At 44.5% G+C, this 1025552-nt stretch overlaps 20 protein-coding genes and 4 long non-coding RNA genes across 57 annotated transcripts; 7 read left to right on the top strand and 17 right to left on the bottom strand.

Annotated features, from left to right (window-relative positions):
* Positions 1 to 7237: 7237 nt before the first annotated feature.
* Positions 7238 to 119238, top strand: PSD3 (pleckstrin and Sec7 domain containing 3). Of its 6 annotated transcripts, XM_087741312.1 has the most exons (17): positions 7238 to 7356; positions 13509 to 13720; positions 20420 to 20528; positions 33400 to 34474; positions 35912 to 36304; positions 50510 to 50716; positions 50818 to 50898; positions 54072 to 54184; positions 56793 to 56851; positions 60334 to 60423; positions 82635 to 82678; positions 91152 to 91345; positions 93861 to 93931; positions 99968 to 100125; positions 101008 to 101152; positions 104396 to 104539; positions 109582 to 119238. In XM_087741312.1, exons 2-17 carry the CDS (start codon positions 13679 to 13681, stop codon positions 109792 to 109794), a joined length of 3138 nt encoding a protein of 1045 aa, XP_087597438.1. In that variant the 5' UTR covers positions 7238 to 7356; positions 13509 to 13678; the 3' UTR covers positions 109795 to 119238. The 6 variants fall into 6 exon arrangements, with proteins under 6 accessions (XP_087597438.1, XP_087597439.1, XP_087597440.1 ...); XM_087741313.1 differs by lacking the exon at positions 13509 to 13720 and having other exon boundaries at positions 7321 to 7356; XM_087741314.1 differs by lacking the exons at positions 7238 to 7356; positions 13509 to 13720 and adding an exon at positions 15973 to 16441.
* Positions 20574 to 30228, bottom strand: LOC148050500 (uncharacterized). The gene is made up of 3 exons (XR_015700919.1): positions 30113 to 30228; positions 23006 to 27273; positions 20574 to 20959 (listed from the first exon to the last, which is right to left on the bottom strand). It is a non-coding gene; the product is annotated as an uncharacterized LOC148050500 (long non-coding RNA).
* Positions 119239 to 119551: 313 nt separating the features above from the next.
* LOC148050499 (uncharacterized) lies at positions 119552 to 139481 on the top strand. Of its 5 annotated transcripts, none has more exons than XR_015700916.1 (4): positions 119552 to 124483; positions 124570 to 124701; positions 124990 to 125178; positions 138928 to 139481. It is a non-coding gene; the product is annotated as an uncharacterized LOC148050499 (long non-coding RNA). The 5 variants fall into 5 exon arrangements; XR_015700915.1 differs by having other exon boundaries at positions 119552 to 124491; XR_015700914.1 differs by lacking the exon at positions 124570 to 124701.
* A 16554-nt stretch (positions 139482 to 156035) lies between these two features.
* On the top strand, positions 156036 to 172439 carry LPL (lipoprotein lipase). Of its 2 annotated transcripts, none has more exons than XM_087742146.1 (10): positions 156036 to 156262; positions 161963 to 162126; positions 162259 to 162438; positions 163072 to 163183; positions 165096 to 165329; positions 165572 to 165814; positions 166923 to 167043; positions 167836 to 168018; positions 169192 to 169296; positions 170271 to 172439. In XM_087742146.1, exons 1-10 carry the CDS (start codon positions 156178 to 156180, stop codon positions 170314 to 170316), a joined length of 1473 nt encoding a protein of 490 aa, XP_087598272.1. In that variant the 5' UTR covers positions 156036 to 156177; the 3' UTR covers positions 170317 to 172439. The 2 variants fall into 2 exon arrangements, with proteins under 2 accessions (XP_087598272.1, XP_087598271.1); XM_087742145.1 differs by having other exon boundaries at positions 161960 to 162126.
* A 95415-nt stretch (positions 172440 to 267854) lies between these two features.
* On the bottom strand, positions 267855 to 268946 carry LOC148050498 (uncharacterized). Its single transcript, XM_087742298.1, has one exon. The coding sequence runs from the start codon at positions 268863 to 268865 to the stop codon at positions 267855 to 267857; it is 1011 nt and encodes a 336-aa protein (XP_087598424.1). The 5' UTR covers positions 268866 to 268946.
* A 2317-nt stretch (positions 268947 to 271263) lies between these two features.
* Positions 271264 to 272274, bottom strand: LOC148050497 (uncharacterized). The gene has a single exon (XM_087742297.1). The coding sequence runs from the start codon at positions 272272 to 272274 to the stop codon at positions 271264 to 271266; it is 1011 nt and encodes a 336-aa protein (XP_087598423.1).
* Positions 272275 to 274672: 2398 nt separating this feature from the next.
* LOC148050496 (uncharacterized) lies at positions 274673 to 275764 on the bottom strand. Its single transcript, XM_087742296.1, has one exon. The coding sequence runs from the start codon at positions 275681 to 275683 to the stop codon at positions 274673 to 274675; it is 1011 nt and encodes a 336-aa protein (XP_087598422.1). The 5' UTR covers positions 275684 to 275764.
* A 2317-nt stretch (positions 275765 to 278081) lies between these two features.
* LOC148050495 (uncharacterized) lies at positions 278082 to 279173 on the bottom strand. Its single transcript, XM_087742295.1, has one exon. The coding sequence runs from the start codon at positions 279090 to 279092 to the stop codon at positions 278082 to 278084; it is 1011 nt and encodes a 336-aa protein (XP_087598421.1). The 5' UTR covers positions 279093 to 279173.
* A 2317-nt stretch (positions 279174 to 281490) lies between these two features.
* Positions 281491 to 282582, bottom strand: LOC148050494 (uncharacterized). Its single transcript, XM_087742280.1, has one exon. The coding sequence runs from the start codon at positions 282499 to 282501 to the stop codon at positions 281491 to 281493; it is 1011 nt and encodes a 336-aa protein (XP_087598406.1). The 5' UTR covers positions 282502 to 282582.
* A 2317-nt stretch (positions 282583 to 284899) lies between these two features.
* On the bottom strand, positions 284900 to 285991 carry LOC148050493 (uncharacterized). Its single transcript, XM_087742279.1, has one exon. The coding sequence runs from the start codon at positions 285908 to 285910 to the stop codon at positions 284900 to 284902; it is 1011 nt and encodes a 336-aa protein (XP_087598405.1). The 5' UTR covers positions 285911 to 285991.
* A 2317-nt stretch (positions 285992 to 288308) lies between these two features.
* On the bottom strand, positions 288309 to 289400 carry LOC148050492 (uncharacterized). The gene has a single exon (XM_087742278.1). The coding sequence runs from the start codon at positions 289317 to 289319 to the stop codon at positions 288309 to 288311; it is 1011 nt and encodes a 336-aa protein (XP_087598404.1). The 5' UTR covers positions 289320 to 289400.
* Positions 289401 to 291719: 2319 nt separating this feature from the next.
* Positions 291720 to 292811, bottom strand: LOC148050491 (uncharacterized). Its single transcript, XM_087742277.1, has one exon. It carries the CDS (start codon positions 292728 to 292730, stop codon positions 291720 to 291722), a length of 1011 nt encoding a protein of 336 aa, XP_087598403.1. The 5' UTR covers positions 292731 to 292811.
* Positions 292812 to 295130: 2319 nt separating this feature from the next.
* On the bottom strand, positions 295131 to 296222 carry LOC148050490 (uncharacterized). Its single transcript, XM_087742275.1, has one exon. The coding sequence runs from the start codon at positions 296139 to 296141 to the stop codon at positions 295131 to 295133; it is 1011 nt and encodes a 336-aa protein (XP_087598401.1). The 5' UTR covers positions 296142 to 296222.
* Positions 296223 to 298539: 2317 nt separating this feature from the next.
* Positions 298540 to 299631, bottom strand: LOC148050489 (uncharacterized). Its single transcript, XM_087742274.1, has one exon. The coding sequence runs from the start codon at positions 299548 to 299550 to the stop codon at positions 298540 to 298542; it is 1011 nt and encodes a 336-aa protein (XP_087598400.1). The 5' UTR covers positions 299551 to 299631.
* A 2317-nt stretch (positions 299632 to 301948) lies between these two features.
* LOC148050488 (uncharacterized) lies at positions 301949 to 303040 on the bottom strand. Its single transcript, XM_087742273.1, has one exon. The coding sequence runs from the start codon at positions 302957 to 302959 to the stop codon at positions 301949 to 301951; it is 1011 nt and encodes a 336-aa protein (XP_087598399.1). The 5' UTR covers positions 302960 to 303040.
* Positions 303041 to 305357: 2317 nt separating this feature from the next.
* LOC148050487 (uncharacterized) lies at positions 305358 to 306449 on the bottom strand. Its single transcript, XM_087742272.1, has one exon. The coding sequence runs from the start codon at positions 306366 to 306368 to the stop codon at positions 305358 to 305360; it is 1011 nt and encodes a 336-aa protein (XP_087598398.1). The 5' UTR covers positions 306369 to 306449.
* A 2317-nt stretch (positions 306450 to 308766) lies between these two features.
* Positions 308767 to 312099, bottom strand: LOC148050486 (uncharacterized). Its single transcript, XM_087742271.1, has 2 exons — positions 312083 to 312099; positions 308767 to 309862 (listed from the first exon to the last, which is right to left on the bottom strand). Exon 2 carries the CDS (start codon positions 309775 to 309777, stop codon positions 308767 to 308769), a length of 1011 nt encoding a protein of 336 aa, XP_087598397.1. The 5' UTR covers positions 309778 to 309862; positions 312083 to 312099.
* Positions 312100 to 362184: 50085 nt separating this feature from the next.
* Positions 362185 to 848425, top strand: NRG1 (neuregulin 1). 7 transcript variants are annotated; one of them, XM_087741975.1, is made up of 14 exons: positions 362185 to 362204; positions 538357 to 538431; positions 694625 to 694802; positions 700811 to 700935; positions 708748 to 708798; positions 711727 to 711777; positions 814175 to 814304; positions 821236 to 821294; positions 827602 to 827625; positions 832256 to 832358; positions 835728 to 835854; positions 837571 to 837701; positions 838882 to 839085; positions 843187 to 848425. In XM_087741975.1, the coding sequence occupies exons 3-14, from the start codon at positions 694648 to 694650 to the stop codon at positions 843836 to 843838; spliced, it is 1812 nt and encodes a 603-aa protein (XP_087598101.1). In that variant the 5' UTR covers positions 362185 to 362204; positions 538357 to 538431; positions 694625 to 694647; the 3' UTR covers positions 843839 to 848425. The 7 variants fall into 7 exon arrangements, with proteins under 7 accessions (XP_087598101.1, XP_087598100.1, XP_087598102.1 ...); XM_087741974.1 differs by lacking the exon at positions 362185 to 362204 and adding an exon at positions 362550 to 362569; XM_087741972.1 differs by lacking the exons at positions 362185 to 362204; positions 538357 to 538431 and adding an exon at positions 662761 to 662884.
* Positions 739441 to 739602, top strand: LOC148050485 (uncharacterized). Its single transcript, XM_087742657.1, has one exon. The coding sequence runs from the start codon at positions 739441 to 739443 to the stop codon at positions 739600 to 739602; it is 162 nt and encodes a 53-aa protein (XP_087598783.1).
* Positions 848426 to 848737: 312 nt separating the features above from the next.
* On the bottom strand, positions 848738 to 854088 carry LOC148050484 (uncharacterized). Its single transcript, XR_015701000.1, has 3 exons — positions 853698 to 854088; positions 852604 to 852676; positions 848738 to 850357 (listed from the first exon to the last, which is right to left on the bottom strand). It is a non-coding gene; the product is annotated as an uncharacterized LOC148050484 (long non-coding RNA).
* Positions 854089 to 932065: 77977 nt separating this feature from the next.
* On the bottom strand, positions 932066 to 944265 carry POFUT3 (protein O-fucosyltransferase 3). Of its 9 annotated transcripts, none has more exons than XM_087741876.1 (7): positions 944095 to 944265; positions 943671 to 943802; positions 942170 to 942296; positions 941822 to 942025; positions 939017 to 939302; positions 934030 to 934865; positions 932066 to 932290 (listed from the first exon to the last, which is right to left on the bottom strand). In XM_087741876.1, the coding sequence occupies exons 4-7, from the start codon at positions 941900 to 941902 to the stop codon at positions 932066 to 932068; spliced, it is 1428 nt and encodes a 475-aa protein (XP_087598002.1). In that variant the 5' UTR covers positions 941903 to 942025; positions 942170 to 942296; positions 943671 to 943802; positions 944095 to 944265. The 9 variants fall into 9 exon arrangements, with proteins under 9 accessions (XP_087598002.1, XP_087598005.1, XP_087598006.1 ...); XM_087741879.1 differs by having other exon boundaries at positions 942170 to 942345; positions 943671 to 943795; XM_087741880.1 differs by having other exon boundaries at positions 942170 to 942322; positions 943671 to 943795.
* Positions 944266 to 948368: 4103 nt separating this feature from the next.
* Positions 948369 to 959558, top strand: FNTA (farnesyltransferase, CAAX box, subunit alpha). Its single transcript, XM_087741233.1, has 9 exons — positions 948369 to 948538; positions 949250 to 949335; positions 949943 to 950057; positions 950887 to 950991; positions 951749 to 951875; positions 952306 to 952454; positions 954405 to 954467; positions 954972 to 955143; positions 956500 to 959558. The coding sequence occupies exons 1-9, from the start codon at positions 948369 to 948371 to the stop codon at positions 956626 to 956628; spliced, it is 1116 nt and encodes a 371-aa protein (XP_087597359.1). The 3' UTR covers positions 956629 to 959558.
* Positions 955150 to 970050, bottom strand: LOC148050483 (uncharacterized). Of its 8 annotated transcripts, none has more exons than XR_015700899.1 (5): positions 969791 to 970050; positions 969317 to 969548; positions 966633 to 968854; positions 955880 to 955990; positions 955150 to 955399 (listed from the first exon to the last, which is right to left on the bottom strand). It is a non-coding gene; the product is annotated as an uncharacterized LOC148050483 (long non-coding RNA). The 8 variants fall into 8 exon arrangements; XR_015700897.1 differs by lacking the exons at positions 955150 to 955399; positions 955880 to 955990 and adding an exon at positions 963730 to 966129 and having other exon boundaries at positions 966633 to 967397; positions 967547 to 968854; XR_015700895.1 differs by lacking the exons at positions 955150 to 955399; positions 955880 to 955990 and adding an exon at positions 963732 to 966129 and having other exon boundaries at positions 966633 to 966771; positions 967264 to 968854.
* LOC104017578 (E3 ubiquitin-protein ligase KCMF1) lies at positions 970029 to 1023729 on the top strand. Of its 3 annotated transcripts, none has more exons than XM_087741232.1 (8): positions 970225 to 970350; positions 978735 to 978836; positions 994617 to 994784; positions 1006891 to 1007030; positions 1014057 to 1014158; positions 1018209 to 1018383; positions 1021065 to 1021347; positions 1023095 to 1023729. In XM_087741232.1, the coding sequence occupies exons 3-8, from the start codon at positions 994754 to 994756 to the stop codon at positions 1023354 to 1023356; spliced, it is 993 nt and encodes a 330-aa protein (XP_087597358.1). In that variant the 5' UTR covers positions 970225 to 970350; positions 978735 to 978836; positions 994617 to 994753; the 3' UTR covers positions 1023357 to 1023729. The 3 variants fall into 3 exon arrangements, with proteins under 3 accessions (XP_087597357.1, XP_087597358.1, XP_087597356.1); XM_087741230.1 differs by lacking the exon at positions 978735 to 978836 and adding an exon at positions 971294 to 971360 and having other exon boundaries at positions 970237 to 970350; XM_087741231.1 differs by lacking the exon at positions 978735 to 978836 and having other exon boundaries at positions 970029 to 970350.
* The last annotated feature ends 1823 nt before the right edge of the window (positions 1023730 to 1025552 follow it).

The following is a 1025552-nucleotide window of genomic DNA, read 5'->3' as shown; positions in this document are numbered from 1 at the left end:
TCTGCCAAGAGACCTGCCTGCAGAGACCTTCCACTGCCGACCAAAGTCGGTATCGATCTGTTCACGTTGGCTGGGCTTGCTCTGTCCCAATGAAATACGCTTAATTGTCACCATTTAACCTTCTGCCCATCATTTGTGACTGATGCGGGCTCACCACCCGGGCAGAGCTAGGGAGGGATATGGATGTGCGTGGCCATTTCCAGCTGTTTGTTGTCCACACCCATTGCAGCTTTGTTTAAGCAGAGGAAGCAGATCTTGTTAGTACTTTTCTTCTCAGCGGTGTCAATTCCCTCTTTGACTGCAGCATTTCAGGCAGCATCTGCTGTACAAATGTCCCAGAGTTGCAGACCATAATGATCTCATTTGGGGAGGACAGTGGGGCGATGTGCCTTATGTTTGCCTGACTCTGAAGGCTGCTTGTATGTCAGTGCAGTCATAGTTGTAGCTGCAGCAGTCCTCCTCTGACTTGGGTTTTCCAGACACTGGTAGTGCTGTAAAAAGGTGCTGTTTATCCTACCGAAAAAAAAAAAGGCCATTGAATACATGTTCTCTTCCCCTCGCCTCTCACTGGCTTGGTATCTATCTGGTGTGCAGTCTCAGTCCAGTCTGAACCATCTGTAGCAGGAGAAAGAAGACACACATGAAAAGGGGAAAATTACACAGGGGGACTTTACAGGAGGATGCCTGTGTCTAAAGAAACCAAAAACACAAAGCCACAGTATCTTGGCTTGAAATGTATGCTTCCCTTGATCATAGCATACTAGACAGTTGCAGTATTTGGCATCTCCTTTTGGAGGTCAAGACCAGAATGATTTATGTGAGACTGGCTAAGGTTTCCCTAGAAAGGATACCATTCGGTAGAATCGCACATGTTATTCAGGAGGGGAAAAGACCACCTGGACCATTTTCATTCTGCTCAAATACAGTGTGCTCCCCTCACCTGTGTGTTTGACTGAGCGCACTTTTGAACACCTCTGCTGGTGTTCATGCAAAACACTCTTTATTCTTGTGGTTGTTAGTCTAGATGGGCTACTTTGCTAGTGAATCCATCTGGTTGCCACACCCAGGCACAAGGCAGGGCCACCAGAGGAATCACTGAGTCTAGGACAGATGGGGTTCTGAGAGAAAGACCCCTAAGAGTAACCATGCTTAGGCAGAGGTTTTGCAGACTTATTTTGAGATGGCATTTGACTGATTAATCTGATTCAACAAAGCACTGTTGACTTGATGAACATATGGCTGCCTGCTTCAGTCTGAGAGAGGAAAGTCTGTCTTTCCTTATATTCTTCCTTTGCTTTTCTGCTAGGCATTGTATCCTCTGGGACAGAGCTGAGTAGCAATGTGTGTCAGATTGACTTGTGGGGCTGATGATGCTGGTGTGATGCATGCTCTGTGCTAGAAGGCAGTGAAAAAGCCCCTTCCCTCATATCCTCCCAAAGGCCAGATCCCCCTTGCCATATGGATGACATTGCAAATAAACCAACCTGTGATTCTCTGCTTTACCCTTTATGTGGGAAGTTGGGGGAAGGGAAGGAGTCTTGGTGATTTGATCCCTAGAAGCCTCCCTCATTAGCACAGATCGAGCCACAGAAATAACACTGAGCTCCTGGGAACTGGCAGAAATTTTCTTTTCCCTGCCTCCACTGTTCGGGTGTGTGTTGCTGGAGCATCCTGGGCTCCTAGACCTGGCCTCTTGCTTCCCTGTCAGAAGCAGGATGGAGGGCTTTCCCCCACCCAGAGGGTGGCTGGGTTGCACCCTTAGTGCTAGGGAGCGGCAGGAGCAGAACTCAATAGGGTTTGGCAGCCCAGGGGTAACCGACTATTTCTCCATCACTTTTGGAGGTGCTTGGGAAAAGCATGGCCAACCTCAATCTGGCTGGGACCCTTCCTTGGGTTCTTCACTCTGGAGAGCTTTTATTAGGGCCCCTAGGTAACACCATGAATGCTGTGCAATGGCTGCCGCTTTTGGAGGGAGTCAGCTAGCAAAAGATGTAATGACGTGTCCCTGCTGTGAGCTCATCAGTCCCACACAAACTCCCAGGAGCTGTGGCTGTTTGCTGGGGATGGTGCTCTTGGCTGTCACTGGTGGCCGGCTCCGAAGGTACAGACCCACTGCAGACGGGCTGATTTCAGGACCCTGCAGCCCTTTGCTAAAGAGAAGGCCAAAAAGAGACATTTGCTAGAGATGGGGAAGGGTAAAAGTTGAGATTAAGAGAGGAGGTGACAGCAGAGACTCAGGAGGTAACTGTGAACCTGCCAAAGCAGGGACATTCAGCAGGGTTTTCTGTGTCCTTCAGTTTGGCTCGGGCTAATAAGGAGATTCCTAAAGACTAGCCCAGCCGGGGAAGTACCTGGGCTGTGAAGTCCCTGTTTTTTGGAGATAAATGTGAAATTGGAGATCCCCAAAGTCTGATGGGTGGAATAAAAAGCCTCTGAGATTTCCCATCAAATGCTCTCATTTTGGCCAGTTACAGGGCTCCCCAGGCAGGGAATGTCGGTCATTTCCTTTCCTCCCAAGGAACACAGCAGGTAGAGGAGGGAGTGAAGTGAAATCTCTGGAGACAAGAGATGGAGGGTCTGGAAAAATTATGTTTCCTGGAGTACTGGGCATGGCTAGACACTCGAGAATTGTCAACAGGGGAAGGAGCAAGACAAGAGTCAGTTAACCCTTAAAAGGGAAGTTTGTAGGAGCTTCAGGTGGGAGGCCAACCCAGCCTGACAACCTGAAAGGAAAAAGCCACAAGAAGGACGATACTGGCACGGCTTGCAGTGTACTCCTCCTCACAGCAATGTGAGCTAACTAGCCATGTGTGCATTAACCTATTCCCTGCCATTGCTGTCACCCTGGGCATTACTATAATTATTTATTAGTGTTATCTGACTCTTCCTAAGAAATAATAGAAAGGTTACCCTCTTTACACACTCCCAGTTGTTTCCTAGTCTGCACCTTACTGCCAAATCTGCTGTTCCCCTTGTGTTGTTGCAGCTACTTTTCCACCCTTAATTCAGAAAGTAAGGGTTGTGATGGTGACTCTGTTTTTCTGAGTAAAACAAGAAAAAAAAGTTTTCCCAGCTGTGTCCAGAAAAATCCAGACACACAGAGGAAAATCCAATAAATGATTAACTCAGTCTTTCCATCTGCAGGTAATGGTATTTCTGGTTGGTTTTTTTTATAATTATATAGATATAATTTTTTTTTTTTTTATTGCTAGCTTTCTTCTCCCGCATGGAAAGAGATAACCTCTATTTGATTTGAAATGCAATGTTCTGAGCTGTTTTCTGGCGAGTACCTGGATGATGGCTTACATGTGGTTTTCTGCCTTTTGAATGAGGAGGACTACAGTTTCCTGCACTCCTCTCATCTCCCCGTGAGACAAGAATAATAAGCAAGAGAGCACGTTTATAGGCAAAAGATTACAGAGTGTATGCATTGGTTATTCTTTACAGACCTCTGATTGTGATACACTCTTTTTTTTTTTTTCTGAGGGCATGGGGTGGTGAAAGAAGGTATTTTCAGCCATGAATTTTTGACCCAGATGATTAATGTTTGTCTTAGGAAGTGGTGGAAAGAGACTGGTGCCAGCTGCCTGGAACAGGCACTGACACAGCAATGCTGTGATTCTCAATCCATGCATCCACCCAGGTGCTGCCCTGCTGGCAAGGGAAAGCATCCTGTGGTCCCACGTTGTGACCAGAGGCAGGTTTGATCCATGTGGTATAGTCAAAAAAATGGGTTTGGTTTGCTGCCCTGCTCCCACTCTGGTGATCAAGTGTGGGGCTGCTTGACGGGCACACCTCGGCAGCCCCTTGGCACCGTATAACTGTGCCCATTTTCCTGTTTCTTTACCTCCTGGTTTCCACCCAAGACTCCTTGCAAACAAGCAATCCACTATAATTACTTTTTTGCCTTGGGTCGCAGTTTTGCTACGTGGCATAGCCAAACATCAGATTTTCAATACCCTTACCTAGGCAACCTCAGGTGACAGGATTACCGGAGCCTGCAAGGATTACTGGCCTTGCAAGGCTCTGCTCCCCAAAATATCCCCAGCAACTGCCTGTGCAGTTTGGCCACTTCTCACACAACTCCCCCTTAACCAAGCTGTAAGATCCAGCCCTCCCTCGTGGTGCTTTCACACTGTTGTCTGCTGCGACCAGCAACTTCTGATGTCGTCTCCGGTTTCCCGTGCTCTGTTCGCCTAGCTGCACCTCAGCCCAGCGCCCAGGCCGCAGCCAGGTCGCCTGCCTGGTGTTGGCTCCCTGCTCCCCATCACTGCCCTTGGCCGGAGAATCTGCAGCAGCTTACCCACTGAATCAGGCTGGACATTCCTGCAGCGTTCACTGCCATCTTCACAGAGGGTGACTGGTGGGTGCCTGCCTCTGTCTTTTTTTTTTTTTTTTATTCTAGGTTGGGCTGTGTCAAAATACATGCTGTATGCTGGAACTTAAATCTTTAGGCAATTCGGAGCGCTCTGTAGATGTGACAAGCCCTCATAACTAATTAGCAAGCCGACAGCTTTTGCCACAATCATTTTTTGATATAACTAACTGGAAACTTAAATCAAGCCTTTGGACAAAAAATACAGATTTCCTTCATAAATGCACTAAAACCACCCCATTTCTCTGCTGATTGCCTGTTCACAGTAATGTTTTGGGATTTAATACAGGCCTTGTGCAGAAAGCAATGATCGATAGTGTAAGAAATACCTCCTTCCCTTGTGCAAATCCCAGGATGGGTAGTGCGAAACCCCATCACCCCACTTTGCAGTGAAGCAAACCAACAGCTAGATGCCAGCATGGCAGAAGTTTGCCAGATCATCCTCCCCCAGGCTAGCAAATGCTTTCCTCTTCCAGTCCTATGGGACAGAGCATGTTCCCAGCAGCCTAAGTGTCCCGGTGACTCAGGCCAGATGCCTGGATCAGAGAGAAAAGGTCAAATTCTTCTCAACTGAACACAAATAGGGGAAAACAAAAACAACAAATTGGAGTGCAGCAGCTGCAGCTGCCACCTAGGTGCCCAGGGCCGGGTGATGGGCAGCTGCCTTGCACCAGCCCTCCCCTCAAACCCGGCTTTTGCTCCGAGCTGCCTCCTGGCCCGCAGCAGCATTACCTCAGACCCACCAGGGAGGAGGGAGGCAGAGCACATCACCTCCTCAGAGACCCAGGCGCTGGGTGGTTTCTTTTTCCGCTGCATTAACCAGCTCAGATGTGGCACAGATGGGGAATCTGCAGCCCATGCCCCCGCACCGGCTCCCGGGGCCTCAGAGGCGCCTGAAACAGATGGGACAAAACCCTGCCAGGGTCAAAACATGCTTGGCATCGCAGCCCTGGCTGGGGGAGAGGGGCAAAGCCCTCCAGCACATCACCCCGCCCGCCGGGGCACTGCAGTCCATGGCGTGCCTCAGCCACGGGCAGATGGGCACGGGGCTGCGTGACAGGGACGAGCTGCTCCTGTGGGTGCCGGGCTCAGTGCTGGCACATGGGGCAGAGGCGGACAAGGTGATGCCTGCGGGCCCGTGCAGGGACCTCTTTCGGGACCCATGCCAGCCATTTCAGGGGTTGGAAAGCCATGTTTTCGTCTGACTGTTCCCGGAGGACAGAAATGACTGAATTGGAGGGCTGCTGAGCAGGGCAGGAGGCAGATCCTGTGTTGCTCCTGGGATGCGTGGGATGGGGAGAGGGGAAGTTGTAGGGAAAGAGTGGGATGCCTTCTGAGAGACAGGGTACACCAGGCCTGAGGCACCCAGGCGGCAGAGGCAGCACAGTCTCCTGCAGGGTGGCACGGGTGGAAAGCAGGAGCAGCACTGCTCGGGTAAGTATGGAGCTGGAGGTTGTGAGAAAAAGGGGGTTTGGGTCAGGAGGAACAGTGTGAGCTCTGCATGCTGCAGCCCTCTTGGGAAGAGCACGGGAAGATGCTGCTGGATGCAGCCTCCAGACCAACTGGAAGAGCCCGGGGATGGTGCTGCCGCCCCTGTCTGACTGCCAAACAGGGAAAGCTCCAGGCCAGGGTGCATCACCCTGTATGCCTGGACTTACTTTTATCCTGCCAGAAATAGATTTTTTTTTTTTTTTGGTGTTGGAGAACGGAAGGGCTGAGGTCGCCCTGTGCTGGCAAGGGAGCGTGGCTCCAGCGGTGAGCCGGGAGGCCGATGGGGAAGAAGGCAGGGCTACGCTTTCTCCTCAGCCGCAGAGATGCTGCTGTGTCCGGGTGTGGTGCACTCGTGTCAGTGACTTCATGGTGATGCACTTCTACCACCAGGACTGTCCAAAGCCTTTCATAACAGCAAAGCATCTGGAACAACCTTGCCTTCCACCTCACACGCAGCTTTGTTTTCCAGTGCAAACAAAGCGTTTAGCGAGCCCCGGTCCTTACTCCAGATTGCTCCAGAAAGCCTACCCTCAATTTGGTGGGTTAAAAAAAAAATAAAGCTTTCAGCTGCTACTGCACAAAACACAAATACGCTGAAACTACAGAAACTAACATCCTTCTTTCTCCAGTCTGTCAGCTACTTGTGTAGCTAACCCCTGTAACTGGGCCCATGAGATTTGGGGGTATTTTCTAAAGCGCAGCTTCCAACGGGGAAACCCCGCTTTTATTGAAAAGGACAACTTGCCGAGTTCCTGGTTAGAGAAATCCTAACAATGTGACTGCGTGCTCAGAAACCTGACGATGCAAGCGAACTTCCAGTGAACTGTGGAAAAAAATAAAAACAGACGATCGGTTTCGAACGCTCAGATGGGGTTACTGCGAAGACAGCTGTGCTCTTTGGCTTTTTGAAGTCGGGCTGCAAAGGAAAGCCCCAGGGCTGGAAACGGCTTTTGGGATGGTTGGTTGTTTTTGTGTTTTTTTTTCCCCAGCAACTGCGAGCTGCGCTGAAGGGGTTCAGGAGCGGAGCGGAGCGGAGCCCGGCAGTCCCGGCCGCCGCGGGCACGCGGTCTGCGTTGGGTTTTTCACTCCGTTGCTTTGCTAATCCTGAAGCAATGCCCTTTTTTTCGTCTTTTTGAGGGGAACGCGGTGCGCTCCTGCCCCTGCCCTTCATCGCCCGCCCCCGCCCCCGGCCCGCGCCGCGGCCCCGCCCCCGCCCCGCCCCGCCCCGCCGGGCCCGGCCCGGCCCCGCCGCCCGGCCCGCGCCGCGCCCGCGCCCGCCGCGCCCACCGTGCTGGGGCCGCCGCCGCCCCCCGCCCGGCCCCGCCGCCGCCGCCGCCGCGGGCCGGCAGGGCGACACGGCCCCGCTCGGCGCGGCCCGGCCCGGCCCGGAACGGCGCGGAACGGCGCGGCTCGGCGCGGCGCGGCCTCGCGGGAGGGCGGCTGCGACCCGCCGCGGCCGGCGATGGGAGATGGAAGGAGCCGGCGGTGCGGTAAGGGGCGGTGTGTGCCCGGGCGGGTGCGGGGTGCGCCCAGCCGGGGGCGCTTTTTTCCTTTCATTTACTTTTACCTTTTCCCCCCTTCTTTTTCTTGTCCTTTTTCTCCTCCCTTTTCCTTTTTTCCCTTTATTTTTCTTTTTCCTTTCGTTTCCTTATTTCCATTTCCTTTTTGTTTTCCTTCTCCTTTCTCCTTTTCCTTCCTCTCTTTTCCCTTTTCCTTTTTTCTTTTTCCTTTTCCCTTTTTCTTTCTTCTTTTCCCCTTTTCCTTTTTTCCCTTTCCCTGTTTTTTTTCTTCCTTTTCCTTTTTTTCATCTTTTTATTTTTATTTTTATTTTTATTTTTATTTTTATTTTTATTTTCTTCTTTTTTTCTTTTCGCTTTGCTTTGCTTTGCTTTTCTTTTCTCCTTCCTTCTTTTCTCCTTCCTTCTTTTCTCCTTCTTTTCACACTTCCCTAAGGGAAGGAAGCTCAGAGCCTGTTTCTGCGCTCATTACTGCTAGATCCCCAGAGACACCAGCTGCACCGGGGGGGCTGCACTGGGGCTCCCACCCCAGGGCTGGGACCCCCAACCTGCATCCTGTACGGTTGCTTTTGCTTCTGTCCCCATGTAACTTGACTAATCATCACTGTTGCTGCACTGACAAGCTCTCTTAATCATACCAAATTCTTGAATTAAGTGAGATGTTGTGAAAAAGCCAGCGGCTTTGGCTGAGTGGTAGCAGTGTGCTTTCTGGGGAGGAGTGGGGTTGAGATGAATTCACCAAAGGTGTAAAGTTTTAGAACATTAAACGTACACAGGGACACTGCTTTGCAATTGTGGTGTTATCTTCATCCTTGCTACCGGGGACTGGAGGTACACTTCTCAATGGGAACATAAACAGAGACTTCTGATGAGCTTGAACTTCACACAAACTCACCAAAGATGCTAACTTCCCCTATAGATGCAGTATTTCCGTGCCATAAACAACAATTACCTGGCTCCCACAGGGTGCCAGTTAGTACGTTGTCAGGCAGAGCACATCCATGTGTTACTGAAGCGATTTGGGTGTGTAATAGGCAACTGCAATTACTACTGCTTTTGCAGCTTCAGTCACGCTTTAATTCCGTCTGTGCGTAGGGCCATTAAAACAGAGAGAGAAAGTCAAATGCAATATTTCTAATGAAACTGGCGGTTGCACACCCAGCGTTTGAAGCAGTTGTAATAGGCTGCTGAGAATCATCCAAGCCTTTCTGGTTTAGCTAGTAGAAAGAAATCTCTTTCTACTCCAAATGCTTTTTCATCAGTCATATCCTTAGTTGATGTGTTTCAGCAGATGTTACCAGTTTAATGCTAGCTGTAAATCTGACCTAGCTCTGCTGATGTAGAGAGTCTGAGAGTTTGGCTATAGAGACGTTGTTTTGGGGGTATGCCTTTGGTGAGAGAGAAGGTGAGGTTAAACCATGTAGGAGTCCCTGTGCAAATGCTTCCCTTCAACTACAGCCTTGGTTCATTGCGGAAAAGAGTATAAGAAAATCCTTTGCTGCAGTGGTGATGTTAAAAACAAGGCCAAGAAACTTACGTGCTGCTCTCTTCAAAACTCGATACAACAAAAAAATTAGGACTTCTTCATACTAAAGAAAATTCTTGCACAACTTCCCTGTGTGAAAGGGGTCCTCTTGTGCTAGTGGTGCTTGAGCAGATTACCTGATTTACTATTGCCATTTCTATGCCATCAAATTGAGAGCGAAAAGAGCAGAGAGGATCCTAATGAACACACTAGTGGGTTTTTTTTCAGCAAGAATTTCTTCGCTGTTGTCAAGCTGAATAGCTGAAAAACCTGGATGTCATTCAGAGTATTTGCCCTCCCCGCTTCCCCTCCAAAATGGTCCTTTCTATTCTTGCCCATCTTACCAGGAAAGTTTGGCATTTGGTTTTGCAGCTTTGATTTAAGAGATGGTTTGGGGTTTGAGTCCTGTGGGATGAAGAGGCATTCCGTCTGCAGGAGTGCTGTGGACCAGTGCCACAGAGCATCTCTGCAGACAAGCGGTTGTCTCTGTGGGCGTGCTCTGAGCCAAGTGCTGGGAGCTTCAGCGTTGGGGCTGGTGGTCAAGGCAGAGCAAGTCACACCCCACACACGGCCGTCGGTGCAGAGGAGCTTTGGCCGCGTCTGATAAACTGTCCTTGCGCATGCAGCAGAGGTGATTGCTTGAAACGATCCCTGCTCCACGGAGAGACAGGGTGGCAGACCTGGGAGCCAGGGTGATTTTTTTCTGAGGTGTTGCATGTGTTTCTTTTTGGAGTTTTTCTGTTCAGTTGCGAGGGTCTGGAGAGAGAGCTAGAGCCTGGGGTTCTGCTGGGTGCTGGTTTAAAGATAATATAGAGGCAGCACAATGTAGTGGCTTAGGGAAGGGAGGGATGGGGTAGCATCTGGAGAGTAAGATTAGGCGGGTCCCCAGGGTGTCGGAGAGCCATCTGCCAAGCTGCTGTGCTCCAGCTGAGGCTGGGCAAACCTGTGAACTGCTGCCAAAACTCAAAGATTGGTGCAGTCAGCCACCAGCCAGAGTATCCTGCTCCATGTCAGCTCTGCAGTGTGGGTGCTGGGGATCCCCGGGGTGCAGCAGCTGGTAGAGCTGGTTGGTGAGGGGTTTGCGGGCTCGTCCAGAGGAGGTGGGAGCGGCATCCCTGGGCTCAGGGACACACGCCACCCATTCTCCTTGAAGGGACGTTCCTCGCAGACGGTTCCTGATGGAAAGCTGGCTTCTGGTGGAGCAGGGATCTCACGGTCTGGCTCTCCCACCCAGACACGCTCTGTGGCCTGGGTGGTTTGTCACATCCTGGTGGGTTGTAAAACTATGTGGGGGTCCTTCTCTTTGCAAATCTGGCTGAGAGGGGGTATGTGTGATAGAGAGTTCCTCCGGATTGTCGCCATGCAGAGAAGTGGGGCTGCAGATGGACAAGTTTAAGTCTTGAGCAATTCGTGTCTTAAACATCTGAATCTCTTTCTGAAGGGATTCCTGTCCTCGGTCACGCATGGTAACAGAGGCTGTTTCCAGTCCTTTTTTCCTGTTGGCACTGAGATGAAGGTGGGGGGGTAGAAATTGTACACTTCCATGAGATGAAAAAGCTATTTGAGACCAGCTCTAAGTGCCCAGTACTTTCAGTCCGGCTGTAAGTGTCCTGTTCTTTTCAGGAATGGTACTGTTTGAAGTATGCTTCTACAGTATGTTTCCAGGTGCTTTTTCTGAGCACAGCCCCTCCTTGCTCTGAGGTGCCTCTTGCTGTTGTGCCAGCTCCTGTCAGAGAACACAGGCTCCTGGGATGCTAATGCATCTGAGCATTTATTCTCTGCATTACAGAGACGAGCAAGGCAGGTTGTGGATGGGGCTTAAAAGCAGGGTGAGGTGAGGGCTAGCCCTCTGGGTGCGGGCTAGGTTGCTACAGGGTTGAATCAGGAGTCAGAGGAGCTCAGGTATTTAACTAGCCCTTGAAGCTTGAATTGCTCCCGAATTGACTGTACTTCCTGGATGCTGTAAGCAAACAAACCTGCCTGGGCACCGGATCAAGCCGTCTGTCAGAGCGGGAGCTCTGCATTTCCAGCCCTACCGAGCGCCTCTGCCACCAGCTCCGGCCGCGGGAAGTGCGTGGTGTTTGCTGTCGCTTGCTTTGATAACTGCACGAAAAGATTTTCAGTGCCACGACCACTGGGCTAAGCCTAAGGAGACGAGGCTGGAGCTGGCTTTTGAGGATGGAGTGCCAAGGCAGAGGCCCACTGGTCACTGTCATGCTTGCCGAGCGCTTCACATCACAGCCACAGCAATTTTTTCGACACCTGGTGAAAGGACTGAACAAGAGTGCATCGTCTTGAGTCTGTGATACAGTAGTTTGAGAGCGGTAAGAAAACAACCCAAACAGCACAGATTACACAGTGCAAGCCTCCCCTTTTGCAGAAGCGATGAATGGGGCTTGCTTTCTCTTCTTAGCGTGAAATGGCACAGTGGAAGAGGTGGCTTGTCTCCAAAGTGTGCTCATTATTTTTTTAGAACAGTTTTCAAACAGGAAGTGTCATTGGGGTAATAACTGCATCTCCCAGGCTGAACAAATGCCAAGTGTGATGGCAAGATGCACTTAAGCCTGGGATATGGCTGCATTTCAGCATTAAAGGAAGAACCCTTACCAGGAAAGCCCTTTTCTCAAAAGAAAACAAATTCTAGTACCAGCGAGTTCTGGTTTTCATCAGCTTTCTCGTCTGTGGACTCTCTGTGGCCTAATAAGGAAAAAAGAAGAAGTATTAACCTCTTTACCAGTGGGACAGTAGTGCCAGCTGGCCTACGTTGTGCTGCTTGTGGGGGATGTATCACCTTTGGTGCCTTCTGCCTTCATGCCATAGCTGAAACTGCCTGGTGGCCGGGCCGCAGCTGCCCAAGGATGCTGGTGCTGACGCTCCTTAACTCACACTTTCGCAGCAAGCAAACAGCCTGCTGTTGCAACAACATCGTTTCAGAACCCCCCTGCCCCCCCGGCGCTTGCACAGCAGGAGGCTTACGTGAGATTTCTTGGTGTGACTTCGAACTTCTGCCTCAGTTGTGCCAGGGTGAAGATGGCTCACATCAAACGTCAGTCAAATTTCTGATCCAAATAACTTCTGTTAAATCTAGTTAAGACTCAGAAAGAACAATTTAGGTGAAAGCTGTAACATTAATTTAAATATGTGATATGAAATAACCATTCAGGGTCAATGAGCTATGTCGAAGTTAAAGGGAGATATATACACCTTTTTGCATGCTCTGTCGCTGTGTTACAGTTCTATGGTTTGCCCTTGCCATAGAGGAAATGCAGGTTTTTATACCTTTGCAAATGTAAATTCTTCCAGTTGCTCTTGTGTAGAGTGGTTTGGGGTTTGGGTGTGGGGTTTTGTTTGTTTTGGTTTTTTTTACTGTTCACTGAACTTGAGGTGCAAAGAATATTTTAATGATGTTGGGATACTATCTTAAACCGCGTTTGTAATAGTGATTTGAAAAAGGAAGATGAACTCTACCGATATCCCATCCTTCTTTACTTCCATCCATAAAACCAGCACTTATTTGGCCGGACGTAAAGAATGTACAGCACATGGGAAAGGATGTGCCCTGCAAGTTCTCAAGTCTTAGCAGATGTTGCCTTGGGTTTTGGAAAGAATTTACTTGCTTAAAGATACAGATGTAACTTCTGGTAGGCTCATAAGGCCCTTACACATATCTGAATTTTAGCTTCCGTGGAGTTGAAATCCATGTGGGGCAGACCTGTGGCATGTCTAAACATTTTTCTGCCATCTGAGATACCTAAAGGTGATGGAAGCACACTACCTGCTGAAAAGAAGCAGTCTGTCAGTTTGCTAAATATACTCGGAACAGATTGAACAAAAAAAGTAAATGCAAGATGTCTAGTACATGCACCACTGAATTCTCTGAGTGAAAGATGCTGTCTTTGTGCAATTTTTCTTAAATCAGGCCCCCATCCCAATGCTGTTTGACATAACTCAGGAAAAATACTTGCACTGTGGCTTTTAATGTTTTGGATCTTTTTTACTATCTTTATGGTTTATATCTAAGAACATGGTGGTTCATGTGGTGAGCTGAAGCCTACCTCTCAATTGGCTTGCTTTGATTCTTGCACATACCTTAGAAATAATGCATAGACATCCAGAGGTCCTTACGGCACACATCAAAAATCACTGACTTGGCAAACAGAAAATGCTGAGTGACCTTTAAAGGTAAAGTGTAATCATACAGACTTTGAATTAATATGCTGTTCACATTCATGCAGTTACAGCTCAGACAGTGTCAGCCTCTGCATAATAAAAAGCATTTAATTCAGTATAACAGCTGACTGCTTCCTAACAACTTCAACCAAACAACGAAGCAAACATTTCTCTAAGGGGAGGAAAACTCAAGTGCAGGTGTAAAACAAGACGACCAGACTGAAAACAAATTTTACCTGCAACTGCTTGATACTGCTGCTAAGGCATCCATTTTTTGTCACTGTTCCCATGCCTTTTCCTAAGCAGTGACTCTTTCGCTTCATTTCTGAATTGAGCCTCTCATGAGACACTGAACTTTTGTGAAGTCTGCCTTTGAGCGGGGAGAGCAGCGCCAATGGTATCTGCGCCCTTTCTGTTTTGCTCTCTCCAGCCTGACTGCTTCCCGGGATGCTGCTCCTGGTAAACACATCCCATGGCGCTGGGAGCGGCATGGGAAGCCTGCGGTGCCCTGGTGCCTTTTGGTGAACTCCTGGGGTGAAGATGTGGGGTGTGTTGCAGTGAGGACTGAGGAGTGGAGCTGGCTGGACGGTACCGAGCCTGATGTCCGCCTGGTCCAGGGCCATGCCAAAGCCAGGGGAGCAGGTAAGAGTGGCTGGCTGCACCGGTTTGGACCCAAGGTCAGTTTAGCCCAGGAGCATGTACGTGGTCACGGATGTCAGCAGATGCCTGGGAAGAGTTGAGGTTGGAGCTTCATGAGAAGGATGTGATTTCTACCCGTGTTGTGGACTTGTATCCCTTGAGCTTGTTCACCCTCCCTTTTCAGCTCCCGTAGGATTTTGGTTTCCATGACATTGCTTTGCAGGGAGGCCTGTGGTTTTGACTACAAACTGTGCGAGGAACCATCTCCTGTTTGGTGTGATGCTGACTCCTAATACCTTCTTTTGATGTCCTCTGGCTGTTGTATTAAAAGAGGTGGTGAATCACCGATTGCTCTTTGCCTTTTCCAGACCCCTTGTGACTGCATGCATCTCTGCCACGTGTCTCTCAGCTGCCTCTTTCCTTCAGCTGAAAAGTCCTAGCTGACTTGGTTATCCCTTTCTATAATCCAAACTTCTGTGCTGGATAATGGCTATAAGCAGTGCCCTGCACAAGCCATTTCCTTCCTCCCCCACCTTCTGGCTCTCTACACATCCCCCTGCAACTCTGGGTAGTTAGGAATTAGTTTAAAACCCAAGCCGAGATTTCTTCTCTTCCAAAATCTTTGCTAGCATTAACTTTTGGCAGCTCTAGGTGAGATTTAGCCATGCAAAACTCCTTCTTTTGAGTCTTAATCTATTTTACTAAAGCTTTAATTTAAGAATTGCAAACACATATATTACTATGGGGGGGGGTGTGAGGAAACACAAAAACACGGTGTATGAGGTCACATGGAAGTGAAAATTACGAACATTGCTAGCGGACTTTTTGTGAGCACCAGCACTCTCTCTGCGCTGTCAGTGCACTAGCTTTCGCCAGCTAGGAAGTTTATTTTAACTCCAGCTTTCTGCATTTCATCCTATTACTTAGGAAAGTGACTGAAGAAAAACTCAACAGAAATAGTCCTTTCAGAACAGTTAGTATGACCTGTCGAAAGCAGTGAGGCTTGCTAAGCTCATGCCCACACAGGAATGGTAACAGTGCGTGAAAACAAGGGCTGGCCACTGGTTGTGCCAGGCTGTTGGGGGGTTTGTCCGTCCGGTGACAGCAGAGGCAGAGCTCTCAATGCGTGACTCCTTAAGACTTGACCACTGCTTTGCAGCTTGACTCAACGGTCCTTTTGCTCTGCTGGGAGCTTGCTGGAGAAGGTTGTAAATCTGTGGAAACCTTTTATCCATCATTCCTGCCTTTCCTTTATTTATTTATTTGTTTGTTTGAAGCTAGCTCCATGTCCTGGTTTTGGCTGGGATAGAGTTAATTTTCTTTCTAGTAGCTGTGTTTTGGATTTAGTATGAGAATAATGTTGATAACACACTGATATTTCGGTTATTGCTAAGTAGTGCTTACACTGGTCAAGGACTGTTCAGCTTCCCATGCTCTGCCAGGTGCACAAGAAGCTGGGAGGGAGCACAGCCAGGACAGCTGACCCAGACTGGCCAAAGGGCTATTTCATACCACATGACGTCATGCCCAGTATATAAACTGGGGGAGCTGGCTAGGGGGCAGCGATTGCTGCTCAAAAACTGGCTGGGCATCAGTCGGCCAGTGGTGAGCAATTGCATTGTGCATCACTTGGTTTTGTATATTCTTTTATCATCATCATCATCATAATCACCATTTTATTTTTTATTATTATTATTATTATTATTATTATTATTATTATTATTATTATTATTATTATTATATTATTTTCCCTTCCTTTTCTGTCCTATTAAACTGTCTTTATTTCAACCCATGAATTTTTTTTTTTTTTTTTCTGATTCTCTCCCCCATCCCACTGGGCAGGGGGGAAGTGAGTGAACGGCAGTGTGGTGTTTAGCTGCCAGGTTAAACCACAACACTCCATTACCAGTTAATGTATTTCTGTCAGTCTCTGGGGAAGCTCCTGAGGTGCAGAAGACAAGGTAAAGGTAGATGCTTAAACTCCTCCTGAGAGCATAAACTCACTATATCAGGGTATATGATAGGCTGCTGAGAGGCATTTGGCTTTTTTTGCTGCCAAAGATGTTGGTGCTCCCCTGAGGCTGCCTCATGGTATGGCTTAGCTGTGGAGACCCCCACCCCAACTAGCCAGTTCCCTCCAGGTTTTTCAGTAAGCCTAGAAGAATTGCAGTAACATTTCTTTTGGGGGGGAGAGTGGCTGGGTTTTATTAAGAAAGCTTGCAGGGTCCCCCTGAAGACGCTTTGACTTCTTTGTCCTGGCTCACAGCCCTTCATGAAAGATCCTTTGACCCCTTCCTACTGATATTTTTCCTTTAGCATGACTGCTCTCCTGCTGTCCAGCAGTTCGGCTGACTCTTGCTCCCTGAAGGCTCAAGCTTGGGCACCCATCCCATTCTGCTTTTTCCCAAGCACCATTTTCCCAAGTCTCCTTTGAGAAGCCAGTCTGTCTAACAGCATCTGTCCTCTCAGGGGGTCTGAGAGACTCCAGACTGACATTTGCCAGTTAATTATCTGCTCCTTTGAACACTTCCTCCTTATTAGACATTTTCAAAGAAAACACATGACCTTAAGTGTGAATGCTTCAGGAGGCCTGGGTTCACGCTGGCTCTTTGTGCTCAGACTGACCCATTCCTTTTCCCAGCAGCCATGGACAATGTCACCTCCTTCCACTGAGATCCACAGAGATGGAGCCCAGCTCTCCTGTCGGCTCAGCTGCAGATGGTGGTGAGAGAACAGGACTTTGGTATTCCTCAGTTAATGCTCTCTGGGATGTCGGTATTTAAAAAAAAAAAAAAAAAGCCCCAAGAAGAAACCAGTCTGTCCCAAAAAAGGCCCCAACCAGAGCCTCAGTTAAATTCAAAAGAGGATGCTTTGGTGCTTTCCTTTCATGGAGAAAGGAGAAGCATTTTCTTCAGGCTTGGATGACTCACCATGCCTATCTAAAAACCACTGGGATTTTTGGGGGGCAGTTTGAGGGGAGCTCATGACTGGAGTCGAAATGAAATTCATCCAGAGAGACACACTGAGCTTCAGGAAAGGCAGCAGCCAGCTCTCCTCAGGGACCTGCCTAAAGCCACCTCTCAGGGTGAATTGTGGCAACGATTTCTCCTTGCGGCTACTGACCCTCTGCTCCAGTTCGCACGTTCGGGCAGCAGAGCGGAGCAGAGGCAGCGCGTGTGCTTCATGCCGGGCTGACTTACTGTCCTCGGCAGCTCCGGCTGGAGGAGCGGGATCCCCAAGGTCTTAGCATCCTGCTGCTGTTCAGTTCAGTGCTGAGAGACGAACTCAGCAGCTTTGCTTCCCATGCTAGCCGAAACCACCACGAGCGCTGTGGGCACGTCCTAGACAACCTCTGCTTCTTCAGCAAGGGACAGAAGCCCAGCGAGGTGGGACCTCTGTTGACCCAGGCCAGTGCCTTGTGCGAGGTCAACAGAAACTGGTCCAGTGTGTTGGCAGGATGTCTGAGGGGTGAGGACTGCCATGTCCAAGCTAATGCAGCCTCACAAAATTCACCCGAGAGGCAAATGCAGCCTCCCCAGCTCCTGACCAAGAACCATGACCCAGAGAAGTAGGCTTGATCAAACATGTTCAAGCAGGCAGAAAGTGCTACACAAGGGGCGAACGAACGGGCAGGAACTCGCTGCCGCTCTTCCCAGAGCATAATCGGACTGAAAAACAGTGTGTATGTGGCTCATGAGAAATGTCTGTACAGCTGGGCTGATTTAAGGGGATTGATACTCTGAGCGAGCATCACCCTCTCCGGCAGTGACAAACACCAGATGCATCAAAGGTGGTGGTTAAAGCCCTCTGAGGGAAGTAATTACGAAATGAGCTGACCCGGATGCAGATTTCTTTGCCCTTGATCTGAGGGAGAAGGCTTAAGCAGGAGTTTTATATCCCTTCCAGTCTTGCTTGTATCTAATCCTTGCTAATGTAGCTTGCAAAGTGCCGTTAATGTTTGTTCAGCCCTTCTCTGGGCTCCCGGTTTCAGGGCATGATGACTTCTGCAAGGTTTGGGTGAGTGGCAGATTGAAAGAAGAAAAGGAGAGCACATGTTCTCTCTCAATTTTCTGGGTTTTTTTTTGTGGGTTTTTTCGTGTTTTTTTTTCTTCTGTTTTTTCTCCTGTCTCTAAGGAAGGACAGCAGTAAAGCAGTAGTCTTAAAACCCGGCTCTGACCTCATAGCATCCTCATTCTCCTCCCCTCTTGCTTTCACTTTTTAATATCTCTTGTTTGGATGAAATATCATAAACTTATCCTTAAGCCTGGATCTGGAGGCTCTGAACTGCTTTACCTTTACACATCCTTATAGTGCTCTGACAACCTAAATAGGTGTTAGGTTCAGCAGTTCCCATGCACAAGGCAGTATCTGTAATTCTCATCAGTGGTGCTGAGCACTCCTGAAAATCAAGTTATCCATTTCAGACGCCAAGACAAAGGTCTTGCAGTCTCCGCTTAGGCACCTAACTCTGATAAATGCTGCCCTGCACACTGAAAAAACATTAATTTAACCATTAATTTCTGCCTGTTATTGGATGGTGCAGAGGGTGCTGTGAACCAGACTCTTCTTCGTTGCTTTACGGTAAGGTACAGGCAAATATAGACCCTTGGAAAATGTGTTGGCTGGCAGGGAAGCTCAGTGCAGCAGATGTCTGTGAAGCCTTGAAGAGCAAGGCTGAGGGATGGAGATGCTGTGTCCCAGAGGTGCGTAGATCAGAAATTCCTGACTGCTCAGGAGCTGGACTGCTCTGTCCATTTCATTTTCCATTTCATTCATCTGTGAGCGGGATTTGGCACCAGCTAGTTGTTTGGCCATCCCATCCCTTCACATCCATCTGGGTAGGCTGAATTTTTGTCTGGCTCTGTAAGCGACTCCTGTCCAGGCTATTGCAGACTGAGAGCCTCCTCCTGTGTGCTCTGGGACCAGCTGTTCCTTTTCCAGCCCTTCCTGCCCCCCTTCCTGTGAATGAATGCAGCCCTGTAAAAGCAGGGGAGACAGGGAGGCTTCTTCCAAGGTCGTTTCATCGTGCTCGTGATAGTCATCTTTGTGCTAGAAAGTCCTTCATCTGTTTCATCACAAAGTATTTGGTAGGCTAGTGTTAGCAGGTCCATCAAAGTACCCGTTGGAGCCCTAGTGATGAATAGTTGGACCAGTGACTGGTAAATAAATATCTCCAAGACCCCCACGTAAGATCTACTGCCCACTTATTACACAGGTGTGTTGGACTAAATCCTGCAGAACTGGTGCAATGCAGAAAGGTGAGAGAAGAAATGGGGTTAAAAGGCCAGGAAAACCTGGAGCAAAACACTTCTAGGGCATGGGGGCAAGTTAGTTATTTGTCAATATGCTCTTGTAAGAAAATGTAATTGTTGGAGAGCTGGCCTTGGAGGAATGTACAGATTTGTGATTCCATCCATCTCTGATTAAAGAGTCTTGACCGTGTGTTCTGTGAATTATGTGTCTCCTGCACTTTGAATTTCTGTTTGTAGCTGACGCTTACCCTAAGGTATTTGGTGGAACTGCACAGAAGTTATTATTGTCCTGGGGGGCAGAACGTTCCATCTGGCTTCTTTTTTTTTAAGAGTATTTTTGTAAGCTAAGGCCTTTGCCAGTGTGAACCATGCAATGACTTGCTATGCCATGACAATTGGCTGCCTCAAACATAGGGTATGAATATAAAGGTCACTGAAGAATTTATAGAGTTAATGATTTATTTCATCTGTCACTTCAGGCAGAAGAATTACTGTCTTGCCCAGCTGGGAAGAAACTTAATGCCGACTGCAGACAGTTTTTGCACTACAGTTTAGTGCTGGTGTGTGCTTTATCTTGGAGATTTGATTTGTCCCCACCTGTTCAGAGAACTAATTTTAATCTTAGTCCTGCAGCCTTTCTCTTCTCTGAGAAGCTGGACCTTTACTGTGTCAAACTGCTTCTGATGAGTAGGAAGCGGTGGGAAGGTGCTGGTGGAACCAGGCCTGGGTGGCACCGGGATGCTCGATCTGTCTGTCCATCCGTACTCCCAGGTGCTCCCCTGCTAGCTGGGGAGACCACCCTGTGCCCCCTCCCCACCTCCTGGCCATGGAAGCAGGTTTGACTTGTGTGGTATGGTCATAAAAACAGGTTGGGCTATTGTCCTGATCTAGACGGTGGTGGTCAGGCGTGGGCTGCCCAACAGGGACCCTCAGACAGCACTTGCCACACATTTGCATACCTTATCCTTTTTCCCATTTTTGATCATCCTTGTTGTAGCCCTTGCTCCTCCCTTTCTCCGCCCCAGTCTCCTCCCAAAGAAACAGCCTGCCCTATTTATGGTTTTCCCAGGGGTCCCAGTTTTGCGACATCCATACTCAAATTTGCTACTTCTGATACTATTCTCTAGGCGTTTTTAACCCTAACTGGTATAACTGAGATGGTTGCCCAGTGCTGCTGGCCTTGCAGCAGGTAAACTGGCTAAAGATGTGAGGGGTTGGGTGCTCTAGCATCACTGCTTAATACTGAAATGCTTGGGTTCAAAGACAGAGAGGCGAGCTCTTCAAAAGCATGCTGTGTTGGCCTGTGTCTGCTCTGGTTGATCTTGATGGTGGTAGAGTTAAATGAACGCTTTGAAAATCCTACCTGACAGCCCACCTGAAGGGATTTCATGTTCCTGCTGCTGTTTTTTCATTAAAAGGTAGATAAACTGTGTTTATTTTGACTCTACAGGCAGAAGCATTTGTGTGGGATAATGACGTATCGGCTCATGCCCAGACTGTTGCCAAGGCCAAATATGAATTTTTATTTGGCCTGGAGGAAGAGAAGCCTTCAGAAATGGGTAAGTACTATTTATTAATATTGTGTGCAAAAAAAGAAAAAAAAATAAAGTCTCTTAAGCCACTCAGAAAAGTTTTGCAGAAGCTCCCCCCTAACAACCCCATGAGGGCTCGCTCACTGGGCTACGCTGCCCTTCGCCGGACCGCAGTGCAAGTACCGGACCAAAGGAGCCTGCTGGTTTGGCCCCAGAAAAGGACAGCAGTTGCCTGTCTGACACCCCCACCTTTCTCTTTGGCTCACCCGGGCCACCTCGCTGTGACAGCGGGGACTCCTGTGCCGGAGACACGTTGGCAGAGGGAGTCCCAGCACTTCTCTGCAGTGGAGTCATTTCAGCCACGCGTTCTGCAATTGCACATGGTGAAACCCAGCCGCCTCTGCCTGGAGGTCCTTCCAGGAATGCCCTCTGTGGTCTGCATGCTGCTCTTCCTACAGCTAGAAGTAGATAAGATTTTAATTTAGATACTCGAGGTTGTACCTGAACTGCTCCGTCTTCTGTAGTTAGTAATTCAAGAAATCCAGGTGCAGTATCTAATGTTATGCCTAAGGATCAGTCTTGTTTCTGTTCTTTTCCTGTAAATACAGGGCGTTTTCTACTTTTTCGCAGTCCAAGCTTAGAGGAAAAAAAATGTAGTTACCATACCTATTTCTCTTGCCTCGTTGTAATTATCAACAATCCCTGCCCTCTTTGCAAAAGTATTTCCTCAGGCTGTTCTCTTTGCACCTTGATCCTTTCTAATTGCAAACTTTCTGGAATGTCACTTTTAATTAAAGTAGACTCCCTTCTTGCCAGAGAAGGGCAGCACCTTGTACAGAAACAAGCTGTGTAGGATCCTCCACTTCAGTAAGGAAAGGGGGAAAAAAAAAAAAAGCAAAAAAAAAAGCAGAACTGAAGTCTGGAAAGTGAGTAAACGTTTTCTCCATGTTTTTTCTGAAGTTTGGTCTTCCACTTGGGAAGTCCTAATTGCAGAGTGGAGGGGAAAAAAACCCAAAACAACCAAAATGTCCTCATTTAGGAATTTTAAAAACTTTTACAAATTGCCACAAAATGTGTATCAGATTGTTACATGAATCATGGTGACCTCATTTCTTGTTTGGAGAGAGACAGTGTGAGAGCACTGTCAGCAGGCATTAGTACATTTCCGGAGATTGGCATTAAATAAAGTATGCTGTGTCTAATAAATCCAAGTGAATCTATTGTTATTACTAACCAAAACAATTATCAAATGTGATGGGTATTCTGAGCTGACTGAGTACTGAGTCCTAAAATAAAGGGCGGCCAAGAATAAGCCAGATATATTGGCTTATGTGTGTGCTTTTCTGTATTTTTCCTGTGCTGCTTCTTGCCTTGTTTCTGAATCTCCTTCTGTTCCTTTATTAATCAGAAACTACCATTAGGGGCTAACGATTAGTGAAATGGGAGTGACTTCAAGGGAGAGTTTCCAAATATTTAGCAGTGGTTAACATACAACGTTTGTGAATTGTACCTGAAAACTGGGTGACATTGTGCCTACCCAGACGGGCTTCATGCTGTGACAGACGAATGCGTCCTCCTCCAGGAAGATGTTTGACCGCAATGGATAAATGAGAGTGGTGCTGCCCCTTCTACTTTTTTTCTTCAAGCAAGCAGGTTTTAACTGCTTATTAACTGGAGATGAATGAGGACTGTAGTACAAACCCAGGGCTCTGTGCACCAAATCCTGGCTTCCTTTGAAGTGACATATGTCGAATATGTCATGACATACGTTTTGGGAAGAAGCAGCTGTGCCTACAAGTCTCTCTCTCCTCTGTGTTAGATGGGGAGGGAAAAAACACCACCAAAAATCCAAACAAACCTGCTACTTTCTAAAGTTGCCTTTAAAAGAAAGACATGCTTTTCGTGGGTCAAAGTATGAAAGATTTCAAGCAAACGAGTGACAGGAGCAGGGCCAGGAGAAGAACTGGTGTTTAAACTTGATCAAGAGAGCAGCTTGTCACCATGGGCAGTAAAGCTGAGCTTTAATTTATCTAACCCAAAGCAGTTTCACCGTGCCTTGGCTGGCCTCAGAAACTGAGAATGTAACACATAAGCTGCTGAATGGCTTAATTACTTCTGCCTCCCTGTTTATCCTTTCCCTTTCAGCCACGACCATATTATGGAAGCCCTGCTGGATGCTGTTGAGGGTAAAATTTTTTAATTGGAAATACTTGTATTGGACAAGCCAGTTCACAAAGACAGGAGAACAATTGGAGGCGACTGTAGCAAACACTTCTGTTTGCCTAGCTGGGAGACGGCAGACTTTGTTAATAAGTTGCCGTGCTGGTTTTTACCTTCCAGGTTGAAGCTCGTGGTCATTTTCACAGGTGAGAGAAGGGGAAAAAAAAAGTTAGATGTCTGTAGAAGAGGTGTTTCATTGATAACATTCAAATGCTAATAAAGCTGCCACATTAAAAACAATTCCTCCTCCTTTCTCTCCTTTGCTGCCCTCAGTCCGGTTTTACCTGGCATATTTGTGATTCCCGATGTACTCGTGTGCTCTCGTCTTTACTGTGTGATGCTTCTTGTCTGGCTCCTCTCCTCTCTCGTCTGTTGCCTGTCCTTCTGCCCTGGATGCATCACTTGGAGCAGAAGCAGGTCCAGGCCCCTGGGACCCTCATCGCATCGCAGGAGGGCCCGAGGCTACACGTCTCCCTGCAGCCCCCTGCTCGTGGGGCTGCTCCTCGCCGCCGTGGGAGTGGGGAGGGTGCACCGCGCGCGGCCACGCGCCCCTGTGCCGCCTGTCTGTCTTCCTTGGCGAAACCCCAGCCTTCTGCCTTCCAGCAAAAGAAAATGTTTTTTAAAAACTGAATTTGGCTGGGTTGGACAAGACGTCTTCTCAGCCTCGTTGACATAAAGGGCGCTTGTTGTGTATGGAAACATACCCTCCTCTGGAACTGGCTGTGGAAACAGTGATCTCTATTGAGCAGCCTTCTCTTTAGGCTTGGGCATGCTACAGAGTACTGATTTTTAGGAATTTGCAGTTAATACATTTAAATACCAAAAAGAAAAAAAAGTCCCAATAATGTGACTTAGTCCTTAAAAGTGCTTCCTTGGGGAAGAAGGTGGGGGGGACGCTACGAAATAATTGCTTAAGTAAACATGAAAGCCAAGTACCCCATAATTCCTGTTATATCAGAAAATAAATCCAAGACAGTTGTTAGGAAGAAAATAGGTTCTTAAGACTCATAAATAGTCTTTTCTCTGATGCGTCTTAGGAGGAGAAAGCTTTCACCCCTCCTGTGTAACAGAGGGTTTAATCTCATCCTTCACAAAAAAGCCCTGTACAAATAGTCCCCGGGTTGCTATGCAAATCTGCTCTTTCCCAACAGCTGCTGGAAGAAGCTTGTTTTTGAATTCCGGGTGAAACAAATAGGTTTTTGGAAAGCCTGTCACTTGCTGTTTTGTGTACAGTGAGATGTCATGAGGCAACTGAGCTCATTTAATAGCTTGCTTCTGCCAAAAGAGATGGTCCCAGCCACACGCTGCTGCGGATTGTCTCATGCTAGTTCTTGCGCTCATCTGTTTGCTTAGCAAGCTCAAGCCAGCAAAAACTGAGTAACAAAAAACCCAAAAGAACGCCAAAAAAACAATTCTAAAAAAAAAGAAAGGATTACTTTCTCCTGGCAATGTGTGCTGAATCACCTCTGCAAGGGGTCAAACAGTGCCAGGGCTGACACATGAAAGAAAACGGAATGCATACTTTAACCCATGCAACACACCCATTCCTGAACCTGAATCATGGACATGATTGTGTTTGCTGTAGAACTTCTTTAACTCGTTTCAGGAGCAGAGGAAGCACACAATGGCTGCTTTTTTTGTACAAACAAAGCCTTTTCATGGTCCTATGATGCCGATTTAAACAGTCTTAAGAAAATTACCTCAGTAACTTTCTGTAAAATGAGTATCACTGACTTACTAGGTTGTCCTTTGCTCTTCGGCCTGGCTTGCTTTCTCTGTGTCACTTCAAGTCATGCATGTCCAGCTCTGCTGCATCCTCCTTGCATTGCATGGATGTGGCACCTTCCTGATCGTCACCCTAAAAACTGCCCTTAGACCACCGTCACTCACCCGTTGTGTTGTTCTCACGCTAGCCCAGATTGCTGACTGTAGTCCTGCCCAGTGCTTCAACCGCATCGCTGTCCGTTTTGACGCACCACCTTTTGTCATGTTTTCATCTCTTGCACTTTCCATCTCCAGGCAATCCTGAAAGTCTGGGCTCCCTGGTCTGATATCTTCCTCTGCAGCTCTGCTTTCCAGAAAAGGTGCAAAACTGCATTTTCTGAGGGTTGAAGGACTGCCTGATTTTCACATTCATGTTGCTTAATTACAGTGGACAGAGCCTGTGAGGATAGGTATGTCAGATATGCATTTTAGAGTATATGTCCTGCAACGTTTACCAGGGACACATGCAAAGCTGGAATCCGGAAAGCTCAGACCTGTGGTGTCCCCAGACACTTAGTTAAAATTCCATCATCCTGTTGTGCATACTTGACTCTATCAGCTTTTCTTTTGTTGTTTCTAGTGCCTCACTGCATTTTCTGAGACACTGAAGACCCACAGGAGTTTTTAAATAGTAGTGTGTCATCAATACGTTTTCTTGTAGATATCCCTGATGTTTGGTGTTGCTGGTTGGCAAAGAGAAGGTTAACTTTTTAAATTTAAGTCTCAAGAGGTACTGTATTAAAAGGTACTTTTCCGGTTGAGCTTGTGCACTCTTAAGAAGTGGTTACCTCTGTGGCACCAGCATCTTGACCAGCCGTGCTGGGCGCTTCTCTTTCACTCCAACATGGAGTGAACCAGGTGATTTTGAACTACTGTTTGGATGCTCTGAGGAGCAGCAAGCTCTTACAGTGCTGTCAGAAGAGCACATCTGACTGTCCATATGGAAGAATTAATGCAGTTGAAGGACAGGTTGCGCTGTGCTGCATCTCAGCTGCATGAGGTGGAGCTGTCTTGCTGTCTCTCCCTTCAAATTTCGGAGTCCCTCTCCCCGGGGCTGGGCAAAGCTGGGGCACGCTCCAGAGCCACCAGGTGTGGTGTGATGGATGTCTGGGTTTCCATTCCCAGGGAAAGGAAAACTAAAGGGGCGTGAGGCATTATGCTAAGTCCTTTGCTCCGCAGGAGGAAATTGGATGTCTTGTGACCTGCACTTGAAAGCTGGATAGTTCAAGTTGTCATAACCTACAGCGGCAGGGAGGAGATTACCACATCCTTGACTTGGTAAACATTGGAGTTGTTTGAAGGCCAAGGATTTAGTACAAATAATCGTTAAAACATGGGCTGTTTGTTTATTGTTTTTTAAAGGTGCAGAATTAATCATTCAGAAGTTAGGAAATGCCAGAGTTAAGGCAGTAATTACCTCCCTGTCTGTGGGCTGTCGGCTGAAGCCAAGAGCCACGCTGACGTGAGCGCACAAATATCTGGGGGCCTGGTGATGCTGGCAGCCCGTTGGCGGTGTCTGGACGCTTCAGATGCTCTGAGCACACGTGGCACAGGCTGAGCTTGGCTGAAGCTGGCCGGGCTCAGAAACACTTTCCCGGTGGGCGGTCGGGCCCTTCCCTTCCATCAGGCAGACGGAAAATGCGGCATCCAGGTCAGTGGGCACAACAGGAGAGGTTCACACAGCGGATTTGGCCCGTGTAGGTGGGTATGGTGGGGCACAGATGCATTTTTCCTTGTCACCGTGGGCTCCTCTCCTCGGCTTCAGCCCCATCACCTGGTGAGAGAGGCAGCACACCAATGTAAGCCCTCCATCCTGCTGTAGCCTTGACTCATCTCTGAAGCCTTCTGAAGGAAAAGATGCATGTTCTCCTGCTGCTGGAGATGGCTTGATAATGAACATGGAGAAGGTGTTGAACTAAAATTATGTGGGTAGATGCAGTTCTGGCCTGGTACCGCACTGAAAAAGCGTATCACAGGCTACAGCAAGTATTTTTCCTGTTCGCACGTCACCGCTTTAACAAGTGCCTTCTGCTGTAGACCCCCGTGTTGTTTATTTAACTCTGTCCCACTTCCTGAGGAAGGGAATATCATTCACCATGCTGAAAAGTTACCATGCAATGTCTAGCCGTGCCTTTAGCAGGAAAATACTTGGAGCCTGGGAGACACACATGTCCCTCGGTGCCCTATTTTTGTTGTAGCTGGGCACGTAACTCAATATCCAGCTCCTGGGGTGCTTTGAGGACTGCTTAGCCAGCTTTCTCTTAGCCTGGCCAATTGGTCCCGAATCCTGAAATGCAGTAAAGGACGTACATACTTTCCTGCAGATAGGCCTAGTTTCTTCAGCGACTGCTGCAAAGGTCCAGAGTTTCTGAGATCTGTGAGTAGTGTGGGGTTTTTTAAGCCATTGTTGCTTGCTCGAAGTCTGGCAATATATTTCTTATCTGAAGAGATCTTTCTATTTGAAGGGTTTTTTGAGGGTTTTAAAAAGAGTCTTGTAGACGCTGCGAGTCTCAAAGCAGCTGTGGGCTGTCACTGCTCCAGAAGTTTGCTCTTTCAGCTGAAGGCTCTTAGGGAGCTTTTAAAGTAATTCTTGCTATCACTGTGTATATCTACACTTAGAAAATCACCTGTTAGCCACTTTCTTTTTAAATCACAGCAGTGGAAAAACAGACAATTTCAGATTCTTTTTGGATCTGTCTTTTGAATTTTGGGTTTGAGACTTTTCCAAACACAAGTCTTAAACCAAAACTTGAGATTCTCACAGCCATGTCACTCCAGGGGGTGGGGCCTTAAAGAAGAAAAGTGCATTAAATATAGTAAGACTCACCCGGACTTTTACATCAGGATAAGGAGCCCAGATACTCCCTTTGTATTCCCTCCTGTTCCTGCTCATGCTAGCAGCTGTTTCACTCCACACTTTTGCTTTCCAGGGTAATGACTCTTGGGACCAAGCGATTTCACTGACCATCTGTGGCCCATACAGCAATTTGTAGTGGATAATCCCTCACACACTAAACCCTCCCAGCACGTGCTGCATATTAGTTTTGGACTTTGTCCTGTTCTGAGCTCACTGTAGGCCTGTGAGCTGCTGCGGCAAGGTGCCATCCTTCCCGCAGCTGGGGAAAAGGTGTGGGGCTCCCTGGAGGACTTTTGGTTCAGTGTGGTTTGGAAACAGTTAAAACCTGTGGCAGAAAAAAATACACAACCGAGTCGCAGCATTGCTTACCTAAGGCTTTCCATCAGGAACAGTGTTAGAAGGTTTGCAGTTGTAAAAAAACCCCCACACACACTCGAACAGATACACAGTGACCTGGGTATTTTACATGCTGCTTTGGTCATTGCTTTCTTAATGGACAGGATTTACATTCTTAACCTAGCAGCTTTTCTCACTCTCTGTTTTTCAAGCCATGACCACTTGGGCATCACATCACCACCTGACTCCGAGCACTGTGACTTGGCTAGTAGAGGGATTCGTGATGAGTTTACCTGGTGTGGGCATGGCTGTTCTGTGGCAGACTGAAGGTTCACCTAACACAGCCTCTGGTTGCCCAAAACCCCCAGAATTTAGGGAACTATGCAAGAGCAGCGGTGAGCAGTACTTCTCTGATAACCTCTCCCAGTGTGCAGCAAGCCGCGAGTGCGGGATTTCTGGAGTGGCACACTGCCCCTGGGTGCTTGCAGGGGGATTATTTTCTTCCCTGAACCAGTCAGTTTAATTTCTGAGTAACCCTGAGCCACTGGCTGCCACACCACTGCCTGGCTGTCCAGGCATGGTGAGCGCAAGCTACTGGGTCTGTGTCAAACCTCCCGCTCTCCCTCCGGTCATCTGTTTTGGGGTGAGGGATCTCAGCCAACACGGCCACTTTTTCTGCCATACTTCTGCGTATCTCTGTTCCCTTCCACCTTCCCTGCTAAGGCAGCAGAGGCATTTAACCAGGGCTTATTTTCTAGGCAACTCTCCCCTACCTCTTCACTCTGCTCCACCCCGGCCTTCACTCAGCTTCCCCGTTTCCACCAACTTCTTGTTTTTACATAATGCCGGTGTAACTCTTCAGGGATGAAGGCCAGGCTCCGCTTCCCCAGGCAAGCAAACTGCCCAAAAAGCCTGGAGTGGCTGCAAGGTGCAGAAAACCCTGGGCCCGATCCGGTGCGGACATTTGCAGTCCGGTTACAAAAGCATGGTGCTTGCATTATGCTAATCCCCTGGCTTTCGCTAACGAAGGACCTCCGCTGGCCAGGCAGGACTTATCACGGCATGGAGAATGACATCATTTGGAAAAAGGGCTGCTGCGCAAGGCTGCCAGTGATTGTGAAGCATCCCTCCCCTCTCACAGGGGGAGGTCGCTCCGTCTCGGCATGTGCAGGCACTGCTTTATAAATCAGAATAGTTTTAGTTACCACAGAACTTGTAACTCGAGGGAGTGCAGGACGAGCAGACGCATGTGACCCCCCTCTCTGGCAGGCTGCAATAATGACATAATGCCATAAATCCTGCGATTTGTTCATTAAGCTCTGTCACCCAGAGGTTCCTTTCCTCTTAAGGCATGCATTGTTTTTACTTGCCCTAATTTGCCTTTTACAGATAATGGCAAGAAATGCCGGTACCGAGAAAGCATAACTGGTGTGATGCTGCATGCAGGCTCACCCATGTGCTTGCTTGTGATCAGCACAAGGAGCTGTGGAGAAATAAAATGCAAGATGACTGGGCTGCTTTGTGAAACCTTCCAGCTCAGTAATGCTGAAACGCCGTCAGGCGCCCTGCACTCTGAAACCAGTACACGACTCTCAGCATCGCCATTCTGCCCATTTCTTCCCTTACGGACGCGGTTATAATAAACGGCAGCTAAGCACAGACGTCTCCCTGGCATACCGTCAGGCAGCCTTGCTGGAGGAAATTTTTTTCCCCCCTGCAAGCTGCCAAGGTGGACTCCTTAGCTCCTGCGATAGACTGAATGAGACTGCAGTTCCCCCATCAGTTTCATAATACTCAGAAAGCATCCATTTACATCATTGTGTGCAGTGCAGGGCAGCAGCTGCCAGGAAATTTGAAACTATTTTGATTCCCGTTGACTAGAACAGCAGCAATTGAATTAGCTGGTATCGCTATAGATAAACTGATGATCTGTGCATTTTATTTCTTTGACCAATGGGTAACTGCTGGAGCTACAGTAACCTCTGTGAGTAAGGAGACTGTTCAAGCAAATATATCTGATTTCTTGAGCTAGCTTATATATATATATATATATATATATACTGTATAGAGAAAGACACTCACACCATTCTTTTGTAAAATGTACCTGTAAACAAAATGTCTGTCTATGCTTGTAACTTGTGTTTTGCTTCCTAGAATTTCCTTTTATTATGCTGTAGACAAGCTTGCTTGACATGGAATGGTTATTTACCTATGAAATATATCTATGCCTGATTTAAATCATGAATTCTTTCAACGTCTAGTCATCAGAAAAGCTGCCAACTGCTGTTAGGTTATATTTGCCCGGTCTCAGTTTTCTAGCCAGTCACCCCCTTACTATTTTAGCTTTTTCTCTCTCCGTTTAATTCTTTTTTTTTTCCTTTCTTTTCTTTGTTGAAAGAAGCCACCTTCAATGCAAAGTAGAAATTGGTGTTACCTGAGAGTGTGTGTCCTTTCTTTGTTTGTTTGGTGATGGGTATTTTTTTTCCCTGCTCATCTTCAGTGCGGTCCTTAAATTTTGTTGTTGCCTTTCTAGCCTTGTTTGTAATGCAGTCATATTGGGGGATGGGGTTGGACAGGATATGCCAGTAGCTGCAGCAAGACATGATGCTGTGGTGGTGGATGGGAATAAGGGAGGAGTTTCCCTTAAAGAGCTCAAGCTCCTGTAAGCTCTGGTACCTGAAATAACTCTCCAAGCAAAGGGATAGGCTTTGCACCTTTTATGAGGGGGGAGGGGGCAACTGGTGGTGGTTTACTGCAAGGAGTGGAGACCTGGGCAGTCATGTGCATGGTGGTACCTAATGTAATGGGGACAGACTGCTGCTTTGGTGCCATATGTGAATTTTTTTTAATCAGGCAGTGAATTAGGCAATGTTCTGCAGGATGCCGTGAAGGCGAGAATCCCGCTGATTTGTGCTCACATACGGCGGCGGCAGCAGTCCTTCCAGAGCAGGGAAGCATCCAGGGAAGCATCACTGTAGAAAAGGCCTTAAATTTCTACCGTGAAAGTGCTTCTCTCTTGCCCAGGTGAAACATGTCTTGCAAGCGTGGCAGAGAGGAGTACCTGTGTGCACGCTCACTCTCCTGCATGTCTCTTTGTGCCTGTATATATGTGTATGTGCTCTGTACGTGAACCTCTTCTGGAGTCTGCTGGGCTTGCCAGAGGGTAAAGTTTACTTGGGATGAAGTTCAGGAGGATAAGTAAATCAGAAACTTGCTCGGAATTGCTTACTGCTGTCAGCAGCGGCTGTTGGTGGCAGATGGGGACATGCAGCAGTGCATTTAGCATTCACCGCCAGAAATAAGGCCGCCTCTGTTTCCCTCGTGTCAGTTCAGAAGCTAAGATAGCAATTAGCAGAGACAAGCCTGGCCCCTTGGCAGGGTCTGTGTGCGGTGCCTTGTCAGGCCTTGGCCTCCAGCGCACGTTGGCCGCATCCCAGCCCCATGGGGGGCCGAGGGAGCGATGCTCTGGGCTTCCTTCCAGCGAGGCGGGGTGCGTGGGTTGGAGGGAGGTGTGGGGGGGTCCCAGCTCCTGGGGCAGTATGCATTGCCTTCCTTCGGGATGCAGCCAGAGTGTGTGGCCCAGGCAGTGGCATGGCCAAGTGCTGCTGCCCCGGGGTGCTGGGGGCATGAGGTGGTCCCAACTGGAGCACCTCCTGCTTGCCGGTCTGCAAGCTGAGAGTTGCTGTAGGTGGAGCTGTGTCCACCGAGAAGGGTTTATGTTAGCATCTATAGTGATGGGCTCCCTATCGGCAGTTCTTCTCTCTTAAAAAATCCCATCTCTGGACACGTGCTGAGGGAGCAGCAAGCACTAATGCCAGTGCATTAGAGCAGCCCAGGGCTGTGTGGTGGGGAGTCAGGGCCTTTTGCCAGTGCAGGTGTAGGGGCATTGCATCGTTCTCATCCATGAGTCAGTCCTGGTGGAATTGTGTCCCAGTGGCAACCTGACACCTGTACGATGAAGTGGTTGGGCTTGGGATGCACCCAAGCACTGCATGGCTGAATTGTGTGCAAAGGGGGCTGTTTGTCTGGGACTTCGGGCACTTAGAAAAAGCACCATGCCTGGAAAGGCTCCCGTGAGGAGAGAGACTTCGCTGTCTTCTTCAGACTGCCCCACTGCACCCACACCTGTGTGCTGGAAACCCTGCCATGAAGGCAGGCTGGTGATGCAAAAGTGGAAAGGGCATCCACGCTCCTCACAGCTCCCTGGGACTATGCAGCAGAGAAAAGGTCCCTGCTTTGTCCAGTCGCTGTCCTCAACAGCAGCCAAGTCATCTAGGTGAAACCTGACCCACTGAAGTTTTATTATGGAGTGATTAAATCAACAGCATGGAGATATCTGGAGAACCTACTGGGGAAGAGACTGTGGTTTGGCATGGTCCAAGTCTGTCACTTTGATCGTGCACCACACACAATGTGTGGTATTTACCCTGTGGCTAGATATACTGGATAGTGAGCTGCTGCTCATCTTTACAAACCACTGGCAGATAGATAGCCACATTAGCGTGGTGCTGAGCTCGCGTTAAATTATCCTCCCTTTCACCTTGAACTCAGCCTATCATCAACCACAGCTACATGGCTTCCTCCTCAGAAGTGGCTTGTGGCCAGCCTGCTTGGAGTGGGGATGGGGATCGGTTTGCAACTCAGCACCTAGAGATGCACCTTGAGCCGGGCAAAAAGTCTGAATGCAAGTTGTTGTCTGGTCTCAGAGCTGTCACTCCTGACGTTTTTCAGAGTAGGTGTTTGGATCTGCCCCTCCCCCCCCCCCTGTTGTTTGTTTCAAAGCACTTTTTTATACTCCAGGCCATTTTTTTCCAGAAGGGTGCAGCGAATGCAGCTGTTGCTGTTTTGTTTTTTTTTTTTTTTTCAAAAGCTCAGTTCCTCCTTGGGCTGTAATATAAGGTGGCCAAGTATCTGTCATTGTGTAATCCATGAGGTCCCTCTGAGGACAGCTGGTTCTCTGTTACACCACAACAATGGGAGCCACTGGGTGCTCGGCGCTTGGAAAAAATGGGACCATCCGTTTTCGCTCCTGCTTTGTTTACATCAGTTGGAAAAGCAGCAGGAGAAGGGGAGGAGTAGCAAGCTTTTTGTGCAGCCGTGAGTTTGCTGCAACAGAAAATGTGAACTGCTTGGCATGCGTACATCAGTGCAACATGACCTTCAGTTACCTGAGTTGTTAAAGGAAGAGGGTAGTGCTGGCAGAAAGTTGAATTGCTCATTAATTGCTTTGTAATTTAGTCAATTGGTTTTGTCAAGTCTATGGAATATGCAGGGTGTAGCTGACTATCTTCCCAGTGTTTAATCTTTACAAGTGAAAATGACCTAAAAACATTTTTTTTAAATAAAACCAAGATGTATGGCACATGCTGTGGATGGATGTCAGACCTCTGAATATCTGCTTTCTTCAGCCTTTGCGCCTGGCCTGTGGCCTCAGACTGTTCATGGGCCACTGGGACCCTTTCTGAAGTGTAGTAGACATTTCTGGCATTCCTTCCTCGGCAGTGCACACTCCCAAAGTAGGGCTGCCCAAAAACTCCTGTGTAAAAGGACCAGCTCTGGATAACTGCAGTGTGAGAGCGTGCAGAAGTGAGTTAAACCGAACGGTATTTTCCCTGCAGGGGAGAGTGTAGTTACTCTGTTAGGAGAGGGCTGGGAAGGGAGGTCAGGCTTGTTGCTTATGCATGCGGTAGATAAACCCACATTCTCTTTTTTTCTTTGCAGGTAGTGGCCATGGAAGCAGCACTTTGCTCCCTCATACCATCATCAATGAATTTCCAGAGTACGGCACCGTAGAGCCAAGCGGAGACGGGCCGAGGGCTTCATCACTGCGCCAGGCAGAGCCTGTGACGCGCGGTCCAGACAGACGGGGCGGTCACCACTGGGCACCTGGCAGGCCCCTTCCTCAGCGTGCAGCTCCTGCAGACAGTTCGAGACCTGATGCACAGGCAGCACAGCTGCGCGCCCCAGAAGAAGATTTGCAACCTGCGGGTAACCTGCCAGAGATTATGAAAATCTCTCGACGGCTGGAAGCAGCAAAGGTGCAAGAGAGAGCAAATACTTCTCTTGATTTGGAGACGCAAATGGAAAAAAAGAGCGTTACTGGCAGCCAAAATGTGCAGGCAGCCAGAGAACCAGTTCCAGCAGGCCAAGAAAAACCCTCAGACATGCCTCTTCCATCTGAACGAACAGCTGAGGAAAAAATGCATTTGATCATAGAGAAAGATCTGGCTGCAATATGGACTGGAGAAAAGCAGTCCGAGTCCTTGCAAGCCATCAGTAATAAAGCTGAGGAGGTCCACACAGCGCAGGAGACAAGCTGTCATAGACCATCTGTGACGAACCTGGAAGCAGCCAGCAGAGTGGAGGGGTGGGCGCATTTTGAGGAGTTTTCAGCGTACAGTCAAGGCAAAATGCAAATGGGTCCTGAGAGGAGGCTCTCTAAAGAGGCAGCTGTGAGCAAACATGTAGAATTTCAAGGGGTGGAGATTTTATGGCTGCAAAAAGCCGAGGAGCAGAGAAGAAAGAAGCACTCGCTGCTGGAGTCTGTGTCCGTGGAAAGGAAGGCGTTCCCCAAAACGTCCAGCCACCCTGCGCCACTGATGGTCTTCCCAGGCTTGGTCTCCTCACCGGACAGCGCTTGGAGCGAGGTCTGTGAGGACCCGAGGCTGGGACCCACTGCCTCTGGAGCCACTCCTCTGGCGCTGCTCCATGAAAGCGGGGAGGATGAAGTTTTTGTGAAGGACAAGAAGAACCGCGGCGAGGAGGAGACAGCTGGGCTAGTGAGAGGCCAGGGCAGGTGAGATGGCGCTTGCAGGGGCTCAGGGGGCAGGCGGGGTTTCTCTTGTCCCAAGCACGTGGCTTGTTCCTACCCCTTTAGGAGCTAATGACAAACAACGAATGTTTGCCTGCTGCCTGCGGCATGGTGGCAATGGTAGCAGTTCATGCCTGGTGGTGGCTAGCGCATGAATTTGGGACTGAACCCTGCCCATGCCACCTTGCTGAAGTTTGAAGTCCGTCTCAGGTTTGGAAACGTAAAGATGTTTCTTGCTGTTTGCAGAGTAATGGCGGTGTGACGAAGCATCTGTAGCAAGTGTAGCTGGGATCCAGACATGGCATGTAATTAAAGATAGGCAGCATGCAGGCCTGGCTGTATGCGCCTGGCCAGATTTTCTGGTTCTGGGCAGAGTTCATGCAAGAATGGTGCGAGCACCTCTGAGAGGTCGTGTGATAAAGATGTTTTATGCAGGGCCTTGTACATTATAAGAGGGTAAATGCTATGATGTGCTTTCTAGATTATCTATCTGTCTAACTATCTATCTGTGTTTATATAATTTTAGCTATATATATTGCAAAAATTGTGCGCTGCTTTTTACAAGAGCATCCTGACTTGCTCACTTTTCTTTCCTGGTGCACATCTGTAACAAAGCAAAGGGTCCCACCGGTGGGCCCTGAGCAAACCGTGCCTGCTCTGATCTGGTGGGCGTTTGCTGCTGAAACAACAGGATCTCAAGCGAGGGAGGCACTCCTGCCTCTGCACCTCGGGATCTGTGGAGCTTTGCTTTGGCTAGCGTGTGGGATCGCGCGGGTGGGCAGCCCTGACGCCTGGCATGTGCTGTGAGAAGGCCCTCAGTACGTGAGGCAGCAGAGAAGAAGACTCTCCACAGCGGGATGCTGCACCTTCCCCTGTGCATCTGCAAGCAGGCCGAGTCTTCCCCCTTCAAATCTAGTTCTTGCGGCTCTGGGTTTTTAATTGCATTTGCTTCCCTTTGCGTTCTGGAGGGATTTCCTACAGCCTTTCAACAAAGACCCTAGCCCTAGGACTGCAGAGCCAGCAAACTGTCCTCGGGGGGGCAGAGGCTCCATCTGGGTGCACATCTCCGACCCGTGCAGCCTCTGGCATGGCAGTGGTGCTAGCAGAGACCTTATGCATTTGTGAGTTCTCTTTTCCTTTGCACATAAGCAGCTGATGTTATCTGTTAGGCAATATTAGGCTCTCCTCCTGCCCTCCTCTTTTACCCAGAAGATTTTTTCTTTTTATGTCCCCAGAGAGGGAGATGGTGCCAGTCATGAACAGAGGTGGTGCAAGGAGAAACTAGCATTTTACCCGCAGTGTCCTCTCCTGCACAAAGCCACATTGACCTTTCTGTTCACAGAGGTGGAAGGCGAGGAGGTTCACCCAGAGGTCTAAACCCTGCCCCCGAGCTGAAAGGAGCTGTTTCTGATTAATTTCCAGGATGATGGAGGAGGGGGAAGCAGCCACTGGAGGATATGAAGATGTCCTTGGGCAGAGGCACTCCGATGTCTCCACTGATCTGTACAGCTCACAGTTCGAAAACATCCTAGACAATGCATCTTTATACTACAGTGCGGAGTCGCTGGAGACGTTGTACTCGGAGCCCGATAGCTACTTCAGCTTTGAGATGCCACTCACTCCCATGATCCAGCAGCGCATGAAGGAGGGCGGCCAGTTTTTAGATCGGACGTCAGCCTCGGGGCAGCCAGATGTCCTGCAGCTTCCCCCTGATGGGGAGGTGAAGGGCTGCGGCGAAGGCATCACCAATGGCCTAAGGGATGTAAGCGAAACACTCTTCAGAGGAGACGTCACGGAAGTCCCTCGTTTGGAAAGGTAAAAGCAGTGGGTGAGCTGTCTGTGTGCCTGCTGATTTTTCCCCGATGTCTGTTTACTTCAGTGGACTGTCGCAGAGTGTAGTTTTGCCTCTTTCAACACTGCACGTTTTCTACACACCATAATTTCCCGTGTAACAGAGTGAGCTGCAGGAGAGAAGTGAGCTGTCCAAACCTGCCGTTCATTAGAAAAGTGCAAATGTACTTTACGAAGGTTTTGTTGGTGATACTTGGGTCGACAGAAGGCTGGCCGGTATTGTCGCATCTCTGGGACCTGTCCCTGGAGGGGTTAGTTACCTGTTACAGATGAACCTTGTTCAGCTCCAGTTACACCTGAATTTGTTAACAGCAATTTTAGGAACAATAACACCCTGTGCACACGGACGAGTTGTCCAAATGCAGTTTGTGATTTGGGTGTTAAAGGTGTGTCTCTGGGCATAGCTTTTCCTCTCCTGAGGTCAGCGGGAGTTTTGCTGGTTGCTTCAGCTAGGACGAGGTTTTGCTCCTCCACCATCATGGGACTAGAGACTGTTAGCTGCTTCTTTCGTTTGTGCACTAGTTACTGATTGAGAGAGGAGGGCATGTTGCAAAAGTGTTAGTAATTTCCGTTTAGGTAAAGGGAGAGGTAAGAAAACCTATTAGGAGATGAATCATGTGAGAAGCAAAAACTAGGCTAAGTGGTCAGAAAATACCGTATAATTGTAGAAACGCACTCTACGAGCAAACTTTCCTCGTTGTGTGTTGTCAAGGTCTGTGGGGAGAGTGAAAGGCAGTGACAGGCAAAGAGGCGCATCGAGCCAAAAGCAGTAATCTGCTGAGGGACCTTGTGAGTGACGAAGATGCCTCCGGTCTCCATCCTCCAGGGACAGGACATTATCTAAGAGTCCTTAGACTATTCCCTTAGACGGGACTAGTCTAGTCTGAGCTTTCCTGGGAGTCAGTGGTAGGAGGTCTCTGGTCTGTTTTATTCCTTTTGTGCTGTTGTGAAAGAAGTTCTTTGAGCAGAAGTAGTTTTGCTAACTTTATGGATTAAAGTACAGTTTGCCCTTAAAAGAACAGGCAGAAGGACTTAGCAGTTTAGAATGTTCTTTCCATCAATCCTACTGGAAAAAAAGTGTTTAAATCTTGTAGGACCCTGAGCTGCTTAGTGCCAATAGGCAATAAGTGACTGCTAATCTGTTACAACCAGTGCAGAGCCAGAAACTGAGGTCAGTCCTGACACTTGCAGCTCCTTACTTGTACTGAAACTAGGGATTGCTTGTGGAGGACACATACAGCCCCTGATTCTGTTACCCCATACTTGCAGCGTCTGTTATCTAGAAAGTACTGTCAAGTAAGGCCCACATCGGCTCATCAAGACGGAAGTTATCACGAAGACAAGGTGTGCTTAGATAATGCTTAGAGACACATTAGGTGCCTGCCTAGTGTGGATTTCATTAGGAATTAAGTTAATTTTAGTTTAAATTTGCAGCCATAGTGATAAACCAACAGAGGATTTTTAAATTCTTTTTTTTCCCTGTAATAAAACAAAGAAGAAAGAAGTGTCCCCAGCAGCAGGTTTGTTAGGGAGCTCTGCTGTTTGTAGTCTGCAGGGCTCTGTTAGGGACAAGCCCCGAGGGCTCACTGTGCTAAGGTGGGTGCACATAAGGGATGTAGCTGCAGCAGTACAGCCAGCCACGGATGTGTCCAACAGGGTAATCCTCCAGAAAATAACCTTATTAACCACCCCCCTACCATGATATTCTAATATCATGTTGTATTGCACCAGGGTACAGGTGACTGACAGATCGTGTGTGCTATACTGTTGGAGCCAGTGATGAATCATGGTGTTGCAGCATGTGGGTGAGGAGCACTGTGTGGTTGCTGGGGGCTGCATGGGATTTATTCGCAGAGGGGTCGAGACGGTGTGTCACCGTGATGCTCAGGTGAACCAGAAATAGCTGCCCGAGCCGTGGGTACTGTTTCTAAGAGTTTGCATGCGTGGTTGTGTTGCCTGAAGCAATCCCAGACTTGATTTTTCAACCGAAAGTCCGCATGTATGATACGCGCGCGGTAGCCGCTGCTGCACCTTCGTGCCTTCTGCTCAAAGCCCTTGTTTCCTACGGTGCCGGAGCCTGGGGTTGCGTTGGGGCTGTGTTTTCCCAGGCGTAGCGGCTGCCTGGCGCCGCAGAGCATCGGGGGCACCCGCTGCAGCGGTCCCGCTCCCCCGGGGAGGGCGGCGGGGAAGGCAAGCCCGCCGCCGCCCAGATCCAGGCAGCGCTCCCCGGCCCTGCGCCCCGCGGCGGCAGTTCGCAGGCAGCAGCTTTGCCTGCGATATATCGCAGACCCACCGGGGGTCTCTGCGTCCTCTGCGGAGCTGCCGGCTCTCCCTGAAGCCGGGGCCTCCGGCAGCTCCCTCTGCCCGCCCTGTGGCGTGCAGGCAGCGGAGGCTGGGTGCAGGCAGGAGAGCGGGTGCAGGCAGGAGAGCAGCTGGAGAACCCCATCCTGTCGGGATGTGGGCAGGTGCGGGGGCTCGGCGTGTGAATAGCGGCAAGTGCAAAGCGAAGTGGGGGGATCTGGGATGGGGGGGCTTGGGAGGAAAGCAATGCAACGCTGCAGTGTGGCACAAGAAGAAGCGCCGCCTCCCCTTTTCCAGAAACTCTGCTGCTGACCCAAGCGAACAAAAACCGAAACCAAAACCTCAGCAGCTCCGTGTGCCGTGGTATTTTGGTGACATAAAAAATGCGTGGGAGAGTGCACGGGGCGAGAGTACACTTCCAAGTACCAGCGCTAATTTATGGGGGAACAGAGTGTGAAACACTGGCAGTTCTTCATGGTCCGGTAGAGAAGGGGAGGGCAGATGTGAGAGCAAAGAGTTAATGGTTTACACCTAGAAATTGAAAGCCATGTGCCAGTTAGGAAAGGAGGAGCAGATGCTCCCCATGGCCATGCCCTCCTGGCAGCAGGTAGCTGAGCACAACAGCACCTTTTGCATCTCTCTGGAGGGATCCTGAGAGTAACTGACGTGCGGACCCTAGATGGCGTGAGGTTTTAATGCGTAACGGCAAGGAAACCTAGTCTTGTAATGCATAAGCGGGAGGGTAACATCCTTCTCCGTTCTTAGGAAATCACTGGCTCTGGGAGGGGTCAGCTCTGGTATGTGAAGGCCAGTCACATGCCTTCAGAATTGAAAAATAAAGGAGGAAAAAAAAATTATTACAGGCTTGTGGGCTGCAAGTTCCTATGGGCTCCTGGGTGTCCGGATGTTTCGTCCCTGCTGCCCTCCCTGTCAGCTGCTGGCCGTGGTTAAACGCAGTAAGTCCTGGCAAGAGCCGTGTGGTGTGCCTGCCCTGGCAGCCACCCGCCGCGCTTCCTTAGGGCAGGGGGACATCAGCTGGCCCCTGGGTTTTCCTGCAGGACAGGCTGGCTCGCTTTTGCAAGTAGTCCTTTCCTAGCGCAGCTTAGGTGCCCTTTGTGTCTGGCCAGTGGAGGAGGGATGCTTGGGGAGAAGGACGTGCAGCTTGCCGTCCTTTGGGAATGGTTCCAGCTCTTGGTGGTTTTGGGGGGGGTTTAGTCTCTTTGCTAGGTATGTAACTATCATCCCACTGGGGGAAGAACAAATTTCTGCAGCTGAAGTAACCTTAAGTTTCCCCGGGTGAGGGTGGGAGAACTGGAGGAGAAGGGGAAGTATGTGAGGTTTTAGAGCTGAGGGACAGCCTCGCTGTGTATCAGGGCACCATGGGGTCCCCATGAAACGTGCTGAGCCACAGGTTGCCAGTGTAATGAAGCTTTGCAGTGGCAATAAAGATACTGCACTTGGGCTGTGTTTGGTCCCCTTGCCTCCATGTTATCCCTGCAGAGGCATGCCGTCCCTGCTGTTGCACCCGCGCCCCAGGTACTGCACTCCTCCCTTCTCGTGCCAGTGGGTTGTGTTGAGATGGAGCAGGGCTCAGCCTTGGTATATGGGAGTCTAGTCTTACTCGCAGAGCCCACAAGGAAGACTGTTTGCAAGGTGCTACCCAGACGTTGAGCCTGAGTTTGCATTGCCTGAACTAGGTGTAATCATTTACACCAAATCAGAGTGGGAGGAAGGAGATGTATTTCCAAAGCAGTAAGATATACCCGAGGGAAAAGTGAGTTATCTTTGCTATGTATACAGTGAGCGACAGAGCATCAGTGTGTCTAAAAGTAAAGCATGAGGTTCTCTCCGTGATGATCCCCATCTTTCTTTTCTACTTTCAGACTTTAAAGACAGAATTTCTTTTAATCTTTCTTTTTTCTGCATTCTTTGTAGCAGACTTCCCATTCCCTCTTCTGTTGTATGCTACAGTCAGAACAAGACATTAAAAAAAACCAAAAAATGTCTGGCATTTCTTTTCCTGAGTTGGCTTGGAAGGTGTGGTCTCTGTTGGTAGGACATCGCCCAAGATTTTTCTAAATCCGCAGAGAAAAGAAAAAAATCTCTATTGCAGCTCCTAATCCTCAAAAATGCTGAATATTTGCCACCTGCCATCATCTTCAAAGAACTGCTGGTGCTCAGCAAATTCTGCAAGTCCTGTTATTTTTTTTTTTTTTTTTACTAGAGATGCAAACACAAATTTAGTCACATATGTATTCTTTTGTAATTCAAGGGGGGAAGAAAACAAACTCCCTAAAGCAATCTGGTGGTTCTCAGAGTAAAGGTACAAGAACACAGACTACAGTTCCCAATGGCTGCCAGGTTACTCTTAATGGTTTGGACCTCTCATAGTAGTTCCTGTAGTTGTTTTCTTTCTTCTGCATGTGGGTCATTTCCAGAAGTTTCTTAGTTGGCACTCTGCATATTCCTTCTTTGAGACAATAAACTTTGTTGATAGATAAAACCAGTTTTGATCCCTTTCTCCAGGTTGATTCTTTAAGTCTCCTCCCAGTTTATCAGTATTCTGCATGCCAGTTATACTTCTGGTTTTCAGTTCGCACTCTGGTACTTTTGTCCAAGGAAGCTTGTGTTTGATTTTCAATGCAGATATGAGACTCAGAAGTTACATATCTAACATATAACCTTTATTCATTGATTTTATTAGTCTGTCCAACAGCAATCTGGTAGAACTTTTTTCTCCTTTGAAGACTCATCTTGTGACCTGGTTGAATTTTTTCGTTTAGCATGAAATCTGCTGAGATCCCTGTGTTCCTAAATGGGCGTCTTTTGGCCTTTGGACAGGCCTCAGCTCGTGACAAACTCTGGACCCAGGAGATCTTGGGCTGTCAGAAGGTGGTACTTTATATTTGCTGCCATCCATATGCCCAGGTGTGGTGGGTTGACCCTGGCTGGATGCCAGGTGCCCACCAAAGGCACTCTATCACTCCCTCTCCTCAGCTAGACAGGGGAGAGAAAATATAATGAAATGCTTGTGGGTCGAGATAAGGACAGAGAGAGATCATTCATCAGTTACTGTCACAGGCAAAACAGACTCAACATGGGGAAATTAATTTAATTTATTACCAGGCAAATCAAGTAAGGTAATGAGAAAATAAAAACTAAATCTTAAAACACCTTCCACTCACCCTTCCCCTTTTCCCGGGCTTAACTTTACTCCTCATTTCTCTATCTCCATCCCCCCAACAGCACAGGGGGATGGGGAATGGGGGTTGCAGTCAGTTCATCACACGTTGTCTCTGCTGCCCCTTCTTCCTCAGGGGGAGGACTCCTCACGTTCTTCCCCTGCTGCAGAGTGGGGTCCCTCCCATGGCAGACAGTCCTCCATGAACTTCTCCAGCGTGAGTCCTTCCCACGGGCTGCAGTTCTTCACAAACTGCTCCAGCGTGGGCCCCCTCCATGGGGTGCAGTCCTTCAGGAACAGACTGCTCCAGCGTGGGTCCCCCACAGGGTCACAAGTCCTGCCAGCAAACCTGCTCCAGCATGGGGTCCTCTCCACGGTGCCACAGGTCCTGACAGGAGCCTGTTCCAGCGTGGGCTTCCCATGGGGTCGCAGCCTCCTTCAGGCATCCACCTGCTCTGGTGTGGGGTCCTCCATGGGCTGCAGGTGGAGATCTGCTCCACCATTAACCTCCATGGGCTGCAGGGGACAGCCTGCCTCACCATGGGCTTCACCATGGGCTTCAGGGGAATCTCTGCTCCGGTGCCTGGAGCATCTCCTGTCCCTCCTTCTTCACTGACCTTGGTGTCTGCAGGTCTGGCCTCTCACATGTTCTCATTCCTCTCTCCAGCTGCAGTTGCACAGGTTTTTTTTCCGCCTTCTTAGATATGTTATCTCAGCCTTGGCCAGCAGCGGGTCCATCTTGGAGCTGGCTGGCATTGGCTCTATCGGACATGGAGAAAGCTTCTAGCAGCTTCTCACAGAAGCCACCCCTGTAGCCCCCCCACTACCAAACCTTGCCATGCAAACCTGATACACCAGGATAAGGAAAGTTATTCAGAGGAATGTCACTGGTTGTTGTCCTAGAAGAGCGAATGTGTCAAATGGATCTGCAGCTGGCGAGCAAGCAAACATGGTGGTGCTGGAGCCCATTTGCCTGCACATGGGCTACTGCATCTGTCAGTTGTTGAGCCACTAGTAAGCACGGTATGCTGGCACAGGTATGTTAAATCCAGGTAAAGATGAAGCGGCACAACCTGCAGAGGTAAATTTCTGAAACCACTGGCATTTGGGCAGCTGAGGATTTGCCCCTTTATCGCACAGTTTAGTAACTCCAAAAATGTTCAGCTACACTGATCACCCCGGTATTCCCTGCAGGAAGGTGGCATCACTTTGTTAAGGTGCTGGAAACACAGCCTGCGAGTTTGCCTTTGTTATGGCTAACAAGGTGCTTGCAACACCAGTTTAGGGAAAGTTTGTAAAACTGCTTCTCGTTCCTAAATAAACTGTTGTTTTAGGGAAAAAAGGGCTGCTGACTTTTCGCCTCTTCAGTTCCCAGCCTCCTCTGAAAATAAAACAAACAAAACAAAAATCCAGGAGCTGACAGAGACAGAAAAGAAAATGAAAAAAAAAGAAAAAAAAAGTAGAGCAGATGATCAGTTTGCTGCACAAAGCGCCTCAGTATGAAGCTGTCAGCAGCTCAGCTTCTAAGCTGGCATCTGTTGGCATATCTCCATTAAAGTCAAAGCCATTTAGGTCAGGAAGCCTTCATTCACCGAAACCGAGGCATCTCTGCCAGCTCCGAGTCGGTCGCGAAGTGCAGCCTGCTGTCTCATCCGTTAGCCAGGACTGGCTGCCAGTCAAGCCCCCGTCCACGTTATTGCTGGTTAACTCTCTTCTTCCTCCGTCCGTCTGTCTGTTGGGATAGAAAGAGGCAGAGCCTGGCAGCTGGCAGGGCGGCGTAGAGGCATGTGTAGCTTCGGATGCGATGCAGGAGCACCGGTGGAGAAGAACAGGGCACGTAGCATGCAGACTCCTTGCTAGCACAGCTGGGTGAGCTGTGGGTTGGTTGGTGGTTGTTTTTCCTTTATTGCAGAAGTCTGTCTTTTATTATTTTTAACTACTCTTTTTGAGGACAGGCGGTTCATTTCGCTGGATGGTTGCAACTTAAAGCTCCTGTGCGATACTACTGCCAGCGATGAAACGCTCCATCCGCACATCTGCAGGGGAGCCTTAACCAAAAGGCGTAAACACCCGTAATTTTATGCATCTGTTTTGCTCCCTGCCAGGGAGGACCAGCCGGACCAGCTGCCCTGTTAATATGCACTCCCTGGGCCAGTCTCCAAACAGTTAAACTGAGCCTGAGCAAGCAGGGAAGTACTCCGCTGGCTTCCCAGTTTTGCTTCTGTCCCGGAGGAGCCTGCAGGAGCTGCGTGGGGAAATGTCACGCTGGTGCTGAGCGTGGGGACCGCTCTTGGCACCCACAGCAAGCTGGGGGCGGGTGGGCTCCGGGAGAGAGGGACTGAGTGTTTTCTGAGCAAGGTTACGTGTGTGCGATGCATTCTTTGGGTCTCGTTTTTGCTCATGTTTGGGGACAGGTGGGCCGGATCCTGAGCGTGGGACTATCCTGAGGTATCCAAGAGACTGGTCTACATATCAATGCATCTGTCAGAAATATCCATTGCCGGGGAGCCCTTGGACACCCTCTGTGGCGAGGGCCAGGTTTTCACTTTCTAGGCATGGGGGCGTTGATGTGGTGAGAGTCCCTTTGTGATCTCCAACCCCTGCCACAGTGATGTAAGGAGCCTGAGGTCGAAAGGGAATCAAACCTGAAGTATTTTTAGCAAAACATTTGTACTTCAGGTGGCAACGGGCCAGCGTGTCTATGTAATAAAAGACACGCTGTCTCTCGGAAGGGCTGCGATCCTGTCCCTCCGTGTGGCAGGACTTCTTGTCCTAATGCTGTGATCCCGTAACGATAGCATTTGCATTTGCTGTAATGCAAGCCTACCAGAAATGGCATTTTCTGAACGCTTTAGCTGTTAGCTCCCTACTTAGGATCGGCAGCAATTCTTTTAATCAGAGAAAACAGCAGGTGATTACAGGGAGCAAGAGGTTATTTTTAAGCAGCAGCATGCATTTCAGCCCCTGAAATTGACTTTGCATATGCATTTTATTGATAACCAATAGGGGATTACAGGGCTTGTTTGTTTATTTTTTACTTTGCTCCTCTCTGTGTGAAGTGACAAGGCTGAGGTATATTTTAATGGATCCTTGATCGGTACCCTGTGTTGTAGAAACCATCCTCCCTTCATGTGTCCTGGCTGATGCTGTGCTCGTGAGACACCCACTGAATTGAGTTGCAGCAAAGTGCAGCTGTGTCAGTCCTCAAAGAGGGATCTACTTCAAAGCGTGTCTTTGAAGAGAATCCATACGTAGGACTTCAAAGCTGATTAAACCATTCGAAGTAAAATAGCACAGTGAGTCATCTGCTAGGAAAGGGCATTATTTTTATTTTTATTATTTTTCTCCCCTTCCTACAGTTGTATCTTGGAAGAGCCCTGGAGCTGGAGGTAACTGGCAAGGTAAAGCATTGCTTGATGTGATTTTGTGCTCTCTCTCTTTCCTGGCCCCGAAGAAGTGGGTTCAGAGCTGCAGCGAAGCTGCAGCAGAGCCGTTCCCAGCCCGTCTGTGTGGTCGGTCATTTGTAGCAGGAACTGACTCATCACGTCCCACTGCTGCCGGGATTTCTTCACTTTCTCCGATGGGGCTACTCCTTTCAGAGCCAGGCTGTTCAAGCACGGCTTTTCAGCTCCCTTGAAACAAAATTCAGCCTGTGGCACAAATTCAGCCTGTGGCACAAATCGTTTCTGGTCAGCTATGAAACGTGGGAAGGTATCACTGGCTGAGCATCCATGTCTCTCTGAAGGGTTGTAGGACAGGGATTCGTTCCCTCAGGGCAGGACTTTTCATAGAGGGAATTTTGCTCCCCACCAGCCCCCCTGCAGTCCAGGCTCAGGTGTCAGGGGCACCCGAGTGCTTCGGCCTTTCTGATGTCCCTGCCATGCTGCGAGGTGAGAGCCGCTGGAAACAGAGCATGCTTTTCACAGCCAGAGTTGATGGTTATGGTTGAGGGGATGGTGTCCTCCGTTTTGGAGGAGGAGGAGAAGAAGGCTCGGAGTGAAGGCATTTAAAACAAGAAGGCCAGCGCAGTGCTGCAGAGGGTGATTATCAGCCCCAGCATGGCTCCCTGGCGGATGCTATACCCCTGCTGAAAACAACATTTGTTCTGGCCCTAGCTTCAGCACACCCAAATGCCTCTCCACCCTTCCTTATTTTTAATCATTGCTGCGTTTTGCTGTAATGGACTTTGCTGGCGAACACCTTACTTAGCCTGCCTTGAAGTAAAGCTGGTGTTAAAGGCGTGCAGATTTATTTGAGAGAAAAAGTTGGTTTTCCTCCTGTTTCCTCCTCCTCTCTTTCCAAAAAGACTTGGGAAGGTCCCAGCCCTGTCTCATCCAAGCTCCCCCTGAAATCAGTGCATCCAGTGCACGCCCTCTGGACGTGCACGCCAGATGGATTAGCATTCCTCGGGGAAGGGCCCCATGTGCATCCAGGAGAGACCATGTGCCACAGAGCGTATGCTATGCTTTGGTCTGGCCAGAGCTGCAGGCAGCAGCAAGCTGGGATCACTGACATGGCTGGGCTGAGGACAGCACTTAGGCTGAGTTGTCGCAACCTGCCACTCAGTGTCAACTCTGAACATCTTCTCTTTGTTAGTGCCTGGGGCAGTTGCTCCATGCTGGATCTGAGCTCTTCTCCCATAAAGCAAAACGCTGACATGCTTTTCTTCCTTGGGACAAAACAGAGAATCTTTTCCCCATGGATTTGCTAAAAAATGAAGAGCATCCCAAGGTTTAAGGCACCTGAAACTGCAGGTACTCATACCAGGGTTTCCAGTTGCAACCTAGCAGACTGGGAGAGTGGACCACTGAGATATGAGGTGCCCCTGTCCTTACCATTATTCTACTGGCCTTACTCTGGTTTTGCCTGGAAGTTGCAGCCATTCCCCAGCAATATGTTGCTATGGAAGGTCTGGTGAAACCCAGGATGGGGGTTGGGGGGGAATAAGTGAATCTAGAATGTTCTTAAACAGATCAAGTGTGCTAAGTGCTGAGCACGACATGATTGAGATACCCTGGCATTGGGAGCTAAATCGCTGTAGACCGGGTCGATAATGGAATAAATAAAGAAAACAGTCTAAAATGTTTCAGACTCTGCCTGGCTGTTACCATGTGTTACGGGAAACCAGCTTTACAGATGTGACAATCTGCTCGCGTTTCATCTGTGAGCGTGGAGGGGCGGCTGCTGCTGTTAGAAGGTATTGAATTTACCATAGCAGCTGTTGATCAAATTGCTGTAATTTCTGCTGGATATGGTGGTCACAGCCTCTGTGGATTCACTGTGAACCTGGGGATGCTTTGGCAGGAGGGAGAATGTATCAGGAGTGAATTGCTGGGGACAGAAATAAGAAGGTCTAAGGACCTGGTTTCTGGCCACAGCTCATGCACTGTGAGACCAAAGGGGTCTGGGGTTTTGTGGCTTCTGTTTTCTGTGTTTTCTGATAGCAGAGATTAATGTAAGAGTCCCTGGATGAAAATCAGCAGCCGTTGCTGTACAGGCAATTACCACTAGTGTCATTACACTCCCTTTTGGCCTTGAATCCAGGCTTAGGGGGAATATAATCTCTTACATTTTCAGCCTACTTTTGTCAGTGGAGGTTTCTCATTTTTATTTGATAACACGTAAAGCTGCATGAGAAAGCTGTGTCCAGTCTTGCTCTGCAACACAAAGCCCTTTCTTGGCTCTGTTTAGCTGGTAACGCTGCTGTGGACTCTTTATGTGTAGAAACTGTAGATTGCAGACGACAGACCTATTTGCAGCCTTGGTCACCTCTAGCCCTTGATTTGAATCCATTATAAGCACTTTACAGAAGGAGGCAAGTATTAGTATCTGTGTTCAGCAGCTGGGGAAGCTGAGGCATGGAAGGAAAATGGTGCACCCAGAGAGACTTGGAGGTAAGGAGAGATGTCAGCCTTACCCCTGAGTAACACCCCCTGGACCCTGCTAAAATGGCCTGTCCAGAAGGCAGCTTGCAGTAGTTGTGCACAGGGTGTCTGTATTTCCTAAGCTTTCAGTGACGTGAGCACTGAGTCTTCTCACCACCTGAAAAACTTGAGAACTGAAGTCTCACTTTAATGTTAACAATCTGGTATTTTCCCTGAACAAGAGGCTTATGTTACAGACAACCTATATTGTTGATTGGATTGCCTTCTTGTACTTATTAACTAATCAGCTAATTAACTGTCCGAATAACTGAAGGAAGCATCCCTTATTCTTTGCCCATGTACGGGGACCCCCTGTCAGGATGAAGTTTCAAATCAGGGAGGCTAGAAGATAAGGTTTCTTACGCAGCCCCGTTGGCTGGTTTTGGCAAGCAGGGGAAAGAGCATGCTCTCCTTCTTGCTGGGTGTTCCTCCTTCACATCCCAGCTGCTGCTCCAAGAGGCAAAACAGAAGCTGGGAGCTGCCGTACTGTTTATTTCACTAAGTGGCAGATGCTGGCACTTCCTTTCTTTCTAAACTTATGGTGGTTTGCGGTAACGTTGACTCTCGTAGTGCACTGGTTCCTAGCAGGGTGCAAATGTTTCTTGTCAGTTTTGGCCATCTTTCAGGGCTATAAACATTGCCGTTAATAAAGAGCAGTGGTGAAACAGGGCTGTGATTTATGAGCGAGGCTCTGCAAGTTGGCCTGTCTTTCGAAGCACCATTTGTACGTGGAAGGCTCCGTAGATGTGTTAGCTCACCTGGTTATCCTTTGCTCTTGTCAATTGTCAGAGCTGGCAGTTTGAAACCAGTTGTGCCTGATTTGAATGGATGAGGTGTTGCCTGAGGCGTGTGTCAGAGGACTCTGGAATCTGCCTTCTTCACAAGTTTGGAGTAGACCAAATTTAGAGAATTTTCGACATTGGGCAGTGCTTTTGGAAGGGGCTGAGGAGGCATTTCCCACAACAGCAGTATCAGGAGGGGCTTTTTTTTGTTTTCTAGGGTAGCCGGTGGTCAGTGATGTTAATGCTGTTGGAATTGTATTTACAGTATTAATTCCTTACAAGAGCACTGAGGCTGAGCCCCTTTCGTTATAGCACCTTATTATTTACACTGAAATAAATGCAAAATCAAATCCCCAGTTGCTGTAGGAACAGGTTAGATGTCTGTTTTCCCCAGATACTTGATAAAAAAAGTTGTACCCACAGTGTGGATGTGTGACGCTTTTGATGTTCTAGCAGCACTAGGAGGATGGAAACAGAGGTGAAATGGGCAAGTCTCCTTGCTGTGGGAGCGCTGCACACCTCCTTCTCTTAAACCATGCATGGGAAGAGAGGTAGGGCACAGGTGATGGTTTGTGTGGAAGGAGGCATGCAGAATAGCAACGATTTTTATTTTAAGCTCACATTATATGAAAGTCTCATCTTTAAAGGGTTAATAAGTGGCTAGCAGTCATTTCAGTAAATGGCTAGAAAATTGCTACTGGAGCGCAGCAATCGGTTGTTCTAACTGTGGCTTGTCAAGCCCAAAGATTACAGTGGTGTATGAAACCGTGGTATGTTGAAGTGTTGTGTTTAAAATCATTGTTAACTCATTCCACTCATATCTGCCCTGCGCATGACCCCTGCTGATCGTTCATTAGCCTGTGTAAACGAGGATTTAGTGGAAAGAATTTCTGTATAGTATTTTTTTTTAGATAGAAATGCTGTCACGCACACACACACACACACACACACAGATCTGAGATTTTGCAAGAATTTTCATGCCAGTATCAGAGAAAAGCTTTTCCAAAGTTAAAAGCCCGCCTGTGTGCAGGGGGGTGTGTGTGGGGGGGGTGCGCTTTCTGGTGTGGAGTGCTCTTGCCTCTTTGAGGGGAGAAGCAAGGCAGGCACACAGCTCAGCCAGAGCTTTCCTACTGTAGTAGAGGTGGGAGGAATCTATAAATGCATGATTTATGTAAAGTGCCCTGGGATTGCCATGCTGAACATCCTAACTTTGAGCAGCCAGTGAGGGAAATTATTGCTACTACAAAGGAGCAAGAGGAAAGCAAGCAGTTCTCCAGGCTGGCCTGGGTGGCCTGTGTCTCTCTCCCATTCCCCAAATTGGGTTCCTTGCTCCAAGTCCTGCTTTTTCTAGCGGTGCCTCCCCGTGGGATGCCCGCTGCTCATGGGCGGCATGGAAGCCGCTGAGACTTCTGCGGATGTTATTTTAGATTTGGGGAGTTGTATTGTTTCCAGGACAACTGGGGAAGAATGAGGAAGGGACTTGTGCCGAGTCAGCTTGGAGCTGCTGAGCACCCTGACTTGCTTGCTGCATTTTCCCCTGGAAAATGGCTAATGGCCATAAATTTTACAGGGACCCCTTCAAGCCCAGCACGCGATTGGGTTAAAAAACACTAGCGCAAGAAGCAAATGAGAAGCCAATGTTGTCAGGTGCAGTTGTAGGCTAATAACAGCAAACAGCTCTCTGTGAAGTGAGCGCAAGTTGTGGACACTCAGCACACTCAGAAGGTGAGTGCAGAGCAGAATGTGTTTCTGGGCTGGAAAGCCCGTATTTGGGTCTCCGTGTTTAACTCTCTCACCCTCTGATGACTGCTAAATAAATGTCCCTGTTCTACACAGCTCTTTCAACTAAGTGGAATTTGCTATATTGTGTACTCTTGCCTCTGTACCATTAATTGCCTTCTATTCTAAGATGAATTAAATCCTTCTTGAAACTGTAATGTCATGTTATTTTTCTTCTTTCCATATTCTTTCCGTCTCACAGCAATGCTGAATTGCAGAATATGGTATTAGACTCCAGTGCTGCCATGGGGAGCAATGAACTTCAGGAGAAGGAGGCCACTGGAGCTCTGGGCCATGATCTCAGCAATGGCAGCAGCAGCAATTTGGAAGCAGCCAGGCGCCTGGCTAAGCGCCTCTACCATCTGGACAGATTCAAACGCTCCGATGTGGCAAAGCATTTGGGTAAAAAGTATGTGCTGATACGAGGCCTTTGGCCATGTTGTTCTTGCTGGTTCTGGAAGGGTTCACTCTGGAATTATAACCTTTACTTATTTATTTGTTTGTTTAAAGCAACGAATTCAGCAGGCTTGTGGCTGAAGAATACCTTAAGTTTTTCGACTTCACAGGCATGACGCTGGACTACTCGCTCAGGTACGTGCCCGTTTGCAGACCTTATGTTCTTGTTTTAGTAACGGTGCTGTTTGCTGTGTTGTCCTGATTTAAGTGGTTGCCCTCTGGGGGCTTAAGAGGGTGAAGAGAGGGATGTGATGTGTTTCTGGGATGGAGCTTTTCTCTTCTGTTTGGCTTGGTGTCCTGCCCTACTCCAGAGTGCTATTGGAGCAGTGGCATTTCCTGGAGAGGGAAATCTTTGGGTGGACCTGCTTAGAGATGGTCCTTGATGCAGAGGAGATGGAGAAAAATGACCAGTCACTCGGTAAACTGGGGGACTGGTAGTCTGCCAGGTACTGCTGGGGAATGAAGGTGTTGCTCGCAGCTGAGCTGCACAGACTTCCTGGCTGATAATTTTGGAGCTTGCTCTGCCCGGCTGCAATGCACAAAGCCAGGGCCAGGGTTTGATGTGGCTTGACAGCCCCCGTTGCCGCATCCCTCTGAGGCACCCAAGAATGTGCAGAACAGCAAAAGCTTCCATGTGGAAAACGCCATTGAGAGTTTGGTAGCTGCCAGCATAGGTGTTTGAAAACCCAGCCCTTCAATTTTCCTTCCTTTTTACACTGGATTTGCCCTCAACAATGTTTGTTTTCAGTATTCTTTTTCTTAGGAGGCAAAACACCAAGTTTGTGTAGCAGTGGCCTGTTAGCATGGTTGCTGGTGTTCTGGTATTTAAAGGGATTTAAAGTGAGTTCAAATTATCTGGCTGAGGTTACTCAAGTGGGTTATTGTTTTTTTCTATTGATACAAAGCCAGGAGGTCTGTAGGCACTTGCCAGTCCCCTTGCAAATGCATTTCCAGGGAGCTGACTCCAGGAGACCGTGGCAGACCCCAAGGAAAGCCCAGAGTCCTGCCTGCCGAAGGCGGCAGAAGGGAAACGTGCCTGCAGAAGAGTGAACCGCCTGCTGCCGTGGCAGCGGGATCGGAGCCGAGCCGGGCCGGAGCACCCGCTCAGCACAGGGCGGGAGCAGCCAGGGTGGTGAGAGGTCTGCTGCTCATTCCAGATTTTAGCAGCCCTGAAGCACGATGCTAAATATACCCATCTTTTGAATTGTGAAATCGAATACCTAATTGCTTTGTGGCACATATTTAGGAGGTCTCTGCTCCCGGTAGATCTGTTAATATTTATAGTCATGACCTTCTCTAAAATATGCCCTGGCTCATGCGGGACTTAGACACGCCAGGGGTTTGCTGAGGTTTCAGGAGCAGCCGCAGCAACTGCCGGCTGCACAGCCTGAGCGCGCAGCAGAGGCCGGGGACAGAGCATTGTCCGGAAGCCTGGGGGAGCCGAGGCATGCTGCCTCCCACTCGCCGAGAGCCCTGTTACTGCTGGCTCCCTGACGAGCTGTGGTTTGTTAAGCGTTTTGGAGCCTGTGGCAGCAGCCACACCCATGCTACCCCCAGGCTGTGGGAGGCCGTTGTGCAGTGCGTATCACCATCGGTGGCAAGTCTGGGACATGGGGAGGGTTGTTCCTTCATCGTCCCGTTCTGCTTCCACACCCTGGACCCATGTCACCCATGCATCTCCCGAGTGGATCTCTTGCATCCTCCACAGGACCGCAGGAGGGGAAGAGGTGGGACCACTGCTCCAGCTCCTCTCAGAGTCCATCCCGGTCCTCCCGGTGGGCAGAAGCTCAGCCCCGTGGCCCTTGGCTGCAAAATCGTGCTCTGAGAGCGAGGAACCTGCCTTGTTTATTTACCAAATGTTGTTTCATCAGTTGCCTCTCCAAAGCAGCTTCCAAGGGGGTAAAGGTGCTGAAGAGGAGGACAGGGTGTAGGCTGGTGGTGGTTGGCATGGGCAGGGGGTGTCGCTGGAAAGAGCCCGAGCTGGAGGAGGACGAAAGATGGCTAATTGTCAAAATGTCTCATGAGAGCATGAGATAGGAAGGGAAGAGAAACCCTGCGAAGACTCAGTTGTATCTACTTGTGAATTAGGTTATTTGCAATACATTACATGTGAAACTAAGTTATTACCAGGCAGATCACACTCCGTATGGGTGTGAGATCATTGCAAGTACAGCCCGTCTCTGACCTTACATCAAAGAGAAAAAATTAACGTTTATTCGTCCAGGCTAGATAGACGTGAATGTTCCAGCAACATATTCCATGCCTCTCAGATCTGGTGTTAGTTTCAGTCTCATGGGGTATTTAAAAATTGTCTATTAGGCACTCATTTTGTATGCCGTCTTGCTTTGGACCCAGAAGGTTTGTGTTTTCAGGCTTTTCTTAGAAGCATCCTGACAAATGAGCGTAGGCTGATACCGCTAAGGTCATCTCTTGGCTCCAGGATGTGGGGATTTTGGGAAGTGCAGAAGTTCTTTGGCTGCGAGGAGAGTTTTTGTAGCAGGAAGAATAGCGGCGTGGTTAAGAGGCGGGGTGGTTAAGTGTCGAATGAAGAGTGGAAGATGTGTGTGTGTCCCACCTCTTTGCACAGGCTGTGTCTGGCGAGCGTGCCCAGGTGTGCAACAGCCCTGTGCCCTGGACTGCCATTAGCAGGAACCCAGGAGGGCCAGGTTGCTTCTCCCGCCGTTGAAGCTCAGTGGGAGATGTTGCGACTCTTCTGCCCTCTTCCCCAGATGTTTTCTGCAGGTCAGGTAGTCACGCTGCCCTCTGCAAGGTGACTGGTGCGGTCCTGGCCGGTCTGATAGGTGACCCTCCAGAAGGACGACCCCACATTTAGTGTGGGCTCTGAGTCTGCAGAGCCCCTGCTTGACTTCACCGCCTGGAGTAGCTCCTCTGATTTGGATGGGAATACAAATGAGTGTAAAAGTTAAAAGGTGCAGGGGTGACAGGCAATTAGGAAAGGACAGAGAACACCTTGGATGTCTGTCATGCATAAACAACACCTGCTCCAGTTCCTTCCCCAAAGAAAACAAAAATATTGAAAATAAGAACAGCTCTTTCAAATGGTGTAATTGCTTATTAGTTTGTATATGGCTGAGACCAGTGGCAATTTAACTCCTGCTTCGTTTACTATAATGTTGGGATTAACTGCACACGGGATAATAGCCCGTTTTCCTAGAAAGGCTTCTTGGAACCAAATGTCTGGCGTGCGCTTATGTACTTCTTGCTGTGAAGTGTGCTCTGCTCTGTGCGCTGTGTGAGGCAAAAAGAGATTTATTACTTTAATTTCACCTTTTCTGCTCTTCTTTTAGGAGTTTCTTTAAAGCCTTTTCACTTATTGGAGAAACTCAGGAACGAGAGAGGGTTTTAATCCACTTCTCCAGCAGATACTACCAGTGCAACCCAAACACCATTTCTTCTCAAGGTAACTTTGTTTCTGATACAAAGGTCTTCAGTTGTCTCCCTCTTCATTCTTGCCTTCAATAGCATGTATGGTGCGTGCCTGGGAACTGAAGGTGTGTAATTGCTGTGCCACACTTAGAGACTGTGGTGGGCATTGAAACCTTCCACGTTCTCCACACGTAATTGTGGTAAGGCAGTGAAAAAATCTGTATTCATCCTCAGTCAGGAAAGGTGTTTAGGGCCCCTCAGTGTAAATCCTCAGTTGTAGCATCTCCAGATTGGAATGTCCTCAGTTGTGAGTCTGGTCTCGATGGCCTCCAGCGTGTGCGGGTACCTGTACTCTAGCTACACATGTGTGGATGAGAATAGGTCCCATCTCGGGTGGAAGAGAAGCTGTTCTTCCTCTGTGCTCCATTCAGTCCTTGCGTCTCTGCATGCACTGGCAGCAGGCATGCCAGTTCTTGCCAGTTGTGGGGGTGAATTTTGGGTGCTGTATCCAGACCCTGGCATGGTTTCATCTCAACTAGCTAACATCAGTCAGAGTGCTGCCTCCTTGCCAATGTTTTCAGTCATTTTGGGAATGGATGGGGGAAACAAAGAAGCACACGGATCAAACCTGAGAAAGTTGGCATGGGAGAAGAGGGCGAACTGTCCGCTGGCATAGCTGCTGCATTCAGCCAGCCACGCCAACAGAGGCATGCGGCCCTGTGATTGCAGCGCAGGCTGATCACATGCTAAGAAAAGGAGGAGGGCGAGAAAGAAAATAAGCACGGGCTAAGCTGTGCCTTTGGTCTCAAGTGTAAGTGAGAAGGAGCTGCGACACTTGGAAGCCTTGCCACGCTTCCTTACCCCTTGCTTTGTGACCTGCCCCCATTGCAGTGAGCTGGTGTTTGTCCACTTTGTGCCCGTTCAGCTTTACTGGCTGGCATGCTGGGGAGGGGAATAGGTAGCAGTAAGACAGGATCTGCTCCCATGCTATCTCTGTCCTCTTCCTAAGGCCTTTCTTGTTTCAGGACACCACAGGCAGTCAGGTAGAATAGGTGTGTTGTGTCCAGGCTGAAATAATGACTTGCATGTTGATGTGACAGCCTTACTCTAGTCCAGGATGCAAGAGGGACACTGCCATTTCTGAGCCTGAGTAAGCATTTAGGGTAAAGTGAGTCCTGCAGACTTTTCCCAGGATTCTGCATAATTTTGATGCTGCATTTCTACTGTCAGTAGTTGAGTGCTCTACTGCAGAAATCTGGTGGTTGTTCCTGTCAATGGAAATCCAGGATTGCATTTGCCTTTCTCTTTTCCTCATTCCCTTTTGCATCCTCTGGATGCATTTGTGGTTTGGAAATGAGAGGGCAGGCTACTCCAGAGAAAGGCATAGACCTGAACTGGAGCGCTACAGCCCCAGATTCAAGCTGCTTCAGACTTACTACTGGTAGTGATAATAGTTCTTCTCTCATTTCATGCTCTGCTACAGTTTGGCCACATTGCTTGGGTACTAGGGCCTTTACAGACGTCGTAAGAAAACATGGTCCTTACCTTGGGGAACATATTTTTGTAATGGCTTCATCTTGCGCAGGTTTAAGCCTGTGGTAGTCACACTGAGTGTGAAATGATATCTGTCCTCACCCCCCATTCCTCTTCCTTCACAGCCCAGAGGGACCTGTGCATGGTCATTATCTGGACTCATCTATGAAGGCTTTTATGTACATCTCCCTGCCGTGTGTGCGTGTCCTATAAGTGATTCTGTGTCTTTATGACACCCCTGTGCAAGAAGGGAAGGTGGCACCATGTGTTTATGAACAAGAGAATAGAGAAAATATTTTTCCTGATGTATTCCTAATGTTGGAAACTGGCTAGAGGCATTTGGATTTTCAGAGATGACAAATGGCACCATGGGCACTGTCACCTTTGTCTGGATTTGTGCACAGTGAATACAAATTGGGTTTTGAAAGGGGTGCCTGGAAAATGAGGAATATGAAATTGGTGTCCATTTTTGCAAATGACAGTCTACTCTGACTTTCCCAAGTCTGCCACAGTGACTCCAGGGATGGAGGCAGGGATACAGTCTGTCTCTTCTGGCTCATTGTTGAGGGCCTTTGCTTCAGGACCATGTTAGAAATTGCCGGAGCACTCTCTACCCAATATGGCGCCAAGGCAGCGGTAAATAGCTGGCTGAAGTTCTCCAAAATTCAGTCTAATTGAGCCCTGAATGAGGAGGGGGCCAGAGGGGGAGGAAAACAGGATACCGTGCTGTATCCATTCTGCACATAAGAATGGGTGTATTTTACTCTTCCCTTTCTGCCCTGAAAGAAGTGAACAAGAGGGATCTGATTCAGGCTGTGGTATTGGTATTAGCAAGCGAAGGGTGGCAGCATGCTCTCCTGTCTAGTTTGCTTCATCCATGGGTGCTGCAAGATAGTTTTGACAGTAATTAAAAGACGAAAGAAAGGCTGTTCTGGCTTGGCAGCTGTGGGATGACCTCACTGTTCATTTATTTAATTATGTGTATTTCTTGATAAAACAGGTTCTCATTAAGGGAACAGACTCAATTAGGCTATAAGGCTCAGTTTCAGCTGTTCTTAAAGGTCCAGTTGTGGGTGTGCATGTGACTCTGGTTATGTCTCTTTCTGCAGATGGAGTTCACTGTCTCACGTGTGCCATGATGCTGCTGAACACAGACCTGCATGGCCACGTGAGTATGCACAGCTTTGTGTAGACTGCTCCCATTGACACTGTGCTTGGTGGCTTTCTGGCAGCAGAGTCCCCTGGCTCGTGGCCTGCTCCTAAAGCACCCCTGCAGACAGCAAACAGTGAGAAGGCTGCACTCCCAGGCTGTCGTCCTGCGCAGATCAGTCATATGTAAGCCTGGCACTGTGCCTGCTTTTGCCGTAATGTGTGAGGGTGCTCCTTGTCCTCGGGCCCCTGTCTTTCTGGTGTGCTTCCCATCTTTCCCTGGTTACAGCAGCTGGCCCTGGCCGGGAAACTGTGGTTGGGGATGGCTTCCCCTTTCCAGTATGTAAAAACACTTGGGAAGGCAAAAGAAAGAAGGAAGGTGAAGAGGTGCTGGGAAGGTCACAAGGGGAAGGTGATGTTTGCAGGCAAACAGTTGCAGGGGGGAGATCTGGTGGAGCCAGGGTTCTGGTCAGCCAGGATTATGATGGGTGTGCCCAGAGCCAAGGGAGTGGAGGGGAGATGTGAGCATCCTGAGTGGGAGCACTGTGTTCCCCCACTGCAGACCTTTCCCCACTGCCTGCCCCGGAGAAATAGTATTCCAGTTTGAGTCCTCTTAGTCACACTGGTATGGGGTGCCAGCAGCCCTAGGACATGTATTTCAGCAGCCATGGTGCAATACGCCTGCTATGCATGGTATTTGGATGCTGATGGGAGGCTTCCTCTGTCCTGGCGTCTTGAGGGAGAGGGAAGAACACAGGGAGCATGGCCTGATAGCATGCAGGAGCAGTGGCTTCAGCCAGGTGGCTTTGGGGCTTCTCTCTGGCTGAGACCCTCCACTGTACTGCCAAGGGCTCTTCCAGGAGGGCCTCAGTTGGGGGCTTTTATGCAGCAAGGGTGGTGGGTAGCGCGGCAGGAGATGGAGGTACCCTGGGTCTGTCTCCAAGGGCTGTTCCATCCCTGTGGGTGCAGCTCTGTGGTGGGTGCAGGTAATGATGCCGAGGCTTGTGTGTGCTTCCCTAGGGGTTTTGACGCCCACCTCCCATTAATTGAATGCCTTTGTCTGAAAATTGTAGAAGCAGGAGGGGGAAGGGAGTTGTGAAGCATTTTTTTTCTCTGAAGGCTGAGCCTTCCCCGATTGAGGAGCGCATCAGTCGCGTGGGAGAGTGAGTGGAGGTACAAGAACGTGCCCCGATGTGCCTCTTAGCATACACTGCTTCTCTTCAGCACACCTGAGACTGCTTGCACAGGTATCCTGCTCCCCAGAGCGATGAGCAGCCTGGGGCACCTGCTCTCCAGCCTGCCTGGCCTTGCAGTCCAGAGAAGGAGACTGAATGGTTGTGCGTCAGCCTGACAGCATTTCCTGTCGCTCCCTGCAGTGCTTTAGTGGGCCCTACTGTCTTCATTAGGTACTGGAGTAAATGATCTGGCTCTGACCCGTCATTGCTGCTGATGATCTGCAGCGGAAGCAGGGATGACTCTGGCTGTTGCAGTGTGTAACTTTGGAGGCTTAGCCTACTGGCAGTCGTTTAGTGTGTTGTTACATGTACACAGCTGTAATGTTTGCCACACTCCTGCATGTCTCTCCTCTCTCATTCTCTCTCTCTGCGCTTTCCTGTAATTTTGGTCTTCCTCTTATTGCTTTGCATTTTTCCACATAGGTGGTAAGTTGGGCATTTTTGACTTGGAATGCTGCCCCTTGCAGATATACACTAATTGCCTGTTTCCTAACAAAGATAATGCTCTCACCCATCCTTAGTGTGATTCTGCTAGAGCAGGAAGCAAATGAGTCACAGGGCTTGTCTACACCGAGCTCCATTTGTTGCTGACATACTGCGTGGACTCTTTTACATCACAAGCTCAACTGCTTGTAGGGCTGTAGTGCAGCTGCTCTGCCTTCAGTTCACACTTTCCCTCAACTCTTGTCGACTAACTCTTACTTATCCCTTTATTTATCCCCGTCTTGCCACATTTCATTGTCTTTGTAACTAAACCATTTTTGCTAGTTGTGTCTTGGAGATGCATGCTCGCTTCTCTGCAGGGAGGTCATCACCCAGGCTGTGACACTAGAGACTTTTAAGGTATCTCTAGAGTGCCAGGCACATCTTCTGGAATCTGTGTGGCCCTGTGTGGAGATGTTAGCTTTGGTCCTGGAGCAAAACAGCAATGCCAGTTATCTCAGTGGGTGAAATCAGCCATACTGCTGCTGGTTTTGGTCAGCAAGGGGAAGCTGCAAACTGCTGTATGGAGGAAATATACAGAAGCAGGCTGAAGTCTGTTGCAGGGAGGAAGGAAAGCATTTGCAAGTCTAGCAGAACAGCTCCAGCCTGCACCCAAAGACTGCAATTATGAGCTGTATTCTGCAAGCTTAGCAACCGGATAGCCAGGGTTACAGCCAGACTGTGTTGTCAGGAGCCTTCCTGATGTGGGAAACAGTGTATCGTGCACCCCTCCAGAAGTATCTCCTCTCTTGTGGAAGGCAGTGTTCCTGCCTGCCTTCTTTCTGCTGGTCCGTGCTGGCCACAGGCTGTGGGATCTTCCTTTGTGGCTAGATGAGGCTGATGGTCAAGGTTTGCTGGTTTTCCATCTCTCCCTGATCATACATTATGGAAGGCAAGTAGAGGATGTGCAGGCCAAGCTGTCATGTAACTGAAACATTGAATGACCTGTATTATCGACTGGTGCCCTTCTTTGGGCTCCACTCCTGTGTTAATTTGGGCTCTTGCTTCTAACCCAAGTCACTGTCTGCGCACAAAGCTCTTCCACTGTATTTCTGCACCCAGGGGACCGAGTACAGACACCTTCTCTAAGGGGTGATGAAGACTGGGATCCAAGAGCAGTTTAGGGCAGCCTCAAGCCTCCAAATGGAGCAGTTCAGGTCGTGCATGAACATAGCTGTTCCTTTCCTGTTTGTGGCTCAGTTGGGCAACTTTCAGTCTGAGAATTAGACAGAAAGAGAGAAGAGAGAGCAATCCCATGGAAATGTCAAGGCATCCTCAGCCTGTGAATCAGAAAAGGTAATGGCTGCTCCTGGGCATCTTACTCCAAATCAAGGCAGTTGCTACTGCCCTGGAAGGGAGCTTTGGAAATCATAAGAGAAGGGTCTGGAAAGGGCCTCAGTTGGCTGTTTCCTTATGCCGCACAGCAGGATCAAGTAGAGCTTTTCCATCAGAGGCTGGTAGAGCCTCTGGAGACATAAGGGTGTAAGGCACCATGCAGATACCAGGGAGCTTCATCATCACCCTCTTCATTACCCTCCAGTGTTTAGCTGTTTTTCTTTTCGGATGGGTGTGTGGGACTTGGGGTCCAAATGCACGTTCCCTTTTCTAGCTGTATTCACACAAAGATGCTTGTCTCTAAGTAATCTTGGGAATGCTTTCTTAGTGCTGCCTGCCTTGGGCTTAAATGAGAGCAGGGAGATGCAATTCATCTGATGTTGGTTGTTTACGTCATTTTGGAAAGCAGCATGAATATGATGCTGTGTTTCTCTGCCATCCCTTCCAGAACATTGGGAAAAAGATGACCTGCCAAGAGTTCATTGCTAACCTCCAGGGGATGAACGATGGCAAAGACTTCCCGAAAGGGCTGTTGAAGGTAAGGAATGAACTGCAGAACATGGGTTTTGTTTTTAGTGAGAGATGGTTCAAAACAGCACCCTGCTTGCATTTTGTGAATCTTAATTGTCAAACAGGACAAGCGATGGGCACATCTCTCCTCCCAGAACATATATAATAGATACAGTGTTTATTCTGTTGTTTTCCCTCTTGCCTCCACTTGATTGTGATCAAGACGCTCTGCGGCATGGAGAGGCGAAACTGAACTCCAGGGGGACCAGCTCCAGAACCGTGTGTCTTGTAAGCTCATGCGGTCATGCCGTCCCAGAATGCTGCCTCCACATTAAAGCGTACAGAAGTAGCCAGTTGGTTCTGGCTATTGAATACATAAGAGCTAATCCTGAGCTCTGCCTATCTGGAAGGTGTGTGTGTTTTTTCATCAAAGGTGCTTTGGGGTTTTCACATTAGAGCAGGAGATGTAATTTCAGATTAGAATGTGTTGTCTGGCACAGGCTGCTTTGCTTCAGGTTTTGTTCATTAAGTTTGTGCCAGGAGTTAAATCTGAAGAACAGGGAAAGAGGCTGAGCAGGATGAATCTTGTTTCATTATCAATAATAATGAGAATGTTTCATTTCTCTTTTGTCTGATTGTTGGCATGAAACAGCAGTCTGTTTGAATGAAGAAAGGAGCACATACACTAGAGTTCATAATTTTCTTTTTTTTGTAATGGAAATAAAAATGAGAGGTTGCTACATCTGAGAGCTGACCCAAAGCCTCCTGAAGTAAATGAAAAGAATTGCCGTCTCTTCTGCAAATTTTGTGTCAGGCCCATTGTGAAATGCAGATGTACCTGAATAGCTACAAGTAGCAGACTTTGTTTTCTAGTATTGGTAGTTTCTTCAGTTTCTCCAGCCAGTTTGGGGAGCTTTTTATTGAACTTTCCTGCCTCAGTTCTTATTAAGGACTTAGGAATATAAACTCAACACCCTTGTTTTTAAATTTAATGTCTTTATTTTTAAAATCTGGATACAGAGTACTCACCTGTCAGCAGCAACACTTTTACATTATTTTTTTCTCCCAAGGAATCTCATTTCTCACTCTGCCATAGAGAGATGTGTTGACATTAATTTGCAGGCTAATTACAGCCCTTATTGAATAAATAGGTCTCCAGACTGTGTTTAAATAACCTTCTGAGTGTACTGATGAGAGACTTCCACTGGTGCTCACCTGCTGTTTATTTTCCTGCTGACAGAATTATGTAGTCGGGGCTGTATCTTGGTGTTTAGTGCTGACCTGCTAATCCTAAGGCTGCCTGGCTCTTTGCCAGCCCACCCAAAGCAAGGACTAGGGCTTGGGATGTTTTGGATGTAGCCGGACAGAAGAAACCTCGTGTCGGTATCCTGCCTCATTTGAGGTTTTTGCCCTTTTCTGTGTGCTGCCCTGATGTCTTGGGGACAGAGGTGGCTCCCAGCCTCGATCTCCCATCTGGCTTGTCTGAAGATTTGCTGATGATCTGCCCCTCGTTGTAATTTATCAGTGGAGGGGAGTGGAGTGAGTGGCAGTAACTGTGCATTTCAGTAGCTACATCACTCTGTCTGCTGCAGCCACCCTGCCACTAGGTATGTGATTACAAAGACTTAGCAGAAATTAAATTTGCATTAGTCTCAATAAATTAAATACACAGAGCCCTCCTACAGCACAGTGCCAAAGTGCGTACGGCTTGCCGGTGCATTAGCAGTGTGAACTAATGAGGATCGGTGAGGCTGCTAGCCAGCTCCCCACGTCCTTCGCCAGCCGCCTGGGAGAGAAAGGACCGTTTCCACAGGGTGGCAGTGTGCCCCTGTGGGAGTCGGGTCCTCAGCACCCACGGATGAACACTGCAGACCCGTGGGGAAGCTGGTGGGCTTTTCTGCCTCTCTGGTCTTTCTGCCTTCCCCTCGTGGCTCTGCTGCACGCCTGTATGAAGCTCTGCAACTCTGCCAAGTGCCGGAGTAAAGCTGAGTGGTGCTGGAGGGGAAAGAAGAGATCTGAGCAAGTATTTACGTCTTTGCAGGTAGCTTTCACCTGGGGCTTGAGAAGATTTCTGCAGCATTTACCGTGGACCCAGTTCACAGAGTCAGGGCTGCAAATGCTGCTTGGGCTATCCAGGACAGTCAGCAGACAGGCAGAAATCAAAAGTTGCCTTCAGTCGATCCCATTACCCATAGTGCTACTGACTGCAGAGCGTTGCCCTGAACGTTTGTTTTGTCTGGATAGGAAAATAGCCCTTCAAGGGGCAGACATCAACATGTGAGGAGGGACACTTCTGCCTTCTGTGTGATCAGCCTCAGAAAACTTCTGATGTGAGATCTGACTGCTCCTGTCCACTCCCATGAGGGAGCCATCTCTTTGTTTTATTAATTTTTTTCCCAACAATAAGGACGCTTTGGTAAATACCATAAGGCCTTCAGGATGTGATTCTCGGTGTGTCACTGATAGTGCTTTGAGAATAGAGATGGCTAGAGATGGAAATGAGAAATGCTAATATGATCTTGCTCACCTTGTGTCTTTCTGCGTGTTCATTAACACTGAAAAGAGTTTTGCTTTTGTACACCCATCTGCACAAAGATTCATCTCTTTTTCTTCTTCCTTTTTCCTTTTGTCAGATCTGAGGTTGCTTTTAAAGTTGGGACCCGTAAAGGCAAATATGCCAAACTGTGATTAAAAGCGTGGTTCTCCCCATGGGATCTGCTTGCAGTATTCATATATTCAGTACTTTGCCAGGCAGGCAGATATATGTACCTTCCCTTTTATTCCATCTTAGCTCCGGTTCGACCGTCTGTCACACATCCCATTAATCTGCCATCAGCTGCTAGTAAAGACTAGACATGGAGACAGTAGCCTGATTTCCAGTTATGTATTGTCAGTGCATGCTGACCTGAGAGTGGTAGTTTATACTTACTGCAGGGTTCCTGTATGCCTTCAAACTGGGCAAATTCCTTGTAAATGAGAACCAGCATCCCAAGTTGTGATTCTCTTCTCTGGTGTAAATCAGGAGCATCTATCTCTGTGGGTCTGGCTGGTGTAGAAGGTGAGTCAGGTCTGTTAAATCCAGGCAGATTAAGGTTATTGAAAGTGAAAGGTTATTGAAAGTGGAATTTTTCAAAGGCAGGAAAACTTTTTGAAACTCCCATCCTTTGAGCTGTCACAGTCCAAGCACACAGATAATTTTATATTGTATCAAGCTGTGATCAGGCAAGGTGATCCTGAATTTCAGCTGTGATCTTATTCTTTCCTGTAGCAAAGGTCTCTTTGTCCTGGTGAGTTGAGCCCTGGAAGGAGTGTGAAATACCAAGAGTTGTGACTGCCCATGTTCTAGTTAGTGCAGCAGTACTCTGGGCTCAGTGCTGTCTCCTAAGGCTGATGGTGAATCGCACAGTTACCAGCATTTACAGGTGGGGACGAGTCATAGGTTTTCTGGGACAGAACGACGCAGCTGCAGCACTCGTCTCCTCAGCGTGGATGTACCTCACATCCCAGATTAGCTGCCGCAGGTGCTGCTGCAGATGGTGAGGGAAGCTGGAGGAGAGATGCGACACCAGCATGAGTATGAGAGAGCTGAACACATCCGAAACAGTTAAAACAACTAAGTCCAGTCTGTGGGTTGTTAGCCTAAGAGAATCACGATCAGACCATTGTTCATTTGTTCCTATAGAAAGGGAGGCCATGGCTAAGGTCTCCCTACTTGGAAGGGAAACAAAATCAGTCTGGGGCAATGTCAGGAACCTCATGGCTACAGCATGACTAAGGCTGGTTCCTTCCTCCTGTGCTCACACCAGCTTTAATCTGGTGCAGTGGTACCATCTTCACTGATGATACTCTGGGTTTGCATTATGTGACCATAGCCTTCTTCAAAGCTGGGCTTCACAAGATTGTCTTGGAAAGAGCCTAATTTTGGCCATGCACGCTTGCTTCATTCCCTGTAGGGAGTGCGGTCCCCACAAATGAAGTGCTGGTGCAGTGCCGGCCACTGTGTCTTCCTCTTGCCACCTTGTGGCAAGGTGTGTGAGACTCTGCTCGAGCAACGTGGCAGTGACGAGGCCTTTCTTATGCAAGGAGAGAAAGCGTCTGCCCCAGCCCACAGAGAGCCTGCAAGGAGTCACCTCTGAGGAAATGGATCCCTGCTTTTCTTAGGCAGCATCTTGGGAAGGCTACTCTGTTGTTAGGCAGTGTATTAAGTACCACCTGCCCATATTGTCCTGCATAAGTAAATGTCCTCTGCATCCACAGTGTCCAAGGTACCTCATTCATGGCGTCAAGGGCATCACCCAACCTCTGATGAGGGCTGACGCTGGTGGTTCTGTTGCACCACGACATGAACACTGGATGTGAGGTGGTCGTACCTGGCTGTGCGTCTTCTGGTAGGAGGTGGTAGCTCTTTGCTGACCCATCATGCTGGCAGGGAGCCTCTCCATCATGCTGAGGGACTTGGGAGGCTCTATGGGGACTTGGCTAGAGCCATCCCAGCAGGGGCTGCTGGTGGAGATAAGACTCCAGTCCTGTGTAAAAGATCTACTTTTTCTCAAAGGCTGTTTTTTGGCTAGGCCTTATCTCCTGGAGAAGCACCGTGATGAAGTGACCAAATTAAGTGGGAGTTGCTGGTGCTGAACTCTTCTGAAGAACCAGTCCCCCTTAATTTCCTAAATGATCTGAATTCTTGATCAGGATTGCTGGGATATGCAATTTCCTATAGAAGCTGCAAGGTAGGGTTTATCTCATTTTGCTGTCGGTTCCCTGCACTTTAATTAAGGATTTATTTTTTTTTTATTGCCACTGTCTTTCTGCCTCCTCCCTCTCTTTTTTTTCCTTTTTTTTTTTCCTTTAAAAGCCCTCCAAAGCAAACACTCAATTTAAAGAGAATTACTGACATCTTGCTTCATCCATTCCAATCATTTCAGGTATTTAGTGGAGAGAAGGGAGCAAGCATCAGGTGGCTAACTTCCCCCTGCCCCATTTACACAGAGGAAATCACACTAATTACACTGCTGTGTACACCCTAGTTGCTCTCATTTGCAGTCTCCACACTTCCTCCATTTCATGGCTGAGGCTTTTCAGCAAGGAATTCCCACCTTCCTGCTACTGCTGAATGGAGACGGGAGCCCGATGAATTCGGGGCGAGGGGAGCGTGTGGCAGTGTGCCAGAAGGGCCCCAGGAGGACAGTGTTGATGGCTGGAGCACCCCGCAGCTGTGGGCAGAGGGCGGGCAGAGGGGACCAAGTGTCTCTGCTCCGCTAAAGAAGCCAGAGCTCTGCTCAGCAGGAATAGAGCTTGCCTCCTTGTTTCTCCGCCCCAAATGAAGTTTTTTCTGTTGAAAATATTTCTGTTGGGATAAGGTTTCTGGGGCAGCCATTTCTTATCTGTCTGAAATGAAAGATCTGTTACCGAAGGCCCCTTTCAGCTGCTAAGAGACAACAGAGTCTAATCTGGCAGTATAAAAGTCAGGGAACGCAGGATAAAACCATTAATCCTTGTCTTAAACAGTTGTTTGTGAAAGCATACTTTCCTTTCGCTCTCTGAGGAGCCACAGAGCCATAGTGACTGAAGGGAACACCTGGCTTGTCTTTGCTCTCCTCCATCCTCAGTGAGGACCTTCCTGCCGCAATAATCTTTGTTTCCTTTGGCTTGTGATTTTTTGGGTGTTGTCGTTTGTCCTGTTTAAGAGTAATAACTGATTAAAGCACGTCTCTGCAGAACTGTGAATTAAACTAGGTTATGATGGTGCGTGCATTGACCATTATGATGGTCTGTACTCATTGCCATGAGTAATGGAGATGCTGACACCCCCCTGCCCCATTGAAATGCATATGTATTTTCTTTGTGTGTTCCAGGAACTTGCTTCAATGCATATAAAGAGAAAAATGTGAAATCTATGCACTTTTCTCAAGTCAAATAAGCCCAGGTATTGTGTCGAGGAAAGGAACATGAGATAATAACAAAAGCCTAATGCTCTCCACCAACTCTCAGTCTCTGAGCAGGGAAAGCAGAACTTTAGAAAAGTTTTTAAAACATAAAATTTTGTAATGGTGATGCAGGAATAAGGTTTCCTCTGCGCGGTCTAGGGGTGGTACTAGGGATTGCTTATCTCACTAGGAAGCAGCCAGTACAGGATGGGCCTGTTTCTGCTTTCAAGATCTGCATTTCTCTGAATTATTTTTGCTTCTCCAACATTTCATCTCTTTGCTTTCCAATTGTTATTCAAAAGACCTCACCTAGCTCACCAGGCTTTTGTGTCAGCAAGGAGTGAAACCCAAGCAGAGTCAGCTAAGAATTTCCATTACTACTAGCTGCAATTACGTGGCTCAATACCAGGCTCCTAATGAATGTTTGGGAGTTTAATTTTCATCTGTGGAGGCAAGGTCTCCATAGTGTCTTGTCCAGGTTAATCAGGCAAGTGAATCATTTGATGTTTAGCCTGTCAGATAGCCGAGGCTGTCAGTAATCCCCTACTAGCAGCTCCTGAGGACGAGTGTCACCATTCAGAGCTTCCCATTTCTCGTGCTGTTGGTGTGGAGGATACAGACTGGTAGTCTCCAGGAATGATGCGCTCTGCCACTTTAAAGGAGGAATTTTGGGCTCATTTCGAGCTGGGAAATCTCTAATACAATGTCACACATACATTTTGGTCCCTATGACATATTACTCCCACCTCCATGTAGGTAGAAAACAAATTCTGAAAAACATTCTTTGATCTTCCACCCACTGATCTGCTTGAAATTTAAGTTCTGTGCTGCAACTCGAGGGAAGGAGGAGTAGGAATATAATTTATACCATATTTAAAAAAAAAGAAGAGGAGAAAACATCACTTCCACCAGTTTTAGAATTATTGCTATATAAATCTTTGGTATTCCTTCCTTCTGTTTGTCACCACACTTTTCAAATGACATTGGACTATTCTCTCTCTGACCCAGTTACACTGTTTTCTTTCAAGAAATAGCGCTAGGTTACTCCTTAAATTTTGATTTATTTTTTCTTCCTCCTTCCCTGTGATGTTAAACGGAACATTTCGTTTCCTTCCGAGGTCATGCTGCCGTGGATGATGAAGTATTCGTAAGATCCTAGTATAAACATGGGGCAAATCCAAGCCACCTATTTTCTATTCTGCTGACAGATGGTTTCTAGCAGGAGTCGTGAGGGTTCGGAAGGATTTCTCCTGCTTTTGGGGCAAGACAGCTGGCCATCACTCCACAGGTACATGCATTTGTGGAGGAAAGGGATGTCAAAGGTTATGCCTATTTTCCACCCCCTGCAGCTGCTCCTTCCATGGTGCAGTGCTGGCAAGTGCAGGTGAGACCCATGTGAAACCTGTGTAGTTCTCAAAGTGACCTAGATTCTCTTTTTTCCTCCCTTTTTCCTTTTTTTTGTTGTTATTGTGTTTGCTGTCTGAATCAGAGGGAAGCATTGAAGGGTGGTTGTTTTTCTTTTTTTATGCACTTCTCTGGGGGAGTGCTGGGTGGTGAGGGGTTTATTGCGGTGTTGTTGACTCTGAGCACGCTCACTGCAGGGACAGAGGCAGGGATTGTTTGCAGCTGATCTGAGAGAGTCGGTAGGCTTTGCACCAGTGCTTGGTTCACCTCCCTGTGGGTTTCTGTCACAGCTGTGCAGAATTTTAGGTTTTTGGTGCTTTTATGGATTTGTTCGAGGTGCCGCTGTTTTCTGTGACTACATTTGGCAGTTTTAAGTTAAGGAACTTGGTGGTCTGTGTTAGTTGGTGCCTACTATGTGGCTCACTTAATTTCTGTCAGCCCTGTTGGCAGTAGGCGATAGTTTCTAAAAAGAGGAATGCAAGAGGAGAAACTTTTTCCCCTGGAGACTATAGTGCTTTGCCAATAAACACAACAGCTAGTCTGTGACACAGAGCTGTTTTCAGATATGCTGTGAGGAAAATGAACATGGGTAATGGCATCTCTTCGCTTGCAATGCTAATCAGGATAAAGGGGGCATGGTTTCTTTGCATCCCTGTTATTATCAAAGAGCTTGTTTTCATTAAACCTGTGGTCTCCCACCATTCTCAGCAGGGCACTTATCTTAGGAGTGGTTTCTTTTGGGTCAAGATGCATAATGGATCCCAGAGAGGTACAGTGATATCAGGATTGATTTGGTCTTCCACCAGCCAATATGGTTTTGTCACTCTGCTCACTTTTAGGGGCTTACTGATGTAAAAAGTCAGTAGTAAAGACTTGTTTCTGTGACCACAAGCCAGCTGATTGTGGACGTGCTTTTAGCCTGTTTCTCATGTAAAGTAAAACATACAGACTTTGGTTGCCCTCATGGGGTCATAGGTGCAATGTTTGTGTTTTCCTGGTGCTATGAGTTGGTGTGCTTTGCTTCATGGTTGAGGTGGTCTAAAAGCACGTGCTTTTGCAGCCACAATAGCCTAGTTGACATGGGATAGCTTTCTGAGCTGTAGTAATTTGAACTTTTTCCATTGTAAGAATTACTTTCCATATTGTAAGAGAAATCAGAGTTATCCCCAGGGATTCCTTCGGAGCCTATAGCACGGATGTATGTACTAAAATATAAACCATAAGAAAATGGAAGATTCTTTTGCGAATACGTCAACAGATGTTTTTTGCTGATAAATTCAGATTGGGATAAAACCGAGCATCTCCGCAAATGTCAGATATAATAAACTGTGGTTGGTGGAGAATAGGAGTCTCTCATAGGGAAAGCTAGGTGGATAATTTTGGTTAATAATTTTTAAGTTTTCTGTCCATATCTGTCATTCTCTCACCATACCTGCTGTTACCCTGTTAGGGTTCCTGTTGACCTGGTTGCTTGTGCATGTAGAAATGAAGTGGTTGCTCTAGTATTTCTGCTGTTTACAGGGATGGCAGTTGGAGACGTTTAGATTTAATATCTTGATTGTCAGCTCCCCCTGGTTAGGAGACCTGAGAAATCGTTATCTTAATATCACAGGAATGTCAGTTCAATAATGTTACTGTTGATCAGTTGTTGAGCTCTAGTTCTGTAGCTGTCGTATATGAGTAGCTTATCCAGCAGAATTAACCTTCCCCTTCCTGTCCATTTTGGGGAAAAGAAAAAACCAAGGATGAAGGAAGAAGGAAAGCAGTCTTATGAAAGATTTAATGTTGCTTATTTAACAAACAGTATTTAATAGCTGCATTAAATAGTGCTGCTTTTCTGTGCTACACAAATATGTTACTGGCTCTTGAGAGTATATTTCAGGTAGTTGATATGTGTGTGTTTATGTATTTTGTTGGCTTTTGTTGTTGGTACTTTTGTCACTGGGATCAGGCTTGAATGATGCTAATGGATTCTTGCAGCTTTGTGTGAGGACATTGGAGTTCTTCAGACACAATAACGTGGTCCTTGGGTTTGGTCCCTAAAAGCCAGTATTGATTTCACTTTGAATTCCACAGCTTTTCTTCTTGTGTTGTTGATTTGCTGAATGACGTTAGGAGGACCAAGCAAGGACTGAGTACGTTTGGCCTCCCAGGGAAACTTGACTGGTGGGAGGAAGAGATGGGAAGGAGCTTATTGCACAGTAAGTTGGAATGGCTGCGTGCTTCCTTTATGGGTGATGTAGTCTGCCATAGTGCCTGTGATAGGTGAAAAGCTTTTGGGTTGCTTTAAAAGGGTGAGATGGAAGGAATAACAGAGACTCTGCTTTTCCCCTCCTGCATCTGCTTTGGCCCGAAGTTTCAAACATTCTTGCTGGTTTATGGTTTGCTCCTTAGAGGTGCTGGTAGGGAAGGTCCATAAATAGGGTCACCATCCTTTCAGTCGCCCCAGTAGTGTTACTAGGCTGTTCAGACTAAATACTGACTGAATATCTGCATTCTGCCCCTTCCCCACCACCTCTTTGCTGGCCTCTGATCAAGGGGAAGATCTAGGCTTCTCAACACACCTGGAGGGTCCCCTGGGCATGGACAGCTTTGGTTTTTCTGGTATTACACAGCCATATCAGCCCCTCTTTAAAAAATTCCCTTCTGTCCCTCCATTTATGTTAACAACCCACTTCTCCCTCAGAAATCCCTGTTGCTCAGTTACAGACAGAAATCAATCCTGTGTGCATGCTAATTTCTAAAATGGTGGGACTTCTCTAATGTTGAAGCATAGTCTTTCCCCAGAAGAAGACAGTCACTGTGTACACAGGGCTACTGGCTCAGTCAGGAGTACAAGGTTGTATTATCACTTGCGGATAAAAATCGGGGGCACTGATGAAATCTGAGCTGAATCCCTGAGCTGAAGACATTTAAGGCTTCAAAAGCATGATCTCAGGAGGCTCTCTCTTTTGGAGAGCGTGAGCTGAGAGAGAAGTGTTTTCCCTTCTCCATTGGGGGGACAGAAAAAAATCGAAGAAGATGCAACCTGTCACCCTTGGCGTTTTGGACTGCTGCTTGGTTACAGCTGAAACAGACCTGTTCCGTTGTGAATTAAGGTTCCTGTCCTGCCTGAGGTTCTGCTAGCCTCAGCTCAGAGGGTGCTAGGTGGAGAACTGCTGCACTTAGGCAGCAGCGATGGTGCTGTGCTGTGGGCAACAGAAGAGACATGTTGCTGTGATTCAGTCTAGCTTGTGTTTGACAATGAAATTGCTCTGCATAATTCACATTGGCCTAGGTCTGTGTGTGATATTTAGGGAATATAATTATTTCGGATGTGGTGAGGGTGCTTGGGGAGGTGGCTTTATAAATCCAAGAGCAAGAATAATCTGCTAGGCAGGGGGCTGGTAGGATAGGGAGTGATTTGTGGCCATTTACGTAGCACCTGTCGGGACCTGCTGCTTAGCTCATCTGGAGCTGTTTGATTGCAGTGAAAATTTCCTCTAAGAAGAGATTTTCTTTGAAAAGCTTTTCCACTAGCAGTGGATAATTTCAGATGGGTTAAGTAACATAAAACCTTTTCTGGGAAGTGGCACAAGTAACTTAGAGCATGCAATTGCTTGTTGGCACAGAAAAAGGGTCCTCTGTTTCTTCAGGTATCCCCTAGCAAATACAGGTTTGCGTAAAAAGGCTGGAGCACGTCTGGGATTTGATCTTAATGTGTGAGGTTGAGGTGGGCTGGCTAGACCCAGCTGTTGTGGAAACGAGAATGCATTTTGCTTGTTTGCCAGGAGGGAAGAAGTCTGTACCTCAAGCAGGACAGAGGCAGGATCTGCGGGGAATCAGAAGTTTGTCACCCCCAGAACAGTTTTTACAGTGATATTTAGGTCCTTTGTTCCCTGTTCCACTGACTGTTGTCCTTCAGTGTGGTCCACACTGATTGCAATCTGTGGGCAGGATTTGCATCTGTTGCATCCTTGGGAGTAACACAAGCAAAGGGTGACTGCTGACCGAAGGGCTGCTGCATACTGGGGAGGCAGCAATGGCTTTTATGAGCAAAAATGCAGTAAGACGATAAAGTGGCTGTCTAGCCATTTGCCCCCTAAGGATGTATATCCCTGATTGCAAGAGGCTGGGAAGGTGTAACTAGGCAAAAAGCCCACTTAATTCATCTGCTTCTTATCTACTCCAGGGTGCTGTCACACATGTGATGTAGGGTGAGCAAACTCTTTCTCTGCCTTACCATGGCTTGGCTGACACTGAACTGGTGTGAATGGGGGCTGGAGCCCTTTCACCCAGCCTTTGGCTGCCCGACGTGTTTCAGCGTGGGACGTTCGTGTCGGTGTGCCAGGGCAGCCACCCCTTGTCCCTGGCTGCCCACGCAGATGTGCAGCTCCCTGTGCGTTGTGGTGAGCGTGGGACAAGAGTCTCTGGTGTCCTCCCAGACTGCGACCCCGCTGCTGCTGGCCTTGCCCTGCCTGGTGGGCTGGCGGCAGGGGGCAGGTTGCTGAACCCGGTGTTAGCCCGTGGTGAGATTCCCTGTGCCACGCAGTCTTCCCGCTCCTTGTGCTCCTTGTGCACAAGCTGTTTGCCTCTTCTGAGTTCGGGAGGATGTCCCCGTTGTCCACTTCTGCCTTGGCGCTTGCACGAGCTGCTCCACCTGCCCTGGCATGTGCCAGCAGCTGCCATGACCCCGTGCCGAGCAGAGCAGAGATCTCTCTCTCTCATCGGAGCAGGTTGCCATGGCAATGCACAGTCTGCTGTGCTCTGGGTCTCCAGGAGCCAGAAATGATGGTGCTTTTGCAACATTGAGGTAAACATCGCTCTTTTCCCTTATATAGTGCATCCACCCCTGGTAAGAGCGCCGGCTGCCATTGGTGCCAGCCTCCCCTCGCCCCCTGCGTGGGGGAGAGCGGCTCCAGGCACCGGGAGCACGCCTGACCCGCAGAGCCGGGCTCCCGTGGGTTGGAGCAGTGCCTCCGGCGTGCGTGGGCCGTGGCAGTGGCCTTCCTGTCACTGGGCGGTGTGGGGTTCCCACTGGGGAGGAGCAGGGTACTGCTCGGGAGCGTCATTGCTCGCGGGGTCAGCTGCCGGAGCGTGTGGTTTGTTTGCAGAGGGGTATGGCTACAGCTCTCCTGGATGCCGAGGGGGCAGATGGGTCCCCAGCTGCTTGCTCACAGCTCTGCCACTGGTTTGTACTGGTCACCTTGGGAAAGTCACCTCTTTCCCCCTAAGCCCCTCTTAGAGTGTGAAAATGGTCTTGCTCTCTCAAGACCTTGGCACACCAAGGACTCTGGCTGATGACTGCAAATGCTTAGAGTTGTGGGAATTTGCTGGGGCATATCGCTGGGGCTTGCCAGAACTTCGTTATGGTGCTGTGGGCTTTCACTCGTTTCTCCAGTGCTTTGGGAATCTATCGGTATTTCTCACATCCAGAAGCCTGTAGCTGGCAGGTGATTGAAGACTCTTTTTATGGTGTCCTTTGTTATTGCAGGCAGTAATGAGCATGGCAGGCTGTTGCAGGCAGGGAAGTGTGGCCGTGTGAACTGAAAATGAATCTCTTGCTTGATCTGCTGGCATTTGTTCCAGCATCTTTCTCTCCACCTCTCTCCCTCTCACTGTTGGTGTGTGTATGAAGGGGGAGTTGATGCTGGAGAGGGGAGTGGAGCAGGGGAGGAGTTTCTATCAGCCTCCTCTTTTTCCTTTTTTTTTTTTTTTTTTTTCCTTTCCCTGTCCAGTGACGTGAGCAATGCCTGGAACAATCAGGCTGGCTCCAAACAGTGTGCCTGAAGATGCTGGAGAAAACAGCCTAGTGCGCTTTAAGCAAACACTGATTGCTTGAGCCTGGGCTCTCCAGACGTAACCTTTTCCAGTTCCTCTGCAGGGGATTGGGAAGTGCCATTAGCTTTCTTCTCCCCCATCCTATACACTCACTTCTGGAAATGATCGGAGTTAACAGTGTTCAGAGCACCAGCAAAGTCCGGGTGAGAGCCACAGGTTCAGTGAAATACTCCCGAGAAGAATCTCTCTGGCGGCAGTCCCATCGGTCAAAATCTATGAAAATCTCCAACTCCTCTGAGTTTTCTACTAAAGAAAGCAAGGTAAATACCTAAATATTCATAGTGTTTCTCTATGCTAGGAGTGGAGGTGGTGGTGTTGAAAAGGTTACTCTCTGCAGGAATTAAGGGCTCTAGATGATCTGCAGTGATCACAGAATTGCTGTCAGGTCAGAAAAAAAATCTCTAGGCTTGAGGAGAGACTTGAAGGTGAAAAAGGTCTGGTGTGTGATAGTGATCGGGTCTTAGAGGAATGCCCTGTCACTGAGCTTGGTGCAATAGTAAACAGTGAAAACTTGCTAGTGAGGATGCTAATTGGAGCTCTGCTCTTGGGAAAGGTGCCGGAGTTGGCAAGTGATGTCCTTGGGATTATCTGTTTAATGGGAATGATTTTCCATAGAAAAATAGTTTTTGCTCCTTCTCTACAGCTTGCGGTTTAGTAGGTGTGGGTGCTAGGTAAAAATATCGTCTCGCATGCATGATTAAATATTGCCATCACGTATTTATTAGGAAGGCATCACTTGTGCATTTATAGGAGTACATTAGTGTATTGTAGCAGTCGGTAGCACAGGCTATGCCCAGCTGCTACAGTGGCTGTGTGCAGCATCTCCTCACCCAGCCCAGTTGTTCGGTTCCTAGGCAAACAACCCCCACTCCATGCAGTATTGCTTCTTTCCTCATTCCTCACTCCTGCTCAGTAACTGAGAGGCACCTGGGAACCCCCGGCAAGAGCTTTAATAGCTGTCTCCCTCCCAAAGGTGCTCCGTGTCTCCAAGGGTTAGATGAACTTTATGCAGGGACTGAATATGCCTCTGTTTTCGTTCCTGCTGCAAATTGATTCTGCCTTGGGATTAGAAGATATAACCATTTGCAAAGGTGTGTTGAATGAGGCTGAAATATTTCAGAGCATCAACCAAAGGCATTTAACCACGTCTTGTATCTGTGTGCATGCAAACAAGGAGGCACATGCATGGATCTTCCTGTACTGTCCCTTTCCTAAATCTCATATCTGACCTGAGAGAAACCTTCTCCACTATGGTGAAAAGATCCCAATGCTGCACAGTAGTTCCTCGCTGATCACTTTCTGCTGGCTTACAGGTTGTATGGTATTTCAGAGCCTCAGCTGCAAAGCTTTAATCACAGAGTAATGCAAATAGAAATAAATGAAGTATTTTATTCAGTCTAGTTTCAGGAACCTCTGTTTTGAGGGCCTTATTGACCATAACTAAGAAATAGTGTACTGCTAAGGTTGTGGCAGAGAAATAGCGTGGCCATCGTTCTTGGGCTGTTGTTGATGCAGTATCTGCTACTCCAGCAAATGCCAAAGTAAAGGTTGCATCTTGCAGGTGCTCTGGGACCCGCTCTTGTGATCACTTTCACCCTAGACATGGGAATAATTGCATGGTATTTGGGGGGAGGATTTATGTACAAAAAGTCTCTGCATATGGCGGAAACTCGGGTCTTTTGACATTCGGTCAATCAATCTGTTCCCTCTCCTGGGCTTTGTGTCCGCTGTGTACGCATGGTGTAATGTCCTCAGGGCTGGGACTTCCTCCCAGGGATGGTGTCTGACACAGTTAGTTAGCTACTGCAGTAATAAATGCTCTAGGTTCATCCCTTTGTGAGATTCACATTTCTGCCTCCTGAGTGCTGTAGGTTGTTGTCTGATACCCACTTCTCCTCCTGCCTAGCTCAGTAAGCTGGGAAGCATACTGCAGCTTTGTTTTTGTTTGTAGTGCTGTTTCCTTATTTCATACAAAGATATTTGTGTCTGTGGAGCATCTAAGACCTGTAAAAGCTGTGTTATGGAGGGCTGAGAAGATCCCTACCTACTCATCAGTGACGCCTGCCCAGTTGACAAGATGACAAGCAGCTCTGCCACTGATTGGTCTTGTGATTTTTGGGCAGTCTTGTTCTTTCCATATGTCTGTTCCCTCTTCTGTTCTTTGTCCATCTATTTTGTGAAGATGTCACTGATTTAGAGAACTGATTGGTATTTGAGCTTTAGCTCTTCTGTTGTGTTGGTGGAAGAGACCTGGAAGTTGTTGCCAATGTGTAGCATTGCAAAGGAGGTCTTTTTATCAGTGTAAGTCTGTGCGTACATGCTCGTACATCACCTCTCATGAAATGTCTTCAGTTCTAGGCTGGGCTTTCTGGACAGTGGTGTCGTCTAGATCCCTTTGGTCTCAAGCAGGGCTTGATTTGTAGACTTATCGTCTTCCATATTTCTGCGGGTGTGTTTCGCCCTTTGTGTCTGGACTGCCTTGTATTTTGTCTGCTCCCCATACAAAGTAATTACAATGCTCAAGACCTGTTTCTGTGACTGTTTCAGCTGACTTAGGGCAGGAGACATTGGACCCATTTGTGCCTCAGAAATACACTCCTCTGATACTTTGCACTTACGTGACTCAGCCTATTTTGCTGAGCTAGAGAGTATTATGTATCCTCACGCTCTAGCCAGTATGAACAAGGCACCAACATGGTGCCTGCATATGAGGTCTGCCTGCTGCCAGCGTTAAAGAAGCTAGGTAGCCTGAGGACCCATCATCTCCTTGAAAAACATCAGGTAGTGCTTCTGCGCACACGTATATACACACGTATGTATACAGGCTCCACTAGGTGATGCATCCCCGGTGTGTATTACAGGCAGGTATCACAGCCTCAGGCCAGCAGGAGAACCTGCAAAAAGGATACTGTGAATTGATGTACTGTTGTTTTTGGGAGAGTAGGCTCAAACCCAGGCTGCATGCAAGGTGAGTCAGAGGACCTTAGGATCATCTGTGTGACCCAGTGTGCTCAGCAGTCTCTCCTGACAGACTCTGTTTTCCTGCAGCCATGGACTGAATTGCAGAGTGCCTGTGCCTGTCCTGCCTGCAAATGCACAGGGCCAATAAAACAATTTCTGAAATAGGCTGTGTAGGTGCTCCAGTATCAAGAAACGCTTCTCTAGCCTTTTCTCTGTTCACCCATAATAATTCAGTATGCTGCCTTTACCAGTAACACTGATGAAACATTCCAGCAAGTACAGAACAAATCTTTTCTAGCAACCCTCATGTATCAATTTTACAGAGAAAGCATTTCTTGTGTGGCATTAATTTTCTTGGCTCTTGGGAGCCCCAGCTAACCATCCTTTTCTGTTTTATGATGATATATCTGGCACAATCTTTCCTTTTTTCTTTCTCCCCCTCCCCCCCCCCCCCCCCTTCTCCATACAAACCAGATTTTTTAACAGAGGAGTTTCTCTTAGAAATGTTCTCCTCCAGTTGGTGACGCACTTGAAATTCCCTGGGTGAAATGATCTCCTTTCCTTCCCCCTAAAACATTCCTATCAACCCTATCTCCACCCACACCAAAACAACATTCATCGGTTCCATATGCTGCTGAACAGCTCTGTGCTGTTTTATGAATAATGTATGCCGGCTTGTTAGAAGAACGTTTGTTGTACAAACCAGTGGAATTTAAAATTGAGAGTGATATCAGCAGACATGCCATGCTGTGCACTAACCCACGGGCTTCTTGGGGTACTACTCTGGCATCCTTGCTGCATCCTTGTCAGAAGGGGGAAAACGCGTGAGACATCAGGGGCATGTGGGCTTTGAGCCTGGCAAGGAGCTCCAGGCACCCAGTGATCCTCACCTCGCCAGGTGTTACAGATCCGTGCACAAGGAGAGGAGAAAATCCAAGATCTGGATTTTGGGGAAGGGTGGCAAATAGGAGGTGGTGAAGTAGTGTTGATCTGTATGCAAGCAACAGTTCTGGGGGAGGGTCAACCTTCAGGTAATCACCTAAACAGCAAACTGGGAGTGGTATATAGCAATGTCTCGCACCCCATCCAAACCTGGCAGAAGGCAATGACACAGAGACACAGCTGGGTCCAAAGGATGGCACATTAACACCTATCGGGACTGCATGCAGACACCTGTGATGTCTGGTATCTGTTGCCTCTGTAACCTGTTTTATTTTTGTAGGGTTCTGCTACTTCTGTTGGTTTTCTTCCCTCCAATAAACCACGTATGGTAGGAGGCGGGGCTGGTGCCTGGCTCACTGCTGTGGTCCCAGGGGCAGAACTGATGGACCAGTGCTGAGTGAGTGGGGGAGATGCTGAACTTCTGACTGAGCACTTCTGACTGCAAAGACTGAGCACGTCTTTGCCCAGAGGTGTGACTGGGACTTCTTTGGCTGCCTGGGATCAACTGTGTCGCTACCAGCTGGAGCTGAAGAAGAAACGTCCCCAGGCAGGGCTTCTTCTGACAGTGGCTGCAGGGGAGGGTGGCAGGGACCTGGGTCAGCAGACCACAAGTGCATCCCTGTCCTGGGGGCTGCCAAAGCCACCCAGCATATCTCCTGTATTGGTCAGATGGTCATTCCCCCAACGACGACTTCAGAAATCAGGGTGGAACTGGGTGTGAGCAGAGAGCCTGGGAAACAAAAAGTGGAGAAAACAGCCTGGGTCATCCCTGCTGAGACTCTGAACTCGGTTTTAGTTTTGCCTGTTTACCTGCTCACAGCAGGCTTTTCTGGCTCCCTCTCTTTTGTGCATGGAGCAGGTATAAGAAATACCTGCGGTGTATTCCTTTCCCTCTTGGCAGGCTTTTCTGGATGGGCTAGTGTGTACAGAAAGTCAGTAGTCTGCTTCAAGAGCCAGCCCCATGTTGCCTTTGGAGGGAAGGGCTCGCACAGTGCCCCAGGATGCTGCTGTCCAGGCTTTGGGGACCCTGTGCCTGCTTGTTATCTAGATGATTTACCAAGATGAGTATTTGGGTATTTCGTTATGTCTTTGTCCCTGTGTGCACACCTGGTTGTGCCTTTCTTTTGTTCACTGCTTCTGCCTGCAGAGGCTGAGTCACAGCATAGCCAGCTGTTGGCAGGTGCCGAGAGCAGCCTGCTTAAATGGGTCCAATGGTTCATGCATGTGAAAAGGTTTTGAGGGAGGTGAGGATGGTGAGTGACCTTTTTTTCTTGGCAGCTTTGTAAAATAAACAGGAGTTTTCAGAAGCATTCCCTGCATAGTTTTGCTTCTCTTTCCAGTTGGAATAAAAGTAGAACTGGTGAGGGCTTGTGAAAATCTGGATTTTTAGTTGACCTGCCTGCTTACCAAAGGGAAAATGGGGATAGAATTCAGCAGCTTCTTACAGAGTTGTAGGCCTCCACTTAAAAAAGATAGTGTAAATAAGTTTCTTGCCCGGTGTATTAACAAATACAAACAAATCCCACAAATACATAACAAATCCCATTGTTTTTTTATACTGCAGTCTGCTAAGGGTCAAATTGGATCTGTAGGAAACATGACTGGAGTTAAAATAAGGAAGGTGTCTAGGATGTTGCCTGCTATTCTGTTTTATGGAGCAGTTAATTTTTTTTTATTCTCCCTTCAAAACTGCATTTGTTTCTCCAGGGAGCTTAGACCAGTGCTGGGCCTCAGGTGTGGTGGACCCAGAGATCAGCACTTCTTAGAAAAGGGAAAGCTGTAAGGAGTAGTTTCTTGCGGTCTGGGTAATAGAGCTTAAGAGTTGAAGCAGTGAAGCTGGATACTGCTGAGTGGTCGGTAGCTGGGGGTTTGGATCCTGCCCACAGGATCCTTGGGTGCCAAAAGAGATAGAAAGTCTCCCCCCTTTCCAAGTGGTATTGGTGCAGCTTGGAAGATGAGACCTGTGCAGTATTTGTTCTGGCATTCACTGCTGTGGTCCAGCCTCCAGTTTCCTGGCTTAGCTAGCGAATTTGCCAAGCGCTTCCCAGGCTAGCAGGTAAGAAGCTGTGATTGTTGTCAAACTGCAAGAGTGCTTTAAGTCAGAGCTTTTTTTTTTTCTTTTTTTTTCCCAGAGAGAAAACACGAGTTAATAAAGTCTGTCCTTGCAGCTAGTTAAGTATGGCGAAAGTCATGTCCCTGCCATAATCTCTGATCAGCTTTGTTGCAATTTAGTGAAGCATTTAAGTGCTTGTCTCCAAGTTTGTTTGATTTAATTGTACTCTGGAGAAATGTCTGCTGAAAGGAGCTGCTGTCTGAATCAGGGCCTTGGGAAACAGCCATGAAATAAATGATAGAGCAGGTGCTGGGCTGTACACCACTGCTACTGGTCACAAAACACGGGAGGAGGAAATTTTCCTTCTCCAGACCATGTTAGAGCCCAGTAGACATCAGGAAAATGTTCAAGCGTAAATTGCTTTGGTGAAGGAATGTAAAGCAGCTCTAGAAGGCTGGTGAGTATGTCAGTGAATGCGCAGCCTGGCAGCAGTCTCTGCCAGAGAGGTGGGTTGGGGGGCAGGCGTGAGAACTCATGTATCTCCATCCCTTGAGAGCTCTACTCACTGAGGTCTCACTGAACATGCTTGGTAGACACACCAAACATGCTCTGTATACACCTGCCCAGGCTGTGGATACTCTCTAGGGTTTTCTCTTTTATTTTTGTAAATAGCAGAGACCTTCTGAGAGGCTATATTTGATGCTCTATGGGGGACACACTGTCCTTCGTCAGATGTATGCCATATGACTGGGTTGGTGTCTGTTACTCCCTAAAGAAGGAAGATGGAGTCTGGCTCATTAGTAAAGATCGGGACAAACACATGTCACTTTCCACAAGGCAAAAGCCTGGGGCATTTGTTGTTCCCGCATCAATCTGGAGTGCTGTTTTTGTATGTCCTGCTCTTTGGCTGCAGTGATCCCTAGAGACTTCCTTAGCAGCAAAATCCCATAAAAAGCTGCACAGGACAGGTGTTCATTTTCAGAGGTCGTGACCCAATCTTGTAGGCATTTGGGCCAGAGAGCAGCAAAAGGCATTTCTGATACCCCAGGCCAGGTTTTTGCTGTGTTTCAAAAGCTCATCCAACCAGCTGGGGAAAAAAATGCTGTTTCTGAAAAAATGGGGAGGCAACTGGGGAAAAAAAGCAGCCTCTTTGCCTTATATATGGAAGTAGTTTTCTGGCTCAAAATGTAAGAGAATATTTTAATCATAGCAGGAAGAAAAAGACAAGTCTTATTAGAGGGGGGCTTTGGCCAAATCATTAGAAACGTAGTGGCTTCTAGCAGAAAATATTGGGTGACCCCAGGGAATCAGTGTCAGCATCAGCTTGTGCAGAAAAATGGAGGTGCGTCTAATTCTGCTGGACTGCTGGCTGCGTGGTAGGAGAAATGTCAGCCCTTTCTTTTGCTTCCCTCCTGCAGGGTGGTCTTGAAATCTCTTGATAGTTCTCACCTGAAAATTAAGCAAAGTGCCTACGAACTGCCAGCAATACCCTTTCCTTCACCTTTATCTGGCTGTTTGCCTTTGGATCAGAGATCCTTATACAAGTTTGGAGAAGATAGGATAAATAGAAATAGACAGTGAAAACTCCAGAGTTGGAAATACTTCATCATATTGCTGTGAGTAGTGCAGCAAGCCCTGTTAGCGGTGGGGACCTCTGTCTGCTAGCTCACTGTAAGTAGGATGTGGAATAATTCCTCCTGGTGGTCATATCATCTGCTCTGTTGCTCTGAGAAACCTGCTTTTATGGTACACTGTGACTGAAAGTTGCTGCATGTGTAGCATTAGCGTGAGGCGAGCTGTACCAGTATGTTTGACCTGCTTGTGTATGGTTCAGTCAAGCCAGATTTTCACAGAGCTGAATACTAACGATCTTCAAATAGACCATGCAAGATTCGGAAAGGAGCCAGTGGATCACAGGATGAGCAGTGGGATATGCTCATGGGATTCTCGTTGCAAGTTCAGCTGTGGCATATGCACAAGACTAGTTTCAACTCTTCAGTTTTCCATATTATTTTTGTTTTGGGTCAGAGTTAAGGCTATTTAAATGCTAATGTTTCTGCTGAGCGTGTCATAGCTATTATAGTATGTGATTTTCAGGCTTGTTCATACTTGATGTGCTACTTTTTGGTAATCATGTGCATCAACAGTTCTTCTACACGTTAACATATTTTGAGGCTGTGTAGGAGTTATGTGCCAGAGGGAGTAAATCTAGCTATGTATATAAGGTAAATTACAAATGTGGATTATAAGTGCGAGAATCAGGGACATTCCATACCAAAATACTTCACTTGAGTCAAGTGGCCTATTTGAAGAACTCCATTAGCTTGTAGTAATAGCAGGCATTTATCCATTGTATGCATCAGCTACTGGAGGGCTGAAATCAGGCACACTTATCCAAGTGATGTACCTACTCCCTCTCAAAAGAAATCCATCCCAACTGTCTGATATCCACCCAGGCTTAAGTCAGCCTCCAGACCCTTTTCTTTGCAGGCTGGTATCAACAACAGAATTGTGACCTTTGGTGTCAAACCTACCGGAATCTTTACTATGAATTGAAAGAGTAATGGTGTTAGCAGGCAGCAGTCCAAGACATTGATCTTCAAGCATGAAAGCTACTTATCGTTCATTTTCTGTTTTGTACTTAGAAACGGAATGTGTTTATGTTTGGGTGTGTGATTGGGGAAGCATTCAGGTGTCTGTGAGGCTCAGGGGCTTTGGATAGCTATTCTGGCATAGTTTTACAGGTAAGCCCATATGGTGAAATCTTGGCCCCTTTAAAGTCAGTGACAAAAAAATCTCACTGACTATCAGGAATTAAATTGGACCTTGAATTTCAAGGCTGTAGTCTTGTGGCTTTTGCAAATTTAACAGGGTTATTTTAAAGAAATCCAAATCACAAACCCACAAAACCTGCTTGAGAAAATGACTGTAATCTCAAACCCTGCATTCTGGTATTTTTTCCTTAGATGAGATTTATGCTCAAGACTTTTGAGTTGCCATGAGCAGATATGGTACTTCCTTGATCAGAGACAGCTCACTTGCTGGTATTAGTTAGGTAATTTTCCTCAGCATATTAATGTATGTGTATCAGGGGTCAGACAATAATCCCATCTCATTTCTCTCCCTTTTCAGGCCCTCTACAATTCAATCAAGAATGAGAAGCTGGAATGGGCAGTGTAAGTATACTGCGTAGAAATTAGGAGTTTAAAAATAGTACCTGTGTAGTAATCTGTTTATACATCCTATGTCACCATCTGAGTGGGCTCCAAAGCCTGTAGAAGATAGCCAGTGCACATAATGAGTTTGCTTTGCTCTTAATGAGTGACCTGGCAATACTGCCTCATCTGTTTCTCCAGCAAGGGGAGTTGTTAATGATAGGAGCCAACTGCATTTGTAAGGAAAGAGGACATTTCATTTAGGAGGAAACTTCAGCCTGAAAAGAGAGAAATTAAATCCTCCATTGTTCTATGACTGCATAAATAAAACAGAAGTTGACTTCTCCCTTTATCTTTCGGTACATTGTGTCAGAACCACTGAATAGAAACATACGTCTTGGATTGAGTTTCCTGCTGTTGGTGTATTGTCTTGGTTTGTCTCCTGATTAACTATGGATAACTTGACAACAACCTAATATGAAAGATGATAAATTGGACAAAGTCTGATATCCCCTGTCCTTAGCTGCTTTCGACAGGCTAACACTTGTTAACTACGGAAATACTGCAGACAAGAGCGAGCTTCAATTTCTGATTGTGTTAAATTGACATTTCTCTGTGCTTAGGTTTTATGTGGTCTAGGTATGCCAGCAAAGAGTAGAAGGGTCTGCTTTAGATTTTGCCGCTTGCAGAACAGTGGATTTTGGTGTAAAATAAAAGAATCATGCCTTTTATCTATTTTGGCTGTATAAGATGTTTACCTGCGTGGATTTACATATCTGAAACCTCACCTTCTTGAGAGCAATATATGTCTGGGATGCATGCTCCTGCAATTTTTGTGCTAGAAGTCCTACCAACTGCCATAGGTCTTGCAGGCCCATTGGCTTCTGATCTTCCTTGTTTTAAGTTCATCATCTGCAAATTAATTTCTTGTCAGGGTGTGCATACCCACTTACAAGGGCTGCTGGTCCCAACTGAGATGGCAGCCCCTGTTCAGAAGTGTGTCAGATAATGTCAGAGTAGAGAGGAAGGTGTGCTGGTAAGGGGAATCACCAAGAATTGCCATCTCTGATGAGCCTCGTAAGAAGCATGGCAGGAGACATTTTCCCAGACCGTGTCTTGGACCTGGAGTATGCTGTGTGAATCTTACGTGTCACAACACCAGAGCTGTTTGCAAAACTCTCTCTCACAGGTACTTTAGACCCAGCAGAATCTATTATGTGACTTTCTCGATGTCAGAATTTTCCTCCAGCTCTTGGCAAGAGACCATACCATGTCTAATACATTTGGGCAGCCTCCAGGTGGGAACTGGCTCATGCCTGGCTGTGCTCCCATGAGCTTCAGTCAAGGTGATTTATGAAATAGCATGCTCCTGTATCTGCTCCTGTAACTGCTTCGGCATTTACGTAGTCCAGTCCATATCCCTTGCTAATGAATTGTTTGTGGAAAAATTGCAAGCAAGCTGGGAAAGGGAGAAATCAGAATCCTCCTTAAATAAGGCTTTGGGATGTGGGTGTAAAGCCACCTTCTCCCAGCAGAATTCTCAAAGTGGCCGATTGTCCATTCCAATCTGAAACTCAGACAGATAGCTGGGACTGATGTGACAATTACTTTCCATGCTATGAAACAAAGCTCATTCTGGGCATAGTTGTGCCTTTATCTTTAGGGCTGAGAGTGCTGGCTGGAAGAGGGAGCGTGAAGATGTCTCTCCTCACTTTTACAGAGATGTGTGGTTGGTGTAAATTAATCGCCCCAAGGAGCCCTAGGACTGCCTGAGCTAGAGGGAGGAGGCACATTACTCTCATGCTCTGATGTTGTGATCTGCAGAGAAAGTTGGGTAGGAAGGGGACATGGTCAGTTTTGCTGTGGTGGGACTGAGGAAGATCCTGTCTCCTTTCCAAAGAGTATCCCTTTGCTTCCCTGATGCAGTTGGCAGGGAAAGAAGTGGGAGGTAAGGCAACAGTGGAAACAGGGCTGCAAAACCCAGCATAAGCTCCCTTGCTGGCGTGGGATGCTGGCGTGTTGAAGGAAGGCCTTTCCTCCAACCAGTATCCCTCTGAGGATCTAAGACGCTCTCTTATGAGCCTAGCAACAATTTAAGAGCTTCTCTGGCAGTACATTATTTGGTGGATTAATGACTGCCAGTAAGTCCATAGGCAGGGGAAGGTAACAGCAATACTTAAGATGGGGGAAGACTGTTACATGATCCTTATCTTACTAGTTGATGAAAAAAAACTTAGCTCGCTAAGTTTTTCATCATCCTAAATAGGATGGAAATTAGTTTCCTAAATGGAAACTGTCCGTTTCCAGTAGTATTACAGTCTAATCCAAAGCCCACAGAAAGAAAAGGCTACCATTGATTCCAATTTTGTAGTCAAGAGAAGTGGCACCTTAATCAGCAGATGTGCTTCAGAGACTGTCATTTATCCTTTATGAACAGAGAAGCACAAGTGCAGCTCTGGAAGAGAGAATTGCATTGCAGTTCTTTTTCTGCAGTAGTTCCAGGTTAAAGTTCTCCCAAAGGTTAAAAGCAAATCACATACCATGATCTGTAAAATAAATAGATCTGACCTCGAATTTACCCTGAACTGGTGAATGTGGGTTCCTGAATGTACACTCCTACTCCTCACTGCACCCCCTAAATTTTTTGATTACTTTTCACAATAGAACTGCCAGAAAATGTTCTGCCATTTACTTGGTGTGCCATATACTTTGGTTGCCATTTCCTCTTGCCTCTTGTTGTTCAGTGTCCTGGGAGAACAGTAGTATGGGAAAACTAACCATCAGAAATACGATTATTCTGTCTTTTGTTCCATTCCGTATTTCCTCTCTACTGCTTACAGTTCTAGACCTCTCCTGTCTGTTGGGCTGTAGTTCATTTCTTTGAACAACAAGTGAAGCACTAAGTAGTGATTGGACCTCACTGAAGTAATTGGCAGAAATTCCTACCAACTGCAGTGAAACCACATACTGTTTCATCCAGTTTGTCCAATGCATCCTGTTTTCAGTGTGCTGAAGTCACTGGAACCCCAGGAGTGCATGTAGACCTAATAATTGTGTCACAATTTCTCGTGCTGCTTAAATTTCCCTTGCGGGACTTGATATTTCCATGAGATTTTTTCCTACTTTGAATGATAAACTCTTGTTCTTCTACCCTGACATCACCCGTAAGATGAAATGGATTCAAGATCCTGTGAACATGAGTGGTGAGATTAAAAGAGTTGGGTTTGTTTAGGTGGAAAAGGGAGCACTGAGGAGAGGGACCTGAGTGTGTTTTTTTCAGTGTGTAAATGCTGTCACAGAGGAGAAGGGTGTGAATTATTCTTCGCACTCATTGTGAATGGGCTTAAATTTGAAACAAGGGAAATTTAGGTTAAACATTAAAAAAAGCTTTCTAGCAATAAGCCTTTTAAACCAGGGCATAGGTTTGCCTGGAAGAGTTATGGAAGTGCTTTCACTGGAGGTTTTTGTGAACTGGTTATTCCATCCAAAATGGGTTAGGAGGAGTGGATCCAGCCTTAGAGGTCAAGAGATGGATTAGCTGACCTCTTAACATCCCTTCAGTCCCATTGTCTATAATATTATGGCCCACGTTTTATAGATATTTCTCATCCTTTGGCTTTTGCACTGATCATTGTCAGCTTTAGGCTGAAGAAGAAAAACTAATTTGATTTCAGAGGTGCCAGGGCTAGATATGTTTTGTGTGCATGATGTCTACATGGAAATGTGGTGGTGAACATTAATTGCTCTCCATTGTTTGTAATATTTTGTCTGCTTCCTGTTGAAGGTGATAGGAGTAATAAAATCATCATCTTAAAATAGGCTGAATGGTGATCTAGTATTAACATATGAAATCCCAAAGTGCTGCTTACAAAACTGCAAAAACTAAATGGCTGCATTTGAGCCAGTTGTGTCCTGAAAACTTTCTCTCAGCAGGACAGTGTCGTTTTCAGGAGAATCACTTGGCTTTTGACTAGTTGATGATACAGTTTTCTTTCCAGAGAAGTTTAGACATGGATACAGTCTTTTTTGTTTTTTCTGGACTGCACTGAAAAATCCTCTCCTTCCAGCCAAACCAAAATAGGTCTTTGAGACAGTGATGGTGAGAAAGGGCCACTGCCAAATCCTTTCTCTGTTTCCTGCAGCAAACTGTGACGCTGAGACTGGGGTGGTTATAAAGATGTCTGTGCTGAAGCTCACCTTTTTCTAGGTCAAATCCAGAAATTTCTCCCCATTATAATTAACTGTTCGTCTCCCAAGTTCTAGGATGTTTCGTGTTTGCAACTTCAAGGTTAGTTTTGGAGAGAGGTCAGGTAGTAATCACCTGGCTCTCCTTTCTTCTCTCCTCCCTTTGGGAAAGATGCCAAATTTTCTCTCCACTGGTTTCCCAAGTCAATTTCCTAATACAGATGCTATCAGTTCCACAGATTCATCTAATTATATGTTACAAACCTGAATATTTTTTTTTAAATGCCAGTTTTTAAATGGATAAACCCAGCCTTTTGCCATGTCATGTGAGTTTTCTACTTGAACAAATGTAGAGACGAAGCAGACTTTTAAAAATGAAGGGCTTGACCCTGTCTTTCCAGCTTAGTGACTGCAAATGTTTCCAAGGCAGAGCCTCAAATCAGACAGTAGAGCATACAGAAGTGTTTTTGTTACTGAGAGAACTGATGGTGGTTTTCTCCCGGAAGACAAAAATGGAACTTTCTTGTATAGGTTTTTTTGGGGGAGAGACAAAAATGTATTTCTTCACCAAAATGGCAACATCTGCATTTTTGCATGTGTTTCAAATCTGCGTGTTTAAGAATAAGAGGCAAACTCTTTCTGGTTGTCAGTGATCATGAATTTGGGAAGGAGAACATTGCTGTTTCAATGCTGTGTCTTCAAGTGATAGAGCAAGCAGATTCTGGCTTTGGTGTGCTGGTTCTCATGGGCAGCCGGTGCCCTGGTTACTGCCCTGTCTGTAGGTCCTTTTCCAAAGAGACAAGCTAAGGGAGGTGGAACTGAAGCTCCTTGTTTTGGGAAACCTTGCAAATATCATGTGGGACCTACAAGAGGGTTCACAGCCGTCAGCCCCTTTCAGTCGTCAGAGGGGGCTCACCAGAGGAATTGCTTCCAGACCCAGAGCCAGGAATGATCTCACTCTACTGATCAAAGGCACAAAATCTTTTAAGACTTCTGCAAACCTAAATGGACCCTCATGATGATGTTTTGCTACTGAAATGTGTGTTGGATCCAATGTGGATTTTTTTCCCCAAAGGCACAAGGATTGTGGTATTTCCTGTACCAAATGGAAAGGAGAGGCACCGAGCCTGTCCCTGGCAAGGACCTGAGCTCTGCCTGGGTGACACTAGATCCATGACCCTGAATGTACCTGCACAGAGACACCACCCACTGACTCTTAGCCCCTCATCACTGGATGTTACAGGACATGAATCATTTGTGAGAGCCATCTGAGGGTGAGGAAGTAGTTGCACCCCCCAGAGGCTAGGGTTTCAGACAAAGATCAGTTTTCGAGTGTATGTATCCACAGGCCAGCTGAGTTTTCTGCAGGTCTTCCTTCTTGCAACTGTACCATAAAGACTGGTGAGGAGTAAGCTCAAATTGTTACATCCTTGATAAAGCCTGTCCAGGACGTATCTATTCAGCGAGCTTTGGAGGGTACGTAAGCAAAGGCTAATACCTGAACTGTTTTGCTACTTTGAAACTCCTCCCACTCATCCTGCTTTCTTCTTATGCTTGACCACTGAAGCAACATGGAGTATTTGAAGAAGTGCGTCCCAGATCCCCTGGTTTTATTTCCACTGGTGTTTCATATTCAAGATCAGAGGGGGACAGAGGCTCCTTTTAGTTCTATTTTCTCAGCTGTTCATCCATATCTTGTTCTCTGTAATGAGTCCCCCTTGCCTCTCGTTCCCTTCATTGCCTCCTACAGACTGGCTCATGCATCTTGTCAGAGCACACAGCTCTCACAAGTGCCTGAAGCTTCTGAGTCTCAAGGATGTCCCATTTTCAATGACAGATTGAAAGACCAATTAAAGATTTGTTCAATGCTACCAGTAGTCATGACAGCAGATGCCACTTTGTCCTTGCCTGCCCTGTGTACATTTGTCTTTTGAAGAATTCCTGTTTAATAGCTGCCCCAGAGATGCTGAGTTTGACAGCGCTGCCCCCAGCACTAGTGGTGTCCAGGATCCCCAGGACTGCTCATCACAACACCTGTGGCTGCTTCGATAAGGGCACTGGTACATTCCCACAGGACAGTTCATCAGTATAAGATAATTCGCTCCCATAGCTCCAAAGGAGGTAGCTTATTCCAAAAAAATGCTAAGCCATTTGCTGCAGTAGGTCTCTGTTGACAAGGAGAAATCCACTGTGTCCTTGGCTGAGATCCCAGAATTCACAAGGTACTTCTGTCTGACAAATAAGCCTGAGTGCTTGTGCCCTATGAGAGATTTTAGTCTGGATTAGGTACCACAGACTTGTATTGAGAGAATTTGCTCCTGGAATGGACACGTATCTAAGAAACACATGTCACGCAATGGTCCAGACTTGCCAGCAGCTAGTAAGTGCAGTAGACACAGGAAGGGTGGGGACAAAGAAAATTGTCAGAAATTCCTACACTTTTTCAGTTGGGAGAGGGCTTCAACCAAAGCAGGCATGAAGAAATCCTTATTGCTTTGACCAACAAAAAGTTTTTTGCAGATCTCTCTGTTCTGCAGTGGGAAAACATGTATCAATAGGCTGAAAGATGCAAGGACTGCTCTCCTTGCAGGAATCAGGTCTGCAGGTAAAAGTTTTGTTCCTCTTAATCAGGAGACCTTGCAAGAGAACACCATGATGGTATGGTGCACCACCTTGGTTCTGTCTTTACAACTGAATCAAATGTCTGGCACCTTTGTATGACTCTCAGGCCGAATGTTGATGTGTGGCATCCATATCCATACTGTTGAAAAGTCATACCCTCCAAAAGAAGATGCTTGCCTCTAAACTGCGTGTTGGGGTGGTCCTTGACTGTGCTGATTCCTAGACGGTATCTAGAAATTGTTTGGGAGTGTGCTGGGCTGAGACCATGCCAAGCACAAAGTAATATGAAATGATCAAAGTCAAATGCCTGGGAACATTCCTTGGCACTGCTGAGTTCACTAATATAGCCTCCCTGTCTTTGGATTCGGTTTCCTTGTTGTGAAACCAGCTTATTATCCTTGTATCTCCTCAGAATAAGTTATTCAACAGAAGACCATTTCAGCAGAGATCAGGATAACACAGATTGTCGCTCTAGCCTACAGTTCTTGGAGGACATTTCTTTGGATGGTCGTTCCCATAAGCAGACATGGTTGCATTGTGCCCCAAAAGGAGCTTTTGGACTGACATATGCCTTGCTAATCCTCCTCTGATACACGCCTTTGAACGCATGCGTGTGATTGGAAGGTCTGCCTGAGCTTGCTCTCTCTGGTGATCATCTAGGTCCAGCAAGATGCAGCAGCTTGAAGTCTCCCCCCACTATTAGCCATCATTACACTCAAGTGATAATGATTTTTATTTAATCAGATGCTGATCTTAGGAGAACCATTGCTGCCATGACTTTCCAGTGACAGCCTTCATCCTCCCTGACACACCTTTCCCAGTCACCTGGAGGGGAATGTGTGGGGACTTCAAAGGACACAGGGCTGCTCTGTAATCTGACACTAACTGTGGTTCCTCCAGATACACCATCCACCCAGATTCAGTGGCCTGTTCTCTGAAAACCATCATCCTACTCTTGTGATGGACACCCTTTGTTTTCTAGGTTGCCTGGTCCTTTTTGCCTTTGGCTGTGACAAGCAAAAAGGCATTTATTAGTCAGGCAATGCTTGTGACTTGCTGAAGTGGGTTGCATTGTTGTCCCCAAGAGCTGTGTTGAATACATTGCCCTAATAAGCAACACTTTGAGCAGCATTTTGTTTCTAAAATACAGATAACATAATTCACCTAGTGTAGTTTTTATTTTTAAATTACTACTTTTATGCTAGTCTGCAGAGGAAAATAAAGAAAAGGAGGTAGAGTCTGTGTTTCATATGCTAAGTTAAGGGGTAAGCCACAGTGATCTGTAGTAATCTAATTCTTTTCATCTACATGTGAACTCATGAAGAAATTGGAGATTTTTCAGGAGAGACCAGCAGGCAACTATTTCCCATTTTAGCACTCAAATAAGTGGAATTAAAAATAGGTGAAGTTGGAGGACACAGAACACTATTGAAATCCTGCCTTTTGAGACTGTAAGAGGGAAACGGGCTTTTTTGAAAATCTGGCTCCTGTGTCCTGTGCTGGTGAAGTAGGCGAATTGAAGCTTTGCTATAATCCAGCTATATTTTGGTACATGTCTAGGTTTCCCTCTAAATAGGGCACCCTATAAAAAGAGAGGTATGTTTTGACAAGAAGCGTGCAAGAATTACTGAAATGAAACTTTGATGGTCAGTCCCTGATTCATGCTTGGTTTTCACTGCTTTTTAAGGGATGAAGAAGAGAAAAAAAAGTCTCACTCAGATGGTACAGATGAAAAGGATAATGGGAGCCAGACGAAGGCTGTCAGTCGAATTGGCAACTCAAATAACCCATTCCTGGACATCCCTCATGACCCCAATGCTGCTGTGTATAAAACTGGATTTCTGGCTCGGAAAAGCCACGCGGATATGGACGGAAAGAAAAGTGAGTATCTTTCACTCTTAACGTCTCATTTTCTTGTTATCTCTGCGCAATGCCACTTACGATGAGCCCATGTGCTTCTCAAGGCAAATAGTGCTGCTTTATTAAGGGAAATTGCAGCAATAACAAACAATGTAGCAATTGGATTATCACACTCTCACTATTAGGCCAGGATTTACAATGTTCAGTCCCATTTGCAGCAGCTCTAGCACATGAGCATAATGAGTAATGTGATGCAGCAAAGCAGTGTGAATCTTTTGTGCTAAAAGAAAATGAATCTCATGGTTTACAGAAGAGAAAACAATTTCAAGTGAATTACAGTAGCTGTTCTGTAGTAGTTTGATAATTCTCCTTTTCCTTATGTGACACCAAATTGTTTCAAATCTCCCCTCCCCTCTGGGTCTGTCTTTTAAAGAAAGGCTGTTCTTTAGCTCTACATGGAAGATGCTGTAACCCTTCCCTTCCCTACTTTCCCAGCATTGGGTCACATACCCAATGAAGTTCAGCAGCTTTTGGTAACAGCCAGATTTATGCCATGCAGTTCCTCCCTGACCTTTCTTTGTAAGAATCCTGCTGTGTCTCTTACTTACTTTAATTATCCCCTTTCTTTCGTGTCCTACTTCTGTTTGTGGTGCACTAATTATTGAAGGCTTCTGATTCGCCCGTGTGTGTTTTGTTTTTTGGACATCTTCATTTGTTTGTTTTCTATTGATGTTCTTGGAAACAGCGGAGGCTACTCAGAGCATCTGTATTTTCCCCAGTCATTGCTGATGATCACCTACTCATGGTTCGTGCTATTGGGCTGAATCCTGAAGGCAAAGTCTGACTTTGTGACGGGTTTCCAGTAACTGCAACTCTCTCCTAGCTGGGCTAAGCTCTTTGGTGTTTGCATGTTTTGCTAGTATATTTTAGAAGGTACAATTGGAGGTCGGTGTTTTCAAACTGGAGGCTGACAGCTGGACAACTAAATCAAAATGAAGATGTTGAAATTAAACTGACCTCATTCTTTGTGATGACTGGATGCTCTGAATAGGTTCCTCTTTATTAAACTTCTGTTTTTTTAACCTTAATAAATAATTGTATCTAGTTGCCTTTATTAAATTATTTCTTTAATTACAAGTAATCAGAATTGCTTATTATTCAGCACACGGGATGTTGGCATTTTGGGGAATCCTTTTATGAGTAATGTAATTAGGGCCATGTTTTCAGAAGTTTCTGCATATCTTAGAGGTCTGTCTCTCATTGTCATACAGCTCATGAAAAAGTTACATTCTGACTTTCCAGTTGCAAACAAAATGAAACTTTTTTTTAAAGTTAGTTAGACCTTTATATATTTCATTTCCTAATGGAGTTGTTGCAGGACAGAGATCAGCTTGTGTGGGATTGCTAATGAAGTGATGTGCACACTGTATGTGTTTTCTCAGGAAAAGAGTATTGAGGGCTAAAGCACTTAGGCAGTCTAGAGGAGAAGGACTTAACAGGGGCCAGTGGCTGAAAGCTGAACCGAACAAATGCCAATTAGAAATAAGGCCCATCGTGTGAGATGAGAATGATTAACCTCTGGAGCAAGAGACTAATAACCTCTTCACCATCACTTGCTGTCTTCAGATCACAACGGGATGCCTTTCTGAGGGTTATGCTTTAGTCGTGCACGGGCTATTAATTTCAGTATAGAGGCAAGTGGATGCTGGTCAGTGGTGCGTGCTTGGTGGCGAGTGAGCTTAGGTGCAGGGTTCTGGTCTCTGGCACTGCGACCATACAGCCTGTGCCTTCTGTCCCTCTATTGCAGCTGAATTTCAAACTGGAGCCTTTGTGCTGAATCTCCCACTTCTTTTTTTTTTTTTCCTTTTCTTTTCTTTTTTTCCCCCACTGCTTGTTTCTAGGAATTTGTGGGCTGGATATGTTGTCTCTGTTACGTTCTTCAACCTCTGAATGACTTTAGGGTTCTTGAGGGGTGATTTTTTTTTCCTTAGGATTTTGTTTGTCTCCCCTCTCCTTTCTCTTCTTTGACTTCTGCTGTGGCTGCAGGAAGAGGGGAAGGGACCAAGAAGCCATCTGACTACTCAGTGCCAACTCGGGTGTGCAGCAGCGGCAAGGATGCTCTTGAGAGGCACTGCTTTCTGAGCAGTGTCCCGTTGGTCCTGAGCAGTGCCTGCCAGCCTGCTGTGGCTTGAAGAAAGGGTGTTTCCTTCTGAAAACTCTGCCACAGCACAGAGCTTAGACCTAGCTGTGTAGGGGCAGTGTCCACCTACCTGCAAGAGCGCAGAGACTGGATCTCTCTGGCCTGCTTTCTCTATTGCTGCTTTTGCCTTCTGATCCAGTCCAGGGCTGTCGTCAGGGTTGTTTTATTACTCTCTCACACAGCAGGTATGTGCAGGCACTGTGCTGAGTTGCATTGTCCTTTGAAAAGGAGAGTACAAAGGAGGTTTAACACAGGACTAATGTAGCTCTCCTGTTGCCTAGACAAAGTGTAAAAATGGTTCCAAGTTAAATGGGTTTTCATTTGTTTTCTTTGCAGCTCCCCGGGGAAAGCGAGGCTGGAAAACCTTTTATGCTGTGCTGAAGGGAACAGTCCTGTACTTGCAGAAGGTAGGGGAAATCACTGTCTTTTGGAAACTAATTAAAGAGGGATAAAGCAGCAGGCATCCTCTCCACTCTCACTGCCCACCTCCAGGCTCCTTGACCTTCGACATGCAGCATAGCTGCTCTCTCTGCCCCCCACCCTGTTTCCACACACATTCAGGCATGAATGCTTTCATTGACACCCTCCCCCTTTTCACACTTTCAAGTTCAGTTCCATTGTCCCCATCCACATGTGCACCCTATCAATTCCAGTTTATACCATTGCTGTCACTACTGACTGAAAAAATAGCCAGCTTCACCACCAAAGACAGCATCATCTCTCTGTCTTTCACGCATTCCTCTAGGCTGCTTTTAACATTGCATTTCATACGTATGACTTCCCCTCCTGTAAGGATGTCCTCCTTTCCCCTCTTTTCATACTATATTTTTCTGCAATGCCTGCAAGACCAGCTGCAAAACAATTGAACGGTGGCTTGGCCTTGGTAGGAATATGCAGCTTCTGCTCCATAGCACAATTGAAGGATACGTTTTTTCCCCCTAAAGCAAGATGAGACACTGGTTTCTAACAAACTTTGCTCCCTCACAGCAAGAAGTCTAAAAAAAATGTCAGCTGAAACCCTTCAAGACTTTTGGTGCAAGCTTAAATATATTGTAGCACAGTTTTAACTATTCTCTTGCAACATGAAATGGAACGTATGAGTGAGAACTGTCAAAATCAAATGAATGGTAGCACCTAAGTAGATTGTTAAGACTTTTTGCCCCCCAGCATAGGTGAAATGTTCATGAAATAGGTGGTGTTTGTCCAGACTGCCGTCTACTGTAGAAGTATGCTCCTTTGAAAGCCTTTTTACATTTCCACTGTATTTTGCAACTATCAGGAGCACAAGTTCAAGTGCATACTGCTGTTTCCGCCTCCCCTGGCTTTCTGAAGTTGTTGGTTTCATTGGAGCCAACCTGGGTAGTCTCTGAGAAGAGAGAGAGAGGTTTGGATCAAATTTGTACAGCATGAGGTTTACAAGGTGGATGCTCTGGGTGCAGTACCTTTTTGAGAGGGCTGAAATCCTGAAACAGACAAAACAATCTGAAGTCAGGAGGGAAGATTTGGGCTGAAAGTTGGATGTGACATGCTCAAAGCCAGTGCAAGAGACTAGAACCAAGTCTGCAGAATCACAGCTGAGCCCTCCCTCTGGTCCTCTTGCTGGCAGCAGGTTCAGATTTTACTGAAGTGGCCTTCATGGCAGGTTTGTACTTGCCCTTTCCTGGGTGAAATGGAGTCACCTGCTTTGATTCCTGAAATAAGTCATCTTTAGTGTTCACCTGAAAAGACTGCATGGTTCCCTAAGAAGTAGGAAGGCTCCTTGTCCGTGACACATTAATTAATTTCTTATTTGATCTTTGAGGGGGGATTAATAAGCTTTCAAGGGGAAGAAATGGAGATGCTGTCTATTTTAGAGTCCTAATTAAATACTGTTATGAGTATCACTGGCATATTAGTTTAAAATGCTTTCTGTTTGATGAAATTTAGAGATGCTGATGTAGCATGCAAATTTACTACAGAATGTTGCTCTCCCCACTCTCACCCTCCATTTGGAGAGCAAGAGAGTAATTTCACATCTGACTGCATCTTTGCAGAATGAAATGCATTGCTGGAGTTCTTGTTCTTATTTGTTTGTTATTTGTGTGTCTTGCACTTGTCACAGCACTTCAATTCAGTGATTACAGGGTCTTTACTCTGCAAAGCTGCACTCTCCCACTTGGTCCTGAAGACACTTGCACTGAAGCCATCTTACTGTAAGCACAGTGACAAGCAAGACTTATTTTAGTGCCATCAAAGGTTGACAGAGAGTCCTGATGGGAAGTGACTCATTCCCAGAGTGATGGGGCAGCTGTGAGCCTCCCCAGGGTGCCTCTAGCCCCTGCTCAGCCACAGCGCCTCATGCTGCAGCTGTGAAACATCCTCTGATTTCTCTTCAGCTCCAGAAGGTCCAGCAGGGCTTTGCTTCAGCCCTGAAATAAACTTTGCTGTGTTATGGACGAGGTATCGCCGAAGTTGAGGGTGCCATGGTTTTACAATACACAGCTAGACCAAGCCGTATAGTAAAAGTTGCTTAGCTGTTGTTTCCTTTTGCAATACACGAGGAGACTGAAATTATCCTCATTTCAGAAAGTTCAGCAGCATTTTAGAACAGCTTGATTTCTTTGTAGAAATGCATAGCTCTGGCAGTAGTCATGGGCAAAGGATTTCCTTGCCTCTGTTTGCCTTCTCTCCTGATTATGGAGTGCTGTAGGGCAGGGTGCATTCACATGTGCACACACACGTTTTCTCTCTTTCTCTCATTATCTGTATATTATCTATATATCTGTGGAGGTAACATCTGTGATGATGGTTTTATTGCACTGAGTGCTATTCAAGCAGGGAAGAGAGAAATCTCACTGTTCTCGGTGCTGTATGCACACAAACACATGTACAGACCTCTGCACTATTGCTTTCTGTGTTTGTCTGTAACTGAGCTGCTCCCTCAAGACACTACTGTAATATAAATATTAATTGTTTGTAGCAGCTGTGATTCCCCCAGTGGGCAGTGTGGTCCCAATTCTACTGTCATTCTGTTTGAATACCAGTCCAGTTCTCCTTGTTTTGATGTCAAAGTCCATGTATGAGAGTGGTTTGTAAATGGTGGTCACCTGAGATTTACTGGGGAGTTTATCTGGGCAGTCTTGTCTCTGTGCCCACATTTTTTTTTTTTCCATTGGAACTGTTCCAGTGCTAATTCCTGTGCTGCATATTGTTTTATTTTTAAATGAGTGATTTAAGAGAGATGGTTTCTGAATTAGTGAGCACAGAGGCCACTGGAGGGGCTCAGTGGAAGCGTTCACAATTAGCCAACTAAACATGCCTGCACAGTATTACATAAAATGAGAGGTTTGACATGTTTGGGATGTTGGCCCTGTCTCTGGGCATCCTCAGGCCAAGGTTAATTTCCTGCCCTCTGTTCATAGCGAGAGGAAATTGCAAAGTAGGGGCTTGACAGAATGTCTGTTCACTAGACTGACATGGGGTGTGATGTGCATACAGAAGAGAGGTTTATAAAGAGAGGACATAAGGCTGACCTCGCTTCCTTGCTAGAAATTGCTTCTGGGCAAGCAGTGCAGGACATGGACCTTCGTGTTTTGTTCGGACTCTTCTGTGAGGTTTGCAACATCTTCGCTCTTTGATGTGGCACTTTATAATCTTGTGGGCTTTCAGGTATTTTTATATAACTTTTCTCAGATGTGTTTCCTCTATTAAAATATATAAAAAAAAGAGAGAAAGGCCAGAATGATGTAAAGTGTTCAGTGACAAGGCTTTCTGAAAGAGAATTTTGCAGCCGTCACAAGCAACTGAGCAGAGATACCCACCCACGGTACATTGACTGATAAAAAGACAAATGCCATTCTCTCATCTATCAAAAACGGATTTAGAAACATGCTGACTCCGGGTCAGCAGGATGTGGGAAAGTCATTCTCCAGGAGTCTGAAAAAGATGAATTCAGCATGTCGTCGTGTTGTGTGCAGCACTCACATTGGCCTTCAGTTGATAGAGAGGTCACAGTTCCTTTCTGGCTCCTTATATATTTCTTGCCACTGTCTTGATCTAACTTTAGTGAGCTGCCTTCCATTTCAGCTCAACCTCCACCCTGCCACCAGCACGTCAGAGTACGTGCTGTCCTTGATGGCATAGGAGATACAGATGTTCATGCTCCCCTAGCATTCCTTGCCAGTTGAAAAGTGTTGGAGGCCTTAGAGGAGGAATTTTGACAGCACATTCATGTCCTTTCAGCTTTCTCTGAGGCTGGCCAACTATGTGGAGACATTTCCGGTATGCTGATCAGTGCCTTTGGAGAAGCTGGCAGAGCCCCAGCTGTCAAGGTAGATTGCAGCCAGTTGATCTGGTGGGATTAGCAAGGATTATCGTGACCGCTCTCTGTCGGTAAAGAGAGGTTCTCAGCCAGGACTGCTTCTGGGACTGCCCAAATGTGGAGTTCTTCTGGAACAGGTTTAGACACCAGAGCGGGTTGTGGATGTTGGATGCATCTCACAGAGGAAGCTGGGAGGCAACAGGCAAGATGATAGCTGACACTGTCTCTAGGCGGTAACTTGAGGAAAGCCAGAATAGCATGTTTCTGAGGCCTGTCTAAGTTCATTTCCTGGCCCTGAAGTTTTGCCAGTTTCCCTGGACAGTGGAGCCAGTCATTTTCCCCAGAACTACCACCAAATAAATCAGCTTTTGAGCCTGTGAAAGAAGGGGCGTGACCTGGAGGCTTGCTTCCTCCATCTTCAAGATGGGGCTGGACCAGATGTTGGACAGCCTCCTCCAGTTCTTGTCCTTTGGCTAGGGACTTTCCCAAATCCTCCTTGAAGAAGGTTTAGAGAGTGTCCTAAGTGGGCATAGGCGAAGTCCATCATGATATGGAGATCCCTCCAAAGCTTGCTGGGACTCAAGCTATGAGAGAGGAAGGGCATTTGGCTTTGCTCACTACCAGACTTTGAAATCCCCTTATGTCACAGATATTTAGGTTGAAGGCTATCCTTTGGTCATCTGTGCAGCAGTGCTCTGCCTTTCTGCTAGGCCTGCCAGATCTTTGGTGGGTTGTGCCCTTGTCTGGCCCCAAGCAGAGGTGGTGCTGCGACAGTATTGCTGGTTAGCTGTATCTCCTCCAGTGAAGTGTCTGAGCAGCAGCAAGTTCTGGGCCTGCACTAGCTGGATCTCTGTGAGGAAGGATGAGATGTGGCAGAGGAGAAGGATGCTTTGTCCTCCCTTCTGGGAGGTGGTCACCACAGCTGGTGACTTCCCATCCATTGAAACTCATCCTGGAGAGCCCTGACCAAACCCAGCCTGGCCAAGAGCACAGATGCTTTCGGCAGTGGTGTAGTTGCCTCTGGCTGCAGCTCTGGTCTGTGTGCTGCCAGATAAGCCCTGTAAACCAATTCATACACGTTAACCAGCTCTTCTCCAGGGTGGGTGCCTCTCTGGGTGTTTAACCTAGCGCTGTCCCTGCACATGCTCTGCGTCTTGCACTCTGTTGCCTGCTAAATGCCATCTCGTAACTCTTGTATTCAAGTGGAGGGATCAATAGTTGTCACGCCTGCAGGGAATTATTTCTCTGTTTTGCAGCCGTCACACCTCCTCCCTTGGTGGGTGTTTCAGATGAGACTGATTTCTGTGATGTACTAAGGGGAAGAAATGGAGTCAATTGCAGACTGCTGTGGCCTCTCCTTCAGAAACTTTGCCTATGCAGCATTGCTGGCAAGTGACTTTCCTTGAAAAAGCTTCTGGCTTTCCCAAGCCATTTATAGTCAGGTGGGCTTTAAACTGAACTTGTGGCTACACCGTGATTGTGCCCTCATCCAGCATCTGTCACTCAGGAGACCAAACACTGCTCCCAGGCTGACACATGCAACACGGAGAAGTTTGACTCCCTGCTTTTGTCATTTAGTGTTAGGAGTGGTACTGTTGTGTCAAAAACCTGGACAGTGCTGTGCTTGCCATTTGCAGACCCTGAGCAGAGAGATTTAAAGGAGGTTGCTATATTTGCTTTGTGGAGACTGATAAGGAGGCTTCTCTAGTGTGTGAGGACCTGCCTAGGAGGACATACAAAAGTAGTTGTTTGAGAAAAATAAAAATTGAGCAGTGGAGGCTGAGAACCCAAGCAGGAACCAGCAGCTGAGCAGTGGAGGTAGGGAGCTGGCCATGAAGGATTCCTGAAATGAAGACAAATAGCCCACATCTGTTGTGATAGTCACATACTCCCTGTTTACTCAACCCTTCCTGTCAAGTGGAACTACTTCTCTCCCTTGCAGAGAGGTCAAAAAAGAGAAAGAAAGAGAAAGGAAAAGATGTTAAAGGTAGTGGAAACTGCAAGTGCTGAAGTCAGGTTGCATTTCAGTTCATATACTTTAATACTATTCATGACTATGGAACAAGGTTTTTCTCTAGGTTAAGGAAAAAGGAGTAGCATATGTAGAAATAAGATGCCATTTTTCCGCTGTTAACTCCTGCAGGATGAATATAAGCCAGAAAAGGCTTTGTCGGAGGAAGATCTGAAGAATGCAGTTAGTGTGCATCATGCGCTGGCATCCAAGGCAACAGACTATGAGAAGAAACCCAATGTCCTCAAGCTTAAAACAGCAGATTGGAGGGTCCTGCTTTTCCAAGCCCAGTAAGTGCTTTCTTCTGATTTGTGCCAATCGCTGAGGAAAGAAAGCGGTGCCGAAGGATGGGTAAATTCATGCCTGGACAGGTTAAAACAGGCTTAAGAGGTTCAATCTGTTTATTTGATCAGAAATAAGATTAAGTAGTGATTTGATTAGAGTGCACAAGTAGTTCATGAGAAAGAAACATCAGGTTTTAAGAGGCTTTTTAATCTAGCTGAGAAAGGCATAACAAGATGCAGCAGCTGGAAGCTGAAGCCGCAGGAAATTCAATTTGGAAACAAGGCACAAACTTTTAACAGTCAGAGTGATTAATCATTGAAACAAATGACCAAAGGCAGTCTTGGGTTGTCTGTCTCCTGATGTCATCAGGTCCTAGCTGGATGTCTTTCTGGAAGATATGCTTTGGTCAGAAACAAAGTTACTACTTAATAGAAGAATAATTTGATTAAGTTCTTCAGGCTGTGATATCCAGACAGAACGGATGACCTGCCTTTTGCTTATGACATTAAAAACCCGTGCATAAGTCTTGTGCATGAGCCCTTTTCTATTGAGATCTGTGTGAAACCTCCTAGAGATCTGTGGTGTCCAGCACAGCTGAGACCTTAGGACATAGGTCTAAATCAGGGCATTGGTTGCCTCTGTTGCTTGTGTCATTTGGATTGGACTAGGAAAAGATGTGTGCTAGGGTGAGTTATGGACCTAATCACGAGCCAGCCTGTGACTGAGATACCTGACGCTAACCGCTTGCAAAGATAGACCAGAAGACTGAGCAGACCCTAAGACTTGTCCAGTTCTGGTTATTCTTGCTTTTGGAATGCCATTGAAGGGGTGGGAAAGAGGTAGAAGAGGCTGAGTCAACAGGTGCTTAATACGTGTTTCTTCCCCAGGAGCCAAGAAGAAATGCAGACCTGGATCAACAAGATTAACTGTGTGGCTGCCGTCTTCTCTGCACCGCCATTTCCAGCTGCAATTGGCTCTCAGAAGAAGTTCAGTCGCCCACTCCTGCCAGCCACCACAACGAAGCTATCTCAGGTGAGCTGTTTTTATATAGAGGGTAGGTAATGATGATTTTTCTGGCTGGCTGGACTCTGGATGGTGGTCCTTGCCATTGTTTTGTGGCTGTCGCCACTAGCATTCCTAGGAGAAGGAGGCTTGCACAGTAAATCTCTGCTTGTTTCCTGATGCAAGATTTGAAGTAGGGGGAGAGAAGGAGCAGACTTGAATACAATTTTTTATATTTTTGAAGAAAAGAAACAATCACCAGTGTTCCTAGTACCAGATACAGAATTTTCATCCCATGGTTATGGCTCTGCAGAGGACATTTCAAATACTGTCTGACTGGTGGTTTTTTTCAATTTGAGTGTTTATTGCCACTCATGTCAGAAGAAATGGACATACTCCTGGTCTTTGGCTTGTTAGAGTGATAAAAGGGGAAAGCTGACACATCAGGCAAGCATCACTTCTATTTCTTCCACAATACTTTTCCAGACTCCAACCCTTATCAGCTCAGGGATTTACTGTTTAATGTATATTTATAAACTGTTTCTTACATGAGTGTCTTTGGTCTCCCCTTGTGATCACATAAGCTTTTAGCTTCCACAACATCCTGTGGCAGGGAGTTTCACAGCTCTACTACTTCGTGCATGAAAAAACACCTACTTCTGCTTGTTTCAAGCTGGCTGTGTCTGATGCTTGCGCCCATAGCTCTGTGTACTTTGGGAGCTGTGATGTGTGCCTTTAATTCCTCCTGCACTGGCAGAAACATGATATTGATTGCGTTGATCAGGTTGACAGAGTGGCAGAGGTGATAGATCCCAATCCTAGGTGTATACTTTATGAGTAACCTCCTGTAGCTTTTAAAGTCATCTGCCCATGCTGGATTGCTTCTTAAATGCATTTTTTTTCCATCTTCATAGCTTAGCAACACTCCTTAGAAACCACTATCTTATAATCTGCATTTCTCTAAGGGGGTGGGTTTTTTATGTCGCCCCTGCTTTTTCCCTCTCCATGGCCGTAGCCTTTCTTCTTTCAATGTGGTGACCGACTTTCTATCTTCTATTCTGGTTTAAAGTTTAAAACATCTCATACAGAATAATAATAACTTGTCTCATCCTTGTGGTTTTACCTTTTGCTTATGCATACCTTTTTTAAAATACTGTGTGGGGCTTCAATAACTTACCCTCAGCCACCAAAAAAAGCTTTTTTACTCATTGTTGTTCTGTGTGATTGTTCTATTTAGCACGTTGTTTCCTGGTATTATTGTTTCCATTTAATGTGGAAAGGAAAAAAATAGAACACAGCCCTGCGGTTTGTGTCTTGAAGAAGGGGAGACACGAAAAGTGGAATAAAATAAGCTGTTTTAGCTAAAGGCAGAAGAATGTTAAGTGTTCAAAGCAGATAAATTCAAAGGCAAGCAGAAACATGTCTGCTTTTATCTGTCAGTGTGGAAAAGCTGCCAGCAGGCTGCTTCTCATTTGGCAGACAAAAAAATATGAATTGTCAAATCCCTGTGGTTGCTGTTTAGGATTTTGTGGGCTGAATCATGATGGACAGTACTTCTTCAAAGGGCCTGTTCCTGGTCTGGCAGAAGTTGGGATGCAGTGCGAACCTAACATGGGCGAGGGAGAGAGGCTGGACATGACAGGTTGTTCAAGATCATTGTACCAAGTTTGCTTTCAAAAGCAGATCAGTGTCTGATCTTGGTTAGTCCAACCAAAGAGGGATGTGACAAAGCTATATATAAAGGAACAACCAGTCTAGAAAAGATCTACTAGGGGTTGGGTTTTTTTTTCTTTTTTCTGAGAATGTGCATGCACACACAAAAGCTCAAAAGGGCTGCTGCCCTGGAAATTACAAGTGCCAAATTGATAGCTGCTCAAAGACCTCTTGTCATCAGGCTGTAGAACTCACTGCAACAGGATGTCACTGGGACCAGCGATTCAGCACAAGGTAAAGAGTGATTGGGCACTAATAGAGAGAGCAAGCAGATCCAGGGTAGGTAGTTATTAACAGCAACAAGAATTTTTGGCAGCCAATAGCGAGTGGTTTGAGCCCTACCATGTATAGGCGGAGGCAAATTATCCCACATGTTTCTTTCTTCAGTTCTCTTGCAAAAGAGTTGAAGCACAAGATTAGCTGGGGCTCAACTGTCATCCTCTGTAGAATTTTTCCCCCTTTCTGCTCTTTTCCGCAGCTCCAGCTCAGTGAGCTGAGAGGCTCAGTCCCTGGTGAGACTCACAGTGCCGTGCCGGCATGTCCGAGCTAGGCGTGAAGCTTCAAGCTGCGCAGGCACGCCACTGGGGGACAAGTACGGGCAGCTGTCCCCTCCTCTGAGGCTAGGTACATACGCGGGAGCTGAGCTGGGTGCTACCTGCTGTTACGACTCGGGCTAAGTTACCGAGATCTGCGTGATCGTGTCTATATTTTGGACTTACCTAATTCAAACATCATTTCAGATCCAAGCCTAGAAATGGCCAGAAGGCCATGCTGCAGGAGCTGGAAACCTTCTGAGCTGTGGGAAGGTTAGCTGACAGATGGACTGGAGGAAGTGAGTGGGCCTGGGATTATGATAAAGGAAATTGCCTAGAAAGGGGGAGTAGCAGCTCCTCACTTTTTCCAACTGCACAGTGGGATAAAAGCTGGTAGCAGCTTAGCAAAAATGAGATACCTTTTGAGAACTGGCGAGCGCTTCCTCTTCTGGATGCACTGTATTGTTCTGAACAAATGGAAACTGCAGACGAGAGAACGTTTGGTAGTGCAGAAATGGAAGGAAGGACCCTGACTCCATGTCCTTTCTGTCCTGGAAGGAGGGAACTACTTTTGCATTGCAAAGACCTGAGGCAGGGTCTTTGCCTGTCTCATTCTGCCCTTGGTCTGACTGCATACACAACAGCCTTAATTAATTTTCCAAAAAATGTATTAGAGCAGAAGTGTCATGTTGTCAGTAATGCTCTTCAGCAAGCTGCTTCCGTTGCTCTCAGCAAGGCGAGGGATGACAGGCTTGCTATCCTTCCCAGTGGCATCTGCTCACTGCTGAGTTTTTCTGCAAACTTGGCCACTTTGCTTGGGTGCCTTTGAGAGTGCCGTTGGGGACAGAGCTCTGGGATAACAGACCTTATCAATCTAATTAAAATTAGTTAAAGAAACGAAGGAGAGAAAGAAAGAGAGAAAGAAAAAGAAACTACTTGGTATTATTGCACAGGAATCTCTCTATTTTCCTTTGCTTATTGAATATTTTAGATTTGTGTCATTTAAGTGCCTAATGTGTTTCTGAAGGATGAACAGCTGAAGTCCCATGAAGCTAAGCTGAAGCAGATCTCCACTGAGCTTGCCGAACATCGCTCCTATCCTCCTGACAAGAAGCTCAAAGGCAAGGAAGTAGATGATTACAAACTGAAGGACCACTATCTGGAGTTTGAGGTATGTATGGGAAACATTATTACTTTTACTTCTTGGGTGTGGATGGGGCAGCTGGTCTCATACTGGGGGTAGAGTCCTGAAGTTCTGCATTTTTCATCTTACTTCACCAAGGAGTATGTTCTTGTTAGACAGATACGTCACAGCAATCCCAGAAGCTGGGATGTGGCTCCTCTTTCTGATAAGGACTTCCTATGGCCTCAGCCATGAGTTTAGCTCCTCATCTGTGAAACGGAGGATTCAAATGTGACTCTCTGTCCTTGCCTGATGTATCTGTTTGAAGAGATGACAGGAACTGTCTTGTGTTCTAAGATTATGTGTTGCCTAGTGTGTTGGCACCTGAACCTTTACGGAATGACTGCATTCTGCAGTAATGCAGGTCATGATAATTGCCTTCCATTGGTATGTTCTGAGGAACTGCTCTTCTGAAATTATTGTTATAGGCATGCCTCATCAGAGCCATTTGTGTTGTGTACCAGTGAGCTGGATGTCAGGACGAGGAGGAAAAGGGTAGAATTAAATATCACAGGATGGAGTGATGCAGCTTAGGTGGCTGCATTGTTCTGAGTATCTGACAGCAGGTTTTATCCATCATGGTGTCTGCCACATTGTAGGGTTATGTGGGAGGGGGTCAGCAACCGAGCAGATGCCTGGTATTTTTCATGGCTGCATCTTTGAGCTTTTTCCCCCAGAACTGCGAGTCAATGTTGCCTTGGGTCTGAAAGGATCCTACTCTAGATAGGCACTGCCTTGCAAGGAAAATCCATACTTTGAAGAAGAGAAAGAGCAGATAAGACAAAAGTCAGAGGGACCACCAGAGGAGGTGCTGGAGACAACACAAGCCTCCAGAACTGAAGTAAGCCTCCTGCCATGTGTTCTGTGAGTTTCTTTTGGAGGAGCTCTTTTTACTCTTGGGCTTGACTGGTTGTGTACTCGGAATAGAGGTACTGTCCAGGCATGTAGGATTGCATTTAGGAAAGCCAAAGCCCATGCGGAGTTGAATCTGGCAAAAGATGTGAAGTGCAAGACGGAAGTTTTCTACAGGTATGTTAACAGCAGGACAGCTAGGGAAAATATGGGCCCTAGTTGGGGCCCATAATGGGGCAGGGGACCTGGTCACAAAGAACAGGGCAAGGCCAAAGTACTCAATGTCTTCTTTGTCTGGGTCTCTACTGGTAAGGCCAGCCTTCAGCAGTCACAAATACATGAGCCCAGTGTGAAAATCTGGAGCAAGGAAGACTTATGCTTGGTGAAGGATGATAAAGTTAGGGAATATTTAAACCAGACATACGCAAGTCCATGAGATCTGATGGGATGCAGCCATGAGTGCTGAGGGAGCTGGATGATGTCATTGCAAAGCCATTCTTGATTACCTTTGAAAGGTCGTGGTGATCAAGGGAGGTTCCTGAGGACTGGAGGAAAGCAAATGTCATTCCTGTCTTCAGGAAAGGCAAGGAGGAAGGTCCAGGGAACTACAGGCTGGTCAGCAGCTTCTCTGACTGTGGGAAGATGATGGAGCAAATTCTGCTGGAAATCACTTCCAAACACATTAAAGACAAGAAGGTGATTGTGAGTAATCATCATGGCTTTATGAAGGGGAAATCATGCCTGACCAACATGATAGACTTCTACAATGAGATGTCTAGTGTGATGGATGAGGGGAGAGCAGTGTTGTTTGTTCTTGATTTTAACAAGGATTTTGACATTGTCTCCTCAAACATCCTCATAGACAAGCTGATAGTGTGGACTAGGAAATCAACAGTAAGGTGGTTTGGAAACTGGCTGAACAATCAAGATCAAAGGGTTGTGATCAATGGCACAATGTCAGTTTTGAACACAGCACTCGGATGTACAGAGCAAGCCACATACTCACTCTGTCAGGGGTCTTGTGCAACTTGGGAGAGCAAAGAGTTTCTTGGCTTTGGATCCTTGACACAAAGTTTATTTTCTATCACTTCTAGAAGCATGATGAGTTAGGATGAAATGTAGCCTGGGGTGTTAGATGATCTTAGAAAGATAGATGGAGGAGGAGATTGTTGTGGGTTTTCTCTGTTTTCTGTCAATTTTTTCATGGCGGTCTTTAGAGATATATTCCTCTGGTATCTCAGTACAAAGCAGAACCAGTACAGCCCAGGAAGCAGAAGATGTCTTCTTCCCTAGTGAGAGCCTCAAACAGCAATTGAACTGTGCAGTTCAGATATGTGATCAGCACTGCAGGAATGCCTCTCTAGGCAGGCAAGTGGTGGCACCAACTTCAGTTGTGTGCGAGAGATGGTGATTCAGGGTGCTGCTGTGCAATGCTGTGTTACCTTCACACCTGGCACAGATTTTGCAGGCTGTGTTGAACTATCAATAGGCAGTTAAAAAAAAAAAAAAAAAAAAAAAAAGAAAAGGTGAGCTATATGAAAATCCTGAACAGAAACTTTCCCCCAGTTTTGGGGTTTCCACACCTTCCCTTCAGAATAAAGTCCTGTCAGGGTCAGGAAGGAGCTGGCGACAGACCTTGCTGCATGGGGTCAAAGCAAAAGGGCAAGAGGCAGGTGAGGCAGTTTTTTGTACTTGGCTCTTTCAGTCTGAGACTGCAGACCAGCCCTTGCATCTGTGTGCAAAGGGCTGTGCTGATACCTCTCCAGAAGCACACCAAAAGGGCCTGCGAGTCCCAAAGGAAGCAGCATAGTCCCATTAGGAAGGAAAAAGCCAGATTCTTTTTCTGTAGGCCCTTGTAATTCCTTTTGGTTCACCCACTGGCATTCCCTTCATTCTTGTTCCTGATCAAAGACAAGTGAGATGGTGTTTCCTCCTGAGGGGAGGTGAACCAGGAGGTGCCTGGTCCTTGTTCAGGGATGCAGCCAGGAGTGTTTCTTCTTGCTGATGTCTTTGCTTGTAGACACCAAGGAAAGAACATTTCCGCTTTGCTTGCTGTCTGAGAAAGTACTGCTCCAGATGATGGTTGCTCATTGCAGCAAATACATGGTTTGAGAGAGATCTTTTGAGTGCTGTGAGGTGAGAGGTAAAGCCAGAAATTTGATGGGTGGCTACCTCATCTCCTCTTTACTATGTGCATTCAGTCTTCAGAGATAATGTTGCAGAAGCTTCTGAACTGTTTTAACTTATGTGTTTTTACTTTCTTGACAGAATTTTCCAGATTAATTTCTTTTAAGGAAAAATCTCCACCAGCTTTAATACCTAGCTTCAAATGTCAGATCACTAAAAAAGCAAGTTTGTTGCAGTTGAAATCAAAATAGCAACTTCCAAATGCATTGCATAGTTGCAATTGAAATCACGGGCCAACAAAGTCCAGGGCATTATGGCCATTGGCTGACATGCGGTGCAGAAACTGGTCCCGGATTTCCATTCTGATTGCTGGGACTTGTGACCATGGTGGTGTTTAGTGGACCAAGAAAAAGCAGAAGTCCATATGGCAGTAAAGTCCCTCTCTCCCTTGATGAATATTACACTGATCCCAGGCTTAGAGCACTGGCTTGTCTTCTCTTTTGCAGACGTGTCCTGTTCGTTGTGTGATGAATCATTCATCAGCCCAGTGCATCATCATCAGGGTTCTGCTTGCTGTTTCTCCATTTCCTTTTTTATTGAATGACACATCTTACCTGCTTCGTGTGTTTGTCTCTTGCATTGTGGAGCTGGAGCTCCAGATATGGAATTGATAAGAATGTTTTTTATTTAATTTTTGGGTGAATTCTTTTATGATCCTCCTCTATGAGGTTTTGTTTATTCAAAGGACTCTTTGGAAACCCAGTCACGTTCTCTCCTCTTTTTTTTCCTTTATATTCCACACTTCAAAGCAGTTACCAAGCTTTTTGACTTCCTGCCCTCAAATAAGTGTTATTACCAGAACTTTATTATTTTATTACAAATTGGAAGAGTTTTTCTTAAACATTTTTTCCTCTGTCAGGAACATAATAATTTGGCAACTGTTTTGCCACTTTGAAATATAAATTAACAATCAGTACAGATATTTACGTCCTCCTTCCCTGGTCCCCAGCCCACTGAGATCACCTTAATTACAATGCCTGCACCATGTCTTTAGTGGATATGTCAGGGGCAAGTTATTAAACAAATCCCAGGAGGTGGGTTGCTCTGTTCCCAGGACCTCCTGCCCCAGCTTCTGTTTTTGAGGGCCTACAGGGATCTTCTGTTAATGTGCCCTCATTTTGTTGGTTGCTGAGGTGTTCTGTGCAGAAAGATGTTATTGTGGCACAGAGGCGAAATCTTCCCATTGGAGAGGGAAAGCTCTGCTCCAGACGAGGAACAGAACAAGTGGGCATGGGGCACAGTAAAGTGAACTTTTTCCAGTTGAAAAATACAAGTGTCTGGACAGAGAGCAACCTTCATCATTCACCATGAGTGGCCCTGTCAGGGGAACATGCCATGCTGCTGTCATAGCCTTCTCATCTGCTCCTTTTTGTTAAGGTCTGGCCTTGCAGAGCATCCTCTCACAGGCTCAGTGGGGGCCAAGCTGGTACAGTCTGAGCTTAGCAGGACCCTGCTTTGGTTTCTTCCCTGTGGGCTGAAGCAAGGAAAGCAGGACCTGCTGGTGGGAGTGGAGAGTCGCAGGGGAGAGCTGTAGCGAACCAGAGCAGGATTTTTGTTGTCCCTTAGTTTGCTGCACTTTATCTCCATGCCCGCGTGGGGCACATAACATCTCAATATGTGTGAGCACAGACTATGACTCAGCGTCACTAAGGTCAGCAGGCTCTTGCTTGGTGGTGTTACTCGGAAATCACCATGTACTCCAACTAGCTGGGAGCCACTATTCAGCAGAGCACTGGGATTTTTGTGCTGTAAAACTGAGTGCCTCTAATTGCACTGCACCCCTGGGCTCAGCCTGCCTGAAATCCTTTTCGTACAGTGTAATTTACATTAGCCACCATTGTTCATGTCCACATCAGGCACCATTGTTTGCGTCCATATTAGGCTCCTGGTTTTCAAGGCCAGCAGAAACCATTAAGTTACACAGATGGTCTCTCAAGTGCTTCTGCAGAATTTCTTCCAGACTGATTTGGGCCTTTCTTTTCATTTCCCAGAAAAATCGCTATGAGATTTACGTTGGCCTCCTGAAAGAAGGGGTGAAGGAGCTGCTGAGTGGAGGAGAGAACGATGCGCCAGGACTGAAGAAATCCCACTCGAGTCCCTCGTTGAATCAGGAATCTCCAGTTAGTGCCAAGGTGAAACGCAATGTCTCGGAGAGGAAGGACTACAGGCCAGAAACACCCAGCATTAAGCAGAAGGTCACTTAGGGTGGAAATGGCAACTAGGGGAACAGCCATGCAGCAAAGTACCGGTGGTCAAAATTTTTTCATTTAATAACCTGTCATTCACAAAAAATAAGTGCATCTGCCTGAATGGGGTGTTAGTGACATTTTCTATTGTATATTTTGCTGTTTCTGTGCAGATTGTGGGAGATGTCTTTGCTCCTGCTTTGCTTTGCTATGTTAATTTATCATTTAGCAATTGAAGCATCGGGACTTTTTTGTGTTGTTCTGTTTCTAAAGGAGCTGGGGGAGGGGTAGAGCGCTGTGACGTATATTCTGTCTCTTCCCCGTTTATCTCCTCCCATCGGCATGTGGCTTTCATCTCTCAAGTCACTTGTCACTTTATTTACGTGGTGGGTGGGAAAGTAACTGGACAAATGCTGCAGTGCTGTGAATGCGAGCTGTAGCTGTGAGAAAAGCTGTGCAAACGGGCAGCTGCAGAAGGCTGGCTAGAGCCTAGGTTGCTGGGAACACTGGTTTCCTGACAGTGCAGAGCATGTCGGTACTGGTACTTAGCAGCGGGTGCTACAGTAAATAGTCGCTGTTGCTTATCATTATTGCATTGACCCTGGACCCATGAGCACGAAGGAATGAAACCTGAAGCCTCTGGCAATGCTGGGATGACAGCATTGGAATAATTTGTTTGCTTCTTTCCAAGCAAGGAGTCTTCTCCTGAGTTAGCAGGCTGGGGGGTATCCAAACCCGTGCTGTCTCTGTGGTCAGGGAGATTAGGGATTACCCAGTCAGAATGAACCTGGGCTTTAAATTTATTTGCAGAGGAGGCTGCTGTAGATGTCAGCCATTAGTATTGTATTTTAAAGACAAAGGGCCTCTGTGTAGTTTTTAACTATACGCTCTCACTTAGCTGCTATATAGAGCCTTATGATATATTGTGCCCCGATGCTCCCCCTTCCAGGAGTTTCCTTGTTGGTGTGCACAGATATAAGTGTTTGCAATTTCTCTGCTAGTGACAAAGCACTTTGCCTTTTCTCTTCAGGAAGGGATTTTCCTCAGCTCTCCATTTTCCTGCTTTAGCTCGCATATAGGTGGAAGAGGCTGGTGCAGACCGGAGAAGGGGACATACCTGTCCCCGCTGTGGGCCAGGGTTTGATGCCATCCTGGCTACTCTGTGCCTGGAGGCCAGCACAAGGCAGCCCCACGTTTGGCAGATCCTACCCTCCACCCTCAGGGAACCGGCCCACCTTGCAGCTCCTGCATACTCTGCACCAGGCTTTCAGAGGGAAGTGTAGGACAGGGAGAGACCACCGTGGGTAGAGCTTTCCATACCTGAAAGCCCCCTGATGTAGAAATCATTTTCCTGCTTCCCAGCCCCTCTCACCTGGGCAGCATCATGGTTCTGCAGAGAGCGCTGGCTCACCTGTTACTTAACACCCTGGGTTTTAATGTCGAGTTTGATATCGGCCCGCTGGGTGAGCTTGGACAGGTCTCTCCCATTTTGCCTTGCCCTTCCCCTGTGCGGAGTAGTACAACCAAACTGGCCTTTCCCACAAAGCACCTTGGGAGGTAATGTTGAGGGCCAGTTGAAAATTGTTTGTTGCTGTTATTTTTGTTGTGCCTGGCACAGGGCAGCCTTCCTGATGGATGTAATTCTTAATGCATAAAGAAATGTCAAGATCAATGCAAGGACTGTTTAGAAATGTGCTGGTGTTTCCAGCCTAAGTCGTCAAAGGGCCACAGATCAAAAAAATTACCACCTGAGTGGATTTGTGCTCTGCCAAACTTCCTGAAGGGTCCAGGTCAATTAATCTAGCTTATTGAACTGCTGTTCAGTGGACAGGACAGGGAGTGATCAAAGAGAGAAGGACCTTAACAGGCTCCTCATGACTTGCCTCCCCCACTGAGGACTACTGTGCAACAGGTTTCCCGGTGTTATGCTCACTGTTGGCTGTTAAAGAAGACGTTGCACTCTCAGATGCCAGAAGGTGTTGGAGCAAATTGATCCTTGCAGTTGCAGCCTGGCAGCAAAACCAGATGGGACTGTTTCCACGTGCGATGTTGGGACGCGCACACATCTGGCATCTGCCACTGAGAGCGGCCACTCCATGCTAGAAGTCAGGAGGTCAGCCCCTAACCCTGGCAACGTTGCTAAAAACTGCGGAGTCCTGAATAGAAACAGTCAGCACTTCCCAGGTGCTGGGGCTTTAGAAGTTGTGCATGCTTACAGTGGAGCAAATGTTCAGTCCTCTTCCTAAAGAAGACAGATGCCCTCTGCTGCTGGAGCCAAAGTGATGTGGTGTTAGGAGACTCAGTGTAAACAGGTGCATGATAGTGCTCATTGGGAGGGATTGTTTCAATTAATCAAGTGTGGTAGATCAACAGCTCGTGGAGGGGAAACAAAGCCAGGAGATCCCTGCAGCTGTTAATCATGCTCTGGTGGTTTAAAATAAACAAGGAGAAGAGAGAGAAGAAGAAATTCATTTGTGGAATGCCAGATGCACATTTGAGAAGAAAACTTGCCCTGTCTTAGATACAGTGTTAGGAAGCGTGCAGCAGAAACAAAAAAAATGTGCAGATTGGTAAATGGGCCCTGCTTGGCTGTCAGGGCGGGGTTGTCTAGATGAGCTTTCTGAAGGCAGGCTGGAACATGCCCAGCAAACCTCTTGTGATTATGGAGTACAGTGCTTTAAAAGGCAAAGAGGTGACATTTAACTTTTTTTTCCTGGCTTTTAAAATATTCTGGTTGCTGTAAACTGCAGTTAAATTGCTGAGCTCAAAAAGAAATTATTCCTGTAAAATGCGTTTCCCAGCTTTGACACAGAAACGGGATAATTCCTCTTCAAAGTCATTGCAGAGGAGATGATTTGAAGCAATAGGAAAAGTCAAAAAGTGAACTGCAAAAATTATATTTTTTTTTCATTTTTCATTATTTATTCTCTATTTCCATGTATACTTGTAAACAGATTAGGGTATATTTTTTAAGTCTCATCTGGGCTTAGCAAGTGCAGTTTTTCACTGCATTTTTTAGCCATTAAACATTTGTTGAGCTCGGAGCACTCTTGGTGAGACTGCTGAGGCATGCAGATTAGTTTACTGAGAATTTGTCAGGTTCTGCTCAAGTTTAATTAATGCCATTTTGCTCTGTTGCTTTACAAATTCTAGGCATCCCAGACACCCATGTGAAAATGCACATTTCAGAGGCCAAGAGAAAAAGGTGATCCTGTTGTGAATGCCTAAGGCTCCTGGACTCCCTTAGGAACAGGATCATCTACTAAGCAGTACTGTAATTTGCTTTTTTTCCCCCCGATGCAATTGTAAAGGGTGGGGGCAGGTTCTCAGGAGGTCTCAGCAGTGCATCTTCTTGGGTGGCACCACTGAGAGTCTGGCCAGGTAGCTTTGCATGGTACCCGGTGCCCTGCCTTTCTTTGCTGAAATGTTTGCCTTTAGCAGAGATCAGTGCTTGACCTCAGCGACTCAGAAGCTCCCATTGCAGTACTTAAGGATACTCTGCTGATTTCCATCCCTCCTCTGGGACCCATCATGCACCTGTACTTGGTATCAGCAGAGCAGCCTGCAGCTTTCTGGGGGTGCCCAGTGCGAGCAGGAGTTACCAGCAGACCACCATGAGCACCTGTGCATGCAAGCCAGCCTTTGCATCAGTGCTACAGGGAGGTGTCATCCTTCCTTGTCATCCTCCCTGCTGCAGCGTGCAGCCATCGCTCAGGCAAAGCCTCTGCCTGCGTTTTGAGAGGGGGGATGCAAGGAGGAGAGCAGGATAGGGCCAGTGGCTCCTCACATCCCCCCTCTCAAGATGCAGACAGAGGTCCTGGAGGGACGCATCCTGCTCTGAAGCATTGCTGGTTGCTCCCCCTCCAGGGGCTGGACCATCTCCGCGCCCCGGCTGAGGGACGAGAGGCAGGAGAGGACCTTGCTGCGTCTGCACGTGACAGCAGAGAGGTGAGGGACACGGGCAAAATTGCCTTTCCCTCTCCCCACTCAGCAGCCAAAACAGGTGAGATACTCTCCCGAAGCCAAAACCATGCTCCCCTCTGTGAGCCTGCAGGATGCAGGGGTCTGGTTGAGATGGTTTTCATTCGGCAGCGGCTGCGAAAGAGACTCTCTGGGCCGGCTGTGTGTTTGTGTGCGTCTTGCAGATAAATCACACATGGACCAGTGAACATGACTACAGCTTTTTAATCCAGTATTTATGTTGTGTCTTTAATTGATGTAGAGAGATAAGTCAGCCAGCAGAATGATTAATGAGCGTTGCTGTGGGGGAATGCTGTTCAGCTGTGACGCCGACTCAAGACAGTTTTTCATCTATAGCCAGCCACTTGTAAATGGTTACCAGAAGCTTTCTAAAGGCTTGTAACAGCTCATTCCTTAAGTGCTGATCCCTCCTGCTCCCAGGGTGTGTCCGTGTCTGGGGGCTCTCCTGGAGAGCAGTGCTCAGCACAGCCCTGCTGTGAGCAGGAGTTTGGGCTAACAGACCTCCAGAGACGAGAATTGTTCAATGACTTTTCACAGCTCCAGTGCCTTTCAGTAACAAGGCTGGTTGTTCTTCTGGCTTGAAACAGCCAATATTTTTGCCTTTCTCTGGTGGGGGAGTGAGGTTCTCGCTTGATGAGAGCAGCCCCTTCAGTGAGGAAGTGGTTTTGGTAGTGGAGAACATCAAAGGTGGCAGGGTTATCACTGGGCTTCTGGAGGTCATTGCATGGTAATGTTCTTCTTGAAAGTGGGGAAGGCTTTTCTCTGCAGACAGTGTACCACTTACCGTGTCTGCATTCTCAATCCTTAAATCAATTTTGGCCTTATCGCAGTTAGTCTGACAGCTCCTCCTCCTTTTCTGTCAAGCTGCTCCTGTCTGTCATCTTAGCACCTCAGCTGCTTCTGTATAACAGGTCTCTTTCCTTCCATGCTTGCAGAAATCCGGAAAATTTGACTGTCCCATCTTGCCTTGAGAAAACCTGCTCTGAAGCAGTGCTGCATTGAATGGATAACCCTGTGAACAGCTTTTTCATTCTGCTCCTTGGTAGCCTATGTTTCCAGCCACAGTTATAGCTGGGAGGTGTGAGACGGAGTTTCAGACTGCTGTGATCTTCTACCATTATGCTGCAGGGATACAAGGTCCCCCCTCCCACACTCGGACCAGGCACTTGTGACATTCCTAGTCTCCTTTCCAAAAGTCTTGGAGGCAGAGGCAAGCCATGCTGTGGGGAAACTTTGAAATGCTGTTTTGCAAGGAGTTGGGTGCTTTCCAAATTAGGCCATACATTTTGCAGCCTTCTGGGGAGCTGTGTAAAAAAAAAAAAAAAAAAAAAAAAAGCCAGTGCCCCCCAAGCATAGGGAGATGGTATCCAGGTTGTCAGAAATACTGGCTGCTTTTACAGAGGCAAAGGCAGTATACACACCTTATCTCGAGTGATCTTCCAGCTTGCTGCTTGTTTAAACTTTCCCCAGTATTTCTCTCCCCATGCTCCGGGACGTCACATCTGCTCTGAGAGGGCGGTTATGAAGCCTGCATGTCTCCCCAGAGCATGATCAGAGCTTCCCGGCGTGCATTCCCAGCATCCAAGATCTAGGCTGCCTAGAGGGGTGAGCCAAAGAAGCTGTCTCAGAAATTTCTTTGAAAGAGCTGTTCTCCAGCTTGTGCTTTTTAGAAGATATTTTTAGTGCATATAAGAAGCAGTATGCCTGGCCTCTTCTCTCTCCCAGCGCTCTCCCAGAAGCATAGGTGTAGTATAGTGAGTATAGCTTCACCTAGAGCTTCACCCTGTGGGACCTGAACATTTGCTCCAGCAAGAGAGGCTTTGTCAGCCTCCGGAGAAATGATATCACCTAAGATGAGCACCAGTGCACAGGACAATGATACTGTAGGATGACAGTCAGAAAGCCAGTGCCACCCTCCCTGGCTGGTCACCTGCTGGGAACTGTGTACTTGAGCATTACTGGGGGTAATGAGAAACGCTGGCTTCCTTTTCCACCTACACTGTGCTGCTTGATGAACTGTCCCTGCCACCTGCTGCTTGTCTCCCTTGTGACAGCAGCACCCTCATCCAGGGGTGCCACAGTTCCGTTGTTAGGAGGCTGGTTTAAGTAAAAGCAAGGAGGACAGGTCCCGGGGAAATGTGTCCGGATGCTCTCTGGCAGTATCTGCTCTCCTGTTGGCAACATCCAGTTGAACAGTGAAAGGAGGCAGAGAGAAGGTACCTTGCTCGTCCGTTTTGTTAGCTGCATTGAGGCTGTATTTTAATTATTTATCGGAGCACTTCCCTTAGCAAATGCAAGCAACAGCTTTCCCAAAGGCTGCACCATTGACCTGACTTTGCTCCCGTGGTCAGAAGGAGCAAATTTAGGCCAGCCCAAAGTGTTCTCTGTCCTCCCCTTTGAACAATGAACTACTCTGTAAAAATTATAAATGTTTAAGCAATGAGGGACCTCCCATGGCATCTGCTGTTAAATCTGTGCCAGGAATCAGCTAGCGTACAGGCCAGAGGTTTATTTGGACCAAGAAAAAATACATCACCTAGCAATGCAAGGATTGAAAGTGCTACAGGCTACAAGGGCAGGATTTTTCTCTGACATAAACCGTTGTAATTAGTAGCCACCCTATAGCAATGGTCCTGTATGTAACTCACCTAAATGAGACCAGTGCAACAAGATACTTTATGTCTAAGCAGGCAAGGTTTCGGCTTTGCCTTGGGCCAAGCGAATATCCTGGTGTAACCACAGAGCAGCTAGCCAAGCTGCCAGGGAGACTTGTTTGATGGAAAATGCTCTTGACTCCCCTGAGCCTCTTGCTGGGAGAAGGGAGATCGATGATAGCCAGTCTGTGTCACTGCACAGGGCAAACTCTATCAGTGATATAAGTCTTAAATCACTTACACGCTTATGAAAACCTCATGCTCAGTGCTGTCAAATTCTGAAAGACTGTAGGATGAGAACAGGGGTGGGTTGTGTGGGTTTTTTTTTAATTTGTACATATTCATGACAACTATGTCCTCTTACTCGAGGCTGGGATTATAACTTGGCTAAAAGAAGAGAGTTTTTTGGCAGTTTGAAAACTTTAAAATCACTACTCTTTGCGTGAGGTACAATCTGAGGCTTACATTACTTGGTGAACGTGTTTAAGTGATGCCTATAGATGTGTTTATGTATTTCATAGGTATAGTATGGCTTCTGTGGCTCAGCACTCCAAAGCCTGCTGTGCTTTCCTGAGGCTTATTTTGGTCAAAGCACTTAAGCAGCTGCAAACTTTGTTAGGATGCTTGTTGTTCTAGTTGTTCTCGAATTAGGTTAAACAGTCATCAGAGCTTTCGCAGATTTCGGGTATCCCTTGAGCTGCCTTGATCTCCATGTGTTTGTCCACCAGTGGCTGCCTCTTGTTCTGCATGTCGAAAGCAAAGGCATATATTTGAGAGTCTAAGCAAGGATTACTGGGTGGGATTTTCTGCTAGCTCAACACTGGGCTAACTCTCTTGCTATAGATGTCAGCCGATGCCTGCACCGGGAGCATCCGTGCTGACTTCTTCTGAAAATCACACTCTGGGGATCTAACACACAGCTTTACTTCTGAAAATGTTGACCTCGCTCTGTGAAAATTCAGTAAGGGGACATCATGTCCAAAAGTGTCCAAGCAGGACAGGTGCCTGTGATGTCTCCTGCAGATACAGCCGTACAGCAGTAGTGAGGGTTTCTTTCTGCAACTGTACAGATTTCCAGAAGAACGTCTGGTTCATCAATAGGGAAAAGAAGAGCAGCAGGGCTCAAATATCTCGGACATCTCGTATGCCTCCTAGAGGATTCCCTTGGGAGGTTTAAACAACCTTTTAACAAGTTGCTGGTCTAAGTAAAAAGACATAAGGAAACCTAGTGAGTTTTCCTATTGCGCTCTAGTCAGGGCAATGCTAGCATTATCTGCATTATCCCTGGAAAGGGGGAGCAAAGCCTGAGGGTGGGATTCTTACCTGGAGTCATAAAACTCTTATCACGCAGTTACCTTGAAGCACTTGAGCAACCTCAGTGAAGCCATGCCTTTGTGCTTCGCTGGACCATGGCCAGGGTGATTGCGTCTTGCAGGACTGAGATGAGAGTGGACCACGGCTCAGGATGAAATGAAGAGGGATATCCCCATCACCTTACTTTGGGTGAGCTGTAATCCTGTAATCCTTTTTCAGGCACTGAGCTTCTCCCTTGGGTTACCTGCCTCCCATGGTGACGTAGTGGGAAGATGAGGGTGAGCACTATTGCACTCAGAGTCACAGTTAGAAGTGTCATTGGCCCTCCACCTGAGCTGTTGCAGAGTTGTTTTCCCTTAGGCTGAGAAAGGGGTCTGAATTTTCAGTTATCGTTGCGTGGTACCCATATGAGAAGAGTAACTCTTGGTAGTGGTAGTACAGAACATTTTGCATGTGCGTGTACACACACCCTGTGCATCTCTTGTGTGCAGACCTAACCTTACAGGTCCTGACAGCAGTCCTTGCAAGACCTTTCCTCTGGGTGGCCTCCTATCCCTTTTGCCAAGTGTAGGAACCTTCTTTCTGATAACCTTGAACTCAGTGTACTCTCATCACTGAATTGCTGGAGTGTTTTTCATGCAACACGCTAGAGACGCAGTCCCGGTCTCACTGCTTTGTGGTGACTTCTTGGTCTGCTGTGAAGCAGCGTTGAAGTAATCACTAAATCTTTTCCAGCAGCGTGAAACTTGCTGCTCTGACTCTTGGGCGGTCATTGTCTCAGGTTTGAGGCTGTCCTACCACCAGGGCACCCTGTTTTGTCCCTGGGAACATGCATGGCCAGAAAAGCATACAGTGGTCAGAGTCAGAGCTGTGCAGACTTAAGTCAAGCCCTGGTTCATGGGAGGTGTTTCCACGTGCTGCTGATGTCCATAAGGACTCGAACATATACTTGCTTACATAGAGATGCTTTCCTGAAGCAGAGTTGTCACTCTTTTCTACAGGTACCACAGGATGCCCTCCCTTATTCTGCTTCATGTAACTGGTACTAGAATGATCATTTCCTGATAAATGAAGGCACTTAATCAGTCCTCTTCCCCTTGGAAGAAGGACTTTTGGGGATATTGTTATATCATTTAAAATAATATTTTGGAATTTAAGTTTACATTGCTTTATTTTTCACTTGAGGTGACTGTATATAAATATTTTCCTCTATTTTATCATTGCTGATAAAGTAAGCCTACGGTATACAGACAAATAATTTGCCTTTGATGTATTGAAACTGTGAGATATAAAGTAGACTTCTCTCTTGTGTCCATGTTCCTGACTATAACTCTGTTCCTCTGTGTTTTTATAAGTTGGAATAAATGTTGCTTACGGGCAACACAGAGCCTGCAAGCTTCCCAATAATTTTTATGTAATTGAAATCAAGCAACCCTAGTGAAGGATCTCACATATGTATAATGATATATGTATATGTACAAACTTTAGAAAGAAATAAACCAAATGTATTTCATCTTCTGCAGTTGAATGTTTTTTACTGGAGCCCCTACCGTTGCTTCCTACAAGTAAGACCATGAAGGTGGCTTTACCAGCTCATACAGCAGCTTCTGGCTGTCCTGCTCAGGGAAGATAGAGACCAATTAGCTGGTGCAGCCCTTTCCCCGGTGCACCCTTCTGACTGCTGGCAGTCAGCAGTTTCAAGGTTTCCTGAGCTGGAGGGTGCACGTACTGTCTGCCTCACAGAAACGCAGTCTGGACCTGAATACCTCTGCCAGGGCAGAGGCCAGTGTGGCCCCACACAAATACATAGCAAACACTCCTTACCGAAGGAAGCACGGGGAGGCATGCGACTGGGGTAACCAATGGAGCTGGTGCTACTGCATGCACACTAGTCCTGTGTGAGGGCAGCTGGAGCGTCTCTCTTCCTTTTGCACTGCTGCAAGAAGGCTGTTACAGGGTGTGTAGCCTGCAGAGTTACCACCACTTATCTGTGAAGAGACGCCAAGAAGATAATTAACTGATTAAAAATGGGTTTGCCAGCACAGGGGTTGGAAGAGGGAGGCTGCAGCAAACAGCTGTTTAGAAATGATTGGGAGTTGACCTCAAAATGTTTATGAGTTAGGTAGTTTGAGGGCAGTGTCAAGGTTGGGAATTGCTGTTGGCCTGGTGGATGAGAAGCAAGGACCCATGAGAGGCAGAAATGTCAGACACTGAAGAGAAAAGGGGAATGGAGAAAGACAGAGGTGGGAGTGGGCAAGAAACAATGGCTATCCAAAGTGAGGGGAAACGGGCTGTACAACACACAGAAAGCAAACAGCCGTGTGCTTGCAGTTCTTGGGGTGGACATGGAAAGATAGGATACTGTGTGGAGAGTGAGTAACAGGGCAAATGAAGAAGGCATGACCCATACCAGATGGGGCATGGAGAAGCTTTACAACAGGGCTGGGAGCTTGTATATGGAGACAATAGTAGGGAAGACATGTTTTTTCTTACCAAGATCTCTGTGAATGTTTGACCATCTTGAGATGATTTTTTCTATCTATTTTGTCCTCCTAGAGACTCAGCATGTTGCCTTTAGATGAGTGACAAGACCTCCAGCACTTGAGATAGTTATGGTCTTTTTTTTCACACTATGCCATGGGATTTTTGCATTGCTGTTCCATCCTGGTTACTTCAAAGCACTCAGGGGTTTTGGTTCCAATGCATACTCCTGGATTAGTACATCTTTTATGAAAAGACTAAACAAAGTGGTGGTGAGGACGTGTAGGAATATTTTACAAAGATGTATTAAATGTCTCCTCTAAGCCCAAATGAATGTTTTAATTGTGTCTGAATGTTAATGTGAGTGCTGCTCACCACATCTTTTCCTATTTTGTCTTCCTAGCTGACAAAGTCAACACTGAGCATTTTCTGGTGATCCCTTTCCGCCTAGAATCATTAGTCACGTCACGTTGCTCACAATGCATTAAAGTAGAACAAAATGACAGAACAGGTGCAAAGTGAAAGACAGATGCATTTATATTCTCTTCATTGTCCATTTTCAGTTCAAGTTTCCAAGTACAGAATATAATTATCAAGGGAGCCTGAAAGGGCTCGCTTGTGTATGCAGGTGAAACCTCCACAGTCCACAGAAGCTACTCATCGCTTTGGCTATTTATAAATAATGTAGCATGAGAGAGTGACTTAGGCCAAAAGTAAAGTACAACTTGGTCTGAAATTGTCATGGGTATCTCTAGATTAGAAATGAGAAGAAAGTTCTTACCCAGCAGAGCAGTGGCCTCCAAAATGGCAAGGAAAGGACAAAAATACCCAGTAGGTCTTAAGGTGGAGCTTGAAGGGGAATGGTATGATGATGACCCAGGTTTTCTTCTGCCAGGCCATCTCATGATCCAGCTCTTTCTTTCCATGTTTGCTGCTAAATCAATGTTTCTCAAAAGAAATGATGCCAGCTGCTATACTAGCCCTTTCTCCCAGAAAAAGGGTCATCCTAGAAAACATGAACTACTGCACAACAGCTAGCCACCATGACAGGTTTGCTGTCATGGTCATGTTCACTTTAGGGCTTCTCTTCTTGTCAGGTACATAGATGATGTGGATCTTTGTTTTGCTGGTCTGTTCTTGACAATAAGATGCAAAGACAAGGAGCTTAACTGGGATGAGGTGGAGGAATCAAGGCTAAGTAGGCTGATTTGCCTCAGAGAATGTGTAAGGTAATGTGTTGCTATTATGAACTGGAAATTTGTGGGGAGGTTTTGGCCCCCTGTATCCAGGCAGGTTGTATCAGTAATACTGTATAAGGCTGAGATTGCCCCAGTAACAACTTCGGAAACACCAGACTTTGGTACAGATGTTGTTGTATTGGGCCAGCAAGTTAAAAATAATGAGGGATGTGTTGTGTCTTAGGGAGGAGCTTGGGCAGAGAAAGGGAGGTACAAGGGTGGCAAAAAGGTTATTCCAGAAATAGAAACAATGATGAATAAGGTAGAAAATCAGGTAGAGAACAAAGGATGGGGGAATCTACTGAAAGCAAGAGTGCAGGTGCCTAGAGACAACAGTGATGCTGACTTGCAAACCCGAGCCAGCGGGTTTGCTGTTGGGCTTTCCTGTTGGGCCCTCCCTGTTGGGCTTTCCATGAGGTCTGTGGCTGGAAAACTCGGTGTAAGTGGGTGGGCTGCAGAGGGACACATTTCCACACTGGTGATAGGTCATGTAGGGAGGGAAAGGTGGTGGATTTGTAAGTGAATAGTAGATGTGTGTGATTCGTAAGATCTAAGACTGTTAGATTAACAGTTTTATAATTGCGTGTAATAGGGTGGAAAATAGTATAATTACAGATTAGCAATAGCGGTGTGTTTATTTGATAATCAGTATATTGATTACTTAATAGATTGACCAGTTTCTTAGTAATGTGTTGCTTAATCACCAAACACTGTAGTTTCCTAAATCAGTTACGTCTTGATCTCACAATCTAAATGGAGGGAGCTGCTTCCTGAAATAACAGTTACATGGGGAGAAAGGCTTGAGGACAGTTCCTACCTAGTCTTGCTTCAGCCACAACAAGTTTAATGCCTTAGACAACTGCAAGGATGTTTGTAGGAATATTTGAAAATATTTGAATTATGCAGGAGCTCTGCCAGTGACCACAAGCTGAAAAGGATGAGTCTTGAGAATGCAAAAATAACAGTAAAAAGGACATATTGGGAAAACAAGGTCTGTGAATTAAAATCTCAGGGACAGAGTTTTATAGCGCACAAGCATCGTGTTTTCTCAAAGAACAAACACTACTTGTCTGCATGTGTAAAGGCACTGGTGGGCCTTTATCTGTGCAGTCTTGAAATGTAGGTGAAATGTGCTGTACAGATGGCTAGAAGACTGCAGAACAAAGCAGAATATAGCACCGGGGACTGAAAACTCTGTGGAAAAGAAGATGGCAAGGAGGGTTTGCTCAAGGGGAGAGCAACCAGGAACTGTTTGAAAGCCGGAGGCAAGAACAAATCTGAACAAGACTGTAAAGAAAAAGCATGGGAAGCAACTGAACAGTACACAGATTCAGTTATTACTTGGAAAAGGCAATCCATTAATAAGAAAGGAGCAGCCACCTGTGAAGGTTGTCTAACGCCCCCCTTTGTCCAAGTGCTCTTTTGGTGAAAAGTTCTCATTCTCCCATTGTTTGCAGAGGCACTTTGAACACTGTCAGGGCTGCCATGGGGTCAGGAGAGCATGCTGTGTGCTGGCCTTCAGGGAAACCTGCTCAGAGTTAACAGAGATAAATATTCCTTCCTGTGCTTTGTAGCTTGGAAGACAGCAGCATCCCTGGGTCTCTGCGCTGTCTGCTGGATGGGGAGTGGCTTTGCTGGAAAGGGCAGGAAAAAACCCTGCAAAACCAAGCTGAATCCTGTTTTCCCCTCACCACTATACAGAGATTGTTCAAAATATGTGGGTTTGGGTGGCTGGGTGGCTGGTTTTTCCCTCCCTCCCCCCCTCCCCCCCCAATGTGTCTTTGTTCAGCCAGAAATCATCTTTCTGATCTGCCTCACCTTTTGATGCTGAGCTCTCGAAGTGCACAGTAGAGATGCTCTGTCACCTCTTTGGGAATGTGAATATTTTTAGTCAGCTTGAGCAACCTTCCCCTCTCTGCCCAGGTGTCCAGTGTAAAAAAGCACACTTTCGCTTTTCAGGGTAATTCTAACTAGGACTTGTTAACCAAGATGTGTGTCTCTGGACACTTGTCGTGGGTACAGTCTTCAGCATTAACACATGCCCTGTCATTTGAGAAGTGGTTTTGATCGAGGTGATGATGGGGATGCTGCTGTTAGGGTGGGTGTGGAGAATGCTCCTGTCAAGCCAGAAGTGCATGTGTGATACCCAGCTCTTGGTGCACACTGCTTCCTTTCTTTTCCCATCCCATCCCATCCCATCCCATCCCATCCCATCCCATCCCATCCCATCCCATCCCATCCCATCCCATCCCATCCCATCCGGGGCTGAATTGTGCTGTGCACCCCATAAGAACAAGTACTGAGACTGGGGTGGGTAGAGCCAGGGCCATTACCAGCATAATTACCAGAGTAATAAAGACACCAGTTACTGCACCCTTGGCTTCTCCCAAAGAGATGCTCACCGTGGCAGGAAGTTGCAGTGGGCTGTACCTGGAGTGGGAATACTCTCCATGTCTGGGCTAAAACATCCTGCTGGGACAGTTTTGTGGGGGCCTTGCAGCCAGCCAATGATAGCAAGCACGGTGTAAAACCCGAGTCCCTATTACCACAGCCATACCCACGCTGCGTTTCTCAGGCAACTGCCTGCGGTGTGGGCGGCAGTTAGAGGTTGTAATTGTTTCGGGGGAAAAAAAAAAGCCCATACACACACACACACACACACACACACACAAAAACCAAACAAAAAAAGAAGTGCTCTTGCTGTTTAGCTGCAATTTCTGACTGCACTTTAGACAAATTGTCAGAATCCGCATTCCTGTTGGCAGGGAGCCAGGCTCCCCGGCATGCTGATTAAACTGTGTGTGGGCAAAATGTAGGCAGATGATGGGGACCCAGTACATTGAAACCTTGGAGAGGTTTGTTTGCCTTTGCTGCTGCTTTCTTTTTCTCTCCAAACTCCTTGCAGGCTAGTTTTCTGACCATCCCTCGTTGGGTCTGTTTTGGGGCCTGAACCTCCAGCCTTGGGAGCTGAGAAGAACCATGAAGCCACAGAGGCAGCTGCTCAAGGTGCAGAACCCCCAGCTGCTTGTTCACCTGCAGGTGAGCAGGTAACTCTCTGAATGCAGTGAAGGTACTGGAGAGACCAAAAATGTTGGGCTACAGCAATATAAAGGGAATTTTTACAGGTGGATGGGAAGCCATCTTCTGCGAAGGGCTCAGCCAGCCAACAAGGCTCATGCTCCTGGTCCACCTTCAGCCTCAGCCTCCCTGGGAGCTCCATCTGTGACAGCTCCTCTGAGGAGCGTGGCTTTGCTTCGGTGAGCTGCGCTGCCCTTCTCCAGACTGGGGCACTGGGCTCCCTCCGGCTGACACCACAGGCAGTTGCCCAGGAAGCACTGGAGCAGGAGAGTTTGAGACATCGGCTTTCTAGTCAATCTGCTGCTTAAATCTCGCAGCCACGGCATTTCCACTGCCTTGTGTGTGAAGGCTGGGGATCGTTGCTCCGTTCCCAGGATATGTGTCTTCCTGTCATGGTGGGCACCCTTGGTTTATACCGACTTGCTTGTTCACTAACTTTTCATTTGGTCTCTCATCATTTCTCTTAGGGCTTGTCAGCACACAGTCAGGAAGGTAAGATGAGTTGACCAACCTTTGGAGCCACGGCACGCATTGGGTGGAGACAATTTTCAGGGACGTAATGGCTGATCTCCACTGTGACTCAAGGAGGCTCCACTTCCATATGAGAGCTGATGCCACCACAAAGGGCTTGACTGGATAGCTACACCTCAACTGAGGTAACTCTGCTTTAAAATGGGTGAGCTGCACTGCACTGAACAGCTGTGTGGGCATCCTGCTTCAGAGGCAGGGTGGCCTCCATGCAGCCTAGCTTCCGGAGTGAGGCAAGCTGAATCCCTTTTTTAAATCTGAACATGCAAGCTGAGTCCCTTTTTAAAGTCCCACAGCAATTTGATTCACATCTTTAGCTAATTCCTCTTGAACTTTCGAAGAGATCTGGCACAAACAAGTCCCTAGAGGTATTTTGCAGCCCTCTGGACTCTTGCTGCGCTTGTGATTCATCAGATGTGTCTTGATGTTTAGCTCAGTGTGCAGTCTGACTGACGGGGCCTCCTTGCCAAGTGTTAGGAGCTGCAGAAGTCCTGCAGGGGCTCACATGTGCCAACTGTGCAGTCTGGGGCTCAGCCTCTCATGATTACAGAGAAAGGTATGGTTCTCCAGGTTGGAGCTACCTGGAGGCTGAGGTGCCGGCTGTGGCACCCCCCTGCCGTAATCTGCCTCTGTGCCCAGGAGCCAGGGAGGTTTCACCCTCGGCTTCCCCAGGAGCAGACTAAGGCCAGAGCTGCATGTGTGCACACCAGTTCTACCTATATTATTTAAACTGCAGAGTCTCCAAGGCAGGGGCTTTGGCCATGTACATTCAATAGTAATAAATATTAATCCTTATGGTTTGCAAACTGCTTGGCTTTCAGAAACTGGTATGACTTTAATGCAAAACACAAAAGGCCTGGCACGGTGTTTTATGAGCCCTGGGGGCAGTTTAACTTGTTCAAATGTGTACTTGGCTTTGAGTCACAGATGTGATCAAAGGAGCAGTCTTTTCCCTCTGACTCACCAAGGCTGATTCCTTGAATTTGAGGGGTTTAAATATCCACTTGATTCAAGCATTAATGAGTTTGACTTGAAAAATTCTGGATGCTGAAACCACGGTGGAGGCAACTGACCCCAGCTCCGACAAGGTCAAGGAAAGATCACTCAGGTGCTAAAGGCATTCATCAGCTGAGAACTGAGCTTTGTGGGCAACGAACTGTAGATTCACTGGGGTGCCAAACCTAGAAAACTTCTCCTGTAAATTTGCTCTGATCCATCTCTCATCTAAATGGCTTTAAAAAAATGAAGAAAACCAAATCCACTCCCATGTAATTGGATTTTCAGGTTTGTCATTCAACTCCTGGGAATCCTGATTTTGCCAAAGGACATTAAAATGAGAAGGGAGAAAAAAAAAACATGCCCCTCCTTGTCCATTCAGATACCTCCTGTTGAAGTACAATTTTTTATTCCACATTTCCTCAGCAGGTATGCCTTGAGGCCTGGTGAGTTTCTGCAGTCCTTGCATTGTCCCACCTTGAATGGTGGAATGCTACTACGGTTATTGCTGCTCCTCTTTTGGCTGTGATGGGTGTGAGAAAACACCAAATTTGTTTGGCTGCTGGTATTACTTGTAGCATTGTCTCACTGGAGTATGTCACCCCTTGTTTATCTGTGCCCCTCAGTGCTTTTATCGTTGTGCTAACTGACCACATCATATTGTATCCTCTCCCCGTGCTATTGTCCTCTAGGTGGAAAACGAAGCACTAAAAGCCTAAACAACTCAGTCACCCAGGAATTTCTGAGCGCATATGGAAGGTGAATTCCCCTCTCCCAGAAGAAGCAGTGTATTACTTTGTGTCACACTCCTTTTTTAGCTGCCTTGAATGCTTTGGTAGCTTCACCTCCTTTATGAAGATCATCCCTTCTTGGTCTTATCCTTCATTCTTACTCTCAGCTTGTTTAGTTCTGAATTGCCATTAGAGAAAACTTTGCAACTGGCTCAATATCTGCAGTTACGACTAACACCTCTAGCATATGTGCTGCTCTCTTAGCTCAGTGCAGAACCCCTGTTTCAGACCAAGCAGTAGAACTGGACAGATGTATTTGTGGTCATTTGTGCTACAGTCATCACCTGAGTTCAGGGTATGCTAAGCGATGTGTAAGCCTCCCACGCCTCCAAACAGTGGCTTTGATCCAAAGGTTTATACCCAAGCTGAAATTCAGAGGTACGAGGTTTATTTGACTTTTTGCATATTAAATGCTAATAGGGTCAGGATGCACTGGCTGGCTGCAGAGCATGAAGATTAGCAGACAAAATAGTAAGGAAAGACAGATAAACAAAGACGAAGAAACAGGCATGCTGTGGCCATTTGCCCATGGTGAGAATATAGTTACTGTTAACTGTTCTTGAAGCTGTTGTTATGCACAATAAACAAAAATAGGGGCTGCTTGGATTGAGGGTGGAGGTTAGCTCTGCCCTGGCAGTGGCTTCCATCCTGCCAGGTGAGAAAAGGAAAGCACAACTTCACACAAATCTAAGCACTAGCCACTGTTTTCCTGCTCAAGCACAGGATAAATTATACAGCATTGGCCAAGGCTCCTTATTAATTTCACTCTGTAAGCAATCATAAAACATTTAGTTTCAATATGAAATATTCAAGTTCTTCTCTGATTGTTTTTGAATTCTTTATGTATAATTTAAAGAATTCACTAACACAGAAATTATTAAACATGGTTATGTCAGATTAAAACAAAGCTAAAGGGAAGGGACAAGGATACTGAAAACTGAAGGATTTGCCAAAACTATAACAAAGTATTTTGAGTGCAAGATTTTTCCTTGGCTAATGAAAACAAGAAATAGTCCCGGATTTTAAGGCTAGAAATGACCTTGTTGATAATGTGCTACAGCCATCACTGCTCAGTCTGCAAAGCACTGGATAGGGTTATTATTACTGGCACTAAGCTGTCATCACACCAGATGAGTTGCCTGACTTTGCTGTGAGCTTTAGTGCGGTGAGTCCCAGCTTTTGCAAAGGGTGCTCCAGAAAACATTACCTTGTGGTTCCCACACATGTGAGCTAGGAAAGCCCTGATGGAAAGATTTCAAGGGATCCACCTTGTACCTAGGTAAACTGCTTTTCACTTGAAAAAACGTGCCATGCTTGCTGTGACGTTGTATCCCCGACATGTGCTGTGTATGCATAAGGTATTTGTACTGTTGTCAAAAACACAAGAACACCAACAGGATTAAAGTGCATTGTTCTGATCTCTCCCGGTGCTATACACTTACTGGCTGTCTACATGTGTCCCCAGGCTGCCTCCCTTGAAAGTGGAGGATGGCGAGATGGGGGTGCAGAGGGAGAGCTTTCAAGTGGAAAGCCCCTGTTGCTCCTTCATGGAGCTGAGCTATGTCTGAAACTCACCAACTTTTCCAAGTCAGATTTCCTCTCTGACTCCTTCCAAAAAGCCACTGCCCCCAGCTCTGTGCATGCATGCCCCCAAGAACATCCATGTCCTGCGTGCTTCTGCTGCCCCACAGCATGCCAGTTTGTAGTGCTCTGCTCCGAAACCCTGAGCTGCAAGCGGGTGCAGCACCTCTTTGCTGCCATGCTCCTCACTGTTTGCCTGCTGACTTTCCTGGCTACCTGGACTCTCTCTGCTGCTGCACGGCTGTCTCACCAAGATGTTGTCTGGTCTCATCTGAGCCCAGATTATTGGAGTACATCCTTCTTGATTCTCCAGCTGTCAGTCCCTAGATTGCTCCATGTTAGCTCTCCCGCTAGTGGCACCCTCCCAGCTGCCCTGAGCTGCGCAGGGCTGTTGGGAAATCTCCCCCATACTCAGCTGGCAGGCAGGGAGGGGGTGTGTGACCTGCACCATGCACAGAGCACAGCAAGTCCCCTGCCAGGTGCCTGCCTGTGATGCTTTGCCAGAGGAGTCAGAGGGGTCAGAGCAGCAGTGAGCAATGCTCCCCAGAGGCAGAGGACGAGCTCACATCCTGTCTGGGTGGCTGCATGGGCCTGTCTGGCATGGCAGGGATGAGGCATTGGTGGCTGCGGCCATGGATGCCCTTGGGGACGGAAGGAAAAAAGCGGGAGCGCCATAAACATGCCAGAGCAGAGCTCAAAATGTGCTGCCAGCATGCAAAAACCCCTGTCACAGCCCAAAGGACAGTAGTGGTCTGGGAGAAAGGCAAGGGAAATCTGCCACGGGAGGGCTTGAAAGGCAGAATGGGCTTAAGGGCTGAGAAGTGGGGAAGAGCTGAAACTCGGTGCTGTAAAGAGCTCTGGCTCAGAGGACCCTGGCAAATGGTGCCGGCTGTCAGAGGATGAGGGGGGTGGGCAGCAGGGGAGGCTCATGAAGAGCGTGGGGGCAAGGGCAACCAAGAGCTGCATGGGAGAAACACCGTCATCTCCATCCCTTGCCCCAAGCTGTGGCCTTGAGGTCTTTTGCTGGTGTCAGTGTCAGCAAATCATGAATCATTACTCAGAGCCCAGAAACAGATCCTGCATCCCTTCAAGCTTCCCGCCTGATTGTCTGAGTTGTGCTGCAGGGTGGTGATGGGGTTGGCAAGATAAGAGAGGGGGTAGAACTTGCTAGATGGAGCTTGACGTTCCTCTTTGGCCAAAAAAAGTTCTGCTATGATTATTCACCCTTTCCAAGGCTATTAGTGGGGTGTAGGCGTATAGGGTTTCAAGAAAAGTGTTATCCATTTAAAAGCCAGATAAAAAAATCAGCAACCAACTATGTTTCTGAATAGAAATACAGATTTCTGGAGAGCCAAACACCTATTTATTATTACTGAGAAGCCAAGTACTTCTGAAAAACCTGGCTCTTTGTTGCTACTTGTAGTTTCAAATCTGATGCAGTTGCAGGTGGGGACAGTTCAGTGGTGGGAGCTTTCACATGGATTAGTAGCACAATAGGTGCAGGAGCAGAGGGAACAGTTTGTGCATTGCATCACAGCAGCTAAGAAAGGCATATGTGAAATATCACCCTCCCATCAGCCACGCAGGCATACATCTCAATTCTTTCTTCCCGAACTGGCTCCCGCTTCAGGGGGCAATGAGGAATGGAGCACTGTGTTGGGAATGCAATCACTGATTGCAGAGGAAAGGGCAGTCCTTGGTGAAGTGGTTATCATTCAAGCCTTGTGCCTGCTCCAGAAGAGCCAGGGCTTAACACTCTTCCTGAGCAAAGGGAAAGGAAGGATGGAGTGGGGCAAACCACTGTGCATTTTAAACAGCTTTGATTCTGAGTTGGAGTTTTATGTTAAATACCATGATTCATCTCTATTTATTTTGTTAAGCAGTGAGCAAGCAGAAAGTCTAGCAGCTGAAATGATGTGCCTGAAAGACTCCTGGCAGGCAATCCATCAAACAAGTATTGATTAGTACTGCCACAGGAGCCATTTTGCACAGTAAGACCTTTATTCTTTACTCTGACAACTGCTCACTTAGATGTAAATTAGCTGAAGGTGTCCTTCTCTCACACTGTAGGGCTGAACTGGGAATGGAGATTTGCTCTCCTAAGAGCAGAAGTGTGGAAAGCATAGCAAGAGCCATGAGGAAAAAAATATGGCTAAGATTCCAGGGCTCCAGAAGGCGTTTTTTCCTTTTAAAAAAGGAGGAAAGAAGATAAACATGACAATTCCCCCAAGGGAGACAGCATGGTATAACTGAAAAGTCCTCTAGTGGGCTGAAATGGCCAAACAGAACCTTGCTGGTAACAGTGCTACTGAACAGCCTAGCCTTGCTCACCTCCCGTGCAGCGTAATGTGAAGGATATCAAAGCTGAGAAAGGTACACTGGAGGTGCTATTATATCATTTAGTCTTGCATTACAGGTGGAAACTTCCCTGCATTGCCCCAATAGTGTGCATGTCAGTGCAATGGATCAGCCAAGCTTTGCTCTCCCAGAAGGGATCTAAAAGATGCTGCCCTTGACACCTCCCACCAAATGGTTAATTCCTCCTTAATTTTACAAATATTTCTAAACTCAATGTAAATATCTGACTTCAATTTCCAGCCATGGTTCCCATTGTACCTTTCTCTGCTTGATTAAACAGCCTTTCAGGATCCAGAATTTTCTCTTCCGCAGAGGTGCTTTTGCACTGCAGTCATGGCCTATTTCGTTACTTCTTGAAGACCTAAACACATTGAGCTCTCCACTTCTCTCAGTACTGGGCATCTGCTCTGATCCTAGCCTCAAATGCCCATTCTAGTTTTCTCAATATGTCCCTACTCATGGGCGTTTCAAGTACCATTACAGGACAGTGTGCTCAGACACAGTATTACACCTTTGGTTTCCTTCACGTGGGGTGCAGAAACACAATCACACTACTTGTCCAGCCCCTTTCCTCTGCAGAGACTTCGCAGAGGCACTGCTCATAATACCTGGTGCTAATAGCCAGAACAGAGCGTTTAATTTTTTCTGGGCCCCACGGTGGTCTCTGGATGAATTTGCTCAGGATGGATGACCTGTTGGACTTCAAGCTCTCTGAGCTTCTTTTTGCCCTCGGCTATGAAAATAGGTGGTGATGTTATTTCTGCTGGCACCATGTTGAACTAATTGTTCACTGTTTTCCCCAAAGAACTGAGGTATGCAGAACTCCTTCTTGCATCATAACTGAAACCTTCTCTCAGACTCATGAAAAATACATGGTGGTGAAACAATCTGTATAAGCTCATGCTTGGCTGTTTGTAAAGGCTGGATGAGAGGCACCTTGCCAGTTGTACCTGGAGAGATCTCTACATGCATGGTTTTCAGTCTCTCTGTGGGCAACGTACCCTTGATAGCTTGCAGCTAATACCATCTCCCTCCTAGAATTAATTAGGTGTTGCCAGATCGACAGCGAGTTCCTGAACTGGGTAGGGCTGCAGACGATCACAGTAGGTGCTGTGCTCAGTCTGTGGGCAGCTCAACACACCCATAAACATCAACCCAACAAGGCGGTATATTGAAAAGCCTCACAGGTGAACAGGAGTTAGTAGGCTGTTGAGTACAACAGCTGGGCAGAGGTAATATCTGGAGAATGTCCTGGGTTTTCATTGCCATAATGCTCTAATGAAGCAGACAGTGCTTAAATGTCTGCAGCTTGTGGCTAAATGCTGACAAAAGTCACTGCCTGCCCTGGGGATGGGTGCATGGCACGTAAATTGCCCCAGGGCCTGGATGGGGACTCTGCATGGAAGGCTCTGCTGCAGCTCAGGTGAGCAACAGCCCTGCTCGGTTGCCACGTGGGCAGTGAAAAGCGGGAGTCTTTCTGCTCGTCTTCCCCCTGGATCCCGGGAGAGCTTTTGACTGTTTCTCAGATGTAATGCTGCCTCCATTGCTCATGGAGGTCTTGGTCCAAGGCTCCTCCTATATTGTACTACTTCAGTTCTCATCCTGGCAATGTGCAAACACCTTGCTAAACTGCAATCTCTGTACGATACGGATTTAGTTTAGGTTTAGGTGACTTAAGATGTAGTCAGATGTTCAGTCCATCTCTTGGAAAGATGTTACTGGACCTGAAATGAAGCAGTACATCCATATTTCATCTGAGCATGGTTCAGCTTGCACCACCAATGCACTTGAAGTTGCATTAACGCAACTAGGCTATGAGGTACACATCCTAACATGTCCCGGAGTGTTAGATCATGCAGGAAATAATGTGGCAGAGAAAGAAAATGAGCCAGTCTCTTCCAAACTATTGCCTAAAGCCACTTTCTGTCTTGGAGAAAATATTGTATGACAATGCTTTGGCTGCATTGATTCTGAACGACTTCAAGTCCTTTGGCTTCAATGCAGTTTTAGCCCTGGCCAAAGCTAAAACTGTATAGAGACTGTGCCTAAATGCATTTCAAACTGAAGCTGGTGTGAAATATAACAATCTTAGCAAAGGTGTGACTTGTACTCTTTCGGATTTTATGGTTTTTGTTTGTTTGTTAATTTTCTTTTTCCTTTGCAACTAATTATTTCAGGAACAGGTGGCAGGGGAGAGGGTGAATGCATCTATAGAGAGGTGTTCAATATTTCAGTCATTTAAACAGCAATTAGTTGTAATCTCTTCTAATTTATTAACTTGTGCAGGGTCTGGTATCACAAAATATTAATAAAAGCTGGACAGAGAATTCAACAGCAACAAACTATCCGTATGCATTTAATTGAGTGTTCAGCTTATTAAATTGTAGTGATAGTATAATTTGAAGACACTCCACTGTGTAAACTGATGTGACCTCACCTATTTTACTCTGTGTTTATAGTCATTGGGGCCTCTTAGTACTTCTGTTGTTCTTGGGGAACATATTTACCTCACTGCTTGGGTATTGGTTTCTCCTATTAGGGGCAGGCAGAAAAATCATGGAGGAGCACAGGGCAGGATCCAGCCTGGGCACTGGAAGAGGAAGACCTGTAACTATGAACCATCCGTGTCAAATTCCATCATTAATTTTACAGGAAAGGGGTCAGAAGGGACACCTGCAGTCAGACGTACACACCAGCTGCAGGGACTGACAGCAGCTGAAAGGGTCTCATGCACCACACGCTGCTCTGCTTTGCCTCCATGGTGCTGCCTCTTCACCACTGCTCTGTGCCTTTGCTATATGCATTTCTGGGCTCCCTCCTTGTAACACCTCAGGTTTTTTCCTGCTGTGTGGGGATGTCAGCAACCATTAGCAAGATGCTGTACAGCTGGTTCTTCTATAACAGCTGTCTAAAATGCAACAGGAAGGATTTTCCAAGGACCTAGCAGCACCTTTACTGATTTTTCTAGCTGTACAATTGGCCAGCCCACAAAAATGGGGCAAGGGGGTGGGGGGGTGGGGGAGCAACACAAAAGATGGAGCAGCCCTTAAAGATATATGATCATACATTTCACTAGCAGTGCCATTCAGGCTGTGAGCTCTCAGTGCTCACCGTATGGAGACATTTTAGGAAGCAAGACCCCACACCTGGTGGTGACAGTGCATCATCTGCTGCCTTAGTCCAGCTGATTTAGGCATCTCTGACAATGTTTCCCTGCTGGTGACAGCGACAGAAGGCAATGGGACCCAGAGAGGCTGGAAGGATGGTGGCCACCCGAAGGGCTTGTTGGGAGTAAGGAAGTCCAGTGTGCTGTGGCCAGTGCTGATGAGCCTCTGACGGAGAGGGACACATGCAGGCCCGTCCTCTTGGGAGCTGGCAGGCACTGCTCTGCTCTGTGTTCACCTCTGCAACAGCCTGGTCGCAGCCCCGGGATCACTGCAGTCCCTTTCCCTGTCTGTCTCCAGCTGTCTTGGGTGTTTGCAAGCTGCATGGTGCTGCTTGCCTCTGTTTGAGCCTGGGGCAGAGACAGAGGGTATGGCTGGGCAGCACAAATATCCATTGTTGTCATCCACCTGCTGAAAGCCCTGCTCTGTGATGATACTGAATGAAGGAGACAGAGAGCAGCATCTCCTGGGAGACGGGAAATAGACAAGGAAGAAGCCCCCTTTCTAGACCTGACACTCATTCTCTTGCATTAAAAACCGGCCAGATATCTGTGTGTTTTCACCCAGCCATGTAGGCAGAAGCAAGAGGTAGGAATGCAGGAGCTGGCCAAGACCGATGGTACACTGAACCTTATGTCTGACTCCAGCTGCGACAAGGAGCAAGTGCTGCAAAAGAAGGTGTAAGAATCCTCCACTGGTTTGTAGCTCGGTCAGAGATTCCTGGAGTCTGCAAGGCTCGCTCTGGGCTATGCCACACTTCCACTGCCACCGTGCTCCTTCTCTCCTGGAGCACTTGTCCAGAGAAGCCCAGGAGCACAGCAGAGGCAGTAAACTTTGTCTCTTTTAGCTTGTGCAGCAAGTGTGACTGCCAATGCCTTCAGCAGGACCCATCCTGGTACTATGCCCACATACTTTGTGTATGTCCCTGCTACAACTCGACTATCCCTGCCCTGGGGCACAAAGGAGGACAGGAAAGGAAACCTTGGCAAACGAAGAGGAAAGCCCTTCTTGGGTGCAGCCAGGGACACAGAGCTGGCTCTGGGATGAGTGCCTGGGGCAATACCTGTGCTTGCAAGAACACGGGCTGACAAAATGGCTACAGCCACCCTTTGCAGGGTCAGGGAAAGGCAGGCTGGCAGCTGCTGAAGGAAAAGCAGGGGGGTCTGTCCTCCCAGGGCTTTTGGTGAGATGCCAGCTCTGGCATCCTCCTTTGCCCTGCCAGGGGACGCAGCTGACCTTCTCTGGCCTGGGTCCTTGTAGTGGTCTCTCAGTGTTTTGCTTCCCCTGCTCCTTGGAGGCCAGCGTAATCTCTGAAGCAGGAGGAGGCTTTGCAGGTGCAGATACATCGCTCTCATGACTTAAGAGGGAGCAGGGCTGGGAAATAATCAACACCCTGGAAATGTTCTCCACTGGTGCATTAACTCTTGTGTAAGTGCTTACCTCATTGCACTCGACCTCTGGAGACGGGATGGGGGAACCCACACAAACAGTGGTAGTCACCTCAAGAATATCCTGTACTGTGGACTTCCTTAGTTTTGTTACAGGCTTTGTTGTTTCTCTTTGTGTGTTTTAAGCCCATTATTTGCAAATGTTTCCGCATCCATGTGTTATTATGAGAGTGGAATTACCCAGCTGCCCATCCACCAAGCCACTCAGTATTTGAGGCATAGCCTTAAATTTCCATTTATGACTTCTCCTTCTGAAATGAAGTCCTGATCCTTCAGTCCCTGAAGCTGCATGAGATTCTTGCCTTCCTCAGAGGCTTTTCCTACACCCAGTTTGCACTCACCCACAAATATTGCTAGACAAGGGTGTAATTTCACCTAATCACTGCATGTTCACCTTCTGGGGAAGTTCCGGGGCTGCCATGGCATGCAGGCTGCACATCAACACCAGGTCTAGTTGCTGCTTTCCCCACTATTCGTTCTCAAATGGTGAAAGCAAGTGAGTCAGCTGCTAAATGTTTCCTACAGAGCTTAACCGAGTAACACTTGTGCGGAGAAAAGCTCCTGTTTGCCTCCACCTCGCTTTCAGCTGCAAAAGACCATCTGAAGAACAGTGACAGCCTTCTCCTTTATGATCTTTCCATCGCACCTACCCACTAGAGTAGTTAAATCTTCCATTTTGGTGCCAGTAGGTGGCATTGCTTACTCTCTTAAATGCCTGAAAGCTAAGCAAAACATTCGGCCTTGCCTTTAGAAGTACCCTGTTGGAAAGTCTCACAACCTTTCCCAATACTGTAACCGCATCCAAATCCCGTGTCTAAATTTAGGCTGGAAATTAATCTGGTTTCTAACCATCAGAGAAATGAAGTTATGTGAGCACTTCCCTACTGGAATTACAGGGGCAGAAAAACTAGGTAGTTTTATGCTGTAACATGATAAATTTGTGAACAGGGTGGCACGGTGTCGTTACCTGTGATATTAAAGAACTGCAGTCCGTGACCTGGTCATTTCTACAGTGGTGTGCTAATGCAGTCTGCTCAATGGTGCTCGGCCACTGGCAATTACAGCACCATCTTGCGCTGAGTTGCAACCATGGTTGCAATCATGTTGTGTCACTCCATGGCACAGGCTGCCAAAGATGTGGCTGTGCCATCTCTCTTCCCAATGGATAGACATTTCCTGTCCTGGAAATAAAGCACACGGGACAGCATGTCTCTGTCATAAAAAGACTGGAGAGAGTTTTCCAAGTGGATGTTGAAAGTTCCTGGGTTTGGCACTGCGAACGCAACTTTGCTGAGAATGAGCACTCCAGGAAAGGGAACTTGGCAGGCAAGGGACAGCTATGGTGTCATCACAGGAGACAATTGTCTACAGCCTACTGGGAGAGGAGGGGCATATGAGGAGAAAGGCAAGCAGCACAAAGGCAATTAGAAGTCTAAAAGTGGTGAACCCCCTCCAACATTGTCCAGCATCCAGGACAAAATACACATATACATGACTCCAGGGAAAACCTCAGGGTCTCTTGACTCTTTGTGGGCAAGGAGTCTCCTGGAGGACTCTCCCAGCACTCAGCACCACTGGATTAGACTTATGAACAGAGATGTATCCTTGGTCCACTCACGAGGGGACTACTGAAATGGACAGGACACATTAAGTGACATGCCCAAGATCACCCTGGACACCTGTCTCTGAAGCAAGGGGCTAACCATCATTCTGCTCATCCTGACTGAGGGAAGTAGAGGTTCAAGCACAACTTTTTATCCAACCATCTCTGTGTCATCACATCCCAGATCAACGGCACAAAGTGTCCCGTTGCAACAGCTAATGTGATATGCTTTGAGCATGAGGATGATAGACTGCATGATTTACCTGTTTCCTCTGAGAGCATGCTCTGGGCAGAGGACAGCCTGTACAAAAGCATTGAGCAGCTCTCTGAAGGACAGCTAGGTCCAAGCCAGCCCTGGACCACTGCAGAGGACAATCACGGAGCATGGGGAAATTTTTATGAGCTGGTCAAAGCCCATTGTTTTGCTCTCCATCAGGTCAGTCTGCTTCTTGCTATCAGGATGATATACTGCACATGCCGGTGCTCTAGCTCCAGTACCCACGATGACTCTGTCTTTCTTTGCACAACAGATAGATCACTATTTTCTCAGCTGTGCATGGTGCCTGACACAAATATGGAATGCATGTGATGTATCATGCAAACTGCCAATGGCAAAGGCAAGCATGCTGCTCTTGGCTTTACAGTGATCTCCTACCATGTGCTGTCCCTATCTTCTGATTAGGAAAGGCTTGTTGGAGTGCACATCTGCTCTTTCAGGAGTTGAAATAGCCCTAATGGACCAGGCCCTACATGGTCTCTCCTGTGCAGCTGTGATCCTTGATCTACACCATTGAGATGCCACCCTAGGCCTTGATGGCATAGGAATGGGGCTCATCCAGCACGGGAACCTGAGCCATGTGGAAGACACCCCACCAGTAAGACCTCAGGACACAGACAGTAACTTTAGGCCCTTTCCCTCTTCACCCGTACCTGAAAAGTCCTATGTTCTATTTCACACCTCAAACCACTGACCAGAGCTGATGATTTTGGCCCCTGAACACCAGCTATGCAGCAAGAGCAAGGCCTGGAGAATACATTTCTTTATCAGATGATCATTATTAAATACCTTTCAGTTTGTATCATAATACTCCTTTGTCCCAGACTGAAGACTCCTGAATGAAGAATATAATTAGCATCAGATGATGTTCACTGTGAATTAAAAGACTTTCGATTCCATTGTATATTATTAATTCTATGGCGCCTACTTAGATTACACTTTCATGATTTATTTTTAAATTGCAGCAAAGCACTGGTCTATTCTTCTTGGAAAGTGACGTATGACAAGCTGTGGGATGTTCTCCTGGGTGGACTCAGATTGCCTTCTCACATAGAGACTTTACCATTTTTGGTTGCAGACTCTTACAGAAAATTTGAGGGTGATTCAGGTTCCTAAATACATGTACCCAGCACCATTTTAGACATTCCTGGGGTGTCCAAACCCTCCACCCAGAATAGGCAGATCTCGTCTGGTACCTGCGGGCCCACAGGGTTCACAGACTATTGACTGCAAGGTACAGCTTTGGTAGCTGGCCCCTTTGTTATGCAATATAGATTGTTTCCTGCGTATTCATGTGTCAATGGAAAAATAATGTTGTTCTCTACCACTGCAGGAGTTATGGGGCAATTAGCCTCTTGGGCTAATAGTCAGCTCATCACCTGCTTATTCCATGTCATGCCCAAAGCATCTCAGCCAGAATGGACTTGCATAAGAAGGGAAGAGAGAACAGGAAGGGCTTCTATGGTAGGAAATCATGGGTTAAAACAAACCAGTGAATGTACAGCTTGTCCACTTTGATAATAAGAAATTACATATGCCTCTCTTTCACTGGTGCAATCAAGGAGCTGCCAGCCAAGTAGAAGGTAATCCATGCTTCAGTAGAGCAATTTTTTATTTTTTTTTTTGTAAAAGATGCCTCTGCTTTCTTTTCTTCTGCAGGCAATCCTGCTCCTCCACCTGTGGTCATAATGGCTTTGGCTGCAAAATTTCATAGGTCACGATGACCTGGACTGGCGTGTTCCTTCAATTGAGAGAGTCCTCCAGAGGCAGCAGCAGCACAAAACACATAGTATCTCCTCCTCAGACTTGACTGGGGCCTTGCTTTGCTGTTGGCAGCCCTTCCTCAGTTCTGCTTTTCATCATACAGGGTATATCATCACTGCCATGATATCCACTCATTGGGACCAAATTAGCCCTGAAGCAGCCTGCTTGGGTACATATTGTGGCACTGCTGTGGTATCCAAGAGCTGAGAACGGTTCAGCTGCCTGAGCATAGGTGGCTGGTGGACATGGAGGTCCTGGTCCTTGCAGTGGGTCACTCACCCCTATGTGTGCTGCTTCTAGGAGTGTTTCAGGCTCTGTTACAAGAGCCACGTTGGTTGTGTTGACTATGGTATGGGAAGGAGGACAACAACAAAGGAAGAAAATACGACTCCTCACTTGCTCACACTGCACATACCTGTGCGTCTTGACTTCAAAGAAGAAGGATCCTTCCTGAATAATATAAAAATAACTTTTTTAAAGAAAATGACACCGTGTTGTCTTTCCTGCTACTCAGGACAAGCGAAGCCTAGGATTTAGTACCAAAATGATCACCTGTCCAGAAAATTTTGGGAGATTTTGGATGCTGTCACTGACATGGGTGCAGCATGCTACTCTCTGGAAAAGGAGGGCCATGGTGGAGGAAGTGGCAATGCAAAGCCTCTGAAGGATGACAGTGCTGGAGAGGCATGCTGGCACTTTGCTCTAGTGTGGACATCCAGAGGGAATGAGAAGGCATGTAAGCAAGTGTCAGGGTCTTTATTTGTTTCTAAGTGTCTGTAGGGCCTGCAAAGGCCCACCAGGAGAAGGAGGATGTGCCCAGGATATACAGCTCCTTAGGACTGCTCTTGGGGCCTGAAAGCTAAACAAACCACCCAGGAGCACAAGAGGGCGTAAAATGACAAATTGTTCTAACATTGCATGTGTCCCTGAAAGGCCACACAACTATTGGATTATCAGCCAACGGATATCTCTTCGTTAATGAGGAGACAGAGTAATAAGCTGGTCAGAACATACCACAGACAGAGTGGCCTCGTGTTTCCTTGCAGGTCTAGTCAATGAGTCCCAGAGCTCTTTTCTTCTATTTATAACCCGTTAGCAAGCACCGGCGTCGACCTGAGGTGTGCCGGATGTTGCTATTTGTGCTAGGCTGGAACTTGGAGGCACCGCCTAAGACCACGGTCCTGCTTTCTAGGACTTTCACATCCCAGGCACATAGTGAAAGAGTTTTTCAGCCTCCACGAGGGCCAGTGTTACCTGAGCACAAAACCAGCTACCAGACACCCATCTTCTTATCAAACTGCTCTGTGAGCAGATTTGAACTGGGTTTCAGGGGTTTTCTCCTCTACCTCAGGAGCAAGTCTTTCCAAGGCCATATCAGGAGTTGCCATGGCTGTGTTTGGCAAGGAGCTGTGTGCTTTCAGAGCAGTGCAAGAGCACACATTGAATAGGCCTGTGATTGCTCTTCTCCTAGAAATACCAATTGGCCAAGATCCTCATCTGTGTGGAGCTGTGGACCTCAACATGTCTCCTGCAGAGTTTGGCAGATGGAAGACCCAAGGGAGGAAACCGAGGCATAGCAAAGTGTTTAGGCTCTTTTGATGGTGTTTGTGGTCCCAGAATGAGAGAAAGCGTTACAAGATCTTTTGTCCATGACAAATGTTATCTGACCTCCATGTGCCAGAATTTTGAGTGATGGATGTCTTTGGGATGAAGTTTGAGATTGGGATTTGCCCTATGCCTTCCTTTCTCCTTTCAGGGATTGTGTGAGATAGTCTTTTAGCACCTCTTTAGGACTGCATAATTGTTTCAGATCTTGGGGGTCACAATTTCTTTAACAGCTCGCCACAAGAAGACTCACAGGCCACATCTATTCCTGCCCGCAGACCTGAAATGCCCATGCCTGAGGGCTGCAGGGGATGCATCTGAGAAAAGATATGAGACAAAGTTACTCCAGATAGTTTTACAATCTCAATATTGAATATGATATCTGAACTGAAGGTAGGAATGGGGATTACTTGCTTTAGGACACGGATTGCTTGCTTCAAATATCTGCAGTGTAATAAGCTGTCTATGGTCAATTTGCTGATGGTGGGAACCTGATGGCGGGAACCTGATGGCTGAAAGAGAGCTACAGGTTAAAGGTATTGATCATCCCCATTGGAATAAATTCTCCTGCAGCAAATGACCTTTCCTGAGGCAAAAGCATATTAAGAAATATTTCTGAGCTTCTTAGCTTGCATTTAATTTCAGCAAATAATGAAGAACATTTAAAATAGCTCAGGACTAGCAATATGTTTCATAATTTGCGTAATACTGTCTTTTTCCTAACTGTACACTAGGGATGAATGGTAGGAGTTTATGTCCTATTGCATAATTAACCAATTCATGCTGTTCTTTCCTGATTTTTCACAACAGTTTGGATACTTCTGTAGCACAACGATGGTCTTCTGTCTGGAGATGTTTATTCCTTCTTTTGCATTTCACTGCTTGTGATACAGATTTATGGGAATACCCCCACCCCCCTTATCTTTAACTTTCTCTGTCTTGTCAGTAGCCCCCAAGAGGCTTTCTCCTTTATCTTTTGTATCTAATGATGTGTGCATTGGAGCTGCAAATTCTTTTTCCGTTTTTCAGTATTTTCCCTGCCCTCACCTGATGTACCAGAAATGTCCTTGGGCTCCCTGTCGTGGGCATGGAAAACCAGTAATGGATCTTCCAGAACTGTGTGCATTTTTAACTCTCATGTCTGAAGACTCAACCTGGAACATACAGGAACTCCCATACTTTTCCTCAAGACAGTTCCCTCTGTAATGGCTTGTTGTCTGCTTTTGATACTGTCTACTAATGCCGAGTACTTCCAGAATAGTTAATGGATTTGGGTGCCCAGTTTAGAAATAAATGGGTGTCAAGTGTTCCTCTAAGAAACTTTGAAATTACTTGGCCACGGTATGAGATTTGTGTCTTGACATCCTTTTTCAGACAGTGTGAGGTGGGATCACTCTCTGAGTTGGATCAGGCCCTAAAACTGTTTTATTTTCTTGTTCATCAAATCCTGTATGTCATCCAAGAAAAACAACTGGAACTTTCCTCTGGCTGAATTAGCTGAACAGCTCTTAGAGCTTGTGTTTGACTTTCTGGGGGCTGAACTGTATTCTTCAGGGGTAAGGAGCAAGGGAAAAATGTAGGAAGAGACTGCCAAAAGTTGGTGGTAAGGACTTGAGTAGGTGGAGCGATAGCAACAGCATCATCTTTGCCCCAGAGAGTTGTTCCAGTTGACTCTCTCAGGGTTTAGAAGGCTGAACATATGAGTGGGAAGGGCTGCAATCCTGGCTGTTTGCCATGGCACTCTGGGGCTTGGAGGGGCTTAAAGTGGTGACTGCTGCCCTTTTACTGGGGGAGAGGGGGCAAAACATGCCAGACATGAGACTTAGACTCTCTTTTTCTGCTTATTTCTCAGCAGACCTCGCTGTGTGCTGGGTCTTCAGATAACCGAAGTCTTATGAAGGTGTTGTGTTTCCAGTTACGATGCACCTAAATGCTTGTCGTGGTTTAACCCCAGCCAGCAACTAAGCACCACGCAGCCGCTCGCTCACTTCCCACCAGTGGGATGGGGGAGAGAATCAGAAGAGTAAAAGGGAGAAAACTCGTGGGTTGAGATAAGAACAGTTTAATAACTGAAGTAAAATAAATTAGAATAGTTAAATAGGCAAAGCAAAAACCGTGCACTCAAACAAAGCAAAACAAGGAATTCATTCACTGTTTCTCATCGGCGGGCAGGTGTTCAGCCATCTCCAGGAAAGCAGGGCTCCATCACGTGTAACGGTTACTTGAGAAGACAAACGCCATCATACCCAATGTGCCCCCTTCCTTCTTCTTCCCCCAGTTTACATACTGAGCATGACGTCATACGGTATGGAATAGCCCCTTGGCCAGTCTGGGTCAGCCCCCCTGGCTGTGCCCCCTCCCAGCTTCTTGTGCACCCGGCAGAGCAGGGGAAGCTGAAAAGTCCTTGACCAGTGTGAGCGCCACTTAGCACCTATTTAGCAACAGCTTAGCACTACTTAGCAAGAACCAAAGCATCAGTGTATCATCGACATTGTTCTCATCCTAAACCCAAAACACAGCCCCATACCGGCTACCAAGAAGAAAATTAACTCTATCCCAGCTGAAACCAGGACAATGCTTCAGCGTGCTAACTCTGTGCTGGATCAGGGCATTTCTTTGTAAGGGCTTAATCCACCTTGGAGGCCCTGCTGGAAATCCATGACAAGGTTTCACAGGGAAGATACCAGATAATCAAGTTAGTTCCCAACACCCTCTTTCTTTTGTATTTTCATATGTGGAGACAAACACTTCATATAGCCAAAATGCACAAACCCAAGTAATGAATGAAACGTCTCAGAAGGTGGTGAGGACATGCCACAGCTGTATTCAAGGAGTAGTTTTACAATGGAGTGTTTTCAGTCCTCGGTGTGCACATCAACCTCACATCAAATACCTGTCCCCAAAGCTGTACCAACCCCCAGATTCACCACAGAGAGATGGTGTTTGCAGGTTGCAGATAAGCATCTGCTGTGGATGTTGAGTTGGATTTAGCAATCACTTGGCCGGGCTGGTTGCAAGGCAAGCTCAGTTCATGCAATTTCAGCTGTGTACTCCCTCCAGGGCATTGTGTCAGACAGGAAAGGCCTCTAAGTTTTAAAAAGGTCATGGCTGGACTCCCAAAGGACTTAGATTGCCCTTCTCTATCCTTGGGGAAGAGGTTAATTTTCCAATGGGTGTGAGTGTAGAGAGAAAGGATGGTGTAAGGTCTTGGAACAGAACATCAGGCTGGAGTTTAAGCAAGTTTGAGGCTAGAGGGGAATAGGCCTGATTCTCCTCTCAGGCTGTTAGGCATTGATTTATTGAGATGGCTTACCCAAGTGCAAGGACCCTTAAGCTCAAGTTTGATTTCAGTGGGTTGAAAGAGAAAGCCATGTTCTCAAGTAAGAACAAGGCAGAAAAGTGATCAACACAAGAAAAAGATATAGAAAAGGGGTGTATTCATGCAACGCAGACCTGTATAAGGACAGCTGAAAGAAGGGGCTTGTCACATGAGACCTTATCAGTAGAAGAGCACTAGCAGCATCTACTTCAGCTCTACAGTTTGCCAATTTGCTTGGTAGGTTGGATAGCGGTGTGAGAATGAATAGCCACCAAAAAAAGAGGACTGCTCATAAAAAGAAATTAATAACTGAGTTTACAATTTATGCACTTTTATTCTCAGCGGGATTTTTAATTTTAGCAAGAAATAGTTTTTTTCATGAAAACACTGTCTCCTGGTTTGACGACATATCCTGAATGTTTTAAAAGGTCAGAAGTCTTTCCAGATTGTGCAGTCGTAACACACAAAACTAGTGAACTGATTCTACTTGAATTCATGTCAGGTAGATGGGAGGCCTCCTTTGTGCTATCCGGAGGTTGCAAGAATTATTCAGCATAGAAAGTAGCAAACTTCTGCATGAATCGGCTGTATTTTTGCAGAGTTAGTGAGGCTCTGGATTTACTGGAACTTCAGAATCTCTTTTCATGACACTTCTCGCAAGGGCTGGTGTATACATCTTGGTGCTTTGAATTTTGGGTTGGACGTTACAGAAGTGCTACAAGCAACATGGACCAATGGATGGACCAGGCTACACCACTGTCTGGCCAGCCCAAAATTTTGCCTTGAAAACAAGTGCTTAAAGGGAAGGCTGGCAGATACACCAGTCCACATGACTGATGCTAGTTAGCCAGCTGACACAGGAATATGTGCCTCCAGGCACCGCATACTGGATTCATCAGCTGTTACACAGTTCACATATTCCTGGAGGCGATGCCTTCCTAGGGATTTGTCCATATGAATTTCACATGCAATTTTGGGATGCAAGAGTCCTCTTCCTCCAAACTGTTTCCTTTCTCCAGTGCCTGGGGTGACCCAGCCTATAGAAGTTTTGGAAACTTAGCCTTTGCAATGCACACTGTGATCATTGGATAACAGGTGGCAAGGTAATGTATCTTTGCTGTAAGTCTCTCGCTCTCTATGCCAGCATCCAACCATGGTAAAAAGTTGGGGGAAGGGGATTTCTCACTGAGCGTCAGAGAGCACAGCAGACAGGGTAACTAGGCAGATACACACACTGACATATTTCAGCAGGCCTCCAGTAGGAAACTAATACAGCCCCCTGCTCAAGTCAATCAATGCTCCCAGCCCTGTGCTTCAACAGGACCAAAATCTACCAAAAGGTTGGGCCGGGAGGAATGAGCCAGTTCCTTTGCAAACCCTATTGGGATAAGCAGTGATTCTCCTCTTTGAGGAGGTACCAGATTTTGTTTCCACACATGGGAACCCTTTGTTGCAGAAGGAGGGTCATCTGGCCAGGAAAAAGCCCATCTAGTAAAAGGTCTTGTTCACTATAAGGAAACCTTAGACTTCACTGCCAGCTATTGCAATGTTACTAGCAAGTGATTACAGCTGATTTACTGTATCCAGTGTGTTATTCCAGAAGAAGATACCTTTCCAGACAGAGCAAATCCGACAATTATGCAGATGCCAAATTACAAAACATCATTTATGCTTTTCATGTATTTGCATTTTCAGATTCAGTTTCTAGATTTTTGAATTTATGCTGCTATTCTAAAGCTCTGGAAATTACTTTTTGGGTATAGAATTGTTTCATTAAAAAAAATCATTTAAAAATGCTATTTTTTTTTCCTTCAGAAAAATGAAAATTGGAAAGGGAGAGGAAATTGGAAAGGGAAAGGAAATTGGAAGCTCAGAGGCAGAAATTTAAAATGCTCAGGTAAATTAAAGACTAAGTATATTATATACATACAGACCTGTTCTTGCCTCACTCTATAGGAAAGTGGACAACTGACCACTTTTTGTTCTAATGCACTGCAAGGCAAATTGGAAGGGCTGGTCCTGCAGCATTCATTCAGAGCATGAATCATGCACCTATATGCATAGATCTGTATGCAGAGACCTGCCAGTGTGAGCAAGTCCAAAAGCAAGAGCCCCGATGTGTCCTGTCTGCAGCGAGTTCCAGATACCTGGGAGCACGTCTGATTAATGACGTTTGTGATCCCGAGTTTCTCTGCACAAGCACAAGTGATCAAAAACACAGACTAAGAAGTATGACAGTGGGTTACCATTAAGAGTCATATTTTTCAGCCAGGATTAGGGAAGCTGGCGTGTTTGCAGTATACTTCTCTGGCTAGTACTGTTTCAGCAAAAGAAAAGAAGATATGTGTCTTACCCTGCCAGCTGGACTGAGTTTATAGCTGCTTAGCACCTCTGAGACTGGCACTTGCATAGGGCACAGAGCAGCTGAATTGGTCTTTGTGGATTTATGTGGGATATTTGAATGGAAAGTAGTTGGATGCAGGAGGAGATTCAGTGAAACAAAAAAACTTACAGCTGAAATACCTGTCTGAGGCCAAACTCAACTACTCGTTAAAATCATCAGTGATCAATAACTACTCATGAAATCAAAAAATGTTCGATATTCAAATTTGATTTCAAGAGCTGGGTGGTGATTTCCTTTTCTACTTTTTAAAAACAAATTTGAAAGGAGGTTCCAAACCAGAAAGTTTTAAAAAGCAGTGTTTTGTTTTAAAAAGTGTCAAAACAAAAAGTTTGGGTGGCATTATTTTTTAATCTTGAGAAATTTAGTTAATTAAGCACAAAACTGCAAAATACTGTGATTGAGTCATAACGTAAGTTTTCAAAGCCAAGAACTTCAAATAGTTGAAAATACTTTGCTGAGCTCTACTTCTGCCTCGAAAGAGAAGCCTGCAGCTGTTTCATCGTGAATTATCCATGGAGCACTGACTCCTTCCTTTACCATGCCTAATCAGCCCCAAATTTGCCTTAATCCATTAGCTTTGTTTGCTCTGTTGTCTGTCTCTGCTTTATCTTGGGAGAAGGAATAAAGGTGACAGCCCAGAACCAAACAGGGCAGTGACTGTCCTCTTCAATTGCCTGCAAAGCAACTCACAGGGTGGTTCTCCCCTCTAATTGGGGTCCCGTAAAGTCCCTAAAACACAAGGAAAGATTTTTTTTTTTTTAGATCTCCCTTGTAAAAGGAAAACTCCTATATAGGAACCATCTTTTCCATGTCCACAGGTGGAAGCTCCTTTGAGGCTATGTCTTTCTCTTACAAAGCTTTCTTCTCTCCAGGCTGTTAAGGAAAAGAAATACACAGGCCAAAACAATAAAAAAAAAAAGTCTCTGCTTGGCCACGATGAAAAAACACAATATCCAGATATGAACCATTGAAGGAGCTAGAGGGTGACTTTCCACTAGTTTGCTGGCAAATATAAATAAATGATAAAAGAACTATCCAGTATATCTGATTGGAGATTAACAAGCAAGAGAAAACCAGGGGCAGCTTGTGAACGTTCACTAATCCTAAAAGGGGCTGAGGCTCTCAGGAATGAGGGCACATCTCGTGGAAGCAGGTAGTTTATGTAAGGCTCCTCTTCCAGTCCTGCAATTACTTACGACTCACAGCTTGCATTACAGAAGAGTAAATGTTTAGCCTTCATGGCCACAGAGAAGAGTTTGATGACAAGAATGTTAAACCTCAAAGACCAGAAGGCAAATAAAAAATACCCTAGCATTTGTCTTTTGAAACAAAACAAAGAAAGCCTAGCAGTTTTTAAGCTAGACTGAGTAGTGTTCATTCTTTCTGCTGTATTTTCTACAGCTTCTTCTCAGGCCAGCCAGTTCAACCCTATACCTCAACCGCAACATCTGTAGAAAACCACAGGGTTAAAACATATGTGTGCAATGGGATGCACCCTTGCTTCTCCATGTAGTGGAACTGGTATGCATGGGCTTGGTTCATGCACAGCCTACCTCTCCTGTGGGGAAGGGCAGTGTCATCCCTTTCCAAGCATCTTTTCACATTTTCTGCAGTGGCACTTTTGGTGGGTTTATGTGGCATTTCTAAGACCTGAATTGAAGATAATGTCTAGGTCAAGACTGCTGCAGAAGAGAGTCCTGCATTTTGTCCCCCAGGGTGCCTAAGCATCATGCAGCCAAGCATCTCCAGAAGTAGTCTGTGACTGGTAAATGCAGATGTCCTCGGAAAAAGCCATCTCTGTTAGGAGCAGTCTGAGCACGTGGAAGAGACAGAAACTGCCTTTTGCTCCAGCTGCCAGATGGCAAAGTGCTGTTTGGTCCCGGGCTGGAGGCAAGCTGAAGCATCCAGTGGGCACTGAGTGGCCAGGCTGAGCGCCAAGCGGACTGAGGCCCTTTGGTGGTCTGTGGGAAATTTTGTGCAAAACAGAATTTTGTCAGCTTTACATAAAAATGGCCTCAAGAAAGCCTCAATGCTTGGAGGAAAATGTAAAACAGCAGTGGAGAGTTAAGCCTAGCTCCAGCAACTAAGGCCTTGGTGCAGCACCAACATGCTGTCAGAGGCAGCATCCAGACAGTGGTGTGCTCCCCTGCCCAGCTAAACCTCAGCCCATCCTGCAGTCTGGGGGGCTGGCAGGTGGCTGGCAGGCGGCTGGAGTGGGGGTCCGCTGCCACCAGCAAAGCAGATGTGTTCCTGGGACCTTCCCGCTTGTCAGAGGGAGTTTTCACTGCATCCACATCCCCACCTCAGCTGTGTGAGTCCACAACACTGTATGCACTAGGAACTTCTCCAGCTGATGGTATTTTCCCAAGATTTTTAGGTCAAAAAAAACTTTTTTATGTTTCTACATTTAAGGGCCTGGAAGCCTTAGTTCTCACTCCAGTATAAAATAATACCTAAGGATGTGAATGACTTTAAACTTCATGACCCTAGAAAATTTGAGGAAGAAGTTCGCTCAACAACAAAGGAACCAATATTCCTTAAAAAAGCTGCATTCCAAGAGTTCTCATGGCATCAGAGTGATGGGAAATCAAATTCACATGTCCCTAATTATTTAACAGCAATTCTTAAAATTCCCGCAGGGTAAGTAATTTGAAACAACCCACAGAGCTATTTCGGCTGTTTCCTGGGGCAAATTTATGTCATAGTTTGGTTAGTTACAATGTTATCAGTTGCCTCGGAAAAACAGGCTATGCTAATACGACCATTACCTAATTCATGCCTGGAGTCTGATCCTGGAGATTTCTAAGCCTTGTAGTGATCGCTTGAATGGCCTCTTTATGACTTTAAACACAGGGACTTTTACTGAGGTAGCTGCCATAGTAAGTAAACAGGAAGGTTTATAAGAATAGCCATTTTTGTTTGGCATCCTACCGTCTACACAACTGCAGACTTGCGTATAAACACACATGACTACTTTTTTACCACTAGACATGAAAACAAAAATTCCCCAGTGGACTTCAAGGACATGCTGGGAGATGTGAATGTGGAGGAGGTGAAGGCACTGGTGGAGCCTGATATCACTGGCATCCAGAGGAGATGGAGGCAGCAAATACTTTTTTCCTGCTTTTCATTATTTATTCTGGTTTTATACCCCTTAGGAAGGCCAGCGGGTGGGGAGCCTGTCCTGCTGAAGGTGGTCTGGGCTCTGGGTCCTTTTCTGCTCCTGACTTTGTAGACAGCCTTGGGGCAGGCCATTTCAATCTTCGGTGCCTCAGCTTCGTACTCTCTCTGTAAGGTGCTTATGCTGCCGGTGGTTTCCTCTGGAGCAGCAACAGGGTTTCGCTGATGTCTGCTACAGCCCCAGGGAAGCACTGGGGCACAGCAGGGGTGAGTCAGGAGGAAGATGGTGTCAGAGACCATCAAACCAGCCAAATTTCCATATGCTTCGTGTGTGCTCTGGCTGGTGGGGAGGACCTTGATGTGGACTGGCTGTATTTTCTGCTCCTGGGCCTGCCCTTGACACGCAGGGCTGGTGCTCCTGGACTCCATCAGGAGCTGGAACATTCCTCTTCTCTGGCGTGCCGCATGGCAATGCCTCCAGTGACAGGCACATGCCTTTCACATTAAAAGTGACAGATTGAGCACTTTGGGACTTTAAAAACAGAAAAGAGCTTCCCCAGATTTGTGGCTGCCATGAGCAGATGACAGTGATGGCATCATTTGATGCCCTGAAGGCCAAGTTGATGCGCTTCCCTCACAGGCTCTCTCTCTGAATGAAGAGCCCCCAGGGAAAATGTAATTTTTCAACTTGGAGAATCCTGTCTACATGATCTGAAACCCTCTCTGACCAAGGAATCAGGTCTGCTATTTTTCAAGCTCCTCCCATAGTTTGCATGGTGATTTAGGTCGACTGATGAATGGTGCAATCTTGTTGCTGCAGCCCCTACCCTCCCTCTCCCCTTCCCCTCTTATTTTTATTTCTTCTTTGTTGCCACGTCTTAATTTTGGCAGGAATATCGCCGGGACAGGGACCGCAGCTGTACATGTTCCTACAAAGTGTCAGCATACTTGTGAAGATAGTGAACTAACGCAAATAAAGAAGTGGGTGGAAAGAAATACTATTTATTGGTTATTTACATGTGGCAAATAGAAGAGACCAGACAAGGAAATTTTACTGTGCATATGCAAACTTGGCCTGTTTCCTGCTCATAGTTTGAAAACAGCTCACTAACAGAGTTCAAGCTTTGCTCGAAATCTTTTAAATCTCCATGAGACCTAAAAATTGATGCACATAGAAGTTAGGAGCACAAAATCACTGCCGGATCCATCGGTGGTCCCTGGAGGCACTGCATGAGTGTGCTTTGACTGCAGACAGGCTGAACGGTACTTTGGGAACACACCCCTCACTCCATGAGCACTTGGGCTGGATGTCCACAGCAGGAGTGTTGGGCTAGGAGGGAGTTTTTACTTACCAGTTGCAAAATCCCAGAGGAGAAATACTAACTCAGCCTAAACTTTAAATAAAAATTAAAACAAATCCCCTTTGGGATGAGATGGAAATGTCAGCTCAAGGAGGAATCTGTTCTCAGTAAGTTGCAAGCGACCGAAGGAGATACAAGTTGGAATCCAGCCTTGGCTGCACCACACACCATCTGTCAGCCTTGCAGAGCAAAATAAAGGAAAAGCAGAAAGCGTGCGATTATCCTCTCCCTGGCTGGAGAGCCCAGAGGCCAGAGAAGTGTCTTCTCTTCCCTGATACATTTCTCAAGATGGAAATGACACATACATTTTCCCACACTGGCCACACCGTGCATTGCTCTCTCGTCCTACTGCGCTCTCCCCTTGGCAAGCAGGGACGCAGACTGCCAGGCGGGGACCTGAGTGAGAAGGCTCTGTCCCCATGGTTAGAGGGACGGGTTTAGCAAATCGCAGGAAAAGAACAAGGGAAAGCAGGGGATGTTGAAGTCTCTCCACCAGGCACTGTGCTGGCAAGATGCAGAGGCTTGCTCCTGCCCCTGCGGGCACCTGAGCACCACTGGGACTGAGCACTACCAATCAGGCAAGAGTTCTTCTCTCTCCTTCTCCCCCCTGCCCTTGCACATTTTCATAACCTTGTAAAAGTTTCAGACAACGTCATCTTTAACCTACTGCAGGCAGGGCTTGGGAGCCACGTGAGGGACAGCGAGGAGGACCATACTTGATCAGCACACCAGTCCCACGGCCAATGAGTGGGGAGCTGGACTACACTCCCCTACCGGCCACCCCAAAAGGGGTGCAGAAATGCCTCTCCCCTGGCATTGCATTTTGAAAGATGTGTTTGGCGAGACAGCTAGCTGACTTTGGCAGGCACTACCGGCAGCATGGTAATTAATTAAAGCACAGTTGAGAAAATTGTAACGCAAGCTTACTCCACAGCCAGATCCGCAGCTCACTAGCAGAGCAGGGCATCCTGCTCTAGCCCATATCTCTTTATTTGAAGGAGTAGGCAGCTTGCATTTTGCACTGAAAATAAGAAAGCGGGATGATGAGGAATGAATCCTTGTGCTAATCAGTGAGAGAGGACCTTGTCTGCAAGATAAGGCAACCTGGGAACAGAACACCAAGTCATACCACAGCAATAGAAAGGATAAGCAAGGCAAGATGGCTAAAGGCTACTTTACACAAGGAGGATCCCCTCCTCCTGTTGCCTGTGTGGCACTGAAGACAGAAGGAGCCTCTCTGCAAAACAGAAAAGAGGGCTGCAGGAACAGGTGCCCTGTTTATTGCAGTCAGAGCTGCAGCTGCTGCACAGCTCCTTGTATTTCTGTGCCTTCAGCTGAGCTCTTCCAGGTACCAACCACAGTGAAGTTGCATGGATTGTGTTGCTGAACAGACACCCAGGCGATTCCTGCTGTCAGTTTTCCCATCACTGCACATTTAGGGAGATTTAGGGTAACTACGACATGCAGACTTCCCTGCAACCGCTGCCCTCACCTGCCTGCATGTCTGTCTCTCTCCAGGCTGCCCCTGCTCCTCCTGACAGGTACCTGCGCCCCACGCTCACTGCTAGTGTGGCAAGGCAGGCAATACCATGCCACAAAAAGGGCTTGTAGATCAGTGTTGGTGGGACAGGCTTGCCACAGGTCACCCTCAAGCCGCTGTACAGCTTGATGCCATGTAGCTCCTTCCTCAGAGCATATCAAAGAGGCTCAGCCCAGGATGAGAGGACCTCCACTGCATGTGAAGCTGTTGGCTGTAGCCCAATTAGTCATGATGGACACAGGCAGGGAAGAGTCATTTTTTATCCCCAAACTGGAGTTTCATTAAAAATGTCTGGTTTTCACAAATGGAGGTTTTAAAAAATATTTCATTGATATCTTTGAACAAACTTAAAGTAGGAGAAAAGGATTCCTTTTTTGTTTGTTTGTTTGTTTGAACTTATTAGTACAGAAATCACCTGGAAGCTCATTGCGACTTTTGGGATTTAATTTCACTTTTTCTCTTCGGGAAGGGGGGTGGGGTGGGAAGAGAAAATTTAAATATTCATAGGGAGAGAAAAAGACTTCTAACTTACTTGCATTTCCTAGTCAGAAAGAGAGAAGAACATGTTTTTTACTTGTTTCTAAGCAGATACTTTTGCTGGAAGACCTCTCCTCCTGTAAGACCTCTCCTGGAAGACCTCTTATCCTTAGCTATCAAATCTTTTATATGAATAGAATTAAAGCAGCACAGGAATTTTCAAAGTTAGTGTTAGTCTCTCTCTCTTTTCCCCCTCCCCTTTTGCCCTGTGTTTCAAGCTCTCTTTGGAGCATTGCTGTGGAAATGAAATTTTGGGGTTGATTCTCCTCTTGCTTGCTGTTGTGTGAGGCCAGGGAATTTGCTCGGGGTTTAGCACAGCTGCACCACACAAACCAACGCTGCCCACATTGTGTTGGAGACACTTATGGGCTTGTTTTGACTTTAACCTTCCACATGGTCTGTGGGTGCAAGTACCAGCCTAGTTATGCAACTCCTGTCTCCATTCCTCCAGACTTACCCCCCTCCTCCTTGTTAGAAATAATGTATTTTAGCTCTCACTCTATTACCTTCCACCCACTTTGGAATCCCTGAATACTATAAATCAGGCTCTGTTTTACAGACGGAGCTTTGCTTTCCCCTATAGGACTATGTATTTTACAGAGGAAGCAAAACTCAAATCCAGTTAATGATTGCACTGAAGCACACTGAGTTGATGCCATGAAGCTTCTTCTCCGTCCAATCTGATTATCTGCAAGGGAAAGGCAGTTTTTAAATGTTGGAAAATGTGCTGTGTCAGACTGGTGCAACTGCACATTGTTCAGTGTTCAGGGACACATTCTGCCTTCATGAAGTCCCATCATCTATTTCAGATTATTTTGCAGCTGGGTTTACGACAGACTTAGGCAACTTGTTCAAGATCCGAGAAACCAGAATTATCCCCCCCTGCCTGTCTTTCATCACTTGAAAGTTTTCTTTTAGTGTTTTGTTTTTAATTTTCCTTCTTTGTTTTAAGTGGAGACTTTGCATAACTCTTTCAGATTATGTCTTAAAATGAGGCATGGGCATGAGAAGGAACAAAAAATTATGCAAACAAGCATTTTCAGTGTAACAAATTAGATTTTTATTCCGAGTAGTTTGTAAATCTGCTGCCTGCCCTTGTTATTGATGGGTTTCATGATCTGTATTGGGAATGAACTGAAAGTCTGATTAGAGCTCATGGATTAACAGAGGTTAGTGGGGGCCAGCAGTCCACCCAGGGCTCACCTGCCAGGCACTGCCACTGCTCTTTTCTACCTGCTTATTCTGATCCTATCAGCACTTAAAACTACACTAGTTGTCTTCCCACAGTCATACTGTAACGTAAGTTCTGCTGCAGTAGCCATGGGTGTAGCTGTGCAAAACAGGAGTCTTCATGCTCTGTTTTGCTCTGTGTTGGTAGCATCGCCTGTGATTAAGGTGGCCTGACAGTCTCCATTACAGCAGCTTGCTTTAAATTGTTTGTTCTTTTAGTTTGGCAAATGTTGCCTGGAATTTTCTAGGAAGGATGTCTGAACCTAGATAGAGCCAGGCTGATTTCTGGGGGGGAAATTGCACTATAGAGTTTCAACTAAATTAGATCAAGAGAAAATGCATTGTTTGGTCCTCACTTGGGAAAAAAAAAAACAAAAGGCATGAGAAAATTCTTTGAGAAAATTCTTGCTATTGTTTTGATGAGAGGGTCTCAAACACTGGTCAGAGGATACGCTTGATACTTAGCAAGCTGCAGCGCAAACCATATTTTTCCCTGCTCATACCACCACCATCCTCTGGTGAGGAAGGCTGGTCTCTCTCCTTACCCCCAACCTCCTCACCTCCTGTCCCCTGCCGCTGACTCCCACCCTCTCCCACTGCCTCACCCATTCCTTTTGCCTCCTCTCCCCCCCCCCCCCCCCCCCCCCCCGACCCTGCCACCTCGGTTGTCTCCATTGGAAAGAAAGTCTCAGCATGATCAGTTTGCACCCTCATTAAATTCTTCCAATGCCTTTTGGATATAAATAGGGGCTGGCAATGGAGGAACTTGTGTCCTGAGGGAGATGTATTCTCACTTACAGATCTTACTCGTCTTTTAATGAAATCTAATGTTGCAAAGGTGACCCAGTTCTGCTACACTCAAGCAACCTTTTACTGAATAGCCTCGCTATTATGAACCAGGTATATTTTAGTCTCCTAAGGTGCCTGGTCTGAGAAGAGCCAGTTACCCTCAAAGTGAATCCCACTTGCTTCATGTTGCAAAACCTAGGGAGTCCTCATTCCCTGGGTCACAAGCTTCTCTGTGAAGCTGGGCCTTTGACAACACACTGCACAGTGAAATGAAAACTGATCTTGTTATTAATTTAATATTTCTCTGTTACATGTCCTTACATAACTGATCTTTCACCCAGTGGCCACCTACGCAAAGCTGCTTGCGAACCCTGTTGCTGAGAGGAGGGCAGAGAGAGTTGAAAAGCTCAGAGGCAACTTTGCATTTCTCCAGAGCACGGTTGCAATCTCCAGTGAATTAATTTACACTCCAAACTGGTACCCCCTTGAGTGCTAGCAAAACAAGGTTTCAGCGAAGCTTGTCCAAGGGAAGAGCAGCAGGCCCCTTGCAGGCTCTGAACTGAAAATGCAGTTAGCAGCTGGATCCCGGTGCAAAAGCGCGGATGAGAAGGAAGATCTTATTCGAAGCACAGCAGAGCTGGGTTGCCAAAGGCAGGGAGGACCGGGGGAGAGCGGCGGGGAGGCGGGCGGGCTGTGCGGGCAGGGCTGGCGAGCACAGCGCGGCGGGGAGAGGGCAGAGCTGGGGCAGACGCGGGAGGGCAGAGGAGCCAGGCCCGAGGGCTCCGAGCCGAGGGGTCTATGCACGCTGCTGCGGGCTGCCTCAGCCCCGGGTTGGGCGGCGCCGTGCCGGGGCCGTGCCGAGCTCCCCCCGGCTGCGGCCCGGGTCGCGGCTCCCCGCGGGAGCGGCTCGCCCCCCACACCACCCCCCGCGCCCGCGGGTAGCGCCGGCCCCGCCCCGCGGCGCGCGCCCAATGGGTGTGGGGCTCATTTGCATATTTGCATATTGGCGGGGACATAAGGGCCCGGGGAGGGAGTGGCGGTGGTAGAGGGGGGGTTTGGCTGCCGGTGTTTTACGGGCCGCTGCGAGAGTGGTTCATTGCCATTGCATTATTTTTGCGCTACAGTTGTATTTGAAAAAACAAAAAGAAAAAAACAACAAAAAACCCCCAGACAAACTAATTTTTTTTTTTTTATTTTTGCACTGAAACTTTTCTGCCGCGGCAGGGAGAGAGGAGGCGAGATGGGGAGGAAGGCGGTTGTGGTCGCACTCTGCCTCTGCCTGCGCTGGGTGGCCGCTCTCGGCGCGGCTCCGACGGCCGCCGGCGGTAAGTCCCGGCCCGGGGGGCGGTGCGGGGGCCGGGCGGGCGGGCGGCCCGGAGGGGGCCCGGGGCGTTTGGGGGTGTGTGGGTGTGCAGTGGAAGCGTCGCCGGCACGGCGGGAAAGGGGAGCTGGGAGCTTAGCTTTGCAAGGCTCTCCCGCGGCGCTGGGGATGCTGCGGGGCCCGGGTGGCGTGGGGTGGCCTTGGGAGTCTCTGGAGAGCCGTGGTGGGGGCGCCTGCGTCCTGTTAGGACGGACCCGGAGCCAGTTCCCTGTCCGGAGCGCAGGCACAACCTGCCGGGCTGATGGCACGGGCTGTGGAAGTTTGGGGTGTGTTTATTCCACCCCACCCCCCCACCCCCACCCCCCCCGCGGAGCAAGGTGGCTTCCACGAGTCCCTTGCTGGAGGTGGATTGGCACAGCGGTAGGGTCCCTCGGCTCGCTGCAGGGCCAGGGCCCTCCTTTGTGCATGGGACTTGCCCGTCCCATGGGAGCCCTGGATCCCAGCTTCCTACCGCTCTTGGTCCGAATTGTCGAAGGCAAACCTGAGTTTCATCAGCGTTATGATAATGTGTTTGCGTTGTAGTTAATGCCTTTAACGCAGCAAAATCCATTAGGGAAAAAGTGAGCAGAGGGGTATACTCTCGCAGTGTCTGTATATACATATACGACTGTCCTTAGGCTACACCTGTTGTACCTGCATTTGTGTATAGGCACCCTACAGGCTAGAGAAAGTGGAACATGTGCAAATATTGACTATTAGATGTTCACTAATACTCTCTCGGTTAATCACAGCACGATTGCAGCTTTAATGAGCAAAGAGACTAGTTTTAGGAGACCACTACTCCTCAAACTTAGTTTAGCAGTGCCCTGTCACACTCTTACTTTCTTACACTAATCTCCCGCACATAATGTCCATCTTTAAAAGTCCACAGCCTTAGAAGAAAATGTAGCTGTAGCTCTTAAAGCTACTGTGTGCTACTAAAACGGAATATGGAAACTGCAGCTTTTTTCACTGTGGATGCCTTTGTTATTTCCTTTGTGTCCAAGGAAGCTGAGGGGAAGTATTCAAAAGTAAGGAGATGGGTGCTAGGGCACAGCCAAAGAATGTGTTCTTGCTTTGAATCCAATCTTGTGCCACTAGAGGCAATCAAAAGCAGTTTTCATCACAGTATCCAAGTTTCATACAGTATTTCCATTTCTGTGTACATAACTCTAGGAAATTGTTGTTTATCAAAGGTTCCCTTTTTAAAGCAATAGTTCAGGTGCACTGATTCTGGCAAATGCATTGTTATCATGTTTGGCATCCTGTGTCTGATGCGGGCAGTTTAACTTTTCGTTAATATTCCAGATGCTGTTTCTTCTTCAAAATTCACATTCTCCACCCAGCTGACCAGTGATAAACAGTTTTCTTCATCAAAATCAGTTGCCAGGTTGACTTGGGCTTCCCGTGAAGGAAACTTGAAGCTGGATTTTCTTCATTAAAGCTTGTGTTTTTACTGTGTCAGAATGCTTAAAGTCAGTAGGATGCTTTCAAAATTGATTGGAGTCCCTAACTGAATGGAGTTTCACAAATTGCAAGTCCAAAGTGTCATGAGGTTTAAACAGGAAAATTAAAATACTGACTTCTCCCAGTTTCAAAGCTTTTTATTTGCACTTTCTTCTGAGTTCTACAATATTCTCTATACCTTGATGTACAGGACAGCTTTTTTAAAATACGAAAACTGAGATTATGTAAATGGAGGTGTGAGAAAAGCATCAGAAAGTTTGCGGAACATGATAGAATGATGGAGTTTGGCAACGCAGCCTGTAGGCTGTTAGAAAAGCCAGCTCAAGTCTGAAATTGGTGGCTTAATTCTTAATTCCACTCCCTTTTCCAGTTCCCTAAATAATCCCTTTGTAGGTCACCTTGTTAACTGTAAGCACATAGCAGTGGGCAGAAAACTATTTTGTAACAGAAGCAGTATTTGCAAATGTGCACCTGGAAGCTTTTGCAGTACAGAACACATGCCTTATATCTCTGCCGAGCTATGCCTGGGAAAGTGTGTTTTTTTTAACAAAAGCATGGATTTGTTTTGTGTACACATTTTTATGTCCAGGTCTGGTTCTCTTCAAGGCCTTGTTTAGAAATGGACTTGCATTCTTGTCACTAAAAACTACTTCAGTGTCTCAATGTGGATGCACATAAATTTCTTTATATCTAATTTCTGTATCTACATTATGTAAAACTGGTTGCAAGTTCAGGTAAATTTCTGTCCACCTTTCAGAAACATACTGAAGACTCCCTGTTTCTGGTTTTTCCCTGGTTTAATTAATTTGGGTTAAATTATTATGATGTGTGCGTTAAAACACATCATTAACTAACCAGTGATGAGTGTATACGTTGACTGTCTCTGCATTTCTTTGGCCTTGTGTAAGGCTGTAAGAATGAGACCGAGCTGTTTGACTAGCTCAGTTAGGACATGATTCAAGGAGACTTTTCACTTTAAATCTATGCGGAAAAGGCCTGTGACAAAAGTTTACGTATGACAAAGTTTAGTTCTGAAACCTTTTTTAATAGGCCAAGATACTTTGAGGTACAAAAGTAGAAGTGGGAAATGCTAGTTTTCTGAAGTGGTATGCTTTGTAGCTTCTCTGCTGCAGTTTTAAAGCATGGTACATAGAGATGTCAGTGTGTGTGGTGAGTGTGTGCATCGTGTTATGTACCTCTGTACTGTATTTCTAAAATTGAATCTGCAGAAGGTGGGAGGTGAGGTGGTACTGCAGCATGTGTGCAGCACAACATGAGGTGCAGGCAAGTTAGCTTATGCTCTGAGCCATAGAGAATTTGCAAAGCTAAACTCGGGCAACTTTTGAGGGTAGCTTCTTAATGAGCACATCATTAAGAAGTCTCTAACAAACCCCACCACAGACACTTCCCTCCTCCAGAGGGTATCTTGCTGCTGGGAACTGAGCATATGTGGACATTCGACAATGTGGCATTTTTTTGTGAGCATAAAAGATGCTAACAATTGTTTCTTCTGACTTTCTAATTCCTCATACAGCATAGCTAAATGAGCAGAGTGGCCTTCTGCCATTTCCCTAACTCCTGGGCTGTTGCTTTGCAGCTGCTGCTTTCCTGGTGGTACCTGCATCTCGGTGCTCCTATGTCCTTAAGTCTCACCCAAAGATTTTTAGGCTGAAACACAAATATTTGTGAAGCACTTCGCACATCTTCAGTGGTAGGTGCCACTGTACTGCAGTCTTTCTTAAGTTTGGTGCACTTTGGTGCACCCTTAAGTATGGTACACTTAGGATTGTAAATTTAGTCTATTACAAGCTTATTTCCAGAAGAGATGTGGTCTGAACTTACGTACAAATTCTAGCATGTGTTTGTAATTGAAAACACACTACAAGACAGGATGTAAATTTAATTTAGATTTTGGATGATTATCAGATAGGGTTAATTCAGAAGGGAAACGATATCTAAGTATGAAAGGAAGCACTATTAACTAGTGAGCAGGTGGACTATTCTTGTGAGCCTTCCTGTGCAGGGCAGGAATATAGATAATTGAAAGTCCTTGCATTGTATGCCTTACAGTTGAAGGCTGTTCTTGGTCCTTTCAAGGTTTACTGATTCACTGCTGAGTGAAAAGTTATAGTTGATACTTAACCAGTCAGCCTTTGTGTCTTTTCTTTTTCTGGCTAAAAAGTAAATAGTCTAAGTCTAAACATTTGTTTCAGAAAGGGGTCATGTAGTCTCAGTTTGTGAGAAAATGAAGTTTTGAACGTGCAAAAATATAAGAAAGGGGCAACTTCTGAGAAAGATCAGCATTTGGTTAGTTTGGCAAATTTTGCTTTCAGTAGGTGAAGTCTTACATTCACCATTATGTGAATGCTTCTACTGATTTGAAGAAAGGTGTTTTTCATGAACTTTATCCCTTCTTTAGGGGGAAGGAGGCAGGAAGGGGGCCCTCAGTGCAATTATCCTGGATTAGCTAGCCAGCCTAGCATAGTCAAGGTCAAAACCTAAAGCTGAGCACTGCCTCTGTTCAGTGAACAGTTCTTGTTACTTCCCTGAATGTGCTTTGCTTTTGGCAGGTGAGAAGTCCTGATGAACGCAGGCAATGTTAAGCTGTTGATTGCAGATGACGTCAGTCTCTCCGAGGCTCGTACACGAGCATTTGTTGCCAGCATGCGCGCTTCTTTTACACCTCACACAAGAGGTTAGACCCCGATTTCTGTGTCTTTCCAAGCACAGAAGGAACCTTCCTGACTTTGTACAGCTACCTGAGGGCTCAGTGAGGTCAGGCATAAGTCAGTACCCTGCTGAGTATGGTAGCTTGAATGAGAAGACCAGAAAAACTAAATTTAAAAAAAATGAATAGTTCATTATTTATTGCCTCTGAGTGATGCAGCACAACTTTATGGAGAAATACAAATCTACAGTTATCATAGGAAACCTCTAATGCAATGGGAAGAGAAGTGGAGTGGAAATCTGTTTCATGCATCTGGCATGAGGTCCTCACCATGTCCCTTTGCATTCTCTACGGTGGCTTGGAGCCATTCATTAATGTGTGTTTAGGAGTTTGTGAAAGCTTGGGGGTCATGATGCCAGGAAACACAACGCGGAGTAGGACACAGTTGGCCTGAGTTCAGCTGCACTTCGAAAACAGGCAATCAATATTTGCTAAATGCAAGTTGCCAAAGTAGGGCCTGGTTTTTGAAAAGCATTGGTGTTTAAGCCCACAGTTAATTGCAGGGTCTGCTGGATAAAGAAGTACTTAAGCGTTGAATCGGATGTAAAAAGAGGAGACATTTAAGTTTCTTCCCAGACAAAGGAAGTAGTGAGCATGAAGCCTAAAGTCGCTTCTCTGCCTTGGCAAGAACAAAAGGAAAACTTATGTTTTGGAGCTGCAAGCTGGGGGGAGTTCTGTAAGAAGCAATCTTTTCAGGCCATCGCATGCTTTGTTACCACCAGTACATGATCTTCATGTCCCGTGTCCCGTTGTCCGTCCCCCCCTCCCTTCAAAATAGCTTCAGGCAAAGGAAGATTTTTTTCTGCAGTGTTGCTTATCAGATGATCTGAAAAAATACTGAAAATACTGCCTACAAAACATGGGCTTCTGCTTTGCTAGTTCAGTTTCCTTAATGGGTGTCTGATCTTCTCACCTGCTGTTTTTCTCTGTTGGTAGAAAGTTAAAACTAGCATTTTGTAAAACAGTGGTGACTTTGCAGATCTTATTTCTAATGCACTGCAGCTACTGGGTGCTATAAAGAGCCTTGGTAGGCAGTGGTTATTGATGAAGTGATGTGGAAGGTGCACTACCAAAATATGTAATAATGTGGTAGGAACTTGCTGCTTTTTTGCATGTACTGTCTATGACTGTCCTGTGCAGTTTTCTCCACTGCTGTGGTAATTCACAAGTTTTCTGTTAGTAATGTAATGGGGGAAATACTGACTCCTAAAAGGAATTCATAGCTCTCTAACAGCTGGCCAGATTCTCACTGTTTTAGCAGGATCTTGGAGGGGGAGCGATTTTCACCCTTTGATTTCCTCTTTACATGGCCATTGGGGCGCAAAAGGAGCGCTGTAGGAAATGAAAAACACATGTCCCATTTCTTTACTGTTCCTGATATCTCTCCAACATTGTACCTATGACTTCTGAACTGTTTGTCCTAATGCTCCTAAAACACTCTTGTATGTTTCCTGTGCTCTTGCATAGCAGAAGCTGAGACGAATTTTGAAGGAATTGAGAGCAAGTTTTCCTTACGGACGCCTGCAGAGCCCGATGAGGATGTCTGCTACCTAGTTCCTGGGCAGGTGGATAGCCTGGCACAGTGCAACTTCAACCATACCAGTAAAACCTTTGTGGTGATCCATGGGTGGACGGTAAGCAGAAAGGGGAGGAATCTCCCTTTTAACCACTCTCCTGATAAACTGTGCTAGATACATCAGCTGAGGTGTCTACACAGCATGGATAATACTAAGATATCTCCTTTTTTAATTAAAAAAACTCAACAGGTGACAGGAATGTATGAAAGTTGGGTCCCGAAGCTGGTGGATGCTCTGTACAAGAGGGAACCTGATTCAAATGTCATTGTGGTAGACTGGCTAGTTCGAGCTCAGCAGCACTACCCTGTGTCTGCTGCCTACACTAAGCTGGTGGGAAAGGATGTTGCTATGTTTATTGACTGGATGGAGGTAAGACATATAGTCATATCTCACATTGTACATAATCTCCTAGGAGACACAACAACAATGATGCAGCTGTGTTAATCATCTCCGGTTGGGTAGATGGAGTTAAGCTGTTGCAGGACTGGTTACTTTTGCTGGACTGGTAAAATCCTAGCTTTAATTTAATGGTTATCTCTTACACAAGGAGCCCTTTTATAGTGCATTCCAGAAACTTCACCTTGTGGTCTGTGGAGCCCTGCAAGTCCACAGTATTTCTGAAGGCTCTGTGAGAGGTAGCTAGGAAAGACTGGTTTCTATATATTATACAGCAGCCATCCCTTGGGAAACAGAAGTCTGCTCTGCCTTTGGGAAATATTTAAGAGATCCAGAAACTGGTGGGGAGCGAGTGGCTGAAAACCTTTGATAGAATACACAGCCCTGTGTTCTGTCCTTCATTCTGCATTTCTTTCTGCTTAGGTTTTTGCCTTAAGTTAGTTAACTCAAGTGACCTAGTATGGCAAAAAATTGTTAATTGTATTTGGTGTTTCTTCTATTGTTCATGGCTCAAAGAGAAATCTCAGTGTTTGCAAAACATTTTCCCTTGTGTCTTCAAATGTTTTCCCATTTGACTTACTTTAAACAAATTGCTCTCTTCTGCAGGAACAATTCAATTATCCTCTCAACAATGTCCACTTGCTGGGGTACAGTCTAGGTGCTCATGCTGCTGGGATTGCTGGGAGCCTGACCAAGAAGAAGGTGAACAGAATTACTGGTAAGAAAACCTGTGGTTGTAGAGTGAAGAGTCCTTGCTCTTCCATGCTGAAATATTATGTTCCTCTGGAAAATTACCAGAATAATTGTTGCTTGTTGGCACTACTTAGGTTATGGGTTAATTCTTTATTGAACCAGCAGGGCTGATATTTCTGCAGTAGAACGAAAAAGGTTAAGGAAAGAACAACAAAGGTGGTGGGTGAGAAGCCTTGATCTGCTTCTGCACAATAAATGAGTGGGTAGGCAGGGAATCATTTGCTGTGAAAAGAGACTAGTTAAGGGGGATGTGATCAAGACTGGCCAAATCCATGGCTTGGAGAAGGTCACAGTATCTCTTGAAGCACAAGAACTTCAGCTGGTTGTCTTCACCCAGGCGATCATACCTTGCAGCAGGTGGGAGCTGTTCAAAAAGAACAGGCTCCTGCAGTGGGTGTAGTAGCTGCAGAGCTCTTTGCCATGGGATGCTGTGGATGCACGAAGTTTATATGGGCTCAAAGGGAGACTGGACAGATAATCAGAAGAGATCAACAATGGGTTACTAAAAATTAATCCTAACAGGCTCAAGTAATATTCTAGGCTGAAAATAATACTTGGAGTTTTGGGAAAGGGAGGGAAGTGTACATATGCTTGCCCTATGCATGCTTAAAAAATGCATGCTTGTCCTATGCATGCTTAAATGTCTGCTTAGGGTGATTTTTGGTGGCTGAGAAGTGTGCTAGACAAGGCAGGGTGCATGGCCACTGTGGGGCCAGTTTACAGCCCAGCACCTGGAGAGCTGAGCCCCTAGCACTGATCTCAGTGACAAAGGAAATGCCAACATCAGCAAATGAGGCTAAGAAAATCACTCATCTGTGATGTCTTTGCTGCTGAGAGAGCTTGGGAGCGCATTCAAGGGAGCCTAGCTCCCTTCCTCCTCGCACCCTTTGCCCTTTCACCTGAGCCTGGCTGTGATCCCAGATCCACAGACATGCTGGGGGTGGGCTAGGCAGCAGTTGCATCAGGAAAGGCTGACTCCTGAGAGGTGGCAGATTAAAATCAGGAGGCCAAAGCACTAGTCCCTCTACCCTTCCTTTCTCTCAGCTGCAGCTTTGTTGCTTTCACCGAGGCTGCCAAATCACTCATATACCTGTTATGCCCCCACAGTTGCCCTCGGTGCCCAGGATGAACCTTTCCCTGGGAAAGCGGCATCACCTTTGAGCACAGGGAGTGATGGGATGTGGTCCCTGAAGCCCTCACAGCACGGGAAGGCAGCTCAGACTGGGTGAGGCTAACCAGGGGTGGGCAACCCAGGTGCCTGTCCCCAGCTGAGGGCTGCAGAAAAGACATGTCCGTCAGCCATCTCTAAAGTAGCTGTCTGGATTCAAGAGATAGTACTTGTTCGCTGGCAGAATAGTTCTGGGTGTTTTTGATGTGAGTGTTGCTGCAGCTTGACAGTTTACCATAATAATCTCCTTCCCCTTAGGCAAGTAGAGAGTGAAGCTCTTGTTTGTTTCCCACTTGTTCCCCTAGCAGGGAGTTAGCATCAAGACATTTTCCACGCTTCAGACACTTTGAATAGAAATTTTACAATTCCTCTGTTTCTTGACAAGAGAGGAAGACATTGAGAAAATATTTACTAGCTTGTTTCTTACATACACTGAAAATGCTACAGCTGTGAGGAAGTTATCTGGGGTTCTTTACATATGTTTACATACACTTTATTTTTTAAACAGTGACAGCATTTCAAGGTAGTGTATTTGATTTTCCTGTATACATGAATGCTGCTTAAATGATCCCATTGTAATGTCTGCAGTGATACTGACACCGTATGCAATACTCCATCCCAATGTGGTAGCTGAGTTGGGCATTCATTATGACTGTCAATGTCTTCAGCAGACAATCTCATTTTTTTCTGTGTGGTTTGCCCCATAAAGGGCTGGATCCAGCTGGTCCTACCTTTGAGTATGCCGATGCCCTTACCCGCCTCTCCCCGGATGATGCTGACTTTGTGGATGTCCTACACACCTACACTCGAGGCTCTCCAGACCGCAGCATTGGGATCCAGAAGCCTGTTGGACACATCGATATTTATCCTAATGGTGGAGGTTTCCAGCCAGGTTGCAACCTGGGAGAAGCACTCCGTCTGATTGCTGAAAAAGGCTTTGCAGGTGAGGCTGCTCTGAAACAAACAGTATAACATCCGAAGGAAGATCTCCAGTAGCCTGCAGGTTTCCTGCAGGCAAAGGTCTCTTTGAGAGGCACAGGAACTTGTTCTTTTAAGTGCTTTTAGAAGTCACCCTATAAAGACCAGCTCTGGCATAGTGGATTGTGCCTGCTGACAGCATTACTTAGGGGTTTATATCATTATATGTATGTGTGTATACATATTACATGTTTTATTTCTTTCTAGATGTGGATCAGCTGGTGAAATGCTCTCATGAACGATCCATCCACCTCTTCATTGACTCCCTCCTCTATGAAGAAAAGCCCAGCATGGCCTACCGCTGCAACACAAAGGAGGCCTTTGAGAAGGGTCTCTGCCTGAGCTGCCGGAAGAACCGCTGCAACAATTTGGGTTACAAGGTCAACAGAGTGAGAACGAAGAGAAACACCAAAATGTACTTGAAGACCCGTGCTCAGATGCCCTATAAAGGTAGGTCCTGTGTGCTTAATCATTAGCAAGACTGGTACTTTTGCTCATCTGTGTGTCAGGGTGAGTGCATGCTGCAGATGACAATATTGCTGCTTTGGTGCCTGTGGTGAGCAGGGGTGAAAGCTTGCCTGCAGTTTGCCATTAAATGCAAGCTAAAGTGCAGTCCTGGAAAAACAGTGTCCTCAAGGTGTGGAGGTGGGGGATAGAATACAAAAAAGAAGGTATTTTGTAACAAGTTTCTAAGTAGCAAAATTAAGAGGATTTACTCTGTGGCCCAGTCACTTGGATCAACCGAGTCTTCCAAATTCTTTCAGTATTTTTCATGCAAATGAATTTGTCCTACTGCTGGGAAAATAATCAACAGAGCTCAGCCTGATGAGCAACTTCTTTAAAGATGTGCAGCCATCAGACTTGTGCCTTTCGTAGTGCCTTTGCCAGAGGAGCACCAGCCCTTGTTAAAATATCACAGCACTTCTTGATTCCCATTACCGCAGTGGTAGGTCTGAGAAGGATGTTGCCAGAAAGAAAGGGAAGGCTTTCAGCTAGGGAAATAGCTTCTGAGTTGGATTTTAATACTTTTTTTTTCCTCCCTAGCTTTGACTGTGCCACATGGTATGCTCGTTGTGTGATGGACCAGCAATCAGAGGGCACATTCCTGCAGTGTTAGAACAGCTGCAAAACTAGTGTTCTGTTGGCATTTGGTGCTTAATCTGCAGTGTCAGTGGGTTGAATTTTTTTCACCAAGGCTCCTGTATGAGGAGGGCACACCTCACTTGTTTCAAGTCAAGGATGGCAAGTCTTACACATTTATAACAGGTTTGAAGGGGATACTGCAGACTGGAGTTGTTATAGTGGCAGTCAACTTAAATGCAGAGCTTAGCTGCAAGAACTGCAAAGGTGTTTTTTAATCGTGGTTCCCTTGAATCCTAATCTTTCCCTCCTCACAAAAATAGTTCCCTGGATACCTGCAGGGAACTAAACTCCTCAGTTTCCTGGCATGTTCCAGCCTAGGATTTTGCATGAAGTTTTTTTGGGTGGTTTTGTCACCAGCAGTCTCTTTGGAGGCTGAGTTTTTTTCCTAATGGCCTTTTCTTTTGTGTTCTTCCAGTCTTTCATTACCAGGTCAAGATCCATTTCTTTGGAAAGACTAATACAACCAAGACAAACCAGCCATTCCTGATCTCTCTCTATGGCACTCTAGATGAAAGTGAGAACATTGCTTTCACACTGTGAGTAGCTACAGAAACAGCTGCAATGTACTGTTGAGTCTACCTAAATCTGTTAAAGCCTCGGCTAAAAACTTGTTCTGGCTTCAGCTATAGAAGTCTTAGAATCCCAGAATCTGCTCTCGTTCTTCATCAAGGGAACACATCCACTGCTGACGCTAATGATCTAAGCTCTGTAGGAGCTGCTCTTGATAAGAGATCTGGAATATGGAAGTGTCAAGTCTGACCCGTGGCTCAGCCTAATAAGAATTTTTCTGGTGTGGCAGGTTTCTTGTTTTCTTCTGTTTTCAGTATCTTTATGCCATGTTCCAGCTGTCTTAAAGCTCCTTAAAAGGAGACTGCAACCTAGAGTTAATTGTCTGATTGGTCTGTGCAGAAGCTGAGGGAGACATGGGATTTGCTTCCACAGCTCTGCAAATAAGCAGAAGTGTGTGCTTCCATCCCTGCACCTGGGCTGGCAGCAAATGGGGCTGGAAAGTACCAAAGTCTGTTTTCTGCTCTGGGGAACCTAAACTGTTCCTGGCTGGTGCTTGTCTGGCTTCTCTGAGAGCCACCAGCACTGGAGAAGACACCCCTTGCCTGGCAGTCTGTCCCAGGGTTTTACCAGCCTTGCTGCAGAAAGCTTTTGGTTGTGTGTCTACAAAAGCTTAAGGTGTTTTTTCCTTATTCCATCCATCAGAACTATGGAGAAGGTTGCTTCCTTCTCTGAAGTACATAAAGTCCTGGTTCTGTGCTTTCCCCTTAGTTTTCTTCCTGTCCAACAGTTGTTTCTTTTTCCTTATTTCCCTCCCACAGGCCTGAAGTCTCCTCAAACAAGACCTTCTCCTTCCTGATTTACACAGAAGTGGACATTGGTGACCTGCTTATGCTGAAGCTGCAGTGGGAGAAAGACACCTTCTTCAGCTGGTCAGACTGGTGGACTCCTTTTACATTTGACATCCAGAGAGTCAGAGTGAAGTCAGGAGAAACTCAGAAAAAGTAACTTGTTTTGATTGTTATAAGCTATATTAGTTTTAATTGACAGTGTTTCCTGATTCCTGGTATCTCGCAGGGTGGGACAAAACATAGAAAGCAGTTAGAAATGGGTGCAGCACTGATAATCAGGGCTCCAGTGGCACCAAACTGGTATTTCTGTCAGCCAGGTTCAATTGTTTGCTTCCGCTGGGATCTGCAATCTGTAGTTTTACTTCCACGATTCATTTGCGTACTACTGTCTCATGTGCCTCAGGTTAGCTACTATATGCAGGAGACTGTCTCCATGAACCAGCATCTCTCATTGTATTTGCAGTTCTCCTCTTCTCTCTTGCTGGACATTTGCACAAGTTTTCTTGTGAAGAGCATGCTTAGAAGGAGACTTGTAGAAACACTTCAAAAAGTGCGTTCGCACAAGAAATCATTGCTTCATTAAGCTGGATTTTCTTAGGAGTTGGGAATACCCGAATGGTGGGTGAAAACTGAAACACGTGACTGTTGCAGGACATCGCTAATGTATGAATGTTAAAACAGCAATGTTTGAACAGGACTGCTTTGACCTGAATCTTTTGAAATACTCATATTCATTAGACATGAGACCTGTTAGCAGAATATGGACCCAGAACAGAGTATGCATGTCATACGTACAGTATTGTGAATAACATGTTCCTCCTTTGAATAAACAAGGCAGTCACTTTATCAAAGAACAGTTATCAGAGCTGAACAAATAGAGGGGTGGGGAAAGTACTGATAAATAGAAAAGCAGCTGCTCAGGTTTGTTGGAATTGGCAACCTACTTCATTTGCAAACATTTAAGGGAGTAACGTGTTCTTCCAGGATCATTCACCTGACAAAAAAAGTCACACAAGGACTGGTGTAAATAAAGATCTGAGAGACTTTGAGATAGAGCTTCTGCTCTCTTAGCCACAAGAAGATTTTATGCAAAGGACCAGCTTATGGCTACAGTTCGAGGCCCATGCATAATGCATTTACCAGCTTTTCTTGCACAGTATTTTTTTCGTCACAGAATTCTCTTTCAAAAATAACTTTCTACCATGCTTATAAAGTAGTAGTGCCCCACACAACAAAGTAAAAGACTGCTTCAAAGCACCAGTCCTGTTCCTATGATTAAAAGGAGACATCTGGCTCAGTCGTGTTTGTCTGATATTTATTCCACAGGGTGGTGTTCTGTTCTCGAGATGGCACCTCGCGTCTCAGTAAGGGAGAAGAGGCAGCAATATTTGTGAAATGCTTGGAGCAGCCCGTCAACAGGAAGAGAGGAGGGTATGAGTGATCACTATTGTTTCTGGGTTGGGGGAGACTTGAGTGGTAGCAGGAGGATCTAACAAAACTTCCTAATTTCGTTCACTTGTGCACTAGTCTTCTCAAGGCTTTGGAGGCTGAGGTTTGCTTATGGCAGCTTTGGCAGTTTGGTTTTCTGCTAACCACCTCCTTGTGAGGTTGTTAGCATGTCTGAAAAGCAAGTACAAGTCACTGCTTCTCACATTCACATGGTGGCCCAGTATAAATGACTGTTAGAGAGGGTTTCCAGACAAGACACTACCACAAAGCACGCGTCTATCTAAAGATGCCCTACATTTACCCTTAATTGAAGAACATCCAAACATCCGTACACATGAATCTGTCCAGAGCCCTCCCTCCCTCACTGGCCAGCAGCAGATTTGGAGGCTGGTACAGAAACTGAGCAGGCATATGCAGGTGCTTTCCCTGGCATACTGCTTTCTGCTGGCAACTGCCAGGTGAGTGACTTCCCAAGATTTTCACCTCTCACTTGGATCAGAGGTTGAGTGTTTGTGTTTTAATAGCTCTTGGTGCACTTTAATCTCTTGATCAATAATTTTTCTGACACAGAGTAAACTTTCAAATGTGGAGCCAGATTTATTTGGACTGTATCCACTGAAGTTTGAGCTGCAGAAGTGGTTATATTTATTTTAATGCAATTGCTGTGTGTGAAAGGTCTCATGGGGACACTTCTAGACTGAGATCTAGTTCTGCATAAAAAGGCATGTGTGCTGACCTTCACTCTAGGGCAATGACCTGGGGAGGCCTTGAGAGCTCTGTGTGTGTATCGGATGTGTAAAATAAAGCAGCAGCCAGGAAAAGCCCAAGCACATAATTTATTTTCCTGTTAGGTAGTATTTTTTTATCTTAAGACTCAAAAATAAGAGAAAAAGGAACAAGTATCTTACGTCTTCCTCTTCATCTTATCTGTCTTTTTTTTTTTTTCCCTCCCACAGTGCCAAGAAAGCCTCTAAAGAAAATTCTGCTCATGAATCTGCTTAAGTGATACGAATGAAGATTTTTCTGCACTGGGGAGGAGGAGAGTCTGTTCATCCCCATGGACTGGATGTTCAGAACCAAATATATAGAAATATTTATCCGCTGCTGGCTTTCTGCCCGCTATTCCTAGCTATCTTAGGAGACTTCTTGTAAGGAAGTCTCAGCATACAAAGTTACTAACCATAAAAATACATTATCTTAATAGTTAAAAACAAAAAGAAACCCGCAAAACAACTTGCCAAAGGCTTGAGTGCTGGGAAGGAATAAGTAATTTTGCTTAATCATGGTGCCTTGTGACAAGGTTTCTTGACATTAAATCCTCTATAGCAATTTTCTAGTATTTATTGAAAAGAAGCAAAGCCCTGTACCTGGCTTTTCTTTCTTTTCAGGAGTCTTCTGAAACTGGACAGGGTTTTTTTTCTGGCTTGGCTAACTGAATTTTCAGACAGTTCAGTGGCTAGAGTTCATTGTCTTCAAGTGTGTGTTTAGCAAATGAGTAGATTTCTCGTGAAAAAACACCTTTGTGTGTATTCTAAAAGGTGTCAGGGACTGACTTAATATGGGGATGAATTTTCTAGTTTGTGGTTATGAATGTGTTTTACTGGGGGTAGATGCCAGTGCTGCTTAGCAATAGGTATGATCTGTTGAGCTATATACTTCTGTGCAGCTTACCCTGGAATAAATAGCAGTTGTAGAAGAAGACAGCAATACTAGCGTCCTATGCAGACATTCAACTTTTCATCTGTGCTTTCATTCCTTGAAAAGGAAGCCATCTAGCCTCTGACACTGTGTGAATAAGGAACTGCAAAGGAATTGAGCTACCAGAAACTGCAGGAAACAGATTCCCCCCTGCCACTTGCTTGCATTCCATATGCCAAAAATGTGACAGTTTTTCTGCTCTTTGACACCAAACGTCAGTCATGCAGCTGAGTGGCGGCTGTATGCAGTTGTCAGTGCAAGTGAATCCACTTGACAGGTGAGAAGCTCATGCTTCCCTGTACTGGAGTTGTGACTGCCAGTGGCCCACCTTGGTTTCTTGCTTGGCTGTGATACAGTGCTAGATCATAGAAGCTGTTTGGCTTTCTGACATTTTGGAATTGGTGGAATTCGGCAAAGAGCAGGAGCTGTTACAGTTAAAAGGAGCCTGATTGTGTGATGCACAGGAATGAACGCTCTGAAAAAAACACTTGAATTAGACATGCTGCAAGTTGCCAAAACCAGATATATTGAAGGCATTCTGCTTCCCCTTTAAGTAACATGTAATTTTTCTAGTGCTCTGAAAGGTTCAGTAGCCCTCTTTTAGCTTTCTAGAAGATAAATGAGATACTGGGGAGGCAGAAGGGCTTGAAGGTAGACACTTGGAGAAGTGTAATGTGAGCTATTGATGCTGGTTTTTGTAGTCTCTTCCTGCATGTGCAAGACAGTGCGGAGGTGGTGATTTCTCCAACATAATCCCATCCTGAAAGCAAAACCAACATGTATGTGTTTATGTGCACAGTTTGTTTTTTTCCAGCTGTGGCTGCTAGTATATTTGGGGATAAAAGTCTTAAACAGTGCAATATGTTGGAATATTAATAACTCTGAAATTTCTCACATTTGATTTCCTAACCCTTAAACTACAGCAGAGATGTGATGAGTCACTGAGGGTGGGGTTGAGTATTGAGCCACTGCATTTGAGACCTCTAAAAATAAATACAATGATTTGTTCCCTATAGACTTCCCATTTTGTTGCAATTTTCTCTTAAGAGTTAAGTTCTTTGGAAATGAAGTGTCTGAACAGGTGTGCTCTTAATACAGGATCAAATACAAACACATACAGAACTTGGATATAAAATAGTGAAGGTTCTTGTACATGAGGACACATGATTAGCTTTGGATGTTATTTATTAGCTGTAAATAAGATATTTATGTGTGTAAAGGTAGTTTGTATATATTGCTAAAGTTGGTGACAGTTGCTAATACAGTTGTGTGGTATTAATCCTGTATATAGCTTTCAGAGAGATTTTTATCAACAAACCACTTACACTGCATTATTTCCTATGTGGTTAATACACTTTTTAAAAAAGAAAGCTCCTCTGTTTTGTACAGAATGGAAACCTATGGTTTTAATAAAATTCTCAAACTGATGCCAAGGTTACTATTTTCCTTTTGATGAAACAATCTGCTGTGTATCTTTTATGTGAAGGCCACAGCCTTTTACTTGGATTCTGGGGTGAAAAGATGGGGTAAGACTTTTTTTTTTTTTCTAAAGCAATGTGTGATCTTTTCTGTTTCCTTTTGGGCAATGCAAAAATGATGTATCAAGACATCAGTGAATCACTATGTGCCAGCAAGTAGCTGGTCACCTGCAGTTTGTGATTTTTAAGTTACAGTCCTTGCTTTCAAAGGCTTATTTCCTCTTTTTTGGCATGTGTTGGAACAATGCCTCTGCTCCTCACTGTACCAAAATAGAGATGTAAGCACCAGTCCCATACCGCCACTACTGCTTAAGGGAGTAATGCTGAGAAAAACCACTTTGACCCACATGTTGTGAGCCCAGCTGAGCTCAAGAGTGGTTGTCACCCGAACAGTTTGCTCTGACTGATACACAGCAAGGCTCTACCAAGGCCCTTGGAAGGGGAGTTACCGGAATTAAGGATAGCTGTAGTGACACGCACATGGGGGACAATATTAGGAGTATTTAGAGTAGCTGAGTTGGCTTGGGAGACTCTGCTTCCAGTACTTTACTTGGTCAAAGACACTGCTCTTTGACAGGAGTCAAGCTTCACTCCTCATGAAAGCAGAGGGGAGGTATGCAATGGAAAATGGATGGGTGCAAAGGATGAAAGGGAAGGGGGGTAGGGAGTACCCTGGGGAGTATGAATTGGAGAGGGAAGGCAGGGAAGGAACCCAATCTGCAGCAAGGGAATGCATGGAAGTGCTAGCAGCATGTGTTCTAAGGACGCTTCCCTGGTTTCCCTGTGTCAGCTGAAGAGGAACTGAAGGACTCCTGCAGTTGTAGAAGACAAGACCTGTGACCACATATCCTAAAAGCACCATGATATTACTACTCTTTTAAAGCCACAGCAACCTCACTACCCTGAACATCATTAGGTAAAGCAGAGAAATAGTTTTTGGTGCAGGGACAAGAACCCAGGTCTCCCCTGTGAGCCTTCAGAGCCATCCCTGGCCCCATTACTCTTGCATCTTGCTCTGCAATGCCCAGCCACATCAGAAGAGGTGATGATCACCATGCCACCTGTCTCTGGAGAGGTCTACGGGGGGGTTAGAATGTCCCACGGCTAACCAATGGCTTGAACAGGCAGAAAGCTATTCTTGGCTGGAAAGAAAGGGTGAAGAAAAGGATTTCAGCCAATGTACCTACAAGGCAAGGAAGTCCTGACTCAAGTACCTAGTGCCTAGATTTTATTCCTACATATTTCATTCTGAGAAATTTTTGGAACCAGCAATGAATGTGCTGTCTGTAGGTGTTTCCATGCTCAGTTAGCAGTTTGGTAGTTAGCTGATTTGACTCCCCTGCTGAGGCACCATATTCTTCATAGGTGCCTGAAATGCAGCACACCTGGTCAGGGGTGCACATGCTTTAAACATTAGCTTGCAGGGGGCAAGAATAATAGCTTATCACCTGAAGTCCAAGATGAGTTCCTCTATAAAAGCTGAGAAAGCACTCAATTGATTCAGCAGTGAGAAAACTATTCCTCTTTCCACATCTGTAAAGTGGGTGGTTGATTTCCACAAGCCTTGAAATCATGAAGGCCTGTATAAATCCCACATCTTTATATACTGATGCTTTTTCTTCCTTCACAAACTGTGTTGACTAGCTATGGAAAATGCTTTTCTCCCTTCAGATATAGTTGTGTGTCTGTTTTTCTCTGTGTGTTGTGAACAAAACGTCAGAAGCTTGCTGCTTTGGATGAGCAAGACATTGCAAATGTGTTGTTTCTCAAGCTGGTCAAAAACAGATATTGAAAAAAAAATTTCAACAAAAGGGAAGAATTAAAGTAGCTGTAGTATTTTCCTTTTTGTTTACAGCTGTCAGTTCAGGGCTGTCTGTATTTTGACTCTGTCAATCCAAACATAGCAGTATTAAAATCCTCAGGTCCAAGGGGACCAATCCAACTGCCACGAAGTCATCATTCAGGAAGAAATTTCCAGTTTCTTTTGCTGCCTCTTTCCAGAAAAGTCTTCAGTCAAATGCTTTTTGGGGCGGTCTGGAATGTCAGCAGTTTACACGTAAACAAATAAAGGGATTAGCATTCTCCAGTGACTGAAGGAGAACAAGGAAATTACAAGAGGAAGGGAAGGGAACCGTTTGGCAGAACATCCCATGTAAAGCTTGTCTCAACAATGCCTTTATATCCGTGTGTGGTGCTATCTCTGCTCAGCAACGCTCAGGATGCTTCCCTAAATCATTTCAAGTTAGCTCAGCCAGAACAATGCATCCACATCAGAAAAGCAGATGCTAAACAGGGACCAGTTTGGGTGTAGCAGGTGTTAGTGTGTGGGTGCAGTGTATGTCCAATGATGTAATCTCCCAACCGTTCATGTCAGATAAACACCATGTTCTTCATTGTAGGCCCTTCCTGTGGGAAGTAACCTGATATCGTTAGTCTTGCTTCTCGCTAATGACTCTGGAGAGTCTCTGTTACTCTTCATCACCCCACCATGTCGAACCACTCGGTGAGCAGTGAGACAGCCTGGCTGGCCATGTGTCTGATCTCAAAAGCACCGGGAAGTGAGGACATGTCTCACATTGCTCCACCTACCAAAGGTTTTTTTACCCCAAATTAGCTGTAAACCTGGAATCTTCTAAGTAGTGAAACAAGGACACTCCCAGAGAGGACTGCCAGTGCCAGCTTCACTTCTTCGTATGCACAGGCACTCCACTGAAATTAGGAGCAGTAGGAACAGATTCCCATGCTAGAACAGGTTGAAAAGATGCTAAGAATAGCCACACTTTTTCAAAAGAAGCATTAAAAAAAAGACTTCAAATGGTTTCCTTGCCAGGTCCTCAGGCTTTAGTGAGGCCCTTGCTTCCTTCCAGTGGCATGCTGCATTCAGGAGCTTTTAGAGTTTCCTCCTGCAGCCTGGGAGGCAGCTGCTGCACAAGGCTGCCTTAACCCGTGGGATTAAAACCTCTCCCATGGCTGACTCTGGATGTGAGGACAGAGCTACCAGGCTTGTGCTCCTGGTGAAAAGGCCAACTCTGCCCTCACAGTGTAAGGCCTAATCCAAACCCCACTGAGGCTGGGAAAAATCTTTTTGTTGACAATGTGTGCTCTTGAGTGCTTTCCTAACACCTGGCATGATACCCCAGTTTTAAAATGAAAGCACAGCTCAAGTTTTCTTGCCTTTGCTCTGCTTATGCATCATTATGAAACTGAATGCATACAATGTCAGGTCACAATCTTCTCAGGCACTACGTTAAACACCAGCTCTGGATGTCTTCTCACAAATATTCCCAGCATCTCTTGGCCAGTACAGACTTGCTTATCTGTGAGATGTCAGAACAGCATAATTGCAGTGATGTAAATAGTGCCTGATTAAAATTAAAAAGAAAAAAAAAAAAAAAAAAGAGAGAGAAAGACATGGTACATAATACCTTATTTAACATCTAGGGGCTCCTGTAGGAGGGTATGAGACTAAGACAATCCCAAGCAAACCCCATGTTTGCCTTGGCCTTCTTGCTGGCAGGCCAGACGTTCCCATGGGCAATGGGAGCCATCTCAGGTATTCTCTCATGTAATTCCAGCTCACTGCCCTCTGTGGCATGCCACCCCCATGTCTCAGGTGGTGTGCCCCTTCCAGACCCTTGCTGGGTCTTGCTCTGAAGCCAGGCATGATCACACTGATTCTTAAATTCCTCACTGCTGCCAATCTGCAAAATGGGAAATAGCATAGCTAGAGCAGGTGATTTCTTGGTTTGTAGCAGGGCAGTTCAACAGTCAGGAGGCTTGGCAGAAGTCTAAATTTTGGAGCATTATGTTACATTATGTCAGTGTCAATTTTGAGAGAAATCAAAACAAAAACAAAATGAAAAAAAGAAGCAAAAAAAAAGAGCAGAAATGTCTAAGAAGAGGCAAGAGGGAAGAGGGGGTCTTTGGTCTTGCAGCAGGTTGTACTGTAATGTAGTGAAATCAGCCATACCAAGACTAGCACAGTAAAGCTGTTAAGCATTCTCTTGATTTTAAATACACATCCTCCTGACATCAAGAAAATGGAAGTGTGCACCTGAGGCTAGGTATACACTTAAGTGATTTACACTGTGTTGATTTCTATTAGAAATGTTTAGTCCATAACAAACCAATCCTAAAGAAAAATTTATAAAGACTTATTATAGAAAGATCACTCAAATTAGAGCATGAAAAGCAAGATATAAATAAAGGTTAAAAAGCAGAAGCACATATTCAGCAAGAAGAATAAATTAAGAGGAAGAGGAAAAGCAAGGAAGAAGAGCTCTGCCTTAGCAAATTATTCCTCCCAGAACACCCACCCACGTATTCCTGAATGTAATCGAGCTATTATTTATATATGACTAATTTTTCCCCCTTTTTAATGTATTTATAACCCAGACACAGAATTAAGCCAAATTTTCTTGTTTATCTTGGCAAAATTTTGCCCTTTGCTTGGAAGGTTTTTCAGTACAAGGGTAAAAAGTAGATCTTAATCTCTCTGATGTTATTTCCCAGGCCTTAGACAGGAGACACAGACCAGTCTCAGTGCAACAGAAAGACTATTGCCAATATATTTCTTCTCTTAATGTCCTGAGCACAGAGCAGTGATGGAGTAAGCAAATGCCTACACAATGGCCGATTCAAGAAATGGAAGATGCTTGCTTTTTTTTTTTCTTTTCTTTTTTATTTATAGAGCTGTATTCATGTGCCTTGTTGTAGTTCTTTGTTTTTCTTTTAACATCAGTGAATTTAAAGACTCTGGGGAGAAATCAGGGAAATGCTGGGGAACATTCTTTTGACAGTAACTTTACTCCCTCACTTAATGCATGTAGATTTAAATTTGGAGCATAAAAACAATGGCATTTTTGTGGCTGGATGTTTTTTAATGGAAGGTTTAAGCACCCAATCTCATTCAAAATTGGGTGTCATTTTTCCCCCTCTGCATTTGAAAGCATCATTTCGAATTTGCATGGGAGGCATCAGAAGAGGGCAAGAGGGAAACCCTTCTATACAAGGTTTATTTGGGGCTTTTTGTCAGTGCTCAAGCAGCCCTCTCTGAGACATTTCAGTTACTCAGTGGTACCTTTTCTGAGTGACTGGTTCCTGCCCATCACTTCATTTGTTTTTGGCCATTCTCTGGCAGGATGCCCATGATGGCAGCTTGTCAGCTGTGAAGGTAGTAGTCCCATTGCCTTCAAGACTTCTTTGGGCATCTTAGGGGTGGCAATAACTGCAGTTACATGGGAGCATTTTCTTCCAGACAAAGTGTAACCAAGTTGGCAAAGAGCTCTGAAAAGTAGCTTTTAAATTACCAGAGTGGAGAACTTGTTCTTCCTTACCAAGCTTGGACCAGATGCTTGGACATCTTTGTGTAGGTATGACTAAGCCTCTGTGACCTTCTCCCCAAACTTATACTAAGTTGCTGCTGAATCCTGTTTCCCATTTCTCCTTTCATTTCTCTTTTGACCAAGTTTGCAGAATTCAGCATCCTTCCACCTACCAACGCCCCTGTGCTCCCTGTCCCATGGCCTCATAGGAGACTGGTGAATTTGTGTGTTACTCTTTGCAAGACTATCCCCACTCCAGCCAGCTAGGAGATGAGCCTGCATCAGCTCCTTCTCTAAGGACTCTGCAACATTTTTTTGCCTTTCCTATTAGGTTCCTTTTAACCTCAGCTTTTGGTCTAAAAGCCACCACAGATAGGAAGAGAAAGGCACCATATTGAGATAACAAGATAGGCGTTTCCAAGTCCCCCATGAGTTGATCACCTAACATATCAGAATAAGAGGACCTACTTGTGAAACCATCTTCTGTCAGTTACACTGTATGTTCATTTAAAGAAAGAGCAGTCGTCTCCTATTTGGACTTTCCTCTGTGCAACTTGATGGCATCTTGAGGACTCTGGATCCATATCCTGTAAAGAATATCCTCTTCACTCTGTGTCCTGTTTTCTATAGCATTCATTGCTGATGTACATACAGTGTTGTTAAGCAGGAACACATTTCTCCCTACAAGGTCTTGTATGTGTTTTGCTGGGAGGATTAACTTTTACATGCTAGCCTAGTGTTAGTCAAAAAAAAACCCAAATGTATATTTTATATAGTTGAGTTTGAGTCCTATATTTAATGTTTCTAGAGATGAGACAAAGAATATTAAAGCCTTGAAGAGAAACATTTTCATCATTGAATTAAGTAGGACACTCTATATTGGACTGAAGGAAAGGCTGTCCATGAAGTAAACATTGCATTAAGTTCAGGTCTCTCCTACCACTGTGCCAGACTAGACTTTCTTACATTACATAAATTGATGGTGAGTGGAAATAAATTCAGCCATTTGTGGAAGAGATGCTTGAAGGTTTGTAACAGGGATTTGATGAATCCCCATAACTATATTAAAAACAGTTTGATTGGAGGACAAGAGGATTAATTGTCTGCTCCCTACAGGTCAAGCTTGGTCAGTGGTGCATTTGAGCCTAATAAAACTCCAGTAATCAGTTTCCTGAACTTTTTTCCTATGATACAAGTCCTTTCTACATTGATATATTTTAACTTTGAAAGAGTCAATATAATCAGGTAGCGAAGGAAGAATGGGGGACAGTAAGACCCCTTACTCCTATCTGTCGATGAATGTATGTTGTGAGCAAGTGAAACATCTTGACCTATGAGAACACCTAAATCACTGTTGTAGCACTCAAGATGGGGATTTCAAGTGCTGCTCTGGGGGAAGCATCACACAGGTCTCTGCCTTAAGAAAAGCCATCTGCAATGTGACAGTAGCTATGCCAGAAAACAGATAGTGGATGCAAAGCTTAGAGAAGAATAGTCTGGATCCAGGACCAAGAGTAAATGACATTTTGGTTAAGGATTGACACAGGACAACACATCACAAGGCAGCTTCTCTCAACAATATTTCTGTTGCCTTTACCAAAGCACTTTCATTGATTTGGTAACTTCGATTCTGCACCATCTTCTCCAGTAAGGGAAAACCTGTCAATATTGCTGTCACCATGCGCAGACATGTGAAGTGCTATAAAGAAGAGTAGCCTGGCACACAGGTCTTTAGTACAAGCAGACTGACAAGAAACATAGCTGTGTTCCTCCTGTCTCTGGTGAATTAATAACAGAGTACAAACCCTAGAGTAACTTTTCCAGAAAGAAAGATCCAGTGTAACACCCTGAGCAGCTGGAAGCAGCAAGGGTTGATACAGAGGAGGAGAATATTTGGTCAATATTCGGGCTTCAGCCATTGCTGTGTGAAATAGCAATGTAATGTAAGAAAGATCTTTGCTCTTTAACAATGCTGAGACAAATAAATTCACAAACGGTGGGGAGCATGAGTGAGTAAATACTGTATCATTCACTTGCAGTATTTATCAGCACGTTTCACATTTGTTGAAGTTAAAAACCAGTGAGGGAAAGAGAGGGGGCAAAAAAGCTTTCCTAGTAACTCAGTACTCTGAAGACTGAATGCTGAAGATAAGCTAGTCACTGCTGTGCAGTGCTGGGATACTATGCATGCTCACCCTCCCAGCCCCATGAAGTTGTGGCAGTTAGCTAGCTGGGTTGTTCTTACTCAGTCACAGCACAGCTAGGTCTGAGCTCCTCAACTTCTTACTGCATCCCTTACCAGACATGTTGTCTTAGATTGTTACTGACCCTAGATCCTCCTCTTCTCCCTCAGGCAGCATGAGAACAACTCATTTTCCTTAAAGGCATAGATGAAGTATCAGTAAACTCGTGCATCTCATCCTTTCCTCTCTTTTGCGTTCACAAATTACAACTGACAGGCAGTGTTTCTAGGCTCAGAGGTTTTTCTTCTTTGGCTGAAAAATACCTCAGAACAAAGCTGGATGTGGAAACTGCCTTTTACAGCACTACCAAGTATGCTCCCAGGAATATGCATACAAGGGAGGCAGGAGGGCCAGTGGTCTGGCATTGACCCTCTCTGTGGATGTTTGAGGTCCTGCTGATATGGGAAGAATGGATTGCCAGTCTCCTTTGCTAGACTTGTCCATCACATCTCTGCTTAATGTACTACAATGTACTATACAGTGTATACATACACACACACACATTTTTTTTAGTTTCCTGCCAGCCCTGGCCAAAGAAAACTTCCAGCAGCCATGCACAAGCTCTTCATGTTGTACAGAGCAGCTACTGGGTTGCTTAAGCTATTTTGGGAGATCTGCTGTGCTCTCTTGGTAAATGGCAGAATCAGGTGGACAGGTTTAGGAGCCTTTGCTTCTCCTGGAGAGACCAGCCCTTGACTACTGCTCCCTAAAAGACATCTCCTTTGTACACTTTTCACAGGAAGAAAAGAGGCCCTCAGCCTGCGGTATTTTCAGAGCTGTGGGTAGGCTTCATGTCTCCCTCTGACCACATGTTGAAAATGGCTCTTACACATTATCAGTTCCTGGGAGACTTGTTTGTCTCCCTCAGAGGCCCCATGGTGAAGAGATAAGTCGGCAAGAAAGGAGAGGGCTCAGTTAGAAGGGAGGGGGAATCTTGAAGGAAGGACCTAGAGCTGTCTGAGAGCCATAGGAGGATCTAAAGTGCCAGTTGCTCTTTTTAACAGTGGTAGTGATGAGCTAGACCCCAATACTGTCTATGAAAACCACAGCCTCTGCAAATGTGCCCTTCCCCTTCTGGTGTGGAAGGCATGGAGCAGGTAGCATCAGCAGGCAGAAAAGGGAACCACTTGCTTTGGAAGAGGAAGCAATCTGAAAACGATACAGACTAGGAAGAAATGGCATGCAAATGGCATGAGTGGGCAGTGAGAAGTTACTCATTGCACCCTTGTCACATTACCCACCTTCCCAAATATATTTTGTCCCCCGCCCCAGGGCTACAGATGGATGTTCAGGGGCACAGGTCTTTCCAGTGCCTTCCTGACCTCTCTCCCCTTTGTGGTCACAATCTGATTCTCTTACATCTTCAGGCTGTCTGTTCCTTTTCTGCAGAAGCTTTTCCAGAATGAGGCACATGGGGGAAACCAGAGAGGAGTAAAGAGGAAGATATAACAATATATGTCAAAGAGCCCATGCCAGTCACTTCCACCATGGAAATGAAACCTCCCTTTGCTTCCAGGGGAAAGCAAGGCTTGAACTCTCTGAGATCAGCAGCCTCCAGTAGCACCCCTCTCTAAAATCACTACATATACATACATATGTATATATTTATATATGGATTATATACACATTTGCATACTGGCTCCTCTGAGCTCCTTTCCCTGCTTAGCTTTTCACTTGGATAGCTGCTGCCTGACAGCCACCGTAAAGCAGCCCACCATGAGACTAACATGAGAAGGGAATTAAACAATGCCGCTGCTTCAGGGGAGAAAGGTTACTTTCGGACAAATTCCTGCTGAAGTGGCAGGATGGCTATTTGCATGTGACTGCTGCTTGTGCAGGGGTGAACACAAGGTTTGGTGCCGAGGGAAGATGCTAGGCTATTTTGATCACTTGGCTTTAGAAGTAACCTGCCCAAAAGGATTGCTTTGGCTGTGGACACAGGCAGTCTGAAGAACAGTCTTAGACAGAGCTTAAAGACTGTTTTGTTGTTTGGTTTGGTTTTTTTTTTTTTTCCCAAGACGCTGCTGGTGAGCATAGGTTTGAACTGGCATATTATTTCCTTTTTATTTTTTTTCCCCACTTTGTTATCAAGGCACTTGTTGGCCCACACCTTCCTACAGCTTGCCTATCCAACAATCATTAATGAGTTTTATTCTCATTAGAGTCTAGTTAAGAAATGCAGAACAGAGATAGTGGGGTAGATTAAATGACTCACCTACAGAGACCATGGATGGTTCAGCAATTGAAAGCAGGTCTCCCAGTGCTCATAAAAATTCTTTCATCAGCCTCTTTCCTGCCAGGCACTTTGAACGTAATTAAGAGTAGAAGAGAATTTTCCAGTCACCTCCGATCCAAGTGTGTTAAAAATCAGGATCACTGTAAAAAGGTACAATGGCAAAAAACAGTTCAAGATCACTTTCAAGAGCAAGTCGAGTCCTAGGAAAGAAAAGGGAACAAAGCAATGTCCTCATTTACCCAACCCTTTTTTCCCATTTCTGATCCCCGGTCACTCCATCATTTCAGGGACCCATCAGTATAGCATCCTTTGGGTCTGAAAGACTGAACCCTGCTGTGCTGAGGAGCGCAGCAGAGCATTTTTGTAGTGTCTTGAGGCAATTTCCACATGAAACTTAGGCTTAACCCTGGGGCAGGTGCTTTTGCTTTCTCACTGTTAGACAGTGGGTCTTCTTCCCCTTTCTTCCCACTCCTTGCCCCACTGTTGCAGGCCAATAACCCTGCAGTGTGACCTTGGATTCATGACTAGGTGGCCACAGGCATCCTTCAGGACAGGATGGACCCCATTTTCCCCAGACTGCTACAGCAGCCCTACGAGGGAGAGAAAGGGCTCTGCAAGTGCCTGATGTGTGCCTTTGCACAGACTGGCATTCAGAGACATGCTCTTCTTGTCTGAAAAACATTTCAGGGCATTCTCAAGAAAGGGAGATTTATTATTCTGATCCTACTTGAATGTCTAACAATACACAGAATCCATGCTATGTGGCCAACAAACCTAGCCCGTTCACCCAAGCAGCAGCCTGGGATGTACCCTGGTGTGCTGAGGAGGCTTGTGGGAACTTTCCCTCCCCACACCTCCAGTCCAGATGGTGACAGCGATATATCTACGATACACCCAAAATCTCAAGACAAAATAAAGGATGTGTTTCACAGAACATGTAGTTTAACGGTGGGGCACCTTGACACAAGAATTTTAGATGCCAAAAGATTATGTGGTTTGGAAGTGATCAGACATGTTCATAGAAGAAAAGTCCGTCTAGGGCTGTCATATACAGCAATACTGCATGTAGTACTGGAAATCCCTGGATGTCAGATAACTGGAGGCTGGGAAAGCATCTTGGACACACTTGGCTACATTTGCTCTGTTCTGCAGGTGTTTGCTGTTAGCCACTGTCAGAGAAAGATTCCCACCTGGAAAAACTGTAACCTGGTCCAGCTGTTCTCATATATGCTAGCTAATAGTCCTATTTCCTGGTTATTCACCTTCCAAGTTAGAGCAATTCTAGTGCACTTAAACAAGGTTTATTTAAATGTCTTGGTTCTTAGGGTTACCTTAAAGAGTTGGCTAAAAACAATTGTGAATGTGTAAGGTTCTCTCTGCTCATTGGACTTAGAGAAAGGCTGGAGGTAGACCCTTTTTTCTTTTCTTTGTGGAAAACCCTAAAATGTGAAACTTCCCAGATGGTAGACACACAAATAGTATCTTTGATTTTCTATTCTAACAAGTTTAACACCTGTTGCCTTAACATAAATCCAAAATATTCAGTCATGACAGTAAGGATTTCAGTTTATAAAGTGAAGGCCTCTGGATAAACTGAGAAGTCTAGCACAGAAGTAAAATTTTTGTGCCTTACTGTACACCAACTGTAGGCAGGTGCACCGTGTGTTAAATGATATCAACTATTGCTAAAGTACCAACTGAAGCCCAAGGTACACAGTCCTTGGATGTTCATTTGTTACCATGTTGAATGAGTTAGATTTTAAGCTAAGGCTTTGCAATGGGTCTTTGCTGGTGTTCTCTATTTTTGTCCTACACTGCAGCCCAGTGTACCTAGACCCCCTGTGAGACCCACTCTGTCTCGCAGTGTATACACAGCCCGAGTGTCTCACTGGGTAAATGAGCATTAAAAGGATCCCAGATCCCAGGACAGTGAGATGACAGAGAGAGGATAATTAACAGTTTAGGAATGTCTTCACACTCAGTGGGTGTTGGTTTAATGGTTTCTCAGCTCACGAGAAAACATTTCTCATTTGTTCCATGCTGAGGGAATATTGCTCCTGAGGCAAAGATAACTTATTTCTGGAAGCCTGAAATCATTATGTTCCAAAAGCTGTACATATAGACTTCTCCTTAGTGCCAAGTAACAGATGCTATCATGGGAAAGATGTCCTCTTCCCCTCTAGTCCCAGCAGGCAGAGGTGCTGGGCCCTGTGAAGCTGCAGGAAAAGTAAGGGATAATATTTGGTATGCAGTAGCAGGCCACATGATAACCTGCAATTCACAAGTCAGCATTTTCCTATTTCCTTTTGTTTCCACAGATTATTCTGTGTTTTGGGTTTCTTCCTCCCTGTGCTGGAGAAGGATGGTGCTCTGATGATGGATGTAGTGTGGTGTCAGAAGAGTAGATGTTCTGAGAAGACGAATTTCCCTCACTCTGCAAGTTATGCTGTGGGGTTGCCCACACAGCAGAGTGGTGGGACTTTCCACCCTTTATTTCTCTCTTGAGTAGGCAAGGAGCACAGCCAGCCACATTTATGATTAGCAGCCCTCATTAAAGGACTGTGAAGAGAGCTGGGCTGTGAACTTGAGGAGAGCACATCAGTGCAAGCACATGCAGGACTGGGAAGATTGCACCAAACCAGAAGTGGCACGTGTGACGGCTGTGTACACTGCTGTAAAACATGTACTTTACCATGCCACCTGCTTTTGCAAGGCTTTCCAGAGAAATTTCAATTGCAAAAAGCAGAGCCAGCTGTCCTCTGACAGTGCTACTGCCTGTTTAGCAATGTGTGTATTCAACTGCTCAACTGGCTCAGTCCCCATTTCACTCCTGGGCTCAAGCCCTCTCGTTGACCATGTTGCACACATGTGATATAGCTCCTGGGCTTCCCTCTGAAAAGGTAGCTGTTGTGAGCACAGTTTGCTCTAAGCTGGCTGACGGTCTGGACTGAATTGTACTGTACTGCACATACATGACAGTCCTTCAGCTTTGTCTCAACAGGACTTGCACACTCTAATCTCTCTTGCTGCCCTCAAGACACACATCATTCAATGTGCATACCTAGCAACATGGCATTGTCATGGTGATCTGCAAAAAGGACCTTCTTGCTAGAGAAAAGGAATGACTGCCCTAGAACAAATACAGTTAAAATAACAAAGCAATTACTTGTTAAGTCCTGGGGATACGAGTTACAATATACAGTGTGGATGAAACAATTCCACATGAAAAACTACCTAGTCTACACCAGTTAGGGATTGGTTTTGGGTTCATGTCGTATCCTTGTTTGTAAAGGCAGTACGAACAGATCCAGTTTAAGGCAGAAAAAGGGAAGTAGTCAAAGCAGCTTCTTCCCTGGACCAGCAAGTTTCTAATATGCCTCTGCTCTGTTAATCCATTCTTGCTCCTTGAGAAGAGTGTACTCCTCTGGCATGTATCTGTCTGTTGTGACTTCTCTCAGAGCAATGGAGCGGAGCGGAGCAGAGCAGAAAAGTGCTGAGTTCAGCATTAGAAGAGAACTAAGCGCCCTGTGGTACATACACAACTTCTTCAGGGGAGCCATATAGCAGAAACAAATGAGACGGAAGCTCAAAATCAGGAGGTGGAAGAATTGAGTTCTTAGGCATAGTGTGAATGCCACTTAGTATAGCCCATACCCACTCCTTGATCACTTTATCCAGTTGTGGGGTTCGTGGAATTGGATTAGTGCCTGTGATTACTTTTGTTGTTACCATTGAATCTATACCACACCTAGCCCTTTGGCAGCACTAACACGAGACAGTCCTCACATACAGCTGCCTACAAACAAGGAACATGGGTAATTTCTCTTTGATCTGTTATATTTTTCTTGTCTGGTGACATTTTGATGCCTTTCCCTCATGGAGCATAGCTGGTAAATCAGGAATCCCTGGCTACAGCAAATCTTTGCTCATCTAGAAAACCTGAAAAGGACAAAAAGCTGTGATTTTATTATTGTTCTTCTTTCTGGTTCCAGCAGACATAGACCTTCTGCACCACCTGACCTATCCAGCCAAGTGGGGGGACTTCAAACATGCTTTGTTTCTTGGAGGATTTTGGAAGCAGTTCACACCAGAGGGCCAAGTTGGTGGACTGAAGAATTCTGCAAAATGCAGACAAGGTATGCAATGCCAACAGACTTAGCTGTCCACTTTTCTCTGTTGTCTTTATTATAATTTCCAGCTTGTTCCTGATGAGGATGCTGACTCAGACCAAAGTTCTTCTATATTCATGGCTGTCCCTTTTCCCAGTTGTAAGCTATGCAAAAGTTGCACCACTGGGTTTGCATCTGCGCTCTGTCATGTCTTGTTCCCTATGAAGACATCTGTGGAGTGTAGGAAGGCTGGCACTGCACCAAAGCAGTATGAACAGAAGTGGTGATTTATTACTTTTCCATATAAGGGTAATCAAAGAAGCTGGCAGATTGACACTGGTCTTCAGGAAAGGCACAGAACTGGAGAGGGGAGTGGGAGGGAGCCTGCCCTGTTACCCAGTCCTTTCCTGTGACAGAGCTGCACTCCTCCATCGTGACCAGCTTGGCCCGAAACAGAGACCCCGTGATATCCACAAAGACTGCTCTCCACACTCCTTTGAATGCAGAAGTGGTCCCTCCCACAGAGAAGTCCTCTTCTCTCTATTTGCCACCCGTGGACCTTGAAACCTACTGGGGCCTGAAAGTGACACTACTGAGTTAAGTAAAAGTTCCTACTGCAGGTGGGCTTATGGGAACTAGTGGATGATCCTCAGGGAAAACAGGCCTCAGCCTTTGCAGCTAACAAGGTAGCTTCGCAGAGGTATGACATGGGTTAGAAGTGTTTGCAGCACAGTTGCTGTTCTCCTTGCTTCTCCCGAATCCTCTCCCCGCCCCTGCAGGCAATCTCTTGCATTAAACTCTCAGGACAAAGTTTTTTGTTATCTGATGCCAATAAACAAATAGGGGAATTCAAGCTTCATCTACCAGTTTGGGGACCTGATGTAGCACACACAGCAGCAGGACTGGAGAAGATCTAAATCCAGCTCTCTGAGGGATACTTACCACTGTGTCCTGCATGTTTCTTAGGGGTGGAAATGCCCGCCCAGGCTAAGAAAGGAGCTCTGGCAAAACTGGCAGTCATTGTCACCTGAGGACAGCTACTGCTAATTTCCAGCAAGTGGGATTCTGCCAGGTTTCATTCTGGCAAAAGAGGTTGTAGCTCTTCTCTTATCTTGGCCAGCCTGCAGCATTGACAGAGAAATGCATGGAGAGATTTAAAACACAGTAAGAGTTCCCTCTAGAGGAGTAAAGTAATAATGTACACATCTTTCCATGCTCTGCTAGAGCCAGGGCTCCATTTTCTTTACAGGTATTGGCTGTCAGTGGGATAAACCCACTGATGAATTCCACTGCCCATGCACAAGTAATAGAAACAAAATAGCATCCACTACATAGCAAAAAGCCAGCTGGGCCTTCCAAGGACTATCAATGGCAAAAGAGAAAAAAAAAAAGGAGATTCTAGCTTAATCTAAACAGAGTTTTACACAATTCTGCCACTAGAAAGGAAGAAATCACTATTATTGCAAAAACTGAGAATCCCTCACAGCGATCATGAACCCGTTGTGATAGATGTTGTGTATTCCTCCTCTGCAGGGCTCAGCAGCTTAATAGGAGAGAGAAAAGGAAAACAAGGCACAGCAAAGGGATTAGGCTGTGGTCAAGGTCACACAGAAGGGCGCTCACATGAACCGAATTTATTTTCATGGAGTCAGTGTGTCCCCAAGTCTTGTTACTCACTGGTTTTTCATTAATATTGCTTTAGAGGAGATCCGTTTTAGAAATTATTTTGTTCCATATTCTCTGAACATTGCAAGATCTTTTCTTTTTTAAGAAGTATGCAGCCTTATGGAAAGGCTGCACAACTGTATAAATAAGATTTAACTTTGTTTACTCCTTTTACTTGGGACTCTGATCACAGTAGGAACACTGTGAAGACTCATAGCCTAATGTACCAGCTGTGAAGAATTAATGTTTCTTGTTGTAGCAATAACTGTCCAGAAATCTCAGTGTCTAATTTCCAAACCAAACACACAGGAAGGCCGAAGGGACCAGCTCACTTGCACTGGGAAAGAAGACAGCAAATGCCTAGCTAGGAAGAGATATTCTCAGAAGGATTTTTTATTACAACAGACTGATTTACACAGAACTCTTTAGGCTGGGCTCTTCAAAAGAGACCAGAGGAGATACGCATACAGCTCCCACTTACAGTCGTCTGAAACTTCTAGCTGCAATAAAAGCATGTTACACTTTGGCCTTCTCCATAGATGGATTTAAGCATAACGCCACCTTGCATTCACCTGATGTTTTTCATCCCAAGGGAATGAGATTCCTTCAAAAACGTGTGAAGAATTGTTGATGTAATTTTACACATGAGGACAGAGAGACAAACAAAGCAAATGCCTACAACCAGTAAGGGCAAAGAGCTCTCTGTGTCCTGGCTAAATCCCATGGAAGAGTAGCACAGATACATCCACAGCTAGAGACTGTGGGCAAACTCTGGCTCGAATGCAACCTAAGTACATAAACCTACTCAGGGTAAAGGTACAAAGTCAAAAACTTAACTGCAGCAGGATACAGATCATACTCTGCTTATTTGTAACACATGCCCAGAAAGTGGTGAATAAGTGAAAAATAGGAGACTTTACAAGAAAAGTGATAAAATGTTTTAGGTACATTTTATAATACTGAATTATGGTATATGTGTCAGATACACACGTACACACACATACAGATCTATATATAAACTACCTTCCACCCGTATTTTTATATATGCAGCGATTCATGGAGGAAAATGGCCTGAGGAAGTTAAAGACAGCTAGTGAACAGAGGTTTGCGTGATCCAAATGACCTTTCCAAGTATTTGTGAAAGAACATTTAGACACTATTTCAAGGCAAGTAAAATAATAATAAATATGAAAGCCACAACAGTCTGTCTCCATGCTAGCTGCTTTGTTAAACACAAAGGCCTCAAAAGGTCAATGTAGACTTGATGTCTCTTATTTGTTGTGGCTTTGAGAGTTAAGTTGTGATAAATAATCTGCAAGTTAAGACAAGATACTAGAGCAGTGCCAAATTCTGCCCCATGTAGACTGGTTTTGTGACACAATTTCATGAAACAATTCACTGCAAGAAAGCGGAGTATGAGGCAAGTGATAAAACAAGGGTTCAGAATGCAGCCTAAGGACCAGCCCAGTGTTTCAGGATACTTAACATCAGTTTCCTAGACTGTCTCTGTGGCCCTGGACAAATCATTTGAATAGTCTGTGCCTTCACATCTTCAACTATGAGATAAGGTTTTTAATACTCCTCCCACCAGACTGCTTGTGTGACTCTCAGATGCAAAGTTGAGGCCATGTAAATTCAAAATACAGAAAAAGACACAGAAATTATAAATTTTATGAAAAGTGCATTATAAGTGATGACATTGAGCAGGCTCCTACAGTTGATGTAGTTCCATGCAGTGGCACAATTTTGTTTATATTACCCAAGAAACAGTATTGTCGTATTTTTTATCTGCTGCTCCACACAATACTGTTACTCCTCTATAAGATGTTTGGAACCTGATGTCATGGTTTGAGTCAGGACAGACTAAGCACACATGTTAATTACTACACCATAATTGGAGCCATGAGAAGGAGTTTGGGTGTTTATGTGAAACAGTAACCAATAATGCAAAGAACACTACGAAGTCAGATAAAAGCAGTTATCTCTACTTCACATTTCCATGTAGACAGGAGTGGAGCTCTTAGCAGCCAGGAGGAAGAGGGTGCTGAGTATGGTGGCTCTGGCCATGAGAGCTTGGTCCCAGGTGTCCCTGGAGGTCTTCCATGCCCAGGTATCCTCCAAGGCACAGTCGTGCCATCCTCCCTCTCAGGTGGAGGTGGGATGAAATTGAGGAGGAGAGCATCTTCCAGGCTGTTGGATCTTTCCTGACCCAGGGACCTCTCTAACCTATTGCTCAATGATGGGTGTAGTAAGCCATGGAGAAAATATTCTTCTATGAGTTTAGTTGTGTTATTTTTGCTCCTTTTTTTTTTTTTTTTTTCATAACACCTGCCTGATTGTGCTTTATCTAAGCAGCATTACTTCACTAAGAACTACATAGCATCATGCTGAAGATCAAACTATGGGTCTCTGATATTGGTCTAACCACTTGGGTGATGCCAGCTCTATAGGCTGGGACACTAAACAACCCCTTGCTCTACACCTCCATAACACTCACTTATCTAATGATACACAGTGGAAAGTTACTTGCATCATAAATAACATCCTCTGCAACAATCTCCAGGTCTTTGCATGCAGGACTATAACAGTAACAGTTATGATTGTAAGTGCCCCTAATAATACAACGATAGGGTAAGCAAGGACGTAGAACAAGGCATTAGCATTTGGGCTCCAATTAGAGAATATGTCTTGCCAATGTGTTTCAGGTGCAGTGGCTACATGGTGAGCAGTCTTAAGTATAATCTCATGCTTTTCTACCATTTTGATTTCCACTTCTCTGTGGGAATTTAGGCTTTCTAATAATTTTGCAATTTTTGTCTCTAATTCTGCTTCATTTTGATTGCTACTTTTTAGATATCTTCCTTTCTCATAGCTGGGTACTGTCCACTGTATACTATCTTTAGAAAGGTTTTTAACATCTGCCAGTGTGGTTACTGGGATATGATGCATGTGACTACCAATTACAGCTTCGGTAGCACTGGTTTTAAATTTTTGCTCAGATGGGAATGAACATATTCCATCTTCCCACTTTACTGGTGGGTCTCCAGACATTACACAAATACTCCTGTTTTAGTTAGTGATTACGAATTATTTTTCTCTAAAACGTGTAGGAATACAGGTATCTTGAGTTCTGCTACTTGTACTAGAGTTGATTGCAATTTTTCCATTTTTCTATCCACTGGTTATTAGTTAAGTGTGAGTACCTTGTTACACTTATTTACGTTATCTTTCAATGTTACTTTTATTTTGGTTTGATCATAATATCTTACTATTCACTGTCACTTTTCAAGCTGTCATGTACAGTTTTAAACCCACAATTTTTTCAACTTTTGACCGCTTAAGTACAGGTAGCACTTAGCTGGCTTTCCTTTGTTTCAAACTTTTTATCTTCTCTATACTTTCTTCTGGATTCTTTCTGTTATTTCCACATTAGTTTACAAGAACATTACTGAAACTAACTTTTATCATTATGTCTAATTGCCTCTTTTCAAGCTGTTCTTCAAAGGATCAGTCAGTCAAACAAAATAAAAAGAACTATCAAGGCTATTAAATTATTACAGCTGGGCTTAAATTGTGACTGTTGAAACTGTTTTTGTTACTATTACTCAAGGTTGCATCCATGTACTTCTTAAGTTGGAACTGCTTATTTACATTGTGTTTTTCTTTATGATCAGAGTTTTTGTTACATCTTAGGACATTTTGTAGTCCTTTCTGATTTCATATAAAATCGTTGATAATTAAAGATGTTGCCTTAGTTTCCTTGAGATCCAGGGATAAGAGAGAATTTGGTACATCCGCTTAAGTCCATGTTTTAGTTGTCCAAAACTTCATTGTTTTGTTTCTGAAATGAGAGCTACTGTTAGACTCAATTCTTTCACGAGTTCTGTGTCTGTACATTTTTTTTAGACTTACCGTTGTACTTCTAGTAGTTGCATAGGTTACCGGATAAGTTTCCAGTTAGCCTGTAGTCATTTTTAGTATGGTTAGGACATAATGATGTCCCCAAAGAGTACTGCACAAAAGTCCAATGCGTTCTACTTGCTATGTGTCTCCAAATCATGAGTTCAAATATCATCTTCTGTGCTTCAGTATCTTCCAGTGTTGAACTTTCTTTTTCATTAATGCACAGATTTCACTGTCCTTTATTCCTTGTGTAATGGCATCTCTACAAGTCCACCACAGCTTTGTAAAATGGTATTTGGTAAAAAAAACCCAAAAACTCTTTCTTACACATTTTGCTAATGCTGAATATATCATACTGTGACTGTACACATCAAAGAAATGATAATGAAAACATGCTCTATATTTACAACATCAGGATGTTGCTAAGAAACCCTCTACTACTGCAGCACTGTCCTGACAGTGTTAAGAAAAATGTGTTTAGTCACGAGAAATAAACAATATCAATGAGGCCAGAAAATAACTGTTGCTTGATTAGTAAGGCAAATGTGGAAAAATACAGCATATTTATCATTTATCTCTATTACAAGGAATAGTTTGGTTTCTTTCATGCAACTCCTCAGTTGTTTGTAAACAATTTCAAAAAATTATTCATCAATTTGTATCTTTGATCTTTTAAATACAGCCTTTGCATAGCCATCAGTATTTTCTGCAACTGAACCTCTGTCTCGTTTTTGTCCATCTTTTGTATTCTTGCTAATAAAATCTTGACTGTTCTCTATCTGCAGCAGGAACTGTGATTTCACTTGTACAACTCCGCTTTATTAATTGCATCCTCAGCTATCACCTTCTACATCAAAATTAACAAAGACAAAGCAGGAGGTGTCCCCTTGACTGCAGATTTGCTCACATGTTAAAAAAGCCAGTTTGACTCTCTGTGCTAACTCAAGCACTTCCATTCATTACTGGTAATTATTACAGTTCTTATACTCAAAGAACGCCTGTGCAAGCACTTGAGAAGTCTTAATAATCAGGAGTGAGAACTCAATCATGCTTCTGGAGAAAAGTCAGAACCTGCAATTAAAAAATATAACCACAATAGTTCAAAGGAGTTTTTCAGAAGACAACAGAGTCTGTTTTAGCCCGTACATAAGAAAGGCTCACTAGATTGCTTTCTATGGGCCATCCTTACCGTAGATGTAAGATAGTGTCTGACTCAGCAGAGCAGGCAGGGCACACCATGCTCTGAATGCATGCAGCAAACAAAACCAGTAACAGAAAAAAAGGCAAAAAACTGCAAGTCAACCCACAAACCAAAACGATTCTGGGCACATATTAACTAGCTCCAACTTTTCCCAGAACTTGAGAGAGCTTGATTCCTTTCCACAGACTGTCAAAAAACAATGCTAGGTTGTTGAGCGTTTTGTCCAAATTAGAAAAATCTAATCAGTGTGTCTCAGTTTCTTCCCGAGTGAGTGTTTAAATTGTCCCAATGTGTCACATGCATCTCATTTAGACTCTTCCTTGCCCTTTTGTCTTCAGAATTAGAAAGAACAGTTAAAAGGACACTTTAAAAAAATCCAGTTGGGTCTGGGTTGAAAGGCTGGGTGAAGTCTGCTCTCTGACTCCCAAGAACGGGGAGGCTTGGCCACCATGAGGGGCTCCGTTTCCCTCCACAGACCCCTCACCCATGTTACCAAACACTCCCAGCTCACAGATCTGACCTCCTTATTCCTGGCCACATGAACTTTCCACAAGATACCTGGTCCTGGAGATTTGTGCTACTTGCCTACAGCACTCCTTGACTTGCTGGCTGTGTTCCAGCCATTTCTGAAGCTATGGGCAGCCTTAAGGGATGGTTTCTCCCTTGGTGGCTATTACTTTTGTTCTCAGAGCTAGTGTACCCACAGCAAAATGGTTCTTTTGTATGACCATGAATCCCAGCCCAGAGTTGTGCTCATGCTCACCACAAACAGAACTTTAAAAACAATGGAAAACCATAGCCTGCAGAAGATCCTCCTCTCTGCCCTGTTTGCACAGCACAGGAATGGACCACAGGACTCTTCTTTACCTGCTGCCATGTCTCTCCTTGCAAACAGCTGGACATGTGCCCTGCTGTAGAGCGAGGGAGGAGAAAGCAGGGCGTGCTGCTTCTGTTGAGCCGTGCTTGCTGACCTCACCTTGGCTGCAAGCAGACATGCGCGCTGGCAGCGTCTGGGCATAGTGGTAGAGAGCACTAGCCAAGCTCACAGAAGAGGATGGGAGAGGGGAAGAGTTGGATTAGAAACATGCATCCAGAGCCTTGCAGGGATATCCATGCTGGATTATGGAAGGCAGAGACAGGAAACAGATCCACTGAACACTTAGGGTTGTTAGCTAGCTTCCTTTAGCATGTCATTGATACATAGATGTATGTGTGTAGGTGCTTTTTTGAGACCCCTTTATACACATTTCCAGATCCCATCTGATACAAAGGTTCTCAGGATTGAAGGGAATCAGACCTACCACCAACCAAGTTTGAAATTGAGTTGTTATTATAAAGTTGCCTGATGTTGTGTTTAAGAACCTTGTCCATGTTGCTGCTGCGTGGTTTTATGTGGGCAGTCCAAAATAAAGCATAAAGACTGTCTCCCTCTCGAGGGGACACCCAGTTTGAGTGTTAGGCACAAAAGGACAGACGGATAGGGCCAGAAGACCACATACAATGAGGAGACAGCATTGATTAGCACGGCAAACATTGTTGTGTTATCCCTGCTGCTTAGCTTGGGAGGCATCTCAGCAAAAGAGTGTGCTTGGGAGAGCTGAGAAAAACAATGTGGTCGTTATGCAGACAGGACAAATGTCCTCATCTGACTAGCCTCAGTCTTAATAATCCTTAGAAATCCTGCTGCAGTGAAGTTTGCAGGGGTCCTGAGAGGCTGCTATGGCTCCCAAGGTACTCCATGAGGTGAATGGCACGAGCAGGCTCTGAGAGGTCTTCAAAAGGGAAGCCAGGCAACTTATATTTAGCTATATAAAGAGATGGGAGCCCACAGAGGAAGGTGAAAAGAAGGGTAGACTATTCTCAGTGACAGTAACATGTGTGTTCTTTCAAGAAGGCGGGCAAAGGAGCACTCTTTTCCTCAAGCCTCTGTGGTGTCCATGATCAGGTTTCCCATAGCACTTGCCGAAAAGGGCATTGCAGCAGAATACCCTCAGTCTTTTCCAGTATCAGCAGCAAAGCAGGGTAATGTGAAGGTAGTCATTATAAAAGGCACCTCTTTTACCTGCTGGCCTGTCACCCTAGGAGGGACACTTTGAGGTGAGAAAAACAGGCACCAAAAGGTTAGAGAGGGAAACCCCTCTGATGTTGAACTGGGACAATCCATCTGTCCATGGCTACATTTAACTCATGTAGCGAGTCTATGTTCCAGTTTCCTCATGAACAATTTTTCTCCAAGTGGACGGTTTCATTAGGATTCAGAGGCGAGCTTGTATTTGACATTTTCCTTGGTTCCTTACTTTGCACACTGTATTTTCAGGGGCTGGACCTCCCAGATCTGCTGCCTTCTCTGATTCAAATCATGTTTATACTTTGGCTGTAAAATACACTTCCAGTAAGGAATTTGAAGAATGTCTTTTCATCTGGGAAAGGGACTTACTTTGCCAGTTCGCATCTATGCAATCTTAGATTTCAAGACTTCCAGAAATGGGAGAAAATATTCTTTGTTTCATTATACAGATAGCAATGCTATCTCAGGATAGCATTTCTTCAGTATTCAGGTTTGACAGTCTTGGCTTCCAAAGGAGCCTAAGGGAATTGAATGCTCCAACTCCCACCTTCTTACCATACCACAAATTCTCCCAGAATGAAAGAAATATTATATGGTTGCAGACCTAATTTAGATAGTGTTTGACCCACTGTAGGCACTGTTCAGATATGAGGAAACACAATCAAAAATCTAATTTCTTAATATCATTTTATCTCTTTTCTAGGACTGCACACCAATCATATTTATTTCTTAAAAACTGAGGAATTTCTCTTGTTCTTAGAGCCAGTAGCTTTCCTCAGTGCTAAACCAGAAGTATCACTTGTCTCTCTGTGTGCTTTATTTCAAGGCCTAATAAATTATTGCAATCTTAACCATACCTTCTCAAATTATCAGAGTTGCAAGATGTGCTGTGGGTTTAAGCCACTGTTTTGTGAGGTGCTTGAGACAAGTCACGACGTGGAGCAGCCTGAGGTACCATGATGCTGCCGGTCCTGCCACTGTTAGATTGCTTTAACTACCCTGCTTGGCCAATGACATTTCCTCTTTCTCCCAACAAACATCTGTTAACTGCATTGGTTGTTGGCTAGCTTAGAGTCCTGCTTGGAAATGATGTCTCTAGCTCTGTCTTTCATTTTAATGAAATTCACTTCAATGCTAGTCAGAAGTCTCTGCTTTTCTTTAGTACTTTTAAATTAAATGATAACTCTCTGGACTTTGAACCAACACATTTTCCTTGTGATTAATTACATTTCATCAGATTGGGTCTCCTTTCTTCTGTGAGGAAAAGCATTAAAATAAAAAAGTCAAGGAAATCAGACAAATGTAATTTTGATTCCCCATCTTTCATGTGATACAATTGGATGTTAAAGGTAGTCATTCTTTGGTAACTGTGATACTGGCTGCTTTTAAATCCCCTCATCTACTTTTGCATTACATTCTCAGTTCTTTCTGCGCAGACCTGCTTGGATTTCAGCTGCTTCACTACTGATAAAGGCACCACTTGGTTTAAAGACAGAGACTGTTTGGCCTAGTTCAGGAGACAGGAAAACCTCGGCTGTACTTATGAGTGTAGATTGTAAAGAAATAGTTCATTTGGTGAAAATGGGTATTCTTGCCTGGCATGAAAAAGGAGTTACACTATCAGATGAGTGTGGAAGATAGCTTCCTATATTATCTTAATTTATTATCAGTAGTCTGATGAGACTAGAGAGTGTGAAAATGTTCCCCATCATGTTGGGATGAAAATTCACACTATGATTTCCTGCAGGAGGTTCAAGGAATGAAGTCTGGTGCACACTGTCTCCTCTGTACCTGGCACTTCCAGGGAAAGCACCGTGATTCAGATCACTGACATCAGATGCCTAAGGAAGATGATAGACATACCCCACTTAATAAGAGATAATGTCTACTTTCAAAGTGCTCCAAAACCAGCAGGGCAGGAAGTGGTTAAGGAAGAAAACCCGGTATTGAAGTGACTTGGGCCAGGCCAAACAAGAGGTAGTGAGAGCGGAAGAGATACAAAGGTGGTACCCACTGGATAAATAAGAGTTTTATTCAAGCATCGCAGTAAACAATTGGTAAGTGATATCTGAGTCCTGACCACATGCATTTTACTCTAAATTACCTTTCAGTTGTTCTGGTCAGATTACACTGTTAACGCCCATTATGTTTTTTGCAGACAAATCCAGATGTATCCTGCTACCATCTGTGCTTACAGATTCTTCTCAGGAAAAACAATTGTATTTGAATAGGTTGTCCAGACCCAGTTTAATGAGGAGCTCCACCAAAGAAAAATTACACTAATTTGAGAGGCATGCACAGAGAGTTTAGAAAAGTTTTTTTCAAATTGAGGATGATGTCAGCTGAAAGTCCAGTATTGTATGACAGGCCAACATTTGTGTGACTTCTGTAGCCAAATTCTTGGTTATTATCTGGAGCTTATGTCATTTTCTGCAGAAGTGAGGGATGTTGACTCTGGAGGTCTCGCCATTTGCTTGGTACATCTGCCAAAAGCAGACATTCTCTGGTGTTTCCTATCTACGCTGAAGTCTTTGCTGCACCAAGTCAGAGTGTAGAGCTCAAGGCAAGAGGAAATGTACACTTATGTACCCTGAGTGCTAGTGTCAACAGGCCTTGTGAGTTCACTCAGCAGTTCCTGTATCACATTTGCATCTTCTAATGAAATGAAAAAATTACTATTAGAAACATAATATGCTGTCATGTCATGTGTCATCCCTGTTCCAGTTGCTAACTGCTTCCATTTAAGAACTTGTAACTTACACCTGACATGATTTTTTTCAGTTTACAGAGTTTGGAGCAGGTCAGGTGCGATGGATTAAGAAGACCTCACATAGCAGAAATCCTGGAGATGCTAACAAACTTTAATTGAAACACTTCTCACTTTTCCTTTCTTCATCTTAATAGTTTGAGCTATTTCCATTGGTTCTTTTGTACAAAGAAAATTTTGTCTGAGCGGGTAACAGATTTTCTTTTCTTCCAGTCAATAGGGCCTATTCTCAGTAGATAAAAATCTAACTGGAAAATTAAGGTCGTGATCCTTTTAAAGCTCAGAAACTCACAGTGCGCAGAAATCCATGTTGATTTCATGGTAAGCCTAGCCATGTTCAGAGCATGCCAGTTTCTCATGCTGAAATTGCACTCCTGATAGTGGTCAACAGAGGAAGCTATTTGCAGGCTCCACTTCAAATAGACAGGGGATAGTGTGCTCACACGGACAGAAGCCAGAAATTTTTAGCTGTGAATATCTTAGAGCCATCATCTAATACCAAGATTTAAAGTGACAGGTAGTAAGAATAATGATGACATTATCCTCTGCTTGTAGGGCCAATTATTGCCTCTAATTCATGATGTTCTAGTTCCAGGTGAGGCAGCTTTTCCATTACAAGCTTGTCTGTGTCTGTGTCACGCGAGGCTGACGTTTCTCATAGTAGCTGTCAGTCCAGTCATAATAGGATTTTATGATTGAGATTCACTTTTTGCTGTTTCTGAGGTGCTTCAAATCCCACAGGCATAGTTCACCAGAGGGGAAAGTGGGACAGTTAAGGCTTCTGATAGCAAGTTCTACTGATGCTCAGCGTACACAAATGATTTTTTGACACAATGACCAGAGTTTTTTATGCAGCAGCAAAACATTTGTCTCTCCTCTGATTTGCAGCCCTCTCCAAACATTTCTTGGAAGGTAAGACTGCTTGAAATGCAAAGAGAAACTCCTGTGATTTTTGCCTTGAACTGAAGGGAAGGTTAAAGAAGTGGATACTCTGATAGATTTTGTTCCCTCTAGTTATTTTTTTAATCATTTTTGGACAATGTTAGATTTGGTTTTGAAGTTTTCTTATCTGTTATTATTTGTGCTACAGTAGTTTTCAGGGTCTCCAACTGGTACCAGGGCCCTGTGGTGCTTTGTATGTACATAATGCAGGGATTTTGAAGGTGTGGAGCAAAGCAGGAATGCTTAAGCAGACAAGGATGCTCTAGGCCGGAAAAGAGTTGATTGATGGTAATAGGATAGAGGTCTTTCCTGAGAGGAATGGACAAGGTAAATAAGGAAATTACTGTTTCTCATAGTAAAAGAAACAGGGGACCCCAAATGAGACCAAAATGTAGCATGTTCAAAACAAAAGAAAGGACATGGTGAACTGTGTAGGTGAACTGTGGGCCTCCTTGCTCCAAAATGTTATGGGACTGATTTTGCATGGGTTCAAAAGGAAACAGGACAAATTCACGGAAGAGACTTTGTCTGTCCCACCTACAGGGAGGTTAACATGTAGAAAAATGCTTGTGGCTTATGAAGTTTCCAGAGCCACAAACTGTTAACCTCTGTGATAATATTCTGTGGTAGTATCATTGCAGGTCTGTCCTGACCTTACATGCATTCTTAGGTATCTGGTTTTGTGTGTTGCTGAGATTCAGGACTAAATGGCCCTTTAGTGTTATCCAGTGTGACTATTCTTATGTGCTTTATATTACAGACTTTGAATTGTTTTTTTCAAGAAAGAGACATGAGCACTGGGGAGGACACCTGTATGGAAGTGGCTGTTGCTCTCAACACAAGTCTGGCAGCATTCAGAGCATGTCAGCTTCTCCTAGCAGAATTACAGAATACCTAAACAAATTTTGACAATTAAAGGTGCTAGAAAACTCATTATTTCCTCACATGTGTGCACAAGGACAAACCAGAATAACTCAATTGCAGAAATATCTGGAAATGGGTAGGGCAATCTTTGGACATGTCTGTTTCATAATGGAAAAAAAGTCCCCTGGTGAATCTCAGCTTCCCCTGAATTGCTGAGCCAGTCTTCAGGCTGGTTCAAGAAAGCCCTATGAACTTAGTAAGTTATTGATATCCGTATTGTGATGGCTAAGAGTGTCATTGATCTGCAGATTTCTGTGTCATCAGCAATTTAGATGGACAAGCCTTAATTCAAAGATGTTACTGAGTCTGATGATCCCAAGCTGACAGGATTTGGAAATATTTTGAGGTGGATGAAAATCTGGTATTCTCCAGTAGCTCTGAAAAGTCCAGAGCCTGTGCATTAAACACAATGGTTACACTGTGAAGTCCAGGAAGTCCATATTCAAGGAGTTTTTTTTGCCATTTGTAGTGTTTTCTGTCTGTATCAAATACAGAAACTGAGTGTAACACTGTATTGGTAAGTGGATTGGGAGCTGTTGGCCTCTGAGGAGTCAGGGATCTGCAGAGGGCTGCTCTGGGATTCACCGATAGATAAAGCTTTCTGGAAAGGCTAAACTAGACTGGTACTCTATAGCAAAGGGTTAAGCTGAGGTTTAGGGGGAATTGATGAATGACAGACACAAGTATGTATGATCACTTTCTCCTGCACCCAAAAAATGAATGTTACCCAAAGGGAAAGCTAGGAGACAGAGAACATATTTCAAAGAAGGATTTTGCTACATGCAGAGACTCTCTTATCTGTACGCACCTTTGGAGTCTTAGTCCATTAACCTATCCCTATCCAAAAAAGGACTTCATGAGCTCTTCACTGAGAACATGCGCGAGCCCTCATTCCCAGAAACATCTGCTCACATGCTATGTTGAGTAAGGAAACTTGGGATCATGTATTCAAATTTTTGCTTAAGAGTTTGGGAGAATCAGCTTCAAAGTCATGTTAACATGTCACAGAAAAGAGCCAGAGCCTGCAGTTAGCCAAGGGAGAAAGAAAGATTTCCAGTGAAATTTCTTTCCCTTAGGCAGGCAAATCTCAGCTACCTTATCCTGGCAATCTTTGACAGATAACAGTGCAGAATGATTGTCCACTTATATAAACATATTTTCAGGAGGGGTAAGAGTAATTTTTCCGAATTATGCTAACTCCTGAAAATCTCTTCCGCTAAGCTTTCTCTCATAACAGCTCTCCCTTGCTGCATTTTTACCTCTTTGCTGTACTTCAGTGTTTATCTTTAAAGTCCCCAGAAATCTGGCATCCAGATGCTTAAGCCTCAAACAAGGATCACAGTCCTAGAGACTACAAAGCTCTAGTTCATATTATTCAGTTTTGTGTTGTAACATCACCTAACTGTCAAGGACTCAAGTTTTACTTTGCTTTGTTGTGTTGTTAAGCTTACTAGAGGGAAGAGAAAGGGAAAAAAAAGGGAAGTCATTTTATAAAGAACATGGAAGCGGTTTTCTGAAGAACTTAGCTTATATTTAGGAACCTCAGGGACATGGACTGATCTTCAAGGTTATATATTAACAAGCTGTTTTCTTTTCTAGGTCTTGCTTCCCATAAAAAACTTGTGGTTTTCTAGTCACTTTAAACTTTTATATGCCTACATTGGTGCTCAAAGGGAAGGTCCCACCCTCTCCCCACCCTAGCATTCCACTTCCCACTCCTCTGCTTGTACTGGCATAAAAGTTCATGCAACTGAACAGTCAGCCAGGTCTAAGAACAGATCAGCTGAAAACTATCCTTAAAAAAATACTTAAAAACTGTCAGACTTGAGCTGTTGTAAAATCCCATGTATTCTTTAGCTAGCACAAGGAAAGTATAACTGAACTGCAATGGGCTGCAGTGTGAGATGGGGCTACCTTGCTTAGTGGTGATAAGGATTTCCATGGGGTTGAAGTAACTGTGGTAACAACCTTTTGAGCAGGGGCTACTGTGGAGAAGCAACACAAATTTTATTTAACAGCCAAAATAAACTGCTTGAGATGCTCTTTTCCTGCTCCCTCCTTCAGCACATGCAAGATTTTTCAGGGCAGTAGGAACCCTTGCCAGACCTGATTTCAGCTATGAGTCTTCTTCCTTTTGCAGACACTGCAAGTACCAGTTGAGCTCATACACTTCATCCCTGCAGCAGCAGAGAGCACCTATGTCTTCACCCTGCATTTGCAGAGTGAATCTTCTGTCTGTGATAGTACCTTTTCCTAGTGCTTCCAAGCAAATAGTCAATCTGGTGAATTAAAAGTGCTCTGCCTCTCCTTATCTTGCCCCAAAGAGATCTGTAGTTGTGAGGAGAGTCTGCACCATTAATGGGGGGGAGTGGGGGGTGTCTAGCGGTTTGCTCTTGGGCTGTGATGTTGTAACCACAGCATTCAGACTTTCAGACTATTGCAGGGAATTGGCAAAAATGCCCAAGATATTTGCTGTCTTGCTCTTGTTATTCCTGGAGCAAAGCATTCATGCACAGACACACCGAAACTGGGACAAACCCTGTTCTTGTTCCCATAGTTATTCCCATGGGATTTGACTCTTTCCTTGGCAGTACACATGCTGCACAGACTAAGATGCTCACGTCAGGGCCTTATTTCATACTTTCAGAGCTGAGGTGGCACTAAAGGACCAGGTTGTGTTCTTGAATCCCATTCTCTGGCTCCAGACAGCTCCTGGCACACAGGGAGGAGAAGAAGAGGAGGGGAGTAAGAGGGAGCATCCTGCTGTTCATGCCAATGCATGCAGACTGAAGGAGCAGGAAAGAGACGACGGGCAAACCCTGTGAACTTAGAACTTGTAATGCTTTTTTTTCCTTGAAAATGAAATGGATCTACTTTGTATTCCCCATCAAGTTTTAAATCTCTTTTGGTAACCACCAGAAAGGTGTTTCCTTTAGCACTACTAACAGAGTGACGGGTTTTACTAGCAGATGAAGAGATGGGATTCTTTTCGTGGTTATTGTTCGCAGAAAGTCACATTCCTGCCCTGCAAAATTAGGTGCAGTGCCCAGCACTGACCACAGGGAGGGGAACAACTCCTATCTCCTAGCATGAACTGGGATTTTTGCAGAGAGAAGGCAGCTCATCCACACCAGACCAAAGCAAAAAAGGATCTGATTACTTTTTACCAAACAGACCGAATGTCCTGGACGAGACTGCAGGGTGAATTTACATTTTCTTTAGAGGCAATCGTAAAAATCAGTCTGAACCTGAAGAAAAAGGAAGACATCTCCTACAAAGAGTATTGAGAGTGAAAGCATTGTCACTTAACCTGTTCTGGTACTTCTTGTCATAAGAAGTGATCTATTGGCAGAGACATACTTCCTGAGCACACCCAAGTGTCTACACTGTACTTCTCCACCATATCGTTTCTTCACGATGGACAAACATAGTGTAGATGCACTAATTCACCACTGCCTGAGTTCTCCAAACAGCAGAGCCACGTGAATATGGGACCATGCTGAAACTGGCATGGCTAGACCTTTGCCTGGAGCACCTTTGTACTGTGCTCCGTTCATGGGCTAAAGATCCCCAGCATAGGCCTACCCCTGCTTTAAGGGATTAGTGCAAAAGCACAGAAAGAAAGTTGGCCCTGTAATTGTGTCACTTAGCAAGAAAGTCCAGTTTAAGAGCAGTGAACCTGCATGTTCATTCGCGACCATGGCATTCACTCTGTTTACAGCAGATTTTTATAAAGACTGGTGTGATCATACCTCCTGGCCACTTTCTTGATTGTCCAAAACCTGATAATCTTTTTAGGCGGTTTTAAGTACAGACATGGCTGTCTTTCAAAATGGCAACACTTCCACACTTGTCATTATAGCCTGTGGCACAAGGTAATAGTAATGTAGGTAGGAAGCAGGCTGATGAGAAATGACTCTCCTGTGTCTCATTCTGGTTGCCACAGGGGCAGGCAAGACACTGTACCGTTGCAGGGTGTTTGTATGCTCCTGCTGTCTTCATTGGTCCTGTGTACTTACAGGCCCTCAGCTACATCTTCATGCCAGTCTTCCTCTTCTCTTGCTCAGACATGCATCGACAGCGGTTGCTTTATTTAAAGGCATGTGCTTAGCATGTAAGAGACTACCTTCTGGTCCAGGCTGAAACTATGAATATAATAGGTCACAGCTCCACAGCTTGGTGACTTTGGCAGGTTTTGGATGAGGCTTTTGATTTACGGTGAGGACAGGTAAGCTAAGGTTGCTGCTTCCCGCAGTGAAGGCTCTGTCTTGTCTGTGAGGCCAGTTAGAGACAAATTGGAATACATGGGAATGATCAGTCTCACCTGTGCAGCACTTATACTTGCCTGAAACAAGGCAAAGGCATCACAAATCAGCATCACAAGTCAGCTCTAGCCTGGGAAGTGCAGGTTGATCTGCACCTGGGAATCCAGTGAAGCTGGTGGTTCTCTGCCTTTATAACTCAATGCTGTGTAAGTTGCATTTTTTTCTTGCACTTTGGCTCAGAAGACAAGATCATTTATCATGTGTAAGGCATGGCTTGTGCAGAAGAGAGTCTGATTTCTTTACTTGCTGGATGTGGCACTGTTGTGGGGACTATTATTATGGTCATATGTGAGCTCTGAAATCTCTTTTGTTTTGTGTGTCAGTATAAACTAATGAAGTGAAGTCTGTTTTGCTGATGCTGTGCATTTCTCTTCAAACCCCTGGATGTTGTTGTGCTGCAGACATCAAATTACAGCTTTGCAGCCAGTTGCCTCACTCTAGAATTAAATGGACTCTTTCATTCTTTGAAATTATTTCATCCTTTTTTACAGACTTAGTGTTGATTGCCATTAAAAGATAAAATATGGGGTTCCAAGGTTTTCTGACACTGCTTGATGCTGGCTGAGAAGATCAATGTTGTTTAGCACAAAGTTAAATAGTTTTATATTTTAGTTTTGAACTAAGATTGGAAAGGGGGACTGCTGACCAAGCTCCAGGCCACTAAAAGCTATGGCTCTAGTTATCTCTAGGTGGCAAATCACTCTGTTCTCAGAGAAGTGGGATGAATACCTCCCTTGCACTGACTTCCTGTCATCTCGTCTGAGATGATGAGTTCAGAGAAAGCCTTGACTCTTAGTTTAGTCTAGATGCCTAATTTTTAGATGTTTGAAGTTAGGTAACAGGAATCCCAGCCACAGTGCTCAGGACGTTGGCCAATCTGACTTCAGTCTAGTATAAAGAAACTTCTCCCAAGAATGTTACTGGACCAACAATGGCAGTGGAGGAATCCGATTTAGAGCATGTAAACTGATTATACTGACCTTTGAAGCTCTTATGTCATTCCCACTATAGCACTGCAAAATTCCATGAGAAGGGCTATTTCAAGAATGATAAAGGCCAGACTCCAGCTTAAAAAAAAGGGCCTGCACTGTTGCTAGTTCGAAGCATTAAAAACTTTAGTAGGATTCAAAACAAAAGTGGGAAAATCTTCTGATGTTGATGGCCACTGTAGCAATATAATGAAATTTTTCTGTGAAGACTCTTTTTACATCTTGAGTGGGAAAAGTGTCAGCCGAAAACATTACCTGCAAAATCAACCTGTTTTGTTGCAATGAAATGGATCTCTAGCATATGCTGTGAAACTGTGGTGGGAGTTTTCCTAAAACATATTTTGCTCAGCTTTCACATGAAAGTGTGACATACCTTTTCTTCATGGTTGTCCCCTAATACATGCAGAGTGATACTTGTTCAGATTTGTTTAGGTCATGCTTGTTTTCCTGGTTTCTTTTAGAGGAGTTTTGGTTTTGAGCAGGAGACACTTCTGAGACATAATGATGTGTGTGACTGGTAATGCAACTGATCAAGCATTGGGTGGTGGGCAAAACCCAAAAGCCTTCTTTCTGGTCTGTTGTGTGGAGTTTAAACTGGGGAGGACGCTTGTGACACTGCAAACACCTGGAGCTCTTTGTAAGTAAACATGTGTGATTCCGGCACAACCTGGCACTGCCTGAGTTTGGAGTGGAGAAGTCACTTGCTGCAGGGGTAGATAGGGTTGAAAGTAATAACAGGCTATGCTCTCCTGAAAGCACATAGGAGAGAAAGAATAATTGTTTTTTTCATGCAGGTAGCAATTCAGAGAATGAAGACTGTAATTCTACTTTTTTATAACCTGAGAACCTTTTCTCTCTCAGTAAGTACGTTCAGTCCCACTATTGTTTGACAGGGTTTATGTGCTAACTTAGCTGAACTATAAAAGAAAAACTTGAGATTAACTGTATTTTCCTTTCTGCTTTTTAAATGTCCCCAGGACTGAGCTGCAACAAATCCTAGAGTATTGTCCCAGAGGCAGTGGTTGGATCCCCAGTATTGTGCAGATTTAAAAATGTTACCTGGGTGATCTAGACCTAGACAGAGATCTTCTGCTTTGGGTAGAAAGTAATTTTGTGAGTTCATAACATGCTGGAGAGATAATAAGTGCTGATAAGAATGGTGTGCTGAAGTGAACATAGCTGAGGGCTGTGCTGTAGATACCTATTCTTCACTCTCATTAGTAAACGGCATGGCTAGGCAGCTGTGCTGTCCAGTGTTCCTTGCTGTCTTGTGAGTAAGACTCATTTACTACAATTTCATAGACTGGTAGTACAAGCCAAGACTTTAGGGATCCCCTAGGTGCTGTCTCAGCAAGACAACCCTGTGCAAGATGGTACTTTTGAGGGTGATCCCAAATACATGAACAGTAAGCCAAGTCCTGTTCTTGAATGGCAGCAAATATTTAGCTAATCTGCTTGTTGGAAGACATAATTACTCAGCCACAGGTTAGTAAAGTTAAATCAAACCATATTCTGTTACACAGAGATTTTTTTCTATCCATGGGTAAGGCACACTGGAGGAGTCCTTCCTGTGCGCAACAGCAAAACTTTAGCCAGGTGATATAAAAACCATTTTCTTTTCAAACAAAGCCTATAATTTAATTTATTAGACAAAGTTTTCTGTCATATTCCTTCTTTAAGCTGTGTTACAATGAGGTGCAATCAATCAGTATTAGTTTTATTTTCCAGGATCAAAATCTTGCATGATGTTATCTGTTCTCTTGAGAATATATGAAAAGTAACTTGTGAAGATTCCTGTTTGGGTAACTGCGTAGGGCAGCTCATTTAATAAAAAAAGGGATGGAAAAAAAAAGTGAAGAAATGTGATTTAGATAGCGTCCAAGAGGTTTCCCTGTCCTAGGTTTCAAAATAGTCTGGTGTTGCTACAGCTTCTGTGGGTAAATAAAAAAAAAAAAAAAGTGGACAAACACTTCAATGAATTGAAATTCCACTTTCCCTTCAAACACTGCAAACTCAAAGACCATTTCTGAGTGAGAATCAGAAAGTTTGCAATATTTTATTTGCTGCACCATGATGCTCAAGAACTCACCTGAAATACCTGCACGCCATGTTCCAGGCCTGCAAATGCTTATGCACAGTTTAGATTTACATTTGTGGTATATTTTATGGGCTTCAGTGCTAAAGAGAGCTATAAGTGCTTGCATGGCCTTTGACAGGACTATGAAGAAACAGGGCTGTTTGCAGTCTGGCTACCGTGTTTCTGTCTCCAGCAGGACTGTGAAATATTACAGCAGTCTCCATTTAAATACTTTGATTCATTGCTCTGCTGTGTGGAGACAATGCCCGTAACTCAGAAGCTGAAATTACACTTGGATAGGAGCTGTCTTTGAGTTTTAACAGAAATGTCGTAAAAAAGCTGCTGTAATGGTACACAGGAGTAGAATTCCAATTGAACCTTCAAAGAAAAACTTGATTGTCTAAAAACATTAAGCTGTTTAAAACGGTTTGTGGCCTTTTTTCTTTTCCATTTATGAGGAACATATAAAGCAATGGGGTTTGAAAATGCCTGCTTTCACATTCCAGATTATGCAGCTGCTGCAGATGTATAGTGTTTTGCGTAACATTGCCCAGCAGACACAGGTACCACGCACAGGCTTTTTTAGTCTGGGATGTAATTTGTGATTGTGGGAGCCCTTAGTCAACTGTAGTTTGGGAGCAGGAACCAACAACTCACCATGCACAAGAAAGGATAATCATCCTGAAGTCCACTGATTCCTTCTGCACTCCTGAGGTTTTGGTTACCCTCACGTAAGCCGGCTGTGTATTCCTCCCACAAGTGTAGCACAACCTTCTAACCCTGTAAAGCCCATTGCAATTTCTCACTTACCAGCCAAAAAGTTTCCACCTTGCAAATGGTGTGATAACTAGATTTTTTAATTCAAATTGTTGATGACTTTAAACCAGTGGAAGGCCTATTTAGTTTCTATGTTGATTTATTACAAGATAACAAAGCACAGAGGACACCAGATGTATTTTAGGAAGAAGGCGTACAACTTTTAAAAATCAAAAGCCTTCAGTTCCACTCCCCCCTCCCCCCAAATTATAGAATATAGTGAACAAATATGAGGCATAGATTTTTTCATCAATGCAATGTTTTTGTTGTCATAGCAGCAGGTAAGCTATGGATGTGGCTTGCCCTCTGCCTGGCTCCTTCCAGACCAGACAACATTGCTGGTGCAGCAGCAGCAGCAGCAGATGAATCAGGTGGGGACAGAGACAACATCCAAAGGAGTACATTATTTAGGATTTGATTGCAGTGTCTCCTGAAGGAGTGGTGTGGAAGCAGTGGGACAGGATGTTCCCTAGGGCTTCTCACCTTCATTTAATATGCACTCAAAAGCTGAAATTAGGAGAGAAGAACGTTAAGCTACTCATTTGTGATATGATTTAGTTGCCTACATGTAGGTGACAGGAAGCATTCCTTAAGCTGCCACTCCAGACATCCGCATCTCCTACAGGTTTGTATTCCCTCTTCAATCCTAGTTAAATATCTTGTATAGGCAATCCTATCAGATATCTTGGATAGGCTATCCTACCAGATTATCAGCTCTGTATCTGGACAACAGTTTTAGTGAGACAGACACAGTACTTAAACCTTTTAAGTCACAATTTTTCAATACAGTGCTCAAATTTAAGTGTTTGAAAAGCTCCAGGTAGCTTTACTTGCTTATTTATTACTTCCTTCTGTGCCCTGAATCTCTGAGGATAACTGACTTGCTTCATCCAGCGGAGTCCTGCTGATACATTGTGATAGTGGTGCTGTCCCTTGCCAGGAAGTGAGGCTTCTTACTTCCACCTGTGTCCTGGTCTGTCCCTCATATGTTTTGTCTAATACAGACTGCTCCCAAAGGAAGAATAACGTATATTAAGGGAGCTATCTTAGAGTCACCATGTCTTTACCAATCTCTCCATGTTACAGATCTTCTAGATTTCAACTTTTTCACATTCATGAAGTGTTACCATTGTAGCCAGACTAAACCTCATAAGTTCCTGTCTCCAGCTTTTTAATTTTTACTTTTTACTTTTTCCTTGCTGTTCTTTCACTTTTTTTATTACAAAGTGTTCACTTAATAAAGGAGAAATGGGTATGATTAGCATGAAGGGAATTAAGATTGTGTTGGGCAAAGAAGTGATGATAGCTAGCTTGTTATCTTTTAAGCAGTGGACCTCTGCAGCCTGGCCTGGGAAGGGGTGCTAGCATTGCTTTTTCATCCTCAGTGGTGGCACAAAGACAGTACAAAACTGTTGGCTTTCCCTTATGGATCTTTAGTACTGCATGAAAGGTAGCTCAGATGTTGCACATAGTCATTCACGCCTATGCAAATTTGCTTCTAAATATTAGAAACTTTCTTTTCTCCCTTCACACAGCTCAGTGCTACTGCAGGAGAAGGGCCAGAAACACTGATGCTGCCAGCAGCAGGGAGTGAGTTGAACACACAACAACTGCTGCTGCAACTGCAGGTGAGCTGGGAAGGGGAGACATTTCAGAGCTACCTAAAAAGCACTAGAGGATCTCAGGGCTGTTTCTGAGACCTCTCAGTTGGACTGGACCAGCAGCTCTACCTTGCCTGGTTGTGTTCAAACAATCCTGAGAAAGATCAGGCAGGGAAAACAAAAAGGCTGCCTTGAGCTGTTTGTCAAGTCTTCCTTTCCAGACAGAGAGAAATAGGACACAATTCCTCTGACCAATTTGGCTATTCTGCAACATGAGATCCAAGGCTAGCAGGAGACTGTATTTCCTAGGGTACTCCCACATATTTCTGTAATTCTCTTGCAACTGGGCTGAAATGAAAGAGATCCTCCCACATATCCATTCAGCTTTCCTGAATAAGAAGGAAATCTGGACAATTTGTCCAGGGACAGGAGTTTACATAGCAGATGCCTAAACTTAATTCCACCCAAACTTTCATTGGTCTGTCTGAATTCCATGTTGTAGAATTACTGACTGAATTTACCAACTGTCTCAATGCATTACCTTTTCTTTTTACCTCTGTTTTTTTTTTTTTTTTTTTTTTTTTTTTTTTTTTTTTTTGTTAACACACATGCTTCCCATTTTAGTTGCCCAAATGGCGCTATGGGTAAGAATGCTTATCCCTAACAGTTTGTACAGCAACCATGTGCATGAATGGTTGCTGATCCAGTGGAATTAGCACAAGCAGGATCCTGGTGGACAGGAAGCTGGACATAAGCCAGCTGTGTGCCCTTGAAGCAAGGAGAACCAAGTGTGCCCAAGGCTGCCTCAGCCAGAGAATAGCTAGCAGATTAAGGGATGTGACTTTTCCACAATCCTGTAATTCTAAGGAAGAAAACACTCATAGCTATCTTATCCTTGAGATGCTTCTCAAGGTATCATAGGATAACTTTATTCACCTGTTAGACACAGCTATGGATAAGCAAAAAGGAGCAGCTCTGAAACCTGAAACCCTGAAGTGAAGTTTTGGCTGAACCATGTGCTTTTTACTTTGTGGTTGAAATGACTCACGACTGCAGTATAAACTGACATGCTACTTCAAACTACAAGAGGCAAAGAACATGTATGTTGTTGGCTGACTCAATTCAGCTGAGATGATACAACTCTGCAGTTGTTAATAGCAGGAGATAACCCAAAAGGATTTACAGCTGAGTTTGTAATCATGTTGATTAAACTTGTTCATTTAGTGAACTAAGTTCAGCTGATTGAAGGCCATTGCAAGCACATTAGGAGCTGGTGCTGATTTAGCAAGATCAAATTTACTCACTTAAATCACTTCAACTTTTCATGTAGGCACTGAGCCTAAGATCTTTTTTTAACACTTCCTAAGTGTTTTGGCCTTTTAAGGAAACATCAGGGTCCCATCCTCTTCCTTTCCTCCACCAAACTTGAGATGACTGTAAATTAAAAAAAGCAACCCCAAAAATGAGCCTGCCCAAATGCTGACTTGAGCTAACTTTGCATGTTTGTTTTCTTAGGGAGGAATGCTTAGCTCTGAGGAAATTGTGAGTAATATTTTTACTTTTTAAAATTTTTGTCTTGAAAGGTAAACTCAGTGAAGTAGATGAGGATTACTTTCCACCCCTTGAACTGCTGGCATTAGTATTATCTCTAGCCTAAAGTCTCAACTCTGACTGTGACTAGATCTGTTGCTCCAGGTGAAGTTGCAAGGAACCTCACAGTAAACAATGACCAAATTTGAGAAGAAATTTCTGTCTTTTAGGATGTCAGTTTGTATGCCAAGGCAGAAGTGCTTTTATCCTTTCCATAAATAATCTCTGTCCTCTCTCATGTAACTATGTTTTTTTTTTTCATTAGATGTATAAATATTTAAGATTTTTTATAATCTTTAAACTGTCTTGCTGGTCAGCCTCAGGGATATGTTGCAACAGCCAATTCCACAGGTTAATGAAGTGCAGTATGGGGAGATGTTTCTTTCCCATCACTTTTAGATGAATTGCCTTTATTTTTTGTTGAAAGCATTCCAGTTGCTTTCTGTTGAAAGAGGGCAAACAAGAGAATATCATAACTTGCCTTCTTGCAGCCGGAAATGTACTGCTTACTGCTAGCCTGTCCCTTCTCCTGTCAGTTTTTGCTTGCAATTAGCCCTTTGACTCAGCTCTTTCTATACTGACAGCATATGAGTTAGTATGTACAGACTGGTTCAGTGCCAAGATATGACTGCGTTTCTAGGTAGTTTTGTTGTTGTTTTCAATTAAAGGACTACAGCCACTGCAATCTGCAATATTCATTTTGGTCTTGGCTCCAGTAGTTTTTATTCCTTTATCTGTGCAAGAGCTTCCCCTTGTGTGGTTTGGCTGGCTTGCTTTCGTTTTGCTGGTTGCCCTAAGTCCAGAGGGTCTCTTACACATGTATTTCATACTGTCAGGGGCACGGATTCCAGAAGCTTCCCTGCTTCTCTGAGGTTATCCGCTGCTATCCTGTACCAGGGGATGTACTGTCCACCCAGAAGAAGTGGCAGGAGACCTTCCCAAAAGCTCACAGGCAAATCCTTCTGAAGGCAGCTGTGTTCCTAAGAGCTTAGGTCTACAGTGGTGCAACTGTAGATAACAGTGCAACAAGCACTAGGCCATGGCTAGCAAAGGGGTGAGCATGTCCACTTAGCCTGCTATAAACATGCTGCCATTTGGCTTATTTTAACCCCCTTTTGTACACACCACAAATGCATGCAGTTCCTTTTTGGCAGCTCGGGTAGCATATAACTTGCTGAACTGAAGCAGTACACCTTTGCCTGAACCCCAGGCCCTCCACTTAGCAATTGTGTCTCTGTTTCTAGCAACTGGCTTCACAGATCCTTGCTGGAGCAGTTATACCTGGATTGCAAGGAATGTTGTCCTTGCACAGTCAGGTTAGGCCCCGCTTGGGCCATGAGGAGGACATACTACCAGCAGGCTGGCTATCACACCCTGATGGCACTATTGATGCACTTGGTCCAACCCTTCCTGCCAGCATCCAGAAAGGTTGGCAGAACGAGGATGGTGTCACAGAAGCTGTCAGTGGAGCAGTCCTGGCTCCTTCTGTTCACCTTTCCATAGACTGCGTTTTTTCTGAACCTCCCCTTTTCAGGCATCTGTGTTCAAATGATAATTGTGTACCATCAGCTTCTTTTCCAGTTGGGAAGGAATAGTGAACTCTTTCAGGTCCCCCCCGGAATGGTGCTCAAACTGACACTGTGCTCCCTTTGAGAGAGGTCAGTACTTTCTCACTATCAGAAATGGTTGTCCAGTCTCTTGGAGAGAATAAAGAAAGGCCCTATTACCACATTTGCCTCATGCAAAGGGTTGATGGTTACACAATTCTTAGGGTTTGTTGAGATGCTTAAGAGATGGGCTGATGGTGCCAAGCTGCTGCCAGAAAACTGCTGTAGTTAGATCTTCTCCCTATACACAATAGGGAAGCCAAACTGCCACTTTCAGGAACTGTGCAAATGATGTCCAGCCTGTCCTATGCTTCAAATAAATGCTCTTTGATTTACAGGAATTCAACGGAGTATGAAGTTCGTCAAAGGAATAAGAGTTCATGGTAATAATTGTGAAATTGATACAACAGGCCCTGTAAGCCTCTGGAGAACATGATTCACAGGAATGCAGCCATCTCTCTCTGACTGAATACTTGCAACAACAGAGCATGATTGAGACGGCTGTTCAAGGTCCGGATGCTCAAAGGTATTTAAATACATAGTTCCCATTCAGATTAATGAGACTTAGGCACATAAAGACCTCTGGGATCCTGGGCCAAGCAGTATAGTACTTATGTGCTTTATTATTGAACATTATCAGACCTTGACAACATAACCGTATGCTGTGGTTGTTGGATTCAGGTCTGATTCCACTAAGGCACCTTGCCTGAAAGAGCAGGTGTTTTCAAGAGAACTGGGAATTCATCTTTTCACTAACTGCTGCCAGCTATTGAGTTACATAAGCAGAAACTGTGCCACAAACTCTTTTATTCCAACATAAATATCCTTAGACCCTATTTATATTTTTGAATTCTTTCCACTGGAAAGGCAAATACACACATACATGCATACACAGCCCTATGCAGACAAACACAGAATAGCAGAAAGAAAAATTATACCAATCTCCACTTAAGGTTCTTTAAATGGCAGCTATAACATTTATGATTTCCTTTTTAATGATACTGGGGTGAAAATCTGGACACAATTTTGTATTAATTGGAGAAATGTTGCTGACAGTCCATTCTCTCCTTTGGATAAAGGCCCCTCTCCCTGTCAGCAAGTAGACCGTCATTTCCTTGAAGGTGTTCAAGTCAGTGTCAAAAGCTGAAAATAGAATTAGGTGCTGTCTCTAATTAAAAAAAAAAAAGGGTTTGTGGTTTTCATCCACATAATGAAGGGACTTGTGTAAAACCAGGCACTAAGGTTCAGAACTGGACCCCAAATTACTTTCTCGATCATGGAAAGTGAGTGGTCCAATGGCTTGGATTTGCTTGTTGGAAAGATGGAATATTTCAAAAGAGGAGGAGAGTCTTTTACATAAAGCATGTTTGGGGTTGTCTGGCTGGTTCTATTTCTATCCTTCTGTTGGCTCTGTCCTCACCACCTGAAATTGTACCTCCAGCATGGAAAGCTCAAGGAGCTGGTAGGACTTTCCACTGAGCTATGGCACCTTCAACACGGATTCACTCTGAGGCTGGAGCAGTACAGCAGCACTGACCTATACTAAGGCATGTTTGAATAAAACTCCTCAAGAGGGGCATAAGCACAGGGAAGTAACAGCATTTTTGTAAGTTGTGCCCAGTGCCTGTTTGGTCTCATACCAATGCTTTAACTCTTAGTACTGTAGCTGGGCACCAGAGATTGAGATTCAAGATCTCACTGTTTGAGCCTGCACAGTAATATGAGAAGCAACATTTCTTTATCACAAGCAGATTCAGGAAATTGCTGTTTCTCCCTTGTCTTTCTAAACCTGAATCCACATTTCCAAGCTTCAGAAGTCCTTAATTTAAGCTTTTACTTGCAGCTCTACCTCAGTCTAGCAGTTAGGGATAAGCCTTTGTTAACTGAAGCAACACGTATTTCTCACCTACAACAGCAAGAAACGACTGCTGAATACTGTCTGCATCCGGGTACCTTCAGGTCTTTCCACAGGGTTCTAATATTTGGCTTAAAAAGCCTTAAGCATCTGGCAACATCTGCTACAGTCACAGAATTATATTGCTGCAATCTGAAGCAGCTCTTTCAATTCTTAAGCTTGGAAAGTGAGTTTCTTCTCCTCCAGCTCAGTAGCTGCTGGAGACAGAGAGAATACAGTCAATGAAGATTAGAGTGCAATTCATCTCGCCAAATGTAGAAGACCACTTTGGATGAGAAGTGTTGTGTGATTAAAAGGAGTCACAGGAAATAAGCTTCCATATCTGTGCTTGCTCTGGAGACAGCTAGACTGTCATGTACGTCCCACTTAGGATTCAGTTCTAACACTCTACATACCAGAAGGTAATTGCCTGTATCACAGATGTTTTGGCTACACTGGGGTACCATCTGCAAGTACACAGACCATACTAATAAAAAAAACAGCATTGGCACAGACACTCATACAGAAATGGGCTAGGAAGTGGTGAGGCACATCAAGCAGTACAAGTCATCCAACTGCAATTCATACAATTGCAGTTCAACTCATCCTAGCAGCTTCTATGTGTTGTGCGAAACAGTTACCACAGAGCTTGATTTCCTCCTTCAGAAACCCATTTTTTGTGCAGGAGCAATGAGAGAAGCAACTGCATTTGGCCAACAAACATACCACATAAATACAGTTCATGAAAATTGTAGCAAGTCCTTTTGTGCACAACTACAGGCTCCTGACTTGCCAGTGAAATGAAGTGAGAGTGATTCATGGATGCAGCCAAAGAGACATTCTTCTTGGGAGGAACCAAAATGTTTCCATTTCATTTCTAGGTTTCCTCCAATGAGGAGCACTTGACTACTCAGACATAAGAAGGATGTGTTCAAACAGTGGAAGCTGGTGCAGGTGACCCAGCAAGAATGCAGAAATACTATCCAATTGTGCAGGGGTGGAGTTAGGAAAGCCAAAGGCAACCCGGAATTGAATCTGGCAAAGGAGGTGAAGGTCACTTAGAAAGAATTCCATCTGTACATCAGCAAGGAAAGGAAGACCAGGAAAAACATGGGCCCACTGCTAAATGGGGCAGGGGTCCTAGTGACAGAGGACATGAAAAAGGCCAGTGTACTCAATGCCTTCTTTACCTTGGTCCTCGCTGATGAGACTGGCCTTCAACAATTCCAGGCCCCTGAGACCAGAGGGAAAGTCTGGAGCAAGGAAGACTTACCCTTGGAGGAGCAGGAGCAGGTTAGAGAACTTTTAGACAGACCAGACATAACACAAGTCCATGGGAATGATGGGATGCACCAGTGAGTGCTGAGGAAGTGGGCTGTTGTCTTTTCAGAGCCACTCATGGTTATCTTTGAAAGGTCACACAGGGGGTTTCTGACAACTGGAAGAGAGCAAAAGTCAACCCCATCTTCAAGAAAGGCAAGAAGGAAGATCCAGGGAGCTGCAGGCCAGTCAGCCTCACCTTGATGGCTGAGAAGATGATGGAGCAAATAATCCTGGACACCATTTCCAAACGCATAAAGGACAACAAGGTGAACAGAAGTCGGCATGGATTTACAAAGGAGAAATCATGCTTAGCCAACCTAATATCTTTGTACAATGAGATCACTGGTTGGGTGAATGAGGAGAGAGCAGTGGATGTTTTCCACCTCAACTTAGTATGGCTTTTGACATTGTGTCCTGTAACATCTGTGTAGACAAGCTGACAAAGTACTTGTCAGATACGTTAACAGTGAGGTGGATTGAAAACTGGCTGGCTGAACAGTCGTGTCCAAAGCCTTGTGATCTGTAGCACAAAGTCTATCTGGAAGCCAGGTACTAGTGGTGTACCACAGGGGTAGGTACTGGGTCCAATATTGTCCAACTTCTTCATAAATGACCTGGATGATGGGGCAGAGAGCACCCTGAGCAAGTTTGGAGATGATATAAAATTGGGAAGAGAGACTAATGCAGCTGTTGGCTGTGCTGCCATTCAGAGGGACCTTGATGGGCTAGAGAAATGGGCAGAGAGGAGCTCCATGAAGTTCAACAAAGGGAAGTGCAAAGTTCTGCACCTTGGGAGGAATAACTCCATGCACCAGTACACGTGGGGGCTCAACCAGCTGGAAAGCAGCTTGGCAGAGAAGGACCTGGTGGTCCTGGTAGACACGAAGTTGATCATGAGCCAGCAACATGCCATTGTGGTAAAGAAGGCTAATTGTATCCCGAGTTGCATTAGGTGGAGTGTTGCCAGCATGTTGAGGGAAGTTATCTCTCCCTTCTAATGATTTTGGAGCTAAATGTGACAAAGAGAAGGCCCTAGTGAGTGGTTTGAGGCAATGGCATCATGGAGAAATGTGGAATCTGGCCCTTGTATAAGGGCATACATCAAATCATCAGGGCCAGGATCTAACTTTGCATGCTCACACAGTCAAATTTGGGCTTGCAATTCCATTCCAGGCAACGAGATCACTAACATTTCGAGACATACATTTTTCCTCTTCATTCCCCACGCAGCCCTTCTGTCACCCAGGATATGCACAGTGAAGAGAAAAACACCTCCAATGCTGCTAACTGCAGATAGCACAGACCATTCGTATTTTCTCTGCTTATAGCCTGGCTCTACCTGGGCAGCTGTATTTCAGACACAGACATTTCTTATTCTAAGCAGAAATCAGGCTCATTTGTGTTGGCAAGATGTTTGCCATCAATTACAAGGAGTTTCACACTGCTCTTTGTTTGTTTGCATCCCAGCTGCAGCTTTTTTTTTTTTTTTTTTTTTTATTTTTGCAAGGGAACAGAATGATATGGAATACCAAGTCCTATGTTTCTATGCTGAGCTGTTGCTGAAACTGAATCAAGGCATAGTATCTTTCTGGATGTTATTTTCTTGGGAGAACGAGCAAGTAGTGGTGCTATCCTTATGCTGCATTTGTAACATTTGCAAGCTAAAGCAGTTACAGTGTATTACTTGAGTTGGAACCCACATATAAGCTCTATTTTTCCTTTAATTAAATATTAATTTTAAAAAATCTACTTTTCCCCCTGTCTTTTTTTGGGGCATAGAGCAAGTGTTCTTTTTTCCAGACTAAAGAGATACCCCATGAAATCATCCTGGTATTCCAAGGTCCCTCTGGATTTTCTAACTCATCTTTCACATAACATAGATTTTTCTCTTGTAAGAGTGAGAAAAACAGTTACCGTTGGATGAAGAGAATCTGATGAGATATGAAGTAGCTCAGGGCTAGGTTTCTTCCTGAATGAAAGGTTGCCTTAGATTTGTAAGTAATTTTTTGCCTGGTATCTATTTATTAATTTCAAATTCATGAATCTTTCAATTCCTTCTTTAGCTGGGACAGAAACAGAAATGATGAAGAGCCCTTCATTCCTAGACATGTCGCTCTTATATTTCACTTCTATCTAAACCCAAGAAGAACTGAGAGACTGTTTTCAACCTGTTCAGCTTCCAAACAGCTGATAACAATAGGCATGGACTTATTTTTTATGTCATCCTCTGATGAGACCAGAGACATTAGAGAGTTCCTCCTGTGGAGAAACTCCTCCAAGAAAATCCTCTTTCCCTCTTTTAAAAACTACTGGCTTGGAGAATGCATAAAAAAATCTAGTGATTAGGATACCTAATCTGAAACAAAATTATTTTCTCAGGGTAACATTAGGACCAATTTTCATAGCCAGCTTTGTTATGCAGAACAGACTTAATTCCTTCAGAGGACTTTCAGACTGCAAAATTTCACAGCAATGCACAATCCTAGCAGACACTCTTGCTCTAACCTTTTATTACAATACCGACATCATCTGGTGAGCTAAGTATAAGTTAGACTCTCAGAATGAGTAATCTTAGTGCTGCCTGGTTATCATGGCCTTTCACTCACGTATGTCAATGGGCAATGTCTTGGATTCTGATACCACATACTAATATTATCACCACAACCTCTTTATGACTAAGAAAAGCTGCAGTCTGCAGATGGGAAATGCATCATGCCTGATACTGAATTTTCAGACAGCTGCCACAGGGAGAAAGTACTTAACACATGAAACTATAGGGCTAACCAAGGATATCCTGGGCACTGAGTAATAAGGCTTCCTCACCTGAAATGGATAGCCATTTGATAGGAAACAATGAGCTTCTCCACTGGAGAAAGCCCACAAAGCAGTGCTGGGATCAATCTGAAATAGTCACACAGGGACACTGACGTTGCTGTGAATGAGAGGAAGAGGCCCAGGCACAGGCTCGCATTTGCCACAGGCACCTGTATCTCAGCAGAGCAGTTAATGCCCCTTAGGATGGTCAGGGGCTTCTGAGCACAGCGAAAGCTTGGAGCAACAACCCTAGTCCTTGGCACGTTCTCCTGCATCTCTCATGAGCTTGTGCTGAGCTCCTTCAGCCAGGCTGCAGACATTCCTACCTTCATCTTGTGGAATGAGGACCTCTTGCAAGTCTGGTCAGCCATCCTTGACATTGGGCAGAAGCTGGAGGAACACTGCAGGATGGCTTTGTGATCAGCAGGGCTGATTATTATTGCAGAGTGGGGAATAAGCTTTTGCATTGCATCTCCCTGTAGGTCTTCGTACTAATCTAGGAACAATAGGGAACCACCTTTTGCCTCTCAGAGTGGCTGCAAACTCACTACCCAGCAAGATAGCAACTGTCTCTGTGTGCCCAAGCCCAGCTGTCTGAAATGCTCTCCTGTCCTACACCATTAGAAAATCATAATGCAGATCCATGTGCTTAGATATATTGCAAACATTACTCTTCATCTTGGTGCTGCTAAAAGGACAAGCAAATAGTAATTTCTTGTACTTACCAGCTCCTAGTGGTTTGAGAAACTTCAGCATTTGTGTCATGGTTTTGGCACAAAAGACACTTGCTAGTTCTTCATCCATTTCAATAACATGCAGAGACTATCAGGATGCAGAAAAAGAATTCATGTTCTCTTCTTGTCTGGAAGTGGAGTTCCAAACTCCCCACTGCTCCTTTCCTTGCAGAAGTGATAAAGCATTGCCCACATAAAGAAGAAGAGACCTCAGTTAGAACAGAATATTTTCAGTTCCTGCTGTGGTCATCTAGTCCAACTGCCTGACCAATTCAGGGCTGACCAAAAGTCAAAGTATGTTATTAAGGGCATTGTCCAAATGCATCTTAAACACTGACAGGCCTGGGGCATCGACCACCTCTCTAGAAAGCCTGTTCCAGTGTTTGACCACCCTCTCAGTGAAGAAATGCTTCCTAATGTCCAGTCTAAACCTCCCCTGGTGCAGCTTTGAACCATACGCATGCATCTTACCACTGAATACCAGGGAGAAGAGATCAGCACCTCCCTCTCCACTTCCCCTCCTCAGGAAGCTGTAGAGAGCAATGAGGTCACCCCTCAGCCTCCTTTTCTCCAAACTAGACAAACCCTGTGTCCTCAGCCACTCCTCATAGGTCATGCCTTTTAGCCCTTTCACCAGCTTTGTTGCCCTCCTATGGATGCATTCAAGGACCTTCACATCCTTCTTAAATTGTGGGTCCCAGAACCACACACAGTATGCAAGGTGAGGATGCACCAATGCTGAATATAGCGGATAATCATCTCTTTTGACCAGCTGGTTATACTGTGTTTGGTGCACCCCAGGATGCAGTTTGCCCTCTTGTCTGCCAGGGCACACTGCTGATTCATATTGAGTTTAGTGTCAACCAGCACCCCTAGATCTCTTTCTGCAGGGCTGCTCTCCAGCCAATTTATACTTGTGCCTCTCCCAATTTGTACGAGTGCCCGGCGTTCCTCCGTCCCAGGTACAGAATCTGGCATTTGGACTTGTTAAATTTCATCCCATTAATCATTGCCCAATGCTCCAACCTATCTAGATCCCTCTGCAAGGCCTCTTGTCCCTCAAGAGAGTCAACAGCACCTCCCAGTTTAGTATCATCAGCAAACTTGCTAATGATGCATTCAACTCCTGCAACGAGATCATTGATAAATATATTGAACAGAACTGGCCCTAGAATTGAACCCTGAGGAACACCGCTGGTGGCTTGTTGCCAGCCAGATGTAGCCCCATTCACTATAACCCTTTGAGCTCTACCCTTCAGCCAGTTCTTCACCCAGTGCATCGTGACCCCACTCATCCCACAGCTGGACAACTTGTCCAGAAGGATTCTGTGGGGGACAGTATCAAAAGCCTTACTAAAATCCAGACCTGGCTGGGATATCAGTAGTAGACACCCACTACAACATTTCCATTGTTTTCCACACCCCTAATCCTCACCCAGAGACTCTCAACTACGTCATCACTAACTGTAAGGGCTGTACAGTCAACGTTCTGCTTTACATATGGTGCAACACCTCCACCTCGTCTGCCCTGCCTATCCCTCCTGAACAGCCTGTAGCCCTCCATCCCAGCACTCCAATCGTGGGACTTATTCCACCAAGTTTCACTAATACTAATGATATCGTAGCTCTGGGAACTGATCAATGCTTCCAGTTCATCCTGTTTGTTTCTCATGCTGCATGCGTATTGGAAAATATACATTGTGAAAAGCTGGTACTCTGCTTCTTCATTATTAAAAATATGCAGGATTATCAAAACAGAACTGCTGTTAATACTAGTATCGTTATCACAGGTTTGCTAAAGCTGACACTAATCTCAAGCTTCTTACAACACAATTTTATTCCAGAAAGCTCTTGGAAATATGAGTGACTGTATGCTGATTTTACATCTCTCTGGCACAAGTGTTACTTTGCCCGTAAATTGAACACCTGTATATCATAGGCTAAGTTGCTTGCTTATTTAAGGTATGTGACGATCTACCCAGCTGCTTGGGTTTTGTGCACGTTTCTGCAGCTTGAACTGAACTGTCAGGATAATCTTTGCCAATATACCTATTTTCCCTTCCCAGCCTACTGATGCTGAAGAAGAAAAGTTGCCTTTGTATCTGCCAGGTTAGCCAATCTAAGCTCAGTTAATGGTCTGAGAAAGAAAAATTCCAAATTTCAGGATTATTTCCAGTGAAAAGTACCCACTTTTCATATATTAAAATGAAAAAGACAGCTGAAGAGTGCTAGTACAGAAATCAGCAGAAGCCTTCAGGACAGCCAACAGTTTTCTAGGATGTGAGCAAACATACTGCTGTCTTGACCAAGAGTGTTAACCAATCAATCATGCCTAGCAGGAGATACTGACTTTGCACCATAGAGGTAAGAGAACTGAATGTGTAACTGCAGTGGTAAGTATCAAAGTTCTGGTCAGCAAGACAAGACCAGTTAGTTATATTTTGGTTTCTATAAGGAGAGGGGTTTTACCCATAGCTGAAAAGCATGGTTTTGTACTTCAGCCAAGCTCAACTAATAATGAGGGGCTGCTGAAAGAGGTGGTAATAATCACTCCACCTCAGCTCCTTCATCTGCTCCCTTCTGTCAAACCAAGTGATCGTGCTCCTGCAGACCTAGTGAATGAAGTAGAAATCTTAATTTCTTTTGAAACACAGACTTGATTTCCCACAGATTGGCTACCAGAACTGACTCCCATATAGGTGTACAGCCCTAACTGTGGTGTCCATTCAAAGGTGATGCCACCAATAGAGATCGATAAACTCTAAGAAATCTGTACACCAGGGACGGTTTATGCCATGACAACAGAAGGACTCGTTTTGCAACGTCAGGGTCTTATCAGGGAAATGTAGAGGACAGGAGAATAAATTAATGTTCTTGATAGTTTATTGAAGTTGGTAGTATATCAGTTCATACGATAACCCTAGGTGGTACCACATACTGGGCTTCCCCAAGCTTGTTTTGTCCTTGTGTCTATGGGTATCATTCCCTGCTCAGGAGGGCTCTCAGATCTATTCTGTCTGGTTGCAGATGTACCCTCAACATGCCAGACCACAGGGAATGGCAAGTATAAGCCTTGAGGTATGTATCCTCCCATTCCAGCTATGCGTGATCACCTCTTGAATAATAAGGTGACAGCTGCAAATGAAAAAAAGATAAATATTGTAGGAGATGATAGATAATATTCCCCCTACCGTGACTCGCCACTTCTCTCCTATCAAGTGTCTAGATGATGTAGTCCTTAAAATGCAGAACCTCAGAAGTGGGGCTGGTCAGAATCTCGACAACTATTCAAACATTTCAAAACTTCTTTAACTGTCAGAAAAATGGGTTGAGACTACCAGGGTGCAGAGAACTGGTAGTGCAAAACAATGAGATGTCTCAAACAGCCTTGGTGCTAAAACCACAATGCAGAGCGATGATCGCTCGGACCCAGGACCAGACGGTACCTGGAGTGAGGGTGAGGGAGGGAGCCCTGTGGAGACAGGAGGGCCTTGCCTCGGCCCCATCCTCGTGGGCTGTGAAGCCTCTTATTCTCTCTCACACCTACTGCCTCGGGGAGGGTCCTGGTATCACTCTTCTTGGTCTGACTGGTCACCCCTCTTCATTTGACTGGTATCTCTACCGCTCCTGGAACTGGGACGAGAGAAGGTTCCGCAAGTCCAGAGACTGAAATCTATAAATAGGGAGTCTGGCTCTCTCTCGGGGGCTCTCTCCACTGAATACCCCTGTTGGCAGGCCCAACGCTGGATCCAGGACTGGTGATCCTCCTCTTCTTCCCTCTTTCTCTCTCTCCCTCTCTCTCTTTTTCACTTCTCCTAAGGTAATTAAGTCATCAAAGCTGAGAAATTGTAGTTAAGAGTACTGCATGGCCTACCTCGATTTTCCATAAAGCCACATAGCTTAGCTGCATAGCTGGGGTAAAGATAATCGTGAGATGGTTGGTGGGTATCAAATATTTGTACTCCATCTCTGTTTCTATAAAAGCTTTCTACTGAAGCTGGTGTTTGTGTATGGACCTTGCGTGTTGGCCCACCTTAATCCACACTGAGAGGATTTGCAAATCTTAGTCACTCCTCCCCGTTCCTCCCCAGGTGGGATGTGACACAGGGCAACACTTTCCTATCAGCAAACTGTGTAATAGTCTGAAAGGCAATTCATTTGGGAGAAAAGAATTTCTGGATTAAAGTGTAACTTTGAAATTTGAGGAAGGCTAAATTTGCATTTCCCCTGTGGAAAGTTTTGTTTCTGTCTTTTGCATTTTTTGAATTACATCTACTCACATTAGCCCCTAGTAGTCCCTCATGTCAAGACAGCCCATTTTGCTTTTGGCTGAATTACCTGGCAATCTTTTAGATAAAATCTAATGCCTGTAGCTCAAGAAAATAGGATTAGTCCTTGCCTGTCAGGCCTTGCTGTGGTCTGTATATTTCATCAAGGTAAAATTAGCAACACAACACAGTGACATAAACCTTAATCCAATACATTCAGCCAAGTCATGGCATGTGTTGTGGTTTAACCCCAGTCGGCAACTGAGCACTACACAGCTGCTCACTCACCCTCCCCCCCACAGTGGGATGGGGGAGAGAATCACAAAAAAAGGTAAACTCCATGGTTTGACGTAAAGACAGTTTAATAGGAGTGCAGAGGAAAAGAAAATAATAACAATGAACAACAACAACAATAATAATGATTGATAAAGAATATACAAAACAAGTGATGCACAATGGAATTGCTCGCCACCTGCTGACCGATGCCCAGCCTGTCCCTGAGCAGCAATCGCTGCCCCCCAGCCAACTCCCCCCAGTTTATATACTGAGCATGACGTCATATGGTATGGAATAGCCCTTTGGCCAGTCTGGGTCAGCTGTCCTGGCTGTGCTCCCTCCCAGCTTCTTGTGCACCTGGCAGAGCATGGGAAGCTGAAAAGTCCTTGAGTAGTGTAAGCGCTACTTAGCAACAACCAAAACATCAGTGTGTTATCAACATTATTCTCATCCTAAATCCAAAACACAGCACTATACCCGCTACTAGGAAGAAAATTAACTCTATCCCAGCCGAAACCAGAACAGCATGCAAGGGTATAAGAAGGAAGAAAAGGTCACCAGAACCAAACCTGGTATTCAAACTTTTGAATAAGGTAAACCAGAAAGAAATTGTTATTGACGGGTAGCTCAGTCTTGCCATCTTAACTTCCCCACTTGCTCAGTTAAAGTGCAAGTAGCTAATGATAGCCACAGTGATATGTAGAGAGGTTGCCAATAATGCTCTGTTTTGAAGGTGTCCCAGTCTTAACAGATGGTAGTTGTGTAAAGTGGGGTGCTAGATTTATCCCGAATTTCCTTGCAGCAGTTCTTTTGGCTGCAGTTTTTGTATCAAAGTCAGCTCCAGCTTCCATTAGTGGAAGCATATGTGCTGTAGAGCTGTCATGGTGTATTCCTAAATGAAAGCAAGTTTCTAGTAGCATTCCCACTCACTTCAATAGGAGCTCAGCAAGGTCAGCCAGGCTGCTCAAAACAGCAACCGTGCAAGAAGAGAACTCCTGACTGCCACAAAAAGCAAAATAGACAAAAAGTACGCACTCTGGGTGATTCTAATGTCACATACCTAAGAGAGCAGATCAAGCTGTTGCAAAAGTCTCAGGATATTTTAAACTGATTTATTCAGAAGGCAAACACCATGAATAACTGACAAGCATATTTCATAGACTCATAGAATCGTTTAGGTTGGAAAAGACCTTTAAGATCATCAAGTCCACTCGTTAACCTAAGCACTGCCAAGTCCACCACTGAACCATGTCCCTAAGTGCCACATCTACACGTCTTTTAAGTACCTCCAGGGATGGGGACTCAACCACTTCCCTGGGCAGCCTGTTCCAGTGCTTGACAACCCTTTCGGTGAAGAAATTTTTCCTGATATCCAATGTAAACCTCCCCTGGTGCAATTTGAGGCCATTTCCTCTTGTTCTATCGCTTGTTACTTGGGAGAAGAGACCGACAGCCACCTTGCTACAACCTCCTTTCAGGTAGCTGTAGAGAGTGATAAGGTCTCCCTCAGCCTCCTTTCCTCCAGGCTAAACAACCGCAGCTCCCTCAGCTGCTCCTCATAAGACTTGCTCTCTAGACCGTTCACCAGCCTTGTTGCCCTTCTTTGGACATGCTCCAGCAACCTCGATGTCCTTCTTGTAGTGAGGGGCCCAAAACTGAACACAGTACTTGAGGTGCAGCCTCATCAGTGCCAAGTACAGGGGGACGATCGCTTCCCTAGTCCTGCTGGCCACACTATTTCTGATACAACCCAGGATGCTATTGGCTTTCTTGGCCACCTGGGCACATTGCCGGCTCATATTCAGCTGGCTGTCGACCAACAGCTTCAGGTCCTTTTCTGCAAGGCAGGTCTCCAGCCACTCTTCCCCAAGCCTGTAGCATTGCATGGGGTTGTTGTGACCCAAGTGCAGGACCTGGCACTGAGCCTTGTTGAACCTCATACAGTTGGCCTCAGCCCCTTGATCCAGCCTGTCCAGATCCCTCTGTAGAGCCTCCCTACCCTCCAGCAGATCAACACTCCCACCCAACTTGGTGTCACCTGCAACCTTACTGAGGGAGCACTTGATCCCCTCGTCCAGATCCTTGATAAAGATATTAAACAGAACTGGCCGCAATACTGAGTGCTGGGGATCACCACCTGTGACCGGCTGCCAACTGGATTTAACTCCATTTACCACAACTCTTTGGGCCTGGCCATCCAGCCAGTTTTTTACCCAGCAAAGAGTATGTACATCCAAGCCATGAGCAGCCAGTTTCTCCAGGAGAATGCTGTGGGAAACAGTGTCAAAGGCTTTACTACACTCCAGGTAGGCAACATCCACAGCCTTTCCCTCATCCACTAAGTGGGTCACCTTGTCATAGAAGGAGATCAGGTTAGTCAAGCAGGACCTGCCTTTCATGAACCCATGATGACTGGGCCCGATCCCCTGGTTGTCCTGTACGTGCTGTGTGATGGCACTGAGGCTGATCTGCTCCACAACCTTCCCCGGCACTGAGGTCAGATTGACAGGCCTGTAGTTCCCCAGATCCTCCTTCTGGCCCTTCTTGTAGATGGGCATCACATTTGCTAACCTCCAGTCAACTGGGACCTCCCCGGTTATCCAGGACTCCTGACAGATGATTGAAAGTGGCTTGGTGAGCACGTCCGCCAGCTCCCTCAGTACCCTTGGGTGGATCCTATCCAGCCCCAGAGACTTGTGTGTTTCAACGTGGTGTAGCAGGTCGCTAACCATTTCCCCTTGGATTATGGGGGGTTCATTCTGTTCCTTCTTGGCCTTGTTTAGGCCATGATTCATAAATGGCCAAAATGAAAGCCGTGATAATATTGATCAAAGATGGTAGCAAAATAAGGACATGCCAAACTGTTTTGCTTTATTTTCCTCCTGAAGAATACTACATGTGTACAAATTTCAAGCTTCCTTAAGGAATCTTTCAGGCAAAGCTTTTCTTAAACAACCCCTCCATTTGTCTTCCTCCATCAAGATAAATATTTTCTCCTTGTTCTTAAGGGAAACCTTCGCCCTCACTGGGAGTCTTGCAATGTGACAAGCCTGCATAATCCACTGTATGAGAAGATCTCCAATATTATTTGCATGATATTGAGCAGTGTAAGATGACAATTCAGGCAGAGGTATTTGAAAAATCTCAGAGAGTAGATTTTCTTGTTTTTCAAGCACAGTAGGCTTGCAATGAGCCAAAAACAGATGACAGCATTAACATTTAGATGAATAGTGAAGGTGCTCCAGTAATGGAATGAGGGTAAGGTATGCAAGGAATGAACAATTTGTAATAATTTTTGTTTGTTTCTCAGAAGATGAGACAATATGGAAGACAGAATACAAACATGCTTCCACAGGCAAATTACTCCTCTATTTTCAAACAACGCATTATTTGCCATACATGCATATTTATAAAAAAAGAAGCCTAGAGATTCAAAGTACTATTTTGAGTTCTATTTTCTTATGTGTTCACAATAACATGTAGATTAAAAAAGAAAATCATTCTCTGTGGATGTCCTAGCTTTTCATTCTAATCATGCTTAGCAGAATAGGTAGCAACCCTTAGTTGCTGCTATAGCTGTTGATAGACATTATTGAAAACAGACCACCATGCAAAATAACATACTATGTTTTGATAGAGTCATGTACATAATGTCTTTAGGTATTCAGAAAAAAACCAAACCAAAACGCAAAGCAGTTCAGTGTTTTACACAGCAGACCTTAAGAAGGCAAACCCTTTAATAAAAATCTACCCATGTGTTTAAGGACTGGAACCACGATTCAGATGGTTGAAACTCCTAGCTGGCCTCAAGCTTCCTCTGCTGACTTGACCAGGACACTTAGTGTCACTTCAGTTGCCTTTGAAAAAGCAGATCATCTCTGTCTTCATATTTGGGTGTTATGAGGGATAATGTTCCAAACCTTTTCGATGGGGTGTTCTGATACTGTCATGGTGATAACATTGAAAGGTGCACAGTACTAGGTGGAAATGAATGTTCCCCCTTCACCTATACTCATAGCATGGCCACTATGACTATGGGGAGCCATTTAACTCCATCTGGCTGCACTGCATTCTTCATATCCATGGCTCAGGCAAAGGCCACAGGAGTGTGAGACCCAACAGGTAAGCTGCTTCTGTGCTTCCTCTCATTCAAACCATGCCTCATGAGTCACCCATGGCTCAGGAAAGAGCAGGTCATTCTGGGACAACCTCTTCTTCCTTTGGGAGTCAGCGTTTAGTCAGCAATGGAGGCAGGGTTGCTGAGACAAGAAGCAAACCCTGTGCTCTTATATGGAGAGTCCCATATGAATGGGACTTCCAGTGAATGCCACCAGGTTAGCTGAATAATGAAAGTGTTAAAAAAAGTCTAATGGCATCTGTTGACAAAATACACTGAAGTGGGCAGCAATCTTGTTTAAGCATTGCTGAAAACTGACATTAAGAAGACGGATGCCCCAGGTGTGGAGATCAGATCTTGAGGAAAGAGTGCTTGCCCTGACACAGAGATCTAGCATTGCCTCTGCAAATCATTTAGCCATCCTAAAATGAACTGACACCATTAGTAGGTAAGCATCCAGGCATGGAGCCCAGGCTCCCTCTACAGAAGAGCGGCTGTCAGAGCACCTGAGCTTGCCTCTTGCCCATCATCATGCTGGATAGATGGATATCTCTCTCACATGACATTGCTGAGGCTGTGGCCACCCTGCATTGCTTATCCAACATGTGGCAGCAGTATCCTAGGTACTCTGGAAAGCATGCTGCAGGACTACATGTGATTGCAAAGATTATGGAAGGAACAGACAAACATTTGGGTGATGTCTAGGCATTGTGAGAAATGCAAGTGGTGGTATTAGAATCATCTCAGGCAGGACAGGGCAGATGACTTTCCTTATCTATCATTTTTCACTCTGGGACAATATTGCTATCATCTTAGCAACAGAAAGATAATATCTTTTTTACACATTGTAATAACAGGCCTGTCTCTTTTCCTTGCAGTATGAATGCACAATGCCTGTCCTCCGCCACTGCCATCCCAGCAGACACCACTTCAACCCCAGCAATCCAGGTTACAAGCATAAAACCCATTGCTGCAGCCCACACTGCAGCCTGCCAAGCAAGCCCCAGCCCAGCACAATGCAGTGCAGCCACTAGTCCTACAGGGGCAGCAGCCATTTCACCAAGGAAAACTCCCAGGGGTCCAGCAACAGCTGCTGTCTGCCAGAAGACAACAGCAGGTAGTTTTCATATATATAGGCCCATTGAAATTGGTCCTTTCTTTTGCCTTGACAGGTCTCTGAACAGGCTCTGCACTACAGGTAGTTTGCCAGACTTGTTCCTGCACTTTGACTCACTGAAATAGCATTTATTTCCATTGGGAATAGTAGTGGCCAGATTCTTACCAGAGCTGGAAATGGCAGGCTGGTGTCAGTGTTTATCTCCGCACCTCTACGCTTTATGGTACCAGTTCAGTCTGGAGAAAGTGTAGTGAACATCAATGGAAATAAGGGAATAATTTTGCTGGTGATGATCATCGTGCAAGTCAGGACAGAACATATCCTCTGAGATCTTTAACTGGAGTAGCTTATGGTCATTTCACTCAGAAAACTGGCTCTGCAGTATCTATGGGTAGATTTTCAGGCTGCCTTATTTAACAGAAACCCACTGACAACTTTGAGGGCTGTGTAAGTTTGGTTCTTGCCCGGTGCAAGACCAGACCTATGTCCTACAGATAAAGGCTGACCTGCAATACCCCTTGCCCTGTGAAGTCTGAGATTTTTGTCTACAGAGGATGGTACTTCAGACACAATGTCATAGCATAATTTTATCTATCTTTGTGCTATCAGCCTCGAAATAAACCCTGTTACCACATGGGTTTATTTCAGGAAATAAAACAATGCAAGCGCTAAAGAAGACCTAGTGTGCTTGGAAGTTTGTGTATTTTTCCAGCTTTATCTGTTGCTCTAGTAACAGATATTACCTTTTTTTTTTTCTCCTACAAACCATGCCTTATTTTTTCTTTACTTTCATTGCTATTGAAAATGTACAAAGAACAGCAGGAGATAGTTTGAAAGAAGATCAGGCAGTGAAAGTGCGCTCTTCATGTAGATATGTTCTTTAGCCAGGCCAAATACATTCCACTGATGCAGTATGTCATTTAACATTTCTTGTCTTTTGCTGTCTGTTAGCTGATTCTCTCTCTATTCAGCAAGTCTTTTCAAGTATGTACGCTGACTGCTTTTTTCTAAACTAATGCAGTTACCAGCACCAAAATATTCAGGGAATTTGGGTCCCAAGGTGAGCATAGATTTTAATGTATAGCTTTCTTAGGTACTGTAACACAATTATGTTTATACCAAAGTTTTGTGGCAACTCTTGGTTGAACTAAATTGTCATATTCTCAGTCAGAACTAAGAATCAGCTGAGGAGATATCTTTTTTTTTTTTTTTCCCCCAGAAACTGTAAGGCAGAAAAGCATCCATCTGTGTAAAAAAATCTATTTGTAAAGGCAAGCCATAAATTCTCTTCAAGTGCCTCAATGCTGTTCTCAGCCGCACCTACATAAATGGTGTAGGCAGACACATCTTTGATATGTCTGCCCCTGCTGATGGGGAGACACAAAGCAGCTCTCTCCCAGGAGCTGAATAGTCACTTTCAGCATATGTGCAGCCCTGAGCTAATACATTTAAATGGCTCTGGCCTGCAGCCAGCAGGGCACACAAGTGAAGCAGACGTGACCATCTATATTCGTCTGTGCCCCTAAAAGTAGAGTCCTGATCATTCTTTCCAGCATCCACAGCGTTGAACACTTGCCAACACCAACAAATTATTCTTTTCTTTTTGCTCTTGATGTACCCAACTGCATATCAATTAGTCCAGCAAGGGGAAGCACAAGAGCCTCTACAACAACCAGTTACTTATTTCCCATGTCTTACTGTCCAATTCTTTCTGCTTTTACTCAGCTGCATCAGATTAATTCACTGATTATTCTTTTTTGTTTTATCTAGCTTTACACTCAGCTGTTTCTTCTGTCCTATGCAGCAAGCCAATGGGTAAGCTTATTTCAATTTTTCTTGTCCTCAAACAATTATCCTTTCAGTGGACATTGCTGCAGGTAAAATTCAGCCTGAATTGAAAGGCTGGTGTAGTCAAACCCATGGCACAGACCTTTATGTACTCCCCTTGTTCAATAATGGCCACTGGGCTTCTGTTTCTAGCAAAATTTGTTTTAAAATTTGTTTCAAAATTTCTGCCAGAATGCCTTTTTCATTCAGTTTTCCCCTAAAACCATAATTTTGTTCAGTGGTGTAACACTTGCCTTGCCTGACTCATGCTCTACTGTCTTTTTACGAGGGTGTCCCTGCAAGGCTTGACATAGGGAGCTCTGAAGAAATGCAGGTGAGTCGTATCTGGGTCTATTCCACTAGAAGGGACATCTGGCTCTACGAGATCATAAGGCAAGACAGCCTGGACTTTTTGAATGTAAATTTCAGTGAAACTGTTCTGTGTATTCACAATCTTCTTTCAATCACAACCAAGGGCTTCATGATCTTTGCAACACATATTTGTGTAGAGGTTACTGTAAGCTTAATGTACATTAAGTTAGATCAAAAATGTTCTTATTGTAAGACTTCCTTACACTATGGAAGCACGAGGCAGAGGACAAATGTAAATAAGAATTGAAGTCCTGCAATCTGGTCATGGAAGAAGCAGGTGTGATAACTGAAAAACTTCATATCTTTCCAAGTGGATACTTACTGTCTTGGAAAAGGACCAGAAAGAATTAATAATCATGACTTTAAAAGCCACACTCAATGGTAATTTTCTCTCTCAAGCCTAAAGTCCACAGTTGAGGGCCATTTTCCATTTCAAGAACCAGGTGTTCACTGGTAACAGGAAATGGCAGGCACTGGTGGTACATCTGGCATGGCCACAGTATAAAGACCCTCCAAATTAGGAAGGAGCACAAGCAACATGCATTTACATCTGGAGAGAATAGCTTCAAGTCCCAGAGACACACATTAGTTCTATGACTGATAGCTGGTGTCTCTGTCACATTACTGGAGGTAAATAGCAGAGGTGTTATGGATCCTAGAGACTTCTGTAGGACAGAGGAGAAGTATGCTCCTTTCTCAATAAACAGGTCTGTCTCAAGGCCTCTATCCTCATGGCTCTACAGACTGTCTCGTGTCATATGCGTCAAGGTATTTCAGCCCACTGTCATCTGGGACATGTAGGGGCAAATGACTCTTAGTTATGGGATAAGAGTGACATGCAATGCTCAAATGCAAATATGAAATTTTGTATATCTTGTGTTGCTTGTGTTGTACAATGGCTTACTGTGAATTTCTGCCCAGCAGAGGTAGGAGATGCACATGGGTGAGACTGGGAAAGGCTGAGGACTAAGACTTGCAGAGATACTTAGGAGAAGAAGGTGAAAGAGGAATGTAACCACACCAGCAAAGGCAAAGTCCAAGGTGAGGAATTTGCTGCTAAGTAAAGCAAAGGGGGATAAAGAGAGCAGGGGTGGGAGAGGGCACCAGGAAATAACACAGGCCCAGTTTTTGCACCCCAGTCAAACCTTTCTTACCTGCAGGCAAGGTTGGAGAAGTTCTCCTCAGCCTGGCTGAAAGTGGCAGAAGAAGGCTCAGCTGCGTCTGCCCCTGGATAGTGTGAGAAAAGGCAACAACAGGTATGTTGAATGTAAACCACAGTTGCAGTTCTGTGTCTGTTATTGAGAGCTACTGGGTTGTTTCATAGGTCTATATCGTAGCAAACAATGGTCTTAGCAAGCTCCTTGATTACACAAGGACTTTGCACTTCTGCAGCTTTTCATAATCTATTTGAACTTCATTCAAGCATTTCTAAACCAAGTACATTGGATAAATCAAAAAATATGTTACAATTGTGTAATACAAGTCTCTTGTGTATTTCTTCTCATCTAACACTTTTCAGAGCACTTGGGAAGTCTTACAGTAGTCTGTCTAGTTATCATTCCCATTCATCCCAGGGGATTATCCTCACGTTATGGGTGTAAAAATCCAAATTCAAAAGGACTTGCTCAAGTGCTTTCAGGTAAGTGATAAGAAACAAGGGAGGTGAAAAGAAACCAGGTGTGAACTCCAGGCTTTAGCCTACAGCTGGTGTCCTAATCACTTTTGGTCATGTTGTGGAAAGGAGGAGTATATTTGCAATATGTAATTATCTTCCTCTACCCCTTTCCAGAGAGAGGAAGAGCTGTTAGGGGAAATTGTAGAGGGAATATGGAGATTTATTTTGCTTTCATTTCCCAGTAGCTCAGTCCTGCAAAGTCATCAGCATATACTGCTTTTGGAAATTAAGATTTATTTAAAGCACTTACTTTGTTAGAGCTCTTCCATGATTAGGAATGTCCAACAAATTTGGGGAAGGAGATGAGGAGTCTGGGATTTCTTTTGCATCATTTATTGCACTGAAGGCTTTCCAGAGAGGAGTGAAGTGAAAGCAAGGCCCAGCAAAACAGTTCCTTATGAAGAGAGCAGAAAGGATCAAATTTGGCAGAAGAGAACAGCCAACAGTAAGAGGCTTTTCAGAAGGAACAGAGTAGCAGGGAAGATACACAGAGCTTAAAAAGCATTCAGGAGGGCGTGTAAAAATGAATGCATCATGCAGTTAGTGCTCCTGCCAAAGTGTGGTATAAAACAAGACAGCTTATTATGGCAGCTCTAAAGACACAGGCAGTACCACTTTGCACAAGTCAGTGCACTAATTTGCTCCTTACTGCCTTCTATCAGATATAGTCTCTGTGATCTACTTCATTGCTGCTTCTTGACTGTATTAAGCTTTTCCTTACATTTTTCTTGCCACTTGTTGGCTTGGATTTGCATGGCAGAAGAGCTTTCAAAGTACCTGCTGGAACATACCACAGTGCCTGGTAATGCTGCAACTTGCTGTAATCTCAGCTGCTGGATTTGCACAGGAATCTGCTAGATCTGTAAATTTGTCTTGTTATAGCACAACCTCCCTCCCCCAACCCCAGACTCTGTTTCACATTCACTGAACAGCTTTTCTCCCTTCTCCTCTCCCTGATATGGGACCTCACTCCCCATCAGCTGCACTGTACCTTTAGGGGAGTGTTATCTTTTAGTCTGGGCAGTAGGTCAAGCACAGCCTTTCCCAGAGCTTGTGAGCACTTGAGCTTTATGACACCATGCTTCAGGGAACCACAATAGCTGCGGGCAACTGGACATACTTTGCTTACAAAGATCTCCCAGCACAGTCACTCAACCATTCTTTTTGTTAGGCAGCACTAACACTCAGCTGTAGGCAAAGTTAAAACAGCACCACAGCCACGTATATTTCCCTGTCCTGGTTTTCTCAGTGCTCCTGATCTTTCTCTGTCCAGGACTTCTCTTTCAGCATGTCATCTCCCCAGATCATGAACAAAAAAAATAGAGGGACTCACTCATCCTTTATCCTCTTCTAGTCCAACTTACAGGCAACTGGCTGGAGAACCCCATCCTTTTGCAGATGCCACATACCTTTATCAGGTGATTCCCTGACTGGTTTCATTAAGTTCTGCCTGTGTAGCAGCTGTCTGGATACCAGAAGTGCTTCTCCTGAAAGAACCTATTCATTGCCTTGCTCATGCATGACAGCTGTGTAAGTCTGTGAATCAAGTTCAGCTTTATGGTACACATGCTTACAGACTACCTGTTTCTTAAAGCCAGGAAATTCCTTTGGGAAGAAGTTAAACCCTCGAGGTAGGGTGAGATGCAGTTTGAGATTAAACAGCTAAACTGATTAAACAGGTAAACTAACGGTTTCATGAAACCAGTTAGAAATTCTTTGCCTTAATCTAAAAGATTCTCTGTAGATAACAAAATAATGACCTGGGAGGTGTCTTTTGCCAGTGGTACATGGATTTTTTTTAAGGGTGACCCTTGTGGATACCTAAGGAGTTTGGATATTGACTATCCATTGATTTAATGGGCTTCAAGTATTGAAACACATTAGAAGCCAAAGGCCTCACAAGACTCTGGCACTCAGTTAGGCCATAACAGTTACATTGAAATAGTTTCCCAGATAAATCTTGGGTATCAGTAAGTTCCAGGGGAGCTACTTTGTTTTGGAAGTGAATGAAGATAAGTGGATGTAAGTTTTCGTGAGAATCTATGTGCAAATAATTAGTTCAGTGCAATTAATCTGTGTATACATTGCTTTTAGACCCTTCAGATTTATTTATCTGAGAAGACAAATCCGGAATTTTGTTCATCTGCAATGAATCATGAGGACAGACAGTGAGGACACTGATGGCAGGAGATGGACCACCAAACTGGCTGTTGTGCTTCTCTAGGTAAGAGAGCACTAGAAGAGAGCATCAGCATTTCAAAGGGACTGTCACAGTTGCAACACAAACAGCACATCAGAGATGTGCTCCTGGTTTTCAGGTGATTGTGATCAAAGGGTTGTCAAAAATAAGGTTAGAAAGCACTCGCAAGGTCATCTCATCTATCTATTTTCTGCTCTATCTTCTGCACTTCAGTTGTATCTATGCCGCTTCCCACAGATGCTGTCTAGCCTATTCTTAATGACTTCCTCCAACAGAGACACCATGAAGTCCTCCTCTTGATGTCTAATTTAACATTGCTGCAAGTTAAAATCATTGCTTGTTCCCTTTGTCTCAGGAAACCATCGTAATCTCTTTGTTCATGCAGGAAAGTTTATCCGGATGAAGTTTATTTCTGTGCATCGCCTTTAACAAAAACATCCATGCTCCTTTCATTCTTACTTTTTAGGCCATGTGTCCTTGACTTCTGAAGAGCCACATTGTCCTCAAAATGATGTCGCCCAAGGAAACATGCAGTGACCAAGACAAGGCACAGTGACTCATCTAGTCCCTGCTGGTGCTGGCCTGCTTTGTAGAAAGCACTTATGTTCCTATTATGTCTGTGTGGTGTAACACAGAGCAAAAATGCTCCTGCAGAAATACCCCAGCCAACTCAGTAATCCTGGTCCAAGCCACAGCCTAGGCTTTCAGGAGTCATCCCATCCTGCCCGTTGTGCAAAATCAGCACTGCACACCTAGCTCACTGGCCCTGGGACCATACTGTAACTTTGACTTATCAACTACAGCTATAGCTCCTTTTCAAAGTTTCTCTCAGTACTGCACTTCGCACCTGGAAGGGCAGTGGGCATCTCAAACCCAGAAACAATGTTATTTCTTTTATAAAAACAACACAAAACAAAAAAACAGAGCTGGCATCATGACTATTGATGTGAGTGCACAGGAATGAGTTCTGCTGCTGTCTCCCTTGCCTGAGTATGCAAGGTTAATCCAACTGCTTCCAGTGGGGCAGAAAAGAGATTTCCTCTAGAACAAAATGCCAGAGACTTCTGCTTTTTTTTAGTGCCTTCCATCTGCTAGGATCATCTGCTAGGACCATCTGGACATCACGAGTTCAATCAATTTCCTCTGCTAAAGGTAAACTTGGCTGTCGGAAGGGTGCCAGGTCCCTTTTATTTTCTATCTGTAGCTGACATTGCTTGCATTTTCCTGTTGACCACAATCTGTGATAGAAATTTGTTTGGTTTCACCTCTCCTCCCCCATTCTTCCCTCTTTCAGGGAGGTTTTAAACAGCATCATTTGTAAAAGTATTTTGGAAAGGTGAGTCCAAGAAAAGCCTTCACTCTCCACCACTCCTTTGTATTATGGAGCATCCTCATCCCCAAAGACACAGAATAAAGAAATTATAATGTAGCTTTTCTTTAAAATTGGAGCCCTCCTTTCAAGGGAACTTCTTATCTGTGGCACTCTATTGCTTGATTTTCATGGCATCTGAGGAGCTCCCAACTCTCTTTGCCCTACAATACTCCCAAGAGACTGGAAAGGGCATGGAGGAATGTCTGGATGCTGTTCTCCGTGAAAGGTTTGGATGCATCCTTTGGTATCTACGTTGCAGGGGGTTCCCAGGAACTTAGTGATGCTTGAAGCAGTCACTGGTGAAAAGCTTGGGCCATATTCAAAACACTCACAATCAGTGTCCCATTTACACATCCCATTTACCTTTCTCTTAATGAAGGAAGCTGGGATTTGGTAACCATCAGGAGCAGAAGATCTGGATCATTCTGTGTTAGTTTGGATTTAAGCAGTATGGATGGCACTGGCGACTATTTTAAGCTCCATCATCTAACTGGGCTCAGTGGGACACTGTAGATTCCTGCTACTCTCAAGGCATGGGATACATGACTGAGAGAGCTGAGCTAGCAGAAACATAACTGCAGCTGTTTCACAAAGTGTCAATTTTAGTTTAAGTAAGTATAAAAAAGCTGATGCAGTTGGCCTTATACTGATGCAATATATTGATGTTCATGCAGTGGTAAGCACTTCTAGAAGTGACACAGCCTAAATGATCTAACTTACGGTTTTCCACAGAGGAGTCTGTGGCAGATGAGGGAATTAAAGAGGCCAATACCCCCACTGTTTGTCTCCAAAGATTTAATAGGTGTCTGCTGTAGGAAGTGAATGCACCTGGAAGATGTTCAGCATCCTGGACTGAGTCCTTGCCTGCCTCCACAACTTTGAGACGCAGCCAACTACTGCTTGAAGCTAACTTCACTGGAACTGTGAATCGAGTCATGCACACCTAATACTTTGACTGTAGGAGTGGAAACTCCAGTATTTACTCCATCAGAAAGGCCTTTACAAAATATCAATGTACAGGTTTTAACACAGACCACAAAACTTTGGTGCAAGGTGTTTTTCCGTCTTTTAGAAATTGTTGAACCTGTCAAAGTTTGCCTCCCCAGACCACACATGATTCTTGTACCTTGAGGAGAGAGATTTGCAGACAAATTGCCCTGAGTCACCAGCTCAGACAGGTAAGCAGAAGGGGAAGCAGAGGGGGAGGGTAGGCAGATTTCCTTGCTTGTAAACAAAGACTGTGGAAGCAACAAAAAAAGACAATAAATGCCTAAGTCAGACTTGCAACACTGGAAACAAAGCCTCACCACTCAAAAGAAGAAGTGGTGACAAAACAAGATGGTTAAAACCTTTTCACCTTTCATTAGCCTTCAGCAGGATTCTGACCTAACTCCTGTTAGACAGTCACTTAACTTCCAGCTAAGAAACACTATGGAGGGAGCACACCACAGGAAAGCAGTTTTGCTTCTATGCTTTTTTCCAGACTTACTTTCAAGCCCTGGCTTTGGTGTTCTGTAATAATGTGTTGTCATAAGAGCTGCAGTCTGCCTTAGTCACTCTGGTATGCTCCTGATTGTTCCTTTAGCTAGATAACAGCATGCTGCATCTTACCTTGCTTTGGACGACTGGGGAGGTAAACTGCTCTGGGATGCTGTATATTTAAATAGTAGGCTATTGCATACAATGCAACGCTGCTATCTGAAATGCTAGCCTTTCTGTTATGTATGCTAGATAGATACAGGTTTACTACTGGGCTCTCTTCTTTCCCTTATAGCATCCGTATTCTGTCCATCTATGCTGGGAGCAAAAGTGCTGAGGAGACACCTCTGGCCCTAGCACAGTCCCATACCACTTTTTGGCCCTGTCACACACCCAACATGTGATTGTGTGGAAAATGCAGGATCTATTATGTACATCATATGAGGAAGCCATGCAACTGCATTGCTATCCTGTTCACACTGGGGCTGTGTCCATCCCCAGGTGTTTGATGTGCTGCAAAGGAGGTGTGCATTCGTGAGGGCCTTGGGTGAAGAAAACCCTGCTTCTTTAGTTCCAGGCAGGCAAGCTGAGGCATTCAGCCTTGTGAAGACTGAGGCAGCTATGGACAGGTGTGTAGATGTAGCGTGGCCTATTTTAGAGTTTAAAAATACAATAATTCAGCAGCCGTTAGAGTATAAACTTTTGTAAGAAGCTTTCCGAAGTATGAGTTGAAAAACCTCCAGTGCACCTCCTCATGTAGGTGTAAGCCCAAGTGTATCTCTTCCATGCTGGAGAGCAGCTGTATGGGCCAATGGTTTGGTCTGGAGCACATAAGGAGCTCTTTATAAGTGGAGTCTGTGGCACTGGGGATGAGGCCTCTCGGTCTACACAAATGCCTGAAGACTGGGGAGGCTGGGGAGAAGACCTACCTACAACCCACATCAGTCATCCCAGTCTGGGTCTAAACAGCTAGCTTGGACATTGCTGACTCTGTAGTTGCAGCAGCCTGGAGCTGGTACATGCAGGCTGCACCTAGCTTGGTTATTCCTAAAACTTGCCATTGCCTGCAGGATAGGGCACTTCTCCTGCTGTAGATGCTCAGGAACTTTGGTAGATGTCCTAGGTAGTTTCACTTAGCTGGGACCTGACAGCACACAGACCTACAGGCACCCAATGTCTGTGGTGGCCACCACAGCACACTGGCCTTGTGGGGGTTTTTACCCTAAATCAAGATGGTAAGGCAGAGTAACACTTTATTGCCCTGGAACAGCACAGGGGGAACTGAGGAGGGCCTTCAGGCTTAAGCCTTATCTGTGCCATGAAGTTGTCAGTGCCACCGGAGTTCTGTCCTTTCTGTGAGGACTTGACTGGGTTGGGAGTGGGCTTGCCCCCACCAGGTGCCTGTGAGCCTCTGGTTTCTTCCATGTTGCTGGTTCCAGCCCAGACAAGGTTCAAATGCAAATTGTCCAGAGCAGCCTAATGGAGAAACTTTGTGGACAATTTTGTAATGATCCTAGCCTTTTCCAAATGGGAAAAAAAACAAAGACTATTTTTAGGGCAGACCTGACAGTGCATAATGTGGTGGGTGGAAAAGTGTTTCCTGAAGAGTGGGCTTGGACCCACACTTTACTGACACAGCATAGACATACTAGGGCATCACCAGCATGTGGTACAGTGGGCATTTGCACATCTGGCACAAGGCAGAAATCCTGCTGTTTAAATGAGTCTCCTGGCCAGTTTAGGAAAGAGCTGAGCAGGCTGCAGAAGATAAATATTTATTTCATAAAAGAATTATTGCGGTCTTTTAATTTGGCTTCTGACATAATATGGGTCAGACAGTACTATGCAACAATTTCTGCATTGGCAGGAGCTTACTTCAGTGATTTGAGAGGGCTTCAAAGAAAACTCAGCTCTCTGGGCAAATGTCAGCCATTGCAGGCAGCTTTTGTTGGAAGGCTTGTTTTACATTTCCTGCAATTTCTCTAGATAAGTTTTGTGAAATGAGATCAGACCCAGTGTTTGTTCATCTAGAAACACAACATGGGACTGGTTGGATCAGAGAGACACTCCATTAGCAAGTTTTTATAAGCCAGGTCTTTGCAGAGAACTCAGAGCATGCTTGGGTAGCCAGCGGGTGATAGTGCATCAGTTTTGCTCCCTTCCTAGGTGTGCCAGTGAGGGCTGATGATGCACCGCCTCTCCCGTGCCTCCTTGGGATGTCCTGGGCAGTGCCAGTGAGTGTCAGCATCTCTACTTAGCATGCTCATGTCTTTCTTAAACATGGATACTGTTGGGAAGTTGTGATTGCTATTTGCTATTTACTATTGATTTGCTGTTTACTATTGTTTCACCAACAGTAACACAAAGTTAAAAAACTCCCAAATCTGTTATACAATCTTTATTTCCTAACCGGTTATAAAATGTTAATCACAATTGCCCTATTTCACCAAATACTTCCCTTTTCTAAGAAAACTCTCATCCCACAGAGTTCGTTACTAAAACCAAATGCTGGCCCTTTTTTCATTTTGTTATATTTAGTTTCCATATTCCTTAGGTTTTCCTTCATTCAGAAAGAAGTTGACAAAAAGCTGGTGAATATGATTTTATTCCATGGAAACAAAGCAACAAAACCCTTTCTTTCCGACAAGAAAGGTAGTACAAAATATATATTTCACAGTGGAACAAAACCAGACATTGATTTGGATTTTCTGATGATACAGCATTTGCAATTATTATTTTATCGAATATGAATTGTGCTTTTTATTACAGTTACTTTTTCTTAGCTATGCCAGCTCTGAAAAGCTGGATTTGGAAGAACAAGTGAGGAGGTTAGGCTTCTTCTTTGTTTTTTCATAATTTTTAGGCAGTTTTTAGGCTGTATTCATGATACTCTTTCCATAGACATCAGCAAGCTTTGAATCAGATGCAGAGACAAAAAGCATTCAGATGGAAACAAATACTGCATGTGTATTGTCATATCTTTTGATATAAATGCTGTCTTAGTGTGATATAGTGGACAATAACCAGTGCCAAAGGATATCCTATGTCTCACATGTCAAATTAGAAAGCAAAACAAAATAAGGAAAGTACTTTTTCATACTCTGCACACCTTTCTGAGTTTTAATTGGATTTTCCATGGTCAAATAGGATCATGTTTAATTCCCTCAGCATAGCTTCATTTGACTTCGGGTGGTAGGCAGTCATAAAAATGGACATTGGAGTTAGCACACCTTAGAATCATAGAGTCATAGAATCGTTAAGGTTGGAAAAGACCCTTAAGATCATCGAGTCCAACCATTAACCTATCACTGCCAAGTTCACCACTAAACCATGTCATCGAGCACCACATCTACCCTTCTTTTAAATACGTCCAGGGATGGAGACTCAACCACTTCCCTGGGCAGCCTGTTCCAATGCCTGACTACCCTTTTCGTGAAGAAGTTTTTTCTAATATTCAACCTAAACCTCCCCTGGCACAGCTTGAGGCCATTTCCTTTCATCCTCTCACTTGTTACATGGGAGAAGAGACCGACCCCCACCTCACTACAACCTCCTTTCAGGTAGTTGTAGAAAGCAATAAGGTCTCCCCTCAGCCTCCTCTTCTCCAGACTAAACAACCTCAGTTCCCTCAGCCTCTCCTCATGAGACTTGTGGTCCAGACCCTTGACCAGCTTCGTTGCCCTTCTTTGGACACGCTCCAGCACCTCGATACCCTTCTTGTAGTGAGGGGCCCAAAACTGAACACAGTACTCGAGGTGCAGCCCTTGAAGAGGAACAGGGTAGTTCTCACTGAAATCAGGTATGTTTTCAAGCTGCCTGCAGGCAGAGGCAGACATCTTGACACTACCAACAGTGTCATACATACATGCAAGCTGGAGAAAGAAATTGCATTCATAGCACAATGTTTAACCACACTGTCAAACACTACAGCTTAACGGCACGATCTGTGGATTATAAAGAGGAGTTGGCTGATATTTAGTATGCAGAAACCTCAGTTACCCATGGAACATTAGCGATCCACAGATGATGCAGTTTGGTCAACACTCTTTTCTGAGCTCACCATTATTAAGAAGTTTGTCTTTGCCTTGTTTCTGTTCTTTTTTCACAGTGACCAAACCTTGACAATTCTACTGCCTGTGGAGTCTACTTCCTGCCTAAACTCACTGTAAAGTCTAGGAACTTTTCTTCTTGCCCTAAGTCCCATAATTTCTGACTGAATATTTGCACTAGTAGCAGAGACACATTAGCTACTAAATCAATATGGGATGGGAGGCAATAGCCAATCCTGCACTTTCTAACTAGGAATGGTGCTTGTCAAGACAGATCACAACTATTTGCCCATGTACAAGGCCACCATGGGTCCCTTGGGTCTTTGACAGAGAAGGTCTGTGGGGTATTCCTCCTTGTGTGAGGACAAACTGCTCTCTCCTAGGCAGCCATAGGGTCCAGAGGCATGTCTTGCTGTGTGATCTAAGGTTACTAGATTGGAGTAACAGACTTGTTGAAACACAAGGCCTGACACAAACACTTGAAAAGGCTAACATAGCCTGCATGTTTTTTCTGACCTGCAGTGCAAATCCCAAGTAGGCTTTTAAGAAATTCTCTGTGATGTTTGTCTTTAGGGATATAATCTGGGTTTTTAGTTGTAAAATGATGCACCTCTTGTTACCTGACTTACTAACTTGGAGGTGGTATGATGCATGAGCAGGGCTGGTCAAGAATTTAAACTTTAGAAAGTAGTGTATTTTTACCAGAAATGCTTTCTGATGAGTTTGCTGTTGTTCACCGAAAAATTCTATTGGAAATATGTCTTAGCCCTGAGGTGGAATTCCTGGCCCAAGGGAAAAGTAAGTGTCTGAGATGTTGAAACATTTGGTTTTGGACAGTGGGTTTCAGATCTCTGTTTATTCTAGTGCAATCCAAGGCTGTGAAGCACAGCATGATGCCCCTGAGATGACTGGGCACCGGCCACCTGAAGGCAGAGGATATTGCTCTTTCCTTTTTCCCTGAAGAGCTGCATACATCATGATGCCATCCCAATGTGGGAGCTGTATGAAATTGCATCTTTTGAAATTTAACAGTAGTCAGGCAGAAAAGCCCCTTCATAATATGGTCTGGTTATATCACCAGGTGTGGATAAAGATGTCCAAGTTGGATATGTTGTGGAATGGTTTCAAAATATTAAACCAAGTGACATTTTCAAAATATTTCCCGGTTGGCTTCCTTATATATGGCTAGGGGTTGAGCTTCAGCCAGTCCTTCCAGCAGCCAGCTGTAAGGATGCAGGAGCAAAATGACCAGTGGCAAAACAAAAGCCGATAGAGCCAGCAGGAGTCCAGCCCCAATATAGCCAAACACCGGTGTTCCACCAGCCCAGCAGAGAGCAGCAAAAGCCACAACGGTTGTGGCCAACAGTAACCTCGAAGAAACAAGAGCCAGCAAAGCACCCACAAGCTGCACAGCCTGCAAGGCCTGCCCAGCCTCCCCACCAAGGCCCCTTGCAGCAGCCCTGAGAAGAAAACCAGCAGCAGTAAGCTCAGGTAAGCACTTCAGGAGTCACAATTTGTGGGGCCGTCCTGCCATGGGGGGCACATGATAAAGGGTAATTCAATCAGCCTGTCTCCAAGAGGAGAGAGCAGAGCATTTCACAGGCTTCTCACTGAGGAGTTTGCAAGCTGCTTACAGGAGACCCTTGGGCCAGCTGGGCAGGAAGGTGGGAGGCAGAGCCATGCCTGGAGCAGGGGCACATGACTCACCACACTTCAGCCTCACCACTGCTGCCTCCACACCAATGCTGCCTGCTCCTGCTGTAGCAAGGCAGCAGGTACTGCTGTGGCAGGAGGCACAGAGCTGGGGGTGCACTGCCTTCCCAGATCCCCCTTAACCCAGAACCCCTCATAGCCATCCCAACGGTTTGGAGTGGCAGCAAATGAGAGAAGTATGCATAGCTCTGCTGCTGCACAGGTCTTTTGTGGAGGGATGGGTCAGACTTGCTAAGGACAGTGACCTTTTTCTTCCCCTCCAGCAGCAACTGAGGTCCACAGGACTTGAGGGAAGGCTGGTGAGAAGGAAAATCCCTTCGCTACAGGGTGCAAAGGCAAGGCTGAAGATGGTCTCTTCAGAGGCTCAGTAATCCCTTATCATAGAATCATAGAATACCAGGTTGGAAGGGACCTCAAGGATCATCTGGTCCAACCTTTCTTGGCAAAAGCATGGTCTAGACAAGATGGCCCAGCACCCTGTCCAGCTGAATCTTAAAAGTGCCCAATGTTGGGGAATCCACCACTTCCCTGGGGAGATTATTCCAATGGCTGATTGTTCTCATTGTGAAAAATTTTCATCTTATGTCCAGTCAGCGTCTCCCCAGGATTAACTTGTACCCATTACCCCTTGTCTTTTCCATGTGATTCCTTGTAAAAAGGAAGTCTCCATCTTCTTTGTAGCCACCCTTTAAATACTGGAACATGGTTATAAGCTCTTCCCTAAGACTTCTTTTCTCAAGGCTGAGGAAACCCAGTTCTCTCAGCCTTTCCTCATACTCCAGGCTTCCCAGTCCTTTGATCATCTTGGTGGCCCTTCTCTGGACCCTCTCCAGCCTGTCCACATCATTTTGCAAAGCGGGGACCAAAGCTGAATACAGTATTCCAGGACTAGCCTGACAAGCGCTGAGTAGAGTGGGATAATGACATCTTTATCTCTGCTGATGGTGCCGGTGTTGATGCAACCCAGCATTCTGTTGGCTTTCTTTGCTGCAGCAGCACACTGTTCACTCATATTGAGCTTCCTGTCCACCGGGACCCCCAGGTCGCTTTCTACAGAGCTGCTCCCCAGCCGGGTAGATCCCAGCCTGTGCTGCACTCCTGGATTATGTTTTCCCAGGTGCAAGACCTTACATTTGTCTTTGTTGAACTTCATAAGGTTCTTGTTAGCTCACTCTTCCAGTCTATCCAGGTCTTCCCTCAAGGTGGCTTTCCCTTCAAAAGTGTCCACTTCCCCACTCAGTTTGGTATCTTTAGCAAACTTCATCAGGGTACACTTGATTCCATCATCCAGGTCACTTATGAAGATACTAAACATCATTGGGCCCAATATTGATCCCTGGGGGACCCCACTTGTGACAGGTTGCCAGTTTGAAAAGGAGCTATTTACCACCACTGTCTGGGTGCAGCCTGTCAGACAGTTCCCCACCTACTGCACAGACCACTTGTCTAGACCGTAATGTTTCCATCAGTTTCTCTAGGAGGAGACTGTGGGAAACCATGTCATAAAGCCTTGTTGAAATCCAGGTAGGCAGTGGCCACTGCTCGCCCCATATCAACCAGAACAGGTTACTTTGTTGTAGAAGGTGATCGTATTTGTTAAGCACGATTTGCCCTTGGTGAATCCGTGCTAGCTTTTCCCAATCACGTACTTCATTTGACTTGTGATAGCCCCCAGGATGATTCGTTCCATAATTTTCCCAGAGTCTGAAGGAAGACTGATGGGCCTATAATTTCCTGGATCCTCCTTTAAGCCCTTCTTGTAGCTGGGGTGACATTAGCCTTCTTACAGTCTTCTGGGACATCTCCCGAACTCCACAACTTCTCAAAGATTATGGAGAGCGGCCTCACAGCAATGTTAGCCAGCTCTCTTAACACCCTTGAGTGGATAATGTCAGGGTCCATCGATTTGTAGGGGTCAAGCCCCTGTAATAGTTCACATACCAGCTCTTTCTTCACTGACAGTGGGTCTGTGTTTGCATCAACCTGGATTTTTGTTCCTAAGGCCTGAGGCCCAACAGTGCTGGTAAAGACAGAGTGAATAAAGTGTTGAGAACCTCTGCCTTTTCAGCATCGTTGGTGACTAATTCACCTCTGATGTTGCTGGATGGATGGTGCAGCTCAGACTGTAACTGACTGTCCTGGTTTCAGCTGGGATAGAGTTAATTTTCTACTGAGTAGCTGGTATAGTGCTGTGTTTTTGATTTAGAATGAGAATAATGTTGATAACACACTGACATTTTAGTGGTTGCTAAGTAGTATTTACACTGGTCAAGGACTTTTCAGCTTCCCGTGCTCTGCCGGGTGCAGAAGCTGGGAGGGGGCACAGCCAGGGGGGCTGACCCAGACTGGCCCAAGGGCTATTCCATACCACATGACATCATGCTCAGTATATAAACTGGGGGATGAAGAAGGAAGGGGAGACGTTTGGTGTGATGGCATTTGTCTTCCCAAGTAACCGTTACACATGATGGAGCCCTGCTTTCCCGGGGATGGCTGAACACCTGCCTGTGGATGGGAAGTAGTGAATGAATTCCTTGCTTTGCTTTGCTTTACTTGCACTCGCGGCTTTGCTTTACCTGTTAAACTGTCTTTATCTCAACCCATGAGTCTTCTCACTTTTACTCTTCTTATTCTCTCCCCCATCCCACCGGGGCAGAGTGAGCGAGTGGCTGTGTGGTGCTTAGTTGCTGGCCGGGGTTAAACCATGACACTGACAACTTTACCCTTTTCCCCTGGCTGCATAGGCTCAGATCATCCCCTCCCTGCAAGGCAGCTCCAGGCCTGACGCAGTCCGGCTGACCCAAGACTGCATTAAGCTGTGCTTCCTTAGCTCGAGTCATTATTTCCCTCTAGCTGAAGATCAGGCAGCTGCATCTCTGCGTGTGCGGGGCCCAGCCAAGTGCTGCTTGTGGCTGCTTATGTCCTGGGGTTGGTGTGCTCTTTTGCTGTGTTCACATTGCTCTAGAGAGAAAAAAGAAGCACATTGGAGCTACTGGGAAAACTCCCTGAAGTTACACTCTTTTCCAACCTGATTGTGCATAACCTCAACAACAACTAATGGGCAAAAAGAACAAAGCCAAATTCAGCATCTCATTTAAGCAGTTGCCTGTCCAGGGCATGCACGCATGGGATACAGACCCTGTAAGGCTAGGACTTGTGTCGGTGTGCAGTGACAAGACAGGCCTCTCCCCAAAGGGTGTGCAAGCAAGGTAAGGTTATAAGAGTCCCTCCATGAGTCTGGCACACATCAGACTACAATCCCCTTTTTGTGCTAGGTCTTACTATGCTTTGATATGGCATGAAACCAGTGGCATCAAGTGGCCTCCTCTCCCTTGCAGGTGTGTATTCCTTATAGCAATGCACAACTATTTCAGCAGCAGCCATGGAACTCTCTGTAGGCGAGTGGTCCATCTTGGGAGCATAGCGGGTGTGGAGAAAAGAGGGTAGTGACCCTAACAGCTGATGCTTCCCAGTATTTCATGGCAGGAGCTAGCTTGATCTCTCTGTAAAATGAGGGTGGGGTACTGGGAGCAGGCCCTGCAATTTGCCTGTCAGCAATCCTTCATGCATATAACTTGTCCATTTATTTCTGTGCACACAGATTTACAACCAAGGAGGCTTCCTGCCACAGCTGAAAACGTTCCAAGGCTTAAGAGGTTTTCTCTTAAAAGCAATTCTCTTAGTATTGAAAACAGCCTGAGTTCAAAGTAAAACCATCTAGGGGCTAATTTAACCTCTACGACACCTGCTGAATCATTGTCTACTACTGTCAGCTGAGTGGGAGAGTAGCTTCTGGTGACATAGGTAATTGTCCACAAGGACATGCGAACAGAGCTGCCAGGTCCTCCTCCCACAGAGTCTGCCAAAGAGCTGTCAAGTGATAATGAATTCTCTCTCCAAAAACCTGACCTTGAGACAAGTGCCTCTCTAGCTGATTATCCTGAACCATTTCCCCAGACAAGGAGTTAACTCAGAGCTCCCTGCCCAGGATGGCTTGAATTCACAGGGTTATTCCTGGTGCATCTTCCTCTGGGTGCAATATGCTCCAGAGGGGCATAGTTCTTCCTTCTTGAAAGACGCTGTTGAATTTGCATTTCTGAGGGTAATGAAAGCGATGAAAGAACTAATTTCCTCCAGCATTAAGCAGAACTTGTGCTCCCGAAGCATGTAGAGGTCTCTGAGAAGTCTGCTTTTGGTCTGGAACAAGCTACCTCCCATCACCTTTGCTGCGAAGGAGGAAACACCACTCTGAGCCTCCGCATTCCTTAACTCTGGTATCTGGGTGAGAGCATACCATCTAAGCACCAGGATAAGCTCTTCCATCTGTTTATGAGTCAATTTTGAATTATAGCACCTCAGGCTTTTGCACAGGGCTGCAGCAATTGTGCAGAGGCCAAGTATCAGCTCTGCACTTTCTCCCTCAGGGCATTTTTCTTGCATTATGGCCTGACACCCCTTAATGCCAACAGACCCATCCCTCTCTGATATTGCACCCACAAACTTTTCAAGTCTTCCAAGCATGAAAGTCTCCTGTACAGTACTGGCTGCAGAGTTAGGATGGAGGTTTGCTGGTTGCTTCTCACTTGTGTCCTAGGTGGAAGAGGATGCATAAACAGGAGGTGTTACATTTCATTTGGTAGAAGCTGATGATCTGACATTTACTGCCTGTGTGTTGTACAGGGGCTTTGATAACCTCTTCAGTGCTAGTGTCCTCAGAGCATTGCTTGTCTCTTTCCCCAGCAAGTGCCTCCAGGGTTTGGGGAGCTGCCCATCAGCAATGAGGAAGGAGGGTGAGTACAGTAAGGCTGCAGAATCCATCTATGCAGAAGGTAGTAGAAAAGGGCACAGCAAGCCTGCAGCTGCTGTACTACCCCATGACATCTCCAGCTTGTAACAGCAGTGTTTCAGAGGAAGGTTTAGAAAGACTTTCTACTCTGTAAAAGAATGACTTTTCACCTGGCATACCATCACCCTTATGGGGTTGCAGGGATTCCTAATTTTTCTTGCTCCTGCTGTTTTTGTTTCTTCTTCGCTTTTTCCCCAATGCCTTTCTGTTCATTTCCCCATTATAGTGCTACCAGCTTTTCCACAGTGACAAGGAGTTTTGCACTGACTGGCATTTCCCTTCAAGTGCCAGCTTTTGGAGTCAAGTGATTATATCAGATTAAGGTGGCTAGGAAGAGCAGGAGGGAGATGGAGCTGGGAAGAGATCCACTGTCTTCTCTCCTGTAAGTATTTATGGTGGCTTTTTCTGTTTGGCAATAGCAGTGCTTTGGAAGACTCTAGCCCTTAAGAACTGAAAATGTCACATTTCAGAGCAAGCCCAGGAAGCTGAGCTCAAATCCACCACACCCAGGTGGAGTTCTGGATCTATAAAAATCTCCTGCTGACTTCTTTGGCTCTCCAACACAGGAATCACATTCGTTATTTGCTCTTTGTGTCAATCCACAGCCTCTGCAATGTTGCCAGTGATCAGTTTTACCACATAATTTCAGATGGAGGCTGTTCTGTAAAATCCCAGTTCTTACAGCCAGGCAATTACATGACCTCTCAGCTTCCATGAATGACCTCCATATTGTAGTGCTCCCAATTTTCCACAGGGAACCCTGCTCGTTTACTAAAAGCCTGGAGTTCAGGCTATTCATCAACCAAGGGTTGTCTAGGCTGGAGGGTAACATTTGTATTTTTATTGTGTGACTTCAAGCCTGTGAAGTCATCTCCTTGTATCCCTATTTAGTTGCACCAGAAGAGGATTGAGTCAATTCTGCCTTCCTTATGAGGTAACCACATGTAGCTAAGACGGCATAGTCTTGAAAACATGAGGAGACACGATAGAATGGTACATTTTATTTTCGGTTGTACACTATGACTTGGCCAGCTAGTTCAATGCCGACTGCGAGGCAGCAACACAGGAAGAGCGTGGGAGACAAATCCAGGTGTCAAAGATTTAATGATGTCATTTGCCTAGATATTTCAGCTTAAAAGGCAGGGTTCCCAAACCTTTTTGGGACCAGGCTGCTCCCATTGCTCTCAGCATGTGTGTGGGAGATTTCCCTTGTACTGAACAGAGCTGGGGTGTGGAAATTTCTTTATTGTTCCCAGATTGGGTGGAGTGAGTTTCTATTGTTCTCAGGTGTGAGGCGAGGGACTTCAGCTGCTGCCTGGTCAAAACACAGCTGGCTCCATTCAGCATGCTTTCAATGAGCTGGTGTGCCTATGGGGCACAACCTGGTAGCCTAGCAAGATTTCCTCTGGGACCTCAGAAGCAGTCTGGCTGCATTAGTAGAGGCTCTGGCTTTACAGGCTGTAGCTTTGACATCACTTCATGCTTCCAGCTCAGGAGCTGGCTTATTTGGCACACAATGCTCTGTAGACATGCATCCTGACTATTTTGCTTCCCAGCACTAAGCTTCCTGGCACCTGCATACCTGTGCCTCCCCGCAGTACTTGCCCACCTCTGCCTCTGTGCGCTCACAGCAGCTTTCTGATTTGTCCACTGCTATGATAACAGATGCCAGGTGCAGGGTCTCCCCCAGGCGCTTTCCCAAGGCTCGTGGCTATGCAGAACGTCTCCCCAGTAAAGTCACAGTCACCCATACCTAAAACACATCTGAAATGTGAATGCAAAAGGTGTAGTTGGAAAAAGTGTTACAACTCTGTGGTGACTGATTGCAAATGTCTTGATGTCCTTTTCTTTCCCCTACAAGAACCTTTATTTGGGATACGTCTTTCAAGGGTCCCCATATTATTCTGAGGAAATGTTTGAAAATTAATATGACTCACTCAAGGCTGAGAAAGAGGCTCCAGGAGCAGAAACCCCTGTGGCAGATCCTGCTACAAATGCCTCCAACCCTACCACTACCTTAAGCACAGCCAATGTCCCCATTCCTGGGAGGCATCTAGAGGGGACCACCGCCCAGCCTGAGGTTGATCCCCAGAGCATGAGCAAGCTGCCTGTTAAGAGCATGATGGCTCCATCTCCTACAGCAAATGTCTCCACCCAAGGGCAGCATGTCATGGCTGCAGCACCACCTGGCCATGCTGTTCTCTGGAGCAACAGTCCCAATCTCAAAGCTGCCCATAGCTTTCCTGTAGGCAGTGAGGCCTTCAGGCATTATATGCCTGGCCACAGAGAGTACTCCTGTGGCTACAGAAGCCAGCCCCATCAAGAAGGGGCAAGGGAGAGCACCTCTCAGTAACCTGTTAAGGCACCCACAAAGCTCAGCATATCATAAAGCCAGAGGGTATAGAAAAAATCCCCTCCTTCCATCCAGACCAGGAATAAGCCTCCAGAATGGAAGCAGCATCCCCCTGTCCCCAGGGAGCAGCTACAGCCTGCCTGGGTGGGAAAGGAGATTTCAGCAGTCAGAGGAGAAACCGCCAGGCCAGGAAGACAGCAACTCTTTTCCTGATGGCCACTGGGAAAGCACGCTGTCTACAGAGACAATAATGCCGGCCACAAGCAAAGCAGATTCCCTCCCAAAAACAGTTCACCAGGCCCCCATTTGAAACCCAGAGAGCAAGAGGAAATTATACACGTCCCAAGGGAAAATGTTGGTGGGTCTCCTAGTTCCAGGACGTAGGTAGCCTGCCTGCCAAGCTGCAACGCATTGTTGCTAAATACCAGAATCCGTCCATCTGAGGCAGAAACTTGTCTGTATGACTGGGAGAACCCGGACACTAGCTCTTTGTACTCTGAAAGGCAACACCTTCCTTCTCCAGGATGCGCAGCATGGGGCAACCAGCAGAACACCACATGTTTCACAGTGGGGCGGGCACCATGGCAGGAGACCCTACTGCATTCATTGAGCCCCTCACTAAGTCACCATCCAGAGAGAGATCCTTATGTTCAGAGCGAAAATGCACTTTATCTAAGAGGCAATGCGTAGAACAGTGTTCCTCTTCTGAGCCCAAGACGGCTGTGCAGAAACCCCTTCTATCCTTATTCGAGTCAGAGGCAGGGGAACCTCTTTTTGTGAAAATGACCCAGTCAGTTCAGTTGGACCTGACTTCTTCTCTGGGCAAACAGTGTGGATGTCCAGGCAGTTCTCATCAGATCCTGAGCTTAGCCCAGCCAGACAGGATGAAAATCTCCAATATGTCCCTAATAATCCACCTCAGCAGGAGGTCTATTTCCAATGCACAACAGTCAAGCCATCAAACTAAAGGGAGAACATTCTCTATGATGAGGTTATTCCATGGATCCCTGGAGGATCGTTTTCCATCTTATGGCATGCCCATTCCTAAGCCTTTGGGAAATAATCCATATTATTCTAATAGGCAGACCATCACCCCACTGGATGATCTTCGGATCAGGAAACAGATTCTTTCAAAACTTTAATCTCTTCTCAGCAAAGCATACTGCAGTATTCTGTGGGACCATCCCAGGAGCAGGGCAGCAGTTTTTCCACTGTGACAAAAAATATCCCCCAGCCCAGAGGATACCAAATGGTGTTCAGAGGAAATCCAGAGTGTCAGGAACATTGGAACTCCCTACGCAGAGTTGTCCTGTTTTCAAGTCTGAGTTCATCTGACCACTCTTCCCCCACGCTTGTGTGCTGTGCAGGGAATTAGAATGATAGGGGATTGCATGATTTCCCCCCAGGTTCAAACCCTCCACATGGGAGCAAAAGCCTCCTGAAGGCAGTCACTCTAAGCATGTCAAACGTTGTCTACCCAGCTGGTCTTCAGTCTAGCCGGAGGTGCTTGAACAAAACTCCAGGCCAGGAGAAGGCTTTGGTATCTTTGGTAAAGAAGCAGCTAATCATGACAGGAACATGCCATGCTCAAAAAAGAGCTCTGATGAGCAGAAGAGGCCTGACACATGGCCAGATCCAACTTAGAAATGCCCTTTGTGGGAGCAATATAAGATGTGACAGCCATACCACCCACCATTCTGGACAAATCCTATGAACTAACTAATTCAATGAGAAAACTGCTCCTGAGAAGCAGGCTGAGGGCTCACTCATCCTTGCCAAAGAAGGGCCTGAGCCAGAGGCAACCAGAAGTGCCAATCAGATTAATGAAATTGATCGAGTAGGAGAACAGGCAGCCCAAAGCTTAAAGAGAACGTGGTGTTTCAGCATTTCTCCAGCACTGGAGCACCATCTGGTGACAAGAAGCAGGAACAGGTTTCTGCAGACCTGGTATTGTCTGCTAAGAAAACATGTTTTCTCTGTGACTGAGATGCTGCTCAGGTGTCCAAGCACTGATACCTCCAACAGAGAACATCTATCATCCTTTGGCTCTCTAGCAGGAGATATGACAAACAATCCAGAGGAAAGCAGCCCAGAGTGCCTACTGCTGCAAAACTAATGCATGTCTTTAAATGGCAGGCAAAGAGAAGATAGCCCAAGGAAGTAAATTAGCATACAGGTAAGTTATTCTGTAATTCTTAATATCATTAGGAATGGATAAGGAAAGACATTGTGCACAAGAAAGAGCATCTGCCCAAATGGTACATAGGTACCACAGCTATACTAGTCTGATAGTTTTTGATGTAAGTAAATCCCCCTTTGTATAACATTTCCCTCCACTTCTAAGTGCATCGGGGCTGCTCATCTTGTAATGCATTGATACCAGCTTTGTGTAAAGGACACACTTACCTGGAATCACAAGGTCTGAGGCAGTGGTCTGCTTTTTCATGCTAGGATGTGCTCAGGCCTTTCTTTTTTTAGTTTCACCAAAAGAAAAAAAAAATATGTAAAAGGGAAGCATATCAGATAGAGGACAAACAGATTCGTTAACCTGTTCAAAGCGCTTATTCTCATTCCTTTGCCTTCCATTTAGCTCCAGAACCTCATGGCCTGGAAGAGGGCCTTTGAGCACAGCATTTCTGTATGCATGAGCTGGTCCTTGGGAAGTCAGTATCTGGCTGCCTGTGGGTGGTTTGCACAGGTGACAGTCAGAGAAGTCTGGTGGGAAGGAGACTGGTAACTAGAAGTTGTCTCTTTTCCCTTAACTGAGGTCTAGACCATTTGTCCCAGCCTCAGCAGTGAGGAAAAACTCGCCTCTGCCCACAGCTGAACCACTGCCCCCGGTCTCCCACAAAGAAAGCTCCCTGATGAACACCAGTCCCTTCTGTCGCTAACACCTCTTTCAGACAGGGTACCACATGGCTGCTGTCAGTGGCAAGAAGTTTGAGGCATGACTCCCTGACCTCATGCTATCAGAGAAAGAGGTCATCACTGCAAAGAGAGTGCACATAAGAGCTACTGGCTTGTTTCTGTGATCAAACATCCAAGTTGGATTCATACATGGCTGGGAAGTTGGCTGTCCAAGTGGTCTATTGGGGTGCAAATGTAGCTACTTAGCAAACAGCACAACATACGATAACCCATACCTCCAAACACTGAGCAACACAATAGCATGCAGCATTGGAGAAAAGCACCCGTAATTTTTTTATAGAGAGATTTTTTGTTAGATGTCAGGTTGACTCTATGAACTTGGCATTCCAAGGCAGCTGTTGCCTAACCTTTGACACCAGTTTAGATTTCTTGGGTGAAAGAGCAAAACAAAACCTCTGAACGCCTGCTGCATTAGGAATCGAAGACCCTTGTTGGAACTGAGTGCTTCTTGTGTTCAGTTTTACGGCTTGGCATACTAGCACTACTTGTGTATTCTGCACAGTAGCAAACAATGCTGTTCATTGTGCATGGATGTACTAGTGATTTGGCCGGTTTGTACTGTCACTACCAACACCAACAATCCAAAACACAGGCAGCTTAAATTTCTCTGGTATTTCCCCCTGCTGCCACTTCTGTTATTATTTCTCTAGTGCAAAACCTCTTTATTCAGGTGTGCTTCTTCAATCAGTGTTGCAGTTGGAAAGGATTTCTCCAAAACAGTGATATTATTCTCATTAACTAGTGTATACTTTTGCTTTCATTAAGTGATGCACTGATTCAGTTTCTTCTCCTGGACAGGAGAGCCAGAGCCACATTAGAGAGTCCCGCTGAAACACAGCCAAACAGAGCCCGATGGATCCTATCCTACATTTGAAGGAGTTTCCTCATTACAGCCAAAGGTGTCTTTTCTTGCCACATGTCCCTGTGGATTTGGAGATAGAGGGTGGCATGATGCAGGATGGAGAGTACACCCCACACAGAGCACCAGTGATGTGTAAGTCAGTGGGTGCTCGACTTCTGATTTCTGTCTCACTTTGCATGGTACAAGCTTCAGCGTAAGTGCAGCAGGAGAAGCATGCTCCAAGTCTGCCAGAACTGATAAGCAGAGTTCCCACTGTTGAATGCTACACCCCCACATGCCACAGGCAATTTAACACAACACTGGAGGCTTTAGGACTCTCATCAACAGTTTGTTCCAGAGACGGACAACTAAACTCTGCCTTGCCTTGCAAGTCCTGCTGGAAATCTCTCATGTTTATGCCACATTTGGATCCTGCTTAGTCCTTCTGCTGAACCTTGGTGAAGGACTTGGTGTGACCCTTAGTCCCCAAGTGGAGAGATGGGAACAGAAGCATTGACTGGTTAATTGAGCAGAAAGGAGGAAGAGCCTGAAAATTAGGAGTATTCTGTATCAGTAGGAGGAAGCAGTGCTTTATACTATGATGAGCCACAGCTCTGTAAGCTGTTTCTCTGCAGAAAGGAACAGATTGGACTGTGAGTCACTCTGAAAGTAGCATGATCCTTTTATATTCTCAGAGCAGCAGGTCTTCCACATAGGAGTTATGATGTTACTGAAGGTACGTGATACAGAAAGTGCTTCATTTCCTTTCTGCAATTCATCCACTCCCCTGGAAACGAGATAGCACAATAAACTAACAGAGCAGATAAACACAGCTTAGTTTCTATTTAGAGGCTAAATGGCACTCATGTTCTGAAACTGTCTGGCAAAGTACAGGAAAGGAAACAAACCCAAATTCCTTTCTTACATCCTTGTTGGCGATTGCCTGCTGTTACAGCTCCCTTTTCCCCAGCCATATTGCTTGGTGAGGTGGAATGATGGCTGAATATGCAGAGCAGGGATCCCGGCAACCTCTTTACTGGGCACTGAAACTGTGCTGATAAATATCATACCGTTCGTTTTACATCAAAAAGCATTAATGCTGGGGAGGTTTTCAGCATGCACCAGAAAAAACTCTGAAGTTCCTATGCCTGTTCCTTTCCTCACAGATTTGATATATGGTTATTTTTTGCTGCTGTGAGTTAACTGATCAAATTAGTGTGAGCAGTTACAAAGCGACTTATCCTACATGAAGGCAGATCAAAAGTCTGAGCTGGATTCAAGGGCCATTCCCCAAACAGCAAGGGTCAACTCTATTTGGAAGTGGATGAAACAGAGGTACAACCCTAACCTGAGAAATCTATAGGATGCATGGACTTGCCAGGATCTCTCTATGGGAGACTGAAATATCAGCTGAGAAGGCAAGAGTTACGAATAGCCCCCTTGTAGTTTTAAGACCTGTTTCCCTCTGAATTGTTTTTTGTTCTGGGTAAAATGACAGTTAGGTCTAAGGGAGCTGGTTAGTAATGGAAGGAGAAGCACAGACACTGCCAGTCCTCTGAAAGCACTCCAGCCCAGGGCCTGATCTGAGAGTTGGAGAATGGCTTCATTGCCAGAAGGAGGAGACACCTTGGGCTGGAGCAGAGCAAGAAGAGCACTTAGTTGGGTAATGAGACATATATTTTCCTTTGACCCTTTTCAATTTCCCAGCTCTCCCTTGTCCTCAGACCCAGGCTCAGCCAGGGATGCCACACAGGAAGATATAAAAAGCTCATCTATTTTGGTGAAAGCGCTGACTGTCTTTCCAGCTTTGGAAGTCCTTGTGTTTCAGAGCACAGCAGGGAAAACTATTCATGCACTTTGAAGGTACAATCTTTTGAGGGAAGCTGGAGAACCTAAATATATCTTAATTTAAAAAAAAAAAAAAAAAGAAAAGAAAAAAAAAAAAGAATGAAGGTAACTCTGCTTTTATATCCACTATTTCTCGCCTCAGAACTACAAAGAAGCTGATCAGAGACTCATCCTCTCCTTCCCTCTGAAATTGAAAGAAACAGGCATTGCAGTGTGTAGGGTTCAGAGATCTCTGTGTCTCCTTTACTTTGGGCAGGAGGCAATTCCAGTCAACAGATGGAAGTTCACACCTATCCTAAAGAATGCATGCACTGTTTTCTAACCTGGCTTGTTGGGAGAATGACATTCAATTTTGCAAATGGCAAATAGACATTTACAACTCATCTGAAGTTTTGAAAGCTGCAGACAACTCCCCCCGCCACCAATCCAAACACATGTTTTGTGTAATTTGTCTCCATTTTTGCCTTTTCAAAGATCAAGAGGAAGCAAGCTATGTGTTATGGTAAGATGTCTGGATCACAGAAATTCTGGCTAAACACTTTGTTGTAAATATCTGTACATGAAAAGAGAAAGGGAAGATTTCCAACATTCCTTTTTCCAAATTCAAAGCATGGCCAAGACATCTATGGGAAGGGAAATGCAAGATTTATAGCACCATGTTCTTCCAGAGACAGGAACAAGCCTTGTTGTTAATCACAACTGATCACCTGTTTATCTCCCATGTGGTTTTGACCAACTCAGCAGAACACATCAAATATTCCTTCATCACAAATACAGACTCAAACCAGGACTTTCTGCAAGGTGCATGGTGGACGCCACAGTATTTGTAGCAGCATGGTTCAGTGCAATCTGTGTCCTTATGACAGAAGAACAGTTTTCCTTCAGTCTCCCCTCCTGGCCTATCTGCTGTTTGAAGGTTAAGACGGACCTTTGTGATCAACCAGTCTGCCTTCCCAGGGAAGGCAGGCTATACGACTTCCCCACTCTTTCTTCCTGACCTGGTGTATTTTAGGCTGCCTGAATTCAAAGAATGGCAGTGGTTAAGCATTTGTCATAACTGTTAGTGAACACTTCAGTGATTAATTATTATCACAGATTAAAATGTGCACATGATTTAAAGTTTGAATTTGCCCAGCTTCGCTTCCAGTTACGGGGCTTCCTTTTCCTTCTATCTACTGGCTGCAAGAGCCACATGCTGTTTGATTTCTTTCTAGAGGAAGTTGTGTTCTTTCAGGTCATTGGGAACATACTTAACAGCATTGGGAGTGGTTCTTGTCCCACTGGAGGCTGAGTTCCTCTTTACAGCTACATTTTCAGAGTTGTCAACTAGGTCTTCAACCATTTAGTGGCTAACATGCCAGGTTAATTCTAGCTTTAATGGAGAACAATGTCCAGTGATGTGTCAAAAAGCACACCAGACATCTACAGCATAGATGTCCATTAACCTTCAGCTTCCCTGCTCCCTTTAAAAAATCTTTTATGTGCTAGACCAACATTAAAATCAACGAAAATAAAGTAAACTTCTTTAAGGTCTGGCCCAAAGTTACAGCCAGAATAGCTCGTGTTAAGATGTTATCTCTTCAGGCAGCAGTTTTCTGGTGGAGGGAATGGAAAGGAGAATGAAGGTGCAGCATTGCTCAACGCAGAGCATACTCTCTGACATGATGTGATGGCGAAGAGCTTGGCAAGGGGAAGGGGGATGCTATTTAGAGCAATACTAAATAATGTTGGCAGCAGAATCCTTGACTGGGATATGTTCACCCTCATACTGAGCATGGCACAGGCACTTGAGAAAAAGAGCTGCCAGAGCACAGCCAGAAAGAGCTGATAGCAGAGCAATCTAAAATCAGTCCTTGCTTTTACCTGTCTCTTCCAGTCTCTCTCCTTTGCTGACAGCTCTGCTGTCCTCTGAGAAAGCTGCTCAGCATTCAGCCTTAAGCTGTCCCTAGACCCAACAACTCTTTAGGAAAAGAGAGTGCAAAAGAGAGAACAACTGCTCATTGAAATGTGGTGATTTGTTATAAGGATAGCAAACACACTACAGCACATGCATGACTTCATGCAGAAATCCATTGCCCAAAGACATAAAAAGTTTGGAACAGATCCTTACCTCTTGGTAAGATATATACTCCAGGATTTGGTCTTTTGAGACTGGACAGAGGTAGAAATACTTGCGTAAAAAAAGGGCATCTGAGATACAAGCCTCACATTTGCCTGGGCCAAGTAGGGTTTAGTACACAAGGCCCTCAAAAGGTCACAAGGAGGTAGGCAGATAAAAAAAGTGAGCTGAGTACAGAGTAACTGGGGCTGAGCACTGCCCGGTCGGCTCAGGCAGAGTATCACAAGGACCTGAGTCACTGAGGTACTGGCAGGCAGGAGGGAACCTGCAAGAGCTTCCGTGTCTCAGCCTAAAGCTCATTTAACTTCTTCTCCACATGTTTGGGGCAGCTTCAGAGCATTAGCTCTCACCAAAGATAAAGCAGAAGACAGGAGGGAAGTGTGCAGCAGTCTTTAGTCTGGAAGAAGAATGCCACAGAGGAATGCCTTCATTTCACATGCAGACTGCTATTTGGATGATCTTGTGAGACTACAGAAGATTGGACTTTTGAATGATTTTAGTGCCAGAGAAGGATGGGTAAGGAGTGTCTTGGGAACAGAGTCATTAAATAACAAATGAGGGGGAAAAGCCTGCTAGTTTTCATTAGCAATGTTAATAGCAATACACATTTCTTCCTTGCTGAAAATGCCTGTGATGGTGTACACAACTGTTATCAAGTGACCAGTAACCGACTAGAGTACGGTAGTTTTTGTGCCTGCCACGTGTGCAGGGAGGAATTCCTGCTGTCTGCTACTTCACTCTTTACATTGCAACATTATCACTCTTCATCTGTTTCTGTGGCTCTTTCTCTGGAGCTAAAAACCAAAACTGATGTTGATGCTTCTAAAAAAAAACATTTTAGAGCCTTTTTGCCTCCTTCTTGGCTACTTCTGTGTATTTTTAGGTCTGGAAGATGTTTCAAATCTACTTACATCAGGAAAACATAGCTCTGGCTCCTCATTAAGTCTGATGTCAAATGGTGTTACTGGCGTATGTGATCAGCTCAGGTTGCAGAGGAGTCTGAAGCCATACAACAAAATGCTTTTCCTCAACGGCTGGACACCAGTGTAATCTAAACCAGCCTGCAGGTAAACAGGGCTATTCTTTCAAGTTGTGCTTGATCAGCTCATTTGACTGTCAGCTATATGATTGCTGAGGTTGGCAGTTTAAGTTACCAATTGCCGGAAGTGCCTGATTTACTCATTTGGTTAAGCAAGTGCTGTGCCACAAAGTTGGAGGCAAAGTTTTTGTCGTTTCTCTTTGATTGTGGCCTGATACATATACAATAGCTTTTCTGGTTGTAAATCAACCATCTCATAATCTCAGGAAATGCAAAATTTTGTCGCTACCTGCTAAAGAAACCATAGCAAAGCAAGATTAAATGCAATTTTGGCCACAGTTCACTCTCTTTTGACCCAACAGGTCATGTTAAATAACTTGAAATTCCATAACTGAAACCACATCTAAAGATAACTCTTTAAAGATAAGCATTATTAAAGCAGCCCTCTAGACCAGAAGAGTCAGTAAACCGTATACAGGTATGTGCTATCTGTGTATGCTGCAACACAGTGTATGTGCGGCACACTGAAGTGCATGTTGCAAGATGTTATCAGTTCTCTTCTGTTTCTGCCTTGGTTGTTTGAAGTTCTAAGGTGGATGTCCTGGTGTGGAATGCTGCATGAAGCTTGCCCGCAAGCTCCTGTCACAGTGTGGTTTTGCGTAACCTCTCTAAGCAGCCAGTCCTACAGTACAGGGGGCAGGGAAGTTGCTGGCATTGCTCCCTTGCATTGCAGGGCAGATGAGATGGCTTGCCATGCTGTGGCTCTCCTGTGAACAAGCTGTCTCAAGGTGAACACTTCGCTAATCTTGCAGTTGTAAGGCAAACACAATTCCTGAACAATTTCTTTTGTCTTTGATTACTTTGAGACACTGTATTTTACCAATTTCTTATTTTGCTACTGGATAAACTCTTTCTCCTACCCTCCTCACAGTTTTATTCTGGGAACAGCCATAATGGCTGGTAAAGCTCTGTCGTGGCTGCATTTCAGTGGCTCACCGGATGGAAGTAGCCCTGGGCACTAAAGGTGAGTATTTGGGTAAAACTGGCCAGAAATCTAAACTCATGCTTAATTAGCTAGATTTGAACAAACTACTCATGTTTGGGCAGCATCTTTTGTAGCCCAGAAAAGCTGCAATTGAAAATAGGCTCCTGCTGTTCTCACTCATTAAATCAGATCCCAAACACTGCTTTGCAGGCGCTAATGACTGCGGTGAAAATGATGAATATAGTATGCGGAGGGCTTAAGCAGTAGTCCCTGCTGATCCCATGAAGGTCTTTTGTTGGCTTTAGGCAATGGCAGCTCTGCTTAGCTCTGTCACAGGTAGACTGCCTTTTCAATGCTTGGAAAAGGAGCTGAGAAACTGGAATAAATGGATGGACTTCGTGCAGTTTTCCTCTTTTCTGACATCCAGCGGCCACTGGATGGCACTAAGGTTACTGTCCTGCTCACAAACGCATTCTAACAAGACACGCTTCGGTTTTAGGAGTACTGAAAAATTGTCTGGGGCCCTGAATTTGGGTTCTTTGTTTCGACAAGTGTGAGGTTGGTTGCCTCAGCTCTTGTAGTTCAAACAATATTTGTCCCCTCACATGAACTCCACCCCCCTCCCTGGCTTTGGGAGTGCTGACAGCTAAGAGTAAATGCTCGCTGGAAATCCCAAAAAAAGGTGTGCATGGATCCTCAAATTTTCTGAGAGTGCATGCCAACCCATCACTCCAGTGGGTAAAGAAGATGCTAAATAGCCTTGGTTCTTGTATTAATCCCTAAAGCATGCTACTACTAACTGGCTACAAAGTCATTTTAAAGGATCTGCAAAAGCACAGGTAGAATACAAATGCCTTCAGATGCCTGGGAGCTTATAGGGCGCTGTTCACTGATTATCCAGTCATCTTAATGCCCACGACTTCTGAAGCTTTCCCATGCCGAAAGCACACAAGAGACAAAACTACAGCACAGCGCTTTCAGAAACTGAAACACCCAACACCTCAAGGTACTTGCAGATGTCTGACCTTTAAGGCACCTTATCTGTCTCTGCAGATGAGCTCTGGTGAGGCATTCAGATTTGTTTCTGGTGCAATTGCTGCTAATCCCTTTTTATCTTGTTGGTTGAAGGCTTGAGCTCCAAATACAAAATTAGCAAGTTTTATGTGTGCTTGATCCACTTGATGCAGACCATGTAGAGTTACACTTGGAATAGGGGATGGCAGGGAATCTCAATTGCTGAAGCAGAAATAAATATTTATAGGTTCTGTCTCAAACTATGTAGGTTGAGCCACCAGGATTTTGGGTGCCTTTGTCCTCCCAGCCCCTCTTTAGCTGCTAGCTGCCTTGAACGAGTTAAAAACTCTTCACTTAAGCTCTTGATTGTGTTTGATTTTCTAATCTAAGCAGCTTTCTAGGGAGATCATTCTTCAAGCTGCTAATGCCAGGCAGCTTGATCTGCATTTGAGAGGCAAGTCAGAGCTGGCAAGTAGTCCAGCAGCTGCATATTCCTAGTGTGAGGAAAGCTCCAGTCACAAAAAGGGAGTGGGGCCTGAGATGTGGACCCAGAATGAAGCACAAGGGAGAGTGGTGAGTGAATCCCCTCTCTCACGCTTGCCATACCGACAGGGTGGTGGTCTGGGTGCATCCGCACAGCTCCTGGCTGTAATGCCAGCATGTGTCTGACAAGAGCTAGCCAACAGAGTGTGCTGCAGGTGATGGTGCCTTGTTGCTTAGCTCTGCAACCATGCTAAGTGAAAGACAAAGTCAGGGTATCCAGAGTCTGAAATAGCCAGGAATTGAAATATCACTGTGATTCAGTTAACTAGATGTCAAGTGCTTGATCCTTTTAAATTCTCTTCAGAATTCTGGACTAAAATTACTGCTCTTCTCTGCCCCGTTTCCTCAGACTTTCAGCATATTAAAGGCAGAAGGACAGAGTCACTTCGCAAAAGCCTTATTTGAAATACACTGGCTTTCAGAAAGGAGTTCCAGCCTATATATGGAACTAATATTAGAAAAGTCTGAACACTTAGGACATCATTTTCTGGTGCCTGTTTAGATGCTTCTTGCTACACAGCAGATACACATCTAGGCACTGAATCACCTTAAAGTTCTCAACTTCTCTTTCACTGCCAGTTAGTTACCTCCAAAATCAGACATTAAGGAACTCAATAAACTTTAAGCTGTGCACTCTTAGTTCAGTGACATCACAGATGCTATATGCTGTTTGATCGTAATAAAACTGTTCATTGCTTTAATACAGACAGGGAATTTGAGAGAAGAGGCTAATTTATTGATCTTTTTGAAAGAAGAGACTTGGTACTTGTGTGTAAAAACAAACAAAATATTGGGAGGTTTAATAGCCAGATGTGGCCAAAACCTCATCAAGCATTGATTTAGTTTTAGAACAATAGATGGTAGTGGAATACTGATCTGTTTAAAGTGACTGTTCTGAGAATACTATCATCTCATTTTAAACAGATGTAAACTCTGCAGCTGTTCTTGATTTTGCAAGGGCATCAGCATTCCGCAATCAATCTGAACTCAAGCTTGCTGGCTACCCAGTGCTTTTGGGAGCATTGTGCAGTGTGACTTTCAAACTACCTTAACAATGTCTACCCCAGTAGCTACTGAAGCTGTGCTTGATGTAGTATATAGCCGAGCATCACACTGCCACAGAGGTTTGGGTGCCCAGAGCAATCTTAACATCATGCTGCTTTGACCCAGTAAGTCTTCCCACCTGACTTGCTCTCAGTTTTTTGATCATGTCCATTCACTAACAACAGACACTTCCAAGCTAATCAGCTCTGTTTTGTCTAAAGTGCTCGTATTTATGTATTGTGGTTTCACTAAGGGTAAATCATGCCTGACAAATTTGGTGGCCTTCTACGATGGAGTTACAGCATTAGTGGGTAAGGGAAGAGCAACAGATGTCATCTACCTGGACTTGTGCAAAGCATTTGACACTGTCCTGCACAACATCATTGTCTCTAAATGGGAGAGACATGGATTCAATGGATGGACAACCCGGTGGATAAGGAATTGGCTGGATGGTCACACTCAAAGAGTTGTGGTCAATGGCTCGATGTCCAAGTGGAGATCAGTGATGAGTGGTGTTCCTCAGGGGCTGGTATTGGGACTGGCACTGTTTAACATCTTTGTTGGCAACATGGACAGTGGGACTGAGGGCACCCTCAGCAAGTTTGCTGACAACACCAAGCTGTGTGGTGTGGTTGACACACTGGAGAGTAGGGATACCATCCAGAGGGACCTTGACAGGCTGGAGAGGTGGGCCCGTGCAAACCTCATGAAGTGCAACAAGGCCAAGTGCAAGGTCCTGCACATGCGTTGGGGAAGTCTCAAGCACAAATACAGGCTGAGTGGAGAATGGATAGAGAGCAGCCCTGAGGAGAAGGACTTGGGGGTGTTGGCTGATGAGAAACTCAACATGACCTGGCAATGTGCGCTCGCAGCCCAGAAAGCCAACCATGTCCTGGGCTGCATCAAAAGAAGTGTGACCAGCAGGTTGAGGCAGGTGATTCTCCCCCTCTACTCTACTCTTGTGAGACCCCACCTGGAGTACTGCGTTCAACTGTGGGGCACCCAAGGTAAGAAGGACATGGACCTGTTGGAGCGAGCCCAGAGGAGGGCCACAAAGATGACCAGTGGGCTGGAGCATCTCTTCTATGAGGACAGGCTGAGAGAGCTGGGGTTGTTCAGCCTGGAGAAGAGAAGGCTGCAGGGAAACCTTATTGCAGCATTCCAGTACCTGAAGGGGGCCTACAAGAAAGCTGGAGATGGACTTTTTACAACGGTACATAGTGATAAGACAAGGGGTAACGGCTATAAACTGAAAGAGGGTAGATTTAGATTAGATGTAAGGAACAAATTCTTTACTATGAGGGTGGTGAGACACTGGAACAGGTTGCCCAGAGAAGTTGTGGATGCCCCATCCCTGGAAGTGTTCAAGACGGGGTTGGATGGGGCTCTGAGCAACCTGATCTCATGGAAGATGTCTCTGCCCATAGCAGGGGTGTTGGAGCCAGATGACGTTCCAACCCAAACCATTATATGGTTCTATGATTCTCTGATTTTTGACTCCTGAGGAGCTGCTGTGGCTCTTTGGCAAGTTAAAGAAAACAAAGATTGTACTCCCAAGGATCCTTTGGGCAGGAGGAAGAACAGTTCAATTTTACTGAGCTTTTGACTCAGACGTGGCTGGTTTTGGCTCTTTTGACAAAACCAGCTATATACAAACGGGGAGACATTTCGTTAAACAAATGTTACTTAGTTACGGTGTGCTTAATGCTTCATTTGAAAGATCTTATGTGCTGTCAGAAATCTGCTGTGTATGCAAAAGAATCCTTTCAGTTTCTATTCCTAAAAATTTGAAGAATGTTAAACTGACTGTTTCCAAGTTGTGTGAACATCTCTTAAAGCTCTCATGTCTGCAGAAGTTTGAAAGTGAGTCTAGAACAAAACTGCACATGGTCTAAATTGCTCTAAGGACTAAACCTGAGTGGGGGAGTAGGTGTGTGTGGGTGAGAGGGTGTGTCTGTGTCACATTGACTCTGTTGTGACCTGCAGTAGATACTGATTACGTTCTATCTGCACAGCACTGTGTGGACTGAAGCACCTGATGTCTGCATGGGAAAACTTGGTGCTTCATTCTGAGCAGCTCAGCTGACATGTTATCACATCTTCTTGGTTCTTCCTTGCTTGTTCAGCTATTTTGTATCTAGGGTATGCATACTGAGACTCCTTCTGCTCTGACCCTGCAAACTGATATTTTTAAAAATAGACTTCTGATGTGTAAGTGGAAGAATGCTTGAAGCACTCCTGAAAGCAACAGTCAGGATGCGACAAAACTTTCACAAATTCTCATGAAAAACGTGTGTTGGGGCAGCACCTGAACTAATAAACCAAGTCATCCAAACTGGCTGAACCGGGAAGAGACAGACAACATCCCCATGCTGCCCTCTAGGCAGCCGCCCTCTCTGCACAGCACCTGGGATGCCAGAGCAGAGAGGATGTGTTATTCCTGAACGTGCTGCCCCGCTGTCTTGCGTAAAAGTACCTGCCCGTAGCGTGTCTAGGACAGGGGCCTTTGTTGAAAGACCTCTGCGGACAGACTAAGCAATCGGTCTCTTTGGAGCAAGAGGAAAAGCCAGAGGTTTCAAGGAAAGCCGAAGCCTTGTTGTGGTAAAGAAGAAGCAATAGGTTTAAGCCGCAGTGCAGAAGAGCCGTGTTGCATTGCGGAAAGCTTGAGCAGGCTGGTGGGGTACTGTTCACAGCAGCAGCCTGTCAACTAATTTTCATGCCTTGGGCAGAGCAGATCCTGCCCAGCTTTGAGGCCAGCTGGTAAGCACTGGGAAGGGACAGATGACATCTCCGTGCTGCCCTCTAGGCAGCCACCCTCTCTGCACAGCGCCTGGGATGCCGGAGCAGAAAGGATGCGCTACAGATTTGCAAGGAAAGGGCCCGGAGCGTATGTCGGCACTGCAACACTGCTATACTCGGCTGAGAGGTATGACCTGGTCACCGTGCACTGTCCCCTTGCACAAGCAGAGGTGGTACTGTATGGCAAAGACACTGCGGGCTCCTGAGGCGTGCAGCATGCTGCAGAATGTGCAAAACCATCCCAGGACTTGAGGAGCGTGAATGCTACTCAGATCTAATCTCAATCCTGAAGAAAAAAAGAGGATGAAGAGAAAAGGGCAAGAACTGAATGCCTGTTAATCATAGCAAGGTGCCAGGGAGATGCTAATGCGAGCAAGCAGAAGCCACCGCCACTAACATGCCACGCTTTAACATTGTTAGCAAAGCTGAAGGATTTTTTCTGCCGCCTTCAATCCTTTCTTTTCTTGTACTGTCTATGAATTAGACCTAGACTACTACTGAGAGCCAACTGGTCTCCTTGCTGGCTGTGAACTGTACAGCTTTTCCGCTGCCACGTCAGAACAAGCCCCCCAGCACGGTCTTCATGGCTGCAGGCATTGGTTTTCAAAACCAAAGAGAAGAATAAACTGGGCGTTTCTTCCCAGGAAAGCCCACCCACACGCGTGGGAAGACTCTGCGGAGAGGAGAAGACAGAGCGGCCTGACGGCATTGCCATTTCCGTGCGTTGACAGGCATTAGGAAACCCTTGCTCTGTCCCTGAACCGCAGTGCTCGCTCTCCGTGCGCTGCAAAGGACACCCACACCGGGGCTCCGCACAGACCTCCCTGAAGCACTTGTAACACCCCCAGACCACACTGCGGCAGGCTTTTCCCGAAGAACAAGAGCTCCGCTTAAAGCCCAGCACCCCTGAGGAAATGGCTGGTGCAAGGCATCGCCACCTTTCGCCAGGGGAACCGAAGCAGACAGGCTTGTGCCTCTGCTCCTCCGTGGACCTGAGCCTCGCCCGGTCTCCTGCCCCCATTCCTCTGCCCCGTGGTCTCACAGGAGCCACAGTGGGTGCACCCCGTCCCTCGAGTCCCATAGCCCAGCAACATCGCACGGCCGTTGCTAGTGCCAGACCGCGGGCTCTGTACTGAGCTTGCAAGGCTGCTGGGCGGAGGAGGCAGTAGGGCTCAGTGGACACGTGAGGAAAGGGGCAGAAAGCAGCACGGGTGGGGATAGCAACGCCACGGTGATTGGTCGTAATACTGAGACTTTTTCTGCAGTTTTCACGCCCTTCTTTTCTTTTATTTCAAGAGAATTAGATTTAGGGGGCCGGGATCTCTTGCCCACCAGCCTGAGCCCCATCTGCCGGTCTGGATGCGGTTTGACCGGCCCTTGAGGCGGCCTCACCGATGGCAGGGTGGCTTCTTGGGGGGCTGGGAGGGGTCTTCAGGGCTGCCAGCCTTCCTCTTTGGGGCTCGCCGGGGCCCGCCAGGGGAGCGTTCGCTGCCCCGGCTGCGAGTGGAGGGCCCGGGCACAGCCTCCTCTGGGTCCTGCTGCGGCTCGTCTTGCTCCCCACGGGTGGGAACGGGGGCAGAGCGGGGGCTGCCGGGACCCCCACGTAGGGCAGCCGATGACGTGCTGGGGAGCTCTTCTGCCTCAGATCTCTCAGGGCTGCTGGAGGGGGCTGGACTGGGGGCAGAAGACCCCCTTGGGGAGGCAGTGGGGCCGGGGGCAGCTGCGGGGCTACCCTCCCGCTCCTCGGCACCACGGCCGTCCTCCAGGCCCATTCGACGTCGGGCCTCCCCGCTGCACTGGCGCACGATGTTATCAATCAGCTGGCGCACAAAGCTCCTGGTGTGCCCACCCAGGGCAGGCCACAGCATCCGGAACAGGATTTCCTCGTCCAGGCCAAAGAGCTGCAGGATGGAGAGGACGAGCCTCTGTGCTGAGGATGTTTCCCAGGGGCCACCCGCGAAGATCAGCCACAGCTCCTGTCGCAGCCAGAGCTTCACGGGCCGGAGTAGAGCTGGGTCCTCTCGCAAGAGCAACGCCCAGACGTGGGGTTGCAGGCTGCCCACGGGAGCCCCAGGCACCAGCCCCGCAGCTGATGGCTGGGATGCTGCAGGGCGATGGAGATCATGGGCGCCTGGGTGTCCAGGAGCTCCTCCCGTCAGGTCGCCCACCGCTGGTGGTGCTGCAGGTGGTGGGATGACATGCTCCTCAAAGTGGTCATTCCCCCGCACCGAGTGCATGATGGATTGCACTCTTCTCTTGCAGAGCGGGCACTCGGGCTTGCTCTCAGCCCACCGCAAGATGCATGGGTAGCAGAATTGGTGGAGGCATGGCAGGACGTAGCTGGCCTCCTCCCAGCTGTCCAGGCATATGGGACAGCGGTTCTCCAGCTCCGTGGCCATGCTCGCCACGTGCTGCGGTGGGCTGGGGAGAGCTGGCGATGTCGAGCCGCTGCCTCTCACCGGCGCTGCAGCAGCCGGTGTCGCGCTAGAAAGGGAGGAGAGGCCATGGTCATTGGCTGAACCAGGGAGGGCTGCAAGAAATGCCCAGCTCCCTCAAGAAGGAAACCCTCCCACCTCCCCACCCCGCGCTGGCCTTTCCCCGCACAGCTCACCTCTGCTGCTGCGAGCGCGCCTCCTGGCTGTCCCGGCTGCCCGAGCCTGGCAGGGCCGGGGAGAATCCTTTGACAGCTCTGGGGTCGGGCACCAAGAGCTGCAGTGAACCGCTGCCTGAGCACGACACCAGCACCAGCACCAGCCTCGCACGACACTCCAAACCTTGCGAACTCGCTCAGCTGGAGCGTGGGCACGAGCCGGCTCGGTGAGACTCCGCGCCCGAATATAAGCACTGAGGGACGCCTCGTCACAATCTGTTGCTCGGGGACGTCATAGTCCATCGCTAGCTGACATCACAGTCCATCACCGCTCGGTGACCTCAGAACCCATCGCTTGGGGACGTCACGACAGGCCCTCTTGGCCCACGGCGCTCGCCCCGGCAGCGCCGCGGCCCTGGCACAGGCGTCTGGGGTTACCCCAACGCCACTGCCCACTCCATCCCCCCACCTCTCGTCTCGTGCTCGCCATCGGTGTTTCACGCCAGTCAGCGAGGCCTCGGCCGTGTCTTCCCAGGGCCCCGTCAGCTTGCTCTGGCCGTGGCAGTCGTCTCCAGGCACACGTGGCAAGAGGCTTCATTCGGGAACACCTCGTGCCTCCCTGGGAGGCTGTGGGACAAAGTCCCACACGCTCTCCCCACACCCCAGCACTGCTGGCCAGCTCTGGGCTTCCCCGCTTCCTCCCACAGGGAGGACTTGGCTTGCTGTTGGGGATTTTCTCCTGCCTGTAGAGCCATCAAACCAATGCCTCCAGCCCCAAGCTCTGCGTGTCCATTTGCCGAAGGTGCTTGCACGCCTCCCCCGCCGTGGAGACGCCGCAGGAGGCGGTCGCTTCTCCAGACGGGTTTTTGCGCTCAGTTCCTGATGCCTCTTGCACCAGGGAGGGGCTGGAAGGGGCCCGGCCGCCCCCGCTCGGAGTCTGCAGGGCGATGGGGGGACACAGCGCCAGACAGCCCCAGCGCCTCTGCCTGCCGTGAGCCATCAGAGCAGGCTTTGGGAAGAAGGTGCAGCCTTTTCCCTGTCAGACTTCAGCCTGGTTCTGGGGCTCTAGGGCAGGAACTGCTGGCAGTTATGTTTTGGGACAGGAAAGGAGATGGCTGCATGCCCCGTTTCTCAGATGGCGCTCTCCAGCCCGCAGGCGTGAAGTCCCCAGGCCGGCTGGAGGGGGTGGCTCTGCTGGCACAGTCCCTCGTCCTCACCTGCGGCCTCTGGGCCTGGGGCCTGGCCACACCTTTCCCTGGGGCCTCTCGGCACCAGCATAATCCTCACCTTGCCTGCTGCCTTGCGTCACGGCTCCAAGCCAGACTCACTGCCCGGTACCTTAATTGTCTCCCAGATATTTTGTGTCTCTCGAGTTCCCTCTGAGCATGCTTGGCCGGGACCCAGCTGGGGCAGTGCCCTGACAGGGCTTGCCCTCTTCCCCCAGAGGCTGCAACCTGGTCTCTCCCAAGCACAGTGTGCACCAGCGGGATGTCATGGGGGATACGGCCGTGCCATCCCACTGAACACTTCTTTCGTGCACTCTGGGAGAGCACTTGATCAAAGGCAGGGGCTTGGTGTCCCCACAGACTGTCTGAGCCGTGCGCTGCAAAGGACACCCACACCGGGGCTCCGCACAGACCTCCCTGAAGCACTTGTAACACCCCCAGACCACACTGCGGCAGGCTTTTCCCGAAGAACAAGAGCTCCGCTTAAAGCCCAGCACCCCTGAGGAAATGGCTGGTGCAAGGCATCGCCACCTTTCGCCAGGGGAACCGAAGCAGAGAGGCTTGTGCCTCTGCTCCTCCGTGGACCTGAGCCTCGCCCGGTCTCCTGCCCCCATTCCTCTGCCCCGTGGTCTCACAGGAGCCACAGTGGGTGCACCCCGTCCCTCGAGTCCCATAGCCCAGCAACATCGCACGGCCGTTGCTGGTGCCAGACCGCGGGCTCTGTACTGAGCTTGCAAGGCTGCTGGGCGGAGGAGGCAGTAGGGCTCAGTGGACACGTGAGGAAAGGGGCAGAAAGCAGCACGGGTGGGGATAGCAACGCCACGGTGATTGGTCGTAATACTGAGACTTTTTCTGCAGTTTTCACGCCCTTCTTTTCTTTTATTTCAAGAGAATTAGATTTAGGGGGCCGGGATCTCTTGCCCACCAGCCTGAGCCCCATCTGCCGGTCTGGATGCGGTTTGACCGGCCCTTGAGGCGGCCTCACCGATGGCAGGGTGGCTTCTTGGGGGGCTGGGAGGGGTCTTCAGGGCTGCCAGCCTTCCTCTTTGGGGCTCGCCGGGGCCCGCCAGGGGAGCGTTCGCTGCCCCGGCTGCGAGTGGAGGGCCCGGGCACAGCCTCCTCTGGGTCCTGCTGCGGCTCGTCTTGCTCCCCACGGGTGGGAACGGGGACAGAGCGGGGGCTGCCGGGACCCCCACGTAGGGCAGCTGATGACGTGCTGGGGAGCTCTTCTGCCTCAGATCTCTCAGGGCTGCTGGAGGGGGCTGGACTGGGGGCAGAAGACCCCCTTGGGGAGGCAGTGGGGCCGGGGGCAGCTGCGGGGCTACCCTCCCGCTCCTCGGCACCACGGCCGTCCTCCAGGCCCATTCGACGTCGGGCCTCCCCGCTGCACTGGCGCACGATGTTATCAATCAGCTGGCGCACAAAGCTCCTGGTGTGCCCACCCAGGGCAGGCCACAGCATCCGGAACAGGATTTCCTCGTCCAGGCCAAAGAGCTGCAGGATGGAGAGGACGAGCCTCTGTGCTGAGGATGTTTCCCAGGGGCCACCCGCGAAGATCAGCCACAGCTCCTGTCGCAGCCAGAGCTTCACGGGCCGGAGTAGAGCTGGGTCCTCTCGCAAGAGCAACGCCCAGACGTGGGGTTGCAGGCTGCCCACGGGAGCCCCAGGCACCAGCCCCGCAGCTGATGGCTGGGATGCTGCAGGGCGATGGAGATCATGGGCGCCTGGGTGTCCAGGAGCTCCTCCCGTCAGGTCGCCCACCGCTGGTGGTGCTGCAGGTGGTGGGATGACATGCTCCTCAAAGTGGTCATTCCCCCGCACCGAGTGCATGATGGATTGCACTCTTCTCTTGCAGAGCGGGCACTCGGGCTTGCTCTCAGCCCACCGCAAGATGCATGGGTAGCAGAATTGGTGGAGGCATGGCAGGACGTAGCTGGCCTCCTCCCAGCTGTCCAGGCATATGGGACAGCGGTTCTCCAGCTCCGTGGCCATGCTCGCCACGTGCTGCGGTGGGCTGGGGAGAGCTGGCGATGTCGAGCCGCTGCCTCTCACCGGCGCTGCAGCAGCCGGTGTCGCGCTAGAAAGGGAGGAGAGGCCATGGTCATTGGCTGAACCAGGGAGGGCTGCAAGAAATGCCCAGCTCCCTCAAGAAGGAAACCCTCCCACCTCCCCACCCCGCGCTGGCCTTTCCCCGCACAGCTCACCTCTGCTGCTGCGAGCGCGCCTCCTGGCTGTCCCGGCTGCCCGAGCCTGGCAGGGCCGGGGAGAATCCTTTGACAGCTCTGGGGTCGGGCACCAAGAGCTGCAGTGAACCGCTGCCTGAGCACGACACCAGCACCAGCACCAGCCTCGCACGACACTCCAAACCTTGCGAACTCGCTCAGCTGGAGCGTGGGCACGAGCCGGCTCGGTGAGACTCCGCGCCCGAATATAAGCACTGAGGGACGCCTGGTCACAATCTGTTGCTCGGGGACGTCATAGTCCATCGCTAGCTGACATCACAGTCCGTCACCGCTCGGTGACCTCAGAACCCATCGCTTGGGGACGTCACGACAGGCCCTCTTGGCCCACGGCGCTCGCCCCGGCAGCGCCGCGGCCCTGGCACAGGCGTCTGGGGTTACCCCAACGCCACTGCCCACTCCATCCCCCCACCTCTCGTCTCGTGCTCGCCATCGGTGTTTCACGCCAGTCAGCGAGGCCTCGGCCGTGTCTTCCCAGGGCCCCGTCAGCTTGCTCTGGCCGTGGCAGTCGTCTCCAGGCACACGTGGCAAGAGGCTTCATTCGGGAACACCTCGTGCCTCCCTGGGAGGCTGTGGGACAAAGTCCCACACGCTCTCCCCACACCCCAGCACTGCTGGCCAGCTCTGGGCTTCCCCGCTTCCTCCCACAGGGAGGACTTGGCTTGCTGTTGGGGATTTTCTCCTGCCTGTAGAGCCATCAAACCAATGCCTCCAGCCCCAAGCTCTGCGTGTCCATTTGCCGAAGGTGCTTGCACGCCTCCCCCGCCGTGGAGACGCCGCAGGAGGCGGTCGCTTCTCCAGACGGGTTTTTGCGCTCAGTTCCTGATGCCTCTTGCACCAGGGAGGGGCTGGAAGGGGCCCGGCCGCCCCCGCTCGGAGTCTGCAGGGCGATGGGGGGACACAGCGCCAGACAGCCCCAGCGCCTCTGCCTGCCGTGAGCCATCAGAGCAGGCTTTGGGAAGAAGGTGCAGCCTTTTCCCTGTCAGACTTCAGCCTGGTTCTGGGGCTCTAGGGCAGGAACTGCTGGCAGTTATGTTTTGGGACAGGAAAGGAGATGGCTGCATGCCCCGTTTCTCAGATGGCGCTCTCCAGCCCGCAGGCGTGAAGTCCCCAGGCCGGCTGGAGGGGGTGGCTCTGCTGGCACAGTCCCTCGTCCTCACCTGCGGCCTCTGGGCCTGGGGCCTGGCCACACCTTTCCCTGGGGCCTCTCGGCACCAGCATAATCCTCACCTTGCCTGCTGCCTTGCGTCACGGCTCCAAGCCAGACTCACTGCCCGGTACCTTAATTGTCTCCCAGATATTTTGTGTCTCTCGAGTTCCCTCTGAGCATGCTTGGCCGGGACCCAGCTGGGGCAGTGCCCTGACAGGGCTTGCCCTCTTCCCCCAGAGGCTGCAACCTGGTCTCTCCCAAGCACAGTGTGCACCAGCGGGATGTCATGGGGGATACGGCCGTGCCATCCCACTGAACACTTCTTTCGTGCACTCTGGGAGAGCACTTGATCAAAGGCAGGGGCTTGGTGTCCCCACAGACTGTCTGAGCCGTGCGCTGCAAAGGACACCCACACCGGGGCTCCGCACAGACCTCCCTGAAGCACTTGTAACACCCCCAGACCACACTGCGGCAGGCTTTTCCCGAAGAACAAGAGCTCCGCTTAAAGCCCAGCACCCCTGAGGAAATGGCTGGTGCAAGGCATCGCCACCTTTCGCCAGGGGAACCGAAGCAGAGAGGCTTGTGCCTCTGCTCCTCCGTGGACCTGAGCCTCGCCCGGTCTCCTGCCCCCATTCCTCTGCCCCGTGGTCTCACAGGAGCCACAGTGGGTGCACCCCGTCCCTCGAGTCCCATAGCCCAGCAACATCGCACGGCCGTTGCTGGTGCCAGACCGCGGGCTCTGTACTGAGCTTGCAAGGCTGCTGGGCGGAGGAGGCAGTAGGGCTCAGTGGACACGTGAGGAAAGGGGCAGAAAGCAGCACGGGTGGGGATAGCAACGCCACGGTGATTGGTCGTAATACTGAGACTTTTTCTGCAGTTTTCACGCCCTTCTTTTCTTTTATTTCAAGAGAATTAGATTTAGGGGGCCGGGATCTCTTGCCCACCAGCCTGAGCCCCATCTGCCGGTCTGGATGCGGTTTGACCGGCCCTTGAGGCGGCCTCACCGATGGCAGGGTGGCTTCTTGGGGGGCTGGGAGGGGTCTTCAGGGCTGCCAGCCTTCCTCTTTGGGGCTCGCCGGGGCCCGCCAGGGGAGCGTTCGCTGCCCCGGCTGCGAGTGGAGGGCCCGGGCACAGCCTCCTCTGGGTCCTGCTGCGGCTCGTCTTGCTCCCCACGGGTGGGAACGGGGGCAGAGCGGGGGCTGCCGGGACCCCCACGTAGGGCAGCCGATGACGTGCTGGGGAGCTCTTCTGCCTCAGATCTCTCAGGGCTGCTGGAGGGGGCTGGACTGGGGGCAGAAGACCCCCTTGGGGAGGCAGTGGGGCCGGGGGCAGCTGCGGGGCTACCCTCCCGCTCCTCGGCACCACGGCCGTCCTCCAGGCCCATTCGACGTCGGGCCTCCCCGCTGCACTGGCGCACGATGTTATCAATCAGCTGGCGCACAAAGCTCCTGGTGTGCCCACCCAGGGCAGGCCACAGCATCCGGAACAGGATTTCCTCGTCCAGGCCAAAGAGCTGCAGGATGGAGAGGACGAGCCTCTGTGCTGAGGATGTTTCCCAGGGGCCACCCGCGAAGATCAGCCACAGCTCCTGTCGCAGCCAGAGCTTCACGGGCCGGAGTAGAGCTGGGTCCTCTCGCAAGAGCAACGCCCAGACGTGGGGTTGCAGGCTGCCCACGGGAGCCCCAGGCACCAGCCCCGCAGCTGATGGCTGGGATGCTGCAGGGCGATGGAGATCATGGGCGCCTGGGTGTCCAGGAGCTCCTCCCGTCAGGTCGCCCACCGCTGGTGGTGCTGCAGGTGGTGGGATGACATGCTCCTCAAAGTGGTCATTCCCCCGCACCGAGTGCATGATGGATTGCACTCTTCTCTTGCAGAGCGGGCACTCGGGCTTGCTCTCAGCCCACCGCAAGATGCATGGGTAGCAGAATTGGTGGAGGCATGGCAGGACGTAGCTGGCCTCCTCCCAGCTGTCCAGGCATATGGGACAGCGGTTCTCCAGCTCCGTGGCCATGCTCGCCACGTGCTGCGGTGGGCTGGGGAGAGCTGGCGATGTCGAGCCGCTGCCTCTCACCGGCGCTGCAGCAGCCGGTGTCGCGCTAGAAAGGGAGGAGAGGCCATGGTCATTGGCTGAACCAGGGAGGGCTGCAAGAAATGCCCAGCTCCCTCAAGAAGGAAACCCTCCCACCTCCCCACCCCGCGCTGGCCTTTCCCCGCACAGCTCACCTCTGCTGCTGCGAGCGCGCCTCCTGGCTGTCCCGGCTGCCCGAGCCTGGCAGGGCCGGGGAGAATCCTTTGACAGCTCTGGGGTCGGGCACCAAGAGCTGCAGTGAACCGCTGCCTGAGCACGACACCAGCACCAGCACCAGCCTCGCACGACACTCCAAACCTTGCGAACTCGCTCAGCTGGAGCGTGGGCACGAGCCGGCTCGGTGAGACTCCGCGCCCGAATATAAGCACTGAGGGACGCCTGGTCACAATCTGTTGCTCGGGGACGTCATAGTCCATCGCTAGCTGACATCACAGTCCGTCACCGCTCGGTGACCTCAGAACCCATCGCTTGGGGACGTCACGACAGGCCCTCTTGGCCCACGGCGCTCGCCCCGGCAGCGCCGCGGCCCTGGCACAGGCGTCTGGGGTTACCCCAACGCCACTGCCCACTCCATCCCCCCACCTCTCGTCTCGTGCTCGCCATCGGTGTTTCACGCCAGTCAGCGAGGCCTCGGCCGTGTCTTCCCAGGGCCCCGTCAGCTTGCTCTGGCCGTGGCAGTCGTCTCCAGGCACACGTGGCAAGAGGCTTCATTCGGGAACACCTCGTGCCTCCCTGGGAGGCTGTGGGACAAAGTCCCACACGCTCTCCCCACACCCCAGCACTGCTGGCCAGCTCTGGGCTTCCCCGCTTCCTCCCACAGGGAGGACTTGGCTCGCTGTTGGGGATTTTCTCCTGCCTGTAGAGCCATCAAACCAATGCCTCCAGCCCCAAGCTCTGCGTGTCCATTTGCCGAAGGTGCTTGCACGCCTCCCCCGCCGTGGAGACGCCGCAGGAGGCGGTCGCTTCTCCAGACGGGTTTTTGCGCTCAGTTCCTGATGCCTCTTGCACCAGGGAGGGGCTGGAAGGGGCCCGGCCGCCCCCGCTCGGAGTCTGCAGGGCGATGGGGGGACACAGCGCCAGACAGCCCCAGCGCCTCTGCCTGCCGTGAGCCATCAGAGCAGGCTTTGGGAAGAAGGTGCAGCCTTTTCCCTGTCAGACTTCAGCCTGGTTCTGGGGCTCTAGGGCAGGAACTGCTGGCAGTTATGTTTTGGGACAGGAAAGGAGATGGCTGCATGCCCCGTTTCTCAGATGGCGCTCTCCAGCCCGCAGGCGTGAAGTCCCCAGGCCGGCTGGAGGGGGTGGCTCTGCTGGCACAGTCCCTCGTCCTCACCTGCGGCCTCTGGGCCTGGGGCCTGGCCACACCTTTCCCTGGGGCCTCTCGGCACCAGCATAATCCTCACCTTGCCTGCTGCCTTGCGTCACGGCTCCAAGCCAGACTCACTGCCCGGTACCTTAATTGTCTCCCAGATATTTTGTGTCTCTCGAGTTCCCTCTGAGCATGCTTGGCCGGGACCCAGCTGGGGCAGTGCCCTGACAGGGCTTGCCCTCTTCCCCCAGAGGCTGCAACCTGGTCTCTCCCAAGCACAGTGTGCACCAGCGGGATGTCATGGGGGATACGGCCGTGCCATCCCACTGAACACTTCTTTCGTGCACTCTGGGAGAGCACTTGATCAAAGGCAGGGGCTTGGTGTCCCCACAGCCTGTCTGAGCCGTGCGCTGCAAAGGACACCCACACCGGGGCTCCGCACAGACCTCCCTGAAGCACTTGTAACACCCCCAGACCACACTGCGGCAGGCTTTTCCCGAAGAACAAGAGCTCCGCTTAAAGCCCAGCACCCCTGAGGAAATGGCTGGTGCAAGGCATCGCCACCTTTCGCCAGGGGAACCGAAGCAGAGAGGCTTGTGCCTCTGCTCCTCCGTGGACCTGAGCCTCGCCCGGTCTCCTGCCCCCATTCCTCTGCCCCGTGGTCTCACAGGAGCCACAGTGGGTGCACCCCGTCCCTCGAGTCCCATAGCCCAGCAACATCGCACGGCCGTTGCTGGTGCCAGACCGCGGGCTCTGTACTGAGCTTGCAAGGCTGCTGGGCGGAGGAGGCAGTAGGGCTCAGTGGACACGTGAGGAAAGGGGCAGAAAGCAGCACGGGTGGGGATAGCAACGCCACGGTGATTGGTCGTAATACTGAGACTTTTTCTGCAGTTTTCACGCCCTTCTTTTCTTTTATTTCAAGAGAATTAGATTTAGGGGGCCGGGATCTCTTGCCCACCAGCCTGAGCCCCATCTGCCGGTCTGGATGCGGTTTGACCGGCCCTTGAGGCGGCCTCACCGATGGCAGGGTGGCTTCTTGGGGGGCTGGGAGGGGTCTTCAGGGCTGCCAGCCTTCCTCTTTGGGGCTCGCCGGGGCCCGCCAGGGGAGCGTTCGCTGCCCCGGCTGCGAGTGGAGGGCCCGGGCACAGCCTCCTCTGGGTCCTGCTGCGGCTCGTCTTGCTCCCCACGGGTGGGAACGGGGGCAGAGCGGGGGCTGCCGGGACCCCCACGTAGGGCAGCCGATGACGTGCTGGGGAGCTCTTCTGCCTCAGATCTCTCAGGGCTGCTGGAGGGGGCTGGACTGGGGGCAGAAGACCCCCTTGGGGAGGCAGTGGGGCCGGGGGCAGCTGCGGGGCTACCCTCCCGCTCCTCGGCACCACGGCCGTCCTCCAGGCCCATTCGACGTCGGGCCTCCCCGCTGCACTGGCGCACGATGTTATCAATCAGCTGGCGCACAAAGCTCCTGGTGTGCCCACCCAGGGCAGGCCACAGCATCCGGAACAGGATTTCCTCGTCCAGGCCAAAGAGCTGCAGGATGGAGAGGACGAGCCTCTGTGCTGAGGATGTTTCCCAGGGGCCACCCGCGAAGATCAGCCACAGCTCCTGTCGCAGCCAGAGCTTCACGGGCCGGAGTAGAGCTGGGTCCTCTCGCAAGAGCAACGCCCAGACGTGGGGTTGCAGGCTGCCCACGGGAGCCCCAGGCACCAGCCCCGCAGCTGATGGCTGGGATGCTGCAGGGCGATGGAGATCATGGGCGCCTGGGTGTCCAGGAGCTCCTCCCGTCAGGTCGCCCACCGCTGGTGGTGCTGCAGGTGGTGGGATGACATGCTCCTCAAAGTGGTCATTCCCCCGCACCGAGTGCATGATGGATTGCACTCTTCTCTTGCAGAGCGGGCACTCGGGCTTGCTCTCAGCCCACCGCAAGATGCATGGGTAGCAGAATTGGTGGAGGCATGGCAGGACGTAGCTGGCCTCCTCCCAGCTGTCCAGGCATATGGGACAGCGGTTCTCCAGCTCCGTGGCCATGCTCGCCACGTGCTGCGGTGGGCTGGGGAGAGCTGGCGATGTCGAGCCGCTGCCTCTCACCGGCGCTGCAGCAGCCGGTGTCGCGCTAGAAAGGGAGGAGAGGCCATGGTCATTGGCTGAACCAGGGAGGGCTGCAAGAAATGCCCAGCTCCCTCAAGAAGGAAACCCTCCCACCTCCCCACCCCGCGCTGGCCTTTCCCCGCACAGCTCACCTCTGCTGCTGCGAGCGCGCCTCCTGGCTGTCCCGGCTGCCCGAGCCTGGCAGGGCCGGGGAGAATCCTTTGACAGCTCTGGGGTCGGGCACCAAGAGCTGCAGTGAACCGCTGCCTGAGCACGACACCAGCACCAGCACCAGCCTCGCACGACACTCCAAACCTTGCGAACTCGCTCAGCTGGAGCGTGGGCACGAGCCGGCTCGGTGAGACTCCGCGCCCGAATATAAGCACTGAGGGACGCCTGGTCACAATCTGTTGCTCGGGGACGTCATAGTCCATCGCTAGCTGACATCACAGTCCGTCACCGCTCGGTGACCTCAGAACCCATCGCTTGGGGACGTCACGACAGGCCCTCTTGGCCCACGGCGCTCGCCCCGGCAGCGCCGCGGCCCTGGCACAGGCGTCTGGGGTTACCCCAACGCCACTGCCCACTCCATCCCCCCACCTCTCGTCTCGTGCTCGCCATCGGTGTTTCACGCCAGTCAGCGAGGCCTCGGCCGTGTCTTCCCAGGGCCCCGTCAGCTTGCTCTGGCCGTGGCAGTCGTCTCCAGGCACACGTGGCAAGAGGCTTCATTCGGGAACACCTCGTGCCTCCCTGGGAGGCTGTGGGACAAAGTCCCACACGCTCTCCCCACACCCCAGCACTGCTGGCCAGCTCTGGGCTTCCCCGCTTCCTCCCACAGGGAGGACTTGGCTTGCTGTTGGGGATTTTCTCCTGCCTGTAGAGCCATCAAACCAATGCCTCCAGCCCCAAGCTCTGCGTGTCCATTTGCCGAAGGTGCTTGCACGCCTCCCCCGCCGTGGAGACGCCGCAGGAGGCGGTCGCTTCTCCAGACGGGTTTTTGCGCTCAGTTCCTGATGCCTCTTGCACCAGGGAGGGGCTGGAAGGGGCCCGGCCGCCCCCGCTCGGAGTCTGCAGGGCGATGGGGGGACACAGCGCCAGACAGCCCCAGCGCCTCTGCCTGCCGTGAGCCATCAGAGCAGGCTTTGGGAAGAAGGTGCAGCCTTTTCCCTGTCAGACTTCAGCCTGGTTCTGGGGCTCTAGGGCAGGAACTGCTGGCAGTTATGTTTTGGGACAGGAAAGGAGATGGCTGCATGCCCCGTTTCTCAGATGGCGCTCTCCAGCCCGCAGGCGTGAAGTCCCCAGGCCGGCTGGAGGGGGTGGCTCTGCTGGCACAGTCCCTCGTCCTCACCTGCGGCCTCTGGGCCTGGGGCCTGGCCACACCTTTCCCTGGGGCCTCTCGGCACCAGCATAATCCTCACCTTGCCTGCTGCCTTGCGTCACGGCTCCAAGCCAGACTCACTGCCCGGTACCTTAATTGTCTCCCAGATATTTTGTGTCTCTCGAGTTCCCTCTGAGCATGCTTGGCCGGGACCCAGCTGGGGCAGTGCCCTGACAGGGCTTGCCCTCTTCCCCCAGAGGCTGCAACCTGGTCTCTCCCAAGCACAGTGTGCACCAGCGGGATGTCATGGGGGATACGGCCGTGCCATCCCACTGAACACTTCTTTCGTGCACTCTGGGAGAGCACTTGATCAAAGGCAGGGGCTTGGTGTCCCCACAGCCTGTCTGAGCCGTGCGCTGCAAAGGACACCCACACCGGGGCTCCGCACAGACCTCCCTGAAGCACTTGTAACACCCCCAGACCACACTGCGGCAGGCTTTTCCCGAAGAACAAGAGCTCCGCTTAAAGCCCAGCACCCCTGAGGAAATGGCTGGTGCAAGGCATCGCCACCTTTCGCCAGGGGAACCGAAGCAGAGAGGCTTGTGCCTCTGCTCCTCCGTGGACCTGAGCCTCGCCCGGTCTCCTGCCCCCATTCCTCTGCCCCGTGGTCTCACAGGAGCCACAGTGGGTGCACCCCGTCCCTCGAGTCCCATAGCCCAGCAACATCGCACGGCCGTTGCTGGTGCCAGACCGCGGGCTCTGTACTGAGCTTGCAAGGCTGCTGGGCGGAGGAGGCAGTAGGGCTCAGTGGACACGTGAGGAAAGGGGCAGAAAGCAGCACGGGTGGGGATAGCAACGCCACGGTGATTGGTCGTAATACTGAGACTTTTTCTGCAGTTTTCACGCCCTTCTTTTCTTTTATTTCAAGAGAATTAGATTTAGGGGGCCGGGATCTCTTGCCCACCAGCCTGAGCCCCATCTGCCGGTCTGGATGCGGTTTGACCGGCCCTTGAGGCGGCCTCACCGATGGCAGGGTGGCTTCTTGGGGGGCTGGGAGGGGTCTTCAGGGCTGCCAGCCTTCCTCTTTGGGGCTCGCCGGGGCCCGCCAGGGGAGCGTTCGCTGCCCCGGCTGCGAGTGGAGGGCCCGGGCACAGCCTCCTCTGGGTCCTGCTGCGGCTCGTCTTGCTCCCCACGGGTGGGAACGGGGGCAGAGCGGGGGCTGCCGGGACCCCCACGTAGGGCAGCCGATGACGTGCTGGGGAGCTCTTCTGCCTCAGATCTCTCAGGGCTGCTGGAGGGGGCTGGACTGGGGGCAGAAGACCCCCTTGGGGAGGCAGTGGGGCCGGGGGCAGCTGCGGGGCTACCCTCCCGCTCCTCGGCACCACGGCCGTCCTCCAGGCCCATTCGACGTCGGGCCTCCCCGCTGCACTGGCGCACGATGTTATCAATCAGCTGGCGCACAAAGCTCCTGGTGTGCCCACCCAGGGCAGGCCACAGCATCCGGAACAGGATTTCCTCGTCCAGGCCAAAGAGCTGCAGGATGGAGAGGACGAGCCTCTGTGCTGAGGATGTTTCCCAGGGGCCACCCGCGAAGATCAGCCACAGCTCCTGTCGCAGCCAGAGCTTCACGGGCCGGAGTAGAGCTGGGTCCTCTCGCAAGAGCAACGCCCAGACGTGGGGTTGCAGGCTGCCCACGGGAGCCCCAGGCACCAGCCCCGCAGCTGATGGCTGGGATGCTGCAGGGCGATGGAGATCATGGGCGCCTGGGTGTCCAGGAGCTCCTCCCGTCAGGTCGCCCACCGCTGGTGGTGCTGCAGGTGGTGGGATGACATGCTCCTCAAAGTGGTCATTCCCCCGCACCGAGTGCATGATGGATTGCACTCTTCTCTTGCAGAGCGGGCACTCGGGCTTGCTCTCAGCCCACCGCAAGATGCATGGGTAGCAGAATTGGTGGAGGCATGGCAGGACGTAGCTGGCCTCCTCCCAGCTGTCCAGGCATATGGGACAGCGGTTCTCCAGCTCCGTGGCCATGCTCGCCACGTGCTGCGGTGGGCTGGGGAGAGCTGGCGATGTCGAGCCGCTGCCTCTCACCGGCGCTGCAGCAGCCGGTGTCGCGCTAGAAAGGGAGGAGAGGCCATGGTCATTGGCTGAACCAGGGAGGGCTGCAAGAAATGCCCAGCTCCCTCAAGAAGGAAACCCTCCCACCTCCCCACCCCGCGCTGGCCTTTCCCCGCACAGCTCACCTCTGCTGCTGCGAGCGCGCCTCCTGGCTGTCCCGGCTGCCCGAGCCTGGCAGGGCCGGGGAGAATCCTTTGACAGCTCTGGGGTCGGGCACCAAGAGCTGCAGTGAACCGCTGCCTGAGCACGACACCAGCACCAGCACCAGCCTCGCACGACACTCCAAACCTTGCGAACTCGCTCAGCTGGAGCGTGGGCACGAGCCGGCTCGGTGAGACTCCGCGCCCGAATATAAGCACTGAGGGACGCCTGGTCACAATCTGTTGCTCGGGGACGTCATAGTCCATCGCTAGCTGACATCACAGTCCGTCACCGCTCGGTGACCTCAGAACCCATCGCTTGGGGACGTCACGACAGGCCCTCTTGGCCCACGGCGCTCGCCCCGGCAGCGCCGCGGCCCTGGCACAGGCGTCTGGGGTTACCCCAACGCCACTGCCCACTCCATCCCCCCACCTCTCGTCTCGTGCTCGCCATCGGTGTTTCACGCCAGTCAGCGAGGCCTCGGCCGTGTCTTCCCAGGGCCCCGTCAGCTTGCTCTGGCCGTGGCAGTCGTCTCCAGGCACACGTGGCAAGAGGCTTCATTCGGGAACACCTCGTGCCTCCCTGGGAGGCTGTGGGACAAAGTCCCACACGCTCTCCCCACACCCCAGCACTGCTGGCCAGCTCTGGGCTTCCCCGCTTCCTCCCACAGGGAGGACTTGGCTTGCTGTTGGGGATTTTCTCCTGCCTGTAGAGCCATCAAACCAATGCCTCCAGCCCCAAGCTCTGCGTGTCCATTTGCCGAAGGTGCTTGCACGCCTCCCCCGCCGTGGAGACGCCGCAGGAGGCGGTCGCTTCTCCAGACGGGTTTTTGCGCTCAGTTCCTGATGCCTCTTGCACCAGGGAGGGGCTGGAAGGGGCCCGGCCGCCCCCGCTCGGAGTCTGCAGGGCGATGGGGGGACACAGCGCCAGACAGCCCCAGCGCCTCTGCCTGCCGTGAGCCATCAGAGCAGGCTTTGGGAAGAAGGTGCAGCCTTTTCCCTGTCAGACTTCAGCCTGGTTCTGGGGCTCTAGGGCAGGAACTGCTGGCAGTTATGTTTTGGGACAGGAAAGGAGATGGCTGCATGCCCCGTTTCTCAGATGGCGCTCTCCAGCCCGCAGGCGTGAAGTCCCCAGGCCGGCTGGAGGGGGTGGCTCTGCTGGCACAGTCCCTCGTCCTCACCTGCGGCCTCTGGGCCTGGGGCCTGGCCACACCTTTCCCTGGGGCCTCTCGGCACCAGCATAATCCTCACCTTGCCTGCTGCCTTGCGTCACGGCTCCAAGCCAGACTCACTGCCCGGTACCTTAATTGTCTCCCAGATATTTTGTGTCTCTCGAGTTCCCTCTGAGCATGCTTGGCCGGGACCCAGCTGGGGCAGTGCCCTGACAGGGCTTGCCCTCTTCCCCCAGAGGCTGCAACCTGGTCTCTCCCAAGCACAGTGTGCACCAGCGGGATGTCATGGGGGATACGGCCGTGCCATCCCACTGAACACTTCTTTCGTGCACTCTGGGAGAGCACTTGATCAAAGGCAGGGGCTTGGTGTCCCCACAGCCTGTCTGAGCCGTGCGCTGCAAAGGACACCCACACCGGGGCTCCGCACAGACCTCCCTGAAGCACTTGTAACACCCCCAGACCACACTGCGGCAGGCTTTTCCCGAAGAACAAGAGCTCCGCTTAAAGCCCAGCACCCCTGAGGAAATGGCTGGTGCAAGGCATCGCCACCTTTCGCCAGGGGAACCGAAGCAGAGAGGCTTGTGCCTCTGCTCCTCCGTGGACCTGAGCCTCGCCCGGTCTCCTGCCCCCATTCCTCTGCCCCGTGGTCTCACAGGAGCCACAGTGGGTGCACCCCGTCCCTCGAGTCCCATAGCCCAGCAACATCGCACGGCCGTTGCTGGTGCCAGACCGCGGGCTCTGTACTGAGCTTGCAAGGCTGCTGGGCGGAGGAGGCAGTAGGGCTCAGTGGACACGTGAGGAAAGGGGCAGAAAGCAGCACGGGTGGGGATAGCAACGCCACGGTGATTGGTCGTAATACTGAGACTTTTTCTGCAGTTTTCACGCCCTTCTTTTCTTTTATTTCAAGAGAATTAGATTTAGGGGGCCGGGATCTCTTGCCCACCAGCCTGAGCCCCATCTGCCGGTCTGGATGCGGTTTGACCGGCCCTTGAGGCGGCCTCACCGATGGCAGGGTGGCTTCTTGGGGGGCTGGGAGGGGTCTTCAGGGCTGCCAGCCTTCCTCTTTGGGGCTCGCCGGGGCCCGCCAGGGGAGCGTTCGCTGCCCCGGCTGCGAGTGGAGGGCCCGGGCACAGCCTCCTCTGGGTCCTGCTGCGGCTCGTCTTGCTCCCCACGGGTGGGAACGGGGGCAGAGCGGGGGCTGCCGGGACCCCCACGTAGGGCAGCCGATGACGTGCTGGGGAGCTCTTCTGCCTCAGATCTCTCAGGGCTGCTGGAGGGGGCTGGACTGGGGGCAGAAGACCCCCTTGGGGAGGCAGTGGGGCCGGGGGCAGCTGCGGGGCTACCCTCCCGCTCCTCGGCACCACGGCCGTCCTCCAGGCCCATTCGACGTCGGGCCTCCCCGCTGCACTGGCGCACGATGTTATCAATCAGCTGGCGCACAAAGCTCCTGGTGTGCCCACCCAGGGCAGGCCACAGCATCCGGAACAGGATTTCCTCGTCCAGGCCAAAGAGCTGCAGGATGGAGAGGACGAGCCTCTGTGCTGAGGATGTTTCCCAGGGGCCACCCGCGAAGATCAGCCACAGCTCCTGTCGCAGCCAGAGCTTCACGGGCCGGAGTAGAGCTGGGTCCTCTCGCAAGAGCAACGCCCAGACGTGGGGTTGCAGGCTGCCCACGGGAGCCCCAGGCACCAGCCCCGCAGCTGATGGCTGGGATGCTGCAGGGCGATGGAGATCATGGGCGCCTGGGTGTCCAGGAGCTCCTCCCGTCAGGTCGCCCACCGCTGGTGGTGCTGCAGGTGGTGGGATGACATGCTCCTCAAAGTGGTCATTCCCCCGCACCGAGTGCATGATGGATTGCACTCTTCTCTTGCAGAGCGGGCACTCGGGCTTGCTCTCAGCCCACCGCAAGATGCATGGGTAGCAGAATTGGTGGAGGCATGGCAGGACGTAGCTGGCCTCCTCCCAGCTGTCCAGGCATATGGGACAGCGGTTCTCCAGCTCCGTGGCCATGCTCGCCACGTGCTGCGGTGGGCTGGGGAGAGCTGGCGATGTCGAGCCGCTGCCTCTCACCGGCGCTGCAGCAGCCGGTGTCGCGCTAGAAAGGGAGGAGAGGCCATGGTCATTGGCTGAACCAGGGAGGGCTGCAAGAAATGCCCAGCTCCCTCAAGAAGGAAACCCTCCCACCTCCCCACCCCGCGCTGGCCTTTCCCCGCACAGCTCACCTCTGCTGCTGCGAGCGCGCCTCCTGGCTGTCCCGGCTGCCCGAGCCTGGCAGGGCCGGGGAGAATCCTTTGACAGCTCTGGGGTCGGGCACCAAGAGCTGCAGTGAACCGCTGCCTGAGCACGACACCAGCACCAGCACCAGCCTCGCACGACACTCCAAACCTTGCGAACTCGCTCAGCTGGAGCGTGGGCACGAGCCGGCTCGGTGAGACTCCGCGCCCGAATATAAGCACTGAGGGACGCCTGGTCACAATCTGTTGCTCGGGGACGTCATAGTCCATCGCTAGCTGACATCACAGTCCGTCACCGCTCGGTGACCTCAGAACCCATCGCTTGGGGACGTCACGACAGGCCCTCTTGGCCCACGGCGCTCGCCCCGGCAGCGCCGCGGCCCTGGCACAGGCGTCTGGGGTTACCCCAACGCCACTGCCCACTCCATCCCCCCACCTCTCGTCTCGTGCTCGCCATCGGTGTTTCACGCCAGTCAGCGAGGCCTCGGCCGTGTCTTCCCAGGGCCCCGTCAGCTTGCTCTGGCCGTGGCAGTCGTCTCCAGGCACACGTGGCAAGAGGCTTCATTCGGGAACACCTCGTGCCTCCCTGGGAGGCTGTGGGACAAAGTCCCACACGCTCTCCCCACACCCCAGCACTGCTGGCCAGCTCTGGGCTTCCCCGCTTCCTCCCACAGGGAGGACTTGGCTCGCTGTTGGGGATTTTCTCCTGCCTGTAGAGCCATCAAACCAATGCCTCCAGCCCCAAGCTCTGCGTGTCCATTTGCCGAAGGTGCTTGCACGCCTCCCCCGCCGTGGAGACGCCGCAGGAGGCGGTCGCTTCTCCAGACGGGTTTTTGCGCTCAGTTCCTGATGCCTCTTGCACCAGGGAGGGGCTGGAAGGGGCCCGGCCGCCCCCGCTCGGAGTCTGCAGGGCGATGGGGGGACACAGCGCCAGACAGCCCCAGCGCCTCTGCCTGCCGTGAGCCATCAGAGCAGGCTTTGGGAAGAAGGTGCAGCCTTTTCCCTGTCAGACTTCAGCCTGGTTCTGGGGCTCTAGGGCAGGAACTGCTGGCAGTTATGTTTTGGGACAGGAAAGGAGATGGCTGCATGCCCCGTTTCTCAGATGGCGCTCTCCAGCCCGCAGGCGTGAAGTCCCCAGGCCGGCTGGAGGGGGTGGCTCTGCTGGCACAGTCCCTCGTCCTCACCTGCGGCCTCTGGGCCTGGGGCCTGGCCACACCTTTCCCTGGGGCCTCTCGGCACCAGCATAATCCTCACCTTGCCTGCTGCCTTGCGTCACGGCTCCAAGCCAGACTCACTGCCCGGTACCTTAATTGTCTCCCAGATATTTTGTGTCTCTCGAGTTCCCTCTGAGCATGCTTGGCCGGGACCCAGCTGGGGCAGTGCCCTGACAGGGCTTGCCCTCTTCCCCCAGAGGCTGCAACCTGGTCTCTCCCAAGCACAGTGTGCACCAGCGGGATGTCATGGGGGATACGGCCGTGCCATCCCACTGAACACTTCTTTCGTGCACTCTGGGAGAGCACTTGATCAAAGGCAGGGGCTTGGTGTCCCCACAGACTGTCTGAGCCGTGCGCTGCAAAGGACACCCACACCGGGGCTCCGCACAGACCTCCCTGAAGCACTTGTAACACCCCCAGACCACACTGCGGCAGGCTTTTCCCGAAGAACAAGAGCTCCGCTTAAAGCCCAGCACCCCTGAGGAAATGGCTGGTGCAAGGCATCGCCACCTTTCGCCAGGGGAACCGAAGCAGAGAGGCTTGTGCCTCTGCTCCTCCGTGGACCTGAGCCTCGCCCGGTCTCCTGCCCCCATTCCTCTGCCCCGTGGTCTCACAGGAGCCACAGTGGGTGCACCCCGTCCCTCGAGTCCCATAGCCCAGCAACATCGCACGGCCGTTGCTGGTGCCAGACCGCGGGCTCTGTACTGAGCTTGCAAGGCTGCTGGGCGGAGGAGGCAGTAGGGCTCAGTGGACACGTGAGGAAAGGGGCAGAAAGCAGCACGGGTGGGGATAGCAACGCCACGGTGATTGGTCGTAATACTGAGACTTTTTCTGCAGTTTTCACGCCCTTCTTTTCTTTTATTTCAAGAGAATTAGATTTAGGGGGCCGGGATCTCTTGCCCACCAGCCTGAGCCCCATCTGCCGGTCTGGATGCGGTTTGACCGGCCCTTGAGGCGGCCTCACCGATGGCAGGGTGGCTTCTTGGGGGGCTGGGAGGGGTCTTCAGGGCTGCCAGCCTTCCTCTTTGGGGCTCGCCGGGGCCCGCCAGGGGAGCGTTCGCTGCCCCGGCTGCGAGTGGAGGGCCCGGGCACAGCCTCCTCTGGGTCCTGCTGCGGCTCGTCTTGCTCCCCACGGGTGGGAACGGGGGCAGAGCGGGGGCTGCCGGGACCCCCACGTAGGGCAGCCGATGACGTGCTGGGGAGCTCTTCTGCCTCAGATCTCTCAGGGCTGCTGGAGGGGGCTGGACTGGGGGCAGAAGACCCCCTTGGGGAGGCAGTGGGGCCGGGGGCAGCTGCGGGGCTACCCTCCCGCTCCTCGGCACCACGGCCGTCCTCCAGGCCCATTCGACGTCGGGCCTCCCCGCTGCACTGGCGCACGATGTTATCAATCAGCTGGCGCACAAAGCTCCTGGTGTGCCCACCCAGGGCAGGCCACAGCATCCGGAACAGGATTTCCTCGTCCAGGCCAAAGAGCTGCAGGATGGAGAGGACGAGCCTCTGTGCTGAGGATGTTTCCCAGGGGCCACCCGCGAAGATCAGCCACAGCTCCTGTCGCAGCCAGAGCTTCACGGGCCGGAGTAGAGCTGGGTCCTCTCGCAAGAGCAACGCCCAGACGTGGGGTTGCAGGCTGCCCACGGGAGCCCCAGGCACCAGCCCCGCAGCTGATGGCTGGGATGCTGCAGGGCGATGGAGATCATGGGCGCCTGGGTGTCCAGGAGCTCCTCCCGTCAGGTCGCCCACCGCTGGTGGTGCTGCAGGTGGTGGGATGACATGCTCCTCAAAGTGGTCATTCCCCCGCACCGAGTGCATGATGGATTGCACTCTTCTCTTGCAGAGCGGGCACTCGGGCTTGCTCTCAGCCCACCGCAAGATGCATGGGTAGCAGAATTGGTGGAGGCATGGCAGGACGTAGCTGGCCTCCTCCCAGCTGTCCAGGCATATGGGACAGCGGTTCTCCAGCTCCGTGGCCATGCTCGCCACGTGCTGCGGTGGGCTGGGGAGAGCTGGCGATGTCGAGCCGCTGCCTCTCACCGGCGCTGCAGCAGCCGGTGTCGCGCTAGAAAGGGAGGAGAGGCCATGGTCATTGGCTGAACCAGGGAGGGCTGCAAGAAATGCCCAGCTCCCTCAAGAAGGAAACCCTCCCACCTCCCCACCCCGCGCTGGCCTTTCCCCGCACAGCTCACCTCTGCTGCTGCGAGCGCGCCTCCTGGCTGTCCCGGCTGCCCGAGCCTGGCAGGGCCGGGGAGAATCCTTTGACAGCTCTGGGGTCGGGCACCAAGAGCTGCAGTGAACCGCTGCCTGAGCACGACACCAGCACCAGCACCAGCCTCGCACGACACTCCAAACCTTGCGAACTCGCTCAGCTGGAGCGTGGGCACGAGCCGGCTCGGTGAGACTCCGCGCCCGAATATAAGCACTGAGGGACGCCTGGTCACAATCTGTTGCTCGGGGACGTCATAGTCCATCGCTAGCTGACATCACAGTCCGTCACCGCTCGGTGACCTCAGAACCCATCGCTTGGGGACGTCACGACAGGCCCTCTTGGCCCACGGCGCTCGCCCCGGCAGCGCCGCGGCCCTGGCACAGGCGTCTGGGGTTACCCCAACGCCACTGCCCACTCCATCCCCCCACCTCTCGTCTCGTGCTCGCCATCGGTGTTTCACGCCAGTCAGCGAGGCCTCGGCCGTGTCTTCCCAGGGCCCCGTCAGCTTGCTCTGGCCGTGGCAGTCGTCTCCAGGCACACGTGGCAAGAGGCTTCATTCGGGAACACCTCGTGCCTCCCTGGGAGGCTGTGGGACAAAGTCCCACACGCTCTCCCCACACCCCAGCACTGCTGGCCAGCTCTGGGCTTCCCCGCTTCCTCCCACAGGGAGGACTTGGCTCGCTGTTGGGGATTTTCTCCTGCCTGTAGAGCCATCAAACCAATGCCTCCAGCCCCAAGCTCTGCGTGTCCATTTGCCGAAGGTGCTTGCACGCCTCCCCCGCCGTGGAGACGCCGCAGGAGGCGGTCGCTTCTCCAGACGGGTTTTTGCGCTCAGTTCCTGATGCCTCTTGCACCAGGGAGGGGCTGGAAGGGGCCCGGCCGCCCCCGCTCGGAGTCTGCAGGGCGATGGGGGGACACAGCGCCAGACAGCCCCAGCGCCTCTGCCTGCCGTGAGCCATCAGAGCAGGCTTTGGGAAGAAGGTGCAGCCTTTTCCCTGTCGGACTTCAGCCTGGTTCTGGGGCTCTAGGGCAGGAACTGCTGGCAGTTATGTTTTGGGACAGGAAAGGAGATGGCTGCATGCCCCGTTTCTCAGATGGCGCTCTCCAGCCCGCAGGCGTGAAGTCCCCAGGCCGGCTGGAGGGGGTGGCTCTGCTGGCACAGTCCCTCGTCCTCACCTGCGGCCTCTGGGCCTGGGGCCTGGCCACACCTTTCCCTGGGGCCTCTCGGCACCAGCATAATCCTCACCTTGCCTGCTGCCTTGCGTCACGGCTCCAAGCCAGACTCACTGCCCGGTACCTTAATTGTCTCCCAGATATTTTGTGTCTCTCGAGTTCCCTCTGAGCATGCTTGGCCGGGACCCAGCTGGGGCAGTGCCCTGACAGGGCTTGCCCTCTTCCCCCAGAGGCTGCAACCTGGTCTCTCCCAAGCACAGTGTGCACCAGCGGGATGTCATGGGGGATACGGCCGTGCCATCCCACTGAACACTTCTTTCGTGCACTCTGGGAGAGCACTTGATCAAAGGCAGGGGCTTGGTGTCCCCACAGCCTGTCTGAGCCGTGCGCTGCAAAGGACACCCACACCGGGGCTCCGCACAGACCTCCCTGAAGCACTTGTAACACCCCCAGACCACACTGCGGCAGGCTTTTCCCGAAGAACAAGAGCTCCGCTTAAAGCCCAGCACCCCTGAGGAAATGGCTGGTGCAAGGCATCGCCACCTTTCGCCAGGGGAACCGAAGCAGAGAGGCTTGTGCCTCTGCTCCTCCGTGGACCTGAGCCTCGCCCGGTCTCCTGCCCCCATTCCTCTGCCCCGTGGTCTCACAGGAGCCACAGTGGGTGCACCCCCCGTCCCTCGAGTCCCATAGCCCAGCAACATCGCACGGCCGTTGCTGGTGCCAGACCGCGGGCTCTGTACTGAGCTTGCAAGGCTGCTGGGCGGAGGAGGCAGTAGGGCTCAGTGGACACGTGAGGAAAGGGGCAGAAAGCAGCACGGGTGGGGATAGCAACGCCACGGTGATTGGTCGTAATACTGAGACTTTTTCTGCAGTTTTCACGCCCTTCTTTTCTTTTATTTCAAGAGAATTAGATTTAGGGGGCCGGGATCTCTTGCCCACCAGCCTGAGCCCCATCTGCCGGTCTGGATGCGGTTTGACCGGCCCTTGAGGCGGCCTCACCGATGGCAGGGTGGCTTCTTGGGGGGCTGGGAGGGGTCTTCAGGGCTGCCAGCCTTCCTCTTTGGGGCTCGCCGGGGCCCGCCAGGGGAGCGTTCGCTGCCCCGGCTGCGAGTGGAGGGCCCGGGCACAGCCTCCTCTGGGTCCTGCTGCGGCTCGTCTTGCTCCCCACGGGTGGGAACGGGGGCAGAGCGGGGGCTGCCGGGACCCCCACGTAGGGCAGCCGATGACGTGCTGGGGAGCTCTTCTGCCTCAGATCTCTCAGGGCTGCTGGAGGGGGCTGGACTGGGGGCAGAAGACCCCCTTGGGGAGGCAGTGGGGCCGGGGGCAGCTGCGGGGCTACCCTCCCGCTCCTCGGCACCACGGCCGTCCTCCAGGCCCATTCGACGTCGGGCCTCCCCGCTGCACTGGCGCACGATGTTATCAATCAGCTGGCGCACAAAGCTCCTGGTGTGCCCACCCAGGGCAGGCCACAGCATCCGGAACAGGATTTCCTCGTCCAGGCCAAAGAGCTGCAGGATGGAGAGGACGAGCCTCTGTGCTGAGGATGTTTCCCAGGGGCCACCCGCGAAGATCAGCCACAGCTCCTGTCGCAGCCAGAGCTTCACGGGCCGGAGTAGAGCTGGGTCCTCTCGCAAGAGCAACGCCCAGACGTGGGGTTGCAGGCTGCCCACGGGAGCCCCAGGCACCAGCCCCGCAGCTGATGGCTGGGATGCTGCAGGGCGATGGAGATCATGGGCGCCTGGGTGTCCAGGAGCTCCTCCCGTCAGGTCGCCCACCGCTGGTGGTGCTGCAGGTGGTGGGATGACATGCTCCTCAAAGTGGTCATTCCCCCGCACCGAGTGCATGATGGATTGCACTCTTCTCTTGCAGAGCGGGCACTCGGGCTTGCTCTCAGCCCACCGCAAGATGCATGGGTAGCAGAATTGGTGGAGGCATGGCAGGACGTAGCTGGCCTCCTCCCAGCTGTCCAGGCATATGGGACAGCGGTTCTCCAGCTCCGTGGCCATGCTCGCCACGTGCTGCGGTGGGCTGGGGAGAGCTGGCGATGTCGAGCCGCTGCCTCTCACCGGCGCTGCAGCAGCCGGTGTCGCGCTAGAAAGGGAGGAGAGGCCATGGTCATTGGCTGAACCAGGGAGGGCTGCAAGAAATGCCCAGCTCCCTCAAGAAGGAAACCCTCCCACCTCCCCACCCCGCGCTGGCCTTTCCCCGCACAGCTCACCTCTGCTGCTGCGAGCGCGCCTCCTGGCTGTCCCGGCTGCCCGAGCCTGGCAGGGCCGGGGAGAATCCTTTGACAGCTCTGGGGTCGGGCACCAAGAGCTGCAGTGAACCGCTGCCTGAGCACGACACCAGCACCAGCACCAGCCTCGCACGACACTCCAAACCTTGCGAACTCGCTCAGCTGGAGCGTGGGCACGAGCCGGCTCGGTGAGACTCCGCGCCCGAATATAAGCACTGAGGGACGCCTGGTCACAATCTGTTGCTCGGGGACGTCATAGTCCATCGCTAGCTGACATCACAGTCCGTCACCGCTCGGTGACCTCAGAACCCATCGCTTGGGGACGTCACGACAGGCCCTCTTGGCCCACGGCGCTCGCCCCGGCAGCGCCGCGGCCCTGGCACAGGCGTCTGGGGTTACCCCAACGCCACTGCCCACTCCATCCCCCCACCTCTCGTCTCGTGCTCGCCATCGGTGTTTCACGCCAGTCAGCGAGGCCTCGGCCGTGTCTTCCCAGGGCCCCGTCAGCTTGCTCTGGCCGTGGCAGTCGTCTCCAGGCACACGTGGCAAGAGGCTTCATTCGGGAACACCTCGTGCCTCCCTGGGAGGCTGTGGGACAAAGTCCCACACGCTCTCCCCACACCCCAGCACTGCTGGCCAGCTCTGGGCTTCCCCGCTTCCTCCCACAGGGAGGACTTGGCTTGCTGTTGGGGATTTTCTCCTGCCTGTAGAGCCATCAAACCAATGCCTCCAGCCCCAAGCTCTGCGTGTCCATTTGCCGAAGGTGCTTGCACGCCTCCCCCGCCGTGGAGACGCCGCAGGAGGCGGTCGCTTCTCCAGACGGGTTTTTGCGCTCAGTTCCTGATGCCTCTTGCACCAGGGAGGGGCTGGAAGGGGCCCGGCCGCCCCCGCTCGGAGTCTGCAGGGCGATGGGGGGACACAGCGCCAGACAGCCCCAGCGCCTCTGCCTGCCGTGAGCCATCAGAGCAGGCTTTGGGAAGAAGGTGCAGCCTTTTCCCTGTCGGACTTCAGCCTGGTTCTGGGGCTCTAGGGCAGGAACTGCTGGCAGTTATGTTTTGGGACAGGAAAGGAGATGGCTGCATGCCCCGTTTCTCAGATGGCGCTCTCCAGCCCGCAGGCGTGAAGTCCCCAGGCCGGCTGGAGGGGGTGGCTCTGCTGGCACAGTCCCTCGTCCTCACCTGCGGCCTCTGGGCCTGGGGCCTGGCCACACCTTTCCCTGGGGCCTCTCGGCACCAGCATAATCCTCACCTTGCCTGCTGCCTTGCGTCACGGCTCCAAGCCAGACTCACTGCCCGGTACCTTAATTGTCTCCCAGATATTTTGTGTCTCTCGAGTTCCCTCTGAGCATGCTTGGCCGGGACCCAGCTGGGGCAGTGCCCTGACAGGGCTTGCCCTCTTCCCCCAGAGGCTGCAACCTGGTCTCTCCCAAGCACAGTGTGCACCAGCGGGATGTCATGGGGGATACGGCCGTGCCATCCCACTGAACACTTCTTTCGTGCACTCTGGGAGAGCACTTGATCAAAGGCAGGGGCTTGGTGTCCCCACAGCCTGTCTGAGCCGTGCGCTGCAAAGGACACCCACACCGGGGCTCCGCACAGACCTCCCTGAAGCACTTGTAACACCCCCAGACCACACTGCGGCAGGCTTTTCCCGAAGAACAAGAGCTCCGCTTAAAGCCCAGCACCCCTGAGGAAATGGCTGGTGCAAGGCATCGCCACCTTTCGCCAGGGGAACCGAAGCAGAGAGGCTTGTGCCTCTGCTCCTCCGTGGACCTGAGCCTCGCCCGGTCTCCTGCCCCCATTCCTCTGCCCCGTGGTCTCACAGGAGCCACAGTGGGTGCACCCCCCGTCCCTCGAGTCCCATAGCCCAGCAACATCGCACGGCCGTTGCTGGTGCCAGACCGCGGGCTCTGTACTGAGCTTGCAAGGCTGCTGGGCGGAGGAGGCAGTAGGGCTCAGTGGACACGTGAGGAAAGGGGCAGAAAGCAGCACGGGTGGGGATAGCAACGCCACGGTGATTGGTCGTAATACTGAGACTTTTTCTGCAGTTTTCACGCCCTTCTTTTCTTTTATTTCAAGAGAATTAGATTTAGGGGGCCGGGATCTCTTGCCCACCAGCCTGAGCCCCATCTGCCGGTCTGGATGCGGTTTGACCGGCCCTTGAGGCGGCCTCACCGATGGCAGGGTGGCTTCTTGGGGGGCTGGGAGGGGTCTTCAGGGCTGCCAGCCTTCCTCTTTGGGGCTCGCCGGGGCCCGCCAGGGGAGCGTTCGCTGCCCCGGCTGCGAGTGGAGGGCCCGGGCACAGCCTCCTCTGGGTCCTGCTGCGGCTCGTCTTGCTCCCCACGGGTGGGAACGGGGGCAGAGCGGGGGCTGCCGGGACCCCCACGTAGGGCAGCCGATGACGTGCTGGGGAGCTCTTCTGCCTCAGATCTCTCAGGGCTGCTGGAGGGGGCTGGACTGGGGGCAGAAGACCCCCTTGGGGAGGCAGTGGGGCCGGGGGCAGCTGCGGGGCTACCCTCCCGCTCCTCGGCACCACGGCCGTCCTCCAGGCCCATTCGACGTCGGGCCTCCCCGCTGCACTGGCGCACGATGTTATCAATCAGCTGGCGCACAAAGCTCCTGGTGTGCCCACCCAGGGCAGGCCACAGCATCCGGAACAGGATTTCCTCGTCCAGGCCAAAGAGCTGCAGGATGGAGAGGACGAGCCTCTGTGCTGAGGATGTTTCCCAGGGGCCACCCGCGAAGATCAGCCACAGCTCCTGTCGCAGCCAGAGCTTCACGGGCCGGAGTAGAGCTGGGTCCTCTCGCAAGAGCAACGCCCAGACGTGGGGTTGCAGGCTGCCCACGGGAGCCCCAGGCACCAGCCCCGCAGCTGATGGCTGGGATGCTGCAGGGCGATGGAGATCATGGGCGCCTGGGTGTCCAGGAGCTCCTCCCGTCAGGTCGCCCACCGCTGGTGGTGCTGCAGGTGGTGGGATGACATGCTCCTCAAAGTGGTCATTCCCCCGCACCGAGTGCATGATGGATTGCACTCTTCTCTTGCAGAGCGGGCACTCGGGCTTGCTCTCAGCCCACCGCAAGATGCATGGGTAGCAGAATTGGTGGAGGCATGGCAGGACGTAGCTGGCCTCCTCCCAGCTGTCCAGGCATATGGGACAGCGGTTCTCCAGCTCCGTGGCCATGCTCGCCACGTGCTGCGGTGGGCTGGGGAGAGCTGGCGATGTCGAGCCGCTGCCTCTCACCGGCGCTGCAGCAGCCGGTGTCGCGCTAGAAAGGGAGGAGAGGCCATGGTCATTGGCTGAACCAGGGAGGGCTGCAAGAAATGCCCAGCTCCCTCAAGAAGGAAACCCTCCCACCTCCCCACCCCGCGCTGGCCTTTCCCCGCACAGCTCACCTCTGCTGCTGCGAGCGCGCCTCCTGGCTGTCCCGGCTGCCCGAGCCTGGCAGGGCCGGGGAGAATCCTTTGACAGCTCTGGGGTCGGGCACCAAGAGCTGCAGTGAACCGCTGCCTGAGCACGACACCAGCACCAGCACCAGCCTCGCACGACACTCCAAACCTTGCGAACTCGCTCAGCTGGAGCGTGGGCACGAGCCGGCTCGGTGAGACTCCGCGCCCGAATATAAGCACTGAGGGACGCCTGGTCACAATCTGTTGCTCGGGGACGTCATAGTCCATCGCTAGCTGACATCACAGTCCGTCACCGCTCGGTGACCTCAGAACCCATCGCTTGGGGACGTCACGACAGGCCCTCTTGGCCCACGGCGCTCGCCCCGGCAGCGCCGCGGCCCTGGCACAGGCGTCTGGGGTTACCCCAACGCCACTGCCCACTCCATCCCCCCACCTCTCGTCTCGTGCTCGCCATCGGTGTTTCACGCCAGTCAGCGAGGCCTCGGCCGTGTCTTCCCAGGGCCCCGTCAGCTTGCTCTGGCCGTGGCAGTCGTCTCCAGGCACACGTGGCAAGAGGCTTCATTCGGGAACACCTCGTGCCTCCCTGGGAGGCTGTGGGACAAAGTCCCACACGCTCTCCCCACACCCCAGCACTGCTGGCCAGCTCTGGGCTTCCCCGCTTCCTCCCACAGGGAGGACTTGGCTTGCTGTTGGGGATTTTCTCCTGCCTGTAGAGCCATCAAACCAATGCCTCCAGCCCCAAGCTCTGCGTGTCCATTTGCCGAAGGTGCTTGCACGCCTCCCCCGCCGTGGAGACGCCGCAGGAGGCGGTCGCTTCTCCAGACGGGTTTTTGCGCTCAGTTCCTGATGCCTCTTGCACCAGGGAGGGGCTGGAAGGGGCCCGGCCGCCCCCGCTCGGAGTCTGCAGGGCGATGGGGGGACACAGCGCCAGACAGCCCCAGCGCCTCTGCCTGCCGTGAGCCATCAGAGCAGGCTTTGGGAAGAAGGTGCAGCCTTTTCCCTGTCGGACTTCAGCCTGGTTCTGGGGCTCTAGGGCAGGAACTGCTGGCAGTTATGTTTTGGGACAGGAAAGGAGATGGCTGCATGCCCCGTTTCTCAGATGGCGCTCTCCAGCCCGCAGGCGTGAAGTCCCCAGGCCGGCTGGAGGGGGTGGCTCTGCTGGCACAGTCCCTCGTCCTCACCTGCGGCCTCTGGGCCTGGGGCCTGGCCACACCTTTCCCTGGGGCCTCTCGGCACCAGCATAATCCTCACCTTGCCTGCTGCCTTGCGTCACGGCTCCAAGCCAGACTCACTGCCCGGTACCTTAATTGTCTCCCAGATATTTTGTGTCTCTCGAGTTCCCTCTGAGCATGCTTGGCCGGGACCCAGCTGGGGCAGTGCCCTGACAGGGCTTGCCCTCTTCCCCCAGAGGCTGCAACCTGGTCTCTCCCAAGCACAGTGTGCACCAGCGGGATGTCATGGGGGATACGGCCGTGCCATCCCACTGAACACTTCTTTCGTGCACTCTGGGAGAGCACTTGATCAAAGGCAGGGGCTTGGTGTCCCCACAGCCTGTCTGAGCCGTGCGCTGCAAAGGACACCCACACCGGGGCTCCGCACAGACCTCCCTGAAGCACTTGTAACACCCCCAGACCACACTGCGGCAGGCTTTTCCCGAAGAACAAGAGCTCCGCTTAAAGCCCAGCACCCCTGAGGAAATGGCTGGTGCAAGGCATCGCCACCTTTCGCCAGGGGAACCGAAGCAGAGAGGCTTGTGCCTCTGCTCCTCCGTGGACCTGAGCCTCGCCCGGTCTCCTGCCCCCATTCCTCTGCCCCGTGGTCTCACAGGAGCCACAGTGGGTGCACCCCGTCCCTCGAGTCCCATAGCCCAGCAACATCGCACGGCCGTTGCTGGTGCCAGACCGCGGGCTCTGTACTGAGCTTGCAAGGCTGCTGGGCGGAGGAGGCAGTAGGGCTCAGTGGACACGTGAGGAAAGGGGCAGAAAGCAGCACGGGTGGGGATAGCAACGCCACGGTGATTGGTCGTAATACTGAGACTTTTTCTGCAGTTTTCACGCCCTTCTTTTCTTTTATTTCAAGAGAATTAGATTTAGGGGGCCGGGATCTCTTGCCCACCAGCCTGAGCCCCATCTGCCGGTCTGGATGCGGTTTGACCGGCCCTTGAGGCGGCCTCACCGATGGCAGGGTGGCTTCTTGGGGGGCTGGGAGGGGTCTTCAGGGCTGCCAGCCTTCCTCTTTGGGGCTCGCCGGGGCCCGCCAGGGGAGCGTTCGCTGCCCCGGCTGCGAGTGGAGGGCCCGGGCACAGCCTCCTCTGGGTCCTGCTGCGGCTCGTCTTGCTCCCCACGGGTGGGAACGGGGGCAGAGCGGGGGCTGCCGGGACCCCCACGTAGGGCAGCCGATGACGTGCTGGGGAGCTCTTCTGCCTCAGATCTCTCAGGGCTGCTGGAGGGGGCTGGACTGGGGGCAGAAGACCCCCTTGGGGAGGCAGTGGGGCCGGGGGCAGCTGCGGGGCTACCCTCCCGCTCCTCGGCACCACGGCCGTCCTCCAGGCCCATTCGACGTCGGGCCTCCCCGCTGCACTGGCGCACGATGTTATCAATCAGCTGGCGCACAAAGCTCCTGGTGTGCCCACCCAGGGCAGGCCACAGCATCCGGAACAGGATTTCCTCGTCCAGGCCAAAGAGCTGCAGGATGGAGAGGACGAGCCTCTGTGCTGAGGATGTTTCCCAGGGGCCACCCGCGAAGATCAGCCACAGCTCCTGTCGCAGCCAGAGCTTCACGGGCCGGAGTAGAGCTGGGTCCTCTCGCAAGAGCAACGCCCAGACGTGGGGTTGCAGGCTGCCCACGGGAGCCCCAGGCACCAGCCCCGCAGCTGATGGCTGGGATGCTGCAGGGCGATGGAGATCATGGGCGCCTGGGTGTCCAGGAGCTCCTCCCGTCAGGTCGCCCACCGCTGGTGGTGCTGCAGGTGGTGGGATGACATGCTCCTCAAAGTGGTCATTCCCCCGCACCGAGTGCATGATGGATTGCACTCTTCTCTTGCAGAGCGGGCACTCGGGCTTGCTCTCAGCCCACCGCAAGATGCATGGGTAGCAGAATTGGTGGAGGCATGGCAGGACGTAGCTGGCCTCCTCCCAGCTGTCCAGGCATATGGGACAGCGGTTCTCCAGCTCCGTGGCCATGCTCGCCACGTGCTGCGGTGGGCTGGGGAGAGCTGGCGATGTCGAGCCGCTGCCTCTCACCGGCGCTGCAGCAGCCGGTGTCGCGCTAGAAAGGGAGGAGAGGCCATGGTCATTGGCTGAACCAGGGAGGGCTGCAAGAAATGCCCAGCTCCCTCAAGAAGGAAACCCTCCCACCTCCCCACCCCGCGCTGGCCTTTCCCCGCACAGCTCACCTCTGCTGCTGCGAGCGCGCCTCCTGGCTGTCCCGGCTGCCCGAGCCTGGCAGGGCCGGGGAGAATCCTTTGACAGCTCTGGGGTCGGGCACCAAGAGCTGCAGTGAACCGCTGCCTGAGCACGACACCAGCACCAGCACCAGCCTCGCACGACACTCCAAACCTTGCGAACTCGCTCAGCTGGAGCGTGGGCACGAGCCGGCTCGGTGAGACTCCGCGCCCGAATATAAGCACTGAGGGACGCCTGGTCACAATCTGTTGCTCGGGGACGTCATAGTCCATCGCTAGCTGACATCACAGTCCGTCACCGCTCGGTGACCTCAGAACCCATCGCTTGGGGACGTCACGACAGGCCCTCTTGGCCCACGGCGCTCGCCCCGGCAGCGCCGCGGCCCTGGCACAGGCGTCTGGGGTTACCCCAACGCCACTGCCCACTCCATCCCCCCACCTCTCGTCTCGTGCTCGCCATCGGTGTTTCACGCCAGTCAGCGAGGCCTCGGCCGTGTCTTCCCAGGGCCCCGTCAGCTTGCTCTGGCCGTGGCAGTCGTCTCCAGGCACACGTGGCAAGAGGCTTCATTCGGGAACACCTCGTGCCTCCCTGGGAGGCTGTGGGACAAAGTCCCACACGCTCTCCCCACACCCCAGCACTGCTGGCCAGCTCTGGGCTTCCCCGCTTCCTCCCACAGGGAGGACTTGGCTCGCTGTTGGGGATTTTCTCCTGCCTGTAGAGCCATCAAACCAATGCCTCCAGCCCCAAGCTCTGCGTGTCCATTTGCCGAAGGTGCTTGCACGCCTCCCCCGCCGTGGAGACGCCGCAGGAGGCGGTCGCTTCTCCAGACGGGTTTTTGCGCTCAGTTCCTGATGCCTCTTGCACCAGGGAGGGGCTGGAAGGGGCCCGGCCGCCCCCGCTCGGAGTCTGCAGGGCGATGGGGGGACACAGCGCCAGACAGCCCCAGCGCCTCTGCCTGCCGTGAGCCATCAGAGCAGGCTTTGGGAAGAAGGTGCAGCCTTTTCCCTGTCGGACTTCAGCCTGGTTCTGGGGCTCTAGGGCAGGAACTGCTGGCAGTTATGTTTTGGGACAGGAAAGGAGATGGCTGCATGCCCCGTTTCTCAGATGGCGCTCTCCAGCCCGCAGGCGTGAAGTCCCCAGGCCGGCTGGAGGGGGTGGCTCTGCTGGCACAGTCCCTCGTCCTCACCTGCGGCCTCTGGGCCTGGGGCCTGGCCACACCTTTCCCTGGGGCCTCTCGGCACCAGCATAATCCTCACCTTGCCTGCTGCCTTGCGTCACGGCTCCAAGCCAGACTCACTGCCCGGTACCTTAATTGTCTCCCAGATATTTTGTGTCTCTCGAGTTCCCTCTGAGCATGCTTGGCCGGGACCCAGCTGGGGCAGTGCCCTGACAGGGCTTGCCCTCTTCCCCCAGAGGCTGCAACCTGGTCTCTCCCAAGCACAGTGTGCACCAGCGGGATGTCATGGGGGATACGGCCGTGCCATCCCACTGAACACTTCTTTCGTGCACTCTGGGAGAGCACTTGATCAAAGGCAGGGGCTTGGTGTCCCCACAGCCTGTCTGAGCCGTGCGCTGCAAAGGGCACCCACACCGGGGCTCCGCACAGACCTCCCTGAAGCACTTGTAACACCCCCAGACCACACTGCGGCAGGCTTTTCCCGAAGAACAAGAGCTCCGCTTAAAGCCCAGCACCCCTGAGGAAATGGCTGGTGCAAGGCATCGCCACCTTTCGCCAGGGGAACCGAAGCAGAGAGGCTTGTGCCTCTGCTCCTCCGTGGACCTGAGCCTCGCCCGGTCTCCTGCCCCCATTCCTCTGCCCCGTGGTCTCACAGGAGCCACAGTGGGTGCACCCCGTCCCTCGAGTCCCATAGCCCAGCAACATCGCACGGCCGTTGCTGGTGCCAGACCGCGGGCTCTGTACTGAGCTTGCAAGGCTGCTGGGCGGAGGAGGCAGTAGGGCTCAGTGGACACGTGAGGAAAGGGGCAGAAAGCAGCACGGGTGGGGATAGCAACGCCACGGTGATTGGTCGTAATACTGAGACTTTTTCTGCAGTTTTCACGCCCTTCTTTTCTTTTATTTCAAGAGAATTAGATTTAGGGGGCCGGGATCTCTTGCCCACCAGCCTGAGCCCCATCTGCCGGTCTGGATGCGGTTTGACCGGCCCTTGAGGCGGCCTCACCGATGGCAGGGTGGCTTCTTGGGGGGCTGGGAGGGGTCTTCAGGGCTGCCAGCCTTCCTCTTTGGGGCTCGCCGGGGCCCGCCAGGGGAGCGTTCGCTGCCCCGGCTGCGAGTGGAGGGCCCGGGCACAGCCTCCTCTGGGTCCTGCTGCGGCTCGTCTTGCTCCCCACGGGTGGGAACGGGGGCAGAGCGGGGGCTGCCGGGACCCCCACGTAGGGCAGCCGATGACGTGCTGGGGAGCTCTTCTGCCTCAGATCTCTCAGGGCTGCTGGAGGGGGCTGGACTGGGGGCAGAAGACCCCCTTGGGGAGGCAGTGGGGCCGGGGGCAGCTGCGGGGCTACCCTCCCGCTCCTCGGCACCACGGCCGTCCTCCAGGCCCATCCGACGTCGGGCCTCCCCGCTGCACTGGCGCACGATGTTATCAATCAGCTGGCGCACAAAGCTCCTGGTGTGCCCACCCAGGGCAGGCCACAGCATCCGGAACAGGATTTCCTCGTCCAGGCCAAAGAGCTGCAGGATGGAGAGGACGAGCCTCTGTGCTGAGGATGTTTCCCAGGGGCCACCCGCGAAGATCAGCCACAGCTCCTGTCGCAGCCAGAGCTTCACGGGCCGGAGTAGAGCTGGGTCCTCTCGCAAGAGCAACGCCCAGACGTGGGGTTGCAGGCTGCCCACGGGAGCCCCAGGCACCAGCCCCGCAGCTGATGGCTGGGATGCTGCAGGGCGATGGAGATCATGGGCGCCTGGGTGTCCAGGAGCTCCTCCCGTCAGGTCGCCCACCGCTGGTGGTGCTGCAGGTGGTGGGATGACATGCTCCTCAAAGTGGTCATTCCCCCGCACCGAGTGCATGATGGATTGCACTCTTCTCTTGCAGAGCGGGCACTCGGGCTTGCTCTCAGCCCACCGCAAGATGCATGGGTAGCAGAATTGGTGGAGGCATGGCAGGACGTAGCTGGCCTCCTCCCAGCTGTCCAGGCATATGGGACAGCGGTTCTCCAGCTCCGTGGCCATGCTCGCCACGTGCTGCGGTGGGCTGGGGAGAGCTGGCGATGTCGAGCCGCTGCCTCTCACCGGCGCTGCAGCAGCCGGTGTCGCGCTAGAAAGGGAGGAGAGGCCATGGTCATTGGCTGAACCAGGGAGGGCTGCAAGAAATGCCCAGCTCCCTCAAGAAGGAAACCCTCCCACCTCCCCACCCCGCGCTGGCCTTTCCCCGCACAGCTCACCTCTGCTGCTGCGAGCGCGCCTCCTGGCTGTCCCGGCTGCCCGAGCCTGGCAGGGCCGGGGAGAATCCTTTGACAGCTCTGGGGTCGGGCACCAAGAGCTGCAGTGAACCGCTGCCTGAGCACGACACCAGCACCAGCACCAGCCTCGCACGACACTCCAAACCTTGCGAACTCGCTCAGCTGGAGCGTGGGCACGAGCCGGCTCGGTGAGACTCCGCGCCCGAATATAAGCACTGAGGGACGCCTGGTCACAATCTGTTGCTCGGGGACGTCATAGTCCATCGCTAGCTGACATCACAGTCCGTCACCGCTCGGTGACCTCAGAACCCATCGCTTGGGGACGTCACGACAGGCCCTCTTGGCCCACGGCGCTCGCCCCGGCAGCGCCGCGGCCCTGGCACAGGCGTCTGGGGTTACCCCAACGCCACTGCCCACTCCATCCCCCCACCTCTCGTCTCGTGCTCGCCATCGGTGTTTCACGCCAGTCAGCGAGGCCTCGGCCGTGTCTTCCCAGGGCCCCGTCAGCTTGCTCTGGCCGTGGCAGTCGTCTCCAGGCACACGTGGCAAGAGGCTTCATTCGGGAACACCTCGTGCCTCCCTGGGAGGCTGTGGGACAAAGTCCCACACGCTCTCCCCACACCCCAGCACTGCTGGCCAGCTCTGGGCTTCCCCGCTTCCTCCCACAGGGAGGACTTGGCTTGCTGTTGGGGATTTTCTCCTGCCTGTAGAGCCATCAAACCAATGCCTCCAGCCCCAAGCTCTGCGTGTCCATTTGCCGAAGGTGCTTGCACGCCTCCCCCGCCGTGGAGACGCCGCAGGAGGCGGTCGCTTCTCCAGACGGGTTTTTGCGCTCAGTTCCTGATGCCTCTTGCACCAGGGAGGGGCTGGAAGGGGCCCGGCCGCCCCCGCTCGGAGTCTGCAGGGCGATGGGGGGACACAGCGCCAGACAGCCCCAGCGCCTCTGCCTGCCGTGAGCCATCAGAGCAGGCTTTGGGAAGAAGGTGCAGCCTTTTCCCTGTCAGACTTCAGCCTGGTTCTGGGGCTCTAGGGCAGGAACTGCTGGCAGTTATGTTTTGGGACAGGAAAGGAGATGGCTGCATGCCCCGTTTCTCAGATGGCGCTCTCCAGCCCGCAGGCGTGAAGTCCCCAGGCCGGCTGGAGGGGGTGGCTCTGCTGGCACAGTCCCTCGTCCTCACCTGCGGCCTCTGGGCCTGGGGCCTGGCCACACCTTTCCCTGGGGCCTCTCGGCACCAGCATAATCCTCACCTTGCCTGCTGCCTTGCGTCACGGCTCCAAGCCAGACTCACTGCCCGGTACCTTAATTGTCTCCCAGATATTTTGTGTCTCTCGAGTTCCCTCTGAGCATGCTTGGCCGGGACCCAGCTGGGGCAGTGCCCTGACAGGGCTTGCCCTCTTCCCCCAGAGGCTGCAACCTGGTCTCTCCCAAGCACAGTGTGCACCAGCGGGATGTCATGGGGGATACGGCCGTGCCATCCCACTGAACACTTCTTTCGTGCACTCTGGGAGAGCACTTGATCAAAGGCAGGGGCTTGGTGTCCCCACAGCCTGTCTGAGCCGTGCGCTGCAAAGGGCACCCACACCGGGGCTCCGCACAGACCTCCCTGAAGCACTTGTAACACCCCCAGACCACACTGCGGCAGGCTTTTCCCGAAGAACAAGAGCTCCGCTTAAAGCCCAGCACCCCTGAGGAAATGGCTGGTGCAAGGCATCGCCACCTTTCGCCAGGGGAACCGAAGCAGAGAGGCTTGTGCCTCTGCTCCTCCGTGGACCTGAGCCTCGCCCGGTCTCCTGCCCCCATTCCTCTGCCCCGTGGTCTCACAGGAGCCACAGTGGGTGCACCCCGTCCCTCGAGTCCCATAGCCCAGCAACATCGCACGGCCGTTGCTGGTGCCAGACCGCGGGCTCTGTACTGAGCTTGCAAGGCTGCTGGGCGGAGGAGGCAGTAGGGCTCAGTGGACACGTGAGGAAAGGGGCAGAAAGCAGCACGGGTGGGGATAGCAACGCCACGGTGATTGGTCGTAATACTGAGACTTTTTCTGCAGTTTTCACGCCCTTCTTTTCTTTTATTTCAAGAGAATTAGATTTAGGGGGCCGGGATCTCTTGCCCACCAGCCTGAGCCCCATCTGCCGGTCTGGATGCGGTTTGACCGGCCCTTGAGGCGGCCTCACCGATGGCAGGGTGGCTTCTTGGGGGGCTGGGAGGGGTCTTCAGGGCTGCCAGCCTTCCTCTTTGGGGCTCGCCGGGGCCCGCCAGGGGAGCGTTCGCTGCCCCGGCTGCGAGTGGAGGGCCCGGGCACAGCCTCCTCTGGGTCCTGCTGCGGCTCGTCTTGCTCCCCACGGGTGGGAACGGGGGCAGAGCGGGGGCTGCCGGGACCCCCACGTAGGGCAGCCGATGACGTGCTGGGGAGCTCTTCTGCCTCAGATCTCTCAGGGCTGCTGGAGGGGGCTGGACTGGGGGCAGAAGACCCCCTTGGGGAGGCAGTGGGGCCGGGGGCAGCTGCGGGGCTACCCTCCCGCTCCTCGGCACCACGGCCGTCCTCCAGGCCCATCCGACGTCGGGCCTCCCCGCTGCACTGGCGCACGATGTTATCAATCAGCTGGCGCACAAAGCTCCTGGTGTGCCCACCCAGGGCAGGCCACAGCATCCGGAACAGGATTTCCTCGTCCAGGCCAAAGAGCTGCAGGATGGAGAGGACGAGCCTCTGTGCTGAGGATGTTTCCCAGGGGCCACCCGCGAAGATCAGCCACAGCTCCTGTCGCAGCCAGAGCTTCACGGGCCGGAGTAGAGCTGGGTCCTCTCGCAAGAGCAACGCCCAGACGTGGGGTTGCAGGCTGCCCACGGGAGCCCCAGGCACCAGCCCCGCAGCTGATGGCTGGGATGCTGCAGGGCGATGGAGATCATGGGCGCCTGGGTGTCCAGGAGCTCCTCCCGTCAGGTCGCCCACCGCTGGTGGTGCTGCAGGTGGTGGGATGACATGCTCCTCAAAGTGGTCATTCCCCCGCACCGAGTGCATGATGGATTGCACTCTTCTCTTGCAGAGCGGGCACTCGGGCTTGCTCTCAGCCCACCGCAAGATGCATGGGTAGCAGAATTGGTGGAGGCATGGCAGGACGTAGCTGGCCTCCTCCCAGCTGTCCAGGCATATGGGACAGCGGTTCTCCAGCTCCGTGGCCATGCTCGCCACGTGCTGCGGTGGGCTGGGGAGAGCTGGCGATGTCGAGCCGCTGCCTCTCACCGGCGCTGCAGCAGCCGGTGTCGCGCTAGAAAGGGAGGAGAGGCCATGGTCATTGGCTGAACCAGGGAGGGCTGCAAGAAATGCCCAGCTCCCTCAAGAAGGAAACCCTCCCACCTCCCCACCCCGCGCTGGCCTTTCCCCGCACAGCTCACCTCTGCTGCTGCGAGCGCGCCTCCTGGCTGTCCCGGCTGCCCGAGCCTGGCAGGGCCGGGGAGAATCCTTTGACAGCTCTGGGGTCGGGCACCAAGAGCTGCAGTGAACCGCTGCCTGAGCACGACACCAGCACCAGCACCAGCCTCGCACGACACTCCAAACCTTGCGAACTCGCTCAGCTGGAGCGTGGGCACGAGCCGGCTCGGTGAGACTCCGCGCCCGAATATAAGCACTGAGGGACGCCTGGTCACAATCTGTTGCTCGGGGACGTCATAGTCCATCGCTAGCTGACATCACAGTCCGTCACCGCTCGGTGACCTCAGAACCCATCGCTTGGGGACGTCACGACAGGCCCTCTTGGCCCACGGCGCTCGCCCCGGCAGCGCCGCGGCCCTGGCACAGGCGTCTGGGGTTACCCCAACGCCACTGCCCACTCCATCCCCCCACCTCTCGTCTCGTGCTCGCCATCGGTGTTTCACGCCAGTCAGCGAGGCCTCGGCCGTGTCTTCCCAGGGCCCCGTCAGCTTGCTCTGGCCGTGGCAGTCGTCTCCAGGCACACGTGGCAAGAGGCTTCATTCGGGAACACCTCGTGCCTCCCTGGGAGGCTGTGGGACAAAGTCCCACACGCTCTCCCCACACCCCAGCACTGCTGGCCAGCTCTGGGCTTCCCCGCTTCCTCCCACAGGGAGGACTTGGCTCGCTGTTGGGGATTTTCTCCTGCCTGTAGAGCCATCAAACCAATGCCTCCAGCCCCAAGCTCTGCGTGTCCATTTGCCGAAGGTGCTTGCACGCCTCCCCCGCCGTGGAGACGCCGCAGGAGGCGGTCGCTTCTCCAGACGGGTTTTTGCGCTCAGTTCCTGATGCCTCTTGCACCAGGGAGGGGCTGGAAGGGGCCCGGCCGCCCCCGCTCGGAGTCTGCAGGGCGATGGGGGGACACAGCGCCAGACAGCCCCAGCGCCTCTGCCTGCCGTGAGCCATCAGAGCAGGCTTTGGGAAGAAGGTGCAGCCTTTTCCCTGTCAGACTTCAGCCTGGTTCTGGGGCTCTAGGGCAGGAACTGCTGGCAGTTATGTTTTGGGACAGGAAAGGAGATGGCTGCATGCCCCGTTTCTCAGATGGCGCTCTCCAGCCCGCAGGCGTGAAGTCCCCAGGCCGGCTGGAGGGGGTGGCTCTGCTGGCACAGTCCCTCGTCCTCACCTGCGGCCTCTGGGCCTGGGGCCTGGCCACACCTTTCCCTGGGGCCTCTCGGCACCAGCATAATCCTCACCTTGCCTGCTGCCTTGCGTCACGGCTCCAAGCCAGACTCACTGCCCGGTACCTTAATTGTCTCCCAGATATTTTGTGTCTCTCGAGTTCCCTCTGAGCATGCTTGGCCGGGACCCAGCTGGGGCAGTGCCCTGACAGGGCTTGCCCTCTTCCCCCAGAGGCTGCAACCTGGTCTCTCCCAAGCACAGTGTGCACCAGCGGGATGTCATGGGGGATACGGCCGTGCCATCCCACTGAACACTTCTTTCGTGCACTCTGGGAGAGCACTTGATCAAAGGCAGGGGCTTGGTGTCCCCACAGCCTGTCTGAGCCGTGCGCTGCAAAGGGCACCCACACCGGGGCTCCGCACAGACCTCCCTGAAGCACTTGTAACACCCCCAGACCACACTGCGGCAGGCTTTTCCCGAAGAACAAGAGCTCCGCTTAAAGCCCAGCACCCCTGAGGAAATGGCTGGTGCAAGGCATCGCCACCTTTCGCCAGGGGAACCGAAGCAGAGAGGCTTGTGCCTCTGCTCCTCCGTGGACCTGAGCCTCGCCCGGTCTCCTGCCCCCATTCCTCTGCCCCGTGGTCTCACAGGAGCCACAGTGGGTGCACCCCGTCCCTCGAGTCCCATAGCCCAGCAACATCGCACGGCCGTTGCTGGTGCCAGACCGCGGGCTCTGTACTGAGCTTGCAAGGCTGCTGGGCGGAGGAGGCAGTAGGGCTCAGTGGACACGTGAGGAAAGGGGCAGAAAGCAGCACGGGTGGGGATAGCAACGCCACGGTGATTGGTCGTAATACTGAGACTTTTTCTGCAGTTTTCACGCCCTTCTTTTCTTTTATTTCAAGAGAATTAGATTTAGGGGGCCGGGATCTCTTGCCCACCAGCCTGAGCCCCATCTGCCGGTCTGGATGCGGTTTGACCGGCCCTTGAGGCGGCCTCACCGATGGCAGGGTGGCTTCTTGGGGGGCTGGGAGGGGTCTTCAGGGCTGCCAGCCTTCCTCTTTGGGGCTCGCCGGGGCCCGCCAGGGGAGCGTTCGCTGCCCCGGCTGCGAGTGGAGGGCCCGGGCACAGCCTCCTCTGGGTCCTGCTGCGGCTCGTCTTGCTCCCCACGGGTGGGAACGGGGGCAGAGCGGGGGCTGCCGGGACCCCCACGTAGGGCAGCCGATGATGTGCTGGGGAGCTCTTCTGCCTCAGATCTCTCAGGGCTGCTGGAGGGGGCTGGACTGGGGGCAGAAGACCCCCTTGGGGAGGCAGTGGGGCCGGGGGCAGCTGCGGGGCTACCCTCCCGCTCCTCGGCACCACGGCCGTCCTCCAGGCCCATCCGACGTCGGGCCTCCCCGCTGCACTGGCGCACGATGTTATCAATCAGCTGGCGCACAAAGCTCCTGGTGTGCCCACCCAGGGCAGGCCACAGCATCCGGAACAGGATTTCCTTGTCCAGGCCAAAGAGCTGCAGGATGGAGAGGACGAGCCTCTGTGCTGAGGATGTTTCCCAGGGGCCACCCGCGAAGATCAGCCACAGCTCCTGTCGCAGCCAGAGCTTCACGGGCCGGAGTAGAGCTGGGTCCTCTCGCAAGAGCAACGCCCAGACGTGGGGTTGCAGGCTGCCCACGGGAGCCCCAGGCACCAGCCCCGCAGCTGATGGCTGGGATGCTGCAGGGCGATGGAGATCATGGGCGCCTGGGTGTCCAGGAGCTCCTCCCGTCAGGTCGCCCACCGCTGGTGGTGCTGCAGGTGGTGGGATGACATGCTCCTCAAAGTGGTCATTCCCCCGCACCGAGTGCATGATGGATTGCACTCTTCTCTTGCAGAGCGGGCACTCGGGCTTGCTCTCAGCCCACCGCAAGATGCATGGGTAGCAGAATTGGTGGAGGCATGGCAGGACGTAGCTGGCCTCCTCCCAGCTGTCCAGGCATATGGGACAGCGGTTCTCCAGCTCCGTGGCCATGCTCGCCACGTGCTGCGGTGGGCTGGGGAGAGCTGGCGATGTCGAGCCGCTGCCTCTCACCGGCGCTGCAGCAGCCGGTGTCGCGCTAGAAAGGGAGGAGAGGCCATGGTCATTGGCTGAACCAGGGAGGGCTGCAAGAAATGCCCAGCTCCCTCAAGAAGGAAACCCTCCCACCTCCCCACCCCGCGCTGGCCTTTCCCCGCACAGCTCACCTCTGCTGCTGCGAGCGCGCCTCCTGGCTGTCCCGGCTGCCCGAGCCTGGCAGGGCCGGGGAGAATCCTTTGACAGCTCTGGGGTCGGGCACCAAGAGCTGCAGTGAACCGCTGCCTGAGCACGACACCAGCACCAGCACCAGCCTCGCACGACACTCCAAACCTTGCGAACTCGCTCAGCTGGAGCGTGGGCACGAGCCGGCTCGGTGAGACTCCGCGCCCGAATATAAGCACTGAGGGACGCCTGGTCACAATCTGTTGCTCGGGGACGTCATAGTCCATCGCTAGCTGACATCACAGTCCGTCACCGCTCGGTGACCTCAGAACCCATCGCTTGGGGACGTCACGACAGGCCCTCTTGGCCCACGGCGCTCGCCCCGGCAGCGCCGCAGCCCTGGCACAGGCGTCTGGGGTTACCCCAACGCCACTGCCCACTCCATCCCCCCACCTCTCGTCTCGTGCTCGCCATCGGCGTTTCACGCCAGTCAGCGAGGCCTCGGCCGTGTCTTCCCAGGGCCCCGTCAGCTTGCTCTGGCCGTGGCAGTCGTCTCCAGGCACACGTGGCAAGAGGCTTCATTCGGGAACACCTCGTGCCTCCCTGGGAGGCTGTGGGACAAAGTCCCACACGCTCTCCCCACACCCCAGCACTGCTGGCCAGCTCTGGGCTTCCCCGCTTCCTCCCACAGGGAGGACTTGGCTCGCTGTTGGGGATTTTCTCCTGCCTGTAGAGCCATCAAACCAATGCCTCCAGCCCCAAGCTCTGCGTGTCCATTTGCCGAAGGTGCTTGCACGCCTCCCCCGCCGTGGAGACGCCGCAGGAGGCGGTCGCTTCTCCAGACGGGTTTTTGCGCTCAGTTCCTGATGCCTCTTGCACCAGGGAGGGGCTGGAAGGGGCCCGGCCGCCCCCGCTCGGAGTCTGCAGGGCGATGGGGGGACACAGCGCCAGACAGCCCCAGCGCCTCTGCCTGCCGTGAGCCATCAGAGCAGGCTTTGGGAAGAAGGTGCAGCCTTTTCCCTGTCGGACTTCAGCCTGGTTCTGGGGCTCTAGGGCAGGAACTGCTGGCAGTTATGTTTTGGGACAGGAAAGGAGATGGCTGCATGCCCCGTTTCTCAGATGGCGCTCTCCAGCCCGCAGGCGTGAAGTCCCCAGGCCGGCTGGAGGGGGTGGCTCTGCTGGCACAGTCCCTCGTCCTCACCTGCGGCCTCTGGGCCTGGGGCCTGGCCACACCTTTCCCTGGGGCCTCTCGGCACCAGCATAATCCTCACCTTGCCTGCTGCCTTGCGTCACGGCTCCAAGCCAGACTCACTGCCCGGTACCTTAATTGTCTCCCAGATATTTTGTGTCTCTCGAGTTCCCTCTGAGCATGCTTGGCCGGGACCCAGCTGGGGCAGTGCCCTGACAGGGCTTGCCCTCTTCCCCCAGAGGCTGCAACCTGGTCTCTCCCAAGCACAGTGTGCACCAGCGGGATGTCATGGGGGATACGGCCGTGCCATCCCACTGAACACTTCTTTCGTGCACTCTGGGAGAGCACTTGATCAAAGGCAGGGGCTTGGTGTCCCCACAGCCTGTGCCAGGTGACACTTGAGCCATGGGAGGCCATGGGCCCGCATTGATGGACAGCATCAGCAGGCCCTCGCCTCTCTTCTCTTTTCTTATCATGTCCAGATACAATCACCGCCTGTCACTGATTATTTTATCATTGACACTGCTGTGAAGAGTTGGACTGAATTTGCAGAACCATTTCTGCAAACCATGATTTTCAAAAGAGCTGTAGCTATACTGAGTACATACAAGGGCAAACACTAATAAAGTTCTTAAAATGAAAGGTATTTTTAAAGCCAAAGCCATGGTGTAAGCCAGCTTAATCTTATCCATGACCAAGTTCAATTACCTTCACTAAAAATATTTCTGACACTTCTTCCTTGTTAGATTAACTTCAAGTAATATTCATTGCCTCTCAAACTGAGTTTTGTTTGTATTTGACTGCATGTAGCTCTACATCCACAGGAGGGGGCACTTGAATAAAGTTTTAAGCAGTTTGCTGCATAGCTCTATTTTCATACCTTACTTTGTGCATAGTGCTTTCGTGTGCTGGAGATGGGGAAGAGCTAAGAGGTGATGAAGGTGCATGGAAATAGACATCAATTCATGAAGTATTTTGCAGAGCTCTTCTAATTGGTGGATGTTGCACTGTTTCACTCACGCTTTCCTTCAAATCAACTAATGCAAAGCAGATGCAAAAAGTAATCCATTAACTTAGTCATTTTGTTTCTTGGGCTGAAAACTTTGTTCTCTGCTTCAGAGGGCAACATAGCATTTTACAAGGAAGTCCTTGTTTCATGATTAACATTCACACTGACTTTCTGAAGGGTTGAACTAGACTAAAGTGCAAACAGCTAGCAGTTCAACAGCCTGTAAGGTCTAGAGTTCTTAGTCTAGTGCAGAGAAACTGTATCATGTTTCACATCAGCTTTGTTTAAAAAGAGATTTGTTTCCAATATCTGCCTGGAGTACAGCAATGCTTCCTGAAGGAATCAGTAAGTGAGGGAAAACATACTTCTGCATGCATTGCCAGTAGTCTGCACTTCAGCTATGCTGATGTGTCAGGCCTTCCTGAGGGAGCAGGGCTTAACTGAGCATTAGAAAAGTAAACGTCTAGTCCTGCTAGACCACGCTTCTTTTTCTTTGCTCCTCTCTAGGGCCTCTCTGTTTTTTTATGACTGACCAAGGCGTGACTCCTTGGCAGAACTGATTTCTAGCACCTGTGAACTTGAAGATTTTCAAAGCTGAAGCTATGAAAGAAGCTGGCACAACCTTAAATACCAGCAGGACTGAGACTTACATCCACCAGTAGACTCAATGGCAGGTTCTTGTACGCATTTCCCTTTAGAAGATTTATTACTCTTCCTTCCACTCTTGCTTTTGTTCTGTTTAAATCCTAAACTCTGGATATGGACACTGTGCTGCTCAGTGCTGGAGACAGCTTGCACAGGGCTCTGTCTTCACCTGAGCATCCAGGGACCTATTTCTGTTTCCTCAGGCTCATGCGAGAGACTGCAGTGACGATGTCTTAGTGGAGATCCACTACTGCCACAGCATAAGCAGATCCAAAGCTTCTCCTGAGCGAGGGCAGATTCCTCTAATCTGGGTAGGGACAGGGAAGAGGTGACTGCTGATCTCAATAATCAGATCATAACACTGAGGAGAGGGAAGAATTAGAGAGGAGGTCTGATTTAACTAACTAAACTTCTTGCTTTTCCCTTTCCTATTGGCAAGTGGTGGCAGATGTGACTCTCACTGTCTTCCAGGGGCCCTACAACAGTCACAAACTGTAGCTTGAAAACAGCTCTTCTAACACGAGTGCTTATGTATAGCAGGGACTTAGAACAGGAAAGAGAAGGTAGGAAGTGATGAGGTCCATTATTAAATCTATCATATTAATCCTATTCCTGCTGGTGATATATGCATAATCAATTAAGGTAATTATTTTGCTGCTGCCAATGTGGTGAACTCCATGTAGGGGAACAGACATGCAGCTGGATTGCTTGTTTGCTTTTTTTTTTTTCCTTTCATCTTTTTTTAATGACACCACAGGCTGCATTTCCAAACCCTCCCAGCACTGGCCTAACTGCCCTCTCTAACAGATGCAATCAAATTCCTATTTGTCTAACTCCTAACACTTCCACAAGTGAAATGCTGACTGACTGCAGGGGGGGCAGAATTGAGGGAATTCAGGCTCCCCTAAAAATGCCACTCGAAGAAATTACTGCAGGAAAATACCATGATTCTTGGTCTGGAAAGAGTGGTGACTTTTTAGGGCTAATATCAACAGATGAGGAACCTGCAGCAGGGAAGGAGACACCTTTTTTGGTTATATGGCAACTATGCGGGAGCAACCAGGACCTAATTTTCCTGAGCCCAGGCGAGTTGGTTGAACCTCAGCCTCATTGTTTAAAGTTATGCCAAATGCCTTTCTGTTGATGTCTTTGATTTCTCACAAGACATTTCATCCTGCTTCAAAGACCTTGACTATTTGAGAACTATTCAAGGTCAGCTACAAGAACACCATCCCACTTGGTATCACTGCTTCTCAGAGGAGGCATCTGCTTGTTATTTCTGTGACAAAGCTAGGACCATTTTCTTTGATTCTTTTTCTTTCTTGAGAGAGACAGCTGCTTGGCTTCACTGACAGCAATGCAATTTTAAATTCCTGAGACTCCAATTAAAAACTAGATCCGTTTCCAAAATAGTATTAAGGACACACCAGGGCATAAGGATTTGAATTTATTGCCATGAATATAAGTCTTGTCTCCTTACTTGTGGCAGAACAATGAGAAGAGAGTGTGCCACAGACAAGTCTTTCTGTTTAGCAGGGCAAAAAGAGTGTCCCCCCAACATAATGGAGACTGCAATTAGTGCTTTTCCCCTTGTGATATGTCTAGACTACAGGAGCTGGCACCGGTGAGACATGCATACAATTAGGAGTGGTGATCTAATAAAACAGCTGGCAAACTTTCTGTGCCAACTCTACCTTGTGTCCAGCACACTTGTTTTCTGGGAGACACTTAGGACTTGATGTTCCCGAGTGTGTGGCATCTCTCTCCATATCAGACAGCCAAATATGCAAAATTGTTTCTAGCTATTTTGTTTCAGTATTATCTGAGAAGTGGACATGGTAGTACTTTTCATCTTATGACTAGCCACTACTGGGGTCTACCCAGAAAAGGAGATGATGCAGTGAGCTCTAGCAATTCAGGAACAGGCTCTGCCTCAGCTCTGCCTAAGCCAGCTCTGCCAAATACTTCAGCATTTAGCTCAACGCCTTTTCTCTTGATGGTGACTACAGTGGACTCCTGGTGAGCTCAGAATAATTAAGCTAAATCTTCAGTTGTCTGGCAGCATCCATCCCATCCCTCCCTTTTCTGAGTTGTGTGTGGGTAGACATGAACCCAGTCTTCACCGAGGGACTGGAAAATGGCTGTTCTATGGGTACCAGCAAAATGTCACTGTATAACTGCAGCTGATGCACAACTGATTGCCAAAAGCAGATTTGTAGCAATTGTGGGGGGTCAAAACTACTGAGATGTTTGCAGATCTCAGTGCACAGCTGGGCTCAAAGAGGGCAAAACATCATTTCAACGTTGAATTCAAAGGAAGGCACTTACATAAAGAGAGCAATAGGCCTCTGTGTGTGCTCAGCATGGTCCATGGTGCTCAAGGCAATCAGGGCCAGGTTCTGGCCATAAGAAAATGTAGTTTGATCAAGTTATAATCACTGGCACAGGGTACTTTGAACCTGTTTAAAACCTAATCTCTAAGAACTGCTAGACATATTCAGGGATGGAAAGTCCAAGGACTTTCCTTGGTGGTAGGAAGACGCTCTCTGGTTGAGGAGGTCTGAGCCTATGACATCCAGAAGCTGAGACTCAATGGCAGAAAGGCTGCCAACTGCTTGCTACATCTGGTCTTTCCCTACAAGTTGTTATCAGACAGGACACTGGCTTACATCAGGCTTTGGTTTTGGTAGTACAGCTGCCAGTTTTTCATCCTCTCTCTGCAGGTGCTTCTGAGCAGTCCTTAGGCAACTAAGGCCAAGGTCTCAGGCACACTTACTCTCCTTAGTTCATGCAGACTTGTACCAAAAGACAGGACAATTGATTTACTTTTCATCTTCACCTTGGGAGCAAAGGCAATGGTATACAGAGAAGCTGAGTCTGAAACACATTTTCCTTTTGAGGAGATTGCAGCATCTCTGCAGTTCTGAGACTGCCACATTCCAAAATTTAAAGAACAGAGGGGTTTCAATCCCAGCAAAAAAACACTTCAGCAGCCTTCTCTATACTTGCCCCGCGCCTCCCCCCCATTTTATCAGATTCTTCCTTAAACCCAGAAGTGATAGCATCTAAACAAAACACTAAGGAAGACCCTGGAGAGAAATTGAGTGCCTTATAGTGGATGGAGGAAAGCAGAATCCAGCATTTCTGAAATGAAAATTGAGCAGACTAATGTGAGGAGACTCTTAAAGTCTTAATTTTGCTCCTTACCACAGATTGTGTGTTGATTCCCTAGAAGAGAACAGCAATCAATACTTAATGGTGTAGAAAATCCTTCCTTTCCACTTGGTTCCTCGAGAGCTGCAAGGCATTCAGACTCAGATCTCCCATTACCCTTTTTCTGGGAGAGAGCCCACTACAAGAACTAGCAAGGTTCAAAAAACAGGAGTGATTCTTTTTTTCCATTCCAACGATCAGAGCTGTTTGAAGAAAACAAAGAAGAAAATTTAAAAGGAAATTCAACGCCCCTAGTGCTCCTACCACTTCATTATATTGTCAAGGCCAGAAAAACTGTAACTCGGCTGCAATTGGTAAATGATTTGTTCAAACTTGACTTTAAAGGAGACTTTCTAAGTCATTGAAGCTTTACCTGTTATTTGCTTGGCAAGCAAACCAAAAATAAAGAGAAGACTCCAGAGGAAGACTGGATCAAACAGACTTGGAAGACATTTAGTCTCCTCTCAGGACCATACTTGCAAGTTTTACTGCTGATTTCTTCCCATCTGAAATGTTGGATCAGGAATGCTGATACCACCAATACCCAGAGCAGCCTTTCTAGTTGCTGTATGTAAAACGGTATGAAACCATAGGAAGCAGGAAACAGCTGCTGCAATCACATGATGGGCAGCTGCATTTTCGACTAGTTTAGCACTTGAGACCAAAGAAGGTAGAGACAAATCTGTTATGGCACCCTCAGTGACTCTAAATTTACACTGGTTATTGGGATGTTTCAGATGGGGATGTTCATGAATGCATTCATCAGCCCACTACAGTCCTACAGGCTCCCCAGGAAGTGCCAGCCTGGTATCAGTGCACATGCAACCTGATTCCCACCACTCTTGAGTGATGCATGTTTAATGCTAAGATGTAAAACTACTGACTTCATCCACTAGGCCAGATGAAAGATCACTCTTATCCATATCTGCTCTTACAGGCAAGGATGGGTTGGGAAGGAGTCCCTTAGCGACTTAGTGAATGAGCTCCACCAGATTTCCTTCATTTCCTTCAAGGAATTAATTCACAAAAAAGGTAGGGTCTAAAACAATAAATGGAAGGATTTATCTCATTATGTATTAGGTTGGGATTTGGATGCTGGGGTCTCTTTTCATCAGTATCTAGAATACAAAATTTCCATAGCATAAGAAATCACAACAGGTGGAAATTTTAAAATCACTTCTTTTTAAACCTCTCAGCAGCCAGGTCTTGTTGTAACTGCCAGCACTTACATAAAAAAAGAATGTTTTTCTGTTTGGGGAAGGAAGGCAGGGAGAAGGCAGTAAAGAGGTTGTGGATGGCTGCCATACCTATTTCCATGTGCAAGAGACTGAGAAGAATTAAAGATAAAATGGTTTTATTCCAAAGTGCCTGTACACCTCAAAAGTAAAATGTTAATTCCTTCATTACTGAAAACATTAACACCAATAGACAGGCCCAATACTGTCTATTTCCATGGAGACCACTGCAGTCTTTTAGAGCTCTGGTGTTGTGTGCAGAGGAATACGCTATTCAATTAACTAATACTTGAAAAGATGGACACAAATCCTCCCTACATATTTTGGGAACTCATATAACCTTAAGGCAGTGCAGCTACAAAAACATTATAATAACGACTTACGGCCTCCAGTAGCTACTTCCTTCTGGCGGAGCTGCTGGACGTCAGTGGCACAAACGTTCACAAACTGGTATGTCAACATCTGTGTAAGCGTTCTGATGGTCTTTATGAAGGCCATCCCCTCTGCAATAAGGACTAGTCCGTCTGACACTCCTGTGAAAGGAAACAACCTGACACTGTCAACTCTGTGCAGCTTTGTTCCTCTGGTACCTGTGCCAGCCAGAGCAGAGGGAAGCGCTGTGCTCACCTCACACAGACAATATTCAAAGTAAAGCAGAAATCAGGCTGAGGCAAGCCATTTTTCTGGTCTCCTCATCCATTTCTAGGCTGTGAAATCACTATAGTGAGGAAGAGGTGTGTGCAATGACACTGCACCCAGTTGCTCCTACTGATCACATGCTTCCAAATGTTTGCTTTGAACCAGTAATTGATCTACTCCTTACCAATTTTTCTCTCCTTCTGTCCTCGCGGTTTATATCCTGGAGCTTTAGTTCTGCCAGCTCTTAGCCTAACTTCTACCTGGAGCTCTCGCCTTAGGACAATGCCTACAGAGCCAGACATGATCTTGTGTAGAGGATGAAGATCCTGAAGGACTGAGGACAACTTTAAGCTGTGGAAATGCTTGGTTGACAGGCCTGCCTTTCTTACCAGGAGAGTGAAAAGCTCTGCTTGGGAGCCAAGGGTAAGAGAGTTCAGGAGGATAAGCCCTCCCTAAAGGAAGTCAGCATTTTGCATTACTGAATCCTATAAAGTTTCTTACTCTTGCAAGTCTCAGAGTGAGCTGTGATCCAGTTTGCTTGGCAAGGATAAGCTTAGTCCATCAGTATCTGCCCTTCATTCCTGTGTAAAAGAATTGCACAAAACCCCATTGGCCCAAATTTGCAACCTGAAAGAGCATGTGGGGAGGAGACTGATTACTGAGCCCTGGCATCTGATGTGAAGTTAGCTTTCAAATACTGAAAAATACTGTACTGAAGCACAGCCATGGAGTTTGTCACAGATGGATGCATAGTATAACTTCGGTATTTTCCTGGGCAGCTTTGTCTTGTGCTACTGTTGCCAGAATCTAAAAGCTTGACTGCTATTAACTCAGCTCTTTCATTGCTGAAGCTCCTGTAAATCTGTTGACAGTACCACTGCAGTATAAAGATTTCATATATACTTCTACCACTACTACCTTGCATAATCAAAATACAGGCAATTTTTGTACCTATCACAGTAGCACTGGGCAATTCTTAAGCCCAGGTCTGAGAAAAATGTTTTGGAAGATGTATCAAAAATGCCATCTCTTTTCTTGTAAACTGTATCTTAATTATCATCTCTAATCATAGCATTGCTTCATATAACCGGGAAAATCACACTGCCTTGAGTAAAATCATTGTTAACAAAAGGAAACTACTGTGATTCTCAGATTCTTTCCTTTGTAATGCTATCATGTAGGCTTAGAGCTACCTACTTTTCCTGCTCTTTGAGCAGGAAACTCATTAACTCTGATTGGGAATAGTGTAAGAGAAAAGTAATGTCTGTCTTGGTTTTCAGTCCTTTTTCCAAAGTAGCTGCTAAAAGCCAGGAAGCCAGTAACTGAGAGGCGGATTTCAGAGATCAGTAGATGTCCTGGCTTAAAAGGTAATAAAAGCAGAAAAATAATTAGTGAGGTTAGTACAGTTCCCTGCATCTGACTACCAAATCCTTGTTCACATGCTGAAGCTGGACCAACTGAACCATCAATGTATAAACTGACCTAGCTGAATCCGAGCTAGCTGAATCCTTGTGTAGATGAACTCTCTAAATCAGTCACAAAGTTAAGCTAACTCAGGAAGTCTCTCAGACTGGTTGCTTTCTCCTTCTGGGAAGCACCTGTTTTAGTAATTTGGTGTGAGAAATGGACTTAACAAGTCATGCAGTTTGTATGCAGAACCCCACCACTCCACTCTGCCAAGTCTTGCCTCAGGCTCAAGCTGGCGATGTATACTGTTTTAACAAAGATAGAGGCATAAGCAGTAAAAGCGGCATGCTTAGAGAAGCCAGCAGATCAAACTTTGATTCAGTTTTGATGAATGGATGGAGGGAAAGCAACAGCTTCCTTACCTCCTGCTTTCCCTATGTCTGTGTCTGCTTGCCATGCAGGTGTAGGCAAGACACTCCTCCATTACTCCATGGCTCCCCCATTACTGCTCATAGCCTCTTATCCTTCCCTAGTGCTACCAGAGCCGTGTAAATATTCTCGAAAGCTGTTGGAGCTGCCCTCTTCCTCCTGCAGGATGCATGCTCTTGTTCAAGAACACAAAGGTGGGCTCCATGACACAGAGCAAGGCTTCTCCTTTCCCACAGCCCTCTATACTTAATGTCCAGACGACAAGACTGCCATTTGTAGAGTGCCTGTGGTGAGGTGGAGGCTTCAGGGCTAGGACATGCACTGTCTCCGTTAAAAAGTAGGATGGTTCCCTATGATCCCCACCCCATCATGAGTGTGGCTGTGCTGGCAAGAGGTAAGACGTGAGTCCCTTCTGATGAGGCAGTTACCTAAAGCTTTTGACAGACTCTTTCAGACTAAGACACCAGGAACATTATGGCTATTAATGATAAATGAAGAAGACAAACACAGTCTTACTCCAGCAGTAATTTGAATATGAAAGTACTGAGGCATGTGTCTTATGATTGCCAATTCTTACCTGTTTTGCATAGTCACGGCAATGCTTGAACAGTGTTACAACCAGAGGTGTCAGCGCTTTTGAGCATTAATTTTCTGCTGACATGCAGCCTTCTGTAATAGATGCATAATGTGTTCATTTAGTGACAAACATTTATGTTTACCAGTGACATTAATTAATGACACAAAGCAGTTTGGAGCTGTATGCAGTTTATAGTTCTGACCAGAGGATGTCTGCCTTTTATTATACTGTGATTCACAAAGCAGACAGGAATATATTACAAACACACCATGCTCTGCAAAAAGGTCTGTCTGAAGCTATCAGGTTATCTGATAGGCACCCACTGCTAGAAATACAGTGCGTGTGTGAATCGGGACATCTTCTAAGTAAACAGAGGGAAGGTAGTTTACACCAGCAGAGTTGGTACTTAGCCCGAGCTGACCATTTCCAGTGAAACTCAACTGCCCACACCTCACTGGTTGACTGTCCAAGCTTACAATACTAATTATATTCCTTTGACATGGCTTCGTAATCCAGATCCCACAGGGGCCCTTCAAATAGCTTCTCAGTCCTGTATCAACAAAGCAAAGAGAAGCACATGAAATAGCAGTCTTCCTGGCTGCTCTGTCTCAGGAACTAATGACACTCTGTAGACTCAGGGTAAATTGTTGGGCTAAAAGTTAATAAGAAATACAAATAACGAATATTTTCTGTAGGCACTAGTAGAAAGTTAGGCTCTTACGTGGGAGGGAACTACAAAAAATAGCCACTCTCCACAGTGTGATGCTGCAAACTCTGGTGATGAGATGAGCCTGAATCTGACACCACATCAGTATTTGAGAAGCCTTTAAAACCCTAGACTGAGGAAGCTGAAATGGAAATTCAGTTTTCTTTATATGTCGGCATCTGTCTCTCTTGCTTTTGGTGTAACAAGAACCATTCCAGAGGCAGCACTTTGAGGGCAGTCTGATTGGTACTACTTTATATGCACAGCTTGTCTGGAAACCACTGCATCGGTGCCTGAAGGATATACCTGGCCTTGACAGGCATGTTTGGGGTGGAACTCCTGATTCCCTATGGAAGCTATTGCTTATTTCAAAACACCATTGTAACAACAGACCTAGTTCAATTCACTCAGCCAGTGCCTTAAAAATATTGGCGTCAGCTGTGGTTATGATCCTTGATATCTCTGCTGAAGTAGGACTGCTTTACTACTTGGCTGATACCCATGTGGAGGTGTTGGAGCACGACAGGCCCCCACATGAATGTTGACACTCAGTAGGCAGAGGTAAAGGACAGCTTATACTGCCCAGCTTTTATAATTCCAGCAGTGATTTCATTCTTGAGGACACCTGCAAATGGTAGGAAGGCAGCTGCAGAAGTCCCTTGATTGTGGGAAAAATCAGGCCATAATGATGGAGTGTTTTGGAGATCCTATGAAATACAACTCACAGAGCAGGGCAGGCAGGAGATGTCATATGCTGAAAGAAAGAGCAGGAAGTTGCAAGGATTAGTGGGAAAATCTCTGGGAAGACCTTCTGTGGGAAAATCCTGTATGTCACTCAAGTAATTTTGTCTTTGTTTAGGGCAGTTTTGAACAATTACGTTAAAAGATTGAACCAAAATTACTGCAGCTAATCAATGTTAAGCAGAAAAAAATGTGTTATGAACTTACTAATAGCATGCTAAAAGGCACATTCCTGTGCAAACCAGGTATCAAGCCAAGTGTAAAACTGGATTAACCCTGTTTCTCTGTAGTTCAAGGGACTGAGCACAGGAAGTGTGGAGGTGGTGTTTAGCTGGATGGCTGAGACTGGAAAGCTGAGACACGTTAATCATCTGGGATATTTCACTTGAAAACATACATGGATGTATCTGCTATGAAGAAATAGGCTCAGTCCTATCTGAATATCACGGCTGAGATTTGACTCATGCATCATCTGTTGACTCTGTGAATCCCCATTTCTCGGTCGGTTCTACTCATATGCATTTATGGTCAGTTTTCTCTGCCCTGCACCCAGTATAGGCACTATGTATGGATCTAGTCTGCTAGTCCTTGCACTTGCAAGGCAACCTGAAGAGCTGCAAGGCAGATCATGAGTAATTAGCTAAGGACAAGATATACAAAAGAACTCAAACAAAAGGATTTTTAATCCACTGAAGACTTGCACAACCATAAATTTGCTTTTCCTTGAGAAAAGCATGAGCATTACAAAAGTTGTTATTTTATATGCGTGCGTTAGCACTACTTGCCAGACACAGACCGAAGTCTTCCTGTATCTCAGGCTCAGCCTGGTATGTGGGCACAGCTGGCCTTACATTAAGCGGATGCATGGGAAGGTCGGAGTCTTCTCACACCTGCAGTTCCTGAATAAGGACAAAGACAGGTATGAGGGCTGTGCTCTCTGCTGTGAAAACTGGAAAGCTGAGTTGAATTTCTGAACAGGATTTGGATAACAAGTTTGCTTGGTTTGAGGCAATTACAGGCCCTGAGCCTCCCGTCTCCTCTCTCGAGGCTTTAGGATGCTAAACTTCCCACTACAAACTCACAAACAGGTCAACCCAGTGTCACTGTCTGGTATGCAGTGTACAAAGCCTAGCTGGTTAGCAGCTAACGATTCTCCCTGTTCTTCTGCTGCTGTCTCCTGTTCTGCCCCTTTTCTTCAGAGCTGTCCCTTTTCCTGCCAAGCTGGTTACATGCTGATTGGCTAAGTGGGAGCAAAGGAAAACAAGCTGTCACTCACATTTCACTTGTCCTCACTACCCTGTCTCCTTCAGTGCCAGAGAGGAGATAAATTGACTTTTAATCCCCCAAGGCTTGTTCACAATAGCTTACAGCATCTAATGGATTTTAACACCTGCAGGAAGGCAGCCTTTAGACCAAATGTCTATACAATAAATAACTTCATAGTGGTGGGGATAGTGGAAGATGTCTGAACTGGAAAGAAATGAAATGAGCTGTTTGAGAATTAGTTTGCATTTCTTGTTGCCAAGGAGCATTACAAATGACACATCCCATGGATTTATTTGCCATATACCTGAGTGAAGTGTTAGAAGGTCAGAATTATGAACTACATGGAGTATGCACTAGCAACTCTTCACTCTGTTTGCCCTCAGGATGCTTCTGGTTTTCTTAGGAGTATTTTTACTTCTCCTCTTCTGGGCACAAACTGACTAGCAGGGTCTGGGGAGAATGAGGCATTCTAGCTTTGAGAAGTCATTTGTTAGGAGTCGCAGTGACAGGAATATTGAAAGACCACAAACAGGGAATCCTTGCTGCCTGGGGAGTGAGTCCATCCTCTGTTCTAGCTCTTGGGCTCACAAAAATACCACTGGGCAACTTTTGTCTCTGGACTGGGTCTTGAGCATTCACAGTTTCTTAGGAACAGGCCACCTCAGGACTAGAGTAGAGTCGAAGAGAGGACTTTCTGATTTCAGATCTCCTGAGTAACATAACTAGGGGAGTTGAAAGGAGAGCTTGGGAAAATGGAAAATTGCCTGGATCAGGCTGATCATTCTATTGCAAAAACGGCTATTCAGCTGTTGTTAAAAGCCTCCTGTAGGAAGGAATGCTTATAAGCCATCAGGTTCTCAGTTGGAAAGACTTTCTAAAAACACAGCAGAAGCAACCCCGCTGCTTCTGGCAGTGCATGAACACTGGGTTTCCTTGGCTGTTGATTTTACAAATCTTAAGTCAGGGTCTTTTGGCTACCATATTTATAAGCTGAATCCATACCTTTTATCTTTGTGAAACATAGAGTTTCTGGACAAGCTCACCATTGTCCAAAAGTTTTCCCACTGCTTGATTTGGGGTGGACTGCGTTCCTTCTAATGGAGAAGAAAAAAACCCAACGTAGTCTACAACCTTCCTATTAACTGTATAATGATGGTCAGGTCTTTGCCTCCTGTTTAGCTGAGCAATTCTGTAGCGCTGATTACCACATTGAGAGACTGGAAACTTCATTGCCATGCTTGAGTTTGAACATCTAAACGATCATTCAACAATTGGAAACTGCCTAAAAATTTTGGAAATAAACTGATGGCATTAAGTATCAAAGTATAAATATCTCAAGTTCGTTAGCTGGAGGGGCCAATTTGGTTCTGGTTCTGGCTGGAATATAATTTGTTTTGACATTAAAACAAGTAATCTCTTCATCTAACTGAATCTTTACGCTGCTCTTACATCTTTAGTGTTCAAGAGAAGAAATGCTTGGATGATGACAGGCTAAGCAAAGCAACAACGGTTAGAACTGTCCTATGATGAGCATGCCACCGTTATTCAAACCAGATGACAAAAATGCTGTTGCAATGTTGTGGCATCTGTTTTTTCTTTCACTGCAGGCTGCCTCGTGGCGCCCATGTCATCACATTTGAGCAGATTTTGCACCAGTTGGCACACAAGGTGTTGCAGGGCAAAGGACAGGAAGAGCTGCAAGCAGCTTTTGCTCTGAAGTCTTTTCTCTCACACAGACTGGTGGTACCAACCTGAGCAATCAGGAGTCAATCTCTCTTTGAAGAAGCTACTACTGTGGTCCAGCTCATCCCTCTATCATTGATTTTCATCTCTGGAGTTCTGGGAAGGACTCAGCCTACCAGTATAGTCCTGAAAGAGTTGTTTTAAGGCAGGGCTGTCATCAAAAGCCATGACAAATTCTGTGTTGAGGGGATAGTACTGAACTACAGACTCATAACTGGGAAAGCTGATGTAACTTTCTTTTGAGGGTAAAGAGGCACTGAGAGCACTCAGAATTGGGAGCTTTTAAACAGCTTGTCCTCTTGCTTTTAGTGCAGGGTATGGCTGTTAGTGCATGGAAACGACTGTACCTACTGTGCAGTCTCTGCGCATTGTATCAGAAGTCCTACATGTTTATGCATGAACATGTGCAGACACAGTCAAGGGATGGGCCAGAGCTCCTATCTGATACATACTGGGAATCTATCTAGAGTCTCTTGGAGCTGACAGCTACTCTGGTACATATATTTGAAAATGTACCTCTGTTAAAACGGTACAAAATACAGTCACTGGGACATGGGACGTTTTTTTCATGCTTTCAGGAAAATGACTATCAGTTGACTGAAGATGGTAGTATCAGACTTGACTTCTTCAGATATACTAACAATTCCAGGACAGAGCAGCGTAGCAATGCTTCAGTCGCATGGTTTTCCCCTAGATGGAAGTAAAATCAATGGTCCTTTTAAATGAAATTTTATACCATCTACGAAATGTTCATTACAATTTCTGGTTGTGGGGAGGAAGTCACAGTTGAACTGACTCTTTTTCTGAACGATTGTTAAACCTCCTTGAGGTTAAAGAGCTTGTTGGATAAGAAGGAAAAAAAAATGAAACCTGAGTGCACAGAGAAGCAGACAGGATTAGGATTTCTTTTAGAATTCCTTCTTTTCCCCTTAAATGATGTCTCCTTAAAAGCACATCAGTGACTAAAAGTTTTCTGGAGTTGTGTAGCGGAAAATCTGCGATGTTATTGCCTGGGCTAACTGCAGAGACATGCAACTGCAAGAAGGTGATTGGGTTTTATGTGCTGGAAAGCAGCACATAATTCTAACCAAACGTTTTAACCAAATGCTCAGAAGCATCAAGGTTTACTAGTGCCTCTGTGCGTGCCTAGGCACTGCAGTGAGAGCCCTCCAGCCTACCTCTGTTGCAAGAGCAAGGACTCATTCCTATATATATTTGCTATCTTGATGCCAAGGAAGCTCCACGGTAGAATATTCTTACCACACCACATGGCTTAACTATTGCCATCTCAAATTTTAAGAGCTATGGAGATTAAATGATAACACCAGAGTTCTGCTTCCAAGACCCGGGGCCTGGGATAAATTGATTTGAACCGTGACAAGAGTAGCCAACACTAGTCACAAAGACTATTAGCCTGGAGTGACCATAGGAATACCTTTCTGACTGTCTGCCCACTACAGGATTTTCTAGTCTAACTGCCGTATCAAAATCCTGCACAAGTGCCCAGGCCTTGGAAGAAACCTTTCCCACTTCAAGAACCATTTAAGTTGACACGACCAGTGAAGGCAAACAGACGTGCAGGGAGAGGTGTGACTTGTCCAAAGCGTCATAGCAAGCCAGCTGCAGATCTAGGAGTAAAACATTCCTTCTTTACTTGCAGCCCATATATTATCTCCTGCGCTCAGAAGAATGACAGAACTTTGCATTTTTGTGTGAACTAACTTGAGTTGAAAATGTACTTTTTAGGGACTGGAGGCCACCTTAAGATATTCTTAGGTGGGAAATAAATGCTTTGATATTATGAATGAGCAAGATGATAAGGTCAATAGGTAGTAACAATGGAAGAGAGTCAGGAACTCGGTAAATACGAAGTTACTCACATCCAGTTGGTACTTCCAAAAATTCTTTTCTAAATGCTGCCTGGAGGCTGCTTTAAGGGGCAGAATGGCAGAAGTCAGGCTAAGTTAGGTTTTACTTTTTTTTTAATAGGTGCTCTTTGCCTATCAGCTTTATGAAACCCAAAGTTTCCTGTTTTCCCTGAAACAGGCCTGGCTGGATGTACTGATACTCTCTCAGGAGCTGTGGAGCAGCAGTGTGACAGGTACACTCCTCCCCACCCTGAAGATCGGGGCTGTTATCATGGCGATCACCGGCTTTTCGCGCCTCATTTTCGCGCGTTTTGTGCTCGGCCGTGCCCCCAGGCACGCGCACCCCTCCGCAGGGGGAGTAGGAGGGGCGGGGCCTCTCGGTCGACAGGCGGGGCCCGCAGCCAATGAGGCGCCTGGGCTCGGGGAAGCTTCTGGATCAGGGCCAGCGACCGCTACAGCGCCGATCCGACCCCGGGCGTAAATGGCCGGAGTGATACAAAAATTCGTCTTGGAGAGGAATTTTTGGAGAGGGTCTCTGCTCTTGGAGACCCTCTTGGAGCAGTCTTCTCAGAGCGGTGGGTCTGTGTGCGAAACCTCTCCCCTCAGGGTGGGACGCCGCCTGAGGAAACCTCCCGGGATGGAGGCCCTCGCCTCCTTCGCGTGAGTGATTCCTTCAGGATACCCTTGGGTGAGGCCTCGCCCCCCTGGTCGGGGTGCGCGATTGCACCCTATGGGTACCTGTAGGAGGGGGAGAGTTTCTCCCCTTGGGGGGGGGGGGGGGGGAGAGAGAAACAGAGAGACAGAGAGACAGAGAGAGACAGAGAGACAGAGACAGACAGACAGACAGAGAGACAGAGACAGAGAGACAGACAGACAGAGAGACAGAGACAGACAGAGAGACGGGCAGACAGAGAGAGAGACAGAGAGAGACAGAGACAGAGAGAGAGAGAGAGAGAGAGAGGTGTGCGCATGCGCGTGGGCATGCGTGCGTGTGCGTGCGCCTGGCACCTCGAACCTGTTCCGTGTTAAATGTTACCGGAGTGTCAATTTATTTCGGTTTACCCCTGTTTCTCATTGGTTTCCGTTATGCTGTTTTGGGTGCTTTGTGCAATAAAGTTGTTTGAGTTTGTCTTTAGTTTCAGTTAGTGTACCTCCGTGACAACCAGCAAGCAAAAAAATCAATGGAAACTGCGTACTTAGGGAATAAGGTTTTTAATTCAATGCTCTCAGTATATTTTAGGTGCTTAACTTCACTTTTCTAAAACTGAACTTGATCGTGTGAAGCCTGCAACTAGTCATACTGTATATTTTGCCCCATAGCTTAGGTGAATGTGTACTAGTGGAGGCTGATCTATTGTATATGGAGCACAGAACTGCTGTCATTAGCAGGAGTGGTTCTTTGAGTGTGGGGTCTGGCTCAGGAATGGAAGATATTCTCAATACTTTCTTCTTTGAACCTTGTAATTGCTCAGACTTTAAGATTATCAGTCTCATCATGACTCCACCTATCCCAGTTTCACTAGGAAGCTCTGAATTATTTAAGCAATAGGATTGTCTGCGTTGGAAATAAAAGATTTGAAGGCAGGCAGATCTGAATGAAAAGGCATCTGGTTGCTTGGCGTGGGGGCTTATTCTCATGGCCCCCAGGCTGAGTGTAGGCAAGCAAGAGAACAGCTGTTTCAGGGATGGAAGCAACTCATATTTCTGCTAAAATTGCTATGCAGAGTCTGCCTGGTTGCCACGGCTGAGGTTAAGTTAAAGTCCCCCTAGACACCCAGGTCTGTTGCAGCAGTATAACTGCAATGAACACACGATCCCTGTGTGTGACCACATGTATGTGTGCACGCATGTGTGTGTGTGTGCATGATCATCAAGAAGGGAAGGAGCCTTCCCTGGTGGGGCTGCATGCCTGCCTCCACATCAGGAAGCTGCGCCTCATAAAGTGCTGGCCAGGAGGAGCCTCTGACTGTGTGTTATCACAAAATCAGAACCAGCCCTTCCCCTGAACCTCTGCATCATTCAGCCCTGCAGCACAGCCCAGTCTCCAGGGTGTACTCAGGGAGTGCTGCAACTTGAGAGGAGGCAGAAGGGTCTGTCTCTCTCCTCCATCTAGCATCAGCTTTGCCATCCAAAGGGAAAGTGGCTTCTGGTTCCAGTCATGCCAAAGCTTAGGCAAGAACTTGTAAGGCTTAACTCCAAGCAGCATTTCCTTTACTGTGGATTGGAATTGAATAACTCACCTCCATGGTGGTCAAAGTGTTTTGTGCTATTGAGCAATGGTTCAGTTACGTGAATTTGAGTAATTCCCTTGGAAAGCATAATTTCAAGTAAGTAGTGCCATCTTCAGTGACTACAATAGGTGATATATTTGGGGAATATAAGCTTCAACATTTGTTGTAGCTGATAGCCACTGCTATAGTAAAAACTATTTTGAAATTTCATTGAAAAATAGGGGAATATTTCAGCACTGTGACCACCTGTAAACTGGTAAAACAAAAGCATCTATATTTCTATTTAAAACAATGTCTCTGTAAGTATATATAACAGCTTTGGGATACTTGGTGCAGAGACCTGTTGTGATAAAACTTTTATATATTGAATCACAGCAGAAATAAATGAATTAAATGAAGTAGATACCAAGTACATTATTGAAACATGACTATTGAGATGAGTCTAAGGCTTCAGCTACCAGAAGGAACTTGCTGGTGTCTTGCTGGCAACGTGGTGGCTGTTCTGTGTCTTTATCTGAGCTCTGTTTGCTTCTTACAGTCAGTGTGCAAAATGCCTGTTGTTCATTTTAGTGTGGGCAATTGGTATCCTAAGGCTTAGACTTTATATGGAAAGCAGTTGTAATTAATTTCTCAGATTCAGCTAACCAAGACTATACTACGCAAAGTATTTTTCTGTCTCGAAGCTGACTTCTGAATGGGTTGGTGGCACTTCAGTACTTAGTCTCCTATGGGTGCTGGAGAGGAAAGGCTGAAGGTATCACAGATGGAGAAATACACTGGTTGTTGTTGGAAAACCCTGGTAAGGAAGGGTCATGTGCCCATGTGAGCGGAGTACCCTGGCCTTTTCTGGGGAACTGCAGTATTGGCAGACCAGACATTACTATTCTTTTTGGGGTTGTTGCCCATTGTGTGGGGCTTCAATGTAAGACTTGCAGCAGGAGTAATGTGACATGATGCAGTCATCAGGAGATAATACAGCTGAATGTTATACAGACATATTCCTTTCTAAATGATCAGACACCTTGTTGGAGTATATTTCGCTTCATCAATGAAGAGTGAGGGGAATTTGCTTTTGAAAAGTGAGATGTGCCAAAGGAGACTTAAGAGCAGTTAAGACATGACTCAGGAAAGCAACTTACTCCCACAAGGTGTTAAAAGGAGCTGGGCATTACACGGATGTAGCTGTGGGCTCCTGGGAAAACTGCATGGAGTGCAAACTCTTTATTTTTCCAGGAATAGCTTCCTTGCTGGTCCCTCTCTTCCAAAGGATTTTGGAAAAGGTGATGTGGTAGTAGTCCTTATAAGCAAGTAGAGCTGAGGGTCCCCTATTTTTTATGACACCTTTGTAGGTCCTTCAAAGAACCAAGGAGGCATGTTGAAGATACAGCCTCATTTGTTAGGGCTCCAGTTGTGTGGGCACAGGGCGAAGCAGAGCTAGGACTAGTGTAGTGAATAGAATTGACTGCAGCAACACAGCCTGTACAGGAACATACGGAACATCTCCTGTAAATCTGCTCTTAGCATAACATATATAAAGCTGCAAGAACTGAGTGCTTGTGCAATTCCTAATGGATTTGGCTGTAACTTGATTGATCCTGTAAAGTGGTAGCTTTTCAAGAAACCTGGTTTTAGTGATGTGTGGCGCTGAATTTCAGAGTGCATCGTTTTTGTGTTAGGAATACAAATTACTCTGACCAGAGAATTTGTTCAGTGTAGTTCCTGATGTGTTTAAATTTAACCACTTCTGTGATGTGCTGACCATGGAGGATTTTGGACCAGAAAATTTCTTTAGTGTAGTTCTTGATGTGTTTAAATATAACCACTTCTGTGATGAGCTGACAATGGAGGATTTCTACCTCACTGGCAAAACAGCAGCAAGCCATTTGTCATACCACACAGCTAACATTAAATAAACACAGCTTGTCTAAAATAATGAGGGCAGTCCTATGGGAAAGCTGCAGGGCTGAGCAGGAGAGATCCTGCAAGGGTATAACACTGGTTTCCCAAAGGAGACGTAATGGTTTTTATGTTGATGAAAATATTTTGAGTCCTGTACTAAATTTGTTAGCTTCTGTTTTGTCCAAAACCAGGATGATGCGCTAAAAGATGAATAAGGAAAATGATCCCATTGGCTGCTTACACTCTGGCATCTGACAGTTGCTAGTTAAATAATCCCTTAATTCTTCAGTGAAGAAGATAGCACTCTCTTAAGTTCCCCATTGGACTGGAGGCATTATCCCTTCTCCTTTTCATCCATAAGCAACCTGGCTAGGGCTCCTGTCACACAGAAAAGTTTTTGCATCATCTTGGTTTATGCATATGTATCAATGAGCCAGCCCAGTTCCATCTGGCTCCTTGTAGTCAGAGACCAAGGACAGTATTTGAGGGTGGCAGAGGCGCACTACTTGCCCCCCCAGAACTCCTGGAAGTGCTGCTTCCTTCAGTTTTTCACTTCTAGTTAAGCTTCAGTAATCTTGTTTGCATGATGTTGCGCAAGTGCATTTTACCAGGTTTACTAGGCTGATTTTTAGAGCATAGGTGCTGAATGCATCCTGAAGAAAGGTCTCTTCAGTTTGGGTAAAATCATTCAAGTATTCCCCAAAATCTGAGCGTAACTTTCACATACATGAAGGCTGCTCAGCGCTCTTCACATCAGTTCAGTGGCGGTGTTTAGTATCATTTTGTGTGAACTAAAATTGAGACCATCTATGATTTTGATATTCATTACTGCCCAAATTGGTTCAAGAGGTGAAGCAGAAGAAAGGTAAAATTATGGAACCAACTGATCTTGATGTTTCTTACTCTCCTCACTCAATGCATGCTACTCAGGTGACTCTGAGCATGGTCAGTCATTAGGTCAGGAAGACTTCTTCCAAGACTGACTGAGAATTCCCAGAAATGCTCAGTTGCTACATGCAGCAAAGCGACACTTTAAGAACAAATTGGCCTGAAATTTCCTTGCCTAAAGGTCAGTGCATTGCAGTAAATAACACACTGGGTAAGTAATTGGTTGGCTACTCTCTGCTTAGCTCTTCAGGTAAGTTGTAGCAGTTGCATTGAGCCATGGAAATGGAAAAGATTAAGGCTGTAGCAAGCTCAGGCCGGTCACAGCCTAGAGCTTCACAGAGAAAGACGTCATTGTGTTTCACTACTTGCAGCACCGAGTAGTTGTGTAGTGCAGAGCCTGGATTCCTTTCCATGGACAGATCGGGGGGCTGCGCATGGTATCTGGCAAACTTTGTAGTCTTTTCCGAATAAAAGCAGTACCTTTATACATTAACTATGCTTCAACAGACAAAACAGAAGGCAAGATCGATGGATCAGGGAAGATTCTTCAAAACGCCTTTGTGAGACTGGTGACCTACTGATGCTCTATTAATAGGGAAACCTGCTTGCCAAGAACATGGAGGAGAGTGAATGGTGCCAGTTCTGCATTTCACCCCTGCAAAGTTAACATCCAAATCCAGCAAGGTATCCTATAGCCCATCAAGCTGTGTCTTCTGCCACCACTGGCCCATTTATCTTTATTTATTTTTCCTTTTGTCTGAAATCTGTGTAGTCTGCACCTGACTGTCCTATGACATATTAACTCTGTTTTCTAAGAGGAGATGGAAGGTCAGACTGATGCTATCAGAACATGAGCTTTGGAAACAAAAGCAAAAAGAGTCCAGTGGCTCACCTGCAGCTTGTCATGGTGTGGTATTTTTCTGAGCAGGAATGTATGGGACTGTCAGTAAAGCAGGACCATGGCCTAGGTCTGTATTCATTTCACCCATATTAGCATCCATAAATCAAATTGTGGCAGCAGCTGGAATGGATTTTTTGTATGTGAAGATAGATCTTTATGTTAACACTGATAATGCATAATATGGCAGTTGCTGAAAGTTAGTCTATGGCAAATTTTCACAGGATGTGATTTGACATCAGAGTGACCCAGCATGGCTTAATTTTAAGCTGTATGCATTCACATATGCAAAGAAAATGGTGCTTCAGATAGATCTCATATTTGACTTCAAGTATCACCTAATAGAAAAAAGATAACTATTTAGCTTCAGCCTCAGCCTGGGTGGAAAGCTCCCTCACCTTTTGAGTGCTCAGGCTTTTGAGAGGTTTCCTTTACTGGCCAGCCCTCAGCTGACAGAAACCTATCCCAGTATGCAAATTCCTTGTCTATGTCATCTTCATCATTATTTCTGTGCACCTTAGAGTTGTGAATACCTCTCAAATGAGGATTTGAACTGCTCATGATGAGGATCTGGGCCTTGCCTCCTTCACTCTTGCAACAAGTGGAGCTGCATCCCCAGAGACTGCCTTGGGACTGTTCCCTTTGTTACATGGGCAGGGTGTGCTTTGCAAAACATTAAGCATCGGAAAGTGTCCTTTTAACTCCTTGTTGCCAAGAAAGCATTTAATGTATGTGGCAGCCTGTACGCAACACCGCTTTCTACTCCAGCTTTTGTCTAGTAGGCTCATTAGGTATTAGGAAATTGTTTCTGTCAGAGGGCAAATATCTCTTCTTGATCTCCATGTTTCTACAGTCCCTTACTTTCCTATCTCATTCCCCAAAACTCTCATTTGTCTGTCATTTGACTTTAGCTGTATCTGCTGGAATGCAGATAACATGAACTAGACTTGAGAGCAGCATAAGCAGGGAGCTCTGTGGGTGGGCTATGTCTGCAGAGAGCTACGCCCTTGAGGCAATGCAGGGTCAGCAGAGCTCCTGGGCTGAACCTGTGACATTTTCTGTTGCATTTCCACACTAGCAAATTAGCCAGATCCTCCAGGAAGCCCATTTTAACCTAAAATGTTTGCTAAAGCTTGTCTTTCACCGTATTTCCTCCAGCTTCTGCTGTTTACAAGGTAATTATTTGGAAACATTCAGCCACTCCAGTTTCTGATTCTCTGGTCCTGCAAGTGGAGCAGACCTGTAACCTTCTGCAGTTCAAATGAACGCTGTCACTGGCAGCTCAACAGCCCTCACACTGCCAAAGTCTTTTGCTGCAGATCATCGGAAGAGCCACCATTGCACCCTACACAATGTCACTGACTCCCGCATACTCACCTTCCTGCATGTGTGTGAGCAAGACTTGTGGTACAGCTACTTGGCATGCTAAGGGCTATTTTACTCTATCCCACAATACCGTGGAAGTGCCTAATAGAAGGAATAAAAACGGTGGCATGCAATGGAGCAGGGTTTCTTGGGTGAAACATTGTCATCTGAGTTACCAGGAAGGTCACACAAGGAGATGATAGTTACTGTCTGAAGCTGGAAATGAAGCCGTGAGATTGACACTGTACAAAAAACAAAGGGTGGCTTTGCAATTTCAAGCTGCCTTTACTACCACAACATCTTCTTTCAAAATTTGGGAAGACAGGAGGGCTGCTGTCAAGCCTCATGTGGACCGATATCCAAAGAGAGATGTACCTAGCTCTTTCTCTAGTGGTCTCTCCAGAAAGACTGAGGGGCTTTGAAACTCAAAAGTGAAATTTTCCCTGAGTAAGAAGAAACCTAACCTATAAAATAGGAAGCTTAAAGCTACTGTGAGAGAGCAATGTGAAATAGACAGGCTGGGTAAAATTGTCCTGCTCCAGAGCTGTCCAGGCAAACCTTTGCTTCCATTCATCTGTGCGTAGTGCTCTCACTGGCAAAAGTATGTTGGTCACTAAAAATCTTTCTGTCACTTCTGAATCCTCATGGTTGCTTCCCAAAATTGCACAGTTCAAGTGAAGGCTCAGATTTTGTGGTGCTAAAATCATGCCTATAGACACCGTTGGATGTATGATTCTCAAATGTAACAGAGCAAAATGTTTCAGACGAGCATATCACAACGGAGAAGAGTCCCAGAGGCCAGAGCTTGATCACCATCTCTGGCACACCCACAGGGGAGCCAAGCCCATCAGGCATGTGAAAATTGAGTCATTTAGAGCTATAAATGCAATGCTGTTTACCTAGATCACTGTCAGAGCTCGCTTATCTGTCCGAGTCAAACTGAATTACGACATCCATCTGTTTTTCAGAGTCTATCACTTTCTGATTTTCTTCCTCTTCTGCACATCACTGTGGCCCATTCCAGATCAAAGACAGTTGGACAAGCACTAGGGACTCTAGGTCTGACTCTAAACACAGCAGAGAAAAAATGCACTGTAAAAGCCACTGTTCAAGGGCTCTGAGAAGGAGGTGTTGAGCAGCTCCAAAGTCTGGTGTTCCAGGCTATTTCTGGTGATGAGGCAACGCCAGCTGGCGTACAAGCTAGGTCATTTCACTCAGAGATGAGGAAAACTTAGCAGAACAATGATGACTCTGTGGGAGGCTGCAAAGAAACAGAGGCAGCAAAATTCTGCAGTATAATAGAGACTTACTCCACTGTTCCCTCATCAAGACGTCCCCACACAGTAAACTCCTACCTCCAGAAATTAACCACAGAAAGTTCCTGAGGCCAGCAGCATGGAAGACCCCAATGGGCAAGCTGCACTGAGGCAGAAAAGGGGCAGATTTCAGGTGAGCTCAGGGGCAAGCTACCTGCACCCCACAACAAAGCTCAGCCCAGCTGTCGTCACACTCAGGTCCCTTGAAGAAAGATTGTGTTTTAAAAATGTCCAGTGTTGAGTGGGTCTAAAACACTTGTCTCATGTGATGAGCTCTGTGAGTTTTACAAGATGAAAAAAAGCTGTTAACAGGTATCAACCCTTTCTTCCATGGAGTCCTTTGAGTTCAGTGGACAAGACTAATTTGTAGACATTATGAAGTTCATCTTCTCCTTGGAGTTCGAACTGTTCATTGCCTGGGGAAAAGTCTGGTTTGGGGTTCTGCACAGCCCCTATTTTCTGGAACAGAAGTGAGCTGGCAGAGAACAAAGCCTGTCTGTAATCGGAAAGACAGTAGTGGCCTGCAGACTGAGTTGGACCCATTCTTTCCATAAATGATATTTCAGGGAGGGAATCCTTCCTTTAAAGCTGGAAGTGTTGGATGACTGGAAGAATTCAGGAAGGCTGAACTGGAAACAACCTTTGATCTTCCAAATATTGTCTGATTCTCCGCATCACGTACCCTGCTGGAAATTAGTGGACACCCACTTAAATCAGGTGAGTGCTTGCTTGCATTAAAATCGCTGAAGGTCTGACTAAACATGCTTACAAATCAAATCATTCTGTCTTAGCTTTTTGCCTCTTAATGGGGAAACTCAAGACTTTAGGCACCACTTTCCAAGGAGCTGTCTGTTTCCCGTGTGAAAACAGAGCTACAGCATTGGGATCGAACCCACTGAACCCATTAATAATGTCTGAGAGCCATGTGCATTTGGTGTAACTAGGATTTTAAATTCCAAGTCATTCAGAGCAATGCATCCTTGTACTCAGGAGAGTAGCTCACACGCCATGGTGCTCTGAGTTGTCTGTAATTAACCTGGTAATTCTGGCTCCTGGGGCAAGCAGAGAATATAATTACTTGTTTCAGGTATATGGCCTCATCCAAATGTAATTAACTGGCTTTGCCAAGGCATCTGCTAGGGAGCTAATTTAAACCAATAGTAATTAATAATATTATTTCACTGTGACAGTATTAGTGATAATTCTAAGATGCAAAGAGGGAAAAGTGCTTTGGAATGACTAAAGTGCCTGCACAGCATGTCTTAAGGTGGTAACAAGTGGCTAGGGAAAATCTTGGAAGGTGATTGTTTGCCAAGCCTCACCCGATGAGTCACTCAGCATGAGGTGTCTGCCATGTCAGACAGCTCTGGTACGGCAGCATGGGTCATCTTCCTGCTGCTGTATCAGACAGGGCATCACAAATAGAAGCTTACAAGAACTTTATACAGGTGAAGGCACGCTATAAATAGATGAGTACAACTGAGATATACATGTGGGTAACATGAAGCAAAGATCTACAAGGCAAGTGAATTTTCACAGGAGTCCAGGGCTTGAATGAAACTTTTTAGGGCCAAACAAAGGAAAAACAGCAGCAGAACTTGTAGTTGTTGGCTGGGAATTTAATTTTGTAAGGGCATGTAGTGAGGAAGCTTGTCATGGGATGAAATGAGGTCTCTCTACCATTTCCAAGCATTTGGGATTCTGCATAACAAAGTTGGAGTCTGGGATTTGGGACACAGAGATTTTGGTTTGGGCTGAACTCTGAAACCACATGGACTTTCTTCAGGGATCCTTGCAGCAGTAACAATCCCTGGTTAGGAAACACTGCCAGCTTTCCTGTTGTGTAGGAACTGGTTTAGGGAAAATGGTCCTTTTCTCTCTGTTGCTGGAGTACAGAGATGTGCCATGCTGTGATACCCCAGTGAGCAGAACTGCAGTGCAGACTGAAAATACTATATTAATTTATAGCAGATCAGCAATGAGAGAAACTTGTCTCCAGCACACTTAGCTAGCACCGCTGTTTTTTCCCCAATTTTGTCTGTTGTTGTCCCTGCACTGTTCATTAAGGCTATATCTTATCATGTCTTTTCACTGTACACTCCCTGGTTTGATCAGAAAACTTCACTGTCCCTGAGGAGCCTCAGTGGTCACTTGTAAAGACAAAGGAGAAAAGAACTGCCATCTCTCTAAACTGTCTTCTGTAGTCATGGGCTTCTGCAAGGCTTGTGGCCACCTCCCAGTTTGTAGCAAGAGCTATGAAGACTACAGTTCATTCAGATCTACTGTGGACAGTGTTTGTTTTGGTTCCTGTTGCTGTTTTTACACTTTATGAATAGCCAGGGGAAAGCATTACCAAGCGTCTCCTATATGGCCTGCTAGAGTTGTTGCCTTCCAGAGCAGAGACCCTGTATAGACCTGCACAAATCATAGGACCTGCTAACTCTTCTGCAGCCAGCATGTTTTCTCCTTGGGACTGTTGCTTCACAGGAAATTAGACTGGTGTAACAGTTGATTTTCTTAGAAATAAAGAGACTGGAAGTAAGGTAGTTGGAGAGAACCCTGTGCCTCTTTTCTGCAGGTGGACCATCCAACCTGGGAATGTCTTGGCTTCCCTACTGACTTCGGTGGGCCTCATCTGTTGTTTTTGAAACAAACATCTGTGAACATCAGTGATGTGCTGTGGCATAGCTGGAGGCATTGATTACTGCTCTGAAACACATAGTTTCAGGGCCAGAAGTTCTGGGTTCATTTCCATGTGCATGTGGTACTCGCCTTACCTTCCATCAACGAGCAGAAAACATACTACCTCAAACCCTATTTACAATTACATGAAGATGCTGGTAGTTAATGTTTTCTCTCTGGTTTTCTTCCCTCCAGAGAATTACTCTGCCCAGTTTCTCTGAACATTGCCTCACCACATCTGTGGTACCTCTATCACTGATTCTTGGCATGGTGAATGGGGAGCAGTGACCATTGGGCAGGTTTGTCCAGCCAACCAACCTCTCTTTCTAGCCCAGGCCATATAATGCTTTCAAGGGCTGTTCATTCAGTTGTATCATTCAATATGGGGCAGAGTCAACAGGTGCCAAGCTCAGGGCAAAGCTGGAAAGCAGAAGTTAAGACCCGGCTTCCTGGCAATAATCTTTTCCATGAACTGTTAGTACACAGGACTCTAGTGCATAGCAAGTCTGGATGACCAAGACTAGAGCACAGCCTCATGGCCATGCAAAGCCTCATAATGATGGCTTTATGTTGCTGAGCATTGCAAGAGCCATAAGACAAGGGTGAGTGGTTCAAGAATAGGGGAATATGCCTGGATCCTGTAAATCTGCAAATGTGGGATTTACTTGGGTTAAATATTTGGGATGATCAATCAGTGCTGGCTGTACAGACCCTACCACTTTCTTCCAGAACTCCTGTGCCAACACAGCTCTGTATCTGGTCTGGTCTTCAGCTGTCAGAAGAGCTCCTCTTTGAGCTAAACCTGCATTGAACCATGTGGCTTGCAGGTATAATAATCTATTGTGCACAAGCAGAAATAAAATTGACGAAGCAGAACACCAACTAGCTGAACAAAAGTCACCCAGTAGAACTTAATATCATGCCTGAGTCTCAATATCATGACCTTATTAAAAAGGCAAGGTGCATGAAATTAGCCTGATGTCTCAGCCTTACTTACCACTGCCTGATTATAGTGTCCTAGCCTTACCTACTTTTGCTCTGAAAACCTGGTATCAAGCTGTAACAGCATCGGAGCTTCACATAGTACCAGGATGTGCTCAGGCAGGAGTCCTGCTCCATCTTAAGGTCCAAAATGTATACTCTGCTCCTCTCACTTTTACCTCATGCAACTGAGATCGCTAGAACTGGCTTTTTGCAGAATCCGGAGGGAGGTACTGGAAGGGGTCTTTGTAGTGAGGCAGAAAAAGCTTGTAGGAAATGCTGAGCTTTAAGTTCTGTGTTCAGTGCATGAAGAAAGCAGTTGTCAGAGATTATTCCCCATCTCCAGATGTTAATGCTTGGAGATCTGCATTGCTGTATGCTTGCTTTGTGTTCATCTTGTGGCCGTTAAAATGCATCCGTGTTTGCATTAATGATTGTGTGTGAGTATGAGAGAGAAATGGGAAGGACTAACTGGGCCACCTATAAACTGTTAACCAGTCTAAGCCAAAATGCAAGTCAGAAAAAATAATTACTGCAGACAGAATGGGAACATTCAGGCTTTGTTACAGTACTGTGGGACCTTTTTTCATCCTTTCAAACACAAAGCAAAGTCCTAGTGAAGTGTGTGTGTGCTTTTGGGGGGACTTTCTCTAGCAGCTTGAGGCTACAACCTTGTCTGTCATTGTTCAGAAAAGTATTCAGAACAATGTGCCTGCTACTCTTGCACCTCATCTCTGTGCATAAATAGAGATTTTAGTTTTATAGTTCTGTGATTACTTCTATAAGACAAGGTCACTCTGGAATCTTTGGCAAATTAGTGTGTAGAAATTTGTAACAGTGCATAGAGTTCCCTTCTGACCTTCAGCCCCATTGTGCTAAGCCATTCTGGTGCCAAGAGGCCTGGACACAGTGAAGTTGTAATCTCAAGGTCAAACTTCTAATGATGGCTGAGACAGAAACAAAATGTTGGGTCTCCAGCATGCTGGCTTGTGCCCAGTCTTTCTCAGTTTTACAGCCTCACACAGAAAAGTGGTTAATCTATACTGAGTAAAAAGACCCCTCTGGTATAAGGTTGTGCATGGGTTCAATCTTGGCCAAGCCCAACCATTGGAATTCGTGCTCTGTGAATAAAAGCAAAGCAAGCAAGGCTCAGGCTGTTGCAAGATTATGATATAAAATATTTTTTTTTAGTAGTCCAGATGCATGTAAATGCTTTTGAGCAAAATAGTTGAGATTTTTCTTAGCAGCAGCTGAGACACAGGCAAGGTGCTTCTTGCTTGTACACTGAACTTTTTTTAGGTCATATGTCAGTTTTGGTGAAAAGAGAAAGCCTTTGAAACTTAGCTTAAAAATTCAGCTAAAAGGTCACAAAGAATTGCTCTGTACCCAAGACAGCTTACAATCTATGTTCGTTCTTGGCAGCAAAGCAACACATGTATGTTAATGGTTGCCTATAAGTCAGTGCCACAGCTCCTCTCCTCTAAAGTCTATCCTGCTTCACCCACCGTATTTCTTGTGGTTTTTCTTAAGGAGGTTGGGACTGATAGGCTGCAGGCAAGCATCAGTCTTCGCTATTGCTGGTACCCTTTGTACACCCCACAGTCCCTCTCTGCTGGGAAGAGATTTGCTGTTGTGGGAGCTCATAGGATTCATGGTCCACTCAGCCTCACCCTCTTTGGAGGCAAAGAGTTGGAAAATCTCCTGCCCTGCTGGAGCCACTGGAGTTCTGCTCGTTTTCCAGACTTGTTTGAAATAAACATGAGAAACATGGCTCAAAAATGCCATACTCCAAGAAAAGTTCAGCACGAGCATGTGTAAAGTCGCGCCAGATCAAGAGGATCTTTGTACATTCAAAAGTGCATGCAAAAATTCCAGTTCACATAGTGTGATAGAAGTGGGCAGTGGCATATGTCATATTATATAACATTATATGACATATATATGTATGTCATATATATAACATATGTCATGTTATACTTTGATGTGAACGCTTCCCAGACCAGCTTTCTGTTACAAGATCAAAAGATTTTAGCAGTTCCAAAGCATGATACTTTTTCTTCATACTTGCTGTGTCACTATTAACAAACAGAAAAGAACAACAGAGTCTTAGTAATATTCTGGATGCCAGATTACTTGTTTGAATATAAAGGTGATTCTTCACTAGTTTGAATATAAAGGATTCACCAAGGGGAAGTCATGCTTGACCAACTTGGTAACCTTCCACAGTGAGATGACTGACTTGGTAGATAAGGGGAGAACAGTCGATATTTTCTGCCTTAACTTCAGTAAGGTTTTCAACGCTGTCTCCCATAACGTATTCATAGAGAAGCTGATGAATTATGGGCTGAATGAGCAATCCTCCTCCAGTCTGAGGTGCATTGAAAACTGGCTGAATGACCAGGCCCAGAGGGTAGTGATCAATGGCACAAAGTCTAGTTGGAGGCCAGTAACTAGTGGTGCACCCCAGGGGTCAACACTGGGCCCAATCGTGTCCATTTTCATATGATCTGGATGTTGGGGCAGAGTGTGCCCTCAGCAGGTTTGCTTGTGATACAAAACTGGGAGTAGTGGCTGATACACCAGAGGGTTGTGCTGCCATCCAGAGGGTCCTTGACAGGCTGAAGAAATGGGCTGACAGGAAGGAACCTCATGAAGTTCAACAAGGGGAAGTACAAAGTCCTGCACCTGGGAAGGAACAACACCATGCACCAGCATATACTGGGGGCCACCCAGCTGGAAAGCAGCTTCACAGAAAAGGACCTGGGCGGTTCTAGTGGACACCAAGTTGACCATGAGCTAGCAATGTGCCCTTGGAGCAAAGGTTAAAGGAGCGGTTGTAGAGTCTCCTTCCGTGGAGGTATTCAAAAGCCATCTGGACATGGTCCTGGACTACCTGCTCTAGGTTGTCCTGCCTGAGCAGGGGCGTTGGACCAGATGACCTCCAGAGGTCCCTTTCAACCTCAACCATTCTGTGATTCTATGGATATAGTTATATTTTATGTTAGCATGTCAAAAAGCTTATGGGAGCAGGTTATGGCTGCTCTGATAGGTTTTTGGGTAATGTATCTTGCCTGTATTTTACTGACAGCTCGTGCAAAATCCTTTTGAGTTAATTTATGCTGTAAAGGATATATACATGTATTTTTGTTTTACAGCAGAATCTTTAGACAAAATGTAAAACTGGGTGATGCCTCCTATTAGCTGTTGATTAGCAAACATACCACTGATAAAACTCCTTCTTAATATCTACTATAGACATCTAAACACAATTCCCTTTATGCCTTGGTGAAATGGCAGTGTGATGCTTTATTCTCATTAATCTTCAGTTTCAGACAATTGAATGCATAGTGACTCAAGCCACATGTCCTCTTTGCTATTTTAAGTCCAAGAATAGGTATATTCATGCAACAATGAAACAATGACTCATGCCTGAAGCAAGACATTTAGGATGTAATTCTTAGGTACTCTTTTACCACTCAAGGAGAGGGTAGTGTGGAGGTACAGAATCACAATGTGAAGGAAAACTGGATCTTTACCAGCCAAAGCTGGGGGACTAAAATGGAGACATTTTTTTCAGCAGTTCACGTAATATGTGAATAAAGAGATCATTTGCACAAGTTTAAATAAGGTTCAAAGGGGACAGGATACACCCTTCCGCCATGCCACAGGTAAGCCAAAGCTATGTTTTGGAGGACTGTTTGCAAACTGAGCCACTGTGCACAAGACGTAAGGTGCCTGTGGTTCTCACTCAACCTCAACCCACAGCAATTAACCTGGAGCAACTTCAAAAGAGACCCCAAGCAGGCATCCTCATTATTATGCAAACATTATGCACTTAGTGGAGGCTTGGCTCCAGGGAAATTCATTCAGAGCAGAGCAGCTTGGAGGAGAAGATAGGAGCATGTGGATCTATAACAAGTGCAAAACATTGCTTTCCGTCTGTGTTCAGCAAGCAGCTGCAGTTTCCTTGTGGCACAAAAAAATGCTCTATTTATACCCACCAACAACGCTAGCAAATTCCGGAGTTTGCTGGAGCATTCTAGCAATATGAAAACAAAGTTGTTTTTTCAGTGGCAGAAGGAAGATGTGAAAATGGGAGCTTTCACTGACTCATCACAATCAGAGGGATTATTACAAAACTAAATTGTTCTTTCAAACTACTATTTCCACACAAACAGCTCATTTGCAATTGTGAAGATGAGTATCTTAGCTGAAATAGACCCTTCTATTTTTAAAAAGTTGCCTTCTTTACTGTAGATTGCATTTTAACAAAATGGATATGAATAAATTCTTCTACCTCTTAATCTCATTTTCATAAAATCATAGAATAATTTGGATTGGAAGGGACCTTTAAAGGTCATCTAGTCCAACCCCCCTTCAATAAGCAAGGCTATCCTCAACTAGATCAGGCTGCTCAGAGCCCTGTCCAACCTGACCTTGAATGTTTTCCAGGAATGGGGCACCTACCACCTCTCTGGGTAACCTGTTCCAGTGTTTCACCACCCTTATTGTAAAAAATGTCTTCCTTCTATCTAGTCTAAATCTACCCTTTTTTAGTTTAAAACCACTACTCCTTGTCCTATCGCAACAGGCCCTGCTAAAAAGTTTGTCCCCATCTTTCGTATAAAAGAATTACTATTGTATTAGTTTTTCCTTATATGTGCTTTTCAAAGATGGCTTGTATGTTATATTAGTGCCAAACAGCTGTAATCAAGGACCTGTTCTGCTGTCTTCACATCTTTTGTTTTTACATTCAGTGAAACTTTTCTGTTTAGGGTGGGTAACATTTTGGATCATTCCTCATGTGATACCTTACACCAAATTTGCATACTCTTAACACTTCCAGGGAATGGCAATTTCCTGCTATACAGATGCATACAGAACAGATGCTGTGCATTGGGCCAGCAGTCAGGCTTTAGAGCTGCTCTCTGATCCCAGTGAGCTCTATTCCGTGTTGATCTATTTTTCTTAACTCTGCCCTTCACCTGTGTAACCCACTTTTGTCCTCCTTTGTGAACAGATGCAGCCCCTGACGTATGTCTTGAAATACATGGGAGGAATGACCACTTTGGCAATAATACTTTTTTTTGCCTTATAATGAGATATGCCAAGCATTTTGAGAGCGTCGTTACTGATGAAGTTACCAGAACATTTTGCATGTGTTTCTGCAATAAAGGAATCTTTCAGTTAGGAACATAACAGAAATGAGGGGGATTCTTCAGCAGTAGCCTATGAACAAGACTGCAGTGAGTTTAAGTATATAGGAAGAGTCTGAGTTATTCCATTACTGAGCTAAGTGGGGACAAAAACTTGGCACAAGGTGAAGAGACACATTTTTAAGATTAGGTTTCATAAATCAAATCCTGGGTTTATTTGTAAACTGGCTTGAAGCTCATTTTCTAGCTAAAGCAATAGCAATGTAATTTAGGGGAGAGTATTTTTTTCCCACACACATAGCGGTTCATTTGCACTTCAAAGCAATGATTCAGACTTAGTTCAGCCTTAACTATTATCTCCTAACTTCTTCATGATGCAAACCGTGTCTCGATACACCATATGCTTTGCCATGTTGAGGGCTGGCTGTTCATTCTCATGGCCTGATCTCTCTTCTCCTGACTAGTTTTATCTGTCACAGCACTTCCACTTTCCATTCCATGCCAATGTATTTTCCTCAGATATGTTCCATGGAAGGTCCTCACAAGCACTTTAGAATTCAGATAGATTATATCCATCCAGTCTATTTAACATGTTTCTATTATGTGTCACAAGTTTCCTAGATGGGAATGGTGCTGGCTTTTGTTTCAGGCTGTTTTGCACTGAATCTTACAGTTTCATCCTGAGTGGTTGTGTAACACATGAGCTTCAACAACCTGAAGGCAGATAGCTCACCCTTTTTCTTTAGAAAGGAAAAAAAGGACAGTTCTCTGGCATTTCCAGCAATGTTTTTTTTGTTAACTATATATTTAATCAATTTCATGCCTTCTGGAAGTTTGCAGGAGCAGTACAAATTAAGAGCTCTTTTGAAATAATTTTGTTCTGAGATTGTCTTAAAAAAATGGAATGCAAAAAAAATGGAATGCAAAAAAAAATATTGATTTACAGATCATCTTGAGTTCTGTTCCTGGCAACTGCTGTGTTTAAACCTATGGAAATGGGTGGAGAATCAAAGTTGAAAGAGAATTGTAAGTTTAGGCTGTCTATCTCACTAGCAAGGTTAAAATCGTTTATGACTTTTGTGCAAAAGCATTACCTAGAAACCCTTGCCCAGCCCTAGTTATTGGACATGAGGATGTTATGGCTATGAAAACAGATAACATCTCTCTTGGAGTCTCTCTTACTTTTCTGAAAGATAAATATGTAGAGACAAACTATGGAACTCCCTGTCATTAGTCATCATGTTGGCCAAATATGTGAAAGAGTTCAAAAATGAATGGAGCGGAGCTGTTAGACCTGCTAAGCAAAGAGGAATAGGTTTTAGGATTAGGGTTAGTCTTAGCTCATAAACCACTGATAGCTGGAATTTGAGAGTGAATACTGAAGGGAATATCAGTCTATGGTAGTTTTTCATTTTATCCAAAGCATCTGCTACTGGATGCTGGAAAGAAGATACTAGATGGATCATTGTCTGACCAGTAAATTATGTTATTCGGTACAACTGATAATGAATTATTTGCAAGGCACAAAGGGGGAAAGGAAAAATTTACTGCTTTTAAATGCTTGAAGAATTGGCCCAAGCCTACAAAAATTCTCTTTAATGAACAGTTTTTGTCATGTGCCACTGTGGTGTTTCCTACACTAAGTCCTTTCATTACTGAATTAAGTGTTCTGTTTTACATTTTATTTACAGGACGCTGCATTACAAGCAAAAGCTTGCTGAGCATAGATAATGTTGGGACAAATCTTTTAATACTGCCAAGGGCAGGTTTCACAGTAAAGTCGACAAATCTAATGAAAAAAAAAATTAAGATCCCAAATTTGAAAAGAAATCTTAGACTTTGAGATTCACAGAAGCTTCCCTACTCAAATTTAGACTTGTTTTTTAAGTACTCTGAAGGTTAAAGCACACCAGATTTTGAAGAGGAAACTCATAAATACTTTTTGTATCTAAGTCAGTTCTCTCAAGAAGTATATTGCAAGCCACAAAATGTATCCTAATTTAGGTGATCTTCAATTACAAAATAAATTCTATGCTCTATGAGGAACTTAAATCTCGACAAAAATCAGATGTTCCCACTGATTAATATGTGACATCCAGTTGCCAGCTCGTTGTTCATTTCAAATACTCCTAAAGAGGGTCTGTCTCAACTGAGACTGTGTATACGTGTGTGCACGCAAGGCAGGCTGTGTGGAAGACTGCTGCTTTGGGAGATGGACTGAAGAAATTCAGCTTTTGTCGCATAAGATACTGCTTCAAACTTGAGAACTTAATTGCACTGAAAAACTCATACTCATTTTCTGTTCAGCACCAGATGTCAGCAGAGCTTTAGGTAGCTGGCTCACAGTCAAGCTTTTTACAATATATATAGCTCGTCACACAACACACCCGAAGTACACTTGCATGATAACAACTTGGTGAAGTACTAAGGGGTGAAGAATTGCTGTTCTCTGTCTCTCCTCAGATGTCCTCCTGTGTCCCATGCCGGAGCAGCTCAGTGCTGTGTGGTGCATACTTCCATTCTCCTGCTCTGTTTCCATAGGGGACTGCTCAGGCATAACTGTTAATTGCTCCCTTCTGCTAGAGTGGCTCTGATGCTGGCTAAGTCACCAGAGAGCCAATACCACCTCCCCCCACCTGGGCTTGCTCTGTAGGTCTGGCAGCAGAATAGAGGATTTCACAGGATTTCTTTTTTCCCCTGTATATTCTAATTCTCAACATTTGCAAGGAAACGTTTCATCACTTCAGAGACTCAGCTCTACAATTTGCTTAAAAGCAAATAATGGAAGAAATTTTGAAGCCTTGGTCCCTAAGCATTCCCAGTTGTTGTGTTAGTATCAGTGAAAAATACACGGAGTTTGCACTTTGTTCATGTCCAGTAGAATCAATAGAATCATAGAATAATTTGGGTTGGAAGTCATCTAGTCCTAGCCCCCTGCAATAAGCAGGGCCATCTTTAACTCAATCAGGTTGCTCAGAGCCCCGTCCAACCTGACCTTGAATGGTTCCAGGAATGGGCCATCTACCACCTTTCTGGGCAACCTGTTCCAGTGTTTCACCACCCTCATTGTAAAAAATGTCTTCCTTCTAGTCTAAATCTACTGTCTTTTAGTTTAAAAGCATTACCCCTTGTCCTGTTGCAACAAGCCCTGCTAAAAAGTTTGTCCCCATCTTTCCTATAAGCCCCCTTTAAGTACTGAAAGGCTGCAGTAAGGTCTTCCCAGAGCGTTCTATTCTCCACGCTGAACAACCCCAACTCTCTCAGCCTTTCTTCATAGGACAGGTGTTCCACCGCTGTGATCGTTTTTGTGGCCCTGTGAGCTCCCCATGAAGCTCATTCTGTAAAGGTAGCTGTGTTTCTGTTCATTATATCTAATGTGTATGTGTTAAGTGTTGGGTCCTGCACTTGCGTCGTAACAACCCCATGCAACGCTACAGGCTTGGGGAAGAGTGGCTGGAAGGCTGCCTGGCAGAAAAGGACCTGGGGATGTTGGTTGACAGCTGGCTGAATATGAACCAGCAGTGTGCCCAGGTGGCCAAGAAGGCCAATAGCATCCTGGGTTGTATCAGAAATAGTGTGGCCAGCAGGACTAGGGAAGCGATCGTCCCTTTGTACTCAGCACTGGTGAGGCCGCACCTCAAATAGTTTTGGGCCCCTCACTATAAGAAAGACATTGAGGTGCTGGAGCGTGTCCAAAGAAGGGCAGTGAAGCTGGTGAAGAGTTTGGAGAACAAGTCTTACAAGGAGTGGCTGAGGGAACTGGAGTTTAATCTGGAGGAAAGGAGGCTGAAGGGAGACCTTATCACTCTCTACAACTACCTGGAAGGAGGCTGTAGCGAGGTGGGTGTTGTTCTCTTTTCCCAAGTAACAAGCAATAGGACAAGAGGAAATGACCTCAAGCTGCGCCAGGTGAGGTTTAGGTTGGATATTAGGAAAAATTTCTTCACAGAAAGGGTTATCAAGCATTGGAACAGGCTGCCCAGGGAAGTGATTGAGTCCCCATCCCTGGAGGTACTTAAAAGACGTGTAGATGTGGCACTTAGGGACATGGTTTACTGGTGGACTTGGCAGTGTTGGGTTTAGAATTGGACTTGGTGATCCTAAAGGTCTTCTCCTATCAAAATGATTCTATGATTCTATCTTCTGTTGTCAAAGGGCTAAGTCTACACAATAAATTTTCTCCATGAACATGGGCATTAATAGGATATCCTTGTTATAATCATACTATATTATCTTTGTTAAAAGGGTAGGAAAGGAACCTTTGAAAACCTTTCACCACAGCACAATTGGTCAACAAGCCCCAAAGTTGCTAATGAATGTCCTCAGGAAGCCAGGCTAAAGATGGGGCAAGCATCAGCTGTTGCAGTCCTAATTTCAGAAGAATTTGATATCCTATTGGATATGAATATGTGGTGGGAAGAAGTCCTCAGAGAAAGTAAAGGGAAGCCATGTGGTGGATGGGATGGTATTGAAGTTTTAACAGTCAATATTGAGTTACTGGTTCTGGTGGTTGTTGGTGGGATGGCCAGAGATTGTGGTACAGAGTTGCAGTCCACTGGCTTTGTTGTGGGGAGAGGGAGGAGGAAAGTAGGCAGAGAAATTATGTCCCTGCATAATCATTTCAGGCTTTGGGACATAAGCTTTTACAGTCACTGATGACAGCAGAGTAACTTCCTTTCTTTCTAACAGCAGTCTGTACAAATAATAATTTAAAGCTATTTGGCATACCTTCTATCAACTGACCATGGCATTTTCTGACATCAGTGTAATTCAGAATATACCAAAATTATAGGGACTTCCAACTCCTAGAGCTATTTAATGTAAAGGACTGACAGCTTGGGAAGTCAGATCTGCAATACTCTCTTTGTACTTTTCTTAAAAGAAAGAAATTCATGTAAGCCCAAACGGGGTCAGTTTCATCTCACTCAGGTAAGATTGTTCTTTCTCTCTCTCCCCCAAAAGTTGGAAAAAAATTAACTCTTTCATCTCTCAGAAAATGATATTTTTTGTGACGAATGTTCTGCTTTAATGTATGATCTGGCCATTTTTTCCATTAGTACTGTTTACTACATTGATCATCATCATTATGCACTCTAAAAAGGTTAATCAGCCCTTTTTCAAAGGGCATGCCTGATACGAGTATCCCACCTAAATCTCACTAGAGTTTTTAAGTTAGACTTAAAAACTTGGAGAGGACAAAGGTCTTCTCCTGTTCAGACGAACAGTCCTGGCCCTGCCAGTCTCCTGAAAGTCAAGCATTTTTGACCAAGTCTTGTTTGTCTGGCTGTTCTGTGGTTGTCCTAAAAGATGAATTGCTACCCTTTTTAGAAAGGGGCCAACTTGGTGTTTCTTGAAGTGGACTCGAGAACCAACGTTCTGCTTTTGCATCCAGGTAGTTTCCCTGAAAACTAAAAGCCTCACACTAGTGCCTCTCAAGCCCAGTTCACGAATTTCGCCACAGGGTAAAGACTAAGCCTCAGTTAATGAATGCTTCATTCTTTGCATGTGTTTCAACCAAGTCAATGAAACGTCAATTTAAAAACCACTATATGTCTAATACATAGGGCCTGCACTTGGATAATGAGAAAAATTCAGGCTTGAAGTAGTTATTTCAGTTTTTGGGGACGGAAGGAAACAGTCCTGTGTTTTGTGGGGTGCTTTGTAAAAGATTAATTTTCAAATGATACCACTTCCAAAAGCGTCTCAAGGCCTGAACTTAAAAGCATTTTGTGGGCTCTCTTGTCTGTTTGGACAAGAGCAGTGCCAGGAATGCAATGCACATCATGACTCCTTTGCTTTCTTCAGCCATTCTCCTACTATACCTCTGTGAGTCCATGAGATTAGTGGTAGAGAGGAGAAAAGTCACATAGCTTTCATTTTCCAGATATTCTTAAGCTGTCATGGACCATCTGTTGCCTGGGCAACTGGAGTGATAGCTCTTGTGGCTTCAGCCTTACCGAGGACTAAGCAAAGTGTCCTAGTGGAAGGAGGCAAGAGTCCGTCTGCTTTCTTTAGGAGTTTCTCTTCCATTTCAGGGAAGCCGAGGTGAGCAGCTTGGTCAAGGGCTTGCTCTCATTTGCTGCTGAATATTTTCTTTTAGATCATAGAATCATAGAATCATTTAGGTTGGAAAAGACCTTTAAGATCATTGAGTCCAACCATAAACCTAACACTGCCAAATCTACCACTAAACCATGTCCCTAAGTGTCAGATCTACGCATCCCTGCTTCTTGCTTTGCATGCACTGACATCGTGTTTAGATTCCTCAAGCTGTCCTGTGTTACTGTAGTATTAAAGTGTCCCTTCTGCTGTGTTTGCAGGACTTATGTGTCTCAGTGGTGGGGGTGTACACATTGCACCTCCTCCTGCCGTTGTGTACTGCTGTGATGACAAGTTCCATCTGTATCTCCTAAAGAAAGGCTTTTGGCGCAGCTTCCCAGCTAAAGTGTCATGGGACACAAGCACTGGCTTGAAAATGTTTTGCTTCTCTTCCCCCAGAGCAGCATGTTTGCATGCTATTTAGTAATAAGCAGTGTCTTGTAGAAATAGAACCAGTAACCTACCAGAGCCTGCTTGTTTCCCAAATCACCAGGAAGCAGATGGACCTCTGGAGTGCTTGATGGAGGCACATGAAACTTTTCTGCAGTCAGACATCTCCCCCATAACTCATCACCTCAGGGACATGCATAGATTTGCAGAAACTGGTGGCACTCTTCACTCCCTGTGATGCACAGGATCGGAGTAAGTACTCTCAGTCCTGACTCTTGCCTACACAGAAAGACAGTCATGTCAGTTCACTTCCACATAAATCCGCTGGCTGAACACCAGTCTTTTGTGTCAGGTGAGAAAAATCAAAGCAGCCAAAGTGGGATGGGAGAAGGCAGACACAACAAATCTTGGTCAGATGGAATGCTTTCAAAGGAATTGCTTTTCTTGTAAATTGTTTCTTGTTAGGGAAGTACTTTACTTGTTCATGGTATTAAAGGGCAAAACAAACAGGAGATGAGCTGAAGTATACTTGAACACAGCATGATGATGTATGATTAATGTTAGAGATTTTTGTCTGCATTTCATGATGTATAGCTTTCTTGCTACTGTTTCCATGGGAAAAGAAGAGATTTCCAGCCGAAGTAAATATAATTGTACTTAGTACCTTAACAGTTGGGTTTTCGAAATCAAGCAGGACATGGCTTCTGCAGACTGGTTCTGTGGCATCTGTAGTTAATTTATTTCTGAATTTCAACTTGGCTTAGTAAGGATACTGTGAAAGCCTGATTTTCCCTTTAAAACCTCTGTACATCTCAGTGGAGTGTTGGAACTGAAGAAAGAAGGTGGGTTGTTCCACTAAGCGTCCTTGCTTTTTATCTTCAAAGCTGTCTTGTGGCTGGATTTACTTGGCAAGGAGAAGTGTTTCTGAGCCTGGGTGACACTTGCAGGCTGGTCCTGTTGAACAGCTACAATGTGTCTGCTGTGATGAGAAGTGTGTCAGCACTGGGACAGCCTGTTGAAAGTTTCTTTAAAAGAAACAAGAAAATTGTAACCGGGAAGGGACCTGGTGGAAGTCTGGTTACAACGGGGAGATGAAGAAGCCTTTTATGATCTGACTGAAGATGAGTCCCATCAGCTGGAGGAGTAGGCATGGCTGTAACATATCCTTTCATGCAAGAAAAAATGAAAAAGAATCTGAATATAATGCTATTTCTCTCCAAGCATCCACCTGGACCAACAAAAGCCTGCTGAGATTCACTGAACCAATACTTATCCTTGGCCTGCTTTTGTGGTGTGATGGGTTGACCCAAGACAGCAGTTAGCTCCCTCCCAGCCACTCACTCCAGCCTCCTGGTGGGATAGGATCTGGAGGGAAAAAGGGGGGGGGGGGGAAGTAATTATGGGTCAAGGTAAAGACAGTTTAATAAGTAAAGGAAAAAAAAGGCAAAAAGCAAGAGATGCAAAGGCAATTTCTCACCACTTCCCGCCAGCAGAGAGATGCCCAGCCTGTCTCTAAGTAATGGCTACTTAGGACAAAACTCCCCTCCCCCAGTTTTATTGCTGAGTATGATGTTACGTGGTATGGAGTATCTCTTTCGTCAGTTCTGGTCAGCTGTCCCAGCGCTACCTTCCCAAACTCTTACCCATCCCTAGACTCTCCCTGAAGGAGGGCAGAGTGAGAAACAGAGATGATGGACAAGCACTATCCAGCAACAGCTAAAACATCGGTGTTTTTGTTATTAACTCTATTTTCATCACAAATCTGAAACACAGCACCATTTGGGCTGCTATAAAGGAAATGAACACCCCAACTGGACCCAGTACATGGAGGAAGCAAACTACCCCTTGCTGCTAGTTCAGAGAATGCAGCATGGGTACTCTTAAGCTGATGGAGATTGCTGGTCAGTGCAGCATAGCTGTGGGGTAGATCTGCAGTGTGGTAGAGCTCTAAGTGCAGTGTGTGGTACAAACTGACCCGCGTTCAGAAAAAAAACACACTGATTTGCAGTCATGTTGCCAAGGGAGTTTTATAGCCTTGCACAGTTTTCTTTCTGCTAGCTACTGTAAAAGAACAGTTCTTTAAGAGCATGGAAATATATTCTTCCCTACCTACTCATCTCACCTTTCTCTAAAAGTTGTCACTTCTTCACACATCTTTCTCATTTGGGAAAGAAAAAAGCCAAAAAAAGCAGGGATATTCACCTGCTTATCCCATGTCCTGTCTTCGCCTCTTTTCTTCGTCGGTAGCGTGAGCTATCTTGTTGCAGAAGTGTCTGGCTCTGAACTCTGGTTTCAATGCTGTTCCTCACTCTCCCCGAATGAAATTCCTGTGACCATCATGGGAACACAGGGGAGGATACAAGGAAGGCAGTGCTCCATCTCTGTTCCAGGCTGGGCTGGGTTAGCCCACACAGCAGGTCTCAAGGACCAAGGGAGAGTTCTGTGTGCAGGGAGGTTCTCCGTAGCAGCTGCCCACTTTGTCCCTTCCAGGCTCAGCAAAGCAGTTAATGTATTTAACTCTACCTTTTTGACTTCAGTAGGACTGTGTTTGTCCTTAAGTACACCATCAGATACCATGCTAGACTGGACCTGCTGGAGAAGCACAACATTTCAACTGATTTCTTGTTCATGTAGACTTCCGTTAAGTAGACATTTAAGTTTTGCTAGTGACTAGCCCTTTCGTTAGTTGATCTATTAAAAAAAAGGTATGTAAATTTATGTGTAATTTTGTGATACAGTACAAATGCAGTCAAGTTTTGATCATGTGCCAGTTTTGCACACTGGTAGGCTGATCAGCCTACATTGCTGGTTTTTGTCCTTAAACATGCATTCTTGTCCTGTTTGAGGACACTTAGTCTTCTTACTCAGAGAATAAGAGGAACACATACCAATCAGAATCCTTTGTACATTTTTATGGCTAGAAGTGCTTTTCAGATATTAAATAGCTGATTCATGTAGCAGGCTGATAAAGAAGCTATGGTTCTCTTGCTATTATTGTTGCACCCATCTTCCAAAAGAGGACAAGCACAAGGATCAGGAGCAGCACTTGGAAGTTCATACCCGTACCTCTAGGCGTATACTCAAAAAGAGGTCACTCAGTCTGGGGAAAAAAGCATTGTGCTGTTTCCCTCATGATTCTGCTTGTGTAAGTCAAGAAACAGAATTAGCTGAGATGAAACATTTTTTAGTTGAGCCTCTAAGGAGGCAGAAGAACAAAATGACAGAGTCACATGTTCTATGAACACAGGCAATTGATACAGAAACAGGAACTGACATGCATTACAATCACGGATGACACAGATCTTTCTTTGACTAGTGTATAATAAATTTTTTTCAAGAATATAATAGCTTTCTCAAGAATTGTATGAGATTCAGAGCTCTGCATGGAACCCTATGAGCGCATGACTCTAACTCAGTCCCACTGAAGTCCTTAGGGGCTTGATGCAAGTCTTTGCTGATGCATGCAAGAACCTTGCCCAGCTGTGAATTTGACTCCTGTTGTATAAAGCAGTCTCAGCCCAATTGTAAACAAATGTTGTTTCACATTCAAAGTATGTGCCTGATTCTCATTCATACAAGAATGTTTCTACATCTTGCCTTCATCGAGGATTTTAATCTAACTGAACATCAGTTCTTATTTGTTTCTCAGGTACTTGCACTTTCATTTAAATTTAGGCTCTTTATGCATGAAAAAAGAGAGTGATATTACAACAACATAAAGGCTAACTGCATGGGTGTGTTTCTGTGCTTGAAGGCAGTCAGAGGGAAACCACTTTGTAGTCAAACATGCATATTGGCAGGCAGTGAATCCAAATCCCCATGTATAGAAAGCCACATGGAGTTTAATTACCAGGAAGGTTTTAGGAAAAAAAAGAAACACACCACTAACAAGCTTTTAAAAATTACCTTGTATAAACTAGTCTAAACAAAAATAAATAGGACAGATTTCCTCCAAATGTGAACACTTAATTTCCATATTCAGGCAAAAAGATCCAGTTTTTGGTTCCTGTAACTGTTTTGTAGCCAACATAGGAACAAGCATGACAGGTTGCCCTTTCCAGTTGCTCCCTCACTTTCCTAATAACCCAGGTTAAGTGTGTTTCTTTCCTCCTTTCTCTGTTGCCTAGTCACAGGAAATTTGTCTGCTGTTGCTGAAGTGGTAGAAAATCCCTCTTTTTTCTTAGAAGAGTCTTCTTTCTGCCTCTCCTCTTGCTGAAGCTGCTGAGAAATTGAAGCAGTAAGCTTGGCAGCCTCCAAAGGTTTGGTTTTTTTCTTTAAGGAGTCATCCACCTTGTCCAAGTTCAATTCAGCACTAGCAACATATAATACATGAGCAGCTCCTGGGTATGGCTTAAAGGTGTGAAACTGCTCTTTTCCTCTTCCCATAGGGAAATAAACAAGGGACATCAGCCCCAGCTGAAGTGAGTTACACAGGAAGAAGAAAATATTTACCATTGTCACAATTTGAGAAAGAATGTCATTTTGCAGTCTCTTGTGTTCATTGTTCAGTGAGGTGTATGAATTTCTGTCTAGATCTAGCAGAATTAATGAGAAAAGCATGTTTTTATTTTAGCGTCGTTACAATATCTGCTGCATCCTGAAGCCCACCTTTGGAAGATTGTGCTCTACCCCTGGTATCACATTCAGACTCAGACTTGAAATGAACAGGAGTTTCCATGTTTGCCTGTTCCACATCAACCCCTTTGCAAAGTGACGAGCAGATGCAAAGTGCTGTGAGACCTCACAAACAGAACAGATACTTTGGAAACTGCGTTTCTACAACACAATATTCTTACAGAGATATCAGTGTACAGAAAAGGTGGAGATAAGTTTAGATCCTCACCACTGAGCATTTGTTTTGCAGCAGCTATCAACACAGAGCTTATGTCTGTTTCTCTGTTGCAAAAATAAAAATACTATCAGGTTATTCCTGTCAGTAGCATAAAATATTATACTTGAAAAGCACTTTTCTCTGTATGCTATGGGAAAGGAAACACAATTAATATGCTAAGGAAAAATGGTTCTTGGTATTGTATTTTCTTCTGTAATTTGTTAGACTAACAGCCCTTGCATCTTGGACAAAGCAAATAAGGCATCTTTGCCAAGGCAAGGAATAATCCCTTGCCTGAGGCTCCACAAATGGACAACTTTTGAGGCAGAGACTCCTGGGATTTTTGTCCCATGGATGGCTTCTAGAGGGGACATGGAAATGCACAGGTGAGAATGCTGATTGCTCTGGAAGGGACCTCACCCGAGACATGCAGCTCCAAGCAGTCAACACCCTCAAGTGCCAACACTTTACAGGATGTCCGAGACAAAGTTACACTTGGGGCTGAACCCTTGGTGTTAGTTAACATACAAAGTGGGGTTGGCTGAACAGGCTGGCTCTGCCAGCTCAGAGGCAGCAGTCGACTAATGGTTTGCTCTCTAGCCACCAGAGGGAGATAAAAGGCCACATGCGTTTCAAAAGGCCACATGCGTTTCAACTGGGTCGTCTCATATCTTCTGATGTTGCATTCGTAAACATCTACACTGCCATCATAAAGCTTATATTAAGTCAGACTAAATGTTGTGGCAAACAGCAGCAGCATTCTGCCACCATCACATGCCACCAATGAACATTATAATTTTAACTTTGCTTCTGGCAAAGCTAATGCATATAATCCCAGGGAAAAAAAAAAAAAAAAAAAAACAAACAAAAAAACCAAAACCTAAAACAAAATGCTTGTTGGTGTTTTTGGAACAGGTATATGCAGCCTGTTGAAGAATTTTACAACTGCGGTTCTGTGCTGTGCACACATAATTTATTTTATAGCTGTTACTGCTCTACTGTGTTTCACTGTGAGGTCCAAAGAAATGATAAGTTTCTGTAAATATCTTTGTTACATGGTTCTTTTGGAAATAGTTCTAATGAAGCTCAGCCTTCTGGGTGTTCTTCTTAGAAGGTATAGCAGGAAATTCATGTTTTGAAAAGACTCCAGTGGACATTTCAAATTAATTCTTCACTCAAAATAATATTGCAAAAGCAAGAATACAGACTACAATGAGAACACTTGATGAGCTGCTGCTAAGAAAATGATTCAGACAAAAACTTGGTTAGATTGTTAGTCTATAGGGGTATTCTTTATCTTCTTATTCTTTGTCTCTTCCTTTTTTATGTCATTCCTAGTCCCAAAGATGTAATGAAAATGAAGGGGTCTAGTTACTCCTTGTAGTAAAGTAACTGGAGCTGTTTGGAAAACTCAAGCTACAGCTGTGGGTAAAAATGTAGATTTCTGTTCTGGATCAGGATGAAAAAAAATAGCAAAATTGTGACAAAGTGTGTGTGTGTGTGTATAAATGTTGAATTATTTTGACAATTTTCATGGAAAGAGGACATTTAAATAATCCCAAACATAAGTCTTTTCAGGCTGGATCAGCAGGGAGCTGCACTCTGGAGGCTTTTCCCATGCTTGCCTCCCTTCTAGTCGTGCTGTCCAGCTGGGGAACACCTCCCATGATACCTCAATTTCTCCCTGGTTTTAAATTATCTTATCTGTGTTAAAGACTAAGAAAGAAGGAGGCACAAGGTCTTGGAAGGATGTAAGAGGTCTGGAGTTAGAACCTCTGAAGTGATTGCCTGGTCAAACACCTTCTCAGATGGGATACTAAGGAAAAGGGGGAAGCCATGAACAAGATATGCAGAGACAAACGTGACAGACAAATGTAACAGCTGCAAAGAGAGAAACAAACCTGGTCAATAACAGTAATTGATGGGCTATCAAGAAACTGCAGGCAGACTGGGGCTTTGCAACTGATAAGGATGCAAACCTGAGGGTGCAGGATGCTGGAGGCATTGGTGGGACTGTGCCAGCTGCCCAGGGAATGTGCATGGGACAGGATTTGGGGAGGAAGAAGGAGTGGGGGGCAGGCAGAAAGGGGTGTAAAAGGAGCCAGTTGTATGTATGTTGGTCTGACTAAGCCTGGCACCTGATCACTGCAATCTGTCCTACCTTCTTATTAAATCTTTCTTTAACTAGGTGCATAATATCACTCTCTATCCTGTGTGCATGGGTGCTGCAAGTACTAAGTGCCAGCTACTGGAGGGACCAGTGTGATGGATTTGGTGCCAGCAACTGCAGTCAGACCAGGGGTGCGGGTGTCCCAGGCCTGTGGTGTCAGCTACCAAAGTGAGTGGGGTCTCGGTGCCAGTGACTGGGGCAGGGAAGGGTCTTGGCCACTAGCCACTGGGGTTGGGATGGTGTGTGTCCCAAAAACCATCAGACTGATAGTGGATCAAGGAGGTGAAAGCTGGTAAAGCAGTTATCAGAAAGGAGGAATGGACCTTGTTAGAAGAGGAGCTTGAAATATCTTGTCTTTTTGCCCCATGATGATGAAGACTTAGAGACAATGCTGAATTGCTCATAAGCACTGAGGAGCAGGAAGAGGGGAGAACAGAGTTGTTTCAGATAAAGAATGGTATCGGCCACGTTATAATTGTTGGTCTTGTGCCAAGTATATATTTAGGCTGGAAGTTAAAAGAATCCCTTACTGGTAGAAAAGTAAGATTGTGGGATAGCTTTCCAAGGGAAATATTTTGGCCAAAACCCCCAAAGCTTCTGTTAAAATGGAGCTCAGAATTATTATTAAAAAAGAGTATCTTGACAGGGCTGCTCAAGCTCACAAGGGACCTCTCCTTACCATTTCTGTGTTTCTACAGAACACTTGGTTCAGAACCTCCTATTAGAAAATGTACTGAAAAATGAACAAAGGCAATTCAAAGTCTCTCCATGCAAGGCTGGTCTTCAGCCATCCCCAGATATTCCTTGCTGTAGTGTGGTCATCTCTGCTACTGTCATTCCGCTGCAGGAGAAGAGTTCAAAAAGCAGAATTCACATGCTTCTTGTTTCATCACTCTGTAGCACCAGGCCTTGGTGTGACATTGTGTGAATACTCATTTTTCTTTAGGGGAAACTGGATGCTTTTCCTCTTTTCACTTAGTCTTTTTTGCCCTCCCCCCCCCCCCCCCTTGCTTTTTGTTGCATCAATAAACTACTGTGTTTACTTTTGTGTTCTCACCTAAACAAATGAAAGCATGGCATAGGCGTGCTGTAGAGGGACCCTGGCCACTTTCTCCTATGACCTAAAGAAGTTCCTGCTTTTGTGCTGCTTTTAACCTTTGTTGTAATTAATAACTGATGTGGCCACTTCACTCTGATGAAAGCTGCTGAAAAAAACCCCAGAGTTTTGTGCCAGAGATATTTCGGCTCCCAACGCTGCCTGCCATTAATCACACATTGTTGAAACTAGGCCTCAGGTTTTTTTTTTTTAATATGTGTGAAGTATTCCTGCTTCTGAATGCCATCAAATTAAAACATCAGAGAGAGCCAAATAAGCTGATGAAGATGGCAGCGAGTGCACAGTAGTTACCAAAAGAGGCAAATAACTCAGATCTTAGGGACTTAGGCTCTTTTCTAGGTCTGCTGATGGGGGGGTGGAAAAGTTTCAGCCTGAAGGATGCTGAATGGGGTGGTGGTTCAGTTCTTCTAGACACTGAGCATCTGTAAGAATCAGCATATTTCCTCCTTACATTCAAAAGCAGCCATGCACAAGGGCTAGGCAGCTTCTCTGAGTCAGGATACAGCATGGTGAAAATTGCCACTGCTGCTGCTGCAGCCCATCCAGAGCTACCGCCACCAAATGCAGGTTCACAGGGAGAGACAGTCGGCACCTGCTTGACTTCTGCTCCTTCTGCATTGCTTCTCTGCCTGTTATCCATACATCCTACAAAAGGGCAGAAGGAATGAAAGTCCTGCAATCTGCCTGTGTTGACACAGCTTGCAAGGGGGACTGATCACCTTTTGTTGATGGCTGGCAGGAATTACAAAGAGCTACTCATAAAACACAGGCATTGCTCTCTGCAGCAGGCCTGATATTTAGAAACAGAAGCATGACAGTAGTTTGATGCATGTGTTTGTCTGGAGTTTGTCTGATCCATGTTGTCAGCACACACTTAACACCAGTTATACGGGGCTTTGAAGTTTCAGACTTGTTCTGAGCATATGAGCATAGATCTACTTAATGATGCAGGAGTCTTGACAACCGTTCATAAAACCCTTGAGATGCAAGAGGCTTTGTCAGGACCTGTTTCTTGTTATCTGCTTACCACTGCTAATCAAGCAAATGGTCTGCTGAGTTGTACCACTAGAGCTGACACAAAAGCTGTGGCTTCCTTGTCAACCAGAGAGTGAAAGGTACACATGCTGAAGCCTTGGAAGTTGTACTGAGCATTTGCTTTGATTTTGCCAGCTGCATGAAGCTATGCGGGGATTTTGTAAAAGCCACAGGAATATCCACTTATGTGATCCGTAATTCTTACTACACAGATGTGCTGGGGGCATTGAATTCACTCTAAGTAGCTTTGTAATCATGCTACCAATGGAACTATTTTTTGTCATTCTTTCTGGGTTCTTTTGTTAACTATGCCTGCAAGATCAAATGTAGGTTTGCTTTTTTTTTGCTCCAGACTAAAGCCCTGAGTCAGCAAGATGTCTAAGCACATGCTCAAGTGCAGGCTGTAGTGCTTGTTGAATAGCTGTAGGTTTAAGCACGTGTTTGACCATAAATGTGTACGGAAATGCTTTCCTAAATTGAGACTTTTCCCCAGAATAGTAATTACTTAGATGGTGACTGTAACACAAGCTTCGTGATGCTCTGAACTGAATTAGTGAACCCACATTGGCATTAAGGAGAGAAATCGTTTTTTATTTTATTTTTAAAATGCAGATACATGTGAAAAGAAAAAAAAATATATATAGGAGTATTTTCTTACACAAAAGGGTCACTTCCTGCTAGCTTGTCCAATATTTTAAAGAATAAACACTAGTTCTGTTATTAAAATGAGAGGGTGAGACGTGGGAACCTCAAGCAGTCTGGGCATTAAAATCAAGGAGTCAGATCACACAGCAAGGATGGATTTAGGTCATTGGCCTGCAATCAGTTAGGGTGGTCTGCTTGCTAGGGGAGAGACTAGATGACACAAAGGGAAGTTTTCAAGGCATCACTTTTCAGAAAGCCAAAAATTATCCGCAAGCTGTGCTGTCTAGAAATATCTGAGCTCCAATCACAGATTTCAGTGCAAATCAGGCCTCTTTGTTAGGCACTGCTCAAATTAGGGATGCATTGAAGTAATCAGTATTCTCAGCAAAAAAATTTGAAAATTATTCTTTGGTTTTTCCCTTCTTATTCATTGCTAAGGGCTCATTCAGGAGCCTGATGGTGAAGTGCACATTCTGGGGAAGAGGCAGGAGGTTACTTCTTGTACTCTTGAGTTCAGACACCCATGTGCCTGATTATATTGTGTCACTCGTCGAAGCTGTCCACATGCACTGTAGATACAGCAAAAACTGGCAAGTGGGTAGGGATATGGGAAAGATAGTCACTGGATAAGTGGACTAGAAGATATGTGGAAAACTGGCTGGAGCTTGGGTGTCAAAGTGTTTTAATGCAATAATAGACTAGCAATGCAAGTCTAGCTCGTGGCTGGTTACTAGGGGTATCCCTCTGAAATACTGGTACTGAGGCCAAGACTGTGCCATGCCTTTACTAATGACCCGGATGATGGAACAGAGTGTGTTGCCAGCAAGTTTGCAGATGCTCGCAGATGGTCCCAGGCTGAGGGGAATGGCGGATGCGCTGGAGAAGAGGGTTGCTCTTCCCTGGGACCTTGACAAGCCAGAGAAATGGACTGATGGGAACCTTCTGGAGTTCAGCATCATCAAATGCCAGGTTCAGTTTGGGGTGCCCAGGTCATCTTAAGACAGACACTGACCCTGTGGAGCAAGTCCAGTGGAAGCCACTGAGATGCAGAGGGGTCTGGAGCATGGCATGTGGCAGGAGGGGCAGCAAGAAGTGCTTTTGTTCAGCTTGGGAACAAGTCAGTGAAAGGAAGCTTTTCTGGCTGTCAGCAGCTCCTTCATAGCGGGGCACTGAGATAACAGACAGACCCTTAGAGGTGCACCAAAGGCAGAAGACACTCGTTGCAATATAGGGCACTCACAGGAGATGGGAGCGTACCTTTTTTGCCTGGGAGGGTGCTCAGTGCCTAGGCATGGGGGCCCAGCAAGGCTGCAGGTTCTCCACTCTTGGGCATCTTCCCCACTTGACTGGACAGCGCCCAGAGAGACCAGTTGAAGTGTCAGATTGGCCCATCTGTGAGGCAGGGAGGAATCTAGGAACCAGTAGATGGGGGGTTTCACTTAAAAGTGAGAAATCTGGGTTCTTCAGTGAGCTGTTCCAGTACTGCATCTCGCTGTCTGTGCTGTTACTGTTTTTTCCGTACTGTGTCCCCCTCCACTAAAAGCTATTCAGGGACTGGGGTTCTTGCCCTGTGTGTGCTTCATGTAGAAGTAATGGGAGGTAGGAGACCCTTGCTCAAGTCTATGCCCCAGTCAAGCACAGCGCTGACTCGGTGGGGGGTTTCCCAGTGAGGAGCTTGTTAGGAAGCATGTGGACTACCTCCCTTGACCGCGGACCACCCATGAGCAACACCATCCACTTTGATTTAGGAAGGAGCATGCGACGTGCGTGGCAGGCGACAGACGAGGGAGAGCACGGGGGAACGCAACAGAATCGCTGACGAGGGGACGAGATCCCCGTTCACCGCCTAGGTGGGCTGGGGGCCGGGGGGCTGCTCCAGCCGGACGGCGGAGAGCCCCGGCCGCCGGGGGTCCCCCGCCGGGCGGGCGGGCGCGGGGGGCGGCGCGGTGCGCAGGGGGCGGGCGGCGGGCGGGGCGGCGGGCAGCACCATGCGGCCGCGGCTCCCCGCCCTCCCGCTCCGGCTCTGCGCGGCGGCGGCAGCGGCGGCGGCGGCGGCTTCCGCGGGGCGGCCAGGGGGAGGCGAGCCGCCGCCGCTGCCCTCCGCATGGAGCCGCGGCCGCCCGGCGCCACCGCCGCCGCGCTGCGGGGGCGTCCGCGGCGCCGGGGGCGGCGGGCGGCGGCGGCGGCGGCGGCGGGGCGCCCTGCGGGGGATGTGGTGAGTGACGGCGGCGCCGCGGCGAGTGTGCGTGCGTGTGCGTGTGTGCGCGCGTGTGTCTGTGTGTGTGCGCGCGCGTGTGCGTGTGTCTGTGTGTGTGCGCGCGTGTGCGTGTGCGTGTGCGCGGCCCGGCGGGGCGGCCTGCCGCGGGCCGCCCCTCCCGCTGCCGGGGCGGCGGGTCCCGGCCCCGGGCGGCCCCGCCGTGCGCCCCGCGGAAGCCGCCGCCCGCCCGGTCTGCGCCGGGCGCTGTCCGCGGTGCTGAGCGCGGCGCCGGCGGCGGGTCTGAAGGCACGCCGGGCGGCACGGAGAGGCGCGCAGGGAAGGAGGGCTTTCCTCCCCGTCCCCTGCCTTGCAGTGTAGTACCGGTGCTGCCTCGGCGGGAGCAGGATGGTCGCTGGGCTCGCTGGGCTCGGGATGAAGATATCTGGCCGAGCCTTTCTGGGTCCGCCCGCAGGGTTTGTGATCCGGTCGTCGCAGAAAGCAGCCGGCCGATGAGACCATGAGTAACTGGCCTGAGCATAGGGTGACAAAATCACAACTCGGGGTAGCCGTCCAGAGCTGGTTGGGGTTTTCAGTTTGCATTTCTAGGCAATAGCTGCTCAGCATCTGCTTGCAACAGACAAGATAAAGTAGCTCCATGGCACCCTGCAGTTTTGCAAATGAAAACGTAGGCTCTGGTTTTGCTGTGCATTAGCTTAAATGAATTTGAGGTCAGCTGAAGCTTAGCTGCATTATTCTTACATTTTGTTTGTCTTGAGTCACGTTGTGAATAATGTTGATTGTTGTGGAACAATACGCCCTTATTCCTAGGAGTAAATCAATTTTTTGTAATGGAAACTTCTCTGAATGTAAAAGAAGTAGTAACTATACACTTCTTTTCAAGCCTTTCCTTCTTGCAGCCAATGTTCAGCTTCTCTTTCCTACAGCAGCTAAATATGCTCCTCCTTTGTTATTCTGCAGCATTTCTTATAACAAATGTTCTTCATCTGCATAAATAATGAGCCACACTGTTGCATTTTTGGTATTGTGTTCATCTTCAAATCTTCAAAAAAAATGCTTTCTCTGAGCTGCTCTGTGTGTGTGTAGGTGTGAGGAAGCCATGCTTTTGCATTCGGTTATCCACAGGTCTTAGCTCCTAGATATTCACTTGGATTTAGTGGGAACTGAACTCTGCAAGCATTGTGCTGTAAATGTATGGCACTTGGAAGAATGTTTTCTTTTCTGAAGTTGAAAGGAATCTGCCTGTTTAAAAGGTAATCAGTACTATTTACCACAGGCGTTACCAGACAAAGGCTGAGAGGAGTTAAACTGTGTGATCATGAGGCTGTTTATTGTATAATCAGACAGGTTGGCCATGGGCAAGGACGACTCCTCAGCTGCACAGAAGCTGGCAAAGTGTATTTCTGACGGTGAAGGTTCTGTCTACAGAGTGAAAGCTGACACACGCATTCAGGCCTGTCTAAATGAGACTGTGAAAGTCCTAGGTTCGGGGGAGCCACAGCTGGTAAAATCTAGACTCCCTTCAATGCCTACCCAAACTCCTTTGTGGTTCAGTGGAATTTGTATTTCACTTGCTGGTGCATCCCAGCTTGTAAGTCATACCTCATGCTTGTTGTCTTTGGCCTCTGCTTTTCTGTTTAATGATACTAGACCAATTTATAGATTTGCTTCTGAGATGAGAATAGGTCATTTGCTTGAGTTTATTTTGAAGAAAATGTTGCTCCTGTGCCCTGTTGCTGTCCTGTGCTCCTGTGAGGTGTTGGTTGCTTCTCTTGAGACTGTGGGAGAGAAAAAAGAGCAATTCAAGAGGGCCATGAACTGCCTCACATTCATAACTTTTCCTTCCCTGTTTTCTCTGCTCGTGTAAGTGCTTCTGCTGGCTTTCAAGAGACATCACTGTGGTCATAAATTTTCTCTACTCTTTTGAAGGCAGAACTGTCATTCATGAATGCTTAGGTCTGTAGGTGTTCTGCTGGCATGCTTAATCACCCAGCTAATCCTAGGGGCTTCCATGCTGGACTGCTCATGTGACTAATGAGAAGAAATATACAACATCTATGTAGAAACCCATAGAAGCAGATTGATTGGGAGACAAAGCCTCAGAAGAGATCATCTTCTGGCATTCAACTGGCTTTCCTCACCTCTGTGTAGAAGACAAAGTGGGGCACCCAGCCTAAGGCTACTTGTTGCTCATGCCAGACCCTTGTGTCCTCCCATAAATTCTACAGGGCTGTAAAATGTGTCCCATGCTGCAGCTGCAGAAGGGCCAGGAGAGCACTGGCTCACAGCGGGCAGGAGTGGGCTCTGGTGTAAGGAATAGCTGTATACCTGTTCAGTCATGCTTGCTGTGCAGCTCAGATGTTCTTGTTACAAGCACCCCATCCCCTCTTGCAATGTGTTTTACTGTCTTCAGGCAGCAGTTGTAAAAGGCAAAAGTTAAGTATCCAGTGTATTTGGACGGGCCAGCTTTGCAGTCATGGATGCTATTTTATAGATGACTGTTTCCTTACACAGTTGAAGATACAAACCGGTTGGCAAGGCAGTGTGTGTATGTGGTGTGTGTGTTGACCGCAGGCAGGCACTTTAACTGGTTTTTCATTTCCTGAGGTTGCCACAAAGCAATATCATGAGACTAGTAACAGCTTAATTGTATTTATGTACGCACAAATCTGTTTTGCAGAACTATGTTTGTACTAACGGAAATTTGTTTAAATGTACTCACCAGGGTGCCTAAAATCCATTTAATCTAATGAGAAATCAGATTTTATTTTTATGTAATGTGCATGTGATATGCAGAAAATGTGAAAAGTATTTTTCATGCCTATTCATCAAGTCAAACTGCCTGTAGCTGCTTAAGGGATTGCTCCTAAATGTAAGCAACTTAAAAATGCATTTGAAGACCCAAGTTAAAAATAGTTGACTTGCTATTTGCCTGCACCAGGGAGTCTATTTTTGTTTTTATTTGGTACCTTGCATACAGGCAATTCTAGGGGATGTTACAGGCCTCCTCTATAGCAATCCAGCCCCTGAATTTGTGTGCTAAATCATTTTGGTTTGGTTAGCGGCACTGTCTAAAGAGTCACGTTTCTCCCTGATGTACAGATGTTTCTAATCAAGCGGATAGGGAAGGAATATGAAAGTTTATTCTAAACTTTAAACATGTTGTCAGCTCACTCTTTGAATAGCAACATGACTTCACTGTCACTTTCACAACTGTGCTGAAATTCAGGGGAAGGAGCAAACTTGAAACCTCTTTTAAATACTTGACTCTACTTCATACTCATGGTTTGTAGCTTTTCCCAGCACTACTGAAAATAAACTCCATCAATAGTTAATTTTAAATGGTTTTATTTATAAACATCGGTTTAAGGCTAGCTAAGATTGATTAATGTCTCTTTAAAAGAAAAGAGTTTGTGTGCTTTGTTGAATTGAAGCTGTATAGGCTGAATGTATTTCTCTTCCATTCTCATATATACATATTTAAAGCTATATAAATCCTATGTTTAGACCATGATATAAGCAGGAACAGATTTTCTATATTTGTATGTGTTCAATATATATATTTATATGAAATCTGTCCATGTAAAGGAGGCATATGCAGTGTGGAGGCATGACTGATATCTCTTCAGAATACTCTGTTATTTTCCATGTTTACAAGAGGGTTCTGGTTTTGTAATCTGAAAGCAATCCACCCTGGCTGGGAATCCCTGAAATTACTTCTGTGTGTTTCTTGGATAGTACTTTTTGTTGGGATAAGCACACTGCTGAAGGTCTAGACATTATTCCTGATCAAGTAGCCTGCACGGGAGACCCTTTTGGGATTTCGTCTGTGTTGTTGCCTCAACAGCTGCTTGAATTGTGGGGGTTTTCTCTTTTTTTCCTTTTGCTTGCAGGGATTTAGCTGCCTGTCACTAGCTCTGTTTTCCAGAGGGTAGCGTTTCTACTTGGTTTCTGCAGGCTAGATTTTGCAGCCTTCCCAATCTGCTTGTCTGTCCTTCTTTTTTAAGACAGAGAGACTCATCCTAACAGCCAAATTTTTGAGGTGCTAAAGGGCTCCTTCAAAGTGCAGTGCTCACCTTTCCTGATTGCCTGGGGCCCAATTCTGTGTCCTTGAAGCAGATGGGAGTTTTGATACTGCCTCTGGTGCCTGCGGAGTCTATGCTGTGATGGGGACCTTACATCGACAGGAGGGTGCAGCTTCCCCCCACCTCACACACACCTTGATTTACTGTTGTTTCAATTTACATGCTAGAAATAACAAGGTTTCATGACCTTCCCTTCTCCATGCACACACACACTTCTATATTCAGTGCTTTGACTGGGGATGACTGGTGTGAGGAAGGTGAGCAGAACTTGCCTCTGTTTTTCTCATATGCCAGGCTCACTGCCCAGGTGCTTCCATGTGCATTGCCAGCAGCAGCAACAATTGCGGGTACGGATAGCTTACTTCCAAAATAGTATTGGTGATGAATCACATCAGAATATCTGCTTTACAAGATGCAATTTGTAATACATCTAAATATGAAATGGGATAATTTAAGTCTTTGCAGGGGAAAGAAAATCAAGAAACGTAGATTAAGTAATTATTTTCAAACAACCTGGAAACCGTTCCCCTCATTTATATATGTAGGCATGTGTGTATCTATAATTTGCATAAGGGTTGCACTCTAGTGCTTATTAGTAATGTGTTTTGATTGCATTCTGGTAGCAGTTATAATTATTTATTTGATTGTGAGCATTTGTTTTGTCCACAAATAGATATCTCTTCTATGATTGTGTAATGCTCTGGAATAGCATAGGTATACTGTTGCTCTCACGCCAAGATCGTCTTCAGCAATGAGATGCGTATCTAAATAGAATGCATCACGGTCATTACCTTAATAAAATGTGAGTCATGCACACCAGCACTTTCATTCTTAAAATAGTTCAGAAAACTGGTTTTCAGTTTATCGATGGATAGAGCACACTGTGGAAGTCAAATCTGTTGCTGTATAGACGAATAGTCTCCAGCATCTTCCCTGAAGCTCTGTGCTTAATTTAGCACTTTATGCATGAGCTCACTAACGAACATTCTAAGCATGCTTGCGCGATATATGTCTTCACCAAGTTTTAACTAAAACTATAAATGTTCAACTATTGTAAAGTCTATTCTGACTTAACAGAGTTTTAGATTCAAAATGAGACTGTCAGCTAAATATACCAGTCTGTTCTGGAGGGCAGACAGAAAACCTGACAGCTTTATAGGTAACCCTGTATGTGATAGTCCTGTAGCTATTCAAAAAAGGTAGTAACTGATACCACAAGTTGCTCCAAAACCAGCATCCAAGCTAAGGTCTCTGAGTAGCAATTTATGACTCAGAAAAACTTTCATGTGCTATCTAGAAAAATGTATGCATGCTCTGGGGAAATAAAATGGAAAGTTGAAACTGTACGTGCGTATCTGTGCAGGAGATCATCAGCAGGTGAGTCAGAAGGAATTTGGGAAGTATTGCATCTGTGGGATGCTGTGGTACCTCTGTGTTTCAAAGGGGTTTTCTCACTTGCAGGGAAGAAGCAGCCACTTCAGGGATGCATAAGGAACATCCAAAAATGTCAAACTCTGACAAAGACATGTATGCTTTTCTGCAGACACTAGGCCTCTCAGGCATTTAGCCAAGTTAAATTCCTGACAAAATAAACCCCTGAAATCTTCAATGTAAACTAGTCTGTATATTTTCTATAACATTCTGAAAATATTTCCCTAATTAATGTTTTAAACAAAGAGGTTTAAAAAGGAACATTCAAAAAGCCCTGATCTTTACATAGTACTGCATCTTTTTTTTTGTCATGCTATCGAGTCTTTTACAGCAACAGTCAAAATTCATTTATAATCCACCTGCTTTCTGACAAGAACAGTTGTCAGTTTTTTAGTGGCTATCTGAATGTACATGTTTGCACTTTCTTTGAGTGAAAGCGCATTTGGGAGCCGAGCAGAGGGAAGGAATCTGATTCATAACAGGTGAATAGGAACTCAATTAGGTTTTGGTACAGCTGTCCAAAATGTTCAGTCTTTCTTGTGAGGGCAGGCCACATACATGGTGACTGCATTCTTCTTTCTTCTCAGCTTTCATGTTTGCCAGTTCACTGTACAAGGCTGGTGGAGAATGGTTAATTCTACTGTACTCCTCCTATACTGGAAGATGCATAACCATGGGAAACATACCAGACAGGAAAAACATTTTGATTCCTTCCAGCGGTGAATGTCATCTGCCGTCAAACACATTTTCACAGAATTAGCTGGCAGTCAGAATTTTTCAGTATTGTTTTTTGAAAACAGCATGTATGTTTCCAGTGATTTTTTTCATTAATTATTTTGAAGTGCAGAGTTTTATGACCAGTTGCTCTCAAGCATTGGTGCTTAAGAATCCAATACTGCATATTCTGGGAACAAACGATTGGTATAAAATAAACTTTGTGGTTCCTGCAGGGTATCTTACTGGCACATGTTGCTTCCTTCATCCTAGAGGTGGGTGGCTTCTTCCACTTTGTGTCCAAAAGTGAAGTATCTGCAGTTTCCGCTGGCCCCTTTGAGCCTCTTTCTGCATTACTGCCACCTTTTGCCCGTGTTTTTGAATCAGGGGAGAGCAAGCTGTGTAAAGGAGGATTATGCTGTTGAACGGGCATTGTTTCACGATGTGCTGATGAGTTTTATTTCTGCTGTTGGTGGGAGAATAATAGGAGTATCACATTATTGCTAGTTTTCAACAAATGCTTTCCTGGAGACAGTGGAGATTAACGCTGCAGTGACTGTTGTTTGATCTGCAGTGCTGAAATCAAAAGCTTTGCCACAGCTGCTTCAGCCGGCAGCGAGGCAGGGCCCTTGGGGACCTTCGGCAGGATCCGGTCTCCGTGCATCACTGGCTGAGAGCAGAAGTTTATAAGTACTGGTCATTTGTTTATTTATGACAGCTGGTTGTTGCCAGTGGTCCCCTGCAGTTTACATGTGTTTGAACTTAATCAGAGAGAACTCCTGGCCTTTCTTTTGCATTTTACCTAAGTGTTTTGCTGAGCCCTACATGTAGTTAGGGAGGCTTTAACTGATGTTTTCTATTCTGTGTTGTGTCAGAAACCTAAAGCACCATGAGCAACTTGATCCTAAACGTTTTGGACAAAATCAGCTATCATCTGATAGGTTTTTGTAAGTATCCAAAATTCTGATTTACATTAGAGTGTGTTTCTGTCTGAAGTCCGTGGCAAAACTTGCATTGACTTTCACTGACACACGAACAGCGCCTGAAGCTATTGTTGTAGTCCGGCCTAAATTGCATTGGAAAGTGGTTTGGCACTTTGGGATATTTCAGTGAATATTCTGAAATAATATTTCTCCCTTGACATCTGTTAAGTTGCATAGCTGAAAGTTTCAGTATGTGTGTATACTCTAATAGGCAACACTTTTGCATTCACTTTTAAGCCAGATTTTTTGGCCCTCTTCATACACGTTTCAATATGCATCCCTCTAAAGAGCAGTAGTTCTTTAATACAGTAATAAAGATTAGATGGAATATTAATGAAAGGCAAATTTTCTTTAGTAGTGATGTGATACCTTTCTATTAACAGTGAGCTGAAGATTACAGTGGAAATGAGTACATGGTAAAATTACTGTAGTTGATGATCAAACCTTTTTGAGATTCCTTTTATTATACAGATTGAATTTTAAACAAACAAACAAGGAGTTTATTTAGGCAGTATTTTCCAGATGGAGAGAAGATTTTTGACAAGGTTGAAGTTGTAAACTCTCAAGTGATTAATATTTTTTTCAAAAACCACAATTAGGTAGGACAGAAAGAGGTGATTGGATCTTTTGCTGAAGATTAAGGCACTGGTATTGAGCTGGTAAATACATATTTCAAAAGATTCTGGGGCTGAATTTAGGCATAAATCTTAGTGAAAGTATCAACATTTGAGAACAAAGATACATCCTAAATGCACAACACAGAAGAAAATAGCAGCTTTCCTAGGTATCTTTTACAGACATTTTTGCTGGGAACTTCAAAACTGCTGAAAGGGTATGGATATCTGGACATTTGAATCTTTTTAGTTTGTCCAGTTTCCCATTAAGAAGTTGTAGGAGAAACAGGGTGAGTGATTCTTAGGTGTCTTTGAAAATCTACCTGGTTTTTGCTAAAGGAACTTAAAACCAGGAATGGTCTGTTGGTCTACTGGCTGTGAACCATATAGTTATTATGAGCATCTTGACTTTCAGGTAATTTATTGCTACAACGTGTTGTATGGTTCACATAGGTTTCTGGTGAGTAACTGGTACTGGACTTGTGACACGCTCTCTTCTTCAGCAAGACTTGCTGTGTCATGGAGAACCTTGCAGGAGACATAAACCACTTCCTCCCCAGCCCTCAGCGATTGTGGGTATACCTCCAATAACACCAGAAACCACATAAAACCTAAAACGGTATCTTAACACTTATTTCTTCCTGATATGTGGAAAAAAGCATGCAGTGGCTTGACAGATGCTGTGCAGTTGAGTATCTCTGTTCAGCTGGAGTGAGTTTTTGTCCAATTGTGGTAAATGAGGGTTTTGTCTCTGGCTTGGAGCCAGATTTTCAATCCTTTAATTTACTTGGGATTTTCTTTTGGCAGGACAGGATGTTCTGCTACGTCTGTGAAAATGTCTTACTTTCTTGACAAGTTATGAAGGTCAAGAGAAACATTCAGTTAAGTTTTTATTCAGAGATGTCTTCAGAAGATGAATAGCACGGGAGCCAAGGGGAATAGAAGTAGTCCATTTACAAATGCAAATTAAATTTAAACCTTCTTCAGATTTTTAACTGTAACTGGCCATGCTTTTCATTTTTAATTCTGACTTCTTTTCATGTATAATTCCTGTTCTAGGAGGCTAATTTTGTACTTCCTTCTGAAAATGTTGTCCAAACATGGAATGATGAATAATCTCTTTGCAGGTGCAGGCAGGATTGATACATTCATTCCTGCTGGTGATTTGCAGTAGTGATTTTGAACACTAATGCTTCTGATTATATCCACTGACTTTGAGATTTAAATACATATGGAAAGCTGTATTCATGGTCTAATACTGTCTTAACTGCACATGCTTTCCTAACTCTGGGTTCCAGGAGACCTCTCAGATAAAAGATCTGGTGTCATCTTTAAATCTCACTGTTACTGGGAGTTCAGAAGAAGTTTCTTCCATACCTCAGAGTTGCCGTTGTTTCTTAAACTGGCGTTATAAGATAGTTACTTATAGTAGACCTCTACATAAGAAAAAAGACACTGATTAAAAAAATATATTTTTAAACTTCCTCTATTGTTCAGAGGTATTTGCTATTTCTGCATCTCTCAATAAGTTCAGTATTTGCGTTAATAATACAGAATAACTATTGACTGCTGTATTGTGGTATTGATTTAATTAATCCCTTTGAAACTAATTTATCTAACTTTTAGACATTACTCTGGACACTAAGAAGGCTCTCCTGACCATGCTCCAATGTGTGACCAACTTTTGTCTCTCTTAATTAAAGCTTTCCATCTTTACAGTTTCTCTCAACAAATTAATCTGCCATAATAGTTTAATGGCAGATGAACTTTAAAATGATGATGTACCTCCACTACTTTTCACTTTTGTTTTTCTCAGCATGGCTCTAACAGGAAGGATCATGTTCCCATATTGAAAGCTGCATTTCTTTTCAGATTTTTTTCATGTTTTTTCAATTACAAAACATTGAAGCTTTAAACAATGTTTTATTTTGAATACTTATTGCAAAGTTTATGGCATTTTATTTTTCTGAATGCCATATAATGTTTAGTAACCTGCCTAGCAGATAATTACAACAATCCATGTAACATACAGAGAACTATGTAGAAGATTGTACAGGAAACGGTTTAGCTGCCCTGTGTTCCTTAACACAGGCAAAAGATAGGCAAACCGTACAAGTTTTATTAAATATGATGCATTTCCTGAAACACTGACATGCAGGTATAGAAGTAGAAGAAACAGATTTAGAGCTTTTATTTATGCAGAAGAATAATATTGATTGATAACTAGGATAGGTATTATGTAGGCAGATGTTTGCAGAGCTTAGTTTCTCTTTATATATAGGACAGTCTATCTGTAGCTCAAGGTCAATACTGCAATTTTTTGTTTCCTTGTTTGTTTCAGGTTGCCATTTTCAAATTGATTTTAGGTCCATTTTCCTGAAATGTATTCTAGTTTCCTTTCTTATATTATGTGCGAGGCTGTTGTTCTCTTACAGATCTATAGTTTTGGTCTTTTTCTTAAGAAGAATAAAATATCTTTGTTTTTTTTGCTTTGTGGATAGTGCCTGCTTTAATGTAGTATGTTGCATTTCTGTCCTCAAGTGTAGGTCAGAAAGACCTTTTGCTTTAGTAAGCTGAAGTCTTTTATTGTCCCTGAAAGTGGACAGGCTACGATCTGTTGGCCTGCATCCTCCCCAAAAAGGACTTTGTTTTTTCAAAGTTGCTTTGGTGATGGAGATGTGTATGTTTACTTGTCATTGTCACTTAATTCCTTGCTCACTCTTAAGGTCATATTCGTGGGTGAATTTGGTGTGGAGAGCATTTACACAATACTATCATTGTTATAACAAAATTTGAACCATGGCCCTTTGCAATATGCCACCATCGTCTGTGTCAGCTTAAGTCTCAGTTGCACGTACAAGTATGTTAGTCTGCTTACTTTTTAAAGTCTTTTGCAGTTCACTTTCAAATTGAGAGAAAAATGACCAAAGTGTATCCAGGCAATTTTCACACAGCGATCATACTGGAGATGTTGATGAGAATCTGGTTTGGTTTGAAGGTAAATGGTATTAGTTTTACTTTCGTACCTTTGTGGTCTCTACTACCTTCATGCTGTGAAGCAGAAGGTTTGAGATCAAAGTATTTTAGAAATCAACGTGAAGTAGGATACCAGGCTTTATAGAGTCAGGCAGTAGCTGTTCATTGGCTTGGTATTCTGAAATAGTCATCTGGAAGAAACCATAAAAACACTTCAGACTGTTAAGGACAGGAAGAGATTATTGATACAGCATGGCCTTGATCTCTTGGTAAGCTGGATGCAACTAAACAATATGCATTTTTAAACAGCCAGATTCAAGTCATAGCTTTTGAAATAAGGACAGGAGAGTAGGATTTGGAGTAGTCTGGAAAGAGCATCTGTGGAAAGAAATCACAGGTCATGAACACTGACAGAACACTAGAGCCTGCTCTGGTGCAGGAACTAAAAGGGCATTCTTTCGAAAATCTACTGGTATCTTGGGTGTCCTTATCTATAAACATCGTGGAGTTTCATCTTTCACATGTCTTTTTTAGGTGTGAACACTAGAAAATTAGACAATAGGAGAGATTTCAGAGAAGAGCTACAAACCTAGTTGAAGGGCTGGAAACAAGGGTTGCAAGTGGTTCAGTCTACTATCTACAAGCTAAAGATTATATAATCACTTTCTATTACAGGAAAGTATCACTTGAAGATTTAAAAGCAAGACTTTTTACACTCCCTGGTTCTTCCACAATTATTATACACCCTGAGATCTCTGGTACAAGGCCTAGAGGCTGTCTGTGCAAGTCTTCAGACTAGCTGCTGTTCGTCACTGTAGGCAGAAAATTTGTGTGGCCAAAGCTCGATTAGAGTTCAAGCTGGGCAGCACTGTGAAGGACAACAAAAAGGGCTTTTTTAAATATGTTAACAGCAAAAGGAGGATCACAGATAACAGGTCCATTGCTCGATGAGGTTAGTCAGCTCACAAATGGGGATGTAGACAATGCAGAGACATTTAATGCCTTCTTCGCCTCTGTCTTCAACACTGATGATGGGACCTGGGACTCCCAGAACCCTGTGTTGGAAGAGTGTGACTCGGGGGATGATAAACTCCCAGCTGACTCTGAACTTGTTGGAGACTTGCTGCTCCTGCTGGATGCACATAAATCTATGGGGCCTGATGGGATTCATCCCAGCATGCTGAAAGAGCTGGCTGATGTCATTGCAGGACCTCTCTCCATTATTTTTCAACAGTCTTGGGAGTCTGGAGAGGTCCCAGTCAACCGGAAGCTGACAAAGGTTGTCCTAGTTTTCAAGAAGGGAAAGAAGGAAGACCCTGGTAATCACAGGCCTGTCAGTCTCACTTCAGTGCTTGGTAACATTATGGAGAAGGTTATTCTGGGAGTTACTGAAAAACACTTGAGAGACAATGCAGTCATTGGTCATAGCCAGCATGAGTTCATGAGGGGAAAGTCCTGCTTAACTAACTTAATTTCCTTTTATGACAAGGTCACCCATCTAATTAACCAAGGGAAGCCAGTAGATTTGGGGTGTGGGGATTTTAACAAAGTTTTTGATACTGTCTCTCACAGTATCCTTCTGGACAAAATGTCCAGCATACAGCTAGACAAGTTCATAATACTTTGAGTGATCAGTTGGCTGACAAGTCGGGCTCAAAGAGTTACAGTAAATGGGGTTACATCAGGCTGGTGGCCAGCCACTAGTGGGGTTCCCCATGGGTCAATTTTAGGGCTAGCGCTCTTTAATGTTTTTATAAATGATCTGGAGACAGGAATTGAATGTACATTAAGGAAGTTTGCCGATGATACTAAACTAGGAGAAGCTGTGGACTCCCTTGATGGTAGAGTGGCCTTACAGGGACATGTGGATAGACTAGAGAGCTGGGCAATCACCAACCATATGAAATTTAACAAGAGCAAGTGCTGGATTCTCCACCTGGGATGGGGTAATCCTGGTTATATGTGCAAACTGGGGGATGAGAGGCTGCAGAACAGCCATGCGGAAAGAGACCTGGGAGTTTGGGTTGATGGCAAGTTGAATATGAGTCAGCAGTGTGCCCTGGCAGCCAAAAGGGCCAACAGTGTCCAGGGTGCATCAAGCACAGCATAGCTAGCCGGTTGAGGGAGGTGACTGTCCCACTCTACACTGCGCTGGTGCGGCCCCACCTTAAGTACTGCGTGCAGTTCTGGGTGCCTCAATATAAGACATCAAACTGTTAGAGTGTGTCCAGAGGAGTACGATCAACATGGTCAAAGGTTTCAAGGGCAAGACTTACGAGGTGGCTGAGGTCCTTGGTTTGTTCAGCTTGGAGAAGAGAAGGCTGAGGGATGACCTCATGGCAGTCTACAGCTTCCTCAAGGGGAGCAGCAGAGGGGGAGGTCCGTATCTCCTCTCTCTGGTGACCAGCAATAGGACACGAAGAACTGGAATGAAGCTGCATCAGGGGAAGTTCAGACTGGACATTAGGAAAAGGCTCTTCACTGAGAGGGTGGTCAGTCACTGGAACAGGTTCCCCAGGGAAGTGGTTATGGCACCAAGCCTGTTCAGAGTCCAAAGAGTGTCTGGATGACACTCTTAGTCATATGGTTTAGTTTTAGGTAGTCCTGTGAGGAGCACAGGACTCACAAGTTGGACTTGATGATCCCTATGGGCCCCTTCCAACTTGAGAGATTCTATGATTCTATGATTCATCCAGCTATGATCTCAAGAAAAGAGATAGGCAGACACTGTGAGGTGTTCAGAGCATTTATTTGCTGAGATGTGACACCTGATTTTCTTTTAGCATTTCCCGTTTCTCAAGGTGTGTATTTTTCATTCACATCTCTCCCCGTGACACTTGAGTGACATAAAGGCTCTCTATAGACCCTTTATAAATCAGTCTATAGAGACCAGATTGTTGTCTTCTTTTGCCTTGTCCACAGCTGAAAAGGCTAGTGATATTTGTTTCCTGCCATTGTTCTGTTGTTGCTGTCATCCTTTTTTCATTCATTCTGAAACCCAATGAAATATGGAGGGCTTGGGGGGATGATGTTGGTGTGGATACCAGAGTATAAATAAGCAAAGAGAAATTGTTATTATGCTTTGAAGTTACAGCTTCTGCAAGGGCATTTCCCCAGGTGCAAGCTGGCTGTTAAAATTCATTTGGCCTTTTCTTTTAAACTTTCATGGTCTTTGGTGGTTTATGGACCCCTTGAAGTTGTGCCTGATCAAGGAGAGTCACTTTCGCTTGAGTCATGCAGAGAGTCATAAGGAAAAACTAATAAAAGAGTGAGATTTTTTTTCAAAATGCATAGCAGTAAACTCAAATTCTTAAACACCCTGGAGAATCTAAGCAAATAAGTTATGATGAAAAATGCTCATCAAATACTTGAAACAGGATGTTAGTGTTCAAGACACAGGAGAACAGACATGAAGTGCCTGGGAAAATAAGAAAGCCCACTGAGCAGCATTGTGGCCCAGCTATTAGAGCCAGCTAGCTGGGGACTCAACATATGCCATTGCACTTCTCTGCACGGCAACTTGCCCGTTTTCCTGGACAGGTCAGTTATTACCATTTATAAGAGGGGAACTAATGGTATTGCTTTCATTTGTCTTTCTGAAGTGCTTGGCTATAATCGTAAGGAACATATACTGACATATACTGACATATACTGGTGAGGCCACACCTCAAATACTGTGTTTGGTTTTGGGCCCCTCACTACAAGAACGACATTGAGGTGCTGGAGCATGCCCAAAGAAGGGCAACAAAGCTGGTGAAGGGTCTAGAGCACGAGTCTTATGAGGAGCACCTGAGGGAGCTGGGGTTGTTTAGTCTGGACAAGAGGTTGCATATTAGGAAAAATTGCTTCACTGAAAGGGTTATTAAGCACTGGAACAGGCTGCCCAGGGAAGTGGTTGAGTCCCCGTCCCCGGAGGTATTTAAGAGACCTGTAGACGTGGTGCTTAGGGACATGGTTTAGTGGTGGACTTGGCAGTGTTGGGTTTACAATTGGACTCAATGATCTTAAAGGTCTCTTCCAACATAAATGGCTCTATGATTCTGTGAAACTGGGCTGCTGTTTTTGAGGAAGTTGTGAACAGATGCATGAGTCCTTGCTCTACAATTCACTGACAGTAGGTACAGAGACCTCTTGATTTCACAGGGCAATGGGAAAGAAAAAATCTAAAATACACAGCTGAGGCAAAACTGCAATTACAGGCAAAAGATTCATGAGCTTCAGTGGAGAGTACAATGGAGAGAAGAGTCATCCTCAGTCCCGGCTCTCAAGAGGAAGGAGATGCAGTTTTCCTGGGCAGAAAATGATTCCTCAGTTGGGCTGGCCTTCCTGCGGGACCGTAAACAGTCATAGCAAAAATCAGTTCATCTCTTACGAGACTGCAGGTCATTAGTGTTGACTTCTACTGTCTGTGACCTTCATCACACCGTGAACAAAACTCCACCAACATAGACTACCTAGAGAGTTCAGGAATTAACGTGCCCTTGTGGTACTGAAATGGTTTCTTGATCTGCAACGGTGTTGGCCAGTCATTCCCAGCATCTCTTCCCTCACCTCTGCAGAGCAGCTCTCTTCGTTTGCTACCCCTCAGCCAGCTTCTCTGTTTTTCTGTTGTGCTGGGGAGCACCTGGGGAATAGTTATCACTTGTGTTTGAGCAGAAGAAACTGAACTACTAGTAATGGCAGTTCTCTTTGCCGAGGCGCTTGACTTTTTTAATGAAACTTGCTGGGGCATCCAAAGATGAGCACCTTAGGCAGTATCATATGGGCACTAGCTCCATATGGATGACCCTTAGAGAAAAGTGATTACTTTTGGTAGGGCCTTATAAATCAAAATGGCCTGTGTTCCCACTGAAAATACAAGTGTGGGGGTCTGTGGTAAAAAGACAAAACAAGAAACACTCCTGATTTTTAGATGAGCAAACCTGGTATGTTGGAATCCCAGAACTAAAGGAACAAAAGCTGTCCAGTGTCATTTTTTGGGAAGAAGTCTCATGCTTTAATTGTCTTGATGGTTAGTCCTGCTCAGGAGAATGAGTCAAAAGCATCCTACTGAGTGGAAAAATAATGAAGAAAACAGAGATATGGAAAAGAGACTTCCTGCAAACCCCTTTCCTTTGGATCGGTTTATTAATGGTCAGCACCACTGTTGTTGCAGCCTTGAAATACAAGCCTTTAGCATCAATATAAAGTCTTTCGAGTTTTTCTTCTCCTAACAGGGTTTCTTTTCTCCTGCTAATTTTTCAGCTCTATAAATCCGAATTCTTTAACATTGCCTGTCCAAGAAATGTGTTGTGTCGTATCGGTCTTAATAGCACTGATAGCAAAAGGATGGTCTGTAAATAACAAAGAGGTGCTAAATCAGGCCTGCCTCAGCCCTGATGTATCTTTCGACCACCAATATCTCTAACATAGATACACCCACAGTGTCAGACTCTCACTTCCTTAGTTTTTAAACACTATCAGCATCTCCCATGGCAACTCAGTTTTTCTGCTGCAAATGCCTATGGATGACTAACACATTGTTAGTTTCTGTAATTCCCCCACTGTAACCGTCTTGGTATGTTTTTTTTTACTGTGACCTGTTGTTCCCTGTTGTTTAATTCTATTCATTTGCTCTATTTTGAAATTGGGTTACAATGCAGTGGAATACCGTGAACAGCAATAGATAAATCTTTTCCTCAGCAGTTGCTACATCCCTGCAGGCATTTTTCTTCATATATTTGTTTGGTTTGGAGCCACTTCTATTCAGGTTATAATTCATAGCTTGGTGTTGAAGGTACAGCTCAGAGACACTCAGTTAATTAAAGACACAATTCTGGCAAGCGAGTGTCCCTGTGTTTTCCAGAGAAGCCTTTGAAGAATCCAATAAATAGAAGCAAATTATTTTTTTTAACCAGTCGCATGTTGTAAGACTGTCCTAAAACCGAGAAATGTCTACATATAGAAGACAAGTTATTACAGTTATATTCAACAGCACTTCTGATAGCATGATACTGTTGCTTTTTATAGGACCAAAGACTATTTCTTGTGAACTCAGCAGTAATAAACTGCTCTTTCAGCAGTGCTCTTAGCATACATCTTAATTGTAAAGCAAACTGTGAATAACACTGATCTGCAGAATGTGGAGTAGTTTTCTGTCACATCAGATTTTGATTACTGTAAAATACTTGACTAGCCTTTGGACAAGCATGTTATATTGTTAACATGTTGCAAAGGGGAGGAATTTCACAGACATCTATATGAATAATTCTTCTTCACTAGTCTTAAACTGTAACATGCTGGGACCAGAACACACACAATTTTGGTAATCCTTGTAGAAATTCAGATTAATGCATAATGATGGTAATACTTTAAATCACTGCATCAAGATCTGAGCACCTGCCCAAGCTCTGAGAGCACATGAGAAGCATGGAGATACCAGGAGAGCCCAACTTAGCTCTCTTTTCAGGAAAAACTACATGAACAGACAGAGCTTTTGCCACCTTACTTGCAGACACATTTCCTGCTGTCCCTGCCATCTGTGATCATGGCCAGTAAGCCCACCACAATAGCACACCTTGTGTTGGGCTTCACGTTAAAGATACTACTTATAAGCTTCCCTGGGCAAATGCAGTTCTTCTATTATTTGACACGTCTCAACCCCACATGTTCAAAGATTATGAGTTAGTTCTCAGGAAGAGAAATTCAGTTTTCTGACTCAGTATAAAAATATTTATTTGTAACTGTCTTCTACTTTTGAACTTCCCTAGACTGTTTTCATGATTGTTTTAAAGACATTTTAATTAAAAGAAAAGCTGAGATTCTAGTGTAATCACATAAATACAAGAACTGATGCATTAAAGCAAACAGACTAAAATTTGTGGCACTGACAGTAAGACAGAGGTGCCAAAACTGATTCCTTGTTTAAGAGACTCCAAAAAGACAAGTGGAAGGGAAAAGTGAGATTTCTGATAAGATTAGGGCATGATTTCTGCTGAGAAAGGCTGCTGTTAAAATGAATAAACACCTGCAAAACACAACCCTATTTCATGCTAGGTAGCTGCCCCATCACTTCCGGACTAAGGGATTTAAAGAAAATATTAAATGTGGTGACTTAGGGTACTTTGGTAAGTTGACTAAAGCTTTCCTCATGTAAACAATGCTGTGGAAGCAGAGCCCAGCTGTGGAGTCTATCCTTCCATCCCTAAGCAGTGAACTTCCATATGTTTGCTTTCAAGAGTCTGGTTTTAGCTTTTTGATATTTTTTGTCTTTAAAGCAAGGCAAAAAACTGGGGTTCCTATTAAGCTGATCCAGCAACATAATGCCTCACCCCTCTTTATAGCCTGTGGTTATAAGAAATGCTTTATTATTTAGAATAATAATGACAATAATGACTACAGCAACAACAATGTCTACCTGTGAGGTTTTCTTAATTCTTTTTATACTAATTGGATGATACCAACTTCAATCTGGCAGTCTAGGATGTGAGAGTAATTTTTGAAAGGAGAAGACTGAAGAGCATGCTGGAATTTAGAATTTTTTTTAACCTTACAATGTATATCATCATTACTATGTGTTTCTGGCACATCATCTAAAGTGTCTGTTGGAATGATTTCTGTTTTCTGCTTTAAAAAAAACAACAAACAAAACCACAAAACCCATTAAGTTTACTTGTCCTAAGATACTTCAAAGCTTTGCTCTAGTTGTTTCTAAACTATCACAAACGTGTTGCTCTGCTAGTTAAAATACACGTTGTGTCAGAGCTTATCTTACGAGGCAGTGGGCTCTTCACTGTGATCCAGCTAAACACTTAAATACCTGCTCTGTGTTGGCCACTTGGATGCGCAACTGTAAGCCCACATTTAAATGCTCTATTGAATCATAGCACAGTTCACTGCAGGGTCAGGGTCTAATACAGGAGTACGTTTTGCAGAGAGCATTAGCGTCACACAGAGGGTGCATAGGCACAGGCAGCTGTGTGAAGCTGCCAGCTTTGGCTTTGAAAAGGCATGTATAAAAATTGACGTGTTTGCCTGCAATATCTGAATGCTGGTTGTTTATTAGACAGCTATGATCACTGTTGAGCTGGAGGGGAAACAATGGCTCTGAAGTCGATGGCAAAACTTGCTTAAGTCAGCATTTCACCTGAAGCGTCTCAAGCAGTCTGCTCAGGCTCTGCTTTATACCCTCTCACTACAACCTCTGTTTTCACCAAGGCATTAGTAAGCAGCTTTTGTGGAATGACTTTGAAATTTCTCCTTGTGCAGCAAAAACTGTGGCTATTTTTTTGAGCCAAATTAATAATTCACAGGGAATAATTCATTAACCCAGTTCATCCTCTTATTTTCTTTTGTATATATTCCTCACACTTGCAGTAATGACTAGCTGTGAATTGAATGAAAGTGAGCCCCTCTGAGTTTTAAGTATCATGTGCTCACTAGGTAACGCTTTGACATTATAGCTGGAGATGTTTTATGCAAAGCACTGCTTTCACTGCTTTGCCTTCACCTAGTTTCTAGTCTTTCACATAGTAGACAAATATTCTCTTTCATTAGACTGGTCCGTAGGCATGGCTTCTGTCCCACAATGGCTACATGTATTAATGTTTCCAGTGTGAAAATCTGGGTCAGCTATGTTCACGCTTATATTGCAGTGAAGCCCTCGCTTTCCAGCCCCTGATGAATACCAACTATTAAAGTCCTGCTGAAAATCACTTTCAATCAATCTGCAAAGTTAAATATATCCATGTAAATTTATTTGTGCTGTGCTTCCATTTCCATGAAATATTCACAAGACTGAAATTCACTGTCTGTCAGTATTAGCAGCAATAAAACTGATCATTCCAGTACGCAGGGAAAGAGACCCCAAAAGGGGAACAAGCAGGTTTTGAAGTAACTCCATTTCAGTTGGGTGAAAGGGCTCAAGACAAAAAGAGCTCTGTTTAATCTGGTCTGTCTCAGTCTGTGGGTCTAGCAGAGTGTTTCCTACAGATGGTCTGAGAGCTTTTGAGCAAACTAGAATATACCTAAACTCACAGGTTCCTCACCTGCTAGGGCTGCTTTTTCTACACCTCCTCTAGTCTCAGCATTTTTCTGCCACAGAATTCTTCAGCTGGCAAGAGAAATAAATCTGGCAATAAACAAAAAGTGAAGCTAATTGCTGCCTGCTGCTTCTGAAGTGCAAAGTGAAGGAGAAGTTAACATACAAGCAGCCCTGTGATAGCAAAGACTGTTGTTTCCCTTGTTTGGTAGGAGCATAAAGGGGAAGGAGCCTTGCCTTATACCAAATAATCACAGGAGAGGTAGGTGACTGTTGGCTTGAAATATATTTTCCCTCCCAGATCTCTTTTGATACTAATATGGATGCTACACATCTACCCAACGTTCCTGCCATAAAGTCAAAGTTGGATCAATAGCTTTCCTACAGTTGATGAAGTGTTGCTATCCAGCTGTTTTCCTGGAAGCACCAAAGCTCAGTCCTGACTGATTGCTATCCTGACCTGTTTCTCATCTTTAAATGTAGCCTGCTGCTTCTCAAGGCTCCAGATAACTGAGTGGAGATGACGCTGATGGACTGGACTTTGTATTGAGCAGGAAGGCTGCTGAAGTGAAGTCTCAAGCAAAGAAAACAAAAAGACCTTGTTGCTATTTGGTGGCTTCTGCTAAAAAGAGCAGGGGAATGGAGTGATGAACACAAAGGATATTTAAAAAAAATGCACAACTTGCCTCTGCAGCTTCAGCTATGGAGGGAGGTGATTGAATGAAGAGCTCAGTGGGGATGCTCAGGAAGAGTTTGACTTTCCCTGTTGCACTGCTCATAGAGGGCCAAGAAGTGCCTCAATTTGTTATCAGGGGTGCAAATCCAACTGTACCTGACATGGCATCTAGACAGTGAGGCACAGGTGACTGTGCTAGGACAGGACTTCAGTCTGACTCTTTCTAGCTCAGTTTAGCTCTCCTAACAGAGAGAACAGCAGGCCCTCTCTGTGCCTTGTGAGCTTTGAGGAAGAGGGGGAGATGAACAGGCTCATATCCATGATCCTACCGGGACACAGGAAATTGGGACTGATCCAGTTGTGCCTCTGAAGACTGGGGCGGGATCTTCTACTTCTTCGTGGTAGCTCCAACAGCTAGCTCTGAAGACATGCTTATATTTGGTCTGCTGCAGGGCGTGAAGCAGACAGACCCAGGTACCTGAGAAGAGTTACTCTCTCTTGCTCTTGATTACACATGATGAGCCTTCTCTAAGGAGGGGGTCTCACCCTATGCGGTTGTGGGAAGCAGCTTTTTTTAAAAAAAACCTTTGCTTATACCAGGGGCAAGTTCGTTAGAAAGGGGAAAAAAGCAATGATGTGTCATACCTTCCAATAAGATGAGCGATAGGAAACTACGACACGTATAGGAAGCTCCTCCTGTTGCACAGCCTAGGCATTGCTGCTTTCACATTCACTGGCAAGAACACTTACTCCCTCCAGTCATCCCTTGCTTGTTCTTTTCTTGATGGCAGATGGGAAGCAGGACACAGAAGACACCCTGAAAAAGAGCAATTACATCCTTATCTCTGCTTAATCTTGATTTTTATGCACCTTCTTTCTTACTAGTTGATTGGTTGTGCTGTGTCAATTAGATGCTTTAAAGAAATCTATTTATGGGGACGCTCTGTTTGCAGCTGGAAGTGGTTTTCAATGGCAAATAAAAGGACCGTCTTCACTGAAATGTGCAGACAGACCCAAGGTCACGCTAGTCAGACAGAAGACATTCTCAGTGAGCCAGATCACTGTGCTAGCACAGCCACATTCAGAGAATCACCGAATGGTTGAGGTTGGAAGGGGCCTCATCTGGTCCAACCCCCCCTGCTCAAGCAAGACCACCTAGAACCGGTTGCCCAGGACCAGGTCTAAATGAGTTTTGAGTGTCTCCAAGGATGGAGACTCCACCACCTCTCTGGGCAACCTGTGCCAGGCCTCAGTCACCCTCACGTTAAAAACGCATGTCCGGATGTTCAGGAGGAACCTCCTGTGTTTCAGTTTGTGTCTGAATTCCCACATTAAGGCTTTGTTTCTCAGACTAATCTTTCTGGACACAATTTACCTATAATTAAGCATAAGAACAAGTGTTATGATGTACCTGCATGAGCAGAAAAAATTGGTATCTTTTCTCTGTTTTGGTGAAAGAGAAGTTGAAAGAATAGTCTGTCATGATGGAGGGAGGCAGGGGGAGGGGGACCAGATAGGCTTGGCAGGGAAAGGGTTGCTTCTCTGTATGTCCATAACACCTCCAGGCTGACTGGGATTCACCTGATTCCTGTCAGCTACACACCACTGAGTGCTCCTGTTGGCATGAAACTCCCATCTTACAGAGGATTTTCTTCCTCACCTCCCAGGGATGCATGTTTAGTTTGCATGCAATTTTGATATGCTGTGTTTTTCTCCTGGTGGTCTCAGAATAATAGGAAGTATCTGTGCCAGACTCTAGAAGGTGAGAGCACAGGCTTTATAATTACAGTATGCAAACCTCCTTCCTGACTTAGGCAAAATCTAGGGAAACTTTGCATGAGAGCAACACATGCAATTTATCTGCAGAAATGCCAGCCAGACTCCATCTCAGCAGAACTGATATTGCCTGATGCAGGACTATAGCAAAAAGAAGTGAAATTACAAAGGTGAATTTACAAAACCATGAGGTACAACATGAACTTTGAACAACCAAAACTTGTGACAGTCTGCACTGTTTTCCAGGATTCAGGGATATCATGTTAGGGGGACATACAGCAGACATGGGTACATGTATGCATCCTTCATAGACTGACATAGACCTGCTGATCATAGAGGTCACCAAAGGCAATTTTGTCATGATTTCTAATTCAAGGATACAGTCCCTGAATTATTGGATAACGAGAATGAAATGACCCATTACTATGTGTGCATTCTGTCGCTGCTTCCCACCTGGCCACCTTTTAGCACAAAAATGGTAAAATTTCTCATGCGTGCCATGGCCACATGTGCTTGACCCAAACTGCCAGAGTATTTGAAACTGGGCTAATTTTTCCGCTAATATGAAACTTAAATTAATATCAGGCTTATATGAGGGCTCAAAACACTGCTGAACTTGAACATTTTGAGTAAACGTGGGCTGACTTTCATTTTTTTCAAATACTAATAGCAGAAGCACCAATTACTTTTTCAAAATAATGAGCCCAGGTATATAATTGGCCTCTAGATTTTAAGCATTTTAGAAACTGGAGAGGTTTAGATCTCCATTTTGGTTGAGAGGCTAGCTCTGACTGCAGTCGTTGCCTTCAGAAGGCACCAGATAGAAAATTAATATTGATAAACATGTTTCCTAGAGGAAAGAATAATACAAGATGATGTTGCTTTTTTTTCAGATCTTCCTGGAAAACCAGCATACCATATAACAGCATAACTTAATAACCTAAATACTTATTTTTTAATCAATTGGAGACTGTTTTGTGGAAGAAAAACCAAATTACTTCCCTTTGCTGAGGAACATCTTCTTATGCATACAACATATTAGAATAAGTTCAACATGCAGCTGGGCTAGGTTTTTGTTAGATAGTGGACTGTATGCCAAGCTACTTTTGACTGGATCACAGGAATGTAAAGATGCCTGCAAGAGCATCTTCTTGGTATTCCTACAAACACAAAAGCCGCTTCTTTTATCTGCGAACCAGGATGCTGGGAAGGGGTGCCTTCTCTGTGTCGGTAAAACCATCTGTTTTTCTCCATTCTTCTGCTGAAGAACATAGAGGAAATCAAGAGGGGAGCATGTTATAATGACAAAGTGGCCATGCAGGTCCTCTTTTTAGTGTTGGTGGCAGCAGCAGCCGTTACTGCCTTTCTGAAAGACAAGGTTTGTTATAGCGGCAGCCAATTAATTACACTGAAAACCTGTCCTAAATTGGTTTGCTTAGCTAGGCAAAGGCAGAAATCAGTTAAAAGGAAAGGGAGTGAGAGGGATATGGCTTCTCATTTATTTATGCCACCTATTTTGTGTAAAGACAGCTAATGAGGCTGACTGACATTTATGCCACTGGCAGCAAGAACGCAGATGAGTGGGGCAGTTAGCACCCTGCAAGGACAAGCCCTGCTCTTAGGCATCATACCTGGGCACCGACCAAAGCTCTCTGCCTACGAACTGCTTCCTCACAAATGGTGTGTTTTTTCCCAGTCCTACTGTTTGGCAGCCTTGCTGGGATTTCTTCTGTGTGCAATGAAGGCTAATAAGGGAAGAAGCAGCTCTTCCTCTTGGAGACTAGTAGGAAGTAAGCTTGTGTAGCCTCACAACTGTCCTCCCCATCACCTGTGGAGACAGTTCTGCCCCTGACACCATCTTGCAGCTCTGTCTGACACACTGACATTTCCATGCTGAAATGTAAAGAAGGTGCTGTGCTGTTGTGAAGAAGGCACAGGCGTTGCAGTGAGAACTGATGTTTCATGCTTGGAGGCCTTTTTCTGTGTAAGGTGGCTTGAGCACACACTGAAGGAGAAAAAATACTTTGCGTGGATGTGGTAATGTAAGGCCCTTTCTTGTAAGCTATGCCAGATAATAATAATTTTTCCATTTCCACAGCTCCCAGTCATAACTCTGTGGTACTACTGCAAAATAAGAAAGGGTCAGGATAGGTATAATTTTTTTTTAGTTCACTTCCTTCTGAACCTTCTAAAATTGAGCATTCTGTAATCCCTCTCTTTGCGTGATGGCCTCCTGAAACAGGGTTAGAAAAGAATGCGGGCTTTTTGTGTGTTTGCTTGTTTTAATAATGACAGTTCATTAGTTACACGTTATCTGTTACATGGTGATAAAACAGTTCCTGGGCAAGATCTAGAAATTCAAATGCAGGTGACATAGAACATCCCACTGATAGCACTATTTTTGTTTGCCGTTTTCATCCATGTTCACCATACTGCCTCTGCATGTCCCAAACAAGATTTGGATCTCATTGGATTAGGTCTTTACAGAGTATCTGCCAGTACACAGTTTGTGGTCTGAGTAATGAGGACAAACTGATGGAAATGAGGGAAAACTCATTTAACTACCTGTAAAGACAGGACTAGAAGCAGAAGATACTATCATGTCTCCTGAATTTTATGTGATGTCCTTAACTGCTGGAGCACCCTAGTCCATGTGAACTGCTTGCATGGCTGCATAAGGTGATGCATTCTGTCTCCTGAAGCACCTGATGGGTCTTGCTTCAAATGGAATGTTAAAGGAAAGTGGGTTGAGAGAGCAAAGCATAGCTTCTTTTGACCCTTTTTTCATCTCAGAGTGGGTGAGCTGCATACATTATTGCAGAGAGCTTTGGCAACACGACTTCTACCCAAGACGGTTTGGAATATGGCACCAATAAAATGCTCTTCTGGTTGTATACCTTTCTAAAGAGCTATATAATAGTGATCATATCCTTCCATGTTTTGGAGCTCAGGAAGTCACTTACATAAATTCCACTGGGGAGGTACATATTGCCTAATAGCTGAATTAATTTCTATTCTCACTTTTAACAATATCAATGCTTTATTTTGTATGCTTTTTCTCAAAAGCAGCATTCCAGCAAAACTTCTTGAAGAAGAAGGCACAAGGAATATGATCTTTAAAATACTTATCTTTGAAAGCAACAGCTTATCATCATTTATTGGAACTGTCAAACCTTTCCACAAGGCACACGCTTCTTGCCCTGACTGCTTTATTGCTGCTGCTGTCACTCAGCATTTATAAGACTAGTTTCTCAGCATTGCAGTACCTGCCTGAACTTTCCGAACCTGAGCCTGTTACACCATGGTACTCTTTGCACTGCTGAATATAAATCACAGCTTTTCCAGAGCCTGTGGGTATCTATTTAAGGATTCTCTAACCTGCAGTATTAAGGGAAAGCAGTTTTATTTTAAGTAGAAAATGAAGAATGAGACCCAGTTTTTTCCTTGCTGCTTTTCCATAGTGATATATAGGTTGAAAAGTCTTCTGCTTTCCTTTTGAAATTCTCTGAAGTTTTTCTTATCTGTCTTGAAAATAAAGCCACTTCACTAGAACTGAGGGTTATTCATACACGTGAGGGGGCTGAATTAAAGCTAATAGGCACATTTTATTCTTGTGTTACTCTGCCTGTGAGTGCTTGATTTTGCAGGCTTAATGCTCTTTAAATGTAGGAGGTTGGTGGGTGAAACTTAGTGCGCATACATGCATACGCATGCAAAATGAGCACTCTGTGGTGCTTAAATCAGTGTCCTGTTCCCTTGATCCAGAGGTGGTGTATGTAATTCAGATGACATTGTTCTTCATCACTTGTCAAAAAGTAATATTCCAATTCCAGCACTACTTCTATATTTGCATTGGTGAAACAGCAAAAGGGGGATGCTTGGGCCCAAAGCAGGCATTTTTAACAAGAAAAGTTAGTTGGCGCTATGTTGCAGTGTGGTACAGTTGCAAATCAAATGAAGCCCACAGAAATAATTTATGCTTCAGGCAAAAAATGCTGACCTGAATCCTGCAGCTGGCTCTCCCAAACAAACGTGTAGTTGTTATAAGACCAAAATGAGAAAATAATTCCAGCACAGTGTTGAAAGCCCATGTGTGTGTCTCAGACTTGCTGGCAGTTGTGCACTTTGAGAAGAATCAAAGGAAGCAGTCTGGTGCTGAGGTCGCCAAAGCATTCCTCATGGGTTTTTGCTTTTTGTTTTGGGAGCGGTGCCCGTCTCTTATAACTGGCCTGCATACTGCTAAGGGAGACTTCCAGAGTTAGACAGTTTCTGGTTGAGGAAGAGTCTTGAGAAATCAAGATTAGTGATATTCTTCTTATGAACTACTGCTTGGCTAGTGATAGCTAGTGAAAAAAGGCAGGTTGCCTCTCAAGTTGGAAAGCAGATAATGTATTCTGGAGATTATGGTGTGTGTGACATTTAATGAGTTAGTGAAGGAAAGAGATAGCCTCTGTACAAACTCTGCTGAGGACTCCCGCGGTTTGTGGCCATCATTAATCCAAACGGATCTGAGAAAATCTGGGTAGCCTTAAAGCCATGGCAACAGCTTACCTTAGAAAGTATAACACATGCCATGAATTGCCTCATTCCTTAAATATATTGATGGGGCTGGCCTTGAACAGCCTTCTGGAGAAAGGGGCATGGGCAGCTGGTTGAAGTTACTTTCTCATTGTGCTGTTTGAAACTTCAAGGAAAACTCCTCACTACCTCATAGTTTCAAGAGGGACATGAAAAAAAATGTTAATAATATACAGAATACTGGTCCATCTTCTTCTGAAGTGCCATGCCATTTGATATCTGTCACAAAAGTCAAGGTGATGCATAGAGTTATTTGCCCTGTAAGACCAAAGATAGCCCCTACAAGAGAAAGTGCTTAAAAGTACAATTATTTAGTTCTGGTAATAAAGTAGTGTCTGACTTTGGTCCTATATTTATGTATTAATATCAAAGTCACTTCAGTTGCCTCCCTGTAAAATAGGCCTAAGTGAGACCCTTCTGAGGCTACTGATATTTTAAACTAGGAAATTTATTCTGAAAACTGGGCAAACCCTCCGTACCCAATATCATAAGAGAGAAGAGTGAGGAGGAGATAATTTTAATGGCTATAAATGTAGATCAGATTAAAGAAAATACAGGTTCATGAAACACATTGTGAAAATGAGAAATTCATTGCTTGGTGATAATCAGGTCAAATACTGTGTCTGGAATAAAAAAAAATGAGAGAAATGTTTTATGGGTACTAATAATATTTTAATTGTGTGAGCTAAAACAAGGGTAACAATCTCCTGCTTCATACCATAATGGCTAAAGGTAGAAGTGCACTTCTTATGTGTGGTGCTAAAGAACAGACATCTGTGCTATGGGATTTGTCCTCCATTTACTGACCTTTGTCAGTGACATTTATAGACAAAAAAAGTTTATTTTTTGCTGGTTAATTGTTCCATTTCTATATTTTTAAAAGACGATAGTTACAGCACCTATAACTCTGTGTGACACACTTGTCAATAGTGTGTTTGTGCAGGGCCCATACTGCAAGCAAGGAATTGCCCTGTGCCACCTTCAACGTCCTAGACCTCCGGTGGGACTGCCAATGACGAGAAGCAAACGGAGGTACTGGACAGAATTTGTTCTGAGGAATAATTCTGGAAACTATTTTGGCTACACTGCAGGTGGCTGGACTTCTGTCCTGCTCACCTGCTGAACTTGCGTCCTGATCCCTCTGAGTGAGCAAAAGGTTGACTGCAAGGTGACTGCTAGTGCCATGGGAATGTAGACTTCTAAGTGCCCTCCCCTTACACAGCACTCCTTGTGCAGCCATCCTTCTCTTATACTAGAGCCAGTCATGTGTTGTTCTCTCACCTGTAAATAACCCCAACAATCTAGCTGTTGCAGCATGGAGGTTAATAATTTCATTTTACAAAGTTATGCTCATTTATGATCATAGAATCATAAAACAGTTTGGGTTGGAAGGGACCTTTAAAGATCACCTAGTCCAACACCCCTGCAATAGGCAGGAACATCTTCAACTAGATCAGGTTGCTCAGAGCCCCATCCAACCTGACCTTGAATGTTTCCAGGGATGGGGCATCTACCACCTCTCTGGGAAACCTGTTCCAGTGTTTCATCACCCTCATAGTAAAAAAATTTTGTCCCTCTATCTAGTCTAAATCTACCCTCATTTAGTTTAAAACCATTATGCCTTGTCCTATCGCTACAAACCCTACTAAAAAGTGTGTCCCCATCTTTCTCATAAGCCCCCTTTAAGTATTGAAAGGCTGCAATAAGGTCTCCCTGCAGCCCTCTCTTCTCCAGGCTGAACAACCCCAACTCTCTCAGCCTGTCCTCATACGAGAGGTGTTCCAGCTCTCTGATCATTTTTGTGGCCCTCCTCTGGACCCACTCCAACAGGTCCGTGTCCTTCCTGTGCTGAGGACCCCAGAGCTGGACGCAGCACTCCAGGTGGGGTCTCACCAGAGCAGAGCAGAGGGGCAGAATCACCTCCCTCGACCTGCTGGCCACGCTTCTTTTGGTGCAGCCCAGGATACAGTTGGCTTTCTGGGCTGCAAGAACACATTGCCGGCTCATGTCCAGCTTTTCGTCTATCAGTACCCCCAAGTCCTCCTCTTCAGGGCTGCTTTCAATCCTTTTATCCCCAGCCTGTATTGATACTGGGGATTGCCCCAACCCAAGTGCAGGACCTTGCACTTGTCCTTGTTGAACCTCATGAAGTTCACATGGGCCCACTTCTTGAGCTTGTGCAGGTCCCTCTGGATGACATCCCGTCCCTCAGGCGTGTCAACTGCACCACTCAGCTTGGTGTCATCTGCAAACTTCCTGAGGGTGCACTTGATAATGTCTGTTTCTATGGTGACTGGCTGAGAAACACTAATTTTTGTGTCACCAGCTGTGGAAAGGGACTCTCACTTCCCTTTCTTCTTCCAGCTCTTTTTCACTGTAGAGTGAGAGTGTCCTTTACTGAGATCTATCCTCGGGATGATAGAAATTTAGAGAGTGGGTGTGCGTAACACATTAGACAGGTTCGTAGAAACTGAACCACTGTTGCACCCTGATTGCATACTGATCTCATCCCATGACAGAAAATTGCCTTATGGGTGCAAAAATAAAACCAGTTTTCAGTCTGACTGGCAGAACCAGAACAGCCCTCTCTGGACTGGTGTTTGAGCACATGTTAAGTGCATGCTAATTTCTAGGCAGCTCTACTGCTATAGCTTTAAAGCAGAGCAATAGTTTTTCTTGCCTACAAGCATCACCTGGGTGCTGCTAAGGCAAAGCACATTCTTCTCCATGTCCTGTTTTATTCGGGAAGGGCCACACGGTTCCAGCTGAAGGTCTGTTATAAGCAACACAGAGATCTTCAAGCTGATCTGATCCATGCATGCTGTCGTCAGTAGACAAAAGCATAGAAAGGAATGTTGTGGTCTCCATGTCCTACGTTTGATCTTGACTCCCTAGCCTGAGCAATGGGATATTCATTTGCAGCATCGTTAGTCACCTTCAGCACAGGCCTGAGTCCATCTTATGGATCGTCAGTGAAACATGTTTCTTGTTCCTGCACTTGGTCCCCAGACGGGATCCAATGGTTAGGATGCTGGTGGAAGGTTTTTCAGATGCAGGCAGAGCCAGAGTTAAGACTCGGTGCCAAAGCTAGCAATAAAATTAAATATTAAGAAGTCAGTAAATGTGAATTTTAGTTCTGCCTTTAGGATATTGGTACCACCAAGCTGGCTAATTTGTCAGCCCATCTTGTAAATGATGGCTAAATTACTGAGCGAGGCTGGAAGACAGTTCTACAATTTGGAAGTACGAAGTTAATGTAAAACTGAGATATGTTTTTGGTCTACATATAATCAGAATATGCTTTGATGCCCCTCCTGAAATTAGCTTTGTAAAATTTAGGTTAAAGCTCTAAAGCAGATCTCATAAGTTTCTCTTTCATGTGCACATTTCTGATTATTTTGCTTACAATCAATATTTAATACCAGAACTGGCAGTGAAGCTTTTTTTTCCCCTGTTTTTCCTAGCTGCATATTTCTGCATGATGCACAGGTTTTCTAGATATGTATGAGGCTGTCAAAAAAAAGCTGGTAGTACAGGAATAATACAGGCCTTGAGAGAGTTTCTTGAAAAAAACCACTGAATGCTGAGATCTTATTTTGAGGAGAGTAAGTCACTTCGTATTTGGCCTGCAGGTGCATCCCAGATGCGTGTCAACACACACCAAAGGCATCCCTGTGCCAGGGAGAGATATCTTTTCATGGCTGCTGCAGTGCACAAGAGCTGAAAGAAGTGGTGGGAGGTGATGTGGTAGAAAAAAGCAGAGCAAGAGCAGGAACAGGAATGGACGTGTCGCCTCTGCCTGACTGCTGACAAGTGACTGGTTACTGTAGGTGTCACAGGGAGCTGAGTGGCAAGGAGAGGTATGAAGCTGGAAAAACAAGTGCCTTTGATTTTGGCGTGAGGAGCTTCGGGTGAGGTAGCACAAAGCAACAGATTCAGGAGAAGGGAAAAAAGGCCAGGCTGCTTGGCCAGGTGGAAGAGCAGAAGCTGAGGCTGTGCTTGGAAAACAGGAGAGCCTGCTGGAGCAAGTCTGAGCAGAGGAGAGACATAGGGGAGGGACGAGTGTCTAAGGTGAGCCAGGAGGAGACCAACAAAGGCTAGGTCGGGGAGGCAGGAGGATGAGCTGCAGGAATGGTTTTAGGCTCAGAGAAAGAGTGAGACTGCAGGGGAGTTGTGGGCAGCAGGAAGGAGGTGGCATTTCTGGCAAAGAGAGATTAAAATCATACGCCAGGCATGTGGCAGTGTGGAAACAGAGAAGACCACCTGCTTTTCAAAATGTTTTGTAGGAAGAAAAGACCAGGTGTGGATGTGTGGTTCACCCTGTGATAATGAGCCTTTCTCTGGTCTTTTGTGAAAACATTTTCCCCATGTTTTTACAGTATTTACAAAATCACTGATTAACGATGTTTTAGATGTTGAGATACAGGAAGCTTTGAGCTTTGCCTATTCTCAAACTCCAAAACTACCTACAATCTTAAATTCATGACATATGCCGGATGGGATTTCTGTAGCCTCCCAAATGTACTTAGCTTCAGTCCAGACTTCTGCCTGGTTTTGACTTTCAGAGCCATTTTTTGATTTTCAGATGAATGATGTGTCACAGTGAAATGGCTGTCTATCAGTTCTCCTTAATAAACTCATGACCGAAAACATGTAAAAATCTTTGACTTGAATACTGTTAAGACCGGTTATTGACATATTGGAATAATTTGCATTCCTGAAGCTAGTGGCATTGAGCTAGCAGGGAACTCTGCATTTTATCTCCCACCCAGGGAGAACCCAGACACTGCTATATTGGTATAGATGAGACTGTTTACAGAGGTCTTCATTGCTAGAAAAAAGCTCTAAACCAGTTTCCTGAGTATGGTTTCATAGTACAACTCTGTGTCATGTCATATGGGTTAGTCAGGGCTGGTTAAAGTTTTTGGCATATTAAAACTGTGGTACTCTTTACTCTCCAGAATTTCCTTTCTGTTTTTCACTTATAATATTTTTTAATATAATTTCAGTTTTTGTTTTCTGAAAATAAAAAAGGCATTCAAAACTCACACGTTTCAGCTTGTTGGGTTTTTTTTTACCAGTTTGAACCTTCTTCTTTTCCTTTATTTTTTTTCTATTCCTAGGAAACAAGACACTTACAGTGAAAATCCTCTGGTTTTATTTTCCATCCATGTTTCTCATATCCTCCACCACCTGCCCAGAACTAACCCTTCCAACGAAACTTTTGCAGTCCACCCAAGAGCTCAATCATCAGCAAAAAACCCAAATTTAGAATGTATTACTAACTATGAGCAGACACAAAATATTTCAGGTCAGCCTCTCAGTACTGCAGTTCAGAAACTCAAACTAAAGTAAGCTTCCAGTGAGAGCTACACCAGCGATGCTACATTATCTGTGTTTCCCCCAGACTTTGGGACTTAGTATGTTTCTGGCTCATATAAGGACAATAAACACCACTAGTCTCAACCACTACCAACCAGCCTGCTGTCTAGGTGACAGATGTCCTCAAGCATTTGATGTATGTAGTCTTCTGCAACTATGATTCATGTGAGATGGGAAGAAGCCCGTGTTTCCCTGGGAGAGTTTTCAGTGCATGCTGCAGATCTGAGCTGTCCCATCCATTGCTGTGCCATGGCTAGGACAAATGGGTTTTGGCACACAGAGAAAGAAAACAGTTTCAGACTTGCAGGATGCATTCACAGCACTTAGTTTCAGCTGATGCTCTCGTCTAGGACAGTCAGGTTTCTTACTGCAGAGTTCATCCGTCCTTGCTATTGCATTCCATGGGGAACAGCCGTTGATGGGAACATACTGCAGATTGTCTTCTTTCTTCTGCATGTCCTCCCAAGCAATTGTGGGCTTGAAGTTGGGTCAGATGGTCACACCTGAATCATCCAGAGTCAAACGTAACATCTGCTGCTTTTGAGGGTGGAACTGGTTCTGACATGTTTCATAGCTGGATCCTTTGTTCAAGTGCATAGTGAAGGGCTGAAACTTGCAAGCGTTTATTGGGAGAGAGCACTGAAGAGCTACTGCTGAGCAACTACTGCACTCTTCTGCCTGTCAGAAGAGCTTTTGTTGTAATACGTTATTTGACATTTGCACCTCACCTAGCTCACTGCAAATTTGTTTAAAAACAAGAAAACTGTGAGACCTCTCCGTCTGGTGTTGTGTAAACGTTAGTGACTGGAGGTTCTTTTTGAGTATTTCGTGCCATTAAAAAAGAAATTCTAAGACACATTTCCTTTCTCCAGCCCACAGCTGATTATGTGATCTTCTCTTGCGACAGTTCCAAGCCTCATCTTTTTTTATAAGATCACAAGCTCAAATATTTGTACACTGGTTTCATTAGGACTTCAGTATACCTACCTGCCTACTAAAATTGTAATTTTTTCCTGACTTTTAGAGCATGCCTGCAGTTGTAACAGAGTAGCTGATGTACTGGTAAAAGGTGTAAAAAATGAAATGTGCTACCTAAAACGGAAAAAGCACAATGAGCCTTGTGAATAACTGTTAAACATGAAAATCAGAACATTTACATAATTAGTATATATCCTCTTATTCACTGGCCCCTTTCTGCCTCATATATATGTATATCAGTAAGTATAGAGTATCCAGATGAGAAAGTTGTTTTCTTCGTATTTCTGGCTGCTGTTGTTTACAGGTGATGACCAAAAATGTGTGTGTCTGATCTTTCAGGAGCTCAAGTGTGTATCAACACTATGGTACCCATTCCACTGGCTTCCGCTTATTGCATTTGCACATCTACATGCATTAAGTAGCCAGAAGTAAGCAGGAACTTTAACAAACTGTACAGTCTGACCACTCAATGCTGGATAATGGCTTACACAGAGGCTTAACAAGAACTGTAAAATGAAGACAGTGCTCTTTGCCCTTCTTGTCTTGGTGTCTTGCTCTCTTAAGCAACCTTGATACTTTAAGACCTTTCTTAAATTTAAGCATAAAGGTACCTTTGGTTTTTGTCCTCCTTTCACCTATTAAGTAAACTTCATAGCTGTGGTTGGAAAACCTTTTCTAAATTCCAGCTTAAATATATGCAAAGCCTCTTTGATCCACTTCTTCTTGTGCCAACACTCTCCTTTAGCCTAAATAATTGTGTTCTTTCCCTCATGTTTAGCCCTAATCAACTTATAGACAGCAAACATACCCTCTCCAGCCTTTGCTTTGCTAAGCTAAACACCTCCTACCCTTCAGTCATCTCAGCTCAGGCAGGCTTTGCTGTATTCCTTCACCATATATGTTTCCAGATTCATTACAGCCTGCCTTGAGATTGTTGCCCAGAACTGAACACAAGAGTTCACCAGCATCCTTGTGCAGTGCCATTTTCTTGCTGTTACTAATGCCATTTCAGTCACTGCTGCTTTCCACAGAGGACAGATAAGACATTTTTGTGCATGGAGCATTGTACATGGTTTAGTCCTGACAGCATCAGCTGCAAAAAGAAAAGCACTACCTCCTCCAAGCCCTCTTTTCCTGTTATTTCTGCAGCTGAACGAGGCCTGTGTTTAACTCAGTAATGTGCACTTGCATTCATTATGCGTGCTGCACTTCCATGGGCACTCCAGAGCATCTGTACTGTGCTGCTCACATACGGATTTTGTTAACCCTCTCCTGATGTGGGAGTCCAGGCATGGCCCTTCTCACCAGTTCTGGCTGTTGTGCAGTCCTTTGAGCTGGAGAGGGGCTGGAGATGTGCTGCCTCTGGCGTGTGTGTCTTCTACATGGCCTGTGGGCTCAGGGTCTTCCTTAGCACAGCCTTGTCCTGGAGCCTGCTGCCATGTCGTGTGGCTCAGCCTTCTCGGACCATATCTTGATGTGCACCTTTTGGTGAGCTCTGCTGCAGAAGGACCTCTGGATAAGGATGCACAGCAACTGCTCCTACCCTTTCTGTCCTCGACCGCCACTCCTACAAGTGAGCGTGGCTTTCTGGTCTTCCTTCCTTTGCCCTGCTGCACATGCACAGGCTGGGTCAAAGTCCCACCTGCAGGTGCATGGCTGAGCACTCATTGCTTCTTTTGTTTGGTGACGTGAAAGATATCCTAAAGGTCCTGAGATGTTTGGAGTCAATGTCAACCAATCAGAGTACGTATCAGACATTTGTTTTCTGAAAAACAGGTAGGTCTCTCTGAGCATCAATAGCAGGAATAAAGAGAAGATAAGAGAAAGCTCCAGCGAGACCTTATCGTGGCCTTTCAGTACTTAAAGGGGGCTTATAAGAAAGCTGGGGACAGACTTTTTAGCAGGGCCTGTTGCGATAGGACAAGGGGTAATGGTTTTACACTAAAAGAGGGTACATTCAGACTGGATAGAAGGAAGAATTTTTTTACGCTGAGGGTGATGAAACACGAACAGGTTGCCCCGAGAGGTGGTAGATGCTCCATTCCTGGAAATATTCAAGGTCAGGCTGGGCGGGGCTCTGAGCAACCTGATCAAGTTGAAGATGGCCCTGCACATTACAGGGGGGTTGGACTAGGTGACCTTTAAAGGTCCCTTCCAACCCAAACCATTCTATGGTTCTATGATTCTATGAATAGAGAGCATGTTTCCTTCATTTGAGCGCTAGCAGGCCTCAGTGTTACTCTGGTGGAGTACCGAATATACTCTTTTGGAAAGGTGGAAATGCTGATAAGTCAGATAATTCAGTACCTATTTCTAAATACTAAAGTAACATGTATTTATTAACTTCAATTTCATCTATAGCCACCTGTCACCAATTCTTTATAAGCTGTTTTTCACAATAAGATATTCCCCCCCGCAATGTTTTCTGCTAATGTGTAACACTGAATTAGAACAAGTGATGGGTTTGCTACCTATGTGTAATTGGGCCTGTGGGTGTTCAGTGCGCGTATATGCAAGAGTAATTTGGTTAATGACTCATGCTTACTGCCCTCATCTTTGAATACGCAGTAGTATTGCTATTGCCCCGAGCAGACAGAGATCAGCATGAATACATACCATTTTGGAAAATGATCCACCACCAGAGCAGCAGTATTGAAAAAGGTTTATACAAGTATTTATATCCTAAATCCCTGGGGTTTTATTTGCCACATCTTACTGGCACATGAGCTACTGCAACTATTAAGCCTCTGTTCTCTCTCGTAATACAGATAAAGAGAAAATTACATCCAGAAAAGTTATGAAGTAGGTCCTATAAGCTGGAATTTTTTGAAGAGCTTGGATTCCTTTTTACCTGTAGGATGTTTTTAAGGTTCTTTTATTCTAAGCGAATGCTACTTTTTTTTTTTTTCAGTGGGAATGGAGACTATTTTTGTTATGGAAGCATGCAGAGTAGCCTCAAACATTTATACAGTTGTTCTTAGTTTATACATATTTAGGAGATTTCTCCAGTAAAATACTTATCTTCATACTACTTACTCTCTCCTTTGGTTAGAAGAAATCAGTATACACTTGATAAATTTAATGTGAAAAATAAAATACAAGCTTGTCTTCAAAAGAGAAACGTTGTCCCAAAGTTACTTTCCATTCTTCTATGCAGTTTGGTGAGAATGAAATAATATGCTTCAGATCATGGGAACAAGCAGAAAACGTGATGGCAGAGTAACAGCAGTGTTTGAGGTAAAGTTGTTTAGCACTTCATCTCAAGCTACAATACCCTTGTCTCATAAACAAAAAATACAAAGTGAGTAACTGCACAGAAGGAAAATAAAATATGCCCATGGAAAACTGAAGTAAGCATTGTGTCTTGGCAGGGTTTCTTTGTTTGTCTTTTATTGGTGGGTAATCTCTCAATTACTAGAATATACTTTCTCTCTCCAGCTGTGCCTAGCCATGTTGTGGCTTGATTATAATTAACATAGGGATTGAACAGTTCTGACTTGAAGTGTAAGTACTTAGGTCACATTCAGCCACTTTCTTCACTTAACCTCATGAATGCATTATGAGGGCAGTGAAATTTCTTTCACTGCAAATGTTAAGTTTTGTCTGCATGCTTCCTCTCTAGATACAAAATTAATGTGGTGTTGGTATATTTATCTCATTTGAAGCTGTATTTATAATAAATTGATCTTTCTTTGCATGTCAGTTTCTGATTGTTCTCTTGGTTTCAGATACTGTTGTGTTCTTGGCATGTAAATTTAAAGTTAATCACCATCTTCAGTTTCTTCACCAGGGACACCATTCAGCAGAAGAGGTAGTCAGGAGAGGAGCGGGGGAAAAGGGGAGAAAAGGGTGCTTGAGTACACAGTGGTAAAATCAGTTGAGTGTGAAGAACTGGCTACTGTCATATTCCACTAATAAAAGTTGCAGGCAGCATTTAGCTTCAGAGCTAAATTCCTGTAAAGTTGACACCTTGACATCTTAAACTCATCAATAATTCAAGGCCAGCCAGGCTGACCTGATGGCCAAATTAGGCCTGCTGATTTATTTTGTATTTCATTGCTACTGCAGAGTGACCAAAGGGGATCAGTCCCATTGCCTCTAGACTTTCCTTGCTTGGAAACCCCTTGTATGCATGGAGCATGGGTGTTGTCCCATGCCGTCACTTCAGGAGGAGGTTTCTCACTTCATTTCAAAGGAAGTTCAAACTCTACTTCAGGCTAATGGAGAAGCGTGTCAAAACACAGGTATCTTGACAACATTTTACGGGTCATCACTTTTCCCATGCCCTGTTTTTTTCTCTAAGTCCTGGTCCACAGGCACCATGTCTTGGCAATACTTTTAACATTTATTACCACAGTGCTGCCTTAAAGCTTATTGCAATCTGGTGCAATTAAAGGGTTGGATCCTCCTGTCATTCAGCTCTGTGGGAAGCGTGATATTTCCTCATTTCACACTAAGCTTAGTCACTCCTCAGACAGGCAAAAGGGACATATGTTCGGCTCTGGGTACCTGAGATAGGAGCCAGGGCTCCTCAGAGTCAGGGGGACAGACAGGCTCAGCCTGTGATGCTCTGACCTGGAGGAGCTGAGTGTCTGCAGCATATGCTTTGGGAGGAAGAGCAGGACATAAGTCAACCCTGGGTCCGGCCTGCTGTGGCCATTATTATATTCTTGGGCATGGAACTGAAGAGCCTAAAAGCTGTTGAGAGTTGCAACATTGGATTGCAACTGCAACCATTAACTTTTTACTTGTTTTTCTGTCACTGCTCAGGAGTCTGGCCAAAAATAAGAGTGCCAGAGCAGTAGGTTTTCTTTCTACACTGCTATATCTTCTTTTGTACTCAGCCCAAAAGAAAAGCAGGTCGTGGTGAATCGTTTCAGGGTTAGGCCTTCCAGCATTTTCCTTTGTCTCTGCTAAGGGCTGCTCTGGGTCTTGCTTGGGAATACTTGTGAGGTGTGAAATGTCTCCAGTGGGCTCTCTGCACACCGGGAAGAGTCCTGCTGCCTGGAATTCCTCACCCCTAGATGGGATCAAGCTCCATAGGATGAATGCCAGTCTTTAAGTCTATCTCTTACTAAATGTCTTCTCCCAAGAGTTGGAAAGAAATGTAGTTGTAATAAGGGATACAGCAACCATGGGGTGTTGAAGCCAAGTTTTAAAAGAAGCTTGCTTCAGTTTCAAAGGGTGCGTACAAATAGCATGCTTAATGCCCATTATGTACAAATAATAACATGAAGCTGTGACTGAATGCAGAGGTGGAGCCCTCATGAGAAATGAACTAAAAACTCTTGAAGCCTTGTGAGAATCCCAGTATTCAGTGTAGCTGGCAGACAGAGCTGTCTTCGAGGAGACAAAACTCAACACTTTGTTCAGAGACAATGACCAAGTGATTACAGAACATGTCCTTGGATGTGACTACCCTATGCACATGCAAAACATTTATGACTGCCACTATATGCCTGAAGATTGAAATACATTTGAAAGTGTGCTGAAAGAGGGTGTTTTAAAGCTTTTAAGTTATACATAGTATTGCCATTCAGGATGGAGGGACATGGTTTTGAGAATCTCACACCTGTCTTAGAGATTTGATTGCCAGTTTCCTGTCCAGCCTCATAAAATTACTCTGCTCTAAATCCTACAAGAGATTTTTCTAAGAAAACTTCTAAAAATGGTTGTCATGACTAACAATTATCAACAATTAAAACTAACTAACAACAACTAACAATTAAAAAAACAATTATCCTGAGTAAGTGCACTCCAGCAGTATCCCAAATAGTGCACCCCAATAGCTTTTTTGACACTTTTTGTCTCTTCACATAAAAGCAGTGATTAGTATAAGTAGCAAGTATTGTGTTTCACTGAGATCATGACATTAGCGTGAAAACAGCAGGAAAATAAGAGCAGAGGCCTCATGTAGAAAAAAACAGTATAGTTTTACAAAAGACATAAGAATGGCTGTAGTTTGTCCAAACCAATGTCCGAGCAGGCCTGTTTAATAGTATCCAGCTGCAGATGCTCAGGAAGGACTATGAAAACAGGAAAAACATGCAGTTATCCTGCTTCTGCCACCGTTTCCAGATTTCCACAAATCCGTGGAGCTTCAGTGTTTTACACTGACCAAACTTGTGACCCCCTTTTTTACTTTTTTGCAATCAAAAAGGAAAATATTAGTTCTGCAATAAGGGTGTGAAAATCAAAACAAACAAAATAACCTTCCTAAAGTACCTTTTTCAATTGCCTTGTAACAATCAGAATTTATTTTTGTTACTGGCTGCTACTATTTTTAAGACTCGCAGTTGCAGAATGCATCATTTTCCATCAAAAGGATGAGAATACCTGTAGTCTTTACATAACTTTAATGCAGAAGTAATGCTATATAGCTCTGATATATAGAAATGTTTTATAATAACAATACAGCTGCTTAGAGAATGTGGCCTTTAACCAATTTGTTTAATATTTCTTCTGTCATTGTGACACCTTAATAGCTTGCTAATAAAATAACACTATTAGTGCACTATGCTACAAGTCACCATTTCCAGAGCTCCCATGATGATGCAGCAAATTATGAAACTAAAAACCAGAGTAATGTTCCAACAGATACTGTTTGGGTTTACATGCTGTCGGCTTGCACTGTTGATTGCAGTGGGGCTCTGGTTGCTTCTGTAGCTGGCTGTTTTTCCTATTTTTACATTCACAAACTTACACTCTGCTCCTTTCTTCTGCTCCTACCCAGTACAAGTTAATTGTGGGGTTAATGAGTTTGCGGTGATTGGGGCTATGCACCAAATGGCATAGTCTGCCAAACATTGCTTAATTCACGCATGGAGTTTCTATGAATTAAATGACCTTGAATGTCATCAGCTTTTTAGTTGTAAAATAAATCTGAATCCCTGGATGTGGAGTTCCTGGGTGTTACTGCATATGTTAGTAAAGACAGACACCTCACAATCATTAAATGGCTCCAAGTGCAGAAAAGTCACTCAGACTGTGCTGTTTGTACCAGCCAAGAGTCCTACCATTTACACAACTGTGGACCCAGTCCTGCCTATGGATGTGCTTAATTACTTTACATCCAGGTTGCTCCCAGCACTTTAATTTACACAACACGTGACTGTCTGCCAGGTTTGTCATGGACTTCAGATATTTGTGAGGGTCAGATCTCCAGTCTGTGGAGTCACATTTTAAACTTACCCTTCTTTCTTGTTTCCACGAGCTTTTTAAGCCAGTGGGACTCTAATTCTGAATTTTTGAAATACCTGATAAATGTGTACACTACAAGAAACATTAGGTTGTGATTCAATGCTGTGGATAGATAGTATAAGTTATCCAATAATCAACTGGGAAAATGATGGGAATGTCCAGGATTTTAGTATGGCTAATGAGTCTGTTTGTTAGGAAACAGTTCAAAAGAGGAGAGGGGAAGGAAAAAAAGAGATTAGCTCAGTTTAATTCTACCAGAGTCTCCCTTGTGAAAGCTAGAAATGATTGACAGCAGCTGTTCCAGCTTGTTCTCATGATCACACAGCCAGAAAGAAAAGCTCGGGCTGTGCTGCTTCCATCGCACTATGATGTGGACTCTTGGGGCTTTTCAGAGGGTGACTGGAAAGGCGGACCTCGAGAAGCCTGGCAGAATCCATTCTGAGAAAATGATGGTTGCACAATGAACAAGCACATCTCTCTCATCTTGGGTCTGGTCCCTGACAAGTTTCAGGTGTTGCCGAGATCCATTTGATGTATGGCTCTTGCAGTGGATACGTGGGCAGCTGGGGACTGCTGGAGTTCTCCCAGGCACATTTTTGCTCTTAGGGAGAGGGTGATTTGAATCCAGAATGTCTGAATCAGTTCTGGGCATTCATTGCTGCATGATGTGGCATATTATAAGCTCATCAGTGGCACTACACATGTGCAAGCAGCTTGATGTGTCATTAGATGTTTCTGGTGCAAAAAATATTTGCAATTAAGAGACCAGCTTTTCAGGTTCTTTTACCCAGCAACTCTGTAAGGCCCTAGCTCAGAATAGTTTTCGAGCCTCAAGCTTTCCTTTACAACCACAAATTATGGTTCATTGCTTAGGGAGTGAAGGAGGATTTAATCAGATCTATCTGCATTTTTCTTTGTTATCCAAAGTACCTTTAAAAAAGATACATGTTTAAAGTGCTAAAAGTGTTAAAGTGTCTTTTGGAGAAAAGGCTTACATTTTCTAGTGAAAATGCTTCTGTTGCTCTGTGTAATACTAAGAAAGTCAACCTTTGTGCTGTTTAATTATGAAAAACACTGCTAGGATGCAAATATACAGACTGCGTGGATCACATTACCACAGATTGTGGCTCATACCTGGGATTCCCAGCCATGCCTCAAAGCTGTCAGCTAAACAGGCAGACACCATCTCCTGCACTTTCACCTGGTCTGCAGAAAATACGGAGTTGGTGCGGCTCTTGTGCTAGTGGCATCCAGACTCAAACAGAAGTGGCCACTCCTGTGCACTGCTTGCAGACTGGATTGATCTGATTTTCACAGTCCATAAGCATCAGCTGAAAAATCTGGCCAGTGGATAAGATCTTTGCAAATTCTAATTGCTTGTCTGCCTCAAATTCAGTGGGAAAAAAAAAAAAGACAGTAAATGTCTCCTGGCCTTCTAAAGGAGTAGAAATGTCTGAAAATTTCACTGATCTCTAGCATGGAGGGACCAGCCAACAGAGCTAGTGAGAAAGAGAGTTGGCTTGTGTTATCATTTGGAGATCTTGCAGCCTGGGGAGGAGGCTACATTCTGCATTCTCTGCATTCTGCAGAGTTGAAGGAGGCATTTTTCTGCTGCTTAAGTTTTAATGTGGCTGTATATGTGGAAAGATGCCTTCCAGCAGGAGAGACACGATACTATTTTAAGTGGTCTGATGTGAAAAGAGGAGGTTGGCTGGCTCAGGACCCCAGGGCAAGATGTCAGTCTAATGTTTTTCAGTAGTGCGAGTTCAGCGTAGGGAGCATCAGAGAAGAGCAGTGAATTTCTCCAGCTGTGAACCTACAGTCTGTTCCTTGCATGTGCCTCTCCTGGGCTTCACAAAGGCACTGATAAAGTGCAAAAGTGTGCCTGCATGGTTAAAACAGTAGGGTAACGGAAGTCCTCATTCTTCAGCTTTAAGATGTTGCTTGTATTACAGTAGTATTAAAGAAATAAGTTTATAGAAAGGGAAGCTGGTTTTCCCCTACAGAGCTAAGGCTCTGACCTGGCCAGCAGATGAAGCACAGGGAGAGATGTGTGAGGACAGTGCCTTTTGTGCTGGGCCTCCCAATTTTCCTATAGTTAGCACAAACCTACCTGCCTCACCCTCCAAGGAACGGAACTTCAAATAGGCTTACCTTTATTTATAAAGTACAAGCTTATCTTGAAAGACAGAACAATTCTCGATCAACGTGCTGGATGGTTTGAGAAACAATATTTACTTTGCATTTACTTAAAACACATACAAAGTACTTCTGCATATGCTTGTTTTATATGAGGATCTCTGATATCATGTCAGTTTTAATTTTTTTGCATGTTTATACATTCCTGCTTGTTTTCATGGGAGAGCAAGCCACTGGCCTTTTTTCCTTTTTTTCCCATTTTTTTTCCTTCTCCTTTTTTTCCTCTTCCGTGATTACACTCCTACTTAGCAACATTTATGTTAAGACAGCCGCTACAGACTCAGTTTTGCTTTGGAGCTGTGCAGGGATGGTGTGAGATACTGCAAATCCAGAGACACAGCAGGCAGCACTTGTTGGGGGGAGGACGAGGACATGACGCAGGGGTATGGTGAATCACCAGGTGTCACACGGAGGTGCAGTGGCAGAGGAGAGGGTTGGCACAGAGGTTCCTCACGACCTGCCGGATGCCCTGCCCCAGTGACAGCCCTGCTTCAGCTTGGCTTTCCTGCTTTTCCTGTACTTGGAGGAGGATGTTTCACGGCTTCGAAGGAGGATGTCGTTAGTCTGATGATGTGCACCAAATCCCGGTAGAGAACTGCCTGCCAGTTTGTCTTTTGGTTCAGCAGAACAGGTTCAGTCCTGTGCACCACCATGCTTGGAATGTATGTGTTGTGTTACAGACTCAAAAAGCGAGTAGGCTGATCCAGCCCATACTTCAACAGCCTCTCTAAGAGTATCTTACGGGACACACAGTCAAAAGCCTTACTGAAGTCCAGGCAGACAATATCCACTGCTCTCCCCTCATCGACCAAGCCAGTCACTTCATTGTAGAAAGTTATCAGGTTGGTTGAACATGAGTTCCTCTTTGTGGATCCATGCTGACTATTCCCAATCACCTTCTTGTCCTTCAAGTGCCTGGTAATGGTGTCCAGGATTAGCTGCTCCATCACCTTCCCAGGGATTGAGGTGAGGCTGACTGGTCTGTAGTTCCCTGGGTCCTCCTTCTTGCCCTTTTTGAAGATAGAAGTGCCATTTCCTCCAGTCCAGTGACACTTCTCCCATTTGCCATGATCGATCAAAGATAACCAAGTGTGGCCTCACAATGACATCAGAGCAGCTCCTCCAGCACTTGTGGGCGCATCCCATCGAGGCCCATGATCTTATGTATGTCCAGGTTGCCTAAGTATTCTCTAACCTCATCCTCTTCCACCAGAGATGAATCTTCCTTGCTCCGGCGTTTCTGCCTGGTCTCTGGGTCCCCAGTTTCTGAAGGCCAGTCTTAGTAGTAAAGACACCTCATTAAATATTTATTAATCATGCATTTGTAAGGGAGTTGCAGCTGAAATTACTTTTTGGAAGTGACACTTCCAACTGACTTCAGTGTTACTTCAGTGAGCTGAAATGTTTTCTCCCTTGCTTTTCTCCAATACAATAACCAGACTATATCCCTCTGCTCTGCTTGTGTAAGTGGAAGACTCAAACCGAAATCATGAGAGTAAGTGCAGATGCTCAAGCACTTTTAAACCTTAAATCGCCCAAAAATCTCTGCTGAGGAGCATGTGTGCAAAGTTAGAAGAAAATCTGGATCCCATGGGCTCAGCTGTGCTCTGTCAGACTTGTGGTCATAGGATCCCTTTTTCGGTTCTTGTGAAGAGGGCCAAATGCATCTGTCACAACGATTTCCCCTGTCCTGAGTATTGCATTACTAGCTCTGTGGTGGGTAACTGTATGCAAGGAAGATCTGCCTCCCTGTTTGTACCCCACCTCCCATGCTGAGCAGGGCAGTTCTCCTCATGATACATAATACATAAAGCATAAGACAACCAGCCTTAGATTCCTCAGGCACTATCCTCTGGGGAGGGGGTGGTCCCTCCTCTCTCCGCTCCCTGCGGCCAACGCTTTGGGGATGCCCCTGCCTCCTGCTGTCCTGGATGGCTGTATAAGCAGGCAGCGCTGCTGCCCAACAGGGGCTCTCTGTGCTGCTGCCTGCCTTCTGGGTACCGGGGTGTCCCTGGCACTGGTGCACCCAGCTGCTGGTTCCCTTTTGGAGAAGGGGCTCTGTGTGAGGGCACTCGCCAAGGGGAGCCTTGTGCCACTGCCTCGCTGTTTAAAAAAACAGCTCTTATCCCACTGGGATATGGCTTGATCCTGTTGCTGTGTCTCAGCCACGGTGGCTGTGTGTTTCCCTGCTGTACTTGTCTGAGCTGTAGTGACTGTAATTCAGTGGTTACTGCAGCTATTTAATCATCTGCTTAGGCAGCAGAGAAGGAAAGTGAAGGGGTGAAGATATTTCCTTCCAGAAGATTTCTAAATGTGCTTTTTTTTTACCTCTCTGTTTTTCTGCCTTGTGAAGAAATGAGGAAGGAGAAGAGAGTCTAGTTCAGGCTGTGTTAAAGAGGTATTTGTTTCCTCACCCAACAACATTTATTAACCTGGAGGCAGGAAAGCATATTAATTTCCATGCTGCTGTTCCAAATCGGTGCCACCTGCCACAGGAATTGAACCTGATAGGTTCCTTTAATGCCATGAGATGCCAGTGCTACACGGGCTCTATAGCCTTTTCTGTTGGAACACGATCACCATGGTGAATGTTTTTCTTTCCAAAGTCGTTTTCGCAGCAGTGAAAATAGACAGAGACTCTACTGTGTTGTGAGGCCAGAAAGGCTCAAGTAGAAATTGCCAGGCTTAGTGTAATGAGGATGTAGTCACTTGGAGCAAAATGCCGTAGCTATGTAATGCAGGCTATAGTGTGCTAAGTGCTGGACAGTGATGTCTTGGCCTTGACTGAGCACTGTGAGCACCTGCTTAACTTCAAACTGTGTGTGAAAGTACGGCCAAGAAAAGTAAAAGTTTGTTTTGACCTCTGTTAGATTCGCTTTCCAGTAAACTACAGTAGGGGGGAGTAGGAGCAGATCTTTCAAAACTCATTATAGCTAAATCCTGAACATTGATACAAAAGATTTTTTTTTCTCTTGTTCCCGTGTCCACAAGCAGTGGGCTTGGTCATCTGCACTGCTTTACTCTTGAGCTGATAAAGTCTAATTGCTATTTAGACTATGTTCTTCCCTGGAGAAGGATGTTTGTGAAGACCTCTCTTTTTAAAGCACTGGCCTGACATAACTCTGCAGCTGTGCTGACATTGCCAGTAAAAATCATACTGATCATAGAGCTAGATGATCTTTTTCTTTTTTTTTTTTTCCCTGATTAATGCATTTATTAGAAAGTGAATTTTCACCTAGGACTAGAGATATCAAATTAAAACACTTGCAAAATATGAGCCAAACCTTCCTTCGAAGGAAAAAATGAGTGGAGAAAATCTTTTCCTAAAAGCATGCAAATATTACATTTCTAGTCTTTTCATAATAAAGCATAAACTTTTCAAAAAGGTTTTGCACGTGACCTGTGTTAAAACAAAGAGATGAAATTAGGGTTAGGTAGTCAGTAAATAATCCGTTTTCAGCAAAATAACACTTCTCTTGCATTTTCTTGACCTATTTGTCTCCTCTATGTAGAAAAGCTGAGTAAAAATGAAATGCCCTATAGAAAAATGCAAAGCATGGCAGAGGATGAGCTGAAAACTGCCTTTACTCTAAAACTCTACATTATAATGTCAAAAAAGCAAAGGAAGCATTGCAGTAAGCTATAGAACAAATACAGAGCTCATGGAGAGCTTTTAAAAAGCAGGAAGCTACCGGAGTTTCTGTAAAATCGAGCTCCTAGTGAGACCTATTCAGAAACTGACTGATAGAACTGAGTGTTGCTGGAAAATTGCTGTTTGTTGCTCCTCGTGGGCTGTCTCCAGATCAGTGCGCATTTCCCGAACATGTGAGGTCTGTGTCCTGCACCTGACCCCCAGGAGCGCAGGGTCTCCATCTCTTGTGCTGTTGTCTGACCCAGATTCAAAGGGATCCATGAGGATAACATAGCAGCACCTGGGACTTCAGGGCCTTCAGATGCTAGGGTCTGCTTTCCCTCTTTTTCTGTCATCTTAGAAAATGTTCAAGCTGAAAAAGAAGCTCCTGAAGTCTTGGGGCTGTTTGAAAATACAAGTGCTGGTGTTCCTGGAGCAGTTTTTCCTCTAACGCTTCCAGATCACAAGAATCTTCCAAATCTTGTTCAGACCAAAAGCAGAATCTGAGCTTCAAATTTCCTCTGAGCCAGTGATACCTGATTGCAGACAAATCTGCTTAACATCCTGTACCTTGGAAAGGAAGGTGAGACTATTTTCCCTGCAGACAGCTTCGCTTGTTACTCTGTGCCCCAAAGCTGTTTCTGCCACTGCAAAACGGTCACACAAATACAATAACATTTCCCCTCATTTTGCACAGAATTGAATTACCAAGAAAAGTTCAGAGCAAGGAAGAATCTAACACTGTGTCTGTAAATCCAGGCTCCTTCTTTCACCTCCTCCGTCCTACCTCTCTTTAGGCTGGAGTGCAATTGATGCAATACTTTTATCTTGGGTCTTAAGTCTAAGTGTGTGGTTTTTTAAACCAAGAACAAGCTCCTATTTATCCTTGAGTGTACTTCTGTGCAGTTTTAGATACTCTGTGATGTTTCAGTCTGTGCTGCAAAGCCGCTGCAGGGAGAAAAGTTTCCATTCCACAGATGGAATAGTCTCCTCTGGCTTTTGCTAAACGTTTGCTAAAATACTGCCCACATTTCTTGTACCACATACTATTCTTAGTATCATTGTTCTGGAATAACATCCCCTTACTTGAAGCCATTTTCTCACTAGGGAAAACAGAACAGAGTGGTCTGAATGCTTATGCTGGCTTTTCTCATGAATCATGGATGGCTCCAGATGCATCCTTCTTCTGCACGGGAAAGCTGTGCTTTGCAGGGAGCACACCACTCCGCTCCAGTGTGTGCTGCAGTCAGAAAGGGGGGATGAGTCTGACTGGTAGCAGCAGGCAGCTCTTCTCTCCCTTGGGATTAAGGAATAGGTGTTTTGCCCAGGGCTCAGTGCCTGAGCTGATAACCTGCATTATCAGGAGGGATAACCACTGTGCAGAGAGATGAGGTAGGGATGACCTTGTATGTTTGCATTGGCACATTTCACCAAATCGATAAATTGCAATCACACAGCCTGGCTGTACCAGAGATGCCTGCAGCATTTTCAGTCTGTTTTTCATTCCTACACAGGAACTAGTGACCTCGCAGTCCTTGCATCTGTGGCACTCCCTGGGAGAGGAAGCATCTAATGCATGAAATGTAGCTCTCTCACAGCGGTGGGTTATACATAGAGGAAATACTAGAATGCAATTGCCCACCAGCTGGAAAGCAGTAGAAATAGGCTAGTTGCTGAGAGAGGACTGCAACCAAAAGTTCAGAGTGAGAATGAGGATGGCGACCAAAGGAATTGCAGTTGTCGGTTCTAAAGAGGACACTGCAGCTCTGTTAGCAAGAGCTAGTAGGAGGCTTGCAATAGAAAAAGGAGTGAAGATTAGGCTGATGATGAAAAGCTAATATACACACCCGCACATTGGTGAATGTGGATAGTAAAAAAAACTGAATTTGTGCATAAGTAATATGGTGTCAAACTGATTTTAATTCAACCCTGCTATTTTTACCCAATGTTGTCAAATTTCAAAGTTTCAAACATGGATCAAATTGCCAAAACATCACAAAATCAGTTTTAAGCCACTGGGAGATGAAGGAAAAAAAAAGTTTAGAAATGCCGAGATTTTAATAGTCTTTTAAGATATGTAGGGTGTAGTCTAGTTGAGTTTTCCAACTACTTAATGATAGCCATAAGGACTAGAATTGTTTTATTTCCTTACTTTCACAAAACAGAGAATGAAAGGGAGCCTGCCTTGTAAAGACCTATTCATGTTCAAAAAGAGTTGAATGCTAAAGTAATGCTACTTGGAAGAATGCAATTGTAAGGAGACATTTTGTGGAAGAATATGAACAATACATTGAGGAAACAGCAAAAATCAATTTTTTTCCTCTCTTCTAAACCCTTTAGAAAGTTGTGCAGACAAGTTTTTACTCAGAATGTCTTCTGTGGCTATGAAAATAATAAATTACCAGAAATCTTTGATGACTGACCAAAATCGGCCTGCCACTTTGTTCAGATTTAGTCAACCTTCATCAGCCCTACCACACATTGGAACTACACCAAATTTATTTCTTGTGATCCCACCTTGCTGCAACTTTCTGACATAGTGTCATGGAGCTTCATATGTTCTTTCAGCTGTTTACTTGTCACTTGTATTGAATCATCCACCTTACATTATCAGACGAAGAATTACTGAATGTTAAGCAGTATTAAAAATAAAACCTTTGATTTAGCAATCAGTATTCTGGATTGCTGAAATGTCTTGGCTGCAAAAAAATACTGAGATGAGTGTCAAACTTCTTCACTGTTATACAAAAGAAAAAAATCATTAATTGAAGGGAAACAAAACAAAAGCCCAAAGCATAAATAGGAAAATGCCACTTTTCTCCTAACGCATGCTAAAGAGAGCTTTTGAATGTTCGCAAACGGTTTACCATCCTAAATTTCCCATTCCGAATGGGAAGCTGAGGTTAGGGACATGTTGATAGAGAGGTCAAATCATAATTTTCACTGTAGGTGACACATTCAGATGAGCAAAGAGCACGTGAGAAAGCCTATCCTGACTCTTATCATGAGCAAATAACTATCTAGTTATTAGCTGTTGCTTCTGTAAGTTCGCATCCATTATAAACTGGGGCATCTTGCCACAGGTGGAACCACCTATGTGTCCATCATATCCATCTCACTGAATTTAGCAAAACTGAAACCAGAGTTGCCCAGATGTGAAATAGTCCCAATGAGAGCTTATGATCTTGTCATACTTCCTGGAAGTCTCACCACATAAAAGAAACAATGAAGGAAAGAAACAAACAGTGCATCTTTTCCAAGTATTATATTTGGTTGGTTTTGTTTTGGGTTTTATTTTATTTTATTTTGTTCTATTTTATTTTATTTTGTTTTATTTATTTTATTTTTTTAATTTTATTTTTCTACCTCCTATCGGAGATTTAATTCTAATGCAGATTACTGGTAGTGACTGTATTGTGTAAAGAGCTTAAGTAAATCTTCTTGTTTACTCATCCAGCCCTTGGCCGTTGTATTGATTTTAATATGGGCTAGCCACCTACTTTTGTCCTACTTATTTGTCATAGCCACAAGGTCAGCCCTTGCTATGGTGCTTCAGGGATTTCATCAGGATGCCCCAGCAATTTTGCTTCTTAGAGGCATAATATTATACCCATACAAGAGCTATTACTTCACAAAGCCAATCTGGACTAGCTCTCAAAATGCAGCTTCAGTCAGAGTCAAGCAGTACCAAGTCCTGGTGCCACCTCCTGCTTTCCACCTGGCAGGCCTCACACCTGGGTTTGCTGTTTACAGGTTTGCCATTTCATGTGGCCTAGTTGTTCGAGCTCCACTTCTGAGTTTCTTGGGTTGACCTGAGTTTGGAAAAGGAGCATTATAAATAATTGGAGCCTTTAGTCACCAAAATACATGCCTGGACAAGCATTTTGCAGTATTTCTGAAGAGTCCATTGAGTTCACTGCTGTCCTGGTTAACCTGTGGGGCACAGATAGCCTATTGCCTGCTCCTCATCCAAGCCAATCTGAAATGAGAAAGCAGGACACACCTTTAAAAATGTAAGAGTTTTTCTGTAAAATAGATTCCTTCATAGAGGGAACCCTTTTGTTAGCCAGGATGTCTAATAAAGACCAACATCTTCCCAGGCAGAGAAGAGCCACCAGCAATCTTCACAGTCAGAGCACACTCATGAGTTACTGGCCACACATGGAAATCTCTGGGCTCCTGTGGCTGTCCTGCCTCTACAAAACACAAATGTTTGTGGTTTTTCTGATGATGAATGTGTACAGCAGTTATGACTGTATTGTCATTTTGGGGATGGGTAGCATTTTTAGGAACTCCATGTAGATGTGAAAGCCCAAGTTATAGTCTCAAAATGAGGCGGAAACTTCTGAGTCGCATTCTTCAGTAAAAGTGTTTTGCATCCATACAGTTGAATTAAGGTTCTCCTAAAATTCAGAAGGAATTTTTAGCTGACTGTCAATTGATTGGAGCCCTAATTTTTGTCTTCCCAGGGTGGAAGAGCCTTGAACTTCTTTTAGTACAGAGAAAAAACTAAACCATTGTAAAAGCCTCAGTGAGAAAAAACAGTGAAAAAGATTTCTGGGTCACCTCAGGGGAGAATGCCATTTTATCAGGTTTTGATCATTTCATGCACAGAAGTGAAGGTCACCTGACATCATGCTTTTGTGAAGGAAATTGCTCTGGTGTGTTCTGCAGCCATCAGCACTAACAACAGCGTCTCCTCAGAGAATGGGCTTTTACCAGCTGTGAGATGATAAGAGAGCACAGCTGGCTTGCAGTAAGGCACGTGTAGTGTGAGCTGTATGGCATTTGTATTGCCAGAGATGTAGCAATGATTTTTTTAAAGTACATTCCTTCTGTTTGCATCCAAGCACTTTGTTCCCTTTAACTTAAATATGAGCAAGTAAGCTGTTGGCTAATTCATTCTTCTACTTGTTCTGTGAATGCCAATCATGTTTGCTGCCAGAAGTCCTACAGAAATAGGCTCTGGTCCTGCTGCTACTCATGTAGGACTCTGTATGGGCCCTGTTACAGATTTGGGATCTTAGTCTAAATAAGAAAACACCTAAGCCTGTGAGATAGTGCACAAGACACCGGCACACTGAGAAAAATGTGAATGCGTGGCAGAGTCTGCTAAGGAGAGGCAAAAACATGTATTACTGGGCTTTCAGATTCTGATTCAACTGGATTCAGGCTCTGAGTTGTGGCAACAAAATGAAGGAAATGGAGTTGTGAAGTACCAGTCTTTCAGTAACTCTGCTCTGTCAGAGGTTTTCCAAACAGGAATCAGAATTGGAGAGATATACATACATACATCCTTGAAATTACTTATTTTATTTTTTGGACAGATATAGAACACTGGTGGGTTTTGAGGGGGGTTTGTTCCAACAAAGTCTCAAGATGGCCTGCCTGCAATACAATGAGTTTTCCTCTAGTAGTTTCACTGTTCTGCATCTATCAAGTTAGGTAAAAGCTGATGTGGCTGCTCAGTACTTAAGACTTGCTCATTTCTAAAACCTGGTGACTGCTTTAGCCCTGCCTCTGTTCCCAGCACCAGGACATTGAGTTGCAATGTGCATCCTTTCCTGCAGGCGGGAAAGCAGAAATGCTTTCTCACTGTTGCTTCTTACAGAAGGAAGGCTGTTGGGAAAGGTCTTTTCAGTGACCTTTCAGGTACTTGACTGAAGGTTTTCCTCACATCAGATTCATGAATAGCTGAAGTTCACGGTGACATGAGTGCAAACCAACTGCTGTGTAATCTAGGAATAGAAGAGCAAACTTCTGCCCAAGTGAAATCCTATGCAGTGGTCACTCTCAGTGTCCAGATATGGGTTTTGGTTTTGTTAATTTTCTGTACACCTTGTAAACAATCACCAGACAGGTCTCAGGTTCATTATGCCATGCTGTGTGCAAGCTCCCTCAGTTCAGGCTTCTTGACAATCTTTGAAGAGAAATTTCACTTCTACCTGTTCCTTGTAGGATCTGTTGATAAGCATGTTGCCACCACTTGAAATAGGAGAGACAGAAGTAGGAGTAAGGAGGATGACACAGGTAAGAAGGACACTGCTTTGGTACTACTCAGAGGTGAGAAATAATGGTGTAAGCCCTGGAGCGAGCTGTTGGTGCAGAGCTGAATTAGCAGACAGAGGGAAAATGAGTTATTACTCTATAAATATTATTTTGAAATGCTTTGTAAACTGCTTTTTTATGTAACTCAACACTCGTATGTAGTTTTGGAGAGAGGCTCTTCTTAAAACAATAATGGTCAACAACAAACTTCCAGATTGTATTGCTGCATTTGGTTGATGAGGTTAAAAGGTATCTCTCTAAGCACCATTGCTGCTGACCCACGAACAACAGAAATGCTGAAGTGAATGTGAGTAAATGATTATGTATAAGAAACAATCTTTGTCTCTCACTACTTTATTCACTTTACACCCAGTAGCTGGGTTTCAAGCGTATTGTCTTTGGTTATTTTGTGTCTAGCCAAGTTTAGCTGTATAGTAGGTCTTCTTTAAGGTTATTGAAAATCAAGTACAAGTTCTTTTTTTTCTGTACTATGTTTAAAAAAAAAAAGAAAAAAAGGGAAGAAGAAAGAAAAGTAGGGGTTTCATTCAGGTCTTGAAGGTATGTCACAGCACTTCACTAGTCCAAAGTAACTAACTGATATTCTGGAACTGGTTCCACATTTTTTTGTGAAGAAAATGTGATGATACAGAAAAACTGCTGCCTCCCCCCTTTAATCTCTTTTCCTCTAGCAGATTTGATTATGAACTTGATTCCAAATTACTTAACAAATAAGATTGCTATGTATTCATGATGTAGCCAAATCCCCAGAACCTTCCTGAAATAGACAACTCAGAGATTCGTGCCTATTTTCCTTGTTTATTAAAGAATAAAGGAGGGATGATTGTCTTAAACTAGATTTTCTGATTTGCTGTGAATTACTAGGGAAGACTTAACCTTGCTGGAGTTTACAGGTCACATCTCAGTTGTCAAGATACACATGAGAAAAATTTTCTTCACAGAAACTGTCATATTACTAGATGTATGTAATAGAACCATCTCCCAGTGAGATTCCGATTGGACACGAGAGGTAAATTTTTCACAATGAGAACAGACAATCATTGGAATAATCTCCCCAGGGAAGTTGTTGACTCCGCTACGCTGAACACATTTAAGACTCAGCTGGACATGGTGCTGGGCCATCTCGTCTAGATTGTGCTAGAAAGGTTGGACCAGATGATCCCTGAAGTCCCTTCCAACCTGGTATTCTATGATTCTATGATTATTAGGTGATGTTTTCTGGATAATCCTATGCCAGGAGGTGGGGCGGCATGACTAAATGGTAAAGTCTGCTTTGGCTTTAAAAACCCACACATTTAATATGTTGGTGACGATGCTTCTAACAGCCATCATTATAAACAGAGATTTTAGATGGTCAGTTTTAGGAAAGACAAGCGAGTGATGTCCAACACCTTTTATAGCATTTGCAGCTGCTTTTCACTTCCATTTGCCGTGTTGCAATCTGTTGCTGAGAGGTGTCATGTCAGTATTGCTAACAGCTCCAGTGAAGCCAGAACAGTGGATGGCAGTTCTTGGGGGTGTGCGAGGGCTGGGCCCACCTGCCTGGCAGGCAGGCAGGCAGGCAGGCGGGCAGGCAGGCAGGCAGGCAGGAGAGCTTCTTGACTGGTACATGGGGGACCAGCGACCTTCATGTAGCTTGGATTTGATGTTAATCATGTGACTAGGTAAATGTTTGTGGTTTACCTTAATAGCCATCAGCTCATCCTAGCTATGGCTTTTGTACGTGAGAATACTTACCCTGTGCTTACCATTCCTGCCACGATGCTGCAGAGTCCTGAACCAGAACTCCCATAGTGCTCGGTGCCACACAAACACAGGGCAGGAGGGCTGTGTCTACTTCTGAGGAGATGATACTCCTTTCTCACACTGAGAGTGCCTAGGAACACTATGGTGGTAAAAAAGCTGTAACTTCAGGATACAGGCTAATACTTTCAAGCTCTTTTGATTTATTCTCCCCAAAAGGCATAAAATCTATTACTGTCTGATTGAGGGACCCACAGCTTAATGTTCAGAAGACAGCAAAAAGCAAAATCTGTATTACAGTCCATATCCAGGAAAAATCATGTCTGACAAGGAGAGAAGAAAAGCCCCTCAGTGCAAAATGCAATTCTTCAACTCAAACTTCTCCAGCAAATTGGCACTGTTGAGTTCCTCGGGACAGTCCCCACTGCTCCAAGCCTTCTCATTTTTTAATTAGTTGTGATGTCACACTGAAACCTTGACTTCTAGCCAAATGGTTGCTTCTCGGCAGACACAATTATCAACATCACGTTGATGAAAACCCGTTCAGGAAAGAGTCAGACGAAGGGGAGGGTTGCAGTCAGAAGGAAGAGAGCCCCATGCATGTGGCTAAGCGAGGTGAAGTCATAGCGCTTCCCCTTCCCTGCAGCCCCCGGCTGCCTCCTGCTCACAGCACCCAGTGCTGCTGGCCTTAGCTCTTCCCAGAACTGCTTTTCCCCCTCATTGAGACCTCTAAACCTGACCTAGACAGAGGACCGTGGCTTAGGGGTGGCTTATTCATTAAGGCTCCTGTTGCTGGTTCTCCTTCAATAAGAAAATCCTCAGTGGTCCGTGCAACACCAGCTGACCTTTAGGCATCTCCTGCAGGGAAATCTTGATGGGTTTGAAGACTATTCTTGGAATTACATTGTGAATCACTTGGGTGAATAAGAACAAGCCTCTGAAATGGTGCTGCTGAAGGCCTGGATACTCAGTGACAACTATTTCCCTGAGTGTTTTGTGAACACTTGGTCTGAATCCCCTTTGTGTGCTCCATGAATGCAACTCAGGTCAACCGGCAGGTGTCCTGAAAATAAAGGTCGTGTTAGAAAGAGTGTGGTAAAGATGTGTAAAGAGACAGAATCATCGGAAATTTGAAGCTTTTAGTTTTATTTAACTATTCTCCAGAAGCCCCATCCAATGCACTTCCCGCTCAGTGATTATACTGATGCATAACATAGCCTTTGCCTATACACTTTACAAAGAAATATTGTATTTTAAATATGAAATTTCTTTGTAAATAGAAATTCATCAAATTTGTGGAATATCTTTCCTTTGGTAGAGTAAAGAACAAACATAAACTAATGCTATATTCCGTTAATATCCCACAGCCCTAAAATAGTGTTCCTTGATCAAATTTATTTATATATCAATGAAGTAAGCATTACAAAAAGATTGTTTCTGTTGGTGCTGCTTTTATATAGAGCCCAGTAATGAAAGAATTGGTCAAAATGAGAAATGGTAATATTACCAGCTAATTAGAGTGTCAGACTTCCACTGTGATTTTTTTTTTTTTAGTCTGAATAACGCAAAATATCATAAAGTGTTTAAGGAGACTGTAACAGATTAAATCTGTCATTCAGTGCTATTGAAAAAATAAATACCATTTAAGACATGAGAGAAGACAAATTAATGATATAAAGGGAATTTTAAACAAAATATTGCTTTAAGAGTTTTACTGGTTCACGTCTCCTTCTGGAAAATGTGTTACAGCTTCTTGTATGTAAATACTGTATAGTAGCTCTTACCTGTGAATGCAGAATAAAGAATCCAGGCCACCACAAAGGAAGGGTGGTTTTGTGGCTATCATCGCCCTTGTGACCCAAGAGTCTTTGGTCTGACCTACAAATCTGCTAAATGCTTCTTGTTTTGCTTTGGGCAAAGCACTCAAGCTCACATCTGTCAAGAACTTATGCATATACCCGATTTTCATTTGTTATCACATGAGTTATCCCATTAAATGCAATTTCTCTTTTTAGAAAATGTTCTTAGGGAACACTTGTGCAAATTTTGGCAAAAATATTTTTCACAGTTTAGGGGTCAATTTGTCAAAAAAGGAGACTGTGAAAGCTATGTATTTGGTTTTCCTAATAAAGAAAATTAATTTTCTCTTTTTTTTTTTTTCCCTAGGAAAGTCCAGTATTTTCATTGTCAAAATCTGTTGATATTTTTTTGTCTTATTCGCTAAAAGTCAAGTGTACCTTTTTTGTCCTTCCAACACAGATCTTCTATCTCTTTATGCAAACTGCTTTTTATGAAACTATTACTAGGTCAAGAAAGGCAGATTCTACCAAAATGCTTTTGTTAAAAGATTTAGATGAAGATGTAATTTTACAGACGATAAAAACTAGGGACAAGTTCCTCTGAAATGCCTGAAATTCAAAGAATTATTAAGATAAAAGAGCCTGACAACAAACACTGCAACAATCTATGCACAGAAGTAGCAGCTGCAGGAGAACCTGTTGGAAGTGGCTACCTCCCGCAGTTCTCCATGGGGAAGTTCTCTGTTCGTGACGTTTTTGAGCAGGGCAGCAATGTTAGCTCTAAATTTGTCTCCACTTTTAAACACGTTTTAATTCATGTTGTGAGAAAAGAACAAACTAAAAGTCTTTTTGAAAAACAAAATCGTAAAAAATTCTATTAGCGTTTTTAAATTCCATCTCAACTGTAAAATCTCTTAATGGTTTGTTAAATTCTTTTTATTTCCCTCCCTTTTCTTCACATAGATATTGCACCTCTCTGCATGCCATCTCCCACTACAGAAAGACTTGTTTTGCTTGTATATTTGATTTCACTCAACTTGTGGTTCTAAAAGCTCTCGATTATGTGGAGCACCTTATTGGAAGATCCCCACTTGCAGAAGACAAGTTTGTTTAACTCTCAGGTTGAATGATAGAGTGAAAATAGTTTAACAACTAGATGGCATAGTATATTAATTTGAAAGTCCTTTTTTGAGTGATGAGTGATTTCAGTGCCATTGCAACAAAGATCAAAAAAGATCAGAATGGGTTAGATTATCTTGTGGTCAAAGGTTTTACAAATGAATATCATTAATTTATAGACAAGACTGATTTTTAGGGGGAACAGTGCTGTTTCTCAAACCAAGTTATCAGGACTTTGCATCATGAGAAAATAGCAGGGGAAAAAACCCAAATAGTCTTGTTTTGAAACTTGCTTCTACAAACTGTGCAGAAATCAACAGCTTTGATGTCCTTGGAGCTCAGCAAAGCATTCATTTCAAAGTTGGCACCTGTAGTGTAGAATTGCATTTGGAGTTGTTCTGATTCTCAAAATTCAAGCATGATTCACACCACGAGAAGACTTGTAGAGTTTAAGCAACAAATAGATGGAGGTTGGACCCTTCTTATTCTCCTCCCTCTAGGAATATGCTTTTTTTCCCACACTTTGGACACGTGTGGAAAATGATCCTACCCTTCCCATCTTGCTGCTGGGGTCTTCTCCCATGACTCCATCAGAGGAGAACACAGGCTAGGAACTGTATGTCTGAGTTTTCCTCCGTGTCTGTATCTTTCTGAAGTTTTCTGGTTACACCATCTTGTGTCAGAAACAGGTGAGGCTGTGCCAATCACCAGACCAGCAAATACGGAAAAGAGCTCCCTAATCCACTAAGACACTGTTTAAGAAAGCAACAGGAGGAAGAAAGAGAGTTTTAAAATCTGAAAAGGAAATGAAGCAAAACAGTTCCCCAAAATAGACAGCTGAAACAAATGGAGACTGCATTCAGAGAAGGAAGAAATAAAACCACACTTTGATCTGAACTGAAATGTGTCTTCTCATTTGACATTGTCCTCAGGGCAAAATATGGTAATTCAGACATTTTGAAAGACTCGATTTTATTTCCTGTGTAGCCTAATGCTGTCCCGTGCTCCTTGCTACCTTTCTTCTCTAGGGTTCGTGCTTGCATTATCGCCCTGTGCTGTGCTGTCTGTCACAGACATATTTGGCAGTGTTAGTCTGGTTTTCCCCAGGTTATCCTAATGGCAGCACTTCTGAAGCATTAAAAGCTGTAAAGGCAGGCTCCATATATCACTGGGTATCTGTAAGGCATTGGGAAAGAAACTGTGAAACTGCTTGTGAATCTGCATGAAGCAAAAACACAGGCATATGTGTTTCTGTGCATGCGTGCAAGCAAACAAAGGGAAAGGGGGATGAAATTAAGAAGTCAATATTCAGGGTATAGTCTAATTTCTAGTGAGTTGTAGATTAAAGCTATTGTAGCAATACTATACAATATGTCTTATTCCCCTGTTTCTGTCCCCAGGCACAAGGAAAAGTATTTCTTCAATTACAAAAGGCTGGGAAACAATGATGAGATGATAAATGGGGAAAGATAGTTTCCTGTTTGCAGTCTAAGCACACAAAACGGTAACCCTCGCACATAGAAATAGTGTTGTGTTGATGCATCTCTAGCCAGCCAGTAATTGGTGGTTTGTAGACATAATCTGATCACAATAATTGTGGATATTTGGATTGTAAATACACACCACAAGAAAAAGACATTAGGAAGCAATTAGAAAGGCTGTGGTAGTATATTAACATCTGCTGTACTGCTAGACTGTAAAGCTCTTGAAAACAGTGAGGAGAGACAATAATTTATAACAGTAGGAAAGACAGGCTTGCATTCAGCCTCTGAGTCATGTGTTTGAAACCAGCTAAGAGGCATTGACTAGTAACCTGAAGGAATAATGTCTATTTGTAATGGCCAATCTGAGAATGCATTTGAGCGACTGCGTTTCTGGTAATGTTTCCTTGCAGTTAATTTTCTAACTTTTGCCTGGATGGAGTTAGTTTGGAGAGAGAGGGCTAAGAGCCTTATTACTTCCAAGTGTGTGTCATATTTGACAGTCACCATGCTGTGATATGTGGGAATTGGCTCAGAGTGTAGTTGGGCCTCCGAAGATTTCAGGTCTTCTGTGATGACATAAAACGTAAGGAGTTATTAAGGGGATTCAAGTGGGAACTTAACAACTTTTAAGTAATGAGTTGGGCTTGGCAACATGTATAGTGTTTTTTCCATTGCACCACCTCCAGTGTTGAAAGAGTAAGGCATAGAGGAGAAACTCATGTACATGAGATGAGGCAGAAAGGTCTGTTCAGATCTTCTGAGGCAAGGGGGTGTGTGCAGACAATGCTGTGTCTCCTTGTCCCAAAGGCTAAGTGATGTCTAAGGACATCAACAGACTGAGCGAGGAGAACGGCAGGGAACTGGGACTCATTCAACTGTGAAGGCTGATAAAGCCCGTGAGCAAGATTTTCCAGCACTTCACAGGATGAGGCACCCTGGGCAGGGGGACGTGAGCAGTCTTGTTCCCAGTGGGCAACCGGCTCCTTGGCTTGTGTTCCTTCCAGCAGCCTCTTCTTTGAGAGAGTAGCCAGGCATGCTCTTTTGTCAGGCTGTGGGAACGGCAGACAGAAGTTTGTATGAGCATCTTATCCTTTAAGAGTCTGGGACAGCTTTGTGCTCCCTCTAACACAGGTCTGGTTTGTCTTGGTGGCACCCAGATTGCTGCAGTAACAGTGGGCTGTAGGATCCAGAGCTGATGGTAAACGGTGCTGACTCTTGAGTTATTTCTTGAGAACCGTTGCTGGCACTTTTCACTACCCTGTGGTTGAAGTGGGCAGGAATGGAACAAACTACCAGCTTCAACTCATCTCTGTGAAGATGCTTTGCTTTAATTCAAAGGGGTGGAGAAAAGCACTTTTTGGTAATTTGAGTCAGTGTACCCTGTTATCCTTTAGCAGGCAATGGAGGAGTGTTTTCACTGTAGGGAAACCAAGAGAGTCAAGGAGTTCGGGTGGGATCAAGTGTGCAGTTGGCCATTTTTCCATCCTGGGAACATGCAGCCATTAACAATCCATGCACGTGTTTGTCACCATGGCTTATTTGAGCTTTCGTTTTTTGCAACTGTGGCACATCCATCAAAAGGACTTTTGTGTTCCTGCTCACCAGAGTACTGAGCACTTGACATGCCCCTCTGGCCACTGCCTCTTTGCTCTCAGTCAGGTGGGGACTAAAGTGTGAAGCTCATGTTTTCCATAGTGGGTGATCCTTGTTTAGTCTCTTTGGAAGTTAGAATTGTCCAGGTTTTGCAAAGAAAAATGTCTGAGTTCAGGCTTACTGAGAACATTGATACTTGTGTGCTTATGGGGCAGAAAGAGAACAAGTTGGTGTAAGAGCTCTTTAGAACAATGTTATATATTTTTTAAAGTGGTGGAATGTGCAGCATCACCTCTGGGTGACGCTGAGGAGTGAAGCAATGTTCAGAGGTTTTAGAAAGTCAATAGATGTTATTGCTTTTCTGCAGACAGACTATTCTGCTTGTGCAGCTTGTTGCATGCTGCTTTCAATGAGGGTTAAGGAAGGGTGCCCAAAGCAGTTATTTAGGTACATGCAGGAAAAAAAAAAGAAAATAAGAAAAAAAGAAAAAAAGAAAAAGGAAGACGGGAAAAGTTTCTTCAGAGGGTGATTGTTTATATTTAGTGACAGTGAGTTGAAAAGGAAGCCCCATCCAAAACCACAGCTCTACTGAAGGAAGATGTTGGGAGAGAAATCTTTGCTTTCGGAGCCCTTGTTACTCCTTGTAACTGTAAGTGAGACAAAAAGTGAGAACAGACGCCTAGGGATGGAGAGCCATTGTCTTATGCAAGTACACAGGCATATCTAGGAGTAAAATGCAGGTCCTTTGGTTCTCCCTGAGAATGATAATGATCCAACAGTTGGCCAACACTGTCAGTCTATAACAGACTCATTTTCTGTTGGTAACATGGAGCAATTTCTGAAATGAGCTGAACAGCAACTGACGGGGTTTTTTATGTATTTTGTGACTCTGTTTACATTCCCAATGTAACTACAGTGACAGGACTGACAATTCAGCCTTGACACTAGCATCAGAAAGATTACCACAGAATGACTGGGCCCTTTTAAATAGCCAGGAAGAAAAACGATGGTGTAAAGATTCAATTTCCTACTGGCTGAATGACCCGATAGGCTGCAACCCATCTGTTTTCCTGAACTGCATGTGATCCCAGAGACTGCCAGGTACTGGAATCAGAAAAAGGCAATCTCCAGTGGGGAGAACAGAGTTTCAGCACAGAGGGAAGTGGTGTGCTGGTGGTTTAAAAAAAAAAAAAAAAAGTAAAGAAAAAAAAAAGAAAAGAGAAGAATGGGAAAAGAAAGAAAAGATACAGCTAGGCCTGTCTGTAACACTGTGGAAGAGAACTCCACTGGGAGGCAGCTGAACATATCCTGAGGGGTAGCAGAGAAGGTGTGAGAGATGCTGGTTTATTTAGATAGAACTGCCATTGCTGGTGTCTGTAGAAAGAGCTGTGAGAGAGTGCCAGATCCTAGCACTGAACAGCCAGGGAGCTCTGTAGCAGTAGATACTGCATTGGATAAAATGTATTTTTCCAGGGCAGAATGGAATTAGCTTCTGAGTCCTCCGCAGTCCCTGTTTTTACCAAATCTGTGCATTTGAGCAGCTTGGGAGCCAAAATAACTAAGTAGATGGGAGCAGATAATTGGGCACTACTGCAGTCACTGTGAGCTGGGGTGTTTGGGACTGCCCATGGCTGCAATGAGCCATAAATTATGTAGGTCTGTATAATATAGGATAAAGGTCTGCATGGTGAGCAACACCCGTTATGGGACCCTTCATTTTCTCTGGGGTCTTTGGCTGTGGGAACAACTGCTGAGCAACAGCAAACCCAGTTTTAACTCATCTGGCACAAGCAGGCACTAGATGTTGTCACATTGCTCCTTAAGGATGAAGGGCAACATAATGAGGATTTAGTTGACCTCCTGAGTAACACAAGCTGGGTTATGTCGCCTGGGATTCCTGCAGTTTCCCAAACAGGGTGTAGTTAAACTGCAGCAGCTCTTTTGGAAAGACATCTGCTCCTCCTCCACATGTGAGACTCGGAGAAATAGAGAACATGCTGCTTCCCCTGCTGTCCTCACCCAGCGGTTAATTATTCCCCACTTTTTGCTGTCTTCTGTGAGTACTGGTTTGAACTAGACTAGTTTGAGCTCCCTGCCACTGGATGCCATTAGGCCCTTCATCTGATGAAACTAGAAAAATCCTTTCTTGTTGCACGGGACTTTTTCTTCACACAGGCTGGCACTTGGCTTTCTCTCCAGTAAGCTGATAAATCACCCTTCTCTCTTCCCTCATAACAAGTCTGCTCTCTAGTTGATGAGACATTTATGTGGCTCTCCTCGGAGCCTTTTGCAGTGTTTAACATATTTTTCTAGCTGCAGAGCAGGGAGCAATGTCCCATTGGTGTTGCCCTGACCTGGTATTCAGAGGCACTCTTGCTCTTTCAGTGTCAGCCCCAGGTCAGTCCTCAGGCCTGTCAGGCAACAACCACGGTGCTTCCCTGCACAGCTCCACCACTGCAGAGCGGCCACCGACAGACACAGACTACCAAAAGCTGTTTCCACACAGCCTAGTGGGTACTCCGGCACAAGTGATGAAAGCCTCTGCTGGCTCTGCTTTGCTATGGGACTTCCTACCAGGCAGGAAAGCTTGCAATCTCTGCACTCAGCTCCTTCCCAGGTCATGTCTTTTCCCTGACCTCCCAGGAGGATCAAGTACCCAGTGCTGCAAGGCTTTGGAGCTGTCAGTAAGGCAGGGGAGAGGCCCGAAGAGCTGGGCGGCGTATTGTGAAAACACACCAACAAAAACGGCCACAGGACTTCCACTGCACTGACAGCTGGTGGGTGTTTGCTTGGTGTGACTCAGTCATCACATATGGCACCAATCAACAGGCACAAAGCCATTTTAAAGCCAGGCCGTCCAGCAGGAGCAGGTGGCTGTGCTATGAGGCAGAGGGCAACCTCTTCTCTGTTACCTCCAAGGTTTCTTTGCAATGCAGTGGACACGCCACCGGCAGTCACCTGGTGAAAACCATTCAAGCCACCTGAGTGCTTGGTTGAACAAACCCGCTAGAAGCTTTAAAGTTTTAGCAAGCTGCCTGAATTGCTTTTTAGGTTTTTGAGCTCAGATGCCATAAGAGGTCTGAATACTGCCCAGAAAGATTGAGGTCCTCAGTTGTTCAGTTCACCCTGTCTCATGGGGAACCGTGAGGGTAAACTCCCAGGAGGTGCCCAGGACACTGCAGTGGCCTGGACCAAGTAGCAACCACTTTAACTAGCAATTATTAACAAACTAAATAAATTTGTAGTCTAACAGGAAAATAGAACAGAAGGGATAAATATTCTCTGACAAATACTAAATGGTTGACTGTCTTGAATCACTGCATTTTTTTATTATAACTAAAATTCTTGCATCGTAATTGTAATACCTGAAATCAATAGTAAGAAATTGGATTATAAAGAAACATTGCTATGATGCTAAATACATTATTGGCATACTGAAATAATTTACAATCCAGTAATCATACCTCTAACACTGGTTATAGCGAACTATAATTTCAGAAAGTTAAATTGTGAATCATAATTCAATACAGTGCTTGACGTTTATTCTATTATGCATAAAGATAATAGGCATAACAATTTATTTGTTTACCTGTGGCAGAAATCCTACTCATTTTAATTTGGGATATTTCATTTTGCTGTCTTTTATAGAACTGTTAGAGGATAATTCTGCTCTTGTTTACCCTTGAACAAATAAGGGTAATTCCACCCAAGGTATGGGCTTATTTGCATTTTTGTACCATAGATCAGAATAGTATCTATTGACCTTTTCTCTTCATGTTGTTATCTTCTGCTCAGCAAGCTTTATATAAGTTAGTTAGGAAGAAGCTTTCAGCTTGATCATAGGTTAGTTTTGGCTACATACTGTGGAGCACTCAGGTAGGAAAGCTGCAGTTTGTTCAGCTCTTGGCATGATCTCACCCCTTTAAAATTAACATAGAGTTATCAAAATGACTGAATTTTAATCAGTTGCATTTCTGCAGATTGCCTGATATTTTAAGCTGGCAGAGATCTAGAAACTCAAAAATCACAGTCAATACTTTTTAATGACTCAGATGTTGAAATAAGCTAGTGATTGGTGTGTGGCTTTCAGAACAACGTTTTTTCAAAGTTTACCATACTTTTGTTATGAACAGGATTATCATTTGCTCTCTTTCTTATCTAATTCCTCTTTTTGCATTATTTTGAGAGCTGAAGAACTGTGAGACTTGTCATAGCTAGAACCTTAGCTACCTTTTTCTGATTAAACATTTTTCTATTTTTCATATATCCCAGGTATCTCTGACATAAGTTTGTTGGGAGAGTGGAGGAGGACATAGGAGTTAATATATATTCTTTTTCTCTTGGTAAATAAACCTCCCAGAAAAGAACCCTGCAAGAAAACTGTGATTCTATTTTTGAATTTATCCTCTAAAGCATTGTATAATCCAATTGTTTTTCAACAGCAGTAATCAGAAACTCACTTTTGTAACAATAAAGAGGGAATATTTTTATATGCAAAACAACCTTCTGCATAGTGCTTCTAAAATGAAATTAATACTGCACATGTATAGTGTTCTTATTTTTATGACTATTCAGATTAGGTGAGTAAAGGATGTCAGTTTTGTTTAATACAAATATTTGTTTGTGACTCCTGTATAGAACATAGTCTCAGAATAGTGCTTTCTTGCATTTGCTTTTACCTCTATTAAAGAGTTTATGAACTTTTTTTTCCTTCAGTTTCTTGTATTAAAAAGGAAGTGTCAGAAAAATGTTTTGAGTTTTTTTCCCAAAGAAAGAAAATGAAATTGTCTTTACCCATTAAAGTGTAAAAATAATTTCCACAGACAGAGGCAATGACCTTGAAAAGTGCAGTACCTCAATTTTTGAAGTAGCTTATTTAAGCCAGCCTACTGGCACATAAGCTTTCTAGCCACCAAAAAAAAAAAAATTTTTTTAGTGTTGTCTGGAGGTGCTTTCCATGAGCACGGCATTCAGACTTGGTGGGACCAGGGAACACCACAAGTCTGGTTAGCTGTGTAACTGTTAATGTGTCCTTGAAATAGAGAACAATATTCAAGCAGTGTGCTAGTCTGTTATTTTAGAAATGCTTATTCATCTTTACAAAAATATTACCAGAAGTTAAAAGAAATGTTGGTGGGATGTTAGATTACTGGATTCATTAACAAGGGAGGGAATCCAGGTCCCCTCTCCTTGTCTAAGCTCCAGCTGACTGAAGGGTAATTACCTTTTAAGTCAGCAATGGTAAATGCCTTAGAGACTGCCTAGTGAAATGGCACAATGTTTTTCCATGTGTGCTGATCCTTGCAGTCCCTCCAGCTGAGATAGGAGATAAATCTGATTTGCTTTACCAACACCTGAGTGGGTTACCTGGAGCCTGTAACCTAGGAGATTCATGAATTCTCTTTGTACTGGAAGGACAGTCCATGGTCTGAAAAATCCTTATCCTTATCCTTGATGCATGCTGTTGTCCAGGACAGTCCCCTCCAGCATGTGCACAGAGAAGACTTGGAGTTATTACCCAAAAGCATTCAGAATCTTCACCAATGCCCTGATATGTGCAAAATGCTAGTTGGCACCTGAGACAATTGACACTCATTAATGTGTGTGTTTTTCTCACCACCTCAAGCCGTTTGTGTCCATTTAGTGTCTTCAGGCTTATGTTTAGACTGTAGATTCCCAGGTGCATACACTGCTATTTTTGTTCCCTCTTCATTCCACAAATAAAGCATTTTGATATGATTTATTTTTGGTACTTCAATAGGAACAGTAATATAGTGAATAAAGCACTAGCTAATGAGGACCTCTGTTAATCTGACAAATTAATGGACCATTTTTTTATTAAAATGATTGCTTCCAAGCAATTTCCTTCTGAGAACAGAAGCAAATGTTCATATGGGCAAAGCATAAAGACATGGTGTAAACAAATGGCAGATACTGTACCTGTCTGCAGTGAATCTAGAAGTGGTTGCAACTCAGTGCAAGGCAAAATGGCTCAGCCCAGTTCTAGCAGGAGCAAATACTGCACAACTGGAGTATAACAGCTCATCTATACAAAATTTGCAAAGCAAAAGTCAGTCACTGGTAGGTTTGTGATCTTGAAAGCGACTAAAGGGTGAATCTCAAAGCAGAACCTGACAATTTATCTAACAAGACCAGAGCAAGTGCATGTATTTTTCATTTGTGCTTGGGCTGTGTTTCATTTAACTTCACAACTTGTCTATAGAACCAACAGTAAAAGCACCTGATGTAAAATCCCATTTCACCTGTTATACAAGAAAAAAAGGGAACTTGACTGGATGGAGTAATAATCTACTGAGGGAATGTATATACGTACCGACAGCAAGGTTTTAATGAAAATGTTAAATGTGTAGACTCCACAGGCTGTGAGAGAATCCATTCAGTCCCAGTATTGCCCCAAGAAATCAGTTTTTTGTGGAGTCAGTGACAGGCTAGTGACACATCGTGTTACGTAGCGAGTTTTGATAGGTAGAAGACATTATGTTCAAACAGAAAATCTTATCCTTTGATAAACTGTGGTTGCATAGCTGATGTTTCTGTGAAGACTGACCTCAAAAGGCCTTGGTTGTCTACTGAGTTGCCAGTTAATAATCCTTATATTTGCAGATGTGCTCTTCATAGTTATGCTATGGGTGGGGCAGAACAGACAAAAGAGGCTGAAGGTCAGAGAAATGCAGACAAATTCTTAACATTGACCCCATGAAATCCAAGTGAGGTGTTGGCTAGCTGGCCAAGAAATGGAAAAGTTCTTGAATTGTGCCTCAACTTCTAGCAAGTTAGCTGATAGCTCTTAAAAGGTCACAGTCTTTGTCAGAAGGCTTGAAACCTGAAATGCTTCGGGCCATCCATCACAGTCCCTGAGAAACAGCAAAGAGCAGGGCGGAACCGAAGGTAATCAGGCCTGTGGGGGCAGAGGTAGTGCTGGGTGGAAACCATATAATGTGTAGAAGAGAACTGTCAGAAACCCGGACCTGTTCAATGATTTACTTCTGGCCTCAGAGACTTACTTTAGTCTCCTTTAAAACAATTGAATAAATTCAAACTGTGTATTCATAAAACATGAGATACCAGACACTGGATGAGGACAAGGTACACAGGTCTTGGAGATAAAATGGGAGGAGCAGCTGCAGGACAGGCCACCAAGATTGCAGCTGTTGGATGCAGTTTGTCTGCATGGATGCTGGTCTCGGTCCCATCATGTTCCACAGATATTACTGAGAATGGCAGGCCCTGTCTTCAGGCAGATGGGAATGATCTTGCAGGAGAACATTGCCATCAGACACAGAAAGCTTTATAAAATAGAAGATACAGTTTTTACAGTGTGCTAAAAAAGGTGCTTACTGGAATAACTTGAAGGCCTGAGTTCAGAAATATAGTTGAAGCTGCACCTTTAAGTCTGAAAGGATGCTTCTGCTGCAGGATATGTCAAGGTGCTGGAAAACCTCACTGTGCTGGCACTAAACAGGCTGTACTCCCTCTGCAAATGGCTGAGAAAGTGAACCAATCTTTTTTTACCCAGATTATCAGTTTCTCACAATGTATCTTTTTAGATCTGCAGCACAATATTGTCAGGAGAAGTTGACATCCTGTAGGCATTTGACATCAAGTCATCTTTCACAGCAGTGTGATGCTGGACCTGTTTGTCACGTGGTAGGTCACCCTTATAAGTCGTGGCTCTATCTATCTACCTATGTGGCCCTCACAGCCTTAATAACTTTTGCTAGGATTCCTGGGGAAGAGAAAGTGACTCACTTTCTGACCAATCTGTTGGTCAGATGCCTTAGAAAGCTGAGATGGCCCTGTTATCTGCGCTTTTCTTCTCTGATGGCTGCAGTGCCATCACGGATGGCTCCAATGCCAGGGTGTCTGGTCATGGTCTTGAATCCAGTCCACTGTCAGCTTGACAGAAGTACTGCTGTGTTATCATCTGCTGTGTTATATGACATGGTCTTTTCCTTGTTAGAGAGCTGATAACAATATATACCTTTGCAGTAGATAGGATGCAATAAGAAGTTAAGCTGTATGTTTAATGTCCATGCTGATAGATAGCCTACATGAAGTGGATTATACTCACCATTATTATTTATTTGTGCAGTTCAACTTCTTTGTTTTGTCTTTACTTCCATTGTGTTTGCTATAATACACAATAATACTATTTGTAAGCTATCAGACTGTGATTACATAGCTTTAGTCTGTTCCTTTCAGACAAACCATCTGCATTTAGTTCTTTGTAGGTCAGATTAAAGTCACTGTGACTAGACAAGAGATTTATTTACAAATGCTTACCTATACATACTGTTTCAGTTGTAGAAGGACAACCAAAATTTAGTTGATAAAGGGCATACAGGACCAGGCGAACTTATCATGTCTACTAACATTTTCACACCTACAGAGGCTTCAGGATGAAGGGATGGATGTATCAGCAGAACAAGAGTGAGTGTACAAACAAACAGGTTGTTTGCTTCCAGTGTAGGTCACTCCTTAAATACTACTGAGACAGCATTTGTGGAGATCTGTTCTGCTAAAGTTTGCTGATAAAAAGGGCTACAAAGTTATATGTAGTTAACTACCCGTGACAGCAAAAGAAATTAAAAAGAAAATGCCATAAAAGAAGAAATGAGTAAAAAAATACTAAGAAATCTCTTTTAGCCAACCCACCACTCTTAGTGTGGCATCTGCATGCTACACAACTGTAACAAGTACAGTGGATTCCTCTTCCATTCCCTCTTTCCGTTAGTTCCATTTCAATCTGATAATCCTTCATAAATATTTAGGGATGTTCCATGAGGACAATTTGCAAAGCTAAGAGGACAACTACAGGGTTGCTTTTTATTTGTTTTGGGGGAATTTGTTACAGGTCCTGAAAATATCAGCCTGTTATGTGAGTATTGATTTCATCCAAGTACTTAAAAATAGCCCTGCAGTTTTTTCACCAGTGGGTAAAATTATAAGGTGAATTTAGAATACATTCCTCCTCCCCAAGCACTTTGCAGTGATTTAAAGGGAATAACTCAAATAGTACAAATAACACAACCCTGTCCAAATGCAAACACTTCTTCCTCTTCCTTGTTTTCTTAGCAATAATTGGTTAAAGGAGAACTTTTCATGGTTTCCACTGTTGGACAATGGAGTTGTTCCCCTTCCTGAACCCTTCTCAGGTGATGTTTAAATTACCGAGAAGTTCTGAAGCTTAATGCAAAAGTAGCTGTAACCTATCATGAACTTTGCTTTACTCCATGCTTGTAAAGATTTGTGCAATGCTTAACTTTGAAATCTTTGTAGAACAAGATGCTTGGCTTTGGAAACAAAGCTGTAACATATAGCCCAGTTGCCTTTTTGTGTCTTTTTTTAATCCGTAGAAACTTTCATAGCTTTGGGGGACTGGAGGGGAGGATTTCCTCAGAACTACTAGCTTGATATAGTCCATTTATTTATGAATTATACTCTTGTATTTTATCAGAAGTTATGATCTCTCCAAAGTTTAAGCATCTGCTTTATATACTGGATTGGCTCCTGGACCTCAGAGAAATGGGATGAGTGCCTAGTCTGTGTTTTTGTTTTTACACATAACTGCTGTTTTAAGAGGAAGATTAGCTTCCAGCATACCACTGGGGCTGCAAGTATAAGAGTAATTTTGCCTTTGTACTCTCACAGCCCAGCCAAAACTGAATCAGCCTGTTCAATATTTAATAATTCAGGTGAGAAGAGTATGGGAATTTATCTGTAATGTTAAACAAGGTATTGTGACAGCTCTGTATATCCAAAGAATAATCAAGGCCTTATATTGCTGGTCCATGGAAGGGTCTCAATTTCTTACTTGAACCAGCAACTTGTGTAGGATAAGCCAGCTCAGTATCTCTGGAATACTTCATGAGGAAGACAATCCCCATACCACACTCCAGTGGCTGAAGCCTACAGATAGCAGACCAGAAGCTCCTCAGGAGGAAGGCACGAAAGTAAGGAGGAATGCAAAAATTATGAAGAATACACAAAACTGTGTGGAGTGAGGAAACCACAAAAGTAATTCATGCAGAAAGCAGAAGGGAAAATGGCATCAGTCCCTTTAGGGTAAATGTATTTTGTGGAGCAATAGCTCTCCCTCTGGTCTAGTCAAAACACTTCTGGAGGGGGAAAGTCATGAGACTTATGTGAAAGGTAGTTCAATTGGGACCAACAGCAGTGTAGTTCTTCAAAATAACTATGCTTTGGGAGATGGATACTAGCCTCATGTAACTCGCACTGGACTCAGACTTCTCGCCTGGAGGACAAGTTGCCCCAGTCTACACAGTGGAGGAAGAGGCCACATATAGCTCCATTGCTGCAGGTTTCTCTCTTCCATCACCTGTCTGCCTGCTCGGGGTGGGGAGGAAGGAGCAGGTTGCAAGAGAAAGAATCCCTATTCTAAAGTAATGGAAAGGTGACAGAAAAAATGATGGCACTTGCCAGGAGCATGTTTAAAATGTCTGATCAAAGGAAAAAAAAATTCAGTGAAACATCTAGTTCACTTAGCTTGCATGATATTAGGCAAAGAGTAATTATTGCAAGTAGTAGAACATGTAATTGTACACATGCTTCTGTCTGGTTCACAGGATCACCAAAATGGTGGTAATGTTCATTAAAGGAATTTTTAAAAGGAAAACTGCTTGGAAATGTTTCCTCCTGGAATGAGATTTTATGAAATGATGTTTTGGTATAGAAAATGGTTTCAATTAAAGTTTTCAGTGATAAACTTTAAACTAAAATTTTGCTTCACAAAATGATTTTCATGTTCGTGCTTCCAAATTATTGTTTTAAATTGATTTAATTTCCTTTTCTAAATCTGATTTCTTTGTTTATTTCAAAGTTTGACTATATCTGTTTCTTTCTTTCCCCTTGTCTGTTCTTGCCATGGAATGCAAGACGATGACTACTATAAGTTTTTCTTCCATTCATTTTTCCTTTTGACAGGATAACTCTGAAGATACACTGATTTTTAAAAAGTATGACTTAATGCTTTGGGTTCTAGAGCAAAAAATTTAAAGAAAAAGGAAAGGAGAGATTGGAAGTAAAGATACTCAGTGCCTTGAAACGCCAGTACTGAATGTCAGTGTCCATTAGATTTTTTTCATATTTTGGAGGAAAAAAAAAAAACAAACAAAACAAAACAAAACACAGAACCTTCTGTTAAGCAGTTCCCATGGAAAAGACACTCTTTTTTCTGCCATCTGCAGCAGGACATCATCACCTTCTGCCAGGGTGGATTCAAGGAGAGGGATCCCTCCTATTTACCATCACAAAGTGTTGACAGTTAGAGCTGAATACTTCAGCTGGAGCTGGAGTATTATGGCTTTCTGCAACACCCTGTGCTGTTCTTTTCCATGGAGCAAAGAAAATCAGGAGAAACATACATATACGAGCAAGCCTAGAACTTTTCTGAGCACAGCCTGCTTCAAAGGCTTCTTCCCTCTCCCATGTACACACACAGCCCACTTCAGAGCTGTTCTCAAAGGGAACTTAAGAGACAACTTAATGCTTCCCAAAGAATCAGGACAATGAATGAGGTGTTGTTCAGTTTACTTATATATATGCCCATCTCCTTACCCTTCCATTTCAGATGCATGCTTTCTGCTGCATCACCATTTCTTTTCTAAAGTATTCCCAAAAGGCAGCTATTTTAAATGATTTATTAGAGCACAAGTACTTAAGCAAAAGATTAAATTGTGAATACATTCTACAGTTGGTTGACAGTAGTTTGGCTGAACTATCATTAAACAAATTGCTTGAGTATGTTTCCAAATCTCTTAATTTTCCAGCAAATGAAGTCAAAAACACTCTGAAGGCCAGAGTTGGCCCACAGGGAGAGTTTAACATAGTGGAAAAAAAATCCAATTTAACATTTTCTAAGGTAAAATCTTCACACAGGTTAGTAACCGGCTATTTTTCTATCGATTATTTTCCCATTCTACCTGTGCCTCAGCAGCTAGAACTACTCCTAGCAGATCTTTGCATAGCATTAGATTAACATTTTCCATTTCTACAGTACGTTATTCACCACTGCATCTCAAAGCCTTTTGCAGATGAGTCAGTTATATGCTGGCAAGTGAACATCATATGAGCTCAGAGCAAGAACATCGTGTAAGACAGCCAGTTTTATTTCTTGTAGTTGTCACTCATCTTACAGGAAAACCTTAAAGGTTCTCTTGAAACAGCAGAAACAGATGTGGAGTTTTTCAGTTTCTCCTTCCATTTTCTGAGATATCATATCTCTCTCTCTCTCTGGTCCAAGTCTAGCTATTTGCCTGTCTCGTCCAGCAACACAACACATGACACTGTGTTGTGTTTCTGGCTAGATTTTTTCCTAAGTCAAAATGACCAGGAAGGAAAACAGGGAGTAAGAAAGAGGCCAGTGTTATTTTAGTACCTGACAAAGGCACGCTTGTGGTTTTGGCAGATGCTTAAATGAAAATAAAAAGTCTTAATTGCATGAATCTTTTATGTCATATGGTACACTTCAGCTTAAGGCCTGAGTCAGTGAAAAGATATGGAAATCCTTCTTCTGGTACCTCTGAATTCAGTTCAAGATACTGAGTCTTCCAGAAGCATACTGGTGGCCTTTTTCTTTGCACCCTCCTCTTGCCCTCAGCAGCCTTTACACTGATGTTTTCCCTATTTCTCACCACTGAGCAACAGCCTGGTGACTTGGATGCATCTGCATGTTTGGGTGCTGGGAGGACTTCCTGGACTGGAGCAGTGACCTCCTCTTCCTCTCTGCTTTCCCTTCCATCCCTCCAGCTTCTTCTTCCCTTCATGCAGAAAACAAGACCATTTCCCTCCTATGAGAGTGCCTGGCAGTAATCTTCCTAACCCACTCCCTTTGGCAGCATGGGAATATGTCCTCTCTGGTGCAGCCTAAAGGACAGCAAGAGCCATTTTGAAAGCAGATTCTTTTGCATGATTTCTTGTGAAATCGGCTGAAGGTTGGAGTTAAATTAAAAACAAAACAAAACAAAACAAAACCCACGCCATTTCCAAAAGATTCAGAAGCTTAGGCTTAAAGTTAAGCTCTTTATAATGAGCAAAGTTTTTGACAGAGAAGCAGGAGCCACTTGTTTTAGCTAGTGGGCTTGCTATGCTTCCTGATACCAAAAGAAATGTATGAGTTTGAAGAGCTGCATATCAAGCAACTAGGATCATCTCTGTAATGGGCAGTGCCTGCAATGCAGGCAGAGCTTTCAGAAGCATTGTCTGATGACTTCTGAAAGTTTCTGAATGTACATGAAAAAGGGCAAATTTCTGTCCTCTGTTCCCTACAGAGAAACTCCACCTCATCCTCCCCATGTCCAAGGATGTCAGCAAAGTAATGAAATGTCCTGCCAACAAGAGGTTTAACTGTGGGGCTGAAACTGAGATGATGTTTCTCTATTTGATATAAGGGTTCTATTAGATCAGTGAACATCATTCAGAGCATATGAATGTGTAACAGAAAGGCAGGTTTTGTGTTTGGAAAAAGAATTTGCTGCTTTCCTACGAGTGCCCTATACCGTTCAGTAACCCACGTTTTCAGTTGCAGTGAGAAGTGTTCAGAATGGACCCAGTCGTTTTACACACTAGAGCTTTCAGTCGATGCTGTACATAGGGCAGTCACTGCTGGCAAGCGGCAGCTAGTCTGGTGTATAAAAAGGCAGAAGTTAATCCCCAAAAATAAACCTCCCAAACTACTAGTAGTACAACAAGATTCCATTTTTCTTCTCTTTAGTTTTAGGGAGGGAAGTAACCTCAAGGGACAGGAGTTTCAAAGTACAGATTCAGGAGAAAAATCTTTGTCTAATACAGCTAATCGATTTATAATTTTTAGTGTCTGTATGAATATTCAAACAAAAAGACAACCTTACTCTAAATCTTCTCATAAGATCATGAGAAAAGAAGCTTCCAAGTTTGAAACTTAATTTCTCTTGAATCATTTAACATTTCAGTTATAATTTTCTTAAAATATCATAGAATTTTGTTTTCTGTTTATGTCATAACAATAGTAGGCAAGTGACCAGTATGTCAAAAGAGGTATCATCACAAATAGAAATAAAGGATGTTTTGAAGGAGTGAACTGGATACCCACAGAATTTTGTACCCGTTTTCCAAACAAGTATCAGCTCATACGGTCCCCTTAGGAACTGTGGATCAGCTCTCCCTGTGTACCTGTAAAGAATAATGCTATAGTTTACAACATAGTTCCCTCAGCTGTGTTGAGCTAAAAATTCCCTCCAGCATACAATTCTTTTTGATAGTCATTTTAGGTTACCATAAGAACCAGTCAAAAATGGGGAGGAGGAAAATAACATCAAACCAAGTGGAATTATTTTTTATTTTTTTTTAAAGATAAAGGAAAAAATATTTTGAGTTTGTAGACTGCTGATTGCATAGCATCTTCACATGAAACAGCATTGTAGTATGTGCTAATTCTTAAGAAATTTATATTTAATTTCCAGGCATAAAAATCTCATTCAGCTCAAGTTATCATTGATAGGAGAGGTCAGTCATTTAAAGGTGGAAGAGAATGTTAATGGGTAGATTGTAACTGTCAGAAAAAATTCCTAAATCTGGGTGTTGATAAGTTAACAAAAAGCCTCAAAGAGGAAGGCATGTCAGAGATGGAGTACAAGCCCAGGCGACTCTCAGATTAGGCTTAGATTTAAAGCTAGCCTGTGGAGTTTCTAATCGGAACACGTTCAGGTTGATCTCTATCTGTAGTAACATGGTTTGGAGCCCAAACCCAATTATTTTATTTTCTCATTCTGTTAATTCATCATTTATTTTCTCCCCAGGATGATATGCCTCATATTCCTTAATGAAGTCAGCAGGAGCTGTGAGGGCAGATCTTCAGATGATGTAAATTTATCCCCATCATCCCATTACCCTTCATCAAAGAGCAGGCCCACTCCTGTCTGACCTCACACTTTTGCCAGCCAGAGACTACTTGATGTGACCTGATTTAGTTTAATTTTAGTTGATGTGTTTTTCAAGATAGGCAGTTACTGTAACTTAAGAGAGTGGTTTCTAGAAGATAGTATCTCTGGTGGAGACCATGTTTGAGCCCAGAAGGACATTCGTACAGAATCGGATGAACATTTTACGCTATTAGTTGCTAAAGAAGCTTGACATTTTTAATTCCTAAGGAAAAAAGAAATGTACCAACTAATTTCCCACGAAAATGGCAAAAGTATTTCCATGTAAGTCATATGATGTCCCTCAAGCATTTTTGAACTGCAAAGTAAGCATTTGGGCATTGTTATTAACATAATCAACAAAATTACATTGCCTTCTAAAATTAGGTTCTTCCAAAGCATACCCCTTCCCCAGGGTAGGTCACTGCAGACTTCAGTTTAGTGATCCTTTTCTGTCCCAAGGCAGAATAGGTGAAATTAAAGGGTATGACTAATTAATGCAGTAACTTAAACACAGAGCAATAAATTAGACATGCCTTGACTGTCTACTTTCTACTTTTTCTTATGTTAGCTTGTCTGTTTTATCCTTTCAAGCCTACTAGCACTGAGTGTTTGAGGGTCAGGAGTGTTTCAGAGTAAGAGGGATACCCCATAGTATTTATTTGTCAGATTCTTTTACTTTTTTAATGTCATTTCAGGATGGTGGTGGGTGTATGTCTTATCTGCCCACTCCGAAGACAGATTCATTCCACATCCATTTTTGGAGGTCTCAAGCTCATGCTAAGAGGTATAGGCTAAGCTCCAGGGTAGGGAAAGAGCTGAAGTGTTTTCTGTACCCTACCTTGAGACTTGCCTTTTTTATCTTTGGTTTTGTGCAGACTGGATCTGATGCAACTTAGATCACCACCAGTTCTCTTGAGCTGATCTTTTCCTGAATCACAGTCCTGATGCTTATGAGAGGGAATTACTCTAACTTTAGCTATAGGTTCACTCTGCCTTAAACCTTGAAAGGTTGCTTTTTTTCTTTTTTTTTTTTTTTTACCTGGTTATAACAGAGTTCGGATTGTATTTTGAGATAAAGTAAATACGTTAAAAAAAGAAAAATAATGAACATGACATAGAAAAGAGAAAGAACATTGGGGTAGCATAAATCTTTAGCTATAATTATTTGCCTTCAGCAGGAGCAGCAGTTGATCAAGTGGTTCAGCTGTGGTGTATTAATGTGCAGGTGTTACCAGATGAATTCCGGGCAAAATCCTGTGTGTTTTCTCCTCATTGCATACTGTTTATTTTAAAAAGAGAGAGAAGGAAGAACCTAAAAGTTTGACAGATGCTGCAGAGGTGTGAGAAGGTATGATGAACAAAGAGAGATTCAGCAGCAGCCACAGTTGTATCACTGCTGCTAGACTTGATGGAAGCCTCCCCATATAAGCTGCTTGTGTCCAGGATTTATATCTCAGCTGTAAAATGTACTGAACCAGGAACTACCATACCTCAGTGTTATGGTGGGTTTATCCCCTCAATGCCCCACCTTTTTTTTTTAAAGGAGAGAAGTATAGGGGTCATAAGATGGGCTTTGAAAAAATGCATTTGTAAAAACGCAGATGCTGCATTTTTATGCAAATGTATAGTCTTTTATTTTAAGAGCCAGTTGACAGTTGGTTGTGGGGTGAGTGAGGGTCACCTGGGTTTGAGCTGTGAGGAAGAGCAGGCTGCAGCACAGAGCCGGGCTGAGCCGCAGAGTTGCTGAGGTTGGAAGGGACTTGAGATGGACTAGTCCAACACCCCTGCTGGAACTGGTCTTCTGTGATTTAGGTACGAGGCATTACGCATGCAGCGGTGTCCTGCAACTCAAATACTCCATAACAGCTTCTGGAAAACCTTTGCTAAAGAACTAGAAGAGAAACAAGCAGATAATAAAGCAAGTTTAAGTAAACCATTTACAATCTTCACACTCCTGTGAAACTAACGCTTTGCATCATGTAGCAAGTAGGCTAGTGGTTTTTTTTAGCCACCATGTGAAGAACGAATGTTATTTTTGTAGATGTTTTTAGGGATGCAGTAGTGGGACAGGAAATCACATTCTCAGCTGCTATTTGAAACTCTGCAAGAGGGAGAGAGCACTTGACAGGAGTCATGAGAAGAATCAGTAATTTACATTGAAAGCTGACTCATAAAGTGCATTGATTTTCAGTTCTCCAATATGTGACAGTCGTGTTACAATCTTTCACGAAGTCTAGCAGCAGGAACATTTCATCACTAATTCTGCTGCGCTTGGTCTATTGCACAGGTAAATCTCTGAGCTCTTGTGCCCCCGGCTGAAACTCCCATGGCTCAGCCTGGCAGGGGAGCTGAGGTCCCCAAGGCTGCCTACTGGGCGAGGTTATTTCCTGAAGGTTTCTTCATCACAGTGAAATTCTAGAAGTCCCAAAACCTTGAGCTGAAGGGCTTTGACAGGTAGTAATTACACCTTAATTATATGTGAAGCCAGTGCAGAGCAGGGACAAGCCTCAGTGCCATATTTTGGTATGCCAGCTGTATTAAAACCAGGGCCTTTTCTCACTGAACCATCCAAATGAATGTTAGCAAGGTCAACAGTATACACCTGTATTCAATTATCCAAAGTTTTAAGATTAAAATAGCATGTTGTGGACTGATGTGATCTATGTGTAAGTCAGAAAGAAAGCTTGAGACTGCATTCACCCATAGTTTAACTTAAATCCTCTCTGGGCAAAAATTAAACTGAGGATGTTCAGCTGCTGGCTGTTGAGAAATTGTTTTCTTAATGTTTCCTATCTGTGAAGCCAAGTGCTAAGTCTCTTTGAAGCCTTACTGAAGCAGCAAAGTACATTGAAATGCTCTTATTTAAAAATTTCATCAGGAACATGATGGATGAAAATTGATTTCCTGTCTGAGTCTTCTTTCCCTTTTTATCATCTGCACCTCTCTTTAATGTGTCCAGCTCTTGGAGTCCATAACTACATCTCCCTGCTTTTATTTTCTTCTTTTTCAAAAAAGTTCTGTCCCTGTGTTTTGGGAGAAAAGCTTGACATTATGCATCTTGAACTTAACAATACGCATCTTAAACTCTCTATGCTTAGGAAGGCAAAACAAATACATTCCACTGTGTACTCTAGTGCCTTCAGATATTATTCTGATTACTGTCCATGTCAGAGTGCCTCGACAGCCCTGAGCCAGAGAAGTTGAAACTGTCCCTGTGTACGGCCAAGGAGAGGGAATTCTGACTGCAGCATGTAATACAGAGGCACAGCAACTTCTCAGAACATGGGCAGGGTTGAAAGACAGAGAAAGGACGTTTGTTATAGTTAAACAACTCTGCCTGAGTTATATTCTAATTTAGCGAACTGATGGGGTGTTTTAAGCAAAGGACTTGATGCGAAACAGAATCTCCCTATGCTCTACTTCCCCAGGGATTTAAAAGGAGCCTGCTGCTGTTTTTCACCTTGAGTTTCCACCTCCTTGTGATGGTTCTAACATTTTTCCCTGTTCATCTCTTTTCAATGATCTTTGCTTTCTCAGACCCTCTCCTTGAGATGCTTGCTGTCAGTTGTGTTTTCCCATGTGAATCGTGCTATGTAGATGTCTTCTCAAGCTCTCTTGCTTATATATCACTTCTCAGGCCCTATCATGTGTCCGGTTCCACCAAGGGCTTTAAAACAGGCTAGGACAAGAAGCAAAGTCTACCTGTTGGCAGCAGTGACACTTTAGGATGGACAACAAACTTCTCATTAGTTATTAACTGATACTAACACTTGGTAAACCTCCTGGGTCATCCTCCTTAAGAAAAGAGGGAAGAAATTAATCTTAGTCTCGGGAAATACAGTGTGATTCTGCAAGGCTGCTGTCTGCAGAAGCTCAGGATTTGGTCAGAGCTGATGTGTGAACCCCTGCTCACACCTTGCCATGTGCAAATTAAAATAGTGAAGTGCCTGCATGCGAGGCAGTGGGTGGCACAGATGAACTAAGCAGGTATCTTTACAAAGCAGTCCTTGCCCTCTTCTGCTTCAGTCTTGCACAGTCTGTCCCAAAATTTTTCATACGGCCTCTCTTGTTATAATAGTCCTCAAACACATATGGGGGGTGGAAAAAAAGAAGCTGGACATTCCTGTTCATTTTCTGGAGAAAACCAAAACAAAACAAAATGAAACAAAATAAAACAAAACATCAAAACCTTCCAATAGCAACCAATCTGTGGTATTGCCTATCATTGTGAGAACCTCGCACAAATAGATATAAGGAGCCAGTTAAAAATTCATGAATTCAGCAGAATAAACAGTGAATGAGATTTTTTTTTAATTAATGTAGTCAGAATTAATTTTTGCATTTAGAAAAAAAGGAAAATTTCGTCTTGAATAGCCTCAGAATCTGGTTTTGGAAAGTGCCTGTGTAATTGGTTCTTACTTCTCATAGTAAAACCAATGTTCTTAAGGGTTAATACTAGATTTTCCAGACTTGCAATAATAATGATGATGATGATGATGATAATAATATCATCATCATTATCATCATCTTACAAACAGCTTAACAAAGCCTCTCTCCATCATCCTTGGGCTTCTGACATGATGGGTTTTTAGGGGAACTCCAGGACTAGCAGAAGTTGTGTGTAAAAATATTCTTTACTAATATAGAATGTGTTAGACCTGCATTTCTAGATTTTTTACTTTATCATTGGCAAACTCTAACCATAAGAAAATTTACACGATATGCTTTTATATCTGAAGAAGATTATTTCACTCAGGGAGTGCCCTCAGACAAATCCTGAACTGTGGTTGCTGGGGAGGTTGAGGAATGTGCTGCAGAAAGTACCTGCTCACAAGGTCTCTCCAAGTAGCTTTTTACATTTGCCACCACTGGAGACAAAATACAGGACTACACAGTTGCTCTGATTCAGAATGCATTTTCTGTGTTACATGTTTACTTTGTTAATATTGTAAGGACTGAATTTGCATGAGCAATTTGAGATTCTCAGATGAAATGCTTGTTATTCTCACTGCAACAGTTACCAGATGGTAGTGTTAAAGTCTTATTTGGTAGGCAAATATTTCACAGACTTCCAAGAATATTATTTTTTTTGTGTGTGTTGCAGGATTCTTTTGCTTTGTTTAGGTGTAAACCACAGAAAGCAGCAAAAGAGTTTTTAAAATCATGAGTTATTTGTTAAGAAGCATTAGCAGCTGGTAGAGGTTCATTGCAGAGGTACTCACCTGTATGTGCTCCGTTCCACAATTGGGATGTATACTACAGATAAATACATCTTGTCATAAAACGTCCATTCTCCATATTTCTGACTTGCTCTCCTGTACAGTAGGCAGAACTACAAGACCTGCTAGTAGGGCAGCGATAGAAAGTTGGGGTTTTTTTCCCCACGTGCTTTTTAGTCTCTGTTGTTTTCCGATTGTATTTTGAGATCTCATGTTTGCAGCACCTGGGTTATTGGAGAAACTCACTGCAGAACACCTACTGCAGTTGCGTTTCCCCTTCTGCAGTGTGCGTGTGTCTTTGGGGAAAGACCATGACATCAGTTTCAACTTGTTGGATTCCTGAAGTTAAAGCCTTTGCTCCTCCAGAAGAGAAGAGGTCAGCTCTCTGACACTGCAGGCTTGTCAGTTATCTGCTGGTATATACTGTTCCTCTACAGCCTGGATTCCAGTAAGTTCTTTACCATGTGTTTAGGTCCTTTAGCCATGCACTTAAAACACAGGGCTTTCCTTAGCATGCATTATTTGGACTACAGGTCCTGAATGTCAGAACAGTGCTATTTGGTATCTGCTCCTCTCCAATGGACAGAGGATGCTGGAGAAGAGAAGCCTATGTAAGCCTGTTGTGAAATGCTCTAATCAATGCAATCAAGTTTTTCAAGTTCATTTGTTGTTAAGGTTTTTGTTCTGTACTGATTGTGACCCATTCATTGGTTGTGATGGGCTTTGAGGAAAGCCATTAAACACTCGTGAATTAGTGGCATTAGTGATTTTATACATGTTAATGGACAACATACATCAAGGAGTTTCAGCTTGCAGTCACCTTTTTTCCTGACAACATGGCAGTGCTGGCTGTGGTGGAAAAGCATGGAGGTGCTTTGATCCAGGGAGGAGAAAGTCATGAAGCCCTCTTGACTTGAAGGAGTCCCCATGGCAGTGCTGCAGTCCCAGCTGTCTAGATAGATCTCTAAAGGCTGTTTCTCAGTCATAGAATCATAGAATCATAGAATCATTAAGGTTGGAAAAGACCCTTAAGATCATCGTGTCCAACCATTAACCTATCACCGCCAAGTCCACCACTAAACCATGTCCTCAAGCACCATATCTATCCATTCTTTAAATACCTCCAGGGATGGAGACTCAACCACTTCCCTGGGCAGCCTGTTCCAATGCTTGACCACCCTTTCCATGAAGAAGTTTTTCCTAATAGCTAACCTAAACTTCCCCTGTCGCAGCTTGAGGCCATTTCCTCTCGTCCTATCACTCGTTATTAGGGAGAAGAGACCGACCTGCACCTCGCTACAACCTCCTTTCAGGTAGTTGTACAGAGCAATATGGTCTCCCCTCAGCCTTCTCTTCTCCAAACTAAACAACCCCAGTTCCCTCAGCCGCTCCTCATAAGACTTGTACTCCAAACCCTTGACCAGCTTCGTTGCCCTTCTCTGGACACGCTCCAGCTCCTGAGCACACTGCTGGCTCATGTTCAGGCGGCTGTCAACCAACACCCCCAGGTCCTTTTCTGCCAGGCAGCTCTCCAGCCACTCCTCCCCCAAGCCTGTAGCATTGCATGGGGTTGTTGTGACCCAAGTGCAGGACCCAGCACTGAGCCTTGTTGAATCTCATACAGTTGGCCCCGACCCAATGATCCAGCCTGTCCAGGTCCCTCTGCAGGGCCTTCCTACCCTCCAGCAGATCAACACTTCCACCCAGCTTGGTGTCATCTGCAAACTTACTGAGGGTGCACTCGATCCCCTCATCCAGATCATCAGTGAAGATATTGAACAGGACTGGCCCCAGCACTGAGTCCTGGTGAACACCACTTGTGACCGGCCACCAACTGGATTTGACTCCATTCACCACCACTCTCTGGGCTCCGCCGTCCAGCCAGTTTTTAACCCAGTGCAGAGTGTACCCATCCAAGCTGTGAGCAGCCAGCTTCTCCAGGAGAATGCTGTGGGAGACAGTGTCAAAGGCCTTACTAAAGTCCAAGCAGACAACATCCACAGCCTTCCCCTCATCCACTAAGCGGGTCACCTTGTCATAGAAGGAGACCAGGTTAGTGAAGCAGGACCTCCCTTTCATAAACCCATGCTGGCTGAGCCTGGTCCCCTGGTTGTCCCGCACTTGCTGCATAATGGCACTCAGGATGATTTGTTCCATGACCTTCCCTGGCACCGAGGTCAGGCTGACAGGCCTGTAGTTCCCCAGATCCTCCTTTGGACCTTTCTTGTAGATGGGTGTCACATTTGCTAACTTCCAGGCATCTGGGACCTCCCCAGTTGACCAGGACTGCTGATAAATGATGGAGAGTGGCTTGGCCAGCTCCTCTGCCAGCTCCTTCAGTATCCTCGGGTGGATCCTTTCTGGCCCCATGGACTTGTGCGCATCCAGGTGGAGGAGCAGGTCAATGACTGCCACATCTTCAACAACTGGGGCTTCACTCTGCATCCTATCTCCATCTCCCAGGTTAGGGCCTGAAAAACTTGAGGATGACTAGCTTGACTATTAAAGACTGAGGCAAAGAAGGCATTAAGTACCTCTGCCTTCTCCTCATCCTTCGTGGCAAGGTTACCTTCTGCATCCTGCTCCTGCACACTCTCAAGTTTTGGAAGCACACATTCTAGCCCTGGTTTCCCTAGCAAGGCTGTAAAGTGCAAGCGCCTTTCCAGGGTTAGCTGAGTTGTCAGAAAGATACGCTCTTTTTAGTTCTCAAGTCATTTATACTTACGTCAGAAGCTCAACAAATCTTTGTTGAAAGTGAAAAGATCAGTGAAAAGACATACTCCAGATAGGCTGCTGGGCTGTAAGGCGGCTGAGCTATTAAAAAAAACAGATTTAGGCAGATACCATCTAGACCTTCAATCACTCTACCTTTCAGACTTTCACACAAGAGCACACAGGTCAACTCACAAGCCTCTTTGTTCCACTGAATACTTAGTTACTGTAAAGCTGTTTTCTTTCACATGTACACTGGACCTGTAACAGAGCTGTAAAAAAAATGTGTAAGCTGAAACACACAGAGGTGAGGGAAAAAGACAGAGAGGGGATGATATGAGGCAGCTTAAAGATCTCTGCTTTTTATATCTTGGAAATGATCATCAGTATTTTATGCACTGCATGGGGAGACACATTTTGCCCAGGCTTATATATGTACTTTTACTGGAGTTACTTGGGATGTAAGCTGGCTGAATCTGAGGAAACAGAGTACAGTTAGCAGGCTCCCTATCCTTTTGCTTAACCACCCTGATGAGTGCTCAGGATTGCTAAGGATGGCTTAGTTCAGGAAGCATTCAACTTTTTTTTTATTACAGTGAAAATGCAATTCTCTAGATAACTATCAAAATCTCTTTTATGTTCCTTTTAGAAAGAGGCCAGAAGAACAGCAAAAGTATATACTACTGTAATTCAGTCAGGATGCTCTTCTCAGCAGAGGCTTTGGAGTCAGGTGTTCACACTGATTTTGAGGGTGGATACTTTTCTGTGATAATCATAGAGTCATTCCACAGGAGTTTTGAAGTCTGTGCATGCCTAGATTCTGGATTTGCTATAAGGGCTTGCACATAAGAGTTGAATAAGACAAGGTGACCTACCCTCTCCTTCTCTTTGTGAGCTGACTATTGCTGCCTCTGCACCAGGACCATTTTTTCACTAGAGCTGTGAACGGCTAGTCTGTAAATGAAAGGATCGATAATTATCTCTTAAAATAAAGCACACCTGATCTTCTGCCTCTCCCCTCTCTCAGATCTTGCCACAGTACCTGTTTCACTCTCAGCCAACCTGATGTCATCAACCCCAGCTACCATGTCCTTCTGCTATGATGATGTCCACGCAGATGTGTTCCCATTAGTCCATAGCAGGAACACAGATGTTCTTGTCCATGTTACTTGGTGAGCTGTACACATATATAAGGAAACTTTTTGCCATTTGAAACTTACTGGCTTATAGCCAGCATGTGTCCTTCCAGATTTCTCAAAATTAAAGTAAAATCATAGGTCTTCATCTGGAATTTTTCACCACCTTTGTATTTTGTGAGACTCTTTTTAAATCCCCACAGATTCAGTCACAATTCAAATTTAGAAAGTCACTGTGCTCTTTATTGCCCTCACAAGGAAGGGTTCTTCTGGATTTTAGTGTAAAACTCTAACATATGATAGATTTAGGTGTTACCAACAAAATGCAAGCTAGTCATTCTTAATTTATAGCAGTTTCAGCGCAAGTAGCTGACTGCATAGGAGATCATGAAGATTTCACAAAATATAGGAAGGAAAACTAAGAAACCTATTATACTCCTCACTCCCCCATATCCAGAGACAAAGCAGTTCACATTGGAGATATGTTAAAAAACCCACATTCATGGCTCTGCCAAATGATATGGACACACCACACTGAAAGGTATGACTCCAACTAGTTTATTTGCTGATTGTCGGGGGGACACATCAGGGTAGGACTCAATGTGGATGGGGTTTTCGAGGTCCTGAGCCGGTTTTATAGGAGGTACACAGTTTTCAGTGCTGGAGCTAGTTCAAATCTTGCTCAGGATATGTGATAACATCTTCCTCTGATGTAGACCTATTCTTACCCAGCCTAGAGCAAAAACTAATAAAAGCAGATGACCGGAGAGTGCAGAAGAACTAGTGCAGATCCTGTCCACAATTTCCTAGAAAGGATCCTAGAGCCTGGAACAAGCTGCATTTATCAAAAACGTTTACTGGTTTTGCAGGAAATTCACTGCACTTTAATTAGTAATGTGAATGTGATGCACTGTGATTGTATAATAGTATGGTATAAAATTCTGGCACATGTGATAAAATCTGCCTTGTGTCTTTATCTGACATAAGAGGGAGAGGGGAGGGAGGACATCCAGATCTCATGGGAGAAATGTTGCTATGACAATTTGCCTAGCTAAAAATATACTCATGAATGCTTAAAAGCCAAGCTGGTGAAAGCAATATTGCCATTCCAGGATAAAACTGAACAGTTTATTGAAGGTTCAGAAATGGGTAATTCTGTGGAAGGTACTTTGGCCTTGAGTTATGTCTCTACGGTCAAAGAATTTAGTCTCTGCAGTGAACAGTAAACAATTAAAAATTAAAAAGTTGTATAGAAAATATATAGGTTTTGTATAGGTTTTCTATGGTGAATTGCATGTTATTGCATTTGCAAGTTTTTTGAGTATGTGAAATGCTGTCTGTGTGCTGATCGCTCACAGACACCAGCAATACAATGATGCTGCTCACAAAAGATGATCTTGCAGGGCAGTTGAAAGATGTGATGTGACTTTCTCAAAAAGACAAGCAAAGATACAGCTGTGCAAGTCATTATGTCATGTCCAAACAAGAATCGTGCAGGAATAGTTTTCCAAATGTATCTGTTGGTATTTTTACAGCACCATCATCTGCAGAGTGGGCTGGAGTTCTGGTTCCTAAATCATTTTTTTCAGTTGAAAACACGAATGAGGATGTGGCAGGTCATACATACACCTCCTTCTTGTCACAACTTTTCTTGTACTTGGGTATCATACACTAATGGAGAAGTTAGAGTCGTTACTTTATCCCTCCAATGTAGGTAAAACTTAGTATTCTGAAACGCTAAAAGAGCAGGATTTACATGGCCCAAATTCTAGCGCAGATCCTGTGCCTTAGCATTTGTTTGTGGCTGGACATAGGTTTTCAGTCCTCAGATGAATCACCATTTGTAGGGATCTGCCTATCGCTGCTGAATGCCAGGAGCCAGCAGTACCGTGCCAACCAGTGCTCCTCCACTTTGGGATCCCTAACAGTGTTTACATTGTGAGACCCTGTAATTCACTGCGGGCTCTAGCTTTCCAAAGCCTTGCTGGGCACATAGGATTTCCCACCACCTTTTCAAAGTGCAGCTCAAATCCCCAAGGCTGCTTCATTGACTTTCATTCCCCTTATACCTGCATCCTCCAGTTTTATCAGCTAAACCAGGGCCATTTGAACCAGGATGGCATTCAAGTCTCAAGGGTCACAGGAAAAAGATGTCAATTACATGCAGGTCCCAGTCCCTAGCATGTGGCCTGACTGAGATTCTTCTGTTACAGGCTTGTAAATAATCAAGACAGACAAATCCTGTAACTATGCCCAGGAAATTTTACTGAAACTTTTTACCATTTTTGCACAATCTCTGAAATTCACATAAGAGGATATAGTAACTGAAAGAAAAGAAACTTTTCATTTTTCTGGTGTTTGGGAGAAAGCATATGCTAAAGAAAATGGAGAAATACAGGTGAGAATTGAAAAGAAGTGAGTCAAACTTGAAAGGCCCAACTGTTCTGCTTGCTGGCTGAACTGCTAGGCAAAATTCCCAGGATTTCATCTACAGGAGGACAGACCAGATGATTATAATATTAATAACGTTAGAAAGATCCATTAAGCACTGAAACCAGAGTAGTCCCTTTATTTTTATCCAGGTCAACAATCAGATGATAACTTACCTTCTTCATTTTCTTTCAGCTTGAATTTTCCTATGCTTTTATTACTGAGGGGAGTGCTATCCTTGACTGTGTGTTAAAACCCACCCTGGTACGTTATTTTATTCTTACACATTATTTTTCTTCATGTGTTGTAAGGTCTACAAGCACTTGTCACGGATGGCTGTCCCATTGGGGTAGAGCTCTGGTTATGCATACGTGCCTGCTTGCCGCCGAGGTCAGGTATGGTTTTACAGAGACAGCACTGCAGTGCTGAGTCCCCAGGTCTTCTGTACTGTTGACTTAGCCTGAACTTTTCGTACACCCTTCCTGCACACTGTGAAGTCCCTGATGTGTTTTTACGTAGCTCACGAACCTGTCCATAGATGCTTCCTTTACACTCACTCACCTGGCAGGGTTTGTCATTGCTTAAGGATAAATTGCAAAAGGGTGCTTAGTGCTGTCAGTGTGTGGATCATCTAGCTGCCAAGCTGAAAGATGGATGTTCTAGCACAGTTTGGGACATAATCCTAAGCCAGTAGTTTCTGCAATGTAAGATCAAAGAAATACATATATTGTTCCAGGTCTGCAGAAAACCAAGGGAGATTGGAGGAGAGGAAAATGAGAGAAATCAGTTCATGAGGCTAGACACCTGTATTAGAAATACACAACAAAGCAGTGGATAACTGTTCTAGAATCCTGTCACCATGACAAAATCAATTCTCTTTACCATCTGTTGGGGTGGCTGGATGAGGACATACCAATGTAGGCCCAGTGCAACCTTCTCTCATTGCAACCCATTTGATTTCCACCTCTGATCACCACCCTCTATGTCCACTACCACATTAAGAGAGTAGTAATATACTTTCAGTCCGAATGCCTGTATGTGGATTTTTGCGAGCAAGATGAAAAAATTTTGAAGAAATCCCAACTGGAACTGGAATTTTCTTTCCCAACACAGAAAAGGCTGTCCCTTGCTGTTACAAAGGCAATCAAATCCTTATTATAAGGAATCCTTGAAATGTTCATGTGCTTGTGATAAGGCCTTCAATGTGGAAAACCAAAATGTCAAGGGATTTGAGTGTGCATATTTGTGTCTGTGTTTTTTATGAGTGCTGTGTATGGGTACAGCCAGCAAAGTTTGTAAAGAAATAAGGCCAAATCTTGGATTTATAAAACAGAGGAGGGAATACTGAGTTACTTATAGCACTCTGAGGCTGTCACATGCTGGTGCTTCAGAATTCTGTATTGGGGAGGTTTGTCACAAGTGTCCTTGAATACTTGAATTACAAAGATTTTCTTTTATATTGGGATTCCTAATAGTGGGAGTTGCACATCAGTCAGCCTGGAAAACAGGCTAAATATAAGCATACCTTTTGAATGCCTGAACTGGAGCTATTGTCTCAGGAAGCCAGCTACTTGGTGTTGGCTGTGCCTCAGAGAGGCATAAGCAAGTGTAACTCCGCTTCCCCTCTCCTTTTGCTGATGGAAGGAAATCAAAGGCCAAGGCTAATGTGCTGTGCTGCTACAAGGACACCGGTAGCACTCGGAACTGTCAAAAATGGGAAACTTTGAAACCCTGTATGAGGCTCCCAGCTGCTTGCACATCTTCACCACAGTATTTTATTTGACTTAATATTGCCTTTTAAAGTCACAGAAAGGAATAACTGTAAATTATTTCAAAAAGAACGCTTATAGTATTTTATGGTATTGTATTGTTTTGCTTTTTTTCGCTTTGTATTGATGTTCTGAGGTAAGCAGCTGGCTACCAGCACCACAGGAACCCATGTCATCCCCTCAAGGTGGGTGCTGGTGTTTGAGAAAATGTACTTGACATAAGCATAAATAAAATGCAGTGCAGTCCCATTAAAACTGGAGTCTGTCAGCACCATGCTAGGAGAACAAAACCCTAAATATTATAATCTCAGAAGTTAAGCACCAGCATCAACAGTTTGGGGAGGCAGGGCAGAGTACTGAGTCCCCAAAGCATTTTGCTTGTGGGCTGGATTTCTTTTTCACTCCAAGCTTTTTAAACTTACCCTTATTTCTAAACAGGCTAGGGTGTCAGAGCTCAGGTAGGCCCTTTCTGGTTGGCCTACCAGTCCTGTCTTGGTCTCTTAACCTTGACATGTATTTTTGCATTGCTTTGCATTGATTGTCTGTCCTGGTGTGTCTGCTGGTGGAAGCTATGTCTGGGACTGCTGGTGCTAATGAAAGCTGGTGCTAATGACTGCTGGTTCAAGAAAGGCCTTCACTGCATAGTGTGCAGCAGTACGTTGGCAATTCCAGCCTGTCTGGACGCCTGAGATAAAGCTGCAGGTAGGGACAATGATACTGCGGCATTGATAAAGTTGGGGTGAGTTTTGTTATTTTTGCTTTTCAGGGCAAGCACAGAATTGTGTTTCTCTATACCAGGAAAAGGTAATGAGGCAAAGAGCAAAATGAGAAACGTTGCAACAGCAGGACAAGAGTGTCAACAGTAGTTAGGGAGTGGAGGAGTGGGAAGAAGCAATAACCCTTTTGACTCATGCACACAAGAAATTAGCAGCCTGGGAACACCAACTGTTGCCTTCCCCGGAAAGAAAAAGGAGATATATTTTTGCATTGCCTTGAAGTATGCCAGGCATAGCACCAAGGTCAGTGATGACTAACTTAAGCATTGGGGCTGTGGAGGGGAGGGGAAGTCACAGCTTTGTTCCAACCGTGCTTGCAGACTTTGTAGCCAGGCAGTTCCTTCCTGCCCTAGTTTCTCTAGGAGAAACTCAAGTGCCTTGTCCTAAAGGGATGTGGTGAAGACAGGGCGCTGCAAAGAGAGGATGCATGTCAGTTCCCTGACAAACGGATAGCCCCTAGCTCCCACTGCTGTGCTTACGGGTTTATACTCGATGGTGTTAGGATACACGGGTGTAATCCTCTCTGCTCAGATCCTAGTACAGGGCTGGGACTAGAAGGTGATGTTTTACCTCTGTTTTCAAACACTGGGCTGGATCTTCTTGGAACTGATCTTGCCTTGCTGAATTACTGGTAAAAAGGCAGATGCTTCTAAGTTAAAGAAGCGGACCTGCTTTTGCCACAGGGAGTTACAATATTATACCGCATATGGGTTATGTGTTGCAGAACAGCATTAATCATATAATAGAATCATAGACTACCAGGTTGGAAGGGACCTCAAGGATCATCTGGTCCAACCTTTCTTGGCAAAAGCATGGTCTAGACAAGATGGCCCAGCACCCTGTCCAGCTGAATCTTAAAAGTGCCCAATGTTGGGGAATCCACCACTTCTCTGGGGAGATTATTCCAATGGCTGGTTGGTCTCATTGTGAAAAATTTTTGTCTTGTGTCCAATCAGCATCTCCCCAGGATTAACTTGTACCCATTACCCCTTGTCTTTTCCTTGTAAAAAGGAAGTCTCCATCTTCTTTGTAGCCACCCTTTAAATACTGGAACATGGTGATAAGCTCTCCCCTAAGACTTCTTTTCTCAAGGCTGAGGAAACCCAGTTCTCTCAGCCTTTCCTCATACTCCAGGCTTCCCAGTCCTTTGATCATCTTGGTGGCCCTTCTCTGGACCCTCTCCAGCCTGTCCACATCTTTTTTGGAAAGCGGGGACCAAAATTCAATACAGTATTCCAGGACTAGCCTGACAAACGCTGAGTAGAGTGGGATAATGACATCTTTATCTCTGCTGGTGGTGCCCTTGTTGATGCAACCCAGCATTCTGTTGGCTTTCTTTGCTGCAGCAGCACACTGTTCACTCATATTGAGCTTCCTGTCCACCGGGACCCCCAGGTCACTTTCCACAGAGCTGCTTCCCAGCTGGGTAGATCCCAGCCTGTGCTGCACTCCCGGATTATGTTTTCCCAGGTGCAAGACCTTACATTTGTCTTTGTTGAACTTAAATCATGAGCTGTTTTCTGCTTCTCCATTTAGATTTCTAAATGGACACATCTCCATATTTTTTGTTCAGTTTCTAGAGCTGTTATAATGTCACCTGGTGTAGACCATGAAAAATCAACTTTTAAGCATTTCCTGTTCAGAAAGTGGTGTTGATTTAGGAAGTCAGAAAGCAAATTTTGGCTTAGTTACATATTTTAAAATTAGGATCCATTGCCTTGGTTTGCTTCTGACACGTGCTGAGAATCATTTCAACTTTATTCTTATTTCAGTGTTTAACACAGTTGTATACATTGGTTGCTGCCTGTTAAGTATTTTCTTTTAGAGTAAAATAGGTTTACTAATGCATCTGACTAAAAAGACAGCCTTTGCCACAGGTTGGTCAGTACTTCTGAAATAAGTATTTTAAATGAAAAAAACCCAAAGGATTTGAAGATCATCTTCTTGCCTTCTGGTGTTGTGCTGCACCAGTTCTCACATCTCTCACTGACATTTGGTGGCATTGCTATAAACAATGACGGATCTCTTAATTTTAGAGTTGTCAAGAAAGGTCTCAATTTTCTAACTCGAGTTCCTTTTTCTTCTCCTTCCACTCACACTGAGAAGGGCAGGAGAGGCTCTGATCTGGCAAATGCATGGGCACAGGTCGCTTTTGTCAGGTAGAACTGATGGCCTCGGGTTGACCAGGGTTGTCAATACAGATGTTTGGGAAGGAAGGGCTTATACAGGGGTTAGGGCTGACCTACGACTCAGTCCTTTAATCCCCTGCTCTTAGACAGGTTGCACAGGTGCAGATCCTCAGTATTACTTGATCATCTGTCTTGTCTGAAATAAACAGGAGTTTATCCCAATGGCAGTCACATGCCTAAACACCTTTTGAGGACCTAATTTCTATACTCATGACTCTTCCATTAGGTAAGTGAAGTATTCTGCCCTTTCTCCCTGTGTCTCTCCCTGAGATAGTCATGTGCCAATTTGTGAGGAGACCTGGTACAAAAAATAAGATCAGAAGCCTAATACACAACCATTTCAACAGGTTGTTATTGTTCTTACTATATCTGAAGATGAATAATCACATAATAAAGTATGTTAGCACTGAAAGACTGAAACTGTAGTCATAGCAAATGTGTACAGTCTTATTGCCATTTTTCTTAGATAATGTCATAATGCTTCTCTGGAGCTTCAGTTTGATTAGATTTATGTTTTTACATGTGTTTTTTATTTCTAAGAAGGCTGCAAATTAAGAACTCTGATGTTTCTCGTCATTACCAGAAATTTTTTTTCTGCCTTTTAAAACAGAGATTGTTGCAAACCCTGTGCTGACCTCCATAGTAATGCAGGTCAAGCATCTCCACTGCAATTACTCAATCCATGCAAATTACCCCTATGGTGAATTAAATCTTTACTGCATTTAGTTGTCAGTCTTGCAATTGTTATAGCTCTCCCACACTGCTACTGAAGACAGAAGTGTCTGACATTAGGAACAAAGTAGTGTTAATTTATCAATAAGTACCACAGTAGTACTTACTAGTACTGTCCTTGATAGCTGTTAGTCCTTTCTTTGAGTAAATACCCGTGGAAGATAGATTTGTCAGTGAAGATCTGCCACTAACTGACATGATTTGCTGGATAATATTGCAGAACAGCATTGAGGATGTCTCTGGTGTGTGCTCAGTGTCTCCTCTTACTCACCAGGTCAGTGTGAACTCCATATCTAGCAGCCTGATTACCTAGTTACGATGGGGAAAGTACTCAGCGTATTGACTTCTTTTTACCCTGCCTTTGTTCCATGAAAATGGGAAGTGGGAAATGTGCTAAGAAAAAAACCAAATTGACACCAAGTTTATAAAATAAAATGAAGTAATAGAATTTTCTTGAAATTTTGACAAGTCTGCCAGCCTTGCATAGAACTGTCAGTTTCTTACGGAGTCTTCTCCAATAATGATACTAAATTAATAGAATGAGAATAAATTGCAGAGCTCTAGCAATCCAACCAGAGCTTACTCAGCAATGAATTTTGATTGTTGCTTTAGTAATCAAGGTTTGACTGTCAAAAGCCCTTTCTCTCTTTTCTCAAAGCTTGTGAGTATTCAGCTGACTGAAGATAACTGAAGCTAGTCATGGAGCATTCTCTCTGAAAAGTTGTGCTCCAGCACCCTGATGCACTGAATGCCGAGTAGGTCTGTTATCTGTGAGATTAAATTATCCGGAAGAAATCATCTTTAAAAATTGATCAATTCTTTTACCTTTACTGTTAAAAAGATTGGTGTGATGTAAAGCATCTGACTTGAGATACATTCCACATCAGCAGTAAGCCATTTCTTTCCACATTAGAATTGCTGGGGAGACTCAGCTTTCTTTGTCATGGATGAGGTCAGACCCACTGATTGTCGGTAGTCCAAGTACAAAGCAGACCAGACTACTGATACCATTTCCAAATGGAAACACTGGTGTTACTGCTGGTGGAGAATCATGGCTTTGCAAAGACCCATTTTTAGAAATAGATTTGATTGCCCCTCTTGATACTTAGCGACATCCATGTGTTTTATCATGATTGCTATTCCTTCCAGCAATAGTAGTGCTGGCTCATGTTTTCCTCACTAGAAATCTTCCTTCCTTCCTTTGGAAAGGTGTATTTTATTTGGTACCCTCTTCTCCCCTGCTTCTGGTCCATCATTTAATACTTTACTGCTGAAAATGCTTTTAAAAAAACAGTAGTTTAGCAGAAAGTTGGGAGAAAGGAAACGTTAGAGAGAACGTTCCTCTAAAGGAGAGGAAATTGGCAGATAGATAGGTTTATGACCTGAAAAAAGAGCTAGTGCCTCCTGGGGCATTTTGGAAAAGGCAACTGAGTTCTGGGTGCTGTAATTGCAACCAAGTAACTCACTGCACTAGAAGAAGCCATGCACATGCAAGTCCTGCTGAGGACTTTCAAAAGTGGCCACACTGTTTGGGTACTCCGCTTGAGCTGTGTTGAAAGCACCTAAAGGAAGGCACCCAGTGTTTCTGGTCACTCTTCAAAGCCTTATCTCACCAGTTTGTAGTTCTCACTGGGCTTCCCTGTCTGGAAGGGACCAGGAGTTGGACTCGATGATCCTTGTAGGTCCCTTCCAGCTCGGGACATTCTATAATTCTATGATTCCCTGAACAATTCAAAGTTGTAGTGATTTAAATAACTTGCAGCTGTAGGGAAAGATTGATTCAAAAAAGCTTCAAGCCCAATTCTGAGCTTAATTGGGGAAGCTGTTCTCACATCTCGAGTCTTGCAATAGCCCCTGCAAGCTGTTTTACATGGCTATCTCTTCAGACACATGAATGCTCATCTCAGCTGATGATTTTCTCTTCACATGGGTACAGATGCCTGTCCTATGGATCAGTTGCAAACTTGGGTCCTATGACTAGCTCATGATAACATTTAAAGGTTCCTGAAGATGCCAGGGGCGAGATACCTCCTCTTAGATTCTAACCATGGAGAAGTACGTGGAAAATAGACTGCATTTGGGATTCAGAATGAGAGCTAGAGTCCTTGAACAGGGTGTTACTGAATGATGCAATGCTGTGGGTAGTCTCCGGTTTGTAGGACATCTGCTTTTAACTGTCATTGGTTACATCAAGTCAAAGCAGCCTCCATGTTGCCTTGTATTCATATGAGCAGCCATGAGGCCTCTCACTGACAGCTCCCTTAACATATACCCTCCCTTCCTAAGCGGGTAACATTTCACAAATCTTTTTTCTAGTGCTGTCAGTGCCTAAAGTGGAAAAACAGCCTGAGACAATCACAGTCATTCAGAAAACTGAATCAAGGCTAGGTGCTGTAGCTCACAAGGCTTGAGTAAATGTATCCCAATACTTACCAGTCAGGGTCCAGGAATTATTCACAATTTTTACTCCATCCTGTGTACAGTTTTAGAAGTCAAGGGGAGGGGGGTCAGGCCAGGAACTTTACAATTTTTAAACAGAAAAAAATAGGAACCCTTTTTCACAGGATTTCAATATTTTGTTGTTATCCAACCAGCTGCTACAATAACTTGAGGTCAAGTTTTCACATTTTTTCTCCAGAAAAGGAGGAAGGGTATAGGAAAAACTGTGAGCTTACTAAAAAGTAAGATGTTTTTCATTTTCTAGCTAGTGTGTGGATTTTTAGCTCAAGTATAATTTCAAATGTGTATGACCTAATTTGATACTTTTATTCTCCCCTGCCTGCTCTCCTCTCCTCTCCCTCTTTTAGGTATTCCTCCATAGGATCATTTTCTTACTTCAGAGAGAAGCATTACTTCCTGTACTGTGTGTCTGTGACACCCATCCCAGGAGCATGCAAGCTGTACTTTTGTTTTATTAATTACCCTAGTACTAGTAAGATGCTTTGAAGATGGTAAGCAACCTCAAAGTGCTAATATAATTATCACCTTTTCTACGAAGTATGTTCCTAGGTGAAAATGTAATACGGGCGTGATTAATCCAAAATGGTAACAGGCAGGAGTCTCATAACATGTTAATGGCTTGGAAATCAGAAGTTACAAAAGCATCATTTGTTTACAGTTTAAAACATAGCTTATAGAGCCAAGTACACTGATAAAAATGCAAACATGAAAGTATTCTGATGAAGTTAAGGAAATTGTGTTTATGCATATGCATGTCTAAGAGCATATTGCACAATATAGGAAAAAGGATTAAATGCTTTTGGGGAGACTGGGTTACATTATCATCTTTATCTTTTCGCAACAAAATTTTTTTTATGGATTCCCTATAGCTGGGAGCACTGCTTCTACCTCTTCCTCTTGCCTTCAGTCACTCCCTTTCCATGCATTTTTGTCTGTGCAGTGCTCCATGATGAAACACTGCTGAAAAGCTGGCCATATTTGTACTGCAAAGTTATATCCTCACAACTTGACAGACAGCCCTGACAGGGCCTGCAACAAGGTGAGAATTCCTGAACTTGACTGCTGACAGTGTGACTTTACTGACTGGTGCAAAGTGGCTAGGCACATCTGGAAAGGTACTGGACAGCTAGGATTTCAAATAGGTGCCTGGTGTCTTTGGATCTAAGCTAAGAACCGTTATGAATGTACAAATATATGTGGGTTTCTCTGAGAAGTCAATAAATAGAATTGTACTTTACCATGGGTTTGTTGGCTGTGAGCCAAATCACGGAGGCAGAGATGGCCAGTGAGGCGTATATATTCACACCCTCTTGCACTGACCTTGGCGTTTACCCCAACTGCGCATAATTTCTGCTTGATGCAGCAAACTATTTTTCATACTATTATGGTATGTCACCCCTGAACTCCAGTCTTACAAATAGTTAATTATATGAAAAGGCCTATTAACTTCAGTAAGAGGACTACTCGTGCAGAGGAAGCTGTGCAGTGCTGGGCCAGGTGCAAATAAAGGAAGGCTGATCATGTTATTTCGAAGGGCCAAGAGTGTCTAAGGTGTCCATATAGGTTTAAATTAATTCTCCTAGGGAAGCAAACTAGGAGTCTCAATTTCCGTGTTACTGATAAGTCTTCCACCTTTATTCTCCATCATTTGTATTCATTGGCTGCAACAGACTGGAATCTCTGTGGTTTTGCTTCTATACAGAGTGGGGTCTTATTTTCTCAGTGTGCAAGGGTTCCTGTTTTCACTGAAATCCTCTGTCATTTCCCTTTTCCCCCCAGCATGCTTTTGCTTATTCACAAGGGCTGTATGTTTTAATGAACATTATTTTTTCTTCTGTCTCAGCCTGTCAGAAAAGTTTAGTAAACGTTGTGCCTTGTGACAAATGCATTTAGCAGGTGGATGGAGCGTATGCTCAGCATGCTCTCTTTGGAGTTGCTGTCTTTGTAAATTATCGAGGTGCAGACCAAAAACATCTGGCATTCCCTTAAGGGGAAAGGTGAGCATGGATTGTTTAATGCTGGCCAGTCCTAGCAGGGCTCAGCATTTGGCTTCATCAGAAAAAGGACTTAGGGAAGAACAGCATGAAGCATGTCTGCACCACATATGCAGGATATATGAACCAGTCTCACCTCAGGGCAAGGAGGCAACAGCCCCCTCACTCCCATTCGACGCCTCCCCTGCCTGGGTACACCACTGTCTTCTTTGTGGCATGGTATCATTCCAGCTTTGTGCCCTGCTTGCATGGTAAGAGAGAACCACATTATGCTCACCAGGACCTTCTTTGCATCTAGGAAGTGCAAGGTCATGATGCAAAGGGTAGGCTCTTTTGAACGTGTGTCTGTGGGCCAGACACAACATGGCCATGAACTCACGCTCAAAATGTAACTTAGGACTTGAACTGCTCCCCTTTGGCAGTCATCTGGAATCACTGTGGCTAGGTTCCTGCGAGCAGCACGGGCAGCACTGGAAAATACTGAAATCTTGCAAATAATTTTGGGATGGGAATCTTCTTTGGAAACCAGGTCTTGTATGTCAGAATTGCCTCTCTCTTTCAGAAAATGCTACAGAATGTCTGCTCCCACTCCAAAGAGGAGCAGCTCTTGGGTCCAGCAAGTTTGTGGGAAGGCTGAAGGTTACATGTAAAAGTGCTGTGGAGAGTTTCAAAAAAGCTGCTTCTGAAATTGTTCAGTTGAACAGAATAATAATTTGGCCTCTGCTGAGTGTGCATACACAAAGGACCCCCAAATTGAATAATAAATCAGAGCAAGGATGAACACATTCACTTCCTGGGAGGAGAGAAAGGAGGTCCCATTGCACAGTGATGTACTGTTCGGTGACCCTCACAACGCTGCCACAGCAGCTAGCCAGTGGAGGAAAATACTATAAGCAAGGGAAGAGGCTCTGGTAGTAATAAATTATAGGCCATGTGAAGTACATAAAAATGTACAAAATCCATTGCATTGAGATTTCCCCTATAGTTGTTCTGCTGTGTAAAGCTAATTGCAAAGATCAATAGACAAAAAATCAGTTACTGTTAAGAGCACACAGATTTTTAAGCAACTGAGTTTCTTTAACACATCTGGGCTTCCACAGTGATTTACATGTGTAATGGATCGGAAGAATTTAATCCAGTGTGCTTATTTCTAAGAAGTTATTTGATTTTTAAATGAATAACCTTGCTCAGCCTTTGCCTTTGTTCCTTACAACATTGTCTGATGGATGCTGGAAGCAGAGGAATTACAGTGTTCCTAGCTTACTGCTCTATTTTAAAGAGGGTGGTGTGGTCCAATGGGCTGGAACACAAGAGATGGATTCTCCGCCAGGTAACCCTGAGTGGCTGGTTTCACACCTGTGAGCTTCAGCTTGCTGGGTAGCTGAAAAAGGAAAGGGGAAGGAGAGCTGATGGCACCTCCTCTTTGCAACTGCTTGAGACACAAGCAAAAAGCTCTGTGTAAAAAGCAAGAGTGACCTGCAGCTACACCTCCTGAAGCAGGCTAGTTTTGGTACACTGTCATTCTGTAGCTAAAAACATGTGTCTTTCTTTAATCTGAACACGTTCATTCTGATCTGTCTGTTCAACTTGCCTTTCAAGGTTAATGGTTAAATAGCTAAAAATATAAATGCGGATATACATGGGGTTTGCTGGAACAAGAGTGTAAAATTTTGCTTCCTCCATAATGCTGCCTGTTCTTCATCCATCATAGTCTTCAAGCAGGAGAGATTCCTCCTCCTGTGAATTACAGTTGTTACAGAAGAAAAGCATTTTACTGAACACTGTCAGTGTAACCTTTTGCAACAGCTCTTTGAAGACAGAAGCAGAAAGTCTGAATTGTATCTCAGTTGCAGATGCAAAAGCCATGAAGAAATAGTCAGTGAAGCTGTATTAGTAGTGAAAGTCCATTTCAGTAGAACTGTAAAATGTTAAAGGAATCTATACTTCAATATCTTTGGGAAGCTGAACAGAACATGGAATCCATTTAATATTTGTAGATGTACCACAAATATTTGGATGCTAGTGTAAGGCTGTTTTAGAACCTTCAGAAACAATCAGGCTATGAGCCAGGTGTTGTAGGCTCTATTAAAGGAAAAACATTTAGCTGCTTCCAGAGCTGACATGAGTCATTGTTTGTTTTCTGTTAGAGCAACACCTAAGAGTCCTCAGCAGGGACTCTGAAAGTGAGTTAGTTCCCTTGTATTTCTGTCCAGTTGTCTGCATGCTGTCCAGAGTCATAAGAGACAATATCTGTCTCAAAGTACTTGAAGCCTTACTAGCAAAACAGCAAAGTTCTGGAAGTACAGACAAGGAGCAATGAAATGAGTAGCCAATACCACTTAACACCTAGGAGCAGATATTCTGAGTCCTAGAGAAATAAAAACACAGTCTGCCTTTTAAGATACAGAATCTGTTTGAATAGTTAAAGCTATTCAGAATAATAATGCAAAGGAATCAGAAAAGGGATAAAATGTTGTGCCTCAGGATAATTAGGGTGGTGTTGATGATACCTGAATGACCTATTTGATTTTTAGACAACATAATTTTTCAAAATTGTTAAATCTCATTTTAAAACCTAGAAGTACAATGTGATTCTTTAAGATAAATATAAAAATGAAATTATTTTTTTCTGCCAAGTGGTTTTTCACCTGATATAACATGGATGTTCTATTAATAATCATAATAAACAGAAACAATGGCATCAAATGCTCATCAGTCCTCCACATTTGGAACGTTGTAGTCTCTTGTGTGTGTGCGTGTGTGTTCTTTCTCTCATAAACGATGGCACAATGTAGAAGAATAAGGCAGTATCCTTTAAAAGAGTGTTCATGTTTTCCGATGCTGCAGTTTTCAGAAGCCACCAGAAAACAGCCAGAGCAGCTGGATACATGAATGTCGGATGGCTTGAAATAGTTGTGTACGTGTTGTAAGGACAGCTCTGTTGCACCTGTCAGTGTCCATGGGATTTTTCAATATTTTTGTTTCTCTACAGCACTAAAGGTGCTATGAGAAAGACCCTGAATGAAGGAACGGCCATGAAGTATTTCTACAGTGTTTTTTCTGTAGAATATGGGGGCGGGGTGAAGCAAATTTGTGAATTATTATGAACTGTCACTTGGACTGGCAGTTAGGGGATGGAGCTATCCTGGGCTCATTCTGTACTTTCATAATGTATGGTTACATGTCCTCTCTTCCTCTCAGTGATGGATAATTACATGGAAATTATACAGACCTCTAAAATAAATCTCCCCAAACTATCTACTTGGTTGCAAATATTTAAAGATTACTCAGGGCTTTAAGTAAGACTGAATAAATTTCCTGCATTGGTGCCTGCAGTTCTGAGAACTTTGGTCCAAATATAGAGCATCACATTAGTAATGACTATTGCTCAATTTATATTACAGGCATCCGTAATTCAGGTCATCATAAATACCATATTTCCAAAGAAGGACATAATTTCACCTGGAGGTTTTGTTTACATCCCTTGCTTGTGTTTTGAGAGTCTAATAAATGAGGAACCGGGTGATGCTTTTCCTATGGTGGGATCAGTTGCCACGCTCCTGTCACACACTAAGTCTCTGATAACCTGGTTGGATTAATTCTGCACTCATTAATTTCACGCAGCAAGGGCAGGTGTCTTTCCCTCCACCAGGTGCCCAATGGATGGACATCTTCAAGATGTGCTGTCTTCTGCAATTCCTGCCCCTTTGCTTGTCTTTGAAGAGCCGTTGGCAGGACAAGGGGAAAAAAGATTGATCCTGTTGGTGTTTGTGGACTCTGGCCACATCAGCAAATAATTTGGCAAAGAAAGAGCAGTCTAGCAGACTGAAACATTTGGTGCTGCAATCATTACAACTACACTGCATGCGGTTCAGGTTTTATTTCAAGCTGGGTTTCGTCTAGCCCCCTGAATTAAGCATCTAGACTCTTGTGAATCAAAGCACTCACCAGCAAAAGTCATTGGTGCAAACCCTTATGTTCCCGTTAAGGTCTGGAGTGCACTTGCTGTTAACCAGAGCAGAGATTTTGAACAGTTTTTCTCCAAAAGGAATCCACTTCACATATCCCAAAACCACTCTGCATACTGAACCAATGCTCAGAAATAAGGAATTACTGTAGATTTCTCTTTGAAACTGCACCACTCTTTCAAATAAAAAATGTTAATCTACCTGTAGCCTTACATGGGGATAGTCCAGGAAACATTACAGTTGTTTGCTGCAATGACACCATGGTTAATGCTGCAATGCACTGACAGCAGTCCTACTAGTGGCAGTGGAGCATTCCTACCTGTAGGTACTGCACCTTACAGCAGGTGTTCACAAAATTGCCTTTTTAAACAGTAGCCCCCTACATTTCATGGAAGCTAGTATGATAGGAAAATGTATATATTCTTTCTGTTAGCAAAGTTTCTTGCTACAAGCAACATTCTTCAGCTGGCTTTGGTCTTTCCGTCTTGCAGATTTCATTTCAAATAAATGCAGGTTTTGAAATCTGGTATATTGAATTAGTCATTGGTTCATTTTACCATGCTGTGAGAAGTACATGCAGAGTCATTAACAGCTGGTCTCTTGAAGTGTTCTATACTAAAAGATGACTGGTGTGCATTCAACATTTTGAGTCTTGGCATCATAGGCAATTACAGAAATGGTGATGGAAAAGTTTCAAAAACAGCAATGATGTAGATCAAGTGTTCTGGTCCATAATTAGTCTGTCCTATCTAGTTTAGGTTTTTATATTTTTGAAAAGTACATTTTGTTAGTCTGATAAAAATAAGCATAATGGTAAATATGGAATAGATTAATAACAGTAGCAGCAAAAAGAACAAAAACTGTCTTGCCATAAGTATGAATGTAATTCTGATAGCACAACTTCTTCAGAAGCTCTCTGGTGCTGTCTGAAAGATAAATAGAGTTTAAGTACTTAGGAGACATATACAAAATTGAGGAAAAGCAGATCTTATACTGATCAGGTCAACTGCAGAGCTTTGCAAACAAAAAGGCTGATCACACATTAGACCTGACCTGGCATCTGCATGAGAAGGAATGGGATGGCAAGCAGCGAAACATACTCATGAAGTGTTGTGGACAGTGCCAGGACTGCCAAGCCTGTCCTGAATTAAAAAACTCTGCCACAAAAACACCATCTGCTCTTACAAATCTGAATATTTTAGTGAACAGGCCTGCTAAAAAAACTGCAACAACATCCTTCAAATGCACGCATCATGTATTCAGACTGCTGTCATCGAATAATAAAGCTATGATTAAAACAGAACAGGAGGCAGTGAAAATCAGCAATTACACCTAAAGGAACAAATAGTTGCACAGTAAGTGAGGGCAGCTGTCCTAGATTACCTCAGTGTTCACAGGTGTTTGTGAACCCTACAAATAAACATGTTTATATTTTTCCACTAATGCAGATTGAAAGAGTTTTTATGTGACACAAGCTTAGCAGAACATCATAGCGATGAATGCCTTGGATGTAAAATTAGATAAATTAAGGTTTGCCTACCTTGCTGTTGTTCAGGATATGTGTTCCTGTTGTGATACTGTAGGCTGTCTATTCCAGATCAGGAGTGTGGTCAGATGAAATGGGCCCAGTCCTGAGTGAGCCAGGTACAAGTTACACATTCTGGAGTAAAGAGTTGAGCATTAGAGAGTTAATCTTGGATAGGTATTCCTCTTTCAATTCAAACCATTAAATAATGCAGACTGACCTCCCCTATGTAGACAGTGCTTCAGAAAGTGAGGCTGGCACATTGTATTCAGTAGATCATATGATCCATCACTCTAGTTTCGAGCTGTGATTAGGTGAGAGGCTTTTCAGACTGCACATGGTAAGTAATGGTTTGGCTTACAGTAAGAGTGCAAAAAAGCTATTTAGCACCAGCTATTTACGTAAACATTGCTGTTACAATGCTCTATTTGCACTCCTCCAAAGTGGATTAAGTTGAACAGCTCAAAGGCATTTTTCTGTGAAACTAGATAACGCACATGAAGAGTTAGGGAAGAATAACGATGACACATTAAATTCACACCTGAGCTTATTTGACAATAAATTCTCTGTGTTGACAGGTCCTGAGAGCACAGACCTCATAAATGGATTGTACACATAAACTGTGGTGTGGTTGCAGCAGACAGGCAGCCAAACAGCCTTGAATGCTCAGCAGAAGCATGAAGGGTTATGCTAGAGAACAGCAGAGCTTTTGTTGGCTAATTAAACAATCATGCTGTTACAGAGCAAAACAAATGAAGGAAGGGAAATATAAGACGGGGCAGTGTTAAAATAGCAATATCAGCTGGAAAGCTGTTGTACAGAACATTGACTTTGTGACAGGGATGTAAAGATCCGGACTCAGAGATTTAAAGGCATAACTTCACAGAGCCTTGCAGTGTCTAACCTGTTTACAAAAGTGACCCCTTAAGATGCTCATATTTTTTAAAAACCCAATGACCAGACTTTTGTGGTATTTTCCTTACCCATGCTGTGGCGGCCAGTACCAGAGTCCTTTTCTCTCCCCTGCTACTATGCTATAGGTGTAGTCATCAAGCTCAATGCGACTTGCGCTGCACGTTCTGGGTTGTGTATGCATGTGGAGGTGGTGGCCTTGGCATGCTGTGTGAGCTGCCTTGCAAAGCACTGCTGCAGGACAGGTCTCTCTCTGCAACATCTCTCTGACTCCTGGGCTTTTCCAGTGTTCTGTCAGTAACACATGGTGGTCTGTGAATTCAGGTTAGTTGTTATGAACATCCCATGCTTGGATTTTTTGTACCTCTCTTTGTCTTGTGGTTTAAAGCCATTTTAATCACTCAGTTGCAGGTTGCATATATCTTATAAGCAACGATGCTTGTTATGAAGACAATCCCCAGCATGGCTCGGCTGTGGATGATTTCCCATTGGAGATTTTGTTTCCTGGCAGTATGATGGTGCTTCAGGTACTTGTTTCATAGGCACAGATCTGTCATGGCCTTGAAGTCAAGCACCAGGCTGACCGAGAAGAGATGATGTGGGAAGTGGGTGAATGCACTGTGCCTCACAGCATCTGCGAGGACAGAGCTCATAAACCCAGAGATTTGTGGTGATCAGACACTTACCTGCATCTGAAGGATCGAATGTTTCCTACCATTGCAGAGGAGTAGATGAGCTATAAATTAATTTCTTTGTCAGTACTTTGTCATTGCTTATCACAACTGGGGCCAGAGGGCTTTGCTGAGTTCAGAAAGTAGCTCATGTTTAGATGTACAAACAGGAGGTGGACTGAGGAAAGCGACCTCAGAAAAATATGCCCTGAAAGCAATGTTCTGCACCCAGGAAACATTGCAGTACGCAGGCACCCTTACTCAGGAGAGCAGCTACTTCGCCTTCTCCATTTGCTCAGTTACTCTCCTGCAGTCTTCTTGATTCAAGCGGTGCTTCTTGAATACTTTATCACTCTTGATAGTCTTGCACTGTAAATGTTTTATGTGGAAAGGCACTGCTCTGCCACGGTGTCTGGGAGAACAGGAAGGTTCCTACCAGAGCTGTCATGCTAAACAGTCCTGGTGAGTCCCGGGAACAGAAACCCACAGGCTGGGCTGTGGAGCTGTTGCTGAAATCCTCTGACTTGTTAAACCACAGTACGCCCTGCCGTAGCAGAAGGAGGGAAGTCCGTGCACGTCATGCAGGCATCACACATGCATGAAGCACCTGGGCTGTGCCAGCACATAGAGGTGTCTGCAAAGACTGTCCATATTCCTGAGGCTGCACTGACCACACAAGACTGCAGGAAACAAGCAACCGGAGCTCAACCCTTGCTCTAGGCAGAACATGTTCCCTGAGACACCAACCTCCTCCTCTGGCTGGAGTTTCTCAGATTTTCAGGTCTGCTCTTCTGTAATTTGTTTTCATTTTGTAATGAAATCTATGTGATGAAATGAGACGATGGTCCCATGTGGGACTTGAATAGGCCAGCTCATGCTTGCCATTAATTAGGTGGGTTTCAGTTCTTGATTTCAAACTATTACAATAATTAAGTTTGTATGAAGGCTTAATCACAGAAAGCAACCTTAATCTTACACTCAGTAATGTCAGTAAGAGTCCCACTGGGCAACAGGTTTCTGGTTAGCTGCTTCCAAGCTTTGCTTCTGGTGACCTGCTTATACCGTCTAACTGGTCTGCTGGTTGCAACAAACAAATGAGGACTGCATGAATCTGGTACATAGTTGGTGCCAGGGAGATTTTACTCATTACAGTACGTTAGAGAAACTTTCATTACAGTTCCCCATGGCCAGCTGTTGAAAAGTGGTTTACTCTCCCTTGGCTGGAGCTGAAATTCAAATCACATGCTCGTGCCCTTGCTATATAAATTTGAACACCTGAAGTCAACAGTGCGATTAGGAGTAGCGCTGCACCCTTGCCTAAATGAACATGGAAAGCCATGAAGATGACCCAAATCAGAGTAGGGCAAAAGGTGGCCGGACCTCACGCTGAGTAGTGAGGAAGCGCATGCTGAGCCAGGAGTGCTGATGGGGGCACTTAACTATCACTTAAGACCTTTTCCTGCTCAAAGCCCTCCCTCACCGCATCCCTGCAGGTAAATCTATGCCTAGGAAGATTGAGTGTTTTAAAACACTCCAAGAGGCTTTTCCAGTTTTCTGTTTTGCACCAGCTCAGAGAGTGTATGTATACGATGTAAACACACTATGCGGAACTGGACTGGTATAGTACATATTTAACAAACAATCTCTTTCTCCAAAGCAGCAAATTCTTTAGTCAGCTTACCCCTGAATGAAGATGGTTTTCCATGGCTTGCCTGTGGCTCCTCTGAGTTCCACAATGGTTGACAGGACAGTGCCTTAGGAGATCAGCTGTCTTATCTCATGCCCGTTGCATTATCTTTTATATGTCTAATTGCCTTCCCATTTTTTAAAGTATTCCTAAATTCTTGGCTGAGATGTAATAAAAAAATTACTTCACAAGTCAGGATGTTCTGAGGACATTATTTTACCACGCAGACATGAATTCTTTTTTAAAATCTTGACCAGAGTTTTCCTCCGTTTTTCTTTCCCTGCCTTTAGGGTACAAATGAAATCAGGCCTTCCTGGGGAGAGAAACAAAACCATAGATGACTAGATTGTAGAAAGGTGAAGGAAAGGGGGGGAGTATCTTCCCACCGAGTTCCTTGCCACTAAATGGCTGTCACTGCAACAGCTCACAGTGCAGTAATAACTAAGTATAACAACCCGGAAAAAGAGAATCAGAGTATTAAAGCAGGAAACGACCAGAATGAAATGTAAAAATGTGCCAAAATAAAGAGAATGCAATTATATCAAACAAAGGGAAGACCTTGCGCTGAACATTACACTTGGGTCTGTTTGAAATGGAGGGGGTTGGAAACAGGCAACAAAAATAATTAGAGCTGGGGAGATGTCTCTAAGTAGAGGGTGAATATGGCCTGTTCTGAGTTAGGCAAGAGGTGGAGAGCAGTGACAGGACAACGCTCAGTGAAGTAGAGCATTATAAGACATTTCAGGGTTTCTGCTCAATCTTGCTCACCTTGTGAGACCAGGAGGGGACATTCACTGAAATTAAAAGGAAATCTTTCTTATACAGCAGATAATGAACTTTTGGCACTCACTGCCACAAGATGACATTGCTCTCACGCATGTAGAAGGAAGGTTGAAATCTTTCCTGACTATGGAGGATCAAATACGTGAAATGGGATTCTCTTAACTAGTTATTCAGTTTTAAGTGAACTGCACACCTTACATCCAAAGACTGGATGGATTAAAAGGTGTATGTTGTAGTTAGTTCCTTACACTGGCAATGTAATACTGGTGGTGCAACACTTCCAATTGCATTGCCATATACGCCCCCTCTAAGAAGGTTCTACAGCTTTTTCTTTTTATGCAAGTTTATCTATGTCAATATAGGTAAAATCTTTGCTGAAAGAGCAGAAACGATTCAAAGCCTATCTAGAAATTAGCAGGATAGCCCTTCTCCGACCATCAGAAGCATAGCGGTGCTGTTCGCATGTTATTTTGAAGCAAGTGCCAAGGGGAGATAAGGTGTGTGCTATGTCACCTTTCATGTGGCTACAATGCTTGTTTTATTTAGGGGCTGCCGAAATTGCGTTGCATTACTTCAAAGTGGCCACCCATATGTTCTAATGCTGTACATTCGTAGAAACAGGGTGTTGTGCATAGATAAGGGCTTAAGCAGGTTTCAGAGTGCTATTATCTCAGTTTGCCAGCATCCAGATGGGTCTGTCTTGATTTTCTGGCTCTTTGTATTTCTCAAGCCATTCTAAAAACTTTATAACTATGCACACACACAGACTTACACACACACATATATATCCATACAACAAACATGCACTTACACAGCAGAACCAAATTTACATAGAGGTGTGTGGAGGGGTCAGTGTGTATGTGTTTAATATTTTTTTCTTTCAGGTTAAAGAGAAATCTGTTTTCTGTTAAAGTTTCCCTTGAGTTTCAGACAATCTCTTGCGATCATTCTTATAAACGGCCTTTATTTACACACAGACATATGGCTTTCCAGATCTCCTTCTTGGCCCCCCATGATTTTCTCTGCAGTAAAGAAAAGACCATTGAACACAATTCATAGAGGAGTAGACCCAGAAGCACACAGCTCCAAGATAAGAGCCCCTCCTGTTCAGCATACAGACATGGAAACACACCTATGCTGACAGTTTTGGACACTTTTAGCTTCCCATGCTGGGCAGAACCATTTGCTACTGTTGGTGGAATTAAGTCTAATCTACAAAGCTATATGCTGGCTGGTGCTGCACTGGGATGAATTCATGGGCAGAGCTTCTTAGGTCATATCACAGGGTGGCTGTGATATGAGCCTCACCAGCCTGAAGAAATTTGTCTTCACTGTTATCACTACAAGCTGTCATGCAGACAACCAAGTTTAGAGACAACAGTGTTCCCAGCAAGCTGTTTGCTTGGGTGAATACTTGGAAATCTGCTATTGCATCTTTCCTGCAAGCGCAGCTGCACCTCTCCTAACTCCTGGGGAGCCTGGGTGTAAAAGAACAGACCTTGCCTTACCTCCAGCACAAAAAGAAGGGAAACAAAGAGGTAGAAGTGGTCTCTGATAAGTGTTGTAAAAGGTCTTTGGCAGAGCTGGAAATAAAACACACATCTTCTTACATGCTTCATGTGCATTGAAGTAGTACAGCTCCCACAGGAGCACTGACCATCCAGTCCTCAGTCCTAGGGAGGCTGCATCACCCATGCAAAAAATACAGCCTATACATTTTTGGCAGAGTTGGCTTGCAAAACTCTCACAGCTTCCCACATGTGCTCTGGGGCTAACTGTAAAAGATTCAGAAATGGGAAGGATACAACCAAGGAAATGTGCCTGTGGAGGCAAGTAGTGCTAATTTAACCCAAAATTGAACAGATGAAATTTTATTTGTTAGTTACAGATATAATGCCTTAGAAACTTTCAGGTTAGCTTTTCTCTGTTGCTTAAATGTAAAAATTTGGTTTTCCAAGACTCCTAAAGCCTTTGCCAAGCAATAGATATATATTGCAATGAAAAAGCCTGACACTTCCTTTCCCAGTGGATCCCAGGAAAAAGGGGGGTTAGCAGTGAGATGGTCAAAATGAAAGATGAATGCAGAGCTGCTCTCTGAGGGTGCAGGGAGGAGAGGAATTTTTCAAATTATTTCTTTGCACACACATTAATGTGTGTAAATCCCATCCAATGGAATGAATGTGTCTTTTTGAATGCCTTTGCTGATAGCATCCATCAGGGTAAGTTCAGAATCTGCCTTTAAAGTTTCATTTGTGCAGCTGTTGAGCACTGAAGTCTATGGAAGTCCTTGCTGATCTGAAATGGCACTACTCTGTGTCAAATAAGGAAAGCAGTAAGCAGCCCTCAGACAGAAAACACAGCATTTCTCCAGAGCTGGGATGATCAGTTTGAAGGGGCCCATTGCGAACATTCTGCAGTCTCCTTCCTCAAAATATTTCTTTAGGATATTCCTTTTCTCTCCACTGTATAAGAAGAAAGATCCTTTTTGTATTTACAGATGTGTTAAACCTTCTGCCTTCTGCCAAGCTATTCCCTTGAGGAATGACTTACAATGCTTTGTATTGTGTCCTGTCCTCTGACACTGTTTGCTTGCCAACCCATCCCTGCTGAACAACATAGTGCCTTTGCTGACCAGCCCTTCTTTTCTCCAAAAGAAGAAGAAATGGATACAAGCAGTATGTGTTCATAACGACAACTTACCACCCAGAAATCTGTGCAGATACTCTGTTTGGAAGGTGTCAGCCCTCAGTGGGCTATATCTCTCCTGCTTCGACTTGTGTCACCTGTGGCAGCTGCATAGTGTCTTGGCAGGCAACACACATCACTGCCAAGTGTTGCATTTGCTGGGCAAAATCAGATGTCAGCAGCACTGCCTCGACATCTAGAGTTACAAAGTGATGCAGACCTTGGTTTGATAAATGTTTTAAGTGTAATAGGCAGGGAGGATAACTGGAGACAACTTTCAAGCCCAGTGCATGTGGGACCTGAGGTATCCTCACTGGATGCTTTGACACTGTGTAATGGCAAGCAGCAGACAGGAATTCCCTGGGGCTGGCCAAACCAGGTCAAATGCATTAAGCTGTGAGAATGTGTGAGAGGCAGGAAGAGCGGTTTTTTTCCTCTCTGAAAGACACTGATGGCTCTGGATACCCAAAACAGGCAAAAATGGGTTTCCTAGTTCAGAGATGGCACTTCATATCGGTTGTCCCAGGGCCGAACCGAGCTGAGCTCTCTGAGCTCTCATGGTGTTACAGCGACATGTTACTGGTTGAGAAAGGTGCAAACAGGGTGTACCTGCTGGTCGTTGGCTACAGCTTGTAGCTTGCCTGCCTTCTTGTGCTTACATGTGATTGAGTCTACTTGCAAAGGACCGATCTGCCTAATTTGCTGAATAAATCCTGTTTCAAAGGAACATCTTGGAGTAACATTTTCTACTGAAACAGGGCTGGCCCGAGTCTGTTTCCTAATGAAGCTGGTGGTGGGATCTGAGCTAGATTCATGCCTGATATTTCAGAAAACTTCATGCAATGTGCACATCATGCACACAGGAATGCCAGATTAGTGAGCTGATAATCAAATCCAGGTTCCCCAGGTGGCTGGAAAGGCATGTAAGTGAAGCCTTTACATACACTGCTTAGCTTGCTTCTCTTCATCCCTAGAACGGCATTTTTCTGATCCTTCCCCCATTGTTCCAGGAGCATTGCTTTTGCTTTATTCCTGGGAAGTTGGAGTGAAAATGTCACTGTTTAGGTCCTTAGTCCATAGAATAACTTAACTGATTCAATGAAGTGGTTCCCATTACTCTCTGTGGACTTTGAACTAAATCCTCACTTTCCCAGCATTGAGAACAGGAGGTGAAAGACACCTTGACCTCGGTGGCTGATAGGTATTGTAACCATCTGGTCCCTGGAGCTGGACCTGCTCTCAGCCCTGGGCTAAGAGACCCAGGTGGACTGCAGAGGTCTGGTGGCAGGGGAGCGGAATAGGAAATACCGTGAGAAAGCTGTCTGCTGTGACTTCAACAGGGATGAGGTCAAGCCTTCTTCATATTGAAAAGTACGCGATGGGAGATGCTTTTTATACACATTTCTCCAGTGGCCCTTAAATCTCCTGCTGAGAACCCTGCCTTTGCCAATCTTTAAGGATCATAAAGGGGGTTTATTATTATATTATGCTTGTTTCTCCCAGAAGAAGCAGGGGAAACTTTAAGGAGGGATTGTCCTGCTAGCTGACAGTTACTCATTTCTTACAAGTGTTTAGAAGTCCAGATCATGTGTTTATATTTTCAGGCTGTATTATTTTTCCCATGTTTTTGAGGCCTCCACATCTTTTCTCAAAAGGGTTTCCTCTTAACCTAAGCCATTCTCTGTCATAGAAAAATTAGCACGACACAGCAGCTGTGTAGCTCATTGCACATCTAAGGCAGGCACCAAAAAGTTTTGCCCATGGATGAGCAAAGCTAATTTTTTTTCTGAAGAAAAAGATATTGCAGCTACAAATGTTCTGTTTCTCTGCTGGGGGTGACTCATGTAGCAGCTTGGATAGCTCTTCCCAAGAGTGCTCTGCTCGCTATAACTTCAGTGAAAGAAATTAAAATGCATTATAATAATAGCAGTGTCTGATAAATCTGCTGCAGGTAGGCAGAGCTGCAGGGTTTAGCAGAGCAAATAGTCTGGCTTCAAAGAGCTATTACTGTGAGGAAAGTTATAACTCTGGAAGGATAATTCTATGCACAAAACCTGGGTGCATCAAAAAATCCCTCCTCTCACACATGCTGTGCAGCCTTTGGGAAAACAAGGATGTGATTTGCTTTGTCTCTCGAGTGGCTCAAGTTGATACAGTATACCAGCCTCCCAGCCACTGCCCAGGATGTGCAAGCATCGTACAATTTATGCACTCCATCAGTACCTGCCAGTAGGAGACATGATAAAAAAAATGGTTCAGAGCGTAAGTGTTGCTCCGTGCCGGTTTTGGACACACTTAGAGTCAGGAAAGGAAGTCACACTGAACCCTCCTTGCTGGTGCCCTTTCTTGCAGGTGTTCATGGGAGTGCAGATGTGTAGCTGGAAAGCAAAGCCCTGCACAACCAATCTACAAAGCAACAAAGAGAAAGCCACGGGCAACACCCAAGAGGTGTCTGTCAGATGCAAACATCAGGGTCTGGCCAAGGGCCTGGGGACAGTTTTGAATCAGTTTGGTCCTCCTCTTGCTCTGATCAGAGAGCAGGCTAGCCACTTTTTCTTCCCTGTGGGACCAGCTATGAAATCGAGCCTCTCGCATGAGGTGAAAATACCACCAGCATTTCACAGGAATACTTCTGGCATGCGACAGATGATGGCTGAGTCCCATAGGTTTCCTAGGCACGTCCTTCACAAGCAAGCTGTGGCATGGTGGGAGGCAGGGGACGCACGATGCTGGAGGCTGCCACATCCTGTGTGTGTCCTGTTTGGGAGAAACGTTGCCCACATTGCTGAGACAGAGAGTCCTGTCTGCAGTACGGCCGGGAGGAGGCACTCAACAGCTCTTCCCATAAACCTGGACTGATGACAGATATTTTTCACCCAGGAAGCCTGTGCCTGTAATCTGAACCAAAAATCTACTTGCACTTAGCGCCCTTTAAATAGAAATTACATCTAGCTCATTGCAGTCCTTGTGGCTAATAATCACTGACAGATGTCGGAATAAAACCAGGAAACAGCAACAGAGCAGGGGAGTGGGTGGTGCATGTGCTGCCTTCAGTGACCAAGTTCTGTGTGTCACTTCAGTGGGGGAGACTGAGCCTATTCTGTGACTATAAATTGCACACCCCTGCTTCTGTTTTGAAGTATTTCCATATGGAGCAAAGAGATACTGAAAGCTACCCTAGATTCTCCAGTCTGTCTCTGGCATTGCTCCGAGAATGCAGCGTGCTGAAACTTTGAATTTACCATTGCAGGGATGTTGGAGGAATTGCTTATCAAAGAAAGAAAAGTCTTTCTTTCCTAATAAAATAAAAAATACATGTAATGTTTCTTACAACTAGAACTGAGTATAATGAAGAGACAAAACTAAAATCACAGAAGACATTTTTGACATGTTGATGTGTGTAGCCTTAGTCATCTGCCTTCAATTTTTTTACACTAAGCTTTGAGAGCCAAAGATATAATGGAAAATGTAGGAAATTGAAATGTTGAAATTAAAAAAAAAAAAATTGGATTCAGCTGTGCAAGTAATCTCCCATGCTTTTTTTTTTTTTAATTTTTTTTTGCCAGTGTCTGTATATTCTAGCCATACTGTGATAAGCTAATTGGAAGAAGAGAGGACTGTCAGCTTGAAGATTCATGAAAAGCTGGTTTCAAAGTACCTCTCTTGATTATAAAATTTCCATTTCTTCAGTTGCTTGGTGACATAAATCATCCCATCATGGTTAGAGAAAAAAGCCATTCATGCAATTTCCTACATTTCAAATTGTATATTTGATTGCGATGTTTATAATCTGTGTAAATAAGTTAAACCGTTTAAAGAGGACAAGCAACATAATATAGAATAATTCACCATGTGCATCCAGATTGAAAGCCAGTGTGGACAATTTCAAAGCAATTAATGAACAAAAGTTCTTAACTTTAGCCAGCTTTAATGAACTCTGTTTTCTTAAAGCACTGATTAGTCCCTCTCTGGTGGTAGAAGATAACTAGGAAAAGGCAGCTAAACTCAGAAGCATGAAAGGCTTTGGAAAATTACATTAGAGGTTAGACCCAAGAAAAAATTCTAGTTGGCTAGTTTGCATCCTAACAGATCCATTATCATCAGTGGTCTAGCAAGATTATTGTCTGCTTGGCACTACAAATACTTTGAAGAACCAGTTGGAGAGCACTGACAGGCGTGCACAGTGAAATCGTGGACACTTTTTGTCATTTGCTGGAGGAACGGCTTTCAATAAATGGTAGTGAATCATACTGCCTGGTGATGCACGCAGGGCATTTTAATTAGTTCTGTCAACTAACTCCCAGTCTTCTGGATGACTTGTACTTGCTGTACAGCCTGGCAGAGAAACTATCACCTTTCCCACAAATCAGTTTTGGCCAGCTTTGGTAGATGACTGTCAGTCCACAATGACAATGTGTGTCTTGAAGGGCTTTGTGTCAGTCTGCTGGACTACAGAAACAGCAGGAGTCCGTTAACAAGGTAGCAAAGTGAAAAGTGTGTTTATTTTGATATATGATCTCTCAGTATGTTTTTTTTTTAAGCAGCTAGAAGAAAGAAAGATGATGAGGAGTACTAGAAATACCAGTCCAGTGGCACACAGGTGAACGCTCTCATAGAAAAGTTAAGCAGTATGCAGTGTTTCTGTGTTTTCTAAGTCTTGCGAAGATCCAGCTCTGAGGACCTAGGTGAAATGTAAATGCTATTAAAAAAAAAAAAAAAAAGAAAAAAAGAGGGTCGAAAAGGAAGTCCAGTCCTCTCCCTTTGTGTGCAATTGCTTTCCTGCTTGCATTGCCTGTAAGGGAGCTAGGCCACCTAAACCCGACAATGACTTATGCGTGTGCTATGTCACTTCCAGCTGTTTGGTACTTGAGTGTGAAGCTTAACACCTGAACATAGTCTCCTTTTTTAATGTGCCTAAGTTGTTGTGAGGTTAATGGTTACCTGTGAGTTGTCAGAGGTTATCAGGGACTCTTAAGGCTGAATTCTGGCTCATATAATGCACAAGGAAGAGATGATCCAGCCACAAAAGTTGTGGTGAGTAGCATGTGGCCTGCAGTTCTTAACAATTTTTGGTTCAGTAATTATTCTGGCATTGAACACACCATAATAGTTCAACGTCTCACAAATTTTGCAAGTTTTATGCCTTGCCCAGCCTCTAGGTTTTCCTCCCATTATGCCAAATCCTGTATGTGTCTGTAGTGTCCTCCATGCATTTACTATCTGTGAGTCCCATACCGGAACAGAAATGGAAATGTGTGCAGAAAACCATGGTGATTTCCATGTAGATTATGGCTTTTTTTCCTGTGTAGTTGGGTCTGAAATGTGCCCTGATGTGTCTGGACTAGTGGACTAATTGACAACAGAATTTTTCTCTGTTAATTTGAGCTAAATCTCAACCTTTTGGTTTGTTTCACTACACCTGCAGCTGAAAGAAGTATCACTGTATGTGTTATGAAAGCCACGTGTCGATACCCATCTCTGGCAGGGAGAGAAGATTTGCTTGTTTTATCTTTGGCAATATTTAGTTTCTTCCACAAAAATTGAGTCCCCACATGTTAAATCAATGCAGTTGATTTCCCGTTCCCCCCGCCTTGCCATTTCCATTCCACCTCGAAAGTTACAAGGTTGCGTAAAGACTTGGGTTTTCCCTCTCCAGTAAATTGTTGTTTAAGCAACCTGGTTAAATCAGGAGAAAAACTGAAATCCTAATTCTCTATCCAAGCCACCTATTCAGGCTAAAAAAAGTTTGCATGAAAAGTGATCAATACTTAATTTACTTAAGTAATTTGGGAGCTCTCCAGCACAGAGGTCTGGGAGATGCCTGCCTTCTCTGTTGTTTTTCCAGATTTCTGGAAAGGCGCCATGTCTTCCATTCTTGTTTCTGACATAGGAAAAGGGCAGGCAGATCTGACTGTACTAAAAATGAAAACACACTTAACTGAGAGGCACTGGCTGTATTCTGAGATCATAAAAACAGTGTCTGTTTTATAAAAAGACATCTACAGAAAGTGGCTGGGTGGCAATTTACAAAATCAGATCCACAGAGGTGTTGAGAGACTGGACTCCCATTTCATCTGATGGGATATATATGCCATAAAAAGCTTGGGAACCTGGGCTAGGAGCAAGATGAGCTAGTGGAAATCAGTCCTGGCAAGCTCAGCACTCCCAGAGTGTTGTGGTTAAACACCACGGGAAGAACCAAAATACTGTTGGGTTTATTGTTTGTTTTTTTTTTTTTTTCTGGCTCCAGACTTTGTATATGCCCTGGACAAGTTGTGTGGGCTCTGTCTCAGATCCTCAGTGTTATTCAGGTTTTGAACTAGCATTGATCACATCTCTAATCTAATCTGTATGTGAGAAGCAGCATTTAAATATCTTCAAGGATCTCAGCTTTTCTGTCCCAGAGAAATATGAAAACAGAGGTAACAATTCTGATATCATAGACCAACAAAAGAGAAAATTATGAGGCATACATGTTCTGCAGTAATGGGGAAGATACGACTGCCTGGGGATGACTAGAGGGGTGTTTATAGAAACGAGGACTTCCAAAATTTCGTGCTCAGCTAGATAATTTTTTATCAGTTTTGCTATACTTTTGAGCACCTGTCCATGTGTTATCTTTTAAAAGCACAAACGGAAGTGTGATTTGGCAGCAATATGGGTTTTACATGTGCACAGACAGTTCCCAACTATCTCTCCAGGCAGTAACCCCCATGTCTCTGTCCTCACCTTACTTGACTGCTTTTCCCCAGCACTGCCTTGCTCCTGTGTCTTATTGTGTGCAAGCTATTGGTGGGGAAGAAGAGTGTCAGCTGCTTTCGAGTACTAATATATTAGGAGGTATGCAGATTCTGCATATGAAAACACAGTGACCACAGACAGTCTGTGTCCTGCATCTCTGCATGTTCCCTGACTGACATTTTCTGACTTTCTTTGTGTAACTCCAAAATGGTAGACTTGTGTTTGCATCATCTGTATCTGATTAACCGTGCTGCAGTGGGGAGTGATTCTCAAACTTCTAGCAAAAACTCCAGGAGCATGCTGTGATCCTAAATCATATGTGGGACTAATAAGTAAATAATTTCAGAGCATTACCTTGTTATTCTCTGTTGTCAGATCAAAACCACTGAAACTGGCAGACAGTTAGGATGTTGCCCTTAATTTCTCTGCCTTTCAGAAGCCTCAGCTACTGGAAAAGATTAATGACCTTGGTTTGCTCCTCTGACCTAACTCAGGTTGCAGGCCTTTTGACTGTGAAGCATGAAATATTATGTGCATTTAGGAGATTCTGCATTTCTCTGTTTGTTCTCCCTGATTCAGGGAACATAGTAGTCAGCTGAATTCTGGCAGAAGATTTTTTGTTGTTCAGGCCTTTTTAAGAAATCCTTGCTGATTCAGCTCCACTAGCCATTAAAAACTGGCTAGTTGTTGTAATGCAACGTGTAGTTGTACACTAAGTCTTAAACTCTTTTTTACACTCTACCAGTGATGACCTGAGAAAGACGAAAAACTGACAGCTTCTTTTCCTGGGTAAAGCTTTAAACATTCACTATCAAAGAAGTAATGAAAACTTTTTCTATTCATGCATGTTTTCTAGATGATCTTTGTAAGGCAAAGCTCTATTTGAATGAAGTCAGCTGAAAGAGCGGGTCATGAGTCTACAGACATTGCTAATCAGATCGTATGTGGTACACTTGGATTTATTTCAAAAACTCAAAAAATATTGTGGAATAAATGTTTGATTGGGCTTTCAAAAAAGAGAGAAGCTGCATCTCAGGAAATCCTTCTTCCCTAAAGCCAGCTGCTTTGTGCATTAACTTATTTTTTCCTTTCTGCAGCAGCCGTTCTCATATGACTTCTCTTTGTGGTAATAGTGGGTGCTCCCAGGACAATGGCCCCCATCCCTTTATCCAGCCCTGGGAGCTCCCCTTTCCACCTTCCCTGTAGAGCTCTTTGCTGCTGCTCTGTGCTCCAGAAGTACCACAACATGTGAAGCTGCTGCTTCAGGATGTGGTGTCCCAAAGCCATTGTCTGCTGACAGAGATCTACGTCTAACCTAATTGATGCACGCTCCTTAGATGACCCAGAAAAGAAGCCCACAGTAGACTTGGAAAGGAGGAAAGTCACAGTGTTCACTCCCAGAACCTGCAGATGCTGAACTGGTTGGAGCTTTCTCTGATATCAACAGTTATGTGGAATTAAAATTTATCTTTTGACTTCAATCTTTTGCAGCATTTTCTCTGTCATAAGTTTCACATATGCATCTCACACTGTGAATGGGATTCACATTTCTCCTCCTTTCTTTCCCAGGTCTTAGGTTTCTGCAGTTTTATGTAGACTTGCAGCAGCTGCTGTCCCATACTTGGAAATAATTTCTCACAGATAATTTATAGGTGCCAAATACTTACTGTTTGAGTCAGTGTATAACCCTTCTTTATTGACAGTGGCAAGTGAGTGCACATGAGTTATCCCATTAACTTCAATAAAGCACCACTTCAGTGATACTAATTTTAGCAGTGACAGGCAGAAAAGTTGTGTATTTTTGGCTTTAGAGAAAAATGCCTCAAACTTTCATCTTGTTTGTGTCTTCTTGTTTCTGAGGGAATTTTGGAAGGTTAAATAGTTTTAAAGCATATTTAGTTCAAAGAACAGACACACAAGTGCACAGGGTCATTGTGTCATGGTCTGCTTAAGGAAATCATTGTGTCACAATGGTAGGGTTTCTTCCAATACCTAATGTCCCTTTATAGGACCATTAAAAATAGAACTTGTATTTAAAATAATCTTTTTATGAAGTTTTGGAGAAGTCTTTTAACTCAAAATCTTCCACTGACTTTTTTCATCCAAACAGAGCCTTTATTCAAGTTCACTTAAAGGAAAATATAATGCTTTCCCCTTACATTGTACCAGTTCCCACTTCTTCCACTTGAAATGAACTATCTTACCTTATACAAAAATAATTTTCTGTCCTGAAAGCATCAGCGGTACTTGTAAAGCTGCTCGTTACACCGCCATCTAGTGATTTAAAAACATTACAAATCTTATCTGAAGAGAGATTCTCCCGTTGCCAATTTTAAGTTGCAGTATTGAAGACACTTACTTGCCAGTGCAGTTGCCAGTGCTAATAGGTGGAATCCATAATTGAACATGAGTGACTTCTTAGTATTTGAACAGGTAATCTTTTCTCATCTGTCAGTGTATTTTTATATGAAGTAAATGCAAGTGAAGGGAGAAAATATGCCAGAAACCCTTGAGTATACAGCTGAAAAAAGTACTGATATATCCTTTTAAAGAAGTATTGATTTGGTGTACTGAAGCATAGTAGCACTAATTGAAAATTGCCTGTGCATCAGCAAGTAAGAAGTCTCTTCCATTTTGTTTGATTTTTAACGCCATCTGTATTATCTGGTTTTGTACTCTGTATTTCTGTGTTGAAGGTTCATATTAAGCTACAGTTAAGATGGTATGGGAAACAAATGTATGGTGTGCTTTCAAAACATATTAGAATTGCCCGGCCACTACTAGGTTGCTTTTACATTTACCAGTTACAAGGTGAGCAACTGTGGGATGACCATGTATCAAATGGTCTTCGCATTTGTAGTGGGAGGTGAAATATCACAGAAGACCAGGTGCTGCTTTTGATTTGGACATTGGTAGCACAAGCAAATAGGATGTTTTGGGAGCTTTTCTTTAATGAATGCTTAAAAGCAAGGCCAAGCAACAGATGTTAGGCAGGATCTGATTCTCTGATATTATTATTCACAGCTGTGCTGAATGGACAAGGATATAATTTCTAATCTGAGAGACCAACAGCCCTTTTACTTCTTGCAACAAGATCATTTCTCACTGTTCATACCTCTCAGTGTCTTGTATCTATTTATGTGTTGTGAGAGCCATTTTCACTTGGAGTGGCCAGCAGTGATAGTTTCGTCAGTCTGTTGATAGCAGAGAGACTTTTGCTCAGGTAATGTCCCACAGTCCTGCAAACTTCACGTCTGAAAGACGTAAGATGGATGTGCCAGCCCTACACTATTCCTCAAATATCTAATTGTAATGGTAGGCTCTGTCAGATGCACATCTGTGTAAAGCAGAAAGACTGAAATAACCTTCCTCATGCGTGTTAAACCAGTACGCACCTATCTAAAATATCTTTTAATTTGAGTCAGCAGAGGGGGAGATAAGTTGCACTTTCTGGCAGTATTGTACATAGTGATACCTCCACCATTGGCACTGGGCTCCCAGGAGCCATGGGTAAGAGTTCAAATATGGTTCCTCTGTTTTCAGACTGGATGCTTTGCACTGGCAGCTAATTAACTGTTCCCCCTTCCCACCACCTGTTACTTGCCTTTGGTCCATTGTCTTATTTACTCATTTCTAAAGTGATCTTTTGGATTCAGTTTGGTTTTAACAGAGAGAAGTTTCCTCACCACAAAGTTATAGCTCCTCTCTGAATAGAAGATGCGAAGTGATGCCTCGAGCTGTAGTCAGCCCCAGAGCTGAGATAGTAGGTGCCCTGAGTTATCTGCTTTCACAAACTGTCACTTTAGGGCTACTTTAGATAAACTGTGTTCAACTGCTATATTTAATGCAAAAGCTCTATGGCAAAGGTGAAAGGAGGGACAGATAATGAAGATAATAAGGCAGGTTGCTTGCAGTGCTAGAAGATAAGACTTTTGTGTAGTTGACTGCATTTTAAATTTAATACATGTTTTGTTGGAGCCAGAACTGCTACTGAAAGCTTGTTTTACACAAACGTATTCCTCAGCTGAAAGATGCTCATTATATATTTTGGTTCACTGGATTTATACAATCTTTGTTGACGTATATGTGTAATTTGATTTTCAAGCTGCAGTTCTGGTATCTGTATCTGTGGTTTGTATTAGTGATGGGGAAACCACTGATTGCAAAAACCTAGCATATCTGAAAGAATTTTCCAAAAGAAGCTAGTGTAAACATCTGCATTTTACAAGGTGGGATAAGTGACCTAATGGTAGTATACTAAAGCAAGTTAAACAAAGTTTAAGCTGGCAAGCTGGCTTGCTTCCCTTGCAAGCCAGCAAAAGAGCCAGGAAATAAGAAGTTATCAAATACCAAGGTGTTATCCCCAGAGGACATATGAAAGCAGCCTCACAGGCCATCTGGAAATCAAAATCTGGGGGTTCTCTCTGTCCCAAACAGTTAATCATCTGTTACCATGTCCCTTCAGTGAAGCACAAGGGAAGTCTCAAATCCCTTGAGCACTAAGATGGCTCTGTAAGTCACACACAGCCTCACATGCTGTACTGCAAAATGATGCTACAGACAGTTTGTCTCTGAGAAAGCATCACAGAATTTTTAAAACTCAGGAATTAATTTTCTTTTTATTTTATATCTATGCAAGACTAATTCCTGATAAGTTGACTACACTGGTGACTTGTATTACTGTGTGGGAGTCATCAATTTAACTCAATAACACACTGAGTAAAGAACAGAGACAGGTTTTTGTTCCTTGGGCTCTATTATGGATTTAGAACTATATTATGTGTCTTTTTCCCATTGTCCTCAGGAATAAATACCACCATAAATTGGGCTGTGCATATATAGATTTAGTTCATCCTCAGATGACAGAATAGAAAGTTATCCTCACTTTAAATGCCGTATATGGTAGAAAGGTAGTCTGTGTTGGTGGAGTTTTGTTCACGGTGTGATGAAGGTCACAGACAGTAGAAGTCAACACTAATGACCTGCAGTCTCGTAAGAGATGAACTGATTTTTGCTATGACTGTTTACGGTCCCGCAGGAAGGCCAGCCCAACTGAGGAATCATTTTCTGCCCAGGAAAACTGCATCTCCTTCCTCTTGAGAGCCAGGACTGAGGATGACTCTTCTCTCCATTGTACTCTCCACTGAAGCTCATGAATCTTTTGCCTGTAATTGCAGTTTTGCCTCAGCTGTGTATTTTAGATTTTTTCTTTCCCATTGCCCTGTGAAATCAAGAGGTCTCTGTACCTACTGTCAGTGAATTGTAGAGCAAGGACTCATGCATCTGTTCACAACTTCCTCAAAAACAGCAGCCCAGTTTCACAGAATCATAGAGCCATTTATGTTGGAAGAGACCTTTAAGATCATTGAGTCCAATTGTAAACCCAACACTGCCAAGTCCACCACTAAACCATGTCCCTAAGCACCACGTCTACAGGTCTCTTAAATACCTCCGGGGACGGGGACTCAACCACTTCCCTGGGCAGCCTGTTCCAGTGCTTAATAACCCTTTCAGTGAAGCAATTTTTCCTAATATCCAACCTAAACCTCCCCTGGCACAACTTGATGCCATTTCCTCTCATCCTATCACTTGTTACTTGGGAGAAGAGACCGACACCCACCTCGCTACAACCTCCTTCCAGGTAGTCGTAGAGAGTGATAAGGTCTCCCCTCAGCCTCCTCTTCTCCAGACTAAACAACCCCAGCTCCCTCAGGTGCTCCTCATAAGACTCGTGCTCTAGACCCTTCACCAGCTTTGTTGCCCTTCTTTGGACATGCTCCAGCAGGTCTTTGCACTTCTGACTGCATTATTAATGTCTAAAAATGGAGAGAGCCTGAGCCTTTTCCTGTTGTTGTGGCATTCTTAAAGCCTTTTTCCTGTTAAAGTTCTCTGTCACTGAATAATATGCTTGCCCAGCCTTTTTTAGAGGAACAGATTGGTGTCTGGCAGCTTTATTCTGCCATCTCTTCTTCACAAATTTTTTAGAACTAAGTGTGACTGAGAGCTTACCCTGCAGTCAAATTTAGATGAAGTTGGCCAATGTGGTTTTAAAAGCTGCTGCAAAGCAGGGACTGAATACGCCTCATTTTCTTTGGAATCCCAGCTAAAAGCTAAGCCATATCTATAGTCCTGTTACTATTGTACGAAAGCAAATGTGTATGGTCATTTTTCATTGTCCAGCACAGAAATGTTTTAGCAGATCTTTGTACTTCTAAGCCAACATCACATTGGCTCTTCATATTTTCTAAGATCCTGTTTGGGAAAAAAACAGGGTATTTCCTGATGTTGAAATAGGTATTCAAACCACACTCTTGAACTTCTTCTCCTTTTCAGATACGTGTTATTAGCTGGAATAGGACACCACTCCATAAATAGCTGAAGATCAAATGAATGAAGAAATACACAGCAATGCCTTCTTTTCCCAAAAAGGGGAAGCAACATCTTCATTGAGTGGCTTTTTGAGCGTCAAATAAAACCTAATTGTTGCATTGTCTCTAACTGTGCCTCACTCTACAGCAGTAGCAGTAGAACTTGACATCCTTTGCTTTGCTGTTCATTTCACCTAAGACTGTAAGCAAAATTAAAAAAAGGGCCATCTATGATGGATAGTTCTGTCCTGAGCAGTTCCACTCAGTGGTCTATCAGCAGACATTTCACCTTTGTGTACACTGGATCACAGGGCATGAAGGTGATTCTTGGAACCTTGCAACGTAAGCACCCAATATATTATTTTCTAGAGGTGTAGATTCTTTCTGCTCCATTGACTATTCTGTGAAATTAGCTGTTAAAAGTACACTTGCAGGGCAGGTCACTTTGTGTCAGAAGAGAATGTTCTCTTTGACCATTGTAAAAGTTAACGTTTGTTGGAGAGACATTGAGAGTCGCTAGGCATGATCAAATAAAATACAATTGCAAGAATGTTGGGTTAAGTTATTTCCTGTGGTAAAGTGGCTTATCACCATGGCTTTTGGTTTGTATTAATTGAGCATCATGTCTCACACACAATAATGTTAAAATTATTGGAAGTTTTGCAAAACTTTGGTTTATCTGTTTTCAATCATCTGTTGGCAATGTTTGGAGTCCCTATTACTCAGTATGAAATGTGGCAACATTGACATGCAGTGAAGAACTGCTTGATGCACCATCACATCAGAAGAAATTGCAGTGTAAATAATAGTACGGTTTGTCTGATATAGCAACTCATGTACTGAGGCTTCTGTCAGTCAGAATTCCACTGGACATGATTATCTTCAAATGTTTTGTAAGAGACGATGCCGTTCAAATGTGTTTATGTTAGGTATGACAACTGTGAAGGGAAGTAGGAGTACTCCTGAGGTCATAACAGAAGTCTGTCTCAGAACCAACTCTGCTCCCTGCTCCCTTTGCTCCTTACTATTCCCACTTCATCTTGATTTTCTTTCCATGTGCATAAATCCTTCAGCGGAAGTCCATGGACTGCAGTGAGGAGGGACGGTGTGGGAAGGAAAATGTCTGAGAAAAAAAACTTGTGGCAACTTGGTGTCTCAGGAATTATTAAAATACACTAAAGTTTGTACAGGGAGCTGGTATGCAAGAATAAAGGGACCTGTAATAGAATATAGCTAACAACTTAATTAAAAAAACGGAAAGACAGAAGGGCACAATTAGTGAACTGCAGGCAATGCAAATTTGGATTACAATATTATTCATTAATTACAAGGATTTTGCTAGCATTTCTTTAATCAAGGCATTTTTAGTTTAAGTCTAGCAGATGGTACATCTTGTAGTTCACAGTAAGAAACTGGCCATTATCTTGAGCAACCAGGTCTGAAGATATTTGGAGCTCATATAGAATCATAGAATAATTAAGGTTGGAAAAGACCCTTAAGATCATCGAGTCCAACCGTTAACCTATTACTGCCAAGTCCACCACTAAACCATGTCCTCAAGCACCACTACCCATCTTTTAAATACCTCCAGGGATGGAGACTCAACCACTTCCCTGGGCAGTCTGTTCCAATGCCTGCCTACCCTTTCAGTGAAGAAGTTTTTCCTAATATCCAACGTAAATTTCCCCTGGCGCAGCTTGAGGCCATTTCCTCTCGTCCTATCGCTTGTTACTTGGGAGAAGAGACTGACCCTCACCTCGCTACAACCTCCTTTCAGGTAGTTGTACAGAGCAATATGGTCTCCCCTCAGCCTTCTCTTCTCCAAACTAAACAACCCCAGTTCCCTCAGCCGCTCCTCATAAGACTTGTACTCCAAACCCTTGACCAGCTTCGTTGCCCTTCTCTGGACACGCTCCAGCTCCTGAGCACACTGCTGGCTCATGTTCAGGCGGCTGTCAACCAACACCCCCAGGTCCTTTTCTGCCAGGCAGCTCTCCAGCCACTCCTCCCCCAAGCCTGTAGCATTGCATGGGGTTGTTGTGACCCAAGTGCAGGACCCAGCACTGAGCCTTGTTGAATCTCATACAGTTGGCCCCGACCCAATGATCCAGCCTGTCCAGGTCCCTCTGCAGGGCCTTCCTACCCTCCAGCAGATCAACACTTCCACCCAGCTTGGTGTCATCTGCAAACTTACTGAGGGTGCACTCGATCCCCTCATCCAGATCATCAGTGAAGATATTGAACAGGACCGGCCCCAGCACTGAGTCCTGGTGAACACCACTTGTGACCGGCCACCAACTGGATTTGACTCCATTCACCACCACTCTCTGGGCTCCGCCGTCCAGCCAGTTTTTAACCCAGTGCAGAGTGTACCCATCCAAGCTGTGAGCAGCCAGCTTCTCCAGGAGAATGCTGTGGGAGACAGTGTCAAAGGCCTTACTAAAGTCCAAGCAGACAACATCCACAGCCTTCCCCTCATCCACTAAGCGGGTCACCTTGTCATAGAAGGAGACCAGGTTAGTGAAGCAGGACCTCCCTTTCATAAACCCATGCTGGCTGAGCCTGGTCCCCTGGTTGTCCTGCACTTGCTGCATAATGGCACTCAGGATGATTTGTTCCATGACCTTCCCTGGCACCGAGGTCAGGCTGACAGGCCTGTAGTTCCCCAGATCCTCCTTTGGACCTTTCTTGTAGATGGGTGTCACATTTGCTAACTTCCAGGCATCTGGGACCTCCCCAGTTGACCAGGACTGCTGATAAATGATGGAGAGTGGCTTGGCCAGCTCTTCTGCCAGCTCCCTCAGTATCCTCGGGTGGATCCTTTTTGGCCCTATGGACTTGTGAACATCCAGGTGGAGGAGCAGGTCAATGACTGCCACGTCTTCAACAACTGGGACTTCATTCTGCATCCTATCTCCATCTCCCAGCTTAGTGGCCTGAAAACCCCGAGGATGACTAGCTTGACTATTAAAGACAGAGGCAAAGAAAGCATTAAGTACCTCAGCCTTCTCCTCATCCTTCGTGCAATGTTTCCCTCTGCATCCAACAAAGGAGGGAGATTCTCCCTGGCCCTCCTTTTGTCTCTGATATATTTGTAAAAACATTTTTTGTTATTTTTAATGGCAGTGGCCAGTTTAAGCTCTAGCTGGGCCTTCGCCTTTCTAATCTTTTCCCTGCATAACCTCACAACATCCTTGTAGTCCTCCTGAGTTGCCTGCTCCCTCTTCCAAAGGTGGTAGGCTCTCCCTTTTTTCCTAAGTTCCAGCCAAAGGTCTGTTTGGCCAGGCTGGTCTTCTCCCCTGCCTGCTCATCTTATGGCACATGGGGATGGCCTGCTTCTGCGCCTTTGAGATGTCCTTCTTGAATAACATCCCGCCTTCCTGGACTCCTTTGCCCTTCAGGACTGCCTCCCAAGGGACTCTGCTAACCAGACTCCTAAACAATCCAAAGTCTGCCCTTGTAAAGTTCAGGCTAGCAGTTTTGCTGATCCCCTTCCTTACTTCTCCAAGAATTGAAAACACTATCATTTCATGGTCTCTGAGCCCAAAACAGCCTCCGACCACCCCATCACCCACTAGGCCTTCTCTGTAATATATGTGACTAGAGTTTAATTTTCATGTGGGAAGTTTATGGGGCCCAGGCAAGACAGCACCAGTGCTACCATAGAGTTCAAGCTGGGTTCCTAAAAAGGGATCTTCAGGTAAAAGTGAGGTCAGACTTGTAAAGGGAGGTAATATTGTCTTTGGAACAACTGCTCGTACCAGCTGAGACCACCACAGCTGTGACACCCCTTCTGCAACACAGCTGTGCTACCCCTTCTGCAATACAGTGGAAAGATTATTTGTCTCAGATATCAGATTATTTGTCTCAGTTATCAGATTATCTGTCTGAAAAAGAGATCACACAGCATGAAGAGGGTGAGGGAGAGGGAGTGGGAAACCAAAGAAACCAAGCAGTATCATCTGCTTAGATCAGTGCATCTAACAGAAGATAATATTACTATCTGTAAATCCTTAGATCACCACATCAGCACCGCTACTGCCACAATATGGCATTTAGGGTAGACATACTCTAAAGCAATTGACTCTCATTTTTAGAAGTGTTTCAGCAGTACCACTCTTCTGGGACTCCTCTGTTGTTTTTCAAGATATGACATAGACCACATCTTAAAATTTTAGTCAGTAGAACTGACTGGCAAATGTAAGTGAATCTTAAAATCAGAAGGTTTAGATGCTTTGACTCATCTTAGCCTCTGTCACACTGTTGGGGTGTTTCATTGTCTGGTAATTTAGATTTCACATTGACTACATAGCTGTGCTTAAACGTGCACACTGATTTGTTTACCCGGTAAGTTCACTCTTCCTCTGGCTCTCTACTCTTCTGGGAGAGCTGATGTGCTAAGATCTGACTGTAGGTCACAGTGTTGCTTGCTTGTACTGTAGATTTCTCTCAGTCCGCAGGAAACACTTGAGTTCAGAACTCCTTGAAGTGACCGGGTGTTGGACATCAGTGAGAGAAGTGAGCAGTCCCCTGCCTGCCCCGCACCCAGCCTGCTGTGGGATCACTAGAGGACTAAGCACACTCAGCTGCCCGCACTGTGCCACCTACAGTGCTCACCAGAGCTGTGAGCTGCCCCGGCAGCGATACCAGGCACCAGAACAGATTTACCTTTTAGGAGAAGCACTGTTTTCCAACTTGGGATAGCTTCACTTCTGGTGAGTTGCATCCCATGAGTGGGCCTAGGCTGAATAGGAAGGAACATTAAAAGGCCGTTTGAGATAGGGGAGAAAAAATCCCTCCAAAGCTTAATTTCCCAGCACTTCTACTAGGCCAGATAGAGAAGGGCTAGGAAGGAACTCTGTACATGCATACTTTGGTCTTCTGCTGGTTGTTCCCCACGATCAGCTTTCTTATGGTTTCCAAGCCTGTCAGCGTTCCTACAGCAAGAAACAGATAAGGTGTGCACCTACTTCTCTGCAGGCCCTTCCCACTAGCAGGGCTAGGTAATGATTTAGCCAGTAGATGGCATCAGCAGCATAGACAGGCTCCAGACAACCTGGCACAGCCTCTTCAGACTCCATTCTGCTGAGAACTTGAAACTCCACACAGGTTGACTGGGTTAACTCCAGACTCCACTCAGTTTGGAGTCAGGTTTTCCACACCCTGTGGACAAGATTTAGCAGCTCCTCTGTCTGCATGTTGCACAGAGGGGTTTTCTGATCCAAGCTCGGGATATTGCTTGGTTGTGCTGTGCTCAATCTCACCCTTGGTGGCACCTTCGTATCACCCCAGGCATTTGGGGATGGTCACGACATCTGAAAGCATCAGCATGTAAATTTGACAGGGCTCTGGGCAGCTATGCTGTGGACTTGGGGAATAACTAAACAAAGAACAAGGTTGGTGTGCTGTCCATCACAACATATGTCTGATACAGTCTTTCATGGTCCAGGCAGCATTTCCGAAGATGGTCTCATCTCAGAATGAGTTCTGGTACCGTTACCTCATGCTAATTCTGGTTGCCCCACTCCTGCCATGAGAAAAGCTACCTGGCTGCCCTGTTATGTCTTCCCCCAGCAGCCTCCTTATTCCATAGTGGACATCAGGGCTCCTGCTGCTCACATTGTCAGAACTGGCATTAACTACAAAGTTAATGTTGGTTTGCTCATCTTTAACTTTCAGTGTTTTTACATGTACTCAAGCAAACAGATGCATAAATATCTGAATCTCTCTTATCCATTTTTTTTTTTTAAATAATTAATTCCTATCTCCTGATCACCTTTGTGGGTTGTTGCTGAGCTTTCAGTGTTATATTGCACACCTGGAAGCTTACACCACACTACACTCCTCACTACGCTATGTGCCGTTCACATAAAGAGCAAAACTGTCTCTGCACAAGTGGGTTTGCAGCATGTACTTAAGAAGCAGGATGTGGAAACAAGGCATGGGGAAGCAGTAATGCTGCTTATGCTGCCAGGACCTACTGGAGAATATAGGACTTCACGAACTCATGGGCTGACCATGTCAGCTATTTTCAAGAGCATGCAAGTTTTTGCACCAAAATAGTCTGAGTACTAAATTAGATGGTTTCCCAGGCACCCATTGTAATCAGCAAGGGTAGAGACTGGTGCTCTGTATTGCCTTCTACAGTAGCCTGCCTCAGTGTTTCCTAGAGGGGTAGAGACATAAGCCAGCCATGTCAGGTACTTAATGCAGCATCATTTATATATGAAAGAGTTACATTAGGTCAGACTACAAGCTTAGTGACCATTAGAAGGAAAGTACAAACAAATAATCTTCCTGCATGCTCCTCCACAACGGATTTTGTACCACATTAGTAAAACTGCACTAGGGACAAATTTGATCCATGACTTGTACAGTAGGTAGTGGGTGGAAAAAAAGAGGATACTTTAACATACACTAGAAAAAGACCAAGCCAAGTTCTTTGTGAAGCAGGTTGTGCTTTGGCAAAAGTCTTGACTGTGATCTGAGTTAATTAAATCAATGAATTAGAATTTCCTAAATGTATGGATGTTGTCTAGACTGGAGAACTCTGCAATAGCACTAAGTGCACTGATGCATTTATGTATAAATTTTGGGACCTTTTGTATTTGATTTCTTATTTGAGTCTTTTGGGTGTACTCCATGTTTAAAGCTGCACATTTACAAGGCCAAGAAACTTCTAAAAGTGAAACCTGAAATTCTTAATTGCTGTCAATCTACCAAAGTAAATTAGAGTGGCACAAGTCCCATCTTATAACAGAGCAGTAAATTTACCTTGAGGGGTAGTATTGGGGCATGCATGCCAGTGTAAATAAGTGCATCATGTTCTCCACCCCAGAATGAATACTTCATCCATCTGACTTTGCTGTCATTTGGCTTGCTTTCCCTGTGAGGGAGCTCTTGATCTCCTCTCAGGGTTTTGAATAGTGTCCTAAAAACAGGTGTTGGTTGGCCAAAAATAGGGACCGAGGCAGGTATGAGGAATGACAGGGAAGCCAGTCGCTGAGAAGCTTTGCTACAAGCAGCTGGTTGAATGACAGAATGAAATTGGTGGTAAGCCAAGGCACAGTAGTCTGGAGACAGGCTCAAGAAGGAGAAGACAACCAGGAGTGTTGTGGGTAGCCTAAATGTGCATCTACACAACCCCTAGCAGCACTCACAGTGTGCTCAGCTCAGACAACTGTTTTTTCTAAGCTGTATATTTCTGAGTGGATATTTTATAAGACAAGCCAGACAGTCCTCAGTTGAGTTTTTCTTGGCATTATGATGTTGCCACTTCCTTAAATAGGATTTTTTTTTATCTGAGAGTTTTCTTTTGATTGCAAAGTAAACAAGTTAAGCTAACAGTCAGGATGAAATCAGCAGCATTTGGGACCACAAGCCTAGTGGTTTTAGGTTCCAGCAAGAGCACGTTATTATAGCTTTTTACTGTAATTTTTTCCTCTCCAAAAGTATGTTAGGCTTCATGCCAGCCAATTTTCACTGTGGTTTTTATGTCTCCAGGAGACTTTCAGAGGTATGAGGATCTAAGCCAGCTTGTGGATTGCTTCTTTGTTGGTTCTTAACTCATGCACTGTCACTTTCAAACTCTCCTTTCACTGTCAGTCCTGCCAGAACATCTCAGAGCTCCCCAAATCACCAGACACCTTAAAATGCACAGTGTAGTTTTTCAGTTTTCTCTCCACTTTCAGAGCTTTTGAGTTGCAGATCTTCTGTGTCTTTTACCCTTCCTACACAGCTAGGAAGTCTAGAAACTTGCTTTATTTCTTCTTCATGAAAATTGAGCTTCTCATCTACTTAGGTACCTTCAGAACCTGTAGAGAACATGATGAAATTCTCAGTAAAATCACAGGCAATGGTAATATTGCTTTCCTGCTGCTTTGAAAGTCACAAGTTTAAGTATTCACTGTTGCCTGAAAGTCCCTTAGCATGACTGTCAACTGAGATTCATAAGAATGACCTAATTGAGAAAGACTTCTGCAAGTGATATGAAGCTTATATTCATTTTGTTTCATATTCATTCACACTGTTAAAATGTTTCATAGTGCAAATGACATCAGAAGTTATATTGCATCATGGACATAAATTTCAAATTCTTACTCAGCTGACAGCTCCCTTTTTTCTAAGACAAACTCTAGTTTGGCCACTTGCAGTTTCTAGATTTGCTTCAGTTTCATGTACCTCCTCCATGTCATTGTTTGACAATAGAGAATAACCATGTCATATTACTTCTCCTAAACCATGTTGTATCTAAGATGCTTTGAGGCAGTATCCCTGTAGGCTCCTTGCACAGCAGGTCTGAAGTCACAAGCGCTTTTTCTGTGTGACTGAAACTTCCTCCATGTGGGGCATCTGTGGAGCATGGTGTCAGATTCACTCAACTGCTATTCAAGAAGAGCACAGAACAGTTGATAGTGCATGGTATTACCTTTCTGTGTACCTCATAAAAATGCACTGAAATCAAGGGCAGTCTCTCAGTTGTCGTATGACCGAGACTGCTGCAGTGCTGGAGAAATGTGGGTGTTATCTGTGTTATTATTACACCTTTGCAGATGGCCCAGAAGTGAAACTTGCTCAGAGCCATCCAGTGAAAACATTGGAGCTAATCAAAGAAACAACACTGTTTCCAGCCCTTTAATTTTAACCATAGTTAGAAGTGACAACCATATAGTTTTAACCATATAGAAGTCATAAATAGACTTTATACCCAGGAGAACATTAAACACTTAGGGAACTGCAACACTGAGAAATACAGCACCTGATATTGCCTAAGAGTGTCTTTCATCTCACCATGCTGTTAATCTGCAGCATTTAATGACCAGCCTGATGCTATCATAAAAATTCATCTCTAGCTTCTATGCGTTTTTAAAGAAATACTTCCCTTTGAGCAGTAGTGTATTTGTGTTGCCTTTAAACAGTGGTTGATCTATAAAAGAGTAAGTGGCAGGTATTTTTTTTGCTAAGAAACTTGTTAACTGTTTTGCTATGAATCTGATTTTGCATAAACTTCTTTCCCCTGTGAAATAACTCTCCTCCCCTTCTACTTAGGATCCTCAATAATGAAAGCATACTTTAAGAAAAACGTCTTTAATGTGTGTGGAGAAGGCAAGTGATTTTATGATGTGGTAGCTTGACAGGGTAAATACTCATTTGTCTCCAATATGATGATCTGTAATACATAACAATTGTCCTGTCTACACTAGGATTTTGACAGGTGCAATTTAAAATGCATTTCATAACGAAGATGCAGAATCATTAGACAAAAGCTTAAATGCCTTCCTGAAGAAGCTGCTGTGCAGCAAGGGATACTGAGGAGGGGTGGTAGTGGGGATAGGTTGGCTTCCACCTGGAAGAGAAATGTCAGGTGAAGGCTGTGGGCATTTTGATGTGTACAGCTTGTTCATTTACACTATATGCACTAGTCCCTGGACAGAAGCAGTCACAGAAAAATCTATACCTCCATAACCTCAGCCTAAACATCTGTGTGTCTTTTCAAGCAAGCAGCTCTTCCCTTGGAATTTGCTCTACTTCAGAAAGATTGTAAGTGGTCATGCAATTCTTTGTTGCTTGCCATAACACTCTTGCCCCTCCCCAAACACCAAAAGTCCCTGATCCCAAAAAACTCTCTGTCCCACTGCCTAACTTCTGAAGGACTAAGGAAAAGGAGCCTCAAAAACATGTGTATTACTGCATCAGCTACTGACTGCTGATCAAAAAATCTTGAAAATCAGTGAAAAATTTAGAAGACAGTCATATTCTGTGTCTGCAAAGTGGCAAGCAAGTTGGGGGTAATCAGGATGCAAGATAACCTGGATGTAGTTGTAATATGCAAAATGAATGAATTGGCTAAACCCCAAACCCACAGGGGTAAAGGAGGGAGAGAAGATTTCAAGTAAGGCTGACAAGAAATTGCTTCAAATTTGAAATATTTTATACAGTGTATTGCCTTTTGACATCAAGTCAGACTTTCTGCCCAGCTACTTGGTATGAAATTCCAGAATGGTTAAATTAGAAAGAATTCTAAGAACTGTTTTATCTAAAATAATAAGTAATTGGGCTTAAGATGGGGCTTTTGCATAACTGGATTTTACACTATCTTGCTGCTCAGGTGGAATATGGATTATCATTTTCTGAGTGCTACTTTATACTTCCCACATATAAATTGCCATGAATGATGTGAATATTCTCAGTAGACTACGCCTGCTCCACACTTAGCATTCTGCTCTTTGAGAGCAGCAGAATGATGCTCTCTGTCAGGCTAGATTGCTTCAGACAATGAATCATTGAGACTGACCATGTTTTCAGGTGGAGTTTTCTGACCTGACAAGAACAAGTAGGCTGATATTTCTGACTTCAAAACATGAATTCTGTAAAACACTGTGAGGTGTGGGTGGCCATGGGGTACAATACTGAAAAAAAAAAAGCAATATACATCTGGCATCCATTTCACAGTAGTAATTCCAGTGTTGTTTCCTTGCTATGTCAATTAATGTTTATACCTCAACAGTGTAGTAGTGAATGGAGTTTGATTACTCCATTGTTCCAGGTCGAAATATAGCTCTGAAGAGATATTTTTGTTATTATAAAGGCTAGAAATGTAAACCAGCATCACATCACTTGCAGGTGTTGGGACAAATTGGGAATGCACTGCCCTGAAGAGGTCACAGACTAGGCACGGGCTGGGACACAACAGCTGACTGAGGACATACTGCACACAAGAAACAGTAGATTGTAATGAACTCCAAAATTATTTGTCTTGAAATACAGTGATCTGAAGTCCCATTGGTTTTTTTCTGTCCTTCAGACTGAGAATACCATTTTAACATAGTTAGTACAGATCACCTGAATTTAACCCAAAATAGGAGAAATTCCTGGCAGTGACAATGGGAATTTAAGATTCCAGAAGACAAGAAAAAAGAACACAAACAAACAAACAACCTGAAAAACTTCTTAAAGTCTTCCACTTTTTTTGACTTGTTATCAAAGTCATGAAGAGTAATTCTTACTGAATTTTATTTTAAATAGTTTTGAAAAGTTCAGTTTAATTGCTAGTTTGTGATATTATTTATGATAATAAAGCCCCAACAAAAAATATAGGGACATGTGGTAGTTTCTCTCTCCTAATTTCTTTTTGAATTTTCACTAAACTACTTCTTTCCTATCTCTGGAGAAAATATCTGTGAATTATGATGACAACTCTTGGCAAGTGCTCTCCTTAGACTCATGTAGCTGTCAAAATATGTGATGAAGTCAAATGGCCTCAAGGGAGGAAAATGTCATTCGTTTGTCATCACGACAAGTGATATACCTCTGTGAGATAGTCTAACAGATCAAAGTTTATCACAAGAATCAAGAAACTTACTTTAATGATCAAACTTCCTCACTTCACATTCTACCAGCTGTGTCCTTTTTCCTCTCTTTCTTCCTCGCTCTGGACTTCCCCCAAGACAGTTTCACTGGTTCTGTCAACATGAGATTTCCACCTGAGATCCAGAGAGACAGCAAAACACCCTGCTATTTCCTTGTGGACACTGACTGTATTTAAAAAAGAGCAATGATTAGAGTCAGGCAGGATACCTTTGTCATGCACCGTATGCCATGTCACCCACTGGGTGCTGATCTAAGAGCTAATTGTGTCTGGAGAAAAGAATCGAGTGAGGCTCCTCTGGAAGTCACTCCTAGCGCTGCTCATCTTGGATTCAACAGCTCTGTGTCAGGAATGGTGAAAAATCTGCTGTGAGGTTGTTGCCAGTGTAAAATCACAGTGCTGGTCTAGTGTTGCTTCTTTGTTTGTTGAGATTCACTGAGATCCCGGGTAAAAGCTGGTTTAAGTTACTGGGTACAGTGTTCAAAAACATCTGTGTACGTCAGAATACCTGGGCTTTTCAGTAAGAAAAAACAGAAAGATATGAAAATTTTGGCTTGAAGGAGGGTGACTGAATCCAGCTTTCCCCTTGGAGGAGGACTACGCCCCACAGTATATCAGGGCAGCCTTGCCTTTGTTTGGCCAAGTCTTGAAAACCTCCCTGGTGAGTCTGTCCAGGGCTGCATCATCCTCTGCACCTTCCAACAGGTTTTCCTTTCATCTGGCCCGAATCTCCCAAGATGCAGTCCATGGCCATTGCCCCTTCTTATACCACCTGCAACTGATGGCAAGGGTTCCTTCTAATTCCCTTCAAATATTTGTAAGCTGCTACTAGAGCAACCCAGCCTTGTCTTTGCCTGACCAAACAAGCCCAGCTCCCTCATCCTCTTTTCTGGGTCATACTCTAGGCCCCTGATCACCTTGCTAACATTAAACTCTTCAGGACTGAGATCTCTGAAACAGAACTAAAAGGCTAGGCAGTTTTGAGAATTTAATCCATAGCTGTATGCTGTCTATAGCTGTTTTGTGTATGTTAGTTAGTTATGTTTTCCCAACTGGAAAACAGAAAAGAAAATGAGGTGCTAAGTCTGAGACGCTGATACAGAAAATGGATATTTCTGCTATGCAGGGACAAAAGGTGATTGCATAAACAGTGGTGGAGAAAAGGTGTGCTCCTTAGTGAAGCATCTGCTGCATATGCTGTGTTAACAGTTAAGCTACGTGGAAATGCTGGTTTTGCTTGAAAGTCCTCACTGTCTGCCAGTGCTTCCAAGTGGGGCTGTATCTCAGTTCAGAGATGTCGCAGGAATTTTAAGGGATTGTTAACAGCAGCTGTGGTGTACGGGGATGCTCTGTTTCTGTGCTGCCTGTGGTATTCCATGCTGATGTGCTTTGGTCTGGGCTCCTTACACACTGAAGCTGTAGGTTGGAAAGTAAGTTAAAAAAATTCCCATTGAGATCTTTCTCTGTGTTCTTGCAAACCAAGTGGATGACAATAGTAAATAGCAGCATCCTTGTCATGTCCAGAAGATCATCGTCATTCCTGCTTGTGTACCAAAGGAGGAACAGAAGTTTGTTGTCCCCATGCTCTGCTACTGCAAGCAACCAGGCTGTGTGCCTCAGTTGATCAAGCAGGAGCACCCTGATGCCTCTGCTGAGGTCACAGAGACTGAGTTCAGACTCCAGAGATACTGTAGTGTAAAATAAAATTTATAACAGCAAATAACCAGGAGAGGTGCAAGGGTGGGCCTGCAGGCATACATCTTGTTTATAATAAAGCTAACCTTAGAAATTTTATTCCCAGTACTCTTACTTTTCCATGCTGTCTTCTTGATTAAGTTCCTTTACATAAATTCAGGGTCGTATTTGTTGCTTACCTAACCACACAGAGCTCAACAGGATTACACCAGCAGAAAGTTTTGCCTGGAGGAAGGGGCAATTGACAAAAACCATATTCATGCCACTTGATGGTTTACTGCCTGCAAAATCCGTTGAGGTCCTCCACTGGTGTCTGTATCAGTGCCATATATTATCATTAACTACACTCTGGTGAACACTGTAATTCAGAAGAAAGCTGAGCGCTAACTGCCAATATATCATAGCTTACAGCATTTGTTTGTTCCCATCTCAAGCAGCAGTTGGATGGTCACTTCTATTTTCAGTTTTTCTCTTTTTACCACTTCAGCAGCAGAGCAACAAAGCTGCAATAAAATTGAATTGCACATCTAAGTGCTGGGTCTTCTCTCCACAATTACTTGGTAGGTGTCAAGTACTGCAGTAGCACGGGTTCAGCAACCTGTGCAAGACTACATGTTTCTGAGCTTACATGTGCCTGAGCCACCATAATTTTTCACTACGGGTAGGTGTGAGTGCAAGCATTTGCATGAAGGAAAGGAAGGCTGTAAATGTGCAGTTTGCCACACAGAAATGTAAATTTCCTTTTGCAGTGCTTTGTACTGACACATCCTCAGTTTGGTATAAAGCATGCTTGGATCATTCTGGCATCAGAAATATGCTTGGATGCAGGACTTGCTGGCTGGGTACAAGGAGCCAGACCAGATGAAAACCTGGGACATCTGGCAAGGCAGAGGCAGCTTGATCCATATGGATCTTTCTTATATGAAAGCCTCGCAACAGTTATTCAAACAAATGTGAGCTGATCTACCTTCAGGTGAGTTGGTAGCAGCCTCAGCCCTCTTGAGTGATGGCTACAACTGCTGGCTGTGTGTGGAGAGTGCTCATCCATGTTGGAAGCCTTGTGTTGGAATGAAAATGCTACAAAGCAGTGCTTGTGGTCAGTGAGGGATGGAGGCGGTCAGAGGCAGAGCCTTGAGCTGCTGTGGTTGTGCCCTGTGCCAGGCAGCTGTTGTGGTGAGACGAGCAGTGATAACTATGAGAAAGGGAATAGGTGGGAAAGGTAGAGTCAACTCCAGCTGAGGTGTGAAACATGGCATGGATAAGGATCAGCTTCAGAAAAGCAGAAGAATCCTCTGCCATGAAAAGAGAGAAGGTGACTGTCGCGGGCGCTGTGCCTGCAAATTTAGTGCCAACAGCAGAGAGGTGACAAACCTACCTTTTGCCTCTCTCACATGAAGTTATGCAGACTGGGGGCTGCCTGTGGAAATGGAGTTAACAGAGCAGGTATTTAAGACAAGGGTTTGACTTAGCCCTACAGCTGAAAAGCCTCTACTTTATTATGCTAGGTAAAAATCTTCAGGAGGAAGATGTGGAAACTGCAGGAACCACGTGGCTGGTCTGAGGGGCAAATGATAAAGACAAAAGAAACTTGACGGCGGCAAGCACATAGGGGTCTGTCGTGGTTTAACCAAAACCAGCACAGGGTGTTAACATACTCGAGGCCTGTGATACATCCTAACTTTTAATAACCTGGCAGAGGCACTGAATCAGGCTTCCCCAAGGCAGGGATGCCTTGGGATGCAGAGCGTGTGCAAGGGCGGGAGGAGGCTCTGTGAAGGGCTTGCTGCAGCCTGCTGAGTCCCACAGGGTGCCATTCCAGCTGCAGGAAATTTACTACTGACATAGGCTATGGAAAAATAATGAGTGTTTGCAAAGGCTAGGAGGTGGCCTGGGACACTGCATGGTACCCAAAACTGTCTTCACTCTACCCCCTCCACGCCCTCAAAATGGAACTCATTTCAAGATTGCTGTTGTCCTTTTGAGCTGTAAGAATCTTACCTTTAACAGACTAGTAAAATTGTGTACAAAGAGACAAAGTGAAGCTCAGGAAAAAGAAGTATTGAGTGATCCCTGAGTAAGTATTACAGCTGTAAAGCTCAAACAGATTTCACAGATCTATTCTGAAGATTTATATGTTTAGAGTTTTTCTGGCTTTCATGTTCAGAAATGGCAGAAAACCCTCTGTGTTCCTGCACAAATCTTCTGTAAGGATTGTGCAAAGTAAGATTTTCAGACATGGCTGGTGAAAGCAGTGTCTCAGCTGCTAGCTGTCCCTTTGACGCTTTGAAAGGAATGGTATTTCAGTACTCACTCACTGTTACCACATCCACCCAAAAATACGTATAAGAGACCCCTGCTTGAGCACCCCAAATCATCCTGTTTACAAATGCAGTCCATAGTCATTGGGAAACAAGCATGCAAGAGCTTCTCGCTTTTTGGCTTACAGAGTAATCCTGTGGGCCTGGCAGGATGTCCAAGGATGTCTCCAAGCTTGGAGAGGGCTGCATGGCTTGCTGTGCATGGAGGCAGGTCATGCACATATCTCTGCCGGTGAGGTGACCTCGGCCGTAGAGACCAAGGTTTGCTTCAGTCTGCTACTTGGGGCCATAGCCTTACTAACACGGCAGCAAGCAGCTCGGCATGGGCTGCTTACCCTGCTGTTCAGCCAGCACTGAGAGGGAGTTTATAGCTAGCTCTCATTAGTCTGTGATATTTCACAACACAAAGACTCCCTCAGGTTGCCTTTAAAGTGCTGTTTTGAGTAGTAGAAAAGCAATTTCTGCAAAAGCAAATGGCCTGAAAACGTTCCCAGAGTACTTGGAGGAGTTGGCCTGGTATTTTATCCACATACAGGTTAAGTGCCTAGTTTCTGGATTTACTTTTTAATTTAAACAAGCGGGGCAGGGGAAAAGGACAGAAAAGGTAAGCCACCAGGTTGCCTTGCTTTTGGGATGCCCTGTTTTGCCAAGCAGAGCTGCCCCATGGAGACCACTTGCTGCTGCCAGGTGGCTCTTGACATTGCTGTGTTCTCATGCTGTTTCTTGGCAAGGTTGTTCTTCATGCTTTTTTTCCCCTAGCATACCCATTCCTCCATCTCCCCTTTAGTCAGAGATCCTGGTATTTTTCATGGACTCCAGTCCCCAGCCTCATTATCTTCTTTTCCACAGCAAGCTTACAATTTCACTGACTGACTTTTCTAGGTAATAGTAAAGCTGTCAAGAGCAGTATAAACTACCCCTACCCACAGCCTCAAGCGAATTAGGGGAGGATAGTGAAGGTGCCTCTTTTCTTGGCAGTCACTAGAGGAAAATCTCTCTAGTGAAAGGGCTTTTGGGCTCTAAACTTTTGGACCTGTCCATGAATGGCAAACGTCAGCTACAGGGGATATCTGCTTTCAGATGTTGCTATATGCTAAAGATTACCAAAAGTAAATTTGCTGGAGAGAAATGTTTTACAGCAACAATTAAGCCTGCTATTCTTCTTGAATTTCTCAATTGAAAAGCCTGTCATCGCAAATAGCTGGTGTAATTGCCAGTTTATAGCACTGACATGGCCCAGAGCAAATTCAGTGATGGCACTGAGCATTCAGAGCATTTTCAGCAAGAGATTTCTGATTTCATTTCCTCCAACACCCCACAATAAATTCCTCTGTTAACTGATGTTTTGGACAGCTGAATGACAGTAAAAGATTTTATGTTGAACCACAGCCCAGATAAGTATGGACTGCATCTGAATTGTCAAATTATGGCTATTTGTCAAAGGAAAAGGCTTGAAACGCTTACATCTCTGCTGTACTTAGTAAGAATGCATGTGACATCATTTCTATTAGATAGACTGACATTCATACTTTCCAAAGCAGTTGGTAATTAGAACTGAGTGATATTTCCAGTGTGCCCATTAATGATGGCTGCCATCCAAACGTGTAACTTCTGGACATTGACAGATTCATTTGCTAGCAGCACAAATACTGGCTTTTGAGTTGTGAGTGTGTGTTCACGTGGTTCCCTCTTCCCCCTGCTCCCCCCAGGGTGGCTAGTAATAATTAAACACTCAAATCCTCATTGAAATAAATGAAAACTGGGGAATTTTCTCCCTTGGGTGCAGTATTCAAAGTGCATAGGCTTGCTAGCTGCAGAGCTTTGTAGGGTATCTATCTCAGATACTGTCCCCCTCCATCTGCCATTTCATGTCGGGTGTTGTCTGCAGCTGGGGTGGTGCTGTTCCCTATTTCACTTTTCCTCCCACTGAAAAGGACTCAGGAACACCCCTGCCCCTGGCCCTCAGCTCTGCAAGTGACCCGGACTTTTTACTTTTGCACACAGCTGGAGCGCTGTGAGAAAACGGGAATGGCCAGAGGTGAGGTGACCCCCTGTCCCTTGGCATCCTTATGTTGTAGCTGAGTGTCTTGGGGAGAGAAGGACCTGAATTTGTCTGTGCCTGAATATGAAGTCAATCGGTGATGCTGATGACATTTGTATGTAGCAAACCAGCCAGTTTGGTCCCTTCATACCTTAGTTTCTGAACTGGTGATGTTCCCAGTTTGAAACTCAAAGGCTTGTGGAGGGATTTAGGTCCAGCAAAGCTTCCGTATCATGCACAGTACATCGAAGTTCTGCAGTTCTTCCTCCCAGAAGGATCAAAGCCGATTTTTTAAATAAAAGCAATTTTCTCAAGTGTAAGAGGTGGAAAATCTCTAACAAAGTGATTGTCTGGAGAAATAACAGTGCAAAAATATGTTCAGTGTAGTAAAAAATTGTCTTGCTCTTCTCAAAATGACTAGAAAATGCTGAGAAGAGCATGGTATACTAAGCACACGGCACTAGGAAAATGTCAACAAGCAAAGTTAGCCATGTGTTACGAATGAAGCATTAATTAAGAGCACGTATTCTGCACTCCTTGGCCCTTCCATCTTCCATGGTTTTCACTGTCTATGGTTGTAGTCACCAGCCTTAAATTTAATAAGTAACTTCCGTCAGCGCCAGACTAGGCTGGTAAAGAAATTCAAAGCGGTGTAAGTTGTGAAAGGGGATGAAATCTTAAAAGGCCACTCCAACACACAGTGATTCTGAGCTAGAAATACAGCGAGGATCAGAGTGTTTGCTTGTGGACTGCCTTTAGCTTCGTCAGTTGGGGCTCGTGTACTTAACCTTATGGGTTGTCTAAGTAATGGACTGTGTGAGTGTCGTTCAAAACTTTTGGAATCCATGGCACAAACATGGTGGGGTGCCTCCCTTCTCTGTTTCAACCCTTTGAATATTGCAGTGCATATTGTTCTGAAAGGAAAATTGACATCATTACCAGTTTAATAAAAATGAACTGAGATTGGAAAATTCTACGTGCTTACTTGCAGGTATAGACCTGATTTCATGCATACCAGTTGGATATTTACTAACCACAGGAGTCCTTCTGAAAATGGCAGTCTTCAGAAAGCTTTACAGTCCTCTGATGTACAGTCTAAACACTTTTCTTACAACTTCCCAAGAATGAGCCTCTCCTAGGGGCTTCAGCATATTTGTGTGTTTAGTGTCCATCATCACCTGGGTTCCAAGAGCATTCTCATGGCCTTGTTTGGTCTCTCAGGCAGTCCAGGGAGGAAACACTTTTGTTCCCTTCTTCATCAGACAATGCCAAAAAAAAAAAAAAGAGAGTTTCTAGCATGCTACAGCAATCTCGAGAATCACTGTGGTTTGGATACAGAATAAGCTTGGAGAGTGGATGGTTTGCACTTGGTTTCTCTTTCTCCTAGTGTTTCCTAGGCTCTGAGCCATACAGAGTTGCCAAGCTGAGTTTCAGCAGGGACACCTTTCATATGCAGCACCAGTGTTGTGGTGGAGTCCCAGGGTATGGGAGTGCTGGGATGTAACTATTCATGTGGCCCCAGATGAAGCTGTTCCTGCAGCTACCGGGCCTCAAATGTGAGAGTTATGGCCCTCTTCCCCTTTAGATATGGAAAGAAGGATCTGGATTTTCGAATTTCCTAGTGCAATTTTAAAAGATCCTCTGGGAGTGTCATAAAGAAAGCTGCTAGGTGGTGAGCACTCTGGGGAAGTTGGTCTCACATGCAGCAGTGTGAGGCATCATCCCACATGAGGGCACAACACGTTCTCGTTAGAGCAATGAGTTGGTGATCGTGTGTCCTGCAAGGCGGCACAGGTTGGACAGGCTTTTGGAAGTGCCTCTGGTCTGTATTCCCATGTCTTGCTCTGAGAACAGCATTTTCTGTGTAACACAGAACAACCTAGAAATTACTTATTTCTGACCTCTTGAGAAATTTTACTTACAGGTGTGCCCATGTGTGCTTGAAAATGAACTGGGGCAATCTGCTTAACTTTTCCAGTTGGCATTCTGAGTTTGCAATGCAAACTGAAACAAGGTTAGCTCTTTGTGTCATTTTTTTTCTTCTTGTAAGTACATCATTTGTCCCAGGCTAGAAGTTTTTTGTGTTTTGGGTTACAAGAATGTGCCTGAGGTTTTGGGACCGCTTGCTAACATCTGCTAGAAATGTATTTTTATTGGCTAAAACATTCAGTCATTGAGTGTACAGCACTACCTTCAGAGTTAAGAAGCTTTCACAAATAACTTATCACACAGAAAATTTGCACAGAAATGTGTGCCACTAGGTTGAGGATTACTTTTACTACGTGTTTCTAACCAGTATCGCCTTCTGAGAATCCTTAGTTTATCATTATCTCTTTATCATAAAACTATGCACAAACACTTAAAACAATTGCCTCTGAAATGTCATATTCCAGACTTCTCACAGCAGCAAAAGTGTCTTTAAACTCATTGCAAGAACAAATGCAATGCAGGTTTCCGAGTTTGGGAAGTGGAGGTGGCTTTGGCAAGCTGTTTCAGAATGTCCTTTATTTCGATTATGTTCTTCCTTGGGACCTTTGCATCTCACAGACATCTGCCACAGGGAGAGGGAGGTTCAGCTGGGTGAGAGCCAGAAGCAGGCTAACCCCGTGCCTGAAAAGCACCTTGGAGAAGACTGGGCAGAGTGGAAAGGGAAAGGGGAGGAAATCTGGAAGTGTGCTGGACCTGCACCAGCTCTGCTGCAGCCAGACAGCAGAAGCCTCCTGCCTGGGAGCAAAGATCTTAGCTCTTAGGCTTAGAGAGAGCCTGCTGCTTTCCCAGAGAGGGACCAGGTGAAAGGGAACAAGAACAAAATGAATGCAGAGATCAAGGAGGGCTGGCCTTTGGCACTCCTGGGGCATGTTTTTCTGTAGATGAAGTGCAGCACCAGGGTCCAAGGAAGCAAAGAGTGCAGCTACTAAGTCCAAACTGCAAGAGCATAGGGCATACTGCTTCCCAGCTCAAACTGACTTGCAGGCAGTTTGCTTGGAGGTGTCTACACAGCCTTCCAGCACTACTGCCTCTGGAGAAGCAAGCATTTATGCACAGACATCTCTGTACCACTAAAATACTTATGTCCATGCTCAGAGGTCATTGTGTCCTGAACGGGGATCTAAGTTGCAGCCCAAGAATAGAGAGCAGCTTGAATGCATGGCAGAAACAAGATTGTGCCTTACTTTCACAAGACAACCCCTCAGTGGCATGGATTGCCAGTAACTTACCAGCCCCCAAAACAAGAAAAGTTGAATAGTGACCAGGAGAATTTCTGCAAACTGGTGCCAGTGTATTTTATCCTCACCCCCTTGGAGACACTGTTCACCTAGGAGTCTGAATCGTGGTCCCAGAATAAAATAAGGAGATGGCTCTTTAATGTGAAGGCTAATAATTATGCTTCTGAAGCCACTGGCCTTCTACTTCACTCTAGTCACAGTGCAACTATTTTGTTCATGAGTTTTGTCAGCTGGTTTTAGAGGTAAGGTGGTCAATGAGAAAAATTAAAAAGTGGCACATTGCCCTGCTTTCAAGCTTCAGATTAACTCTTGGTGTTAAGTCCGTGCTTTTCAGGCTTTGGTTTTATTTTTTGGTTTTTGTTTGTTTTTTTTTAATCTAGTTGCTGCATGCTCTAAATACTGCAGTGAGATGTTTGTAGTGTAGGAGGTAGTTTTCTGTTACCGGAAACTTCAGGGACAATCCCTTTGAGGCCAGTATTGTTCCAGATTCAGGAGAGTCAGCGAACAGGAATGTCATCTGCCCAGTCATTATCAAAAGCTGAAAAATTCACATCCTTTTATCACTGCAATATATCAGGCCCTGTGTACTTTTTCTGAGACCTGGCAGATGGAATATATATTATTTATGTATTTATTTTATTTTTACAGTGCATGCTTTTATCATCATGCATCATTCCAGGTTAGCCCTGCTGTATGTCACCTGAGCAACAAAATGGGATACTTCTCATTTTGGCCTCTTGGAGGCTGACTCTCTCTATCCAGCTGCATTAGACTTGATACGAACTTCAGTAACAAAAAAAAAATGGTTAGAACTACAGGGCCCATGTGAGATCAGGTATACATTGTGCCAGACACTGTACAAAGTGAGAAACCATCACTTCTGTGAGGACTATAAAGAGGGAAGGGAGAGTCATGATTGGACAATGGACAGAGATGGGACGAAGGTCTTTTGGTTCCAAACATGCGCTCTGACTGCTCCCCCCCCCTACTGTGCCACAGTGTTCAGCTTGGTAGCCAGAAGGATGTACAGAACTGCTGGAAGCCATCAGAGGCCTTAGGATAATGAGAGGGAGCAAATGAACATCCCCTGTTCCATAGTCTCCATGAGGAAGGGAAAAATATCATAACTTGATAATCAGCATGATCAATCGATAAAGAGACAGGAGAGGGAAAGAGAAGTCAGCTAATGGCTCAGTGGAAACAGTGTGCACAATGAACCACTCAGAAACAACGAAGAAGTCAAGCATTTGGAAATATCAAAGAGGATATAGCTCATTAGGGCTTTCTACTGCAGTACTTCGTGGCACAGCTCTTCAATGCACATGGACGAAGGAAATCTGAAGAAGTGTTTTATTCATGGGCAATTCAAAAGGATTTTAATACTGAATGTGTTATCATCTGACGAGCTGTCTCTGCAGGCTGGACAGGAGCTGTGTTCAGAGCTGCTAGGGGGAAATCTTCCCCTCCCACCTTCCTTGTTCAAGTTCTGGTTCCTATGTGAGGTGGGACGTTCCGAAAGATGTACCTCTTGTTTTTAAATCAAGAGGCCCCATGATAGTCTTCCCTAGGTAGTGAGGTACACAGTCTTGTGTTTATAAGGCGTGTTGCATCTGAATACATCTGCAAGTACTTGTGCTTGTGAAAGAGGTAGATGCAATATATAAAAGCAAATCCAAATATTAATACAGATTTGACAGGATGGAGCAAATGTGTTCCCATTCCAACATCACTCCAGTGTGGTTAAATTGCATGCATTTTAAACAGTAATACAGTAGAGATCCTGCTTCCACCCTCCTGCTTTGTGGAAGAGATTTTCAAAGGACTTTTCACCTCCACAGTTTCATTGAGAAAGAGATGCTGACAGAATGAGAACTATCATCTTACGATTCGTAAAGAAACTATTTCTATTTCCCCTTTGCTAGCAGTGCTTCTGTAGTCTTAAAGGAGCAACACTACGACCACACTTCTTCTTCAAAAATACAAGAAAATGGGTAAAGTAACAGTTTAGAAGTCATCTTCCGGTCCCTCCAAACTCTCACATTTGCTTTTCAACATCTCTTTTTCCATGGCTCTGGGAATTTTTACTAGCCTTTCTTATGTAAAATGTAATCATGGCAGTCACTGCTGCCACAAGAACAGGAGTTCCCCAAATTTGCTATTCAATGTTTAATATCAGCACACGTGGAAAAAAAAATCATATTTCATTATTATTATATTATTATTGTTGTTGTTGTTGTTATTATTATGTTACAGTGATGTTTGGCATCCTAGGTTTTTTTGTTGCATAGAGTTTTAAAAGTATGTTTCTTTTTCGATTTTTAGTACATTGAATACTGGTACATCAAATAATAGATTGATGACTGTGCAGAGATTTACAGAGCAAGGCTTAGCAACAGTACATAGCACAGCAAGCTTTTCTTTATAGACATAAGAAGAAGCATTCAGAATTGAGCTGATACAGAGGTGATGGCCATCAATACCTGCTCATAACAACAATATATACAGCAAGAGACCTGTGTGGGGTGTCCTGGCATAATTCATGTTATAATGAATTAACTCACTGCAGGTCTTGCCACAGCTATTGCAGCTTCCCATTGTTTCCTCCATTATCTTTTGAGGAGTCCTCAAGTTACATGGTTAGGGAGGACTTCTCACCAAACATCAAGGAACAAATTGGAAACAGCAAACCAATTTTCAGCAGTCCATACATGTTGGTCCTGCATTCCCTAGATCTGAGAAAAACACTTCAGGGCAATAATCACTTTTCTTAAGGGCCTGCTTTGTTTACTGCAAGTGTAGGAAACACTTGATACAGAGGAAAGTTATTGATACAGATTTTTCTGTGCAGTTTTACCTTTTGTCATACCTTCCAAAACCCAGAGGTGCAGAGGGTGTAATGTAATATTCTTCATTTCTGAGGCAGCACGAATAAATCCTTTATGACTTCTCTTCCATGGAGCATTTTAACAGAAGAAAGGTAGTGAAAACACTGGCAGAAAAGCAGGAGCACTAGAAGCTATAGCTGGTGCTGCCTGGTGAGCTCCTGTTTCCCTCGCAACACCTTCCCAAGCAATGCTGGGGGTTGTTTTGTTGCACAAAGTGTGTGTCCTCCTCTCCTTAAGACATAAGACTTCCTTGGGAAGAGGTTGGTGGAACTAGGAAAAAAAACCAGTGATGATATGCGTATTAGTCACCCTCTGCCATCGTGGGCTATTCCAACATGCGGTGCCACGCTTGCTGGCGCAGGCAGAGAAAGGAGACAACCCGGAGCATGTCATGGGCTGCATCTTATTGTGCAGCAGTTGGAGGAGAAAGCAACTGGAAAAAATGAATTACTGAACCAGGTAGAGAGACTGAATCTGTAGCTGATCCCATTTGGCATGAGTCAGATACTAAAACCTGGTGCTCTTATTTTGTGCCTTGCCAGAACTGCCATTGTGGAGGGTGCAGACAAATGAAGTGTAGCCAACTCATGTACTGGTAGTGGAATAATTAGGGAAGCATAAAGCACTATCTTAAGTACCACAGCCTCTTCAGGAGGGAACACAAATCCCTGCCCTTCTGTGCCTGTGAGCCCAGTTTTGCTTCTGGTGGTTGATTGCATGCCAGCATGGTGTCAGCAGTGCCAGGCCAGGGACTGCAGCCAGGTGACACCTGGCACTGCTAACATTGCTCATGGTGTCCAGCAAAAAGGCAAGCAGAAATTTCCCTGAAGCTGTGACAGGATACTCCCGTCAGCCCAAGTGGTATATAAGATCAGGTACAACTGACCGTGGATGAAAAGCCAGGTGTAGAAATTCCCACATGGCTGTCTTACTCCTGTGTTAAAGTGGGGTAGCTTTCAAAAGCCAGTGAGCATGGTTGTGGCACAGAAATGGCAAAAGTGGGCAAGCATGGTACATCAGTGGTGTGCTAGGGACTCCAGACTCCCTGTACCCACCCCTTGCTCTGGTACATAGGGCAGGTGAGCAGCACAGGGTATGCTGTCAGACAGCTGTGGCAAACCCTGCAGCAGTATCTACTCCAACCTCTTTGTGCTTCTAACACCTGAGGAAAGGCAAGGGTTTTGTGTTGCTCTCAATACTGCCTGGTTCTTCCAGGCAGCTCATGGCTGCCTGTTATCAAAGCAGCATTAAACATCATTTCCAGAGGAGTGAATAAATGGTGAAGAAAGGACATCTGTTACTTGCACTGAGTGGGACTGGAGTCAAAGAAAGGAGTAGCTAACAACCGGTTGCAGATAAGTGGAGCACTTTTTTTCTGCTGAGTTTTCAAGGTGGTGCCTTATTTTCTTGCTCCCTGTTTCTTTTGTGTAATCTCTAAAGCATGAAATGCAGCATTAGAAGTGCTAAGAGGAGAAATTCTTGTGTGTGAAAAAACAGAGAACATGGCGATGAGTGAAATTTTTGTAGCATCTTCCTTAGCAAAAGAGTGAGGAGGGGGCAAAGCTTGCTTGGTGGTCCCTGTATTTCTGGCATCACCCAGCAGCCAGTGATAAAGTTGGAAAAGAGTTGAAGTGTGCTGTGCTGAAGTCAAGGCTCTCTCAGCTAGAGAATCTCAGCTTGACTTTTTCCTTTTGCTTTTCCTACCTTTTGGCAACTGCTTTTCTTTCAACAGCTGAGTCATGGAGTGTCTCAAGGCAAAATGCAGTGGTCCCAGGGTCCGGTGTGAAAGAACTAAAGTTTTAGAGTAGGCTCCAGGGGTTTAAAGACATCTGTCTTCTCTTAATTTGTTCTTCTTTTGTACTTCATTTTCTTTATGTTCGTGTGTGTTTTTAATCTAAGACATACTGGGAAAGACAAAAGGATAGGGGAAGTTATCTCTGGAGTGTAGACTTGCCTCATTAATTGTCTCTCCTTGCAAAGTCTGTGACACCTACACTGGTCAGAAAACAAGAGTTCCCAGGAGCAACTCAGGTCATCCTTATCAGATCTTGCTTGCCTTCAGATGTCCTTCAATTCATTTTATTGTCTGGAGTAGGCATATGGGCCTGGGCAGCTAGGACAGTGCCTAACACATGGTGGGAATGAGCACCTTTCTGGTGTGTTTGTGTGGATGTACGCGTTGATATATGCATAAAACTTTAACGTGACCTCATGGGTATTCCTTTAGATTAGTCATGCCTGAATATTGTACAGCAGCAGTCCCCGTCACCCTTTCTTGTAAGCCATTGCTGTCGCTTGTTTTTACATTTTAATGAGAATATTGTAGAAGTGATGGGAGCAGCTGCTGAGAATCCCTCCTATAAAGGATCTGTATGTCTGCACGTAAATATAATGCATGCATCTCACTTCATGCTGTTTTCTTGATACTAATTGCCCTGGAATCTGCCAAGATATTTGCTTTGTAGTGCCTGTTTTTCTCACATCTTTTGATTAAGGTGAGTGAATTGGGTAGGCTGCAGGACATCCATCTTGGGTGTCTCGTCTATAAGACTTTTGTCTATGTCTGCGTGCCCAGGTTTATGCTTTGCTGCTTCTTTGTAATGTGTAAAATCATTTTGCATCTCCATTCCATTGCATTGCTATCTGTCCTACAGAAACCGGCTACAGTAACTCCTTACCCCATTCATGGTGACTGACTGACTTAGTTCCATTCATAACTGTGGACTTCAGTGCCAAATATAGCTATTCCAAACTTTTATAGCGTTGGCAAAGTGCTAACCTAGAGAGACAAAGTAAAGCTATGTTTGAAAAACTTAGGGATAATTTCAGCATGTTGGTCACGTGAAGAAAAATCATAGATTGCATCTTTGTCCTTTCTTTCTGTGGTGATTAACCAGGAGCTGAAGGTGGTAGAGGGGTAACAGATGGGGAAATAACTTAACCATACTTAGTGATGTAAAACCTACTGGCTGCAAGGAGCAGCCTGTAAGCCCCATCTGCTGCTCACAGACTTCCCAATTGTCATGACAGGAATGAAATCCATGCATGTTCCATCTTGAGAAAATTTCTTTGCTTCTGCTTCTTGGCAGCATCCTAAATGGGTTCTATAATCAGTGTTTTATGCACTGCTGCTATAATGCAGCTGTTAACTGTGCAGAAATTTCAGTGCACTGACCGAGAGAATTATCAGAGGTAGGTGTAATTATTTGTAAAGTAATTCAGGCCTGGATTATGAAATATTTGCTCACGTCATTCTCTTTGACGTTCCAAGTGGGCGGAGGAAAGGTGGAGGAGCTGATGTTATCAACATGAGCATGGAAGGGTAATGCTGGAAGCTGAGGATTTCGAGAGGGGGCACCTATGCACTGCATGGCAGGGTTGCGGCAAGGCAGAAACCACATCCATCTCGCTTCTTTGCTTGTGGAAGCGTCTGACGCTCCTGTGCAATAAAAGACAAGCAGTCGGTCTCTGATTGTGTTTTCTAGCTCACTAGTTGTGTAACACAGGGGGACTGCCTGTGGGAAAAGTACACATAGCCACCGAACGAGGGTGGAGGATCTCCCCCGGAAAACAGGCAGGGCAATGGGAAGTGCTAGACCTATTGAGCCTTCATGGCAGAAAGCTGGGCATAGGTCTTTCTTGGAGGCTGTGCCATAGCACAATTTGTGTTTCTTGCACTCCCTGGCTCTGCATCAAATCCTGCCTCTGCAAGCATTAAGGTAAAGGGAGAATGGATCCTCATAAACCCACACCATCGAACTTCACCAGTTTGCTATATTTTGGCAGCAGCTTAGTTTCCTTTTTTGGCATTGGAGATAATACAGAGAAACTGCAGTAAAATTGAGTGGTTTGGTGTAGCCAGTTAGTGAGCAGGAGTTCTGCCATTGCTTAGCCATGGCCCATGTCAAATACAGCCCAACAGGGTGTTGAAAGGTTGCGTCTTTCATCTTTTTATCCAAAGGTAACGTGTAACATGTTCTTCTAACTCATTTGAAAGGCTTCTAGTGGTGGGGCTGGCTCCCCACAGTGCCCCCAGGAAACCCTTGCCTTGTTGCAAAGCTTTTCCTATTGTCTAACCTTGCTGCCACTTAGGGCCATAACTCCTTCTTCCATCTGCTACAGATGCAGAGAACAGAGTGCTCACTTCCTCCTTGCGTCCAGGTTTTGGAAACTGAAGTATCTTTTCATGTCTATTCCCTTATAAAGAATGTCACTTCAACCCCTCTTCCCCCAAATCTGTCACATTTTCTTGACCTCAAGTCATTTTTGTTACTTGCCTCTAGACTTTTTCCAGTTGGCCCGCCAATTCTTCCAAATGTGGGCCCCAAGACACCTGCTCAAATCTGCAAACAGTCAATAACAGTTGACACTGAACTCTATCAGTACAGTGTTATTAAACAATGGTTAAAGCACTTCATTGTAGATTGTCTTAAAAGGCCATAAAGGTAGCTAATATCTTTATCTGAAAATGAATTTTAACATGTTCTCACCCATTTGGAAACCAATTTTGACATATTCTCCACTCTGCTATAGGTACTAAAGGGGCAACTTCTTGCTTCAGCAACTGCCACAGTCTGAGACTTCTCCTTGGCTGCTTTTTCATAATACTGAATTCAGCCCAGAAGCATGAGCTTGAAGTGTAACACTGTAACACACTGTATTGTGCACTTAACTGAGCATCACCTTCAATAACTCGAGTGACATCATAAGATTCTACTGTGCAATTTACCATGTATTTCTGTGAAAATATCCCTTACCCACTTGTCACATTTTGGTTTTGTGTTTTGGTTTTTTTTAGCATAGAAAATCTGCTGCAGCTGTCAGTGCTGCAGTGGTTTTTAGGCTTCTCTTTTTCCCAAGGAAAAGCTCAGAAAGCATGGGGCTGCAGCTACACTTTTGATTTCTGAGACCCAGTTTGCTTGGTGGAGGGGGGAGGTTGGAGGAAGTAGGATTATAACAGGGTGTGAATTTAAAACATTGTAGTTCCTTGCAATTAGCAAATAGTTGATTCTTTATTCAGGCTGGTCTTAATCAGGTTAATTCAGAATAAAATCCTTTGATTCTGATACATCAGTGCCTAGCAGAGCTAGTGCAGAAAACTGTGCTGGAAAAAGTCGACAAACAGACAAGCTTTGGAGTGTATGATGCATCCTGTCCTCTGCAGGCTAATATCACTGACACCCCTGTTCTGCAAAATCCCACCCTGTCCTCTGAGGAGGTATGTAGGACCAGGTCCTTGAGCAGGTTTGACAGGCATTTTTTTTCAGGCCTGCTTAGAAGTTTGCGTGCTCTGATATGAGAGACGAACAATTCCCTCTGCATTCCTCCATTTTGCTACCTCCCAACATTTACAATTTGTGACATGAAATCATGAGTTTTAAAAATATCAATAATATCTTTAAAGAAACAGATAAGCCCCCAGATGGTAGTCTCGGTCCTTTTGTGTTTACTTCTTGGTTTGTGAACTCTTATGGGATCTTGTTTGCAAGAGCTTCTCCATAGCTGCAAGAGCTAGACATTTACTGCTAAATTAAAAAAAAAAATGGTTTTGGCATTCCCATGGAGTTGTATGACTGTAGAAGCTGCAACAATATTAAAAAAAACCACCAACTGATATGAACACCAATAAAATCATGTGAGTAGCCAGTGCTGACTTCAGCTTTTCAGTTGTACAAGGTTGTGGACATTTAAGTTCCCCATCAAGTTGCTAAGTTTAACAAAATCCCATTTGCTTTCAACAGTAGGCCACCATCTATGGCAGTCAACAGCAGACTCAAATAGATTTTTTTGACATAAGTACGATCTTTCACACAAAGAAATGGGATTTGGGGCCTTTTGAACTGCTTCTGCAAATTCAGATAGCTGATATCAGCAATTATGTTGTATTGCATATCCTTCTTGTTAAAAATGATTAATGCTTGTCATTTATGTGTGTTTTGCAGACCCATAACTGTGTAGCATTTATACTATAGAGAATCCTTTGCTGTTTAGTGTACAGCTGTTGTAATAGCAGTTATTTCCAGATGATACTTATCTTCAAGGACATCAATTCCCTGCTTCTTGTGCAGTACATATTCTAGCAGTATTTCTAAAAGGCCAACTTCTTATTATTTATAAACAGTTTGAGCCAGTAATTACTAGACCAGCTTTTGATAGTTTTGCAAGCTGTATTTCAGGTTGTTTTTTCCACAGCTAAAATGATGTTGAATGAAAAATAAACTTGCTTCTCACCAAGGGACTCTGCCCAAGGACCACAGTTTTGCCAGCAGTTGAGATATAAACGTAAAATCATAAGTGTTGCAATTTTAGGTTGATTTCTTTGGCAGACAGTAGTTTTCAGACTGCCGCAGGCAACTCAGTAGTTTTGGATCATCCCTAAATTGACTGTATTGTTTGTGTCTATTTTGAAGCTGCATTGAGCTCTCAGCTGGTTACATTGCACAAATGCTTCTGAATGTTTGGAAAAACCTACTCCGGAATATGCTGGCTCTCAGCTTTTGTTAGAGGTGCCTGAAGCCACATCTATATAGGAACATTAATTTGAACTGCAACAGGTTGTGAATTAAAAGCAGAGTAACTATTTTCAATTAACATCTTAAATTGGCAGCACTCTCTCTATGTATACAGTATAATGGAAGGCAGACTGGCATTCATTTGCTCACCCTGAATAATGCTCGATAGGCAATTTCCCAAGGTGTGCCTGCATCGAGCTGGTTGATCTGGAAATTTTTTCTCTGGCCACTTACATGGCAAGTCTAACCTGTGGCTTTTTGGCTTAATGTTTTGTGTATTATCTTTAGCTGTTGGAGACCATATGTATGTCTGTAGCCCCACTGCAGTGCTGAATGCGCAAAGTCAAAGAGCGTTTTCACTGGAAGGCAAGGAAATACAGAGCAGAGCTGTTCATTCATGGTCCTTTTTGTCCAGATTGTCAGGACCTCTACTTCTGCCATTTAACTGTGATTTACTCTGTCCTGCAGCTCCCCAGAGAAAAGCCAATGAGGGCAGCACACAAAGATCACCCAAATCCCTGAGACACTTCTTGTCCTGTCTCCCACATGGAGCCTCTGTCTGCTTGAGCCCTCCGTGTGGTATTGCAATAAGAAGATAGAGTCTCAGTTGTATACCCGTGTTAACATCCACTCTTGCTGATGCACAGAGATATGCAGCCTAGAGTCTGTAAATGTTTAAATGTTAAGTCTGCATGTCTACAGAGATGCTCTTAAAAAAGAACAGCAACCACCCACCCAGTGGTGAACTCCTGATAGTGACTAGGCTGGGAGATTCAGCCCACTGAATTAAGAACTCTTTTCCCCCAACACCTTTACAGCTGTCTGAAATGTTCTCCTTTTGAGCTTTTATTTTATGTGTATTTCCTTCACACAAAAAACATCTGGAAAATTTCAAGATTGTTATTAGGATTGGGATTGTTTGTCTTTTGTTTGCACCAACTTCAAGGCATTTTGTATTAGGAGAACCTGTCTGAATTTGGTGAGATTCTGGATAGGTCTTTGCAGAAGGGACAATAAGTATCATATTACAAATTGCATTTTTTTCACATTACAGTGTTTCCTGTTGCTCTTCTGAGCATATGATTTTAATAAATTGCAATTTGAGACGACTCTCTTGCAGAGAGACAGTTCTGTGGCTTCTCATCACTGTAGTTTATTGATGTTGTCCCAACATATCCAACCCATGTGAGAGAGAGTAACAGCACTCCTACCTCAGGTGGTTAAGACATGAGTGGTATTTAGACTATAACTGGTGTTGCTCAGCCTTTTAGCTGCCAACCCCCCCTACACAGTCTAACACCTTTTGCTGAAAAGTTTTCAGTGGTTAAACTGACTTGCCCCTGAAATGAAGACAAAACCCAATGAACACATAATGACCTCATGAGGTGTCTTCCAATGCAAATTATCCTGTGATCCCATGATTCTGTGTGGCTTCACTGCAGTTTTAAGTGTATGGACAGGCATGCTGCATAATCTAACTGAGGGTTATTATGTCCATACTGCTGTTGCTCATGTATATTACCAGATACCTGAGATACCTCCCATGACTGTTAGCAGTGAATTACAGTATTATTAGTGAATTCATGGGGACTGTGTATTTCTTCTGGGTCTGCAGGGGACTTGTGGGAATGCATCGGAGAACGATTATACTCCAGTGGTGCAGCTGATGTCCATATGTGACATATGTAAGCATGGAGCTCATTAATATGCAAAATGCACTTGCTGTTGTTACATCTGACGTTCCTGCGCAATCCCGGGAAAAGTGTCCCTATTGCTCTGTGCCTGTCTTGTGTGTGTGTCCACCTTTGTCGCCCTTGCCTCCACCTGTTAGGTATCTACTGCAGCACTGACTTATGGGATATACACACTGGCAATGATAAAATTCCCTGTTTACCGTTACCTGGGTAAATCCTGTCATATGGCCGTGTGGAGTAGATACTTTAGATCCCAGAAGATGAATGTACCACACCCTAGTCGACCACATGTCTTTCTTTGGTAAGGGTTATTTTTTGTTGTTTAAAAAGTATGCATGGTATAAGTCTGCTTAGTTCCACACGTAAAAAACTAAAATTATGGCAAGCTAGCCGTGCCTTTAACGTGACAGAATCTCATCTGCCATAAATTAGGGCAAATCTCTGCTGGATCTCTGCCACTTTACGTGAGTGAATCATCTGGTCCATTGACTTTGTTTTCTTGAGGGGAGCTTCATGCGTCTGGCATGTCGCATCACAGTAGAAAAGCTCTCCTTGTTTCTGAGGCTTCTGCCTTCTCCATCATGGGGACTGTCAGCCTGTTGGGACATCAATGCCCCTTCCTGTGATGCAGCAGTCTGCTAGATTGCATTGTTTTGCTTTCAGTAACATGAGCCAAATTAAGGCCTCTAAATTACATTAGCTTATAAACTGGGTTGTTCTTGTCTTCAGCTATTTGAAACCTTTAACACTGTACTATGTTTACTGAGGATGTTGCTTTATTAGATTACCCTCTTTAATTGGGCTGAAATTGTATTATTATGCCAATGCCTGACCATCCCTTTCCTGAGCCTGTTAAACTTCTGCCTATGGATGTCAGGAAAAATTTTACTTGAAAACTTTAATTGAAACTTTAGCTTAATATGATTTTTATAGTTTACCATTTACTTAAATAGAATCAGGTACTCTTCCATGGAAGATTTAAAGAGAATCTGGTTTATTTCCTCTCTAAATCCTTAATTTCTTGTTAGTTTTCCACTATGGAACAGTAGGGTTTCTTCTTGTTGTCATCCAGAGAGGGGAAGGGAAGAAGAAAATCCATGACAGATATTCACATGTCCAGATTTTCTCCTTCCTTTATAAATGTATTAATTAAAATTAAAACCTTGAAAATTCAGGACAAAGTGTGTAGGAGACTTTAGGCTAATGCATTTTATTGAAAGCGAGATGAAAATAACATGGCTTTGGGACTTGTCATTGGGACTCTGGGCAGCTGCAGAGGAAGGAGCATTAATACTTTTAGCTGAATCAGATTTAATTCAGACTTAGTGGGACTACAGATCACTGTATGTGTTCAAGTTCTGTTTATAAATGATTAACCGTTGTTTAAATGGTTAATTGTTATAGGTCTGTTAGTTGCATATGTGTATAAAATCACTTGGAAATGTGCTTACATGCATAAATAATATACCTTTTAGAGCTGTATCATGCTTCTCTTTGCTTAGAATATATTAGCCTCTATAAAGGTATTTTAGAATGTGACAAAAACATACAATGTGACTAGACTCTTCTACTCATTATGGAGAAAACTACAGTTAATGAGTAAAGCATAGGCCTTGAGGTCCCCTAACATTTCAGATCATCCTTATCCAAATTCTACATTCCTTGTGGGCTGAGATTGGATGGTGGTGTTGGAGTAAAGGTACAGTAGAAAGCCTGAGCATGAGTTTGTGCTATTCTGCTGTCCCCTGAAGATATCTAGCCTTTTAAAGAGAGTAAGAAGAGCTGAAGTGGAAGATGAACTCAAAAAAGTGGTGGGTTTTTACAGCCTTTACCTTTACAATTATTCACTAGTGATTGGGAGCCTCACACGACTGTGAAACTGGAATAATGTTGCATATGTGCGGTAGAAGACACCCTGCTCCCAAGGGCTTAACACCGTAAAAGTGATGGCCCTATGCTCTGGTGTTTGGATTGGGACTGGTGAGCTCAGAATTCACACTGAAATTAAATAACAGAGGACAAACTTCTGAAAAATAGCCGCGTTTCTCAAATGCTGCTGAAATGCCTAATAGCAGATGAGTGACATACAATTTGGGCCTGTTTGGCTCAAATTAGGGAATGTGTGAGAGAAGGACATGCACCTATTGGAGCACACAACTAAAACAACTCTGGATTTCTTCCTTCTTTTGTCAGTAATTACCCCTTTGCTCTCAGTGGGACTGTACTGAGTTTTTGTCAGGAACAAAATTCTGAAGTTAGTGAGAGGAGATGGTGTTTAAAGTGGGGCAGGGGCCACTTTGGACCCAAAATGAATGATGTCCTTGGAAATGAAGCACGTTTCCTTTCAATAAAATTCTCATTGACAAAAGGAGCTTTTAGATCAGAGAGGTACCCTACACTGAGCCTAAACAAGTCCTGTCACAATCTCTACAGCGGGATGTTTCTCACTCCATGTCCCTGAGTGAGGTGCCTAAGAAGACCTTTATGGTCCATTTTGGTCTTTACATTTTTACATAGTAGTTACCAGTAGATATTCCAGTTAGTCACTCAGCACTTCCTACTGCAGTTGCTTGCTTTCATATAATTATAACTTTACAAACCATGTGTTTTACGCTGTTTTGTCTCTGCTGCAGAGCAATTTTTTTTTGCAAATGACTGTGCCCTCAAGGTTGCTAAGTGGCTTAGAGCCAACAAGATTTTATCCATTAGTGCTCACACTTTGGTAAAAAATGGAACAAACCAGGTTCATTTAAAATCAAAAGAGGAAATAATTTATCTAATTCTGATGGTTCTTCTGGTACTTCAACCTGTCAACTGATAATTTTAGGATGATCATTTCATCATCAAGTATGTCAAAAATAAGCTAGACCTTTCTTGACAAAGAGCTGAGAGAGTTCATACAGATATGAATGAACTTTGAATTCTTTGGTAGGGAATTAGGCACTAGGTGTTGTGCATCCCTCAGAGAATTTCTCCTACCATAGTAGGATGTATTCAGGGTTAGCTGCAACAGGCTAGAATCAAGGCATAAATTATTTAGATCTATTAAGTATCAAATTAAGAATTGTAAATACTAGCAATGTGTGTAAATTTTAAAAAAGTCCTGCCAGAGGTATAAAATTTTTCATTGATTTCACAGCATTTTAATTGGAAGAAAACGCTCTGCACAACCAATTAGTTCGATCAGTTTACTGGCAGCAGATACTTTTAGTGACAGAGTAGTATAGCACATAACTTTTATAGAATCGTAGAATCATAGACGCATTAAGGTTGGAAAGGACCTCTGAGATCATTGAGTCCAACCGTTAACCTAACTAACTGCCAGGTCCACCTCTAAACCATGTCCCTAAGCACCACATCCACGTGTTTTTTTAATACTTCCAGGGACTGTGATTGCACCACTTCCGTGGGCAGTCTGTTCCAATGCCTAATTACTCTTTCTGTGAAGAAATTTTTTCCTAATATCAAATCTAAATCTCCCCTGGCACAACTTGAGGCCATTTCCTCTTATCCTATCGCTTTTTACTTGGGAGAAGAGACTGACCCCCACCTCCCTACAACCTCCTTTCAGGTAGTTTTAGAGAGTGATAACGTCTCCCCTCAGCATCCTCCAAACTAAACAACCCCAGCTCCCACAGCTGCTCCTCAAAAGACTTGGTCTCCAGACCCTTCACCAGCTTTATTGCCCTTCTTTGGAAACACTCCAGCACGTCAACATCCTTCTTGTAGTTCAGGCAAGGGGTAGGACATTAGGAGATGGCACTTCAAGGAAAAAACTTTCATTGCTAGGGATGTACCTTATTTCTTGGCTCTTGCCCAGCACTGAAACTTAGTCATTCACTTTTGTGTCATTTGTTAAATTTGCTTTCGTTCTTTTTTTGCCTTTCTCTGAACAGATGGAAAATTCAGCTCTCTTCCTTTAAAATTTTGCCTGCCCACTTCATCAGGTGGCCTCAGTATTGTAAAAGGATGTCAGAAGCCTTATGTTCACCAAGGTGCTTTTCCAAGGTTGTTTTGTTCTTGCAGCCAGACCCTAACTCAAATGGAGTTAGTGGGTTGCAAGTCAACGTAATTAGGCATTGGGTAATAGAGTGTTGAGAGGAGAAGAGCTTACAATTATTTTGTCATGTATTGACTTATTATTTATGCCTCAGTTCTAATGAATCAAAAAGCTTTCTGAGGCCTGTTTTGCTCAGACTCCGGAGATCAAGTGCTTATAGCAGTCAGTGCAGACACTGTTAAAAAGTATGCAATTAACTAATGCCATTTATAGCTTGGTGCCATATTTCTTTCTCTTGCTATAGGGGTATTGATTCCTTCACAAGTGAAAGGGAGAGCTCACTTCTGCCGTCATGAACTCTTCCAGGAACTGATGGGAGGACACCTGGAGAGTCATAGGCCAGTCCCACAGGCTGACCACCTGCGAATGAGAGCAGAGTCTGCATTTCAGATGAGGCATTCCTCCTCCAGGCTTTGAAATTGAGGCCAGAAGCAGCATTTTTAGGAAGACAGACAGAGCTTTTCATGAGTGTGCTTAATCCCATTTTCTGTGAGTTAAATGTTATTTCTGTGGAGAAGTTCAAACACATTAGAATGTCATGTGTAGAAAGATTTGACATGTGGTGCAAGGGCTCAAGACAATAGGACATGAAATCTTAAGGTTGCAGCCATCTTCTAGATTTCAACTAACTGATTACTAGTTATACCCATAGGCTGCATGTAAGATCAGGTGGGTCACCCTTGGCTTTGCGGCTGTACAGATCATGTTTGAGGAGATTTAAGCTTCAACAAAGCTTATAGCTAAATACCTGAGTCAAATGAGGTTTGTGGGAATATGACCACATGGGTAAAGAGAGAGGATGAACTGAAGATCACAAACGAGTACAGTGGTAAAATAAGGGCTAAAAGGTACATTTTTCAAGGTCTCCATCTTTAATCTGATTTTTCTGGAATTCGTTATTATCCCTCAGCTCTGCAAGCTGTGTGTGTCCTGCTCCATGAGCCAGTATGTCACCATGGCAAGTGGTCTGATCTTAATGGCGATGATTATGGGTTCCTGGAAATGATGATTCACATGTTGCATGGAAGAATTTGTCTTTGGAAACTTGCCTCAGTGCTTGGGACAGTACCATAACTGTTTCTTTTTCAGAATTTTATTTATTTAAAAAGCAAGCAGATCCCTTGCTAGCCAAAGACCATGCAAAATAATGGTAATGACACGTGCTTTGTCTTTTGATTTGTAGTTACCAAAGGATAAAAAGACATACATGAGTGATGATTTGCAATATTAGGAAGGAATCCTGTCAGTGCATTTCTGATAAAATATTTATTATTGGTGCCAATCTTTCCTATCATAGCCCCTCACCAGTATCTTCAAGAGGAGGAATAGCCTCCTGACATTCCTCTTTATATCTTCCAGGCATAGATCCACCAGAGTTTCCTCTTCTTTTAGAAAGGAGCACACACAGAGAAAATTTGTGTTCACCGGATGAGTGAAAAGACACTTGGTATCTAAATTAGCCATCCCTGGAATCTATTTAAATGCAGATTCCAAAAGTTATGAGTGAAATTTGGAGAAAACGTGTTCCAGATTTGAGTGTTTCATTGTTTATCTTTAAGGTTCAATTTAAGTTTTCACCACAATGTCCTACTAACACCTCACAGAGAACCATATGAGGTGTCTAGTAGTTACAGCTTATTTGTGAGCTAGTTCTTCGGCACTGTATTTTGGTGAGGACAGACTTATGCTCTGCAAAACACAACCTGGGAGACACTCTAGTGAATGTATAGTAATTCATAAAGCAAAGTGGCTGCTACGTTGCCATGAAATTTAAATATCCACACCAGAGGAACAGGTGCATATTGAGAAATGGAGTCCCTGAAGACCTCCAACCTATTCCACAGACCCCAAACAGGATCAACCTTTTATTGATATTATCTACACTGTTCTTTTAGACTTTTTAGTCTTTGAGGATGTCCCACAAACTGAGTGCTTTGTAGCATAGACAAACAGAAGATGTAAATGTATGGAAAGAACAAGTTTTGCTGTTGGTCAGGGTTTCCCTTCTGCTTTTTTCCCCCTGCCTGACTGCAATATTGTGGAGTTTATTCCTTGCACCCCTCCCTAACACACCCAAGGGGAAGGTCTTGGTGCAGCCCTGTGACTCTGCTTTTTGCAGACACACAGCATCTGCTGTCACAGGTAGGAGAGAGGAGGGAAATGGAGGGAGGGCAGCTGTTGACATAACTGAAGGCTCTGACATCAGTCCTTTTAATTAGGTGGAGAAAGAAGAGAGCTAGCAGATATTTTTAGAAAGCAGGATGCTGGGGAAAATTACCTCATGCTTGAGGTCTCTGGGTTTTATCATTTTAAGCTCTACAGTGAAAAAAATTGAAATTACATCTTTCTAATTCTTTCCACTCCCTTATTTATCCCTTGCCCTTTTTCCACCCTGTCTCAACAACTGGATTATTCAGGACCTTTAATCAGAAGTTAGTTCTACAAACTTTTTATTGCTTACCTGTCTCCCACAGATCAGTTGCATGTAATTTCAAACCCTCAAAGACTACTTAATATAAATCAGAGCCAATAAAAAGGTTTGGGGGGGGGGGGGGTGTTAAATGCACTCAAAGTCTATCTCTTCCTGCTGCCATTGAAGCCCAGGGTAACTCTTCTGAATTTCAGTATTGCTCTGTTATCACTCGTGCCCATGTTAGAGCAGCTGGGGACTTCAAGATGAGTAGAGATGGGCCAAAGCTCAGCTCTCATGAGTGAGTTCAAGTGGATCTGGCCCACAGCTCATTGTGATCAATGCAGAGTCACTTTTTGAATTCACCTGGGCTTGGATCAGCCAACAGAGTGCACCAGTATTGGTTTTATGGTTCTCCAAGGGTTTCTGCCTCTAACTCTGCCCTGCCTTTATTTCTCCTCTGCCAAAGCCCAAGAAGCCTGCTCAGGGCCCACCTGGGTACCCTGGCTGGAAGAAGTTACCAGGTTGTCTCTAAAGAGGAGAGCTTCAAAGATGGAGCTTTTTTGCTGCTGATCTTGATGGTTTTTCCCACAGTTTTACAGCTTCAGTACTCTTTGGTTGACATGGGTGTGTTAGAAAATACCTGCATGCTCACAGCCCCTGTTCCCAGCAGCCCGCAGTGCAAGAGGGATGCAATATTATTATCATAGTGAAGTGAGTTAACCACGCGCCGCCTGAGCTACACTTACTGCCCACAGGAGAGGTTGCAGTGCAAAAAACACTAGCAGAGGGAGAGAAAATGAAATGCATTCTAAAACAAAACACAAAAAAGATATATATTGCCTGATTGAGCATAACGTTAACCATTGGTTAACATTGTCTTCCTGGTTTTCTATTGAATGCTCCATCAGTTAACAGCCAGTGTTATTCAGAAGGTAAGAGAGTTCAGGAGAGGGTGCATCCTCAGCTGAGATAGTCTGCAGACTCACAGAGATAATGCTAAATTGGGAAAAGGTTATGTAAATTTTGAAGATCGCTCTTTGGTAATCATGAATATTACAAGCATGGTTTTGTATTCTGGTTTCCTAAGGAAATGAAGATTCGAAGGTTATGCGTAGGTGGGTACCTAAGTAAGTTAACCTTGCTGCTTTCCCCTTGTCTCCCAAATAACATTTAAGCCTGCTGCTGAAGTTCAGCTAAATTTGGCAGCAGGGTTTTGATCTCCAAGCTTTCAAGTTTCTCTGAGTTTCATGAAAATGGGCAGCTGTGCAGAGGAGACAGTGTTCCTAGGTATGGAAGTACTACAGTATACCTCAGCCCTTATCAAACTTTATAGAATTCAAGTAGGAGACATGATGAACACTAACTTCAGAGAGTGCACATTTGGCACATGACATAATATAATCATAGTGCTGAAATCCATACAGAAGGAAGTCTGTATCTTCTGCACTTTAATAAAACATTTTTTTTTTCCACTGGAGAAACTGTAGACTTGGGACTTGAAGATCCTGAATGGACTGTATACACCAACAGGCTGGGTTTTTTTCTTGGGTTGGGTGTCTGATAGCTGCTTGGCCTTACGCAGAATGCAGCTGTTCCCGTAACACTGGCATTACAAAGGGTTTAGAGCTGTGATCCAGATAGAAGTGCCTTCTCATATAGTCTAAACTATCTGGAGAGCTGATGTGAGTTCTTCTGCACCCTGTAATCTACAGTTTGAACTCAGCACTTGTAAAGCAAGGAAATGAAACCCATTATTCATCATTGGTACATACAGAGGTATCTATTTGGCACTTGAACAGCTTCTTGAGAAATGCAGGTGATAGCTTTTTATTGCAGCTAAACTATATATTTTTACCCAGGCACACATTTTGAAAGGAATATTAATTGCATTAGTGCTTTGTGGATGAATGGAGGTTGTTTACCCTGGTGTCTAACTGGCCATATACTGTCCTTCATTAATTGCAACGAGTACAGCGCAAAACAACTTTGCAGTAAAACCATTGCACAGGTACTCATGGTCAGAGAGCCAAATTCTGCCTTTGTTCTGCAAATGCAACTCCCATTATAGCTGGAAGGCTGTAAGTTTTGGCCCTCCAGTGTGCAACTTCCCTCAGCTTTGACTGTCAGATCAGAAAGTCTTTGAATGTTAACTGGTACAAGTAATTATTTTGATTACTTTGTTGGCTTACGTAATTACATGCTTCAGTATTTTGTTGAATTAAGGTCTAAACTGTAAGCTTGTTTATTTTATATATTCATTGTTCACTGAACTCAAAGAACTACTTTATTTTAAGGTTGAAATATCTAGCCGGTCAGATAGAGTGTCTAGTACTATGTGCAAAAACATGCTAGAAACAAGGTTGCTCAAAAAAAGGAAAATTACCTTCTGGGCACACTGGAAAAGGGAAAAAGAAAAATAAATGATATCTTCTAAAGAACATTGCTGTCCCTGGCAGGATAATTTCTGGGAGCTTCCTAACTTGCTTTCTATAGATATAGTTTCTATAGAAACTTGAGTTTTAAGAAGCAAATCCAGTACAGCTTTATCTACTCAAAACACTTCATACAAAACAAGAGTGGATTACTGCACTGTTACAGAACCAGTGAAACCAACCAATCTTTCCAGTGTAGGACAGCTACTTTCAGTAAACAAAACAGCCCAGTGTACACCTCTTGCAGGGTATCCTGTGTGTCAGTTAGCTGGCTCCTTCCTCCTTCCTCCCATACAGAGAAATCTTCCTTGCTCTACAGATATCTTTTGCACATGTTGGTTGATGCACTTGGAGGACTTGAAATAAGGATTTGTGTAACACTACATAGCTTTTGGACCTGGGTGGAGGAACGGTTCAGCTTCAAGTACTGCCTGCAGGTCGCTTTACCCAAGATGCCTGCAGAGAGGTAGGAACAGCAGATCAAAAAGCCGCTGATAGGTTGTGTGAGCAGCGTTACATGGAGTGTTTATGGCTGAATCTAAGAAGTGGTGGCTTATCTAGCTAGGAAACCGCTGTGTGGTGTAATTCTCATTCCTGCAGTCAGATATCTCAGACTATGTCCATTTGGCTGGTCACCAGCTCTGTTTTGTCTTCCCCACCAAAGATGACTGTCTCCCTTTATAGCTCATCTTATTAAGCCCTAGGAACACACTTAAATCTCATTGGGGAATAAACTGTCTGTACTTGCACATGCAAGACAGAAGCAGAGCACTTGTCTTCTTTCTTCACTCTTTCTGCCTATTTTACATGTCCTGATATCGGGGGGGTTGTTCATACCCCCAGAACAATGCGCACTACTGGGAGCACAACTTCAGCCTCCAATATTCACCAAAAGGTTAACTGTTGATGAATGGTTGCCTGTGCAGAGATTGGGAATTAATGTAGTTACCTGTGTCACCATCCTGTTCCTGAAACCTTTTAATCTTTTTAAATATAGGACAAAGATGCTGAAACTGAAGCCAGTAATGCAAATATCAATGTTCAGAGTTTTCTGTATGGTCTTCATTAGAGAGTGGGTCACCAAGAAATCAGAGTATTAACTGTATTTTGACGGCTACTTAAAGCTTGGAGATGGCTCTATATTCAGTTGCTTTTTGTCGTTACGAGATGATCTAGAGGTTACTAAATATTAATATCAGAGTTACAGAAGTTACTGAAATGGCCATCTCTACTTCCTCTGTGAGTCGAAGCCTATTCAGACAATGCATTTACCTACACGACACTGGTTACCTGCTGCTTGCAATGAAACCACATTCTGACCAAGAAAAGGGCAAAGATTTCATGCCTTGCAGCAGCCAGATGCTCTCAGACCCAGGGTGTGTATTAGCTTACTGCTGGGGACAAGAAGTGTAGGAAGAGGCCTTCCTTTGCTTTCTTCATCCAGAGAAGATACATAGAGAGTTACAGGGAAAGGCAGTATTGCAGAGACAAAGGAGTCTCTTCAGTCTGGATGTGTCTTTCTCCTGGAAGGCTCCATAGCTTAGACAGTGAAGTGAACCCTGTGTTAGCCTAAGACAAAAAAGCAAGCAGAGAAGCTACAGCAGTGCCTTGCTTTCCAGGCATGGGAGGATTTGAGCATTAGGATCTGGAGGAGTTATTTCAGATCAGTCCATGACTGCATCACTGAAGCTCTGAGACACTCAATCCAATCAGCTAGATACTTCAACCTTTAAAGTGCTGCTTTGTGCCTAGCCAAGAGTGACCAGATATAATAAGCTTGCTTACAATTTAATTCACATGCCTGCCTGCCCTTTGGAACCAAGTGTCTTAAATGCACCCATCCTACAACCAGAAAGGGAGACCTGTGATTATCCTATTCAATCCCTGCAATGATGCACCTTCCTCGCTTCATTCAGCAAATCCAGCACTACAGGAATTATTGCTCTGTCTTTTCTCAGGCCAGCAACTGATGGTGTACATGGAACAAACCTGCTGGGAAGACATCCAGGCTTGACTTTGACTCCAAGTGACAATGAATTTGTTACACACATCACACCACCCCTACTAATCATAGCTAATTACTGTCACTGCTAAGAAGCCCTTTTGCATCTGCCCACTTGGCTTCTGTTATGCCTCTGTGGATGGTGGGTGAAACTGAACCCCAACCAGCTCTGGACCAGTGATGTTCACGCAGCTCTCGATTTGCTTCTTAACCCACACTTTCCATCAGCTAAAAAACTTCTGCTGTTGCCTGGGAGTGAGGCTTGGCTCTGGTGAAGGGAGGCTTTAGGGGGAGCTTGGAATTCTCCCAGGAAATAGGCCTTTTTCATCCATATGTTGGCAAATGTGGAAGAGGCAGCAAGTTGTCAGTATAAGGAACCAAGAAGATGAGCTCCTGGGCTATGGGCTTCTCATTCCATACATCAGTCGGCTTAAAGCTTTTGGTCTTTGAGATTACCGATATACTGATGCCTTCTTATCTCTCAGAGAGTTCTAGAACTTAATTAATTAACATTTGTGAACTGTGAACACTTCCTCTGATGGCAGCTACTAAGTATCAGAGTGAAATATGAATAATCTTGGCATGCTCAAATTAGCTCAGCTTTGGTATAGGTGAATGAGTGACACTTGCTACATCATAGGGATTGGGTTATTTCAAATGTTGTAATCCTTCTTTTATGGATTTCTGGGCTATTTTTGTAATACTAATTCTGATTAAAAGTATAAGTCTGACTGTCAGCTCTAATCCATGCTTCATCCTTGCATATCTAGCAACGTTAAACACTGGCTAGTCTAAAGGCAGTTAAAAACATTCCCATGCTGTGAAAACATCTGAGGAAAACCTCCAAGCTACACAAGTTTCTCTGCTTCTGCAGTGGGAAGAGTTTATGGAGCTGCACAAGCCAGGATGGCTGTTGTATTTAGTGTACTGACTTTGATTATGTCCCAGTTTGAAAGTAGCTGATTTAGTTTTTAGTTGTCTCTTGTTCCGATGCAAGTAAGAAGTGGAGTTCAGCTGTGATCGTCCACTGATACAAAAAATGGTTTGTCCGTTTCCAGTTGTTGTAGTTTTCCTTTTTTTCTCATTGTGGTAGCTGCTCAGCTCTGCTCTTAATAAGTTAGGCAGCTGAATAAAACTGAGCTGGAAATGCCTCCACCAAAACGGGTGAGGTTAAGAGGCTGCTGCTGTAGCCTGTTCCCTGTGCAGGGTACAGCTGCTTTGAGCCTGGTCCAAGTTACAGCCAGGCAAAAAAAAAGTTTCACCAAACTACTCAGCAGCATGTAACTCATGATAGCAATGGAGAAAAAGGCACAACTCTGGAGTTATCTTGTGTTCTTAGGCAGTTTTGCCCCACTTTGGGTTGTATTTCAGGCTGTCTGTACTGCAGATAGAAACGTACTTTGCAGTATTGAATTCTACGTTTCAATACTTAAAAAGCTCAGCTAACCTCCCCAAGCTGCACAGCTGCTCTGAGAGGGTTTTTAGCCACAAAGTGCGAACTCTTTAGCACTACTTTGCAATTAAAATAAGAAAAATCCCCCCAAAAGAAGGTTTTTAAAAATATGTAAGTTGGTGTTGTTATTCAGTACCCTGTATGTAAAAGACAGGTTTTTTTCTCAGTTTTCTAGTGAAACCTAATTTGACCATGCAAGAAGCAACTAAGCTAGAATATGTTGTTCTATCTGATTTTAGAGGCTGGAATTAGGGGTTTTTTTGTTATTTGTACTGAACAATAAAGACTTTGCTGATTATATGTGCAAGTAAACACAGCAGGCAAATTATGTGAGGCACATAAAAGTGACAAAGGGCTAAGAAAGAAAGTATGTGAGGAAGAACATACTTGGTCCTGCAGAGTTTGGCAGCCATATGTAGTGTGATTTTTAGATATGGAAAAATAATCATGTAAAAATGTTATGCTAGAAATCATCCAGTTCAAGTCTCCATCTCCAAGTTGTCTTATAATTTCAAATTCTTTATTTCCATCTGATACATTACTATAACAGGTGCAATCTTATAAACTTCCTTAATAGAAGAAAATGGAATTTATTGCCTATAGGGATGTGTGTAGGAAGATCCAGAGAGTATACTGCATTTCAATTTTGTAGTTAAAGATTAAAGAGTGGTTTGACAGCAATGCTTTTCATTAAACATTTAAGAAACCTCCACTGTAGGAAAGGCGTTTGCATACTAAACAGAGGAGAAAGGCATAGATCGCTTTCTGTAATGATAATACTGTGCCTTGGGACAAGCTGCCCCACAGTGTTGTGTTGACTGGACCATCTGGATGAAACCCAGTCACTACTCACCTTCACAAAGACTTTCTTCTGTTTTCAGAGTGGGGCACTTGCTGAGAAATTAGTCTTATGATTTGACCCAGTGTATTCACTGGAGGAAGGTTCCTTTGTAGTGGGGATGTATGTGGGTTGGTTGGCTGTACAGCCAAAGGAGATGGGAGGTGAATAGAAGTAACCACGATCACTTCAGTGCAATGGAAGAGTGGGCATGGAGAGAAGAGGTAGGGGGATTATGAGGGCACAGATGGTGGCTTTTCTGAGGACCCAGAGAGCGGCTCTTTTGAAAGCACAGATGGTGGTTGGGATGTAGGAATCCATAGGAAAGCAAAACTTAGAAGATGGCTAAGCAACTGTTTCAAGTGGGCTGTGAGTTCAGGTTTTTCTGTTTCCAAGCACACTTATAGCTAGATTTTAAAAGAGCCTGGGTGACTCCTCAGAATATGTGGTCTTAGCACTTTGTGCAAACCAAGCTCCAAATAACCCTGTCCCTCTCCCACCACCAAAATCAGTGCAGTCACTGGTTACTTTGAAAAATTGTGTCCATCTATCCTAGAAGTATAATAAATGTTATGGCAAAGAAATGCATTTTCTCACATGCAGTAGTGAGTGTGTAAGTGTTCTTTGCCACTCGTTGATGATTTTTCCCCTTTTGTCATTAAACAGAGCCACAGAGTGACTGTGGCCTGCTAACATTTTTTTCATGACACAATGGATCGGTCTAGTCTTTCCATCACACAATCATGAAGCAAACAAGGCTATGTCAATAGGATGGGTTTATTTTTAGCTTCCTGTAAGCTCCCTCCTGCTTCTTGGCTCCTATCTGTCCAGGCAGTTGGGAGACGCTGTCTTCCTCTCTCACAGCCCTTGGTGATTACACACTATCTGTTCTGGAGTTTGTGTCCATTCCCCAAGTAAGAACAAAGATAAGATATGATTATCAAGAGTGGATACCTTGAAGCCTTAGGCTGCCCAGATGGATACTCATGCCAAAACAGGTGACTGTCTATTAATTTCCATTCATACACTTCTTTCTTCTCTGAAGTTACTAAGTGTAGTTGCCCTGATCCTAAAAGTCATCACATCAAGGAGCATTACACAATGCATGTCACATAAAAATAGTCATATCAGATCAGACCAGTGTTCACTAAGCCAAATGTCCTGTCCCCAGACAGGCACTCCTGTACAAGAAATTACAAGAACAGGGCAAGGACATAATGTTGCTTCATTGAACATTGTCCAAACTTTTGGAAAGTGGGACTGTGGGACTCCTAAGCCAGAGGTGGGGTATTTGTGCTTAGAAGCCCACCAATAACTTTATTCTTTGAATTTGTTCAGTTGTTTCTGGAGCCTGCATTTTTAATTTTTTTTAGTATTTACAGTGCTTTGTAGCTAGGATTTCCAAAGCTGAACTACAATTTGCATGAATAAGCATTACCCTTTTGTTTCGAAGCTGCTATATTTGTTGCTCCTTAATTCTTGGATAAGAAGAGATGGTGAAAAAATTATCCCTGCTCATTTTCTCTGTGATGCTTATGTTTTCATAGACCTGTATCGTATAATTCCTCAGCTGCTTCACTTTCTTTAGCCTGAAGAGGTGGCATTTGCTAGAGTGCGGGCATTTCCATAAAGATGGCTTCACAGAAATGTCACGAGCAAGATAGTTTCTGCCCGTTCTGAGTTCATACCAGGAAGAAAACTCTTGCAGAGAATTCCTTCCCTTAGATCTATCCAGAAGTCTTTCATAGCATACAGGGTTACTACACTGCACACATTCACTTCAAATTAAATGCACATAAAAAGTAAGCTTGCTGGTGTCACCAAGTAATTCTTTTTGAGCAATGGCTGACAAATGCCAGGAGCCATCTATCTCAGTGATTTCTTAATGTGAGCCAAAGCTGACCTCATTCCCAATACTTCAACGTTTCTTTTTTATTTCTGGTTTTCAAGATGGACACAACAATGCTACATCCACTGCCACTTTAAAGAACAGAAGTATGCAAAATCCAGCTCTGCTTTGTAGAGTTCTCATAGAGAAAGCCAGCACATTGGCATTTCTCTGACTTAATGCATTGGTTTCTCTCTGCAGCTGCTTTGAAGCTGACAGATGCTAGAGTCAATCATTCTTGATCTTTTTATTGTCAGTCAATTGCTGTATTGATAATGCTGGATGCTATCAATACTACTCACAGCAGTTTTATTAATAGCTGTGCTCCCTGCTGCTCCTGAAATCTTACTGGAGAACTTTGTGATGATGTAGACGTATTGATGTAGAGTCAGGGAATTATTTACTGCACACACAAACTATGTTAAAAGAATATTATTAGGACTGTAAAAGTTTTGGGAAATATGAGAACTGTGCCTGTCTGTGTGGTCTTTGGTTGATAGCCTTAAGTGTGTGCTGAGCCACTCTGCTTCACTGCCTTTCAAGTTTTTTGAGATATTAAAGGAGCATTTGCACTGAGTGTGCTACAGTGGGTAAACCGCTTCCTTATCAGAAGAAATTCCTGCTCTATAATTAGAGCCACCATTAAGCTATGAAGGATTTTGTTGATAAGGAGAGATTGAAAGGGGAGTGTAGAGCTCCACAGGGCTAGATAAGAGTTCTCAGTGCCTTGCGGCAAGGTCCATCTGCTAAGTCCTTTCAAAATCATCTGGATTGTTCCTGTCACTAAAGCAGGTTGCAAGTGTTATCCTCCACTCTGAACCCTCTTTATAGTCCCTTGTCCAGATGGTGGTCCTGGCACTTAACAGTTCATCCTGCATAAAGCCACAGAGATATGGACTCAATATATGCTCATAGGAGGTGTTGTAGGATGTCCACACAGCTTAGCTGAACCAACCAGAAAATTTGTAGTACTTGGACTAAGCCCTTCTAACAGACAGTGCGAATTTCAGAAATTTTGATTTTTGATAATATTTTGAGACGTCCTTAAAATTTACTTTAAAACAAATTTCCTAGTTTTGGTATTTTCTCTATCAAAAGTGGTGCTGTTAAAAGCAGTGTGTTGTTACTATTTTTTTAAAAGCCTGACTTACTGACAATGACTTCAGAAACACCTAAATGACTTCAGAGTTTTTGAAAACACTACTCCCAAGAGGGGCACTTAGACCAGTTAAAGATCCCTTCAGAAAACTTTCATATGCTGTGGCGTTAGGAGGTAGAGCAGAGCAGAATCAGTTCTTCCTCTCTACAGCTATGCTTAGCTCCTCAGCTGAGATTTGCAAAAGTCCATCAACATCAAGCTGTCATCACAACCGGTGCTTCTCTTGCAGTGTTAATGGGATGCACAGGTAGTGTCTGCCACCACGGTCAACAGGGAGGGACAAAGGCTCACTGGGAAAAGGGGTGCAATCCACGGTAGTGCAGAGCTGGCATGTTGTGTGCCGGAATTTAATTTAGTGCAGAACAAAACTGTCTCAGATCTTTAACTCTTGGAGCTGGTTGTGCCTGGATGAAGCAGCTATAGATTGCTTTATTTATATTCTGTCTGTCTTGATCTATATGTAAAAATAGGAAACCTGTCGCAGTACTAAAATATTCCCTGAAAGAGCATACTGTCCTTTTAAAACTCATCCTGCAGACAAATGCTAAGTCCTTAGGTAATTTTCTCTTCCCCACTGTGGACATCTGCATACACCGGGATTTTATTATTTATATATGCGTTGTTACTAACAGCCTCAGGTTAAAAAGCTGAAAATCCATTTTGTTAGGCACTGCATTAAATGAGAAAAACAAGGCAATCTTTTGTGAACTCACTCTCTGATATAATGATAAAACTCAGTGTGGGGCCTTCATATCTGAGGCTTCTAGATGCTACTGGATGATGAATGATAGTAATTTCAAAGAAAGTGGGATGAGGTTATGGAAATGGGTAGCATCTGCCAAGAGAAGATGTGGTTTGTCCTCTGAGTGAAAGTGGCAGCTCAGGCAACGGAAAAGAGGGCATTAAATCCGTGCTTGTGTTGCAAGAGGAAAACTGCTGGTTAAAACCTGACGCGAGCTGGAAAACAAGAATACTGTTTCCTGGGAAAAACTGAGACTTTTTCTTCCTCAAGGAGGAACAGCCCTTTCAAGATTTGAGAGATTTGTTCCACAGCTGAAGGGAAGTCAGCCATTAGGATTCCTGCTGGTCAGCATTGGGCAGACCATGGCTGAAACCTGGGTTTGTTGTATACTAAGTAAAAAGAAAGCTGCAGAAGGATTTCCTTTTACAGGTCTTGTAAGCAACTGAATACAGTCCACACCAAAATATCCAACAGTCTGTAATTAGGGCAGCAAGCTAAAATGTCAAAAGTCCAGATTAAAGTTCTTGTTTTTACATAAGGTAAATCAGGGTCTTTCCAGTCTCAGTGCAGCTGATCTCTTTGACTACAAAGGTGTTTGCTATTTCAGGCTGTCCCTGGTTCTCTCTGTCTGTCTCTGGCCAGGTAATTCACATGTTGAATCTGCATTCCTCAGACCTCTTTTAAAACTGTCATGTCTGCAAGAAATCAACGTGGATGCATATGAAAGCACAGATCTGTTTTTCTAAAATGAATGTCAGCAGCTTGGGTGAGAATGAAGTAAGTTGTGTTGAATTTGCTAGGAAACAAATCTGCCTGATTTTTATAAATCTTAGATAAACCAGGGTCTATTTAGGTGTTATTGAGACAACGATACTGTTTTCCTGAAACATCAGGGCTGTGCTTTATAATTTGAGAGAATATTCTGGCCCTTCAGAGGAATATCAGATATTAAAAAAACCCACAACCAATGAACAGTAGGAGGGCTGTCATGCCTGTTGCTTACCATGATTTCAAAGAAAAAGCTGAGGTTGCAGGACCAGCCTTTGTGACTGGAGATGCCTGGAACAGTTAAGGCTGAAGGCTCCTTGCTGGTCAGCCTGTAGCGCTGTGAGGGTCTTTGCTCTTCCAGCCCCGCAGTGAAACTTCCCCCCACTATGGGCCTTGAGTGTTGGGGGTCACTATCACTCCTCAGAGAGAGGTGCATCACTCCATTGGGAGTGCTGGGACAATTGTTGTGAATCATTGGCTTTCATCTCATGTGCAGAAAAAAAAGAAATCAGTTTTAAGTAGAAACCAACTGGTGGTGGTTGTTCCTGCCGGAGCTTTGCTTCTGCTCTGGAGGGAACTCCTTGCTACTTGCAACAGGTTATTTACCTGGCTGCTCTCTCTTGGCCATGGTGCAACTTTAGGAGGCTGAAGGTGAAGCACTGAATTCCAGCTTGTTGTCAAAGAGAGCTGAGGAAGCTTGCATGTGCTGGATGTACATTTCCAGGGTACACAGCAATTCGCTAACTTTCAGAGGCCAGATTTATACTTATCTAGCAGTGTGTAAACTGTTCTTCCGCCTTTTAAAAATCGAAGAAGTATGTAGGTAGACTCCTGCTTCTTTCTTTCTTGAGCAGAAGGCTGTTCCCTGAAAGACAATTTAGGTGCTACAATATCTGTATATGTCCTTTTTCTTGGCATTTATATCTGTCAATACAGCATCTTTTTTGCTGTTTTAATTCCCCTATGATTCTATCTTGCATTTTGCGCATACTGTTCACTCCAGCTATCTCTGGTTGAATTATATAGGGCACTTGATGTGAAACTAGGCAGAGAACGTAATTAATGATAATTTTTTCTTTTTTTTTTTTTTTTTTTTTGAGGCAGAGGGAAGTATCTCTCTTGAAGGCACCACAGATCCTGTCAGCAATTATTCTCTCAAATGTGTGGGATGTAAATACGGAAATTGAGGATTACTAAACGCGTGTGTCACAAATCATAAAATGATGCAGGTTGGAAGGACCTCTGGAGGTTGCTTCTGCTTCCCCCTCCTCAACACTAGCCCAGCTAGATCAGATTGCTCCACACCATGGCCAGCTATGTTTTGAATAGCTCCAAGAATGGAGAACCTGTGATGTCCCTGAGACCATGCTGTAATGGACGCCTTCCTCTTTGGGGAAAATAATTGTTCCTAAGATCTCATGGGAGTGTCCTGTCTTGCATCTTGTGCCTGCTGCCTCTCACTTTTCCTGTGTGCATCTCTGGGAAGAGTCTGTCTCTGTCTTTGCTCTCCCCTCCAATGAGGATGCTGAAGACAGCAGTAAGGTCCCTTTTAACATTCTCTTCTTAACTCTGCCTTGAAAATCATTATCTATCATAAAGAAATACAAGTTTAAGGGCTTTAATATTTTGGTTTTTGAGCAGGAAGGGATCAAGTTTTCATGGTTTTTTGTTTTTCCTGTTTTTATGCACAACTAAAAAGGCTACTGTTCTATTTTGTCTGAGCTCTTCATTGTTTATATGAAGCCATGGTTCTCTGATTTTCATTTATTCCAAGGAGCTAAAGCTGTAAGTAAGAAAGACAAGTGTTAAAAGAAAGGAAAGAAAATAGTGACAATTGCCAAAACTATAAATGCAATTTTAATTGAAAGTGGTTTTGTAGGCACATAAAAATGCTTTAGTATGTGCTATTGCTTCAGTGCTTGTGAAACAGTTTGCAGTTTCCCTCAAAGAAAGAAAGATTCACAAACTCAAAAGAGTAGTCGACAATTGACTAGAAATAACTGTTTTCCAGCAGCACTGAAAAGATGGGGTATGTCTTTATACCTCAGAAAAACCCACTTTTGGTTTCTTATTTCTTGCTTTGAAGATTAAATCCTTCAAGAGACTCAGAGAAAGATAGAGTGGCAAAATGTGTTAACCCAGCATTTGTCTAGAGAGGCTTCTACAAGCCTTGCATTTGAGAAGTTTCAGTTTTGACATGTAAAGAAATGTTTCAAGAAATAAAGAGAAAATAAAAGCAGTAGTGACTTATTGAAAAATGTTGAACACTTAAAATACCTTAGTAAGGAAGCAAAGGCAAGGCAGGCAAAGGAGAGAGAAAAAAAAAATGATGGATGAGTACTAAAACAATATGCAATTAAAGAAAGCAAGGCTATTGTGCAAACAAAAGTGAGGAACAGCTCGAATAGAGGCTGGAGATCAAAAGGACTTGGAATAGAGGAGGGCAAGTTCTGGGAAAATCTTTATAAACAGTAAGAATGCCTTAGAAGTGGTTTCTTTGATAAACAGGAAGCAAGTGAAAGCCTAGGTAGGTGGCATGATGCTTTTTAGTAGATTTGAGAAGGCTGTTTTGGAAAAGCAAGGAAAATAGCACTGAATAAATAGTAGTTCTGAACGTAATGCGATCTTTAAAAAAACAATAGGTCAATGCATCAGTCACCTCGTGTCCCTCTCAGCAAGAGAATCTGTGTGCTGCTACATGTGAAGCAGCGAGAGGACAAGAACTCATGACCAAATTACCTTTTTTGCTGATTCTCTTAGGCAATTCTGAAGCGTCTGAGAGTGTTTGGGCTATTGCTGATTTTTAGTGAAAAGTTGTTGCAAGCAGATGTAAGCACAACTAAAAATACAAATGCCCCTGAAAGACTGGAGCCTTCAGTCAAAGTAACTCAAGAGTAGTATCTTAAAACTTTGTACTCTGTCAGGGTTTGCAGGGATGACCCTATATCTTGCTTTAGCTGATTCTACTGCAAGGTAGAGACTATAAAAGTGAAATTTCTCCTCAACCTTTGCACTGACAAGACAAAAATTACTTCAGTGGTGTTCTTCCGCATTCATATGAAAGGGTGAAAGCATCTGTCAGCAGCAACTTAGCATTAACTGCTCTTCAGTTAGTATAATGAGCATTTCTAGGTAGTTTAATACTTATGCGTGCATTCCAGTGATTTCTCAAATGAAGAATTAATTCTGCATGTCCTCTCTGAAAAATCCTATAACTAATGTGAATGCTGTTTTATCATCCATCTTCATTACTCAGTAGTATGTACGGCCCAGTCAAATTCTGTGAGAACAAGTCAGGAAGGGATATCATGTAAAGAGAAATAAGACCTTGGTAAAAAAAATGCTTAATTATAGAACAGTATTTAGACTCACTCACTGGTGCTTTAGTAGTTAGGCCGAGACTTTGGACTGAAGGACAGATGCCAAGCTCCTTTCCTCCTCACTGGTAAAATCTCCCACTGTTTACATGGCCGTGTACCTGTGGTGCTGATGGATTCATTGTTTGCTCTGTAGCAGCAGCACAGAAACTATTTTTATTAAAAGCTCAATGAACCTTTCAGATTCCTTGGGTTGCTCACAGTATAGCACATACCTGAGTGTCCTACACTGCAGGTAAAGGGAGGTCATACAAGCTAACTCTGATACCTGGACCTTGTGCAAATGAGAAGGCAGTAAGACCAAAAAGAGGAGAACTGGATTGGAAATGTAGCAAGCCTGACCTCGAATGTTAAAATACATGGACTTAAGTGCTTTCAGGCTGAGAGGCTGTCAGTCCACCTCTGGGGCCTCATTTACAGAGCAGCATGTCTAGAACAAAGAACATCAGAGCAGTCTGATGCTTGTACCTCTGCACCTTCTGCAACAGGGACTCCTCTCCATAGCAAATTCGCAAGTGGAGTTTGCTAAGGAGACACGTCAGGTTAATAACAGCTTTTCCTGACCTGAGTCAAACATACCCTTAATGCCAAAGAGGATTTGGATTGCACTTTTCTGAGGGAAAAGTTATTCATAATGAGAAATGCTGCCAAGCTATTTTTCCTGCTGCATCCAATGTCTGTTAATGAACAGGACAGCAGGGCTGACATGCTCATGTTTAACATTCAGGTCCTATCATATGCATCTGTCTTTAAGGAAATACTGAAAGATTAACTCAGGCTTGACAGCCTGATCTGCAAGGATCTTATCTACCAGTAACGTTCTGCACATACCTGTTGCAATGGCATTGCCAGTTCTGCAGCTTGCATGCCATCCACCCTCTTTAATGACACTAGTACAAGGCATTTCCAGTGGGCTGACAGTCAGACAAAGCAAACGAGACTCCTTGGCGGGACTGGAGGCAACCAGCTTCTCCAGACTTCTGCTTGGAGATGTGTATGTGTGCATGTGAACGTGTGTGTGTTGGAGGGGGGAGGAATTTACAGCAAGAAGTTGTGTTAAAAAATAGTGGAGGATGTCTGCAGATCTGTTCAGTGAGTTTATCTAAATATTCCCTTTTCTTCCCTTTCTTTTCCCCTTCCTTTTCTCCCTTCTCTTCTCCCATTTACTGTCAGGAAGGGCCACCTCTGAGGGGTCGATTCAGTACAGCCTGGCGCCAACACAGACAGACGTCAGCAGCAGTTACAACAGTAAGTCAATTTGCAGTCGGGGGAGTCCTTGAAATGGTATTGGTTTATGTGCATGTGGAAGGTGCAAGAGCTCTGCAGAGGGCTTCCAGAAGAAGGAGAGGGTAGGTTTGTCACCCTTACCTCCCTCTGGTTGGAGCAGCCTGCAAATTTTTTATTTGCAAAATCACTAAAAGCATTGATTGCAAAAATCACGAAAAGCATTAGATAAAGGTAGCTTTTCCTGAAAGATACAAGGATCCTAATGTACCATGTGCGAGGGCCAGTGCCAGGGCATTTTACCAGCAGAACAGGCTTTCAGAGCCAGATGTCGTTCAGAGAAAACTGACCACCAAGGAAGCTTAAGACACTTCAGCTGACTAAAGAAGAAGAGGCTGGAAGCCATGCACAGATAAGGCTCTTAACTGAGTTGTTACTTTCCCAGCTGGAGACAAGAGCTGCTGATCTTAGATTTGTGTGGGAGCACTGATCTGTCTTAGGACAGGTGAAGAGACTCTGCTTTCAGTTTTGAGGTAATTTAGCTGGTATCGCTTAGATTCTCTGGTGCTCCCTGGAGCACCTGGAGAGGGAAGACGAGCCCTTGCATGGTATAATAAGCTCTTTCTCTCTCATTATGCACACACACAACTTTATCCAACACTTGTGATCCCAGTCCTAGGTGGCACTTTCTCCTGATATGTGTGCTGGGGGGAGAGAGTCTTTGTAGGAGTAGGGTTGGAGGAGGGGAAAGAAAAATTCATGACACAGAGCAAATGAAAAATGACACCTGCTCCTCACTGTTCCTAAAAGGTACTCCTGTCCTGTATTTTCCTCTTGGTGGCTCTCCTGGGACCCGCAAGCTTTGGGCCAGCATCATAGACAAGGTAGCTGGGGAAGGAGATAGTGGGTTAAAGGAGAAGTGGACAAGTGGATGAGGTGGAGGGGATGAGAAGAGGTGATGGCAAACGGAGAGGACACCAGAAGGGAAAAGAGATGGAAGTGAAAAGATCCAGAGGAAGCAGTTCTGGGTCTCTGGAAAAGCAGTCCGAGGGCTGAAAATATCACAGGGAGCTGGTTTTTAGCTAAACTGTCTGGCCTGAGATCTGGAAAAAGCCTCCATTCACCCCTCCACTTCAAAAACAGTAGGACAAATGACACCCTCTGGCAGGGACTGAGTGAGCAGACCCTGTCTGTCACTGATTCAAGACTGACCACCAGAGCTATATAATTTGTAGCATCTCATTCATGGAAAGGTAGTATAAAGCAGTTGCAAACTACTGCACAGTGGTGGGATTAACCCTATTTTTCCTAGCTGCATTGTCCTCAGCATAGTTCTAATATTTTCCGTGTGTCTGCTAAACACTATATCTTTGTTATGTATATGAAGATACAGCTTTTTATTAATATATTTGAATATATTTGTTAAAATCTTGCTCACAAACTGTAAATATAACTGTAATAATGTTATCATAAACGATGCTGTAATCTGATTTTATGCTGCACAGTGAACAATGGAAAATTCACAGCACAGACCAATGTCTCACTGATGTGTGACTCTTAAGCAAAGAATTGGTTGTTTCTTCTTACCATACTTTGCCTCAAATGCTTGAGTGAGTAATACTGTATTATTCCCCCGTTTAGTTTTCTGATAGTTTGTTTAAGTCCCACAGGCCATGCAGTCTGATGGTCGCTTCTGTAAACTATGCTTAGAAGTGTTAATATCCTGGGCAGTGCATCAAACCAGATGTTTGGGCAGCTGCATCAATCCTGTGAGCAGTTCCGTGTGTCAGTAAACATGCAGACATGGGCCTTGGGATCAACACGAAGACTCATTGTGAAATTGCAGCATGCAGTTGAGGGATCTGGGCCTGTATTTGTGCCAGGTGGAAGTGATTTTAAAAGATTTTAAAATCTCCCAAAGATAGCAGGCTGAGTGCTGGGGGAACTCAGGCTGAGGCTTGGCTCATCATAGGATGCCTTTAGCAGTCAATGAGTGGATCTGGACAATAACACAGGGATTACATTTTACCAGGTCCTAGATGAAAAAAACAGCAACAGAAAAAAGCAACAGCCTTAGACATGTACAGCCCCATGGTTTGGGAGAAGATGAGCTGCAAAGCACTTTTACGGGACTTAAAGTCTCTGTGAAGTACAATACACTATCATATCTTCTTTTTAGCTCACCTTGTTGTCAGTCCTGTACTTGTCTAGAGCAGCACTCTATTTTTGGCTTTTCTTCTCTTCTTCCTCAAGGTGTTAGAGCGCTTAATCAAACTTCAAGATGGATTGTGGTTAGATCTCAAGCCCCGCTTTGAACCATGATTGGTTTTATTAATGTCTGCTGTGCTTCGTCTCTAGGAAGAACAGTTTGAGGCTACACTATATGAGTTTTCAGGGGAATATGCAGACAAGAAAAGCAACAGCATAGTAATACCAAGCAGCTAAGCTGTTGGGCAGTGGTATTCACAATGCTTGGACAATGCATCTTTTTTCTTTCTTTTTCTAATAATTTGCATGCAGCCTATCCCACTCTCCTGGTCAGCAGCTGGATCTGCACGGCTTAGTGTTGAAATTATTGTAGCCATGCGATACTTGGAGATTCCCAACAGCATCTCAAATGTTTTTAGGAAGAAATTCTTATTCTTATTCTTATTCTTATTCTTATTCTTATTCTTATTCTTATTCTTATTCTTATTCTTATTCTTATTCTTATTCTTATTCTTATTCTTATTCTTAAGGATGGTCTCCTTTGAATGACAAAGCCTTGTACAAACAGGAAGAGATAGTCTATCTAGGTAGACAGACTAAAGGGCAAGAAAAAGGAAGGGGTCTAAGCCCTGTAACAATGTAGAAAGCCGCCTGTGAGAGTGGGGCAGTACTGGAGTGGGGGCTGAGAGAGGATGTATAATCCCCATTCTTGCAGATTCTCAAAACTTCACTGAACAAGGCTTGGAGCAAGCTGATTGAACCTGGAAGTCACACTTTGAGCAGGGGTTGGACTCAATGACCTCCAGAGGGCCCTTCCAAAAATCAACATCTTCTAATTCTATGGTCTACGGTAAAATCAGTGGCAAAGTCCTGTCTATTGAGGTACCTATAGCCTGATAGTTGGTCTAGTACCCAAACTGCAGAAAATATCGTCCCTCTTTGGAAATAAGCTGACTCATCCAAAACCACCGGGTAAATGTTGTCTTCTGGTTGTCTGCAGTGGATGGGCAAAGATTGTGATAGAATTTTTTGTATCAAATTAAAACGAAGTCTGCTATATACACAAAGTAGCTAGGATTTTAGGAAGCAAGGGCTGGAAGGTGAGCTGGCCATCTTAAACAGACAAAGAAATCTTGCTCCCCATAAGACTGGATTGACTGAACTCACTCAAGGGCAGAAGGACATAACTGTCCTTTCACAGATGTCCTGGGGAACAGAGCTAGAGGCATCTCACTCTGACAGCATTGCTCCTGTTGTGTAGCTAAATTGAATGTGTCAGGTCCTGGGGCTGTCAATCCAGCTAAGTTTTCACCAGCATTTAGAAAGGAAGTAGATATTCTCCAAGGGCTAAATGCCAGTGACTCTGATGTGGCATTGTGATAAAGTCCTGGGCTCTTTCAGTGGGAAGAAAGTATTGTTGCATTACTGTAATGACTTGGGTATCACATCCATTGCTCTTTTATTGTTCATTTTCAAACCCTGGGCTCCCATTTGGTTTTGATGGACACCAGCTTTTTTCTTCTGAACGTTTTTTTAACCTTTCTTTTTTGTAGTGATGGGAATCTAAACTGAGAGCTCATTATAAATTCCTGCTGTGCATACTGAGCTCCTAAGTATTACCTGAGGCAGGGTCTGTAGGAAGAGGTAATAGCAGATATTCACTTATACCAGCCGACATAGATGTGAAAAACAGACTGATTTTCTGACACACTAGTCACTGTTCATATGTGAAACAGAAGTAAGAAATTTCAAGCTATCATGCTGCATTCTGGGTTTCTTGCCTGTTGTATTTTGCTTCTTAAAATTCCTATTCAGAATCCACTGAGGCTGCTTGGGTTGCTGCTATTCATTTCAGTGGGTTTGGGGATAAGTATCATATCAGCAAGATTAATTATTATAATTGAATTTATAATGTTTTCTGGTTTTTTTCTTGCTATCTATGACATTACTAGCTTTTTTAGTGGCCATTCATTAAAAAGCAAACTAGCTGACTCCCTGAGACATGCCAAATTGTTTCTGCAGTTTGCTAATGACCTGGCAGAGTTCTGCTGGCAGAGTTCTGCTGGCAGAGTTCATAGGGAAAATTTCGAAAGCAAATCTGTATTACTAACAGCACTGCTGCCAGCTGACTTCGTTATTACAAGAGTTAAACCCTTATGCTTTCTGTGATCTGACTTATACACCATGATGCCTTGATTTTGTCAGCATCCTAATCATGTCTGCCACAATACAAATTGGATGGAAAATCTTCCACAAGAGTATCCTGCCCACAATTTTAGCATTAGCAAGAAATAATCGTGCAGTGCCTTCTATGGAAACATTTCATTCCATCACAGCTGCCAATTTCAAATTATTGTTTTTATTCCAGTTAATGGGAGCTGCTACAGAAATGTCACTCCGGCACAAATTTTGGTGCCAAGATCTGCAAGCAGCAGAAAAACAGCAGCTACCAAGAGAGAGGGTCAATGGCTATCACGTGCAGCAACTTTTAAGAACAGTGGGATGGCTGGACACCACTCGTTTGTGGTTACAGGCTCCTAATGCACGTAGGGTTTTATGAACCTGAACAACTTTGGAGTGAATTTGTGACAGGACAGGGGCATAACGTCGCTGATCTCCTTCTGAAGTGATGAGGCATGCTAGTGCTGGATTATGGCCCTCAGGTTCCTTATCTACAACACTAAAACAACACAGCAAAAAGTCTGCTTTTCCAGGTGAGGAGGACAGGCAGAGGTGATGGCAGAAATCAGACAAAAGCGCATGCCAGCGCTCGGTGGGAGACTGGCAAGTCTCAGCAGTGTCAGTACCACTGCAGGGTGAGCCCCAGCAAGAAGTTTTTGTCTGTTGCTCAAGATGGGGGGACAGGGGAGCGGCATTCATGGGGTTTAGAAAGAGCAGAGCTTGATCTTTAAATACTTCAAGGTGTTAAAGCTATGAAATGTTCAGAGTTGTGAGATTTTTTTATTAATGACTGCCTCCAGGTGATGGATTTAAAAGATAAAAACATCCAATAATTGCTTTTTCTTGGTTTTTTTTTTGTTTGAATTATATGTTGTGTTTCACAGATGTATTTCATAGATATTCTGGAACCTGTTTACATGGGGACTCTTAGACAATAGGATCTGAATTAATTTTTAAAGTGCATTTATAGCACAGAATTGGATCCTGGTGTGGGCACCCTCACTCGGAATTAAGCTAAACTAAAATAAAGGGTTAAATTCAAAAGCAGGGTAAAAGAAATGAAGACAGAATTTGCTTTCATTTGAATTTTGGGAAAAGCTCATGGAGATAAAATGCTATAAATCAGGTCCTCAACCAGTATAAATGAGCATTATCCAATGATTTCATTCAGGTGTTCAGTAGGGGAGAAATTGGTCCTTAGGCAGGTAGTTAACCATGCAGAGTGTGAATGCTCAGGAATTGGCAGGGATGTAGGAAAAGGGCATAAACTGCAGAAGTTTACAGAAGCATCTGTTGTTTAGATCAAGTTAAAGCAGCCTTTGACTTTTCTTGCTTTATGCAGAAATCAAATTACTGTATTTTTTAAGTCAGTACTCTTGCATCTGACTGTTTCTTTTGTGAACAGGACAAACAGGAGGTGATAGAAAATATAAAACAGAGTGATCTAAACATGGAGTAATAGACAATTCTGCCTCAAAACATAAGAATTCAGAGGCAGTGGTAGAAATAAAGATGACAGTTTCACAACATGTAATTAGACTGTGGAATCCACTGCCACAGGAAGATTTTGAAGCCAAGAGTTCAGTTAAACTCAAGGAAGCATTAGCAACTTGTATAAATTACAAGAATACCTAGACAAGTAATAATTATGATGAAAATTCTGGAAAGGATATTACATGCTGTGCTTTGTGCATTATGCTAGTCTCTATCAGAATGCAGATCCTAGCAGATCCTAGCAGATCCTAGCAGATCCTAGCAGACAGGCAACCTGCAGTAGGCAGAAAATGACCTGAGAAATACCTGGGATTGATCACTATGAGACATAAGATTTAGAAGACCTTGGGTCATAACGAGGCTATCACTTGATCTAGCTTCCTTTTTTGAGCTGCTCCATCCTTATTTTGGCTGAATTAAGCCTTTCTGGTATCCAGCTGCTGCTAAGTAATGTATTCTGATGATACTGATTCACAGTCAGTCTGGAAATCTGACATTTTAATGCAACTTGCAGAACTGTGTTGAGCTAGGTGTGCTTGGAGCCTGAACATTGCCATAAATAACAGTGCTGAGGAAACAGGTGAGTAGGTTTAACTCTCAGCCTAGCACGAAGTCAGTGATCGAGATGTAGAGTTGGAACTGTTCAGTATTGTCATAACAGCAGTGTCCAAGTTTATTAGCAATGTGCTGTGAAAAAGCAAGCTGTGGGAACCAAGAGGTAGGTTTGTTTGAAGGATCCTCAGGGTTGCAAATAAAGCATCCATGTCCAGGTCTGCTGGGGCACATTACCCAACAGCCTCTCTCCTCAGCAAAGAAACCAGTGGACATCAGGAAACAGAACAGGAGAAAAAGGCTGCTCTCTCTCCTTCCATGAAGGAGAAACAATGCGAAGGGGTTTATATGAGAAGGAGCAAGACCCAGGAGTCATGGTGCAGGTCATTTCACACGTACCTTTCGTACGGCAACCCAGACAGTCCCTTCGTGAACAGCAAAACTGAGGATGAGAGACAAAGTTAGTAGTCACTTAGGGGAGTAAGAGGCATGTCTTACAAAGTAAGAGGCATGTCACACTGAGTGTGTGTGTAAACACCTAATATCCACTAAGTGCAGAGGAACTGAAAAGGGAGAAGGATGCCTCATGCAAAAGCACCAAAAGTTTGGGCCACGTTTTGCTTCCTGTATTTCTGCCTAAGGCCTTGTATACTTCTGGCCAGCTCTAGGGTCTCCCTTTCCATTGCCTTCAACAATACCTTAATCTGCTGTTACAGGCACTCAGTTCTTCTCTGGACTCAGTGTGCAGGAGGAATTTAACCCCTGAACAGTTCATCCCAGCACTCAGCATGCAAAAGCCAGTATGCAGTAATGTAATGTCTGAATTCCTCAGCACTCTAACTTCCCTTTATCTAGAAGATACAAAGGAATTATTGCAATATAGTGAGTTAAGAAGTACATTTCAAATACTTCGTATTTATGTATTTTATTAGTTTATGTCAGTATTACAGGTCAGCATGTAACAGCCATTCTCATTCCACAGTCATTATGTTCAGATGAAGTACTTTACTGGTTAAACTGCAAAAGTTTAACTGGTTATACATGCTTTATGCAATTAATTTATGAGAACTTGTGTCATGTCCTCTGAGTGATGTGCATGTCCTATGAGATCCCAACATCATCAGTAAGCATCTGATGAAATCTCTACAGCAGTTCTTGTCCTGGGAGCACTAGAGCAGGAATTTAAAATTGCTCTCAGTATAGCCAACAAAGGTACTTTGAAACTACCTTTCTTATTCGGAATGGCCAAGTCACTTACAGTGATGTTTTTCTTTTCAAAAATGCAATGCTTTCACCACGTCATTGTCCTGGATTGTAAAATTAGCTTCTATCCTTCCTTTTTATGTATAAGACAAACATAATTTCTCTACAGTAGACTTCAGCTCTGCAATAATTAAGCATTATAATTATGTTACTTCAGATCAAAGTATCTGCCACAAGTCTTAACAGTCTTGTAGAGGAAAAATTCAAAAAAAGAAAATTTTTGCTTGCCCTGTAGTGTTTTCACATGAAATTTGTACTTATATGAGGAAGAAGAACTTTGAAAGGTCAGAAGAAACCATAGTTTACAAACCTTTTCTGTTCTAGCTGCTGCAGCTCTGTTTCTGCTCTTGCACTAGTCAGGTAGGGTCCACTTTTAAACATAATTTGGATGTGACAGTTTCCAAAGGATCAGACAAAGAACAGAGGAGGAAGTATGTTTGGGAAAAGCCAGGAGAACAGCGTGGCTGAGATGACCGGCTAACTGCTTTGCAAGCCATCAGAGGATTTCCTGCTTAGATACAGTAATTGCTTTATACAAGCTTACTTACAATACATCTTTGGTTATCACACCTGAATCCTTAACTGGAAAGAGCACAAAAACTCACAAAAATTGTGAGACACATGCTAAAAGCATCCAGAAGTTGTCCAAATAGCAGATAGTCAGGGTCCAGTAGGCAATGTGAGCTCAACAGAAAAGAAAGCAAGCTATTGAATTTAACAGCTCATAAAGTAGCAGGTTATATTTGGTGAAATAAAACAGGACATGTTGTGCAACTTTTTTACAGAGGCATGGATTCTAGCTCAGGGAGGGAAACACCTCTCCCTCCCTTTCTTTTCCTTGGCTTCCTGTATTCACGCACAACTAACTGTCATGGGCTGTTGGCTGCCTGCAGGAGTGGGTCCTCGCTTGTGTAAAGCTCAGTTGTGCTGATAAGGAAGTTAGTGTGAACTGCACAGTGATATTTGTTACTAGTGTAGATAAGATTTTGAAGGGTGAAGCTGCTTCAGAAACAAACAGGCTGGTCAGACTAGAGGGTCATTAAGGATCTTTTTGTATGTTGTTCTTAATATGCCTCACTTCTAACAAGGAGAAAGTATTTTTCTGTAAAAGGACAGCTTTTTACTTCCTTTTGTTTGGTAATCTCTACACCAGCCCACACCTATTCATCACTGTCACAGGGTAACTCCTGCCATTGTGCTGACTAAGCCTACAGAAATTCAAAGGGAATTGTGTGCATACCACAAGCTGCATGCGTCTTCCTCTGCCATCCTGTAGATGCAGCCAAGGTCTTGATTTCCTCTTGCTGTTGTAAATCAGGACTAAGTCCATAGGGCCTACAAGGGCAAAAATGGGATGCAAGTGACAAGATGATGTCTAGTGGGGCCGACATAAATTCAGGAGGGAGAAACAAACAAACAAACAAGTGCCGCTCACAGTCTTTTATGAAGCTGTTGTAATGACTTCAGCTACTTTCATATTTCCAGTATGCAAAATTAAATATTTTTTTTCCCTGTGATTTTAAATGAGTTATAGCCTTTGGGGTTTTCTCTCCATTGCTGAAATGTTTACAAAGAGCTTTTTGATACTGCTTTCTAAAGCCAATGATAACACAGGGCTGTTGGCCCAGTCATTAGAATGAGGAACAAGGTTTAGGCTGCACTATCCCCAAATGAAGTCAGTTATGATCTCTGCATGCCCAGTCAGCCTTCCTAACTTCTAGTTTTCTCTGGGATGGCCGTGCTGCATGGCCAGCCCCAATAACACCGTAATGTTTGCAAGGATGGCTCATTGGTTCCTTCTGTCCCTGTTAGTGGCTTCCTCTGCTAACCACATCTGTAGGTCTCCAGGTGATCTAGCAAAGAGAGGAGAGGGAAAGAGGTGGAAAAGTCCTTCAGATAAAGGTCTCACTGTGTTGCTGAAGTAGACTGGGCCTTTCACAGGCACTGCTTGTATGTGGAAAGGTCAGGTGTTCAGATGGTGTGAAAGCTGTTCTCTCCAGCATCTGGTGTTATTCCACTACACCTGCCCAGTGCCTTGAAATTCAACCTTAGCTCAATACCTCTGCACCTTTGTCTTTCCATGTCTTCACATTCATCTAAAGCCATCCAAAATCTGGGAGGTCAGTGCTTGCCCCAACTCCCAGCCATGCTTCCCCAACTCCTCTCTTGCATAATCTCTCCCATTCCTGCAATTGCAAGAATGAACTGCAAAACTAGTCAAAACCCTCCTTTTGCAGGGGTAGTTTTCAGGTGAATCAGTGGATTTGTGGCAGAAGAAAGAGATAATTAGCATACTCTGCTCAGGGAAAGGCTGACATTTCAGCTCAAACCTTATTAGACATTTAAGTCCAAACCAGAGAGGTGTTAGGAAGGCCTTGAGTGAGGGGAAAGGCTTCTATGAGTGGTCAGTCTAGCTGTGAAAAGCAGCATCACAGAAAAATGCTGATTTATACTGCTGCCCACAATACTGGTGAAATAGCAAGAGCACTTCAGTTCACCATGGGCATTGCTGGATCACCTCAACATGTAGGAGACGCTCAAGCCCTATGCCTGGTGGGGTTTCATAGCACTGCCTTACCAACAGGATGACTTTACTTTTCTTCCCATTGCTTGTTCCTGTTGCCAAACAATCCTTACTGATGGGGGGCTTCTGCAAGATGGCTGTTCTCAGGAGTGCAAGTAGATTTCTCTTACCATGGCTGCGTGAAGTGCTTCTACTTTCCCATCAGTCTCTTCAAAATTTAATGCCTGACCCTGCAAAATATAAGAAAGATAATTACCCAGCAGATCAGCCTCCTGCTGGATATGATGAGTTCTCTCATGCATGTGGTCTTCAGATCAAGACTGGATTTAGGGCAGTCAGGGACCATTTGTTTCCTACATGGATTTAACCATGAGAAAAGCTCCCCTGTCGCCAAGGGTCAAGGCTAGGTTTAGCTGTGCAATTGGGTCTAGGCTTTACTGACAGGGCAGACTCACCACTTTCTGAGAGAAGGTAGGTAGGAGGCAGACTACAATCCAGGCTATGGCTACAGGACCAAGCTGCCACAGATAATCCAGCATAGAACTTGACAGAATGTCAAGTACTTAACTAAAAATGAGTGCACCATATTCTGTCACCCTGTCACCAGCATGAAGCAGCTCTCTCCCTATGGAAATGCTTCTTGTTTAGAGTAAGTGGAGAGTCAAGTTTGCCAGGTTTCTATCATGTCTTAAGTCTATTGGAATGAGGTGAGGAGTCAAGCCCCAAGACTTTTTCTATCCTCTTTCCAATGAATGCACCATGGTTTCTGTTTTGCTTGCAGAGAAATACCTCACTTCTCTTCTTGCTAATCCCGTTTGTATCGGTTTTCATTTCCGTCTCTGGTACAGAAGTTTACCAGCATGTTCATGCCCAGCAGGCATCAGTTTGCATCTGTTCTTAAATTCAGAGCACATAACTGTACCCTCAATTTCCATTCTTTGGAAACCTGAACATACCATGATTAAAAGAGACTGCAAGCAGATGCTTGATGATAAAGAGGTCCTGTTTGCTTATACTAATTACAATTTGTGCTGTGAGGATTTTGTCACTGTCTAGTGGCTAATCTTCGTAAGGGTTCAATGAATCTGCTGGGCTTCAGGCTTTGGCATAGCATAGTGGAAGTTTTGGATTCAAAGCTCACTAAGCAGCCCAGAACTGCCCAGCCATGGGAACTGACAGCAAAATACACTCTCTGTCACACCCTCCTGCTGCAAATTTGACAAGTAGGGACATCCTTCTTCCAGAGTTCGTGAGAACAGTAGAGTTGGCTGGGTCCACCCTGCACTGCTTAGGCACTGGAAAATCAGTCTTTTGGCTCCGGGATGTGGGAAACCTTCCTTAGTATAGCATTTAGAAAGGATCCTTCAATTTTCTTTCTTTTGTACCAATTGAACTTCAATAAGCAAACGCCAGAAAAGGCAGGTGGGGTCAAAACAAAGTGGTCTTTACAAAGAGGTCACTTAAAATCTCTTCTGACAGCAGGCAAGAGCAGGTGGAAAAACCCACACAGGATATGAAGGGAAAAGGCAGAGATGACCTGGATTGAATCTGGAGGCATGTCTGAAGCAGCTTTTTGATGACGTTGTTCAGTATCAGCTGTTCACATGCCTCCAAGATGAGCTTGGTGCCCCTGACTCAAGAGAAGGAAGGGAACAGTGTCTCTCTTCCCACCACCCCAAGGCCTGCCCTTATGCCACTCCTCACTGTGAAGTTCTGGGGACAAACCAAAACAGCCCCGTTGTCTACTCACTCTTACACCATTGTACTTCAGGAGAGACTTCCTCCACAGCAGTCTCAGACTGATGTGGAGAGAACCTGGACTTTAAGGAAAACAGAGCTCTCTAGTCCTCTAGATAGTGCCCTCCTGAGTTTCAAGATGCATAAGGTGTGCAGGTGCCCTGCCAGCACCCTGAATCTCAGAGAAAGAGCCAGCACTGCAGAATACACGACACATTCCCTCCCTTGTGCTGTGAATGCACCCAAGGCTGCAGCAGGCATGCAGAAGAAGATACTTTTTGTTTGTTTTCCTGACTGCTCTGTTAAACCTTTGAATCCTGTATCAAAAGTAAAAGCAAGCTGCAGGCAAAGTAGAAGCTGGCCAGGCATATGTTTATAATGCATCTGTGATTTTCAGTACAGTAATTCTGGATGGAGTTGGATTTTCAGTCCATGTTTATCATCACTCTCAGATTTTTTTTTTTCTGTAAAGCCAGTGTTTCTGTGAAAATGAACAGAAATGGCAGCATGATAGAGGAAAGAAGGGAAAAAAGCTAAGCAGGGTAGTAGAGTCAGCAGTACCTAGGGCTTTATTTCAGGCATTCACATGTAACTGAAAATGTAAAGGGCAGGAGGCAGGGAAGCTGCAAGGACCAAGGGCATATGGTATGATGATTTTAGCTCTTAGGTGTCTTGAGCTTTGTATATTTGGGTCAGAAGTGAGCCATTTCAGGGCGTACAGGGCTGTGTTCAAACCATATTCATTGTGTCACTGGTAGTAGGCATCTTGTGCCTAGTGAGAGCATTTGAATGCTGTGCTGACACAGTCCATCTCTGTCTTCCTTCATAGGGTGAGCTCATGATAAAAACCCCTGTGCCACATGAAGCACCATGCACATGTGGTGCTTGCCTCTTAGCAAGTAAATTTGACTACTCCTAAATCATGCCAGGTGTGGTATTCCTTGTCCATGCTTCCTAGCTGGACAGTAAAAAGCATCCAACTCCTTTCTTGTACAAGATAAAGCTGTGTACTTTTTTTAAAGTAATTTTGACTCTGCAGAAGGGTCATTTAAGATGCCTTTAGTTTCTGTAAGAACTTTAATAATTCAATATTATTTATTTAGCTGAATAAGTTAGCTGAATTTGGTTAATTACAGCCACTAGCACAGTATCCACAGTTGGCCTAGATGGTCATTGTAGGTCCCTTCCAACTGAAATCTCTTCTCTTCTCTTCTCTTCTCTTCTCTTCTCTTCTCTTCTCTTCTCTTCTCTTCTCTTCTCTTCTCTTCTCTTCTCTTCTCTTCTCTTCTCTTCTCTTCTCTTCTCTTCTCTTCTCTTCTCTTCTCTTCTCTTCTCTTCTCTTCTCTTCTCTTCTCTTCTCTTCTCTTCTCTTCTCTTCTTCTTCTCTTCTCTTCTCTTCTCTTCTCTTCTCTTCTTCTTCTCTTCTCTTCTCTTCTCTTCTCTTCTCTTCTCTTCCCTTCCTTCCCTTCCCTTCCCTTCCCTTCCTTCCCTTCCTTCCTTCCCTTCCCTTCCCTTCCTTCCCTTCCCTTCCTTCCTTCCTTCCCTTCCCTTCCTTCCTTCCCTTCCCTTCCTTCCCTTCCTTCCTTCCCTTCCCTTCCCTTCCTTCCCTTCCCTTCCCTTCCCTTCCCTTCCTTCCCTTCCCTTCCCTTCCCTTCCCTTCCCTTCCCTTCCCTTCCTTCCTTCCCTTCCCTTCCCTTCCTTCCCTTCCCTTCCCTTCCTTCCCTTCCCTTCCCTTCCCTTCCCTTCCCTTCCCTTCCCTTCCCTTCCCTTCCCTTCCCTTCCCTTCCCTTCCCTTCCCTTCCCTTCCCTTCCCTTCCCTTCCCTTCCCTTCCCTTCCCTTCCCTTCCCTTCCCTTCTATGAATGTGTTACACTACAGATAGCTATACCTTTGAATGTATCAGTGTAATGCCCTTTCTCAAAGTATAAATTGAAATTGGAATAAACTGGTATTACTGAAGTGTTTTGCAAAAATTGAGAATGATGTGCTACAAATAATCATATAGGAGTTGAAAGCCTTTTTTTTTAAATCTCTGGTCTTTTTTTAATTTAAGATTATTATTTCTCGACATCTTCACAGGCCCTATAAATTACCATGTTTGTTTTGATCAGAAGGGAATTAAGGGGTGAGTTTCATAGTCAAACGGACAGGGGGACTCTCAAAAGCACAGGGGGACTCTCAGCATAAAGTAATTGCTTTCAGACCAGTAAATCCTGTCCTGAAGTTGTATTTTCCATGGTCGTTTTCAGAAATCTTTGCACAACCTTAAGCATAGGAAGTGGTTTAGAAACAAAGAACTTACATTAAATTCTTTCTTATCCTCCTCCAACTTCTGCTCCAAGGCTCCGACTGAGTAAACCTCTTAAACACAACCCTGGAAGCTTGACTGAAATCAAGCTGGAATGACCAATGCCAACGAAGTACCATTGCTTCAAACTGAACATCAAGGACAGCCGTTCCTCAACTAAGCAAACGCCGTCATCAGCCTCAGCAACAGGAGCCGGAGTATGTTACAGATTGGCCCATCAGGGAATTAGATCGATAGTGATCAAGATTTCACAGGCTCAACAAGGCTGAAAACTAAAACCATTCTCTGAAGAGAGGAATATATTTGGGACTGAGAGTGGCTATAACACAGCTGGCAAACGCAGTGCTACTGCAGGAGGTGTGTTCCCCCGGCTCTCTCTGGAGGGGGTTGTGAGTGCTTAGACAGCACGATGAGTTTCTGAAAGAAGCAGCGCTGGCACCAAACTGTGCCGTGCTCTCAGATCCTCTCACTTATTCCATGACTTTGAAGGTCATCTCATGGAAAGCCCATTTCCTCTCAGAATGAGAATTTGGGGTGGGGGGCGGGGAAGGGAACCCTGTAGTTTATGGGGTTTTTTTCTCTCTCTCTCTAATTTTTTATTTCCTGCTATTCTGGTCTGAAACTCCTAAGGAGAATTTTGTTGGGAATTTTTCAGGTTGTCTCCCAGAGATTAGGGAGCAGATCTTTTTACAGAAAAACCCCAGGAAGGGCCTTATTGATTTCCTTACTTTTCCATGGATGGGGACATTTTGTTACAGTCTCACAACCCTTCGCAACAAACCAGAGAAAACAGAAGCTTGAGTTATTTTAAGGATAATTCTAAAAAGCGTTTCTCCCCCACTGTTTCAGTTTTCTCTGTTCAAGGGTCAGAGTTAGAAAGGTGGTGAGGAATCTATTTATACTTACGAACAGTTTCTCTCAGGGTCGTTGATCCCCCAGACAATTTTGCAGTCACATTCCATCATTGCAACATAACATTGAAATGAGAAGGAAACTCCATTGAGGGTTCGTGCCGTGGTATATTCCAAGTTATAAAGATTTGCTGTCCAGCTCCACAGTTGCAGAATCAAGAGCACCTCTGAAAATTTCAGCCTGTGAGGCTAGTGATATTTGGAGGTCTGCTGGCAGTTACAGGAAATCTGAGAGACACAGCAGCATGTAAGGTGTACAGTTTTGTCAGGCCAAGTGGGTATTTGCGTCTGGTCCAGCAGGATGCAACAGACTCAACTATGGTTTCATCTGACAACTGCTGAATGAGTCTGGTTAATTTGCTTTGTCAAAAATCAGTGCAAGAAATATTTTACCTTCCAGTCCGTTCCACTTCGGGAGGGAGTTTTCATCATTACTTCCTTAGACCTGCTGTGCACTTTAAAACTGGCCATTTCCCTCCCTTTTCTCTCTCAGAGCACCACAGGTACCCATCCCCTAATTAGTCTGGGGTTTTTTAGCCTTTTTTACTACATCGGAGTTTTCTGATTTTTATTTTGCTGTGTAAGCCCTTTGTTTTTGCCTAAGGCAACATGCTGCAGGAATGAGAGAGCAGCTAAGCCAGGTCAGTAGTGACAGCCAGCAAAAGCTTGCACATTGCTGCCATCAGGCATCCATCAAAGTCTCCCAAGCCTTTGATGGGACATTAACACTGTTCCCCTTCATGGCACAGGAAACTCACCCAAGACCAGCATTTCAGAAACTGCACCCTAGCTGCGTTCATCATCAGCATTTTGGTATAAATGTCATAAAACTTCGAGTTGATTTCCAGTCATTGATAAGAACCAGCTGATCGCCCTTTGCTCCCCCAGGGGAAAAGCTCATGCCTATAAACACCTTATAGCTTTGTGTGATTATAACTAAGCTCTTAATTTTATCGTTTATGGGCATAATAAACTCCTGAATCAGCAGGGAGGTCTGTAAATTGGTGGCATCACAGAGGAAAGAGAAACGAGATTTTTCACAGTGAGCCATGGGTAGAGGCAGCAGTCACCTTTGATAAGGGTCCCACCTGCAGGTTTTCTCAAAAACATATATCAGAACCTTTACAGGATCCCTTTCTGATGGGAGCAAGATGTTACTGGAGCAGGATGTTCCAGTGCAATCACTGGGAGGGACTGCTTTCCCTCCGTAGACCCTTTCTAGTTTGCAGTACTCCCTCTGCTTTATCCTGAGTTATGCTGGTCTCCACCTGTCTAACCCAGGAATTAGTGCAGCTCTGTCTTTGTTTTCCACTTCCCTAAATGAAGCAGAAAATTGAAATAAAATACTGGCTACATGCTCATCAGTGCCTATTTAGAAATACAGCTGGAATGATCTTTTGGTGCCATAAAGGTTTGCATTCAGGCTTACAATTTAGGACTGGATAGGTCAACCCACAGGAAAATAGCTGAAATGTGTAAACAACTGAAAATAAAATACTGCTGTGCTGTCCAGGATACTTCCCTCTTGTGGGGCATAATTGCACATTAAATTAGGTGTTGAACAGTGGGACTTGGGTAGGAGATGTGGCTGCCAGGCACTCTCCTAGTGCCAGGGGAGAGATTTTCAAAACTGTACACAGTGTTTTATTTTGTGCATTAATTGTATTGGAAGCTGCTTGACTGTGCTTTTGAAAGGCTCAGCTCTATTTGCTAAAGCCCTCACCTCTGTAAATTTCTGTGCATATCACATACTGCATGGCTGAGTGGAGGGATCCACCTACGGAGAGACAGGTCACAGAAACGTGACTTTATACTTAATTCTCTAAAGGTAGTCTTGGGAGCCTAATTTTAGGTATCCAGGTTTGAAGATTTTATTCAGATTTTGGCAGGAAAAAAGGAACTAGTTTGCTAAATTTTGGACAATGAGAACCTCTCCTCTCCTCTCCTCTCCTCTCCTCTCCTCTCCTCTCCTCTCCTCTCCTCTCCTCTCCTCTCCTCTCCTCTCCTCTCCTCTCCTCTCCTCTCCTCTCCTCTCCTCTCCTCTCCTCTCCTCTCCTCTCCTCTCCTCTCCTCTCCTCTCCTCTCCTCAGTCTCTGGAGATGGCAGGCAAAATGGTTTGAGTATGAATTCAGTTTAAGGAGTTTCCCCTCAGTGTTGTCTCAATTTGAATTCATTAGCATGTAGCTGTTTCCACAGCTTGTTGTTCTAACCAGTAGTCTGCCTTGCTTGCTGCCTTCCTCCACAGTTACTTGCTGGCTAAGGGAGATTTCAAAGATATTGTGGGACCTTTTGCTGCAGCACATTCTCTTCACTCTGTCAAAGATCTCATGTCCTTTTGATTCATTAACCAGAGTTTAGCTGAGGGCCATTGTTCCATGGATTTCTCCTGTTATTAATTTCTGGTATTAGTTTGCAGATTGTATGGGAAAGTGAGTTATTACCACTGTAATGATGCTGTGTCATCACTGGCTGTTGTTAGTCTGAAAAGCTGCTCCAATGGCGTGGAAGTGCTACAAGATATCATAAACCACAATCTATAAAATCTTTATTAGGTACATCGTCATTTATCATTTAAACCCACCTTCTGCCATACAAAGACAGACCCCCAATATCTATTTTTTGTAGTTGTCTTCTCTGAGGCATCCTAAATGTTTCTGCTGCAACTGCTAGGAACAAATGCTGATAATTTACCTTGTAATCCATGCAGAAAGCAAGGGACATTAAAAAGACAGGGCCTTCAAAGGGCTTTTTCTCATTTCAGAGGATCATTTTCTCTGGCCTACAGAGCATCTCATTGCAATTATTTGACATTATATATTATGGCATGGTCATGAAAAAAGACTGAAGAATCTTTTAACGATTCTCTTACTAATTAAAGGGATTCCCACAGTATCAGTGACTGTTCTCAGGTCTGTAAACCACCCTGTGGCCACAGAAAGATCCTGGAACTTTTCACTGAGACTTCAAAAATCCCTCATTTACTCAATGAGGAAAATAAACACCCCCCTCCCCCAAAAAACATTAGAAGACACCAGTTTTGATGGAAACCCTAAAATTAAAGTCCTTTTCATATAGCAGTTACTGAGGCCAGCCTCCTGTTGATTATAGCCTCTCTCACATCAGTCCTGCATCTGACTGGCTGGACTATCCAGTAGGTGACAGTCGGAAATAGATATGGGCCACTAGATTTTGCAGACTTATTTTGGAGCTCACTCCTTTAGTTCTGCTCTCACACTTGCCTGACAACATACACAGTTTACCATGGAGCACCTTTTCCTACTCCAGGATACCAGTTGCCAATTGCTGCAGAGCCTTACCTGCACAGCAATCAGTTGCTGCTGCATGGTTGTGACTTTTATTGTCAAGTGGCCCACTTGTTTTGTTGTTTTGTTGTTTAGATAAAACTAACTGAATTTCAAAGTCAGATCTGCAATGCAGGCCTCTTACCGTAAGGTGTGGATACACAGCTGGAACCATCTTGTGGTGACTCCATACAGTTATTACTGTGAAAATGAGCATCTGTTCAAGAACAAATTACCTAGCACCAAAAAGACATTACCCAGGTCTGCTTATCCTCATCCTAGTGTCAAATTATCCTCCCAGCCTCATGCAGAGGGAGGCTGGAGTTTTTCATAGGGTGTTTTCCAGGCATGTAGGGTCCAGCAAACATGCAATGAAGGCACAATCTTGAAATAAGGGCATGTTATGACTGCAAGCTAAAAAGCCCTAGTTCAATAGGTTAGTCATGGTATACAATTCACCTTAATGGAGAGGAGATGTTTAATAGTATTGGTGATGAGCAACTGTTCTGAACTTTGGTGCTAGAGCATGTTAGTTTTATTGTAAAAATGTGTTTATGGATGTGGTATTTTGTTACCATGGACCTTGTACTTATTAGAAAGAGTAAATATAGCTGTATTAAAGGGCTCAGCTCTTAGAAATTGTTACTCAATGTTGGATTCTCACAAGAGGAGAATTTTTGTGTCAAATCTTGTGTTTATGGTTAATTAATTCTGATCTATACTATGTTTTCATCTAAGTATTAAGAAGCGTGTGCATTTTGACACTTCATATCTTTCTATTGACAGGTACTGCAAGATGTTCAGAGTATTGCAAAATTGGCTGTAAGAGCAGTTCCCAAGAGCATGATCAGGTGATCGCTGGTGGGTGTGAATACACTGCTGCCACTGCCACAGAAATGTGGTTGCTGATCACTCACTCCCTCGCTGCTAGTTCACTACAAACTGCCAGTGTAACAGCAAACAGCCACGTAAGGTGTGCTGATCACATTGCTGATGCTAGCCTGGTCATGCTCAGATGCACCCCTCTGCTTGTGTTTGTTCATAAACTTAGATTTCGCACCTTTAGGGAAGTATGTTACAAATCCCATGCTGTAGACTGCATGGAGCCAGAGGAAATTCCTGCCACAAGGGCAATGGAAAGTTTCAGCAGCTCCTTTCCTGTGAACACCCAAACTTGTTGCATTGAGAAGGCATCCCCAGAAAGAAGGACATCCTGATCAAAGAAAGGCTGAGGCAGGTCTGTAACAAAAATAAAGACTGCCACTAAAGGAGACCAAAGCTTCACTACAGCTAACTAGCCCATGCTCAGGGGAGTAACTTAAAACGGTTACAAGAATTTTAAGATGGTTGCAGTACATTGTTGTGAAAATTGTCACAGGACCAACAGAAATAGATGCTGCACCCATGGTCTCATGTGGAAGAAATCCTCTGTGTTAATGAGTTGATTCTGATTAGCATGGGTGCCAATATGTGGCTCACTAGAGACTATGATTCCTGCTGACTCCAGTGTCTTTGGTACCACAGGCTGGATGGTACTGCCGGTGGTCCTCTCTGGCAGGGAGCACAGGAGCTGACCAGAGCTACAACTGAGAAAGGGAGGCTACAGGAAACCCAGTACCCCCAAGGGCTCTGAAGTGGTGTACAGAACCCACTGTGGGCTTCTTTGCCAGAACAGGAAGCATTTGGACGTTTGGAGTATACATTTCTTTGTGTGTGTATAGGATACCATACTGCATATCATTAGCAATTGTGTGCATGTTAAGCATTTGTCCTTTGCTCGTTGAAAAACATAAATTTCATAAAAACGCTATCAGAACAAGCCAACTGCAGCATTCCTGCATACCAGAGAATTTGGGTGGAAATCAGTTTTGTGATGCATTGTTAAATCTCATCCTACAGCACGTAACTGTGGTGGGTTTTCCTGTACAAAGCAGAACCAGTCTCTAAACATGAAAGGTTTCCCACCTTCTGAGATTCAGCTGCCCAAATGATCTTACTGATACTCTGACTCACACACGCACACACACAGGCAAGAGAGAGAGAGTGTGTATTTACAAATACAGCGAGAGATTCAGTAACGTGTCCAGTCATGCTGGGGTCTGTGGTGAGAGCCAGGGTGTGAATCCCATGTTCTTAAGCTGAGGTTCTTCTCACAAGGCTGCCTGTACAATATACAAAAATCTAGCCTCTTTTCTCTGTCTCTCTTCCCTGTCCACATGCATGCAGCAGCATTCTGTAAGATGGATCTTTCAAGATCTACTTCTGGCTCTACTGTTTCTCATAAAAGCATCACTAGTTCAGGCATGCATAACTAATGCATCATTATATGGTAGAAAATGCTGCAGCCTGATGTAAAGAAGGATATATTTGTTGACAGAGTTCTTTATTTAAAAAAAATAAATCATTAACAAGTATTAGCATTGGGCCATCATGCCCACTCAGACGTGTATTTGAAGACATAGACTTTGCTTTTCTTTAGTCCCGTTTACGTTCTAGATCAGGAGGAATGTGAACAACTAAACTTACAGCCCTTCACATTCAAAACATCAAGCTCTGGGCATGTTTGAGTGGTGAACTGCAATAGATCTGACTCAAATGTCTGTGAAAGCCAGTATTTTCCACTCACAGAGGGCTCAGCTGATTCTATTCAGGGTTGAAATAGAGAACTAAATAAGGCATCTGCCTTTGGGCAGAGACACGAGTGGGTCCTGCTGGACCACACTAACAAGCGTGCTGCTGGACAGCTTTGTCCCAGGTGTGTAAAGCCCATAGATACTCCATAGGTAATCCCATTGCAGGCATAAATAAGTAACTAAGGGCAGCTGTATTGCATGGATGCTGGGGCTGGCTTCTGCACTGAGTGTTCAGTTGAGGGCCATGCTGAGCTCAGAGAAAAGTTAGCATGTATGTAAGAGTTTTGTAAACCAAAGCTGAGGAAATAACTCACTTAGCTCCCAGCAAAAAGCACAATCTCTTCCTCCTTAGGCTTATCACTTTTTGGGGACATGGTCACATGGATGTAGTCTATACTACACACACGTAGGAAAGAGTGGCTAACAAAAAATAAAAATCGGTTTGATTGAAACTGAGAAGCACAGAAAGAGAGGGTGTTAATTCAGTTAGTAATTATTGTAGGCACTACCTATAAATGCTGTAATTCTTAAAAAATGTCAGCATTCATGTGCAAATCAAACAGATCAGGCCTGTGCGTGTGATAGTGCAGTCAGCAAAAGCTTAGGCCTGTGTCACTACGACAGAAGGGTTTGGGATTTTGCTGAGCCAGCTCTTGGCAGTTTTCACAGTTAATTCATTTATACCTGTAATTTAGAATTTATAAAATTCATTGCTCATGTAATTTAATGCAGGAGTTACCCAATGTCAACCAAGATTGGCTTATGATAGCGTGAGATATTTTGAAAGTCAATAGGAAAAAAATATCTACCTTGTACCGAATCAGCAAGAGTAAAGAAGATTTGGACTATGCATAGCTTTTGATGAGAAAGGAAATGATCTATGGAGCTTGCAGAAAAGGTACTAACAGCAGCTGAACCAGAGGCTATCATACCTTGTTTTGGGAAATGAAGGTTACTAGATTTGAAAGGAAAAGCATCTCCTTGCAACACACATAGAAGCCTACTGCAATGAAAAATGCAGGTTATTGTTATTCATGTCTCTATTAACACTTTTCTATGTGACAGACATTATTTAATAAAATCCGAGATGAACATAGAAGAAGATGAACATAATCATAATTTGCATATTAGTGGAGCTTAGCTGTACTGGCTGTACTGAGTAAAATCTTTTCTAAAAATGATCCTGCAGGTCAGTATTACATTTTTTGTTAATGGCATTTATTAAAATTGTGACAAACTTTTTTTTTTGTGGCCATGGATATTAGATGTTAGGTATTCATATATTAGAATAAGGTTTTAAAAACGAACCTGAGATACATACCATCTGAAAAGAAAGTAAATAATTCATTTTCCTGCCGGTTAAAGTATCTAGTGGTATTATGTTTCAGATTTGTGTGCTTTGCTTTAAGTTTGTAACATCTTTAAATTGATCCAAATATCTCTCAGAGAATCAAAGGATTTTGCAGTTATAAATTTTGCAGTTATAAAGCTCAGCTCACCTGGATGCACATTTAATAAAACCAGGCTGTTCTTGAAGGAAAACAAAAAAAATCTTTTAAACTGTCACTGTTGTGGTAGAGCTGAGTGAACTATCCATGGCATGTCGTGGCTTATTCACATGAGTGGCTTTTTGCTTTAGTGAATACCAAGGAATAAGAAAAGTCCCAGTCTAAGACAGAGCTTTTTATGGAGCACAAGTCCCTTTCCACAGTCAGGTAGAGTCCCTGCAGTGCCAGAAAGGACCGTAAAATGATGAGTTAACCCCCTTATCACAAGCAAGGGGTTGGGTTCATCCAGTGTGTCCTGTGCCAAGGTTGCACTGTCTGAGTGAACTGTAGGCTAGCACAGTTATCTGTAGGGAGCTAAAACACCTTGAGTCAAGTATGATAGACACAGCTTTAGCTCAACCTTTCCTTTAACTGTTCGTTAGCCTCTCCAATCAATGAAATATCTTGGACCTTATTTCAAGTTAATATATTGCTAGGCTTAGATTCCAGGCTCTTGGTCCCATTAGAAACTCACAGCTCCCCTTGGAAGGGACAACGGGAGGTGTCTTATCTAACCTCTTGCTCAGAGGTGGTCACCACTGGATGTGACTCAGTCTCCTGAAGAACACAGTCACTGTTTTGAAGCATACAATATCTGGATTTCAAACACTGTGGTACATTACAGTCATGCACCCCCGAAAATATAGACTAGTGTGGGAAAAGGTAAACTGAGGGGTGACAAGGAAAGTTGGGAGTTATGGAACAGCTTTGATGTGTGCAAGAACTAAACAGACAAGCACTCTTCAGCCAGCATATCCCCAGAGCCCCCCAGCATGACACCTCATACGACAATCTGTAAAGGTACCTTGATCATGTGTTTGCAACAGTAGGTATTAGTATCCAATGCTCCAAAGTCACTGTGTGCAAACTTTGGACTGATTAGCCACCACTTGCCATGCAGAGCTTGGAGATAATAAGCAGAAGACAAAAACGTCCTCTTGTCAGTAGGATAATATTTTTCACAAAGCAGTCACTCTGTGTGTAAACATTGTTTGGATCCTCAAATGAGAGCTCGCTAAACACCTTCAAAGCACAAGGCAAGAAATTAAAGTCCTTAACTGTCAAACAATGACAGTCATAGACTCTGAATGGATATTTGTGGTATTGCACATCATTGTTGTTCATAACCATTAGACATAATCATCCTATCACCTCTCCTGCTGCTAAAACCCTTCCTCTGCCCCATTAGAACCAAGTACTTTTTTTGTCTTAGATGGTCTAATTAGTGTGTCTAGTAAAAATCCAAAAAATTATTCTCAACTTTTGGAGAATGCTGTTTCTGTTTTATACTTGGGGAAAAAAAATCTCATGTGCCAAAAATCATGTCTATTTTTTCCAGCAACATTATTTGGCCCAGTAGAAGACTTAACCTTCTTCCACAAACCTTACTATAATTACGTCATGAGCTTCATTACCACAAGATAATCAGAAAAAGATGAATATGTAGAGGACAGCACTATCACTGACTGTTTAAAATGACACCTGGAGGACATAACGGAAAAGAATTACTCTATACTTGCCTTTTCCATTAATACATTTTCTTAAATTAGCTGTTAGTGATAAAATACTAGGCTAGATGGATCTTTGGTCTGAGTCAGGGCAGTTCATATTGTGTGCTTATAAATGATCTACTGTCAAATATCTGTCCTTTGGATAAGTTTTTCATCAAGTCATTGTTTAATTGTATCTTGGTTAATTTTAAAAAAAATATATAAGCCAGAGCTATTTTTCACCTTTATAAACAGGAAAAAGGAAATCTATGAGATTTTAAGGTTAGCATCTGAAAATGGTGAGCACAAGTCCCTGTGTAAACATGCGTTTGCCACAGACTTTCTTTTAGAGCAAAAATAAATTGACAGTCAGAAAATAAATAACTAGGCTCTTGAGTCTGGTCAGAGCAGGTGTCCAAATGAATGGTCCACAAGTACTGTTTGGCAGCATAAGCCAATTTTTAATTAGACATTATTTTATGTGGGCAACATGTCTAAAATGCAAGATATGTACTGCCTGAGTATTGCAGTATCATCCTATTATTCATATTAACTCATTCTTCTCATTCACCATTCTACATCTGACTACTAAAAGCGGTGTTTTTCTATTCATATTCAGATTTCTGCAGGACCACAGAGCAGGAATAAAACAGAGCTTAAAATCTTTGACTAATAAGAGAAAAATGTGTTTCTTCGCAATGTGCATGCTCTTCTTTGTCCTCATTAAACTGCAAGTATTTTGGGCCTGCTTCTGCATTGCCTTGCATTTGATGTGGTCATTTACAACAGCACAAAGCTTGGGTTTAACCATGTTTTTAAGGTTTTTTTTGTTGTTGTTTCAACGGGTGTATGCTGTGCAGATCAGTGGAGGACTGGGTCCTTTCTGTTAATCTAGAAGCAGGCACACCAGTTAGGTATTTGCCTTTTTTGGTCATCCTGGTGACTCCTTTCTCCAGATGCCAACTGGGACTGAGAGAGAGTTAAGAGCCACCTCTTTGTGCTCTGACAGCAAGATCTAGAGATTGTAAGATCTAATCTGGTCTCAAAAGCTGTTTACTGGGAGCAGGTAGTCACTTTTATGAATCATATCATCAGAGATTATAATCACAAATTAAAAGATACACAGGAGTCTTTTGGTGGAATAACGAAAAAGATTTGCATGTTGTGCCAAATTCTTTTTTCAGTCAACTCAGTGGAACCACAGTTTTGTAAACAGAAGGAAAATTTGGCCCTAAGTGTATTATAAAGATTAACTTGTTTTGACTGCAATTACAGTAAGTATTATTTTGAGGGTAATATAATTACCGAAACCATAACTGACTTTTTCTCTAGGCTTTTTTGTAATAATGTCCTCTTTCTTTTCATATTGCTGAATTTTAGTGGTGTGTCGCTTCCAAAAAAATGTATTTTCACACTTCTAGCATGATATTTGATATGCAATTTCTGCATTTCACACTTCCATTTTTAAAGCACTTTTGAGAAGCAAGACAAGTTTTACTGGAAGTACAATGGAAACTATTTTACCTATTTCTCTTTTGGAAACTGCAGCTGGGCATGTGCAGTAAATTGTCTCCTTCACCTATGAAATAATTGGTTTTCCCCTACAGTAGTTCAAGATGCTTTTTCCAACTACAGATGAAGGTATCTTGCAAAGCTGGGATTCCTTTACAGCCTTTGGCTCTTAGTCATTGTGGTGATATGTCCAGATCATTTAAAAAAATTATTATAAGTGCTAATCAGAGACCAAAAACCAAACAGAATAATTGACCCACAATGTGAATATTGATAAATGTGTAAGCACATCAAAATTTTGGCATGTGCTTTGCTTGGTACGTAGAAAACCTCAGAGCTGCTTACAGTTTTCTCATCTCAGAATTACTACACAGGAAACCACATTTTAATTGAAATCCAGTTCTTTGTAGGAAAATATCTTCCTTTTTTTAAACATTTCTTTTCAGTCTTTTAAAAAAAGTTTTTCCAAATTATATGTTTTCACTGATTTTTTAGAAATGCTTTTTTTTTAAACCGAGCATGTGAATGTAGGTGACTTAATTCTTGTTAGAAAAATGTTGCACACATTTAAATTTTGGATTGGCATTAAAATTTACATGGCAATAAGTGAAATATTCATTTTAATATTTTTAAATTGCTAATTTTGTGCAACTTAAAAGTACTTTTACCTTCCATCCAAATGCAAAATAAAATGCAAGTATTTCTTCCTATGGGTAGAAAACTAGAACATTACCATCTTTGCCAATGTATTTAAGCACCTTTGTAAAAGAGCGCAAAAAATTGCAAGCTGTTGAGTGTATGCATTTGGAAAACATGACGCATTATACACTTGCTGTCGGAGTCTAGCTTTCGCTACCATCCACTTGTACAAATACCTCTGCTTACTGACAGAAGATACAGAATACCACATGTGTATGTGTGCGTGAGTGTGTGTGTGCACGTGCATGTGTGCATGTCTGCATGTATATATGTGTGTGTGCACGTATGTGTGTGTACAAGTGGGACTGTCCAGGTGGAAAGCACAGAAAAGCAGAGGAGTCTCCCTTGGCAGCTGACGTGGATGTAGCTGATGGCTCAGGTGACAGCAGTAGGCTCTCTCCAAACCATCTGCAATGGTTAAATTTTTTTTTTTTTACTCCTACCTACAGGGAAGTTTCAGCTGAAGGTTGCCCTCAGGACGGGCAAGGTTTGCTTCAGATCCGTGTGGCTGGTGGAAGGTATTTGGGTGGTAAGATCTGGGAAACCCTCCTCTGAAGGGGAATTAATGTTCAGAGGCAGATCAGCTAGGCAACCCTGTCAGAAGATTGATCTTTTGGTATCCGGAGCAGTAGCCAGCTGTGGGGATAGTCTGGCTGATGTCTGCTTAGGAGCAGCAGCCACCCACGTGGTTGCTTGTGTGGCTAAACCCGTTGCATCAATGTGTTGTGCAGTGCTGTATTCGTGCCTGTGAGTGCAACCCCCAACTTCTGAGCTGACGTGCTGTTGCACATCTCCGTGTACTACTTGGTCTTAATTGAGGACAGTGAACTGTTTTTGTAATAGTTATTTTGACAGTGTTCCATGCAATTCTGTAGGGTGCTTGGGGAGCACTTTTGAGGATTTGCAGGCCAGGGGAAAGAGTCAGATCTTTTAGGCTGACCTCCTGCATAGCACAAGCAATAAAGCTTTGCTCTGGTATTTCTGCTGCTAATCAACCACCATGTAGGTACATTAGAGCAGCTGATATTGACTGAGAATGGCTTAAGAAGGCTTGGGCTCCTGCTCGGTAATGTGGATGTGTCTTAGCAGGCCTGAACTTAGAAAACCACAAGCAACCTTCTCCATTTCTCTCTGTGTGATAATTTCTATGCTATTATTTTGCTAAATGAGCAGCCTCAGTGGCATCGATAACGTTACAACTGTTTATCAGAGAGTGGTGACAGGAGGAACCAATCCGTTGCCCAGCATAGCTCACACAAAGCAAAACAGAAAGTGTGATGGCTACATGTCTCTCTGCATTACTGAGAGATGCGCTGCACTTTTTGATTCCAGTGGCCAACCATGAATACATGGACTGCAGTGCCCTAAGAACAGCAGCATCCTGGTAAGTTCAGTCAGCCAGCCTCTTTGCTGGCCTGGTAAATGCACTAGGCAAATGCTCCTGTCAGAGGCAAGACCTGAAAGACTGAGCAGACCTTGGGAGTGTGTTTTTAGCTGACGAACCATCTGAGTTTAAACAAACAACTTCCCTTTGAGTAGGTGAGCATGTGCCCCTGCCTTCTCAGGGTGGCACGCCTGAGTCAGCGTACCAAGTTCAACTTGCCTCCCTGTAAAAACCTGTGCCAATGCAAATTGTGTAAAATGTTGTTCTGATCTCGAGGCTGACTGCAACGGATGCAGAACAATTGGGCAGTTAGTCCTTAGGTTTCCTCCCATGCAGATGCTCTATATGAGACTCATATACTAAAGGGATTTTCATATCAAGAGGTAGGGAGAAAAGTAAAGACCAACAGCTACCCAAACTAATGAAAGCATCAGTGGGGGGCAATGTTGACTCAAAAGTAAGGTAGTGAATTAGAGACATTTGAAATAGCAACATGGCAATTTTAGTTGGATATTTCACTGGAAAAATGGGATTGTTAGCCTCACATCCTTTATGTTGCTGTAGGCAGAATGCCTTGGGGTCTTGTTGTTGCTTCAGGAAAGACATTTTGCAGGAAGTAAATGCCCAAAGATCAGCCACAGTAATTATCTTACAGAGGAAGATTTGGCCAACCAATAGTAATGAGAAGAAATGACCTCCTGCATGACCAGTTCAAGGCATCTGTTTGTCGGAGTTTGATTATCTTACAGCTAAAGGCTGGATACCTCTTCATGAATAGGTTTTCAAAAATACCTAAATGAATCGGTAGCAAAGCAAGGAACATAACCTGCCCCCCCCCAATTTCCCACAAGGTGGCTGATCCACTAGTACCCCACCAAAAGATCCCACTTGCAAGAATCACCCACAAGTCTGTAGGGGCCTGAGAAAAATCATGTGGGGCAATTTCCATCATCATTTGTGTCAAAGTACACACAGGCTTGGGGAGGAGTGGCTGGAGACCTGCCTGGCAGAAAAGGACCTGGGGGTGTTGGTTGACAGCTGCCTGAACATGAGCCAGCAGTGTGCTCAGGTGGCCAAGAAGGCCAATAGCATCCTGGCTTGTATCAGGAATAGTGTGGCCAGCAGGACCAGGGAGGTGATAGTGCCCCTGTACTCAGCACTGGTGAGGCCGCACCTCGAGTACTGTGTTCAGTTTTGGGCCCCTCACTACAATAAGGACATTAAGGTGCTGGAGCGTGTCCAGAGAAGGGCAACGAAGCTGGTGAAGGGTCTAGAGAACAAGTCTTATGAGGAGTGGCTGAGGGAGCTGGGGTTGTTTAGTCTGGAGAAGAGGAGGCTGAGGGGAGACCTTATTGCTCTCTACAACTACCTGAAAGAAGGTTGTAGCGAGGTGGGGGTCGGTCTCTTCTCCCAGCTAACAAGGGACAGGACAAGAGGAAATGGCCTCAAGCTGCACCAGGGGAAGTTTAGGTTGGATATTAGGAAAAACTTCTTCACCAAAAGGGTAGTCAGGCACTGGAACAGACTGCCCAGGGAAGTGGTTAAGTCTCCATCCCTGGAGGTATTTAAAAGACAGGTAGACGTAGTGCTTAAGGACATGGTTTAGTGGTGGACTTGGCAGTGATAGGTTAACAGTTGGACTCGATGATCTTAAGGGTCTTTTCCAACCTTAACGATTCTTTGATTCTATGATTCTATGATAAAGTGAACTGCAGATGTTCTCTCTATGTATGGCTGCATTTTTAAGGCTGAATATACCTCACTGAACTGAGGAGACAACATTGAAAATTAGCTGTGAGTGAATAATTTTAACCTTTTTCTCATATTAGATATGCCTGTGTAAGATCAATGGGTAGTGTCTTTGAATGGATGTGGAGCATCTCAGGAACTGACTTTTACTGCTGTAGCGGGAATTCTTTTCCCCTGCACCTTTACCCGTCCAAGCCCAAGAGGACCACCTGCAGTTTGGTGATGCTTCCGTGTGAAGGTGTAGTGACTGAAGAAGTAACTATATGCAGCAGATGCGTTTTCTACAGCCCAGGTCAATGCCTACATGGGCTGTAGCCTGTTCTCTGCATATAAGGTTTCTTGACTCCTATCCATGGCTTGTGTTTCTGGGATCAGGCTTCCGAAACAGTTCAGAGTTGCCACACAGAGTCCAATGCACCTTTGTGTGTCTTGGCCTCACATTTCACTTTGGGACTCCTTTTCTTTTTAGCAAAAAATGGAGCCTGTGTGTAAGTCACTTACTGAAAAGCCAGAGAAAACTCAAGGTGCTTCTTATCACAGTCGTTGACTTTGCTTTTCGGCAGGCTTCAGGGAAAAAACACAGTAATGCTGGTGTATATTGACTGCTTGTCAAGACATTTCATCTGAGTCAGTTTTAGAGTAAATAACAGCAACATGAGACAGGAAATATGCTGTGATTTCTTCCTCCTCTGTCTCTCTCCCTACATCCCTATGTGTATATATGTCTCCATGCATGCATGTGTGCTGGAAAGGTTTATAGATACTGTTATTTATGAGAACTGCAGTGGCTATCAGAGCATTCACAAATTTGTTTTCACTTTAGGGGCGACACAGGATGTAGCAATATGTTATCAAGCTAACATGCACAGTCTGCCCTTTGGAAAATACAAAAAAGGAGTGACTGATGGTCATGAATTAGTCATTGAAAGTATTTTTAGTAACACATCATTCCTCCATGTTCTGCATCAAGAAACTGTTCTGTCAAAACAAGCTGTCTTTTCAGTTTGTGAATTTGAATGCACATCTATAGAAAGATTTTTGTCAACAAAGGAGTAAGTATTTTGGCTTAGAGTTTTGGAAGATGGCATCCCATATTGTAATGACAGTGTACATCTGCAAAACTTGGTACCTCCACCATACAATGGAAGCACCCAAACAAGCAAAGATGCAAATTGTATTTTATGTTTATTTTCTATCTTTTTGCAGGTGCAATCTGCATATGCACAAAAAAAAAGTCTGACTGACACTAGGCTTGAAATGGGTGCAAAAGACTAAAAATTCTTTTCCAGTTCTCTTCAGAAAAAAGAAAATGTCCAGTGGCTAAGGGTGAAAGAGTTCCAATACATAAATTTCTGCAGAGATTAAACCCAGCCAAAATCTTTATAATAAAGACAAGCTTTGAAATAGCACATGTTCATCTTTGGTTTTGCCAACAAATACATTTTCTTAGTACAAACATGTAAAAAGTCTCACTGAGTTTAATATGTTGCAATTAATTTGTTAATTGTAAGTACAAGATCTTGGCTGTGCTGTAGGCCCACTTGCAACCTCCAAGTGTGCCCTGGGGCTAGTTTTCCTGGGTTTGCTTCCGAGTGTGTCACTGGATTGAAGGGACGTGGGCAGATCACTTCACTATCCACACCTCTGTTTCTTCTGCCTTTTTCTTTTGAAATGTCATTGAATAACACATCATCTAGACATCTGGGCCACCACGAAGGGAGGGTTCGGGAACAGTGGACATTAGAGAGCTAATTATTTTGAGGAACAAATCAGTTCCTCTGACTTGGTTGCTTGTAGGAGCATGGGACCAAATGTCCTGTTCTATATCTTATGCAATCATATATTTTCTATTTAAATTATATATGCTTTGGGTTGTATCTGCATCTGTGAGAGATTTGGTATTTGCATCCTTATGGATGTATTTTAACAAGAACGTGAACTACCACCATATAGGCTGGTAGGGGTAGAAATCTTTCAGTGAGCTTAGCTGAGCAGATACTGCAGACAGATGTATTCTCTGAAAACAAAGCACTTGAGACTGCTCGGGGTGCCTGCACAGGCTCTGGAGTTGGTTGGGGCTGTACCATTCTTTACCACAAGACTTTTGGCAGTGGTGGCATGCAGCTGTGTTCCTCCCACTCTGGAGGGACTTTGAGAGCATGGTTCTTCTCTGTGTCTCAGGTACCTGTTTGTGAAAGTGGCTCACTAATTCCCTGGGGCTAAAGCTAAAAAAAAAGAGAGGTGTCGAGGGGCAGAAGATCACATTCTTGCTCCTGCCCATCCCTGCTCTCCCACTGAGATGGGCGTGTGGTACCTTTGCTGTCTGAGAGCCAGGCAGTCCACGGGGTGAGTGGGGGCACTTTTCAGTCCTCTGTGTACCCCTGTACACTCAGGGCACTGGGAAGTATGTGGGACTTCAGCACTGGCTGTTCCTCCCACTCCCTGGATGGCTGCATGCACAACTGATTGCCTGAAAAATTAGTGTTGGCCAGGCTTTTATTTGTGCTTTGATGAAGTGCAGGTATGCTGGGAATGTATGTCTCTCTATAAGAATGGAATAGCTGAATCTTATCAGATACATCACATTTGAAGGGTGCAAAGCTGATCTCTTGGCTTACTAAGTAACTGCAGGAGAAAAGGACTGCTTTTCCTCCTTGTTCCCTTGGCAACGCTCGCTCTCATATTCAGCATCAGTCCCGCAGCCTAGAGAGCATAATTGGATGGGGGAGGTGGTGGTGGGGATGGGTAGGGGATAGCACATCATGTAATTAATTCTGAGCATGGCTTGCTAGGGATGGCATACTTTCAATCTCTGCTGTAACACCTCCATCCCCAGCCAAAGGAGCTTGTAAAAAGAGAAGGGGCTTGGAGGGGTGGGGATTAGCTAGGTTTCCAAAGGCAGAGCTATGATTTCCAAAAATAACCCTCCAACTGATTAAGCTACGGATGTGTCACTATTTGTCAGCAGACCAGGCCATCTGCTAGAGTGTTTCCCTGGAAACTTCTCATCTTCTCCCCTCCCCCCCCCCCCCCCCCTCCTTTGCAGTCCTTTGCTATCAGAGTGGGCGAGTGCCCTCCCATGCACAAACCATGGAAGTGAAATGTAAGTGGTTCCCAGTGACGTCATTGGCACTTTCTCACCCGGGGAATCCCTAAGCAGAAAGAAATCCTCTTGAGCACTGAACAACTTGGAAATCTAGATCCACAAAAACAAATCAGGAAGTAAAAGAACTGCCACCACCCACAAAGCAAGATCCTCATCATTATTTTGTTTTACAGATACCACTCCCTTCTGCAGATTTCTTTTGGGGGAAAAAAAAAAATAGAACTGATGTACGTAAACACTTGCTGAGCGGCAGTGCCTGCTCTGTAGCTGATTGCTTTCATTTTTTATTAGCTGCTTCAGAAACGTGGAACAAATGAAGCAAAAAATGCAGGGATTTTTTAGGTGCTCCAGACCCCAGATAAGCTGCCAAAGGCCAACACCGCATCATGCAAGTGATCTCAATGCAGAGGTTTGCTCCAAGATTAAGTTTTCTTTCCATCCAAAAGAACTGACAGAAGCACATTGACATGTCTTTATTTGCTTTTTACTTATATGTGTATTTTTGTAATGCCAGAGTACCTACAAGCTGTGGCCTCCATGGTGCTATATGAAAAGGTAAAATGCAAAAAGGGTACTTGTTCCCCTCAAGATCCTATTTGGACATAGGAGACACTAATTTTGTATTTACTAATTTGCTCCTTAAGAAAAAAAATCCTAAAAGCAGCAAATGTTCCCAGAATGGCCTCTCATCACTCTGGATCCAATACAAAGACATGGAGAAATCCCACGATATTGCTAGCCACCAGCTGGCTCTGCTGAAACTGTGCATCTCACTCACTGAATACAAAAGGAGAAACAGGTTACATGTTGACATCTTGTATATGGGCCCTTTCCTCTCTTTCAAGATAATTAGAGGTTATTTTTTCAGACTGCTGCAGGAAGTTTCAATTTGCCTGTCTCCCTCCCATATTAACTCAGAGAAACAGAAGAATCAATCTTAAAGTGAGTACTAATATTTCCAGTAACAAAAACTTGAAGGATGGATTACATTTAATTCAGAATTTTAAAGGAGAACTGAATGTTACTCTGATGTGATTTATTTTTAAATTAATGCCTTAATTTGGTCTTAACTGTATTTTTCATTTAAATAATAGGAGAAATTTGTTTTGCCCATAAAGCCCTTTATTCTAGCCATTGCTTTGGCTTTTGGACTTTTTCAACGAGCACCTCAAACTATTTTTCCCATTCCATAAAAACAAAATATAGCACCTGTGGAGATAAATCCAAATTTCTTGTTATCCAAAATAGATCTTAATGGAATTTTTGATCTTACTCAAAACACAATCCAGAAATAGATTTCCTCCCATTAGATTAGTCTGGAATTCTTACAGTCTTTTCCTTTCTATTTTAGCTCTTCAAAACCAATATATTGATTTACCAATGTATTTTATTTGTTCATTTTTATTTTTAGGGAATCAACTGTGAAAATTCAGATAACCAAAATTCAGATAACCAAATTCTTCAGTTTTATTCTTTTAGAAATGTCTAACAATGCAATCTCATCCTTGGTATAAATGAAATACTGGATCATGACTTAGTTACAAAGCTTGAATAAGAAAATATTTCACTTGTGGCATCCAAAAGTATGTCCTAAATAAACTAGACGTTTTTTAAAAAACTTTTTTTTGTTTTTATCAGTTATCAAATTGCTGATGCGTTACTGGTCTAGTTTGATTATTACAATATACATACCTGGGAAGATCAAAACTGACTATGCATTGCTTGTATTCTGCATAATTTATGTTCTCCAAAGGATGCCAGCACTTTTTTTGTGGTTTAGTTTTTCGATTTTGTTATTTGCATGTTTGTTCTTTAATTAAGAAAATCCCACAACTGAACACATAACAGAGCACAGACAGAATTAATGACTCAGCAGTTGCTAGGTATGTGCTAGAAATGTGCATTCAGGCTCAGAAACGAAATTCCCTACAGCTGTGATCATAAGTCGTGTTCTTTCTTTGAAGAAGACTTCAGATCCTGTCTACTTTTGATCCAGAAGTCGTAATTTAGTTTTGCATTTATATATCATGTCTGATACTGGTTTTTTATATATTCCTTAATAATGTTGTATTTTAATCACTGTGGAAACCATAACCATGGTATTAGTAGCGCATAATGGACAAGGTACCAGTGCTCCTAAAAAACTCAGCCAAGGCATGAACACTTGAATGCTAGCCACTAGCAAACTTCAGACTGCTGAGTAGGTTGTATAAATTGTGATATTGTACCATGGGTTCTCCAGGAATAATGAGCCTACATATGATTTATTACCAGTAAGCAGTGGGAGGTATATGAGCCACACAAATGCAAATATTGGCAATGTAGCGCTCACTGGCAATCTGCAGAGTTGGACTCATCCACTGAACTGAGCTCTGGGTTATTTGAGAGAACAAATTCAATCTGCCTTTGAAAGGAAATGTGGGACAATTTGCTAAATAAGTTAGGAAGGCAGGTGGTACAGGCAATACCACTTTTTTGACCACTGTTCCCATTAAAAAAAAAAAAAAAGAACAAACTCCTGGCCTTCAGGACGTCTTCATTCAGTTTAAGAAGACATGGAAAAATCCAATCTAACTAAGGGTAAGACATTATCGCTCTTAAAGTAACTTAATTTTGTTAATCTCTCCATTTGGGATTGTTTGCAATTAGCAGTGTTTGGTGCAGAGTTGCTGCATGAATTAGAGCTTGTCTGATGCCCAAATTGTTATTAAGTGGAAGAGCTGTTTATTTCTGTACCCAGGCTCATATATTACATATAATTTGTGAATCTCCTTTAGAGCTGGGTCTGAGACACAGGCAAATTTTTTGTGCAATGTTTTCATAAGAGGTTATGTCTCTCCTTTGTGACCTGCTGTGTTCACTCGCACTGGACTTCAGTGACAGGGCAGTTTGGTTGAAGGCTGCTCAGGAGGGCTTGCATCAGGCCCTGTCCTTGCCAGGAGAAAGCAGAAAACCTGCTTGAGTGGTCTGCTGATGCACCAGGCCCTGGACTAGCACTCGTGCAGTCATGGAGAGGACATACAAGTCATCACATAACTTTGCAAAAGCAAACTCCTTAGATCATAAATTTGGAGTCCAGGCAGATCATTGCCTTAAAACTGAGCAAATCCATTCTTGGTACTGAGATGCTGCCTCCTGCTTCAGGAATTTGTTCTAGAACTTCATCACACAAAATGGAAATAAACTGGTAACAGATTGCTTTCTCACAGAGAAGACCATTTCTGAAATGGCTGGGTGGTCTAACTTCAGCTCTCTACTGTGCATGGGAAGAATGACAGTGTTCCCCCATCACATCAAACCAGGTTCAATGATTGTATGACCCAAACCTACAGCCAATCCACAGCTGTTTAGCTGTTGTCATGTTCATTTTTCAGGCAGTAATAATGAGAAACTATTTTCCTTTGGATTACTTTTGTGAAATGATGTTGGTACTTCTGTCTTTAATGCTCAAACATTCTGTATGTGGATCAGGGCCCTGCCCTGCCAGTTCGCATTGTGCCATTGATGGTGAGTTCACAGCCTTTTGCAGCCAGGCTTGTCCTCAGGCCCTGCTTTCCCATTCGCTGGAGAGCTTCATTTTCTATTTAGCTGTGTGAAGGCTCCCTCTAGCCATGCCTTAGGATATCAGTATCAAAAATTCAGGCTGCAGCAGGTAGTCTTTAGTAAAAGTATGAAAAACTGTTATGCCAGTTAGCTATCAAGCTTATAAATGACATAAAGACCTTCTGAGAGTTTGAATCTGAGTGAAACCACCCCAGAGAAACATGGATAAGATGCAAACTTACAAGAGGTCATAAGGAACAAGATTCAGCCTTGAGAGTACTGTAAGTGTCCTAGCAGGATTTTGTTGGAATGAGCAGAAGAAAACACTCTTTGAGATAAAGAACAGAAGTTACTGTAGGGGGTGGTGTTTCCTTTATTTCTTTTTATCTCCTTCTAGGTTTTGTACCTGTTAATTAACCTGGCATTCTTAGCAAAATATATTAATCCTTTACTGCCACCTTAAAGTTTGCATAAAGCTCAGCATGATGTGGGGTTGGCTGGCCAACCACAGGTGTTTCATTCCTGAGGATGGTAGTTTACAACTTCAGCAGCTGCAACTGCACTTGTGACACTCTGTAGGACACCTCAAATACTCAAGATGTAGCAGGGGCTTCTCAGCTGAAGTGCCAGGTTTGCAGTGGGACCTCGAAGCGCAGGCTGCCCATTTGGGAAAGATATTTTGCAGTCACAGGTCTTAACAAGAACCTCCTGTGACGCAGCAGGACAGGCAGAAGAATGCCTGCAGCTCCAAGATCTCCTCCAATGGGTACGATAACTACAAAAATTTATGTTACCTCCTTAGACCATCCCAACAACAACACTGTTGATGCAATGTGAATAAGCCAGTTCTAAGGAGTTACGTGGCTGCATATTTGAATATTTTTCCATTTACCGTATGGTGGATTTAGTTTCATCTTCTGATTGCTTTATGTAGTGTGGTACGTGGGATATGCAAGACTTTCCGTGAATGCTGAACACCTTGTCTGTGCCACTCATAAAAATTGCAAGTAGTTTTCAATACACAGATCTTACATTACACAAATAGTGATGATACTGTAAGTAGCCTTCACATTACAAAAGAGTGGTGTTTCTATATTGAGTTGCAGTACAGTAATTTTTACTTTGCTCTTGAGTGTACCATGCTTCCTTCCTATGGGCTTCAGCATTCAAACACTGTAACTAGTGTGAGCATGATTTTCCCATGTGGTGAACATGGCAAGGTATGCTCTTAATAGCAGGACAAAGTTTGGATTTGAGTGGTTACACAACACCACATTGCACAGGAACCTTTTAGGCACAATTTAAAGATTGCTCCGTCATTTATCTGTTCCTGCATGGAAATTGTTTTTATCTCTGTGTCTGTGGAGCAAAAGGCAAGTTGAGTTTAGATTGTTGAGCACTTGTTTAGCTTTAAAACCAAAATAACAGGTTTTAGTACCTAAAGCACCTGTGAGATAGATTCACCTCTCTGACATATTTCTTTGAAGATTCAGAGACTGTCACAGAGATTTGAAAACCTCCTTGTCTGGTCTTTCACAGTCCAGTTTACTGGCAGAGTTTGACATGTCTGGTAACTGTTTTCTGTTGCTAGCTGTCCAGGTGAGCATACAGTCTGCGTTGTAATTGTCTGTGCACAGGATCAAAGATCAGAATACCTTAGCAGAGAGCGCTGAAATGCAAACACATGCAGAACAAACTCTCTTATAAAAAAACCCATGATATCACCAACCACAAACAAAAAACTATCCCCCCACTACATTAAGGTACAGGGGCAGTGACATCCTTTTGTTATTGGTGTACAAGCAAATATAATCTAGTAGACTTACCTTACCATGTCATCCTACAAAAAAATCTCCCTTTGCACTCAACCTCCCAGTAACAGACTGCCCACATGGTTCAGTAGGAGGGATCCAGCACTTGCTGGAGTGAAATATGCATCAACTTCAATCAGCTTTGAATAAGCCCCTTCAAACTGTGGGCACTTGGTGTAGCAGTGGGAGTGCTCTTCTTTACAGCCTGCCTTCTGTAGCACAAAGATTTGGATCATACCAGTGCTGCAGAGGTGATGAGGGAGGAGATTTCCTTGTGGTCAATGACTGTAGCATGAGCTACATGGTGTCTCTGAAAACTCTGCTGCACTGGAAGCTCTGAGACACTCTAAAAAAAATCCATTCTTGCTTTCTGAAAGCCACTTTGCAAAAGTGACTACAAATTGTAAATATGGGGCCCTAGTGCCACACTAATAGCTTCTTTGGAAAGATAGTTGGAGGAAGCTTTTTTCCAGTGTCTGAGTCAGTTGCACAGATGAAGATAGGGACAGGACCTTCGAGGTACTGAATGCCTTTCTTCTAACAGATTAAGAGGACTAAAGTGTTCATTACACTTTAGTGTAATGCATTGCCTGAGACTGCTGAGACTGCGCTACAAAGTCCTTAGTGCCATATTCAGAGGTGCAAAACGACTAAGGATTGGTTCATTTTATTCCCACATCTGGCACAGCCAGCTGGGAAAAACACGACATGATTTTGACCTACTGCTCCCTAAATTAATTGTTTCATCAGCTCAGTGGGCAGTTTCCATGTACCCCCAGGCTGGAGAGGGTCAGCCAGGGAGGTGGAGTGACTCATCTCCTGACATATTCACTCTTTGCGGGATCAAAGGTAGCGTCATCTGGCAGCAGGCAGCCAAGGTGAGCACATGCTGTATCATGCGGTAGAAGGAAGGGTTAGTGGTGAAGGACATTTCTCATAGCCTCCCACAAAATCATTTTGCAGTCATCAAGCTTGCATTGGAAAAATGGACTAGTAAATTTTGCTCTCCTGAGAGCAGCTCCTCCGAGTTAAGCCCTGATGGCCAGAAGTCTGTGAAACGTCAGTCCTCACCTGGGCAAAGAGAGGTACAGAGCAGTCTGGCTTTGCTGACGTCAGGGGTTTTTTATCATATTCTCTTTTTTTCTTGAGGCTGTTCCTTCTTTAACATTTATGTCAATACCTGTTTTAACCAGGAGAAGTCTTCCCGTAACATTAATGTTTCCCATCTCCAGAGGTGACTCACGCTGAGTGCTGGGGCTGCCTGCATGACAGGATCCTCCTCCCCATGAAATTTCCGGACAGTGTTGCTCAGAACTGTACAGCAAACCCACAGCATCCTGGAGGGATGCCTCTTCATCAGAGGGTTTAACAAATTGCTTTGTAGTGTAATAGCATAATTTTTGGATAGCAGATCAGGGCTGACTCACAAATTCATCACAGGAATGTGCTTCCGGACCTATACCACTACCTACAGAACAAGGGGAAAGGTCACTGTCAGCAAATGTATCATAGGTTGGTAGAGGCACCTCATGCTTTTCATAAGAAATCTTGCCTTTCCGGCACATATGGTGGAAGTGAGGAGATAGATTTTCCAAGGGGAAACAAACTCCTAAGCTAAAAAAATAAATTTAAGCATTAGAATCAGTAAGATAGGTATGGTATGGATCTGGTCAGGTCACAAAAAGATGTTAATCTTGGCCCTGAAAGGAATGAGGTATGCCTTTCATTTCAGCCAAAGCAAGGTCATACATGAATCATGGTGTATAGATATAAAGAGATGGATCAATAGATAGATAAACACATGATATATTTATACACTTAGATTTTATTTAATGCAGTAAACTTGCCAAGTAAAACCAATCAACTAAATGGCGCCAGTGTATCAGGTAAATATTATGGACTGAGTCTTCGTCTAGAGAAAAATCATCGTTCCGCAGGCAATCGTCAACTTGATGGTATTACTAGCTACAAGCTCCACTATTTCAGGTTTCTGTCAGAAAGGAGCACTGGATCCTCTAGCCTGACCTGTGTAGCAAATACCATCACATTCCACTTCACAATCTGACCTCCTGTTCTGAATGAGCTGAAGGGTGCCTTTAGAGACATCCTACCTTGAGTCATGATTCAAAGCACAGAGAATCCACAACATCCTTGGAGTTATTTGTCTCTAGTATTAAAATAGAAATAATTACAGTTTAGAAAATGAAACTTATTTCTAGTCTGAATCTGCCTTCAGTATCCAAGCACTGCCTGGGTTCAGCCCTTACTATGTAGCTTGTGTACCTTTTCCTTGGCAGCAATACGGAGTTTTTCGTGCTCAGTCTGCTCTCAGCGCCCTTTCTGCATCTCTGTTCTCTTTCAGTTGGCCAACAGTCGTTCAGGGCTAGACACTATATCAGTACAGGTTTTCCTTTGCAGGACTTTCCTCAACCTAGATCTATTTATTGATCTAACTTCCAGCCCTATATACAGTTCGGTGACGCAACTGAAGGGGTGACGTGGGGGAAAGAACAGGGACTTTGGATGGAAGAAAGAGAAAGGATCCGTATGTTGCCAAGAAGAAGGCAGGTGGTCCCACATCCCCGCTTGCTGAAAAGAGTGATCAATAATCTTCCTTCCGTGGGCATACTTAAAATTAATTCACCTCTTTTACCTTTCTCTTTGTTAAGTTAAAAAAACTCACTTTCAGTCCTTCCTGAGAAGCAGATTTTCTGTATCTCAGACATTATTTTAGATTCTTTTCCTTGTATTTCCCAGTGTCCTTTCTGAAAATGTGACTGGAAACAGACACTGGCTTTCAACAGTGGCAGAAAGAAGTTACCCTCCTTGTCGTGGACTTTGCCATATTTTATACAGACATAGCCACCATACAATACAACAAGCTTATCTCAGAAAATTGCCTACAGGCCCAGTGTTTTGTGGCCAGTGTTTCATTATGCCAATAGTAAAGTGATTTGCTTTTTCACTTTGTTTTGGGAATAGTTTCTTTTATCTCCTCCCGCTTGCAGTCTTCGTGAAGCCTCTGTTGGTCACTAGGCCTGAAGTGGAAGGTTCAGTGTTTTATTTCCATGCCTTTTCCTCATTTTGGCTTTGAACCATGGATAAGCTCATGAACTTTGGAATTAAAACATCTAGCAGCAGCCAAGCATGTCATAACAGTCAGGTCAGAGCCACTCACAGTTCTCTGCCTAGACTTGCTGGAATGAGAGAGACTGTCGTGCTTTGAGCCTTTCTAGCAAGGTGTGTCTCTCCTGTTTGCCTGGACTTGCAAAAGTGAAGGCTGCACTGCAGCACGTTCAGTATACATGCAGCCTGCTGTTTTGTTTTAAAGAGGATATCAGAGCCGGAGTGCAGAAATGTGCCAGTGAAACATGGAAAAGTAAATACTTTTCAAATGCTGTTTGCCACTCACCAAGACTTAATTTAGTTCTCTACATCAGCTCTCTGAATGCATCAGTTTCTTAGAAAATTGAGAGGCAGGTAAGGATGCAATACCAAAGAAGCTGTCAAAATGTCAGTCTTTGCCAACTGTTGCCACATAGCTACCACAGACAAAGGGAAAGGTAATTGCATTATTTGCATAGTGCCAACAGTGTGATGAGTGATTTATGGCTACTTTGCGTGCTGTGAGACTCACCCTGTTCTTCTCTAATTTAGGCTTCCAATACTGGGGCACCGCAGACTCTGGTAGATGTACGCTGGGGTGTTTATGATTGCAGATCGGACTGAAACTCTAGGGATTCAGTGTATCCTCCAAGGAACATATGGGAAAACCACTGCAAACAGAAAGACATTGTGCAGTCTACACAGTGGGTTTTCTAATGTTCATTAATTCCAGCGTACATAATAACAAAATGCCTGCAGTATCTTTTCTGAATAGTGGGTACAAAAAGAGATGAGGAGTTGCTCTCATATCTGTAGAAAACTATGGCTTGAATAGGTTAGCCTGTCCTGAACTTGCCTGGGATCCTCAGGAGACTCTTTAACAAACATGAATATTTTTGGGCTGGTTTATGAGCTGACTTCATTGTGCCTGTGATTTGCTTTCCATGTAAAGAGCCACTGTGGGTACCCTAAGGTGGCTATCTGTGTGCAGGCAGGAGGTATCCACAAAGCAGTATCATGTGTAGAACCACTCTGCTGGGCATCCAGGAAAGTTACGCTGTGTTACCTTTTAAAACAAACTAGCTAAGTGTGAGCAGTCTCTCTGAGAATTTATAAGTAATTCTCTGGTACAAAAATGCTCTGAAACAAAACAATAGTATGTCCTTGTTAGCTCATGATACATTGCCACCTAATCCTCTTGTGAGGTAGACAAGATCCTGTTTGCACTCCTGTGGTCTCTGTCTGCTACCATCACATTTAGGGATTTTGTTCTTAGTCAGGATGCGGAGAGGACAGGTAAGAATAATTGTAGCAAGTCATGACTGTGCCAAAGAGTCCCTTAGGAAAAAGACAAGATAGAAGTACAGAGAAGGGAAGGAAGGCTAGTAGAGGAGTGTGATTAAGAGTTTTGCACAAGAAAGTCCATCCAGCCATCCTGTATATTTCTGAGGAAGGAATGAAATATTGAGGCTGTATCTATTTGTCCAATATTACATCAGACAAAATACATTTCCTACCTGCCTAGGTTGTTACATAGCTTCTGCCCTGGAAAATGGGGTTATACTCACTTTGATTTTGGTTATCTCTAAGCAGCAGAGTGAGCTCCACTACTGTTAGCCCATTACACCTGTAATTTTTGGCAATACTCCTGTTATGGGGACAACGATGTGAGCAATGATGCAATATGTTTCATGATCCTGTTGAAGAACACTTCATAAGTTATTACTAAGCATGTTTAAGTGGAAGCTGTGTCTTGTCACTGACTGATTGCAGAGTCTTTGCATTCTTGTCAGTACCACCTTTGCTTTGGAAAAATTGCAAGTAAAATATCTGGCCTAACATTAAGGAATTGTTTATGTTCTGTGCTCCAGAGCTCATGGCAAGTACCTATAATGAACCTGTAATGATGTGCAAATAGCAAAGCAGATATTGCCCTCCACAGAGTGTGACTGTGGAGTATAACCAGCTAAGGTCTTTGCATCCAGTAGTCACATGCAACAGAATCCAACATAAGTGCTGATGCACTGACTCCTGATAGAAGTTACTTTAGGCTACTTCTTATCACTTATTAGTGTAAGTCGGTGGTCCCATCATGCAAGGAGTTGTACAAACACATACTGAGAGATACAGAAGATGTGCACGTCAGGGAGGAGAGACAGGAGCCTGTTGAAGCTGAGGTAAACCTCAGAGTTGTATCCACAGCCTGGTGAATAGATTCACACACCTCTACATGTACCCAGTTGACAGGAGTAGATGCTTCGTCTGAGGCATGTGCAGAGAGCAACTGGCTTCTCTACCTATAGCAACTTTGTCCATTCAGCTGCTCCCTTTAGATAATGATGATAAAGCCAAAACAAGCTGATAGACATAGCTGTGTTTCTAGAAGGTATCTGCACCATTACCTTTCCACTTCTTGAACTCCCCTGTCAGTTATCAGCCTGAACCAAAGCACTCTGCAAAGACTGAGTCATAAAACATTTCTAACCTCTCTCGGATTATTGCTTGAGCAGCTGCATGTGATAAAATTACAGAATCTTATATACCGTAGAAGCTGAAGTTGTAATGCTGCGTGCAACAGGCAGTCCTTTGATCTTATCTTTGAATTGGTGCCTGCCCATTAATCTTATTAGTACCTAGTACCAACCCAAATGCAAAGACTAAGGTCAGGTGGTATGACTTTGATTTTGCAAATCAGCTCCTACCTGTGATAACTGAAAGGTTTAACAAGTAAGCTTCCTTCATTTTGTTTTCCATTGTATTTAAGAAACACGTGTATGTTGTCTTAGCACAGCTGGTGACCTGTCAGTCTTGAGAGCAGTTAATGGACCTCGGAGAATCATTTTTTTATGTTGAAAATGCTGTGGAAAGCCATTTTGGGGCTAGATTCTGCACTCCAATTGCCTCTGGAGAGGCTAAAGAAAAAATGTACTGGCTAAGAGCTGAGTAGTACTGGGAGCCATTCCAGCCCTGTTCCCTACTGGTTATCTGGTTAGTGAGACAACACATTTCAACCTTCTCACTGAGGGCATGAATTGCTGTCTTTACCAATTTAGTGGACAACACCAAACTCAGCATCTGCCCCAGAGGACCCCTACTGCCTCTCTGCCTGTGTGCCACCCTGCAGCTTTAACCCTGCTAGAGACCTGCAGCAATGATTCAGAGCTGTGCAGGCATCTGCTCTGTGATAAAATGCATCCTAAATAATTTGCTTCAGCAGAAGAGAAAGCAAGGGACATAGACTGCTGCTGAAATAGAAGAAAAGGCTGGATGGTAAAATCAGAGTGAAGGAAACTAGGTGTGTAAGCAAGGTCCACATCCATTCACAGGAGTAAAGGACATGTCGGTGTAACTGAGCGTCCGCCCCTCAGAGCCGAATTCGAACTCTCTGAGCCCACAGGCTGAAAGGTGCACCTGAACGGCCTTCAACAGATCACAGCCCAAGGCTTTAGAGGCTGACAGCGTTTTTGACCCCGGGAAGCAATACCCCGGGGAAATGTGCATGCAGGAAAATAAATGCTTTTTGAAGAGCTCTCTCCTGCACTCCCCACACACAACCATGCACTTTCACAGATCACCCTGGTAAGCCTCTATAAAAACAGATATCATGAAGAACCAGCTGCAATTAATGTTTAAAAAAGCCATTTCATCTGGAAATATGTTAGAATAAAGTATCTTGACCTGTACCTCAATGATTTTAAATGGAGAGGTCTGGATTGCTTGGTGGTTTCAATGCTGTGGGGTTTAATTCAGTAAAACAACAGGTCAAATATCCTGGAAGAGAGATGAATAAGCTGTACTTGCAAAATGGAGATTTGTATCCTATAATGCACTCCAAAAGAGCTAATGGATCATGGCAGAGGTCTAATTGAGCTGGGACTTCCAAAGCAGTCCCATAAGACAAGCAGGGGTTATCCAGAACAGGGGAATGAACTAGGAGCAGGGAGACTGTTGTGGCTGTATGCAGCATTAGGCATCAAAAAAGATGTTAGAAATTTGGGAAGGGATTCAGAAAAGAACAGCAAAATTCACCTGAAGTCAATAAAACTCACTTTACTGTGAAGTTATTTGAGAAGCATGGTCCACTGCATATGTTCAAGGGAATTGACTTGATGTCGTTCTCTAGAGAGTAACCTGGAGAAGGGATCACAGACCTTTCTTTTGTGTAGCAAAACAAGCTGAAGGAAGAAGGCAATGGCTAGGAGCCAGAGCTAGAGTAATTCAGACCAGAAACAAAAGTGGAAATGTTTATAGAGAGAGACAATTCACTGAGCAACATGGCAGATTTTCCTGTATTTGCAGGCTTAAAAAACAAAACGTAAGAAATACTGTCATTCAGTTCAAATTCAGTGGCTAGACATGAGATCAGAGTAAATGATCTCTGTGATGTGCTTAGGTCCTTAGCAATAACTTGTGCTCGGATATTATGGTAAGCATTACACCTTTTCAACTATTTGCTAGTTAGCCACTTATTCATTTCTGTATAAATGAGGTTTATGGCTTGAGCACAAGTATTGTAAGGAGAGATACTGTACCTACTACGTTCTGTTCAGTTATTGTAGTAAAAGCCTGCCTTCTGGAAGGAATAAATAGAGGGAAAGCAAGTTGCAGAGCTGCAAAGGCAGGATGAAGAAAAGCATGAAGCAGAAATGATACCCAGACCCCCGGATGGGGTTCTGAATGTGTTTCTACAGAAAAATCAATCTAATTTCTGATAAAATAACCAAAATAGTACTGTTAGGAAATCTAGGGTATGAGTTGGAAAGCAAAGTGGTTTCTCTTTTTATTCCCAATGCAGCACTTGACAGTGTTAAATTACAGCATTAACATACATACAAAAGGTTCCAACAGTAATAATACGAGGAAAAAAATTCACTATGCATTGAGTTAGGTGGCAGGAGGCCAACAGGTTTCCTTTTTTGCATCTCACAGTAACATTGTACATCTGAAAGCAGTGTACTGTCACTCTGTCAGAGTGTACGTGAGCCTGAAGACTGGTTCTGGGGAAAGCAAATGTTCAGAGCAGCTTGAGGTTTGTTCTGAGGGTCCTCGTACACTGCCAGGGATGGATCTTGAAACTGAAGTTTCCCATCTCTCTCAAATAAAAGCCTCATTTTGCTTCACTGAGTGTAAGAAAGGCCATTTGTTTCTCCTCCTTCAAGGTTCACCCAGAGCTTCTGCTGGTTTTGGATGACCAGTGTTGGCTGTGTAACCCCAAAACAAGCCAGCATCACAGCTTATGGAAAGAGGAGAAGGCAGAGAGGCCCTTCTGTAACTTGCTCCCAGTGGGGAAACTCAGACATCTTCCCACAGTCCTGCGTCTGTCAGCAGGCCCTGGCTTACGCTTGCCAGCATGGCAGCAGAGAGGGTCAGAGACTCAAAAATTGCTCTGGACCCTCTTATGGCATACATTTTTTTCCCCCCTGCAGTTGCCTTTTCCTGTATGCAACATCTACTGGTAGAGCAAAGAAGAAAGCCAGGTCTGTAAGCAAGGAAGACAGGGCTCAGCCTCTCACTCCGCTAGGTTCAGGGACTATCCTCCAGAGCAGTAGCTAGCAGCATGGGACTCATTTCCAGCTAGCAGACAAAAAGCAGGAGGTCAGGAATAAGTTAAGATCAGCAGATCAGGCTAGAAGAAACAGCGGAAGTTTTTAATGCTTATTCCCATAGCTGGCCTTAGGGAATAACTTGCAAGCTGGGACTTGCAGGAGAACTGGCTCTGTCTCTACAGCATCACTGCCCTCTTCACCCAAGTACACTGCGGTCGTAATTTCACATTGTAATGCCCCACCTTCCCCATGTGCTGAATGGGGATTTCCCAACTACTTCTTGCAAGACATGTCAAAATTTTTGGAAAGGGAGGGCTAAGTCAGAGACAGCAAGGATGAGTAAGGCAAACCAGCAGGACAAAGAGGCCAGTGAAAGCGTGATGTTATCATGGACCACTATCTGTGTGATCTTTATCCCAGCTGCTCCCTGTAGTAGACTTTCAGCCTTTATGTTACAGTAAGCCAAAGCCCACAACCACCAGTGGGAAGAGACTGGTTGAGTTAAATGCTCATTGGCTGAGGTGCTGTGCAAGAGAGATCCCTCTCTGCAAGAAAATGCCAAGACATCTGAGCAACAACACTTGCAAGGGTGACAGTTCTGCAGGTTCACAACAGCTCAAGGAGAAAGCCACCTTCTTCCCTATTTCCAGCATGGGCTAATGAGTGTGTGGTTTTCATTACAGCTGGAGTGATAGACAGAAATTGAAAATTGGCAAGGGACTGATGGCCCTGGGGAGCCTGAAGGTGTGCCTTTAGCGTTTATCAGTGCGGGGTGAGGAGAACCCTGGTCCAGGTTTTATAACTGTGGTTGGCTTCTGTTACAGCACCACTACCATAAAACAGGAGAGCAAAAGATTTGTGAGGCTTTCATGTGTGTCACTGTCAGCTGGTCTCAACCAGAACAGCCTTTGGTAAGTTACATTTTAGCCCAAGTCTGTTACAGGATCACCTATCCTCAAATAGCTAGGAGCCTTTTGCTCTCCTGTTTGACGAAAATTACTCTTGATGATAGAGCCATTGCTGCTCCATGTTATTCACCAGGAGAGTGCAGTTATGAATAATCTCTCTCTGAGCAGCATGGTGTGTGTGCACTACGAACTTGCCAGAGGCAGCAGATATTTGGAGAACACGTATTTTCCCACCAAGCTGTCACACATCACCCATAGAGAGGGAGTGGCTCCTTCATCCAGTGGAGTGATGAGCTGGTTGAGATGCTAAGGCAGGGCTCACATCTACCCTTCTCTGGAAGGTCTTTCTGCCCTGCTCCCTGTCCTGTGCTTCTGTGCAAGGACTGCTCAGTCCTCCTTCTTCACAGTGAGTTACTCATCTCAAGAACGCAAAGACTAGGTGCTGCCTTACTTCAAGGCCAACCCTAAGCCGATGCCACAAGCCGTAGTACCATGGTGCAATGCATGCAAGCATGTCTTCTATTCACATTAGAATGTCAAAAAAGCAGCAGCTCAGTTAGGGCTGCCTTGAAAGGGCCATTCACCTCTGCGGTGTGCATACATGCATTTCATTATGAGACCCTACCCTCCTGTGTCTTCCTGTTCCCCAAGATGTCCCATCTGCCACTTGGAGCATTGCTACCCTGTCTTCTTGCTTGTCTCTCCCTGCTGCTCTACTTGTTTTCCAGACAGGTTTTTCCCCCCCTCAGGCCCAGCCCAGAGAAAGAGAGAGCTCCCAAGGCACACATACATAAGCTCTTTTCCAAATCAGGGTCCTTATGTGGGTATATCAGTGGTAAAAAAGGCTTTTCACATCCATGAAACTTGGAATCAGGTACCACATACTGCTCAAGAGGAAGTTTGTTATTTAAATGCATTAATTTCATGTAATTAATTCAAATACATTTAAATGTCTCTCAGTGGAACTGGTGAGAGCTAGTAGATCTAACATGGAGCTTTTTTGGCATGTTGCTGCAGATATAGGCATTTCAATACTCTGAAAAGAACGGCTTCTGGTATTTGCTTGATGTGTTCCAGTCAATTGCCTACGTGTGTGCTACGATAAGGAGGGACTACATTATCATTACAGTATTCTCAATTAAGCTGATTGCAAAGTTTCATGGCATTCCTGGGAAGCTTGGAGCCCTGGTCCCAGAAAGTTAAAGAACCACCCATCTTTTCTGTTTGCATAAACTGAACAATGGTCAGTTGCAGGGGATGCTGGGGTTTCTCACTGTCTAATGTAAGATATATTAACAGCTCAGACTTACAGAAAACATTAACCCTCCTAGCTCGGACACTTTTAAAGTCTAGGGGAACCAACAAGATTGCTAGTCATGTAAATGCTTTTCTCAGCTGTTTACAGAAGAAGGGGTTGTCATGGAAAGAAAGGCATACTGCAATAAAATACACAACTGTGCTCATTAAGCAAATTGAACACATAGCTGTTGGCTATAATTTGAAAGTAATAAAAAATTGCAAATTAGCATAGCCTTCAAGTTTTGCCAGTATGTTCGTGTCACCAGTAGAGTAACATCTTAAGTGCTGCAGTGCAATGAGGTTACTAGTAACTCACACAATATTTTAAAAGGATATTCCTGTCAAAATATGTTCCACACTTTGATGTCCTTGATTTTTTTGAGAAGTACTTGACGAGGTTTCAATTCCACTGTGCTTATTTCACATGCTTTTGAGCGCTGCCATGTTACTAAAGAGACATTTCAAGCAAGTCAGAGCTCATCAGCAGGGCATTTCCCTGAGCATTTTGTATCTAAATATTGACGGGTGTTCTCTGTTTATGATATTACTAAGGACTAAGCTGGTGTTGTTAGGTTGGGGCATAATCAACTTCTATTGTGCTTTTGATCAAAGAGAGCTGATAGTGCCTTCTAGCTTGAAAATCCCCATCATTTGCAATATTACATTGAGAAAAAAAATTAAATCTGCAGTTTCAAGCAAACTGCTTCTAACCAAAAGGAAAAAAATGACAACTGTGCTATGGCTTTGTCCAGACAAGTTAAAGCAGAGATGTATTGACTTTTCTCCTTTTCTTTGCCCTGAAGTTCTGCTCCACAAACATATTTGCTTTAGCTTGACGATATTCACAGGGGGAGAAGCAGAAGCAGTGCCAGAGAAGTGGGCTGGCAGTGGTTCTTCCACACAACTGGAATGATTGAATGAGTGAATCACCCGTCTCATGAACAAAAGTACCCATCCCCAACTCAGAAGGCGGGGAGGCAGAAGAAAAGACAAGGAGCTTCTTGATACTGCCTTTCACACTGGAAACATTTCGTGAATGATTTTAACTACTTGGTGTATGTAGGAAAGAAGATTTTCTTTGATCATAGGGGTTTTATGTGATATTGCATTCACATTGTTCATTTTTCATGGGTGTTGGCATGGAGGCAAGCTACACACTGAGGACTTCGGAGGAAACTCCCCTGAGGAAAGTACTGTGCTCCATACACACATTTGTCTTTCAATTGTTCAGTAAGGACATGCCTCAGAAGGGTTGTTTACTGCTTACACCTCTGATGGCTGTGGTCCTGGGACAGCAGGAGAAGAGCAGAAGCAGAGCACACTGTTTGGTGGATCTTTGATCTCACCCTGTTTTCGCCTTCCCATGTGTCATCTGCAGTTCCCTGCTCCCTGGTGCCCTGGGATCAAAGCACTGCTGAACTGAAGAGGCTGTGTTTTATCCATGTTTTGCCCTGTTGTAAGTAACAAATAAATTTTGGAGAAGCAGAGAATTGGTCCTGGGGACAACATTTCAATGCAAAGCCTTCAACTCATCATTATCCTTTGGTGTAAGGCAGGAAAGGGGAGATGATGGTCCAGGAGCTGAAGTAGTAGTTTTGGATACTTGTACAGCCCCATCCTGCAGCATGGGTTCTCGGCTGCAGCTGTCACTTCATCATCAGCACAGCAGAGAGGGGGTGAGGGATAAGAGAATTAATTCATTCACTGCAGACTTACCAGCTGAGAGCCAGGATCCCCTGCACAGAGCATCTGGATTTGGGTTGAGTACCAAACTGTTCCTTACCAGTGCCAGTGTCAAGTACTGCCAGACTACCACAAGCCCTTTGCACACACATGTGTGCAGGAAACAGAGAGAGTTGAAACTCCAGAAATACCACACAAATATTTACAAGTTTCACTTGAACTGTACATCAAGATTCACTGAATTAAGAAAAATTTATTTCATTATCACAGATGCATTTTTGTTGATAAAAAATATGTTTCACTGTAACAAAAACTATTTTCCTTCTCTGTCTAAAATGAGAAACCATTTTAAAAAATCTCTGATAAAAGTAGAAGAAAGTTGAATTAAATTACCAAGAAAGTGTTCATTTAAAAGTGCTAGTAAAACACAGAGGGGGAGTTAAACACCTATGCACAATATTCTACAGTTTATGTTGCTAAGGCCCTTGTTCAGTAAAAGGCTTAAGACTGCTTAGCTTTAGTCACAGAAACATGAAAATAACAAAAATAACTTTAACCAAAATAAAAAAAAAAGATTCCTGCCAGCAGTGGTGAACATGGAATTGTCCCAAGAAGGTCTGGCTAGAGGCTTGGACTGACCAAACGGAGTGAAAGAAAAAGGGTAATATAAAAATATAAGAGGAACAATACATTAAATGTTCTTGTGGCTGTCCCACAGGGTTCAGGGTGGTGGTAATTTTTTCAAAGTATTATAGAAGCAAACTACCCTGTAGTCGAAGACAAACATGAAGCAAGCTTTTTGCTGTTTTTCTTAGAACAATTTGTTATGCAGGAATTGAATTATCAGGAAGGAAATAAAACAGTCCAACAATAGGCCAGGAAACAGCTTCTGGACTTCTCTTTGCATATATTTGCTGAAGTATTCCCATGTTGGATAGTTAGTTGAATTAAAATCTTTGGTTCACTAGGTTGAGCTTAGATGTTCCTCTTTAAAAATTGTCATTGAGAAATGTCTTAAGAGCACTTTCCTGCTTCTGTAATAAGGTTTAGTTGAACAGACTATTTCAGTTGGAAGGGACCTACAACAATGATCTAGTCCAACTGCCTGACCACTTCAGGGCTGACCAAGTTAAAGCATGTTGTTAAGGGCATTGTCCAAATGCCTCTTAAACACTGACAGGTCTGGGGCATCGACTACCTCTCTAGGAACCCTGTGCCAGTGTTTGACCACCCTCTCAGTGAAGAAATGCTTCCTAATGTCCAGTCTAAACCTCCCCTGGTGCAGCTTTGAACCATACTCATGCGTCTTATCACTGGATACCAGGGAGAAGAGATCAGCATCTCCCTCTCCACTTCCCCTACTCAGGAGGCTGTAGAGAGCAATGAGGTCACGCCTCCGTCTCCTTTTCTTCAAACTAGACAAACCCTGTGTCCTCAGCCACTCCTCATAGGTCATGCCTTTTAGCCCTTTCACCAGCTTTGTTGCCCTCCTATGGATGCATTCAAGGACCTTCACATCCTTCTTAAATTGTGGGTCCCAGAACCGCACACAGTATGCAAGGTGAGGCCGCAGCTATGCTGAATGCAGTGGATAATCACCTCTTTTGACCAGCTGGTTATACTGTGTTTGGTGCACCCCAGGATGCAGTTTGCCATCTTGTCTGCCAGGGCACACTGCTGATTCATATTGAGTTTAGTGTCAACCAGCACCCCTAGATCTCTTTCTGCAAGGCTGCTCTCCAGCCACTCCTCTCTGAGTTTATACTTGTGCCCGGTGTTCCACCATCCCAGGTACAGAATCCGGCATTTGGACTTGTTAAATTTCATCCCATTAATCATTGCCCAATGCTCCAACCTATCTAGATCCCTCTGCAAGGCCTCTTATCCCTCAAGAGAGTCAACAGCACCTCCCAGTTTAGTATCATCAGCAAACTTGCTAATGATGCATTCAACTCCTGCAACCAGATCATTGATAAATATATTGAACAGAAGTGGCCCTGCACTTGAACCCTGAGGAACATCGCTGGTGACTGATCACTAGCCAGATGTAGCCCCATTCACTATATCCCTTTGAGCTCTGCCCTTCAGCCAGTTCTTCACCCAGCATACCATGACCCTGCTCATCCCACAGCTGGACAACTTGTCCAGAAGGATTCTGTGGGGGACAGTATCAAAAGCCTTACTAAAATCCAGAAAAACTGCATCCACTGTGTCCTCTTATGCCCTAGACAGGTGACATTATCGTAGAAGGATATCAAATTAACCAACAGAACTTTCCCTTTGTGAACCCATGTTGGCTGTTCCTGATGACTACATTATTCTGTAAATGCCTTTCAACAGTACCCAGTATAATCTTCTCCATAATTTTTCCAGGAACTGAGGTTTGACTAACAGGCCTGTAGTTCCCTGGGTCTTCCCTCATGTCCTTCTTGTAAACTGGAATGATGCTGACTAACTTCCAGTCAGCAGGGACCTCCCCAGACTCCCAAGACCTTTGGTAGATGATCAAGAGGGGTCCTGCCATAACATCCGCTAGCTCCTTCAGAACTCTGGGATGAATCCCATCAGGCCCCATGGACTTCTGAACATTCAGCTGATACAGCTGATCCCTTACAATTTCAGTGTCCACAAATGGAAAGTCACTGTTCCCACACTTGTGGTCCTCCTGGAAGAACCAGGCAGTCCAGACTGAGGCAAAAAACATTGAAAAGCATTGAATGCTTCTGCTTTTTCTTCATGTCTATTATTCAAATGACCATCTTCAACAAGTATTGGTCCAATGTTTTCTTTAGACCTCCTCTTACTATTAACATACTTAAAAAATCCCTTGTTATCTGAAACAACACTGGCCAGTTTGAACTCTAAATGAGCTTTAGCCTTTCATGTCTTCTCTCTGTATAAATGAACCACAGCTCTGTAATCTTCCTTTCGAAGCATGACCTTGCTTCCAGAGTTCGTAGAGTTTCTTTTTTCTTCTGAGCTCCATTAAGAGTTCCCTGTTCAGCCAAGCTGGTCTTCTGCTGCACTTGCTAGACTTACGACACAATGGAATTGCCTGCTCCTGTGCTTCTAAAAGGTGGTTCTTAAAGACTGACCAGCACTCGTGGACTCCTAAGTTCTCAAAAGCAGATTCCCAGGGTGCTCTGCTAAGTAGCTCCCTGAATTCCTTAAAGTTTGCTCTCCTGAAGTCCAGGGTAGCAACTCTGCTGTCCTTTTTTCTCATTACACTGAAAATTTTAAACTTAACCATTTCATGATCACTGTGGCCAAGACAGCCACCTACCATCACATCCCTGACAAGTCCTTCTCTATTCACAAATTGCAAGCCTAGGAGGGCACCTTTCCTAGTTGGCTTACTAAGTACATGTGACAAGAAGTTATCATCTCCTACAAAATTCAAGAATTTCCAAGACCTGCTCATCACAGAAGTATCGTATTCCCAGGTGATGTCTAGGAGGTTGAAATCTCCCATAAGCACAATGGCTACTGATCCAGAAATTTCACCTAATTGCTTCACCTACTTTCACCTAGCAGCTTGAAATGGAAACATTTTTTTAATTTTTATCCACCCATGTAAGGTGTTTTCTGTCAGGTTGTTTGTCAGGCTCAAAGGCACATGTGATGGGATTTTGTAGAAGCCTGGTTTGGTTTTGTATTTGCTTTTAGCAAAAGGATGATTGAAACATTTGTTCTAAAGTCAGCTTTGATACATAAGCTTTGCATATGCAAACAGGCAGGAGAAGCAGGAAACTCTTAGCTGGATTTCCTAAATCCAAAAAGCTATAAATAAAAACTTGCCAATGGAATTTTCTTTTGCAAACCATCTAAGTTTGCCGATGACACAAAATTGGGAGGAACTGTTGACACTCTCGAGGGCAGAGAGGCCCTGCAGAGACATCTGGACAAATTAGAGAGCTTGGGCAATCACCAACCATATGAAGTTTAACAAGGGCAAGTGCTGGATTTTGCACCTGGGACATGGCAACCCTGGATGCACATACAGACTGGGGAACGAGAGGCTGGAGAACAGCCCCGTGGAGAGGGATCTGGGGGTTCCGATCGACGGCAAGTTGAACATGAGCCAACAGTGTGCCCTGGCAGCCAAGAGGGCCAACCGTGTCCTGGGGTACATCAAGCACTGTGTTGCTTGCTGGTCGAGGAAGGCAATTGTCTCACTCTACTCTGTACTGGTGCAGCTTCATCTTGAGTGCTGTGTGCAGTTTTGGGCGCCACCGTACAAAAAGGATGCAAAACTACTAGAGAGTGTCCAGAGGAGAGCCATGAAGATGGTGAAGAGTTTAGAGAGGAAGTTGTACAAGGAGCGGCTGAAGTCACTTGGTCTGTTCAGCCTGGAGAAGAGGAGGCTGAGGGGAGACCTTATCACTGTTTACAGCTTCCTCAGAAGGGGAAGAACAGGGGCAGATGCTGATCTCTTCTCCCTGGTGACCAATGATAGAACCAGAGGGAACAGCAGGAAGATATGCCAGGGGAGATTTAGGTTGGACGTTAGGAAAAGGTTCTTCACCCAGAGGGTGGTGGAGCACTGGAACAGGCTCGCCCAGGAGGTAATTATGTCGCCAAGCCTGACAATCTTCAAGAAGCATTTGGACAATGCCCGCAGACATATGATGTGAATTTTGGGGTTGTCCTATGCAGGCACAGGAGTTGGACTCGATGATCCTTGTGGGTGCCTTCCAACTCAGGGCATTCTATGATTCTATGATTTGATACTAATTCTGTTGCAATATACTGATACTGAAGCTACCGGCTGCAAAAAAATCTTTTTGTCCTGAAGCAGCAGAGGGAGCTATGCCGACATAATTAGCTGTATTCCCGGGCTTCTGCAACTATGAACAGAGACTTATGTTTACTCCCTTTTCCTGACATCTGTAGAGATTAATATCTCGGAAATATACTGAACTGTGGTACCAGCCGCAGGGAAGGGGTAGAACATGTATCTAAGAAGTAGCCAACAAGATACAATGTTCAAATGCTCTTAGGCGCTAAAAAGCCTAAAAGACCTTGCAGGTTGGTCAGATGCATGCTTTTCAGGCACTTTTTGACATTTTTGAAATTTGCATTTTTCATTTCAAGAATGTGGGGAATTCCAGTTATTACTTTGGGAACCCAGAATGTCCTTTTTTCCATCATCTACATCTTCCTACATCTTCATCCTGACAATGGCACTAACTCACAAAGCTTTTTGCCATCTCCTCAAAACATATGCCTATACTCCACTGACTACTCTGAGGTGTAAGCTTGCATTGACAGTAAGACACATGCTCAAACACGTGATTGAATAAAGGAAGAGCTTAATTGCTTATACTTAAGCATATGTCCAAGCCATAATTATAAAAAACTCCCTTGAAGAGATTCATTTGTAGGCCTGTTAGTGCCAAGCAGTAAATCCTTTGGGAGCTAAATATCGGGAAAACCTAGTAATTTTTACACATAGCCACATGACAAAAAGGAACTAATTTTTCTGCAGTGTTTACATATATAGGTGTGTTGGATGACTTTATATGTGTGTATGTGTTTCTGTGTGTATGGATATATACATGTATAAAAATAAATTCTCATGAAGCTATGTAACAACTTACGTCTTCCTCTTCCTATCTTACTTCCCACCCTCCCATTTTGAGCCCAGCAACCACTGGGCGAAATATGTAAATCCAAACACAGTCTTTCAGAGCTCACCACAGAGTTTTTGGTTCTCAGTTCAGGGGAATGAAATTGCCCAAGGCAAAGCAAAAACTAAAGAAAACATAGTCCTGTGGAAGCTATAAACTTTAGTTTTCATTCCTAGCCCATCAGATCCTGAACCAGGTCCTAAATAACCAAGTTTTCAAAATAATTAAGTTGGGGAAGGGGAGTGTACTCATCCACAGGCATCCATTTGAGCCTGTAGCCTTTTCATTCTTGCAAATTTTCATTGCAGCCAGAAGGTTAATATGGGGGGGAGGGAGGAGAATAGATGTTAGGAAAAGCTGAGTTTCTCCTTTAACATTGCATTTGCAAAAGTTGGGGTGAACAGGGAAAATGCAAAACACTTTGGGACCTCTCACAGAACCGCAAGTGCTGTCAGCACTGCCTTGTGCTCCAGCCTCAGGAGAACCAGGGCTTTCTCTGGTCAATGTTTCCTGCTGATGTAAGGCAGGGCAGTACCTGACCCACAGCAGCAGGGACCTTCATGCTTTGGAGCTCCACCTTGGGATACTCCTGGTTTCTAGTGCCTGATGCCTGGCTGTTCAGGTGAGCAGTGTGTTTAATAGCAACTCTTTCCTTGACTCAGTCCAAATTTTTTTAGATGACTGCTTCAGTGGGACACTGCTTCATCCTGTTTGTCCAGGAGTCTGCTAGACACCTTTAGAGCTTGTACTGTTTCTTGTTTTCAAAAGTGGGGATCAGATAAGATAAATTAGGCTTTAATCCTCAGTACACATGTATTTAGCAGTCAAATACTGCAGCATTTTGTGTGTAGATTTAATATGATATTTGTTGAGAAAGTATTTAGCATAAAAATGTATATCTATAATAAAAAGTACAAGGCAAGCTTATATATATATGGAAATTATTCAGCTAGTTTAATTTCAAGTACGTCTCACAAAGATGTAAAGGAGCGGCCAGATAGCCTGACTATTGTCTTTGTATAGAATTATAAAAACATTTGTTTGTAGTTTTGTTCAGGCAGATCATTTTAATACTAAATGATTTGCTCTTTTTACTCAGTACACAAAAGAATTCAGAGCACAACAGAAAGGTCAGTAGTAAAGAAGCGTTCTCAAGCTGTCTATAAAACAGATGTTTTCTGAAGGAAAACATCCTTATCAGGGTGGGATGGGGAATCATAGCACTGCAGGCAGGGAGAGCAGCAGTGAGCACATGGGGGCCGAGGTAACCCTAAGTGTATAGGTATTTTGATCCCCCTGGAGAGAATGGGTTTCAGCACCTGGAAGGATCTGGGCCTGTGCAGTGGTGAAGTTCCTTTCTTCTCCAATACTGCTCTTGATCATTGCTCATACGGGTGCTGAAATGAAAGGAGTGAAAGGCTGCCTCATGCGTGGCACGGGAACTGATCTAAAGCCTAGTAAAGGGTTCATGGATGCTCTTCCATTATCATAATGGGCCTCCAGGTAAGATGGTTAAAGGATTAGCTGCTTTATTAGATTGGTAAATTCATGCTTGCACTCTTGGTTTTCCTCACCATCACTTTCTCTGTGTGAATTCATGTTTTTGTTAACTAAGGGTGAAACCTCCTGAAATCACAAAGTCTGCGGCTCCATACAGGTTCACAACAGCGGGAATCGTGCCCCAAAACTCATCTCCCAGATGCATCACTCATCAGTGGAAACCTTCTCAGGCTGTGGGAATCAAATGCCACAGCCCTTAATGAAGGTTTAGATACTCCCTCTTCAGCAGAAGAGCAGCTAAAGGCAAGAGCCTTTCACTATTAGAAACATGTGGCTTTTGAATATTTTGTATTCTCTTTCTTCCCTTCCTCCTCTTTATGTCTGCCTTTACTTTTGTTGACTCCATTTATTGTGACTGAATGCGACAGAATAAACACTCTCTAGCTCATTGACTTTTTTTTTAATAATTTCAATTTATTTTTTAAAAATTATTGATACTTTTCAGCATCAGGAATAATAGGAAGGGAATTGCAAACAAGTCCATTGTAAAAGACTGCAGCCTAAAGTCAGCAACAGGATTAAGCAGAGAAGCTTTCTGGGAGAGCAATACAAAGGTGTGTGGCAAAAAGACTATGAGAAAGAAAGAGTCCAGGAGAGAAAGTCAGGGGGAAGTTAAAACTGACTTCCTTTCTGTACTATTTCTGCCCAGATTGTGGTTTTGTTATAAGGACTATGCAAGGGTCAGTGATTTCACTGTGCTTCCCCAGACCACTTTTTTTCCTTCAGTATGGTCCTTGATTGCTTCTGACCAGAGTAAGAAGTTTGTACTAACCTTGTCCTCGTGCAGAAACTGTCTTCCTCTTTTCTGCCCCAGCTACTCTGTCTGTTGCTCTAGCAGGGGTAGTGTTAAGGCTGTGTCCTTTCTCCACCTACCTTATCCTGGTAAGGATGAGAAGTCTGAGCAGTCTTGTGATAAAGATTAATTTCCTGTAGTGAAAAGGGAAGTGTCGTTGCCTGACATTTTCATAAATCTCTCAGATACATTTTAAATACGGCTAATATACTTTGGACAACATCAGAGCAAGGGATGAGGCTGTCCATGTTGGTGGGACTGGCAGGGTCCCTTTGCATTTCTAGCTATTCATATTGTTTTTAAATACTTTGTAAAAAAGCATCACTTCATTTTTATGAAGCAAACACCTGTGAAACTTGCAGTCAACTTGCTGTATTGTAACAAATATTTTGTTTGCAGATTCCCTGATTTTTTGAGAAAATAGGAATGGTCTATACAACAGAAGGACTGATCAATGCAGCTTATTTGAAACATGCCCTTCAGTTGTTCCAAACTGTTACCACTGTGGAAAATGTCTGAAGCACTGACACAACTCACTACAGCTGGGACTGAGTACCCCTCAAAATCTTTATCATCCAGTCAATAAACAAGAGATAAAATCAACAGCAAATGTAAACAGTGTATTTCCATTACAGAAATAGACAAAGAAGCAAAGTCAAGGTTGACATAGCTATGTAAACACTGTTTGTTAATCATGAGTGATAAAGGCTTACAGGGCTTTTGGGAAGTGGCTAAATTCCTTAACAATCCATGTCTCGACAGACTTACTAGGTTTGGGCATGAAATGGAGGTGAGGAGGAAGGGTTCCTTCCTCCATTGTGAAAAAATGTCAGCAAAACCCATTTTGATGAACACCGATTTCTTGTACACAGAACGTCCTGTACAAAAACATGGAGATCTGTATTTTCCATCCTGGGGTGAGGCAAGCATTGGAGCTTGGAGCCCTTCCATTCTACAGATCCTGTCAAAAGCTCTCAAATCTGGAAACCTGCTCTCTGAGTAAAATGAAAGCTGCAATTTTCAAGCGGTAACTGAAACTAGTAGAAGGAGCTTTAGCAGAAGCAATGCATGTTCTCGAGCTTTTGATGATATTGCCAGCATTGAAAATACTGGTGTGTCAAAATGGCAGAAGCTGAACCAGGAGTTTCTTCCTTCTGGAAAGCATATCTCCTTTGAGGTGACCTTTGCTAGGACAGAGGTTAGTTATGCTAGGCAAAGATTTCAGCTCCTCCTTCAGAGGGTGAAAACACTAGTGTACAAATATGAATCAGTTTTGAGGTCAAACATTAGTATACTTAGCACAATAGCACAAAACAAAAAGTTGAGTGGATTCTTCATAGTTTACACACCGATGCAAATGGCAGCATGAAAACGAGTGTTTGCCGTAATGAACTTCAAGGATACTCTTTGCCATATTTACGTGATGGAGATTGAGGCAGCATCCTTTAAGACGGCTTGGAAACTTGTTGGCCCAAATTTGTTCATATTCCTAAAGTCTTAGTCACTATGAATCATTGACTTCTTTTGACAAGCTTCCACCTCACCTATAAAGAGATTTATTTGTAGGCTCTTAAAACAATGTGTGGATGGAGAAAGGGTTGCTTATTTTGGTTAACCACCAGACCGTTAGATTGCACTCACAATATATAAGCAAGCAAAATGTTCAGTTATAAATTCTGGCTACATTCTAATATAAACATCATCTATCCTCCAAGGCTGCATTTTCAGGGGAAATTGGGATCATACCACACAGCATCCCCAATTATCATCATCTCTTTATTTAGGCTTTTCAGCTGGGAATAAATCATTTTCATTAAATCACAGATTTGCCATTTTTATTACAAAAACAATGAACTACTGTTCTGTGCCTTGCAATATGCAATGGTTTCCTAGCTCTGAATGTGAAATAAAAGCCTTCTTCTTGGAATGGGTTATAAAAGGGTTATAAAATGTTAGAGTTGCTGACAGCAGTTAGGTGGGGGGATGTTTTCCTGATTTTTGAGAGGTTAGCCATTTTTATCCTCCGTACTTCTCAAGGGCTATGTCTACACTTCTACAGATTGCAGGGTGGTGTTAAAGTACCAAACCAACTTAAAGCCAGATAACCAGTAACTGATAGTTCTTCAACCATGGACACACAATATGACACAGGCAGGCCTGAGAAACCAGATAGATACTGCTGCCTGGAGTTCAGGTTTCTATAGCCAGGTTGAGTGTCTTCATACCACTGTGCAGTGTTCAGGATAGACCTGTTTCTGTGTTTTTAAGTTAAGATATCATGTTTTGAAGGAAGAACGAGGATGCCCCTATTTAATGAATGCTGTCAGGGTTGCTGGGAGAAGGGCTCCCTCGGTTCCTCCTGGTCCCACTGAATTTGCCTCTCCTAAAGCTGTCACATAGGGATTTCCATGCTGGGACAAATTTTGGCTGATGCATTAATGTGGTCTATGTTATGCTTACTATGAGGCTGAGGCAGTGCGGAAAGCATGAGAAACTTTCAAAAGTAAATATAAAATTGCCCAGTGTTGCAAACACTTGGGAACACAATGAGGACACGTCATTGCGTGGTTTGTTTCTCTTTTCCATAAGTATTTGGTATGCAAGTAATCCCATTCTCATGAGCCCTCCTTTGGAAATCCTTCTTTTGCTTATAATTGAACTTAAGTACTGATATACAGGGTCAGATCAAAGGTCCATTAAGCCAAGTATCTTTACTTTGGGTGACTATGTTTTAATGAAAGAAATGGTAACATAATCCATATGCCACTTCCAGAATTAAAGCCAAAGCAATATTCCAAAGCATGTGGGATGAGGTCTCCATGACAGGGCTATGCCTGCTGATCTTGAACACATCCTCAAAAGACAGAGTAATAGGTTAAAATAGTCCCTTTAATGTTTTTGAAGACCTTCTCCTTTTCTTCCCTTTGCATCTGTCATTTAAGGAAATCAGCAGGGCTCAGGGGCTTTATCTCCCTTACATGTCTTGAAGTTTTCATTGTGGCATCACCCTGATGGCTCAGAATTCTCTCTAACACACTTGCCCCATCTAATGAGCTAATGAAGGTGGAGGCAGTGGCACTGCTGTTTCACATGATGAGCTTCCCCTTCTTCCCAAGTCCCCTTCAGTCACAAGAAGTCCCTCGTCTACCGCAGGAAGCAACACAGACGTGCCAAGTAACACTGAGAGTGAAGGAAGAACACTTTCAGGAGTGTTAACCAAGGCTGAGTCAGCTCTGGAAGCAGGGATTCACATTTTCTCTCCCTGATGAATGAAAAAACAAACTGAGAAAGAGACCATGCTTGCCTGGTTTAGAAGGAAGGGGGGAGGGGGTCCCTTCCCTTCCCTTCCCTTCCCTTCCCTTCCCTTCCCTTCCCTTCCCTTCCCTTCCCTTCCCTTCCCTTCCCTTCCCTTCCCTTCCCTTCCCTTCCCTTCCCTTCCCTTCCCTTCCCTTCCCTTCCCTTCCCTTCCCTTCCCTTCCCTTCCCTTCCCTTCCCTTCCCTTCCCTTCCCTTCCCTTCCCTTCCCTTCCCTTCCCTTCCCTTCCCTTCCCTTCCCTTCCCCTCCCCTCCCTTCCCTTCCCTTCCCTTCCCTTCCCTTCCCTTCCCTTCCCTTCCCTTCCCTTCCCTTCCCTTCCTTGGAACATTCATTTTGAGAGCTAGTAGTCTGGTTTGTCACTGTGCTGAGTGCTTGGGAAACAACATTGAACTGGGCCTGGATCACATAGTTCTGTGTAACACTTAACTTCTGTAATAAATCAGGTCCTACCTATCTCAAACAGCACACCTGAAATGGATTATTATTTCTGTGCCTCTCATCCCCCTCTGTGAGAATAGGATAATAGCCTCTTGTGTCATCATGGTGATCATTGCATGGCTCTGAAGTTTTCAGATAATATAATAATGAAAGCCGTAATAACTGAGGAAATTAATAGCAGTTCATTTTCATCAGATTTTACATACTGAGTAACTACTGGAGAATGAAGGAAAACTGAAGAAAGGGAATGGTATAAATATCTGAACGGGGGACATTCAACGCTTTGAAACAAGAGAGGAAAATGATGATATATTCTTACTGCAAAAACCACATTACTTCTTTCCTGAGCACTAAGTAAATTTGAGGTCAGACTGTTGAAACCTGAATCATGATCCATCCACAAAAAACAACCAAACTGGGGACTCAGGCATTATCTTACATTTCAGTGCTTAATATTACAAACTTAATGTTTTTCTTGTATAATTGTCCATGCAAAATATATACTGAAATTAAGAGCTTAATCTTGCTCCTTTTGACTTCTGAGATACAGATCTTGATAATCTTGTATTTGTAACTAATACAGCTGTAATTCTGTCAGGAAGTTTTAGTGGTAACAGAAACCCCAAGATGAAAACTCCAGATACCTTATCTCCAAGATACATGTACCTAGGAGGACCTTGCAAGAACTGGAAGTGGAAAGTTTGTTGAAGTGAATCTGAGTGCTGATTTAACGGTAGTTTTACTGCTGTAGTCCTTGCTACAGACTTTAACTGCAGTAGCTGGGAGATGTCCTTGAAGAGTGTGGTGATGCACAGGGCAGGGGTAAGAGTTCATGTCTACCTGTGTGTGCTGTTTTCAACTCTACTAGAATGACAGAAGCCAGTCTTTGCTAACCTGTGCTACAGAGCTACATCATGCCCTTCTGCTCAGCAATGCCAGCAGCAGCCTGTGTGGGGAAGATGGCAGAGAGTTAGGGGCTGTAGCTGTGCCATCCCATCTGTGTGTCAGGAGACTGTCTTCCTGTTTGTAAGATGGGGTAAGTTTGTTTCTTGCTGTGTTTATCTCCAAGGCATATACAAATGAGGAGACCTACCTTCTTGGACTAACATTCACATTTCCCTTCTGCCTGTGGCCTGAATCATCGCCGCTGCTAAAAGCACTGAGGTGTCTCACAGGCAGTGGGGAGGGATACTCCACCTGACCTGCAATGTACCATAGGGAATTTGTAGGGAAGCTGAATGCTCCCTACACCCTGCCAGGCACAGGGCTGGGTCACCACAGTGTACCAGCACATGATCTTCACTGTGGCTAACACTGTTTAGAGCCAGCCAAACCCAAGGGCTGAAAAAGGAGCCACTTTCCTGCTTCATCATGGCATGCCAGATGTTCCCCTGAAGAACTGTCCCTGTATACCCTGGGACTGGCCACCTCTGTCTATCTGCTCCCCTGCTGCTTTCACCTTGGCAGGAGCTTCCCAAGCCCTGTCCCTCCAAGTGAATGCTGCCGTTGGGGAGGAGATTTCAGGGGAACATGTACATGTGCCATTTATTGAAGTTCCCGAATCTGATTGAGCAAATCGCCATTTCTCAAGTACTTTGCTGCTGCACACAGTTGTAGCGAGGGGGTTGCCCAACTTCTTCTTTTAAACTTGTACCAGGTGAATAAATCTGAGTGAAATGAGAATAGACCAGAGCGTCTTTTTCACTAGACTGGACCCCAAAATCCTCTCAGAGACCTGTACAGGTTCAGAATACTTTTGTTTTACATTCGTTCTTTTATTTCCTCTGGCAGAAGAACAAAATTATCCAGTGATACCTTTGTGGCATTTCTGGCCTTGTCAGAAGAATGATTTCTGCAGAGCTTTACAAAATGAGGTCTTTGGTTATTGTCTTAAATACAGCTTCAGACTGTATAGGTGCTGCATGAACATAGGAAGAAGCACTCTTGCTGTTCCAAAATTCGTAAGACACACATAGCTACACGAGGAACATTTTACTAGCATTAAAGTATGGGGCTCCTGCCTCTTCTTTCCATTGCTACAAATGGTGCAAACTAGGATGGCTATATTACAGTTTTTCCAGTCTAATTACATCTGTACCAAGGGGATCTGCACCATTCTGTGAGTGGGGACTGTTCTCTTTCACACCACTGGCTGAAACTGTGGCAAATGAGACCTGATGAGCACAGGTGGTCCTGGTTGAGCATTATGCACCTCTCACAGCTGCCTCAAGGGCTACATGGAGCCTCAGCATTTCTAAGCGTCACTGACTGAGCTGTCTGCAGGGCTTGTTTCTCTTTTGTCTTACAGTTTCATGCAGGAGGTCAAGAAAGTGGGCAATCCTTTTTGACTGAGATTTCCCAGTCTTAGTTTAGCAATAGGATGGGAGGGAGGCAGGGAAAGGATCTGATCCAAATTGAGCTTCTGAGCTCTTTGAGCTTTCGCTGTCCTTATTCCAAATCTGTGCTTAGCACAGCTTATATCTCCAAGATAAGGGATACCCTAGACTGCCATGACCTCACGTTGTACCTATTAGGGACTGTTTCACTGCATCCAAAGGCTGCTTCATAAAAGGCATCTTGCCTAAAAGAAGTCCTGGCTGCCAGATGTGAAGGTTTATTCACTAGTATCCATGGAAGACATGACAGCTTTTAGGGATTTTACAGGCTGAGTCATTGGATAGTGACTAAGAGTTGTTATTCATCGGTAGCTGACAACTAAACAATCTTCCAGCCTTGTGGGACAGCATCCTTCAAAACTTTGCAGAAAGTTGATTTTAACCCAGTATTTAGTTGTCAGGTTTTAGGTTGCACATTATGAATAACATTGTGATTCAGATGTCTCAGAGATGTTCAGAAACCTCTTACCATAAATGCTCCTTGTCGTAATTATTAATCATAACATTCCCAGAAGCAGGTCGTCCCATGCACCATGACTGTTGAATGCAGGTGCTGGAAAAAGCCTTCCCCATCCATTTCCTACGCAGGCAACAGAGAAAAAAATAAGAAGAAACCTGTAGCTACTTCCTGTGAACAGGAGTAGGGATAGTTACTCAGGACTACTGGCTGTGCCATGCAGCAAGGATACTAATTTTTCATAGCCCTGATCCTTGTCAAGGCCAATCAAATGTCAGATTCAGAAGTCTTAGAGCTATTTCCATTGACTTTAGTTCAGAGGGCTGAATAACACTGGCTCAATATCAGCTCCATTTATGGTTTCCTACCAGTGGGGTTTACAAGACTGCTAAGCCAAGATCAGGGACTCAAACAATTGCAGATTTTTTTTTTTTTTTTTTTTTTTTTGCATAAGCGTGATAATTACATCTGTTTTACCTCTAGCTCAGCCTTGTTAGATCAAGCTGGAAAGAGTCAGGCAATAAGCTTATTTTCTTTTTTCACCCTTGACAAGCTTTATGAGAATATAGAAATTCAAAATCGTAATGAGACCTCTGTGTTTGACTTCTACAGTGCCCCGGATGGTCTCATGCACATCATATCCTCCTTAATCAGAGTAACACTGCTTGTGCTTCCACAACAGCAGGGACACAACCCTTAGAAAACAGAAAATGAGGGGTTTTCTGTCCATTTTTTGCTCATTTTTACACTTTTACAGATTTTCTTGCTTGTTTTTCTCTTATTTTCTTGCTTGTTTTTCTCTTAGAATCATAGAATCATTAAGGTTGGAAAAGACCTCTGAGATCATCAAGTCCAACCGTTAACCTAACTGCCAGGTCCACCTCTACAGCATCTCCCTAAGCACCACATCCACATGTGTTTTGAACACTTCCAGGGACTGTGATTGCACCACTTCCCTGGGCAGTCTGTTCCAATCTCTAATCACTCTCTCCTTGAAGAAAGTTTTCCTAATATCTGATCTAAATCTCCCCTGGCACAACTTCAGGCCTTTTCCTCTCATCCTGTTGCTTGCTACCTTGGAGAAGAGACCCATCCCCACCTTGCTACAACCTCCTTTCAGGTAGCTGTAAAGAGCAATAAGGTCTCCCTTCAGCCTCCTTTTCTCCAGACTAAACAACCCCAGCTCCCTCATCTGCTCCTCATAAGACATGTTCTCTAGACCCTTCACCAGCTTTATTGCCCTTCTTTGGACACTCTCCAGCACCTCAATGTCTTTCTTGTAGTGAGGGGCCCAAAACTGAACACAGTATTTGAGGTGCGGCCTCACCAGTGCTGAGTACAGGGGCACTATCACCTCCCTGGTCCTGCTGGCCACACTATTCCTGATACAAGCCAGGATGCCATTGGCCCTCTTGCTTCATACCTTCCCATCTTCTCTAGATCTTTGCTGTTTGGCCATTTGTAAAGAATTAGTGAGGTTGTTTTCTATCCTGTTTCTTTTCTTCATAGTTTAGTCTTGTCACTAGCTACCTTTCCCTCCATTGACAGTGGAATTTAAAGGGGTGAATTTTGAAACTAGAAGTCGGTGGCCTCCTGTGCAGCAACTAATAGAGTAGCTTTACACGGCAGAGGTGCAGGTGCTGTGTGTTGAGTGACCTAGATCCTATAGATACATGGTGGTTTAGTGAGTTTCTCATGTGTACCTTATATTCATGTGGAACCCAGATATTCCCAAATGAAAAAAGTAGATAATCTACACAAGAAGAAATTTATATTCTTGCTATGGAACTGGTGATCCATGTGACAAGGTTTAGGTCTGCTTTTTGTGCCATTACTAATTGTAACTGTACAGTGTGACAGTGCTTGCTGATTTTACTCCCTGGGCTTTTCCTAAGAATCCTTGCATTCAGTTTAACTTTTTGACTGTACCTGAGTATTGAATGACATTCATAAGATCGTCATGACTCTGAGACATTTCCCCCAAGTGGCAATAGCTAGTGTTTCAACCCGGTTTTGGGTCTGTAAAGTCAGGACTGTTATTTCTTGCCTGCAGTGACGTTTAGCACCCACTGACTTGGGATCAACCTTTGCTTTTGCTGCCCTTTATCACCAACACAGTGCTTCAGTGTCATCAGTCTCTTCACTTCCACATCCTTTTCTTGATCACCGATAAATATATTGAATACCACAGGTGCTAGCACAGAGCTTCAGAGAACTACACAAATGCTTTCTGTTGTGAAAGCTAAGCATCTGTTTGTACTCTTTTGCTCTTTGTCTTTCAGCCAGTTCCTGGTCCCTGACAGGATCTCTGAAAAGACATTAGTTGCTTTCAAACCTTCAGTTAGGATTTGCCAAAAGCTTTCTGGGAATCAAAGTGTTCCCCATCACCCTTATCCACGTGTTTCGTAACTCCTTAGACAAACTCCCATCCTTAAAAGTTATATTAACTCTTCTCAGGTGCCAAGCCACAGGAAGGTTCTTGGACTTGCAAGAATACAAACACATACCATTATGTGATATACAAACACACATCTTTGATGTACAAACGCATATTATTATCTATACAAACACCTATCATTATCCAGACTGTATGTGCAAATACCTTCTGTGTGCCACAGTGGGCATGTATGGGTTACTGTCTCAGTTGGAGATATGGTTGACACAAAAAACTGTTAGCATAAAATAGACAAACCATGCAGTATCACATCCCATTTCTTTCACTTACAGCCTTACCCTTGTAAGTTCATCCGGAACTATACAGCTTGCCTGAAAGAGTAATTGTCCAATTATATGTATTTGCCTGCAGCTTTATAATAATATATCTATTATTAGACTTACTTGCAGGATATCACAGACTAAGAAAGGACAGCCTGCCATTACCCACAGAGCCTGGTGCATAATATGTAAGCTACACTTCTAGGAAGTCTCTGGGAGGGTAGCAAATCTATAACACATAGAAGAGACTAACCTGTCCTAGATGACCAGCTCTGACCCTATGTCCAGAGCTGCCATAAGCAATATTCCTGTGTCATGGCCATAACAAGCCTTCACCTGTGCCAGAGGTTCCTGTCACCTGTGTGAAGGTAAAGTTTTGGGAAGAAAGGTTGTCTTTGAAATGAACAAATACTAACTACTCCATCAGCAGGGATAATATCTCAGGCCCTCTTGAGTAATGCAAATGGTGTCTCAGCCTGAACAATAACATCGCCAGAGCAGAGCTTCTGCTGGAGGAGGCTGCTTTCATTATCCTCCGTCTTCAAATCAGGGTGATCTTCCTTTTGCTGCCTCTGAAGTTTGTCTTGCTGGTGGAAGAGTTGTCTGCATATCTCTGAGTGGAGATGCTAGATCCAAATGGCAAATCCTTCCCCTTCTGCCTACCTGGCAGGGTTTCAAGGAAACTGGTCACAGAGGTAGCTCTGCTATGCAGAGCAGCAGGTACATGAGGGTATGCAAAGGAAATCCCATCCTTTGAAACTACCTGCTCTGCATGAATCAGCCCTACCTAGCACACTTTGAGGGACAAGGACAGAGATTCTGCAGGAAGGTCATTGGGACATAGAGGCAACTTCGCAAACAAGCACCACTGTTGTAGCCGAAAAGACATGTTTTTTGCAGCTATATACATCTGCTGCAACAGCACCCAAAGTGTACCCAGTCTGAGTGGGAAGCAGTCTGTGGATGTTTAGCCCACTTTGAGCTTAGGCTGGACCTTTATCAAGTGCTTATTTTCAGAGACAATAAGTAAGGAAGAAAAATAATCATTGATTTTAATTTCATGTAGAAAAACTACATTGTAAAATGTAAACTTCATCTCTTCTGAACTCCAGTGAAGATTTTTTTTAAAACATAATTTGAAATTAGAAACTCAAGCCTATACCTAAACCAAAGCCCTTATTATTGTGCATTTTTTAAATCTCATCCTACTTGAAATCTGCAAACCTCCTAAAATTACTGTCACGTTCACATAAGAAATACCTAAAATGCCAAATATTTGTGGGATAATTGCTGTTTACTTGACATTTGTTGCTACCCTGAATTTCAGCAGACATTCGCTTGCACAGTTCAGCCATTAAACTTAACATCAGCCACTTTGCAAAGTTAAATAATTCAGCTGTTTGCATTTGCCTACTAATTGCTGAGAGCAGCCATCCACACAAAGGATTAAGTGACTGAAAAATTGGACTATTATTCTGCAGGAAGAAGTCTAAAAAATGTTGTTTGGGACTTTCATATAGAGCATCTCTAGGAATAAGTTAATGGAGTTCAGCAAGTTAAAAATGTGTTTGGGCCTGTATATCAAATTCCATCCTGATGTGTTTTTAACTTTAGAAAAACTTTTTAGAATGGAAGTAGCAATTGGCTCTTAACTTCCATCTACTACCAGTGAACTGCTGTGTTACTACTAGAAAGAAACAGTTCATTAAAAAAAACCCAAACAAATAAGCTATCAAGTTCAAAACCATCTGAAAGCTTGCAGTAGGCATTAATGAAGACAGCAGACTCTTCTGTGATTGGGGTGCTGAAAACAACACAGCAATATATAATCAAGTGAATACTTTATGAGTCATTGTAAATCTGTCTTGTGATAGTGCCTAGAAACTAGAATTACATTCTTCTCCTAAACACTTTTAACTTAGTTGAGCTTTTTGCAGAATCTTTTACAAGCAACTGTGACTTTTAAAAGATTTCCTTCCCTTAGCATTGGTAACTCCTTCATAGAGTTCATCAGTAAGAAATCAAGCAATACATCTCGAGGCAATAATTTTCAGAGTGTTCTGTTCAGTTTGACTAATCTGCTATGTATACATCTCAAGGGTTCTTTCCCTGGTTAAATAAATACAGAGGCTTTCACTAACTCTTGCACTTGCTGCTCTGCCAGTAGCAATGACACTCTGATTTAACAAAGGAAAAATAGTTGCACTGGATTTAGCTACAAAATATAACATAGTATCTCTGCATCCCTAAAAGCAATTTTATTTCCTTCGTAGCTTTCACGAAGGAATGAGGTCTAAGGTTGTGGTTCTTTGGTGTATCTTAGTGACATCCATGATGCCTCATAAGCAAGGGTCTGCATCTGCACAGCAAGGCGTAATGCTATGCAGAGACACTGGTGTGGATAGCAGGAGATGCAGCTGAACAACCGCAGTGCCATAGCTCTGTGGGTCACTTAGACTTGCTCTCCAGCGTGGCAGGTCCATGCACAGCAGCTGCACTCCTGGCTCAGAGCTGGCTCCTGGACTGTGATTCTCACTGCTCTCAGTCATGCTTTCAGAAAGATGTGTGCTTCTAAAGCCACATCCCACAACCTTTTGCCAGTGTACACACCCCTGGGCATGTTTTCCAGAGAGGTACAGAGCTCAGTATATGGCTGGAGTGTGCATGCATCATGATCTCTGGCCTTGCTGCCTGTGCCAACAACACCTTTGATGCCAGGTGACACTGGCTAGTGCTACTGGAGGAAGGATAAGTTCAGATGGATGGCTTTGGGATATAGCAACTCCCAGAAGCAGCCATCTCTGCCCTTACTGGTGGGAAGAGCAGTCTCCAGCCCAGTTTTGCAATTTTAGCAGTTGCTTTGCTTTCTATGGCAGTAGTGGCATTGCCTTGGCATAGCACCTATCTCTCACCTTCAGGCAAAATTCAATGTTGCCCTGATGCCTGAGAAGACCCTCCATAAATGTCACAGACTTGTATTGTTCTGCAGTACTCATGGACCTGGGTTTCTGAGTTAGTTACCTCTGCAGATCTCTCAGAAATAGTTCATAGACCCTCGGCTTGGAATGTCTGCTTGTAGGGGGTACATTACTGCAGTATGGGGGATGCTGGAAAAAGCCCAACTTCAGCAAAGCTCTCAAACTTTACTGTTGTTTTGCTCTCACCTGTAAAATCTACTGAGCTTCCGTTCTTCCAAGAAAAGGTCTTTGGACTGCTCACTCTTGTGTAATCTTTGGTCTGCAAGGAATATTTCTCAGTTTCACATGATTGTTTGTTTATAACCCTACGTCATCTGCAAAACTTGCCGAGTGCCGTTGTGGTAACAAAACTGGTGAGAGCAATGTATGGCTTGTGATCAGTACCGGTATTTTTGAAAAGGCATTTAAAACCATCTCAGTCCAGGCACTAGCTATATATTTTAGCATTGTGTTGTGCAGGAGCCAGCTTCTGACTTCTGGGGCATCTTTGCTTGCGGAACTGAACAGGGGGAAGAACTGGCCGGGCTTTATTTTAAGGTTACATTCTTACAAGAGCAGTATGTGAGTAATGAAAGCTTTGAGCTTGTTATAGGCATGGGCAGTCCATGCTGTAAATGGCTATAAACACAGCAGGAGAAGATAACGTAGCTAATTCTAAGCCAATGTTTATAAACAACTTGTCAAACTTTATCACTGTTGGTTAATGTCTATTAATAATGTATTAATGCTTTATAAACTATTTATAAAAGGAACCTTAATATAGGAGGAAACTTATGAAACTCAGGTCTATGCCTGTGGTTAAGTACAGAATCTTCTTCAGCTCCAGGCTGCATGGGTATTTCTTCTAAAGTCCAAAGAAGCAGTACTGCACCAACACTAAATGTTGTTGGCCTTGATAAATGCAAAGCTGATATGCTGACAGAAGAAAGCACACTGCTCAGTAGGTTCTGATTTGGTACCCAGTTATTACTAACTGGATTCCCCCTACCACTCTGCTCTGATCCCTCTCCAAGTGACTGAATGCTGAAGGTTTGCAATATTTGGTTGTTGGTCGCAAGTTTCATGTTGGATAAATACACAGAAGACAACTTTTCTGTGTGATCATAAGTGACCAGATCACCCTATATTTGATCTCCTAGTCCATGGAGAAAGTGAAGTGCAGCTGAAGAGGAAGTAATTCACTGGCCTTAAGTAAAGAGATGAGCAGACAGCCCTCTGGAGTTGCCACCAGAAAATGTTAGGCTCAGGTATTTCAACTCAACTCAGTCCATATGAATACATCTCCCTGCTCCCTCCCTTCCACAGGATACCTGCAGGGACAAAATAAAAAATAAATGATTGATGTCACTTCTTCCTGGAGCTCAACACTGCTTTGTGCACAGTTGAGTCTATTGAATGCGTCATAGGAATGTGACATTTTATAAAACCATATTCATTCCAAAACTGATTTTAAAATATTAGGATACTGCTGTGATAAATACTTCAGGACAAATACTTCAGGACAATAGGAAGTAATAACTGTGTTTCAAAATGTTATCTAAACCAACTTTTCATATTTCTCCTTTACAGCCAAATCTCCATTATCCATGAGTGGATTACACATTTTGCAAATTAACTAAACCATGCCAAAAAATAAAACAAACTCAACTTCTTCTCTTTACATTTATGAGTCATTCTACATCTTCTTTGTCAAAGATAAACATGGTGTGTTATGCTAGCCTAATTTACATACAGTGTAAACTGTTTGTAGAGTCCTTTTTTTTTCTTTTATCTGGGCTATCCATCATTTGCCCTGGATATCTGACAGTTAACAATGCATCCACCCTACCTCAACACCCCATGGTGTTAAGGAGTAACTGTAATGAGGCAGAACAAAGAGCAAATGCCTGTAGAGTACAACCTGCTTTCAACCTAGCAATGGAGCTTTCTTGTGGCATGAGTTCCCACAGGCTCCAGCCAATACCACTCTGAGTCCCAGCTTCCTTCCCTAGCCTTCCTTTCCACTCAGCAACCCATGATCTGGGAAGGGAAAGCCAAGACGAAAGTGAGTGCATTCCCCGAGACATGTGTTTTTCATTTTCTTGGGTTTTTTTCCAGTTTGATGTGAGGTGTATTTTGTGGAGGCTGACAAAAAAGGCAGCATTGCTGTGCATTAATAAGGCAGTGCAAGCTCTCAACGTGTGTTCAGGGTTAGTTTGAAATTAACAGATGAGGGATCGTATGATCCACTGAGTTGTTTTTGGTGATGCAGTGTCACTAAAAGGAATGACCTCTGCTGTTCGTCTCCGTCTGACAAACATAGTCATTAATGTTAGAACAAGACATGATGGCTCTTCTAGACTGTAATGTAGTTTCTTCAAAAGTGATCTGAGCATGAAGTTTTACTGAACTGCACGTCAGTGAGGGACTCAAACAATTAGGAACAACCAATATTTTAGCACTTGTGAAGCTAAAGAAGAAAAAGAAAAAGGTGGGATCTTCCAAAAACATATTGTAGTAAAAAGCCCAAACTTGTCTGTACTTTGTTTTTATTAAAGATCTGTCAGAGGAACTTGCAAATTCACTGGCTGTGCTGAAAGAGCAAGCACTAGGAAAGAGGTACTGCATGAACCACACAAAGCAAGCAAATCAAATATTTTTTAAACCATCTCAGTGATTTAAGAATTATTGCCAACATTTAGAAAATGATAGGCTTATGAGACTAAATCTTTTTGCCTGTCAGTGAAACACAGGCTCCTTAGTGCCTACAGACCCCTGTCTGCAAAGATATCAAAATGGAGATTGGAGCAAGTATCTGCTGATGGGACAGAGCACAGGACACTGGGATGCTGGCAGGCCACAAGCCTGGACCCAGCTGCCTTCCACCTGCCTTCCACCTGTCACCCTGCACCGGATGCATCAAAGGCAGATTTCAGCTAGCTGTGCAAAAATCACCAGAGTTTGCCGTAAGAGGCTGCAAAATGTAGCAGGCTTAGCAGATGAACTCTCGAGTTCTCTTACAGATCTCCTCAGTCCAAAGCAGATGGTGTTTGTGAAGTATGGAGAATAAGCTCTCATAGCCTTCCTGTGTTACCTCATGGTTTGTCCAGCCCCTTGGGATGAAGTGTCATATATGCTAGTTTTGGTGGATTTTTATTAACTCCTCTGTAAAGAAAGGGGAAAATATGAAATATTTAAATGCTGCCAAAGATCATCACTTATGGCACGTTCTCTTGCTGCCTCTTTAATGTCTGTTGGTTGTGCTTCCCATTAACAAATAATGCTGTTTGGCAATCGAGACAGCCCTGTTTAACAATGCCCCAGTATGGTTTTATGGGAGAAGTGCTGGCAGCTGACATCTGAAAACAACCCATCAGACAATTACACTCACTTCAGAATCAATAAAAGCTCTCCTTCATAAAGAGCGATGGCAAATTATCCATCGCTCCACCTTGCTTCTTTCATTTTCCCACTGATTTGTACTTGAGAGGTTGACCAACAGCATCTGCTCATCAGTTCACGTTCTCCTGTGGTGAACCTTTTGGTGGTCTCCATTTGAGAGTGAGAATGAGACTTACAAGTCCCCTCCTTGACGAGTTTTATTTTAGGCCTGCTCCTTCTAGAAAATGCAGAGCTCCACCGAGCTGTTTGGGTCTTCTCTTTGTATTGCACTCTCCTGCTAGCAAACTGTGCAAAGCTTCTTCACAGCACTGCAGTGACTGGGGTCAAGAGCATTTTCCTTTCAAACAGGCAATCTCTGGACAGTTGTAAAAGTTGACCCTTGTGCTCTCAGTGCAGTGAATGGGTTTGAAAATTGTTGATTCAGAGATGTAAAAGAGACTTTTTGACACCTTGCCCATTAACACAGGCAAAGCTATTCACTCCTAGTAGCAGCCTGGCAGTCAGTGAGGAGATGAGAGAGATGATGCTAGCACTTCTTCATAGGCAGACTGCAACAGCAGCTCTCTGTCATGGCACTAGGGACACCAGGCTTACATTTAGAGGAGAAACTTGTGTCGGAGATCAAGTACTGCTTTCCCCACACAGCTGAGCAAGAGGTAGTATTGGCAAATGGTGCACTGAGGCATGTGTAGAACACACACTTTGACAACCAGCTATCGTGATGCTTTAAAAAGCTCAGAAGGGGCTTCAATGCAAAGAAAAATGAGTGGAGAAGTCAAATTGACAAACCTCTGGAATTTAAAGCACATTTATCCTAAAGCCAGAGTCCAAGGTCTGCATGCCTGGAATTGTCTCCTTTTCTCAATGAGGGAAAAAGAACTGCTTGCTTTTTTTCTTTATTTTGTTAAACACCAAAAGGAATTAACAGAAAAGCTCTTCACCTAGGTATATTTCTGTTCTGGATCTGAATACAAGTGTATCTTGCAAGGGCTGTTTCTCTTGTCCCAGGCTGATTTTTTCTAAACCAGCTAATTACTGAAACTTCAGTACAAACAGAAAGCTACATGATTGTGATTCTTGTGACTTTCTGATGAAAACAGAGGGACTTACGACATATCCATGCACTTGGGGAATGTTGCTTATATTTAAGTAAAAAGTAAAAAATTCCCATACTAAACACTGACAGATTTTAGCCATAGTATTACTGAGAGAAACGTCTGTTCTTGTAGTTCCTGAGATCTCAGATGTCCTGTGCTGATGCTCTCTCCACATCTGCTGCAAAAGCCAAAGCTGTGGCAATGGGATTTCTGTCTTTTTAGGGGAGTGTGGTACCGTAAAGGCAGCAGGGAGGAGACAGGAGATATATAAGTCGCATAACTGCCTCCTAGTTGGTAGGCAAGAAGAAGAGCTGTCTTTCCTTTGTACCACCTACACCTTCCTGTGACAAGCAGTCAGCACACCCAGAGATCTGCCATGGGCTGGCATCATAGGTATAAATCAGAAGCCTCATGCAATAGTACAAAGATGAGGACTTGATCATTTGCTCAGTTGCAGGAATGGTCATTTACTTGCTCTGAGTCTGACGGCACAGCCTGAGGAGCAGACCTTTGAACCAGAATTTTTCAATGAACTTAGAGGTCTGCACCCGAAATTGCCTCTCTTCTTCTGGAAGTCAGTGTTAATTTACATATAAATCACTAGGAAATTGATTTCAAAGTGAAAGAGAACCCCAGCTTCCCTACAGAGCACTGGTCTAATTCATTGGGGAAGCTCTCACTCTGTCACAAAATGAAATAATGGAATGCTGGCTCCATCCATTTTTCAGTTCAGCCTGTTGCAAAATTCTCGGACTCATTGCTCTGAGACGATGTGTGCAAGGAAATTACACTGGTGCTTCTTGAGTGATTAATGTTAATAAGTAGAAGAAATGAGGCAACGTGGCCATGTAGTGCATCCTGCATTTCAGTTTGGTAAATTCAGCCAAAGCAAATTCAACTATATTTTTCCTTGATTTTTCCAATTTCATTTCATTTCATTCCAATTTCATTTCCCTTTTTTCTCCCCAAGTAATGGAGAAAATGAGGCTGAAAGTAGAGAAGAATGTTCAAGAAAGGTTTGACTGGAGGACGTTCAATGGAGGCCATCAAGGTGGTGGGGCTGGAGCACTCACCCTTCAATGAGAGGCTACAGGCATGGGTCTGGCTTAGCCTGGACGAAGACCAACTTTGGGTCACCTAACAGAACCCTGGTGCCTATGGGGAGGGGATCAGCAGTGCAATGCAGGAGGGGGAGAGACAGTGATCATGATTTGAAACAGGTGGATTTCTAACTGGATATACAGGATGGAGAAAAACACTACAAGTATAATTAAGCATCAGAACAGGGGTCCAGAGTGGCTGTGCGATCTCTGTTGGTGGTGGTTTTCAAGCGCTGACTTGACAAAGCTCTGAGCAACCTGTCCTGAACAGGTGACCCTGCTCTGAGCAGGAGGGTGGACTAGCCTCCCTCCCAACCTGAATCATCCTGTCATTCTAAGAATAAGCATCAGAGTTAAGAAAACATTTTTTCTCAAATAAAGACAAGAATAAAATACACTGGCCAGGTTCCTGTTGTGCCTCAGCCTTGGCTACAAGTGAGTCAAGCGTAGTTAATGTCTCTCTGTCATTCATGCTCAAACTCAATTGTAAAAATCACAAAAGAGTAGACAAAGACTCCCCATATACACATGGCATGCAGTTATTTAACATCACACATGGACTCCACTGGCACGGCTTCTAGGGTTGAACTCTGTGTAAATCTCCATAGTACTAACTTCAAATTTGGAGGTCTACTGTCAAGGCACTTGTCCCAAATCTTAGGACTGTCTGAGTCTTTATTCCTGCACTGGCAAAATGCTTAGGCTTCTGCTTCAATTTAAATCCTTAGCTAATATTTACCTGAAGAAGAATGCATGCAGTTGCTTTGCTGATCTCAGGCTGTAGTTAAGGAGTGGCTTACAAAATGATAGCTGGTTTGTAAATTGTCTTGTTCAATGGGAGTGGAACATACACCTTCAATACATCAGCAAGCAGCTGCTCCAGAGCACCGTGAAATGCCCGTGTTGGGCTTGATTAGGCCGCTATAGCATTACAGCTAGTCACTGGCTGCCGAGTCCACTTTCAAGCCTAAGTTTTGCAAACCCAAAGCTTGTGATGAGTGATTGTGGGTTGCACTGCACTCATGTCTTCCACAGAGATATTTTTGTTTTTCCATTTTTCTCTGAAAGTGGAAAGGTCACTAGCTGCAACCAGAGAAGACTCAAATACAAGAAAATTTTGCGGAGCCTGTAGGAGTTGTGAACCATGAAGAGCACACTTTATAAAAATGATAGTCATTTATCTTTGTTAATAATGCTAAGGATGTTGCACAAACTTGTAGGAAATTCCCATCCAGGGTAAAGAAAAGCACTCCTCCCCCACCTTACATCATTATTGCAGCTCTTATGGGACAGGAACTGTTACAAAATGACCCAGAGCTGCATCACAGCACGGCAGCAGCAGCACGGCCAACGCACATGATGCCCCTTCATGTAACTTCAGCTCCCATGGCCCTTTTACTAAGTGAGGGTCCCAGCTTTGATGCAAAGAAAGAATTAGCTCATACCTGTGATTTGGGAAAAAATATTTAAAATATGATCTCTTAAAAAAGCAGAAAACCACTAAAAAAATCTCAATGGTATTTTGTAGTTTTGTGATTTCTCAAGCAAATTTCAAAACAGAAGGGGATACAGGACATGGGCAAGGGAGTAGCTGACTCAGTTTTTATTTTTTGAACTCTCACTAATGGCAGTATTGAGAAAAAAAAAAAAAAGAAAGAAATAGCCCATGGTATATCTTCCAAGGAGCTGGACCCCTACTCCACCATCAAAATAAAACAGTCCTGTTTTTGAAACTGCTCCATCCCCACTCTGAGGCATGTTCTTTGAAAAGGAAGAAAATTGCTATTTTCCACGTGTTTCGCTAGATACAGGGAATGAATCTGAACACTTTGGTTTTAAGCAACTAAATGAGAATTGAACACTGTGGGATATATGAAGAAATGTATTTTTCTGTAGACTCAGATGGGATTTTTGTCATCTCTGTGCTTCCCATTACCTAGTGATACAGAAAATGGTAAGAGAAGCACACTTTCTGCCTGTGAAAAGCAGAATCCTCGCTGGCAAAAATTCCTGTTTGGGGTTTTTTGCTGTCCTGGCAGCAGTTCTGGTTGCTTGGTATGACTGTAAGGACACACGTCACTATGGCTGATACAGTCAACTGATGGGGGGTTGTTTTCCATTCCATCAACAACTTGTTTATCTCTGAGCTGTTTGTGTTTATTTTTCTGGAAATTTGCTAATTTTAAAAACATTTTAAAATGCTTCCTCCACTTTAAAGTTACATCCGCTTCATGTCTTAGCAAATCCCCACTCTGTTGGACCTATGCTTTCCCCATCGACACTCTGCCGTGTTCCAGCAGGGATTCATTGGTATCCCATGCGGATAGTTGAAATTACTTTGTTGGTAACAACTGCAGGACAGTATTAACCTTCTCATAATTCACCTTTTTTTCATAAAAGTTGCACCAACTTGCCAAAGAAGCCCTATTAGACACACAGGCAAGTTTGAAACCAGCTCTGTTCAGTCAAGGATGAAGAAATAGGGCTCTGTGCAGCACTTGTAGGATGAGATATCAATACAATGCAGCTCATATCAGGACAAAGGCAATACCTGCACTTTCTGGATCCACTTCCTCCTACTTATGTGAAAGGCTACCACTACCCCCAGGGAGAGAATTAGTTTTGGTCCTGTGCAGAGCTGAGATGGGCATGCAGTGCCCATCCCTTGCATTTTGTCTGGCCCTAGCAGGCCAAGAAGATGCCATTTCTAATAATATGCAGGCAATACAACCCTGAAGGCCAAGTTTCACTAGATCCCCCCAAATGCAGTAGATACATGTTTTACTGAACTGAGACCCAGGGAAGAGGTCACAGGTGTCAGCTGTTGACTGTGTCATATAGAAAACAGCTTCTTTCCTTGGACTCTGATTCACAGTCCCACACACAGATCTGCTTTCCACCCACTGCCTGTACATTCCCTTATGTCCACTTTTTCTCAGGCAGCATGAGTGTCTCTGAGATACCTGGCATCTCTAGAAAGGGCAGGATTGTTTTACCCCTGCTGGCCTGCCTGGTGGGAGAGAGGAACTGGTGGGAGGTCTGTACTGGAGTATACAGCGAGTCCATTGTCTCTGTTCCATTGTGCTTTAGGATTCCTGAAGGGCACCCAAAGGGGGATTGCCCTGCCTAGTGCATGGTCCTGTCAAATTGGGAAGCAAAATGTCTTATTACATCCTTATGTTGGAGGGCTTCAGTCCTGGGAGAAGAGCTGCACTGGCACAGTGAAAGCCTGAGAAAAAGTACTGCCAGAGAAACATGCTCCTTCTTTACATCTTGCTGAGTAAATTGCATATTAAAGTACTGGGCTCACGTGGTGGAAAATTCGGTTAAATCCTGTGTCTCTGCTAGTCTACTTTGATAACTGTAATCAAGTATTTGAAAAGAGATTTATGAAGCAATACAAATCTCCCAACTACTGTCTTCCATTTGAAAATGGAGCTAACTTTTTGTCTTTTCTAGTCACTTTTTTTTGCCAGCATTTCAGAGCACAAATTGACTCTTGCTGTGGTTTTAAAGAGCTCCCAGCATTATTGGAACTTAATTTTTGGCCGAGGCCTCACATTTGTAGTAGTGCAAAGAAATGAGTCATTGATGTCAAGTTTCAGAATTGCTTCAAGCCAGTAAAGGTCCATACAGAAAATAAAGGGGTGGTCCTGTGCCCCTCACCCTTACCTCCCGATCCCCAGCTGTGCATTGGCATGTTATACCAGGCCTAGTGCTTATGTACATATGACCAGCCAGATAAGCGAGCCAACCTGCCTTAAAAATAACAACTTATTGCCTCATGGCATAATTTTCCAGGGTTAGGCTTCTGTCATAAGATTTCCCTTGTCCCTGGTTGCCAACACAAGAAAGAGAACAAGAACAAGAGCAGAAGGGCAAGACAACCTCTTTAGGGAGTAGACTGCTGTACATCAGTCATAACCTTCACAAGTAGAATAACTTTAAATTCGTTCATGCCAAGAAGGATAATTCCTGATATAGAAAATCCATTTGCTTTCCTTAGGTATTTTTATACAGAAACCCCATATGTGTGACTTGGTTGCTGTGGTTTTGACTTTAGGCCCCCCTTTTGAGAAATGGGCGTGGGTGCTTATTGCTGTGGTTAGTGCAGTTCTTGGGTTATCCAAAGCTGTATGTCTGTCGTCTCAAACCTGTATCACTTTTTCAGCATGTGCTTGGAAAAGATAGTAGAATTGTCATACTCCTAAACAGAGCACAATAATCTGCCCCACAGCTCCAAAGTAGAAGCAAAGTGGAAGATTCTACTGGCTGATAAAGATTATCTGCTGTTTCCTGTTCTAAGGACAAAAAATGAGCAAAAATAAAGGTCATCTGTGTTTACATTAACAATACAACAGTTCCACTATGTTTCGTAACAAAGTTGGGTCATTATTTATCCACTTGTCCTTTATATCATTGCTTTGAACTCTCTGGGTTTGCTTATCATGATATTTCTAAAATCTGTAAACAGTCAGGGGGAAGCATTTCTAGTTTTCTAAATAGAGCATTAGGTCATTTTATTATCAGAGAAATATAACACTGCCCATCTGTTGTTGTTCCACATGTGGAACAGCAGGCAGCCTCCTCCTAACCGTTAATTATTTCAAGGAAGTCACTACAGCAACTTTGCCATATGGGCCCAGTTTCTTTTCTGCTCTTTGAGGTAGCCTTCCCCCACAGCTCTCCATGAAGTACAGGCAGTGCTGTGCTAAGAAAACACACCCATCCGCGCAAACCGTCAGCTAACAACCCACTCGATACAATTTGTGGCAAGTGTTTTAGATTTTATTAGTGGAGCAAAGGTAGAGTTTCATTTTCACTTCATGGCATTAATTCAGCTCTTAGTTCAAAATCAAGTTTGCATCTTCCTTGAAACCTCTGGAAAAAGTGAGATTCTCTGCTCCCTAACCCTGGGGTATCATTACCTGTTAGATCACTGTACTGCTTCTTGCAGCAAGATGTCTCTATTGTTACTCGCATATACCGTATAATACAGTAAAAGCAGCAAAGCAGACAACAGGAATAATAGTTAACTAGATCTGAAAATCCTAGGTGCCTTTGTGGTTCACTGAAAGTATGTTCTTCCATGTCAGAAGATGATGGAAATGTTGAGGTAAACAGGTTCAGTCCCAAAGTAAACAGAAAGCCACTGTGGTTAGAAGCTCCTTTACGCAGGTATTGTATTTCTGCAAAGCATCTGTGCAGTGCTTAGGAAACTTTGCTAGTCCTTGCAAGTGCTACAGTAGTGCAGAAACACAAGACATTATTTCATATGGATAAATAAAACTAAGGAGTTATCAGATTGGTGTGATCCCCTTTTTACTTCAGAAAACAGACCAAATTACATGTGAACTTGCTGCAACTTCTCGCCTTCCCATATACCACTGTTCCTGGTTTCCACCACCTCCCCTCTGCAGTACAAACTCATTCAGGCACATCGTGTGCCCTCAGGACTCATCACCTCCACCACACAAATAAGTACACCAAACTGTGCATCAGGATGTGGTGCTTGTGTCTCTGTCTAAGCCTCATAGAGATTTACATTGAAGATGTCTGGCAAAAGTCGATGATCAGCTTACTCCTAATGAAAGTGTAAGTTAAAAAACGGCTTGGGAGCTCAACGGCACCCACTGAGTCTCTGTCGGATCTCTTTGCTTCTCAGGATGGCTCAGACCACAGTATGCTCTGCAACACATTGAGGCTAGCCTGGGCCACGGGGGTTTTCTGAAAGACCTGTGGTTTCTCTTTCCTGGGGAGATTATGTTGGGCAGGGGCTGCTTGTCTTGCTTTGTCTTGAGGAAGGATTGTTTCTGCTTTGTTTTTTGGATGGTTATTTTTTCCTGGTTGGGATTATGCAACACTAAGCATACTTCCTATGGGCATGGCACATTGCAATATAGAGAAGGCCCAGGCACTCTTCGTGATAAGAGATGTCTCCTTCACAGAGATTGCGTGTCAGCAACACCTTCTACACCTGTTCACAACTTCTTCTTCAGCTTCTCACCTTGACCAAGGTCACTGTATCCACCTTTCCTTCATCAGGCATTGCATAACACTCTCCCTGGCAACACTGTGACCTTATTCTAGGGAAGTGTGACATTCAAGAAGTCCCAAACCTGTTTTACGTGTCTTCTAAGAAATTTGTCAGCAGAAAGTAGTAAGCACGGGAAAGAAAGACTGAAAACATTTGATGGGCCAGCAGCATTCCTCAGACCAGATTATGAGAAAGCTTGCAATAGACTGCTTGTGTAGATATTTGGCAGTGTTAGGTTAATGGTTGGACTTGATGATCTTAAAGGTTTTTTCCAACCTAAATGGTTCTATGATTCTATGATACTATATGAACTTTAGAAAGGAGCATAGACCCACGTGGACCAGTGGGACTAGGGTAATTTTTCTTTAAGGACCAACTGGATGGGAATATGAGGAATATTCCCAGTTTATCTTGAAAAAATCTGAGCGCTCTACATAAGTGATGTATCAGGACATAGCTTTGTGTATTTTCATGCAGTAGAGATAACTTTGTTTCTTGTTTTATACACACAAATCACATACATTAGGAACATGAGAAATGAGGTACATGAAAAATGCATGAGAAGGAGCTTAGAAGACAGCACTCACTGGGAAACTACCCAAATCCTCTCATGAGGAAATGGAGAGAACAGGAATGGGAGGATGAGTGGCTTTGGAATTGCTCCACGGTGTGTGGAGTCTCTTCTGGGAAATGGATGTACCATTTTCCCCTTTCTGCAAAAGGAAGAGTGTGCTCCTGGCTTGAGGGAAAGCGATGAGAAAGTGCAAACTACAATGAGAGTCAGCCCTATCCAAGTACCAGCTTGTTCCTCAGACAGATTAGTCTGGGGTAGCTCCCTGCTCAAACTGCCTGATGCCCTATCTAGCATGTGAGAAATCCAAGTCAGATTCTGGTTTGCTCCATAGGGATCCCCCCATGACTCCACTGAGGTACATGCTTTCAGGACCCTATCCTAGTCACTCAGAATTTTATCACCAGAGACCTTATCAAAGAGGAATTTTTACTGAAAAAACTATTTTCTTCTTTGAGGTCTGCCTTACTGCAGGTAACTGTTATGTCTCTGTGAGTTGAGATAATTTTCAATGTGAAGACTACCTGGGGTTTTTTTAATGCCCTGGAGAAGAGACATCCTGTCTTTTTAAAATTTATTTAATTCCCAGTGATCTATAATTGTCTGCATGGGCTCAGACTACTTTTAATATATTAAAAACCCCACAATAATGTGCAAATTAATTGCAAGTGTAGGTTAAATACGTTTTTTGGGTTTTGGTTTCACATTTTTCCAGTATGTATTTTTGTGTGTATGTGCATGTGATTATGATTTCACATGGATCAGAGTGCAGGCGAGGTGACTTCTAAGCATGTCGGTACCATTAAGCATCTTCCATCCTTAAGTATAATCCCCCCATAAGCAATGGCTGCATATTTGATATAGCAGCAGGGATGACCACAAAATGTGTGCTATACTCAGATCAGTGCTTTATCTTAAACTGGATGCTGCTGCAAACACAGTTAATCTTTCTTGCTTGTTTTTCTCTCCCTTTCTCAGGTTTGTGTGTCTTTCATCCAAACAGCTTGCTACATGCTAAGGAAGTCCTTTGGCCTAAATCTTGATTCTATATCTTAGTTACATGTCAGGAGTGTAGGTTGTGCTTGTTCCCATACTGACCATATGTTACATAATTTAATAATGAAAGTTTAGCTCGGAGAACTTAGCTGTGTCTCTTAAAGGTGATATTTTCTCTTGCTTATGAGGCTGACAACTACTGTTGTACAAATCACTAGATGTAGCTGTGCCCATTTCACAAAGCCTAGTTTGCCTTTTGTATGCTTCCCCCAAAAAAGTGGAGTCTGCGCAGAGGAACCCACTAATACTACCATGGTTATCCACCAGAAGATGCCTGCATGTAACCCTGCTCTCTACCTAGATCCCTGTTACAGAGCTCGGTATCAGCACCAACATTATTTCCAAAGATGGGAGCACTGCTAAAGGCAAGGCAAAGGTTTTCCAGCACTTTTACATTTCTCCCTGCAAATCTTCTAAGGGGACTTTATGAAACACATAGTAAATATATAATAAAAAAAAATATATAAAATAATAGAGCAGCAATAAAGTAAGTTAGAGAAAGAGTGAGTTAGGCTCTAGGAGGTAAGCAAAGAGACTACAAAAGAGGGGGAGAAGAATGAAGGTCACCTGTTTTCTATCAGAAATCTAGTTTAGAGCTCAAAATCCATTCCCACAAGGACAAAAAGATGTGTGTGACACGTGAGGAAATAAACTCTCCAGGATGTGTCTTGGGAGTGCTCTAGGACAGAGGCATTTTGGAAAGAGGTGATAATGGCCTTAAAGGGCAGTGATGAGATTGTGGAACTCCTGTGTGTGGGTTCTGGAAAAAAAAGATATATTTGGAAAACCAAAAAAACCAAAAGCTCCCGGAAAATACGAGCAGCTGGGCTAATTGTAGACACTTAGAAAATGGAAAGAGATTTCCTTTTTTTTTTTAAAAAAAAAAAAACAGGAGCTTTTGTAATCTGGCTTCTGTTCAAGGCATAAGGAAAAATGTCTTGATTTCTGTCTCTGTTATGTGCACTCTTTGCAATCACAATCTGCAAACCTAAACTAAAGGAAATCACCGAAGGCTAAACCCAAAATATTCCACCACACTGCTTATCAGTCATTATGAAGTGGCCTGTTATTGTGTATCTAATGGACAGATATAGCAGCCAGTAAACTTAAGTTGCAGTTTCTGATTATAGTAATCTAAATGATAGGGAAATTGTAAAAAGATAGCTCTAGAGCCCATTGCCAACTCCAGTGGACCCATGGTAGAGAGATGTCTTTTTGCTGCAGACATCTGTGCATTGCTTGGTGTCATCTTAGCTGAGATTATAACATTTATCTTACTGGAAACATGGTCAGATCTCTGTCAGACTGTGTACCTGACCAGATTTCCTCTGAAATCCATGTTTCTTACTCTAGTTACACTCATCATCTTGCAGTAGAAACTCTGTGAAAATGGTGTTGAATGGTAGTTTTTCAGAGATACTTCTTCATCCAGATCAACTGCAGGAATCCCTTCTTTGTTTCATGTTCTGTTTTGAGGACTGAAAGAAAAACCTTGAAGGCTGTGACCCTGCTGTGAAATATCTCCAGCCTGTTGATCGCTAGGGTCTGTAGCAAGGCCCATCTTTTTGCCAAGGCTGCTGGAAAAACTAGACAAAGATAGAGTGTTTAAATTAAAATGAGAAACTTGTGTGCTTCTGTTCTGCAGTTGGAGTTTTTTTGCAGTGCTCAGCGATTTCCTTTTATCTTTATTGCAGGATTGCCCTGCTGTTGATAAGTATGCCAGTTTTGTCTAAAGTGTTGATCTGGTTATCCATCATCCTTGCTATTTGGTGAATCTTAATGATATCCTAAGCTGACTCTTGTTTTATACTCCATTTGTATTTGCTACTTAGTGCTGGAAAGCATGATTTGGAAAGTTAAAGACCCAAAACCCTATGCAAGAAGGCAAGAGGAATCTTGCGCAGACAGTTTTCTTAGGTTGGTGTAGCATCTTTCCATAATCTCCAGGGTCTCACAGCCCATTATGTCCTTTGGAGTGCATCTTGATGTTAGCTGTTCTGATGCATAATGGACTTCAGCTTAGTCTCAGAAGCACACAGTAAACGTCAACAGGGAAGAGGCTCTAGGAGGTACCACAGTGCTGTTGTTGAAATCTGCCGCCCAGCATCTCACCTGCTTTATTTGTCCAGAAAGAGCTGTCACTCACAAAGCATTCAGCTCCTCCACTATGTCTTCTCTGGATTTCAGTGGTTCTTGAGAGGCTTAGTAAAAGCACTGCAAATTACTGAAAAATCCAGCAGAAACCTACAACACTGAGTCTTCAGTTGATTTTTTGAATCGCATTTTAAAACTGCAGTTCAGTCAGCAAAAGTTCTGAGTTGGTGCGCAAGCTGTATCCTTTTCTTTCTTTTCCTTGGTTTAAGCCATGATTAATTAATCATGGCACAAGAGGTAAATGAGTGGGGGATTTCAGTGTAAACTGTGTTGGTAGTTTGGTAAACATTTCTGGTATTGTTGCAAATAACCAACACAAGTGTAAGGAGTGGAAGTTTAGTTTTAGGCCTGTATGTTTACCGTTACGACTTTAAACTGTTTATAAGAAGAAGAGTACTTTAAATGTTCCTGAGGAGATGGGCAAAACCACATGGCTACTAAGGGTTTAACTGAGATAAAGTGTTTGCCTTAAAATTCAGAGAAACGTGGTCACTTTGCAGCCGTGGTTTGTCATTTAAAACATTGCTGTTGATACTGTGCTGTGACGCCAGCCTAAAACATTTATGGATTTATGGTAACTCCAGAAATTAGGTGTATTAGAAACTGGGAGGCAACATCTGGACTCCTCCTCATCACTATGTCCTCAAAGAGAGCTAATTCAGAGTTGTCCATGTAAAATAACAATGCAAAGCCCCCCCGTTCCTACTGTTTTTGCTGCAGTTGTTAAGATGCAGACTTGAATGACTTTCAGTAAATCCCTAGGTCCTGGATGCATGGTGATAGGTGAAGGTGTCAGTTTTCGTGGTGACCAGTAAAACATTGATTGGGTTTTTCCACTAGCTAAACCACTGGCTAAAAGCTTGGGAGAGGTGGGTGCTCTTCTCTTGGGGGTTGCGAACTGGACACCGCACCTCCCACATGTCTGCCAGGAGGCCTGGTCTGGCAGCTGCCCTCTGTGCTGGGGAGCTTGGAGTCCGTGGCTCAAATTCTTCCTCTGTGTGAGAGGGGTCAAACCACCCTTTCCCATCATCAAGAGGTTCTCCAAGAGACTAGAAAAGTGTTCTGGTTTGAAGATATTTTCTATCCTGTTAAAGCTGTTTTATCCTGTAGATGAAACAAGAAATTAAGTGGAAGAGACTGTAGCTCTCTAACCGGATCATACAGCGCTGGGATGGGACATCAAAGCCCTCAGTTCCAGCCGCTGTTCCAAGGTCTTTCTAAACATCCTGTGAGGTTTGGCGCCCTGACTCAGGATTTGTAAACACGTGGCATTGGCAAGTAAGAAACCTAGCTATTGCTGCCAGTACAGGTGGGGAAGGATGTCAGAACGAGAAGGTCCCTCACCTTGGTGAAAGCGCTCTATGCAGCTCTGGCCGAACTCCACTCAGCAGCAGTTCACAGTAGCCCAGTGTTACCTGAGGAGGAGTTTTGATCTTGGGACCAGCCAGAGGAAAAGGGCAAATATGTAGCTTGCCATAGGTGTGACCATGACAGCCTGAAGTTAAAAGCAACAAAAAAGTTTTTTGCTACTTTGTCAAGGTGAGTGCTCTGAGAGTGGATTTCAGGCTGACATCAGTACTCATTAGCAACAAATACACAAGGAGAGATGTAAACAACTTTGCTGTCTTCACCTGAGATCTCTCTGTTTCCCTTATTAACATCGTTAGCCAATTGCTTTTTTGTTAGGGTGGTACCAAGAAAGCTGCCTGACCGTGGCAGACTCTGTAGAGCACTGAGCTGGCAACAAATGGCATGCCTCCTTGAGGAAGCTATAATTTAAATAGGAAAGACCAAATATGAAAGAGAAGACAAGCATCCTTATCCCGTGTCATTGGTTTTGCCCTTTAACCCTGTCTTCTTCACACACTCAGATCTGATGACAACAAACTAAGCTGTCTTCTGCATGTGCCACTCCAAAGGGACCATGTCATTTTGTGTGACTTTTCCTTTGCAGGTGGGTGTAGCCTGTTTCATGCTGCCCTGAAGTCAGCCTTTACCAGCTAGTGTTTTGTTGTGCTCTCGCTGTATTTGTGACCTTTGTCAGCTAAGGTCTTTCTGGGTTGCACTACTGAAGAGTCTGCAGCCTTCCCTGGGTTTATCCTCCCTTTATCCTTGTGCCTCATACACGTTTTAGGGAGGTATCTCCCAAACTTTTGACCAGCACCCAACCCATTGAACCTCCTCAGTATTGCAAGTGCTCTGCTACTGAAGTAATATGCATGAAAACCTCCTCCCTCAAATGAAGCAGCTCCCGTGGAAAGTGGAATGAGGAAAATGTCATTAGTGAGCTGCAGGGGGAAGATGCCTTCTGTGCAAAGGATTTGAGGTAGATAGAACCTCTGCCAAGTTCCTGGAGGAATTCCTCTCAGATTTAAAGGGCCTGCCAAATAAGGGTCTTCTGGATAACCCTGGGCTTGCTACATGGGGAATATCTTGGATAGAAAATATGGTTTAGTCCCATCATATGGGAGGAGTATTCTTTGGTGCTTGTCTAGTCTTTCTAAATGAGTTTGATTTAGAAGCAACCCTTCAAAAGCATGCTACCTGGGCTGGTATTTATCTTGAGCAGTCAGATTTTACTTTTTTTACTGTCTCCAGCCCAGCTAAGGGGCTGTAGTAACACAGAGTGTTTTCAAGCTGCTGTAAATGTGGCATGGGTATTTAGATTGCCATGCTTTGTTTAGCTGATGAGCTGATGAGGAAGAACTAAAGAAGACCTATCAGTGCAACCAGTTATAAACGTATAGCTAGCATCTACCTAGAATACAGATGGCTCATGCTGGCCTGTAGACTCCACTGAGATCATAGGCAGGCCCATAGTAATATGCTTGCAAGGAAAAGACAATTCATTATAGACTGACAGGCTCAGTTAGCAGGATTACAGTATGCCTCTTTGTACAGCAAAAGGCCAAGTTAATTATCTCTGGTATACACGATAGCTGCGTGTGTCTAATGGCCTTTGCTCCTTCCTGGAGGGAGAGATAGTTTATTATTTGCTAACTCCAGATCTGAAACTGCTAAGAAATTTGGTTTTTATTTTTCTCTGTGGAAATTGCTTGGAACCATTAATCCTGCTATTATTTCCCTTGCCTTCTCTCAAAGATCAGAAGAGGAAAAAAAATCTATTTCACCAGGCATTTATATATTCAGTTGTGTTGATGAAAAACATATTCTATTTTACACATTCATACTTCCTATACAGATATGTATCAATTTATACATGTATTTATATGTATATACAAATACATGTGTGTATATACACACTTATATATATACATATATATTTTTTATGTACACACACATCCCTCCCCGTACATCTGCACTACCACCCTGATAATCCGTAATAGCCATCCTCTGAGAGAAATCGCATGATGGATTTTCTTACTGACATTCGCCTGGCAACAATGCTCTCTTTATCACAGGACAGTGGTAGGTTAGCGGAAGGATGGACAAGCAGACTTTTTGTTTTGTGAATGAGCCATTGCAGTGGTCTCACACTCTTCATGAGGAGATTTCACTCCTGGGGAGGAGCTCTCTTCATTGTCTTGCAGTACAGCCTATGAAAAGAAAGTTGCATCAGCAGCACTTCATTGAAGCTGCAGGTGAGCCTATGCCAAGAGTGGGAAAAGGAAAGAGGGCTCTGAGTGTGTTTCAGACTATGGGTCACAGCAAGAAAGCAGAAGAACTCTTGGATCATTTCTAAAGGAACGATCGTGTACAATATTTTGGAATAGAGTCAGACACTGAGGCATAAGCCTATGGAGGATGTATGAGGTTGGTCAGGTTGAGCTTCTGGTGGATTTCTGTAGTGTAATCACTCTACCGTCTTGCCTCAGTAATGAAGAATGACTCAGCACAGGTTTTCTCCAAGCTTACGTTGCATGTGGGAATCCTCATAATATGGTCTTCAGTTTCTTAGTATTTAGCATGCATCATGGACAAGCACTAAAGCCTAGCAGGCCATGTTTCAAAATATGAGTTCATACTTGGACACTGGTATCCTGATTCAGGGAGACAGTTAACATTTCCTAACTCTTCTTGATTTCTAAGGAATTAATGCAAGTCCTTGGAGTTAAGCATGCGTGTCTGTAAGTGCTTTGCTGAATCCATTAATAACAGTTTATAGTCTCATCGCAGCCTCTCACCTCAGTTTTTGTTCAGGTTAATCATAGAAGTTCATCAGAAATATAAAACTAGTTCGGGGTCAACCAGCCATGAATAATCAAATATATTAAAATATAAAGTGCATTTGTGGAAATCATGTTGTGCCAGCAGACACTCTGTTCAGAGTGGTTAAAACTCATGGAATAAGTTACTCATTGTAAATTATTCACTCATTTGTAATAAACAAGTAGTTTTCACCAGAAATCTTGGACTGTTCTGCTAAATAAAGCAGAGGTATAAACTGCAAATGGGAAGGAATCTGGTAAATGGCTTTTGTTAAGGCATTGTTTTCTGTGTCATCCAGAATTGTAATTGGACATTTTTAAAAAGTTTTATTAGATGCTAAAAACCAACAACAAAGGACTGGATTGACTCTGGAGACCAAATCTCTGATTTGGATCTAGCAATATTCTTGTTAGGCTGCTTTTACAGAAGAGAGAGGAAACTACATATAAATGAATTCATGAACAGAAAGAGATTTGGGCAAATAGATAAGGAATGGTACTTATACAGCTGGGTCATAAGAGAGATGAAAAAGCACTGAAACAAGGATCATTTAGGACAAATAGTGTCAACTCCATATCCAAAGGCAGAATTTATTCAAAAGGCTGTTTAGGCAAAGGTCTGGAGTGGGCAAAGGAAATCAAGTTAAAGAGAAATGTGTTATGTGATCAAGACTGTAAAAATACTGGTTAATTTAAGTCCTATAAACATCAGAGTATCTGCTTTCTAAACCTAGGTTGTAATGGATCCTTTTTATATCCTGGCTCGGTCCCCACATGCAATTGTTAGAAGGTTCCACTCTTTCTGAGGAATGATGATAACCTGAAAGAGAGATCAAAAAAGAGAGACAAAGATTTATGATCTGTAAGAATCAACACAGGAGGTGGTAAATGGTACAGAACAGCCTTACTGCAGGTGTGTGGCATTGGTCACACTCTGCTCTGTGGGAGTCACCCGACACAGCTCAGTTGGCTTACATCTCTTGAGATACTGGTCCTTTAGTGGGCTAAAGCCTTAAGAAATTAATTGAAATGAGTCAGTGATCTGTCTTGACAGGAGAAGTCTTGTCAAAATTAGTCCCTTCCTCTGTCTTCTTTCTGCACTGTTTCTCTGAAACATCTATGCAGCCTAAAGGCAATGATATGGAAACACAAGACAAACCTGGGAAGTGAATGGAACAGAAGAAAGACAATTCAATCCCATCTTTCAGAGCATGAGGATTAGCCTAAATGCTAAGTTTTTAGACATACAAAATATCTGTAGAGTATAAAGATCTGGGAACTGCTCTCTGTGCATTATGAAGATCTGGGAACAGAACCTAGGCATAGGACAAGACCTTGGGACAGTCACCCTTGGAGAAATCTTTTTCTCAGTTTCAAGTACTTTGGACTATTCGTATGTGAGCATATACAAAAAGTTGGGGTTTTTTTCAATTTAATAATAGAATTAAATAGTGTCATCCTCTGCAAGAAACTTTAGGCTTAGATCCACAGAGATATTTGTCATTGTGAATTATGTGCTTTAATAGTGGATCTGGACTTTACACTCTGTAATCATTTGTTTGGTTTAGGCACCATCTTTTGAGCCATCTGTGCAGGTGAAGGTGTCAGCATCACCCCAATGGAAGCTGCCACCTGTGCAATTTTGCTGGCAGAGTGGTTCCCCAAGATGCTGTAGGCAAAAACAGCTGGCATAACACAAACCCAAGCCATGTAGTTTAAGCGTGTAAACCAAACTGGCTGGTTTTCCCTGAGGTGGTGATGAGAACCTTGGGGATGATAACATCATCATCTGGCTTAGCTCAGTGCAGCGTCAGAATCTGTCTGTAGCTGTAAGACATGGCACCAGCGCCACCATACTTACTGTAATGACTTGCCTGCACCTGGCCTTAAAGCTCCAAATTGGAAAAACCTGCAAGCAAAACTGGCACCCTAAAAATGTTAAAGGGGAACCAGAAAGAAAGTCATCTATAATATGACAGCTAAGAAAGGGTAAATAAAATGAAAACTCTCTTGAGACAGGGGAGAGCCTTCCTTTATTTCAGCTTTGTTTATGCTGATCTTATGTCTTTCTTTATAAACATTCAGAAACTACAGTGAAGCCTTTTCAGGTTTCGGGGGCTATGATATGCTTTTCTGCTCATAGGGCAGCTAAGTTTCCCACGAGCTTTGTCAGCAGCTTTCCCCATCCCTGACACAGCCAGGCTCCCTCCCTCATAATACTAATTGCTGTTCATACCATGAGGAGAAGTTTTGTCCAAGAGATTTGACAGACTCTGTCTACAAGACACTGACAGAGTATGGTTGGACTTCACAGTCTGTCAGGCCAGCACATTCACTGTGCAGAGCACAGAAACCTGTAGATGATATGGGAATGTCTCTGCAGGAAGGCTAGTTAGAGGAACAGAGTTAGTGTGCATCAGGACCCACTTTAAAACAGCCTGCACAAAGCTGTACCTGCAGTTTTAGGCCAGTGCATGGACAGAGTAGTGGTGATTTTGATTTTCATCCCCACCTGCCTCCAAAATTTGTGTATGATTTCTTTGTGATTTTTAATGATTATTTAAAGCTAAAGTTAAAAGAGAAGTATGCCTATTTTGGTGCAATTCTCAGAATTCAGGGCTGGGAAATTCAAAACTGCCAAAATACAATAAATGCAGAGTTTTCACTGGCACCAGGCAAAATACAAGTTTCAGTGAAAGTCAGGCAGCATGACCTATTCTGTAATTTCCAGTAATGTAACATGAAAGCAAAATACAGCCAGAAAACAAAAGACTGGAAGATCAGAAACTATTTGGCTACTAGAGATCATCCACCCCCTAAATTTACAAAATTGTAGCTTCAGCTATCATTCATTTTCTGTCTCAATAGCCTTTTTTCCAGGTGTTCATATACAGCCACCTCTATGGACTTGAGACTGCACAGAGATCTTCCCTTGTAGATCAAAAAGTCATGGAAAACGGTCCCATTCTCAATAGGAATCAAACAGGACAAAGGTTTTCTGCATTCATGATTTAAAAGAAAGTGATGTTTCCCCAACGGCTAACTTTCCATTGTCAACTCTGTTACTCCAAGACCTCATGTATTCCAGGCTTGATGTGAAAGGCAGCCAGTTTCCATATGGATCGAGAGACCATTTCTTTCCCAGGCAGGGGGCAGACCCATACACCGCTGAATTAGCCACCACTGCCAGCCTTCTGCTGCAGGTGCACATGGAGTCCCACATGATCTGCCCACCGTGCATTTGCAGAGCAACACTCCCAGGATGCCTGGCCAGCTGGTGTCCCACAGACTGGGGAGGGCTGCTGAGTCCTTGGGTTGTGAACCCGTTGTTCCTGCCCTGTGGGAAGCTAAGAGCCTGATATATGGCTATCTATTCAGCTTCAGTACACAACTGTCTTTAGACAGTGTGACTCATCAGTGGCCTGCTCTGACTTCTGCCCAAATTCCATTTGGTGTCTTTTTATTTAAGAAAATAACTTCTCTAACCTTGAAGACTGATTTGATTTCCTGAAAACTTTATATTGATTCTTTTTCTGCCCTCCTGCTAATATTTGCTGCTATAATGGAACTGCAATGTAAAAGTGGTAGCTTAGAGCAGGTACTGTAGTGGAATACAACTGGCTCCATAGCACCTTTCAGTCTTTCTAATATTCACAAAATTACCTGAGTAGCATCTCTGTAAAGAGATCATTGGCTTTTCTTTTGTCCAGTCACTCTGTAGGGCTCTTGGCCCTTGAATAGCATGGCATAAAAGCATCGGGCACAAAACCTGGAGCTGAATGATGAATAGGGCTGATTCTGACTTACACTCAGTCATGAGCTCTGACATCTTTATCTGCGGCAGATCAAACTATTACTGCTCCCAGCTGTCCACTCTGCTTCTCTGCCAGAAGATGCTGCTCCCATGGTGGGGTGAGATAAGCACACATGCCTCCACCACAGCCCAGTGTATTACCTCAGAGTGCTAATCAGGGGTGGGTGGAAAGGCAGAGGGTGGTTACACCTTAACCTACAGCAGACAAAACCACCAGGGTTCATGATTCAAACCCCTCATATCCCAATCTCACCACACAGGTAGTGTGAAATGGCCTTCAAGGCTTTATATAATTACAGAAGCAGTACTACTGTGCCTCAGTGCAAAGGAGATTCCAGGTCCATTTAGAAATATGCTCAGCTTTATAGATACACAAAGAAAACCAGTTACACAGTGACTGAAGCTGCTCCAGTTGTGTGGGGAATTCATACCCACCTCGTGTGAGGCTGTTGAAAGAATCTGGAGGAAAACCGAGGACTGTTTTGAATATTCTTAAGTTACAAGACAAAATTGAATCAGATTTATTTTCTTTAAAAGTTGTCAAATCTCTGGTGCATTTCCTCCCTTCACTTTTTGAACAAAAACTTAAAATCAATTCTCCACAGATTTGCCGTGCTTTCAAAGCTGCATTTGAAAAGGCTGCGTTGTTTGCCGCAGAGTCTCTTGAAGCTTTTATAAGTATCTACCAGCTTGATGTCAGAAGGAAATGCATACGGTCCTCTCTCTATAAAAGTGGTTGACTACTTCAAGTGGATAATCAATTGGACAGCTGACTTAGCAGTCAATTGACCACTCCAGTATCCCATCTGATTGATGATTTTCCCTTTCTTTCCTGATGAAGTGAAGCGTACAGGTGTCTCTTTTGTTGTTGTGGAAACACTGAGGTCTGATGTAGCCTTTTAGTTACATGATTTCACCTTTGAGGCAGGAAAAACGGGCCTTTTCCAGTCAATGGGTGCAGATCAGAGCAAACAGGGGACAAAGAGTTCATATGGTGGAAAACTGAATAAAGGCTGGAGGATAGATGACTGTGAATCAGGTTGAGATCTCATTTTGGCAGGCAGGCAGACCATCCACAGCCCTTTGTGTTCCTGCAGCTTCCCACTCACATAATGTTTGAGAGGATAGGAGTGTCACCCATCTGTGGAGCTTGGGAAATCAGTCACCGGTGTTTCCAAGAAGGCAAAAGGTCTTCCCATGTGCTTGGAGCACCATATTCATAAATGACCTTGTCCTCGCAAGTTTCCCTGGATACATCTTGGTTGGTTTTTGAGGAGCTGATACCAAGACTGATTGTCCATACGGACATCAGATTGGAAATGGACACCCAATGGGCAGCTAGAGACTGACCTTTGAAGGTCAGGAGATCCTCTGTGCCTGAGCACATCTGTGGCTGAGCACATTGGTAGCATGGCATTTGGCACCTACAGAAGAGCAAAGCACAACTACGACAATGAATGTTGGAAAGATACACAGCCACCTTTTAAGGACAGTGTAATTGTATTCTCCTCTATACCACAACCGCTTTTAAAAATGTGGCTGAAGTCACTGGGTCCCTTGAAGACTTTTTAAATGTGTATCCAGAAGCAAACCAGCTTTCTATGTGGTTAACGTTGAGCTGGAGTAGAAGTTTATAATGAATATTACATCCCTTCAGTATGCAGAACATGCAGGTTCTCATTTCTGTAAGTTCTCTTTGCATTGTTGCAGGAGTGCTAAGTGGGTGCAAATATAATTTGCAGCCAATATAAAGCTATAATATGCTGCCAGAGCGATGTGAAAGGATCTCTTAGCAGAATAAATGGCTGCCTTGAGACTTCATTACTGTCCATACAGTAGCAATAGGGCCAAAGGATTATAAACTATCCTGAGCTGCATTTCTTTTTGGCTGAAGGTGATTTAGCATTCAGAAATAAGCTCAATGGAAATCCAGATACAATAGTCCAGGTCCCACATCAGACCTTACTTCTGTCCTGTGCATGGTTTGCCCACTGAATGGCTCAAACATGTTTCTAGTGCCATGATTTCTTAGTTGAGATTCATACAGCAAGAAGCTTCCATCCCATTGCAATGACAAAAAAGAAGGGGTGAGGTCTATCCCCTTAGGTGCTGCTTTGTTGGGAAGACGAACATGAAAGAGGTGTGTTCAAACTGAAGATACCCTTTTAGATACTGTTTCAAAATTCAGCCTGCTGGCTCTTTTCTCTGCTTTCATTTTGATATGCGCTATGGTGGTATCAGGTCCACAAGACCCTGACAGCACTACCTTTTACATGCAGCACTCTTTCTTTAATTATTTGGTCTAATCTTCAACTCAGGAGACATGGCATGGAAGAAGAGGCCTTTACCTGTCTCAGAGACACATGGGTAGGATAACTTGTAAAGAGCTTTGAGATCCAGAGTAGAAAAACAAAAACAATGCTACTTGCAGAGTTTTTTTGTTCATAACCACTTGTAAATGTTTAGATGTTGGACTGCTTCAGCCTTATTCCCCATCGTGGCTGATGACAGTTCTCCTGTTAAGGCAGATCAGTGGGAACTTTACCTGATATTCCCAGTGGGAGTGGTGGGCAGGCTCTGGAGAAAAGCTGCAAAGGGGAAGCCCCTTGAATCTTTGGGACATCACACCACATACCTCTGCTGCAGCATGCAGCCCTCCCTGCTGGGCAGTAGCCATTTGCCTGTTGATCCCTGGGGAAAAAGGTCACTGCCCTTTTCAAGCAAAACAGACTGACAGTTGGAGTCTCTGATGACAGGAAGCAGGATTTTTTTTCTTCATATGTGCTTTTTCCCCCTTCTCGTTTTAAGAGAGTAGGAGTAAGTGATTGAAAGTGAAGCCTGGGAACAGCTGGCTTCTCTTTTGGGTCACAGAATTATCCAAACTGTTTGCAAACTCAGGTCTGTAAAGCTAACAAATTGAAAGTCACTAAATCCACCGTATACTTTAGGTTTCGTTTGACGCCCACATGCTGAAACTACCTCACTTGCATCTGCTAATACAGAGAGATCCTTGCTGGAGCGAAGTATCACCCCTGCACCGCTTGTCTGAACATGCTGATTTTCAGTGCTGAGAGAGTTTCCTTCGGCTTTGAGCAGTGTCAGCACAATGACATCTGTGGCTCCTTCTCCCACTTGCTTGAACATGAGGGTAGTCACCTGCAAGTTCCCTCCATATGTTTCTGTAACAAAGGTGTTATTTATTTAAGAGACAGACTTAGCAGAGTGAGGTGTGTGGAATAGAAAGCAGACAATATGGCTACATGTTTCCATAACCTCCAGCACTGCTGCTTGCAGTCAACATAATCTTTGCCTTAGAGGAAAGGAAATCCAGGAGGAAGAAAAGTAGGCTTCACACTAGGAAAAAATCAGTGGGATGCATACGTGATTGTCTCACTCCTCCAGCTGCATTTCTTCACTGTGCATGGTAGTTCACACTGCATGTTAAGATTAAATACATGTAAGAGTTATAATAGGTGTTGGAGGCTTCCACTATAATGCCAGATGAGTTAGGCTGGCTAACGGCTTTCAAATATCTTAACTTTTCCAATTCAACTTCCTCAACATGGTTATTTTATCTGTATTACTTATACATCTATAGTATGACAGTTCTCAAAGCCTATCAACACCTGTGCTGTTATGCTCTAGCCTTTAGAACATGTACAGGAGAATGTTGCAGAAATGCATCCCTCCACTTCATTGACTATAAGATGTATGACTGACCCTAATGTTGCAGCTTGTGAGGAACAAAACTCCAGTACCTGAACCTGCAGCCTGGAAAACAAGACAGCAGATAGATTTCAACAGTCGCATGGGCAGAGAAAAAGGGTAACACAAATAAAGCTTTAGGATGGCCTGGTCCATGTACACTGCTTGCTTAATCTTTATGACGTCTTTGGCAACACTTTTGGTAAAACGAAGCACCAACATGGAAAAGCTGTCCCTGGTGCACTTTCAGCAGTCAAGGCGCTTCTCAAGTCTGTTGTTTTTAGGTTTCATTTGTTAAGCTGTCAGCCTCCATTCAGCAACAACTGCCATCTTGAAAACCAATCCTCATGGGGAGGAGGAAAAGTGCCTTTCTGGACTGTGTGGTTATCACTTCCAACCACAACCAGATTAGCAAGGACACCAGTGCTAAAAGAGCTCTTCATCTCTTTCTGAAGCAGTTGTTTCTGGTGGAGCTAATGTTAGGATGTGGTCTCAGAAGAGTTACCAGATGTCTCATACTAACATAAACCTAGCTAGAATAAAGCAATACGTCTCCATTTGATTTTTTTTTCCAACATCACCTCTAAGTCAGCCAAGATTTGTTTATATATCCATTGCTTTTCAGGCACTTGGCAGGCTTTTTGCTTTTGGGTTTTTTTTTATTTTTTGTGTCTCTTAATATATTCACTTAGCTCAACAGCACCATTTGTAGTTATGTTACACCAAAGGATCAAGACCTAAACACAAAAACTTTTCTGTGAGATTGACTTTAGGTAGAGACAATCAGACAGTAACCTAGGTTCACTGACAGCTAGTGGTAGAAGATGGCCCCACTGAGGCCACCTGTGTTTCCTTTGCTTTCTTCAGGGGAAAGGGAGACACATCTGTTTGAGCAGTACATATGACCCAAAAAGGTGATCTCCATCTCTTGCATGCAGAGACCTGCACAGAGCCAGCCTTGCAGGTGGCACTGGAAGCTGAGCAGGGGTGTGAGGGACATGGGACACTGCTGTTTCCCTTCTCCATCTCCTCACCTAGTGAGAGATCTCTGCATTCTTGCAAAAAGGAGGAGCAGCAAGCTTCAGTGCTGCTCTGGTCTCCCTCTGCCTCACCCTGTCCCCAGCCTGCTCACACACCAGAAACTCAGGAAGGACTGGGCTACTCTGCTGTGAAGACAGAGAGAAGGTCTTACAAAACCATTTGGTCAGCTGCTAAGGTGCATGGTACTGAGGAGGCAAGAGAAAGAGGCACCTGTGGCATTATACAGAATTGCCTGAAACCTCCCTGCCATCTTCAAGCACCATTCATTTACCTCCTTCCTTCTCCCTTCCTTCAGGCTCCCTCCAGTCACATCCATCCCTCCCAGCTTCAACCTCTCTCTTTCTCTAAAGCCCTGTTTCTTCCTGCCAGCACACCTCTACCTCACTGGCCCGTTTGGGCTCCCCATACACCTTACTGACACATTTCTAAATACAGGTTAGAAACAACTCCTCTTGGTCTAACTTCACTCTCTTCATTACTCAGCTAGCTGCATAATTGTAGGGGTTTTAAAACCCACATACGCTATCGATGAGACATTTGCTTCTCACTCTTGGAGGCACTCACAAATTTACCCACCACTCATAAATAGCATGTAACTGTTGCAGCTACAAGTATTTGTGTATTTTACCTTTTCGAATTCATCCTGTAACTAAAGAAATAGGGATTTTTTTAATTAGGTAATACTAAACCTTCATGTAGTACTATTTAGCAAAACTTATTTAGGAAAATAATCTTTCCTTATCCTTCAACAAAAACAATGCATCTTTTGATTCAAATAAAAATGGAATGATGTGATGCAAGCAAAACTAATTTAATCCCGAATTGAGACAAAACCTGAAATTCCTAGGAAGTTTAACAAAATAAAACATTGTTTTGACTTTTATTGTTTTGACCTGATATTATTTACAAAAGTCTAAGCAAGATGGTAAAAAATAAGTTGTTAAATGCTTTTATTGAAATGAAATCTTTGACTTTGTGTTCATTAAATATTTTGACTGACTACCTATTTTAAATATTGGTGAAAATACTTAGCTTTGCTATCACTGTACGCTGATTATCCTTGGAAGCCTCTAATTTTTTCTTGTCCACAGAATTTTTTTACAACAGTTGCATCCAGAAATGGCTGCTATTAGACACTGTCAGATTTTTCAGTATACTGAGAGGCAGAGTTGCAGACAAGAAATTCAGTTCATCAAGGAGTCTAAGGAAAGACAGGAGTTTACAGGAAATATCTGTAAGCTATAGTCATGGACAATAGGTTGAACAATATTTGCAAGATCTGTGTGTTTGAAATATGCAGGAAATCAACAGAGTTTTATTGATGTGCACTGACAGAAGAGCTGAGCAAACACATGCTCATGCTTTGTTTCACCCAACAGTTCCACCCATTTCAGCTGAGAAGAGTCAAATACACAATTATTGGTGTACTACCCCTTCTCTGGCATTTTCACTCAGTGTCTGGTGGGGACAGGGCAGAGGACATGCCTGTGCCATTGAAAACTCTGCAGACAGATTAAGCTCTGCATATATTATTACCCAAGTGAGGTCCTGTCCACAGGAAAGGGAAAGCTCATTTCAATGTCATCAGTCAGCTGTGCAGCTCCATTAAATTATTGGTGTGTGGGACGTTATTCTGTTGCTCAGGTTGGGCTTTTTGTGTTTTGAGGGGAAATAAATAAGTGATGCTGCCTCTAAAAAGCCATCAAACTGAGATGTCACTGTGACCAACATAGGCTTCTGATTTCCATGAGTTGCTGATAAAACTGTACCTGTTATTTTAATTCAGTTCTTCAAGACCTATCTTGGCCATCTGCTTTATGAATAAATGCAGCAATCATTCAGATCAGGGAAAAATGTGACCGCTATGGCTGTTTGCTCCTCCAACAGGTTTTATTCAGATAACAATGCTGGTCTGGTTTAAAAGCATCTCTGTGACCTTTATGAATTAGTGACTTGCACCTAGGGTGTGCAGTCATGACACAAAGAGTCTTGATAATGGGTCCCACAGTTTAGTATGGTGGTCCCAGACAAATTTCAAAATCAGTCTAGAAAGCAATTCCTCAGTCTATTTAATTGACATACAGTTTGTATGGAGAAGTCAAATCTTTAATTAGAGCAGCTCATACATGAGAAAATACAGTCAAACTTTTAGCACACAATTCCTTCTTCAGCTCATTAGGTTTTTCTAACTGTATCAGTTGTTTCAATTAAGAGATATTACCTCTCCCTTCAAGCCTTGACCCACTTCTATCCCTAAATCATCACAGTTACGACACAATCCTACCCATTTCTCCATCTGGTGCTCAGAAGTATTTCCTGACTTGATCTGCAGTTTCTGGTTGTGATGTGAACGAGCTTTTTTTTAATTATTATTTTATGACCTTACATTAAAAAAATGTGTTGAAGGAACTTTAAGATTATGAAGTGAAAAACTAGGAAGTACCTCCATGAATATAACCTGTCTGCACACACCAAATTCAGCTTCTTAGAGTGTGGCCTTCATGGTACACTCAGAAATCACACTTTTGTTCCCTTGTGACTTCTTCATTCAGTACAGCTCTTGACTTTTAGGCTGCTTAGGTAGGATCAGGTGTTCACCTTTAGACATCTACACCTCAAGAATTTGCTGATGCTTTCTCTGCAAAGAGTATCACAGCTTCATCCTGGTGCCAGGATGCCTCTCTTCACAAGTCTGACCCTGCTCCCTGGTGGGAGGAAATTAAACCTCACTTGTAAGAGACTTGAAGTATCAAAAATTGCCTTAGACAATTTTTTTGATACTTTGATACTTGGAGTATCAGATATTGGCTTACCTGTGTAAAAGGCAATTGACTGGATTATGTTCTCTACAGCGTGGCCAGAGCTTAAAAAACTGGATTTAGCATAATCTTGCTTTTAATTCCTATTCTACTTCTTTCTTCAAAATACTGATCTAAGTTTTAGTGTGGATTTTAGTCAGCCACATTTCAATATGTGTGTTGTTTTCCTCAAGGCTCAAAGGCTTCTGCAGCTATGGGGATAGCGTTTTTTCCTATGGTGTAGAAGGGGTGAATTTCACTGGTTATAAATTCATTAAAGACATTAAAAATACTTCTACCATTGGTTGGCTGCAGAAGCAGGAATACAAAATGACATCTTGAGCCTGGTTCTAGGTGCCATCCTTCACTCATATCAGTGGATTTTCAGCTATGCCTGTAAACAATCACACAAAATGGGCAGAGAGTGATATGAATTCATATATGATACATAAGATATTGTCAGATAATTCAGAAGTGGCTGGTTTGGGTTTAATCAGACTTTTCAAAATAACACCAAAAATATGTTAAAAGAGAAAGAAGTACTGTTATTTTTCATACTCGTAGAGACTATTGGCCCAAATATTTGCACTGAGCTTCAGAAGGTGTTTGTCCCTGCTTAACCTGTGCATGTAAGTCACAGCAGCCCAGAGCTGCTTTAAATGACTGCAGCTGCCAGGAGCCTCTGTGAAACCACACAGTCACTGGGAACTGGTGAAACACAGGTACTTTTGATCCTAACCATAAAGGGCTCCTCTTGTTTTCTTCTTCTCTAGGGCAAGGGTGGGTGAGTGGGCAGGGAAGCTGTGCCAGTTGTGCCTTTCACCCACTGCAAATTCCCCTGCCTGTGGTGGGGTCTCAGCTAGCACACAGGGCTGGCTCTGCTAGGGCAGGGAGTGGGGACCCTGTCCTTCCTATCTGCTCCCAGGCTGTCAAAAGAAATCAAGTAATGTCCCCACTACGAGTGCCTACATCCTACTGGACTACAATTACAGAGTGAACACGCACAGGAAAAATACCTTATGCAGGGGGCATGCGCAGCCAACTGAGAGGGTATTCTCTTTAATATATGTATTTATTTTCCTTCAAAGTAGATCTAAACAGTGATTTTCCACCCTGAACAAATATCGGCCAGCTGACAAAGAAAAGTAAAGAAAAAGAAAAACCCCTCTCTGGGGTAAATTAAAAACAAAGGCTTAAAGGTTGTGTGTAACTTGGCAATCATGAAGCTGATCATCAAATGTTTCGCCTTTGTTCTGAAAATGAGTATGTGTATGGCTTTCACTCCTCTCTTCTGTTTCCCAAGGCCAGACAAAACTGTTTGCCAGCTCTCTGCCTGTGAAGCCAAAATGGATGCTACAGAAGACAGCCTGGGCCAGTGCTTGAGAGTCCCAGCACCCTCTGTGTGGCTGTTTGTCATCAGGATTTAGCAGGGCTTGAGTTCAGTTTTCCTGGGTTTTTCTGCTATGAGAGACAGCCAAGCAGACATCTCTAGCCACCGTCTTTCACACAAGCAGGGAGAAAAAGCAGATTTGAAAAGCACAATTTCACAGATCTGGAACACAACCTCAGTGGCAGCATTAGCAGTTTTTTCCTAAGGAACTGCAGTTTAAAATGCTTGGTCGTCCCCCCTATGTTAAAAAAAAAATCAAAAGGAAGGTTTCTCAGTGATTTATAAAGGAGGATGGTAAAGGGGAAGGACGGTGTGTGACTTATGCTAAACTCAAGCCTGATCAACTTAGCATCTGCAAAAATAGAAGATTAGGGCCCAGGCATGTGGCGCTGGTTGAAGCGGGTCTATGCAGGAAGAGCCTGGGTTGTAGAAAAGTGGCCAAAATCATAGAGTCATAGAATGCTTTGGGATGGAAGGGACCTTTAAAGGTCATCTAATCCATCCCCCCTGCAATGGGCAGGGACATCTTCAACTAGATCAGGTTGCTCATTGCCCCATCCAACCTGTCCTTGAATGTTTCCAAGGATGGGGCATCTCCCACCTCTCTGGGCAACCTGTTCCAGTGTTTCACCACCCTCATTGTAAAAAATTTCTTCCTTATATCCAGTCTGAATCTACCCTTTTTTACTTTAAAACCATTACGCCTTGTCCTGTCACTGCTAAAAAGTCCGTCCCCATCTTTCTTATAAGCCCCCTTTAAGTATTGAAAGGTCTCCCCGCAGCCTTCTCTTCTCCAGGCTGAACAACCCCAGCTCTTTCAGCCTTTCCTTATAGCGGAGGTGTTCCATCCCCCTGATCATTTTTGTGGCCCTCCTCTCGACCCACTCCAACAGGTCCATGTCTTTCCTGTGCTGAGGACCCCAGAGCTGGACGCAGTACTCCAGGTGGGGTCTCACCAGAGCAGAGTAGAGGGGCAGAATCACCTCCCTCGACCTGCTGGCCACGCTTCTTTTGATGCAGCCCAGGATACGGTTGGCTTTCTGAGCTGTGAGAACAGATTGCCGGCTCATGTCCAGCTTTTCGTCTATCAGTACCCCCAAGTCCTTCTTGGCAGGGCTGCACACAATCCCTTCATCCCCCAGCCTGTATTGATACTGGGGATTGCCCTGACCCAGGTGCAGGACCCTGCACTTGTCCTTGTTGAACCTCATGAGGTTCACACAGGCCCATTTCTCCAGCTTGTCCAGGTCCCTCTGGATGGCATCCCGTCCCTCAGGCATGTCAACTGCACCACTCAGCTTGGTGTCATCTGCAAACTTGCTGAGGGTGCACTCGATCCTGCGGTCTATGTCATTGATGAAGATATTGAACAGCACTGGCCCCAGTACGGACCCCCGAGGGACACCACTTGTCACTGATCTCCATCTGGACATCGAGCCATTGACCACTACCCTCTGGATAAAACCATCCAGCCAATTCCTTATCCACTGAACAGTCAGCCCATCCAATCCATACCCTTCCAGTTTAGAGAGAAGGATATTGTGGGGGACTGTGTCAAAGGCCTTACAGAAGGCCAGATAGATGACATCCATGGATCTTCCCTTGTCCCCTGATGTAGTCACTCCATCATAGAAGGCCACTAGGTTAGTGAGGCATGACTTGCCCTTGGTGAAGTCATGCTGGCTGTCTTGAATCACCTCCCTGTCCTCCATGTGCCTTAGCATAGCTTCTAGGAGGATCTGTTCCATGATCTTCGCAGGCACAGAGATAAGGCTGACAGGTTAGTAGTTCCCAGGGTCCTCCTTTTTACCCTTTTTAAAAATGGGTGCAATATTTCCCTTTTTCCAGTCACCAGGGACTTCACCTGACTGCCGTGACTTTTCAAATATCATGGAGAGTGGCTTGGCAACTACATCAGCCAATTCCCTCAGGACTCTGGGATGCATCTCATTGGGACCCATAGACTATGTACATTCAGGTTCCTCAGGTGGTGGCGAACCTGATCTTCTCTTACAGTGGGAAGACCTCTGCCCCCCTCATCCCCGTCAAATGGCCCTTTGACTCAGGAGGTGTGAGAAGAGAGGTTGCCAGTGAAGACTGAGGCAAAGAAGTTGTTGAGTACCTCAGCCTTCTCCTCGTCTGTTGTTACAAGCTTGCTGCTTCTGCTCATCAGAGGGGGTACATTTTCTTTAACCTTCCTTTTCTGGTTGACATACCTGTAGAAGCCCTTCTTATTATTCTTTGCATCCCACACCAGGTTAAGCTCCAGCCGAGCCTTGGCCTTCCTGATCCCATCCTTACACTGCCGGACAGCGTCCCTGTACTCTTCCCAAGATACCAGTCCCCTCTTTCACTGCCTGTGCATTCTCTTCTTGCCCTTTAGTTTGATCCACAGGTCATGGCTCAGCCATGCCAGCTGCTTCCCTTCCTTGCCTGATTTCCTGCACCTGGGGATCGAGAGCTCTTGTGCCCTATGGAAAGCATTCTTGAAGACTTGCCAGCTCTGTTGTGCTCCCTTGTCCCTGAGGGCCATTTCCCAGGGGATCCTGTTAATTAACTCCTTGAAGAGCTGGAAGTTTGCTTTCCTAAATGCCTCTTTTTCTCTTCAAAACACACATCTGTCCAGGAAAAAAAATTTCTTCCTAGCCATGCATTGGGCAAATGTTTTCCATGATTCAGTTAGTCTACTGCTTTCTGTTCAGGTTGCTTGATGTAGTGCTACTAAGCACCACGAAGGCTTCCTCAGCAGAGCTGGCAGATAGCAGCAGGATCGCATGATGTTGAAAGGAAGTCTTCCAAGGGGAGCTGAAAAATTAGTGACATCTTTGGTAAATCCCCTCAGCTGGCCCAGAGCTCTGTGCAAAATTCCTCCTCCATGAGGTGAAGGGAAGACTTGGGTTCTGGTGATCGTGACTCGGAAGCCTTCCTCACCTGGTGCTTGGGCTCACAACCGGTTTGTGGCTGGTCCCTTACTTTTCAATTTCCTCGTACGGCTGGTCCAGCCAGGAGAGTGCCCCTGAGCTGAATCAATGGATTTGCACACATGCCGCAAAGCATATGGAGGCGATAGAAAAAGCTGCTCCCAATGTAGGGAAGATGCTCTTTGGTCTTCACAAAGTATTAAAGGTATTAAAAACTACCTGGCCCAGGAGCCTCTTGGAAAGTAGTATGATCCAGGTAACTCCTGTGCCTGGTGACACATCGCTGCAAGGCGCCAACTGGCCCCAGCATGCGTCCCACAGTGTGCCGTACAGAAAGGGTGTGTGCTTGTTTGGGGTGAAAGGAGTTCCAGCAGGAAATGCTGGCGCTTCCAAGAAATGACATGGGATATTTATTGCCTGTGGAGCGACTGCCAGGCTTGGAGGAACAGCATCCCATCTGATTGAGCCAAACTGAATAGCCTCCCTCTTCTTTGGCAGCAGGGAATAAGTCAACCCTGCTGAAACTTGAAACACCTTTGTACGATTTGCTTATTTCTATGACACTTGAACAGTGACCATATACTGTTGTCATTATCCACTAGAAAGATACCTAGTGAAACTATAAAACAGGAATAAGGTGGACATATAATACACTACAAAGACAAAGAAGACAGTAAACATTAGTGTAATATTTTACAACTCTCTTCACATGTCATTCCATAAGATCTGTAATCTAGATTATTCAAAAGAGGGCATTGGTGACATGCAGCCTCTGTCTGAGAGCTTTGTTGTTCAAATCAGGTAGCTAACAACACCTCTGCTCCCCAGTTTCCTGTCCTCCAGTATAATAAAAACAGTGGTATGTGTCCCAGTTAGTAACAATTTTACACGTATGGCAGGTGAGGCACACAGGGTATGGAGTGACCTAACATAATTTTCTACACTTTTTGAAGCAGTCCATTACATTAAAAAAATGGAATATTCCCTCTTGTAGTGATGGACCAGCTCAGAAAACTTCCATGTATTGCACATTTTTTTATTTTCCTGTTTCTTTCCTCTTCCTTCTTTGCAATGATTGTGTACTCTTGGTTTGCCTGGCCTGTGCTTTTCCCTTACAACACCCAGTCAATCCTGCATTCCTCTGACTTTCCAAAGGCTTGTGGCTGTTACAGGGATCACATGAGGCTATTTAATATATGCCTGGAGCAGGCATGCACAAATTTAAGCATGATCAGGTATTTGTGGCCTGCCTGGAGAACCCTTTCTCGTTATGAGTAGCGCTTTAGTGGGTAGTCCCACTGACTTAAATGGGATGACTCAAGTAAGTAATGTGCATAGCAGTTAAGAGGTTGAACACAGGTGGAAAACTAAAAGGTGTACGGAAATTCTTCTCTGCTGAGTGTGTGCACCCAGTTCCTGAGCAGCATGAGCAGCCAGTGCATGTGTTCACAGGTCCCTCTGTGGCAACGCATCCTGCCCGTTTTGAGTCTATGCTGAGAACGAGGAAAAATGTCTCTCATTACCTTGCAGTGCCTATAGGTCAATATCTGCATTTTTAAATGGGATTTTTGGAAGGGACAGAGGGAGAAACTGCATCACAAAGCTGGACAGAGAAACAGGGTCCCTAAGAAATCACACTGCACGACATTGCTTTGCTGGGTGGCGGTGGTGATGTGTTACAGACAGGATCTCCTTTCTGCTGGGAGGAATTTGGCTTGAAGACACAAAAGCGTGTTCACCATTGCAACCATGTTGATGGAGGGCAGGCTCCAGCTCTTCATCTGAGCACAGCTGTTGCTGCCAGCCAGGATGTTGCCCCCTTTCTACTCAGACTACAGAACACAAATAAAATGCTCCATCACGTGCATTGTCTGTGTACTCACTTTGTTTTGGGAAAAGAGAGAAAGCAAAACAGGTGATGCTTTGTTTTGGATACGGATAGCAAGCAGAGTTCACAAGCAAAGTGATGCTGATAAGGTCTAAAGTAAGCACAAGCATCATTTAAGCCCACAGGGGAGACCAAAGCTAGTTTAATGCCTAACCTGCTGGTAGGATTTTTGCTATTACTATGTAACAGATAAATTTGCCATTATACTGCCCTTGCGGCAATGGAGGCATTAATCCAGCCTGTTACTCTTGGCTGTTCAGTACAAAGCAGGATGAATCTTTGGAGCTAGCAAATCCCAGGCAAGGGCCATTCCTTTTTAAAAAGCATATTTCTGTGGGCAGAAAGCACCCTAGGAAAGGGAAGCTGTGCAGCCCCACCAGCACCCCATTGTCACTTCGAAGACAGCTCTGTAGTGTGCTGTTTAGGATCCCACAACACAGCAGCTGATAGAGCCATGCCTGCACCCTGCTGCCCATCCAGCAGCACTCTTGGAAGGAAAAGGAGGCCTTGTCAGCTCTGCAAGAGGAAAATGCAGCAGCCCCCTTCTCCTCCTCCCCCGTGCACGGGTGTGAGAGGTCTGGCTAGTCTCCCTGCTGGCATGAGCAAGATTGTGCAACCTGCGTGTCCTCTCCTCTCAATGGGAACACAAGCACACCCTTGTGCGCCTGCAAAGCAGTTTCCCTGCCCATCGTCTATTGCAAGCAGCCTGCTGATGTGCTACACCCGGGTGGCCTTCCTGACCACTGATATAAGCAGGGGGGAAGGTGAGGGACCAACATTCAAAGTGTGTAGGGGCAGACTTTCAGCGGGTGCAACTCAGCACAGCCTGTTGGCTTTAGTGAAGCTGTGCTGATTTACACCAGCTGCAACCTTGTTCTCTGCTTTTGCATGAGTTAATGTACTTTCCTTTCTTAGGACAGGGACAGAGCAGCCTAATGGTAATTATTGCTATGCAGGAAGTTGATCTCTGTTTTTGCATGAGTATAAATGCCAAGGCCTGCATACATACATTTCAGAAGCAAAGAGAAATTACACACTGAACTGATGGCATTTCATTAGCATTCTCATTATCTTTAGGCTCAGAGGGCTCAATGGAAATGGAGAGTCTTCTGCACAAGGAACTTTACCCAGGGCTTTATAAGGGCTTTTTAAATGGTCTTGAAAACCTCCAAGGATGGAGAAGGCTCAGCCTCTCTGGGCATCCTGTTGCACTGCCTGGTTGTCATCATGGGGAAGAAATATGTCAATCTCCAGCCTGAACCTCTCTAGCTTCAGCTTATCCCCATTGTCGCTCCCCTTCCCACCAGGCACTGCCAAGGGTGCTGTCAGATGCCCCAAAGCTCTCTCTGCTCCAGGTTGAACCAGCCCCTCCTCAAAGGACACTGCACCAGTCCCACCAACCCAGTGGCCTCCTGGAGCCCCTCTGTTTTGCCGTTGTCTCTCCTCTCTGGGGTCCCAAATAGGACATAGTGCCTGGATGAGGCCCGATGGGCCCTGAGCTGAGGGGATCGCCCCTCTCCCCATACAGATCCATCTACCCTGTAGAACTTACAAACTAAAAAAAAAAAAAAGACAAGCTGGAGCACAGCAAAAACAAGGACACAGAGAACATGGCTTGCCTAAACTTAGGTTGCTTAGCTGAGACCAGAAGACCATCTTGCCCACTATCCTGCCCCTGAGACTAGCCAACAGCCCATAGAGGTGGAAGAGTGTAAGGACATGGGAGGTATGCAGAGGAGGATTTTTGGGAACGATTTCCCAGCTTCCAAGAACTTGAGTGTCATGGGTGATGAGTTTAGGTTTAATAGCTCCTGAATCACCTTTTGTCCATGAGTTTATCAGATTGTTTTTGAACTCCATGGAAACCTTTACCATCCACAATGTCCTGTGGTAAGTAGTTCCACAATGTAATTAGCTAAATGTTGTGTAAAAAAGTACTCTTTTTCATGTTTGAAAATAATAGGAGTTGTGTTCAAAACTACCACTTTCTGGTTTTACTGATGCTCCTTACTTCAGTAATTCCCTAATCACCTTCTCTGTTCCACTTACATGGAACGCATGGGACTCCACCATATCCACCAGACTGCATGCCTTCAACCATCTGTCTTGCTCTTCTCTGTACTTTACCCAGAGTGGAAGCAGGGACAAGGACTGCACAGGTTTTTAAAAAATGTGGCTGCAAAACAAGTTTGGCAGAGAGATGTTCTCTGTTTTCTTCTCTTTTCCATTCCCAAAAGTTCGTAGCATGGCATTTGCTGTTTCAGTGGAGCCCCAGCCCTGCTGTGTGTGTAGAGCTATCTATTTGAAACTCAGGATCTCATCCTGAGTGGGGATAACCCACTGAAACCCTGTCCCTGCACTGGTAAAGGTCAGGGAGAGTTTTTCCTCTGTAATCTTCCAACCCCTTTACCTTCACTCCAGTGTCCTGTCTGCTAAGCTAAGCTGGCTTCCAGGAACACTCCATTGGGGTAGTTCATTTCTGCTCTCATGTCCTTTCAGTCATGCCTCTCTTTGTCCATGGCACAGTGATAGCATAAGGACCATGCCTCAATAAAATACTTTTTTGTTTTTCCTGTTGGACTGAAAGTTTTATGGCATCTCTGTATGCCTTTCTTTCTGCAGCCCTACTGATTGCTTTGGGCCTCATATTTACCCCAAACACACAAACTTCAGCTTTTGGAGTAACTTTCTTCAGCACATTCACAGCCCCAGGAAAGGCAAGAGGCATCGAAGGGCTGGGGGAGAGAGACTGTATGCAAAGAACAGGAAAGAGGGGGCAAGACATCCTCACTGTGCATACAGTCATCCATAGCCTGCTTTATGGTGGTGGGCAACCTCCACAGGCACTGTTTCAGAGACCGTAAAATGGCTACACCACAAGCTGAGTCCGTACATTGGCATTGCTGTTACACTGGGGGTCACCTGGTGCCATCCCAGGGCAGAATCTGGCCCTCTGGGCACTACTGGGAATTTAGTACCATTTAGGTCAAATCGGTGCTGTCTTGAATCAATGTCCATGAAAAGGGAACAAAACCTGTGTTCACTGTTTCACCTATCCCAGAGAGCACTAACTTTTCTAAAAGTGGCATGTGATTAGTCCAGCACAGTATAAAACCCCTACTCCAGTTTTTTTTTTCTTCCTATCAATGACTTTTTCTGTCGCTGGTGCAATGCCCCTAATAATATTATCTCACTGATCTCTGTGAGCAATCGATCTGGCCCATTAGGGTTAAATTGGTGTGGCCATCCTTCCTCAAAAAGATTGTGGCCTGTGCCATGTTATGTTATGTGTAGGGCCACTTGGTGGGGCACCCTGTTTGCACAGCCTGACAAAAAGGCCAGAGCTGGTCGACTGTGTCCTGCATCCTATCTCAGACTGGGACCACCTGACTTTGCCAGCAACACAGCCTGAAAGGGACAGACAACATCTTGTGTCCCGAGTAAAGATCTCAGATAAGATGGTGCTCTGCAGATTGCTGGAACAACATTTTGAAGATCTGGCATCTTTATGGTTCTGCCACAGCTTTGATGTGCTTTCCTGAGCAAATTGCTTCATTGCATCATGCTTGAGTTTCCACCTCTGTTCAATAGGGAGTCATTATAGGGACCCCCTAAAAACTAGGAATTATTCCAATTAAGCCAAGGGAATGCTGCTGCTGATAATCTTTTCAAGAACTGATGACATTTCTTGGAGGTGAAAACTGTCACTTGCTTGATTGTTACCAGAAGCCATTCATGGATGTTAGAGCTAATAGTAATTAATTGACCACGTAAAACCACCGATGACTGAAGAAGCTGACTCAGATCCTACCTCTTTGTTTAAACTTGTCTGTAAATTCTTCACATTTTCCTTTGGTAAGAACAAAGATAAACTGCTTTAAATGTAACCACAACCTGTAAACATAACATGCAACGTCTGAAGGATGGGTCAGATTTCCTGTTGGTTGAGTGGGTGCAGCTTCCAGACTGGGGTTGAGAGGTTGGATCAGCAGTTTCCAAGCCGTGAGCATTTCCTCTCTGAAAGATAAATGGGGTTTTCTGCAAAATGAGGAAGAGCAAAACAGCTGTCTTAAGGCCAAGGGAGCAAGATGACAAACTGGAAGAAATGGACATGCAAGGGTGGACATTTGCCGGAGGAATATTCAGGCTCTTAAAGAACATAGGGGAGGTGGGGCAAAAGAGAGGTTTAACCATGGCCTTCAGTCCAAAATGCAGGCAATTAAAGGTTTTGAAAATATTGCCCTAAACAAATGAATGGAAGACAATAAACACATGGGAATAGGAAAGCTCTCCCCTCTTGAGCAAATTTTGCGTTTGTTCAGAGGTACACTGGAGCCACAGGAGACTGAACCTTCCTCCCCAAATATTTCCGACACGAAGAATGCTGAACCGCCACCCACCAGCACCTTTTTACAACGCAAAAACGCAGATGCGTCTGACCTAATCACATGCCACCAGACAGGCAGAGACAAACACTGGTGTTAGAGAGAGGGCATCTGTGTTCTCTTTGCCAGTAGTGTAGCGACTCCGGGGTTGTTGGTATGTTTGTCCTTGTTCAGTCTCCTCATTGCATCCACCCCATCCAGATCCTCAGACAGCTCGGGCTGCAGTGTGTGGGGTCAGCCTGGGTGCTAGGGCACTCACTTTGCTGCCCCAAGGGAGGTCGCAGCACAGAGTTCCTTTCTGTGTGTCACATTTCAGCCTGCCAAAGCTTACTTGAAAAACTGTGGTAAGTTTGGAAAAATGCCATTTCAAAACTAGGCCTGCCTTCCCCAGTTGTTCACAGGGAGCAGCATTTGCATTTGATTGCTTTGCTGATCCTTAACTATTTTAATTTTACTACAGCAACTCTTGATAGCTAATTATTCTCTCCAAACTAGTTCAGCTTATCCTTTAGCTCTTAGCACTTTATTCAGGGCAGTCACTCACTTACTTATTTTTGCCAAAACACTGGAATCCGTATCAACATGACTTATTATTTTCTTGAGGTGTCCCTGACTATCAGACACTTCATCAGATTCTTTAATATCTTTTGCATCCTGTTGCTGTAGACAAGTCATGCACCTGCTGGACCATCTGCCATTGCAGACTGCAATTCAACCCACGCACACAAGAGATTTCTTTATCCATTACTGTGCACTCTGTTAAATGGTATCTGTCTGTACAGAGAGGCTCTAGTGAGGTTTCAGACCAGGACCAGCCCAAGGTGTTTCAGAAGCACAGGCAAAACCTGATTTTTTTCCTGCCATTAACTCTGAAAGACTCCAGTTCTGCCTCCAGAAGTTGAAAGGAGCATGTGGGGAAACCATCAGGGCAGCATGGCATGCTGAGCGCTGTTCATCCTCCACCCAGGGAAATGGGAGGTCTGAGACAGTGCAGTGGCACCAGCCAGCCTAGCTTTTCAGGACTCTAGCACAGAGTGGGGAAGTGCTGGAGCTATTGTGCCTTTCCTGCCAATTTTCTTGCCTGTTCTCTGCCTTTGTCTCATGTTCCATTTCATATTTATGGAATGACGCTAAAAAGCTTTGCTGTAATCACCTGACATTTACATAAATTTTTGTTACTCTGGTTTTTTTTATTTCTTTCTTTCTTTTTGCTTGTCACAAGTCAGCGTGTTGAGGAGTTGTTCTGCAGGTTTATTAGGCAATCCAGCAAAATATCCAGCTTTCCATCACACTCCCAGCTTTGCATTCACAGCAATATTTTCTTTTCCAATTTCCTTGCAACATGGGCTGCGAGTAGAATGCCTCTGGTTTGTTTTGTTGCATACATGACCCTGCATCACTGAAAACCATACAGCTGAGTTTAGTGTTTGCAAGTAAGTCAATTGTCTTCTTGAATTTCTTTACTCTGTGTTCAGTCTCTGTGATGTGGCATTAATTTAATTTTGGATGTTGGTTCACTGCCTGCTAACAGGATATTGACAGTATTGGCAATATATTGGCAATATTGAAAGAGAAGGCTTATGTTACTTGCTGTAGCCTGAAAGAAGGCAACTGCAAGTCTTGTTTTGGCAAGTCTTAATGCATCAAATTGGAAGTCTGCATTCCCCAGGGATACTTTTCTTGGATGACTGACTTGTTCAGTCTCACAGGGTCCTTTGGAGTTGTTTTTTTTGGTCAGTGTCCCTGAGCAACTGATAGCTTGTGAAGAAACTTGACAAAAATGTCTTCTCCTTGTTTTCTCTGTGCAATATGTTGTTACCACTAGTGCTGTTGTACAACCACCCAATGTGAACACAACAGTTACTGATGCACCTCAGAATATCAGAATTTTGTATCAGAAACAGTGTGGCCAGCAGGACTAGGAAAATGATTGTCCCCCTGTACTCAGCACTGGTGAGGCTGCACCTCAAATGCTGTGTTCAGTTTTGAGACCCTCACTGCAAGAAAGACATTGAGGTGCTGGCGTGTGTCCAAATAAAAGCAACAAAGCTGCTGAGGGGTCTGGAGCACAAGTCATATGAGGAGCAGCTGAGGAAACTGGCGTTGTTTAGCCTGGAGAAATAAAGGCTCTGGGGAGACCTTATGGCTCTCTACAGCTACCTGAAAGGAGGTTGTAGCGAGGTGGGGGTCGGCCTCTTTTCCCAAATAACAAGTGATAGGACTAGACGAAATGGCCTCAAGTTGTGCCAGGGGAGGTTTAGGTTGGATATTAGGAAAAACTTCTTCACCAAAAGGGTTGTCAGGCACTGGAACAGGCTGCCCAGGGAAGTGTTTGAGTCCCCATCCCTGGAAGTATTTAAAAGATGGGTAGGTGTGGTGCTTAGGGCCATGGTTTCGTGGTGGACTTGGCAGTAATAGGTTAACGGTTGGACTTGATGATCTTTTCCAACCTAAATGATTCTATAATTCTAGTATTTCGTGGCACTTTTGACCCCTCCCAAGTTTCACTGACAGGTTCTTACCAAAGCATGAGGATTTGGTCAACTGTATTCTCTTTGCTTTTGCTGTAGAGTCTTTTTCTCTGGAGATACTATGTGATTAAAGTAACAGACATTAAGGAATGCTAATAGGAGGCTGCCCATCATTTACCTGATGCAGAAAGAAATGTGGCAAAAGAAGGAGTAGTTAATACCCCTTGACAGAGAATAGAGGTTGGTATGTTCTGGAAACAGTGGCCGCTGTCAGTCCCATTATTAGGTTCAGACCCTGATTTTGGTTATAAATGTTACCTTTCCATCTCGGAACATAAATTTTGTGATTTAGGTGACTAGCCACATAGCTGAGATGATGACTCTAGATTACCAAGTTTGCAGCAGTAGCTGTGGTGAATAGTTCAGGAGAAAACTACAGGATTAAATGGGTTTGCATAATGGGCCAGCATAGAGCTACACATAGCAATCAAATTATCAAATAGCACTTTCATATTAGTCCTTATGACTGACATGTCTGCGGGTGGGTTAATCATGAACAGAGAAAGGTCTGAGCTTGCAGAATAGCACATACATTGTTGATTTTAACTCATGAATAAGCTTGCAGGAGGAATTGCCATTAAAATACATTCTTTCTCTGCTTGGTGAGGTGATCCCACAACTTCCAGTGCTTTACTAGCAAGCTGTATAGGACTAGTACACTTAGGGTAATAGGATTCCTGTCTTGGCTCAGTTTGGGATATTTTATGAGTCAATTAAAACCACTTGAAAGAATGTAGTGACACAGGCACCACACATTTTATTCCCTGACAACTGAGTTCTGCCTTGTTTTCCTTATGTTAGGATTAATGAAGGTTTTCAAAAAACTTTGCCCCAAAGGAAAATACCTACATCCCAGTTATTTGTATTTTTAAGCACTGAAACTTGGCAGCCAGGGCACAGTCTGTAGGAATTCTTCAGTGATCCAAAAGAACCCTAAGTATACATTAATTTAGGTCTTCAAGTGTGCTAAAGTACTGTGTTTACTGGGATCTGCATGGCTCCACAGCACATGTATTTTGTGCATGTGTGCGTGTGCGCATGTGTGTGTATGACTGGGATCTGGAGAGAATTCTGTCTAAAAAGTATTTCACAAAAAGTTTTATCCACAGAGGAAGTCACACCAGCCTGGTTACATCAGAGCACTTACAGTGCTGAGGGTCTCCAGCTTGACTTCACTATTCAGACATCCTTTAAAAAGGAAAGAATTAGTGAGCAAACAGCAAAGATATTTGCTATCTATATGCTTTAACCTAGGGCTCATCTGGAAATAGTCATGATGTGTTAGGGCCAAATTTTCAGTCATGCAAATCACTATTTCCATGGGCTTCAAAGGAGCCGTGCTAATTTGCCACCCTCAGAGATCTGACCTCTGGATTTTTCTTCAACTTTCACACTACGTTCACTACCTTCCTTACCATGCCTTTTGCCAAGCAAAGTAATATCTAACCCTTTGTATGCTATTTTATGCTGAATTCAATTTTACCACCACCACCAAGCAACCCATAATACCTTCATCCATGATTTTACAAAGCCATGAAAAGAAAAATTAAGATCTTTTTAAAATGTAGTTTTAACTTCCTCTTGGCAGTCTTCTAATAAGCGTGTAGCTTGGTAATTTCTGATGCCCCAAAATGAGGAAGTAGGAGAGAGTGACCATGGGGGTCTGGTCACCCTAACTGTGGCAGGATAGGGCAACAGGACTTCACACCATGTCTCTACAGTTGTGGAAAAAATGGGAAGTAGTTAGTCTGGACAGAAGGAACAAGTTCCTATAAACAGCTCTGAAACAGTGCTCATTTACAGATCACTGAAGTTACCACTTGCTTTTAGAAATATGATGAAGTCCCATGCTAACCTGAAACCTTAGGCACTTGTTAAATTGCATGCAAAGCAAAAGAACACAGAACTGCTCATATTGGGTCAAACTAAAGTCCCATCCAGCTTAATATCCATTTTCTAACAAGGGCCAGGAGCAGGCTGCTAAAGCATATTACAAGAACTGGGCATGTAGAAAGCAATTTTCCAGATTTATGCTCCCAGCTCCTGTCTGTCAGCCAGGTACCCTGTTCTTAGGATAACTACAGAGTGCCCAGGTGTATTTGGGGTGCATTTTTCCTCCCCAATGATTGGCAGGGCTCAAAACAGACAAATATACAGTTTTTGCTCTGGCATGTCTGCAGGTAGCGCCCCACCTCCACCCCACCCACCACTGCACCGCGTTTAATGCAATTTCAAAACATTATTTTTTGAGGCTTGAAATAACTGGATTTCCCTGGGCTTTAATTTACCACTTGACTAGTTTCTTATTTAACCTTTCGCTTCAATCCTTATTTCACAGCATGAAATGATACCCCTGCACACCATATTTCTCTTTTTGAGGCAAGCCTACCAAAATTATCTTCTGCTTGGATGTGATGGGAAGTGCATGCAACTTTCTGAAACAACTCAGTGAAAACAATGTATTACTCATAGAAAATTCTCAGTGAAGGTTGCAGCTGAGAAACTTTGATAGGAGGAATGGCATATCAGATACATTTTACCTGAAGTTTCACTTATTTAGAAAGGAAAGGGCATGAAAACTTTCTGAAAGAACAATCTTTCCCAAACCCCATTTCTGAAAGGTACCTAAGTCTGTGCCTGGCTTTTTGCAAAGCAGTTGCCATAGAAATACTACTGTGCTTAATATGTTGCCTACTAAATCAGAGATTTAACCAGGGACACTGTAATTAATCACACAAATTTTTACAGCCTGAGATAAACAGTCAAAACTTGCTAGCTATAGATATATATTTCTTACACAGATAAGGCACAGCAGGGAATCTTACCACTGGTTCAGGCTTTAATTAGACACATCTTAATTATCTTGCTGGATGAAAGACCTTAAGACAAAGCTGGAGCGACTGTACATCCTCTCTAACACTGTATTTATTCATTTTTGCTTAGGATTTAAATACGAAGAGTTACGGAGAAGACAAAGCCCCCACAAAGAGACTCCTCTTCCCACATGCAATATATTTTTGTTTACTGCTGCTCATCCAACTGATTTTCATGCGCAGCAAAAGCTCCAGTTGAACCACAGCAGTTCTGAATTAGCTCTGGGCGTGTGTGCGTGCATGCGTGTGTGTGTGTGTGTACGTGGGGAGGTATGTGCATGGGGGAAGTCTCATCCTTCATTTTGTATATTAATGACAAAATGGATCCAAACAATTTCTGCATTTAAGAGCAGGCCATTTAGCTGAGCTCTCAGTGAAATCCACACAAAAAACATACACCTGCATGTCTGGTCTATGGGGCTAGACCTGTTGGCATGCTGAGACAAGAGGGAATACCCTCAGTTGGTCCAGTTGACGTTGTCTTACCACATACTGGGCCAGAGACAAAGAAAACATGGTAGTGATCTGAGCACTTACGTGAAAGAAAGGGTGGTCTCAATTCCAGTTCATGCTCTTCGAAGTATTTCACCAGTTCAAAATTTTTGGCCGATATGCCTCAGAGCCTGGCTAACTCCTGAGAGTTTTGCACTTGCATCTCTTCAGACAGATGAAGGAATCAAGGTCAGGTTTCTCCCGCTTGGGGAGAGGATGTTTTCCAACACTGGGCTGTTAGCACAGGCAGGAGGGAGGGAGTCTGTCCTTGTTGCAATCATTTTCAAATGGCAGCTCCTTTTTTTCTGGTGTTTTTGTTTCACTTTGGGGCTGTGAATGCACCTCCCTGCAGCATGGAGCTGAAAGCCTCCTAAGCTTCAATGAGACATCTTGTTTTATTGTTAACAGTTGGGAAGTTTCTTGCTTAGCAGACGTGGCCGTTGTGAATCCCACCATCGGGCACTGAACACTCCTCAGGCTGTGAATGTGGAGCCTGTGTGCCTAATTCAGGATGCTGTTTTGATGACCAGATCACTAAGATACTGGAGCTACAAAGCTGAGAGCTGCTGGGTCTAAACGCCTCTCAGTTCTAACTCCTTTTCCCCTTTCTGTAAAGAAAGAGTCTAGTAGCTTTGCCACGCAGCCACAGGGGTGTTTTGAAGAGGAGATATACTGGACATTGCATGCCATTGAGATAATCTCATAAAGAAGGCTGTAACAACCTTGCGTAGCAGTGCAGGCAAAACACACTCCAGCGTGCTCGTGCTGCACTGATTGACTCAAAAAGTGATCTGTTTTCTTCACAGAACCTGTGGAGCAAAGGCAGCATGAAGTGGAGCCTTTGGGGACCTATCAAACTAGCCAAGTGATTTAGTCAGGGACACTGGGATAATAATGCACCTTGGTTAATTGCACTCCGCCAGAAGCATCATTTTTGCTCCTGCAATAGGGCAGGGATGCAGTCTGGTGCCTGTGTTGTCTGTCAGTCATCTTACTGCAGGACAGGCCAGCTTGTTATTGCAGAGGAGGGGGGTCACAGGGAAGCAGAGAGGCCACAACTCCACCACTTTCAAGGTGGAGGAGACCACATAAGAGATAGACATACCTGTGCAGCTCAATGGCTCAGAGACAGAAATAGTTTTACCAAATCCACCAGGCAGAGTGGAGTTTGAGACTGCTGACTATGTGCGTGCAGGCTTGGAAGCGGTCGTGACCGACATCCCTTCTGAGATGTGTCACCACAGAGGTAAGGAATGTGTCCTCGCTGTGATGGGGCACAGATTAACCATAGATTTACACCCAGAGTGTGCCAGTCTCATTTGGAAGGCCTGTTGGTCCCTTGCGAGTGCACTAGGACAATGGGGATTATCATGCTTGGCCGCTAAAGTCTTGCCCACAGCAAGGAAAATCAATCTGGATCCAAAACAGATCTGCATTTAATGTGAATTTGTTAAACCACATTGAAGATCTGTTTTGGCATTTTTAATCAAAGGTGCTTTTAATGTGATTAGACTTCTTTACCTTACCAAGTGAATTGGTCTGAACTTAATTTCAGAATTGTTTAGTCTTGAATGAGAATATCCACCCAGAAATTGAATGAGGTTTCAGTATACACTTAAAAAATTAATTTGGATTCATTTCCCTGAGAGCACAATATGTGGACTGAACAGTGGTCAGTGGGGTCACACTGGTGAAGTGAGAGAGTTGTCAGTACTGTCTGCACTGGAGGAGTTTGGATTCAAACAGGGACTGCCAAAATTATTCCTCTTAATAGATTTTCACCTTCCATGCTTTTTCACTTAGTTTATTTTCAGAGGCCATATCCTTGGTTATAATAAGTGGTGTTTTGCAGGAGTGTAGTAGCCTGTAGAAACTTTGGCCTGATATGATTTTGAGGAAGATAAAGCTCATGCCCATTTACCACACAAAAATATTTTTTCATTCATCCCACACTGAACAGCATCAATGTCTCGCACATTAATGGGGCTAGCAGTCGGGACCAGATGATCTAGAAAGTTCCGAAACAGTAAATGTTAAAGTATCCATTTTTCTTGTTGTGACAGTTTCCTGAACTTTCATGAATTGAATCCGTAAAAACTGTTGGTAAACTGGAGGCTATCAGGTCTTGTTTGTAGCAACATATATATACAGACGCATGTACAAACAACTCTGAAATGTGCCATTTCCTGAAAAGAGACGTTAATGGGACGTCATCACCTGTCACGATTGCTGCTGTTGCCAAAGAGGTTGGTCTGTCAGCTCGACCTTTAAACCGCTGTTGGGACACTTCTGTGTAATCAAGATTTGCATCTTCAAAATGTCAGTAGAACAAAAGCTACTGTTGTCCTAACTCAGCTGAGTAGATGTCAAAGACTTGGGGCTTAGCTGCTAACAAAATTTCAAGTTGAATTTAGGATAAGAATGTGTTTTATTCACAGTTATAGTTCAGATACATCTTTACCATGTAATTCTATTTATGCTGATGTTTCTTATTCTTTTCTTGCCACCAATGGAGTGGCAACAAGCAGTTTTGATGTTTATGCAGATTGCTTTCCCACTTGTCTTCATGTGTTTTAAAGGAACACCAAACAGAGAAAAAGAGAAATTGGCAGTCCTCAGTTTAAGGGAAGACTGAGAATAGGGTTAAACCATGAACTTTATTAATTCAGGAACTGATTTCGTTAAATGAGTACATTTTCTGCAAGGAAAAAATAAAAGGTCTTAAAACACTTTACACCCTCTTGGTAAGGCATTGGAGTCTCAAAGTAGTTGTAATTAAGCCCCTTTTGTATGGCCAGTTTATTTGTAAAAATGAACATAGAAGTAAAAGAAAATCAGATGGTTGAATTCAATTGTTTGTTACTCCGGAGCACTCTTTATTTATTTTTGTTTACTGATCTGTCTCTTTTGCCCTCCATTGCATTTTGCAGAGATGTGTATATGAGTGAAAAATTAAACTCAGCAGCATTCTGCATTCACTTCGTGTGATGTAAATAATTGCACCAAGTGCAGAGGTCCAGAGTAGCCAGACTACCAGATGAGCTTGGGCATAAGCAGAGCTTAACTTTTATACTGAAGAAGTTGACATGGAGAGAGCAAGGAGGTGAATGAGTAAGGGCTCCATACACAGTCTCTACCTGTGTGTTAGTGACAGGTGGCTCTTCTCTACCTGTCCTACGATGAAGTGATGCACACGAAACCTATTCTGTTCCCTGAATAGCTGTGTAATTTTTATGAGATTGTGCAACATGTCTGAGCTATTCTTTCCACTCCACTGAAATGATGTAAATGGTTGCATCCCTCTATTTCAAGAAGTCCAAAGTGGCCTTTGGATGCGGGAATTGATAAAGTGCTTTGAGATCAGTAGATTGGACTGTGCTGTAACATCTCAAAAGATTGTTGTACATCGTGCATTTTCTGACCAGTCTCTGGCAAGCCCACTCTCTACCACAGTACTGCAACTGGGGGCGGGGAGGAACAGCTGGTTTACCATGGTGTTAAATCAGCTGCTACCCACTCTGTTGGAAGTCTCACAGCTGATGAACACAAAGGAGGAGAGACAGCCTTACATGCTATAAGCGATACCTGCTTCTTTCTCATCGGTGTATACAGGAGTAAATCGCACCCTTCTGCTGCAGATCTATGACACATCATCTAAAATGAATGATCGGCTTCCTTCTGGGAATAATAGGCTGATTTCTGGGGCAGATTTCTTGTATGTTTTCCCAAGAAACTTCCCATTTCTGACAGAGAAGGTGCCAGGGAGTCAGGAATGTGACATTCCGTGTTTAGGCTTTCATTTTGAATGCCCCCTCGGGCTCCTGGGGTCTTCTCACAGTGTCACATCCTTGAAAAGAAAGTCTTTGGTGGGTGTCCGTCCTGTGTCCTGCTCACGGCGCCTCGATGCTGATAACTCCCTGGAATGACGGTCTAATACCGATGAACATGGCGTGAAGGTAATGTTTACCTTGAGCAATTAGATTGTGCAGAGTACAGAAAACCAGGTCATATCGAGATTATTTAAAAGTACACCTTGTTGCCCAACAGAGTCCCTTACATTTTGCCGGAGTAGGCTCCCTCCTTGCTGAGTAGTGACCCCTGAAGGAAAAACTGGGCTACTGCCGCCAGGAATACCTCCCCATCGCCAGCTGTTCTTCGGCGGAATCTGCTTTCTCTCCCCGCCCTGCCTGGGGCTTATTCCCTCACTTTCGGTTCGGCAGATTTGAGGAAGGATGTCATAACGCCGTGTATCAAGAAATCCAAAATGTCGCTCAAATGCGTCGTGCAGCAGGCATCTTCTGTAACTTTTTGTGCCAAGAATTGTACCCAGATCTTTTTTTGCTTTCCCTGTGGTTTGATTTGTTCACTGGTGCGGGATCGCCAGGCCACTTAGGAAGTCTGGTTTTTTGCCTTATTGTTTTGCAGTCGATGTTGTTCACTCCTCTTATTTTACCATAGAGAGAGAACTTCTATGAGCATTGTTTTTTTTCTGTTTGTTTCAAAGTCCAAATGCTGAAAACCCAGTATCACTGGTTAACCACTGCTTTCTTCAACAACTTCTTGCTCCAGGAGAGTATCTTGAAAAAAATTGAACCCTAAAATTGAGCCCCAAAACTTTCAGCCACAGATGAGGAACTCAGTATATGTTGGATTTGGAGTGTTTTGTCTTTTTCAGGCCTGACTCAGGAAGATTTTTTGAATGTTTCCAATCAAACAATACTGAATACTGAACACTGAAAAACAATTCTATAGCATCTTTTGTGCATGGTGATCATTGTAAACGTTTTTGCAGCCTAAGGGGCATGCAGAACAGTCTCCTCAAGAGAAGAAGGAATCCCTAAGAACTCCTAAGTAGCAATCCTAGTTTTAGGCTCTGACTCTCTGGTTTTCCATGTTGCACTGCCTTTCCAAGCATACAGGGAAAACCTTCCATTGTGAGATTTCAAGTAGTTTGTGCAGATCTTTTCTGTAACTTCTCTGAGTACTGCGTTTCCCACCGAATGGTGTAAGTGCATCTCCTACAGATAATGGTTATCTGCACCAGCAGGGAATACGGCTCAGGTTAGCTGAGCAACTCCATAGCCAGATTCTTGAACTTTTCCGGATGACAGTGGCGTTCAGTTTGGTGTATTTACACTGTTACCAGTTACTTTAAAGCTGCCTCGGGTATGGCTGTATCGGGTGCAGTTTCACCTGCGAACTGCAGCAAGGCTTTACCTGACCAAGTCTCAGTCGTGAGAACTGGTGGCTCTGGGATCAGCCCCATGAGAGGATACAAAAGCACTAACGGACCCACACGGAGGACGCGGACTGTGCGTGCCATCTCCCCGGGGGCGGCATCCCCTCCCAAAGCACCGGCTGCGGGAGCGCAGCCTGGCAAATCCCCCATCCCTCGAGCGCCCGCCGCCGCCGGGGGCGCGGCACCCCGGGTGACTCCCGCCGGGCGCCGCAGCGCAAGCAGGTGCGTAAATGGGGAGCCCGCAAGCACCCCGAGGAGCCACCACAGCCGCACCCGCCCCTCCCGTTCTCCGCCCCCGGCCCCCCGGCGGGGCCACCCGCGGCCCCCGGGAGAGACCCGCGCCCCTCCCCCGCGGCGTGCCCGCAGGTCGCCCAGCGGCCGAGCCACCCGCGCCCGCGACGAGCCGCGGGCTTTGCCGATCGGCGGGGCGGCACCGGGCTGCAACACCCGCCCCGTCCTGTCCTGTCCTGCCCCGCCCCGCCCCGCCGGGGCCGCGGTGCCTGCGCCCTCCCCGGGGCTGGGGCCGGGGCCGGGGCTGGGGCCGGGGCCGCGGCCGGGGCCGCCCCACACCCTGGGGCCGTGCAGGCTCCTCCCGAGAGCAAGCGTGCGGTGCCCGGGGCGGGCATTAGTAAGGCGTGTGCCGAGGGGGTGTGTATGTGGGCTGGAGTTTATTATTATTATTATTAGGAAAGAAAGGGAAAAGGGAAAAAAAAAAAGGGGGTGGAGGAGGAGGGAGGGTGGTGAAGGAAAAAAAAAAAAGGCCCGAAGAGGAGTTTCCAAAAACTTCCAAGGAACTCGCTGCTCCAAGTCCCAGGCGGCGGCGGCGGGCAAGAGCGATGCTGGAGCCTCGGGCGCTGCGGGAGCCGACAGCGGCGGCGGCGGCGGCGGAGGGGGCGGCCGCGGGGATGGCGGCGGCGGCGGCGGGGAGCGCGGTGGCGGCCGGAGCCGGGATGGCCGAGAAGAAAAAGGACGGCAACGGCAGGAAGGGGAGGAAAGGCAAAGGGCCCGGCAAGAAGCCCGCTCCGCCGGAGGAGGGCGAGGCGCCCGGGTCCGCCACAGGTAAGCAGGTCGGCAGGTGCGGGGGCCGCCCTGCGCGGCCCCACCGCGCTCCGCCCGCACCGCGGGGCCGCCCGCAGCGGGCGCATCCCCGCCGCCCGCCCCCGCCGCCGCCCGCGCGGCCCGGCCCGGCCCCGCGCGCCCCACGGCGGCGGCGGCGGCGGCTGCTCGCCCGCCTGCCCCGGCCCCGGCGAGCGGCGGAGGCGGCGGCGCTATCGGGAGCCTCGGGCTGTCCGGCCGCCGGGCGGTCTGCCGCCCCCCCTCCCACCGGCCCCGGAACCCTGAGCGGCTCTCGGCCAGCTGCTGCTTTTTCTGCTTTTTGCCTTTCTTTTTTCCCCCCTCATTTCTGCAGGGCGCGGGGCTCGCGCTCCTGTTCCCAACCACGTTTTCTGTCCCGTCCTTTCCCCAGAAATCACTTAGCTGAGTCGAACGGATAGCAAACTTTCGTGTGGGGTATTTTGTCTAAACCTGCAGCTATTTACTCAGGGATGATCAAGAGCGGACCTTTCGCTCGCTTAGCAGCACGTGTGGTTTCTCTTACGCCTCCCCAGTATGAAGCGCAAGGGTTCGTGCCAGTGACGCCCTCGTCCTTTGTAGGTGTCCACCGAGGCAGGACTCTGTGGATCGACCCAAAAGTAGGGTCACTCGCCGTAGTTACTTATTTCTATCAGCCAAACGCCCCAATCACGGTCAAGACTCGGTGCCGTACAAACCCAGAGCAGCACATGATGCTTTTCCTAGACAGCTCGTGTAATGCCACCTAGTTTACCAGAAAGCCTCGCGGTACCTACAGATGCACTTAGCTTTTTGCAGCAGCGATGGAGTTATTGGTTAGTTTACCTATTTGAATTCTTTGTTGTTCGTGAGAAATCGTTTTAAAAGAAGCATATGAAAAGCAGAGTCAGTTGCCTGATTTGGGCTTCTTTTTTGCTTTGCTTTTTTTTTTCCCCCTAAACAGCCAAATAAACAGAAAGCCCAGAAGGATAAAACTTTCTAAATAAACCTACGTTAATTTTGCTTAGTGCATCATGGCCAACATGATGCTGCTCTAGACTTTAATCATCAGCCCTCAGGGAGTGTGTGTGTGATTCAGCAGCAGCAGGTATCCCTTTGGGCTAATCATCTTTACAAACTTGCACTGCCCAATGCATCCTCTTCTTCTCTATGTCCCTTGGAGACACAGCTCACCCAGCTTCTGCTCAGCAGTGGGTGTAAATGAGTTTCAGGTACAGCAGGGGAGGTTTGCCTTGTTACACCAAGCTAGGGACAAAATCTTCTTTTGACCTTCTTTCTCTCTCACTCTATTGGGTTTTTATAATGCTGCTTGCCGTTACACTATGCAAGCGTTGGGAGCATCTCCTGCTAAAACTAACTGCCTCTTGGAATATTAAAACCTCTGGCAAACTTACCGATGACAGCTGGGCTGCTTGAAGTGTTTGGGGTTTTTTTGTTTGTTTTTGTGGTTGACATAGAAAACAAGAGGACAGTGACATGTTGCAGGATTTGTGACAGGAAAGCTCTGTCGAGGAAGCGTAAAGGAGACACACATTTTCTGACTGTGTACAACTCCGAGTCCCGTAGCATCCCATCCCATTCTTATAAGACAGCTTTCTTTTTCCTGCTCTGTGGACAGTTTTCCATCTCCAGGGGAGCAGGGCTGCTGCACTGGAGGAGCTGGGACAGTCTCAGGAAGCTGGGGCCAGCTCTGCATAGGGCACGGAAGCCTCCACATGCCTTGGGCTGGGCACTTGTGCCAGGGCTGAGGGAGCAGGGAAAGGAGCTGTGAACCAGACGGGATAATTTTCGAGGAACCCAACCAAATTGACTCTGAACTAGGCAGAGATTTTTGGGAAGATGGTCTTTTTTCTCTGGTGGGGAGAGCCAGAATAACAGTCTGGAGGATCCACACAGGTATATATCACCTAATGTTTAGGTATCCTTGTGTATTTAATTCCCAGTTCTGGTGCTGCGGTCTGATCATGTCTGCCACGGCGAGAGTTTTATCTGAAAATCTGAAAGGTGGCAAGTGTAGATTGAGGTTCACCAAGGCACGGTTCAGGTCATGGCTGGCTCCTAAGGCTTTGCTAAAGCTCCGGGGGACTCAGGTCCCTACTAAGCCAAAATATGTCAGTGTTTGAACTAGAAAAAGTCCATTTTTCTGGCAAGTGCTTATCTCAGTTCCCCAAAATGCCAGTATGTTTTTGTCAGTTTGAAAGAGTACCGCCTTCGTCCATACCTGACATTACTAGTCCAAAGTTTCCTGTGTGGGCAAGAACTGTGCATTCTTCTATCTTATGTAATTAAAATCCCACTCCTTCCAAGATGAGTGTATGTGGCAGACTAATTCACATGTGCAGTTAAGCCATGTAGTGTTTGCAGGTATGTACATCACTGTACACTTGACTCACATTCAAATAATGTCATACTAGCAATGTTACATTTGTAAATTTTATCTCATCTGTTACTTAAGGATATTTTCTCTTTGGGGGGGCACTTAGAACAAGAACTGGTATTTTAGAAAAGAAAGAGCAGAAAGATTGGTCAATGTAAAATGTAGCAAGAGAGCAGTTTTACATTTCATGCAATGGGCTGTTATTCTCTCCGTTCAAGCATATTAGAGCTTGAATTAATGACTGGGCTACACATGTTGGTTAACAGTACTTACTAGGGATGATATGAAGGCCTTCTGACTTTGGTGGGACTGCAATTTCTCCTTTTCACTAATATAGTTTTGCAGTCGTACCCGACGATCAGTTGGTGTCTTTAGGATGTGTAGTCTGAGAGGTCATGAAACAGTTTTGCTTTTTTAGTTAACCTGCTTTCTTAAATCGAATTATGTCAGGAATTGTCATCTTCTCTGCTGTGTTCTCCTCTGTTAGTAGTTTGCATCTGCTCGTGGTCTTCCTTCCATATGAAAAACAGCAGCTTGCTGCCAGTCATAATTTTTAAGATCTGTGCACTAGCACCGAAGTCCTTAGCAGATCTTGAGGTTTTTTTTTTTTAGTGCTGTTTTTTTCTGATCATAGCTTCTCTCAGCTTAGTTTGCTTTTGGTTGTCAAAGTGTATCACACATCCCTTCAATCTTGGGTCTGGAAGCATTGTCTTACTGGTAACTTGTCACCAGGTTGAGAATCAGCTTTATTATTTGGAAAAAAAGCCTATAAGAAAATGTTTCTTTACTACATTCTGTCCTAACTTATCTGGGAACTCCATAAGTACTGCTGTAGAAGAAAGTCAGAGACTTACTGAAAAAAAACCTGAGCAGGTTTGGCCTCCTCAGCTCAGCTGCACAGTGGTAACACAGAAAAAAAATCTTCATGTTTTCCATTGCCCAGGTGAAATCTGGGCTCTGCTATGAAAGTTTGGGGGGGTTCCATGTTGCTATGGTTTCTTTGTCACTACAATTATGTAGAAGAACATTTCCCCCCCTCACTTCAAGTGGTCTTGAATCAAACTGATTCTGTCTGGCTTGCGTCAAGTCCAGAGCGTTTGTCTCTTCCTTCAGCCAGGCACTCTGGGCCGTGATAAATACAGGGGGTGGAAAACTGAGGAGAGAGTATTACAAATGGACAGAAGCTTACAGCTTTTCTCCGAGTGATTTCACTGAACTGCTATGCCAACGGAGCGCGCAGACAGGCTCAACAAATCTGCCAGCAGGGCTTCCTAGGGCATCACCAGCACACTGAAAGTACATCCAGCCTGAGCAGAGAAACCTAATGCAGGAAAGCTGAGGTTGTGAATCAAGGTCTCCAGACCTTCCTCTCACAGAGGCGCTGCTCCTGACTCAGGGTGCTGTTATAGCAGGAGCAGGGAGGCTGGGACTGCGCCCACTGTGTCAGCCCTTGAACCTTCTGCCAGCCCAACCTTAGTGTTGGACTGCATGAGGTGGTGCTAGTGAAGTGAGAGACAGGAATCAGCCTAGGCAAAATTGCTCTGTGAAAGAGCTGTGTTTTGGTAAATAAAGCGGTGCACCAGTGCATCAGCTGCCCAGTCCCTTTGTCAAGTGTTTGCAGATATCTCGAGGAATGTGAGTTTTCAGGTGGTTTCTGCTTAGCAGAGAAGATGAGGGAGAGGCTGCTGGGCTTGAAAGGACAAAGTGTGAGAAGACATGAAGTATTTCTGAGAAAAACACTTTGATGGCTGCAAAGACTGACTGTGCTATCAGAGCAGTGAACTCTGTGGCTATGGGTTATGTCAGCCACTCGCTAGTTCAGTACCAGTGGCAGGAAGAGCAAGGCTCTGCAAGAATCTGGTGCAGAAAGACAAAGTTGGTGGGTGAAGATGGAAGAGCAGCAAAGATGGGTCCCAGTCATCATTGCAGTGAGGTGACCTCAGCAGCAATGTTCTGAACACATCTGCACTTGCAGAGCCCAGAGGAGGGAGGCTGCAGTCATTGACACAGAAAATAAGTGCCTCCTGGCGACAAATTTAATTTAGACATAGATAAAATGCCAGAGCTTTGGGACTACATGGCAAAATAAACAGCACAAAGTTCAGATGAGGTGAGTGTGACTGAGCATCACCTTTGACTGCATCCTAGTAGCAGGCTTGGTTGACAGAGGAAGAAATGGTTTTGATCATATTAAAGACCAAGTTGCAGGTCAGGGCTTGATTGGGAGGATTAGAGCTCAGTTTGAGGCTTGCTAAGTTTAAATTGATACTCAGTATTCATGAAGAGAGATCAGAAGGCAGGTCAATATTTTAGCATGAATTGCAGACAAGACCCTTGGAGATGGAATAAGAGCTGTGATTTCTGGTAAAACTTGTCCAATTCTAGAGGAAAACCATTGCTTAGAAAGGATGACAACTTCTTCTGATGTTTCCAGGCCAAAATATTTATGCGCTGCTGGTATGCCTGTACATTTTTCTGGGATGAAAGCCTCTCCACCTGTGTGCAATGCCTGAATGCTCCAAACATTCCACACAATCTTCAGAACAATTTTGAGAATGAATCCTTTAAAAAGCATGCAAGCGTGTTCATGTTTTGTGAATAAATGAGATTAGTCATGATTCAACCTTTTTTGACTTAACACTACAAGTACTACTTGACTGTAGCCATGGGAATGCAAATAAAATTGTGAGGACATACCAGTACAGTTATCTAGTAAATACTGCATGTGTATAGAAATATATTCCCCCTGTGAAATAAATCCAGAAACTGTTCTGGACTTTGTGCAAATATTGATGGCTGGGGAAGGCTGAACAAAATTTTTATCTTGGGTATAGAAATGCCAAGATCTGCTAAGCTATGCAAGGATTTTAAAACATTAATCCCTGGCAAAGCTTGTGAGCTGACACTCAAATCCGAGTTTGTCTGTTTGCAATTGTGGGCTTCTCTTCTTGGATTTCTGGGAAGGCACTAACAGAAAAGGCAAAGAAAGAGTTGAGTGAAACAGTTTGAAACAGCTCTCATAAATAATAAAAAAAAAAAGGATCCTATGCAGCTGATTTTTCAGAAGACTTCAGCACTCACTGTTTGGGGCAGCTCAAATCTACTGAATCAAAGTCACTGGGTTTACAAGAAAACTTTCCGCATGCTCAGTTCATGAATGTCTAGCCACAAAAATCACAAAGCAGCTACCGAGCATCTTTGACGACAGATTCTACTTTAGGCACCCTAAGTGGCAATTTGTTATTCTGAAAGTAAGGCAAGCTAAGTGCTGAACTCTAGCAAACTTTCTTCCAAGCATCTCCCTTCCCCCACCTCCCCCTTTTAATCTATCCATAAGCATCTGATAGTCCTTTGAGGCAGGTACTTAGAACCAAGAGCAAAACAGTGAACAACAGTCGTGTCGCAGGGTGTCAGAAGCTCTGGAAATGCTATGAATTCTTACCGAATCAGTGTTTTGTTAACATTCCAAAAGTAACAAGAGTGAATGTGTCTTTAACAGTACTGATAGTTTATCATGTTCCGTTATGATACAAGAAAACAAACCAAGTGTCAGTATTTTGTGTGAGTCATTCTAGCTGTACAAAGAACTGCTTGAATGTGCTTGAACTGTTTCAGTTAACCCTCAGTTGCTCCCTCAAATACGCGGAGCCCTGGGATCAGCGGGCGGGGGGCGGGGGGGGGGGGGGGGGATGCGGGCGGGAGGAGGTCTTCTTCCAGCCCGAGAAAATTTCGAGTGCAAGGCTGGCATTTGAAGAGTTACGGTGTCAGTGCCGGGGCTACAGGCGGCGTCCAGCAGAGCCACAACGGAGAGAGGAAACATGCCAGGACTGCGCTGCTCGCATGCGATGCTCACGGAGGCGCCTGTGGAAGTGCTGCTTTAAAAATAGTGAACATAGTAATGAAAGGAAAAAACATCCGTCGGTGACCTGAGGGGAAGGGAAGAGGGACGTGAGGAGGGGTGGCGGTGCCGGTGCCGCTGCCGCTGCCGCCGCCGGTGCCGCTGCCGGTGCCGCTGCCGGCGGCGGCCGCGAGAGGGTGCGGCGGGAGCGCGCTGCTGCCCGCGGCCCCGCGGCGGGTCCCGGAGCGGAGCCCCGGCTCCCCGCGCCTTTCCCGCCTCGGGCCCCGCGGTGGGGGCGGCGAGCGGGCAGCTACCCGGTGCCCCGGAGCTGCGGGGCTTTGGGCCGAGCCGTGTGGGAGAGTGATGAGGATGTTTTCCAGTCCTTTGGCTCTGTGGGTACTCCACCGGTATCAGGGGGTGATGCGAGGACGGCAACTTGGAAAGCAGTCTCCGGAAAATGAAAGGGGGGGTGGGGGGCTGTTTAGCTGTGCTGAAGGTCAGCGAATGTGCAGGTAAACTGGTAGAGAAGCTGTGAGTGAGACTTAGGTGCTGGCAAACACACTACTCTGATGTCATGCGATACAATTGTGAAATCGTCCAGTGTGAGGTCACAGGGATGTTCATGACCACGCTTTTCTCCTCTTTTCCTTCGCTCTTTCCTTTCTTCCTTTCGTCCCACACTCCCTCCCTCCCTTTCTTCTTCCCTTCCTTCCTCCTTTCCTTCTTCTTTTCTCCCTCCCTTCTTTCCTCCCTTCCTCTTTTCCATCCATTTGTCTTGCTGTCCTTCTTTTATGCCTCCTTCTCCCTCCTTTTCTTCCTCCCTCCCTTCTTTTCTCCACCCTTGCCTCTTTCTCTCCCTTTCTCCCTCCCTTCTTTTCCTCTTTTTTTCCTCTTCCTCCTTCCCATCCATCTGTCCTTCCTCCTGTCCTTCCCATCTGCTCCATTTCTCTTAATGGAGAAAAAACAATAAACAGAAAATAAAGCAAGGTATTTCATAAGGGACAGATAGAGATCTTTAACATAACGTCCTGTCTGGAGTAACTGCTCATGTTTTATTTGTGCACAGAATACTACTCGTGTCTGGTTTTGCATTTCTGGTTGTGTAATTTTCTGTGGGAGCATTAGATTTGGGGGGAAATTGACCATGTTATGTACTTTGTTCACTATGGGCCATTTGACTCCTCCTAGCTCTGACAAGGAGTCCACAGGCTTCACAGGTCAGGGAGGAAGAGAGAGATGTTAATCCATTTGTGAGAGTTCGCCTGGGAGCCTTTCCTCATTCCCTCTGTGCATCTCTTTCTCAGGTTTTATGAGCTGATGGTCCTTCCACCTCTGTAAACAGGGGGAATCCAGGTCAGGCAGTTTGGGCTTGGCATTCAGACCTGGACTCAGGCTGGGCATTGCTCAATGCCTTTCTCCTGCATTAACAGCTTTCATTTCACCCCTGAGTCAACCACCTGCCATGTCATATGGCTAATGGTTAATCCCTTTGAAGACAGTTACGGAAGCATGAATGCATAGTTGAGATGACTAAACAGAGTCCTGGTAACATCCAATTGCAGAGGTGATTGATAGAGGATGTTCCCACTGCTGTAACTGCCAGAAGAGTTAAATTTTAAATCCAATATTGGGAGACTCTGTGTGTGTGTGTGGAGGTGTGTGTGTGGATGTGATATTTTAGTAGGGTTGTTGGCTTCTACAGTGACAGACTCTTTACTTTTCCTTTGGGGAAGTCCACTGGAATTTGAAAGGAGAAAAAAGGGGCTGTTCTGTCAATGCTATATTGCACCTGTATATGAAACAGCACTGAAAACGGTTCTGAGTTATTGCATTATGTTCGGAACAGATGCCAGTAAATAAAACAGGGCCCGTTATTCTGTGAATACATTTTTGCATGTAGCCTTGAATTGCGCCAAATAAACTGGTATTGTTTGTGTCATCGTAGCCCTTCGAGGTCTAGCTGAAATCTGTATCCTTCACATTCCCCTCTGTGGAAGCCCAGTCTGAGAGCAAGCTCCTCTTGCCTAGGAGACTACAGTCTATGCACATCCAAGGTCACACCAGATCAGAGTCTGATCCCAGCACAGAAATCAAGTCTCCTGACTCTCAGTCTATCCTCTTTCTTCAAACCACCCTGTTTCCTGCTGTATGGCCATTCTAGAGATAAGAATAACATACAGGTAACACAAGCCTGTCTCTTGCCCTGTTTTTTGATGTGCAAAAAGATTCCTTTCCCTCTGTGAAAATGGGTTTCCTGGAGAGCACTGTGCATTGTTGTTATGTCTATTGCAGAGGGGACAAAGAGATGGGGGGTCTTTTTAGGTAGCATGCACACTGCTGTCCCACTGGTCCTGTGCAGCCAGCTCTGTGGCAGGAGCCGTTTCCACAGGGACAATATGGGGATGAAGTGCATCAGGGAAGATGTCAGTTGTGCCACTGTGCCAGATCTGCGTGTTCAGACAGTGTCACTGGTAGGACTTGAGAGACCCTCAGAGAGAAAGTGGTATTAGAAAAATTTTCCGGCAGGCTGATTCCAAGGGCAGCTTGTCCCATTGCAAGAACAGAAGTGAAACTTCCCATTCAGAGCTTTTCCCCTCCAGTGGGAGGGAGCAATATGACCTGTAAAAACTGTGTCCCAGGGTAGCCAGCACCTCCTTATTTCTGCCCTCTACTGTACTTCTGCAGTGAACCATACCACCTTTGCAGCAGTGTCCTGATTATCTAAAGAGAAGTTACTTATGGAGAAGTTAGCTAAGCTTTTGAAAAGTGAACCTGAAAACATGAAAGCTGCTAGTCGGACCTGTTCTTGGAAAGGGTGGACTGGAAATGCAGAGGTATAAAGCACACTGTAAAAAGTGTATTCTCCATGGGAGCTCTAGAGGATGAATGGAGCTGCCGGTGCACTGGTGGGGTTAGTTAAAAGGCACTGATTTTAAAAGTAAAGGCAGTTACGTGGAGGAAGGACTTGCCTGGGCACGTGGAGGATTTCTGTCACTCACAGCATCTGAGGCAAGGATTGGTGTCTTTTTTGAAAGACATGTTATAGTTCAACCAAAAGCTATGGGATGAATGCAGAAATTACTGGGTGAGGTTTTTTCTGTGTGTCAGGCTTCTAGTCCAACCTTCTGAGCAAGTTATTGCCAGACTTAACATTGTAGATTCCAGGAGTCCTGGCCTCATCTTTTTTTCTGTTGATACATTTTGATTTAAATATCATTTTTTCTTAAGCATGTTGCACATGGCATGTGAGAAAGTGCTGCAAATGTCCGAAAGGCTAAGTGCAAATGCTGGGTGACAAAATGAACTGTGGGGAAAAGAAAATGATTGTCAATGAAAGTGAAACTGATGTTGGGCACAGGTTTTCCTGGCTATGTCAAGTGCCAGCAAGGCCAGAAATTGGAAAACTATTTCAGAGCAATAATCGGGGGGGGGGGGGGGGGGAAGGATTTTAAAATAAGGTCAGAGAGGGGAATTTAAAATAGATAACTATCCTTTTAACACAGGCCCACTCCTACATTATCTGGCATTGCTATTAAGTGAGGCTGTCTCTCACCCCATTCCGTCCTCACGCTGGGTGAGGAGCCTCTTTGTACGGTTAGGGCCCATTCTATCACAAAATGGTCAGCACTTATCTGAGCTACAAGGTCGCTCTTGAGGCTCATGTCAGTTCTACAAATGCCAGAACCCACTGGTCTCGGCTGCTGGTGTCCTTGCTCCCATCCCCAAAGTGCTGTTTGCCCTCATCTCTTCTCCAGCTCACACCTGACTGGTAGAAGCTGTTGGCAATAACCAGGCTGCCTCTAGTTTCCAGGCAGGGTGCATGAGGGGAACGTGTTCTTTGGCTACAGTGTGAGTTGTACGTAGCAGCAGGATGAAGGCAGAGCTTGGTGTTAAGGCGATGTCATCTTTACTGCTGTCCACAAGAAAGAGCAAGAGAGGGAATACAATTTCTAAGAGCTGTTGAGGAAGCAGTAGATTCATCTAGGCATTTTATTTTAAAGGTATGGAAATAATTGCACAGCTGCTGCCAGTGACATTACTTCCTCTTGAGGGGAGGTGCTGAAGAGATATTCCCAGGGCACTGAAGACAGCTGAGGATAACTTAGTCCCAGGGTGGATTTTTAAATGCTTCTCGTGGTTCACTCTAGGCTTCCATGGCTTTCCCTCAAGTTGACTTTGTATGCAAGTATCGTCAAAGCTGAAGTAAGCTGCCAAGTCTAGATCACTCTTTTTTTTGTCCAGGGTCTGTAGTTTGAGTCTTTGGTGTCTGTTTCCCTTTTGTTTCCCAAAAAGTCATACTCTGCTCGTGATGAGTTGTGCTGGGTACTGGCTGCCACAGTGAGCTTGCCTGAAGGTACCTCCATGGCACTGGAAAGAGGGAAACATCATGTCAATGAGATGAAATGGCAGGAGGACATGTGAAAATACTTCATTTTGCAAGCTCTTCAAATGCTTGCATAAACAAAAAGTGTTTGGGAGCCTTGTCTTCTGTCCCAGTGTACAGCTTCTGCATGCTTATCCAAAATAGCTTATACCTCGGGATGCCAAACCATAAATTTTTACCAGACTCTCTCCAGTACCAGTGCTTTGGAGGGAGGCTGCTCATGCTCTGCCATCTCCACCACGAAATGAAGTAGCCAGAAATTGCTCTGATTTATACCATCATTTAGTTTGAAGTGCCGCTTTCCTTCCCACAGTGCCAGGAGGTTTAGACACTTTGTGCTGTCCAGGGGCATCAGAAGGAGGATCTTGAGGCAGCCCACTGTCAGTGTTTCCATCTATTTCTGAGCTGTAAAAAACCAAGTCTATTTTGGAGGGCCCTTATACTGTGTGCATAAGTGGCAAAGAACGGACTGTGATGCTAACTTGCTTCAGTGTAGGCAGTTTTCCCTAAATGTGTCCCAGGAACCTGCATGAACAGGACAGGGAAGAATAAAAGTTGCCGCTGGTGATTTTGAGCTGAATCTCCAGAGGAAGAAAAGGTTTCATCACAGACTTGGGAGAAAAAAGCCATGAGCAAGACAAAGACCAGATGCTAGCTGTAGCGAAATCACCTGTGCAGTTGAGAGAGGACCTTAGTTCATAGACAGAACAGTGGATCCAATTCCTCCTTCCCATTAAAGGCAGTTCTGGAGTCACCATGTCTGTGTATCTCCCTCTCCTGTGCACAGTTAGGCCCTGGAAGGAAACTGATCTTCCAGCTTACTTACAAGCAAGTTGACCTGTCAGGAATGCATGAAACTCCTTGAACGTCACTGGGACTATTTGCAGACTTAAGCACTTGCCCAAACACTCTGGTAAATGGAACTAGCTGGGGTTGCATACAAGGTGAAGATATCATGCCTAGGTTAGGTTTCCTCTTCTCTCAGCCTACATGGGTACCCATGTATTATAAACTGTGAGCAGGCCATCTTGGGTGTCCTTTGGCGAGTCTCAAGCGAGCCAAGTGAAAATGCAAATAATGACACTGCAAATTATTTAAACTGAGAATAACAAATGGACTTCTGTGCTGCAAGAACAGCATTTGGAAGAAATTGAAATGATGCACTGCATCATGTCTGCTGGCCTAGAGATGGCAGGGAGAGAAAGATCGTTAAATTAAATACCTAATGTTTGCTGAGGTTAATGGTTAACTCAGCTGACCTGTGAAATCAGATGCTTGTACATTTGGAGGTGTTTGGGCATCTTTTTCATCTTATCCTCTTTACATCAGCAAAATGATAGCTGTTTCTTATTCTACTCCCATCAACTTAGCTTTTGCAAAGAGAAGGCAAACTGTTTTTTTTCCGTAGAGTCACGCTAAAGTAATATCAGTGTATGTGCAGACACACATGCAGACCTGTGCACACACATACACTCTGATCCATCACAACTACAGCAAGACAGGAGTTAATTTTGAAGTGTTCAAGACCTCCTAGAGTTATATTACATCAGAGAATTTCTCCACTGGGCAAGTGTCAAGAAAAGAAAAGGCTTCTTTTCTAAGCCATTTTTAACTCGTGGTTCCATAAAAATGCTGGAGCTCCTGGAGAGACCCCCTTGGGGAGTGGTCCTGTGAAATAGGCCAACAGCTGGATGGCACAAATTTGGAAAACACTGCTGTCCTTAAAGAACGGAACTGAAAGCCACTGCGAGAAAGCAGTGCACTTTCCCAAATAACCCTTTTAATTCTGTATTAATGTTTTAGAGAGGAACAAATGCATATTCTTTTGATAGTGTTGGGAAGCAAGCTCTTCAGGGAAAAGCAGAAATCTCCCCACCATGGCTCACAGCAGGGAAGTGTTGAAATGTCCAGAATAGTGACTTCCCCTTAATTTTTTTTTTTTTTAAAGCTGCAGTTGGTGAACAACTCCCGTGACAAATTAAAGAAATACCAAGCAGCCTCAGGATCGCCTTGTTTCATGGCACGTTTCATGATGTTTCTTGCTATCAGTTTCATGGCAAAACCCAGTCCATTTCAGAGCAATCCCAAAGAATCCAGGCACAGATAAAAAGCTATAAGTTGCTTTGAAGTTGAGGGATAAGCAACAACTTGAGTATTTAGAACTGGAGTCTGTGAGGCTGTTTCCATTCACAAAACTGTGGCAACTGCTGGCTCTATAACAAGGGAGTAATAAGATAAAAAATGTAAGACAGGATTACCCTCACAGTGTTTGCACATCCTTCTCCTGACCATCAGCAGGGTACCCATGGGTACAGTAACACTGCCTGAGGGCTGCCGTCTCTGCTCCAGTGGAAAGTCCCACCTTACCAGAGCCAGGTCACTCCCTGGAGCCAGCCAACGTTTCCCACCACCTCCAAGCCCCACCAGAGGAGTGAGAGGCAGCTTGTGCATCTGCTTCACACCACAAAGGTTCCCAAGCATCTCACCTGACCCAGCGGTACCTCCTTCCTCTGCAGCTTGCTGACCCAGAGGACTTCACCATGGGCATCACAGCCAATGATTTATGGTTGCCTTTTTTCTTTTCCCTGTCACCCACCATTAGTCGCAGCTGGAGATGGGATTCTAGGCTAGACAAGATTTTTGTCTGACCAGGATGGGTACTGAAACGTGCTTGAGGATTGAGTGAAGGATGGGCATGTGGGCCTGTTTGACAAAGGAAAATATTGGGTGTGGAGGATTTTTCAAGCAGGAGTGGAAGATAGGCACTCAACCAGCAATGAATGTATCAGAATCTCTCAGAGTCCTTCCTTAAGCAGCTGCCCATTTCTTATGTTCTCAGTGCTCTGCTGCTGTCCTGGTGCCTGCTACATCTCTTTCCACAGCACCACCATCCGCATTTCTAACAAACCCTCTTGCCTGGAGCATGCTGTATATAACGTTTCTAGGGAGGAATGTGGGGGTGAAAAGACCACATGAAGTCATAAAGTTTTTGTGGAGTTGCAATTTGATCCAAAAAGTGAATTACCAGGTGCTTCTTCAGAGAGGGATTGGGGGTTATATTTAAATACCTCATTTAGTAAGGGCTTTTACTCCAGAAGAGAATCAATTCCATTTATTCTCTAAATGTGCATTTGTTTTACCATAGCATAATTCCAGGATGATGTTTAAATTGATCAGTAGATTGAACTTAACAAATTAAAAAAAAAAAAAAAAGAAAGACAATGCTACATATCATTTTTCCTAACACAGAGGATTAACTCAGGCTACTGAGTAATAAAACTTTAAAAAGGCAATACATTTCAGATGTTTATTTTCAGAAATTTGCCGTTACTTTGCAGGGAAGGGAGAGAGATGGGATACTGCTCCAGTACTGTAATCAGCAGTTGAACTCTGTGTATCAACCCTGTGGGCCAGGGTGGATACAGCATCGATCAATGGGCTTTAATCAAGGAGGGGTGGCACAGGAGCTCTTATAGCGCTCTGCAAATGGATGTACTGATGCTGGAATGGTTGTTACCTCTCTTGGAGGCTTCTTGTAACAGAAGGTTCGTAGGAAAAGCTCCTGTGAGCTGTAAGCAGGGGGGCGGCTGGTCGTGACTTGGCTGGGAGGCTGATGGTCTGATCCTGGTTCTGAGGTGGACAGAGCTGCTGGAAACACAGGTTATATTTTCTTTCTGCTGTGTTTCTGAACAGCAGTGTTGAGTGCTGGTCTCCAACCCACTTGTTCAGGCATTCAGCAGGGAGGATCAGCTGGAGGCAGTAACAGCACTGTTTATGCATGCTTGGAAGGCAAGAGCCTGTGGTCAGTGGCCTGTTTATGCAGGGACACCTGGAAAGCTCATCCAAATGAGCTTTTAAAGTGCATACATTAAGCCATATTGGATCACCACTTGCTTTTTTTTTTTTTTTACCTAGCTCTAAACCAGACAGAATTAAGATCACTTTATTTCTGAAGGTGTCCCCCCACCATAGTGTAACTGAAGTACTTTAGATTCACACTTTGAGTTATTTCAGATAAAGTTTTGCGGTCTTCCCTTTTGCCAACAGCCCTAAAATGCCTCCCCCTTGCTGCTTAGCCTGGGCTAAGTCTCTAGTCCCAGCTGAGTCTCCAGGGGAAGCAATAGAGCCCCAGCCTGCAGTGCTGCTGTGGTGCTACACATGAGGTGTTACACAAAGTCAGGGAGAAGTCAGCTTGTGACCATGTTCAAGAGGAGGGGAGAAGTGGTGGAAAAGAGGGGTGGGATAGGGCTGGGATTTGTGGGGCTGGACATCAAGCAGTGGGAAATGAGTAAGTGAAGATAGGTCCTTGGTGGAGAGCAAGAAAAGGAGGGAGGAGGGTGGGAACTTGGGAAGCAAGATGTGGCTAGGAGATGTGCAGGAGGAGCGGGGGAGAGGGACAGAGTCACATTTGGCTCAGTGGGAGACTGCAGATTGGGAAAGGAGGGAAACTGAGGCATGACAAACCTGCAACAAGGGTGGGATGAGTGGGACAGAGAAGGAAGGTGGCCTTGTGGCGGGAGGCAAAAGGCTGCCGATGCAGATGGTGTTGTGCAGCCTTACTTTCCCCAAGGTCAGAAGGCAAAATGACTTCACTGGCCATCCTCATCATCTTTTCCCCGTCTGCACAGCCACGCTGTTTCCATGCAGTGACCATGGCAACCCAAGTTTTTGACTGGCTGCTCTAGGATGGTAGCCATAATGATAGCGGTAATGAGTATTGACGGAGGGGAGGGAAAGGCGAGCAGCTGTGGAGCAGGGGAAGTTGCCTGAGTACAGTAATCGTGTTTGGCAGGTCAAGGGTGAACCATGGCCTGCGGGAGTTGTACAATGCCCAAGGCTAGCAAAGTGGTGTTATAATAAACCCCAGATGTTTCCGCTATTTACAATGTATACGTTATGTTTAAACCTGAAAATGCATCCTAGGATCTGGTGGGTAGGGAAACAGTTATTAGCTGCTTGGAAATTACTTGCTGGTAATGTATCTGTTCCCCCTTGATATTAGCTGTTGTCTGTTTAAAATATAAATCTTCTAAGCAGAGACCCTCATGAGCAGCTTCTTTGCCAAACCAGTGGTTCCATTCGGCTCCATGAGAAACAGCACCGTCCCCCCTGACAGCTTTTTGGGAGGGTGCAGCCTGGGCATGGCAGCCCTGGGAGCCATGCTAGCAGCCGGTGTGCGTTGGTGTGGGAGAGGCACTGTTGTCAGGCACGGGAGCACAGCCAGTCACAGGTGCGCAGCAAGCACCGTTTAATTTCCCCAGACTAATTGTTTTAGAGCTCGAAGCCAGAACCCTTGCGGTATGTCATGGGCCACAGCAGAACCACAGCAACTTTGAATAAGCATTTGGGGGGGGATTTAGTTGATTAGGGTTTTATGTCAAAACAATGGCTTGTCTACAAGAGTAAATTAGTAAGCTAAACTGTGAATTTACAGCCCAATGGTTGCTCTGCACAAAGCCTCCAGGTGATCAGTCCTACAGCTGGTCCAGGCGAGGCACTCAAAATATTAACATTTAAAGTGAATAAGTTCAAGTGCGGGAAGCCCTGGAGCGGACATTCCTTTTCAGACATGAACCGTTCTGAATGAATTGGAGTTGAATCCGCTTTGGGAGTGAATTAAACCAAAGCCACCCAAATTCAGAAGGAACATGTTCACTTTGATGTTTTATTGGATTTAACTAATGCAGGAGAAATGCACACTTTCAGTGAATCCTGATTAACTCCTTACACATGTCTCCTGCCTGCCCCCACTCCCCGTGCATCACTCTGCACTGTGCCACACTCACCCACTGCGTGGGCACTTGGGGTACAAAGGGGCTTATCTGGACCCCTCATCACTGGGTTTACAGAGACTAGTCCTTTATGTCAGGAGTGGAAGAGGAGTGCTTTAAGCTAGGCCATGTGAAAATGTTGCTGAAAGTAAGCAACAGCTTGCAAGGAATATGGCCAAAAATGGAGTCCTCACCTGGATGCACCAGTTTAATTTACTTCTGCTGAGAACCCTTTTTGCCCAGGATACCTGGGGCATGTAGGAGAGTTGAGTAGTCACATTATGCAGCACTTGTCATGTCTTGATATGGCTTTTGGGTCTGCGTAGAAGTGAATTTTGGGGGTTGGAGAGAAAACTATACTAACTATACTGATTTTGAGAGTTTCTGTTGAGTTTTGCTTCCTTGTTCTCCATTTCTACCCCAAACACACCCTGTGCAGCTATCCCATCACAAGTCTACTGTGGCTTCTATTAAGGGGGATGTCTTTTCTTTCTGAGCATTATTGTCCTCTCACATCCCGTGCGCCTGCCTTAGAGTGATTTTCTTTAATTTTAGCCCTGATGGACAGCTCCCTGCCTAGCCATCCAGTTTTACAGTATTTCACATCACGCCTCATAAGAAGGGATACAGTACAAGTACTCTGCTAGGCAGACTGCCTGTGTGATGTTGATGGCTCTCTGTACCTCTCTCTGATTCGCTTGGACTCATTATCATGGGTGAAGGACCATTCATTTTAGTGGTTTCTAACATGATACTCCAGTTTAAAATGCAGTAAGCCACTCCAGTCAATATGAATTCAATGCCTGAGGTGACTGAGTGTAAAATAACCAAAGCTCTGTAAATTCACATCCCATCCCATGAACTAGCTTCCTCACATGGAAAGCCTGAAGTATAGAAATGTCACTTGTCTGAGATCTTTTTTGAGTGCTAGACTCACCTGGTTTGCTGATTGAGAAAAGTTGGGTTTTTTAATGTTTTTCGTCTATTTCAATGTGATGACGAATTGTTTCAAAGTGAAGTTGCTGAATAAGAGTTAAACCAGCAAAAACCTGCATTTTTCTCTCCAAGTCTACGCCTAAATCTGAGGTGTCTCTCCTTTTTTAAGGACGTGATGACCATACTCAAATGTGACTCATAAAGTCACTTCTAGTACTTCTTTGTTTAATGAGCCTGTTGATTGTGAATTCAAAACATGTTTTAATAAAATTTCTGCTTCTCTCCTCTCCCATGTGTCTAGCAGATTCAGCTAATGCAAATCCTGTCAAAATTATCTTTTTCTGTATTTTAATCTTTATCCCTCTGCAGAATAATCAGACAGATAACAAATACATCAGATAGTACATTATTTTCCAGCATAAAAAAAATCTAAGAATTTATAGGGTGATTATGTGTATGTTAGTTTTACAATTGTCTAAATAAATGGAGAGCAGAGATAGCATATCCACAGAGCTTGGAAAATTGAGTTATCAAATGGAGAATAAGGGCTATGCTTAATAACAAATAAGAGTGTCATAATAGTAGGCAAACAGTGAGAATCTTTCTCTTTTTTTTCTTTTTGGGAAAAGAATGGGGCACAAAAAGTAAAAAGATTACTTAAACCTGCTGTTTAGGTCAGTGCTTCCTCTGATTATTTAAATTATGTTTAAGATTGGGGAAGCAAGCTGTGGGGATTAACAGCTGTCAAACCTCTCACTACTATCAAAACAATTCCATCTCATGAGCACTGAGAAATACTGAGAAACAAAAATCTTCACAATTTTTTTATCTACTCAGAAAGATAGGGATGAAGATACTGTGAGAAAGAGGGCACCTGGCCCTGGAGATTTTTGCCTTTCTTGGCATGGAAACCTGGACTTCCATGATTAGGCACTGTGTTTGGTGTATGTTCAGTCAACCCTGGACAGGTCTGTGAAGGCTGCAGATGGAGGTGCCACGCGCTGCCAGCAGTGATGATCACTTTGTTGTTGTGTTGCTGGATTTTTGACCCTCCTCTATGCACTCTCAATCCATGTCAGAGCTATTAATGAGAATGGCTTTTGAGCCCTTTCACACCTCCCTGAACACACAGTGTGTGCTTACTTCCTCTCCCTCCATCACAAATAGCTTGATTGTCTGGAGGCTCCAGGAAAATGCTATTTTGATACTGTGTTTCCTTAATCCTTGGTCTGTTCAGGTACTCCTGGAAATTCATGAAGCTCATGAGATAAAACACTCTGCAAAAAGAAGATCACACCTGGAAATAATGACTTCCAAAGTCCAAAGCATGTCTTAAATTCTTTCCAGAAGCGATGATTAAAAAGGAAAAGTACAACAGACATTCAATATAATGATACTGTTGGTTTTTATTATTACATTTTTCAGCCATGTTGGATTTTATGACATCTCTCAGTAGACAAACAGAGATTCAGAATAAGGTAACACTGAAAACAGTATGCTTGTTGTCTACAGAGCACTTTTCTGTCTTGATTGTTTCCATTTCTCTTAGCAATAATGGTGTCCTGCTTGGTTGCTTCCTACATAAAATTCCCTTTGCAGCCAGAAGGGGGACTCAGGATATTAAATTTCAGCAGATGCGGGGAAATCATCCCTTATGTTCTTTCTTCTGAACATCCGTTTCTGGTACTGTTGCAGTTCTTTCTTGCCTTCCCCCATCAATCTTTCATGGCTTTCATTTGCACAGCTTTCGTTATTATGTCCTTACCAATATAAGACGAATTTTGCAGAAGGAAGTACTGAAATGCTAGGACATATGGCTGGAACCAGGTTCCAGGCCATCAGGAAGAGGCTTTGGTATATCTTTTCTTGGTCTGTTTCTCACAGGGGTTTTCAACCACTGTATTACTGGGTCTCCCCACAGTTATATCTTCTCCCCAGTGTAGGCGGAATCACAGACTGTAATTAATAAGGGAATATTTTGGTGGTTGTGACACCCAAACACAGGGGAGTGTTGTGAGATCCAAGAGAGGGTCCTTGGTCTGCTGCATGGACTTCAGACCATCACCTAGCTCATGACAAAAGAAAATAAATGGACATTCCTAAGCAGAGATATGCATGTTGCTTCGTGATGGCAGCAGTAGTGAAATAATCTGTGAGAGAAAAGCCAGAGGTAAAAAAAAAAGGTAGAAAACTAGATGGTGTGGATACATCATTTTAGGTAAATAGCAGACTCGTCTTTTTTGCTCATCACCAGGAAGTGAATCCTGCATGCCACTGGACTTCTTGTGAGACAGCCTTGTTCTCCGTACACATGCCACCTTGCAGGACTGAGTCTTACAGGAAACCTGATAACACCTGCCACTTCTGCTGCTGGGCTTACACAACAGTTTCCATTGTAAACCCCCATTTTCCCAAACCTTTTTAGAATCAAGCTTTTATCTTTGATTTATTTGTGTAATATGAGTTTCTTTCTCATGTTTTCTAGAAAATCTGGACAAAAGAGATGACTGGCAACCCCCTAGGGTTGAGCACAGTTGGGGAGAAAGTTATGCATTCTGCCTGTTACATGCTATTTTCAATGAAAATCCAGATTGGAACTTGACGTGATATCATCTTTTTAGGATAATGTGGTTTTGTTTGGTTCATGAAAGACTGGGTTTTTCTGAAGACTGCTAAAAGAAAGAAGAAGTAGCAACACGTAAGAATTAGTCTGAACACTACGCAGATGCTCTCTAAAGGGAGATTTCGTTCTGGTTTGATACTTCAATCTCATGTTATTGCTTGGGGAAACATCCCTCCTGTGTCTGTCAAGGAGCAGCAGCCTCTTCTAACGGGTTTTGCAGTCATTTACTTCAGATAGCTTCAGGGAGGCACAGTGGCCACATGTGATGAGGCTGGAGCCTTTATTTTAATTCTGGCTCTGCAAGAAATAGATGAGCAATCTGCTGGGCTGCTGCAGCGTGATATCAACACCAGCATGTGGGAACCTCCTTGCTTTTCCTCACCTGGGCTTTTTTCTGGGAGTTATCCCAGGGTACTCCCGCATGAGATTTTGACCCTGTTGGCACAGTAAGGAGTGTGTAGATTGCTGTCTTCCTTGCAGGTCATCTGTCCAAACCTGAACAGAGATGGTTTAATGTCTAGCGGACCCTGTGGTGGAAACAGTTTTGCTGCAGATTGGCTTGCAGTCATTCTATTAATGGTCTTCAATAATTTCTCAGTAGCAGTAAAGCACATTTTATGCGGGATGCTATGTGTATACAGTCCAGTTGATTCATGATTGAAGTCAGTGTCCTGCCTGGGAATTAAAAGCAAAGGAAGGGTTTCCTGTTGCAGAAATAACAACAAACTGAAACTTTTCCTAGAAATTATGTGGAACAGATAGATCACAGGAGGTGACAGGCAAAAATCTCCAGCTCAGTAGCAGCAAAATGAAGCTGTTGTTCACAAGGCTATTATCCTTGAGAACGAAACAAAAAGGAGACTAGGAAAGGGATGGGACATGGTCTGATTAGTCCTTTTGTGCAGAGGTTTATAATCACATTGATGTCTTTCTACTCTGAATGATGAATGCACATTAACATGTATGAGTGTTAACACACAAAGTCACTGTCATTAAAGTGAGGTTTCTTAAATCAATTCAATTGAAGCAGAGAGAGCATTGCCTCTAGAAAGACCTGTTAGGACTAATTTAATCCAGAAGTTTATTGATTCAACTTAATTTGTTAAGGAATTGATTTTAATGTGAGTTTAATCATAAATCAGCTTTAAATCAGTTTGTGTTCACACTGAGGCTTTGCACTGGTTTAAATAAAACTGATTTATGGTTTACTTAGAAATCTGCATATTTGGGGATAGATAAGGTCTATACTTTATTTTTTCCCCTTTGAAAGACCGTAGCACATTTTTCCATCTTCTGGGGTGAAAGTCTAGCTGTATCAAATCAGTGACAAAGCATTTTATTTTCACAGGACCTGAATTTTACCTTAGTTCTGTGATGGGCCTTCAGTTCTTATCGTATAGCAAATAAAGCCCTGGATACTTGCACACTTGATATAATCAATTTTCAGGCTGTGATTTTTTCCAAAACTGTGACACATGAAAACCATTTGTAAGTTTAAAAGAAAAAGTGGGGGAAGGGAGGTTTACTTGATTTACCATGTCTTTATTCATTTTACTGGCAGCCTGCTCAGAATTTATGTGGAGTTCATTCTCCAGCTCCTTTTTAGCTAAACTTTACGATATAATCTCTGTTCTGTTAATGGAGAGCCTAGATTGGGGCATAAGATTTGATAAATTATGCACATTACTTACCACACTTTATATATTTGAGTGGCTCTAGAAGGTCTGCCTGTGGCTTCTACATAAAGAATATCACCTTCCTACAATAAAAGCCATAATTCCTCCCCAACAATAGATACTGGTGGCCACGATCACAAGGGTTAGATACGTAAGATGTAAAATAATTACTGTTTAATGCATGTTATAGTCTTTTTCACATAGTCATAGATTTTAAGGCCATTGAGGGATTTTGACAAAAGGTTACATAAACACCTGGCAGGATGGGCTTGATCATTACGGGCCAGGAGCTCCAGGCTGGAATTGATGGCCTGGAGATCTATTTCACAGTTTTCTGTATTTGTGTGATGATCCTACTCCTGTGTGGCCCACTACTTAGCATTCACACAGGTTTCCTGGTATGCAATTCCACCACTTATGGTTGATCTGGGATCTATTTTTAAAAAGCCTTGTAATTTTTCCTACATAATTTTTGAACTTTTGCCTACAGTCCAGAAACGATTTCAGAGTTGCATAAAGTGTTCCTGTCCCTCCTCCAGTGATTGCTGGACTGTGACATGTTTCTGCATGCTTTACTGATCATGTGGTTATGGATTTTTTGGAAGTTGACCTTTAAAAGGATGTCTAATCTTGTATAATAATTTAACCAGGGGAGATGCTTCTAATTCGATCTTTTTGCAAGCTGTTCCTGATTGAAGGTATTTAGCAATATTTATTCTTAAGAATTTTGTTTAATTTTTCATTTGTCCAAAGATAGCCTGCACACATTTTCAAACAGATGTGATATAAACGTTTCCTTTTCACTGCAGTTTCCTTTTCTGTTTTGCCATAGCTGCAGAGTATAAGTGTGGGGTTCAGTATATGCTGGAGGTAAATTATACTGAAGGGTATACAATGAGATCCTGTCTGCATACTGTGCAAGCCCATAATGTTAAGAAGTGCCATGTTTAGATTTTTGCTGAGCTGGGTTTGAGCTGATGATTTGTGTGCAATGCCCAGGTGTATCCAGATCCTCCGTTCCTGAAATGAGTCAAGTGGCTTTCAATCTCATTGGCTAAACTGTTTGCACACCTTCTGGTAACAAAAGGGAAGATTTTGCTAACAGATGTTTCCAAGTGACAGCCACCTCAGTCAACTGAAGGGGCCAGGATTAGTTGTTCTGTGTCCCTGGGGAAGGGCACATCCTTTTGCTGTGGGAGTAGCACCCTTCTGGCACCGTCAGACCATGTTGGTTTTCCCCTTAGCATGTAAGTATGAAAGCAGTCATCTTCCAAATTGACTTAGGAGTGGAAGCACAGCATGCTCCACCAGAGATTGCTCTGACATTTTCTGCCTGGTGGAGATTTCGGCAGGCAGAGTGAGGGGGATTGCTCTTTCAGGTGTTATGCAGCTAGGATGGGGCTGGCACATGCTCTGCTCCATCTGTGTTCAGCACCAGAAGGAAATGACTAAGAAAAACTTTAGAGGCAACTGTGGTTAAGTCTGGGTGGGGACAGACCCCACTTTGGGGTCGCAGTGGAGGGGTGCTCTTGCCTTCCACAGGTTTCCTCCATGCAGTCTTTGAGCACACAGCTGGTTTTGTAGGCCTACATTCTTCCACAGCTTGTGCTGAACACCCACATAAATCCCAGAAAGACAGTATTGCTAGGAAAGCTGATGACAAAGGATTTAAAGGAGAGGAGGGGAAAGAAAGTGGCAAATGAGGAGCCAGTACCCATAGTGTTAAGTTTGACTTGTGCATTAGCAAATCAATGTCTTGAAACTTTTGAAGTTCGTCATGCTGCTGCAAATGCTTCATGCAGACTGTAATGCAACAGCATCTTTTTCCTTTTGGTGCTCCAGTTAATCTTGATTTCTCCAAATTCATTTCTATGTTTTGATTTAGTTTCTGTTCATGTCAAACAAGCCATCAGACAGGTTTCAGTTCAGGTTTTCCAGCTTCCCACGCCAAAATTTCAACATGGATGAGTGGTTCTTTGGGGGAGGAACATTAGTGGACAAATGAACCCCCTAAGCTTCCAATTGTGCCTGGGGATGCCCAGAAATTTTCTCATCTACTTTGTGAAAAGTGGTGGCTTCTGTGTGAACTTTGTGAGAAGGAGATTTTTTGGGACTTTTGGGGAGGCAGTTGTTTTGGTAAATCCTGTTTTGGGTCTTTCTGTGTACTCACTAATTCTTTTCAGTGTTTATATCCGCAAACTCAGATTACTCAGGTATCCTTGGTGGTGGTGTCAGGGACTCTAGCTCTGTGAACCCATGTAGGATGAGGTGGCTAGCGGTCACTTGTTGAGATACCCTGCATCCCACAGTCTGGGAATCACCTTCTGACCACCATTTCCACTGAATTTCACTTGTTATGGCACTCCCTGCTCCCTGTGTTGTATCACTTGTTAATAAGGTGTCCATGTGGGCAGCAGGTAGTTTTGGTTTTCTTGTTCAACATGGAGAATTGTTTTAATACTGGGGAAATTTATGTGAATCCTGTGACTACAACATTGTCTGATGTTATTTAAGTTCTGCATCATGCACTAATGTGGCAGACTGTTGCTTCTGTACATATATGACTGAGCTCTCACTGGGAGTAGGGACAATTTGGCATGCTTAATTAGGAAGACTTCTGACCAGGCACCTAGAAGTGTGCTGGTCGCTGGATGTGTGTTGTTATTCTTTCTTTTAAGGCTTCCACAGCCTCAAGAGGATGAGGAAGATTTTGAGGAGTATGAAGACCTACCATGGATAGGTCTGCACTGAGCAATTTATTGCCTGATACATGGTACACTTTTGTCTGTGAAGTGGAACTACTGCAGAATTAGAAAATGCTACAAAGCCAAGAAAACAGTGTAAGCCAGAAGAAAAAATGGGCCTCTCTATGATGAGGATCAAGGGAAAGCAATCACTCATGTCCTTTGTATGTGAGCATCCCAGCTTTGTTGGAACAGTGTGAAGGGAAAGACCATGACGGAGAAATGCTGAGAGGGTGGAGAAACAACTGAGATCAGAGGAGATGGAAACAAGAGTTATAAAATATACGATAGTGCATAGGATTTGAAAAGCTTACAGGATTCGACACACAGAAGTCTCTTGTTTTCTGATGATGGCAAATACAGGAGTGTGCCAGAGAATACGAAATATGAGAGGCAGAGAAGGAGATGGCTGTAGCACTTTTGAGCCCTCAGATTGAAAGGCTAAAGCTCTAAGGAAGCTATAAAAAAAAAAGTCTATTTCTTATCATTGCATTGCACATCTTTCCTTCCTTGCCTTTTTTCCCTCCATTTGTTTTTATTCTTCCTGACATGACTTTAGGGCACACCAACATGGCTATACACGTACCACAGCTGACACACAAAGTTTAAGTTTTGCTTGCCTCTCAGCCCAGTGATCTGGTGAACCTTCCAAGTCTGGCCATAAGGCATAGTCTGAGACCCAGGCAAGTTAGCAGTGCAGTCACAGCCTTTGTTTTTAGGTGGTTCTCTCAGCTGCCCCAGCCTCTGGTGACTTACTGCATGCCTTTTTCAAGCAAACATAGAGGTTAGTCATGAAAATACTTACACTGGAAAGCAAAGAAGAGAAAGAGACGTATGTATGATGCAGCAAGCCACGCTTACTCCCCTCATCTGACTTCAAGGCACACAATTTGAGATAAACTTTTTTAATGTGCAGTCCTGAAATTCAGCTCCTAAATCAAAAGTGGCTTCATGTAAAAAAAAATCACTGAGTACTTGCAAGTCCCCTTGAAGTCCATGGGATTTATGCCTGCATAGCATTTCTGTGCATTGGATTGCTTTAATTTTAGTGCTCAAATAAAGATTCTGGAGTCTACCTTTATGCACTTAGGTATGTAAAATATGGACCTGCAGATTTTTGTATCGACTTTATGAGCAGTTGTCCCTGAATTGCTTATTGGATATCAAGTATATTTATTTTACGCTGTCCCCACATTTTCAGTCTGTATGATCAGGTTTTTGTATTGACAATGTCTAATAGGATCATCAAAGTTTATCAGGGATGCAGCCAGTTGGAGTCAGCTGAAGCACTGTGAACCAGAGGAGGGAGTATTTAATGCAATCAGGCGGTGCGTTCCTGCAGACATGATCATCAGTAAATAAATTAAGTGTTGACCTTAAATTGTAATCTTTAGGTTAGACGTTTGCTCACACCCAGCTTCCCTTGTGAAACCTACATTTTGCTCTCTTTGAACGCAGTTCCCTGTCTCTGAGGAGGTCTAAGCTCAGAAACTGATATCTTGAGTGACTGCAGGAGGCTGGACAGCCTGGCATTATCTTGTTACACTGAATAAATGGGCTCTCTCAGGCTTTCCCTCGTGGACATGCTACTTCTAGACATGCCGGTTTGTCACTACCATCCTTTCTTTGACTCCACTGGAGATGCTTTTTACTTGTAGAGTGGAGTGGGGCGTAGTGAGACCTTCTCCATTTGCACAGTGCTTCTTCCATATGTCCATTTTCAGTGTCCTGTTGAAAATCCTGCCTTCACAAAGTTATGTTATGAGTTGACCCATGATACTCTTACTGGAAGAGTTTACTGGGCTTCTGACAGGGAGAACGAAAAGAAGATTAATGCAAGCTCAGAGAGCAGCTTCATAGCTAGGGGTAAATATCCATGAACACTGGCCTGACATACGATGTCCTTGAAAGCATCTCACCCTGAATAAAAAAATACTTTAGGTGGAGATCTATGAGCTTGTTGGGTGTGCCATTACTTTGAAAGGACCAAGTGACACTTCAGCACCGTCATACCTAAACCTCTCAGGCTCACTGAGTTTAGACTCAAACCCTCCACAGCATGAGATGAGCAGTTCCTGGTCAGGGTAATCAGAGTTTCAGTTGGCTTTAGTAGTTACGCTGATTTATAGTTTCATTTGCTGGTTCCTCGCTGGTCCAGTCTTCAAAGAACATGGGTGTAGTGCTAGATCCCTCCCTATTGCTTCGTTTCTTGGCTCCTGACCATGTTGCTAGCCGTTCCTGTGGCATTCCCCTTTCTTTTGGCCTTTACAACATCTAAAATTTCTGCAAAAATTTCCTTTTAACATCATTAGGAAGAATGAGGTTCTGTGGATCTTGGTTTTACATGTAGTGCTCAAGATAAATGTCAGGTTTGCATTTTTCCTTTTGCTCTTCTGCACAGACATAAGTATTCAGATCATACCAAGACCCAGGAGCTGAAATGTATCTGGCAGTATTTTCCAAAGAGTTCAGAACTGAGAAATTCTCATTTAAGTAGGTAAATGATTTGTTTGGTTTTCCAGTCTCTCAGCTTGTGTTCAGTTACTCTGGTATTTTGGAGAGCTGGTTGTGTGGGATTATCTCCTATCATTACCCGCAGTGTTTTATCGTGTAGATAATCTGCACAGAGACTCAGCATGCTGGAAGGAAATAGTCAGATTTTGGAAAGTGTTCAGAATCCAAATGCTGTCTGAGAGAATAATAGGAGGATTAAAACCAACAGAAAACAACAGAACTTTTGGGGTTTTTTCCTAGTTGTCTAAGGAGGAAGAGTATACATTTTAAAGTGTAGCTTATATGGTCTATACCAAAGGTTTTAGAAAATCTGGCCTGCTGATGATAAACCTGAGCTTGATTACAATCTCATATGCAAGGGGAGAAGGCTTTTTGGAAATAATATAATTTGTCTTGCATTACTGCCCTGCCTTGAGCATTATGCTGCAAAAAAGCAAGTCTGAGGCCAAGGCAATGGGTGTTATTCTTGTGGCTTCTATTACCACTCACCAAGCTGTTCGTCAGAATTTTGCACAGCAAAATGTGCACATGTGCCTACTGGCAAGCATGCCTAATACATTCCTGTGCTCACTCTTAAAAGGCTTTGTGCCTTCCTAGGAAAAGAAAAGAAAGGGAAAGAAAACCAGCCACTCATGGAATTTCAGCTGAAAGCGTGTAGTTGTGTGATAATATTTTGCAGGTTTCCTGTTTAATTTGTTCAATGTGTTGAGCTTCCATGCAGATTAACTATACAATCAAACACTGAGAGTGAGGAGATTGCTGTGCTTTGCCAAACTCACCGAAGTCCAGAGAGAAGAAATTATCTCCAGTCATACATTATCAGTGAGTCTTTTGCAGAGAGAATATGGAAATGTGTGTTCCTTATCTGCAATGGTATTACGCAGGCCAGCAGACATACATTTCCGAAAAAAATTGCTAACAAAATGACAGATATTCAAGGCATCTTAATAAGCAGAGATCTAACACCTTGCATGCTTTTGCTTGTTAAACTCTTCCAACAGTGTGGGACTTTTGCTGACACAAGTGCTCCGCCGCTTTGTGAGGGCTCGTCACAGCGTGACAGCCCTTTCTCGCTGTTACTGCCCCTGTTGCTTTCTGAGGAAGTCTGTCAAACCAAGGGAGGTCCATGGGTCACAGAGAGGGGTCCTGACCGTGGAGTGTGAAAAGCTTGGGGTTAAACCTGGGTGCATTTCTGTGTGTCTAATTGACTCTTAAAATATGATGTCCTCCCAGGTTTTGGCACAAAGAATACAAGTGGATCCCAGTACAGCTTTCATTCAAGCAGCACCGCTTTTGAGGTGCTTCCACACTTAGTTTCCGCTGTTTCTCTTTGGGATTTGTCTGTTTTATTTGCTACCTGGCCCTTGTCATTCTGTGACGGCTGGCACGTGTAAGTGCTCTGCCTCCGCTGTACCGGAGCTGCTCGCAACGGCATTGCCCAAAATGTGACCCGCAGGAAATGCTGCGAGGCTCCTTTCCATCGTCACAATACATTTTGACCAAGTCATCCTGTCCCGGATGGCACCTCAGTCTCTATCCATGTGTAGGAGATGCAGAAAGCATTCTCCTTGCCCTTTCTCCCTCGTTCCTGCCTGCAGCAGCAAGCCTCACCCAGAGCGGTGGGCAGAAGCCTCGCCAGCAGCAGGAGCAGTGCTGTGTGACAGGCGCAGCAAGGAGTGGTGGAAAGGAGCCAAGCTGGCAGGAGATGCTCTGCAGACAAAGAGGGAAGGGGTAGAGAGACGAGGGGAAGGAGGTGTCAGGGGGAGCAATGTCTAGTTATCATAAGCAACCTTGCCTCCTTTAAAAGCATTTTTACGTCTCAGACAAGGTCCTGTCTTACCAGCACCAGAGAAATTGGCACAGACTGTGATGAAAGTCAACTACTTATTGCAAGAGTGGAAACTGTAGCTGATCTCGATCCAAGCACACAATGCTGTAGTTTTATCAGCACGAGCTTTCTCATATGCCTGGCAGGTCCGATTAACTTTTGCAAAACTGCAGCTGAAAGGAAACAAACATAGTGTAAATGAAAAGGAGAATAAAAAAAAAAAGAAGAAACAATCTCTTTTCTGTCATGTCTGTGAACAGCTTTTACTGCTTTCCCTGGAGAGTCTGCATGCTTGGACAGCGAGTTACTGTGAATTAGTGAGGGTCACTGCCATTGATTAAATCTGCTTTTATGTTTCCTGGTAACTCCTGAATTATGGCAAGAGTTGAGCATATTAATTTAACACTTTTTTTTTTCATTGACAGTTCTGATGGAGGAAAAAAATCTGCAAGTCATTTTGAACAGATAATATTGAATTAAAATAAAATTCAGGAACAAAATGGCTTCTCCCTTTTATTCCCAGTTTCACAGTGCTACATTGACAGGAAAATCAATAATCAGTTGAAGTCTTAAGCACAAAAATTTCGATCCTTGCAATTGTGGTTATTCTCTTAATTTATGCAAGATATGGACTAGGACTATAATAAGTTAAATACAGTAAAATAAGGAATGTTGCCTTTTTATTTCACACCTCTGCAACTCTTTTTCTTACATAGTGACAAAAGGCTATAACCTTAACTCTTTAATGACAGAATGAAACCATAAGGACAAACGTCAGCAGTAAGGCTGTTAATTAATGCTAATTATTTTGGTTGGAAAATTTAAAGATCAGTATTTTTTTAAAATTCTTTCTCTCTTTTGGGTAAATGCCTGGATATTTACACATGTGTGCTTATGTAAATCTATGTATATATACAAATACACACACACACTCATGAAATTATATATTTAAACATATTCATTTCAGAATGGTGTGTGGGCATTTGTTTTTCAGAAAGCAAAAATTGTTTTGGTAGCATTTTGGGAACATGTTGGAATTTCCAAAATTATCGTAGGGGGGTGGAAAATGGAAACCAACATATGAGAAGACATTCTGGGGGAGATTTCTTTCTGGTCACAAAATCCTGGGCCTTACCTGATCCATGCTAGTGCCACCCTGACACATGTGCGTACCTGGTGTGTAAAACATCCATGGATGCCCTCCCCAGAGAAGGTCTCCCTCTCAGACGTTTTGCCAATGTCTAGCCTAAGACTTCCTGCCAGGGACTTGTTTTCCACACGAGCAGAGACTCACAGAAAAAGTTGTCACCTCACTCTTAATCAGAAGTTTTTTAATTACTGAAGGCTGCTCTGTCACTATCCTGTCTGCTGGTGGCCCAGCAGGCGCCACCTCATTTGCTCTTTCACTGCAGACCACATTTTCCCAACCACTGTTGTTTATGCTGCTCTGCTCCGGCTCAGTTTCCAGGAAAATCAGGCTTTCCCTGTTTTCCCTGGGCTTTCCTGGGATCAAGAAGGTTGCCTCACATGTGGGATAGGCCATGCTGCTGTCTGCAGCATGTCTGCTGCTTATCGGACATGTGTGTATCCAGTTCTTTATACATGTTTCTCATAATTACGGCCGCGATGGTGCTGCTTGTTTTTTGTCTGGTTGAAATAATAATTAAAAGCAATTGACGTCAGCAAGTCCCCACAAACACACAAGCAACAGATATCAAAATGTAATCAAACATGTTCCAGGTTGTTAAACATTTTCATGTACAGGACCATATTGGAGACCGGTTGGTGTCTTGATGAATGCTCCTAATCTGCATGTTATGGAAAATCATGCGGCTGTGCTGGCCATTTGTTTCCTTAGACAATTTTACAGCTGTTCAAGAAACAAAACACACTGCAGCTAGAGATGCTGCATGGGAATACTGGCTCCCTGGAGGTACAGACCAACAACGGGGCACAGCTGAGCTGGGATGGACTCACAAGCTATCTCCCATCAGCTGACCAGCTGTACCTCCCCGTATTAGCCCTCCCCACTTGTGTGGTAAAGGTGTTATCTTAAGCCCCAGGGGAAGTAAGGTTAAACTAGGATTTTTGTCTCAATACTGGAGCATGGTAGAGGCTGGTTTACAGCTAACCCGTGGGATCAAATGAAGCGTGGTGTCTCACAGAGGGACTGCATCTTCTTGTGAAGTGTATGCGCAAACATTGGTACTGGTTGTGAAATATTAGGAGGTCTTTAACTTAGACAGCCCTGAATGGTTTGAGATTTACCCATACAAGAAACACAGCAGAAATTAAGATGCATCTGCTGGAGCCCTTCAGTGTGTGGGAGCCATTGGCTGAACATTTTCAATGCAGTGTCCCCTTCTGGGTCCAAAATACCCTTAATTGATATTGATTCTGTTGATGGGCTTCCAAGCCCATTGTCTCTTGCCTCAGGGAAAGGATATGGCCAAGCTGAGGTTTGAGGTAGGTGTATAATGTGGGTTATAATGTTTGGCTGGAGCAAAAGCCTTTCCCTCAGATTAGGGAAGCTGTCGAGCTTATATTTATGCTTTTAGCTTCCTGTCACATCAGTTGCACCTGGAGCCTTTGGATAGCCACTGAGTCATAGCAGTCAAAATAAATAAAGCAGCAAGACACCCTCCCTTTCCCTTTCTGTATTACCTTACCAAGGCTGCCTGCTGCAGCTTGCTGTCTTGTGTCTAGGTGCACACGATCAATTAAGTGTTGTTAGTGCCTCATACTGTGTTCTGAAGCAGCACTTTAGCTCTCCCTAAGGCTATGTATGGCTTGCAACTTGCAAGACCCATGCAGGAGGACTCCAAAGGGCCAAACTAGGCTGTCATTAAATGCGCACTTATGCTTTAAGGATGATACATGTAACACAAATGATCCTTATTTTTCAGGTTTTGGTGTAGAAGCGTTGCTAGTCTGGTTGGGGTTTTGCTCTCTGTGGCTTGCCTAGCTCAGCTTGAGTTAGCACTTTTTTCCCTTCTGAGGACAGCCTAATCACCAGCACATTCTTTTATTTCTTTAGCGGTGCCTCCCAAATTGAAGGAAATGAAAAACCAAGAGGCTGCTGTGGGTCAGAAGCTAGTGCTAAGGTGTGAAACCACTTCAGAGTACCCTGCGCTCAGATTCAAATGGTTAAAGAATGGAAAGGAAATAACCAAAAAAAACAGACCGGAAAATATCAAGATCCCCAAAAAACAAAAGTAAGTACAGAGACATTTCTCACAAGTGGGGCTGGGAGGGATGGGGAGAGCTGTTCACCAGAACACAGGCTTTGAGGCTGTTAATCTCAGTATCAGAAAGCTAAAAGCTGTGAGTTACAGAGGAAGAAAATTTAAAGAAATAGGCTCTGACGTTATTTTTCTTGAACGTATGGATTAAGTGGTAGTATGGTATAAATATTTATAAATAATTTTCCCTTTTCAATTTCTATTTATTTTCTGATAGCCAAAGGCTATAATTTAACCAGTAAACCTTGGAGACAGGCCATTTTAAACTACTGACAAGAACAGAGGTACCTTATGTTTATTGTCTAAAATCCAAGAACTTTTAAAATCATCAAAGCAGTGTAGATTTGGAAATATTTTTGAGATTTGTTTTGCAAGCAATCTAGTCCTTAAGAAAGCCTGAATGCTGCCTGCATTAGCTTCGAATGCCTTATGGAAGCTTGCCGTAGTCCTTTACCAGAGTCATTCCCCCACAAGCAGAACAAGGCACTGGTCTAGCATATGTCAAATGAAAAGCAAAGCCTGCAAATCTCATCCTCCTGGCTCGGGGAAAGTGTTCTCTACATGTGACTGATGACCCGTGCCAAAAGATGGTCTGGTGCCTTGTTTCTGCAGGGAAGGAGAAGAAGCTACACAGTGCGTTTGCTGCATTGGGACAGGAAAAAGCTTTTGCCGTTTGGTCTCTACCTTGTTTAGAATAAAAAGTTTCAATTATGGCCACTCATTGTCAAAGGTAGCTATGAAAATCTGTTTCAGCACAGCCCTTCAACTCTCACTTCTGTTTTCAGTAGGCAGGGCTGCTATCTATATGCCTTCCCTTTGTACAAGGCACAGAGGATTTGGGGTGGGTTCTGCAAGAGATCGTTCCTTCCAGGGTATCAAGTGCCCCCATTCTTCTTCTCAGGTTTCATCTCATTAGGCAAAACAGTAGCCAAAATCAAACAGGCGCTTGACCTTTCAGAGTTATTCAGGTTGAAAACCAGACGTCCTGCCCTCCATTGCAGTTTCTTGCACCCCAGCCTGGGGCACAAGGTAAAACAAGGAGGGGTGCAGAGCAGCAGCATTGCAGCCCCTGTGCCACGGTCGCACAGACAGCAAGAAGGAACCTGTGATGTCTCGTTCCAGCATTTGCGAAATGGAGCTGTTCCAGGTGGCAGATAGCCTGGCAAATTGTCTGGACCCATTTGCAGGGCCATATGTCTCTGTCAGAGTTGTATTTTCAGTCTATTCTGTAAAGAAAATGTTCAGGTCAGAGCCTGGCCCTCAGCTTCCCCAGCAACACAGTGCTACCTGTGAGGGGCAAACAGTATTTTCTCCTCTTACATTTTGGCCGATGCTGATTGACCAAACTCACTGGAACCAGGATTTCACCTTCTGGGGCTGGGCTTTGTCAGTTCAGCACTGAATCAGTAACCGCCTTCTACCAGCTCCCTTCTTTCTCTTTTTTTTTTTTTTCCCCCACAAAACTTCGAGGAGCTGGCAGAAGGGAAACTAGCTAATAGCTATTGATTAGAGCATGAATGTGGAACGTGTGAGACTATTTTTCAGGTTGATGTGCCAAAACATGTTTAAAATTACCCAAAAGATACAAAATGAAAAAAATTTAAATTGGGCCTTTTTCTGGAAAATGGAAATCTGAAGTGCTGTTCCCCCACCATAAGTGGGCAGAGCACAGGCTTTGACCTGGATTTCACACTTCTGTGTGCTACTTCAGCCATGAGGGTATCACTCATCATTGGAATTTCTCTCTTCTATTTTCTGTTTCAAAACAGAAATGTCAGTGTGGAACAGAGAAGCCCTTCCAGTCAGAGATGTGAAAGTCACTAGATGTAAAGTACAAAAAGGGGAAAGACAAGGGATGTCTGCGGACATCTGAAGGATTTTCCTTGCCTTTATACTTTGAGATTTTAGTCTGGGGACACATGAATGCTTTGCCATTTCTTTTTTTGCTGTTCATGTGTGCTTCCAAGACTGAGTAGATGTGAACAGCTTAAGAGGAGATAGATTTTACTTTGATAAAAAGTGGGACAGGCATGTGTCCTAAAGCTAAAGGAAAACGTGGAAAAATGCAGCGCAAAAGAGTGCATAAAAAGACATGCAGATTACAGTACACAAAGCCACATTAAAAAGATCCCATTACAAATGAAAGGAATATCAATGATCAAGGAGTTTTTTCCCCGCTTATTTTCTGTATTTTTTCATAATAGCACATTGATAAATGATTGTCATCTTTGTATGCTGCCATATTGTTACAACAAGCATTTTAGTGTGAATTTTTTACTATTACCAAATGTGGGAAATATGAACTAGGAAGGCTAGAGTAGTTGTTGAGTTCTCTGGGATTAATGTCTATGTTAAAGGTCAAATGGCTACATAAAAAGTATACTGTGTTTCTGAAGAACCATTAATGTGCAGGGTACCACAGTCTTGTTGACTCCTTCAGTCCAAGCACTTGATAATAACACTTTCTACATATTTATAAAAATCTCACAAAGTTTGTAAGTAGTGCCCAATAGCCAGAAGTGACTTTTGGTAATGTCATATTTTGCAAGAAATCACGGTTCTTGTTGTGTGATGGCAAAATAAAACCTGTTTGTTGTTGGGAGAAAAATAAATGTTTCTGAGTTCTGGCTATATAGCTTTAGCTTTTTTAACAAATTTCAAAAATATCTGGCAGAATGATGAAGTGTCTAGCTCAGAAATTGAAAATTAAGACCTTAGCTTGACACCTGGAGTAGGCATCGAAAAGATAATACTGCAGCTTGGTGTTTATTGGGTGCATTTGGCCAGTGTGAATACTACTGGTTCAAAGCATTTGCAGAAGTGAGGCAGATTCTGACTGTGATTTCCTATTGTTTTAAGAGTTTAGAAGACTCTGTGGCAATGCAGGCTTCCTCAAAGCTTAGCCTTCTGAAGGCTGCCTTACATGTAAAATGAACTTGGGGGAAGCTGGGATGATTTCAGGGTGGTTGATTCAGAGGGCACAGAGCCCCGACATACAATGACATGACAGTACAGCAGGTGAATCACACTAAATGACTGTGCCCCTTCTCATTACACTGGAAAGTCAAGAGGAACTGAATGAGTTTAAATTTTAAGGAAAGGCATTTAAAGCACCCACTTTTTACCTCAAATTTGTCTTGGAGTAAGAGCATGCAGTCTGTGAGTTTCTGTTGCTCTTATGATTGCTGATGATTCATGATGCCACAATTGATTGATTTGTATGTCCAAGCTCTAAGCTCTTCCTTTGTGTCAATGGACATACTTAAAAAATCAGGCACCAGACAAGGGCTTTTCACCTGCTAGCTAACTTTCCCGTGCCTGTCCTTTTCTACTGGTAACATTTCATATTCCGGCTCTGATTTCAAACCCATGTGAAGCCTGCACATTTTTGGTTTGGGTAGTGTGCTGTATAGAGTCAGACTCTCTTCATATAATGAAGAGAGACTTCTTTATCAGGATTGGGGTTTTTTGGGCAGAGGGAAGGTGTTTGCCACTTCACCTAGTTGATGGCTTTGGATGCAATAGTGCATGACAAAACTTTGTGCGTAAGTGCCCTGTACCTTGGGCTTCATCCAAGCTTAGCCTGGATATTTGCCCGCAGACAGGCAATTCTGGATGACAGATGGAGGCTGGAAGCAAAATGAATTCAAGCAGTCAGATAAGGTGGGCTGGGACTGCATTCTACGGATGTATTTCTTTCCCTTTCATGTATGAATACCAGCTCAGCAGTGTCATAGTGGTGATGAGCTAAAGATATAGCAGAAGCAAATCTTATAGGGAAGGCATTTTTTGGTGTAGCATGGTGTAGATTGAGAAAAGGACAAGCATTTGAATACAAAATCCGTTATCAGGGGCTTTAAGTGAGTACTGTTGGAGTACTGTATTGCTAGGGTGCTGCTTCATTTACACCCATTAATGAGTCATCTTCTTCTCTGACTGTTTTGAATTCTGTCCTGATATGTCTCAATAATATTCTTAAGGCTATAAGTATTCATAATATTTTTCCTGCTCTCAGAGAGAAAACTCCTTATAGAGTTTTTCTAAAAACAAGAGTAAATTTGGCTTGTTAGAAGTAGATTTTTAAGAATATGGTTGCTTCACCTATTTTAATATAATCTGCATCTAGTCTGCAAGCACGGCTGAAAGATGGCCTGTGGGATATAGGAAATATTGCATGTCCGCACAAGCTGTTAGGTAGTGTAGACTACTGCCAGACGTTCCCGGACAGGCCCTCAACAAGCTGTTGCAAAGGCAGGTGTGTAGATGGCTGGCAGCAAGATTAAAGAGCAGGCCATTTTTACTGTGGTATAAGTATAGCTGCTAGTCAGGTGCAAAATTCCCACCCAAAGAGACAATAGCTTTCACCTTCTGGACACTTCTGCCAGTGTCTCAACCACATTTTTCTCATATATTCATGGTTGCCACCAGTTAGAGTCAGTTCTTGTATGCCATCTGAAATGCAGCCCAGTTAATTAATTCAGCACTGGGAACTGGGCTTGTTGCCTGAGAAGGGAACCCTAGTAGTCAACTATTCAGTTATTTACCGTTTGCGCAAACCTGAGCAAATTGCTAACCCTAGCTTGGTTGGTCTGCCTTCTTGCAAGCCCAGCGGCCTCAAGAAAGCAGCCCTCTTTCATGACATGAGGGAAAATTCTTGTAATGTGGGTTTCTACCAGAGCTGGAGTCCACCTGGCATACTGCTCTCATCCCATGAGGGCCACAGTGCTGACTCCTCAGCGGCAGGACCTTCATGTAGAGGCAGGGAAGGCTGAGCTGCTGATAAGCAGATATTGGATAGCAGACGGGATAGTTTACTGTGCTGGAGGGAGGGATGGCTCACGAGGATGTGTTGGAAAGTGGCATTGAACATTTTGGTTGCTCCAGAAGCCCCCGTGCTACAAGTCTTGTTTCTGGTCTGACAGCCCTGCTCAATGGTTCCCAGAAGGGGTAACCAGTTGTGATTTCTGCATGGAGAGTTAGGAGACATGGCTGTGCTGAAGCAAAGCAACTTTCCAAACGTTGCTTAGCTCAGCACTCATTACTAGACATGCTGGTGAGTATGAGCTTTTAGAGTGAAGAATCCCTGCCTCCTGGGGATCAATCCTTCATGTTGGGGTAGGCCAACTTAGGGAATCCAATGTTTATGCACTCTACTAAGTGACTATTCTGCAGACAAATGAGCAGGCTTTGCTACAGGCAAAAACTTCCCCAAAGCACTCCTTTTAAACAGAATCTGGGAACAGCAATAATGTGTGTATTTTCCCCAAGCTAGTCATTCTCCACAGTCTAGGTAATGGGATTATTGCCATCACATGAGTTGGGGACCCCTTGAATGACACCAGAACATGTTCCTACCAAATTAATGGGTAGGCAGGAGTTCTGCATTTTAAAATCTAATCTTAAAACCTTGGAGACTGATTAAATTACATCTCTGAGCCAGGAACAAAATGTAGCTTCATGCAAATTGTGCTCTTGCCCATAATTTTTTGTTAGCACTGGAGAATGATTTACTATTGGGGTTTCAGAGGTTGTTAAAGAGAGTGGTGTGTCCTAATCTCATGATTATTTAGTCAGATGTTGGAAACTACAGTACTTACCCAGAACTCTGCTACTGGCAATATGAACCTGTAGGAAAGGGTAATCTATTTCAATATTACATGCATCTCTGTGGCATCTGGATAGTCAACAATTCAGCTGAGAGAAGGTTGTTTTTCAGATTTCCTTTAAGAACAAAGACTCCTCTCAAGCAGAAAAGCATAAACAAGTATCTTCGTTTGAGTTCATTAATATGCCTGTTTTCCAGCAGCCTGTAAGAGAGCTATTTTTTTATTCTCCTCCCTTCTTTCAAACCTGGATAGTGTTAATCTGCCAGTAAGAATGGAAGATGACTCTTTGTTGAGAGGAAAAAAAAGACTGCATTAGTTGATGCAGTGACTGTTACTTCAGTACAGGATGTTTACATGTTTTTTCTGATTTCACAGGAAATACTCTGAGCTTCACATTTACAGAGCCACGTTGGCCGATGCTGGGGAATACGCATGCAGAGTGAGCAGCAAACTAGGGAATGACAGTACTAAAGCCAGTGTTATCATCACGGACACCAATGGTAAGGCTTGGCTCTTTATTTTACTATCACGTTCAGAAAGACCCTATATTAAAGCTGCCACCACAACAAAAGGGTTTGGAGGAGGAGAAAGCTTTGCAAGTGAAGTGGAAGTGGAAACACTGAAATCTATTAGGTGTGCTAAGAAAATTAATTAGGCCTGACTTGCTTGCTATGTAGTTGAGATGTTTAGTTTTCCTTACCCAGACGAATGGGATGCCTCCTATGGATGTCAGGAGAGATCAGCATTTTCTGTGAGACACTTTCCAACACTAAGTCTAAGACACAGTCTAAATAGTCAAGATAAGAACAGGATAAAGGGAAGGGAATATTATTGTAATTCCCATAGTACACATGAGTAGCAGAGACAGTATAGGCCTGTGGGGAAGCTTTCATTTAACCTAAAACATGCCCTAGTCTGAACTTCTAAACCAGCACTCTTCTCTTTGTCTTTAAGTAATATTTGTATGGCTTTGATTGCCACTGTTTTTACTTTCACAAATGGTGATAGGTTTTGCTTTTGATTTCTAAAATAATAAAGACAAAGGCATAAATGTATTTGAAGGCATATTATTCAAAGGCGTGAATGTAATTCAGGTATTTTAAGTCACGTACTGTGATTTAAACTTATTTCTTGAGGAGCAGAGCTTTTCATGAGGCAGATAGCATTCAGAATTACCCAAATGATTTAAAATTATTATAGATTGCTATTTCTGCAGGGCTCCTTTCCATTTAATTTACAGGAAGTTCCAGTTGCTTCTGATGGAATTTCCTGGGTGTTTCCATTGTACACAAATGTTTTAGCAGTCCTGTTTCTCCTTGCGAGTGCATTGGAGGTTGCAGTTCAGCTGAAATCTTGTTTCTTATGTATGACATTGACTAATTTGGCTCTGATAATTCAAACTCCGGTGTCCAGCCAGGTGTGAAGTACCAAAGGAACATACCCTCATTAGCAAACAAAGCAGAAGTTCTGTCTGTATCTGAGATGGGTTTAAAGATGCAATGGGAATTTACCAGGGATGCTTTTCTGTTCCACATTTTGCTCTGAAACAGGAGACAGGCATTAGAATAAATAGAAAAACAAACGTAAACCTTTGCCAGTGGGATTTGTCTTTGGCTATCTGCTGTTTTGTGGTCACACGGCAATTGCTTGACTGTATTCACTTTGTGTATTTACTATTCTATTTCATCAACTAAAGAATCTCAAGTGCTAAGATTTGCTAGTACCTGTATGGTATTATAATCATGATCAAATGTCAGGAGACTTATATAAAAGGTCAAGTGTTATTTACCAGAATGTTATTAGGAGGAAAAATGGGTAGGTGTTTCTGTGTAGCTTTGTAAATGCTCTTGGTTTCCATGAATACAAATTTTTGTTGCTCATTAGCTGCTTACATGAAAAGCTCCTATACTGTTTCCAAGATACTGGAGTTTCCAAAACTCAGCTGTAGGCACTGTGCCTAGGCAATGATACAGATAAATGCAAAAAAAAAATGCTTGGGCATCCTCTATTACTTTCTCAGACAAGGAATGGTGATGTGACTGGGGAGCGCATGTGGGACCACATTCCTGTGCTTCATGACATGGATTTTTCAACTTCCTTTGGGCTGTGCTGAATGACAGCAAAACACTCCTGCTGCAGGGACATGGGAGCTTGGTTTTGAATGAAAATGTTTGCAGGCAAGCCCTGTCATGTGCATTTATAACTGATATGTTAGAATCTGTCTAATCTTGTTGTGAAACACAAGTTGTTTAAAATACAGCTGTGCATGTAAACTCCCTTGAATGCGAGCAAACTTGGATCCAATCTAAATCTGGCAGCTGGCTTTTGTCTGTAAAGATCTGAACTGGAAACTCAGTGGTATCTGAACTGGAACATCTCAGTGATATTTGATAATCTAAAATGAGGCATGGCAGCATTCGTTGGATGAATAAATCAATCGTGCATGTTTGGTTGCCACACATACATCTGAGCCCCTCTGCTTATTGTTGCTTATAAATTACCAGTAAAATTGTTCCTAGTTTTCCTCCTAATGATGGAATTTTCCACCTGGATTTAAGGAGCAGCATGGGCAACATCTGGTGACTTAAGAGCAATGGATCCCTAAGGCCTCAGAGGGCAACATCTGCTTTGCAAACAGGGACAGACCCCCTGTGCGGGTGACCTCCTCACCCCTCCTTCCCCTGCATTCTCTGACCTCTTGCCCTTGCTAGCTTAATGACAGATTTGGGATCCAAACTCATTAATGAGCCCTGAAGGGCAGTCATTACTCAGGTCCTATATATCTGTGTGGTCCTGCACTATTCATAAGAAAGGAAAAGTTTAAGAAAAAAAAGCCAACAGCGTATTTAGCTCTTATTTGTTATTTCCCGCCAAGGGGCTTTTGGAGAAGACCTTGGGGTCCAGTGCAGCCCAGGAGCCCCTGCAGAAAACTAGTGGGTGGACATCTGAGAGGACTGAACCTCTCAGGATAGGCAAAGAAGTTGCTTCTTTACACCTCCAGCAGATAGAGTGACACTGGGGTAAAGAAAGATGTGTCAGAGGGCCTGACTTTCTTGTAGTTGTACTGACCTGCTCTGCTATATGAACCATAACTTTAATTATGACCTTTAATTTAATGACCTCACCTGGACATGTTTGTTATGTATGCCCTGCTATCTGCAAACTAGATCCTCCTTTCCCTTTATGCTTGGTGCTTTAAGACCAGGGATAGATGAGGTGATGGCATTTCTGGGCATGGCGTTATTTTTCTTTCCACTAAAAGGTTAGTGCTTTTCCGTATAAAAATCTTGGTTTTAATTCTGTAGAGTTTTGTCAAACTTTAACTATTTTAGTTGAAATTTTCTTTGCTGCTGTATACCACAAAAGAGAACTGTAGTGCCAGACCAAAGGTCTATCTAGCATGATGCCTTGTCTCTAACATCAACTAGCAATGGGCATTAGGAAAAAACACATGAAGAACAAGGCAAATGTGTTGAGTTTTTTTCCACAAGAATAAGAAAAGACACACCTTTCCACTCAGGTCACATGTCTGAAAATTGTTAATTTCAATTCACAGCTCCAAAGCACAGAAAAATGCATATTTCTCAATAGAACAACTGTAAAAATTTCTTTGTTGTTTTCAGTGAGCAAAGAGCTTTATTTTTCCCTGATCTCATTCCCAGAAATGGTAAAATCTTCTGTCTTAAACAGTAATACCCAATGCAATAGTAACTCCTATCCTTGTTGCTGTTGCTGTTACTGTTATTAGTAACATTGCTGTTACTTAAAACTGCCAAATTTGCTCTTGTGCAAGTTTTTGCTACACATAAACACAGACAACACACACAAACTGTATTAATCTACACAGACTTTTAAATTTTCTCATTTTTACTGACAGGAATTTAAAGCCTTGTCTATAGAGCCATATGTGTGGATTAAAACTGCAACAAATATAAAAACAGGTAGACAAACACTACTTTTTACCAGTTCTAATAGCAAGCAGTGGGAGCAATTCTGTTCTCTTTTAAATTTATAATGAGTATAACTTGCCCACAGGATATGAGCTGCCTTCTTATTTTCATTCACTCCTATTCATGTATGCTCCCCTAAGAAAGATTGTAATTGAGGTCAGAATAGAGACATGAAGTTCTTCTGGAGTTGTATAAATAGTGCACAGGTTTGCTAAAGCAACAGTAATGGCTCTTTTTGCATCCTAATTTGTCACTTTAGCCAGGCAAAATTCTTGCAGTGAATTTTTTCATGGACTTTCTCATGAACATAAGACTTTACTATGCTTAATAAATAACACTGAGGGGGTACTTCATACCACAGCTAAAGCTTTCAATTTCATGTTTGAAAACTTGCTTACAAAACCCCTTATTTAGAAAACTAGGTAAGTGACTTTGTTTTCTAAAGTGTTAAGCACGCCACAGCTCCAGCTGAATGTGGCGTCAGTCTTTCCATTAATACCTGTTGACCTAAATCTTTTGCCTCTCTAAGGATGTTTGCTGTGCCCAGCATGACTCAGGGTGCAAAAGGGTGGATTCCTGCAGAGATATTTCAGAAGTTAGCAGACTATGCTGCTGGATAACTGCTAGATTGTGGGCAGGGTATTGTATGAGCATTCATCCTGGACGTCTCTGCAAAGTGAGTTGATGTAGTTTGAGTCATCAGTGGGGGTGGCTGGGACAACTTTGCCTGAACTGAAGGGAACAAGCAGTGCTTGGGTGACCTGTTCATGTAACTCAACTGTAAGCAGAGGTAAAACTTCGTAAATTCGTTAGTTACACAGTCAATGGCCCGTGCAAGCTTCTGGTTTTGCATCCATAGGACTTGCAGTGGTACTAACAGCTCCGAGTTGTACAGTAGTCAATAAGAATCCAATATTCATCATTCATTAAGCTATAGTTTGCTGTTCCTCTTCTGAAGGTAGCCAGTAGCTTATCTTCAAGAAGATGGCAGAGAAATAAGTAAATAAAAACAACATCTTGTATCTAGTACCCATAGAGCATGTGGCCAACTATTAAATACTTCAAATGCAAGAAAAGTCCCTTCTACTCATACATTAATCTGTCTGAGACTTGATTAAAGCAGAAGATGCGTGTATCTTGTCTCTCTCTAGCATAGTCACAGGTCACCGGGGCCATAGTTTGTTTTTCGCTGGCTGGCGTAATGGGTCAGATTCTCAACTGGTGCAAATCAGCATGCCTGGACCCACATCACTGATTTGGGCCTCCACATAGAAAGAAATGCGGCCGTCACTCAGTTTGGCATAGCAATTCCCCTAAGAGCAGCTTTGAACCTTTCCTTGCTATTTGACATATTTGAATTGAGGGTGGTGCTCATTTAATCCGATTCAGGGAGGTAGTTTCTTGCAGGGCCAGGAAAAAGGTAAAAAGCACAGTAGTTTTAAGGAACAAAAAGTCATCCTTGAATCTCCCTGTGTCCTTGACCGCATGTGCCTGCATGCCTCTGAGGTCTCAGACTATGGCCTTACTCACCTTCTACACACCTACTCCCTACTCTGCCATCTGTAGACCGAGTAACAGAGGTCTCAGATACTCCCCTTTTCTCAAGATGTGTGCTAGCTTGTGTCATTCTTCGTGTAATTCAGAATGTGTCATCTGAATGGCACAATCAATGCAAAAAGCTTAAGTCTTATATCACTGCCAGAAAGTAAACCTCAGGATGACAGAAAGCTTGTTTGCAGCTCTAACTATCTATCTGTGATGTTCATGGTGTTTGAATCTTCCTTAGAGCCCACATTGTTGTCCCTGTCAGGGTCTGACTCAGGGACTGAGTTGTCTCCTCTCAGCAGTCCAAACAAAGCTCCCTACCTGGAAGGATGGTTCAAGATACCAAGCCCAGCAAGGTGGTGGGTTGCTGTGAGTCCTGTGGGGGTTGAGGGGGTTCTTCTCTGTCCTGCCAGAGGAGACAGCAGGAGATGGAGCTGGCCAGAGGAAATGAGACTGAGAGGCTGCAGGGACCTGTCCCTTAAAGCATACCCAAATAAGGATCTCTTGTCCATCCGTCAATATTTTTACACAAGAAATCACAAACACAGCATTTCACCAAAACTAAGTGCTTCTAGAAATGTCAGGGGACAGAAGTGGATGGAGCATCTGAGGTAGCTGCTCCTCATGGCGACTTAAAGATGATGATAAAGATAGGGCTGCAGGCTGCTGTCTCCACACCTTAGCAGACTGCAGCAGCAACTGCAAGTATCATGACTGAAGAATGCTTCCAGCTCTTTCACCTCAGGCAAGTATTGATGGCCTCCTACAAGCAGCCTCTTTTCTCTCTGCTTCTTGTGTTCAGATGGCTTGTGTGGATCCGTGCTGACCTTCTTGGGTGGAGTAAAATGCCTCTCTTACCGTTGTGGTCTACTGTCCTCAGTAAGCAATACACACAAATTTTGCATCTTCCAAATGTTGGCATCCACTGTTAGTCTTGCTAACACGAACGTTACGAGCAGGGCTTGGTAATGTGTGACTTTGCCACATGTTTTCCAAACGTGTTTCTCAGCATGTTTCAGGTATGGGAGGCTGTGGCTATATTTTCCACTGGCAGGGAAGCTTCTCGGCGGCACTCATACTGACACAGCTGGGCTGGGGAGGTGGCAGTAAGAAATGCTCCATCAAGCTCAGCACAGGCACTAAATGGAACATGGTTTCTTTAATGGTGAAAGAAAAATTTGCTCCAGTTGTGCCAGATGCTGACCTATGCAGATGTCAGACCTGTTCTGTCTCCTGTTGTGACTAAGAAAGGTTAATTGCTCAGACAACCCAGCTGCACAACAGCAAACTGCCTCCATACCCAAAAAACGGTCCTGAAAGCTGCCTGGCTACAGGCCACTGTGTTCCAAGACCTAGTGCAAAGGCTTTGACCTTAAAAATTTTACTTATGGTACTCATTTCGATGCCACACATCACTGGCTATCAGAAAAATGCTGCATAACACGTTCTCTCACATTAGTGAAATGAAACTGGAACATATTGCCCAGGCAAACAAGGTATTTGCCAAAGAAAGATGGACCAAAATGGAAAAAAACATACAAAAGAAGAGCTAGCAAGTAAGAAATTAGAATACAGGCTCAACATTGATGTTTAATGAGAGCGGTGTTGAAAGGAAGAGTTGGACTGAGTTTTGTCTCTGATCAAGTTTCTGTGGACTCTGAAGACAGTGGGCAGAGGGCTGCCTGAGCTAGAATCACAGAACAGAGTAAAAACTTTCCTAAATTGCCTTTTTCTAAATCTCTTATGAGGCTTTTTCTAAATGCTCTTTGTTGGCTTACCAGACGATTCTTGGTATGGCTTGAGGATTCAAGGCAAGACTTCTTCCCTGGCACCTGTGGCCCTTCTCCAGCTGTGGAGTTGCAACTTGTGCAGCTGTATTGAACTCACCACTATGAGGCTGAAAAGGGTTTTGAGAACTTGGAGAAGGCCAAGATTGTTGATGCATACAACCAAAGGGCAATTTGTTCACACCTAGGAAATTGCACACAGTTGTGGCTTGTGGGCTCAGCAGCGCACAGACAGATGGATGGTGTCATTGGAACAAGGTCTCTGTACAAGTCTATGAAGCCTAAATGAAGACTTTCTACTTTCTGCTTTCTCCCATCTGCATTCTGCAAGGCATTAGCAGGGATCTAAGCATGGCACCATCATCCCCCATAGCCATCAGCCAGTTCAACAAGTGGATGTGAGAAATCCATGGCAGTATGTATGTCACTATCAATAGCATATCTCTGTAGGACCAGTATGGAAGAGCAACTTTCCTCATCGCTTCAGCAAAACAACTGTTTGATTTCCATCACAGAGCCCCCAGCAGTCATTCCATGGGGGACTGGGTTTGCATGTGTGACTTAGAAGATTTCCCTGAAAGTGGCAAGTGACATTATTGGATGTACTTACCAGCAATTCAAGTGATATGAACAGGAACATGTCTTTGCAAAATTTAACTGCCTAGAAGCATAAGGAGTGAGTACTCACACTGACGCCTTCCAGAAGCAGAGCCATCTGCATGATTTCTCCTGTTGCCACTGATTAGTTATTCCCAGAGGAGAATGAGAGATTGAACAACTGGCTTCTTTCAGAAGAAACAGTCTTTTTTCTTCAGTCCTACTAGTAGACGCCACCATTTTTCATTTTTTCCTAAAAGAAAACTTTTGCAAGTTGGTGTCTGATTGCAGCCTCTGCCCACTGAAGCAGAATTTAAGCTTGCTTCTTTGAGCTCCTTTTTCCCCTTTACCTTGTCCATTCTTGGAGTTGAATGCTGTTAGAGGATCGTCTGACTCCATATTATAACTTCTTGTTGCCTCTTGTGTTTTCCAGAGAGCACCAGCAAGATACCAGTATCAACAGAAGGGACAAAAACTTCTTCACGTAAGTTGAATTAACAGAGTCTTTCTATCTCTTGCTCTTTATTTCTTCTTGAAACTGCTTCTGCAGCTCTGAAACTGCTCCCTCTTAGCACAGAACAATTCGCCTGCATCCAGTGCCTCAGTACCTGCATATCACCTTGAATATTGGAGCTACTTCAGGAACTGAGAAATGAATGAAGACGGGTTAAGCATACTTTTTAATAACCTGGAGCTGTACTGAGGATGCTAACTTGGCCTGCAGTTGTCAGCCTGCAGCAGCCCAAGCGAAAAAGCATTTCAGTTGTTAGGAACTGTGTTTCAAAAAAGCACTTGTTGCTCCTGTTTCTGTAAATCCTAGTAGCTGCATATGAATTTGCAGAGTGTATATTGATGTTTCCTCCAGAAACCAATTGCCTAGACTGCTCTCTTCCTCAGGGCTCTACATACAGTTCCTGACAGCTCTGCAAGGTCTGTGAATGTAGACAGGTAACTACTGTCAGTAGTTTAACCACTTTTGAAGCTGCCTTGGCATACTAGGAGCCTTCTCCACATGGTTTCCTTTCAGGCTAGTGCAATTTTGTTTTCAGCATCCTGCCTGCAGTTACAGATTGCACGCCTCCAGAGTTACTCCCGGAGCTGACCCCAGTGAGAAGTCACTTTCATTATTTTAACTATTAGAGCTACTTTATATATGTCCACAATACAAGCAGTTGTCTCTACCACTGAGTTTGGCTGAGGGAGCTGTGGATAGGCATGTGTAAGCCGAGCATCCCAAGGATTTACAAGATGCACATATCCTGGTTGGCAAAGAGGCTGGAGTCCTGCTAGCTTTTTTGAGAAAGCTATGTCTGGCAGAGACAGGTTTTAGTGTGAGATGACAGTGTTTGTAGGCTAGATCAAGGAAAACAGTGTGATTGCCAGATTTTGCATTTAGCATGCCTGCAGCCTTTCCTTTGATGCATCTGCGTGTGTGGCGACCTACTTCTGAAATCTTGGCAGTGCTGCCTGACAGAAGAGCCATTGGATGTGCCCATATTCTTTCATGTTCTCAGTGGAGCCTGTCACTGGTGCTTCACTGGATATGTATGAGACCACATAGCTAATAGCAAGTGTCCTGTAACCGTTGGAACCATTTTTGTTCAAAGGAGGTGACACGCTGGTCACTGACTCCACTGGGCTTGCCTTGCCTTCTCCCTTGTGCAGCAAGAATGCAGTCCCTGCACTTTGCTCCCTTCTTTCCCATGAACTAAATTTCTTGTTCTTGAGTGGTCTCTTTCCCTGCTTATGTCCCTTCCAGTGCCTGCTGCTACAGTACTGTTCTCTTTACTGCTATTGTGCCGCTGGAGAGGAGGAGGCTGGGATATTCGAAAGGCTGGCTGCATTCCTGATGAATCGCTTCACTGGCAGATTTCATGCCAAGTGGCACATCACACTGTTGTCCCGAAGGAGAGCATAAAGCAATACGTTCAGTGGCTGCTTGTTGAGGTCTTCTCATGGAGCTCTGAGTAGGTCTTTGCTATGTGGCTGGAGCAGAGACCTGCTCAGTCCCAAACCCAGCCAGGTGCCGTTTTTCCCACTGTTCTCACCCAGCCCTGGGTCCAGACCGTATCATCTTTCTCTGCCACTGCAGAAGTCTCCTGCTGATCAATAGAGTCTGGGGTTTTGGGCACTGCTGAATTTTTCCAGGCCTTGCAAAGGCAAGTAAGTTATTAGTGTGTTGCTTCTTTAATTGGAGATAGGCTATTGTGAGATGCTGGTGTTTAAATTACCACAAGCGAGGTCTCTTGAAGTATTGCTACAGTTACTTTTTGGTGATAGGATGACTTACACAGCGGTCTTAGATTTTAAGTGTGGTTTTACTCTGCCTAAAAACTGACTCTATTAGGTGACAGATTCATCTTTTCTGCCAAACATGACATGTTGTTAAATATTTCACTACAGAGCATGCAGTATGCCTGACCTGCTCCCTAGAATGCACAGGCTGGCTGCTAGCCATCCTGACATCCGTCAGCCCTCTCCACGGTGGCACATCACATTGCTGCCTTAGGCGAAGTGCTCTCTCTGCAAACTCTTCCTTCCAGCTGATAGTACTCCTCAAGCACACTCTCAAATTCTTTATTCATGCATGGCACTGTATGTTTTGCTGGGGTCTAAGACAGTGAAAGCCCATGCAGCCACCCAAATGCATGGCTCTGGTTTGCGGTGTGGTTCTGGTTCCTACAGCTCAGGAGGTTCAGCCCTAGCTTCAGGCTAGCTTGCTTCTTCCATCAACTTTTCTGAGTGCTTCTTTTGTGTGATGTGTGTTGAGGTCCATTTCCTTCAGCTGTGCTACAAAATTATTTGCCATCTTGAGAAGGCTGCTTCTTTTTCCTTTCTTTGTAATCACTCTGGGGCTGGTGCTGTGTCCTGTTTTGGTCCGGACCATGTCCTGCTCTCCCTTCCAGCTACAGCTCTCTACAGAGGTGGTGGCACTCATGGACCCTGCTCTCTTTCAAGCCACAGAGGTCCTTAGCCATATTTGTGGTAGACCTGGAGGCCTGACTGTCCATTTGGAGTTATGTGAGAAGAAGAAGCTAGCGTTTCCTGGGTCAGCATGTGGAGCTTCAAGACCCACTGCTTTCCACTTTCCTCTGATGCTGTCACAAACAGCTGAAAACTTTGCAGTGTCTTTGCCAGTTTTCTCCTGGCCTTCCCTCCCAGGACCATGGAGCATTTTTGCTGTAATTGATTATTCACAGTGTGCCTAGGACATGCTGTACTGACTTTGAAGTCCTTTGCTTTTTTGAGCTATCTCATTTTTTTCTCTGCTTTGGTGGGTTTCTGATTACTGAAAAAAAAAAAAAAGAAAAAAAGAAAGCTCTACTGGGGGAAGATGTTCAGGTTCCTCCAGTAAAACAGTGTAGCTGTGGCTGTATTCTTACAACTTTGTTGTTACTTCTGTGTGTTGCAGAACCCATGCTTAGGATACAAGCTTCAACAGAAGGAACAAACACTTCCTCCTGTAAGTATATACAAGTTGTTTAAATTATTGCTAGCAAGACCCTCAGGTACTTTTCTCACTCCCTAGCTCAGGAAAAAATGTGCTTCTATCTAAACGTGCAATAAGGGGTCAGGAGTGACTGGGTAGGATTCCTGCACTACAGATGCAGTTGTTATTTTTTATATCTATTATGAGTGTAACTCTCAGAGCCATGTCCTCTGTGGACTGATGGCTAAACACCTTCCTTCAGGAAGGTCAAAGCAAATGTTGGGGCAGGGCAAAGGAGGAGGAAACTGCTCCAGTGTTTCCTACCTGGAATTCCTTTCCCTGACCTCCCCAGGCAACGTAAGGCTTCAAATGCTGTTGCATTTGCCTCCATGGCCCCTGGCCTTAGGGTAGCTGGAATATCCTCAGGTCCAGCCATCCCCAGCTGCAGTGCATTTCCCTTCATCCCCATGCCAGCTGGTGCATGTTAGAGCTCCTCAGGTTCTTTCTCCTGTGCCCTGCTGCCTCTGGGAAGAGAATGAGGAAGGTGAGGACATATTTTTGTGTGTCTTGCCTCAGCTGGGACAGAGAACCCGAAATGGTTCCCCTTCCTGGGGAAGAGAGGTTGTGTCTCTGCTCATCTTGGGAGCACACTGGGAGCTATGGGAGTATCAGTGAGGAAGGTGACTCTTTTCTTCCTCTGTATTGATGTTTCCCAGGGAAGCAAGCTTTACAGCCATAATCCTGTGCACTTTCACCCTTGAGAACCACCATGTAGAGCCTTCCAGCTCTTTACTAGACTCAGATCCACCATCTACTCAGGCTGGTTTTGAGCAGCCTGGAAGGACACTTCACACAGTAAAAATCAGCAGGGTTGCAGGAGGTAGTGTATTGACGTTCTTCTAAAGCAGTAAGTATTGCTGACTGCCAGGAACGGGATGGCAGGTGAGATAGATCAGCGATCCAATCCACCCCGACAGTTCCAGTGTTGCTATGAAATACTGTGTGTGCTCTATAGCAAACTATACATAGATGCCCTTAACTGACGTCTAATAGCTACTAGAGCAGCACAAGGGGGAATGGTCAAAGCCAAATCTCTGGACACAGTATTCTGTACATTTTTCGTAATTTATATGAGATACAAAAGATTTATTTTTGTAGATTTTCTTCTCAGCTATTAGACTGATTAGTGTTTTACATGTGTGATGAAGGAATTTCAGAAATCTGGTAGGTTACTTAAAAAGACCAAAATGCTTTCTGCCAGCAAGGTGAGAAGAGTTAATGTTTTTGGCCTTCTTTTTTCTCTGATGCATAGCAGCAGGGTAGGCAGGAATAATTCCTGGAGCAATATAAAACAGTCATTTCTTTCTGTTCTGTTCTCAGTTGCATCGGTGCAACTCAGGAGTACTATTCAAGTCAGTAAAATAAGTAATGGAGAAGAGACAGCAGTATTGGATATTGCTGCCTATGCTGGGTAGGAAAGGTACTACAAAGCAGGAGGAAGCCAATGTTTATTGCTAACAGATGTGAGTGTCTACTCACACTACAGAGCAATGAGGGAATTGAGTCCACGTACTTATTCTAAAGTTGCTTAGGGCTTTTCTTTTCTGAATTTCAGTGGGACATGTCCATTTCACACTTGTGACTGTCAATCTTGTAACAGCTACAGGAGATAAAATAAACTGTTTTCTTCCACTTCTCAGACAATAGCAGATGTTCCAGAGAACATGCCAGTACTGTCACTGTTGGCCAGACGCTGGGAAAGACCTGAGAACAGCAGAGTGATTGAGTAGGCTCTCTCCGCCGGGCTTTCACAAGTGAACAGACGTGTCATGCTTTGCTTTTTTGGAGTTCCAGTGACAGACAGATATTCAGGGAGCTAAAAGTTTAAAAAACTGAAGGTCCCCCTACCCTTTTATGTGCACATGTACCTACACTCCTCAAAATCCAGCCCGTTCTGAGAGCGTGAGCCTCCATTCTTAAGTAAAGGAGAAGGAAAAGACTGTGATGTATTCCCAGTTTCACATAAAGGGCTGGTGAGTGGGTTGGGAGGTCAGTAATCCAAGGGACAAGGAAGAAATTAATGCTTTTGTGTCCTGTTTCATAGTGCAAGACTTTGTGGCACTGATCGTTAACGATGCCCCTGGCAGGTAGAAATGCTTCCCGCCTTCTCTTCCACCCCAACCATAGGGATTGTTCCATATATATTTATTTTGTACTGCATGATACTGAAACCTAATTTACATCTGTCATTTTCCTTGACGATGGAGCTCTCTGATACATTTTTTCCTGCTGAATGAAGTGAACAAACCAACAGCAACTGGAGCCCTGTGTGCTCTCACTACCAAGGACTGCAGAGGCCATTCTTAAGCACATTGGAACAATTTGGGGATTGAAGGCATTTTTCTTCCCCTTGTTTCCAGGACTACAGTGCTACAGTGCTCTGAAACAAGTGCCTTATGACCCTGTGACTTTCTTCTGCTCAGGATTTGCAGTGGAAAAAGTAAATCTGAGACTTCACCATAGTGCCTTGGTTTTATGGGTTCAGTCAACTATGTATTCAAGACTAGAGAATGAAAACGTGGTGGTCTTTTTACTCTTCTGGGACTTGTCAAAGTAATCTTGGCTTCTCACCCTGACAGCCAAAATATCATATATATGGCAGTCTTCCTTTCCTTTAGAAAAGTGATCCCAAAACTTGCATTCTTGTTTGTAAGTTACAACATACCTGGGAAAAATTTCAAAAGCAATCAGGTTTCCTAGGTTAAATTCACCAGTGCTGCACACAGCCTCCTGGTGGCGGTGTTCTGCAGGAACATTTGTATGGTGCAAGAGGGGAGAAGGGAAGTGGTGGGATACAGGCTCTTTACAGTGACCAGAGCTCCTGTTGGTGTGGGAGCTATCTACAGCACAGTATGGGTGTACAGAACAGCAGTGACATGGCACCTTATCTTACTGTTTCTATGGTCAGTAACAGTCTGGAAACCTGTGCTCTGAGGGCTAAACTGGATCAAAAGCTGAGCATTTATAGCAGTAGGAAATGAAGAAGTTGGACAGAGCCAGAGCCTGTGGGAGTATATTTCAGGCTCTTCATGATAGACAGACACATTTGCTTAGTTGCACCTTGCAGCATTACCTTCATGCCCTTGTTTATGCTGCCCACTAAGGGCTGCTCCCTAAAATATCTGTGGAGGCACTTCCTCCAGCAAAGAGGCAGGGCATACTGTGCACTCTGCATGTTTCAGACCTGATTGTCTTACACTGGGATTCCCAGTTCAGATGTATCTGCTTGTGCAAGATGGTGAGCCAGCAGCCATGGTATTGGATGTGCTTGGAGCATATTCTCTGCAGCATACATCCTCCTGTCCACTATCTAGCAGGTTAGTATGATGCCCAGCTGGAGGCAGGAGTATGGATGAAGAGCAGGTGGGAGGCTGATCCCACCTTGCTTGTGGCTTCTTTTTCAGAGGACTACAGAGCAAGTTTGTTTAGCTTTTGCCTAGAGGGAAAGACTCAGTGTTGGTCATCTACCCCATGGATTACTTTAATCTCATTTTCCCATAGACTTTCATGCTGGCCTCTAAAACCTGTGCAGAAATTTACAAAAGTTGGAGAAGAAATGTGTCAGTTTGCACTGCTCGTCTCTTCTCTCTGGAATTATTAACTTGCAAGCTCCAAGCTTTGCACAGCAAGGCACCTTTCTAGCACTTCATCTTCTCATGGTGCAATAATAGATTCCAACCTACATATTAAATGGAGAGCAGATACAGCACATAGAAAGGAGGCATGCAAAGACTTTTTGCCTGTCACATTTTCTCAAGTACAATACTAAGCTGCTTTGGTAAAAATGTTCTATGCTGAGCAGTAAAACCTTCTACGACATGGTGTTAGGGTCCTTGGTTTATACAGTATTTTTAACAGGAACATTTTTGCATATACAAGGCAAGCAGCCTAGCCAGTAAATCATCTGTGCCCTAAAATCTTAACAAGCAAGTTAAGTTTCTGCTAGTTTCTGCTTTCCTTCATCTCCTAAAGTGAACCCAGTCCTCCTCCCCTGTATTTATTTATGTATATTACCTGACAGGAGACCACTTTCAAAAAACATGAATTTTGTCTAAGAATCATACAAACCTGAATCAGCAATTCTGGAAAACAAAGCTTGGGCCCCCAATGGTATAGGTTTTATGTGGCTGTTTCTTTTGCCTTTGGGATACTTATCCAAACCTCTAAAGACCTTCTGATTTTGTTGCTATTTCAAGCAATTGTTTAAAGGGTCATCTTGATTTGTAACAAGTCCTTAGACCACTCAAGTTGTCCTGCTATCTGATGTTTGGAGTTTTGGTTAGATTTCTTTTTTTTTTTTTTTTTTACTAGTACTTACGCACAGGTACCTACAGGAGTGTGCTTGTCTTTGATGTATGGCCAAAAGTTGTGGAATCAAGAAAAGGCAGGTGAAGAGTGAAACTCCACTCTGCGGTCTTTCCTACTTTCTGAGGTCCATGTGCATTGCAGTTCTTTTAAGATACGTTGTGACTTGGTGAACAGATATCTTGCAGCGTAGTGGAATACAGTACATATGGAGTTTCTGAATTAATTCGGTTTGCTCTGTTCTGTTTGGCTTCATTTTATTCTGAGTTTGACAGATGTTAATTTCTAATATTCCCTCTACAAGTGGGAGGCAAAGAAGATGACAGCACAATGGACAGTGCTGCAGCAGTGTAAGGATCAGAAAAAATCATTGAATAACCATTGAATATGTGTTGAACTTCCTTCATCCCAAAAAAGCTCCACTGTTTTGTCATAAAACCTAAACACACTGGTAGCAGCTCAGTGACTTCTGAAATGCAGCTATCTTTGGGTGAAAGAGCAGAATTGTTTTAGGAGAGCCTAGTAACAGGGCAGAGTCACTTGGGGCAGGATGGGAAGAGAATACTGTAACCAATTGAGAAAGCAGAAGGAATTCAGATGGTGAAGGCAATTACTCAGGTTGCAGTTATGCTAGCACAGCAGGACTCCCCATTCCTGCTCTTGTAATAAGTTAGTCTGACGTCTTCAACTGTCAGCATTTAACTCATCCATTCCAGGGACTGAAAGGCTGCTTCTCCAGGAAAGCCATATACCTGATGCCTTAGTGGGACAGTGGGTCAGAGGAAAACACTATACCACCTCATGCATTTTGCTGTATTATTTTGGTGGGTTTATTTTTCTGAATAATCATCTCTGGAGAAAACACTTTGCTTTGTTCTAAGGACACAGGGAGTGAGCAAGGGCAGGGTCAGATAACTAGCTCTTGTTTAACATCAAATGAGTTTAAACCTCCTGGTTAGTGACATACTACTGAAAGAGCAGAGATGAAAACATGTCAATCCCCTGTTAAAACATAGCACAGTGTGCAGTATTTTCCAGTTTCTTTCTCCATAGTGGTCACTAATCACAGTGGGCAATGCAGTGGTAATCTCAGTACCCTTATGATTTGATCTGGCTTGACAAATCCTGTTTCCTGTGTTTAAATTTCACAGACAGGGCAAGCTCATGTGAGTAGATAACATTTCCCAGAGACACAGCTTTCAACCTTTTGTGTGATTCCCAGTGTAAGGGTGGTGTGACATTAAATGTCTGCTTCCAAACCACTTAATCTTTCAGGGTTTTCTGTAGTTTCACTCTTGGTCTCCCAGGCTTCCTCTGAGGGAGAGCTTGAGTTGGCACTGAGGACCTCAGCTGGGTTAGGCAGCTCCACTGGGAGGTTTGTACATGTCAAACTTCTGAGATAACACCACTAGTATAGAGTTAATTATCTTCTAGTGCTGGGGTTTCTTGTTTTTCTTTCCTGCAAGGAGGTCAGAGAGGTAAAAGGCAATGATGGGTATAAGCAGTATTAAAATTGGAAGAAGCTGACATAACAGTCACAAAGGAATAAGTGCAACAGTTTATATAGCTTAAATACAGCTGCCAGGGTGGAAGGGTTTTAAGGACATTGGTTTTAGCTATCTGTATGTTTGTGCATGTAAGAATAAATCTATAAGGCTAGCACTTGCATCAGCATTTGTATACATACATATATAGGTTTATAAAGTATATACGTGTAAGTGTGAATGCAATGGTTTGGATCTGTTTATTTCAGCCTGTGCTTTCCTGAGGTCACGGATTACACCATGAAAAGCACTACCAAATGTGCAGCAGTCTACTCTGCCAGCATACATGTCACAAAAGCTACTTCAAATGTTTCCGTTGCTTGTAATATTTCCGAAAGAATTTCACAGACCCACCTCCCATTGCCTTTAACATGTTGTGGATCATCTCCTTCTCTCCAAGGTCCTAACAGAAACTTCCCATCATTCAGCAAAAGGCATCAGTAGTTAATTTTTTTTAAAAACTGAACGTGTCCTCACTGGTGGATTGGGGACACCCTTACAACAGGGTAGCTGGCCAAAAGCCACATTGTTAATTGCTCCCTTAGCTGGGTGTCAGAGATGGGAGACTGTGCGCTCCATTCCTATCTTTCCTCAAGATCCCTGAGTACATCAGGACCTCTGTTTCTGAGGCCCTGTAATGGGAATTCAGCTTCAAGGGCTGCTGGTAAAGCCTGGTTTCTTTGAAGGGCTTCCAGAGGGTCTAATCATGGCAAAACCTTTCCTGACAGAGCATTAGTTTGTGCCTTTCTGACTTCTTCTCCCCACTATGCTGAAGTGACATATACTGTGTGCTCACCTGAGACCAACATCAGCATCTTTCTGATTTGCCAGCACAGCTGATGCTATACTGGAGGACGTGAGCTTGTAGCACAGGGCTGTGTTGGTAGTCTGACCTTGGTGTTTCAGTCACTGTGTCTTCCATGAGAGGAAGTCCCTGGTGTTGGCACTGTGACAAAAACAGGTTCTCAAGGACTTCCGTCCCCTGCTGGCTATACCCTTTCTGGGTAGAAATTATGAACATACTTTGTGGTATTAGATCAGCCTTCTTAAAATCTTCCCTCTTCCGTGTCATTTTTGAGAAGATGAGAGCAGAGGATAACACAGCAACAGATAAAAGATGAACAGAAAAGTACCCTGTTATCTTCAGAAAACTTGTAAAGTGTATGGCTTTGAATAAGTTTCCATTTCCTTAAGAATAATGCCTTGATAAATTACTTTTTACTTATTAAAAAATGCAAACTGCATGACAGAAGTTGTATTTCAAAAGCCATAGGCAGAGCACTGTATACAGAAATGTGATCTTTTCATAGATGCATGGCTTTGAAAAGCCATCACTGTGCCCCCTCATTAGCTTCTGCACAAACATAGTGGCATGCTATGGCTGAGGCTCAATTTACCCTGTAGTAGTTCCAACCAGGTAAATTAAAAGCAGTATTCTTCTTTCACGTTCCTATTCTAGCAGTATTCTAACAGTGCAGTGGGAGCCAAGCTAAACCCTCAGGAAGAAATTACCATCCCATCCTTCATGTCCACATCTTTTCTAAATTGCCTTTTCGTAACCTCTCCTAATTGGATGCAAAGTGGGAAAGTTGTATGTCCAGTGACTTTCATTATCAAAATGTTCCTGCAGGTTCCTAATGGTTTCTGCTGTTCTTCACATTCTCCCCCTGTACAGAGAGGAGAAGGAATCGCTGTAGTCACTGCAGCAATTAAAAAGCAGCCTTTTACAGTGTGATATTCCTTCTAGGTGTGCATCTCCCTAAATATTTAGCAGCAGTCAGCTAGTCAGTAATTTTGAGTTCCATCTGCAATAGCATGGAAATGCATGGCAGGGATCACAAAACACCCACTCTGTTTTTTTGAAAAGAAAGCTATGCCCTGGAGCAATTGTCCTTTATGAATCGTTTCTGATGGATGTCAGTATTTTCTTTCAGTGACTATACATGTACATAAAGGCTCTTGCATTTCTTCACAAGATTTTCTTCTTCTGACTGCCCACTCTTCATGCTAGTCATTTCAACTTTGTTATGGATGTACAGAGCTCATAGGCCTTATTAGCATTTTATTTTCATCACAGTATCCAGCTGTCTGAGATCTTTTGGCAAAATTCCAAATTTCCCCTTCTACAGGGATCTGCTTTTTAAAAGGGAGGAAACTTTTCACAGCCCTCTGATTTCCAAACTGCATCAATCCTGTTGCAAGCTAAAATAGCATGGGGCGTTTCTAATTTGTGATGGATGATCATAAAGGCTAAACCTAGGGTGCTAAGTGGAGTGAAGCTGAGGAGTGAGCTGGAGTGCTAGAGCAGTGTTTGCCCATTTCATCATTAACATGCTTTCGTGTGTCATTCTGGCTCACAGCAACTACTGTTTTTCAAGACACCAAAGCACAATATGAAGGATTAAGTGCATCGAGACCTTTCCCAGGAGGCAGTGTGGGTATCACCCTACCAGCTTGGCTCCCTTCACTCTAAGCAGTCCTCCCACATCATCCCAACAGACATTGCAACCCCCAAACACTTCCAGGTGCCTTTATACCATGCCAGGGGGAATTAATCACAAAGCCATATTCATGCCATAAAAACACCACCTGGGTGGGCTAAGACACAGCCTTCCCACAATTTACACACTAGGAACTGAAAAAAGCACACATGTAAATTATTTTTAACGAAGGGCAGAGCCACGGTGAAGCGGTGTGTGACATAGATGTAGCCTGGCCACAACACTTGCCCTTGGACTGAGAGCGTGATCCATCCCCTTTGCTACTGAGCAGTGTAGGCACATCTGAGCAGTCAGGCTGCCTATTCCACCTCAGCCTTCCCAACCATGGTGTACTTCTGGGGCACAGAGCAGCTGGCGTTACACCACAGCCCTCCTGAGTTTAGCAACCACAGCCACTGCTCTTGAACAGAGAGATTAGACACCACCTACTACACTCCAGTCCCAAGCCAACAGAGGAGACAACTGTTTTTCCAGCCCTGAGCATTTGGCTTTTTTGTTTGTTCATTTGTTTCTGTTTTGTTTATTCAGCACAGAAAAGCTCCTTGCTCCAGAGCTATAAATGTTCAGAACTGATGTTGAGTCAGGAGGGATTTGACTGGACACAGCTCTGCAGCCTGAAGCTTTTACAAACACCATGTGCCACTGAACTTATCTTAAAGTTTAGCCTTTATACATGGGGTGGTAATAGCCATTCAGAAGTTAATACAGTCATTATTTTTCTGAGGTTTGTAAAGTGGAATCTGAACTTTATTACTGATATTTTTCTGGTAATATTCACAATCATCCGAGACATGATTCTTAATAACACAGTCAAGCGTCTGACAGGTATTTAGATGAGCTTTCCAAAATGTCAGCAGGTTTGCTGTGGAGTATTACTGCAATGGTTGTTTTTCAAAAGAAAAAGAGAAGCCATACTCCAGAAAAGAAATATGAGGGCACTTTTTCAATAATGTCTATTTTGCAGGCAGATATCTAACTGTGAAAGCCACAGCTACCTCCATTGTGGAAAGCTACCCATTAGATTTACTGCTGCTAGTTGTGGCACAAATTGTCAGTGGCAGAAAGTTTTTTCTCGTCTTCTGAAATTAGAAGTGAGCTAACCACATCTGATGCTTTTATTTGTTTGAAATCTCTGTGTTTTTATATATAGTAACTGAGGATGTTCTTTCAGTTGTAGCTAAAATTCTGTTGTATGCTTTTAAGTACTGGAGTCCAATGCCATGGGGCATTAGTTCAACAGTTTAGTTATTGTTCTGAGAGAACAGTAGGTTTAAATGTCTGGTACTTTCGCCTGATTAAATGCCACCCCCCCTGCTTTTTTCAGTTCTAAGAAAGCCCAAAACTAGCACTGATTGTTTTGAATTCCTTAATATTTTATGTTATTTAAAGCAATGCAAACATGGAGTGATTCCACTGACTCCACAGGACACGCACTGAAATAGGATTGGAGTCTAATCTTGCACTATACTTGTTATACTGTTAGTATGACTTTTATTATTTCCCTGGAACAGCTCTTTCCTTCCATTCCCCACTGGGGAAATCTTTGGCTTAAAACAAGCTGCAGGCTATGCGTGGTTCTTGAATATTTTAATGATCTACACAAAATCCATTAGCTGCCACAATGGCAACTAATACTTGACAGACAGTAGGATAACAGTTGTCTCAGAGTCTGTGAGAGGCCAGAAGAATCTTAAACACTAATTTTGCAGGAAGGATGAAGAACTGCTTTGAGCAGCAATGCAGCCCATTCAAATGTGTGTCTGTCTGTCTGTCTTGATGCAGAACTGGTGTTTCAGTTCTCTGGTGTAATGAGCTCTGAATCAGATGCAGTCCCTGATTACTATGCAAGCTACATCTGCAGAGTAGATGCTTGTAACTCCTTTATATATTTGTCACTTTGGAGGGAGGAGGAGGTTAGGATAGGTCCAGGGAAGGAATGCTGTGAATATGGATTCCGTATTTTTTTTGGTAGCCTAGTAGTCGAGCCAGTGTAGCTGTGATCCCTAAGAGCAGCAAATCAATCCCCAGCTTCATGGGAGGTAACACAAGTCTGCAACTCTCCACGTGTGTTCAACCAGCATATTTGGGCTGTGCATCAGTGAAATGCCTTCCTGGAGGCAGAGGAGAGGAAATTAGGCATGGCTTAGGGACTGTTTACCTTAACCTGTCCAGTTACATTTTTCTGTCAGATGCAGAGGATTCTCGGTGTCTTCCCCGCAATGTCTGTATCCTGCACCAAGTGTATCTCATGTTGGCAACAATGCCGTGAGTGAATTACACTTTAGAGGACAGGAGCTAAATGCCAGCACCTTACTAATTCTTCCAGCCAAATGGACACCTGGAGAGCTAATGTATTGTTGTACTTACTGCTAGAGTTATGTGTAGAAAATATGCAGTAAAACTCCAGATAATTGGATGTGGATTGCATTTGCAATTATACGTTCACTGGATAATATGCATGCATCAGAGACCTAATATTCACCCCAGCAAGAGAGCACAGTTATAGGCAGGCTGAGCAAATGGAGCTTTTCAATTTAAATGTGCAAATGAATTTTATACACACATGGGTACTATTAGCAGATGGCCAGCAAGGAAGGCTGGGTACAGGGGAAGAAGTCTTTCCTTTTAATTCAGTAAGAATCTGTTCCTCTGGATGATGTTTCATCCTGAGGAATAGCTTTTATTATCTGTAAATATCTTGTAAAATAGAGATTGCCATTCATAACAACCATGTACTGGATGGAGAATTTTCTCTGGATGGGGAAAAAATAATCAAAAAGAGTGAGCCAAGTATACTGACTATTATCAAATTTGCAGAACAAGATGTGGAGCGGGTAGCTGTAATAGAAACACATTAGCTATAGTTGATGAATTGGCATAGGATTGCTGAAAATTTTGAAACTTCCTTAAGGAAAAGAGAATTCTTAAAAAAGCTATTTAAGAAGAAATGGGCATCAGCTAATTCTTTAGAATGGGAGGCAGGCAGTGTATTAGTTATCACTTGTTTAGACTTGCTGCTGTCAAGTTCATCTTCTGTATCCTGGTATTAAAGGGGTGGTGGAGCACACAAAAGGCTAGTCTAAACAGAAAGCAGAGAAGAGTATGTGTGTATGAGCTGGCATTTCTGCTGAGCCTTTGTCTCAACCAAATCTCACTGCTAATTTCTTAAATACTGCCATATTCTTGGCATCTCCCCTTTTGTTATCACAGGAAATTGTCAGCATGACAAAGTACATTACAGCATTTATAAGAAACACTAATAAGGGTCCAGTGAGTCTTTAAGGAGCTCTACATACTTTTCTGATCTCTGAGGGCTGTTTCTTCCTCAGGCCTAGTCATCATTGTGTCTTGGCCTTCAGCAGCTCTGCAGAAAATAGTCATTCCAATTAATTTTCAGCACGATCTCTGCGCACAATACCACCTGTCAAAATTGAAATACCACTGGCTCTTGAACAAGAGTCCCAGCTGTCAACCAGTCAAACTGACCACGTGTGAAGCAGTCATGCTGCTGTACCTCCTCTACCTGGCTAGGGAAGAAAGGGAAGCTGACCACCTGGAAAACAGCATTCGCTGCAGGGCAGAATTTCTGCCAACAGCCCATGCTCACAGATGATGAGGAAGCAGACCAGCCAGAGACACGGAACAGCAGGCAGGCTGGCCAGCCCCAGTGCCCGCTGAGCCCCATGTCCTGTCTCAGGCAGCAGGCAGCAATTGGTGCCTCAGGGACTGGTGGGGGAAAGACACAGCAGAAAGATGATGCCTCTGCTAAATGAGTTTCCTCCTAAGCCGTGACCATGAGAGGTTACTCAACCTTTCTGACTCCTGTTTTTCCTCTCGTTAGATCTGCGAGGAGTCTTGTCTCTTCTGTAATCTTGTTTGGTTGTTGGCTCCAGCTCCCTCCCGCTCTCCCGTAGCAACCACCACTCCATTATGCCTTGGATCAGGTTCCTCACCGTAAGGCCACCAATGCCCTGTGACTTTGGAAGGGAGTTTTTCCCACCTTATAGACCCAGGGCAGTCAGGGATGACAGATGATTAAACTCTAAGCCACTAAGTGGAGCATAATCTTCTCTTGGTCTGCTGCCTCTCCTCATCCCTTATCTATACCGACTAGAAACAATTACAGCAGCAAGCCGCATAATCAAATATTGTGGCTGGAGTCACATGCCATTTCAGACACCTTGAATAGTGTCACACATGATTGATGTGGGAATACAGAGCACCAGAATATGTCAGTGCTTTACTGATTACTGTCTTTAACTGTGAGCAAGGCCAAAAAGGGAGTGGAAGGTGCAAAAATAGTCTTCATGGAAAACTGTGGCCTTGTTTTATTACCTAGAAAATGTCATCCTTGCCCTCTTGTGATTAACGATTGACTTACATGCTAAAGCATTAGGCTTACTAGCCCTTGCATAAGAAGCATTTGTTTTTGTTAGTGCAGCAAGAGAATGCATGTTGCTGTTTTCCATACAACTATCAAATCTTTTCTCAAAATTTCCTTAAGAACTTGACCTGAAGGGGGCCTAAGCAATTAAGTGTTTCTCAATGGCAGATATTTTTTTTCTCTTTTCTGTTCCCACATGGAAAAAATAAATGTGTCTATTCCCCATACAGGAAAATCTAACTACAGAGGGCTATAAAATCACCTGGCAGGCTGGAGAGGCATAACTTGGCCTGCTGCTTGCAGCCTGCGAGGGTCCATCTCTTAGCTCAAGAGATGGAGGGGAACATCCTGACTGGCAGAAGGCACTCCCTTCACTACGCTGGTGATGTAAGATCATAAACTGGGAGACCTTGGGGGTCTTATTCTGCAGCCCATGTGAAGTGCTGAGAAGGATGTGCGTGTTAGTCTTTTCAAGACTTCTAACTGACCTTAAGACTGGCCACAGTTTGACTTGATTATGGTTTATTTGTCCCAGAGCAGATAGATACCATTAATATGTATCACCCATAACTAATATGTGGGTGAACATACCAGGAAAACAACGTCTTCAGCAAGGAGTCAGCACAAAGCTTCTGTCACTGACACTCGCCTTTGCCCTGTTGTTTCACCCACTGTTGTTAGAAATTCATCAAATACGTCTGGAGAATTTGCATGCTTAGCCTGCTTTGGAAAGAGGGGATTGTCTAGCTGTGAAAGGAGATTATGCAGCAATTTCCTCCTCAGCCCAGCAAGGCAATGAATCTGACGCTTCATTATAGAGGAAGGATGAGTAAGAACGGTTGCATTTCCTGTGCAGCAAAAGCAACATGAGCCATGCTCCAGGTTCCTCTGGGAATTTCTGTGATCATGTCGATTTCAGACATGATGCATAATGTTACTATGAGAAAATGTAGGTGTTCAAATAGGAATGCTTGTGGGGAAGGGGAAAGAGATCAATTCATTAAACAATATCTTTGATCTCAGCTAGAAAGACAGCTGTACAAAAGAAAACAGGCTCAAAGTTAGTTGCTTGAGTTTTATAACGCATGTTTTAATTACTGACAACAGCAACATGTTTCTGAGATGACTGTAGTTTTTAATAGATATTCTCGCATTCTCTTACCACTTATGAAAATATTTCCCTGTGTTTTTGTTAGACGAGAGGCTCTAAAGAAGTCTTGCAGTTACTTGTATTTGCTAAACAAATGAAGGAGAGAGGTCCCACAAAGCACCTCCATCTCTCTCCTGTGTTTTCACACTGCTGCTCAGGGTGAGCACAACTCAGTGCGGCTGGTCAGGCATCAAACACTCTCCTTCTGTTTCGCAGAGTCTCTAACAGATACGCAATCCTGCTTACATTTTTATAAATCCTTTACTTGAGTGAGGTTGTACGTCTGCAAATGCAGAAATGTATCACAGGGACAACGATCATACGGACACATTCTTGAATGCTCAAGAAAGACAGGCAGTCCAGCAATTGGATGTTAGCAAGACACTGATCAAAGGGAAGATTTCCTGAGCAACCCTGAGCATATCTCTTAGGACTAGTATGAATGTGGGTTGCAGGCTGGGAATCCCAGACCAACACTTGGCTCCTGAGAGAACAACCCATGAACCTGCATGTGCAGGCACCCCAGTGAATACTCAGAGAGACTTCAGATGCCTCAAAACTAAAAATATTTCCTACGGGGATTAGTCCAAACGATTACCAAGGGTTGTTCATACTCATGTGCTGAGTGGGGAGTCAGGCAGACAACCAGCATGTTGGAGAAGATTAAGATGGGGCAGTTGTCTCCAGTTCTGCCCATCTCCTAGATTCTCAACACTTCCTCAGAGGTATAAGGAGGCCAAAAAAAGGGGGGAGGGGGAAGGCATTAAACCACCATCAAATAAATGCACCTACTATTTGCCTGTGAAGAGAGTGTTCACCATGTCTTTCCTCTGTTGACAAAGTCTTAGAAAAAAGCTTCAGTGACATTTGTCTCTCTAGTGTAGAAAGTTTCATCATTTTCTGCAAAGCTGGAGACTTACTTCAGCAAGAGGAACTTGGAAGTTCCCCCTAAAACAGCCTGTCATGCCAGGATTGAAAATGTGCTCTCAGGAGAGAAGGAAAACTCCCAAGGGGGAGAAAAGGGGTAGTCATGTCAGGTTATTTTAAAATAAACCCAAAAGCTGCTATTAACACCTTGGGTGAAGTCTACTATGGTAAAAAGATCTGAAGAGCAGTCTTGGTTCATCAGCACCCTCCAAGGAATGAAGGAGAGCCTTGAGTCATGAGCAGATGCAGGTGTGAGAGGGGAACTGAGGTGCCTAAGGCCACATGGTTGGGTGTGCCTATATACTAAGTTAGGCCCATTTTAGGTGCCTAGGCACATTTTTTTTAACTGGCTTTTTTTTTTTTTCTGATAAAGGAAATGCAGTGGCTTCACATGCCTTATTAAAAGATTACTTGTTTGGCTGGTGGCCATAGAGGAATAATTCCTCTTATTGCTCAATAAATCAAGTTACTGTCATTTTAAACACTCTAGCTGAATTTCTGATGAGCACATGAAAGAATTAACTTTACCACTGTCATGTTACCACAGCATTAAAGTAACAGCAAATTTGAGGAACATAAATTTTATCCTCTCTTGAAGCATAAATTTGGATCATAGGTAAAATCCTTAAAAAACTATGCACATTCTGTAAAAATCTGTCTCTTACTTGGAAAATACACAAGTAGAACTGTGGACTAGTAAAGTGAAAATAAAATATGTGCAGGAAAGCAGAGTGGTGTCTTTTGAATCTGCAGGCATTTCAAATAAGTTTTTTAAATTTTTAAATAAAACTTAAAATGTTAAACAGTTTTTTATTTCAGTTAACACAACTTGTCTTATATGCAATAATAATCAGGTTATCCTGGGCTGGAAGGGGGCGTTGATTTAATTTGAAGTGGTGGGTTCCTTCTCTGAAAGGTTTTTTTGTTGCTTTAGCAATTGAAAGCCTTTCTTTCCTAATAGGATTAGCCCGAATAATTACCAAAGGATTTCTCTGTGTCATCTGAGTACAGTTCCCCACAGCGGTATTAAAAAGCCTGTCTGCAGTAGGGAAATAGTCAATGGCCGTGGGTAGCTGAAAAGGTTATAGTTAACTGTTGCCACTCAAACCAGAGAAAGACATCTTCAAAGGCAGGACCACAGTGGTTTTTACCCTAATTCCCATCGTGTCCAACTGGTAGGAGGAAGAAACAGTAGCTCCTTGTCGGCAAGAAGCTACTACAGAGGGCTCATGGTCAGCAGGGTGAAGTGAGGGGCCACAACCTGAATGGTAGGGGTTGCGACAACCCTCTTGCAGCTCTTGTTCAGTAACGTACAAGTAATCTGGGACAACAAAGCTTTAACGTTGCGTATGCCAAATTTCATGCGAGCCCTTTGGCTCTGACTGCAGACCAGAGTCCTCCCCTCTGGCCTGTTAGGAAGGAAGTCTGCTTGCTTCTTTGGCAGATCCCTGAAATCCATAAGACATGTCAACAGTATGTGGGAGAAGCTTCTGACTCTTCAGCTTTAGGACAGCTCCTTACTGGTTTTTTACAATTTTTACATTTTAGGCACTGTATCGAGGAGTTACAAATTTTGTACAAAAAAAGGAACCCCTTTGGGAGGGGAAAAAACAAAATGTAACTCAGTTTGAGACTACACAAAGGCATCCTGCTGGGGGAGCAGGTCTGAATTAATTTCTGTGACTTTAATCCATGTATCTAATCCGTAACTGTATTGCTTGTTCAAGTCACACCGTATTTTTCTGCTGTTTTAAGCCTTCATTGCAGGGGTTCTGGCTATGTATCTCTATTTGTAGGCAGCATGATATGTTGTCCAGGAAAACTGGAAAATGAAATCTGAAAGGCATTTCTACAGCATGTGTGTGCAGATACCAGCTTGACAGATACATGTCTGTAATGATAGATCGTTGTTCGATGTGCCAGGAAATGAGCGCTTCTGGCCTGACTTGTCTGATACTCCTTGAAATCACAGGACGTATGGGGGGATTTTTACAGCTCACTGTGAACACTGTGTTCTTTCAATGGGAAAAGGGCTTGGTAAAGACCTTTATTTGGGGTGCTTTGTCTCATGCTGCTATCTGTACCTGTTTCCTCTCTGCCCATCCTCTGGAGACTTCCGACTTGCGTAATTGCGTTTGAACATAATCACACTCGTGGATCAAAGAAAATGCACCACCTTATTGTCGTGAGTTAATTATTCCTGGAATAATTCCTACAGGTTGTCCACAGTTGCTTGTTGCAGTGATAGATTCAGACCCGTCATTCCTCCCAGCTTCTGTGCTTTTCCAAATAGCTGGTATTATTTAGCCACTTTAGTTGGCACTTTTGGAAACTCTCTCATTACCTAATGCACCAGCAACCTGACTGTTGCCAGTAGCTACAACTTACCTCTGCACTGGTGAGCAGTAAACCTGAACTTTCTGTCTGCTGCGGCCACATTAATAATGCATTACATTTCCTGTAATTACATACATGCACAGAGATATTATTTTTTTTTTTGTAAGAGGAAGAAAGGAGGTGGAGGTGGAGGGTGGAAGGTGGTAGAAACAGCTACAACTAATTATTAATGCTGACTAGACCTCAGCTGCATAGGTTTTTTAATTAGCCCATGTCTAACCCTAATAGTCACTGTTGGGATAATACTAGCCCTTCTTAAGCAGGCTAGTTTAGAAGGGGAAGTGTATTGTCTGCTCACACCTGCACTGTGTAGTGTTACTAGCACATACTCAGCAACACAGGCCAAAACTTTATCCTTTTTTATTTTTCAGTTCATTTGGTTAGATTTTAGTCATTTTGTGTCTTTCAAGGCAGCCTCAGAGAGTGATTTCTGTGCAGCTGAGCAGGGCTGCTTTCCTGATGAAACCATGAACTGATGCCTAATGAAGGAAAGGAATGTAATATACAGAATTCCATGTATTTTGCAAGTGTTATTAACAAGGCTTCCAGGGAATCATTTCAAGTTGATCAGTGAGGCAGGAGCACCATCTTCGCTCTTTGGGGTGAAAGGAGTTCAAAATTCAAGACACCCAGCCTTTTTCTTCCTTAGCTGAGCTTCAGGCTTCTGGAATAAGTAGAAACAACATTATGGCCATGAGTATGTGTGTCAGCCTGGTCTGCCCTGCGGAGCTTGGGCTTTGGCCCTGTGCAGCTTGTGCCTTTACAATGAGATCTATTTTGGCCACATCCTTGTTTTGTCCTCCAGCATTTGCAAAGTTGTTAAAATACAGTTCCTTTACTGAAAACCCTGAAGGAAGGACACAGGATTTAGTGTGAAATTAGAAACACAGAAAGGGTTTGTTGCCCTTTGACAGCTTTTAATTTAATTGGAGTTAAGCAGCAGTTAAGCAGTATGCAGGTAATTTTTGAGCAAGAGCAAGGCATCCCTCAAGTGAAAGCCGCTATTGCTGTGGCTGAGCAGGCTGAAATCTTGCCCACACTGGCAGGAAATTTGGCCCCATCTTTGCAGCCGTCAATGTCTGAAGGAATAGTAGAGTTTTATAGGGTCTGGCTTCAAAGTATGGCCTTGATCAGAAAGGGATTTAAGGACACAATTCACCTTGTCCATGTGTGTACAAGCCAAGGCTACTAAGTACCTCTTTCTCCTTGCAGCCTGCAGGTGCTTGTTTCCCTTCCCCACCATCATGGCCACCCTTCCCACCACAGGCATAGCATACCTACAGTGGTGTACATGAGGACAGCTCTATTTTATTTGACTGTTTCTCTGTATGGTGATTTGGATGAGTTTGGCTGGGAACATAGGATACAGGGTGACCTCAGCCCTGCCTGTGTGGCCCTCCCTTTCAAATACTCTTTCAGAGTAAATGCATTTATTCCTTAGCCACCCTCAAGAAGAAGGAAAAAGACAGTCTGTCCCCTCCACCCCCTTTTTGTAGTCCCATTGCCACTCCACAGCCTATGTGGTGAAACACAGGCAGACATAAGGCAGCCCCAGTGGACATGACCTGCAGTTTGAATGCAGGAAATGCTGCATGAATAATGCATCCATCAAATGAAATGATGATTGCTGTGAACTCATTCTGATACATATATATGTATGAGTGTGTAAACACTCTGTCACATACCGTTGTTGTCAGTAGTGGTGATGAGAAATATCTGGGTTCTGTAGCAAAGGCTCCATTTATTTGCCTTCCTCTGTCCTGTTGCAGGCTTTAAAGACGTATTTTATGCTCTGTCACTGCCTTCTATGCTCCATTTCTAGGTTGTCCAATGTCTTGCAGAAGGGGGTGTTTCCAAAGCTGCACTACTTCTCTTACACCATCCAGCAGCAATGGCCCACATTGCCCTGTGCCATGCATGCCCATGTGTTAAATGCAAACAAGTTATAATGAACCCATTTTACCCAGGTGTAAGGGTCTGCTCGGTGTCTGGAGCAGCACAGAGTCTGCTCTGTAGCTTTGAACTGCATCAATGAAATGAGAGTACAGCAGATATAGATTTCTTTAAGGTTTCAGAGTTTTCTCTTTGCTGTTTTCCTGTCTTGCTCTTGACAAGACCCAGCCTGATGCAGGAACATTAAATTCCTGTGTATGAGAAGAGTTAACTACCTTATTTCAATTCAAATTTTGATTTCTAAAAGGTGAGAATTTTGCTTTTGTGCCAGACCATATATAGCACAAAGAGAGCCTGGGTGCAGGGGTGAGAAAGATGTGACAAGACATCTAAAAACACAGGCTGAGGTTTGCATTCGAAACATAGCTATGTAATAAAACCATATTTGATTAGACTACTGAAAACTCATGACTAGACATAAAATCTCCTTTGTCATACTTATTTGAATTCTTCTTAATTATTTGCTGGAAATTGACAAAGTTTTCCAGCCAATGCCAAAGGAGTGATTCATGCCTTCTATGGCTTTCTGAATGCACTAAGAAAGAATATTAAATATTAAATACTAAATGTCCTTGATGACGCTAGGATTCTGAGGCATGATGAGATCTGTCACTTTTGTTATTCTTGGAATTTTTGCCATTATAAATAGTGTTGCTTATCTGTTTTAAACAGCAAACATCTCAATTCTGCTAACTTAAGCATAATCAGGCTACATATGGACATGACCAGAGCTGAACCAACCAGTGTAATTGAATTAATATCTTGATTTAGGGTAAAATAGATTAAATTTGTTATTTGGAGGTATTTGCAGGAAGCTGCTAAGCAAACTAGCTTCTGAGCTGAAATTGTAACATTTTCTGCAAGCAAAATTCTGAAGTTTGCAGATTCTGAATGTATAACTGTACTATAGGACATACTTTACAAATCTAAGCCAGTACTATGTTTATGTCCTACCGTTAATACCTGTTTTTTTAATGATACAGAAATTCTTCCATGCAGTAGGCTGGCTCCATGTCTTTGACTTCTTTCTTTTTGTTTTTCTAATAGCAAAACTATTGAATATACATACACTAGAGCGTTACTCTATGAAAAAGTCCATGTGTAGTTGAAATTTTGAAAATGACACTTTAAAGTGAAGTGAAGTTTGATGCCTTAAGTTTCAAACAGCAGCAGCTGGGAATATGTGCAGGTATAAAAATAATTCTATCTTTACAAAAAAATGAAAGGTTGTAATAAGTAGAGTCAAGATTTTTCAGAATAATAGGTATCTTGTTGGGATCTTCTAGGAGCTTCTGCCTAAGTTAAGCCAAGATTCAGGAAGGGCCTTGGGTCATGGTTTCACTATGCAAAGTCTTTGGAGAGAAGACAAGCCCAAGAAACTTCTGGAGTATGGTCCTGTCCCCATTCTTCCAGCCCATATATGTTTATGGGGCCAGACTGGGAATTAGTTGGTAAGCTTACCCATGAAAAAAAAAAAATCTTCAAAGAAATTATTTTTAAGTCAAAAATCAGTTCTCTCACCCAGTTAAGAGCCTGGCCGCATGAACAATGTGACTGAATCAGTGCAGGTGACAGAACAGAAGGAGCAAAAAGAAAGAAGAGACAGGAAAAAAGATTATATTGATGCCAAACTGTTTATCATGAAACCACAGCACTACACTCCAAAATACCTTTTCAGTTCCTGAATTAGGCTCTGATTCAAAAAGGCACTTAGATATATGATGTAGCCCATCTCTAATCAGGAAGGCGTTTCACCACTTGTTTAACTCCATGCATGCTTAAGTACTTTATTAATCAGGGGTCAATGGGGGAGGGATAATTCCTTGATTCAGGGCTTTTGGGACCTTAACTCAAATTATCAGTGTCCAGTGACTCTCCCAGCAGCAGCGGCACTGCGGATATGAAGACTGGCCAGCAGAAAATCCTGCATAGCTATGCCTGTGCAAAGTAGCAGTATTGCCACTGTCCCATGAACACCCACGAGGAATTTCTTCCATCTGAATAGACTGGCTCAAATGCAGGCGCACAGATACATTTGAGCACTAAGGTGGGTGGGAGTTAATGAGCAAGCCTGGGACCTGTGACTACAACGCTGCCCCAGCTCACTGCCTCACTGTGAAAATAAATAATCACAGCCGCCCCATCAGGTCTGCTGGAGATTCCTGTGATGGGGTGAAGGTGGTGCCAGATCTGGAAAAAAAACCAAAAACCACAACCAAAACAGAAAACTGCACATGGTCTTTCTTCTGCTGCTTCTGCCCTCAGGCAGAAGAGCCTAGCTGAGAGCATTACATGTCTTTGCATCTCTTAAATGCTCCTTTACCACATGGCAGAGCTAATTACCATTAGCCTGAACAGTGGCAGGGCTCATCCCAGTTTTGTGACTGAGCAGAGGCTGGGGGGATGAGTCAGTGCCATTGATGAAAACCCCTGACATTCGTGGTTTTATGTTAGATTTCTGTTTCTCGTGTAGTGCCACTAGCTCTGCTTTTGATTAGGATGAAAGAAACTCAGTGTCTCACATTTCACTTGAAGATGAAAAGACTCAGAAAACCTTTTGGTTCCCCTGAAATAACAGCCCATTTTATGGCAGTTTTCAGTTTCAGTTACTGGCTGTAGCTATGTAAAGTATAAACATCTCTTGAAACGGCCATTGTAGTTGTGTTGTTTTTTCAAATCACTGTTTCTGCAAGCCACAGCTATTGGACTTACAGAAAGTATGTTCCTGCTATAAATGCGTGGTGTAAATGTGCATGTGGTGTCAATACAGAAAATGCTGCCACAGAGGCAACGTGAGCTCTCCCAAATGTTTTCACAAGCACTGAAGTTTGTATTCTGTGCTCCAAACATTTCCAAAAAATGTGCTAGTGTGAGGACCTGCTTCTGACACACCTACGTGGGCAGTGCAATAATTCCAGTATAGTTGTTTTGGCTTGAGGATAGAGAGGTGATTTGGATACGGCCTCTTCTTGTCCCTGTCTCCGGTGTTGTCTGAGGGTAGGGGGTCTTCCCACAGCAGCCCTCTTATGCCAAATGAATTAAGCACACTATGATTCTGCTGACATTGACGTATTTACCCTCATGTCTAAGGCTGAATGCTTAAGGGTTCATATTTTTACTGCTCATGTTTTCCTGCATTTTCTTACGGGCTTGATGTGTCTTCCCTTCAGTCACTTATGACTGCAAATGGCTAGAAGGTTTAAAAAAATAAATGGGAAAAAAGTGGTGGGAATGGGGAGAGACATACAACCAGCGCTAGCACATGTATCCTATTTGCTTTCCATCAGGTGAAAAATGGGATGTACATGTGCGCAAGTGACAGCCTGCCCCATTTTAACATTTGCAGTTCCAGTGACAGGGCCAGTATAGAAGCAAAATGAAGTCTTCTGCTTGTGCCATTTGAGCTGAGAGATGAGGTTTTTAGTGAAGGCTTTTGCAAGGACTCAAAGGGAGAGAGTGCTGGCATTAATCCAAGGGAGATGGATTAAGGAGGGGAGGTTGGTGAAGCACTGAAAGGAGGAATAAATGAATCGTTTGCACCATGTGTGATAGCCCACTCTTCCCACACCATGACTGCTGGCAGTGATGCTGCTTATTGGGCCTGCTCACTTGCTTTGGGTCACCCCCCAATCTTTAAATAGCGCACTTATTTAATTTGAAGAAAGTGCCTGCAATCAATAAAAAGAGATCCTTTTATTTTCCTCATCAATCTCTTGTTAATGAACATGCACTTTTTTTCTTTTCAGCTTCTTGGTTACAATGCTTTTAATTTCTCAATGTATGGAAAAAAAGGGAGTGCAATCAAACACATGATGGAGAAGCTGATGCCACGTATTGCTGCTTCCTTCTTTCTGAAGAACTGACATGTTCTTAAAGGAAAGCAGTGGTCTGGAGGGAGATCACCTGCCTTGTACTGATATGTGGTCCTCTGAGCATCCTTTCCTAAGCTGTGATCCAGCAGAGCCACAAATAACCACTTGTGAAGACATACTTTACTTTCTTAATGTCCCAGTAGTCTCAAGAAAGTAGATAATTCTTAGAGGATCTTTTTGTGGACTACTGGGACTTCATTTAAAGCAGATGGATATTTGAAACCCAATGGTTTCCATGAGAATGACTCACCAAGCCTTCCGAAACCTTCAGCAGGTTTGGGTCTGATTACAGCATGACTGAAGGGTCAGCTGAGTTAAACGGTACTTGCTGGTCTAACTTGCAGGATGTTGTCAGCTATGATCACGTATCTATTTAAGCTTCATTCACATCTTTGTGGCTAGCCAGAGAGAATGGTCCTCTGCGGTTTGGTAATACGAAATCAACCTCCTTCTAGGACCCATAAAACTGGTGCAACAGATACAGCTTGCTCATCCTTATCACAGGCTGGAGGTTAATGCTGACTTTGGCTTTGCGTCTTTCCTTGAGTCTTTTGGGAGTGGAATTTAGCAAAATAACACTTGATTCTTTGCAAAAACACTCCACAAAATAAAATTACAGTTTTGTAAGCCTCTGAGTTTCAACCTGTCGCTTACATATGGCAAGAGTCCAAATCTCAGTCACAGATTAGCTTCATTAGTGTAGAATCACACTACTTCTTCCTCTAAGCCAAAGAGACCCAAGCCATGTAGGAATCAGAAATAAATCTTTGCACAAGGACCTAACCTAATTACAAACAAGCAAGTAATTTCCTTCCTATCCTTCTATATTGCCCACCAATGGGCTACCCTAGTAAACTTTGTTACCTCCAAGGTCATGCTCCCTCTTGTTTTCTTCCAGGGTCTCCCTTTCTATTAACCAATTGCTGGCTCTTCTCCAAGGCATTCATCTCCTCCAGCCTGAGCTAGAACCCATGTTTAAGGACAGCATGCCAGTGCTAGCATGTCACTACAGAAATGCAAAAGGCTCAAAACTGCAGCTGCAGGAAGGTATTTCTGCATTGCTTTGGGGAGGAAGGGGAGCAGAAAGGACCCCCAAAATGACCAAACTGTACCTTCAGTTTACAGTTCTATCTTCAGATCCAAAGTGAGAGACCATGAGCTTTCACTGCAGCTGTGAAAGCTGGCACAAAAGGCAGCATGCTCCCTTACCAACCCAGATGTGGTAAAGAGCGTGTGGTTGCATTTTTTGTCCAAAAGTTCCCAAGAGGAGCCAGCCCTGTGTAGTATTGGGTTGCAGCACCCTGGGCAGGCTCTGTCCTGGCCCTGGCTTTGGCCATGTGTGAAGCGGGGCCAGGGAAGCAGCCTGGCCGATGATTCAGCATTGCCTTTCTCCCTTGTTGGCTGGGGAATAATGGGAGCTGCCAGGCACTTCCAAAGGCAGGGTGCCGCCCTGCTCTTCTTGCCGCAAGCCCCAGCACCCTGCAGCTCCAGTGGGGTGGGAGGGTAAAGCGGCTCTGCAGACTTCCCTGGGGAGGGGGATGTGAGGAGGAGGAGGTCTGAGCAGAGCTGGCTGAAGCGATGCTGAAGCAGGCAGCCTGCACGGCAGGTCTGGAGGTGCTGCGGGGGAAGGGACCTGCAGCAGAGGAGGGTACTGCAGCCTGGAAGGGAGCCAGGCCCCACGGAGATGCTGCGGCCGCGGAGGCGGCGGGAGGGGCTGGAGGTGGCTGTGTGCCGGGAGGAGATGGTGCAGGCCGGCTGGGCCCTGGCTGATGGAGGAGAGTGTGAAAAAGCAAGGGAGGTAGTAGAAGCTATCCTGGCTCCCTTTAGCCAGGAGGCTCAAGGGAGGCAGGCGAGTCCCCTTTGGGAGAGCCCTTCCCTGGTCCCTGTGAGCTCACCCCCCCTCTGGCAGCAGGGTAAGGAGGGAGGCAATGCACCCACATGCAGGGGAGCCCTCAAAGTGTCCCCACCGGGCTCCTGGGACAAGAGGCTCTGAGGTTTCACAGGGCATGGTGCATGCAGAGGTGGCAGCCTGTGGTCTGAACCAGTAATAATCCGTCTTCCCGTCCAGCTATGTAGCGTTGTGCATGATTACTTTAACTTCATGGCAACCCTTGTAAGGAAGGTGCAAGATCTCCACGTGCATTTCTGTTCATCTCAGCACCAGAAAGATGTGAGCAAGCAGAAGCATAATTTCAAGGAGAGCAGTTAAATGTGGATAGGCTGGAGAGTAGTGAAGATTACAGGGGAAGACTGAATACAGGTAGTTTGCCTGGAAGGCCAGTGCACGGAAGATGTGGACAGGGCAGTGGATTAAGCACAAGCTCAGAGCAGTGTCAGCAGGGAAAATTGTCTTACTGGAAATAGGAAGGTTGAAAAATTAGACATGGATAAAGAAGGACAGACATTTTTAAAAATTTGGGCCAAGCACTCAGATGGTGTAGTATCTCATCTGTGCAATGAAGTGAATATTCCCAACTGGTTCTCAGCTTGTGCTCTGCTTTGAAGAGTGATGCTTCAGCATCATACTTGAGGAGCAACTTGTGTGTGCGAAAGTATGCCTGGTTTTCCCAGATTTATCAGTTAATCTAATAAAAGATACATCCTTTCCCTAGAAACCTTGCTTATTTGTACCCACAGACCACCACAGCTGTCACAGCAATGCTGCTGTGATGTTACCCTTTCTGCAGTGGCTGTGTTATTACTGCTGTTTGAAATAGGTTTTGAGATACTTGAAAGAGGTTGCACTCATGCAGAATATTACCAGCTAAGGAGCACATGTGCTTTGTAATAAGAGGAGCCATGTATGTAAATATGCAATGCAAGCTGTTCGTTCTGTCTGAGGTTACTGATCACATCATTAACCTGAGGACCAGACACTTCAGTGGTAATGTAGACTAGATTGTGTGATGATTTATCTTTTTACATTCTTCCAGAGAGTGTTATCACTGGCTGCGCTTTAAGGTAAATTCTCCAGGCACTTGAATATAGTAGCATCGTGATTACTTCATTTGGCTACTACAGCCTCACAGGAAGCTTTGTGATCAGACATCCATCAATTAGTCCTTGACATGAGAGTCTGTGAAAACACTATGGGATTCATTGAGATTTTGATAAACCTTTTTAATGTGAATGTGACTAATGTTCCCATGGAAGTTGGGGGGCGCGGGGGGGGGGGCGGGGGGAGTTGGAGGCAGAGAGAGGAGATGGGTAGAGACAGACATCTTTTTTGTCACTACCAAAAATAGGTAACTACAAAAGAAATGACCTTTTGGATGCCTGACTAAGGTACCAGCAAAAATGAGTTGAGGGCAATTTGTAGCACTTAATTCTTTGTTTCTTTATGCATGCTGCAGCCATTTATACTAAGGAGAAAGGGGGATTCATGCTGCCAGATCTTCAATGCAAATGTTTTCACAAAGTCCAAGGAACTGGAAATTGTGTTAAAAGCCCCTCTCCTTTTATACATATGTCTGTATTGCTACACAGGTGTCCTTTTCTGTGGGAGACAAAAGAGACTGGGAATAGAGCTGATTCTAATCTTACTTTCATTATGGTAACTGGACTGTTGATTTACTCCTGCATTACACTGCGCTGGTGGAAATGGGAGTTAGTGCTAGGTATTGGTAGAGGTGAGGAATGACAGGCAAATTTAAGAACAAAGTGCAAACCTTGTTAATAATAAAATTCTTTGATTTTTTTTTTCTTAGGGAGAGTAAGGATACATGCTAGCAGCATGCCAGCTCTTGAAAAGTATGTTCAGGAGCTGGCTTTAGTGTGAATTCTTTGCTTTTTTGGTTTTGGAGGGTGTTGGAAAATGGAGTACAAAAAAAAAAAATAAATATGCAAACCTCTTTGTAATAACTTAAATGCAAATTTGTCAGAGGCGGGAACGTTTTGGTTTGTTTTTTTTTTTTTTCCTTTGCTTGACCTAAGATGCATCCCAGCCCTATTCCTAGGGAAAGAAACTTATTCAGGGGCTTGGAAAGAAAAGCTGTCTCTAGGTGTCAGGCAGGGAGAAACTGCTGCTGGAAAGCCGTCTTCCCCCTGGGAGAGATCGGATATCAGACTGTGCGAGCCCAGTCCAGCCCAAAGAGCTCCCACCGACACCCGGTGCTCGCCAGAGGACCGTGTCATCGATGGCCGCCGCCTGCGGCCGCGCTCCGGCTGGGAGAGGGAGCGGGCGGAGCGGGCGGGCGCGCAACTCCTGCCCGCTCCCTCCCTTTGATTTGATGGCCTTTATTCCTCCTAATTGGATAAAATAGGAAGTCACTGACAGTCCTGCGTTGCTGGGTGTACTGATTTCCCTCAGACCAGCCCTGCAGAGGGCGGGGGGTGGGGTAGGGGAGGAAGGAGCGAGTCTGTACATCAGGGAAACAGGCTGCGAGGGGGCTGGGGGAACGGGGCGGGGGGGAAGGAGGAAAGTGAATGAGCGCTCAAGAAGGACAAAGAGGGAGGGGAGAGAAAGGGAGTTACCACCGTCTTGGCATCGCTCTTCCTTTCAAACCTCTGTGTAATGATATTGTTTGCAGTGATGCTCAGACAGCGAGCACCTGCTGCTCTGTAATGATTCAGCCTCTTTCAGCCGCCGCTGTAACACGACAGGATGCTGCTGCTACTGTCACTTCTGCCGCTGCCGCTGTTGTTACAGATTTTGCTTTTGCTCCTTCTACTGCATGACAATTGTTTTCCTCGTCTGAGCAGATACCAGCCTCAGATGCTCAAGGTGAGAGTCTTGCCTTTCGCTCTGGGCTATTGGTTCACATAATCCAGTCAATTTGTTCGGTGTTCGTGGTTTTCTTTCTCTTGTCACCCTCCTTCCCCCTGTTTTGTTTTGTTGTGCTTGCTTTTGGGGGGATGTTTCTTCCCTCCCAGAGAAGAGCTGGAATTGCTTGAGAGGAATTTACGGAATTATAAAAGTGGCCAGCAAAGAGGAGCTCAGTAATTGCAAAGGTACTCTTGCTTCAGAGAGGCAGAGAGAGCGACAGAGGGCTCGGAGGCAGGGAGGGACCGGGGGGGGGGTCTCATTTTTCCTGTGCGTTACTCCTCTCCCAGTTTGGATGATGTTGCTGAGCTCGGACCTTTTGTTGACTCCCACTCTGTGATTTTTGCAGAGCACTGTGACTATTACTACCATCTCTTTTTGTCTGTGTCTCACAGTAATGGACTGTGATAGAGTTAAGGCCTTTTGGAGGTGAGCTGTTTGATGCTTAAACATGTCTGAAGTAGCTGCCGACACTTTCCCCAGCCCCTCAGCTCAGCTGAGCCCTGATGTGTCCCTCAACGGGCTCCCGGCTGAGGAGAACATGCCGGGGACCCAAAGAGAGGACAGGAGGGTCCAGGGGATAGCAGGCCTTGCCGCGACCTGCTGTGTGTGCCTGGAGGCAGAGCGACTGAAGGGCTGCCTCAACTCTGAAAAGATCTGCATCGTTCCTATCCTGGCTTGCCTGCTCAGCCTTTGCCTCTGCATTGCTGGCCTCAAGTGGGTCTTTGTGGACAAGATTTTTGAGTATGACTCTCCTACCCACCTTGACCCTGGGAGGATAGGACAAGACCCAAAGAGCGCTGTGGATCCTACAGCTCTGTCTGCCTGGGTGCCTTCGGAGGTGTATGCCTCACCCTTCCCTGTACCTAGCCCCAAGAGCAAGGCTGAAGTGACAGTGCAAAGTGACAGCTCGCTCGTGCCCTCCAAACCATTCCTCCAGCCTTCTCTGTATAACCGCATCCTAGATGTTGGGTTGTTGTCCTCTGCCGCACCTTCGCTGTCACCACCCGCCCTGGAGCCTACCACAGCGTCTCAGGCACAAGCAACAGAAACCAATCTCCAAACTGCTCCAAAACTTTGTAAGTAGAAGTTATGTGTTTCTTTGTTTTTCCTTCCACAAAAAAAAAAAGGCACTTAACTGTTCTGCAGCTGTCCTCGAGGAGGACATGTGATTGGCATGCAACGCTTAAATGCGCTAAGACGAGTATAGTATGGGTTACCTTCCAAGATGAGCACCTAGGGGACTCTGAACCTAGTTCTGAGGTGTGCATGGCAATGAAGAGACATTTGGGACCTTTGTAAAGCACCAGTACCGCCCTTTTCTCTGCGTCCACTTTAGGGAAGTATGTGATTTACTTCAAGGGTTTATCTGATAGCTATTCCACGTGCTCTATCAGCATATTTTTCTTATAAATTTGATTTGCATCCTGTGCTGGATCTTCCATGTGTGTTCATTTTCTTTGCTGTGCCTGCAGAGCACTTCTGCTACCTCCTTCCTGAAGTCTGTTGCTGGCAAACATCCCTGTCATCCTTCTGAAACACTCAGGAAGAACAGTGGGAAAGAGCGACAGCGTATTTGAAGCAGTTAGAGACTGGGAATTATTAATTTAGCAGTTAGCTTATTATCTTTCCCCTTCTCTTAAGAGCATAGCACACATTTCTCTGCATCTTTCCCCCGCTCCAGGAGCTGATTCTTGTTGAACCTGTTTCTCAGACATTGCTTCATTGACTTTTGTGGGGCATTTCAGGAAAGCATTCTTGTCGATGCAGGAGGGGTCAGTTTCCAAATTAGTCTTTGCTCATCCTTAAAGCAAAACATATCCAGGGTACCTGGATTATTTTCTCAGTAGCGATCATAAAGCATCAAAATACCGCATTGCTGAAGTGTAATTTCTTTGACATTCATCATTTTAACCCCTCAAATCTGGAGCAGATCAAGCCGGCAATTCCTGAGCTGTGTAAAATTGTGCAACTCTTGTAAAAGAGAAGGCAGCATGCCGTTGTGCTGAGAGCACAGGTCTGAGGTTTCCTTTGGAAAGCTGCAGTGATCAGAATTAGCAACTGTGTTCTTTGCAGATTGCCTTGCAGGACCCCATCTCATTTATTCTCCCTCGTGCCTTCCCTGTAATGCTGCAGGATGGCCACCTTGTAGGTGGTACATACTGGACTTCACCCTGGAGCCCTGAAGTCAATTGAAGTTCGCTACTGAGTTTAGCACCACCAGGGCTGGACTCACTATAGATATGTGGCAATTGGATTAGATGTAACATTTGGGCCAATCACCTTGCCGGTGAAAATTAGCATAACTACGGTGATTTCAGTGGAGGTCCTTTCAGCTGAGAGTCAGTCTTGAACAGCAATTCCAGAATCACTGAAAGAAAATTTTAAGTATTCCTGTAGAAGCCCTGCTGCCTTTTGCTTAGATAATGGGTGACAACCAGCCTTTGGATTAAAAAAAATTGTCTGATGGAAACAGTCTAATAGGGAAATATTGCTGTGCAGTTAAATGACAGGGGGCTTTGTCTGTGGTAGGTAAGACATTACTTGAATTATTGGGACACTTAACCACCCTTGCAGTCATATAGAACTATACTAAATGATTTTTTTTTTTTATTGCTGACGCAGAAAATCTTTTTTTGTAGTGCAAATATCGTAAGTGACATTAAAGATATGACAGCACTTTTTACTTCATACAGTGGCCAGCAACACCATCCAGTCAAAATGGCCTCTTTTGTGCGAGAGGGAGAAGCAACCAAAAGCTAGTTATGCCAGGACAACCCTCATCCTCTTGAATTTCCACACATGAGGCAAGCCTTTATCAATAACATGGTAACTTCACCTCTGAAGTAAATGAAAGTCGGGAAAAAAAGAGATTCTTAGGAGCAGTCACTGACAAAAAGTCATTATCTGCATTCAGATCTGCTTATATCTGGGAAATAAAAGGTTGTCCAGAAATCAGGTGATTGGGTTGAGTTGATTTTTTTACTGTTGCATTAATTTTCTTAAGATAAATGTGTTTTAAGGCATCATAGACTTTCAGATAGATACAGACTGAAAGGAGAAGGAGAACTGGCAGCAGGTCAAGTTTGGGTTGCTCTGAGGGAGAAGGTTGTGTAGACAGTATTTATCCTAGCTGTGGCACATAATTCTGACTGTGGCAAGGGGCTGCAATTCCCTGCAAAGAAAAATAAGAAAATATAGCTGGAAAAGTACACTGCAGAAGATCTGCCTGTTCAAAGAGGCATGAAAAGAACTTTTTGGACAGCTCTAAAAGCACTGTCTTGGGGTTTTTGAAACAGCTGCATTTCAAACACATCATTGTGTTTTATGTAGAGCAAGATTTGTTGGAGAGGTTGACAGATTGCATCAGTGATAACTTTTTTTTTTATGAATGCCTTTGACAGCTATAAAATTCTCAGAGACATGGCTTGGAAAGTAGCATCTGCAAATTGGATTGTCCCTTCTTTTGCCTCTCAGTGTCCTTTTTTCCATTTCAAGCAGAGTGAGGTAACTTGTTCCCAGAAAGCCCCTTTTGTGTCAATATTTTTTTTTTTCCAGTGCAGAAATAAAAAAAAGAACGGACACATCTCATATTCTGTGGCTGATGTATTGTTTCTGAACATGAGTTTCCAAATCCTTTTCTCTTCTTCTCCTCTCTTTTCTGTCTTACTCAGCATATTCCCCTTAAAGCTGTGTCCTTCAAGGTCATAGTCTGCAGAGAGCTAATTGATTCTTCTTTCTCCTGGAGCCTGGAAGAGAAGGCATAAGAGAGACAATCCTAGTAATTGTGTCTGGTGCATTAGATTCAAGATTGGTCTCACTCCTGTTATTACACTTTGCCCTTTATCAATACAGAAATAATCTCCTCCTTTCTGTTTGGTTTACGTTTTATATTGTAATATCATTTCTCCTTTGCTGAAACAGAAAGGAAAGGTGAATGTTTTAAAGCATTCCCATACTTAGGGAGAGTGTCAATCTTAGCATAATTATACCAGAGAAGATTTCATTACAAGCAGGATATAATATTATGCACTAACCTACAACCTCCCTCCCTCTGAAAAGACATGCAGATTGTAAAAGTGCTACCACAGTTTGGGAGCTAAATTTTACTTCTTCCTACACCATCACCTTTAAATACAATTCTACCCTTTACCCAGGCTGGTAATAGACGCAGCTCTGTAGTACTGTCAAAACTGTTGTTCTGTAATAACTGCATCTATACATCTGCAAACCAGCCACTTCCCTCTTTACAGGTCTTCCCACTGCCTTCTCTTTCCATTTAAGCAGATTGCCCCCAAAACCACCGACCGCAGTCCGTGTGGGGTTGCCTTTTTGGGGTGACAGCTCTGCCAAAGGATGCAGCGCTCCTGCATTTTGGCGCTGCCCCGAAGCAGAGGTGCCCGAGCCCTTGGCTTTGGGATCACAACCCTCCTGACTTGGTGAGGTGCCAGGGGGCACACAGGAGGCAGGGCAGGAGACAGACCACAGCACGAGGACTTTGCTGGAGTGGGTTTCCCTGTGAGCAGAGCAAAAGGCCTGACAGTGATTAGGGTCCAGAGGATGAGCCTCCGCCGCGGCACAGCCATGCTGCCCCTGTGTCCTTTCTGCTTTTGGCTTCCCTGGACGCCTCGGGTGCTGTGCGCTGATGGGCCAGCTGCATGCCTCACACCACGCTGGTGGCCAGCAATTGACCAACAGGCACATCTGCATTTCCCTGCCTCTGTGCCCACCGAGTTGTGCTGGCCGTAACACGTAGAGGTGGGTGGGTGGGTGCAGCACCGGACCTGTGCATGCCCCTCGGGGGTAGGCAGGGCTCCCTCCTACTTCACCGGTGCTGGGCCTCACCTGGAAAATGTGGCAAAGTGGAGAAGGGGCTGTGCACTGCTGTCAGCCACCCCTGACTGCGACTGCTCCCTTCTTGTGTTTCTGATTTCTGCTGCCACTTCAGGTGTGCTGGGCCAGCTTCAAAGGCTGTTGCTTTCGCATCCTTGGTGGAAAAAGTGTTAGAAGAGTGCCTCTGAGGACTGGTAGTGGGTATTTCCCTAGGAAATGGTCTCAGCTGTCCTCCAAAGTTACCCAGGCACAATGACTGAATTTCTTGTGTCTTTTTAGAGCTAGGGATGGGGAAAATGGAAAGAAAACTAGCCTGTCCCTTGTTTTGGTATCATACTGTAAATATTCCTTGCAATTTCTCCCTGCCTTTTTCACCTTCTCCTGTTCTTTCTCAGCTCTGCATTTGATGTCCTTTATCCTATATACAGTGATTTGTGAAAGTCTGTATTTTGCCTCTGTGGCAGGCTGGAGGGAGTCTTTCCCTCCAGTTATAGGTGCTGCAGCCCAGCTGAAGGCTTTGATTTATGGACAGCGAGGGTTTGTTCATAGCAGCTTCACTCAGTGTTTGTTCTTTTTCTTGAAACAGTCTAATTCTGACCCATGCTCTGCAGTTCAAATCCCCATCGCAACGCTGTAACGTTGAGTCCTTGCCTGGCAGCCTCTGAAGCTGTCAAGGTCAGGGATGCCTTGGAGAGCCACCGGGGACTGTACTCACAGGAGGGGAGAGCAGATGATACAGCACAGGCTATATACCAGCCTTTTCTACACTCACTGTTATTATGCGGGGCAGCACCACAAGGGAGATGATTGCTTTTTCCCCAAAGCTTGAAGATGCAGGAGGAGAGCACCTTAAAGCAGATGCTGCTCTACTTCTGATAAAGTATTGATGCTGATTAGCTTCAGACACCTGACTTACATGCCTACATTAGGAAGCTAGGTGGCCTTCAGCTTCCTATTCAGCATAAAGGGAGAGACCTCCCCCAGGCAATTCCCAGTATGAGTCTAGCGGGAGTAACTCTCTTTCTCCAATGAGTGTATAGGGAGACTAATCTTGCAATTCAGTTTCTAAGTTAAATGTCTGCTACACAATGTGAAGACTCATTTTGAAAGCCATGACTTTTCTTTGACGTGTCCTGTGAATTAACAATGTCTTGTCACAGGGAAGTTATAATTAATCATGGTTAAGATACCAGACAAGTTCTGAGCCTAACTCAAGAGCATAATAAAGAGATGCTGATCTCAGTAAGCCCTGGAGACACAACTGGGCCTCCATTAACAAGCAGCAATAAAGCAAGTGCCACTGTACTGAGCCAGCCAGTCTGTATTTCCCTGAAACCCTTCTTTCTCTGCTTTCCCAAAGGTCATGGTGGCTTACAGATGTATATGCTTGTGGCAGGAACACTCAGAGTAACGTGGGATTGAAACTGATGGGGTGAGATGCACAAGACACTGCAATTATTAGGGAGTTCAGGTCCATTAAGACTTCTAAAGTGATAACTGAGACTTCCTCTCCCCAGCCCAGTTAGTTACACTGTCTTTAAAATGCCCTCAACAAGCACACGGTTTGTTCAGACAAATTTATTGTTTTGTTTCTTTTTGTATCTCTACCATCCCCCTTTTTAACATTCATTGCTTGCATAGAAACAGTTCTGCTATTTAACATGCGGAGGACTGAACTGATTGGTCCTGTGTTTTTTTCTCTTGGACAAGCACCCCAAATTCATGGCTTTCAAAACTACCTCATGGGTGTGGTTTTTCTTTCATGCACCATGCATCATGCACAGAACATGATGGAGAAAAAGCAGTATTTCCTGAAGTATTTTCTGTTAATAACAGTCTGAATTTCTCAGTGTAAAATAGTAGTCTGCACTTGTATTTATTTTTAAAAGCTTCATTTTACTTTGTAAACTCCACTAAGTTATGTATTCATGCTATATGGAACATTCTGCATGGTCTCCCTCCTCTTAAATATATATACATATGCATATGTAAATATAGAAAATACAATAGGTATATGGAGTATATGGCCATTATTTCTTTATTAAAAATGACATCTGGGACCGTACTGCATCATAAGTTTCTAAGCAAAACTGATTAAAAATTGATGTCATAACAAAACCCAGGGTTTGGATTTCCACTGCAGGGGACTGAAATTATCATCCTTTAGTATCTATTGTACTTTTAAGTGAAATGTTTTATTTCCTATTCATGCACTGCAAATGAACACATACAGCAGCTCACCTCAGATTTGCAGTGCCTAACTTTTGGGTGCAGAGAAACCTTGGGGAACTTTCTCAGCATCAGATGACAAGGCAGAATTTGGCTTGCCGGAGGCTAAGTAGCAGGTTAATTGTGATGCAGAGCTGGAATGATATAAATGAGCGTTTTCATCATTTGCAGTCTCGCTAATGGAAATGCAATAGATTTGCTGCAGAAATCCAACTCAGAATCAATAGCAATGCAATGAGGCAGCTGGTTCAGGGAAAGCACATGTGATGCCAGTCTACTGCAGACAATACCTGGGCAGAGACTGCTCTGGCTCTGTCAGAAAAGGGCAGACAGCCCTAGAAGATGTCACAGCAGGTGATAAAAGACTTCTGAAAGGAAAAAGTCTGCTTCACCTAGGATGGAGCAGTGTTAGGCTTTCTCTGACTGAGGGAAGAGAATTGTTTTCTTTGAGGAATTCAGATCTGTTTGGACCCAAAGATGTCTTTTTTGCTACAAGGTATTAAGTTAAACAAAGACAGAAGTCTTTGTGCTTCAGGTCATGTTCAGGTCACATAAAATCAAGGAAGGACTGAGTCACTGTGTGTAACTTTGGAGACAGGTAGGTGGTTTTAGAGTATCGTCTACTGTTAAGGGCTTCTGCCCTCTTGTTCCCCAGGCAGACTGTGGAGAGGAGCAGGCACTGCCTTTTTGTGGATTGCTTTATAGTAGGCACGCTGGCTACCTTTACTATTTATACTGCAGGGATCCCAGTTTCCTGGAGAGTGAGCACTGTGAATCACATCTTGATCTTTCATGTTAAAATGTTATGTGAAGTACCAGACTCAGTAGGAGGTACACATTAAACTCAAGAGCCTGAGCATGGCTGTTGTTTGGCAATTAGAGAGCTCTTGAAAGCAGCAAGGGAGAAATACCTATGCATTATTTTTGGGCAATGTAATATCTGCTTATTTACAGCCTGTCCTGTCTCATCCTGTCTCTCATCCCCGTCCCCCCTCCCATCCCCAGTGTAGTCTTAGTTACTGAGATGAAAGGAAAGGTTTTAGCTGGGGAAAAATGGGCAGGAACAAATCCGATGGGACATGACATGGCTGGCCGCCACTCAGGGCTGCTCTAAGCTAAACCAGCGGCCAGGTCCATACAGCTCTGGACTACCACAATACAGTCGTATTGTGGCACGCGTCTATTAACTTTTCTCCTGTATTGTTTTATTATGAAAGTCTTATTTTAATACATATCTTCTCACAGAGTATATTCAGCTTTTTCACATACGCTTTCACTACCCCCTCCCCCACTTTTTCTTTTTTATATCTATGCTTCATCCTGGAACTTGCTGGCAGTGCACTCTCATAACTCAGACAGCTTTTTATTTTGGCAATGAATATCGTTTCAGTTTTTGAGATGAAAGGAAATCAATACTGGGTTGGTAGTCACATGGCACGGGGGAAAGTATATGAAGCTATGATCTTAAACATGATTCGTGACATAGTTCAGTATTTCTATGGAATTCCTGAAAGAGATTTGAATTTTACAATTTTTAACAGTCAATTAATTCATGTGATTAGACAGATCAAAGGAGAAAAAAGAGTATCAAGCTCGTTCAAAAGCCTTTCTCTTATGCAAGAAAAGAAAAGACTCTGAGCTCATAAAAGATGACTTGAAACTTCTAACGTGGTAACTGGAAGCCAGTGTAAAGCTGCTGGAACTGGGTCTCAAGAAGAGAAACTTATGCTTTTCACTATACTAAATAAACCTGGATAATTAATTCAGTTTTTCAGCTTGAACAAAATGGCCTGAATTTTCACTGGCATAAAGGTTCTCAGGTACATAGCCCTCTAAGAACTAGTGAAGCATTGAGATGCTCTGGTCCATGACCTACATGACAGAGTATCTTCCTGACTAAGGTTTCTTCCAGACCCCCACCAGTTGTGGTGTGAAGACTGAGAGCACGACAGTGTCTGCCTTTCCCTTATTCTAGCTTCGCTTTTAAACAGAACTGCCTATTTTGACTTTGAAAGTATGTGTTTGTATTCTGGGTATTTATACCTTTCTCTCCTAGATTAAAAAGCTCTTCTGTGCCATGTATTTTCCCCTCACAAAGGTGCATATACACTGTAATCAGCTCAGCTTTGGATAAGCCTTTTTGACAGGACAGGCAGGCTGAGCTCTATAATTCTCCCTATGGAGGGAATTGTTTTCAGTCCTTGAATTGTTTCATCCCCCTTCATGCATTCTTAGTTTTCAGATAAATAGAGCTATAATTTTTATATGATACTTATACATAGGCTAGTCCAAAATCCCAATGAAGGACAACGAAATCTCTTCAATGTCTTGGTCACTGTTCAGAAACACCCAAGATGCATGAAGTAGCTCCAGTGTCTGTTTAATATTTTAAGCAGTAAGTCAGTCCAGTCAGAGTGCAAGACCCATGTCTCACAGATGCAAGCGCCCTCACTGTCCTGCTTCTTGACCCCCAAGGTCACATGCTGCTTCTTACTGAGGTGGAACAACAATCCTAAGAGCCAGTCATGGGAAGAAAAGACAAATATCTCCCATCCTTGGCAATGCTGTGTGCATTTTAGGAGTTTCAGCTCTCTCATTCCCCAGCTGGTTCTGTTCTGCTCTGAAGGGTGCTCTCAGCAAGGCTTCTTGGGTGAACACAAGGTCAGCTCAATGGTTTTAACTGTGCAGGCTCCCCTATTCACTTGATTCTGCTTACACTTTCAAAGATTTCTCCCACTGTGCCCTGCTGACACTTCTCCCATTGTTGGCCCAAGGACGACTGCATCAGTTTGCCCTTCATCCAGTTTATTGTCTCAGCTCCTCCAACATTTGATTCTTCCTTCCAAAAGCAGACACAGCCCCTAGAGCATGGATTTGTGGGAGGAAATGATTTTGGTGTTTGTGCACCGCTCCTGTCTATCTAGCTTGAAGACACTTTGCTTATGTGATGGATTCTCTTGTGTTTCTGTCCTACAGTGGGTCTGCTGCATGGACTCAGCCTGATAGGGTTGCATGATGTCCAAGCATCTTTTATCATCACAGGACATGGGAATTAAGGAGCATGATCATATCAAGAAAGCTAATAATTTCAAGATAGCTGGGACTTTCAAGACATTTTTATTTTTTCAAGATAGCTTTTCTTTTTCTTTCTGGTATGCTCAGCAGGACGATTAGCAGTGTGAAGGTAATACTGCCTTAGCAAGGGAAATGAAGTGCATCAGGGTGAGAGAAAAAACTGTAGGGGAATGGAAGAATGATCATTTCTGTATCTAGTCTGAGCTGGTCAGGAAAAAAACTAGTGATTGTGTTGTTAGGGTTTTAGGAATTAAAGAGTACAGGATAAGACGGATGACAAAAGGCTTCCTGCTGTGTTGACACAGGGGCTTCAAGAGGCTTGAGCTCATACTTACAAGAGAGGAACATCATTCAGTAGCCAGGAAAGTGCCAGGAAACTGGGAAGAAGTGGTTATATCTGCCAAGCACAGGAGAGTAGGGGAGGTCTGATCTCTTCTTGACTGGAAGAAAGCAGGAAGGATCTGTTGCCCAATGCCACAGATGATACCTGCAGTCTGCCTGGGACTTGCAGGAAATCTCGAAGCAGCTTTTCCCCCTGCTGAGGGGCTGGACTATGAATGCAATCATCCTTTCTTTGGCCATGATGCATTTCTAAGGGAACCTCTGCAGGGCAGATCCTCTTGCCATCCAGCTGTGCTGAGTACAGGATCCTCACTGATGCTGAGATCCAAGGATCCCTTCACACCCTGCTTTCCCCAGCCTCCCTGAGTGCTGGAGCCACTCTGCTCTGCCTGTGCAGCAAACACTGCAAAGTAAGTGTCTCTCTCTCATTGAATTACCTTCCATCACTTTGTTCAAAAGCCCTCCGTGCACTCCAGCCATTGCCTCATGGAGGTCAGTTAGCCCACCCTACTTTTTGGAGACTTTGATTTAGTGATAGCCTTAATAGAATTTGAACGTTATCAGTAACAATTTTTGTAAACTCCTCCAGCTATGTAATTTTCATGACATACAGCTGTGTGTGTATTCTGTTTGTGAACAAAGAAAGGCTGTGTTTCAGGATCAAAAAGCCAATAAATGCATTAGCACACAGAGTCTTTTCTTCAAAGTCAGTTAACAGAAAGATACCTCAAAATTCTCCTGTTGCTTTATAAAATGGTATCTGGCCAGTAAAGCCAACAAATACACTGGCTTTTTAACATGTGAAGGTTCAAGAACATGGCTTGCAGTGTCTCTGTTGCTTGCTAGCTCCAAGCATTTGAATTTACCATGCTGTAGAGATTAATGGAGATCTCTCAGATAAGTAGCTTTTTAAGCAACCCTGTAATTTTCCTAATTGTTGCTAATCAACTGTTTAGTGTGTGCAGTTTTCCCTTCTCCAAATTTGGAGGAAGGATTAAAAAGACATGTTCTGTAAGTGTATTCAGATAACTGCTACAAGCCCAGGAAGCAGATTTACTAGCTGTGAATCAGAGGAAGTATCAGTTCCCTCAAGCCACTTAGCTGGGCAGAAGCTGTCAGGGGAGGGGGCTGAAGACAAAACAGAAAAATATTCTGATGCTTCCTGAACAGGACTGAGATCCAACAAGCACGGCATGTCAGTATGCCAGCATTCAAGGAGTAATTCGGTATCTAAATTGACTTGCCCCTAGCAGATATCTAGCAGGCTCCCCAAGTTGCAGAGTACTATATGATTATGCTCTGCTTTTGCTTTTGCAGATTATCTGTAATGTCTTCTCAGGGCTGTTACTGATACTTTCAGGATGCTAATATAAATTGATTTTAACAAATGGGTATACCAGCGCTACTGTCTGATGTTAATTTACATTTCATTCATATACTAATTTTCATACGTTACTCTGTTTTACAAATGGTGATGGCATAATGACAAAATATTCCTGATAATTAATCCAAAATGATGACTTACCAGAAACACTGACAAAGTTTTTTTAAAAAAAAAACAGCTTGCAAATGTTGTTCAAGTCATGTAAATACTGCCCCTGCAGAGGAAGACTTAAAAATGTCAGTCAACAGAGAAAGATCAGACAAATGACTTGACCATGACTTTTGTGTTATGACAGGTGATGTTAAAGAAAATCTGAGGTGTTCAGATCTGGCAAGGAAACACTGCATCATGTGAGAGCGAGCTGAAAATAGATTATTCAAGCTAGAAATTAACGACAGATTTTTTAAGAATAAGCCTGTTCAACTGCTGGAATTCTTACTTTGGTGTTAACTGACCTCCACCAACTGCCCGAGAAGAATTCGTGTCCCAAACAGTAATGTCACCAATTGCACCACAGTAGCTTGCTACCCCAAGGTGACTGATTCATATCCCAGTCTCATCAAGAGAGAAGCTTTAGCAAATTCAAATCCCATCCTCTGGTGACTTTGGGTGAATGCACATTTCTCCATGTTTACAATAATTACTTGAAACAACTCTTTACCTACACGCTGACTCTAGTTTTCACTGAAAACTAATGGGCAGTTCAGCTACACTGGTCTTTGTTTTGCCTTGTGGTGAATTCAGTATTGAAAATGCTCTCTACCAGTTGCAGCTCGACCTCTCTGGGCTTGCATGTAAAAATAGAAGAAACCTTGGAATGACCATTTGAAATCTAACACTAATTCTGCTTTAAATTCTGCTGATTTAAAGATCATTATGTTCCATTCTTGTGAGGAGCCCATACAGTGAATATTCATAAAATGTAAGAAGACTGTGTAGCAGAAGGACCACAAATCTAGAGATATCTGTAAAACTACGAGAGCTTCTGGGGATGTTCACTTGCTAACAGAGCTTTTAAAGTTGTCAATTTGTGACTTCCCATGTTTGATCTCAACCTCAGTCTTTCCTGTGTTTCATTTTCTCGCACTGTTAGTGATCTGCCCTTTTCATTGCTTGAGAAGCCTTCAAGCTCGTGCTGCTTGGCAGTCTCGGCAGACTTGGACCCAGAGATCTGCTCCTGAAGGCAGCTCGTGCTTTGAATTATGCATAAGTCCATCACAGAGGGGCTGCACTTCATGGCTCCTTTTTGGGAGTGGTGATGTAAGGGAGCCAAAGTAATATAGTGACACTTTTCATTTTTCATGTCCTAGCTCAGTTAAGAGCAACCCTTGAATTGTGTCATTTTTTTCCCATGTGACTGTTTAATCACCTGCGAGAGTACCAGCTAGAGTTTTGTGGTAAGATTGATTGTACTCCCAACAAAGTGCTTCCTTCAGCTGAGCACCGGGAAGTAGCCTAGTTTAGCAGCTAATGGGCTTCAGTCTGAAGGGGAAATGGCGACTCTGATTGAAATGTCACTGCGGTGCATGCCAGCCCCTTGGGCTGCGTGCTGAACAGTACTGAGATCCTGGGGAGGTTGTTCAGGTTTCAAGATGGGGGGAGATATTCCTGAGATGGACCACACAAAGCTGTGCTATGGGGGGCACGTCACCTTCTCCTTTGAAACCATCAGCGGGGCAGATATGGGAATATCTACCTGCAAGTGGAGAAGGATGTTGCTGCAGATAACGACAATTTTATTCGCACTGTTAACCTGCATTGCCATAGGGCTGGTGCTGTGAGGTTTGCAATATCGCTGCTGGCATCAGCAAAGCGCACTGCAAGACCATCTAGGACCCCAGTTTGCATGGCATGAGACAAAGAAAACTGTAAGTGTTATTCCACTAACACCCCCCAACAGTCATTTTCACTCATATCCATTACAAGCCTGGGAGAGAACTAAGGAAGTATACTTGCCAGCCCCGTTTTACAGAGCAGGAGTCAATAATAACATTGTAGGTGACAGTTTACAAATGTTTTGTCTTGCTTGGGTGAATTAACAGTCTCCGAGTGCCAACAGCTCCTCTTACAGAGGCCTCTGTGATTTATCCAGTAGCACAGAGGAAACCCGTGACAGCACCAAGAATGAAGTCCCACAGCCTGAGAGGCAGCTGCCCTCTCTCTAAAGGGTAGCACGTACTAATGAAAATCCGGGAAGAAAGGGGAGAAAAGTCACAAATAAAGGCTAGTAAGTATGGTTGCACAGATATAACAAAGCAAAAATCATTCCAGAATCCTTCAATTCCAGAGGCTTTTTTTTTTTAGTTTGAGGTAAGAAGTATTGTTTAAAATACATAGGAAGACAGTATGTCTTCACTGTTAAAAGACATTCCTTTCTGGTATTTATCACTAAAAATGGATGAAATAAATGTAAACAGAATCAGATCCTGACATTTCAAGTTAGACTTTTTTTCTGTCATTGCTTCATTGAACATAATAGACTGTTAGCTAACGGCTTCCTTCAAAAAAAAAAAAAAAAATAGCAATGTTGCACTTCATTGACATTTGACAATTGACAATTTAGCCGAAGTCTAGGGATCACATTTCCCAAAGCTGAGAGCTTTGAATGCTGAAGACTTGTTGTTCACCCTTTGGCTGAACCTCAACCAGCTGCAGGGCCTGTTTGTTTGTTTGTGTTTGTTTCTGTTTTCTGGTTTGGCGTTTTGTTTTTGTTTTTGTTTTTAATAGAGATTGATTGCTTCTTTCCAAATCTTTGCTAGTTTCAATTTTTGTGCATAAATATGCAAAATCAGCTGGTCGTTTTGAACACTGTCTGCTCCCATGACTGTTTTTTCACTGTCCCATGTACAGCATGGGTCCAGACTTCAGTTCCTCAGCCACTCATAGAGCTCCATTAAATTTAGCAACCTTGACTTGCACAAAGCAAGGTTGCAGGAATGACCTTCGCACCATCACCTCCTATGTCTCTGGCCAGGGGATATCTTCCTAGGCGGCCGTCACCACATGGCTCTTGGGCTGGGGGAGGAAGGAGCCCATGCTCTGCTGGACAGAGGAGCATGGCGATGGGGAGGAAGAGGAGCTGTGAAGGGTCTGCTGCTCCATCACTGTGGCAGTGGCAGGGTGCCAGCCCTGTGGCTAGGAGGGAGGGCAATCCCCACAACGCTGCTCGGGGAGCGTGCAGGCGTCCAACGGGTACACAGTGCAGGGATGGCTCCAGCTCACCAGGCAAAAAGGCAAATCCTTGAGGTAGGAGAAGAAGGGACGTAAGCACTCTCTGAACACCCATGGGGGACTCGTAGGTCTGAGTGCAATCTCTTTGACAGAAACCCCCCTCCTTGCTGGTCAGCCCTGTCCAGAAAGATTTTTTAGCTTTGCCCTTCACTATTGTCGTTACTGTAATAAATTGAGGATAATTGCTTGGTTTGAAACAGCTCTGCCTTCTGCTGTGTAGGTGGGGAAACGATGCCAGGAACAATCCTTTCGTCTTCTGCCAGTTTGCTTTTCTCTGCAGCAGGGATACTATACATACCAGTTCTGTATAGCTGCTGCTGTTAGCAAAAAGCAACCTAAGCACTGCCTCAGCTAGAAATGCAGGATTGATTACATTAGATGTGCTTTATTCTCAGCGTCCTGCATAAAATCAGCTCCTGAATAGGTTAATGCCATTGCTTCAGAGTGGAAAATGCCAATGTTAATACAGGGTTTGTTACGGATAGACGGCTTGGTACAGATCACAAATGCATTGGGATTGGTTCACTGCCAGATTTCTATCTGAAGAGGGAGGTCAAATGAAAGTTTTTATGTGATGGTATCTCCTATACCAAACTTACCATGTGACCAGTTGCTGGGCCACCCCAGGGAGCTGCATCTTCTTTACATCTGAGTTCAGCTCTGCCATGATGCCATTTACAGAAGATTCAAACATGTCTTCAGCCACGGCCCAAATTATTGTGCTGCTTCATGGTGAGGGAAGGACACCAAGCCAACACTTTAAATCCCACTTTAAAATGGAACAAGTCTTCTGGAAATTGTCTAGTTTGAAACCGCAGGGAAATTACTGGAAGCAGAGCACAGCACATGATGCCTACTGCAGGGGCAAGAGCATCTGCATGGTCCTTGTGCACTGCAAGAGGGAGTGATCCTACCTCTTTTTTGGGACAACACACAATATCCAGAAGGCAGCAGCCCTCTGCTGCCTGACAGTCAAGTCTCTCTGCTCCACTGGCCCAGCATCAGTGATGGTGGAGAGGTTAAGGGATTTTGGCATGGCTCTAGAACTGGGAGATCAAGTTCTGCTCTGCCCTTGCTCTGTGATGCTCTTCCCCAGTGGTCCACTGGGCAGAGAGGAAACTGGCCTTACCAGCCATATGAAGCCAGCGTTTTCCCCAGGTGAGACTGTGGTTCTTGGCTCTCAGGGGATGGATGTCCAAATGAACAGACAATTGTCTTTTCCATCTGTCTTATCTCCAAGAGCCCAGCCTTAGAGTTCAGTTTCTGAGTGTTCCAGTATGATCAGTGTAGCCTCCCACTTATAAACACCGTGGCTGGCATGGGGCTACTCACAACCAGAATGGAGATTTTCACAGAGCTGGAGTGGAACATATGGTTTGGAGGGGCGCCCCAAGAAGGAGAGTGCTGCTAGTCCATGACCTGTCCCTAAACAGTGCTGCACAGAGCTTTGCATCATGTTCCTTTGTCCTCAGCCCCCGTGTGCTGCACAGCGTCTCATTTGTGGCACCCCTTTGATGTTAACCCATCTTCCAGGGTGGACATTGCTGGGGGGCGGGGAATGGCGAATTCACACAGTAACCTGGTGACGCTTGAACAGCAACTGACGTGCTGCCCCTTAGGTGAAGACTGGTGCTAGGGTACCAGTACGGGGCTGTACACTTGGTTGGCTGTTGTTAGGACTGCAGGCTGTGAGGATGTCCTAATCCTTCTTCACAGTCTGGCTGTACCAATGTGGTTAAGTTCTCTGGGTCAGGATGTGCTAGTTTTGTACACTTTTTACATGTTTTCGTGGCCTTTGCACCTTCTCAGGTCACAAACTACATCCCTCCTGCACCCCAAGTACTTTTAGGTAAATGCAAGAGGAGTAGTCAACTGTAAGGCAGGGAAACACCAGCTCTGAGACTTCTCAATATCTTCTGTCACTTGGCAAGGTTGCATATTTTGTGGAGTGCTGTGGTCCGCAAGGCATGAGGCAAAATGCTGCACACCTCTAGACACCAGACAATAAAGAACCTTTTGGCTCACAAACTACCAGCAGCCAAAATGATGCTCTGCCACGCAAGACATCTGTTTTGGATTCAGATCGGGCAGAAAGGAAACACACTGTAGGCTATTTTAAACATTTCAGATGAATTGGTGGGTATGGTAGTGGGCTGATCTGTCATGAGCATCAAAATTAGGAAGGAGGAAACATATCTATTTTTCATAGCTACTTCTACAGTAGAGTGCATGTGTGAGTTAGTGCCTGTTTAATGAAATTGTAGTTTTAGGCCTGGCTGCTAAGCTTTTACCAAACACTCTGGAACATCCAAGCACCTGTTTTCATTTACTTTGTTGGGATGATTTCTGGGGCTGGTGTGGACTTTTACAGGTACTAAATCTTAATATCTGGAGATCATTGAGAAACATCGATTCAGGATGTTGTGGGTGGTGGCCTTATATGGTATGGCCCTGTCCTTTCACCCTTCCTTAGAGATCTGACAACCCAAAACATCTGTAGTAAACAAGGTTTATTGTCCTCCTTCTGTCACTGATATTTGTGATTAACTGTCTGTCTCTCAACTACCCTCATCTACTTTGTATTTCCCAGGCACTTTTTTTAAGAGGTCCCTTGCAACCTGAAACATTTCAGTGGTATATTGTTTCCTAATCACAATGCCTTATATCATGCCCTGGTTATCTGTCATTTCTACAGAATGACAGGGAAGCTAAAGGATCTTTATCTATTGCCTTGGGACATGGCTAAGACCTCCTTTCACTTACAGATTCAAGGTCTTTATGGGGGAAAAGGGGAGTTGCCATTGCTTCTCACTAGGCTAAAATTACTATATCGTTATGGAGATTAAATAGAATAATCTTGAATGCTCTTAGTGTATTAGCATTGCCTGATTCCAACTAAGAGCTGGTGGAACAATATTTCCAGGGGACCATCTATTATTCATCTCTCTTTCTTCCGCTAAATGAAAGACCATAGACACAGACCGTAACTAGTTTTACTTTTGCTTCAAAAGAAATGTCATGCTGTTTCATCTTTTGTGGTGCAATTCAGTCAGGTCCTTTTGGAGAACTACACGACATTCTGTTCTTGGCACTTATTCTAACCAAAAAGGGCTTTTCAGGAGTATAAGACATTAACAGAGAACAAGCTACATGGTTTCATAAATCTCCAGAGACAGATAGAGACCTCTCTAGTAAATGAGGATTCTCGTACAGCCTCCCACTCCCCTTCCCAGTGTGTTGCCAATTTTAGGGAAAATTAAACAATTTGGCAGGGGCCGAAGCCATACCGTTTCTCTCGGAACAACAGTTACAGCAGACCTTTCCTAGTAATTTTTTACTCAGTTCCTCTCACATGGATCTGCTCAGCTCCATAATTGCTTCTCATAAAATGCATTTGTCCGCATAACTCCTGCTTTGCATTCCTGCAGTGCAGGGTCTCACTGGCACTAACAAACGGACCTCTTGCAAGCTCAGGAGCATGCAGCAACAGGGAATGGTGCTGAAATCCCATCAGGGCCTGGATTGTCACAAAAGGGTATTGCATTGTGCAATAGGTGCCCGGGGCAGGACTCTTCCACGCCACATATTGACTGAGATACTTAGGTACCACAAATGGAATATGTGCTCCCACAGGGGCTGAACTTGACTGGAATGGGGGGCAGAACTAATTAGCCCACTTCACAAGCACAACAGTACTGTTTTGAGGGACGCAGTGCCCTGTGCAACATGGGCAACAGGGTCTGTTTTCTCAGGGCTGGCATGGCAGCATCTCTTCATGTTCACCCTTTTAGCATTGTGGATGTGGCCAACTAATTGCAGCATGTTGCCCAGGCTTTCCAATGTGTGCCAAGTCATACTGCTCTGCCTGGCCAACTGGGAGAGATATAATGCTCAGATCCCATCACTGCCTGCTGGATGAGCTAGAATAGATGTAGCAGCCTCTGCTGTAGGTCACAACCAGCAGGGATCAGCAGGAAATGAGGGTTAAATGGCACCTACAACCTGGCATAGGATAATCTCCTTCCCAGTCTTGTGATTGGTGAATGCAGGCTCTCTCAAAGTGCTGAAGGACACTGCTGAAGGTGAGATTCAGCTCTGGGGGACTTGGACATTGCACCCTCCAGGGTGAGGCAGCTCTTTCCTCTGCTCTGACCCTAGCTGTACTCTTTTTAAAGACTCCAAAAAGACAGACCTCAGCAGGACCAGAACTGGATATTATGCACATAGATGTGGCTCCTTTGGGCTTCTGTTGTAGGTCAGCATAACATTTCAGATCCTGTTAATAGCTTGCTAATGCGTGTTTATTATTACTAGCATTATAAGGTATGTCTTGAGGTCTGCTATGCCAACAAATTGAGATAAGAGGCAGAGCCCTTCTGTTAAGGTGTCATACAGTGCAAAGCCAAGGCAGACAAAGGGCTGAAGGGGAAAGCAGTGTGACCTAACTCATGATGCAAGTCAAAAGCAGGACAAGGGGCTGAATCTAAGGCTCCTGGGTCAGGTCTTCTCTGCTGACGTTACCTTTTCCCAGCGCCTGCTGCTGGAGCGGCAGCGATTTACCGAAGCTATTGTTTACACAGCCAAAGCTGGTCACCACCCATACACACTCAAACAGCTCCCTGCCTTTGAATAGCATGTTGGGAGGCTGTTATTTGACAGACAACGAGCTTTGGGAGGACCTAGTACTGGGACAAACATACCTCATCCAGATGCTGCCAAGTACTGTGATTTGAAATCAACTCTGCTGGTTCAAATTTGTTCCAAAAGTGATTGTACAGGCAGGCTTTTGTGCCGTCCAGGTACTGCCTGACCCTCTATGGCCAGCAGAAGACCACTACACAACAAGTAATGAGTAAACCAGATATTTGCGCATCTAGTTGTGGTGCTGGAAATTAAGCAATTCAGTGCAAACTCTTAAGGGAAAGCGTAACGAGCAGTAGTTGTCATGTAGCAGCTCTGAAAGGACTTAGCTTTGCTTTGGACCAAAGGCCAGTAAGAGTGATTCGGAGGTGCAGGGCAGAAAGCCGCAGGTTTGAGCCGCAGCAGAAGCACTGTGCACTGACCCTGATGCCTGGCCAACAACTACCCACTTCCCAAGCAGGCTGGACATCCCTTACGCAGCCCAGCTAAGGGCTGAGTTTGTGACTACCCCTTACGGGCACGTGCGAAGGGAGAGCAGAAGGCTGTCCCACGGCCACAACAGCCTGGCTCAGTCTGTAACGTCTGCTGGTTTGGGCTCTAATTGTGCACAAAACCCCTACAAAAACAAAGGCGCAGCTGCTGGTCCATTTTGTGTGGCAGCCCTTAGTTAATGCTGTGTAATGTGAGAACTGCTCTGCGCCAAGACCACTGTGTCCCTCCTTCCTCCTGCCTCCCTCCCCACCACCAGATGCATCTCCAAGCTTAAAACCTGCCCCCCCGCTCCAGATAAGGAACACATCAGGGCAGATTTTGCATGAATGGAAAGGAGTGAAATCCCTCACGGCACAGGCTTCGGTCTGCTTCATATTACCCACCTGGATATGGTCAGGATTAGGGCTATCTCCTTCTTTGATTATGCAAGTTCACTTATTGCACATACTCCAGACCCACAGCTACACCTGCAGAGGAGTGTAGCAAATTAACCTCTCTATACTCAGGTGTGAAATCCCCTCCCCTGGGACAAATACACACATCCGTGCACACACACACACAGCGCAGTGAAAGGCATTGAGGGAACAGCACTGACGCTGACATTAAAAGCTGTGGAAGATATATGATCACCTATTGCTGATGGATGCTCCTTCTGTGGCAAATTTCTGGGACCTGCTGGTAGCAAATGAAGTTGTAGAAATGGCCCTATGCAGAAGGAATCGTGTGTCATGTGTGGCCAACACATGACAAATGTGTTCTCTCTCCTCTCTTTATTCCCCTAAAAGCTGTACGAGACGGAGGCAGGAAAGGAAGAATGGATGCATTTTACTCCAGGGGGGAGTTAGACACTTTTAGCAAATCTCCTTAGGTGTCAACTACCTTACTTATGTATTTAAATCCATCTGAAAATCTGTCTGTGCATTAGAGAAAGGTTGCACTGCCCCTGAAAAACAAATTCTGCAGGTGCAGCCTGGGTCCACTGGTTCCCATTAAACCTCTCTCTATTCAGGGAGAATAGCAAGCAAGTCAAAAATGAAATCGAGCACTGCTTTCCACTGCCTTCCTGCCTGCAAAAGGGAGGTGATAAGGGCCATGGCTCTTGCTGCAGTAGCACATTTTTCCCACAGCATCTGTTCAGCCATTATTTACCTAGGTTGGCAATAAAAGCCCCTGCTTTTGTGAATTCAACCAGTGTAGAGGGTGTGAGCTGTCAGTTGGATCGTGGCCCTGATTTGGTCAGCTGTTGTCAAAAAATACTAATGGCTGTTGACTAAAGATCTGCAAACATTAATTAACATAGCTGTTCTTTGGAGATAGCTGCTTTGTAATAAAAAGCACCTCAGAAACATAGATGGTAAGAGCAATTGTCTTAGAAGTTGTTTGTAGCCAAGTGATAATAGTCCACCAATGCAGCACTTAAAAGATAAGCCATGGAGAGTGGCTTATAAAATCCATCCATATACAGACACCTGCTCTTCTGCAGGGGCCAACGCTTAGGCTGTTACCACAAGGCCCATAGTACTCAAAGCTTCCTTGACAAAGTATCAGCCCATTCAGTCCTGATACTACTTGAAAATCTGTACTTCCTTCCTCTGCAATTTTATTTTTTCATTGATTTCTAATTGTGATGATTGCAAAAATAAGCTTGAAAATCTGGGCAGATAAGGTTTAAAAATCCAGAGGGCAGATATTTTCATTTTCATGCCAATTTTGTGATTTTTGAACACTTAGGATTGGCAAGACAGACTGTATAACCTTTTACTGAGAACACAGGCTTCAAATCTTGGCATCTTCAGGAATATAGATTTTAATAGGACTTTTTTTTTTTTTTTTTTTTAGTTACAATAAGACATATTTTAATTCATTTTATTTTATGGCAAGCTCTTCTGGCCAGATTTCTGGATGACTTTTCTTTAAATAACTGTCCTTGTTCTACAAAGTCTCCAGTTTGGCTGAATAAAATGTAAACAGGCTCATACATGTTATTGATGGAAGATCTGGATGATGTTAAAAACGTCCAAAAACCTCTAGAATGTTTCAGAAACACGTAGCGTAATTTTTGAAACTTTCTGGAATTACTCCACTAATAGTCTTTTCCCACAGGAAATGACTATTCTATCCCCAGCAATAAACATCCGGCATCTTCCAAATGACACTAAGCTGATGAATTGTGAATATTCTTTTCCCCTCATCCCCATACAAAATTTCACATGCTTGTATGCACATGTACATGCACACTCCACGATCCAAACACAGAACATTTTGCCAAACGCAGCATCAGGATCTTTTTCTCTCCTCACTGATTCCTCTACCATCTCAAGAGCTGCGTGTCCTGTGTTGCACAGAAGGTCATATTCATGAAATATAACAACCCTCCCTCTGCTGAGTCTGTAAAGTAGATCTGAGCCAACCAAATGGTTTTATCAGCTGCCCCAAGCAGACTGGTAATTTTTGCTAAAAACTGAGCCACGCTTTCCTTATAATATAAGCACACTCTGAAAACTAAACTCCTTTTGATCTATTGTCTAGTGTTAGTGCTCTTAACATAAGAGTTTAAAGGTTAAAGAGGGCAATTGACTCAATGCTTATTTAATTAATATCCTTCTACCAGAAGAAGCATACAGCAGGTTGTCTGTCTGAACAACCTTCCTTAAAAATGAAAAAGGGTAGCCTGCTGGAGGGCTAGCCTGTCCTGTGCACTGAGCTGCATTTGAATTTGAACTGTGAAAGGGTAAATCTAAAATGCATGTGTCTCACATTGGTAGGGAAACTCCATATCCTGGCAAAATCAGAGTTTGGCACAGAGTGATCTGTTGCAGCAGTAGCATTACACTGTTGTACTGCTAAAGCCAGAGTAATGATCTAAAGTTTAAATGCATATAATTTCTGTGGCCCTGTTTAAGCATTTCTGATCTTGAAGTTATTCACTCCTTTATGATAGTTTGTATTTAGGATAATTGTTGCTATTCTCTGGACTCTCCCTGGTTTGTCCACATCCTCCTTCAAAGAGCAGGCTCGAGTCTTGCAGGGGAGGCTTACTGATGCAGCACAGCACGGGAGGTGCCTGTTCTGTGGCTTTGTTGTTTCTCACCATTTGTTATCTGTAACGACTCAGATGTCCTTTCCTAGAGTCATTCATCCCCACCTGTGTGTATGTAGTTGATTCATTCTCCTTATTTGTTCCCACTGAGCAGCATCTTTCTCCTGTTTTTCAAAATCCCTTTTCATGAAGGGACTGTCTGCTATGCATTCATACTCTCAAGACCATAACTGAACTTCTCAGCCTTTACAGTTTTGCCAGTGTGTGACACAGGCCAGAGCAATGTGTGACAAATGACAGAAATGTGGAACACTTGTGCCCCGTTGCATAGCGTGCTGTAATTGACAGATTATAATCGTTTTTAACCATAAAAACTGTTTACAGAGTGCTTTTTCAGAGAGCATGAGTCACATAAGCCAGTTTGTGTCACTCACTTGTTTATATGTGATATGAAAAATGGGTTCTGTGGCCAAGTTATCTCATGGCTGTGGCCAAATTATCTGACGGCTGAGGCAGAGGATCTCAGCTGGGAATCTCTGTTCATACCTGCAAAAGAGAGATGGTGGCCAGAAGAGAAGACACCATCCCACTGACTTAGCTGTTATGTGTGTCCTCTTCCGTAACTCTGCAGGTGCTCCTGCCCCTTCCCACAGAAGCTGGACTAGGTCTAACCATTTGTAAATGTGCTACTATCTTCTAAAGCCTCTCCCTCAGGCACTTGGGGCTTAAGCATTGGGACTTCTCTCTTCCCCATTCTGTCCCTGCCGGCAGCATGTCAGAAGGCACCAGGTTTTGGAAAGATCAGGCCCCAGCTGTCAGAAAAATGAGTGAAACGAGATTAGCAGCCATGTCTGAGAACATCCTCGCTTGCTTACACTGCACTGGAAGCATGTGGCAGAGCCAGGGATAAAGCTCTAGTCCCTTTCCGGCACAGCACAAAACCTTAATTGTATAAGCGCTTCCTCCATTTGTACCACTTCTTCAGCAGTGGTGATGGAGTTAGCTGGTAGAAAGCAGAACAGTGCCAGAAAAATAAGGCGTGCATCCTGTGGCAGGGATAGAGTTAGCAAGGCATCTCTGACCCAGAGGGAAAAGACACCACTGGCATTGCTGGCCTGGAGATGTGCAATTATAAATGATGGTGGTGGAGTCTGGGAGCCCCACAAAAAAGGAGTCTTTCACCCTCCCCCACAACACCAACACAAATCCAGTGAATGCATTGGGAGGGTAATAGTACCAGTTTTATAGCAGCTTTAACCCAGCACACATTTAAATGTGCAATCTCACACCCATTCTAAAAACTTGCCACATTGAAGATTTGCAATTAAAATGAGGGAGCCTTGGTGAACATTGCTCTTCATGGGATGCTGCAGAAAAGCAATGGGGTTTTTTGTGTAGTTTTTAGAAAGCTGTTACCACAGTGCCCTCATTCCATAAATGTATTGATTATGAGAATAAATGAGCAGTGAGAACTACCTCAAAGTCACCAGAAAGGGAAGTGTAAAAAGCTTTTGAAAAAGCACAAGGATGTCTGTCTGGTTACCTGGAAATCCCTTGCCATATTTGCTCTTGTAATTCTCACTTGCACCGGCCTCAAGAATCAAACATTATAATGGGATCAGGCCCTGGATGGGGGAGAATAGATAGCTTAGACTGAGTCAGCAAAATTTGACATCTGCCCTCCTTCCCAAGTTTATCATGGGAGTTGTTATTTATCATGGTTAGACATGCAGGGGTTGCCGAGGAGAGCTTCTGACCTAGGCTTCACCAGGATCAGTCTGGACACAGAAACACATAGCTGAAAGTCCATCTCCACTCCACCTCCCCACCCCCAAAAAAGGGAGGAAAAGCATATTTTTGTCCTTCAGAAACCAAATAAATTTGCACAAAGACATCTCGAGTGTGGAGAGCTGCAGCTGCTCCTACATAATCTCTGCAGCAAAAAGTAAAAAACTCTAATAAAAAATCAGGTTCTGAAAAAGCTGTCCCCTTCTGCAGTTACCACTAGATCTGCACAGCAACAGCCACTATAGACTGCTTTGCATTCATTAGTTTTTATAGTTATTTTAATGAAGTGCTTAAAGATGTAAGAAAGAACAAAGTGCCATGACCACGCTGCTCAAGATTTTTCTATAAGCATTGGCAATTAATCATAAGCACTAAATTAGAAAGCTTTTTCAGTTTGTTGGCAAAGTTGTCGGCAAACATATTGCATAATAACTGTTCTCAGGACAATGTTCTGTTACGAAAATTCTGTCATTCAGGCAAATATTTGGTAACTTTTCAGGGCCTGATAATTTTCAGGACATAGCTACTTATTTCACAGTGAGGGGACAAGAAATAAAAGAAGACATTCTCATTAGTGTTCAGTGTTGCAATATCATTAAGATAATTTATTTTTTCAGGGGAAAAGCTTTCCTAATTCAGCTGCACTCACTGATTTTTTGCTCTTGGCTTCACAGTATTTGTTTGTTACATGCTCATATGAAAGTGGAAGTAATAGAGTCCTAGAAGATCAGTTGATGAATATGAATACTTTGTAGCACAAGTATGCCTGGAAATGAGCTGGTATCACCTGAGAGCTAGATACTACATTAAAAAAAAAAAAAAAAAAAAAAAAAAAAAGCAAAAAAGCACAAAGCACAAAACCTTGCAGCTCCTGTAATTAGCTGCCCCTTTTGGCAGGCAGCATGTCTTCCCGCCGCTGTACGCTGAGGGGACTGACTCTTGCAGTCGGAGTCTATATGGTGCTGGATCCACACTGACCGCAGTGGGGTGGAGGAGCTGAAGGGGCCCTTTCCATCAGCTCATCCCTTGTGCATGTGGCTGGTGAAGCAGCTCTCCCAGTGTGGTCTCACCAGGAGCATCTCCATCACAGCTCTATCATTTTGCAGGTAACAATAATAACTGCAGATACCCAGGAGCTGGAAATTCCCAAATTCATAGCCAAGCCTTCACACGGGATTGCTTCGAAGTCCTCTTGCCCGCATGGTTTTAGCAAGACCTGAGCTTTTGTGGGACATGGTGACTACTGCTGCAAAGAAAGAGTCTGTCTGAGGTGCATTTCCGGACGTGCAAGTGGGGGTCACACCAGCTTCTCAGGAACAGGACCCACACCAACATTAGTTACTGTGGGTAACAGCATACACAGCAAGGGAGCTTGGACCTGAGCCTGGCAAAATGATGGTGGAAAGTGTGCCGCGTCCTTTTTGCTGCCAGATGGGTTGTCAATGTTTCAGGTTTTGCCTTCCAGATTCAGTCATGCAGGAAGGACATTCCCTTCCCCTACACATACTGATGTTGATCTGCCAGCTTAACGAGATCTAACTGGATGAAGGCAGCGGATGTAGATGGTGGAGTACTCAGGCTGATGAAAGAGTCTTCTATTTGCTGTAAAATAAGGAGAGTGTCTAGCTTTGAATGGTCTTAGGCTGTTCAAGGAAAACCATTACTTTATTCTTTTCAACACAAGCCAGGTATACTGGGCACTGCTAAGCATCTTTTGGTCCTTGAGGACATCTCTGATCACCTACTATTATAGTCCAGCTGAGGGCAAGATATGAGGCAGTTCCACTCACAACAGAGAAATTTTCTAATTACTGTGGAAACGCTACCTTCCTCCCCACGTCCCCTTGTGTTGTTGTGTTCCCTTCAACAGTACAGCCTGCTACTGTGAGTCATCTGCCTGGGGCTTAATGAAGTTAGTCTGCAGTGTCAAAAGCAATTAAAGTGCTTTTGCAGAGCAGCTCCACACAGTTACCTTTAGCTTGTCCTCTGAGAAGTCCTGTGCTGCATCTGCAAAGACTCCCCTGCAGTTTTGGGGGAACAGTTGTGCTGGTTTTACATGTTAGAAGAATGAACCAAGATTGCTCTTGTCCTCAGTGCACCATCACTCAGCAGGCTGGCCTGCCCTGAGTTTCAAGAGTGTGGCTCCTGGAGTCATGTGGTGAGGAATGAAACTTGGAGGAGGATTGAGAAAGGAGGTTATCAGTGGCCAGGTCCCCTGCTCCTGGGTTCGAAATGGGCTTGCTGTGTTTCTGCAGTGCCCACAGACATCCTCCAGGGGATACAGTCTTCACACCTCCACTCTCTGAGGGTACAGGCAGTCCCTGTGAATATAAGCGATAAGAAGATGCAGATGTGCTGTTGGGTTGCTTAGGACTCTGGCTGAGGTGTTGGGCACCAGAAGGAAACCCAGTCTTTTCCAGTCCTTCCCCGCACTGAGCACCAACAGCTCCATAGTGAACATAATCCCTCACAGTACACGGGACGCAGATTCATTCCCACTTCAGGGGACAAGGGCTTGATATCAGATCTTTTACACCCTGGCTAAGCACACCAGCCTTCTCTTGTTCCAAAGGCTGCTACCCCAAGCTGTGTTCCCACTGAAAGCTTCATTGAAATGCAGACATTTGTAGAAATGCTCTGGTTGCAGCAGGTCAGTGCTTCCTGAAAGACTTTTCACTGCAAAGAATACCCCACCTCAGCTCTCACTCACACTAATCTGCACTCTCTGGGATTTTCCAGCTAAGCAGATGACATTGACAGGACGTGCACAGTTGTGCCTCACTCTCCCTCAGGCCTGTGACTTGTTGGTGTCTTGCTCTTCCTGATGCTGAGGCTGATCCTGCTTCCCCACACAGGGCCTTCAAGCCAAAACTGAAGCTCCGGTGGAGCAAGCTCTACACACAGTCAGAGAAAGTGAGCAAGGGATGAACAAAGCTGAGCAGCAAATGCATGGGAAATGCAGGGACTGACTTGCCAAGCCAGGGTGGAAGGCACCCAGAGGAGACCACGTGAAACAAAGGTGCTCCAGAGATTTACAGAGAGAAATAAGAGTAGCTGCAGATAGAGGGAAAGTGATATGTGAAACAGTAGCAGGATTTGAGAGGAAGGTATAACAAGTACAGTAGTTCTTAGCAGCTCTTATTCTGAAAAAGGGAAGTGTGGCAGAAAGGGGGGAGCAGCTTGCTTTGTAGCTGTGGGAGCAGCAGAGATCTCACGCCCTCTCCTCCTGCTCATGCCTCTCTCGCACATCTGCCTGACCCCACGTTGGAATGGATGGGATCCTGGTTTCCTTGTTCTCCACAGTTTGAGTTTTGTTTCTTTAGTTTTTAAGCTTCATTCCTGGTCATTTCATTCAAGCAAAGCAATATAGGTATATATTTTTCATCTTCTTTTGTGCCTCATCCTAAGGCTTGTGGTTTTGTGCAGACAACTCTGTGTAATGTTTCCTGGCAGTGGATAGAAACAGGACCCACAAGCAGGGATGTGTGTGTGTGGTCTCAGGAGGTGATGTGAATACTTGGGAAACGTCCTGGACCAAAACCATGCAGCAAAGGAGATCACTTCAGAAATAAGCAGCCTGCTCTGCCTCTAGCACGCAGTCTGGCAGGAACTGCTCTTGGACTGTTCTGCAGTGCGTTTCTTTCCATTATAATGCTAGGACAATGGTGTAAGTGAGCTAACTGAGCCGCAGTCATTCAAAAGGAATCAGGTCCTGGTTCATTGCTTCAGCACAATGCTGTAGTTTCCTCCGCTCTGAGTTTTTCAAGTTGCTACCCTTGGGTGTCAGTGCTGGTGGTGAGTATCACCATTAGTAAGAGCATCACCCAGCTCTGTGCTGGGCACACCTGCCTTGAAACTGGTCTGGGTACCAGCGTACGAACACTTGTACAGAGGTTTGTTCCCCACCATATCTCTCCATCCCTCCTTTTTCCTTCTACACATATGTGCCTGCCTCTGTGAGGGTGCAGGCAGCAGAGGCCGTTTGTGGGCAGTGGAGCAGGAGCACAGGAGGTGCCACGGCGGGTGGCTCCACATCCCTAAAGAAATGTAGCAGTGACCGGGTTAAGCACCAAACCAGACATGCAGTGTCATCCCACTCAGCCTCTGTCAGCTTAGGGATGCAGAGTGGAGCCTGAGCAGTGTGTTGCAAGCATTTAGGCTGCTCTGCCAGGGACTGTTCCTGATTCCTGCTGCCCAGCAGATCTGCCATGGAAAGCCTCAGACCCTTGGCTGCAAAGCAGCTATTTTAGGAAGGGGGTTAGTATTCTTCACCACAGTTGGCACAGGCTTCTTTGCTAGAAATCAAGGAGGAAAGACAAGCAGCAAAGCTCTCATTAAATAAGCAAACAAACAAACTGTAATGCCACACAGACAAACCCAGATTTTCTTGCGCTTCCCTCCCTTGGGCAGAGTCTGTGGCACCGTGCTTTGAAAAACAGTAATTTACTGCACAATGTGCAGGAAGAAATGTTGCATGACTATTAAAAGACCCAGCAAGTCAAAACCAGATTTATAGCAGAAATAGACTTTGTAACACCCCATCAGCTGTCCGATGTCCTCTTCCTGGTGTACAAACCTGCTGCTTCTACAGCACTGCTTTGGGGGTTATCTTTGGTTTTAGGGTGTTGGGTTTTTGGATGAAAACTGATCCATGCAGAAATACCTACCTCAGATGTGAGAAATGCCACGTGGAAATTTCCAATGGCAGCTGTCTGAAGCAGGGGAGAGGGTGGCAGGTGGTGCCCTCTGGGTGCACACAACTCCTATTGTGATATCTGCAAAAAAGATGAGAGAAAATCTCCATTTCTGCACAGCCTACAACACCAAACAAATAGGCTGGCTTGGTTTTAGTCAGTAGCATTTCCAGGCTGAAATTTATAAGACATCTCTCAGTTAGCACATCAGTTTCTGCTAGCTCACCATGCAGCAGAAGTGGAGAAGCTGGCTTCTCAGGAGGTGGTGGAGCACAGCAATCTCATTTGAAATGTTTTGAGCATTGTGATGTAACCTTCCTCTGCCCATGGGCTACAGAGGCTGTTTTAACACCCTCATTTTCCATTCCCCTTCAGCCATCCAGTACCTCTGATCACTTACTGAGTGCAGGACACCCTGAAAGACTGCTCCATCCCTGGAGCTCTTGTGTGTTTCTTGCAAGCCAAGAACAGGATGGTTATTGGCAGTTTTTTAGGTGGCACAACATGTGAACTAGCCTTGGAAAACTGCTACCCTGTCCACAAGTTTTCAGAGTATTATTACAGAGACAAAAAGAGGTTGTAAATTAGATTGAGAAGAGCATCATTTAGTGATCAAATAGTCATTGAAATTCAGAGATAAATGACTGGGGAGACTCCCAACTGTTGCATATTTTCAGTTCTCCATTAGTATAGCATGAACAACTTTTGCCTGCTCGGACCTGCCTATTCCTAAGTCACAGGGAGGATGCAGTCTTGTGTATTTTGAGGACAGAGCTGGAGCAGGTGAGGCAGTTACAGCCCCTGGCTGTTCTTTACTGCCAGTCTTCTGGAGTCACAGTTGAGCTACACTTTTGAAGTTACAGCGCTCATTTGGAGTAACTCTATATAGATCAGTGACAAAATACCTTTGCTCTAATGGAGTCATGTTAGAAGTAGTCCTGCTGACTCCATCCTGATGTAAGGGGAGATAAGGGAATTCTTAAGTGAGGGGAAATAAGGGAATTCTCTTAGATATTAGTTTTAGAGAGCTTGGAATGAAAAAAATAGTTCTGATTTAGAGGCTATGTATAAGGCTGTTAAAATAATAGCCCTGTGTAGCTGAACATTTCTGGACAGTAGCCATGTAGTCCTATTTTCTGCAGTTGTTTGGAATTCCTAAGTTTCCCTGATTTTGTTTGGAAGTGCAACACTATCCATTTTTGCATTGGTTTGCTGATCTTTTCATTGCTTTCTGGCGCCTCAGACCATTTGAGGTATATCTTTGGATATGACGTGCCGTGAAACAAAGCAGAATAAAGATTTATTGTGCCTGTGCCTGTATGTCAACACTTTGAGCACTAAGGCCTTTAGCAGAGCCCCTTCACTTAGCAGATTGTGTGCTTCTGTCATCCCTGGCTCTAGCAACTCATGTAAGGTCTATGTCACTCTTGTTAACCCCTCTTGTTCCATGATCTCATTTTGACTTAGGATACCATGAGACACATGCACTTGCAAAGTCATTATGGTAATAAAATAGTGTCAATGTTTCAGGTTTTCATATGGCTAAGTATCACATGGCACATAGCACAGAAGGATGATCTCTTCAGGTTATGCTTCAAATCCTGCTCATCTCAATATACAGGCCAGCAATGCAAACAAGATTCTTCTCCGGCTTAAAAAAAAAAAAAAAAAAAAAAAAAGAAAAAAAGAAAGAAAATCTGGTGTCACTTTTAGCAGCACCCCCAGGATGATAAGACATTATTATGTGATCATAGAATCATCAGTGGATTTGCTTGTGGTGAGAAGTCACAGGGGAAGGAGGGAAAAACTCCTTGGATAATTCATTGTCTGTGTGTGGAGATGGAATCTCATTACCAACTTCATGAAATTTCTCCCAGTTTCCATAAGAAGGGGAAAGTTTGGGGGAGGGATGGTGAAGACATGAAGAGAGGGGGAAGCAAAAATGACAGGCACGGGACGAGGTTTGAACACTGCGCTGACAGATATCCTATCGTTGCCTAGTGGCTAAAAATAGACTCCTGCTGGTGTACACATAATGGATATTCAGTCTGTCTCCAAACTAGGTGTGTGCAGGTTTTACAAATGCCTGTTTTCTTCCCAGGAGGACAGAAGCAGGCTGCAGCCCTACCGCCTCCCCTACACACAGGCACACAAACTCTTGATTTTCATTTACACTCATTTACACTCATTTAGACTTTTGTTTAGGCTAGGGATGAAGCAAACCCTGCATGCTCAGTCAAAATAAAGGGCCCTGGCTCCCACTTCCACCAAATCCCTTTATGCTTCTGGAGGAGTGGAAATGGGCTCGGGAACCAGGAAGAATAAGACCCTTATGCAGGGCCAGCTTGAGGCGGAGCTGCTCGGGCAGCTGATCTCCAGAGATTTACAGGGGCAGGTTTCCAGCTGGCGTTGTTCTGAGGAGCTCTTGTAGCCAGTGGAGCTGCAGGGATTTACAGTTGATGAAGCTGAGACTCCCAAGCCTGCAAGCATCTGGTGCTGACTCACTGCTGGGTGCAGCAGCCGGGTGCGGATATGGTCTGAGAAGGCACTGACATCTCATGCTTTCTGCAGCAAATGCAGCGGTAAAAATGGGTGCATGGCAGGACCTGCTCCTCACCCTAAAGGAAAGGCTTGCCCTGCCAGCAGCCTGGTGCAGAAACCATGAGGGGGTTGTACAGAAACTGTGAGGCTATGGATTTGGTTTAAATTTTTCTGTTCTTTGCTTAAAAAGAGATTTCTTCATCCAAATCCCCTTCTTCTCACTGCCCGCCCCAGCCCCCAAGAAAATACACGTAAAAAGCAGCTTTAGCCACAGAGTATTGCTTCTGTCACATTACTGGCAATAGTGTGTAGCTCTGTATAAACTGCTGCATTGCCTGCGCTGCCAAACCCCTGCCTACATGAGCCCTCCTCACTGTCAGATGTCTCAGCTTCCACATGTGCTTAGTGAGAAGCAAGATTTATTGCAGTGATAAGTGGTCTCTGAAGTGCAGTCCTGCTGCTCAGTAACTGAAGCCAAGAACCAGGCGGTTCCCAGGCCTCGTGTGACTCTCAGCAAGGCCAGCACTGCCTATTCCCTGTAGTGTCCCTGGTTGTACTTCTTCCCCATGCCCAGTGGCAATGCCTTCCTGAGAGCTCTGCCCTCTTCTGTCTCCAGTTCTGTGGCTCAGCTCCACACAGGCAAGGGTAAGCAGTTTGCTTTTGAGAGGTATATGCATGCTTTCCTCTTCCTGCCAAAGTAAGTGCTTGTTAAGGAAAAGAAAAACCCTCATCTCAATTCTCTTATTGTCAGCAGACATCAGTCATGAGCATCTTCCTCAGAGGTGAAACATTACAAATAGAGTGTGCTTGGTATGGGCAGCTGCTTTTGACAGAGTGTCCAGGCAAAGCTGCCTCTCCTAGGCAGACCTTTCGCTTGGGGCTTGCAGAACAGCTGCCCAGAAAAAATCACATTAGGAGGGGAGTGCAGTCACTGCTGGATGGGTAAGAGACAGCCCAGGCTGGAGAGAAAGTCCACATGCTGTGGTTGGTTTTGTTCTTATTTGCTCGCTTTGTTTGTTGTTCAAGGACTTTCTCTGACACCTCTTTTATGAGCATTGCCTCGCTGCTCGAGCCCCAGCAGGCAGATACACAGAGCCTTCTGCAAGGATCCCAGAGGGGCTGAGAGCTGTTTCTGCATGGAAGTGTTTAGGGAAAGCATCAGGAAATGAGAAGAGGTCAGGCTACAAGAACTGGAGAATATGGCTTGAGTTACTTCACAGCTGAAACATGCTGACTAAGGGCAATTAGGTATTTTCCTAAGCACTGTGCCTGTCTGTATTTCCAACCCAACACAAGCTGCATAAAACATGGAGGGACGGTGTAGCAGGCACTGCACAGGAAAGTGAGGAACTGTACCAGAGAAGCTGGAGTGACCCAGCAGATCCTCACTGCCCAGGTCAGCCAGGGAGAAAAGCCAGTGATGTACAATCACATTGCTGAACCTGGATGGGATCCAGCCCTGGGGGCCTCAGCTAGATTTTAAGGCTTGTTATGTTGGACTCACTGGGAAAGCCATTCACGTGGATGAGGCTCCTTACCCTCCTGACTGTCCCAGGGTGGATCTCTAGGCTGTGAGACATGCACAAAAGTCACCCGGGGCAGTGCCTGAAGGCACTGCGGCTGTAGTTCCTCCCATTCCAGCACACAGAAAGAGACCAGAAAGAGAAAACAGGGTATGGTTTCCCAGGGTGTCCTGTTTCTACCAACTGCTGCGACCCTTGGCAGTAGTGGAAGGAAAGGAGAGAGACTGCATGCAAAGAGCTCGAAGAATGAAGCAGAGCTGTAAGCATTACTGAACTGAGATCTTTCATACCTACACACATCTTGGAAGCTATTAATTAGCATCCATGTTGCAGGGAGTAGGCTGATCCTGACTCTGAATAAATGCCTCTGAATAAAGAGGATGATCAAGTTGTCTGTGGGCTGGAGGGAAACAAGGTACATATGAGACAGGCCAGTAATTCACAAACCTCTTACTGGGTGTACCCAGCTTGCTGAGCACTGGCAAGAGAATTGCTTGGCTTAAGAGCAATGATATATGGGACACAATAGTAAGGCCTTCAAAAAAATTCTTGGTTCAGTTGCAACACGGATAAATTATGACAGGTGGCAAGTGGTCTGGACAATGTTGGGAGCAATCTTAGAGAGCACATGATATTGTGTTCAAGCAGAATACCTGCAACTACTAACCCAGCAGCCATGGGGTTGGGACCACAGCTAAGTCAATGCCGTGTTAGCCAGCTCAGTTGATCTCACTAAGAGATGTTCACTAATATATTCAGTACATATATACATCCAGCCAAATCTACCACAGATGTAGGGAGGCACAGTGACCTCTGTGAAGTTAAACCCCTAGAACACCAGCAGAAAGTGATGCTTATGGAGTATAAGAACATTGTGGGATTAGATGAATTTGTTGAAACTGCAGAGGCTTGAAGAGACATTGGTAGGCTTAAAAGCTCACCTATCTTTTTCCAACTCAATCCATCAGTCTACCAAAAGATACTGCCTCCCAATACAGACCTTACCTCATTTAAAAGTTAAGGCGTGTATGAGTTATGAAGAAGGTTCTTCTGCCTGCTTACCTATGTTACTGCAAAAAACGTAATTAGATCTTCAGTGGTCTGACATGGAAATCTCCTGCCATCAGCAAAAGCATTGCAAGCAGCCATTATATTTAGCAGTGCATGCTTAAAATGGATCATCAAAAAAGGTTTCAGGTCCATCAACAGATTAAAAAAAAAAATGCCTCCTCTGTTTTAAGATGCTAAGGAAAGCATCAAAGCTTTCCTCTGAATGCAAGACAGAGCTTCAAACAGTCAGCTGAGTACTATTCCAGAGCCATCCAAAGCACAGAGTAACAAATAGCCCTGAAAAACATGCGCATTTCTTCAGATGAGGAAGAAACTGTGCCCAAGATCTTCTTTATGAAGATCTAAGCAATGGCCACAATACAATGGAAAAAAACAGACCAGACTGCATCTGCTGTTTTTTCATTAGTGACCCAATCTGAAAGCCCTGCGGAACAATGCCTATAGTACACTGTTTTCACGAGACAGATAATCTCAATAACAGGGCAAACCATAAAGAACAGAGAAAGAACATACAGAGCCAGGAAAGGTGAGGAACCAGATACACAGTTTAGTTATTAATGCTTTTTGTAAGAAGCTGGATACTTCATGTTCAGGCAAAGGCAAATTTCATCGAAATTAGGTTCATGTAGAAAAAAAAGCAGATTCAACATTTTGTCCTTTGCTGAGCACTCCGGTGAAACAGCATAGGTGTCCATCTCCATGAGAAGGCACAGAGAGGATAATCCACACTGCTGAGTGTGATGGTAACGTGTGTTCATGGTGGCAACATCAGAGCAGAAAATCTCGTGAGACAAAAACCAGAGGTGGAGGAGGTCCTTTCCAGCAGTCACTGATTATTTACAGGCAGCCAGGGAGGGAAAAGAGTCTAAAATACCACAAAGCCTATTGAAGGAGGGACCCTGTCTACACCTGGTCCATATTTAGCAAAGGCCAAATGGCTAGGAGTCATTAAAAATGGGAGGAAAGGAGAAGAACAGTAAACCATTCCCTAGTCAGGAAAGTGGCTAGTGGAGATCTGCCCGATGCCAGAGAAGAGCAGCCAGCTGGGCAGTACCTCCCCTTCTTTCCCCTCCCCAGGGCTCTCTCCTACCCAGGGATGAAGGACAGTCTCAGTAGCCACACAGAGGTCATGCCAAGGCACCTATGTGCATTGCAACTTGGACAACTAAAAGCTGTTTTGCTTGTTGACACCCATGTGCATGGTGAATGTCTTGCCAAAGCTGCAGTCACAATCTAGGCTGGCACTACCTGGGGACTGGGGATGCACAGCTGAATATACCCATGAAGTACCAGCCAGCCTCAGCTCCTGTTTAGGAGGTGGGATGAGAGGGCAAAGCCAATTTGGAAGACACTGACAAACTGGAAAGGAGAAAAGGGCCTGCTGTAGCTGATATGATGACTGCTGGACTTTGGGCTATCTCCTAAGACAGAAAAAAGGACAAGCACTAGTGAGAGGGAGGAAGAGAACATCAGCTTCAGCTGGAAAGCAGAAGAAAATCCCTATGGGTCAGAGCAGCTGTGCTCTGGAGCAGCTCTCTAGGGGGTGTGGCAGAGGGGAGCATGAAGGCAAAGAATGCTGCAGCTCCAATGCTGCAATGGGTTTCCTTTCCGTGGATTTCCCACCCCCATCAGTCCCTCCTTGTCCTGTTTCTCCTGAGGCTAGCCTGCAGCAGTAGTGAGTAGCCTCTGCACCGTCTAGCTGTGGAGGCTATGGGCCAGGGTTCAGCTGTGTGCTCAGCGACCTGTTGTCAAGGCATCCTCATCTTCCACCAACCCAAATGACCACATCTCAGGGCTTTAGAGAAACACCAGGAAGTGAAGACGGGTTAGAGGGCAGACTGTGAGGAAATTGCCAGAGGTGACTTGAGTTATAGGCACCTGGGGCATTACCCTGGATAATTTTGTAACAAGATGCTGTGCTGAGTGACCTGCTTGGTGCTATGTTTCCTTGAATTTTGGTCCCCTAAAAATAACTGTTATCCTCCTGTGCTCCAAAGGTTCTTTTCTTCATTGCAACCTAACCTGAGGTGTGTATAATCATTACAGGCTGTCTGTTTATCAGCTGAGCATCTCCAAAGGAAAACTCCGTTACCTTTTATTTCACTTAAAGTTTATTGCCTTCAAGTTGCAGTCAGCATCCCTGAGTTATAACACCCCAGTCTAAAACACAACATGTGCTTTGTGTCCCTGATGTCTTCCAAGAAAGCATTTTGCAGCCAAAAAAAAAAAAAAGATAGCATCTTGTATACACTGAGAGACCTGATATTACTAAAAACATCTGCACAGACAGCCTTACAATAGACCAGAAAAATTGAACATACTGTTTCTAAAGTGATAGTGTTGTGTTTTCCACCAAACAACCCTGTTTTAAAAATATTTCTCTGTGTGACAAGATTGTCTTAATTCCCCAAATTGTTTAAAAGTCTCCCTTTCTCAAGCAGGTACTATGTCAGTTTTTGAACTGAAAACTTTTAATAGGAAGAAAAAAGGATGAACATGTTCATCTTTTGCCTTAATCACCTCAGCTCAAGGAGGTGTACATTGCATTTATCTGTACCTAACATGAAGAGTAGTTACAACACCCACGGCCTTGTCGGACTGGAAGTAGAATGAATGGTTTTTTGTTGTCTGTGATACAAAGAAGCATGTTTTTTGTAATTAATTAGTACTGTTCTGTCCTATGCTGACCACGTTTTGTACTTCTGAAGACAATATATTGTATTTGCTAGGAAGTGGACAAATCTGGTAGCACCACTGAGGTGAGGCTGTGGCAGCTCCATGCCCCACGTCCAGGCAGCAGCGAGGCTGGGCACACGTTCCCAGCAGGCGTGCACACAGACACGTGTACATACACACATGATCTGTACACATGTGCACATCTCTCACCCAGGAAAAGACTTAGAAATTGGGTTTAATGAGAAGACTGGGCAGACTGCACTGATCAGGTGCAAGGCACAGCCACACAAGCAGACTGATCAGCAGCCTGTTCACACACGACCAGCCCCCTTTTGTTCTCTTATCTCGCTGTTTTCCTATGCATGTTCCCCCCAAAACCACCTAGATCCCTCCCTTTCCTTTGGTTCCTCCCCTACCAAAACACACTTCCCGAAATGCACTTCCCTTGCATCCCATAAAGAGTCCCGGACGCCCATAGGCAGCAATACCCCTCTGTCTGCAAGCTGCTCCAGAAAGCTTTTCCAGTTGAATCACAGTTGTGGGTTTCATCCCTCGATGCGTGGCTGGGTCCTGTGATGGGCCTGGGAGGGGCCAGGCAGGGTATGATTTGGGTCCCCCCATCTGCCGTTGCCTTTGTGCACTCCCTTATGGGAGGGCAGATGAGTTTTCATCACATAACCTAAGCAGTATTAGAATATAAAATAAAGCTGAATTGTGATCACAGTGAGATGCACTCTTCCTTCAACTCCGTCATTCCCCAAATTTAAGATTTAATTACATTATGGGTCTTTGTTAGCTATGTCACTTAAAAGGGAAAAAAACAACCCTAAACAAGAAATCAGGGTTTCCTGCTGCTTTGTGTTTGCCTTTAGCTGTGCTACAGGCATGCAAACTACTTCTGCAAGTTGTGGTTCCCAGATTGCCTCCAGGGATATCTTTTACATAAGGATTTTTTACCTAAGCTTAGCGCTGTCACTGTTTCAGGTGTGAAGTAACACAGCCACAGCCTCACACCCATGAGGCGATGTTTAAGTTTCAGATCTCAGGCACCTCATGACCAGTCCACAGACAATCCCGTCTTGTTATTTTGCTTTGGTAAGTCTCGTACTACAGCTGTGACCTTCAGCTCTGTCACCAGCTTTGCCCGTTACAAACTAGGGTTTCTGGCCCAAATTTTCCAAAGGAGTGAGTGTTTTGGGGCGCCACCAGTGGAGCTGAGGTTCAGAGGAGGGGGCTGATCAGGAGGACCTGAGTGCATGGCATTTTGAGGTCCCTTAAGAAACCTCTAAATGAAGATCATGCAAAAATTGAGGAGCCACTGCTGCAGAGATGTTCACCTCTTTTAACATGCCCTGGGAAAGGCACAGGTCCTGGGGAGGAGGTGAGGGTGTCAGAGGTTTAGTTGCTAACCCAGTTATGGGGCTGACAGCACCCTGGTGATTTCAGTCCCTCTGCTCTGCCTTGACTTCTCATCTGTCTGGAGACGGGGTGCCTGGGGAAAGCTTACCAACTTCCTGTCAGACCCTGACTAGCATTCAAGCAAAACAAACTTTATTTAAACACTTGTTTAGAGATTAAGTGCAAAACTGTTTTTTCCTGCCAAGACCTAAGCTCAGAGCTTTTTATTTCCTCTGCAGCAGTGAATGACATCATTGCCACTCTCTTACACTGTGTTAAGCGTAACGGAGGCCATCCAGTGCTGAGCAGAAACAGAAAACAACTGCGTAGAAATCTTGCACAACAAACAAATTACTTTCTTTTAAACATTTAATATTTAAATTGTAGTAGCCAATGCCTTGTAGCAAAGGTTGTATGGCATTTTCCATGATAAGCGCATGTTGTCAGTCATTTACAACTTTGACAGACTATTCAAATGGAAGTTTTCCCTGCCTCATGCTGTAGGTAGAACATTGTTTGGAAAGTTTCAATGAAAAAGTATTTTCTGTTCTTCTGAGAGCAAGATTAGGAAGGTTTTTGCAGAACAGATTTGCCCATGCTAAAGAATAGCTCATGAGTACCTAACGGATGTGCACACACAGGTGACTCTTTAGATACGGAGTCATGTGGCGTCAGGGATACCACTATAAAGCACACATATTCAGCATAATGTTTCATTTACATTGTTGGTGCGCGTGTCAGAAAGGTAACAGCCTTGCTAATGTTTGGGGGAGACAGAGTATGTTGGCAGCTAACTAGTACACAGTGTCCTGCATTTTGTATACCCATGTACAAGCTGCTCCTTCCCAGACCTCAGTGTGGGCATTAACTCACATCTGCCTCTGCTTTCTACTTTCCTGCCTATCGGTTTTGAAACCTTGTCTGAATTGGGTAGGATCTACACATGGTGCAAAACTGCCAGCCCAGTCTGCGTTACAGGCTTGGTCTCTGGCAGCGGCCCTCAAGGTCTGCCCTGGGTAGCAATTTACTGTCCCGCTGGACTCCTGCCAGCTCCCTAATGGCTCATCAGCCCGTCTGCTTCATTCAGCCTCTTCACATAGCCATTTTTTGGCAGTGGCACCCAGTTTGCATCCATGTGGGATGCTAACCTGTTGCTGTTGTGACCAAGATGTCTAAAATATCTCTGCCTCTGTGGATCACAAATGCCAGAAAGGGGAGACAACAGGGAGTTAATGGGAGGACAGAGATGTCAGCAGCAGATTGATTTGATTTAGTGAGTTCCTGCTAGGAAAAGAGAGATATTATGTTCACCATGGTAACCTTGTTCTCCCAAAAAGGGGTGGGGGGAGAGAGGAGAAGGGGACATGTCAAAGAGAAAATGTATACCCGCTACTTGCAGGATTCCTGAGAAGAGAGGAGCAGCTCTTACTTCACTTTTGGCACAGCTGCCTGGTTTACCATTAAGGGAGAACAAAGGTGATCTGCCTCCTGGAGTGAGTCAGCATTGTAGGCTATGTTGAGAGGAGTTTGCAGGGTGTTACTATCTTCTGGAAGAATAACTATCTGGGATTGTGACAGAAGACGACATTGCCCTGAAGCATGATTTTTTTTCTTATTGCTTGTGTCCTTACTTTTTTTTTCTTTCATTTTATGAATGATCTGGTTTACGTTTAGCTGAAAGATACAGACTAGCTGATTCACTTGCTGCAGTCTTAAACTGTAAATGGAGAGCCAATTAAAAATTAGCAATAGCAAAAAAACCACAGTCAAGGATAAGAGCTGGCATGATCAGTGATCCTTCCAATTGCATTGAGAGGATGTAGCGCAGGCCACATTTCTATTTTCCCCTTTGATTTGCTATGAGAGGCTGTGAGTAATGTTAAATAGCTTATGTTGCTATGCTTCTCCCATTCATTTCCATAATTTCTTGGTCATCTAAGATAATGCCCCAACAGACAGAAAGAACGAACGTTGGCTTAGAAACAGTGGCTACTTGTCAAACTAATTCTGGCTGCTCTAGGAGAAAAGTCTCTCCTATATGTCTAAATCCCTTTCAGTCTCTCCATCTCCACTTCCCTCCTATATTCATCAGCAGTTTTTGTTCTGAAAGCCTCATCTCAAACTCAGTCATCATTTAAAATCCTGGGATAGTAATCATAAAGCAGTCTGGCCAGTAGTTTAACGAGCATACAATATTTCCGGCATTGAATGAGATTCTGTTGTTTAGCCTTTTGTGCCCAAGAGTGAGTGTGTGTGCATGCCTCTGTGTGTGTGTGCATGGGCATGCATGTGTGGTTTTGGTCATTGGTTGGCTAATTTTCTTTGTTACTCTTTTTACCTGCCATAACTGATGACTCCTGTTGGGTTGTGATTAACAGCTTGAACTTGTATTTCATCTAAACTGGGATGTGTTTGATTCATTAGTTGCATCGTGACTGTTGTGTAAGTTGCATTCAAAATGACAAAAACAGTGTGGCATATAAGGGTCCATGAAAAGGAGAATGCACCATTTGCTAGTCTCTCTGCAACTGCTCTTAGGGAGCTCCCAGAGCTTTTGTTCAGGGCTTGCCCAGCTCATGGTGTCCACCACAGGCTGCCTGTGTATCCTGCATCTGCCTGCCATGTCAATCCCCAGCAGCCTGGAGCCTAAGCACTGGATCTGGGAGCTCCCTGTGTAGATCCATCAGTGGGAGAGGACTTTTACCATTTCTCACAACCTCTGTGGAGCTGAGAGACAGTAACCCTTCCAGTGCACCTGGAAGACTCAACTTCTTTGGTCAAACAGTGCCTCTAAACCTGCAAATGTACAGGCCCCTTAGCTAGAGCAGCCTTGCAAACCCCGCACTGGCCACAGAGCAGCAGCCCTGCATGGTCAGGAACCGGCTGCAGTGCTGTGGTGCATCACCATTAGCCTGAAAGCAGCAGAGAAGGAGTGTCAGGGCATCGTGCACTGGGAAGTTACAGAGGCTGCCTGAGCTGCCAACCGCCGGAGGCACGGCGCAAGCAGGAGTTAGCAGCAGGCTCATGCCAGGGATGACAGGCCCTAGCAGAAAGAACGGCTTTGGGAACAAACAGCCAGTCTGGGAGCGGAAAGCTGTTGAGATCTGGGAATCAAAAATTTCAAAAGATGTTCTAGCCTGGGACTTTGTGTATGCTCCTCAGCTGAGAATGGATTTTCCACAAGCAGGAACAGGGAATGAAGTGTCCTGTTGGCAGTCAACCGGTGAGAGCAGCATCCCTGTCCACCAAGGTGCTGAGTTGTTCCAACATCTCCTGATATGAAACAGAGTCTCCCGTGACCCTGGACCTTGGCCCTGGCTTGCTCTTTGGAAATCTTGTGCAGATTAGCTAACTTTGTAGTTGTTCTTGATATTTCTGGTTTTTTGCACTTCCTGGACATAAGAAAGAGAGAGCATAGAAGGATGCTCTAAGATGGTGGTTAGGTTTTGGTAACCCTGCAGCATTTCAGGAAGAAGATTGTATGTGATGGTCTCAGATTCCCACATCACATTTTGACTTTAAGTGCATTTTCTTCTATAGTGAAAAACTGTTACCTTTAAGCACAGTTAAGAACTCAGAGCAGAGATGGTGATTTTCTTTGTGCCCTGTCCCATTAGAGACACCTCATCAAGTCACAGTGCAAGAGTTTATTGTAATGCTTTTACATTTTGCCTTCCGATAAAAAACTGTAGGGCTCTTCTCCCAAAAAGCCCTCATTTTCTGTGTTTTTCCTCTCTACCTCCACACACCCCTCAGATTCCTTTTCAGTGTTACGCATCATGACAGCAAAGCCATTGTATGTACTATTACCCTGCCTTGGTACAGAACAAGTGTCCAAGTGCTTAAAGAAGTAGCATTTCAGAAATGCCAGTGGTGTCAAAAACCCATTTTAACACCACACTCATGCAACCAATTCTTTTCCCCACCACCATGGTTTCAAAATCTGTGAGCTGCAGACACTGCCACTATAAAAAGCAGGCTTTGCTATTTCAAAACAAAGAAGAGCTGGTGGTCTCTCTGTAGCTAAGGCTGTGATTAGCTTTTCTTGTTAAGCCTGGAATTAATCTTTTCGTCTACTGCGGTCAAATGAAATTGGTCCAACTGTGATGTACATGTAGTTCTTTCTAGGGACTAATAGCTTCAGAAAGTCAAGGATAATGGAATGGGAGAGAGGAGGAAGGTTGTCAAATATAAAAACTCAATATTACCATTTTTGCATGTCTCTGGTGGCTACTGGATGGGATAGAGAGGGAGGATGTTGTACAGAAACAACTCCAGCAAGAAACCTAGATTTATGTTTTTCTGTTGTCTTAATTGAAAGCCAATGCACTGGCCTGTGTAAAGAGTGAGGCATAGTAACCCTAGAGGAATGGATAAACCAAATAAACTCCTCCAAGTTTCTGGCTAGGGTTTTGTAGTTACATGAAAATAGATCTTCTCTAAGACAGGAGAATGAAAAATTGCAGCAACCTTGCTACATATTCATAGAATCACAGAATCATAGAATGCTTTGGGATGGAAGGGACCTTTAAAGGTCATCTAGTCCACCCCCCCTGCAATTGGCAGGGACATGTTTCCAAGAATGGGGCATCTACCACCTCTCTGGGCAACCTGTTCCAGTGTTTCACCACCCTCATTGTAAAAGATTTCTTCCTTATATCCAGTCTGAATCTACCCTCTTTTACTTTAAAATCATTACCCCTTGTCCTGTTGCTACTGGCCCTGCTAAAAAGTCTGTCCCCATCTTTCTTATAAGCCCCCCTTAAGTATTGAAAGGCCGCAATAAGGTCTCCCCGCAGCCTTCTCTCCTCCAGGCTGAACAATCCCAGCTTTCAGCCTTTCCTCATAGCAGAGGTATTCCATCCCTCTGATCATTTTTGTGGCCCTCCTCTGGACCCGCTCCAACAGGTCCATGTCCTTCCTGTGCTGAGGACCCCAGAGCTGGACACAGTACTCCAGGTGGGGTCTCACCAGCGCAGAGCAGAGGGGCAGAATCACCTCCCTCGACCTGCTGGCCACGCTTCTTTTGATGCAGCCCAGGATACGGTTGGCCTTCTGGGCTGCAAGAGCACATTGCTGGCTCATGTCCAGCTTTTCATCTATCAGTACCCCTAAGTCCTTCTCGGCAGGGATGCACACAATCCCTTCATCCCCCAGCCTGTATTGATACCAGGGATTGCCCCAACCCAAGTGCAGGACCCTGCACTTGTCCTTGTTGAACCTCATGAGGTTCACACAGGCCCACCACTCCAGCCTGTCCAGATCCCTCTGCATTGCATATTAATAGAGGTTGATTTACAGTTTTATAATTGTCTTAACATTCCTTCTTTTTTTGGCATCCTGTGTTGTGTCACTAGCAAGATGTGGCTGCTTCCAGCTTCAGACTTCTTAATTTGTTAGTAGTCCAGGCAGTGTTGGAATGAGGGTGATTCATCCTTTTCTACCTTTGTAAGCATGTAAGCACAAGCAGGCATCAATCCATATCAAAGCACCACCTCTTTTAATTATACAGCAGCATTTCATCTGTTAATCCAAAAGGCCAGACATCCTCTTTCTTTCTGTGCTCAATATGCAAAAAACGTTGGGCAGCATGAGGACCTGGCAGGGTAGCTGAGGGACTTTGCATGGGCCTGTCTTAATAACTGCTAGGGACATTTGCTAAGACAATTGCTAAGTCTTCCCGGTTTAGATTGAGGCCTCAAGTTCATTTTCAGTCCAAGCAGCTTGGCTGCACCTACAGCGCTGCTGCATCGTGTTACTTCTTGCTGCCCAAATCAGCTGGCATTAGCTTTTCTCTCCAGATTGTTCCTGTGGTTCATCGTTACATACTAAGTACAATATAGGCAAGATTACTCTGTACCCAGTTGTGTCCCCAGGGTGCCCATGATACTGTGCATGCACTCAGGAAATCACAAGTTCTTCCATGCTTTTCCAAATGTAGGTCTTTCTGATGGCAATAAAATGAATCCCAACAGCAGTCTTCCTTGGTGCATTTTTCCCCATGGAAGTTTTCAGATGTTTTGGATCTTTCAATGAAGCAGCAGATGGAAACCCATCCTGTTTACTATATGTGTGTGACAGCTAAAACCTTGAGTGTCCAGAGCTGAAATGAGTGAAGTTTGGCTGTGAATATGAGGGGTTCAGGAACTGCTTGCAGGGAGCTGCAGCCAGCAGATAGGAGTTTGTTCATCTCTGTCTGGTTGCAACCATGTAACCTTTAATGTCCTCTGCAGATTTTACTGCCATCATTCATGTTGTGTGACTCAGAGACTGACTGTTGCATGGTGCCCTCTCTCACTGCCACCTCCCATCCGCTCCATGCCCATACCCCATCCCGGAGGCACTTATGTGAATGGAAAAGCAGGAGAGGCAGAAAGTGTTTAAAGAGTTTGGAGCTGTCCTTTTGTGCAGTTTAACAGCTGGTAACACAGAGAGGGAGGCAGTATCACACAAGCAGGCAGGTCCCTAGCTGTGACTAGGTGCCATACTTTGGGGCCACATGTGTATCCATAGCTTTCTCACAGGTATTTCAAATGTCTGGGTCAGATAGGTTCTACGGGATGTTCCTTGCAGTCCTTGCCCAGCTAATGACAGCCACCATGATCTGTCTCTGAAGCTAAAAATAAGTCCCTGGATGGCTCTTGAAAAGGGTTGGAAACCAGAGGAAGTGCCCTAGCCTGTCCCACCTACGAAATCACCCATATATCACTAATGGCATGCCAGGCATCCTGGGATAGGTAAGCTCTGTCTATGCCTATGCGGAAAGCAGGCTTCACCTTTGATCACAAATTAGCTCTGCATCATTTTCTTCTCCCCTTCAAACACCCCAGAAGAGAGGAAACTGAGACAGAGCAGCAGCATGCACACTGGAAAAAGCCGGGGGACTGCTCAGAGAAGTAAAGGGCTTGCAGGCTTTTCCAGTTTGCTAAATGCAGTTCCTTCTGCACTCTGCCCTTGCTCCTTGACTCACAAGAGACAGTATATCCAAGACTCAAAATGTTTCCTTGTGCATAAGATGATCTGTTCAGAATAGAGATAGCAAAGCAACAGCAATCAGGAATGAGACAACTCATCAGGAAAGGACTTCCTTCTCTCTATATTACGATGGCATTTTATGTAGCATTCAGGGAACTGGTGGAATATGGGAGAGGTTAGGAAAACTGAAGCAGCAGATCCTTGTGTTCCTAACTTCTCTGAAGCACTCAGCTTAGAAAAATAGCATTGCAGGGAATAGATGTGCATGCTGTGCCTATCTTTGCTTGGGATCTGCAGTAAGCAGCACAAGATGCACTTACTAGGATCTATATCTCTCGGTACAGAATATTTTGGAGTGATTATCTGTCAGTGCACTGTTTGAATGTCAGTGGAAATTAGGAGATCCTTGACTATCTTCTTGTCTCTTGGGGGGACTATTACAAATATATTTACATTCTTAATCCCTATTTAAGCACTGTGACTCCCACAGAAATGTGTGGGGACTTGGATTCTTGTGCGAACTTGTCCTCTGGCTTTTGAGTTATCAAGGTGCAGGTACACAGACTACTGAGACAGCACACAGCTCAAAGGGTAGGGAGATGCCTCCCATGGCACTGGTTGCAAAAGACAAGCCTCTGCTTCTGTAAGCAGCACTGAATATAGAGTCCATCATATGCACAGGCTCTGTTCTTGCACAGAAACATTTGCAACATGAAGGTCAGAGTGAGGTGGCATTTCTTGAACAAGTAAAGCTAGGCTGATGTATGTCAAGCAAGGGGCCATCACTGAGGACCAATGTCCTCTTGTATACCACTACTAAAGTAAAAATAAGGTTGCAAGAAAGCATTATGGCTGTACAGGATCCCAAATGCAGACAGTTCTACAGGCTTTGTAAGGAGAACTCTGTTTATTTCTCACACACACCGTTTGAGAAATGTGAGTTGTGCAGAAGGCATTCTTCCTTTACTACAATTTGTGGCTGCCCTTAACTGTGAATAAGGACTTGTGCAAGACCTGTCTTCTTCACTGCCTTTCCTTTTACTTGTGTTTGTGTTGTTTTTCATCTTTGCTGCTTAGTAACACCCACTACTGGATAAATACCTGCCTCTCTTTTGCCGTGAGGTCATACACCTGTTTATGCTCTCACAGCCTGTTGTCATGGCACCATGACTCCAGACATCTTGAGCAATGACTTTATTGCGAGACCAATTAAGACAAAGGGCTGTGAGGCAACAGTTCTTTGACACATGGCGATGCTCAAGTATGCAGAGCAACTGCAAAGGAAAAGTGCAGTGTGGCAAGCTCATAGTTATCACATGTTTGCTATTTACATGCAGGCTTTCATTGAGTTGTTTTTGTAGTCATTTGCTAGCATCTTGTTCTTTGAGGTACTGTGGTAATCTTGAGGTCAGCACTGTACCTTGCCTGTACCTTTGCTTGGGTGATCTCCCAGACCTCCTGAGATCACATTCATTAGATAGAATGCCTCACCCAGCAATCAACCCCACTTTCTATTCAGCTGGCTTCCTCAAATCTCCTGATGAGAGGCTATCCATGAATGAAACTGCCATGCCACTTCTACTCTGCCTTTAAGTAAGTAGTTACTGAAAATGAAGCAGTTTCATTTCCTCCAGTTCAGTAGGTGACAATGGTGGAGTGGCCCAGTATACCCACAATGGCACTGAAATTGATTCACTAAATTGAATCAGTTGTAATACACGGATTTTGATTAGTTAAACAGCTTGCTTGGTTGGTGACTAATGTGGCTGCAGGACCGAAATCTATTTCTTCTAGAAGATAGAGAAGATAGATAACCTCTACAAAGTGCAGGCTGTGGCACACATCTAATTATGAGAATGGTGACCAGAGCAGATTTTAAATGTAATGCAATACTGGGATTTTAAGTCCAAAAATGGAGTTAATGCTACAAAGAGCATGAGGAGCAATCTTGTATTGCTGCAGAGTCAGCCATGAAAGATGCATTCTTGTAGTAAATGCAAACTCATGTCTCTGGGTCATGGATCTTTATAGCTCGACGGAGGCCAGCTGAGCCCATTCAGCCTGAGACCATGTAAATGGCTGCCACTGGTAACCAGGCAGTTTTGCTCCTCCAGCAGAGAGTCTTCATGGTGACAGGCAATGTTGGAAAGTAATTTTCACCTACCATAGACTAAGAGATGTGAAGATCCTTGCAAGATCAAGTCCTAAGTTACTTACGCAGACTGTTCTACTTGGTTTCTCAGAACGCTCAGCTCTTAATTTAAGGAAGTTTTCCTCATTGGAAAATCTCCAAAGAAGGATGTCACTGGCACTGCCATCTGTCTCCTTTCCGGGGAAGTATCTCTAGTGAATAAGGAGGAATGCTGGCTGGCAACTAATAGCAAATTTTACCCTTGCATTTGCCAATTCTGGCCCTAAAGGCCACTGATCTGTAACAAAGCAGTGAATATATGACACAAATAAATAAATAAAACAGCTGAACTAAAATATCTAAAATTAGAACTTATTACAATAAAGTTTAAAAAAAAACCAACAGATTTTTGTTCTAGACATATCTATGACTCTAAAAGCTATTTACAGAAGCTCTGCTTTTGGGGTGCTGGCACATCACAGTGCAGACTGGTTGGAGTTGGTTAGGTGATGCCTTCCAACCCGTTGCCTGCCTTTGAATCATTGACACAACTTACATCAATAATACATGGCTCTCCCATGTCTCCAGCTCTGGGCTGGATATCTATTTGTGAGGAAAACAGGAAAAGGGGAGGGAGGGATAAAATAGCAAAATCATTTTTATTAAGACAAAAAAGTGAAAACTGATAGAAGGAAATACTTTTTCACACAATACACAATTAGCTTATGGAACCCACTGCCAAAGGATATAACTGAAGTCAAAGACTGCAGGTCTGTTCAAAAGAGGATTAGGCATAATATGTAGAGCGATGTTAGCCAGAGTCATAACAGTTAATACTGAAAAATAAACGAGAAATTTTGGAAGGAATATAAATCCTTGGGCATCAGGACAGAAGCCAAGGTCTAGCTAACAGGGCTTAGGAAGAAATTTTCCCTAGGGCCTGCTTATTCCTTAACTGAGCATTAGCAGAATACCTTGCGTGTTCCTCTGAAGCATCTGGTGCTGGCCACTGTCAGAGAGGGGACAATGGGTGACTGGGCCCCAAGCCAGACAAAGTCTGGCAAAACCAATTTTCTTTAGTTAAATGCAGATTCAGAATTAAAATAGAAACAAAGCAAAAGTTTTGGGAAAGCAGAACAAGTTTTCTCATTTCAGATTCTGTGAGCAAAAAACCAGAAGTTAGCCTATCCCCAGTCAAAAGCAGGAAACCTAAAACCTAGCCTCATATGTTGACACAATCTATTGAGTTCAGCAAGACCTAACCATACACATCTTTAAGTCTGAACATCAGCATGAATCTGAGAGGCCACATCATCCTCTGCCACTGTAACACTGGGGCCAGTCAGAAACCTTTTGTATTTTTAATGCTACTTTTTAATTTTTACAGTAATCTCAATAGGACCTTCTATGCAGGACAGGAGGTGTGGCAGTTCTGCTAACATAGTAGAGGGTTTGCCAAGATTAGTTTTCTCCCAGGACCTTCCAGAAAAATCTCACAAAGCTGCAGCCCCTGTGAAAGAACAACATGTTTGTACCAAGGCACTTGTCAGCTCCCAGCGGCGAGGAAGGGAAGGGTTCCCATGTTTCAGATATCCAGGCAGGGTAAGACTGCAGCAATGGGATGGGGAGGACAGGGAGAGAGGAAAAGAAGAATTGGGAGAAGATAGGGAGATAGGCAAAGAGGAGGCTGGCCCAAAAAAAAAGGTAGAGTTCAACCAATTGTTCAGATGCATCTTTTTTCTAATGAATGGGCTTGTACAAAGAAAGCATGTCTGCTTAACAGAAGAACTCCCAGTCACCCAAGACTTGTGTTGAATTCTGTATTTCTGGGGCAGAAAAAAGTCCTTAGAGAGCAGTATAACTGCCTTCTGTCTGTCCATCCATTCTACCTGCCTGCTTCCCCTCTTTCCTACTGATATTGTTCTTGTCCAACCCAAACCAGCATGTTTCTTTCCTGTGGGACAGCCTTTTCCCCAGAGTTACAAGCAGCGATGTGGCAGCAGACCTAGGCAACCTCAAACCTTCCCTCTGTGCATCAAGGGCCTGTTTCTGGGATGCGCTCAGCACCCATGATGCAACCTCATCCCCCAGTTAAACCTGTTAGCAGAGACCTTAATCAAAGGAGCCGGCAAGAGAGGTACTAATCAGTTTTGAAAACTTCACTGTGGGCAGTGTTCAGTGTTACCTCTGACAGACAACAGTCTCCATAGAAAGCAACAGTGGGAGATGGACTACATATGAAAATCAGGTCCTGGTAGTAGAAGCGGACTGCTTTTAAGTCTTTGGAAAAGTCTGCTGCACTTTATTAAGTTATTCTTTATTGCTGCAAGATTTGGTTTCCTCTGAATGCCAAAGCTGAGCTAATTTTCTCCTGTTTTGTTCAACTTCTCTGCTTCCAAAATGCAAAGCAATCTCTTGTTAAACCTAGAGAGAGGATGATATCAATACTGGAAATTTTTCTATTCTGAAATGAGGCATACAGCTGGAAATAGATTAGAAAATCAATGTTGGAGATGTGGGAGGGAGGAAATAGAGGGTCTCTTCTTCACTTAGCCTCATATGGGCTCAACAACATGAGTCTGGTTACCGGAAAATTGTCACTTCAGTAAGAAAGTTCACTAAAGCATCTGCAATAGTTTCCTGTCTAGTGGCCGCTCTTGGACCAGATGTGCCAATGAGAAAATGACAAAGAGACAAGAAATAAAAAGCGAGAGATATACCTATTTATAACTCAGAGCAGCTGTAAGGCTCAAAGGACCCCTGAGATAGCTGGAATGAGGAACAAGAATTAAGAGCTCCCCATTTCCTCCTTCCCCTCTACCCTGAAAAATTTACTGTGGAGTGTATTATGTCTTTCACGGATAACTGGCTGACTTTTATCTTTGGTTTTCTCCTGTTTTCCTCCTTGAAACCTTTGGATCAAAGGCATTGCTTATTTCCGTGTTGAAAGTTAAACTTTGGCTACAAGTAGGTCAGTCAAAGTTTTGTTGTCTCTTGGGTGACCATATCTGTGCAGATCTGTTAGAGCAGAGCTCGTGGAACAGAGTTATTTCTCATGATTCATATTAAACAGAACTGGCAAATAATACATGATATGGGGCAGGAGCAGGGGGAGAAGAAGAGAGCCTTGTGGGGACAGTGAGAAAGGTAGGCCCCTGGATGCAGGAAGACAAACTATAGGAGACAGACCTGTTCCTAACAGTCCTTTGTGATGGTTTCCTTCCCATGTTGTTAGATTGTTTGAGCTGACACAGGACATAAGTGTGACTAGCCCAACTGTCCGTTTCCCAAAGGCAAAGCCAGAACCAAGCTACTCACCCACAGTTGTGGCCTTTGCTCAGGACAACCAATCGTTTTCCCTGCCTCTGCTACAGACCCTCTGTCTATCCTCTGGCACATCACCTCTTATCTTTTATCTGTCCAGTCACTTTGGGTGGGTCTTCACTTGAGTTACAGATATTTCTGAAATAGATACAGCTTATTTCACCACTGCCTCAGCACAGCTATAGTTCAGTAATTTTTTTTTATTTTAAATCCAAATGAAGAGCTCTTCTGCCTACACCACTGTGCTCAAAGACCCAAGTAGATGTTAGGAAACATACGAATTGGAATGGGAAAACTATAGGGAAAATGTTGCAATGCCTTCGTACGAATTGGTGATGTACTTTTGTCTGGAGTGCTGCCTGCTGCTTCATTTCACAGAGGAATAGCAGAGTAGAAAGGGATCCAGCAAAGAGTTAAAGGAATAGCAGAGAGCTTGGAAAAACCCTCAGAGTTCTTCCTGTGTGAGGAGACTGGAGCTGAAAGATTAGGTGGACATAATGGGGAGGCTGGGTGATTTTAAAAATGGCCTTGAGAGGGTAGACAGGAGATTGTGCTCTCTTTGTCCACTGGTACAAAAGCAAGAATGTGCTCAATCCCACTGCCTGATGGACTAAAAAGCTGAGCAAAGGCAATCTTGCTTTATACTACATGAAGTCAAAGTGTGGAGCTTGTTGCTACAGGAAATCATTAGGCTGAAACAAGAACAATGTTTTGGTGGATCAGATTTCTGTGCATGAGATTGTCAGGAAAGCACTGGAACTGCTCAGTGGAAACCGTCAGAGGCCCTGATTTTTCTTCTTGGAACTATTTGTGTGGTAATGGTACAAGTGGCAGTATCTGGCCAACCTCATATCCTGCACCAAAACAGGAATGTGGGCCAAGGCGATGGGTAGGTGAAGAGGGAGATTGCCCTGGCTCAGTCCAGGAAACAATGCAGATGAGAGTGGTCAGCAGAAGGAAACGCTTTAGCTAAGGAGCGGATGAAGTCTCTGGCTAATCTATCTGGTTATCAGAAACCGAGCTTGCTGGGGTCCTTCAGGCCACTCGACAGCATCACGAGGCAAAAATGGCAGCTTTCCAATGGCAGCTGGCCAGCTGCTTCCAGACAGAGAGGAATGCACCACAATAGCGCAGACCTCTTTCACCTTCAGTCCCATAACACACGGGTAGGAGGACCTTCTGGCTCCAGTTGGTATGGGGTTTGTCAGCCCCCCACAGAGCAGAGGGTCTTCTGAACTTGTAGGGCAACCCACTGAACAAGAGAGGGATACTGCAGAGGTGAGTAACAACAGCAGATGTAGCACCAGTCCTCCATACAGGCCTTTTTCCTGGGTCCATCTTTTGCTGACAAGTGATGCTCGAGCCTCACAGGTTTGCCTTCCTCCGTTTCCAGCCCCCCGCCTTGCAACTGAATAACCAAGGTAAGGGGGCAGGAACAACGCAGCTAGGGGTGAGCAGCGGGACTCCAGCTGACACACAGGCTGAGCTGATAACTCACTCCAGGTTGTGGGAGCTGTATCACTGCAGATGAACATCCCTTGGCTTCCAGAGAGCAGACCGGAGTTTGCTTTCAATTACTCCACTCTGCTCTCACCATGCAGGTCTTCTCTGCAGGAAACACAATTCTCTCTAGAAGATTACATCCTGGCCCCATATAAAAACCATGATAAAAATGAATGGGTTTGCTCCCATCAACAGGTTCTGTGTGGATCTAGGCTAGGAACAGATGTAGCTAGACTTCTGCTCTCAAAAAGAAAAAAAAAGAAACAGGCAGCATGTTAAAGCTTGAAACCTGACTCTTTACAGGTGGATTTGAATTAAAAATACTCACTGTTTCTCTGGATACTAATAAGTGTTGATGACAGAAAAATGAGGCATTCTTGCCCAGTTGTTTCAGGCATCTAGGTTTGAATAGAATAGTATTAGGTTTTCACATCATTCCTTTTTTACTCTACTGGACAGAGACTATCTGTAGCCCATATGAAACAGACCATTTTGGATGCTGTAACAAGAGATTGCTTTTCTTTTAATATCATGCTCTTGTTGCTTGTGGTTTTCAAACTATCTGTCAGATCAGAGGAGAAAACTTCCTGTATGTTTTGTTAACACAGAGAATGTATGATCTCAAAAAGTAAAGCAGGGAGACTGTGAAGGACAAATTAAACATGTCACGGGAAGTCTTCTAACTAATCAGGTCCAGTTTTCTGAAGTAAGCAAAATCAATTGTATTTTTTACTTTTCCCAACACTAATAAAAAACAGAGTAAATATCACAATGAAATCAGTAACATTTTAGTTCTTGTTAAGACACACACTCCCAGAGCAATCCCAACGTACATTTGTGATTTATGGTCTGCCTTCCCCATAGCCTTGAAATCCATTGGCCCTTTCCGGGATTTTTTCCTTTAATAATATATCTGTACTCTTGTAAAAAAAGCCAGTGATTGCAAAGAGACTTGCATACGCTGAAGGAAATAGTTTCTGCCTCCGGCAGCCAGAGGAACTAGGAGGACATTCAAACCACCCTGGTGCCAGTCCTTGACACTCCATATCAGCAGCAGAGTTCACACCTAAAGGAAAGAAAGCTTCTGCTTTCTTTATCCACCCTGACTCTCACCCTAGGTTTTCAACTTCCCCAGGTTTTTGCTGTTCAGAGGCTTGTAAAAATAAAACAATCAGTGAATAAGACCGCTCACAGACACTACTTTGCTTCATTGTTTCGGGATTGATACCAGAGACCAGCTGTTTGACCCATTCACGCTTTGGTTGTGATTGGGTTCCCTGTTAGTTGATGTGATGCTGCCCGTGCTGAGATCTTCCTCTTGCTTGGCAACTAGAGAGTGATGTCCAGCTGTCCATGAGCTGATGGTTACCTGCAGCTGAACCGGGTTTTCTGGGATCTCAGGAACAAAAGACATTTGAGCTAACAAGGTTTTGGACTGTAGTCATTTTTGCCTGTATTTCTGCATGGCTGGGGTGCTCAGAGAAGGCTGGAGCACTGGGCACTAGGCTCCTGCCCAGCTGATGTTAACCAGCTTGCTCTCTTTCAGTTGTTTTGCACATCGCATTTGGGACAGACTGAAGCCCTTGAAATAAGATGGTTTGTTCTCTTAGAAGCCCTTTATAGGAGGCCTGAAAAGTTACTTTCCTGGTTTAGAGGTGAAAGGGCAGAAGAGTGTGTGTTTATTCAACCTTAACTCCCAGCACTCTAATGAAGAAGCCAGTTGGTTTCAGCACTTCTTGTAGCTGGTGGAGACATACTTGGAATGTGATTTACAGGGGCTGTGGAAAGCACACCAGAGTGCCACTAGTCCTTCCCTGTATATGGCCCTATCTGCCTGAGCCATCTGTTGCTGCTCTGCCTGTTGACTCACCTTCCAAGAAGCAATATCAGGCACAGGCGCATAGGTGTTTCTGTGGCAGCATCCTTGCACAAAGGTCTACCATCTTGCATGCAGGAACTGGCTGTCCTTTCCCTCTTGCTCCTGATGAGGGGCCTTAGCTATTCATGCAAAGGTGCCCATGGCCAGAGAGGGTATCATCTCCCACCTGAGTCTTCTGAGATATTTGTCAGTCAGGTTGAGAGGTCTGGCAAGGCTGGAGAAACAGGTCAGTAAGAGGAGGAGGAGGAGGAGGGGGAGGCGGAGGGGAAGGAGGAGGAGGTGGAAGGCTCCAGAGCTATGTCATAAGTCTGATTCCCTCCCAATAGGGCCTGGGACCAGCAGTGCATGTTCTTTGTGTGTGAAGGAATAAGGTTTTGCTCTATTTGAATTTCCCTTCCACCACAGCCTCGTCCACATTTGTTCAGCACTTTAAGGGCACCTCCACAGAGGCATACACAAATAAGAGGGCAGGTGGAAGAAAGATGCAGTTTCATCTGCTTCTGCTGCTTCCCAAGAGGAATGAGGTTTTCTCTTCCCAGCCACTTTTTCATCTGGCTTTAGCAGCATCACATCTGTTGCATATGACAGGAAAATTTCCTCCTTCCCTTCAGACTCCAGTACCTTCAAAGACAGCATGCAGCCCAGCATTTTCTGCAGTAGAAGAGATCAAGCCCAGATTAGATCTAATCTGAAATAGGTGCACGCAGTTACAAGGAGGGCTTTTTCTGGGCCTGTTAACATGTTGGAAGGAGAAACCCTGATAGCAATCACAGCATAAGCCTCTGGATCCTCATGGGAACCTTAGAAAAGCTCCTTTTTCCAATGTTTCAGAGAGTCTGGATGTGCTGTAGCTATAAAGTGTCCCTTGTCTCTTTTACCCCCGTGTACCTTTAGTGTCACCGCAGTGAGCTGAAGCTGCATGGGAATCAGAAGAGAAAGAAAATAGAAGAGCTGTTAAGATGCTTCTCACTGCAACTTCTACTGCAGTTTGATTTTCATAAAGGGCTGATCAGGGCAGTCTCAGCTAGTCCAAATGCTCAGTTGTCCAAATTCATTGATCAGCTCAGATATCCAAAACCAGTGCTTGACGTCAAGGGCCTGCAAGCCTTTGGCAATGTGCCATCAGATTTCCCCATCTCATAGATGTCTGATCTTTCACTGATAACTGCCACCTACTCCTACTACCATGAGAGATCTCTGTTGTTCATGAACATTGGAAAAAAATGTAGCAGATGATTAATTAAACAGAAGTAATAAGCACCTGCCAGTCCCTTTGGTTTCAGTGAAAGCTGCTCATACTCAGCACCTATGAAAAATGTACTGTATGAGATCATGGTTTAATTGAAGAAATATTTAAGTACAGCCAGAGTCAAGGGCAATGCCGAATTCTGGAAGATTCACATCAGCTATGAAATCTTGCCAAACTATTTTTTTTGTGGTAGTGTTCTGATTCTAAGGAATGATGGGATTGATCCAGACTCATGAGCAGGGAATTGGGAATTGCATGTGATGTGTGATTCCACATGGTTAAATGTCCACCTGGAAGCGCGATCTTTCATTTTAATAAAAGTTTTGCAGGCATTATATTTAGTAGGCAGGAGACCAAGCATTTTAGTTTAAGTGCTCCAAGGGACAAAAACAACAGTCGTATGCAAAGGATCTAAAGATCTGTAAGTCCTGGGATCCATACACATTTTTGTCTTTCCCACACATCTTTTCCTTTTCAGGGTTTGCTGACCCTTCAGAACAGAAGTGCTTAGAGCACTGCAGTCTGTTTTACATATTGGTTGTAAGATTAATGGCGGAACATGCTCCTTAGGAAGTAAAAAAACAGAATTGTGGACATGCTGTAAATGGCCAGAGATATATCTTGTACTTATTCTTTCTTTGTTACATGAATAAGCATCTTTTGTATAATTCTGTCAGCAAATAATTTCTTGAAGTATTTCGTTTACTTTGGACTCTCTTCCTCCTGCAACAGAGCATTGCCAGAAAGCATGCCACCAACTCCAAAATTTCACTTGATTCTTTTGACTTGACTCTTTAAAATCCCACCTTCTCTGAGGTCACTATAAAATGATCATGGCTGACCATCATGATCTGCATCCATGCTTGTTTGCTTTAAGTATTACTTTTACTCTATGTTGGAAAGAACTTTGCCAGAGAAAAGATATGATCTCCTCAAAAAATATATGTATCATAAAGGGGGGGACTGAAGCAGTATTACTAGGCTGCAATGTGTAGGCTGCAATGTGTGAAAGCACAGGCTGACCCAACACATCATTTGATCAGGCAGTTAAACCAGCTCCACAGGTGGCTGGAGCATTGCTGGAGCAGAGCATAAAATGCAGCACTGAGCTGGGTGGGTTTTTGCAGGAGGGACAGGAAGGATTGGCACATCCAGAAAGTTTCTGCCCTCGGTGAGCAGGGCTGGCATTAGTGCACAGTCGGATGATTCTCCTGCAGGTCTGCTGACCATAGCTTGGCACTGAATACAGCAGGACCAGGTGACCTGAGCTCTTCCAGAGCTGCTCACCAAAGTGTGACTCCAGGCAGGGCTTTTCAAGGCCTGTGCGATTGAGACCCAGGCCCACCATCTCCCAGTGGACATGCCTTGTACCCCTTGGGAATGGTATACGTGCATGTTGCATCAAGGTAGTGCTTTAAGCAGGCTGTCTGGGCTAGGTTTTGCATAAAGTTGAAGCCCAAAGGTTAATTAACTTTATTATTTAACAGACTAAGAAAGCGGGATTCTTTCTTCAGCTTCCGTATCTCATTGGCTGGAATTGACTCAGATAATTGCCTCACTTTTCTTGCCCTGTATCACTTGGTAATTACCTCTCATAATGTGCCTGTCACTTATTCCTAATTCACTCTCTACTAAAAATCCAGAAAGGCCTAGGTAACAGCTACAGAAAAGAAACCCACAGAAAAGCTGAATCTCCAATTTCAAATGCAAAGCAGTAAGCTCTATATAATAAATAGGCTGCTGAAGTCCTAGCAAAATGGACCACTTCAAAAACACTTTAAGAGGCCTCTTTTGTCAGAGCAAGTAGCGGAGCTGAGGCTTTTCTTTGTGACCCTTTATTTAACACCAAGGGCATGTTCTGTATCAAGATATAACCAGACCTGTCTCCAGAGAGCACTCAGTCTAGGAGAGGAGCCAGGCACACCAGAATATGCAGGGGATGCAATTACTGATGGGTCTGGTTACTGTGTTGAGCCTGCTCCTGCGCAAGAACCCTCCCTGCCTCTCTTACTCGACCGGATTACACACTTCTCCTGCCCTCCGGAGAAACTCATACCTGGAGGTAAAGAAAGAGGACAGCTCTGTTCAAGCTGGTTGCAAGAAAGCTGCATCTTTGCCAGCCCAGCATGTCCCCTGCTGCTGCATGCCTCACTAGCCCGCAGCAGAGCGGAGCAGCATTTGTCAAGGTCTGGTGCTTCTGTAGCCCCAAAATATCCCTGCTGTCCTAACATCTTGCAGGGACAACGCTGTAAGGGCACGTAAGTGGGGTAGGGAGAAGAAACTGAAATGGCTTCAACTGGTGAAGCAGGAGGGCTGTGAGGAGGACTAGAGGGAAGGAATGTGATGAGAAACAAAGACTCAGACAGACAGACTGGACTGCTGGTCTGGCACAGCCTAAAATAAACTGTCAGGGGGAGGGTGAAAGGATCTGAAAACAGAAAGGGGTAAACATTGTGCTTGGTAGGTCCACTGCTACAACAGTGAGAGCCAGGCTTGGACTTCAGCTCTGCACAAAGTCAGGAGAAGTATCATTTTAGGCAGCCATAATCCTTTTTCAGCCTCTGGAAACACAGTGTAGTTGGCAAATTTCAGGCTATAGTAAGGTCAAAGATGAAACCCCTGAAACTTGTTTTTTCCCATTTTATCTCCAAGTGATAACCTCTTCCATTTATTTTTCCAATGGGACACACTCCACCAGATCACACAGAATATGTGTGAAAGATGGGAGGTAATGAATGGCATCCTGTTCTCACTCATTTGTAAAATGTGTCTGCTATTGACTTTGGGCCAAACACTGATCTCAGTTACAAGAAGACAGACCCAGGGTAATTCTACTAGCAGTTCATACTGTTGCATTTAAACTCAAATTTTAGAGACAGACTGATAATTTTTTGGGTACTTCCATTTCTGGACTCCCTAATTCAAGGCAGCTTCAAGGCAGGATGACTCCAGCTTGTCTGAAAAGCCGGCCAGCTCAAGAGGTCTAGAGCTGGTCCAAACAAAACCAGCAGTATGCTATAGCAAAATGCTTCTATCTTTTATTTTAGAGGAACCGCTTTGTGGCTATCCCAACTACTGAGCACTAAATGAGTAAAAAAGAAAGGATTTTTGGTAGAATTTCTTGAAAAATCAGTATTATTACTTTTCAGATGTAGGTAATTTTCTGCTACCTTAGTGGATGTCCATGGCACAGACAGCACATACTGCACCAGTCTGATAGACATGCACAGGATATATACCAGACAAGAACTGTATGTGTTGACAATATACCTAAAAGATTTTTATAATTATTCAGTTCAAAGCTTTATTTTTTCTTTTTTACCAGTTTTCATGTAGTGTATTTCATCACAATTCAGAGCAAACCATAAATGAAATTAAGACAGTGACTGTTTCTTTGCAGGGAAAACTGACTTCCTACTCTTTTCCAGGGAAGCACAGAAATATATGCTAAATGGTGACCCACCTCTTTTTCCAATTCGTTTACTTTCAAACACTTCTAAAAATATTACACATTGTTCTTAACTGCTATCTACTGACTTCTTGAAGTTTTTCTCTAGTTTTGATGAATAGTTAGGAAATAAAACTTAGGAAGTGAAAAATGTTCCTCATGCTCTTGGAAGCACAAAATTGTTTAATGTGTTCATTGGGCTACTTGAACTTTTTTCTAGCTTTGCAAAATGCATGAAAGATTTTTTTATTTTATTTTTTTCTAGTGTCATCTGTTAATGGATATCTCTTTGATATCCACTTTTTTTTTGATAAGCATGAGTAACGAAGGGAAGATCCTTTTCAACAGCCAATTTCTGAAAGACCACACAAAACTAACAGACCAAAACAAGAAAAAAAGACTTACTGCTAGAAGTTAAGCAAATGTATTTCATATTATACTTAGTTTGATTTTATTATCCGTGAAGTCATTTTTCCATTAGTCAACTCTTTAATCAGAGCTATCTTCCACTGCTTTAGACTTTTATCTTTCCCCATATATGAGTGGTTTAAGCTAGTCTTTGTTTTCATCCCTAGCTAAAAAGGAAAATTTTTATCTAGATGCTCAAATTCACTCATTTTCATGCGGGCAGTGTCTCAAACTTTTTAATTCAAATAGATGCTCTTAGCCTTAGAAGCATTAAAGAAAACTGTGCTCAAAGGACCACTCTTCATTGGTGCATGTAAATAAAAGCAGATAAATCATGCAAAAATGTCAGACAGGAGACGGACCCTCTCTCTCTCTCTCTCTCTCTGGGATCAGTTTCTCATTTCAGTCAAGTCATAAGTGACTCTGGCAGATAAATCCTCCTGGCCTGTTTGCCCTTTTGTCTCAAAGCAGGCTCCTTGCACAGTAAAATGCAATTTCATCTCACTCACTAAGTTTCATAAAGGCCATGGAAATTAATGGCACCCAGAGGTCATCTCTGCAGTACTGGGAGAGTAAAAGATTGCACGGACACTGTAACATAGCTCATCGCTGGCGTACTACCAACACAAGACTTTCATTGCTGCCATGATATTGCTGCTGCTGGTAACAAAATACGTGGCTTTGGTGGAATGAAGCAAGCCATGTTGAGTAAATGGAGGAAGACAACAGTGTCTGCACAGCACTATCTATCATTTAGGGTTTGTGTCCTGCTGACCAAGGTTAAATAAGGCAGACGGCTGACATAGGTCTCTGATTCAACAGGAAAGTTGAAAAAGACATGAAGTCAGCTTTGCATGACTGTAAGAGAATACCCAAAGAAAGAAAAACATCATTCTGTTTTGCCCTGAGATACTCAAACATTGTCTTGTCTTCATTGACCTTGAAGTATTTTCCAGTGAGGAAATGCATCCTGTGAAAGGCAGGATGGGTTTAGGCTAGAATTACTGTTCTTACTTTATATTCACCCAGGTCTTTGTGCCAGGAACCTTACTGAGTTTCTGGAGGTGCAAATTGGTAAGGGAGGCTGCAGGAGGGGGCTGACGGCAGAAAGTGCAGAGGCACCACTCCCCCCGAGCAGCCCCCACAGCTTTTGGGTGCAGCCTCACGCCAACGGGGTCAGCTGTGGCAGCACAGAGATGCGACGCTGCCTGGACACAGCCACGAGGCCACCACGCGCGCCAGGCTGGCATCTGAGTCCTTTCCCCCATGCACTCCTCAGCCCTGGAGAAAATCAGCCAGTGGCTACTTTTGTCCTGTGAAAAAGCTCAACCTTGTCAACAATATTCCTAAGAGTCAAAAAAATTGGTCGTTACTAAAACCCTCATCACCTCCCAGGCTGGTAATTTGCTCCTTGCAGTTCACTCTGGGTACAGCAGCCAAGGATCCTTTGAAAGCAACATTTAGAGGCAGTTTTGCAGTGGATTGCATTGTTTCTCAGGCTATGGTAAAATGCTGTTGCAGTGCTACCAGCACACAAAGTAGGCAGAATCCCTGCAGCATTCAGTTTCTTTCTTTAAGCTACATTTTAGGTTTCACTTGAAAGGAAAGCCTAACTTTTTGCATTGCAATACAAGATAGGCTCAAAGGCTAAAAAGCAACAAAACAATAAAAACACTGAGTGAATGATTTTTTTATATCTGCTATTCTCCTTCTAAACTAATCTCAGGATTTTGAAGGCTTGACTCAGGGTTTTTAAATGTCTCAGACTATCGATCGTCTTGTTTTAGCTAAAACTACAAGATAATATTTTTAAATAGATAAATGCTAAGCCTACATCTTCCATAACTTCAGGAGAGCTCCACCGCTGCCACTGTCAAATGTTCGCCTAAAACATTGGCCCTGAGCACTTGGTAGCTTCCCCTTTCGCCAGTTTGTGCCAAATCGCTGTCCTGTCCTGGAGGCCTTCAGGAATTTCTCTTTGTTCTTAACCCTAGAACAAGCATGGAAAAGATTGATACATCTGCCCAGTAATTGTGGCCTGTGAATCACATTCTGTTTTTTGGTGGAAACCACACCTATCTTCACTGGGCTTGGGTGTACAGTTCTCTTCCAGCCTTTGGGTTGTCTTTGGGACTTTCTTAAATTATTGGCTGAAACCCAGGAAATAATGCTATCAGACAAGCAAAATGACGATGGCAATCCCCAGGGTCTCTCCTGTGGGGTGGTGGATGGCAGTTTACTCAGTCACCTGCAGGAGGCAGTAACACATTTGACTCTCAAGGTTCTCATTAGCACAGATTTTTTGCTTGAAGGTACACCCCATGGAACCATAAAAGAGGTGCAGCAGTTGAGAAACCATAACGATCCAGTTTGTAGACTGCAAGAAGATGGAAAAGCAAACCCTCTAAAAGGTTTACCAATGAAAATGTGCTTTCATTTTGATACAAAGGGACTCAAAAGTGTTAGGAGGAAATGGAGTGTTCGGAAGGTCATTTGTATGGTACCACATGCACTAAGTTTTCTGCAATGAACCCAAAAGATTAGGCCCCGTCTACAGGAGAAAGGTGACCCTTTCACCCCATGTAGTGCTTTAAAATGAAGAGGTTGAAAAGATGTAGGCTCTGTGGATGCCCAGCTTGACTCTCTGTGTCTGGAGGGCTCCTTGTGCATGACACGACTAAAGCATAGCTTTCTGCTCTTACCCACACACTTAGGACCTCCACCCCACCAGGCTTTTCCAGTGTCACCAGTGCTTTCCTTCTGCATCCTTCCAGTGGTTTCTCATCTCATTGCACGCCAGACCCCTTACAGCTTATCCCCTCTTCTCTCCCACTCACCCTATAGGTGCAGGTTCAGTTCCCACTTCCAGGCAGCAATTGGGCGCTGCTTTCCATAAAACACTTGTTCAAATAGCCACTTCAAATGTTGCCCCCTGCTTGGAGGGGGTCTCTGTAAACCACGCATCTTCATTTTACTTGGAATATTCTCTTTTGTGGAAGAACCTACAAAAAATCTGAAGAGTTTCTTGATGTTTTCTTGTATCCCCATCTCTGTGTACCTGTTTCTTGCCCTTTACATGCCCTGTGAACTCTGCATTTCTGGCTGGTGTTCTCCTTCATCTTGGTTCACAACAGCATCCCAGCTCTGTTTACAGTGACAGAAATAATAAATACTAGCAAAGAGCATGTTCTAAGCTGAAGAGCAGGGACCAAGGATAGCACTGCCTTAGCAAAAATGGTTTACCTTAGAAAGGCAGCTGCCATGTGTAAACAGGGCTTTTTTTTTTTTTTTTTGGTCACAAGTTTTCCCTCATGTGACTGTGCATGCACTGTTACCACATCTCCTCCCTTCACTGGACAAAAATCTTGGCTTTCTGTTGCAAGTACAATGTTCATCTGGACTGTATGTTCTCCTTCACTCTCAGACTGCCTCTTGCAAAGAGACACACTCTGCTCAGGCTGTTAAACCCTTTTCTCATTTCTACAGATCCATCCCTTTTGCAAGTCTGTGTCTGCACAAATACATGAGTATGACAGTTACTCCATTAACACAGCAATTGCTTGGAATCTGTTAGCATTTCATTATAAATCTGATTTTTGACAGATTTATAACCAGACTGTAGAAATTAACTGCTGGAGGAAATGTGCCATTTAGTCTCAACATGAACACATTTTATTTTTCTACATGGTTGTATTTTTTCTTACCAGACTTTTTTTAGAGGCTAGAAAAATAACGTTATGCTTGTTTTAATGTACTTCTTTTAAAGTGAAAAAAACCTCCAACCTTTTCATAAACATTTAAAAACTGTCTGGCACAGTGACACATGTTTATTGCATAGTCCTCTCTGATGTTTCTTGAAAACAGGTACTGATTAAATGACAGTTACTGTATCAGCACATTAAAATACAACTTCACTGAAGAAATAGCAGCTGAATAAAATAAGGTTAGCAGGTAAATAAAATAAAGTGCCAGAACAAACAGTGCCATTGATAGATGGAAGGTAGTCCTTCCTATTGCAACAAGTATACTATTGTTCATTTTTACAAAATGGAGTTGATAGCAGATATTAATTAAGGACAGCATCTCATTCCCGTTGCAGTAACCTGAAGCTTTGCCACGGAGCTTTGCCGGTGAGCCCAAGGTGAAGTACTGCATACCTTTTAATGTGGATGGTGGCAGAAGCTGCAGAGTGAGGACAGAGGAGGGAGAGAAGGCTGGCAGAACTAGCCCTGGGTGTAAGCACTTGCTCCTCTGCACTCATGGCTGCCATCCGCAGCAGTTCACGGAGCTCCAAGGCAGGGGCAGCAGTAGTCACAGGAAGGTTTCACTGGAGACACACTGAGCTGGTGCCCGCTAATGCGCCTGCTCCTGACATGTCGCACCATCCTTTGAAGCCTGTTGGAGTCAGTCCCAGCAGGACGACAGCCCAAAGTTTGAAAAAAACCTTTCAGGCTAGGCAACCTGAAATCTTTCAGTTTTGCCCCACTAGTCATGTTTTATGGGCCATTCTTGTTTGCCTTTTTACCGACACAAATATGATTTCCGTGAGTACCATTTCATACACACTTATTTTCAAACAGCACTATAAACAGTGACAGTTTCATACCTTCAGGCTGGAAATTAAGCAGGGAAATGAGAAAAGGCTCCCTTTTACTGCAGAAAGCACTTTCTTTGATAGGAATTTCAAGTGCTTTGACAGTTTGCTATAAAAGGACCCTGCTTACAGAGCCCGAACGATCTTGCTACAAGCAAAGCACCTAATAATGTCTCTCTCTGCCACTCTCCTCTGGAGAGAGAAATTCCAAGCAGGGAAGTGGTAAGTCTGTGTTTTTCAGAAAAGGCAGGTCCTGTGGCTGTGCTCATGTATAGCAGCGTGGAAATTTCCCTGTGGACTCACCCGCAGAAGATTGTTCTCCTTGGTCTCAGTGAGCAACTCCAAAACAGGGCAGGAGGCTGGATCGTCTAGTAGAGCCTGCTTAAGAGACCCAGAAGCTCTGTCTAACCATTTCTTGTACCTTTTTCCAAGGGGAACAGTCCATTTCAAATGTAAGGAATAAGTTTTAATAGTGAGAGAGTAAGTCTTTCTTCTTTTCTACTGGTTGTATCTCAAAACTTGTTTTGACTTGTAAGTCACCTTTAAAAAAACCTAAAAATCCGAGGCCTTGGAAATCTCTGCTAGAATACAAATATCAAAGTAAACTGACAAATCCATTTGAGCTCCAGTGCATTAGGAAGGAAGCTGTCTTTCATAAGTATTCTTTTTCTTTACTTATCTCATCTCCCATATCTGCCAGTCTTATTGGGGATCCGTCCTTGTAATGCTTTCTTATCGTAGATATCAAGGAGATCCTTGGCAACCTGTGAGCAACCCTTTGTGTTTTCTGAGAAAAGTTGCCTTTGCCATATTTTTGACTCAGAAATGGACGTATATTTCTGTACTAGTCTGTGTTTCAAAGGGTGTCCTAAGAGCTACCATTACATGGGAAGAGCCAATCTCTGCTACTCTGCTTTTCCTCACCACCCAGGGACCTCAGTCTCCTTAAAGAGACTGAGCTGTAATTGCCTCAGGGCCAGCACATCCCTTTTCATGCCTCAAGTTTCCAATGGCTTGTTCTCATGGCCACTCCCATGAAGCAGAAGGCCACTGGGAAAGAAACAGATAGTCCTCTGTGCTTTGGGGATGGGGAGGGGACAAGCCCTTAATGACTTTGAAGATGTGATTCAAAATCAATGAAGCTTGTTTCCTTGTGGAATTAGTAAACTAGTAAATGTTTTTTCACTGCAGAGTATGCAATAGAGACAGATTAATGCATGGCCAGGAATCCTGGACTGGACATTTAGAGAATTATTCAAGGGAAGCTTGCAGACACAGCTTCCTCTTGCAAACTTATTTAACGTGGGATATTTCAGTGGGCAAGCTTTGCTTTCAACAAGGCTAAAAAGGCACCATGCTGAAATCCATTCTACTTCAGAAAAACTTTTTAAAGACACCAAAGAAAAACATGTAATTGAATGTGACTATAAATTAAGCAGGTACTTGAGTGCTATCTTGAATTTGTGTGGGCTTATTCACTCAGTTTTAAGTATGTTCTTGCTGAAATGCTTTCCTGAAGTAGGGTTCCTGATAAGGATTATCATGTTGACTTTATATGAAACATCATTTGTAATAGAAAGCTTGGATGCTTCCTTTCATAAGCTGCTGAATAGTCTTTACTATCCTTGCATCTCTGTGAACAGATAGCACTAAAGAAGTGAAGAGATTTTGCACTTATCTGCAGAAATATAATTGGATACTTGAAATTAATAAGAAAAATCCTTCAGAGGAAAGAGGAGTAAGAACAGATTTTGACTGACCATGTTATAACGGGATGGAAGTATTTCAATACTCAATGTGATAAGGAAATAGTTATGTCAGTATCACTATGCACCCATCAAGGCAAACTTGATGGTACCAGGTGGCACCTGTAAAACAATCTTCTGCCACAATAGCTTTTGGGAGCAGTAAGACAGCCCTGCTACCTGAGCTGAGACTAACTGCAGCTAATAAGAGTTAGATTTTTTATTATTATTTATTTTAGTAATTGAATGTGGGTTACAGCACTGGGGAACTACATGATCAGCCCTCACAGAAAGCATCAGACTTGGACTGGAGAAGGGAAAAAAATCCAGATTTTGCATCCCGAGGCAGGGAGAGCACTGTAAGCACAGCTGTACTTGCTGCCTCAGGGAACTTACTGCCATGCCAAACCTGCAGTTGGATTTGGGCAGCTAGCAGGCCCCCAGGATACTGTAAGGATTTCTCTCTGGACAGTTCCTTGAAGGACAGCGATCTGTCTTCATAATCTTTGTGTGTTTGTCCTTTTGGTTCTGTCAAGGTTTTTTTTTTCCCCTTTTTTTAAATTAAAAGTCTTTTTGAGTTAAAATCACTGAGTACGGTTGTTTGCTATATGCAGAAATGATGCTGTTTGCATTAGGGTGCTCCCCACGCTGCCTTGCAGAATCAGAGCATTTGAGACTTGAGAAAAGAGCCCAAGTTCTCCACTTTACTAGCTTAAGTCCGATCCTCCTGCCAGGAGGGAGGTTTCCAGCTAGGTCCCATCATTCACCTCTCCAGGCTATAATGCAACTGCGGATGGTGCAATAGGCCCTTTCTCATTGATTAGGCAAAGTCATGACACCAATGGGAAAACCTGACCTGCCCAGTGGTTTGGTGCCATCAGTTCTCCTGGAGGCGGTATCTACACCCTGGCATGCAGAAGAAGATGGCTTTTCACCTGTCCAACAGCTTATTTCTCTTGTTTATGCATTGGCTTCCCTGGCTGTGCACTGGAGGAGGAACTGGACTCCCTGGGCAGCTCTTGTGTCATGAAGCTTCACCTCCTCTTTTAAGTCTCCTTTACAGTTTGAAGGGCCTGCTCTGCATCTGCACTGATGGTCCTTTCCCAGCAGCATGAAGAGACCTTTCAGAGCTCTGTGGAGGAGCTGTGAGATACACAGGAGTAAGGTCCCCTGTGACAGAGCGCATCTTACCAAGTGTATTATGGGTTGTTTCGCATGGGTTCTGCCCGTTACAAATTTCTAGCCCAGTGAGTTATTTACCTTACCTTGCTGCACCACAAGCGTGTAAAACAGCAGGGTGCTGCCTCTGAAGCAAGGTGGGCCAGGAATCCTTGCCTACAGTTTATTTGGCCACCCAGGCTTTTCCATATGGTGGGATGTTCTCCAGTGCAGCAAAAGACTCCACATTGGATAAAGTTCACTTTATCACGGCAGTTGCATTCAACTCCTTATCTGCTGTCTGCTTTAATCTAAGGCTTGTAAGTTTTCAGACCCTCCCACCCATTCCTGGCATTTTCAAGGTTAATTGAGAGTCCCTCAATAGTAAAGGCACTTCTCTATCTTGCTGTCAGTTTAACATTCCTGGGCTTAGACCTGTTTTTCCCACACTGGTTCCGTCTATGCATATTTCCTCTGCACCCCCTTTCTTTTCTTTTTTTGCCGCCCCTCCCCACCACACACACAATTTTCCTGTTGGGACCTTCTGGCCTGTCGCTGCCTTGTGTTTTGCCATTCACGTCTTCTCTCACCGGGTGGGGAATGTTTTCTAAAGGCACTAAAGACCTTTTGCAGACGCTTATCACATTACCCTAAAGTGAAAGCTGACATCTCTCGTGGCAAAGGGAAAGTATGCCTTTTCTCAAAGCCCAGTTTCAACCAGGTCTCTCCATGTACCCTTGCACTCTTCCACAACCCATGTTACCCCTCTTTTTTTTTTTTTTTTACCCCTCTGGAAACTGTAGTGTTTGCAAGCAGTAATTGCATTTCCTCACTAACAGCCCGTGAGCTGTGTGTGTCTCTGCCCATCTTTTCTCCCATCTCAAAGTTAAATGAAGCAAACAAAAATTGTTCCTGGTCATGCCATCTTTAGCATGTGTCACCTCTCGACCCTCACTGGTGAGCCAGATGCTGTGCAGGTCTCACAGTCGCGCGCCTGCCAACTGGGTCAGTCTGTTGGCCTATCAGGGAGGAAGCGATCGGGTGGTGCAGCGAGCTGAAGCGTCTGTCTTTTGTTTTTGTTTTTCTTTTTTTTTTTCCTTTCCCTTGCTTTGCTAAGGTTGGATTTGTGAGGGGAAACCGCCACTGAGTCCATGTTGTAGGGGGAAGATGGACACGCTGCCTTGGTTCAGCAAGAGTTTATGTGCTCTCAGTCTTTCCTGAAGTTTCTATCTTGCAGACCCAGCAATTTCCTGTTTCCTTCTTGCTGGTCCTGATCTCCATAGAGATAGTGCCAAAGTGAGAAAGCATTGTCTTAGGGCCAGAGAGTAATTCCACTAACTTGTAAGCACTTAATTCCAGCTGCTGGCAAAACAGCAGGCTCCTTAAATGATCTCCTATGAAGGTCCCAGGAATCTGTTACTCTGCATGTTATTTGTGAAGACAGAGGCTGAAAAAAATTTATAACTAGATTGAACAGCCAGTTTAGTGTACTACATCACCAAAGCAACGTGGAAAATTCTGAGCAGCCCCATGAAATAGACCATAAATGCCTCCTATAGACAGTTGGGATTTTTTTTTTCTGTGAGGTTTACTTGTTGGTATTGGTAGTTTTTTTAAACCTTTGGTGTGTTCAGAGCTACATGGATGCAGTTTCAGCTCTGGAACAATTAAGTATGAAGGACATGAAACATGTCCTTCTACAGACCTAGTAAGATGGAAATTCATGTCTGTTCAGAAAGGGGCTAGTTTTTGATTGCTCTCAGGTTTTGGCTTCTGTTCTCCTTCAATGTACCCATATAGCTTTTGCTGCCCACAGTTATGCTGGAACCAGCAGTTTTCCTCATTCAGTGCAGTACAGAAATGCCAAGGTTTTCTGCAGTCTCAAGTACTTCGCAAGTTGGGCTCATCAGGGAAGTCAGAGTGAGTTGAAGAGGCTCAGTACTCACTGGGAAGAAAATGTAGATCGTTTATCTGAGACAGAGGGATTAAGTGCTACAGCCAAGGTTACATGGGAAATCAATCTACCCTGCAGATCAGGGCTGGCCATCTTTAAACTGCCCATGAGTAAGTCAAGGGGGAATTGGATTGTGCTTTTAAAGAAATGAATGAGCTTCAAGTGAGGGAATGTGAGTTAGTAAAGCTGACTTTCTTCTGGAGGCACACACTTCATCACCCCAAAGCTCGCTTGTGTGCACTCTCTCTCCCCCTGTCCCTCCCTCACTCTACGCAGGTCCCGTCCTCTTCCATTGGCACGAGGTGCAGGTAGGCTTTGCTCAAGCCTTAGTCTCAGAAAACAGTGATAAGCAGAAGTATTTGTTCTGTTCCTCCCCAGTAATAGTACTGTTTTTGTTCACAAAAGGAGACTGGAAAGGTCTCCACCTGCAGTCCAATAAGGAGACATTTTTACATCCTCCAAGTGGCCTTCCAGTGAGAATGGCAAACCTTCCTTTGTGCTGCAGCTGCCACTTGACTTTGTCTCCATTGAGTCATAAGCATCTCACTAGTCACCTCACATGACTTTGAGCGTGTCCTCTGATTTTACACTAGCTGTGCAGAAACTCAATTCAAACAGGCATGGAGACTATTCTGTTTAGGTTGCAAAGCCCTTCCCTCTCAGTCTGCACTCAGAGATCCCTTAGGGCTCTTCTCAGCAGACTGCCTCACCCGTGCAGGACCTGGGAGTCCTGCTGCTATAGCCACTGAACTTCAGAGGGTTTTTTGGAAAGCAGGAGAAAGAAAGAGAATGCATTTTTCTGTTTCAGGACAAAAAAGGGTCAGAGATTCCCCAGGTAAGCTCAGAATTACATGAAGTTGCATCTGCTTGATATGAAATGATCCTTAAGATAGTCTTACAGCAGTAATTCACATTTTAGAGAGCAGTTTTTGAAAGATGCAATAGCTCCTATATTTCTTCTTGTTAATGGCTTTAGGGAGTTCCTGTAGATGGGAGCAGATCTCATTGTTTTTCAGTGCCATGTGAATATTTGCATTAGTGGGGACTTTGTTCATACTGCCTACAGTTGCTTTTTTAAGTGTGGTGTTTCTGCATTCAGGGAAGGAAAAAAAGAGGTAGAGTATGCAGTGTTTTCAGATGTTATCTCATGCATGATATTTTCAAATTTCATTACAGCATGTAATTTAGTCCTTTCAGTAAGCTGGGGGTTTGGTATAGCACTCCAGAACAAACCAGCTTTTCTAGCTTGTGCTTGTATAGCTGAAGAAAACATTACAGAAAAGAAAGGAGGTATGAATTTTGACTAGGTGAATAAAGAATGACACACAGATATGTGGTCTACAGCTGTGCTTTACCTCACCACTGCCGGTCATTCCCACCCTACATCCTCCAAGCCCATGTCTGCTAGAGATGTATGGAAAGGCAGTGTGTTGGGGCTAGTTATGGGCTGTATGAAATGGGCTCTGATGAACACCTGCTCCCAAACACCACATTTCTTCCGTTACATGGCTTTAACTGAAACACAAAACCATAGTTAGTGTTTCTTGTATTTAATTTGCAAAATAGACTTACAGTGCATGCACTGAGTACTGGCCATATGCCATAAAAACTATGCATCCTTTGCAAAGAAAAATTAATATCAGAATTAACTCACTGGAGACTTTTTTCTTCCCCTCACCCCATGGACTTACAAACCTCAGGCAGATTGGGACTACAGTGCCAGTGGATCAGTAATGCAGAAAAAATTCTCGTGCTTTTATACAACAGTTTTGAACATGCAATGCCAAAAACGTGGGTAGAGGCACTCCTCACAAATATGTGTAAAGCCCTTGTATCATGAGATTTCTCTGAGAGCTGCAGATTATTCCCATCTCTAGTAATCAGTTCAGAGCAATTGCTGCTATCCAAAGCTCACTTATATCAGCTGGGAAAAAAATGTTACTTTGAAACTCCACAGTGCTCTGCCTTTGATTGAGCTACTGCTTAAAGAAAGAGCAGTAATCAATATCATGAAAATAATTACAGGTAGCTACAAGCCCACTTGCTACTATATCTACCTTCATAATTCAATTTAAAACATTCCATTAGCCAGCAGGGTAGCAAAATGTTTTTTTTGTCAGAAACGCTGCAGACAGCATTGCTTTTTTTTCCCCTTCCAAATTAATGCATTAGCTTTCTGAGCTCGAGGACATCCTCACAGTGCTTGTCGCACGTGCAGGTTGAAGTCTTTTAATGAGGTAAAAGGACACAATGGTGGATAGGTTATCAGCAGGGATAAGCTGAGTTTAGCTGTTAAGACTCACAAAGGCTTCAAAATGTGCATTACTGTGTAGACAGGATTCACTCACCCACGTTTGTCACATTTTAGGTCTTGATATGCCATAGCCTGTCACGTCAGGCATCTCTTTTGGGCTAACAATCCAGGCTTCTTTCAAGCAAGTGGAGAAGGAAGGGTTCTTCCATGAGGCAAATCTCCCCATCCTAAGATTCATGTCAAGGATGGTGGTCAACCCACTGACATCAAGCGTAGACGACCCTTCACCGCTGAGCTGATGGCAATCTGTTGGCCAGCCTTTTGTCAACATTGGATGCAAAGTCCTGTTTGAACCAGCGCTAGCTGAAAGAGTGTCAGACTACTCTTAAAACATGACCCCTTTTCCTGCCTCTAGACAAGGCATAAATTTATCCTGGTCTGAGAGGTTATAAATCATGCTTTGAGGGGCCGGGAGAAAGGAATGTGTTATTACGAGGAATTAGTACTCCATGTTTGCATTTCATTAGCACTTAGAGGCCCCAGTCAAGATCAGGATCTGGGGAGATGTGACACAATGGGTGGGTGCAACAGCGAGAAGCAAGAGGGAGCTTGAGTTTTGGAAAAGGTCATAGGAAGGCTTTTCCTGGTCCATCAAAGGAGGGTACCCCATTCAAGCAAGGCATCATGGAAGAATGAGAAAGCAGCTGGAATGCTGGTGATTAATGCCAAAGCAAGGAAGGGGTATGAGAGACATTAGCTGTACAGGCAGATAGGATTTTGATGGAGTAAAAGGAGGGACTTTAATATCCCAGTCACTATCTCATCTCATTGAAACAAGATAGCTAAAAGCACTCTGAACATGGTGCCAGCCAAGGTGACCCATTCTCCCAAGTGCTGAATGCTAAAAATGCAGTTTTACTTGGAAGATGATCGGAAACACATGAAAATCAAATGTGACAGGGACTACTTCATCCTTATTCTCAGAAAGAAGTACTCGAAATGTATAAGTGGTATTTGTTGATAGCCTGTCTGCTAAAAGCATGTTTTCTTTGGGTTTAATGTGTGCAGCAAATGGTAGAACGTCACGCATTGCCTACTGTAAACATGCCCCTTGGGTGCCTTCATGTTAGTAAAGGCTTTGAATATCAGACAACTTTTGTGTGGGTGCTTGCAGCTTTCTAGTCAACTCCAGTGGAATCAGTCAGTAGATAAAAGCATTGTTCCACCTCAGGGTAGAAGCTATCTTTCAGAAACAAAAATATTGGAATTTGTTCAGCACTGTAACAAAATTTCTCACTTCTGTATGTATGGAGATGGCTAAAGAAAAAACATGCAGGAATCTTCCCCAGTTTTTACAGATGACAGATAATCACTTCAGTTAGTTTTAGCCATTTAAAAATTAGGGCATATTCTCAAGAGCTTAAGCTTGCTCTGCAGTCAGTGTAGGGAGACAGACACCACCAGAGGAGCTGCTTATCCCACCCGTTGTGGGGATAAGTTGAGGTGCTTTCTGTGAGCAGTGGAGAGCGCCTTACAACTAAACGATTCAGTTTTAGGCAGATAAAATCAAGTGAAATGAATAAGCTGAATAACTTGCCAGAGGTCGCATAGCCCACCAGTGGCATGGTTCCTGAGCTGGGTACTGTCTGGCGTCCAGGCTTCAAGCATGCCTACTGTGTTTTGACAGAACGTAGAGCAAAACTTATCCAAACTAGGGGACAACCAGAGATTGTAGTTTGGGTCTGCAGCTGTAGCCTAACAGGTACATGCCCGACTTAGGTTTAACTCAGCTTACGGAGGTGGTTTTGCAGGCACAGAGCAGCATGAGGAGCTGAGGACGTAATATGGCCACCCCATCATCCCTGTTGCTGTTAGCTAGTTTAGGGCAACCTCAGGTAGATTCACGTTACACTAGTGTTACAGCAATGACTGCAGTGGGGACTTTTTGAACACTGTCTCTCCTACAGTACTGTTTCCTTTGGTCAGGGCACTATCATTTCCTTGACAGACACTGCATAGGCAAATCCTAAGGCTGGAATGTCTCATCCTACCCTGGCAGCCTCTTCAAGGGTTGCTAACTAAACCCTGCTTCTGCTTTCTCCAGGTATACCCTAAACGCAGGAGGGAGGAAGCTAAGAAACACTGCAGGCGCAGTGGTACTTCCATTTAATAGCAATTTAGACACCTAATGGTGCCTAGCAGCATCGATGGCCCAAAACTGTTAGTACTTCATGCAGATGAGCCCATCTGCAGGAGATGCAAGGTTGGCCTCCAGATCAAAGACTCCTGTGGACACATTGGTGGCAATCGTATATGCACAGGAAGGGGTAATGGCTCCAACCCCCCTGTCCTCTCCCTCCCTACAGATTCTAACCAGAGCTACAGCTCTTGTTTATGAGCCACAGCTGTCATTTATGAGCAGGAGAAGAGGCATTCAGCATTTAGCCCGTCACCCTCTCCCCAGGGAATAAGGTAGTGGCTGGACCAAGGGGTTCAGTCCTGAGGGACTCAATCAGCACGGGGTCTCTAGTTAAGCTCCACTGTAAAACACCTACTTCAAGGCAATGCCAGGAGGAAACCTCATCCAGGGCATCATTTTATTGGACACTATATCCGCAGTTTGTAATGACTCTCACAACCCAAAATCACTTGAATGCAATTAATCCAATATAACTAACTGAACATAAATTAAACATTTTTAATGAAATACACGAGTTGCAGAAATTTAAAGTTGCTTGATGGACAGAGCTAGTGAAATCATCTCTTCCGCCCAGGCTGGGTGTGGGGTAATGTATCTCTGAGGTATGCATTTAAACTCTACTCCCTGTGTCGATCAACAAAATACAGGGTCACGTAATTAGTGCTTGTGGTAGCAGCAGATAAAGAGCTCAGAGGACTTGCCAGATCTTCCCTGGCCTTAATTCTTCCCTCACATACCAGTCAGGAAGAAAAACCAAGCCATTCTGATCTGTATTTTCACTCTTGTCTTTTCCAGCCACTTCCACATCTACAACTGGGACAAGTCATCTCACAAAATGTGACATAAAGCAGAAAGCCTTCTGTGTAAATGGGGGAGAGTGTTACATGGTTAAAGACCTCCCAAACCCCCCAAGATACCTGTGCAGGTAAGAAATCCTATTTGCTTACTTTGGTGAAGCCACCACATTCCAGAAATGCTTTTTCTTTAAAGGAGCACCTGAACAATTTCTTCTTCTGTACTTGCGGCATTAGATATTTCTTTATTTTTAAGTATATGGATGTGAAAATAACCTACCAAGAAAGACCTCTGTGTTCTATATATAAGGCATAACAGAGGTTAACCAGGAAATCTTCCCACGTGATACTGGCACAGCAAGCCCCATTGATGTTTACATGGTATGAAGTAACACAATTTGAGCCTTATGTTAGAAATAATGAAACAGATACTGTGAACTAAATACACTGCAAGTAGCAAAAAAAGTTGTGTGGATAACTGCATTGGAAAAGTACCCTTTATACAGGACAAACTGGTTATTTTTATTGTCTGCTGTAGTAACGGAACACTTTCTGATGAGACCAGATTCACAACTGGAGTTTTTGCTGTTGTGTTTAATTGCATAAAAAGCAATGAACGTTATTGTAATTGGTGGAGGTTACTATTTCATGTCAGGATCTTGATTCAGGGAGTCATAAGTATGAGTTTAGTTTTAAGAGTGTGCTTGTGCACCTTTCTCAAGTCCTGGCCTGTGCTGTATCAGGCTGTTGCAATAGTCCATTATGTTGGAGAACATCCGTGAAGAGCTACAGCACTGGAGTTCATCTCCTGCCTGGTAGTGTACCATGTGGCATTTACCTCTGGAGCTGAACTAGTCATTGTGAGTTACTGCTTCTCTCAGCCTTGAGAGGGAACTCAGCATTTAAACCTTGAGAAACGTCCTTGCTAGGTCTAACAGGACTGAGTGGAAAGGCAGCACTTTGGTGAGGATCTTGCTGTTTTTCAGACAGACAAGAGACAGTTGTCAGTAAAGAGTGTCTGTCATCTGCTGTAACTGTATAGATTTTCAGTCTTCTGGGACTAAAACTCAAATGACACTAATTGTAAAGATGACTCTGGTGGGTGAGTTAGGTGAAGGTCTATGATGCTTTCATTGGGCCAGGAAGGCACAGACTGCTTGTGTCTGTTGTTAATTAAAAAAAAAAGAAAAAAAAAGAAAAAAAAAAGAAAAAAAAAGAAAAAAAAAAGAAAAAAAAAAAAACACCCAAAAAACCCCACAAACACCAAACCCACAATGTTCTGCTTTACTTGTGAGTTTTCTTTTTTTGCATAAGCATGTTACCTGCACTTTATGAGCTCTGTTTTGCTTTGGTTTTTCACAGATTCCTCTATTGCTGAAAGTGATGAATATTTCATTGATTTTAGAATCATTTTTAGCTAAAGTGAATATGGAAAAGTTACTGGCTCTGGTGCGTTGGATTCTTATTTGAGAAGGAAAGAGAGAAAGATTTGTGTTAAATTTACATGATCGTTATAAGCCTGCAGTACAAGATGAGCAGTTTGCTATGACTCTCCAGGGCATGTACGAGCCTACCTGCCTGTTTCAACTTCCTATCCAAACACTGCTCAGAAAAATCCAGGGCAGCAGAGCTGAGCATCTAGCAGACTTGCTAATAATTAGCATTGTCTTGTCAGTTTCAGAGGTATCCCATTTTCACTGGTGTAGAGAGGGTTTTTTTAAATTCAGAGATCTGACTGTGTTTGTTCTTTGATGTTATAGATTGGCTAATTTTTAAACTAAATGTCTCAGAGACACTTGAATGAAGTGCGTATTTTTTCCCTCTTCTAGACAATAAATAACCTTTAATTCTGGGGCTGGAGTTGAAAGAAAAGGCAATTCCCAAATTTGGCAGATGTGCCTCTCTCTGGGTGGCCCAAGACCTATTTGGAAAAAGCATCAGAGCTGTAAAATCAGAGAGGGTGAATTTCATTTACAGTAAGGCAATGGAAAAGGATTCTTATCCTGAGGACAGTCAGGGCCACTGCTATTTTGCAGGGCCCTTTGCTATGCCCTCTAATACTTGCCAGAACTGAAACTTCATGTTGTGTAGCAAAACAGGACGCAGTACAGCCATGTAAGAAATAAAAGTGTGAGTACTTGAAAGTGGGTGGAGTGGGAAACTGAAGAAACAAAATACAGTTCTCTTCTTATTTCATTAAAAATACAGATGTCTACTTTTAATTCTAGTATTCCGGTGTTAATTAAAATAAGTATCTAACCAGTACACATTGCCTTCATTGTTCTGAGAAAATAAATCTTCCCCCAGAACATGCCTGTGGAAACAGAATGCTTGAAATATGGTACTTGCTCTTCATATTTCTGCCTCAGTAGCAAGTTCACATTTTTCCATATGGTCCATCTGTTGAGAGCAAACACAAAATTTCTAAAGCATGAGCCATATCATTCTAAATTGGTTTTATCCCTAACCAAAAAAACATGACTCAGATTCACAACAACCATGGAATTTTCCAAGTGATATCTCTGGTTTTGTAAACCCCCTATTCTATTATAAAAAAGGAGCTCCTAAATCCATCTTCTGTTAAAATCTAGCTATGTATTAAAAAAAAAAAAAAAAAAAAGGTTTTGTAAAATACATAGTATAATGATCCAGACTGGGTCAGATCTTGCTCTCATGGATACTGGTGTGAACTTTGAGAAAATTCCCTGCTTTCAAGAGGTAACCATGTGAAATAGTCAAGAAATGTGGAAGACTTAGTAATGCATTGTACAGCTATATCTATGGTAGCATGTATGTTCCCTATATGTATTTTAATTATGGCCCCAGACTGAACAAAACAATCTCAAAATATGAAAGATGAAAAAGGAAGTTTTGAGGCTACTTAAATAAACTAGTGTATAAAATTTTCAGAAGTTTCATAGGAATATAAGTCACATTTTGAAAACATCATAGACTTTGGAAGCCTGGACGTTCCTGGCTTCCTATGAGACTGAGGTTCCTAAGTCATTTCTCTTCAGTTGGAAATGTGTCCCCAAGTTCACTGAAGACAAAAAATCAATAGCTTCTTCAATAAATAAAAAATTAAGACCAGAGTTCCTAGTGTTTGCTTCTTACTTGAAGAAAAATCTATATGAATATACTATATTACGCTTTTAGAGTGTTCTTTTGAAGTATGCTACCATGAAGGCCTTGTTGGTTTGACTAATTGATTCCTTACTCGTAAAGATCATCTTTTCTAGTGCTTTTGTTGTTACTGAAGAAGTGAATTTACATCTGAATTTAACTGGATTAAAATAACGCGTCTCTCTAACAGAAGGATGCCGCTTCTTTTCTTAACAGCAGAAGAGTGAATTATATACTTTTTAATGATATAGGCATTTTCTATATCTGTCTTCATGTAAAGCCCTTGGTGGAACAGAAATTGACAGAAGGTTCTTGAAAACAGCAAAAAGAGAAAATTTGTTTCCATGATGCTAGCAAAAGTTCCACAGATATTCATTCAACAGGCGGGATAGAAATGCTAGTTTTGACCTAGGCTATGAAATGAACTACTAAATATGAAAGTGTACGGTACTTCTCATGAAAAAAAACATTCTCCCACAATGCATTTGCTTATAGGCAGTGGATGAAATGGAAATGTGAGGTCCTGATCCATTCAGCCATTCCTCTCCTGCCCAAAAACATTTTGATGATATGCGTTTGATATTCTGAGAAGTGCCTTCTGAATGCATGCAAATACTGCTCTTTGCAACTACTGTGTGTAGAAGAAAAAAAGCAATTATTTTAGTATATGTAGTTTAGTATTGTGGTTTCACCCAGTTAATACAATAAATAAATAGTCTGAGCAGCCTTTTTTTAGGCAGAAAGGAAATTATAAGGCTCTCACAGCACAAGTGTCTACTTGTTGCCCCGAGCTGCTTGACTCCAGCTTTTGCTAGTGTCATAAAAGAAAATGGTACATGGGTAATGAACTAGAAAAGAAAGACACAACAAGAAATAACGTTTGGAAACTTTGAGTAGGACAAGGTGTTTTGAAAACGACACCATCACAAGCTGTTTGTAAAAGCACAGTCTACAGTAAACAACCTGCCAAACAGGACTGGAAATGGTGCTGCACTGCATATCTGAGCAATAAAACGCCTTTAGCATTCGCACATAATCATAAGCGGACAGGCTCATCTCGGCTCTCGTCTCGGCTGGCCCACCCTGGACCTGTTCTCAGCAGCAGGTGCTGCAGTCCATTTGCTGACAATGGTTTCAGAGCGAGTATAAACACACCCAAACTGTTTTCAGCGCCATCTCAACAGGGCTGACCCTGCTCGGTCTGGAAGCGATTTCAGCATTGTCTGCACCAGTGCTTGAGTTGTTTTCATCACCTACACAGCTGCACCAACAAGCACAGACGGAGCAAGCAACCACCACCGACCAGCGGCAGAAGCAAAGCCTGAGGCTTTTAATCAGCAGCATGTTCATTGGGATTGTGTAGGGTTGAGCCTGATGAACAACATGTAGAGATCCCTGTGAAATGAAAGCCAATGCATGTATGAATGCCAGCTTTCCAGGGACAGGTATTTAACAAGATCACCATAGTGCAAAATAAAATTGAAATCACGGGGGTAAAACATTTTTACTCTCATTCAGTAACACAGATCAAAATTCCTTCTATCAAAGGCATTTGGCCTTCTATCAAAGGCACAAAAAGCCTTCTATCATGCCCAGCAATATCACCTTTTCATAACAGAGTTATCCTCGTTGCATTTTTCTCAACTGAATATATCTGTGGAGACTGGGATCCCTCCACACTGAGTACTTATCAAAAGATGTGACCTTGGCTCTGAAGAACATAAATGCCCTTCCTTAATAAACAAATATATCATTGCAGCAAATCAGCTCCAAAGAATCACCTGCAGATCCTCAAAATATACCTTTATTATACAAAAATCTTTCCTGCATAGTTTATTTGAACAAGATATTGGTGTTCATGCCTGACACTGGCCCTCTGCCAAAGTGCTTTTCTGGAAGTCCCACTTGTACAAGGGCAGCATCCCTGACCCATAGGGCTAGAGGCAATTGTGGAATAGTGGAATTCAAAAAATCAGGACAGCTTTCAATGCACCTGAAACTCGAATGGATAGAAGAGGTGGAAGATTGTTCTGAACAACGTGCATTTGCAAATAAGAAGGCTCTTTGGCCCCTGGCAAGTAATTGATGAAGAAGTTTGAAAAGGAGGCTAGCACCAGATCAGCAGCAGAAGAAAAAGAGGAGGATATTCTTGCACCATGGCAAACTCATAGAGAGCATTAGAAAGACAAGAAATGCAAGTGAGATGCATTCAAGGAAGCAGATATCAGGTAATTTCAGGTTACAGACTGAGTAAGAGTGGATAGAAGAAAGAGAAGGAAAGAAGATGATCTATATATGAATATACATATGAATATATATATATGAAAGATCTACAGATGTTTAGTGTGGTGGACAGTCATTCACACTTACATCTGAAGCACAGGAGCCTGCATTGCTATGATGATATCTGGGAGCATACGCCTGAGCTCTACCCCAAAATGGAGAATAAAGGTGAAGGAAGAATTGACAGCCAGCAGCAGAATAGAAGACAGGCAAAACACAGAAGAGAAATTCCTTCAGTATGACCAAGGGGAAAACTGCACTGAAGTTTTCCGCAGAAGAGCTTACAAACTGAAAGGAAGGACACCTGTGGGGCTTCAAATTTTGAAAGTACCTCTGCCCTGTCATCTTACTTATTGACTGGACTGACTATTTTTCCATTTGTCAGCCATGTTGAATATACTTTCTGCCTTTGGGTTTGAGTTTGCCTTCTCACTTTTTGGAATGTTTTTGGCTCTTCTGTGATTGCTGTTTTAACTATTCCCCTTCAAAGGAAATTACTGGAAGATGCAACATGCCATTACAGAAATAGGGAAATCATGGTATTTTCACAGATTTTATGTGACTGGTGAAAGCAACAGTGTAAATTGCTGTTATACACTGCATTGCAAATTTAAAAAAACTCAATCTGGTCCCTTCATGAGGTGGAATAAGCAATGAGCTGATATACATTTTTGCTAGCCCTGATTCTTCTTTCTTTTTCAAAACAGACAAGCAAAAATACTTCCTAGATTTTTTCTCTGGTGGATTTTTGCTGTAAATTTTGCAAAGTGTTATCTGGAAAGGTTACACTTTCTAGCCCATTTTGTGATCATTTTTCACTAACACCTGACCAGGAGGTCACTTAATGCACTCCAGTCTCCATAAGCCAGCAGATGTCAGTCTGTTAGTGCAGTGGTTTTGGTGTACTATTGCTTATCACGTTTTTGCCCTTTAGGTGCCAACCTGGATTCACTGGAGCAAGATGTACTGAAACTCTGCCCATGAAAATCCAAAACCAAGAAAGTATGTTAAAATAATCTGAACTTTGCTTTCTTCCCCAACTACAGCAACAAAATCAATAGTACTTGGTGTTTTCACAGTTCAGCTGGAACCGGCCTCTTTACACACTAATTTATGACCTGATTCTCTAAAGTAAAATCTGTGCACCATGGCATTATTGACCTCCAAAATGTTTCTCATTTGTGTGATTTTTGATCTTTCCATCCGTTCACAGATGCATTTGTATTACACATACTGGCAGCTTTCTTGTTTGGGAGACTGCTGTAAAGTGCAACCCTAAAAGAGCAAACTCATGGAGATGAGTGATGTACAGATCTTGTGTCCTCGCTGCCTTGTGGAAAGTGCATCCTAAAAGCAATTTGGGAATTTGGAATGGTGAATTTCTGTCTCATATCTCGAAACACACTTTGATCTGGATTGTTTTGCTTTTGGCTGGTTTTTCAGGGGCGGGATTTCTTTTCATTTCCACAGAGCAAATGAGTTGCTCTCAACATCTTGAGCCATTTTGACATGCTAAACCGAGATTCAGTTTCTGAAAGTGAACTCACCAAGTCATATCAGTTCACACTGAAGGAGCTTCTTTCTTAGCATATATTCACCTCTTCTCTTTTCTCTGTTTTTTCTCTACCATTTTTTTTTGTTTGTTTTTCCTCTCAGGTGCCCAAATGAATTTACTGGTGATCGCTGCCAAAACTACGTAATGGCCAGCTTCTACAGTACGTCCACTACCTTTCTGTCTGTGCCGCAGTAGAAGCATGCTCAGTCGGTGCTGCTTTCTTGTCGCTGCATCTTTCCTCCAATTTTTTTTTTTTTAATCTGTAACTAGATTTGTTGCCTAAGGCCTAATATTGATTGTCTCTGCCTGTTGCATGAAAATGATAACAAAAAGCAATTGCAATACTCTCCTGGATTGTTTGGCATTGAGGTTATGGTGAAACGCAAGACTTTTAGGAACGCTGTGAAATTAACACTGAATTGTGTGATATGGACTCCCCACTGACATCAAGCAGTAAAAGTGCAAAAATGACATTTTGAAAGGCTCACGTTTTATTTGCCACAAAAAGCTTATGAGTCTCTATACAGGGCAGTATCCCAACAAAGGGACAGGTACCTAACCTCTACTTGCATATGAGATTTGTATTCGGACCTACAAGTTAAAGGTAATTGACATGCTTACATTGTTTCTAATGTGCACGTGCCAAACAGGATCAAAGAATTCTTCCTCCTCATTGTCCAAGTTTCAGGGGAAAGAGCACAGAAAGAGAAAGAAAAGGGGGAGAGGCAGCATAAACAATGGGGTCTGACATATTTATTTGTGGGTAACAGGTGCAAGAGATCAAGTATTTCAGAGCCAGATTAATTGGCCAAAGAAATGTACCAGACAGATACGCACACACATACACATGCACACACACAGAGGACTCTGTCTATGTCAGACTACTGGTAGATTCAGCACTGCAGTCACACATCTCATAAGCTCTCCCACAGAGGGTCAGGTTAATTATTATTACTTGTCAAGGACGAGACAGAAAGTACACTGAATATTTATTTTCTCTCATTGGCTATAGCAAAGTCAAAGGTAACATATAAGAAAATTGCTTAGATCTTATATTTTAATGCATGTGTACTATTCATAATTAATTGTCGCTGGCATCAGAATGTACTATGATCTAAGAGCAGTATTATAGGAACTATTTTTTGATGGATTACTTGCCAGCACAGAAAGATTTCAGAGACTATAGGCTAGCTTAATTTAATTTCCATTAGTATATAAGACAAAAAGCTGTTAGCATGTGCTGGACATTTTGGAGCCTGAAGAGATGCATAGGTTTTCTCTTATACTGATGGATGAAAAATGTCCATACATAATTCATAGTGCCCATCATGGAAGCTACCCATGTAAATCCCAAGGGTGCTGACTGGAGGCCAGACCTTCCAGCATTCAAGTGTGTATTTTATGCCCTGTTTTAAAAGGTTTATCAGTGTGAGTTATTTTTAAAATGCCTCTGGTAACTATGAATTTGAAAATTTTTGTGCTGTTACAGTGTTTAAGTTTACCAAATGTTGGATTTGAATGGCCTTTTCTGTGTATTGTGGTGACAAGTGCAGTTAAAATATAAGATCCATTTTTTGCTGCTGAATTTACCCTGAAAACTATGGAAGAATTGTATGTTGATCATAAATTCATTTTCCTACCCAGGGGAGAAAAAAAAAAAAAAAAAAAAAGAGGTTTAGATGGGTTTTCCTTCATTAGTTTTTCATTTTCCTAACTCTGGTTGGGATTTTTAAAGGAATCTTTGGGCAGTAGACACCAGGCTGAGGTTTTCTGAAGTTGCCTCCATGGAAAAGGCATAGATGCCCTTGCCTTGCTGCAAGCGTTATGCTCAGCTGTAAGTACTTAAGCTGGTCCGGCCCTTCTCTCCTTGAAATGCACTGGCAGGAGAGCACACCACTACCTACCTCAGGCTACTCTGAGAGCCCCAGGCAATGGCTGTGAGATGCTGGCACTTCTACCTACCCTGCATCTGTAGTATAACATCAGGTTTCTTAAACTGCTACAAATCTTAAAATGACACTTTTGGAAAGGGTCCAGTGAGGGTACATTTATATTTAACTAAAAAAATCAATGAAGAAACATTTATATGACTTTTTGTTATTACACTCAACACCGACCAGAGCATACAATTAAAAAGGAGACTTAGAATGAGAGTTATCTTCAGGCAAGTGTGGCATTTGGGGCTTAAAGCCAAGCTCATATTTTGTACCAAGTGCTGCAGGTGATTAACTTAGCCCTGTAGATGCAGCTTTTGCAAAGTACAGAGCAAATCTGGATGTGAAACAACATAACTGCCAGTAGGAAACAAAAATGTACATGTGCACTATACAGTGCTATCTAATTTAACTTGCTTTCAGAATGGTCTGTCTTTATTTGGAAAGAAAGGGTCAATGGGGTTCCACACCAAGTGTGCCTACTGATGAGCTATTACTATCTTAAGGCTCTGTATTTGGCTGTTGAGAAAAAGTTAGCTTCAGAAATCTACCCTAGAGTTGGTATTTGTAAGAGTCCTGAAGTTACGAGCTTTACTGAGGGCCTTTTGCAAGATCAAAACAAGGTGAATGCTGAGCATTCTGGAAATCCTCTGTCCCAACAGAGGGCAAGGCTAACTGGCTTATCTTGGCAGTGGCTTGGTTAGCCCTGGAGGATTCAGTTATCATGGTGCACTAGAAACAGGTTGAAAAGGGTCACAGGAAATTACGTGGATCTCCATTTTAAGAAAAGTTCTTCCATAGAAATGTCTTTACTTTCTGTCAGTGGAAATGTGAGCATAACTGGGAACAGATGTGAGGGAGACTACTGTAAAGCACATGTTTAAGCTGACTGTCCCTTGGCTTCCAGCTTTGCAAACACACCAAACCATAGAGCAGCCTGTTGTGGCTGAGAGGTGATGGCTTGTTAGATTCCCCACTGCCAGTTACCTCCAGCACTGTAGCTACGCAGTTTTTCCCCTTCAACTGGTGCTTACCACCACTGCAGACCAAGGGAAACTAAAGAACAAACTGTGCTAGTTTTGCTTGTCTCTGGAGTCTGGCTGGCACACCCTGTAATGTCCTTGCCTTTGAGCACAGCAATCACAGCTGCTACCAGGTGTTTTCCCCAATACCCTGGCTTTTTGCTGTGGCAGTTTTGACTCTGAGGCTCATGGTCCACCATTGGTCCGTAGGACACCAGAAGGTGGTCCACAAAAGTGTTGCAAAAATACATCTGTTCCATGCAGATATATTTGCTGTATTTGAATGTTCACACATCTCACTGCCTTGAAGGCAAGGAAGCAAGGCAAATGGAGGAAAACAAAAGTAATGAATTAACATTAAAAATTTTGACTAATTCTTATGTAGCTATGCATGAGAACTCTTATAGCAACACTGTGCAGAATGATCCTTGGGATAAGAAACACTGGCGGAGCCTCGGATTAATAGAGGGCTGAGGAAACTTCTCTAGAGCATAATCACAGGTAAACTCTTTGTCCTCCCAAACCCCTCAGATGGGCCAACAACCCCATCCAAAGGGCCAATTTGACTTGCTTACTTCACTAGTTAACAGTTACATACGTATTGTGAATATAGAACAACTTGTGGGGGATGCTGTGAGCTGTCTCAGGCATGAAGTGAATGTGGTCTCTGCCTTCCTGAAGGCATGGGGCACCAGTTTAAACTGTGTCCATTTCAGCTCTGCCATCCTTAGTGAGCAAGACGGACAGTATCAAGAGAGGCAGAGGGAAATTTCTGTTTAGATGACAGCCCCTGCCTCATATTGTCAAGATGAGCCTGTCTGAGAAAGAAAAGGGGGCAAGAGTATGATATTATAGAAGGATGACCAAAACTGCTGTTGCTCTGTAATGGCCTTGATTTTTCAGTCTTTCCACATAAACTACAGATCTTCAAAAGTCCATTTTTCAGCAATTCTACTAGCTCAGTATTTCTCAATTTCTATACATTTCTCAAGTGGTCACATCTGTATGAGGGTACTAGACAATCTTACCTGAAATTTTCATTTTCTAAAACCTTTCAGCACCCTAAATTGTACTCTTTATTTGCTGAGACCAAGACTCCTGAATGATACAAACAGATCTGAAAAATGCTATTGTCCATCTTCTGCTCAAGGTTAAAGAAGACAGTTTTTCACTATAAACTGCTCAGTTAATGCTCAGTAAATGCTAAAATTGCTATGATAGAATACTCTAATTAAGAAAAGACATTTCTATACTTGTGAGACTTGAATCAGTTGTAGGATAACACTTTTACAGGAGCCATAGGACTTAACAACCCAAGTTCAATATTGATTTTGCAGCCCGAGTACCACTCAAATGAATGAAGATTTAGGATCCAAAGTGGATCCTAAGCCTCACAAAGAGACACAGCGTGCCAACGCCTCAAGCAGAATTGACTGACATGTAGGGGTTCTGGCCTGTGATAGTTTGGGGGATTTTAGTTTGTTTTCAATTCAAGTTACATGAAAAAGAAACTTTTTTAGAATTTCTTATTACCCACAGAACACATTTAATAAGAAAACTAAACAATGACTTAAGAAACATGGCACCTGGATGCTTCTGAGGTGAATTTGGTCTCCCTGGACCTCTCTGCTGCTGCATGCAGTTGATTCAAGTGGGTCAGTCTTGTCAGGTGCAAGGTCTCCACACATACCTGCAACTGTTCTCTCCCGTCACTGGGCAGCACTGTGTCCCCAGGCTACCCACCCACCTAACTCTATAGAGTAGCCACCCCAAAATCTTAGGTGCCCAGCAGCTGTGCCACACCACTCACGAACACAGTATGCAGTCCTGGAGGACTTGTTCTAGCATTTCCCAGCATCATCAACTCATTAGCTCACTCTGTAGACCCTGGACCCCAGCATGCTACAATATATCCCATGAGTTGTAGATGTAAGTCACTTTTTTTGGAAAAAAACCTGCATCCTAAGCATTTTTTCTTTCAATACTGCCCCCACAAAAATCAAATCCAGAATGAAAACTGAGTTGTTAAAAAATAATTGATTGTATTTCTTCTTAGAGCACCTGGACAAATATTCAATAGAAACCACATTGCATGTAAAAAGTATGCAACAATATTGGGTAGATAGGAAAAGATCAAAAATAACGACCTGTTTATAAAATGAGAAGTGTTGGGATATTCTGCTTTCTTTTAGTCAGGTCTAGGGAATGTAGCTAGGAATACCAAAGATAAATAAGAGCTACATGACATTTAGTTTTGAATAAGCAATGCATGTTTCTTCAGCATGTTTTCTTGTTAGGACTTTCAGCCAGAATATATTCCCATTTTAAGTACCAACTTCCCATTGAATTATTTGAAATAGAAACTGCATGATATGAATGACTTCCCCTAAAATTAAATTACATCTAGGCTAGGTGTCTTACCTATAAGCAAGCATAAACACAGCAATATATATGCATGGGCATGTCATTCATTTTGTTGAAGACTTAACCAAGCTTTCTATGCAACTAATGTATATCATTAGCAGTGTACATGTAGGCATGTAATTCTGGCTCTTTAGGAAGAGACCTGGATGGATTCCAACTTACTTAACCCTTAAAATGTTACTGATTGGCAGGAAAGAATTGGCATTCCCCATATGTACAAACTACATAAAAAATCCATTTGATCAGAAAATGAGGACTGGATTTAAATTTCACAGCACACAAGGACAAAGAAAGGGAGAGCCAGCACGATTATGGTGTTGGCCCCATGAGAAGGGTCTCCTAGGGTACCTGCCAGGGGCGAAACCTGTGTTCCTCCTCACCCCCTGCTGCTGGGGCCTGGGAGTGCTAATTTAGGCATGTGGTCCATGTAAATGGCATCAGCCCCTGCACCCCAGCGTGCATCCAGCCAGACAGCGGCTGGTTCTGCCGAGGCAGCACAGCCCAAAGGCAGGGGAAAAGAGATTGGCTTCTCATTTTCCAGAAATGAGAACGCTGCTGCAGTGAGTTTGCAAAGCTGAGAAGGGCTCCGACTGCTGAGCAGACAGTGCTGGCCACTTCCAGGTCGCAACCCACAAGAGCAAGGAGCCACATACCAGGGACGCGAGCAGGGCCAGAAGGGGGGGCAATCCACGACCCATTTGCAGGGGGATGCCGCCCCTTGTAAAGCATCCCTGTGCTCTCATGGTCCCATCAGCCATTTCACATGGTGTCCTCAGGCCATAGCCCCCTTCATCTTAGTAAGATCTTTAAGGGTTAATGGTTCCTGCTGCATTCCCTGCACTGTGGCTGTTCAGATCCCCCATACGTATTTTGGTGTGTAACCCTTGCAGAAGGTCCGGTCCTGTAGCTTACAGAGGCACACTTGAGCACTGCCCACATAAGCATACACCCCTTTGTCCTGTTTCATGTGCAGACACAGAATAGCCGTAATTCTCATATGTGATTTATTTTTGAGTACAGTGTATTGCTCTTTTCTGAAACTTTTTCCTTTTTCTTTCTTTTTTTTGTCAACTTTCTGCATTGGCAGAGCATCTTGGGATTGAATTTATGGGTATGGACCAATCATTCCTTTTAGCCTGCAGATTTTAGACCCTGAGAGATAAACCCCCCTTTTTATTTTTTTCCTCCACCTCCCCTTTTCAATTCCTAACCAATTTCTTTATGCTTTAGAAGGGATCATACAGCTATAACAACAACCCTTATCAAAATGTTAGTGGAGATCAGGTCACTAAAATGGTAATAGTGACAGGATATTCCAGGCTTAAGGGAGTTCTAGGAATTACTGAAGTAATGATATCAGAGTGTACATTCATTTTTCTGCTGTGTAATTTTGACTAGTTTTGACATTTGCTTTTGCGAAGTTCTTCTGGGGTTGCTGGATTTTGGAAACACTGAAAGTATTAAGCAAAATGACTAACTAGTCTATAAAAAAAAGATAAGCTCTTATAGCCACTTAAAATTTGGCAAATTTACAGTTTTAAGCTCTGGTTTCCAAGTGAAGTTTTATGTCTAAACCCACAGCTAGGTATGTAAATCAGATGCATATACATATATGTAAATGATATGCATATATACATTCATTTCTAGGTCTGTAAATTAGAAGTGAACTGAAAGTTATTTAGGAACTTAAGTAGAGGTTTACAGCTAGACTCCAGATCCTCAAGTGAACAAATATATTCAAAATTTCTAATACCAAACTCATGTTGCACCCAACCAAGAACATTGGCAGTGGGTACTATATTTACACTTCAGCTTAAATGTAATATAAGTAAATCTTATAAGTCCTCTTCATGAATAGACTGTACTTATCTGACTAACATTTAGTAATCAGGGGTACAAATAATGCATCTTTTGAATAGGCTAACTTGGAATTCAGGTCAGTTTTAGTTTGGAATCTCCTAAAATTGTCAGCAAATGAGAAGAACCAGCCAGTAATGCTTTTCACACAGTTTTAGTTCATGTTCTTATTAAAAATGCCCCCACAAAATGTCATTAGCTTAAGCTGTGAACTGTGGAAAACCCATTACGAGTCCAAACTTTAAAAATCTCTCACAACCCAGCTTATTGTTGTTATTATTATTATCACAAGATAACATTAATTCTCACTCATAAGTACTAAATTATAGTAGAAGATATATGGCAACATTAACATATGAGGAATTAAATTAAAATCCTTTAAAAAACTGACTTGCAAATTTTGCTTTATATATGAAATTACATCAGTGGAACCACCTCTTGGAATGAAATTCTTTTAAAAATCCCCAGAGACCTGTAAGAAGAAAAACTTTAGAACAGAGCAAATTTAAGACCATATATATCATCAATTATGTATAAATTAGGGTGATGTGAAATTAATTGCATAATGTGAATGTTCAAAAGGCTGCACATAGAGGGATTTAATATCTTGACTTAAGTCTCACGTTGATTTGATTTTCCTAGCATTCTGCAGGGGAAATAAATGTATTCAGAAGATTTTTAATACTTAACAGGATAAAACCTTTTCTAAATTCTCACTGCACATACATTTCTCTACGGACTTTTCCCCAAGGCTGCTATTAATTTTTTTCAAGCTAGTTTGATGAGCACTGCAAACACAGCACGTGTTATTTGGCTGGATGTCATTAACTGGCCCTGTAAATGTTAACACCTGTCAGAGAGAGAGGGCAGTTTTGGGGCGAGACCCTATATAACTGCACATGCCCTGCAGGAGTTTGGTCCCTGCTTCGCAAAACTCTTCTACTCTTTAACAGAGAGGCCAAGGTGGCACCACGAGGCACCACGCCGCCTGCAGAGCCATGGCCAGGATCCCCAGCCCAGCCTGGCCACCAGCATCCCCTGCCGCCCGCAGAGGCCCCCACAGGACACCCAGGCATCCCCCCAGCCAGCCGCTGCTCTCCCAGGCAGGGAGACCGTGTCAGCCAGGAGCACGGTCAGGTTTACAGGGGAGCTTGCTGGTTTGCACAGCAAGACACACCTGGCCACATGTGCCTTCCCAGGCAGCCATTCCCCGACATGGTTTGGGGGGGGGGGGGGGGGGGGGAGGGCATGGCGGCACCACTATTCATGCACATCGTGTCAAGCTGGATTGTTCTGAGGGCCTTGTTTCAAAGTGTGGGGGAGGGAATTAAGGCAATGACAGCAGACCCAGGGGTTTACCTCTCCATGCCCCTCAAGACCTACAGTTCCAGCAGACCTGCCGGTGCAAGAAGTGTTGCTCAGGGCTGCACCCACAGCCCTGCTCCCTCACTGCACCCCCCTCCCCTGCACTGGGTGAGAGCCCAGGAGCGTGCAACACACAAGTGACAAGCGTCAGCCCAGTGGCAGCCTTAGCAAGGCCATCACCGGCCAGTCGCCCAGCTCATTTGCAACAGCCTCAGCCTGGGTAAACCTCCTGGAGTTAGTGCAATTTTTCCCTGGGTATAAACAACCAAGCAGAGTTTCCAGTGTTAATTAGTCTTCTTCCTCCTCTCCCTTCCCTTCCAAGAAAAATGGGTTCATGTGCCCTTATTCATTTTGCTTTCACAAGCTAACAGCTGACAGCATGACCAAAAAAAAAAAAAAAAAGAATAATAATTCAAAGCATTTCAAATTTGCCCCTAAATTGCTTAGCGCAATTCTGTCTCCTGTGACATCCTCATAATACACCATTTCCATGGCTAACTAATAAGCGCTTTCAGAAGGGGCAAAAATGGGAAGGGGATCAAGTGCCACTAACTAGCCTAGGTGAGGAGTTATGCTGTATGAGAAATCCCTTCACACTCTGCTTCAGCCTTTTTTTTTGTCCCCAAGCATTTCTTCACTCTGTTTTTTCCAGTATCAAGCATGCTGTGCCAGGCCTGCAGTTGACTTCTCAACCCTGTAACCTTGTCTTTCCCTATATTTCACCTTCCTCTTTTTCTCTTTGTCCAGTTTTGGTTTGGTTTGGAGTTTTCAGCCCTTTCTTCCTTCCCTTTTTTGACTTTCTGTTCTTGGAGTTATATTTTTGTTTTCTTTAATACTTTTTTGCAGCATCCTAGTTTTACCAAACTCACTTCTTCCCCTCCTCCTCCCCCCTTGTTAATAATCGGTGCTATTAATTTTGTCTGACAGTGCTCATGACCTGTTTGCTGGTGTTTTGGTTTACAGTGGGTTTGGCTTGTAGGACAAATTCATTCCATGGTAAGGTGCATTGTATCAGAGACATCAAGATTTCTTTTTGTTTTGTGGTTTGTTGCATGGCATATTTGCCATTTGCCTACAGCAACTTCAAAACTAAACTAGATAAGCCTGGCAAACAGATTGGTGGAATGACTGCTCCCTCTTCAGTAAGGAGCATTTTCTCCTGAACTGGTGTGGCATTTATGACAGCACATCATTTAAGTGCCTGTGCTTGGACAAAGACTCATGGCACATGTGAGGGAACGTCGTGCATCCCTGTGCTTCCTGGTGAATTGCCCCACAAACATTTTACGTTCATGTAAATCCCTTCCAGCAAGAATAAAGCTGACATTTATCCCAAAGGTAATGCAGAGCAATGCAGCTTTTCTTTTTAAATATTTTTATGTTCGTTCATTTATTTTTAATCACCTGCTGGTATTCTGACTGTGGTCAATATTGCAGTCTGACCTAAGGCCACCCTCCGGTCTGGATCCTCCAGGGAAAGTCTTCTGGACTGTCTGCTTAATCAAAAATAAGACTTGAGAAAAGCTAGACACCCATTTTTGTCCTAAAAGCGGGAATGCAAATCCACATCCGTAAAGCATCAACAGAGAATGCGCCTCTGTTTCAGCGCTCCTTACATAATGTTTCCCCAGCACAGCACGCAGCGATGCTCTTTGCCAAGCATGAGCAAGGCTGGAATGCATGGGTAGCTCCAACCCAAACACTACCAGTGCTACTAATGTCTTTATAATAGTGAAATATCTCTGGTGAACGAGATCGGTAACAAGTTGTCATCACTGAGAAAGCTGCCACTCTAGATAAAGCAGTTCCTTTGTTGGACAAAAGACACACAAATAGAAATCCAGCATTTCTCTGATACAAGGCACTGCTGGTTGTTGATAGTGCTGTGTTTTTGGAGGAGCACTGGAGAAAGGGTCTGAATTTTATGACCAGAGCTCAAAACCTGCCTTAATTTTCATTGGTCATATAATTACAAGCCAAGCTCTTGTCTCAAATATAGAAGGATATTTTGAAATCTTTCCTGTAAAGACAACTGAGATATAAATTGACATAGGGGCAGAGGGATATTGGATATGAAAACAATCCAAAAAAGATAATAAGAAAATAAATTTCTCTTAAGGCCCATAAAATTTGCCTTCATTCCAGCTGTCTTTGCAGAGTAAAACTTCCAAAGCATTTGCAAATTCATGTTATTACCTTAGTGCATTGCATTTTTATTTCCAGCAAATGCTGAGTGTTTCTCAATTGTGAAGTTGTTTCTTAGATATTATTCTTGTTGAACAAAAAAAAAATTACTTTTGACTGTAAATGTACGGATGACCACTCGTCCCCAGTACTGTGTTAAGAGCTTATGGTGTAGTCCTGTTCTCCTTGCAGTCAGTAATGAGTCTGCCTGAAGTGTGTTTTGGTGTGGCTGTGTGAATCTGTGCAGTGGTTTGTAGCATGCCAGCTGTTGACTGTGTGCTCCTTGCCTAGCGATCCTCCATGTTGTGACCTTCTCTGTTTTTGTCCCTTTCTAGAAGCTGAGGAACTGTATCAGAAACGGATGCTGACCATAACTGGCATTTGCATTGCTCTTCTAGTAGTTGGCATCATGTGTGTGGTGGCCTACTGCAAAACCAAGTAAACTTTTCTCTTCTTTTTTTTAATCTGTGGTTGTTGGTCAGGGCCTTCCCTGTAGCTTCTACTCCTCTGAGCATAAGACTTTATCTGGGTTTCTCCAGAGCTGACCTGAAGAGACAAACCTGTGGCCAGGGTGCTCTGGTCCAAGCCAGAGGGGCGCACGTCTCCGTGTCCCTCAGCAGTGCAAAAATAAGACAGGTATCTGGAAGGTTTCTCACCCTTCAAACGTAACTTGAGCGAATTTCACTGATTTGCAATTCTTCGTCTGTCACCCATTCCAGCTGGTTTCCCCAGCTGGAAAGGAACAAACCCCAACACTGGAATCATGTTGCTCTCCAGCAGTAAATTTTACATATCAGTCTAGTTTATTTGTACTTGAGGCAAGATTAACAGTGCTAAAAGTTACTAAACACCAAAGGCCAAAGAACTGAACACAAAAGTGCTCCCAATGCAAAAGTAGACACTTAAATGCATTCTGTGAGTCTGTAAATTACTGGGAGTGACTCTCAAACATGCATGAGATGCTCTGGACCATAAATTACACTGAACATCAGCAGGATTTGGGCTGCCAGAACTTCTGGCTGCTCTTATAAATCTCCCCACCAAAACACAGAAAACCCTTATCATAAATCTTCCACATTTGTATAAACCTGATTTACTGTTGTAAGGCTTGATTGGCAGTTGGGTTGTTGGTTTTCCTTGTAAGCCCCACCAATAATGGATGTGTTAAAAGGGGGGGAAGAGGGGAATCATTTGCCCCCCTCAGTGAGAGTCCAGCCACATGCACACGCTGCTCCCACCCACAACCTTGTGCCAGTGGTCAGTGGGGAATGACTGGAACAGTAATAAAGAATCAGGTCAATTACTGCTTTTAGAAATTACAACTGGCAAGCTAGGGCAGCTAAATGATATCTTTCCTGGTCCAAAGTTCATTGAAATCAGCCAAGACATCCCCATGAATTTCAACAAACATTTAGTCAGGGTCCTGAAGTACCGTTTTCTATATAAAGAGCCCCAGAATCCGTCAGGGGTCTGGATGCTTTGTCACAGTTTGCCCCAGATATCAGTAATTACTGCCAGCCAAATGTGAAATGTTTTCAAACACAGCTGATGAGAGTGAAAGTGATCTGCCAGTTCATGGCCCTCCAAATGCAGCAGTGATGCCAGACTGCTATCTGTGAAATGTTACCCGCATGCTCTTTCCTGCTAATAGGGGAAAAAACAGAAACTGGGGGAAACCCTGGAATGGTGTTAGGAGAACACCCTAAATAAAATGTAATGGCTTAGATTTTATTGGTCTCCTTGCAAGAGATACTACTGGTCAAATGCTAAGGCTGTATCTTCTGACACTGAGTCTTAATTCAGAGGTGCTTTATTTGCAAGTCATTTACATTAAGGGAAAGGCTTCTCAGAATAAGTGGAGTACACATTAGCTTTCCCATTATTCTTTCTTCTCAGTTTCCTGGAGTAATTTCTTTTTTTAGTTAATGTCCTTTTACTAGAGGACAAATGGCAGACATGGGAGCATGCACAATACAAATACATTGATCACTGACGGTGGAAAGTAATGCGGTTTCATAGGGACAGATTCCCAGGCAATATGTGCCAGGATCTCAGACCCATAGATGATGAACTCAAACTCCCTCTAGAACCCACTTTCTCTACCATGTCAGGGGGCTCGGGTTGTCCTCAGCTCCCAAGGTCTCCAAGGTCTCATGAAGGGGTGCTGTGAAATCAAGTTAGACCCTTGTCTGTGCTGCTTCTCAGCCCAGGCAGGTAGGGTAGCTGCTCAGATATCTGCTGGCACTGTACTCTCCATCCGCCTTAATCAGCTGTGTGTCCTAAGATGATGCCTGATTATCCTCCAAACGCAAAGCCCACATGGATCAGGAACTGTGTCCTGCTGAAACAGGAGCATTTCCAAGGCAGCCGTGTCTGCTTATACCATTCATGTGGAGTGACATAAATTAAACATCTTCCACTATCCAGCCACATACACACAGAGAAAACATGTAAAATGCAGTGTGTCAAGTCATGTTTTCTTTGTCTTTAAGCTTCCCTGGCTATCAAGCTTCAACATATTTATTATTTTCCCTCCTTGCTTCTTTTTGGAAAGCTTGGAATAATCCCCTTGAGTCCAAAACAGGATTGAAAATGGTTATATCTTACACTGTCCTGCCCTGCCAAAACTGTCTGCACTTCTGCGTACGGCTTAGGGAATTGTGTGTATTTTAGCTCTTGCCACAGCCAAGGTCATATGCGCTCTGCAGTGCATTGGAGCCTGCATCCTCCCTTCATTTCCCTGGATTCTGTGGCAGGATGGTGGAAGTTCTCCAGTATAATCAGACAAAACTGGGGAATATGAATAAATTAAGTCTGAAATAGAATAGCTCTTTCCCCGGTTATTTATTTTCGTGTTCTATTTAGTGCGTTCTGCGTGGCCTTCACAGCACCAGGTTTTACTACGATGCAAGTTTTGTTACTGACAGCTTGTAATGGTCTCCTGAAAAGTTCTTTTGAGGAGAGCTGGAAGAATTAGCAACTGGGGAAGGAGCAGCTAAGGATGGGGCACAGTAGAAGCATCCAAGTCAGCCAGACACCATGCCATTAGTACGTGTGGTTGATGGATGGTTCTACTGAATGCATTAGCAGCCCTGGCATCCTGCTGGTAATCATTAGGTTCCAGAGTTAATGTGATGTTGCTGTAACAAAACCTTCCAGAGCTGCCAGGATGGCTGCAAGCTCAGGCATACCTCACACACTCACTCACTTTGGATTTCTGGAGCTTCCTCTGCACCCGTCACTTCTTTAACACATTTATGTATTTGGAGTGCACTGTTGAGGTAGGGGATGAATCCCACAAAAAACTGTGTAGCTGCCACATCACAAAGATTGTGGCACATGCCCTGTTTTCCAATGGCCACCAAGCAAGCCCTGAGGTGAGGCCCCCTCCGCTCCGTGTGGTGAATGGAGAAAAATAACCCAGTGGGCTGTCAGAAACCTGGCTGTGGCCATGTTGAGGGTGTCAAGGTGGATCCCTCCCCCCTCCTTTCTGAGTGCAGAAAAGAGCTCCTCCTGAGACGGAGCATGGCTTAGAAATGGCTTCCCTTTTCCTCGCACTTTTTCCCATCCCTCTGTGGCCTGCTGACTCCTGGAAGGGTTCCCACACATCCTTCCCCCTCTGCAGGTCCCCACAGCTCCAGCTGCAATTAGACCTGTGGTCTTCAGAGTTAATCTGAGATCGTGCAGTGGTGGGGAAAGTGCTGGCAAAAAAAGTGATGTTATATTATTATCATCATCATCAACATGCTGAAAGGTACAGCTGCTTTCCCTTTGTCTATTAAAATCATTTCCGTGTTTTGTGCATAGGAAGCAGAGGAAAAAGTTGCACGACCGCCTTCGGCAGAGCCTGCGCTCGGAAAGGAACAATGTGATGAACATGGCCAACGGGCCGCACCACCCCAACCCGCCACCGGATAACGTCCAGCTGGTGAATGTAGGTTTTACTGCCCGTGTTTCAGCCTAAGCTGCCAGTGCCACAGCAAAGCTCGCCCTGCAGCTTTTAAACTTCTACCTGCTGCAGGCTGGTGAATGAATTCTCTTGGCTTTCTCCACTCAGAAACAATTAGGGACTTTGCAAAAAATATGCAGTAAAATGAGATATGTTTCTGCAGGCAGCCAGTTTACTGGGGCATTCCGCAGTGCTGCAGCTGTGCCTGTGGATCTAGGACACCAAAAGCAAGAAAAACACCTCAGAAAAAAATACTAACGGCTCTACAGCAGGGCTAGGTGCTGTAGGGATTAATTTCTTCAAACACACATGTCTTGCTCTTCCTACTGTCCCTGGCCTGATGATTGGTGAGTAGGGACAGCCCCCTTGGATCAGGAATGTGACATTTATGAACTCAGGGGTAAAAGTCTGAATGAAGATCTCACCTGAACAGTAGCAGTGGCTGGGGAGACAGGGCTGGGGCAGATACTCCACCAGCATCCCCCAGCCATTTGTCAGAGTGCAGCAGAGAGTTGCTCTTCAACTAACCCCTTGGCCAAGCCCCTTCGCCTTAGAGGCCAGGGCTTGCGTTGCCTGTAGGCGCTTCCTCCTCTCCTCCCATTCCCAGGAAGCCTGGTGCCCAGAGGGATCGTTGGCTTCCTGCCTCTTCGAGCCATCCCTGCTCTCCTGCTCCGCCATCACTGTACATATTCATGACAGCTCATGGCAGGGTTGAGCCCTGGCTCTGCTAAGTCAATGGCAGCACTCCCAATGACCTTGGTTAAGGCCAAGACACCTTTTCAGAAGAGCTCAGCTTCCAATATTTTCTCTCAAAAGACTTAAATCCACGGTCAGATTATTAAGAGAGGGGAAACCAGAAGTCGCCACTGAGGAGAACAGAGAGTCCTACCAGCAACAGCACTGGGCGGGGGGGAGGCTCCAGATGAAAGCTGTGCGGGAGGTTGGGCACTGCACACCTCCAGCCCCATCTCAGGATGCTTTGGCCCATTCTGCAGATCATCCCTTGATAAGTAGGTCTGCCCTGGTGCTGCATCCACGAGCACTGAAAATAGCCATTTCCTGCCCAGATTCTTATCCTGAAGTGAACAATTGCTACTGCTAACTACTCTTGTCTTCTCCATCAGAGAATAGTATTTTTGATGTATCATCTGGTAGTAAAGGGCGGGTTACCTTTCCAGGTCTGTATCCATGAGGGCTTCTCATTCCCTTGTTAAATACATATAGAATCATAGAATATCTCAAGTTGGAAGGAACCCATAAGGATCATCAAGTCCGACTCCCTGCTTCTCGCAGGACTACCTAAAACTAAGCCATATGACTAAGAGCGTCCTCTAGATGTTCCTTGAACTCTGACAGGCTTGGTCCTGGGGGAAGCCCGTTCCAGTGACTGACCACCCTCTCAGTGAAGAATTTTTTCCTCCTGTCTATGAGTTATAGCCTGATTGGGATGCAGACCTTTGCTAATTTCCTCATTTGTTTCCTCCTACTTTGAGTTTAGATGGGCTATGTATGCAGAGGTATACATGCATGTGCTCAAGTGTGTCAGTGTCGTTTCTGCCTATATTTAAGGGACAAAGTTTGTGCTTTGGCACGTGTAAAAAACTGTGACTTGGGGGGGAGGGTGGGGGGATTGAAAATTATGTCTGCAAATGTGCTGTGAATTACAGTTTGTAAACCTGAGGTTTGTCTGCTTTTTTTCAGCAGTACGTTTCAAAAAACGTAATCTCCAGCGAGCATGTCATCGAGCGAGAAACAGAGACCTCATTTTCTACAAGCCACTACACCTCAACAACACATCACTCCGTGACAGTCACCCAGACACCCAGCCACAGGTACTGGAGGGGGAAGGCAAACAGCATCTGTAATAGCTGATCTGTTGCTTTTGCAAAACTGAAAAGATGTGTAAAAAAACAAACCCAGAAAAATCTATGCTCCCTTCACAGTGTTTTCATTTTAAGACTAACAATATTTGACGTCATGTCACCTAACTAATTATCTTTCCAGGAATTTACAAAAAGAGCTTTATTGACTGAATGGCATTCCAATGCTGTTACAGTGAATTTTAGTATATGCAAATTGCTAAATCAGTGACAGTCCTGGTGACTGGAAAGCCCTCTTTCCCTCTCCTTTTATCCACACATGCAAAATCATCTTGATGCATGTGGATTGATGCATGTGGATGTGATGCATATGGCAATGTGCTCTCGCAGCCCAGAAAGCCAGCCGTATCCTGGGCTGCATCAAAAGAAGCGTGGCCAGCAGGTCGAGGGAGGTGATTCTGCCCCTCTGCTCTGCGCTGGTGAGACCCCACCTGGAGTGCTGCGTCCAGCTCTGGGGTCCTCAGCACAGGAAGGACATGGACCTGTTGGAGCGGGTCCAGAGGAGGGCCACAAAAATGATCAGAGGGATGGAACACCTTTGCTATGAGGAAAGGCTGAAAGAGCTCGGGTTGTTCAGCCTGGAGGAGAGAAGGCTGCGGGGAGACCTTATTGCGGCCTTTCAATACTTAAAGGGGGCCTACAAGAAAGATGGGGATAGTGTTTTTAGCAAGGCCTACTGTGACAGGACAAGGGGTAATGGTTTTAAACTAAAGGAGGGTAGATTTAGACTAAACACAAGGAAAAAATTTTTCATGATGAAGGTGGGGAAACACAGGAACGGGTTGCCCAGAGAGGTGGGAGATGCCCCATCCTTGGAAACATTCAAGGACAGGTTGGATGGGGCTCTGAGCAACCTGATGTAGTTGAAGATGTCCCTGCCAATTGCAGGGGGATTGGACTAGATGACCTTTAAAGGTCCCTTGCATCCCAAAGCATTCTATGATTCTGTGATTCATAAAATTCACAAACACTGAAGCCCCAGTTACCAACCCCAAGGTTACGCTGCACATCCCAAGCAGCAACAGAGCCCTTCCTTTAACCCTGGCTAAACTTCTGCTCGTCTGCATTTGCTGCCAAAGCACCCTCTCATGTTCCCCTCCCTTCTTCTCCTTTCCTGGTTGCTGCTCTCCAGCTGGAGTAATGGCCACACTGAAAGCATCCTCTCTGAAAGCCACTCCGTGCTCGTCAGCTCCTCCATGGAGAACAGCAGGCACACCAGCCCAGCGGGGCCCCGGGGCCGCCTCAATGGCATTGGTGGGCCACGGGAAGGCAACAGCTTCCTCCGGCATGCAAGAGAGACCCCTGACTCCTACCGAGACTCTCCTCACAGTGAAAGGTAGGGCACACCACCTCATTGCTTTCAGCTGGCAAGGCCTGGTGTTCCCAGATGGTTTCAAAGCTTGGGAGCACAGGAGGAAATGCAACAGTGCAGCTGTTCATGTGAGGCATACATCTCCCCATTCATAAAAGTGGAGGGCTTGGTAGTAGTTTAAAGTCTACCAAAAGCATTTCTTACCTTCTTGCCTCTGCTGGATTTATTCCTAATAGCCAGCAGTTCACATTTGGATAAGCTCCACTGAAGTACTTTGTCAGAAATTTCCATGGTAAAGTAAAATGGATCTTTGCCTAATTATCAGTTTCTTTGAAGAAGCTAGTGAGAAAACTGAGGGATTTTGTGAGACGCAAAAGGTTTGGAGAAAGCGATGTATTGATCCATAGGAGGAGGGCACTAAGGACTCCTAAGCAGTATAGGAATTCTGCCACTACCTACTTTCTGGGGGATTCCAGCTCCTAAACCTGTTATCTCCTTTGAAAATTCCCCTTGACATTTTATTAAATAAAAGCAAGGAACACAAAGTGCAAGCCAGAAGAACCCAGGTCATTATTAAATCACGAGTAGTTAGAAATAAAGCTGGCCAGGATATTTCCAACAAAGTAATTTTTTTCTCTGAAAAGGCTGGTTCATCAATATCTACAGTCTGCCTTGAAGTGCATCAGTTGCAAGAAAATTTTTACTGAAAAGTCTTCTCAGCTTTAGGCTAGGATTTTATCTCAAGAGCATGGGATGGCCCCAGCGTAGCAAAAGAAAGACTGAGAAGAAACAAGACCTTTAAAGAGAGCTTTGCTCCCAACAATCAGAGGCAGAAGAAAAGGAAAACAAAGGGTTACTGGACCAATTCTCTGAGCATTGTGAAATCACAAGGGATTTGATCTCATGGGCTGTCCATGATGTCAAAAATGCAGCCAGGCAATCCCCAAGGAGACCGAGTTGTGTAGGAGACAAGTTGTGGTTTCCAGAAAAATGAATGTGCAAGTACAGCAAAAGCTGTTTCTGTGGTACTCCCTCTACTACACAAAGAGCAACTGCTTAGCAGCAGCATAAGGCATCACGGCTGAGGGCTCTCTGAATAAGGCCTGTAGGACCACTAAGGATAGTGAACTGGCTTGCTCCTTATAACAAAGTTTTCTGTAATTTACCATGGAATTTAATTTCAGGATATGTGGCTCACATAACATAAACAGCCATGGCCCCAGTCCAGCAGAGCACTTCAACAAGATTAACTTTTAATCATGCAAGTAGCCCCATTGAAATCAGCAGGATTACTCATGCGGGTAGAGCTCAGTGTGTCCTTAAGTGCTTTGCTGGATCAGGACCTATAGCAGTAAATACCGCATTGTCTCCTGCCTGGGAACCATACAGGACACACAGCCACAGGCCTGCCAACGGCGAGTACTACAACTTAGTATATTTGGGCATCTGCATGTGAGAAGCAAAGATCATTTGTGCTGTCTTCCCGCATTGCCTGGGACACCCGGAACATGATCTGATGTGAGCTGTTTAAGTTTTAGCGGGGGGAAAGGAGCATGTGCCTTTCTGTTTCGATGAGAAGAAAGAATACATTTCGTCAATTATTGTGTTTCTTGAAGATGAAAAAGGTGAAAAGCAGCAGTATTTCTGTGATCATTCATTAGGCATTGATGGCCTAGCCTGTGCCTGAAACGACCGTGAATTTGGAATGCAGAAGATAGTTCCCTGGGCATTAAATTAGGCCTCATCTGTTTTTAGCAAGCAGGAAATACATGGCAGATTATTTCTGTGATGGATTATGTGTATGTGTGTGTATATAAGGGGGAAAATGAGAGTTATTTGCGACTAAAAATTACTCTGAAACTTAAAGGAATGTATGAGCTGACAAATTACTTCCTGAAGCCATCAAATGTTGCTGTGCTGTGAATTGGTAGATCAAGGCTGTGCTCCCTCCACCCTCCAGTTCCTCAGCTCATTCACAATTTTGAAATGAAATAGAACAGACATTACGTGGAGTTCTTTTGCATTACCCCATCCCTTTGTTGGACCCTATGGCCTGACACCCATTTACAAGAGCAGAGGACCCAAGCACCTATATTTTAGAAAGTCCTTAGACATCTTACAGGAGAGAAGATCAAAAAACACCACCTCTGCACGAAAGGCTGGACTATATGATGAAGTAGGCAGCATGTAACTAGTTAATGCTTGTTGGCTGGCTGTGGATACACTCTGATCCCCTTTCACTGAGCCAGCATGGTTTACCTCTTGTTGGCTGTGAAGCTGGATAAATCTATTGCCCTTTAACCTTATTTCTGGGATGGGCTAGAGCTGCATATGTTCGGCTCCTGTGCCTCAGCTCGTGGACGGCAGCTTGTTAGCACTGCCCCATTATGGTGTGGGGGAATACACTAGAAATGTGTGAATGCACAACACCCCAGTATGAGTAACTTGACACTGATGGAAGTGTGCACAGTACGCTGAATACATTTAACTAACTTAATGCGTTAACTGAACCAGTTTAGCTAAAATCCAGTGTGTCAAGATGTATGTCCAACAGTGTACCAGCTGGGGAAGTAGAAAGGCTTCAGTTTTTCAGACAATGCCTATGTAAAAATGTGAAGGGGATGAAAAGCTCACTCATGGAAGGAAAAATAAAGAATGGCTTCATTCATCCAGTGCACAGGCCTATTAATTGCCCTCTGCTCTCACTAGCAGCCAACTTGATTAATTCTCATGCATAACTCCAGTTTTGTTTTTCTTTCTCCTGTTCTTCAGTTGATGTAAATCAATGTGCCTCTACTGAAACCAATTTACTCTAATACACATCAGTTCAGGATCTGTCCCAGTTTCTCTTTTATCCAATAACTCTGTTTTAATCAAGTCTAATATGTGCAACTGAGTCATAGATTGGATAAGAAAGTTGGATTCAAATTTATTTTAGTAATTTCAGACTCAGATAAATAAATCACTAATGAAAACCTAAATAACTTCATCAGTCATAGCCATATAACTTGACTCAATGGGCCTGCATAAGAGATGGAACTCAGAAAGATTTTAAATTTGGACACAGATGAAGTTCAGGCAGGTGAACTTAGGATAAGAACAAAAGCAAAGCCAAACTATGCAAAATGTCATGCTGGGCACTGTGCCTTTGATCAAGAGGTTTCAGGCAGATTCTCACCTGGCATGAATCTGCATGACCTCATAGCATCTCATGGAGCTCCTCTGATTCAAACCAGCTGAGAGTCTCACATTTTCTGTCTTATTCCTTTGGGACAGGCTCTGTACTGGCACCTGAGCTTCATTTTCAGAAATCACTTTTGACCAACTACCCTTCCCACAGAACCTTATGAAGGAATAGGGGCAAATTTTGCAGAGCAATCATGAACACTAGGCCAGAACACTAGGTCCTCTCTGTGAGCATTTCTTCCCACATGAGGACAAAAAACGCTCCATGTTTCTTTGCAGATAGACTTACCAGCAAGGGTAACTAGCACCTGAGGAATGAAGCAGCACAAAGCTGCTGGGACGGTGCTGCAAATCCTCCTCTGACTACCCCCAGTGACTAAAATTAGCAGAATGTGGCTCTAGACTTTGTCCAAACTTTGCTTTCCTCCTTAGTCTGAGACAGTCTGGTTTCCAGAAGAGGGTGAAGCCCCAAGAAGACTGTCCCTCGGTTACCTTCCTTTCTCTCCTCCTATCTGTTTGCATGCACTCCAGGTTCTGGTCAAATCCTGCCAGAAGTGGAGCAGCCGTCTTCCTTTTGAGAAAATACTTGCGAATACATTTTGTTTCTGGCAGTCCCCCAGTCACTGAATCCCATTGCTGGATGCATTCCAGGAAGTTATTCTGGCAAATAATTTACAGCATCTCCATGGCTCTTCTGAGGCAAACAGACCTGAGGGCTTTGCCATGCTCCTCCTGCTCTCAAATGTTTTTGCCCAGAGTCCCAGAAGTCAGTGGTTTTATAGGATTAATAGCAACAGGAAAGTTTCCGTGGTAGCCCTGTGTGAGGATGCTGGGGATCTTAAGGGATCCCTGCCTTTTCCCTCCCAGCCCACGTGAGCAGCTGTGTTCACGTCACTACCACTCCTGTGCTCGCAACCTTTCCCCATCTCTTTTCTTCAGGTATGTCTCAGCTATGACCACACCAGCTCGCATGTCACCTGTCGATTTCCACACTCCGACTTCTCCCAAGTCCCCCCCCTCCAAAATGTCACCCCCGGCTTCCAGCTTGACTGTCTCCGTCCCTTCAGTGGCGGTGAGTCCCTTCATAGAAGAGGAGCGACCACTGCTTCTGGTGACCCCGCCACGGCTACGTGAGAAGTACGACCACCACCTTCAGCAGTTCAACTCTTTCCACCACAATCCTGCCCACGAGAGCAACAGCCTGCCGCCAAGTCCTCTGCGGATAGTGGAGGATGAGGAGTACGAGACCACGCAGGAGTATGAACCAGCACAAGAGCCTCCAAAGAAACTCACCAACAGCCGGAGGGTCAAAAGAACAAAGCCCAATGGCCACATTTCCAGCAGGGTGGAAGTGGACTCCGACACGAGCTCTGAGAGCAGCAGCTCTGAGACCGAAACCGAAGACGAAAGAATAGGTGAGGATACACCGTTCCTGAGCATACCAAACCCCGTGGCAACCAGTCTGGAGCCAGCCGCTGCCTACCGGCTGGCTGACAGCAGGACTAACCCGGCAAATCGCTTCTCCACACCGGAAGAGTTGCAAGCAAGGTTGTCCAGTGTGATAGCTAACCAAGACCCTATTGCTGTATAAAACATAAAACACATAGATTCACATGTAAAACTTTATTTTATATAATGAAGTATTCCACCTTTAAATTAAACAATTTATTTTATTTTAGCAATTCCGCTGATAGAAAACAGGAGAGGAAAAAAAAAACTTTTATAAATTAAATATACGTATGTACAAATGTGTTATGTGCCATATGTAGCAATTTTTTACAGTATTTCAAAAATGGGGAAAGATATCAATGGTGCCTTTATGTTATGTTACGTTGAGAGCAAGTTTTGTACAGTTACAATGATTGCTGTCCCATAGTATTTTGCAAAACCTACTAGCCCTCAGTTGTTCTGGCTTTTTTGTGCACTGCATTATAATGACTGGATGTATGATTTGCAAGAATTGCAAAAGTCCCTCTGGTCGCTTGCTGTAGAATCCCCAGATCAAAAAGCCCTGTAATGGCACTCCCACGCTACCCACCCCACCAGAAACACAAACACACACACACACAGAAAAAAAAGAGAAAAAAAAAAAAAAGCTGAAAAAAGCAACAAAAAAATTTTCTTCTATAAGAAGTTTTATTTGCTTTCTGTATATGAAATGAGTTTTGTCTGCTCTCTGCCAGCCAAAAGGTTTGCTTCTTTGAGCACTGGGATAATAGTAGATCTAACAGCATGCTACTATTAATTACAACAGGATAACAAAAAAAATGAAACAAACAAAAAAAACAAACAAAAAAAGCCAACCTGCATTAAGTAATGTTACTTATAGAAAGAAAGTAATACTGTGATTTTAAACCAAATATATTATTAATCAGAGGTCAGCTTGTAATCACTAGGAGCTGCCATTTCATTCTTTTCCAGATATTAATTGTTCTAGTTATCCTTAGAAAATGGGTTTAGATTAGCTGAGGCTTTGAACCCAACACTCTATTAAAAAAAAGAAAAAAAAAAAGAAAAAAAAAAGAAAAAAAAAGATTTATATTAGTTTAAGTTAATGGGGCAAATATAATAGCAGATATCTGTAACCAAGCAAGGAAGAGATCTAGCTGGAAAACAAATGCCACTAATAAAAGTGCAATCAGTTTTCACCTCTATTTTTTAATGTTGATTTCTAATAGATGATTTATCCCTCAACGTTCTCCCCTTTCTTCTCCTCAGAAAGAACCCTGACAAGCTTCCAGCAATACCTTGTTAGAGTTGCTGTTGGAGTAAGGGTTGCTCTTGGACACTGAAATGACTTTCAGGGAAGAACTGATTTGCTGAATGGTTAAGAAGTATAAGCAAGTAGGAAGGACATAGCAGAAGTATGGAGTTCATTTCTACTCGCCTTTATCCACTCCATTATTTGGGGTGAGAGAGGCAAGGCGGATGCAAAGCCCATTTATGAAGGCAAGCACACCATGTGGGTTACAGCCATAGTGTGCGTGGCTATTTGATATCAGTGTTTATATAGCCAGGGATGGCCTTGAAGTCTTTGACTACTAATGAACAAGGATGCTGTCAGTGCTAGAGCAGTTGCATCCATTCAGACAGAAGCAAATGGCCTCTTTTGCACTGAATTCCTATCAGTTTAGTCAGGGTCACTCTGCCTCTTCTCTTCTTTTGATTTTTGTTGTGTGTTCAGTTGGCACAGCATAGACTCAGGATTGATGTGGAAAACAAATGTTTTTCCTAGACTCCGGGGATTTTGAAAATGAGAACATATGTTCTACAGGTATTACTGGACTCTAAATAAGAGCCATGTCAAGAGAAAAAGAATTTCAGCCAAACTACAATTCATCCTTTGGGCCACATCCTGGTCCCATTAAATGAAGAGAAATAAGTCAATGAAATTTTGTGAGATGTGAACCCGAGGAACTAAAGTCCCGACTCAGTAAATTGTTCAAGCATATGCTTATGCTAATCCCAGCAAAAGTTATCTTCAGCATGTGCTAGACTCCCATTGACGCATCCAGCACATGCATAAAGTTAAGCATGCGCTTAAGAGTTTTGCTGAATAAGGTATCCTATGGATTTGAGACCTGAAAGCAAAGTCTAGTAAATGAAGCTGATTGATTGATCATCAGGAAAATCAGTGAGTTGCTCACTGTATAAATAACCACATCACATTAGTAAGAACGTGGATGAGTCTACCTGACCACCAGATTCAGCAGAAAAAGAACAAAAACCCTTAGTATAGGAAGAAGATGATGACAAAGTTGTACACTAGGATGTTGGTGGTAGAAGCAAAAGGCTAGGAAACTAGCACAGCTTTGGGCTATGTGGTGGCTGAAATAGCACTGCTTATTTGAGAAGTCTATGGGAGATGGCAAAGTTTGGCAAATACATACTATCTGGACTTACGTCCCCTTTGCCATTTTTTTCCCTAGCTGGCATGTACTTGAACACACTTTGCCTTTGCAGACCAAAACAAAAGCTCTCTACAAATTCTAGATACCATACACTCATTTTCATCCCTTTAGTCATGCCTATTTATCTGCAGTCCCATGCAGCAGAACATCCACCTCCCCACTAACTCTGCAACTCAGTAGTACAGAGGGCCAGGTGGGCTTTCCTGATGCAGACCACCAGTTTCCAAAGGATGTGCACTGTTGAGTTTCCAGAGGCACTTGAAAATCTGTCCTTTCAGTAAGGTCTCTGATACTGCAAAGATCTTACAGGACAGACAAGACAGGAAAAGGATGACAGAGGAACAAGAGATTTGCCCCAAAATCACCCATCTTAGTGGCAGAATAGAGATTATAACACAGGTCTTCTGTAATCTCCTCCAGTATAGATCACACACAAGGCCAGCTCTCATTGAAGTGTCTGTGATAGCCTAGACAGATTAATCAGGATGGAAAGGGAACTTGCCTTGAAGTAGAGTAAATTATTTGACTTCTAACATTGTTATTATAGAGGGCCAGTATAAAACAAAGGAGCAATTGCATGCTTGGGAGCTATACATGTGAGATTTATTCAGTGTGGGTTTAGGGGAAAATGTCACACCTCTTCTGTTGCAGTGCCTCAAAGTCAGAGTGGTGTGTAGTTCCTGCTCCTCCTCCCCCTGGTACACATAGTGGTGTGTTATAGGGTAAGCATGAAATTAGGATGGGGGCTTCACATGGACCTAAGAACAAGAAAATACAATTGGGGATATGGCTGTCTAAGCCCTTAGGTCTTTGGGGAGAACCCAGCCTTACAGCACAATTCATGCAACAGTGAGTTATGGGAGTTGCCCTGGCTTGGCACTCACAGAAGTGGGAGTAGGACGCGGCCCCTCACCTCTGGACTTGCTTTTAGCACACTGTGAGGGTCCTCCGCGTCAGTCAAGTCCACACCCTGAAGTTAGCAAGTCTATAGGGCCACAGGTTCTGCTGGCAGGCTGCAGCCAGCTCCTGCTGGCCAAGGGGCTGGAGACTGCAGCAGCACGGAGCAGAGCCAGCAAGTGCCTACGGGAAAGGCTAGCTCCCCTGTTGGGGATATTCGCTTCATTACCCGGACCTCTGAGCTAGGCAGTCCCAACACCCTTGGGCCATCACTGTGTAACCCTTGCCAACTTTTGGCTGAAAGTCATGGCAAGGAGAAACATACTTTGAAGAGGGGGGAAATATTCCAGTAGTGGCAGAGTTGTTCAGATTGTCCTGGTTTCTGTCCATGTCATGTAACTTGAGCTGTGAGTTTTCCCTGTGTATGTGTTTATATGCAGGAATTATTCCAGGATAAAAGGCTTCCTTCAGGGATGTATAGCTGGAATATGTTGTGCACAACCTGGTACAGCCTGCCTGTTCAGCTGGTGTAAATCATCACAGCTCCACAGAGGTTCTCATGTAACAGACAAAAACATACTCCCTACTCTTGGCCCAGCTATTCCATTCCTCACTTGAGCCACCCCAACACCCCCAGGTTTAAGAGATCAATCACTGCCTTTATCAGGGAAACAGGAAAGCTCCTTCTCTTTCTAGTCCTCCAAAACAACAACACTGCATCTCCCTGCTTCTCTCACACACATTGCAAGCAGTTTCCTGAGCATCCAGGATAGCAAACTTGTGTCCCCTCAAAGGACACACTTCTCAGCCTGTTGAACACTTCTTGGCCCTGCAGTGTGGCTACTTACGATCAGCTGGGACTTACTTCTAGTAAGAAACAAAAAAGCACCTATGAAATGCTGCAGAGAAGGGCAGACAAAGAACATGGCCAATTATCATCATTTGTAATTCTCTATTCTATTGTAAATACATCTTGTACATACTTGGATGTTTTCATCATTTACTGTCTTTATGGATTATGTGTTAAATGAGACTCTCTTCGTTTATTGTGTAACACTGTAAATAACATAACGTCCTTTATTATTTATGCATAGGCATCTAACACGCGGAGAAAGTTATCCTCATATTATTTTAAGATATATGTCAAAAATATGTTGCATTTTTCTTTTTGCTTTGAAAAAATTGTAATATATCCTCTTTTTCCCCTCTTTTCCTTTAAAAGAAAAATGAATGCTAATTTATTGTTCAGGAGAGAAAGGGGATGTAACTGAAAGGCAAACTGTTCAAAGAACATGCTATGGAAGCCACAAGCTACTGATAAACTAAAGAATTTATTATCCCAAATACAGCAATAAGTAATTGTTGATTTATTAAGGTTTTGTTATTCATTTTCAGTAAAAGAGGTGCTGGATTAAATTGTTTATGTGTTCTACTGGCCCAGCTGCTCAGCAGACTGTGTCAGGTCACTAGCCACCATCTTTCTGGATCCAAACGTTGTTGTAAAGGTCTTTTTCTGTCTTTGTGGGCCACTGTTCCCTGAGTTTTCTGGCTCGTCCCTATGGAGGTCTCTGGCAGACACCCTTGTTCCTAGGTACAACATTTTTAGTTTCTTAAATTAGAATTATTAACTTTACCATGACCAGTACTACTCAAGGGGGATGGGGGGTGGGGGCGGGGGAGGGGGCAGAAGCAACACAGTCTTGGGGCTCTGCGAGCCTGCTCTATAAAAATGTCACCTCACTGCTCAGTAACAGTCAATAAAGCAAATCAGATACTAGGAATTATTAGATGACATCACCATGCCACTGTATAAATTCATGATTTGTGCAGACCTTAAATACAATGAGCAGTCCTGGTCTTCTCGTCTCAGAACAGAAATAGAAATGGGGAAGGGTTTGGAGGGCAACATGGGTGAAAAAATACCTGGAGCCAGTGAGGTCCAGGGAGCACTGAGTAGGCTGGGACTCATTTGTCTGGAAGAAAAGACAGCTGAGGGGAGATATCACAAAGGTCTATGGAAACATAATTATCTTGTAAAGTGTAGGAAAGGACTGACTGGCCAGTACCTCTTCCAATACAAGAAATTGAGTTGTCAATCAAAACTGCTGGGCACGATATTCAGAAAGATGTGGCTTTTCATGTGAGGTGTGGGGAACTTGGAGAACTCCTAGCTGCAAGAGGCTGTGGATCATAAAAGTTTCCATGGGTTCAAGGGGGGGGGCAGATCTTAGACAGTAATCCAATAAGAGTTACTAAATCCATGGAAACCACATCAGATGTGGGAAATATCTGAACTGAAAACATATGGAGGTTGTATAAGGTAGAAATATTTGCCCTGCTCTAACCCTGCTTCACCTATCTGCCACTCTTGGAGAGAAGGCAGGGCAGATATCTGATCTGGCTGTCCTTACATGATATTAGTATGTAAAGTCGTGTGCTATTGACAAGCGTTAAATAAGAGGAGGAAAGCTGGGAGTGAGCAAAGGAGGGAGGAATGCAGCAAAAACATCTTGGATGTGTTTCACATCCATTTATTCCCAGACCCGGTGGAAACACGTAGGTCAGGTTCCTTCCACCTACCTATGGGTACTGAATGAGGTGCCAAACTGAGGAGGGATGGAGGAATGGAGGGACAGAGAGAGGGGAGGAGGAAGGGAGGAAGGAAGGGAGGGAAGGATGGGCATGGGTTTTCTCTCACCCTCCTTTCCCCATTCTCAATACAGAGAGTGAAGACTTGACAGGCCAGTCAGACCTCAGGACAGGTTCAGTTCCCTTCTGACAACTTTCCTCTCTTGCCATTGCATCTAGAGGGATCCTGTAGCTGGGAGTCTGGGTGCTCAGGCTATTCACCTCACCTGAACGTCTTAGTTGGGTAGGGTCTTGTCACCTCAGAGCAAGCCCAAGCCAGCATCCCATTGCACAGTATTACTATTGAGGAAAGGAAGATGACCCTCTTATCTTCCATGGCAGGCTGTTGAAACGGGAATAGGTAGCTCTAAGAAGCCAGTCTCCTCTTCAGGCATCCCCACTGGCCCTTCTTGGGTGGGAGAGGAACGTAGAGGATTTCTGAAGCAATTAACTACCATAAGAATCACTCAGAGTCAACAGGACTGAGGACCTCACATCACATGTTACACAGACCAGAATGCTTTAGGGAACACATCCTTGTGTGTCCCAAATGGCTGTCCTTGCAAAAACATTGTTTGTCACTCCATGCTGTCTTTATCCTATTGTCTCTCTTTGCCAAGCTCTTGCCTCTGCACTTCTCCTTAAGGTCTGGAAACCGATGGCTTCTGGGAACACTATAGGAAAAGAAAACAAACCCTTCTTCCCATTTCTGCAGCCCACAACTGGGTATGGTCTTAGCATGCCAACTCCACCCAGTTATGAGCCCATGATCTGGATGATGCATTCCCCAAGATAGTTCTCTCAGCTACAGTTGATGGGAAGAAAACTATTTCAAATGCCTTGAGATGTTGCAGCTAGTCACTGATGTAGCCCAAGCAAAGCAACATGGACTGTGCTGAGGTTATGAGCCTCAAAACTCTTCTTTAGTGACAACAGACCCTTAACAATGGCACTGGAAACCCTTCAGGGCTAAATCACATTTTACCATTCAGAAGAAAGACACAGAGCCTTGGGGATTTCTGATCCCAGAGGGTTCTTTCTACCTGATGCTATAACCTTTTGCTGGAGTCATTACAAAGTAGCCCTTAATAGAAAAATTCTACTGATTGCAAAATTATTTCCCATGTCTCCAGACTAAGTGTGGCAGGACAAATATCACAAACCACTGGTATGTTCCTGATGTCCCCGTTTCCACCCATCAAGACAAGGGCTTCAGGAAAATTCCACATCTTCTAGAAAGGAAGAGGTGGAACATGATCAGGGCCATGGACATGTAGGAAGGCTGCCCTGTCAATGGAGTTGAGGACAGTATGGCTCTCTCCATCAGGGAGTATTTAGAGCTCTGCACTTTCTAAGCATTGCATGGATTGTCTGAGCCTGAGACAAAGCCATCAGTATGAACAGAATGGATTCCCCTTGAAAGCTAGACCTCACTCTCTAGGCCTTTATAGAATCATAGAATCATAGAATTGTTTAGGTTAGAAGAGATCCTTAACATCATCAAGTCCAACTGTTAACCTAGCACTGCCAAGTCCACCACTAAGCCATATCCTCAAGCACCACATCTACCCGTCTTTTAAATACCTCCAGGGATGGAGACTCAACCACTTCCCTGGGCAGCCTGTTCCCGTGCCTGATGACCCTTTTGGTGAAGAAGTTTTTCCTAATATCCAACCTAAACTTCCCCTGGCGCAGCTTGAGGCCGTTTCCTCTCGTCCTATCACTTGTTACTTGGGAGAAGAGACCGACCTCCACCTCGCTACAACCTCCTTTTAGGCAGCTGTGGAGAGTAATAAGGTGGAGGCAACCTAGCACGAACTTGAGTTGGAAGCTGGACTTTTAACATACATGACAGCTGCTGAGGTTTCTGTTTCGTTTCTTCCCCTTGGGGATAGCAAGAGATTTCCCTGCACTGGATGAGATGCCCTGGGAACTCAGGAGAGAGGAACTCCATCAGCAGTGCATAGAAACCACCCGAAGTAAGTCCAGCTCTTCTGATGACAGCAACAGAGGAGGTGGTGAGGGAGTCATTGCAAGGTTACAGGCTCATCAGTTGGTGGGGAGTACAGTGATAGTTAACAACTGATTAAATCATTACTCTGGTAATGGCCAATTTGTAACCAAGCTTCAGAAGCCAAATATTGTGTGGGAGGTATTTTAACTTACCCTGCACATTACTGCAGACAATTGGGTGATATGTTCATTTTGTGTGTACACACACATACAGTCTCCCAATTTGCTGTAATGATTTCCTGATGTTCAATGCATGCTCAGTGACAGGAAAGGAAAAAGGCCTCAACAAGGCCATTCAGCAGCGGCAAAATTGCCTGCATCCAAGAGGAAACAGCTTTTGCACAGCAGAGAGGAAAAAATGAGGGTGGTTTTTGACTTGTACGGCTGTGAAGAGATGGAAAGGGAATGCCCCTTGCTTCCCCAATTGGACAGGCTGGATCACAGCTTGCAGAGGAGCCTTCACAGGGCCACAACTGAGAAGGTACTGGCAAGGTGGAGGACTGAGGGGACTTAGACTAGGGTCAAGGGTGGCAGTGTGTCTCTCATTTCATTGAAACACCCCTAGACACAAAGGATTCATCCCAAACAGAAGGAAAGTCACCGAAGATGCCCAAGTGATGGGTCCTGGGCCCTCTGTATGTGGCAAAGAGAGAGAATCTGCAAAGAGCAGTTCTCGTCGCGAGTTCTGGCTCTTGCAACGTTCTGATCTTGTGCTCCACGTTCACACCCTGAAGGCCCCAACGCTCAGGGTGACGTGAGTCAGATCCTCGACAGAAACAGACAGTAATCTGCTGATTGTATATGAGGAGACTGAGATACCTGCAGCATCGTTCCTGGAAAAAGCAATGGGAACTACTAGGACTGTGAAAGCAGTAATCCAAAACGATATGAAATAAAGGCCACTTACATGAATGCCACAGTATAAATTCAGGAATCCGCAATTCAGCATCCAGTTTTAAAATCATCCCCTAGTAAAAGCTCTAGAAAACAAAATAATACCATCCTAGTGATACATGAACCATTTTAATAATTTTAAAAAAGCCCTGTAATTCTGACATCTTAGCATCTGCACACACCATCTTACCATATTCAACTAAAACATGCAATATTTATCTGATGGCTAATGATTATGAAATAAAGCTCAAAGTAATAAAACTCCAAATAAGAACTGGCAGACCACAGCTATCTTGTGTCTGTTTTATAATCAGCAGCTCAGTTGTCATGGTACTAAATCATGCATTCTGGGTCATATCAATAAAAAAACAGAAAGGAACTCTCATACTTTAGTCCCTATTACTTTCATTTCCAAGTACCAGCTTCCTTCAAATAGGACTTACATGGCCTGTTACAAACAGCTTTATCAAATCCAAAGAGGAAACTGTGATTACTGAAGTCCAGGTAACAGACTAGAAGTCCAGGTAACCTGAAGTCCAGGTAGCAGGATTGTCTTCATGGTAATTCTCCCCTCAGCTCTTTCCTTTATTTGGCTGCCCAATAGAGTCCAGAGCCTATCTGAATATTTCTGTGCCTCCCATAATTAGTTAAAATTGCCATTCTAGGACTTCAGATTTGGCAATCATGGTATTTTTAGTAAACTTCACTTGCTGCCTTAAAACTTCATTTGACTGACAAGTGCTCTACTGGCTCAGCAGCAGAACAGCTCTCAGCTTGGTTCCTCGGTGATTGCAATAGGTTCTTAGCTGCAGGAGAACAGCATGCTTGCTGCTCCTTCTTTGATATTTCACCAGAATTACATCATCAGTGTCAGCACATAGTTCCAGGATGATCTTTGGAAATATTTTTGGTTGAAGATCTAAAAGGGCTGAGTTTGTCTGTTTCCCACCACCTTCCCACATGCACACACCACATCCTTCAGATTTAAGGAAATCGAAAGAGCTTTCAGGGAGGAGCAGAACAAAGGGGATGTGATGAGTTTCTGTCTCAGGAGTAAAAGATAAACAGCTTTGCCATCGAGCCCATATTCAGCTTTGTTACACTCACCGAGCAAGGTATTATTCATCACAAACTGAGGTGATGGGAAATATGCCATACTGCCTGAGGAATATGGTGATGCTGAACTTCAGAGCAGAGGCTCAAAACCCCTTGCAGTTAAGGAGTGGCATCCAGAGACCTGGCTGACCTGGGAGCTCCAAAAGTATTCAGAGCACTGCTCTAATAAGGAGGCCATCTGAGTGCATTGCAGTGTGTCATGCCCTCGGCATGTGTGGAGGTTTCAAAGGTCAGCAATTCTTGGCTGAGCTTGCTTTCAGGGCTGTTAAGTGCTCCCAGACTGGCAGGGAAGCTCTTTGGCTTGAAGACACCTATCCAGGGCTTTCTTCCTGAAGCCAGTGAGGAGACCCAGGATCTCAGCAGTGCTCCTTCCAGCCCAGAGAAGGAGGAAATAAATGCACAGCTTGACTTTCTGTATGTTGGCCTGAAACCAGACACTGTTAATACTCTGCTATGACAGCTATGGTAGGGAGAATTACTTCAGAACACAGGCATCCGATGACTTAGAAGCTGAACAATCTCTTGCACCAAAGAACAAATGTTTTCCCTGATTTCTTGGAGGGGTGGTGGGTGGGAGCTGAGATGATCAAGTGCAACATAAACTTTCAGCCTGCAGGCTGGGTTAGAGTCCTCCAAAGCCTGCGGGCACAGACAGCAATTTGACAGTAGATGCTTTCACCCACTACCAACATGCAACCTCTGCTTGCTCCTGGTGGAATGTACTGCAGGCTCTTCAGAAGAGGAGGGTGTGTGATTTAAGTTGTGTTATTGCTTGGTGGCTGGGGTTGAGACAACAAGGTCACAACCATCCTTGTACATCCAAGCAGTGACATGAGTATCCAGTGACTGTAGTTCTGTAACCAGCTGTCCCATCCACCTGCAGATAAACATTGTACCTATGTGCCAAGAATTTGCTGGATGTTAGCCACTGCCCATGCAAGATGTTTATTTTTCTTAAAGCATGTAACTGCACTCATCCAAATGTAAACTCTCCCAGAGGACTCACTTAGTGACTCTAAAAGGTCTCCTCTCTCTGTGAGAGTCCCCAAGACTTTGCAAGCTGGAACCCCTCTGAGGGGAAAGGATATCCCCTTTGCTGCTGATAGCAAAGTAGCAGTGACAGCAGAGAGCCTAGCTTGCACTAGGCCACATGGCTACTTAGCCAGGTTTCTGTAAAGATTTTTGAATTGCAGATCAGGCTCTCTGCTGTGGTAGTTAACATTGACCTACCAGCTTGGCTATGTGTTCAACAGTTGACATTTCCAGGAATTGCTGAGCTATCTCTATGACTAAACATGCCGGTCCTAACTCCCGCTCTTGTACTCAGAGTACTAAATTGCCCACCATCCCTCTCCCCAAGATATATGAGTCATGCAGTTCAAGTACAAAATGACCCATGTCGTGTGCGCTGATCCCATCTCCCTGGAACAGCCTTTTCCACTATTGCATTAAACATGAGAAATGCCTGAGGTCAGATTTTGTAGGAGGGGCTTGGGGAAGTGCCAAAGCTCTAAAGTAGTTGGGCAAAGAAAATCCTGCTTATGAATCATTAATGCTTTCATGCCTCCCCACAGAAGAAGTTGATCACTTTTAACATAGAAATGAAGATAACTGGGTTAAATGCAAGATCCTTCACCCCTACCCTTCCCAGGAGAAACTTTGGTGTTTTTCTTGGTCTTTGTGAGTAATGACTTGCCCTGGAGGAGAAAACCTTCTGAAATGATTGTAGTCCTCATTTGCATGTGCTGATCAGCCTCAGTATCCCATAGTTTGGTTGTGCAGATGAGCACTCTGCAGCTTCTCAAAAGATAACGAATGTTCCTGCCTTCATTCACAAAGCTGCAAAGGTTTGGCAAAGGCATGAATAACTGCTTTGCTAATAGCAATCACTAATGCAATGACTGGGATTAAAAATACGATTGCTAATGCTATTAATGTAAGTGACAGTGATAATGTCACAGTGCTGTATAGTACATAACCTTGTTATAGCTGAAGTTTGTTACCACTAACATACTTCTGGGTTCCCAGCTAATTTTGAGGAATTTTCAGCTGCAAATGGCATATGTTCGGAGTATGAAATGCCAATTCCATGCAATGCCCCTGTTCTTGGAAGGACCCTGAAACAAAAATGCATCTGAGCCTGGTGCATCAAGGCCCCTGCTGGCAGCTGAAACACAACAAAGCTGTTTGGAGTGCTCAGTAATATGGTTTGGTCTTGTTCCATGATGGCTGGTGCTCAGAAAATTATTTTTAGGGTGCATGTGAAATAGGCCATGACCAGCTTCAAAGACAGGAAGCAAGGAGCATCCCTCTGCTACTCCCATTTCCTATGGACTGCTTACTAAGTCTGCTTGGACATCTCCATGTGGAGCGAGGCAAGAAGTTGACCAACAGTAAGTATTTAGGACCTTTGGGGAAGGAGGGCAGGAACAGTCCAGAGGGCATAACTGGAAAGGAGTGGCACAAATTTCTTCCTAATGAGAGTGAGTAAGAATGCAGCATAGCTATACCACTTCGGAATGCCCCACCCTTGTTAGGGGCAGCAACACAGGCCTTTGGACTGAATAGCTGGCAGTTGCAGCTCTGCTTTGACCCCATGTGAGGTCCCCTAACACCTACATGCTGCGGCCAGAGTGCAATGGCCAGAGACAGGACAAGCACTTTGATTAGTTCACAGAAAGCTTATTCTAGAGAGCCTGTGCACAGCAGTGATCTTTCTTGTGTCTCCAAAGTTAACAGGAACACCTGCCTTGTCATCGAGAGCAACTACTAAGAGGAGGAAAGAAACAAATGGGACTACAGAATTATCTGGCTCCATAAGGTCACAGGCTGTTTTTGAGAAGCAGACAGTACTTTCTTCTCTGTTGCAAACAACTGCGCACAAGTTGCTAGCAACAGCCCACTAGAAGTTACCCCTATGCAAGCAGGACTAGAGGAACATAAATGTGAAGCAAATAGTGCTGTTCAGTCAGCAAGGGAGTCTGCCACATGGCAGGGAGAGGTCTGCTTGCCTCCTGGCAAGCTGAGGCCCTCCCTGACAGAAACAAAATGACAATGGATTTCTGCAATTACCAGCAGTATGCTTCTAGAAACTGAAGCCTTTCCTCATTTACTCTAAGGATGGAGGAAGAGTGGCTTAACTGATCGGCTGGGGAATGTTTGTATGGTCGTCCACTAACAAATCCCAGGCACTGTGCCAATTAGCAGGCCTGTGTGATGTCTGAATTATGCTCATTAGGGCATTCTTGTGTCCTTGCTGCTCTGACTTTTCCACACTTCTGAGTAGAAACACACCCATCTTTCAAAACAGCACATAAGTGCTGAGCCTAATCCTCAGTCTGATGTTTGTCCTGGTTACTGTGTGTCTAATTCTACCCTGGCCTCAGAGAACAAAAACACAAACTGCTAGAAAACAAAACTCTGTTTCTTACACCCAAATGGGGACAAAGTTTTGCCTTTTGGTCTTTTGCCCATCTAATTCTTCTTCTCCAAGATCACAGCTTAACTCCTTGGTGGCTGCAGCCAAGGTACCCTCCCATAACGACATTGTTCCTGTCTTGCCATGCTTCATCCAGCTGACACAGCTTCTCACTTGCAGAGGGCTGAGAATTTTGTTGCTGCAGAGGGGTTAGCAGCAGATCAGGTAACATTTTCTTGCCACCACCCCACAGGACCATGGGGATTGGTAAGCTGGGTTTCTCTGAGGTGTGCTGTGGACTTCTTGCAAAGATTGCCACTAATTACCAGGTTGCACTTTGGCATTGCCAGTTTTGTCACTTCTTCAGTTGCCACAGTCTGTAGGATCTGCCACGCCTGAGCCCAGAGGGTCAGCTAGACTCTCATGGACCATCATTTCACTACAGCTATTCGTAAGTGGAAAACAAATTGGTGTATACTGACCTGTGTGTTTCAGGGACAGGCACTGTGAAAGGAGAAGATGGACCAAGGTAGACATGGTCTTCAGTGGCCCACCTTCCCTCTTGGCTGTCTCTTGTTTTCACAGTTAATAGCCTACATTTCCTCTGTCCCCCCAGGTACTGAACAAGTGCCTTCTCACAAGAAGGTGCCCAGCAGCATTTATGTCTGATACTAGTTGTCATAGCTATAATTACTAAAAACTCTATCTCCATTAACAATCTGACCCACGTAAGGTCACAAGCTGGGGGAGGGTACCCTACAGCATTGGCATTCTATTGCTTCCCTACCTTACTCTGCACAAAATGGAGCCCAAAGTCCCTTGTTCCCTAACTGTTATAACTTTTTGATTAAAAAGATCTCTTAAAGAAATACTTGCAGTTCTAAGAGTTTGTCACTTGAAACTGCACTTAGAAAAAGAAAATATAAAGGGCTTAATAATGTTGAAATGCATTGTCTGGCTTCTTTTTTAGTTGATGGTGCTGAATTACATTCTGGTTTCTATGCAATTGGAAGAGAAATAAAAGACACTTGTGGAAGTGGGAAATAGCCTAAGCAAGGTAAAAGTCAAGAAGGTTAATTAATATTTTTTTGAGTCAACTTGTGCATTGAAGTGCAGCCCCTCAGAAAATAATTTTCTGGATGTGTAGATTGTGTTGCTGTAGGCAACAAGAGTAAGCCAGAAATTTGATCAGATTTCTGGTCTCGCTTTAATGCTGATCTATCCTATCCAACGCTATTTGTGCATTAAAAAAGCCCTGGTAGGGTGCAGGCAAAGTCAATTTCAGATTAAGAGCACTGAAGGCTAAATGAATGCAATAGGAAAGGGTTTCCAGAAGTTATGGACAAAATAAAAGGGAAACCAGGCTATAGTCTTAGTTTGCCTAGGGCAACGAAGTCCCTATAGTCCCTGGACTCTGTCTTATGCAGGGAGGTACCCAGTCTTTGACCAGTGTCACATGATTAATTTTGAAATTAAAGGGATCTGGGAAAAAAATCTGTGATATCTCCAGTGGTTTACCTAGTTACCAGCTATAATAAATGTTTTCTTGCGTGTATTCTTCAAGTGGCGTGGTCCTGACTGCATAAATGCAGGCAGGACACATATGGAGACATAGGCTGCGGAATTGATTCAGTACTCAACCCAGTTATGCTTAGGCTGTTATCAAAGGTCTGCCTGCTGCAAGGTCTCATAAAAAAAGGACGTGCTAAAAGGAGGCAGAAAGACTGTGAAAGTAGCTGCTAGTCCATTTAGTCACATTAGCTTTCTCAGGCTGTTCTACAGCAGGCAGGAAAAATTGGTTTAAGGACACTGACTCAGCTTTGGGCAAGGCATCTTCTCTATGATCTAGCTGGAAGGGTTGAATTCAGTTGTCTTCTTCAAACAAATATAAGGAGGGATGGATCTGCTTTACCCAGCTGCATGCACTGTGCTGTTTTGCATCTGCCCATACTTGCCCTCTCTCTGAGGGACTTCAGGATGAGGTACTTCAAGTGGTACTTCCTGGCTTCCTGGCACTTCCCAGGTCTATTCAAGGCAGACTGACTATGGCCAGCTACACTTCTCTTCCAGGACTGGGCCACCAGTTTATAGATGACAACGCTATGTCAGCTGGCTCCCAAGCTGCCGTATTTTATGAGGGACTGCCAGCAGAGGGGTTCCTTTTAACCTCAGAGAGCTAATTCAAGCTCACCCATTGGACCAATCACACTAATGTCCTGAGCTGATGCGTGGGAGACAAATACAGCAGGCAAGCCCGGTGACACTACCCAAATGGGCTCTGGGATGGAGAGTGTACAGTGAAGAAGTGAAAAGATAAGTGTACTGGCCAGACGGAAGACACAAACCCATAAATAAAGATCAAAAAGTCTTTTGTCATGTTGACAAACCAGAAGGGCAAAGAAAGAGGAAAGATGCAGACATCTTGTCCACCACAACAGCAGGATTGGTAGGAGTGGAGTCTGACTGGGTCACAAAGTCCAGCTAGTTTTACCCTGCTTTTGGGATTAGCTGTGAATACCTCACACACTGGAGGGTTGGACTTGTGCTTGCATGCAAGGCATTAATCAAACATGGGCCACTTTCTGCAGCCCAGAGTATCAGACAGAGTACATGATCACATAGGCGAGGGAGACAAATTTGAATGAGAGTTGCAATGGAAATTTTTAGCTATTCTTATTTTTCAACAAACCTATCTTTAATTCCTTCTTTCAGGATGAGACCTCTCCTAAAACTGGGCATGACCTTTGGTTTCAGGGGTACAAAAGCATCTATCTGCTTGTGTGACTAGCGTTTTTATGGGTGTCTAAGAGAGTGTTAACAGAAGCACAGCATATCTGTTTAAACTATTTCAGCAGCTAGGAGAGTTGCATACAGTGTCAGATATTTTTCAGATTAGTCCTTTTAGCAGCTGATAACATATGGGTCTGAGCTGAAATGCTATGATGTAAGCCATGCAAAAGGCCTGCAAGGCAAATTAAGCAATAACATGCTTGATACTCTGGCATCATAACAAACCATGTTTCTTTCTAAGCAGTGCACAGTGGGGAGAGGTATTCCCTCCCCTTCGCTCTCCTCACATTCACCCTCAGGCACAAGATGACAGACTCTGTGCTAAGTATCTCGGGCTGCTTTGTATGGCTGAGGGTACCAGCTGTCCTCCTGGCAGCCCCCAACAGTGGGACAGAAGGGCAGCACCTGGAGGAGCTGGCAGGCTCCTTGCCTCTCCCTGTGGGCTCCTCCAGCCTGCCCCAGGGCCACTTAGGTGGGGAAAGCAGGGGCAGGGCATCCTGGAGAGACGATCTGGGAGAAAGCAGGAGAGCAGAGAGAGAAAAAGGCAGAGAGAAGAAGGCTGTGGAGTCAGGGTGAGGCTGCTTTACCCCCAGACCAGTTGCGCTCTTCCTGGACACTGTCACCTGTGGATGGATTGGAGCAGAGATGGCACCTGGAGCTGGACAGGACAGGGCAGTGTGGAAACCACTCGGCAGTGCAGTGCAGCCCTTCTGCCCATGCACCCTCTGTCAACAACCAGAAAGCTGGGCTGGGCTGGGCTCAGATCTGCTTGCCGCCCCAGCTCTGAGTGCTGCTATGCATGTTGCTTGCTGCAGCCCAGCCAGTTTGGGAGGGGGCAGAAAAAAGGCCAGGAAGGGTGAAACAGAGAGCAGGACACGCCTGGCCATTATGGTCTGGACAGACACCAATGAACGGGTAAGGGGGTAGGAGGGGGATGGGGACTGCTCCTGGGGAGGGCTGCAGGACTCCCGCAGGCAGCAAGCAGGGGCAACCCCAAGCCCTGCAGGAGCATTAGCAATGCTACCTGTCCTGCTCAGCACAGGGGCAACATCTCTACTATAAGACCCAAAACGAAGGGGTGCCTGACCTATGGTTACGTGGTTTTCTGCCTGAGAGGGGGTGGCTGGCAGTGCTGCAGCAGGTCCAACATCCCCTCACGACAGCCAGGGGAGCACAGGGCGATGACAGCCCACCTGCTGCCTGCCACAGGGTGCTGGCAAGGGTTGCTCAATGGCAGGTTTCAGGGTGCCCTGGTCCTGAGCCATGATTCAGCTGGCATCCACCACCCTGTCAAGGAGAGCTGTGGTCACCCAGCAGTAACCCTGAGGTGGCCTCATCGCCACACTGCTGCTTGGGCAATTTGCAGGGAGAGGGATAAAAGGCTCCCCCACAATGGGTCACGGACCTGCCATGATGCCAGGGAGAGGTGTGGTGTGGAGCAAAGAGGCAAGACGTGGGTGGTCAGGAAAAGCCACAGTTGCACAAGTTGCATTGAACCCTGAGACTTCCTGAAGTCCAACTGCATGTCCCAGTGGCAGTGCCTGCGTAACTGGACTCCTGAAGTTGACCTGGTGCTTTTCTAGATCCTTGGAAATCTAGCCTGGCCTCAGTAACACTGGAACACGCAGAGACTTACCCCATGCTGTAATGCTGTGATGGGGAAAACTCCTATTTTTGAAATCATTATACTCCCTAGCTGAACTGCATAAAGTTCAAATATCCCTTACTGACTGTAGTCTAGCCAGGAAACCTCGACCTCCGAGGTGAGGTCATTAAAGCTAAACTTCTGGAAACTCAGAGGTGTTTAGAGAGCCTGTTAATCACTGTACTAATCCTTTAGACAATGCTGGCTCCTGGGATTTCCGGAGCATTAGCACTTAAGTAGCAGTTGGGCCCAGATCACTTCACTCCCTCCTCACAGGAGTTCCTCCTGATGCAGATACTGTCAGTGTCTTCTCTAGGTCCACGCATACAGAGGTAAGGCAGTCAGAAGGGTCAGAGGGTGTCGGAAGCTGGCCCTGAGAATTTCTTAGCAGAGGTAAGTCCTTTTTGTCACATTACCACAGAGCTGACATCATCTGTCTGCTATATTTATCTGACACCTATGAAGTGTCAGATGGTTCCTACCTGCTGCGGAATGAGCTGCCTATTTTTTCCAAAATCACTTCCTTTTGAGTACCTTACCCTTGTAGGCTCAGCAAGCCAACGGGTCAGCAGAGGGACAGAGTGCCCTGGAGCCAGAGCATGGTTTTAATGACAGTGTGGAAACCAAATGCCTAATCCATGAAAAATGCCTATGACAAAATATGAACAACTGAATTCATAATCATAGTAACACTGGGAACAGAGCTCAGCAAAACAGTTGTATTCTTTCAATCAGGCGAAGTAGCTATTGCCCAGCAGCTCTCACTCTTTCCAGCTGGAAACTCATATTCCAAAACACGTCCCATTGAAGGCAAGCCTTGCTTACAGGGGGGCAACTGGTGCCCCTACACAGCAGAGGGAACAGCAGCATTTTGTGGACCCGTTGTAGTTAATGAACTTTGTCAGGTTGATCAATGATTTTCTAGCAAATTTAGCTGGCCATAGTTGAAAAGCAATCACAACTCATCTGTGTTACTGGAGCTGCAGTAGCAACCACACCACATCATGGGCATGAGGATGCTGGGCAGCACTTCTGGCCATCAGCTTGCTTACCTGGTACTCCTTCAGCCAGGCCAGGGACCCAGCACACTCAGCTAGGGTTGCTACACACATACAATTTCCTTAGGACATTCAGGCACCCAAATCTAGCTGATCTAAGGCACTGAGGTTTCCAGCAGTGACTGTTCACAAAGTGGGAGCTCCAGTGGCGTCCCCAACTGCCCTCCAGACTACGCCTGCTCCCCTGGAGGCAGCATAGAGGAATCCAGGAGCTGAAACTGAAATCATACCCATCCTTATCAATGGGTGCAGGGGCTCCTGGATAAGTCCTTACCCAAGGACTATCATTTCTGTGGCTTTGTCATTTATACAGCATGGAACATGCTGCAAAAAGCATGTTGAGACAAATGCACAACTATTTATTAGCGGGGTCTGTAGCTGATGGCATCCATTGACTGTAATGGTGGAAGTTACTTTTGGGGGAAAATAAAAATTAAATGAGAAAAAGAAAAAAAGGGAAAGGAAAAAAACTGTCTGGCAGCAGGTGGGGAGAAAAGCAATGGAGGTTCCCAGACAAATGTTGTCTTCCTGATTTCATTCCCAGTGCAGCAGATGATGCCCCCATAATACTTCCCTATAGCAATCATAAAGTTTTTCATTAGGTACACAGACTCCCTCCGGGTTCTCCCTGCTTATGAGATGCTGTACACACTAATGCACCCTTTGCTCAGGTCTAAGTGCTGCATGCTGACTCGTTGTTAAGCTTTGTGCATACATGTAATGGGGCTCCCAAATATAAACTGAAACAACCAAAGGCAGGGAAAAGGGGGAAATCAGGCGGAGTTCTCATGTCAGTGTCAGTCGCTTCCCATGGGAGCCCGTCATAGCAACACTGGCAGAGTCACAGGTGCAAGACCATGAGAACAGCAGCAAAACAATGAAGGGAGAACACTCCAGCAGACGGTCTGGAAAACACAGCCACAGCATCTCAGGTGAAAAAGTGCTGAGCTGCAAGTAGAAGGGAGGCTGCAAGTTGCAAGTTTCTACTTCCAGCAAACTTATTTGCAAAAGCCTTTGGCATTATAAAAGCTAAGGCACCTACAGCACCTTGCAACAAGCAGCTCCAGCAAGGAAGAGTGCAGGAACCCTACATTAGGGTAGTCAGTAAGCTAATGCGTGTTTTTCACTTTGAGAAAGGAAGGCTAAAGTTCCTGCCCCATACCTACTGTGGACCCATCAGTGCAAGGATCTGAGCTGCTTTCTCCCTCATCTCCATCAGGCAATCGCTACCATGTGGCTATGGCTGCTCTGTGCAGGGCTGTGTTCTCATGTGCAGAGGCAGGAGCACTCAGTTTAGGAGCTGGAGAAGTGTTTATGCCGGGGATCCTGGGAGAGGTTACCTCTTCTTGCTCTGCTCTAGTCCTCTGCAGCTCACTTGTGTCAGATCTAGACAGGTGTAGGCTCATCCTCTTTCCTCAGGCACTAAAATCTCCCTAAGCATTGCTTTGAAAAGTCTCTGCATCTAGTCTGAAGGCAGAGGAGAGTCAGAGGCATATTCCACAGCTGTTTCTGCAGAGCTGGGCAATCACTCCACTGCACAGAGATGTCCTTAGCCAGGTGATAACACTTGAGCCATTGTTCAGTGAAAATTGGGACCTTCAGGAAAGAGTAGTCAATTAATGGATATTGCAGACTAAAATGCTGTTGTAACCTGTGGTTTTCTGTCTCCCCCTATGCAAATCAGGTTTAGCACTGGCAGCTCTGAGAAGGTAGTCTGTGAATGTACGGTTTCTTTGTGAAAGAAAGCAAAGAGCACTTTGCTGTGGCTGATTGTGACCTCATGTATCTCAGTAAGGGAGACTGCTGAAGAAGACTGGGCTTGGCCTGAGCTGCAATTGAGAAGCATAAAGTGGTTTATCTCCATTCTCGAAAAAGTCTTTCTGCTGCCTCTGTGCACAAGGTTTAGTTAACTGATTAGTGGCTAGCTCACTTTAACTAACAGGCTGCTCATGGTCTCAAAATTGAGTCTAGACCCAATCTAGACCAGGTACCAATCAGGTAACCTAAACACCATTAGGTCTGGAATCAAGGCTGATTTTCATAAGCACATCAACCTTGAGTTAAAGGTGCTTCAACAAAACCTTCATGTCTGTTATGAGCAGCAGTGCTGTAGGAAGGTCTTGACAGAGTCTTGCTACCAGGTGAGTAGTAGTTTTGATACTTCTATGATACTTCTTTGATACGTCTGTGTGTTCTCTTCTGTCCTGAAAATAACAGGATACAGGAGGGGGCAGTGGGGAAAAAGAGACAAGTCTCCATTTCTGGTCACTGATGTGCCATAGGTGAGTTTCCAGTTGGAGAAGTATGGCAAGCTATGGTGGCTGAGGGGGATAAGCAGTGCGGTGCCTCCCTAATGAAATGGCAGTCTCTCAGGAGGGTTGACAATGCTGTCAGACCCTTGGCCCCTGAGCAGAGCAAGCAGCTGTTCTGCCCCAGCTTGCTCTGCCCCTCTTTCTACAGATGGGGATGAGAAGATGTCTCTTAGGCTTCTTCTAGCTGCTACTAAATTACATGGTGCCAAGCAATGAAGGATCAGCCACAGTTATGTTTTTGAGAAGATGAAATAGGGTGATGTTTTCTTTCCCTGTGTGCGTTGCTCCACAACATTGCCAGATACAAACAAGATTTGTCACTCTGAGGGGGCAGAGGGAGATCTTGTTCAGGCTGTTATGTATGTCAGAAACAGCTTAATCGCCAGTAGGGTTGCTTACTTGCCTAAGACCATTGCTGTATCTTTCAGGAATCATCAATGTTCCACTTAGGAAATATTTTTGCCTATAGTGATTTGTATGTGTGTGTTAGCTATCCAGCAAAAGATGGCATGACTAAATAATCCAACAAGTGTTTTATCAGCTTGTGTTTGCTCCCGATTCAAAGACAATGCCCCCCAAACAGTCATTCCCCAGGAATGCAGATCTTACAGCTTTGGCATTAAATTTCACTTAATGGAATTTGCTGCACAGATAAAACACAAAAAACAGCAAGTCCTGACTCTGAGGACATTTCCTCTGATAACAAACAGTTGACATAGGAAAAAATATAATTTATCCACTGGTTTGTCTGAGGTCAATGATTTAAAAAAACAAAGTTTAAAAAAAAATCCAGACAAGCACCCCAGAAGAATGGATTTCAAATTGATGAGGTATTTCATCCTGATTTGCAAGTCATATGAGCTCACTTGTTGCTGGACATGCTTTAGAGGACTGGCACCAGGAGCTGCAGAGGAGTTGTGTTGCCATTTCAGCAGCCAGAGGAAACCATGCTTCATATCTGGTGCCCTAAGAGCCCTCTGGACAGCCAAGTGCGACAGAGATCTGGCCCTGGCCAGGAAAGTGTCAATGAGTGTTATGCATACTTCAGATGTCTTTGGAACAAAACCAGCATCCACAGAGGTGTTGGTCCTGATGGCCTCCTGTCTCTGATGCTCTGCCAGGGCAGTCATAGGGAACCTTTCTCTGGTACACCACAATGCTCTTCCAAACTGGAGACTGAACATGCTGGTAGAAACTCAGGGAAAACCAGAAAAGGCTTCCACCTTTCCATAGTACTTCTACACATGCTGCTGTCTTTATAGGTTTTACTATCATGTCTTCTTTGCATCCTATGCCAGAGGCCACTGACACCTCCTTTGTTGATTCGGCAGGTTGCAATGAGGACAGGAGGGAATTGAGAGGGGTTGTAATATGTTTTAAAACCTTGGTATATGAAGAGTTTGTGTGGCAGGCAATTGTCTCCATTAGTTACTGCTCAGGCATACCAGTCAGATGCCAAAGTTAATGGAAATTGGTACTCCTCTGACTTGTCAAGGTCCCAGAAAAACTTATTAAAGCATTAGGCGGGGATCATGTAATGGGAGAGATACACTGTGCAGCTGCCTCTGTTAAAGGGTACAAGCCCTGCTATTGCCTCCCTCATGCCCCATCCTCCTCTCTTGGCCCTCCAGTCTGAACTTGTGAAGTTTGCCTGTGTTGCACCATGGGATGATTGATTTCCTTACACCAAACTGAAGGCGTGAGCAAAGATACCTGAAACACCTGAGCTGTTCCACAGTACCAAGTCAAGCCTGCAGCATAAACCAGCTCGCAGCACTCCTTTAGTGGGCAGAGAAGCATGCTGTGCAGAACAGTGTGCCCAGTGGGGATATGAAAGGGGAGCTTTGTTCTCAGTTCCTGTCTGTTGCTTGTATCTCTGAATGACAGTCCTGAAATTAAGGTGTGCAATGCATTTGCCATCTCTGTTAAAAAAACACTTCCACCCTAGAGGATACTACAAAAGAAACACTGAGTGGTTTGACATTTGCTATCAGAAATGGCAGTTTACATGCTCTTTTCAGGAGTAGATTTCAGTCCCCAGGTGTGATATTATTAATAGCAGTATACCTGGATAGGCACAGGCCTAGGACTTTCTCAGGGAGAAAAGAGGAGAGCAATAACTCAGTGCCTTGGGCAGGCAGACTTCCCTGCCCTGCTCTAAGACCATAGGTGTTGCAAGAGTGTGTGGTATAGATCCATTTGCAAAGTAAATGAAGGTGTGCTACAGGGCTTGCAGGTTGTTAATGCCTTGGAGTCATCTAAGGTGCTCAGGTGGTGGTGGAGAAAACCATTTCCTCTGGAAAGGAACTCCGTTGTCTATAATTGCCAGTGGTTTTCTAGTATACCAGTCTGTCCATCCAGTATCAGCTTTCCTAAAGTACAAGTGAAGAGGTGATAAGGGAGCCATCACCCATGAAGAATAACATCTTGACTGGCCTCCCAACAGCATCCAGGAGCCTGTTCTCATCAGGGGCCAGGCAACTGTTCTCTTTCCAATGCTCTGCACCTGTAATAAGCTGACAGTGACAAATGACAAATGTCACCTGGAGCAGAGCTCTTTATAGAAAGAGCTCACCTTTGCAATAATCAAGTACTAAGAAGTAATGCATTCTTGCTGCTGGCAACTCTGCAGACTTCTAGCTAGTTCTGTAGTTTGGAGGGCAAAAGAAGATGACAGCAGGCAGGAGAGGTTATTTGTAGAGTGGGTCAGAAAATTGATTTTTTCCAACCATAAAGTAGCGTGGGTGAGAATAAAAATAGAAACCCTTAGTCAGACATTTCTACATTCACTGTCCATACTTACGGCATCTGTTAGAATGTGAACATGAGCCCTTTGAGGGCACTGAAATTTACTTTTGCTTGTTTCCTTCCTTTTCTTAAATATTTTCACTTGTCAAAATCCCTAAATATCAGGAAATGCATACTTCAAGGAAGAACTTCTTTCTCAATGAAAAACCCTGGTCTGATTTTCATCAGGAATCAGGATATATAAATATGCTGTCTGCTTGCCATCAGTAACTCTATCCTATAAGTTGTTGAAGGCATTCACCAGTATCTCAGAGGATAAAATTTCCACAAGTTGTGTGGAAGCTGAAACTTAGGTAGGAGATCCACTGTAAAAGGGACTGTGACTGGAGTTCACCAGGTGTTTTCTTTGGCCTGTGGGCTGTCTCGTTAACTTATGGCTCATGTCCAGCCAGCAGTTAAGGACCAGTTGGAGGGGTGAAACAGTGGATGGGACAAACTGGGGAACAATAGCAGTGCTGCTTAGAATGAAATCTTGTAAAATCTTCTTTGGAGAGTGAGCTGGAATTATGAGAAAACTGTCTTTGTTAGTGCTTCTGCTAGTTTGATAAACTTTCTGAGAGGAATTAAATGCTCACCTCCCTATTCACTGCTCCAAAATGAGAAAACAAGTGGACAAATTGCCTTTTCCTCTAACTTGTTACTGCTCTGAGTGAACAAATGCAGAAATCCAACTGTTTCCATTGCCTTTGTGGTCCCAAGACCAAGGAGACATCTGCAGCTCTCTTGGCGGGCAGTAGAGGTGTCACCTTGAAATAGGCACTGGGGACAAGAGCCAACAAACATATTTCAGCTGAGAAAGGAATTATGAGGTCCTACCAATATCACAGCCTGTACTTCATTTTCCTCTTGAGAACTTGAGGAATAACATGCTAAAGACATAAATCCTCAAGGCACACAACCTTTTTTGCTCTGACCACTAGCAGAGTGTGATGGAAGAGCAGCTAAGTCATCTGGATCCCGATAAGGATCAAATTACGTGAAATTTGAGTCTTGCTCTCCATTAAAGCTGAAATCGGACCCCAGTTGATCCAGTTGTGTATGACACATTGCTGCCTTGACTATCAAGCTGAGATGCCTTCTCATCACTCTCCAATGGACTTTGTCCATAGCCAGTGGTGGTCTGAAACTTCACCACTTCTCAGGAGGTTCCCCAAGCCAGGTTGTGATCTGCAATAGCAGAGCTGTGGGTTGTTAGGAAAACAAAGAGGGATCATGCCATGCTACAACTTCCATCAGAATGCTGAGAGACTCATTTTAAAAGGTCTTTCATTGATACCTGCATCTCCATTAAAAATATTAGGAGGCTATTGTAACTGCTGGTTATAGCTTTCATGGAATCCAGCTGTCCTTGCATGGATGCAATTAGATTCTTCCTTGACTCCACAGTACCTTGCAAGTGCAATTACTTATGTGTGTAACAGAATGAAAGAAATACCTTGGTTTATGTATAAGTTCTGACGCTTCTTGTTTGGTTCTTTGACCAAGTGTAAAAACACTTTCAGTGATTTAACTAGCTGCTGTGGTTGCACATCTAAATGTATCCATGAAAGTTAACCCAGGATAAGCCATCTTCTCTGAGGGAGCTTTTAAGCATACTTTTAGGGCTCTGACAGGTGAATTAACGGTGAGTCAGCTACAGCAATTTAAGGATTTGTAAGACCTTCCTTGATCCTGGTCTTTGCTGCTGCCACAGCAGGAGTAACCACCCTGGTTCCCTCAATGTACAGGTGAGTTGGGTTATAAGCAGCGTCAACTGAGCTGCAGACAGCCCCTTTCCTCAGCAGACCCTGCTGCTAATAGGCTGGGAGTTACCATGCTGTTCAGGGCTCTGCACAGTGACATTACCCCAGGAACAGGCCCTGCCCAAAGTTTTGCTTTCAGGTTTGCTATCTGAAGTGCCTTTATGGCTTGGCACAACTGGGCTTTCGAAGAGTCACTTGGACTTTCACTCCAGGTGGCCACCTGCATTGGCATATGTATATCTTGGCCAATGGCACTGGTCTTTCTGCAGAGGTGAGATCCACTGTGCTGGGCCATACAGAAAAAAAGAAGTTTATTCTTGGCCCTGAATGCCAAGAGCTGGTGGCAAATGCTATTTAAAACCAAAATCTCCAGTGCCCTGTCTGCTACTTAAGGATTCCTTTTAATGGCAGCAGCTCCTAGCAGCTGCAGTAAGGGAAAAAGTTTCCTGGCAGTCGCAGGAGGATATGGTCCAGTGAGGCACAGGAGAGGTCCTATGTGTATCAAGTCTTCGTGTGCAAATAACCAAGCCTTCTTTTGGAAAGGCTAGGCTTGGCCTAGTGGATTTCCTAGTGGATTTCCATGGGATTAGCCATGTTCTGCGTCCTGCCTTTGGTCACGTGAAATCTTATACAGGTACCATAACAAAGACTTGCCTGGCTGCAGCATTCGCACATAGGCCACAGAGCTGGAAGAACATCCACTGGCCCACAGTTTTGACCTTACATAAAATCGTATGGCCTTGATACGGTTTACTTAACAGCCTAGTGACATGAATCAGCCTGTAACTCTCAGCAGGCTCTGTGCCATGTGGACAGGTAACATGAATTTGTTTTCAGGTTTGCTTCTAAGTGTGTCAAAGGGCTTGCTGAGGATGCTAAAGTCCTAGAATGCCAATCCACTATCCAGATTTGATTCAAAAGTGCCTGCTGGCCATTTGTTTCATCAGGCAGCCTGCCTTAAGGTCCATGAGAGATCGCATGACCTTAGCCCCTACATAACACCTCTGCAGCAAATATCAGTTTCTGCAGGCAGTGTTTCATGGGCCAAAAGGGGACAAGGCATATCTGGGCTAGCTCTCTGCTGTAAGGCTGGTTGTGCCAACACCTTAAGGACCTACTGGATGGAAGAGTGAGGGAAAGTTTAGGTAGTCTTAAAGTCTCTCCTAGCTGATATGAAGAGGCAAAGGCTGCCCTACTCCTTTCCTAGGCTATATTCAGCAGTGACACAGTCCACTTCAGATTAGACTGGAAAAAGGGTTGCTGCAGCACTAACTGTCTTCAATAGTCAGGGCAGAGAACTTTGGCCTGCACATTGGGCGCCCTCCAAAGCAACCACTGCCATAACTGGATATTGGATTTTTCCTTCGTCTCCTGGTTGGACCTCTCAATTACATTTGTTATACTAAAGTTGCTAAGTTGTAGACATGATGGCCAGCAGATGTCTTTTTTTGTTGTTGTTGCATTTTTAAGGAGATTATATTCTACCGTGCCTATCACTCCTGAAGCTAGAGGTGTATGTAAAATCTAGTCTATCACAGGAGATGGTAACATTCATATTTATCTGGTGTATTTGTTGCTAGATGACAGTTAACTCCACTTAATTCAAATGCAGTGGATTTCTCATCTCGTTTTTCCTTTCCAAACTCCATTCTGAGACTGGTGTGTGAACTGCCTCTCATTCAACTAATTTACAGTGTGTGGTCATAGGTCTAAATTAAATGAGAAGTTTTGCATAGAGAAACTATAGAGGCTTCAACCCATGGATTTTTGTGCTATACTTGCACTTCCAGATTATCTGTGGAGGAATTAAACCTCTTCATTCTGGTGATACGGACAACATGGCCAGGTCACTGGAGTATTACTGGTTATACATGTCAGTCTTCCTTTTCTTGCTTCATGAATTTGTTTTGCCATGTTTTTCTCAGAGATTCAGTACCTTTGCCCTATGCCTTTCCCATCCTATCAGTCTCTCTGGAAAGATGCCAATTCAGACTTCCTGAATTTAGTGCCATCTGCTAAATAAAATACCTGAAAATCATTTATGAGAACAGAGGTTTCACAGCAGCTTGAACTCTGGCTTTGTGTATCTTGTTTACAAGGGACCTGGCCAATCCCACACATCCAATGGCTAAGAAAGGCACAGCAAGAAAACTGCCTGTGTCTCATGCCTTCCCTTTCTTTTCTCCTCTCCAGAGCATCACATACTTGACCCCATACTTTTGCTTTACCTTTTCTTCCTTGGAGACCACTGTCTCCTAGACTCTTCCCCACCTATGGCAAGGGAGATCACAGGCTGGATGGGGTGCTGTCCATAAAAATAGGGCTATGGAGAGACTGAAGATGTTGGAAATTGTGGTCCCAAGAGAGGAGTTATAATTTTGGCTTCCAAGGGAGGGAAGGTCAGGTCCTGCATTTGCAGGGGTCACAGCCCATAAAAGGACCAAAGTAAGAGAAAAACACCCACACTGCATGGCTAGTTTTACATAGTCTGATGAAAACAACCAGAGTCCAGGGAAAATAGCTCTTATCTCTCCGGGTTTCCTCTGATACCTTCTTTATTTCAGTCTGTTTATGAATGGAGAGAAGGCGTTCGGGAAACAGTATTAATTCCAACTTAGTCCTTAGTCACTATCCCACTTTCTGTATGTAAATACTTAGAAAACACAAGCCCAAAGCTCCAAATGAGGATTTTTCCGGCCATTTTATCCTGAGCCTTAGTGGTTATGATCATGCTCTAAGAATTTGTGTTATCAGTAAGTCTGGCCCCTCAGAGAACATGGACACGCAGTAGGCCCACCCAGCAAGGTCACCAGATATCCCAGAGCAAAGGCAGCTGTAGCCCTGTTATACCCTGACACATGCCAATCTAAGCAGCTCTTTAAGACCTCCAGTCTTGGATACTCGTTTTTAAAGTGAGTTAGTGTTTATTAAGGTGTCAGTCTTTGCAACACAGCCTGCATTTAGCTACAGATCCCTTCTGCAGAGCTGGTCTTGAGGCAGGATTTGCCTATCCTCTCTTTGTGCAGCTGAGTATTGCTTCCTCATATAGTACCTTGGTCTTGTCCCCGCTGAACAGCATCTCCAGTTTGCTGAGATTGTCTTGAAGGTTAAACCTTCCCTGCCGCAGTTTGTGTACTACCTCCCTCTCTTTTGCAGAGTGAACAAAATACAAGACTTGCCTATTGAAAGACAGACCAAGGTGCTACTGAAGTGATGATGGTCCATTTACTGAAAATTGTCATGAGTTGTAAATTCAGACCAGCACCAGCCAGCAGTGACAGTCCTGTAAGTTTATATGAGTCTCAGGAAGGCCCTCCTAACAGCCTTTCCTATGTCCAGCAATGAAACCAGCCCCACAAACGTCACTAGCCCCAACCTGTGCTAGCACAAAGCTGTTTTGAGCAAGTTGATGGGTTTCATGTTTAGGGGCTTTATTCTAGAATTTCAAAATTTTTAAGAATTTCCTACTCTCCTACAACTTCTTTTTGTCCTGACCTTTGCTCTTCTGCTTTTTGCTCACACCACGATAAAGAAGGGCCTTCCTATTTCATGTTACAGATTTTTCACATACACGGTAAGTCACCTATAGAAATTCTGCTTCTACTTTCAAGAGCCGAATTGATTCATATAATCAGTGTGGTGCTTTTTTGATGGGAAAGGAGATGGGTCAAGAGATCTGGTTAAAGAAAGGTGAAACTGAGGAGTGCTAAGATGGAAGATCCAGGGGTAATATAGTGAAGTCATGAATTGCAGGCACCACTGAATAGAGTGGCTTTCAGCTAGGATACCTGGCAATCCGGGGGACTTGGTAGCATAGACATAGCATCATGGAACAGAGATGGATGATGTGGAAGACAGGTGATGTGGAAGAGTTAGGATGATGTAGATGAGGACCACCATGCTGCAAAGAGGAAAGATCATTCAGTTGTCATGGATCACTCAAAAAGAATAAAATCATGGCGGGGGGAGTCTAAAAAAAAATTTGTGGGCTGTGTTAGCATCTTTTATTTTCAAGTATTTCCTAAACTTAAAAACCTGAGGGCTTGTGATTTTCACATAGTAAATGGCTTCCTTCACTGTCCACTGTTCCTTTCCTTAATGTCAGCCTCATGCTTAGCACCTTGGCCCCTGTTGGCCTGCTTAACACCCACAAAAAGGAAAAGTTGCTGTAGAGCGATAGAACACTGCATTTCTCTTCCATATTTGTACAGCATCTGGCACAGTGAGGGGCAATTTCTAGATGCTGCTGCACAGACGATAATAAGCATGAGATCTGCCAGCTCAGCAAGGCCTTTGTATGTCAGTCCTGGTGCTTGTTTAGAAGTAAGGAAAAATTTATAAGAAAACTCTGCTGAAGAATGTGTCAGTCTCAGAAGCGTGTCTCCTGAGAAATGAGTGTGTCCCTACAACACTTCATGTTGGTCTTCAGGGAACGGTGTGTCCACAGCAGCTGCAGACAGGTCCCTTAGAAACTTCTTTCACTCACCTTTCTTTGCCCTCATCCCTGCTCTCCATATAGAGCCAAATAACTTAAACTTCTGCAGCAACAAGAATACACAAAATTCAAATTCAAAGTGAGTTCTGACAGCTCAGGAATCCCAAATGCATTTCCCTCTCATGGGATCCATTCCCACTGCTGCAGCACTACAAACCCAGGTTCCCTGGGGTTTGGACATGACACTTCATTGTTAGCATGAACTCTAGCCTATTTCTTCTCAGCCACCTCTTCTCAGGAAGAAGTGTCCTGCTTATATTTAATCACTTTTCATGCTGGAGCCTCTCCACACACCAGTCATCCCCATGGTGCTCCTCTGGCTGCACAAAATTCTTCTGTGACGAATGAATTGCAGCTGGTATTCAAGATGTGGATATCCTAGGCATGTATGGATTAACATAGTAATATAGTCTGTTCTGTTCTCGTCCCATCTACTAATTTTTAACATTAGTTGCTTTTTGTATTTTTACTGTTCATTGAACTAATGTTTTTGCAGACCAACCCACAGTAATATAAAAATCTGGGGTTTAGTGAAACTGTGGAATTCACAATTCACCACTTTGTATGCAATGTTGACACTGCTGTTTCCATATGGGCACTGCTTTGTATTAAATAGCACAGAGTTTCATCTACAACCTTTTCTTGTGTTATTTTGCATCTTGAGGGTTTTCTGCAGCCCTTTTCAGCACCTGTTGTTTTACTGCTCCAACTTTGTGTGCTTGCCAAAGTTGGTTGCCTCATTCGGCAAGTGCCCTTTCTACCAATCATTTGTAAACAGGATGTGCAATATGCACTTATGTATAGATCCACTTCATTAGAAACCTGTCTTCATTGTAAAAATCTGACTTCTTAGTCACTCACTACTTCCGTATTTTAATCTGTTCTTTACCTGTGCAATACCTTCCTCTTTTAGCCCACCGGAGCTCAGCTTCTCCAAAAACCTATAGGGATCAGCTTGTCAAAAGCTTTTTTAGAAATCCACATAATACCTGAACAACTGGATCTTCCTCACAAACATGTTCAGTGGCTCCTCAAAATGACCCTCATATATTGGTGAAACATGACTTCCCGCTACAAAACCTGAGGACTCTTCTTGATCGTTTTTGTTGTATCCATAAATTTTATCTGGTATTTCTTAGCATGGATATCAGAATTACTAACCTGTACTGCCCTCAACACCCCTCTCCACAGCTCTTTTAAAACTGATATATTATTGGCCACCCGCTGTTCCTGCACTGGGGTTGTTTTAAGTGACAGCTCTCACGCCTCAGTAACTGATGTGGGAATTTCCTACTTGGGCTCCTTTTGAAGTTTTGGATGAATGTCATTGTTCATGGTGACTTTTTCACTCTTTGTTTTATAAAGTTGTTCTATAGGTTTATTCAGACATGGATCCTCCAGCATATCCCAAGAGAAAGTGAACTGTGAACCTCAGAGAGCTCTTTTCAAGTGAACACAGATGTGAAGAATGTGTTTAGGTTTCTGCTATGGCCTTATCTTTTCACCTTGACCTCTGCGACCACCCACACCTTTTCCACAGCCTGTGAAGGGCATCCTTCTCCTGATGAGTAGGGAAGAAAGATATGCCCTTGGCAAGTTGCTCCTCCAAGGTTTTTGACCTGCCTGGTCATAACTCTGACTTAACTAGAAGGATTCCTATTGTCCTCATCTGGTCTCACTTGGAATTTTTTTCCTCCTCCTGGTAGCATCTTTTACCCTGCTGTTTAATCATGTCAGCCTTTCTCTTTTGAACCAGGCCTTGCACATTGCTCAGAGCAAAGTATTCACCTGGTGTGGCATTTCAGTGCTCTATTAATTATCACTCTTCCACTAAGTTTCTGCTACAGCCAGTTTATTAATAGTTTCATTTAAAACTATGTCATCTGTTCCCACACATTATTTCTAAGACATCCAATATTTGCCAAGAAGTATGTATATGTAGGTATGTATGTATATGTAGGTATGTATGTATATGTAGGTATGTACATATATATTATGATTTGATTTCCTATTGTCTGTGTTCTGCTTAAATGAGAATTGTTATATCTTCAAACTGCTCTTTTCCTTTTCTTTTCCATGAGCTTCTACTCTACCCTTTTTTTGAGGGTGCAGTTTCTCTCATTTCACCCCTACAAATGCATTATTTCAAAGAATGTGTTTCGCTGTACTTCATTGCTTTTCCTTCTTTTTTATTTTCTGATTTGCTATTTAACTGTTTTAGCTGCAGCCTGCTTCCATGCTGGCTTAGCTGAAACCCTTCCACTCCAGAAATCAGTCCCTTGTGAGTTCTTGATGAAACTGAACATTTCCCCCTCACACCTTCCCTATGTCATTTACTTAGCTATACATTAAGGCTTTGCTTTTCCACATCTCTGACTGGCTCTGAACATGCTCCTGGAAGGACTTCCAAAGATGATATTGTCTAAAGCCATACATTTTTTATACAGAATCTTCCTTCTTACCCATCCCTTTTTCAACCATAACTGATTGTCCATCACTATCACCTCCTTTCCAGCACTCCCTAAGAGCCTGTCCAGACACATGGAGGGATTTACTGCCTTTACACCATCTGCCAAGCAAGTCTCCATGCAATCTTCTCCAATATCCTAAGCAGATACTTATACACATGATATTTATATACAGGCACTGTAATAGCCTGCATCTTCCTCTCTGTTGGGATACCTATTATCCTTCATGCAAGGCAATATATGTGCCCACTGTGCGGCTCATTTCTCACTTTTTTGGTTAGCTGGCTATTAGATTTATCCTTTTCTCAGCTGCACTGCACTGCTAAAGCTGAGTTGGACTGCCCTGCAATGTCCAAGAAATGTCATGATAAACTCCTCTTTCTCACTGAGTTTTTCCAGACCAGTCTCTGGGGTGAGCGGTCTGTGCATGGGAGCTGGTCCGTGATCCACCTGCCTGGCAAGCAATGACACATGTGTCGTGAATGGGAACGTCTCCTGTGCTCCTGTGCCTTGTAGGCTTTCCTGGAGGGGAGAATGAAATTCCCTTGCTACTATTGTTTGGGGTGATTGCATTAATTTATTCCTCAGTTTAGACAGACTGCTTGGCTTCCATGTGGCATTGGTTTCTCTGTGGGAGTCAGGACAGACTCTCTGTTATACTGCTGGCTCGGTGTTGGGGTTTGTCTTGCTTACGCACACTACAAAAACCTACACACATCAACTCTATATGCCTGGAGTCTTAAAAGCAGTACTGCTTCAGATAATGTTTTTTCAGAACTGTTCAGTTGAATTCTTGACTGAAAGCCTTCCCTGGATCCTCAGCACACTTTAAAGGATCAGTTTCAAAAGCCATATATCTGAAAAGGACTTTTCCACAGCACAATAAAGCAAATTCTGCCTGCATGAACAGCATACACAGAGTTAGGTGCAGCTAAAGACATAATTTGTTTTTAAGGGCTCCACCAGGCTGCCATTTTCGTAATGTCACAGTGGCGGGGGGGCGGGGGGGGCCGGCATGGGATTTTTTCTTTCATATTTGGTATTCATAATGATTCTTCCAGTGAAGTAAGCCTAGATGATCTTGAAAGCATTAAATTGGAGAGTAAGACATTTTCTTCCTTCCATCTTTTTAAAACAAAGTGGTGTTTGGGAATGGTCCTGAAACTTTCAAGCAGTAACTCTGGACACCAGGTATAAAACGCTGGCCCCTAGCGGTAATTACCAACTATTACCAATAAGCAGGCAAGTCCTTTTGTAAAAAAGGGTGGTGAGGAAGAGCATAAAGCACAGCATCTCTGAAATAACGGTAGTAGTTTTTGTATTTCTTATTGCTTGGACAGCAACCAACTGTGGTAGGAAATAGTAGAAAAACACAAATAAATGCTATGTTGTGAGGACCGAAGTCGACATCAATTCCCTAGGCTGCCAGGACCAGAATGAATGCACTTTCCCAAATGAATAAGCTTTCCATTGTGTTCTAAAGTACCCCTTCCTTAAAATAAGCATGGTCTAGGAATCAATAAGGCCTGTTAAATGGATTAAAAATGGACCAAAAAATAGATCTCAAAAGGTAATTGTTCAAGTGGACCAGTCTGTGAATGCAGATGATTTTAGTTGTATCCCTGAGGATGGATTTCAGTCCAAGGGCTGTTCAATATTTTAATCAATAATCTGGAAGAAAACATGAAAATCATTGCTGATAAAATTTGCAGATGAAACAGGAGTGCATACAATAATGAATGGTTAAGGAAGAGTTCCTCAGGGAAATCCAGATTGCTAAACTGTGTAGTGCCCAGTGTGTATGGCTTTGTATTTGGCTAATAGTGAAAATTAGTAAGAAGCAGTCTGTGATGATGAGGGAGACAGTTCTGGAAAGCAGTGCCTCTGGCAGGGTAACTTAATGTTCTTTTGAGCGAGAGGCTGCAGCCGAAAGGGTTAACACAGTCTTCCTGTACAGAGGCTGTGAACAAGCAGCAGGGACCAGGAGTCACAGACTGCTGGCTCTAGCTGTGGTGACACCATTCCTAGCCTGCTGTGTCCAGCTTGGTGCCACTGATATGGAGAGGATGCCAGAGGAGGCAAAGGGAGGTAGCATAAAATGGGGAAGTGGCTCAGAAAAGAGATATCTAAGTGATGCAAGGTCTGAAAATGCTGCCTTGAAGTAACAGGCTTCAAGGACCTTGATTTATTTAGAGAGAGAAGGATGAGAGGTTGCTCACTCTAAAAGCGGTGGTTTCCATCCTGTGGTTACTGACGCACTGACAAGGGACCATACAAGAGAACTAAGCACAATTGGAAGTTTAAAATTTGCTGGACTGGAAATCAGCTTTTGCATGGGAAAATGCTCAGGAATATGTAAATTTTAAAGTCTTATAAAGAGTGGTTTGCAAATAACAAAACATAGGAAGGTAAGATACAGAGAGGGAAAATTTAAAAAAAAATCCTCTAAATTCAGGAGCTGCAAAGACAAAGGAGGATGGAAATGTTTAGCAGATAGAGTAATTGCTGGAATCTAAGTGGTGGATTCTTTTTTCATTGAAAGCTGTGCACCTTCCTGAAGAGGAAAGTGTGCTAACTTACCAGTCACACATGGCTTGCAGCAGATCAAATGAGGATGTAGACATGCCAGGGATATATATAGCATCTTGGTGACTGAGAATTAAGATGCTTCAGGGGCCTCAGCTCTGTGGCCTGTGGCCTGCAGAAAGGTCACATTGGGGAAATTTATTTCAGGTGCTACTTTCAGTTGACTTTAGCAGCCACCAGTGGGAAAACTTCATTTTGGAGAGGTGGATTCAGGAACAGGGTCTCTGAGCACCTCTGATGCGGGAAAGGGCATGCATGAGAGGTTTAATACTTATAGCTCACAGTGATTATTAAAGTGAGAGGTCTGTTCCTAATCTCAGTAAGAGTCTGAACTGGAGAGTTCCTAGCCCCCAAAGCTCCTTGACTTGATTTTGTTGCCTGACAAGTGTCCCGATCACAACGTACCAGATGGCACAGCCTCCTAGAGGGACGGAGCTGTGTGAATGTGATGAGGATAGCTGCAGGTTTCAATTTCAGTCCCAGCCCACTGCTAATTTTCTTTAGTCACTGATGCAAAATATTGATTTCAAGGCAGATTTAAAAGTGTTACTAATCCATACGGGAAGAGCAGTATATATTTAAATTCCATATGTTGATTAAAGCTGTCAAAGGTCTTACATGCAATTACCTACATGTTTTTGAATGCATTTAGTTCTCAGTTCTGTAAGGCACAATCTTCAAGATGGGGAAAGGAAAAAGAAATAAGATAGCAAGGGTACAGGAATAAAACAAGATGAGAAGAAATGCCATAAACTGCCCCAGACGCATGGTCTCGGGCACAAGTTGTTGGTCCCTTGCTCATTCAGCTCGGTGGCTTCTGGGTCTGTTGCACTGAGGATGTCAGTTTAGAAGGAGATTGCTCGAAGTTACAGGCCTTTGGCAAGGTCTTGACAGCTGGGTGTGGTTTTCTCGTTCCAACACCTTTTAGGAAAGTTTTCTGGCCAGTAAAACAGCTCAGTTTGGTGGGACTTTCCCAGGCAGTATAACTACTAATACCCACGATCCCTCTTTGATGCTCTGTTCTCTCCTGAGTCTCATTTTCTTCCCTTGTGCCCTTGTGGGCGTGTGGCCAAATCTATTGGTTACAGCAGCCAGCAATGCTTCAGATGGAGTTCCACCGCAGCTTTTGTCCTTGATGATATTTCTTTTGCCTCAGTTTCTGGATTACTTTCTGCTTCTCTGTTGTCACCGCTTGGTCTTACTGAATGTTAAGTAGAAGAAGTGTGACAACACAAACCAGCACCAAGTGTTTTAGGAACAAGAAACTCCTCAACCTTGCACTGGGCCTTGAGTGCCTAAGTCTCTTGGGTGCATTTGGAAACTACTAGCTAAATGTCTGATTAGAGCTGGTTGAAAGTGTTCTGACTGAACAGCTGTCTGACAGAAAATGCCCTTTTGATTAGATCGAAACGTTCCACAAGAACATGCCAATTTCGATGAAAATTATCAAAGTGTTTTATTTCTGCCAAGCTGGAGCTTTTGGTATGATGAATTTGGCACACTTGCATGGCATTATGATGGGCAAAATGGCAACGCTTAAGTGAAGAATTGCAGCCTTTACTAAGATGTTGCATTTTGATAAAATTATTTTTATTATATTTTCAAAATTAGTTTTAAAGGGAGGAAGGATGCAGGGGACAGCTTTGCAAGGAAATGTCAAAAGCAAGGCTCATCAAAAAACACTTTATGCTTTCAAGCTGCCTGTCTTTAAAAAGCTCCAGATTCTGGGCAGCTTGCTCTTCAAACACAGCCTGCCACCCACCCTTCCCACATCAGCAGCCCAGTTCATCCATGCTCCCCATCCGTCCCACTGGGCAACCTCCTTTCCTTCCAGCAAGAAACCTCTCCTTGAGACTCGTTGTGTGACAGATGTCTTCTTAGTTCCTGCTAAGGGCCCATCCCAGGTCTGCTTTTCCCAAAGGGGAATTCAGGGAAAGACCTCAATGACAAACAGATGCCCGGGAAGAGTTGGCTCTGGGGAGAGGAGAAGGCAGGCAATCCCTGCTGGAACTGTTGAAAGGCACGGTGGAAAGTTTGAACATGCTGCAGAGCATGCTGGGACACAGGTCCTGTGAGGAACAGGCACTGAGTGTGCAGCCCCAGGGTGAAACCCTTGAGGCTTATCTTGCAAGGGAAAAAGCAAGCCATGCATCCCTGGGTATTTATCTGTGCACCCTGGGAGAGGAGGGCAGGTGATGGAATTAAAAGGCAGGCAAGCATAGGCTGATGGGGAATTCCCCTTGCACAAAGCCTAATTAAATTTGGGCTGCCATGCAGAGAAGCAGACTTGTCAGTAAGACTTCCAAAAAGGGATTAGGTGCCTTAAATTGAGACAATCTGCATTTGTAATTACACTGCTTGGGATAACATTTCTGTGGGGTACTTAGCCTTGTTGTTTGGGGAATAAACTGATCTGCAGCTGCGTTTGGGACAGGAGTTCCCTGTGCTGAAGGGTCTTGCAACGAAAGGAATATTATGCACATTTTATTGCTTCCTCCAAAATATTTGGTTGCCAGCCACTACTGTATGCAGTCCCTGGACTAGACTGACTATCAGTTTGTATCTCTGGAGCATTTCTGATGCCCCCACATTACATTACATTGGTGTGATAAAGCAGGTGATTCTGCTCTGCAAAGAGCAAAGTCAGAGCATTATGAAGCACTGCAGTATTAATGCAGCTTTCTGTTACCCAGTCTGTTGTTGGGAAGAAATACAAGGAAATATTACTAAGCTTAAGATATTACAAAAAAATATTAAAATACAAGGGAAAAACTTCATTACGGAGCAGAATAGGCATGCACAGGGCTGTGTGCTCTGCTGGTGGAAATCTGCTCAGAGTCAAGGGAACTGAGCAAGTGAGAACCACAGCCACTCTGTTCTCTCATGAGCAGCAAACATGAGATACGTGGATGAACCTTTGGGGAACATGAGGCTCCTGGGTACCAGTTTATTGCTGCTTGTGCTGAGCAATGTACCTTTCTGGTATGGCAGTGGAGGCTCAAATGCTTGCAAAGTGACAATGGTTTCTCTCTTTCAACTGAGGGAGAAAATAGCAATTTCAAATAGAAAGTAAAAGCTTCAAACACTGTGAAGAGAGAAACAGCCTTTATGGGCCACCCACTCTATAAGGCATGACTGAAGAGAAAGGTAAAGGGAAATGTTTCATCCCAGAAGAGTGACAGAAATAACATTTGGAACTGAACTGCAAACTTTTCAGAAGCATGGAGTCAGTCACAGGGGAAATTCTAGAGAAGATCAAGAGGATTAAGATAGCCTTTTATATTGCCTGAACTTACTTCTACACAAGGAAATGCAAGATTTCCTTGCCTGAGCAAACAATGACACTTAGGTTTGTATATCTGGGATGAAGAAGGCAGATGCACAGATTTACAGCATATGTGTATTGCACGTCTGGTGATTATGCAGTTCATGGTATTGATCCTCCAAAGTTATATACATTTGTAAGCAGAATCTTGTGAATAGTCCCATTAATCTCAGTGCAATTATTCCTGATCATAATATTAAACACAGGTATAAGTCTTTTTGGAACTCTTTATCATTAATTCCTGAAGAAGTAAATGGCCAGGATTAAGGAAATGGCTTTTTCATTTCTGTATTCTTGATTTCTTTTCTTTAGATCAAGTCCCAATCAGACCAAAGCTCCACCCTAAAAGTCAGATATAGACTATCTGACGGCTACCAAATCACGCAGCTGCCCAGAGAAATGGACAGGTCTTGAATGCTCACTCAGTGCCAGCTGGGAGGGTGGAAGACCCTGGCTTGGAGCACACCTGCACCGTGGTTAAAGGCTCCTGGTTTTGTACTCAGAGACATTAGAAAACCTCCAACCAGCTCCAGACAGATCATAGGATATTTTTCTGGGTTACTGAAATCCAAATATACAGAGAGAAGTTTTGTTATGCTTGTTGCCTTTGTAGGATCCTGGTATCAGTATCCCTAAGTGACTTACATTTCAGGATAGGAGAATTTCCTCCCACCTGAGGAGTTTTAAGAGAGACATAAAAGAGAGAGCATATGTAAGCAATAAATATCACAGATGTTTAAACCACCATGGCTTATTCTTTGAAAAGACTGCCACTGCCATTGACATGGTACTTGTCCTTTCAGAGAGTTTGGGACTTTTGGTTTTTCTCAGGTGGTCCGCACCTAGTGATGTCATTGGCTAGGATCTTTATTTACTCTGTGAAAACTTCAGCAAGTCAAGCTGTGCCCAAAGGGCGCTGGAGATGGCCCAGAGGACTGAGATATTTGGAAAGGGATACGTACATGTAATGCAAAGCTCATGTGTTTGCTGAGCGTGTCACTGCTCACAAATGGGATAGTCATTGTTCTGGTCTCTGCTCAGCTCTCAAGTTGGTTTTGCAAGCCAAATATCCAAGTACATAAAAGGGCTACAGAGACAGCTGAAGGTAGAAGATATCTGTGTAAGAGATAGGAAAGTGTTAGGGATACTGTGTCAAATGAGTGGTGCAGAAGACTTCAGCGCGGGGGCGGGGGGGTATGCTTTAGCTATGGGACATGAAGCCATGGGAACATAGGCTCCATAGCCACAGTGGCCCATGAACAGCCTGTGTGTAATGGCAGTAATTCTCCTCACAGTGCTGGCTGTTTATCTCTGATAGAGCACGTGTCCCACCTTGGAGAAGATATTCAGGGGTTGGAGTCCCTGGCATGTTTCATCTTCTTTCTTGCTACTCTGGCTGCATAAAGCAGCACACACATGCTCTCATCAGACAAGGCGCTGTTTGATGTCTTGTTTCAGCCCCTGGAGCAGCAGCAAAGCAGACAGAGCTTATTGGTGAACCTGGCCAATGATTTCTGAAATCACAGTCTAACTGAGTTTTGTAAGAAAACATGTGAGTAAGGATACAACACTTTTCATCTTATAGAGTAGCTTGTCCAGAACTTGATCCCTCTGGCTCTTGTGACGGCCTTGATTTGTGAAAACCCCCATCCACCATTAACAGGGACATCCATTGTCCCCTGAGCTTCACATGCCGGTCTCCAAGTAGGCCAGACCATGCTGTCTTACTCACTCTTCCCCTTCTTCCTTTCCTCTTCTGCTGCAATGACAGTGCTGCTTCTCCCAGCTGTTAAAACCTTTCCTCCAGCATGATCTTCTTGCCAGGCATTCTCCTTCTGAGATGTGGCTGAGTCATCCAGGGGTCAACTGCTCTGACATATTACTGGAAATCTGACAAGGTAGGGGAGCTCACGGCAGCTCCTCCCATCACTTTTCAGGCCGTCCGAGCTCACCAGAGGCCAATCGCTAGCTGCCTGCAGGACAAAACAGGAGGATTGTGTTGGCAATTTGGCACCCAGCGCTGAACATATTGGTTTCCCAGTCACAGGCTGTTTCCTGGAAACCAAATAATCTCTGTGGCCAGCACCAACTCCTATTATTCTTTATTAAGAATTTAGCTCAATGCATCAAACTGGCCACAGACACAATTCAATTAATTGGCTGCCTCAATAGATTTGCTACTCTGATGTAAACAAGGAGGCTGGTGTGGGAGAGCGGAGCTTAACAAGGCCGGACTCGCCTTCCAAGAGGAAAGTGCAGAGAGGATGTACGTGTTGAATGACTGCGGGAGCTACACTTACTTACTGCTGAAGCTTAGCAAGCATGAATGGTGTGAGCTCATCCAACTCACAGCTCCCATAAGCAAAGAGCCACAGAAGACCTCCAGCCTCTGGAGAATGATTGAGGGAAAACACGAATGCGTTGGAAAAGGGCTGCTCCAACAGACGTTGCTGGAGTGAGGTACCAAACTGTGATCACTGGGCAATGCAGATGCTTCAGCAAGTAGAAGCCCCTTTTGTTGCTCATGGGATAGTGTTTGCAAGGTTTTCCTTGCAGCACTGGCCACACCCTGGGGCCGGACACCAGGCAGGCTACATCTGCCTCACTTTCTATCCTTCTGAAGGCACAGCCCCAGTGAGCGCTGAGCGCTCAGGACCATTGTTCTCTAGGTGCATGGGGCAGAGGGGGGTTGGGGTTTTCAGTCTGGGCACAGCTGCATGTCCAGCTGTTTAATGCTGTTTGTACCTCTTTCCTCCACCACTCATTTCTCTACTCCTTTCTGCAGCCTGAACTTCATCCCTGGGTCACAGCCTCCCTCTAAACTCCTTACTGTGTGCTTGTCCATTTCACCACCTTTTCCACATTTTTTTCTGATCCTGCCAGTAGAGCTGGCCCAGAGCCTGGCACCTTTCCTGAGGAGCGTTAGCATGCAGCAGCCAGTGATTTCTTAGCCACAAAACACCTCAGAAAACTCTGACAGACCAGGAGGGGCTGAATTTCTGAAACAGAAAGTCCTTGGCAGTAGAGTGGTATGTTGAAGACAAGATAAGGCTTAGGCAGGTTTTACGTAGGTACCGCTAGAGATGAGTAGCTATGCTCAGGTATGTTCACAGGGAGTTTGTAGGTAGGGATGGAGACATGCACTCAAACCCGTAATCTGTGTGTGTACTTTGCATGATTCTTCCTTAGTGTGATCCTTGGACCAAGCACATTTTTTCTAGAGCTGGGTATGAATGCCTGTGTAATACACTCAGTCCTACTCCTGCAGCCAGACGGGACATTCAGCATATTCCTAATTTCTGCTAATTACTTGGTTTATGCAGAGGATTTTTCATTGTTAACATTACCCGAGGAATCATCACCTCTGTGTACAAAAAAAGACTTGTATTTCAATATAAATGAAGCAGACTTTTTTGCATATATAAAAGTACTCATAAATTCTTCTATTCATTCTTCTTTTTTTAAAAAAATGCAACAATATATACAGGAAATTAAAGCACCACCCCACTTAGAAAGAATTAACCACTAATAACAATTTATCATTAACGAGTAATATTCTTGTGAAATAAAATTTTGTTCTTGACTGCCTTGCAAGCAGACAAAGGACAAAATTTGCAAGAAATTCTGCCCATCTCTGTTTCAAAAGATTTTTTAAACATATATTTATTTCTTAGTTGAGTCTCCAGATTGACAATAGCCCTTTAAATTGGAAAGCACAACCATACCTCTTCTTAAACATGGAAATATTGGAAGAAACCTTGCTAGATAAAAGAGATAATTGACAGACTAGCACATCCTTCATTTAGAAACCTGTTAGGTGTCTGATAGGCATTTTTTGTCTGACACAAAGACATGCGACTTGTAAAAGACCGGAAAATACCACTAAAAAGGCAAAATTACCACTTGTAATTCATAACTCAGGTGTTGTTGTCTTCCTGGAGACACAGCTGTGTGCCCAGGTGAGCCTCATCCCAGTGTCAGCCATGAAAAACACAGTCACCTCCCACTTGTCACTGTTCCCTCTTCCCTCAGCCCTCACTACTGTGTGCATCCCGGAGTTGTGTGATTTGCATGTCCCTCTTCTATGCTACAGTCTCAGACGTGGTGTGACCAGCTGTGAACTGCTGCATTTCCAGCATTTACGCATCCAAACAGCTAGGAAAGCACATGCTTTCAGTGGTGAAAGTGACTGACCAGGGGAACCCACTTCTTCAGAGTAAGATGTGCTACAGGCATATAAAAGCTATAGGCTTGATGCAGAGGTAATTGGATGAAGTCCTACAGCCTGTGTGCTTTACCGGATGTCGGCCTAAATGAGCTAATGGTCCCTGCTGACCTTTAAATCTATGAAATGCTGACTGTTAAACAGCTTGATCATGGGCTTCTCTGATAGAAATCTCTCCCATTTGGTTTTAGACTGGTCCACAACACAGGATCCAAGCATTTTCACACAGAAGTAAATGCAAAAGGGGCATCCTTAAATAAGTTCATAGAATGTCTCTGATCTTCTCCTCCACCCCCCTGCTCCTTTTTTAGGGTCAAAAACTCCTTTTGGTGTGTTTTTTTTTTCTTCAGAAGTAACTTTCAGATCCTTTTGCAGTTTCTGGATGTTGGATGTCTGCTGCGATTTTTGCAAAATGTTGGCAGGAAATTTTTTGCCAGAGAGGGTGTCAGTGCAGTGAGAGCAAAGAGACCTCTCTATACAAGGGCTTAGACACGTGGCTGGCACACACCAGCTGATCCACAGCAAGTGTCGCTGTGTGCACTGCTATCTCACGCACTTTTCCCCACCTACTCTTTTGCTGTGATCAAAGCCACTCCTTGCCCTTGCCAGAGGGTTGTGCAGGTGGTGCAGTGTACAGCCCAGCTCTCCTGCTTGCCAAAGTGAGAATGAGGCAACTGCTGGCTAGGAAAGGGCTGGAGAAGCTGTAACCAGCAGTGTCCTGTACAGCACAGAAGTGCCCTCACACACGAAATTTCAAAGGAGACAGAACAAATCACAATCAAATTAGAAAAGTCGAGTACACTGAAACATGCAGGTGTTTTTTACCAGGAAGGTTGATTTTGGGAGAACAAAGCTAAAATTAAAATCAAAACTTCAGCCTCTCTCTCTTGCTCGTTTAGCCAGAATCAATAGTATCACCACAGAAGGTCCTAGACAGATATGATTTTCTGACATGCTGCCTAAAGCACTCTTCTATAGAGGAACCTTGGGGTTTGCAGTCTGTCCTGCAGGGGTGTACAATGGTTGTATGTCACTGAGATGTTCTCCATCTCCATCTGATCAACTGGCATCCAGCAGCTGTACTGCAAGAAAGGATGGAGACAAGGCCACACCAAGGCGTCCTTTCTCCCAACTTGCATTGCCCAGATCACCTTCTCAGAGGTGAGGAAAATGATCGGATAGCTTTCCTGTACACTGATAATAAGAACCAGAGACAATTGCCTAACAAGTGCCTTAGACAGTATGGCTATTGTGCATCTTCTTTAATATTCTTTCCCTCTACTACAGCACTTAACCACAGTACCTCACAGGTCTTTTTATTTACTGTAGCTGTGTAACAGGCTGGAGGCTTCAGTCATTTTTCCATAATCTCTGTTCGAGTTATGATGAGACGTTTGCTGTATGTAGCAGTTATTCCCTAGATTGTCTCCTTGAATTCAGCCTCATTATTTTATCATTTTGACAGTGAACTGCATTTGCCATCTGCTGGCTCCAAATCTCAATATAATCCAAATCCCTTGGAATCTGGTTACACTGTTTCTTGTTATTTGCTCATCCTCCAGTTTCTGCATCATCTGTAAACTTGCAGCTCTCCAGTCAGATTCTGCTCTCCATTTTTTAACCAGGGTAAATCTGGACCTTCTCCACTAAAGTCTGTGGAATTACTCCAGAGTGAACAAACGGAAACCAGAGCTGGAGATTGCCTAGATTTTCAGCACCCTCATCCAAGTAATTTTATATTTATATATAGACACATGTTATGAACAACAGATGTCTTAAAGCTGACCTTGAGGACACTTTTCATCTATTCTGTTCCTATGCCATTTTTCTAGTTGACACCCATTTTACCTCAGTCCTCGGTGTTTGTTTGAAGTTAATTTAATACTAATAAACACATTCTTACTGTTATGAATGAAGCTTTGGCAAAGCGAAGATACTTCCAGGCTATGTTTACAATCTTTTTTTCCCCTTTCATTTTCTTCATTTTTTTCTTTTTTTGGATAAAGATTTTTTCTTTACTATAACAACAAAGCATTACTATGTAGCAGACCACTACACATGCCTGGGGACAGTAGGTTTACTGTGCTCCCTGGAATAAAAAATAAAAAACTTGCAAAGTGCCTGAATGCACGGATTTTGATACTCCACACCAATGTGGAGGAGAAACCTAGCAGAACTGCTGACCTGTCACATAACTCTGCAATTTAGTATTATGAAACCCCCCCATTTCCCACACCTCTGGAACACCAGTATCAAGCAGAAAGTAAAACATGTTTTGTCTTTACAACTCTTTCCCCTTCCCTTCTCTTTCTCCTGTGCTGGTGAATCTTATTGCCTGTCATAATTACAATTTTCAGCATAAAGTCCCCAGGGCAGCCTGGAGCACACGGGAATAGTATGAAGGCAGATGCAACCTACTATCAGGATGTTTATGCCAAACACCACTGCACACTTTGAAGATGTTGCATCTTAACCAGCTGATTTTCCTGCTTACACCTGTTTCCAGACCCTACCCTTTTCCTCACAATTTGCTGTTTTGCATTTTAGCCCCTAATTTCTGTCACGGTAGCAGGAGAGACATGGAATCAAGCTTTCCTCCAGCTTACAGCCCCTAGTGTTGTCTGTCCTGTGGAAATAGGAGTAATGTGATCCTGTAACTCGAGACTGTCTCATAATGTGCACACAGGAGGGAGTTCAAGTGTTTTTGGCATTACCTAACTCCCAAGTACTCAACTTTTAGCTCTAATGTTCTCTTGGCAACAAGTGGTGCAATTTATATATATATTTCTATGCAGTTTCCTAGGTTTTTAACACAAGAAAATATAAATAGTGCCACGTGCAAATAAAACAGCCCACCCACGTGGTCCACCAGGTTTTGAAATACAAGCATCACCAGACATTGCTGTTCCCAGGGTTAAAGGTCTAATGTCACCAGCTAGCTGCTCTGTGCTCTGCGGACAAGCCTTGGAGAAGAGAGGCACCACACTGAATCATAATTCAAACAACGTGGGAGAGGAAGTGTGTGTTTTATGCCCACTTAAATACACAGTTTTAGGAGATCTGGCTTGAACGTGAGCCTGAGAAAGCGCGAGTGAGATCTCGCCCTGCGTCATGCTCCCCCCGCCCCACAAGTGAGTCTGTTCCTCCTCTGTGGTAAAAGATGTGAGCAGACTCTTGTCTTCTAGTTAAGAGGCTGATTCTTCACTGCCTACAACTAATGTGGTAAGGAACACAGGAAGAGCACCTCTCACAGGGAGAGTAAATGTGGGATGGCATGGGTACCAGTTAAAGCACCTTGTCTGAAGGCAAAAGGGTCAAAAAAGAGAAAAAACCCTCCTCTTTGTGTTCTGCAGAAAAACAGAGAGCAAACTCAGAGTAGCATGAAAATCAGGTGAGTTGAAGAGCCAGAGAAGAACATTCCTCAACTTCAGGATGAATTTCCTGCTGACCTTCAGACAAAAGCTACTGGAGACCTTCAAAGAAATTGAAGCTGTTTAATGATGATTAAAGGTTCCTCAGAATGAAACAGAAAGTGTTTCCTTGGGGCTTTGCACTCTCTGCCTGGCTTTCCCATGTCAAACAATATTTTTTCAGTAAGGGTAGAGGGGGCAACAAGGCTGTGGCTCAGACTTCTTCACCCTGCTTCAGGAAAGTGGAAATATACAGCCATCTTCTCACTGCTTCAGTGCCAGATACCAGTCAACTGGACTGCTAACAGGCTGGATCTCAGGCTGGCCTAGCCTTCAGGCACCACCTTGCAAGTGCCAGTGGAGAGGAAGGCAGCAACAAGAGCATTGACCCTCTGACTTCCCTGGTGTGGAGCAGTTCTCCCAGGACCTAAGCATCTCACTCTCACAGGGCTCACAATATGCAGAGACGGCTGGCTGTAAGCAAATGCAAGGAAATGCCAGCATTACCTTCTTCAGTCAGCGACGATCCTTTGAACGTAAATCATGACTGACAGTTTGCGTGCCTGGATTTCAAACAGTGGTTCTGCAACATTCTCTGACATCAATGAAATGTACACGCAATGAGCTGGAGGGGAAGGTGCAGAGGGAACAGTGATAAATGAATATCCAGTGCATTTTATGCTGTTGGAATGGAAGGATACACCATGTTTTGTCCCTGGCTGGCTTCACCTGTATTCTGTAGGATGAACTGTCTCCACCATGCAAAGATGCTGAAATGGCAGGGGCACATCAGACCCCTGACCAGACATGCTCTGCTTCCCAAACGTGATGGTGTCCAGAGAGCAGGGCTCAGGAACAGGCCACTGTGATCTGCCTTGCCCAGCTCCTCCTTGCAGGGAGAGCACCTTCCCCACCTTCCCCAGGCTAGATACCTCTGCTCTGCTGGAGCCCTTATTGGCCTTGCCCTCTGAGCCATGGCATGTGCAGAGTACACCAGTGGAAAAAGCATTCAGAACATGTTTTCTGAAGTGACTGCTGCTGAACAGGAATTCAGCATGGTACGGGGTTGTTATCTTCCATTGAGAAGCCACCTGCAGTAACACATCAGACAGGCAAAGTTGGAGGACAAAAGCAGATGACACCTTGTTCATGCACCTGGAATTATGTCCCCTATCCAAAGAGCCTGCTCTGAATTTCAGAATAATTTACCAGGGTTTCTGATAAAGCTATCACCTCTGGCTTTAATAAGTTTGCTTACTGCTTCCATTCAAACATGGAACCAATTGTTTTTATGGCAGCTATAAAACACCACAAGGAGCAGATGTATGAGGGTAGAGTTTTTGCTATAGCAAAGTGTGGCACGAAACAGGTGGAGTGGAACTCCTCCCAGTGTCAGGGAACAAGGAAACCAGAGGTGCCACACAGGTTTGAAGTTGTGGAGAGGTGGGAATTCAACACAGAAGCTGGGGACAGTCAGTGGAAAGCTCCAAAATGGGTATAGCCAAGTGTAGCGCTGGCTGGCTGCTGTGGAGGGAGCTTTTTAGTTTGCAAATCTTTTCCCTCCAATTCTAGCAGTTGCCTTTCTGAGGGAAGCTGGGAGATGTTTCTTTCAGCATTAATCAATGCATACCATACTTTTCTAGCCATATTGCATTTTCAATTTCACACATAACAAGTTCCACTGCCATGCAGTCATTTTAAAAGGACATATAACAGTGACTACAGGGGAATATATTGAAAAGTGACTAGTAGCAGCTTAATTGAATTATTGACAACCTTCCTTTTCATCTCAGTCATACATTTTTCACCAGAGTAATCCAGTATTCCCACAGTCTTCATGAAAAATGTTATGCAAATCACATTCCTGAACATAGACTTTCAGAGAATATGCCTGCACACGTTACGGACCTAAGATCAGAAAGAAGACACAGGTTGATGAGAGTAGCTCAGAATTGTGCATTTCTCGGATCTGCATGCAGGTAATGTCTTAATTATCACAAGTACCTGCAGTCTGATATCTACAAATGTAATAGATGCCCTAATTTGGCTAAAGCTAACATAAGGTAACTGTAGTACAGAAGAGAGCTTAGGAAAAAAAGCAATGTAATTTATGTCCATTTCAATTCCACATGGTATGGATTCGCTAACTGGTGTTTGATTTAGGACCTGTTGAGTTGCCCATTGAGAAAACTATCCTTTAACTGCTTCTATAATAGCTATTCTGAGCTCTTACATTCCCAGCAGCAAAATTGATTTCCCACTCTCAGGCCAAAAAAATCATTCCAAAGAATGTATCTGAGACGTGCTGATGTTCACGCTCTCTGTATGTGTACACATGCACATCTGTGCATGCATGTGTATGCACATTGCTTGTTAAGGACAGGAGCTCACACCTCTGGTAGCATGACGCTGATGCTATAATCTCGAATTAATGCCATCGTGAAACTCAACAATGTTTCTCTGGATTTATTCCCTTGTAAGAGGGAGCAGAATCTCACCCAATCCCTTGACTGATCAGAAATGTCATTCCTCCTGATGTTGTAGCTAGTCTGTGCTCACAGTCCCTGAGCTACACAAAGTCATCCCAATTTTCAGATTAAGAGGCTTTTGTTAATTTAATTAAACTTAATTTTCTTAAATTTACTGGAAAATGAGGGAGTTTTTGAAAAATCTGTATGTATTTTGAAAGATACTTAAAAGTCAGTTGGACTGTTTCTGGTAAATTTCAGTTTGGTAAAACAATCTATCATGTCTATATATTTGTCCATAAAATTTTGACTGTCAACATTTTGATTGAAACTGTTTTTAAAAAACACATAAAAACTCTATTCCACCAGCTCTGTTATAATTCTGTATTTTTCTTTGTAATTTTTGTCATTGAAAAAAAGATCTTATCTATATGTATGGTTATGTATGTGTACCGTGCTTCCTTGGAAAATGTACTTGCAAATGCATTGATCTAAACAAGTTTCTTTTCCTCCTTATGAGTTTAATTCTCAAAAAAAAAAAGTGCATGGCCACATGCAGTTACCCAAGAACAGCTCCTGCTCTTTAGACTCACTGTCAAGCATAAAGAAACCTTACTTGAGTTCAGCACTTGCTTAAATAAATGAAATACAGGAAATTACATTAGAAAAGCAGTGCAGCACCCTCTAGCGTGGACACATTTAGATTAGGAAATAATACGGCTTTATAAATACCTGATTAACCTGGTGCTGAACCACCAGTCAGCCCAATGTCTGATTTAGGCTCTGTCACTAAACTTCTGCTTGACCTTGGGCAATTTGATTCACTTTGTCTCAGTTTCCTCACCTGTAAAAAATCAGAAAATAATGACTCTTTTTAAAACACCTTAGACTGTCCTAATGACAAGTTCCTCCTGTACAAAAGGTAGGCTGGTATCATAATTATAACCACATGATGGAGGCTGGCATCACAGCTCTACCTCCTGAAAATGTACTGTGCAACGGTGTGGCTAGGTAAGCTCTCTTGTGTGGTGCTTCACCTCATCTGTCAGCCAAGCTCTTTTTTTTTTCCCCAGTATGATCTGCACCAGCAAAGCACTGCCTTATGGACTGGGATCATAAGCTGTACTGTCAGATTTTCAAAACTGGTCAATAATGGTTTTGTACTTCTGCCTCTTGGAAAGTCTGCTACACATTGACTCATGTAAACCAGGATACCTGTCTCTCACATTAATAAATTCCATTGCCTTGCACTTTATTTTGGGACTTAGTAAAAATATGGGAGTTGCTTGGGGAAGTTGAGTGAGGAAGGAGGACAGAGATTTGGTCCCCGTAGGATCGTCTAATGATGTAAAGAGATTTTCCAAATGCCTGAGCTCTTACCCTTTTCAGAGGCAACACTTAACTAGAAAAGAGACCTTCTGAGGAGTTGGTCTTTCACTTTACTCTGTATTGCACTTTATCATTCTCCAACACATTCTTTTTGGTGATCACTAAGCATAGCTATTGCTAAAAGCTGGAGATTGTCAGATGTGCCATAGGAAGCACTTCCTAACAGCTTGAGTACACTGGAAAGGATGGAAAAAAAGAAGATTACTGTGCAAAAGCCTTTACTTAGAGTGATCTCCTGCCTGGAGTTTGTCTGGGACTGCAGTCATCATGCATGTATACATAATACACACATATATGTGTATATATCCTTTTCAAGTCATATTGCCATTCCAGTGCATGGCCAGGTATATAAATCCCAGGTGGAGCTAGATAGGATATCTATTTGTTGACACTGTATTGACGAGACTGTGTTGCAGGACTGGATCTGTAATGTAATAACAAAGAACTTCTTCAGCAGAATTTGTTGGGTACAAACCACCTAATATTGAATGTCTCTGACTCAAGCATGAAGTGACAAAATAATTAAGGTAATTAAGGACCTGTCTAGGCTGGGCAGATATGGAAATAACTGCCAACACACTCAGACAGGTGAGGTGCACCACTGCCATCTCTATAGCTGGTTTTCATGTGCCATGGCCTGCCCATTGCTCAAGCACATGCAAAGTCTGCTCAAGAAGACCAGGTTCAGGCCAATCTTTTCCTAGCTAAACAAGGCTTTTACCATTTTGGAGGATGCCACAAAATTTTCTTCCTGCCTCCGAGCCAGGTTCCTCTCCCGTTGCACACAGCAATCACATCAGTCACAAGGCAATTCCCTTCTTCAGTTCTCTTTAGCCCCTGTGAGAAAAAAAAGAATATATCTATTTATCAAAACTAGACCTGAGGGGAGCAGCCTTTTATTTCTCCCTCTGCAGTAAGATCCAAGGCATAAAGTATGGGGAGAGGAGTCTCTTTACGTGTGAGAGACAGGAAATGGGACATAAAAAATCTCCAGGGTTTTCTCAGCACTACCTCCTGCTTTTGGGTCTGCAATGGTTATACTTCAAATTAGAAATCTGTGATTTCAAGAAGAAGTGGGAAAAAATGTTTCCTCTGTCTTGCAGTCAGCAGTCTTCAAAGCCAAGATTCAGATTTTCAGCAGGAATAACTTAACACATGCTGATCTCAAAGAGACAGGGAGGAGAGACAAAATTGTGAAAAGTAGTAAGACTAGAGATGTGCAGGAAGGAGACAGAAACTTCCAGAGGATCCCGAACAATATATTACTGCATTTGATACCAGTTTAGTCTTTCTTCTTTTATTTAAATCATGCTCTTGGAACATCATTTTATACTGGGAAAAAGTCTTTCACTGGTGGGGCCAGGGTTTTGAACGTCACTGCGCTACTGGCCAGAAGACTTGCACAACTTCCTCATACACAGTCATATAAACCAGCAACATGAAAGTGACAACAGGAGACTAGGAACAACCCTGGACTTAGACATCCTAACTCTCTATTATCTTTTACTTCTTTTTTTCTTGTACAAGCAGGATCAAAGGATCCTTATCCTGTAAGTATGTAACAATTCAATTATCCTTAATCCCATTTTGGATCAGTTTGCAGAGTCAGAGTAGGACTCTGTCTGCAGAAAAATGACCAAGGCATGTGGCATAAGTGGACATTTTTCTGAACATATTGCAAGACTTCCCTTAATAAATTTTTAGATATTATTAGCTCTGTCTTTCAGTATCTTGCTGTCAGTATTGCTGGAGTTAAACTGCCAGGCCTGCTGCTTGGTGGTGTGTCCAGAACAAAAGGGCTGTATATTCTTCTCAGCTGCCATAAAGCTGGATACTATTATTGTTCTGCCCACGTTCACCAGCTGGGATCAAGCCCTTTCTGAGCAACATAAGGCAAAGGCCACATCTAGTCTAGGATTTAGACATGTGATTTTAACTTGTTCAAGCTAATTAACATATTCCAAAATGCTAGGTAAAGCAAACTGCTTGGACCTGAGCTTGTGCTAAATTAAACGTCAGCAAACGACCTTGGGAAGTCCAAGTGATTCTTAGCTACAGTTGTAGGAGGCCTTAATTCATCTAAAATACATTTACACATTTTAAAGCCAAGGATGGAAAACAGTTTTTCTTTCTAACATAATGGTGGGGAGAACACAGCAATAGTTAAATGCTGCTCTGTATGCATCTGACAGCAGCACTGGGAAAAACTGGAAAGCTGCAGAGAACCTGAAATGAAACCAACAAAGTGCACATGGATAGCTGGTAATTCATGTGGGTGCTTTTCTCATATGCAGCAAAGTTAATAATTTCTGTGTTGGCTCTGTGATATGCCTAACATAGAGAGAAAAGTACTGGGCAGGGGTATTCCTGTGCTTCTCTTGCCTTGTTGCACAGAACTGAACCACAGAGAAGTCCAGATGAATCAAGTCCTGCAAGTGCTAGTTCTTTTGCTGATGCAAGGATGAGGTACTGTTGCCTTGGTATGCCTATGCTTGGATGCTGCTTGAGAGAGCTTTCTCCCAGTCTGTGCCCATCTGCTTCTCATACAGCTGGGCTCACGTCAGCCCCCAGCTGGCTCCCACTGTGGTCCAATGCAAAGGGCCTGAGGACCCCACTCACATCTGGGAGCTGTGCAGAAGCATCCCAAAGGAGGATGGGGCATGGAAACCCTGGCACAGCATTGGGCATCACTGCCCTGAAGGGAAAGAATATATCCTCTGATGGATGGAAGGACAGGGAAACTGCAGAAATTTCATAATCTGTGCTAGCAAGATTTTTATATGTCTTTCTAACACTGAGCCACGTTTCAGGGAGGACACTGGAGGTTCACTGGATGGCACTGAGAATAGGAAACACTCACAGGCAGGTGCTGTCAACAGTCTTGATCCTCTTTATGCTCTCTGAGCACATCTCAGAGCAGTCCTGTGTACTGCTGTTACTCAGAGAAAGTGCTGGGACCATAATGCACCAGCTGCACCTCTTTCCTGGGTATTCTCCACATTTGGGCTTTTCCACCACCATCTACGTCTTGCATGAGCCAGATTCAGAAGGAGATTTCACAGCCTCATGGTAGCTATGTGCTTACTGAACAGCACTGTGCTGGCAGTCTTCAAAAAAAAAAATCATGTTATTTTTAATTGTGAGAAACTGGAAAACTTTCTCAGAAACATCTCTTTTGGAATGCTATCAAATAATTTTTGTATCAAAGTTTATCAAATCACATAGACTGGCAGAGCCATGTGTCTCATAGTGCTCCCTCAGTGAGATAGGATGTGATTTCCACATTTGCAGCAAGCTATCTTTCACCACTCCACAGCGTGAGCAAACAGCAAATACAGAATGATCAGCTGCAATTGCCATTACTGCTTTTAAAACACTTGCCAGTAGCAAATCAGGATGAGACCTGGTGAGCATGACACACCCACGGTGGAAATTAAATGGAATTTCAGGAGCAAACTCCATTCACAGAAACATCTCCACAATGACCGTTTTGCAGGAGTGATGTGGAAGACTAAGAAGATGCTACCATCGAACTACTTGTGGAAATATTAACTCATGGTGAAACCATTAAGCTGGTGGGCTAGTGTGGCCTGTTTGCAGTGATACAGGTACCTCAAGTTATTACTGCAAAGTTTTCCCATTGTGATAGACTTGTTTTTGTGTAGGCAAGCCCTGTGTCATTGATTGGTGAACTAGCAGAGAATTCTCTTGTATCTTTCACATGCCTAAAATGTCTCCACCTTAAATTGAAAGAGAACAAGGAAGTCAGAACATAATAATATTGTAAAATGTTCAGCTCTGGTGGACTGTGCTCACTCTAGATTTGGTCGTGTACAATTTCATCAGTATAATATCTTAGTGCTCCGCAGGTAGCAATTAACCTTTACCCAGCAAGCTCATTTATCACATTAGGTTTCCCAGGAAAGCAGCCCAGGCACAGAGGAGTACATTCTGATGCCCAGTATTTCCTCACCTAAGCAAGGCTAGGACTTTAAAAGGGCTTAAAGAATTTGCTTATATTTCATTAACAATAAAGAGGAAGTTCTGTTACTCCATAAATACGCACCATCAGCAGGAAATAACATAACACTGGCAACAAGAATTTCATTTACTGAATTAATGTTTCTTTCTCGTTAGAGCTGCATTTTGTCAGTTTCATCTCTACATGTCTACTAGTTCCCTCCCCTTCTCAGAACCCAGAACTAGGTTGTTTTATGGGGCAGGAGTCCCTGTTTCTCACTTCAACCACCTGTAGCCTTATGTCTAGTCCAGCCAAGACATCTGATTCCTGTCTACTTGGTAGGGCACTTCCAGTCTGCAGTTCATCCAAAGACAGGTGACTGAGTGGACTGTATTGGAGGTGCTTCTCTCTCCTCAACTGTGCAGGCTATTTGGAGACAGCACTCAAACTGGTTGATTTATATTTTGGTTGTTAATGTGAAGAGAGCTGCCTGCCTCAGTGAGGCTTGTCCTGTAGAACATGTCTACGCATTGCATGACAGTAATGCCATGGGTTTGCTGTTGGAATTGGGGTCCCAATGTGGCACACACCCTGCAGACAGACAGATCTGGATCTTTCCAAATGGCCTAATTGGGCAAGACAGAAAAGCACAAAGAGGCAAAGTGGCTCCCTGAGCTCCTACAGAAGGTAAGTGGCAAAGGGAGGAGAAAAGCAAGGCATCTTTACTCTCAAGTGAATATCACCCTCATCAAATTGCACACTGCTTCACATTAAACTACTTGTGTTTATCCATCCTTTGGGTCAGAAAGGTCACTCTGGCTTTCTCCAGTGGGAATGTCAACAAAGCAAAATAAAGTCAGATTTGGCAAAATAAAATAGGAGAAAAAGAATAATTCTAGCTTCTTGGGAGAAAAATAGTGTATAGACTACATTCTTGCCAAAGCTGTGGCTAATTCAGAGATAGATCTGAAGACTGGTCAGTTAGCATGGAATATGTTTTTCTGGACATCACAACCTTTGACTGAGTTATAATAAAAGGAGAGAGAAACAAAATATCAAGAAAGTGTGCAAGAGAATGGGAAGAGTGTATTTTCCATGAAATTATTCTAGTGGTGTCCTGGCCAAGTGAATGGTTTCTTTTTCAGAGTTACGGACTGGAGAGAGGACTTTTTTGGACAGGTCATCCTTTTTGTTTGTTCTCGCGCTGGATGTTTTGGGCTGGACTTACTTTAGATTAACTCCTTGTTTCCTCCCTGTTTCTCGCTTTCAGAGTCATGGAGATTTTTTTTTTTACTGTCCCAGCAATACTCTAAACTTGCTGAATGATGTTCCCCAGTCTGAAAAGCATTGAAAAGGAGCCAAGGAGAAATGGTTGTGCATTAAAATGCCAGCCTTTGTCCTGCTGGAAGGGGGCTGGGTAATGCACTCTCACACAAAGCCTTTATCCTAATGATGTCGGCTGTGAAAATTCACTGCCCACTCGCAAAAGCGCTTCCTTTCCGTGGGGCTATATGAGTCCAAGCCTCAGCATTTCTGCCCTGGTGTGTGACCATCTTCCTGAAAGAAGAGACGATTGCTAGGCAAAGAGCCAGACCTCCCTACACGGCAAGATATCCATGCATGTTCTTCCTACACGTCCTGGAGATGGGGACTTGGGATCCTGCACCCAAGCAGCCCATGCCTCCTGCACACTGAGGCGCCTTTGTGCTCTGCCCTCGCCTTGGCACAGTCTAGCCTACAGAAAACTCCCTGCAGCTGGCAAAATAGTTGGCACAATGGCTGTTATCCCACCTCTGCTCAACTGCCCAGCTTGGGAGAGGGGAGAAAGAGCAAGGCTGGATCTCATATTCTGAGTTATTGCTCTACCATGCCCCATTGCTGTGGTGTCCCAGCGATGCAGCCACCTGTGCATACAGTGACAACTAGCTGGGGCCATTAGCCCCTGGCATACCTTGACTCACTTTGGGAGCAGAAACCAAGGCAGAACTAAGCAGTCTAGCTGAAGTGTTACACGAAAAGAGAAAGGCATTAAAGCAGGCAATGCTTGAGCCAAAAAGACTAAAAATCTACCAGACATCTAAGCAGAGCTGGTGCCAAGCACTCAAACCTCCCCACCACCTTCCTGCTAAATTCTCCACAGCCACCAGCTCCCATCTGGATTTGGAGGGCATGGTGCAGTCATTCGCCACAGCAATGAAAAGCTGCCTCTGTGTGCAGAGTTGCCTGACTACTGGGGACTCAGACTCAGTGAGTCTGGCTGTTCCCTGGCTGGCCCTGGACTCGCTACAATGCGCACCAAAGGAAATGTGAGGTAATACTCTGAACAGGAGCAACCTGCTGCCTCATCACAGACCTTTGATCTCAACATGTATTTTATTCACCTCCAAGCTATTTCTGGACAAGATGTAGGCACTGAAGCCTCACTTTTTAAATTAAACATTCTTCTTTCTCTCTTTTAGAAGAGGAGAGAGACATTTAATTTCTTATATTAATTTCTCCAATAAAGCACACAGCACTTCTCGGCTGATTAAGTGCCGTGGCACTCTGGCAGACAGCACTGTTGTGTAATTCCAATCTATTCACATTCCTCAGCTCTCCTTCTCAAATGCCAAGATTTCCCTTCTTTGCCAAATGACGAAAAGGATCTGCCAGCTGAGAGGTGGTTTTAAAATAATTGCAAGTACTAAAATGGCAAGTAGAAAAAAACTTATTGGTCAGAAAAAACACCTGTGACCAGTGCAGAACCATATTCCCCAGAAGACTACTTGTTGGTTTAGGGCCTGTTTTGAGTGATTCACCTGGTGACTTCTAATGTTAATCTATGAAACAATGAAATCAATGCATTGTTTCAGCTTTAAGACCTGCACAAAACACAGAGCTTTTTGTAACACTACTTGGATAAGAGAGGGGCGGTGGTGTTCTGGATAGTGCACGCTGAAGATCCATCCTGCAGGGCTGCACATTAGTGCAGCATGCCTCAGTCATGCATCATCAGCCATCAAGCAGCCTCATCCAGTGGCATAGTACACACAGCAGTCATGTCAAAGTCAAGGAGTGACAAAGGTTTGCTGTGGTGTGCAAAGTTTTGACATACCTGGCTGAAGGAAGAAAAGGCATGTCACTTGTCTTACCCCCACCTCCATGAGCTCAGTACTAGCTTTGTCTGCATATTATTAAATTTCATTGCTTCCCAAAGCTACAAAGTTTTCTGATGACCTTCCTGACTTCAAGATTTTCCTCTGTAATCACAGACATACAGTAGGATAGCATCAGAAGCCAGGTACGAAGGGCTATCTGTTCAAAAGCCTTCTCTGTGGCATGAGATGAACATGAAGGGATATGTCTGATGCAGACAAAAAAGCAAGGGTTGCTGTACAAAACCCAGCTGGGACCTCTTACGGTCCCCTGCAAAGAACACGAGGACTTTCCACTGAAAGGTGAAGATGACAGATTGGACAGTGGAAGAAGCCCACAGACCAGGACTATGTGACAGTGGAGACTGAATACCTGATAAGCCAGACCATGGCTCCAAGAAATGCAGCATGTGTGGTAAGTACCTGGACATCGACGCCAGTGACATCCAGCCCAAATTCCTTCTCCTGCCTCACCTTTCCAAAGGGAGGCAGAAAACAGGGGAATCTCATCTGAGTTCCCTTGTAGTGCAGACAGCGGGGAGGTGGGCTTTCTCCTCCAGAACAATAGTGACAGGGTGCTCAGAGGAGAAAAAACAGACTACCCAAAAATCTAAAGTAGGGATCATTACGTTCCACATCTCCCTGAGGGACCCGGTTGCTTTTCACTCTCATAGTGGGGGAGGCATAGAAGGAAACCTGACCTTACCCATGAGTAGGAACATGGCTTATCACTCACAGTATAATCCCGTGCTTGATTTATCAGCACTACAGTGCATCCAGAACAGCACTCATCTGCATGAGGACAGTGTAAGTAAGGGCATCTGACAGTGTCCAAAGCTGCCTTTTAATTTCAAAGATACCTTGCCTTTCTGGCAGGCATCAATTTCTCTGAAAGACAATAATATAATACCTTTTTTATAATAAGCTGCTTTATTACAATCTCTGTGGTTTCACACCCCATTATTATTCTTATGTACTTAAATGGTATTTAACTTCAAGGGCAGTCTCAGTCATCTGCTCCAAATCTGTTTACATATAAGTAAATTTCAAGCAACAGTGCCACTGTCAGCCAAAAAAAAAGGAATATCTCTGTAGTCTGACAGTTTGCTTTTCTATAGGGAAAAGAATGAGCAAACAAGAAAAAGGGGAAAATATTTGCAAGCTTGGAATGAGAGTACAGAATGAATGTCAAGAAACTCCCAGCAGCCATAACAAAAAGATCCTAAGTGTTTTGTTTTTCTTTATTTTTTCCCCCAAAGGCTACATTAAAATAGGCATTTTTTTATCAAAGCTTTTGGAGCTTTCCAGCACACTGGGATCAATACTTCCTTTCCAAATACTTGGGCAATGAGTCATTGATCAAATGTCAGCCACAATTTATTCATTGTGCAATGTTCTGTTCTCAATGCAAGGCCTGCACTGTGAATATTCCTAGACTTACTAAGAGCCTATTCTGGTATTTCTCCCTCTCTAAATTGCTTTTGTTCTTGAATGTCACCAGAGCATCTTAGTGGACACATGCAGTCAAAGCAGTTTTCTTAAGACAGTCAGTTGTTTACTAAATAATTCATCAGCTGCACAAAAGCCAAAAAGGGGCAGAAAAGCTCCAGAATGAAACAGCACTTCTATGCAAATTGGTGTTGCTCATACCCTTCAGTTTCTGGAGGCAACTGGTGCTTTGCACTGAGCTTGCAGAGCACACAGTATGCTCAGCAGCTTGCTCTGGGGATACACAGGGGGCCAGAGGGGCAGGTTGGTGTCTGCAGCTAGGAGATTGACTTAGCTGGGAGTGGGCAAGCTGCAGACCTCCTTGCCATGGGATATTGGTTGCTAAATGCTGATGTGCCTTCCACACCCCTGCCAGCTCTCCACAGCATCCATTCCCCTCAGCACGCTACCACAGAGCTCCCACCCTGCTGTCCCACCCCAACCTGTTGCCACCACAGCACTACATTTTGAGACTCCAAGGGCAGGGGATAATTTTCTCCCCTGAGGACAGTAAAATGCAGGTTTTCTGCAGCTGCCCAGTGCCTTGGTTCCTTGTCCCTGGCCAACCCTCTTCCGCCAGGGTGGAAGAAGCTGTGAGCTGTGCCAGGAAAAGAGCTGATGTCCTCCCTGGTGGAGGAGAAGCGGAGACTGACTGGAAACCGTCACTGACAGGCAATACTTCTGTGTTCTCCCACAACCTGGACAAATCTGGGGATGTCTGGTTGTCTGCTTCTGGAAAACCAAGCCATTCCTTGAGCAATGGAAATAACAAAGTGCATTTTCCAGTGTGTCTCCTGTGTGGGTTCAGTTACGACTAACACAAGCCCTCTCCTCAGCAGAAGAGTGAGCAGAGACTTCTCCGTCCCCCTCGTACAACGGGGGAATGCAATTATCGCTGAGATCTCTCCTCTGTCAAACTGTGTTGGAACTGGCCAACAGACTCCAAACATGTTGGGGCTGCTGGGACACACACAGAATTACTGCATAAGCTCCATTTTCTGAGGATACCAGTCTGAAAACGTCTCTCTGCTCTTAAGAAAGCAGAATGGGTCCATCTCTCTCTCTTCAGCTTCATGGTTATGTCTAGCTGTGCAATTTCTCATTCAGTTTGTTTAGTGTACTACTCTGGATTTAATTTAAAGAATTAGCGTTACTAAAATTATACATGTAGTGGTATTTGCAGCTATAATTGCATTAAAAGGAATGTGAAATTTTCTGTCACAAGGGATGGGGAGTGGAAGTGGAGAGAAAGAACAAGACCACTCCAAAGATTACCAGTAATAGAAGTAAACCTGGCTTTGATTTAGCCAGCATCAGCCTGATGTATTTATAGATTTTCAATTACATATATCACAGTTAGCCTGAAATGCATTCCTAATACTGCTTTGGAATTTAAATCACTGCCTTACTTTTTTTTCTTATCTTTTTCAAGTCTGAGCACCTTTAAAAAAAAAAAAAAAAAAAAAAAAGAGAAGAGGTAATGGTGTTAAAGTGGCCAGAAGAAGCAGGTATCAATTTTCTGTGCTATTGAGTTGCAAAGGTAACAAAGGACTGCCATTCAACACATTAAGAAATTAAATTTGGACTGGCAGTTTGGAACAGATTTTTCTGCAGTACTCAGCACTTTTCTACACCAGGATTTGTTCTGGAACAGCTACTCCTGATCGTCCACTCCATGACAATGCTTGCTCCAGAGCAGATTAGATTAAATTAGTATACTTAGGCCAGCATGAGAATGGCTCATGCACAGGGAGTGAACCACAAATCACTCTTTTGCTTTATGTTAACCCCATAACATTAGCCAAATTAATGTTCCATTGCAGACAAACATTTGTTCTTTGTCGGCACAGGAACATTTGAGGAAATTAATTCAGAATAACTTTGAAAAAGGATTTGTTAAATTGCACTAAAGCCCTATGACCTCAGTTTAGTTTAATTGGACATTAATTCTTTTAACTCAGTTCTTGTCCTAAGTCAATTAAACTCAGCAGAATTATGACCCTTTCAACTCTGAAAGAGAATGCCCACACAGTACTCTCGGAAGTTCAATTACTGCAAGGGAAATATACACCTTTTGTTTAATTTGGATCAATTTTCTTCAGTGTCCTGTGCTGACAAGTCCTCTGCAGTGGCCCAACAAGACCAAAGTCCCACTGACTTGCAAAGGTCATAAGGATTTGACACCAGACCTATATCTTCCACTCTTGCTACATGCTATCCAGTGCCACAGCCTTCCTCCCAGGACTGTGCCTAATAACATGGACACTACTCAGGGATGGAACCAGTGGTCCCTTTTATTTGTACAGACATTAAAGCACTCTGAGCTCACATGGGGCTATTCAGAATAACTCAGTAGGGTTATTTTTGCCCTGGATATATGGCATAACTCGTGTTATCAGCACACTCTTTTTCTCAGGCAGTCTTTTCCACTGTTGAATAGCTAATTGGGTACTTTGCACAGGGAAGGTCTTGGTGACATCTTGATGCATCTTTCTTCATACCTGCAGACTAGACATTACTTTTACTAGCAAACCTGTCCTAAGAAACACTGCACTGAAGGCCACACTGTTTATGCCATCTGAAAATTGGAGACACTTGCCACACATGGCATGTTGCAGAAGCACAATCTTGACTTAGAGAGCCTCTTTCTTTGTGATCTGGCAGGGGATGCTCCCACTCAGCTGAGTGCTTTTGAGAAAAATGTTCTTTCCTTCAGCACAGTGTCCTTAGCTCAAGCAAAGAGAAGGTGGTCTTTGGAGAGCTAGAAGGAGTTTCTTTCTGGCCAAAAGGACTCTTTCACCTTGTCTGCTCTTTCCTTTGCAAGTCTAGGATCATCTCCCAAAAGCAAGGAAGAAACAAGCCATGGACTCATGACTTAAGTCAAGAAAAGACGTAAGTGAATGCGTGAATGCAGCAAACTAAAAGCCTAGAGTGATGTGCAATAGCTGCATGGGCAATCACTGGATCCTGATAGTTAAAAGGTTTGAATTTTTGATCATTTTATCAGTAAACATGATGAATTATCAGGTCTCCATTGCGTGTAGGCATCTCAGTGGAAATGGGTTTGAGGAGGTGGCTGAAAAACAGCTTCAAAAGAGGAGAAAGGATCCACAAAACTACATTGAGATCTACAAGATGCATAAGGTGCCCAGGAAGCTCAACACTTTTAACCTGTTAGAGAGAAGTTAAGAGACAATCTCAGCCCATGCGATACAAAAGAACGTGTATGAGATCAGGTCATATCGATGCAGCAGATAAGAGCACTGTGGGGGCCTAAGAGTCAGGAACAGTTGTGAAAGAATGAAAATGGGCTACATAGCATCACAAAAGGGATGTTAACTAACCATTGCTACAGGATATGGTAAAGTCTCTCTCTCTTAGGAATACTCAAAAGAAGAAAAGTTATCTTTTCTGCAAGGTACGTTTCTGTTGTCCCAAAAGCTTGGGTCCATTACCCGGTGTGCATTGCCCAATTCACACACAGAGTCGAGGTATTTTCCTTTATTACATAAATGCACAAATACAGCTGCATGGTACAAACCATCACACCGTTGATGTAAACTAACATTTATACAATCATCTAATACATATTCATTGTCCTTTATTAAATGATTTGTTAAAATTCTTCACCTGCCATGTAAATTACTACGCATGCTCACTACAGTTCTCGAGACCTTTGACTTCCTTAATCTTTTGGGTCAGTGAGTTTCTTGAGTGGGTGCTCCTTGAGTTGGTGGTCGTGATCTCCCCCTGCCGAAATTACCTTTCCCCTAAGTTCACTTAACTTTGGCAACACTAAGCAGTCCTTTACGGACCATTAGCGAAGCAAACTATCATTCACTTTAGAGTTCTTTGTTGTAAGGCGTATATCCTGTTTCATGATGCCATAGTATTGTTAGGGTAAAAATGAGCAAGGTTAATCTTTACCGCCATCATTTCCACCCCTCAAAATGCCTGGGAAGCAAGGACTCAACAGAGACAAGTGTTACAGCCTTACTATACTTTGCCTTTGAATCTCTTTTGGTGTCCAGAAAGGCACATGCTCAGCAGACAAGCATGTACTATACCCCACTACAAAAACCAGTCCCACAGACGTGGAGATGCACAAACGACACAAGCTGCCCAGAACAGCTGAGCCATACACAGGGTGAACATTTAAAAGAACTCCTTTTCTATCTGCTCCCAATTGAGGTTTTTCTCCAGCACCTTGTGGAAGTTTGGCAGCTCTGGAGTGGAACTAGGAAAAATAGAAGATAAAAGCCAGCACAGGCATTTTGCTAAGAGCTTCTTATTAAATTCTCATTAATCATCCAGCAATTCTAAATTCAAAACCCATCCAGCAAAATGTCTGCAATTTTTTTGTCTTGAGATGAAAGGCAGAGAACAGTAATACTGTGTGCTCTTTCCAGAAAAGAAATGGAAGGAGGGTTGGCATAGATGTGTGTAAGAGAACAGTGGCTGGTGGAACGTGTCACAGTGTCCTCTACAAGCATACTATTGAGTGAATGTAGAAAAAGGTCATTTTCCTGCTGGCTGTCAGAGACTAACCAGACCAGCAGCAGTATTTGTGCGCACAGCTCAAAAGAGGACAAGGTCTTGCATTGACTGGTGACACTCTTTGTTTTGCTTGCATTGCAGTTTTAAGCCTTACTAATTTAAAGGAAAAAAATAAATATTCTAATGAATATACAACAGTTATAACAGCATCCAGACTGTGCAAGGCACCTTCTACCCAGACAAGACAGAGTTTTGCATAACCAGCTCCCACTTCAGGCTCTCCTGTAGGCATGCCCCTGCCCCTCGTATTTGCAGCTATGCACCATCACCTTTCTCCAGCAACTTGGCCTTACATGGCTTTTCAACCACATCAGCACATACACAGCAACTGTGTCTGGCTTGTAGATTTGCAGGGCCATGGGGAGGCAGCTGAATTGGGTGGACAGAAGTCAATGGAGGACAACCTCCTCCAGGAGGAGTCTGGCTATGAATCAGCCTGAAAACCATGGACTTTAAGGAGTTTAAAGGACTGAAATCTGGGGTTGTTCTTAGGTACTTGTGAAGAGGCAACATGGAGATCTACAGACCCTTGAGAGAGGTGAAATATCCCAACTAAGGTTAGCTGCGACCTGCTCATGTCTTTGGAGAGCTTACCTCTGCCTGCCTGTGATACTGCATGGTGTGAAGCAAGCTGGTAACATCTGAGGCACCACCCTGGGAGAAGCCGATCATTCATTATAGAGATCACTTGTCACATGTAGGTATCCTGCTAGACTGACCTGCATTTTCAAGACTATCACTTCTCCACTCCTTCCTCACCTCTGCTGCTTCTCCAGGATCTTGACTGTTATTTGCTTTACCTCTTACAATTTGTAGTTCTCATGCAAGGGTTTTCCTCCCATCATAAAAGGCACTGCCAGTCACAGCACTGGGAATGTCTGAGGAGGGGAAGGAGATAATAAATAGCAGAGTGCAAAGGTGCCCTTTGCTTGAACTGACAGCTCAGAAATTTGAGCTGAAGTGAGTTTCTGCCAGGTTTACAGGCAGGGGCATCAGCCCAAGAACAGTAATTGGTTTGGATATATATATCTAAAGAACAACAATCCCAAAGGAGGAATTAACCCTCTCAGAACACTGGAGCCCAGTACTCTATTGTGTCAAGTCCATTGAGATTCAAGTTGTATTAAGCCTAGTTTCCCTGGTTTGCCTTTCTTCCAGCATTTTTCTACTGCAGCAAAATCGCTTCTTCTCAATAAGTGCTGACTTTCCCAAGAGCAGACCTAAGGCTTCATGGAAAGCCACAAGCACACTTTCAAAACCTAGCCCTGTATTAGGCTTATCCTACCAACATATTGTCCCATGGCACCCTCTGGTGAGCTGCTGGTGCTAACCCTGAAGATTCAGGGTGTATTTTCAGCAATGTCCTTCCTCCTCTCTCACTACTCCAGCTTCTGGCACCAGGTAGTCAAGACTACAGGACAGTAGCAGCTAAAGTCCTGGATGTGCTCAAATTTTAGTCCGGTCCTTGCAACATTTGGGCTTGAGGGAGTACAGTCACACAGGTCTACATGCCTCAGGGTATGCCCAAGGCTGTCTCTTCTTGCAGCAGATCTTCTTCAGTCTGGATGTGTACAAGCCCATACCAGTAAGGCTGTTCCTTAGTTGTTAGTACATCACACAAGGAGCTGAGGAGTTGTGTTCAAATCTCCTGTTTGCCTGGAGACACCTGAATTCGCAACCCGCCTTGCCCAAGGAGCATATTTTCCCACCATGTTTCAGAGCCACCTCACAACCTTACCTCTGCTGGCTGCTTAGCTTCACACAGTAGACTTAAATAGTGAGTGATATAAAAAGTAGAAGGGAGTGTCCTAACCAGTGAGAAAGTGGATGAAAATGGGCATACCATGCCCAGTCTCCCTCCTTCTTACCATGTCCTCCTTTCCCCAACTGTGCCTTTCCTTCTGAACGAAAGGGCTCACATGGTTGCAGGGTATAGCGTAAGGACAACATTTATGACTCCTCAGGAGCACTGTGCCTTCCTTGCATTCTTCATGGCATCTCTTACCAACTGGTTTCAGCTTGTACTTGGGCTCAAGTGCACTTCATGAGTATTGATCTTAATTGCCTACCTTTCCTTATACATAGGAGGCAGCTTGACCAACAGGACACCTGAAGGTGAGCTGAGTTCCCCCATTTTCCTCGCCGTCCTACCACTGTGCAGTAGCTGTTATAACTACTGTTCTTTCGCTCTGTATAAATGGCAAATTTTCAGTCTTGTAAAGTCATCAGCCCCAAGGAATTCTTGCGGCTAGAGGATTTCTCAGTCTCACCACATGCGCTTCAAAAAGGGCTGCCTTGTGTCTCTTTTGAACATTCGCCCTACATATTTGCAATGGAAAGATACATTGCAGATAATATGTATAATATATAGCATACATAATAGCTTTATCTATAGATAGATGGATATGTATATTTGTACTATGTAGAATTATATAGATAAACGTATACTTTTCAGTATCCTCTTGCCCTTGCACTGAAAGCTGACAGTTATTTTCTGATAAACCTCCGATTATATTTTTTCTCCTCTAAATTTTGTCTTCATATTTGAAATCTGCACCAATCTCTGAAGATGAATACAACAAAGAGGCACTGCTGGGGGCTGCTGAAGGACATTTTTCTTTTAAATTCTGATAAACTTAAGTGCTGCTCATTAATTTTTGTGTCCCAGAGGAGTGCCTGGAGCCTGCAGAATAATTTCCTTCCAACAACTTGCATAAAATTTTGCACTGCACTTTGGATCCAAGCCAGGTTGTCAGGGTTGTTATTTATTGCAACTAGTAAAAATGATTCTCAGCTGTTGTAAGTCAGAGACAATCGAATGACTTTGGTGGAGCTGTGCTCATTTGCCTTGGCGGCCCAGCGAATACCCTGTAATAAGAACTAACAACATTGACGTATCAGCTACTGTTGCAGCAGTTATCAGTGGATTCTGAATTACTCAGGGAAGGAAAAGCAAAAAGGACAAAGAAGCCTTCTTGCAAAGACACTGTAAGCTAGCTGCCTAGCTCAAGACTCCAACATTATAAGCCTCCACTTTCATGCACCTTCATGCTCACACACCCCCTTTTTTTTAGTTTTTCATGTAATCCATTAAGCAACCTGTGGCCACCAGCACTGACTAAATCCAGCTTCTGTGAATATAGGGAGCTAAGGCCCCTCCTTGGGTCTTCGCAAACAAGGACTAAAGCAAAGCCAACAGGCAGTCACCCAAGAGAGAAGTTGCAATCAGTGAAGGGAAAGGGGCATGCTGAGGCAGTGATGCTAACAAGCCCCATCAAACAGTGATTACTATTAAGAATTGTCAGTGGCTTGAGGCACAGAAGAAATCTGAAGAGGCAGGCTATCATGTCCTGCTGTGCAAATGCCTCAGGCTACCTTAGAGGTGGCTGTTGTTTGACATGTGAATTCATGAGTCTCTTCAGTAGACGGTGTCTGCTCTACTATATACTCTGCCAAAGAGAAGCAGAAACCTCTGAAAAAGGTTGAAGTTGTGGCCAGGTTCTTCCCAAACCAATTGGCTCTTCATCCCAGCCATTGTCTGCTTGTAGAAGCAGCACATAATATTCACACTGTGCCTCAAGAAACATGAGCTAAGGGGTGAGCTAAGCTGTGACCTGCAGCTCCTTGCTGCGTGGAGCATTTGCTTTTAGGATGTCGGACAGCTGGTGGACACTGAGCCCTACCAGTCAACCTACACCCGAGCTGCACAAGCCTGGGAGATCAAACTTGTCTTCTCCTCATATGTGCTTAAGTCCTGATCTAAGCCAAGACAAGTTGACACTGTGTCTTTCTAACTATTGTGGAGTAGGTGGCTGACTCGATGCTTTTGCTGTAATGATCTCTCTTCACATAAAAACTTTCTCACTGACATAGCTAGACAATGATGTCATTATTCCCCTCAAATAAACGGAGTTCCCAGCTCTTAAAATCAGAGGCAATCTCTTCTTATGTTCCCCCTGGGCTAGATCCCAGTGTCTTCTGAGGCTGCATATTTGTGCCTGTTGTTATTTCTGATTGATTTTTAATGTGTTGCATTTGATTTTATGTTTCCATATTCATCCTGGCCACCTGATCAATGTGTTAAATAATAGAAAACTCAAGGTGACACACCCCAGCAGTCAGGCCTGTTAATATGACACAAACATTTTTGTGTTCTGCATTTTCTGACCCCAAGACTCTTTGCAGTGGCTGTAAAGTTTTGATGGTTGATCAGGCCATTTATTGCTTTTGAGGTCTCTGCAGCCTTTGTGGACCAGAGCTTGACAGGTGTTTTCAGTGTGACTCCATTGAGTTTAGTTAAGCAACACGGGTTTCCACCTACTGAAAATCTGGTTCTGCATCTTTTTGTGTCTCTCTTCTGCCTTCTCCTCAGAATCTCTGTAAGGATCAAGGAGGCCAAGATTTTCAAGCCTGCTGAAGGGCATTGGGTAATGAGCCCACAGGAACGCTAATGGAAGCAAGACAGCAAAAGGTCTTATGTGTTTTGCAGGTTTCACCTTTAATGTTTAGCAAGTGAAATGGATTAGTTCCTTGAGCGCAGGAATAGGGACTGATCCAAAACCATCTTAAGTCAAGACAGTCTTGCGTTGATTGGGCAAGTTTCATAACGACTGTGATGCGCTTGTCCCAGTCCAATGACTTCTGCAGGTCTTTATGCAGCACCCATAGAATTGCCTGGTTTCTCATGTACTGTCTCTTTAGTATGAATCTGAAACGCTGGGTGCTATAGACCTGACTCAGCAGCTATCAAGCATTTTATTCTCTTTCCCTTTTTAATGTTAAAAAAAAAAAAAAGTCAATTGATTGTAGCTCATTTTTCCACCTTTTATTTCACTACTTGAGGTTAATACCACTATTATTGGAAGAGCACGTTGCAGAGCCTGCTTTTCTCTTTTGGTGTTATTTTTATATACCACTTTTGATCTCAGGAAACCTTTTCAACCTTGCTCCACTGGTGTTTAGTAACATTTTCACTAAGGCTTCCGTGCATGTGATGCTCGTATAGCCTTAGGCACATGCTGTCAAGTGAGAAGAGGGGCGTGGAGTAAGTGAGGGTGGAGAGGCCACAGCTCATGGCAGAGATCAGGATTTGAGATGGGCATCACATGTGTAATGGTACAGTCTGGAAACTGGACAGAATCATAGGCAGGTGAGGAAAAACAAGTAAAACTAGAGCATAAAGCCATCAGGTTTTCAGAACTTCAGATGGATAGCAGGCAAATTAACTTTCTTTCCTGGTGCTCCCATAGTCCTACTAGTTGAGGATCACCTCTGCTGGCTGAACAGATGCTGTCAGAGTGGACCCAGAGAGTTCTGTGATGGCCTATGCTTGTGATTCCACCTGAGGTTATGGCCAAGAAGCTCTCTCATTCCAGATGATACTACATAAATCCAGAATGAAGCAGCTTCTTTCCAAATCCTTAGGATTTAAGCAGGCAAATAGTAAGAAGGGAAATAAAGTAGCATACCCATCTGTGACAAAGGGCCTCAGAAATACCTGCTGTCCCTCTGGTACTTCTCTGGTAGAGAAAAATATCTGTTCCTTAACAGGCTCAAGAGCACTCAGACCTCTGCCCATGCCTCCTCTCTACTGGGCAGTGGTGAGATTAACCCTACAGTGAGAGAAACGTTCCTTTAAAGCGCCTTGGGCAGGTTTACTGAAGCCAGCTCATACCGAGCAAACTAGATGACATTGCTCGTGGGCTCTGAAAGCAACGCATCACTTCCTGAGGCATTTCCGAGCAGCACAACTGCCAGCAAGGTGGGCCTGCCAAACCCAGGCATAAAATGTGCCACCTGTGGTTGGAAGCGTGGGTGTGGTGCGGTTGGGCATGCACCAGGGAAAGGGACAAAGGGCCCTCTCTATTTCCACTCCAGCAACCTCGAGGCTGAGAAGCCATCCCTTGTACCCAGTGCTGGTGGCAGGATGCAAAACGCTGTGATGACATGAGGCAGCCAGCTGGCTTGCTGAGGGGATGTTCATCTCGTTGAGCTTGGCTCAGCCTTGAGCAGCAGGAAGAAACAGTGACACCATTTCCCAGAAGTTTAGCTGGCAATAGCAGTGATTGCAAATGCTTAGCAAAGTGCTTTTTGTCACATTTTGCTAACAAAGCAGGGGTCAGGTCCCTTCTGCCTGTTGGGATAGAAATATCTTAATTAGATCTTTGAAAAAGAGAGAGGAAAAAAATCTAGAAGCCTGGGAGATATTTTTTCTTTTTTATTTTTAATATTAAAAGTATAATTCAAGTAGTGCTGGCACCAGGATGCATAATCCACTTACCAGGGCAGAGAAGGCTCTGGAGCTGCACCACAAATGCATCATTTGATAACAGTAATGAAAAAGACAGCAATCTATATCTGCAAATAGCATTAGAGCAGACTTGGTTTGGGGACCAAAGGAAGCTGATGCTGAATTTATGAGGCAGACATCTCAAACATTTGAGACCAGTGCTTTCTTTCCTCTTCTGTTTTGTTTCATCCTTCCTTACTTTTTTCTGTTTTAATAACTTGACCCTTTGTTTGGGTCAGCTCTTAGCCCTATAATCAAAACAATTTAGTCAAGAAAAGTCATAGAGTGAAGTTGGCTTGCCTTGCCTCATGGGCTGAGTAGGACCAACCAGCTCCTGCTCGTTTACCGTGCCCTGCAGGCCTTGCTCTGTCGCTGCATCTCTTCATGGTGCATGTGCTCTGAGATGCACATGGCCTATGGATCCATTCCTGCGGTGTCTGCTACTGAGCTGGGGCTGGAAGAGCTACAGGGCCAGACAGGAGAGACACCATCCAGCTAAGCACCAGACAGGATCTTCTCCAATAGAGATATCCCATGTAATCTTTCTCCATCCCATCTCACACTGTCCATCACATGGCTCCTAAAAGGAGCCTCCTAAAGGAGGAGCAAGCATATTGGAGGAAATATGTGGGATCTGGAGGAAACAGACGTGGATAAGAGAGCATAAGAAATGCTCTACTACTGATGCACAGCAGTCCTCTTGGCCAGTATCCTATCCCCAGCTGTGGAAATGCTGCTTAGAGAGAAGACAGAAGCCCATCCACTTCCATGAGTTTCTCCAATTCCTTTGTGAGGCAGTCTGCTGTCACAACCTCCTATGCCAGTAAGTTCCAAAAATTCCCTTCCCCTCTCTATAGAAGCAGGTTCTTTGTCTTCTGTTTTAAAGCAGTCCCTTTGGCTCCAGTGTTGCAGGATTTGATGAGCTACAGTTCCACTTTAAGCTTGTCCTCCACTTCACTGATTTTGCACGTGCCTGTCTCATACCCTTCAGCCCAGTCCCAGACCAAAAACTCCTAGCTTTTTTAGTGTCCCTGAAAATAGCTTCTCCATCTCCACGGTCATTGTATTTGGTCTTTTCTTTCCTTTCTCATTCATTTTCTTTCTCATTCAGCATGTCTTTCTTGGAGATGAGAGGGATGAGACTTGCACTCTCTGCTCAAAATGCAGGTGCATCAAGATTTTCCCATTCACACCCTTTTCCAGCTCTTTGATGGACATGCTGAATAAAACTGGGGCCAGCACTAATCTCTGGAGAATCTCCCAGTAAGCCCCATCAGGTGAATGGGGCAGTACGCAGCTTTACAAAATGATACTGCTTATTTCTCAATGCACTGTGTTTACCCATGTACTCTGTGACCTTAGTCGTGACTGTAGACTTTTATCATCTTCTCAGGAGTGTAAGTCACCCATTGGTTGGTAGTTCCAGCAGCCATCTGACACCCTTGCTCTTTGCAATGACAGGTTATGCACCTCGGGCAGCAAATCTGCAGGTTCACACCTGAGTTCCCACTCAGCCCTCTGGTGAATGCCATCTGGTCATAGGAACTTGTTAACATCTTATTAACCACAGAGCCAGACACTTCTCAGGCTTTCAGGCTCCTGGCATTAGTGCAGACAGGCACTTGTAAATTTTGCCCTTGCTCTGTCTCCTGGCACATGCCAAGCAGCCGGAATTGCAGGTAACCTAATTTTCTGTGTGATTGTGCTCTCTATTTCTCTACTGATCTTTTCTTAGACACACTAAATGTTAGTCAAATCCACCTTGTAGGCCATGCCAGTCTGAACAAGGTGCTTTTTCCCAGCTCAGAGCTGACATAATCCTCTACGACCTTTCTTCTTTCCTGTGCCAGCAGACAAGCTGCATTATGAAGAGGGAGAGCCAGTCCTTTCTGCACAGGTTCCTCTTCTCCTGAAAAGTTTCCCAGATCCTTACAACCTACCTCTTCACACCATCACCTACCACATCCACAATTCCAGGCTCTGAATTTCTCCCCTGGCTCCTCAGCCTCACATGAGACAGGGGATTTCAGACAGTGCTACCATGGAGATCACAGCCTCAAGTCTCCAGTTTCAGCCTTGAGACAGTAAAGTTCACCTCCCAAAGCAAGAGTGGCTTGGAGAAATAACAGTTCACAAGGCAAGGCCCATTGCAGTGCTGCAGAGGGGTCTGCCTCACAATGAATGGGTGTTAGTGATGTCCAGGTAACCAGAGACCTGCTGGTAATTCTTGATCTGACCCTGCCAGTGGAGGTCTGGCCTCACAGATACTCTCTCCATTCAGTGCTTTGCATCTCCTAGCAGATTTCCTTGATTTCTTCAAGCATGCCCCTGAGCCATGCTGTCTGAGATATTTGTGATAGCAGCTGGAAGAACACCTTGAGCTTTTTTACGCTGTGTGAAGGCTCCTAGAAGAATGGCTTCTGGCCTCTACAGCTCCTTAGCTTTTAACATCATGGATCACTTTAATGGGACTGTTAGCAAACCTTAGGAGAACAGCTGTGATATGAATGGGGTCAGAGAGTGGAGCAGGGCTTTTAGCTCAATCTCTCACTTTTAAAGAACACAGGGTGCTGGCAGGACCCTCAAGGCTCTTAAAAAGTATGGGAATTGGGGGGAGGTAATTTTCAAAAAAACACACCTAAATGCCAAGCCTGTCACTTGCATTTATTTCTGTGAGTTCTTCCTTACACCCTCATGATAAGCTATGGGAGGAAATTGTATCTATCTCCAGGAAGTTGTCTGAGCTGTGCATGCTGCACACTGCAGCTAAGGAACCCCAGTACACACTCCTTCAGCAGGTTAATGACATGGGGACAGAGGAAAGCTTGCAGGGACAGAAGAAAGGGCAATCCCGGAGGAAGAGGGAAAAAGACTGCCCCCAGGGCGTCAAGGCAACTGCAGGAGAAGAATTAACTGCTCAGCCTTACCCTCCCACCTTGCTAAGGTACTGGCACAGGAAAGGAGTACAGACTTTCATGCTTAATATAATCTAAAGCTGTTTTTTTTTTTTTTATTTCTAGTCTGTTTTATTTTTGCTGGCTTACTGATGGAAAGCTTACTTGATCCTTTTCTTTTGCTAAACTGAAACCAGGTTTTCCTGCTAAGCAGCTGCAGAGTCCCTTGCATGCAGGAGGGCTGCCTGTGGTTCTACATGGTCTTGCAGAAGGCACAGGCTGACACGACGCTGACTGTGGAGCTACAGACCTACAAGCTAGAAGCCATCAGAGAGGAAGAGGAGAGCTGGAGCACCTAGCAGGAGCAGCTAGACAAGTGCAAATCAGCTAGAGCAAGCAGCAGCATTTACTTGCCCAGGAAGACAGTAAGCAAGTCCTAAGGTGTTACTGATAAGAAGGAAGCAATCTGGTGGTTTATTGGCTATGCTAAAAATGTATATCCATACACACTGGAAAAGGAGTGATTGGTCTCTACAGTACCTGGTTTTCTCCCGCTATCTTTCTCTTTTCTCCCTTTGATAACTCATGTTTGTTAATCCATGCTTTTAAAGGGGAAAAGTTAGGTCATCGAGTACCAGATAGTTTAACCCTTTTTGTGGTTCAGTCTCACATTCTTTTAATATGAACACTAAAATTTAAAATCAGCCATTGCTGCTGCAGTGAAGTCCTGGTGAAAAGCTCCCACACGCTCTACACAAGACCCTCAGCCGAAGTAAAGCTACGTGCTTCTGTTAAAGGAAGTGGAGAAGTTATTTTTCTCATCCTCAGCTGCTGAAAATAACTCACTGCATTTTTCAAAATGCAGTGTGTGCATTGTCTCTCTGCTGGGGAGAAGGAAAGACCATACCACAGGGGAGGTCAGGTTTTCTGTTCAGCTTGATGTCGTCAAAACTTGCGCTTGCTGCTGTGACGGCAGCAGGGCTGCCTGTGGGCATCAGCTGCATTTATTGCTCAGGTCCTTCAACTGCTCAAAGGAAAAACACATTTGCCTCTTTGGCAGAGCTCGGTTAGAGGGAACACCAGTCTCTCCTTCTTTTTACAGCAGGTAGAAAATAAATTGACTGCTTACCTTTTTTTCATTGATGTGTATGAAAACATGAGTCATTTTTCTTTATAAAACTAAACGCATTCAGAATTGCTTAAAATCAAATTAGGTGTGTCTAGTTTAAAAAACTACATCTGCCATTTGAAGGGAAAAGAAAACCCTGAACCAGTGGAAATCCTTACCTGAGCCCTGGGGAAGAGGGTGTTTTGAAAAGGCGAAGTCACCTTGGGAGAGCAACCACTTTGAAAGGTGCAGACGTGCATTTTCCTCATTCTGGAGCACTTAATTGGCTGTTCAGAGCTGAGAACTGGGAGGTAAAAGGAAGGGCAGAAAAGTTTAATTTTCCTCTTCTAATCTATGAATATAAACAACATGTAAAATGAGATTTATTACTGTTAAAATCTTGAAGGTCATTGTGACCAGGAGCTAAATTCAAATCACTGGCTAAGGATCGTATTACTTTTGTTTAATAAATCACTTAGTTTTAAATGTTGGACATGTTTTGATAAACCTTCTCTTTTTCAGCATGCATATAGTACTTCTATGGAATTACAAAGGAAAAAAGAAGAAATGAGATACCTCTCCCCACACATACAAAACCCTAGCTGAAATGCTATTTGGGGGCTAACTGAATCCCAGTTCTCTTCCAGAAGCTCTTTAACTGAGATCACAAGAAAGAACCATTAACTACGAAAACCAAATGGGTCTTCACCAGCCTCCAGCATCATAAAGAAAGTAAAAACAATCTGAATAAACATGTTAAACCTTGCAACTGAGTGAAGATTAGCTGTGGGTCCTGACTGTATCCCCAGCTCAGCCAAAATATATGTTGGATTTTATCAGCAAATGAGAATCAGACTTTCTTTGAGGACAAAAAAACCTGAAAGCCCACACATAGCAAAATGTAAGCAATAATTTAAATTGACACTCCCTGCTTTTTGATTTAAATCATGATTAAACATGATGTTTTAAATCATCATGATAAATTAATTTCCCTTCTTGTCAGGACTCTCCTTATTAAACTGACATGTCTAAATTCTCAGCCAGAGAGGCTCAGCTATTAGTCCACACGGGTCTCCTGGAGGGGAAAAAAAAAAGTTTAATCCTGCCTCCCCATCCCCCTTTTTTCATCTAATTCAATTTTCTTCTATTGATTCTGTTTTTATCACAGATACCCAGCTTCTTTGTCATAAGGAATGTGTCACTTGCAGTTAAAATCATGGTAAGCGGAACAGAGATTGCCTGGAGCACATGGTGAGGATGTGTATTAAGAAAAACGCAGATGAAGGTCATACTTTGCCTAGGTTTTTTAGGATCTGTGTCCATATGAAGTCTCCCTCTCACTCACCCTTGCTTTCCTTGTTGCTATTTTGTGGTGCTCAGACCAAATGAGACCCAATATTCCTGCCCAAGCCAACCATGAGACTTGTGGCAGAAGGTTACCCCTGCAGCCTCCTTCCTCCCAGCGTCACCCAGCAGGTCCCTGGTGTGGCAGGCCTGCTTCTCAACTCATGCCATCACTGCTTTGCACACCCATATCTTCGTTTAAGCAGATGCTCTGCTGGTTCCTTGTGTGACAGGGGGCAAGCATATTTGTTTTTTCCAGCAACCACTTCAGCAGTCAAGCTTGTCTCAACCCTTTTTGCCTGATTTTGGACACCACAACACCCAGGCACAGAGAGCCAGCTTACAGCACAACACAACCAGCCCACCTGGGGACTCATGTCCAGCTGCACAGCAGCAACAAAACCTGACTTTCCATGGAGGAGGGGATGGCTGCAGAGACATTTCCATGCCCACAAGCTGTCAACATCTCTAGGCAGGTTGACAAACCTATAGGAATGTTTACCTTAGTGCAATATTGCCCCAGTTCACAAGGGGCCATTGCAGAAAGCCCATCTCCACCCGTGACCCTGGTTTAGTCTAATACAGTGCTCTTCTGGGAAGGTGCTTGTAAACACTGTTAAGTGTGCCTCAGTCATCTTTGGTAATTCTTCTCAATGATTTTATATATGTCTGTCAGCAACCAAATGAGGAGGTAAACTCTGTAAGTTTTTACTAAAACACCTTTTCTTTTAGTAACCCCTAATTGTCCATTTGTTAGCTGTGTTTTGTAATTGAAGTTCTGGTGTTTTCCTTTTTTTGCTGAGGGTCTAGTAGAGTGGGTTTTTACTGCTTTTAAGTAACAAATAAGAAAACCCAAATGAGGAAACGCTAGTACATAGCAGGCATCTTTGTCAAGCGCGTGGAGTGTTGACACACTGGGGAGGTAGAGGGGTGATTGCCGGAGACAACTGTGCAGACCACAGTGACAGACAAGCAACCCCAGCACCCAGTGACTGAAGTGACTGTGGGAAGGCAAAACTGGGGGTTTTGTCAACAACCAGGACGCTATGCAGAAATGGGACTGTCCATCCCTGCGGAGATCAGGAAAAATGGGCCAGATCTTACTGGTTTAACTGCACAATCCTATCTGCTGCTGTAGGAAGTACTTTAACTGCAAATTAAACTTCAGAAACATAGAACAAGGGTCAATCACATTTCAGTTTGATCCTGGGTCGGATACCAATATGAATATCATAACATTAATAAGACCTGTGGATCCTTCTCATAAAAAGGGAAGAAAAGTCATACAACATTAAATGCTTGCAAAACACCATTCACCCATTTTCTTCATTTGTGTAAATAAACTGTGATATTAATATACTGATTCATATTCACTTAGTATTATAGTATTACTAATGTAAAACTACTGATGTAGTATTATTAAACTGATCAATAAACTGCAGATAACTACCGCTCAGGAGTAAGCCTAGATGTCTGTAAATAACAGCCTCTCACGATGGGGTGTGTTAATAGTGTTGTGTGGATTTAACATTTTCCTTTTCCCCCTTTTGTGCTTTCCTGCTGTCACTGACATTGTGGTTTTGCAGCTGGCTTACTGTGCAGGCATCCCAAAGAACCTGCAGTGGACTGAAATTGAACATTACCATTAGTTGCTATTTCTTGGGGCAGAGTGCTTTTTTGGATGATAAGGGGAGGGCCACATTCATAGGCTCTTGGGTGCCACCAGCACTGTTGAACTCAGTCCCCTGTTGTCTCAGGCAATGCAGAGCAGAGGTATATCACAGACAGGACAGCAGGCTGCCTATGCCATGTACCCTCCACATGCCGCAAAAAGCTTCCTGGCACAGCCTAAAGGACATATGGGCTGGTTATACAGTCACAAGCCAGTGTCCTGGATCCAAGAGAAACAGTAGCTTCAGGTGATCCTAAAAGCAGATCATGATCCATTGTACAGAGCAGAGCAGAAATAACATCAGCATCTCTCCACAAATCTGTCCTGAAGGGAGAACTGTTTTCTGAACCCAGCCTAAAGATGTGTGTTAAGTCTGGTTGTGTTGCAAGGATGCACTGCGGGCATCCACAGCAAGGTAAGGCTCATGCCATTAAAGTTCTGTCCTGACTATGGTCAACTCCAGGAGCAGTGTTGGGGAATGGTAATATTCTTTACACCCTTCTTGTATAAAAATATTAAAATAACACACAGTTTGGTGTGAATTTGTAAATAAACCATGAGATGGTTCATGTGCTAACAATTCGAGGTTTCTTCAATCTGATACAATGGCAGTTTTCTCCTTTGTTGTACAAAGAGGATCTTAGAGAGAGAGCAGTCCATAAATGCAGCACACTAAAAGCCACTCACTTGTGCCCACATTTGCCTAGGCTGGTTGCCAACAGGATACCCCTGAAGTTCAGCCCCTTCAGTCCAGAAGTCTGAACACTTAATTCACTTATCCTCGTAAGTATTTGGGCACATCATTCCCACGACTACATGTCACAGGAAATTAAACAGACCTTTGAGTAACTCCTTCAAAGCATACTGGAGAGTACTTGTGCTTCATGCAAGGAAGCATGAAGGATTCCCTAGGCTGACAGGGCAGGAACTGCAAGTGACCGTATCACAAGCCGTTTCTCATATGAAGGACCATGTGTTTTAATTTTCCAAGCGGTCAGCTGAGATACTGCCCAAGTGAGGGCTAGTTCCTCTCGCTTTACAGGTGAACGAGATGCGAAGCCCATACCCTGCTTTGCGGGAGGTTCACCCTTTTCGAGAAGGGTGCGAGATACCAAAGCGACCGACACCACAAGGGCAAAAAGCCCCGGGGGCGAGCGGCCGTGGGGCAGCGGTGGCACCTGGTGGCCCTGCGGGAGATTACACCCGCGGCGTGGACACCCCGGCTCCCTGCCCCCCGCGCAAGCAGGGCTGGTGGGCTCACCGCAGGATTTTTGCCGGGATGTTTTTTGCTGCTCGGGGCGGGGCGGGAGGGTGTTGTTAAATATTGATATTGTTTCTGAGGATGCGGTTGGCTGAGGCATCATGGATGTGAATTCAAGCTAATCGACACAGGATGTATTGACCGTGAAATGCATCTGCAGGGCTGAGTCAGTTCTGTCGTCTCTCAAGGTTACGTTGCCCCATCTGTTAATGAGTACCTGGGACAACTTCACAGCCAGTTCCACTGATGTTTGGGGCATTGGGATGCTGATGCACAGAACAGTATTTTGGGTACCCACCTACCTGTGACAGACCAAAGTACAGACTCCGTATGTTCCAAAATTAGGCTACATCCCCCCATCCACCCTGGGCACCCTTCATGCACTACAGCTGCCATCCAGCCCAGGTGAGGGCAGATCACAGGGCATCCTCTGAGGACAGTAGGTCTGCCACGCACCAGGGGACACATCTGTCCCCACACTGCAGCAGGGAGGGAAGACAGGTGCAGGTGTACGGCCCTGCACTACCACGTCACCTTGGCTGTAGCCTGGTGCCTGAGCCTCAGGGGCTGGGGTGCCAGTGAGCAAATCAAAGCTTTCACCAGGCCGTGTTCCCACCTGGAGCAAGAAAGAGGCCAAGGGGTCTGCCATCCTGTGAGGCATGTCCCTGACTCGAAGGGTTTGAGGTGGGAGCTAAGTGGGTCAGGTCTCCCAGCAGCAAGTGGTGCCTGAGAAGAAAGGGAGCATTGCCCATGATCCTGGGGGCAGCATTCAGTGCCTTTTGGGGAAGACACATTTCTGCCTCTCCTTTCCTCTCCATTAGCAGCCTGGCACTTGCTCCTGATTCTTCTGCTCTTCCCCACGGTAGACTTGGCATTTACATTCCACAGGGAAATGCTGCAGAATCCCATGTTATGCTGTGACAGTCTGAGTCACTTCTGTGCAGAGTCACAGGTGACAGAGATAGAGGAGAAGTCATTGTCAGAGGGCTGAGATTTGAGCCTATGCTGCTAACAGCTCCGTCTGAGGAAATACTGTAACACCTTTGACCCTGTGAAGCATGGGCATATCTGGCCAAGCAAAAAAAAAAACAAACCAAACCAACAACAACAAAAATCCCATGCAAGAAATCTGCTGTTTTGTCCCCTTACAGAGAAATTCAAGGTCTCAAAATTGGACTTTCAAAGTGGTAATGTTTCCATTTCAGATGTTGAATTACTTAACCTTTTTTCCAAAGAAGACATCCCGAGGAAGGGATACTCCAGCAGGATATCTGCTGAGCCTGGAAAGACCTATTGCCAAGGATAATCTCTTCTGGCACCTTAGCAGTAGATCTGGCGACTGACAGGGAAAATGCCCTCAGGAAGCTGACCCTCTCCATGCAAATGAGAAACATCTTTCTGTTGGCTTTTCCCATGAGCACAAGTATGAGTACCTTTACATAGAAGCTTGTAAAGAGGTACAGAACAGATGCAGTACAGCCTCTGGCTGTTCTCCACTGGTGCTGGAGTGGACTTCAAAGGCAAAATACTGCATATAAGAGTGAAGAGACAAGGAGCCATGCACACACTTTAGGTTGACTTCACAACAGCTTCTCCATAACTGTAAAAATTTCTATAGCCTTGCAGGTTTCCATAGTGCCCAAATCACTGTTGCTGCTCCTATAGAAAAAACTCTGGATATCTCCCCCCTGTCCTCACCAACACCCCCAGAGCTGGTGTCCTGCCCAGCAAACTAATTTTTTGATCTAAAGCAGAGCCCCGGTGTCAGGTAGCAGGCATGTCTTTTGGACAGGTGGGAAAGGGGATGCCATCACAGCTGCAGCATGGGGTCATAAAGACAACCCAGTAACCTTGCCCAAGTGGTTGGCTCTGGAGTAACCACCATCCTCCCACGATGCCACCCAGCATTTTAATTATCTAGTCTTCTGTGTCCTGGTGCTCTCACGAGCTCCCACACTGTGGACCAGTGTTTCAAGCATTCAAGAGCTCTTAATCCTGAATTTACATTTATGCTATTCTGATGACATACAGCAACTTCTGAGTAGGATTAAATTACATTACACTTACTATAAGCCCCTTTGTAATGCCCTAGCAGTATGCACAGGGATTTAGGATCCAGTGACTCATGGTTCCTTCACACTTCGTTCTCTATTACCAGGTTACTGGACAAATTTCCCTGTGCTGCTGGATGTAGCTCTAATTAGTTTTGATTAGCAATCCTACCACAGATGGCACAAGCTGGGTCACAGCTGGACAAGTGAGTTCGGTGTTTGTGTGAACAAAGTAATATTGCTACATACAGAGGTGGGGACAGTACGTATGCAGCCTCCCACTCAGCGCAGGGATGGTGTGGCAGCAATTTCACCACATGAAACTCACCTGGTGAGTTTTGACAGTCCTTCCTTTGGCAGCAGGGAAAGACTGATCCTTTTCTTAAAAAAGGATTCTTGAAAATCCAGTAAGAATATCAAATTTTGTGGACATCACCTTCCATCATCTCCGAGCTGGGCAGGCCCCGAAAAAGGCAAATTGTTCTTCAAGAGTGCTTGCATCTGTTTGTTTCCTTCACACTCTAAACCTGGGTTTAGGCGATGTATTTAACAGCGTTTCCTACCTTAATAACTATCACTGACCTCCTTGTGCAGGATGCAGGAGGTCTGTTTTTCCATGTGCCAGCCACGAGCTGTATGGCAAAGTGGCATCAGTGGGCAGTGCAAGCATGTAACAGGAGTAACCCTGACTGGAGTTGAAACTACAGTCACAGCAACTCCTTGCCTTCGCTTGCATGTCTTCAGGTCTGTGGAAGCCTCAATTTTAGGCCCCTACAGTAGTGGGATATCCCTCATAACAGGACTTGGCACTCCAGATCATGTCACAGGGGTGGCAGACATGGCCTGAGCAGAATTACCTCCTCCTGATGCCATATGCACCTGAGGAGCACACCCCCCCATAAGACAGATTCATGTCAGCACATCTAACCCAACTTTCCCCATCTTAAGAACACCTCAAAGTTGTCCTCCAGAGATTTTCAGGTGTGTTATCAGCATGCTTATCTGAACCTCTACACCTCTCGGACACTATCTTCTCTGCCTCTATCAAACAGACCCCAAAAAGCAGCACCAATTCCCTTCCAAAGCATTGCTGACAGTCACAGCAGCAGGCTGTCCCTGGGGAGTGTCCTTGCCCAGTAGGAACCAGGAAAGCTTCTCTGCCTATCTCAGGGGACTCCTCCCCTTCTGGAGCAGACTGACCCTGCTCCAAGCAACAAGAGCAAGTCTTAATGCTGCATGCCATGGGGCATCTTAAAAAAAGCTCTGCAGTGACAAGCAGTATCCTTTAGGGCATGGGGCTAGCTCGTCTGCCCACATAGCCTATCGCTCTCCAACCTCACCTGAAATCCTCCTTTCATCTTCTTTCCCACTCTCTCCAGTGAGTGGCCATCCCGTTCCACCAGAAGCTGGACAGGCTAGCCTTCTGCAGGAGTCTGAGGAGGGACAGGGAGTGGGGTCTACCAACGAGAGGGTGCCACAGCAAGGGGACAGAACCGGGTCCAAACATGGCTGCCCCAGGTGATATTTCAAGACTTTGCTTCCTATTTAAAGAGTGGAGCCCAGTGAGCAAGAAGCACTACTGAGCACAGAGAGCAACCCTCCCCCAGTGACAACAGTCCCAGCAGAGCTGTCTTGCACGCCTGTCCCCCATGCCTCAACAGCCCAAGGGGCTGGGACCAGCTTCTCCATGGCCGAGACTCATTTGCATCTGGAGCAAGGCTTTTCAACCAAACCAAAAGTGCAGTCGCTCTGTCACACCACCCTCCAAGTGGCCCACAACCTGCAGTGGCAGTCAAGATGTTGTCCCTGTGGCTTCTGACTACTGCCTGGATTCCTGGTCATGTTTTCACTGTGGGGTTTGGCTGTAGTCATTAGGCCAGACAGTCCTATTCTGACCTCTCAGACAGAAGAAGAAGAGTTTTTCTTTAAATTCTAAATTAAGTCTTTTTAGGCAATTAAGGGGCCTTTTCTGGTCAGGGTTTGAATCTACTTCCATTATTGGGGGGGGAGGAGGGGTTGTGTGTACTGCTCCCACCCCTGGAATGGGTCTTCTTGGGTTTCTGTGGTCTTTGCACAAAATACAGAGCATGGAGAGAAAGGATGTGTTTTTGCTGACTCGGGGAAAACATCAAACAACCAAATGCATCAGTCAGGAGCAGTGAGTAATAGCTTTAAATGCAAACAACTGTTAGCAGCACATTTTAGTGCATTAATAATTCACACTCCATGGAAAGTTTAATTTATTTGAAGTGAGAGTTTTGTGGCATAGTTACAAAAGGCATATGTGATCCTGGGGATAACAGATCTATAGCGAGCCTATGACTCCTCCTGAGGAGCCATACTCTGACTGCCAACTCTCTTGGTTTCACCACAGGTCTTGCTGTACAGTTTGTACAGTGTCTTTCTCAACACGCCAATGGCTCAAACAGGGGTGCAGTACAAGAGCATTTCCTCATCCATATAAAGAAAAAAACCTTATTCTGAGGCCTACCCAGGCTAAAGAAATACCTGAAACTGCAAAGTGTGCACACCAAAACATTCAGAAAGCTTGTCAGCAAAGTGGAAAAAAAATACAATTATCTTCCAAGCATCATGACCCTGTGTCCTGATTTTGGCTGGGATAGAGTTAATTTTCTTCCTAGTAGCTGGTATAGTGCTGTGTTTTGGATTTAGTATGAGAAGAACATTGATAACACACTGATGTTTTAGTTGTTGCTAAGTAGTGCTTACACTACATCAGGGACTTTTTGGCTTCTCATGCTCTACCGACTAAGAAGGCTGGAGATGCACAAGAAGCTGGGAACCAGGACAGCTGGCCCAAACTGGCCAAAGGGATATTCCATACCATATGACATCATGCTCAGTATGTAAAATGGGGGAAAGCTGGCCAGGAGGACACTGCCTGGGGACTGGCTGGGCATCGGTCAGTGGATGGTGAGCAATTGCATCGTGCATCACTTGCTTTGTATACTATTATTATTATTATTATTATTATTATTATTACTACTACTACTACTACTACTACTACTACTACTACTACTACTATTAATGCTACTATTTTATTTAATTTCAATTATTAAACTGTTCTTATCGCAAACCACAAGTTTTCTCACTTTTACTCTTCTGATTCTCTCCGCCATCCCACCGGGCGGGGGAGCAGGGGAGCGGCTGTGTGGTGCTCAGTTGCCCGCTGGGGTTAAACCACGACACCCTGGAAGGCTTGCTGGATTATTACTGATGCACGTTCACTTCCATCTCCAGGTTGCAGCTGCTGCACCTCAAGCTGCCTCGGACCCTGCCCTGCCCTGAGGACTGCAGCAGCCAGTGTCCAACAGAGGCCCGAAGACACCCCACCATCCAGAAGACACAAGCTAGTGGGCCAGAAGGGCTTCTCTGCAGGCAACACACAACATCGAAAGGGAGATTGATGAAGCTGCCAAACAGCCCTGGAGCCTACAGCAAAGCCCATCAACAGAGATGGCTTTGCTTAAGCTTCCCCAACCCTGCTGTGTGCAGCATGTTTCAGTCCTCTGAGCCTACTGCCCCACTTACTCCTCCCAGCCTGGGGAGCCTTGGGTCCACAGACCTCCGTAACTAGGCGACCCAGAACCCAGAAAGGTTGCTCTCTGTCTGAAGTCATCAGAAAGCAACATGCAGCCTCTTGCCATTTAATGTGGCTTTTTGTATATAGAAGACTACCTGACTGGAAAGTCAAATGCCCCACAGGTTAGAGATGCCAGGTGATTTCCCTGCACATGGGAAAAAAGGTACAGCCTCTGCCTAAGTCTCTTTCGATGGTGTGTTTCCCAGACTCTCACCTCACTCCAGGTTCAGGATGGACAGCAAGTGAAAGGAAGCAGGAGGAGAAGGTAACTATTTTTTGTGTGTGTGTGGTTTTGGGATGGGACTAGGAATACCAAAATGGACTGGGCTTCATGGGCTTGGTGGTGCCCCAACTTCCCATAATATTTCAGTGCAAAACCTCTGTTTTCAAGAAGACCAGTTACACAAGTGTTCTTTTTTCTGCTTTAATTCGCAACCTTAGCAATCTTCAAGTAAGTTCTTCCCTGCAGAATATATGTACATATATTAAACAAGATTGCTTTCAAGACATTTGATTGATCAGATGCAAAATAGCTGTCTCTATGCCCTATTTTTTTTCCGAGGCTAGAGAGTTAAGAGATCAGCAAATGGCTGTAGATTTTTAATAATTAATTCATTAACCCTGAGCTTAGGAGACACACTAAAAACAAGGTCTGCACATGAGGGTTCAATAACAATGGTTTAAAAAAACTGTGGGGGGAATGTCAGCCAGAAGGACAGAGCAGCGTATGTCCACACCACCCCACACTACCTGCCATCCATCCTTCCTGCTCCTGGAGAAAGTGCTCCTGTGAAGGGTAATTCAGATGAGCTCTCTCTTTGCTTTAAGAGAGACCCTGGCTTTAACCTCAGTCTGTTTTTTGAGCAGTCTCCACAGAGCTGTGCAGTACATGGCTCTACTGTGTCGGCTATATGAAACTCCACACCATTTACCTCATGCATACGCAGTAGTGACATGCTTTTCTACAGAAGCACACAGCCACCCTCATTGTATTTTATGTTAGGCTAACACTGCGCTGCTGACAAAACAGAGCGTCATGTCCTTTGCAAACGTGCATTACCAGTGTCGAGATCTTCGGCTTTCTTTAATGCCTGCCACAAGCAAGCGTTTGGCTTTGTTTCTCTGTAAAATGCTGAATAAGGGAGGAAAGCTAGGATTTGACCTCTGAAGCCCACAATGCACAGTTGTGCACCCACAGCATAGGATCAAGGCTTGTCTTGCATTGAAATGAACACAGTGAAAGTCGTCCTTATATTTCTTTTCTCTAATCACTTTCCCAGTCATTGGCATTTTCTGGGGTAAATACTCCATTGTTCTTCTAATGTATGCCTAGCACAGCAATCTCATATGATCTGCTCCCACCTGTGTTAACACCCCCATGCCACCAGGCCCTCCTAAAGGAAATTAAACAACACAAGTGTGTTGGCTAATGTCAATGCTAAGGAGATTTTTGAAGAGCAAACAAATATGCAAAAATGAAGCAATCTGGGAAAAACAGGTGAAGTGGCCAGAGTTTAAAGGAGGAAAGAAATTTTGAACCTGAAGTCTGTGCACACTTGGGATCAAAGCAATGTGGCAGAAGAGCGCCATCACTGGAGTGCTGTGGGAAGGCAAGAAGGAGGCAGAGCACGGTAGGCAAAGGACAGGGCGACTGCACAGCACTCTGCTGCGGGACAGGGGATGCAGCTGTTGAAGGCTTGTGGTTAACAGTCAGGGAATGGGCCAACATGAGGGGTGATGTGGGGGCATCTGCTGCAGATCAGCTCACCATGATGTGAAGCAACTCTTAGACAGTTGGAGGAAGCCTCATGATGGCAGGACCAGGTATTCCCAGGGGACTTTTCCCACCAGCAACAGCTTCTGGAAGCGTCCCTGGCCAGGGCACAAAAAAATCCACTGGGAGTAGAGCCAATGATTGAGCAGCATCCCCACTGGGGTGGAGGGGATGCTGAACGACAGGCAAGGCACACAGGGCAGGGGTGGTGATGGAGGGCAGGGTCAGCCACAGCCCAGTGATCACCCAGCAGGTCCACAGGGACGAAGCAGGTCAAGATCAAGACAGAAGTCCAGGGTGTTGGTCAGGGTCAGCACTGTGGCCAGGCATAGGCATGGCACTATGCAGCCCGGACAAGCACTCGGGACCTCAAAAGCAGCTCTGGCGTGACAGGAGAGGCCCCAAGGGAGGCTTGTCCCAGCTCCTTCTCATGCTCACCTTAGCTGCTTCCCTATAGCCTGGTCCCAAGTATCACTGCACTGGGTCAGAGCTGGCCTTGGGCACAGGCAGCCAGGCCCGAAAGAGGACAGGGAGGAGGCTCAGGCCTCTGACACAGCAAAAGTGAAGCGGAGAAATGTGAGCAAATGTTTGCAGTGAAAAAACAACCCCTTGTGTTTTGTTTCCCAGCACAACCAGATGCCATGGAGGATGAAGGCACAAGGGCACAGGTACGTCAGGGGCAGCTGGTGGAAGGCAGAGGCTGGAAGTGGAGAGGTCAGGCGAGTGTAGCAGGAAGGGTAAAAGCAATCCCTGCTCCCATTTGTCTGTGCACCAGTCCTGGTTTTCCTGGGGAAGAGGGAGAAGGAGAACCATGTCCAAGGCTGGCCTTCAGGGTGGAGAACCATGTCCAAGGCTGGCCTTCAGGGTCACCTCTTTCCCCAGGCTCTCCTAGCCTCGGCAGGACTGCTGCAGATTCCGAGACACCTCCAAGCTGGCCGCAGGCATCTTCTGAAGGGGCAGCCTGGTCTCAAGGTTTTGTATTTCAGATGCGAAGGCCACTGCGGGCTTAGAGGCCACTAATATGTATGACTCCAAGGGGAGCTGATGGATATGGGTTCAGGGGAATAAATGGAAGCCCAGTAGGAACTATCTTTGTGTCTTATATCCCACAACAGGGGAAATCAGGACAGCTTGTTACCACTACACAAGAGGTTGGCAAGCATGCACTCATTCATCCAGAATCAGTTCTTGTTGGAAATGCAGAGCTTTTCGCAACTGTTTTGCTTTTGCCTTTCTAAGGCAAAAAGAAAACGAAAAAGAAAGGTCTACGCCATCCAGGATATACATAAGCCTGCCAGACAAACTGGATTCCTCTGTTGGCTAGAATTACAAACCTGTACATGGCAGGAAGGCTAGCAAATCTGCTAAAAAAAAAGGAAAAAAAGAGAGAGACAGCAGAGCTGCTTCTGCTTATTCCTTCTCAGAACAGTAGGGGGAGAAAAGAGATCAACTTAAAATTCACAATGGTCAGTCTTTCTTACACTTGATTAGCCTGCACAAATCCTTGCTGTAAGTCTCCCAGGGCGATGTTCACTAAGACTTCCCTCCACCCAGCACAGGAAAAAAGGCTCTAGAAGGTGATTAAAGACCAAGAGGCCAAATTTAAGTTGCTCTGAATTAGCTGTGGGAGGCAAGAGCTTAATGCTTATCTTCTAGAAAGGATGCATTGTGAGAGGATCTTGTGAGGCTAAGTGACAACCATCTTACACCACGGTGCACCTTCAGTCAGCTGCTCTGGGGACTCATCTTTCTACTGCATATAGCAGTGGATGAAGACGTTACCTCTTCTGAAACACCTGCTGCTGACCACTTGCAATGTCAGAATGTGGGCTGTAAACTAGTTACTTCAGTCTTCCTGTCCCTCCCACTCCACCAAAGTAAAATGGGGGATTATAATGCACCATAAACTCTTTGAGATAAATATGCCTCATATCTTTGGATAATATCTATCTACCAGATTGCTCAGGAAGCTCAGGATCTGACAGATTCCACCACAGAAACAAAGAAAAAAAATCTTCAGTTGTGCAGCTCCTGAGGTCTTCAAACAACATGGCTTGAGATTTTGGCAAAGGAGACAGCAGAACATCACAAAAAAAGAGAGTTAGCCCTCCGTGCTGCCGATATTCTGTGCCATCCTGGGAGGAGAAACAGCGATTCATGGAAATGAGTAGGGATTCAGCAGTTCCCTTTGCGAACATTGTGCCTGTTGAAGACTTTTCAGTACCAATGGACTCTCTTTTATCCCTGCCCTTTCAAACACATAATTCCATGCTTATACGTGATACAAATGCTAGTCCATCACCGGAAAGGCAAGAAGTTAAGTCAGATTGAGGCCAGCCCTATTTCTGGGGAGTAGAGATATTCATGTGCTCGGCTTATTTTTAGCAGAAGATGGTGGGTAAATCTGAGCCAGCACGTTTTTCATTCAATCTGTCCCTGGACACTAGCAGATGGTGCTTCCTTGTGCCAAGCACTAATGCACTTTACATTGGCACTCACTGTCAGGACACAAAGCCCGCCAAGTCCTTGCTAAATCTGCTGATGCCAGGAAAACTGATAATAAACAGCTAGCCAGGGACACAGTCCCAAGTTTTTCCTCTACCTCCAAAGCAGCATAGAAGTTGTAGCAGTGCAATGGTGTCAGCTGCTCTCCAGCTTATGGCTATCAATGCAGCAAAGGAGGCTCCTGGACTGGGGAAAAAAGGGTCCTGAGGCCATGAACACAGTTATGTCTCTAAAGATGGAGGGAAATCCATCTGCTTCATGGGAACTAGCTCTGTGCTTAAAACTGGGCTTTGAGGACCTTGACAACTTGTGCCTTAATGCTGAAACATCTGAACTAATGACAATTAATATAAATATAAATAATTCTAAATATAAATATATATATGTATACATATCACCTGTCAGGGTGATTCTATTATTTAGCACTCCTTAGTATCCCTTGAGCACTGAACACACTAAATTCAGTCTTACAGGTCTACTTCCTATGGCTACCAATCCTATGTATGATAAGGTCACCTACAAAAGAAAATTCCACAGACTCCTCTGGGGAGCTAACTCTGTTTTATAAGTCGTTGTGTTTATTCCTTGAATACGAGCATCCAAAATTCTTGAGCTGTAAAATTCCTGTTCCTTTCCACCAGCTGCCTCAGCGCCCAGGCTTCTTTCTTGGATTGCTCAAAGCTTGGTATCCACATCTCTTGGAGAGAAGTCCAGCCAGGGTTAGAAGACGAGAACCAGAATGCCTCTGGTTTGGGGCAGCTGAGATGGTTAACCTGAGCCTTCCACCTCTGGGGCAGCCATCCCTGGCAATGGAGAAAAATAAAAGGGTTATTCAGGGACCCAGACACACAGAGAAGAAAGGTGCTACACCGTTAGTAAACTATCAAAGCATGTCAGTGACATTTTCCTTCCCACTACATGCTCTAGCCATGTCCCTGTGGATGTCAGAGGGGAAACTCTCCCCAAAGTGCCAGGGACAAAGCCAGTCATGCTGACAAGAGCCAGAGCCTCAGATCAGGTCTGGCTGCAAACAAGCAGCAACCAGCCCACCCAAACTGAAATTCTAAGCAAGGAGTTCTATTTTCATCATTATATTCTGTTTTAATCTTAAATATACACACACACTTCATGAGATTTTTTTAAGGAGAAGAAACAACCCATGAATCCAATCAGCAGAGCAAGCTGGTCTTCATAGTCTTCTTGACTAGAGAGCCACAAAAGCATGGGGAAGGGGTATCTGCATCTAACCTATGCTATACCTTTCCATGGTTGTATTCCTAACTCAAAGAGAGAACATCTGTCCAGGTTTGTAGCAGACTCAAACAGGAAAGCCTGGTTAAATGTAATGCTTGCCAGTCTGCATTCCCCATCACTTCAGCTCACCTTAGTAACTTGAAATGCTTTCTTCATCTCTACACTTCATCTGAGTGTACTGCTCAGACTGTGACCAGCTAAAATGTGGCCTAATGGATACAGGACAGCTGTAAAATACTAGAGCCATTGACCAGTTCCATTACTGGACACAAAAAGGGTTTTTTTGATTCATGCTGACAACTGAGCTCATGGAGAGCTTAAAAAATGGCTACTGACTCTTGGTACATAAACCTGGAAACCTTAAAGGAATGTGGCAATTAAAATGAGTATCCACCAACTCAGAAATGTATGTGGTGAGAGTTTTTAGCTTCAGTCTAATTCCAAGTAATGCTCTGTTTATACCAGCCAAATCCACCACAGCTAGTAGCCTCAGGAGACTGAACAGCTCATGGTGCCTTTGAAATGGCCTTCTGAAGTCATGGTTGACACCCTTGCAAGACTGCTGGGGCCTCAGTGCTGGGCTTCCTGATAAGACAGCCATTTCCAGCTGGTCCCTATCAGCATAATTTCAAGAGGATTAGACTGGGAAGAACAGGTCCACTTCCTCTCACAAACACACAACCTGCCTTAAACATCAATGTTTCAATGTTTAGTCACCAAATGTGGCCACAGACAATGGCATGTTGTCACTACAGGTTTGCATGTACCCACACATATGCAGACCCAGACAGTCATAGAGTATTTAAGTCAGGAGGGACCTCCAGTGATCATCTAGTCCAGTCCCCTCCTCCAAACAGGTCTAATCATATCTAATTGCCTAGGGAAGCACTGAGTTGAGTCTTAAAACACCTCCAAGGACAGAGATCCCACAACCTCTCTGGGCAATCTGTTTCCAAATGTTTCAGGTCATCCAAAGCAAGTCAGCAAGTTAGGCTGCTTTCTGTAGCCTGATAAAAGCCTCCTCCCTGAACAATTCAAGCCTGCTGAAATAACCGCCAGCTTAATAGTTGATGTGTACGAGCTCAAGCACTGCAGCAGTATGAGGAACACATGCTCTGGCCGTGCCTCCACACCTTCTGCCAACACCTTTTGACATGAGGATGCACAGCCCAACAGCACTGCAATACCTGTGGTTGTAGGCTGGCCAGAAATCAAACTTCCTGGGACAAATCTGAGCCTAGTCCCATTTTAAAGCCTCTCTGAGACACAAGGACAAAGTCACTAGTACCTTTTCTTCCCTTCTGATGTTTTCCCACACTCTGTTACACACCATGCATTCAAAGGTGTCAACGTAATTGTCCTGGGTGATATCTTGCACTCCCCATTTGCGTTCTTTCATTGCTGTAAGCAGCCTTGGGTTGGAAATGTCCCCTTTCAGTTTCCATTGTAGGTAGGACTCATATTCTCGATCATTTGTATCCAGTGTTTTGATATAGTGGGCCAGCTCCCGAGGGTGTGAAAAACTGGATACCAGGATTGCACTCCTGTTACTAGGAAGCCAGTCTACAATGCTGGGAGACCCAAAGTACACTGGTACCACTCCTAACTTCAGTGGCCGCCAGAGTTTTTCAGTGATGTAATCTTCGCAGATAGCATTTTCAAAAGCAAGAATGAACTTGTACTGTGCCAGTATTTTATAGAAGTTCCCATCATCCATGGCAGTTGGATTTCTGAGATGCTGAGGAAGGTCTCTGTTATGCAGACATTCCCCGTAAGAGTCTACTTCAATGTGGCACATCAGCTCACGCACATAGCTGTCCCGGTCAGAAGGAGGGTTGCAGTCAGACTGCACATATACAAGTGGTGCAAGCCTCTTCCTCAGGCTGTTCTTCTTCTGCAGTGGGATCATGTACCTCAATGACTTCAGGACCTCTACACCCTCAAGGTACTGAGTGGTCAGCGGTAAGTGAGAATGGCGGCTAAAGGTTGCAGTGTGGTTGAACAAGGTGATGGTCGGTTCATGGAAGAGTTTGTAGTTGTTTTTTGGTGACTCTTCATGGAAAAGGGCCCAATCATGATAGTCTTTACGAGGGAGGGGTAGGCTCTCTATACTGAAGTCAGTACCTAGACAAAAGCAAACAGTGTTTAGTCTGCCCCTAACTACAATGACACAGAAGTCTAGTTTTAATTTAATATCAGCCCTACAACCATCGCATTTATGAGATTATAATGCAGTACTGCAAAGACAGCAATTCATGCAAAGACAGAGAAGTGTTATGACAGATAAAACTGAATTTGGCAGCATCTAGAGAGTGGGGATCAGCAGTTAATATTAGAAATTGTTTCCTTTCAGTTCATATTAGTTTAAAGGCCTTTCATTTCAAAGGCTCACTAGGAATTTTATATTTTAATGCACTGAAATGAGACGAATAAGATGCTTAATAATCCCCTAGTTCTGTAAATAGGGGAACATATGGTATTGCCTCTATCTATGATGTGAGGGAAATGGTTACTGCAGGGCTCAATTTGGTTCTAGCAGCAAAACAACAAAAAGGATGCTAAAATATTGGACAGGGTTAAGGAGAAAAATTACAAGAATGACTTCAAGTCTTGGAAAGACATTTTACTACAGAGACTTTTGGAAGTCAATCTATTTAGTTTATCAAAGAGAGAATTACAAGATGATGTATCACAGCTGCCTACATATAAAGAAGTAGCTTCTGGCAGAAGACAGCTCCTCAAACTAATGCCAATAGTAGAAGAAGAACCACACGTAAACTCTAAAAACAAATCACTACAGCTGCTTGCGCCTGCCTGCAAGGACAGGGAGCCTCCAGAACAACTTAGGAAAGCTGTGGTGGAAGCTTTAGGACAAACCTAGAAGCCTTTCCTCAAGGGCTGGTCTGTGCAAAACCGAATTCAAAATACCAGCTCGTGAATCTGACCCTTGCTCTCCCTTCAGTACTGCTGTACTAATACAACTAGCCTTACTGCAGATTAAATGCAAAGCTGATGAATCTCTGTCAAGATACTTCCTCACTCTCTTATAACTGTATCCATTTTTTACTTAAGTACAAGCACTGAATATACAAAACTTTTAACTGGTACTGTCAAGCAAGGGAGGTTCATAAACTGAAACAAACAGTGAACAGCTGGTTTAGAAAACACCACAAATCCCTTCTCTTTGGACAAGCTATTCTACCATCCTAGTCACACTCATAACTTTTCACTCTCTGTTCTACCCTTGACCTCAAACCACTGATCGGAAAAAAGAGGGAGCTAGCAAAAGTCTAACAGAATTTTGATCGAAAAACTAATACATAAAGAAGGGAAAAAAAATGCCCAGTGGTCTTTGTGGCTGCATGAGCCTGCCAAGATGACTCCAAGGATGACCTTATAAAACCAACATAAGACTTCGCTACTACAGTGAAGACGGATGTTAGCTGCCAGTAATGTAACAACCTCCTATCGAGCAAGATCCTTCAAAAGCATCAGGTAGGGTTTTTTAAGGCCACTAAGTATTTGACCTTCTCTTTTCCACTGAAGGGTGGTCCCAAGCCCTCAAACTAGATGGATGAAGGGCTGTTCCGCTCACTGAAAAATGCTATTTGATGTCTCTGGTTCTGATGTGTTGCAGTGATATAAGAAGGTGAGGAAAACTGAAAGTGAATCAGGGAAGATTATAAGGCCTATCTGGTTTTGAAAACACTTTGTTCTAAGTGATACCCAGAAGAGAAGCAGCAATGCATACAGACAATAATGAAATGCTGCGGACAGAAACCATAGCACTTCAGCTCTGTCTCCCGCCAACAGTGCTCTCTCTTGAACATACTATTGCAGATAACAGGGAAGGAAAATGCAGTAAAGAATGAAACAAGGAAAGGAATGAGCGAGAGACAAAAATGCAACATGTAAAACTTAGTAAACCAGGAGAGAATTAGCCAAGGAGAAACTTAAAGAAAAATGCACTATAGATCAGAGCACATCAGAACAACTGATCCTAATATAATACTTAATCAATCTCAGTCCAGCAAGAACACAAAAAGCTTTTAAGGATTAAAAGGAAGATAACATCAGCACGTTTGCTACCCTGTGACATGAAGGAAATAAAGGAGCTTATAAGGGGATGGAGAAAGCACAACAAGACTGCAATTATGAGCAATTTCAATTTCTGAACTATTAATTAGGAAATCTTAGATACGTGGCAAAGTGCAGAAGAGAAAGACAGATGCTGTCAGGAGAAGTTCTACATCTTAGGAGACATCTTGCATTCAGGATTCATACTCCAAAGACTCAACACTCCAGCACAGAAAAGCTGGACATCCTCCTCCCTTAGGAACAACAGCCCTGAGGCTCCGACATCATGGCACTAGATCCAGCTCATGCTACACGTAAAACTCTTGTGAAGTATGTGACGCTGAGAAGATGGAGTTGGGAATCCCTCCCAAAAGCAGAGACAAAATCCAGGAAGTGGATGCCACATCTCACTTCCAAACAGGAGATCGTAGCACTTGACAAAGTCACCACCTACACCTAGGGGCTTCCCAGGCCAGGACAGTAAGTCAGGACAAGCTGCAGAAAAGCAGGTGTTCCTAGCAAAGCAGTTCTGCTGGCAAACATCTGTACCCCATATTTTTGCATAATATTTTTTCTAAGCTTTGGATCATTCTTCTCTTGACTAGCACACTGACCAAGGGGAAAATTAATGTGGTTTCTTTGGAAGGTGAAACTGTGCCCTGATCCAACCTTAGCAGGGAAACGCAGATGTTCACGTTTACACTCAGCAGGCTGTTAAGAGAGAAATTCTGGAACACCAAAATCTGCCTTTTTGCAGGCCCACAAGCTCAGTGCATCAAGGTCAGAGTGTGTGTGTGAAGCTTTTCTGTATCGATGCAGCATTTTTTTTCACGTTCAGTACCATCTATGACCTTTGTCTCTGCAGGTTTTAGCATTGTGAGATCATTTATTGTGGTTTAAAGACAAGTAACATTTTTGCATATTCTGACACTTGTCTTTACACAGTTCATAGCCAGCATCACTAGAAAAAGAAAAAAACTACAGGGAGAGTCTTTTGCCGGGTATAAATAGTCTTTTAAAAATAAGTAAACCATGTCCACAAGCCTGCTAAAAAATAACAGTAATAGTCTTCCTAATGCTGAAACAGCAAACAGAATTACTACCAGAGACCAAAACCACCAGACTTTACAGCTTTCATGTGACGCCAGCCCAGCTTTCCTTGTCTTTAACTGGGTCAGCTTCTCATTCCTTTGCTGTTATTCCTTCGCTTTCATGCTTGACCACTATATTATCAGCTGACAAAGCTGACCTACTTGGAGCTCTGAAAAGATTAGTGATGAGAAGTTTTTGATTCATTGTCATCAACCAAGCTAAAGGCCATTCTTTCCTATATTTCCAGTTCACCTGTATCCTGAGTGAGTGAATGAGATTCAGGATTCTGTTTTATTTTGTTTTCTTTCCAGACAAAGGAGCTGAACCTACCAGCCACAGAAAAGCATTCGGCTTTATTTTTCCACCTAAAATTCACTTTTTCTCTGAAAAGCAACTGTGTGGGGAAAAAGAACAAAATTAACAAAAGGCCTACTTCTCAAAGGTGCATCTTTTGTGTTTTGTAGACTCACTTTACTTGTAGATTCACTTGTTTACTTGTAGACTCACTTTTAGACCCACAGGTAGTGGGAAGTTTCTGGGGCGGCAGAGCCAGAGCAGCTCAGAAAGTTGCACTAGCTGCTGCTCCCTGTGCAGAATCAATAGGTTTCTTTCACTACATTCCATTTACAGTCTGCTAGCAATCTCTCGGCACATCAGGCAGGGGAGTTGCACAGTTACCAGCGAGGGCATTATTTTAAGACAAAAGACTTGCACAACTGCAATAAAGGCCTTGCAGAACCTCTGCTAGGGGGACAAACCAGAAGACTCGAAAAAGCTGGCTTGATCTCAGACTGTCTTTTCATGACTTGGCAGCTACAGGAAATGATCTTTCCTCCCATAAGCAGGGAGCACATGTGATTGGAAAGCAGCATGAGACAAGGCAACAGTCATCCCACAGATGTGCACAGTTGCTTTTCAGAATACTTTTACATACAATGTGCATCTTTGGATCTCTGCTGATGGTATTCAGCACCAGGCAAAGTTTAGCACAATGAGCTGCGTAAGTTTCCTGCTCTCAGTGACTGACACCTAGAATATTTAACCTCTAAAAGAAAATAACTGGGCAGGAGGGAAAGTTAATCCTTTAAAAAGAAACAGATCCTTACCATAAAACAGAAATGCTCTCGTCATCTGATTGTGCTGGTAGGTCTTGTTGATAGTAAAGAAGCAAACATCCTCTCCACACTGACCCAATCTCCCTGTCTCTCCAGTCAGGGGAGACCACCAGAGCAGGATGGGGTAGTGATTCACATCAGACTCTGCCTTCAAGCTGCTGTGAAGTTCCTGCTTCTTAAACTGAAATGCATGTCTCTCCACAGGCTTTAATGGGTCACTGTGTAAACTGGAGATTACTGCCACCTTATTCTCCGAATTGCCCAGTTCAGTGATAACCTTCAGGGAAATAAACATACATATCACAGCGCATCACTGCCGTTAGCCAGGACATCTGCTTGACAAATTAGAGTTTAAGCATCAAGCACTAACTAAGCCTGCATGTGAAGCTTCTGTCAATCAAAGCGGATGCATTTCACTGACTGCAGCCACCACCCAGGTGATCTTATGTCAGAACAGCAAACGCTTTAATTTGAATTTGTAAGGAGGAGGCAGGAAATACATTTCTGTACTGACATAAGGCCACATCACGTATGATTTAACAACAGAAGTTCTGCTTTCTCCCTGGAAAAAGCACAAAATAGACAAGAGCCCTTCAGTAGCCAGGTTTCTTCTGGAAATTAGCTGTAAAAAAAAACACATGAAGTTTTCATGTCTCTTTGTGGCCATCTGTACTCACCCCTGTTAATTTTTAAACCACTGACTGAATAAATGAGGTGCAGACAGGTCTCAGAGACAATATAACTACAACTTCATGGCTAGGTAGAGGAGAAAAATCCCATCTGTATGCAGAGAAGTGAACGACCTATCAGTAGGAACAGATCTACCAGTATTTACAGATCTGAAACCCTCCGAGGAACCTTAAAAACACTCCACCCACAGGAGAAGCCTCTAACACTCAGCCATGAGACAGAAGTCCCCAGAAAATGTGGGGTATTTCTGGTGCCCATGAAGCCACCACTCTTTTCTACAGGTAGTACCTGCCACAAAAGTGTCCTGGGGCAGAGAAGTCTGTTGAACCAAGTGACAGAAATGGTGCCAGCAGGTATTGCCACAGGATACATAGCTCTGCTTTTAGCTTTAGTGGGGCAAAGACGTTCCTGCTACCGCGCAAATGGCTTTTTGTGCATGCACCTTCACAGGCAGTGCATAATGCCACCCCATGAACAGCTGCAAGAATGATGGGGGAACTCAAACCCACCAGATAGCTTTGGCCACGGCACTTTCACTTGTTGGATGGCTCTGGAGGAAGATATTGGAAAGCGGGAGACTGTTGTTTATGTGAAGTTGTTTGAAAACATTCATCTTCCCTGATAGCTTTACTGCATGCATTCATTTTGCTGTTTGCTGTGTCATTCACTCTCACTGCATAGCAAAATACAGTGATTGTAGCTAGACTAAATAGGCTCTGTGCAACACAGGATACTGGGACAGCACACACAGGAGGCTGTGCAAAGTGCAGCTGTACAGAAAAATACAGAAAACACTCCTGCATTGGTGAGTGGACAAGATATTAGCCAGGGAAAAGATTCATATGTCTAATAGTTTGACAAGATGTAACTGCAGCGATATAAATGAAATAAGTCTATAACTACCTGGTGCCCAGGTTTCTCCAGGAACATGCTCCTTCTTTCCTTCCAAATTTTGCCCTGGCAGAATTTAAGGAGTCTCTATATTTGTGCACAATTTCTAGTAGCTCTCTCTGAACTCCTGGGGGTTGATACACCCCAACTATATCGACAGCTCCTGTGCTACAGCAGTCCCAGCACCACAGCACCAAGTGTCACCGCCCAGTGACCACTCCAAGATAAAAATCCCAGCTAGGCACAGGGAAGCTGTGACCAGCTCCAAACCTGCTTAGCTATGGAGGTACAGCGGAGTCACAAACCCTCCCAATAAAGGTCCTGAAGTCCTGCTAGCATTGCTCCTATGCTAAGGCAGCCATATCACCTTTGGATGCCTTGTTCAGGGAAACAGAACTGAAAGTGACCATTGAGTGTCAGTGATTGCCCCTGAGAAATGGCTCCAATTTGGAGTAGGCAGCTAGCCTGGGAGAGCTTCAGAGGTCCTCCTGCTGACTCCCCTGGGAGTTACCTGAGGCACTGGTCTGAACCAGAGCCTCAGTTCAGAGCTCATCCTAAGCGGAAAGACAACTCTGGGGCAGATCCTGGCCCTCTGATGACTGAAGTCTCCTACAGTCCCATGACTGCCATCCACGGTTGATTCAATTTGTCTAAAAGTTGTTCTTTTCTAACGAAAATCTAGGGTAACCTGCACCAGCCACAAATTAATATGCCTCCACATAGATTTTTCTCTCATGCATTTTTTTTACTGACCAGCTACTGGACTTCCCAACGCTAAGAATGGCCTTTGAGTCCAGACTGATGGACAGATTTCCATCACCACTTACTGATGTGCTCAGATTTCCCTGGTCTGTCTGTCACATCAGTATGAAATGGGTCCAGCCTTGCCTCCCTGCTTAATAAGTTCAAACACATGAACAAAGGAGGCAATGCTGGATGGAGGCAACAAAACATGGCATGGTATGGTACACCACTCCCGAGAAACTCCTCCAGGAGCTGAGAAGCTATGCAAGAAAGGTGTTCTCTGTGTAATGTCATTCTGGAGTCAGCCATTACCACCAGGGCAATGCTGCTGACAGAGTTTCTTTAAACACTCCTCTTAAAGCACAGACTTGTATGGAAAACATCTGTCACCTTTAATGCTCTCTCTCATCTGCCAGAATTGTGTCATACTTTGAGAGCGATGCCATGCATACCTCCCCCTTGCCCCTGTACCTGGAGTGTCACCATAAGGAAAAAGGCAGCTGCAAAGCAGAAGCAAGATGCCCACAGTTTCTTCCTCCTCATCCTAATCATGCTGCACTGCCAGGCCTGTCAGAGCGGTTAGAGCTCGGCATCAGGAAGACCAGCTTGTCTAAAATCTTCAGCCTTTGCTGCAGGGCTTTCCCACTCCATCCTTACTCCTCTTCATGGTGACCACTGCTGCAAAAGGGTACAGAATCAATAAAGACCGCTCCTCAGGGTCAGTGGTTAGCTTGATGTCTACCTGTAGCTTTCTGTAGGTGCCAGAGCCACATTTTGAGCCAGGTATCCAGAAAGTAGCCTGCACAAAACAGCACTCACATGCACAGCCCCAGGCATCTACTCTCCCTCTGGTCATCCTGGACTTGGGCATCCTCTCCAAGCAAGGTCGCACATCCTCTTTTCCTTGCAGTCAGCACAGAGGGACACTGACAGGCCTGGCTCAGTCCTGTGTGGGAAGGGCAGCCGTTTTCCCTAGTTTCAGATGGCAAATGCTGCTGCATTTCAACAGACTCAACAGGTGAGCAATGAAAGACTTTCCTTCCCTGGGCAAGCCCTGAAAATGCTCCCGGCGGAGGCACAAAACTATCTGGCCTTGGGACATACTACACTGCAGTCTTCTAGGACTTCTGTTCACCAGCGTATCTAGCCCAATGCATAGAGAAAGTAACCATACAGCACACACACAAACTCTCTCCACACCTAAAAACACTTAAATTTAACAAGTTCCCCTTCCCCTCTAATCTACATCTGTGCTGGTCTGCCTCTCCTTAAATAACTCTTCCCCTTCCCCGCTGCTTATTTTAGCTTTCACAGAGTCCTACTGTTTTGCTGCATGCTGGATGTTACTGTGTGAAAATCCCAACTCCTGACAACATAAGTAGGTGCAAATTCCAGCTTCATCTTTAAAAAAAAAAAAAAGAGAATGGGAGAAAGATAAGATGTTATCTCTCAAGGCAGAGGAATAAAGTTTGAAAAATGTGAGTATTCTGAAAGCTCAGAAAGCAGAAACACATACCAAAAAATGTTTAAGAAATTGCTATTTTAAAACTCATTTCTTTCAGAGATGTGCCTCCTGTAATTCAGGCTGGTTTTCTATGAAAAGGAGGTGCATGTGATTGTATTGGCTTCATGTGCACGCACCTGCCAGCTTTCCCCCCATCCTAATCCCACTCACAAAGTTCCAAAAACCTGACAAGAGGGATGGGTCCCAAAACTACTGCCTACTGAAGTACTAACTCTGTGGCGCTGGCAGCTAGAGACAAAGAAATGATCCTGTTTCTGCTTCCACTGCAACATGAGTTTATCCCTTCCCATCAACCATCAGAAAAGCCTCTTTAGTAAAACCTCGCGCAAAACCATGCTGTGTAAGTTCTGCTCTGCATGGGACAGCTGCTTTTGAAGGTTTTGTGTGGGCACAAAAGCGCACAACTGCCAGCTGAGCGCTTCGCAAATCAGGTAGGATCTTCTATAAAGCCTCTGCATCTTCTGTGCCTCCTGCATTATAGCCAAAATGGGGCACCAGGAGGGGAACGGGCTGAATTCTGCCCGCAGCTGTGTTGGTGAAAATCTACTCAAGGCACACCCTGAAGCAGAACAGTATCTTTAATACCACACATCTTACCCTGTGCATGGCAAAAAGTAAGACTCTGATGACTCACTGAATGCCCTCCTACCCCCTGCCTCGGTAAAAAAGGAGTAATTGTCCCATTTTTGGGGAACTGCCCACACCATGGGTGTGCTGTACCAATTGCCCCAGGGTATCGCACTGGGCCATGGCTTCAGTCTTGCATTTGCAGCGCCCAACACTCAGTACTTTTACCCAGCGATGCAGCGCAGCACGGTCCGTCCCTGGAGTGGGCCGCACAAGGCTCGGTCCTGTCCCAGTTCCGCTGGCAAAGTTGACCTTGCAGCGCTTTCCCACCTCGGTCAGGCCGAGCAGAAGCCCTGAGGACTCGAGGGAAGAAGGATAAATCACCACCCCCGGCCGCCCTGCGAGAGCAGCAGCTCCCTGCAAACCCTTCCAAACTTCCTACCAGCCCTCCGCGTCGCCTCTCCCTCCCGCCCTGCCTCACTGCATTTCTCCGGGCTCGGCACCCCGGCCGGGACTGTGCCTGCCCGTCGCACCGCCGCCCGTCCCTCCCCGAGGCCCAGCCCGTCCCACAGCCCGGCGGGGGCCGCAGCTCCGGCCCCGCTCCCCGCCCGTGGTCGGGCATCCTCCGCCCGCCCGCCCTCGCTGCACTCACCCCGAGAAAGTCGCTCCCGCCGCCGTCCCCCTCCGGGTGGGTCTGAGGGGGTTTGGGGTGTGTTTTGGGTTTTTTTTTTTTACTTTCCGTTTCTGCACCCCCTCGGTGCGGGGGGAGGCGGGAAGGGCGCCGGCCGGGCGCGGCGCGGGGCCCGCGGCGGGGCGGTGCGGATCGGCGCCGCCCTCCGCACGGCCGGCCCCGGGGCGGGGGTGGGGGGCTCTTTCTGGGGTCCCCGGGGCCCTGAAGGGGAAAGGCAGGGGGCGGATCGGCCTGAGAGCGTCATCGCTTCCACACACACCCCCAACTGCAAGTCCTGCGAGTCCCGCACTGCAAGACCTCACCCCCCCCCCAAAAAAAAATAAATCCGTCACTGATTTCTAGAGCTGTTTGTATAATTGCACTTTTTGCGTTTTTATTTTTTTACAACAGTGCCGTTATTTTAGCCGATGCTATGTTCACGAGGACTTAAGATTGCCTGCATCAAGCCAGAGGGCTGTCATAAAAAGAAATGCGTCATGGAAGTTGGGAAGCCCTGAGGCGCCCGGAGAGCTGGCTCGGCTCACCCAGAGGGAACGCACCCGGGTCCCTCAGGCGAGAGCTGCGGCAGGCGTCCCGGCAGCCGTCCCCTCTGAGGCCGTGCCTTGCTCCCAGCCTTGCCAAGGCGGGCCCGCAGGGCCACACGTAGCCATCAGGAAACAGTCCTGTCTGCCTCCTCGGTGCTTCCAGGGGCTGGGCCCCTCTTCATGCAGGTTTTGGCATTTGCTCTTTGTAGTGAAAGACATTTACCCTGAAAGGCGGGTCCTGCAGGCCCAGGCGTATTTATCCACCCAATACACACACATGAACCATACACGCCTGTATTTATAACGCATCTATCCCATAGATACACATTTGTACTAACACAGAGATACCTGATACCTACACACTTCTTCATACGTACGTGTAGACACAAACACCGTAAAGCGCCACATCTGCTGGTTCTAACCCAGACATGGTAGGCAGGGGAGGTGCAAGAGGGCAATTACCTGAGGGAGCGGAGGGAGGAAGAATCCCTGAGGAGGCAGAGAGACCACCTGATGTGCCTCGATTGAAATGCATGAGTGACATAAATTGTGCAAACGTTATGCACACAGCTCATTTCCTAACTCTGCAGCGGGTCATGCCTGCAGCCTTCCCGAGAGGCTCACAGGGGTACCCAGCAGACAACCTGAATCCAGCCCCCTGCGGCAGTTTACGTGACCCCTGCCATGGCGGCTCTGCCCCATAGCTACACTTGCCTGCAGCCTATTTGGAGCAGCGCCCACCTCTTGCTGCACATACTGCACCATGGAGCTCTGATTTCTCTCTGAGATACCAGGCTCCTCCTAAGACGACAACTAGCAACTGACACTGCAGTGCTGGGATGTGACAGAGTTATTTATCCTCCACTCTTTGTTCAGAGCTTCATCGCAGCTCTCGTCCTATTTGTTGCTCCTTCCCAAAGGTCCTAGCTGTTGGAGTCACGTTTTTCAGTAGAAACTTCAGGCGGGGTTTTAATATTTTCTGTGAAGTGTGGTTACAGATATTAGACCTGTAACATGAACAATTTCCACTGACTCTGAGCCAGGAGGCATGCAGCAAGAACCTCCAAGTATTATTTTGTAAAGCAGATCCATGCTAAGACAGACTCCTGCTTTTGCAGGCCTGACTAAGGCTTTCAGCGTGCCCCGAGGCTGAGAAGACTGAAGCTAGCATGCCACAACAAGTATGCAGTTCAGTAAATTAAATTAAGCAGTTGAACACGGAATCAGAAGCCTGGTAGTTTATGGAAGGACTTGCTGTGATCCCACTGGGTTTTGGTCTGGTCCATCATTTTAAAACTCAGTTATGTCTTTCAAGCTTCCTCAGTTAGCAGATTCCTAAATTGCTCTCATGAGGACACAACTTGTTTCTAACACGCTTCAACTTCCTGCAACAGGCTTGCTTTTCTCAGTTACCATCCCTCAAGCCTTTAAAAGCAGTCCGCAGACCCCAACAACCCACAGGTTCAGACTGAAAATGCAGAAGCTAGTCCTGAGGGCAGTGGGACAGCTATCCTACCTGCTGTCCCCCCCCATGCCATCAGCAAGATATTCTTGGACCAGCTCTATCCTGTGGCTGGCATCAGAAAAGCTCACTTTTGTTTCTTGTCTTGCTATGCCACTCTGAGGAAGTAAGCTCCTATTGCAGGATCTGGCCTGTGTAATCCATGTTAAATAGCTGGTAAAGATGATACCAGCATAAGCAATGGCAGGTCATTACGTGTTAGTTCTGGAGGAAGCACGACCAAAAAAACCAAATTGTTGCTCAAATAGCAGAGCTAATAAACCAGATTTCTTAAATATGTGTGTCTCAAGTGCCTTCTGCCCATGGAGAGCTGTTAGCATCTAATGAACTCACAATGCAACCTTTACCTCCGCAGATCAGGAACAGCAACTTTCCTTTCTGCTCTGTCTCTTACAAAACAGGATTTACTGCCTTTGAGGTTTCTCTCATTCATATGTGCACATTTCCCCTGAGCTATTTATAATTTTAATATACTTTGTTTCTTTTTAGGCCTGTCTTGGTTCTTTCTCTCTTTTTTAAGAATGTTCTGCATTTTATAACTTTTTTCTTTCACTTAGGTACTGCTGGATATAATCGCTGTCTCTCTCCATTTCCTTTCTGTTCTATTCATAGTCCTATAGTCCAAAGCAACCTTTCAGTAGATTGCTCTGGTTTTTCCCCTCCATTATATTACTATAGTCTATATTACTGTAATACCCAGAGGCACCAACCAAACTATGCGCTCCAAACAGTCACTGTACAAAGATCCTGGCAGAAACAAATGAAGTCCCCAAATGCACCATTAAAATAGGGCAGAAAAAAGGCAGAGAGGCAAGGAAAGCACAGAGGTCAAGTGACTTCTCAAATGAGACGAAGCTGCTCAATGACAGAAGAACCACCTGCAAGCCTGACTTTTCCTCGTCCTGGATCTTGTATTTTGATTTGCAGCCATGCATTTATACTCCTTCATTGTTGCTCCGGAACCATTCTTCTTTCTGTAAAATCATTGTAAAACATGTGACACACCTACAGCCCTTTCAACTCGAGCACCCCAGAATTAACAACTTTAACCCTTTCCACCACACATGGAATGACTTCGCACCTCCCTCAATATATACAGCACAGATGCAGATGTATGCATGGCCCTTACTACACACGTGCTCTGTCTCTCTTTAATCCTCCCCTCTCTAAGGCATCTCAGCACGCCCCGGATTACAAACCTGTAACACTGGGTCAGCTGCTTTTCCTAACGACTGCCTTCAGCTTAGCTACTTTGTCCTACTGGCCAACATCACTTTAGAGGATCTCCTGCCTTCCCCAGTTTCACCTACTGGTTACAACGGGCTGTTTCAAAGCCTCCTCTAATTCCACCTTCTACAGAGACCAGATTCCTCAGCCTTGCCCTGTTGGAAACTCGGTGCCGTTTTGTGAGTTTCCATGGGGCAGGACACGCAGCTGACCGTGCCTCCGGCGCCTTAGTATCAGTAATGCAGGGACCGGCCATTTGCAGCTCTGTACCTTTCCACCTCAGCCGCAGCAGCGGCATTTCCCAGGGCCTCCGTTTTCCCCCACGTTCCCATCCCATCAGTCCAGTGCTGCCGGTCTCGTGGCCTTGCACCTGCAAACCCTGGTGTTGGTGTCAGGGGGGTTCTGATGGGAAATACGCTCCTGCTGGTATGAAAAATGCCTCCCTTCACTTCTTGCGTCTAACGTTTCAGTTCACAGTAGTGAAAACCAAGCATAAAGCACAACCGCGCAGGCAGCAGCCACCCAAGCAACCGACGAGCGCTGCCCCGTAACGCAGGGGCAGCGGCGGGACCATCGGCCAGGGAACAGGCCGACACACCCTGCCGCTCCGCAGCTTTCCGTCAGGGCACGCTGGAAGGGGACGAGCGAACTGCAGCACTACCCAGGGGCCGGGGCCCGGGCCAACCTCCCGCCGGCTCCCCCGGGACGTTTCTGACGGTTAATTAGCAGACCCGTGGAGTAAAGCTCCTCAGGGCGCGGCGCTGCCTGTCCCGGTCCCGGGGGCGGCGGGAAACCGCCTCGCCCGGCCGCCGGCGCAGCGCCACCGGCCGCCGCGTCCCGGCCCGGCCCCGGCGGCGGGAAGGGCCTCGCCGGCCCCGGCCGCACAACCCCCGCCCTCCGCGCCGGGGGGAGGCGATAGCGAGCCGCGCGGCCGCTCTGCCCCCGCCGCCGCGCCGGCCTCTATGGTTCCGCCGGGCCCCGGAAGCAGCAGCGGGGCGATGGCGGCGGAGGGGATGGCGGTGGCGGCGGAGCTGCAGCCGGAGGGGGAGGGCAGCGGCGAGCCGGAGGGCGGCTTCGGGCAGCTGCTGGAAGACGAGGAGGAGGGGGATGACGGCGGCTACGTGCTCTACAGGTACGACAGCGGCGGCGCAGCCCCCGAGCGGCCGGGACGGGGCTCCTTCCGCCACGGGCGCGAGGGTGGTGGCGGGGCGGAGCGCCACGTGGGGGCGTCTTGCGCGCGCGGCCCCGGAAGCGGCTCTCGGGGGTGGGGGAAGGGGCGGGATGGCGGAGCCGGGGCCGCGGGGCGGCGGGGGGAGAAAGAGGAGGGTGGTGATGGGGGAGGTTGGCTGTGTGCCGTGCAGGCCGCTGGGCGGGGGGAGGAGGAGAGGCCGGGCGGGGCGGCGGGAGCCGCCGGGGCCCGGGCGGTGGGCTGCCGGCGTCGCTGCCTCCGGCCGCTGCCGTGGCAAGGCGGCAGTGTCGCCGGCTGGGGCGGAAGGCCTGAGGGTGCAGAGCACGGCCGCCGGCGGAGGCTGAGAGCCGCGGGTGTGGCGCAGCGCTGCAGCCCAGGTCACAGCGCCGCGGCCGTGGCAGTCTGAGGGCGGGGTGAGGGAGCGCTGTCCTCTCCCAGGTTGTCTTGCAAGTGGGTTTTGATACCGTTACCTACGTCAGTACCTCCTTTACTTGTTTATATGCTGGCCTACGTTATAAACCATCGTATAGTGACAATAATAGTGACCGCTGGGAACAAGGATGTGTTGCTGGACATAGATTTGTGCCTGTAGAGGTCTGAGTAGCATTTTGTGCTTTTTAGAAGCATTGAAAAGACAAAAACATGTATTTACAGGGACAGGAAGGAATGGGCAGATATTGAACCTGTCCCTCAAAATGATGGGCCAAATCCTGTTGTTCAGATCATCTACAGTGAAAAATGTAAGTTTTAAATATGTTCTGCACTGAAAACTCAAGGTGGTTAAATTTGTATCTGTCTGTAGTGTAGTTAAAGCAAGACTTCATGTTTTGGATAACATATTCTCTACAGTAGTACTGTAAATAAATGACTTTAACATTTATTGTGTTATGGTGCTTGTGTGTGATGTTTTCACCAAGCATCTCTGAAGTTGAATCTTCACCTGAGATGTTAATAGCCAAGGTTTTATTTTAAAATCACATGGCTTAAGAGGTAGTACAACAGACAGTCTGGTTCACATAATAAGGCATGTCTAGCCCACAAATGGAAGAGAGACCTATGAAGCTACTGCATCTGGGGAAATAGTGTGAGTAAGCAGCAAGGAACTTTTCTGATTGTTTTGGATATTATTCAGATGGTACATCTTTAAGATATTTTTGCAGCTTTTCAGTATACTAATACCATTTAGAGGTTTCAATCAGCAGTGCTGTCAGAGCAATACATAGCTGGCATTTTAAAGAGGTATATTAAAGTACACAAAATAGGGAGTAACTTCAAAGGGTTATTAACCTTACTCCCTAATCAGGCCATTGTCTCATAGCCTTGGATAAGATGCTGTTATCTTTTTAGTTCGAGATGTCTATGATTACTTCCGGGCTGTTCTGCAGCGGGATGAGAGAAGTGAAAGAGCTTTCAGGCTAACAGCAGATGCCATTGAGTTAAATGCTGCAAACTACACAGTATGGTAAGTGATAATCTATCATCATTTGATTGTCAACCTCTTATGGCTTTAATAATCTTGTTAGTCTAATCAGGGCATGACTAGTTGAGTTTACACAGAGGAGTAGTGTAGACTTCCAGCGAGCTTCTGAAGAAAGCCTTTGTTCGGTATTTTCCGTGTCTCATTTTGATTTGGTGGTTTTCATTCATTTGGCTTTGAGGATATTATCACGGTCAGGATTAGCCACAAAAAGGACTTTGCTGTTTAAAATTAGATCACTTACCTGATAACGTGGCCTTGGTAAAATATTGAAGGTGCCCTCAGCTGGCTTCAAGGAGAGGCATAAAAGCATGATAGCTGCTATTTCCTGCTAAGTAATTGTATACTTACTAAATAGAGCATTTTAGAAGATCTGTCAGGTTAATGTTCAGTTAGTTAATAAATAAATAGTGAATTTCTCATATTCAGAGTAGTGCCTTTTAACTTGTGAATGCTAACAAGTACCTCATGTACGTCTTTATTCTACTAACTTGCATAAAATAAGAAAGTTTACATTATTATAAGCACTTAAGTCATAGTTTCTGTGATGATAAGACTAGTGTGGGTAGACAGAGGTTAATCTGAAATAGGATTGCTGTGGTCTTAGATGACATACTTTGTAAGCAGTTTTATTCCAGTTCTCCGCTGTTTGATAATTGAATGGCCTTTAACAGAACTGGATACGTGGTTTAGTTTTTTGCGCTCTTTTTAACTCACTGTCTATGAGAAGAACTGTGAACAAAGGTTCTTCTGTGCTCTCTGTGAATTTTAGGAAAGCCCCGTTGCAGTGTTCAAATGCTTGACTTTTATACAGGCATTTCCGGAGAGTCCTCCTGCAGTCTTTGGGAAAGGATCTCCATGAGGAACTTAAGTATATTACAGCTATCATTGAAGATCAGCCAAAGAACTACCAAGTCTGGTAAAATCATGTTTTCTTTTCAATTCTTAATGATTTTGCAGATAATTTTTGTTTTGTAAATTGTCTAGAATAAATTGTGATCATTGATCCTAAAAGTTGTTAAGAGTTGCTTCCTGCATCTACTGTTGTGGCAGTAGTGAAGGAGTTAAATGGAGTTGCATCAGTATCACTTCCAAAGTCCTCTTTAGCTGCTTGTTCTAAACATATGATTATGACATGCTGAAAAGGTCTTGTTTTCTTTCAATTTCAATTTTTAAACTGTCAAAATAAGTCTGACAGATCAAAAAATGACTGATGAAAAGGCAAACAAAAAGGCAAATAGAAGTGAGTATTTTTTCTTTCATTGGCTCTTGGAGTTTGCTTACCTGCTGTTGTTTTTTTCCCAAGTGAATGGCAATAGGCAAAATGGCAGCGTTGTTATTGCTAGAGAAATTACGTACTACTAGAAAATTTTGTTCTGCTGAGGACTTTGGCCATGAGTGTTAAAAGTGGAAACATGCTACTTCAAGTAAACATAACTTGTCTAAAAGGAGGTGATTGGCCAATGTGTATGTGTAGTTAGAATTTGTTCTAGTATAAGTATGCATCATATATTTCTCAGAGCCAAGTGAAATGTTTTGGTATATTTAACTTGAAGTATTTAACTAGTGTTTTTTTTCTAAGTAGTACAGTTGCTATATGCTGTTCTAATACAGACCACATGTTCACAAAAAATTTTTAGACTATTCTAAAAATAGTTTCCTCCTCTTGTCATTAGGCATCACAGACGGGTGTTGGTGGAGTGGCTGCAGGATCCATCCCAAGAGCTTGAGTTCATAGCTGACATTCTTAACCAAGATGCCAAAAATTACCATGCGTGGCAACACAGACAATGGGTTATTCAGGTATTGTATCGGCAGAACTCTTGATTCACTAAATAACCTGCTCAGGTCGTAGAGTTTTGCTTCTTAAATACACGCTGAATTGCATTTGGCACTTTGTTTCTTAAGGCTGAAGGGGGAAAAACAATTGCATTCCAATGTGCAGTAGAGGTTAGCTATAAACTTGCCTTTTAGGAAGCGAGTTCAGAAAGGTCTGTTGTTGGCTGCTTACTCTCATGTGTGTGAATTTAATGATTAGCTACTACCATTGTGTGCAACTGAATAGTGTAGCTTGTTCCTAGTGCAGCCTTCCTTATTTTTCTTTGAACTTTGTGTTGATTTCTTTAAAAAGGTCTCTGTATCTAATGTTCAGAGAACTTAGGAGCAAGGAGAATGTATTTTAGAAAATAAAAACTTTTGATTGTGATATTCTCTCTTCCTTCCCTTTCCATAGGAGTTCAAATTGTGGGACAATGAACTGGAATACGTAGACCAGCTTTTGAGGGAAGATGTGAGAAACAACTCTGTTTGGAACCAACGACACTTCGTAATTTTCAACACCACCGGCTATGACGATCCAGCAGTCCTAGACAGAGAAGTCCAGTTAGTAACACTGTTCATGCTCACATTAAGCATTCTCCATTACGTGAAAACAAAGGAATACTTAGACAGTGCCTGTGGGCTTGGCTTCCCTGGTTTTAATGCAGTTTTTGGGCTCACTCTCATGGAGAGCAGATCAAGTGTTAGTGCATATATAGATGGGTTCAGGACCACTGACTTGTTGAGTAGTACTGAAGAAAGATATGCTTACCCTGGGCAAGCTCTTCTCATGAATCTGTCTTCCCACCCTGCTGTTAACTGTGCAAACAAAACTTGTGGCTTTTTATAGTCAACTAGCTGTAGTGGAGCAACCTGGAGAAAATCTGTGACAGTGGAACCACATAAGTTGTGCTGTTCATTAGTATCTTACATCCTATCCCTAGAAATCTTGGAAGGAGACACACTCTCAGTGTTGTACTAAACTGCTGTTTTAGTAGTACAGTAGCCACAATGATTTAAAGATAACTTGGACGTGGATTGTAGGAAGAGCAATTGCCTTTTGTGAGGAATTTGATGCAGCTGGACAAAGAAAGGAGCTTTCAGGGGTATGTGGTCAGCACAAAGACAACTACGTGTGTGAGTTGGCTAGTTTTGAGGAAAATGAGCTTTGGAAACTGTTTTGAAGTGGTGTGTTTGTAGCTGAAGACAAGCTGGGCTTCTAGCCATTTATTTTCCTGCTGATGGTGGGAAGGGAAGCTTCCTTGTATGGTTCTCACGTCTCAGACTGTTGATCAGGGTTGATGGTTATGAGGAGATGTTTGTCTAAAGTGAAGAAGCAATGAGAAGAAGGTACTGCAACATTTTGGAGTTATTCTTCTGAAGAAAGGCTGAGTCTCTGAATTGATACATTGGTACATTGGTACATTGTTCATAGAGGACCCCAGCCCCCACCACCTTTCATGGTTGTCTTTGCAAACTGCCGTTAAGTTGTACTTCTCTTCCAGTGTATAACTTTCCTGCACATCAATAAATCTGAACCATTTCCATGGCCTAGGCTTGGATATTTCCAGCTTTTTCTCTCTAGAGGTTAGATCTGACATCCGCCCTTGATCAGTTTATACATGGTGCTATGTTCAAGACAATTGGATACCATCTTAAGAATCAGGCTGTCTAATGTTAAGACTTCCCAGATGTTGTTATAGAACTGTAGGTGGGCTGCTTGTTGCTTGATAAACTCGGTCTTTGTCATAGTGACTGCAGAAGGTTAAAAAAGGTTTAGGGTTGGGGTTTGGTTTTTTTTCAGTACTGCTTATAGAACTTTTTATCAGTATCTACTGTCTCTGAAAATCAGCTGAATGCCTGGTTATGCTGGGGAAGGGCAGAAGGTAAAGTCTATTTTGTAAAGATGAAATGTGGCTTTGTGACTGTATGGCAGGTGCCTCTTGTTGCTTTGCTTTTAGAGGAGTTGCCTAGCTGCTACTTTAAAAGAACTGCTGCAGAAGGCTGTGTGAGCTGAAAGCTCAAGCTCTGCCTTTCTGTGGGTTTGCTCAAGTGCAGCCTCATGAAAAAAGTTCTGCAGATAGGTACAGAATATAGCACATGCAGTCATATCAAGGTAGCTCACCCTGGGCTTCGATTACTCGAGCCCTTTTCAGCCCCTTGCCATTCCTGAGCATCAAGACACAAGTTATTCCTTTAGCATACCAGGAGAGTAGATCATGTTGTTTCTTAGTGTTATTGCTCATAATTTTGAGAACTGTTTAATTATTGGATAAAATGCAGCAAATGGAACACTTCAGAATTTAAAACTGTTCTCACAAGGTCTGACTTTCTGAGAGTTGTGGTGATTACATTGCAAGACATTTTTGATCTATGACCCAGCTGAGATGATCTGCAAAAAGACTCTGAAGTATAGACTACAGGGATGTATTTGGGAGTGTCTGAGCACATTAAGGTAATTTCTAACTGCATTGTTAGTGGTTGCATTCATGACCTGTTATCTTTTTCTCACAGATATACTCTTGAGATGATCACAGCGGTGCCACATAATGAGAGCGCCTGGAACTATTTAAAAGGGTGAGGCATCCTTCTCTGTGAGATAAAGACAATATCTGTAGAAGGTGTCTTATGCCTAGCTCTGAACTGGAAAGAGCTTGTTGCTGTTCATTCTAGTGTTGTGTGCTTATGCGGGCAGGCAAAAACCTCCACAAGGGGTAAATATATTAATGTAATTTTTCTGTAACTTTCCACTGAGTTTCTGGCCCCATAGATCTTGTGGGAGGATTGCAAGTACTTCTTGTGCTTTTAAAAACTTGACCTGTAATGTTACTGGGTTCAAGCGCATAGAGTAGGAAGTAATGAGCATGCTTTCAGTCTAATTTCTGGTCAGTTGAGCACAACTATACTAGCTTACTACAACATTAAGCTGATTACTGCTGCATGCTGCTTACTTTCTCCCTTACTTGTATTTGCACCCTTATTTCAAAACTGATCTCCAAATAAAGGAGTCATAACAAAAATGTAATTCTTCACACCAGATTTCTCAGTGTTACATTTCAAGCCTATTAACCTCTGTTCTAGGATTCTACAGGATCGTGGTCTTTCTAAGTATCCAAATCTGTTAGAGCAACTGTTGAATTTACAGCCCAGCCACAGTTCACCCTATCTGATTGCCTTTCTTGTGGACATATATGAAGATATGCTTGAAAACCAGTGTGATAACAAGGAAGAAACGCTAAACAAGGCATTGGAGGTACATTTTGAGAGCTTGGTTTTGCTTCTCAGGGATGCCATCTATTGCTCTCTTGTTTTATATCCCAAGAAAACGGCGTTGATTTTCATAAATAGAACAGGTTACTTAGTAATCACAGGAGCTCTACGAAGAGTTGAACATGAAAGCCAGATAATCACAAGGGTCTCATGAATTTATCTATAAATAGTAACTTGCCAGTTACAAAATCACTGTAAGTTTTCTTCACCTGGTAGTAAAGGAAGGTTTCTAATATTGCCTGCAAAAGAAAGGAGAAGTTTGAACAATCAAGGAGTTCCCAGTGCTAACTTTGTAGCATGAACTCAGTTTCTTTTCTGCAGGTTAGTGGATCTTGTTCTCGGAGTGTCTGTATCTAAACAGAATCTCAAGCTCCCTTTGCACTTGTAAGCTCTTTCTAAGAAGGCTGGCAGAATTAGCGTAAGGGCCAGCCGGCACTGGGGATATCAGTAAGGAATGTCAGGCACCGTTTCCTACAGAGACTAAATGACTTGTAGCAATGTTATGTATCTCCCTGTGCTTCATATTCGGGGAACTCATTGCTGTGGTTTGCAGTATAGTTTTTACAAGAACACTTTTCATTCCCTGTGGGACAGACTGGAACTCAGTGTAATTAGAGCTGCAGTTCTTGCCTGGAGTCTCTGTGCTCCCACATTGTTCTTTCTCAACATTTTTCCTTTGTTGTTTTCCAGGACCAGAGTGTAAATAAGTGCAGTTGTACCTCTCAGATTTATGTCCCTTTATACTGTTTCACTGAGTTTGACTTCTTCATCTATTTAGGCATCGAAGCTCCTGTTTCTCAACTCTGGTTCACGGAGTAAGGCAATGTCATCTGCATAATAAAAGGGAATTGACTAGAACATTTGTAGACAGTGTTCATACCATATAAATTTTACACAGCATGTCCTGTGAGTAGTGTTGACTTCTGTGCCTCACTGCTCACCCAGATCAAAATAAAACAAAAATGAGAACATGCAGAAGTTATCTCTATAGCACCAGCCCTAACATTGTGAGAGAGTATAGTGTAGTATACTACAGCCTGAATAGGCTGGGGTAGATGACGAGTGGCAGGCACAGAAAGGAGTCACGGGGAAGCAGTTGCAACTGGAATAGAACTGGAAAGATTTTTGTGCAGCGCCAGATTGGTTGACTACCAATTGGAGTTGACATCAGTTTGAGGTCATTGGACAGTTGCAAATCCAGTGGATAAAACAAATGTTGTTGCTAAGAAAGGTGTTTCTAATACTGGCTGAACCATACATTGTATGCATTTTATAAAGATAATTAAGGATTCTGTAAGCTTTTGGTGTAACACTCCAATCTCTCAATTTTCTTTTATAGCTGTGTGAAATTCTGGCTAAAGAAAAAGACACCATCCGAAAGGAATATTGGAGATATATTGGAAGGTCCCTTAAGAACAAGCACAGCTCAGGCACTGAACAGAGCCCACTGACAGACAAGCAGCAGTAACTGAACATGGAAGAAAACAGTGTTAAGCTCTCAAGCTGTTCTAAAGCAGTACTAAGTAGGGTCATCAACTAGTTTAAAATCCAGTGTAGTATTCCCCTGGTGAAGAGGTATTGCAACAAAAGAGGAGTGCAGAGTGCTGTATAGTCTTGGGTCGCTGCCACTACTGGTGATAGCTAAAGGTGCAGTCAAGAAATGTATTAAGGCTTAATTATTGAAATGTACCAAATAAAGGGTTTATTTCGTAATAATAAATACATAAAGCTATACCTACTGTTTATAAGGCACAAAACCAATTTCTCATGCCCTGGCTTATCCACTCGTGGCTCCTAACACAGTCATGTCAGATGCTGCAGGGATGACTGCAGGTAACTTAGCTGTAGTGGATAGAAAGTAACCTACTTCTGGGTAGTGCAAGCAGGCGCTGCAGTTGTTGCCTTATGTGGGAGCAGCTATGCAACACTGACAGCACATGCTGTTGTATGCAACTAACACCAAGTGTCATTTTGTAATAAACACACGTAACTTAAAGCATTTGTCTGAAATTTTATAGTGTGTTTCTCTTGGTCTTTAGATGTGCATAGTCTGTTCTTCTCAGATGCTAATAGAGAGAAAAATAACTTATCCCCTTCTAGGGATATTGGATTCTATTGCATTGAGGTGTCTTTTGCACTGGAGTATTCTCATCCCAGAAACTTTCAATACACTTGATGTATTCAGTGGAGCCTTGAATTCTTATCTGCAGAGTCAGGAAAAATGCTTTGAGGTCCCTAGAAGTTCTGCTTAGTTTTTTCTTGGAATTCTGTTCAGACAGCTGAAAATCTGAATTCTTTTTTTTTCATCACCCTTTGTAACCAGACCAAACTGAAGTCATAGGTCAGAAGAGATTATAAGTAACTGGTTATGTTACATATCTTCACTGAACTGGAAGGGAAAGAATGGTTTTATTGGGGACCTATTTGCATTAAATGTCTTAACCTTGTTGCTCCTATAGGCTTTTCATATCTTTTCCATGCATATACTCAGCCAAGAAGTATTTTTCCTCCCCTTTGTGAAAGATAGCAGGCACCTGCAGTACAGAACTGCAAAGGATGTGTATACCTGTACAAGAAGACTGCTGCATCTGCGCTGTTTTCAGTAAATGGCTATTGTAAACTGTGTTTTTATCATAGAGTGCTTGTCTGATATGAAATATTTTCTTGGGGATGATCATAAAGGGAACAAATAAATACTAGTATTTATTCCATAATAACATTCTTTGTGATACTAAACATTAAAAGCTCCTGCTGTAATTAAACCATAGTGGAGATTATTTAAAACACTTGTAGTACGTTAATTCAATGCATTCTTTAAATTTAAAACAACTCGCGGGGAGTGGAATTAATATATGAAAGCTATGTAATTTTTTTTATGTTTTTGCCGCTTTCCCAGAAGTAGAGAAAACATTTTTATAGTGACAACATTTAAAATGGACCTGAACTTCAGACTTCTGGAGATTTGTTACCTGCCTTTTTTGCCTTTTTTTTGCCTTTTTTTCTTTTTTTTTTTTTAGCTTTTTTTTTTTTACCACAGTTGAAGCTCCAGCATAGAACAAAAAGTGTATGTTTCTACTCATGAATTGTTCTTAACTGAAACCACACTAAATATGGAGTACTGATCAGACAGGATGTTCAAGGTCTTCATGACAAAGTAATGTATTTGCCATTACCAGTCAAGAAAGCTCAGAGAGATACAACAGACAAATGCAATCCTTAAAATAAACATCATCAATGAGGAGGGAACAGAATTTTGCCACTGTGTATGGTGCTACTAAGTTCCCATATCTTTCATAAAATTCAGAGGGCACTTGGAACGAGGCAGAGTATTCTTTATAGATAGTGGCATGAATTTCAGAGAAAATAACTCGTCCCAAGGTATGATGAACAGCGTCCACTGGGACAGTGTATTTTGGGATATGACCTCTTAGTCATTTGCGGTCTGAGAAAGATCTTAGATTTAGCCCTATTGTGCTTCTGTGTCAAGAACAGTGGCATCCTCTGACAAAACTCTTAGACTATTTTCTTAGGGTGTGGCTAACTTCTGGCCTTCTCATGCTGGAAAATGATGTCTAGAAGTAATCAGTAGAGAGTCATCTACTGACAAGATTAATAGGGTTTTATACTGGTTATACAAGCATAGTGATACTTGCAAAGTTAATGCCACTTCTGAGCTAAGTTTACCCATGAAGGAATAACCAGATATGTACTCCAACAGAAAAACATCTCGTCTCACGTAAAACAAATGTGTGACCAAACAAATTACAGAAATCCTAAGAAAAAAATGTGCTGAAGACTAGAGTCCAGTTTAAAAAAAAAAAAAAGGTCATTATGTTTTAACAGAAATGTTCAGTTTTTCTTTCAAATGTGTATGTTTACTGTCATTTGGATTGCAAGAAAGCTCTAAAATTCCCTTTAAAAGGCACCTCAGTTCTGTGGTAGTCAGCCATACTCACAAATACTAAGCTGTCAGAGCTGGGAAAACGACAGGCTGCCCAGCCAGGTTGCAACTGCAGCTACCAAGCCTTTAATATTAAAAAATGTGTCTGAGACAGAGTCTTCTTCATGGAAGTGGGAGCTTGACAAAATGTATGAGCTATAGAGAGAAGGATCTTACATTAGGAAGTGTTAGATGACTTTAACCTGTACACATTGGTACTGACTACCTACAATCAGGGGAAACACTGAACTGATTTGTCCTAAGGGTTCATCTGTACAAAAAAACTCACTGTTGTTACTGATGGCGTGTAGTGATGTGACTCTTGTGTACTATTTTATTACAGAAGAGCTGTGCCTAAATGGAAAACTCTATTGGTACAACTGTTCCTTGTAAATCAGTGTAATTGTAACATTCACTGGAGTACGGACAATTATTAAAGCATGTGAAATGATTTCCTATGCCTGCTTTCATAAGAGGGTGATGTTCTTGCCTTGGCCTAGCTCTGTCTGTCTGTCTGTCTGTCTAAGCTGTTATTGACTTCCACCTTATTCTTGCTGCAACTCAGCTGACAAAACAGTGCACAACTCCTTCCTAATCTATTCAGTACAAAACCACCTCAGCTAGCACAAAATTTCTCTATCAGTTGCTGTCTGGCTGTGCTGAGGCAGATTAGGAGAGTGCTGTTCAGCTGGACCTTCTCTGGGAGCAGTGTCCCCCTGCAGGGAAGCAGTGAGTTTCTAATCACTCCCGCCACATGAAACACCTCTGTCCAAGCTCTCGCAGGCAATTCATGCAGTCCAGTGGTGACGAGGGGCTTATGGAGAGATGGGTCCCTACAAGAGCACAAAATGCCCTAAAGCTCCTGCAGCTTTTCGAACAAAGGGGTAAGGGAACGACATTAAGTGATGGTGTGGAGTCACCCCTTATGGGCTCACACAAAGGCTTTGCAAATGCTGGTGGACTTCCTGATGTGCAAGTTCAAAATAGGCAGGGGAGACACCAGCTGTGGTTTTCTTGCCCTGTGCACGTGAATGGAGAGAGAATATCTTTATGAACACCTTGAGCCACATGTCTCAGATGTTGTCCCAGATATGGCATGGTGGATGCAATATTATGAAAAATGCTCCTCAGCCTAGCTCATGCCCTTTTCTGAACATCAGTGCCTTCTGCACATTACTGACATTGTGGGATAAGGTGTGTGCTTTGCACTTTCTGTTCCAAGTCTGGTTTTAGTTGGTGGTTACCTGTGGCTTTTGGGTTGGCAGCAGGTTTCTCTAGCGTATCTTCTGCTTAAGGCAGATTGATTTGGAAAACTTGGGTGAGACAATGTTTGCCTCAGTTTCAGCGAGCCTGTTAATGTGGCAGTATGGCATTTTACTTCTAGTCCACAGGTGTCAAATATCCTTCAACATTTAGTTTTTCTTCTAAATAACCATCTCTATCAAATATCTCAAGTTGAAAACATTTTCCCTCCCTTAAAGGCTGTACTGTCAGGCTTTTGGTACAATATATTCTAAGAGCAAAGGGTAAAAAAATTGCATTTGAATGCAAAAACTACATTATTTTTGTCCTATAACAGCTCCTTTCCAGAATCCCTGGTAGTCTGGACTGGTCTGTATAATCCTGGTTATGAATAACATTGCCATTTTATACACTCTGTGTATATCTACATGAGTACACTCTGTATGGGTGCCTACTCAATACAGGTGAACAGTGGATGAAACCTGTAGCAGAGAATAGAAATCTCTGAAGTAGACAATTATTTGTTTTTCTCCAGAATATGTTATCTAATACTGAAGTGTTCAAACAGGGGTGATTTGTACCTAGCAGAAATCACAGTGTAAAAGTGACATGGTCGTTTCCTCTATTCATCCCTTCTCTGCTCTTAGCATCCTTCTATCTTAATGCATCATTTGGCTTAAGAACATACACCCTTTGGACACAAGACTTTTTGAAAATTAGGAGCCTATCCCTGGACCAGAAGTGATGCTGTTGACAGTTGAGAGAGGGACATGTTTGCAAGTTCTGGGCCTCGCCATGCCTGCTCTGAAAAGAATACCTTACCTTCTGCTGCTAGGGTGGGCCCTGAATTTGCAGAAAAGGCAAAAAAAGAAGGAAAAAAAAAAACAACTCAAAACATTCTAGTACGTAAAGAAGCACACAAGTGCCTGCATGTGAACATTCAGGACCAGACTACCAAAATCAAGGGTGCACTCACTTAGGTTTCTATAAGTACTTGGCATGAAGAGCAAATAGAATCTTCACCAAACTTAGCTAGGAACCCCACCTCAGGATATCTAGATGTCCACATCAGCTGTCCTATGTAAGCTCCTTGGGGCTAGGACTCTGTGCTCCATTACGTGTGTCACTCATCACTGTTCCTCAAGAAGCCATGGAATATAAGCCTATCTAAGATCTCAGCCTTGGGGAATTAAAACCTTTGCTGTTATCATTTTCCTGCTGCTGCACAGCACGGAAAGTGGGTGTTAATCGCTAGATGGCAGTGTGAAATTCACCCTGCGTTTACCGACGCTGGCTACGTGCAGGCAAGCAGAGGTGTAAGTAGGACAACTCTTTCTCCATGCACCACGACTAATTTCACACCTGCTAATTAAACACGGAAGAGCAACTGCTTGGTAAGTCAATACATAGCACCATAGAGGGCTCAAGCACAAGTATTCTGGGAAGCGCTTAATGGTCATCTTCACTAAAAATTGTTGGTGTTAATTGGAGAGCAATTTTTCATTAACTGAAATGATGTCTCCTCCAACACTGGACTCCTTGTATCAGATTTGGACTCTGTTGAGTCCTGGTGTTCTAAAATAACTGCATGACTAAAACCCTCTGCTCAGAGCGTGGGATTTGTGGCCAGTTTACACCTTTTGGAGACATGCCTCCAGTCACAGAGTCCTACACTGACACACCTTCACAAACTGGGAAGTTTTGGTCCCCTAAAGCCAGCCGTGCTATGGTAAGTTTCTCTGGTCCCTCTGTAATGAAGTGCTGGCCATTGCTGTCTGTTTCTGTGAATATGGGTTGAAGGACAAGAGGACCTGCTCTTGCTTCTTGGAAGCCAGGGGAGGACCTGGGCCTAATTGAGGAAATTGAGTGTGCTGTTGTAGGTCCAAAAGTGGTTGCATTGCTCATCAGGAAGCACGATCGAGCACTTTGGTGAAGGGCAAAGAGAGACCTCTCTTGCTCATCTACTTGTTTGTCAAAACCGAGTCTCATGGGTCACCACAGTGCAAGGATTTTAAGTGAATGAAGAGATGCCACGTGTGACTTTAGCCAAGCCAGCTTGAGCACCCAGGGCTACTCGGGTGCAGCTGCCTCCTATGTGTGTATGCACTAAGCTGCCACAACATGCTACCAATTACCCCCTCCTGCAGGTATAACGTTGACTCTGGCACCTCTGCCCTTATCTGAAATGGTCAGATGACAGGTGACAGGAGCTGCCGTATCCATACTGCTCATGAGCAGTGATCTTGCCACTGCATAAGAGGTATTGCTGTGCTTGGGCTTCTCATTCTTTTGGACTTGGGTTGCTTTGTATAGGTGTTTTTTGTTAATTACTTCAGTGGTTTCCTGATGTGTCCTATCTGTTGTTCAAGTCATCTCTCCAACAGACCAAAGAAGAGTTGAATAAATGCTTGTGCTGCTACCAAGAAGCTTTGGAAGGAGGAAAAGAAAAGGGAGCTGTATTTGTATTGTTGATGTTCATCCCCTGTCCTTCCCCTTCTGCCAAAGCCTGTTATGAGGACAAGAAGGTGGCAGGTAGATAACCTTCTTCCTTTTTCAGAGCCATGGTGCTTACACACATCTGTCCCTGCTCTAGCTTCCAGCCACACCACGAATGTGAGTTTTACTCCTGGTTTTACTAGAGGACAGTGAAAACACACGCTCTCTGTACATCATAGCATATGGTGCTCACTGGTGCTGCCGGCTGCTTCTTGCACTGACAGTTTCTCTGCTGCAAAATGAGCCAAAATGGCCATTTGCAGGTACCCGCAGCCCAGGTGCATGGTTGGTGTGGAGGGCTCCCAAGCATATAACCCTTTGCAGCACTGTGCCAGCACTCTGCTACCAGTTGAGGGGCAGTGCCAATCGTCTTGCTAAGTTGTTTTAGAGGGCTAGCCTGCAAAGAAGCTTCACTGAAGACTACAATAAAAGGAAAGTGTTAAGTATTTTAAAGGGGCAAATGAAAAACCAGAAACATCTGCTTCTAAAAACACATTTTCAAATGTCAATGTTGATCATTCTTTAACTGAAAAATTAAAAACTTGTAAACTGAGAATAGAAAACTGCTTGGCTTCTGACATTTGAAGGGAGAATGTATGAGAGAGATTTGTTTTAGGTGAGATGTAGTTTTTTGTTAGAAGGGGATGTCTACACAAAACCCCAAAAGCTGGGTGAGTTCTGCTTGTCATTAGCAGTGTCCCAGGCATAGCTAGGTCCCTCTCGGAGCTGAAATTTTCTCTAGTGTCATTGCAGAAGGAAGGGGAAGATGAGGGATGATTGGTCCAGGGCAATCCAAAATCACTACTCCTGCATCACTAACAACAGCTAAAAATATTACGGCAAATGATTTCAGGAGAGGCACCTGCTGCTGAACCAGACAGAGCCACACAGCAGTTCTGTGCATTTGCAGTAAGAGCAGTGCCTTCCCTTCAGGTTAGTCTGTATTGACTTTCTCATTTCTTTTTTTAATTGCTAATACATTGGCAGCTCTGTGCTTGTCTGACCCATGCAGGCTAAAATTTATAGGAAGAGAAGAGGAAGGGAAAGATGAGATATAACCCATTTTATTGCAGGACTGCTACTCAGCAGCCATGGCCAGGACATGACCCTCATCCCCTGGGCTTTGTATCCCATGCTGCCAGCTTTCAGCTGTCACTTTACAGCACGGGCTTTTTACATCAGAAACCACATGTCCTCATATGTTTGAAAACACATGGTGTACACAGAGATGTCTCCCCCCCCAACAAATGCTAGCAGTCTTTTTGTCACCATAGGAGTTTCACCTGCTTTCTGTTCCTCAGCTCCATGCCTGCATGGCAGACACAAGCAGCGCAGGGAAAGGCTTTCCCATGCTTTGTCATGCTGCACTTAGCCTGGATAGTGCTGGAGTTGATGAGATTTTGCAGTGACTTCTAGGGGGCCCCTTTGCTCACCAGGGTCCTCATGGAAAAAGACCTAGCCATGAAGGCCCCCTGTGATCCCCCCAAGTCTTGGGCCAGTTGTGGAGACTGGGGTATGTGACTCCATTGTATCACCTCATCATAGCATCCCACCCATCACATGATCCCAGCAGCTGAATTGAGATGTGTAGGCATAAGGTAGCAGTCAGCTTAAATTTTACTGAAATAGAGCTGTATAGATCCAAAGATGAACCACTATGCTTTGCAAAGAGTAGTTTGTCTGCTGTATCAGATGGCAGCATCCACTGTAAGAACAGGCACAGAGCAGCACTCAAAAAGGTCAAATAGGGTCACTCAGTGATTTGAATTCATAGGGAACCTGCCTAAGTGTGGGCATTGTTTTGAAAGAGGGTGGGGATAGCAAAGAAAAGGGCAGAAAAAAATAGAGGGTAATAAAAACCTAGCTCATAGCCTGAATCAGTATTTTAGCATGGCCCTGAGAAACATGTGCATAAAATATATCCGAGCAGCAAAGAGTGTTTACAGTGATGAGCAGATATTGTTTTATTTGCTTCCTCCTGCTTGCAGAAACAGAGCTTTGTAAGTAAACAGGATACATCCCTGGTATCTCCTCCTTGCTGGAACAGTGCTTGGGATGCTGTGTTTTCAATTCATTCACAAGGAGTGGAGTAAATCCAGCAACATTTGTGGTTATCAAGTAGAGGAATATTGGTTGGTTCAGTGGTAACCTCCAAAGGAACAGTAATAATAATTTCAAGAAAGGATAAATTCTTTTTTCTTTGTCCTCTCCTGACAGAGAACAGAGCTGGAATTTGGAGAATTTTTAAAAGCTGTTTCTATTTCCTAATACACTGTGACTTTAAGTCCTGTAAGAACAGTGTGCCTACTGGAACCATGCCATTACAAGGGTATGTGGTCAGTTTGGAATATTTTTGTAAGAGGACAGAATGATTTGATTAATTTTCAGTGTTTGTTTTGGCTCAAATTATTCATAAAGGTTTGGCCAGAAATATAGGAGAGAAAGAGGAAGCTGGGGCACTTTTAGCTTTATATCAACATATGGTATTTTAACAAACATCAAAAACTGACTGCTGAGAAGGATGAAAGCTCTCAGTAGTGAAGGATAGATCTGGGATAACCTCTGAATACTGACTCCAAAATGGAGTGGACTGGAAAGGTGAGGAGATTAACAAGACAGTTCTTGGTTTTGCCAAAGTCCAGACATATTTGCTGACAGAAGAAGAGCAGCAATATATTAGAATTCTGTGCAGTGCCTGCATGCATGTGTCTGACTGTGTACAAGTACCAATCAGTTTAACCTCTTCACGGCACCTGTCTGGCTTCCAAAAAGATTTTGGGAACGTGCAAAATCTGCCTGGGAAGAAGGCATTAGCTTCAGAGTATGTGCAGGTGAATATGGGGATGCCACTGCTCAGGAAAGATGGCAGACGTGACATCTACGCCTGGACTGCATGTTTAAAAGATGGAACAGCTTCTGCAACTGCTGGTTGACAGTAAAGTACGGGCATAGCAGTGTAGCATGTGCCTTGCACATACCAGTGGTGTCCGGCATTCAAAAGGAGGCGTTCTAATAAAAGTTTAAACTGACGATGAGCATTTTATAGCATATTTAGTTGTTCTTAGCTCAGTTTAGCTCCAAGGCCAAATACAGTTCCCACAGGAGGGATGTCTCTGCTAAAAATTCAAGCCCTGTGTTCTTCCAGTGGGATGCTTGTACTCCTTTGCAAAAGCTCTTAATGAGACCCACTGAGCAAAGCCATCTGATGTTCCTGATGACTCCAAGTTCACTTGTGCTGTTCCTCAGTGCTTTGGACACTTCAAGCTGGACGGTGAGACATCATCAGTAGGCCTGGGAACGTGGAAAGATTCAGTTCACAAGAAGTATTTATGTGGAAATACCATTTCCTATCTAGCATCCAGCCATAGGAGGCCCAGAGCTTTTGTGTTTTCTGGTCTGTTGTCATGGCAGAACAGGTGTCCTTGGCACAGATGCCAAAACAAAACAGAAGGAGGTAAGTATGCAAAGTTCTTTCAGGTCTTTCCGTATAAATTAGAAAGCAGCAAGTCTGTCTTTCTCTGTTTGATTTTAAAAGCTTTCTTTACAGATCACACTGAACACACCAATACGCAGCTCTGTATCGTGTTGAATGACTGCTGAGCAAGAGGAGGCAGAAAAGCAGCAGTTAGTTAGAAAAGAAAGCGTAGTGGGAGGCCCTCACATGTATCGGTGTACAAATTTAACATTTGAGCATGTATGCAATCACAGTTCCACATTTATCTTATGATGACCGGACTGATCCAAGCAACTGATTCATGTAAGTTTTATACCACTGTGGAGACAGCATATCTTACCTCCAAGTATGAAGCTGAACCATCAAACCGACAAGGAGCTAGTGCTGCATGCAGTGGGGTGCCCAACCTTGGTCACAAGTCCAAGCAAAGTGAAGCAGAGATCACTTCCTCAAATGGATAAAGCCTGGTAGAGACAGCACTGAAACAAGCAAAACCACTTATTTCACTGGGCTTTCAGTAGCCCGCAAAGGGGTGAAAGATTTCAAGGAGATTTATGGACTAAGTGGCTCCTAATGTAACAGCTTTACCACTCAGGAGCTCTGCTCTAGCATGTCAACATTCAGTTTAGTATCCAAACTTGTCCTGCTCTGCTCCAGACACTGAACCTTTTTACGGTGGCAGCGAGGGGAACTGCATGATGCCGCTTCCCTATTTCAGAGGATTTTATTACTTCCAGACACAAATTTTATCATATTATTTTATGTTGGGAAAATTCATGAATTTTTCTATTTCTCACTGTGGCTTATACAATGGCCTAATTAGCTATGAAATCTGGGTCACTAATCCCTTGCCTGGCTCTGACCTTGAGTGATCTTGGGGAAGCAAATTTTAATTTCTCAGCTTGCATTTACTCATCAGGAAAACACTAATGTTGAAATTTTTTTCCTCATGGCTTTATAGGAGGTCTCACCTATGGATTATTCTGTGGCATGGGAGAGAAAGAATACGAAACCCGACTATGGCAAGCTGTTCCCTTAGAGACAGAAGGATCCATTCACACCAGAACTTTATAAACATCACCAAAATCTTTCTTTTTCATTCCGCCTGTGGAATAACAGGATGTACGTTTAAGAAACAATATTGTTCTAAACAAGGACAGTATAGGTTATTAATTATCAAGTTAATGCTCAGAAGATAAGAATATTTTCTAATGGCCATGACCTTGTAAAGGACCTTCAAATTTTATTACGCACCTCTTTCCACACTCAGCCGGAGTTGCCACATGCCCATCTCTGGGAGCCTGGCTGCCTTACATTTGCAGTATTTGCTATATTTGCAGAAGAGGTAATCAGCAAAATTCCCACTGAAGGATATAACACAGGTGCATTTTACATACTATTGAACATGCAGGCATATTCTAATGTGATTCCAAAAGTACCAAGGCTTTTATCTATACTGATTCATTGGGTATAGATACCGGGCTTAAGGCAAGAAAACAGTACATAGTAACAGGATTACAGTTTTAATTTTGGAGTCGAGCCTACAAAGATGGAGAAGAGGCTGCAGAATTCTGCTTGGCTGCCACGGGCACCAGGGGTGGTTCAGAAAAGTTGTGTGCCAAGGGGCTGGACCATGTGCACTCAAGGGATATCCATGTGAGTAACACTTAATAGAGCCGGGAAAGGTTATTAAACCATTTTGCAACCAAAGTGTGGAGAGACAAGATGATTAGCCCAAGATCTTCCGTGACCAAAGACTGAATCTTCCGGCTCCCAGTGAAATGCCTGGGTTGCAGTCTGTATTTTACCAGGTGCATGGGGAGAAGCTCCTGTGGGAGGCGACTCTGCCAGAAACTGGATAAAACCAAGCATAGGACAACACACCATCATAGTGCTCAGAGGCAGAGTTACGTACACAGGGAACCACAGCCTTGCACAGAGACAATATATTGCTAGCCAGCTGAGTTGCCAGCTTGCGAGGTAGCTTGCTCTTCTAGGGACTGAGAGGTAGCATCAGCCAAGAGCACCCGATGGTCTGTATTTTGCATCTGGATGAGACAATTGGCATTCACATTTAAAAATCCCAGTGCTAAAATAAAGTAGTAGGACACACAGGACCCACTGCCCTACTCTGTGCACTGTTGCTGTGAAATGCTGGCAAGATAGGCACAGCTTCACCTCCAGAACTATCTTGAAGATACCACCTTCATAGTTTGGTAGCGTGTTTTATGACAGTTGCAGATTTCTCTTCAGTTTCTCGTCATCTGTGGTGTGCTTCTTGCAGACTCCTTGCATGGCCACTGACTCTTCCCCTGCTTTCAGAAGCAGTGAAGCCATTGGCTCTCATCAGTCAAAATGAGCCCCAGTTTCTCCTACAGCTTATCCAACACACGGGTATTGCTTGCTTCCAGTGAAAATACCCACAATCCACTGGGCTTTTAGACAGACTGGATCCAGGTTACTCTCTCAGTAGGCACCATGTTTATGAAACTGCTTGGTGCCAAGGGAAAGATGGAAGTGAAGCAGGTGGCCAGAGCACAGGGAACAGAAATGTGCACATGCCTGTAAGGGGGAGAAGCAGAGGCTATATCATATAATTGGCATGGGAAGGAGGTGGTGCAAAGAATGAGGCTGGCAATTCCTCCTTTCAACACATACTGTTTACTCCTGCCTTTCACTGGAGCTTGATGCTTAGGCTGCTCTGGCGTGTGGGCCCTCACGGCCTTCAAAACAGAATAATGAGGAAGTACTTCACCAACGCGAATTGCAGGGCTGGGGCAGACATATGGGGGCTGTGGCGTAAGATGGTGGAGAAGATGGAGGTGTTGGACTGGCAGAGATAAAAGACGGAGGAATGCCACGAGCAGGGTAGGAGATGACAACTTAGAGGAAAATGAAGGCAGGTGGAAGTAGCATGGACAGAGAAAGCGAGGGAGATGGTGCTATTCAGGATGAAATCTGGGGAAAGGCCAGGCAGTCATAGTAAGACAGGCAGCACAGAATCAAGATGCTTAACGTATGTACCCTGTACATCCGAACCAGGGAAGGAACACAGCCATGCCGCAAGTTTTTCACTTATCTCAAGACTAGCCTGCTTTCATGACAGGGCAGGAAGCAACCATGACGGGACGAAAAGTTCTCATGGTGTGGAGAGACCGAGGCGCTTGTCTGGAGCGTGATGACACATGGGACCTCCTCCTCCTCACTGCGCTGGAGCCCGACCGTAGGGCACTTCTGGCAGGAGTGCTCTGCAGGCCTGCGGAGGGGGAAGGGGGAAAAATAAGAAGGAAATCAGCCCTGTGCCTGTCCTGGTGCCCGCAGCGAGCCGTTCCCCAAAGCTGGCAGAACGAATAACGCGACCAGCCATTGAAAAATCGGTTCGGGGCATGCGCACTGGTCTCGGCCACTCTTTCCCCCTTCCTTTTGCATAAAAAGCTGATTAACGCGCGCCCCCCGGGTCAGGCCGGTGCTGGCGGCTGCCCCGCCGCGCCCCGTTACCTTGGCCGCTTCCTCCCTCGGAGCCCGCCCCGCTGCCTCTCGCCGCCGCCAGCCCTCCCGGGCCGCCCCACCGGCGGGGCCCGACAGCCGCCCGCAGCCCGGCAGCCCGTGCGGCAGGGCCGCCGCCCCGGCGGGGTATTTCCTCTTCCTCCCGAGGCGCGGCCGGGGCGGGAGGAGGAAGGGGAAGGAGCAGGGACCGCTCCAGCGCGGCGGGCAGCCCCGCCGCCGCCGTCGCTGCGGCAGCGGGCGGAGCGGAGCGGGAGGCGGCGCCAGCGGCCGGCGGGGCCCAGAGTCACCGTGTCACGGCGCCCGGGAAGCCGCTGCCGCCGGATCCGCCCCCCGCAGGGCGAGCGAGGGAGGAGGAGGAGGGAGGCCGGCTCCTCACCGCCTCTTGTATTTTTGCCCCCTTCCCGGCCCTGCCTCCGGCCCCTCTCCTCTCGCACCGGGGTTCCGTGCGTGCGGCGGCGGGGGGCCAGGCCGCAGCGGCGCCCGATCAGCCCGCGGGAACCCCGAGACGGGCCTGGGCCGCCGCCTCTGGACTAGGATGTCCCGACATGAAGGTGAGCAGCGCGGGGCGCCAGGCCGCGGCGGCGGGGGCGCGTCCCGGGACCCGGCCCGGCGTTAGGGCCTGGCGCGGCGCCCTCTCGGGCGTATCATCATGGCGCCGCCGCCGCCGGGAGGGGGGCCCGCGGAGCCGGCGGCGGAAGGAGGCCTCGGCGGCGGAGGGCGGCGGCCGGGCCCCGCTCTGCAGTGTCATGGGAGGGGAGGCGGCCGCGGCCGTTACGGCCCGTGTCCCCGCGCGGCCTGCGGCGGGCCCGACCGCCTCCTCCGCCGCCCCTCCGGGCGCGGAGCCGGGGCCTGCCGCCGCGCAGGGCCGGGAGCGGGCCGGCGGCGGGCGCGGGCAGGGAGGCGGCGGGGGGGCCGTTCCGCCCCACGCCTCCCGCTCCTGAGGGAGGTGGGGCCCGGCCGGGCGGGCGTGCGGGGCGCCCCCGGCGGGCCCGGCCGGGGTGGGCGGCGGCGCGGGGCGGCCTGCCGACGTGTCGGTCGTCGCGGCGGGTCAGGCCGGGCACGGCGCCCCCGGCGCCCCGGGGGAGCGGTGCGGCGGGGGCCGCGCCGGGAGGGCGGCCTGGCAGCCCGGGGAGCGGGCTTGGAGCGGGGCCCCCACTGGCGCCGGGGGTCGCGTCCGGCGGGCGGGGAGAGGAGCCGGGCCCCGGCGCGGGGCCTGGGGGAAGAGGTGTGCGGGCAGCCTGCCCGGCCCTGCCGGGGGTAGCTGGTGCGCTGGTAGCCCCGGGAGCTGCCTGTGTTCTCTCTGTTTCCTCTTGTGGCAGAGGAAACCAGTGCTGATGTAGTGGCGTGTTTAGAGGCGTTAAGAGAGGCCATCAGAGAAACGTGTTTTGTGTGTTTGCCCCGGTCCCGCTGTGTTTACCGCCGTGGATAGTTCAGAATTAGTCAGAAGGAGCAGGATGGAGAGAGAGCGGGAAGCTAAGAAAGGAATTTCTACAGGAAGAAGATGGGAGTGTGAAACCAGGAGAGAAAGTCGCTTGGTTTTTCTGTCCTTTCTTACCAGCGGGTAAGGTGCTTGGGCTAGTGTTAAAATACTCTGTAAAACACGGGTTTGTCACCTGAAAGGATAACTTTCTGCCATGTTGGGAACTTAATTCAGCACCTGTCTCCATTTGCTTTGTCTTACCTAATTTCTCATTTCTCTGTTTTATCTAATCTTAAAATGTTTTGACAGAAACGTTATAGGAGAATTCAATATTTGTGGCTAATAATGCTGGCTTGGGGCTGGACAATGGTATATATGATGGATTTTTGGTGTGCCATCATAATGTTTTGCAGACTTCTTGTTTGTGCAAGTATGTGTGCTTCTGTATCAAAGAACTGTCTTCCGTGAATCTGCTAGTTTTTTTTTTTAAGTTAAAATTTAGTAGGGGCACCAAATTCTTACTATCTCTCTTCCCCGCTTCCTCTTATAAAATACACATTTTCCCAAGAGGGTGGAGATGCTGGATTTATTGTTAGGAACTGCATCTTTAATCATAATGAATTAAATGAGCATTGATCACAAAGTTGTTGTTAGTGATGTTGTGGGATTATGCAGTCTGTAAGATTGTGCTGTGATGCATGTATCCATGATACTGTCTTTAAAGGACAGTAGTAGAATACAAGCTTTGCTAGCTTGAACAGGTTAAAATTATGGAAGTGATATCATGTGTTGTTCTTCAGTGTTTTTCAGTGGTAAGTGCATGGAGTGTTATAAAAGGTGATGTTTGCTAAATAGACATATCAGTCCTGGGGCAGCCTTTTTGTTAAGACAGAGAAAATTTGAAAGCACGTTTCCTTGTAAGTATGTGTCTGATGGAGGCTATATCATAAATTTTTCTATTGTGTTTAGGTTCTGTTTGTAGCAGGTAAAATTACATTCTCTTGCTCAGATATTTATTGATATTTTTAGAAGGAGTGACTGTTAACAAAACCAGGCTTAATATTCTCTCTCTGAAGCAGATTCATCAGTGTTTGTTCTTTCTAGACATGCCTAGTTAGAAAAAATGGAAATGATTGTCTGTCTTTCCTGGTAAGTGAGTGTGAGTTTTTGTCATTTCCTATGGCGGATGTAGACTCCTGAGGTGGGTGTGTGTGCACACACATTTGTGAGTGAAACCATGAGATTAAAAATGACATGTCACTGTATCCTTGTGATATATTTTTATCAAAAAATCTACTCTGTCTCTTAATTTCTCAGTGATTCTCCTCTTACTTCACACTTCAAATGTTTTGTTTTAGTCAACTTCAGTTATAGAGTTAGAATAACTCATATTAATATGGGAAGCGTGCTTTTCCAACTTCGTGGAAAAGAGGTTTGGAGACTTAATTTTGTTAGAAATATGGAAATCCTTAGACATGAAAGAAAAAAAGTAATTATTGTTTCAGATCTGTATGGTGTCATTCACAGCTGACAGTTTTTGATCCAATATGACTAGATTGGGAAGGGCTGTCTTGGAAGAATATGGTATAGGGAAAAAGCAAGCTTTAATCATGTTTAATAAGTGATATCTTTTCTGTGTGTTTCCTTTAAAACGGTCCATCCTTAAAGTTACAAACAAAGTTTATTGATTGCTCCTGACAGAATCTGCATGCTGTACCAGTTTTATGACAGGAAAGGATGTCTCTGGAAAGGTAAATGGAGAACCTGGAATTCCGAAGTCTTGGGACTTTACATAGGCCATGAATCATCTGATGGAGATTTAAGCTTACTTTCCATCGGGGTTTCTTGACTGTTTTCTTTGGGGTAATGATCCATAAAATACAATCAGGTGTGTATGGGGTTTTTTTTTTAAAAGAGAGATTGTTATCCTTCAGAAAGTTTGACCACAGCCTGCCTTTTCACTGTGCTCTCTGATTTCACACATGAGCTCTGGGCTCACTTTTATCCTGAATTCAGGAAAATGAGCACAACTAGAACTTCAATTATTGTTGCTCTTTCTTGAAATGTTCATTCAGTGTTTAAGAGACTTCGTTGGTAACTCTGTCAAGAGTAGCTGTTAGTGTTTATCCACCTCTTGCTATTGCTAGTCACTTCTAATTTTTCAAAACCATTTGTGGTCTGTGATTTGGTGTTAAGAGACTAGCTATTCTCTGCCTTTGGTTTTCTAGAATACAACATGAGGTCATACCCTGGTCTTGGATTTCATGTTGTTCCCTTCATAGGAACGACACGCTGTGTTTCTCTGGGTTAGCCCCTCTGTTGAGGAGTATGTGGTGGTGTAATATTTGGCAGCCTACAAGGAGCAGGTAGGTAATTTTTTTTTATACTGCAGAAAGTATACGAGAAGGTATTTTGCATATTACAAATTTTCTTTCTGTGGACATGCACCTGGCAATGATTCTCTCATACGGCAGTAGACACCACTCAGGACAGCAGAAAAATAGAGAATCACAACTTTCAGGAATATCATTAGAAGACCACTTTTTGCAACTTGTTTTGTGAAACTAGGTTGCTGCAGCATTACTGCTTGTACAAGGGCCTGGCTGCAGGTTCTCTACATCTGGCAGCTCCAGAGGGCTCCCAGTGCCGCACCACCTGTGCCACTTGGTACTTGATGTCACACACTCGGCACCCCACTCCCAGCCCCAGTTCCATACTTTGTTTTGTATTTTTACTGAGATGTATTCTTTAGGCTTCGAAGAGCTAGCAGCAATGCAAGTGGTGGTTGTTTTTGATGGTGCCCATTTGTCAGCATTTCTGATGAATCAGCAAAGCTCTGCAGTTAATCCTAGTCCCATGTGAAGTAAGGTTATGAATGGATGGTGGTAACAAAGCTAGGAAGAGAGAGCAGTGACTGTCAGGACCACGTACAGTTTCCAAATGTTCTCTGCTGGCTTTAAGCTCCTTCTGTTTGAGGGAGCTGGAGTCTCAGTGCTCCTTTTTTGCGTGTGTATGTATAAATGTCTTGCATAGAGATCTTTAAATCAAGGGGTTATTTGTAATAGGAGGGTAAATAAGTACATCTTAAAAAGAAATACACAGAACTTGGTCTTTGAAATTAAAAAAATCCTAGAGTTAACACTTGCGTACATACCAACCAACCACTTGAAAGCAGCTAATGTGAGGGCAATATTAGCTCCAGTCTTCCAGTTGTGCAATGAACAGATTGGGAGTCTGGGCTGATGACATTTTCTGTATGGTCATGATATAAAACATAAATAAAACTTTATCCATAACAAACTTTTTGAAAACAGTAAAAGCAAGAGTAATTTCTGCCTGTTGTAATTATAAAATAGGTGTGTCATACTTGACCTGCAGAAGGGTACTACAAACTTCTGTCAAGACAGGTAACACTCAGCAGTTGATATAGAATTGCCACTAAATGCAGAATGAATCTATTTTTGCATGTAAGGCTCTTCAGGTAACAAGACAGGATATTTTTCATACAAAGTACTCAAGACACTGTTGGTGAAGTACTGCATTTGATAATGAAACATGCATCTATGAGACCAGTTATAACTTGCTGTCTTCTGATGCGTTTTAATACTTTGTTTGTGTCTTCTCCAAACATGGAATTTTGCTAGTCCACAATACAGAATAATAACAAATTCTTTCATATGTTGCTGCTACTTAGACCTGTTTTGTTGAAAATAAATGCAGGTCAAGTTGCACATGTAACATAAAACAGTGAGTTTTCTTGAATTTGCACTAATATTTGACTCTGACAAAGCATTTTCTAACTGTATATGTCAAAGTATTTCATACCGTTGTTAGTCTTACTCTGTGGTAGCATATTAATGCATATAATTACAGGTGTAGTGCAGCATGTGAAAACAAGTTAGTGTGATAATTTAACTAGTGAGAGCTATGTTCAGGACACAATGTTAATGTTAAGCATAAACAGCTGCAAATGTGATTAGAAATATTGGAACACAGTAATTTGCTTTATTATTAAACTTGTTTGCTTTCAGTAAGAGACTGAGTCATTTTATAATAAAAAGAGCTGGACACATCAGTGATATTTTAACTGGCAAGATACTGGTTTTGAGGAAGCTAGGTTTTCATTTTTAAAAAAGGCTTCTGGCTCTGATGGTTTAGGAAACATACTGTGTGTGAACCAGTATGCTGCTGTCCCTGCAGAGTTTGTGAAGAAGGTGCTCCAAAAATATGTGTAAAGAGTGACCATTTTTTTCTCTCAGGTTTGTGATAAGAAGTAATGCCATGGATCACATATTCTTTGGGAAACAGGAGAAAAAGATTAGATTTAAATGATCAACATTGAAAGGTTGATAGCCAGTATCTTAAGCAGAAAAACGGGAACAGAACTGTGATACTTTTAACGTTATTGCATGGGGGTGAAGAGAGAAGACAATGGTGAAATAACTTTTACTTCTAAATGTTTCTTTGAACTAGTGATGACTAGAAGGGGTTCAGGGGAAGTTTAGAGCGCCATGCAAGTTGCTTGAGCAGTACTGGCCAAATAAAATGCGTACACGTTAGATAAAAAGAAGAAAGCTTTTCAAATACCTTCGCATGTTTACATTACTGATAACATTTGAGGAAGAGTTGTGGGTGTCACCGTTCATAGTTGCGTCTTTATTGTTGTTACTTAAGTTACTGTTAAGAAATACAAAAACGGAATAGTGACTAATACAAAAAGCGTTACTACATTCAAGAAGCTGCTGGACACGGCAGCAGGTTTGAAGAACAGCACAGTTGGGATGTGCCAGAATTTGGTTGCACAGACAGCACTAATTCAACCTTCTTTGAGTATCTGCATTGTGTAATTACACAGCTGTATATTATCTATTCCATACCACCCCGCCTCCTTTAGGGTGCACAGGAGGGTTTTGTATGCTAGATCACTGCTCTGTGTTTGGGAGTGTATAGCAAATGAGCAGGAAGTGGCCTTACAGAAAGAAAGGGTGGTCAAGGTGTTGCCAGTGGAGTTTTGTTGTGGAAAGTTGGATTGACCCTCTTGTCCTCTGCTGCAGAGTTCATGTGAACTGCTAGGCAGTTCGTCACTTTGGCAAGAATTCACAGGTGGCTGTTAGCTGTTTGTTCCTTATGTTATGAAGGCCTGATCTGGGATTTTGGGATCTCAGCATTCGCAACTGTTGTAGCTGAGTGATAAGCTTTGAAAAAAAACCCATTTAACTCTAGAAAATCAAGGGTTCTGGAAAAAAATCTATCCTTTGGCATCTTAGACTGGGCAACTGCATTCAGTGGACTTGCAGTTTTAATCTTTATGTGCCTTGCTTTCCCTCTATTTCAAGAGAAAGAAAATGCTGCTTAGAAGTGCTGTTAAAGTTAATTCATTGATATTTGTGCTGCACTGAAATGCTATAGAGAAATGCTTGCAGGGAAGAGGCAGTGAGAAAATCCATAGTCAATGCAAATTTTTTGAAGTGTGTGATAAAAAAAGGCTCAGACTGACCAATGATGATAAAGAAATAGAGGCTTTTCTGTTTGTTTACTGAACACCATATGTCCTGGTGCACTGAGTGAGGTGGTGTTTTTCTAGAAAGGGATATAATTGTGTTAGATTGCTTTTCCTATCAATTCTGATGATGGATTGATACTAGGATACATATAATATGAGCAAGGTTGTGAGTTTTCATGTGTTTTGTTCTTGGGTCACTTGGGCTAAACCCTCCACATGCAATGCATTCTTCCGTCTACAGGATTTAGAATAGATGAGCTGTGGTTTCTGAAAATGGAGTTATAATGGAGGGGAGATATACAAGCTTAACTATAGGCAGCAATGTTGCTCACCTGTACAGAAGCAGCTGGGGCTCATTGAGTTCAGAGAACTCAAAAAGAATGCTGTTAGTGACTCAGGACACATGTGAGAGGGAATTACTACATGGATGGAAGTTGAAAAGGTGTTTACCTCAGAAAGGCTGATATGGAGAGGGAATCTAAAAGAAAGGCATCATCTGTGTAGGAGTCTGTAATCTCCCTTTCAAAATACAAGAAGAAGGTATTTCATGAATTCAAGAGGGTGATTAAAACTGAAGTGCTTTTTCATACAGTATGTAATGAGATTGTGGAGAATTTTGTCACTGAAGGTTCTTGAGGCTACCTAGTATCCAGATTAAACAATTAAAGCGTTGGATTTTATCTTAAATTTTATACTCCAGGTCTCTTAACTATTTCAGATTCAAATGTGGCTGTCAAGTATCTCAAATCTTACATCCCATTTCATTCCTACACCTTTCCCTGAAGCATCACCTGAACATCTGGTTTGAACTTACTCCGATTGTTTTTTGTACATATGGTCCTTATGGTTATCCACATTTTTATCTCTGTGTAGCAGAGATGTGGAGCATAGAGACAAGCTCATTAGTTTCACTGTTTTAGAAACCCAAGGTTTCAGTTCAGAGCTATTTAAAAAGTTTTATTTGGCTTATTGACATTTACTAAGTTGGTAAGTGAGGTCTGTAACAAGTGAAAATTGTGGGGCATCATCATAGAAGTGTCTTCAGTTTTAATATGATTTTTATCACTTGCATAACTGCTGTTTGTCCATAGGTCTCAGAATTGTATTTCAAAGGTGTGTGCAGGTGATGGGTTCATTTCTGCCACTTGAAGTCATTGGTTCTAGTTTGGAATTCATTTTTAAGTATGGAGAGAAGTCATTGGAGCTTCCAACATTTGGAAATTCCTCCCCCCCTCCCGGGTTTGTTCCAAGAATGTAGTTTGAATGAGTGTTAAGGGGAGGATGGATTTGTTTGATGGCATTTTTATCTTTTTTTAATGTTAAAATACTTAAATATCTTTTTTAGGCTTAGTCTATGATTTGCCTTTGTACAAGAATTCCTCTTTTTTATTGCCTGTTTGTCACCCTGCAGTGAATTTCATGAGTGTGTGAATTCTTTCTACCATGATTGCTTTATTTGGAGCTTCTTGGAGACTTTCTCTAAAATTTGCCCTATTTTCAGTTGGACACCTGGGTAAAACTTTTTTATTACAATTAAACAGGGAACCTGGACATAGGAGACCATGGTGTTTCTCCCATTTGCACGTGGGATATCAGGTAGAGATTTTATATCTTGCCAGAAGGCACTCGGGAAAGTCACCTAAAGATAGGAGTTAGTGGTCTTGTGCTCCATTGCAGTGAGTTTGAGATGCATGTCCATTCTTCCAAATCTTTGACTCATTGGGACATTTCAGTGGCATACACTGTTTGCAGTTATCACTTCATACAGTATTTTAAATTTGTTTTTAATTTCAGTATTCGCATAGAATTTCAGATTTTTATCAAAATGCTATTGATCCTGTTCCACATTTGATTTGGATCATCCCACTGTCATCACTGAGAAAATCCAGCTGAAAAAAGATGTTAATTTAAAAAAAAAAAAATCCACAGTTTTTTGAAAATATATTGCAAAAATAAGATGAAGCAACAAAGTTTAAAAAAATCATAACTCCATTTTTTTTTTCTTACCTCAGGTCAGATTTGGTCTTCCCCCATCACTTCTGCCACTTCCTGGTGCCAGATTCTTTTTGGGAGGCAATGTTTCTTGTCTTGACTGACAAGAGGTGCTGTCTCTGGTAGGATAAATTATCTTCTTTGCTTTCCTTTTTTTTGTCTTTGATCTCTCATCTTTCACCCTCTTATTTCCTTGTCATTGTTCTTCATTCCCTTTGCTGTGCTCTCCCTCTGCTACTTTCCTCCTTAGAGTACTCTAGGGTGGGATATTCAAAAACACCTGGGGAAGCTCTAGACCCATGTTGGGTTCAAGTGCAGTAGAAGGTTAATGTCTACCTCTCTAAGCCTCTTTGAAAAGCAAAGCTCTAGTGTTTCTTGGTAGCACAACTAGCCTTCACTTGTTTCTGAAAATGTTTAGGCAGTGGTTTCTCTGACCTGTTGGAGATGGATTTGGTTTGGTTTTGTTTGTTAGATGAGATGAGGTGGCTTTAGTAGTGAAAATTTTACTTACTAGTCTAGGTTATGACTGAGTAATTATTTGTTGAGGAGAGTCATTGTTTACAAAACTCTTCAGTAACCATTGATTCCTAGTGTGAATGGTATTTCAAGTCTGACTTCTGTTAGCTTATTGACTGTTAGCTTATTGATACTAAAGCAGCCAGTATTCTTGGCAGAAGGCGATTACTATTGGCCAGCTCTCTTAGACTGTATTTACCCTAAAAAATTGAAAGGTGAAGTCTTTAATTCATGTTAACTTCTACACTAACTGTTTATACATAATGTGACAGAAGGGATAAAGCAGTTTGAGACTATGAATATTCATATTAGGATTTTAATTTTAAACCAATTTCTAAACAAATTCTGCACCTCTACAGACCACTACAGTTGCCCTCCAGATGCTTGGTAGTATGGCAGGAACTTCATGGCAGCTTCTGGAAGTAAACACCTGGGCATGTGTGTAGAGCAACATTAGAATTACTTGGAGGCTGAATGGAGGCATCCTAGAGGTGGCTGGTTGGAGAGCAGTGCTGTGAGCTGTTGAACAGATGATATTCTTTGGATTCCTATCTCAAGTATTGTAGCTCCAGCAGCAATAGATCATAGAAGATTTTCAACGTCAGAAATGCCTTAGGATATAGTCATGCAAGGACTTCTTGTGTGATTGTCAGTAACTTCTGTCTTTACTTCCAAATAAATAATTCTGGTAAGAAACAATGTTCAGTTTTACTGGTAATACATTTTTTGCATAACTTATCAGTTTCTTGTGTGTATTAGCTATACATACTTAGAAATCGGTGTTCACCTAGAATGAATTTGAAACTGCTGGGAGTCTGACTATAAACCTTTGTTGGTTGGACTTTCTTTTGTGATAGTTAGAATGAAATTAGGTCTGAAGAAATCTGTGGTGTGGGCACAAAGGCTTGTCTGTGCTTAGGTTACCATCATCACTTTCACTTGAACAGCAAATGTTTGAATTATTGCAAATATTTGCTTATGCTTTCAATATAGGCAGTAAGGATGAAATGTGCCGAACGCAAACAGTATTTAATGTACAGGTATTATGTGTATATCAGTATGCAAGCGGAGGAGTGGATTGTCTCTGCAAGTGGAAGAATCTCTGTAGTGAGAAGCACGTTGTGATTCACTGATGAAATATGGTCTATGAGAGCAGCTTTACCAAGAATAATAGTGGTGGAGCATAGGTCACGACTGAACAGACATAGTTCTACCACTGCAGTTTCCAAAGTTTCTTCTGACTTTATCTCTCTACTTTCTGAAAGTAAATAAGGCCACTAACTTCAGCACCTGAATTACTGTTAGTTTTATTTTTCACATGGCCAGAGTAGGTTCTCTCCCTAAACCTAGCTGTGGAAAATGAGTTAAGATTGGGAAAGAGAATTCAGGATGCCCTTGAAGAAAGGCACCTAAGCTTTGCAGAAGTAGACTGTAGAGAATGCAGAGCTTTCTATGTCATGACTAAACTTTTTTCAATCTAGATGTGCATAAGATAGCTCAGATGATCTTAATTTCATACCTGTACCCTGCTATCATTTGTACTTTCTGATAAGATGAAAATGTCAGCAAGTGTAGTTTGATCTCTGACTGTACAGATGGCAGTTGGTTGTTCTGCTGTAAACCATGACCAATTTTTTTATTGTTTAGACTTGTATTTATTAATTATATTAAATAGATACCTTACAGATTTAAGAAGATTGAGTAGAAGCTGTGCAGAGTGTCTTGATTCAGAAGGAGGTCAGATACATTTTCCAGCTCTCTTCTCCCTTGGTTATCTTCAATTTTGGAAAACTGCAAAGGTGAATAAACCTATTTATCCTCCTGAATGCAGAAAGAATGGATGCTATGATCTGCAAGTACCTTCTCCCAGGTTATTTCGGCATAAGGCCTGTGAATTACCAGGCAGGATCTGGCAGCATACCAAGTGTTCCTTATTCTGGAAGACTTTTGTGAGGAGCTGAGGAAACAGCTTGAGATTTTGCTATAGAAGAGTGACTTTATAAGTGAAGATTCCTCAGAATAATTGACTGTTAGTAGTCAAATCTGTAGTAGTAGAGGTTGCTATAGATAACATTCTTGTGTTATTCCAGATTGCTGTCTGAAGTTTATTTAGATGCAGAGGATCTGCAGGATGCAAATTCTAAAGCTTGACTGATGATGTCACATTAAAAAAAGAATATAAATGGAGGATTTTAATAGGTTTTTGGGTGGTTTTGTAGTCTGTTATGACATTATCCAGCTCTTAAGTATTGGAGCCAGTTACTGGCAGGTGTCATTCTCATTGTACCTCAAAGCTCAGTTAATATTTTGTTCCTGGAAGCATTAGGAATTCAAGGAAAGTGACCAGAAAGCTGAAGGAGTGGATTGTTGAGAATTACATGCCAGAATACAGTTATTTAGCCAAGAATAATGTACTTTGGGGTGAGAATTGATTGAGGTGCAAGACTCCAGACTCTAGCTTTGAGGAGTACCATGATGGTATTTTTTTCAGAGCAAATATTTCACGTCAGCAGCCAATGAATGCTGTTTGTAGTGCTTGCATTAAACTTCGTGTTGAGCTTCTTCCAAACCTATTTTTCCTTTCTTCTAATGTCCTTACTCACAAATGAACGCTTTTGAAGAAATATGACGTTACATTCAATGTCCCTAAGCTGTAAGATGGCACTGCCTGGGCACTCTTTCATAGTGCTAATCATTTGGAGATTTTGGCAGTGTATGGCAATTGTAAAGGTCCATACTGTAGTTTCTTCCAGTTAATCCAGGAACCCTAGAGAAGCTGCTGGGACTCTCAGGAATGTCTCAGACATGAGAAGCTACAGAGGAGATACTTTGAATGATCTGATGACCTGTATTCAAGACTAAGCAGACCCTAGGGGTAAAGAAGGCTAAAGAAGTTGTGTGTAAGTAATAAGGTTGTGAATCCTTTTGTTTTCCTCCTGGAACAATTGTAAGGAGTCTTCTAATTGTACACGAGAAAAATGGACTCACTATTGGCTGTACCATAGGCCTCTAAGTTGCTGTATGTTGGTATGTTAGCTGTACTGAAAGATGTCTGCAAATCCAAAAAAGTTTCACAGCTCTACCTCTAAAATGTATTTTATGTGGACAGTATTTCAGGTGCAGTGTCATAACTCTTTCTTCATGAAAAATTAATGTAGAATTGTAACCTTTGGGAAGGTAAGAGGTGCTGAATTGCTTCTGAGTTTCACTGCTCTGCTGAGAGGTGTATCAATGAAGTAAGGTAGCTGCCAGTTCTAACATGCGGAAGAGTCTGGAAGGAAAGTAGTTAATGCTTACTGTTTCCTGTAGGAGCTGGTGTGTTGTAACTATCTATAGAGAGCTCGGAAAACCTGTTAAAATAACAGCTGGCTTAAAGTTATACCAGGAATGTGGATGTCAGTTCTGCTGAATGGGCTGAAGGTCTCCCTTCATCCCTGCTCCCCAGTGATGGCATGTTGAAGACTGCCAAGGTAAATGCATAGAATTTCACGCTCATACCCAGCCTCAGTTATGGGTATCTGTAGACTAGAAAGCTGTGCAATTTTTGTGGTAAAACTGGTTGCATGTTTGACATGCATTCCCAAATCAAACTTGAGAATCCAGCAGTGTGCAGTGAGGCAGTCTTATAAAAATATTTATGTGCTTAAAGAAGGTACTAACAACAGAAGGTGCAAGTATGATGGTGAATGGTTTTGCTTACAAACATCTGAGAACTTGAGATAGCTCAGCAGTTCAGTGGGCGAAAACTACCTTTCTGTGTGGAAATTCAAGCAGAGTCCCGTGGGAAATGGAGAACAGAGCTTATAAGTTAGTCTGAAAATGTAAAGAAGTTGTGGTTTTCAGTGTTACGAATGTACTATGTCTCTGCTTCAAAGATGCAGAAATTGGGGGAAAACAGTGAAAATAACTCTGGTGTTTCCACCTTCCCCAGCTTCATTATCTAGGTTTTCTTCAGTAGTATCTTTCTATTATAGCACTCAATTTTTTTTTTCTAATAGGCAGATCATTTAAAAATTTCTTTCAATGAAGATATATCAGATTTGTTTGTACAGTTGATTTTTCCCTTATCCTTAAAATACTGTTTTGTGCATTTTGTAATTGCAGTGTGGCATCTGAGCCTACAGTAAGGAGTAGTGGGACCTAATGGGTTTTGATGCTCCCTCTCCTTTTTTTGTTAAATTATGAAGTGAGGTATATTTTGTCTGTTTTGATAAAATGCTGTATTATTAGGCACCTGCTTTATTCTTGTAGTTCAGCAAATAACGAAAAATATCTCCAGATTTTTCTGTCTGTTATTTTCATTGAGAAAAATGTCTTTTTTGTGTAAGCTCAATTTCCAAATTTTTAGAACTCTGGGAAACAGTTGTCATTCAATTGTTAAATTAGGTTCCTGTAGTAAAGTATTCTTCTGCAACTGTAAATTTCAGACTGTTTTCATCTGGCTGTTGATCCTTTGTGCAAATGCAGTTTTCCAAATATTTTTGACATGGTTTAGTTCTGAAAGTCTTGTTCTAGAGCAAGGCTGAATGACTCTGTCTCCTATTCGGAGTAAGGATGAGGGACTGCAGAAGGCTTTTGTCTGAATCAAGGTGATGGGAATTGTGGTACCTGTCTGACTCTTGTGGTGTAAGTCAGAGTGCTTGGCAATTTGCTTCATTAAAATTTAACATGAGGATTTGAGAGATCTGAGTTTTGGCAGGATAGAACAAAAGTCTCGTTTTTTTGGTCTTTATTCTGCTTTTTAGTGTTTCTACCTGCAACAAAAGAGTTACGTTGAAACCACAGTGATTGTTTTGTTCAGAGTTGGTGTTTCCTCCTCCAGTTGAAAATAGGTGCTCTAAATACTGACCTTAATGTATCTTCAGTTTCTATACAGATAAAAATAGAGATTGTTTTTTCTCTTTGAAATTGTAGGTGGCTGCTTTCAGTTCAAGGAATAAAAATGAACTCTCCCTTCCTGTCCTTAAATTTCTTAATATGATTGGGATTTTATGGCAAAATAATAGTCAACCTGATGAACTTGTTTCATGTTTTCTACAGTAAATTGATCCCTTGTTATCTGGTTTGATAGACTTAATTTTTTTTTTCATACTTGGCCCAAGTGATGCTTTCCTTTTTAGTGTATTGGATTAAAAATCCAATTGTGTAGTGTCTTTCCTGAGAATCAGGTTTACTTTGAGGACAGGTTTGAACAGAAATATTTTTTTAAAGTAGTTTTTCTTAAATACAAAAAAAAGTCTTGTTTAAGATATTGAGCTAATTATAGTAAAAAGACTAAGTACTGAAGATTTGTGAACTGTGATCTGTAAATCAGTGATGGCTTTTACAGTGTTTAGTAATAGATTGAAAGCTATTTAGGAAGATGATCTGACTCATTATTTTCAAATAGGGTAGTTAGTAAATTATTCTGAAAAGTAAGTTGGATATATGTGTAAAGGATGGATGGGACTGTCAGGGAAGTGTTCAGAAGGTAATATTCTGATAATCTTTGGTTCTTTATGTATATGTGTTATAAGAGGAGAAGAAAAAAGAAGGTGCAAGTAATAAAGCTAAATTAAACTCTTCCTAATGAGAGGAAGAAAGAGAAAGGTAGGCATTTGGTATGGCTGGCAAATGGCTGGGTTGCCAATCGAGGGAACGTATGAGCAATTAGCAAAGAAGTGTGTGCCATGGAGGACTGGAAAGAAGGGGAGAGAGGAATGGAACAAACTCAAAAGTAGTCATGAAACCTTTTTTGCTTTAGGTTACTGCATTTCCCACAGCACTTTCCTGGTGTAGCTTTCACATAAGCAACTGTAGTTTCTGCAGGCATGTTATCAGCCTGAGAAGCTGTTCTCTAACAAAGAGTGGGAGTAAAAGTGGTTGCCAAGGCAGTCTGTTTATGTTCATAGTAAGAAAAATGCCTGAGAAAGCCCAGGGTAGAACATTGCTACTACTTAAATGAATATACTGTAGGTTTTTAAACTCCTGTTGCCATTTTTAAAAATAAATTTACGTTATTGTTCTGTCTCGTCTTCAGAGAAATTAAATTATTTTTACAAGTTCCTAGACCTCTTGTGGTATTAAGGAAAGATGAGTTCCTTTTATGACATTGTGGTGCTGTTCAAATGGTGATTTTGAAGGTAGGCTGCAAGTTCAAAAGTATTCTTATGCTCCTCTCTGTAAACTTAGTTAGGTGATAGGGAAGAATCTAGATACGGCTGCCTGCTGTGTATCAGACATTGCTGCTTTCTTTAGTGAAGAGGAGAACCACTTGTTCTTCTTTTCCTCCCTCTTTCAGCTGCTTTCTGAATGTATTTTACTGACATGAAAAGCCTGTGTATTTCCCGACCACCTTGTGCAAGTCTGTAAGTCTTGGCTATTGTGAGACATCTTGTAATCACAAGGCGTTACTGCGAGAGCTGAAACACTTGCTGCATGAAAACTTTTTTTGTCTTTCACTTCTAGCTCTGTGGTTGCCCAGACAGTGTTCCCTGCTTCCTGCATTGCTGCCTGTGCTAAATCTTACTACTTCTCTGTGCTTCAGGGGAGAAAAGCTTGCCACATTTGCCTGTTTGAGGAATGTTTAAGTATAAGAGGGTCAGCAGTGAGTCTGATAGTGCAAAAGGAAGTAAAGCTGAGGGTGTATTCCAGACACCAGAGCTATGTGTAGGGTGTACCTAAATAGAGATTTAATTTCTGCTCAGCTTTTTGCAAAGGTAAGAATTTACAAGGAAAATTGATGAATTTTGCCTCTGCCAGGTGTGTTGAGTATTGATGTTTTTCTCTTACCTGCCTCAAACAATGGCTCATAGAAAAAAGGGTCAAGACTATCAAGTCTTCAAACACTTCAACTTCTCTGCTCAGTTGAGCCAGTTCTCTTCTGTGCCTGATTGGATGTGTGTCTTTCTCTCCTTTTTTGTTTTTTTTTTCCTTTTTTTTGGTCACTCTTCTTAAATAACAGTCTAAGCCAAAACATGCAAAGGTTTATTTTCTGAGAAGTCTGCCTCTTAATTCTTGCAGGGCTCAACAGAGACGTACCAGTTCTTCTGTTTAATTTCTTGTTAGAGTTTTCTCAGTGTTTATTCATGTTTTACTCCCCCCAGCCCAATTCTCTTTCAGTTGGTGTTTGTCTGAGCTGCATATTTCTGTTGTCTCTTTAGTCCTGAAAGAAACTCAGGAACCTGGTCCTGTCTTACTAAATGAGAAGCTTTGCCATTGATTTTACTAGATACAGGATTTAGCGCAGTGCTGTTACTGTTACTTTCTTGCCCTGGCACTGTTCACAGCTTCCTCAGTTTAAGTATTTTTCTGTTAATAGAATTCACATGCTGTTTGCCATTTTCCAGATTAACAGAGTTGTTAAATAAGATCATGTCTGGTGCCAGTTCCCTTTGCTGCCACATTACAAACTTTCTGCTCTCTGATAAATGTGTTGCAATTTGTTTAATTTTAATGTGTTTACAGTACATTAGCAGGCTTGCATGTTTTGATGGTCAAATTAAATTATGTAAGAGACATGTGAGAGTATCAAATTTTAAATTAGAAATCCAAATCTGCTTGATCAAAAATCCTTGCAAGGTACACTGTTTCTAATTCTATTTTAAAAGTTTTAAACATGTCTGGCAAAACCTTTCACTGTGGATCAGTTCTCATGACAGGTTAAGAATTCTGCTGGTTTCTAAATGTTTAGATTTGTTAAATGTAATACTCTATCCAGAGAAGATACTTGACATTTTTTTGTTGAAAATATCGGAAGTCTGTGGTACTCTGAGTAAAAACATCTTTGTCCTGTAGGAGACCAGGACTTAAAACTGTAACCTAGTTTTCTCTGTCTGAATTTAAGGAACAATTAGTGGAGAGTCTGATCAGGATATGAAGCCTAGAAAACATTATTTAGATTGTCAGTAACTATGTAATATGCTTTTTTTTTTTTGGCTAATGTATCTGGAGAAAGTGGTTTGTTTCTGTTTTGTGGTGTTTCAGTACCTTGCAAAAGTAATAAAACAGAAAATAGAAGGCATAGCAAATATTATTCTAGGAGGTTTCAAACATAATAGCACTCCTCCAGTAAAGGTGGACTCCACATTTATATTTTGCTAAACAAAATTCCTTACATAGAAACAGGGTAGGCTAGTTAAAAAATACGTTTTGAGAATTGGTCTCCTGTAGCTGCTTTCTTGTATTATCTGAAGGAGTTTCCCAGGACTCCTATGAACTTGTTAAAATCCTTTTTTCATTCATGCTTGCTTTCTGTGTTTTGGCACAGGGATGTGCATTATTTTGTTTGTCTGTCTTCTCTTCAGTGGAGATGTGTTTGTCCTCTATTAAGGAGGATTGGGAAGGTATTCCACCTAGCTTGTCAGGAAAGTAGAATTTTTTTTTTCTGCATCATAGGCTAAATAGTGATTCTTGGTAAAATGATGTCTAGATAGTAAGTCCAGATTTTTCAGCAGCCTCCAGAGCAGTTTCTGGTTTGTGTGTGTGGTGTCCCAGCAGTAGATTTAGAGAGACGAAAGAATCTGCAGGTTTGTATGTAAAATGCTTACAAAGAAAGTGATTGCTCTTTTTATTGTGTAGAGAGAATGTATGTTTAATATTGACAAGAACCGATTGAGATTGTGTGTGTGTGCTTGTACAGAACCTATTTTGGCCTATTTCAGGTCAGATTAAATGAGCAATATTTAAACCTTATCTTACAGAAGTATTTGTATAGTATCTCTTCTTTCAGTGATTTGGTACTTGGGCGAATAAACTTCACAACGATTTTTGAACAGTGATCAATAAATTCATATTGATGGTTTTTTGTTTGGATGGAATTTTTTTGGAAAAGGTGATATTTAAAAGAAACTTGCGCGCACAGGGTTTACTAGTTTGCTGTTATGTCATCCATCTGGGGTTGTAAGAAAACAACTTCCCTCTTTCAGCCAGTTTCAACTAAGGTGGTAGTGAAACCACAAGTGTTTGAGATCTATTTTTAAAAATTAAAATGTTCAATTGTGTTTATATTTGCATTGATGGTGGCAAAGTTGTTCTTGGTCCTGCTGTATAAATGTCATGATGACATCTGCTGGGCAGTATGATCAGTACATATGAGATACATAGAACCTGCCTGTGAGAGTAGTAAATCCTAAAGTAAGACTAATTAGGAATTTTTTTATTAAGATGCTGAAGAATTACAAACACTGTGTTAGCATTTTGGTATGTTTTTTGAAGGAGTAAAAACAACCTTACTTGTTTAGATATTGTGGCCTTACTCTCAAAGTTGCATCTGGAGAAGAGGTGCTGAGTGGCTTTTTCAGTATTCAATGAATTTTTGATTGTGTTTTAGGGAGATATAAATAGTTGTAATGGTCGTCTTGTTCTTTGCCTGATTTTAGTACTGTATTAAAATAATTTGTGAAATCAAATAGAAATGGATGGACTGACTTACAAAGGTTACAAATTCAAGTTAGGAAGCAGTGAAATGAAGCTAACTAGCACAATTTTATTTCATCCCTTACACATAGGCCTTAAGATAATAAGTTTAATTACCTGGCCAGATACTAGTTTGTGTCTGGGACACTCCTCCCTGACTGCCTCAGTGCACAGGATGGACTGCTCTGAGGATGAAATAGAGAGGTGTTCTGTTGCACATCTGAAACGGATATGAGGCAGGCAGCTGTGTGAAGTTTTTGTTGTGGTGTCAGAATTGGAAGGCATGACAAATGAATGAATCAGGTAATTCCAGAGAGAAAAGGACAGTTTCATGGGAAAAGCAGGTGGCTGTTGCTGTGCAGAGCTCTCCCTCTCTCCCCCCGCCCCTGTGTGATTCCCGCATAGTGTTGGGCGTGTTTTGCAGTGCTTACTAATCACTTGTTCCTGATGCCCTAGATGACCAAAACCATTCGGTGTATAAATTCCACGACTTGGGATGCAAAAGCAAAAATGGAAGAACTCCTTTTCGTAGCAGGTTGACTAACGCTCATGTGTTAGGACCAAGGCTGAAACTTGCTGGGCCAGCCGTACTGCTTGATTCTTTCTTTTTAGACCAGCTCTAGAGAAGTACTACACACTGTGCAAGTGGGTCCATGAAACTTATTGACCACAAGGAGATGACAAGATTCAGGGGTCTCTTTCTACTCCAGACTCTGGAGAGGAAGGAGGAGTGCTGTTCAGAAAACAAAAATGGTTTTGCCCTTCTGGTCTAACATAGGCCTGATTCCTTCCTTTTCCTCCCCCCTTTCTTTCCAATTCTAAGTCAGCATCATCTCTGCCTGCAGCTTTAATCCTACTAGTTCTTTTTGCAGACATCCTAGTCTGATTGGTGCTTCTTCCACTCTGCTATAGGAAGATAACTGCATGTTCAGCCGTGTTGCACACAGGAGGGGATGGAGCATTTTTAGTTACTTCAGGGGTGTGATGTGTGAATTTTCTGTTCAGCACTTGGAGCTGCAAGGGTAATGGAGTATGCTCTGTGTTTTAGGTATCCTTGATGTTTGTTTCCACTATCTGCTTTAGTAAACACATGAGGAAAAAAATTTTATGGTTTGGATGAAATTTTGGTGAAATTTTCATAGAAACAACAGAAGTTTCTGTTCCTAGAAATTAACTTCTCAAATTAGGCAGTAGTCTGCAGTAAGAGATGAGGCTATTAAACATTTGGCATTTCTTTTTGAATGTTATTAAATAGCATATATTTTCCTATCTTTGGTCTTGGAAGCAACTGAACCACTTAAGTAGAATGTCTTGCTTTAAGGCTTGGCGTTGCTGCTACAGCTGAGATCGTTGATGTCAAGAAAATTTATTTAAAAACAAAACAAAAAACCCAAACACAAAAAACCCAAAAAAACGACCCCCAAAACACCCAACCCACTGAAAGAACATCTTACACTGAAATGTGTCAGATGCATATTAAAAGTAGTGGTACTTATGATCTTCAGAATATAAAAATAAAACACAGTACACAGGTTGCAACCCTTTGTACCACAAAAGAGGCAACTTTTCACTTCGATGCTTAAGTTAGGGTTTTAGAAAAGTAGAAACCTTAAAGCTTGTCCAGACCTCTTGAAATTCAGTGGTACTTTTGCATGTAATTCTGTCAGTCTTTGAGAAGGGTGAACTCCTTCAGTAGTTCAGGTGAAGTAGGATGAAATACTTAAGTAACTGGCATTTTCATCCTGAAGAAAAAATTACTGACAGACTAATTTTGTATTTATGTTGGACATTAAAGAAATTCAGTGGTCCTCAGTCTGATCACTGATGAATTAAAAACAGTACCTGAATTACAGTCTGGAAGGTTGGTTTTTGGGCATTCAGCTGCTGACAGGGAATGTTAAATGGTGAAACTACCCATGAACCTAATGTCTTCCTATGTGGTGTTAGAACAAAGGAGTTTAATTCTCAGGGATAGCACAAGCTCTCAGGCGCTAAAAGTTGCTGTCTTCACTGTTTGAATACTTCAGATGCAGGCTTCATATGTGTTTTAAATGTTTTCTAGTGATGAGTGGATGGCACTTTCTCTGAAATTTCTAAAAATTAAATGATACATCTGAAGTATTGATGAAGTTTAGCAGCTCACATTGTTTGAGGCAGGAACATATTCCAGTGTCTCTATATAGCTTATCTTTGACCCTGTGTTCTTCGTAAGAAAAAAAAAAAAACCAAACCTGCTGAGTTCTCTAGTTTCTCAGGTCATTTTTGTCTGGGCCAGCTTATTGGGCTTTTAATATTAATTTCAGGATAATAATTCTGATTGCCATAGTATCTGAGGAGGCCAAGTGGGGAAAAAACCCTTTGCTCTGTTACAGAGGGGCATCTATCCAAGGCAGCAGTGGCTTGGAACATTCAGGACACTAATTGATGTTACACCTTAGCGTTGCTTGTAATTGTAAAAACAAAGTAATCCTGATGTATGTAGTATTTGAACCACATGTCTGTCCAGCGTTGTTCTCTCCATTATGAAATCAGACTATGTGCTCCCTTTGGTCTCTCTGTTAAACCCAGGGGAAGTTGCTTTCATTTTCGTTAATTCCTAGCAAAAACAATTCTATGTCATAAGAGGAAATTATATTTGGCTATCAGGATCAAACTATGAAAGGTGTTGGGGAGGGGCTTTGTTTTGGGTTGGTTGGTTTGTTGTTTTTTTGGTTTGTTTTTTAAAAAACCATGACTATTCAGCATGCTACATATAAAATGCTTGTGTGATAGTATCTTCCCTGAAGTCATTGGCCTGGATTAGGTGAAGATGTGGGATGACTTGACAAAAAAGTAGTAAGAATTTTGTATTGAAGGGGTAAAACATATTTTATTAATAGGACTGTTAGGTATCTCCTGATTCATTTCACTCAAAATGTGAAGTTGGAAAGACTGAGACTGTTGATATTGCGAGCGAATACTGCTGGAGAAACTTTTAGAACTTGAAGTTTGATAATTAAATGTAAAGTGAACCAAAACTCCTTAGGCTTTTAGCACAATGCTACCCTCTAGTGGAACAGTGTTGCATTAAAAAAACCCAACATTCTTTGTCAGTGAGCAGCAAGGTTTTAATTAGATGTGATATATGTTATGCAGTATATATGGGTACTTATATATGGGTACTTGTATAGCAATAACAAAGTCAAAGAAAATTTGAGGAAGCCACCTCTATCATCTATGGTAATGAACATGTAATCTGTAACTAATGAATATTTCTTACTCTGATCATTCCAAATCGTTGCTTTGCAAAAGGTGAATTAGAAGTTCTTGCTGAATAGTAATTCATTCAGGGTTAATACGATTTCATTCAAAGATTCTTTTAAAAGTCAGTAGTGTTTTGTGCAAGTCAGAAATGTATGCTGATTATGTAAACACTTGTCACGCATTGTTCAGGCTATTCTTTTGGTTGGTTGATTGCTTTTGTTCCATGCTTCAAAGGGAACCCCTCCAGACCATGTTTTCTTCTCAAAACCTGTGATTTAAATGGATGCATCCAGTTTAATCTGACATTACTGAGTCTATAACATAGCTGCTGTATTTGCAAATGTAAGGTAAACGTGGGGAAATGTTGGATAGGCATCTGGTGAAAGACATGCTTTGCTGACTGGGATGTGTTATCTTTGAGTGTCTGGGGCTTGTGCTGGGAAGAGAAATGAACTTTTGGAATTTCAGTTGATGTAAAGATTAAAGTTGAGAAAAATTTAAAAACAAAATCAAAGCTTTGATAAGGAAATAATTGTTTACCATAGTAGAAAGAATAGGGTGGGACGAGATTATTTGCCTGGGTATTTCACTTTCCAGATCCTAGGCTGGATAGATGGGTGAGGTTTTGGCAGCCAAGTAATAGGCTTGAAGAACAGGAAAAACTGTAACGGACCTGACTTTAGTGAGACTGTTGTTAAAAGGGAAGAATAAGTGATGTATCCTCTGGAAAAGAAGTCCTACTGGATTCAGGGGAGATCTGGGGATTTAAGCATGGGTTAGCTCCCAAACTGAGGCTTTTAATTATCATTTTGCCTTTTGTGGTTTTCATTCTCTGCTACGCAAAAGGATATAAAAGTAATGTGGTGCATCCCCTGCTGTCAGCCTGTTTCTTGAAGGGGAGGATGTGGTAGTTATGGCAAAATATTAACCTTGAGAGATGTAGAAAGCATGCTGTCTCTATAACTTTGTTATTCTCTTGGTCTGACTTCACGAGCTGTAGCAATGTGTTGTACTAATGTTAGTTTTTCTTTTCGAATCAGATGGTAGACTTCTGATAATCGATCATGAGAAGCAAAATTCATCTGTTTGACAACCTTGTTGTACATTTCCACTGGAAATGTTCTTAAGTTTTAATTATAAACATTATGATGTGATTTATGTTTATGGCTGAATTTCTCCAAAGTTAATACCACAAAGTGTATGGGGCTTGCAGTTTGGAATGATATGGAGAAGTATTGACATGAGAAAAGCATGTCAAGTGAGAAAGGTTTATAAAAAAAAAAAAACAAAAAAACCTAACTTTGAAGATGGTAACAGAGTGGTAACAGGGCCATCCTCAAAATGTATTTCTTTGAGGCTATTAACAAAGATTCTTGAAATATTTTCTTCTAATACAGTATTCCATGTAGAGTGATGCTTTCAAAGTAGATACTGAGTGAGGCAACTAAAGAAATAGGCGTGTTATTCATATAAGCACGGTGCTTAGACAGTAGAAACAATTAGATAATGCCTTAAGTTATCCCTGTAGGTAAAGAAACTAAAGGAAAAATGATGAAATAGTTTTGTCCGCTGTTCATCTAAATGTGATGATGCAATTGTTTGAACAAGTAGCAGAGATTTAAAAGAAATTACTTATTGTTGCATTCCTGTACTGTTGTATTCCTGTTTGTGTGGTAAAGCTTCTGCTCAGATGCTAGAGTGGAGTAGCACAACAAAAACATGAAAAAAAAAAAAATCTGTAATTAACACCAGTCCTCTGGCAGTTAGGCTTAAAAAAGAGGGAGGTGGCTAATGTGACTATTTCGTTCAGACAGTTTTATTTCTCCTAACTTGTCTGTGCTTGTACAAAGCTATGAAGAGCATGTCTTAGCTGATGCTGAAAGAGGATGTTGATCAAAACCCTGCCTTAATTGTATATACACTAGTTTCTTTTGTGGAGGCCCTTAATTTGCTGCTGCAGTTCAAGGAAGTTTGTGTTAGACTTGACAGATTACAAGATGGTGATACTTCTCCTGCACTTAACTAAGTAACCAAGAGAGAACTGAAACCGCATGGAGAAAAATGAAAACCTTTGGAAGCTATAAAACCTTTCTCTGACATGTGCAGTGTGACTACCTTACAGTGCAAAAACTGAGCTTGAGAAAGAAATAGGGTGGAGAGAACTGATGCAGCCTAACTTCAAAAAACACCGTAACTTTTTTCTGTTATTTAAAATGGAAAAAGGTCCTAACTTCTACCCCACATATAATGTCAGCGATGGTTATGGTGTTCTTCAGAATTAAAGTATTAGGAAGTGTGAAAGTAGAGGCTGAAAGGCTGGTGGATTTTTGTCAGTGGTTGGTTTGCTTATTTTTGTTGGTTTTGACTCTTGATCTGCCATTATACTATTTAGCTTTTAAGAGTGTTTGGCCCAAGGTTCCTAACTGAACAGTCAAAATACCAGTCAATACTACCAGGTAAAGGTGCCTGTAGGAAGGTGTGTCTGAAGAGATTTTATAACTCGACTTATTATTATTTCACATGCTTGAGTTTGCCCTTATTTTACTTCAAGAATTCCAGATTCTAATTTTGGGACAGCAGTGTCTTTTAAAGACAAATACATTTAAAGATTGAGTCTTGTGTCAGCTGCACATGTCAGAGATGGCTCGCTCCTTTTAGTTGTTGAGAGGCAATAGCAATGAATCTGCCTCTTCTAAAAAAAAAAAAGTGCATTTATTGCTGTTTAAAGCCATTTTATTTGTTTACAGGTGTCAGCTGTGATGCATGTTTAAAAGGAAATTTTCGAGGTCGCCGATACAAGTGTTTAATTTGCTACGATTACGATCTGTGTGCAACTTGTTATGAAAGTGGTGCAACGACGACAAGGCATACAACTGACCATCCAATGCAGTGCATACTAACAAGAGTAGATTTTGGTAAGTGATAATTTGAAACTCTGGCAATTTGATGCTATGTTGTGTCTACAAACATAATACGGATTTTCATGTTTGTACTTACTAATCACTTCCCCCAGTAACACTGACAATAAGAGCAAGTTCTTGTCTTCTAAAAAACAAGTGTGTTTTCTTTGATTTTAGTGTACAAGAACTGATTTCTTATTTCTTATTTCTTATTTCTTTTTAATTGGTGCATATATATTTTTAATCTTTTTTATTTTGGTTTGATAACAGCAGGTTATCAGACTAATAAATATACTTAATGACTGCTCCTAATTAGCTTCCAATTCAGAAAATGAGGCAAGCTTCTACCCCTAGTATGCTTTACTTAAGTGCCACAGTCTACAAGCGGAAAAATCCTGGTGAGATTTTGTAGGAATGTTATTTACTGATGGTTTATGGGGGACTGTAGGTACAGCAGGGGTCGTGATGGGCTGTACTGAGTATAAAAGATTAGTGGCAAGGACTAGCATGTAGTCTTCTTGGAACTCCTTTGAAGATCTACTAATTTCTGGCTGTAAAGCCATGTCAATATTTAAAATAAAGCAATAATTGTTCTTGTCTCCTATCCTGCTTGTTTCTATTGCATCATATTTGTAACAGGTTGTAACTCACAAGATACTTCTGTGGAAAACCACCACTCTAAGATGTTGCTGATGCTGCACACGTATTTCGTTTTTATGTTAAGCCCATGGGGCTAGCATTTTAATAAAATTTTTTTAGTGATCCTGGCTGTATTGTTTTTCACGTTTTGAATTCTTTAAATGTGATGATTTCTTAAAAGCTGAAGTCTTATGAATTGTAAATTACTTTCTTACCTTTTTGATTAGAACAAAAGTAAAATCTACTTCTTTATTGCTTTAAAGATTAGAGAATAGCTATATATTTTTTTTATGTGTGTATATAATATATATAAAAAAAAATGCAGTTGGTTTCTCAAAACGGCCTTTGAATGAAGATGTCTTTCATTGTCCTTTAATTTTCAGGGCTCTGCTTGCCCCAAGACTACCTGGCCATGACTTCAAAAATCCAGGCCCTGGGAATCCAGGGTTTGGAAGGAAATAATTTAATGCATTATCAAAAATGCATGCCACTATTTTAGCTTGCATGTGTTTCTTCTTGGCCCTTTTTTTTTTAATATCTCACTAATGAGGTAAAATTCTCTGTGTACAGTATATTAATTCAGGATTCTGGTCACTGAGATGCACAGTTGAAACTCCTTAGCCCCTTAGCAACATTTATTCTTAGATGTTACACATGGACTAGAAGGACAGCATTGCCATAAACATTAAATGCTCATCATAGGGGTAAAGAGGGCTTGAAACATGCTTGCTATGAAGCCTTAAGCTAATATTAAATGTCAAAGCTTTCAGTATACTGCAATGAGGAAACTTGTTCTGAACACTACTTTCTTAAAAAAACGCCTGTCATCAGAACCTAAGAATGTCTAGGAAATATATTTTATTTCTTGCAACTTGGATATTTCTCTTTTGGAAGTCTTTGATAAACGTATCTTTTGGTTTAATGCATTTTATTTGTGTATGTTGTAGGGGCAGAGAGAGGTTATTTTTTTACTATTTAAGTCTGCATAAAGAATACAAATGGTGAGGTGGAAGAAGGTTCACAGTGAACTATTGAGATGGGTAGTAGGAATCCAAGGGCTACTTCTGCGTTGTTTGGTGTTTATGCTACTGTGGCTTCTTTAAATAAGAAGAATAAGGAAACAAGCTCTAAAAATTTCATATGGCTTGATATCTGAGCATTGCTCCCACAGAACCAGTGTTAGGAAAAAAAAAATACTGCAGCAGAGCTCTGCAGCAAGACTCCTGGTTTGATTAACACTGTAGCACAAGAACAGGAAAGAATATATCACCACCAGATTGTGAACCATGGCAAAGGTGGATGGCACCCGAGTACTAGTGACCTTGTAAGCTTATACACTGGAGAACAAATTAGGGAATATTTAGAAATAACATATTCCTTGGGGCTCAGGAAGGTCTGTGACATCATTCTTACAATGTTTTTCTTTTACAGTTCACTGTAGAATGTAAGACATAAAGGAGTGTGCCTTTACAGTATTGTACAGATGCTTAGAGAAACTACGGTAACTTTTCAAAGGGCCTTGTGTAGCCAAGGAGATTATGTGACTTTGAGAAACATCCAAAAAATTAGGATCTAAGGAATGTTAAGTTTAATTAGAAAATCAATAATGAATGGTAGAACTAGTCTAGAATGACCTGTTTCAGAGTTGTCAGGATAGCTGTACTAGTGAATATTACAAATCACCAAGGAAGCAGATATTTGTGGGTTAAAAGAAAATAATCTCAAGGGCAAGACTGGCAATGTAAAACTAAATGGCATAGAAGTAATGAAGTCTTCAGTCACTTCCTAGTGATGTGGGAACTTAAATGAAAGAATGTTTTCTAATGTATGACTGTATGAGTAGCGAGTTTTCCTAAGTAAGGAAAACTTCAGTAGAATCACAGAATGGAAGGCTGTTAATAGAGGTAGGTGTGTGAATTGTAGTTTACTTGGCGATTGACAAACTTCAATACTGCTGTCTATAACCAGGTTTGACTCAAAGGTATGAAAACTGTTTTAAATAGGAGTAAACTTAGAGTTTTTGCTGATGGTGGGGAGGGAAGTGAACAGCTGGTAAAAGATGAGTATTTTACCAAGGAGAAGGAAGCAGAGTGGGGGATCGTTGCATTGCAAAACTGATGCAAGCACTTCAGAGGAAGTTAGTGTCATTTTTCTGATTTTAAGAGTGCACATGGGGATCAGTGAATAATCTGGTCAAGGTCCATCTGCAGCTGATGAAAAGGATGCTGAACTTCTAGTTCCCACCACTATTCTGGCCAGCAGTGTCTATATGCAGATAACTGTGGAGTTTGCTTAAGTACTCTGTGCCTAAAGCTGTGACCAAATTCAGGTTTGTGGTTGACAGCTAATAACATGGATGACCCTATGTGTCTGGGATTGTTTCCACATAGAAAAAGTGAACATTGTTTACCTCCATGAAAATTCTGATCAGTTTTTAGGGTTCCTAGGTACTGTAATAATGTTGCAGCGTATATTGCAAGAAGGTGGACTTCTTCAGGTGCTCTGAAGGAGCTTCTGTTATCATCTTGGTATTTTTTGATTTATTCCTCCCCCTGAGACTCAGACTAGTACAGGAGTCTGTATAAGAATACTGAAAACAAATAAGAAGCACCACTGATTTCTGGCTACAGATGTGTTCACTGTTGTACCATCTGGTTGGCAGATTTGTCTTTCAAGAGTCAGTGTATGACCTAGTATTGATTTTGAAGCAAGATGTGATCCAGAACAATGGTAGTGCTATTGTTTCCCAGTCCCCACAAGAGACGCTGGAAAAAATGCTTTAACACACGCACCAAGAATGATACGCTGCTGTAACAGGGACAGAGCTTAAAATAAAATATGAAGTGTCATATGTAATGACAAGTGGCCTTTAAAGCACAAGTCCAAGTAGTTTATTTCTGAGGGGTCGAAGTGTAGAATTGCAATAGGCCTGTGTAAAGAACAGGAATGTGCTTACCAGGCAGTCATCGTACTTTTGTGCTTTTTGCAGGACAGATTGTCAGGACACTGGAGCAGTTCAGAGCAAACTTCCCAGTTTTCTTTCTCTGAAAAAGAATCCTAAGCTGTTAAGATGCTTTATGATTTTAAGTATGTGGCTTGCACATTACCCCGATGATTTTAAAAGGGTTATACTGGCAAAGTAATACAAATTTTTAGTAGAATTCTCTGCCAAAATCATATTGTGTTACTTCTATCAGAATACAGAACAAGTGTACCTTCACTTGTCAGCTCAGGTGCTTATGTGACAGAAGATCCTGCCACCTTTTGTGCATAATTCTTAGACAAAGGGAGCTGCTTAAATAATGATTACCTTGATAAAGTGTACTGTGAGGTCTGACTGGATTCACCAGAATTCAGCTTGAGGCTTTTGTGATTTTTTTAACTACTAGAACAAGATCTGTCTGGTAAGTATGTATCTTGCTAAGTCAGAGCATCGCAGAATAGCCTAGTTTGTTTAGAAGGGGACTCTGGAGATCATCTGATCCAGCCTTCTGTTGGAAGCAGGGACATAAGTTGGGCTATCCCATCAAGTCAAGTCTTGAATATTTCCCTCAAGGGATGTTTCACCATTTCTGGGCCACCTATTCTGGCATTTTCTTCCTACAGTGAATGTTGGGGTTTTTGTTTGTTTCCTTTAAGTGGAATTTCCTCTGAAGCAGCTTATGCCTGCAACCTGTCACCATGCTTCCTTTTGAAGGGCATACCTCTATTACCTCTACAACTACTTTTTCAGTATGAGAAGTTGGAGATGATATCCACCTTGAGCCTTCTCTGGGGTGGAAGAACCCTTCTTTCAACCATTTTTATGTCAAGTTCTCCAGTCCTCTTAACTATCTTGGTGGACACAAACATGTGTGTGCACACACAACACACAAAACCTCTTAGATCCTCTCCATTTTATTTCAATATCTGTCTTGAATTGGAGAGACTAAAACTGAACTCTGTGTTGCTGGTGTTGCCTAACAAGTGCCAGGTAACGTGGCATAACAACATCCCTTGATTTGATGGTTGTTCTCTTACTGATTTAGTGCAGGTCATCATATGCCTTCAAGTGATGCAGGGGGACACGCTGCTGACTCATGTTTGGCTTGCTATCCACTGGGATCCCCTGGTCCTTTTCAGCAGAGCTGCTCCCCAGCCAGTTGACCCTGCCACTGAGCAACAGCTGCTGTTTTGGCATTGCTTAGTAAATCCTCTCTCATCCTCATTAGTATCTCTGCTTGTTCATGGCTTCCGCATGTGATTCTTATTGTTAAGGAGCAGCAAGGCCAGAACTGCTCCACAAGGAATAACAAACCAGGAGCTGAGGGTGACTACCGCACAGGTGGGGGCAGTGTCCTCGCTGACAAGGGTGTGCAGGGCAGGTTGGTAACAGCAGCAGGTCCTGTGGACAGTCCCAGACAAAGCAAGTATAACAACTCAGCTGTGGGGTCCCTGCAGGAGACCCATTTATGGCAGGAGGAGCGCTGGGTGCAGCTGCAGCATAGTTCATGGCCAGACCTTAGATGTAGCCCATGGGCAGAGGGTATGTGTGGAGGTCTGCTTTGAGGTTGGTCGAGGCAGCTGAGGCCTGTTGTTCAGCCCAATGCCCTGATGCCTGCTGGGGAAACAAAACACCCAACTGTTGCTGGACAAATAACTGAATACCTGCTGTGTAATCACTGTCAGCCCCAGCAGCATGTCTCTCACACTGTAGCAGTTAGCCCAGTGCTATCTGGCTGTGAGGTTGAATACTGAGATTGGCAGCTGATGAAACTGCACGAAGGAAAAATGGAGGATGTGCTGTTTCTTCCTGCTAGACACAGCTGTACTGGAAATTTGCTGAAAGATAGAAATAGTGATGCTCTGGCTGGAAGGAATGAGCAGCTGTTTCCAGATTCAACTGAGCTGGCATTTTACTGTAGCAAACATGGCTCTTCCACTGCCTTTGTAGTGAAAGGGGAGGACCTCCAAGTGAGGTCAATGGAGATCCCACCCATTGAGAGTAGATCCCTCCAGTCTGTTAAGCAGGACAACATTGATGATTAACAAAATATTAGAGTCTAGATGAGTACTACAGCTGTATCACTGTGCGTCTTTGTTTCATAGGATCAGTCATAAGATAATTCTGGTTGGAAGGGATCTCTGGAGGTCTCTGGTCCAACCTTCTGCTCCAAGCTGTGAGGTCAGACCACGTTAGTCAGGGCTTTGCCCACTTGTGTCTTGAAAACCTCCAGGAATGGAGATGGCACAGGGGCTGTTTGGGTATCCTGTTCTGCTGCCTGTCTACAGGGGGGAAAATGTTTTTCCTTATATCCTCTTGTCCTCCTGTACTGCACTGTGAAGAGCCTGGCTACATCTTGATCCTATCTGTAGGTATGGGGGCAGCTGTTAGGTGATGCAAAGCTGTCTGCTCCAGGCTGAACCAGTGCTGGCCCTGCAGCCTCTCCTCAGAGGGTGAGTGCTCCAGCCCTGCCATCTTAATGGCCTTCTGCTGAACTCACTTGGATTTGTCTCCCCTGTACTAGGAGGCCCCAAATGAGATGCAGTGCCTGGATGAGGCTGACGGGTGCTGTGCTGAGGGGATCACCCCTACTTGTACTCCTCTAGGCACATGGCTGGCCCCTCGCTGCCCACCCCTGCACCCAGCACCGTCTCCTCAGAGCTGCTCCCTGGCCCTGCCAGCATTGCTGCCCAGGTCTGCCTGCCTGTGGCAGGACTGGGCTGAATTTCCTAAGATTCCTGTTGACCCATTCCTTTATGCAAAAGTTTATAAATAGAGGGTAGGTAAGTGTTATGTCTTTAAGCTTATAGCAGAGTAACTAGCTGGTTTTGGAATGTTTTTTGTTCAGAAAATCTGCAGCAAAGCGCAGCTACCAGAAGTTTTAAGGGTAATACTGTTTTGAATGGTATGACGGCTTGATTAGTAATACAGGAATATATATACTTTGTTAAATGTGGTGTGTTGCCACTGTTTAGTTTCTTCAAACATTGAAAAAAAATTAAATCAAATGCACATCATATTGTATGATGCCAACATTTTTATATATATATGTATATATGAAATTGAAATTGTTACTCATATGAAGAAAAGTGAAACTAAAATTCCCAAGTGCTATGTACCCTTGTAAAGCAATATTTCTTAACAGAAAGCAAGGACAAGCTGTTACAACATGTAGTCCTGAATCATCTCTTTGAAAGACTGATTTTTATCTAAGGAATCCTACTGTACTTCTATGTCATTACTAACCTCCTGCCAAGTTTAAGAACGTTTTAGTTAGATTTAAATGTTAAATACAAGCAGTCTGTAGCTATAGATGGATAATAAAGCAAAACTGCTCATATTTTTGGTTGAGTTTTCACGTTAATTTTTTTCGCCAAGAAAAGCTATAATGTCTAAACACTGTTAAGCTTGAAATCTAACTTCATAAACTATTCTTGAGTCCTCTTTAGACAGTATTCTGATCCTTTTACTCCTTTGTATTGTTTCTCTAATTGATGAGCAGTGTGTGTAATGAATCTTCTCCTAGAGCAATGTGATTTAGTCTGGTTTTCTTTTTTACTAAGGAACTCTGTCTTCCTAGCTGCTTTGAAAAGAGAGCTTTAGAGGTCCAGAGGAGTTTGAAGAGTTATGGACTCCTGCTTTTGTGTAGGAAGGTATTTGGAAAGAACCAAAATACATTATCTGAAACATTTCTTTGTGGCCAGAAGGGATAATTCTTTGGTCATGGGCCAGTTGCATCATAACAGTAATACAACTGTAAATGAAAACAGTAATACAATTGTAGGTTGCCTTGCTTCTTCAGCCATGGAGGCATGGCCTTTTCACTTTTTCTCCATGCTACCTCTAATTGTTAGGGTGTTCCTTAGCAAATGAGCCTTTGATAGTCAGTCACATGACTGTGTTCATAATTTTTAGGATTTTTGATGTACTTGTAAAAATGAAACACACGGAGAAATATCCATTCAGTAACTTCAGTGCTAAAGTTAGACACAAAGATTTATGATATCACTTAAACCTCTTTTGTTTTTTAATTTATGTTCTAGTTTAAAAGAAAACTTATCTGGTGACCTGTATTTCAGCTTAGAGAAGGGACAGATTTTGATTGTAAGAGGTGGAGAGAGATTAAAGTTGAGGAGGAGAAAAGAAGGGAGGTATAAACTTTCAAAGGAAAAATACTTGGATTTGCTGGTGACTGATTTCACTTCTGACAGGTGCACTTTTTAATTTTTTTCCAGATGAAGGCATATTCATTTGGCATGTGCATGTATGTTTGCTGCGTATTATGAGAAAGATGTGGAAGGAGTTATGAGTGGGAGAACACACAGGAGTATAATCAGGAGACTGGAAAGAACTCAGATTATTATTTTCTTAATTAATAAATGGCTTGTTTCATATTCTCTAAAAGCAAAGACCAGAAACACAGGATTTGACAGTACTTGCCAAACCTCTCCCCTTTCTGAGAGAACAGTGTGTCCTGCTGGAATTCTTGACATTTGGACTGAGCTAACAACATACCCAAAGAAAAGATACTTTTACCTGCATGCTAGTCTATTTACCACTCTCTTCAGATTGGTTGTGGCCCTGTGCCCTTTGCTCAGCTGCAAAGTTGGAGTTGGTACTTCTGCCTTACTTGAAAATACTTACATTCATGAAATAATGAGGTTTATAGGTAGAGGTTTTCACACTACCCAGTAATTTTGAGGGATTTTTTTTTCTTTTTAGGTATTAGATGCAGATGTTACTTTTATATGCAGATCATCTAAAGAATAAGTTGATTTGCCCCTTTTTTCATTAGCTTGCCCCTTCAAGTTATTTTCATCTTGTTTTATCCAGATCAGTATATAAGATGCCAGGACTTGGAAAAGTCCCAGAAATGAGTCTGCTCAGCTAGAAAGAGTCCTCAAAGGAAAATTTAACTTGGTATTCTTACATGTATGTGTGTATGTTTGCAACAAGGGAGAATTTCAGTTTTCTGATTAGTAAATAGGTATTTAATCATCATGAGGATGATACCAAAACTTGAGGGAAATCAGAGGATCAACTAAACAAACTGTCATTAGCTTTTCATGTGTTTGTGACTGGCATTTTTGCTGTTCCTGCAGGTAGGCAGAATTTTTTTTGCAGAAGTTCTTGTTGAATTATTAAGTTTCAGAGAACAATATAGTGTTTGCATGTGCTGTTTGGGCAGATTAAATGCAATTAGATTTAGAATTCTTCTTAACTATTCAGTTCCAAAGTTTGGCCATCTTACTTTTTTTCCCAGAATCTTTACTTAAGTTCTAACTCTGTTATATCTTTATGTCATTGAAAAAGTGAGAACTGAAGTTTACATTTCCTCTGTGTAATGACACTGTAGAAGTAAGGATGCTTTTAAAGCATTTTAAAAATGCTTTTTAAAGAATGCTTTTATACTGTAACAACTTCTGTAATGAGCTGCTTTCATTAGAATTTTTCTTCATATAATTGCAAGGAGGATTCTTTTCTCCATCTTCATTGAAGCATTTTGCATTTATCTGTTCTAGACTGCCATAATTTTGAATCCTTTGCCTTACAGATACATTTTTCTGAAAAAAGATCTGTTCGGGAGTCTGTATGGCTGATCCATTCAGAGACTGTTTTAGTGACTGCTTAGAACTTTGTCCCACATAAACCTTGTTTGTGCTTTCCTCATTTGAAACCATGACATATGTAAGCTCTTTGTATTTGAGTATGTTGAGGCATATTGGTAATTTTTTTTACCCCCACTCAGGTTTTTGACTACATCAGAATGGGAGTCTGAATTTCTCCAAAGTCTTGGAGAAACTTTCAGAGGAGTAGTTAGTGAAATATGTACTGAAGTGGCACTGGTTAGGAGCTCCAAAATCTTGAAGTTCTGTGAATTATGTAGATCTTCTGTGTGTTGTATCTGAAACAGTCTCCATAACACCTCAGACTTGGAGCAGGTTAATTTTCATATAAGTCTTTATTGCATATCATGTAAATAAGATGAGAATGGCAGACTTGGAAACAAGACTGGTCACCATCTGAAAAACGTGTGCTGTAATTTTAGAGAAGTTATTCAAGTCAAAAGATAGTTGTGCATGTAAGTAAATCTAATTGGTTCATCTTGCAGGATGATGTTGCTTAACACGTGTACATAGGGGTTGTCAGGTCTAATCCTGCCTCAGACCCAGTTTTTCTGGTCATCTGCCAGAGTAATTGTAGTACCAATCTACTCATACAGAATAAACACAAGCTTACTGTGAGTAATGGATAAGAACTACAGATAGTTTAAAAGCTTTGTGGGGGAATTTGCTGCTGTTCCTGGTTTTGTGCATTTGGAACACACTCTAAAGCTGATTAATACTTAGCTTATAAACCAAACAAGCAGATTTAAGAGTCTGTAAGAAGCTTTCTTCCAATCTGGTAGTATTGTCGTCTTCAGTTGAATATAGTATATTTAGGTGTTGGCCAGTGACCTCTCCTGCAAATGTGGGGAAGTAGACCTCCTTCTTCATTATCTTCACTGGCTCTTCCCATGGATTTATAGGGGATCAGGTAAGAAGAGATGTTTTGAATTAAGACATACCACATGTCTTGTTCTTAGGATGCCAGTTGAATGCCTGACAACCTGTCAAGGAAATGCCCATCGTTTGTGTGTTGGGTGACTCAGATGCATTTAGAACTGAGTCCTGATATATGTTGTGCAAGGACCTTTGGGATTTCCTTCTAATAATGATTCCAGGCATCTGTTTGTGCCGGTACTATACTAAACCACTTTCAGGTTGGGGGGGTGGAGGTGCTAGTCTTTTGGACATGTCTTCCAACTTACATTCATGCTGACTTTCAGTCTGTATAATTCTCTGTTTCAATCGTATCTGATATGCAGTTCCATTCTCAAATGAAAAGTTACTTCTGTGCCTTATTGTATAAAATATCTAATGGAACCTCAAATGCTGCTTAAGACTTAATTGTCTGGGAACTTTTTACTTTGGATAGTTGGACATAATGTTTTCCTCATGTATGTGAATAAATAAATGTAGATTCAAGATGGTACTCCAACTTAGTGTGATAGTTAATTTGATGAACCAGTTAAAATGCTCAGTGTGTCAGGTAGTGTTTCTTCTTTGGCAAGGCTGTCTGTCTACTTGGGCATTTCATACCATGCCTGTTAAAGGGGTATCTTTCTCTCATTCTCAAGCATTTAAATTCTCTGGGAGCAGTTTCCAAATACGGAGAATGGGACTTACTGAACATAATCTTTGTTCTGCAGTGTATTCAGTCTGATTCTGTATCTTTAACTCTGCATATTAGTGTGTTACTAAGAAGTTAATTTCCTGTATTGGTCTTGGAGTGTTGGCCCTCAAAGCCTAGTTATGTGTAAAATACTATTTGTTAATATAGTGGATTATAGGTATGTACATTTTTAGCTTAAGCATCATCTTTTGTAAGGCTGCAGAAACAAAAATGTTGTTCTGTTCTTCCTAGTCATGTCCTAAAGAGAGGTCAGTAGCAGATGTCATAAACCTTAGGAAGCTGCAACTTAAGCTGTCAGAAGGACATATTCCTAGCACATTAGGTAGATACTGCCTTGTGGTGCAGAACAGGAGTTCTAGTATCTATTCAGACTTGTCCAATTTTTAATTCATAGCAGAATATTCATAATTCTATAAAAACATTTTTCAGTTACTTATCAGTGAGTCCTAGAAAAAATGTCAGTGAAAAAATTCTACAGTACTTGCTGGAGAAATTCAGTCTTTTTATCTTGATGTGAATGTGAAGTTTATTCATGTTTCCTGTAGAATACATAATACCTGCAGAGGAGAGAGAAAAGCCTTCTTTTCTTGCATGGTTTGGTAAATTTTCATGTTAAGTTTGGGGAACTTCTGTGTTAGCAACATAAAAGTGCCTGCTTTTCATCAGTAGTGCAAAAGCACTGAAGTTCAACACACCTGAAAGTTTCAACCAGTGTGTAACAGATAATCAGATTCCTTTTTCACTATTAATCTTTTATATTATATATTTTGAGATATTTCTATTGTGAAGCAGTGGTTCAGCTATGGCATAAATATTGACATGGTATCACTGAGGATTTCTAAATTTTAATCTGAATTTTTGAGGTACTGTTGAGAGTTCAGCTTTTGATAACTCATCTTATGATTGAAAAATTCTGTATGTGACCCTGTACATGGGGATAAGAAGGGTGGCAGAAAAACAAAGGTTTGGCAGTATCGGCAGCAGCATCATAGGAGTCTGCTCCTACTGAATATTAGAAAACTATGTTATGTTTGCTAATGAAAATGAAAGGTAGTCTGTCTGTTTTTTGTCATCAGTAATTGAATGCTTCTTGAATATCAGCCTATGGCCTTTATACAAGATGAAGATAGCAGTTTCAATAAAGTAACAGATTAATTTGGCAGTGATTACATTGAAGTACATTTATAAACAGAGGTTTACATGAACAAAATAAATGGTGCTACTGCTTTGAAGTAACCTCCATTTAAACACTTTCTGTTGCAGATTTGTACTATGGTGGAGAAGCTTTCTCTGTAGAGCAGCCACAGTCTTTTACTTGTCCTTATTGTGGGAAAATGGGTTATACAGAAACATCTCTTCAAGAACATGTTACTTCTGAGCATGCAGAAACATCAACAGAAGTGGTAAGAAGCTTCAGAATTGGCTTTCAGTTGTGGTAAAAATATATTAAAAGGAGTCTCTTTTCTGGGAAATTGGTATCCTCCTGTTCTTTTTCTTTTTTGAAGCATGAGCTCATTTAAATGCTTTGTAAGAAGACATATCTACATTTAATGGTGACATCAAAATTCTTCTGTGTTTCATGGGTTTTGTTTCTTTCTTCTTCTGTGGTTGCTGTTTGGTTGTCCTGATGTAAAGGCTGCCATGTTGAAGAGTTTATTATCCTGTAAGACAAAGTTTAGGATATTCTTACGGTTATTCTGTGTAGCTGAGTCTCCCTTTTCACAACCAGTACGTAATTGCCCTGGAAGCTCATAGCTGTGTCAGTCTTTTGTAACTGTAAGAGAGAAGAAAATACGCAGACAATTTGATGGGTTTTTCAGATAGCTTTTGTAATGGACCTGGTATATTTCTGCAGCAGAAGCTGTCATTCTTTTGAAACTATTGCTGTTAAAGCAGGGTTTTTTCCCCCATCCCTAACCATTAAGACACTTGATATGGTTAAAAACACACTTCTTAAACAAGTGTCAACAGAAATGCTTTAATCTGAGGTGTTAGCTTCTGCTATCCTGATTGTCTTTGGGAGCAGGAGAAACTAGGTTAGCAGAACGACATCCAGGGTGCTCTTGTCTGGTTAACAGTTTTTTCTAGGTTCCTAGAAAAATATGAATGCTTGAAGTGGATTACTCATCACTAATACATTGTGAAGAAATTACTTATAAATAGGTTCTGTATTCTAATCTTCTAGTTTCCTTAACTCCAAGGAATTCTATGGAAGAAAATGAACCTTTCCTCTCCAAGCCTATTAAGGATCTTGTGTGAAGGAATGATAGGGGAGGTGGTTTGTCCACCTTCGTGAGACTCAAAGGTGTTCTGATCTTTCTTAAAAACATATGAATGAAACGGTTTACTTCACAATCAGTTGCACTGTAGAATCATAATTTAACTTAGTGACACTCTGCAATTCTTATCTCCTTTTAGTTTTTCTTTAACTTTGCAACTTTCAAACATAGTGTCAACCATTGAAAGTTCCATGTTTGGATGACTTTCTTCGGTGGCTTAGTATTGCAATTCTGATTTGCACCACTTGATGTCAGTGATACACTCCTGACACAGAATGTGAAGATTCCAGGTTTTTAAGTTTGACACATCCTTGTTTGCAGCTGTGACTTCTAGAACTCGGCACATAAAGCCTAAATTTGCAATACTAGACACGTGCTGCTCCACTAATTGCTGAAAGAGTTATATGTGTAAATAAATAAATGATTCTTTCCTTTTTGTGAGTCAGTCTGCAACATTGTTATATCTTTGTTCCAAACAATGATAAAGGACAATATTTTAATCCTTGAATATGATTGTATATGCTTGTGCTATGTTTTGAATCTAGCTTTTGTGATAAATGTTTAGTGTGCATGCACATAAAACTACTTGGGTATTACTGTCTTACTGTAGATAGTGAAAGGCTACAACATTACTAAAGAGGAAAATATTATGGATTCTAAATGTTTGTGGTCTTAGGCTCTCAAGCAATTATTTCTGTTTAGATACTGAGCTTGTAGTCCTTGTAGTATGTGTCTGTCCAAAGAGGTGTTTTATTTTAGATATTTATTTTTAGATCTTTAAGGGAAGTTTACAGGTATGGAATGATTTTTATTTTACAGCCCAGGCCCCCTCTGCCCCCTGTCTTCCAAAGGATAAGTCAGAGACTCTTTGGTCCATTAAATTTTGCCATTTTTATGTTCAGAGTGGTGGATAAGAAGTTTAATTTCTGCTGATTTTTCTCAGGTATTTGGCATTGGTATGTACAATAATGTTAGCTACTTGTGGGCAGGAATCACACACTGACTAAGGTTGGAAGGGACCTCTGGTGGTCATCTTGTCCAACCCTCTGCTCAAGCAGGGCCACCTACAGCTGGCTGCCGAGGACCATGTCCAGACAGCTTTTTAATGTCTTTGAGGATAGAGACTCCCCAGCCTGTCTGGGCAACCTGTGCCAGTGTTGAGTCACCCTCATAGTGAAAAAATGTTTCCTGATGTTCATGAGGAACCTCCCGTGTTTGAATTTGTGCCCACTGCCTCTGGTCCTGTCAGTGGGCACCACTGAAAAGAGCCTGGCTCCATCCTCCTTTCACCCTCCCTTCAGGTATTTATGTACATTCATAAGATCCCTCCCTGAGCCTGTTCTTCTCCAGGCTGAACAGTCCCAGCTTTCTCAGCCTCTCCTCACAGGAGAGAGGCTCCAGTCCCATAATCATTTTTGTAGTCCTTTGCTGGACTGTCTCCAGTATGTGCATGTTTCTGTTGTATGTGGAATCTGGAACTGGGCACAGTACTCCAGGTGTGGCCTCACCAGTACCGGATAGAGGCAAAGAATCACCACCCGTGACCTGCTGGCAATGCTCTTCTAATGCAGCCCAGGACACCATTAGCTTTCTTTGCTGCAGGGGCACATTGCTGGCTTATGGTCCACCAGGACCCTTGGGTCCTTTTCTGCAAAGCTGCTTTCCAGCTGGGTGGCCTCCAGTGTGTGCTGGTGTCTGGCGTTGTTCCTCCCCAGGTGCAGAACTTTGCACATCCCCCTGTTGAGCTTCCTGAGGTTCCTGTTGGTCCATTTCTCCAGCCTGTTGAGATCTCTCTGAATGTCAGCATGGCTCTCTGGCATATCAGCCACTCTTCCCAGTTTTGTGTCATCAGCAACTTTCCCACTGATCACCACCCTCTGAGCCCAGCCATTAAGCCAGTTTTCACTTCACCTCACTGTCTGCTTACCCGGCCCGTGCATCAACAGCTTGTTTATGAGGATCCTATGGGAGACAGTGTCAAAGGCCTACTGAAGTCCAGGTAGTCAATATCCACTGCTCTCCAGTCATCTACCAGGCCAGTCACTTCATGATAGTTTATCAAGTTGGTCAAGCATGACTTCCTCTCCGTGAAGCTGTGTTGATTACTCTTGATGGTTTTCTTGTCTTTTAATATGCCTGGTAATGCTGTCCAGGATTAGCTGCTCTGTCACCTTCCCAGCGATGAAGGTGAGCTGACCAGCCTGTAGTTTCACAGGTCCTCCTTCTTATCCTTCTTTAAGATAGGAGTGACATTTGCTTTATTTCAGTCCTCAGGCACCTCTCCCAGTTGCCATGATTGATCAAGGATTATTGAGAGCAGCCTCGCAATGGCATCTACCAGCTCCTTCAGCACTTGTGGGTGCATCCTGTCACAGCCCATGGACTTAAGTATACCCAGTCCACTTAAGTATTCTCTAATGTAATCCTCTTCCACCAGGGGAATGTTTTCCTTGCTCTAGACTTTCCCCCGGTCTCTGGGGCCTGAAATTTCTGAAGGCCAGTCTTGCTAGTAAGGACTGAGGCAAAGCAGGCATTCAGTACTTCAACCTCTTCTCTGTCCTGTGTAACCAGGTCCCCATCTTTTGAGCAACGGGCCCATATCTTCCCTAGTCATCTTTTTGTTGCCTGTGTACTTCTAGAAGCCCTTGTTGCCTTTGGCATTGCTCATCAGATTCAATTCCATTTGGGCTTTAGCATTCCTTACTTGGTCCTAGGATGCTTGGATAATGTTTCTGTATTCCTCCAAGGTTACCCTATGAGGGTGACCTCTGTATGCTTCTCATTTGTGTTTGAGTTTGGCCAGGAGCATCTTGTTCATCCATCTAAGCCTCCTGGCATTTTTGCCTGACTTCTATTCATTGGGATGGAGCGCTCTTGAGCTTGGACGAGATGATGAATATTAACAAGCTTTCTTGGGGCCCCTCTACCCTCCAAAGCCTTATCCTACAAGACTCCTCCAAGCAGCTATTTTAAGAGGCCAAAATCTGCTCTTCTGAAGTCCAGGGTTGTGAGCTTGTTCTTCATCTTCCTCCCTGCCTCAGGATCCTGAACTCTACCATCTCAAGGTCACTGCAACCAAGGCTGTCTTTGACTTTCACATCCTGTATGAGCCCCTCCTTGTTGGTGAGTATGAAGTCCAGCAGAGCACCTCTCCTCATTGGCTTCTCTGTCACTTGGAGGAGGAAGTTATCATTAGTGCACTCCAGTAACCTGCTGGATTGCTCTCATGTTATGTTGTCCCTCCAGGAGATAACGAGGTGGTTGAAGTCCCCCAGGAGGACCAGGGCCTGCAAGTGTGAGGCAGCTCCTATATGTCTGTAGAGGTCCTGATCCATTTGTTCTTCCTGGTCAGGTGGCCTGTAGTAGATACGCACCTTTGTCTAGTGATGACACCATGTCACCTTGGCCTGTCCTCTCTTTAATCCCAACCCGTAAGCTCTCCATCACCTCTTCTTCCATCCCCAGGCAAAGCTTCACGCCCCCCAGCTGCTCTCTCACATAAAGGGCAAGCCCTGCTTCCTCTCCTTTCTGAAGAGCCCATATCCCTCCATTGCAGCACTCCAGTCATGGGAGCCATCCCACCATGTCTCTGTGATGCCAAGAAGATCATAGCCCTGCAACTGCATGCAGATCTCTAACTCGTGGTCATTCCCCATGCTGTATGTATTTGTATACAGGCAATTTGGAGAGGCACCCCAGCATGTTGAAGTCCTGGAGAGGAACTCCAGGAGGAGAGTTTGATGATATTTTCTCAAAGGTGATTGTTTTAATTCTGGGTACTTTAACTGAAAACTTCACTGGTGTCTGTGGGCATAGTCATAAGTTTTGTGATTGATTAAGTCTCTAAGGTTACACACTAAAAAGAATAAATCGTATGATTTTGGTGAGTGCTAAAACCTCAGTAATTACCGGTGTTTCTTCACCAGCAAATATCCAAGGGTAATGGTAGGTGTTATAAGGCAAGTGCAGAAGAATCTGGCTGTCAGTATGATGATTGTTACTGTTGGTGTTGGGTTTCAGGTCGGTCGACTGTTCCAAATAAAATGCAGCATTCAACTAGAAGTCTGCTGGCATTGTAAATAAAATTTTGGGAAAGTTCATCAAATGTAATCTTTGCATCTTATTTCAGAACAGAGACACAGATTTTCTACTATTACATTGCACTGCAGCAACTTTCTCATGTTTAGCAAGGCAGTAACTAGGCTCCTTGTACATGAACTGTGAGAATTAGATTGTTGACACGTTGCTGATAAAATTGAGGAGTGCTTTTCTTGCAGTAATGAAATAAACAATTTGAGACAGTCTGAATGTTTCCTGTTTGATTTTTGAAGGTTACAGTGTCTCTTGTTGAGGTTACAGAAATACTGCCACTTAAAGTGGTTACCTTGTATGTAAACAGGCAGGTAGTGGTAATACAAGCCTGTTTTCCATTCATCTGCACCATTTGTTCATGTGTCTTCTATTAACAATGATTTTTAGCTGTGCCACACTTAATCAGTGATGCTGCAGTCTTTGTTGTGATTTTGCCAGAGCTTATGCTTAACTAAATTTTTGTTTGTGTGTAATAATGCTTCAGTAACGTTTTCCAGTCAAGAGAGTTCTTGGAAGTTTAGTCTGTGTTTAGAATTAGGGTTAGAATACTTAGATTCCCTCCTTCTCATTGTTCCTTATAGCCTTTTCTTAGCTCACGTTTTTCTGAGGACGGTGTCTCTTCTTTTCAGGCAAATATGTGCAGTTCATAATGCCTTTGTCCTGTTAGCAAAAGAACTTTCTTTTGTTTTGCTGTTTTCAGAAGTGTGTTGTCCTTTTCATGTTGGGGTTCTGATTCCTCAGAGTAGCTTAAATGAAAAAAGATTGCTTTGAAGCTGTTCTGTCCTGTTGGTATGAAACGTGTTCTTGAAGGTTAAGCAGCTTATAAGTTTATGGATGTTAGAACCATCTGTCCAACATATATCCATTCCTGTGTCCTACAGGGTAGCTGTATGATAAGTTGGCATAGTTGAGTATTTATTATGTTACGCTGTAATAAGATGTCTTTGCTCTGTAGTGTGTCCGCTTGTAAGGCTTCTGTAGTGGTGAAAAATCTGGTTAGAGGAGTTCTGTGAAGAGAAATGCTGAACACTGAAAATAAAGGGGAAGAGGTTGTAGCAAAAAGCTTTTAAAATGCCTGATTTTCTGTTCAGAGCTGACTGCTAGAATTAGTGGCATTAAAGGGGTAGCAGCTGCTGTCAAAAGCAGCTGAGATTTTACAGTGTTCTCAATGCCCATGGTCTTTTGAGATCTACTGTCAATAACTTGAGTACATGCATGAAGAGCACTGGGAACCTGGGCTTTATGTTGCAGGCAGAGTTGCTCCATAAAGACAAAACTATTTGACTGTGGGGAACAGAGATAAATTCATAAACAGTAGTTGCATTTAACTGTCAAAGTGCTGTTAATTTGAGCACTTAACATTTGGGGGAAGAATTTTGTGGAATGGATTTTTTTTTTTGTCTGCCATCTGTAAAACTTTAAAATCAGTCTGCAAAACTACTGTAAAGAAAAATGGAAGGTGCTTTTCAAGCTGTTTGTGGAGTCATTCAAAAAGCTAGTCATAGTTATGGCACTTGTAGTGGCACTGTTTGTCTACTTAGTTAATGTGTGTTTTGGTTTATAAAAAAACAAACAAAAAAACCCAAAAAAAGCAACAAACCAAAGATGTCAGTGCCTTCTCCCAAAATAGTGTTGTGTAGGGATATGGAGATCAGCACTTCTCTCCCAGACCTGTAGTTATACACTGCCAGGATGGGTGATCTCAGTTTGATACTTCAACATGTGTGGTTTCATTCTGATTCCTCTGCTGGGATGAGTGTCAAGCAGGCAAAGAGTAATCCTGTGTAATCAGAGTCTACTGTCTGTGGCAGAATTGGCATACAAAGACTAGTTTTCATAGGATTTTGAAAATCATAAAGTAAAAGATGTCTAAATTTATGTCTGCACTTGAATACGTTTTCTGGAGGTTTTGAATATGTTGCTATCCAGGTGTTTGTGAATACCTAGAATGTGATTTTATAGCATCAGAATTAATGTCTAATGATTGACTCAATGATATGAGTTCTATTTTGTGTAAAACTTCTAAAGTTGGGTTTTTTTCTTGCTTTGTCATTTCAGATTTGTCCAATATGTGCAGCGTTACCTGGAGGGGATCCAAATCATGTCACAGATGACTTTGCAGCTCATCTTACACTGGAACACAGAGCTCCCAGAGATTTAATATCCTTTCCAAGTTGATGCAAAGAGACTAGACTGTTTCATCTTGTAGCCATGATGACTTGTTTTGATTTTTGTAGTCAAAGGGTCATACCTCTGGTTTTCCTGGAACTTAAGTTGCTAAAGATCTGTATGTCAAAAATAAGAAGGTTCATTTGCTAGTTTAAAGAAGTGTAGATACCAGATTGTGAACAGACTGTAGGTATACTTGACAGTGCTTTTTGCTCTAACAGCAAAAACATTTAAAGAACTCTGAAACCAAGACGTTTTTGTGCATGCACTGTGGTGTATCCTGCCTGATCATTAGTCCTGATGGTGCTTTATGTATCCAGATTCAATAGTGTGCTCTAAGGATTTGTGACATGAAGGTGATGATCTGAGGATGATTCGGGCTTAGCTGGTTTTGACAAACGATTTAAACTTGGTTAACTACTTTTAACCCCATGTTTTAATAACAATTTCATAGTGTTACTGACATTTTGTAATATAACTCGGAAAACTTTCAGATTTCCTGGGAAATAGGATGTTGTCTTTCAGTTACCTTAGCAGCAGGTTATGCAGATTTATCTACACTTGATGCCTGAAGAGCTGGAACTATTGGGGATTTTTATCCTTGTTCTAGGAATATTTTTTTTTAACTTTTTCCCCCCTACGATTAACTGATGAAATGTATTTTGCTTTGGGCTTTTTATTTAATGACATGCAGGCTATGTAGCCTACCTACAATAAGTAATCTTTCTGAACTATTCCTTTGTGTCTCGTTTAAACAAACAGACAAAAAGACTACATTATTACTGTGATAGTGGCTTTTTTGTGTAAAGATTTTTTTAAAAAGGAAAAAAAAAGTAAGCCCTAGCAACTGGAGTAAAAAAAAAAATCAAAGCCCTAGCAACTGGAGTTTGTTACGGTAACACAAGGGAGGCAGCATCTAAGGAGATGGCTCCATTTCAGTTGTGATTGTGTTTGATTGCATTTGTGTGTGTTAGTTACCATGGTTTAGGGTCAGGACAGACTAAATGCACACGTTAATTACTACACAATAATTGGATCAGTGTAAAGGAGTTTGGGTGTTTATTGGCTCTGTGAAGGAGTAACTAATAATGCGAAGAACCCTACAAAGTTAGATAAAAGCAGTTATCTCTACTTCACCTTTCCCTGTGGACATGAGCAGGGCTCTCAGCAGTTGGGAGGAGCCGGGTGCTGAGTGCGGTGGCTCTGGCCATGTGAGCTTGGTCCCAGGTGTCCAGGGAGATCCTCCATGGTCAGGTGTCCCCCAAGGCAGAGTCATGCCATCCTCCTTTTCTGGTGGAGGTGGGATGAGATTGATGAGGGGAGAGCATCTTCCAGACCATTGGATCTTTCCTGGCCTTTAGATGGCTCTGAAATGTTGCTTGATGACTGGTGTAGTGAGTCACTGAGCAATTTTCCTTTTATCAGTTCAGTTCTGCTCTTTCTACCAATTGTCAGTTTTTCATATCACCTGCCTAATATGCTTTTTCTAACAAAATTTACATCCCTAATAACTACATAGCAATGTACCAAAGGTCAAACTGTGGGCCTTGAACATGGGGTTAACTGCTCTGTAGGCCAGGAAGTTTAAATTTTCCCAGTTACAGAGTGAAATTAATTTTGTACTGAAATGAACGAGATTTGATAGAGTTCTTTTTTGATAGAGTTCTTTTTCTCCCCCTCCAGTATCAGAAACTCCACCAGATGACTTTTAATTTGGGAATGTTTGAGGTAGAAAAAAATCAGTCTTTTCAAATACAGAGTAAGGCTTCAATGTCAGTCACCCCAAAATGGATCTTTCTTGGATATATTTTGGGAATACGCTGTCCATGATTCAGCATTAAAGACAATGCATGTAGTATTTTCTGCTTGTACACTATTGCTTCAGTGATCAGTGTTGTCAAGTCTCCAAAACTTGCAAGTGTATCCTGAAGTGAGTATTCCACATTGGGCTTTACATCATGTCTAGCAATGGGCAGGTCTAACATAGGAAAAAAGGAAAGAGGAGGTGCCCCTTTTCATGCAGGGTCTGGCAGCATAGGAAAGAATAACTGTCAAAGTCAGGGAACTGTTAGAAAGCTGCTCTTTGATGCTGTTATATTGCTGTTTTAAACATACTTATGTGAAGTTAAAGCTGTACAGAACAACTCTCTGTGCTCTGTAACAATCTTCATGTACAAAAAGGAGTTAGAGAGAAGGCTCTTCACTTGCACTTTTTCTAGAGTGAAGATTTCTGTTTACAGTTTGAGGTAAGCTTTTATTGTTGGGTTTGCTAGAGTCCTGACGAGTGGCCTCATCTTCCAAGTATTCATTGGACATGTGTGGTTTGTTTTGATTTTTGTGGTTTTTTTTCTTAAGTTGTCCCAGAAGGCTATGTGTTTCTTGTTATAAGCCTTGTGCAGCCACTGCAAGGTATGTCCTTTATTCTTACAGTCTGGGGACAACTCTTTAAAGCCTGGTTTCTTTCTTTAGCAGGAAAACATTTGAAAATGTATTAAATACAGCTTAGCAGCATCAATCATACAAATAGTTCTTGCATGGCTATTCAGATCTGTTTGTTACAAGTTAAGGTTTATAAAGGTTTTTCTTACTCTAGCATAGCTGCTAAGACTTGGGTGCCCACTTAGCTAGTATTTAAAGAATGATGTTTGTCTCAAAACACTTCAGAAGCTGCAGTTAAGAAAGTTACCCCACAGTCCTGTGTTGGCTTGAAAAATCCCCAGACACTGGCCTTTTCTACCAGGTCTAGTTATGAAGAACTTGCCAAACGGCATGGGGGCAGTAGTGCATCTAATACAATATCTCGTCTCCAGCAGCATCCAGTTTTAGCGCACTCAGAAGTGCAAGGCACTCTGTGCTAGGCAAAGTGTGTTTTGTGCCAGGGGATATTTTTCTCTTACACACTAGATGTTAAGTGTTTTACACTGCAGCATAACTAACAGGTTTGAAAGAGGCAAACATTCTATAAAATCTTTTTGTAATAGCCAGAAGTTCTTTCTTGCCATGAGAAGTCTAGTCTTTTCTTTCAGTCTTAAGTTCTTGACCTCCATGACATCCTGAGGTTCTGCACCATAACTGTGTTTTATGAAAAGCGCATTGGACACTACTCTTACCCAGTAATGGGTACCATACCAGTGGTAAGCAGACTATTATAAAAATGAAGAACATGGGAAATAGGAGGATCTTAAGCTATAAGTCTAGTAACAGTAAAATAAAATATTCAAGCCTATGCTATTTCGTTTTGCCCTAGTGAATTATACTAGTGATTTTTAAAATAAAAGGAAGCCTTATCTGGACTGTCTTGGAGGAATGAATGTTAACAACTTTCTGACAAAAATAATCTTTAAATAATTTGTTGATTGTCTCAATTTATATGAGAAAACATAAAAGGTATGACTTGAAATATAAGCATCTGATATGGAGAAGTGGGGGAAAATGAAAGACATCATTGTCGTAACTGGAATTAGTGGCATTTCTTTGGCTAAAAGAGGAAAGGTGAAACAAAGGGGTGTGATGGAAGTGCTGAATACTCTGGAAACCTACGATTTCTTAAGGACTGAAGTGATGAAATTTCTTGCATAAAAGCATAAAGTACAAAAGTCAAAAGGAATACAGTAATTATAATGTACTTTTGATAGGAATGGTGACAAACTTTTTTTATTATTTTTTTCAATACTTAAGAATTGGGGAGAGAATAAAATCCCTATGTCTGTAATAAGCTTGGCTGAACATGTATTTGTCAGAGGTTTCAGACTACTGAGTAGAAAACTTTGATCTAAAAAAGCTAAGAGATTAATCCTGATGTTTCTTAGACATCATAAAAAGCTAGAGAAATGCAGGGAGTTTGGTGTACACAGCACTGGATATCTTGAGTTCAGATCAGTAGGTTTGACTTGCACCATAGCTACAGTGTACCTTAGCTTCAGATGTTGAATCATTATTTTATGAATGAAGAACAGTGCACCTGAGTATTTCACCCATCAAATGTCCTTGTCATTTAATACTCAATGCCAAACAGTTCTGTTTTCTTAACTTCTTGGTTACGATGAATCCAGTGGTGTTCGGCATGTACGTAGAATGTTCCACCCAGGCCGGGGTTTGGGAGGCCCCCGTGCACGTAGATCAAACATGCACTTTACTACCAGTTCCCCTGGTGGGCTTTCATCTTCTCAAAGTTCGTATTCTCCAAGCAATAGAGAAGCCATGGATCCTATAGCTGGTAAGAGGTGTAACCACGAATTTTACCCCAATGTCCTTCTTACACAGAGGAAGTAAAATTCAAGATGATGATAGTTGCCCTGCTTTCCATTGTTATGAAGCTGCATGTATAGATATGATCCACAGCGCAAGTGTGATTGATGGCTGCTTGCAGGTGAGCAGTGTGCTTGGCTGGGTTGTTGCAGGGCTGTGGAGGTGCTGAAGCTGAAACCACTGCCTGTAGCTTGTGCTTTTAATTCTAGACAGTGTAAGGCTTATTCCCAAATGTAATCTATGCACAGGTGTTGTATATTTTTACAAGTGATTGTGTCCAACTTCTATCACCTGCTTTAGTACATCTCATTTTAATTTGCCATGTGGATAAAGGTGTTTATGGAGGAGAGTATCTATCTCAATGAAGATGAAATTAGCTGAATTTGAGTATTAAAGGACATTTAAAATATGTTCAGCTTGCATTCAGGCTGCTGTTTGAATGCCAGACTTGCTAATATCACAGATTTTATTTATTTTTAGGTGTACTTGTAAATTCCTACATAAATGTACTGCTGCAAGTATTTGAAGTGTATTTTGGTCAAGTTTTTCTAAACTGTGAAGGGGGAAGAGTGTCTCATTTTCAACACCAGAAAATAATGAAGATGTGTCTTTAGGATTCCCAGGAATAACTTGTTTGGCATATGTTTAGCTTTGATGTGAAAATAACTTTTTTTACAGGAAAGGAAAAATAAATAATTCAAACAATTCTGGAAACAAATTTAACTTTCCCTAAGGGGAAACATAAATGTTTTTATGCAGTAGTCTTTGACCATGCCAGCGTAAGTGTTAGGGAAACCTCAGAACTTCTGCCATAATCCACCTTTGCTTCAGATGCCGAGAAGGCATAATGCTTAAACTGGAGCTTCCTACCGTCATGTTGTGACTTCTTCAGAGGGAGGTAGCCAGCCAGCTTAATGAGGCGCTGCCCCTGAGAGGGGAGCTGTGGCTCCACTGCCTGCCTTAATCATGGTCCACTTGCCTGCCTTCTACTGGCTCCAGTGCTCTGCTGGCCTGCTGTGACCTGATTTAACTCATTTTATTAGCTGGGAAGAAGTATCCCATCAAGAGAAGAAAGTAAGTTAATTGAGGTCACAGGAGGGTCTGAAAAGGACTAGAGTTTGTTCAAGGAGGGAGGATGTTTGTGAAGCCTCTAGTGCAAGACCTCATCTTTCTCTTACAAGGGCAGCTAGTTCAGCTCAGTTAAATGTGGAGCAGCTGCTAAGGTTTGTTTTCAGCCTCACAAGGCCTTCCCACTTAACAGCATTAAATGTGGGATAAAATGGCATTCTTCTGAATCTTTTCTTTTTTGGTGGAAGCTATGTTTTTGCATTTAGAGTTCAGTTGCACACTGAGCTGGGTGTCCTTCTTATATCAAGACTGTCTCAAGCTCACATCTGCTTCCAAAGTATTGTTGCACTATACTATAAGCTTTAACTTATGCTTTAATGTACAGTGAGAATAAATACATCTAAATATTGTCTGGAAGGTTGACACATCTTCCCTTTTGCTGGACTAATAAATAGGAAAGTCCACAGAATTTTTCTGTTTAAAATAAATGAAGTTTATAGTATGTTACTTTTTTTACATTTTCTTTCCTCCTTGTGGCGTTTTCTAGTAATTACAATGGAATTAAAAGGTTTAATCTTGATATTGCTGTCAGTGCTGGTAAAAATGACTTGACTGTCCTGAGTTCCTGACATGGAAAACAACTGCATTTTGCTTTATTCCCTCAGAGAAAGCCTCATTTAGGATTATATTTTGTTAATGCAATGGAAGGAAAATTGTCATGGCCTATATAGTAACTTTGTAATGTAGAGGTGAGGGGCAGGAACAATATTGTCTCCTACTTCCTCTGTCCTTCTATCAATTACAGCGAGCAGGTGATACAAGAAGTACCTTCTACACAGCGTGTAGAAGAGATTCTGCAGTAATGCACTGAGTAGTAATTTGCTGTGAATATTTATTTCAAAAAATTCGTTGTAGATGAAACTTGCTATAAGCATTCCATCCCTCTGAATCGGAAGACTTAAGGACAGACGTTTTTTTTTTAAATTACTAGGCTTTCTCCATACCTCTGGTAGAAATAAAAATTCATACAGCAGAAGTGCTTGACCACTTCAGTTTTGATGTGAGGCAATACTTTAACATGTTTTCTTAACTAAATATTTCGCATTAAATGTTTGAAGCAATGGTATGCTATTTCTGTCTTTGCTGTGGCACAGCTTCCTTCTGGGATACTGGGATGGTGAAGCCTGTGTTTTGAGGGAACATTCGTTGAGAGGAAAACTAAATTACCAACCAAAGGCAAAATGATGCAGTTTCTTAGTCAGTTGCTATTTTGACTTGAAGTTTCAGAGAACATCATTTGCCAGGCGTTCCTGTAAATTGGCTTTCCTGTTATTTTGAAGGCATTAAACTTTGACTTCTTGTTTGGAATAAATCTGCATAAATCTGCAATCTTCCTTACCCTTTGAGACATTGTATGCTAGGACTTTTTTCAGGAGGTTCATGGGCTCTTTAGCATCGTTTGTTCTTTTACTTTATTGAGTGAAAAAAGGAACTGATGCACTGGAATTCAGGCTGTATTTATCCTATTGTGTAATGATCATTTAAGATCTTTCATCATAGAAACTTTCTCTTCTCTGGCAGAGCTTTTATCTCAGCTATCAGGTGTGAGGCGTTCTGCAGGAGGACAGCTCAACTCTTCTGGCCCTTCTGCTTCTCAGTTACAGCAGCTGCAGATGCAACTGCAGTTGGAACGACAACATGCGCAGGCTGCAAGACAACAACTGGAGACTGCACGTAATGCAACTAGACGCACCAACACGATCAATGTCAACACCACTATGACACAATCTACAACAACAACCAACACATCTAACACAGAAAACAGTCAGCAGACTATCCAGAATTCCCAGTTTCTTCTTACAAGGTAACTTGTTCTATGTATTTACTTGTATTTTTACCTTTTACCGTTTCTGTTTGCCTTAGTCCTGAGAGAGCTCAATGGAACTTAAGTGTTAGGAGTTAAGCATATGCCCTAGTAAAGCAGTTTCTGATCAAATATATCCCAGAGTTAACAGGCTCATTAATCATATATATTCACGGTAGACAGCAACAGTGGTCACAGAATGTGTAATACATAAAAATTGCTTCATCCACATTTCTAGCATAGAAGTAAAACCATTAATATCTAAGAATAGCAGTTCATGGCTGGCCCAAAGGGAATTATTCTGCTTTTGGAAAGCCAACTCCAGGAGCTGACTGCAGAAATATCCTGTGGTGGCGTAGTGTTTGCAAAAAGGAGAGGCAATCTCACAAGTGCGCTGTACTTTTTTTGATGCACCTAGGAACATGTTTGAAGGATTAGACTTGAGTAGGGATTTCTGCAAACCTTGAAATGAGGCTGATTTTGAGTTCTGGCAGAGTAAGTTACTTATGACTCCAGGTAGGGGACTTCTGCCAGATCCTTCGTCAGATCTGTAGCCAACATACTGTGCTTTTGTTTGCATTTGTAATGTCTTTTCAAACCTACTGTCTGTCTGCTCCTAAGCAATGGGTGAGCATTAGTTGCTGCATCTCAACTTCAAGAGGACAAAAGGAATATTTCTTAACTAAATTGTGCTTGTTTCCCCTATTGCTTCCAACAAAACAAATGCATTTCCAGTGATACAAGCATACAGACTTGAGCTGTAATGGAGAGTGAAAGAGTCAGGAGATAGTATTGTTCAATAGGAAATTAATCTTTAGTAAAAGCTGAAGGTTGAATACAGGTTTATATATAAATTATTTTAGGGACTGGATAACAGAGCAAATAAAGGATGTCATTAATTAATAAAATACTTATCTGGTTTAGAAATTATACTTAGATCCCAGGGTCGTTCTAAAGAGCAGTCACCCACTATGTCATTCCAGTTCTTCTTAGATGGTTGGCTATTGACCTGAAATAAGTTCTCCACATCTCCCCTGCTGTGCACCCCCCGCCCCGTACATACTCTTGTTTGTCCATTTGGTATTGTGAAAGTGTGTGGGCATTTTAACAGGTCCTGTGTCAAGAAACCTGGATTTGAGTCAATCTGATTTCTATCTAAGTGCAAAATAATACCATGTGACATATTTCAATCAGAAACTCACTATTATGTGAGAAACTTAATCAAAGTACCTGCAAGTGTCATAGATTGCCACTTTCAGAGTTGGAGCGAGCAGTTTCCTTGCCTACCAGGGCATGCACTGTAACCCAGGAGAAGTGGTGGAATGAACATTCTGTTGTGCTGTGGGAATCCCTAGGCGTTACACATGCAGTCATGTATTTTGTGGCATATGTGAACGTAGAAGTTGACCTAGAAGAAAAATGGGCATGTAATGAGTGTCTAGGAAATCATAACAGCCCTCCCTAACAGACTCTTGAATAGCAGGAAGCCTCACAAATAGTGTTTTTTTTATTTTCCTCTAGCTTTAGGCTCCACTTTGCTGTTATAGCAACAGCAAAAGGGTGGCTTGCTAAATGCATGCCTGTTGTGTGGAGGTGTCGGAGGTTGCCTGAGCTGTACGTGTCGAAGGGAAGTGGGACTATCCTGAAGGAGAGGTTTTTCGAGTGCCCTTTGGTGCCTGTCAGTAGTGTCATCGGTGAAGTGGGCTTTCACCAACTGCCTGTCTTCTCTTCCCTTGCTGCTGTACAGGTTGAATGATCCGAAGATGTCGGAAGCAGAGCGTCAGTCAATGGAAAGCGAACGGGCAGACTGCAGCCTGTTTGTTCAGGAGCTTCTACTGTCCACTTTGATGCGGGAAGAAAGTTCCTCCTCAGATGAGGATGAGCGGGGGGAGATTGCAGATTTTGGTGCTATGGGCTGTGTAGATATTATGCCTCTAGATGTTGCTTTAGAAAACCTAAATTTAAAAGAGAGTAATAAAGGAAACGAGCCTCCTCCACCTCCTCTTTGATGACATCCCACTTTGCAGACAATGTCCTCTGTGCTGTATTTGCCAATGAAAGTGGACAACAACTATCTTGGGTTTGTTTTGGTGATTGTAATTTCAGGTCTGTCACTCTTGTTACATTGTGTACATTCAAAAGAAAGAGAGAAAAGATATATATGATAATCATTTCCACTTAACTAATTTTTACTTCTAGCAGGTAAATGTAGGTTGCAGTGCAGAGCAAAAAGCTCTGTGGCCTGTACCTTGACATGCAAAAGGCTCTCCTAATACTCCACATTCAAACTGAAGAGGAAAAAAAATGAAAAATCTCTAATGAAGCTGCTGTGTGTATTTATGAATATTAATGAATAAAAACTGCTTGGATGGTTTACCTTAACTACTGCATGATGTTTTTTGCAGCGTGCATGAGTTTTAGTGACCTTGTCATTTAAGAATTTAAATACAAGGAGTAAAACTATCAAACCCAAAGCTTTCCCATTATTCAAAGGTTACGTGACAAAAAGGTTAGTGCTAACTAGCAGTTTGTGGCCACAAAGTAGCTTTTGAATAACATGTGACAGAATGACATGTTTATGTGCTGTTCCTGCACAGGATGGAAACTCTGCAGTGGGATATATTGTCGTGACCAGGGCGTGGCATTCTGCTGTATGTGGCCATTATGTTTCCCTGTTAGCCATCACCTCAATGTGGAGTTGAACGTCATTTTATGCATCTGTAGGAGACACAACAGTAAGGCCACTGCTGGAAGCTACTGCAAGGGGCTTTTGTGTGCCCTAAAAATCAAATTATGTTCACTTTTGTTTAAAGCTTTTCGTTTTTGTGGTTGTTAAAATTTTTTAATTGTTAAATATGTTTTATTCAGGTGTAGACAATTCATATATTCACTGTGTTTAAAAAAAAAAGTTAACCTGGATCATGTTGTCTTAGTTTAAAAAGCCTTTCACAGTCTCAATCATATTTTGAGTTATTTATGTATTTGCTTCATAGTTTGCAGAGACCTGTCAGTATCAGGAGAGCTTGAGGATTTGGATTCCCAGATTGTTGGTATATTACAATTGAATTCTTAATGCTAACTTTAGCACCTTTTATTTATTGTTTCTTTTGGTTATTTTTGGTGGTATAAAAAAGTTGAAAAAGCCTTTTAGTTGAATTGTGCCACCTACATGCCTATACAGTTAGCCCTGCTGGTTTGGAAAAAAAGAGTATGGTGTTCTTGTGCATAGAAGTTTATAATAGCCCTGAGACAAGGACAGAAGGGCTATGTTTGGCTTTGGTTTTGGTTTTCTCTCTCCCCCCCTCCCCGCCCTTTTTTTGTGGGTTTTTTTGAATGTAAAGTTAGATTATAAAAACAAAAGTGCACACAGCTTCTGATGAAAACTTAAACTAGGCTTATATCATAATGGTGTCTTTCCAGATCTTTCTCACTTCACCCCCTCTCTCTTTCTCTGTATCCTTCCATCTCTGCAGCATTGCTAGCGTTTTAGAGTAAATTTACAGACTTGAACACCAGATGGTGTTCTCAGCAGAACTGTGACGTGTATGCTAATCCAAAATAACAGCAGCAAAAGAAGCAACTCCATAGACTGAAGTTTAAGTTCCATTCCTTTTTTTTTTTTTTTTCTTTTAAATCCTCAAATCCTGATTGTTTCCACATAGAGCAGTACTAGCTTTGTTTTCTTTTAGTCTGTGCAACAGAAAATGTTTCAAGGGAAACTTTACATGAGGCCTCTGGTTATCCTGAGAGTTAACCCCCAGTAGGGACTTTTTTATTGATTGTTGAGGATTTTCAAAAATTTTTCAAGCTGTAGTCTTTTCAAACACATCTTCTGCACATTACAATAAGACACACAGTTCAATAAAGCATTTTCAAGACTGTTGTTCAGTTGATTTTCTTTGGTTTTGATGTATTACCCAGATAGTTTCATTGCAGAAACTTCTGCAGCTGTGTTTAATTCCAACTGTATACAAAATCAGTTCAGGTAGAAATCCTGGGTGGTTTACATAAATGTGTTTTAAAACCATGTGCTTTGGCAGATGAAGAAGTGTGTATCCTAAACTCTTCACAGGTAGGTGAATTCAGGTTTCCATAGAACAAGATGCATTTAAAATAGGCTCTTCTCAGTGTGGTGTTATTTAGAACCGGTGTACAGCTGGTCTCCAGAGGACGCTTTCATTGTGTGACTTCCAAACTCCACTCCA

Source organism: Nipponia nippon, unplaced genomic scaffold (genome assembly GCF_047370975.1).
Source record: "Nipponia nippon isolate SJK-2023a ecotype South Korea unplaced genomic scaffold, ASM4737097v1 scaffold_8, whole genome shotgun sequence".
In the NCBI taxonomy this organism is placed as follows: Eukaryota; Metazoa; Chordata; class Aves; order Pelecaniformes; family Threskiornithidae; genus Nipponia; species Nipponia nippon.
This window is presented reverse-complemented; position numbering and strand designations above follow the sequence as displayed.

Bases quoted from the DNA above. Each gene is read 5' to 3' on its own strand.
- PSD3 (XM_087741312.1), top strand. From the start codon at position 13,679: ATGTCCGCCTGGTCCAGGGCCATGCCAAAGCCAGGGGAGCAG. The intron at 34,475-35,911 runs GTGAGATGGCGC...ATTAATTTCCAG, and splicing joins CTAGTGAGAGGCCAGGGCAG to GATGATGGAGGAGGGGGAAG. The intron at 50,899-54,071 runs GTACGTGCCCGT...CTCTTCTTTTAG, and splicing joins ACGCTGGACTACTCGCTCAG to GAGTTTCTTTAAAGCCTTTT.
- LPL (XM_087742145.1), top strand. From the start codon at position 156,178: ATGGGGAGGAAGGCGGTTGTGGTCGCACTCTGCCTCTGCCTGCGCTGG. The intron at 162,439-163,071 runs GTAAGACATATA...TCTCTTCTGCAG, and splicing joins TGTTTATTGACTGGATGGAG to GAACAATTCAATTATCCTCT. The intron at 169,297-170,270 runs GTATGAGTGATC...TCCCTCCCACAG, and splicing joins GTCAACAGGAAGAGAGGAGG to TGCCAAGAAAGCCTCTAAAG.
- LOC148050498 (XM_087742298.1), bottom strand. From the start codon at position 268,865: ATGGCCACGGAGCTGGAGAACCGCTGTCCCATATGCCTGGACAGCTGG.
- LOC148050497 (XM_087742297.1), bottom strand. From the start codon at position 272,274: ATGGCCACGGAGCTGGAGAACCGCTGTCCCATATGCCTGGACAGCTGG.
- LOC148050496 (XM_087742296.1), bottom strand. From the start codon at position 275,683: ATGGCCACGGAGCTGGAGAACCGCTGTCCCATATGCCTGGACAGCTGG.
- LOC148050495 (XM_087742295.1), bottom strand. From the start codon at position 279,092: ATGGCCACGGAGCTGGAGAACCGCTGTCCCATATGCCTGGACAGCTGG.
- LOC148050494 (XM_087742280.1), bottom strand. From the start codon at position 282,501: ATGGCCACGGAGCTGGAGAACCGCTGTCCCATATGCCTGGACAGCTGG.
- LOC148050493 (XM_087742279.1), bottom strand. From the start codon at position 285,910: ATGGCCACGGAGCTGGAGAACCGCTGTCCCATATGCCTGGACAGCTGG.
- LOC148050492 (XM_087742278.1), bottom strand. From the start codon at position 289,319: ATGGCCACGGAGCTGGAGAACCGCTGTCCCATATGCCTGGACAGCTGG.
- LOC148050491 (XM_087742277.1), bottom strand. From the start codon at position 292,730: ATGGCCACGGAGCTGGAGAACCGCTGTCCCATATGCCTGGACAGCTGG.
- LOC148050490 (XM_087742275.1), bottom strand. From the start codon at position 296,141: ATGGCCACGGAGCTGGAGAACCGCTGTCCCATATGCCTGGACAGCTGG.
- LOC148050489 (XM_087742274.1), bottom strand. From the start codon at position 299,550: ATGGCCACGGAGCTGGAGAACCGCTGTCCCATATGCCTGGACAGCTGG.
- LOC148050488 (XM_087742273.1), bottom strand. From the start codon at position 302,959: ATGGCCACGGAGCTGGAGAACCGCTGTCCCATATGCCTGGACAGCTGG.
- LOC148050487 (XM_087742272.1), bottom strand. From the start codon at position 306,368: ATGGCCACGGAGCTGGAGAACCGCTGTCCCATATGCCTGGACAGCTGG.
- LOC148050486 (XM_087742271.1), bottom strand. From the start codon at position 309,777: ATGGCCACGGAGCTGGAGAACCGCTGTCCCATATGCCTGGACAGCTGG.
- LOC148050485 (XM_087742657.1), top strand. From the start codon at position 739,441: ATGCTGCTGCTACTGTCACTTCTGCCGCTGCCGCTGTTGTTACAGATT.
- NRG1 (XM_087741970.1), top strand. From the start codon at position 740,051: ATGTCTGAAGTAGCTGCCGACACTTTCCCCAGCCCCTCAGCTCAGCTG. The intron at 832,359-835,727 runs GTAAACTTTTCT...TTTTGTGCATAG, and splicing joins GTGGCCTACTGCAAAACCAA to GAAGCAGAGGAAAAAGTTGC. The intron at 837,702-838,881 runs GTACTGGAGGGG...GCTGCTCTCCAG, and splicing joins ACCCAGACACCCAGCCACAG to CTGGAGTAATGGCCACACTG.
- POFUT3 (XM_087741876.1), bottom strand. From the start codon at position 941,902: ATGATTAGGATGAGGAGGAAGAAACTGTGGGCATCTTGCTTCTGCTTT. The intron at 939,303-941,821 runs GTACAGGGGCAA...ATTTCCCTGAAG, and splicing joins TCCTTATGGTGACACTCCAG to GTTATCACTGAACTGGGCAA. The intron at 932,291-934,029 runs GTACTAGTGACT...CTCCATTGCCAG, and splicing joins ACATCAGAAGGGAAGAAAAG to GGATGGCTGCCCCAGAGGTG.
- FNTA (XM_087741233.1), top strand. From the start codon at position 948,369: ATGGTTCCGCCGGGCCCCGGAAGCAGCAGCGGGGCGATGGCGGCGGAG. The intron at 951,876-952,305 runs GTATTGTATCGG...CCCTTTCCATAG, and splicing joins ACAGACAATGGGTTATTCAG to GAGTTCAAATTGTGGGACAA. The intron at 955,144-956,499 runs GTACATTTTGAG...TTTCTTTTATAG, and splicing joins CGCTAAACAAGGCATTGGAG to CTGTGTGAAATTCTGGCTAA.
- LOC104017578 (XM_087741230.1), top strand. The intron at 1,018,384-1,021,064 runs GTAAGAGGTGTA...CTTCTCTGGCAG, and splicing joins AGCCATGGATCCTATAGCTG to AGCTTTTATCTCAGCTATCA. The intron at 1,021,348-1,023,094 runs GTAACTTGTTCT...GCTGCTGTACAG, and splicing joins TCCCAGTTTCTTCTTACAAG to GTTGAATGATCCGAAGATGT.